Raw genomic sequence first — 1,153,433 nt, forward strand, 5'->3', positions numbered from 1 at the left:
CAGAATAGTTGATGTTGGAAGGGACCTCTCATGATCATTAAGTCCTATCTCCCTTGCTCAAAGCAGGGTCAGCTAAAGTAAGTTGCTCAGGACATTGTTCAGTTGGCTTTTGAATATCACTGTGTTGGTTTTGCGTGGCAAGGTTTTGGTAGCGGGGGGGCTACAGGGGTGGCTTCTGTGAGAAGCTGCTAGAAGCTTCCCCTGTGTCTGACAGAGCCAATGCCAGCCAGCTCCAAGACGGACCCGCCGCTGGCCAAGGCCAAACCAATCAGCACCTCTGTGATAACATATTTAAGAAAGAGAAAAACAGCTAGAGAGAGCTTTTGCAGCCAGAGAGAGGAGTGAGAAGATGTAAGAAACTCTGCAGACACCAAGGTCAGTGAAGAAGGAGGGGCAGGAGGTGCTCCAGGCGCCAGAGCAAGATTCCCCTGCAGCCCGTGGTGAAGACCATGGTGAAGCAGGCTGTCCCCCTGCAGCCCATGGAGGGAGGATGAGGGGGTGTAGCGATTCCACCTGCAGCCCATGGAGGACCCCACGCCAGAGCAGGTGGAGACACCTGAAGGAGGCTGTGGCACCGTGGGAAGCCCACGCTGGAGCAAGCTCCTGGCAGGACCTGTGGATCCGTGGAGAGAGGAGCCCACGCCAGAGCAGGTTTGCTGACAGGACTTGTGACCCTGTGGGGGACCCACGCTGGAGCAGTCTGCTCCTGAAGGTCTGCACCCCGTGGGAGAGACCCACGCTGGAGCAGTTGGTGAAGGACTGTCTCCCATGAGAGGGACTCCATGCTGGAGCAGGGGAACGATGAGAGGAGTCCTCCCCCTGAGGATGAAGAAGCGGCAGAAACACCGTGTGATGAACTGACCGTAACCCCCACTCCCCGTCCCCCTGTGCCGCTGAGGGGGGGCGGAGGTTGAAGCCGGGAGTGAAGTTGAGCCTGGGAAGATGGGAGGGGTGGGGGGAGGTGTTTTTAAGATTTGATTTTATTTCTCATTCCTCTACTCTGTTTTGCTTAGTAATAAATAAGATGAATTCCCTCTCTAAGTTCAGTCTGTTTTGCTCGTGATGATAATTAGAGAATGATCTCTCCCTGTCCTTATCTCGACCCGTAAGTTTTCTTTCATTGTACTTTTTCTCCCCTGTCTAATGAAAGAGGGGAGTGATAGAGCGGCTCTGGTGGGCACCTGGCCCTCAGCCAGGGTCAACCCACCACAATCACTAAGGGTGGACACTCCACAACCTCTCTGGGAAACCTGTGCCAGTGTTTGATCACCCTTACAATAAAGGGGTTTTTCTTATGTTTAAATGGAATTTCTTGTATTTCAGCGTGTGCCCATTGCCTCTTGTCCTTTCAGTGGGTGCCACTGCATTGCTGTGGCCAACTTCTAGTCCACCAGGATCCCCAGGGCCTGCTTTCCAGCTGGTCAGTGTTCAGCATGTACATGCATGGGGTTATTCCTTCTCAAGGACAGGACCTTGCATTTCCCTTTTTTGAACTTCTTAAGTTTCCTGTTGGCTCATTTCTCCTCCTGTCAAAGTCCCCCAGAATGGCACCAAAACCAGCTGGTGTATCAGCCACTCCTCCTGGTATTGTACTGCCTGCAAACTTGCTGATGGTGCAGTCGGCCTCATTATCTAGGTTATTAATGAAGAATGCTGCTACCTTTTATCTACTGGAAGTTCATTTTCTCATCTGAGCATTTTATTTATGAATATCCTATTCATAGAAAGTAAATCAAATTATTCTGTATTATTCACCTTTGTGGTTTAGGTGCAACATAAAGCCATGGAATTATTAAGTGAATAATAATCCAATAAAATTTGTAGCAATATTTTCAAGAAAGTAATTTTGTTTTCAGGATGAACTTCATGGAACAACATTTAGAAGAACACTAGGACTTATTTTTGACTAAAGTTTCTCTACAGAAACAGTCTGTTTTGTAAAGAGGGTTTTGTGGCTAAAACACAGAACAAACATACAAAAAAAGAACAAAGGATACATTAAGGGATACTCCCTAGCCCTGAAGTAAAACCTAGAAATGCTGGAAATAGGATGTTCCCACACAAAGAAATACATACACGTACACATATATATGTAATGTATGTATATAAAAATGAAAGAAGTTATATTTTTGCTTTCCATCCAGCATGAGCATAGCCTAGCTTTGGCAACTGCTGAGCATTGTGCATGTTTCCATGCTGATACAGCTTCATTCTGTTGATGCAAACATGCGTGTGAAAGACAAGAGTCAGATCTAAGGTGGGGTGGTTTCATATACAGACAAGCTTGTAAAACTCCCTTGTAAGAGATCGAACAGCAGCTAGAGTTTGCACAAGGCCAAGAACTCCCATCCTCTTTCCTAGCAATAAACAAGGATCCAAAATGTCTCTGATAATGTTGGTCATCTTTTCTGTCCTACCACAACTATCTTTTTTGTCCTGTGCTTTGTTATACTTGTTATCATTCTCAATCCTGAGCGAGAATGGAACAAAACATAACTCTTGTTTCTTCCTTTTTGCATTCGCAGGACATGTTCCTGTTTGATTAGTAGCGTTTCCTTTTTCCTGTCCTTTGTTTATTACTATAACACATTTCCTGTTTATTGGTTTATAGTAACCAGACAAAAATAATGTTGTTTAGAACTTAGAGAGACCTCTGTCTTGGAAGTGCTGGAGGTTCAATGACACAAAGCATTTGAGTCTTACACTCCTTCCTGATGTCTTGGCTTCCTCCTCCTCTCCATTTCCCCCCCACACGTCCCAATTCTGCTTCCTTTGTCATCACACACCCCATCTTTGCTTTTCACTCACCCCAAAACCCTTCACTCACCCCATCCTCTTATTTCTGGTGGTGGAAACCTAAGTATTTGGCAAAAGGGAGGGAAAGAACCACAAACAGGTGCTATGGTGCAGCCAGTGTAAACATAAGCTTCAAGGTGGCAAACCTTCTCACTCCAGCATCACTGGTAAGAGAAACAAAGTTGGGCACTCCTCTGCAGTGACAGGACATGTGCAGGGAAAGCCAAACAATGGAGTGAGGCTGAGCCTGTTGCTGGGCATCCACCAAAAGCTGGATTAAAAATTCTAGATCTAAAAAAACTAGTATTGCTTTTGCCACCTCATGGTTTGGGGACATTTAGAGTTTACATTTTCAAGTTTCTCATTATCATATTGAAGACTGTTGTTTTTAAATTACTATTTTTCCTTTTTAACAAAATCTCACATTCACAGGTATCATCCTGACAACAGCATGTGGAGCTTTAAAAAAGCAGGACAATACAGATACCACCCCAAATACCAGAGGACCCTACCAGCAGAGAGCCCTGTCTGCCTTTAGCACAGTTGGATGCCACTGTTGACTCTGTGCCTGCAATTGCCATGAATTTGCTAGAAGCTTGGAGGTTGGAACTGGAGAGTAATGTAACATTTAGCAATGAACCTGACAGTTCCTTGCAACAAATGAAACCTCATAACCAGAAGGCTTAGGTTTTAAAGGGGCATCAAGAACTGTAATTTTCATTTTTGGTGACTGTAAAAATAGCTCTCCTTCTTGCTAACCACTTATAGTCTGTATAAACAATGTTATTAGCAGCTTAGAGCATTATTGAGAAAGAATCATGTCTGTCCAAAAGACAAAGCAGATGCCTTAAAGACAGAATTTAGATCAGGTGAGACAATGAAGGACCATACCAAGGAAAACACACATACCCTTCCATGATGGCTTTTGTTATTCAAACATTCAGGGAGACACTTAAAAGAGAGTTCGGAGAAGCTAACTGCTTGGAACCAATGTTTGCTGCCAGTCCATTACGGACATAAGTCACAGTCGAGTGCCAAAAAATTAATAACCTGACTCCAGCATGCAGAGTGTTAAAGTGACAAAAACCGGCTGCAGCATGCAATGTCATGTAACAAGTGAAGTTTTACAATCCCTCCAACTGAAGTAACTGAAGGCACGGCAAGGTTATAGATAGTGTTGTCCGGCTTTGGTACTTGTAAGTCACCTAAATAAGCAACTTCAGTTAATTTTTCTAAAGAAATTTTCCATTCATGTGCTTATTAGCTAAAATAACAATGCTAACTATTTAGGTGCTTAATTATAAACTTAAGGGTCTAACTTGTGGTATAAAATGCTGTCCTACATTCCTTGTCAGTACTTCTAGTCAAGCACTGAAAGAAGGGTGACTCTGATCCTCAGCACTGCATTCCTATCACTTGACTGGATGTTCAAGAATACAATAAAAAAAATATAATTGTAGGGTAATAAATTCTTGCCTTGAGTGTTTTCATTTTCATAGGCATTCTGGTCTTGAGTGTTTTCACAGGCATTGATTTCCCTCAGGTAAAAATATATGCACCAGAGCCACATTTACATTTTTGTCTAAGTGTTGCCACCCTCTGTTTTCCAATAAGTTTTTATGCCTTTGTTTAACGATATGTAATTTGTAGCAAGTTTTATGCTTCAAAAGAAACACATAAAATTCTGTTTATTATCCCATTCTTTATTTGTCACTGAGTTCAGCTTGTCCCACCATGGCATTGAATAGTCATTTGCTAACAACTTAGTCGATAATCACCAGCTTCATCTCCAAGACTTAAAATAGTTCAGGGTGGTGCTTGTGAGTTTTTGCATATATATGCATACCCTTCCCCTGCCCCCAACAAGCCACAGTTAACCACAGACAAATCTCCACATATCTAAATAACCTTTTTCCTTGCACAACAGTGGGAATATGTCCTGAGTCACCCCAGCGTGCTCTTTTTCTTTTTCTCTGGAACCATACAATTAGCATCTGTTTTTAGTACTTAGCATTCAGACAGAAGGGGATACAGAGAAGTCCCTGTTGTTAGTTGTTGCTATGGACTAGTCAGTAGTAGTGTGCAAAACTGTAGCCAGCAGAATGAACTACAGGGATCACTGTTCCAAATACAACCCCACATTTTTTACCTATTAGCCTCCTTTTCCCTAGGCAGAAATAAAGCCTTTGGAGACAGAGAGTTAAGAGTCCCAGTAGAGGACCAAGCAGTGCTCTGTCTATAAGCCATGGACGAAGGGGAGAACGGAGAATGTATAAGGCGGCACAATATTTGTATGTTGTATCCCTGCATGGTCAGTTATTATAAACTCAGGGGTTGGGTCCACAGAAGAAGAACGGAACCCATCGCCTCCACCCCAGCACAGAGGGAACACACCTCATGGAAAGACTTGGGTTTATTTCTTAGAAGTTTCCACTCCATGCCCGCTTGTAATGCTCCTGAGCATCACTGCAGGCAGGGCACCACAAGCACTCTGCTACTTAGTTTCTGAAGTCTTAGAAGAGTAGTTTATGGGGCTGCACAAAAGGCATGGAGAAGGATGAGGAGAAAAGTCACATCTTAGGAAAAGGACACATCTCAACTCTTTTGAAAGTCAATAATTTGATGTTATCTGCAAAGGGCTCGAAAGTAAGATACCGCTCTGATATTGCATCTAATTATCATCTAACGCTCAAGTCTGTGCTAGTTATGAATTGAAAAAATCACATTTAACAACTCCTGCCACCATTCACTGGTTTCCAGCTAGGTTCTTTGAAGAAGTACAGCTCAGGTTGCTGAGTCATTTGTCTACCTCATTTCTTTACCAAATCAAGCATATTATGCAACTGTTTCAGTATGGAGGCACAGTTACAAACATTGTGCAATCCAGTGCTCCCCAGCTCCATAGGAGGTTCTTCCTGAGTGAGGTGGACAGTAAGTCATGCCCAGAAATAAGTGTGTGTAAGTGTGGCTGCGAAAGGGAAGAGAGAGTAGTGGAGTGGGGAGCTGCGCTTCGCCCGGGTTCCCTGGTGCTGCAAGCCACCACAGAGATATTAGCATTTCAGCCTTAGTGCTCCCAGGTCCTGGAGAACAAGCTGGATGCATGGATTGGTGAAATCCTGGCTGAAATCTGTAAGCCAGTTCACATACTTAAAATGGGACATAATCTCATGATTCTGCAAGGTGTGCTAAGGAGCAGGGGGGATCATTCTTAAAAGTACCACATCTTTCCCTTCACAACATCCAATGCAATAGTTTTCAACGATGCAACCACCATGACCTTAACAATGCACCAGTGATAGCTGGGTTTACATTTTTGCTACTCTTCCAGTCAGATATAGCCATGGTATCATTGAAGCATTTTGCATAAAGATTGGATGAATGACGATTTTACTTTACATATGCTCTTATATATGATACTACAGTTGTGCAAGGAATGACACATGAACATAGTGATCTGGTTCTTTCCAGCTGTTGTAAGGTAAGCCTAGACCACAGATGTCCCTACTTTCAAAATGTTTGCAGCTATTGTGTATATTTCTTTGACTCCTGTCTCACCGTTTAGTCAGATATTTTATCACTGGCTGCAAGCTTTGTATGCAAAGCAAAGTTTTCCCCACTCTGTTTCTGTCAAAACAGCCAGTGAGGCAATGATAAATAGCCCAATTTGTTACACACATTTTCATGAACAGAGCGCCAGATTGGCTTATATTATACCAAGAATCTGTTGGATTGAGCAAGGAGGAAGTGTTCGTGTATTTGACTACACATCCTTTTTGAGAGGATGAGCTATTTTGGTGTCAAACCACATTAGCAGTTTGACAAGATAGCATGTCCATGATTTTCTGAATATTCAGCCCTGAAAATTGTGAAACAGTGATTCTATTCCAAATTACTTTGGACTGTACTGGGCATATCTCAAACATATGTGCAAATTCACATAAACTAGTCTTCTGCATGTCTTGTGGCAGGAAGAGACATAATCACAGACCCTGAACTTCTAACGACTATTGCTGTGTGAAAAGTAGGAGAAATCCAGGTCATTTCCCATTCCTCCAGCAGACTCCCTCTATAGAGGTTGCTGTGACTATTGGAAAAAACAGTGCATGATTATAGCATGTCAACAAGAAAGATGTTGCCTGTAAATTTATGACCCACAATTAAATTACAGGTGTAACTTGTTCCAGTTTGCTGCTGAATTCCAAAGAAGCGGAATCAGAAACTGCACACTGGAGACTAACGAGACCCAGGTCTAGCATAGACTGTGCGTCTGGAGTTTTACTCTTGCCGGATGGTTTGGTGCTAGGCCTTAGATTTGGCTGTTCTGGGTTTGAGACCAGCCTTCAGGGTCTGATACTGCACTCCATCGTGAGGTCCAGTCATGTGGGCATCAGTAGGACTCTGCAGTTTAGCCAGTGAGTTAAGTGAAAATTCTTCAATCCAGCCAGTCGCACAAGACTGAAAGGCAGCTTAACAGGAGTGTTTCAGCAATCCTGGAGCCTGTGATGTGGTGGCTTTTATGTTGCAGATGGAACGTGTCACAGCAGATAGATAGCCACATTGCAAGCAGCAATTGCAATCTCAGTTGCAATACCAGCAATCTCAGTATGATTGGAACCCATTTCGGTTAGGATTTCAAAGGATGGTTGTCAATAAAATGGCTCCTCTATCTACTACAGACATGGCCTAACTTCAAAACTGTTTATATTAAGGTAATTTTGCTATCCCATTTATCTGAAGAATCCTTCCCAGAGAATCTTAGCATAGCAAAATTACAAGCAACTATCTATTATTTGAGTGGTTCAGAAGAGCATTGTTACCAAGAAAAAGCTTAGTGTTGACCCTGCTAATTAATAACCATCTTTCTAAAGATCAAAGAATGGAATCTGATCAGGAACAGATGCTCTTATGTATGGTTATTTACATTTTCCTGTCTGATATCCTAACATGCTTTTAATGATTTATCTCCCTTTTGCAAAGGGTAATTACATGGTTTTATGAAAGAAAATCGATGTGTCTGTTCTTGGCAGATGACCGCATACCTAAGATTGTGCTGCCCTTGATCCGTACGTGGAATTTTCCCCAGTGTGAACAGGAATTTCATATAACGTGTATGACAACAGTCCAGGGAGGGGAAAGTCCTGCTGTCCTCAGGGAGCTTTTCCTGGGGAGTGATGGGACACTAACAATACTCCACTGGGCATAAGGGCTGCAGGACTCAGGCATGAAGACTGGAGAGCACTTGCAACACAAAGGTTTCCATCCTTCCCCTCCTGCAAGGGTTAGGTCATGGACATTAGTGTGGCACGTCCCTACCCTTCACATTTGGGTCTCTGCAGAGAAATCTAGTATTCCAGATGCTTCAAGACAGTAGGTGCATTGCTAAATCAGGCTGCATAGATGACATGCCCAAGCAGTAAGAACCTCTTATCACTCTGTTTATGTCAGTAATCCAAGTTCAGATATGCAGCCCCATTAAGGAAAAGTAAACTCTACTTAAGCTGAAACTGGACAAAAACTCTTTGTTGGTGAAATCTAATGGTACTGAGCTCAATTTCCATTTGGAGAAACTGAAAATAATGACTACAAACGTATTTTTAAAAATATGGCAATTGATATGCAAATACCTCAGAGAGAATGAAGAAAGACGACAGAAATTATGGCAGGCGAGTAGGCGGGAGAGAACAGATGGGGAGAGAGGAAAAATCTCTTACTCTAAGCTAAATTTTGTGTGCATGCATATCCTGTATATAGGCCACCCACCCATGACACATGGATTTTGGAAGGGTGTTATTCTACCCCTTATACATAGCACTGGCTTTCCCTGTAACTAGGAAAACATTTATTTTAAAAATTGAATCAACCCTGACTAAAACATAGGTTTCAGTTACAGGAAGAATAGGTTCATGAACTCCAGCTAGATTTCTGAACCCTGCCATCTAAAAAAAAAAAAAAAAAAAAAAATTTAAAAAATTACATGTCTGCAAAACTCTTAAGCTCCAGGAGGCTTACCTCTCTCTGGATCACCATGCAAACTACCCAGTAAGGGGTTTCAAACTACATATGAGGCAGAATAGCTTCTAATGCTAACTATTAACCAATATAAAAATAAGAAAAAAAGGTAAAATGGGTACTGTGACTGTCCCAAGTAGTAGAGCTGTATCATTCTTCTGCACTAAGGCAGTAGTTATAAGCATGGCATCCAAAAACTCATTGTATTCTAGACAGCTATTAACGCTAAACTGGGACACGTTCAAGTCTTGCAAAGTGAGATTAGGAAAACTCTTCCATTTCTTCCATTCCTTCACAATCCTTAAGAGTCGAGATCTGTAGTCCCAGTGCAGTTACCTCTCCCTCCTTCCCAATAAGTAAAAGGTTTTGCCAACCAGAGCAACCTCGCTGGCCACTGCTGAGTATCAGCAGCAGCTGGGGCATGGTGTGAACTCATGAGACACTTGGGGAGGACTTTTGCCCCTCCAAGAGCCCTTGGTGTTCCTACCCTGGCAGGGCAAACAATGTTAACAAAATAGTCTCCAGAGAAGCAAGTGGACATATGTCTTCCTCATTGGTATCCGTGACCTTCACAGTATTCTTTTCCATCCCATTGTTTGCAGCTTGAGTGTAGCTATTTTCCTATTGAGTGTAGCTATTTTAGCAACATGCTCTTGCTTCTACACATATGCATGGCAGTTTCCAGAATGGGGTAGTCACAGATTCGTGAGGGAGGAAGGTTCAGTTCATAGAAACATTTTACCTCTGCTGAATGTTTTGCATTTGCGTGTTTGTCGGAAGACCCATATCTACGTAGTCAACTGCTATTAAACATTGTGTGGGTTAAGTTTCAATATAAACAAAAAATAAACTTAATTTTGGTTTCATCCCACTTTTACATCACTACAGCCTCACAGATTCAAAGCCCTGAGTGACTTGAGCTGTAAGTGGAATCAAACCTGTTGCTTCAAGTCTATATAAATTAAAAGATAGGGTGAATAACTCTGATCTTCATGCAATTACTTTAGATTGCACCTGAGAATAAGAAAGAATAAGAAGTCTTGCCCACTACATCTGGAACTTTCATTTGTTGTAAAGGGTTTTTTCAGCTTTCCCCCAAACCCTGAGTTACAACTTTTGACAAGTTCACTTCTTCCACCTGCTACCTGCCCAGACTCATTAGGCACACAAGTAGCTTGACAGTATATTGGTTTGACTAGGACATGAGCAAGCAAAGGTTCAACTGATCACATCTGAGAACATCTGACCCTTGGGGTACAGCTTTCAGTATTCTTTGTGCCTGTGAATTCAAAGATACCGCTGTGAATTCAGCAGCTGCGGCTTCGCTGCATAGTGAGACCCATCTCTTGCATATATAGAAAGACCTCGGAACGTTCGCCACGTTCAAGAACAAGACTGTTCTGTTTGTTGTGGATGTTTACGTGACCAGATATACTCTGCTGAACAGTATTTGAAAACTATCTGTGGCATGTGCTTCATCCCAACCACTCATTCCCTTTCCTTGACCTGCCCTTTGTGGAGAGCGTGGAATGTTAAACATTTCTTGTTGGGCTGCCCAGCCTCTGCTTTATTTACACTTTCTCTCCCATTCCCTTATGCTGGGGCACCTTTCAGGATATTTTCTTTCCTACTCAGTGTAATGGAGTGCTGGTAGGGCCAGATTTTTCAGCAGTTAGGAAGTGGACCTTGGCTATTAAGGCTGGAGTCTGTATCCACTTGAGGCTGCATGTAGAGTCAGAGGTAAAAAGTAGTAAAGAAAATTAGGGATTAATTAATGCTTTGTGACTTGCTGAGCATGTACTTCACAACACATTCCTTTTTTTCTGCTGCTCTGAGAAGAAGTATTTTTAAAACAGTAGGTAAAAATCAGTTCTGCTGAAACATTTCTTCTCAATGTAAACAAGTTTTGGGCTCTTGAAACCCACTAGTTCAGTAATCGCAGAATCACTTCTGCTGTATTTAGCAGAGATTACATAGCAAAGAACAATCCTTCCAGCAGAACAGCCAAGAGCCTGCACTTTCAGTCAAACTAGTTCAGGGATTTTATTTTAAACTGTTACAGCGAAACTAAACCCTCTGGACACTTTCTTAAAAGTCAGCCAGGTTTATTCCAATTTCAGTAAGACCATTTAGAAGCTGTTTTAAAATAAAATAAACCAAATCAAAATAAAACTCTGTGCCACTTTTTGCATCAGATTTGCCTGTAGATATTCTTGTATGTGTATGAGGATGGTAAAGAATCAGAGAGAAGCTGATGGACAAGAAATAGCGCAGTGTCCATCACCCAGAAATTCCCAGTTAAGTAAGGATTCAGCTCTTCCCACTGACTTCAGCTGTTGCCTCAGAATTCAGCTACTTTCAAAGCCTTACATCACCTCTTTGTGAGATGCTGTAATGGCAGAGCTCCCATACATGTTGTTTATTTCCAGTTTCAAATGCTATGTATTTTAAAAGCAGCTGGCATCTTTCCTGCTTCTGAGTTATTCTTTGCATTAAGAGCAAGCTGTGAAAAAGGAAAGCTGTTTTCAGCAATGAAGTTGCAAAAGAACAGTACTTTTGAAGGAGAATCCATAGAAAAGTGTGGAGTAGCTTCCATAATTTTTTAAAAGAGCTTTTCTCATCATAAGTCATGTTAGATTTGAGCTCCAGTAAGCCCACCATAATAGTCTCTCATATATCATGTACAAGATCAAAAATATTGGTGCTGCATGGATCGTAATCACACCTGAACACTTTTGAAAGTTCATACTTTTAAGTCTAAGACAGTATTGATACATTGCTATTAGTGGATTAGGTTCTGTTACCCTTATTCGTTTTGAATAGAGCTTGCAGACCAAAGCAATCCTACTGGAAGTAAATAGCCAACTGACATAGGAGCAGGGGTAGAAATGGGGCCTCACTTTGTCTCCACTGGGTACAAATTAAGTCCTTTTTAGTATTAAGAAGTTTTCAGCCCAGCCCCTTGTCTGCATTAAATGGTATGCACACTACTAACTTTACAGTGGATCAAACATTACTTTCTCAAAATAAGACCCTGGCCCAAATTTTGAGAAGTGCCTGCTAAGTACAAATGCCCCCACGTTTAAGGTACTTCAAATGATCTGATTTACAGAACCTGCTGAAAATGCTGACCTTCTAGCCACTGTAAGAAGACTAGTTCAGTACCTAAAGATGCAGCTTTTGCAAGCGTGGTGTTTAGCTGTGGAATTTAAAATCCAGCTCAAGACCTAAGACTCACAATTGTATTTACTACCTTGGTAACAGTGACACCAAAAATAGGCACACATGCCAGTGTCACAGTAGTTTAGTATGTTCAGGGCTAAAATATTGCCTGTCTGCCTCAAGTGGTCATGAGGTTTAGATCCAGCTGCTGAGCTCTGACCTAAGCTTGAACACAGCAAGTCTGTGCCTTAAATCATAACGCAGTCTTGGTGTGTTTCTTGGTGATAAAGGGGACATTTGCCTGCAGTGCGAGATGCAAAGCAGATCCAGAGATTCCTTGTCCTTTCATCTACAGAGCAGGATGAGAAAGATCTTGGCAGTGGCACAGGGCTGCACAGTTAATTCATTCGTGTGTGCTAGAGGGAAGTGTGAAGGTTCCACAGTGAGGAAAACAAATGTCTGAAAGATCTGGCCAAAAAATAGTGCCATCATATTTTTCCTTGCTGCTGAACAGGTGATCAACAAAATTTCTCATCAATAAAGCTATCATTCATGATCTCAGCAATCTGATGAAAAGATTCTTTGGGGACATCTGAAAATAACTTTGTTTCCAAGGATTTATCGGGGGGAGAGGGTAGGAATTCCACACAAAGCCTAAGTTCAAAGGGCTCAGATTCCTTGTGGTTTCTCATCTTCCTGGAGGTAAGCTCATAAGAGAAAAAATGTGTACCAACTTTTATGTCATTGCACAAGAGTACTGTAAGATGATCAGAAAGGTTTACTCACTAAATGCCAAGAAGTTTATTTAAGGTAAGGCTCTGCCCTGCGATGGGGGCAATGGTGGGATTGTAGGGAAGGAACAACCATCAGATGAGTAAGGCAGAAGAACAGCCCCAGCATCACTTTCTTCCCAGCAGTAACATGAACACAGAAGAGGGGGAAATCACCAAGTAGGTTATGGAAGCAACCTAGGATGTGGGAATTGGGGGCTTAAGCCCCCACTGTCCCATCAGCTTCCTTAGTGACCTGGGATAAATAATTTAGTCATTTTGTATATTGGTCCCAACTGATCCTAAATGTCCAGTATTTGCTGTGTGTCCAAACCTTGGGGGAATTGCTGGTGCCTGGATGAGTGCTCTGCACCCATCAAGGCTAGTGGTGGAAGTTGGGGTAATGCCACCTCCACACCCAAAAGTGTGCAAATAGATTAGGACTGTGAAGGCAGCCCTAAATGGGGGAGCAGGAGAGCAGTTGAATGGCAACAGAAAAAGCAATGCTGAGTGGAGAAAAATGAAGTCAGTCACTGTCCACCACAGGCACGAGGAGGTGTCCCCCTGGCAGGGTGGCTCCAGTTGCTGTCCCCAGAGCAGGGCTGTGGTCCCAGCCCCGAACCGGCCTTGGTGCTACTTCATGCCAGCTCCATGCAGTGAGATGATGTCTTTTGAAGCCACAGCCAGGAGGAAAAGAGCAACTTAAAGATGGATGAGGTAACGATACAGGATAGAGATTTAATTGGCATTATCATGTGTTAGGATTCTCATACCTCCTGTTGTCTGTGCCGAGAGCCTGGGAGAAGAGTGTTTTCAATTGCACAGCTGATGAAAGAAACTAAAATAAGAACTAGAGGGTGGAGGAGAAAAATCCAGACAGACCCAATTCTCCCCACTCCTGTCTAAATCAGGAAACAGACAGAGGCTTGTATGAAAGGGGGAACCCTGCTGTTTATATCATGGTGTCTCTTTCTTTTTCTTATCTGCAGACTGAAGTTTTTGGAAGCCAGTGATTAGGCAGCCTCAGTGACAGGAATGGGGCAGTCACCTTAGCTGGGAGCAAATGTAATTTTTGCAGTTGCTTTGGTAATGAGCCTTGGAAAAAGACCCTAAATAATCCAAATATGAATGATGGAGTATCCATATAGTCAACATGAAATTCACATTGTAAATAAAGAATTAAAAAAAAAAAAAAAAAAAAAGAAATAGAGCAAAACAAACATATAGCTTTGGCATTTTGGTGTTTTGTATTTGTTTGATAAACAGTTCTTGAAGTGCAACTTGTCCCTTCCATACTAACAGGGTTTGTACTTTAGCTGAAAGGCTGCATCTGAAGCAGTCATTGTGAAATCTGAGATACACAACCTTGTTTACAGAACAATACAATTCTGATAAACCACTTCCATGTCACCACATGCCTGCCCTTTGGGCTAATAGCTTTTCAGTATCAGCCTTAATAATCACCTTCAAAGAACAGATTTGATCAGTACTGTGTACTATTATTCTTTTTCTCCCGATAGCAACAAACTGTATGAATACACCAATGCCCAGTTCAACCCTTACCCCCAAGAGCCCATAAATTGTTCTCCAGACCTTTTGTGGCTAATTTTATCTGCTGCAAGGCCTGCTGTAGGCTTCTGAGCTATTTCCTTCCACTCTGCTTACTTGTACAGCTGCACTTGCACAAGCAGCCTGTCATTCTCCATTCTATAAACTTAAGCTTCACAGCAAAAATAGCAATACCTGTTCTTTGTCTTTGCAGATCTGACAGTTCCCTAGAACATTTGCAAAGACATTAATCCAAATATGAATGTACAAAGGAGGAGGTAAGGAGAGAACACACAAATCTAGTCCTTCCTTTAGGACTGATAGGGGATTGGCTTCAAGACAAAAACTTATCTTGAGCTACAGCTATCCACACCAGGAAAGTATCAAGCTGATTTACTTTTAGCCATGGTTTTGTTTACTAACTCCTATTAATTCACGGTTAAAACAAAGCAAACTTTACACTATACTAAAAAAGAAAAAGATTCACAAGTCCTGTTCAAAACTAAGAACAATATCAAAACTGCTATAATTAAATGGTCAAACCACCACGGAGTGTATAATAGAAATATCTTTGTCATTACCATTTTGAGGTGAACTAGAGCAAGGAATATAAAATTCTGAGCACTTTGAAACATTTGAAATTCAAAGATTAGTGACAGCTTCACAACTGTTTCACAGGAGTGTATTTCACTTTGTGGGTAGCCATTTCAGATTTTCTTGTGTATAGTTTTGAATCATCAGATACCAGATGAATGTGAGCAGTCTAGTATGGCAATTCCTTAGAAATCGTATACACAAAATGAACACAGTCATACCTGTCTTCCCATGCTTACTGAAATTAAAATACAAAATGAAACAAAAACACCTTTTCAGATAAAGAAGATTTAGGAAGGAAAGATGAAGTATTAGATTTCTAATTTTAGAGTTTCTCTGATCTTGTAGATCAGTCAGATTGATAGGCACACACTCCTGAAAAGTGTGTTCTAAATGTGTGGAAATAAACTGCAAGTCATTCGTAGAAAAATCAAGTGATTTAATCTGATTCAGGGTACACAGTTCAATGTGCTTTTTTTCAGAGTTGCTGGGTTCTTAATTATTCTCAACAATTTAAAACCACATCAGTAAGACAGAGAAAATGTTCCCTTTTTGCCTCTCAGACCTTCACTTTTCCCTTTTGTAATTTATACATAACTTTGTAAATTTTTAAAATATGTAAAATCGTGATAGCAGCCCATTGAAAGAAAGACCAGGGAATGGTCTCCCATCAAAAGGTGAAACAAAAGCTGGCTCTGAAGAAGGGAGTTTGTTATTGAATGCATTTGAACTTAATTTCCAACATTAACAGCCTTTTCCCTGGATAAACAGAATCAGGAGTTAATCAAAGAATTTCCAAGTTAAATTCTCAGTTTTCCATATCGATAAGAGAAATTCTTCCAAACCCACAAGCTCCATATTTTCACTTTGTGTTGAAAGAGTGAAACTGGTAGCCAAACCTCAGTATGCTACACATTCAACAGAATAGCATCCGTTACATGGGTAATAAATTGCCTCCGGAGGAAGAATTTTCCAGCTCAAATGAGCTTCCAACAGCAAAGTGCAGGTGTTCCAAAACACTCCTTGGTTTAGATGTGGTGAAAGAATTTTACAGATGATAAATCATAACTATTACTTTAGAACAACTACCTAGTTTTTATTTCTAAATTACCCATTTGCATTACACCTCCTCATCTCTGTGTACTCAGTCTGAAACACTCCTTTCATTTACCAACGTCACTGGCCACCCAGCGATTACAGAGAGCGTGTTCTGAGACAGACAGAGATACCGGGAAAGAGTGCAGGAGCACGCAGCTGCCCGCCACCAGGACAAGCACCCACGATTCATTTTCCACGGTATGGCAGTCAGTTCAGATAACCATCAAACCGAAATGCAAATCTATTTCCTTCTTATAAGATATCTAAATTTATGTATCTAAATATTCTCACTGTGATACTAGCATCACAGCAAAATGAGGGAATGCAATTGCAGGCTGTGCTGGCAGACCTGGGCTAGCAGCAGCAGGCAAGGACAGAAGACAGCCAAGAAGAATCAGCGGCTTGGCCTTTGGGACATGCTAGAAAGCAAAATACATAGCCAGGATTCGTGGAGAGTTTTTAATGTAATTGCTGGCATGTGCTAATATGTCGGACTTTTGAGACTTCATTATTACTGTCACCCATGCTACTGGATTTTGCTGGCAAGGTAGTCCTACCCGTATAACAACGATACTTTTCCTTTCCTGCCTAGACATACCAGAAACTGTCATCACCAGAGCTTGAAGTAGAATTCAGGATCTTACTTTGAACATCTCAATCACATTCTTTAACTTCTGTGAAGTTTCCTGGCATTAACAGATGCCACAATGTTTGGAAAGAAATTTTTGTGGCACCTTGTTGCTGAGTCGGCATTTCAGGTTAGGTTATACTCTGAACCTTTTTTCCGCAAGAAAATGAGCCTCTATCTACAGTTCTGCTACCTTAGATTCCACATGTCTTGTCAAATTACCTTCAAATTCACACACTGGAACCATTCAGGTCTCTAAGGTGTAATAATAGCTCAGTAAGAGCAAAAATTTGTTCAGATGACTGCCCTTTGAGTTCCCAGATCAGAAACAAAAACAGTTAAAATCAGCACTTTTTAAATGTACACAAATAGATGTTTAGTTTAAAGAGAAAATAAGTTCACACTGCATGAAGTTTTTCAGCATGCAACTTTGAAATGAACTTCTCCTCCTTTCCAGCACATCTGCAGTTCACCACATGCAGACACACAATGTACGTTTTTGTTGAAACAGAAAAATGCAGTAAAATAATTTGAGAGAAATCATAGCCACAAATGGCTTCTGTGGAGTCACTGAGCTGTTTGAAAATAGCACTTCATCATATTTTCTTCTGGGCAATTTTTGTTGTGTCCCACAAAGAAGACTGCCAGAGACCCCACACTCAACAAGCAGTGCTCCTCAGAAAGCCAAGCTGCTGTTTGATGTACCAGCCCTTCTCTGGATAATCATAATCTGGTTCAACGTGTTTGTTGATGAACATTTCACAGATATATTTTGGGTTTATTGTTCCCTGGTTTATACCTCTTCCAAGACCTTGTGTGACACTAAGCCACCGTCTGCTGGAACTCAACTTTTAACTCTTTCAGGTGCTTGTGCACTGGCCCAGGGTCAGCCAAGCACTGCACTCTTCGCCCGACTGCTACACAAGTGAGAGGCAGGGGTGCACAGAATTGGTTCATCCAGCTAAAGACCTGCTCAGCAGGAGGAGCTGCATTCATTTTTAAGCAGATGATAGGACAACTCCAATCTTCCTTTACATGCGTACTTGAAACCATCAGTTCCTACATTGCACAGAACAACCTTTATTTCTAGGCTGTTCCCTACATTCCTTCTCCTTCGATGAGTCTAACCAGTCCCAGCCTCTGAATAGGGGAGAGATTTTGTTGTAAGCACTAATCTTCCATAGCATCTCATTCTCCTGGCCATTTCCTTTTCTTTAATAGGAATCTGTTTTTCCTAGTTACTGCTGTGTGCAGCACTGCATAATCCCTGTCTTTACAGAGTTGTGCCATGCCTTCAGCCTGTCCCTGCTCTCACCAGGTGCTCCGCAGGATTCCAACTCCGCTGTGCTGCTCAGGAAGCAACAGAAAACAGCCCTTTGGAAACAGTGTTGTGATTTTGCCTGTCAGAGCCTCCATCCAAAAGCACCTTGTAAAAGCAAAACTTTTTGAAGAAATCAGGGAAAGTCGGAGCATCTGGTTACGATGCAGTGGATGACTGCTGTAGCTAGGAGAGTGCCTCTAGGTAAAATGGAGAGAGGACAGCTTGCTTTTAAAAATGCACTAGTCTCTCTCTTTCCCTCAGTTAGTAGGATGAGAGACACATCTGTCACAGCTGGAAAACTTGCCTATACCCTTCCAGTTTGCAGTATATGTACAACCCTTCCAGTCTCTATCAGAGTACCTCACCAGTTATATTCCTAGCCAAACTGCAGCTGCTCAGCTTGCTTTCTTTTTCCTGTCTCAGGGAAGGCAGCCTCTTAGCTGGCTTCTAGCTCTCCAGTCTGCATTTGAGATACATGGACCATATCAGAAGTTATTTTCTCAGATAAAACTATGATATGCACAGAAGTAGCCAAGGGTTGACTAACGATCCTCTCCTCTTTCCAATAAAAAATAGCTTCCTGCTGACTGAATTTTTCAACCATTAGCATTTTTGTTACTGGTTTGTTTCAAGAAGACTGTTGTCATTGGTTTGCAGACTGGCCATCTACCTGTTACCTTGACTAATAACCAGTCAAAAGCATATTCTTGGCTAATAACCAGTCAAGAGCATATTCTAGCCATGCATTAAGTTTTTAATTAAACGACCTCAGTATGCCCACTCTTTGAAGTTGAATCTATCCAACAACATTAAAACTTACTCACATGCTTTTACTTTGCTATTAAAATCTACTGAATACCTCTGAAAGTCATTCATTCTTCACCCTTAGCAAGAATTGTAATTACCTTACTATAATAAGAAGTAGAATAAACAACCTAGTCTGCCAAAATTTGTTTACTTACCCATCTCAGCAGGGTTGCTCCCACTATTACGCACATTTTTCCAGTTCTCTAGAAATGTAACAAAATGAAAAACTGTATTCTTAAAAATGCTCAGTAGAACCACGTAATTAACAAGAAATTTTTTTGCTTCTCACAATTTAGACAGTACTTTTTTGAATAAGTCCTTTTGGACTTTGCAGTAATGTTGTCAAACAACACAATACTAGTTTTTTCTAGGATAATATTTTGATTTGATTTTAGTGCTTAGTAAATGCTGGATTGTCATCCCTTTGAGACTCAAAGCTCCGATTCATAGTTAATGAAGCATAGGCAATAAAGCTCCTATTCATAGCTAATGAAGCATAGGCAAAAGCAAGGCAAAAAGCCAATCTTACAGGTAACTAGGAAATAAAAGCAAACTAAAGCATTCCCTAAATTCAGAATTCTTTGAAATTACCTTGACCAGTTGCTCTGATACACTAGTGTCGGTGTGCTCTAGCTGTATGTTGGATGGAGTGCTTGAATGCTTAAACAGAAGGCTCAAATACCTATTTTAGGAGTTACAAGCAGTGCTGTACTGAGCACTGGTGTCCTGTACCCTATTGCTATTACTGCAGGTAATTTTTATGCAAGCATAATAATCTATACTCTTCATTTCCACAAATGGATTATTCTTTTTAAATGACTTCTCCACTGTTCCCCCAAATATTGTCCTAAATAGATGAAACAATTCCAGGTGAGACAAAACTTCATTAGGTAACGTATAGTTCTATTGTATATGCCATATGCAGGAGAGATACTTGCCATCGTTGTATACTGTGACTAAATTAGATATTACAGCATATTTGCAATGACTGTAAGAAACTCGATTTTCTTTGTGACTGTGAACAGTCCTCTGGGGTAAAATGATCTGTTCATTAAAACGTAAATAGGCAATGCTATTGAGTATTCTTCAGCTTCATAAAATCACACTTGATTGCACTGTTGACTGAAGTGGGCATTGCTACACTTTTTGTTGAGTCCCCTCTCCCTGCAGAGCCCCAGGCGGCATTCTTGTGGGCTCCCTTGCCTTGAAGCAGGAGAGCACGGGCCTGTTGAAAACCGAGAGGCAGATCTGAAGACTAACCGAAGGATATATTGCTGTGTTGAACAACAAAATTGCTGGCTAAAACTCAATGAATACTAGTTTGTTGAATTCCAGCTAGTAAAGATTGAAGAATACTCTACAGGTAGTCCAGACTTAGCCCTTTACCCATCACGCAAAATATAAATTTCTGACTTCACTTTCTTCTCAAAGGCAGTGTTTTCCTGCTCTCCCAATAGGATGTCCTCAACCATCCTCTTATTAATGCTGTTTACTAGAAAACTGCTCAGTTGCTCCTATATCCTGTCTCTCTACAACAAAATGCATCTGTCACTAGGACACAGCTGTAATTACCCTGCATCGTTAAGCAGGCTTCAGGCACCTGGCAGCAAGACAGTGTAGTTGAATTACCCAGAAATTTAGACTTTGCTGAACTTCTGCAAACAGGCAACTGGATGCTTGGTTCTTCTTCTTTCCTTTAGAGAGCCATCCACTATTTTGCATTTAAAACAGAGCTGAAGTGATACAGGATACAACTACTAGCATGGTTACTGCACTGCTATAATAATACGAGTTACTTGCTGAACTGGGTAGGACCCTACCCATCAGCAGAGTCTTCTCTCAGGGTTCCTTGTCCATCTTTTCAGTTGACCATTTCAGCAATGGAAGCAGCTTTCACTGGAGCTGGGGTGTATTCACCGCTGATGGTATGTGAGTTGCTCTGAAGGAATGCACGAAGGTGGCTCTGAACCTGCACTCCAGTGGTTGTGGACCATGGCTAATTGCTTGCAGGTGCAGGCTGGGGCAGGAGGGCAAACACCTCCATGCAGGCCTTGCCGCAGGGCAGCTGAGGAGGTGGGCAACCTTGGGATGGCTGGGTCTCCAGCGCGGGACAAGGACTGGCTAGGAGTCCTTTTCCTTCTGCATATGCATCCTCCAGGTGCACAGATGTCCCCACTCAAACCGAAGGTAGGAGTCTCAGCACTGGATTATTTATAAAGACTCCTTGCCATGAGTTTTTTGGCATTATTAACAGGAAGTTACATTCCTTTCATTGTAGTTCTTGGACAAGTTTTTTGATATGCATGGAAAAATCCTGTCCATCACATGTGCATGTGGGAGGCACATTTCACTCTTTCTTAATTTTATTCTGGACTTTGCTACTCTGCATTTGCATACAGAACATATTATGCTAGTACCAGCAAAAGATACATGTGTGCCATGTGTAAAGCACTGAAAGCTCTAAGGGAATAAGAGCTAAAATCTGCTACTACCACAGGCCATCTGCTCAGGTGTTAACTCTCAGAGTCCTCCAAAGATATCTTTGATTCCCCTCAGACCAAGGAATGACACCTTTAATGTCAAATTTTGACTTCTCCCTGGAGGATGAAAGACATGGTAGTTTTGAATCAGTTAGCACTTTGAATTACACTTGAAGACCAAATTGTAACACCGACACACTGTGTTGCAGCCCTTAGAAGGAGATAGGATTATCGTTACGTCTGCAAGTCCTGGCCAAATTCCACCTCCAGCGTTCCAGCACTCCAGCTGTGGGGTTTCATTGTTTTATGTTTCTATCCCTAAGTTGTAGGATTTGTTCTACCTCAGCTATAGATGCTACTAGGAAATTCTTTGGTGCTCATTCTACTCTCTGTGATCCAAGACAAACACTTGCTGAGGCTTTCATTTCTTATAAATGGAAACAAGTACTTTGTGTTTTGCCAGAAGTGTGATGCTATCAACATCTTTTGCAAAATCTGCAAGCAACTCACCCATATGTTCACCAAACACTCTTCAGCTCTATCTGGGCATCCTGGATCTGTCTAAAAGCCATCTGGAATAATGCGTTGCCAACTTCTGATCTTCGGTTAAGTACAGTAGCAACTTTCTGACCTCATAGTTGCTAGAAGGACTAAATTTGGAAACATCATAAAATCGCGTTGCAATGGAGGAGCCTGTTGGATGTTTTCTGTCCCCAAAAGCATACTCCAGTGTTTTGGTTTAGTCTTTTTAAAGAAGTATATAAATACTAAACAGCTTGATCTGCATCAATTCCAGAATAACTCACTGAGGACAATTTTTCTAGCATTTTTACTTTTCCTGAATCTGCCTTTGCCCTTTCTTTATCAGTTGTTTTTTCAAAGAACATTACCAGCATTTGCCATTTCAAGCCTTTGTCTCCTTAGCCTTACTTGTCATCCAGTCTTGCTTTACCTTTGGTCTGTTCATCCACTGACTTCTCCTATATCAAACTGTTACCTACACATATGGCCATTTCTATCAGAGCTGGAGTCATTAACTTTGGAAGGTGTCTCAGGTCCTTGTATTTCCTTTGGAAATAACATCTTCCAAAAAGGTTTACAAAACTCACAAGCCTGCAGATGTCATGGAGAACTACAACTTGCTGGAATCCTTAGCTACAGCTAGTAACTGAGTCATACTGTCTTTAGCAACTGGAGGCATTTGTGTTTGCAACAATAGCATAGGCAAGCACTGATGCTAAATGAGATTTTTCTTAAATTTTATTCTCATGAGGCCAAGCTGACAACTTTGAAACATTTTTCAAAAAGTGTTGCTGTCAAAATAGATGTTGCAAACCGATACTGCAAAATGTTAATTTTGTCAACATTTTGCTGATTTTGCAATTAAGTATAATGTTAATGAGAAAGGTTTTAAGAACAAAAGGTTGTGAATAGGAGGTTGTATATAGAACCCTTTTATCAATGGATTTTTATTGGACTAGATTACTTTGAGGTCAACTTCCATACTGAGGAGAATATACTTTTCTCTCTGTAGTGCTTCACTGAACTGTTATAAATCTGTGAAAATAGAGCTGTAGATAAACAACAACCACCCCCCCACACACAACTTAGGTAGGCTTAATGAATATTTATCCCAATGTGTCAGTAGCGCATTCTGTTATGCCATTTTACTCTCTTCTTATGTCATGTTCAGAAACGCCAGGAACAGCTCATTCGTGGCTATCATCTGGAATGCCTTTGGCACACCACCTTTTGTCAATGAAATGAATACTGAAAATTGGCACTGAACACCATTCAACTTATTGAATATATTTTAGGGCTCACTCAGTGGCTGTGCTTCAATTTGGGTTTACTCCACTGGCAGAAAAGGCATCAAACAGAGGGAAACGTTCCTCCACTGCAGCAAATCACTAAGTGCTTTTGATGTCAGTGATTCACAGTGATCAGTGATCAGCTTCACAGATATGCTATTTGCTTTGCTATTTCTGCCTCCCATCGTTTCACTGATTTACAGTGTCTACAAGATGTGCTCCAAATTTTGTTTTCCTTCTTGTTTTCATGTCGCTGTTTCTGAAGAGAGTACAGACTGTCAATAAACCCAGCAACAGATCTGTCCCACTGAACGAGTATGTAGAGCTGCTCTAGTCAGAGGGGTCAGAGCTTGTTTATCTAAAGTCTTCTTAAAAAACACAGTCATCCCTCCCTCTTAATCAGTTTTATATTTAAACAGGAGTATTGCAAAATTTGAGAATAACATTCCAAGCCTGTTCAGGAATGCCATTCTTAAAGCACAGATCTCAGGAAATACATACTGTTCCCCAGTCTCAGCTTCCAAAAGCTCTTTTCCAGGTTAATATCTTTTTACATTTCCTGTAGATTTTTTTCCCCCGCCCAGATAACCTCATCTTGTGTTTTCATCACCTCAGGAGTTTTGTTTTGCTCTGAGTTGTCTTTTTGTCTGTGGCCTCCATTGTGCTTTTGTTAGGGGCCATGTATGACCATTGGCTTGGTTGCACAGCTTCTAAGTTGCCTGATTTGTACTCTGTTTCTTATAAGAATCAAAATCTATTTAAGCACCCATTCAGCCAGGCTAGTCTTTAGGTTTACTATGTATGGACAGTCTCTTGCAGGATTTTACTCGCTTGCTTTGGTCCTGACAGTGTCTCAAGGGCTGTAGGTGATGCAATGCCCAAGTGGTGAATAGGGAAAGTGCCAGTAGATGGTGCTGAAGAACATGCAGCATGTTCCCGAGTTTTGGTTGCTCCCAGCAAGTGGCTGCCGGTGTTAGAGCACACACAGCTAAAGAAAAAAGCAATCTGAATTTTCATCTTGTTAGAGCAGATTAAAAATCACGCTATTTTCTTGCAATATTGAGCGAAGAACTTCCAGCAAAAGAGGAGAACAACTTTGTCATCAAAGACATGCTATTCCCTCCACTGCAGACCTTACGTTAGAACCTTCTCCAAACAATTCTTGCTTTTAAAATATCCACATTTTCATATCCTGTCATGTTCTTTACTCAACCACTGCTGCTTCCTTTTCATTTCTTTACGTCTCATTCCAGGATATGAGACTGCTAAGCATGGGGCAGCCACTGTGCACAAAATAATTTTGAGAGATTCACTTCTGCCAAGCAGTCAGGAAATACAAGTCCGCATTGGTCAGATCTCCATCCATTCCCACTAAATTAACACTGAAACTCCTAGGACATGGTCTCCCATCTTTGTACAACTTTCACTTTGTGACCTGGTCAAGGCTAGGGACACTGTAAGTTTTCATCCTGTGCTGAGTTGGAGGAGACCTTCACTTTGCCCAATAAAAGAGAACACCACTTGTCTTCATTCAAAACCTAGAAGCCTTGAGGTGGAGAGTATGTTTTGGATGGGGGTGAATGGAAAGGTGGGGAAGGAGCACACTTGAAATAATTTAGATGATTGGTGGTGGCTAAATACATAAATTGGTGAATGTGATTGAGGCAGTTTAAATGAGTGACTCTTGCTTTGTCTTTTACTGTATTAAACTTCATAAATAAGAGATTCAGGTGACCAATTTGTCTGTCTGTATCTGTTTTTATCCCAGTCCCAATCATTCTGAAATGAAGGAAGCCAGAAATGCTGCCAATAAAATATTCAGCTCTATGAGACCTTCCTGTTGTCATTTGGGGCATGGTCTCATTTGCAAATTTAGATCAGTTAATTTCAGAAAATCCTTCTGTGCCTGTCTGCCAGAACTGCCCCCCCCACCAGGAAGACGGCACAAGGGAAAGCATGTCATTACCTCCCTAACAACTCCCATACTGGCTCAATAGCACAACTCCCTCTTCACCAGCGGTTTAACACATAACCCAGGTTTATGGCAATTGCAGCTGAGACCAAGGCACATGTTTCTTTCAGCTCCAGGAGTGACAATATCTGGCAAATTGCCCCAAAACTGTCTTTGCAGTACAAAGATCTCAAGGGGTTGACAGTTCCTAGGCAGTTTTCTGTACTACCTTCATTTCGGAAGACATGTTCAGCTGTAGGAGTGAGGATTAAGAAGACAGACTCACAGCCAAGGAAACCTCTTGTTTAACTCCTCCATATGAGAAGAACCAGCTCCACTTGCTCCTGCCCGCTGCACACAGGGCTGCACACAGCCGCTCTCCTGCTCCACCACCTGTGCTGAGCGTGCCATGAAGTACAGAGAGGTCTTAGCTGAGCCTCAGAGACACATCTGCACTACTCTGCTAGGGGATTCCTGCATGCCAGGGCAGTGAGGGTACCTAATATTGAAACACTGTATTTCAGCACTCAACCCTAAGTTCTTGGGATATCTCCAGAGTGCTTAGGGGATGTAGCAGCATTGCACGTGGCTCCTAGTGCTGTTGGGAATGGCACATTTCCCAGCCCAGAGCCTGCAGCCCTCCTGGAAAGGCTCCTTTAATGCTTGACAGTGATTTGTCTGCACCACCCGCATCTGGCAACCCTTCTATGTAGTTCTGCATCTGCAGTGTTCATACCGTTATCCTTCATCTTAGAGTCAAAAGGAGGGGAGGACTTGTACAGGCCAAAGACCAGACCTGCAGGCTAACAGCCTCCCACATTCCTCCCAGTTTTGCAACTACTAAAATGCCTAGGATTTTTTGAAAATATTTAATTTCTGCTTTGAAGGGAAGAAATCTCTATTTCAGCTTTTGTCTAATGAAAGTGACTTAACTTCTTCTATCAAAAATAGCCCTCTGGATGTATGAAAGTTTCTGTTTCTGTCCATTTTATAGTGCATAGTTTGTAAGAAAATTCTGCAGTGGCAAAAAGCATGGTCTTGTCCAGAAGCTCAGCCCATTAATAACGCACAAAGATGCACTGTATTCTGCCAGGCAAAAACACCAGACAAGCTGGAAGCCAATATGGAAATATTTAATGAATTTTTCAGTAGGAGCGCCAGCTACTGTGTTTCATTAAAAGGGAGGAGGATCTTAAACTAAATAACACACAGGTTTTCTGAAATGTGGGTATCATAATTGACAATGAAAATAATTGGGGTTTGGGTCACTGTAGTCACTGAAGCTAAGCTGTTATTGAAAAAATGAACTGATTTCATATATGGTGGCTCAGAAAGACATCTCTGGAGAAAGGTCAATATATCATTTTTCTTCAATTTATATACATGTGCTCTGATCATGTTCTCATTTTATAATTTGTATAAAAACTCAGGTAAAAACATGGGGAAGTTTGGTATTATTAAGGAAGAAAGGGTATATTTGTTTGAGTTTTCCTTCCTTGGATGGATTTTAGAAGATACTGTACTTTAGCTAGGAAGATCTACTGAGAGCTTTTCTGGTCTTTGGCAGTAACAAGAGATACAGAGAAACTGACCCAATACTGTAACTGAGAGTTACAACAGTAATCTGAGTCAAGTTATAAACTGTCCTGGGTTGCATGTACTGCCATTAAAGAGGCACTGTTCAGAATAGCAGAGACGAAATCTGTGGGAATTCCCTGGGTTGATCAGATCCTTGGGTAACCACTAGGAAATGATGTCAAAATACTACCAAGCCAAAAAAGTCATATTTCATATCTGCTTTCCAGCACTGGAAGTGACCAGAGGATGGAGCACGGTGGCTATTGGAGTTAGAGACCCAGATAGGTTTGGCTTTTAGTGCATTTAGGGCACGTCTCCTGCACTTCTGCAGGAGACCTGCAGAATATTCCACCTGCACTTCTGCATGTACATCCACAAATATACCTTGAAACATTCTTGTGCAAGCAGTCATGTATCCCCATATGAAAGACTTCTCAGTAATACGTGGAATGATGCTGGCTGCGTGATTTAGTCAAGTGATTTAGCTATATTTAGTCATATAGCCAAGTGGTCTAACATTACATTGAAAAAATAACGCATATACATTTCTTACTGGAAGGTAAGTATCTCTAAATGAAGGATAACTTCATTTTCATGGATTCAGTGGTATCATACCATACAGTGCAAGCTGAACGTACCTTTTAGTTTTAATGTGCATTGTTCTGTTATGTCTCAGGTACACTTCTGGGTTCAAAATATGAGTGTGATCCTCCTGAAGATGATTTTAGTCCCTCTTCATTTCTCTCAGCACATTCATTATATGATTTGCTCTTTGGGAAACATCACTCTTGAAAACTGTCTGAACGGGAAAAGTTATAGTTCCAGGTTAATACATGTCAAACTGATTTGTCTACAAAAATGAAACAGGCATATGGAGTAAAGGAAGAGGATTTCCAGGCGATCAAGTGGTCATGATAACTGAGTGACTTACAGTGTTACACAATCTTAGGGGCACTAATGCACTGCAAGATAAAATCCCACCCTTCACAAGTCTCAGGAAATGCGTATTATATGTGCTTCACAATCTCTGTCTGATTTAATGCTGATATTGCAAAGTGCTCTGTAATCTACATCCAGGCTCCAACTGTACTTTAGGAGTACCGTCAAGGAAATTAGCATTAATTAGATAGAGGAAAGATGAAAGACTCTAGGAAGCATTTAGGACCCAGTAATCATGTTTTCTAAAGAGAGAGACTGAGTGTGGTCAAATAAAGCTGCTGAGCGATTAGGTCAGAGGTTCCTGCCTTGCAGGGGCCAAATGTAGTGAAAAACACTGAGCAGTCAGAGCTGAGAGGGGAGGGCAGTTCCACCGTCGCTGTTTCCATCGGAACCTGTTCCCCCTTCCTCCCCTGCCTGTCCTCACCATAGCCACTGCTGTGGGCTGTGAATCAGAGGCACCCTCTCTTGGCCCAGCCTGGCGTTCCTCGGAGAAATGCTTTCGTCACGCTTAATCTCTGAGGTGTCCAAAGCCTAGAAAGTAAACAGGAGAAGGACTGAAATAATTGCTTTCACTACGGTTGTGTTCTAATGGTTTAAACTGCAGTATTTCTCTGTACTCAGTTCAGGGGCAGCCACTGGGCTATATGTAGCTGTATGGAATGGTGAACATACTGAAGGGCAGTTCCCCAGAGCTGTGACTGCAGCAAGAGGGGAAGTATATGTGTACATGAAACAAGTTTTTTTTCAACATTTCATTCTGTAGATTGTGCCTGCAGAGGTATACAAGCTCTCCTATCACCATAGAAATTATCAGCAAGCTGGATGTATCCTGCAGAAAGGACTCCAAGGTTTAGTGACAGTCAGAAGAAGGCAGTAGACCAGCAGTAATCTTGAGAGCAGAAGAAAGGAGAAAAATAACATTTACAGGCTTTGAGATGGCTTCTGTGAAGTAACTATCTCCTGCTCTATGTAATTGACCTGAGCTGGAGGTTTGTTTGAACAAAGAGAAGAGGCAAGGGTTTGGCTTTCAGGGCTCTGCCTTGGCATTGGTGCCCAAAGTGTGACCACACCATCTGTAAAGATATTGCATTTCTGGCGTGCAGTGTCATCGTGCGAGAAAGATTGTGCTGTAGAGATGATGTGTGCATTGCTTTCATATTCTTCCTTTTCCAGAGTTTTCATCTGGAGCAATGCAATACACTCCATCTGCCTTACCGTGTGAGGCACAGGACCACGCTACAGTCTGAGACTGGAGCATAAGGATTCATGTCCAGAGCCCCATAACACTTCTGGAATCACTTCCACTTGTCTGTAAGTGAATGGAAAATGCTACACTTCTTTCTTAGAAGCAATCACCTTCTCTTGGTGAAGATAAATTACCTCTCTCCATGTAAACTCTGAGAAAATCCATGCTACAGACTTCAAGGTCAGATAGTTCAAAATCAATCAGGAATTGATTAATTAAAAAATTATCCTTTATAATACAGGTTGGCTACTGAAAAGCTTGGTTCACATTTACTCAGTTACATGAATTTATCAAATTATTAATTGCCAGTAGGAAGACAATGTGCTCAGGAATTTGAAGCCTGATCTTCACTGCATCACTGAATCAGAATCTGCTGTCAGGTAAATCTGATCCACCCAAATTACTCCATGCATAAAATGGAAGTCACTGCCATGTCAGAGAGGTTTTATGAGAATAAATTAGTGGATAATTGACAATCAGTTGATAATCAGTTGATAATTACTGGATAACCAAGTGTGCTTTGAATTAAAAAATACTAAGTATTATTATCAGTATTTACCTTTTCAGTAGGATATGACTCAGCCTTCAACTTTTAACAGTTCATGTAACTATATAATTTTATTTTAATATTTTGATAAAATTTTCATTCTGATTTTATCAGACAAAATTAGAAGAGCCCTCTAGTGGACTTAGTTTTGTCTAACACCAAGAATGTGACCGGCTTTGGTACCAGTCTTCAGAAATTAAAAAACCTGTTCCCATTACCATTTTAAGATCTGCTTCCTCCCACGCTGTGTGTGGGTTAGGCTAAAACGCTGAGGCCGAGGTCAGGTGCACATCTGGGGCAATGCCTCTTTTTCTGGGTGGACTCCATGGCGTTCAGTGAGGTTCAGCTGGGGAATGGGGTTTTAGGGGTACTTTAGCTATTTGTGGGCTTGCAATTGTAGATCTGTATGAATGGCTGTGACGTGGTGGGTGACGTGTGCGTACTAGCGCCAGCACGGACTCCTCTCCAGATCAGTAGCAGTCAGTCTCCATGGCTCCTTGTAGGACTTCTCAATGAACAGTAGATCTGACAGACAGGTTGTTTTGTACTTGAATGCTTTATTATATCTTGTGCAACATATTGATGTCCAAGTGTTGACAAACACTTTCAGCCAGCAGAAATTGGTATCAGCTGTTGCTGGATGAAGAAATCTTGCCCTGGCCTGAGCTGCTAATGCCCTTGCCCTGATTAACCCCTTCTTGGTGTCAATGCACATACTTGGGCAGCCACAGGGTGAGCTGGAAAACTGATCTGGCTGAAAAATTATTATATTGGCATAAATGAAAGCCCTTCACCCCCAGAAACGGGGACATGAATCTGGGGTGGGCAGAGGGGGGAAGACAGCAGCGGCACCTTAAAACATTTGTCTAACTAGAGCTGAAAAGATCTGGTTCAAATATGGGAAGTAGCTCAGCTGCAATTATCACAGGGCTCTTTGAAAGCCCATTTAACCTGCTGAGAGCCATTATTAGACAGCTTCAGGTAGAAGATATGTTTAGCTTTTTATCAGAACCCCTTCACTGAATTAGGAAGTACAGAATAAACATATCTCGTGCCAGAGGGGCAAAGTTTGGTTTGGGAGTTTCGCAAGTATGAGGTGGTTTTGAATCACAAATGCTGAATTCGGTACATGCTGGGGCGGTGGGGTAGTAACACCCAGCATGGCTCATGTGAGAACGAAACAAATTGTATGTTACTGCTCTTTAAAGACCCTTGAAACATATAGATGTATGTATATGTACAAATGAACACATACGTATGTTTATGTGTGTGTGAAAACAAGTTAGATGGTTAAAGGGTTTTAACAGTACATGTACAGGGTCAAGATTAAGGGAAGAAGAAATACATTGCAAGGAGAAGGCATTTCTCAATATGATCATACGACTCATTTATGATAATTCCATAAATGTGTATCCCCACAAGGCAATGAGAAGTGTCTAAGGAGGATTTGAATGATTTGTTTAGGTACTGCCAAATGAATGCAAGTCTTGCTGAAGCACAGCAATCCTTCTGTTGGCTCCAGTCAGCCTCGAATCAGGTCTTGAATTTTCAGGGGGCAGTAGGGGACAAGGGACACAACTCACTGCAGTTGCTGCTAATGCTGAAAGTTGCACTGACTTTGATCTATCAGAAGAAGAATGATGTAGCCCATTGTTTCCCCATGTATTTGTTCATAATTCACACTAAATAACCCTGCAATGTGGAGAATGTGATAATGTACCATTCGGATTCCATACTGAATATGTTTCGAGTATAGAGTTTATTGAAAAGTAGCAGACTGCACAGTAATGTTCACATCGACTCGTGTTACAGTATTTTTCAAAATTGGATGGTTTACCAGTGTTTGTATATAACATGAAGGCACCACAAACATTTGTGGTTTTGAACTATACACAGTATTAGAAATCCTAGCTTACCCCTCCATCGATTTTCATACTAAGCATGGTGTACACATCATTCTAGATAGAATGAGCTGGAAATTTAAGATAGATTGGTTTGCTGTTTAAGCCTTTTTTCAGTCCACTATTCATTCCTCATTCAGATTTCTTCACTATGCTTTTAAGTACATGCAAAAATGCAGGATATGTACTTAAAATGACAAACTTCTTTTTGCAAACTAGACACTGATTTTGTTATGGTTACTCAAACCCTTTGTAGCCAGACTATTATACCTTTCTCCCCACATGACTTCAAATGTCCTCATATATAGCTAGCAGTGGAGGAAAGCTGGAAAATTTTAAATGATGATACAATGGCAGTACAGCAGCCAACACTCTAACTCCTATGATATTTACTATGTTTCATAAAAAACCTAGTTCCTGTAATTCTGTGCTGCAAAAAGCATGAACGCATGGTACTATTAAATAAGTTATAAAGACACAAAAAAGACACACAGACATTAAAAAAAAAAAAAAAAAAAAAAGAGTACAACATTTATGTATTGTTAATACTGTGATTTGTAGGCTGACCTCAAAGCTCAACTCCCGTTTTGCAAAATGTTGGGATTGGCAAGGCTAAATGAAGAAATACAGTACCTAGCTTATGCTTAAACAGCATTAAATCTTCATATTGGCTATTGCTATTATGTGTATGTGTAAACAGACACCGTATTTATGAGAAAACTTGCACTGATTAATTTAATGCACATACTGAGTGATTCTTACTTAGAAATACTTTTGATTTGAGTAAAACTTCACAGAAACTGCTGATATGTCAGAGAGATCTGTTGAATGTCCAGGGATATAGTGGGCTTTTAAGGAGAATGAAATACAATATCATGTGCTGTTTTTAGAGCAAGGTATGGCACAGACTAGGTAGAAGGTCACACAAAGTGTATCTAACATCAAGGAATAAAACCAGCATCAACATTTTTATTACTTCAAATCTTATGGTTTTGGGGGAAACTATCTTATTATTTTTGGATGCCTGAGTTTTGCAATTGCATGAAATAAACTGCATGGTAAACCAGCTCCTGATAAAATTTTAATTGGTATGATCTATCTGTTATTCTGCCTGTTTTTACAGATCCCAAAATAGCTTAGTTGGGAAGGGAGCTGGTGTGTTATAAATGCAGTTATTATTTTAAATAAAACATTTCAGTCAAACAAACTGACTAAATTATTTAGGACTTATAATCTTGGCAAAAGATGATTCTCCTTTTCTAATGTTTATCTTTGTTCCTACATTATATTATTTCTGGAAAGAAAAAAAACCTTCATGACTGAAAATTCAGAATGAAAGAGTTAATGAAGCAAAACTATGTAATGAGCACAAATGCAATCATGATTAAAAGCTAAACATATATTTGACAAGCTGACATAGATGGAAATGATACCAGCAGCCCTATCTATGTACAAATCTATCATCTCATACACCCATAAGCGAAGGACATTGCACAACCCAAAATGCAACTCTAGCTCACTGAGCACCAGACAAGCACATCTTCAGCAATGAGAAAGCCACGGGGCGGCATGTGCGTTTTGCATAGAGGGCTGCATTCCATTCATGCACTGAAATTAAAGCTAAATGGAAACTGGAGTTCCTCAGGGCAAGAACCATAATTTCTAATTACCAAAGGTAAAAGATAAACTGGGGAAAAAAAATTCTTTCAGATACGGCTAAAATTATGATGTGAGTCTTAGAAATATTTATCTTTCCTTCCATAAGTGAACATTCTTCTGGTAACTTGGAGTTTTTCTTGGACTGCTATTGCTGTTTCACAATGATCTAAGGTTTTATTTGTAGTCTTAGTGGTGCTTATATAATTACATAAATCTAAAAAATATAATGCCTGATTATTCTAAATTCCAGTTTAAATGAGTCAATTGAAAAAGGAACTATACCTCAGTGTTTCAGCTACACTTCAGAGGGTTATGTATTCATATGCTCAGTGGGCTGCAGAATGAATGATTGTGTCACAGGAGATCATCAGAAGTTCTTTGAAATCCCAAATATAATTAAATGTCTCATGTGTATTCACAAATATATTAAGCCACAAAAGGCAGCAGTGTCCAAAATCTCTGGTAGTCCTGAAAAAACCCTAGAGCTGGGCCAAGTGAGAAATGAAACTATCTTCGCTGAGAGCTTGTCTTTGAGAGACCACTCAAGCAAGCCAAGGCTAATTATCTGAAAGTACAGAATTAAATAGCTATTCTCGTGCAATTGAGGACAGGACCAGCTGAACTCTGCCGCAGATGCTTTATCTCTGTATGGCACCACCATACATACCTCTGGGATTTTCTAGACCTACTGCCCCTCCACAGAGTAATTCTGCAACACCAGTCCAGTAATGAAAGCTGATTCTTCCTAGAAGTGTCGCACTGATTGCACAGGTTCAAGGTGGCTGTATAATGCACGTGGGGTATTATCCTATGCTTGCCAAAGCACCAGGCATTGTACAGTGAGGTATATATCCACACCGTGTGTCCACACTCTGTGGTTATCTAGGACCTCTGTATACAAGCCAGGTCCAAAACTGTCAGTACAGGGCATATGCAAAACAGCATCTGACCTTTCACCAAGAACTAGCCTCTAGGAAGGCTGAAAATCCCAGACAAATATAGAAAGTGATCAAAATTTGCCCAGGCAAGGTTTCCAGCCAGGAAGACGGCACATGCTGGGAAACAGAAAACAAACAACAAACCAGGGAACATGCCAGGAATGGCAGTTTTGCTGTATCATTCACAGCTGTTAACGCATGTTATTGCTGTTGGAAAGTATGTCAATATAAATTTTAAAAGTCCTTCTGCAGAAGCATGTCTTCCTACTGACTAATCAAATCAGAAGTCTGTATTGTATTATATATTAATGACTAGAGCTGGATCAAACTCAATTTAGATTCATTGCATAATTTTCCATGATTACCGTTCACCTTTTTCTGTTGCTCAGGTCAGAAAAGTCTTATTAATGACATACAAGTATAATTTCTCTTGTTTAGGATTAAAGGAAACCTTAGGAGGAACAGGATAAGGCATGCTGAGAAATCCTCTCAGTAGTTGTTCATAACAAAAACCAAACACAAGATACGTGATAAGAAACACAAAACATTTTAAAAATGCAGAGTGTTTAAAAGGAAACATAATTTTCAGTACTTTGACTAGAAGTGTAATGTGTTGCCAGTAGAATAAGCAGGATCTTGTAGGCAGAGTCCTTTGCAGAGCAGAGCAGATCTGATTTTTCCAGATTACAAACTGAGTAACAATAGCTCACATCTTTTGCACATGCTCTCTCCCCTGTGGTCCACAAGAAACTCTTGTAGGTGAGAAGTCTCCAAGCTTTTGGCTGGCTGCAAGTCTCAGGATGTTCACTTTCTCTTTCAGTGTAGGCTAGAGGCAAAAATGGCAAGAAAATGCAGGAAAACATTCAAGGCAGCTCTTAGTACTAGATCCTGCTCACTAGTGCCTTATTGTGTTTGGACTGCTAAAAAAAAAAAACGAAGGCAGAAAGTCAAAGTGGATCAGACATCACTGTATTTCCATGCTGTAATATGTACTACATGCTGCCATGAGGAGTTTGACTACCATGCCCTTCTCCTTTGGCGAAAACATACTCCATCCAGTAAGAATTTGCTGAATGTTGAATGCCTCCCTATTAATTTTGAATATCTGGGCCAAGAAATGTGCACCTGCGGATCCCGATACGCAGCTGGAGCAACATTCCAGCAGGCTCCTGCAATGACTCATCAGCTCTGATCGAGTTCATCCCTTCAATTAATGAAAACAATAATACCTTCAAAGTCCAGTTTTAAGCCTTTTATCTAGAACCACTTGGCCATTGCTAAAAAAAATTAATTACTTCCTCTGATACACATGGAGATTCAGGACGCTTTACAGAGAACGCTATAAAAATACATTCATCCTCACTTAAAAGTTAGTTTTCATGTCGGCGCCTTAGCTTAGTCTGCTATATTAAGGACTTGCTTTTAAACAAAAAGTACACTGTTATCTACTTAGTGCAAACTCTTTTATTTCCTCTTTTATTCAAGAATTTATGAAATTATCCAAATATAAGGTAGAAGAAAATCTAGACATATATGTTTTGGAAAAGAAGATAGGAATTAAGCAATCACTGTCAGGCTAAGCTTTTGGTTTGCACGTTCTTCAAACTAAACTATCAACAAACATAGGACAGACATGAACACTACATCTTTTATTATAAATATCTCAGATTCAGATATTACCACTGATGATTTTGTACTACAGCTTCCCTGATATCTGTGGGGTGTTCTTCTGATTTGCACTACACTTAATGAAAGCAGAATCAGCCTCTTAAAAGATCATAATTTTATCAGAAGTTGGCCTGTAGCATACCCCTTTTTTTCTTACCCTAATAGTAACAAATAGGAGCTCTGGGTAGAGGCCTCAAGCACCAGACTTTTAATTTGGAGGATGATGAAGTGGTAAATTATCTCAGCCTTTCCCTTGCATTAATTAAGCAATACAAAATGCTGTGTTATTTGATTATGCCATTTTCTTTATAAGACCTATGTTATGGAAATGAATACTAATAGTCACCATTTAGTTGCTGGCAAAAAATCATGTTAGTGAAAAATACAGTTACTATCGGAGTCTCTTGTCCCACAAAATCATGTGAAATTCTCTATTCCCTCTTTGCAACCTGGAAAAACAAACACAATGAAAGCATAGGACATGGATGAACTGTGAGGAAGAGCAGCCCTGATAAAAGTTACCCAATAACTGTGTAGCTGCAGAGACAGTTAATAGAAAGCACATAAATCCATGCAATCAGCCACAGATTTAATCCAGCCCCTGCTTTCCCTTCAAGGTGCCCACAGCAGAGCCTCACAGGGGCCGATGGGACTGCGGGTTTCTGCCAAGCCCACCCTCCATCTCAGCAGCAAATCCCTCACTTTGCTCCTGGCAGATGGACCCCATGGCCAGAAGGACCCCAGCACCTGAAAGGGAATACTGTCCTGCTGGAAGCACCCCAGGGCTGCACACCATCAGTGCAAGGAGTCCTCCATCAGCAATCAGGCAATGCCCCATCCTGCCTTCCCACCATCCCCCACTCACCAATCTACCCCTAATTACAGGTAACGACTGTGGAGGGAGATAAGGGTCATTAGTGCTGGAAGGTCAAGAAGCCCCATAATGGATGCTGTAAAGGAGCTTGGATGTGAGATGCAAACAAGGGTGAGGTGTGTCTCGGGTGTTTTGAACCTAGAGAGGGGTGACTCTCACCGTCAAACCAAACTGTGGCTGTAGAACCAGCCTGAGGCCTGTCTAAACTGGTGGATCCAGAAGCACTTCCGATCCCCTGGGTGAGGGCAGCCCAGCTTCTTCCCAGCTATATACTGGAGAGAATGTCAGACACACGCTATCCCCTCCCTGCCCGGGTTTCTGCAGGAAGCAACACAGAGCAGAGAGGTGCCATGAGCTCAGAGCCAGACCCTGACGGCGCTCTGAGGAGGCCAGGATCCTCACTGGATACCAAAGCAGGCAGCTGCCCTCAGCCTAGACACTGCCTGGATGTGCCAGCTGCATCTACCAGGGACACCTGTGTTCCACGGGGAATGGGAAAGATCCTGGAAAAACAACGGGGCAAGGTTCGTTTGTAGCAGCTATGAGCCCAGGGTGATCTAATGGTGCTGCAATTTCACGTACTCGCATTCCTCGATTCAAACCTACCATGAGTTAATCGATGATCCATTTGTCTCCCCATTGGATAGCAAATAATAGGGGTTTAGATGCCAAATAGGAATGTGACACAACAGGGGAAGTTTAAAGCTCCTATTTATTTGGGACTTCCCCATATTGAGATCAGCAGTGATAGGAGGGCCAACTGAGCAGGAAGGATATTATGGGCTATTGCTTGTTCTTTGCAATCAATTCCTTTCAAATCTGTGCAGGATATAGCCTTGTCATCCTGTTTGAAAACATTCTTCACATGTTGGAGTTTTCAATGCTAAGAGAAAAGGTGGTTAAAGGGTTTCTTATGGCCACGGGGATCAAGAGACACATATATTTGTGAGGATGAGCGTCACAGAATAACTCTTTATATCATCCTGCTGGCTCACTGCACCTGTGCGGGCATTGTGTTTTTTAGGAAGTGTTTCAGTTTACAATATCCTGCACTGCTCAACTGAAGCCACAGCTATTTACAACAAATGGCAATACTACTCCAAATGAAAAGTGCTGGAATGTGTAAGTTCACTGTTTCTTGATCCTTCTCCAGTGTCAACTGTCGGGTCCCCACTCACAGAAATGATTATTTAGCTGTAAGGTAATTCAGTTCAGATCAGTATTTATCTCCCCAGTCAATATTTTCCTTTCAGGTAATTCCTGTTGAGGAGAGTAGAACTTTCTTACCTTGCAGAAAAGGAATCCCCCAAACCATAAGGCATGCATAATAATGCCATTGGCACTATGTTTTTATAAGTCAGTTTGATGTCCAGGCAGGACTTTCTGTTCAGGGCACATTTTGCCAAATCTCAGCAGCAAAGTACGAGCAAGTTCCACGGGAGCTAATAATGAACTACAAAGGCCACCTGTTTGCATGCTGCATCATTATGGTAGCTTGCTTTTAATGGCTCTTTCCTTCCTACCTTTTTATTTCCATTTCACTTTTAAGAGACTGCATATTTCAAAATTAATTTCCCTAGGTGTTAATAATGTTAACTTGTTAATATTGTGGGGTTTTATTTATTCTAAATAACGGTGTGATTTAAAATTAGATACAAATAACTTGCTAGTCAACATGCTCCAAACTCGTAAATCTTATTAGGCGTATTGCCAGGCAAAGGGCTACCTGAAGTCAACAAACTTTCCTTTGAACTCAAGTGAGCCGTAAGATAACCTCTGCCAGGCAAAATCCCTGAGACTGCTCCACAGCAGGGAGTGCTGGGCATGATTATTGGCTTTACAGACTAAACCTTTGATTTGGAAGTTTGTATTTTAAAAATCCAACAGTTGTTGGGTTTGGGGTTTTTTTTGAGAATGTAGCATTGATGTGAGTAAGCTCTTTAAAGACCCCCCCCTTATTTCTTGCTGGTCAGTGTGTTGAGGGATGGGCTCTGTGGGGCCTGTGAGCTGCTACCAAACACTCTAGAAGCTTTTTAGGGGGGTAGACGTATACTTTGAAAGGCTCTACATCACAAAATAGTTTTTTGACAGAATTAAGTGAGAAGGGTTTGTCAGCACTTGTGAAGTTTCACAGCTCAGAAATGCAGTTCTACACAGAGAGGGTATTGTTAACCAGCATGCAATTTCTGCAGGATGTCATGAATCACAGGTTGCGGGACATCCTCCTGAAAGGCTCCATAAATTCTGAGTCACTTTTAAAACAAATACTACACAATGGCAAGCAAGGCTAAACCAGGTTAAATATGAAAACACTGAGATGCAGATATAGGATCCTTTCCTCTGTCTTCTCCCAAACCACTGGAAATGCTGAGAGCTCTGGCATCCCTTCAGGAAGGATTGCCTCTGAATCTCCACATCTGCATCCTACCGAATCAGAGCCTGAGTAAAACTTTGTTCAGGACTTCAGGAACTGGTCGACTGTGAGTAAACGTTGAATAAGACAAGTTCCGTTCTTGAAGGAATCCACTAGGGAATTTATTGTAATCTGCTCTGGCATTTTTTTTCAGTGATGCATTTTTTTTAAATCAGTTTTTCAGAGTTGGACATGTCATGAGAGAGTTCATTACATGACATTTTTCCATGATGCCAAGGGTTTTTTTCCAAAAGATGTGTCTGTACTGCATAAAATATACAACTGAGATTTGCATGTCAGTTAGGAGTCCAGTCAAAAAAGGAATGGTTTGAGTAAAAGTTATCTCTTCAAGCTCAGAAATGGAAGATAGCTGCACATGACTGGAAATCCAAAGCTGAGCGCTAATAACCTAGGTTTAAGCTGATGTGGCTCCAGTATTAAACTGAAGTTTGATGAATCTACCTGAAATATTTGTAAGGAACACAAAGTTGATGGGAAAAAAAAGACACTCCCACTTCTTACAAAATGTTCAAAATGAGGAAAAATAGATATCTGAAAGCAATTTCACATTTTTCTATTTCTTTCAGGTTTACTTTTCAGAGCCTTGAGCAAACAACCAGAAGTGAACATAAAGAAGCATGCAATAGATTTTCTAAGTATTCAGACAGGCTAAATAGGCAAATAGATGGAAAATAGTGTTCTGCTCTCAGTGCTAGCTCAGATCCAGCAAGGTTTGTTAGATTCCGTATTGTCTGCACTTACAGGAGGGCATGTAACAAAATTTTTGGCTTTTTTTTTTTTTTTTTTAATTCCATTGTCAGATGATATCACTTCAGATGTATAATCTGGTTTGGGTTAACACATACCTCTGTGTAGCAACCTGAAAATCTAGACCAAATAGAAGGAGCTGTTCTTAGAGATTTCGGAGCACTGGCTGCTGATAGTAATGAAAATCTTGTAACAAAAATACTTTGTGTGTTTCCAGTAAACTGGTGGATGTTACTAACTGACTCTATTTGTTTCACTCCAGTAGTTTTTACAGACATAAGTGTAACACAACTACAGTAAACAACATTTTAAAAAAAAGCCAACATGCAAACATACCAGACCCCAAATAAAAACCTATAACTATTGTGGTTACTTAAGAAAAACAAATTATGTCATTCAGCAGAAACACAGTTGATTAAGGTTTGGTACACATCTTTCTTCTGTAAAATATATATTCCAGTCATACCAGTTTGCTGAAGAGGTTACTAAAAAAAGAATAATTTAGCTAAAACAGAATGGGATTTAAAATAATCGGTGAGTGTAAAAAATCCCCAAAACCATAAGCAACTGGTTCTGGACTAAGCTAGTGCAGGGTAAATTCCTACTGAATTAAGTGGGAGTTTTCTTATTCTAGGCTTTAATTACACTAGCAGGGCACTTTTTGCCTGTAGTTAATGGCCAGTTTGTAGGCTGTTACCACATTTAAAAAGATTAGTCCAGTTGCTTCTCAAATGATCTTCTAGGATGACAGCGTATTTATAAATGTGTGGGATGGCAAGGAAGGGAGAGAAGGAGTTAATGACAGTTATATTCTTCAGATGAAAGTATTTTTGTCTGGGGAAAAAACCCACCACTATTTATCACAAGCCAATGATTTTTTCCAGCACTGTCATATTATTATCCTATGCAATTTGATCAGTGTTTTAATCGCATACAGTATCTTGTTTGTTTAGCCAGATGTCAGGTCATCTAATTATATAACAGGAGCACTGGTAAAAACATTACCATAATTGATGTGAATATTGTGATAATTAAAACATACACAACCGTTATATTGTTATTAGGTTTTCAGACATTTTTCTGCAAATGCAGATCTTTCTTACAAAATGAAGGTATCTTTTAAAAATGCATCTCAGGCTTTATCATTGTAACCATTTTTAAGCTTTCCCTATATTTTCTTCCTGCTAATACTTTTCAGTCTAAAATAAATTGCTAAATCTTTACCATATGTAAGAAAAAGGTGTGAACCTCCATGTCCTGGATTAGCTACTTCCATCTTTCTCAAATTGCAGACTCCTAAATTTTTTCCTGCGCAGACACAAACCTACTGACAATAGCATGCTTTTCTTATTTGCCTTTCATAAGCCCCTCAGAAGTGGGCACCAGGGGCCCACAGACAAGAGGTTCAATACCAGTGCTTCAAAAGTAAGGCAGCAACTTGCTTCTCTTAACTGCTCTGGAGACACCGGGCAACAGGGCGGGAGTTGGTGGTTTCAAGTTTGGTTTGTGACTTGTGTAAGTTGTAAACTAGAGAATTTTTGTGGGAGTGCGGAATAGGTAATTTTATACATTTTGCATTTTAAATGCAGATTTAGTTGATATTGATGCAGAGGATAGACATGGCTAATCACATTTGTGAGAAGGGATAACTCTCCAGTGTTTATGGAGTCTATGGTAGAGGCAGACACCATCCCAATCTACAGCACACAGGATGGGGACTGCACAGCTGTGGTAACATCAGGAGATAGAGAAGTGCACACTGTAGTAAATACATGGTAAAGACATGTCTCTGTGAAGTGTATTTCTTTAAGTGACGCTTGCATGTGATTCCATACCAGCATCATGCCATGATCTTAATAGTTATTCTTGACTTACAGTAAAATCAGCTGAGAATCCATTTCATGGTACTTAATGTGCAAAGGCCAACACAAGAAAAGATGAATCATTCCTGTTTCCAGTGGGAATAGGGTCTCCAATATATATTCATGGCAAAGAAAACAGGTAATTGTTGATTTTTAGCTTATGTCTAAGTACATGAACAGCAGTGTATCTATTCTGGTACTGTATTCAGTTATGGGACATACTGTGATGTCTGAGGTTATATTTACTGGTTTTAACTGCATGCTCAATTCCACCATTCTGTGGTGTGCTGTGGGAAAAGTAGTCTGTCCTTTGTGAGTACCTGTACAGATGAGACTTTGTCACATAAACATAGTAAACTACATTCAGCTTGGCATGCTGAAGTTTTCCCTCTGCAACCTCTATTCCAATCAGTGGTAAGGCATGAATCCAGCTTGGAGCACTGATCTGTTCCAGCTGTTGGCATTAATGCAATTTTCATTTTGGAAGCAGGAGGTAAATGCAAGACATGAGACATGTTTGAAGGCATTTTGTCAGTGAGTTGTTGTTAGCCAGGCATGCTGCTGGCTAACAACAAAGTGCAGACACAGGGGCAGCTGATACAGATTTTTATAGCTGTGAAATCCCATAATGCTGATCAGTGATGCTGTGGTAAGGCTGCAAGCAGAGGGCAATGAAACAGCCCTGTTTTGCAGACCACATGGGATGTCAGAAGGACCAGACCTACAAGAAAAGGCAGGTCCCATGAAGCTGTTGGAAGAGCTTGCCCCTTCACTTGTCCAGTAAAGATGAGCCTAAGGAATCTGTAAAAAAAACAACCAACCAAAACCACACGAAGATCTTCCAATGCTCTAAATACATCCCATCCAAACCCAAAAATGAAGAAAAACTGAAGCTACATTACAGCTGGAATTGTCCCATCATCCAGGTAGGACACTGTGGTCTACAAGTATTTGCTGTCTTTTGCTGCTGTATTAATACCTAGCTGGGGGAGTGTGCAGGTACCCAAAGGAGAGCACTGGCTTGCTAAGCAATTTTCTTACATGAGCCAGCGGGGCTTGTGTGGTGGGGGGGAAGGGGCTCTGTGGTAGGAAATGATGAGGAAACACAACCTTTTGTGAGGGCACACAGAAGAACTGCTTCCTGGGAGAAATTCTGGCTGCCTCCCCCTGCAACCTCTTCCTTCCAGCACTAAAACCCAGAATAGAGCTCTAATTCTCATCTGTATCAAAAATAAGAATGTGACCAAATTTGGTTTGTCGTGCTGGATTCGCAAAGTGTTTACAAAAGCATTTCATGGAAGTGAAACTTGGGGAGCAGTTGTTTAACTTAGCGTTAAGGGTATGAGGAATGTGAGATGCGTATGTGATATCTGGATTCGGGACTGAAATCTACACTGTTACCTTTGCTTTACCCTCTGTGAACTCCCATTTTCAGTAAGTGAAGGTCACATAAAATGACTCTTTACCAGCCCACATCCACACCCAGCCAACTTCAGCATTTCCTAATTAGGTTATATTCAATCTTTATAATGTGCTTGTAATAGATGTGGTACTGTAGTGTAATCTCAACTGATATTATTCACTTCCCAGGAATGTACAGCTGAAGCTGCTCTGCAGGCTCTGACTGAAAACAATGGGTGTGCAGCTGACAAATAAAAGTAGCTATTTTACATGCCCTGGTCTATTTGGATGCCATTGTTTAAGCGATGTCTGCTGAACAGGTATTCACATTAGAAAAACAAGCACAATTACAATTTTCTGATGTGGCAGCTATTTTTGAAACTCATTAAAGCTTGCTAGTGCTTTTCCCATGCAATGAAAAACTGGAATTGCCTGTTGTAATATTGGCTGGCAGTTATGAATGGTTTCAGCTCACATTTTATAATGAAGAAATGAGCTCATGCTATATAATTGCGGGCTATCCCCAGGAATATTTTTATTCAGCGTTATTGTCAGACTAAATTAAAACCGCCAAAGAGCCTGATTCCTCAAGATGCCAGGTGCTCTCAACTCCCACAGTAGTTAATGGAAGGGAAGAGTACTCAGCAGTTTCAGAATTAGTCCCTAAACGCTGATAGTGATGCACAAATTTTCATATTAAGCAAGATGATATTTTGCAGAGCTTTCATTGTTCTTTCACTCTTTTTCTTCGTAAAGTGAGCAACTATTACTACAGTAATATTTATTCTATGCTGTATCCATTTATTATGTTTATATGAGCTACTGCAATATCCTTTCAAATGACTTTGTTTACTTTCCCCTTCTAAGTTTAAAACAGCCATTAACTTCCTTTTATTAAAAATTAACTAGTGATATATTTGAAGCCACTGCTGATCATAGACAGTGGCATTCATCTGGCACTAGAGACTTGTTTGCTTCCCCTCCTGCTAAACATTGTGGAATTTTTGTCCTCTTCTCCCTGGGGAGTTCTGCAGAGAAAAGTGCTCTGAGCTGAGGGGACCCAGAGAGAGCAGAAGACAAAAGAAAGGAAAAGCCCTTTGGGGCAGTATCTGAACTACCACCTCATTTCACCAGCTGAATCACCACTTCACCCCATGCAGTCCCTCAGGCAGTACCAGGCAGCCTGGGAAGACTGGGGGCTGGAGTGGGGGAGGTTGGTGCCTGCACGCACGTGTGCTTCACTTGGTGTTTCATAATGCAGTAGGAAAAGGCAAGACTAGGACAGTCAAATCTTGTGCAGTGTTTGAATACCAAAAAAAGCTGAAAGTCAAACATCTATCATTAATATGTACAAGGTCAGGCAAAAGCCTTGCTCAAACCATGGGTCAATTAGTCCTTCTTTTCTCCCCTGGGTCCAACGTGTTATCACCACAGAGGATAATGAGTTAAAGCCAAGTAAGGTCCTCTGGAGCTCAGAGGTCAAGGAATGAGAGTCAAAAAAATGGGTTCCAAATATTATAAGTCTTTCAACACTGTTTTCTAGGTATTCTGTTAAATATCCCACTGGGAGGCTTCTTTTCGTCAAACCTAACCACATTTCTTTGGACTTTCTTCTCTGAGTGATTTCAAATATATAAAGAATGTAGATGAAAAACAGATCTGTATTTTTTCATTGTTTAAAAAATGGTAGTAAATGCTCACTTTGCAGAAGAGTGATAGTGATTTTATTTATAGAAATTCCCAAAGTGACAGTTATAGAAATAATCTGTGGCAAACAAGTTGCAGAAGATTTTTCCCTCAGTCAGATCATGTTCTTTCTTTCCAATGCTGCATAATAATTTCCGTGAAAAGAAGCTGCATTATGTAGCCCTGATCATTGTTTCAACTTGGTAAGAGCAAACGGTGAGAAAAAACTATATGGTTGGGGAAAATAGCAGCCTCCAAATAGGACTGTTTTAAAGAAGATGGTCTCACTCTTCTCTGGGCTCGGTGAGAGAAGGAAGTGGGATAATTTGCAGCAAAGAGAGATGTAAGTTGTGCTATCTGTTCAGAAAATAAATAGAAAAAATACGGATAGTGAAGGGATAAGACTACAGAGCTACCTCTGGAGGTTGTGGAATTTCCATCAGTGGATGATTTTAGGAACAGAGGATAAGTGAACATGTGTAGGAATAGCCTAGGCATGTGGTTGCCCAACTTGCCCACAGTGCCACAGGGATTGGGGAGGAGCAGTGAAAGGTGACTGAGGAGATGAGTTGCATGTGCTATGTAGCAGCCTGTTTCAGGGAACTCTAAAGGGGCTGTGTCTCCCCTGGAAAAGAGCACGGTGAAGTCCAGAGGTTTTGGAAGATTTTAAAAGTTAAGTGCTTGATCCTGCATTGGGCACAATGTGGAGGAGATGACTCTGATGTCCCTTCTGACTCTACAGTTCTGTCACTCTGTAGAGTAACTTATCAGAAACATTGCATGTTTGGATATGTGTGCGTTGGTAATCCACAGGAATGATTAAAAAAGAGACAAATATTTAGACTATTCCTAGATAGTATTGCTAAACACTATTTAGCAATACCATTTCGGAATGCAGTATTCAGGAACACTGGGAAATAGTATTAGACAGTTTTCAAAAAAGGTTTTAGTAACATTTTCTTGTTTATGGTGGTAGCATGAAGAGTGTTTACATTAAATAGTTTAATTTCTTAGCTTCCAGAGCTTATGTTAATCATGTGGACTTTAAGGAGCATAAAACCTTTGTCAAAGTACAGCTTTTAAACAGACAGTTTCAAAGCATAACAGACTGCTGAACAATCCTCACTAAACTCATGATCTAGCTTCAGCTGAAAGAAATGCAAAAGCACTAAGGACTTCAGTTGGGCATATAAAAATAAAACCAATATTATGTCATCCTGATTCAGCAAAGCACTTAACCAGATATCACAGGGAAGTAAGTATTCAAGTATTCAAGCATACCTGCCATTTAGGAATCTTAAGACCATGCTTTAAACTCCAGTTTTAGTTCCTAATGAGAGAGATTTGAAATGACAGGAGAGACAGCATAAATCTGGTGGAAAGAGACCAAGCAGCGGAGGATGCTGTCACTCCTTCCTTGTGATCAATCCAAAATCTGCATGTTATTAATAATGCTGATACTTTAACTGCTAAGAAATTGAAAAAAATCAGAATTGAGGTTCTCCTAGGAACTTTGGTTCTGCCTCTGGCCCCTCCCTACACTTTGTCTTCCAAGGTTTCCCATAACATGCTAAGCTAGGGAAGGGATCGGCATTTTTTCTGCAGAGAAACCAAAACTTTTCTCTAAACCGTTACAGCCTCAAAACACTAACTGTGTTTATGTGTACACATAACACTTTCTTATTATGTACTTTGCTTCTTCATAGGAGAACCAGTATCATTATGGCCTATGACGGTACACTTGGGCACAGTGCAGGGTAAAGAACGTGCTCCTTGTACTGGGGAATGAGGCCTGCCTTTGGTAACCTTGGGGTGACTAACATGGGATTGAAAGAGGTAAGAGCAATGATACAAGAACAGCAGAAACAGCGTGGCTGTGGCTTCTGGCCGAAGAGGCTTTTAGGGCTAAAGAAAAGCAGGTCATCTCCTCACCAGAGTGAAAACAAGCATGAAACTCAGAAGGAATAAAGACAAAGGCAAACTGACGAGGAAAAGCTGGAGCAGGTGCCACAGGTCAGAGGCATAGGAGGTCACGATGTGAAAGAGCGAAACGAGTTAACAAACTGTGGCACAGTACAGTGGCACACAGAGGTTTGAAACCCAGCTCTGATAAAGAACAACCAAGGAAGTATTCAGAAGAGGCAGGGATGTGTGACACGACTGGGTCAAGCTTTCGAGTGTGCCGCTGTAAAATGTTGCCAGCCTGTTGTTATAGCAAATGAATCCATGTGTCTGTGTTTTGTCCTCAGAAACAATTGTATGGATTGTCTTCAGCTTCTACATGTGGAGCCACACACATGCGTGCTTACACACGTGTCCTTTCGGAACTAAAAAGTATGAGCAATGTCATCCCTGAAGTGTCTCTTTAAAAGAGTTTTAAACCACTTAAACTGGGTTTCTAAATGAGAAAGTAGTCTCAAGAGTAGAGTTGGTAGATTAAAGGTAGCATGGAGTGTATTCATGCAGGATAAATAATTGAATAATTGCAAAGTTGGAAATGTATCCAAAGAAGCTAGGATTTATTACAGAATTCTTTTTTCTTTTGCTTACACAAACTTTATAATAGCTGTTTTCTCTGACTGTCCTTTTGCGTAAACTGGGAGCAGCCTCTGGGCTGCTCTCAAATTTACTTTGGCTTCTGCAATAGCAATTAAGAATTACTGGAACTGTGCAGACTCTAGCCATGCCTTCAGTACCGTCGGAGGCCACGGCACAGAGCCATCCTGCTCCCTCGGGCAGCAGCGGGGCTGTTCCTCCAACCACCTGCTCAGTCGGTGCCTGCTCCCAGCTGGGGGGCCGCACGCCAGGCAGGGGAAGGACTGTTTGCACAAAGCCCTTGCTGCAACAGAGCAAGCAACTTTACCCTCAGCTATTAAGCTAATGTATGGAGGGCTTGGTTTGTTTTTTTTTTTTTTTTAAAAATCATATTATGTAAATCAAATGGCTAAAAGGATCGTCATAGAATTGAACATACTTCAGTGATGAGAAATTTCTTGTGAAAGGGCGGTATTTTCTGTGTAAGTTTTATTTCAGATAGCAGGATGGGGGTAAAAACTGCTGTGTATGACCTGCTGTTTCCTGCCCAGAGACATCACCCCGTATGTGTAAGGGCACAGCAGTCTGTGGGCAAGCTGAATGTTACAGTCTCGACACCTTGAAATGAAAACGCTCTCTGAATTTGGGCACTGTACAGAAAAGAAAATACAATTGCCTTGTGGTAAAGTGCTTTAGCATTAAAGTGCTCCAATGCTAACAATGCAAAGAGAGCAAAGGGGAAAATTCTCTCACCCAGATGTGGGTATGTAAACATATTTTAAACCAAGTATACATTTATATACAATACATCCACTGTTTACACTTATTTTAAAATTCCATGCATAATGAAAATTATGCAAATATTTATAAAAATACCTTAGCCTGGGTAAGGTGTGTACCACACTTAATATTTCAATAAATGCACATGCAGTGCTTGTATGCCAGTGCCAAATGTAACATTTTGAAAAATGACCCTTCAGTAAAACTGTCAGACGCGGAGTGTTGCGTTCAGGTACCTGCCAACAGAAACTTCTGGGAGGATGTCACTGGGAGAAGTGAAACAATACCGGGGTCTCTATCTGGATTAACCAAGGAACTTGTAAAAAAATTAACATCAGCTCAGTATTTATGGGCTTTCTAGTCAGTAATCTGCTGGACTGCCAACAGCTATTTTGAGCCCTCTCACGTTCTGGGCAAGGCAGTTTCACTTGTATAAAACAGATGGGCAGGTGCCCTTAAATCTGTCATCATAAGGCTCTTGGCCCCAGCGGGTCCCACGGAGGCGATGCTGGATGCTCCGCGCCCCGCGTAGCACCTCCGCGCCGCTGCCCGGCTCCGGCCCCGCCGCTAGGCGGGAGGAGACGCCCCTGCGCCTCGCCAGCTCTCGCAGTGTTTGCCGTTTACCTGCAAATCGCAGACCGTGGAGTCATGAAAGCCTGAGCGCTCCTTAAAACCGCGTAAATAATGGAGGAAATGCAGAATGAATGAGTGCGGCGGGCGCTGCTGCGGAGAGCGGGCTGAAAGCCTCACCCTTGACGGATCGGGGCGTCGAGGAGGTGAAGGGGAAGAAGGTTTGGGGGGAAAGTCATCAGCTTGTAAGCACCTCTCCGAGCTGGCCCACCTCGGGGGAGGCTGCCCACGCGAGGGCTTCAGCGGGACACTGCAACGCCCCCACCCCCGCAATGAGCTCAAAAAGAAAAATGGGGGGGGGGGGAACGGGGACGGGACGGACTTCATTGTTATTGTGGTTGTTACTCGCCTCCCCTGCCCGCCTCGCAGGCGGCGCTCCGCGGTGCCAGGATTTCCCTGCAGCTCGCCCTCCCCGCCGCAGCCCCGCCGGCAGCGCCGCCTCCCCGCGGCTCCCGTTCGCCGCCCGCGGCCCAGCGCCGCGCCCCCGGGATACGGGGTGCCGCCGCCCGCGCACTGACAGGCGCTCACAGGTGCGGCGCTTGCCCCGAGTCGCGGACGGGCGACCCCGCTGCCCTCCCGGCTCCGCACCGGCGGGAGGGAGGTAGCGAGGGAGGGAGGGAGGAGCGGCGGGGGAGCAACCGGCCGCGCTGTAAGTCGGGGAGCGGGGGCGGCGTGTGCGTGGAGCGGGGTGCGGAGCCACCGCCGGGCTGCCCTGCCGGGGCCGGGGGGGGGGAGCGGCGAGGGTCCGGGCACGGCTCCTCTTCTCCTGCGGAGCGGTGGCGGAGCAGCACCGCGCCCGCTCGGGGGGCAGGGAGGGAGGCTGGGAGGGAGAGGAGGCGTTTCGGGGTGGCCAGGGAGAGTATCCATTAATTCTCGTGTTTGGCTGCCTGGGGGATTTGTGCCGGAGCAATCGCATTGCTAAGACCGTCTCGGGGTGTTTCTACATCACTGAAATTCCGAGCTGGAATTCGCCCCTATAATCGGTTTAAAATTTTCTTCCCAGCGTATTTTGACGTACCCGATTGTATACCCTTGTCTGGGAGGCCGAAGGCATACCTACATCGCCGCGGAACAGCGCGGGCATGGGGATTTTTTTGTGCGGGATGTCCCCTTTTGTTGCGCCTTTTGCTGCGTGGGTTTAAAAATAACCCTGCGCTTGAATGCGCCGCCGCTGGCTGCGCAGCTGGGGCTGCACCTAAGGCTGATACGGGGCTGGGAGAAAGGCAATGGTCCGCTGTGATGCTGCTTGTCGAACAAAGAGTTCAAGTCGGGAAGTCAAATAAGAATTTGTATTGGGTTGCTGATGAAGAAAGGCGGGTGGCAGATTAATAAGAGGGGCTTGATTTATTTTCAGTTGAAATTAAAAAGAAACCAAAATAGAGGAAGTAATTAATTTAGGACTTGCGTCACTGTAGATTATTGTTATGTTTTAAAAATGGGAAGAGGGCTTATTATGAAATGTTTAATGTAACAAATGTGATCCTGATCTCGTACTTTGAAAAATATCTCGGGGAGGGAGGCAAGGAGAGGTCCCAGGAGTGAAATTACTCGGAGATAGATGATTATTTTCAGTTACATATAGGTTATAAATATGTAACATTGTTCAGCAAAGTAAAGGGAGAAATCGGAGGCTTTGAGGTACGAAAATCTAAAGCTGAACAATTCTTAAGATGCACAGTACCAGAAATCTTATAATCCATGTGCTGTGGCTCAGATGCTTAGAGGAATGACAGAGATACCAAAAAAGGCATCATGATACTCTGTGCAATTCCAGGAGCAGAATTTTCTCCTTCCCTACAGAAAAGGAAAGCGCATTTGTGGAAGCAAAAAGTGACAGATGTGGCATCTCAGCAGCTGGCTAAACATAAAAGCATATATCAGCAGGTGATTACTGTCGCAAGGATTTATTTTTAAAGTGCCTTATACTGAAAGGGTCCAGCCTTTTTTAGTGTTAGCCTTAAGATTTACTTTAGCTCTATGACATGTTAAAAATAGTCTTTTAGCAGAAGCATTCAGAAACTCCTATGTTCAGGGCAGTCCTTGCTTTGAACATTTGTTTTTTATTACAGCATGCAGAGGAGAGGAACTGAGCAGGTTCTTGGGTTGGTAGGATAGTACTGAAGGGAGTGATTTTTCCTGGCCTCAGCATAAGACAACGGTATCTGGGAAGGAAACAATGGGGTCTATCTCCTCCTTGGATTAAAGATAATCAGTTACTGTTCTCTCAGAAGCATCTTGTGCATCCACAGAAGTGAAAATCAGGCTGCAGAAACTACCTCTGTGGTTCTGCCTCTCTTCTGTGATCAGTAAAGCTAGCCAGGATCACCAGGAGGTGGCCTGGGTGAATTTTGGAAAGGAAAGAGATGGGTATCACCAAAGAGGCAGCCCAGAGCAACTCTTTCCCTGAGGCAGCGTGGCTCTGCACTGTCCCTATTTGACTGCTGTGGTTAAATGTCACGTTGACTTCAAAGATGCGTCTAAAACTGTTCCAAACCACTTATATCAGCTTTACTGTAACCAAAGAAAGCCATAGTTCATGGCAAAACACGTTTTGCTCTCAGCTTTGCATAATTAGGTACGCTGCTTTAGTTTATAGTCTTCTAAGCTAGACGGTTCCTTATAGAAGAAATTCTGGTCCTCTGCCCAAGTCTTGAGAAATAATTTGGGGTAGGAGAGGGAGCTGGCATTCAGAAAGAAATTTCCCGCTGCCATGCAGAATTTGCCATCAAGTTCTCCTTTGCTTCTTGCCAGTGAGGCTGTGTCCCAGGGGCACAGTGATGCTTATTGACCAGTGCTTTCTCCCGTTCCTCACCTTTGTTGATAGAATTGCTGTGGATCAGGTCACCTGGTGCCCATTTTGGCATTTCATAATGATGTAAAACACCACAGGCTCCACCTGTAAATAATGATGGCCTTTCATAATGATGTAAAACACCACCCTCCTGCATGCAAATGTTACTTTTTGGGAAAAAAAAACAAACAACAAACCACCACCAAACCAAACAAAAAACCCAACCCAAATAGCAAATAAAAAGCATTGCTTCTTTATAGTTTTCCCCCTTACCATGATTAAGGCAAAATAAATACATTTTCTCAAGATTTGAACCATCTTGGAGAGAAATGGCTGCCTCTCCCTCCCTCAGTGATAAAGCTGAACTAATTGGGTGGTCTGTGCCTAATAGGCATAGCCCTGCTGCAGAGACATGGTATCCCCACAGGTACAGCACTTACAGGGTGGCAGTTGACTGAAGGGATACCCTGTGGTTGGTTTGGGGTTTTTGTGTGATAGTAAGGTGTATTTTCCAAATAAACTCAAGTCTGAACTTAAATGGGGATGTAGGGCAAATTGTATTCAATCCATGTTGGATGGAGGACTGTTTTTTAAACATTTTTTAAATGATTTCCTCTCACTGCAAAGCAGGCCAGTTACTAGTCAGTGAAAGCAGCTAGCTGGTGGATGTGGCTGGGTAGAGCAGTGAGAGCAGATTTGAAGCACCAACTCTGTAGGGGAGAACTTTGTGTGAAGTAGGGTGGCAGTATGAGGTGCAACTGGAGTACAAGCTCAGGTAAAGTTCATGTGGAAGAAAAGATCTATTTCTAGTGCTACAATAAATAGTAAAGATTTCTGGATGACATTCATGAAATTAAGCATTGCTTATGATGTTTTATGATGTTTTACGATGTTCTGTGTTTACATTCATAATGCTATTGATCCGGCATGGTGACTGCAGGGGAGATGAATGTAACAGGAGCAGCTGGAACTGGCTGACAAGACTAGCTTCCTCATAGTTTAAGAGTTAAATCAAGACACAGTAAAGCTTCAGGAAACACACTGCCAAGATAAAATGAGATGATTACAAATGGACAGAGTTGGCCAGGGTGACAAGATATACCTTTACTTGGGTTTCATTGATGCTTATGGAATAAATAGTCAGGTGTAGAAACAAATGTTTGTCTTAGGGTTGTGCCACTAGTTAATTCCACAAAGCACAATTAGTTAATTTTTGTAAGCAACTGTGACATTTTTCTTTTGAGAGGCTAGTGAACTGCTGAATGCGCTTTACTCCCTTTTGTTTGTGTTGTGTTTGTTGTTTTGTTTCGGTTTTTTTTTAGGAGGGAGATAAATGGTGTGCAAATGGTTTACAGGCTGAGCCTACACTCAGTAGCGCATTTTAATACTTAAAGTTCTGAAAATGTGAAAGCAATAGTTGAATACTGAAACTAAATCGTTATCTTCATGACTATAGTAGCTTTTTATGTGATATCATTTTACTGAAATCTATGTTTAGCAAAAGTAACTTGAAATACTGTTATACTTATCTTTGAAATTATGCAAGTTGCGCAATACTCTTAAAACTTAATGACTAGCATCTCATGAATGCCAGGGAGCCACATTAAGGGTTTCAACCCCCACTATGTGTGGAAAAACAACATGCAACTTAACTATGTAAATGTTGCATTGATGTTGTTTACTTGCACTGAATAATAGAAGAAAGCTCACCAAGTCTGATAGACTGCTTTGATTTCTATCATAAAGGTCAACAGGGAACAAGTCAGATAAGAAATTAAATGGACTGATATAATGAGTTATTGTGCTGGGGTTCATTCTGAATGAGCCAAGTGAACTTTTCTGTGGTTATGCATAAACAGCAGCTGACCTTCTGTAGAGATACAAGTGCTGATGGCAAGCTGTGGTCACTGAAACTACATATGACTTGCTTAGGTCTGCAAACTTGTGTAGATGCATTTAGATTGCAATTAATTTTTTTTTAAGTCATCTGTAGAGAACTTTCTAAAAATAAATACTTCCTCATGTCTTTGCTGGGAAGATCTAAAATGAAGGGCTTGGCGTATTTTTTTATTTTGTCCCTTTGAAATACCAGACGTTTCAAGTCCGGTTCTCACTGTTTTGCTATAGCAATTTTATGTGTATCTGAATATTTGTGTTGTGCCTTAAACAAAGGAAACAGGTGTTCAGTCTTCATTAATATTTTTTTTATTAGAATATTAGACACTATCATAAAAATAGTAAATAAAAGCAAACTGTTGGTCTGAATTTTTTTTTTAGTTAACTTTTTACAAAGTCTGTACAGTATAACAGTGAAGTCAAGCCCAAAAACCTAAAGCCTGTTATGCTGGCAAAAGCAAGTATCCATAAGTTTGAAAATGACTGTAGAAAATGGTGATACATATATGAAGTGCATTATGGTCACATTTCTCATAGCCTTCTTCCCTGAAACGGTACATATGGTGAATGAGGTGAGAAGTAACAAAAAAAGAAGATCTGTTTGAAATTCTGGGCTAAAGCTAAAGGTCTTGCTCTGTCATAGTCTTTTTCGATGGTGCTGGGCAACATCGTAATGCAGATGGTGAAGGAACCAAATAATGGTTGTGCAAGTAATATAATCTTAGGATTTCCTAACTTTGCGTTCTTTGACTTTGCAACCTTAGTGTTCCGCATATGATATTTCTAATTATGGGGTTTAAAAATCTCAGTGATACTCTACAAGGAAGATCAAAGGTGCTTTGCTGTCACCACAGTCAGCATCTATGAAGCATTTCTCCAAAGAGGTTGTGAAACTAGCTTTCTAGCCAGAAGAGCTCTCTGTCATGATCTTCACTAGGAGAAACCCTGATACCTGTACGAGTATGACTAATAGCGTTTCAAATCTTCAGCAGAAGAAGAAAGCAAAGCAGAGGCAGGAAAGAGATGGTAGACAAGACTTGAGTCTTAAGTCTTCAGTGAAGAAGAGGCTGATGGATCTTATTGCTTTGATAAACACTTTCTCTGTTTCTCCTATTCTAGTAAAGGTGCTTGTTGACTTTTAAGAAGGTGGCTTTCTCAAGGCGTACGACTGGGTCAGCTCCCCCGTAGCAGACAGTTTTTTGTGTGGTTGGTTTTTAGTGCTTGAGTGGTGTATTAGTTCCAGGTGATGTACAGGACTGTAATGCCAGTGTTGCTGGGGATTTTCTTCCCTACACTTACATTCTTGCCTTTTTGTTTATTTTCCCTCTTATTTCATTTATATCATCAAGAAGTGTATGATAACACTAATGGATTCTTCTCATCAAGAAAGCTTTTAAATTTTACAAAAATCAATACTTAAGTAATTTAGAACCTTAAAAAAATCTTGTGATACCAGAATAATTTTTGAATGTTCTTCTTCATTCTAATACTTATTAAAGCTAACCTTTTAAATTGTATTCATGAAGATATCGTGATCAGAAACAAGTTCCATTCTTTCTTCCTTCTATGTGTATCTCCAGTTCTAGTTAAGTAAAGGCTAAATCATGTGTGTTTACATATATCTTTTTCATGAAAGTCTAAGTATTTTCTAGAAACTTCTATTTTACCTTTTTGCCTCAGTTAATATGATTCAGTGTATACTTTGATTTAGTTTGACTTTAATTCTGTTTATTCATAAGATTGGGTAAATTAGATCTGAAACCCAGACAAAGATTAGTCCATGATGTGGTGAAGCTTATGGTGACTGTTTTGGATTGCTTTTTCTCTCCCTTTTTCTGTGCTTGAGATGCACACCATAAATATTATGTCTTAAATGTGATGGACAACCATTAAGGAACAGCATTTTGTTCAGGCACTCTTGCCGCTGCTTTTAATGATGAATTCTCTTGGGGAATGGTCATCGGTATTCCCTTTTGGTCTTTATTTTTTGATTATTTGATAAACTGCCTTTTGGGAACTAAAGCATAGTTTCAGATTGGCCTAACCATTCTCTGGAGATAAATTTTAACCAATCTTCTTAGTGTTCAGATTTCAAATGACAGCTTAATCAATTTTAATTTTACAAGCTCCCTGTCATTTGAAACATTAACATGACTCATTGGCTCTTTGAGAGCACGTGTTTCTGTAACCACAAAGAATAAAAAGAAAAGCATCTCTTGACACTAACAGCTGCATATGTCACAGTGAGGGTGAAGGAAAAAAAAATATAGGTTCTGCCTTTTGTAGTTTGATGTAAAGGCCAGCCATATGATTTCTCCCCAGCGCTGCGGTCCTTGCAAAGGCACTTTTCTTTAGCTTTTGCGTGACTTGTCTGTGTTCATTTGGAAGATGGTATGTGGCTGTGAAGTCTTTGGTGTCTCCCTTCTTTTAAGGATGCATGGCTCCTACAAATAATGTTAGGGGTTAGCCCAATTTAAGAAAGACTTGAACAGTAGGAGAGCTACAGAGGGACAAGGAAATAATAGCGCCATTGATTGTCCTGCATGTCAGATGCAGCTCACATGTTCCTGCTCCAGATACAAAAGATTACTGCTCTTCATCAAGTTTAAGCTGGTTCTTTGCTTGCTTGTGGCTCTCTAGCAGATGACCTTGGAAGAATAACCACAGTACATTGCATCTTACCCTCTTATGAATCTGGGCATCTTTTCTGCTTGGATGTTTAAAACCCAGATGGGAATATGGTGGTAAAGAATGGAACAGTGTGTCCATGCATAGGCTGTATATATGGCATACTGAATTGTATTTTACTTCAGTCCAAACGCTTGGAGGAGAAACATGAAATAGGAGGGAGATGATGCTTACAACAGTTAAAATTCTGTTGCAAAGCTAGCAGTATTCCATGCCCCCAAAGATGCAATAACTGAAGAACTGTCTTTTGTGGGATTTTGATGTTGTAATTTCTGCATAACTCTTAATATACTAGATACCTGGCTTGTGATTAGGGCTTCTGCTGCTATAATAATACAAAATATAGTAATATATTACTCAGATTATTCATCTTGCCTAGAAGTAGTAAATTGTAGAGTCTAGTCAGTTTGAAGGAGACCTTAAATGAAAAGGTTGGATTGCTAATGTTGTCATATCTGCTCTAACTTGTTTCTTACTAATGATATGCAAAGTAATTAGTGGTACAGAGAAGTCATACAGACTGAATTGAAAATCTACTGTTAGGAACAAGAAAGTGGACTGAGCAGACCAGTAATTTGTATGGCAGCTGTTCTGTTCCTGTATGTCCCTTTCCCGCTTGCACAGTATGATTTTAGTGGGGAGGGAGGCTATGTTTCTTCTGGTTTTGTCTATATGCACCCTCAGGCATGATGAATACCCATCTCAGTCTCCCGAGTCTTTTAGATAAGATCCACTAAGGTCAACAGCAAAGACAACAAAGTCATCCATTTTATGGCAGAGTGGGCAGTACAACTCTCTTAAAAATACATATTTCTATTCCCAAAGAAAAAAAGTTACAATAGCAAGAGCCCAAGTAGGTTAGGAATCTGTAGGAGTTCCTAAAGGAATTTGTAAAGACAAAAATAAAACCCACATCTCCAAACAAAAGCGATGAACAATTAAGTAGCTTATGCTGCAGTCAGCTTTCAGATTTTAGTCTGAGAGTTAATTTCACTTCTAGTTGCAGTAGTTATTTTACCTTGAGACTACAATGGTCCCTTTACTTTGGCAGAGGAATATGCATTGTAAATAAGGTATTTTGTGGCGTGGTATAATGGTTGAATTGCTGGGATATGCTCTGACAACCTTACAGGAGGAAGGGACAAGAGTAGCATCTAACGAAGCAACAACAAAGAAATTGGAAGCTTTTTGACATTGTCTTTGGTAAGAACAGTATATCAATTGAAATGTAAATCTTTAAGTGTATTCAAGTAATCTCTGAAAATACAAAGATATAATCTGCATAAAACTGAAGAATCTGTAAGGAAAGAAGCAGGCTTCAATGCCCAAATGAGCAATCTAAACATGAAATTAACTCCTGTTGCTAAATTCCAGCTAACTTTCTTGCATCAAGCTTGCTTACATGTCTTTCTCCCTTGCATCTATGTATAAGGGTCAATCCCTTCCCCCACTTCCTCTATCCTCCATCTCCTGATTCCACATCCCTAGTTCTTATGCAGAGGTTCTGTCCTTCCTCTGAATTTGGGTTGATGGTTATTTCTTCCTGCTGAGTTGTTGGTGGGGATAGAGCAATGTAAGCAGGAGGGATGATATTTTTAATAGAGAGGGGATTTTGGAAGCTGGCAGACACTAAGCTACTGAATCTTGCAAAAATTGTACAATTAAAACACCTTAAAATGGACTGTCCTGGTAATTCACAGTGACAGGAAAAGACACATTCCCAGATACAAATTTGAATGTCAGGACTAGCTTTAAAAGTACAGAAGTGCCAGAACTTTTTAGCAAGGCTGTGGATTTTGATGGGTGGTATATACATAGGAGTAAAGGGCTGGGGAGTAGAAATACATAATTTTGTTTTGCCTTATTAGAGAAGCAGTTTAACAACTTTGGTTAAAATTCTCCCACCTCTTTCTAATCCTCCCAATAAAGAAACATATACAGATTGCTGCAGATGAAGGATAGAAAATGTTGGCTTGAATGGCAAAGTCTGATATTTATAAACAATTCTGAGGTTTAAAATGGAAGTTTCCAAGACATCTGAAGAGTAGGTGCACACGTTAAAAAGGCATCATCTAAGAAACTGTGTGTATTCTCTCTGTAATAAAATAGTGTGGTATCTGCGGAAGTTGGAGCAGCTGTCTGTGTGTACATTAAAGATCCTTGTCTGAAATGGTACCAGATAATTTTTCAGGTGCTCTGATTCAGTGTGTTCTTTCAGTCAATCTGGTGAGGTAGCTGTCAGTAGTTAATGGGCTTTCTGAATTTCAAAGTTTGTAGTTCTCGGATTAATATCCTGAAAGTACAAATGTGGTCCTAAAGTTAAGTTTTACAGTAGTAACAATATACGAGATGGGGCTTGAAAAGAAATGATAGTTACAGAGCATTGTCAAATTCAAGAACTATCTCAATTTCTCTTGAGTAAAAGTGAATGAAGCCACATCTCATTTTTTCATTCTGCTTTTCTTCAAAATTGAGTATCTGAAGTTGGACACTGGATTCTGCTCAGTCATGGATTTGAGATAACCTTGTTAGAAAGCTGTGCTTTAAAATGTTTAGTTTTCCTTGTTCACTTTGAATAGGCTAAATTGCTGTGAAATATGTGCCCTTCTGCTTGCACAGCATCAGAGGAGAAACAGCTTTTAAAGCTTGCAGATCTCAAACTGTTCATGGCAGTTTGACAGGAAAGAATTTATTCAGTTCTCCATGCAGGATTTGAAGTAGTGTCAAACATAGATAACTATTTTTATTTTTTTCTCTTTCGTGCTGAAAGACAAGAACTTTCCAAACATAACAGTTTGGATGAGAGCTCTATTTTGATAACTTCCAGGACATTTGCCCTTCCAACCTTCATACTCATCTTGATGGCCAAGAAAACATAATCTGTGGACCAAAAGGCTCTAAAAATTTAGTATGGTTTTCCCTAGATAAAAATGCTTTCCAAAATATTTAATTCTTAGAGAAATGTCATGTATTTATGGAAAAATACTGTTAATATCTTGAATGATAAAAGGCAGAACAGACCATTGGGACCCTGTCTCTGACAAGCTGTAGACCTTTCCTGAATTATTACCCAGTTCTGTGTCAGACTCCTGGCTCTGCCTGAATTGTGTGAATTAGATAATGGGCAGGTTTTATAATTATTTTTTTTAAAACAAAAATCCAAATAATAGAGAATCCACCACAAGTCTTGGTAAATTGTTCTTGCTGTTACGAGAAGGTATGTTTTCTTGCTTGCCTTGCTTTGTCTAGCAAACATAAGTGATTGCATCAGTCTTGTGACTCTTCTGAAACCCTTTTTTGTTTAGTAGCATCCTCCCAGAATTGTGGCTACTGGGACTGGACATGGTGGTGGCCAAATAGAGAAATACTGAACTTTCCCTTTTCCTTGTCAGTGCCCACTTATGAAGCAGGGAATTGCAGTAGCCCCTTGTGACTACAGCACAAGAGGATGAGGTTCAGCTAGTTATCTCTTCTGACCTGCAAAACTCTTATTGCTGTTTCTGAGCACAATCTTCCCTCCTGAAAGTATGGCCCAAGTTATTTAGTCTTAATCTTGAATGCATGACTTTGGCTACTGTTAAAACTCAAGTGGCTTACTGATGTTTAGATACCAGCTAATCAAGATCACTCTCTTCCTCTCATTGCTATTATCTACCTGTTGATTTTCCTTTCCTCCCCCTGATCCCGAGTCCTCTGGCACAGGTCATTTTAGCGTAATTCTCCAACTGAAATAGATGAATTGAAGGCAAAGAGTTTAAGAACAACCACTGGCAATGCAGGTTGAAAGGCCTTTTGCTGAGCAGAAAGCCCACACAAGTCCTAATGCCAACAGGAAAAAATGCCACAACTTCTGTTTGTAACATCTTGTAACATCAGTCTGACTTGGGAGTGACACTACCTTCTATGGTGTACAAATGGGGAGAAATTCCTGTGAAATCAAGCATATTAAGCTGGTGTATAACAAGTCATAACTGATCTACTCTGAGATCCCATGACAGGAAAAAAAGAAAATTCTTTTGGTTTTGAGTGGATATACTGGGCAGAAGAGGAGCTCTGTATATTGGGTGTTGTACAGACCTATCCTTCCATTGCAGATGTACCGGTTTTGTTATTTTGTCCTCTGTTTAGTAGAGCAAGAGTCCTGATTCTGATCTGATTTGCAGTAGTTATAACCTCCAATAATTACACTGATTTAATTACTGCTAAAAGAGAGAGACGTGGACTATAAGTGACTCAAAAAGTTACTCTTGGTTGTTTTTTAAGCTTTTGGGAAAGTGTCATTAGCTGGCAACTGCTACAGTGTTTCAACATGCTAATTTTGTTTCATTCTTCCTTCTTGCATTTAATATTGGAAGATTCTAGGAAAACAAACAGAAACAGGAGTTCATTGTACTTCCTGGGGTGTGGAGTGGTTGCTTTTCAAATGCAGCATGACTACCAAGATGTTCATTACATTGGTAAACTCTTTGTTGCGCTCTGCTGAGGGAATTAATGCTAAGTTTGACCAAGGATCAAATGGCTGTTTCCAGGTGTCTAGTAAATGACAGCCTTTTAGCAAAAAGCCCAAGAAGAATACTTCGGTGTCTGGAAAAACATATAAGAAAATGTTCTTACATCTTTTCCTGTATAAAAAACAAGAAACAACTAGCAAGAGGTACAAAGGGAGTTTCATTATTTATTAGGCTTAATCAAATTCTAAAGCAGCACTCAGTTCATCTTGTTGGATATTTAGTCACTGGGAATCTAACAGCCAAAATGCAAGGCAGATTGAGTCTCTCTAGATTTTTCAGGTATTCACAATATTTCTGGTTTTATAAGTTCTCTTCAAGATGTAATGCACTTTCAGCCTGTGTTGGCACCCTGGGTGAAACTGCCTGCCTTGTTTCAGGCTGTCTGAAACACTCACTTTGAGAGGCATGAACTTTCCTAATCAGCAGTGACTAACCTGGGAACCTGGTGACTATTAAAAGTTAACTGTTCTACCACAGGCTCCTAATGTGTTGTATCTGGAGAGTTTTGGTTTACTAATTTGGGGCAGATTTTTTTCCTTTTCATTGTTGTTAAGGCCTGCCTTCTCTTCCCATGCTAAATTATCTCTGCCTTCCCACTTTTGTTCTCTAAAGTGAATGGATTATGGTCTTTTTAGGAATGGCCAGAGTTTAACAGCACTGTCGGTGGCAGGTTTTTTTGTTTAAGAAAATATACATATTTAATTTGAATTATTGTAGGATAACCCATATTTAGTGTTCTGTGTTCTGATAGAACTTAAACAAAACAAGAACAACAAAATCCCATTTTCCCCAAGGATGTGGTTTAACTTAAGAAGCATAGGACTATAGCAATAGGGGTGTTGAACTATTTCTAACATGGATCTTTGTAGCTGTTGGTGAACAATTTAACAATTTCCTCCAGTAAGGATTTCCTTGGGCTCATTTCTCGGAGCCCAAGTATGCTGCCCCACTGCTTCTGCAGCCAGAAGGAGTATACGTCTGGTGAATCTAGGTAGCACCCACGTACAGAGGAAAAGAAGGAATGCCAGTTTGGCAATATCTTCTTCCTCTAGAAGTTACTGTACATGCCTGTTGCTGGGACTGTGTTTCAAAGTATTTTGGTTCCGATACTTCTTTTCCTTCCCATGTCAGCTATATCCAGAGAGTCTGTAGAACAGGCCTGACATTACCCGTTAATTTCTTCCTGTCCAGTACTGAAGCAGCAACACGGAGATGTTGATGCCTTCCTCAGATGCAAGTTCCCTCTTAAATTTCTTGAGTGTACTGTCTCTGGCCATGTGCTCTTCTGTAATTCAGGGAGCTGGAGTGTGTTGCTTCCCTGTGTTTCTACAGAGGCTATCTCTGTTAAAAGAAACAATGTAGACTTTTACAAGAGAGTGCCACACTGTGCCTTAAATTAATGCAATCCTGATGCATTGTTACAATATTACATGGGGGATTTTTTTTTTTGGATATGGTTTGGATTTGCACTCAGGACAAAGAAATTGACCTCTGCTTCTGCTCCCCTTGCCAACACTAAGGAGATCAGGAATACCTGGCCACTTCTGTGGCTTGGATTCTAACCATCTTTACATTGATTTTGTTTTCTGAGTTGGTGGGGGTTTTTTTAGTTGTTGTGGTTTGGTGTTTTGTGGTTTGGTTGTTTTGTTTTGTTTTTTTTCTTGTATTTGAGCAGAGTTTTTTGTCAGCACTGTGGGTGCCTGTCCTGGGCTCTACAACGTGTCACCTTTTCTTAAATTTCTGAAGGATGGTAAACCACACTAAGCAACATATCACTCCTCCCATGACTTGAATTGTGACTCCCTGGAACTTGCAAGATTCATTAGAAATTTGCTTTAAATAGCCTTCAGTAAAGGCAGAAGTTCATCTTATCTACTTATTAAAGGATTAAGTAAATAAATGTGCCCTTGACACAGGAAAGTAGGTCTCCGCACTACATTATTTGTCTGCCTACACCCCACTGCCTTCCATCCCAGCTGTATGAATTGGTACGTGAATGACTTGCAGGATGTGGTAACAGCTTGTTCTTGGTCAAGAAAGAGGTGCATCCATGCCCAAAGGGATTGCTGCACCTAATTTCTGTGCTGTTAGACTTGTATAAATAAGACATGTGATGACCAAGCAGAATTATAACGGTCTAACAGCAAGTGTCACAATGCAGTGTAAGGCCTTGGTGTATGCATGCTCTGTTTCAGAACCAGCTTCTCTCAACTCTGAAGTAATTAGTGCAACCTAGATAAAGTATAGGCCTTCTGTATTTAGTTGGTGGTGGTTTAGTCAGACCTAAATGTAACTTTTGCCTTGTGAAACTGATTGTTTCTCCTACCTGTCCCCCAGTACTCTGTATCATGTGAGGGGCAAAATGTCTAAGGTTTCTAAGAGGTAAGCTGAGGCATTACTAAAACGCCAAGTTGTTAAATTTGGATTGAACTTAGCTGTCAGACACCTGGTATAGGTCTCTTCAATATCCTGGGAGTGGAGCACCACTGGTGATCTGTCTTAACTTTATGGACAATGATTTTGGCAATGGATTATACATTTAATGGGCAGCTTCAGGATCTCTCTCCACTTTGATCTACCTTGTCGGAAGTAGCATAAAGAATGAAGTGACTGGCACTGAGGAGCATGTTTAGCAGTTAGTTGGCCTTTTTAAAGGAGGCCTGGAGGGCTCTGCTTCTGAGATAGGAGAGAAGAAGGAGAGTCGACTGGTTGGACTCAATGACCTTAAAGGTCTTTTCCAACCTAAATGATTCTATTTGGCCTGCAAGGGCTGCTGAGAGGTGCAGCTGGGTGTTGTCATCTGTGTTACCTAATGTCTAGCCTAGTTTCTGTTGAAATATGTGATTAATTTTGGGGTTTTCATTAATGTGGGTTTTGGAACAAATTAAATGTGACCAAGGGCCCAACAAGGATCTGAAATTTGTTTTCTGCTGAAGAACTCTTTATACAAATGAACACCAATTTGCATCATTAAGCACACGCTTCACTCAGGCTGCCCAACAGGATTGAACACTGAGAACCTCTTGCAGTGCCTTTGTTATAAGGTGACAGCCACTTGGGCCCAGCTCGTGCTTTGGCTTGTGCGCGCGTGTGTGTTCTTTCACAGCCTTTCTGGGGAGGCAGTAGTTGTTTTATAGCAGTCTGAGTTTGCTGTCATCCTCTTCAAAGGGGCCGTGTATCTTGTATTTCTTTAGATACTAACTAGCAATTGGATATTCCCCTCCCTCTCCCTACGCACTCCAAGGATTTACAGTGTTTTAGGGTGTGTGTGAGGGTTTGTTCAGGTAGGAGAACTCATGGTAAAAAGTTGTAACTTGTTTCTCGCAACAAAGGCAAGTTGTTGTTTTGGTTGAGTATGGTATTACACCACTGTGTTTGTCAGTGTCAATTTATGCCAAGCTCTAAATAGGATACTCTGCAATGAGTTTGTTTTCTGGTAGTGTGTAGTCCTTTCAGGCTAGCTAACATTAACGAGCAGCAGCATTACTGTGGCTGGTTTTCTTTTAATCATGCACAGCCCTAGTCAGGAAATGGGTGAGGAGCATGAGTCATGATTACATTACCCTAATGTGACTGCCTACTAGAAGTTTTCTTTTTGCCGCCAATATGCTTTCCCTTGACACTACTTCTGAAAACAACATGTCCATTTTGGAGCACTTTGAAATATTGACCTTTAAACAGAAGGATTTATGTTCTCTTGCAGTTTCAAGGCAAAGTTCTAAGCAGGAGCCCCTGCAGTGTGCAGAGAGAACACGAACATCTGCAAAATGCTTTTCCAGAAAGCTGCAAAGGACAGGACTTGACTTGCAGTACATTAGGTCTGCTTGGGTTCATTGGATACAGCATGTTTCCCTGACCCATTTAATTATTCTGTCATGTTGCCTGCACATGCAAGCTCGGGGTCCAGTCTTCTCTATATACAGATGCAGTCATCTCACTCACCATTTGGCTTCAGCTGTGTCTTAGAGCTGTACTTATCTTTTGAAATATGGCTGTAGTAATGGGAAGATAGGTGCTGAGTACTGGCTGAGGTAAAACGCTGAGTGTTGAGAAGGCAGCTTTAGTGGGATTTGATACAGCAGTATTTCAGACAGTTTAATTAAATATATGGGGTTTAGAGTTTGAAAGAAATATCAGCTGCTAATCAGTACACTAGCTTTAGCACTGAATTGCCACTGTGCCGCTGAATATTCAGACAATATACCTCTGTACAAGTGCTGAGTATATTAATTACTTTCAAATTAAACTGATTAACTCTGCCTGTTTTTAAAAGCAGTATGTGAAATACAACTGTTGGCACAGAGAGTGAATGCACTCTGATACTACTTGATACATTCCAGAAAAAAGAAGTCCGATCTATTTAGTACAAGCAACTCAAGTTAACAACTGAGCATCTGTGGCAGCAAGATCCCAGGAGGAAGTGGGGACCCCTGCGCTGCTGTCCACTGTGATGCATCCCTATCAGCTGCGGCACATCGTAGGTGTCACTGACATGCTGCAGAGCAGAGCCAGAATATGACATGTCTTTCAGTTGTCACGTATTCCTCCAGATTCTTACCTCTGCTCAAATAGTGCCTTCAAATAGTGGAGTTGTTTTGTTAGTAGTATAGCATAAACTCACAGTGAAGATGTAATTTCTATTTTTTTCTTTTGTTTCATATAAGGGTGATAAAACAGTTATTTTAGTTGTATTAACAATCTACTTTGAATTGCATATAGATTACAAAATTTTAGAAGTCCTATTTACTCCATAATTTCATCCCTATTCCTTAAAGAGGGCATGAGTTAGACCAAACCAGAAATTCAGTGAAGGTTTTTGTAATCCATTGAAGAATTTCCTTTTTTCTGTCTACCCCAACCCCACGCTCTTTGATCTCATCTTGATGACCATTCAGCTCTCTGGAGGAGGCAGAACTGCAACAGAACAGAGGATTCATCCTTTTTCTATTTAATAAAACAAATAAGTCCTGTGCAACTTTATATTTTCCTGTAGCTTTGTACCTCTACCTCATTGTTAGCCTTTACATATAGAGCGCTCTCTGGCCTTCAAGTGTGTTTTAAACCTAGTTTATCAGCCACTTCAAGATGGTAAATATTTATTTCAAGTGAAATGCTTTGAGAATTGAATAACAGGAGAACTGATGATTATAATATGCCTATGTCACTTGTGTGTTTCAAGATGATAAAGAATATTTGACTTAGAGATGAAGGGTATTTAAGAATTGGAGGTGGGGAGCTCAGGATAGGAGGATTTTTTTGGGTGGAATGCTTTCATTTTAGATTGCCTATTGTCAGGAGCTACCAGTTAAGGAAATGTTAAACTAAGGATTTTTTTTAGAAAAAAAAAATAAAAAAAATAGTAGTAATAAACTCTTAACTATAGCTGTAAAACACTTCATTTCAACATGACAGCTACTTTGGGAACACTAAGGCAGGAGCTAGTGGAGCTACCAAACCGTTTTTGCATCAGAAGTGAATAATCTGGATGTAATTCCATGGACAGCGGGAAAGGGAGGAATGCCTTTCTGACAGCAACAGTTATATTGGGCTTGAACTCTCTTGAAGCGTTGCCATCAGTCACACTGCAGCTGTTGGTAAACCTTTACTGTAAACTGAGTCAGTGGGGAGAATTGCCACTGTGACTAGTTTGCAGTGTGGCTTGTTAGGTCTGCCTGCCCACGGAGGGTACAAGGAACTGCAGTGCAGAACCAGGAACCAGCAGCGAGGAGTGAGGAATCCAGGGTGGGAACTTCTTAAACCAGCTTTGAGAGCAGAGCTGGGTTGGGGAACTACACCATCTGTGTTAAAAGAGAAAGCCATCTATGCTAACCTGCTCAGAATTACAAAGGGTGTGGATTTGTAATCCACTTAAACTGATATGAGTGCTGGCTTACATCAAAAGGGGCAGTACTGCCTGCCTCAATCAACATCTTCCCAAGTTCTTCTATATGGCAATACTAGCACTTAGGTGAACATGCCTTGAGCTGCATGAGGGAGCTGCTTTGGCTAAAAACTCCTCCTTTCTTCTCCCGCAGCAGATGAGATTTCAGCCAGATGAGATAACCAATCTTTTAGGTGGCACATGGGCTTGGGTTATAGGTTGAGGGGTTTTTTTGGTCTCATTTCACAATTGTTTTCCTTTGGCCCAAGAGAGCTAATGGACAAGTTTTAAGCCTCTCCATCTTGTGACTTAGGAGTTTATGGTCCCCAACTGTTTGCTCATCTGGTCTGCTGGCTTTGTAGGAGGAAATGTGTGACTGTACTTCAGTGCAGTCTGTTTGATGTAGCATAACCTTGCCTTTACCAGCTGCATGAGTTAAGGTGCTAGACTTTGAACTGATGTGTACCTATACCTAAATCTACATAGTCTTGCACTCGCCCAATTTTTGAGAGCCAATGATAAAAGTGAACTATATGGTATTAAATTGGTATGTATGAATGTACCAGCCAACAAAGCTAAGAAGAAGGTAATAAAGATGGACCTATTTCAGTTCATGGAACTGAACAACAGAATACAGTGAGCTCATTAAATGCCTGTCTCTGGAGAAGAGAAGAAAAAAAAAGGTTTTTATTATTCTACAAAAGATGCTAATTTCTCAAAGCTGAAAGAAAGCTGTGACCAAAGCCTGTTGGAAGGTGAAAAAAAAAATTTGCATGATGGGGAAAAAAGGGAATTATTTAAGACATTCTAATGAGTCATCAAAAGAACAACTGCAAAAAGAGACTATATAAGGCATTTGACTTAATATTGTGTCATAGCCGAATTTTTAAAAGATTAGTCCTCTGCAGTGTCAACAAAGCATGTATTAAAAACATTTAGAATCTCAGAATAAATGTCAGAAAGAAGTCAGCATGAGAGGGATCTATTTCTATAGAAATAATGCAGAGATCTTTTTATACAGGATTGGGCTGCATAGTATTTTTATGAGCAGCCTGCAAATAAGTGTAAAATTGTTGTGCTACAAATTTGCAGGTGATGGAGATTGGTGAGGAAGTATATTGAGGAAGATGGAGAAATCTCAACTGATTTATCGATTGACAGCTTGACCACATTCAAATAAAATGTTTTCTGTTTCTGAGGTATTGCCTTGGTTTTTATCCTAAAGAATATAAATCCAGCTTATTTGCTAGAGAACGATAGCTTGGAAAACTATTTTCTTTTTCTGAGGAATAGAGTCTTACTGAACTAGCACTGTAACATAAGCACCAGCATTGGCTGTGCTGGCAAAATTCATTGATTAAATGAATAGATGTGTATCTTCATCCTAAAAACCAGAATGGTGATGCCCACTCTGAACCAAGAAATGGCAGTGATAACAAATTTCTACTTTTGCCAATATGGTTTATTCTGCTTGGAGAACTCATTTTTGTTATACCAGCACAAGAACTCTTAAATGGTTTGTAATGTAATGCTACCCTGTAAATACAGGAAAATTCCTGTTGTAAGATGGTGAGGATAAAAGCAGAAATATGATCATGTTTATAAACAAGGCAGCAAGGATGGGAAGAAAGAAGTGATTTTTATCTTTGTGTATGCTGTTAGCGAGAATGATATTGAAATGTTGTCACTAATTCTGATCTGCTCTGAAAAGGATGTTGGAAAATTGGAGAGTGTTCAAAGGCGAGGGAGAGAGAGAGAGATATGTATTTGAAGGCTTAAAATTACTCCTCCACCATCACCACATGAGGAATTCCCCCTGTTCACTTTGATCAAAACCAACAACTAAGAAACAACTTGGTTAGTACCTTAACAGGGATGAAGGTTACTGGTTGATAAAGGGCCTTTGTAATATCACAGACTGATACAGAACAAAATAATGACAGGAGACTGGTCCCAGTTGCTCAAATTGGACAGCAGCCCCAAATTAGGTAACTTCAGCAGCTACTTCTTGCTGTGCTAGTACAACTGTTTGAAGGATACAATGAACTGTGAATATTTTTTTCTTGTTTTTCAAACTATTTTGGCTTTCCTTTATTTCTTATAAGCTAAAATGAAAACTCTTAAATATGTGAAAAGCTTCATTCATTTCAATATAATACACATGTACTTTAATGGTTTAAATTTGAACGTATTCCCTGGTTAATATGATTTACTCCAGCTTGATCCATTTGAAAGGGTACTATGTAGGGAAAGGTGGCAAGATTTAAAGATTAAATTAAAAATCAATTCAGGAACTTGTTTTTTGTTTGTTTGAGAATCTAGGTTTTGGGGGGGAGGGAGGAAGAGGAGGGTGCTGGAGAAATGGAAGATACCTGGAGAGAAAGACACTGTGCAGCCTGTCCCTGTCTGTGCTTACACTTAATGATAATTAACACTTCTTCAGGTGGACTGATCACAGCTAGTAATGTATTGTATGTCTTTGATTTACGTGGGAAAAAGGGAGATGAAAATATATCCTGTTGTGATTTTTCTTACATTTCCCTTTCAAAGATGATTGATAAAGGAATTAATTCATTGCCGCCCCCCCCCCCCCCTTTATTTTAATTAAATATTTCTCCCCAGCTAGTGTATAGCTGAAGTTTTCCAAGCCTTCCTTGTCATTCACTAATATCTGTATTATGGAGCTTCAAGTAGCAGTATCTTGGAGTATTTAGCCAATATTATTCTGGAAAGATGTATCAGGTGGAACTCTGCAGGGATATCTTCCATCTCTGTCACTGCACAATATTTTCATGAATGATTTGAATGTATGCTTGTTACATCTGCAGATGACGCTAAACCTGTATGCTGTAGAGGGCAAGATTAAAATTCAAAGTGATTCTGACCATTTGAAAGGTTTGAAATTAATAGAATGCAATGCAGTGAGTATGGAGGCTTTGCTACAGGGGCATAGTCAAGAACAAGATGTAGAATAACTAGCTAGACAACAGTTCTTCACTAAAGGAGCTAGGTTTTTAGTGGACCACAAACTAAACATAAGCCAACAATGTTGTGATGCTGAAAGAAAAATGCAGACGCTCTATTAAGAGAGAAATTGAGATCTCAGCTTGACAATTATGTTTGCTTTTGGGCATATTTAAAGAAAGATTTGAGCTGAGGGGAGGAAGACCAGCAAAGGAGGGCAAAGCTATCTGAGCTCCAGAAACCTGTGTTGAAAGATTGAAATATTTGTGGTGTTTAATCTGAAGAAGAAAAGGCTGAAAGGAGATGTAGAATGCATAAATAATTAACCGTATTCATCAGGGCCCAGATTGGAGCAGGGGAGACTTTAGGTGCATCTCCTCTGATGACTAGCCTCTGTGAAGTAAATTAATGTGTGCAGTCTGAACCTGTAGGGAGTTTTAAGAGGAGGGTAGGCAAACATCTTCCAGGACTAGCAGAAGGCATCTGGATCTTTGCAGATGGATGGAGAAATTAATGACCTGCATCATAGGGTCCTCTCTTGACCTGTGTTTTTGTAGCTGTGGGAAGGATTGGGGATTTCTTTTTCTTCATTTTCTAAAAAGTGTACGTGGCAATGGGATAAAATAGGTTAGATTTGATCTAGGAAAGTAGGTTGAGTGCAGTTTGAGAAAATTAGTTGAACTGAAGTGTGATTAGGCTGATTGTTTTTATAAGGTAATTAAATCTGTAGCTTTAATCAGAAAGGTGTGAATTCTTTGATGGAAGGAGAAACAAAGGGGCATTCTAATCTGATCAGGGAAGCTGACTTTAATACAGATGAATTCAAAGGCTGGGCCTCTTATAAACAAGGTAAATTTAGATGAACAGCCTGGAGGGAGAAGTGTTACCACCTGATTTGGTTAAAGCTACTTAGAAGGTGTTGGCTCTATAAGCAGAGGCTCCCTGGTGGCCTGGTCAAGAAGTGGACAGACTTGTGGCCTCTCATCTTCAGAGGCTGCCAGTTGATATGGACTCATAAGTCCACAGGAACATGAGAGGTAAGCTCTGTGGCGCATCATCCGCTGCTTTTCTTGTACCTGAAGACTCGGTTATACTATGAGTTTGTTTTACGTGCATTCAGGAGTTATGACTGCACAAGTTCAAGCCTCTGTTACAAAAACCAATAAAAACATGGTTTGCACTGATGTTGTTTCAGGCATAGTGAAAATATCAGCATTGACAAGGATGTTCTCAACAGTTTTTTCATGTTGCTGAAAGCTACCAGTAGCTAAAACCTAAAATTAACCCCTAAAGCCTAATTTTTCTATGCTTGTAGATATTTCATTGTGTAGAAAAGTTGCAGCAGCTTATTGTGCAGTTTGTATCTGTCTCTTGCTGTGTTACTGTGTTCTCATTTGGATCTTTAAATAATGTACAGACTGTTTTCTCCTAGTGTCTTGTGCCACAAGATAATTCAATGTTATTTCAGGCAATGCTTTGGAAATGGGTTTCTCTAAAGTTCATGTGCTTCTAGCCAAGGATGTGTAAGGCAGGGCCCTTGCAAGGGATTGTCCTGTAGAAAGGCTTCCTAGAGTGCTTCTGGTCCTGCTCTATGGAAATAGGATTTTCTTTCTATGATTTCTTTGCTTAGGACACTGTTTAAGGCTCTAGGTCTCCTGGAGTTTGTGCATAAATTTTGCACCTTGACCCTTATTTGTCTCTGGCTCTGTAATCTTAGCTGTTAAGATATTTGGCGATAGTCTGTCCTTTTAAAACTGACTGTGGAATCAACTGAGGCATCCATGGAAAACTGCACTGTGTGGAAGGTGATGACTGCTCAGTGGACAGAAGTTTCACAAGGCAAATTGAGAAGTGCCTCTGAAAATATTAGTGTCTGTTACCAAGCAAAACACTTATGAGAGTGTGAAGTGATAGGAATGAAAATGAGTAAGTGTTACAGTGAGACTAAAACTTTAATTTTCACTGGGCTTAAGTTTCTCTGGCTTGGCTCATGGTTGGATCTTGTTAGGAGAGGGATATCTCTTCAACTGGAAGAAAAATGCTTTCAGGTTGTTTTTCTCTTAATTTAAGGTCTTCCACTGTAGGCTGGCAGTCTGGGACTGTGGATTTTTGGTTATACATTTGGTTTTCTGATGATTTCTCATTCAGCTTTCCAGTTTGGCTATACATTCACTTACTTACTGAGTTGAAATTAGTCATAAGAGACTCTTTTAGCAGCAACATCAGCTACATTACTGTGTGGCCTGGTATCGAGATTGGAGTGTGTTCTGTTCCTTCTCTTAGCTTTTGTGTACCAGTGATTTCATTAAATCTTGCTGAGTGTAGGTTCTTGTGAAAATTATGTGGACTAATTTTTTAGTTTTGCAGGAGTTGAGCTGGAGGCTTAATCTTGTTAAGTCTTTCTTCATTTGCCAAAGTTGAAATTTTTTTCTTACTAAAAGAGCTACTTTAAAAAAACAAAACACCACATGTTACATTAATATAGATTCTTCCTTATTTAATTCTAAATGAAATATGAAGAACAACAGTATTTTAGGCTATGTGAATACTTTCACGTTCATGATATATTTCAACTGTTCAAAGTAGCTTAAAATCTGTACTCCTTTGGGCAGTAGTTGACACAGAAAATAGGTATGCAGAAACACAGTACAGTTGCTCTGAAGCCCATGTTATGCTGTACATGGAAAGCCTGTCCATTGAGGAGAGAACCCTTATTTCTTATTTACAAGGTGTAATTTGCAGATTTTTCAATAGAGTGGCTAGTGAAATCTGCAGCAATGGTAGCCTCTGTTTTCAGCAGAGCAAACAATGCTTGCAGTAAGCACTTATTTGTGAAAGTTCTTCTCTTCCAATGTAAAGTCTCTTGCACTGGCCACATGGAAGGCAAGGCCTTCACAAATACAGGGACTGCTGTATGGAGAGGGATTATAATTCCTGGCACCGGAGTCTCTTGCAGCATCCTCTGAGGTAGTGTGGTTTTACACTGCCCCTTACTGGGGCGCTCTCATAGTGCAAGAACTAAAGGAGATCTGGATGCCCCAAAATTTGCTCTATTTAGGGTTTTTGCATTCTGCCCCCCCCCCCCCCAATATGAGCTAAATAAAATAACGTGCTCTTCTTGTGTGTCAAAACGGATTGTTTATATCAAAAGTTATTTTACACTTCATTTTAGTATTTCTTGATGTTCAGATGGTTTTTTTGTGTCCTTCAGGCTTCTTTGAAATCTCCTTGTGGAGTTTGGTGATAATGGTCTTTGATATACATCCAAACTGGTGAAAGCCATGAAAGCTTTGAATGAACCAGGATTTGTCTTTCATTTTTAAACTAGTGACCAACAGGTGTGACTTAGGACCACATTGACACTACATTGCCTTTCATTCCAGATTAAAAGATCTGAAAGAATGAGGAATTCTAATCAGGGGCAATTCTGCCTGGTATTCCTCAGGAGCGAGACAGAGCTGAGTTCACAAGATAAACATAAAACAACCTCATCATTTGGCTTTGTTTGCTAATAGTCTTCTCTTTAGAGTTGAGGACATTCTGTTTAGCTAAATGGGTTGCTTGGGTAGAATGATAATCGGGGCAGTGAATTTTTCAGTTTAAAACTGAAAGGTAACTGAATTGACTAATCACCTCTGTTGCCATGGGGTGTGGCACAAGTAGAGATCTTATTTAGGATTTACTTTTGTATCATACAGTACTGACATGGATTTAAGTTGGTGGAGTTTTGGTATGCAACATGAATCTCCTAGTATTCTGTAGATCCTAATGAATTACCATTTTCTTGTGTAGAAGGGAGCTTTGAAGTGCTTTTAACTGATTGATGCAATCAAATATATTTTCAAAATTGAGCTTAAAAGTATAAAACGTCCTCATAACTTATCGAACATTGAGCTTATTCTGTATGACAGCTTTCATCTGTTTATATCTGTTGTACTTCTGGGGGGAGGGCTTTTTCAACGATATCAGAGGTGCAGTAGAAAACTGGTGGAAATCAAAAAATCAAACCACTAACCTGGCCAGATTCCCAGCTCCCCTTGTGATGCGCAGTTAAGTACCTCGCTGTAGGAACTAATTACTCAGGCTAAAGGATTTGTAAAAACACTTAAATACTTTGTGACAATCTGGCTGTATAGCCATACAGTACAAAGTTTTAAAACCTGTGATTCTTCTGGGCTTAATTTGATGAAGGAAAATATCTGCTGGGGCATGGATAAAAGGCAGCAAAAGTAGCCCTTGTTACAGACAGCTTCCCTTTGCTTATTGCATAGTACAGTCCTTCTGTGCAAAAACTGCAAGCTCCTTTATGGAGTGAGGATGGTGATGAACAGTGTGCGAGAGATTTGGGGCTGAGTATTCTGGTGAGGAGGAGTGACGTGATGCTCTGGTGGCCCATGGACTGAATAGGGTAAAGTACAAAGATGTCCAGGAGAAAAATGCATTCTTATTCTGAGATTGCTCAAAAGTCAGTAACTGGTACTGTAAGGAAGAAATACACCATTAAAGCATTAATGAAGAGTGTTTTTCCATAACTTGTTGACCCAAAGCAGTCCATGTGGGCTAACTAGCTATTATCAGGCTTTTCAGAGACCACATTCTAAGAGGAAGACTTGGTCTGCAAACACTGTTTCATTTGGTTGCACAGAACAACTATGAGTCACCGCGGCCTCATGGCCTACATAATTAATGAGCTCCAGTCTATAACTAATTGCTATGAAGAATTCCTATAGTCTAAAGGTTGTATTCATAAGAATCAGTCTCTTCTAAAACACCTGCACTTGGATGCTTCTAACTAATTGTAAAGACCTGGACTAGCACTTTCTTCAAGTACTTAAAACTATCCTTTTAAATGGACATATTTGTCAGAAGTATTATTGGTGACAGTTTGTGAGAGTTCCAGCACTAAATGGGGGTGTCTGAGGTTCTCTAATCCAAAGTGGTCTACTCCATTTCCAAAAAGGTTTCCTGAATGGCTCTGTCAATTTTCCTGGGTCCACCAAAAGCTTCACGTTATTGAATGTTATAAATGTGTTCCTGCACATGTTCTCAAAGGCCAGCATTTGGAATGCCAGAATAAGGAGAATAAAGATTGAGATAGTGATGTTTATCAAATGAATTGTGCTCAGCAACCGTGTCTAAGAAACTCTGACTTCAAAAAAAGCTATGAAGTCAGAGAAAGGTTAGCTAGCCCTTGTTAATCTAAACTCTTTTATCTTGCCTAATGAAGGGAAGCAACATCATAAAACTAATCTGCAGGTTGGAGCTGTCAGTACTGTTACTAATTTTTTTTAGTAAAAACAAGACTGAATGAACCATGAAAAATAAATTAATGATAACCTGATATTTGTATCCCATGCAGGTTTCTTTCAAATTCTGGAAGTAGCAGAGCATTTGGTTCCTAACTGACCTGAAACTTGTGCTCCACCTTGGAAAGATCTGCAGTAGGAGACATTCACCTTCACATACCCCACAGTTCTCTGCATCAGAAGAAAGGGACTTCATGTGCAAGAGTGGTTCAAGATGATGATGTAACATTGATAACGCTGAAGGTCTCCTGAGAATAACTGACTTTGCAAGAGGCTTCTCCCTTCCCCTCCCTATTTTTTTTAAATTACTTCCTCTCTCAGAAACTACAAGCAAGATGCCAGCCAAGACACCCATCTACTTGAAAGCTGCTAACAATAAGAAAGGGAAGAAATTCAAACTAAGGGATATCTTGTCTCCTGATATGATCAGTCCACCGCTTGGAGACTTTCGTCACACCATACACATTGGAAAAGAGGGACAACATGATGTTTTTGGAGACATCTCCTTTTTACAGGGCAACTATGAGCTATTGCCTGGAAATGAAGGAGAAACCAGAGTTAGCCAGTCTGGTGGCCACAATGAATTCTTAAGGGCAAACAGCACTTCTGAATCCATGTTTACAGAAACTCCATCACCAGTGCTCAAAAATGCTATTTCCCTTCCTGCCATCGGGGGTTCTCAAGCCCTTACATTGCCCTTATTGTCACCAGTGACATTTAATTCAAAGCAAGAATCCATCAGGTCATCGAGAAATCCTAGGCTTAGCTGTGAACCAGTAATAGAAGAAAAATTGCAGGAGAAAAGTAAACAGATGGAGGATGGAGAAACATACAAAGATGACATATGGGAGCAAAACGGTGGTTCTTTGCATTTTACTAATGGTAGAGACAGTCACTCATCCAGCTTTTCCGAACGATGCACTGATTGGCAAACAGTTGATTTATTTGATGACAGTCAACTTTCATGTGAACTAACCAAGACAAAGACTAAGTCAGAAGAATCCCTTTCAGACCTTGCAGGCTCTCTTCTTTCATTACAACTTGACTTGGGACCTTCACTTTTGGATGAGGTCCTCAATGTAATGGACAAGAATAAATCTTAGAACTGGTACTCACTTGTTTCTTTCTAAGTGATTCACTTAAACAAAAGCAAACAAAAAAACATAGTTCAAAAGTAGAGACACTTAAAAATCAGCTGTATTTGCAGTTGTTTGACGGGTTTTCTAAAAATATTCTTAAAATACTATTTTTTTACCTATTGTTTTTCATGATTTTTATTACACTAAATTCTCATAGCAGGAAGGTAAATTTTAATAACTGTTTTCAGCAAAAATAAAATGTTTTTAAGTACCAGTATTAATGATCAGAAAATTAAGAAACAGTTTGAGGATGATACTGATTGTGACCTTTGGTTAGTTCACTTCTATGGGCTTCTGAATATATGAGAATCTCTAAGTGTCAGAAAGGAGACTGATATTAATTATTCACTTATAAATTATTACAACATCACTTTACATGTAGGCCTCTCTCTAGAACCTTGTGTTTGAGGGTTTGATAATGTTTTTCTTCATTTTCCATAGTACCATTTCTGTTATGCCTTCACTGTAACTACTTTTGCAGTCTTATACTACCGCTCTGTATTCAGATGTGAACAATTTGAAGGCTTTTTCAGCTTGAACACCTGGTCCAGAGTCTCAGCTGCTTTAAATGAGTATGCACAAATTTACACAAGTAGAGGCTTGGGCCTGACATTGTATATGAAATGATATGTTGTAAACAGGTGACACATGCAAGATATTATGGTTAAATTATTTTAAAAGTTGAAATATATATTTTGTGTGCATATTGGCTTTTTACTGCAGAGCCTACACATACAGTATGTCATCAAGATAGACGCTTGGTATTATTGGTGCTCTTCTGAAAATTGTAGATTTGTGTGTTTGAAAAGAAATATGTATTGATACTCCTTGCTTTTTTTCTTCATTTATTGCCACACATGCTTAAACTTGCAACTGATTATTTTAATTTTTGAAGAAGGCACTGGTTATTCACAATGCTTGTGATGTGTGCTGCAACAGCCAATGCTTTGGGAAATGTGGATCCTTTAATACAGTACCCTACATGAATTGCATAGATATCTTGTGCAATACAATAAAAAAAAAAACCTTTAAATTGCTATGTCTTTGTGATTCAGTACATAGCCTCACCAAAACACAAAGTTTTGTTTTCTGCTGTAATGAAACAGACTGCAGTAGAGTTCAGAAATATGGGACAAAGGGGCAGATTAATTCTACTGTCTTAATTGAGGTGACTTCTCCAATTGGGTTTACTTCCTGAGGTTTTAAGGGCAAACTTCAAGCAGGTAGGACCCTCTGGGAAATACACTGATTTAAGCAATTGGAGACAAGAGAGCAATACTTTGGTCCCAGTGAAGTTGATGGCAAAGTTCCAGCAGCTTTCATTGAAGTCTTTAGGTAAAATCCTGATATAGTTTGTAGACTGTTCTTCATTAGATAACCACATTTATCTGTATCTTCCTATCAGAACATTGAAGTCATGGGTGATTTAATATATATTTATCCTTAAAATTTCTAGGGAGTCAATGCTGAATAATTCCATTCTTTCAGTGTATTTTAGGAACACAGTCATTACCACTGATTCCAGTTAAGTACTTACATTATTGGGCATTAATGAGACATGCAGCTACAGTTTCCCATATTATTCCTGTAAATGAGGAACTGAGATGTAGAATGGCCAAGAACTGTGTTTATTTTTTAAGATAATGCTTAATTGCATTCAACTTCATATTCTGTGTGTATAAGCCTGGATCAAATTTCCAGTGCATTCATGATCCAAGAAGAATGGTGGTTCTGTGACTATAGTGCTTTTTGTATTTTAGAAAGCAAGTTCAAGGCTCTTCTTGGCCACATGTTTCTTATGGGACCTGGAGATTTAGAACCTAATGAGAATTTAGGCCAAACTTTCACTGGAAAAATCTGTCAGTCATTAGCATAGGGGAAGTTTGGGTGAAATGGGGAATTAGACCTTTTCTGTGCAGACCAGTTTCAAATACCATGATTATAACATTAAAAGTATTTGCTGAATGAAAAGTCATTATCTTGCAGGACTTCTCGGGTATTGCCTAGAAAGCAGAAACAGATTCTTACAGCAGCTATTGCAGTAGTGTTATTTTTGCTTTGTTGTGTTTTATACTCGATTTCCTGGCTTAGTCTGCTGAAAAATGTCTCGCTGTCGCAGGAGGTTTTGGTCTGTAATATCCTTCCTTTGTGATTGCTCCTCTCAATTTATAAATCCTTAGGTCTTGTGATGAGGGTGGGCGGTCTGAACTACAATAATAACCATTGCTCCAGGCAAAAAGAACTATTGTGTTGTGGAGGAGAACCTTTGCTCAAGTCAAGAACAGGACTTTTACACTAGCAAAGTAGATTTCTTCTTTCTTTAAAGCTCTCTTGTTTCTTCCCTCAGAAGCTGGATCCCTGAATTGTTCGGATCTGCTCAGTCTTACATGTGAAGACCTAGAAGATGCAAACTTGAAATGTTCTCAGCTTCTGTTCTGACGTGGTCTTCTGTGAAACACTGCTTTGTGTAATCTGATCTGGCATCTCAGCTGTCACAATATAGCTTGTCAGATAAAAACCTTGAATTTCTGGTTTTTGAGAAGTTCTACCTTCCTTTTCTTAACAGAAATTAGACTTCCCAAGGCAAATTTACACAGCAACTTCCTGAAAACCAAGATACTGCTGCAAGCTGACCTTCTGGCTGGAACAGAGGACTGGAAGGTGTTGCCTTGGATATTGCATCAACTTTTGGTGGAGAAAGGTATGCTAACTACATAACTGCCCAGAAAGGTCCACAGATGCTTCACAAAACCTTCCCTCTATGCCAGAAAACTTTTGCCCATCTCTTCTAACTGAAGAAGTACAGTGAAGACCTAAACATGTAATCTAAATATGCCAGAGGAAGAAAGCAGAAGCCATAAAGCATACGCTTAGTTCCTGCATGAGTATTTGGTAAATTCCTCATCTGGGCTGTGCACAATACAATACGAAAACATACCAGAAAGTCCAATAATTGTCTAATTCAAGAACCCTTGAGCCCCTGTCCCCTGCCAACCTAACTAGAGCAATCAGCATTGCACTGAGGATGTCCATGGGAGGTAAAGAGCAGATCAAATGCTGGGAAGTGCATGACTCCACATTGATCTCTGTCTTTTTCCAACAAGGACCAAATCCAATGCCTTAGAGGAAACTGAAAAGCAAAACAAACATCCAAGCTGGATCACAACCGAAGGATGGAAAACAGCCTGACAAGGAGGCTAGCAGAAACCCTGAGACCGGAGTTTGATGCAAACACACAGTTTGTCCAAACACAGTTTCTTTTGAAAGTATAGGTACATCAAGTCACTAATGACTTCCACAGCAACCTTACTTTCCTTCCCCCATTGACAAAGCTATATTATATTAATAAAAATTGTTCATCATTGACGTTTGCTTGAATTCACACTCTTGAAACATTAATGTACTGAAGGTATCCATTTCATTTCACCTGTTTACTCATACCACTACAAAGCGTATACAGGACAGAGCCATCTGGATTTGCTGGCAAATGGGTATAAATAACTGTACAGTATGTGAACATGACAGACAAGGGCAGAAAATAAAAAAAATCTAGAGAGAGTCATACACAATATCTTGTTTAAGGATGATTTTACTTCATAGTCCTTTTTCCTTTTTGCATTTACTGGTGTTAACAAGGAAACTATTTATCAGGGATAGGGCTGAAGGACATTCTCTAATTTGCGTAGGAAATTCTCAACAAGCAACAAGAACAGGCTGAGGCCAAGTTTCAGAAAAACATAAGAGGCCTTGACTCCTACAGGGTATATCAGCTCAGAATTTTTTTCATTCCTGCTAGAATTACTGAGAGAAGGGATACTTTGGGTGACTGCCTTTTTGAGAATGTCAATCATGACCAGAATTGGAAGCAGCTGTTTGATGTGTCAAATATAAATAACCTAGATGCAAGCCTAGCAAGGAAGGTGTTGGACCTGGCATAGTGAGGCCAAATAAAGTTCAGATGATGCAAGAAACAGCTAAGAAAGAGACACACTGGACTTTATTCCAAGGAAAGAAATTAATGGTTGTTGTAAGCAAATTAATTAAATTAGCAGTGCCCTAATTGTTCTGCTTGCATACATTTGCTTTTATATGAACACAAAGTACATTAACACATCTGTTTCCTATAAACGCTTTCATTTTATGTGTTTTTTAAGGGGTTTTCTGACTCCAAATGTAAGGCTGGATCCATCACTAACTGCTTCTCTCTAGTCAGTGTTTTACAAGTGCTAGAAAATCAAGGAAGTACCTAATACTTTCTGTTTACTTTTGAATAGTATAAGCCATTTTGTCCTATAATAATTATAAAAGGACTGATTTTCTCCTGGATTCTGATTTATACCAGAGTATTTCCATAAATAAATACATTTCCCAGAATATGTACACCAGAGAAGACATTCTTTTTCATAAGTACATTGCAGTATGACCCTACACATTTGTCAAGCTATTTCTTTTCCTCGTTGTCTAAGACAACTCTTTTTTAGCCTGTGCTCAGAGAAACTAGGAATTTAGCTTTGTGGATGGGTAACTTTTAGCCTGTACTATGTTTCCTTGGCTGCTTAAGATATTAATATATTTAGAAACCTTTCTTCTGTTAGAACCTCCTGTCATGGTACCAAAGAAGCTGTGGCAGAAGTGGATACCAGCTTTCCTATGGTGTCACTAGAGCAGAGACTGAAGGACCTGGGCTGAGCTGAAATGGGGCTTCTGAGCCCATGGACAGCAGTGGGGTCCCACTTGAGAACCCTGACACCTCTGGCAGATTTTTGTGGGTAATACTTTTGACCTGAGAGATGAAACTTAATTTTATCTTCAGTAAGTCATAAATAGTCACAGAAGCCATCTAACATGCTATTAGATTTTGGTTCAGTACAAATGAAGGAGCCTTGGGCCATTCCCTGTTTGCTACACAGGATGAAACTGTCTGGCAAAGAAAAGTCAAACCCATTTGCTCATTTAGCAAATTGCTAATGCCACTCCAGGGCACATAACTGCCTTATTAAAAAACAGTTTTACAAGACAAAGTCCTGATTAGTAAAACTACTTCTTAAGAAGAAAGTTGCTCCCACATATTGCAGAGGTAGCTATATTTGATAAAATTCACACCAAGTTAGATACCTCATGTCAGCAGTTAACCAAATGGATTTTTTTCCAGTCCCTTCTTGCCTCCTTTCAGCTGTACGTCCTCGGAGGTCACAGTCCTCAGATACTCCCCAGAGGTGATTACATTATACTATAAGATAGTGTCATGTACTTTTGAAAGATCAGTGGACCTGGGCCTCTCCTTGCTTCTTGCCAGACTCTTCCATATATACTAAGTCAGCTCAGTTGCACCTAATGAAAGCAAGTCAGGCCCAGACCCAGTCCAGAGCCAGAACTAACCGTAGTGGAAACCATGTGCTGAGCAATTACGGTTATCTGTTGCAATCTTGACTGAGGTTAGACAGATCAGCTGCGAGTCCTGGGAGGAGACACCCAGGAATGGGTCCATCACTGGGGCCATAATAATGCCAACGACTGTGCCAAACACATATCTCAGGGACCTAGATCAAAGAAGGACCATGGCTAGCCCTTAAAGATACACCCTCAGGAAAGTCATGGGGAATAACAGCTGCCCTCAGCGTGCGAGTGTATTAGCTCTACTGTCAGTTGTGTTCTTGGTCAGGAGGCAGATTCAGGCTTTGGATACAAGGTATACATGAGCAAGTATCAGGGAGGAGCCTTTGTTCAAGACAGTTCCAGTCTTCCAAGTAGGGGAGTAAGGTCAGAGCAATGGGTGACCTGAGAGACAATAGGTGACTGGGGAGCTAGAGTGGAGGGGAAGCAGGAAAAAAGTCCAGGAACAGGTCTAGTTGGAAGGCACAGGACTGAGAATCTCACATGAACAGCACTGCTGCACATTAGGAATCCTGCCTTATGAACTGTTTTGTCAGCTGTGAGGGTTTTGCTTTTTTTTTTCTCTGGGCACGCTTACAGCTCCCAGGTGCTTTGCCAAAAGGGCAGTCTGGCTCCATGGACTGCGCCTTTTGCCATACACTGGCTAGTTGTGCTTGTCACGGTCTGTCTGACACCAAGTTTCCACCTGGTGCACAGAAGCTCCCCACATCCAACAAATTTACACTGCCAGGACATTGTCCCCCCATCCTCCTCCTCCCAGGTTCATGTTGCCTGAATCCTATGGCAGAATTTTAAAAGCAAATGAGACACAGTCATAGAAAGGCAGTAAGGTTAGGTTAGGCCAGGCTCAATCCCTCCACCTGGCCCAACAAATGATAAATAGTCATGTGTCAGATTTCAGCAAATGGCTTGGGGGTTATAAATCTGAACTACAGTTTTAAGTAATAGAGTAACTTTGTGAGAAGTATTTCCCAGGATAGCAGATATCTCTACTGACCTTTCATAGTGTCTATAAACACAGCTTCACCAGGGAATATTTAAATTGGCTTCCCCCCTCATCCTGGGAGAAGAGGTACTTTTCTAAGTCTGAAATGACACAGATCAGTGTCACAGGAACATAGGAACAACTGTACTGGATCACATCAGACTCCATCTTGCCCACATCCTGTTACCCAAGAGTGAGTGCCCAGGGAGGAGTACTGGGCATAGAAGGCTGTTGGGTTGATGAGCATAATTTCCCCTTTGGACATGTAAACTGACTACTCCCAATCGCCTTCTTGTCCTTCATTTGTTTCAAAATGGTTTAAAGGATTATTTGCTCCATCACCTTCCCAGGGATTCTTGAAGATAGAAGTGACATTTGCTTTCTTCCAGTCCATAGGAACCTCTCCTGATCACCATGACCTTTCAAAGATTATCAAGAATGCCCTTGCAATAACACTGGCACTTGTGGTTGCAAGCTGTCAGGCCCAATGGACTTCTATATGTCCATTTCGTTTAAATATTCCCTAACCTGATCCTCCTCCATCCAGGGTAAGTCTTCCTTGCTCTGGACTCTCCCACTGGTCTTGGGAACCTGGAATGCCTGAAGGCCAGTCTTACCAGTAAAGACTGTGGTGAAGGAGGTGTCAAATACCTCAGCCCTTTCCACAACCTTTCCATGGGGTCCCCTGCCCCCTTCAGCAGTGAGCACACATATTCCCTACTGTGCTCCCTATTGCTGCTGATGTACTTGCACAAGCCCGTCTTGTTGCCCTTCACATCTCTCACCATCACCTCACATTCAGTTCAATGGGATTTGGCTTTCCTAATCCTGTCCCTGCATGCTTTGAAAGTGTTTTTATATTCCTCTTAGTCACTGGACCCAGTTTCTACCTCCTGTATGCTTCCTGTCTGAGTTTAGTCAGGCACGTCTCCTGCCACCTTTGCTTGATTTCCTTCTCATTGGGATGGACCTTTCTTGAGCTTGGAGGAGGTGATCCTTGAAAATAAACTCTCTCTCCTGGATCCCTTGTCTCTTCAAAACTGTATCTCATGGAATTCTTCCAAGCAGATCCCTGAGAGGTAGAGTCTTGCTTTTGCCTGGCTCCCACCTCTCAAGATCTGGAATTCCACCATCTCATGGTCACTGCACTACAACCAAGGCTGCCACCAATCTTCAAATCCGCAACTGGTCGTGATCCATGTGGACTAAAAATCCATTATATGTTATTGCATAGAAAATGCTCTAGGTTACTCATTAGCTGCCTACAGATATGGTGCATACTTAAAAAGAAAAATGTGCACCAAGAATAAAGTTTAAGAAACTCATGCTCACTGCCACTATGTTTAGACAACCAAAAGAAACAAACATCTGAAAACATTTACATGAGGCTCCTTAGATATCTGTTTAAAGGCAGTATCAGAATCAAAAGAAAAGATTTTAAACGGTTGGAGTCCCAAACAGCTATCATTACCATCTATTTTATGATGTAATAACTGGATGGCTTATTTGTTTTCTAATATTTATTCTCTTTATAGGAAACAATTCCAGCCATTATTTTCTGTTTCTGAATGATACTGTAGGATGTTAGCCCTGTCTCTCAGGGCTACCACCTATTCCTTTTCAACAAAGCACTCTGCTGCAGTACAGAAAAAATTCTGGGGATATATTATCTTTTCTTCCACCTTAATTTCTAGTAAATTTTATCTGGTGGGTTGGAAAAATTGTGAGAATAGACTTACTCATAATATTTCTATTTTCTTTCCTGGCAGATAGACATATCTGCCGTTCATGCTTCATGTATTTATGTTTAATCACCAAGTATTTTCTAAATTCAGGAAAGCTTCACATCACTTGTTATTTTATCCAAACTGCTCTCACTAGAAAAATGCAGATGGAGACAGCGACTTAACAAGCTGACTGTAAATGTTGACCTTCTGCATCCATGGGGTTACAAGAGCTTTCACTGCATTTGGCTTATGAAATTACTTTTGAATGTAAGCAACAAATATGCTAAATGTTAAGTAGGATTCTATAGTGAGTCCTATATCCTGTGGCAGTGTTGGGAAAATCCTAACCACACTAAGGATGTGCACATTGAGTAACGCCATTTCTCATACTGGAAGTATCAATGCTGATAGCTGTGCCTGGACTGGTACAGTGAAGGGAGTTTTCCCTAGCATCACCAGGGCAGAAAACCAAGCTAACAGGAAGAACAAAGGGAAAGGGAAAGATTCCTCAGACTACAGCATTAACCTGAACTTCTAGGCTCTCTTGACTCTAGCAGAGACTTGAACTGTGGGCATGAACTTGGGCAAATCATTTAATCTCTACATAGCTGAGACTAACATCTCTAGAATAAGAAAGATAACATTGTACTTCTATCAACTTTTGTCTGTTCTGTCAAATTAGATGAAAAAATTTGCAGGTAAATTGTTTGGAGAGCAGTGTTTAGCCTAAGAGCATCAGCTGGGGTTTCTAAGGAGTACTGAGTACTGTTACATGGAACTGCAGTGCTTTACTAGACTATACACAACATGGTACTGTAAATATGTATGTTCAACAGACAGGTTTCAATGATAGATGTCTTAAAATGATATTTTCTATACACTCCCATGAAAAACTGTATCATTTGAAGAAAAAATCTAGGCTTTGCTCTCAGTTTGAACTATAATCAATCATAAGGCAATATGATTATATAACTTGGAAAAGAGGGCAAGATGGGACAGTGATGGCTTCAGAAAATCTAATATTCAGGGATTACAAGCAAGGCATCTAATTTATATGTTTGACTGTTATTGTTTGTCTTTTTGGAACTGTGCTGGGGAGCAAAGACTGTCTCATCCTATGTCTGGAGAGCAGTTAGAATAACCTGGCTGTCACCACAGTTCAAGAAATAATACAACACATGTCCAGCAACAGAGGGATATTCACTGTGCCATGACATGTTAGCAGAGATGCCAGGCAGAGGTCAAATTTGTGCAGAATCAGTTAAGTGTGAACAGGTGTGACCAGACCACCATGAAATAACTCTCTGGTTAAGTCGTTCTAAATGAGGCATGAGACAGTCTACCCTAGTGGTATTTGTAACCTTAAACCATCCTGTAGTCACAGTATCCGACACTTCCTAAAGCAGGCAAGCGAGAGAAAGGGACATCCTTAATTACTGCTGCATCATGAAAAATATTTATCCTGTTAATATTGTGGATTGCTCCCTGATGTGGGAGTAATCAAAGAATATTTTCCTTTCCTACTGTTATTGAATGAAAGCAGAAAAACTGTAAGTAGTTCACATGTGGGGTGGTACCCTTTCACCAGATCATTTCTTCAGGGAGCGTCGTATAGCAAGAGGATTACTTTGCATTTCATGCAACAAAAAAAATGGCTCTGAGAGCCAAACACGTAGCTGTCTCACAATCTGCAGGAGGCTGTGCTGTTCCTCACTAAGTCTCAGTGACTTCACACCAACTTAAGAACTCTCTAGGCTTTTCCACCTAACTTAGGAATTAATTCATTCAGACTGTCGGCATTGAGCAATGGAGACACAGTGCACACGGAGGCTAAGATCCTTCAGAGAAACAGCATCAAGACATAGCTAAAGCATGCCTAGCTCCCCTCTGCCCATATGTTCAGTTCCTTCTACTGAAAACTGAGCATGAGGAAAATGAATGGCTGCTTGGGTCTTGCTGTGATCTCAGATAGGATGTTGCCAGGTCATACCTCATAGTCAGAAGTCCAAAGGACACTGATTTATGCATAGTCCTAGAGCTTTCCCCTGCTGGAATTGTGGGCTTTGCCTCTTCACCATGCACCTTGTGAAGTGTCACTCAGATGGAAGTGTGCCCACTGTGCCTTGCTTTCTGTGTATCATATAACATGACAGCAAGCAAAATATAAATTACACCCTTTTCCATTTGTAGGGCTCCTCTCGCAGTTCTGAAAACTGAATATGGATAGAAAGAAGTCCCACTGCCTCTTCTCTCCACTGCTAACTTGCATTTGCAAGATGCATTCTGAAAGCTTCCTTACTACATTAAATCATAACCATTTAGCCCTTGGCATGCTGGAACACACATCATGCCAGTGGGCAAATCTGAGAAAATAACATAAGTTAGTGGCTGACCCACTGGGTAATGCAGCTTTTTTGGTATAGAACAAAACCCAATCTATAACATTATATGCATATTAAGACATAACTACGCACGCTTAGACAAATAAACCAGAATTGCTAATGCATTGTGGTTTTTAAGAGCTTTCACATCTTTGGGGGCAGGTGGAAATCCTGTTGTGTGGATTCTCTCATGTCTAAAAAAGGCTCCTTTCATGATACAGCCTTTTCTGCACTGGGGGAATACAGGCATACTAAAAGGGTCTTTCTCTGCTGCCTAGCTGCTTATTTTCATCAAGTTTGTAGAAAACAGAACTGAACCATTTACCTGTCCATCAACTCTGAGTGAAACAGACCAATGTTTTCAAACCTACTACAAGGTTTTCTCACGCCATAGTGAGATTTCCAAACCACATTTCTTTAGAAAGCCAGGCTAATTGTGTACTGTGTTGTATCCCACACTGAAGTCTAGGAAGTCAGGGAAAGTATAAATTGATGCTGAATTTGACTTAGTGTTTTGATAGTTAGATGGGTGCTAAGTGCAAATAAATTTAAATGCTATTGGAGTCCAATTTTGGATTGTTTCTTCATTGTTTCTTAACACATCTTCTAATCTGCTGTGGACAATTCTATCTCTTCCTTTTTAGGAAATGTCTTAAAGATATAAACTATCTTGTAAAAAGTTCATCACTGTCAGGCAGAGATATGTACAATTGGGCTTGCGCATGGCTATTTTTTGGATTCTGTGAACTGTTTCCTTTTAGGGGAAAATCTATTGACAGGGCAAACTTCCACTAGTCTTCATTCACAGGACATAGATGAATACTGTTACTTGCATTCTATACCTGCTTGTTCATATTCATTATACTTTGTATCAATCAGCATTAAATTTATATTAAAATTATTGGTTGATACATGCCAGCTCTTCAGATCAGCCAGGTCTTTTCATTTGTGTATGCAAAAAGTTTGCACATGATGGAGTCAAAGTAAAGAGGACGCACAATCTGAAATATTGAACTTTGACATTTTCCTTGTAAAACTCATGCAATAATTCATTTAGTCACATTTCCTGATTACATCTACATTTCTTTTGAACGTGTTTTCCTGTCCAGTTAAAGTGCTTTTCTAGTTACAAATGTGTGTATGAAGTAGAAGAGTTCAAAAAGGTATGAAGCTTTTTTCAGTTAGAAAGCTGTGCTACTGGGAAATATTCTTAGATATTCTAACTGAATAAACCAAGATTTCATAACTTAAGCTGCAAAAGAATACCTTGAAAAGCAAAATATAACACAGTTTTGGTGGTTTTCCTTCTTTCCACAATGTAAGATGTTGCTTAATATAGGATTTCATGTATGTTCTATAAGCTCAGTGATGTCTGGACTTGATAAAGAAAAGGAAGAAAAGAAACAAAGAGATATCTCAAATCCATCCATAAAGCTGTAACAATTTACATTGTGAGGGATTCTTTAACAAACTGAAAGCTGTAGATCTGACCTGAGGATAAGCAAAGTGCTCTGTGAATTTTCTTGTTGAATATCCTTCAGATTATTTTTACAGTGAAGCAGGGTTAGCTCCTGTGGAATGAAGGAAGAATTATCACTTTAAATATTATTATCTATATCTATCTATCTATCTAATCTATAGATCTGAGTGGTTGTCAGAAAGCAATCAGAAAATAGAGCTGTCTGTAGGCAGCTATATAAGTTTATAATACTCCAGTGGTTCTGGGTTTGCACCCTTCCTCTTTCCCCCAGTTCCTTGCAACAAGGCCACAGTGTGTCTTTCTTCTGGGTACCACCCCTGGACCAGCCTAGAGCATGTGAAGTGTAAGCAGAAATGAATACTGAGTTAGAAAATCCTTCACAGAATGCCCAGTTATATTTCCAGTAATACATAGGTGGCCTTGGAAGTTTCCCATTCAGCCCAGTTTAGACCATGGATCTGAAATGTAACCATGACAGGATCCTACTCTGGAATAACATGGTTCAGTGTTCCTCAGAAAGAATCAGGTATCTCTTGAACTCGTAGATAATCACCACTTGTTTTCTATGGTAACTTATTCCTGATGTTTATCTTGGGGGAATTTCAAGATGATCTCATAGATCTTCTTCATCTCATCCATTTATAGGATTGTTTTCCCCTTCTCTTATTCGCACTGCTAGATCCAACTGGCCCATTTTTTTTATTGTGTTTTATAAATAAATAGTTTAGATCTTTAGGTAAGATTACCCATTAGCTGAATATGCTTAAAGAGTGTAAATGATACTTTTATGGTCTGCCTGCAAGCTCTTACTGTACTAGATTAACAGTTTCTTCTAATCAGACAAAATATAATGAGGAATTTAAAACCAGCAAATCTAAACCTGATCCTAAAGAGATGTGGCTCTAATGCTTTGCTTCTGTCTGTTTAAGACTTATGAAGAAGAGTCAGTCATTTTAAGACAAGCAACATGCCCAGGCAAGGCCTCACTGTGTTGCATGGAAATACGGCAGCCCAGCGGACACCTCTGGGTCTCTCTTCAGCAACAGGACAGGAAAAAGACAGATTGCCTTTAGAGACCTTTTTATCTGTTCTGACTAGAGGATCAGAAAGACTTTCATCGACAGCATGAGAATACAAGGCCACAACGAAAGTCTAAGAAGTTATATATAGTCTTTGGATGTAGTACAACAGAAAGAGAACTCTAGGAACAGTCATAAACCTGCTCATATGTAAAGTCAAAGTATTTTTGCCAAGTTATTTATCAATTCAGCACTGGAAAACTTAAAGTAGCCCTGAAATTATTTTTCTACGTTCCTAAGATGTCCAAGAACACATATCTTAGAAGAAACTGCTCTAAGGAAATGGTAAAAATCCGTCGCTAAAGTTAGACACTTGCTTATGTTTCTCAAAAAAGTTGTAAGAATGAACATTTCATAACAGTTATGAAAATCACAACCACACTTTTTCCCCACTTGCTGTCTCCCCCCAGTTGTAGAAATAATGAAAAGATCATTAAAATCAGAACGTGTATATGTGCCTATAAAGCTTACTGTAGGAAATGAAGCAAATGAGTTTTATATTTAGTTATGAATGCAGTGAGATCTGAAGCTCATCCTTAGTTCTACAAGTAACATATTCCAAATGTAGTAAAGCCAAGTCCCTGTCTCTCGTGAGGGAGCCTGGACTCATTTCATTGTTCTTGTGGAATGCAGCTGCTGTGTGAAGGTTGTGCTCACAGCTGGAGAGGCAATGACTGGAGTTATTTCAGTACATGTTTGTTTGTAGACTAGGTCTTAAAAAGATAAAAACTGCATTAAGTATCACAGTTATCAAGACCAATCTCCCACATCATAGCTAGTACCATGATACAGACTCCATCTTAATCCCTTTGTTTCCACTGCTGCTGGAGTCCTAACTCCAGCATTTCACTCTTGCAGCAACCTTCTCCTTGTTTTTCCAGTCTAAAATCATTAAAAGCCAGTTCCTACCCTTGTGCCAGTGCTGTCTTTTACCCTAAATAGCTTTTCCTCCTGGTGTTTACCCCTGTTCACCAGTGTATTTGTCAACAGCATTCATTTTCTCCCTCGATCTTCATTTTGCTAGACTAAACAAGCTGCTTTATTTAAATCTCTCAAAAGGCCTTTCATTCCCTAATGATCCTTCCAGCTCTCTTCTGTAAAGATTCCAGTTTAAGTTCATCCTTCCTGTACATAGATGATTATGCAGATTCCCAAAAGTGATTTCACTAGTGCCTGGACTTCCCAATTTGTACTGGAAGAGCCTGCTAGAATCTCGGGTCTTGATTAGCGTTAGTGGTTCCCTATATCCTGCATGAAATGAGAAGCCACTACAGACTGCAAAGCAGTGAACTGAAATACTAGTGCTGCCTTTTGTTGCTAAGTAGAAAGCCTGCCACACAGTGAACCACTTAGAGGCTACATTAGCATATGTGTTTTTATTCCTAGCTAAGTATTATGGTAACATAGTCCTGAATTCCTGAACTTACAGATCACTGTGGTCAGGCTTACTTCTGAAAGGGAAGTCCAGCCTCAGGCATAAGCAGACATTATTTGATACCTAATAGAACTGAAATGCTTGAAAGAACCTAAAAATTGTTGAGCACTTGTGTGAATTAGATGTTTTTCCACAGTACTTCCCTCTTCTTGCTACAAGGCCATCTCTGTGTCCCCCTCACTTCCAGCTGGCTGTTCTCAAAGCAGTGGTTGATTTTGCTTTGACAGAAAGCTGGAGGGTTGTGCCATGTGCATTTGAAAGGAAGACCCTGTAGACCTGGACACAATCCAGCCATTATTAGTACTGTATGCTGCCTTGCTGCCCACCCTCCTGCACCATGACCCAGACTGTAGCAGCAAAACAGTTCTCTGCAGGTCTGTTACGGAGCATGGAGCTGTTGTCACTAGTAAATCCTCATGAAGGAAAAGGATGCACCTGAGCTACACCCCTCCTGCAAGTTTGTGGTGGCAAGAAATCTCGGAGAATTTTCATGCAATTTCCATTTCATCCCTTACTGATAAGATGTTGTGGCGTCCCACTGATCTGGGAAGGCTGGAATCTGATGCAGCTGAGCACTACTGAGGGTCATCCTTAGGACTGGGGGAAATGGAAGCATACCACAGAGGTAGCTCTCAACCCTTCTAGAAACAGTGGCTATGAATGTATTGTGTGGACGTAAGTCTCATTTTCTGAGAAAATATCTCATTTTTATGCCATTGTGAATAGGCAAAAATCCATCTTGAGTGTATCTAGATAAATCTAGTTGCAAAATCTGGTGAAACTTGGTGCCATTTAAAGTAAGAGCAAAACTCTTTTTGACTTTCCTGGGGCCCAGATGGCCTGGATGTTAACCATAAGGTATAATATCACAGCTTCTACTTGTTATCCTCTTTGGTAAAGCCAAAAATTCTGCACGTGGCTTATTTTAATGGCTTTTAATAGCTGTAATGCAAATATTATTGCAGAGAAGATGAATTATAGCAATATGTGATAACTGAGCAAGAGATCCTCAGCTGCTAAGAATTGTCACAGCTTAGCTGAAATCACTTTATGTTAGCAAAGAATGTTTCCCACACATTTAAAACACAGGAATAGTGAAGGTGTTGGGAACTTTAAATGTGTGGGAAGCAACTTAATGATTCACTTTGGTTTAGTGTTGGGAAGCCCCAGCTTCGTGTATTGCAGAAGTTCTCCAGACTATGTTAGAGAAACCGAATAACATACTTAGGATGTAAAACATATCACCTTTGAAAGAAATGAAGCCATTGTTGTATATTACTGGCTGCAAGCACGGACCCACAAACAAAGTAGTAATGTGGAAAAATTACTGGAAACTCATATTTAAAATATGATACTTTCCAAAATAATTTCTACAAGCAGTAAGAATTAATGCATTGTGAACAAACCAGTGTTTTCACTATAAACCCTTAAAAAAGAAAAAAGATTCAGCACAAAAAGTCTGCAGTTAAATCTCGGGTGATTTAGGCTTTTTCTTTTTTAAGTGTTAATATTTATCAAGAAGCCTAAGGGTTTTCAGAAGAATAATTCCATGCTTACTCATTTTGAAGCAATTTTGGGTTTTTCCTTTTGTTTTCAATTTGTTCTAGTCACATTCCTTCTGAGTGGGAAAAATAAACCAAGTATTTCTAAGATATAAATAGTTTAGGATGAGTAATTAAGTGAGAAGAAACCAGAGTTGATTGGTGATAGATCTAAGTGACATTACAATGAAATTTCATTCTTTCCTATTAGCTCAGCATTGAGGAGGTGATGATTTTATGAAACAATGCTCCATAAAAATACAATGTATTGCAGAACATTAGTATACCTCCCCCCCCCAAAAAAAAGTAACAACAAAAGATAAATATGAAAATTACCTTTTAGTTTACAAAAGGTAATTTGTAAAAGACAGGGAAACTGTGGCACATTAGGTCATTTCAAGAGTTTTTCCAGGTGTTCTTGCTGCAATTTTGGACCTTGGGAAACCAGCCACTCCTGCACTAAATAAGCATTACTTTACTCCAGCTGTCACAAGCTCTCACTCACCTGCCTGCTTTGGAACCTGCTCCTTCTCAGCAGTAGGAATAGTAGCTGGTACAGAGGAGGCACATTTTTCATAGTTTGGCTCCCTTCTTATTACACCTTTAATATTTTGGTTTTCTTCCCTCAAAGTGTAAGAGTACAAAGCAAAAGACCATCAAGGAAGCAAATAGTTTATGCCTCCTGTTTACTCCAATGTTAATAATGCTCACATTCCTCTAACTGAATCAGTATATAGATGTAAATACATGTAGAATGTAAATATATGTATTTACTTTATTGAATTAATTGGTTATTTAGAGAAGTTATTTTAATTTCTCTTTAAAGAATTATAAATAGCCAATGATTGAAATGAAGCACATTGGCTCTACGTTGTCTTGCCATACTCCATTTTGACTTTTACTTCCCTGTAGACTGAGTATCAATGTGTCTATTATGGTGAAATAAAAGAGCTTAAATGAACTGAAAATAAATGAATAAGTCTTCCTATATCCTCTTTTGCCATCCACCTACTTAACATGCTGAAATTTTCCTTCAATGTGAAAGATCTGTGCTATTCAAGTATATATTGAAAACCACTTTACATGACCGATGGAGAGAATATTTTAAAGGTTAAAGATCAAAAAGTGAGTCCTAATTTAAAGGACCAGGTGCCAAGCAAAGAATATAACATACCATTGTTACTGGGAAAGGGAGTCACATTCACTTCTCATGGTAGGAGAATGAAGCTCATTCATTGATAAAAACTGCATGCCCTTCCTCTGTATTATACAACAGTTTTGTAAAGTTAGGTTCAGGGAACAGGGGAAGGGCTTATTGTTTATTATTCCTAGATGAGCCACCGATTGCAAGGGGAGTCTTATCTACACTAGTTTTACTGCTACAAGGTTTTACAGAATTTCCTTAGTGCAGATGAACATGCTTATTCAAATACAGCTTATTCTAGAAGCTGTAATAGCTATTTCAGTGCAATGCATTTACATATGGGTGTCCACCCAACAGCCTTTCCTGCATGTAACTATTTTGGTAAAACAGTACACTTCTAATCATAACAGTAAAAACAGTAAAACTTCTTAAAGTATATCAGATTTGAATGACCTTTTGATTCTCAATAGTCCTGCAGTGGAAACTTCTCTCTTCCTTTTTAGGAAATGCTTGTCAAGATTAATTTATCTCATAGAAAGATCATCACAGGGAAACAATAGATTGGACAATAGAGGTCTTGTGACCTCAGTCACACAAATGATGTGAATGTCAAATCTATTAACACAAAAGTCAATGTCAAAAAACATAAAATTATCAAAACTGGGAATGCTGGAAGGTTAAATGTAAAAATAGCCATTTTAAGTTCTAAAACAAGCCAAATATTTGTGCTACTCAGAAGCACCATTGAAACTATTCAGTAACACAGGAGCACTATCTGGGGTAAAGCAAGCTCAGGTTCATTTATACTACCTCCTGTTATTGTAAAATAATACCGTTAGAGAATATACAGATGGTGCTAAGTTTAAAATGATTACCTGCTGAACTTGTAATGGAAGGATTATGCCTAGCTGGAGAGCTGTTCCTTGGGAAAGCTTGTGCTCTCCTTGGATTTCTGCTGGTAGTAAGATATCATCTCCTTGCCATTCACAGCAACATTTTCCTTCTCATCTGTAATGAAGATGACTGCAAAGGAAAGGGGAAAAATGGTGAGGTTACCAACTTTTGTCAGTAGGAGCAAGTAAAGTAGTTGAAAAGGGTCTTTTAAGTGAGCTCCTGTGCTCTATCCTGACAAATACTCCACAGCTTGCGCTTCTCTTTATCTTAGTAGCAGAAATATTGCATATATGTCAACTAGTTCATCCCACAGGCTCATTGAAGCAAAAGGGGTCTCCTTAGTAATAGCTTTTGAGACACAAGGAGGAAATTCCCCAGTTTCTCTGACCTGGAGGCTCAAACCCTCCCTCTGGGAACCAGCTGCCGTCTTTTGTTTCTAGCTTCATTTTTAAAACATTTTAGCTTTGATCTGTGTTTATATTGACAAAAAGAATCTGTATAAAACAAATGAGGAAAGTTCAGCTGTATAAACCTGCACGCTGTCTCAGCAAGAGCCGGAAGCAACAACGCTGAAGACAAAAATCTTCAGCATATGCCATTAACATATAGAGACAAGTAAACTGGCATTACTGCTGTCTTCAGTAGTTCTTACAAACAAGGTGAAGTATATATTTCCACATGGTCAGACAGCAAAGGCCACTTACATTCTCTCTTCTGTGCAGACCTATAGTTTTATTGGACCTGACTTCAACACCAGTGTTGCAAATACTGACTTGTGTTTAATTTCAAAGGTATGAGAAATCTGTTGATGCTAGGTGACATTTGTAAAACATTGCAAGATCAGGGTACCTATCATATCTGTCTGCTACGTCCATGCTAGCCTACTGCAACATGAGGAACTACATTAATATGCGAGTTCTTCTGCCACTGGCTTTTTACATGGAAAAAGTTAGTAGGTCATTAGATTACCACTTTTCTGCAGCTGCAGTGCAAAAAGAGCCTGAGAAAGCAAGTGTAAGTCAAAAAATTCACACTGTCATGCTCTGGGAAAGCCTTTTAAGGAACAGGGCTAAATCCCACCTGTATCTATTCAGTAAGCTCCCAGCCAGTAGAAAAAGAAGTGGCATTAAAAGCAGTTGATGCTGCTGCTGTTCATAGAAAAGCTCTTGTCCAAGGAATGCTGACAGGGTTATCGTCCTGGCTGAGTGGCCAAACAGGCTGAGGGTACCTCCTAATGAAGTGACAGTAGAAGTTTTGACACAGGATCCTAGTCGTTGCCTTTTGCTTGGATTTCTCTCCATGTCGAACTGTCTGCTGCTTCAGAAAAGAATGATATGCTATCTCTAGTCAGAGTTTTGATGATGCACTGCACTGGCTGGCTTACATGGCAATGAGGAAGCCTGGTCCAATGCCAATGGAAAGCTCTTGTACATATACATGTTTATACTCTGGTTTGCTTTCTGCCCCAACAAGTGACTGAGTGAGCCAATGCTGAGGATCAAGTTTGTTTCACTTGGTGAGAGCGCAGCAGTAACATTCAATGTGCTTCTTGTCTCATTCTGCTATTGCTTCACTGTCTGAGAACACCTACAGAACATGCTGGTTTATGGACCTGCTTTTACCTCCATTTCTTCCTAGTGTTATTCATGATGTGGGAATACCAGCTGGCTTATGCAAATATTCCACTGTGTAAATCAGTCTGGCCCTAAAACTGAATGCTAAAATGCAACTTGTAAGTAAGCATATCTAAAACTGATATTGAGGTGGAATTACTGCTCTGCTCTAAAATGGTTTTGTTAAGAATGCAAACAAGCTAGTGTTAGCTTGAGACATTTTCATCTGTTTGTTACTTTATTTGTAAGAAGATGAAAACATGCTAGTAGTGCTAGCAAACAACAGAGCTAAGCAATTTCATAGGGTGATTACACAGCAGAGTTCTGGAAACCTTCTGTCTACTGCAGCTCCTAGATATTAACACAAGCAGCAGACTAAACATTTGTACCCTGTTTGTACTGCCAGCTGACAAATGAAGGTAATTAATGGGCAGCTATAAGGTGGAAGAGTCTGGAAAATACCAAAACTTGTCATCTTGAAATGCATAGCACTTATGCCAGAATATTGATTTAACTCCATTACTGTTGCTAAGTAATCTTGTAAAGTTTTACATTATGTATCGATGTTTACAGCTTATTATTTTTTCCTATTTCTTTTCTATCAAATTTAGCCTCTGAACATTTATTGCTAGCTGGACATTAGACAAAAAAATACCCCATATCAAGTGCAGCTATTCAAGTCAACTGGTAATAGGGCTTAACACTTGTCAGGTTTTTTTGAATTTAGGTTTCAATTCTTTTTTTATTTGTAACATGGACTCTGCTAGTGGATAATTACAATGAATGTGCTTAGTGAATTTAAAGTCAATGACATCTGTGTCTTTGCTCTTTGGGGAAATTGCCAATATAGGCAAAAAAAGATCTTCCAAATACCCTTTTGGAAGTGGCCAATACTAATTGAAATCAGAAAGCGAAAATGCATGACTGTATACCACTTGCATGACTCTGGGCTGATTTTCTCTAAAATCTGTATTCATGTAAGGTGAACTAACTGTATTTGGCCTTAACTGTAGAGTATCCTCCAAATTCACAGTTCTCTGCAGGCCACTAAAGGCATCTACTGTTCAGTGAAATCAGGAAAGGAACATTCCAACTTCAGCTTTCAGGTTAACTTTGTCAGAAAATCTACTGCTTGTCTGGAAGGTTATCAGCCTATGGCTTGTTAGGTACAGAGGGTGATAATCATGGTTTGTAGTAAAAAGGGATGGTTACAACAGTCTGGCCTGACCTGACCTCCTGCCTTTCCTATCCAGCAATTTCCATGGTTACCCTAAAAACTTCCCTAGAAAATATCTTTTTATAAAGATAGCCAATTCAAATTTACAGAGTGCAAAACATGCTGAGTTTTCCATGCCTATGGTAAACTGCTCCAGTAGTTATGTACCTCAGTGTTAAAAAATATATTTTAGTTCCTGTTTTAAAATTGCTGATTTAAACTTCAACCACTGTATTTTGGTATGCCTATGTCTTTACACTAGAAACTCTTTAATCTACCTTCAGCACTGATAAAAATGATAAAATGATAAATGCTAAAAATGATAAATGATAAAAATGATAAAAACCATTCTGTCTGTGGGGTGAGAAGAAGGATAAGAGCAAAGCTAAAAAGCAATGGATTGGCTCTCTCCAGTTTTCCAGAAGTCATAAAAAGGTATATTTCATTAGTTGCTAAATTTTATCACACCCAAGAGAGCTTTCCAAGATTATGCCAATACAAACACATTATTAGATCATGTTATTAGATTAATCCATATGCCTATTATAATGCTTTCTTCTGCACAGCATTTTTCTCACGGTTTTATTGTGTGATTTTTAAGAAAAATACTCACATGCCACTTTAGAAAAGTTACAGGCATATGTACGAGTGCATTGGCTTGCACAGGGGAAGCTAACATTACTCTCTAGAAGGATGGTTCTCTGAACAAAACCTTGAGGATGTGCACATCTACACATCGTGGCAGGTTTTGTTTTTAATTCATGAAAGGGGCTCAGGCTGCATTTCAGACATTGTAGCATAATGATAAAATCAGTTCCTAAATATTATAAAAGTAATTCATGTCCTAGGAATTTTTTTTTTTTGTCTTAGAAAGGAGAAAACTCATTGCTGGTAGCCGTTGTGAGCAGTGGGAGGAACAATGATGGCTGCCTGAAGCCAGGCCTCAAAATGGTGGCAACACTCCACTGGCAGATACCCATGACTGAGGGGAAAGACCCGACAATGCCAGGCTGATATGCTTGGGTTTCAGTTAAACTAAAATGAAGACTGAAATTCAATAAATTGGTCAAACATGGTCAAGAAGTGACTTAACCTCTCCTGCCTCCTCTTCCCACTCCTCCTGCTGTTGGCTGGGCACCTCCTTTCTCACACTTGCTTTGTCACACTTTGGGCCCTGCTGTGATCTAATTTAATTCATTAGTATGGCAGAGACTTATTAAATTTTTTATTGGGGGGTTTTTGCCATTTTAGCTATTGGAATTGGCACATAAGAATGGCTCTGGCAAGCGCCAGCACCAGCCTGACGGTGAGGAGGGGAGGGGAGGCACACGCACCCCCTTCAGCAGCAGTGAGCTTTAAATCAGCCTGCTGTGCCTTTTGAAACCAGTTTTAATCAGAACATAATAAATACATGTAATACCTTGAAACAAAGAGACCTGTCATGGATCCAGAAGGCAGCAGGGCAATAGAAGCCTGGAGAAGCTGGGGCTGCCTGAAGCAAGGAGATCAGGAGAGCAGAGGGTTTCTCTCAGGGTTCCTGCTCTTTCTCCGAGGACCCTGTGTATCACTTGCCCCTTCCTGTGCACTGAAGCAGAGGCAGTGCCAACGCAGCCGCACACATGGAGGTGGCCCACCGGTGCAGAGGCCACTGAGGGGACGGCAGGGCTGTAGCAGCCCAGCCATAGGTGGCCAGCCCCAGGGGCCTGGGTGCAGCGCCCTAGGGAAAGCGTCACCCTCTGCCCCAGCAGCTGAGACACAGGGTGAAGGGCTGGGCCAGCCTAAATGTGACGGGTTGCCTACTACAGACAGCAAACGGTGGCTGAGGGAGGAAAGGCAGCCCCAGACCCTGGCAACCTCAGGAGGAGAAGCGGGAACCCCTGGAAGACATCATGGCAGTAAGAATCTTTAAATTTTTTTTTTTTCTAAATTCCTTTGAATTTACATTCTCCTTTCCTTCATTCGCTTTTGAATGCTGTGGATGTTTACCCACACCCAGGGGCAGTGAGGGAAAGGCGTTGCTCCTGAGGGACAGCGTGACAACACAAAAGATGGCCCTGCTGCACAGCTCACGGGGGCAAGGCAGCAGGTCCCACAGTGGCACTGCTGGCCTGGGTGCCCAGGTGGGCCCAGGTGCTCTGGCACAGCTCTGGGTGGCATGGATGCCCCTTCATCACTGCCCTGTGCAGCACAGACAACCCTTCAGCGCAGCCTGCACACAAGTCCACTACCACGTCACGTCCAGGCCTGGCTACTGCCCCAGGGCCTGGCTGAGGTGTGCCAGCTGTGAGAGCCGTGTTTTACCATGCAGCAAAAAGCCAAAATTTCTGCAGCTGGTGCATGTGCGCATCAGATCCGTGAATGGGCACTGGAAAGATGAATGTTGTTCAGACCTCGTGAGTGGTAAGCCTTAACATTACATAGGATTTGAGGCACTTGGTCAGCATGTCTGGATTTTAATGATAGATTCAGCCTCATGTAAAGAAATTTTAGAAATTGATTCAGACTTATCTTACATTTATCACATTGACCTGCTGAGTAAATAAAAGCAGTTATTACAAGAAACATGTAGTTGTGTAACTTAGAAATGACTCCAAAAAACATCCCATGCTATATATGTAGCTATTTCTGTAGCTATTAGAGAAAGATTGTTAGATTGGATTGTGAAAATAGAAATTATTTACACAAATTGCAGTATGCTTTTCTCTGTGTCTTCTTGCTTCTGCTCTGTTGCTGTTGCATGCTTAAATCGAAGACCTACATTCCTGGGCATTTTTTATTTTCTCCCTACTCTCTTTTGTGCTGCTACCTATTTTGTGGCTGTCTGTTGCTTCCATTAAGTTAATGTTTTTGAGGTAAAAAAACTGTATTATCATTCACTGTTGCTTGAATCACTGGGCATATTAAGATTGATTAATCATGTTTAGAAATTTCTATAACCACAATTTTGTTGTAGCAGAGGAAAAATACTAATTATAATATCCTACAGAAATACTTTGATACAGTACAGTAGCTCTAAGTCATGTGTAAAATGGCTGCTGTTCAGTTGTGTGTACCTGGTGATGAAACAAACCATGAAAATAAAGTTGACTAAAACCAGAAATGAGAGAGAATAGTGTTCTTACATCAGTTTAAATAAAGCTGAAAAATTATATGGTTTTGCTTACAGACTTAAGTCTTTACCCTTCCTTGTGTCGTGATGTACTCAGTGTCCTTTTCACCAGAGTGCTACTGCACTTGCAGTGCATGTTTCACTAGTATTTGCAAACCGCCTCCATATGGTGTCTAATGATTTTTAAAAGTAGAAATACCAGAGCATTATACTTGAAATCCAAATGTATCTCTGTTAAATAGAAAATAAACATTGTAAACCTAGGAGCTGCTAGGAAGCAGTCAGAGATTAGCTAACGTTTATTTTAAATGTTATTTTCAAAGCAGTGGCAATATTTTATTTTCTAAACTGAAGAGTAAGTACATGACTACTTTAGGATGTTTTCTATTGTCAAAGTAATGACAGCACCCTTGGCTAGACAGACACTGAAGAAAAAAGCCAGGTTGATGCAGAGTTGGGGTTGTCATAGCAAGTCAAACAACTCTGTGAGGTGTTGGCAGGCCTGCCTGAACAAGGCTCATGTCAACTGGGTTTGGCTTGGTAATCAGGGGAGCTAAAAATTGGTAATTATCTTCATTTGTTCAGTTATGTTCTCAGGCTTTAGAATCTGTGTTTTCAAGGTTTTCTCTGCAGTTATGAGGGATATAAACATAAGGGAAAGGAAGGTAAAAGTGCAGATATTACAATATAGCAAATGACTCCAGGACTTAGGGTTTAAAGCACCCATCATTTATGGAAGGACTTACAATAAAAGTTATGAGAGTTGGCAGTACTGGTGAATGGTCTGTTCAATTCAAAATGTTTTGCAATGGCAGGATGGACTGTCCAGGTAATGCTCTTTACCTATCTCTGATCTTCTTAGCTAGTATTGCTATCACCAGGTAGGTAATGTAGTTTATGGTAGGGAAAAGGATTCTAAAGAAATACAGGTTGTAAATGGCTACTGCTGCTATGAACTTTTGCTACAGGGGCAGCACCTGTGCGCAAAGTTCTGCACATTCTTCGGTTTCCACGCTGGGGCACAAATCGTTTGTTGTGTGTATCTTTACCAATGTTTTGTAGCCTTTTCCATGTGCTGAGCGTTTCTCTAGGATACTTCATCTTTCACAGCCTGACATGAGTCTTAATTTACTATTCACTTGCTCTTCTAATTCTTTGGAAACGAAATGTGGTTATCAGCATAAATATTTTAATATTATGTACTTCTATACTCATTCTGAGGCTTTAAAAGGTTCAGTAAATGATCTGGACCTTTCAAGTAGTCTCTGATTCCCATCTCACATTTGTGCATGTTTTTTCTTACATGTTCTATGAGTGCAGTGTGCAACCAGAGAGACTATGATTTGTCTCCTGCCATTAGTGGAGTAAATAAAGGATAAAATTATTTGCAATCTAACCACTTTGTACACACCTGCATTTAAAACCACAGACACTTCTTCTAGTCAAGAAAGTTCCTCAGCTGCAGCTTGTAGGAACTTGGGGAGGGAAGGAGGGAAAGGGTATAGCAGGGCATTTATCATGTCATGCCTGCCCTGCTTTTGTGTTCTTCTGTAGGAATCCACTACCCAGTGCTGGCAGAGATGGCTTTCTGTGCTAAGGAGACAGTGGATCTGGCCCAATATGGCCATTCTAGTGCTTAAAAACAAGTTATTTTTTAATATCAGAATAAATACTGACTGTACAGTTAACCTGAAAGAGTTAAGTTTAATTTAGCTTCTTTTACTGCTTCTTAAAGCCTTTTCTGTTTGCTCATCGCCACTGGATCTTAAACAGAGACATTGGGTTGCTATGGAAAATAGTGAGCAAGCAATAACAAATGCTTCCTCACATAGAAGCAAAGCACCCTGTTAACCATCAGCCATGCAGATATGACTGAGAGTGGAAAATGAAACCAAGTTCCAGCTTTCATTCTGTCCTTAAGTGAAATATGACCTCATTTTCTTCTTTCAGCACAGCACAGTGGCATTCATGTGATCCTGGAGAAGAGGGTCATTTACTGATAGCAATTTCATTATTCGAGGATACCCGCCACGGTTATGAATATCAGTCTGAAACAAGAGATTTTGAAAAGCCTCACCTGAGTTACACTTCTTCACATATGCACATCTTACACTAAGCCAAAAAGAGTTAGGGATTTTTTCTTCTATGATTTTCTTAGTCCCAAGAAATTTCTTCATGAGACATGTGGGAATATAATACCCTCAATCCAGTCAGGCTTTGCCTTGCCTCCAGACTCTGAAAGCATTGGAGAAATATAAATTAGAAAAATTTGACATTGGCCTTGATCTTTGCTTTGCCACCTAAGATGCTTTCCAGGGTCAGCCTTGAAATTCAACACAACACCATTCTGTTGGAAGAAAGCAAAAGTTGCACAGTAGAGCTATTTTATTTTTAAAAATATGACTGTTATAGCTTAATTTTTTTTAAATGGTCACATAGGACCCAACCTATTTTTAAACAACTGAATCTTTTCATTCTAAAGTCTCTGCCTTTTTTCCATATATCATCTGCAGTTTTCTTTTTATAATGTTCTTGACTAAGCAAAGTTAAAGTCAATACTCATACAACGTACTGAAGTTGACATTGTAGGTCTTTTTGTTTCAAGAGGCCATTTGTGTTGTGACAGGCAAAGAACAGACCACAGTTCTACTGTTGTTCTTACTGAAGACAGGCAAATCTAGGCCAAATCCTATAGGACTTACTCAAGCCAAACTCCAAAAGAAATTTTGCCTCAATTCATCTAAGAACAGTCAGCAATGGAGTTCAGCAGTTTCATATTTTTCACAGCGTACTCTAAGAAACTCAGATCATCCTTTTTTGCAGCTGCTGCTCATGCATGGTTCAAAAATGTCTAATTCAAACGTAATGCAAATGTAAAAACTCAGCTAAAAATATACATCAGAAATTCCTTCAATATAAAGTTCCAATTATGTGTGAGATGAAACCTAGTAAATAGGAGATTCCTCACAAGCTGAAATTAAGCTAATTTGTGTTCACTATGAATGGTGAATAAGATGATCTGAAAAATGCTCACTGCCTTGTGAACTTAATCTGCAGCAGCAATTGCACTGCATCAGTCCCCCTGGATCAGCAACATATCTATTTGTAAAATTAATTAAATCATAAAATCCAGAGTCTTTTATTACATGTGTTTCCTTAGTCTTTTTCTAGTTCTAGATGCTCATGTAAATGAGTAGCTGACTTTTCTAATTTCTTTCTTCGATCAGGAGGCAGCATTATTTGTAAGGAGTGCAGTAATCCACGCAGGCATGTAAACCTTTTTTGGTAATACACCCCATTTTGTCTACATTTTTCAAGAACTTTAACTTATTCAAAGAATACTTAGGCTGTATATGGAGCGCAGCATTCACAATGCTTTTTTTTTAACCTAATTTCTAGCTGCATTGCCTGAAGCAGATGAGGTCTTGGGATATGCCCATGATTATGTTTCGAGTCAGTATATGAAACAGGATTAATAAGAGAGTTTTACTAACCTTTAGTCACCACTCTGTCTGTAAACAGAAATGTTTTCCAGTGAGTGATTTAGCCTAAGTTTAAGTTTATAAGCTTAACCCTTTTAATTCTGTTTCCTGCACCAGAAAAATAATTGTCATTACTTACCAGGAAGGTAATGTACCTGCAACATAACAGGGCGATCCTGCCGAGAAAGTAACATAGACCTCTCTGGACATCAAAAACATGCAATAATATTTTACTTCTCCCTTGGTAGGGTATCAAAGAGAGCCTTGGGTACTCCAGTTCAAACCACATCACAGCTGAAGTGTCCAAAGAGAATCTAAAGTTTCAGATTCAACCACTGCTATGTAAAACAATGCCACAGAAACATTCCCATGGTCAAAACCACAATTTTTATAGCCAGCTGAATAGCTCTTTCAGGCAGTGAGCAATCAGTTCAAATATATACCTTATTCCAACTAAAACAGAGATCCATGGTATATCTGTTCATGGAGAGTACTTAGCCTAGACTCTAATCTCTAGAAATTGGCATAATTTGAAGGCAGTCAAGAGAACAAACACTCAAATTACAGACTGTTAAAATAGGAAATATGCTGGAGTTCTACTGGCACGCTTTGTTGGACGCTTCTACAGTTACGCTGCTGTCCAAATATAACTGCTTTGTGTATTAGTTTGAAAGGCATTGAGGGTCACATTTTCTATACATAAACTGAGATGAGGACTGCAGATCTAACTTGCAAAAATAAAAAATATGGGAGGACCCAAAAGTATGCCCCCTAATCATGTCTATGGAAAGCTCTTCTATGGGTATACCATGATGGCTACAGGGACAGAGCTGGCTTTACATGGAGGTGGGTAGAGATTGGATCTCTGTCTTCTGTTGATGTCTTGAACTGCTTCCTACTTTTCCTCCTTTTACAGCCTAATGCCTCAGGAGATTACCCTAGCTATCCCAAAAAACAGTTCAGCTCCAGATGGGGACAAAGCAGGCCAGAATAATGGCAGCATTTCCTTTAGTCCCTAGAAAAGCTGAGTGCGTGTGAAGACAGCTCACATCCGTAGTAACTCATACCAGCTTGCTCCTTTCTCTCTTCTCCTATTGCAAGCAGAACATTTTCCAGACTGCGCAAAGCAGGATGAATATCAAAGCATCCCATGACTGATGGCTCTGTCCTCCAGTTTCCTGAGTTTTGCTCACAGCTGAATAGGAAAACATTTATTCTCAGGGTCCTTGCTCTGCAAAGCAACTGGAGTTCCTCTTTCCAACACTCTTCTGAATCACTAGAGCAGACTCAAGCAGACTATGGAGCTGAGAGTAACAAGGTGAGGAGAAAAAATAAGTTGACTTTGAAGTTCTGTGTTTTTCCCAAGACAAGCAAGAAAGGAGGAGCCCAGTTTCTCACTAGTAAATGTGATCACATTCTTCAGTACTGTGTTGGTTTTTAAAAGATTATTTCTAGCTGTCTCTTATGGTTTCTGAGGACTGATTTCACTGTGAGTGAGTTCACAATACCAGGATTACCTTAGAAACCTAACCCCTGTGTTTAGACATCCAAATGCCTTGAAAAGAACCTGTCCTGAATAGACAGAGTAAAAGATTTAACTTTATATACTTTAGCAGAAAACTGAAGAATCATGTCCCACCTAAAAATCCTTTATTTTCTCAAATCTTTCTTAATGGTGTCCTTGACCCCTTTTGCCACAGGACACACAAGAACTCCAGTTTTAACTTATCATGCTATCCTTTGGGAGGCTGAAAATAAAGGATATTTTTCCCCAGTCACACAAGTCTAATTGTGGACTTTTCTTAGAGACATTAAATTTTAGAAAAATTTTTCAGTTAGCTGTTCTCAAAATGAATGAACTAAATCAAATAACACATTAAAAAATAAACCAAATTATTTGCTCAGAAAGCATAAGTTGTCTTTACATCAATTTGAATTCACATCTCAGGCTGTACAGAAAAAATATCTTTCTTGTATAGATAGAATCTCTGAATGTAAACATCAAGCAATGATAAAGAGTGTATTTTCCTTTTAAAACCTCACAGTTAAGGGAAAACTCACTGCAAATGGTTAATGGCCTTAAACTTCGCTGACAAGCACTCTCTGCAGTTTCTGGTGGAAGTCTCATGGGAGGAAACAAACATGTCTCTGTCCTTTGGGTACCGGGGGAGGATTTTATGTGCTAATTTTCCTTCACATAAAGCTGCGATCCCAATACTCACTCCAAAACATCTACTACTAGAAAAAGCTGTTTGAATGGCATTCCAGTAATTTTGAATAATTCAGGCCTGCACATTCACCTGGACTCCAGAGCAATTTGAGGCTTGGAACTGGGATATTAGAGCTAAAATAACATAAATGGAATGACACATGTGACCTTCCAGGATCTGGAAGACTGCTGCCCTCCAGGTCCCTAGCTTATTCAGGAAATTATCTTTTTTATAATGCTGACATTCACATACACAAGTGGAAATCTGTAGTGTTTCCCGGACCTGACACTGAAACCCACACAAAAGGGAGCAGCAGGCTCAGAATGAAATGAAGTGCTAAAGGAAATAAGAATAATAATCTTGAATTTTATTTATTGTTCTTCTTTAAATCTTTGTTTGGCAATGTTTCTATGTAAAGATTGAAGTTTAATGTTTCACACATATTTAACACCTGGTTAAACACCATGTAGACCCATGGCAGTGGCCAAATACACCTCATTAAGGAAAAGTTGTGACTACTGTCCTAATTAAGTCCCAGACATTTCTATGTACTATTGTGAACTGATTCTCTAGAAACTTTTTCAATAAAGCATCTGTCTCAATTAAATGTGTCCAAATTAAGTGAAATATATTTTATTGAAATAACCACCTCTGGCTGTGATTCTTTGTATTATTTGAAAATGTGTTTCTAATAATACTGTTTGCAGGACAGCAGAGGGCAAATGTTTTTACAAAGTAAAACAAGAATATTGACACTGTAAAAGAGAATTCTTCTTGACACCTGTCAGTATTTGGTCCTGTGGCTGACATGCCTCCTGCTTTTTTGACTTGCTTTATGTGCCAACTAACTCTCACCAGCATCTTGGCAACATTCTGGCTTCATATCTTCTGTGGAGTGCTACAGGCCAATTACCTCCCTTCTTTCACCCCCAGAGGTCAGAAGTTCATTTACATCGCTTTGAAGCAGCCTGCTTCAGTAATAATTCGTGAAACAGGATGATGTTAAAGAAAGCAATATTGATTATATTTGAAACTAGAGAGAATAATTAAATGAAACAAAAGTTGAACAGAACAAACTTTCCTTTATCTGGCAACTGCACAAAGTCTAGCTCACCAGATTACAATCTCATAGTTATTACTGATATATTCAAACACACTAGAAAAATGTATCAGTGCTTATCTGACCTTTCTTCCCATAATATGGTCCACAGATCTGTTGCAAGAGGAACTTCAGCCAGCAGCAGCTTCAGGGAAGAATGGTTCTGGCAGTCATGAACAGCAGGGAATTGCTTTACCTTTTGAAGCTCCCTTCAGCTGAGAAAACCCTTCCTTGTTAGGATAACTGAAATCTGATTTTTTTTAAGTGGCAGGTTGTGTTAAATATATTTTGAGGACACAAAAAACCAGCAACAGTTTCGCCGACTGCAGAACATGGCTAATTCTACCCAATGGTGACAGCAGTTCCAAGCATTTGCATGGCAATTCCAGCTTTCTGCTAGATGTGTCAAATACATTGTCCTTATGAACTGATAAAACAACTTTTGCATTTCTCTTTATGGAAGCTCCACTGATCTATCACTGGGGAAATACCTTTTTCAAAGGTAAAGAATTATTCTTTAAATACAGTAATTAAAAATTAGGTATATTATATTTAACTATGTCTTCTGCAGGCAAAGACTCCTGCCTCATGCAGGAAACTGCACAGGCTGAGGCTGGCTTATCAATGTGCAGAATCTGATGTACTAGTTGGTACATTGTAGTCTTTAATACAAAAGACAAGGATACTCTGCCTTCGGATTGTCATTGCTTTTAAAATTGGACTTAGGTGCTTTACCAATATTGCTTGAATTTCTTTAGTTGGTGACTGCCAGAAAGTTTGAAAATACTGGTTGTCAGAATTAAGAGTATAATAGTTGGTCTTATTATAGAAATTCGTCAACTTCACGTTGAGAAACCTGTCATGCTAAAGAAAAAATGGTTACTCAAAAGCACAAACCATGCATAGGGAGTGTAAGAGCACCTGCTGCAGTGGTTTGGTCTGCACATGGCTCAGAGTCTCTTTGAAATTTTGCAGGATTGGAGTGAGGTTGGTGGCCTAGGATATTCTGTAATACTGACGCATGAACGGAACTGTTGAGGACAGGGAAATCCACCTTTCACACAGGGATGTGTTCATGGGATGTGTTCATGTTCATCTTGATTATTAAATGAAACATCCAGCACCAGTCTTTTATCTGCTGGAGGAGCTGCTCTGTCTCTTTCCAGCGCCTTTTCTCAGAATGGAATTGCAGCAGTCTCTTCAAAATGTCTCATTTCCCGCATGTGCCAATTGTGAGACCACATGATACATAACCAGAACTGACAGGAGACAACAACCACGCAGAGAAAAGTGTGAGATACACAGCGTTTTGAAAGAGGAATAGGGGGCCAGAAGCAAGAGCAGGGAACAGCAGGCATGACAGCCTTAAGGGAGGAAAGCCATGGAAAAAATGTCAGACAAGGAGTAAGAAGCTGAAAACAGGGAATAGAAACTATTCACTACTTTTAGGATAGGAAGCGGAGGTTCAAAGACACTAGAACCAGGAAGAAAAGACATAGGAGAGTGAGAGGGTTATGAAAGTGAGGTTAGAAGTGGTGTAATAGAAAACCACTGTAGAGAAAGTACAGACAGCTAGGGAAGGTTAGAGACTGAGGCGAACCTCACTAAATATAAGGAATGGGTAAGGAATGGAGAGTTTACTTGAGATTTGAATTAACTGTTGATGAAAACAAAAAGAAGTAGAAACAGAGAATGAGGAAAATGTTTGGAGAATGACAAGAGAAGGGATGTGAAGACCTTGGGACATAGGGAAGAAGAGTAGACAAGAAATGATAATCTAATGCAGATGAGTCCTATAGGTACAAAAAAAAAAAAAAAAAAATTCCAAACCCAAAATACCCCCCTTACCCCCCCAAAAAAAGACTTTCTTGTCTTAAGCTGTCAAGGTAGGAGAAAGAGATTAGGTGATCCATTGTTCACATATTCTTTCATTTTGCAAAAGACTGTACACTGTGTGCAGATTACAGAAACAGCAGCGTAACTTTTGTTACCACAGTGCATGCTGCTGCAAAGCTAATCCTCTTTCTGCATGCCCATGTTAATTCCTTCAGAGATGACCTTGTTATGCACATTGAAGGATCAATATAAATGCATCCAAATGTATTAGAAAATTTCCATTTATCATCCTAATCAGTTTTAGATTAGTCCTGTAATTGTAGTGACTGACACTTGCTTTGTCTGAGCCTTTCCACAGTAAACCACTCCTTCAGGAAACCATTCACCAAGTTTACCTGAACACACACCAGTATTAATTTGTACGTTCATATGGAGTAACAGACATAAGCACAACATAATCCTTGCTATGTAATGTAATCCTCAGTGATACAGATGAAGAAGCTGACTTGGAAAAGCATTTGGGGACAAAGGTGTTTTATTGTAGCCTAGAGATTTAGGCAGATGTCTGTACTGCTTCTGATTATGTCGGTTGGATTCATTGCCCCAGGAAAGTTACTTTGCATTTCAGGTTAGTGGGTATATTTTGATTTCTATGTATTTTATCAGAATGCTGCACATCTTTCCTAAATAGTAGCTTTATTCTGCAACAAGAGAAGAAAATACAACTTTAAGTTCAGTAAGGGCGATATTAGAGGGAGTGTTTTATGAAGAACTCTCTAAGGTTTCTGTATATTCACTGCCTATTCAAATCTCCCAAGTTCTCTCCATTGATTTTAACAGGCATTGAATTAGACTGAAAGTTAAAGCCTGACTGAAGCATTCAGTCAGAAGAATATGATGTAATTTGTGGACCACTGCATTCTCAACATTGTGATCAGGCCACAAAAAATGTAGCTTGACACAGGTGCCAGACATTTTTGGAGAAAATCAGTGCAATTTCGCATCAGTTTAATGGAGCAGCCATTTCATGAAGCAGTTAACCAGCTGCTCACATGTGCCTATTTCACTCATCTTAATAAAATTGTTCAAATATTCATAGAGTTTTCTGCTGCGCATACACAGAACCACACTTTCAAGTGATCATGCTTTGTCTGTATTTAATCCTACTGTGCAAACATGCGATACTCATTGCAGGATATTTACTATGTAGGAGGCCACAAAATGTGCAACAAAGTAGCCTGGAACCTAATCTATCCAAACACAGTAATATTATCTATAAAAAGTAAACTGCAAAATGACAAATGGAAGAAAATTACTATAAACTGGCTGTAAGTATACAACTTATAAATTGGGTTAGAGGGAAAACAGGCTCAAATTTCCCCTTCCTCTCCTTACTAAGCTACACGGAACTCAGTGAAGTAACTCAAGGTAGATTTAAATAATTTAGTTCCTAACTGGAGAATCATATCTTATTGTTATTCATTCTTTATAGGCGTGGAACACATTTATTTTTCCCCACTAGACTGTTTAGTAAACCACAGAGTTATCCAGTTAGGGATCAAACCTTAATTAGATTACTTACATGCCAAAATAACCCCAGTCACTTGTGTGAACCACATTAACTTCAATAATTTAGAAGGAAATCACAGGCACTGAAACCAACTCCCTCTCTCATGGATGGGAGAGCAGCTGCCTGTAAGATCACGGTCGTGCCAAGGATACTTTACGCTCTGCAGATGGTTCCCTTCTGTCTCAAGTCTGAAGATAGAGATGTGCTGAACAAGCCTTTTGTAACATTCCTGTTGAAAAGTTAATAGCCAACAACCAAATCTGAGCAAAAAAAAAAGCAGTGGACTATTCCCCCCTAAATATAAAAATCTATTGATGGCCTTTTAGCAACAGCAACTAATTTGGTATTTCCTAAACAAGGACTTGATTGATGATACTTGGAAGGGATAATGTTTTTAAATGTTAGCACTGGAATGGAATTAAATCATTGTTGATTGTAGTGCATGCTTGCTCACACCAGTTATCATCCTTCGCCTGTCTGAAGATTAATACTCTGTATATATACTGTGAGGGGAGAAAGTTGGAGCAAATTCCTTTCCAGCATTTTTTCAGTTCAGTCAGATTTTTTTTCCCCTGGTAAGAAAATTCTATTCCCAGCATTTTATATGCAGCAACTCCAGGAAAATGAGTTGAAAAAAGTCCATGAGTAGCACCTTTAGTCACAAAGATGTGAGTGGTGAAAGCCTGATCATGTGCAGCAGAAGTTTTCCGCAGTGTCAGTCAGTGCCTGATGAGCAGGACTGCACTCTCTCTTGCAAAGGTATCTTGTAGTCAGCCTACATCACTGCAGCAAGCTTGGTGCATACCTCATGCAACAGGAACCTTTTAGGGATGGTGTGTAAGATTAATGAAAAGGCCTGGCAACAGGATGACCTTTCCCTGAGGAACTGAAAAGAATCACCCCTTGAAGGCAGAAAGAGAATTTTAACAGCTGTTCGTACAGGTTAATTTTTTTCTTATTTTCTGATGGCCATTTACAATCAATCAAGTGTCGTTGTGTAGCACCAATACTTCCTATGGCTTCTGCAGTTGTGAAATGCCTTGCACTGGACAGCTGGTAGGGAGAGTGACAGAATGGAGTCTGAGGAGACTCCTCGTTCTTTGAAGTTACTGTACACCACTCTTATTTGTCAACCCACAAAGAAATCAATGGAGCCTGCAAACTGCAGGACTCCAAACCATAAAGTCCTGCTGTCAGTACTTTATTTTACACATATTGAAGTGGTATCCTGATGGGTATTCTTAGTAAGTTAAAATGGGATAACAGTTATAACGTGAAAATAGAGTAGTCTCTGCTCCTTTGCAAAATGTAGACCTAACTACTTTGGCATTGAATAGATTTAATCCATATATAAGTAAGTGATATAGAGATGGCGAGATTTCAATTCTTTGTTTGCTTTGCTGGTCTTTTCCAGCATCTTATGGATATCCATTTCTTATCAATTATCCCTCCAGTATTATTTCTGATGAGGGCATTGCCTCTGACAGATCTGCCTGTGTACTGCAAACTTTCATCAAATAATTGCCAAAATTACTTCACTCTTCATTTGAGTCTTTCCCCGCTCAATTTAGGAAAGATAAAGGCATCTGTGTTCTCATCTACGTGCATATATATTGGGGTTTTTTATTATTTCTAACCTTAAAGAACATTTTCTGGACTAGCTTTCAAAAAAAACCTCCTTTCTATCAGACCTTAGAGCAACTACAATTGTAGATATAAACCAACAGACACTAACATTTTTTTCAAACTAAAGCATAAGGAACTGATAAAATTGTAATACATTTTTGTTTTAGATTAGCCTCTTAACATTTCTATATCTCATAATTTTACTAAGCCTATAAGGCTTAGTACCAACTGAGACTTCTGTCATTGATTTTAGTCAGTAATTGCTGTATACATTCCCTTCAGGTAACATGTACTTCATCTCAGGTAAGAAGGGGACTCTACTTTTAAAATTTAATAATAGCAAAGCAATGTCTTGTCATAGTTTCTGAAAAAAAGTATGTAAACTGCCATAACATAGGATTTCCTCTAATGTTTCAAAAGTCCTAAGAAGGGCTTTTGCTAATAGCACCCCCAAAGCAAAAGGGATATAAGAAGCATCATCCCAAATCTGTGAATAAGCACTTAACATATTTTGCATATATTTTACAGAGTAGACCTCTAAGGTAGAAATAAATTTTACTTTTTATTGGCTGTGATCTAAGACTGTTGATGCTACTAGTAGTCAAACTCTTAATATCTGAGTACAAAGTAGCATCTGTTTCTTTAATAGTACCATTTCTTGACCCAAAGTGAAATTTGGCTTCTGCTTCTTTTAAAAACATTTTGGCTTTATACCTGTGGATGGCTTTTTCAAGCGACTGCCTTGTGGGATGTGGTCAGTGTATTTAGTGCATTAATGAGCTGCATGCCCCAGGCTTTATAGGCAATTGTTCAACTATATAAATCTCTAAGTTTTCCATTTCCAAAATCATAAATACCTGGAGAAGGCAACAATGGGGTTTGCTCCTGATTTACACCATTTAGACAAGATAAGACTGCTTCTGGCTTTATTCTAGACTGTTTCCCCATGTGTAGGATAGCAAGCACATGGGGGAGGGGTGTCATAATAAGTTGCACTCTTCAGAGGAAAAGGTAGAAACATCTTTTTTCTTATTTGCAATTTATGCTCATGTCTCATTGGCAAAATCCCATCTCTGTGATGTTATGCAACTGCATATTTCTAGTGCTTATACTGCTGAATGCTGGGTAGAGCACTCACCAAATCAGTCATCTATAAAGATACTTGGCAATCACTAAAAATCAGAATAGAACCCCCAGAGGGTGAACATACTTCAATTTAGATTAATATTTCATATTAAGAAACACATTCTTGTTCTATTTTGGATTTCAGGATGCCAGAGAACATGTTCTGGGCATGATTTGTACTGAAAACCAGAGAAAATTCCACTTTTTCCTATCCCATAAACCTGCTAATCATTTATAGATAAGATCATTAGAGCAAGCTCAAGTTAGAGTGCCAGATCTAAATCTTTGTGTCATTAGTCAACCATTCATGAAAATGTTTTTAAAAGCTCTGTAATAAATAACATAATCAATTCTAGCAGTATGTCCTTGTTTTTCTTTATTTTTTCTTTTAAAAAAGGCCAGTGAGAAGGAAGGTTAATTAAAAGTCTATTATTTATAAGACATAAAACTACTTTCCAAACAATGTTTATCACCCAAGAAATATTCCAGAAAGCTGATTTTTTGATAATTATGTAAAAGTCAACTTGTTCAGAGCTCCCTTCATTTATCGCTCCCAATCTATGGAACAACAAAAATTATTAAGTAGCTAGAGAAACTTTGTTATGAAAAACTTAGTAACTTTTGCACAAGTGGGATATATATATGCATGCATACACATGCACAAACACAGGCACAGCGAGAGGAGTATCCAGCATTTGGGGGTTTATCCTGTGTTTGAGATGGATAGAAATCTCTGATTTCATTTATTGGGAGTACCAGCCTACATTTTTGAAAGTGACTAATTAGCCAAATTCAAGGCACTAAGAAGATGTTGCTTTTCAGAGGGAAGTTTAGTTTGAAAATTAAGCTATGACCATTTTTTACCAGAGCCATCTTTTCAAAGTGGAAATACCAAGAATACATCTGAATCAGGTATTAAAAACAAGGTCTGTGACTGAAAGCTGTGATGCATAAAAACCAGAATTTTGACATAGTGTAGGAGACAAATTATACACTATGGGCACTTTGATGCCATAGAGAATTAACAAAATACCATTAAAATGTTATGCACACAAAAATACTTTTCGTCCAAAATCCAGCTAAAATGAAAACGTAACTGTAAAAAGTCTTCTCCCAGAAGTCCTTGCTTTTTTTTTATTTTAAAAATAATAAAGATTCTCTGAAAGATCTCTAGATTAAGAGAAAATAGAGTAGTTTTAACCAATCAGTACCTAAACAATTATCTTTTCCATCATATCTTGTTTCATACACTTTCTGTCCAATAAACAAGACTTATTCTGTCTTCCTATTTCTATTTAGCAGCCAAAATCAAAACAAAATCAGAACATACAAATCAAATAATATACAGCAAATTTCCATTCTTCAATGAGAAGAACCAGCCAGGCTATTCTCTAGGCTGTAATATTCCTGACAGCGTGTGGTGTGAAGGCCCACCCCTATCTGCTGCTGCAAAATAAAAGCTCAACTGCCACTAAGAAATCCTGGCTGTTGCCACAATCTTAGACAGAATTTTAGGGAAAAGGGGGCTTAACGCACATCTGCTGAGTCTTTGTTCTTCAGTAGCTTGTTGCCCACCTGGTCCAGCAACTCTGCGTCTGTCATGGGTACTCAGTGCCACAAGTGCTGTCTTCACCTCAGGGCTGAAGGAGAAGCAGCTCTAATCTTTTCTTCTTCCATACCAGTGGACAAAAGGCTTTTCACTTGAAGGTAGCTGATTAAGGATGCTATTAAAAGAAGTTTTGAACAAAGAGAAGTGTTAAGTGTCCTTCTCTGAATATAGTAGAATTAGTGTAGCACTCAAAGTTAATTTTCACATAGTTCCTGTGTAAAAATGGTGTGTGGTTTGGAGAATTAAAGCCAAATTCTGATCTCACTGATGTCAGATGAGATACCCCAGTGGTGAATGTGGTTCTTGGCTTCCCAAGCAGCCGTCGGACTCAATGTGTTTCTAATAAGATGGAGACTCGGTAGGGGCCAGGTGCTCTATTAGTTTGAATTGTTAGAGTAGCAGGAGTTGTGTAGAGAGTTAGCGGATGGAAAATGTTTTCTGCCTTCCTTAAATTCATCCTCCTGGTCCAGAAATTCAGTTGCTGCAGCCCAGCATTTGTACTGGCTGAGCTTCTGACTGAGGCTTACTTTGTAACTCTTTTATGTAATAGTAATAAAGCAAATACTTGATATATATTTGCAAGAGAACTCAGTTTCAACTGTTTAATTTCTTACTTATTTTGGTTTGGGGCAGAATTCTACTTGTTCTCCGCTAAGTAATTATTTTCCTTGTATTTTCAAAAGTACTTTTGTACCTACTATTTACATAAATCTTTAGTTCAAAGGTAGCTAATGTTCATTAAATGTACTACTGAACAAAATATTTAATGCAAGCTAAACACAAAACCTGTGGCTGGAAAATAATGCTGTAATGGAACAAAATGTTGTATTACAAGATGAAAGTTAAGCTTCACACAGTCAGACCTGAGTAATTTCAGACCATGGACCTGTAAAGAGGCTGGCAAGCAGCAGGGTGATTTGCTGTTGTATTGATGACTATCCTGACAGAGAGAGCCCGGTCACACCTTGCAACCATTCCACAAGCACTTCTGGCAGCAGTGCGGCACCCCAAGGACCACTGCTGGGGTGTCCACAACATCAGCTTCCTGGCACTGGGCTCTTTTTCCAGAGCAGGGAAGCTGCTCACCAATAGCTGGACTTCTTCAGGATATATGGTGTTATATGCTACTTGGCACAGCAGAGCGGGGTTTTTTGCTTGAACGGCACCTGTGGCAGTGCTCAGCACCTCCACCCCCTCAGCTATCCTCCCCGGAAGGCAAGGCTGTGCACGTTAAGTGATGCTACGGCCCTAAGCTGCTCCTCTTGACTTCATAAATCCCGCACATTTTCAGGGACTCAGGAGAGAGAGGTTGGGGAGAAAGCTGCAAGTATACCCATAGACAACACAAATTGAAAGAATCCCAGTTACCAGTAAACTCTCTTTGAGTGCTTATTTATACATGTATTCACACAGTATGTGACTTCAGGCAGTGCCTCCAGCATACCACTGAGTGGCTGGAGAAGTGCCCTGGTGTCCTTTAAATGAATCAAGACAGAATTACTCTTTTTTTCATGACAGAGCCGTCATGTGCCTAAAAGTATCTGTATTTGTGTAGTGCAGTTAGAGAGAGGGTGAACGGAGTCCAGATGGCAGCTATGCAATTTGCAGAGATGAAAACATCCTACAAGGAGGTCACTAGTATCATCGGAGCTCTAATGGAGATTCAGATCATACTGTGCTGCCCTGCCTTACTGATGCTTAACAGGTTTTAACATCATCTGTGACCCAGTAAGACAGTCTCTCTGTGGAGGTAACTGACCCTTTGCAAACCTTGAGACAGAAATTTCAAAAGACAGGAAAAATTTTGTGTGTTTTTCACCGTGTCCAGACTTTTAAAAGAAGACATGGGTTATATAGAACATGAAAGAGTAGTTTAGGCAGAAAACATCACAGATTAATTTTTCAACTAGGATGGAAACCGGACTTTCTCTCAGAGGGACACCCAGGAGGAGTTTTAAGCATGACTTTTTGAGAAAAAAAAAAAAAAAAAAAAGCCTATTTTCATTGGGATGAAGGAGGGAGCTCCATGCTGACCTGTCAGGGACAGATTTAGCTCCTCCAAGGACTGGGACTGCTATCTGACAGAGACCTTCACTAACATGTCAGTGAATTCCACTGTAGTAGAGCAAGAAAGGCCAGAGCAGTCTCACTGTGAGAACTGCTTTTCTTACTAAAAAGATCCACTGACTACTCCTTGCCTGGGCTGATGGCTCTGCTGTTCAGTCCCACTTAACTACAGGTTAGGTGGTTTCATGGCAAAAATGTACCAAACAGAACATGAGATCCAGGTGGCTTTGTAGGAATATATAAATATAATCCTTTCTACTACTGTCAAGTAAAGCATTTGCCATACGAGGTGCTCATGCACTCTACGTGTGAGAACTAACCAACCTTAAAGCCATAACATATGAGGAGCTGCTATTCAGGAGTGCAGGTGGTGGATCTGAACTGAGAAGGTCTGATAGCGAGGACTAGACCAGAGTAAGCCACCTATGTAATAGGAGGGGACGAGGAGAGTGAATCTTCTGACTACAAGTTTTGGCAACAGTGCAGCAGCCTTGCTCCTGTGGCAGGGAGGAAGACCACGATGTGTATGGGCCTCACTGTGTGTGTGTAAAAACAGTCAACTGCTTGAAAAAGAGGAGGAAAAAACCAGTATCTCACTTGCATGACAAATTGCCAGCATCCACCATGTTAACACATACATTGCTTTTTTTTTTGTCGTCTATTGATATTTTTACATGTTTTCATTTAAAACTAATTACTTACAATTAGTTCTATATCATGAGAGAGAAATTAGCTCCCTTCCAAAACAGCTCTTATGTCAGAAAGTAAAAAGATGGGCAAAAGCAGGAGCAATATATATATCTTTCTGGGAAAGCTTAGTAACCTTTTCCAGTCCACGAGTGTTAATACTAAAAGAAAGCAGACGTTTATTTTGCACATGCTGTATTGATGTCTCGAATTCCAGTTCAGTACAGAAATTATAAGGTGTTTTCTTCCTTTTGTTTCTGAACATAGACAAATTAGGAAATAATTTCATTTTTTCACATGATGCACATCTTGAAAAGTCCTAGGAACAGACAGCCCAAACAGTTTGTTTGAAGAACAAACTTCATACCCCCTTTTTAAAATTGACAAATATTACAGTAATTCCTCACTCATTATAATCTCTTTTCTGAATGAACCAATTTTTAGATATGGCTCACAGTGGGCATTCATGATATTAACAAAGAAATTAAAATTATTTCTGTATAACAAATAGCTAGTTAGGGGCAGGGAGAATACAAAGTCACAAGAATAAAAGTAAGAGATCATTAATTAGTTTTACTCAGTAAAATACTATTTGCTTTGGCAACATAATTTCTGTTCTTTTAGTATTTAGAATCTTTCTTTTAGTATCTTAGAATCTTTGATTCGAAAACAAGTTAAGTATTACTATTTCATGATTATGTACAACTGCAGACTTTTCAAGTGTGTTTTTTTTCCAGTACAACTTGGTACTCTGGAAATGGAAGGCATAGCTATTTGGTCCATTGAACCAAAAAAAAAAAATCATTAAAAAAGTAAAAGGGCAAAGCCACTGTTATTAATTTCCATTGAATGCCATTATATAGAATAGCATATTTTCCCTCTGGAAAAGGGCAACATGATTATAATTTGGGAGGAAAGAAGGCCTAAATCAGAAGGAAAACATATACCCAGATAAATCTTACTTGATATATGATTATCGCACTTCCAACGCATTACAAAATGGGATAAATTCACTTACCCTTCCTTGAGGAACTGGTATGAGATAAGGAAAACCTATCTAATATAACTGTCCGAGAAACAAATCTTATAGAAAGCAATAGTGCTGTGCTGAATGGTATTACAGAGGTTAGGGTGCCAAAGATTTCAGAAGTAGCTGAAGTTGAAAAACAAGTGCATCTGGAGATGTTTCAGGGAGAGGTCAGCTATAGGTTTCCAGACGGCTGAAAAAAAAGAGCTGAATAGAGAAAATAAGAACCAGTGTCCTTGTAAGAGGCATCATCTAAATTAATCAATCACAAACCTTTTAAAGTTCAAGTTTAGCTTGGAGAAGGTGTTTAGTTCAGGGCTTATTTCCACTTTATTGAAATTATTAAGCTGCAAACTTCAGAGGTTACTCTTAAGCTTTCTCAAAATCACAGAAACTACTGTCAAGATCACACACGTACTCTTTGTTGAGGAAAAACAGTTGTCCATTTGTCCGGCTGATGTGAATAAGGTCAAGGGAGTTCAACACCTGCTTTAGAAAAACATGCTCAATAGTTACCACATTTTGCTACAACAGGTGATGAACTCATCTAACCTTGGTCATGCTGAAAAGACAACTGTTTCCAGTGCTATCTGATGGGATAGCCCTGGTGTGTTTATTAGCAATATTTGTACTGTGGTTACATCTCTGCATTCTTCTGGAAATGAACAGCTAATGGGTTCAGTTAGGCAACTGAAGTCTTTTCAAAGGGACTTCTTTTGGCCTAAAACCTCTGTGTTATTTCAAGATGGGCTGATACTTGTCTGTACTCATACTTGTGGGAAATGATTCCTAGAATTATCTAAGAAGCCGGGCTGCCATATGAAACAACAAAAGGTGGATCTCAGTTTCTAGTATGATGCTGTAACCCATAGTGGCACAGCACAGTAAATTGCCTAGTCCCATAAAAAACAAGTCATAAAAAGGACAAAAAATTTTGCAAATAAGACCACTAAATTACAGTGAAGCATTGTTACAACCAAATAGCTCATGTACAACTTCATAAACACTTCAACTGGTGCTCTTAAATTTCCAGATATATTTACTTTACTACTCTAAAGCACATTAAAGAAAAAGTGTTCTTTGTTATCTCGGACTATTTGGAATCTTTAGCAGTTCACTTAACACATCATAATGTCTGTCATAGGCTTTCCTGAAATACCAGGGAAAAATGCATACCTCAGGAGAGGAATAAATCTCTTAAAAGGTATTAGTGTAATTAAGTAGGTCACCCTTAGAGGTGAAGTGCCTGTTAGTATTGGTGGATTTTAGTCCCAATTCAGCTGACTGCTTAAGCAAGTTCCACTAAAATCTGTAGGCAAATATATGTGCATGTTCTTTTCTGAGACACGGTCTTTAATTGTTATTATGGTGTTTCTGGGGGATTTTGCCTTTCACTTCTCAGTGGAGAGTCAGCCTTACAGCAAGTGACAGAGCCAGATGTCCGAACATAAATTACATGTCTGTCTTTCAAGTTTATTGCTCTTCTCCTGAGTAGTCTCGGTGTAAACCCATCTGATCCCAAACATACATGCTTGAGAGTTGCATTTGAACCCTTGTATATCCTGTGACAAATCTGCAAGAAAGCAAAGCAGTGAGTTTATTATTTTCAAGCCTGTGGATGTTCACACAGAATCACAGAGAAGGATAGAGGTTCAAAGGGACTTCTGGCAACTGTTTAGTCCAATCCTCCCTGCTCAGAGCAGGGTCAGCTAAAGCAGGTTGCTCACAGCCGTGTCCCGTTGGATTTTCAATTATCTGCAATGATAGAAACTCCACAACCGCCTTGGCAACTTGTTCCAGTATTTGACCAGCCTCACAGTGAAAAAAGGTTTTTCTTATGTTTAAATGGAATTACCTGTATTTCAATATGTGCACTCTTGTTGTTTCACTGGGCACCACAGAGAAGCCTGGCTCTGTCTTCTTTGCTCCCCGTCATCATACAGTTGCACACACTGAGAAGATTCCCCTGAGACATCTCTTCCCCAGGCTGCACAATCCCAACTCTCTCAGCCTCTCCCCGTATGTCACCATCAAGAATTAAGATTAGGCTATTGGTGTCCTGTAAGAGGCTGACACTGTTTGCCTGAGGGACCTTGCCCTGGAAGCAGATGGCAGTCCCAATGAGAAAGGTTTAAGTGAAAGCTGCTGGCATGCAGAGACAGGCTCTAAGGGGAAACAGTTCATTTTTTCTAGGGAATGCTAATTTAGAGTATGGACTAGGTCATCCTGGAAGAAGGATTCTAGGAGTGGCCACCCGAGGCAGAATATATGATCTGTCTTTTATGGTATAATCTTATTGTAGTGGGTTTTTTAAAATTAAAAGACAAATACCATGAAGATGATGAACCAATAATTTTCACTTTGTAGGAGAGCACTAGAAGATTGACCTGTCTTTCACATACATTACTGAAGACTGAAAGATTACCTGCAAAATATGTCTGTTTCCGAAGCATTTCATTTCAGTACAAGCTTTGGAAACAAAACATTGATCAAGGGAAGCAAGGTTCATGCAGCACATAAAGCACAGCCCATCAAAACAACTGGCTTGTGTACTACGATTTTAGCTCATAGATTCAAGAGTCCAAAGGGTGTTTGCTACTCTGACTCTGACAGCCCTTTGCATGATTCTTACAGACTGTAACATAAGTCTTCTGTCTCTGACATTTCCTGGCCAGGTCTTCCCTGGCCAGTAGCAGATCTTTATTTGCTACTTTTCATTGCTAAATCTGTCTCATAGTGGGGAAATTTTGAAAACAATGAGGTAATCTGGCTCTGTCATTACAGATGAAGTTAATTTGCCTGCCTGATACTACACTACAATGTTATTTAAATCCATGATAGGATGTGAAGTATGCTTCCTTTACCTTTTTGTGTTCTGGTTCCTCATGGACATGGCAGGGGAATTGTATTTCTGATGTCCCTGTAGATAAGAAGAGCCTGACATAGGAGATGGATCCCAAAGGACTGAACAAACAAACTGAATAGTCAGAGGAGCTGACAGATCACCTGTCACTGCACACAGAAGCCAGTGACCAAGAAAGTATATGAATTCTTCACTAGGCTGCAAAATTCTCATAGCTGTTCAGGCAAGGAAATTCTTTCCATTTTTGATCCTAAAGGTTAAATCATAACCACTCACACTCAAACATTTTATATTTTAGTCATTCCAGAAATGGCTGAAGAACATTTTTACTGTCATGCAAACAGGCAATCTCTACTAAGCATGCAGGTATTTCAACTTCCTGCTCTCCCAGCACCTGAGAGCCTGTCCAGGTAGGAGGAAAGATGCTCCTGTGTGCTGAGTCACCTCTTTGCAGGGTATCTGCAAAGTGTTTTGTGTGCTGGAAGTGCTCCAGTCACATGAGGGATCTCATGCAGTTGCACATTGCAGTTGCAGTTGAGAAATGTGCCTTTTGGTAGACCTGTTTTTCAGAAAGACCTCACAAATCTGAGTGAATGGACAAAAAAGCATCAAATTAGCATCAGTAATTAAAGTTGGGGAAAATATTCTAAACTGTGCTTATGGGATGCTGAATTTGAAATTGGCAGTTACACCTCAGGGAAGAGAGCTAGCAACCATCGTCATCAGTTCTCTGAAGTCATCAGCTTAAGATACAACAGTACTCAAAAGGCCAAAAAAAAAAATGAGTGGAGAATGCTCAGTGAGAAATGTGAAGGCATTCAATGAAGTGAATGCAGAGCTGCTAACTCACCAAATTCTTCAGTAATAAAATTAGGTGTCACCCATTAAAACTAGTGGAAAATGGCTTTAAAACAGGTAAAGGTATATATTTTTGCACACAGCAGGCAATCAAGTTCTGAAATTTGTTGCCACAAATTTTGGAGGCAGATAGTTGCAGCAGAGGATAAAAGGAATTAGAAACTCTTGGAAAAACAGTCCAATAAAATAAATAGGAAATTAATAAATAGGAATTCCTTAGTCAATGACTGTGGACATGGGAGGAGTAGTAGAGAGATAGCGGCCAAGAGTGCATGCTCTCCCTGAATAGCATCTTCTGCTGCCACTGGTGGCAGCAGAATACTGGTCCAGCACAGTAGGGTATTTCTTATATTCTCATTTTCAACACTGAGCCCTATTGAGACATAATTTGCATCTTCTTCTCCCCATCCTAGTCTCCTCCCTTTTCCACAGCCTCGTGTACAAGAGCCAGCTGGTCTGCAGATTACAGAGCAGTAGATCAGGTCAATCTAATACTTCTGGTGTGTGGGGTGGCAGAGTGGTAGAGAGACTGCGACAACATGTAGTAAGTGCATGAGAATCTCAGGCAACATCTGGAGAGTGTGGGATGTGGTCAAATGATTGTCATCTGCTCCAAATCATGCCTGCCTGTTTAAGGACTTCTGTCAGAGGAAAGCATTGAGAACATCAGGCTGATAGGCAGTAATAACAAAAAACATAAATTATTCCTTCTGATTCCTTCTGTTTGCCTTTTGGCTCCTACTACAGGACTTGTTGAGAGTAAGATTATGGGAGGCCATGAACAAGCTTAAAATCTGTGCCCTACTTAACCATCTCTGATTTTGTATGTGGGAAGGAAGTGGCCTAAATCTGACCCATCTAATATATATAATATATTCCACGGCATGTAATGTTTTGACAGCTTAAGTAGATATACGAGCACCAAATTGGTAACTCGTTCAAATCAAAATTGGTATGCCTCCTATCTAAGTATTGCAAGTTCTGGTTTTATTCAGATAATTGTGTTTATTTTTTCTTTTCCAGCAAGATAATTGTCCATATTACTTCAGTGTCTGGTATGTGTTAGCCTTGTCCAGCTTTTTTCTAATGCACTCTCATGAAATTTTTGATACACATATCATCCGTGTCAGTAATGGGGAATGTAGGTGCTGGACAGGAGCAGCAGGTTGAGAATCTATTTTTCCTGCCTCACAAAGACATTGTTTAGGTCAGAATTTTTTTTTCCTCCAAGTACAAAACTACATGGACTGTGTGAACACATCATAAATAGGCTAATCTTTGTAATATGCCTGTTAGGAACATTTCCATTCTATAAATCAGGAGCTAAGACATAAAAACTTTTGTTTTGTCAGGAGAAGTCAGTGGCAGAGAGATAAGAAATAGCTCTGGAGTGCCTTAATCACAAAGATGCTATAGATCAGTTGAAATGATGGGCCATGGAGCAAGTCTTTTGGTGAATTTGACACAACTGCAGAGCACTTCCAGGGACACTGTCTGAAGGAGAAAGATGAGTTTTATCTGCAATGTCTAATCACCTCTAATAATGATAGTATTTGGCACACATCAGATACTTTCCTTCCAACTATTTAAAGCCATTCAGCATGCCTGTAATGCAGGCAAGTGGTATAATGGGAATTATACCACCGGGAACCTGCACAGATACGAGGGGAGAGAGGCTAGGTCAGTCATTAGGGAAGCTCTCAACAGATCCCGGAAGCTTGGACCTCCAGTCATTTGCTTTAGTCACGTGAAAATTTGTGATTTACTTGTTTTGTTTGTCAATGCTCCCCTTCCCTTCTCCTTTTGCATTTCTTTCCTCAGCATTGTTTTTCCTTTGTCCAGTAAATTGCTGGTTGCTCTTGATGCCTCAGCCTCTGAGTCTTAAACAAAGAAAAACTGTATTAGCACTCAAGAACAGGGTTCTCATACTTCACAGAGAGAGAACCAAGGGGATCAGGAGTGTCTCCTGATCATGCTTTATTCATGTGGAAGTCTGACAGGCAAATAGTTGCTGCCATTGCTCACAGACAATGAATTAACAGCTTGGAAACAGTGCTTTCTGCATTCCCTCATCTTGTCCTCAAGCCTGGGATCAGCATGAATCGTGAGCAGATGTGCTTCCAAATAGTCTATTTTCATACCAATCCACGTTCTGCAATGATACTGTAGTGTCTACTTATTTTTGGAAAAAAATTGCTGCTTGAAAGATGTTACATATATCTCTCCATAAATGATGTTTCCCTTTTAAAGGACTATCAGGAAGGCAGGTCAACAATTTGCTGTGGACATACCAAAAGCTGGGGAAGTGGACTGTTACCTCTGTAAGTTGCTTTCTTGATGGCTTAGTGAGAAGAAAAGAGGTATGGACATGATTTTGCAGTACTTAACCCCAAAACTTGAGTTTGAGAGGAATCTCTGTCTAGATGTAATCTTTGCCCTTTCCTTCCTAGCCTTTTTTCTCCTGCCTCTCACCTTTATTCTCTTCCTCTTTGCCATCTGTATTACCTCTCTTCCCACAATTTGATAGACACTGCTGAGTAGGTCTTCTGAGAAGCCTGGGAAGGCAAGGCGAGGTTTGAGAGCCATTCTGCAAGATCTAAAACAGAGCTGGGGAAGCCACTGAAGGATCCCTGCACTCATTTGGTTTTAGCTTTGAAAGCACAGTTAAGCTAGTTGTTCCATTGGGTTGCTGGAGCTCAAAGGAGCATCAAAAGTGATTAAAAGGATAAAAAATGAAAAATTACTTTTATAAAACAGACGTTGGCATAGGTTTCTGGAAAAACCAATCTTGCTATGTCCCAAACCCATGAGAAGAGGAATGGCTGAAGGCACCTTCCTCATTCACAGGCTCTAATTATGAGTGCAATTTCATCTTGATTGACTGACTGAGATGGGGTTATGTATGTCAGTTTCTCCCATTTAATGGCTCACATTGAACTGGTCTATAAACATGCTTCCCACTGGCTTTTAATTTTTTTGGCCATACTAAGGGAATAATACAGCTTATAGTAAGGTGGGTTGAGTTATTTTGGCAATAGGCTAACTCAGGTACAGAATAAATCTGGCCCTGCAGCCCTAAGCTAGGTAAGCATATCTTGTAATCTGGAGTTCTGGGGACTCAAAAAAGGTCCCCTTATTTTGCAAGCAATCAACTCCTTGTCTGCATTTTCAGACACTCAGTATCAATACAGGCATAAAGGTGAGCAGTTCAAAGACTGCAAAAGAAGAGATACAGTGGTTCAATTTCTTTTTTCTGTCAAAAATGAAAGAGTAAGTCCAGTGGGAACACATTATACATGCACATAGTTGTAGTGAAGAGCTTAGGCATACTAATACATTTCTCATGTATTTGAAATTTTATGCCCCTTACCTACTTTGGTAGTCTTTGATTAGGAAAGCCTGGGACCAAAGACAAGAAAACACAAAAATAACTGGAAAATCCCCTGTGATATGATGCAAAATTGAAGAGGAAAAATTGTAACTCAAGGAAGAGAACATTCCGTTCTCTCTGAGGATTTGTGAAGGGATGAATGAGGAACTGTAATTAAAGTGCTTAAGTCTGCTTCACTATACACTCTCTGGGTTATTCTTGAATTGAGATGAGCATCTCTCTGTAACCACAAAAGTACAGTAAAAGGTGAATCCTGACATGCTTATTAGAAAATACATGGCAGAGCAATTTTCGGTGCATCTTATTTCAGCACAAGTTCGCTGGTTGCACAGGCAAGTCTAAAAAATCCGTTTACAACTTTCATACTTAGACTCTTGGTGCGTAAGTAATGAAGTTGTATTAGTCATTCAAATTTTTAAGATGGCCAAGGACTCATTAAATAAGTAATATGTTCCTCATAACTTTTTTCCTTTGTTGCCATTTAAGAAATTGGTTTGATGTTATCATGAAGATTTTGCTTATTTTCTTCTGCCAATATCAGATCTTATGTTATTACTTTCTGTCTTCAGCCCAGCATAACCCACTCTACTGCAGCACCATCTATGAGGATGAAGATGTAGATGTTTAATATATGCCTCCTATTCAAAAATCAACAATTGGTCTCTATCTCTCCCTTCAAAAAATCTTCAGCGATTCAGCACATTCTTACATCAAAGAAAGAATTATTATTTGGAAAAACATTCAAGCAGAAAACTATTTAGGTAGAAGACAAAATAAAGTGACCATTAATGGGTTTTTTAGAAGTCACAATATATAGCTGGTCTGTATTTTAATTAATCTGTATGGCTTTTTGTTTCTATGGTTACTCAGTCCTCCACATCAGTAATTTCAGGTGAACTGGGTCTGAATCCTTGCATTCATAGACTTCCAAATAAGTTAGAGCAGCACATTCAAATGTCACAAGGAAACCATTAGACCGACCCACGCTGTCTGTGGGGCAGAGCACTGAGGTTATAAGATCAGATTCACTGTCTATGCAATGAACCTGAAAACATGGCCTGAGATATGATGGGACAGTGCCTAATGGAGCATGCAAGCTCCTGTGTGCCCGAGCACCCAAAGCGAGTTAACACAACACCGGCATATCCAGGCAGGCTGGCTGCTGGCTGGCTGCAGGTGTCCGTAAGTCACCCACATCAGTAAGAGACAGGCAGGTTGATGCGTGTCCACAGCCACTCCCAAAACTGCTTTGTAGAAGAGGTGCAAACATAGCTGCTAGGGGTGATTCATTGCTGCCACTTTTCAGTTTATCGTTGACACAGTCTCATGTAGCGAGGAAGGGGGGAGCTAGTGGGTAGCATGAAGAATGAGACTGATATTATCAGAACGATGAAGAAAAATGAATAGATAAAGTAATAAGCGCATAGCACCTGTGTTTTGTAGTGATGAGAAGGGGGAATCATGCAGCATGAGGCCAGCTGGGGAGTTAAACTCAGCATGACAAGAGACATTGAGCATCTGTACAGGGAAGAATGACTTGCACTTGTCTAGGTGCATGGTACTTTGCACCAGGAGATGCCAGTTCATGAGGATCCCATTAAGAAAGGCACTCAGACTCTGTAAAGTATCACTTAAAATGCCAGTTATTGGGGTTAACACTATAAAGAAGAAGAGGATAGTAAGTGACAGAGGAGCTCAGGTTTGTCAAGCATGTTCAGCCTTGACTGGGCAGGCCAGGATTGAAGTGTATTTTCTATGATGTATTTTCTATGTGTCTTGAACATGTAGCAGCAGCATCTGAAAAGTCTTCAGTGCAACCACCCTGGCCTATCCGTGCCCTTCTGCCACCACCTTGGGTATTCATCCTGACATGGCTTTTACCAAGGGAAGCTGAGGGCATTCTTCAAAGGCAGCCTTATGTCATTATCCTCAGTTTCACAGAAAACCAAACATAATGTCCCTCTTTTTTAAAGAGACAGGTTGACTGAACTTCAATTCTTGGAAAAATGTCAGAACACGTATTTAAACAATGTATTTGTAATTACTAGAAGGCCGCAGGGTAATAAGTACATAGCAGAACAAACTTATAAAAACAAGTGACGTAGCACTAATCTAATTTCCTTCTATAACACAGTAATTGGCCATGTGGATACTGGAGAAATAGTAAACGGCCTACCTTAATTTGGTCTTAGATGATATTAGCAACTTGGGGATATATGGTAAAGTAAATCTAATAATACCGTGAATGGAAAACTGGTTAGAAAACTCCACTGAAAGGATAGTTATTAATGTTGCTCTGTCAAAATAGATGATTGTATTAAGTGTGTTTAGAAAGGTCTTTTCCTACATCAGTATTTTCACTAGTGACTTAGATGATGGAAAAAAATAGTATTTTATTATTAAAATACTAAATAAATTAAATTTTGGTAAGGACAAGCACAAAGTAGTACACTTTGAAATAATTATTTGCATGATTGAAAGAAGGACAAGAAAGAGTTAGATGGCCTTTCCAGGCAAAACAGTTAGGAGATTTAGTAGATCACAAACAGTATAATGAAGGATGCATAAAAATGTGCAAGACACACCTTAAAACTTTGCATAACTCTCCCAGTTAGCTCTGGCAAGACCTCATCCGGACCATTATGCTCAGGCTTGGGCAGCCCATTTTAAGAAATCTATGAGCCAGAGGGAAGCAACAAAGATGATCAAAAGCCTAGAAAATCTGACCTCTGAGATTGAAAGGATGAGGTTTGTTTAGTCTACGGAAAAGAGAACTAAGGAGAGATGTGAGAGCAGTCTTTTAGTACATAGAGACTGCCATAGAAAGGATAGAAACAAATTGTTCTTCATGTTTATTGGAGATCAAGAAAAAATATAATGTGTTTAAACTGCAGTGCAGGAAATTCAGGTCAGACACTAGGGAAGACTTCCCGACTGTAAGATGATGAAGCACTGGAATAGATCCCTCACCAGATACTTCAGAGCCCTTTGATGCTCTTCCAGCCTTCTTACTTGGCATGAAGAATCTCTCCCTAGCAGTTCAGTTTAGGAAATGTTTTGTGTAAGTGGAAATGAGAAATGCTAGAAAGCAAGGTGTGGAGACAAGCTCATATTTTGGATTAGATGGAGAGACCTGGCTCAGAGGAAAGTTTGTGCAGAAAGGATAAGGTGGTATGTGCAGATGGGGTCACTCAGAGATAGAGGAGAAGAAAATGGACCTAAAACCAAATGAGGTTTTGGTAGGGTGTAAGCCCCACCGTGACACCAAGTAAGGAGAGTAGATGGCCCACTACACTTGAGACTTAAGCAACTACCAGAGAAACTCACTGAAACTCTAAATATAACTAAAATATCTTGACTTTTCTAATTGCCCAAATAAGGCAATCTAAATGTGGCATAAGACATTTAATAAAAGCATCTTCAAACACCCACCCTTTGATTAGGTGGCTGTCAACAGTGCATTACATTGTAAAGGTCAATCACGTTATGTTTCATAAACTTGTTTGATAGAAGAGCTGTGAAAAGATTTTATGCAAGAAATGGTGTTTTAAGAACAAAGCATAGGCCTTTGAAGAAATTCTTTCCTTTCCCAGTGCTTAGAGTGCATATGCTAGTCTACATGTATGTCAACTTGCTGTTCTGAAAGATTAATCTCCCATTATCTCATACATTGTTGAGCCTCTTTGGGAATTCATGCTTTGTGCATTTGGCTGACAAAACAATCTTTTCCATCAGGATTCAGTATTTTATGCTGCTTAGTGCTAACCACAGCTGTCCAAGGCCACGTGGTAATTCTGGTTAAAAAAATTAATTGAATTGCATTAGTAGAATATTTTAGGGACATGTGTAATGGAATCCTAAACTTCATAAACTTCCTGGGCAAGTTTGCTATCATCTGCCTAATTATCTATAGTGCACTAGTACCAACATACTATTTCACTTATAACAGTGAACTGATAATAGAATACTAAACAAAATTATAGTAGAAAACTACAGCTGTGGCTAAGTACAGCAGTTACGATGTTTTACTCAAATCCAGCTAAGCTAAAGATCTCCTTCTCAGATGAAAGTAACCCTTCTCAAAATGTATTTATATGACTAAAATCAAAAAAGCCAAAGTAACAGGAATGGAGTCTAGACCTAACTGATGATGTGAAGGTAAGTAACCTGTACTGTGAATATGTATTTAAAAGGTTATATTGAATGTATATTGATGTGTGATAACTGTATCTAGAAATTCCCTTCAAAAACGTGTCCTTGGCTAAGTGTGTTTGTAAAGCAAGAATAAGTTTCTGCCTCAAAGGGTTTCCAAACTAAATAAATAAGAAAAAGAAGGGATGGAAGTATGCAGAGAAATGAGCATGTTCAAGATTTTGTAGCCAGGGAGTTGGAAGTATTATCAGTACTATTTCTGAGTCCCAGTCCAGTAACTCAGTGAAGCACATTGCCTGAAGAAATCTAAGTTTCACATACAAATACTTCTTGAAGGTCTAACTGTGCCTGGCTTGCTTATAGTATTTGTCTTGTTGATTTCAAAAGGCTACTCATATGAATAAGGTGAACACAGTTTAGCCATGGAATTTTCTATTCTTTCATTTATTTAGGCTGCTTATATCTCTTCTTTATTTGATAGCTGGATCAGCAGATCTTCCCCATAAAGATACCTCATGAAGGCAGTAAATCTTCATCAGACCCTCCCCACGTTGCGTAAGTAATTATATCAAGTTTCTGGTGACACAGAGAATATCTCTTTTCTTTATAACAAAAGTTCTTTCAGCATTACTGTTTCCCTACAAATAGTCCTTTTCCATTCCTAGTATTATTTCCTCCCGTTCAATTCAAGATGTTTCAGATTATTTTTCCTCAATATAATAGTTTGTAAGATATGTACTTATTACAGTTGCTTTCCACCCATGATTTGGTTGCAATACTGTTGATCTGTCTACACTGTTAATTGTATCTCCTACGAAATTAGAATCATATTGCAGCCTTTTACCATAGTCTACATGGAGATTTTTTAATCCTTAAACAGGAAACATGATGGCTTTCATATCTGATCTCATTGACTTAGCAGGATACTCCTTCTTCTCCTTAACCTCCACCTTTGCTTTCTTCCTTCTCTTCCTCTTCCTCTTCCCACTCCTTTTCTTCTTCAAAAAGCCACATACATGCAGACATTGCTGTTCATGTTAAAATAAATCATGTCTTGATCTGAACAGTGTTTCTGTATTAGTCATGGCTTTTTAAGGTGAGATCACCTGAAACTAATCTGTTCTGCCAAGAATTAATATATCTCCATTTATTTTAATTCATGCGTTGGCCTGTCAGTTACAAGGTGTGCCTTAACCCTTTCTGTTCTCATAGCCCTGAAATGATGGCTTTGTTTCTGGGTTCTCTGATCGAACTGAGCACCTAAATCTGTGCCCTGCACAGTCATAGATCATGAAAACCTCAGCAGAAGCATCAATATTTGTCTTTCACTGAAAATATGGCTACTAAGAAATGTGTATGGTGACTCAAATTAAGTACCCATTACTAAGGGTTTCACCCATGAAATCTGTAGCACTTCTGCTTCTTTAAAGCTTTTATAATGCCATAGAAAACAAAGTGTAGGGCTCAAAACAATGTTTGTAGTGACCTGGAGAAGGAAGTCTGATCCCCAAGGTCTGATCCCCTTTTTTTCTGTTTGGTCTAATGTAAAATAATCAGCTGATCTAATGTAAAATATTGCCTCTCCCTGCAATGTCTGCTTTTCTATAGTGTTTAACACAATAATAACCTTTCAAACTTCTTGAAGCAAATAAAAGCAAAGGAAATTAATACCAAAGTATTCTGCCATCTCAAACTTTAGTGAGACAAGAATAATTTGTTAAGCAACTACTAATTCATTTGGTAATTGTGGCCCAGAACTTCATCTTTTGTGACTCTTGTGGTAACTGGAAAGTAAAAAGTTGAATTACATGACTGCAGTAAGTGTATTTGTCATTACTATAATCAGTCATAATTCACACTGCTTGTATTAAAGAGAAATGTGGGTTTGTATTTAAAGATAAGAGCCGGAGCCAGACCTGGGTTCAACTGATGACTAGATCATGCACTCCTGCAAAACTCAGTGATGTCTCCCTTAGAACTTGATTCTTCATAGAATCATAGAATCATAGAATGGTTTGGGTTGGAAGGGACCTTAAAGATCATCTAGTTCCAACCCCCTGCTACGGGCAGGGACACCCTCCACTAGAATTATTCCACTTATACATTAAATAAAACTGTTGTTCTGGAAGTAATAGGTCTGTTCAGTGGTTTCTTAAGGGAATGTCAGCCTGGACCCCCTGGCAGACCAGAGAAGCATTCAGTCCATGGGATGAGACCAGTGCTGTGTGTGAATCACACAGTGTTGAGGTTGGATCCTCCGCACTGTGTTTCATTCTGCAGATCCAATTCTATTGCACTGATTGCTAATATTGACGTAGCCAAAAATGTATTTGCTCCCTAATTCGGGAGGTTTTGCTACAGCAAATGCATTAAAACAAAACAGTATTGAGATGATTTTATCAATGCCTGAACTCCACGGGTTTCACTGGCTTTACACCTGGAATGATGGTTAACCAGTGACATCATAAAATGTGTGAATTTGGATCAAATCATTAATATAGGCAAACCTGATGCAAAATGACAGCTCTTTAATTGTATATCACCTCAAGAGGATGAAATAAGTATCTTCCAGTAACAATTTATTAACTAGTGGGAACTAGAAAGTACTTACAAATTCAGACACGTATATATCTCTGTTAGATAGAAAGCCTATAAATCTTACAAACTCTGTTATGGGAGTCACAAAATTACTGATAAAAAATGAACATGTTTGTTTACTAAAAAAGAAACCATGTTTAGACTTCGGTTTCATAAATCCTGGTCATGACATTACTCATTCTCTCCTGGGAAGAAATATCCTGAATGCAGTGTGCAGAGGTTTGATCGACCAAGTGACTGGATTTGGAGCAGATTTATGAGGAAGTTTGCATCCCTTCAGTGAAGTGGCTTGAAGGACGGTAGGAGCATGTCCAGTAGATCTGTGTCAATGCAGAGTCAAGTTCCTTTGTCTCTCAGATATGTGGCCAAGAAATATGCTCACAGCATAGGAAATTAGCTGTACAGCACTTGGCATCTTGGCAAGGAAGGTAGCTTTAAACAATCTTTGCACCTTTTAGTGACACCCCAGAGGCTGGAGAAGTGTTTGGTTTAATTTAGACAGCACTGTCTGTAATTTCCTAAGCATTGCATGGCATTTAACCCCCTTAAAACTTATTTCTTCTGACCTCAGAGTGCTTCTTGTGCTTGGAAAGAGGTCCTAGAGGAAAAGTTTTATGGTCGCCTCTCTATATTGCTCAGGCAGTCCTCCCTTAGACAAACACAGAAATTTTAGCCTGTTTATACCATCTGACACCTTTGTTCTGAGTCTTGCATTAGAAAACCTTATCTCCTAAACATAAAGTATTGACCACATTAAAAGACCTCTAGTGTTTTAACTAGATTGCATATGCCAGTGGTCCTTATGGCGCAGTCTCAGAGCATGTGATGGAGAATGATCATCATCTTTTTATGCAGTATTCCCAGCATTGTTTAATTGAGCCTACGGAGAAGATATTTGGTCTTAAATTTTTTTGTATTTCTGTAATAGTCTTTATAGAAACCTATCAGTTTTCTGTCTTCTTACATTTTATGGCTTTTCCACAAGTACTTCCTCAAGTGGGGGAAAAATATTTCCTGGGTGTAAGTTTTCAGGTTCATTAGTACTGTGTGGAACTATACAAGGATGTTCCATTTGGCCTCATAGAAAAGCCCTAGAAGTTTAAATTTGATTGTGACCTAAAATTAGAAATCATCTGAAAAAAACCCCAACCTTACCCAAACAGATGACTTACTGTTTGTACTGTGTCCTGTCTTCCAAAATACTTCTACAGCCCAGTGCTTTGCTCTCTCTCTCAACTGGCCTATAATTCTATGTCCTATAAAAGAGGCCTTTGGTGTCATTTTCCTGTGGTTTTTCTCTTTCTCAGGCACTTCCTTCAGCTTTCAGCACTGCATTGCAAGCTCCAGATCAGATCTCACTTTCACATATAGCACAGTGAGGGGATTATGGCCCCCCTCACCCTTTTCCATTCACTACAGTTTTATGAGCAGGGCTTTGTTTCAGTGAGAAATGTGCTGCGCCCTATGTACTGCTCCTCTGCACCACATTTGGTCGCTTCTGCCAGGGCAGGTGGCACTGTGACCTAATGGAGTTTTACAGACTTTGTATCAGTGTTACTGACAATGCAAAGGGCAAAAAGGAAGGATAAGTTGGACCACAGCTAGCATACTGAATTCTCTTACTTATGCAGCATGTGAGCACACCTAAATTTCAGATTCAAGAAATATATGACACATTTTCGTGGAAGATGAGAATCCACCTTAGGCATGAAATGTCCTTTCTCTTCTTATGTTTTGTAAAATAAGCCCCTTGCAAATGCAAGTGGGATGGCAGTAAATAAGATAATTCAGCAAAACCTAATTCATAAAAATGAAAATGTATGCTCTCTTCCCTCTGGCAATATATTCCAAGGTTTAAATCAGGCTTTATGTTTCTTTTAAACAGTCTTTAAACCTGCCTCAATGGAAAAGTTATTCCAAAGTTTGAAAATATCCTCTATCATATTATTTATGAACTCAAAATATTTTTCCAGGACCATATATTATTTCTAAGCTTGTTTCCCCAGGAGTCCCATTATGAAATGAACTTTAAAGCTACAGTTGGAAGGTGAATTTAATACCAGTCATATAAAATACAAGGTTCCAGTCCTGCAAGCACATCTGTGTCTAACTTTAAGCCGATGAATATTTCTACTAACTCAGTGGAAGTACTCCCACTAAAGTTAAGTAAAGTACATCTATTAAGTGTATGGGGGCCTGGATCTGAAAGTACCACAATAATAATCATAAGTAAATATTTGTACAGCCTTTCCTTTCTCTAAATGTTTAATTCTCTGAGCATCTTTAGGATTCCTAGCTAAGAAGTCTGTTTTGCATTATTAAAAGTTTTGGAGCAAACCCAAAAGCTAGAACTCTGTAGACCTTGCCAATTTTGATTTACATCGGCATCAACGATTTCTGGGTACTCCAGTTCTGGTTTGTATCCCTGCAACTTAAGATTAGTATGTTGTGTTCAACTTAATACAGTCAAAGAAAGTTTAGTAACTTCAGTTACAGCATTATGAAATATAAATGTGTTTGGTTTGGTTTTGATTGAAACCAGAAACAGGACAAATAGCTGCTTATTTGGAAATTCTTAAAGGTAGGTCAAATTTAGAAAAAAATAAGTTTGTTTTGGAGAGGACAATGTTTCCAACTTGTCTAGGCTAGAAAACCAGACCTTGACTGAAAACATTTAAATTTTTCTTTAGACAGAAATTTGCAGTTAAATAAGTGTAAACACCATTTGACACCTTTTTAAGTGTGTTTGTGAGCACAAGCCCACATTTCAGTTGTACCTGCCACACTTTGTTTTAAATGTGGCCTATTTTTTCTTATCAGAGCCAAAAAGAGACAAGAGGAAGGAAAATGAGTCATCCTTAACTATACATTTCACAGGCACACAAGCATTCTGCTTTGTAAGATTCATTTCAGAGTTCGAGTCAGAACTGTTGCATGTTACATGTTCAATAGATTGAGAAATATGTATTCTTTTATCATATATTCCATATTTCTGTGTATTCTGCCTGTGCACATGTGATGGCCACAGCTCATCAGCATTAGAGTTTCAGAGACTGCCAGGAGTTCATGTGTGTAAAGCATCTACAGCCCAGCTTTTGAGGAAGAAAAACAGCCACTTTGCAACCAAATACAATATACGAGACTTGAAAGTAAGTACAAGCTTGCCACTGGTCCCAGCTGCATTCATAGGTAGATCAATATCAGCTTCTGTAGAAAGTGCTTTGCAAATAGCGAAGTGAAGTGTATTTCAAAAGGGACATATAGAGGGTCCACAGATCTGCAGCAACTTTCACATGCCCCAGAGAGGTATGGGAGTGAGGGTCTGTTGTTAACACAAAAGTAGTGAGACAAATGTGTCATTTTGCACGTTTTGGAAAGGGGGAAGAATGGCTGTGGCAAAGGAGCCAACTTCTTTTGGAATAAAAGTCATCCTGATGACAACAGGATGCATTCATATACTGTCAGTGAGTGGAATTTAGCTGTACACATCTGGGCATGATGCACGGACCATCACCAGGGACCAGAGAGGTTGTTATAATAGGAATTCCACCGCAGTTTAATATGCTGAGTGTAACTTATGGGTAAATACTAGGAAGTTATGAAATTTTAATGCAAAAATTACCCATTCAAATTTGAATGAACTTTGCAGTGTAAACTCGTGAACATTTACAGTATATCATTTGTTGTCTTTATTTTTAAGTAAACTCACACTTGAGGTCAACATATAATCTCTCCAAAAGATCTCAAAAATGAGTAATAATGCTGATGTTTTAAATGACAGTAGGAAACGTAAACAAAACATAAGCACAGAGAAAATACTCCATGACTCCTATTATATTAATTCCACCATCAATTAAATGCCTCATTCAGTGTGTGCAATAAAGAGAAAAGAAAGTATCCATTTGGATAAATCTAGATATTACTGCATTCTTAACAAACAAACAAACAAATAAACAAATAAAACCACATCCCACAGTTGCCATGATCTTGTGACAAAAAACCTGCATCTTGGAAGCAACTCCAAAAATAGCATGAATTGTCATAAAATACTTCTACTCAGTGAAGAATTCCTAGCCTCTTGAAGCATGCAAATGCCAGTTAATTCCAAGTACCCCTGACTCTTGTAGCACAACAGTGTATGGAAACCTCTCTTCCCCTGGCACACCAGTGCTCCTCCCTGTCAGGGTTCTGCACACAAGTTGACATTGGTCTGATGGAAGAGTTGCTTTAGATTATCTTTATCCTTTCATCAGGCTTCTAGAAAGAGTCTTAGGTTTCTATTCCCATATGCAGGCTGCAGTAGTAGACGAAAAGAGAAGAAAAAATAGCATACAAGTCAGTCGTCTTCACTCCTCACCTTTTCTATGCTGAGTTGTACTGGACCCTGAGATTGGTTTCCTTTCCAAAAATGAGAAATAGAGGACAAACACTTAGATACCTTGCATGACAAAGACTTACAAAAAACTGTCAAACCAACAGTGTCTGGGAAATAGCCAGAGAAATATCAATTCTCCAAGTTTAATTTGTTAGTTATAGAACCCAATCTGTAAGAGGTTTGCACTGGTAACAAAATTCAATCTGCTAGAGTAAAACCCTTCCTTGGAGCAGAAGAGCTATCTTTTATTCATCTCTCAAATTAATCTTTGCCAAGAAAGTAAACATAGCTCAAAAGTTAAACAAGATATTTTTGTTCCTAGCTACCCACAAAAGAACATCCTTCAATATTGTTTTGGAAATACTGCAGGACAATTAAGATAGAGCATAAATCATAGAAAGAATATTTCCTGTAGCCTTTGAAATGTTCTAAAGCAGCCTGAAGTGAAAGCAAAGCCCTTTACTGTTGCTTAATGCCAAGTGAATATTCCTGTCCAAGAAGCCAATTTATGATTAAGATCTCACAAAAAAATGTTCTCTTGTGTTTCAAAGACAGAAAATATTACCATGCTTGCATATATTCTGTTTAAAGTAAAAGAGCATCCAGAAAGTAATAGCCAATAACTGCAAACAGGACTTCATGACCTGCTGGGAAAGTAACAGCTTTGGGCCATGCTCAGATCTCAATTGTCAAAGTGATTTTAAACTGGAAAGAAAATTTTGGGGTAAAGGAAGGAGAGTCATAAGAGAATAGAGAGAAGAGTACAAAGAATTTTAATAATTAAGGGCCTCAAAAAGAAGATCCTTTCTTTCAACTCTACTATGAGAAAAATGTGGGAAATGAAGCAATCCTGCATTTTCTCCCCTCTCCACCCAGTCAGGTTGTCTGAAGGAGCTCTTGAAGACAGAGGAAGTTATTCAAAGGTCTTTTTTGTGGAGGACCTTGATCTCCCTGACATCTATCAGAGTGCACACTGGCTCGGCTTATTAACACAGAAGCAAAACCATGTTTGCACTAAAGTCAATAGTCAAATTCCCATTTAATTCCCTGACATTATCAAAGGTACTTCAGGAGTTTATCTGAAGATATTTGGTAGACACATGAAGTGTTCATTCAGACTCTGGAAATTCTTGCTTCTTGTCTCAGCATTTGTTCTCAGAACTGGCTTAGTAGATGTGTGTATCTCCCCTTTGATAATGAAGACTTGCCACCGGACCTCCACATACCTACTGATGGTATTCTCATTTCTGGTCTTTGGATATGTGGAAGTCTGAATCTTCCTGTCTCAGGTAAGGAAGTATGATGTGAGTAAATAGGTGCACTGGATCCACAGAAAGGGTGTGATCAAAAGGGCAGACATACCTTTTCATAATTTAGAAGGTGGCTCTACATCATTACCCCATTTTTTTTAGCTGAGACATTTATGGAGACAAAAGCAAAATAAACACTTGCGGATAAGAGGAGCTATTTCTGAAATTAAATGAAGTTTTCCATCTATGCAAGCTGATTGTCAGTGGATAGACCTTCATTTGTTAGAAATGGAGGAAAGTGAGAAAATGACACGTGTCTCCTTTACTGACTGTTATGTAATAGTAATTTGATTTTTTAATAGCATCATATAAACAAGCAACAAAGTGATCAAAGTTCCAATCTTAAAAGTCATCAGTATAGAAACAATGTTAATGACACAAGGATTCTTCAAATAGTTTTCTAGAAATTATCAGTTTAGTAAATACAAATGCTCTAATTTGAGTGTTCCAGTCCTGGAGCACTTGGAAGCTGGACAGCTGAAACATAATTTAGAAAAATATTCATAGCTGGATTCCAGGCATTTTGAAACACAATCTGTTCCGTACTTATATTCGTATCCAAACATTGCTAACAGTGATTTTTAAAATATGCATAAACTGTGTAAGATTGATTCAAATGGAAATAGCTCACAACCCAATAATGAAATTGCCGTGTTAGAGCACTCTCAATGTCTTGTAGTGAACTACATTTTATGCAAAATGGCACATTTCTTGCCCTAATTCTTGAAGAAGGTAAATAGGATATCAGGAAAGGTATACCTTAAGCAGGCAATGCAAATATCAATAACCTGTATGTTAAAGGAAACAAAAATTTTCCACTTAGAAGAAGGAGAGAAAACAGGAAACAATGACATAAATTGGAGAACATATAACATGGGTTAGATGGACTGCTATGATAAAAAAGAAAGTTCCCAGAAGCTCTTACTAACATAATTTTCAAGAGTTTTGTACTGATTTGAGTCAACAATGCTTATTCCGTTTGGGCCTGATATAATTCATTAACTTTGATGGACTGACTCCTGATTAACACAGCTGTGACACTAAAATCCATCTTTCTATACTTCTAGTTATGCATCTGAGTACTGATGACATTAAAAAGTGCAAAAAAAAAAAAACGGAAACTACTTTTCAATTAGTTTGACAAATGATAGCATAGTACAGTCTTAAAAATCCCTACAGATATTCCTATGAAGAGTAGATGATACTTGTCTCCAGATGACATTACAGTCGTGACATCTAGTGTCAGGAGATTTCGAAACATAACCAAACCTGAACACGTCTGAAATGAGTATCATGTCAGTTATGTCTTCTGAAGAAAAATACACCATTGAGGGAGCTCTGTAATTGATTCTGCAAAATATCAAACGTTGTCAGTGCAATCCAGCAAAATCTTCAAGAAAGTACTTACATCAATTATTCGGGTCACTGAAATCAACAGGGCTAGTCTAATATGGGTCATTATGTTCAGCACCTTGCAGTTCGATATCCCCAGTAAGAAATATAATTGCACAAGTCAGTGTTCACTTCTTAATCCCACTACTCTTTCCTTCATCTTCTTCTGTATTTGAGAGCAAGGTGGCTATAGGTGTGAGTGACATTCATAAGCAACACATCTTTTCTTTACCACGGTTTCCAACTCCAAGAAAACTGAGAAATGAGATTTGTTGCCCTAGAAATTCTCTTCAGTCACAGCCACTTTCCAATACAAACCCATTTTTGTGAATGTATCTATTAAAGTATCCAGTGGCTGCCTTTATACCTTCATGTGCTTTGCAGCGTAAGAACTATGGGGAAGCTGTATGGTCTGAGAAAGGAAAATAGCATGCTCAAATAACTCAGTGCCACTTAACTTGTTGAATACGCTATAACTCAGCTTACATATGTTCTTTGTCTCTTTCCTTCTCTTAATCAACATTTTCTTCATGAATTTCAACTTGAAGTTGAGCCCAAATAAAAAAAATAATAAAAGACAGAATAAAATAATCAATGACTAGGTGCAAGATATATTTATAATGAATAAGAGAATCTCTGTTTTCAGACAGTCCTCAGTCACTTCTTAAAAAAACTTATTAAGCTAGATGTGTCTTCTCTAGCTAAAGACTGAAGGGATTTGCTTCCTCACTGAAGATCTGCTCTGCATGCTAAGTCAAACAGGAAAGAAAACCTGCCACGGAAGTGTTATTTTTAGCATCTACACAGTGACTGTGCAGTAAAGCAAGTCACAGTCTTCAACCTCAAGGACCCAAAAGCCTCTTTTCCTCTTACTGTTCCCTAGACTCTGCACAGCTTGATTTCTTGCCTCTTCTTGCTCCCTGGAGAGGCACGTAGGGAACTGACGTGTAAGGAACCAACGACGATATCACGACCCTTTTCAGCCAGTCCTTTGAACTTATCCCATAGTTGAGTCATTAGGCTTATAATAGCAAGAGCTTTTTCTCATCCATAGAGAAAAGGACTGAATTTATCCTAAAAGCCTCCTCATAAACACTGTTTTGTAGATTATTTTTCTATTTATCAGGAAAGCAGGATTACAAGAGATGATCCCACCAGCCATCAAACTGTAATTTCTTACGACTGTTTATCATAGTATGGCGTTTTCATAACAAGTTACTTCAACACTAGCAATTTGAAAATAGTTGCTGTTGTATTTTCCTGGGGCACAGCTGTCTCACGTCAGAAATGCTATTTTGTGAAAGGTTTCAGTTGTTCTGGCAACAGCCTTTGAGAAGTTCCATCTGTGAGGCTGCAGAGAAGAGAAATTGCTTGGAGGAGAGGTCCATGCCCTTCTCACTGATGCTCTGACTTTGCTATACAAACAGTACCATGTTTCTGAGAGTCACCAGTAAATACATATCAAAGAGTACATTCCCTGACTGTCACAGGGTATTACAGGGAAAGGAACTTATGAAATAAATACACTGGCTAAGAGTTAACTGGTTCTATCATATGCAATACATGAAAAAACAAAACTATGTTGTTATGCATACTTGTGCCTGAAAATTTCACTTTAAAAATTATGGTTGTGCAGCTGCCAGGTCCACCATGTATCTTTGTATGATCACCATCAGAGCTGAGAGCACACAGAATGTCATTAACAACAAGATTTTGAAGAGATAATTCCATGCATGTTTATTGTTTATATTTTTTCCTATCAGAAAAGATGATGTTTCTTGCCATTTTCTTTCCTTTTTATTAGGCAGGATGATAATTATGCATCTGTGTTGCAGTATGTCAATGCAATCTAATTTATTTGCTCTTTGAGTCAGACAGATGTTCCTTACTACCAATTAATCTTAGTTTTGGACAGTGTCTCTGTAAAGTTCTTCTGTCATGATCATGCCACAGTAGATCCCTTCAGATCACCTCTTTGTCTTTGGGTTTTGGGTTGTCAAAAATTTTTATTTATGGAGTTTCTTGCTGCTAAAGTCCAGGGAGCTTCTGGCAAGAGGCCCCTTGACATAACCCCTCCGCTTGCTGAGTGGTGTGTGGGTGCAGTCCCCCAGGCCTCTAAAGCACTGCTCAAAGATGAGCTGTGACAATCTTTAAAGTTTTTCTCTTACAGAAAGGTGAGATTGTCCCAGATGATACAAAAGCTAGTTTTGACTAGGTGATTGTACAAACTAGAGATTTCTTCTCTCAGTCTTTCATTGTACTTCATTTGCTGACAGAGTCAGGAAGCAAATATCTTAAGAAAATTTGAGCTCTCTGGGCTTATAAGGTATCCACAAGATTTTGGTGTCACCTAGTAAAGTCAGTTGCAAGATTAAGGAATGTGAGGTCAGCAGCATGCTCTTGTCTGACAGCACTAAGCTGCAAAATTAGTTCTTGGCTGGAGGGCAAATTTCAAATCAGGAAAAAATCAGATAATTTAGTAAGGAATCTATGGGTGTCTAATATCTGTCAAGGCAACTCTACTTACACTGTCAACAGCTTTATGACAGAAAGTTAAATGGAGGATGTAAGTAGCTACCATTTATCATTTTGTTTGGTGGTGTTGCATAGAATGAAAATACGATAAATGTGAGAGCCACGAACAAAAATCTTTCTTGCCATTTTCAAAATCTGCTGCCTACCAGACTGTAGCTTCTGTCTCATATAATTGCACAGAAGAGTTTATTTGGGATTGAAACCAGTGTGAGCCCACACCAGATGTTACAATAATCCAGATCCTGCTTCCTAGGTAATGTGATGAAAGAGTTTTTTTCACCTGTTCTTCTAGGATGAATTCTTTTCCTAACTTGCAGTAACATTTTCAAGTTCTTTTTGCTGCTGTCTTTTGGTGAAGTTTTCTCTTCTGCTTTTAAAATAAATTTCTGCCATATAGTGCTTTATGTTTCAATAAAAAGTCATGTATCAAACATTCTTACAAAATGTGAGGCAGATCTCCCAAAACTGAGACTGGCTTTAAAATAAAATTACAGTATAGAAGTATTAATGGATTTCTGGTTCTCTTTAAATGTTTCTTGCTGTCAGCATTTAAAATTTGCATTTTAAATTTTTTCCCTCAAAACTAGAATGCTAGAAATTTTCCTTCCTTTTTTTTTTCTGTAATGAGAACATCTGCATTCTTTAAGTATCCTTATTGTAGCAATTGAGAATCTCAGGAAACTACTAATGCAGGACTGTTAAAAAAAAAAAAGAATGGACAGTACTGATAATTGTACTAATTCTATAGTGCTGAATCCTTACAATTAGATTTCCAATCAGGAGCAAGAATAGAAGAAGTATAATATGGACTTTGCCTCTAAATTTACATATAAATGAGTGGCACATTCACAGTTTGGTGATACGCATTAGTATAAAATCCTAACATAAATAATTCTAGCACTGCTGCCATATAATCAAAGCAGGCAAGAAGCAGCAGAAAGGAGGCCCCAACAATGGCAAAAAGGTTATTGCTGACAGTTCTTATACCATAGCAGCTATAATCAGTGCTGAAAACTGCTATATATATTCTACCAGTAGATTTTAGGAGGCATGTTTTATTGAAGACGATATTCATAGCTCAGCAGTGGTTTTAACAGTGAATTTGTGACAATTGAAAGTCTCAAAGAGCATGGAATTTATGGCAGGCAAAAAGCAAAGTTTGCTTATTCATAGACTTAATTAGATGTAAATTGAAGGCTCCCAACAAAGATTTTGACCCCACCCTGGGCTTCAGAGGCCCATCTCACAAAGGGTTTTGCAGACTACTGCTGTGAAAAATCAGGAAAAATGAGCTTCTTTTCATAGGTTCAGGTCATGCAAGGCCAGGAAGGACCTAATGAGATTTTTAGAGAAGTCACTGACATATGTAATGACACACCATGCTGAATGAAATAGAAATCCTGCAGGAAAAAAATCATAGGTGATCTTCTAATTATTGGTACTGCATGTATATGAAGGGAAGGAATTAAGGATTTATGGACCACATTGTTATTCCTTTTGTCTGAGGCCATCACAATGAAACCTCAATGTTCTTTTATATAATTTTCATATATTTCTTACAGTTCTGTATAGGAAAGTATCTTCAGTCTAATAACTGCTCTATCAATGTGGAAGTGAAACTATAAATTATACAAGAGCAGAAGATTTGTCTGTCTTTCCTTGTTAGATTGCATAAGCTCATAATGATTGTTTAATTATTCCCCTCACAATCCTATATGTGTATAGGCAGAATAAAACTGTAGGAATGGTTATAACACTGATAGAAATATCAAAACAGGCCCATATATATTCTTTGAATAAATCTTAATGATTATTTAAATATCATAACACTGGAGTGAAGTTTTAAGCTCATTAGAACAAACTCTCTTTATAGAGTCTTACAATTTCAGGGACCGTGTGTATACAGAGCATTTAAATTTGTCAGTAATCACAGTGAAAAAACAAATTCAACTCAAGGGTGTCATTCAGCTCCATTGTTGATCCCTTTCTCATAGACTACATATTATTTTCTTCCCAAGACATTCTTTCTGGACTTTCATAGCCCTGTTAACCCTGTGTAAGTGCTAGCTATATGTGTTCTCTATCACGTACCCAGAAAATGGAAACTTTCTCCAACATTATGAACAAACAAATAGAGCAGTAAGTTGTGCAGGAGAGTTAAGTAGACCACCTAGGCTCCTTTAAAGCCCTATGCATCTCAAATGTTTTGTGCTGTTTCATTTTTAAAGAATGCCTTTTCGTCATGAATGATGAGCCTGATGACTGATAAAGACAAGAAAGTACCAAGAATACATACAAATTTACTTACTGTCAGGACTTCTAGGGATGCAAGTTTGCATATAACTGTATAAGGGTTGTTACTTCTCCTGCCCACATGTATACTTTATTTTTTTGCCTACCAAAGAAGTGGACAACGAGAAATGCATTGACAGTTTATCAAATGAAACATATGAGTGCATGCTTTGTACCTCTAGCATATTAAACCACACAGTCATTCAAATTATGAGAACTTTGCAGCTTTCTATTACAACAGAAGAGCACAGTAGGGTCTCTTATTCCACTGACAAGGTAGAACTTGCGAATACATGTCCTTCCATTGACATTGGTTCTTGTCAGTTATTTTATTTTTTCCCTGCGCTGAAGATAGTAAGAAGTTTTGATCAAATCAACCAAAAGATTCTAAATACAGTTGTGATTCTCAACAGGAATTCAGTCCTGCTGAAAGCGTTTCGAGCTTATGTCTCCTCTGATTAAATACTACAGTTTTCCACCATTTTGAGGGAACAGACTATATGAACCTTTGCCACAAACACAGATTTGTGGCATAAATTAGCTAAAAGGGAGCACATTGAGGAATTTTGTCTTCTTTTCCAAAATGTTTTAAGCTTATGTTTCAGCCATTTTCTTGTGTGGTTTCAGTCTCCTGTTGCTAATTAGACCAATCTTGGATGCCATCTTAAAAAAAAAGGCAGGCTATTTTATGTTTTTCTTTCTGGATATAGAATCAATAGCATTAAGAGGGAGTGTATTTTTTCCATGTGGCTGACAGGACCTCATAATAAGTTGCTGTGAGTAGTAATTAAGGTTGATTTTTTTAATTCTTCCTTTAATATTTCCTCTTATCTTTCCTTGCTGCATCTAGTAACAATCCTAGAAATGGGAATTGCATCAATATCTTCTATCCTAGCAAAGGTGAATACCAATTCAGTTGTAGAATTTATCCTAGAGATCCCAAAGCAAAAGTGCATGTAGAAATGCCAGATGACATGTTTACAGTATTTCAGAGCCACTGATAAATCATTCTGTTAGTCTCATAAAGCTGTAAATGTTGAAAATAAACAAGGCATTGATAAGAGATTAATTTTCTTTTCAACAACTCAAAGTTCTCACATGTGAGAGAATTTGTTTTGGAAAATGTCACATTATCTGTAAATGTGTTAACTCTCCAGTTCCTTGAAGAAAAATGACTTGTATTCCATTAACAGAGTTTAAACATTTTTCTTGTACCTAAATTTACTTTTTTCTCAAATATTCCAATTTTATCTTTTACTGTTTCATTTCCTCCTGTATGTGGAATTCCTTGCTTGTGTGTTAATATACCCTGCCTGCACCAGCTGAAAAAAGTTTCCAAATTCGGAATTTTAGATTTACATGAGCCTGCAAACAAATGTGAACCCATTTACCAGCAAAACAGCTTTCCTCCCTGCTGTATTTTTAGGATTGGAATTTAATGAGGTCTTTGAACTTCATCTTGTTCCCTTTAAATGGTAGACTCTGATGTCTTTGCTTTCTCCAAGACAGGCCTTCGTGCAGAAAACAACTTAACCTCACCAACCCTCTTGGCCAGCTGTACAGCCTGTTCCTTCTCTCAGGAGCTTGGGGAGAAGCTGGTAGAAGGGCTTACAAAAAGATGTTGCTTGCTCTAAAAATATTGCTCAATTCAATTTCCTGAGGTTTCGAGCATCTTATTGAAGTATCAGGGAATCCAAATAAATACAGACCTAATGGAAAGCTCCGTTCAACCAAGTAAAACATAACCCTGTAACACTGTTCTCAGGAAGTCTTTTCTGACATATGATAGACAACTGAGCATCACTAAAACTTCCACCCTGTCTTTCTCCTCTCTCCTCTGTCTCCACTTCTGAATGCTAGTTAGCATCTTGCTCATACCCAGCATCAGTGTCAGCACCTCTTTTCATCAGTTTGTTCGGAAATGAGAGCAGACTCCTTCCTGAGCAGACTAATGGCACTCACAGCACGGAGCATTTGGCCCGGGGTTTTCACTTGGCACTATGATGCCCAATCCCACATCCCAGTTTTACTTTAGAAGGTATTAAGGAGCTGCTGGGAACAAACTAACATTTAGCTGTGTGGATGGCCAGGATCTCAAAGCGAATGGAGTCAGTTATTCAATACTGTAGATATACTGACCAAAAATAGGTTTAGTGGTCACTTGCATTGTCTTCTCCAAATGCCTTTTGTTACCATTGTGTGGTAAGTACTCACTAGAGTGAGTAATAAGCCACATTCATTGTTCTTCTTTGTAATTTGGAATAAAAATTTGTATGTTGTAAGGCAATATATGTAGATGTTTGAAACTGTTCACACCAGCCTCCAGGGAGAATTTCAGTCAGGATGAATAACTAATTAACTCTCCAGTACTCAGGATCTTCAGGAAGTTGCAGGGTGCTTTTCCACATTAAAATCCACATTTCACATGTGAAAAACACAGATTGTTGGTTAGTTAATATGAAATATTCTCTCTCAAGTGTAATTTTATCCTTATTTAAAGGCTATTTTAGACCTCTAAAATGGCATCTTGGGAAGACAGGGTGAATGGGGAGGAGGACAGGGCTCACCCCTCCATCCCCAGCACGCAGTCTGCATTGGAACGGTCTGGACATGGGTCACTGGATTACCTCTGGCACTGCATGACTGTGCTAGCCAGCCGTAGCCACAAGGCTCAACTCCTCTCCTCTTTTCTTCTATGGTTTGCTGTCAGCCATTCCTGCCATATTCTGGCACAGCAAAACCCCCATACTTCCTCTCTTGCCCAAGAAATTTATGCCTGCAAAGTGTAAGGCGGCCATGGCTTAAATGGGATATGGACCATGAGAAACTGCAAGAGTTAATTAGGTTGTCTTTTTTTTTTTTCTTTCTCTCTCTCTCTCTCTCACACTTTAGCAAGCCTGTGTGTAGCATTGTCTCTGGGAATGGCATCGGTTCTGGTGAGTTCCACAAGTGGAAAATAATAAACAGGGATATATGGAAACTTTGATGGTAAAAATGAGAAAAGAGTGAAATTTGTGTTTTTAACACAATTCCTTTTCCCAAGGATTCGTCAGTAAAGGAGGAGATGTTTGAGGAAAAAAGTTCCATGCCTGGTCTCTTTTAACAGAGGTGTTTTGTACCAATAGGAGTTCATGCAGTATTTACAGTGGATAGAAACTGTGCAAACAGTCTTGCTCTCCAAACCCAAGTACCCTTTGGCATCTTTACTTATTAAAATAGTAAGAGCCTGTTAGATTTATGCTCCAGTGGCTCACAGCTTCTGGGCCCAATGCTGATTAATTTGCAATGGAAAAAATGAAGATTAATATCACTGAGGTAAACAGCACTATTTTGACTGAAAAAAACTATCATCAGAACAAACTGTCTAAACTTTAGCTATGTTGCATACAGACAGGAATTTCAAGAAGGAGATCCAGAAGGCCTACTGCCTCAAAATATTTAATGTTTAAAGTACTTAGAGATCAGTAGTTAGACACACACCTAAAGGTAGATACCATCCATGTTCAGAAGCAAGCTAATCTGGGAATTTAGATCTGTTGTTAGCTAGCTCTTCATGCCTCTTTGCTTACAACCCTTCACACACCTTATCTAAAATATATGCTCAAAGGATGTCTTCTACCTCACATGTTCAATTTCTAAGGAGAGGTCTGAGTTGCTGGGTCATGATGGGAATTTGGGGACGAATAGTGCCCCTTCACTTAGAGCAAGCAAGGATTAGAGATGTCAAACTCAAGGAAGCTGGCACTAGAGCCTACATCTGTGTGCTTTTAGGGCTGAGGATCTAGTGCAGCCTCTAGTATTTTTCTTGGTCTCTTTCTGGCCCTGGGACTCCTACATTCTTAGATAACACAAAATAAAGGCAAGACAGAACTACTCAGGAATTTGAATGCTCTGAGCAGAGATACTTTGGCTGCATGCTAGGAAAAGTATGTGTGAGTGTGTGTGTGTGCATGCGGATGCCTGTGTGCATGTGTGTGGGTGACATGGCTCGGGGAGTCAAGGAGTGAGACCACACTCTGGAAGAGACAGAAAAAGCAGCTTCAGAAGTCTGAACAGCTCTGCTGTGTAGGCTTGTGGGAAACCTGGAGAGGTGACTCTTGGATTAAGGTGCTGGCAGAAAGAGTCTGGAAGGGGTAAGCGAAGAAGCTGTTATAGGTTGTTTGATTTTTTTCTACAGGCAAAGAAGTGGGATTTGTACATTCCTGTAAGTCAAGTTGGTAAAAGAAACGTGAGAGAATCCATTACTAAGTCTTCTTCCCAACTGGCAGATCTTAGCTGCTTAGATCAAAACATGTTGCTAATAGCAGAAGCATGTTTTCCTCTTCACTCAGGGGAAATGTGAAGATATTTTTAAGAATTTTCATATTTTTATGTTTCAGTGCTGTGCCTACTACCTCACTATTGCTGTCCCTTTTTTGTGGTGTTCAAAGATACTATTATTTTATACAACCAAGCTTCAGTTATAGTCCAGCATTTTGATCCTTTTGTTTTAAAATAACGCAAATAACTCTTGAGTTCTCCCGCTCTCCCAAGAAGAAGATTGGCCGGCTTCCCATGTTAGCTGTACTTCTGTAAAGCTTCATCGACATCAATTGACTAAGTTTGAAGTGAATCCTGCAACTCGGATCCATTGAGTTACTCCAAATTTATATAAGAAACAAGAATTTGAGTCTCAGTTGACAATTATAGACCATGATGGTATATGTTAGCTGCCTTTTCTCACAATCAATGGCTTGACACATCACCCATTGTCAACAAAGAGGAAGAGAGACTGGCAGGGAGACGTGGAACTGAAAGTCCTAAGTAGTCTGAGAGCGGCTAAGGCTCCTTGTTGTTAAAGGGAGGAACGACAGTGGGAAAGTCAGTCAGCTTTCTTTTGAAAGGAGACAGGAGGCTCCTTTCCTCCCTCTGGGGAAACCCTCTGACTTTTGGAAGGAAGAACCTATCAACAGAAATAAAGACAGCTCAAACTTAAGAGAAGTGAATGAACTGCAGGCTGGCTGCCCTGTTGAAAGCAAGTAGTGCTGGCTTTTGCAGAGACAAGGGAAATAAGTGAATAAGTACCTTCCCCCTTCTGACCTCAAGAACCCTGACATCTTTTAAGATGTAAATTTAATTTATATACAAATGATGCACACACAAATCCTGCTGGAAGTGAGACAGTGCTCATGATTCATATTTCCTGCTGCTTGAGCATCCAGGTGAAATTTCTCCCCACTCAGTGTCAGCAGTGGCCTGGGTCAGGCTTAGGCTCAGGCTCAGGCTCAGGCCCAGCTTCCACAGCAGTTCTTGGGGCTTGTCCCATCAGCTCCCAGTGATGAAGACTGTGCTCTGCATGGCTGTAAAAAGGCAACATTGAATTTAACTGAATAAATAGTTTAGCAATGAATATTACCAAGTAACCTTTTACTTGGTCTTTTTTTTTTTTTAAACAGGGGATAGAAGTTTTGCTGCCAGTTTGTGTGCTTGTTTTCCAGTTTCCATAGAAAATAATTGACCTATTTTCTTCCAAGAATAAATATCTTTATTCAAGCTCCCTAAAAAAACCCAGGCTGCCAAGATTCGCACTGAGGCCCCACCCATGCTGTCTGCTGCTACAGCCCACAGCGGACAGATTAAGCTTTACCATTTACGAAGGCTTTTGAACTGTTGGATGAAAATATGTTTCTTACAGTACATTTATCCTGCTGACTCCTACTGTTTCAGACCAGAGATACAGTTCTAATGAAAAGTCTAAGGAGATGCAAAATGTAAAGAAGTCAAGACATTCAGCAGTGTCATTGCTCTGGGCTCCTTGCTGTTTCTTTGCCATTTCTTTAAATCCCCCAAAACAGGTAACTAAGCCACCTTTCAGAATGCTTCTCCTGGTCATTCCTTTTTCTTTTCCCTGCTCTGGATATATAAGGACTTCATCAAAAGGCATCAGGATTTCAGTGCTAAGTAGATTGTCCTTTGTTTTGGGATCATTTTCGTTCTTGTCCTCATGGGTGTAAAATGGGGAGAAAGAACCTTTTGGAATTCCTCATGCAGCTTCCCCCTGAGAACCAGGCCATTTGCTCTGTTACCCTCTCCATAACCCCAGAATATGTACTCAGACACTTTTCCCCTTCATGCTAGTCCCTGAGTATTCATCTCGGTGCACATTGTTCGTGTTTGCATACTGCTGTCCGCGTGAAATCATTCTAAAAATATTTCTGCCAGATTATAGGCAGTGTTTCTATTTATATATCGTGGATTTGTTGTTTCATTGCTGCTAAGCACTGCACTGAATCTTTGAGAGTTTTATCTATTGCTTTGTCCAGCAACATTTCTGTTCAATGTTCAGTGGTGTATATGGCAACTGATGCAGCCTTGTCATGACTGAGAGTGTCCATAGCACTCCTACCTTATTTTCTGAAAATGTGGAAGCACGTGATAAATGCAGCACAAGGATACACAAAATGAAAGAACAGCCTTGTAATTCTGATTTGATTTTATGTACCTGGATGGGTAGTTGTTAGGAACAGCAATGGCTGCTTCTTCTGTTCTTGTGCAAAAGAGTCAGCATCTTCACACCCATCTACTAGGCAGTCAAAAATATTACCCAGAAGGAGGACTAGGCAGAAAATACCCCAGAACCATGGGTGCATCTGTGTTGTTCATTGGGCCATATTTGAGCCCAGACTTGCTCCTTTTCCTTGTGTGAATGCAAGGCCTGACTTGGCAATGGGATCAGGCACATACTAGGGGAGGGGGGTCTGGTCATATCCTGCACCTGAGTGCCTGTTAAAGCACCCATCTCCATGGGCACTTTGCTCCACCTGGCAGGTACCACTCTTCCATCAGGCTGACAGGGACAGCGCCAGGCAGCTCTCGGAGCTGCAGGGATGCAACTGGTGTGCCGCAGCAGGCGTTGCAGGCGTGAGCACATGCCACGCAGCAGCTCCTCCTCTGCCCTGCAGACCTCTATACGGTACATACCACAGGGCCAGCTGTCTGTGGTTTCCAAGCTTATCCATCACATCTGCAGGGGGAAATTGCTGTAATCCGCACATTCTGTCTCCCAACTACCCTTATGGAACATCATGTAAGCTTTAAAATGCAGTTGTTTAAACCAATCCAGCTTATTTGTAAATTCCTTTTTAAAAAATGCAAATATACAAAAATGCTTTCTTAGTGCACATTACAATATTATTTCAGATAGTAAATTAAAATTGAGCATAGCTGAAATTCCTGAGGTAAATAAAACTGATGACTGCTGGGAAAAGGAAAGGGAAATTATTATTTACTCCGTGTTAACTGTAACACCAAGTTAAAAAAGGGATGGTTTTGGTCTTGTGTCTTCCCACTAAATTCTCATGTATGTGAGTTAAGCGATCCCAAAGATGCTCATGAGTCTCACCATTCCAGCGTGACAAATTATTTCATGTTCTCCATGGATTAATAGCCAGATAAATAGAGGCAGTGTTTATTTTACCACTCAGCAGATCTTTCAAATATTATTACTGTGGCATATTTCCTTTGTTTTATTTTGTTTCAAGTGGAATTCTATTTAAGACTTTAGGTCACTGCTTTATGTCCTTGGGCTAGGTACAGATCTTCAACCAAGCCACTGTAAATAAACGGTAGTGATTTTCATGCGATTGCAGATCATGACAATGCTGTCGGGAGCATTTTCTTTAAATGCCATGTCACTTTCACCTACTGCCTTCAGGCCGGTGCATGACATGCAGTAAGTGTTGGTGAAATGTCACATCTGGAAGGAAGAGCTTGTGTGAACGTTAAACTGGAATGTGGAAGAATGGTGTCACATACCCTGTAATCTAATATTGTTCTGCCTTAAAAGGGATGTTTTCCCTATGGAGATATGTGTTTAACCAAAATGACTTCTGCTTGAAGTTCAACAGAAACTAAACTTATCTGTTTATCCCCGGCTTTCTTGGGAAGCTCTTGCTACAGTGGTTCAATTCCAGGTCCTTGCATGTTTTGTTGACATGATAAGACCCTTTAACAAATAAACTCAGAAAATGGAAAAGAGAGGAATGAAATTAATTTGCCTTATGGCATGAGAATAGCAGCCTTCTCCTAAGAAATGAGAATAGCATCCTATCCCTAAGACTCCAAGTACACTTGGAAGAATCCAAGTGTAAGAATAGGGAAGGTAGGTAGTGATGCTTTCCTGGTACATACTCAGCTCAGGGATTTAAGAACTTGTGATGCATAATGTGAAGCATCTCTTTTCTGTTTGTTTTGAATCTGTCACCTGTTAGGTCTATTTGATATCCATAGTTCTTATATTAGAAAAGACAGTGGACAATTGACTCCTATTCACCTTTTCTTTGCTACTCTCTGTTTACAGAAGTCTATCACAGCATCCCTCCGTTGCTTTCTGGGCTGTGTGCCATTCCTCACAGGGAAGCCATTGTTCAGCTTCAACAGTCCTTCTTGTCCTTTTCTTTATCTTTTCTATTTTAACTATGAACTTTTTGAGATGAGTGCACTGGAAGTGCATACATTTTTCAAGTTCTGGGTCCACTATGGATTTATGCCATACTCTTTTCTAAATAATTCCCAGCATTTTAACAGCTTAGTTGTTCATTAATAAGGACTTACCTTTCAAAATCTCTCTCCTGAGTGACAGAAAGTATTTCTGAGTCTAACATGTATATAGGATTGTTTCTCCCACAGGCATTACTTTACATTTATGCATTCAGTTTCAGTTGTTTTATTACTCCCTTAGCATCATAAGGATCTCCTGCAAATCTTCACAGTCAGCTTTCATTTCTATTACCCTGAAGAATACAGTGTCATCAGCAAATTTTGCCACTTCACTGTTTAACCCTTTTTCCAGCTGATTATATTCTCTACTACTGTTTTTACCAGTTTTGCTGGTGTTTTCAATGGTTTTGAATTTTTATTTCTGACAAATTTAAGAAATTCCTTTCAGCTGGTATCAAGGTGATTTTAAACAAGAAATTATATGGGACAGCTAATGTTCATCTATTTCAGACTTGCATTCCTCTACAACTCTGCTTTGAACGACATCTGGGTATGGTGATTTGTTAGTATTCACTTTGTGATGGCTCCACTTCCACTGACAATTCAGTCCATGAAACATCCTTAGATTCACCCACTGGCAAAAAGGAGTCTGATGTGGAAATGTTCCTCAAGTCTCCAAAAAGAGCACAGCTACAAAAAAAATTGTTTATTGTTTCTGCTCTGACCTTGTGTTCTCTGAGTACTCCCTTTTATGCTTGGCCATCAATTGCCCTGCAAACTTTCTGGCTGGCTTTTTATTCCTCATGTGTTTGAAAAATAATTTATATGACATTTTACATCTTTTTCAAGTTGTTCCTCAAACTCTTTTCTAATCCACCTTCATATGCATTTATATTTAACCTGCCAGTTTTTATATTATTTTCCATTTTCCTCCTTTCAACATAGCCTCAGATGATATTTGAAAGCTGTCTTCTTACTTCGAATACCTTCCCTTAACCTGATATTAAATCAGGTCAATTGATAGCTTTGGGCATAGGGTGGAGTGTGCTGATATATCCGAAGTCTGTGTGGCAGAAGTCCTGCCATCCTTCTGAGCCTTTGATATTTTGTCTATAAATAGTTTTCATATTAACTGCAAACATTTACTCTTTTAGCTGCCCCTTTTAGGTCTTTTTAAAATGGGATTTCTCATTTTTATATAGGGTTTTGTTTGGGGTTTTTTAATCAATTACCACTGAATAGATTTTGGAGACTTGCTACTCCCCAAAATTTTGCTTCCCTAGATTTTAAATCTCGGGGCATAATAGTTGATGGTTCATTTTCACCCATGGGGAGACTCCTTCTGACAGTTTTTTTTTTTCCTGACACTATGCCATGTACTGTCTTGTCTGCTTGCCTCTCTGTATCTTGTCCTGTGGCATAAGCTGCATATATTAGAGTTCCTTGGTCTTCTTTTTGCTAAGTAGCATTTGCTTTGTGCACCTTTTGGTTGATGAGAGCTAAAACTGTTGTTGAGGGGAGTTTGAACCATGAGCAACAAAAAGCTTGAAATGGATATGGAGATCAAACTGCTCAATGATACCCATCAGTGATCTCTCCTGCACTGATATAACATTCATTGTTATCAAGGGGAACATACGTGATGCTGCTGTTTGACCTCCAAAGCACCTATCTCTTTACTTTCCATTCCAGAGCCTCTGTCATTGCCTTTGGGACCTTGCTGCAGCCTTCTCACTTGTCTGAATACCTGGCCATAGCAGTTTGTCTTTATGTGCCCCTTTAAAATATGACAAGAGATCCTGCCCATGTCCTACTTTCAACTAAGAGGTCATGCGCCAGGTAATGCATTGCCTAATTCAAATGGGATCCTCTGCATTGCGACTGCACTTTCTTCCAGTGAAATATTCCCTTCCTGGAACTATTTAACTGGATCAACATTCAACTTGCCCTTTTATTTCTAGGCAGAAGAATAATTATGTAGCGTCATCCCAGATTCTGAAATGAAATGCAAGGGTGTCATCACACTACATTTGATAAATCAGTCACAGGACTGTTCATATATGTCAACACATCAGCATCACTACCTCTGCCCTCAAGCTGATCATCTTCTCTATGCACCCTCTTCATCTGACCTCAGATGCAAGTCTCCTAAACTCAAATTTTCCACATGATGATATAGAAAAGGGCAAAGACCTCACTTAATACTTTATTAGTGAATAAATAAATTATTGAAGTACATACAGAAGGAAGGAGAAAAAATTGAAACTATGCTATAAATAGAACAAGCTTGCTGCTTGAGAGTTAAGCAGTCATCCATACTCATCTTCTAAATTATTTAACTCGCTGCTCTAATTCATTAGTTTCTTACAATATGAAAAAAAAGCTCTTGTTTCTATGACAATCCTCCAAATTTACATTGAACTGAAGATCTAGAATGCCCCTGATATTTTAAAGGTTTTTTTATCTGTTTAACCAAAGCCTATACACTCAAGTTTACCTTTATTTTCCAAAGATATCCTTGAGGTTAGCACTGGGTCTGTACACTGATGACAGCTACAACACAGTAGAAAAATGAGTAAGGGAGGTTTAAATTGGTTTCATCAGGATGTTGCAGCCACAGTAACCTTGACATAAAGCAGCTGCGAGCTTCTAAGGCTAAAGCAGCTCTGAGATTAATCAGTTTTAATAATATTTCTGGCTTGTGCACCATTTTAACTGTATCTAAAAATCCTCCAGGTTTATTGAGTTCAAGAGATATTGTTATTATTCAAACAGTTTTATTTGCTTGAGTCCTGTAAAACTTAAGCAATAAGCTCCTAACATGCTATGTACTTTAGAGGCTCCTAAGTGACTCATAAAGAAGTTTGTGGTAAATCCCATATTGCAGAACTGGGCAGACAGGCCCAAAGTGTAACCATGAAGCTCAGAACAAATCTTATATCTGTGTACAAAAGGCCAGAGAAAGAAAATTCTCATTCTCTTCCTTCAGTTCTGATTGAGAGGTGGACATGGAAGTGCCTGATCTGTCAGGACTTGTGCCACTACTGTACCTTACAAATGGTGGAAGGTAACCCCGTCTGCCCACTATTCAGTAAAGTTCACTTTAAGGTCAGTAAATGTAAGTATTTTCAAATCAACTCACCTGCAGTCCTGGGTCTAGGAGTGCTTGCTATTCAGTTTATTTATTGTCTCGAGTGAGCAGAAGTGTGCATGTTTTAACAAGTTTCCTTAGTGCCTAGTGGACTTTTATGGCTGTCACTGTGTTTAGTGTCGCTTAGGAGTGGACTGAAAAGTTTTGGGACTGAATCTGCATTACAGCTAGCTTGCATTCAGTCTCTCTTTGAAGACAAATCTAAGGGCTTAACAGGTGAAGTTTGATGATACCAAATTTTCATTTGATATTTCCAGAATGTTTTGCCTCTCCCCCTCTGATGAACTTCTTATTTCCTTAGCAAGGAGGCAAATCCCAAATAGACCTGAAAAGCAAGTCCCATTACATTTGGATTTAACTTGAACAAAACACTCCTGATGCCAATGTGGATCATGATCTTTGAATCTGAATTTACCAATTACCTGAAATTTAAAGAATTAAAACCTTATTTCTGGATCTTAGTGATCCAACAATATTGCCCACATGCCTTTTTGAAACAAGGAACTTTTTACATCATTGCGAGACTCTACTCAGTGCAAACCAACAAAATCTGAGAACCTCTACATGTGTGCTATTGGTGGTGATCTTACCACTACAGACTGCAGTGTTAAAATCACAGTATCTGCCTGGTACCACAATTCAAAATAGTTAAAAAAAGATTATTTTTTTTTTTTTAAAACAAGAGCACTCTGACATTAGTCTATAATAAAAGAAAAGGATTTAGGGGTAGGAAACTGGATATACTCCATGGATATCTTTAAGAATGGAATAGAAAATAAACATAGCTGATAAAAGCATGTGTAACATGGTAAGCCACATAAGACCTCAGAGGTAATCCTGCACAAAATGATTCTAAATATTTGAAGAGAGATGCTGCTGGTGAAGATCTCCCTTAGCAGTATTGCAAGTGTCTCTAACTGCTGCATATTGAAGGACATGTCAGTTTAATCACAGTGTGTGTGTTGAATGTCAGCAAATTCCTGTTAGTTCTGTCATTTCCTACCTTACTGCCCCTATTTGCCTACAACCAAGAAACATACATCCACAGATGTGGCTTTTACATTTGCAGAACAGGGGAGGGAGCGTGTAAACACACTGATTTCTTGTTATTTGGCTCAAGGTAATCATCTTAACCTTCCTTTCCAAAAATGTCATCAACACTTGCAGTTGGTTGCATTTGAATTAATGATCTCACGATAAACATATGCCTTTGGTGTTCCTCTTTCTCAGCATCCTGTGATTTTCCCTTCAAGAAAGGGAAATTTGAAATGCAAACAGCAATTTAAACTAGTAGGGAGACCCTTTGCAAAGCAGAAACTCACAGCTTGAGAAAGGTCCTTTTACAAAACTGGATTTGCTGTCTGGCATGACTGGATGATGATCTCATTGCTGTCGAACCAGAACGAAGACCTGACTGGAGCTGTTCAGGAATTTGAGGACAAGATGTAATGTCATTGGAAAATGCTGATCTGTCAAAATCAACATATTCTTTGGAAATAGTTTGGTTTCAACAAACTTTTCGCAAATCACAGTCATATTTCCTTTAAAAACTTGCCCAGCTTTCTGACAATTCATGTAGCAGGAGTTTGTGTTTCCAAGGTCTAAAGCTCTGGCCAGCTCTGGCAAAGCTTAAAATAAGTTGAGTTGGAAGGAATTGAAGACCCAAAGCTTGCAGTTTGTGAACAGAAAGGTGGTTTGCAGAAGAGAGCACTTGACAAAATATTCAGAAGAAATCCCTCTAACTGCTTTCTGGCTTCATAGCCCTGCTTCTGGGCTACAGCAGCTGATGACAGCTTCTGCAGAGAGCAAGCAAGGTCCATTGCTCAGCCCCTCTGACAGAAGATGACCAGAGCAGAAATGATCCAGCACCTGAGGGTCCATCCTGGCAGCAACAGGACTGCTCCTCACATTTCCATCCCTGCAAAACCTAGCTGTGAAAGCAGAAGGGTCAAACAGCACCTGGCTCTGCCCAGTGTCAAGAAGGAGGATGAGACTTGGGAGGACAGAAGCAGCACCTCAGAGAGCAGCTCTTCTTAAATCTTGCTCCCACAGGTATAGGCCTGATTTGGGGCTTGAGAGATCCAATTCATTTTTGGACCAGGGATGGGCTAATGGCAGATTGGTGGTGACCCCCATGTAGGTTTACTCCATGTTTACAAAACATGCAAAGTACGGGTGCCTGCTCTTCAGGCTAGCTGATGGTTAGAGGTCCCCAGGATTTCAAGCCCCCTGCCTGGCCAGCTGGAGGACTCCCTTCTCACGGACCCACAGGGCTGTAACACCAAGCACAGGAGACCTGGGAGCCTCAGTTCACGCAGGGGCTCACAAGACTTCCCCTCTCCCCGCCGGAGGACTGGGTGCCAAATGTAGACACTGCAGTTTTTAGGCTGCCTGAGCTGGGGTTAGGAGCCGGGAAGCCAGGACACAGACAGGGGCTTTTGAGTGTCCTGGGCTGTCTGCCAGAGAGCAGAGCGCTGTGCCAGGCTGCAGGGCTGCGGCAGCAAACCTACCGGGGAGTCCCCAGGAGATGTCAGCTTTGTTGTCTTTAAAAAAAAAAAAAAAACAAACAAAAAACCAAACCAAGAAGATGAGAGAAATTTTGGGGGGTGACAATGACTGTAGTTTTCATTCCCGATCAGAGGGGAAATATTTCATGTTTCAGAGTACAAGAAACTCAAGTTTTAGGCCATTTTAACCACAGTCTCAAGGCCTCAATCTATGCAACTGCTTAGGCATCTACAGACTCATAGAGGGGGAGCTAACTGCATACTTGCTCCAGCCCTTCACTGGGGAATGTGTCTAATGTATATTTAGACTTTAGAAGACAAAATACGTATGGCTTACACTAAGCCAGTACTCCTCTCTCTTGTTTTCTTCAGGACACTGACCTTTCTGCCTCTCTTGCTGTGACTGATCAATCAGAATATTGTCATTGATACCTACAGCTGCCTGTCTCTATTATAAATGCTTCAGATAGCTGGATCTGTCACACAAATTTGACTCTAAATATAAAAGCACTTTACCAGCACTTTCTGTCCTTACTCTGTGGTAACCATAGAAGCAAGGCTAAAGAAATGTTGCATTTCATATCTTCAGGAGAACCTGCCAGTCTTAATATTGTTTGCTGATGCTGGTGTTAAGTTCACAGATGCCAGAAGAGTATCGCCACATGTCTCTTCTGAGCCTTGTGTATATGCAGCTCAGGACAACACCACATGGCAGAATCATATGAGAAAAGACTGTGAGAGGCCACTTGCATGCATGGACTCTCCAGTGAAGACTTTAGAGTATCATGGTGAGCAGGATCCAGGTTCCTTCTTCCTCTGACAGCAGCACCTCTTTCTGCCCCTGCTCTACCCACTGTCAAACCCTCAGCCCTTGCTGGCAGGAGCTCAGCACAGCTCAGCTCCAGGCTGGGCTAGTGCTGGTGAGGTTAGCTTTGCCATCCCTGCAAGCAGGGCATGGTAACCCTCGCTGACAAGTACTCTCTGTCTTGTGAAACCTAAATAGTTGGAGAAGTATTTGGGGGGGGGGCAAAATATGTACAACAGTCTGTAAAAGTCATCCTGGCCTTTGCTTCCTCGGTTGGAGTGAAAGCTGTTGGTAAAACAGAGGGTTGGAAGCCAGAGTTTTGAGCTGTTGTGTGCCATAATCAATCTTGTTAAAATATTCACTGAAGAAAGAACTTCCTTCTGGAGCACACGTTGTTTACAGGCTGAATTCCATGCTGAAGTTGGTATTTATAGCTGCTATGAATCTTTTAAAGGAGAATGGCCTCTAACTGCAATAACATATGAGGCTTTAATAATACAATACTTGCAGAACTTTGACAAAATATATGGTAGCCGCTTTTTTTCTAGCCAACGCATTGCAAACAAAGAAATATAAAATGAACTACACCCGTGCTGATGCCAGCAATCACAATTACGGATTGCATAAAAAGCAAAGAAAGGAGTGAGTATCTTTTTCCTAGGGCAACCTCCTGTTTGGCTGCTAGTTTTCTGATCATTGGCTGTTCATTACTTCGGATTTTTTAAGAGTTTTGTATACATGGGAGAACAAGCAACCTGACAGTTCCATAAAAAGACACAATAATGGTACGCATTATATGGAACTGATATGCATTTTTTCCTTAATATATTATCAAGCTTATTTTAGCTGTATTTGTAGAGACACAGTGTCACCCAGTGGTTGCTAATAAATATAACAGTTTGACCCATAATTTATTTGGAGCACTGGATCAGCTCATTAAGTAAGTAGCTCATCTGCATTCCAGGGTCAAAAAAGTTCCAGTGTATGCTGTTCATTGAAAAAAAAAAAGTGATTCAGTATCTGTTTCTATTTTATATATTTTATTGAAGCTCCTAAACTAAATTAAAATAGAAATACACAGCACTAATCATGCTGAGTAAAGAATAATAAAAATGTCACAAGTCTCCAACTTTTTAGGTTACATTTTGTACTTTCTTCTGAAAAATTCCTTTAAGAAAAGAAAATCCTACACCTCTGGATTCTTCCAACTTCCCACAGTAACATCACTTAATGTCACGTTTTCTTAAAGCCCTTGCTAAGTAAAATTGTATAGGCTCAAGTACAGTTCAAACCATTAGCAGTTTTCAGATGTCACAAAACTTTTGCTAACCAAGTCTGTGGAAGAACTATTCTCCATTTTGTCTTTAGGGCAGAAGATGATAGGATGGTTTACATTCAATTTGTTATTCAATCTTTATATTAGCATTTTTGCTAGCAAATCTGCTCTTACTGTTGACAATGTGTGAAGACCACTTCACATTTTCAAGAACAAAGCTGGTTTTCCTCTACCTCTAAAGTGCGGATTGAAATTTTATTGTGGATTTTTTGCAGGAGCCAGGTCAAGCTTCAAAATGGAAACTTGGTGTCAGGTTTAACTAAAAACCAAATTACTCTTGCATCATTTTGACATAAATAAAAAGTTTTCTGCTTGAAACGAAGTGAATATTGAGGAGTGATTCCTGATTTCTAATCTAGCTGTAGTCATTGTTTATGTAGAGCAGTAGCTCAGTAATTCAATTACCGTCAATCTGAAATTTTTGTTGAATCTTTGCTGAATATTCACAGACGTGAATCTCAATCTTCAAGAAGGGCAAGAAAGAAGACCCTGGTAATTACAGGCCTGTCAGGCTCACTTCAGTGCCTGGTAAAATTATGGAGAAAAATATGCTGGGAGTTATCGAAAAACACCTGAAGGACAACGCAGTTATTGGCCACAGCCAACACGGGTTCGTGAGAGGAAGGGCCTGTTTAACAAACTTAGTTTCCTTTTATGACAAGGTCACCCATCTAGTTGACCAAGGGAAGCCAGCTGATGTCATTTTTTTAGATTTCAGTAAAGCTTTCAATACTGTCTCTCACAGTATCCCTCTGGACAAAATGTCCAGCATACAGTTTGACAAAAACATAGTGCAATGGGTGAGCAACTGGCTGATGGGTCGGGCCCAAAGAGTTATGGTAAATGGGGTTACATCAGGCTGGCGGCCAGTCACTAGTGGGGTTCCCCACGGCTCCATTTTAGGACCAGTTCTTTTTAATGTTTTCATAAACAACTTGGATGTAGGACTAGAAGGTGTTGTGAGCAAGTTTGCGGATGACACCAAATTGGGAGGAGCTGTTCATTCTGTCGAGGGGGGCGAGGCCTTGCAGAGAGAGCTGGACAGATTGGAGAAGTGGGCAATCACCAACCGCATGACGTTTAACAAGGGCAAGTGCCAGATTCTGCACCTGGGAAGGGGCAACCCTGGCTATACATACAGACTGGGCGACGAGACGCTGGAGACCAGCCATGCTGAAAGGGACTTGGGGGTCTTGGTCAATAGCAAGTTGAACATAAGTCAGCAGTGTGCCCAGGCTGCCAGGAAGGCCAAGCGTATCCTGGGGTGCATCAAGCACGGCATTGCTAGCCGGTCTAGGGAAGTGATTGTCCCACTCTGCACTGCGCTGGTGCAGCCTCACCTGGAGTACTGCATGCAGTTTTGGGCGCCACAGTACAAAAAGGATGTAAAACTATTGGAGAGTGTCCAAAGGAGGGCAACAAAGATGGTGAAGGGTCTAGAGGGAAAGATGTATGAGGAGAGGCTGAAGTCCCTTGGTTTTTCAGCCTAGAGAAGAGGATACTGAGGGGAGACCTCATCGTAGCCTACAGCTTCCTCACAAGGGGGAGTGAAGGGGCAGGCGCTGATCTCCCTCTGGTGACCAGTGATAGAACCCGAAGGAATGGAATGAAGCTGTGACAGGGGAGGTTTCGGTTGGATATCAGAAAAAGGTTCTTCACTGAGAGGGTGGTCAGACACTGGAACAGGCTCCCCAGGGAAGTGGTCACAGCACCGAGCTTGACTGAGTTCAAGAAGCATCTGGATAATGCTCTCAGTCATATGCTCTGATTCAGCTGGTTGTGTGTGGAGCCAGGAGTTGGACTTGATGATCCTTATGGGTCCCTTCCAACTCAGGATATTCTATGATTCTATGATTCTAGTTTATTCTTATGTTCTTATGGTCAGGAGGAGTACAACAGTTTAAGGGTGATTCTGTGCCAGCCACACACTAGCATTAGTACACTGCAAAAGATGAGACCATGCACGTTCAAGAGTCAGGGGAAGCAAAGGAGCAGTGAAGTCGGTGGTCCACTGAAGACATCAGAGGAACTCCCAGTGACATCAGTGGAGCATAACTGTGCATAACTGCCTATGAGTGTTGGCCTAGATGATTCCTTCTGTTGCAAATTTGCCGGTGAAAATCCCTCATGGTTGGGGAAGGTATATGCTTATGAGTTGACTAATATGCTACAACAGCGTAACCATGACTGTTGTGGTATCTTAGTATACTGACTCATCTTCCAGACTGTGGCTTTCATGAAATACTTGGGTTTGTCGTAAAGCCTGCAGAAAACCTTCTAGTCACCCTTCTTTTCACGTAGTGCTGGAAAAGGTTTGCTTCCTACTAATCACGCACATTCACTCTCATCTAATATATAATTCAGAACAGGGGTTCTTTAGGCCTTTTTTAGGCATATCTGTGGCCTGACATGCCCTCTAGCCCTGAATGCATGAGCTCCTACCAGAGTTTTTCAGTAAGACACCATTGCTACTGGCAGCACTGAGCTAGGTGTGCTCCACATTTGTACCTTCAAATCTTCAGTTGGAAGTGGTCTGGGGTAATTTTAAGTAGAGAACCTTAGGAATTGTGAGTAGAGCTCCTGAGACATCCGTGCGCCATGAAGAAGGCCTAGAAGTAGCTAGGATTCTGCAAGTGTCTCCAGATCAATGAGGTTTCTCTCTGGATATCAGGATATTCATGGGCTTGAAGAGGAACAACCCTTTGCTCTTTTCCCTATTGTATTTTTGTAATTTGGAGAAAATTTTCTGAGTTTTAATGCTGACAAATCTATTCTTATTGTTGTTTTCTACCTTGTGGCAAGTGGCACCATTTGATCCAAACCTCAAGCTAATTTTTGAGGTCCCAGTCTTGAAAGAATTTGAGCAGTTGCAGCTCCCACAAAAGTAACCTGATCATTCCTATATGCCAATAAAAATTTATTTAAATACATTTTGTTAAAAATCTCTTTGTATAAAAAAAAGGATGTCAGGGAAGGTTCACAGGAAAAAAAGGAATGGGAGTAGAAAGGAGTAAAGTTAAAGGAGAAAATGAAAGGAAATGCAGAGGAGTAGATTTAAAGGATTGCTTGCCATATGTGAAGGAATCTCTATGGTTAAAATAGTCTGAATCTTATTTTCCTTCCACTGGAACCCATTCTGTTTTCACACAAGAGAACTAACACAATAAGGACGTTAATGCTCTCCTTGCGTGCTAGCTAGTTATTAGAGACTCACAATAAGGAAGGTGATCAGAGAATACTTGTCACATGCCCAAACTACCCTAATTCAAGGAAATTGCCACCTCAGTGCATCATATGAGGCAGGTCAAACCTAGGGTGAAGGAAGCTTTCTGTGTAAGAATTTTAATTAGCAATGAGCACAATAAAATACATAAGCTGCTGAAAGTTAACAAGTGCTACTGTTTGAGATTTATGTTCAAATCCATGCTGTGTACTTCCCTTTCCTCACCACCATAATGGATTAGCAGTATACTGGATAGTAATCAACAAATATTACAATCATCCTTCTAATCTTATTAACAAACTTGTAAGAAGCATTAAGGACACATTTATACCACTTGTGGGAAACAGTCCAAATACAACGAACCGAAAGCTGCTTATCTACAAGTAAAAACAGCATTATATGACTGAAGGGAGCCAAGTTAATCAGAGCTATCAAGAGACTAATTCAGGCCCAGAGGGCTGGGAAGGCAGATTAAATAATCGTTCATAAATCATTGAAAACATACACTATATGGTATTGTAACAACAAACAATGATCTTCTGTAGGGTGCAGTTTCCTGCTTTCTCTATATCTATGTTTTGACATTTTAAGTATCTCATCAGCAAGTTTTTATCCCTAAGTTGTGAATGTGTAGCAATAGCATTATAACTCAGTTTGTTAATCATCAGGCCTTTAGGAAAGGAGGGGAAAGATTGTAACAACAAACGTAAAATTGTTCATGTTTACAGGCAGCACTACTGTGCTTACTACAAGCATGTACAAAATATAAAAGAATATGATCTAAGATATTGTGGAGGAAAACTGGGGAGAGCAACTGAGGGAATGTGAAAAATCAGCTTTATATATCCCTCAGGCTCCTTTGCTTTACAGCATGGAGAGGCAGACACTGCTGGTTAATTTTTCACTTTTAAAATATTTTGTAGAAGTACTGAAATGTGCTGGTTTAGTGAGGAAATCAGCACACCAAAATGTAGGCTTATTCACTGACTCCACTATGAAACAACTGGGGTCTGGTCTTATTATACTTTTCTTCTAGTAGGACTGAGATTATCCACAGGCTACAACTGATTCCTCTTTAGAACTGTCTTCCAAACGCTCAGTCACCCGGCTTGGAAAGTGGTTAAAACTTTGCTCTTTGGCTGCTTGCTCTTTTCCCCATCAACAGTCCTAACAAAGGCTTTTCCACTCCTTACCAAAAGTAAAGGATTCCTGCAAGGACTAGAGTTAATGGGATTTGTTTCTGATCTCACAAGACATGGAACACACTCCAGTTCTCTATACAACATAGTCTTCCACATTTCTAGTGCCTGATTTTCTATTGCTATGCACTATATGTATTTATTTACATCAGCACAAAGTGAGGGCAAAAGGTTGCCATTGCAAAGCACTCTCTCTGAAAACGTGATGTTCTGGGATAAAAGACAACACAACACATTGGGAAGAAGAGAATAGTCCTTTAATTACAATAATTAAATCATGCATGGTTTTGTTAATTTTTTCATAGGAAAATCTTCAGACTGGAAGAATAAGGCTGGATAGCATAAAAGCCTAAAAACAAGTGAAGTCAGCAGTTCAATTTGACAGCATTGTCAAATCAAATTTGTGCAGATTTGCCCCCAACTATCTGAGCAACATCATCTGCTCGCTTCTGTGACTTCATGGACTTATTTTTCAGTTCCTTTTCCTTTTCTCCACTGAAAAACTTTACATGTCCCATTTATGGTTTTAGGAAGGCGACTGCATCAGTGCTCGCATAATCCTTTGGTTTTTTGGCATGGCATCAGAAATAGGCCCTCATCTGGCTCTTATTTTCTGTCTAGGCCTTACTCAAATCTGCCTGCTCTACAGCTCAGGTTTCCAGCTTGGTTCTATTATGTCCGTTGGTGTATTATGTCTCTGCAATAAATTTTCCCGTAGTGTATTGTAGAGATGAAACTATACTGGAAGTGCCCTGCAAGTAGGAAAAGCTTCTCTGTGCTAGGTCAGAGAACTATACTTTCTAACTGGAAAAAACCCATGGTAAAACACCTACCTATTATCCATCAAGCTGCAACCTTTATTACCTTTTTGTTAAGAGCTTTCCCTAATCTACACAGTTAAACTTCAAAGCTAATAAAAATGAGCTCATAGAAAGCACACACAGATAAAGTGAATACTCCTTGAAACCACTTAAAGACTGAGAGTCATTATAGGTTGCAGGATTTGGGGCTAAAGCAAGGTGATCTCTCTTTTACGTTCTTTTAACCTGTTTCTCCCAGAAGAGGACGTGATACTGTTCTCACTCCTGTCTCACAAACAGACCAGGAGATCCAAATAACCCTAGAGCTGCAGATTCAATGTGTGGTTGCAGAGAAGAGCATTTCTCAAATGGGAAAGATTGTAAGTGAATGTCCACTGGGAAAGCTCATTCTGTTTAAGAATGCACTAGCTGAAATTGTTTTCTGCAGTTTACTTTTGCACCATTAATAAGTCCAAGATCATGGCAATCAAACTTCCATCCAGTCACTTTAATCTCCTTTAAATAATTCAGTGTGGTTAGTACCTGACTTAATTTGCAGACTAACAGTGATGCAGGCACCCAGTCCTGTTTGCTGCTGAAATCTACAGATACCAGCTTCTTGAGAGAGATCAGTGGCTGCATGAAGGAAAGCCAGCCATCGCTTGTCACACAGTTCATTGCCAAGTCCAAGTGCTGAAGGTTCTCTAGGTGTTCTTTCTCAAAAAAATTGCCTGTGAACATATCATTATCTATGTATTTATTTTTGCTTCAGGCCCCAATGAATAGAATGATTCCTGTTCAGGATATTGAAGAATTGAATCTTTTTTAATTCAGTTGAATTTCTATGCTTAAAAAAATACCACCCTTAATAGAAAAGAATTTAAACATGTGCTTGCATATTACTTGTTTTCTTATTTAGAACGAAAAATGTAAAATATAGCAGCCACAGATCACGATTTTTTTATACCTAGACTTTTCTTCCTTGTTAAAACTTAACCTGCAGTATGTGGCATACAACAGGATACTTTTAATTACAGAAAGGTCATTAGCTCAAATGCACCTATGGACTGCTGCTCATGATCACTCACACAAAAGCATTGCAAGATCAGGTTCATGAAAATTCTCATTTCATTTCTACTGTATCCTCAGAAGGGGTAAGTGGTATGAATCCAGGTAGGTTTTACATCTCCCTGATCTTCGGCTATCTACCTTGATAGAAGTTATACTAGTAGTTGTCTTTTCAGTCTCTACTATTGACATACATTCCATAACAGACATTATGTTAGTGGAAGATTTGATGTAAGAAGAGTCCACTTGTATTCCTATCATGTTTATGGAGGAGATAATCAATCCATCAATCAGAAAAGATTGCCTCCAAAGGAGATGCTTCACCAGGAGTCTCCGTTTGTCTGCAGTCTTCCTTGCACTACTTATGCAGGGAAAAATAGTCCTTGTTGAGTAGCAACGTGGCTCATTATACATATATATATATTTCCTACCCAGACTTGATGCTATTTCACTTACATTATTAAAACTTGCTGGGTTTACTGAACTGTTTTTGAGTTTTTCTGGGTTTTGTCCTTCATCTTTTGTTCTTCCACAGTACCTTTACTTACCTAGAATTCTGATCTCCACATCAGTGAGGTTCCATTTCCTCAATCCAAGTTTTGTCAGCTGTGGCATTGTTTCCAGTAGTTCTAACAATTTTGTTAGGCAAACCTTTACGTCATCTCCCCAGGGAAGCATCAGCACTTTCATCCCAGATAGGACATTTAAGCCATCAACTAAATGAAAATAAGTGTAAATTTTTTGTTATAACAGCTCACTGTAAAATCATTTAAAAAGTTAAAGCAAATCACATTCCAACAGTGAAGAAAATACTGGTAGGTTAAAGACTCCAAGACTGTTGCTTTGATAGCAAAGGCAAAGCAGCCAATTGCATAAACTATTCCTCACTTCCAAAAACTTTCCATTCACTGAGAAGAAATCCTTCAGGATACCAATTATATCCTACTTAAAAATAAAAGAGGAAAGAATTATTGAAATTCTGTCTGCATAAGTCCTAGAATTGAAGCTCATTCCCAATTTAAATTATTTATCCAAAGAAATCTTCTGACTTACCAAGTCTGTGGATAGCATCTTTTCCTTTCTTTTCTAAGTAATTTTCCGACAAATCAAGTACATTCAGTTTTGGCAAATTACAAAGATTCTGAGCTATGGGAGGAAAAAAAGCTTGTTATGCATGTTTTCCGTGCAGCATGACTTGTCTTCTTTTGCACCTTTCTTAGCTTTGCATTTTAATGAACAGGAAGACAAGATATTTAATAGCCTCCAGGTTTTTCTCACTTTCCTGACGTCCCTCTGATGCAAACTGTGTTCTCTTGTTGTTAATTGTGTCTCCAGGAATTAATAAAATAAAGGATCTGGCCAGCCATAAGAGCTGGAGTAGTGGTTCTGCATAACTTATACTCTGGTGGCTAAATGGATCTTCAGTGGTGATGAGACAACTTTAAGATGTCTTTGCAACACTGAAGCAGGGCAAAGCTGTCTGATTACATGGGAGATTCTTGAAGCCCTGGAGACTTCAACCTCCTGCTTCACAAAGCTGTCAAGTTTTTTTTACTATGATATAAATATATATAGTTTACAGGATCAGAGAATTGTGGAAGAGTGTGGGACTAGATGGGACCTTAGAGTCTAAGCATCTGTAGTGGGGCAGGATATTGATGACCCTAGGCCATTTATGATACATATTTATCTGTTTTGCTCTTTGAAATTTTCCATATTCTCCCTAGGTGCTATTTTACCTTCCTGGCTTTAGAAAGTTTCTGCCAATATCCAATCTAAATATTCTTTGTTGCAAATTTAGCTACTTTCTTCTCCCAGTGGACAAAAAGAATGCTTGATTATCATCTCTGTGTAGCAATGTTTAAAGATCATTAAAAAATTATCATATTTTTTTCAGAGTTCTTTCACAATCAAAACAAAACTATTCCTTGTAAGCCACATTTTTCTTAACCTCTAGCAGTTCTTGGTGCTCTGTCTAGATTTCTCTATACCTTTCTTAGTTATGATACCAAGGTTGGGCACAGATTTGTTGCTCAGGACTCACCAGCACACGTTTTTTGCAACAGCATAATGTTTCCAGTCTTCCACAGAAGAGCTCTGATTCTTTCCTGGCACATAGGTTAATCTCCATTTTATATTCATGAAACTGATGTTTCATTCCCAGCTACAGCCCTTTACATCTGTCTTTACTGAATTCCTGACTGTTGTTTTTTGACCACCTCTTAAATAAATCCAATTTTATTTATGGGTTTGCATTCCAACAGGGCTTGTAAGCCTTCCAAGTCAGTATCATCTGAAATTTTATAAGCGTATCATCCATTCTGTCATTTAAGCCATCAGTTAAACTATTGCTTAGAACAAGGAAGGACTTAATTGATTGTATCAAAACATTCTCTCACTTAGTGAAACATTTGTGATAACTCTTTGAAAGTAATTTTTCAACCAGTTGTGCACCCATTTTATTTATATACATTTCATTAACTTTTTGTTAAGGATGTTGTATAGGGTAGTGTTAAAAACCTCATTTGAGTTAGGATAGATCCTGACTTATCTTTTCACAATCTTATTACCCTGTTCCCTGGAAAGGTTTGACATGATCACGTGAACTTTTATGTCTATAATTTAAGTGCTTACAAAATGTTTGTGTGATAATCTGTCTCAGAATTTTTAATGTGAGGTTGACTTGCCTGTGATTTCCTCCTTTCAAGGAAAAGATACTGGATTCTCCACTTTCCTGCCTCCACGAATTTTCAGAGACAGTTATCTATGGTTCAACGATTCTTTCAGCTTGTTCCTTACATACTTAATTGTGAATTTCCCTAAGTTCTGCTAACCTGAATTCATCTGTTTTAGTTAAATAATTTTTATTTATCCTTATTTGTACTACTGCAACCTTGTTAAAATTACTTGAGTAGGTCCCTGATCAGAATGAATCTTTTTGGCAATGATTGAAACAAAAACAATTTTGAAAACTAGTTTTGCTTGCATCATCCATTATTTGCTTTCCTATTTTGTTTGTTTACAGAACTATGCAACAGTTTATCTTTCTTTTTTATATAACCTTTATACTTAGGATTTATATAAAATCTTTATATAAAATTTCCTTACTGCATTTTACATTTCTGCTAACTGAAACTTATTGTGAACGTGTTTCTGATTTTATCCTTACAAGCTTTTTTCTTCTGTTATAGAATTATGTTTTGATTTTCAAAACACACACATTCAGTTTGTAAAGTTACTATTACTATTCTTACCTAGAATTTCCACAGCATCACTGGAGATGCAGCAGTTGACTAGTTGGATTTCTTCAAGTTCACTTAGCTCATCAGAGATTGATCTTACAATGTAGGTTATGCCATCCCCAATAGCTGTCAAATGATTCATGTATAGTAAACGTAGCTTTCTCAAATTTCTGACACCTTCAGCTAGGAATGGAATGGAAAAAAAAAAAAAAAAAGAAGGTCACATTGTTAGGTGAACTGTTTTGATACGTTTATATTGTCTTGATCACAGCAAACAGCTAGATAGAATTAGATGTTTACTGCCTGGCATAGTCATCTATATTTTGATGCCAAGAAATATATGAAAAGTTTTGTTTGGAAAAAAAACCAACAAGATAAACACAGAATCTTGTTCAGCTACTGTAATATGTAATCAATATAAACTGCCCCTCAGCCAAGAGAAAGTAACTCATAGAAGATCAAATGTGATTTTCTTGTGGAACAAATTCATGGGAAGCATTGTTTTACCATGCCATCAAAGAGAGGATGGGTATACATATGGATTGCCATCTCCATTTCAGTTACTGGGTTGTGTGGCCCTAGCAAACATTATTCAAACTTTTCAACCTTGGTATCCAGTGACTGACCTTGCAGAAAGTCAGCAATAGGTCAGGGAAGGGAACTATATCTCCTGACAGTTCATGCAGATTAGCCAGTCCTGGGATCAGTATGTCAGATCTGTTTGACTACAGTATGCATTACTAACTTGAAAGGAGCACACTAATACTTTGTGACAATCAGGATACAGAACATATCAAAACTTCAATGCAAATATATAAGAAATTACTTCTTTAAATTGGATGATAGGGTTTTCAAGTCCTAACAGCGTACAAACTTCAGACCAACGTGTTAAAACATTCACATTCTCAGCACTATAGACTTGATTATGGTGTGAAATAGGAGAGAGGAAATTACCTAATTTTTTTGCATCACCTTCATCCATACTTATGTTGTCAAATACAAGCCCTTCAGCATTCACAAGTTTCTTTATTCCATCAATAAGTCCACCTGCCAAAAAAAACCCCCATAGATGTATAGAACATGTTAATTTAATACAGGAACAAATTCATTTGTAGAACAGATACACTTCAGTGATATTAGGTTCTTGTGAAAAATAAATAATAGTTTTGTGTGAAAATATGAACATCTGAAAGGGATGACCCAGGGACAATATGAGAGAGATCTACAAAATAATGAGTGCATGGAAAAGGTTGGGTAGAGACTGACTGTTTGGGTTTTTTCCTTCCAGTACAAGAACAAGAGGCCACCAATTGAAACTAGTCCAAAACAAACATTAAGGACATAGTACTTCACAGTGTTTGGCAAAGGACAGAGGCAGTAAGTTTACATGGGTTCAAAGCAAAGACAGACAAGGACTACCAGGACCCTTTGGGGAAGTCACTGAATAAACAAATCATAAGCACAGGAAACTTCTCTGAGCTTAAAACAGAGTCTGTGAGATTATTAAGAAGAAAGCATTATAGATTCTTCTCTTCCTTAGACATCCACTTACAGGTGCTATTGGAGAAAATGAACCAAGGTAGATGGATCCTTCCTTTGAATCAGTATGGCTGTTGTCACTATATTCTTATGCTATTCTCCGTAACAATCTTGGCATGTGTGTGCACATAGGAAAGAGAATTTTTTTTTATTTAATATGTAGTTCCAGAATAATTTTGAGATTATATGTCATAGAATGATGAAAAAGTTCAAGTTAGGACTTCTGAGGTCATCTAGTTCGATTTCCTGCTCAAAGCAGGGCTGGTTTTAAAGTTACATGAGGTTGCTCAGGGCCTTGTCCAGCCAAGTTTTGAAAATGTCTGAGGATAGTGACTGAATGACCTTCAGATCCCTGTTGCAATGTTTGACCACCCTCCTGTTAAAAACTAGGTTACATCCAATTGAACTTCCCTTGTTACAAACTTGAAATTGTTGACTCTTGTCCTTTAGTTGTGCACCTCTGAAAGGCTCCATCTTTTCTATAACACTCCTAAGGTAATGGAAGACTGCTGTTAGTTTCCTTAGTAGCCTTTTCTACTCTGGGCAAACCATGCCCAGTTCTCTTGGATTCTCCTTATATATTAAGTATACCAGATCCCTGGCCACATTAGTGGCCCTCCATTGGACTCTAACCAGATTGTTACTGTCTCTTTTATACTGGGCAGCCTGAAACTGCACATAATACTCCAGATTGGCCAAAAGAGCAGAATAGAAGGGAATAACCACTTCCCTGGGTACAGTATTGCTAATGCAGTCCACTATGTGCTTAGTCTTTATCACTGCAAGATACCTGATCACTGCAAGAGTGCTTTGCTGGCTCATGATAACCTGTCTCTGTGATTTGGCATCGTCAGTACTTGCGTATGTTTCTCAGGACAAGATACATTCATGGATGGTTTGAGTGATAAAAAGCTCAGAGCACAGTGCCCTGCTCTAACAATCATGTGGAAGGATCCTGTATGTATGTGACTCACAATGTAAGGAAATACATGTCCCTCATCCTTGCAGAATCCTTCACCGCAGGCACGTCTGGAGCATACTATGCTATAGTTACTACAGTCTTCTTTATTATGCCATTGTAATTTTAAGATAAAACAATTATTCGAGCTAGAAGCATTTAATTAATTATTGGAATAACATCAAAAGATACTGCAGATTTTCCATCATATTAGGTAGTAACATCAGTACTAGACTTCTTTAAAAGAAATGCTTACTCAGAAATTATGACAGGGATGTAGGAAGCAATTTCTATCCAATGTTACAGGTCTAGATTAGGCTACAACACTCTCATTTGGTTGCCAAAAACATATGCATCTGTTGTGAAAACTAAATTAAAGTGATGGTATGCTCTATCCCATGGCACTTACAAAGTTTAGGTAGCGTATACACATTATCTCATTTATTGTGGATTATTTACACCAGAGTTGTTACAATTTTGCTCCCATCTAGTATTTTATTAAAACCAGATTTTTTAATATATTGTGTACCAAAAACCAAGAATATGATGGAACGGCAACTTAGAAGAAGTCAAAGGCCTTTGTGTAGCAAGAGCCAAGTATATAATTAAATGGGAACTTACTGGAATTCAAAGGCCAGACCTGACTTACTTACACAACTAAATAACTTACATAAATTTACATAACTGAGTAGACTGCAGTCACTTTCACCGTGAATACAGAATTGCATTCTAGCAATATAACATTTCCCAAACTAATCAAAACCAGGCATCTTCCATATACAAGGCAGCCATGAGCCACTTTGCTTTACCTTCTCATGCACATTTATCTAAAAGAGCTCATTTACTGCCAGTAAATAGTTTACCTTCTAGATTTTCACTTTGCAGATCCCTTACATGTAAGGTTTTCAGCTTTGTCATTGTTGTGATCTGTCGCTCATCTTCTACAGTAAGAGGTGTGGACTCCACAGTAAGATCTTGTAAGTTTTTACAGGTTTCAAGGACTTCGTTCAATGTTCCCGTGATACCAGCACTATTGCTGATGCGAAGCTTGAGGCTTGCAGCAGAACAACATATTTTGCCCAGATATTTAATATCACGTTTCTTTAACTTGTTGAAATCTTGCAGTGTAATTTCTAAAGATCTGAGACTCTGGTTCCAGTTGAAGAATAAGGAGACGGCCTTTTCAGGAATGTAAGTTTTAAGTGAACTAATTTGAACATCTTCCACATTCTCATCATCTATTTCCTTACTTGGTGTATAATTTCCAAAAAAATCTAACTTAATGAGTCCTAGTACACTAACACAATTTGGTAAGTATCTAAAAAAATCAGAGAAATAAATTGGGATATTTTGAGTATTAATGTAAATACTTTTACCACCAAAAAACTCTTCAAAATCTTGGCTCAGTGCTGATTTTGAAGAACTTTCATAAAAGAAATTAATGACACAGTCTGCAAAAATATCCTTGTTAGTTTTATTTAAATCTTCCTTTTCTGTTACATTGTCTGATGTTTTTGTGTATTTGCTTTCCAAAGCCAGATTCTTTAATGAAAACAGTTGAGAAATATTTCTATGCTGATCAATTCTTTTCAATAAGTCCAAAATTATTCTAGTGGCATCTAGAGAGGATCCACAAGTGTAGAGAAGCAAATTGAAATAAGTATCAGTAATATCTGAAATAGTATTAATTTTCTGTAGATAGCTATACCCTTTCTTCACTTCTGCTTCTTGGCAGGATGTCAGTAGTTTGCAAAGTTGTCTGCCTGCAGTGTATTCCTGAAATGATTTATGGAAGAATCTATATGTTGGCTTTAGTCTTTGAGCTGTGTATTTATTCAGAAGACCTGAAGCTAGCAGGACTTCTTCTTTTACATCAACTAAATCCTCAGACTGAAAATCAAATCTTTGATCAAATATTCCATCTAAAGCTAGGTCTCCACAATGATTTATGCTCAGCATAATATGTTTTTCTGTTATTTCTTTTGTTTTGTACCTGTTTTTCTCCACCATTAAGTCATACAAAGTAGAGAAAAGTAGAGTCTGGGTGCTTGGATGAAAATTACTTTCACCCATTTGGATGGCACAAGCAATGATGACAAAGAGTGGAGTCTTCATGAGGCTCTTCATGGAAGTGGCCTCTTTAAGCTGGTTTAACAGACCATCAGCCAGCTTACTTGTCAAGACATTTTTAATGAGCTTCTTGCAACTCTCCTCTGATAGATCTCCTATTTCAGCAATCAGTGACCCAAACTGTCTGATTTTATGGATAGACTCAGTCCTGGTAGCAATAATGACCATGTTCTTGAATTTGTGGTTTTCTTTAATCATTGCTTCTATCTCTGGACAGTTTTGGGGGTTAAATTCATCATATCCATCCAACAGGAAAAGGACTCTTTGTCTTTGTGCTAGGAGCATTTTCATGAAATCTTGTTTGCAGATGGGGTATTGTTCAAAAAGAAGCTGATCACAGACAGTCTCATATATTCCACCTCTTGTGCTAGTCAGGCTGATAAAGAAAACAAATTGGATTTTTTTCAAAGCAGAGCAATTGTCAGAAGCCCAGAGTACAGCAATTCTTTTTAGAAGAGTTGTTTTTCCTTTGCCAGCTTCTCCTTCTATAATGCAGGGATTTTTCAATTCCTCCAGAAGGACATTTAGCGTCAGCTGCCCTTTCCTGCTATTACGTATGTCTTTTTTCCACAGCAAGACGTCAGTATAGGCAGTTCCCAAATCAAAAATTATGTCAATATCACTACCCAGAGGATGATATTTTTGAAAAGCTGAAGATAGATACACATACTTTAAATCCTGAATCAAGTAGTTTAATTTATCTTGTTCCACTTGCCCAGTAGTACCTAAGGCAAAGAGATCATGTATCAGTGAATTAAATAGTCAATGAGTTTGTTGTTTAAAATTTCACTACTTTTGGAAGAACTGTCTGAATGTGATGCTGAGAGTATGACATTTTATGTAGTAAGTTTTTAACATGGAAAGACAGCATTTACATATGCATGAAAGGTATTACAGTATTAAGAGAGAGATTTGTAAATCAGTAACAATTTTTGACAGTTGGACCAGATAAACTTCTAATCTAGTTCATTTTTTAAACTATGTCTTTTGCATTGTTGTTACTTCTGGTTAGTCTAATAGTTGCTTTCATATAGTTTGGAGGTAACCTTATTTGAACCTTCCACCATAGACATAATAAAATGTAGTAACATCTAGAAAGCCTGAAGCTTATAAAAAACAGCTCCTAAAGGGAGTCCTGGAAGATTTGTATGCACTGCTTTTTAAAGCACATGTAGGTAGCCTAAGGGACAGGGCTGACTCGGACATGTATCTCAAGATCAGACATTTGAAGCAGGTGGAGTAAAGGAGCACAGTCCCCCAAACTGAAGGAAATCAGGGAAACGTATTTTAGGGAAATGTTTTGGTGACAAATGTCATGCCTCTCTGGGAGTGCTGAAAGATTAGCCTCAGTGTGTGCATCGCATTCATACAGTAAGATAGTCCTTTAACAACTTAACCAACTTGCAGCCTATGCACAAGTAGTTTCAGCTTCCAGGGAAGAGGTTTATATTTGAAAAACTCATTACATATACCCATGAAATTTTATATAAATTTTGTCCATATAACTGATCAGTGTTCAGCTCACCCACAACTCACTTATCATAAACAAGTGATAGGATGTGTTTAACTGTCTGAACTTCAGCTACCTGATCACAGATGATTTTCACCCTTTCAGAATTTTTCACTGGATTTGGGTTTCCCCTCTTTGTCTTAACATTTGTAAAATTTATTAGTGTTCACTGTCTTATTCTGTCAGATGAAACAATTCAGACCATACAAATCAAATTAGAGTTTACTTAACTACAGAATTATAATACTATGGTAAATATGAGTGCATCACAAGTTTTTCATGGTTTTTTTCTATAATAATTTAACTCCTGGCTAGCAGACAAAAATACAACCAGTAATACTTACAATATCCTTGCAGGTCATGAAAGAGAAAAGGGTTGTGTTTCTCAAGTGACTTAACCAAAATATTGCAGGCTTCTGAACCTTTATTCAAAATCATGTAAATCATCATTCTTGAGGCTTCTTGTTCAACTTTTTCACAGGCAATGGTATTCACTTCTTCACAAGACATGACATTGCAGGCCAGAAGGTCATCTGCTATTTGCTTCACAGTGATCATTCCCATTCTTTGAATGAGATGTACTCTGTTGCTTTCTATAAATTCCACTGAGAAGAGAGAATTCAATTTCTTAGAGTAAGTCCAGCTCATACAGTAGCTGACACATAAACTGTCTTTCAGTATTCAATGCACTCTTTTGTAATGCACTGATTGGCTAATATCTACACAGGTACAAAGCGTTTCACGAAATGGTGAGTTCTTAGCAGGAATGCAGACAAGTTTATAAAAGTTTATGTGACTGGATAGGAGTTTTCAGGTGAAAAAAGATGCAGTATGGAATGTATCAGTCTGGGTATGAAAGTCACAGGATAGCCTGAGACGTTGGCCACCATCGCAGAAACATATTAAAAGTTTCAGTGGAAATTGGTTTTGAAAATTATATTATTTACTGATATGTCTAAATATGAGTTCCTGTTTCTGGATCTACATTTGAAAATCTTGGCAAGTTCATGCAGGTCATGACAAATATAATTTGATTCTTCCAACAAACCTGTATGAAGACCTTAAACGTTATTACACTCATTTTAAGATTACAAAAGTCAAACGAGTTACGCTTATTGCCCAGTTCAGGCAGTCCTGAACACATTCCAGGGTGAAAACATCCCCAAACAGGCTTCTGTACTCTGTGGTTGGGATGGGTAAGAATCAGTGTTGGGGCATGCAAGCACTCCTAACTGGAAGGAATATATATATATATATATATGATATTTATCTGTGTGTAGCTTGGAGAAACGCACAGATTCTCAGCTCCCAAGTTAGCCAAGAAGTGCCTATATATTGCCAAAATTATTTTTCAATAGCCAGTTGAAGGTAGGTAACAGCATTGTGTAGGCAGTAAGGAGGTAAAAGAAAGACGTGATAGGAATAAGGTGGGGCTCTGGCCTGATGTTGGTAAATTGGGGTCATAAGCCCCCTTTCAATTGGGCAGCTCTGTTCTCTTTCCTTCCACAAAATCCAAGAGATGTTTGAGATATAATAGTAATAACTAGGGTAGTCATGGGAATGTCTTTTGTGGGAAGATGTGTACGGGCCACAAGCATTTCTCCAGAAAAAGCTACATTTGGAGAATTTTACATTTTTTTGCAAATTTGCAACTTCATTGTGTGGAATTTTAAAATAAATGTTGGGGGCATTGATTTACCTGCACATGTCAAAATAAAACTGGATTATCATTCCTCTAAGTTTCTTAGACCTTGAATATGACAGTAAATATCACTTTTTGGGGAATAATTTTATAAAACTTAAGCTTCTGTATAATTGTAGGGGAAAGGGAGAAGGTGGTCTTTACAAGTCTGAAATTATCTGCAATATTTTGGAATAAACCGTAGAAATTACTATAAGATAGCTAACACAGGAAATATCCAGTTCAGAAAAATCTTTTGTCAGAAAAAATTATTAATCCAAAATTTTCTGTCCGCAATATGTTGAAATAGAGATGTTTTATAAAAATTCTCTGTAAAGGCTACCTTTAAAACACATTTTAGAGCAAGACTTTTTACAATATTAATAAATAGCCATATTATATAACTGGAACATAAATGTAGCAATTATGTATTGGGTTTTGAAAAGACATTTTCTTTTTAAGGTTATTTGATTTTTAAAAAATTGCTATTTATATCAAACATTAAATACAAAGAAACTGTAGTTTATAAATCTTACTTGTTCAGACTGAAAGTTTCAATGCTTGAACTGTGGAACAGTGAATCTAATATGCAAACTGAAAAACAAAGCAAATCAAAAGATTGAATACTCCAGATATTACTGTCATTTTCCTAGACCAGAAAAAAATTACCTTTTGTGAAATGCTGATATGAAACTAGTCAGATATAACAGTATTCTCTCTAGGCGAATTGACTACCATTACTTTGATTTGATACCTTGTATAAATATTTCAAAACTTTAAGGCATGTTTCAAATCAATAAGCAGGAAATACTGATTTAAGCAAGTGATTTTACTCTTCTGTGCTTCAATTCCTAAGAAACAGATCATTCTCAAAGACCAGCATAATAATTAAAATATAATCTTTAAAGTAAATTTGGTCATTATTTTTGACAATGAAAAAGATACAGTTCATTTTTCACATTGTTTCAGTTCATGTTTCACATAGTTTCATAGTGTAATACATATATGCAGATTCTTATTTTTTACATTTTTATCATTAAGGATAGTAACTGATGCATATGTTATTTGTTTGGTTTTACTTTGAATGATACCAGGATAAATTTGGATGGAAACGGTAATTAAGGTAATAGCATACCAACCTAAAATTTAAATTCATGTATTCATTACATAAAACTAAATAAAGGTACCTTAAATAAAATTACTTTTAATAGATACAACTAAGAAAATAAAGTACCTTTGTGATAATATGTAGGAGGTCAAATTAAAGGTCCATCCAGCTCAGTATCCCATCTCCAGCAGTGCCTTCTTTAAATGTTCTGCTCTTTGGGATCTTTTCCATTTCCATTATATTCTTTTTGAGATGGAATGCTAGAGCAGACCATGGTACTAAAATACCATATGGCTTTATGGATGGACGCAGTGCCACAATAATGTTCTCCCTTTCATTCTTTTTCTGACAATTCCTTCCATTTGCTTTTACTGAGCAGTGAGCAGACATTTTCATAAGCTATCAATTTTAACCCCCAGCTCTCATTTGTAAATGTTTATCACTGTTCTCATGTAAGCAAAATCACAATTTTTAAGAGTAACTTAGTAATATACAGAATGAACATACTGTTTGCTTAGACAGAGGTTTTTTTAATCCTTAAAATACTCAAATATCATGTGTAGAAACACAGCCTATTGACATTAACCATCTCTAAGCCGAAACTTAAATATTCTAAAACTTCTAGAATCTGCAATAGTCTCTAGTATTATCAGCTTTACTTACTAATAATCTCATAGTTTGTAGCACAGTAAGTAGTATATTAATAGTTAGTAGTAATTAATAATAATCACTAGTATACTAGATTACTACTTAGTCATAAGTTTTGGAAAACTATTCTGGCTTTACAGTGCTGAAAGACTAATTTGAACTTGCTCCTGTAAAAAGTATCACCTTAAATAATACAACTTTTCTAATAGTTTTTCTAGGCAAATGCACGCAGGCTTTTCTATTTTGCTTAAAGAAATAGTTAATATAAATAGTTGCAAATTCCCCACTGCCAAAGGCACGTAAGGTTTCTTAAGAGAAAAAAAATTAGAGCAAAATGAAGTTAAAACATCTCTGAACTTTCTTCTTCACAAATATTCAAGAAGTAAGGTAGTGGTAAGAAAGAAACCAGTTTACCCATACCAGCATGCTCTTAAATTCAAAAGATTCTGTAAGCAGTAAAATGTCGTAGTGCTTGTCAAAAACTGACTCCATATTATCTGTAGGTTCCTTCTCTGCAAGTTTCCTCCTTGAACAATTACATAATATCTTGTTTGCTTAAACAGTATGTTGTGCAATACCTTTCTCTTACCAGAAACATACGGAACTGTTTCTTGATGTAAAGCAAGTTCCGGTTCATAAGTATTTGAAATTTTAAGATACAGCAGTTATCAAAAAACCTTGCCTTCAGTCCAGGGTTAATGGTCAAGTTAGTAAATTTTTCTGCTACCAGTAGATGTATCAGTATCTATGATGCATTTACGTCATTCACTCTTTAATGGTTTCATTGAAAGACAGTAACTTTAATTCATGAGTAAGACATTCACTGTGGGACTCTGGGACATGTAGAGTAAATCATGGAGTCTTGCTGTTCCAGGAAGCAAGGGCTCAGGGCTTTCCTCACTAATGAGAGCAGCACTGACGCACGCAACTAGAAACAGTGAGGCAGGGCCAAAAAGAGGGTCTAACAACCCTACACAAATGCAAAAGCCATTTCAAAGTGGATGATTTATACTATCAGCATAAAGATTAGCCTGATCTGATAGTACTCTCAGACATTAGGAATAAAACTCCCCAGCAACTCTGTCTACTTCCCCTGTCACAGCTGTTGGCTCCAGACTTAAGATGATTCTCAACATCAATGATTCTGACTAACCTTTTCACACAGTAAATATTACAAAATGTTCCAGTAAATTCACATACTACATGATTCTTGCATTTATAAAATTAAAATTAAACAGGAGCCCTTCCTAAGATAACCATTTGCAAATAGATTGTATTTGTGGTTGTCCAACAAGGCAGCTGTATGCAGCATAGCTTTCTACAGCCTTTTTAAACACTTCCTTCCCTTTTTTCCTTTCCCGGACTACTATATAGTAAGCCAGAGGGCAAGCAGATTGTCCCACTGCTAGTAGGAGCAAAACCAGCACTTGGAAACAGAAACAGTTAAGATACAGGGAAGGGTGGTTTCTAAAGTTCACAGAAAGGGAAAATGCATAAAATGCCGAGAAATCTAGTAGCAGCATCTGGGTAAAACAGGTTACTCGACTGGTTTGGAACGCTGGTTTTCAGAATCTTGCCCTGAACCGAAACCCTGGGCAAGGTCTGATCTGGCAAAAGCAGTGCTAGAGTGCCCTCCGCTGGCATCGCCCAAGACAACGTGCAGAGGCTGAAGGGGAAGGGAAGGGGGCTGAAAGGAGGGGGAAAACAGCCAAAATCTTAATATTTGAACAAATGCTGAGAAAAATCCAGAGTGCCTGGATCAGGTGTGTTTCTCAATCATTCACTGTTCTTGTATGATAGGGCATGAGGAGGAGCAACTCTTGAAAATCTGCTTATTTTAGATAAGCATGGGCAGAATATCTTTGTCTCCTTCAGCACCTCTTCTGTGTGAAATTCCATTTGAATCTCCACTGGTGAAAAAGTCCCTAGGAAAAGAAATAATTAAAATAAGTTTCATTCTATTATCAAAATCATGTTTAAAAAGAAGATAGTGAATGATGAAGAATGTCTATAAATAGTCTATTGAAAACAGAGAAATAGAATTACTTGTTCGTGTTCAGAGAGATCATAGTCAGAATCATAGACAATGAGAAAATATGGAAAATGTTTCCAGATAGCGAACAAGATCTCTTCTTTGCTAGGCATGCTTAGCAGGACTGTGTCCAAAGAAGGGCAACAAAGCTGGTGAAAGGTCTTAGAGCCCAAGTCTTATGAGGAGCGGCTGAGAGAACTGGGGTCATTTAGCCTGGAGAAGAAGAGGCTGCGGGGAGACCTCATTGCTCTCTGCAACTACCTGAGAGGAGGCTCTAGCCAGGTGGGTGTTGGTCTCTTCTCCCAAGTAACAAGTGACAGGACAAGAGGAAATGGCCTCAAGTTGTGCCAGGGGAGGTTTAGATTGGACACTAGGAAAAAATTCTTCACCAAAAGGGTTGTCAATCATTGGAACAGGCTGCCCAGGGAAGTGGTTGAGTCACCATCCCTGGAGGTATTTAAAAGACGTGTAGATGTGGTGCTTAGGGACATGGTTTAGTGGTTGGACTTGGCAGTGCTAGGTTAACAGTTGGACTTGATGATCTTAAAGGTCTTTTCCAACCTAAATGACTCTTTGATTCTATAATTCCATGATTCTAAATTTGTCCAGAACCAGATGTGTCTGGCATCCTGTGGAGGGCACAGCTTCCAGAAGCATCCAAGATATCCCAGCAACACAATTGTAACACTGTAGGTAAATAGAATCATAGAATATCTCGAGTTGGAAGGGACCCATAAGGATGATCAAGTTCAACTCCCTCCTCCTTGCAGGAATACCTACAAATAAAGCATATTACTAAGAGCATCATCCAAAAGCTCCTTGAACTCTGACAGGCTGGCTGTAACAGAGTAAAGAGGAAGAGACACCAGAAATTGAAGGAAGCCTATTGCAAAGGTCTTGTAACAACCAAGTTCCACATAATAGTTAAGAAAATGAGTTACACCTACCAGATTGCACAACTTTTTAAAGGGGAAATAAAATTACACAAATATCTGTAGAGCCATTTTGTATTATCAATCCAGTTTTCCATTAAAAAATGTTACATACAATTATAGATGATTTTTTTCTGCTGCTGCAAGGAAACTGATAACCACTATAAAATGTCCACGGACAACCTGAACCTAAGTTATATTTTATATAAATGCAAACTTCAGTTATGGTTGGATATGGCAAAGTAGGAGCTTTGCAGTCATGCTCTCTCCATAAAAATCAGATTGGCTTTTACTTGTTTAAAATTATTTGAGATGATGGAACCTTTGATGGGATATATATGAGGTACCTTCTCTAAATCAAACCACTCCTCTAACACAATTTCTGTCCTGTAACTTTTTCAATTTAAAACACATATATACTTATACTCCATGGCATTTAACGAGTTCTATGTATGAAGTAGAATTAAACATATGTAGCATGAATACCAAATTGAAGCCTGTTTTCCTGAGATGTCAGGAAAAAAAAAAAGTCCTCTGAGAACAAACATGTTTGTATTCAGCAGGGGGAAGGAGCTAATGCCTAAGCCTAAGCAGGGTTGTCTGAGACCTTTTCTGTTAAATCTAGTAGTCATTGAACGCATAAAAAGTGAGATCCAGGTTCCTGATTCTTCAAAGCATAGACAGAGCCATTGTGCTTGTCCTCTTATTTTAACAGGGACTGGCAACAGCATCTCAATCACATTATTTTACAACTTCCATAGTACTGCATTGGTCTCTGCAGGTACGTCAAAACCATGCTTCACAGCACTGTCATTGACCAGGTCATGAACAGACCATTTGGTGGTACTTTGCAGGTTATCAGACTGGAAGCATTTCTTTAGAGAGAGGGTGGTCACACACTGGAAGAGGCTTCCTAGAGAGGTGGTTGATGCCCAGAGCCTGTCAGTGTTTAAAAGGCATTTGGACGATGCCCTTAATACCATGCTTTAACTTGGTCAGCCCTGAAGTGGTCAGGCAGTTGGACTAGATGATCATTGTAGGTCCCTTCTAACTGAAATCTATTCACAAACCACAGTTGCTGCTAGCAAGGCCTGGTAAAGGGGCTATCTTGGATGCAGCAGCTTAAATGGTGGGAGAAGTTTTTGGATATGCTAACACATTTTAATTATGAACTAAAAAGGCAGCCATTCTGGAGCGTACACAATGTGCTGCATTCCATGTCTGATTGTTTGCTGGTTTTGGCTGGGACAGAGTTAATTTTCTTCATAATAGCTGGTACACGGTTGTTTTGGATTTGTGCTGGAAACAGTGCTGATATCACAGGGATGTTTTCGTTACTGCTGAGCAGTGCTTACACAGAGCCAAGGGCTTTGCTGCTCCTCACCCCACCCCACCAGCGAGTAGGCTGGGGGTGCACTAGCAGTTGGGAGGGGACACAGCTGGGACAGCTGACCCCAACTGACCAGAGGGGTATTCCATACCATATGACATCACGCTCAGCATATAAAGCTGGGGGAAGGAGAAGGAAGGGGGAGACATTCTTTGTCTTCCCAAGTCACCATTATGCACGATGGAGCCCTGCTTTCCTGGGGATGGCTGAACCCCTGCCTGCAATGGGAAGCTCGGAATGAATTCCTTGCTTTGCTTTGTTTGCGTGCTCAGCTTCTGCTTTAGCTATTAAACTGTCTTACCTCAACCCACGAGTTTTCTCACTTTCACTCTTCCAATTCTCTCCCCATCCCACTGGGGGCAGGGAGTGAGCAAGCGGCTGCGTGGTGCTTAGCTGCTGGCTGGGGCAAAACCATGATAGATTGTGACTTTGCCAGATTTCCTTCTAGCCAAGGGAATTGCAGGGAAGCCATCCACATACCTGAGAACTGCAGGGGACTACCAAGGATACCACTAATATACAAAGACCACACGTAGCTTAAAAAATACGATGAAAACTGCATATAGATACTGAGAGGGAACAAATCCAAAAGAATGGGAGAGAAAAAAAGGATGTAGGGTAATGCAATAGATTTAGGATTGTGTATGGAAAACAATTAGCAAAAGGGTTGCAGATGACCATGATGATACTGGGAGGTGGAGCCATATTAAATATTGCTGGATAGTAAAGATGGGAGACAAATCCTTCTGAACAGTCAAAAGGCAGGATGCATTTTTTCATATCCATCATGGAAGGAAAATAATTGGGATAATGCTTTTATTCAATAAAGAAAGAAAAAAAAATCCATTGTTACATTTGAAAGGCCAAATGCTATATTTGTATTCAGTACAATACTGAAAGTTCAAAATACTATTTTTAGCAGTATGCAGGAAGCAGATTACATAAGCAGCATATAGAAAGGCATGAAGAAAATCTCTCACTGCGAAATGGGAAGCAGATTTACAATCAAACATGGTAACAGGCAGATGGTAGGTGGAGGCAGGCAGAGGGCATTGTTCATGTGGATGAACAACTCATAGAAGAAAACCATTACAGATGGTGGTGAGGGGGTGAAGCTGTAGTCCCAGGGTGCTACAGATGCTGAATTTCTGCTGTCAGCCTTCAGATCAGTTCTGGGAGGTCAGAGGGGACTAAAACATCTGGCCTCCTATCTTGAACACTGCCCATCATGACAACAGCAGCTCTTGCACAGGAACCCCCAGCATAGAGCTGCCCTGGCTCTCCAGAGCCTCTAGAGAAAGGAGGCTGTTTCTCATCGTTCGAAGGGTCTTGCCAGCCCACCTTCCAGGAGAAGCACTTGATGAACGAATATTTTTTTTTTTTTTTGGAGGGTGTGGGTATTGAGAATAGTGGATTTCCTGGGGCTGCCTTTTGGCGTGGCATTGAAGTACTGTACCGACCCGGTACACTCATCACCCACAGGCCCCGGAACGTAAATGTCACAAGGCACTAGCAAGGGGGCACGTTCAGGACCCGGCAACAGGCGGGGACCGACCCCTGGGCTGCGGCTGCAGCCCCAACACACCACCGCATCATTCGCGCAGTCCTTGCGTGCGATGCTAATGGAACCGCAGGCAACCCCACCGCCGGGCGGGCCGCCCGCAAAGGCGCAGAGAAGAGGAAGCCACTGGAGGCTGTTAGCCGGACGCTGACGCAGAGCCAGGTGACAACGCCAGCTCTTGTGAGGGAAAGGGACAACGCGACAGCGCCCAACGACCTACTGCCTTCACCCTCCCCCCAGTCAAATCATGCCACATCCAATCAAGAGGAGCTTTATACCGGAGTCGAAGTGACCTCACTCCCCAGGACAGAGCCGGGGAGCCAGTCAGCATTGGCCCTGCGACGGCCAATCACGGCGCGCCTTGCAAGCAGCCAATCGGAGGGGCGGTGTAGCTTGTTGTTGCCCTGTGAGGCGGCTGCGCTGTGGGCGGTGGGTGCCGGCCGCTGCCGCAGGAGGGATTCGGGGAGGTTCCAGGCCCTGGTGCCCGCTCGCCTCTCGCTGTCCCCACCGGCCCCGCAGCCCCCGCGGAGGGCGGGGAGATGCAGCCCCCGGGCCCTCAGCAGCCGCCGCTCTATGTGCCTGGCAACGGGGACTTCACCTTTGTCTCCTCGGCAGACGCCGAAGGTGAGCGCGGGGCCGCGGTTGGGGCCGCTCTCGCTCTCCCGAGAGAGGGCTCAGCCAGGCCCCGGGGGAGCGGGAGGCTCCCGTGCCGCTGAGGCAAAAGTTGCCTTCCTTGCCCTCTTCCCCCCGCCCCCGCGGATGGTGGCGTGGCTGGAGGCGGAGCGGGGTGGCTGAGGTGGCCGCTGCCCTCGGGCCGCGACTCCGGGACTCCGCTGCAGCAGAGCCGGGAGCGGTGCTCAGCGCGGGTGCGAGCGGCGGCGTTACCGGCCTGGCGGGAGCACCAGTGTGTCAGAGCCGGCCGCGGTGCGCCGTTTCTTGGGTTCTCTGAAAGCCGTAACCGAGGTTGTGCCCGGCCACCTGACATAACCGTGACAAGCGCTGTCACGGACCGCTCCTCTTTCCCGCGTTACTGGCACCGCGGTTTAGTGTCAATTGGAGATTTTACCCTATGTTCACATTCGCTGTAGTGCTGTGTCAAAGTCTCTGTGTTATGTCTCATTTCAGCACAGTAATGAGGGGGCAAAAAGAAGCCTTTTGTGTAGTTTAGGGAGTGAAGCATGGCCTGCTGCCTAACTGCCGCACAAATAGCTGTGGTGTACCAGCGTGCCATGAAGATCTGCCTTAAGACTGTGAAAATGAACATACAAAAGTCAACATTGTGCTAGCTTATTTTGATGGAGAATGACCTTTTTTGCTCTACCCATTTAAACAACAGGCATTTTACTTTATGTATGTATTTAATTACTGTTGGAATTGTGGATGGGGTAGGGAATTGTGTAAATCCTGACTCACGTGCCCCACCCTGGAAAAGAATTATTGAAGTGGCAAAACTACTGTAGAACGCTTGTTCTTTGGTGAACTTCCCAGTCCTTCTGACAAGGAGTACTAATTAACGAGTACAATCTCAGCTTTCATTTTTTGTTGTTCTTTTTTTGTTTGTTTTGTTTTTCTTCTCTGCCTTAGCCTGAAAAAGGATCCACGTACCTTGGAATGGAAACTCTCTGGATTGAAGTAGTTGTTGAGCAATGCTGAACCCAATCCAATGCAGCCGCCTTGCCAGTGAGATGTGTTGAATTGGGCTCAGCTCTGTGTTCTTTGTGAACACAAGTGAGACGTAATCCTCCGCCTGTTCAAGTGTAGTCCTCTTTGCAGAATGCTGCATGGATGTACCCTAACAAAAAAACATAAACAAAATTAAGCAGCTTGATAGTTTTGAATTAAAATACTACACATTGCACTCTTTCTAGTTGTTTCCCAAATCTTGAGCCATATGCAAAACAAAGTGCAAGCTGTTTTATTTTCCCATCTTATTTCCATGAGAGGTAGGAGCTGCTTGTGGGAAAGAGTGCTGGAGAGGTGTTCTCAATTAAGTGTACAGATAGAACAGACTGTTTTGTTGGGGGTTTTGGGAGGGGGAGTGTTATCTCTTGTACTGCTTTTTCAAAATTGAGAGCAAAGATTGTCTTGAAAGCTGCTTTTCCACAATGCCTGGTTGAAATAGGGCATGTGAGATACCTTAGTTTGTCTTCTGTGGCGTTCTGCCTGAGACAGTAGCAGGAAGGCATCCTAACTCTCGCTAGTGAGCATCAGAACCATCAGTTCTTCTTGGCAGATTCTTCAGCACTCGGTTGGCTTGCTGTTAACCGTCTTATTCGAATCAGTCTGTAGAAGAGGAGGTGGCAGATTATTTTTTTCCCTTTGGTTTCTGCAGCTTTATGTCCCACCTGAGATATGTTGCCAAATAGACTTAAGATCATGTTAAGTGGTTTCATGATTAAAAAATTGGTTGTAGATATTCACCAACCATCAGCTGCTGAAAGGAGCCTTGGTAAATTAGACTTGTGTAGAAGTTTCCCTGCCTCAGGATGGATTGTCAGCTGCCACTGGGAAAGGAGAAATAAATGACTGGTTGGACTGTTATATTTGCTTGTTTTGACAGCCACATCCACGCACAAAGAATAGGAAGAACCTCTCCTTGCAAAGCAGAGTTATGTTGTAGCATAAACAAATATTTTTAAAGGACAAAAGGATCCCACTGACAACGGAAAACTGCTGAGACTTTCTCTACCTTGATGCCTGGGCATTAAGAATACATTTTTCTTTTTTCCTCCCTCTGTAAACAGCAGAAGGCAGCTTTGCTTGTGTCTGGTGAGAACAGTGTATGTGTGCAAAGAGAATTCCTTCTTTAAGTTACAGTGATCTTAAGGATCCTGTACAGATGGTGTTCCAAGAACCAAAGCAATGGATCATTAACTTTCATGATTATGGAACAGTTGAAAAGCATTTATGGAGAAGCTTAAATTTAAGCTTGAGTGGCCTAGCAAGCTGATTTGGGAGGGAGAATTCTGTGAAATTACTTACGATACTGAGTGATCACTGAATGCTTCAGACACAGTGGCTGAAGACTATGTAAGATTCTGTTACTGTACAAATTTTGTTTGTATAAACCTGCATTGCATTCTGATAGAAGATGTCGCAAATGTAATCTGCAAATATGGCCCGACTTGCCTCTGTGACTATGTGTTTCAGAAATACTTGCTATAGGTAGTGTTTTGGGAAATTTGTACCTAGGAACTTTTCGGTGTGAAGAACACACAACAATGGAGAGGCAAATCAGATCTTCTTTGGTGAAGCAAAAAGATGTTGGATGAGAAGAGAGGTTTTGTCTCTATATTTGTAATAAGGTTTGTACAAAAACTTTATGTGTTTCTGTTTGGATTTTTCCTTTTTAGCAAATAATGGAAATCTGTCATTTCCTAAAGGAGTAATTATTCCCCTCTTCTGTATTTGTTATTTCTTTAAGTTGCTTTGTGTATTTTCAGTTACTAGTTTGTATTTTTCATTGTATATAACTGAATACAATGAGAAAATAATATTTATTGCTGACTTTGACACAGCCAGAACATACATAAATTGCTCTTTGTTTTGTTTACTACTATGGCAGAGCAAGATCACAGTATATTGAAGAGAACTCCTTGTATCTCCTCTTACTGGCTGGAACATAAGGATCTCGGACAGTGTTCTTTTTCTAACAGTTTCACCTATATTAAGGGCAGGCTACAAATGAAACCATCTACAAATGTTTTCCTTTCATGAAAAATTTGGTTTTAGCTGAAACAATGCCACTGTGCAGGAATGGGCTCCAAAAGAGGTATAGTACAGTCAGCAAAACAATGGTAAATAATCCCCAACTTACAGTGTGGTGAGACTTTCATTAGTTAACTCCTTTTATGCCTTTAAATGCTTAATGATAAAGCACAAATTGAAGCCTTTCTCGCATACCATAACACACTTTCATCAAAAGAAGACTTCTATCTAGAAGCTAAAACTTGGTAATTTGAAACATAAGCCAACATTGTTACTATTGCATTAGAAGTAGAAGTACCGTTTCAAATTATGTATCTGTTAAAGAATAATTTTATTCTGTAACTTCCACTATTTCATGGTGATGACCAGCACGCGTAGCTTTATCTGTCTGTTGTTTATCTTCCGGTACTTTTGAAATCAAATGGCTTTTGGCACGACATAAAAAGGTGTATGTTTCTCTCCCTTTTTCTCTAAGATCTTAGCGGCTCCATAACAACTCCAGATGTTAAGCTAAATCTTGGAGGAGAATTCATCAAAGAATCTACTGCCACTACATTCCTAAGACAGAGAGGGTATGGCTGGCTTCTGGAAGTGGAAGATGATGACCCAGAAGATAACAAGCCACTCCTGTATGTCATAATTATTTTTTTGGTATCTTAGCTGTATAGGAAAAACAAACAACTTGAGCCTTTCAAACTGTCCCACTGCCTTTTGCTGTGACTGGAATTCTGTTTGATGAATTACTTGACCAATGAGTGTGTTCTGGTGCAGGAATGAAAATATTGTGTTTCTCATTATGGGTTTTGTTTTGAGTATAAAAGAGAGGCTTGTTATTGACTGTGGGGGAGGAAGGAAGGAGGAAGTAAAATCCATTTTTATTAATCTCTATAAGAATAAAGCTTTTATAGCTTTTTTGCTCTTATCTGTTGATCTTGTCATGGTTTACAAAATTAGATTGTATTCTTTCTATCTTGTGTTGATGTTGCGAGTTCCTTAATGCTGTCAAAGAACTGGAGGCTAAGACAGTCCTGTGGAAAGGTTCATGTTAAGTAAATCTAAGTAAATTCTGTCAGTTACTCTGAAGTAAGTGCTTTGTGAATTGTGCTTATTACAGTAGGGATGCTAGAAGCAAGGTAGTACAAACTGTAATCTTTGATGCTATCTTATATTATAAAGCTAGATTAAAAAGGGGTGGTGAAAGACAAAAATGTCCTTAAACCTGAAAATCTCTGCATCCCTTGTTCTGTTCACAGAAATATGGTTGGCTGAAGGAAGTTTGTATCTTAAGGTTACTACACTGTGAGCCAGGCAGGCTGGATCTTAGTCCTTGTTCTGCACATGAGCAAGTTCATTCTCACTGTCTCTATTTTCCTGTGTGAATTAAAGATAATGATACTTTAAAAAAATACGGAGTGAGCAGGAGAGTGCTCTGGAGGACTCCAATGAGAGTGTTAGGGGAGAACAGATGTCTGGAGAGCTTAATAATGAAACTGCTACTTGAACAGTACTTTAAATTAAAGTGTGCAGAAGTAGCTCCTTGTGTGAATAAGTCTGTTCTGTAAACCTGTAACGTTTATTAAGAAACTGAATGGTGTACTGAGGTGACAACATATGATTTCCCTTTTTTGTGTAACTTTTTATCCAACAAAAACCAAGTTTGTGATTCACAGACAGCTAGGTGGTCTGAGCTGCTGATTGCTGGAAGTGAGGGGAACGTGCCAGGGAAATGATCAGTTTGTGGCAAACAGGATGAATGGAATCATCCCAACAGAGAGGACCTTAATCTGACTTCCATGTGACAGCTTTTATGCAATTCTGATTACTCTAAGAACATGTGTTGTAACAAAGCCTTGTAACCTAACTCCTACAATGGAGTTAAAGAATAGCAGCCAGCTAAGGGAAATTCACCAATGTGGCGCTACTGTGCAAGCGTTTTGTTTAACAGAGTGAGATTTTTTTTCTTTCTCATTGAGCAGCCTTACTCCATCACCTCTTAGGTGAGGTAGCTGTCACCTTCATGCAAAAGACAGTTTCTTCACGTGAGAAACTGTCAGAAGCCCTAGGCGATGACAAGGAATTATTTCCAGACAGGAAACGCTTGTGTTGCACAGTCTTCAGAGTAAAATATAACAATGCTACATGCTGATTAGATAAATGGAGGAAAATAGATGGTTCTAGTCTACTCCTTAGATTCAGGGATGTGTTAAAGAACAATTTTTGTTATTTAGTCATGGCTTAGTAATACCATTTCTGAAATAGCTTCAGAATAGCAATCCTGGAGTTGCCTTGAGAGATAAAATGAGCAGTATTTAACTATTTTTCTTTTTTAAAGAGAAATTGTGGTGAATCATGTCTTTACATTTATTTTTTGCTTCAGCTTTTCTGAGGAAAAAGCCATAAATCAAAGCCTTGTAAAACTTTCATAAACAGACTTAGGATATGATTCTACCTTTTTCTCCACTGTGCTCTTAAATATAGAGCAGAGGGATATCTTCCGGAAGTCTCTTGCAACTCTTCAGAGCTCCTTAGTCATGACTACATAAGGAAAACACTAGCGTACAGTTCTGTCTTAAGGTTCGACGCATAAACTTAAGAGGTAGAATTGCCGTTACTTGAGGAGTCTCCTTCCTTCCCCTCGTGCTAGGACAATCAGGGCAAGGTGTATCAGTTAAGAGCCTCCCATGCAGAAGAGTCTTCTGGACAATTTGTAGCTGCTTACAGATAGTTCATAGCAGGGGGTGGAGAAGGCAATTAGAGAAGAGCAAGATCTGTTGATAGGACTTACTGCTAGTTTAATTGGCTTTTATTGCTATTTACCCATATTGGAAACAAGCCAGTAATTAAAAAATTGACATAAATTGGTCTGCTTCAACAATTGCTGTTGTTGAAGCAAGCGGAAACCCCATTTTATTTTATAAAATTGGTTTTACCTGACATATTTTGAATGGTTTAGGACTAGTGAATATAAAGATATTCTTTCTTGTAGAATTTGAAATAAAATGTTTCCATAATAAGTGTGCTCATGGCAAACTGCTCAACATAAGAATACACAGACATCCTACTTCTGTGTATGCCTGTCTTTGACTTTTCAGTAGTTACAATGGTATGAATGTGCCATGTGTTCCTGCATGTCAGAAAATAGACCTACTGTCTTAGTGTAGACTGTTAGGGTATATGGTGTATGTTTTCTATTCTCAGTCTTGTAATTGATTTTTGAATAATTTAATATATCTAATTATGTCGTACCAGTTACTGAATGTGGGATGAAGGTGTGCTGTTGCTTTGTTATGGACAAATTGTTCCTTTACTAGTCATGCCTTCAGAAAGCCTTATGTGACAGGAGACTTGCTCTATAAACCTACTGTTTGCCCCTGAACTTGCTTCTTTTCTGCTTTTCATTACTGTGGTGTATAGTAATGCTCCCTTGCTTTACAATTTCAGGGAAGAACTCGACATTGATCTGAAGGATATTTACTACAAAATTCGATGTGTGTTGATGCCTATGCCATCTCTTGGGTTTAATAGGCAGGTAGTGAGAGACAATCCAGACTTCTGGGGTCCTCTGGCAGTTGTGCTTTTCTTCTCGATGATTTCATTATATGGACAATTTAAGGTAGGTATAAGCCTTCTACCTAAAAAGAAATCTAAACTAAATTTGGGGACGTGATTGCTAAGCAATTTGCATTTTTACGTAGGTAGAAAGTGTTTTCTTCACATACTAATGTGGGGCATTTCAAATGCTATTTCTCAAGTTAGTATGTAGAAAGACAGCAGAAAGATGTATTAAATAGCCCACAGGTAAGTTAATCGTGATAAAACGTCAGGTTTGTTTTTATACAGTAAAAGAAAGGAAAGATGTGGTTTCTAGAGGAAACAGATTGGTACTAATGGGTTTATAGTCATATTAGTGAATCTTTCCAGTTTAATTGTGACCTTTTGTTAACTTACTTTTTATTACTAAAAAATGTTACCAAAGAACATTTCTTTGGATGCCATGAATTTTAATTTCGTGATAAATAAGGCTGCTTATTTAATTCATACTATATCACCGCTGTTATCTGGTGTATTTAATCTTCATTAGTGCCATTTGCTATTTTGTCCTCTCTGTTCAATTACAATCAAATAACTTTCCTCTGGTCAATAGACTTTTTCCATAATTCCTTTTGAACACCAGGGTGAATAGCTATTCAGAGACACTGTGCAGATTTAATTGGCTTCCATAAGCACCATTAGCTTTTTTTTTTTTACGTTCAGATTGAAATAGAGAAGTGGTATCATTTGTAGTCACAATTTGAATGTGAGCCTAGATTATCCTGCTACAGAAATCTTTATGACTGTATGTGTAGTTACAGTTGTTTTAAATACCATGTAGCATAGCAGTAAGCCGGCCGTAAAGTAACGGAATGTGCTTATGCAAGGATTTTTGTGAATGGTCAGATAAAATCGTTCCCTTTGCAACCTCTGGCTTCCATGTGGTGTACCAAATGCCAACTAAGAATTCACTCTCAGTATTTTGTTTTTATGAGACTTAAGGTGAGTAAAACCCACTGTATTATTCAAGTGCACCACTTCGCTGTCTCCTAGGCAAAGCAAGTCCTTTGTCATCTTCTGAGCATTCTCAGTTTGAGTAAAGAATCAAGTGGCATCTTTATGGGTGAAAGAAGTAGAATTCCAACTCCTTGTATTGCTTGGGGTGACTTTTAAAAACTGTCTGAGCCCGCCTTTTGCAATAGGCGAGATGTGAAGATGCTTAGCTAGGGTGGTCTTAGCTTTAGTTTTAACTAAACCCTTCCTACTCTGATGCAATATTACAATACTACAGAACACGTTGGGTGTGCATTCCATGTTTGCCAAACGTACTGTTGATGTGATTCTGTAAATGTAACTTCTGAATTTTATTCTCAAGTTGCATTGTGATACTAAGTAAAGTTATTCTTGCAGCAATTCAGAATTCAGTTTTGCATAATAAAATCATTGTCTGCAGTGAAAGTGATTAATATAAATGAGTTTTCCTTTCCTCACAATGACTAATATAAATGCATTGTTCTTTATCTCTTAAGGTTGTTTCTTGGATTATAACTATTTGGATATTTGGATCCTTGACAATTTTTTTACTGGCCAGGGTTCTTGGAGGAGAAGTAAGTACCTGTATGCGAAAAGGACATAGAGGGAGGTAATGTAAAGTTTCTTGGCTACATTTTTCAGTAGTAGCTGGGTTTTCTTGGTGCTTGGCTTTGGACCTCGTAGCCAGCTAAGAATGGATGCAGTTAGTAAGTGTAATGCCTACATTTCAGGTTCTTGGCCTCCAAAATAAAATCTAAAATACAGAGGTGGTCAGCTAATCTTTCTGTGTGATGGATGGTGCGCTGGATGTGATAAACAATCTGGAAATTTGTACTACAAATCCCAGAAATGCTAACAGATGCCTGTGATCCAGAGCTGAAGTCCATTCTTGAGGGACAAGTGCTTTCAATTTTTTCATCACTGAGCTAAATGGGACCCTTCCTCCTCCTTTGCACTGCTCTTGCGCTGCCCTTTAATTTTTTATTATTTTTTTAAAATGGGCTAACAGCAGTTGTATAATGTCCTTGTGAGTAGAGCACGTAGCGGTGTTTGTTTTCATCCTTGACCTGATGCAGTTCAAACCCATTAAAGGATGAAAGTCAGCACACGTTCTTCAACTGCAAAGCCAATTGAAATTCTGGCCTATGTGCCTCCCTCCAGCTGCTTGCACCAGCAAGGCTGGAATAGCTGTTTGAGTTGTTTACAAATGGAGTCACTAAGCGATTCAGGTGTAAACAACAAGAAAAGACTTACAGGGAGGCCCACAGACAGCTGCAGCGGAACATTCAGGAGGGTAGAAACTTCTTAAAATGTCTCTGCAGCATAAAATGCGTTGAACTGTGTCATGGAGAACTAAATACTCAGTGATGTTTGTTTTTTATATTTTTACTATGCATCTTGCATTAATGATGAACTATTGTTGCAGACTTCCTACATTATTTACATTTACTTTTAATTTTTTAGACTTTCCTTTTAATCATAATTGCCAGAGTCTTCTTGTGTCAACACTGTTTTGAAAGAAAAAGCTTTTATAAATGTGATGGTATGCAGAAAAACCATGCAAGCATAATCCATATGCCTTAAATTAATCTGTTTTGTAGCTCCAAATGTGAAATTATCAGAATGTATAAACTGGGGAGAAAATATAGGTCTGCACAGTTCACTGTGAAGGATCAACAGCCACAAAAGATTGCTTGCAAGATGGCCACTTGTCTTGCCACGATTTTTCCTGTTAAATCCAAGAAGCCTGGCTGGGCCCAGGAATGTTTCAAACCGTAGTGGGGGAAAATCAGAATCCCCATGAAGCTAAAAACAGTTATGGAAATACTTTGAACAAATCTGTTTAAGGTAGTCATAATAAATTTAAACTGAAAACCAGAAGATTTCTGTGCCTTAGAGGTATCAGGTTCTAGGTCTTCCACTAACACCAACAGCATGAATGTACGTTATGAATTTATTTCCGCATAATGGCTGTGCATGTGTTAATGCAGAAAATTATATCTTTGCTGCTTGTGACAGCTAGAACTACAGCTGGTAACTGAGAGGTCTGGTGTAGTTCTGTGCTTCTGAGTATCATTTGTACAGTCATGGAGAGTGGCAGTTGAGAACCACTTAAGGCAGAACATGAAAATGTGAGGGGTAGGTGGAATTACATATTTTAACCTGTGTAAATACTTCCTTTGGAAGTGATAAAATTGTCATTTACAGTGTTAAAAACCCCCACAAAACAAAACAAAAAACCCCTACATATTTCTAAGAGAATGGAATGATTAATTGCAAAATTCTAGGGGGTAGCATACAAAACCAATTTTCATACTAGCAAACTTCCTTAAGCTGAAATTTCATGAGTACCTAACACATTGTTATTGCTATTCATACTGTTATAACAAGATCAAATCGTGTTTGGTGACACAGATTGAGTACTAAAAAGGTTGGGTTTATGTGCTTGAAAATTTCAGGTTGCTTATGGCCAAGTTCTTGGTGTGATAGGATATTCCTTGCTTCCCCTCATTGTCATAGCACCCGTACTTTTGGTGGTCGGATCATTTGAAGTTGTTTCTACCCTAATAAAAGTAAGTTCAGTATCATCTATTGAGAATTGTTTACCGTTATTTTTAAGTCACTTTACTAACACTTCAAGTATTAATCTGTTGAGGACAACATAACCATGTGTCAAAATACTTAGAACGTACAACGTGAGCTCTGTCATCCTTTTGGTTAGCATTGTAGACATCACTGCTAAGCGAATTCTGGTTTAAATGTTTCTTTAGAGTACTTGAGGACGTACAGTGCTGTTGCTATATAACAACACCTGTTGTTATCAGGTTAGCTTCTGTTTAAGTATTTGCTGTGCTGTAATAGTTGCTTTAGAATAAATAGGATTATCATTTTGAGGAGAGAATGCCTGATTAAACTTCAAAATGAAGAATCTGAAAATAAGCTGTTCTATCCCGTCCCCTGTCATCCAGTTTATTTTTAGTTACTGCAGCATGAATATGACATTAGTCATTGTGCTGAGACCTTTCCATAGAGGTAGCAGTACAAAGCTCTCAATACTTTGCAGCAAAGGTAAGTATTGCTCTGATTTTACAGATGTGGAATGTAAGGCACAAAGCAAGAATAACTTGCCTGATACCATCTGCTGTTGGACATCTTTTATGAAACTAGCAGCGTTCCCTGATAGATCCCAGAACTACACAACATTCTTGAACACTTCCAGTACTTCTCAAAACCCACTTAGGTAGCCTTTGAAGTTATTGCTGAACTTTTGGAAAGATTGACTGAGAAAAACCTGTTACTAGCTAAGCTGTATGCTTTTTGGGTTCTTGTTCTGTTGATTTGATTTCTGTCCTCTCAGCTTGCTGGTAAACAGTATCATTGAAGTACAACTAAAGTGTATGATAAATAACAAAACTGCTGTGTTTGTCATTTGAGAACTTGCAATTACCATTGATGCAGTCAGAAAGCAAATTGTTAACTTGCCAGATAACTAATATATAACTTGAAAATGAATATATGTTAATGAAACTTCTGTTACTTGATTACTACTAACAGCCTTACATTAACTTCAGGGTGAGTCTGTGCAAGGTTCTTACCTTTGCATCATTAGTGCGAAAATGCAGGCAAGCCCCATATGGCCAAAACTACGTAGGCTGTGGCAAGTGCTGCTTCTTATGGCTTGAGAGCTCTGTGCTTTGGGAAATATTTCCTGGTCCTAAAGTTGGGGAACTTACAGTGAAATAGTGAAATTCCAGTCAATTCTTCTCAGTTGCAATCAGCAAACTACTCAAGTAATGCACCTTGATTGTTTTAATTGCTGCAATTTTCCTAATGTATCTTAGGGAATTCAATCATGATCTTGATTATCCTTCTTGTCCATCTCTAGTTTTTAATTTTTTTGTTTTACAATGGCAGTTGAACGGCACATAACCCTTCAAGGGACTTCAGCTCCTCTCACAGAACTGTGGCAAAAGTTCTCTGCTGGGGTCCTATTACATCTGCCCTCTTTGGTCTTGTGTTTTGCAGAAGATTACAGTATTGTTGCATGCCATTCAGTTTTAAGTACTTTTCCTTTTTTATTAATCAAGGTGCTGCTAGAGGATAATAATGTCTGATTACTTTTTGCTGTAACCTTGTTAGTTTGAGGTTTGAGTCAAGTTCACTGACCCCAAGACATATTTTTTTTTTTAAAAGTATGCATGCTGACTTCATATAACATAGCAGATACTCATAGGTAATGTTACTCCACCAGTCTTTTAAACAGGTTCTTTCTTAACTTACTAAGCAATTTCTTAGTAAGTTAAGAAAGTTATTTTTCTTAAAATCTCTTCTTTGGTAGAGATTTTACTTTGGTAGGCTTGTCACTGCACCTGAAAGGAATAGGAATGTGAGGTTCGGTTACCTTGAGGTGGGGGCACCATAATTAAAGAGAAGCTTATGAGTCAGGTGAATCCTGACATAAAAAATGGTAACTTAACCCTCTGGTATATATTGTAGGAGGAAGAGTCAAGTATATTGTCCTGGCTTCCTAGCCAAAACCAGGACATGTAGTAACTCTTTTGCTTCAAGAAAGGGAAGGGTTAATAGTTGGGGACAGTCAGGGTTGAAAGAAAAGTTATCAGTCCAGTGAAGTTGCAAATTATCAGTGTATGTAAGCTTACAGCTTGCTTTATGGTATCAATACATCTTTTAGAGAAAACTTACTGTAGATTCTTAGCTGCTCACTTCAGTAAAAATGTCTCAAATGAAAATAACATGCCTATTTGTTAAATATTTCTCTAAACTTAAATGAAAATCCATAGTATATTCTCTGTGTGTGGAGTCCTCCCCCCCAATTCTTCTTTTGGGGGATTCTTTTTAATTATATTGAGAGAAGAACTGATTTTTATTTTGCTGTTTGGAGAGATTTTCTTGTCGTGTCAGCTAAGACTGTTCATCTTCTTTTTCAGTTGTTTGGAGTCTTTTGGGCTGCATACAGTGCTGCATCCTTACTAGTTGGAGAAGAATTCAAGACAAAGAAACCCCTTCTAATTTATCCAATCTTTTTATTATACATTTATTTTCTGTCCTTGTACACTGGGGTGTGATCTAGTGCAAGATGTGGCCAGAAGCCATATTTTATTCACTTGCAGACTGGTAAAGCATAAGATTAAGGAGGCTGGAGATAATCCAAGTGACTGTTTTGTATCCAGTTGTCAAGATGTTTTAAGATCGAAGAGCATATTTGTGTATATTATTTAATGAAGCAATTGTAGCTATATAGATTTGTATCAAAGTTCTAGGTTTGTTTAAGACTCTTCAGATTTTAATGAACAAAATAAAAGAACCTTGTGTTTTACAAGAAAGCGTAGCAAAACCACAACTCAATACCTGTGCCAAAAGCACTAGGACCAGATTACTATATATTCGAGGAGAAAAATGAGAAGTTAACTGTAACGATCTCAAAGTGCAATTTTTCTTTGGAGCTTAAACACAGCTGGCTTTTTTGGCACAGCAAATTCTGTAGATAATATATATTTATGAAACAGTCCTGATTGTTCACAGAATAGTCTGTATAATCAAGACATAAAGATACTACTTTTAATTTAGTGCCTCAATTACTTTGATTTGGCTATTGAGTTTTTATAAATTCCAATTTGTTTTCAAAACATGTATATACTGTGTATTTTGTATCTATGGCTTGTGTGTAGCGTAAATACTCCTTGGTTAAGGATTGTATATTGGGTTTTTAAAAATTGAAGATACGAGTATTTTAAGTCTTCATTTACTATCTCTGACCAAAGGAGCAAGATATTTACTGTGTGACATAATTAATTAAAATGCATATTTAGAGAATCAAATTATTTTACTTAAAAATATAAATTTATAGAGAAATGGGTGAACACCTTTCTCAACTGTAGTGCTGGCTTAATGTTGGAGAAAAAAGATGATCTATCAAATTTGTGTGATCTTTAAACAATGTTACTTTATGATGACAAAATAAAAATAATACTTCCCTAACTATGTTTTATAACATCTTGCTCTGTCTTGCTTTTAATAGCACGGTATTTAGCACGCATCCATTTTTTTCCCCCAGTACTATTAATCCCTTCTAAAGAGTAATAGAGAAGATTTGTAAGGCCAGATTCTCCCTCCATTAAACAAGGCAGAATTACAGCCTTAATAACAATTACAGTCTTGCTAATTTTGACTATTCAAGGATTATGTAATAATATGATGACATGTTAAATATTTCCTGTGTACTGTGTTGATTGCTTATGTAATGGTCCTTATGGTAATGTTTCTTCACAAGGGAAGTCCACTGAAGTTCACTTTGCATGGTACTAACTTAGGCATTTGCAATCTTCAGTATTTAGTATTGCCAAATAGATCTTAAATTTCTTAATATTGTTTTTGGTAACAAAAAAGCATTCCCCATGCCTCCTTTTTTTTTTTTTTCTTTTTATAATGCTGCAAATAAAAATGAGCCATGGCAAGGTAATAGCAAGGGCTGTCTTTGATCCCTGATGGACATACTTCCTTATCAGAACTGTAGTTTTTCAGCTTTTTAGACTGTGCAACTTGCTGTTTTGGTAACTTATTTTTACCACTCATTACTGATGCAAAATATATATTTAAATTCCAGCTCTCCCACAAACCTTCAGCTTATTCAGTCTGCTTTTCTAGCTGATGCTTGTGTTGGTTTTAAACACAACTAATTAAAGTTGATGCTTGACATAAATTGTAATACTCTAGCTTGTAATACCTTAAAGGAGAAAAACTGCTAGAGTGATTTGGTAGAGTGATTGACTTCGCACCTAATTTTTGACTTCTGTAGAAGTTCTGGTGGAATTACTGCAGAGTTGTACTAAACCAATTACACCAGCAGCTTAGTGCTTATCTGCAAGTGTTTTGTGAGCGTTTGTACCACATTCTTTAAAAAAAAAAAAAAAAAGAAAAAAGTGCAAGTTACAGTATATTAAAAAAAAGCATGTTAGCTTTGGAATCTTGCATGATAATCTGGTCTTATTTCTTTTTTCATTACTTAGATTTTTTTTTTTTTTAACAGGAATATCCAACTAGTATTAGAAGACTCAACTCAAACCCTGTGAATATATGTTTAACTAACATTACCACAAATATGAAGGGCAAGAACACATTTAGGTTACTAGGCTGTCAGCTTTAAGCTTAGTTCCTCTGCATAGCTGTTCCTTAGATGTCCACAATGGATCCTGTGCATCTGAAATGACTATGAATGATTCAAAGGATGCAAAAATATTCTATTTAATCTCCAAATATCTTAATTTCTTCTATGCTAATGTTCTGTGAAATATATAGTTGCAATTTTAACTGTTGGCACATGTGTAATATGCAATGTAGATATACACTTAACATAGTACATATTTTGTACACAGTTGCAGATTTGCACCTTTTAATCTTAGTATCTCTAGGGTCACCTTTTGCATATGCTGTGCAAGAAATATGTACAAACAGCTCTAAAACGGTTCTGATAGTTTGTAATAACTTTGCATTCAACAAACTCATATTTTTAGATGAGGTATGTGTGTAAATACAAGATGTATTTTATAAAAAATTTTGAATTAAACTTGTTTACAGAATGTATCAAGCTCATTTATATTTACTGAATTAAGACACATCTATATTCCTATACACATCATCAATCTCAAGCTTTGCAGCTATACTTTTTGTGGTAGTATATATACTTCTGTCTGTCAAAACTGGAAACCTAGAGCACATCCATCTAGCAAAATGTTCCAGGATGTGACATCTCATTTCAAGGTAGAGACATGGGTACCGTACCTTAATGAGACATGCTCTTTGGGCAGTCTGTACAGAGCAGCTGGACATGTACATGTGTACGTGTCTTTCTCCCTCTTCTACCCATCAGATACACTCTGTTGTTTATTGGAAAAATTATACCTACTGGCTAAGTAGATGTAATCAATTGCTTTGATGTGAAGACAACATACACCTTCAGATCAGCTTTAAGTTTTGTCACTACCCTTACTGGTGTTTAATGTTTGCTTGAAGAAGTGAAGCAAGCTTAAAAGCTGCTTATTTTGCTCTCAGGACAGTTATATTTAAGACCATCAGTTGCTTAAAAGGTTTCTCAAATATTTCAGTCGAACACGTCACTTAAATAAAGTACCTACAGCTAGGCTTAGCTACACAAGCTGCATTGGTATTCCAGTGGGTGAAAAGGGAAAACTTCAACAAAATACAAAAGGTTTTATTATACTTATGTCAATTTTGAAGCATGGTGAATACTGCTTCAGAACAAAGGGATCTCATGGGTAGCGTCTCCATCCCTACTTTTTTTTGGGGGGAAAAAATAACCACCCTGGAGCGCTGGCGTGCGTTCCCCCGCGGACACAGGGCCCCGCGATCCCGCCCACAGGCAGAGGCGGGAGCCCCCCCACTCCCACTCCCTCCCCCGCTCCCCGCGGGCGGTCAGGGACGCCGGTCTCAAGGGCCGAGTTTATTGGGAAACGGAGCTGCAGCAGACTAGCGCTTTGTCACTTGGTACCGAAGGTGGAGGCTACTTAAAATAGAGGCTCTCTCACATCACACTCGAAGCACAAAAATAAAACCCGCCTCGGAGCCAGGGTACGAAGAATCAAACCAATCAATCCCCACTCCGGTTTCCCCGAGGCGGAAGGCGGCAAACGCGCCCACCCGCTTACGACCCAGATTTTGTCCGAACCGTAACGACACCTCAGCGACGAGTGCCAGGGAAAGACGGCGGCCGGCTGACCGCGCTCAAGGCCTGCCGGAAACGGAGCCACAACGCAGAAATTACGCCGACTCCTCAGAAGCGAGCAGCCCTCCACCCTGAGCAGAAATCTCCCCCCGACAGCCTCGGGCAGAGGCCTGGCAACGCCGTCGCCGCCGCTCTCCCGGCAGGGCCATAGCCGCGCAGGCCAGCTCCAGCGCACCGCCGCCCTGCTGGAGCCGCGGCCCGCTCAGGCCTCGCTCGTCGCCGCGACCCGGGCAGGGCAGGGCAGGGCAGCCGGCAGGAAGGCCGGGCCGCCCCGGGGCTCAGGAGGGACTCGCAGCTCACCCCGAGGCGCGCGCAGCCGCTCAACACCCCCTCCCCGCACATGCGCACGGCAGCCACAGGGCGGGCGGGCGGGCGAGGGCCCTTTGCGTGGCCCCCACCCGCGGCCGCGCGCGCATGAAGGAGGGCGGGAAGAGGAGGAGGATGCGCGCAGCGGAGCCCCGCCCTTCTCCTTGCCCCCCGCCTCTCTCCGTACGCCTGCTAGCTCCCCTCCACCCCTCCGCTCGGTGTCAGGCCGGCGGTCGGTTCCCCATCCGGCGTGATTGTGTCACTTCCTGCTCGCGGTGGCGCTCTCCCTTTCCCCCTCTCCCCGGACCCGGATGGTGACTGGCGGCGGCGGCGGCGGCTCCAGGGACTGTCAGTGAGCGGCTCCCCCCGGGCCTCTTGTCCTGAGGGCGGCGGCGGCAGCGGCCGGGAAGATGGCTGCGGCGGCCTCCTGCTCTTCGGCGGCGGCGGCGGCGGCGCCGGCTGGGCCCGGGCCGGTGTCGGCCGGGCCGGGCTCCTGCGAGTGGCTGCTGCTGCGGGACGGCTGCCTGCGCTGCGACGCCGACGGTCTCTGTAGCCTGTGCTACCACCCGGCGCTGAACGCCATCCTGGCCGTGACCGCTCGCGGCGCCATCAAAGTCATCGACGGCACCTCGGGGGCCACGCTGCAAGCGTCGGCACTCAACGGTGAGCGCGGGGCTCCCGCGGCCTGCCGGGCCCCTCAGCCGCGGCCCGGGCGGCGGGGGGAGCGGGCCGTGGCAGCCCCCGGGGCGGCTGCGGGGCACGATCGCGGCGCTGCGGAGCCGCGGGGGAGGCGGGCCGGAGGCTCGCCTGAAAACAGGTGTCGTGGCGGGCGAGGGGTTTCCGCCTGGGGAGGCTCGGCGGGGGGGAGAGGCCGGGCTCGGTTCAGGCCCTTGATGCCGGGGGCTTCCCCTGGCTCCTTTTCACCCCTTCTTGTTTTTCAGGGCTGAACGGTTCCTGCTCTTGGGGGCAGAGATACTTCTGTAGGCAGCGCCGAGGCGTTTTTCTTCTGTAAAATGTCTTGGCGTGGTTACTGAAAGATTAAATGGGGACGGAAGGCTGTGATGCATGGGAGTGTATTTTTTTAAATTTTTTTAAGTGTTCTCGTGGATGACATAATGTTGAACCTTCCAAAGATTAGAAGTAGCATGTTATGCAGGGTGGGCATAGTTCTAGTTCTTACTGATATGTGATAATGTAGTAATTTATTGAGCCTTAATCTGGGTTTGTTAAGAAGGCGTGTTTCTTACAAGTGTCTTTTGTCTTATAGCTCTGAATTATTTGAGATCAGAATCCTTCATAAAGTTATTTAATGATACATTTTAATGTATATTTGCATAGTTCTTCAGGCTGCTGAGTGTCTTGACTGTCTCTGGTGCTAGTAGCAGTATCCCTGCTATTATGTTAAGGAGGCACGATTATGTACTGACTTTGTGGAGGCTAAGACTGTACCATCTCCATAACTATGAAGCAACTTTCTTTGTTGCCCATTAGTGTTTTTATATTGTTAACGTATTAGCTCTGTAGAAGAAGATCCTTACGCCATTAACAGCTTTTGTTCCTCACTCCTTAATGCTTCTTAAACTGTGGTACTTGTCAGAATATTGGCGGGGGAGGGGGGTCGTAGGGTTATTTGGTATGTTGTGAGACCCTCCTTAGGCTTCTTACTAGTTGTGTGTTTCCATGTTCGGGTTCTCCTTGCAGTTGTGTGTTGCTAATAAGTTCTGGCTTTGCTGAGTGGTGGTAGTGAAAGGTTGATGTTTACCACGTGAACACGGTATAGCAATGCCAAGAATTGTACAGAGATGCCATAGTCTAGGTAATATGTATACTTTCACCTTGAAAACCAGCAACTGTGTTACAATGTCAAACCGAAGAGAAGAGGGCAAAAATCAGTGATTTCCTTTCATAAGTTAAAGTTGGTATATTGTAAAGTGTAAAGGTTAAGTGTTTGGGGTGATTAAAAAAATATTTGTGGAATTATTAAGAATGTGTCAGCTGCTTTTGTTGTCAGCTGCTTGTATTGAAAATGAAATGGTGTTTCCTACTTTGTTCAGAATTCAGATCATTCTGCTTCTGTAATTCCCTTTCTTCTACCGTGCTATCTCCTGAAGTGCTTTTTTTATTAATAACTTCTTTTCTTACTTTTCAAGCCAGAATTTGAGAATTGCTTTTAAGTTGTGGATGAAGGGGGCATAATACAGGATTTAACTTGTATTTGGTTTTCTGTGTAGGAGATGTTTAATTCTCATGAACAAGAAAAAGAACAGAAAAAGAAGTGAACTGAAAATCAAAGCCTAAGCTGTTGTTTTACACTTTTCTGTGATAGAATCCTTGCAAGGGATTTGATTTAGTATTCAAAATGTTAATGGCAATTCTCCCCTAAATAGTAACTATTTAAAAATAACTTACTGCTTTGCTTCTGCTACGTACATTCAGTCATGTATATTTCCTTTAGTGTCAGTCTTCTCTGTGACAGCATGACTGTAAAAGATGGATTCTACTCCTCCTGACATGAAACAACAGAATTGTTTGCAATCTATCCAAATTTTATCTGTGCAGTATAGCCAATGATTGTGTTACTGGAAAAAAAAATATGACCTTAGTTTAGTTTGAAGGAACTTTAAATTAATTTCCTTATAGATTCAGACCAGCATGCCTGTCAGAAATCTGGTTCCTCTCAGCAGTTGATGTTTGTTGGGGCTGTTAGTAACTGTGTTCACTCTTGTTTTCTCCCTCTTCGGCCGTTCTTTGGGAAGAGGAGGAAAAGGGAATTCAACTGTTCTCTGATGTCTGCCCGCTCTGTACAGCATGAGCTTTTTTTAATGTAGGATAGTAGTAGTTGGACACTCAGACCTGTAGACCGACTCTGTCCCTGCTCTGCCATAAATGACAGGTCAAAGGATATTGTCACTTCAGGGACTTCTGGTGCTGTTACTAAAAATAGAGTCCCTAGGAATTAAAACTGCTGCTCATGCTTGGGAGACTGCTTGTCCTCCTTGGTAACTTGGGCTGCAGGTCTTTTGCCCTCCTGAAAGATTTATGTTGGATAGAAATGCTGTTGCTCATTACCCAAGGAAAACCAAAACGCAGGCCTCTCTTTCTAGAAAGCAGAGCAAGAAAAAGGATCCCCCATCAAGGGAGGGGAGGGAGAAAAGGAAACACCACCAAGCCCCAGTGTTGCTTTTGTTTGCAGTTGCAGTTCACTGCAACAATACATTAAGCTTTGAGCTCATTCTCAGTGAAAAGATTGAACCTGTGGAATACTGAATCTGGCAGAGCAGTGGAGTCGGCCTTGGTTAGAGAGTAAATGCAGATTGCCCTATTGGGTGTGTAAAAGAGCAAGACAAAAGATTCACAGCCAAAAGACAGTTCAGTTATAGATCAGGTCCAAACATCAGGACATGGTCTCTGGTCTGCATGCTTCAGTTTCTCATGTAAACATCATTGATCTGATGTATGTGATGATCCAGGGATTGTTCTGAGCTCAAACTGTAGGAATCCAGTGAGGATTATGATTATTATTATACCACACTGAATCTTCATCAGGTCTGTCTGCTGAAGGTGTGTGATCAACTTTAATCTGTTTCCTGTGTGAACACTGTAGGCCTATTTAAGAGGGCCAGCTGATCATTTGCAACAGTCCAGAGTGTGGTAGTGAATAAGAACACCATTGGTAAGAGGAAAGTTAGGTGATCCTTTAACATTAATATTTGTCTTACCTGGTCGTGAGGTTGTCCTTTTTAATCTACCAAGGCTGTTGCATGCGCACTATGCGTTTCAGAGAGCCAGACTGGGAGTGCAAGGTCAATTCTTGTGATTACTGGGTATTATGCATTTCTGTGTGTTTGCTAGTAGTGGTTAGTCAGGACTAGTTTTGAATCTGTCATGCAAGTCTATCAAGTACTTTATTTTCCCTTTTAGGCATTTAAATATTTGTAAGCTTTCCGTTTCAACACTGGTAGCCAAAGAGCATGAATGATCAATCTCCAAATACAGCACTAAGGATGAACCTTTTCCTCTGCTACAGAGAAGTCAGACAAAAAGCCCCAAAGAATCAAAACAAACTTCCAGAATAAGCTTGAGTTACTCTCTTGGTGTTCATAGAGATATTTTATTTGTAAATAGAAGGAACTGATAAATCAAACAAGACAACTGCTTGAACTGGGAGAGTGCTGTAATTCCCAGAGAAGCTTGGCCAGGAACACAATAAGACACTAAAATGTACTGTCAGATGGACAGTGACCATCTTGAATGTTTCTGTAGGTTTTTCTAGATTAATTTGGCATAGCAATAGCTTCAGATCCTCATTCAGTAAAATGTAGTGTTTCATAGCTAAAGCCTTCTAACTGTTAAATACTTTTTAACTTTTTTGTTGGCGACATGGACAGTGGGGTTGAGTGCATTGATGACACCAAGCTGTGTGGTGCAGTCAACACGCTGGAGGGAAGGGATGCCATCCAGACGGACTGTGGCAGGCTTGAGAGGTGGTCCCTCAACTTGACAACCTTGAGAGATGGGAAGGTCAACAAAGCCAAGTGCAAGGTCCTGCACATGGGTTGGGCCAATCCCAAGCACAAATACAGGCTGGGTGGCAAATGGATTGAGAGCAGCCCTGAGGAGAAGGACCTGGGGGTGTTGGTGGATGAGAAGCTTAACATGAGCCAGCAATGTGGGCTTGCAGCCCAGAAAGCCAACAGTATCCTGGGCCACATCAAAAGAATCGTGACCAGCAGGTCGAGAGAGGTTATTTTGCCCTTCTGTTCTGGTGAGACCCCACTCCTGGAGTACTGCATTCAGCTCTGGTGTCCCCAACATAAGAAGGACATGGGGCTATTGGAGCGAGTCCAGAGGAGGGCCATGAAGATGATCAGAGGGCAGGAGCACCTCTTCTATGAAGACAGGCTGAGAGGGTTGGGGTGGTTCAGCCTGGAGAAGAGAAGGCTCTGGGGAGACCTTACTGCAGCCTTCCAGTATCTGAAGGGGCCTCCAGGAAAGCTGGAGAGGGACTGTTTACAAGGGTGTGGAGTGACAGGACAAGGAGTAATAGCCTTAAGCTGAAGGAGGGTCGATTTAGATTAGATATAAGGAAGAAATTCTTTACTGTTAGAGTGGTGAGGCACTGGAACATGTTGCCCAGAGAAGCTGTGGATGCCCCCTCCCTGGAAGTGCTCAAGGCCAGCTTGGACAGGGGAGGGTGTCCATGCCCACAGCCAGGTGGTTGAAACTAGATGATCTTTAAAGTCCCTTCTAACCCAAACCATTCTATGATTCTGTGATAAATTACTATAGGAGCCCTAACAGTAATCAAAATACAGTCTTCTGAATCCATATAGGGAAGGATCTGTTCATTGTATGTATGTACCAGTTCCTGTAGGGGAAACAGAGACTCTGCATTATGACCAGAGGCCCTCAACAGCTGTTCCTCCAACAGAAGAATTTAGAAGTGATTGGATCCCAGCCCAGCTGACTTACTTGTGCCAGCAAGTTCAACACCGTTGTCTGTCAGTGTTCCCTTTTGGAAGTCCTGTTTGTCTGCAGCTGGATCACCTTGAATTATGGAGCTTTGGAAATCTATCAAGGGATATCCAGTTCTGTTTCTTTTTTATTACTTTTCATGTGATGCCGGAGGCAGAACAAGAAAAAAAAGATTCTCTTTTGTGGCTTGGAGATCATAGAGGGAGTGTATACTTCTTATAATCTCTTGTAAGAAACTGTTGGGATACTCTGCCGTCCAGTTGTAGGCTTGAATTGTTGAAGACATCAGCAGTAGTTTCAACTGTTTCAAGTTCACTGTGGTAATACTGCTCAAGTTGTCTCCTCAATTCCTCAAAATTGGGGCGAGTTTATTCATCTTCTTGGCTCTTGTTTTCATTTGTTCAGTTATGAGACAAATATTAATAATGAAGACTGTTGCTATTAATAAGGAATTTTCTCCTTGTTTATTTTGTCATCGCATGGGCAGTATTGTCAAATATCTAGTGATCTGCTACAGCCCACCTTGCGTTTGATGACAATGCTAATCTGCGTAAAATGCTTCTCAAAGAGATCATTCCATTGATTTATGTGATCTTACAGTGTCATTCGTGAAGACCCTTAAGCACTTCAAAAAACAGAATAGGAGAATTGTTAGATTTGAGTTCCATGTTTTATACCAGTAAAGATTCTAGACTGCTGTGTGCTCCATTTATCTGTTAGCTTAATCAGAGTATGTCAGATATCCCTTCTTACTTGCCATGCATCTTGTCAGACTGTCAAGATGCCATTAATTGATATTTCCAGGCTCTGTGGAAGCACATCTGGATTATCTTCTGCAGAAGCTAAAATAGAGTAAAAATAGAGATCTCTTCTTTTCACATGCCTTTAAAGGGGATCCAGAAGTAACAACAGAAAGCAATGCAAGCATATGTTATGTTGCCAGGCAAGTTAGCACAACAGTTTTCATTTTATTGACAGAGGATTTGTATCTGGACTGATGGAGTCATGGCTGTCATTGCAAGGTTGCAGAATGCTTTAATGCCAGATAATCAGAAATTTCCTAGCCCTCTGCAACTGGATTTTGAAAAAGGTCTTCTGCAGGAAAATGTATCTTGAAATACTTCTTACTGACCCAAAGAGGAAATACTGTGCTCTACATCAGGGATTTGAACTTTGACTTCCTGCCCTGTTCCATCTCGCAGGTTGTTAAGGTATTTCTCGTTGATGTGAAGAATCCTGGGGAAAATACTGGTTTTCGACCTCAGTGCTGATTGTGGTCCAGCTTCGGTCAAGACAGCTTTTAATATGCTTATGTGATAAACCCTTCAGCTCAGCTCCCAGTCGTGTTGTATACTGTATTATATAAAATGTAAAAGAAACTTGGCACAAATATGTTCTGGCAGAGAAAATTGATGAGTTCAAGTCTAGAACATTATGAAAGAAAGCAGGTAAATCTCTGTTGGACTCAAAGTAATGAAAACATGGAGAAGGTTTTTGGTTTGGTTTGCCCAGCCTAGTGATCTTTAGAAGCCCTGATCTTTTTACTGTTTGGAACATCAAAAAAGTGATGGAACATCAAAAAAGTGATGGAACATCAAAAAAGTGATCAGCAGTTTGGATCTAGTATACTCTCCTGTCCTATAATTGGTCCTTTCTAGCAGCCCACCATAATGTTAGCTGGTATTGGTATCTATAAGTTGAGCTTAAGTGAAATACATCTAGAATTTGATAAGACAGAGTATAGGAAAAAGTCTGTTCTAGACTGAAGTTTCACCTTAATTGTTTCTTTCAAACTTTTAATAATGATTATGTCTGATTTTTTTCATATGGTGTTGATCTGTTATTTTAGGTTTTCTTTCCAAGTTACTTTCAAATTGGGAAACAAAACAGTCCATCCTTCCTGTTATGAGGATTCTGTAATTCTCCCTGAACAGTATAATGTCTTTCAAAAATGCTTCTTAGGCTGTCTTGGAGATGGAAATAAGGCTTACAACCGTGTGGATTCTTGGACAACTTCTGAGCATATCAGTGTGTCCTAGGTCATGTTATGAGATAGCTTATTGCATGTTGTCTGTTCCACTGGCATCTGTAGCCATGCACCATTCTTTTATTTTTAAATAAAAAAATTACACGTGGATCAGTTCACTTTCCTGATAGTTCTTAAGTGATGCCACAGTATTGCTTTCTGCTGTTAGCAAGCTGTCCTTTAAATAGTTAATGCTTTCTTAATTGCAGTGACTGCTTGCAGTCACCAAGCGAGTGCTTATCACTGAATGGACAGTTCAAGAAAGAACAGCTATTGCCCTCAGTTCTTCCATTTGTGAAGTATGCATGGATACCAACACTTGCAGCTCCTTTTGGTTTCTGTGGAGTCAAATATTGGATTGTGTATTAGCCCAATTCCTTTGCTGCCTTGTCTTTGGGAAGAGTAGCAAGATTTGGAAAGGACCCAGTGCACACTGCTAGTCAAAAAATAGACAGGAAGCTTGGTATATGCAAAACATTTATTTTGAAGATTTGCATGTATGTTAGGGGAAAGAGCACTCCACAGATAAGGGTGATGCACAAGAAGTAGGGGAGGAAAAACAGCTTTTGTTTTACAGCCTAGGTTAAAAGTGTGAAATTATGGAAATAACAACTTATCTGTCACATAAATGTAAACACGATTATGTTTAAAATTTTCTGAGGTATTTGCTAGGGCTGTTCAGTGAGAATTGGTAATTTTTTTTAATGTGTAACTTAAGAGAGGAGGGAATTTGCTTATCAGCTAAGTAGTCTTGAAAATTAGTAGCATTAGTGAAAACACGTATCCAGCTCAAGTGCTGGTTAGTGAAGGCTTGCATAGCACACAGTCTGTCAGTTGTTCTTGCATAGCACACAGTCTGTCAGTTGTTCTTCTGTCCCCTGTACAGTTCATGGAGGGAAAACTGTTTGATCCACTGCACTTCCCTAACCTGACTGAGTGTGAAGCAATCAGGACCTCATCTGAGCATTTGGCAGCTGTAGGAGAAAAGTTTGATGAACTCTGTTTACAGGGCAACAGGATACAGAAACTCGATCATGGAAAGCTCCTTATGGAAAGGAAGAGCTGGGACTGAAAACTATGATAGAGTGGCTGGATCACAATGGGGAAAGGGCCGGGAAGTAGGAAGCTGGGCAGATGGCAGTGAAGACTGGGAAGATAGGTAGTGTTTTATTGGAGAGCAAGAAGGCACTGTGGTTGTTGCGGAGAAATTTTGTGGTGGACTTAGTTGACTTGTCTTCTACAGGATCCTAGATTCATGTTGTGTTGTAAATGATGACATGCAACACTGCTCAATAGACTTTTTTAATAGTGGATTTTTTCTGTTCAGTTTTCTATAGCTTTTGTAAGTCAGAATTAACAAGATTAGCATTTTTCAACAAATAATCTTAGGTTCCCTCTCCATTCAATACAGAAAAAGGAAAAGTCCTTACTCTAAACTTTTGGAGGAACGTTTGCTTCCCATTGCCTATGGAAGTATTCTGGCAAGACCAGTCTTACAAGGCTTAAGTTAGATTTTCTGAATGTCCCCTTTTAGTGACAGAAGTAAAGTTAAACTTATATAGTCACCATGTTCAAATATTCCTATGCTGCAAATAGCTATCTTAAACATACAAGGTCCTTCAATTTTGCCAGCTTCTCTAAAGAATTTGAAAAGGCATCCTAAAGAATGGTTTCACTTTTAAATATAAGTTAAACATGAGTGGATCTAGTCTGTTCTACTTCAGCTTTCCTATGTAGAAGCAGCTCTTAGGAGGATGTGAGAATGCATTTAATTAATTTGAAGTGCTCAAGAATGTAGTGGAGTTGGAGCCTCGTGTACTGGAGTCTGAACTGACTTGTAATGCCAGAATGAGATCTTGGAGTTGTGCTAGAACTATGAAATACCAGCCAAATGCTCAGTGGTTATTGCATAAGCAGTTACTAGAGAAATTGTCAAGAACCCAACTGAGAATATAAATCCATTTCAATGGTTGTATGTGTGCAATTTTGATATTTCCATCTCAAAAAGAATATAACAGAATATAACAGAACTAGAAACTTGTGGGATCACTTATGTATGTGTGACAGTATTCAGCCTGAAAAAGATGATGCTGGGGATGATTGGGAATGGAGAGGTAAGAGAGTGAGAGAGATTTGCAAAATTCTGGAAGTGTGAAAAATGTAAGTTGGGAGTTGATTGTCTTTTCTACTACAGAAGCTGAGGACTTCATAAGAAATAACTGTGAGAAATAGTAAAATATGGAGCTCCTGGTTACAGAACGTTGTGGATGCTGGATATTTGTGGAATTACAACAGCGTTGGACAAACTGATGGAAGAACAACTTATCGAAGGTCATTAGATAAAAAAGAAAGGAGTTTTGGCTCAGAAGGTCCCTAGCACAAATTAGCAGGGGCTGTGTTACAGGAAAGTACCATTGTATACATAATTTTTCTTAAATTCTTCGCTAACCACTTGGTTTAGACCACTGTCTTGGACGAAGCGTATTTCCTTAAAAGTGATGTCAAAAAGAGAAAGATGGGTAGTAACTGAGCAGTCTTACATGGCTGTTGAACTGCTGCAGTAATGGAAGACTTGCTAGATTTCCTCCTAAACCCTTTTTTCTGTGGACTAAATGAGCCCAGTTATCTTAGTCTTTCTTCATGTGTTGTATGCTTCAGCCCTCTAACTGTCTTAGTACCCTATCGTAGGACTCTCATGAATGTGCTAATATCTCAGATGGAGGACCAAAGCTGGATGTGGTATTCTGGATGTGTGCTCAAAATTGCTGAGTAGAGGAGACTTACCTTTTCCCCTGATCTACTGCCTGTGTGATCCTCTGTGTGGTAACAGTTTGTCGCTGCAAGGATGCATTGCTGCCTCTTGTTCAGCCTGTCCATCAGGATTCCTAAGTTCTTTCTGTCGGTTTGCCACCTAAACAGTCGGTCCCCAGCTTCTATTGATGTATGGGGTTATGTTCCATACCGTGTGTAAGACCTTGCATTTGTCTTTGTTAGAGCTTCAGGAGCTTTGTGTCAAGCCACTTCTCTGGTTTTTTGAGATCCTTTTAAAAGGCAGCCCTGCCGTTTAAAGCATCAGTTACCCTTAGTAGCCTCCCATGTGGGTGTCATCCACAGTCTTGCTAAAGGTGCAGTCTGTCCCATCATCCAAGCCGTTGCTGAAGATAGCAAACCATATCAAGCTTTGCTGAATGCCACTCATAACTGGCTGCCAGGTAGGTGTCAAATCATTAACTACTACCTTTGTGCATGACAGTCTAGCCAGTTTTTCACTTGCCTTGTAGTCCACCAGTCTGCTTTTGAGAATCTGCTGCTTCTCCCAGCTTGATATTTTGGAAGCTCCTTAGAATATTTGGGCTTGGTGGGGAAGCTAAACCATTTCCTGCCAAACACTCTTGGGAGTTTAAAAAGTGCCATAACTGGAGATGTTTTCTCCTGTTACAGAGACTGCAGGATACATAATGGGTGAACTCAGATGCTCTAGCCACTTCAGTGACAAAAAGAGGAACTAGTGGTAAAATGTCATCTGGCAAGGTTCTTTGTTGTGAAATGCTGCGATGGGAATTGCTCTTGAAGAACGGGAACTTCCTGTTACTGTCTCTGGTTCTGGGTGGATGCTGTGTAATCTGTCTGTCTGACATTTGTGAAAGACAACTTTCCTTAAAATTTTTAATCATAGTTTTTCACTTTGAGAAAAAATTTGAAGAAGACACTGTCCTCTGTGAGATGTTTGCAGGAGGATTGCAGGGACTTAAATTTCCACAATTTACTGGGGTCTGCAGGAAGGGTATTAGAATACCTTGTGAAATCTTTCATAATTTGTTCTCAGGATAATGGTATAAAGCTCTGCGAGCAATTGCATTCTGTATGGCATACAAGGCAGCAGCAGTGTTAGATACATGGAGATCGGAAACAGCATAAAGAGCATGGGCATAAAATGCTTACCAGTGTCTTCCTGCTGATTCAGTCTCAGTTTAAGTTTGTAGAGTGGAAAAGGATCCTGTGCCTGCAAAGCTAGTGAAATATGAACTGCCTTGATCTCAGTGGGTTTTTGCTTATGTTCTGAAATCTTTTAAGTGTTAATGTTAGCTTCTGTTAGTAGTTGCTTGATCAGATGCATCTAGTTAATATTCATGTGGCAGTCTCCAATACTTAGGCCCAGATAACACATCTTCCTACTCTAATACAGATTGTTACAATCAGCTATCATGTAATGAAACTGATACTGAAACAGTTCTGCCCTGTTTGTTGCTAAAGGCAAAGATAAACTGTAGATCATGTCTTGTTCTTGATTAACTAAATGCAGTTTTGGCAAATGAGGGAGTTTAAAGGCACTTTGTGATATTAGGCTGGGTGCTTCTGCTTCCTTTAGCATTCTTGCTGTTCGGAGAACGTTTTTAGTTTTCTTTCCTGTTTCAGCTCTGAATATGTTTTTGCTTTATTCAATCATTTTGGACTTCTCTTCCAGGTGATGTGGCAGATGGAGGGCTGTGTGTATATAGTGAAATCTGAAAGAGAAAATGTTGCTTGGGTGTAGCTGGTTTAAGCTCTATTGTCTAAAATAGAAATTTGAACTTGTTTTCATCCAATAGATTCCTTTCCATCCTTTCCTAAAGTCTGAGAATGCTTTTGTTTTGGGAAAGGAGGGACCCATGGAGTGTCTTCATGGAGGCAGCAGAGTGCTGTGCTGAGGTGATGTTTAGAGCAAGTAAGGGGCTGGGCCTGGACCTGGAAGATAAAACTGCACTGCTAAAGTTTCCACTGAAGATGTAGGTGAGGAGGAGAAGAGGAGGAACGAGAAAGAATCTATAACTGACAAATTCTGTAATGATGAGCAGTCATGGCCTAGTTTGTCCATGCCTTAGCCGTCTTCTCATTACTGTGTTCCCAAATGTTCACAACCACCATGTCTTTATTTACTTTGGGAGCCACTGGTGTAAAAGAATTTAGAGACAGCTTTCTCCTTTTTAAACCAGACTTGCAGTGGTTTGCTTTTTGTCCTTTTCTGTGTGAATATGTTACCCTTTGCAACTAATCCATAGTTGTGATTTTATGTAGTATTAGTTCAAAATAGTTTCCTGCAAATATAGCAAGTTAAGACAGCAAGTTGAACTTTAAGACAGTTTTGGGGTTTTTATTATTTGCACTGTAGAACTTCCTCAAACGAAGTGTTCTGATATGCTTGCCTTGGCAAACTTGTGTTAGTTAGGTAGCATACAATGAGACGTTATCCTTGCTAACTGGATTTTTCAGTTGGTTTTGTGATTATGTGAAACGTTAGCAATAGGAAAGGCACCTGCCTTGCAACAAATGAGAACAACTGATACATTTTTTATTTTACTTTAATCCCAGGTACATGTGGAAAATGTGTGAGAAGTAGCTGGGCAATATTCTGGCAAGAAGCATTTTTGTCTCTAATGGAAATGATAGTTTTGCTGTCTGCCAACCTGGCTTCTGGAAGGCAAATTTCACACTGCGTATTACCATGAGTGATAATATTTTCTAAAATTGAAGCTTTACATCCACACTTCACAATAGAAGGGGGAAAATTAAAAATTTATTTTTAATTCTAACAGTAGATTTTAAGGATTTCTGTGGTTGTACCATTCCCTTCTCTTGAGTTTTTGGATTCTCTTGCCTTTAAATAGCTTGATGTTCAAATCTAATGCTACAAAGTTAATGGGATAGATAGGGCTTTTGATCTCGTGAAATTTTATCCATTTAGTTTTCCATGGTTGCAGTATTTTGAAATGAGTACCAAGATATTGTTTGGATATTCTAGTTTAAATTGGAAGTGCAAAAACTGGTATCAGTGCACGTAATGTGTGTGTTTTGCTGAGCTGATGGGATTTCTATTTCTCAAAAAATGTTACTTCTTAATCTAAAGAATTAGATAGTTGCATTCATAGATCAAAGTTATGGATGTCCCTTTAGATATTTTATTGGTCTTGGATCTTAGCATTGTAGAATTAGTGCTATGATGTGTGTGTTTACCACTCTCACTTTATAGCTGCAGAGAAAAGTGTTAATGTAATTTAGAAACTATTTGGGTTTTTTGCATGCTGTGCATTGGGAGCTTCTTGTCAAGGGAATTACTGACTTTGTGATATGTTTTAGTGCCACTCCTGGCTTGCAGTTTTCAAGGCGAATTAACTTTTTTTCAATATTAGAAAATATCAAAGTTGTTACTATCAACATTAACCTACATCTTTTCGTGGTGGTGGCCATGCATATTCAGGTGGCAGCCACTTTCTCTTAAGCTCTAAAGCTTTGAGGCTAAGGCTATCTATAGCAGAGAAATGGAGACAAGGTTTTAATTCTTCTACTTCTTGGAACACAAGGCTAATTCTCTTAATTAATTTGGTTCATCTTATTGCCTGCAGGCAAGGGGGCACAGTAGATGCTGCTTAGACTGTTACGTATTCTCCAAACGAGTTTGTCTTCTGTAATATTTTCTGTAGGTCAGATTTTGATCACAGGAAATTGCTGATCTCTGTTCTGTATTGTTTGAAACAAGGCAGAGGGGGAATGTTCCTTTTCTCATAGTCTTCATTTTTGCAATCTGATGTTTATTTGCTTTTGTTTTAAGTTTTCAGGTTGCTAGTTCTAAGGTTGTTACAGATAACATACCACAACTAGTATGCTGTTGGGCTTGCACTTCTTGCATGCTAGCAGCTGGCCATGTTTCCTTATAGGAACTGACAAAAGGCTTAATGATGACTTCGTGAGTTGCTTTGTTTTTAGTCCTAGACAGTAAGCCATAGATACTGGGAGAAGCTAAGATCCACTGTGCCAGGACTGAAAAGCAAAATTGTTAAAAACTTTGAATGACTATTTCTCCTTCCACCACCCAAAGCAAGTTACAGCTGAAGGAATTAGGGCTAAAATGAGAATAACAATTAGATTTTGATGATCTGGCTTAAGTGATTTAGTGGGTTTATGTGAAACTTTTGAATGGTGATTTATGAAGATCTGAATCACTATTAACTGCTAGTAAACTTAGTCAGGCTGGACAGGCAGGTTGTAATGCTCTAGTGCCACCAGTAGGTTTTTCAAAGGATATTGGTCAGAGTCCTTTGGCACATTGTAAAACGTTGATCCTGAGTTAGAAAGGACTCTTCTGCCAATGCTTTGAGGATAATTAAACTTTTTTAGACGTTTCTTCTGCAATGGTGACTAGTAAATTCTTTAGTTTCCTGGTTTTCAACCTACTGTTTTAATCATATGGCCAGCCATATGTGAACTATGATATAGTTTGTAACTAGTAGTAGAACCATCTTGAAATGTGTTTTCTAAACTTCAAAATTAAACTCCTCTAAGCTTGCAAAATAGCTTGTCAACAGTTCAGATGCTATTCAAAGTGTAAACCAGGCAGTTGCAGAATGTGTTTCACAGGGTGTTGGAATGACACTAAATAATTGAATCATTTCCTTGAAGCTCCATCAACTTAGGCTAAGGGAGCTTGTTTTGGTTTTATGTGCTTTGAATAAGATACAACTGGCATCTGTAAATAAGTTTCTAGAGATAGTTTGGCCAAAGTCTTTCTGTCAATGTAACCAACCAAAATAGTAACCAGTGCAGTGAGAATCACGACTGTTAGGCAGTATATTTATTGTGCTGAGGCAATATATTTATTGTGCTGTAGTTATAACATTTTGTTTTGTTTCTTAATGCAGCAGAAATATTACGTTAATTAGGCATGTTATCTACCTCATTAGCAATCTTCATTGCCTTCTGAAAGTTTGGACTACTTACACAGAGGATATTAGTTTGCTGTTTAGTGGTTTAGACATGAGATTTCACTAACTTCACTACAGAAATGATAAAATAATAATGCTGTAGCCTGGAAAACCACTAGGGCTGGGGCTCCTACAGGCTGCTGAACTCCTAGTCATAGGGCTTGAGCATACTCCTCTGCTTGACAGGAAACAAGGAAAGTGGAAAAGAGCGTTCATGGTGTTGGCGCTGCCAGAAAAGGGGAGCTGCTTTTCCCATTTCCTCTGGGAAGGAGGAGGAGAGAAGTGATGGGTTAAAGAAAGTGTCCTGTAGTGATCCGTCACTTGGATCACACTGAATAGACTGCAAACACCATGTGAATTTATGGAGTTTAGTTTAGGACATCAGATACCTTTCAGTTTATTTACATAATAGTTTCCAGTACATTGTTGAAACTAGTACTTTTAAAGATGTTGAAACTTGTATTTGAATTTTTGTCAAAACCGTTATTTTTCTGTAGAATGACTTCCTTGTCTGCAGCTGTGTTGTCTGTAGAAATTCTTGTGTGAGGAACTCCAATGTATTGGCAAAAATACAGTTTGAAACTAGTTGATTTGCCATTCAGAGGACCCTTTTTTGTTGAGCTAAGACTAACAGCTTCACAACTATCAAGTGATTCCAGGGCTCTTGAAGTGTTAGAGCAATTGACTGTTAGAGCAATGATTACAATTGCAGTATTCTTCATGCAGGCAAAGGCATATGTCCTATATTTTGAGAGTATATGAGTCATTGTTTCCAAAATTTTGGTGAGAAGGGCAGCTGACAACTATTCTTAACCTGGGTTTTGGAGAGAGGATACAACAAATGCAATGTGGTCAGATTGATGTGCCCTATATTTGAAGAAGTTTTAATTTCCATTTAGCTATATCAATGTGTGAAGATGACAGAATTATGTAGCTGTCTTTATCTGGATGCTTTATCTGGATGCTAGCTACCTAAATTGTGAATTTTAATTATTCATAATAAAAACAGTATCCAGTGTCTGAGGAAAGAGGACACAGGGACTGAGGAACAGGGACGGGACTTGATTAATGCGAAATTTAATGAAACTCCTGTTCCTGTGCAACAAGAAGAGACCTATGTTGACGATTCAGCTATTTCAGCTTTGCCCTTTGGATGATGTGTCCGTATACCTATGACATACATATGGTCTGATTCTGTAGCAGCAGCTTTTACTTTCTGTGAATTAAAGCAATTTGCCTTCTACACAGATAGCATATTAAGTGGATTTACTTTTACAATCCATCCAGCCTTAGACACATAATAATGTCAAGTAACATTAAACATTTCTGGGGATAATATCCCTTGCTGCAGCCTTTCCTTATTTATCTGCTGACAGTCTTCCTCCGCCCCCATCAAACTTCTCTAACCTGTTACTGACATCACGTGTACAGCGCCGAGCAGAAATAAACTACCTTAGTGTCTCAAGGAACACGTGTAGCATTGGCACGTGTTACCTGCTATATTTAGTTTTCAGAAATTTGAGTATTGTTTTGCTTGATGAAATGGTGTTAATCAGCCTTAATGGTAGTTAAGCAATTTTGTCTTAATTTTCATGCTGATTTGTACAATTGAATTCTTATTATTGATTGTCAGCTAGCATCAAGTACATCAGGCATCTACATTAGGCTTGAAAACACTAGTTTAGGTCTCCTGGGAGGAGCAAGACTTGAATGATGGCTTCCATTGTAGGAATAAAATGGTTATAGTTGTTGACGGGATGTGTAGATTTTGTTTGTTTGTGTTTTAATGTAGGAAATATAAAAAGTTTGGTGAAAGTTGTGGTAGCTAAAATGCTAGTTTTTGATCATCTCAAGAAGTAAAGATTTTGCTGAAGTGTTGCATTACTTTCCAGCACAGATATTAAAGGTCTTTTATAAAAGCTGTTTTCTAATCGGATCTTGTTTTTTGCCTTTCCCTTTATAGCTAAACCAGGTGGACGGGTGAAATGTCAGTATATTTCTGCTGTGGATAAAGTGATCTTTGTGGATGATTATGCAGTAGGATGTAGGAAAGATCTCAATGGCATCTTACTGTTAGACACAGCTCTGCAAACGCCTGTTTCAAAACAAGATGACGTGGTTCAGCTTGAATTGCCGGTTACAGAGGTAAGATGTGGAGAGGGAGGAAAAAAAGAGTATGTATTGTCAGAAATACTGAAACCAGACGTTTGACCCTGAGTTTCTAGTGTGACATTAACAGCATGTAATGGAAAGTTTCTTAATTATTAGCTGTCATAGGGCAATAGCTTTTTGCAGTTATCTGTATCTCAAATAAGAGCTCGCCTCATCAGGAGCACATTATTTCAGATGAAAGAGCTTTTTAGTGACCAGAAATAAGGACTTGTTTCCAGAGCTTTGTCAGCGCTTATGAACAGAATCTATATGCACTTCTAGAAAGTCAGTCTGAGCTGCTAGGCATCCTTGAATTTTTTTGTTTTACGCTTTCAGGGAAAAAAGACAATTAAAATCGGCTAATATGGTATTGCTACATGTGAAAAATTAATGCTGGAATCTAACTTTTCTAGCTAGGTCTGTTGACATAATGAAACACTTTTTTTTTCTCTGCAAACCTGGCTACCCTTTTGTGTTTGGACTGTTGCAGCTGTAATGTGATTCCTCCTGTTTTGAGACCATGTAACCAAGCATGTAGTATCACTTTAAGGGAATCTAATGTATACATTTCTGCTTAGAGTGTAATGCTTAGGATTTTGTTGCATTTGTTTACTTTCAGGTAGCATAACATTTATTAGATGAGGTAGCATGTACATTCTTATTTTCAAATGTTGCCTAGTACGAGATAGCTAACAATTGCTTTTATTCTAAGGCAGTTGGTGTTGAGGAAAGTAGTTTTCACCTTTGGTAGTGGTCATAGAGTAGTAGACCTGGAAGTAAATCTGTACAACAATTTTAATTACAAGCAAGATTAATACTTTGTTTGGGAAAAACATAGAGCATCCACCAATGTTAATATTTAGAATAGTGCTTACAGTTGAAAAAACAAAATTGGACTACTAGATCCAGATTCGGAATGTTTAAAGCACTCTGAGAAAAGAGTGCTTCCCACTCATCTCTGTGGGAAATAAATTTAAATTGAATGATGTACCACCAACAAAAACTTATCCTGAGCATTGATTTAAAATATTTATGTGCTTTTGGAGTACTGAATAATAGGTGCTTATTATGAACGAAGAATGTGTGTTATATGTGAGATTTTAAACTACTTGTCTTGAGTAGGAGTAACAACAATAAAATGTTGCTTCATAGAAGTCTCCAAAGAGAGCTTTCCAGGTTCCTCAGGCTTGCTGCCACTGGCATCTTTTTTACACCCTTTGTGGGTAACTACAAAATCTTGGTACGTGTGGCTGAGCGTGAAGAGACTGACAGAGGTCAGCATTTCTTTTCATGAGTTTTGCTGTCGCTGTTTTGCAGTCTCACATGGTTCGATACAACCTCTAAGTTTGTGTCAGTTTTAGCTAAAGATTCTTTGGTTTTAAAGAGTTTACAGACCCTTATTGCAGGGTTAAAATAGAGCACTTCCCTGTACAGGTCCTTCCTGTAGAAAAAAAAAATCAGAAAATATAGTTCAGTAGGAACAGATTTGGGGAGTGCATGGCCAAACAAGTGAGATGGGAGGAAAAGCATGAGCAGTCTTCAGTTCATAGTTTTAATGTTAAAGAGGAGGTACCCAGACCTCAGAAAATTTTAGTAAATATTAAGGCAATATCATACAAATGCATCAGTCCACCTCTTTCATCATAGGAAGGTTAAGAACCTTTATCCAAGCAAGAGCCTTTATTTTTTGTTAATGGCTAGAACTTTTCTGCAAATTTTTGCACTTAATTTAAATAGTCTTTTTATATGATTGATCTGCTGGTAATGCAGTGCATCTTTATGCATTTTGAATCAGCAGCATTGACAAGTTATGATGTAGCGTCTCTGCTGTTTTTAGTTCCCCATAGAACACTGTAAACTTGTGAACTTCCATAATCTATCTGTTGCTCTTCCGTCATCTGCAAGAGACTTGGGAAGTATGAGATGCCACAAGAATTGTAATTGTCTTTTTATTGGAATCTGAGGAACAGGTACAGCCTTAGCTAGGGGACTGATTTGCTTTATTTTTATCTGTCTTGCCCTGAACTCCCCCAGGACATAACCAAGTGGGCATTTGGCCCATTCTGTTTGGAGCAGTTTACAGCTGTTTAAAGGACTGATTGGCCATTGCCCTTGGGAAGTAGGTCCCTGTGTTTTTAGCTTGAAAGATTTCATATAATATTTTTCAGATAGCCCACCTAACAACAGATACAGAATACTCTGTGCTTTGCACATAAAGAGTACCTTTAAATCTTACCTGTTGACATGAAGTTAGCAGACAGAATCATAGAATTGTTTTGGTTGGAAAAGATCTTTAAGGTCATCAAGTCCAACCGTAAACCTAACACTGCCAAGTCCACCACTAAACCGTGTCCTAAGCACCACATCTACACGTCTTTTAAATACCTCCAGGGATGGTGACTCAACCGCTTCCCTGGGCAGCCTGTTCCAATGATTGACAACCCTTTTGGTGAAGACATTTTTCCTAATATCCAGTCTAAACCTCCCCTGGCACAACTTGAGGCCATTTCCTTTTGTCTTAGAGAGACAAGCTAGAGACAGATGGGGACTTGGAAGGGAAAAAAGTCTATAAATGGATGTTTATAGTGTTCTTTTCTGGATGTGTTATTTCTGAGTTTTAAGAATTTCTAGATTCTAAACTAGCCTGTTTTTTTCTGCATCGTTTTTCAGCTTCATTATACTAGCATTGTAAGTAATTCTTGTCTATTTTCATTGCAGTGTTGTTTTTCTCATTATCATCTACTTTTTTTAAGATACAAAGCTACTCAGAAAAGTGTCAAGACTTTTTTCTTGCTCTCGCTTTTTGTCATACCACTGAATGAATCCTTTTGAACGGAAAGCATTGGGCAATAGATGACTTCTTTTTGCTTGGCTTTAATATATGTTCTGTTTTAATTGTTTATGTGACTGACTTGTTTAATGTTTGGTTATATTGCCCTTGAGGGAACTTGTAGTAATTACTGTCACTATTGCTGAAGTTTATCCACTGATTGACCTACAAAGTAAAATTTGGAACTGCTTACTCAACTCCGAGTCTTTTATGGGAATTATGCTGATATAATATATGATAAAGTACGATATGAAATACTGCATTTCCCAGAGTAATAAAACAGGTGTAATTCTTGTCTGTAGTTATGCAATGTGGATGCTAACTTTTCTTGCACATCTGCATTTTAGGCTCAGCAGCTGTTATCTGCTTGCATAGAAAAAGTAGATGTTTCTAGCACAGAGGGATATGACTTATTCATCACACAACTGAAGGATGGTTTAAAAAATACCTCACATGAAACAGCAGCAAATCATAAAGTTGCAAAGGTAAGAATTTGTCTCTGTGCTGTCTGATATGAATTCCAAAGTCTAATTTGCTTGGCTACTATTGAAGCACACAAAATGCTTGACTTAGTGTGGTGGATTTTGTTTGAAGAGGAGGGAATGTCTTATGTGTTCCTTAGTTCCTCTGTGAAGTTTCACTTGTTAAAAGAACAAACAAGGTTAGTTTATTAGTTAACCTAGTTAACAAACCCAGCTGAGCTTAAAATCTGGTTATTGTCTTTCATTGCATTATGTCCATGTTTCTTTTGTGTGTCTGTTCTTATATTATTTCTTGAAATCATGAGAGGGTGCAAGAGGTGCATTTGTTTTTGCTTTTGACACTTTTGTGATCTATTTGTTGTTTAGATGTTGCAAACTTAAAGTATAAACTAGATGGTTTTTTTTCTTAATTTAGTGGGCAACGGTTACGTTCCACCTTCCCCATCATGTTTTGAAGTCTGTCGCCAGTGCCATTGTAAATGAACTCAAGAAGATAAATCAAAATATTGCTGCCTTACCTGTAGCATCCTCTGTGATGGATAGGTTATCTTACCTCTTACCCAGCGCACGACCAGAACTTGGTGTGGGACCTGGTCGATCTGTGGACAGGTATATTAAGACAAAATAAATGATGAATTTCACCCCTTAGTTATATCAGAATAAGCTCTTAGATGGCTTGAAATTATTTGCCAAAGAAATTAGTCCTATTCTGTACTTTCTTGCTCTTATGCATACTGCTAATTAACTGTTTAATGCACAATGCACTGTACTTATTACTAAACTTAGAGAAACCTTTATGGGTGCCACAAGACTGTTTTGTTTAGATTCTGACTTGAATGCCAGGCAAATTGAATTCGCTTTGCTCTTAATCCCAACATAAACTTTCAGAAAAGTAATAATTGCAGCTCTAAATATAGGTCCGTAGGTGATACTGTAACATGTTAATGTGATGTGTTCACCTAGGCTTTACTCTTCATCATGTTTGATTATGGGTTTTGTCTGAACAGTCAGGTACATATGACTCGTTACTTAAGTTACTGCCTTTACTCAAACTAGTACTGAAACCTTACTGAGACTGCAGTGTTGAGATGTTCAGAAACTGCATAGCTTTAAAAGCATATGTATGCCTCTTGAATGCAAAGATAGAGCGTATGTACTAAGCTGCATCATGAAATCAATTCCTTTTCCTTCATACAAGAAGGAGTTTTGCGTTTTAGAAGTTTAGAAAGTTGTTACCTTTGCAGAGTATATATCATAGAATCATTGAATGGTTTGGGTTGGAAGGGACCGTAAAGATCATCTAGTTCCAACCCCCCTGCCATGGGCAGGGACACCTTCTACTAGACCGATATGCTACTTCTGAACTCTCTAGTCACCTGCTATGTGTTTGGGGTCAGAGAAAATTTTACCTCAGATTGTTGCTTCATCTCTTTCTGGTCCAAGTAATAACATGTACCCAAGTGAGTAACCTATTATTTTAACCTTCATAAGCCAAAACTAGTTAGAACACTGATAAATCTTCTAAGTCTATAAATTAATTCCTTCTTGAAAGTTTCTGTGCAAATACTATTTTGCAAGCATATTATACTTTCTTACAGCTCAAATAATTTAATAAAATTTATTTCATCTCTTACTTCCCCTCCCCAAGCCTCCAGGTCTATCTGTACCTCTCCATACTCTATTTCTGATTACAGTTCTCCGAGATCTGACTCTTAAGATAGTGTAATGTCAAGTTAAGATGGCCCTTATGTGGGTGTTGCAAGAATAGTTTACGTCCTTGCTAGGAAATGTTTAATATATCCATTCTCTTATACGACAGCAAAAATCTCCTGAAACCGAGGGACAGGAACAAGAAGTGAGGCAACTTTCCATCTAGTAGAACTAGTTCTTGGGATGATACTGAAGAACAAACTTCTGTCAAGGAAAAAGAAAAGCTGATAGTTGTTTCTTATGCACTATTTCAGATGAGGGACCTGCACTGAGTGAAGGTGGAAAAGAGAGGAGCTTCTTTTCTCTGTAGATGTTGAGTTGCAGAGGCGTTCATGTTTTGTGACTTAGTAGTTTATAGTTTTTAAGTATTGTAGTGTGCAGTGAATGACAAATGTTGGGGGATTTGTACCATGCATTCAGTTAAGCTTAAAATATCACTTTGGAGTATTTCTAAATATGCGTATTTATATCTATTCAACTAATAACACCAAATTTTTGCACAAGTTGTCATGTTAAAAAAAACAATTCTCTAGCAGTTCTGTTGGGCTAGATTCTGCATCTTCCCTAAATGCAGAGTAGCTTTGGATATCTGATGCATTTCTGCAGTTAGACCAAATAGGCTATCTGGAAGCTTATTGTATTAATCTTGCTTTTAAGGCCTGTAGGTTGTTGTATTGCTTTTGATCTTTTGTTGAGAATGTACTTTTGGCACTCGAGAGAACTTTGTAACTTTTCTGTAATTGTTAATGATAAGTTTTAGATCATTATCTGTGGTATTTCTAACGGTTACTAAAACATAGAATAAAAAAAGTAAACTATTTATGAGATATTTTCAAAGTGGCAGTTTTGGGTAATGTAGAACTTTTCACCTTTCTAGGTCTTTGATGTATAGTGAAGCTAACAGACGGGAGACATTCACTTCGTGGCCTCATGTGGGTTATAGGTGGGCACAGCCAGATCCTATGGCTCAAGCTGGGTTCTATCACCAGGTAAAAGGTTTGATTGTTCTTAGTATTTGTTTCTTAGGTGAAGGTTTGGGGAGCAGGGGAAAAAGTCTTTATTTATTTTTATTGTATGGATTCTTCCAGTGATGCAAAAACCATAATAAAAAAGTTTGTCCTTCAGCTCTTTTTTTTAAGTTTCAGGGGTTTTTTCCATGCCTTGAGGTTGCTTCTTTTTTTGTCCAGATCACAGAAAATATTGTTCTGACCTTCAACATATGAAACACTTTTAAGTATCAAATTGGTCTGAGTTAAGCAACAATAACAAAGATGAAGTTGGTTGTTACATAGAGTCTCTCTTTATCCTTGTTAGGTTGTTGAGTAAATGTCTTTTTGTATTGTAAGTAAAGCAAAAAAAAGCACTAAGTTTGACATCAGAGTTTTCTAACTATGCTTTCCTAGTGGGACTTAAACAATATTGTAACAAACAATGGCCCTACATCACATTACTAAATTATTAAGCTTAGTGAATAAATACAACCTTGACACTTTATTCCACTACTTTTGCTTATTTCCATTTTTCATTCTTTGAAATTATTTCTACCGTAAAAAATTATTTATGGTATGGATGTAGATAACGATGGCTAGGCAGTGTGTATCATTTGACATCAATATTGTCTGCCTCATTTTGTCAACTGCAAAGCCTGATAGGCGCAAGTGGATAAAGTTTTTGGAGGATTTCTTAAGCTTGTTAAGAAAGGCAGGGAATTCGTATGTTAGAATTGCATCTGCATATTCCCAAGCATATCTCAGTGACTTGAAATGTGGTCATGAAAATGATCAATTTTAAGAGAATGGAAATTTCCATTCTTTTTCCTCTGTCACTCCAGCTAGTAACAACTGTTCTTTACAGAGGAGTGATACAGAATGCTTTATATTCCAGCAAATTGAGGGCATGATAGGAAATATTTGTTTAACCTGTCTTTTTCCAGACATGCGGATGTACAGTTACTCTGCTGAGGTTCTAAATTTTTTGAACCTTGTGAACTTTTTCCAGAGGAAAAAAAGCTTTAGCAGTGATGCTGACTTCTGTTCTGTTTTATGTCTATGTGGTTTTTATCCAGTGGCTTGCACAGGTGTTGCTTCTGAATCTCTTCTGTAGTAATGTGGTGTATCCTTTTTTTTTTTAATGTGAAATACTGCCACTTTATAGTATGTATTTTGTGGCGTTTTATAAGTTTGATGTGGTGCTTTGCTATGCCACTAGAGAAAGGAGAGGGCTTGATCACCTAGTTAAAGTGTTTTGTAGTACATAGCTATATAAATTTCAAGCATTTCTTCTTTTTGTTATAGCCTGCTTCATCAGGAGATGACAGAGCCATGTGCTTTACCTGTAGTGTGTGTTTGGTATGCTGGGAGCCTACAGATGAACCTTGGTAAGTTCAAAGATGTTTGGAGTAGACTTAATTTTGTGCTGAAGAGGTTAGAAATCTTTGGAGGACAAAGATCAACGTTACCTCGATGGGATTTCTGGTGAGTTTAGGGAGTGTCACTGACAAGAGTGGATTTCCAGAATGATTCCATGGAACAAACCACAAAATAATTCCCTGTACTGTGTCAAATTTCTATATAATACTAAACCCAAGAAACTGTAGTAGGTTTTATTTCTTAATTCTGATTTGCTATTTCATTTCAAATTGTTCCATGGAAAAGATGGCAGCCAACATGTCTTTGCAGGAATCTAAACTCAGTCTTCTGTATAATTGTGACTAGAACACATCTTTTTTTAAGTTCTTAAACTGCAATGGACCTGCAGTGCATATTTGCCTTTTATGTGAAGTTACAAGATCCATTCCTAGTTTCCTGAATCAGCTAAAATGTGCATAGTGACAGAAATGCAAGACCTTATATTGATTTTAAAAGTATTCTTAACATATTTAATCTGCACTTTTCTTCATGATGACATGATGGGCTGCTGTCTATAAAGCAATTATTTTTTTAAATGGACTAATTATATTAAGAGCACTGTGTGTAGATTCTTCCATTTGAATGTGAATATCCATTCAGTGATCAAAGGCTTTAATACAGTCTGCTATTGAGAAACAGCAGAGAAAGTTGCGTTAGTAACTTCAGAACTCTCTTGTATGGTTGACTGCAATACAGTTCAAACAGTTCAGTTTCAGCTTCACTTCAAGGGCTGCGTTTGTATATGATGTGTATATTTTTCACAGTAAGAAATCAATGTTTGCTATGTTTGTTTTTAATATGAAAAGGTCTGAACATGAGAGACATTCCCCAAACTGCCCATTTGTCAAGGGTGAGCACACTCAGAATGTACCTCTTTCAGTCACGCTGGCAACAAGTCCAGCACAATTTCCCTGCACAGATGGCACTGACAGAATAGCCTGCTTTGGATCTGGAAGTTGCCCTCATTTTCTAGCTGCTGCAACAAAACGAGGAAAGATCTGCATATGGGATGTTTCCAAACTTATGAAGGTATACAATATAAACAACCAGTTTTTATTAACTAATTACTGATTAAGCATATCTTGATTTAAATCAAAGGCCTCTTCTGTTTTTTCTTGTTATTTCTCAGGTCCACTTAAAATTTGAGATCAATGCATATGATCCGGCTATTGTGCAGCAACTTATGTTATCGGGAGAACAGAGCTCAGGGGTTGACTCAAGGAGACCAACGCTAGCATGGCTAGAGGATTCATCTAGCTGCTCAGATATACCAAAATTAGAAGGAGACAGGTATGCCAATCTACAAAATTAGAAATATGAAATGCTGCTGTGTTAGTGGTAAATGCCGTTTAGTTAAGTCATGCTTTGTGAAACATAAGATTGATAAGATTTATTTTTTTATTCAGATTTTTTTTAAATCCCTGTATATCTGTACACAATTCAAAACTTAAAAAACAATAATCTAAATTTCTGTCTTCAAAGTCAGTTCCATTTTATTCCTGCTGTTTCAGTTTTTATACTCTGCTAACAGAGAGATACCAAATCTCATTGCTGCCTTATGCTGATATTCCAGAGGCAGAGAAAAAACAGGAAGGAATATAAGTTTTGAAACAGCTTTTCATTTTAGTTACAGATTATGCTTTTCAGTTTTTGAAAATAAAGGCTACTCGTGGACTTCTGGAACATGCATTTTTCTGATTGCTTCTCCGTAATTTCTGGTTATGTCATTCTGAAAATAAATTATGTGGCTGCGCTAGGAATTGCTTTCATTTTGTACCTTTAACACATGCATACAGGCTCTAAACAATTAGACAGTCCTATCACAAGCTTTTAGAGGGTACGCCAGTACTTAGACAGTCTCATGTGAGAAAAAGCAGTATTCTTTCATTTATGCTTCTTACAGTCTGTTACTGGAAACTCCTTTCTCATATTACCAAAACGCAAACAAAAGAGTGAATAATTGTTGGAAAACTCAGGACAGAAGGTGTTTGGAGAGTCTTGCTAGTTTTCTGACTGTTTCTTTTTAAAGTTCAGAATCATGGAAAGTAACAGTACTGCTATGTGCACGGGAAAGTAGATCTTTGGTTTTAAGCTTGGTGTGATTCCTGCAGTTCTACAGAGCAACTATGAAGCTTGCTCTTCTGAAGAGGGTTTGTAAAATATGAGCAACATCAGAGCGTGGGGCCTAACAGCCACTGGGGCCTAGACTTCTACTGTAGCTTTAGGGCTGTAAACGTGAGAGTTAACGAATTAAGCCAATTTTAAAGAGCTAGTTAAATGATAGTACAACGATACTGCTCAGAACTAAGCATCTTTCACTTCACTTAATTTATATGAAGTTTACTATCACTTTCCCACTCAAGGGGAAGTTGGATGATAAACAAAGTAGTGAATTGTCAGTCTTGCCATGAAGTGAAGGTTGACCAAGTTTGAGCCAAAAAAAGATCTATTTCTTTCTGAGCATGAGGAGGAAGCATCCAGTTTGTTGAAATTTGGGGATATGACTTGATACTGTGAGTAGTTACGCCTGAAACTGCAAAGGCATTACTGTTCTTCATGTGTGTAAAGAGACTGTAATAGGAAATTATTTCTTGTATTAAAGAAGCCAGATGCTTAATATCTTCATATATTCTTTTAACTACTGAAGGGTCTATTTCTCTTGAAGAGGTATCTTGAGCAGAATCATTTTATGAAAAAAATTATTCATCTGGTAGTATTTTTAAAAGCAACACACGGTTCATACACCCTTTCTGTACTAGCTACAAAATAGCCTCGGTAGAATTGAAGACCAGTCTGGCACCTCCACCTTTCAGAAACTTATTTGAGGAACTTTGAAGAAAGTGTCATCAGTTTTTAGAGGTTTTGTTTGATTGGTTTTGTTTTTCTGTGAAAGATTCCTGAGAACTGCCTTTCATTTTAATCCTATTTATGTCTGAATCGTTGGGAATACAATAGTAGAATGAGGCAAATGGAAAGCTGGTCTACTGGTATGATGATGGAGGAAAAAAATCTTTATATTGTTAGTATCTGTGACCAATTCATCAATGGATGTACAATGCTGACTAAACGAAATGTTATGTTATAATATACATTGTATTTTTTACTATTTAAAAAAAAAAAAAAATAAAAATGCAGCTACAGTGTACGTGGTGTCGTTCATGCATTTATTTTTTTTTTTTCAGTGATGACCTACTGGAGGATTCAGACAGCGAAGAGCATTCCAGATCGGAATCTGTGACAGGTAAGTTATGTGATCCATGTGATAGGTTAGAGGTTAGATGGGAAATTGCACTTCTCAAGCTTTTAAAAAAGCCCTGCAAAACCAATGATTATATTCACTGTATTAGAAAAAAGATTGTCCTTGAAAACAATGCCAATATTTAAGTCACTGTGTGGTGGAGAGATTACATACAGGAGAAAAGAAAAAACCCTAGTTTGTTGGTTAATAAATGTCTTATTTGACAACAAACATTGCTTATCTTGCTGTCAATAAAACACACAAACCAAGTTAAAAGAACTTACTTAGAACAGGAACAAATTACAGCTGTACCAACCCCTTTAAATTCAGGGGATTGCCAGAGAGAATTACTGTATTTTGATTGTTTCCCTGTGGGTATGCACTTAGAGTATTTTACCTTCCTGAATAAAGATTTTATGTGGAAGCAGAACAGTGCTATGCACGGTGTTCTCTATTATTTTCTTAGAGATTGAATCAGAAATTTTGATGGGAGGGAGAATTACATGCTTATTTTCCATAATCCAGTTTACATCTTTGAGTAAGGATCAGCAAGCAGGAAAAAAAAAAAGAACCTGTGCATGTGCATACACACAAGGAAGTAAACTCAAGATGTAAAAAGGATTATTTTTTCAACAAGAGTATTAGCAAAGATGGTGCTCTGTCATTTATGCTTAAGTCACCATTTGTACAGTGTCCTTTGTAATCTTTTAAATCTCTATGTTACTAAGTTGAACTCTTCTGATTCATTGTTATTCTTGCAGTACTGTTTAGTTTGATCAGGCTATCTGAAGTTTTTACTGGGTTTTGTTTTATGATAGCTTGGAGTTCTTTCTCCTAGGTGGTCTGTTACGTGGTGGGAAGTATCAAGTTTTAGAGTAAAATTACATGTTTTTTCAACTAAGATTGGAGAAAGAATCTGCAGAATTGCACATTTTTGGTAGTACTGGATTGTCTAGGAAGGAAGGGGAATAATACATGGCAAAACATGAATGGAGTTGATTAGATTAGTTGAATTTCAGTATGGTGGTCTAGCCTAAGTAGAATAATTGGTAGAAAGATAATGCCGTTTACTGGGAGACTTGTTGCAAAGGCTGATGTCCTGTACTCTGTACTTGCACTCTTGTTGACAAAATTAGGAGAACCGTTAATCTGTGTGGAAGGAATGTTTCTGGGCAATGTATTGTTGCTTGATTATCAAATCTTGAGCATATGGAATGTTTTAACATACTGAAACTGTAGAGCAGTGACTTTTTGTTTAATTATGTGGAAAAGTCCATAATATATGCAATATGATTCCTGGTTTTGAACATATATTATGTTAAACATTTTTGTTTTAAAGGGCATACATCACAAAAAGAAACTATGGAAGTCAGCCTTGATATAACAGCTCTCAGCATTCTTCAGCAACCTGAAAAACTTCAGTGGGAAATTGTTGCAAATGTTCTGGAAGACACGGTTAAAGATCTAGAAGAACTTGGGGCAAATCCATGTTTGGCCAACTGTAAGAGTGAAAAGATGAAGGAAAAGCATCTAGAACAACACAACATTCCCTTTCCTTGTTTATTAGCTGGAGGTCTATTAACATACAAATCACCTGCTACCTCTCCTGTTAGCAGTAACTCTCAGAGGTCACTGGATGGCTTAAGTAGGACTCGAGGTGAGAGTGTCTCGGAACAGGGATCAACTGACAATGAATCCTGCACTAATTCAGAACTGAATTCCCCTCTGGTAAGGAGGACTTTACCTGTATTGCTGCTATACAGCATTAAGGAGTCTGATGAAAAAGCAGGAAAACTCTTTTCACAGATGAACAATATTATGAGTAAAAGTATACATGATGATGGTTTCACAGTTCCACAGATCATTGAAATGGAGCTGGACAGTCAGGAACAGTTGCTGTTACAGGATCCCCCTGTGACTTACATTCAGCAGTTTGCAGATGCTGCAGCCAACCTAACTTCTCCGGACTCGGACAAGTGGAGCTCTATGGTTCCCAAACCCGGGACTTTGGTTCAGTGCCTGCGTCTGCCAAAGTTTGCAGAGGAGGAGAACTTGTGTGTAGATTCAATCACTCCTTGTGCAGATGGAGTTCATTTGCTAGTTGGACTGCGGACTTGTCCTGTCGAATCTCTGAGTGCAATAAATCAAGTAGAGGCCTTGAATAATTTAAATAAATTAAACTCGGCACTATGTAACAGAAGAAAAGGGGAACTAGAATCAAGTCTTGCTGTAGTGAATGGCACGAGTGTTGATGTAATCCAACATGAGTCACCAGCAGATGTACCAACTCCTTTAATAATTCAACCTGAACAGAGAAGTGTTAGTGGTGGATACCTAGTGCTTTATAAGATGAATTATGCCACTAGAATAGTTACTCTAGAGGAGGAACCGGTAAAAATCCAGCATATCAAAGACCCCCAAGACACAATTACCTCAATGATTTTGCTCCCACCTGATATATTGGATAATCGAGAGGATGACTGTGAGGAGCCTGTAGAGGAAATACAATTAACTTCTAAAAATGGCAGTGGGAGAGAGAGAAGATCTGAGATCTCTACTCTTGGGCACCTGGTAATAACTACTCAGGGAGGATATGTAAAAATACTAGATCTTTCGAACTTTGAAATTCTGGCCAAAGTGGAGCCGCCTAAAAAAGAGGGCACTGAGGAACCAGATATGTTTGTCTCTGTGATATACTGTTCGGGCACAGACAGATTATGTGCATGCACCAAAGGTAAGACTTTTCTTTAAACATTTTTTTCAATGCTTGATTTGACTGTATTTGGATTATGTTCTAGAATGTTAGAATCTAAGTGGCAAAATAGTAATAGGCACGTTCCATTGAATTTATGTAGTTTAATTCTGCTCTAGGGAGCATGTACGCTAGTTAATTCCTCATCTTAAATGTAGATTTTAATCTCTAAAATGGAAATAACTCTTGCGTATGTCCAGTGCACTGGTAAACTTGTTCTTGTAGAGGCACAGATTTTTAAATCCAAAATAAATAATAGTAATTATTGTAATTATTTCTGTGCTGGAGATCCACATTTCAGAAAAAATGCCTCCTGTCTGTATTTGGTGATAGTCAAGAAGATAACGCATTTATACCTTATTCAAGTGATCAGTTGTATCTTCTTTCAGGTAGGGCTGCTGGTTCTGCTTCAGCCTTTTGCAGTTGGGATTACGCTTTCCTGAGCATGAGAGCCAGACTATCCATGCAGGATTGTTAAATCTTTTTCAAAATGAACACAGGACATTTTGAGGGAAGGGGGCGTGTAGGAGGGGAGTGTATGTAACTCCAGTCCAGGCAACTGCTACTTCGTATTAGTCCCTGAACCACCACATACCTCCCTGCTTCTTTATGTCACATTGGGGCAGTGGAAATGGCTCTGGCTGTCATCCAACTGAGCTCCTCCATGCACTAATGTCTCAGTTCTGCACTTGAATGCAGCTCTGGTGGAAACGCTTAGCCTCTCAGAAGTGAAGTTTCAAATGAACTCCCACCAGTATCGTGTTGAACTTTATCTCTACTAGAAGGATTTAAATTGACACATTTCCTCCTTTCATGGTGGTGTCATGTTGATTACCCAGTCCTCCTATGAGTGGATGTTAAATCAGATTTACCTGTGATTTCCAACAGATAAAGTCAAGCTTATTGTAAAAATCTGGTGTCTGGTAAGGGCCCTGTGTTTATCACTTACCTACCAAGAGTTTTAGCACTGGAGATACTAGATTTGCTTTTTTTAGTATAGTTTTTTATATATGATAAACTGTTAGTATATCATATCCGTGTCATAATGTTTTTACCTATACTTTGCTGATCAAACTGCAATCTCATTTAAAAACCCCCAAACCTTGCTAAGGTTTTTTTCTATAGAATTGTACTACTATTCATTTCTTTCTTACATCAAATCTATTCTGTCTGTCTTGTGTTTTAAGATTAATGATAAAAGTTAAAGGGCTTGTTACTATGCACGGTACTTTCCCATGCAGTGTTAGCGTGTATGGTAATTATATTCTTGTAGCATTTGGTATTATCTAAACCTGTTTTGGGACTTTGAGTGTAAGACATGCAGGTCTGTTGAGTTGGGAGCATTTATTCTGTGTGCATAGGAGTATTTGTCTCTTCTACCTAGATAACCACCACTTCTGTTACTGACTGGAGAATACTTCATCTTCCCCATAATAGACAAGTACAGCATTCTACTTTTTGAGTAAATATTTCTGTATTTTTTTTCTCTCCAAGAGTGTTACAATATCCATCTAGTAATTTATAAATAGCTTTGCTGTGACTTCTTTTGTTCTTGCTGCCTTTAAGATGACTGGGATTTGGGTTTTTTTTTCTTCTGTAGTCCTATATGCCACAGGTATCCCTCTGCCCTCAAGTTTCCTCTTTTGAATATAGTACTTTGATAACTCTTCATTTTTTTTTTAATCCATTGATTATTCTTCTCTTTCATTTACACTTGATTTTCTGCTCTGCAACCAAATTAGAATGAACTTCAGAATTCATTATTTTCATTGTTTAAATGTCTTTAGAAGCTTTCTATTTTTATTCCTTTTTAACATTTCAGTCACTTCTGGTATAATTTTTCTCACTTTTTGAGAAATTAAGTCCAAAGCCATAATAAATATTTAAGGACCAATGTCCATTAGAAGTCTGGATTTTAGGGTCTGACACTAGATACATCTGAAGCCCTGGAGTCCTAAGGTTTATGCCAAAATATGAAGCTTTGTAAAGAATGACTTGATCTTAAATGTTTATAAATAACTGTACTGCATATAATTTAGGAATACAAAAGAAAAAGCAAATTTAAAAGTTCAACAATTAATATAACTTTCTTATTCTATACCTTATTGTACATTTGAATAACTGGATATAAGGAATAGGTTTTGCCTAATTTGTATTGTGTGAATTGTAATCATCCTTTAATCTTTCTGCTGTAAGTGGGTAAAATTCCTTGCTTATCTGCTAGGCAGCTGAAGACTTTTTTTTTCTTTTTTTTTTCTTAAATGCAGTTTTCTTGGCTTCCTCCAAAATCACGTTGAGGTCTTTGCTTCTCCTTATTTACTACCATGTATGGGATGGTGCCTGCAGTCTGACAGTGTCAGGAAGATGTGTGTTGAAAGTAGAATAGCTATACTCACTTATGTATTCAAGATTAATCTTTCTAGAAAGTAGTTTCTAGCAAACACATAAGTGAAAATGTTGAGTAGAAGATTTGGAACATACATGGATGTATGGATGGTTGGATGTTGTTGGAAAACTATTCAAGAACATAAGCTGAGCAGTATATTCTTTCCTGTTTACTTCCTTGGATATTGGGAATAGGCAAAGAGGTACTTTAATGTCTGAAAGTTTTGGATACCGAATAGCCTTTTTTTTTTCCTGCTGCTCCTGTTTGTTGACATGTTATTTTCATTGGTAGATCATATGATTTTTCCCATAGTTGTCTTTAAGATACAACTGAAAAGAAACCTCTGTGTGAATGGGTGTTTAAAGTTTTGAGTGGTTTTATATAAAGATGTTTTAGACTTGCATTTGACATCATCCATCTTTGAGTTGCGAATAATTATTCTTACCTGCTTCAAAACGTTGTCTCTTGGTGCCTGCTTCAGGTGCTGCTTTGTTTCTGCAAGGATTACCTGGAGTTACGAGCTTAAGTTCTGCTTTTGTAGCATCCAAAATAAGTAAATTCTTTGTTATAAAACTGTACAGTAGGCTGACAAGCATTGGTTTTGAATAGGTGACAGTTGTAGGGTGGTCTTTTGATGACATTTGAAGCCTATTTGGTGTTTAAGGGGATCAGATATAGTTTGGTTTGGATGCATAAATTTCCAGAGCTACAGTTGTTACTGCCACCTTTATATCTCAGTTTTGATCTAATTATATTTCTTTTTTTTAAATTACAATCCTACTGAAAATTACTTAAGAAAACAGTCCACAGTATATATTCTACTTATTTGGTGGTATGGGTTTGTTTTTTGGGTTTTTTGTTGGGTTTGTTTTGAATTGTTTCCTTAGTTTAGCTGCTTAGCTGTGTTTGCCATTCAGGCAATTTTGTTGAACTTTTCTTTAGAATACGGAATGAGTTGGAAAAATGGACATATCTGAAATGTTCCTTTTTCATCTAACATAAAGGTGCAAATCCCTGCTTGTGTTTTGTTTTGGCAGTTTTGAAAATTGTATATACTTGTGTTTCTGGGAGTATTTTAAAAAAGATCATTAAGAGTTGTCAATTTTCTGTCTTTCACTGCTACTGATGTTCTCTCTTGTCAAGTTATGAACTTCAGTGTCTGAAGCACTTTGAAGAAATACTGTTGAGTAGGAAAGTGAGGTGTCATTTCAAACAAATGTGACAAGAAGTGGGAATGTTCATCATGGTGTGGTGAAGCAGGTACATGCCTGCCAGACTGTCTGATTGAATAGGTGTTAAAATCTGTATGACCTGTTTGAGTGCTTGAGTTCCTTCTAGTGAGTGAAGCATTCCTGGATTGTGCTCACCTGAAACTTGCAATCTAATTCTTTCACAAATCTAGTTTTTGAGTGTCTGTATTGAGTGAAGGTTTTACAGATAATAATTTCCCTGTTGAAAATGCTAGTATTTGTCTTTGCATTACATCTAGCAAAAAAATTTCTCAACAGAAACTCAATTTGATTTTTAAGAAGTGGTTCTTCAGTAGTTCTCTAAATACATTTAGTTACGTTTTCAGTTTATTATTTGGAAGTAGGTTGAGGAAAAGCGGGGGGGGGAAAGGAGGTTTTCTACTTGTTTTCATCACAGGAAAGAACAACTGTAGTGCTTTTTTGTTCTAGCAGTTCTCTTTTCTGCCTATATTGCTTCAGAACTGACAGACAAAAAGACTCAGCTCCATCTGAAGTTCCCCAATCAGCTTCTCACACATAGCAATTCCTAGATCACACTGGATTGGTTCTTTGGATATTGTCTGTTTCTGAATTAGTCAGAGTTGGAAACTGTAAAAGAGGACCACAAACACTGAATGTAACCTATCATATACATTTGTATCTTACTGATTGTTTTACACTTTCATTTATAAGCACTTTTTTCTTTTGGTGTTTGCTTTGTGATTATTATTCTTTTAATGTTCTTTTCTATATACGTAATTTTCCTAAATTCTTGCCTGTAGTGTTACATTATAACAAAAGGTTTTTCTAATCATTCCCCTTTGTTGGAGAAAGTGTTTTTTCAGACTCAGGTTGGGTGTGTCAAAAGTGAGTTGTCTATGCTAATATTTCTTGTTGCAAGCCTGGCAGAGCTGGATGGCACTTCCACACATTTGAGAATTGATTCCCCCAAATCTTATGGCTTTCAATTATAACAGATTTCTTGCTCTTGAGTTGTACATAGCATATTAATTATTCTCTCTCCCTTTTTTTCTGGTTTTGTTTGGATATCTTATTTGTCTCTTCCATGTCATTAAGCTTTGTCAGCCTTGCATACTGGTATATTTGAAGTTCTGGAATCAATTTTGTGTTTTCAATTTTCTGCCTTCATAGGCAATGGGGTCTAATGGGATTGGGGAGAGGCTGAGTTTTTTCCACATCAGAATTAGTGTTGGAAGTGATGCTAAGAGATCATCTTCAAGTTACTTGCTCATTCAGAAGTAGAATACTGATCAGCCTGTTTTCGAAGATCTTCAACATGGAGATTTAACAGGCTACTCATGAAATTTCTTCTACTGCATGCTGTCCTTGATGATGATTTCTTTTCCTAGTGTTTAGCCTGTACCATCTTTGCTGATTGGAGTCATTACTATCCTTTATGAACATGGCAAAGACATTGCTTCAAAAAAGGAGGGGAAGACTATTTAGGTACTGTCGTCCTCCAAACATTTATTTTCTTAAGCTGAATATCTCCAATTCTCTTAAACTTTCCTCAGGTGCTTTGAAAGAATAAAACCCCTTACTCTCCCCTCCCAAAAGACTTGCTCAAGTCAGTCCACATGTTTCTTTAATGAGATACCCAAAACCAGGCACAGTAATGCTACAGCTATCTTTCAGTGGAACAGAAGAGTTCCTTAGCAGCTCTGCAGTCTGTACATACCATGTGCGCATATACATAGTGGGATGTTTGCACTTTTGAGCAGGAAACTGAATCAGGTTTATCTTTTGATTCACAAGAGCCTCTTCTACAGAACTGCTGGCTAGCTGATTTTTCTTCATCCCCTAATAGTGCATTTAATTTTTTCTTGCTAGGCGTAGTAACTTTCACTTGTCCCTATTCAATTGCATTCTATTTTTTCATAAGCCAGGATGGAATTTTACAGCTGAAATCTCCAAGAATACTGTAAATTCTGTTGGAGTGAGGTTTTGGGGAAGCTTTCTTGAGGACATTTTTCAAGTGTTCTGAACTAGTATGTTTAGAGCTAACCCTTTCTCTACAGCACAGTGATGAGACAAGGAGGACTGTAAGTTGTTTAGTGGATAGTTTACTGTTGTGTGGCTTTGTTTTCTTAATTCCTTTAACTATTTGGGTATTGTTCAACTATGTCCTTGTGTTGTAATTTGCTATCGACAATTGTGTGACTCTTCCAGACTTCTGCCAGAGTGCAGGATACGTTCAGGATACCGAATGTTTCACCAGGTTGGCTTTGACCGCAGTGGCCTAGTCTCTGACATGTTCTCTAACTTGTGCCAGTGCTGCTTTCCTGGAACCTCTAACTGTTTTCCCAGAAGGAAGCTTGAGATTTATTTGGATGGATTTATGATTCTTATGTTCTGTTTGTATAACCCACCAGATTCTTGAATCCAAGCAAATTCCAGATTTAAAATACAATTCAGAATTAAATTAATAATGTTTTGAATGTGTTACCTGTTATTTTTGGGAAGTATAATGATCCTGGTTTCCAATTATTCTCCTTTGTGATCACTGAATAAGTCGATGTCAGCTTTCATACCTTCTTGGTAGGGCAACAGAAGCATTTATTGCCTCTGTTGAAGTGAAGCAAGCAGAGGAGTCTTCAGATATACTACTACTACTGATGTTTGCTACCTGGCTAGTATTGGAAAGCACCAGATGAGTCACTGTTTTAGCCTGGTAGTGCATACCATCAGCCAGCAGTAACGGCAAAAAACCAAAAAACAACCCAAAAAAACCCCCAGCATTGATTTTATTTTTTTTTTTTTTTTTTTTTGCACAGATTCTCCCCCCCCCCCCCCCCCGCGCGGCACTTGACTATAGGAACTATGGTTTCTTTGGTACAAATAATGAAGCATGCATCATCAGAAGGTCGTCTTTGGATGTTCTAGGAGAACAAATGCCTCCTTTGTGATACAGAAGCAAAAGCCACCTGCAGGGTTTTGGAAAGCATGCATAAGCACTATATAATTTTATGGGCTAATACTGTATAACTGAAGTTCATTATAAACTTCTTAACAGAAGCTTTTTAAAAACAAATATGAGGAAGTGAGATCTCAAGTTTAGCACAGAATTTTTCTTGGAAAAGTGCTGGAGTCTTTCAGGAATGCAGGGATTGTGACTTTGTCATCTTCTTGTAGTATGGACAAAATGGTAAGGGTGTTTTTCGCTGCTGTTAATTAGTGAAAGAAACTCAAACTTGGTTTGAGAACCAAGGTTTTGTTTCTTTAAAACCAAACCTTACCCTACCATGTACAGAATAAGTGAGACTTTGGCATAACTTTCCCTTAGAAAAACCCACAACTTTCTGAAGTTCTTCAGCATTTCTCCTGCTGTCAGCCAGAAAACTGGCAGATGGTGCAAGTCAGTATGTTGAACTTCCATTGCATGAGGGTGTACTTTATTTCCAGGACAGGAGATTATCTAGTTTTGATCATTGAGATCGTTCTGATCGTTGATCTTTGAGCAGTAAACAGAACGGGAGACAAACCGAGGTTTGGCTTATTATCAAATGAAGCTGTCAAGGTCTGCGTTTTCTGTGTCCCTAATTCTCTTTGAGGAAAACTGTTCATTTGTCAGCTGTTTAATTTCAAGGAAAATCATTATTTTAGTGAGCACCTCTCCTATGAAGACAGGGTGAGGGCGTTGGGGTTGTTCAGCCTGGAGAAGAGAAGGCTCTGGGGAAACCTTGCTGCAGCCTTCCGGTACCTAAAAGGGGCCTCCAGGAAAGCTGGAGAGGGACTGTTTACAAGGGCATGGAGTGACATGACAAGGGGTAATGGCCTTAAGCTGAAGGAGGGTAGATTTAGATGAGCTATTAGGAGGAAATTCTTTACTGTGAGGGTGGTGAGGCACAAGGACGGGTTGCCCAGAGAGGTTGTGGATGCCCCATCCCTGGAAGTGTTTAAGACCAGGTTGGATGAGGCTTTGGACAACCTGGTCTAGTGGAGGGTGTCCCTGCCTGTGGCCGAGTGTTTGGAACTAGATCATCTTTAAGGTCCCTTCCACCCAAACCATTCTATGATTCTGTGATTATAAGTGTTACTTGCTAGAACTATTTTTTTTCCCCTCCGCTCTTGGGATCTGCTTGGCATGGATGGGTTGGGACCGACAGGGACGGGTACAGGCTTCTTTACTGGATCTCAGTGAGAAAGGCCCCATCAACAAATGGCTTAATGAAATAGCTGTTTTAATAAGATAGAATAAAAAGAGAAATACAGATAGTGAGAAAATCTTACATCCTTTCAGATGCTGAGAGCCCTGCTTTTGTGCAGCATCACCCAGACTCTAGGTGGATTTTCCCACAGTATACTGCGCAGATCCTGTCCATGGAGAGGACCATTGTGGCCATTTGAGCTATTATTTTCCTCTTTTATTCTGTCTTGTTAAAACAGCTATTTTACTAAGCCATTAGTTGTCGGGCCTTTCTTACTGAGATCCAGAAAAAAACCTGTACCAGCTCTCTCTGTGCCTCTCATGCGTCTTCTCTCTGTGCGTCACATGCTTGCTCTCTGCCTCGCTGTGCCTCTCTGTTGCTCTCCATTTTGCTCCCCTCACAGTGCCGAACATGTACCTCCTGATCATGCTTTTGTCTTGGGTTTTTATTACATATATTATCTCAAGTTTGTTTCAAATTACCTGGATAATTTGCATAACAGCATTTGTCATGATGTTAGTCAGATGCTGAAGGACAGTTTGTGATCACTTTTCAGAATAACTATGGAAGGCCAACTTTCAGATTTTCCTCTCTATTTAAATCCTACTGATAGGATTTTTGTAACTTCTGAAACTGTTAACAACCCTTCCCCCCTTCTCCCCCCCTCTTCATGTAAAATTGAGCATTCTTTCTCAGTGACTACTCTGTAAAAGACAGAATCCATCCATGTATGTATATCTGTAGTGGTGAATAATGGGCAACTTCTTTTGAATAGTTTCAAGCTTTCATCAAGGCACTGTGTTGAAAAATTTGGACTTGCTTTTTTGACTGTTGACCTGATCAGTGTTGTAATTCCTGGTTTGATGAAATAATATGAAGAGCCCCTTAGTTAGGAGAGTTCAATGGGGAAGGGATTTTTCAATTCTCAACTATTGAGCTTTAAAAGAAAATTTATGCGACCTGTACAAATGAAGTAGTGTAGTCCTTCAGTTGACATGATGGAATATTTTCTGTTTAAAAGCATGATTGTGATTATGCGAAGTACCATAATGGTTATGATTTTGGGTTTCTATTGAGATTTCCTTAGTTAATTACCTTTTAACCCCCCTAATATTTTTTCCCTTTTATGCCATTCACAACTGGAGTCAGTATTGTAGTTCTGTTTTGCATTTACCCTGAAAAAAATTGTAGCAGTAAAGCAAAATGAGTATTCCTGTATAATCTTAACTGGTTTCAGGTCCTGCATAATTACTGTCACAATTGTGTAGCACTTCAACTGCAAGCCTGTCTTGTGAGTTGAGTTTAGCTGTATGCCTGTCTAAGCTTACTTTTGTTGTCCGTGACGATTTTAGGTGGAGAACTTCATTTCCTTCAGATTGGAGGGACCTGCGATGACATAGATGAAGCTGATATACTTGTGGATGGATCTCTTTCCAAAAGTGTAGAACAGTCATCAGAAGGCACCAAGCCCTTATCTAACCCTTCCAGTCCAGGCATTACAGGTAAATTACACGTATTTAAATGTATTGTAAGTAAAAATGCTTTTGTAATTTTTGGAAGTTACTTATTAACATGATTTTGAGTTATTTAATAGTGTGCTGCTTTATACTGTTTTGCTGCCAAAAGTTGGAGTTCTGTAGTTGCTGTATGTCTGTCACTGGTTATGTACAAGCATAACACTTTAGCAGCTCCTAATTTAAAAAAAAAGCAAACCACTTTTGTATAACTGATTGTTTTTCCAATTGCTACATGTTATTTTAAGTGCAGCAGACAGGGAAGACAAGGTAATTGTGTAGGCACTGAGCTCTTCATAGTTTAAGTAGGCTTGGGCTCTTTGCTCGGAGTTAAAATCATAAGTTCGTTATGTAAATCGCCTTAAAGTTTCGTGTAGAAGCTGTACAGCTCTACTTAATAAAACTGTACAGAACGCATATTCAACAGGTATTGTTGCATGTGGTGAAATTGATGCTCTCTCTACTTCAAGCAGTGCAGTTGCTGTTGATAAATTAATCTTAGGATGTGAACACTTGGATTTTTGTTCTTAGGACTTTGACTGGTTTGAGCTATGCTCAAATTCTGCTGTCATTTACCTACTGATTTCCTTCCTGGAAAGGTTGTCTGCCCTTGGACAGCAAGAAATAATTGTTTCTAATTGTCTGAATTCTATTTTTACCCTAACCATCATATTTAGGTCTTGTCTTTACCGCAGTTCTCATATACCAGTCCTGCCACCAGTCTGCTGCCTTTTGTAGTATCCTGACCCACTTAGGTAAAATAAGGAGTTGGGTGAGAGGGTGGTTGCTTTGTAATCAGGTAGAAGGGGAAAAACGTGAGGGGCTCTTCCTGCTTGTAAGGGAGAACAGTGAGTACACAGGTTATAGGAGCACTTGTGTGGGCCTCTTGATCTTTTCTCAGCCCTCATCAAAGATGGTTTAGTATAGATAACTTGCTACTAAAACGGAACAACAAATCTAATTTTGCTGGTTAAGCTTGAGGAAGATTTGAGTCATGCTGAGGTTTTTAAAGCATGCATATATATATATATATAGTCTTGCTTTGAGTTTTAAAGTGAATTGTTTATGAGACAACTGTAAAACTATTATGTTTTTCATTTTGTTTTAATCTGCAGTTGTTGAGGATAGAGACACAAAGGATAATTATTTTAGTTGGGTTGGAGTTTGGAGGTTTTGGTCATGTATGATGGGACAGAAATAGGGATATACTGGGAATAGGTGACCTAGAATACGAAATGCAAGAATATATAATATAAAGCATGAAGATAAAGCAATGATACAATGGAAATAAACCATTCATGTAGCCATGACTGTTTCAGAGAAGTGATGTTGATTGTGTGTGTGTGTGTGGTGGGGGGTGTCTTTGCCTGCAGCTGCAGAGGACAAAAAAAGCTGGGAGAGGACTGAGTAGCAGTACAGGGACCATTTTGGATCATGGTGTCTTTGTTGTCAACAGGCTGCTTGCTGTCTTTCTCCCCAAACCTTCCACTTATTGCCAGCCTTGTAACATTTTGTGTTACACTAAGGATATATTCCCTGTACAGTAGCTTATCAGCAGATTTAAGTGACTTGCAGTCAAATGGTAACTTTGACTAACCTGATAAATCAAATTGATCATTGCTGTTTAAATTCTGCCAGTACTGTAATGGAAATTTTTTTGTTGTATTTTTTCTTGTTCTCCTCCCCATGCAGCCTTTAGTATAGGCTTGAATATGGCTTATTGAAACAGGAAAGGGAGTTACTTATGTCTAGACATCAAAATAGCTGTATCTTTAGATTGTCCACAAGCTGCAGGTCCTCCTTTAAGTAGTCATATAATTCAGAGTGTAGTGTGTGTGTGTATCTATCTATCTATACAGCTATCTATCTTGGTCTGTAATGGCTTCCAAACGGTTGTTGCATACACACTAGTGATCATATAAATTGAGTTTTGCTGTGGCATCAAACTGAGCTACTAAAAGCTGTGAGAGAAGCTTAATGGTCATAGGAAGCCAGTGCTGAAATGAGGGGGCTGGGGGGGAGAATCGAAACCAACTGGTAATTACAGAGGTCTTAGTCTGAACTATGCGGGTTAATGATACTAAGGACAATAATATGGAATTTGTAGCATATAATGTGCAAATGACTGCTAAGACTCTGCAAACATTTTCTAAGTAATGAAGCTTGTCAGCACGTGGATGGATCATGATCAGACATTGCCCCCAACATTTCTAACATCAGTGTTACTTCTCTTTCAATCAAAGAAAAAACCATTTTCTTCCACTTTCGTCTTAGCATGTTTTTCAGACAGAGACATATCTCAACAGAAAGCTTTCTGTTTGGGGAAATGAACTTCTTGGCAGATCTGACTGAGCATGAAGTCTTCAGCTATGTATCTGGTTCACAGCTGATGGCAGCCAGAGTGTTTTTATGAAATCACTTTGGTGTTCTCTGAAGCTGTAGCTAAAAGATGCTGTAGTCAGGATAGAAACCACAACAACAAGCACAAGCTTTTGTCCGTATATTGTTCATACATATTGTGGGGTTTGTTTCTGTGTTTATTTGTCTCTGTTGTTGGCATTCTGGAATGCATTTCTTAAATTTTATTTTCTAGCCTGCATTTATAACTTGGTTATATTTTAATGTGTATTGTTTTACAAGGAAATATGTTAACTGTACCAAGTTGTAAATCTTAGATTAAAGTTATTTCCTTTTAAGGAGCGGAGGGGTTTTTGTGATGAAGTGATCTAAAATAATGCTTTTTTTAGAAGCTAATTGAAAAAGAATATTAGTTTTCCTGACTAGTTTAAAACCTTTTTTTCAAGTTTGCTATTAGAACTTCAGCTTGTCATAACTCACTATTACAACAGAACAAAAAATCATGTAATTTTCCAAAAGAAGCCAAGTATACTTGACAGCCCTGGAAAGTTAAGTCCTTTATTTTTCAGTTTTACGGATTGGTACCACATTACATGTGATTTCTCTGACTACTCTGAATTTGTAATTGTTTCTGTTGGAGTGGGAGGGAGAATGAAACAGAAATAATCCATTCTACTCAAAGATAGAATTGTTGCACAGTTTGAGCTATGATCTCACTTCCCATTGCAGTGTCATCTAGCTAATGAGGTTTACATTTGGCAGTAAAATAAATGAAGGTGTTTGCTGTATTATTGAAATTAAATTTCTAAAGCATTTCTAATCTCTTAAGCATTTTCCTGCCTCCTAGATTGAAAAGTAGAAATCATAGTTGTTGCAATGAGAGTGAATTTTTTGCCTGACTCATCCTGATCTCATCTTGAGCTTCTCCACTTTTCGGGAAGAATTGCATGTGCCTTTCTTCTCTCAAGCTGGAGGATGTAATCTTGTTATTATTCTGGTTTCATCCTGGCTTTCTTTGCAAGATAGTCTCTAGGTTCAGACTTCACTGGGGGATGGTATTTGTGTTGAAACAAGAAAGGGATTTACTTATGTGTAGACATCAAAGTAAGGAGAAAAGAATTATTCTTTTTTTCCCCTGGGGTGGTGACAGTAGTAGTCAGGTAGCAAACTTCCTCCTTTTGAAAACCATCATTTCTTTACAAGTAAAAGATTTTGTCCAAAATGCATTTTTAAGAGAAAATGCTCAAAATGTACGAAAACTGACATTGTGCATATCTTATTTTCCCTCAAGTTTTTAATATTTTTTTTTTTTGTCTGAGGAAACCTGATTATGTTTAGAGTTCCTTTGTAATGTTTCTTTAGGTGTTTGTCTCCCTGGGATATGTAAATTTTCAGTACTTCTTCAATTAATATTCTTGTTTCCTCAGGACAAGAGTTGAATATGAAGACAAGAAGACAAAATACTTGTCTAGGCTCAGTGTCTTTTAAGTGCATTACATAAAGCATGTTTGTTTTTCCCTTACCTCACTTTTAAGCTAAATTGGGAGCCTTCCAAAACATTCTAGTAATCCACCATAAAACAAGTCTGTATTGATAAGCAGGTGCCAAAGTAATGTTTTAAACAGTGATAAAAATGTTACAATTACATAGTAATTCCATGTCTATTTTCATGAAATATACAAGTTTCGGTGGTTTTTTTTTTCATCTGAGTCAATAGAGATATTAAAAGAAAGTTTTGAACAGCTTTACATCATCAAAGTATAGTTGGCTAATTACTTTTTCCTGATGCTTCTGGTTGAATTCTAGGCAGCATGCTCAGCGCTCTCAGTACTTAAAAAATGCATTCAAATGAGCTGTCTTCAAAGGATACTGGCTTCAAGGCTAGGGCTGTTTGGTTGCTTGTGTTTGTTTGGGGTTTTTTTGGTGGGTTTTTTGGTTTGTTAGGGTTTGGGGTTTTTTGTTGATGGTGTTTTGGTTTTTTGGTTGGTTTTGTTTTGTTGGTGTTTTTTCTTTGTGGGTGTTTGTGGGTTTTTTTAGAAACTTCATATAACATGTATTTAATTTTACCTATAGCAGTTTGGATATATTTCAAACTACTTATGGGATGTTCTGGAAAAAATATCTATGTAGTAATTAATGTGTGCTCTGTAATTATCCAGGAGTTGATCTTTTGGTGGACCAGCCATTTTCCCTTGAAACACTGACATCCCTGGTGGAACTGACCCGTTTTGAGACCTTGACACCACGGTTTTCAGCCACTGTCCCTCCCTGTTGGGTAGAAGTCCAGCAAGAGCAGCAGCAGAGGCGGCATCCTCAGCATTTACACCAGCAGCACCATGGGGATGCAGCTCAGCATACTCGAACTTGGAAGCTACAGACAGACAGGTAGATAGGATTAACGGTGCAAAAACAATTGTGTGTATTGCTTAACTACTTCATATAGCTGGTATAATCACAAATTACATCCCATTTAATTGTTTTTAAGTAGTGTGCAAATTTAAGAACACGTACTTTCAAAGATCATAATCCCTATTTGGTAGTTTGCATTATAGGTCTTTGTGAGATTGTCAGAGTTGTTCTAGCAGACCTTGAAACAAATTAAAAAGTTGTTTTGAATTGGTATATTTTTGTTTGCCAAATGTTGCTACTTCATTATATAATTACACAAGCACATTTCCCAGAAATTACATATATTCTGGATTGTTTCTATAGAAGTCTGATTCACCCTTCTTCTGCATACACACATTCTTAGTACATTTTTAAATCGGAAAAGACAAGCTGCAGGTGCCAGCATGACTAATTAGTTGTCCTAAAAAAAATTATATTGTAATTTATTTTAAAATGTGAAGCTAGAATCTGGATTTATGTCTGTTCGTGTCAAGTTAAATCTTTATACATGAGACATTTACTTAAGGCAGTATAGAGCCCTAGTTGAGCTAAAATTTAGGCAGTATCTTCATTGAAATGAACTGCACCGACATGGAATGTGCAGTACTACTTAGATTTTGCACGTGGCATGAGAACTTGGAATTCCTCTGGGATCCTAAAGACTACGACAGCAGCATTGCGGTCTCCTTGAAGAGTTGCTTAAAACCTACTATAAGTAGCTTTGCATAGTTTTTCTGAAAAATGCTTGGAGATGCAAAATATAGATATAAATTGTGTTGTGTGTTTTATTAAGGGGTGGGTGTAATAAGGCACTTGGGTCAGACTGTCACACATCTGTCACATTGATGTATGAGATTTGGATAGTAATGTAGAATCTAAATGTCTGTACACTGGAAACAATGAAATAGCCAAAGGATGCTAGGGGAGCTAGAGATCATATATGGGGGGAAAAAAGCTTGTCATATAAATAAGTGAAAGCTAGGATGTGAGAATGAAGCATTCCAGGTGGGAAAGCAAGTCTGGAAGGTTACAGTTGCAGGTGTTTCCAGGACTGACACCTAACATGAGCTAAATTTGCTTTAATTAAATGTTCATAAGCTATGGTTAAAAACTTATGGTTAAAAAGTGCTTAAACAGGCTTTAAAACCTTTATTTATCTTGTGGATTTTCTTTGTGTAAGTAAAATATTCTGTATGTAACAAGTGGAAAGGAGGTGGTTCCTTGCAAAGTAACTTCCAGTTAAACACTGATTATCCAGTGTGTTCAGCAACGGTTGAAAAGTAAAAAAAGATACCAATATGAAGATATAAGAAAGCAAACAGTGAAGGGAATAGCTGTTAAATGGAAGGTAATAGGTGGAACTTTAGCTTATGGATATTGTTTCATTAGAGGAAAAGAATTATGCCCGCTACAAAGTAAAACAGGAGTGTAAAGACGTAAAGTTAAATTTTTGGTTTAGTACTGGAAATCTTTGACAGCTGCTAAATAACTCATTATTAAAATGATTACATTACAGTCCCTTTGTTCATAGGGTAGAACATATGATCTTAAGATTGAGAGCAATGTTAGCTCTTAATTAAAAGTTATCTGGGAAGAAACTTTTTGATTTCTGGATTATTTTGTTGGTCCTTAATATAAGTTCCTTTTATCTCCTCTTTTAAGAGTCTCATACTGATTCCTATAAAGATGTGTGATTACAGGGTTAGATGGATGAGTAATGCAATTTGATATGGTAATTCTTTTGTTTGTCAAATAGATAGGCGATAATCCTGTAAATGTATTTTAGGGAATGGCATTATATTACACTCACACTCTTTCAATCTTAATTTGCTATTTAAAAAGGCTGTGTAACAAAGAATACAGAAAAAGCAAAGTTTTATTTATCTCATGAATTATCTACATATCAGTATTTCCCCTTCAGTGGTAATTTAACTGAAATGTTAAATTGGGTTAATACTTCTTAAAAAAGTACATGAATTCTTAATGTGCTTTGATAAAACAGTGACATCTGAGTTGCCTGGCTTTTTCTCAAATTTCTATAGGAAATATTTTATGTATTCATCTTATGCAGACATATTTGAAAATATGTGAAAGAAAGAAGAGCTAGGTACTGATGTGCTTTCCAGTGTTTTAAACTCTGGAAATGGGTCTGCAGCTCAAAGTTCAGTTTTAGTGGAAGATCAAAGGCTGATGAGATGTTCTAGAAAAGGAATGGAGAAGTGTGTTGGAAAATATTTTGTAGTTGTGAGACTGATGGTGTATTTGCATTTAGAACACAGTCTTGATTTTGTATTCTTTAAAAAGATGCTATAGATTTAGAAGAGTTTCAAAGGTGAGAAAAGCTGTTAAAAGAACTTGCATTAGATTATCAGAGAAAAGTGATATTTAGGATTAATATGCTAAAATATTGAGAAAATAATAAGGAAGAAAGTTAATTTTTTTTTCTTTGAGACTTTACACATGAATAAAGACGATAACACTGGTGAAGTGTATGAGAAATTAAAAAACTGTTTAAAGGGGAATTTTTCACTCATCACAGAATTAGATTGTAAAGTTCATTGCCACACGTATAAGATCTCTTCACTGTTGGATTAATGTGAGACCTTCATGGATGATCATTATTCCATACAAGCTGATTCAGATATTGCTTCCTTTGGGACATCTGCTGTTGAATTCTGTCAAAAATAGATTTCTGGAGTAGACAGCAGTTGTAATTTGGTACGCCGGTTTGTGTCATATGCAACGTACAGACTACAGAAGACTACTGCAGACAAACTGGTTTATTATTCATTTCTGGTTTTGTACCAGATCTTTAAGTTAAACTGGATGAACAGAATATTACTTAGTCTTTCAGAAGACTTGCTCCTTTGAATGTCTCATTCGGTCCGTGCTTTGCATAACACCTATAGGAATACTCAGACATAAAAAAACCACCTCTCCCTGTTTTGTACTGAGCTACGTATTCTCCAAACCAGAGGAAAGGCATGAGTGATTCGAAGTTTTTAGCATTACATCTGCTAACAGAGGTTTGTTTTTTTTGTTGGGTTTTTTTTCCTTGGAGTTGTCAGGGAAATTTTCATTGTATTTTATTTACCTGAGTTATTTGTACAGTTAGCTGAAAATTCTTCACTGTTACTTCTTAAATCATAACCACAAGCTCTCTTATGTCCATCTTTCGCTTCTGTCCCTCTTTCCTCCCCAAATCACTGCTTTTCTATGTTGCTTGTTCTGGAAAGCTGGCGTACCATTTCATTATGTGTACCTGGAATCTGTAATAAATGTATTATGCTTACCTGAGGGAGATACGGCCTTCAGAGATATTACTGTAAAAAATGTAAAGAATTAAATATATGAGTACCAATCTTTAATCTATTTTAAAGTTGTTTTCTGCACAATACTCGATGTGTAGCATGTTATTTGATTTTAAAATACCTTTTGTAACTTAGATGTTAGAAAAACATCTAACCAATATTTATAGCAGCATACTCAGTTTCTTAGTGTTCTCAGTTATACAATTAAATAATCACACGCTATCAAAGTTACTACATTTTAAAAACTCAAGTGCAGTTATTTTAAAAATGTATACAAATGTGACAATTGACACATGATTAGTTTATTTGAATTGCTCTTAGGTTTGAACTATTTTTTGCAAACCTTAGTATATCAAACTATGGAACTTATCATTGAGGGGTACTTACTATCTCAAGTTGACACTTTCAGTCTAAACCAAAGTTGGCTTCAAAAGAAAAATATGACTCATTAAAACAAAGCTGCACCCATTTTGCACAGCACAGGCTTCTGAGCGTGCATCTGGTAAGAAGCACTTCTCATCCTGTATAAATTATAAAATTATTTAAAAAAATAATTTGCAAGTAGTATTTTGAGTCTCCTGGATGTGGCTGTTGTACCACTGGAAAGTGACATTAACAATGGAGAGGGCCAACTTAAGAGATTGCAAGGTAGTTACTGTCGTGCTTTCATACGCTTCACTGATTGGTAGATCCTTTTCAGTGATTTTTTTGTTTGTTTGGGGTTTTTTTTCCTCATTCCTTTTTTTCCTGAAATGAGTAACTGGTATTTATAGTAATACGGAAACATACTGTGATGAAGGTAATAAGAAATCTTTTCACTGCTATTTTTATCCAAACATTGATTTGCCCTCACTTATCAATTGGCTTTTAACATGTTCTACATAAAGTGAATGTGGTTAACTTCAGAAATTTGTGTGGATGTCAACTAACACAAAGTAAGTTTTTCTTCTTGTTAAGGAAAGTGTGCGTAGATGGAGAATGCACTGGCTAATGCTGCCTGCTTGATGTGAATTTTCTCTTAACACTGGGTCATTGTGTTCTTCTCTTTTCCTGACAGCAACAGCTGGGATGAGCATGTCTTTGAACTGGTTCTACCAAAAGCCTGTATGGTTGGACATGTGGACTTCAAATTTGTTTTGAATTCAAACATCACAAACATTCCCCAGATTCAAGTGACTTTACTGAAAAATAAAGCTCCAGGCTTAGGGAAAGTCAATGGTAAGAAAGACCTTAAGATATCTTTCATAATATTATTTCTTTTCTCAAACTCATTATTCTCTGATGTATGTTAGAAGAATTGCTTGAAATTGTGTAAATGTTTTGGTTTTACGTATTTCCATTTTATTCTATTTCTCAGCGTCATGGTGTGTTTTCACTTACCATGTTTGAATGTAAATTGGGGAAACAAACTGGATAAATAGTTTCAAAATCCTGAATTTTATACAAATAGAAGTGCATAGCTCAAAAAGGTTGAACTGAATTATTCTGTACTGCTTGACTCCTACAGTCGTTAAAAAAAACACATTGTCAATTGTAAATCATCCGAGAGATTGACAGATGAAACAAATGGTGCTCTTTTGAGTTCTTGATATACTTAAAAAAATAATAGTAAATTATTCCAAGTCATAGAAGGAAATTATTTGCCAGTGCCTCTTGAATGCATAAGAGAAAATAGCAAGGCTTTTTTTGATGACAGTAGATAAAACCTGGCTTCCTTGGGAATTCTCTCGTCATCTGGCTCATTAACTAAGCTATGTGAAAGCTGCAGTATGATTTCACCTTTTGTTCCTTGCAGCTTTGACAGGGTAGACCAAAGTTATGAATGCTCTTGCCTTCTTGGGAAGACTCCTAGCTGGACTCTGCATCTTACTAGCTCTCAGGGAACCTGTGAGGGGGTAGCATAAGTTGAAAAGTCACTTCTTTGATGTGGAAGAGTTTGTGCCTCCATTGGGATTTTCCTGTGGTGAGAGTGTTCATTGCATGTCCTGCTGCCCTGTCTGCTAGGGATGGAAGGTATTATGTGCAGCACTTCCTTTTATTGAGGCATTAATTGGTTATCTTTATCTGGCCACATCTTTTTGAGAAGCTTCTAGGAACGTGGTATTTCAGAGAAATCTTGCTGTTGGATATTATTAAATTGGCTGCTGGATTTAAAATGTGTTGGGGAGAACAGCAAGCATGACTATAAAAGCTCTTTTTTTTTTTTTTTCTTTTTCTGTTTTTTTAAATGTGAAGTAAGAGCACCCCAGTTAAACAAGGGTAAGAGACCTGTAAATTTTAAGAAGGAAAACAGGCATACCAAAGATCATTGACATGCTTTCATATAACTTCTCATTCTGTAGCATCCCCCAGTGTTTAACAAGAAAAAAAGTGTGCTGGAGATGCTCCTTAAGAAATCCTATAAACTGGTGGTTACCCAAGAATAAAATATTCTAGCATAGTAATATCCTTGGAGAAAAGCATACTCTTTTAGGATACAAGATGGTTTAACAGAAGTGCTAGCTGTGACTGTAGGACAACAGTCAACAGGTGTTCCTGCACGTTCTTCCTTTCTTTAATTCTTGAAGTAACCTTAATTTTAACATGGGCAGAATTTTGTTCTATCAAAGCAAAAAATACGAGGACTGGAGGGCCAAGGTATACACAGGCAGTCTGGAAAGGGCTGGGGGATATGAGAGTGCCTGTGAGGCAGCTTTGACAGTGTCTTTTTTTCTTTTTGATTCAGTAGGACTGAGCCACCTCAACCAACCAACCAACATCCTCTCAAGTGTTACTGCATTGCAGTTGTTTCCTACTTCTTTTCAATTTCTTGCGTTTTGAAAAAAGACCTTAATGACATTTGACTTTTTTTCTATGCACTATTGAATAAAGTAATAGGACACTAATGATTTCATTATAAAGGAAGACAAATCTAGATAATTTCTATCTGTGCTGGATATTAACCAAAATGTTCCAATCTCAGGGAGAAGTAATACTCAGGATTGTTTGGTGGCTCTTGAAAAAGTATAAAATCTTCAGTCTGAAATTCAATTAGCTCCTCCCCCTTCCCTCGTAGGTGGAGAAAGGAACTGAAATTTTAAGATAATAAAACCTAAGGAAAATGTGTAGGGGAATGTTTATTCAGTCATTTTTTGTATGACAGGAACCCTGGAACCAGTTAAATATGTAGTGTGTAATAACAGGAAGGCCAGAGGCATAATTCTTCCAGTTTGAAACTAATGGTCTTGATCTGGCAGTTAATTCACTGTATATGCTGCTTGTTCATTTGCTTGCATGTTCTCTTCATCTATGATTCATGAGAACCATTTAATTGAAAGAGCTGTACTTAAGTGTTATCAAAATAATGTCTCATGTTCAGCAGGAGCAATCCAGTTTTTTTCAATTTAAATTATCAAACTTTCAGTACTGGAATCTAATTACTTAGGAGTAATCTACAGTTGATTATTAGGAGAAAATAATTTGGGCAGTGTTAAAGCAAAGCAGGCTGTTTACAGGTCATTCAAAGAAATTTTTTTTTTTTAATTGCTTGCTGCAACTTCAATTGCAATCCTAATATGAAAAACGTGCCTTTGTATATTTGTGGTTCTTATATTAGAAATAGTGTTTTGGGCAGAAAGCTGATAAATTTGCTATGAAAACTACTGCTTCTGTTTTCTGTGAGCTTTAAGCAATGTTTATGAAATCTTGCTAATATTTTTGTTTCCAGAAGCAGCAGTAGACAGACAGATCACATTTCCTTTATCTCCAGCTCATAATATTGAAGTGGAGAGAAATGGAAAACCAGGGCTGGTTGAATTCAATGAAGAAATGCAGTATATGGATGTAGAGGAACCACAATGTAAGTTTTATTTATTGTGTTATGCTTTGTTTAAAATATGAGCTTGCTTTTTTCTTTTTCTTTTTTTTTTAATGATACACTCGAATTTCTCTGCAAAAAATTCTCAGCCATTTCAAATAGACTAATTTCTCAGCCCTCTTCAATGTTGCCTCTCTCACTGGTCTGTTTACTGTATGAGTTGAAAGTTTTAACACACACACACCCACACACACACCCCCCCACACACCCCCCACCCCACCCCCCTTGTGTTTAAAAGCAAGTTAGTATTTATTTGAATTTAGAAATAAAGTAGATTGATATGGCACCTTTATAACTTAAACTCTTACCCTGTTCCAGCACTATTTTACTTGGTTTCCTTAGCTATTTTTAATAGAATTTTTCATTGCCTATCTGGCTTTTGTAGAGATTGCTAGTGTAAACCAAAAAAATAATAATCAGCTAGTAAAGAATTCATAACTAGCCCTGTTGACTTCCAGCCACGTCAGACTTGCTGTGCCTGTTTTTATAACCTTTTTTGTTAACCAGATTGGATCTGAGTGAGGGGAGATACAGACTAAATATTGATAGTTGGAGTGAATCAGTTGCAGAACTGTGATTCTTTTCCTTGGTCCTTTCAACAGTCTTACTTTACGGCTTCTTTTCTTTCATGTCATCAAGCTTATCTAGAGCATGACTTTAAAGGTCATTCCAACCCAAACCATTTTATGATTCTATGACTCCAAGAAAGGTTGCGAAGGATGAGGGGAGGGATCAAAGGGCTGATAAAAGAAAAAGTACTAGAAGGAAGCGTCTCATGCTGAGAAAGAAGCAGCAGACGAGTGAATGATAATTTCAGTATACCACAGGAGAAACAAATTAGTCTTTTTTTTTTTTTTTAATAAGCCAATTCTGTCCTGCTTCAGAAAAGACCCAGTGAGAGTTGTGAATCAAAATATATTGATTCATCATTTTATCAGTTATGTATTTTGTGGCTCTGATGAGCCAGTACATGTTATCCATGTAATATAACTGAAAATGCTTTGAAAACTGTCATTTATCTTTATTTATTTCACTGAAAAATGTCTGAAAGTGAACTTCAAGTAACTGTTATTTTTTCAATGTAGAGTTTATATATGTATTTAGGGATCAGAATTTGACATGGTGTATTTTTAACCCGTGCAAATGATGAGATCTTGTGACAATTTTGGGTAATTCAGGTCCATATTACTCATGTTTTTTAAGGTCTTAGATTGTGTCCATTTCTGGAGGAACATAAGGAAGATATACTTTGCGGTCCAGTATGGTTGGCTACTGGACTGGATTTATCAGGACATGCTGGAATGTTGACACTAACAAGTCCAAAGCTTGTTAAAGGTAAACAAATTTATTATGCTATTCACATGAAGTATGTGTGACTAAAGCTCATTTCATATTTCTGTAGTCGGACTTTGGTTTGTATTTATTGTCACATTGACAAATTTTGCTGTACAACACAATAATGAGTTACCTTTTCAAATTGATGCTAAAGTACTGTAGTTAATGTCGTTGAGTTCTGCTTGTACACTGTATCTGTAAAGTTGAAATCTGTTTACAACTTTGCAAACTACCCCCTCCTTTTTTCCCCATTTTTAGGCATGGCTGGTGGCAAGTACCGCTCATTTTTAATTCATGTTAAAGCAGTGAATGACAGAGGAACAGAAGAAATCTGCAATGGTGGCATTAGACCAGTTGTTAGAATACCATCTCTAAAACCTCAGACTAACAAGGGTCATTCCCTTGCTTCATTGTTGGCAAAAGTTGCAGCAGGCAAGGTAATGAATAGCCAAGACAGACATCTGTGTTAAAGTTGTAGAATTAGTATGATTTATGTAATCTGAAAATGAAACAACTGTTAGGAGAACTAAAATCCATTAAAAATTACTTTTTTGTCTTGACACTGTGTTAACACCTTCAAGAATCAGTTCAATATCTCTAAGTTGTTTCTTCTGTGCAAATTTAGTTGAAGAGGTCTGTTCTGCCACTTTCCCATTCTGAGCACTTGTTTTTGAAACTTCTGTTTCCACGAGTGTTTTCAGTAGCTGATAAACCTCATCCTCTTATGAAGGCTTTTGTGTGTGTGTATTTTACTCTTGATCATTTTACTTTTAAGATTGGATGATATGATGTACATCTTGTGGACATTATTAGAATGCTTAGAACATAATAAATTACAGACCGTTGTTAAACTTCATGTTCTGTATTAAAGCAATTAGTGAATAAAAGTAGGTTTTTTGGTACAATGCTCAAACTGAGTGAGAAATTTTACTGAACTGTATGCATTTCACTGAAAATGTATACAAATGAAGCAGTCAAAACCAACATGATTTATGAATTATTGTATTTTCCCAAAAAAATCAGGAAAAGCCATCTAGCAAAATTGAAGCCACTAATTCTTCAAGAAAATCAGATAATCTGAGAGGCTGTGACTTACTTCAAGAAGTCTCTGTAACGATTCGAAGATTTAAAAAAACTTCCATTTCAAAAGAAAGGTTAGTAGGCATTTTTTAATTCTAAAAAATATTAGCTTTAGTTATATTTCTCATAAAATACTTATTTCTCAAAATAGCTCAGGTCAAACCACTGTTTCAAGTTGTCATTTCATAAACATATGGAAGATCCTGTAAATTGTGAGTTCAAGGGCACTGTGCTGTGCAAGTTGTGGTAGAATAACACCATGCATGAAATTGTATGTTGAGTCATTATTTGCCTGACTCAAAGGCAAATGTAAATAAGTTTTCTTGGTGAATTACATAAATTATTTGGACAAATTTTTCTTTAAAGGAAGTATCTTGCCTTTCTATTTCCACATGTTGTCTTGTTTCTTACAGCAGAGAGTATATTATTGGTCAAAAAGTTTAGAATCAAATTTAACTAACAAATTGTTACTCAAAAAAACTGGTTAAAATCTGTATGGATTGGTACTGCAGACCTAAACATGAATAATATGGTATTTGATTTGTATTACCAGCTGCCACCCCACAATGGTGGCACTGACTGTGATGGTCTTAAAGAGGTCAAAGAGACTGCAAAGAGGTATGTGCAAATGGTTGCCAAAGTATGTTGTAGATGATGAAAGCTTTTTTTTAGGTTTAGAAGTTATTAAACAAGGTAGTAGGAAAAAAAATTTCCTGAGGGTTACTAAATATACAGTAACCTAGGAAGTTTTGTGAGCAGAAAATAGGAAGATTGGGAATGTGTGCACAGAAAGTATCATATATGCTTGTGTACTAGTTTTACTCTCACCTAGACATCTTTTTGTCGCCATACCTAAGACAAGATACAAAGCTAGAGGGACATTTGGACACTTGGAGGGAGAATGGCCATATTGCATAATTTTGTTTTTTATTTCCTTTCCCCCCTCCCTAGAGTTCAACGGTGTGCCATGTTACAGTTTTCAGAGTTCCATGAGAAGCTGCTCACCACTCTTTGCAAGAAGACAGATGATGGTGTGACTACAGAACATGCTCAGAGTCTTGTACTAGATACGCTTTGTTGGCTGGCCGGAGTGTATTCAAATGGACCTGGCAGGTAAGAGGGAAATTGTGTTTAAACTAGCATGGCTATTTCTCAGTATCAGCTCTGTTAAAAAAAAAAAAGTTTTATATGAGTCTCTAAAGTATGCAACTTGTTTTCACAGCTCAAAGGAAGGAAATGACAGCTTGCTTTCTAAAACACGTAAATGTGTCTCTGATATAATACGTGTTTGCTTCTTTGAAGCTGGGCGGAGCATAGCTCACAAATGTGCACGGTTTCTTGCACTATGCATCAGGTCAGTGCTAAATAATTACATATATTTACTTTTATATATTTATATTTTCGATATATTTGGGGTTTTTGCATGCAGTCTGAACTGTATTTATGTGTTTGTTATTGTTTAACATTGTATTTAAAAAGGAACAAGATCTGGAAGATCTTCTGTTGAGGAAAAATGTGTTAGGGTATGACTGCAAAGAACGTCAGTCTTTCAGCTTCACCTTCTGGAGATTTCACCTTTTGTTCTTACTTCATTAAATGTTAAAGTGTCTGTGTTTCTGTTTAGCAATGGCAGGTGTGACCCAAGTCAGCAGGGGTTTGGATCAGTTCTTCTACAAGCTTTGCTTGACAATATGCCTCTTTTGCCTGCTGCTGCAACAGGTGGTATGTATACAATGTTTGTTGTCATAAAAATATACAGTGCCTTTGTTGTTTGGCATGTTTTGTTAGACTCTCTTGTGAAATATGAGTTAGGTAAGTGTTCAGTTAGTACAGACTGCTTCTTGGAGTGGTCTGGTCAGGTGGTATCCAAGTATGAAGTAAGCATTTGTAGATGATGGAATTTTAAGAAAATCAGTTTACTTAAAATGGAGTGCTAAGGCACTGGCATTTTTGGGAGAGCTTAAGTAAGTTTTGCAAGAATTTTCAAAGGTGTTCAGCAGCCACAGATTCTGTTGGCATAAGTGAGAATCAGGATTGTCTGTTGTTTGGGAAAATTAGGAGATTTTTTCAGGGAGCCTGGCTATCCAAATGATGTCCAACTAGCAATCTGCTTCTGTTACTTCTGCACCAAAAGGAAATTTTTAACTAAATCAAACTCCTTCCTCATCTACGTTGCAGAGTAATGGTATCTTAGCACCTGGTTGAAGCCTTTTGAGTGCCAAATAGAATGGGAAGATGACTTTAGCACTTGTATTTGGTGTGGCAAGACCTGCTTTGTGTTTCTCACAGTATGACGTTGTTGAATTGCATTTAGCTTGGCATCACCAAAGAGTCTTGCAGGAAAATTAATTTTCGGTCCAAAATGCTTGTTGTGCAAGCACCCAGGTAGAAACATTTAACACACTGCTATTGAGAGTGTGGAATGCACAGAGGGAGAAGGAGGAGGAGGTTTGTGTTTCTGTACAGAACCACTGCGCTGTGCTCCCAGAACTGATCTGTAAGGAAACAGTGCCTCCAGCAAATACAGAATAAAGAGACAGCAGCCAAAAACAGGCAGTGAGAGGAGAGGAAGAGTTGAATCTAGAGTAAGGCTTGACTCTAAAGGGATTGGAACCCCTAGCTTAGCACCTCAGTGTATCAAAAGCATTTTGATTGTTGTGCTTAGTAGAAGCAGTGGGCAGAAGCAATGAAAGAAGTATATGCGAAGCTGTCTCTTGGGAACCTTTTTTTTCTTCAATTATTAATTAGTTGATAAGAGAATTTGAATTACTTGTGGAAACTAATGATTACAGAATGATTCTAAATTGAAGTCTCTCAAAAGGGGGAGGGGGAGAATGCTTCCTAGTCTGTATTCAGTAACCATTAGATACTTCATTTATCTCTTCCATTGATTATGATTCAAAGTATGCTTTCTGAGTGGAAAATTCACATCATGTTTCACCTGATTTTTTTTTTTTTTTTTTTTTTTTTAACGCAGGATCTGTGTATTGGTATTTTGTATTGCTGAACTATGTAAAGGATGAAGATTTGGCAGGATGTAGTACAGCTTGTGCATCACTGCTTACTGCTGTGTCCCGACAGTTGCAGGATCGCCTAACACCTATGGAAGCATTACTTCAAACAAGGTACTAAGAAATGTGGTTGTTGTAAAGTTATTAAAAACAAACATACAAACTGTCTGATGCCATCCTCTGGTTCTGAAAAGGGTTGACGGTTTAAAAAAAGATGCATTTTGCCATATTTGTATGAGGAAGAATTAATTTGATTCAGCTCTAGAAAATAGTTTTGACTTGTGCAAAGTTGAAGGTGAATGTAATTGCTATCTTGCAATTTACAGTGCACTTTAAATCAGCAAATGTGTTTGTAATGTTTGAAGTCCATGCAATGCTTAAGTTAGTATTTATGATTTTTAGTTGTAAGGATTAATGAAGCATGTCCTATTTTGAGTGTGGGAGGGAATCAAATGTACTGAATAGTTTCAGTTCTGCATAATGCTGCGCAAAATTGTAGTCTCTCTGTAAGCTTACCATACATTTAATATGTTGCTACTAAAGGTCAGATTCTACGTGTAGAGACCTGGAGTTATTTACTGGAAATGCAGGTTCTTATAAATTATGAACTGATTAATTTCAGATTGTGATGTTGCATCTTTTACATATTGAACTGATTGACCATTTAACTTTGGATTTACATGATACCTGAAGGAAATCTCTGGTGGTTCAATTTTGTAGCAGCTTCCAAAGCCGTATTATGATGATGGGAACATGCTACTATTAGACAGCTCTTTCAGTTGTGATTTGTGGGCAAGAGTTTTCCTCCAAGTCAAGAAAGATCAAGTTAGAAGAGATTTGGTTCAGAATCTTCAGATCAAATTGAAAATTTAGTAAGCCAAGTGTGTGTGCGTATGTTTATTATTTTTTTTAAAGGACTATAATCCCAAAATACTTGATAAAAACTTGTTCTCAAGTGTTATACTTGGATCCTTATCATGCTCTCTACTACATTCCTCATCTCAGTTGTTATTTATTTCATCATCTGCAATCCTTGCAGTTGATGAGAAGATTTATTGCAGCAATAGAAATGGTGACTGAATAATGGAGAATTTTGAAAAATACACAGAGTGAATTGGAACAATAGAGTTTTGTGTTTCTATGTTGAATTTCCTTTTAGAGACCAAATGGAGGAGAAAAACATGAAAATTCCACTTGACGTGAGAATGGCACCTTTCTGTAGGAATTGACTCGTTCCTTCATATAGATTGTTTCCAAGTACCTCCTTTAAACAGCATATCTGAAAAAGTTTTTTCCTTTGCAGTGGCTCACTTTTGAATTTTGCACATGTGACATTCCAGATCACTTAAGGGTCAACAAAGCTGTCTGCATCTCAAGGGAAGCTTTCTGAAGTGACTCTTGTTCTTGGCATCCTTCAAGCTTAGGTTTTCTGAATGTTTCTAGATGGTGTTTTACTGATTTTTCTTCTTGGAACTACGTTTGCTTTCTCTTTTAACTCATTATCCCCATAGTTAGGATAAGAATAGCAGCAGACGCATTTGTCTAATCCCGTATTTTATTACTATAGCACTCTCTGTAGCAAGGACTGACTATATCTTGACTTAGTTTACTAATTTAGACAGAATTTACTGGTCTTTTCTTTATAGGTCTACAGATGAAGAGAACACTGTCATTTCTCAGTTGTTGGGGTTTTTTTATGTAGAAGATAGGTATTAATATATTTTTTTTAAGATAAATTAGCAGGCAGCTATTACTTCACTCTTTTTCCCTTCCTTCTCCCTGAGTTGTATTTTATTGTATGTGTGTGCATTTCTGTTGCAGAGTTTCTAGTATTTTTTTTTCTTCTTTGTCATTGTTCCGAGGTACAATACCCTAACATGTGGTAATCAAATGCAAGCAGATGTTTACTTAAAGGATCTGCACATTCATGTTGTCTTCAGGCAGAGTAGCACTCATTTTACTATTATGTGCCACAATAAAGCAAGTAAAACTTGCAAGGATAAGGCCAGATGGGTGTGTTACATGATTTGCAGTTTAGAGAACAACAAAAAAGGGATTTCAGACAGTGTTTTAGGCTGTCCTACAACAAAGCATGTTGCTTTGATGAATTTCTCCAGCCTGTTCTTGAAAGCAACTGATTAAAGTGGTGGTGGATTAAATTATTCTAAATATTGTAAGCTATTACATGGCTTAATTATTCTTATCATTAACACTTGAGCTGTCTCCTCCTGCCCACGTCTAATCTGAAATCTCTCTTGCTGCAACCAAGTCTTTTCATATTTGTGTCCTGTCCACCTTGGTGATAAAGAGCAGATTATTTCATTCTTAACAAATTATAGATGTCTAGAGGATGTTTGCATCTTGATCGTATTCTCCAGGTCTGCAGTCGTTCTTAAAGCATTTCCTTGTGCTATTTTCTTTGGTCCTCATTTTCCTTGAATTGTGGTACACAAAATTGTAAACATTATTCCAGTTGAGATCTCTGAGTGAAGCAGAAGAGGTATTTCACATAGTTTATGTTCATTACTGCATAAATGAATAGGGTGTTGGGGTTTTTATGTGACATTCTTGAGTCATTCTTTGTTTTTTGGTTCATGTAACTTCTATGTCCTTTTCTGAAAAGTGTTGCTAATGCAGCTAAAAACTGTGAACCTGATCATTCCTGCTGAAGGATCAGTAAAAGGCACTGTGCTTATTGAAATAAATCTGGATTGGACAGAATATATTTAACTCTCTGCAATACATTCAAGTTCTGATTCTATTCTACAAAGCTCTTGTAACCCCTTTGTAGTGTTTGTCACCTGCTTACTTAATAAATCAAACTCTTCACTTTAATGCTGATTACTTGCAAGATTCATGTTGAACAGACCTAAGTTATTGAGTTTGTAAATCTGAGGTCTAAAATAGGTTGTGAAGGTACTGTACTGACTTTTGTCTGATCATTTTTATGTGTTTTAGTAATCACTTTACAGGAGCATGTCTTGCTTTGCTTATGTAAAAAGGTCATGCAGCAAACACATCAGTCTAGCTAGAAACAGTATGCACTGTTTCTGTGTAGTACATGCTTGTGGAGATAACCTAGATTCATCTAATATGTTTTGTTCTTAGTATAAAGTTGTCATCTTAAATTTGCTACCTTGTAGGTGCTAGTAACTTGGTTGGGGAATGTATGTTTCTTTCCTCCTTTCTCTGCCCTCCCTCCCCCTTCCCAAAGATCAGTAGCAATTATTGCCCTTTTGTATAATGTCATTTTCTGACTAGTTAGTCTTAGGATTGTGTGGCTAAAAGCACTGAGCCCAGCCAATGTGGAAGGATTTTAGCATTCAGAGAAGTCTAGAACCTATTCTACCTTGTTGCTGGTGGTGTAGTATTCATGTAGACATTTATCCTTTTGTGACTACTTGATCAAAAAAGACATTTGAACACTCCAGTCTTCTCAGCGTTACCTGTTGGGGGCTTTCCTCGCCTGCTAAAGAACAGAGAAGCTGCTCAGAGGCAGATGGAAAAGGGGGTGGAGGAACTTCCTCTTGCTGCCCATGTATTCATGGAAATAATTCATATTTGTTCTGGCTCTTGCCAGTCAAAGCACGGTATTTTATGTTTCTCACTTTTGTACCTGCACAGATGCATTCTTTCTTTCTCCTGATTAATAATTTGGCCTGACTTCCATTTTTTCTCATCAGTTGCTGGTAATAGGTATCAGTACACACACAAAAAAAAAGCAACACTGATTTTGTTATTACTTTGGATTTTGCTTTTTCTTGGCTTATAAAACCTGGATTGATTTGGAACCACCTTGTTACCTGAGTAAATACAAAAAATTGCATTATTTTTTTTCCTCTGCAGTACTGCCAGAGTTGTAATAGTAATGAGTAGTAGTAATGAGGTTTTCTTCTGCTGAGATATTTAAAGTACTCGCAAGTGCTGGTTGATACCCCTAGAAGCATTTCCTTTTTTTCTACTTACTTCAGCTGGAAGAACAAGCTGAGGTGGATTTTCTTTTGCTCTTTTGGACAACAGTACTGTGTTTTTAATTGACTTCAGATAAATGTCTGATTTACCATGTGCAGGCATGCATATTGCTGTGGCTAACTAAGACTTGTAGTTCTAGTTTCCATGGCTGAGCGTGATTATGTGTCATGTTTCCAAGAGAGTATTACATCTTCAAAACTATTCAGTAACAAAGAGTTACTTATTTAGCATGGTAAGCTGTTTGAAAAGGTCACCTAATAAATGACTTTAATGAAATATAAGTAAATGGTAATTTCTAGATATGGTAATTGATTGAAAAGAATAGTTTGGAATATAATGAATCCTGACAATTAAATACTTGACTTTTTTCCATAAATAATTTTATATGAATTCTTATTGTTTGAATAGTGCTGTTTGTCTTATTCCATTTGCAGATATGGATTATATAGTTCACCTTTTGATCCAGTTCTGTTTGATTTGGAAATAAGTGGCTCTTCTTGTAAAAATGTATACAACAGCAGCATTGGAGTACAGTCTGATGAAATTGATTTGTCTGATGTTCTATCAGGTGCGTATGTTTAACAGTCATCTACTGTGGAAGAATTGGTGATTCTCTCTGTTATACTGTTTTCCTTTAGCAGAGATGTGGTTATATACTTTCAGTCTGTTTTATAGCTGTACATAATGAAGTTCAAGATACTCTCTTGCTTCGTGAGATCTCTTACATTTCCTGTAGCCCTTAGGGCAAGAAAAAAGCCTCTTCCTGGAATCTGTTCTTTTCTTATCCTCTGGAAGATCTAAGAAAAGGCTAGGGATTAAACAGAAAGGCTGCTATCATTCCTTGGGTCAGAGTCATCTAGGAAGCATCTGTCACTTCTATTGAGCAGCTTCCTTGAGATATGTTATTACTCGTTTAGACTAGCAACCATCTCATAGGCAGAGAAACCTAAATGGATTTTTCCAAAGTTGGAAAGCTGCCATATGGCACTCTTCTACTTAAATATTACAGATTTAATGAGAGATTTTTTCATGTTTCAGAGGCATTAAAATACCTTAAAAGCATATTTGTATCTATCCTCTCAGGTTAGTTCATAAGTGAATCTTTAGGCCATGGACTGTCCTAAGAATGAGATGGTTTTTTACCTGTCAGGAAATTCTTTTCATAACAAGCACGTTCATCAGTCACAGTGACTCCTTCCCTTTTCTTGTATGCTCCTACCCATCCGCCCTCCATACAACACCGAATTTGTTAGTATGTTGAATAATAGTATAGTTTTTATACTAACTCAGTGTATGGTCTTAGTCAGTCTGTTATTTTCTTTCTTTTCCTTTCCAGTAACATCAATGTATTTTTGCAAGCTAATTTTCTCACAGTGTAGAAAGAATAGAGCATCCATATATAATTTATTTCTGGAATTAAGAAGGTTACACTGTGCTTCTGCTGTCACATTCCATAGTTTGACTTCAGATACTTTGTTCACATTTGGCAGCATTATCCATTTTAAAATATACTTCCATTTATGTTGTGGATGTGATAGCGTTAAGGTGTTTGTTCCACAATGTGAAGTAATAAAATATGTGGATTGTATTTAGTTGTCTCTTTCACCTCTTTGTGACTTGAAATGTTGCTGTCAGGAAAACATTAGCTGATTGTGGAGATAATTATTTCTTTTTCAGGAAATGGGAAAATAAGTAGCTGTGCAGCTGCTGAAGGTAGTTTTACTTCCCTTACTGGACTTCTGGAAGTTGAACCTCTGCACTTTACCTGTGTTTCAACAAGTGATGGAACTAGAATAGAAAGGGACGATGCAAGTACGTTTACTGGTATATACAATTTTTCATTTTTTCTACATAGCATAGTTCCACAATATGATATTTTTAATTTGACATAATGAGCACTCTTTGACAAACAGATTGCCTGTAGTTTTCTAAGTGTTGAGATGTTTTGCTTTTTATTAAATAGTTACTATATAGTGAAGTTAACTTCTTAGAGCTTAACAAACCAGATTCCAAATTTATTAATTCGAATCAATTTGTTTCTATCAGAAAGTATAACATACAAGCTTGCATCTTTACCTTGCAGCCTTACGTGGCAAAAGAATTCCAGGGCATTAGGTGGCACTTCTGTAATAAAAATGTTGCATGTATGATGAGTGCGCATAGTCTTGAATTACAAATTATCTGGTTTATAGATGATGTTACTTTGCAGCAAGAACTGGGTAAAAGGAGGTACTTCTCCTGTTTTTACATTGCTACGTTTAGTAAGGAATTAGATTAAAGGTGTGTTTTATAATTTCTTTTCTACATAAATGTTTTTGTTTTGGTTTTATTTGTTTCTTTCATGCCAGTGAGTACCTTTGGGGTTACCCCAGCAGTTGGTGGCCTCTCTTCTGGAACGGTTGGGGAAGCCTCGACAGCACTGAGTTCAGCAGCCCAGGTAGCTTTGCAGTCTCTCTCTCATGCAATGGCCTCAGCCGAGCAACAGCTCCAGGTGCTGCAAGAGAAACAGCAGCAGCTTTTGAAGCTTCAGCAACAGGTTGGAGGCTATTTGGCTATTTTTTAATGCTGTCTCTAAACTTCAAAAGCTGAGAAAGTAGTTGCAGAGCTAGTGGCTTTTTTATTTTTTTTTCTCCATAGTGTATTTGAGGAAGAAACAGCTCTGCACTAAGGATCACTCTTAACAAGCAAAATGCTGAGAGTGTCTCCCATGCTGCTTTGTTCTTTCAGATTTGTTTTTTGTTTATTTTGAGGGTGGGTTGGGAGTTTGTAATCAAAAGTAAGTCTTAATACATAAGTATATCAGTCTGAAATTGAAAAAGCCCACTGAAATGAAAAGCGCGATTGCCGACACAGGGAAGTACCAGGCATAAAGCCATTGTCAGTGTGAAGCTTGGCTCTGTTGACTCTACTTTGCTGCTCAGTTGTAGGTTTTTTTATTTTTTGATTACACCAATTATTTACTGAATTGCTCACAAGTGAGGTCAAATAGAATAGAGTTTTGATTTTCAGCTTACAGTTGGACATCTAACATGCCTGTGTTGAAGGTAACTTAGATTTATTAAATCTGATTTTGTAATGAAAGTTGAACTTGTGGTTCAGTACTAGTACTGTGTTCACAAGCAGTATTATCTGCTACATACACTGCTTTCATTTTGCTCACAGAAAGCTAAGCTGGAAGCAAAACTGCATCAGACAACAGCAGCGGCGGCAGCAGCAGCATCAGCAGTTGGTCCTGTTCACAACTCTGTGCCTTCTAATCCAGTAGCAGCCCCAGGGTTCTTCATCCATCCTTCAGATGTCATTCCACCCACACCAAAAACAACTCCTCTATTCATGACTCCACCTTTGACTCCACCTAATGAGGCAGTTTCTGCTGTTATTAATGCAGAACTTGCTCAGCTTTTCCCTGGTTCAGTCATTGATCCCCCAACAGTTAACCTTGCAGCGCATAACAAAAATACAAGCAAGTCTAGAACGGTAATTATTTTTGTTTGTTTTTCTTATAGAAACAACATGCTGTAAGCCTTATCAGGATCTAATTTGTACCTGAGTGCTAGTAAATACCTGTTTATTTGGATGACATGTGAAAACTATATCACTAAATTTACACCTTTTGAAGACTTATGAAAGCAAGATAGAATTGTTATAGTACCTCAAATAGGTTTTTTTTTTAATTGGGGATAGCTTAACTACATAAGGAGTTATTAGTCCTTTGAACTTAGTATTTAATATATTGTGAGGGTTCATGCTCAAATCTAAATATAGTGAGGTGTTGTCAGAATCGTACATCTTTAAATCAGAAGAGCTTTTCTTACAGTCTTTTGTAAAGAACATCGTATTATAAATGCATAGATTCTAATGACTTAATTTTACTGATGTTTTCCCACTCCTCAGAATCCACTTGGATCTGGTCTTGCTCTTGCAATATCTCACGCTTCACATTTTCTTCAACCTCCACCTCATCAGTCAATTATTATAGAGCGAATGCACTCAGGTAAAAGCAGAATTCCTAATTATAATTTTTGATACATTTTCTAATAAGAAGTGGAATATTTTCCAGGTTCTTAAGTAAGTTGCTTAGCTGTAGTCTCACTTGGCTTTCCAAAGGAAAGATATTTCTCAGTTTCATTTCTCTCGTATCTGGAAGTTTTAAGACCCAGCGTTCAGTGATGTTTATCAAGTTGGAAAATCCTGGAGACTGGGGGAACAGAGCACCTGTTCTGAAATAATGCATAAAAAGCATAACAAATTAAGTTGAAGCCAAAATTTTCTTTTTGAAGGTTGCAAGCTGTAGTGAGAGATTCTGAGATATTTTTTTTTTAACCTCAAATGTATATGTTTTGAACAATATATAAACCATGTCTTTATTGTTTGAGAAGTAGCATCTCTTCACTGGTTAGCCCACACTGGTCTTTTAGGCAATCCTGTGTTTTTTTCCCTAGGAGCACGAAGATTTGTGACCTTAGATTTTGGAAGACCTATATTGCTGACAGATGTATTGATTCCCACTTGTGGAGATTTAGCTTCTTTGTCAATTGACATCTGGACTTTAGGAGAAGAAGTGGATGGAAGACGACTGGTAGTGGCTACTGACATTAGCACACATTCACTTATTTTACATGACTTGCTGCCACCTCCAGTTTGCAGGTTTATGAAGGTAAAAGGAGATAGACTACATACTCTATCTTTTAAACTCTTGATCTTTGGTAGTATGTGAACTTTCTCTGAAGTTCTCTTTAGACCAAACTTTAGTGGACTGTCAATTTTCTATGAATTTTTGACTTTGTGGGGGTTTTTTGTCTGTTTTGATACAATTGTGTTACAGTACAGTTGCATTCTCTTTCAGATCACTGTTATTGGTCGATATGGTAGCACAAATGCCAGAGCAAAAATCCCATTAGGATTTTATTATGGCCATACCTATATCTTACCCTTTGAAAATGAGCTGAAACTAATGCACGATCCCCTCAGAGGAGAAGGTGAAGCTGCAAATCAGCCAGAAATTGACCAACATTTGGCAATGATGGTTGCGTTGCAAGAAGACATACAGTGCAGGTTAGAAGAAAAAAAAATATGTGTACTTACTAATTATTTTAACTTAAAACACTGGGATATTGTGATATTACAGATTTTTTTTCCCCCTTTCCTATGATGTTCTTCAGACCAAAGAAAACTCTTTGTTGTACAGTTGTTACACTGAATATCTCTCTAGCAGTGACAAAGACTACACTGTATTTTTTTTCAATATCTATTTTAACAGTGCATTCAAAATGGACCAGAAGTCATCTTCTGGCAGGGTGATTGTCAAATGTATTGCTGTTGATCTGTTGAATTGTGCGTTGGAATGTTTCCCTTTAGGTACAATTTGGCCTGTCATCGGTTAGAAATCCTTCTGCAGAGTATTGACCTGCCACCACTCAATAGTGCTAACAATGCCCAGTACTTTTTACGAAAGCCAGACAAGGCAGTAGAAGAAGATAGCAGAGTCTTTTCTGCTTACCAGGACTGCATTCAGCTACAGCTTCAACTCAACTTGGCTCACCATGCTGTTCAGAGGCTCAAAGTAGCTTTAGGTGCAAGCAGGAAAACACTGAAGGAGCAATCTGATCCAAAAGATTTGATTCAGATGTCATCCACAGAACAGTTACGCACCATCATTAGATACTTACTGGATACTTTGCTTAGTTTGCTTCATTCTTCCAATGGTTAGTATTTTTTTGAGGTTTTGATATTTCTGTCACGTTAGTAGAAACAATTTGCAAGTGTTTCTATTTCTTGATCTGTGCTTTCCCACCATGAAGCTTTTAAAGTATGTTCAGATATGTTTTACTGTGATTTTAGTAGCTGGTTACATACAGTGTAAAGTTTCACCAGTGGCAGCAAGCTGACCTAACCACTCCTTGCTTCTGAAAAGGATAGGAGAGGGTGTCGAGGTCCTTCTCCCTTTTCTGTAGACCTGGCTACATATTCTGTTGTTCAGATAGTCATCTGATCCTTCTGTGGGCTGATTCAGTTTGCTGAAGTAACAGAAGACTGCCCAGGCAGAATACTCATGTTATTTTCATAGGTAGAAACAGCTTGTGGAAGGATCTGTGAGCATCAAAGCCTGTGCAACACTGGGAATGGATTAGGCCATTAGAACTGGGGAGGGGAAGCAGAAATTGCTTCTCTGTGTGTGTGGGGAAAGTCATAAAACCAGTATCTCTGCTTAGTTCGTGATTTTTAATATCCAGTAAGGATATTTATTTCCTAAACTTGCCATTGAAAGAGTTCATGAGGAATTGAAATTGAAAAGTCTGAGTAGGAGTGGTGTTTTTTTCCAACAACAACAACAAAAACCCCAACTGAACAAAAAAAATCAACAAACACCCCCCCCCCCCACCAAAGGTCATTGTTCTGTTGACAGATTGGTGTGTTTGTCTTGTACTTTTCTGTGCCAGTTTCTTCTTAAGCATAATGATGGTTTGGTTTTTGCTTTGTGTAGATTCCATGGGGGTATTTCCACTGATATGAAATTGATTTCATGTTGATCAAATGGCCTGGTCTACCTGCAAATTACCATCTCTTTGATATGTTCTCCCTGCCCCCCCCCCCCCCCCCCCCCCGCCATTTAGTCTAATCATAATAGTTTTAAAAACTTCCTACAAACTTTTTCCTCCTATATTTTCAAGCCATTGTCTCCTTAAACATAGTTGTTTGTTCCCCTTTCTTAAAAGGGCACTCTGTTCCTGTGGTTCTGCAAAGTACTTTTCATGCTCAAGCTTGTGAAGAATTATTTAAACACCTGTGTATCAGTGGAACCCCAAAGATACGATTGCATACTGGCCTTCTGCTTGTTCAGCTCTGTGGAGGAGAAAGATGGTGGGGTCAGTTTCTCTCAAACGTACTGCAGGAATTATACAATTCAGAGCAACTTCTCATATTCCCACAAGACAGGTAAGATATAAGTCTATGTTGATGCATTACCTGTGGATCACTTAAATAATTCCATCGTTCATAACTTAACATTGGAATTGAGAAGATGCGACTGAAGAATACTTAACTATCTATTCCATTGATTTAAGAAATAGTCCCAAAAAAGCATTGCAAATGATAAATGCCTGATTGCAGTTATTCATTGCACCTATTTGGTGCTTGCACCACAATAAGTTGCTCATTTTCCTTACTTGGAGATGTTTGCATACCTAGCAGGATTGCTCCCCAGTGTCAAAAATTGCCATCTACTTTATCAGGCCTAAATGCACCCTCATCATAGAACTGCTCTTCTAATGCATTTGGAAGTAGAATTGAGACTGGAAAGCACACTATTAGCATTTAATACAAAAGATTTCTCTGACATAAGAACAAACAAATGTAGAGTTGAGCATTGCATGTTAGATGTGTTGATTGTTTCAGATTATTGATTGAGGTCTTTGATATTCTAAACATTAGCATTTTATTTTAATCAAACGTATTTGCTGTTCTGTCTTCTTTGGACAGCAACATTTATATTTTCATATTTTTTTTAAATTAATTAATTCAAGGATTTAAGAATACATAGGTATAATTCTCGATCCCTGCTATTCAGTGTATCATCTGTAATAGGAAATAAAATGGATGAGGTCTTGTTTCAGATGTATTAAGTCAAATGCTCTGCTGACCTCTTCAGGGTGAAAAAGAAAATGTTCACCCTAAAATACTGCATTGTCTTTACAACAATAAAACATGAAATCCCATTTGCTTGCTGGGCCACAGTAGTGCTTTCTGTAAGAATCTGCTTGTATCTTAGATGAAAGCCTAGGGGAATATTGTTCTATAAGGAGTGTTTCAGAATATTACTGGATCTGAAAAAGAAATCTTAAATATGTAAATTTTACTTTTAGGGTCTTCATGTTGCTTTCTTGCATTGGCCAAAGATCGCTTAGCAACAGTGGTGTTTTAGAAAGTTTGCTTAATCTCCTGGATAACCTGCTGTCACCACTGCAACCTCATTTACCTGTGCACAGAAGAACTGAAGGTAGCCCTCTAATTTGTGAAACTATATTTTCATGTTCATTATAAGCTAGAAAATTGAGAGACTAGCTCACAATTTTTGGTGTATTAAAAGAAGAAACTTCTCCTTTACCGTATTTAAAATGTGCTGACACTTCTTGCTCTTTAGGTGCTAAAAGAGATTCGTCCCTCCCACCCCTCTGTTTAAACCTGAGCGAAATCTGTTCAGTTGCTTTTAATTCAACTAGGAAGCTTTAAAATTTTAACAAAGCGAGGAGAACATCTAATGTGTAGACAACTCTAATTACTCTAGTGAATGACTTTGGAAAGAAGTGCCCCTTTTCCACATGAGATCCATTGTAAGTGTCAAGCTCTTGAGGTGAAACACGGTTATGAAGACAGGTTTGTTAGGTATATCTGCATGGTTTCTGCAAACTACATGGTGGTTTTTTGTACTCATAAGGAATATACGTTTTTTTGACCCTAAAATGACTGAAATGATATTCTCCAAACTTGATTTTTTTGGAGTGTTTTCTTACCTACCCTAAGTTTGAAGAAAATGCTTGCTTTTGAAAACATCAGACTCTAGGCTACTTAATTTGTTACGTACATGTAGCAGAACATTGTAGAAGATATGTTGTTTAAAATTCTTAGTGTTGTGAAGTTGATAAATGCCAGCTGAGATTCTGTCCTTACTTTTTACCTTGTCTCCTGATGTAAACAAGCCTACAGCTGGTGTCAGAAGCTGTCCTATTGCTTCCCATTGGTCTACCATGTACTTTCTCTATCGTGGCCATATCCTGCTGTAGTCTCTAACTAGTTTGAGGCAAACCCAAGCTTACATCTCCTCTACCTCTGTTTGCACTCTCCCCACAGCTGCCAATTCCTTTCATAGCTCTTGCCTTACTAGTTGTCCTCACGGAGGACTTTAGGAAGCAGAAGTAACTGATACTTCAGAGCTTTATTTGCTGGTCTTCCAGCTTCCTTCCTCCTGGACAGTACAGGTGAGTACTAGGGCATTATTATGTGTGGTGGAAGCATCAGGTACGGCAGAAGAAATTCCTATTTGAGAACTATCACGCATAACTAAGGGTCAAAGGGGTGAAAACTTACTGGGGAAAAAGTCAGAAAACAGAGGACAATCAGAGCAAGAGGTGAGTATTGTGTTGTGGGTAGAGAGAAGTTGTAAACTTTGAGACGGGGGGGGAAGGAGTAAGCAAAAGACACTTGGAGGGAGGGAGAGAAGCCAAAAATTTTGATATCTTGGGGTTTTTTTTAAGAGATAAAAGGAAAAGAAATGCACTTGTTTAAACAGAAGTATGAAAGGGTATATACTTCACACTGCAGCAGGCTCCCTTCTTTTTATTCTGCCAACCAAAAAGGTATGTAGCGGTCACCAGTGCTACTCGTCTCTATTCTTGCAATTTACTCTTCTGTTACTGTTCAGATCCTGTTACGAGGAGGCCTCCTACTCCTCTGCCTGCTTGGAGTGGGCTGCTTTCTGCCATTGTGGACAGGAAACTGGAGTTTCTTGTCTTGTGATTCTTTGTGGCCTAGTGAAACATGTGCCATCTAGTGCTTTTAATGACTTCTTTAAAACTATTTTGTTATGACTTCAAAACTTTATTAAGGCACTCAAATCTATTTATTTTGAAGGAGTTTTAGACATTCCCATGATCAGCTGGGTTGTAATGCTGGTGTCCAGACTACTGGATTACGTAGCTACTGCTGAAGATGAAGCAGCCACAGCCAAGAAACCTCTGAATGGAAAAGAGAGGGAACGATTTTTGACAGGCATGTAACACTTATTATCAAAACTTGCTTCTATGGGTGTTGGCTTGGGAGCTGTTCAAATACTTCAAATGTGTTTTCTATTCACTTGATAATGAGATTTTTAAAACAGGTGTTGTGATAATTTTATTTGCACTGTTGTCTGCTTCTTTACATCCCCTTCTCCTTAGAAATATTTTTTTAAAATGCAAAATACAGGATTGATTTTAGTTTGTAAAATGTTTGTGTATTATCCTGTCACTCTGGGACCTGGCAATTGAGCGTACACCATGTTGAGACAGTTTGTATTGTGAGAAAGGGCAACAGTATGACTTCATAACTCATTTGGTATTTGCCATGGTATTTGTATTCAGTTTTTTTAAATGCATTTTTGTCTGTTTATTATTATTAAAGTGGATTAGCTATGGTTTTTAACATCTTATCTAAAAATGAAAACTGTAAAGTTTTTGTGTTATAGAAGCTGTTCAGGTATTTTTAGTTCAGACAGTCTTGCTTACCTCCGTATATGTTTTAAAAATAACGAAAACAAGATGGTACCACTGCATTTTAAAATTACACAGAAATACTATCATTTGTGGTAATAGTTGCATAATACTAAGAGAATTAGATTTTGCTTGTTTCTTTAGTATTTAGCGTATGGAGATGCTAACCGTTGCTGCAGTGTAAATGCTTTTCTCTGGAGTTAAGTGAGGTTTAATAAGATGGATTAATATCTTATTTTTTTCTATTTCCATTAGGAAACCAGTGGAGTTTTATAAACAATAGCCTTCATACTCAGAGTCTGAGCAGATCTACTAAAGGCAATAGTAGCCTAGATAGACTGTATTCCCGAAAGATCAGAAAGCAGCTCGTGCATCATAAACAGGTGATTTCCAGCACGGTGGTGGCTATTTTCACAGAAGTATCTCTCGTTTATAGTATATCTCATTTCTTCAAAGAACAGCTTTGGCCTTGGGACTCATTCAGCCTTGCTTTTGCATAGGTCTGATTCTATAGCTAAAGGCTGCCTAACTTCTTTGACATTCGTCTCAAACCGTGGGGCATGGGATCTGCTGGAAGAACAGATGTTGGACAGTACTGTTGCACTCTGTGACCCATATTGGACAATAAATATAATTTACTTTCTAGATGAATCTGGGTACACCTGAGTGCAAGCACCTAAGCTGTCATTTAAGAGTTGGTCATTCTTAAGACACAAAATTTTCATTTCTAAATGCAACCATGCAGGTTTTATGACCCTGGGCATGTATGTCTTGAGCTCCTTTAAAAATACCGTTTCTTCTTAAACCTCATCTGTTCTGGTTCTGCTAGTCGCCCCTGACGGTGTCTTAGTTAAAATTGTATATAAACTGTATTTTAAAAGCTCAAGTTACAATTTGAACTGAAGATTACTCTCATATGAACCTACTGATCCTTTTAACATCTTATTGCTTAAATTTTCATTTTTTCCTATTAACATTTTCTTTTAGCAACTTAACTTATTAAAAGCAAAACAGAAGGCTTTGGTGGAACAGATGGAAAAAGAGAAAATACAAAGCAACAAAGGATCATCATACAAACTTTTAGTAGAACAGGCAAAACTAAAGCAGGCTACTTCAAAGGTATGATGCTTTGAAACTGTAACTGACTTCTTGTCCTTTGTGTGAAAAGACCTGTTCCTGCAAAGTCATTTTTGTTCTACATTGACCTTATTTTAAAAAGTTGTTTCATCATGGCTGCTATCAAGTATATTCTGATGCTGAAAGAGCAGCCATCTGGAAATTTCTTCCACTGTGAAAAATAGTTTCTCCTTCTAAAGGGATTTTTTTAGCTTGTCATTGCCAAATTCACCAATAATGTTGTAGCTTTGGGAACACTAGTTGTATTTCTAAACTTTGGATAACATATACCAATAGAAATGTAAAATAATACTTTATATGGCTAATTTTTATGAATGATACTCTTCTGGATGCTCTCCTGGTTGAGTAATCAGAAAATAATCATGCCTATGACTGTCTCCCCAAACTAATAAATACAACTTGTGAGAATGTTTTCTGAGCGTTCTCAGAAGATTCTTAGCTTCCTAAAAGTACTTTTCACATACGTTGTGGCATCTTGCAGTAAGCCCCAGGTACTGAGAGTGGATGTGGTAGTTAAAGAATTATTTTGATTGTGAGATGAGGTGCTTCAGTTTAGGGATTTCTGGAGATGGTAACATCAACTTTGCAGGGGACACACAAACTGTGTAAATCTTTCTAGCTACGAAACTTAAGTATCTCTCTAAATATTTACTCTCTAGTTCCAGAAGTACTAATGTCACTAAGGATGACTGAAAGTAGGCCTGTGGAAAGAGATTATAGAATGTTGGACCTTAAAGGTGATTTAAGGAGAAATCTTACAACTCCCAGTAATCACAAAAAAAGGAAAAGGAAAAAGAAAAACCAAGTGAAAAAAACCCAAAATTTAAATACCAGCATAAGAATAAAGCCCTAAGTTTTCACTAACGCTGCTTGTCATGAGCTGTTCTTTCCTGCACTATCTTCTGATTTATTCTAGCAGGTTATATCAGGGGGGCTACACCACTGGTGGCCCCCTTGAGACATCTTCAAATGAGTCACTGGCTGAAATACGCTGTCCAGCTATTTAAGTTTCACTTTATAGCAGCCATGTTGCATCAAAAAAGCATGTCGAACTAAAGAGTTTTCCCCTTGCAGTATCTTAACATCTAGTTTATGGTATCACTGTACACTTGATAGTTACATTTCATGCAGTTTTCACTACTTTGCCTACTAATTGCTTTCAGTTATGACAAGCTGTGAGTAACTTAAAACATTTATTGCATTTAGGATAAAGCTGAAACCTTTGTGTTAGTAAATAGTTCTTTCTCTGATCTACTTCAATATCTACTACTTAAGTGAGATTATAAGAGGCATTTATGTTATCTAATTTTAGACTGCTCATGTAGCTGGTAACAATGAACTGAGGTGCTAGATGTGTGCCCTTGGTGGATGGGAAGATTAATAAAAGCACCTTATTTCCTCCATGGAATTTTTAGACCCTCTGTCAAAAAAGTTGTAGCTTAGAGTCCTGATCAAGTGTCAGACTAGTTCAACTTATGGTGGCTAATGGACTTCCTTGGAAGTATTGAGAAAGTTGGAAATTATTGATGATTTATCTAATGTGAAGAACTGAGAAGTCAGCATTCTTGTAAGGGTTAATTTCCATATTAGCTATTTTTAAATACAGTTTGCTTCATGGCAACCATAGCTTTATATGCAGATGTGCAAATATGAAAGAAACTTCTAAAAGACATATTCTCAATATGTTTAATGGCAAACATAAAGGCTTAATTGGCTTTTGTGCAGAACTGGATAATTTCATTACATTGTGTCTGTCACCTGAGATAACATGCTGCCAAAACAATTTTCTGCCAAAAAAGCTTTAATTCTACTCCAGATTCTCATATATTCTTAGACTCTCCTTTTTTTCTTTTTTAAAAGTTTTACAGTTACTGTTATTGCTGCCTCAGATTTTCACTGTGAAAAGATTTAGAGGTTAGTTTTAAAATGTAACTGTTGTTTCAAATTTAATTTCTACAGCACTTCAAGGACTTAATACGCTTACGTCGGACTGCGGAATGGCCTCGTTCTACTTTAGATACAGAAGTATCAGCAACAAAGGAAACTCCAGAAATTGAACCACTTCCATTTACACTGGCACATGAACGTTGTATTTCTGTAGTGCAGAAGCTGGCACTCTTTCTCTTGTCCATGGACTTTACTTGTCATGCGGATTTACTTCTATTTGTTTGTAAGGTAAACAGAATATGGAACATCACTCTGTGGTTTCAATGGAGACCACATGACTTTAGCTTTCTGTTACTGCTCTTTTGCTCTCTCGATGGTAAAAATTAACTGCAGTGTTAAAATTTCTAGTAATTTCTGGTGAGGTAGTTTTTCTGATCTGTCACCTTTTTGTGTAATTTACAATATGATGCCTTCAAAATTGCATAGAAAAAGTAACTTTTAAGAAAATATTATCATTACACTTGTAAAACTCTGAAATTTAAGCTAGTAAAAATACCTGATTTAGTTGTAAGCACAATCTAATAATCATAGAAAATAAAGCTATTATATGTTTTCTTAGTGTTAAATATGAATAGGCATGTATTTCTTTTTTGATAGGTTCTTGCCAGAATTGCAAATGCTACAAGACCAACAATTCATTTATGTGAGATTGTAAATGAGACTCAGTTGGAAAGATTATTGCTGCTTCTTGTTGGAACTGACTTTAACAGAGGAGACATCTCTTGGGGAGGAGCATGGGCTCAGTATTCTCTGACTTGTATGCTGCAGGATATTCTAGCAGGTTTGTTTGAAGTTCATGTTTTTCAGAACGCTCATTGCACTTGAAACTTTCTTCCTTTAATGTCTTAGAGGTCTTTTTATTCTTATGTTAGAATCTGCTGACACTATTAAGATAGTTTAAAAAAAAAACCATAAAATTGAGATTAGTGTGGAAAAAAAAAAGGCAATTTCAAATTGCTGTTACAGTCAATCCTGAGGTAGTGACTTGTGCATTGAAAAGTTAATATTTATATGACCCCTGATTATTTGACAAATATTCAGAACTCCTCCCCTTGAAGAAGTAGCCCTTAGAGAATTTAGAGTTAGATGAAGAAAAACAGGCAATTGGCCTAGACACTGGGATGTTAATTTGTAACTGGAATAAAGCTTGAAATGGACTTGTCTGCTTAATCTAATACATAGGAGAGTTGTTGGCACCTATAGCAGCTGAAGCTATGGAAGAAAGTGCTTTGGGAGAAGATGCTGGAGCTTCGGCTGGGGATTCTGATGACTCTCTCCAGCAGTCCACAGTTCAGTTAGTGGAAACAATAGATGAGCCTTTGACACACGACATCACAGGTAAATTATTTCATAGTCTTGTATATGAAGATGTATACTGAAAAAAAGTTAAAAAACCCCTTTGCTGTTACGTAGCTATCAAAATATCAGTAAAGGATTTTTGGTGATAGGATAATTAGCTTCTAAAAATAGAGGCAGAATATGAGTAATTCTTCAACTTAGTTTTACATCTGATCAGTAAAAAATAGTTATTTATCCAATTATTTTTAAAAAGGCAACTTGATTGCATTCATTAACGTTTTCCCCTAAGAGCTGTAATATTAAAAGCCTTAAAATTATCCATTAAGTGTATGAGATATCCATGTTTCATAATTTGTACTTGGTGGTATTAATGTTCTTTTAATCATTCAAAGGTGCTCCACCTCTGTCATCTTTAGAAAAAGATAAGGACATTGACCTTGAATTACTGCAAGACCTAATGGAAGTTGATATTGATCCTTTGGATATTGATTTGGAAAAAGATCCTCTTGCAGCCAAAGTCTTCAAGGTATGACACACTTGACTTTTCAGGATAACCTTTACATGTAAAATAGTAAAATCCTTTCTGTCTTACACTTCTTCATTATTGGTATTTGATGTCTCAGACCTACTTTTAACTTTTTATGAAGGTTCAATGTAGAATGACAGGAAAGAATGTAAACATGGTATTCACATCTCAGATGTATTCATATCACAGTTAACCACAAAATATTTTGCTTTTGTATGAAGATACCTGTATAAATAAGATGTTCTGAGTTTACTCCAGCGTGTTAAAGACAAAAAAGCATAATATAAAAGAAAAGTAAGATCTAGTCTTGTCCTTTTTTTATTAAGAATAGAGTGCTATTTGCTTCTGTGATTGATCCTAAGAGTTAATACTGCTAATATTGTGTTTAAAAAAAAATAAAATCAGCGGTAGTTAGTGCTCAGACCAGCATCAGACTGTGAAGAGACACAGCTAACTTGAAAATTTATTTCTCTGCGGAACAAGAAAATTATTAAATGCTTTCATACTTAAAACCAAAGCTAAAAATATCAGAGGTAGTAAAATTGCATTTAGATGTAATAATGTATTGTCAAGGTATATTAAAAAAAATATATTTTACTTATAAACAAACACAACTTTTCATAATAAAATATTGAGTCTCTTTTCTCTGCCCATAAGGATGAGACTGTCATTTGGAGTTTTCCTACTCCTCTCACTATTGACTTAAACCTTCAGCCTCATTTGAATTAACCTAAATTATGTTTCTTACCACTTGCTCAGACAACACTCAATTTTCTTTTTTTTTCTCTATAGTCCCTCACATGTTCTTCCACTGATTACCTAACATGTAAAGATTTTTTTAAATCTCACCTTACCAGAATATTCCAAAATATATTTTTGTGTTACCAATATTGCCCTCCTCCTTTATTCTGCTATCATTTCCTTTGGCAGTACTTCGTAGTCCACTCCATCCCCAGGTATCTTCATGATTTATTGTCTGGTTGGATGTCCTCTAAAAAGCAGCCAGAAAAACACTCCTCCTTTCATTTCTTTTTCTTGTTTTGTTTGGTTTTTAAGCCTATAAGCAGCACCTGGTACGATTACTGGGGTGCCGATTATGGCACCTACAACTACAATCCTTACATTGGAGGCGTTGGAATTCCAGTTGCAAAACCACCGGTAACTACAGAGAAAAATGGATCACAAACTGTGAGCGTATCAGTCTCTCAAGGTAAGCAATGAACTAAAGTTCTGTTAAGGGTCTCTTTTCTGTGATACTGTATTTAACACTTCTGCATATCCAATTATGTTAACAATCTGTGTGTGTTAAGTGGAAAGAATTAAATTTTCTATATGCTACAGTTTTTCTGTGGTAACTGAGAGAATGTTGTGTGAGTTTTATATTTAAAACAGCCTAACATAGCAACAGATCTTATTTTCTAACATTTTTGAACATACACTTATAGGTAGTTTTAAATAATTCCTGTTTTCTCAGGAAATTTTGGAAGGTCTATTCTAGTTGGCTGATATTTTGGATAGTTGGCTCTACTCTAAGGAATAAGATGGCACACTTGTTTAGTTTGGAGGAGTACTACTGGACTGGGGTAATAGATCTTTTCCCTGCCACACTGGGGAAAACCAGCTCTTTGGTTCTTGTTTGAGAGCTATTACCTTAAGAAAAACAGGCTTAAACATATGCGGCTTTAGTTATGTGTGATAATAAAGTGACTGTGAAAAGAAATATGTGTATGTTTCACAAAAACGTAGTATTTTATTCATTATATATTTCACATCTATGAGAATCTTACGTTCAGTTCAGAGTATAAGTTTTTACATTCTGTTCTGTCATACATAGAAGTGAATCTTCCTGTTAGTGATACTGAGAATTTTTTAGTTTAATGTAGACTGTATACGGTGTTGCTTGCACAGAAAGTTAGACTAACTAATTATATACATCTTTGATATAATTCAGTTTCACCCTGTTTATTGCCTTGTGTAGCTTTAGATGCACGTCTAGAAGTTGGACTTGAACAGCAGGCTGAGCTGATGCTGAAAATGATGTCCACCTTGGAGGCTGATTCCATTCTACAAGCATTAACAAACACATCTCCTACATGTAACTACATGTTGTCAAATCATTCTCTTCACATAATGACCACAATGCTCTGAAATTTGTACTAATTTTTTCTGCAGTCACTTAGCAGCTTAGAAAAAGTTATGTTTCACTTGAATTTGCTTGTTAGACTGAGCTTTAGAGATACTTCTTTATTCATATTTTTTAAGTATGTGTACACATACATTTAAGACATTTTGTGAAACTGGTCAAGTATGCAGGATTCCTTTTACAGTACATAATAGTACAATGGAGGAATTGTTTTCATTTTCCTATCTAGGTGAAAGTGAACATTAACTTTTCTATTTTTGTGAAGCTTTATTCTTGCATTCAGTGTGAAATTTCAGCTGTTTGAAAGCTGCTCTGACAGTTTCACGTATTTAGTGATGAAAGTGAAAATATTTGAATACAATATTGAACTTGCCTGTTCAGTAACTTTTATGATATAAAAACACTCATGATGACGATTTACTTTTGAACATATTTTCAGTGAGTTGCACTGCCTGTCTTGTTAAAGTGTGCTTTTTTTGTAGCTGTATCAGTACCTTAATGTGCATGCAGTCATTAGTTGAGTATCTGACGATGGAATAGGTTTAGTGACATCCTCAGACTTTATTTTCTGGAAGTTTATTATTGACTACAGTAGTTTTACATGCATGAAAGAGATGTTCCAATTGTTTGTCTTGCCATAGTGTTACCTGGACGCTCCTATAATACCTGTTTGGCAAGAACTATGAAAATGTGATTCTGTGAGTTCACTTGCCAAACATTTTTTTGTGACGATGGAGATGTCTGACATTCAAGTATGCCTTTCACAGTATGGTAGTCAATAGTCCAACTCAGCTGAACACTGCTTTGAAGATGTTCTTGTAAATTATAAAATAAGTGTCTTTCCGTTAAGTATAAAATACAATAAAATAAATATGAAATTACTTTTAGCAACTTTTACAAAATAATTAATGGGGGATGGTACTTCTTGGTTTGTTTTTTTGTTGGTTTTTTTTTTAGTAACCCAATCTCCTAGTGGAACAGATGATTCATTGTTAAGAGGATTACATGCTGCTAACCAAAATACCCAGCTGATTGTACAGTTGTCATCTATACCTATGCTGAGTGCATGCTTCAACAAACTCTTTTCCATGCTACAAGTCCACCATGTTCAGGTACAGAAGTATGAACTTTGAAATGTTGTGATAGTGTTTCTAAATTTGAAAGTTGTTTTCCTTTATTTCTTACTACTTAAGATGCAAGTAACCTGCTATGTTTTGTGCTTTATTACTTATGAAGTTGTCATGGACAACAGTACCAATAATGTAATAGACAAGCTGCTGAAAGCTTTTATCAAATAGGGTATTTTTTGTTACGGTGAAAAAGTGGGTGTACGTTTTCATACTTAAAACCAAGTTAGTAGGTTCACTGAAAGATAATTGTTAGCTTATTAGTGAAGAGTATCACCAAGTGTGCAGTCTCTATCTGTGGAGGTTTTAAAAACCCAGCTGGATAAACCCCCAAGCGACTAGTCTGACATCTTAGCTGGACCTTCTTTGAGCAGACGATTGGACTGGATAACCTCTGAGGTCTTCCAACCCAAATTATCCAGTGATCCTAAATGTTAAAATTAGAAGTATGCTTTTTAAAAATTCATTGCTTTTGCAACACTTATTGATACATACAAAGAAATGTCGTCTTTGCTATATATGAGTGGTTAGGTGCCTGCCTACCTCTTCATGTTTTAATTGGGTGGCTGACTCCATCCCTCAGTTGTTCTTTAAATATCTCATCTAAAATAGAGTTTGTGGGGTAAAGGACCTTGATAGTCCCCCAAAATATCTAACCGGTTATTTTCCTCAAGGGAGTTATTGAGAGCGAGCATCAGTGTGTCTCTGATAGCAAAGGAGGTTTCCCAGTAATTAAATGGGCCTTTTGAATCATTTCAGTTGACTGGTAAACATCACTTGACTATAATGAGACATTTCAATAGCTTACATGCAAACTGGTGTTACAGATGTAAGGTTGTGATACAGGCATTTCTGAAAAGTGTGTAAAGCTGTTTGGTTTTTTTTTAACATAAGTTTGAAGAAACTTCTTAAGAGAAACTTAACTGTATTTAGAAGAAATCAGTTACAAAAATGTATAAGTAGTATTTGCTAGTTATGTTGAATTTAATTTGAATATTAAGTTTATCAGAATCTTCAAATCCACTAAAGGAGAGTGTATGTGTGTTATCAGTGAAACGGTAGCACCAGAGAATGTAGATATGACTTTTAAAACCAAAACAGATAAGCTTTTATGCTCTGGAGTTCTGGAAAAACATGTGAGTTTGGTCTGATAGTGGGTTTTGTGGGTTTTTTTCTCCTTCTTTTTCAGCTTGAATCCCTTTTACAGTTATGGCTCACATTAAGCCTAAATTCCAGCTCCTCTGGAAGTAAAGATAGTGGCGCTGATATTTTCCTTTATAACGCTAACCGAATACCTGTCATTTCCTTGAACCAAGGTAAAATACATTAAATAGAGGAAATTAATTTTCAGGATGTGTAAGATAAGATTTTTTTTTTTAAGTAATTATTTTTTGCTAATAAGCAAAAAGTATGTAAGTGTTCTTGATAAGATCAATGTTGGGATGGTTTCTGTGTTCTTATTAAAGAGCTGTTGGGCTCGCTATCTTCTTAACATGAAAAATGTGTAGCTAGTATGTAATTTGAGAGATGGTTCCTTGAACTTGCATAATCGCCTCAGAAATTAAATTGTAAAATTCGTGGTTCTTAATTCAACATTAATCCCAAGAGGACTTTTAAAACGACACTTCTTAGTCTAAGGTGAACTGTGCACCTGTATGTTCTTCTGTGACAAATTTCTTCTCCTTGTATACCATCCCATGATCCCTTTATTATCGAAGGAGTCAGTGTGGGAGGAAGCCCTATTACTTTTTGGCATCCGTCTGCTAATCTAGTACAAAGACATGTTGAATTATTTCTATAAATTAATTTTTGTAGTTTAAAAAATGTGTGATATTTTGTGGTGATAGTCCAAAACATAAATGCCTGCTATAGTGAACCTGTTCTGCTGACTTCCATGAGAGCATTTTGAAACCAGAGGTTTCTTTGCATTGTTTTTTCTGAGATGTCAGGCTTTGGGCACCGTAGAAAGTTCCATGGGCCAGTTCTTGTGAAGTGTTGGTGAGGCTTCTCTTCCTCATTTCCTGGAACAATAGTTTTCAAAAAATAATAAATACAACAACAAAAACAATAATAACAATAATAAATATAGCACCTTACAGTAAACACAACACATTTATAGTAATACCCTGAAGACTAAAGCTTGGAAAAACATGTTTTTCTTGACAGCTTCAGTAACTAGTTTCCTGTCAGTTCTGGCATGGTATCCTAATACCTTACTCCGGACATGGTGCCTTGTGCTTCATAGCCTAACTCTCATGACGAATATGCAGCTTAATGGTAAGTTGTGTGTGTGTTGTGTTTTGTTCGGATGTTGTTTGGGTTTTTTTATGTTGCCTGTTTTAGTGATGTACAGATGAGCGTTGATTCCTATTCCATCAAATGATTCCCATCCGAAAGACTACCAGAGCTTTCCCTTTGTCATACAAGTAGTTTTGTTGGTTCTTCGTAACTTCAGGCTTTTCAAGAGTGGTCTCCTTGAATTGCTTGTAACATGGAAACTGAAACCCTAGTGGTAAAAGAAAACATTATAAATCCTTGGGAATTAGCTTTATACTATGGGAAGTAGTAGCAGAGAGGAAGGATTAAGGCACTCTGAGAATCATGTTTTTCTGATGCAGTAGGAATATTTTTGTAAATATGCAGGTACTAGTCATTGCTTATGTTAACTATCTCAAAATAAGACCCTAGAAGCTGAATCCGTGAAAAAAGAAATCCAGCCCATTCGTTTAATTTCGTTTTCCTATGCACACCAGACTATCTCACATTCTGTATGTTGCTCCATAGCACACTAAAAATAATCTCCCTTTTGAATGAGATTTTACCACAAGACTGGTAGACATTAAAGGATGTAATTTTAAAATGAAGAAATTAAGCTTCTAAATGGCTTACTATCATAGGGCAGCTGTCGTGAGGAATGCTTTTGTGGCCTTGTCCTCAAGGCTAAAGAAGACCAAATAGTAAGAACTTGGAGACTGGAATCTTTTAAAACCTAAATGTTAGACTGAGTCAGAGCTCTTTTAAATTGTGTTTTCTCTCCAAGCATATGACTAAAGACAGTAGTTGCAGAAGAAAGAAACTCAGAGCCACCTAAAGATCACACTTCTATGAAGCAATTTGCCATCATATGATGACACAGCTATTCCCCACCGTTTTCCTCAAAGATGCTTATGAATCTTTTTTTCATATGTGCTATTTCAAATCATTGTCCTTGGGATGCACTTTTTTCTTCAGGTTTTCACTTTTTGGCCCTTTTCTGTGATGGTATTTAGAGATCAGTCTCACAAAAATCTGCTGAAATTTTTGCTATTAGGTGAAGCAGTAGAGCTGTGAATAAACTAATGGAAGAGAGTTAATTGATATTCTCAAACTGAGATGTCAATCTTATTTGTGGTATTTGAGAATAGTACATGGCCTGATTTGTAGGATAACAGTGCCTGCAGTTAACACCCATATGTATTTTCAACACTCCAATTTGCAACTGTACACTAGCGATTTCCAAAAATTATGCTGTGTGTACCACCAGGACCATATGAAAATCTCTTCCAAGTGTTATGAGGCTCCATGTTGTGCTCTGACAGACAGGCAGCTGTGTGTTTGCAGGAGTTTCTTAGGCAACTGCCTGAGAGCAGCAAGTGAGAATGTGAACGAAAAGCTGCTGAGAAGCAACCCCTGTGACTCATTGCAGGCACACTTCAGCATATGAATGTGGTTGTGGATTTTTGTGTATATAGGATTGTGAGCCCGAGGCTGGGGTTGAGTTGGAAAGGATTGGAGGTGCAAGCTTGCTGGAGGGTAAAGAAAAAGGTTGAAGGTGTGTCTCCTTTTATACGTATATGTGGATTAACTGTCCCTTTTGCCGTACTCGTTGACAGAACCAGGAGCTAAATAATTTTAATCACCCATCAGATCACTTCTGTCTCAGGATTCCTCAGCAGCTAATAATGCAAGATAATATTCTGTCTTGATGGCACTGAGTTGTCACATTTAAGAAGTGAAATAATCTCTGTTCATTTCTGGACAGTTGAAGGTGGGATCCATCAGAGCACTTCTCCAGTCAATTATTTTGGTTTCTGTGTGCTTTAGTTCAGAACTGGGACTAATAATAGTCTCTTAAGCCATTACAGACTGTATCTCACAGGAGTTCTCATCAACTTACAATTTTCAAGATCAAGCTTTCCAGAAGAGATAGGATTTGGGGTTTTTTCAAATACATGCAGCCAGTAGAGAGTGAACAATTTAAAGAAAAGTTGTTCCTGAGACTGGTGAAATGTGACATGTCAGCTTGCTTTGGAGTCAAGTTTCTCTTTTATCCTCTTTAATTCTGTAATGGTTTAAGCTATGAAGTACAAATTCTTCACATATCTTCACTTTATAGACAGGTTATGGTTAGTTTTGTTTATTTACTTATTTATTTTTAAACCACTAAGACGTCAATTCATTGAGAATAATTTAAGTTAGTCTTGCTAAAATGTGTGGTTATAAAAGGAGGTTCTTTTCCCCTTTTAATAGCCTACCCACACTACAAGAAGTCCCCAAATGCATGCATTTGCAGAGTATCATCACTGATGAAAAAAATACTACCAAAAATATTTTATTCAGATGATTTCAGATATAGTAAACCTCTTCAGATGCAATAAGTCTTTTAAATAAAGCAAGAAGGCACCTCTTCTTGACATAATCCTCATTAGATAATCATATTTGCTCTTTCAAAAATTAGAAAACTACTTAGAGGTGTAACCACTCATAGATGCAGCTACACTGAACTCTTTTTTGCAGGTGGGCATTTTAGCACGGAGAAAATCCCAGTATCACTACTTTTCTAAACCATTGGATCTCAAAGCCTTCTCAGAGAACCTCCTGCTTAAATTGCCTTATTTAGTTGAAATTCATTATTGCCGTTTGATACATATGTTCACATTCAGCCATTCTGTTTTCCTCAGTCCTTCATTTAAAAAGAAGAAAGGAAATGCAAGGAAAACCAAAGGGGTGGAGTGGGTGTGGAGAGGGCAGTGCTTTTTCATATATTTGTCCATACATTCTAGTTAAGGTTCTTGGGTCATTTGCATTTTATGGGTAGTCTCTTTGAATTTACTTCTGAACTGTTGTACTCTTGAAGACTAACAGTTTTGGTCACCATTTCATCAAGACATCAATGAATTAGAAGATCTCATCATGAGAAATGAGGTGATTCTAGAGATCTCATCTAGATGTTACTTTCAGAACTGTTTCTCAGTTATTTTTCTAAAACCCTAGATCTTTCTGGTAGTAATCAAGGCTTTTTAGTTGGGTTTTTTTTTTTACCCACATGATTATAGGGCAGATTCTTTTCGGGAACTGTCTTATGTTGGGATTTTATGAGCAACCACTGTCTAGAGCAAGTCAGTTCATGGTCAGAAAAATCTTATTTCATTATGCCATTATGTGCTAATAAATGTCTTCAGAATGACAGCTCAGGCTGTGTAACTTCTGTGCTTCAGGAACTCTTTATCTGAGGAGTGCAAGATATTTTTCAGGGATAAACCCAATAGCCTCACCGTTTCTTTTCAGAATAATGACTTTAATTGGTTACACGATCCAGGGACAAATTTTGCCAGGGTGGTGTTTAAAATCAGTATTTGATGGGTGACATCTAGAACCATTTAATGCCATGTAAAGGAAGGTGGGTACAAGCAAATCTACAGTGACACCCGGCTAAGAAAAATTTCTCAGAGCTACAGTTGCTCTAAAGTAAACAGCTGTCATCTGTCAAATCCTTCTCATAATGCATTTACTCATCTGTTCCTTTACCAAGAACTATTCATGCTCTCTTCACATGCCCTTTTGCTTATCTGTTATTGTTGTCACCAGGAATATTGTTTGAGAGCAGTGTTTTGAGCTTAAACGCTCCCTGACAAAGCGGATAATGTAGAGGCATTGTGAACTCTGAGTTCGAATGTCAAACAAAACATGTCAGACTACAAATATAATGTAGAAAAAAAGTGGGGTTTTGTATTGTAGTGATATTTTCAGCTGTTCAATATAAAATAGATAAATAAAATAACATAGGAAGTAATGAAGATGTATTTATTCAGTTATGGCATCAACCCTATCATGAAACAGTAGAACTATGGAGCCTTCTAATCCTGGAAGGAAATGAGTTGAGGGTTAGCATGCGGACTTGGCTACTGCCCATCAAGAGGAGATGGGCTGGGACTGTCAAATCCAGGGAAGTTCTAATGTAACATCTGCTTGTATTAAGATGTAACATCTTCACAAATAGCCAGATTTAATTAAGTATTTACAGTACAGACCTAACAAGTAAAGGTGAACACAGCAGGAAAAAGCTGGGGTTTTTAAAATAATGTTACCTTTCAAAGAAACACCAAGTGAATAAATCAAATGACTTGAAGCCACACCCCAAATGTGCCCTGTTGAGAAAAATGCAAGCATACATATTCTAAAAGCTGTAGTTTCAATGGAGAGTTTGTTTCATTTTGTTTTCTTTTTCAAAAAAGAACAACATTGAATAGCAATGTTGCTTGTCACAATGATTGTTATAGACGTCATAGGTGATTCAAGTTCTCTGAAGAAAATGAAATACCTTCTGTCTGTGAAGGTAGCATTCAGGAATGCAGGAAAGTACAAAAGTATGTCCATTTTTCAAATAAAAATATAAACATTCTGGGTGCTTTGTACACTTATTTTTGAAATTAATTTGGATACGTGGTACTTTTGGACAAACTCAAGGGACATCTAGCTTTAAACTGAAGTTATACACAAAGTTTAAATGCTGCAGTTACATAGAAACAATGAAAAGTTACAGAAAACTATGAAAAACAGAATAACCAAATTCAGATTAACTTCTCATTTTGATTAGTTATGTCAGCTGCAGTTGAATGTAACTTTACTGATAGTGATTTATCTTAAATTTTAAAATAGATTGTAAGTGGAACTTTTTTCAGAAAAAAAAAAACCCAACCCAAAATGCAGTAATATGACAGGTCTAGTTATACGTGCAAGAGCTATGTGCTTAGAAAGTTAGTGCTTTTAGTGACCTGAGTGTTATTTTCATTTTTAACTTGTATCATGACATACTCAGAAACACCCCCAAAAAACAACCAACCAACCCCCCTCCCCCCGCAACAACAACTACAACCTACATACCTAGTTTTCTTAGAGGGAAAATCAGCATATTGTATGTTTTACTTCAGTAAATGTTCAGGGGTGCAGATTCAGCAATGGAAAATAAACTTTATCAGTGCACCCAGACTGGTGTTTCCAAGGCACATCCTGCAACGGAAGGCTTCTCAGTTGTTCTGAAATGTTCAGTTTTTCTTTCAGAGAACCTGTGAAACTGTGTGCTTGCTTTTTACAGACTTGTCCCCCACCCAGACAAGACCTAGCCTTTTCATCTTTTGCGCTATCAAATGTAAACTGGAGCAGTCTTATTGTCTACAATACAATGGAACTGGAATGCTGTGAGATGCTTTCTTGGCTATTGCCATGCCATCACTCGTAGCCATACTGGCTTGTTTCACTACTAATGTTGAGAAATCAATGCAGAATGGTTTGTATTGCTGTACAAGAACTACTTTCAGTGGTAGTTTTCTGCATTCATCTAAAGCAAGAAATCTGTTTATAGTTTGAGAATAAAATGGCATTTGATAAAGGGAAAACTTAACTGCGAATTATCTTCTCCTTCCATCTTCCCATAAGGATTTCTTCTCATAGCAAGTGTCTTTCCGATGCTATTTTTATTTCATTGCTCTGAAAGCTTTTCAACAGAGATGGAAGCAGTCAGGGTTTAATTCTGTTTTTCACGGAGACGTTTCCCTCCTGGTTGAGATCTTTAGTTTAACCCTCCTTCATTTAAGGAAATTCTTATGAATTATGAAGACTCTGGTAAACAGAATGATTAGTAAGTAGTTCAGGATTTGGTTCTTTTAGCAGCCTCCCTAATTAAGACTCTTATCTTGGAATGCAAAGGGATGCCAGCCAAGCTCTCACACCAGAGCATCATTTCCTCTTGATTTAATCTCTTATATATGATGAGATAGCCTGAAAGAGATCACAACTTCAGCATGTAATAACCTATAACTTCATTTAGATACATGTAATATTCTAAAAATATGTATTTTTATTCAGTAGGCTAAGCTTTTTTCAAGTTGTGTTTTGAATTGATTCAGTATACTACTGCTGAAGGAGCAAGACTTCACATTCAATAAAGCTCATTTGTTTGATCATTGAAGGGTGTATTTTCATTCTAATTCTGGTCTGCAAAGTTCTTGTCTATTAAGCTCCCTACAGTTTTGGTCGGTGATGAGAAGTCTCTGAATGTGTCAAGGACAAAAATATCTTGATTGTTTACAGGATAATAGAACATGCGGTCTCTGTCTGACAAACTAACAAATGCACTTAAGCCTTATTAAAGTGTTGGACTAGCAAAGAGAAACAAATCAAAATGTCTGTATATATTGCTTCTACAAAATGAAGCTCTACTTCCAGGAATACTGCCTTAACAAGCTTGGAACACTGGTGGAACAGTTTTGGGGGTTTATATCTGTGCTTAATCAAAAACTCTACACTCAAAATTGTAGTCCTGAGTAAGCAGGTTTCAGTAGCTGATTTTGCTGAGAATATTTACACATCATGAAATAATTATAAGGGATATGCAATATAAATGTTTGATTTACACTTAGTGCTTAAGATTACAGATTTAATTTTTATGTCTTTATTTTTAAGCTGGTCCAAGCAGTGCCATTGGAGCTCAGGAAAGTACTGCCCAATTGTTGGTGTCAGATTCAAACCTCATTCATGTGTTAGTGAAATTTCTTTCCGGCACTAATCCTCATGGAACAAATCAACACAGTCCACAGGTAACTAGCAATTAAAATAAGAAAACAACCTCTTTGTAATAGCATTTCAATACACTTCACATGAATATATGTATATATACATATATAATATGTATATATGTATATATATACACATGTATAATACATATATAATATGTATTATTCATAATGTATTATATCCTTGACTTGTTTCTTTTTTTGGTTATAGTCTTAGTTGGCTCTGATGAGCAGCCATTGGGAAGTTCGTGTTGGTGACACACTCTGAGTAGTGATTGTACATTTTTACAACTATCTGGAGACCTGCCACAGGGAGATAATGCCCTGCAATATGTCAGTGAATGTGTTCCATGTTAGGATTCCTAGTTGCACACATGAAAAATGCAATAGAGTTCAGTTAGTTTCCTGAAATCTTGTTGGGTTGGGATAAATATGCTAATGAAGATTAAGTTTAAATACCTAATAATTCCAGAATTAAAATCATACTTTTATTTTCTGCGTGTTTTCTGAATTCAGGTATACTGTTTCTCCTGATTTCAACTAATGTTTTTTTTTGCTTTTTGCAGTTTTCGAAACATCTGTGAATAGTGATTTTAAAAAAGCCCAAGTTAACTTAATTGTATGTAATGTTTGACAGGAGTCTCAGAAACACTTAGTTTAGGAGACAGAAAACACCTGGTATTTCCCAGAAAAATTTTTAGAAAATGCATAGTCTTTTCCAGAACTTAAAAATTACACAGTGCCATTAATTTAAAGCACTTATATGTAAATGTCTAGTTTGTGAAAAGACATTCAGATTAGCACAGAAATGTATTCTGTGTGAAGTGTAGTTTGCATTGCCAAAAAGATAAAGTCTCAAGCTCCAAATTGAGTCTTAGGGAAAGAACTGAATTATTTGCTTTTTACTCATGTTTAGTAGTAGAAAAACACAGAATATAAATCAATATGGAATGGTTCTCCTGTGAAAACCCTGTAAATTTTTTCAGACAGCAAGTTAAGCTACATGATATTTTTCTGTTCTTAGAAAATATTCTTGTTAGATACTACTTAATGTTCTTGAAGACATTTCAGATTTATATAATACTTATTAAAATGCCTTTCCCTCTAGGTTGGGCCAACAGCGACACAAGCTATGCAAGAATTTCTTACTCGGTTACAAGTGCACCTTTCTTCAACTTGTCCTCAGATGTTCAGTGAATTTTTATTGAAGTTAATACATATACTTTCAACAGAAAGGTAAATCTTAACTATTTTTTTTTCCTTTCATGCCCTCTTTGTCTTTAAAATCTGGGCGAGTGTGAATCACAGCTAAGACGTCTGTGTCCCACCTTGTCATGCTGTCAAGGTATGTATAGATGGAGATCTTGGGTGTTGCGGCAGCACTACCAGCAGGGTCTGGGCTGCTTCTGGCACGTGGAAGAGTGCAACTGGAATCCACAGACAGGCGTCGTCCGTGTGTGAGGGATAGTGAATAGAAGAACTAAACGGTTGGACTGACTTTCATCTAGAGCTAAGATTTAGGCCTTGTTAAAGTAATCCCTAAAATAAGAGCACCTATTAAAAAGAGAAGTAGTATTCTGAGCCCTGAATTAATGAAAGATTCTAGGAATTATTCATAGATTGTGAAAATAATACGGATGGCTTTTATAACATGGTAGAATGAAATGTGAGATTGTATAATCCTATTTAAGTAATATGCATATTTATTGCTTTGTCTTTCTATTCCTCTCCTCCTCACCTGACAGTGGAAAACCTCCACTGCCCCACTGTTCTTCGGGGGCCTACTGATGTCTTGTCTCCCCACTAGTGTAGAGGAGTGCCACTGGGCAGGGGAGAGATAAGAGCTTATGGCTTGTCTTTTACAGCTCTACTTCTTCAAGGCTTAGGTCAGTGGGCACTAGACTGTTGTGTATACAGTAGTACACCAGAAATGTGCTAATTGTTTGGCCTGAAGTACATTAGGAATTATCATTTATTTCTGGTATTGTTTTGCTCATCCTCAGACAAAGGCTTCGTATGATTAGGAATGAGCTTTCTTAGTTTCTGGCTTCCCAGTAGGTGGCGCTTTGGTGTTAGCTATTCTTTAATCCTACAGCAAACAGTTCTGGCCTTCTCTTAAGAGATTTTACCATAGTAACTTAAATTGAATGGGTGCTGTTTACCAGGCTACATTGATAATCAGTCACTTATACAAGAAATGTCATAATACAATAAAATCATTAGTTCACAGTAAGTCTTGGAATGCATAGCTGCATGCCATAATTTATTTGAAATAAGCTGATGAGACCACTGAAAGGATAGGTTTTGAAATGTGTTAGATTTTTTTTTTTTTGGAGACAAAGCAAAGGTGGGACTGAAATGTCATAAAATGGAAGCAAAGCACCAGAAAAGGGTTTAGATGGTTATTTCTAAAACCTCAGGTAAATATTGAAGTATACCATGTCTGATCAAAGCGTAAGATTGATTGTGAAGACAAGCAGTGTTTTACTGTTAGAACTAATTAAATGACAAATATTTTCTTCAGGGCTGATTCTATAAACTGTTTCGTTCTGTATTTAAATTTAGAAGTTATAGTAAGATTAATCAATGTCAAAACATACGGAGAAATATATAAAAAATCAGTAACTAACACTTCAAGAGTTAGGATGTTCAAGAGTTAGTTTAAATGTACTGATTCAGAAGGTTCATTTTGTAGTCCACCAGTATATGTGTAAAAGTAATTGGGAAAATAAACTTACTCCTAAAAGAGATCCTTCAAGCAATCAACTGACAAGCACCAACCTGTGCTAGTTTGAGTACCTTCTGATGGTCTTATGTGTAGTGACTATTTAGATAGCTAAAACCTGACTGTTTGTCTTCTACCTCAGGTGAAAAAAGGGGAAAACACCCCCGCACGCGCCCCCCCCCAAACAAATCAGAACATGGGAAGAAACAAAATAATCATAATTTGCTGTTAGAAAACAAATAATCCTAATGATATTAAAGTATTAGACGACTTCTTCCCATGAAGTTTCCCTGTAAATATACCAAACTTTTCACTCACAACTGAACAGGACTGTATTCCAAGCCTACACTTACAAAGCTAACTGAATGATTAAAAAAAAGGTGGATCCTAAAATTTTTCAAAGGAAACTTGTATCCTTAGTGGTATCGGGAAAGTGATAGCATGAGCAGGTTCTACAGGCTCTGTAATGACCAGTATATTAAACAGTTACGAATGCTTGATTTCTTTGAAAGATCAGATTGTGCTTTAACATGCATTTCTGAAAATGGCTGGATTTTTATTTATTAAAAGTCTGGTGTGTTTTTTGATTCTTAAAAATCAAGAAAGAAAAAAACCAGAAAACCAACAACAAAACCTCTTTAACTTGTTAATATTGAAGAGTGAAATATATTGATTTTTTTTTCTTTCAGGGGTGCTTTCCAGACGGGCCAGGGACCCTTGGATGCACAAGTGAAACTCTTGGAATTTACACTGGAACAGAATTTTGAAGTTGTATCAGTTAGCACTATTTCTGCAGTAATTGAGTCTATAACCTTCCTTGTCCATCATTACATTACGTGTTCGGACAAAGTGATGTCTCGCAGCGGCTCAGACAGCTCTGTGGGTGCTCGAGCGTGTTTTGGAGGGCTTTTTGCCAATATTATCCGTCCAGGTGATGCCAAAGCAGTTTGTGGAGAAATGACAAGGGATCAACTTATGTTTGATCTGTTAAAGCTGGTCAACATTTTAGTTCAACTGCCGCTTTCCAGTAACCGAGAATATAGTGCCCGTGTTCCAGTAGCAAGCAGTACTACAGACAGCGTGTCTGATGAAGAAAAGGTTTCAGGAGGCAAAGATGGCAATGGAAACAATGCTAATACTCAAGGATCAACTGCATATGTGGCAGACTTGGTGTTAGCCAACCAGCAAATTATGAGCCAGATTTTGTCTGCGCTTGGCCAGTGTAACAGCAGCGCTATGGCAATGATTATTGGTAGGTATTTTGTAAATAAAACAGAAGATCTTGGGGTGGTAAAACACTTAAAACGTCTACAAACTCATAAATTGGCTGTATACATGAAAGACTGTGTCACAGAAATGACAGGAAAGAAGAGCCTGATAGGAAGTGAAAGGAGCAGACAGGTATGTGGAAAAAAAACCTACTATGAGGTGGGAGACAGTAATTAAAACCAAACAGGAATGCATTTGACATTTGAATTTGCTGAATCTCAGAATGGTCAGTGTTGAAAAGGGCCTCTGGAGATTGTCTAGTCCAACTAGTCCTGCAGAAAGGGTGAACTCAGAGCCTGCCTCATAGAGCAGGTTGCTCAGTACCTCGTCCAGTTGGGTTTTTAGTTCCCCAAGGGTGGAAACTCCACAACAGCTCTGGGCAACCTGTTACAATGTTAAATCATTCTAAGTAGAAAAGCCCTTATGTTTAAATGGAATTTCCTGGGTTTCACATAGAGGCCATCACATGCCTCTGCAGTTTGTACTGTAGACACGTTACCTCAATTGTTCTCTATGTATTGCATTATTTTCCTTTTTTTTTTTTTTTTAATAATTTCTGAAAAAGACAAATTACAATTGTGGCCCTTGCACAGAATATGTAAACTTTTCTATTCCTCTGTTTTACCAGTAATCTCGTTAACATCATGTTCTGGGAGTTCCAGTTCCATTTGTGGGTGGGATCTTCCTGCTGTGAACAAGTGGGGAAGCTGATGATGTTTTGAACAGCAAAATTGCTGTTGGTCAGACATGTACCTAAGGTGCATTTTCTCAGAGAGATTGTCTTTGTGACTTGCTTATGAGCTGTAATGATAGCATAGAGTTTATTTGCACAAATTAAACTGCTGACTGAAATACCATGAATGTTACTGCATGCGCAAAACTGGAAAAACATTTTGCAGGAGGATAGGCAAAGAGTTTGCACTCCATTTCAGGCATAATAGTAAAATTTTGTTCTCCTTATAGCAATTCTTGTTTCGAAGAAAGTTCCTGGCCTTTTCTGTGTTAGTGTCTTGTAAGCAGATGTGAAACTGTTAACCAGTGCTATTATCAGAAGACAGTATACTTTTTGAATGAGAGCACATGAATGTTAGACCAGTGGTTCATTTTGGCATAAAAGCAATTGAGGAAAAAGTAGAAGCCTCCAGTAGTCAAATTAAACTGCAGGCAGGATTTGACAAGCCTGGATTGCGCTGTTGGAACCTTCCCGAAATTAATTCCAGAATGTCTCCTCCTTTACTCTGGGTAGTTGGTGTCATATTGCAAATACGCTATGAACACTGAAAGTAGTTTGTTCTGGGAATGATAGTTTGTGCTCAATATGTGTTTCTTTGGGGTGAAATTCAAAAATTCTTCTCCTCAACTTTGATGTCTTTCTGAACCACTGATTTTTGTCCAGCAGTTGTTTTGCATTTTTTAAAAGGCAATTTGGAAAGATACTGTTGTTTCAAAACATTTTTCATTGAATTCAGGATATTGGGCCAGCTGATCCCTTCAGTGGATTGTTCCTCCCAAGGTCTTTCAATATAGATTATTGAAACTAATTTGTATGTGTATTTTGGGAAGATAGAACACAGCTATTTGTGGTTTTAGTTCCTTCATGAAGAACTGTATTAAGCTCTCTCCAGACAATTCCAATGAGCAAAACATTTCTCCAAGACTGCAGCCAAGGTTATGTATGATTCAGAAGTCAGTTATCAGCATATGATAGTAAACATGGAATAGCTAGTGCAGCATGCTAGCTACCCAGAAAAGATAAACAAGATGATATCTGCAGATGTGTACTGATAGGTAGTGGCTCTGGTGTCAAAATTTATGCTAATAATTTACTGCACCTGGTGAGCCAGCTGGTTGGGGACCAGGATGGCCTTGAGTAATTTGCTTGTCACATGAAGTTAAAACATTTGTCGGATTTTTCTTTTATGACCATTTTGTCTATTTATTTCATTAGGTTTTTATACTTTGTCATTGACAGACTATGAAAATCATACAAGTTACAATATTACCCTCCCTATCCTACCTTCTCCTTGTCTCAAAGTCTTCACAGCCACCTTAGTTGGCTTCAGCTCCGTCATTCATTCATTCATTCTACTTAACTTTTCTAGACCATGCAGAGACTGAGTCTTAAGACCTTCCTTGTCTGTCTCCATGTATCCCGTGCTTATCAATATTTTCTTTCTTGATAGCTTGAAGGTGATTAAAGTACTACAGCTGTCACTTCTCCTGCTGGAGTGTTTCTCTAAAGCATGCTCCACATTATTTTTTATTATTTGTTAGTATAAATCCACTTTCTGTAAATGGAACGGGATTATTCCATCCATTCCCCCGACTCAAATCTAAAACCACTTTTAAAAGCTCTTCCAGATTGATGTGATATGCTTTGTAAGACAGTTGTATTTATAGACGTAAACTCTTCCTTGGGAAGACTATTCTTTTGCTTTCTATCCTCAATTTCAGCAGTGTGTAATCAATATTGCTGAATGTTGATATTCAGTAAATCCTCATTAATAAATCCTGAGCTGTTACACTGAGAAGCAGAATTCTGGGAGAGGTATTTCTGACAGAAATATATATATGTTAAATGGTTTTGGGGCTTTTTGGCTGCACAAGTGCACTTACCTGAAAAAAATCTTAAATACTTGTTAGTTGCTTCTGGCTAGGAGTGATTCCAATCCTTGTAGTTCTTAATCTGTCTCCTTCACTAATTACAGTCGTTTGTATGGTCTTACCTAAATTGGATTTAAATTCCCTGACTTCCTGGGTCAAGTCTTCCTATTTATACTGTAAAGAAGGTAGGATCTATCTAGGAACACTAATAGTAATTTATATGATCCTGAAAAGTGGCCCATTTGTAGTTTGTAAAATCCATGTGAACATTTAACTAAAAGAAATTTAAATATCCTTGAGTTCTCTTATGTGCTGTAATGGTTTCTTAGGTCTCAACTTCTGACCTTTGAACTGTTTCTGTTTTCACTAAGGTGCAAGTGGCTTACATCTCACTAAGCACGAAAACTTTCACGGTGGCTTGGATGCAATATCAGTTGGCGATGGGTTGTTCACTATCCTGACAACACTTAGTAAAAAAGCAACAACAGTGCAAGTCATGCTTCAGCCAATTCTTACCTACATGGCCTGTGGGTACATGGGAAGACAGGTAAGTTCCCTTAGGTCTGTCTGCTGTGCTTCAAGTGAATTATAGCTTAGTTGATACTGTAATCTATAATAAGCTCAGAAAACTGAACTAGTGCTACGTAAAAGAAATGTTAACATTTTTCATCTTCATCTCACTGAACTTTGGTGCTGAAGTTAGGAAGCCTCTCTCCATTGCCCATGGTAGATGGAGAGTGTGAGTCTCTGTAAGGACATTTTGACATTCCCCTAAATGTTCCTGGCTAAAAGCTTGAAGATAGATTGAATGTGTTGTTATGTTCAGGTGGGAAGCACATTTATTGTGTTCATATTAGTAGGTATTCTTATTTCCCTTCAGCTGCTTACCCTGGTAGTTTGATCTTTTCCTTATCACAAAGACTTCTGCTACGTAGGAGTGAACCATATGGAGCATGATACTGTTATTTTGCAGTAAATTATGGTGGCATTTCCTCTCTGGAATTTTTGCCTGCTAGTAGGGGATACTAATGAATATTTCTGTCATATTAATTTTGCATGAAACTATGTATTTCTTAACTTCTAGGGTTCTCTCGCCACTTGTCAGTTATCTGAGCCACTGCTCTGGTTCATTTTACGAGTGTTGGATACAAGTGAGGCACTGAAGGCCTTCCATGATATGGGTAAGGATATCTTTTCTTTAGCTGCGTCAAGTAAAAGGTTTATTGTAAAAAAATTTTTTGGCACTTAAGGAATACAGATATGTGCCTGGAGGAGCAAACTTACTAAATAGGCCTTTGCTTGCTTAGAATCTGAAAGGTGTTGTTTTTTCCGCCCTCCTGCCCACATTATACACAGGTGGTGTTCAGCTTATTTGTAACAACATGGTAACAAGCACAAGAGCTATTGTTAACACAGCGAGAAGTATGGTTTCGACTATTATGAAATTTCTTGACTCTGGTCCCACCAAAGCAACAGACAGCAGTTTGAAAGCTAGGGTGCTAGCTTCTGAGCCTGATAACGCAGAAGGAATTCACAATTTTGCGCCTTTGGGTGAGTAATACTTCTTTCTCTTATATTAGTATCCACTGGTCATTTGAATCTGTATCAAGTTTTTAACAAGAAATCTTGTGATAGTGTCAAATGTTGCAATACTATTAAATCTCCTAAACAGAGGGGTTGCTGGTGTTTCAAGATGATGTTGGTGGAGGAAGGTAGCCCCTGCTCCACAGATAGTAAGACCTTTGTGGATAGGGGAAGGAAGGAAAGGGAGTGATCTGTATCTGATGTAGTCATGCATCAAGGTGGGCTACTTCCTTCCTCTCTAGGTCAGGGGATACCCAGTTCCAGCCCACCATCTGCCATAGGCACACTAGGACTCACTGACTTCACTTCAGGCACATCAGATTTGATGGGGCTGTTACAGAAGCATAGCAAAGCTGAATGACACAGAGTGAGCCTGAGCTAGGTCAAACAGAGCAGCAGAAGCTGGATGGGGCTGGTATTGCTGCTGCTGTCCCACATGCACCTAATTGCTCCGATGTTGCCTGCATGAACGTTTGTTAGAATTGCAATGCTGTTTCAGTATTACTAAAATGCATGTGTTTTAAGATGTAGATGTACTCTAATATCTTACAAAGGCTCCTTTTCACCACTAGTGTCTTAATGTTTTCTGTTGCTGCCCACTAGCCTAGTGTAGCCCATGAATGTATTCATACAGTGTGTCTCACTGTCAAGAGGGGAGAACAAAAGGATTATTTTTAAAATTTCTGGAAAAATTGTTGGACGAGAGAAATCCGTGCAGTTCTGTTATTCAAATTTAAGAGTGTCAAAAATAATGAAATGAAATTTAAAAAAAAAAAAGTTTATTTGGCAGAATAGGAGTCCATTAGAAATCTTCTACCTTGCTCTTCACAAATTCTGAAAAGGTAAATTTAAGAATCCTGCAAATGTCAGTACTTGATTACTTTTAGTAAAAATCCTAAGCATGTATGGTGGTAGGTTCTTGCATGTCTTATCTCAGAAATTGCAAAGTGCTTGCTATGAGTGCATCTATCTTTTTACTTTGTCAGGAGTGTGCTTTTGAAATTAACCTTTTGGGTGTCCTCACTTACTACACTCTGATTCTTATCATGTAGTGTTCTCTGAGAGACGAACTCGATTCATTTGGGATGAAAGTCTGTCAAAAGATGTCCAGCTACTACTCTGCATTCAGTCTTGGGCCAGGGTAGAGCTGCTGTAAAGTAAAATACCCCAAGTACCTGGAGTTTGAACAGTGCAAATCTGGTCTTGTTGTGCCATACAACTTGCTAAAGAAGACAGCCTAGAAGATCTTCCTACTTTGTGCTTAACTCATGCTAAGATTAGAAAAATAAGGGGCTGCTGTGGTCAGGATTTTTTTTCCTAGTGCCTTTAAAAAAAGATTTTCATGTGAAACAAACCTTTTTAAAGAAAAAGGTTTGCAGACTTCCATTATAAAGTTGTTCATATTATTATTGCAATATTTAAACCTTTAAAGCCTTCATTATGTTAAGTATGAATTATCTAAGTTAAGTTCTAAGCATATGGTTCAACTTGCACATTTTTGATTGGTTTATTTTTCCAATAAACTCTTGATAGAAAGTTTAAGACTTTGGTAGCAAGTGTCTCCTAGCAAATTTCCAAGCACGTGCATATGCAGGTGGATATGTAAACTGCCTATTGTAAAACAGTCTAAGAGTAAAAGAAAAATACCTCTGCAGTTGTCATTATTACACGTGGGTTGTTATTGATAAACCAAAACAGGTGAGATAGGGAAAAAAAAAAGGTGTTTTCCACAGTTCAGATTGTAAATTAATCTGGGATTTATTAATAAACATTAATAATCAATGTTAACGGTGCTGTTTTTGAAGGTTCCATCACCTCAAGCAGTCCCACTGCCCAGCCAGCTGAAGTGCTGTTACAGGCTACTCCTCCCCACAGAAGAGCTCGCTCTGCTGCATGGTCATACATATTTTTACCTGAGGAAGCTTGGTGTGACCTCACAATCCACCTTCCTGCAGCCGTGCTGCTCAAGGAGATCCACATCCAGCCTCACCTGGCCTCTCTGGCGAGTAAGTAGATTCACTGACATTGATGCTGGTTTGAAAATTTGAAGGATAGTAGTATTTAGAAATGGTACAAAGAGTGTGATCAGAGGAACTAGAGCTGACAGGTTGTTTGAAGAATGCCTGTAAAAGAAGTTGAAAAGCTTGCTAATTCTGCTTTCCTCGAGAATGGAAGGCCCTGCCTCTGCTTGATTTCTTCTAGCTCAGTACATGTTTTGTGGCATTAACTTTAAATAGGCCAAAAAAACTTGTCAACGGCTCAAAGCTTTCCCTAGTGAGAATGTGATATTGGTCAGGGGTCTTCAGGCAAAATGGTTTTGTATGGTAGTTGGAACAAAGCATGAGATTTTTGGCTTTTATTGTCATAACCCTGCTACGGGAACATGCGACACTTACACTGACAGGACTTTTCTTCTTCTTAAGTCTTTGAAATAAACTCTATACACCGTGTGTCAAAGTACTGACGCATTTTAACATATGCCATTGCACAGGTCAAATGCTGCAGCTGTGTAGTAGTGTTTGCCTAAGATCATTTCAGTCATCTTGTTCTGTATCTTTAACAGGAATGCATGTTTAACACTTAAAATTCAAATCAGTATAGATTTTTAAATAGTATTAAACCTTCTTATCTTACTTTGTAGCTTGCCCTTCATCAGTATCTGTTGAAATAAGTGCAGATGGTGTCAATATGTTACCTTTGTCAACTCCCGTTATCACAAGCGGTCTCACATATATAAAAATCCAGCTGGTAAAAGCTGAAGTTGCCTCAGCTGTCTGCCTCCGTCTCCATCGTCCTCGGGATGCCAGTACACTAGGCCTCTCTCAAATCAAACTGTTAGGCCTCACCGCCTTCGGAAACACCTCATCTGCCACCGTCAATAATCCATTCCTTCCCTCTGAGGATCAGGTCTCTAAAACAAGGTAAGCTTCCAGTCTCAGTGGTCAGAGGCACGTTCCTGCTGGTTCATGGTTTTGTCTTTTTTTAGTGATATTTCCCGCTCTGAGTCAGATCTTGCAGTAGCAAACTGTATTCGTGAGTACCTGTTTTTGTAGTTGAGTTATAACATTTACAGAATCTGTTTCAAATAGAAAACTTGCCTCCTTTTTTTTTTCTCCTTTTTTTACAGAAGGCAAATATAAGCAATACCCGCTTTTTTGGTAGCATGCTTAATCTGCATATGCAAAAGGGGGTCTTTCATCTCTGCAGTGGTGAAAGAATACAAAGGCGAGGAAGCATTCAGAGTTGCATTCTGTGTTTTTAATGGGTCAACAGTTGTCAAACTGAAATAGCAACACATTTCTTATCCTTACTGAAGTCAACAGAGTTACATAAGTATTGGCGCAGGAATAGAAATAGGACAATGGGGTGTTTTGTGGAAGTCGTATCTAATATTGCTGTTTGCGAACATTTGCAAAATAGGAACTGAATGTTGTGATTCTGGCATATCAGCAAGATTTCTTTTCAAAAGCTTTTTTTTTTTTGTTAGGTGGCATCTTGAGTTTTGTAGTCATTTTTAAAATAAAAATGAATAAAACCTTTAGGATTTAAAAAAATAAATGTTAAAGTTTTCCAACTTTGAATTTAATTTAATGTGTGAACTTTTGAGATATCCTAGTTCTGAAATTTAGCTTACTAAATTGTAAAAAATCATCACTTTGATATATTTCATCTTTCAACCTAAATGTTTATAAATTTGAAAAGAGAGCATGGGAAAGTTTTAAAAGCTTTTCTTCTTTTGCTGGGAAAAGTTTTGAGAGTGTGAGTAAATGAATACTGTCCAGTGTATATTTGATAAAAGCTGTATAACTGAAATTGATCTTGAATAGCAGAGAAGCTAATTTTCATAGCCAAACTATACTATTGATATATTTGTACTTCAGAAAAGGTTATCTTAAAGACAGTATCTAAAGAAAGAAGGTCAGTGTGCATTCTTCGTGTCTTGAAATGTTTGATTGTGGCTTTCAGCTTAGTTTTATAAGTATCTCAATAAAGTATTGGTAGTAATATGATAGATATATTCAATAAACTTGGTTATAATTTTGTTTTAGACACAACAGAAAACTTGCTCTTTTCTAAAATGATAAATATTTAGGAGTAAATTATTCCTAAAATAAAAGTGTAAACTTCATTTAAGATCTATATGCACGTTTACCTTTTTTTTGAACTATAAGGTTAGCTGTGAAAATGAGTTAACCTCATAGTTCAGAACTTTTCAGTGAAATGATACCATTTATTTCACATGCAGCTCAGATTGCCACCTTGTTTAAACAGCATTGTAGAATATTTTTTATAAATAAAGTCTAGTTTAATATGCTTCCACATTGATTTAATGACAATAAGTTTACTTTTCAAGCTTTTATTATTAAAAGGAATACTGAATGATATTGTTAAAGAATGAGAGAGACATGAGGGAAATGCAGTGACTAACAAATTTTTTATTTCTGCACTTTTTCTGAGTACTTTTAAAATCAGGTTCTCTAAGGTTCACTGTAATCTGTTGTAGATGTGTATGACCCTAAAAGTTTGTTATGTCAGGGAAGCTGTGCAGGTGTATAATTTCAACCACTATTGCAGAAACTTGACCTTAAATATTAATAAATCCAATGGTGCCTAAGTGAGGTAGTGTGCTGTTTCATGTTTCACATTTATGTTTTGGCCAGCTCCTTTTAATGTAAAAAAAACCCAACACCAAAAAACCCAACATGCCCTCCCCCACTACCTTCCACCTATATAAATACCTTCCCCCCCCAGTAGGTTGCCCCTATTGGAAGAAATAGGTATGTGAATCAAGAAATCTTCAGACCCTTTGTAATAAAACTTGCAGGCTCTTCACTTCCTACCCACAGACCCTGCCTTTCTTACAACCTTAAACCAGTGATTACAACAGCATTGCTAATGCATTGTGGTCTTAAATTTAGCACTTTAATTTGCTTTTCTCAGATGAGGTCTGATCATGTCGCAGCAGTTTTCTGTGGTACTTGTCGTAGAATCTAATACAGGTACTTATATATAAATGAAAAATAAAATAATAAGAAAATTATACATTAGCTCATTTTCATGTTTTCCTTTTCAGTATTGGATGGTTAAGATTATTACACCACTGCCTCACTCACATAAGTGATTTAGAAGGAATGATGGCTAGTGCTGCAGCACCCACTGCTAATCTGTTGCAGACATGTGCTGCTTTACTCATGTCACCTTACTGTGGTATGCATTCTCCCAACATTGAGGCTGTGCTTGTAAAAATTGGGCTTCAGTCCACCAGAATAGGCCTAAAATTGATTGACATTCTTCTAAGAAACTGCTCGGCATCAGGGAGCGATCCTGCAGGTGAGTGCAATGTTTTTCTTTTCAGTTGTTGCTTAAAAACATTGATTGTATAAATGTACAAATATAGTATATTTGCATGTTACTTTCTGATTCTGAATTTGGATTGCTAGAACTTGCCGTTGTACTTTGTTATGCTTCTAAGTATCACAGTCTTTGTATGTGGGTAGTTCAACAACAGTAAAGCGGTGCAACAAGGGTTGTTTTGATTTTTGTGTAGAAGAGATGTTTAGGTGAATGTTTTGGAGACATGAGAGCGGAACGTGCAATATATTGTGTGAGCATCTTACCATGGATCTATGTCTAGATGTTTCAAAATAAAGACCATCCATGAGTAGTGTTAAGGAAAACAAGTGCAGCAATATTTGGGCAGTAATAGTCTGTGGGACAGTATAAATTCTGAGTAGCACTAAATGTTGAAAATATTTACAGGTAGAGGTATATAATCAAGACACTTGAACTACTAATCTGTGTCCCACAATGAAATTTTGCAGTAGCTCTTCTGTTAATGCACTGGAGGTTTTTTATTTACAATTCCATACCACTTTGCTTTGCTGTTTTGTGGCTTTTAAATGAAAGAAAACTGAATTCTTATTTTTCCCATTTTGAAGTTACTGACACTGACAGAAAGCACTCTTCTCAAAATGGCTTTCATGACTTATTTGGCCACAAGTTAGTGTTTCAGTGTAGCCTACTGTTTTTTCCTGGAATGCTGTTAGATAGGAGAGTAGTTTCCTACAGGGCAGGAGATGAAGACAGGAAGGAGAAGATGAATAGGAAATAATCTGAGGAAATCATCGGCCTTAGTCCCATTGATGGAAATTGGAGTTAAATAAGCTTCCATTATGAAGTAAATGTTTGCTTCTGTGAAGCATGAGGTTTGACAGCTCTATTGGAATTAGTTACATCTTTTTGGAATATGTTGAAGAAAATCGTGCTAGTTAAATCTTTAAGTCCTGTGTCTGATGAATGTTGCAATGATTTTTCCTTTTAAAGGCTGAACATTGCATTGAACATACAAAATGTACAGTTTTGAGACAGTGGTGTGTATAAGAATTGCATCCTTATTTTAATGGCAAAACCCAATTCAATGTTAATGTTGCAATTCTGTAATAATTTCATTAGTACTTTTAAAAAATACATATATAAGTACTTCTATTATTTCCCTTCCTTTTTTTTTTTTTTTTTTTGAATGCGGCAAGATCTGAATAGCCCTTTACTGTTTGGAAGATTAAATGGTCTCTCTTCTGACTCCACAATAGACATTCTTTATCAGCTTGGAACAACTCAAGACCCTGGAACAAAAGATAGGTAATGCTATTTGGATTGTCATGTGGAAATGTATACAAAAATAATCTCCTAAATAGTGGCTTGATGTTACTGCACAAAACCAGATTTTAAAAAATCTGTTATGAGATAGCCTGAAAGTGCAGAAACCTAAAGAAGCTTTCCCTCCTAGCTCTTTGCATCTTTTGCAGAGAATGCTGTCCCTCTTTTTTACTCTTACAAATCTAAAAAAACTTCTAGTGTTCAACTGAGTTTTCTCTCAAATACTCAAATACCTGCTATATTTTCTTCCTGTCTAGCAAGAAAGCGTACATTTGTCTGTCCAAGATAAGTGGTTTTAATTCATTTTTCCCCTGTTAGTGATCTAAGTCTTGAGAAGAAATAGTTGGAGCTTACTCTTGAACTTTACTTCAAAGGAGAAAATAAGTGTGTAAATCAGATTACTAAAAGACAGCCACCTAATTTGGTTTTGAGTGCTTCTTTGACCCTTTATAATGTACTACATCATCTTGCCTTCCAGAATTCAAGCATTGCTGAAATGGGTCAGCGATTCCGCAAGAGTTGCAGCTATGAAAAAAAGTGGCCGGGTCAGCTACATTTGTCCAAATAGCTCAACGAGAGAGTATGGTCTTCTGATGCCATCTCCTTCCCATTTGCATTGTGTAGCAGCGATTTTGTGGCATAGTTATGAATTGCTTGTTGAATATGATTTACCAGCGTTGCTGGACAGAGAGCTCTTTGAGTAAGTAAAGCAAAATTTTGCACTGCATACTTTTTATAACTGAATTATTTTGTTCACTGAAATGATACGACTTTAAGTGCAGTCATTGTGAAATAGTAGTGGAAATTGTCATCCCTGAAGCTAATTGATAGAGTGAATACTTAAAGATATCTAAACAGGTAGGTTTGTAATTCTGAACACAAAACTGCACTTCACATATTCAGGTATAATTGTGTTTAATAGCTCTGTTTCATGTGTATTATAGAAATATAGCTGTTAAATTCCTGTATCTAGTAAAGAATCTTTCATTTGTACCAATGAATGAAATGCCCGTTTATGAAAGGAACTTTGATAGCACAATTTCTTTGTTGCCCTTCGGAAATGTTCATATTTTTCTGCTACCTTACTGTCGTCTTTAGGCACAAACAGTCAAACACTGGGAAATGTAGAAGTTACGGTTGTTGGTACATGTATATGGAGCTCTTCTATATGCACAACATGATGGTCTTTAGATACCTGAGTACAAGCTAGACCTTTTCCAAAGACACTTTAGTGATACTATCATAGAATGGTTTGGGTTGGCAGGGACCTTAAAGATCATCTAGTTCCAACCCCCCTGCCATGGGCAGGGACACCCTCCACTAGACCAGGTTGCTCAAAGCCTCATCCAACCTGGTCTTGAGCACTTCCAGGGATGGGGCATTCACAGCTTCTCTGGGCAACCTGTTCCAGTGCCTCACCTCACCTTTGTTAATTCAAAATAAGCTTGTTCATTTGGGGAATCAATGTAAGGATTTTAAATTGCAGGTCAGTTGGTCCTTTCAGGAATACGTTTTAACAGAAATACATTTTCAGGATGGATTTTAACACTTCTAATATTTGAAAAGGGAGAAATCTAATAAAAATAAACTTCCTAAAATGGATAGCCCGTTTAGATTTATATTAGTATAAAAGTGGGGTTTACAACTGAATTCCTGTCTTTTGGAGGAGAGAATGTTGTTTTCATCACAAGACGAAATTGTACCTAGTTTGAGTATGTATGTTGCAATATAGCCTTGTTCCTCTATGTTCTGCCAAATAAAACTATAATTCATATCAGCCAGCATCTGGAGCAAATTATAAAATACATTTTTAATAAATATAAGTCTGACAACAATCCTTCTATAAGGGTAAATAATTCCTCTAATAAAAATAACTCTTGTGTGTTCTTGATCTTATTTGATATTCTAGCTTTTGAAATATTTTCATTGATTCTAGCTATAACTCCTAATTTCTCCTTCATGTGATATTTTACTTTTTTCTTGGATGTATTTTCCTATCATCCCCATTTTCCATTTTGATATTTCTGCTTTGGCCAATGGATACTAATTTATTCCTTAGGTTTTTTTTAATATCTAGTTGGAAAAAAGTCTTATTTTTCATAGACCATGAACTTACCCAGAAAAATTTGGCAAAAGAATTGTAGAAATATATAGTTGGAGTAGAGTTTAAGTGTACCTTTATTATATGTGGACTTTGAGAAATTGTGACTGTCTTCCCAAAGTTATGGGTCATTGGGTCACTTAAATGACTTTTTAATGTTTTCTCTTGGAGAAAGGATTTTTTTTTTTTTTTTATCGGCCATTCACTAGGCCAGTGATAAAGCTAACTTTTGGTTAGACCCATGTTCTGTTCTAAACTTTTAGAGTCCCTTAGACTAAATACAGAATAAGACTTTCACCCAGAAGAGGGGAAAAAACAATCCTTGTCTTCAAATGGGAATGTGATATAGGATGATACATCCAAACTTATTTAAAAAACTAAGATCGAAGTGGCACAAAGTGTGTGTTCACCTCTGTGTGTAAACGTTACGATAATGTGACTTACGGTGTCATGGTACTGTGAATGCAGTTCAGAAAACCGTGGAGTTGGGTTTTTTTAAATACTTTGCCTACTCTGAACAAGTCAGTATGAAGAAGTGATGATTTCACTATTTTACAAATACCACTTTTGAAATTTAAGCTGAATAATAGGAGCAAAATTAGCTTTTGCATTCATGTGGAAACAGATAGTATTTGAGTGGAAGTGAATTCAAAGGTAGGTGGGATTCTAGTATCTCTGAGGAATAATTCTGTTGTTAACTTGTGTCCTAAGTTCAGGTTGAGTAAGGATAGTGAGGGCAACAACATTCAACCAAGATTGTTGCTGCTTTCGTTTTTTTGCAACATCTTTAGGGAAAACTCTTAATAAATTTTTTAAAAAATTTTGGAAGCATGTTAATATACTTTTAAAAAGTATTTTATTTAAAATACTTTCAGTTCTTAAAAAGGATTGAGAGCTTTATGTAAATGAGAGCATGTGTGTGTGATCCTAGTAGCTGCAGTTTGGAGAGTTGAAAGCACGAAGAAGTTACAGTTGGTTCAAAAATGCATAATTTATATGACAACTGTCAAAAGACTGAAATCCTATGTTTCACGTGCAGTATGTCCGAAAAGTCAGCTTATTACTATTTTAAATATAGTACGATGAAAGAAATTTGAATGTAGGGTTGAGAAATGCCTTTTGGGTAATGAATGTCCTGCTGATAATGTGATCCAAACAAGGCTTTCAGGCTCAGCTCAGTGTTTTTAATAACAGCTTCTACAATAGTTAATTGTAAATGTAGAAGGATGTTTTATGAACCAATGAAGAAAATAATAGGAGTGGCAAACTGTGTTGACGTGATTTTCTGTCTTCTACAGGTCACTGTTTAACTGGTCCATGTCTCTTCCCTGCAACATGGTTTTGAAGAAAGCTGTTGATAGTTTGCTTTGCTCAATGTGCCACATCCACCCAAATTATTTTTCCTTGCTCATGGGATGGATGGGTATCACTCCTCCTCCAATGCAGTGTCAACACAGACTGTCCATGACTGATGACAGCAAAAAGCAGGACCTTAGTTCATCTTTAACAGATGACTCTAAAAACGCACAAGCTCCTCTTGCACTAACAGAGTCTCACCTGGCTACTCTTGCTGCCTCATCTCAGTCTCCTGAAGCTATCAAGCAATTACTGGACTCAGGTTTGCCTTCACTGCTTGTAAGAAGTCTTGCTAGTTTTTGCTTTAACCATACTTCTAGCTCTGACTGCACTGCACAATCAACGGATATCACCCAGGACAGGCTCAGGAGGCATCATGTTCCACAGCACTTTAATAAAATGCCTATCACGGCAGACCTGGTTGCTCCTGTTCTCAGGTTTTTGACAGAAGTTGGCAACAGCCACATGATGAAGGATTGGTTGGGTGGCTCTGAAGTCAATCCACTGTGGACAGCACTTTTATTTCTGTTGTGCCATTCTGGTGCTACTTCTGGAGGACACAATGTGACGGCACAACAGACCAGTGCAAGATCTAGCTTGCTTTCTTCAACTGTAACAACAGGGTTGACCACTCAGCAGCGGACAGCAATTGAAAATGCAACGGTTGCTTTCTTCTTACAATGCATTTCTTGCCATCCTAATAACCAGAGACTCATGGCACAGGTGAGAGAGAAAAAAAAAAAGTTTTAATTTCTTTATTAATAACTACAGCCAACTTTTAAAACCTTTTACTTTTTTTTTTTTTTTTTTTTTTAGCTTTCTTTAAAATAATTTTTTTTGTAAGCTGTCATTGACTGGAAAAGTTTTGTGTTAGAATTGTTAGCTTATTGGTCTGACTTTTCAAAGTATAACAATGTTTTGGCATGGCTGTCCAGTCCTATGTATAGATTTGTATTCCTCTTGGTTTAGTGGAATAAACTTCAGATCAAAATGCAAAATACTGTATTTAATTGGATAGGTCTAAACTCTTCTGAAATGGTATTTGGAAATCAAGCTTCATACACATCTTTTATATTAGTAACTTAAGGAGATTTCCTGCTAAATTTGCTTGCACAACTATATACCCTGCACAATTGGTGACCGGGGAAATACAGGCTATTGCAAAATATGGCTTTGCATTTGACATTCTAGTGCAAATTCAGCTACTTTCCTTATGTTTGTTAACCTTGCAGACCTAGTTGAATAAAAGTATAATTAAAGAAAGACTTTTTTTGTTTTTCAACATCAAGAATGACAGTGCCCTGGGAACAGGTAGGCTGGAGTAAAAAACTCAGTACAGTTCTCTGTTAATGGCTGGCAGTAATACTGTATTATGCAGTGGGAAATTTTTGCTTTAGGAATTTGAAAATTATTTTTCTAAATACTTTATCTTCAGGTTTTTATCTTTTTGAGTAGTTATGTGTTTACAATTACTTTGATGCTTACTCAATGTTTTGAAACTTTTTATAAAAAAAAGGTTATTATTTGCTTATTTGCTGCTGGTATTTACTTCAGTGGTGCTCATTTCTGATCTGGTTTAAATGATAACGGGAAGGTAGACCTTAGGCACTGCCTATTATGGCTGTGTAGAGCTTTATTTTAGAGGCCTAAATATAGAAGTACTTTAAATCTGATGTCATCTTGCATTCCCAGGTTCTCTGTGAATTGTTCCAGGCCTCTCCTCAGCGTGGGAACCTCCCAACCTCTGGAAATATTTCAGGATTTATTAGGAGGCTTTTTTTGCAGCTAATGCTAGAAGATGAAAAAGTGACTTTGTTTCTTCAATCTCCATGTCCAGTAAGAATTTTTCTTATCCATATGGTGAACATGGAATAAATTTAGCCTTAAAAAACCCCAATAAAATAATCAGCGTATATTCAACTTTGAAATATTAGACAGCAGCTTTTGCCACTGTATGTGTTGCGGAATTTTGGAAAGAAATGTGTTGGTGAATTGTAACTCAGCACTTTAAAAGAAAATTTAAGGCACTATTCTAAGATGAAGACATCTTGTTGAAAATATACTGCTTCTGAAAGAATTGACAACTGAAATTTATGTTATTGCAGACTTTTTAATAGTGTCTTTATGCATTAGCAGCAAATACAGATACAAGTTCTAGTCCTTCCAGCAGTTCTTCATTATCAGTTTCATTGAGGAACAGTTGTAGTTTTGATGCTTCAAGATTGACAGAGATCCTTCAGTGTTAGCCAGAACACCATGAATTTGTCTTGAGTGACAAATACTTGAGTTGATTTATAAAGCAGATGTATGCTGTTATACTTTACCAGAACACATTTATAATTAATGACTGAAGTGCTATGCTCTCAACTGAAGGCTGTAAATAAAGAAATAAAGGAAAAACAGAAGTCATTAGAGGATCTGATACTCCCATACAAGGAAAAAAAAAAATTCTATTTTCGTTTCTGCTGTTCTTGCTACATCTCAGAAGTACTACATGAGATATATGACAGGGAAACTGGATCATATAGTATGGAAAGGAAAAGGAAGAACAAATACAGTTTTAGCACAAACATTTAAATGTTTTGTTTTAACCTGAGATGAATTGTTAACATGGCCATTGATAATGTAAAAGTAACATCAATTTTTCTAATAATTTGTTTTACCTAGAATCACTTTTTACAGAACGTTACTAGATATGTAAAAGCAGAAAGAATATCTTGAATAGAAGTTTCTCCTATTAAAACCACCAGGAAACAATCTGGCTGTTCTTACTGAGAAGATAATTCCTCCTCTAACATGCAGCAAGAAATCTTAAAAATAATGTGGACGTGTAGCATATACTTCTAGTATATCCAACAACATAACTATTCAAAGATTGGATCCCCATTTTTATCTCTTAACTTCTTAACCAAATGGTATTTTATAAGATAAATTCTGATTGTCGTCATTATTAAGTTTGATAATATTGCATACAAATAAATTGGTTCTGTATGTAAATATTAGTAAACAGTCCTCCAGATGCTGGGAGCTACTGCAAGCCATGAGTGATACAACATGCGAACACAGCTCAGAATTAAGCTTTAATTTCATAAATAATTGCAAATCTCAGACACTCAATTTTTCTCTCATATCCAGGTATCTAAAATGATTGGGTTTTTTAAAAACAAATGTATTGTTTCTTATCCTAAAAAAGTTCTAGGCTTTTGGAGCAAATTCTTTTGAGTTAAAAAGTTTAACTAGTCCTGATTTGGTGCTTTTTTTACTGTATGCTTCCAAAGTTGAAGGATATGTCAGTTATGGTTTTTAGCACACATAAGGTGTAGCTTTATTTTGCTGAGGTGACTTTATAAGAACTTAGTGTTTAAACTAATTTCTGCATGTTAAAGTCATGTTAAATGTTGACTTCTTGTTTTCCTTTCAGCTGTACAAAGGTAGAATTAATGCTACTAGTCATGTAATTCAACATCCAATGTATGGAGCTGGACACAAATTTCGTACTCTTCACTTGCCTGTCTCAACAACTCTGGCAGAGGTTCTTGATCGTGTGTCAGGCAAGTTTGCAATAGTTCATATTTTATTTTTTAAGATACAGTTTCAAAAAAAACCCAAAAAACCCACCCCAAAACCAAAAAACCCACATGAACCAAGTATGTCTAACATACATATTTGCACTGTTCATTGATAATTGCCGAATATGAAACAGTGGGTTAAGTTGTAAGCTTTTGCATATGCCTCACATGTTCCATGTAAAGTGCACTTTTACTGGTCAAATACTGTTTTTTCCATATAAAACATTCAGGTGAGGTTTTTCTTTCATTCCTTTTTTTGTTTAGTTGGGGGTTGGTTGGTTGGTTGGTTGTTTTGGGGCTTTTGTTAATGTCTTCACAAATCTCTTGTGGGATATTTGTGAGACCATACAAATGATGCTGCAAATGTCTTTAACACACCCTTTCATCCAGTTAAATATTCCCAAATTATGTCAGTTAAATATCCTGGAACTTTTAAAAGTTTATCTCAAGAAGAAGGTGAAATCATGTTGCTACGAAAAAAGCATTAATGAAGGCTCCATCTAATTTCTCCGGTTATGCATTTGTCTCTTATATGAACATTTGAGTTTGCTTACTAAATGGAGATTTAAAACAGTACTTTACTCTTAAAGATTAATTTTTAAATTATATACAATGAGAGGATAATGTTAAGGTGTGAATTTATTTGTTAGTTTTTTTAAAGTTTAGTACTTCCAGTTATACTACTTGAAAACACATGGAGAGATGAACCACTCTGTGGGGGACTCTGTTGACCAGCCTGTCAACTGTTTACGAGGGAGTGTAGTCACAGGACAAGGGGTAATGGGTTCAAGCTGAAGGAGGGTCGATTTAGATTAGATGTTAGAAAGAAATTCTTTACTGTGAGAGTGGTGAGGCACTGGAACAGGTTGCCCAGAGAGGTTGGGGAGTCCCCGTCCCTGGAAGTGTTTAAGACCAGGTTGGATGGTGCTTTGGGCAACCTGGTCTAGTGGAGGGTGTCCCTGCCTGCAGCAGGGGGGTTGGAACTAGATGATCTTTCAGGTCCCTTCCAACCCAAACCATTCTGTGATTCTATACTAAAGGTGTCATGTCCATGCCAGAGCTCTCTAGGTAAAACCAGGCAAGATGCAAGTTTATTCTCCTCAAGTGAGAAATAGACCAAAATTTATTGGGTCTTATTACATCAAAAATCAGTTTTATGTATGTCTAATTAAAAAAAAAAAAAAAGGCGGGGGAAACCTCCGGCAATTCCTCTTTACGATGTGGTTCTCAGTAATAGCAAAAAAAAAAGTCACAGATCATCACAGCAATTTTCCCATTTTGCAGATGTGCACTTAGCTGCATATGTATCTGACTAGATATATGTTCCCATATATATAGATATATTTATATGTGTAATTTTTGTGGAAGTCAGTGTAGATCAACTTTAATTTCTGAAGCAGATCTTTGTGGAGTTTAGACCAACTTTTTTATATCTACTGAAATTCTTTACATTGAAATTATTATCACATTCCTTAGGGCAATAAATGTTACCTAACAAGCTGATAGAATTACTGTAATGGTATTTGGCAGAATACTAGACAGAACAAGATGTGTTTGGGGATTTCAATTAAAAAAATACTGGAGCCTAGAAAAATGCTTGAAGCTTATTTACCAGGGAGTAGTTTACTATTTCTGATAGAATTATTCAGTATTCACTTACTGTCCAGACTTACTGGACTTACTGACTTACTGTCAGAATTACTGTAATGGGTGGGATAGTCACTGCAAGTGAGGTAGGGATCATTTGTTGAGCAGTGACATAAACTGTACTACATAGCTGCCTTAGTGGTGTATTGCAGTCAACTTGATAGCCAGTGCTAATGGGCACTGGGGAGGGGATGTGGTGTACTGGAATGCCTATAACTGAAATTGATGAAATGCTGACTTTGTAGGGCATCATAACTTTGAGATTTTGCTATGGAATTGGTATTCCTCAGCTTAACTTTCATTTTAAATTAAAAGAATTAATTCTGGAAAAGTTCAGGTTTCCTTCCATCATCTGATGCGATTTCTCTGATTGTATTAAAAAGCTTTGTGATATTTGTATATCATTCCATGAAGTCCATGGTTAGGACATACTGAAGAAGACTTGAATGTGTGAGAAGTAAACTGTGTTTTGGGTGACAGGGGGAGAGAAGGGATGGACTGGGGGTGGAAAGGAAGAAAAGGCTGTGACTGCTGCAACAGAAGGAAGTCGTGAAGATCCATCCTGTGTTGGAGGCTGTCCCTTGGCTTAACTTCTTTTTTCTTAACTACACTGTTAACATCTCAAATTGATCATGTCATACTTTCTGCAAAAATAAATCACAATAAGCATGTTGATTTCATACTTCTTCTCCCAGCCCTTAAAAAAAAAAAGGGGAGGGATGGATGTCTAAAATTATTGCTAAATCTATACTCATATCCCTTCATCATAGGAAGAAAATGTGCAGTGTCACTGCAGATAGGATTGTCTAGGATGAGTACCAGTTGTTTTGTATTTCACTCACCTTAGTCTTAAGTTACTGGTCTTGGCTGGTCAGAAAAATTGAGCAACAAATCTGAGTATTACCTGAGTACTAAAAATACCATTGCTTAGGTTGCTTAATAATTTTATTAATGACCTTGAAATTCTTCAGCAATAAATGGGCATTCAGTCCATAGGGCCAAAGTAGAGCAGCTCTGAAATCTAATAATAATAATAATTTTTTAAAAAGAGAACACCCAGTCTGAAAAAAAAAAAAGATATATATAGAGAGAGTGTGTGTGTGCATGTTGGGTCTTCATTAGCAGCAGTTTCACACTCTGTATCTGCTTTTGGTCTGCACACTATGGTCTAACATAGACATAACCAATGTCTTCAGGCACAAATCATAATATATTTCCAAGCAGGTCAAACCATATCTCTTTCAGCACCTCACCAACTGGTGATATACAATTAAAGGTAGCTGGATGGTACTTCTAGGTCTTCAGTCTGTGGTTATAGCTTAAGGCTGCTGTGGCTATGTGGAAACAAGTTACTACTCAGAAGCCATTAGAGAATTATTTGGCCATCTTGGTGCCAGTGTTGTACCTTACAAGGTTGAATTGGTCCATTGGCACCAGTAATCAATAATTTAATAGTTACTTGCTGATATTTCTGATCTACATTTTGTTGAACTGCAGTAATCTACTGTTCAGTTAAGCAAACAGCACAAGTTGTGAATGCGTAATGTACTTTAGGCATCTTCCAATTTCAAAAGAGCAATCATGCTTGCCATTTCTGAAATTGAGTCAGTATATAACGCTAGATACTCAGACCCAAAAACAACAATTTATTTAAATAAGTCTGCAGGTGTCCTTAAAAAAGATTTGGTATTTTTGTTGTTGTGTTGTTGGGGGTTTTTTGTTTTGATTAGTGTTTTTTGTGGTGGTTTGTTTGTTTGATTTGGGTTTTTTTTTATTTGGGGGGGGTGTTTTTTGGTATTTTTTGTTTAATCTCATTTTTTGGTTGGTTGCAGTGGTGTTCTAACATGCATACGCTTGACTCATCAGGTAATGGTTTAAATTGTTACAGTTTTAAATTGTCAGAGGACAGATTTTTTGGGGGAAGAGGGGACCAGAATTATCATAATACCTTAATTCATGGGTATTTACAAGACTATTACTGCCTGGGATGGAACTCTAAGCCACTACAATAGTTGAGAATAGCCTTGTTAACATCCTAGAAACTGTAACAAAATCAACTTGATATCTTGAAATGCCTTTCTCTCCTCTTTTTTTTTCCCCCCTTTTAGATACACCCAGTATTACGGCTAAGCTAATTAACGAACAGAAGGAAGATAAAGAAAAAAAGAACTATGAAGAGAAAGAAAAAGTCAAAGCAGAAAATGGATTTCAGGACAATTATAGTGTTGTTGTTGCTTCTGGTATGCTTTTTTTTCTTCCACCTTCTGAAAAATGGATCTTTCTGACATTAATGGTGGTGGGAACAGAATCATATCTACCCACAATTCTTTTTATTACTAATGATGGTTAAAAAATTTGTAGTACCCAGTTAATCTAACTGGCTGTTATGCAGCAAAGATTGGTTCCTGGTAGAACTGCTGCCTCTAGCGTATTATATACTTTGACAAATTTCTACCTAAATGCGTGTGTCAGTGATATGTTGTAGATGCTGTTGCTAGTGCATTTTACAGGATTTTGTAGGAATATACCTGGAGCTTGGATAATATAGGAATATATTGTTATTTGTGTGCTATTACTCTGGTATGGGTATTACTACCTCTACCTTTTTGTAGTGGTTGGAGCATTGGAGTTTTATAACCTGCTCCCATAATGTTCTTTGGAAATAAAATATTCCATGTACTTCGCCTAACAACTGGTGGTATTCTGCTAAAATCTGTCAGCTGGAGATGTAAACATAAACCCATGTTATTCCACTTGGAAACCACACATACAGGATTTTCTTCCAAAGCATTCTCCTTCTAAAAACTAACGTGAAGATCCTTCTGAAATCATTTATGTAAACCCTTCTTCTCCAAAACTGTTATGGAGGTTATAGATTGAACATAGATAGTAATTTTGCAGTGGTACAAGAAGGTTACTGTTCGAATGATGGCTGTAAAGATCATTAGTCTTTCAGGTTGAAGTTCTGGGGTGTGTGAGAGATTAATGAACTTCAAACTACCCTTTTCCTATCTAGCTTTCTGCCTTCATTGAGCTACCTCAATTTCATTTACACTTCATGAAGCATGAAGAAGAGATGCTGATTTCTTTTGACTTCTGGCACCAATATTAAGCTTTTTATTTCAGGTTTTTGGATGTAGATATAACTCTAAACTCAAGTGTTGTATAGGGCAGCAGTTTCATGGATCTTGGTATATATTAAAGCTATACAGCATCTTTCTCTGGAAAGATATTTGCAGTAGGTGTCACTTAAACAGGGTAGACATGTTTTGGTAAGATCTGAAATATTAATAGGTCCAAGTGAAGAGTTAAAACATGAATAAAGAATCACGGAAGAAAAAAAAATATACTGAGCTTAAAGATAGGGCATAGTATAGTAATCCATATCTCATCCCATTTGCATCTCTGATGATACTGCCTGATGTAGCCCATTCCCTATTTAGAAAGCAGACTTCAGTTTTTTCTTCCTTCTTTTGTTTGCATTATTTCCAGTTAAGTAAAACAGTTTAAATGTAAACCTAATTCATTTGCATTTGTTTTTACTACCTGTTTGTGAAATCTTCTTCTTTTGTCTTTATGTTTTTATATATTCTGGTGGGTTTTTAGTGTCCTCAGAGCCTCATACAGCCAGGCTCTGGCTCTTTAATTTGTTCCCTACTGGTAAAATTAATAGAGATGATATTTGGAGCCTGATCTTCCTGAGACAAGCTAGTTTAGTATACTGAGATTATTAGATTATTATAGTTGCTCCTACTGATCAGCTGAAACCAGAGTGTATTACAACATTTTGGGTGTGGATGTTGTTAGTTTTCTGGCTGCTCTTGGCTGGTTTTAAGGCAGTAGTTGTATGAATCTTTGTATATGGACCTGCTGACTTTATTACTTGATCTGTCACCTGCGTAGAAGGGTACATGATAGCAGTATAATTTCACTGAACCTTAAGTCAACTTAAGCTGTCCCAAAATATGGCAGTCTTGCTATATAAGCTCAGTAAACTTTTATGTACCTATTCTGCCTTTTAGTTTTCATGTAGTGTTTACTTTAAAGATTTTGTCATAGGCAACTTTAGAAGCATGTTTGAAGACACCTTTCATCACATGTGCTATTGTCAGTACTGCAGCTGAAGTCACCTTTGTAGGCCAGACAAGTGGTTGTTATCTATTGTTTGCCTGCTGAGATATCTGTCAGTTTAGAAATTTTTGCCTTTCTTGCTTTGAACTGAAAAAAGAACCTAAAAATTTTTCCTGTAGGGCCCATTGCTAGACAGACTCTTTTACTAAATTTAAGAGCAAAATCAGAATAGGGTTTGACTTTATTTTTTTTTTTATGGACAATATGATGTAGTACAGTTACGGTTTTTTTATGTTTGGGGCTCAGGAGGATGCGCAGCCTTGTAACTGTAAAAATACCAGGATTACATCCAGATATATTTTATACATGAATGCTATTCTCATACTTAATTTGCCAGTGCCTAGTTGAGCATCTTGGCTGGCTGAAGTTACTAAATACCAGAATGACTTTGAATTTTTTACTTCTGTATTAGGTTTGAAATCTCAGTCAAAAAGAGCTGTTTCATCCACCCCTCCACGTCCACCATCAAGGCGAGGAAGAGTGATGGCGGATAAAGTAGGTACCTCTTCCTCAGGAGGAGAATCTTCCAGCAAGACCATTAGTGTTCCAGTCTTTCATCTATACCATAAACTTCTACCAGGTAATTTTAATAATTTTTTTTTAAAAATTCAGAATTATGGTCTTTTTCAGTGGCTGAAAAGTGTTTATAAGGTGATTCACGTTTTCTTTGACCTGCAAGGCAGAAGTAAACTGTTATTTGTGCTCTATTATTTCATGTTCTGAGTGGGCAGCCAACTTGCACTGCTGTCCTAAAGGTTGATTTGCCAGTTCAGGAATATTCTTGAATTCCATAGTACTTGTGATTTCAAACCCAGCGTGTCTTAAGAAGTTAGTCACGTTTTATCTATAGCAGATATGTACTCACATTTTATAAGCTACCTGGACAGAGATGGTAGCAATGTTGTAGTTGAGGCACAGAGATAGATATCTCTCCTATGGAGAGAGATTGGTGTAACTGGAGTTCTTGACCTTAGACCAGGGATAAAGGACAGGAACATGGGTGGAACACTTCAGTGTTATGCAGAAGAGCTTCTTAGCTGTTTTATAGTATAAAAACAAGCAACCAGCTAATGGAATTAAATGGTGAACTTCTGACGAAAATCACTTTTGCCAAATAACAAACTAAATTTGGAACTTACTACAGAATTGTTGGCTTTGTAGCTATCCTCTGGCAATTATTAGAGGGATCATATACCTGGATTAAAATATCTAAAATTGATATAGTTACTGCTACTATTTTAGAAAAGGGATTGAAACTCAGTGTCTGTTTCATTATGTAGCTGGTAAAGGTTGACTGACTGTTAATGGTACTGTAGACCATTCTGTATTTGTGATCTGGTCGATCACACGTCTCATGCAACAGCCAGTTACAAAAAAAAAAAGCCATGGAAAGCAGAATCAGTGATGAAAAAAAGGGCAGAAAATGTCTTCACTTGCACAATGGCAAGATATTTTTAATTTTCATTTCTTAAGACACCATCTTTCACTGAAGAAACAGGTTGCTACTAAAGACCTTCCTGGAACTTGTGTTACTTGATTAAGTACAGTCAAGATGAAATGGGTATGCTATGTGTATTATATGATCCAACTCTAAAACATTTCGCTTTAGATGTAAGTCTGCTTGTTATCAGGGAAAAATTGTTCTGCCTTGAAAGTAACTTGTCATTTCAGGGAAAAACATATTCTTCATAAACAGCAGAGTGGCCAAAATCTTGATTTGGATAATCAGTTTGGGCTGTATTGCACGTGCATTTCAAGTCTGCGTTGCTGCTGAGAAAAGCATTCCTGGCAGTGCCATTCATTTTTTTTCTTGCCGAGTTGTGTCCCAGCACAAAGAGTAGTGAGCTATGCTTGGGACTAATAGGACTGAAAAAGAATTTCAGGTTTCTTTGTTTTCCATATTTTTCCACTTCAGCCATTTTACCTGATAGTCTCACACTTTTATGCCACCACAATTCAAGGGTGATGCAGGGTTGGGGTTTAATAGTAGGGGACAGGCAGTACCTGCTTAAAATGCACATCGAATTACAGCCTAGCCATTTGTTAAGTATGCCAAGTGCTTGGGCTCTCAGCACAGAGCTGCCTTAGGGAATGTTGGCATAGTTCTTTGATAGTTGGTTCTAAACTGATGGGGCCCCTTTTCCCAAGAGAAAAAATGGTAAAATTAAGTCCTTGGTTTGGAGCCACATAATACTTAGTCTACTTGGCATCTGTGGTGCAAGTAATGAACAGCACCTGGACATGTATGTTAAAATAACCCAATCATAATTTTCCTCTCTGACTCAATGCCATTGTTGTTTAGGCCAACCGTTACCAGCTGAAATGACACTTGCCCAGCTTCTGACTCTGCTGTATGACCGTAAGCTCCCTCAAGGATACCGATCAATAGACTTGACAGTTAAGCTTGGTTCCAAAGTCATCTCAGATCCAAGCTTATCAAAAACAGACTCCTTTAAACGTCTTCACACAGAAAAAGGTGAGCGTTCTTACTTTTTTGGTACCTTCCTTTTTAAAATGTTTTTATTTTGGACAAAAATGGTTTTTATTTTCTTGGTAAGAAACAGCAGTTTTCTGTATTTCCTTGGATGATGTTCCTGATCTTTCCTCTACGAGACAAGTACTTGTGGTAAAGAACAAATTCATTGCCTGTCTTTAGATTGTATCTGTAAGATGCACCAATATGATTGTTCTGGTTTCACTTTCTTTCTTCATTGTAGTGTTGTGTATGATACGATTGTATGATTGTATAGATACTGTGTATTTTATTTCCTGGCATGTATACCAGTTCTCTATAGTAAATGTGCTGATAACCAGGGCAGATTGAGTAATACAAGAGCTGTTTGAAACCATATGACTTAAAGCCTGTGTTTTTTGGTTTTTTTTTATTGTGGCAACTTGGGTGCTTAAATGTTTTTTTGAAAATGGGAATTATTTTCAAGCCCATCTGAGCAGGTCCTTGTAACTCTGGCTTTTTAAAATGTTATTGTTAACATTTTCTAGTATGGTCTGTTTCTTGCTAAGGTTTTTTCTAATTGCTTGCTATCTATTTACTCATAGTGCTGGGGAAGGGGGAGGGAGGAGGTGTATCCCAGGAATCTTTTTTGAAGTATTTTGATATAATTCTTTAGAGGAATTGGACCTTGGAATTAAGCTAAGGTGATCTGCTGATCGCCTGCCTGCTGACACAGCATGGAATTACAAATTCGGCTATTTTAAGACAGGGGCTTCTTGTAAAATCTATTCACTTGATAAATCAGTCTCCTAGAAAAGATAAGAAACAGAAAGAAAAGTTGGGGGGAAAAAAAAACCACAACCCAAAACCCAAGAAAATACTTTTCTTTATCTGATCTGAGCTAAGTATTTCCTGACTCCAGGTAATAGCTGCATATACAGATCTCTCACACTGTTGAGAGGTCTTTCCCTTTCAAACAATATTTTTGTTTTGTTTTGCTGTTTATTTAAATTCTAAACCTATAATATTTTTCTGTTTGAACGAAGGTTTAGTTTAGTAGTAGAGTTGCATGTGAAAACATGAAGGTCCTCTTTGAACTTTGATTAAATTACTAGGTGGTTGGGGTTTTTTTTAAACTTGAGACTAATACTTTTGAAAATTTGACTTTGTCATTACAAATGCATTGATCTGTGGTGTTATACAGCAAAATACTGGTTACATTCAGGTGTCTGTCAATCACCACTCATCAGTTATGAAGGTTAGTGCTACTGCTTTTACACTACTAGCTTTTGATATCTATAGCAATCGTTCCGACGTATCAGTATTTCCTTTTTTGCTGCTTAAATTAGACTTTTTTTATCTGTGGTGGATAGATTTTATAGCATCACATAGTGTCTCCAGAGCTACATTTACTACTGCTATACTTGAGGAAAAGTGTCATTTATTTATATTTCTTCCTGTGTGCTTCAGTGGCTTTGAGACCAGCAGTTTTCCATAGCTGAAGTGCATGACTTCACTGAAAACTTGCAGAGCATTCATGGGGGTGAAACGGTTTAAATTGGGTTGTAAGAAGATTAACTAAAGCACGTACTGGAGAAGCATGCTTAAGTGTAACCGCTTGCAACAATATTTATGATGTGAAAGGAGTAGCCTTATATATACTTGCATCATAAAAGATCTGCCTGTACTCTTATTCACTGATAACGTATTTTTCAAGTGACTTTTGCAGAGAGGCATTTGGCCTTAGTGATCTTTCTGTGCATTTTGAATATCTGTGTGTGTCTATTTTCTTTTCCTTCTTTGGGAAGGCTTACAACTTTTTTACACTATAAAACAGTGTAAAAGAGAGGGGTGAGTCTTCCTTCAAAATCTTTATTTTAAAATTTGCCTTATCAAGGAAATCTAGCCTTTCTTGTGGTCCGATCAATTCATTTTATCACAAACAGTTGAACTGTAGATCATGTTCAGCCTAGCATGGTGGAATCCTCCACATGACTGACAGCAGGAGGTCCCTTGCTGAGACCAGCATGATTGCAGACAACCTTACCGACTATCTGTGGTGATAGGAAAAACTTCCACAGAGGCGGTTTCTGTTTGTGTCCTTATGCACAGTAGACATCAAAGCTGTATGTACCAAAAGTGTTATGATTGGGCTCTTTCTTACAAGGATTACCCTGCTTTGGACGTGTATGTGGCGTTTTCTATTTCTCATAGTCCCTCAGGTCAAATTAAGGAGAATTGAGGTACATACCCCTACATATCCCTGATATGAGCTTTTTAAATCTGATACTTTGATCACATTGCTCGATAGGGATGTGCTCCTCTCACAACATATGCATGACCTGCTGTTTCCTATTCCCTTTCAAATTACGGAAGAAAAGATTTTAAAAGATAAAGTATCTGTGGTTAAAACTTTTTTTAAAAAAAAAGTTGGTTTTGGTAGCTGCATGAATGCTTTAATGTGCTTATCTGTTTTTACAAGTATAAACTAAATGATAGCATGTGTGCATCCAAGTATTTTAAGTATAATCATGGATTTTCAGCTGGGTGTCAAACTGCTCATAGCAAAGAGACACTGAGACTACTTGATCTGTGCTGCCTTTTGATATGGGTATACTGTGAAGGTTTTGAGGACCACTCCATTATAGTATTTACCAACATAATCTGCAATACAGATTCTTTAGATGAATTAAATTGAATATTCACTGTGAAGTTTGCCTGTGGTAATGAGCAGAGGGTTTATTCTTGGCAAAATGAATCGTGGTGGGCTTCTGTGTATACAACCTATGTGCATCATTGTATAAAATGATCATTTTTGTCCGTTGTAAAAGATATTATGGTGCTTAGTCATAAACTGTGAGTATGGAGGTTAGTAGAAAGTTAAAAATAGAGATCTTGATCTTTTTTTATGGGGAAGAATAGAATAACATTTCATAGCTGTGGCAGAGGGGCATTTTGATACCTCACGGAGAAGAGATGTGAGAATGATAGGTGGGGTGAGCGATAGGTGACAGGACTTTATGGATGGTGAATTAAATGGTGGGAAAGAGGAAAATAAAAAAAAAAAAATCTTGTTGAGCATTTTTGAGGAAAAAGCAAGACTAATTTAAGTAAGGTTATCATTCCTTTCTTCAGCTATAAACTTTTATCGAAGCGTAACAAACCTACTCTTACCTCCAAAGGAAAGACAGTGTTAAAAAATGTCATACTTCCAAAGTTAACAAAATTTTGAACATATAGATCAAATTCTAATAAAACATAAAATTCTAATAATTAACTTGTAACCCTGTATAAATAATCCCAAGCTATGACATGGATCTGCCATCATTGGGAAAAGGTACCACAAATATTTATATTTTCTTTTGATACTCTTGTACTCATTCATTTCAGGTTTTTTACTTTGGTTTTGCTTATGACAGAACTGCTACTTTTGAAGTACACTTTTAAGTGAGGACAAAGAAATAAACACAATATTGATGATGATGTATTAATTCCTTTTACCCCTGTGTTTTTGTAGAACATACAGATTTACTGGGACCTTGCCCTGAAGATGAAGCAATCAGTCCTGGGGATGAGTGCATGGATGCAGTTCTAGATGAATCGCTTCTTGAAACCTGTCCCATTCAGTCTCCGCTGCAAGTTTTTGCAGGAATGGGTGGATTAGCCCTAATTGCAGAGAGACTCCCTATGCTTTATCCTGATGTAATTCAGCAAGTGAGTGAAAAAATCAGCATAGAAAAGCATGCTGAATGTTGTGTGTGTTTGTTCCAGGACAGTATTTTCCTCATATTTCTCTATGGTTCAGTTTGACATCTCAGTTATGTGGGGAAGCTGCTTTAAAATAGGCAAGTGCATAACTCCACGGCCCAGTCCAACTAGACGTGCTGCTTCCTTATACATTTTGTAGGCTGCTTCAGTAGCCATGTCCTTGTGGAGCAGATGTATGAATTCAGTGTTGCTGCTTGCCTTGCTTCTGTTGATTCATAAAATATCTTAGAGGGGACAGTAACATAAAGTTGCTGGTGAATGATAAAGCCATAGTTGCTTATCATTTAATTGCTCATGTGAATATACCCTCAGAGGATTTTTTTATGGTCAAGTGAAATTCAATTCTCAAATTTATGATTAATAAATAACTGTATAATCATAATTAACTTTATAATCATAAATAGTATAGCTAAAATAATATAATGAATAATATTTATGTTATTTATTTTGTATGCTTATTAGATATAGAATTTTTCTGGAGGCACTGATCGGCTTTTCAAAAGTGTCAGTAGTGGCATTAGTGTGGAATTACTCCTTTGGCCACTGTTCTAGGCACACAGTCTTTATTAAAAAGGGAAGAAATAACCTGTGAATTATTCAAATTCTATTTAGCTAGAATAAATTTTAATTTTTTGGCTAATATTCCTAATAGGAAAGATTGTGAATATCTATTCCTTTTGAAATTAAGTTAATCATGAATTAAGGGTGCTGTTCGGTACCCTGACTGCAACTATGGCAGGAATAGTAACCCTGTATTGAGACCAGATAATTAGTATGAATCCTTTGTAAAAAGTTATGTGAAGAGGTTTTAGAAGTCTATTATCAAACCTGTTCAAAAATTAAAAGTTAAGGAAATGTGTTCACATAAGCAATTACTATATTTTGAAATCCAAGTGAGATAATGTATACTCTGTATTGAAGAAGATTGATTCATGGAATTGTGCAACAAATGAAAGGCACTTACGACCATGAGAAATTTTATCCCTTTTTTCCTTCTTTTTATACAGTTTTGGGAAGTTATTTTCTTTTCACAATTTTTTAGCTTGAGATATAAGTTTGGATTCAAATACGGAATAAGAATTCTGTGATCCATAAAAGCAAATCAAGTACAATAATACCAAATAGAAGACTCAGAGTAAAGACTACTGAATTCTCCAGACTCTTCATTCTTTAATTTTACTTTTCTATTTCTCTGTGTCACTGATGATTAGAATAAATACAACTAAATATGACTTTGACTTTTAATTAGGAATTTGGTATTCTGCATAAATACTGCAAGGGCTTTTCAGAATAATCTTTTGCAGTTTAGATCAGTCTGGTGATAAATACTAAAATTTTAAATATGATTGTGTCAGTAATAGCATAAAAGCCTGAAAATTCTGTGATGTTTAATTATGGGTGTCATACCCTCATTTTAACTGAGTGTATGACTGTTTCCTGAGGAATTGTGCAACTGTTACCCCCTTAAACTCTGATTCCCATCATAATGCCTGGCTGCGTAGACCTCTGTTTATAAAACAGAACTACAGATTGTCATTTTAGAGAATAATAGTAATAAAGCCTGCCAAATCAATTGAAAGCCCAAAAGGAGCACATGAGTTGCTACAAGACTGCTAAGATACCCAAATTTCTTCTTAGTTTTTAAAGGTATTGTGATTAATTGTTCTCCTTTTTGCAATGTGTAATGAAAAACTAAATACTTGAGTTCACACTATTTAATGTAAAAAATAAAAGGGCCATTTCTTATTTAACAGTCTGATATATAAACTAATCTTGGTGGTGTTTATTTCTGGGTAAATTATGTCGCCTATGCCTCTAGATTTTAAGCAACACGTTTTTAACTGAGGATTTTACATTGGCAGAATACAATTGCTTGCTTGTGTAGGTGGGACTTTTTAGAACGGTATTGAAAATGCAACAAGAATGCCCTTTTTTAGCCATTTTTCCTGGTCCCTGTATCTGTACATGGTAGTGTATTTCATGTGACTTTTTAATGGTGTCCTATATTAAGATGGTATGTCCTTTAGATCCTAACTTGAATAAAATTTTTGCATAGGTGATTAACTGAATGATTACCATGTTTTTTTTGTTGTTTTTGTTGGTTAAGGTGAGCACTCCGGTGGTTACATCAACCACGCAGGAAAAGCAGAAGGACAGTGATCAATTTGAATGGGTTACCATTGAACAATCAGGGGAATTGGTGTATGAAGCACCAGAAACAATTGCTGCAGAACCTCCACCGATCAAGTCAACAGTTCAGACTATGTCTCCCATACCCGCGCATTCTTTGGCTGCCTTTGGTTTATTTCTTCGTCTCCCGGGCTATGCTGAGGTGCTGCTAAAAGAACGGAAACATGCTCAGTGTCTGTTGAGATTGGTGTTGGGAGTTACAGATGATGGTGAAGGAAGTATGTGCTGCAATTACTATGTTTCTTTGTAGACCACGGCTAGATCATTTTACTTACATTTATTTACACTGCAATGTTTTTAGCAGGAAGTTAGAATTAATTTGTGCAGAACTGTGTTGCTAACATCTTTGGTAGCCTGTTGTCTCTAAATATTAAATTCTGTCTGGCAAAGTTTTGTCACAGTCATCAGTATTCAAGTGTTTTCATCGAGATGTCAGTAATTGTAAAATAACTGCTGATAAAACTTACAATGACACTGTCAAGATGACAGTGTGCTCGGACAGAACAGTCTGAGTAGCTGGGTATGCTCAAGTAATTGAGCAAATGTCATATAATTCTGCAACCAAATGCAAAATAATATGGATAGGAGCATAGCTACAGCAGATGTAGAATAAACTGTAGAATAGTACTGTTTTAGAAAAGGAAAGATCTAAAGGTCATAGTGATCAGATTAGCTGATCAGGAGCTCTACCTTAATGGTGTGAGTTCAGAGGGGGAAATGGGATATTCTTCGATGAATGAACTGATGAGCTGAGAGACAATTTGTAGTCAGTGTCTTTGCAACCAAACCTGGAATTCCTCATATGGTTCTAATATTTGTATTAGTGTTTTGAAAAACTGGAAGAGTGTATGTGAAAGATGTTTTAGTACTTTTAAGATATTTCCTTTCACTACCACTTTGAAAAGAATGCTGTTTTTCTATGCAGCAATCAACTGAAGTTAGTCTCTGTTCAGTAGCCTATAGAGTGGTGGACAGTGTGTAGCTCAAGACCAACTGAGAAACTAAAAGTCTTGTCTACTCTCCCTTCTGTTTATGTTTTTATTTCTCTTGTATTTAGGTACAGGTCAGTAGACAAGGATAAACTGGATAAAAAAATTCAGTCTGGCTGCCTACTCCCACCTAATTTGAGTAGTAATTAACTGAAGGACTATATTCAGTCCCTCAGATTTTTGTCCTTGAGTGGTTCCAGTCCCTTGCTATTGCAAACAATTTTACATCCTTTTCTCTTTTTTCTTTTTTTTTTTTTTTTTTTTTCATAAAGAGACCAACTCAAACCCTTAAAATTTGGGTTGCTTTTTTGTGTCTGTGTGTGCATCCACTATTGCTATTGGAACATCATTTTCCTGATAGGTGGGGGCTGCTTTAATTTTCAGCATAAATTTATTCATGTTCGGTTTGTGCCCATTTATCATTGTGCCAGTATTGTTTCTCATCATAAATAGCTCTTCTTTCCCTGATACATTTGTTGAATTGTATTCGCTCTTAGCCTTTGTTTTTGCTGGACTAAACAGTCAATTTCTCCATTCCCTAAGACAAACGTCTGAATTCAACTCTTTACAAAATGTGGGATCAATTGTATACAGCAGTCCGCGTTAGGTCTCTGTATAAAGCATTAATATTTTCCTTTTCTGTTGGAAATGCATATTTTCATACACCTAGAATCTCTTTACTTTCTCACATAATATAAAGAGCTGCGTTTACAAATCCATGGCTTGTAGATTAAACGAGGATTCAGTTGTCTGCAAAAAGAAGTTGTGGGCATATATGTTTAGATATTTTCTTATTTTTATTTTTTTTGTCTCCTTGTCATTTGGCTACATCTGAAGGATACTGGAAGTCTGTCAGATGGGCTTTTTTCCAGAGGTGTTCAGTTTTATTTATGAAGATCCCAGTCAGAGGACTTTTTGCTTCCTTGTTATTGTCTTTACAAAGAGCGCCAGATAGATATGAATTAATTCACGTGTGTATGCACGTGTGTAGATACATATAAATACAAATATAGCCATACGTATTTGTAATGTATTTCAGTTTAGACCTCTGGATGATGATATGGCTGATAAACTCTAAGAATGAGGGAGAAAATAATATATTTAAAATAAGAAGGAAACATCTGAACAGATTCGGCTATTTTAAAGTATTTTCAGTTTGTCAAATATCTCTACACATACACTGGGGAAGGAATGTGAAATACATTGTTAAATACAGAAAAAATTGAGACATTTTCCCAAATCTGAGTATGTTGCATTACAGGTAACTCTGTTATTTGAAATTTGGCTTTTAAAAGAAGTAATTTTTTGCTCATAATGCGAAAGGTTAAAAAATTAAAATTATTCTACTACAAACTTCAAACATGCAGCTCATCTAATTAAAATTATGTTAGTATTTCACCATGTATTTGGCTTGAGTGGCGTCACAGCTTGGATTGTGTCAGTGACTTAATTCCCAATTTGGGCACATGAGTATGAGAAGAAAATCCTAGATCATAATAAGCTCCTTGTCAGCTGAGCAGCTATTAGCTGACCATGTGCATTCTTTAACTTGCTATAGTTGGAGTGGTGAAAAAAAATAAAAATAATCCGAATCACCTTTGTTTTCTTCATTCAGAAATACAACCTGAAGTGTAGTCAAATACAGAAGTATACTCACTATTATTCACAAGCTAAGGTTTATTTTTCCCTGGAAATGGTGAATGGGATTTTATAACTTTGGTTCTTAACCAAATCCATAAAGGAAATAAAGAAACATTATTTCTTCTACACTCTTCTGCTGAAAATTTTTTGTGAAGATAAACCTAATATTAGATAGCTTACTATATGTGAATGCTTAAGTCCTTAGTATATTTCTGTATGTGTTGTTCATAAACCATTGCACATATTAGCAGGCTGTATTGAACTCTTGAAAGAAAATATGGTTTTAATATTTTTCTTCTTCAATCTAGGTCATATCCTGCAGTCTCCTTCAGCAAACGTACTTCCAACTCTGCCCTTCCATGTGTTGCGTAGTTTGTTCAGCACTACACCTTTGACAACTGATGATGGAGTGCTGCTTAGACGGATGGCACTGGAGATTGGGGCTATACATCTTATCCTTGCTTGTCTGTCTGCTCTAAGCCACCATGCACCAAGAGTGCCCAACTCTAGTCCCAACCAGGCAGAGGTAAGTTTAGCAGCAGAATAATTGCCAGTGGAAAGCAGTAAGAGTTTTAACTATAAAAAAGAAAATAATCTCCATGCTTTCATTATAGTCTAATTTCTGCAGAGTTGGCATTTGATTGAAGAGCTAAAATAATTAGAAAGTACTTGATTAAGTAATTATCCTTGCATGTTGCAAATAAACATAGTAATCATGAAATCTAACCAACAAAGAAGGCTTGTCATGAGGCATTAAGGTGTAATCAGTTTCTTTCACAGCACCTTCTTTTTCAGTGCATGAGAGGCATAATGCTCAATGGATGGCGGTTCTTTAATCCTCGTTAGATAGCACGACTTCATTACCTTATTTAGCATTCATCATCTAAACTCTACTGGCTGCAAATTATTTCCTCTTAAAAGCTTCACAAATGTAAATGAGTGTGAAAATTAATGAATTAATGCAGTGATTTTTTGTGTCCCCTTTTTACTGATGGGGAAATAAGATCCAAAGACAAAAATTTTCCATAGCGTTAAAGATTGCAAGTCTTCAAAATTAAACTTTTTCAAAGTACTTACTGTATTGTGCTATTCTCTATTCTGAACATGTATCCCTTGATATTTTTTTTAGGATTGTGAGTTGCCATTTCTGCATAACATACCAATTGTTTATAAAAGTGTTCAAAAAACATTCTTGAATTGTCCTCTTTAGCATATTTGTGGCAGAGGCTTGCATGAAAAATTTCCTTGTGCCTAGATATGGCTAAGTAGATGCAAAATACAGGGCTGTCCATATTTTAGCAGCTGTGATACTGATGAGGGGTTGAGCAAGGAAGAGATGAAGCTGTGCATGAGAATAATTCACTTTAATGCCTAGTCAAATTTAAGGGGAAGCTGAGATATTCTGCTCCTAATGGGGTATCAGGCTGCTGACACATTAACGCCTTAGCGTTATTGCGCTTTTGGAGGGAAAGGGCAACCATTAATTCCTATCTCTGTTTCAGTTCTACCATGACCCCTTAAACACATTGCCTTCTCATAATTCATATCTATCAGGTGGTAGATGGTAACTTGAAACTATGGATCCATCAGGCCTTCACTGAAGCTCGTACTTCTGGGGCCAGGCTTTCCCTTAGGTGCTTTAAGTCAGTGCTCATGACAGTCCTCTTGAATGTTAAAGGCACAGCATGTTAATGAGTCATGTAATGAGTAATGTCTAGGTGAGAATAACCACACAGCTATTTAATCACCAAGATGCATTACATTCCCAATATAAAAGGTAAATAGTGATTCCAGACTGCTGTCAGTATGGTATTTCATAGGTGATAACTTTTTTTTTACCCTTGCAATCTGTTCGTACATAATTTCTTTTCCTTCAAGTATAATCCCGAACAAAGTCATTGAAGATCTGAACAGAAAATGAAACTTTTCAGAGCTGTAAATCAAATATTACAAATTGAAGTTGGGCACCTACTCACCTGACCTGGTTGCTAGTAAGGCTACTTGTCACTGAGTAACTCTAACGAAAGTAGCAAGTGTTCATCACTAGGAAAATGAGGTCACTTGTTTAGGATGCTAAATATGTAATTAGGAAAGCATTAGTTTAAAAAGGCTTATCAGAGATTTTTCTGCATCCTTTTCACCAGAGATCTGATAAACTTTCAAAATTAGCCTAAGTACTTAAATAGTTTTGTAAGGACCAAGCAATATAATGCTGGAGTTTAAAATGCAGTGATGATGACCATTGGAAAAACCTGTACGTGCACCTGTGGAAAAATGCTCTCTCTCAGAACATTTTAAGGACAAGGTATTTTCCCCCGTTATCTGGAGAGGAAATAGTGTGTTTTTCAGTGACTCAGAGATCATGTCTCAGAGCTATACATGTATCTTACACATTTCGATTGTACACTTCCGATGGCATTTCTACTTCCATTCACTTCAGCTAATTATGGTATTAAACTTGACTAGGTATTAAATAGTAATAATAAAGATCTGTGATGTTTAGCATGACATGGATTAAGTAGCATTTTAATAGCTTTAATCATTTAAGCAGTGGCAGTATCTTAAAAGAGAACAAAAATGGTCTTACAGAAGAATCACTTGCAACAATTTAGCTGACCTGTACTGGAACTCCATGTATGTGGCAGAGTCTTTCCTATCTAAAACTTTGAATTCCCCTGACTCTCAATGATATCTTTATTAAGTTAATAAACTGGGATTACCTTCTTTTGCAGAACAAACGCTTTCTAAAGAATTGGTTCATAAGATGAGAAAAGTAAAATTATTGTGGGTTTTTTTGGTTTTGTTTTTTAACTTAGCCACAGGTGTCAAGTACACACAACAGCGCATCAACAGAAGAACAGCAGTTGTACTGGGCTAAGGGTACAGGCTTTGGAACAGGCTCCACAGCTTCAGGATGGGATGTTGAACAAGCTTTGACTAAGCAAAGGTTAGAAGAAGAGCACGTGACCTGCCTTCTACAGGTGTGTAATAATGAAATTTTGATTAATGATAACCACTTGAAATGTTAGAACCTGCATAATAAAAATCAAGCTTGTATTTTTTCAGTCGTATAGCGCAGTAATTATGGTATTTGGGGGAAAAAAATTAATTTACAACTGCCTCTTTACATGAAAAATAGAATAGATCGTATTTTGAGTGAGGCTGTTTTCAAACGTCAGTAGGCTGCTACATAAAAAAGACCTAAGTGTGTAAGCCTGGGTGATAGTTCTGAATAGACAATGAACCAAGATGCATTCCAGTGTATTTTGCTGGAGCTGTCATACGTCTCTGTGGACATAACTGCATTCAGTAAAGACTCTCCATTAAAGGAAGAGGATGCAGGAATAGGCATTTTGTTGTGTGTGCCAAATAATCATATCTATTCATTTCTCACGTATTTTTGCTCTGCTTTGAGGAAATATCCGCAGTTGTTACTGGTGTCCATGAATGTGTTATGCCAATGTAACAAAATCTCACTCAGACATCTATAAAATCATGAGTATATCAATTATATGACAGTAGTAAATCACCAGTAAACATCCAGATCTTAGTAAAACTCTGATGTATTCCAAATGCTTCATGCTAAGGAGAAGAAAATCCTGCTTAATTAGGCTTTTCAGTCCATTGTGAAGTGCGACCAACCTCTGTTAGATCAGTGTAGGGAAAATGAGATTCTATCTAGTCATCAAAAATTTCATTCACGGAACTGTCAGCTCAAATGCATTAGCTCACTGCAGGGATAGAGCACAAAGGAGATGAAATTCTGAAAATGCTGATGCCCTGACTGATGCAGATACCATTTTGATGTAATCAGTTATTCCAGTCACTGTAGATTGCAAGGCACAAGTATCACATCCCTTGCAAAAGCAAAACCAATAAAATCTAAAACAATTTTCCTAAGCAAGAAAGAGGAAAATCACCTGACTTATTCTTGGCAAAGTTTCTAGGCAGTATTCTGTATTATGCCATGCAGAGGTTTAGCTACAACTGCCATAAGTCCTGAGGTAAAGGAGGCATTTGCATCGGGTTGTCAGCAATTGTAGGAAGAAGTAGAAAACCCTTCAGTATTTTGCTGAAGATGTCAGTCAGTTGTACAGCAGACTTTGCCTAGTCCCTTCTCCAGAAAGGTTGTTTAGAAAAATTCTGTTGTAGGGAGTGCTGATAAGATGCTGCAGCGAAATACCACAGGTACTGGGGTTAGAGCAAAGAGGGAGAATGAAAGAAAGGAGAAGAGGCTAAAAAGGTGAATAGAGCCCCTGTGACTTCAAATAATACAGCCTTTGAAGCCTTGAAGTTACTTAATTTGAGAATATGACTGCACAAATCAGACTCATGGAAGGGCATTGGGTTGTACGTCTCCAACACAGGTACGATAAGGGCCTGTGAACTTGGCAAGGACTACCCTTGGGACAAGCAGGTGTGCAGTCCTGAGGTGAGTCTCCCGCCGTCACTGAGGGGAAGGCTGCTCTTTGTTTGCTGAAGCAAGAGCTGTGCTCACAAGTGGTTGTTTCAAGGAACTGGCATGCTTGCCGTAGGTTGTTGTTTCATCTGTAAACCCTGAAGTCCCAGCCAAAAGGAAGTTACAAGTGTTTTTAAAAAATCTGCAGTTTAAAAAAAAAAATACTTATTTTATTGCTAGAGTGTGTCCTGAAGTGAATGGGGCTGAGAAGCAGCATCTGTGTGAGCTGGCAAACTCCAGCAGTTTTGTCAAAATTTATATTAATTGATATCTTAAAGTAATTCAGAATTCTAATAGCTATTTAATTTTAGCACTAGCCAAAGTTGGAATCATAATCTAATGACTGTATAGAATTTCTTCTGAAAGATCTTTGGGACTGCTGAAATAAATACCAGTACTGAATTAGCAAAATAGTGTAGTAGTATGGTGTCTTCCTTAAGGAAGGAAAGTCAAAGTTCTTTTGGCTAAAATAAATCAGGTTTGATTAAATATTTTTGTGTATTTCAGGTTCTTGCCAGTTACATAAATCCTGCAGGGAGTACATCAAATGGAGAGACCCAAACTAGCCATGAGGGGAGAGGACAAAACAGCAGTGCTCTTCCATCCGTTCTCCTGGAGCTACTCAGTCAATCTTGCCTCATCCCAGCAATGTCATCATACCTCCGCAATGATTCAGGTAAGGTGTCTTTGTCTCCTTCTACATCAAAGTTGGCTTACTTCTGTCAAATAGGTTTTTATATAAACAGTAGGTAGTTCTGGCTCATTTCAATACGTTGGCCAATTTAGAATTATACTAATGGAACATTCACTTGAGCCTTAGAAAACAAAATGATAGTGTTCGTTGAAATACTCATTTGTTCTAAGAGTTTAAACTTTGGGGTTTTAATGTCTTTTTTAAATTTGAAATTTCATTCTTAAACTTGAAATTAGCAGGAAAATATTATTCTCATCTGAAAAGTTTATATTTTAGTTGTTGTGTAGACAATACATGGAGAGAGAGAGAGCACGTTATACAAGATCATGAATCTTACTTTGAAGACAAATGTTAATTTTGTGAGAAAATTGAGCAGGTATATGCATGAAGTTGGTAAATGTTTCTCATACTAGGGCAATTCTCTTTTACTTTGATCGGAGCCTTTTCTGCTTTATTTAGGAAATACAAAAATCTTAAAAAGTCTGTTACCTGTTAAAGTCTGTTACCAAAATTGCAAAATATTTCAAATATATGGGAACAATGAAATTGTCGTTGGGTTTTTTAAAGGAAAAACAAATTGGTCTTTTGTTGTCATTACATTTCTACTCATAAATTTAAAACAAAGGCATTTTGCTAGTTTCATCCAGTATGGTGTACCTTGCTTACCATTTCAGTTGTACAAGGTAACGTCAAGCAGTATGAGTTAAGCAAATGCCTGTGTGGAACTAATAGCAAAATCAGCAGACTGGGTTTGTGATTTATGTTCAGTCTCACTAGATGACAGGCTTTAGTATGAAGATATTGATAACCATTTTTTCTTCAGATAACTGTCAGCCTGAAGTTTTGAAACACTGCCTTAGCCTTAGGTTGAATTTTTGTTTAGTTGCTTTGTAAGGACGGATTTAATCCCTAAGTAGCAGAAGGAGTTTTTCTAAATCTGAATAATTTGGGTTTGGACCCTTATTTCACATGCTCTATTTTTGGAGTAACTGCTAAACATCTTGTCACATTATTGCAGTTCTTCTGAATGCCAGTTGTAGGGTGCGGTGATGTGAGTTTCTTGAAACAATGTCATAGCTTGGTGTTGAATTACACAGTATATTTTATCTCCAGTGTAAGAGAGAAATCATCTGTGTCTTAAGTATTTACAAAGCTACGTAGGACTAAAACAAGAATGTGGCTCTCTTAACCTGTGGTAACTAGGGCATTACATAATCTTGTATGATGGAACGGAAGTAGTTCAAAAAGTCTGCTGGGACCTTATAGTAAAAACAAAAATATGAAGATATTTCACTTGCCAGTCCACAGTTTGACACCTCTCCCTAATTATGCAATGAATTTGTTGGTTCTATTTTGCACATATTACAGTGAGGAAAATGAACTCTGTAGCTTATACACCAGGCTCATTATTGCAAATGAAAATCTAATGCAAAACAATAAAGTAAAACAATAAAGTAACCTAACAGATACTCATAAATTATTCTTTGTTGAGGTAGAAAGGAAAAGTCACTGAAAGACCTGGCAAAAATGCTATGTTACCTAAGAATGAAGCTGTTCATTCTGAGTTATAGATGAATTGCAGCTGTTGAAATTGCTTTTTGCTCTTTTCGATAGCAAAACATATCTGTCTGTATAAGTCACCTTTAACTGGGGAAGAGCAGTCAGATACCGATAGAAAAGATGAGGTGTGTGGCTCTTGGAGGGAGATTCAGACTAGTTTGACTTTCAGGGACCATTTGTTTTCCCAAAGTACAAAGAAAAGGCAAAGTTGCAGTGGGAAATCTTGATTTTAGGTATGTTTTCCACTGCTGGACTACTGTTATTTGTTGTTGGCAGGGGATGATCATATGTCGTACTTGTGAAATAAACATTAGTAAAGAGTGACCAAAGCAGATACTTCCTGCTTTTTCATAAATGGATCTGTAGCTCTTAGTGTAGCAGCATTGTTATGCTTAACACATTGATCCAAGCAATAGTCTTGAATGCTTCCTGCTGTGTTTGTTCAAAATTCTATACATAAAACTATAATTAACAATGTTCTGGATTTACAAAAAAAAAAAACAACTTTGCAGGCTTATATCAGTCAAGCTTGTCTTTGAAAACATAATAGGATATCAGTATGAGAGGGAAATGTGCAAAAAGGCATGACTTCTGGAAAGAATGTCTTCTCTTCATGAATATTTGAGTCAGATGCATTTAGTTTAAAAGGAGTCCCTGAAAATAGTTCGTCTTTGTGATAGCCAGGCATAATTCTAATGCAGTAATTACCCTTTAGTTCAAAAGCAGACAGATAATTCCACATTAATGAGTCTGAGTTGCAGGTGATGCTGGGGCTCTTGGTATCACTAACAGAGTGTCAGGAGACATAGCTGACAGAGAGCCTGGTTGTCACAAGAGAGACAGAGGTTGAGAAGCTCTGATAAAATGCTCGTAAGACTGAAAAATTCTCTTCTCCGATAGGGCTGAATGCCTACTCAGGAGGAGCAGGAAAGGGAACAGCATTATTAGTAACATTCATGTACACGGTCTTCTGGTTTTCAGACCAGTGTACCTTCTGCTATCAAAACGTACTTTCATTGGAAGAAGGAGGTAGCTGTATTCTTCCTGTAATATGCTGGACTGAGAAATTCTGCATACAGAATACTAATACAGTGTTCCCGGGTTCTGGCACCCCAGCAGGTACAAGCTGTACCCAGCACAATGCTGACAGAAAATAGCGATTTTCAGCAACTCTAACTTTCTCAGACTTGAATGGATGCTAATGGTACTAGTTAAAGGTTACCCTTATGCTCATGGTATTCCTCCACTAGATTTTTGGTTTTGCTGTAAACAGTTGCAACAGCAGTGATCTTCACATATTACATATCTGTCTTATGCATAAAATTATGTGGGAAAAATTTTCTGTAAAGAAATATAATATGCAATGAAGCTGCTGGGTATGTTGTTTCCCTTTATTGCACGGGAGATTGATCCCACTAGGGTGATACAAGGTAGTAAGTATTTTGGTGTTGATGAGAATTTTGTATGTGGTTTAAACATGTTCAGTTAGCTGCACGTATGATACATCCTGCTTGTAAAGTTGTTTTGGCAAAATTCTTGAACAGTTACAGTGTCAGAGTATAAATTTGGCGTTTGTCACAGTTAGAAATTTATCTAGGTTTTTTGTTGCTTAAATGTTTTACCATCCCAGCTAAATTTGCCCAAAACATAGGTGGACTAGATTGTTGTCTAGATTGTTCTAGAGAAAAGGAATATTGATCAGATAAGGAGTGCTCACATATCATTTAATCTTTTAGAAACCTCACCTTGAATGAGATCTTTACAAACCAGATTGCTCTGACACATTCTGCAGCTTCATCTGCATCATAGCAAGGTGATTGTGAAGTCCTTGAAAATTGTGAACTGACCACTTTCATTAATTTCCATAATTGTTTTTTTCTTGTAGAGAAAGAAGGTTTATCTGTCTATGAAGGACTTTCCTTCTTATGCAAGATAGATCATAGCTCTAGTCACAAGGAGCAATAGCTGCTGTAATCCTCACCCTCTTTCTTGATTATTTTTTCCTGTGTTTGTTTAGTATCTTGGTATGGCATTACTGTGGCTTTTATCTTCTTTCATTTTATAAATGAAAAAAGTTTATGTTTGTAACATGGTGAGTTTGGGGTTGTTTTTAAACATTTATGTTTATTCCTTAAGTACTTAATTCATGTTTACATTGGTAAAATTCATGTCATTCTTAACTTCTGTATCATGGAACATGTAGCATGTATTAATTGCTGAGCATTTATGCATATTTCACACCAAAATCTCTTATGTAAAACCTTTTCACTGTTGTCTTGTATACAACAAATTTCAGTTGAAAGAATTACTGCTGTAGGAACTCTTTCAAATATGTGAACATTTCTCTCCTTGAACAAAATGCACAGCAATAAAACTTGTGCTGTGCAACAAGAGGTGCCCAACAAACATGTGACCGTCAGATTCTAACTAGAGCATGTGGCTGTCTTGAAGGTGGTAAGAGTTACTTGTCTGATGGACCTAGGTTTATGAAGACTAATAGAAGCTAGTATTTACAGGTGGGAGAGAAGAAAGTGGTAGTAATAGTAGTCTTTGTAGTTAACAAGGTTTATAGAGAGAAGGCTGTGGAAGGGAATCATGAAATAGAAGGAAAATCAAGTGACTTTTAGGACAGGGACTGTATATTTTGTTACAGGCTTGGACAGTAAAAAGCCCAGTGAAGTTGGGATTTATCAGTGATACCACAATATTAGGTAGACTCTTCTTGCTTAAAAATATATTTGTACAAGCTTGTCCCTAAACTAGTATCTAGCAAACCCTGAGATGACTTAATCTTATTTAAAGCTAAAGAGTGACAGAGGTTTGGTACCACCTCTTCCTTGGAAGACAGACCTCATAGCAAGTTGCACAATTCTGCCTGAACTCTCTTTGCTCTAATTCCCAGGTTTATAGGATGCAGGTGATGTTGTAATTTTAGCTGGGGTTTTCTTGCAGTCCTTTCTTCACATGCTCCCCTCTTAGCCACCTGTAGCCACCCTTCCTTCTTTGGTGGACAAAGATGCCATGTGATGTGGTCAGGATAGCTTGCGGTGGTACATTAGCTCAGTCTTCCTTGGGTTTGATTGCTGAGAAGAGATGATGCATTTCTACGTGAGGTCTTTACTAAAAGGATGGTGTTTACTGACCAGCATGTTCCACTTCGTAAGAGTCCAATATTAGCTTTTAATGCACCTTTCATAGTTTACCAAGTACTGCCGCACCCTGGACTTGTGGATTCAGTAACGTTTGTGCTGCTTCATCCTGCAACCAAATACCTCATTGTCAACTTTTTTTAGTAAGTACTATGGACAAATCTGTTTGAAGATGAATGTACCAAATTCTTTCTTTCTGCCTCTTTTGATATACCTGTGTTAGTTGAGTCTGTTAAAGTCATACTTTTCAGCGCTCACGTCCTTACCTCAGAGCTTGAACTACATTAGATTGCCTGCTGAAGTTAGAGTATTTCTTTTCTATTAATCATACTTATTCTCAAGGCATTAGATGGCGGTGCTTTAGTTTTTGCGAAGTATTCCAGTTCCCCTGGACTGAGTAGGCTGAGTACTTAAGGGTCTCTGAAGTTGGTACATTGACCTTATTCAGCTAAGAGTACTACATCTTTACTAACTCATTGCTGAAGATGTGAGGGTACTACTGCAGTGTAAGTGTTGAATCATCATAAAATTCTGCTTTTCCGTAGACTATTGTCTTTTTACAGTGTCTAATAAGAGGTGGTTGCTGTTAAGATATTTTTTGTTGTTGAGATTCTTATGCACATATTGGATTAAATGTGTAAGTACCAGAGCTGTATATTGGAGCTCCTTTAGCTAAAGTTAGTCTTAGGTTCGTATGAGTATAGAGCACAAGTATTACTTGTTAAGAGAGGATATCAGACTTCTGTTTTAAAACAAAATATAACCAGTATGCCAAGGCAATCTCTAATGATAATATTACCCTGTGACTTCCTTTAAAGGGTGAAAGCCTTTTGCTGTAAGCAAAATTAGAAGTACAATGGTAGTTTAGATAGTATAATTACCAAAATTAAAAATTCCACTAGTATTCTTTAACATTAATGAACTCATTCACTGGTAAAAGAATGATGCTGAACCTTTGCCACATTTGGTTATAATTTTGGGATTGCTTTTTATCTGTTTTGCTGTTGAATTGTTTACAAGAAAAGGTGCACTATCGCACTCCAGTGCTGGAGTACTAGTTGATTCACAATTTCGAGAACAGAGCTATGCACTGAAATGGCATGAAATAAAACAGTTTATTTATTTCACAGAATTGACAAGTTTTAAATAACTTCAGGATCAAAATAAACAGCAGTAATTTCTACCTGAATTTCATATTTCTGTTCGATTTTCAGGTTCTCGTAACCTCTCATTTTAAGACCCATCTCAAATATCCTTGTATTATGAGATTAATGCAATAATATCCATAAATATATCCATATCCATAGATATAAGTAGTACATTGAAAAATTTAATAATGCATCAACTCTATTCTATAGTCTTAAACATGAATTACCTGCATAATTTCTCTAGAATGTAGCTTAGTTTTACAGAATGCTTTGGTGCTTCATATACTGAAAATGAGTATACAATACTAGAGATTTGCTGTAGACTATGGATAGTGAATAAATTTTCTTGTCTGCACATGTTTCCTTCCAGTGCAGTTCTGTTTATCATTTCTTCTGGATGAGCCAGTATTGACTCAGAGTGGCAAAACCAGACTATACCATCTTCCACCTCATTCATCCATAAATCAGTGTGTTACAGCGTAGTTTCTGCAACTGACTGAAAAATCATTGCCAAATTCAGTCTGTTCTAGATCCCTGATCTTACTTTATGCACGTGCTTGTTTCAAAGTGACTTCCAAGAAAAGCGTAGTTGGTTTAGCAGTTATGAAGTTCTATACGGTAATAACCTATCACCTGTACAAGAGATGTATTTCTTTTGCTTGTCAGTTTATGGATGTAGCTTTGCAGCCTAGGAGAAAGAGCTGAGGTGATTTTCAGAAATGCAGCTCCTCTATTGTTTCTCTGTGGCACATGTAATACTAAGAATAGTATTTATTAAAATCAGTGTTCGGAGGTTTTTTAGTGTTGTTTTTCTACTGTGTTTTTAATCCTAAGCTTTCAAAAGTAGCTTTTCTGTTAGAAGAAATATGCAAGAGATATTCATGTATATAAAAGCTTCTATGATCTCAGACTGTCTGCAGCTTTGGATCTAATTCAAATACATACGTGGGTTTAATTTAAAACATGGAAATAGTTTAATCAATTTCAGTAGTCTAATTGCATGTTCCATGAAGTAGCCTAAGAGTTGCAGTTCCGGGCCTCAATCATAAATGGTACAAAAAGGGAAAATGTCTTCAGGACCTGGTCCAGAAAGAGAGAGTACACTCTTCTGGCAAAAATATTAAACCTGTTTTCCATGCAACACCATGAATCCTTGTGTGCTATGTTTTATTTTACTTGAAAATAAGCATCAGGATGAAAAAATGAAAGTTTTATTTGACTTAGGTTAAACACAGTCTAAAAATGGTGAGATAGAAAACGTAACAAGATTTTTTCATTTGGAGAATGTGTATTAGTGTGTCATTGTAATTATTATTTCTTAAAAGAAATACTGAAACTATTCTTTATTTTTTCACACCACTTTAAATGAGTTTTAATTAGAAAAAACACATTGTCAGTGTAGCATGATGATTTCAAATACAGATTCAGTAAAGGCAAGAAAATCTAACCTTTTTCAGCTTTTCACAAGACTAACAAAATGCTGCAGAATATAGTCAATAGTTAAAACTTTATTTATAATATTACAATTTTTGGTATAACAGTGTTCCTGTTTCCACATGTATACGTTAGTGTAAGTTATAAGCTTAAATTATGGTGATCTAAAAATAAAACCCTTTTGTCTGATTTCTGGTCTCAGCTATGAAGAGACATATTGCACAAAACTATAGAAAGCATCATGGGGCTTGCTCATATGTATTTATAAATTTTATTAATATCTTTCTGTGTTCTGATTGTTTTCATTGTTTGCTTACATTTCTTGTGTCTTGCATGCTTGCTGGCAATAAAACAGTGCCATCTCTGTTTCTGCTATTGGGATTTCATCTGTTATCAACTAGAAGTTGAATATCATCTGCTTTCATTTATGTAATTTAGCACCCTAGCTGGGCTCGCAGATACATTTAGCAGTCATTGATGCAGCGCCCTTAGCCAGACACTTTGCTCTGGAATGTTTTTGATAATCTTTTCAGACAGCGGGTTTTTTTGCTTTAAATTTAGAAATCATTCTTACCATCGCTGGTCCTTGCACTGTGTGCTATGCAATTGATGTTCAAAAATGTCATCAAAGTGTAGTGTAGATGTACACAAAAACAATAACAAATAAATTGAGCACAGTTCCAATTATCCCAAGCAATGCTAAAATAGATTCTTCTTTTTCCTCTTTCTCCTCTTGCCTTTTTACATCTTCCAGTGTTGTGATGGCAGAGGTCCCCATTTTTCCTGCAAATACCTTCACCAGTATTCTGGCAGCTAGCTAGAAGAAAGAAAGCAAATGGTAAATCTGGTCCGACAAACATGCAAGCTTTGATCTTTTTAAAAACAATTCTGTACTTCTTTACACAATATTTCTTAATGCTGTTTATTGAGTTGTATTCATCTTTTGTTTTCTTTTTGTATGAACATGTCCATGTAAAAAGTAATTGTTCTGTAGATACAGATTTGATAGGAGGAGTGAAAAATAGCTTGATGCTTCAAACCAATTAATATGCTTTATTATAAAAGAAATTTAAAATTTGTCTTTAGTCAGCTAATTTGTTTCCTTATGAAACATCAAATTGATGAAAGCAGGTATGTGGGCATTGTCGAATGCCTGGGGAGATTATGTGAATTTTCAGCTATTGTTAAATATTTAACTGTCACAGTACAAAACCAGTTGAAAATATTCACGTCTACTGTTTTCAAACATGGAAAATATGCTTCCTTAATACAGTATCACAGTCTTTTTTGACCAGTGAGCCCTAAGTAGGCAATTGCAGGTGAGATCTTATCATTTACTTGTTTAATAGATCAGCTTTTGGACATCCATGCAACAGTAAACATTTAACAGAAAATGTCTGTCTCTTCAAATACAAAGATTGCTGTTATTATTATATATGGTTATTATTGCAATATGCCAAAGGACAGTAGTACTTTTATAGCAACAAAATTCTATGCAATGTAAGGATTTGAGATAGATATTTACAGATGCGTATGTGATTTATTACCTTTTTTGTTGCAAAAGTGAGGTTGACAGGTCGTCTCTATTACTTAGCTGCTCTTGTGCTCTTAATTTACAGTCAAATATCCTCTAGAAACATATTCCCTGTAAAATTATCTTCATTGGTGGCTGAGATGTTGGTATTATATGTAATCTGCTATGCTGTTTTAGCCTTTATTGATCAGAAATTTCTAACCTTAAACCAAAATTTGATTGGGTTTTCTACTAGTTCAGATAACCCCAATTTACTGAAGATTTGCGATCACATTTTATAGTGCAATAGCATTTCACTCTCCTGGCTAACATCTTTAATCATGGGAGATAAACATATTTCTGCTGTGAATCTAATTAAAGCCATCAGCTCAGAGTGTATCTCACAGAAAGGTAAAAAAAAAAAGATGTTTCTTACCCTACATTGCATCAGGAATAAAATGTCATCAGACATGCTTCTTACTCGTCGATTCAGTGGCAAACCAGGCTTTTATCTTCATGAAGGGGCTGCTCTCCTCTCTCAGACAGACCAGATAGGAGCATGAACAGTTCCTTGATGAAGAAGTTTATCGGTGAGGATAATAATGTTACAGAATCTTCCAAATGACTGGCCTTCTTTCTCAGTAATCCACTAAAGCAAGTGTAGTCGAAAAACAGTAAAACCCTTTCTGGTAATGATCCTCACTGTTGACTAATTCTCATTAAAATTGAGGATTTTTTTCCTTAGATGATGCAGAGCAATGAAATGCATGCTGTTCGGTTTTGTCTTAAAAAAAAGAAAAAACAACCAAAAAAACCACCCCAAAAAACAACGAACAGCTCCTGGTTTTATTCAATTATACTTAGTTATTTATTAAGACTTCAGAAAAACCCAGCCTTTGATTTACTCTTTGTGGCAGCCGTCTGAAGAGGCTTTCTCACGTTGACATGCTGTAATTCCAAATGCAGCGACCTACGTGCAGTCACACTATGTAATTTTAGTCCAGCCTGAAAAAGGATGAGAAGAAGTCTGCTTTACTGGCAGTAGTGTGAACGCTGTCACACACCTGCATTCAGAGCCTCTGGAAAGAATTCCAAGGTATTCTTCGGAGCATTGCATAACTTAGCCAGGCAAATCTGAAGAGAGGAATGACAGTGGCTTTAGTTGCACCCTGTGGTGAGCTGTGACATTGATTAAACATGCACTTGGCACTTGCTGAATAAAGAAGGAGCTACGAGCCACCCTTGCAGACAGTGAGTTGCATAACAATGTGCCATGGCTCTGCTGTTTCATTGTCAGGCCCAGCACATTTTAATCCTGTACCAATGGAGAAAGTGTGCGGTGTAAAGAGAGGAGTAGAGTTAACTGTACTTCGGGGGTTTTCTGAGGAAGTGCTGCATGACAAATGGTGACATTAAGGCATTCAAGCTGAAACAGTGTTTCTGCCTTTTGTCTTTTTATGCTTTGTTTGACAGGCAATTGTTTCTATGGGAAATACTACTAACGCTTTTCCTCTTTTTATTTGCCACCCAAAGAATGCAAGTTAGTGTGTAATTAATGAAAATACAGACTTAAAGAAAAATATTCCTGTTCTGATTTCATAAGAAGCAGTAACTCAATTTTTTCCTAGGTAAATCAAAGAGGTATTTTTTGCCTGCCCTATTGGAAAGGGGAGGGAGCTCTGCAAAGTCGTCTTCCCAATCTCTTCAGATAAAAGCCACAATTTTAATAACCTCTGCAAGTAGCTGTCTTTCAAATAATTTTATTCAGTCACTGTGATCTATGAAGACCACCAACACAATGTGTTTTCATTGGTATAGCATAGCTTCTTGATATGAAGGCAACTATATTTTACATATATTGTAAAACTTATTTAAAAAAAAATACTTGCAATATCAAGCAGTTCAGAATTCAAAAGTACAGAAAGCTTATGCATATGAAAAATCAAATCATAATTGATTACATTGAATTCATACAGTAGGAATGGGAAAATCTTGATCACTTTCCAGAACAGCATACTTTAGAAATTACAAGGCATTGTTTGAAATTCAATTTTCAATGAACTTTTTTGTGAGAAAGCAAAAGAGGGTAAAATCATTGCTTTAAATACTTCCGTTTTCAAATTAATTTACTTGCACATTCTTTCTTTTTTTCATTATTTTTCTAAAGTGTTTAAGTATATTTGCTAGTTTCTTAGTAATAGACAAAACTGCATATTTTGCATGTGCATTATTTTAATGGTAAATACTACGTTTGCAGTACCATGAGTTGTATGGTACTTGTGCATGATTTAACCCTTACCCTGAAAGTAATGTTGCCTCAGTGAAATTGTTTGACTATACAAGAATTAAGTAATTAGGTTAAATCTCTCCAGCATATGTATATGGTCTTTCCTTTTAAGCTCTTCCCTTATTCTGAAAAGGCTGCTGCAACTTTAGTTGTTCCTGGAATTGTTTTCTGCCTATGTATTTTGAACATATTTCTGTATTCATTTATATCCATTCAGAGATACAAAGATGGGGAAATTTTCACCTGTGTATTCTGACCTTTCACATGGCTGAGAGCACTTAGCCATAACTGAGTTTTCAAGCCATTGTACTGTATTAACCCTCACATGTTAAAAGTCAAACCCTTTCCTTTGTGAAAGGGGGGAAACTGTGCAACATGCATCTTGTATTTAAAGGTCAGTGATGTATTTGGAGGGTAGGAATCTTGTCACCTTGTCAACACAACCAGGTATAAAGCTTCAAGGTCAACAGAAGAATTTCTTACAATATTATCAAGTATAAATAGTGACAATAAAGTAAATTCAGCAGCTCCACTGCAAATAACTAGCTGATTAAGATGTATCCACAGAGAGCAACAAAAGATTGCCAAAATATTTCTTGGCCTGGTTCTTGCCATGTTTGAGGTCTCATAGTGGTCTGTCGTTTTCAGAGTTGTGATCCAACTGCCACTTCAGTGGCTAAGGTGAGCCCAGGGAAATAAATCTCTCAGGGCTCTCTCTGCACGCAGTTGAGGGGGAACAACACCACCTGCACACCGTGATTCAGATCCAACGTTTGCCGTGGACATCAGTTTGATGGCATTTCTCCCCTCCCGTCCTTCCATTGTATTGATGCACGTGTCTGTGCAGACATGCTGTGAACTGGTTTGGAAAACAGACCCAGCCAAAAATCAATCTCTAGCACAGCACAATAAGAGGGATGGGTCAGTAGTTGCTTAAGCTGCCAGTGCTGGCAAAGAGTTGCTATTTGGGAAGAAAAAAAGAAAGATTGTCAGGCTTAACATTCAATTATAGGACACTTGAGGAATTCATCCATGTTGGGTGAAAGCTGGGATTTGCAAGTAACTTCCTTATGGTTACAATGCATCTTCAGTATGAAGAGGAAATGTCAGGTGAGATTTCTCGCTTTTCTCACAAGTGAAGTGAGTAATATAGGTTGATTTGAAAAGACCATGATTTATCCATAATATTTGATTATATTTGGAAAGATGGGAAGATATTTTACATCTTGTGTAAAATAAGATTAGAGTATGGGAGTGCATTTTATACAAGTCAGTAATAAACCCACCTGTTTTGGGGTGAACATTACGTGGTTACATAGTATTTAAGTTTGGACACTGATATCCAAAAATGTCCTAAATTTACGTCTGTTACTTCCATCTAGGCAGAACTTTCAAGCACTTAGTAAGACTTTGGCAACTCCTTGGTAACTGATTTATGTAGCATCCCAAGAGCATAACAAATTCTGTTGATTAGAGGTCATTCTGTTCATTACCAGTGATGTTTGAGCATTTGTATTGCATGGGAATAGACCTTAGGCAATACAAATGTATGTCATATTTTAAAGTTATTCATACTTCAAGTGGAAGTTGCCAGGCTATCTTGTAAAAACTCAGTGGTATAAATTCAATGATTAACAATCTTGATCCTTAGATGATCATTATGCTGCTATATGCTACTGCTATGAGTAATGTGGTACACCCATAATGTCACATTTACAAAAGGAAAAAGTACTCTTAACCAAAGTGTAAGTTTTCTTTTCCCTCGTGTTTTTTTATGGGTTTATATAATTTTGATTTTCATGTACTCTAAGATTAATTCTATATGCTATATTTTTTCATTAAAATAGCATGTGTTGAGTCAGATACTGTTTGCCCTTATAGAGAGCACATGCTCTGAAGAAGACTGCAAGTTAAAGCGGAATGTAAAGGAAGATTTGGAGGAGAAAATGGAAAGAAAAATGTAAAGAGCTGTCTAGACTTAAAAATCTGTTTAGATAGAAATGCTGTAATGAAATCCAAAAGATCATACATCAGTTGTCCATGAAAATTGTTTTCCCTTGTAGTTACTCTGCATTTTCCCTAAGATGCAGGCAACTCCTTGAAATGTAGTAGCACGTGCATCCTGTAGGTGATGCATTCTAGTTTTCTTCTCTGACAACCTTCATGAACTTCTCTATGAGATTTGACACTTCTTCAGTTAAATTGCAGAACAATAGCACAAAGCTGTGTCTGTTGGGAAATGCAATAGTATGCACAAATTAAGATGAAATGGTTTACTTAGAATAAGCAAGAGGTGGATATCCGTGCTCCTTCCTGCTTCCTTTTTTTTTTTCCCTCCCCCCCCCCCCCCCCCCCCCCCCCCCCCCCCCCAAGTAAACACGGCTACTGTTTTCTTTGTGGGAACTGTTAGCCTATTTTTTATGATATAGATTGATATGTGATGCCCTTGAGTCAGCAGTGACGAGCATGGCCAGTTTAAGCCAGGTTTCAAAGTATTTTTTCTACTACTCTGTTGAAAAAAGAGGAAGAACTCAGATCCTTCATTTGTAGGAACATAAGTTACTCTTAGATATCTTACTATTCACGCCTCTTTCATGTGTTTCATTGACTGTATTTTGATACTTGACCTATGTGCCTACATCTTGTTTTCCTTCTGACTGAGGAACTTCAGTGCCTTTTGGCTATTGTCTGGGGTGTTTTCCTGATTTTGTAACTTAGTTACTGAGATAGAATATCCTTGGAAACATTCAGAATTTTCTCATAACTTAACTACAGAAGTTCCTCTGGTTTGTTCCGACCTGTCAGTCTTCACTTAGCAGAAATTTACTTGTTCCAGTCTCTCTCACTTGCTTTAAAACAGTTCTGTTAAGAAATCAATTCAACAGACACAGAGTAGTACTTGTCTTCTGCCACCCCCCTTTCGACACCAACTTCTCTTAACACCAGTCAAGCTCAACCACTACTTTATTGTCTGTGAATACGGTCAGAATGCACACCAGTATTTTATCAAGAAAAGTGGTAAGTTTGACAGTTGAGTAATGGTTTAGGACAAACTGAGCCAATCTGCCTTTGGAGGGTGTCAAGTGGCGTGTCACATATTGGTTTTGAGGGAACTGTTTTAATCACTCTCTTGATGAAATGAAGCCACTCAGAAGTTGGTGACTGATGAATGTTCCCGAGTGAGAGCTGAGGGTTTCAGCCCCAAATATGTGTAGTGACCTGGATGTGGTGGAAGGCAATGATGGAAAAAAGGCGAGAGGCTTTTTTCTCTCTTTCAGTCTCTAGTCTCACATGGGACATCAAGTAATCTTCATTTTTCTCTTCTTCACTGGTGTCAAAAAGAATCTCTTGTATGGGTACGGTACCTTTAAAAAGTGATTAGTAACTTTTAACATGCTTCGGTCATGATTCAGTGCTGTTCTCTGCAACTCAAGAGGTTTTGGTCAAAGACAGCAGGATCTGGGACTATTTCTTCACACTGGTTTGAGTGTAGATTGCGTGCTTCTGGAGGAGTATTAGGGCTTTCAAGTATCAAGTTTGAGTTGTCATGTTCATAAATTTTGTTGTGTTAGAGGAGTCCATGAAGTGGATATTGGCTTGTTACCGGGCAAGCAAAGGGATGCAGACTAGTGAGAACTAATCCTAGTCCAGGAGCGTGGCTCTCAGAGAACAGCACTAAAACAAGTTCCTCTTTCTCCAAAGCCCTTAAAGCACCTTACCTTATGAGAAAGAGCAAATCTAGTCCATGTGAGTTTCCAGATACTGATCTTAAAAAAACCAAACCAAACAAACCTAGAAGATACCACTATCCCAGCACCTTTTGCCACATTTCTTTCCTCTGTTTTGTCATCTTCAGTTGGAAATAGTTTTGGAATAAGAGGATGAAATTATTATCTTGTTAAATCTCGTATTTTCTATTGCAAAATAGTATTAATACATACTTGTATTTTCTAAACATTTAAAGTAGCAGACTATTACCTAGTAGTGCTTTTGGAGTAGAGCTTTAGTAATAGAATTTTTTTTAAATGTCAAAACCAATTATCCATTGGGTTAATAATAGAAAAGATTCATGAAAGACCAAATTGTAAATGTGTACTTCTAGCTCTGCTGTGTTGCAGAAATGTGTTGTAATTTATACGGAGTAGTTATGAAGTATGTATAGAAACATCATGGCATTGATCTTTGAGAATCAAAAACCTAGTTGTTATGAGGAACAAAGCACCTTAGATCAGTACTCTGGAATCAAGAGTGGAGTGGGGGTTTTTGTCTGTTGGTTTTTATCAGCACTAAATCACAGAAGTTTTTCCAAATGATGGAACCACTGAAGGTGCTTTACAGGACAATCCTGAAAGCATTACTAAACAAGGTTTCTTTCTCATCTGGAGACCCCGTGAAGTTCTGGACCTCTGTGCTTACAGGATAGTATGTCTCTCTTGAAAGCGTGAACAAGCTGCTTATGTTTCTGTATCTGCCTGCCAAGGACCTGTGATTTTTTTCACTATTCCCCTTTGGATCCACTTAGACATCACTCTTCTGGTACTAACGTGAGATATATTTTTTTGACAGACCTTACCTTGATGCTTTGCTCTCCACTGTGTAATATGTTTTATGTAAAAGGAAACTAAACTGTGGTGTTTGCCTTCCTGCCTCCCACAGATGAATTATCTTTTTTAATAAGCTTTCAGAAGAAATGCAGTTAGATGCTGATCCTTGATACAAGGATGTGCAGAAGCTAACAAATCATACATGAGATGCAGCTGGTGTGCGTTTCATTTCTGAAGTTATTTTCTGTATGTTTTTTTGAATTATTCACTTAAGAAATAAAAGGTGTTGTCTTCAAAAGTGTTTGGTTTTGGCCAAAAGAGTTCCATGAAGTTCTCTCTGCCAATAGACTGTCACCATCTTGACAGCTGTTTAATTTACAGAAAACAGTATAGGTGACTGACGTGACTGTTCAAGGCACAAGGCAGTAAAGCTTCTGCCTTGTTTAAAGTGGAGGGGAGCCTATCCTTAAGCTTGCCTGGTCCATTTATCTCGTTGCTACAGCCCTTGAGAGTTTCATCCAGGAGTTCCTTTTTTCCCTTCGTTAATTGGAAGCCAACAGTGGTAGCTATGTCCCTGCTTGTAGCACAAGATCAGGAGTCTATGATTACTAGACCAGTTTTCCCTCTGTGGGTAATTGGTAAAGAGATTCGGCAGGGCCTTTAAAATTTGAGATGCCATATTGCATCTTTCAAAATTTCCATGGTAAATATTACTGGGCCTCCATTTTTTCTTATTTTACTTCAGTCAGACAGTACATCTCAAGTGGTTTCATTTAAACTTGGTAATCATGGTTGGGAATATGAGTGCTGGGTGTCTGGAATAGATTGCTGTGCAGCACCACATGCTACAGACAGTCACAGATTTTACTGGAGGCATTAAGAATTATTTTTAAAATGATTCCTCTCATTACCAACAGACACAGTCCTTTTCGGAAAGAGAATATGACACCATACTAGATGTCCTATGGTTCCATATTCTATCACAGAAATGTACGATTTGCTTCTTTCCATCTTTTGTTTGTTTGTTAACTCTCATGCCTTCCTCATCCTTGTTGCTGAAGATACAGTAACCACTTTTGGGGCACAAATATTTTTGTGACAAGAGACTCCTGAAAGGACTGTAAGTAATGCATTTTCAATTTTTTTTGTCTTTTTCCATATTAGTGGCTTTGTCAATTAGTGGCAGCATAATTGGATAAGCTGCTAAAAATTTCTTGATGAAACAAACTAGCAATCCCTTTCTATTCATGCTCAGAGCAGATTGCCAGGATTAGTTCTAGACATTTTTACTTTGCTGTTCCTAAGAGTGAGCTCACTGTACAATCAAGGAAGAGTTTTGTCAGCTGAGATGTGTAGCTTGGCAGGCATTTGAAGAGGAACTTAATGGAACATTGAGGTGAGGGCCAGCTTTTGTCTTCAGCAGTTGAAAGTCTCATTTACTTGGTCAAGTGATAGGTCTTCATTATTCCAGGCACTCACTTGTCTCTTATTGCTTTTGTGTTCTTGTTTTCTCTCCTGTTTTTGAAAATAAAATATTGTAAATGTATCTGGCATTTCCCATACTCCTATGCAGACACTTCCCATTCATAGCATTTCCTTCCTTACTATTCTCTGAGTGTGTTCGTAGTACTGAGTACAAGTCAAAGGAAACATCTCTGTGGCTGAAGGAGTTAGTCTAGAAAAAGAGTTAATCTGTGATAAGTTATTCCAACACACAAACTCTAGCTGTTTTAGTATTATTTGTATCTTCTTGTCATCTCTAGAGGACAACTTTAAGATAGTACTGCTCATTAACAAAAGAATATTTTCTTTCTTTTGAGTTAGTTTGTATTGTTATACTGTAACATAATGGAGTATCGTCCATTTTAATAAGTGATGCAGGAACTTGCATGAGGTTGCACACAAGGTGCAAATTCTCCTGTTCCACAAGTCTGGGGCACAGAGATGATTCTCCCCATCATATGTGGTGCTCAGTTAAACTGGTTGATAAATTTACCACGTAGCTATTTGCACGCGAAGGCGCTTTCAACATGCAGTGAGTGCAAGGAGTCACCTTTCATTTAACTTAGACTCAGGGAGGCTATTAGGTTTAAATTTTTTTTCCTCAGCCTGCACTGGCTCTTTACCACAAGTTCATCTTGGTATTTAAACAACCAACTATTCTCTAGAAAATATGCTGAAGTGATAAAGGTTCTGGTTTGGATATGTACAGGGGCTCTGCCATCTTGGCCATGTGAAATAATTAGATATTTGAGGCAGAATGATATTCCTAAGTAGTCTCCTTTCTGTTCTCTGAGGACATTGTCTTGTAGGTGTGCTCACACATATGGAAAGTTTGCCATAAAGCACAGGAACTGCACGTCCTTTCATTCCCAGTAATAACATTGGTATCCTTTGCTGACAGAACGGAAGATCCAAGTCTTGGCCTTTTTCCATCTGCTGAAGTAATAGTTTAAAAACACCCCACAACTTCATTATCTAATTTTGAATTTCCACATCGATTTCTGCAGCATGTGCAATGAAATGGCAGGTTTCCATCTTATTTTCAATTCCCATCTTATTCGAAAATACTAGTGACTGTTTTATGGGCTGGAAGAGGTAACACTTAGACTGAGGACCATTTCAAGGTGGCTGCTCACCCACTCCTCTGCCAAAAATAGTGAAATCACTATTCCCTCCTTCAGTGCAGGGATGGTGAAAGCCAGATTAACTTCCTTTAAAAATCCTGCTTCGTGTTCTTAGAGTAGCAATACCTTTCCTTTCGTCTCTGTGGAGTGCCTGTACTTGAGACACTCAACATGAGGTGGTAGGCAAGCTTGCATCTGATTTGTTTTGGGTTTATTTTCACTTATTCAAGAAAGGTTTTGTCTGCAGAATATGTACATCTTGTATTTTTTCTCTACAGAAAATATTTTTCTTATTGGCTAATTGACACTTCTAGCTTACCTTTAATATTAGATTTATTTCATTACATCTATCTCAAACAGAAATTATTGGTCCTTTTTATCTTACTAAATGACAAAGTAAAGAGTTGTATGAATAATGAAAATTTTTTTCATCCCCTGAACAGACAAAAAACTTTATTCTCATGCAGTCTCTGAATGCCTTCTTTGATATATATCTTTCTTCATATCTTTTTTTGTATCTTTCTTTTATCTAAGCCTTTCTTTATATCATTATGTATTTACTGGATAATATAGAGCAATCCTGTAGCTTTACATTGATGCTTCCTTACACTTGTTTGGATACAAACATGATTTGGTCATAGCTTTATGCTTTAAGTGTGTTTCTTCGTATTTTCTTGGTTTAAAAGAACTGATGTTGGGTAAAACTCAGTGATCCTTCAGAGCAGAGATTCTTAAAAGTTGCAGTGGGGTTGAATCCCGTGGCAGTATGGACTTCCTCTGCAGTATTCTGCTCACATCCTTTCTACACTGATGCCTACTGGGCCATTTTTTTCAAACAAACAAAACCAATGAATATAGAATTTTGCATTTTTAGTTTTCATTAATTATTCTTACTTGAAGATGCATTCCCCACCCCCCATGCTAGGTGGCTGTAGCATCCAAGAAGCATCCCTGCATTACCTGAGCACCTTTTCAAGATTATTTGGAGCACTATTTAATAGCAGAAAGTGATCTCTCTAATGGATTCCATTATCTGAGCACCTTTTCAAGATTATTTGGAGCACTATTTAATAGCAGAAAGTGATCTCTCTAATGGATTCCATTATCTGGGACATGGAAATCTCCAAAACTGGGGACCACACATGGTTTTAGTAGTCACTTGTACTTTAAAAGCTCAGTTTGGTTTTTGTCCTTTATATCATTTGGGTTTGTTTTTCTTGTCCTTGTGAAATACAGGAAATTGTGTCTGTTTACTCAACTGTACACACTGGCCTAATGAAATAATGCCTCATGCTTATTCTGGCAAAGTTTTTTTTCTGGATTCATGGATCAATTTCTGACAAGTTTTTAAGTGTTGTTTGACTTCACTTCTAAACAAAATATTCTTGCAAATACTTAACTTCACCAAAATCAAATATTCTTTAAAAATAAGCAAACCAGAAATAGTTAAGAGCAATAGTCTGCTCCCTTGAGCCACATTACTACACTATTCCAGGTAATTTGAGCAATGCATTTTGCCCCTATAATTGAACACAATTTTCCTTTTATATTGCAGTTAAACTGTTATTTTTGTCCAGGTTTCCTAGAAGACACTTATAAGACAAGCAATGCCAAACAGACCAAGGTTGTTAGCCCATTACTTTATCACCAATAGTGGGCAATTACAGATGTCAACGGGAGAATATATAGGGATGGGGCTGACATACAGATGCTGCCCAGGTATTGCTAGTATGTGGCCAAGGGTAGTGTCTCATTTATTACCCTTGATGGTCTGTTTTTACATGAACAACTATAGGCTGGGTGAGGAATGGATTGGAAGCAGCCCTGAGGAGAAAGACTTGGGGGTATTGATTGATGAGAAGCTCAACATGAGCCGGCAGTGTGCGCTTGCAGCCCAGAAAGCCATCCATATCCTGGGCTGCATCAAAAGAGGCGTGACCAGCAGGTCGAGGGAGGTGATCCTGCCCCTCTACTCTGCTTTCATGAGACCCCACCTGGAGTGCTGCATCCAGCTCTGGGGGCCCCAGTACAGGAGAGACATGGAGCTGTTGAAGAGAGTCTGGAGGAGGGCCACGAAGCTGATTGGAGGGCTGGAGCACCTCTCCTATGAGGACAGGCTGAGAGAGTTGGGGTTGTTCAGCCTGGAGAAGAGAAGGCTCTGGTGAGATCTAATTGCAGCTTACCAGTACCTGAAGGGGCCTACAGGAAAGATGGTCAGGGACTGTTTATCAGGGAGTGTAGTGACAGGACAAGGGGTAATGGGTTTAAGTTGAAGGAGGGTCGATTTAGATTAGATGTTAGAAAGAAATTCTTTACTGTGAGGGTGGTGAGGCACTGGAACAGGTTGCCCAGAGAGGTTGTGGATGCCCCATCCCTGGAAGTGTTTAAGACCAGGTTGGATGGAGCTTTGGGCAATGTGGTCTAGTGGAGGGTGTCCCTGCCCGCAGCAGGGGCATTGGAACTAGATGATCTTTAAGGTCCCTTCCAACCCAAACCATTCTATGAATTTACCCAACTACTTTTGAACCTGTAACAATATTTACTGCCCCAGCATTTAGTGCTAAGCTTTTCCAAAGCTTAACAGTGATGTGTTTTGTAGTGTATGTTTCTTCACAAGTGTCTCTAGTGATCAATCCAATTCTATTAACTTTTTTTACCATTCATAATTTAAAAAAAAAAACTTTTTGCTACACTTCATTAGTCACTGAGGCTGCAAAGTCTTAGTTTATGTAACTTTAGATAGTACAGCAGCTCATTCTGTACCTTGAGTTGTTTAGTTGCGTTTCGTTCCTTTTCCAGTTCTGTCCTGTCTCTTTGAGTGGGGAAAAATGTACATGGTGTTGAAGTGGTACTAATGTTTGAATGTGGTCTCATTAAGTAATTTCTAATTTGTCTTCACCTTTTCTAATATTTGATCTGATTTTTTTTCTGACTGCTAATGGGCAGTGTTGACATCAGAAGAGCAAAATGTTGAGGCTGTATCTGAACAATAATAATAATAAACTTTGAGCCTGACACTGCACACATCAAATTCAGAGGCCCACCCTTCTTACATTGTTTTACTGCTCTGACACGGGATTTGTAACTCATGACCCGTAAGGGGGCTTAAGCCCTCCTGCTGCTGCTTCATTATGCAGTCTTTGCTGATGCCATTTTTTCTGATACTCAAAATGGTACTGTAAAAATGCTTGTGTTATTCCTAAAAAGAAAAGTGAAGAATAAGACAAGCTAATTAAATTATTACAAGATGGCAATATTTAGAAAGCCTTTGTTTTATTTTTACCTGAGGGCTAATGTTTTCTTAAAGAGATCTGATTTTGAAATACCCTGTAGGCAATCTTTTTTTCTACCAAAATAGAGCAGAACACAGGGTGTTAATTAGGCCTATTATAAAAGAGGCTTGCCCTGGGTTGATTCTGAAACAGAAAATCAAGAGGCAGCAGAGCATGATGTATTTGGAACTGACACTATTGCCTGTAGCGTGGACTGCATTCATAGATCATATGTTTGCAAAGATGCAGTAAAGGGGGGCTGAGGCACTGAGGAACTACTCCGGTTTTAAAATATTTAGCAAAGGGACACGTGGCCCTGTTGGAAAGACAGCATGTCTCGCTCATGCTTGGCAATATCTGTGGCCACAAGACTTTGTCTGAAGGTTTTAATTGAAGATACAAAATGAGTGTTTGTTTTCTGTGGCTTTTTTGAGCAGCGGTGTTTGTAGCTACTGAGAGTCTTTAATATGATAATGAGATCCTGAAGTCTTTAATTTAATCATGGCTATGGGTTTTATGTTTGTGAATAACATACTGAGGCATCAGAAATACGTCCTCAGTAATTACTAAGCGTGTTTTAGAAATGGTGTAAAATTGACAGAACTTTAAGATCTACTTTTAAATCATTCAGAGTTAAAAAAAGGTAAAATAACATAAAAAAAGGAAAATGTAATGGCAGGTGTGTGTGGTACTGCAGTCATGATCTTAACATTGGACTTAAACTTTTTAGTAAGTAGCATGGTAATGAGAATGGTCTCATCAGTTTAAGAAGCTGAAAGTAAAATAAGACAATGTCCTTTAAAACTTGTTACTATAAAAGAAAAAATAGGTGTGTTGGAATGCAAAGGTATTTTCTTGGGTTTTTTGCAGGAGAGGTTTGGAGACACTATAGTAAATTTAGAGTATTTGTGCATGATGTGAATAGAACACTTTTATAATATAGCTGCTCTACATATTGTCAGTGGTTTTCTTTCACATTACTTATTAAATATATAACAAAATACAGTCATTCATCTTTCCAGGAAGATACAGTGTCTCATTGAAATAGGAGAAAAATAGATCCAAAACAAATTAAGAAATGAGACTTGAAGGCGTCTCTTGGGTCAACTCTACCCCATGCAAGGAGGAGGCCTCTTGGAATGGAAGATGAGAGCGTAATTATAAAATGAGAATTCAACTTCATCTTTGATTATAGAGGTCAATTTGTTCATTTCAAGTTTTAACTTGTTTTTTTCCCCTCTTCTGATCTGTTAGATGTAAGCCACACTTGTGGCCATTTGCAAGAATTTTTTTTGCTGAAATTTACATTTCCTGGTTTTAGATATGGATTCTCTCCAGAATGCCTTTTTATCTTCAGTTATTTCCTTTTAATTGTCCATTCATGACCATTCCTCTCATGTTTACAGTTGCAGGTGAGTTTGAGAAAACAAATAAAAGGGCCGTAATTTGGAAAGAATTTCCAGTGGTGCCTTCTGGAATGGCTGCCAGCACGCCCTTCTTTCCTTCAACAGAGGCAGAAAGTTGGTCATGGATATTGGTCAGAAATAAAAAAAAAAAAAAAATTACACATAAGAAAAAACAGTCAATATTTTACATCAAGTTTGTAGGTTCCTTTGGGGTAAGAATTCTTAGTTTGGTCACAGTGCGAATCACAGTGTGAGAAGGCCTTCATATTAGATGCAACTAAAGCAGAAATTTTCATCATTTTCCTACAAATTATTCTTTGTTTCTTTAATCTGCTGTAAAGTGTGAAGATTTTTTTATATAGTGGATATGCTATATTAATAGTTTAGTTTATTTTAAAATAAATGTGCATATTCTTTGTGATATGTTTTAAATATCCTTTGCAATGGAAATAAGTTTTATAATCTTATTCATAGCCAGTTAAGTTGTACTGAGGATGTTAAATGAATTGCAAAAAAAATTTATTGCTGTTCAGTACTATCCATTTAATGGGCCATTAGGCCTGGCTATTCTTTGTTTGAGTATTGTGTAATATTAAAAGAAAGCAAAGGAATATTAGACTCAGTTGAGCCATTACCTTGTTACAGACATATATATGCAATTTGAGGTGATACCTTGATCCTATGAAACTACCTGTCCTCATATGCTTTTTCATTATATTAAGGTTGTAATTGCATATGGGTAGTCTTAGGTCTTTGTAAGAAATAGATCTGTATTGGTGATAAATAAATAGATGTGTGGAAAGCAATTGAAATGTTTCAAAACCACACACACAATTTTGAATGTTAATCAGTTGTTTCCCAGGAGTAAGTAGGCTGTGTCTAGAAGTTTTCAAAAATGTGATTAGTGCCTTAATATCTCATGACCTTTAGGCATTTGTGAAAGACTGCAGTTTTCAAAAGACAGGATGCTCAGCAATTTCTGAAAGTCAAGACTTCTTAAAATAACTTCAGTCAGACTCTTTTTTCCTCCACCACTCCCCCCAAATCAGACTGCTTGTAATTAGCATATAAGGGAGATCTGGTTTTATGAAATGTCTATTTTTTACCTATTTAGCCTTCAGTGTCTTTCTAAATTGCAAATATTGTGGCAAGAGGCTAACTGAATTCTAGTGATTTCAGTAAAACTTTACCTTTATTACCTAGAGGAGTGGGAGGGAAGGATAAGACCTTATCCCACTAAACCATGAAATGTTTTCCGGATGTTTGCTATCCCTACCTATCTTAATAAATGGCAGAGATTTCTGCATTTTGTAAATGCATCACAATAAATTTAGACCATCCAAAGGAGACACTTCCTTTGATTGTGAGAATATATATATTTCTGTTGTCCAGAAAGGCTACAGTGAACTTCCTTGCTAATTATTGGGCCGAACACTATTTAATATCTACATAACTGACCTGGATGATGGGATCAAGTACACCCTGATGAAGTTTGCAGACGATGCCAAACTGAGTGGGGAGGTACACACTTTGGAAGGGAGAGCCACCCTGCAGGAAGACCTAGATAGGCTGGAAGAGTGGGCTAACAAGAACCTTATGAAGTTCAGCAAGGACAGGTGTAAGGTCCTGCACCTGGGAAAACATAATCCAGGGGTGCAGCACAGGCTGGGATCCACCTGGCTGGAGAGCAGCTCTGTGGAAAGGGACCTGGGGGTGCTGGTGGACCACAAGCTCAATGTGAGTGAACAGTGTGCTGCAGCAGCAAAGGCAGGCAACAGGATGCTGGGTTGCATCAACAAAGTCATCACCAGCAGAGATAAAGAAGTTATTATCCTGCTCTACTCAGCGCTTGTCAGGCCACACCTGGAATAGTGTGTTCAGTTTTGGTCCCTGCTATACAAACAAGGTGCGGACAGGCTGGAGAGGGTCCAGAGAAGGGCCACCAGGATGATCAAAGGACTGGGAAGCCTGCCATATGAGGGAAGGCTGAGAGAATTGGGTTTGTTCAGCCTTGAGAAAAGAAGGCTTAGGGGTGATCTCATCACCAGATTCCTGTACTTAAAGGATGGCTACAAAGATGAGGGAGACTCCCTTTTTTGCAAGGAGTCACATGTTAAAGATGAAGGGTAACAGGTGCAAGTTACTCCTTGATTTTGGTTAGACTTTAGCAGAAAAAAACTTCACAATGAGAACAATCAGCCATTGGGATAATCTCCCCAGGGAAGTGGTGGATTCCCCAACATTGGACGCTGTTAAGATTCGGCTGGACAGGGTGCTGGGCCATCTTGTCTAGACGGAGCTTTTGCCAAGAAAGGTTGGACCAGATGATCCTTGAGGTCCCTTCTAACCTGGTATTCTATGAATTACCAAGGACAGTAAGACATTGGCCTGTTTTTTGGACTTGCTTGCTCATCCTTCTAGAACTCGTAATTTTAATAAAACAAAGGTGGTAATAAAGGTGCTAATAAATCAGCTGTCTGTGGTAGTGCTGAGATTCCAACCTTCAAGAGCACTGCTGTCATCTCCTTGCCACCCACCCTGTGGTGGTGTTGCCCTGCTGCTCTCTGTCACCTCCCAGTCCCTTGCCCTCACCCTGGGCTGTCACAGCTGCCTCGCGGGCTGCTTTACACGTCTCCTGCAGCTGGCTGCTCGCGCTCCAGGTTCAGCAGCAGTTTTTAGCTTGTGCTCTGCTTCATGCTCCACTGTTTGAACTGGCTGACTACTGGTATAGCCAAAGGGTGAGACCTTGATGTGTATTTACTGAATGCAAGTTAAGAAGCACATAGGAAGCTCACAGGGGAAGCAGACTGGGTCAGGCGGTACAAAAACTGCGTTCCAGGCGCTGGTTTTGGAGCCTTTTCTGAGACAACACTGTTGTTGCCAGGCAGCCCTGTCCTGCCAGCCCTGTTTAAGGCAGACCAGGAAGCAGGATGAAACCTGAGTCCAAGTCCCTGCTCTGAGTCTAATAATAAAATAATATAATCTTTACCTTTCTTTTGATGTAAGTATATGGCATAATAGTAGTCATTTGAAGAAATGCTTAGGAAATCTAGCAAAAGTTCAGATGGGCTCTCTTGGGCAGCAGTTCTGTTTGAGAGTCAACAAGGGGGAGCTTCTGAACTGGTCCCTGGTACTGGGGCTTGAACCTTCCTCAGCAATGCACTGCCCTGCAGAATCGGGGAGCACCGACAGCACCAAAATGGACAGATGTGAAAGATCCCACAGTTTGTGTGTGCCTAACAGCCAGGATGGTCCAGGCATACTCAGTGTAGGAGTCTGAGAGCACCAAACTGAGCTGTTTGGAAAAGATATTTGCCATTATTTAAAAACGTTTTTGACTTTGGGATAACAGAAGATCCTGGATAATATATCATCTGTCATTTTTACAAAGCCAAGATTTTTAATCTCCCATTTTCATTTTCTTAGGAATGCTGTGTATTTGCAATTTGCTGTGCTTATGTGCATGCCAATATAAATCAAATGTTGTTAGTGCCACCTTATATAATTGAAGTACCCATATAAAAAAATCTTGAAATATTTAAGATGTGCTAATGCTATTCAAATTACAGCTCTTTGTCCAGAGATTCCCTTGCTTCTATTTGATGGAAATAGGATTTGTTAATTTGCAGGTTTATTTTTATTACAGGTTTTGGTATTTTAATTCAGTTCCTTTAAAGGACTTCATTACAGGATCTAAGTATTTTTTTTACAAAGCTGATCATTTATATTTCCGAAATGCTCTCCCCAAATAGATACATAATGATATGTAAAGGGAAGACATCCATCATAAATTCCAACTGACTAAATATGCTGCAAACACTAAAAGTAGTAAAGATGGTGATGCAGTCTGAGCATTGAGGCTCTGGACTGCTGGACTTGCTAAGCCTGTGTCAGTCCAGAAAGATGCTGTTAGGACATCTGTAGATACAGCCAGCCACAGCAGGAGGAGATGGATGAGTTAACAAATGGTACCTCTGGGCCAGGGGGTTATTTTACAAAGGAGTGTCTTGTAGTCCTAGTGCCTTAAACATACTGTCTTAAAAATTGAGTGTTACCCAGTTTGGAACATCTAATTACATGTAAATATAGAGATTTTTAAAAATGCTCAAGTTGTCTTAACCTATTTCAGGAAGCAGAGCTGTATCTGCAGAAAACATACACTGTAGTCAGGTTGGCATTCTCTTTCAATTGAAAGCAAAGTAGGCACTAGGAGTAGATGAACTGCCAAATAAAGGTAATAAACAGTAATTTGCCAGTTTTGAGTTCTTTACAGTAAGTTTTTCTGATACTTATCCAGTCTTGATAGACATTTTTAGCATTTAGATGGGAGTGGGGAATCCTGGCATTTTGGGCAAACACACTTGCATGGGTCATAATCCTTAGTAAGTATAATAAAAGCCTTGGACAAAAATAGTGTAAGACACATAATGGTATCAAGAAATTGAGTTTAGAAGACTGTAGCATTAAGGTAAAAGAAATTGGTAGTTGTTCCCTAAAAGATTGTTTAAATTGAAGCCAAGTGAATGCATTTGATTTTTTTCACATGGGAACAATTGCAAAGCAGTGCAAGTGAGTTGAATCTGCTAAACCCAGAAATTCTCTCCTATCTTTCTGGAAAACATTCCCATTTTAAAGTTATGTCAGTTCAGTTTCCCTCATGGCAGTAATTTTGAATTTAACTATCCATTTAGCAAAGAAGAGGGCAAGCAAGCATTGAAGGATTTGAAATTATATATTCTGGCCTCATGAAAATTTCATGGTTAAAATAAATAAATAAAAGCTTTCCAGAAGTGAAATGCTGTGGTTATCTAAGAGGTCATATCTCTACCACACTCACTGTCTTCATAATAAACAGCTATTGATTAAATTGAGGAGCTGCTTGATCTGTAGCGCTACAGGTGGGAGGTGGTGTCTGTGGGGTTTTGTGGTCTCCATTTCTTCCTTTCATTGGCTCTGCTCTCCCCCCACACCCCTTTTTCTTTCTTTTTCTTTCTTTTTTTTTTTTTATCAGATCATCAGATCTATTTGTGTTTATTTTAAGTCCATTTGAAACATTGTGCGGATTTTTCTGTTGGAAATTATTGTTTACTAGAGACTGAGCATGAGGAATGGATATATATATATATATGAAATTTAAGAACTGACATGTAATTGAAACTGCTTTTCTTAATGCCAATGTTTAAATTCAATGGAGTTTGTTTTAAATTTATGGAATATTTTGACAGAGGATATTTTTAGAGCCATAATATCATGCCTGACAGATAAATGCTTTGTTTCAGTAAATTTTCTTCCTGTTTAACACAACAGAACTTTACCCAGTTAAGACTTTGTGCCATTGTAATAGTTTTAAAATATGAATAGAAAGCTGTTGATTGAAGAGCTCTTAGGAGAGCTAAATCCAGTTTTAAACCTGGATAAACCTGCTTGTTGAATTTTGCTTGACTATTTATACTGTCCCATTGTGCTGCATTTAGAGCTAAGGGTTTGGTGACAGGAGATGAAAGTTTGTGATCTGCTTTAGCTCGAAGGGTGAGATGTGCTAAGTGAAACATTAAAGTTCTGTGCTTTGTTCTGTCCTAATGCAAGTTGTCAGGGGCTTTTTGTTTGTTGGGGTTTTTTTTTTGCTGGAAAAAGCATAAATTTATTTTATCATAAACTCAGTCATTTGTAAATACTTTGAACTAGAGCAATTCTTTTCTGCAGTTAGGTTAAAAATAGCATGTCCTAGGGACAGAGGAAGCAGCTGTGTTAAAGTATCTGCGTATTGCTACATTTTCAGGATTTCTATTAATGATACAAAGTCAGTTGAAATGACATCCATTACATATTTGTCCAAGCAAGTGGAAAAGAAAAATAAACAATGCGGTGCTAGAGAATCCATTAGCATTGTGTGTGTCTGCCTGTCTTTCCTAGTCAGAGGAGCCGTTATCTATATTCTACCCACAGTTACTTCTATAAGACACATACATCACACTGAGCAGCACTAAGACAGTGAGGTTTGCCTACGTAATATATATTCTTATTCATCTTTACTGGTTTGTGGTTCATATGTATGCAGATAAAATTTGCATCTTCTTCAGAGTCTTTGCATGCTGTGAAGAATGCATAATGGTTTTTAAAATGATACTTTCTCCATGAAAAGAAGCAAAGCTAGACTTCTTAGTAGATAACTTCATTTATTTCATGACCATAAATATTCCTGCAATAATGCAGACAAATTTTCCCAAAGGAGAAGATAACTATAAAGTGGGTGATATGAAAGTCTTACTTTATTAATGCTTATGCTATTAGAATCAGCAAATGGTACCCTGCTACACCATAGGTTACTATTTTTCCTCCATAGATTTTTGACAGTTTGTGATTACTGTCAGCATACGATGTGAGCCAGGATTGTATACTAAGCTAACAGAAATGAATATAGCCTGTGGTAATCCTGTTCCATACCTTGTTAGCACTTTTGTCCTCTTGTATCTTTTGCTAACCTTTGTTTTCCAGGTATCTTATATATTTTTTTCTGTACAAGTCCATTAAAACACGAATTATAAATGGCTGTATTTTATCATTAAATGTCAATATTTTAATAATTGTTAAAATCTAGCTTTTCTGTTTAAAACATCTGTACTAGGAGTGGAAGGGCCTTTAATTTTAGTAATTTTTGTAAACTGTTTTTCTCTCTTAGTTTTGGATATGGCCCGACACGTTCCCCTTTACCGAGCTCTGCTAGAATTACTCCGTGCGATTGCATCCTGCACTTTGATGGTACCATTACTGCTTCCGCTGTCAGGAGAAAGTAGTGAAGAGGAGGAAGAACAGTTGGAGTCACAAGCTTCTGTTGGGACTTTGTTGGCTAAAATGAAGACCTGTGTAGATACCTATACCAACCGACTGAGGTAATCACTTTTATCATCCCTAACCTTCATTTAAACTGTATTTTGTACTTACATATTAGGAATATAGAAGTGAAAGAAGATTCAGTTCTGTATATTTATCTGAATGGGTGCTGCAGTCCAGAGTGAGAATGTACCATCTGTTTGATCTAGATTCATGTTGATATGTATACATTCTGTTTTACTGTACTGCTTACAAGGAATTTTTTTGCATGACACAAGCTGGTAGATTTGCATGCTCTTGTCACCGCATCAGTAACTGCCCACTAATGAGAAAGAAGATTGCTGCTCAAGAGTCTAGGAGCTTCAAATCTTTCCCTCCTTCAATGAGGTGAATCTTTATTTTGCAGGACTGTGCATTTCCTGCTGTCAGTCTGAAGGCAGGAGCATTCCTCAGGAGCTGTTGAAGAAGCCCATTCTGTAAAGAATGGGACTGGGGAGGGCCAAACCAAATGGTAGCTTTGACAAGAAATGTCTCGACTATCTTCTGTATGCTTCTGTGCTGCTTTACCCGCTGAGTAAGGACCAGGTTCCTCAATGGATTTTCCATTGGAGGCTAAGTGGTTAGGAGAGAAACCTTTGGGTTCTGTCAGGAAGAGTAAGTTTCAGGAGGCAAAAGATTTGGGAGTCGTTATTTGTTGCGAGAACTCTTAACTATATGGAGATGGTTGAAAATTTTTTTACTAGTGGTATCTGTTGGTGCTGCATATGAAAAGCATGCTTCTATATGTTGGTGATTTTGTGACAGCTGGTTTGTCCATTAGCAGAGGTGTTGGAGGTAAGGCACTATTCTGAAGATGATGTGAAATTGCAAATGAATGCCATGGAACCATCCATGCCAGACTTCAGGGTCTCCAGCCTCCTCTGAGAAACTCTGTCTGGCAGAGCAATTAGCAAAATGGAAAAGTATCTGAATATCCTATCTCAGCTGGGATGCCATCGGGCTGTGTAAGCTTTGCAGTATAATGCTGTATGAGGTTGTTCTGCACACCTTCCAGAGTTCAGCTGACTTTTTAAGGAAATGCATACGGACAAACCATGAATGACATTTTCTTTCAGTAATCATAGACCCGCCTCTAGGTAACTCCCTTTGTAAAATGGTATAAAGGCAATAATAAACACAGATTCTCTTCCAGGCACAGGCTAATTGTTAGCTGGTTTTCTTCCTTGATGATTTTGGTGTAGTCCACAGTTCCAAGACAGTTTTGTTTTGTCAAACTTGGTATTATTGTCCTATTATCCCCCCAGCTGGTTGGGCCATAGATGTTGGAGAAGAATAAAATGTAGACTTAGCAGTCTTTTTCATGTTCTGCTATCAGTACCTGTTCTGCTAAATCAATTTTCCTTCTAAATAGTCATCTTTGACAAAGAAGAACTGCACGTTCTGGATAAATACAATGCAGCTTTGTATTATTTTTACAGCCAAAACTACTTACTTCTACCTTCCTGATGTTTCTTTCACCTCTGGGAGGTGCTGTAGCTGGTAGAGATTTTACAACCAAATGTCCATCTCCGTTTCTGTGTGTTTTCAACCATTCTAGTTTCAAGAATCGAGGATTTGGGGGTTTTTTAGTGGCTGAATCATCTTTTTCAGCCCTGAGTCAGGGAGTTGGAAAAGCAAATGCTGCAATAGAAATTTTCATTTCTTTCTTTCAATAATTTTCTGCTTCCAGCAATTAATTGGTTTCCTGATTCTGTTTACTTGCTTCCAGTTTAAGGATGGCTTGTTAGGAAATAATACCCATCCTTCCCTGCAAAATTTAGTTCTGTCCCTAAGCATAAGCTGAAACATCATGAAAAGAAGGTAAATATAATGTCAGGAAAAGGTGTGTGTAGAATGTTCTTCCTCCCACTATAAGACGAGAGTATTTACCAACCAACACCTGAGAGATTTTCTGAGCAGGAATCCTGTTACTGGCAACTCTTTCTAGTAACTCCTGATGGACTGGACTTTACCCATGAATTTCTCTAATCCTTTTTGAATGAGATCTCTAGTCTTGCATAACAAGTGTGTAATGTACCTGTGGTGGGAATTTTTTTGCTGACTTAATGGAAAAAAACAGAATTAGGAAGGACAGATAACAGTTCTTTATGTTGGATACCCAACAAATGTCGGCTTGTGCTTACTGGCAATATTATGTAAATCATAGTATATGTAATCTTCTTTAAAACAGAAAAGAAAATATATTTGGCCTCTGTGTAATCCATTTTCAGTATAGATGTATGTATAAAATTCACCACCACAATTACATCTTTTTGCTAGTCTGGTCATCTGTTAGGCTCAGATTTAATGGGCATGGAAACTTGCGTCTCGTCATGTCATTTACCCAAGTTGAAGTCTAAAACGTTTCTTTGTGAGAGTGGTACGTAGCTACTAGTCAGCAGCTCTTTTTCATTTGGTAAAATAAAAGACGGTATGACTAGTTTTTCAGTGTCAGGTTAGGATCTGAAAACTAAGAATAGTTCTAGAAGCACAGTTGGTATTATTGTAATAATTGATGAATTTGATAAAAATTCCATGGTTGGTTCAGTTATATTATTTGTACAATTTTCTTGTATTACTTTGATATATCAGCACAAAAAGAAATCTTGCCTTTCACGGGTTGGTTTAAACATAATACAGTTTGTCTTTAAAGCACTATATCAACAAGGATGAAAACACCAACAGCCTGAACAGCCTGGAATCATTGGGGTGGAAGGTTTTAATTCTCAGCGTTTTAGTTGAAGGTTTGCCAGCAATATAAGCAAGTGTTGGCATGAATTACTGACATGGGACAATCTGCTGCCCCTTTTAGGTCAGATGCCAGAACAACAACATAATTTTGGGATCTGGTTTCAAAGACAAAACTCTTCTTTATCTGAACAGCAGTTCTACTTGCATGTCTACCAAATGTCAGCTCCATGTTGGAGCTAGATTGGCCACTTGGATCCACAATTTGAATGGGAACATTTTTGGGTTTAGGTTCCACTTAGCATTTGATTTCATTTGCTTTCAAAGGTCATAATAGTCTACTGGAAAATTGGGAAAATTCTGGATAATGGAGGTATTTAGGTATGAGATGAGTTCTCATGACTGTTGGACTGCTAGGGAGTCAAAAGCCGTCACTAATTTGAGTGGTCAGGGTTGTGTAGTGGGTTGCCACGAGGACCAAATTTGAGACATTTGATTGCTATGATGTCCGAGCCCTCTGCTGCGGAGAACTGCTGTGTAGCAAAGCAGCCTCATCTGAACCACCATCTGCTAGGTGAGCTTCATAGCAAATTGTTACATTGGGCAAAATAAGCTGATGGCTTACTTGTGTAATGTGGAGTATAGCAAGCCCGTGTCTAAAATTCCTAACTGTGCTTTCCCTTTCTATATCGCCCTGGCCACTTCCATGACAACTGCTTGAGGAAGATCTGAATTCTGTCATCTTCACACTTCTGTGTGAACCTGCTACTAAGGGTTAATCCTGCCAGTTCCAAGGTTCTCTGAACCCTGCTTATCACAAGGTTGTTATGACCTAGCTGGTTTTCTGTTGCATGAGCATGCTAGAATGCAACCAGGTAGGCCTGAGGCATTTTCCTTGCTATGGCTTGTCATTGTCTTCACTGTTATGTGAAACGGTGCACTTTGCAAACAAATTTTTTTTTTTTCTTTAGAATTGGGTCCCAAGAATTGAGGCCTAATTTATTTTAATTTATTTTTCTTTAAAAGACAAAACAACTGTCAGTTACATTTGCTGCACTCTCGAGCTCATGTTCAGAGCTGATGGTTGGCTGCAGGGAGCAGTCCTGAAGCCTTTGATGGTTTGGGATGCTTCAGCACAGTGTCTGTAAATGCAGTGCTCGAAGCCCCGAGGAGGAGCATGCGGAGCCATCTCAGAGGAGGTTACCAGCTTTCACCAGTGTTTATTTCCAAAGGCGCATTCCCTTGCTTGTTTTGCCTGATTTCAGGAGATTGGTTTAAGACTCTGAATTACTGGAAGGAACAAGCTTCTACTTGGTACCTATGGAAACCTACGGAAGGTGAGGGACCCTGAGGGCTGAGTGATGCCACAATTGCAAACCTACGGCAGTGGCAGTTTTATCCGAAGACAGTGAGTGTCAATCTAAAACTGAGCAGACTTCTGCTATAAGCACCATCTCTGTAGTACACACGGCCTGAATGGTTCATTGGCTTTATTTTGTAAATACTTTGATAAAGGTATCACTCTGTATCATCACGTTTACCTCTAAGTATCAGGCATGGGTGAATAAGTATTAGTATTGGCTTTAAAAATTAAAGTTGCTTTGGGAGCGTATCATTCATTATTCATTTAGCACAGCGTGAAGAGAAGGCTGTCATCTTCTAGCACAAGCTAAATTAATGGCTTAAATTATTAGCATGTACACTGCTGTCTCTTCTAGCAAATATAGTAGTGACTGTCATCCCTTTAAATATGAGTTGACGTGATTTTGTCTGCTTTTTCTTCAATGGTTGAAAAACTGTATGGGGAAGTTTCTAAGTCTACATTAAATATTTGGCTCCCTCTCCACTCTGAAAATTTTAATGTTTAGGTAAAGGTTTGGCCTGTATTAAATACCTGCATTAAATTTTACATCACGAGGAGAATCTTGGCAGAAATAAATGTACAGTATAATGCAGACATCTAAATGTTTTCTGAAAATAGCAAAAATGTACAGCAAAATGTTCATATGGCTATATATTTGACCGCAGTTCACTATGAGTATTATTGGTTCTCATGGTTCTTTGGAATACCACTGAAAAACATGCAACACTGTTAGTTTATCTGCATACTTAAATTTATATGCAGACTGCTGGAGTGCAGGGAAGGAGTTGAAGGATGTTACTGGCTTTATCACTTGAATTTTGGTATTTCATCTCCTCATTCATATATTTTTGGGAGAGCCTTGTAATTCCCAGCTAATTCCCTCTCTCGAGCTGGGATTCTACTTGTCCCTTTGAAGCACTTGTGTGTTACACACAGCTTGGAGAGAGCTCGCTGTGGCTCTGAATCCAGGCAGGAGTGCAACAGCAGTATAAAAGTGGAGATGACACCAAGAAGGGAGGATAACATTTTCTCAACTAATAATTTGTTTTGCCCTTGTTATTATACATGCTCACAAATGGTAGAACGGTCACCTGGTTGCTTTTTTATGTGCACATGTGTTTCAGAATTCAGTAAGAAATGGGTTTGGGGACTAAAAGATCATCTTTGATATTACTGTAATTTTGTCCTTAGAGGAACATTTGCACTGCCCTGGGAGTCCTGCTTCCCCACTCCAAGACCAAACCTAACAAAGTCAGTTAAAGTATTTATAACTCAGGATCCATACGGCAGGCTGATAGGCTGCAGCAGGCTTACAGAAGCCACGAGAGTCTTTGACCTTTTACTTCTCCAAGTGTTGCAAGATTCATCTATGTATCAGTTATATGTAAAACTCATTAAACTTTTTCACAGGGCTTTGAATTACATTTGTGTCTCTCTCCTGTTATAACCATATAGTTTAGGAAACTATATAGACTTTTAGATTTTCCAGACCAGGGTGTGTTGTTACATTGGGGAGATGGGCATAGGGACCGGCTGTACACCTCCACCTGCAGTTCCAGAGCTGTTTCACGCAAGATTCTAATCTTATAGTGTACCTACTCTAATTTTCTTTAAATTGCATTTATTTAATAGTCATGATAAGCCATATTGTAAGGATACGATTTTTTGAAAGGGCTGCTGTGGTCTTCTAATGTAAAAGAAATATAAAATCAAGTGTCATGTCACTGCTCATGTCTGCAGTGAAATTCAATTCTGTCTTAGATGGTTAGAGATGACAAAACTGTGTGAACTTTACAAATTATAATCAGTGTGAAAATGTATACCACTAGGGAACCTTTGACAGATTTCCCTCTAGAGTCTAGGGGATTACTTGATTTACCATATGTTGATTGTAAATAAACTGACAAGCTCTAAAGTATTGTTAAATATGTCCAAATAATGTATATAACACTAAATATGTAAAGAAGGTCATAGCGATATCTTACAAACTGCGGGATTAATTGCGCTAAGTTGGTATTCATATTTAGATGCAAAAGATTTGAATCAAACAAGGGTAGGAAGGCAAAATGAGGGAAGAAAAAATTAAGGTCATCATTAGTAGGAGTCTTACAAGTTATGGCAGTATCAGCTGGGTTTTTCCCAAAAAGAAAGAGAAAAAAAAAAATCCCTTTACCATAGCCATTAGAATATAGAAGCATGACTTGTGTGAGGAGATTAAATCTTGGTAAGGCAGTATGTCTGATTCAGGGGTTTTGTGATTCTGGCCAGCTTATGCTCACTAAGAAACTGACTGAAATCCCTGATTAGGCAGAATCAAGGTCAAATCTGACCTGGTTTCTTCTTGGTGTCCAAGGTGGAATCACTCCTGCACTTTGCTTCCTAAAATGCTCTTGCGCAGTCTGAGTTCTGGTCTGACTGGAGAGTTAGGCGGCCTGGTAATGTAGACCCACCAGACAGGCTCCAGATACCTACAGGTGACAGGGTAGAGCTGTTCTGCCAACCCGTGAAGGTACATTCTGAGGAGAGGGGAGGGTTGTCTGTTTTGCTCAGGATAACAGTGGACAGAATATTTGTTTTGGTGGTAAAAGGGCCATTAAGAAAATACGTTCTCTTGTGATAGTTCAAAAGTGCTGAAGTGTTAACTGTTCCTGACAGCAGAGAGAACGAGAGGAAATTCTGTTATTGGTACTGAGAATTTGCATTTGAGTAGATGTCTCCTTTTCCTACTGCTTCAACTAGATAGATATTCCTTGGCTGCTTAGGTAGTTGACTGTCAGTAACTCAGTACATCTGTAGGAGGTTTTAAGCACATGGTTAAGCCTTTTGTCTGATGACACCAAAACTTCAATTTTTGTTTTACTGTAAGACCAAGTAGGAGGAAAAGGCTGGTAGTCTAAATTGTAAAAACATGTGAAAGGGAAAATAAATTTGTAAGAATTAATTTCACTTTCACTATCTTCACCAATCACATTTTCATTGCTTTTCATGCATCTTTCTCTTGGATAAGCCCACTGACAATTCATTTTAGTCAAAATTTCTCCAAGTGTTTTGTAGCAAATAGCTTAAGGATTCTATATCAACAGCAAACAGTTCTAAATCTGTACACCTTTCTTGGGACTGGTGGCTGCTAGCATGACTGTGATGTTAAAACAGGTATCGCTGAGGTTTAGTGGTCTTAAATACACATTTTTGGGTTATTTTTAAAGCATTGGCTTAAATTTCCACAAGGAAAAAGGCAGTGATGAGGATTTTGGAAAGTGTGAATGGGAGAGGCAGCTGCTGCTTCTTTGTCTTAAACTGTTCCTCAAATGCTGAACGACACTGTTTGGCTCCGATGCTTTCCTCCTGACACTGAGCACCTGAAAGCTCAGCATCGCTTGAAGTCAACAACAGCTAACATCCTTTTGGATTAAATCTGGAACAGGGAAAATATACCATGCTGCAGTAATGAATGTTGTTATTAAGGCCCCCTAGGGATACTCTCATTTGATTAGGTACAGTACAAAGGCTTTCAGTATTGCTATAATCACCTCTATTGAACAGTGTAGAGACTCATTCTTTATGCATGATTTCAGTCTAGATTAAAATACAGAAAGGATATAGTATTTGGTAGTTGCTAAAATATGTTTGGAACATCAAAGCGTTAAATTGCTAATTTTTCTTGTACAGATAGCCTTCTGTTCTGCTTCTAGGTATGGTAGTGGGAAAGAGAAAACCAGAGCTTCTTGCCTATTGAACTTGTTTAGATCTTAAAATGAATAAGTGCGATTAAAACAAAAAAATTGACAGAAATTGCAGTAAAATAATTCGGGGGCTGTTAGCATTAAACTCTTGTAAGTTTTGCAGGATAACAGTGTAAATTTATGCTAGCTCTTAAAAGATAGAAGCTTTTAAATATGCACATTTAGGTTACGATGTTATCAAATACCATGTCTCCATTTCAACAGTTGAATATATATGCTAGTAAAGCCTGGGTTATCACACTCAAAATATTTAAATAAATCTTAAATTAGTAGGCGAATGGCTTCTATCAAACAATGGTGTGAGTATATACTGTATTTTCAAATTATTTCATTATAAAAATTTGAAGTGTTTAAATTGAGATGTTAATTTGCAATACATTGATTATAAACATCAAATATAATATAGGCGCCTTCTATATTTGTAAGACTTTAAAAATTATGTTACATTAAACTTTTTATTGAAATAAAAGGTCTTAACTTTTATAGTCCAGAAGAGAACTGCAGAGAGAGACAAACTTCATTTTTGACCCACTCTCTTGTGTGCCTACGTGGTAGTTCATAGACGCACTGTGAATTTTTACTGGAGGTTTCCTAGTGTTTTACCATTATAGTGTTTTAAAGAATCACTAGTGTACTGTGGAATAGGAAGGAGTTCTGTATTACCTGTTTAGGACTGGATGTTGCACCAGCATCTACGTGGGTAGATGAAGTGCACATTCATTACATCATCTTTCTTATACTGATTTTGTAAGCTTTTCTAATATTTTTGAAAACATGCAAACATGATGTCAGCATGCAGTGTAACAATCAAAAACAGTAAATGGTCGAAGCAGAAACTAGTATGGTAGTATCACTGGCTTTGTCTTCATATCTTTACTCTTTACATCAGATGTCAAATCCAGTCTGTATGTTAAGTGTTGTCATGATTGCTATGTTCAGTGATTAACCTGGAGATACGTAGAGACGTTCCATTTCAGAAGACTTGTTTTAATCTTGATCTTTAATCTTTGGTATTTATTTCCCTGTTGACAAATACGCTGAGTACTGTCTGATTGGTTGAAAAATATTTCCTCATGCTGTATCCTATTTCTTTGCCAAAAAACTCCAAACCCCAAACAGGTCAAAAAAGGACAAAGCTAAAGCAGGAGTAAAACCAGATACTTCTGACCAAGAACCAGAGGGACTGACGCTTTTGGTACCAGACATCCAGAAGACTGCGGAGATAGTTTATGCTGCTACCACCAGTTTGCGCCAAGCAAACCAAGGTAAAATAGAAACACTTTTCGAAATGCTGTATAGTGTTTATTTGTAATACATTCATTAACAGATAACTTATAAATGAGCTTAAAAGCAAGAAAAAAAAGACTTCCCTCCTGCCCCCAACCACAGACTACATTTTCAAAGGCACCTTGTGGTAGTCTGAATGGTTTCAGTCGGGAAACAGAGTAATCCAAGTAAGTTAGAGTACCTCTCATGACTTTCAGCACAATTATGTACTACCTTCTTTTATTTTCTTGGCAGAAGACAACATACATGACCTTTAATAGTAAAGCCTTTGCTGTTAAAACTAAATCTTATGAATTAGATTAACTCTTAACTAGATGAACGTAGAACAAAAATCTAAATCATGGATTGAACCTGCAGATATTCAAAGGACCTTCTGGTTGAGTAGTAAAGAAATCTAAAGATTAAGTAGCTTAACCAGGGGAGTGGATTTTAAAAGGCGTGTATAATCAGCTCCTATAATCAGCATTGGAGAATGCATTCAAGAATACATGTGTGAATGTCCATCCACACATGCCTATGTCATACTTCCTATTTTAAATTAGAAGAAACAATAAAAGAATATTTATAGCAGCAGTAGTCATGAATTCTTTCTGAGCTGAAGTAATGATCTTTATTTACTTTGAGCTGTTCAGATAATGAAATAAAAAACCGGTTTGTATGTTGTGAGTGATCCCCAGTTTTCAGACTTTCTGCAAACAATGGTCACTGTAAAATGTCATTTCAAGATAAGTAATCCCCAAGTGCTTGCTGTATTCGTCTCAAAATTACATGGCTAACTACAAGTAATCATCACGTTTTATGTAACAGAAAAGAAGATGGCTGAGTACTCCAAAAAGGCTGCTGTGAAGCCCAAGCCTTTGTCTGTTTTACGGTCTCTTGAAGAAAAGTATGTGGCTGTCATGAAGAAACTCCAGTTTGGTAGGTTGAGAAATGTGAATATTTGTGTCTTAGAAAGCAGATACCAAAGAAACATGCAATCTGTTGCGCTGAACCCCTTATTATTTTAGAAAGTTAGCAACTTCTTTGCATATGTTACCACTGATACTTTTCACATATGGAAAACTGTATTAAGTCTGTATTTTCAGGTTCCCAACTAATGCACTCTTTGAGCTAGTAAGAAATGTTTTAAGCATACACTAGATTAATTCAAGGGACCAGATGAATTCAATGGTGGAGTTCATGTTTTCATTCCAGTAATGATTTGTGAGTCTTTCAGTCTTCAAATTATATTGAAATGTTAGTAGATTTTTTTTAAAGCTCATATATGACTGTATATATGTTTGTTAATGTAGCTTTTATTTTTAAATAGAATATAATTCAGATCAAAATGTGGTTTTTTTAAAATGAAACTGTAGTAAACTTCATTGTGTCCTTTCATGGAGTGCAATATGTTGCATTTGGAAAAAGTGATGGGAGTCAGAGCTTATTTTGGCCATAAAGGGAATGTGTTCCAAAAAAAATTCATAAAGAATAAATAGTATCTTATCCAAAAAGAGCTATAAAATTATTGCAAAAGCATGTTCAATGAGTATTTGTTGAGTTGCAGTGAGAGCATTTGCAATCACATCTCTCTGGTGGTGTTATTTGTAAGGGATTTTCCTCACAAATGTTTGGAGTGTATGCCAAGAATAGGAGGTAGGAAAGTTTGTAACGGTAGCTTTTCACCCTGGCAGCCGGGCTGCAGATTTTGTATAATAAGTGATTAAAGAAAACCAGCTTCACTGTAATTTGTTATGATTCTTTAATAACATTGCAGCCATTACACAAGTAAATACTGTTGGCACTCTGCTTCACACTGATTCCTTTATTAGCATTACTATGTATTCATAAATGTCATCATATTTCTGGTCTGGTGTGGCTGGTCGCTTTCCACATCAGAAATGGTGTTCATCTGACCAGTTGCATACGAAAGCTTGTAAATTTGCTGCAGAAATTAATTTGCCCCAGGACTGTTAGTGCTTTGTTTTCTGTGATCACTGTTAACTGATAAAATACGTATTTTTTGCATTAGTATAATGCAAATTAAACTCTCTTGATTTTAATACTCAGAATCTTTATCCAAGACTAATCCATTATTAACTTCTCTGTTTTCCTGACGTGTTAAGATTTTCTTCTCTTCTAGACACATTTGAAATGGTTTCTGAAGATGATGACGGAAAATTGGTTTTTAAAGTAAATTACCACTACATGTCTCAGGTAAAAAATGCAAGTGACGCCAACAGTGCTGCCAGAGCCCGACGTCTTGCTCAAGAAGCTGTGACTCTTTCAACCTCACTGCCTCTCTCATCTTCATCCAGCGTTTTTGTACGTTGTGATGAGGAGCGGCTTGACATTATGAAGGTAAAGAAGCAAAGTTATTTTTATTTCCCCTCTTTCAGCTTGGTACATAAATGTTTAAGAAGGTGCCTTAAATCTTAAGAAAAGTCAGAAGTATTTTGTGTGTGCTTTAATTGCTGTCCAAACTTTAATGTAAGTAGTAGTATTTTAGAGTCTGATCTTGACTTCTCAATAACTTGGCAGGAGGCAGGGAGAGTCCATCTACCCCAGGAGTGCTCTGGACCTTGCAGGACAAGGTTCATTCTTCTGCAGCTGTTTGGAAGGGAAAAGTTTAATTTTGTTACTCCAGGACGGTCAAAGCATATCTTTGCATAGGACCATTTAGGCTAATTAAAAAGCAGTAGGTATGGAGAAGTACACTGAGTATCTCTGGACCTGAAGTTTGAAGAAAATTTCCCTTGATAGCATCCAGTAGGGGGGGAGAGGTTTAGCTCCTTCTGTTTTGCTTTCCATTTGTAATCTGGAGAAATGAACGTTAGCAGAGGGCTTCACTTACCCAGAGTATCGAAATGAACAGACAGAGCCTGCCTGTGATTCTGATGTCTGACGGCGTTTTCTGATAAGTAGCACGTGGAAATAAAATGTTTCATATAACTGTGTGACAAATATAAGGAGTTTTCAAAAGACTGTCATCTCTTTTTTTTTACAACGGTAGGTTCTCATTACTGGTCCTGCAGACACCCCTTATGCAAATGGTTGCTTTGAATTTGATGTATATTTTCCCCAAGACTATCCTAATTCCCCTCCACTTGTGAATCTGGAAACAACTGGAGGCCACAGCGTGAGATTTAATCCAAACCTCTACAATGATGGCAAGGTAGGTCAACTTTGTTCTTGTGGATAGATTTAACAAGGAAGTGAAACAGATGAAATTTTTTTTCCTTTTGCAATCAAATGATCAGCTGCTTCTAACGTACTGCAGGAACCTGTTTGGTTAAAACTGGTCTGCAAACTGAAATGGAGAGTGATTTAACAGTTTCAAATGGGAATGATCTCCTTTCTGAATAGTCTTGGAGATTTTTTTAAAGCCTCTATGAGCTGGATTGGACCAAAAAGCAAGTAATTTTGACCCAGAAAAATGTTCTTTTCCATCTTCTTTGCTAAATTAACCAGGCAGAAATCTATTTTGGCTAGCTGAAACACCCAGGATCTTTTCCATGGACAAAGTACGCTTCGTATCAGCTGCAACTGAATGTGTTTGCCAAGCGCCTTGTCTGTTTTTCCGTGCAAAAGTGCTTTTTCTTGAGGGAAGATACAGGCTTTCTTTAACCTCGATATCCTTTATAAAAGAAAATGTAACTCTAAAATATGGACTTAAAGACAGTTTTCTCAAAAATTAGTAAAGCTTTTGGAAATAATATTAAAAGTTAAAACGAACAAGTTTTCCCCATTCCCTCTCCCCATCTCCTTGGTATGCTGTGGCTCATTCTGAAGGCTCCCAAAAGGTAACAAAAAGTCAAGTGCATATCAGGGAGATGCAACTTCTATTTCTGTCAGAAATCATCACACATTAAATTCTCTGCAGAGCTATAGATGGCTATATGGATGCCTCCACTGAAGCACAAACCCACAAAATAGCTTTGGCTGCAGCACAATGGCACTCCTTCAGCTTTTTCTTTTTTGTGTGTGTTAACATTTAATCCATAGACTGATGTTTTTCCCTTATTGCACTGTCCTCATGGGTTCCCCATGCTCCCTGTTTTCACAAGCTATAATGCTCCTTTCCAGTACTAGACATGGGGCTTTCTCTTAATATGGACAGAGAACATAATTCATACCAGAGACTTCATCTCCTTTTTAATTTGCCTAGCGTTAAGTCTTGGCAAATGCTCACCTCTAAATGTCTTCTGTTTATTGTGTCTCAGTATTCCCTATCTTTGATTGTTCCATTTTGGTTCAGGAACTCCACAGACTCTCCTAAAGTCTAGCTCACTCATAAAACTTAAGGAATATTTTCCATTCCTTGATAGTTTGTGTGACAGAAACCACCTTTCACGTGCTTAAGCAGAACAACTGTCTTTAAAAACCAAAACAGTAAGTGTTAGAAAAGTATTTAAAGAGGGAAGTAAAGAATCAGATAGTGTTGATGATTCATTTCTTTTTGGAGCCACCAGGTTTTCCTTGGAGAAAAGTAATCTGCTTTGCCTTACTCATTTATTAACATACTGTTCTTGCTTATCCACATTATTTTTATCTGCTTTCATTTCAAATTAGTTTCACAGGAAACAAATTTGCCTTTTAGAATGCAGTTATACAAAAGTTTGTAAAAAAAAAAAAAAAATTAAATGTGATGTTAACATGATGTTCTGCCCAAGCAGAACATTTTTATCATAATATTTGTTTGTGGTATTAATAACGTCACCTTTTCAGGTGTGTTTAAGCATCCTTAACACGTGGCATGGGAGGCCAGAAGAGAAATGGAATCCCCAAACATCAAGTTTTTTGCAGGTGAGCATTTCTTCTCTCTATTCAGTAGATGTCATTTAGGAGTAGTAAGTTGTCTGTCAGTCCTAAGGATTCTTTTTCTAATACTTTTAAACCAGAATTTTCTTAAGCATAAGTAAGACCAAAGTCCAGAAAACGTCCATGGAACACTTTAAAAGAAACACTGCAGAGCAGACAAGGTCTTCAAAGTGCTCGTTCCAACCAATATTTCTATTGGTCTTGTCTTGAAGAGTGGCTGTTCATGTGTGCACCTACTGCCTGGACTTTGCTTGGATAATTTCAAATATTTTATTAAAAAAAAAAAAAAAGGAAAAACTTTTTCACTGTGTGAGTGATCAAAAACTAGGACAGGTGTCCAAGAGAGATTGTGGAATTTCCATCCTTGGAGATATTAATGTTCCCTTTCCCTTCACGGCTCAGTTACAATTTGGAGATCTAAGTTGTGGCTCCTTACACGGTGTCACTTCCCCAAGATACAACCTCTTATCAAGAGATGAACTGAAATTTTGGACTATAACTAGAAAATCAGCGTAGAAAGGTGCAAGTATTATGAAGTCTTATTTTCACTAACGTCCTTTTTCTTACATTAAAATGTTAGATTTGATTGTTAGAAATCTCATGCAGCGTTGAAGTTTGAAATTTCAAAGGGTTTTTTTAGGGTTTCATTTTGAAAATAGTAAGAAAGCTGTTAGAAGAAGTGTTGTCGCCGTCCCCCCCCCTTATACTGGGAGGAAAAACACTTTGTACCTTTTAAATGGAAACCAGCTGTAGGACTAAATAAATTGCTTGGAAAGAATTAAGCACTACATGTTTTTTCTGGCTCAAAGATTAAACTATTGTTCAGACCACCCAAAATACTTCAGAAATTAACTTTTATAACCCAAATGAAACTGGAAGATTGGTTTAGAGTTTCTCATTCATTACAATTATAATTCAAAGTAACAACTAGTTATTAAGGCCAAGAAAGTACAATGCTGCGTAGAAATTTCTGAGCCATAGCTATTTAAATATATGTGTGTGTGTCTCTAAAAAAATATAGAATTACAAAAAGCAAACCCCAGCCTCTTCCAGACACACGTAAAGGCCACAGATCACCAGAACACCTTAGATGCCTGAAGGGTTGGACCTGAAGTACCTTACCTTGGCTTAGCACATTTGCATTTTTAGTGTCATAAGTGGCTATTTTCTTGCTGGGACCTGATTTGCGACACATTCTGTGTGTTTTAATGCATTTATCCATATTTTAATTTTTAAGCATAACACAAAATAGCCATAGCTGCTTCCAGCTGGACGCATGGCAGGCGTGAGAGGCAACGTGACGGCGCACACGATACCATCTAACAGCAGCTAGCTGTAGCACCTGCTTGGGAAACAGAAAAACTTGTTTAATTTTCCTTCTCAGCCCAACGGGGGATGCTGGTTCTCGTTTCCCTCTGCACAGCCGCACGCCCTACGCATCAGGATGAAGTTATCCACCCTAGATGGCTCTTCTGTGCTACAGTTAAAGCACAGCAACTACACAACTACAAAGTGTCAGGGCACCAAAAGGAATAAGGGTGGGCATGTTTCTGTGAGGTGATGGTGGGTCCGAGATTAACCTGGGTCATTCCACCAGTTCTTGGGCTGTTGCTTTGATACGAGTTACTGATTTGGCATTGTGTCTATGGTGTGAGTACACATCGCAGAGAGTACGGCAGGCTGGAGTGCTCCCCATTGTGCTGGCATTGCTACAAGGGAAACTGGGAGAACGCCACACTTCAGCACAGGGCACAACTACCGGGTGGTTGGGGCACTGCCCTGTGAAAGAACCAAATTGTCACCGACACAGTGTCTGTCTGATGTGAGCTGTATGTTCCGCACAGTCCAAGAAAAAGGAGGGCTGTTGTCTTCCATATCCAAATTCACAAACTGGGCTGCTAAATCAGGGTATGGTGCCAAGCTTTAAATTGTATCTAGGCTGAGATACAATTTAGGAGGAGAGTCAGTTCCAGAAACAGCTGCCCTGATGTTTTTAATCTACTGCAGTGGGTGTCTTGCACCTAAGTAATGCCAGGTGCTGGAAATGCCATTCTTTAGCACATAACATATCACCAGTTTCACAGTATTTGAGGAAGTGTAAGTGTTCAAATCACCTTCTTGAAATTCTTTACAGTTCCAGAACTTGGTTTCTGTCACAGAATTGTAATCCTAATATTCTTCCTGGTCTTGGTCCTAAACACGTAAGAAAAACATATCCTTTATTTGAAACTGAAAAAAAAAACCAACCAAACAAACAACCACTTATGTCTTTCTGCCTATATAACAATGTTTTTGCATGTAACATAATTTTGATTAAGTACAACAAGTTGACAGGAACGAGCATTGTAATACTGGAAAAATTAGCAAGCCATCAAATCATGAATACACAATACACCTACATTTGGATTCCTAAGCGCCCCATATATATCTATTTAATTCTTTGTTTTACATGAGGAATATTTTGGGGTTTGTTTTAATGGCATGTGACACAGTGTTACATGTAAAATCTGAAACTAAAGGGCTGAAAACCCTGTAGTACCTAAACCAATTGAATGCATTTGAAAGAAAAAATGGGAGTGTGTATACCAAGATTAACTTCAGTGGTTTGCATTTCCCCTCCCTTGTTCCCTTTCCATCTAGTTCAGAATTAGAAGAATTAGGAAGCTCAGCCACGAGAAAAGCTCAAGAATTCTTGACTGAGATCTTGACAAATAAATACACTTTCTTTCACATAAGGGTGCAGTCAGATATCTCTTCCTTTGAACATTTTATTTATATTTTTGTTATTTTTTAAATTATATGTGTCATAGGACACAGTTCTAGAACTTACGATTTTATGTGTGTGTGGTAACAGTTTCAGTTTGAAAGCATGAACGTTCCGTACTTGCAAGTAGCTTGTATTACAAATGACAGTACTTTGCATATAAGGGAAGCAAAACTAGCTATATTTGTAAAAACAAGTGGGTGGCACAATTTGAATATTTAGTTTCTTCTCTTAACAGGTGTTAGTGTCTGTCCAATCCCTAATACTGGTAGCAGAACCGTATTTTAATGAACCGGGTTATGAACGATCAAGAGGTACCCCGAGTGGTACCCAGAGCTCCAGAGAATACGATGGAAATATACGACAGGCAACAGTCAAGTGGGCAATGCTTGAACAAATCCGAAATCCATCGCCATGTTTTAAGGAGGTAAGTTTTCTGAAATGCAGTAAATACCTTGTTTATTTATTTGTCTTGTTTGAGCCTTAAGAGTGATGCAAATATTTGGAAACATTGTGCAGATGTCCCTTTCAGTCTCCTCTTAATTCCCTGGGATGACTGACTGTAGAGACTGAAGTGAATAAGGATGCACCTGACTTCATGAATTCTTTTCTGGGAAAGGGGAACGTACACAAATTGGGGCTGACCTGTAGGGAGGCTTGGTGCACAGTTTGGTAAAACATAGTTCACAGGGTTTGGCTCATTCGTCATGCCAGGTGGTACCTTTTACATTCCATGTGCAAACTGTTGATCTGCCCTACAAATGGGCACTTGGTTAGTCAGCACAGCTATCTTGGAAGGATTTTTCCAAGAAACGGGAATTTGAAACAAGAATTAGGAAGCACTTTGGATACACCAAAACAATGCAAATTGCAAAAATGCTTTAAAACAAATGCCAGCCTGAACGTTCTTTATGGAAGGATCCACAAAGCATCTGTGCTAAACTAGAAATCTGTGCCCTTGAAATCAACTGTTTTGATGCTGATAAAAGTAATAGTAACCTTCACGCACTCACACTATCTTAGCAAACTTACTTGAAAGAAATCAAATTTGTTTGCATTCCTGCAAATAGACTAACTCACCCATAGCATCATAGCATATTTCCGTTGGTAGGGACTTGCCTCAGTGTCTCTAGTCCAACTCCTTTCTCAAAGCAGGTCGATCACATCTCAGGGACTCAGACATCTATGGCAAAGGATTCAAGGGAAAAAAGAGTTGGAGATACATTAACTAAGAGTATCTGTATGAATATTAATGCAAAATGGTTGGTCAAAGATGAGTCATCTCACAGTACTGCCAGCAAATACTTCGAGAAAAACACATTTTACTCCGCACTACTAAAACTGTTGCCACTTCTAAACTGAGGTGTGGAACCATCTTGTAGCGTCACCTATGCCTTCAGTTGTCTGCATACAAAAATGCTGAGAAAGCATCATTATTTTAGGATTATGCACATTGCTAAGGGTGCCATCTCCCATCCCTTCCTTGCTGTCCGTAAAAAACACCTTTGGAATGCAAAAATCTTTTTCCATTAAAATTACTGCATCTTGTGGAATAAGAAACCATAGACACTTCACCTGCATGACAGGAGTTAAATATTTTATCCACATGCAGGTGGAAAAGGGTGTGCTGTGTACTCTGGTGTCTTGAATTAATTAAGAACCACGGTGGTTGTTCTAAATTACCTCCTAAATGTTTTAGTAAGTTGAAGGCCACGATGAAGCTGATATTGTGACACATAATCAAATATCCTCTGCTAACAGGTCCTTTTTTCCTAGCTCAATGTAGCAATTTCACTTCTGCAAAAAATGTTCTCAAATTACAGTAAGTTTACATTAATTGAAGATATCAGGTGGTGGTGGGTGGGGCTCCCTGACAATAGTGCTCCATCATTCTTTTCACATACACAGAAATGAAGGATGTGCAATATTACAGTATTTGGTAAATGAATCCCAGTTTGCTGTTACTGCACTTTCAAAAGAATCTCAGCAATACTGTGCTTGCTCTGCAGCCTAGCTTAGCTTTTTTACTACTTGTATGAAAAAGGCAGCTTGTAGCTGACATCCTGCCCCTCTTCAGGAAGGTGAAGTGATAAGGTGTGCCCAAGTGGTGGTGTTTCAAGGGAAAACAAATCATTCCCTGAGATGGCTTAGGCATAGCACATCGTTACTAAAAGGCAGATGTTGAAAACAATACAACTGCTAGCTTTCTAAATATGGTGTGTAGCTGGGACTGAGTTAAGCTAAGCCACACGCACGGAAATGAGAAGTAGCATTAGGAGGTAGACAGCAGTTTGCAGAGGTTCCCTGGGTATTTGAAACTCCCTTCTGTTACCTGTGAACAGACAAGAGTTTCGCTGCACGGAAGAGAACTGGCCAACACTTAAAAGCTTTGCATCCAAATTGTTTTGTTCCGGTTTAGGTAACTGCAGTTTTCCTCATTTCCCAAGACAAGATTTTCTGGTTTTCCCTGTGTTGAGGTCTTTAGACAGTATGATGAAATCCGCAAGATTCTGAAAAGAAGTTTGAAGCCACAATAGCCTGCTGCTGTGAGGAGAAGTGTGAGGCTGAGATAGCTTGCCTTTGTCTTAAAAACACAATCATACTAGTTTAAGCTCAGGGTCCTACCCAGTGCCTTATCAACGTGAGAACGCCCTTTCTGCTTCTCTGAATACCTATTCCCTATCGTTATGTAAAGCGGCCTGTATCTTTGCATATGAAAAAATGGAAGTTCTGCACTGGAAAGCATTACGTCTTTCTCTGATGCAATAGTTGCATTTTGGAAGAACACTAGATTACATCGGCAGCTCCATCCAAATGAAAACGCGTCTCTAGCGTAGATTAGCTGAGCACTTCTCTAAGAGACAAGCTTGTTGTTAAGACCTCTCGGGTTTTTGTAGGATTGTGTTAGGAACCTTAACAATGATGATCATTCAGTAACAACTGCAAAGGCATCCTGAAAACTTAGCTCTGAAAAAGAACGTACATCCTTCAGCTCCTAACATCTTTTTGTCTTCCTTTCACTGTCTTAAATGACAGGTAGGCTCAGGAGATCTAAACTGCCAGTCTTTGGGAGTTCTTCCAAGTTGTATTATGGATATAAGGAACGCATCCAGAATTGAAGTCAATTATGCTTTTAATATGCGGTTTTTCTTTAGACAGATAGCTATATTCTCTAACCTCTAGAGGGAAAGATGATTTTGTCAGTTATGTTGCAATATTGCCAAGAACTCTCTGTGCTCAATAAAATTTCTTTGATTTTATTGTTTCTTTCACCAGGCAGAGTTTTAGAAAACTGTTTAAGACAAAGCCAACACTAAGTAGAGTTTAACAACTTTGTCTGAGGGTTGATTGGTTGGGGTTTTTTTAACCCCAAATCTGTACAGAAATACCGAAACTATGACGTGATCAAATACTGGTTCCCACCCAACCTGAGGGCAGCTCAGCTATTATTCCCTGGGAATTCTGGTTGTCCCCAGAGGTGCTGCCTCTGCCCGTGGCAGGTAACTGTGGTTGTACCTCTGCATAGCAGCTGGTACGATCCTTCTTCTCTAGGCAGAAGCCTGCTACGTTCCTGTGCTCGTACTGTTGGCAAGGTTTCTGCTTATCTGCCTTCTGTTCAGGCAGCAAGTGGTTAGTGACAGGGGAAGACATGGTGTATACTTCTACCTATCCTTCTTTAATAAAATAGGACTGTGAAACCAACACTCAAAGCCTTAATAGTGTATCTGTGTCACCCTGCCCCTATGCAAACATAAACATCTGTATGTAGTGCCTGCATAGTAAGATCATCTTGGAACTGAGGAAGGTGTCTAACATTCTGCTATCACTTTTTCGTTCCCCTGGTGCGACTATTTCTGGCGCTCCTTTAACCCTCACCCAGGTAACACAAGTGAATGCTGAAAAGACAGGCTGCACAGAAATCCTAGATTCATACGGACTGGAAGAGACACCCAGGCCAGCCTCTTCCTCCTCCTCCTCCAAACAGGACCAGCTGAATTCCAGCCAGGTTTCTCAGGGCTTTTTCCAGTTTGGCCTTGGAAACCTCCAAGGACAGAAATTCCACAATTTATCTGCAACCTGGTGCAATGCTGAATTATCCTCATACTGATTTCCCCCCCCCCGCCCCCTTACAACCAGTTAGACTTAGGGGTCTTGCAGATTTTGTATTGTTAAAGTATATGGTTCTTAGAAAACACTGAACGCTCTGTTCTTTCATTTGGAATGTTTTCTTGCAGGTCATCCACAAACATTTCTACTTGAAAAGAGTGGAGATCATGGCTCAGTGCGAGGAGTGGATAGCAGACATACAGCAGTACAGCAGTGACAAACGGGTAGGCAGGACCATGTCCCATCATGCAGCAGCTCTGAAGGTGAGACTTGCTTTCACCATTTTATGTTCTTTCATCCAAAGATGACAAATGGCAATGAAATTGCTCAGCAGCTGAGTTTTATAATAACAATAGAAAACCCCAGCAACTTTAAAACGTGTAAACAAACCTCAGTTTCCCAACTGTCAAGAGATAAAGTGTATGTGCGCTCCACTTCCTCAGTATTTTTTTTCTACAAGTTAGATTTTCCTTTTGTGCCTGTCCTGCCTATTTTTCTGTAAATACTTAGGTAAGATATAGAGAGTTTATTTTGTTCTCTCTAAGGTTGGGTGGAGGTTTATGATAAAGTTGTATTGCAACCAATTCCTTGCCAGAAAACAAGCTTTTTGAATAGACAAGCACAGTTACTAGATTGTGGCACATTACAATTAGTTTTACCCTGTGTTAAACTTTTATAAACAGTTATAACCGTTAGAGCGTTTTCTTCTTTCCTAGCCAACTGCTATCATTTGTGTAGTTTGTGTCCACACAGACAACAGACCTATACTACTGTTACCTTTTTTTTTTTCTCCCCTGAGGAGGGAAAAAAAAAAAATTACAGGCGTCTTGTTCCTATTGCTAGACTTGCGTTCTTTCAGTGGGACTGGTCATCAAAGTGAAGTTCCCGTTAGTCACTGTGATCCGTGTACCAAATCCCTGGATGCCTGTCTCTCGGACAGATCTCATCCAGACCATGAACTCTGCACAAATTTGTTTTGGCTGTATGACCCACCTACGCCCGGCCAGTTTCTGCTGTGATCACAGAACACAGATATGACTCAACCGCAAGACAAGTCGCGTGGCATTTCTGTCGATGCACTCGTTTGCTGCTTTTCTGTTCACTGCCAGTCATTTGTCCCTAGCAGCACCTGCCCATCACGCTGTCACTGTGACACTCTGTCACCGAAAGTACCAGTCCTTACCTACAGGGGAAGGCTTATACAGTCACTGACGCAGTACATTTAAAACTTGTCTAGCTAACCCCTTTTTTGCCTTATGTTCTCCAACGTTATGAAAAGTAGCGTTTTGACTATGGTCTCTCCCGTGCTGACTTCTTTTTGCATATTCAGCGTCACACAGCTCAGTTGCGGGAAGAACTTCTAAAACTTCCCTGCCCTGAAGGATTGGATCCAGACACTGAGGACTCCCCAGAAAAGTGCGGTGCCGCAAGTTCAGAAGAGACTGTGTTGCACGAACAGGTTAAACCCAGCAGCAGTAAAGATACGCCCGCTGATTTCAAGTTATGAGTTGCATTGACATGGACTTTCTAGACACAAAGGCTTTGAAGCACAAGCCAAATATGTCAATATTTGTATGTAAGAAGCTAATTATGTAATAGGTAATGAAATTGAAACTATACTATGCCCTTAAGGATATACAGTTTAATTCAAGATGATCTTTTATTTACCTGTACAAGAGTGTAAACTTTTTTGTGCTTTTATTTTTCAATTGTGAGAACCACTGATTGGTATGTTTAAAAAGTTATGTATACAAGAAATGGATAAATCACTGATATATAAGGGAAACTACCTTAGGAAAGAATGTTTACTGAATGTTTATTATTTTTTTTTACTTGTAGAGTGAGGGCGGTTGTAACAAAGAATATATATTGGTCATTCTTACAGCTACTATTTAAAGTCAGAAAATTTTCACTGAATTTGATAGATTTTACGTTTGGCCATATATTCATGCTCATATTTGATTCTAAAGAAAACCTCCTGTATACTTCAATAAACGTTAAATGGACATGATCCCTCTTTTATGATTTACTGGTACATTTTTTAAATAAACTGCCATAAAATACGTTCTAGCTGAAGACTTGCACTTGTATGACTGAATTCATTACAGTCAACATATTTAATTTTATGCTTACTGATTCTAAAATGCAGATGAAATAAATGCACATGGTTTTACCTCATGCCAAAATTTGGACTTCTGAATTCATCTTTTGTTTGGCTATTTTATGCAAACTAACAGTATTCTAAATTTCTTAAGGGCTATTCTGCAGCAAAGTCTTGTCTCTGTTGAAATGTCTGGTTTTTACATCATCAACTGTACTCCAAGTACTGACAGGAGTTAATGATGTGCCACGCAGGGCTCTCACCTTCCGTAGTTCCTACTGTATAGACTCATGTCCAGTTTTATACCTGCAGCCGTAGATGCTGAACTACAAAGGGTAAGGGATTTGTCTGATTTAACAATCAAGCCTTGTTTTTAACAGAACATGCATTGCTATCACTGTTCGTAATTTTTGAGCAGTCCTTGAAGGACTAGAAAGTTATTACTGGTATTACCTCAGACTAATGATCTGTTGTATTATAAATACTATCAATCAGGCAAAACTGAAGCTTTTTTGCTATTTGTTCTTTGTTTATAAGTATCACGCTGGAATTTTTTCACTTTTTGTTTTACAATGTATTATTTCTAATCATTAAAAACGGCACCAACTGAGGTTGTGTTCTCATGCTGATGGTTAACAGACTTTGACAGTTCTGACCAAAGTACCGTATTTCTGTTACATCTGTACGTGGTGTTAATCCGAGGCCTCTCCTGATTGTACATACCTCTCAAAATACTGACTTGGGCACATCTGCGTTCCTTCAGGGGATCCTTGATCAAAAAGCCAAACAAGCAGCTCTGTGCCAGAGCTGCTGGTAAATACGTGAAAGAAAGAGCGTATGCCACATAGTCAAAGTGTTGAAACAGCACTAGGTGGGTACGTACTTACCTTCATTTACTGTACAGAATGACTCTCGTGGTCTTGTAAAGGCTCCAAAAGCAAAATTACCCACTAACTACCAACTATATTTAAGTTCGTGGTTTCCATTAGAGCTTTTCCCTTAGTGCTCAAACTGCCTGCCTACAGCAGCCTAGTCTTTTTATCAAGTCCTGGCCCTTGGACCAAACCCAAATGTGTCAGACCTGAAGATCCTCCTTAAATGTGAAGATGGTTTTTTTCCCCCATTAAAAACCAACACTGAAATAAAAAGTACCTAACTTGCATTGATTTGACATTAAAAGCGGGGCTAACGTGATTGTACCTTTTTCTCTAGTGTGTATTTATGGTATCATAGCAATGCTAATGTGAAGTCACTGCTGCTTAATTAAGCAGATGTAAACAGCTGCATGGGATATTAAACTCTAATTTGTATCCACGTACCAATTATCATTTTTTTACTCTAACCTCAGCTTAGAATGGTATTGTACCAAATTAATGCAAAGATTTGATCCTTAATAACTTGCAACTGTGTTACAGTCTAGTAAGTAAATTGTGAACTTGGCAACAGATGCAAAATACACATTTTCAGTTTTTTAGGTGTAACACACAAGGTAGTTATGCTACCTGGCAGTAAAATCACAGTAAATCCTATGAGGTATGTAGACAACTGAATATTTTTTTTTTTTTTTACCAGCTCCCCTCATCATCTACCATTTCACCAAATTGAACAGAAACCTGTATAAATAGATCATAGTTTCTAGCCATCACATTCAAGTACTGTGTTTTAAGTGTTATGTTTTTGTAGAAATTGTTTTAAAAATCAACAGACATTTTCACAAAGGGCAGCAAACTGCTACTTGGCTCGTTATGGAATTTTACCCCATAGTTTTCAGTCCTGCCCTTGGCGCAAGATTCACCACTGACACGCGACCACACAGCATAGCGTGGGCTGTCACCGGCCATTGGAATGGCTGCGGCCGCTCTGCTGAAGGAAGAGCGCACCACCACGCAAGCCAATGGTCTTTCCTGACGCCTCAGAGAGGAGTGCCAAGCTCTTCTGATTCAATCTACGCTCTCTACCAAAGAGGGAACAGCTTGGCAGGCTGTAAGACCCTGTGCACCACGAGAGGAAACCGCTCGTTACACTGATTGCTGCGCATAAACGACTCTTCTGTTTTGCAGCTGTAGACACAGTACTCTTCGTGTAGGGACATGAATGACCTCTCTGCAAGATGTAGTGGTTTCCTCTGGAATTTCCTTTGGGTGAAAGTTGTGCATGAATGTATGGATTAATGCTCCTCTGTAATCCTACCAGTGCCATACAGGAAAAAACAAAGATGACAATCTAGGAAAACCCCATGTAAATTTGAAACATAAGAACCCTGTAAACAACCTCAAGTTTCACTCCAGTAATTACGTGTTAGATGTGTAGATACTAGCAGAATAAAGCACACGTGACTATAGATTGACTGGGTCTACAGCAGCCTGTTTGGCACTGTTGGATGGGTTTTGTTGCTGTTTTTCTTCTCTAAATCTGTGGCAGAAGTTGAAGGTAGCGATTGTGCACATCTGCTAGCCTGTTGCAGGGGCTCCCTTGCAGCAGGTAAAACCATGCCAGCACAGGTAAGGCGCTGGACTGCCTGTAGCTTCTGGGGAGCTTCAGTTGAAGTCTGTCATCAGTACTGTGGTTGGATGATGATCTGTTCAACAGCAGTAGAGCTTGAATTCTTTAAAAAAAAAAAAAAAAAAAGGCAAACTCTCATACGAGACAGGAAATAAATATACTACACTACCTGTGATGGCTTTAAACCAGTTTAACCTCTGCTTGCTATGTCAAATAGGGTATTCAGTTTCCGGCAAGAATTTTACTAAGAAAACGTTACTACAAAACAATCTTTTTTCCCATGCGAGTCTGTAATCCTATACACAGGATGTTTATTAGGGAGCTTTTCTTCCCAAAATGTTTCTGGTGTTACATAAACAAATGTTCTATTTTATATCCTGAGGCAAACAACTTGATAAGCAAACAACCATATTATTTATTTACCTTGTTTACCCATAAATATCTGAACACAAATCCAGCTGACCTACATTTAAGCCAGAACTATACTATGTTACTCTGATCCCCTTGAAGGAGAATCATTTAGGCTTAGGTTTTTATCTGGAGTTTCTCAGGCATGTCATCTTCATTTTTTACCTCCGTGCTGCCTTTGTATTAGTGTGGTTTAGAAGTGTTCTGTTCTTGTTTCCTTACTTGTTTCCTCAGAAGCCAGTCACCAGCACGTGGACTCACCTCCCTGGACAGTCGACTCTCTGTAGTTAGAAAACAGAAATTAGAAGCATTTTTCAATGGAAAGGAGACCCAGATTTACATTTCTCTTACCATAAGGAACAAGTATAAGGTACAGAAGCTATTTCAGATAGATGTTCTCAATTTATTTTTTTACCATGTGTACACACATACATACACATGTGCATTGACACATGTATAAATGTATCAGGTCTGGCAGTTATTTGTTTTCTGAGTTTTATTCTCCCTCTCCTTTTTCCATAGATAGTGACAGCATTAGGTGGAATGTGTAGGCATTTGTATGGGAACACGAGCTTTCTGAAATACGGTAAGCTGAATGGGGGGTAAATGTAAGTTCCACAAGTGCTAAAACAAATCGCAGGTAAAAACATTTCATTCTCCAGAGATTTTGTTGCCATTGTTTTATTCTAGAACATGAATGCAGAAAATACAGTATCTACCCAGTGAATTACTATAGTACAGCTCTAAATTAATCTCACCACTGCCTCTATTTTTAATGAAGGCTCAGAGAAAACATCCCAAACCACAATGCTCCATCTTGATTGGGCGAGTTCTGCATATTGTGATGTGTCACCTCTGGAGGCTGCAATCTCTTCTGTGCTTCTTGCCTCAGAAGCAACTTTCTGGCTCTTGAAAAGTGATAACCTGGTGCCTTAGTTCTCCAGCTGTATTAATGCTACTTATCCTTTACATTGAGTGCCATAATTTCTACGTAATTTAATAACAATATCATCCTTAAATATCTAGACAGTATTAATACTAGAGTCAGTAACAGTTCTGTAACTCAGATAGCAAAATGTTGTATGTAAAAAGTTGTTTAGTTAAACGTCCAGAAAGGTAAGCAGCAGGCTCTTTATCAGTTAGAGACCATGCAGGGCATCTAGCAGCCCTGCATCTGATGGGAAGACAGCTGAGTTAATCTAGGGAACCAGGGCAAGCAGAGCCCTAAGAAAATCTCTTGGGAATTAAGAAAAAGCATGTTATTGTCCCCTTCAAAGACATTTAGAAATGAGGTGACTGTGGTGAGACTTGCACACAACAGTTGTTAAACCTTGGGAGTAACACCTCAAATGATACTTAAATCAAATAATGTGTATTTGCAAAAATAACAAGCAGGTTGATCTACTAAGGTTGCCAAAGCAATGAGTCAGACATGGTTTTACATGAGGAACATGTTTCTTAAACATACCCTGTCTCACTGCATTTAAAAACCTGCAGACACTTAACTTATTGCCACTGTTGTGCTCCATACTTCAGCTTAACCACTTGCTGCGGTTTTTTAAATGTATGTCCTGTACCTCCCTTCACTGTTTTCTTCCTCACCTACAGACCCACATCCACAGACATGCCTGAAGCCTTCAGTAGTTCTTAAACTTGTTGCGTAAAGTTCTACGGGTAGAAAGCAACCACATCCCAGTCCCCCAAGAGCAAACTTAGGAACACACTTGGGGGGAGAAAAAAAAAAAAAGCACCCCCCCCCCAACCAGAAAATTAAAGAAAACTAAAATCTCATAATAAAAAAATTCAATTTGCCATCATTAAAGACTGCCTCTGTTGCTTCATTAAGGATTTTCTCATTTACCAGGAGAGCAAATTGGAAAAGCAAAATGTGGGGGGGGGGGGGGGGGTGTTCTATCTTTTCTATTTTCTTTCAGATATTTAAACAAGCATGTGATTCACAAAAAAGAATACCAACAGAAAATGTCTTGCAACCTACTCCTAAAGAATGGTTTGGATGTCTCCAGAAGTCCTGTTCTCTCACCTTGAAACTGTAAATTTTCAGCCACAGCAAACCTTTGCCCATACCTAAATGAGCAATAACCACATTAATGCAAACTTCCAGGATTTTGTCAGTCAAAATTCCTTTGTTTGAAGCCTCTGGCAATAATAATAATCTTATTTCTACAATTATTTTAAGCAGCTTGAAAGAAGGTGATAATGTGTTGGATGCCACACAGCTGTACAGCAGTCTGAGGTGAAGCCCAGCGCAGCACCACGCTAAGCCTAGAGTATGACAGCAACTCCTTAACGCTGCACAAGGGGTACCAGTGTGGTTAACTGAGGATGTAACAAGGCCATCATCATTACATGTGCGCAACCAGCCTGGCCAAGCACCGACATTCTCTCACTGGGGAAGCCAGGATGCCAGATCCCTGTGCATGCTGGCTGGGAACGCTCCTGTGGGATGTGAGTCCCAGCCTCCATCCTGGCTACAGCTACAGTTCAGCCTGTCCTGAAAACCTTGCAAATGCTTGCTGGCAACGTACTGTGGCAATGATTCAAGAGGAAACGGAGGCGACATGGCAGATCAAAAACTACTAGCCAACAGCAGGATTGCTGGAAAGGAAATGCTATGCGTGCCAACAGGAGCCATTCTCTCAACTACTAGGCTGTCACTGCGAAAATCTCAACTGGATTTTGAGGCATTTTCAACCAGTGAAACTTGGTGTGATAGATGAAATTTGCAGGGGCTGGCCTCCAGCGCAGCAGCAGTCACAAGAGAAATCATGCAACCATCTGGCTGGCTGAATTTTGCCATAGCATGTGGGATTCTGGATAAGTCTCAGACCATTACAGAAGCCCCAAACTAGGGAACAGAATTCTTCCAGATTCAATTCAACACATCTCCTGTCTGCCTCATGGTCACTGAAGGCCACAGTGTGTAGGCAGGTCACACAGACACTGAAGCACCTGCTATCGTATAGCTCCCTGGGAGGCTTTAAACATTACCAGTGTGAAGGGTCTAATAGAGACCACCTGATCCATATGACAAAACAGGGAAGGTAAGGGAGGAAATGACATCCAAGTGATGATTTAGCTCGATACATATTTCTCTCTAGTTTAAAACAAACAAAAAATAAAAAACACCACCATGAATACACACTCGGTCACAAACAACTGCTGTTGATGACAGCAAATGGAGACTGAATCAGAGTTGGTACTCCAGAGAACAAAACACCCTTTTGAATCTGCACTGCCTACTGATGTGTTAAACCTCCCTCCGCTCTTTTCTAGCTGTTCCTCCAAGGAAATCATTCATGTTAGAAAAGAAATAGCCAGATGAACAAACAACACGCAGCAGGGAACTGAACATCAATAACCTGTATCAGAAGAGAAGGCAAACCATTTAAACAAAGACTAGGAGAACAATGGTACATGGCTCCTGATAAACAAGTGTGTAATTCAGGAAAGACAGTTCTGTCTTGAAGAGCTCTCAAGAGTCTGTATTGCTAGCAGGAATCAATGAAGGATAGTGCTGAAGTTTCACGATTGCATATAGAGAACTGCAGTAGAATGCTAAATTCAATGTATGCCTACTACAAGACATGGATTAATCATGTGAATAAAAATAACACAGTTAAAATGCTTGTTGTGATACTGCTGTCTTCCTGAAAATGTTAGTATCACTTGCATTAGTGTATTTTTAATTCCTACTTTAAATACGCTTTTGCTTTTACTTGCAAATGCATTTTCAGGCACAGAATCCAACAGCAAGGGATTTTCTGTTGCCAAGTGTGCCCTCAACGACAGTTGTCCAGTCAATGTCGCTAAGGACAGACCATGACTGTAAATTCATCCTGTTTTCATTTTCCCCTGATAGTTCATTTCACACGTTTCAACACACTGACCTTCTATGCATCAAAGGTCCACTGAGACAACAGAGCAGTGCTCTGTGCCCCAGCATTCATCACAGGCTCCGATTAAGCGTCCTACTGGTCGGAATCTGCAGTCCCAGAGCAAAGCATGCTCGATCTGTTGTATAGATATTATTCTCTATTCATTTCCAAGTATTACATTCTGTGAGGGATGCAAAGTGTCCATGCAGTGTTCACCTCAACCTTTACCTTCTTTTTATCAGACTGAATCTGTTCCCTAAGCCCTCTGGAAAAAAATGCCACTATTTACATTTTTTCCTAAATTTAAGTATTTCCACAGTTGAACAGCTTTTGCCTTAATAGCCTTTGCATTTTCGTTCAGTTAGCATATGGCATGTAAAGAAAATATTTCAGAGTTCTTATTCAGCAGCATCATCTCATCCTAGTTTAGGTCTCTGTGTATGACTTGTTATTTACGTGACATCTAAGGAAAAGCCTCTTATGAAGCGAAAGGAAATGTTACAAGTGTCATTTTAAGGCATGTATCAGAAAAGCTGATTTGCTCTTTGCTTTCTTGTTAAAATACTATTTTGCCATTCGTATGACCATTCTGTATACTAAGTCCTCTGCCCAAACTCAATTTTATCATAGCATCATAGACTCGCTGACCAGAAAGGACAGCTGGAGGTGATCACCCTTCAGCCTGCTCTTCCCCAAACAAAACATCTAGCTCCCTCAATGACTACAACGACTCGTGGAATACATGATCTAGGTCCCCTACCACCACAACAGTTTATAGACTGTGGTTCAAGGCAGTTGCTTTCTCCTTTTTGTCTCGAGTTCCAGTTATGTAGTGATGTTACTGTGGATACCCTGCGTTTATAGCTTACTTCAGTTACAAGATGTAATTTGCACATTTTAATTTACTCAAAACCAAAACCATTTTACAATTGATGAGGAAAATAAGGAGGAAAACTGAGCACAGGTCATGTTTCACTTTAAAAAGGCCAGCCATTTCCAGTTTCTCTCATACTTGCAGTAAAAGCATTAATCATCATAAACTCATTTTGTCTGAAAGCAGAGGTAATGTATTTTTCCATGTAAATCACTTCATTGCCATGACAGAATGATGTCAGAGAACCTAAATAGGCGATCGAATAAATTCTCCTTTTGGAACATTGTTTAGCATTAAAGGTTATGGGGGGGCAGGGCATGATTGATGTCAGCTGCTGGTAAGAAAAATCTGGTTTTAATTTTCATAAAATAGACCTAAATACTATATTGACACAGACACACTTTTGCAGACTGAGAAAATATACACAAAACATAATACTGGAGCAGTAAGAACCAAAGACCTTTCTAGAACAAAAATCCAACTCCAGCTAATAGTAAGATTTTTCTGAAAGTTGTAAAAGTTGATTAAAATAAAAATTAACTTTGCCAGTTGTATAATATCATTCCTCTTTTTTAAGGTCAGCTTTTGAGCAATAATTCAGTGCTTCATGTTCACCATTTGTACACGTACATGTAGTTGAATACACAATTTCTTTTAACTGAAATTAGCTTTGCATCTAATTTGGCTATGTAAAGTCTGTAAGAATTCTCAAGCAATGGAAGAGTGGTACAGGACAGAAACAGAATTTTATTTCTCCCCCCCAAAAGCAACCAACCTTACCTGAATTGCAGTCTATGCCTTAACCAAAATGCAACTATTTCCTTAAAGGCTACAGCAGCATGGTAGAACAAATATACATATATATGGTATCACGGAAAATGGAAAGACTATGGCAAAACCTAGAAGGCCAAGCTGTTACTCCGTGTTTCTTTGTATAAGATCTCTCCAAGTCAAGCTTTGGAAGAACTGACTGACTTTGGTTTGATTCAAACCATTTATTTTTTTTCTATTATTTGCTCTTTTTTTCCGCTCAGGGAAAACAGATGAAAAACAAACTGGTGTAAACTACTCCTTACTGCAGCAGTGGGTATACTCAGTAACCACAGCCCTGCTGGGCTTGCAGACTACCTAGTCTGGGCAAAAGAGAACTAACACTTAAAAATATGGATTGGTTCATTATTTGTTTCTTTCATGTCCAAATTATATTTCAACACCTGACTCCAAAGGAGAAGCAATTTTGTCAAGGCAGTTTATGTCTACACAACAATTAAGCAGATTTGATATTTAACACAAATGTTTTAATTATCCATTTCATCCTGAAGCACAGTACACAGCCACATGAGACAGTGTGACTTGATCTAACAGATCACAGCTGCAGAAATGAGGATGGTCCCTTTTTCCTGACTTCAAATCTGCACTCCTACAGCTGCCAGGTGAGCTCCAGTGCTCACCTGACCACTGCTGTCACTGGGGCAGTGTCATCCTCAACTTGACAAAAAATTGCCTGTACAAAGAGCAACCTGTCAGGAACTGGGTTCCGCCAAGGGAAAGGTCTCCTGGGTATGAGAGCAACCTCCAAGGAAGGGGCAGGGCAGTGTGGATGGAAGCAAGGGAGGAAGGCAGGGTGGTGAGACCTTTCATTTGCAGAGGCAGTGAGCTCTTTGGCCACCTCAGCTGCTCATGCAGGTATACCCTCAGCTCTTCTACCCTGCTAATTTTTTAATTTACCCTATAACTGTCAGTTTCCTTCTCTGTAAAAAAAAAAAAAAATTAATAAAAAAATTATTTCTGGATTTTACTAGATCCTAAAGTAATTTGATTTATTACAACAGGACAGGTTCTTGTTGAATTCAATCTAATCCTTTCACCAGTCATGTTTGTTTATTTTTTATTCAGCTTCATTCCTCTAGATGTGCTCTGAAATATATTTTTTGGGGTAAGACATACCATTAACACTCCCTTGCACCAGGAAAACCTTAGTACATAGTACAGGGGGAAAAAAAAAAAAACCCAACCAAAAAAACCAACCAATACATCACCAGTAAACCATCCTCCTGAATACACACAGAAAACAAACAGAAATCTTTCTTTTTCCATACAGCTGCATACTGTTTCAGAATCCTTCTGCCTCTCACATGACACATCAAAATAAAAACCAACCACCTCAGGGACAGTAATTCCCCCCCTCCCTTCTGTTCTTATCCTTCATAAAGAGAGAGGTTGTATATCTGTAGTCGTATCTATGTGTGAGCCTGCTGATCATGACAGAAAAGCAAAATCAAATAAAATAATTCTGCTTTGTTCTGTCAGGGATGACATAGTCTCTTTCCTTCTGATGTGCTTTGGTGAGCTTCATCAATTTGTCAATACTGATATGGGAGACAGGAAAGGAAATACATTAATGTGCAATATGAAGTGCTTTGGATTATCTACAGCTGCATACTGGATCAGTGGCATCTTGGAGGATGGCACCTTAAATGAGAACAAACCTTGGCAGCAATCAGTCAGGATCTGGGATGGTATAACTCCCCAAAGCAGAATCTTTACTGCTGACTCTCAAGAGATGCAACATGGAATTGGATCCAAAAAACACTGACTAAAACAAGTATGAATTCCCCTCACTAAAACATTTTAAACACAAACACTGTGTTCTCGAGTGCTGTTTCCCTGGATGACTCCCTTTATCAATTCATAGCTTTTTCCATTCACTTATCTCATTCTCACTGCAAAAACTATTAAAACTTTTCCAATGTTTGCATTTTTCTTTCCCTTCTATATTTTCCTTGCTTGACTTTTTTTTAAAAAATGGTCTCTTCTGGTAATGTGAGGTCTCCCATTCCAGACTCTTTGTGTTCAGTACTTACCTCATACTTAGATGCCTAATTCTCTTAACTCCTACAGGATTTTCTAGGTTAGCAGTAAAAATTTCACCATTTTTTCCTAAAATGGCATCCTAAATAATCCTGTTCCATTGAAGTTATTTTTCAAGCTCTTCACCTTTCTGCCCCTTTTAAGAAGAAAATATAAAATGGAATTCAGTAATTGAAACAATGATTCACTTGAGCAATATGTTAGTGTAATGTTTAAATGATAATGACAATAGTAATATAAATGAAAAGGGAAATGTATGCACACCTTCTCCATGTTGCGTTCAACTTTGGAACAGCCTGCAGCTGACAACCCTGTATTTACTTCAAGAAAACTGTGTATTCATATTTTTGTTGTCTTTGATGTTGATACAGGTAGCATATTTTTCAAACTTACACTGAGGCCTGTTATCATCTAAAGCCATGCTAAAAGCTGACAAAGTAAACCTGCCAGCTATGGATATATCAAATTCCCTCTAATTCCCTCAACCTACCACATGCTGAAACCAACTACTTTTTCTTTTTTTTAAACTCACAGTACTTTGGTGTGCACGTGTGTCTCGCTCCTCTAATGATTTTCTGTCAGGTGCACTGCAGCAAGCCAAAGAATAGCATCAACCAATTCACAAAACTGTTGTAAGCAGCATTTGCTGAAGTAAAATTTCTCTTTCCTCTGCCTTTGACATCCCTGTGACTGCACTGCAGAACAACTCTAACCACTGTGCTTACAGGTGACAAGATGCTGATATCTTATTTAAATTCTGCAGTGGCACCATCTGCCCTGTATTTGAGCTATGAGGCTGAAATGCTCTTTATTCCAAGATAACCAACAGGTCTTTTGGAGAAAAGGATGTAAATTGGGGGGGGGGGGGGGGGGGGGGGGGGGGGGGGGGGGGGGGAGGAAAGAACATGGACTAGGTTTCATTTGCTTGAAAAATTCTATTGCACTCCAAAGAAACAAAGCAGACTTCAAAATAGTCTCAGTCAACCACTGAACCTCTTGTCCAGATGCTTAACCTCTACCAGCAATGCTGCCACAACTTACCAGGCGCTTCTTCCAGAACATGACTCTCAGCATAAAATGCTACTGTTAATAATTATTTTCCTTGTCAGTAACAATAACGTATGAGACCTCTTGAATGTCCACTCACTCCCCTTATTCATCACCTCCTGACCTAGAGCTCTTAATATACACGTATGTAAATTGGTACAGCCTGATCCCTCACTTAGCTAGCAACGTCTATTTCCATTGCCTATTTACCCTTGCTTCCACATTACATTCATGCCGTCTTTCACACTGCGTTATGAACCAAATAAAACAAAACCCTTCCAGGCCTGTCTGCAATGCCACTTCTTGACACTTTTTTTCTCATCCTTTTTCAGTATGTACCATGACAGCTCCTGCAATGTACTGATTGTATATACATGGAGAGTTTGCAGCAATTTCTGTTATTTACGTAGCATTCAGACCTTTTTATTAAAAAGATAAAATCAGGCAAGATGCAGCTATTCACACAGCTGCCTTATGAAAATAATATTTTCTCTGCCTTTTACTACATTAGTTCTCCACAGCATCTCCAAGTACATCTTCTAATCGCTCTTATCTTCCCATCTTAAACACAGAGAGAATTCTTGTGAGGGCCCCTAGTGCACTAATAGGCCTTAACAGCCTTGACCAGCCTCACCTGGGACCTCCACACACACCTCTGCCCATGGGCCCAGGAGCTCTATTTAAGCCCAGCCCAGGACCACCAATTTCTGCCTTAGTTAGGCTGTTACAGTGTTGGTCTCCAGCTCTGTCACAGCCATGGACCATGTTGATCCCAACCCCTGGGCTGGCTTGACCTTGGACCTGCCTCCTCACGGTGAGTTTGCATGATGATCTGGACTTGGTTGAACCTGACCCTGGCCTATGGGTCTGCCTTGCTCAGATGCTGTGGGGACCCTGTCCCCACTTCCAGCTGTGCAATCCCCTGCCCCAGCTCACTGGCCAGAAAGAGCAGCCAGCATGCACTGTGCCTCTGATAGTCCTGGGAGAAGGACTGTTATCCAATTCTGCTGTGATTAAGATTTCTAGGCCCTATTTTAATACAGTCCATTAAATGTAAGAAAATTAGCCTGGGCAATAAGTAAGAAAAGCAGTTCCATTGCAGTACTTAATTTAGACTACATTCCTCTGGAAATGGATGTGCTGCTTATACTGAGTTTTTGTAGTGACTAGCACAGCAGGGTCTATGAGAGGTGCTACCCTAATATGAAAAAGTAACAATATAACTTTGGACATTCAAAAAGAAAGGACCTCATCTTTCATTTATGTGAGCTTGAAAACCATTACTGAAATGTTCTCTATTCAAAAAACTATATCTACAACTGGGAAAAGCAGCAAGTGCTCCATTATGTGAGCATTCTCTTTGTAAGCAATGGTCTAGCTGGTGGCACTGATGTGTACTGTAAGGACCAGAGAAAAAACTGTCACTGTTTTCTTATATTTGGTGAATGCAGATGAATCACTTTAAGAGAAATCATTCTTGGTTTTATTTCACCCTTCATCCAAGCTACTTCCAGCTTGAAGATTATCCTGTGGTGAACTTGCTAAGTTTCTCACACTTCTCCCAGCTGCCAGAATTATACATAAAACCAATGTCTCATTCCACACAGCAATATTTATCAACAAAACATCTCTTTTACTTTTCAACTAGTCATTTGAATAATATGTATGAGGTTCACTTACAAAAACTATAAGAAATTTAAAGCTAGGTACTCCACCTGAGAAATCTGTAAAATTTTCCAAGGGCAGATATTGGATTACAGGAAGTGTGTGCTAAAAAAAAAAAAAACAACAAAAAAAACCCCAGGCTGCTGCTGCACTAGCACACAAAGCAGCAAGCTTTACCATTGGTTTTATTTAAATTTCAATTATATTTTACTTCATCATCTTCAAAAAGTCATGCATTATGGAAGCTGTGAATTCACTCATGCCTAGGGAAATTATGAAGACTGTGGAAGTACTAGATCATTACTTCTGGGAACTCACCCTTTTTCTGTGTCTGAGACTACCCTTCCATCCTGAAAGGTATTCAGACACATATGTGAGCAAGGAACCTATCTTACTTTTAGTTCTGGTGTATAGATAAACATCATTAGGATGAAAAAAAGATCAGAACAGGGATAGCTGTTTTGGCTTTTTTTTTTAAAGAACCAACAAGACAGCTAACATCTTCTAGTCACATTCAGCAAACAATCTTTCTATGAATCCTCAGGAAAGGATTTCCACAGTATATCCTTGTCAGCAGTTACTTTTGGCCATGGTTGCTGCTTTTTGCTGTATGAAGGACAAGGAGGAGAAAAACTTGGCTGGCCCCATGCTCTTGGTGGGTTCCTCAGAAGAGAAGTTCTGAATGTTGCCCACAATCATTCTTGCCATGGAAGCTGAATTTCACATTCTCTTGGGTTAAAATGTGAAGCCAGCTAAAAAGAATCATTTAGGAGTCCTGCAAGTTACACAAATAAAGTAGTAGTAACATTTATGTTTACTAATTAGGTTTAGATTTCCTTGCAGAAAAGCAACAAGACAGAACATTTTATACTTGACTCCCACTATCAGCATAGCCCTGATGCCTGAGAGTGTTGTGTAAATGTTCAAAGGAAACTCCTTTAAAACTAGTTATTTCTGATTGGCTTGAATCTATTACCAGTGCTGCACATAATTAGCTGGTTGTTGGTTTTTTGTTGTTTTTTTTAATTAAAGTCTGATTTGAAAATAACTTTAGCTTTAAAAAAGAAAATTCTAGCCTCAGACACTCATCCTGAAGCCCTACCCTCCCAGTCAGCACTTTGAAAATTGTAACTTAGAATTGTGACCTGTTACACAGTGAGTAATAAGAATGCCTTCCTTAAATAAACTCTGTTCCAGAAATTCACAGCTTATTTCCTGGCATCCAGACAAAGCATTAAATGTGACAAGGAAGCACCCAGTGCTGCTGCAGCTGGGAACCACCATGAAGGTGCCTGGGTGGCAGCAGCAGCTTTCAATTTCATTGAAATAAATAGAACCTAATGGCAACTTTCAGCTCTTCTTTTCAAGGGCAGGTGTGGGTATTTTAATGGGACTACTTTTTTTGTCAAAATTTTTTTAGTTTAAATTATAAACTTTGCAGTCCATGGACTATATATCTTGCTCATAAACCCCTGTTAAGCCCTGCTACCAATCAAAGGTATTTCAGTAAGATTATATATTGCATCCCAAGAGAAATTAAGAAAATCATTGTGAACTTTGCAATCCAAGGATTTTGGCAGACCTGACTCAACAGAGAATATGTAAAGCCTTTCCCCTTTCATCTTTAGGTAGTATTTTTTTTCCAGAAATGTCTTTTCAAGACTGTGCTAGTAACCTGAAGCAAAGCAACACATCCTCTGTTAGAAAGTCTGGAACACAGTGACAACAACTACCATTACAATGACAGACACAGAAAAACTACAAAAAAATCACTGTACATCAGAATCCATTTTTCCTTTTCCCTCCCCAGAAGACATCAGCATTAGTTATAGTCACAAATTCTGTCTCATCTGAAATCTGGATATTTTAGGCTACACTTTTTTATTGATGAAAAGAAGATGTGAATGTAAGCTTGTCATATAATGAAAGAAAATTACACTGCTAATTGCAATATGGGACAGAAGTGAACCATGACAGTGGCTTGCATTGCCAATGGCAGCAGAATTCAGCCTAGATGTACATGGATACTATGACACTGGAAAAGCAGTAATAGGTACAAAAAACCCCACATTATACAAAGAGAAATTGAGAGAGAAAAATTTACTGAGAAAAGTGAAGGTTCCAAATTTGTGTGCTGTGAGCAGAAATTCTAAGGATCACAGCGATATAACTAAATCAGGAGTTTTGCATAAAGACGAGTTAGAGAGGCCTGGCTTACAACTGATTTGTGCCTCAGCTGACTGCAAAAGCTCCAGTTGAAGCTTTTTGTGCTCTCAGGGCATTTGATGGTTCCCCACCCCCACGGTCCCAAGGCTGAGTTCTCGGTTACGTAACACCACCAAAGTCTTCATGCATGAGACCCAAACTGGGGCTGTTCTACTTCCTTATCTATCCAGCTTTTTCACAAACGTAGAAAAACCTTAATAATCTTAGAGACAATTTGGCTGACCATGGCCAGTGAGTTCTGAATGTATTAAATGAGGACAGTCAGCAAGACAAGGCTGCGTAGATCTGTTTTCCCTAGGAAATCAGGCTAGCAATAACCATAATACAGGGGCTGAATAGTTTCTTTCTGCTCCCATATGTTAAGTGCTTTGTTTATTTTCAATCATATGTAGGACTAAGATGTTGGTATTATTCCCATTATTGGGATTTGTTAATATATTTTTATGTATCGTCATAACCCAATAGACTGTAAAGTCTTTTTATTCAGGCAGTGAGTCTGAACACTGTTATTAGTCCAAGCTTCTGGCAGGATCTTTTCCTAGAGGTTAAATGGCATCTTTCCAAATTGCACCTTGGCAGAGATTTTGGCTGTGCTTAGACCCGTGGGATTTCCCTCTTTTTTTATTCCTAAGTCATTAAGCAACAATAAAATCTTTATGATATCTCATGTCTTGAATTTTACAATTATTCTGGTAGTACGATGAAAACATAGTTTATAATGTCTTTTAAATTATGCTCCCACATGCTGCATTACCTTCCAACCTGTGTGTCAACAATCTCAAGGGTTTACATTGTGACAACAGGTGTGGGACCTTCCTACAGCAGGATAGTGTGTGTATTTTGATACCAGTCCTCACCATAAATAATATTAGAGAATGTAGTAACTGCTATAGATCTTTTAAGTTTGTTTGAAAAGGTTGGAATAATGCAATAATATCTAAGAGTAACTGAAATATCTGTATACTCGCTAAGGTGAGACAGTTTTAATTTATAGCAAATTCAAAAAACAATTCTTGAGAATATAGCTGACAGAAAATTAAATTTTCAATTCTAGGGTTTAAAGCCAGCTACTGAAATAAGCTCCTCCTCTTCGTCCCCCAAATGCCCCATGTGCAAGTCTGAACCAGTTAAAAGATTCTGTGTTTGGAGTTTGTCTGAAGATACCTACAAATGTTTAAAATTAACTATTTCTGACAGGACTAAACCAGAAATGTACTATAAACTAATAAATATGAAGCTTCCCTGCTATTAGGCCCATGCACTTCAATGCAGAGACAGAACATGGTGTCTGGAATACGTGAACACTCGGCCGTTAAAGTAAACAGGGGACACATTCAAAACTCAGTTCATTTGTCAACCTGACAGCAGCTGGAAGACTTCTGCATGCAAAATACAGCAGCATCTGGCTATCAAGAATATTTAAGACCTTACCTATTGATCTCTTTCATCTGCTTAAATTAATTCCAGATGTTAAGATGCCAAAAAAGGTGATTAAAGATCCCATGCATATAAAACTCAAATCCCAATAAGCAGTAAGATGATGATACAAATACTATGAAACAAACCCAGCAGCAGAGTTTGCAGATAATTGATTGCAAACCTGGAGAAACTAGAAACCTTTCTGCCAGAAATGGAGGATGGTATGGCTTATTGAGAGTGAGAAAAAGAAAATACATTTTGTTACTCTGTCAAGAAAGACTTTAAGAAGTAAATTGTTGCAAGGAGAGATAAGGAACTAGACAATGGGAAAATGTGTTTGTGATTCTGCATATTTAAAAACAAAAAGATCAAGGCACAATATTACTTACAAGTATAAGCCAGGCGTAACTTCTCTAACAAGGACCTGTAGTCTCTGCAAAAGTCAGGTTTCACATATTAAATCCCTGCAACAGATTCATTTAAGTTAAATTGGAGGGCTTCACAATATAAACCCACATATATTGCTACACTAACTAGGTGACTTAAAGATACAAGCCTTATCTTACCTTTATTCATTTTTAAGAGAGCAGGATGAAAATCAAGTCCACCTACATTTATTCTTCCAGAAAACACTCAGCTATACAAGGACACTATGTTTATCCTGTACCTTTCTTCCCTTTTTAGTATAGAAATGTTATGGCTTGAAAATGAGATGTAAATAGAAATAGCTATTATTCTATGTCAGGAGCAAAGAGATGACATTAGAGGAGAATCTGTTCACACTAGAAGCCAGACTAAATTAAGTCTTGAACTATACCATACTGTGATGCTATCAGAATCTGGCTCTAAGCCAGTTAGTATCAATGTTGCCTCTGCAATCTAAATTTGGCTATTAAAAAATATACTTATATATAGAAAAGAAGGAAAGCAACACACAACTGTTGGTAACCTAAGTTTCCAGAAAAGTAATAAAGCATTATTTTTGTAGATGAAATATCTAATGCCATTAAGACTGAGTAATACATAACTTCAAAAAACACCAATAGAAGAGTGGCAGCAATTTCCAATCAAACCTGTAATTCTACCTAGTCTTTCTAAGGTCATGCAAGTGTCATTCCCACAATGAGATGATTTATTCTTCATTTTGGGGCTCTGCCTGGGTGAAGAGAAGAGGAGGAAAAGTTCTTTGTTGTTGTTGTTGAGTTTTTTTGAGAAGCATTTGACTAAATGCTTTGAATCATTTTTCTAAAATCATTAGACTAAAAAGTATTAAAGTACAATTGAGCAGCACTGCAAATGGAATACATAGTTCTAAACAACGCACATGCTTGTTTATCAGATCACAACCATCTATGGAAAGATCTCATCTCCCTTGTCCTGACTACACCTTCAACAGAGCAGACCAGTAAAGGTCCATACTGATGAAAGTTGTTTCTATGCCAGTACAGCTGCAAAGTGTATCTCAGAGCCACCAAATGTGTGCACTGCCTTCTCCCATCAAAGGGATTCAAGGTTCAGAGGAAAACTTAAGAGGAGACAAAATCACAAGGAAAAAGCTTCATCAGGGTGGTCAGGAGATCATTTAGGCAAAATTCCTACCCTCAGAAGACCACAAAAGTCTGAGCAAACATCCACTATGTCCTCTTTATAGCAATTTTTACAAATGGGAAGACTACCACGAACGCCCCTAAGGCTTTTCTTTTTTGACTAAATACCATCGTAACTCTTTTCTCATAGTCTAGTTCATAAAGAAAAGAGCAAAATATAAGAAAGAAACCAGAGAGGAGTTGAGAACTACTGATTAATGGAAAAAATAAAGCTAAGGAATTTAAGTGAAACCTTCTGGTTCCCTAATTCTTTAGCCATTGTCAGGGAAAAAAAAAAAAAAAAAAAAAAACCAAAATAAAACCACCTGTCCCTAAGGGTAAAGAATTCTTAATTTTTTTTCTGAGCATTCAGAGGTCCTGTGATGACACACATACTTAATTTTATTGAGAAAATTTTAAATTATCATACTTTATTTCTGTAATTAAAAAAATACTCATTAAAATGTAATGAGTAAATGTAAAAATGCATTTTTACCACTCCAAAAAGTTCTTGCTGAAAAAAAGAATTTATAAATTAATTCTAAGGAGGATTATCTGATAATAAGGGAAAACTTAGCTAAACAATTTTACAAAGTTTAACTGCATTAAAGGTTGAAATGGCATGTGAGCATCCAGCATGGGAACGATGAATTGGTGCTCAGCCTTAGAATTACTGCCACCTCCAAAGGAAAATTTGAATCAAATAACCTAAGCTTCACTATCCCGGATAAGAAAAGGCAAGGTTTGGGTTCATAAAGTTTTAAAAAAAATAATCTGGACACAAAGATCTGAGAATATTATCAAGACACAGGCAACAGCAGGGACTCAAAAACCTATTCCCTGGAAGTTCTAAGTTTTATTCAGGACAGCACTATCACTATGCCTCTTTGGCCTGATCTCTCCTCATCTTGTGTGGGATTATCAATTTTTAGAAGCAAATCCTGTAGGACTTTTGTCAGAGATCAAGTCATATGCTCTTAGCCCGTGTGCTGACAAGAATTTGGCAGTAATACTAACGTACACCTGAGAAGTCCTTGTGAAAAATGCAGCAAGTAAAAAATCTAATGACTTTGTGGAAGGACAGATCACCTACTGTGTCACCAAGGTTATACAAGATGAAAAGAGGAAAAAAATTAAATCAGAATTTCTGGGAAAAGGATGTTTTGGGTTCCCCTCCCCAGCATAAATTTGGAAATCTGCCCTGAAAACACAATGTCTCATCTTCATCCAGAGAGATTAGAAGAATGTATCATTAGTGAAGCATCCACTTTGTGTGCCGTTCCTGGTTCACTCGTTCTAGGACTGATCTATGGTGGGGAAAAACACAGGATATGTACTGTTTCATCCCAGCAAGGATAGTTCTGAGCCAAGTGGAACTGTATAAAAAGAATTCATGGCACTGGTTGATCATCTTATTTTAGAAAGGCTTTTTTTTTCAGTGGCTGCTCACTTACTTGTTTTGTAAGGATTAGCATCTTTAAAGGGTTTACATGTGCAATATATAAAGGAATGATGTACATAAACAGTACAAATCTGCAAGTGGTGCTTGTGTTACTATCCTCTTGTGTGTTGACATGGGAGGGACTTCACTTATAACAAAGCTCCTAGAGACACGACATAGGATTTTATATTCTTTTTCCATTGGGAGGAGTGAATACTGGCTTCTAATACAGAAATAAATGACATACTGCACCTGCAAAACAGTGCCTGTCTTCTTAAAGTAGGCAATCTCAACTGTAGATGTCTGTAAGAACAAAAATTTCAGTGGAAGGAGAGAACAAAAATGTGCAAACTGAAATTGCTACAAGGGAGCATCAGCAGTTCTTTCCCAGCAGGGATGTCAGTATGCAATGAGAATGAGTCATTATGATGCAGCTCTGTGATTCAGACAATTCAAAGCCACTCTGGGATGTCACACCACCAACATATTTTTGCTCTGTGTGAATCCATACAAAGACAAAAAGTATTCTTCAGCTCTTAATAGATTCCCACATCTCTAATAACTTTCTTATAAGCTTTTTTCCTTGCCTTTTTTTTCCCAAATTCATTACTGAAAATCTGGTTTTAGCCAACTTTTGATCCTTAATAAAATGACCTTATTTGTTTCAGGCCACTTTTTATCAGTAAAGCCAGAGGTACCACATAGCCAAAGAGAACCTCAGGCAATTCAGACAAATATCCTAAAACCAAGACTCAAGACTAGTTAAGGACCAAAAAGCCAGAACTGTTTTGCCTTTAATAATTTTCTATTCATAAAGTTGAACAAGAAAAGGCCTTCCTCTGAGATGCAACAGAAGTCTAAAGCAACTGCTTTTTTCCCAAGTAAACAAGTTTAGGACAGTATGAATATTTTCCCTACTCTTATGTTCAAAGTATGGTCACCATGCCCTGTAATTTATTTTGTGGCAGAACATAAATTAACATGGAGACATGGAGTATCCCTTACTACATCTTAATCTATTTTTATTAATAATTGCTACAATCGGCCTTTGAACAGAATGGATGTACAATGGATCAGCAGAGTTCAGGCATGCAACAAGATATAAAAAGTAATTTCTCATCATGTGCATTTCTAGTCTGCTCCCTACTCATAACCCTACTAGAATGTTCCTTAACCTGCAATGGCAGAAAGAAGAAAGAATTTCCCACAGCAACAAAAGTAAAGCATAATTCTGCTACCGAGAAGGACAGTTGGAAAACCTATGGGAACCTCTTTTCATCCTACTAGCCACAGGAAACATGGAAGGGGAATGGACACCATTTGCTTTACCATAGGATCTGAAAGATTTTATGTAAGTTACACATGTCAATGAAAATCAAATCCCAATGTTATCTATACCAAGAATTTTGCCTGTGGAAAGTAAGAGACTGTGAATGACCCCAACAGATTTCCTGATGCTTGTGAAGTCTAATGATGAACAACTGCAAAATGAATGAAAAATCTCTTGAGAGCATTGTGGGTACTGGCAGTACACAGAAAACTTATGAGATTTGAAGAATCCTTTGGTCACCTTCGGGGACTGTAAAAGAATGGGTCGGTTTCCTCCAACTCTCTGGAAGCCTGCTCAGAACATATTAAAGTTTCTTCTTTGGGCAGACAGGAGAAGTATAGACTTCAGCAGAAGCAGTCATGAAGGACAGCAAAATGAGTCATCCTAGCGCACTGCTAATGATCTCATCAATCCTTCACTGTGTCAAATTATAAATATATCATAAATATTGACAGTCATTTTGAGGCAGGCTTTGAAAGAGAATGTTTATCTTGTTTCTGTTCTTCCCAGGACAGATAATCCTCAAACAAGCTAGTAGTTTCAAAGATTTAGGGAGAAATTAATTATGGAGAATATGAAGATTCACTTTAGTGCAGATTTTAGGTTGCTAAAGGCCTACTGGTGTTTTGTGAATATTTTTTTCTCCATTCACTTCCCTCCACTATAATCTAGTTATTTATTTTGCTAGAACCTTCTTCTTTGCAACTTCTAACGTTTGCAGTCGGTTTTGCCTACCTCAAACTCTAGAGGACCAACAGCATACTCAGTGATGCTCCATGTTATGCAAAATCACATTTGAAAATATTGTAAAACATTAACTTGTCATAATTATTGCACAAGTGATTCTATTACACAGCAAAACTATGCTGAACCTAAGCAAATTTAAACTCAGATGACAAAAATGGAGATGGCAAAAAAAGTACTTCTCTGACATATAGGGCACCACACCCCAATCACTAAATACCTCCTCATCCAGAACATACGTTTCAGAGAAAAGAGTAGAAAACACAGGAAGAAAAATTTTTGTGCCCTTGTTTAAAAAAAAAATAAAAATAAAAAAATTGCATCTACTTTGCTTAGAAGTCCAAGCTAAGGGAAATTCTCTGAATAGAAAACATCAAACTACATATCTGTGCTATTTGGCAAAGATGTAAGCAACCGCAAGTTTTTTCAGGATAGTACGCTTCTCATCAGGCAGGATGTTCCTGTCTCTCATTGTAACTTACCACAGAGCATTTAAACTAATACCACTATTAAAGTAAAATCCTTCATGCTAATTAGCTGGAAGAATCATATTGGAAGGTACATTGTAACATCTAAGAGTTTGGTGGCCGTTCTATAGATCTAAACCAATTTTGCAATACAATTTGTGTAACATGCATTAATGCTTAATCATATAACAATTTAACTTGTGTTTTTCAGAATCTAAGACAGAATGTTGAAGAGAATTGCTTATTATATTGTTGTAAAAATAGTCACGAAAACACATCTGGTATTTTTCTGCTTATTCACATGGAATATTCTGTAATTAACACACACGCACATCCATACACACACTCCCTTTCATCCACAATACTCACCAAATCTTACATTATAAAACAGGGATGACCAATGGTCCTTATTCTCTGTGTCACACACCAAAACTTACTGAGGTCTAGGGTCACAGAGATCCCTCAAACTTTGGACGACGAACAGAAAAAGCAGCACTGTAAGTGATTTTCAAGCACAATTGAAAATTGTGCTCTTGACTAACCAAGAGCTTCACTGTTCCCTGGTGAAAGACAGTATGCTAGGAATTCAACCAGGTTCTCAGACTATGAAACTTGTCACCCCTTCATTTACTGCCTGTCCTAATCAGTATTTCTGATTAACCTACCAGGCTCATGCCAGCACAGTCCCACAGCGATGACACAGTAGAAGCATGGTAGCCACCCTGAACTGGTTGTGACAAACACATGTATACCAAACACCAGAACTAGCCATTCTTTTATGAGGTAAATAATGTGAGGTAATCTCAAAAACACATTTCTGCCTACAGGTCACCACGCACTTTTCATACTCCATGTTGAAAAAGATAATAACATTACTGAGTGCACAAAAGAGACTGAAGTTATCATGTAGCTTTAATACAAGATTCTATCTGTTCCAGCTAAAATTTCCATTTCATGTAGTGTGATTGGAACCAATTTTGTTCAGCTTTATTTCTCCAGACCAACAAAGAGAATCCAATGAATGAAAGCCCTTTAATAAAAAAAAAAAAAAATCATTTTAAACCCTTCTCTCTCTTTTTGAAGCTACCAAAAACAGACAGGCAATGTTGCTGTATAAAAAACTAAGACATCATGCGATAATGATTCTATGTGAGCTCATTTGAGAAGGCATTAAACCCTTTGAAAACTCAGGCATGATATGACATGCTTATTTAATGAGAAAGTAATTTCTGAATTCTTCTTTTGCCAAACAGTAAATTGAATTATTTTCATGTAAGCCTTGGTTTCTTCGTCTGAAAACTCACAGATGCTATGTAATTGAGGCAGAGCAAATTTCTGCTAATTAACCAGGCAAGAATTAGTTTATGAAAGTTCAGATGAGGTACGTTTTGATGTGACAGAAAGAAGAAGAAAGAAGGAAGAGAGAAACATTTGCTAAATGTACAGCAAATAGACAATACTAAATGAATGGCTAAATTTTAAGAAAAACTAATCTACTAAGAGTGGGAAAACTGCACCTCAGATCTTACAACTTTGTTTTACAGACAAAGTATGTATTTACTCCAGACCTAATTTATCTTTGTCTAGTTATTTACTGATCTTGGATACTGATCTTACAGTAATATTAGTATATAATATTTTCTAAATGATCAATGAAGATTAATGTCAGCACTTTTAAGACAGCCACCACAGTTTCAGAGAAGAGTCATCCAGAGCTATTTGCAACTTGGCCATGTTCTTCATTGTACATTCTCAAAGAGTGGTTTGAATCACTCTTTCTTTTCTTGTGTTGTGCAGTGGCCTACACTGCCTCTCCCTGCTATTGCTTTATAAAGTTGTAGTTTACTTTTCTTAGTAAAAGAAAAGAATTTCCTAACACTATTACTTTAGCGCATTAGAAGGGTAGCTCTTCTACCTCCACCTTACTGACTGAGCAGTGATTTTGTTATTCAGGGCCTAGGGGAAGCAAGAGCATAACCTAAGTTGGCAAACTGGTCAGACCGAAGAGAACCAACGGACACAATGATAGTTTGCGAATGTAGTGAAGCATCAGTCCCTGCATTTGAGATATACTACTAGTAGGTTGTAACCGCTGTATAGTAATTGTCAGTCTTTTGCTTTTGTCACCTCAAGACCGTAATTCTAGGTTTATTTTTAAATTGCAAATGTAACTGGAAAAGCTGTAGGTATGCTGGAAGCTTTTTAAGGGATCACTTCTCTCCTTACAGTGAGGTCCTGTGCATTAACTTGGCAAAACTGAAGAATATAGTTTGAACATTTAGCTGATGTCTTTTGGGGGCCACTAAGCTTCCAACTAGCTTGAAGTATGCTTCTGATGCTGTAACTCAAGATGATGTAACCTTACATATGATGACACACAAAGAATAACTGGTTACTGGGATATAGCTTGACTGAACTAATAGAGTCAAGTAAGAAAAGCTGATAGAATTCCCCAATACAAGCCTTGCAGCTTCCCTCCTCTCACCAGATACATCAAATAACTCTCTTTAAAATTGCAGAAGTTTGGTTACACAATCATGCAAGTCTTCATCCTGCTACACCAATGAATGGGTTTCCTCCTTGACAATTCTTCCCCTTTCCCACCCCTCAAATAGCAAATCAACTATTGTTCAAAAATGGCATACAACACAATTGCTTCTTTCTTCACCAATACCAGAGACCCGGCACATGGAATTGAGGATGAATTTAAAATTCATCTAACAGCAGCTTTTACAAACAGCAGCTCATTGTTAAAAATGTCATAATAAATGTCTATGCTAATAATACTTACTTTAAACTTACCAAATCTTTTTTTACAGGTAGCAGTTTTTTGGTAGTCCACAATGAGATCATCTGTTTTAAAAGGTTTTAGGAAAAAAACCTGCATCAAAAGATAAATACTGCATCAAAACAGCAGCACAGGTATCTTGCAAGGTGACATTAAATGTGCTAGTTCAGATACCACAGTAGCACAACACTTTATCTGGATAATTTTCTTACAGTCTTGGAAAAAAGTTGGAGATGAAGGTTATTCTCTGACAACTTTTATCAGAAGGTTTGATTATCTACTTCCTGCTCAGAAATAATAAGAAGCACTATGCTAAAACCTTGAATCTGCAGTACACAGTATTGCAAAAGGCTTGCTTCCCTTTCAGCCAACTGGCAGAAGCAATCCTTAAATGGAAACAAAACCTGTTGATTGTTCTTCGAGAAATATATGTATATTCTTCAAATTGTTTAGGGAAACAAGCTTAAATAGCAGGCCAGTAAGTCTGTGGCAAATGGCAACTGATAAGCAATCAAAACCACCTTTTATATCTGTCCGGTGTAAGTCAGGAGTGCACTAGTTCCTGCTGGTGGTACTCCTGCCCACATACCTGCTATAGTTTCTAGATACATCTGGAACTGAATTGTAGGGGGGGAAATGGCAGAGGTGAGAAAGACAGCAAAATACTCCTCATTTTTATTAACTAGTTATATTTACCAACTATTTATTCCCAGAAAATTTTATTTACCAGTTTTCCCTGAAAATAAAAAGCAGAAAATCTCACAATAGGAATTTTTATTTTAATAAATATCTAACAATTTTCCTGCCAAAACTGATAGAAATAGAATGTATTGTTTCAAGTCAGAAAATAAGTTGAAAAGCAACATTCTTATTTAACTGCATTTTGGTCTTATAAATCTGGTTAAAATTAAATTTGAAATTAACAGCCTGTACATTAAACCCAAATGGACGGTAACTTATTATGGTCCTTGAAATAAAATGCTGCATTGTCTTCCTCCAATTTTAATGATTATGTCAGATATGGAAGCATGATGAAAAGACTTTTAATTCTTGAAGAATAACAAACATTGACAAATACTCTATTCCATTATACTACACACTGCACCTAACAGCAAAATGAATTTCAACCTTTATACTAGTCATCTTCAGAACAGCCATCTTTCCATATCCAGAGTTTGTCCTCTGCTGTGATGGCCTTCTGTTTTCTGACTTGATTACCTTCACGTTTCATTAGCAACTCTGAGAGATTTTTACTGTTTCAACTGCTTCATTCCAATTTGAATGAGCAGGAAGGCATGGCCTTGTTTCTCCTCTTTGGAGGCACATGCACGTGATGAAAGTGAAGAGCTCAGAAACAATGGGCCAGAATTATGTTCCTGTAGGTATCTGGACAGATGGAGCAGACCACGGTCCTCACCTCCTTTTAAATCTAATTAAGCCAATTCAACCCCACATCTGTGTCCAAACCACCTTCAGGTATGCAGGTACCTAGACAATACCTATGCAAAAGAAATCCTGCCTGGTTACTAATCATACTTAATGTTTTCTGTCTTACCTACTTTAATTGTGAAACACTATCATTTTTCTCACATATACCGCTAAAGAATTGGTTTTACACGTTCTAACTTCCCGATCCGGTGCGAACCTCGCCTGAGAGAAAACACAGGGGCACATCACGCAGTAAGTAAAAGAGCCGAGCTCGTACGGACAGAGGCACGGACGCTGCCCACACAGCAGCTGCCCGAGCCGCTCCCGCCGCCACACCCACGGCAACGCGGAGCCCGCCCCCGCCACGAGGCCCTGCCCCGCCCCGCCCCGCCTCGCCCTCAGGGCTGGGCGCCTCAGCCGGCACCTGCCGCTCTCCGCGGAGGCTTCTCCACACAGAAGCGCATAGGCAGACGCCGCATACGTACGTACGTACATGTACGCGTGCCTCACAAGCTACTGCTTCGGCACGAACGTCAGCTCCCGCAAGGGGAAGAGAAACAGCTCGGCTCGGGCCGCCCCGCCCCCTCCCCTCCCCTCCCAACACCCCACCCCATTCCCCGCCCCGCGCACGCGGGGCTCGTGCAAGGCACGCGGCTTCCGGCCGCGCCTGGGGTGGCACTCCTTGGCTCCCGTTCCAGCCCCCGCCCCTGCAGCGCGCACGCGCCTCCTCCCACCTTCCCCGCTCTGACAGGAACGGGCGCGCCGGGGCGTGCAGTCGGGTTGCCGCCGCGCCTGCGCGGCGCCGTGCCTTCCCGGCGTGCCTGGCGGGAGTGTCATGGCAGCTCCCTGCGGCCGGTTCCTGCACATGGGTTGAGGCGGTGCCGGCAGCGCCTGTCAGTGCAGGGGTCGCGAGCCGCGGGCGAGGTGGGAGTGCAGTGCAGTGCAGTGCAGTGCAGTGCAGTGCAGTGCAGTGCGGCGGGGGCGACGGGACCATGCTGGCCCTGGAGCGCTCCTTGCTGAGGGGCTTCCTCAGCGCGGCGGAGTCCCTGGAGTGGAAGCAGGGCGAAGTCGCGGCGGCAGGTGAGGGGAGGTCCCGGACCGGCGCGGGGAAGGTGCCCTGCCGTTGTGCGCGGCCGTTGCTGTGGGTATCCGGAGCCACCGACGTGTCCGCCTGCCCCAGGCCGAGCCGGATCCGCGGCTGGCGACTCCCTATACTCGCTCCCTCACCGGGGGCGGTCGTGTTCCCTCCTCCCGCCCTTTCTGCCCCTCGCCAGGTTCCGGGGGGCTCCTGCCGGCGCCGCGGGGCGGGGGAGCCCCGTTGGGCTCGTCAGGCTGGAGGAGCGCGATGGGCACTGCCGGCAGGGCTGGGGCCAGAGCTGCGGCTGCCGCGCCGGGGCTTTCTCCTCGGAGTTTCTCGGCCGCTCCCTGCCGGTCCGACGGGGCTTCAGGTGGAGAGGCTGCGGCGGCGGCGGCAGTCCCTGCCCTGCGCTCGGTGGCTGGCAGACGCCCCACAGCCCGCTTCATGTCGGCACTCGGCGGGCTTTTAATCACGGTGCTTCCCTCGAGGGCCTCATGACCCGCGAGTGAAAGACGACCTGTTTGAATTTGGCAGTGATATGAAACTCACTCTTGTAGCAAAACATGAGGAGTAAAAGTCTGGCATGAGCTAGCTGTTCTGTATTTTATTAGTTATTTAGTCGTAGTTGTTTGTGGGAACAATGGAAGGTAGTCTCTTGAGGGGACTTGATTAGGTTGTTACTGGCTTTCCTGCAGGGGAACACAGCAGCTTTTAAAATGTAACTTTTGTTACAAAAAGGCACTTCCATATTTCAGACAGGCTAGAAATACAGTTGTGCTCAAGTCACATGCCGTGCTGTTTAAAACATTCAGAGGTTGTAGCATATTGAAAGACTCATTTATCCTTACCCAAGCACTTAGTGAATTTTGGAAGAGAACTGGACAGAACTACTCAGCTCAGTTTCCTTATGTTATTACTTCTTGTTTAACCTTAACCATTGTACTGTCCAGGAATGTTAGGTGATGTGACTGACATCTGTCAGATCTGTCCTGTCTTTTCACTGAGAGTTGTTCATGCTGTTTGTGGTGTGTGTGAGGTTTTTTGTTTGGTTTGTTTTGTGGTTGGGTTTTTTTTTTAGTTTTGTTTTTTAAGTAGTGTGCCGCTGCAAAATGCGGGAAGACTGTTGTTGAAGAAAGGTGTCTTGCAGTAGAGATAGAAAACGGTGGGGTTTGTGATGATTCTTAGTTGTCACTTACGTGAGTCCTTCCTATTGATGATCCTGAAACTAAATTTAAAGACTGACCCTGAATTTGTATGGAGTCTTATAAGAAGCTAAATACTGAATCCAAGGGAGATTTTATGCACTTACAGTTTTGTTACAGCATTGTTGGAAAGAAAAAAACCTCAGTATTCTTCATTAGTGTCCTCACAGCCAATAACCATTCCTTAAGCTACAGCATAACCTGTCTGGGCAACTATAATCCAATATAAAGAAGTTTAGTGAAAGAAAGTCTCACCAAAACATAGATTGGAGAAAGAGTTTGTTGTTATTTCTGTTCTCTGTGATGATGTCAGCAGGGCTGCAGAACCAATTCTATTCTTTTGTATATGTCCTTCCAGGTACAGCTTAAAGTGTTAAATCATCTAGAACAAATGATCTCTTACATGTTTCAGTTGATCATTGTTGTAAAGAACAAAAGTAAATTGCGGTCAACAGCCTGGTCCAGAGAGATTAGAATGAACGTATCTCTATCACCCATTCCTACCAAGTCATCCATCGCTGCTGTTGAAGTTGGTTTTTCACTTGTCTTCCCATACATCTGAGATTTAGAATACTTGTTTTAGCTGGATGATCTTGGGGCTGGATCTATAGCTGTGCTAGCATTAAATTGCTAGCTCAAGTACTAATATTAGTGTAGCTATGGTAACACTGAGTGCATAGGAGCTGCAATTCCCAACTGGAATCACAAATTAATATTGAGGCACCTATCCTATGCGGACCTCTGCGTTTCCTCAGCTGCACCATTACCAGCATCTGCATCAGTATAAAACCAGTTAGTCATCTACATGAGTTGTAGCCACAGCTGCAGCATACACAGATACTGATTTTTCTCAAGAATAGACAGTTTAAACATGATGAAGTTGTTTTAACAGCTGCTATTGATTGCACTGTAGCGTATCTGAAGAAAAAAAGGGAAGATACCTTGTGTGAACAAAGCTTCTTAGGAATTAAATGTATAGCACTTGATGACTTCCATTTGTCTTGAAAGGTTTCAGTGGACAAACATTCATGGATCCAAATCGACCTTAGTAGTTACTCCTAAGAATCTGATTCCATGTGCGGACTTCTCAATGAGATAGTAAACTTATCATAAGAGAATAATTCTTTTATGAAGATAAAATCATATTGTCTGTTCTTTGTGAATGTGCTAAGCATTTAAAGGAAGGACTGAGTAGTTTCTGCAGTTTTACATGAGAATCTATTTACTGAACTCTTGCAAGTATTGAGCCATTTTTATTTGTCGTGTTTTCTCTAAAAGGGTTCTCCAGTCTGTGAAGTTATTGTCTTGTCTATAGGATTTTGCTGGAGCACACTCATGTAAAATGTTTTGGAGGAAGAAAACCCTCTTGTGATAAGTGAAGTTGTCTTCAATATTTGTAGTATACATAGATTGCCTTTCAAATATGTATTTAGTGTGTAATTTCAGTGCAAGTTTGTGTTTTACATTCATCTGACAGTTTGTATGTCACTAACATTCATACAAGTTCTGTAAAATTTATTTTGAATAAAGTGACGTCTGCTGCTGCTGTTCTTTAGTTTCAACGCAACTACACTTTTACTGCAATGTAAATGAAGATTCATTCCTTGAAAGAGGAGTGGTGTATGTTTTGGTTTGAATAGCTCTTGTAAGACAAAGTTGTTTCAAAATTGACACTGATTTTTTTTCTTTTTTCTTTTTTTTTTTTTTCCCAGAAAGTGGATCATTATTGCAGTTGATTTTTGATGGGAAATATGAGGCAATATTTTCAAATTCAACCATCCAGAATGTTTTCAGCGCATCTTCCGTGACAGAGGAGAACATTGACAGTTACTTGGAGAAACAGATTCTAGCATACCTGGACTGTTCTGCAGAGGCTGATAACGTGGAAAGGTGGAAATTATTATTTATTATACGGAAGGTCAATAGAGGCCATGTTTGCTTTTTATAAAAGGCATTTTTTTTTATTTTATGTGTGACACAGGGCCTCCAAAATTCTTGTTCTGAGAGAAAAACAGAAAATGGGTTTCTTGGTTTGTTCCCCCACTCCCTTGGGGCATCTATTCATTATCATTGTTTCTTTCACTGGATGCTTTTGTGATATGAGGGTTTGTTGAAAACACTATCTTTATTTACAGTGATTACCTCTGAAGCTGCTAGTTTAAAGAAGCCATCCAATGTAAATTTATGTTGTCATGTATCATCAAACAATTTTTAACAGTTTTCTCTCTGAAACGTTGCATTACTTTTATGTGAGTACTTGAAGTACCGTGTGATGTTACTGTCGAGCAATGCCTGTATTTCTAAGTCTGACTTATAGTAATGTCATTCTGCTCTTCTTAATGTAAAATGATGAAGTTATTACTCATGGATGCTGTTTATCATTTAATTATTTTCATCACAAGACTATTTCTGATAGATTCTCTCTGATTGTACTGCATATGCTAATTCTTGCTGTTAGTGAGTCTGACTTTTTAGTGTTTACAGTTTGCTATGTAAATAGTGAACAGACTGAAATCTATCACACTAGGGATAGTAGAAGCAGAAAACTATATATATGTGCATAAATATATTTGTTTATTTTAAAAGCTGAGGGTGGGAAAAAGTTTTGCTGAAACAAGAGCAAAAGATAAGGGAAGATAAAGGTAAAAAGAAAGTAAGAGAAAGGTAATGTATTGCCAATAACTGTGGCTGAGTACAAATGCCTGTGCTTTGGTTTGGCAGACATAAAAACAAGAGTGTTTGCTAAAATACCAGAGAGAAACAAACAGTTGGCACCTCTAAAATGTTGAGCTGAGATTTGTTAGTGATTATAGTGTGTCAAAAGCTTATCTTCTAGTGTGGTATACAATACGATGAGCTCCTGTTTTCTGATTTGCAATGTTCAGAGGTTGTTCCCATGCATTTTAGTCTCTAGGCATTTGTTTGTTTTTGTGGAGTTTTTTTTTTCTTACTTTTTTGTGCTGTTGCTGTTAAATATCAGCTGGAGTTTAAATGGTAACACAGTCTAGAGAAATTTTTCAATATTGCTAGATTCTGTCATCTTGCAATAGTTTAAATAACATGGAAAGAAAAGAAAGATTGGTCAGGGTTTGAAACAGACCAAATCCTGATCTTAATCACTGCTTGAAATATGTGTTGCTGCCTTTTATGAACCATTCAGCTTCTTAAAGACAATCATAATCTATATCATGCACTTAATAATACTTTATACATACCCTGTCATTGCGATGCGTCCTCTTCTCCTGCTCAACTGTGAGCTTTTATTGGCCTGTATGCCATTTATAGGGCTGCACTGCGGCTGTCCTACTGCAGACAGCAAAGCAATTTGTTACTCGGGTGTTCATACTCCAGCTCATTGGTCTTTGAGTTTTTTCTTGTTCCCTCTGCAACTCTAGGCAGCATTGGAAGCCCCCTTGCCAGAAGATCTGGAGGCAGATCTGCAGCATTTAGCCTTTCAGAAGCAGACAGGGTTTTGTGCCCAAAATTACAGCCTAGAGTTTTGTTCAAAATTGAAGTGTGTAGTCTTCAAAATGTATCAGTGTCTGCCAGAAATATTTTTTGTTTGTAGCAGTCAAGTGAATTTTTCAAGCTCCATTAGTAATAATGTAAGAAGCTTTGAATGATATTGGTGCTGAAGGAAGAAAGATGTGACTTTCTTGTGATAGAAAAACTACTGAAAGACAGATCATTTCCTATTTTATGTAGGCATTGCTTACAGCACTTAAATCTGTACTATGTTTGTTTGTCTCCAGTGACTTTCCAGGTTAAAATGTGTTACAGTTATTTTTCCTACCTGCAGGCCTTCTGCCCCTTATGAAAAGAATTAATGACCTTCTATTGCCTTTGGTGAAAACGTTTTTGTCTATTTTTTTTAATGGTGAAAATGTTAATTTTCTTTTTTTCCACTGAGTGATTCAAAGGAAGTGCAGCAAAACTCCAAGTTCTAGCTCAGAAAATTAGTCAGACACTGGTTTTCTTGTGACTTTTAGTAGACTGGTTTAGTTCAACTGTATGCAGTCTTCCCCCCCCCCCCCCCCCCCGAACTGAAAGTTGTCATTCTGGAGATTAAAAAATGCAATTGGGAGTTGAATTCAATTGGAAACAGAAAGTTGGATAATGTTAATCTTATTCTTTTAGAACAATATATGCACAGTACAAAGTACAGTTTTATAATAGAGTCAAAAGAACTCTTAAGGAGTTCTTTTTCTGAAGCTAAAACTGAGCAGCTTGAGGGCAAAACAGCTCAAAATTTGGATCTAGATTAATTGCTTTGGACATAGCCTGTAACTTTTTTCCACTTTCAAATCCATGGTTCTGTAAGAAAAATGTTTAGCAGTATTTTAAAATTTGCTGCAACTTTTTCTATCATTTTAACTGCTTCCTTCTCCTGCTCCAGACATTTTTTTCACTATGGCACTTTTAACCTTTATGGCTTAAAAATGAAGTTTCAAAGCATTCCTTACAATAAACTTATTGAATAGGAGATTTTTTTTTAAATTTTTTTTTCCTGCTGTCACTACTCACTTCAATGGTTAACAGTTATCTTCTACGGAAAACATAGCTTCATAGCTGTATTTTAAATCAGCAAATTGTAAAGGATGAAGCAATAGTACATATGTTAACCATATAGAGGGGGAATGCCTTTTTATTTTTTTCCTGAGCTCCATGTGAAGGAGATGCATTCGCTGCCTCACGTAGTTTGATTCAAAAGACTGGAAGGAAATAGTGTGCACTACACAGTAAAAAGCTTGTTTCAAAAGAGCTTGAAGGTCTGTTGTTATGTTTGATTCCAAAATGTAAAGGAACAAGGAAATGAGCACTAACACTTGTTTTTATTGACCATGTATTTACTACTTTTACCTTATTCAACATATAAATGAATACCAAACTTTCCAAAACAAATCTATACAATAAAGCTTCTTGTTATTTTCCAGCTTGAACACTGAATGGTATTTCTCTTGGGGCATCTGATGGTTGGCTAACTGATGTGCTATATATATTGAAAGACAAAAATTAATAAATTCTTGCTATTTCTGTAGCTTGCTTTGATGCATATGAATTGGGGAAAAAAAAAACCCCAAAAAACCCCACCAAACACTATTCAGTGTCTGATTTCGCTTTGACTTTTCTTCTATAATTTCTGGCTTCACTAAAAAGAAAAGAAACACTCCTAAAACCTGTAACCTAATCGCATCTTAAGCATAGCCTGGCTATTGAGTATTTTCTCACTCTTATATTTTGTTTGTAAATTCTAGAATTATATGCAAATTCATTATTTTTTCCAGTACAAGTGCTCTAATTCATTATTTTTTCCAGTACAAGTGCTCTATTATTCTTTGCTTTGAATTTGTGCAAAATTAGGTATAGTGGTATGAATATTACAGTGGAGTGCGTATAAGCATCTGATTTTACATCATGGATCACAATCCTACTGGACTTGGTATAATCAGTTGTCTAAAAAAAAAAAAAAAAAAGGCAGCAAAACCCCCATTCGCATAGAGAAAGGAAGAACAAGATGGGTGGATACAGGCATATGTCTAAGGAAGTATAAGAAGTAAACTATGTAGGTCACCATAGGAAGTGGGACAGTAGCAGCAGTCCCTCTGCTTTTCAGGCAGCACAGAAGAGCATTTTTCAGGCAGCCTTTGGGAGGTGAGCATTTGCAGGTCTGCATTGTAAGCGTGAAGGGCAGTCAGGGAGATGGAATGAAATTTTTTCTTGGGGGAAAAAAAAAAGGAGGGGATAGGCAAAGAAGGCTGGCATTTGTAGGGAGTAGAGCTTGAGATTGACTTTTTGATACAGAGTGAATGATAAGGAGACTGGAAGTTGGTCGTGAAACTGAAAATGGGGAAAAAAAATCAATTGGTGATGACAAATTAGCCAGTGGAAAGACAGTATCCCAGCCAAAGTAATGGAATTGGTTATCAGTTGTTTTAGAGGCCTTCCACATGGCTATAACTGTGTCAAGACTTCAAGCAAGTTTACCTGCCAGATAGATATATGTCTGTAATGTTAAAATAAATTTTAAAATATTAGTAGAGATAATAGTGTAAATGATAAAATAATGACAATGAGTCTCTGAAAGACTGAAGTGCATCTGTCAAATTGCAGTGTAGAGATAGTTGATTATTCTGTATATTATCTTTCCTTTCAGAAGCTTTGAAACATAATTTATCATGGGAGAATAATTAGAAAATATGTATCTATGTGGTTGTTTTGTCTGTAATGGTAATAATTTAGTGTACAGTAATTGTTAGTACTTTGTGTTCTTGTGTTATTTGGAAGTTTAATGGTAATCTTAGATATGTATTCAAATAATATTTGCTAGTAGATAGTTACTGACTGAAAAATGACAGCTAGTAAATGTTATCTCCTCTCATTCGACACGAACTCTTTATGCTAGTCTTTGTTCTCTAAGTCTCCTGAAAACTCTATTCTTTTTTATTTTTTTCAGACAAGCATTCCCCATGCCTACTGTCTCATTGTTCTACATCTTTTGTCACATTCTTGCCCACCAGCCACTTGTTCATGTGTAGCTTTTCTATTTGACTTTGGTTTTTTAGGAGTTGTATAACACTTTATCCTTTTGTTTCCATTTGGAGGACTCTTGCATCTTTAAGTCTCTGTTTTACCGGGGGTGGGAACCCTAGGTTTTTCCAATTCAGTTGATGCTTCTTCATATACCAATTTTTATATCAAACCAGCACAATTAAAATGTTAACTATTTGTAGGCAGGGGACATGTTATATATATGACAGGGCCCTTGTTGGCACATGACTGGTTATAACACAGTAAGGTTCTAAGTCATTAAGGAATCATAAAACAAACCAGAAGTTTGTGTAAATCTCCTAAAAGTCTGCACCTGTTAAATTGACCATTACATTCCGAGGGATTGTGCCCTGCCTTTTGCAGACCACATAGATTATTTGTTGTTGTAGGTGCATAAAGAAATAATATGATAATGATGTTAGATGAGCTTAGTCTTCTAAATAAGGAAGACGTTACCATACTCCGTTTCAGGAACCAGCCAAAGTCTCATAATTATTTTCTTATCAGAGGAAGTGAAAATAAACAGCTATGTCAAAACAAAAATAAACATGCTGTTCTGGAACATACGCTAGTGCAGTATCTTTTTTCTGAAAATGAAAACACTGAGAATTAGATGTATCATAAGAAAATATAACAACTGTGCAATAGGCAAATATGTGATAATCTGCATCCTATGCTAATCTCCTGACCTCTGATAGTTAGAAACAGCCTTACATTTTGAAACATATGAACTAACTCTGCTTCCAAAGTTTGTCATTAATTACAACCATTATAAACAAAAATATTTCCAAGCCTTTTAGTTCCCCATGTGCATTCTTGAATACTACATTCATTGTATTTTCCTAACAAGAGTGATTTTTTTTGTTTTTTTAAGGCTGAGGGTTTTGAATTAGTACAAGAATAAATCAGATCTTGTAGCCTTAATTAAAAATGTAATATGTTGCTAATTGCTTTTCTTCTCTATTGCAGGCAGAGGCTGATGTTTCTACTTGGTGTGGGCAGTTTGCAGCTCTTCGTTCAAAGCAATTGGACTGGGCCTCCTGTTCAGTTAAAGCTTCAGGACTTTTTGCCACCTGCATTGTTACAGAAATTCTATGAGGTATACTTGGATTTTAATAAGCTGTCCTTTTATAGTCACTGCTTTTCCCAAATAACCATAACACTTGTGTCAAAGGAGGCACATCTGTGAGGTGCAGTGCTAGAATGAATTGCTTTGATCGTTGATACTACTGGCTGCTATTGCAAGCATCTTCAGCTATATCAGTTTTATAAAGCGGTGTCCTAAAACTAGTTACTCTGTTTCTGTACTTAAGAGATTTCTTGCTGGAGATGTTGATTTTGGGTGGGGAAGATACATTTATTCTATTGGAGCATTTACTGGAAGGGCATTTGCAGTCAACAAACTATTTATTTATTTAGGGATGTGTTCTTAGCTGGATCAAAGAGAGATATTCATAAATGGCTTAGAAACTTTCCCCCCTTAGGGTAAGGTAGAAGCTGCATATCTTGCAAATAGCAGAATATCTGGCAGGTGCTAAGAGAACAGTAGATTTGGATGCTCAGTATCCTGTTAGGCTCATGGGTGATGCCAAGTGAATTGTAGCGGCATTAGTACAAAAATGCTAACTTAAATAGAGCTTTTGGAGGAGGAGGGGAATATAGGAGAAACAGTACTGTCAATTTTATTTACTTTGGCGTCTTTTTGTGTAAATAACTAATTAACACCATAACTTTTTTTGAGAGAGATGCATATATTGTTTCTCATGGCAGTACCACACTCTGTCTGATGACTCTCCTGCACCTGCGGTTCAGCACAGCTTACTGAGCATTAATTTTTCTCTTGTAGTTAAAGCTATGGTAAAATACTGATTATTGCAGAATGTCAGGGAAGAACGTATCACTAATCTCTGCTAATGCTAAATCTACATGAGTTAGAATTTAGAATTTCATTGCTTACTGTCCGTACCTTATTCACAATGTAAACGCTGTGAACTGTGGAATGAGAGGAAGTTTGAGTATATGAGAAGTTTCACATAAAACTGTTGAATTTGTGTTGCATTATTGTGGCATGTTTTTGTAAGAATTCCATAATTCATAAAGTCCTGCCTTAGGTTCGTTTGTAAGGTTGTATTTCTAAATAACTAATTCAGATACAGTATCTTTCACCTTTTTTTAGATATATGTTTATCAGTTTGGTTTATCTTTTAGAGCCGACATAGTGTGTATATAGGCTTATTTTTTTTGGATTTTTGATACTAGAAATTCAAATCTCATCTTCTGATGATGAAGTAACAGTGGAAACCAAATGTACTAAATCTTCTAGGATGTGAAATGAGTTAGCAGAAATTTTCAGATTTTGCTATTTCTGAGGGGGAAATTAGTTCAATTTGCCTTTATATCTAACAAAAAAAAAGAAATACAAACTAATTTCTTTCATTCTCCTTATAATTTGTTTATAATCTTTAAATTATAGTATTAAAATATTCTTATAATTGTGGGCTCTGTTTACCAAAGAACTCTAATACTCTGTGTTAGTGTGTATGTGCAGGCTGCAGTCTAACACAGAGGCTGTGGCCCAAGATGATAGTCCTACAACTGCTGTTATTGACAGAGTTCACAGGCCATGTAAAACACAATATTCATAATTTCTACTAACCATGCCATTTATTTTCTGTCTTAATGAAAGAATGAGATACTAATTGCCTGTTGAATAAGCGAGTACACGTCTCCTGTTACGTTTTTGCTGTGGCTGTGAATGTAATGCATTGAAAGATGTTTGCTTATGCAGAGGTGGTATTCCCGAAACTAAATTAGCAAGAGATTATAAAGGAAAACAGACTTAAGCATACTTGATTTCTGCTGATTACTGCATCAGACTGATACTGCTGCAAGGTTTAGCTATTTGTGCATTCAGGCAGAAGTTTACCTTTATTTATACTACTGCTATCTCTATCTTCTGAAATATTAGTGTGGGTTTTTTTTTCCCAAGAGTACTAAACATTTATGTGCTAAAATATAATATCAAGTTCTCTTCTTTATTAAATGTCTTTAATTCTAAAAAGCTTTTGTATGATTTCAATTATCTTTATGTACTTACTTTTCTTTCCAAGGATTCTTAGTATATAAACACTCTGCAAAAATGAATATCTTGATAAACTGACATTTTTGTGCTTCCATTAATCCAGCTTTCCTCTCTTGCATACACAGATAGTCAGAAAAAATGGATTAAAAATATAGCTCTAACTTTCTCCATCTGTTGTAATCTCCGATATTCTGTCATCAAGACTGATACAATCCCTTTGTAAATAGACCTTCCATTTTTCAGGCTTTCAGGCTAAAATGATCTTTTCCCATGTCAAGGTTAAATTATGTCTACATGTTTCTTTTAGCCTACTCTAAGTAATATCACTAACTTGCGGCCTTACAGTGACTCACTTGTTTCAGGAATATTTTCAGAACTGTTGTTTTCAGAACAATTTATTGGATTAGTCTTAACTTTATGTTTTCAGGCTATATAACTGCTGCCATTTCTATCCTTTGAAAGTTTCACCTCTGGGTCAGTGGCATAGTTTCATTTCTGCTCCCAGATAACTTCTGAATGCATCATTAATTTCTTATGAGTGCATTAAGTCTGCATGAGACTATAATTAATTTCAGTCAAGAACAAATAAAATAGCCTCTTTTAGATGAGTTGCTGGTAGGGGCCTCTTGGATGTCTTCCATGAACAATATTCATGAATATGTGTACGTTATTTCCCATCCGCCAAATTGATTCCAGCCTTCTCTGTAAATTATGGTTACATTCATGTACTCTATTAGGATTTCTTTTTATGTCCTGCAGAACGGGCTTGTGCTTTTCTCTTTTGAGTCCACACATAAAAGGAGTTCATTAATTTCTAAACAGAAAACCAGCTATCATTTTACTTATTAGGTGTCTTTCAGTCTTCTAAAATAACTTTGAGACTTTACCACACCAATTAGTAGTCTGACTGATACTACCTTGAGTTTTTCAGTGAGTCGAATGTGTTAAAGGAAGACTTAAAAACCACCGATTTCAGTTAAAATGAATTAGCAGTTCTGGCTTTGAAGTTGTTGGGATTAGACTAAAACATTTTTATTGAGCTAAGTGCTTGTAATAAGTGGGATATAGTAATGGGCTCCTTGTGTCTTAAAGAACTGTCACTGTCTCTTGTTATGTAAGGGAATAAAAGGTACAGAACTGTTGAAGGTGGAGCATGTTTATCCTCCCTTAAGTTTCAGAGTTTCTGTGTATTAGCTCATACAGTCGAGTTTGGTATTTTCAGTAGATGAACTGGACAAAACTGTGTAGTAGGACTAATTAAAACCACCGATGACTGTACAAATGTTGTGAGGACAAGCTGCTTTAATTGTTTGTTGTCTGATTTTGTATTCACAATAGGATATATTTGGTAACAGTGAGAAGCTCCATCTGGAAGAAGATCCCAGTGTGTTAATTGATAGTACATGTAAATAACTGGTAGGAATTCTCCAAATACATATATCAACAGCTCCTGCTGGCCTTTTTGTAACTTCCAGGTTGATTCCAAATAATGAGGTTTTGAATGCATTTGAATAATTCCTTTTTCTTTATATTTGTATTGCTGCTTCTTTTATTCATTATTTGATCCTTTTACTGGAAGAGACTGAAATATTACCACACTTCTATTGATATCGATAGCCATGTTCATAATTCATATAAAAAATACCGATGTACTATGTAGTACTACTCTCTCAAATCCAACATGATTCCTTAGTCTTGTTAATTCAATCTGTTAGGAATTCATTTTTCCAGACCGAGATGCTCGACTTCCATTAGCATAAACTAGCTAGAAAGAAGGAATTGAATTTTCAGCTGACTGATGTGCTGTTTCAATACCAGTGACCAGCAAGATACAGGCTGTGAAGGTTTTGTAAATTTCTCCCTCTTGTGGGGAATATAAGGATGGATGATAAAGGCTAAATGTGGAGGCAGAGTCTTGTAAGCAGAGATAATCTGCTGAAGTAGCCTGCAGTCTTGCTCTACATTCCCTTGCTATAAATATAGAAAAGAGGGGAGATTCTTAATTCAGCCATTTGATAAATACTCCCTTAAAAATGGAGCAAAATCACCCTCATAGGGAATATGAACAAGAGCATTCATAACTAAGTACTTCTACATGTAGCACTCTCAGGGAAGAGTAGAAGAGCTTATGCTAGCTCACCCTTATTATCTTCGGTCTGCAACTCAGCTCTGCATGGGTGACCTTCTTGCTGGTTTGGATTGTGAAACTGGAGACAGCCTCCACTGTAATCTTACCTCCTTTGCAGAAAGTTGAAGAGAGAAGCAGTTACAAACAAAACCAATTTTTCCATCCCCTAAAGTCTAGAGTAAAGAGGGAATTCTGTTCCAAAGGACTGAATCTTTGGTTGGTAACCTCAGTACATCCTCCATTATTCTGGAAAATACATCACCTTAGCTTTGCCAAATGACAAATTGTTGTCTGGTAGTTTTTGTACTGTTTAAAATCTGAGAAGCCCAGTATATAAGGCTTAGTAGCCCCATACAGACAGATTCCTTATTTTATAGTTTGTTTCCCCTGCCCTGGGCTTTTTCTACCTCTGTTTATGTCTGTAACTTAACCTTTTAAGATTTAGGGGAAGGATCCCCAAGACTGAGAAAGAGCTGATGCAGTGTTTGGAAGGCCAGTTCAGGGCAGTTCCTAATACAAAAGTAAAAGCATACCAAATGCTCAGTTCACCTCTAGTCACTATCATTAGCAAGAAACTAAAATTCTCATACTCTCTGTTCTCAGAGCTATTGAACCTGAATGGTAGAAGTTTTTTTTGATTGTCATCATTACTCAGGTGGTAACAGTTGTGCTGGGAAATACTTTTGAAATAGTGTGAAAACTACGAGCTGGACAGTACTCTCAGCTATAGCAGTTGATGTAGGACTTCAGTAGTAATTACTTAATAGCCATTAAGATATTGTTTGGAAGTTGAATACATAACCAGCTGTGTTTCAGAGATTAAAAATAGGTATTTAGAGTGAATTGAGCTTCATTTGTCTGTATTTAGTCCAGAGGTGGTTGAACAGAACCACCCGCAGGTCCAACAGAAACTAGATGATTACCTTAGAGATTTCTCAGTGTATGTTCATAAACTAATTATCAAGTATATGTTTCCTAAGTTTTCAGCCCTTGTAGCTGTAAAAGCTTAAACGTCTACCTCTTATATGTAGTTGTTCTCTCATCTTAAAGACTAGCCTAGGGCAGTAAATTCTGCTGTTAGAATTCCACACTGATAATGTGGTCTTAGACCAGAAGCTAGAAGAATGAATGTTGGTTTAGGCATTCTCAGCTAAAGCAAAAGGGCGTCTGCTTTTCTGTGTGGGATTTGCTTCATGGAAAAGAACGTGCATTTGTTAAAATAGGAGATAGCAGTTGTTTGGCTCTGAGACTTGTTGGCTTATTGTCAAGGCTGTGACATGTCATCATCTCTCCCTTCTCCCTCCGTCATTACATTCCTTGTAATGTTTCATTAGCCGGACTGAGCTCTCCAGTGAAAGGACTTGAAATGGGAATTTGAGATTAATTCATTGCTACAGTGCTTAAACAAGTATAGACTACTATAGCATAGCTGGTTTAGAAAATGGTTCTACAACAAAGCTTACTGCTTCTTTGCTTTCCCACTGAATATTTTAAGTGCAATCTACTTTGATTATAGAACGAATCAAAAGGGAGCAGCAAGAAAAAAAGTTTACATTAAACTGAAAATTATATTAAGTGTCCTATTGCGCGTGTATTTTAAAAATGAATCTCTGGAAGTACTCAATGATGACTTTCCCTCTCAAAATCAGAGCAGAGATGCTGGTAAGGCTGTTTCTGAATCACTAGAGGTGAGAGGGATCTGGTATACTTCCACTTGGCAGTTTCTTTCCTTTATTCTCAAGTGGTTTGTCAGACTATTGTAACTTTGTCCTCCATGGTGGGATTGAAATGACTGCAGTGATGTCATGCAAGAATCCGCTTTAAGTAAATAAAGTCCCAAGTAATTGTCTACAAAGTAAAATTATTTTCAATGTTAATGCAAGATAAATAACTAGCAATAGTAAGCAAATCAGGAAAAAAAGCCTGAACGTTACTCTGTTATTAAAAGTGAACTAGGGGAATAATGTGGTTTAACAACTTTTGTCTTCAATGTAATCTGTTGGTAAAGGTATTGAAAAGAGTTTCAAATAACTTAGGAATTGTATTATTTGTTTAGTTTAAAAAGCTGAAATGCAATTCAAATAACTTCAATCCTGGTTGTGTAGACTGAATAAGAATCTTTCTTAGGCAAGTGACTTCAATGAAAGCTGTTATTTAACCTTTTCTTCTTCTCTTTCCCTTCCATTCCCTTTTCTTGCCCCCTTCGTACCAACTGAAAACAAAAGCCCTGCCTTTTTTTAGTTTGCAAAGGAAACCTGCCATATGAGAACCGGGAATAAACTGATGAACTGACATCTCCTGAGTCTCAGGATAAACTACTTGAATGCTTTCATTGCATTAAAAGGGAGAGAAGAATAGGTGACTCTCAGCTGACCACTGAGAGACAGACTCCCTGGAGAGCTACCTCAAGCCCATTAAGTAAAAGAATTACTGTAGGGAACATCATACAGGACGGCATCCAAAGCAGGGAGAGGTTTTTAATTATTGGACAAAGGCAAGAATGGCTCTAATATTGCTGCCCTGATGCCACTCCAATGGGAAGCTCCCTCTGGGGAGAGAAGAAGATAACACATACTGACATCACTGGAGGAATGTCTAGTGTATTTGAGTACTGAAGGATTAATTTACTTAAAATATTTTATTTCTGTGATTACAAATTGAAAGGCATGGATTTACCAGAAGCTTTTCTCCTTAGATCATGGGAAGGATTATATTACTCTGGAATGTGTTTGGGGGGGGATAGTGGTGACTAGGAATATGCTTTTCAGGTGGGAGGAAATCAAGAGTCTTTCAAACAAGAAACAAGGCAGAATTCACCATGACTTGGTAAAAGGTTGAGACTCCAAGAGACAGTGATTTTATTTTTTTTTTTTTTTTTTTTAAATGTCTTGAGCAGACTTTTTCCTTAAATACATAGAGTCACAGAATGGTTTGGGTTGGAAGGGACCTTAAAGATCATCTAGTTCCAACCCCCTGCAGTGGGCAGGGACACCCTCCACTAGACCAGGTTGCCCAAAGCCCTATCCAACCTGGTCTTAAACACTTCCAGGGACGGGGCATCCACAACCTTGCTGGGCAACCTGTTCCAGTGCCTCACTACTCTAACAGTAAAGAATTTCTTGCTAACATCTAATCTAAATCGACCCTCCTTCAACTTAAACCCATTACCCCTTGTCCTGTCACTACACTCCCTGATAAACAGTCCCTCCCCATCTTTCCTGTAGGCCCCTTCAGGTACTGGTAAGCCGCAATTAGATCTCCCTGGAGCTGCCTTTTCTCCAGGCAGAACAATCCCAGCTCTCTCAGCCTGTCCTTATAGGGGAGATGCTCCATCCCTCTGATCAACTTTGTGACCCTCCTCTGGACTTGTAACATGAATAGTTACTTTTCCTAAATCTATATTGCATGATTTGTTTATAAACTTGATTTGTTTCCTGAAACTTGTCATTTTTTTTCATTCTTCTTTCAGCCAAAAATGCTGCATGCAGCTATTCTGAAAATGCTGGTTCTAGATGGTGAATCAGTCTATACCTTGACTTCTCATCCTATTTTGCTGCTTATAGCCAGGATAATCCTTGTGAATTTAAGACACAAACTTCCATCTCTTCAGGTAAGAAATATGTGACTAATGATTAGGACTGCCAGCTACTCATTAATTGGTTCTTTCATCTTTTCTTCATACCTCATTGAACCAGTATAACTTGAATTTCTTTTTCTGTAGCTCTGAGGTTTTTCCCTCCAAGAAATAGTTCAGAGTGCTTACAATTAAAGACAAGTAGCTTTTTCTTAAAGATAAGCTATTTTCTCACTGTGTTCCCCAAAAGAGAAGAAAGATGCCTTCATTAGCTGAAAAAATGAGGAAATTTAATAGGAAGCAACTTTTTAAAGACAGATATTTTGTGATGTTATTTAAGGGGAGACGGTGGGGGGGCTACCCTATAACGCAGCATACATATACTATGTCCTTTTTAACAAACTTTGTACTTTAACAAGTACTGTTAAACATTACTGTATGAATTCGAAGCTATGAGTTCTAGACGTGAAGGAAGTCCTCGCTTTTGTTTGTCATTGTCCTCTACCTTTTCTGCAGGTACCCATGTGGTGGCAACCTTAATTCTCTGTTGTACTTGTACCTTAAAAACAGGAAGATATGGCGAACCTCTTCGTGAGAGGGGTTTTGTCTCTACCTCCTTTGTAGTTTAGCAGCAGGCTGGTTGGTAGCAGGACTCCCTGGAACTGAGGCGCTTTTAACAGCAGCAACTTCTCTTCATTGCATTCGAGTTGAACAGAATTTGGCTGGAGATCGAAATGCCACATGGTCCCTCTTTATGCTTGGCTGACAACATCCATTCCCAGCTGGGTCTTTGTATGAGTGATGAATTAAACTGTGTGGGAGATGTTGGCTGTACTGCATTTCTGGAAGCCAAGCTCTTCCATCGTTTTCTCTGTTATTCACAGATGAATGCGGTTGAATTTCAGCAATTGGGTCAGTCAGGGAGGCAGAAAATGTACCTGGTATAGAGAATTCCCTTGCTGCCTCCCCTCAGACTGACATAATGGGGGTTGCCTTCTACCCAGTGGAGGTTCAATTACTTGTGGTTACATCAAGTTTGGATAGTAGTTCAAAGGCAACGACTAATAAAAACTACTTTCATCAACAAGTCAATGTAGCAATTAAAACTTGCCATTTTTTCTCATTTCAGCTCAATTCAAAGGAAGTCTCTTAATACTTTTGCTGCTTTAAGATTGGTGTAAATAAATTTAAAACAGGGTAAAGTACTCTGAAATATATTATCTAAAGTATTAATAAAGTCCTGTTTTATTCAAAAATGCTATTGTACATGGAAGATTAAATGCTTAAAAATAATCCAAAAATTCTTAACTTGGCTCCCAAAAAACTAACATTGCTGATAGAATATTGTGCAGAGCTCACCTGGCTTACCTGAAACTTTATAAATATGTTCTCTCTGATTCTAACATTTCTGAGTGGCAAGCATCAGGTGTCAGGAAATTGTATCATAAGCTGGATACTCAGTTGTGTGGGAAAATGAATACTTCATTACATAAAGCTAAACTGAAGTAATTTGAAGCATCTAAATTAAATTGCCTTTAGGTTTCTAAATAAGTGATCAAATGTTGGGATTTGACCTTTTTCACAAAGTATGTTGTTTGTGTGCTTTTACTTTGTTCAGCTTTATATCAAAAGTCATCTTTCATTGCTTTTTGAAATAGATGCCATTATTCTTTTTGATAGTTCCTTTCTAGGGACATTACAGTCAACTATATGTGATTGGTTTAGATGTTTATGCTTGAATACTGTACAGCCCTTAGGTCAGTCTGATGTAAGCATACCTGTATAAAAAGTTCAGAAGATGGGTGCCTCTCAGAAGCAATCAAACATCTGTTTCTTAGAAAATGATTGGTGTGCTAACAGTAGCAGAATAACTAGTAATCATTAGAGTCTGTGCATGCCTTTCATTCACAGATGATAATCTTAAGTATAATTTTGAGAACAGAATATTTTATTATCAGTTAGCTTTTTATGTGTTTCCGCTTGGTGCAGCTACTGAGGAATAAGATATGCTGAGGAACTTATGTTTTGTGTACACAGCTCTCTAAAATCAGGTATTTCTTGAGCTGTGATTCAGCTCTGCTATAGAACAATTACCTAGTTCAGTAAGGTATTTGCCCTTCTGAAATTCCACATACAAACATTAATACTTTAAATTGTGATTGTAAGGTGTTCTCATGAGCAGTTCTGGTCCTCTCCCACCTCTCTCGGTCTCCTTTATACCCCCACCTGAAGAAATAAAAAAAGGTTAAACAGAACAGGAAAAAAATGCATAGAAGGACAACGCTCATTGATCAAAAAAACCTGAATGGCTTCCATACTAAAAAGTAACTAAATAGTCTAGGACTCCTCAGGCTGGAAAGATTACTGCAGAGTGAGATCATGGCTGTCTATTAAAATCATGAATGTGACACAAAAGAAAGAGAAGTAGGAAACAGCTTTTTTTCTTTTTTTTTGTCTTTTTTCTGTTACAAGAGCTAGGAGGTATGAAATCCGAGTAGCAAATGGCTGCGCCAAAATAAGCACACACAGCTATTTCTTTTATCTTCTGTTCAGAGTTTCTTACCAGATTGTGATCCTAAAGATTTACAGGATTCAAAGTGCAGCTAGAGAAATTAACAGAGGGAAAGCCCATCAAATTCTTAGAGCACTGTAGAACTGCTTAAATACGTTTATCTTTGTGCTAGGTTAGAGCTCACTTTTAATAGAAAACAGCTATTTTGGATGGGTTTATATTTTTTTAGAAATTAGAATTGAATAGATTAAAAAATCTATATTTCAAAGCCACTTATCCTTTTTCTTTTTTTCAAAAGGATCTATACTTGTTAACTTGAAGTATCCATATTTTCTTTCAGACATTATCTTGGTGGACTCTAAGATGTGTGAATATTCACCAGCAGTTGTTAGAGGAGAGATCACCTGAGCTATTTACTCTTGCCCAGACTTGTATAAAACAAGGTATGTTTCTAATTTCTCAGTTTATTTCTAATTTCTCTTCAGTTTATTGGCCTACAGCATCAGTTGTAAAATATTATGGGGAAGGGGAATTTGTAGGCCCAACCCTCACAACATGATGTTTATCAGATATGTAATTGCAGAGAGTAGGGAGGGAACAGAATTTGCTTAAAATGACATGGACTTGTATAGCACAGGCTATTTTCCAGCCTCTTAAGATGAAAATGGGAGTATGCAGATGTAGACAAAGGGGTTTTTTTTTCCCCTGTGGTTAGCACTGTTAACTTATCACAAGCTCACTTGAAGCCATTCTGTACAGTTTTCGTTCCTTATTTAACTGAGCTCATTTGGGTTTGAAAAGGGAATGTCCTTGGTCTTCTGTATCTTCATGGGGGAGATCAACTTCTTTTTTCCTTTTTTTTCTCTATCCCTGCCTAAGTTTTGAGATTTGTTACCTCTCTGCTTTATATAGAGAAAATAGACAACATTAAAACTAATTTATGTTACATATATTGACGTTTACAAAACTATAATGTAGAAAGTTAGTGTCAAATGTAATTATACCGCTTGGGTTTTTCTCGAAGAGGAATAAACTGTTATATAGACTGTTAATATTGTTTGCTACAGCAACTGATAAATCTGGGAAAAGGCGGCAGGCTTTTATATACATTTCCCCCTCAGCAGTTAATTAGCTAAAGATTCTTCATTTAATTTCATAAACCTGAAATTTCCAACCAATTACACTGGTGAAATTTTCTATTGTGGTTAGACATGAGTTGTCATGTATGTCTTATATTGACAAAGACGGCAATCTTAAATGCCAAAGTTTCAAGTCTCCCCTCTCCTAGCACACCTTAGTGGAGCTTTTTTGTTTTGTTTTGTTTTGTTTACTACTACCTACTACAGGTAGGTTCAGGCCATGCAAATTATATGTAAAATACAAAGTGGGGTTTGGTCCTTGAAGAACTTCCAAATAGGTAACAGAGATGTTAGTACAGTAATGAAATTGAGCAGAGGATTTTATTGGGTCCTCTGCGGTGAAGAAGCAACTGACTTAATGCTCTTACTGGATGCTGAAAGGACTGCAGTGGAAGGGTTTTGTTGCAAGTGATGTGAACTATGATTTTTGTAATTTTTGTTTTATACCTTATTAGAGAACTTTGAACTAACTTCTAGAGTTATCTTGCACAGGCATGGGAATCTTAAGATTAAATTCTACTTATTCTTTAGTCTGTAACTTTAAAAATTCTAGGTCTTGGAAAGTTGGAAGTGTTGCTGATTTGGTGCATATATTAGAAAGTAATTGACAGGTGTAATTTAAGCCCATCATGATAAATTTGTGGGCATGTTAATTTATAGGCAAAGGACTGGGAATAGAGGGCTGGACTTTAACAGGTGCCAAGAATGAAATCAAAGTTGCATTTTTCATTTCTAAATTAAATTATAGCAAATTGAGTCTTACTTCAAAAATAGGTGTTGTCAGTGTAGTGGGTTAGTCTTACAAGTTTAGCCTGTTTAAATGCTTGTATTGAAAATAAAAATTCCTTAAATGAGACTTCCAAGATATGTTGTAAAAGCTGATCTCACATCTACTTCTCATAGCCATTTTAAAACCAGTTGCATAGAAGTGGTTAACTGTTCTAGAGAGGGTTATTTTGTTTAGTTTAATGGTTAGGGGTGAGCTTTTTGAGACAAAACTGTTGCTTATTTTTAATGTAGTAAGGCTTGAATATTTCTGTTAGGTTATACAGTACTTCTAGAATATATATTTTCTAAATATTTACCTCTAAAATATCTATACATTTTATGTTATGAAATAAGTGGTGCTGGTGTGCTTCATTCAGATAAGGAAGGTTAAGGAGGTATGTTTGTACTGTTTTTTTAAAAAAGCTTAGAAACCGTAAATAGTCTTTTGCTCATTTGTAGGTAAATTTTTTTGTTGTTCTGGGTATGTGTTCCATAGATGTCCAGCATCAAAGATGTTTGGATGCCAGTGGTTTTGCAGTTCTGTTCGAGTACTGCAATTCTTGTTTGACAGAATAGTTTTTCTATGTTACCTTTGGAGAATGCAGAGCACATGAAAACACTGTTGGATTCTGTTAGGTAGATAAAATCTGTAATAGAGAAATTTGTAGCACAGTTATGTGACTGTTACTTTTTTTCTTGGAAATACCTAAAAAAACTTGGAACAAAACTGAAAGAGAAGTAATCACAAAATTAATTAAAATTCATTGACTAGATGATACTGCACAGAGATATAGTAGTTTGTGCAGCCCTGATCTGCGTAGGGGATGCTGCTGCCTATGCACAGATATAAGTACTATGATGTTTGTATTCAGAGAAGATGATGTAAAGTACACTTGAATCTGTAGTGAGTTTTTCCAGGCAGTTTTTGCTGTGTCTAACAGTTTATTTACTTTCTAATTAGGGCTATGTGGTATTTCAAACAAGTACCTTCATATTTCATAAAATGAATATTTAATAAACCTTTTAAATAGTCTTTGATTAGGGCTTGAAAAACCCACTTGCTTTTTCTGTAACAAGTAGAAAATTCTGTCCTAATTACTAGAGAAAAATACCTTCAGATTCATGAGAAATTATGTTTTCTATTTAAAATACATTGCTCTCAAATGTAAGGTCAACATCATCACCTGAATAGAAGACAGCTGCAGTGATTCCCTGCTGTTCTGAAGCAGCCGTTGTGCAAAACCAACTGTGCTCAGTGCAGTTTCCTGTCCATTTGGTCCTGTGCCAAATGTGGTATGGGATGCCGGAGGCATGTCTTAAGTCTGGGACATCAGTACTTCTGTGGAGCTACATCAATACTAGTAATGATGTGAAGCTTTCCACAAAGGTTCTTGAAGTCTCAGTTGCCTAAACTTATCAAGTTCTGGGATTAGCACTGTAAGTAAATGATATTTAGATAGGGAGTGATAAGACCACTTCTCAATGTATTGCTTTAGTTCATTGTAGCAATATAGATGATTGTAGCACAGGTAATTTTATATTCAGATCATTGAAACTTGTTAGCTATGGAAAATCAAAAAGTAATGTATGATAATAGACTATAACCTGTTTGGTTTTTTTCTCTGAAATTGAATCAAAGTCATTCAATTGGAAAGTTGTGGTTTTGTGCAGTTTCCACATGTGTACCTGCACATTCACTAGCTTGTAGGCTTTGTTGCACTGACAACAGCCCTTCAGGATTTAGTGGCTCAAACTATGCTAAAAAGTCAATGCAAATCTATGTTTATGTTTGTATAAAACCCTCTGTGCATTTTTAAGTGCTTTTAATACTACCTCAAAGAAAACCCCATTTTATTTTTTCCTCGTATAAATAGGATTTTTTGTCCTTTGGGAAACCATCAGAGTGGCATTGTATACATAGAGAGTGTGAAAAGCAAGTAAAGATGGCAGATGTCCCAAATAATTTACTGAATTTTTTTTCACTCATTAAAAAAATAAAGCTTTTCTTATAAAGGCAAATGTTTTATGGTTCTACGGGCATTATTTTTTTTTTTAAAAGACAATGTGTTTAATGATAAACATGGACAAAAACATTAAAAGCTCAGATTGTTTTTAATTAAGAGTATACATTGCTTAAATGTGAGGTTAACATTCAGGTATCTTTCTCAATTTTGAAGTAATGTGTTTGAAACAGACTTTGTGTTAAAAATGGGGATTAAATTGTACAGACTTGTTTTTAAATAGTTGTTTCTTGAGAGGGTCTTTTTTTTAAGAATTAAGGTGTAACCTGCTGTAGTCTCTATTTTACTTTAGTTGAAAACCATTGGAGTAATATTTTTAAATTACCAATTTGCTTTCATTAAACAAAATCTCTAAATTCTGACTTTGCAAAAAGTTAAGTTACTCGGCAAGATTTATCCATGCAAATTCTTATTTACTGAATTAAAAAAACTGTGTAAAAAATATGTTCAGACTTAGCAGCTTTCTATATTAATTGAAAGATTTGAAGTAGTAAGATTTTTTTACTAATCTTAATAAAGCATGTTTGAAAATTTAAGCATCCATTAAGTAACACAGCATCTATGTTAATCTTGGGTACCAGTCTTTTTAGGTACTGTGATGCTGTGAGCTTCTAAAGAGTTCCATTATGTAAATATTTTCTGGCAACATAAAGAAATAAAGCCCAAAGCAAAAAAACATTTCCATTTAAGAGTAATCCACGTGAATTGTTTTCAACTTAATGGTCTGTATTTTACAATGCAAGAATATTCTTTTGTCATTTACTGTATCTTGATAGATATAATTTAAATATTTAAGAACTACAAATGCTTCTGTGCTGGATGAAAAAATATCAAGTCTTCTTTCCTAAAGATGTCAGATTTATTTATGAAGGTATTTTCTCCTGTTCAGATGGAGAACATGATCTTTATCACTCAGCAAATCAGTAATTAAAAAAAAAATAAAACCTCCACACAAACAAAACTCCTAAAGATTCCTGAGTCCCCATTCAATGGTCAGTCTGCTGGTGAAACTTTCTGATTTGAAGCTTGCTACGTAAGGGGAGGGTGTTACCTCAATATTCTGTATTCTGAGTTCCTATGTTCTTTAGCAGGTCAGACAATTGGAGTTATTTCCTGCAGAAGTAATAAATTGCAATTCAGCTTTACTGTAAAATATAAGCGAAGATTAAACTCATGTTTGTTCTAGTAGTAATCCTTAGATATAGAACTTGAAAAATGTTTTAAATAGTGCATATCTTTTATACACTGACTGTGGGTTTTTAAATGTGTGGAGATATAAAGAACAACAGGTCTGCTTTAAGCATAACAGACTTTCTCTCCTGGTATTTTAAATGTATTTTTAAAATATCATTCTCCTGGACTGCATCCTGATAGCTTCTCTTTTTCTTAATTTGCAGTGACAGAAGCAGAAACTTTGTTCATGGGTGGTGAAAGCTGGCACTTAGCAATTCAGTTCCATCTTGAGTGTGCCTATACGTTTTTGTATTACTATGAGTATAAAAAAGCTAAACAATGTTTCAATACAGCTAAAGACATAACAAAACTGCAGATTAATCTTACAGGTAAGTTTTGCTTGTACAGTCTATGAGGATGGTTGGTTGGACCAAATTAACCTATGGCTTGTTGGGATTTTTTTACATATCCAAGTAGAAGAGAACTATATTTTGAAAAATCTTGACTATTAGCAGGTAGGACTTCCTTGTCTTCTAAGAATTAGCATTGCTTGAATATGGGAAGAGAAAAATGCTGTCTAGTTAAAATATCATCCCTAATACGGGTATCTGAGCAGCTGTGGTATTACAAGCCTTCCTCCTCGTGTTACATATCAAATTCTAGGTCTAGTTGTCTCCGTTATGGAAGTCCTGAAGCTAATTGGTGTTGTTACAAATAATTTCTGTTTATTTGGAGACACTTAGAAGTCTACATGATGATTTGATGCAATCTTTCACCTTTTATGCCACTAGCCTAGATCTAGTCTATGTAAAGAGCATTTAAAAGTCACTTTCAGGACTGTTGTTATCACAGGAAGTAAGTAGAAAAGTAAAATTTCTGATGAACAGAAATATCAAGGATTCAATCACTATAGAGACTTTATGGTTATCCTTTCAAAACCTATTCTTTGGAGTCAGGTAGGATGGGATTGCTACACTTGCAACTTCATTCAAAATTGCATGTATAGATATGAGACTGTTTAGTCTAACTGGGCCAGCTAGGTAATCAAAATGACATAAAATGCACACCTTTTCTGTTTGAGAACTTTTCATTGCACCTGAGTAGAAATGCCAAAACCTTTATATAGTTTTTTTTCCTATAGACTTATTAGTGGAAACCACTAAGGAACTGAAGCTTGCATCCACCTTACAGCACTGTATGTCACAAGGCTAGCTGTTCCTTTATATTTAGATTGGAGCTGCAGCAACCCTAGCTTATATCCTGAGTCAGTTTAATATTTTAATTAAAAAACAAACAAACCCACAAAGCTCCCACAAAACTAAACAACTTTTGTGGAACTCCATGCTCATTTCCTCAAATGTTTTAAAGGTTTACTTTGAAAAATCTGTATTGAAAATCTTGTGGCATAATCTTTTTGCATTACTAGGAGTAGATTATGTTCAATGATGTCTATGTAAAACATAGGGCAAACATTATTTGTATTTTTGATTACTTTACCAAGAGATTATGCTAGTCCCAGAGAGAAATTGTGGTGATACAGTCTCTTGGAAAAATGTGAAACTCCTAAAAGTTCTGTGGTTTATTTCCATAAATCTATTAGAATAGTTATGAAGGATGTCTAACCTGAAGGCAACTGAACATGTGGGAATTGCTGGCATTCTAGACAAATTCATTTGACATGCATGTTTGGGCTAAATGGAAGGAATGTTACATCATCAAAAAAGACTTTGCTTTAATGTAAAAATTCAACCTCTAGCAAAGACATTTTTAAGGCTTTTGGAAGGAATTTCCTTTTTAGGAAGGGATTTTAGAGGTTTTTATTCTTTAATGGTTGTAATCCTTCCTAGCTGAACATTTTATGGCATGGAAATGTATGCTGTTCTTAAATAGAGAACTTAGAACCGGTGTTTTCCAAAGTTATTGTAGAAATGTGTGAATAAATCCATACTTGTTTTGGCTTATGTATGTTTTTAAGTCCCATTAATCCAGATCTGTGCTATATTTCATCACTTATTGAAAAGCATCCTTATGGCCCTCCCAATAACTCCACAAACCAATTTCCAGTAAAAGAGAAGACTGTGGTCCTTCTTGCATTTAAATTTACTAAAATGAAGGGTGGTCATCCAAAATAAATTTAAGATCTACAGAGGATTAATAATGCTGAACCTTGAGATCTGCATATTGTCTGGTTATTGTTTTCATGTCCAATAACACATCCCTGGGAAGTTTTAATATGGAACAGAAAGTCAAGTTTCTGTGTAGATTCCCTCTCTTTTGTGAGGAGATATGGTAGTATAAAGCAAGCAATTTTTTCCCCCAGCTTAAACATGTGATAGATATTTTCCAGATAAAAATGATTATGTTTTGTCCCTGTAATAGCAAGGAATTCTTTGCTTAAAAAATGGGGGAGGGGTGTGTGCATCTCAGAGCATTAAACAAATCACAGTTTCTGGGTGGTAGCAAATACATTTATTGGCAACCAGTATAACTTTGCAAGTGCTTTATTCAGCTATTTAAGCAGTAAGACATAATAGGAAGTGAAGTACAGCATAATGATTTTCAAGCATTATTAAAATTGAGAATTGAGTGCTACTGTGTAAAATTAGTATGAAGCATTACCCCGTATGTCTCTCTTGTCTGCAGTGTGCCTTGCAATTTTTTTTTTAAGGTGATATTTTTAGAACCTTTTTAATTTCTTCATAAACTCTTTTAACACAGGGCTTTTCCATTAAAAGGGATAATTGGCAGAAAAGGAGAAATCAGTTTAATTTCTGGCTTCCCTACTGTTCTCTTTCCACCTCCATGAAGAAAAGGGGGTGACTGCTATTTCAGTGCCTGTGCCAGATGATTCTTACTGACAATGGCCTCATCCTCAGGTCTTTGTCATATGAGCAGGCAATCATCTTTACCTCAAAGATTTTATGTCCTGCAAAATTTTCAAAGTGATAATGAAATTAAGAACTTTAGTCTTAATTGGTTCTGCAAAAGCAACAGTGGATCTGCATTCAGTCCTCCATTTCTGTTATTTGACTTTCACAGTTCACATTACCTGAGCATTGTATCATAGTAATAATAAGCAAGCAAACCTCCAAATTTTATAGACTGATTTTTAGCTCTGTTTTGGCTATGGTTAAGATTCTGTTATTTTAAGTTACTGTCCTGAAGTTGTTCTGTGACTTCTCTGATTGCAGCTTGCAAATAGGTTGCTAACAGAGGAGGAACACGTGTTTTTCTTTTCGATTTGGTATAAATGTCAATTGCCACCCTAAAAAGTAGTAAAAATTGTCTGAGGCTCTAATAAAGAACTGAAGAAATAACTCTGAGAGGAATTTCACGTTGTGCGTTCTGAATGTTGATTAATTCAGTAGACAGCCATCATTGGTTTGTTCTTTCACTCTCTCCCATGTTACTTTTATAATGTCTTATATGCTGTATTATGGTAATGTCATGTCTGTGATCCTTCTTCGCAGACCTAAGTCTTCACATGAAGACTTGAAATATTTAAAATTATGGCCTCTAAGATATTACAGGATTTTCATTTGCCTAAATGTCTCCATGTTGTTAGCAGGCAAATGTCTCCAACTTTTAGCAGGCAAATCAAACAATTGTTTGTGGTTTATTGCTAGGGAATAAGTAGGGAACTGATGAAACTTAATGACTTTCAGTTTTCAAGAGACAATATGGTAGGTTATAGGGAATTTACCTAAAAGTGGCTTTGCAAGACCTATCTAGCTGTTTTTGTATATTTGTAATATGTATTTCTTTGTATCTCATAGCTAGCAGTGAGAACGCATACATTTCACTGCAAAGAGATCAAGTAGAGTTAAACCACTGCTAAATTTTACAGATGAATTCTCAATGTGTTTCTCTTTTATTTTGCTTTTTTGTGAGCACCTTTCTAGTTTATGATGGGCTTACTAGTTTTTAGTGTTCACTAATATAAACGTATTAATTTTCTGTAGGCGCTTTGGGGAAGCGAACACGATTTCAGGAAAAATATGTTGCACAGCTTATTTTGGATGTCCAAAGAGCAGATGAATTCCTCCTTCCTCACAGCGAGCTAAGTCCAGCTCCAACACCTCTAGAAAACTTAACAATGGTATGTATTTGAGAAGAATTGCTTTAATTTCTTAAAATGAAAATGTTCTGAAGCTTTTCTTGAGTGCCTCCAAGGGAGAAGTGTGTGGTGCCCAGGAGGAAACTACTTAATGATTTCTGAAAGCTTCTGGAAAAGATTTGGGGCAGTCATTTGCTAATATTAAACAACATGGGTTAAAACAACATGTGACTGTCTGCAAGACAGATGTGGCTACTCAATTAAAAACATATTTGCAAATATAATACTCTACAGTTTATGTATTAATTTCTGTTGACTAAGAATGATGGAGTTACGAAAACAGGTGAGAGACAGATTTTCAAAATAGCCTGTAAGGCATCACAGAAATGCACAGATTCCTAAGGGCTGACAGATATGTTTAGTAACTGTGTGAAGATAGGAAATTGGTCTAGGTATTCCTGCTGGCATGAATTATTTGCCCTATTGATCTTGAGCATGTGCATGATGACTTCAATTATAAATCACTCAACAACCATTGAATTGTTTGGGGATGGCATTTTTCCTTCATGAGGAGAAGTTCTGGTTAGGATTTAAAGTTATGCAAATTTGCTAAAGAAGCCAGAGATAAATTGAGGCATTATGGTCCAAATTTTATTCTTCAGGTTGGAAAGCCTTTATAAAAAAGTTTATGGCTTGATAGACTTCCAGGTCAAGCAGGTATCTAAAGCAAAAAAAAATGGCAATACTTCTCTGTTTCTAAATTGAACGCACAAGTATCTTAGGAGACTATCCTAGCTTTTTGTGTGTGTCCATTAGTATGTCCTTAGTGTTGTGTTCAATTTGATGAAAAGAGATTGACTGCATATATGCCACAACTTGTGCTTATGATAGAACTATGTATAGCAACTCATGTAAGGATAGTGAGAGCTCAGGGGAGACCACTTAGTGAGCGTTAGACTTAGTTATAGACTTCAAGTACAACTTACCTAGGACTAAATGACAGAGAGTCATTTAGTTCTCAGAGAGTCCCTAACTGGTATATTGTATGACTGTTTTTTTCCAGCTGTTTGCAACTTTCTGAAGAATTTGCCTTTGATTCTATATCTGATAAGGACTTTAGATTGGAATAAAAGCATGACATCATTTCAATAAAATGACAACACTGTTTTAGTTTGTAGGTATAACCTGGAATGAAATATATTATCCTTGCTAATAAAATACTATATTCATATGTTCTTTTAGTTAACAAACCAAAAGCTGCTGACATAAGTTTAACAGTTTGAGAAAGAAAACTGGGATATTTGGAACCTTTAAAAATTAGTTGTTCTTATGTTATCCACACTTTCCTACTAGAATTTTACTGAATGTATCTTGAAAATAATGCTAGAGAAAGTAAGCGTATCTACTCTTTCTGAAAAGGAAAAATGTGATGCTAGAAAGGACTTGAGAGGTTTTGGCTACAGGGAGAGAGTTGAATTTTGTGCAAATCAGAGCAACTGTGTCATAATTCTGTCATAAGTTACTTGGGCTGCCTATTAAGGAAAGTTAGGCTTTCTGTTACCACCATCTACTACTGGGAAACACAACACCTCCCCCAACTAAAAACCAAAAACTAGAACCTTTTATTTCTGCATTTTGTATGTGTCAGAAATTCTAGAAAATAATACTAGTAGAACCACGTGCTCCTTTGAGGAAAACCTGAGGTATTTCAAGTTCAGACATTTTATTAACATTGTGAGTGTTCTGTCACAGGTATTAGACAAGGCTTGACTAAGTAGTCTCTCCAATTCATGTGTGCGTTGAATTACCAATTAAAGGTATTGGTTTTTTTTCCCTTTTTTCTAGGATGTCTTTATTGATAATGTAGTATCAAAATACAATGTATTCACGTAATTTGTCAGTGTTAACTTCAACAGTGAGTCCTAGTGTTTCTTTTCCTAAATCTGCTCTCAAATTTGTCAGCTTGTGTATCTTGAAGTTCTTTTAGCCAAAATTAGAGTTAATGCTATTTTCCATCTGCCAAAAACTACCGATGACATCATTGCATCTCTGTCTAAGTTTAGGACAGATGCTTGATGTATCTTTTATACGTTTAAAAGACTATTCATGGCAAATGCATAGAAGCTAAATCTTGAGAGGTCCTGAGAATCTTCACAGGATTAACATATGCATGTGGAAAGCTAAAAGACCTGCGATCATGCTGCAAAATTATTACAGGAAAATTTTCTTTGTTTCTCCAGTGTTCTTACTTTACATCTGCTGTTAGCAGATAAAGGAAAATACTCTGTTCTCTAAAGATAGGAATTGTCCTGGATGAGTGGAAAATTTCCTAAGAGAATTATAAACTCTGCTAATATAATAGAATTATAGAATGGTTTGGGTTGGCAGGGACCTTAAAGACCATCTGGTTCCAACGCCCCTGCCATGGGCAGGGACACCCTCCACTAGACCAGGTTGCCCAAAGTCCCATCTAGCCTGGCCTTAAACACTTCCAGGGAGGGAGCATCTACAACTCTACCTTTCTTCATCTTAAGGCCATTACTCCTTGTCCTAATGCTACATGCCCTTGTAAACAGTCCTTCTTGCCTTTACCAGGACAAAATATCTGGAGGTGCTGGCTCAGTGGGGTTTTTTCAATCTGTTTCTTTAATTTGCAAAACTCCTTTGGAGGAAAAAAAAAAAGAGGGGGACCACTTCCCTGTGTAAGGAATTTCACTGTACTGGCAAAAGATGTGCTTTACTTAGTTGCACTTTCCTGATACTTAAAAATACATACATACATTCCTAGAGGTCAATGGTCACTAGCCTGAAAACCTACATGTTAGGAAAGCATTTAAGATTAATTTATCTCAGCTTGTCTGTATGTATATATGTCAGCCCTTATTTAAGTAGAAAATCAATATTCAGGTAACCTTAAAGTTGCTCTGAATGCTGTTGCTCCTACATGACAGCCAGTATACTTGTAGCAAAAATGGTTTGGATGATACTTCTTTCTACTGGCTTAGTTAGTTATCTGTCGTAGTCATGGTAAATTACTTTCCATTGTGTAATTTTCTGATGTTTGTATTATCCTTTTTCCAAAAAGTCTACATTTTTCATATTTTGAAGGCATAAATTACTCTGCAACTGTTTCTCTCTATTTTAAAATATTTCTTTTCTCCTCCAATAGAATTATGATTTAAATGATGATACAGTGCTTAATGAGATAAAATTAGCAGATGCTGATCAGTACCGTGTACCTGATTTGTGTGCAGAAGAGCTTGCTGTAATCCTTGGAATATGGTAAGTCAGTTTGTAGTTACCTAAAAAAAATTACTGCATGAATCATTATGACAATGAAATAATGAAGTGGTGAGTTGATGGGACTTTTTTTCCTGCCTTATCATATAGTCTGGTTAAAATGCTAAAAGATTTGCATTATATGTGGATAGCGTTTTCAGTTATCTCAGAGTGAACGTTAGTGTCCAGTTCAGAATTTCGGCAATGTTTCATTAATTGCTATATTGTTCTTTTATCCTGGAAAACCTTTTTGTTCTTTGTGCCTCAGATTAATCATGTTTCAAATGTCAGGGGGCATTAGCTACCATATGGTGATGACACTTTTAGTAAATTTTGAAAACATATTTCAGAGTCCACAATGGTCAGCTTCCTATGAGCATCAACCATCTCTTTCAAGCAAAACACTGCCCTGCTATTCAGTGCAATGGGAATACTTGTATAAATTCAGAGCGTCCATTGCTAGTTACAAGCTATAGTACGAAGTCCTTGTGGTTTTGCATTTAAGTTTTTGTTTGTTTGGTTTTTTTTCTCTTCCTGGCTTTCAGAAATTATATGCCACATGGGTTTTGGAAATGGCACAGAAGAGCAAAAAGCAGCTTGAGATTTGAGGATCATAAGTTGGCTGCTAATGAATATCCTCATTTTCTAATAGAGAAATACTTTTTTCTATGATGTAGTGGTCATTTAGCCGATCACAGTTATCACACAATTTTTTTGGTGTGTGATTTGTTTCAGAAGTATTAGTATGTCAAAGTAAAAATGGTGACTTTGATGCAGCATTCATCATTCTCAAAGCACTTTTCTGATCTGTGAGTTGCAAAATGATGCAATCCGTGGTACTGCTGAAGTATCTTGCCCAAGCCAGAAGGCAGCCCGGAGCCCAACTATGAGTGAATCGTAGTTACCAAGTCTCAGGCCATTGTTTCCTCTGTGGGGGCACATGGATGTTATAAGATCTGCTTTTGTGATAGGGTGACAGCAATAACAGGCCAGCAAAAGGCTAGTGAGACAATTCAGTGCCACAAGCTAACAACCCAGCATTTGGCATAGTTCTTTGTGGTGTGGGGCTTTTTGCTTGTTTTGTAGCACATGTTATAATATTTCTCTGCCCCCTGTCCCCACTTGCCAAAATTTTCAGTTATTTTTCCTCTTCTTGTCCCATAAAGTGCAGTGGAAGTCATTAGTGGAGTGCAGATTGTTTCCTTTTATATGCCCATTTCTCAGACTGCAGCTTTTTGAAGGGCTAGACGCTTGCTTTGTTATATAGTTGAAGTTAAATGTGAAGTCACATGTCTGTGGCTTCAGCTATGCACTTTAACCATTCAGCCCATCCACTGTAATCAGGAATTCATGAGTGGAACATGTACTGTGGCTTTGTATTTTCTTTATTCTCCAAGTTTTAAACTTGTTTTCTTTTCGAGGTCACATCTAGATCCAGTTTGAGGACAAAGAAGTGGAGTGAACAGTGGGTTGACATATATTCTTGGCCCAGTCACTTTTAGTCTTTCACACTGACTCAAGTCAAGGCAAAGCCTTCCCCTTTCTGAGAAGCATTTTCATGCACACTTCATTATTTAACACAGTATTGTCTTATATTCAGATTATATCAGCCTCCACCCTTCTGAAAGAAATTTCAACTTGCCTATTGGTCTTTCCCTTTTCTCTCTCTCTCTTTCTCTCTCTCTCTTCCCCCCCTGCCCGAAAAGGTAGAATTTGAATTTTACATTGGCTGGCTACACTGTAGGTTTCTTGATCACAGTATGTCACTTTCAAACCACCCCGTCATGCTCTGAATAGTGGCTAGAAAACATGCCAGCTCTGTGTGTACATATAGAGGTGTCTTATGATCATCTCACTGCAGGAGTACTGCAATCTAAAGGAAATACAAAAAGAAACTCCTAGGAGTGCAGAAGCATTACTTGGCTAGGACTATTTTGCTATTTGATACGAAAATAACTAGTTATGAGGGTATAAAACTTATTTTACAGTCAAGCCTTAAGACTATGGCCAAAGCTTTGTATAGAGCCTTGAACCAAACTTTCAGAGGCTGAGGGAAAAAGATATTAAAGTTCCAGTTTAAAAATAAATATTTAAAAAACCCCAAGAATGGGCCAATGTATGATTTAAATACGGTATTGTTATAGTATAGACAGCTAGCTAGATAAAAGGCCTAAATTTTACATGGTTAAAGTTAGGTAAGATGGATCATGTGCTTATAAAGTTTTATATATATATATATGGTCATACCGTATAGTTTGTATGAGAAGTACAAGGCAACAGTAGGTAAACACTGTTTTCATCTGTGTTTATAAGAGAGCATTCTCTCTTCTAAGCCATTGAGATGGAAAAGATTATGTTAAACTGACTGTGGAACGCCAGAGCTTACACATGTTGTCCTATGAAAGTAAAAGCTAAGACGTAAGATCTTGGACAGCGTTAAAGGTGATGAAGGTTTTTCTGTTAAATACTTCTTTGCACTCTGGCCCATCTTTACAAACATATCATGTAAGTGTAAATTTTTTTTTTATTTTTTTTTAAACAAACCAATTACAGGTGCCAGACAGTATAGTGATCTCACCATGGTCAGTTTATGGCTGTTTAAAATCATTGCCACAAAATATATTGCTGTGCACCAGTACATAAAGCTGTGTGAAGAGATTCCACTGGGGAAATTAACTTCCTGTCTTGCTGTTCAGAATGCTCACATAAAAAATGTTAGTCACTTGAAATACCTTTGTGAAACTTTGAAAACACATGTAAAGTGATCAGTTTGTTGAGTTTGGCTCTTTTTCATTAACAAAATTAACACAGCTGGTAAAACTGCATAGAAATACAGCAAATATTCATAAAATGCATATGTGGAAAGTCTGACCTATCTATTCTTCATCATCCACCTCATGCTAGTTAACTGTAGTTTTAAGTAGTTACCTGAGGAACTTGAATTTTCATTGTCTGCCCTTGCAGAGAGGAAACACAAGCAAACAAAAACTCAGAAGTTATTTTCATTCATCTAACTTTATACTGTGTATTCAAGAGTGACTGTGAGAAGATACCTAAGGGTGAATGATAACATTGCAAGCATGTGTTGCTCTCTTCTCCCAAATACTTTCCCAGCCTCTAAACAGGGATTTCCTGAGCCTAATCGGGCTTGTTTGCATTGCAGCCCTCAGTGAATCTCTCCAATATTTGTTGTCTTCCATTGAACCTGTGTAAATTTTTTGCATTGGTAGCATCTTTTGGCAAAGGTGTCTGTCTACATATTTTGTGTCTGCTGTTCAGAAAAAAAGCACCTCCAGGTAGTTTTGTTTGCCAGTAGCTTCATTTAGTGACTTAACTCTCTTATTTCCTAACAATTTTGAAAACCTCTGCAATGTCCCTCTTTGGTTAGTCCTAGCCTAATCAGACGTTTCTTTTGCAGAAGTTGTTACATGTTTATAAGACATAACCATCATGATTCATCATCATAAACCAACAATCATTCTAGCTGTCTGTTTCTGAAACTTTTCCAACATTGAATTACTGCTTTTGAAATTAAAGGTCCAGAACAGAACATACTATTCATGGGTGGACAAAGGCTTTATGTCATATTTTATGTATGCTTTGTGTTATTGATTTGTATACTTTATGTAGTATGCCCTAGTACGTTATTCTCTATTACTTTCCTAATTAATTATTCATATTTTTGATTTGCCTTTTTAACAGCTGCCTAGTACTGAGCTAATGTTCTCACACAGCTGCAGTGCTAAAGAGTTGCTCCTGAATAGAAATGATCAGATCGGAGCCTGTTATTTTTTTGTGAAGCTAGGACTGCATTTCCTGTTGTGCATTGCTTGGCATTTTTATTTTATTACCCTTTTGCTTTATCCTGTAAGGTCTTTCTGCACATCTTTATTGTCTATTCACATCCTTACTTCAAAGAACGTCATATCATTTGCAAGTTTTCTCACCTCACTATACATTCTCCTCTTCCAATTTATTTATTAATATTACAGCACACTGATCACAGCACAAAACCTATACAGGATTACACTGGTGACCTTCTCCATTGGAATGGCTGACTGTTTGTCTTACACCATTTCCTATCAGTTACTGACCTTTGCCAAGACATTCCCTTTTATCTCATATGAATGTTCAGTTTCTTTGAAAGTCCTTCTTGGTGAAGGACTGCTCAAAAAATATTACAGACATCCAAGTTGATTTCATCAACCAGCTTATGTATGTCCTCACATTTTATTTGATTCAGTATGGTAAAATCATTAAAACAATTTAACTTTTATCTTTAAAGCTTTGCATTACTGTACTTATGTGTCTTAAAGCATTTTATATGGATGTGGCAGAAATGGAAATTAGAGTCCTATTTTAGCACTGCTTTGGTCTGGAAGAACTGCATCTATATACTTCCAAAAACTGTGACAAAAATCTGTCTAGAATAAGGAGAGGATTAATCCTTTCTGCTTGAATCATATCTTTCGGATGCTGAACAATAAGTTCGAATTTTGTCAGCGTTTAACTGTCCCTTGCTTTACCCATGCTTTTCAAAAGCTATGGATATGTCACTTAACATTCTGATTGCCTAGCTGCTGTGATGTGCTTGTTATAATATTTGATGTTTTCTTGCTGCCTTTTTTTAGGAAGAACCCCACCTGCAATAGAGAAGCTTGTTCTGTTTCACCTGAAGTCACATTTGTATTAGTGACTAGTGTTTAGTGACTTATAGTTGACTACCTCAAGGTGACTATAAGTATTTCTGCTAGAAGCTGACATTGGACAAGGAAAGAAGTAACTGAAGCAGAGAAATTGTTTATTACTTTCCTGTTTTCATGAAAAATTTTCTCAAGGAAGGAAAAAAAACAGTGAGAGATATACATATATATGACCGAACTGTTTCCTAGCAGCGTTGTCTAAAACTTTCAAAAAAGCCCACCGATAATGTTGTGGGGTTTTTTTGTGGGAAGATGGGGGAAAAAATACATTACTATAATAGTTAATAAACTTTTCTTTTTTTCAGTTGATCTTTGATGCAAAATTCAGAACCACAAAAGTTAAATCAGGAAGGGGGAATAATAGTTAGCTTTCCTTATTGGCAGACTCCAATTTTACTGAACATAACAAGAATAAAAAGTGATGTCGAGGTCTTTGCTTGCTTTTCAAAGCCCTTTCTCATCAGTACTCAACCAAAAGCATAGTTGGTATTTCCTTGTGGCCACACTTATACAGTTTGCTCAAGTTGATGGTATTATGAAACGTCAGCATAAGTGGTATGAAGTCTGTGTGGAACCTTTATCATGGGAGGTCTTTAGGAATAGAATGCATAAACATTTGTCTGAAGTTAGAGGTTTGTAGAGCAGGAAGAAGAGTTGGAAGACCTCTCAAGTTTTCTTCCACTGTAGAAATTGTTGCCTTTTGACTACTCTGGTCATGTTCTTCCCTACCATAATGTGTAAATCTTTTTTTAAGAAAATTCTGGTCAGTAATGCCATTCCTCTCTCACCCAGCCACCCAATTTGCTTTATTATATAACTTATATAGCAATTTTAGATGTTAGCATTTTAAAAAATTGAGAGCGCAGCTCTAATGTGCCATTCACTTTCTGTGATAGCTCTTTTAAAAAAATAAATAATAAAAAAGATTCACTGCACACACTGATGATTTTGTTTACTTTGACGTTTTGTAGTTGTATGTCATCATTGTCGTTGCCCCCACCCTCCAGAAATTTTGTGGGAAGTTTGATGAGAAAGCATCAAGAAAAGCACTATTAAAGAGTAGATCCCCTAAGTTACAAAAGAAGGGAAAATGAATTTTATCTCCTAATAGAAGTAGAAAATTGAATCTCAGAAGGAGGTGTAATTATGCTTTTGCTCTGTCTTTCAGCCTACCTGTATTTGGCTGCAGTCCTTTCAATAAATGCCATTTGCATTGCCAGAGTAGAATTTGTTTCTAACTCATCCCTTAATTTCCTGACTGTTTCATCTGTACTCATTCCTAGGCTGCTTTAGTTTAATGAATATTGTCAGTTCCTAAACATTGGCCCTGTGTGTAATTTTTTTTTTTTGTGGTGGTGGGGTTTTTTTCCCTTCTGTTCCTCCATGTGATGGAGGTGGAATGTGGAAGAGACTCATTCTAAGGAGGCTTAGCAGTCTGCTACACAGATAATACTATTTCTTTTTGTGGGCATGCAAAGATAAAGAGATAAGAGTGCTTCAATGGCATCAATTTTTCTTTCTCCTATCTTGAGTGCTTTGCTGCTTATTCTTAGAATTCTTTTATTGTGTCTTAATACTTTATCGTGTCTTTTCTTTGGAGGAAAAAACAAAGAGGCACTCTGGCCTCTTTTCACAGCTGACAGATAAGCAAGTGATGAGGAAGATAACGTCTCTATACTATATTGCTTTTTACTTTTAAATTTCAAAATGCATTCTTACTACACCTTGGTAGAATTTACCAAAAGAAAATCAGTGTGTTTTACCTTTTCTATCTCGACAATTTTAGATTAGAAGCACTGGAAGGCAGAGGAATGTTCACTACTGAAAAGCAGATTCTTACTTGATTTGGGATATTCAGTCACTGTGTAAATAAATGGTAGTTTACTGCATTTCTCAAACTGTTTTCTCTGTGCTGTCTCCTTTCAACTCTCACAGCTTATGTATAGTCTCATTAAGTATACTCAGGTATGAAGATAGTGTAAACTCATTAGCCACATCTTTTAGTTGTTCCTCAGAGCCTACAGTATGTCCTGGACAGGAAGAAAAATGAAACTAGATATTTTTTTTTCTAAAATTAAGAGGGGAAAAACCTTACCAAAAAAACCCCAAACCTCAAGAAAAGAAAAACAAAACCTTCTGTATTCTACATGAGGTAGTTGGAATAGGATGTCAAGAGAGATGAGAGTTGTGATACCTGGTAACATGCATAATGTAGAGAGAAATTTTTAAGTACAATTTAAAAAAAGTCAGCTTATTTTTAGTTTTCAGTAAGAAATAGATTCTGTTCTTCCTTTTGTTAACAAAACATAAGGCTGAAAAATGTAAACTGTAAGTATCATTAAAAGAAAACTTTATGAAAATGTTGAGGTCGGAAGGGGACCACTAGAGATCACCACCTAGTCCAACTTCCTTGCTTGAGTCAGTCATCTAGACCAGATTGTTTATGGCCATATCCAATTAGGCCTTGAATATCTCCAAAGATGGAGACCTCAACCACAACCTCTCTGGGGAACCCCTTCCTGTGCTTTACCATGCTCACAGTATTAAAGGTTTTGCTTACCTTTTTAAATGGAATTTTCTGGATTTCAGTTTGTGTCCATTGTTTCTTGTCCTTTCATTGGGCACCACTGAGAGGACTTAGATTCCATCTTGTTTATTCCTTGCCATCAGGTATTTATACATATTGATAAGATCTCTCTGAGCATTCTCTTCTCCAGGTTAAATCATTCCAGCTTTCTCACCCTTTCCTTGTATATCAGATGTTCCACTATCTTAACCATCTTTGTGGCCCTTTGCTGGGCTTACTCCAGTATGTCCACATCTCTCTTGAACTGAGGAGCCCAGAGCTGATGACAGCACTCCAGGTGTGATCTCACCAATGCTGAGCAGAGGGGAAGGATCGCCTCCCTCGACATGCTGGCAGCACTCTTCCTAACGTGGCCCAGGAGGCTTTGGATGACTTTGCTATAAGGGCACGTTGCTGGCTCATATTCAGCTTTCACCAGGGCCTTTTCTGTCAAGCTCATTACCAAATGGTCTGCCCCCTGCCTGGACTGGTGCATGGAGCTACTCCTTCCCAAGTTCAGGACTTTGTGTCATGTCCCATCATCAAGGTCATTAATGAAGATGTTAAACATTATTTGATCCCTGGGATACGCCACTAGTCACTCGCCTCCAGCTGGACTTCATGCTGCTCATCATAATCCTTTGAGACTGGCAGTTCATCTAGTTTGCAGTCCACCGTGCTGTGCATTTATCTAGTCCGTATTTCTTCAGTTTGTCCATGAGGATATTATGGAAGACAGTGTCAAGTGTCTTTCCAAAGTCAAGATAAAGTCCACCAATCTAGTCATCTCATCATGGAAGGCTATCTGGTTAATCAAGCATGATTTCATCTACCTAAATACATGCAAACTACTCTGTCACCTTCTTGTCCTTCATATCACAGATTCTTGAGGTTGTAATGGACTGTTGGAGATCATCTTGTCCAACCCCCTGCTCAAGCAAGGTCAGGAGTTGGTATTTTCCGTTGCAGAACTGCATGAGGTTCCTGTCAGCCTGTTTCTCCAGCTTGTCAAAATCTCTTTGGATGGCAGCACAACCTGCTGGTATATCAGCTGCTCCTCCCAATTTTGTGCCATCAGCAAACTGAGGGTACACTCTGCCCCATCACCCAGATTCTTAACAAAAATGTTGAACAGTATTGGACTCTGTATTGACCCCTGGGCTACACCTCTAGTTACTGGTTTCCAACTAGACTTCGTACTGCTGATCACAACCCTCTGAGCCTACCTGTCCAGCCAGTTTTCAGTCCACATCACTGTCTGCTTATCAGCTTCTTTGTGAGGATCTTATGTGAGACAGTGCTGAAAGCATTACTGAAGTCCAGGTAGACAATGCTGCTCTCCCCAAATCTACCAAGGAAGTCATTTCATCATAGGAGGTTATCAAGTTGGTCAAGCATGACTTCCCCTTGGGGAATCTGTACTGACCACTCCCTCCATGTGTTAGGAAATGGCTTCAAGAAGGATTTGCTTCACATCCTTGCCAAGGAATGAGGTGAGGCTAACCTGGATCCTCCTTCTTGCTCTTGCTGAAGATAGGAGTGACATTTGCTTTCTGTCAGTCTTCAGGAACCTCTTTTGGTTGCCATGACCTTTCAAAGATAATTGAGATTTCAACAGGTAGCCTCTATTCTGTACCTTGTTCTTTTGGCTCTTAACAAAGTTTTAATCAAAGTGTTGACTGTTATTTCTGCAATGTTAATTGTATCATATGTACAAAGGAGAATTAATAAAATGGCAAGAAAAAAGTTAGATTGGGGTGAAATCTTGTCTCCAAAGTAATATATGTAAAGTAGTGAGTATAATTTCAATCTGTGATCTGTCATCACAATTAATATACTATCTTTGCAATTTTAACCTATAACATGAAGTCTGCTGCAAAGTTTAAGGAATAATGTGATGAATATAAGCTTATGTGATAATCCATACTCTGTGGTATGATGTAGGATATATTTCCTCTTGATATCTTTTGTTTTCACAGGGAGCTTGAATTGTAGCCTTGCTGCTCTTTGTGGCACTTGGAGGTATCTCTTGTAGTATATTTGTAAATGTTGGTGGGGTGTTGCTAAGGAGAACGTCCACTCATGTAGAGTTGTAAGCCCAATTTCTTTATCATCTCTGTAAATGCGTCCAGTTGTGAATAAAATAACTGTAATTCTTATCTCTCTGTATTCTTCTGGGTTTCCCCCTTTGTGTACCACAAGCTAGTGGTAATGCCAGTTAGTGAGATGGACCTCTGTGGTCATGTTCCTTGAGTGGCTAGAAAGAGGGTATGTATTTGAGATTACCCTTTAGCACTTTTTGAGCGTTAGTGGTTTTTTGCTTTGCAGAATCTGTGTTCAATTAGTCATAGAATTTTAACTGAAAATAGACCTCTGTAAAAAACACCAAAAAAAACCAGGGAATGGATTTAAAACTGTTTAGGATTTGTAAAATTATTATTCCCATAAGCTTAAACTGAGCAAGACATTTCAATTTAGAATGGTCTTGGAAAGGCACTACTGAAATATCTTGGTCCCCTAAATGATTCTTTTTATTTTTTTTTCCTTCTTCTGTGACTGCTCCTAGGGTCTAGGTCTTCTACACATACCATACTCCCATTTGTCATTGTAACAGTTTTCCAGAATGTCCTTTAGATTTCTGCAAGTTTGAAAAACACGTTCTGCATAGTGGTATGCTAAAGATTAAATCAGCATTGCTGTTTTGTTGGTTTTTTTTTCCTTTCACAGTATAGACTTCCAGAAGAACAATCCAATACACAAATTAACTGAAGAGGAACTTCTGGCTTTTACTTCAGTAAGTAACTTATCTGGACTTCTTAGTAAACATGTTTTCATTTCATATTTAAGTACCAAGCAGTAACTTGTCAATCACATTAATCATGAAACTGTTTGTAAATGACATTTGGTTTACTACTCAATCATCTCATTACCTTTTTCTTATTTAAAGAAATTAAAGTGATGCTGAAGTTCAACCCAGTTTTGAGACATCCTCATGCAGGATAAGCTTGACATCTAAAAGTTTAATTTAATCTGAAAACATGCACAAAACAGTGTGTGTGTGTGTGTGTTCGAGTTTTTTTAACTGTATGAATTATTATGTGATATTAAACTATGTATTTTTACAGTAAACTCTTCCTATGGGACTAGTGTTGGAAGTGTTCTTCTTTGAATAGTGTTTAGGTGGAGTTCAAAAGGAATTTCAGCTTTATTCTGTCAGACTTATTCAGTCTATGTATCAGATGTTCTGCTTAGATATGTTTCTTCCCAGTTCAATGGCTGATTTGCTGCAGAACAATTCTGTAAATTCCAAAGAAGCCTTGAAAATTGTAACTCAGTATTTTTTCAATGTAATTTTTTTACTCAAGACGAAGCATGATTTGCTTTCCTTCCTTGAGCTTTTCCAGTTTTGTGTGCTTTTCAACAATAGTTTATATGGGAGGGTGAAGGAGGAAAGGCTAATGGTTATATTGCCATTTTTGCTTACTTTCCACAATGTTAGATTTCAGCTTTGGGTGCAGTAAAGAGGGCTTGCTCTCCTACTCAAGCCTTGTAGTCTCACACCCTTTTGCCACAGTAGTGCCATCTGAAAAAGTAAATTCTTGTTAAGAGTTTGCAAATAGGATCTCAACAAATATCCATTTGATTTCAACTGAGCTGAATTTCATCACTGACACTTGTAGTTACGTGAAAGTACTATGGGCAGTACTCTAAGGTTAACTACGGTAATGTTTGAGAGTTTTTTGTGATGGTGAAAGGAAGTTCGATATGTAAAAAGAAAATCCTAGTCTTTTTATTAGATAGATAAATGTAAAGTAAGTTGATTTTAAAGTCATGTTTGTTTAGGTCCCTATGCTAATATAGTACATGTAAGATCTGCACGAGGGAGCTGAATGAATCACTGTAAAACAGTTTGACTTATGTAGGTTTTCTATTTGTTCTACATTGATCATAGTGTTTTCTCATGATATATTCATAATTTTGTGCAGTATTTTGTTTTGAACAACAGTTTTGTTTTGGGGTGGGTTTGGTTTTTTTTTAAAAGATGGAATAGAGAGCAGGAAAAAAATGAAATGTAGAAAAAATGAGACTGTTCACTCTCACTTCATATTTTAGTAATTGAAGTACCCATAAGGATATTAAAGAATGATGACCATTAAAGGAGAAGAATAAACTTACAGAAAGAATAACTATGTACAAATAAAATGGTGAAATTATTACAGTATAATTTTTTTGCAGATCTAATGTTGATGCAAATGTATGAAATTTCAAGACATGCATATAATTTCATTAAAGCAAACCCTGCCATTTTTGTTGTTGAAATAATATATTTTCACTTGTGGGTTTTCTATGAAAACTCAGAATTTTGCTTCTCATATTTTATTTCCTGTGAAACTCCCTGGACTTTTTTGTATACTCCCTGCTTCAGTCTTCCCACTACCCACTATTGTTTGCATAATTCTTAGGTGGAAAAGCAGCCATTATATACCTGAATCTTGAAATAACTTCTCCACATATCCTATCCTTATAATATTAAATGGAGTGAAATTGTAATAACAGAACATCTTTAACAAGATTAGCCCTACTCCCATAATGGTGTGCTTTCCAGAATAATGAAAATAGGAATAGGGTTTACTTGTTTTAACACTTGAGTTTTCAAACATTTAAACACTCTTCAGGTTTTACAACAGTGGAGAAAAGGTCAAGGTAGCACATATATTAGGCAAGAAAGATAAGATAATCAGCTTTACTGTCATCTTTTTTCTGCTATTGCTTGAGAGACCATGTTACCTGTTATCTGAGATGTAAGATCTGTTGGGTGATTCTTCATAATGATGAGAGAATTAAACTGCATTTTCCTGCCATCTAGTGGCTGATTCCTCAAAAATCATAGGAGAGCTGATGAACTTGCTTCTTAAATATTTATTGCAGTGACTGTGGGGAGCTTATTTTTTCATTCATTCATTTATTTATTTATCTTTTATAGAGCTTCTAAGTCAGCTACAGCTTGCTTCACACTTGCAAGATCAGCAGCCACTATTAGGATAGATCTCCAGAGAAACGCAGCTGAAAGATATGTGTAGGCTTCCCTATTACTTTGTGCTCTGTGTGGCAAAAAAAGGTCTATAGCGATAAAAGAAGAGGAATGTACATCTCTCTAGTAGTGCAGAATTCAGTGGACAGCAGTGACTTAAAGAAGTAACTGCTAGACTAAAAATTAGAGGAAATAATAAATTTCAATATCAGAATAGTGTTCTTTGAAACTTTTGCTTAATGTTTCCAAGTTAACTGGATGTAGGGACACAATTCAGTCTTTTCTTTTTTTTCTTCTTTGATCTTGACCTATGGTCCCAAGACACAAACAAGAACAAGTATGAATTGTAACGTTACCGTCCCAAATCTCTCCTGGAAAGTGAAAACAGGAATCAGATGTTAATTTATATCATTTCTTTTCAATAAAGGCATCTTTTGTGGAGTTTGCAACTGAGCCTAAAATTGTGGATAGTCACTGCAGAATTTCATTATAAAATCTCTGAGCGGTTCTGCATCTTAGCTCTGAGTCACTGTGGCAAGCAAATCCATCGCTGTGCTCCCTGGCAGTAGGGATGTTCTGTGTGAATATTAACACAGCCTTGGTTCTTATGGGGTCTGCCAGCTGAGTAAATAAGTGGCACTGCAAATGTTATCACTTGTATTTAAGGTATTTACCAAGCTTCGGTACTACCTAGTGAAACAGACAAATGAGCACTATATCAGTGCTGCTCTAGTAATTTCTTTAGCGTCATTTAAACTGCTGTGTGTATGTGTGTGTGTGTGAGCAGGCATCTTCTCAGCCTACATGTGGATTCCTAAATCTGCAGGCTGGTTAGATGGTTGTCATGCATTCATCTGATATCTGCTGACATTTGTTTCCTGAAGAAACAAGGGTATTTCAAGGTATCTTAGGAAACTTGAGAAATTGTAAGGCATTTTTAATAGATCAGTGAATTGTGAAGAGATCCTTTTGCTTTCGACATTGCAAAATAAATGCATGTGACCTGCAGTTTTTCTCGAGCAGAGAGAATTAAGGTCCAGGTAGTATGAGAGGGAAAGGGTGATCAAAACGAACTTAAGTAGATGATGTGATCCTGTCTCATAGTGGGTGTAGTTTGTCAAACAGGCATTCTAAACTCCCTTTTATATCTGTAGAAGTTGAAAATTATTGGATCTCTAAGATATATATGTACACACATATGTATATTTTAAAAAGCATAGCTTACAGTCCTAAAATTAGCACTGTAAAGTCACTATTAGTCACTGCTTGGTGACTGCAGTCAAATACCAAAGGATTGCAGATTTTCATTTACTGAAGTCGCTTGGGAATAGTTGCCATTGTCCTAAAAGTACTAACTTTTGTATCAAATAATTACTTTTAGTATTGCTAATTTTTGAAGCAAGATGTGGGGGTGTATCAAATTCTGTGTATTTGTGTATGTAGTCTCATTGGCTAGGATAGCTACTCTTGGTACAATAATTTGGACTTCAGTGCTTGAGGTGTTCTAGGCAAATCTGTTCACCTGTCATCAGCATAATATTTCAACTTTTGAGCTCATCATCTATAGCTGAAATTAGATACATTTGATTTTTTTTCTGCTTATAGTTAAATTGTTGATTTCATATCTTTATATGAGAAGTAATGTAGCTCACATGCACTTAAGAATACACACAAAATTAAACAATTGATTTTAAGGGGAATTAAATATTCTTTTTCTCACATATAATGGTTTAGGGAAACAGTTATAATGTTTTTAATTCTATTATGGTAAGCACTTGAACTCCTAAGAAAGCTAAGATCTTCTTTAGACATCACACAAGATGCTTCAGAGACATAGTTATGCATATGATATTTAGCAAACTTTCTGATTGAGCTAACTGAATATTGCATTTAAAAGCCATTTTTAAGAGAGGAAAAGAGGAGCAGTAAACCAGTAGTGAAACCTAGTGCTTTTCTCTTAGAATTACTGGTTTCTTCCTTACAATAAACTTCTCCCCAGAGCTTTCTGTACAGGAAGTGTACGATGCAAGAAACCAAAGAACTAACTCAGTACAGCCTTCACATTGAGGTTTTGTAGCTTAGTTTACTTCCAGCTCCCCAAGTTAGTTTTACAATGCCTAAATATGCTTCCTTATCCCATCTTTGTTTTCAGTGGATTGTTTTTAATGTAAAAATACAAATGCGAAGTCTGTTGGGTTTTGTGTTGGGCAGCGATTTTCCCCTAGAAGTTCACATGTACATCACTGATCTCTGTATATCAGTGGCCCAAATACTTTTTAGAAAAAAAAATAAAATCCTTTTTGTAAATGAGCAAAAGTAAGGTCTTAAAAAAATTTCTATTAAATGTTTGCTGTTTGTATTATTTTGAATAGGTAGTACAGTTAAGACAATACACTAAAGAGGAGACTAAATGAACAACACTCTAATATAAATGTACAGGATATTTCAGTATATTTTTTTAAAACAACTTTTTAAAAATTACATTTAAAGCTTTATAAAAAGATAGCCATCATGTGAACATAAACTTTAGAACAGGAAACTAAAAAGTATTTCTGAAATGTAAAAGAGTTCTAGGAACATATGAAAGCTCTATGTAAGAACTGGTAAATTCCTTTGTCTTAATTTTAAGATTATGCAGTTCTTGCAGGGAGATAGGGGAAGGATTAAATACTGGATGGTGTTACGTTTGTCTCTTACAAAAGAGAAGAATGTGGAGGTTTTTTAAAAAAAAAACACTAATAAGATTAGACTCTGCAATACAAGTTCTTACAGCTTTATAGAAAGCTTATAATATAGCTTATAGTTTACATACTGGGGAGGCAAGTCAGTGTTTCATAGTCTGATATGACATTCCAACAGAATATCCAGTATTAAGGAGCTGCAGCTGGTCCTTAACATTACCCCTTCCATCTGTCCTAGCCCTTGCTTTGTCCAGGAGAAATGGGCTTTGTGGTAAATGTGATGAGCATATTACTTTTTTCCCTTAATCGTGTCTTATGATCAAGTGACTTTGAGTGGTAGTGACATATTAACCTATAGGTTATTATTAACCTGTAGGGGACTGAGGAGAAAAAGCAACTAGAAACTGTGGAAGAGAAGCCTCGTGCTTTTTTGCTTCTGATATCTTAGCCCCATACTTGTATCCTCTGGAATCCATAGAAGATGAGAAGGGAAAGAAAAGGGACCGTGGAAAATTTAGTTGCATTGGTTTGTTACACTCCTGAGACTTCTATCATTTATGGAGAGTAGAGCATGGAGAGTTGGTTTCTTTAAGTGGTGAAAACTGGGAAAAGGAAGCTCTGGCAGCTCTTCTGTCTATCAACACTTTGAACAGGTGAGGATATCTTTCTTAAAGCAGGAAAAAAAAAAAGTGTAGTAGTTTTTATTTTGCTCAGAGTACAAAATTTAAAAATTATTCACCATCTTCTAACAAAAATACCTGATCATTCTGAAATTGTTCCAGTAATGCCATGAAGGATACCAAGGTTTGATCAAGGACTTGGAGAATGTGGAGAGAGTCTGTCAAAATCCAAGGAATACTGTGTATTCCAAAGATGGACCAGATGGGAATGCTTCATGTCCTTTGTTTTTCCACTGTGTTGAGCTACTGATTCCATAAGAGACTGTTTTTGCTAAGGAATTTGCAAATGGTTGGAGACATATTTTATATTTTTTCAGAGGTGGGCATTTATTGAGTGCAATAGAAACTGATGTTGTTTGATAATTTTGAAAATCACTGCAAAGAATTACAGTGCACATCTTATTGAGTGTATTTGTGTGTATGCATATATGAATACTTTTTCTGCTTTTCACTGTAGGAGGGGGGCTTTGGGAGGAGGGAGTGGAGGGTGGAAATGGGAATGCTTTGTTTTTCTCATCTTTTGTATGGCATTTGTGATATTAATGTGGAACTAGGGAGCAATCAAATCACAGCATATGATATTTTTAATGTTAAGCCTTCCTATCAAAACCTCTGTAAAACTAACATGCCAATTTGATTTCTGAAGAGAAACTGTTTATACAGTTTAAATAAAAGCAGTGCATTTTTCTCTGCTGAGAAAATGGCTGCAGTTTTCTTTATGTTTTATAACCAGCAAGAGTATTGAAAAGCTCATTAAGAGTGCCATGTGTCTCTACTGCTGTAACTTTCATGGCTTTATAAAACGTCTCTTTCACTTCTTTTCTGAGCAGTGTTGCCCATTTTGAATAGCCTCTGTTGGTTACGAGATTATAACACTGCAAAGACTTTCTCCCAGCAAAGCCCTGCTAGTATTAGTAAGACCTTTTTTTTTAAGTAAATGAATTCAAACCTATTCTATTCTTTTTCTTTCTTCCTTTTTTTTCCTTTGTTGCACTTCTATTCAAAAGTCTGAATCATTTTCCAGGAATGTCAGGATATAAACACTTGCGGCTAATTTACTGCGTGTATGCTTTCTGGCCCATCACACATTACTGGGAAATCAGATTGAGTATAGCAAAAGAGAAGCTGCCTCTTTCTGCTGGAGTATCATGTGCAAAGACTCAACTAGATTTCTTGGAAGCTTATTCACAAAGTGCCTGGTACTTACGTTTGCAAAGTATTGTGGATAGGAAATTAACCTAGTGTTGTCGGTTGTTTTTGCTGCTGTTGCATTGTATGAATTTAGATGTTTTAGGGTAAAGTAACCGGGTGCTGTAGTACATGTGTTGCAGGGCAAGGGGGAAGCTTGCATTCCATTCCAAAACTGAGATTAAGTAACAGTCTATTTGAAGTTGTTTTATTTTACAGAATATCAGATTTCAACATAATTGATACTTTTATCCCTTTTAACTTTGTTCTCCTCTGTGGTCTACATTCTTCCCTGAGTCCATGGTATCCACAGCTCTGCTTGCATCATATCTTACAGGAGATGATTCCTGATTTATTGTGTGCCTTTCTAAGCAGGAAGAAATTTGAGCTAGCCTTTCCTTTCTAGAATAGTCTGCTCTTCCATATAATCTGTACAGAATTACTCAAGCAATAGATTTTAGTGGTCTCACTGCAACCGCAGTGGTAAGAGAACATGAAAATCTTGTTTAAATATTAATAGATTATTTGCTTGTCTAAAGGTTTTAGAAGTTAAGCAGGCAAATTTGATGACAGTTAGTAACATTTTTTCCCACAGCAGCCTTTCTTCTCCCCCTCCTCCTTCCTTTTATCTATCAGCAGCTCACTTATTTTTTCTAGCAACCTCTCTGACAGCCAGTTGACATGTCACAGGCTTCCCTTCCCCCTTGTCTCTTTACCAGTTACAACTTTTATAATTTTCTTCAGCAAGAAAGCTTTCATTGCAACAAGATGATGAAATTAAACGCCCTATTCAACAAAATGCTGTCTGAGATATCCGAAGGAAATAAGACTCTTGTGCTTAATATTCCCTTTTTACAATATTCTAATGATGAGTTCAATTCATATGTTATCAGTACTAGCAGTCACCTTTTTTTTTTTAAGTGATTTATATTTTACTGATCTGGCTGGCTGGGGAGGGGGGCTGATGAACTAAGCAAGGGGTAAATCCAAGTCTTCCTTTTTTCAGATTAAACTTACATTTTTGTTCTTTTACCTTATGTGAGGAAGAATTATTCTTAAAGTTTATTTAGCTGTCCTAATGTCTTGCCCTCATCTCCTCTGCCTAGTTTTAGTATTGTCCCTTCATTTGGTTCTTTTTTTTCCTAACCCAACATTTCAAATATAACTCTAATCTTGCTTATTCCATAACATCTGAAAAAAATGAAGGTTGTTGAATTCTTGTTTGCTGGTCAACTTGCTACTGTTCCTAAGTCACTGATTTTTATTTTCTCTGATCCTATCATATCTGTAGTTTGGACTGGAAGTAGAACATTTCTCAAATCAGCACTCCAAACATTCTTTCTGGTCTATATTAAAGATGAAATATTGAAAAAGTAACAGAATTTCTTTGACTTATTACACAATTTAGGATAGGTTTGATTAGAATGCCATAGTCCTTGATTGTAGGCATGAAGTATGTATTTCCTTCCCTCCTCCCCCACCAGGTGTCTGAGGTGTACAAATCTGATACTCTTGGATTCATTTATCATCACTAAAATATCACTGTTCAGTGGTTGTTGTTTTTTTAAGAAAAACAGGAGCAGTCAATTCTAGCTATTCTCCTATTCTAGCTACTTTGGGGAAAAATACAAAATGAACTCAATAAGAAATAAATCTATCTTACTGTGTTTTGCATTAATTTCTTTTTCAATTCCCCCAAAACTAGGGATGAAAAAATGAAATGTCTCCAATGAATTCTTTTTTTTTTTTTTTTTAAACTCTTGAAGCTTTAGGCAGCCAAGCTACTGGAAGGGCTTTCTAAATAGTATTTTCTTCTGGGGATTTATTGATGGTCAATTTAAGATTTTTGTGGGGAAAATGATGTTTAATCAAGTTCTAAGTCTACAAACCATACGTTTTTGAAAGGAGATGTAAAGGGGAAAGATTTGGGGGGTTTTACCTATTTTTGAAAAATTTTCCTAAACAAATGCTTACAGCTTAGATTCAGCAAAATATCCATTTACATACTTAGCTGCCCTCATTTGGGTAAACCCCATTCTGTTCAGCTGTGATCTTGGATATGTTTTTGCACAGTGTGCTGCCCCTGTATAAGTAATTAGTTGGCTTCGGTATGTTGTGGAAAAGCATGGTACCATCTGTGTTATAGAAGGACAAAGGTTAAGCAGCTCTGATTCTGGTATTTCTACTATATCTCCGTTTCTGTCTTTTATTAAAAGCAGCAAGTTTAAAGTGGAATTTTCAAGCAGCGTTGACCAGAAATTAAGATGTTAAGATTAAATTAATTTGTGAAACATTTAAATACATCATCTGCATGGAGGCTATACGCACATTTATGTTATTTGTATTTACAGAATGCTTGAATTCCAGTACTGATTATGTACTAAACAGTGCATTATGACTAAAGGAGAGGTGGGGGAAAGCATGTATTCTTGCCAGCAGACCCCATCCCTCTGCTTTTTTTTTTTTTTTTTCTTCCACAAATACATTTTTACTGGGATAACTTCCATACTGATAAGCAAAGTGTTTTTTTAAATAATTATTTGTAAGATAAAATGTGCAAGAACATTTCATAAGGTAATTTGCATGAAGTGTTTGTGACCCTTATGTGTTCGCACAACTGGAAATTCGTTTTCATGACTAGGAAGGGGTCATCTTCTGTTTATGAAGGTTAGCTCATTGCATCAGGAAATAGAAACAATGCTAGCTCATTTAGTGGACTGTTCATGCAATGTATATCATAAATGAGTCTCATGATTACTGTGAGAAAATTCAGACTTTTTTCTGTGTATAATTTATATGCTTAGCATATATGATAATATGGTATGGCATAAATACTTTTGACATGTTTGGATTGGCTGCATTAATCATGGCAAGCAGAGCTGTTAGTTATGAAGACTATTCAAATAAACGCTAATAGAATGCTTAAAAGCATCATGTTCTATTTGTTTCAATTTGCAAAAATGTTTTAAAAATATTTAAACTATTTAATGTTTTTCTATCTGTGAAGCTGAGATTTGAGGCCTTTTCTGAACTGAAATAAAAATCATGACACTAGATATTAGCTGGTGTATTTTGATGTATTTGAGAAGATTTTACTGCCTTTTCTATGTTATCCTTAAGCATGTCTCGGATTAATTACATTGGAGCTTGGGCTTTTTTTCTTGAAAGACTTCATGTCTTGTATCAATTAGATTTTTCTGCAGTACATTTGTCAGAATATGTTGGCCAACACATTCTGCAATGACTTCTATCTAGTCTAGAGAAAAGATGAGAGAGAAACTAACTTTTGCAGATTTCTATGAATAGACTGTGAAAGATTTTTCTGCGCTGTAAAATGAGATGTTTGATTTTGAAATTACAACACTCGGAGAAGAGGAGCATATGCATTTGCATTCCCTCAAATTAGTATCATACCTGGTTTGGTTTTTATCATTAGCTAAAACTGAGTATGTTTTCTTTGCTTTTCGGTTTATTATATGTTGGTGAAACCCTTTTAGTTTTAGAATAAAGGAAGAAAATATGTTTAGAAAATTGTTTTTCTTTTGTTTTGAACACCTTGCATGGTTCGAAGCTGTTTAATAGCTTAGTAAGATTCAGAAAGCAAGCAGATCATTTAGTTGCTGGAATAAGGCCATATTTCTCATCCTACAGCTTATTGTGTAAGAACTGCAGTATGTGTATTTGTCTGTATATTCTGTGTCTTTCCCTTATTTAATAGTAGTCAAACGTTTATTTATCTGTCTGAATCTCTAACAGAGATGGGAAAATATGAAGCTTGGAGCTGCATAACTAAAAAGATTGCCCCTTTTGTTTGTCTAAGGAAAATGTCTTGTAGCTTCTTCAGACTAGATACAAGGAAGAAATTTTTTTATGAAGAGGGTGGTGAAACACTGGAACAGGTTGCCCAGAGAGGTGGTAGGTGCCCTGTCCCTGGAAACATTCAAGGTTGGGTGGGACGGGGCTTTGAGCAACCTGATCTAGTTGAAGATGTCCCTGGCTATGGCAGGGGGGTTGGACTAGATGACCTTGAAAGATCCCTTCCAACTCAAACTACTCTCTGATTCTTCATCCAACTTTCACAGTTATTTTAATAACTGCTGTTGTTTATATGCATAATACAACTGGACAGGTGCTAGACTGTTGTGTTTGAATCTTAATCCATTACAACTCATGCTTTTAACATCTCTCATGTCTAAGCACATCCCAGACATTGCCTTTGGTCTCTAATAAATATATTCAGAGCATAGCTTCTCTCTACACAACTCTGTCAGATTTCGGAACGTTTTGCCCACCGAGACGGGATTTTCTTTCATGTTCCCCAGCAATGCCTCACTCATTTTTTTCAGTATTAATCACTTGTTCCTATGTCAGCTTCCCTTTTTGTTTGCTCATCCATGCCATATTACCCTCAGCCCTCCTTTGTCAGCTCTCGCCTCCTGTTTATCTGACTTTTACTCTCATCTTCCCTAATTCCTTCCTTTCTCACGTATTTGTGACTATTTTTATTCTTTTCCTTCCTTGCTTTTGCTTGCTGCTTAAGGAGTTAGTCTTCTCTCAGGACCATTGTGTCTTCAAGTCTCTGAAAGGCAGGTGGCTGCTTTGTTTTGCTCCTGGAAAGTAAAACATTTCCAAATAAGGTTTAAAGCCAGGCTGCTGGTGACCTCCAGCAGCTTGATCCTATTGCATGTAATGGGAAGAGTAGCTCTTTAAAGAGACTGAATACTTCTACTGGTACAGTCAGGAACTGGAAGAAATCAGAAATAAAATATTTTTTTAATGGACATCGAGACTTGCTAATGTGCTCTTTCCTGGAAGACTGCTGAGACCATCCTAGAACTCTCACTGAAATGGTCAGACTTTGACCCTACCCACTTAGCCCACGAATCAGTAATTGAGGCGTGCCTCTTGCCTTCAACACATTACACTTATTTGTGAACACCAAATACTGCAATATGCAGTCTGCTAAACAGTAGAGACTGTTGTAGACAGAATTCCTGTGGTGGATGCTGGCATTCAAAACAGGGGAAACCCAGGTATGACACACTTGCTGTAGAGTCCTGTCTGGCATTGTGTGGATTTTTCTCTGCTATGCCTCACCATTCTTCTACAGACAGCTGTTCTTACAGACTGAAGGTTGTGAAGATGTTTTATAGAAATTCTATACTTTGTGCTGACGTGGCTTTAATATTAAAGTCATTGGCAGCTTTGTTATAAATCACTAGTTTAGGCATGTAATTCTTCCTAAATTTTTTTGTCTGTTCCTGTTACAGAAAAAAATGTGATAGCTGATTATCACTAGTTAACGGCATTATAGGATGAGTTCACAAAAGGCATTTTTATAATATAAAAACTGTATAAAACTGTTAAGGTATTCTTGTGCCATTGACTAATCTTAAAGTTTGGAAATTATGAAAACTTTTAAATTGGTTCTTTTCAAGAAGATAATTTTATGCCTTTTTCTGAGGATATGAAGGGAGATTTTAAGGCTCCATTGTGTTGTATAATTTTTATGGTTGTGCTCCAAACCTGTCTGCGAACCAGTATCTTTGCTACCCTACATTCTCTTCCTGCAAAAGATACTCAGTTAAGGTATTTTAAGGATAATTATTGTAAATGGGTATTTGTCCTGAAGTTGTTATTGCAAAAGCAAAGATAAAAGTTTCTGTTATAGTAAGAATCTGTGCTGCGTCAGATAGCAGCAGTATATAAAGCAGTATTCTTCCAGAGGCTGTTGATAGACCAAATAAGCAGGAAGCATCATTGGCAGTCTGTGGAAAAAATGGGATGATGGAAAAAATAGCAGTGAGCTCATAAATGCGAGTAGGCGGGCAAAGCAGACAAATCCCACCACTCTGGGGCAGGTGTATAAGGATGCAGGATCTGTCAGGCCTAAGGGATTTTTGCAGTAGTGCAGAGTGCTGCAAACATTGAGTTTGCCCTGAACAGTTCAAACAAGCAAAGAAGCAGAAAAAAAGAAATGGGAACCTTAATGTGTAGTCTTACCTGGATTTTGCTGACTAAGAAGTACTTTTAAAAATAAAAAAAATACTAATACATGCTTAGAAAGAATTGACCAACCTAAAGAAAGTATTGACACATCATGGTTCTTTTCTGTAGCCACAGGCAGTAGTACCAGAAAGATAAAAAGTCATAATTGTCTCCTGAAGGAATAAATACCTATTAGCAGAGGACAAGTTAACCTATAGCACTGTCTGTTCCAAAAACATTCCTTGTGAGAGGAGAGGCAAAGCTGAGGGTGGGGTGGAGCAAGCAGGGCAGAGCACTTAAGAGCCACTATTGTGGTAGTTTCCAAGAGAATACGTAGCAGGGGTAGGACACGTTTCTTTTCTCACATGACTGAACTGAATGAAACAAGCTAGAAAATATTCTCCATTGGCACCAATTTTCTATCTTTCACCCTTTGTTCAGTCATTTGCTTTGTTTGTCTTGAGGCTCAACAGATTGCAAGTCCTCAGACAGCATGTACCATTGCATATAGTCCTGAAACTATCTATCTTTAAAATGTGATATCTAGCCATTCTCAAGCCAAATTCACTGTTTTACTACCTATGCAGAGAGCAATTTCTTCAATGTGCTTTTCTGTTTTTCAGGATATTATCAGAAGAGCACATGATGTGTTCAGAACCTGAGGCTGAGCAGTTAAAACGAGAAATTCACTGTTGTTTAATTCCTAGGGAAATCCTTATCATTGGTACCAAAGAGTTAAAGTCTAGTCTTTTGAATCCAAAAACCTGATTTATTGCTGTTGAGATTGGGCCTTAGGAAATAAATGCAGTACTGTGATGTGGTGTGGAAGTCTGTACTAATGCTGTTTCAGGAGTAAGTCCAAACCACAGACCTGAAAAAGACAATGCTACTACAGTCAAATCTGGCTGAAGTTGTTTTCAGCATAACACAGAATAAGTGATATGTTTGGCGCAACAGAGTGGGTGTCAGTAATATGGCTGGACTCCATTCGAAGTGAAAATAGGAGCCATATCTTATGTGGTTTACCCTTTGCTAGTCATTGAAAGTAGATTCCTTTAAATACAACAGTATCTTCTTTCTTCATGACATTTCCTTTTCTTCTTTAGTTTCTTCCTTCTAAAAAAATAGAGAACCTCCAAGGAAAACTTACTTCTGAACTTATATAGTCTCTGGAAAAGAAAAAAACAACCCAAAAACCAGCTTAAGCAACAGCATGAAATTTATTTTTTTTTAACTCTTACAAGAGGATGAAATATGTATGACACTTAGTATCATCGCAGAGCGTTAAGCTCTTAGAAACTTGCTAAATATCAGCCAATCGATGCCTTTTAATGTGGAAGAAAATTTAAATAGTTTTTGGACATCCAGCATAGATCTGCAGTTTGGATGTATAAGTAGAACTGAACAAATAATTTGACACTCAGATAATACCTTTGTGCTGTTGTTAGAAAGTAGGAAATCCTATGGAGAAAAAAGCATTAAAACATTTTCCTAGCAGAACCTGATTTGAGTTGATTTTTCCAATGTGTCTAAGATGACTTTGGATTGTGATTTTTGTTCCTTCCATAGGTCTCTGAAAGTGACGTACCTGTGTGCATGGAAGTTAACTAAGACCGCATTATGTGGAATCAAAAAAATCACGTTTATAGCTCACTATAAGTGTCTCCCTACTTTTTGTTTTATTTTTGTTCCATGCAAGCTAATGTGAGCTTGCTTTTCTGAGCTTGGCGTATTTAAATCCAAACAAAGCTTTTTCTGAGTCTTTTGTTTCCACTGAAAATTCTTCAATAAGCGTGAATCTTTGTACCCTTTCACATAGCTTTTTCTATGGAACACACGAGGCTTCCCTTGCAAGGGAATGTTTCTCTAGTGCTCGTTTTCTTTGACCTTTTTCTCTGTGAAGTATATAATGTAGGGGACACTGGGTGTTTTTCAGTTTTATCTGCAGAGCTACATTCACAGCTAGCTGGAAAGACAATCATTATGTGCTTGTGTTTCTTCTACTTCTAACTAGAGATCAGATTCCAGTATACCTATGTCCACATTAAATGACCCTCTTTAATTTCAGTTTCTTAATACAGACAATATTTGCATGTTTCTGAGTCACAAGGTTATGGAGTGAGACAGAAGCTTTTCCAAGAAAAACCATAGAAATATCCAACTTAAGAGAAAGCTCAGGAAATTCTTGATGTGTATTCAGAAGACGTAAAGACTATATAGCAGGAAGAAGAAACAGATATGGACTGAGCTTTGGACACGAACATTGTTCTAACAAGTGCTTAACCATTTCCCTGTACACTACTGAAAAGTGTACTTGGGGAGAGGGAGAGTTGTTTTGATTGGTATTCTTTCTGCGTGTGAGGAAGTGTATATGGAAGCAGAAGGAGGGAAAAAGAAAGATGCAGCCTTTTACAGAACAACATATTTATATCTGTTAGTAAAAGCAGCAGATGTAGAACTTTCGTATGTGTCTTTTCTCTCCCTGTCCTTCAAAAACAAAATAAAATTCACTGCAAAGGAGAGCTGGCCTAGGGATGACTTCAGGTTTCAAATGAGACGATCATGGAGAATGGAAAGGGAATTTGGATGTTCTCCTAACTAATGATACTTACAAGAACCAAGACCAGAGGTAAGGCAGCCTCATTTTACCTGAATGCTACCTATGTTGCCTTTGTTAGAGAAAACAAGATGAACAAGCAAGCTGTGAAGTCTGAGGATATTTTCTTTTGGAAAGTCATCCTTTTTCCCCATCAGGACTTCCAGCCATATTGTCAGCTGAGTATGCTCAGTCTGGGTATTGACTGGACAGAGGAAAAGGATGCTGGTGAATATGGAGTAATGTTACTCTGTTGCTGAGAAGCAGCTGTGTTGGGGTTTGGTTTTTTTTTCAACAAAGAATGCCTTCTTTTAAGGGTAGGTAGAAGAGTTAGCTGCAGAAAGATACTGAAGTGTCTTGATATTTCTGATGAGGGTAGTAACACAGTATCTTTGAGCAGGTAATAGATTATAGTCTTCACAGTGTTTTGGCAGAGTTGAACTTTTGAAAGTAACAGATACATTTATTTTGTAAAAAATTCACTCATGATTCTTTTTGCAGTATTCCTTTCCAATATCTTCAGTGAAAAGAGGCAATGTCCTTTTAATGCAAATTATTCTTGCCTTCTTTGGCTGGCTGGCCATCTACAGAAATATGATTAATTGCCTTTAGAGGAAATTTAGAAGAGTTGTACACAATGGGGTGGTTTGTTCTTTTTAAAGAGACAGTTCACTTTAGTAATGGGACTACTGATTCATATTCCTTTCCCTCAATTGCTAGCATACCAACTAGTATAATACTGAAACTGATTAAATCTGTGCAAACACTTACATGTTTCTCAATTTGGTCCTTGCCTTGAGTTAAACTATAGCAGGATGCAAGGTATACCTTAGGTTTTTTTTCACTTTAAAATCTGTGGTCTATAGAAAAAGTCTGGTTTAGAGCATATCTTTTCCACCACCTGACTGAAACCACCATTTCAGAGGTGTCTGCAGCCGCATCACAAACTCAAGGGAACCAAATGAGATTTGAGACTGGAAAGTACAATGAAATTATTGAGAACCTGTCTAGAGCATTCATTGGCAGTAAGCATCTCAGCTGGGCAACTAACTGATGTGCATAAGCCAGGAACCTAGTTTACTTCACAAAGTCAAGGGAGAGTAAGAGGCTTTCTCAGGGGAGCCCCTAAGGTTGATGCTTATTCAAAATGGTCTCTTTAGGGAACCTTCCTGTCATTGCTGCCTGTGTAAAAAGACCCAGGGGGACTAACTTCCAAGCTTTCATGACAGATTTTTTTATTCCTTGAAGTTCTAGGTGCTACAGAAATGGCACAAAAGCTGGCACAATTTCCAAGCTGACCTAGCATAAATAATTGCACAGAAACTGTTCTTTGCAAGGTAGATATCAGAAGGAGTAAGAGTTACTGCTTAAAGCCAGTGCCATGTAGGGGAAATATATTTAGAGTGATAAGCAGGATGGAATATGAGGATTCCTTTGGGTGGATATTATCAAGAGCTACCCATTTGCTACCAAACACTGTTTGAGTGGGGTAAAAAAACCTGTGGAAAATAGAGTTAAAGTGAAATGATAATTAGCCTTCTTGTATACACTAGTGGAATATTTTGTAAGTCTTGTGAGAAGAAAATTTATTCTAGTCTTCCCTTCTAACTTTTGAGTTGATAAGCCAGCTACTGAGTAACTCTTATATTGTATTTAATGTACCTTCATATGTGATAAATTCCAGATATGATAAATTCCAGATATGATAAATTCCAGAGAGTCAGTCACTTGCAAACTGAGATTAAGTGAGATATTTAAGAACTTTAAATTGCATTTAGGTAAGTGCAATGTGATTGCTGCTATATTGAGTCTAGCATTCATTTCTAAATCAGTCTAGTATAGTCTAAATAATTAACTGTTTATCTAAGAGGTTTTTAACATCTTTGCATGCATTTTGCTTTATAAAGTGTGGACGGACAAAAAGGAAACTTGTAACAACTCTTCATAGCTGCAAATGGGGAAAAAAGGAACTGTCCATTCTGTGTGTACATATATTTAATTTTAAAACTCTCAGAATTACTGGTTTATTTCAAATGCATTCAGTTATCCAAGACTGAAATTATATGTGTGAAAGAATCTCATTCAAACACATTGAAGTATAAAAAAATGTGAAAGTATCAGATAGTATTGTTTTAGCAGTCAAATTCAACAAAAGGTACTCTGTATTTACAGTGATGTAATATTACAACTCGAGTGCCGAGGCTACCAGACAAGACTAGACAAAGCGAATTTTAAAAATACTGTTCTAATTAAATTAGTCCCTTGATGCAGATCACTGATCATGTTTTGGCCTTGCTTTTGACTTTTTAACACCGAGAGATATTTCTAACGGCTGTGGCGAAGAGCTTTAAGCCCAGCTCTGCTCATGATCAACTAACACCTGTTGCGGTGAAAAGCTATTTTAGTTGTACGGTTCCAGGATTAGTTTTATAGACCAAAATAAACCCTTGTCATACAGTTGAGTGAATAGCTTTAGACTTTGGAAAAAATATGCTGAATGTGTGGTCTAAACCTACTGAAATATATACGGAATATTAAAGCAGTACTGGAAAAGGGCGCTGTGCACATGCTGATGTCTCAGCCAGTGCAGGAAAGTAAATCTTCTCCTCTGTCATTTTAATACTTTCAGGATTTCTGCCTGCCTCTCTGGTTTACCTAACTGACAGTCAGACACAATTAGTTTAAAAAGAAGGTATCATTTAAATCATGATAACTTGAAGAGACCTTAAAAAAAAAAATCACAAGCAATCATATGATTGGACTCTATAACGTGCGATCTTTATGTAACAACTCATTAAAATCAGTGAAAGACCTAATAAAGGAAAACATGGAACTTCTGCTAATGCATGTCATACAGGCTCAAGCATTGCATAATTTTTTGTTTTCTTGTTACAGTCCAAAGGTCTTGGCTTAATACTCTAAAGGTGTCATGTAGAATTTATATTAGGTACTGTTAGGTAAGAAAATATTTAAGACCTAACCAAGTAACATTTTCCCCATGCAACACTGAGAAAGAAATAGTAACACAGGACTTGGAATAATGCCTGAAATATAATTCATTTTAAGTGCATAATACAAGTTGTGGTGTTTGCAAAGAAAATGTAAATTGTCCTTGTCTCGATAGTTTTGCCCTAAGACGCTTTGATCAATTAGTAGTTTGTAACTCCAAAGATTTTGCATATAATTGGGTTTTTAAAAAAAATAAAAAAATAGTTGTTAAAGCCCTATGGAAAAAGATGTGGTCAGTTGCTAGCTAAAATTACTGTCTGTTTAATAGAAAATAAACAGAAATTTTGAAAACAATTGCTTTTGTGTTGATGTATATACATCTTTAATTTGCAGGACAAGTTGGTAATATTCTGATTTTCCAGTCCAAATCAACCTTAGAGTGACTTTAAGTGTAGGATAGATTTCAGTGTTTAGTGCAAGTGTGAAATGAAACAGATCCATCCAGCCATATACAGCACAGGTTTTGATAATTGTTAAAACATATCAACAGGGCCTTTGATGTTTGTTTGATGTCTGAGCAATTCTTTTGACCTTGAGGAGAAGTGTGTGTGGAGTAGACTACACACTAATGTGAGTATTCCCTCTGTTTAGATCTTTAAAAAAAAAAACAAAAACACTAAAAAGAGCAATCTACTAAATCTATTGGCTATTCCATGCTAGGAATTAAATTTACTGAATAAATTGCAGACTGTCTTTTCTTCTCTGCCATTCTACCTGCTAGCCACAAAATATATCCACTGTCATAAAACTGATGGAAGCCTTGCATTCTCAAGGTATGAAAATACTATTTACCTTGTTTGTGTTGCTTATCATGTTCATGTTGCTCTCTAAGGACATAAATATGCGAAAGAGGATTAGAATTTGTCAAGTTGTAACAAGAATCATCTGAAATTAAATCCTAATGTAATTTTTTTTCTTCTTGGGCCTTAAAAAATAGGAAGGTGTTCATAGCTAATAAAAGGTGACTGGAGATTATACAGCCTTACATTTTCTAATTGCTTGCACCTAAAACAATCCTAATGTTTCTAGAGATTAACGGTTTATTTATCTGAAGGTTTGCTGTCTTTAACAGATGCCCCCAATTTGTTTTTTCAGATTAGTAGGTCTTATCCAACTATTGACACATGCAATCAAATATCAAATATTTCTTGTGGATAATACTTGGGGAGGTGAGGAATTTATTGGCACTCAAATTACATCCCTCATTAGTGGTGTAAATTCCAAAATTATTATTTGGGAATGTTGTCTGCAGTGCCAGTGGTTATAGATGACAGAAGCTGCGTGAGAAGATGATTTGAAATCATTTGCTTCAGCATCCTGTTTGTTTGTTCCCAAGTTAACCACTGTTGTTTGTTCAGAACTATCATGTAGTCATGATGTTTTATATAAATCAAGAATTGTACTGCACAATCCATTAGTATAACTTCTTATGTACAAGCAGTGAAGTCTGTAGGCTTGAATTTGGAGTGTTGTGTTTTGTTGCCACCTTTTCCAATTCACTGTCCAAGAGAAATTTTTATTTTTTATGTCAGGTTATGTTTCAATTTTGAACCTAAAGTCAAGTCATCATGCATTAAGGTGATACTCTTAGAGAAATAGAAAGTATTGTATATAGTATATCTATATAAGTATATAAGAACAGGAGTTGTTGCCATCTGAACTTCAGATCATTTAATTACAATAAACTGATGGTTTATGAAGAGACTGGACGAGCTCCCTTGTTAGTATGAAAAAAACATAACCTCTCTAAAAAGATAGTGTTTAGTCTTTATCTGGGATGAATTAGATGGGGATTTACAGATATGCATTGTAGTTTAAGGGTTCAATTTTAACACAATTATATAATAATACATGCAGAGATTTGCATACAGTAAGTATATATCATTGTATATAAACAGTACGAATGATATGTAATGATAGGTTTTGTGTGTAATAATATGATGGGAAGTAAAACCAGGAAAAATCTTGGGGTAGCATTGAACTGAGGACAATGGTGGATCAAAGGCAAAAACCTGTTTATTCCAATCATTATTCAATGCTCTGTAATTCTAAGTGTTTTTAATTTTATTGGCAACTTTATCTCTGAGAATACAGAACATGCATACTGTGATAATTATGAAATACAAACTTTAAATTTAAATATTGGTAAATTGAGATAGCAGTTCCTTTAGGTGGTTGCTAAACAACTTTTTGGCATTAAGGTATTTATATTCACTTAAAAACAATCCTTTGACATATATATTGACATATAATATTTGACATATTACAAGGCTCCAGTGCCGGGTCCTGCACTTCAGTCACAACAACCCCATGCAACGCTACAGGCTTGGGGAAGAGTGGCTGGAAAGCTGCCTGGCAGAAAAGGACCTGGGGGTGTTGTTTGACAACCAGCTGAACATGAGCCGGCGGTGTGCCCAGGTGGCCAAGAAGGCCAGCAGCATCCTGGCTTGTATCAGCAATAGTGTGGCCAGCGGGAGTAGGGAAGTGATCATCCGCCTGTACTCGACAGTGGTCATGCTGCACCTCGAGTACCATGTTCAGTTTTTAACCCCTCACTACAAGAAAGACATTGAGGTGCTGGAGCATGTCCAGAGAAGGGCAACAAAGCTAATAAAGGGACTGGAGCACAAGTCTTATGAGGAGCGGCTGAGGGAACTGGGGTTGTTTAGCCTGGAGAAGAGGAGGCTGCGGGGAGACCTTATTGGTCTCTGCAACTACCTCAAAGGAGGTTGTAGCCAGGTGGGTGTTGGTCTCTTCTCCTAAGTAACTAGTGAAAGGACAAGAGGAAATGGCCTCAAGTTGTGTCAGGGGAGATTTAGATTAGATATTAGGAAAAATTTCTTTGCCGAAAGAGTGCTCAGGCATTGGAACAGGCCTAGGGAGGTGGTGGAGTCACCATCCCTGGAGGTGTTCAAAAAACACGTAGACATGGCACTTCGGGACATGGTTTAGTAGACATGGTGGTGTTGGGTTGACAGTTGGACTTGATGATCTTGGAGGTCTTTTTCAACCTCAAGATTCTATGATTCTATATTTAAATCAGCATAAACATCAAATACTTCTTGTCCGGTTAAATATGTAGCTTACCTTTTGCCTATTTAGAAAACAGTAATGTATGTTAGTTGTGTATTTATTATATTTTGAGGCTTTCTGTAGGTGCATAGTTATTGTGGTTTCCTCTTAATTTCTGATTACTGAAGGATTGGTAAACTGTTGAGTGTTGTGATAACAATAAAAACACCACCAGCAGGAATTTAAGGTCTGTGAAACCTCAGCATTATGTGTTTGCTGGTGATGATATCTAATCAGATCTTCTTTTGATTCTTATTTATTTTACAATCTTTGGGATAGGCATGTACAGCAGAAGTGGTATGTATGCTGCTTTTGAACAGAGAAGCTATGTGCTCTGTTTCAGCAAACAGGAAATTTTAACATGTTGATACACTAAGCAGAAAAGCAAAAAGCAGTCAAATTGACTGGCTTGTTTTGTTGCCATGCCATGGCTCTAACTAGAAATCTAGTATTTCTTTTTGTCCTCTTGATATTTATGCTTTTCAGTATCACATAAAAAAATGCACTGCTATTGGAAACCACTTAGTCACAAACGTACTTTATTTTACCTTACAGAGTTCTAACAGAATTACTGTTTAAAGTTACAAATGCTATTTCAACCAGAAGCTGCCAGTACTCCTGGAAACAATCTGCATTCGAGCTCGGTTAATAGAGGAGTTGATATTCTAAGGGTATTTCTCAAAACTTGTATTCTTTTTGCTTCTCTGTGGACCTTGGCTTGCCTTAATCTTTCTTAGAAAGAAATTAGAAAAAGTTTTCTAAAGTTCATCTAACTACTTCCCGGGAAGTAGTTATGCATTTTCTGTGCATATTTTTTTTCAGAATTGCAAGGAGTATCTTTTATAAAACACTATTCTGTTGAAAATATATAGATTAAATTTAAAGAAACTTTTCCACAATAATGTGGCATCTTTCAGGTTTTTCCATAAACCAATTTTTTTTAATTCTATTTCTTTTTAACTTTTTTTGTCACCAGGTCAGTACTAGGAGAAACTTCCAAAAAAAAAAAGAAAATTAAACAAATGTCATTTGAATTTGGTTTTTGGTGAGGGTTTTTTTGTTTGTTTGTTTGTTTTTTAAAAAAAAAACTTGCTTTAGTTACACAGAAATTTAAACATCAGATTATTTGGATGAGACCGTGGAAAACAAAATCAAATTCTCCCTAATCACATACAAATTTTCTTCTCTTGTTTCTTAGGATTGAATTCCATAGAACTTCTTATGTCAAAGATTCCTTTGGTGTATGCTTAAAAACAAATTAAGCACTCGTAAGGTAGCTTTCAATGTTAGTGTCCTTCACCAGAGATTAACAGATATGTCTGCAAAGCAACTGCAAGAAGCAAGAATTTTGCGGGTTCATGCCTCAGTCATATGCCTCCAACTAGTCTGGGTTTTTTTGACGTATTCATCTGACTCCTGTGCATAATATAGGATGTTGAAAAGAAGCCACAGTGCTTTCTCATCTTGCAGAGAAGCATACAATGAGTTAGAAGGTTGTCATTTTGCCTTTGGTTACACTGAAGAAATAAGGGTTACATGCTCATTATCTATTATCTGCATGAATTCATGTAAGTCATCATATAACAATATACTTAGTTATATGAAGCAAGACTAATGATAAATAGACATGAATTAGTCCACATAAGTAATTTGGAAGTCTTAGTTATATGTGCCTTTTGGAAAATCAAACAAAAAAGCTGCTGAAATGTTAACTGAAATTGGTAATTAAAAGAAACTAGAATGGGATTATTTTTTTTTAAATTTTTTCTAAATCCCTTCCAGTGTTTTCTGTTGTTTGTAACTTAAAATATGTTAGCAAATACCTGAGTGAATCTAAACTAAAGGTCATTTCTTTGGAGTGGATGATGGAGGAACAGAGCAATCCTCAGGGTGCCTCATTCCTGTGCCTTCAAGTAAGTCATTTCACCACATCCTGGCAATTTGACCAATAAGCAGAATATTTTTGGTTCAACGATACACTGATGTGCAAACTCTTGGGAATGCCACAACTGGTTGCAATTAAAAGTGCTCAGAATTTGAAACTCTACTTTCAAATGATAGCTCCATCATAGCAATCGTTGCTGTTTGCTAGACTACTGAGAGTATCAGTGAGCAAGGTACAAGAATAAAAGAATGGGCTTACTTAAAGCATAGATTTATAATAAGGACAAATCAGAAAATATTCGAATTATTTAGAACTGCAATTAACAAGGGTCATCTTTACCTGTTCCAGCTTGTCTAGCATGTCTAATAAGCCCTTGTAAGCTCTTCCCTTTGGTTTGGTTTGGGTTGTTGGTTGGACATCTTAAAATATTGTGTAATGCTCCGCTGTGTGTCCCAGCTTTCCCAGGGTTCTTTGGTTAACTTTTATGTTATATCTTGAATACATTACATTCTTGATTTTAAGCTGCAGGCTGCTTTTTCTATGTGTAGTTTCCTTAAAACCAAAATTGTAACTTCATGAATAATATACAGATATATTTGCATGTATGATTATGTATGAAATACCAATGGCACAAGCTTCCATGAAGATTCTTGCTAGCTTGTTCTGAATTTTGTATGGACATTGCAAATTGTGCAACTGTTCTTTCTCTGTTTCTCTAAAAGAAAGTTACTAGAATGATCCAGGACTGCATCACATCTAGGTTAAATTCTGAGTAATGATGAGGCTGAATCATTTGTTAGTGGTACCTGAGAGTTAGCCTGTGTTTTGCAGAACTCATATGGCTGGGTTCGATCTGGGTGTTGTTAGTAGCGTGCACTTGTCTCACAATTCAGCTATTACTTACCATTTTGTTCTTGCGTAGTAATGAGGATAGTACAAAGGTATTGTAGAATAACATACTGCTTTGTTATTAAGACTTTGAGGATCATGTTGTTTCATTCCAATGCCATAGAAGGATGATACATTGAATGAAATATTCTCGTTTGTGTAATATTTCAGTGATCACCTTTTTATACTTCGATATGATAGGAGAGGATGATATAAAGGGTTCTTGTTTATAGGAAAAAATGTGGGGAAGAACCAGAGAAATTAGTTTTCCCATGTGAAAACATTCCGTTCAGTGCAAAAAAATGTTGCATAACCTTATTTTCTTTCCTTTCTTCTCACCCCATCTAATTTTCCTGGTTTTCTTTTTCTTTATTTTATTGTTCTTTCCCTAAAATAAGAGCAAAGATGACTTGTGAAGATTCTCAATAGTGTTTTTGTTTAGAATTATTTTGTTACTTTTCTTAGCTGCCTTTGGTACAGTACAATAAACTTTCAAATATGTAGACAAAACTTGCATAATCTTGATTTAGTTTTTTCTGATTTTATTTTAACCTATAGTCTAATTAATAGAGTCTAGATTTAGCTTCATGTGAAAATATAAAGCTTTGAATTTTACAAGAAAATTATTATCTGGAATATGTTGAGATTTTGGGTAGAAGATTAAAGCTAGCTCAATAATTATGGATACATGTTCTGAAATTACTCTTTACATCCCTTAAGTATAAACATTTGTGCCCTTTATACATGTATTTTTTGTATCAGTAGTACTTCAAACATTACAATTAGGCAATGAAAAGATAGGCATTTGAATTCTGGCACAGTACTGAGCTCAGTACAAGTATAAAAGTACAAGTGTTTCTTAACTGAAAAATAGGCCTGCTTCTCATTGTCCTATGCAGCTGCAGTGGTTTTTTGTATCAAGAACACTCTTGGAGAATCTAAATTTTTCTTATATAATTGTACAGCAGGTATACCTTACATTTTGTTTTATGAATACCTTTAAAAAGCAGGGTTGTTATTCAAGATGAGACTGTCATTGCTCTTGCCGAGAAGGGAAACGTAATTATCTCTGCCTCTCTTCCACCCTGTTTCTCTTTGCTGCTTCTCCTTCCCCATATGACTTTATACACAGCTCATACAGCATGATTGCTTAAATCAGTGCCTAGGCAGAGGTGTTGGAGGTACGTATACACAGAAGCAGAGGAGAGGCTTTCCTGAGCTGCTGGTTCTCTTGCAGAGCTGGAAAATGTGGGCACAGAGGCTTGGTGCTATGCCCTGCTTCTGCCAGTTGCTAAGGTGAACCGGAGTGATGGGACAAGTACTCTACTGCTGAACAAGGGCTATGATGGGACCTGAAAATATCTTTAGGAGTATTATTAGTCGAGCCCTTTAGTTTTCATTATTCTTTTGAGAGATGTTGTGTTCATTTGGAAAAGAAATACTAATATCTACCACCATGTAAGCAGAAAAAGAATTCCCTTTAAGCAAAAAATGAAATGACAGAATACCAATAGCAGAGAAAATGGGGGAAAGGGTCACCTCTCTCACAAAAGCAGTTTTTAAGCTAGCATTGTTCCAGTGTTTGCCTAACAATCCTTAAGGGTTTTTTTCCCTAGCAGCCACCTGGAATGGCTACCGAAGAATAAATTCAGAAACCAGGGTCCTCTGTCAGGAATGTCTTGCTCGTGTCCTGTAGTGGAGGGTTTGTCTTAAGACCAAACAAAAATAGGTAGTAGACTGAACTTCCCGTGATGAGACAGGACAGAGATGTACTCATCATGATTAATTTGTAAAAGGGCATTTGAAAGTATACAGAATATAGAACATTGCGGTTGCATTTCCCTAATACTTCCAGGTCTTCAGCATATAGAGGACGGTATAGAAGCCTTTGGGTACTTAGTAATGTAATACTGAGTAGAAGTCATGAAAGGATCAGTGCAGAGATTGTTGGGCACAAGAGGGAGGATCAGCTGATGTTGAAGTGTTCGGTGGCTGTACATGCACTCATACTACTTTCGTTTATGCTTTCATTTGCTGTCGCCTCTCTACCCGTTGTAGTTTTGCTCGGAGAGAATTTGTTTTAGCTTGTTTCTTTCTGTTTCCTTTCCTATGAAAACACTAGGGAAAAGAAGAATAGATAGATTGCAATATGACAGAAATTTTTCAGACATTTCACACAAACCACCAGCGAAGTATACTTTATAATGCTTTGGGAGATCTTCAACAGGAAAGCATAAAACCACTGGGGCTTTTTCTCCAGTCTACAAATACCTATAGACAATTTTTTTTTCTCAGAGAAGCTGGATTGTATTTGTAGTGTCAATAAAATTAGCAAGAAAGTTTTCCTGCTGTCTCCCTTTTCAAAGTGAGCATCTAACAGAAAAATCGTATACTGTGTCTGAAACCATACTGGAAAGAATCCAGGCAGTCTGTACATCATTAAGGGATATCAAAGTTTTATTGGCTACATATCTCCTGTTTCATAAAAATCAGTGGTTGAACACTGGCACCAAATTCCTGGCATCAGGGCAGGGTGTTCCAAGTGATGACCTACCATATCTTTAGGAAAGCTTTTTACCTAGATTATTCTGTATTCCTTCTAGGTCTACTACACATCAAAAATTCTTGCTGTTATTCTCAAGTCATGGCAAATTCTAAATTAATTAATATTCTTCAGATTCTTAGCAATTTGAGCCTATTTAATGTGGAGGTACTGTTAATGCAGGCATCGGAGCACCTTGCATATGAAGAAAGGCAAAGAGATAACTGGTTTTGTTCAGCCTTAAGAAGCAGGATCCCTGCTGCTGTCTACAACTATCCAGTTTGCAGGTGTGGAGAAGGCTGAGCCAGACTGCTCAGTATCAATTCTTTATTTTCCTCTCATTCTGAGTAGCCATTTTAATTTGTGCAGTTTGCTGTATGCACCATATGGGTACACGTACACACAGTGCTGCAGTAGCTGAGAAGGAGAAGATAGTTCTGATGGCCACCTTTATATTGAAAACAGATTAAGGTAATCTGTACAGCCTTCAATTCATCAGATAAGTGCTACAACCATGTATTTGACTTTCAGAATAGGAAACAGCATTCATGCTTGAGAACACTGTTTAAAATTTTACTATCTTCAGTGTCTTTTACAATGAATTAAGGAAAAAACGTTCTTTTTCTCTGCAGTGCTTGCTCTCTCAGCCAAAGTTCTGGGCCATTCAGACGTCAGCCTTACTCCTTCGGACCAAGCTTGAGAAAGGAAGTACTCGCAGAGTGGAACGGGCAATGAAGCAGACTCAGGTAAGAAGTCTGAGCTGCCTTGTTATAAATAGGAGTCCTTTATATATCAAATGGAAACAGGCAGGAATTAGGAGCTTCTGCAGTTCCTCTCTGCAAACTATACAGAGATAATTTTCTAATTATGTCTCTAACTTAGATGCATAAACCACAAATCCTTTTATGTCTGCCAGTCTTGAGATAAACTCTTCAATGTACAAGTAATAAATGGTCACTTTCTTTCAAAAACATGACAAGTTTTTGAAGATTGAAATTAAAATCTGTTTTCTTACCTCTAGTTTCTGACTTCTGATCTGATGAGCTTTTTATGTAGAAGTTCATGAATGTAAAGCTGCTGCTGCTATCATATTTGTAATAGTTTTTTACTCCAGTAAATCATCAGTAGAAAACACTGAAAATTGTAAATAGTCATTGCTGTTCTGATAACCAGAAAACACATTTCTGAATAAAGCAGCACTTTTGATTTACCATTTTTGATGTGGTATTTACTGATTAGTATTTTTGTTTGAGGCAGTGATTAAATAATCTTGCTCCAAACAGAGATCAGTTGTCAAATACAAAAAAGAAATTTTAAAATTCTGAAATATCAGCTAATAGGATTTATTTAGAAAATATTTTTTCCAAAGAAGGTCTGTAGGCTATAGGCTATATAAAGATATTTTTTTCCTTTCATACTAGAGTCATCTTTATGCTGTTAAGTCTTCTTGTCACACATGAATAGCAGGCATTTCTGTATGTCCATCAGGCAACAATCCTGCTGACTAAAACAGCCAGGCATGTATAAAACTTACTGTTATGATGCTGTGTAATTAAATCCTGAAAAGCTGATGTTTCATTTACAATCATTATTGATGCATGGATCTTTGAAGGAGTGCAGCTTGGATGTGCTGCTGCATTTTTGTTTTGCTGAGGAGGACATAGAGTTGGCATAGTGGCGTTTCCTGGGGTCAGGAGAGTGTCAAGGAAGTCAGGATTCCAAGTCTGGGAGATGTAGCATCTGACGGCATTTGCGAAGTGATCTCAGGATCCTTGATGCCCTAAGCCATAAAACAGTTGGAGTGGCTCCAACATTTTTGTCTAGCTTGATTAAACCTGAGTACTGGAAATTGTTATACTATACAGTTTGACTGTCCCATGATGGAAATCTTCATGAAGGGTTTATCATTGCAAGTACATTTATCTGACTTCATCATGTGCTGCGACTGCAGTAATGTGAAGGATTTGATTAGTATGCACTGCGAGATTTTGGGAGGTGACCTCACAGTAGACACAGAATCTGTGGTTTTAAATATTATCTTTCATCTTAGTATGTTTATGTCTTCTTTCATTAAGTTTTCTAGACATTTGAATATAATTACATATTTGTGTTGATTTGATATGGTATCAAGCTCAGTTTCCAAAAATAGTTCAAAGTTGTTTAAGGATTGATGTGTGCTGAATTAATCAAATAACTTGAATAACTTTCCATTTAAGGTTTTCATTCCTGAGTTCCATCAGATGAGAATTTTTTAATATGGTTTCTAACAGTTCTAAGAAGGAATCAGAAAACATAGGGTGAATGATAGTTTCATACATGACACAAGAGGTTTTGATATATCATCTTCATGGAGATGCCAAGGAGCTAGCAAGTTCTGCAGCTCTTTATCAGTAGAAAATGGCTTTAGAGGCCATAGAATTTTCATACAAATGGTTTTTGTGGGGTTTGTTTGTTTCACAATTTCAAATTTACTAGTTCAGATTGCTATAGAAAGATTAGATACTGAAGATTAAGGGAGGAGGTGGGTGTAAATATGATTAGATTCCCTCCTTTTGTTTGCAATATCAATTTTTTTAAGTAATTATAAAAATTCTTGTGAGACAGCTTGAATAAGAAGTTGTAAATTAAATCCTCTAAGTTACTTACTTTAGGGTTGTCAGAAGAGTGTATGACCCATTATAGGCTCTGACTTACTGATGCTGGAACTCTCCTGTCCTCTTCTACTGTAACTCTCCTTCCTTTCCCTATTTCCACCCTTGCCTGCTGCTATGCTGGGTCTGATCCTTCTAACCAGCTGATAAGCACCTTTTTAGATTAATATCACTGCGCAGCCTTATGCTGCTTTTCAGCTTTACAGCAAGCTAGGCTGCGTTGTTGGTTTGTCAGAGAAAGCATTTTTTGGCTACCTTTTTTTGTGGGCTTGGTTATGTTTGTTTAACTTATTCTAATTACTTGAAAATAATTGCGGCTATTTTTGAAATGAGGGTATATTGGTTGAATTTAGCTGTCACGGTCCAAGTATTAAATATATTCCTACTTTACATTAAACAGTTTTTATGAAATGATTTTGTAAGTATTTTTTCTAATTGGAAAGCTTCAAAAACAATTGGAGAATGATAATTTTCAAAACCTTTTTCTGATTACTTTGAAAATCTGAACTACAGATAATGTAGTCTTTGGAACAGGTTTTAAAATGATCATTCTGGGTACTCTGGAACATACTTCAGCTAGTAGCTAACTGGAAGTGAGGAGGAGAGATTTTTTTTCTTAACTTTTTCTGGATGCGACTGGTTGTCTCTGTCCAGTTTTTGCCTAAATGATGTTTGGATCCAGAAAAATAAGGTTAAAGATTTTTAAAGCCAGTACTTTTTTCAACCATTTTTCTAAGAAAAGGAAACAGTATTTGAGAGCTAAAACAGTTATTTTACATTCCACTAGAATATTTAATCATGACCAGTATAACATATATTGAAGTCCGGATCAAGGTATTGCCAACCAAAATGTGTCTCTGGATACAGCATGATTTTTTTAAGGCTGGGTGTTTGGGGTTTTTCCATATGGGTGTAGGTGAGGAAGAGTGAGAAGTGCTAGGGTGGAAAGGAAAGTGGGGGAGGGAAAAAACAGGAGAAGATGCGGGTTAGCTTTTTAGTAAATCCCCCTCCACATAACCAGAAACCTGACATTTCTACATCAGTTTTGGGATCTTCACCTACCTTCTATTGTAAGAAAGTAATTCAGAAACTATTAATAGTGGAAAATGTGTTGGAATAAGCTGTTAAACCACAAATTACTGCTGAAAGTGCAGCCAGAGCTCAAGTAATAGGATGAGGGGAGAAAAAAGGAATTTTGAGTGGTCTAGGAGCTAGGAAAAAAGAGAAAAGGGAGGGGTGAATTAAGAAAAACAAACAAACCAGTTTAAAGCACATAAAGGATAGCATCCCACTGTAGTTTCTTGATATATAAAATAAGCATACTCTTCCATTTCAGTGGCTTTCAAAATATTTTTAAGAATGAAGCAAAATGAATGAAAATGCTTTGTACAAACACTTTGTACAAAGGATTGTGGGGTAGAAGCGAGAGCATCGTTACTGCTGGATTATGCCGGCAGCGAAAGATGTGAAGCTGCCCTGTGCCTGGTACACCAGTAGCCTGCTCGGCTTTATCCTACAGGGACTCGTTACAGCTGCTTTCCTGCAGCTTGATCTGTGCGCTTACACTGGCTACCTCTAACGCTTGCAGCTTTTATCAGCTTGTTATGTGCCCCTTTTTTGATTGTATTTTCTGCTGCACCCTGCACCTGGTGATAGCATGCCTGTAAGCTAATCGCTTGGTTTTTCTAACAGGCAGTATGACATACGTGGTATTTCATACAGTTCTCGCTTGCTTGCTTTTCTTGGCAGCAAAGGAATTTGCCTGTTAGGGGGAGAGAAATGTGTCTTGAAATGGTGTTTTTAATAAGACTTTGGGAGAGCTGGGAGCAGACTAGCAATATTATAGGCTAATCATTATGTCAAAGATTGAAAGGTCACATGAGATCTTGTTTTATATCCTTAGTCATACGCAGATGTATGTGGTTGGGAATTCTGTGTCAACTGCCCTGCAATTTTCGCTTAAATAATACTTCAGAGTGTCATTTTCTCCAGCAACTAATGTTTTTCTGTGTGTATGAAAAAGGAAAATACTTTGTTGTTTAAATTGTTCTTACTATAGAAACTTGCTAGTTGGTGTTCAATTCTTTCAAATCTGAAAAGAGGTTTTGTACATCTGTAGAAAGAAAAGGCTGGTATAGATCTAACAGAACTGGTGTCTTGAGCTCTGTGAGCCTGAATGCACCTTTGCTGTTTCATTATTTTTGCACTTATGGTCTTTAAATGGTTATGCAAGAAAGTTATGTCATTTATCATAGACACATATCGTTTTTATTTTCAAAACTAAACTGTCACCTCCTTGCCAACTTGCTCCCTGTCCTTTGCTTTATTTGGTGGTTGTTCTACATCGGACAAATTCAGTGTTTGAGGGAAGAGTTCAAAAAGGACAGGGGAGCAGTCTTCTTCCCACTAGGCTGATCTAGACAGGTTTGAGGCTAACAGGTTTTCCCTGCTTCTTTTGCTTCTCAAATCATATGTCTTTCTGATCAGGCCTCTCAAGACCATGGTTGGAGCAATATAGAGAGACTTTTAGTATGACCAAGGGAGTGACAGCAATTGTCTTTTCAGCTAAACTGTTAGATCACTCTACTAGGAGTTCCTATTCTTTAACCCTCTCTTGTACCCTAGGAGTACACTAAATAAGATTGTAACAGTTGCTTGTAGTTGTGTATGGAGTGGGAGAGGGGAGGAAGGAGGAGAAAAATTAATCTCTAATAAATTTGTTTCACATGAAGTTGAAAGTTTTAACAGAATGTTACTGGGATCTGTGAGATGCACTTGTGAACTGAGAGATTTAACTCACTTCCTTCAGGAGGGTAATAAGTGAAAGACAGACCTCTTCTATCCTGTAGAGATTCTGCACCAATATCCCAATAGTTCTCAACTATTATGAAGTGCATTTATTATTAGAACACATGTTCCAAAAAGGGTGTAAAAAGAGGAGAAAAGCCAGGTGTCTTATAAAACCTTTCCTTAATGAATTCTACGCGAGATCACAAGGTCTCCAGAAATGTAGAAATAAACCTTATTACTTCAGAAAGCAATCACAAGAGTGACCTCCTGGTGATAGTTAGGATTTCAGTCTCAAGACACACACATTTCCAGAATGTATTTCCTTTGGCTTAAGCAGATGACAGATTTGACAGAAGATGTTACACGACACAAGTGATTCTGGGGATACACTGAACTTATTAGCACACTTCAAAATAATTAACATGGTGGTGCTTGGCTCCCTCTGTTTTTCTTCCACTATGCAATTATGGGTTTTGTTGGGAAAATAAAAATCAGAGATCCAGTCTGCCAAGAGTTATTCAGAAATAACTGAAGTGTTTTTATACCACTGGCAAAAATACAGAATAATTTTCCAGGTAATGATTTCTGCCTAGAAGTTTTCTACTGCACTGTTGTATTTGCCAGTTTGGATCAGCACTATTAGATGGTGTGGGGAAAAGAATGAAACCATTCTTTCTGTGCTAAAGTTTATCATATTTTCTCAGGTAGTACTTTTAAAGTACAAACCTTTGTGCTCATTTGAGAATTATATTCAGTACCTAAGCTGTCCCACTTCTCATGTCAATGCGTTTTCTAAAAGCAGCCAAAAATACTAAGCCTCCCATTTTTTCCAAATGTTTCCCATTGAATCTTATCAACAAATTCCAGGACATGACATTCACATCTTTCTGCCTAAGCTTTGTCCTGGAAGGTAAAAGCATTATAATCTGGACTTCAACGAACTAAACAATTAAAATAATTAAGTTCCACATGTAATCAGATCAGATGCAAGGCATGGAGGACACACTATTCCTGCCTATTGCTAATTGAATAGATGAAGCCTTACAGCTGTACATGATCAATATTATTGCAAATCTGGAGATAGGTATCCCAGGGTGAGCTAACAAACATGTTCTGAAATAGCTCAGTACTGGTAGACAGATTTTTATTTTTTTTTTGACTCTCGTTGTCCAATGCATATGCCAGGTACTACAAACCAGACTCTCCCTTATCTGTTAAGGCAGTTGTCTGTTCCTCCTATGTTGTAATTAAACTCTAACTTAACAATGATCGTTTTTCTACTTTTTATTTCTTTCTCCATTCTTGTCCTTACTCCCTCCTTTATTGAAAAACAGAAAACAAAGCTGATGCACAAAGTCATTGGATCTATTTTTCAGCATTGACTGCAGTTGTGCCTTCCCCCAGAGCAAGCTGATTTGGGAACTATAAAAGCAGTGTAACCACAACAGCTTGGAACTTAATGCAGGCTTACTATTTTGAAATATATGCAGTTCCTCTGTGGGTTTTGTACCCTGCGTGAAGTGTTTTATAACTACTGTTCACCAGTGATAGCATCAAAGCTAACTAACTAGCTACAAACAGGGGACTTGCATCTATACAAGATGCAGTTGTCCTCCGTGCCTGAATCTCCACACATAGGATTGCATGAGACGTGTCTACTGGTTTAGGGCAGATGTATACAGCTATATTGAACTGTGACAAAAATGATGAGTCATCTGATAGGGAGGGGGGAACGTTCAATGCAGATCTCTTTGGGAGAGAGACTATGACTTCCTCTCCTGTTCCAGAGTTGTATAAAGACACAGGTTAAAGCTAAAGTCAGCCAGATTTGTTTGGCATTTGAGAGTGCAGAGTGAGAGAGAGACTATGACGCTGCACTGCAAGCATACCAAAAAGGGGGCAGGATGCATGTATGGAAATGGGGATGTTCTTTCCCAAAACACCAAATGATCTAGCCTGTATTTGAACTAATTTTAAATGTAGTGCTGTCATGGTGAATTGATGGATAATATCAGTATTCTTGCTTTTGCAACAGAAAATGAGTGGTCTGCTTTTAAATCCATCCTTCACAAGGAAGCTTGTAAATCTAGCTTCTTCTAGAGACTTTAGGGGAAGTTCTGCATAACTGACAGGTGAAACAGCTTTTTCTTTGAAAACAAACATTCAAGAGGGTACGCTTGCTTGATAAGGATAATGTAATAACTATAAAATCATATTTCAAATAAGTAACATTAAAATAAGTAAAAAATAAATGTAAATGGCATAAAGATAAAAAAAAATACACCTGGTACTTTTCTGAAGATTTTGTGTCTTTTGTATGTGGATTTGTCCTGAGGCTTAAGTCATTTACAGGCTTTATTGAAACCTATAGCCTAAGCATTGGCACTCAGTAACTTTGGCCTCGGTATTTGTCCAGAACAGTAAGCTCATCGTTTTGAAAGTCACTAATGCTGGTGTGCTATTAGAGGCCTCATTTGTTTTACCATGCTTCTTTAGGTGGTAGTGTTTGACTACAGCAAAACATTCCAAATGGCAATTGCATAGGAGATGCTCTAAATTGCCTGGTATATTGCTTGGCTCTCAGTTTCAAATTAAAAGGAAGTATTACGTCAGACATTCATGAATCCAGTTATCTTCTACTTATGACCTTGACCTCTTTTGTGCTAATTTTGATATTGAAATGCTTTATATTTCATTTGGGATTGTTGGACTCATTTCCTCTTGTGTGCTTTCCTTCCCCACCCAGCTGCAAAAGCCCTATTATAAAGAAATTGAAGCTTTTTTTAGTAAAATGACACTGAAAACCTAAGTGAATAATTGTTTCTTAGTTGACTAGTATTGTTTTCAAAGTGAAATACACATTTGCAGGGCCTAATATAACAAAAACATTCACATTAAGAATCTACTACATGACTCATTTTAGAAAAAATAGACATGCACCATTCCAGCACCCTAATCAATAACTTCTGCCACAGCATAATTCCCCTTACAACTATCAGCATCATCTTGCATCTTAAAAGTTCACCTGGAGTTATGCAAAAACTAAGTCTTAGGGGTAGTCTAGTACTTCAAGTTCTTTTGCGTAGATGCCTTACAGATTTTTGGCCTTCCTGTTTTCCTGCCATCAAAGTGATTGTATAGGTGAAAACAGTACCTTAAAATCAAGAGGTAGTCTCTTCCTGAATAATTTTTGAAATTTGAAGTCATTACAATGTGAATAACTTTGGATTATGCTCTTGCTTAAACATGTAGGGGATACTTAAGGAATAAGTTTAAAGTGAAGAATTAATTTGTTTGTCTGAGAACAAGGTAGTAATGGAGTGGGGAAGAATGAATTGCCAGAATATCGCAAAGAAAAAGGGCTGGGAAATGTTGCATAAACAGTAGCTTTCCAGTTTTCTACCATGTCAAGTAGAAAAAAGAAACAACTTTAACTGGTACACCAGAGAATTAGACTGAAAAACCTCATAGATAAAGGCCTACTAAAGGTAGTCAGTAAAACAAGTGTAATTTTTAGAAATGCTCACTTTCTGAAATAAGGTTAAGAACAAGTGATAAATCTAATTTTTTATAAAATAGGAAGTGAAGAATAATTGTTTAAAATTTGTAAATTAGCTGAATTGTTTAATGCTGAATACTTAAAAATGTTAATATCTTTATACATTCAATATCTCTATTAATGATGCAGTCACTACCTGTAGAACAATGAAGTTTAAAAGTCCAAGTGATAACACAGTTATGACATAAGCTAGGGTAGAGAAAAATGGGTACACCGATTAATGTGTAGATATTTTATTACAAAATTTATTAAATCTACACTTACAATCAGTAATCCAAATTAATATACGGGCAAGGACATGTTTTGATGCTGAGGTTTAAAGACAATTGGATGGATGATCAAGTGAAAATCATTGGCGCAGTACCTGGAATGAGAGTATGTTGAAGTGGTAAACCAGCCTTCAGCAGCTTCCACGCAGGTGCAAAGACGTGTTTTCTTTCATAGTCCAATACCTAGTTTATTCAGAGTTGAGAAACTCCTTGGGAGCTGATAGACAAGAAGGCATGTTTTTATTGTTTGCTTTATAAAATTAGGCCTGAAACACTGAGATCTCCTAATTTTTAACGTCTTGTAAAACAGTGTAATCGGAACCTATGCGTTTCTAAGATATCTGTAAGAAAGGAGCAAATTGTAAATGCAAAACACATTTGGATAGTTGTCTTTCTGGTTACAAGGTCTATAATTTTATTTAATTGATATAATAATGTACGTTTGCTATATTTGCTAATCACACTTCCATTTCCATCTATTAAAAATACAGAAACTATTTACTCCATAAAATGGCTTTTTAACAGCCAAATTAAGACAGAATGAATTTTGCATTCTTTTCAGATTTTAATAGTTTTCAAGAACAATAAAAACATATGCAGAGCAAATATAAAATGCTCTGATGATGATAGTTTTGCAGTTTTAATTCAGTAGTGGTGATGAGTTTATTACAGGTAAGCAATTAAAGCAGTTAAATAAAATAAAGCAGTCCTCTTTGTCCTCCCACAGTTTTCTCTGAGGAATATACTGCCAATCTTCCCCTGCAAAGCCTGCCAAATGAGCGAGTTTTTCTGCATGACGAGAAGGCACTAAGTGCGTAGGTTATTGTAGTTGAAGAAGTTCCAGGGCCATGGTGAACTGTCCCTGTACTACCTACTGTAGTAGATAGGGCCTTCTTATTTAGTGAAATGAAGCTAAGATGTGCAAAAGCAGTTGCTGGGAAATAGTACAATAACAATGAGACAAATGTTACTGATAGAAGTGTTTGTGTCTGTGTGGTTTTTAATAGTTTGAAAGTGATCCAGCATTGTTCTGAAAAATTCTGCCATTAGAAGATATTTAGTGCTGCTTTAACCATTGCAGGAAATGAGAGACTAGAGACTGATTTTAGTTTTAAAAGTATTTAAAGTGAAAGAATATGGAAATAGTGGGGCTCTAATACTTGCAAAAGTTGGAATAGGTAATAAGTCAAACCCAACTTAGTAAATCCCAATAATTAGTGGTCCTTGCTTTTGTCCTTATATACTCACTCAATAAAGAAAGAATAAACCGTCTGTCAGTAAGGCTTTTCTTTTCTTCTGAGACAAAAAAAATACTTCCTCAGGTCAGCATACAAGCTGTGATTTTAATAGAAGCCAATGCATTTATTGTCAAAGGTGATTTTCAGTGGGAAATCTGATAGAAGCTGAAAAGAATTACTCTCGGAATTTTGAAGGAGAGGCAAGAAAGTGGTTGTATACCCAAATCAGGGTAGAGTCTGAAGACATTACATTGGAAGCATTTTACTTTTATTATGTAGGTCAACACCAGGGATAATCAAGGAGAATGCTTTAGGCAGTTTGTGTCTTGAACACTGATTAAGAGTTAAGATTTCAGCAGATCAGTTTCTGCAACAAAACTGGTGAAGTATGAGCCATGGAGATTTGTCATCATTGACCTGGAGAGTATGGATTCACAGAAAGTGGGACGAAGGAAATTGTAAAAAGGTCACTAAACTGGTGACAAATCTTAGTGAAAGAGTGAAGAAAAGTAATGCTTGTGGAAAAGATAAAATAGAAAAGAATGGGCTATTGCGTAATTAATGAAGGAAAATACTATTTTTCTTTTTTTAGATGAAATTATTGTATCATTTACAAAAATGAGAACTAATTCCAAAAATGAAAATGTTCATGCTTTGAAATCAGTTTGTAACTGTGATGCTGTGGTAAGGGGTGAGAACTGATTTTTCTGATTTTTCCATCATGCCAAGGGCCTAGCTCTCCAGTAAGCTACAGGGAGGCTTGGATTATTAAAAAGATATTTAATATGGTAACAGTACGTGGTTTCTAAATGTTAAGAGGTAGGAAATTTTGGGACTCTAGTATGTAAAGAATCAGTTGATTGGAAACTATTGTACTGGAGACAAACTTTGCAATAGTGTGGGCTGGATGTAGCTTCTAACCAGAGAACTGTTTGCTGGCCTAACTCAACTCATTTAGTTCCTGTTCCAGTTATAGTTATGAATTGAGGAATATATTTGGCTTCTGAACTTTCCAAACTGATTTAAGGATCATTGATTCAAATAATCATTTGGATCAGTATATGGAGAGTTCTATGATGATATGATATTGGCTCTTTTCAATATTTCCATTTGTTTTTGTAGTTACCCAGTTTCTTCACAGTATTCCTGTCTGTCTGAATATTGTAAATTATAGCACTGGGGTTTTGTGATAAGACTTGGGTGTTTTGACAGATGTGGAGATGTTTTTGTAAGCGATATGACCTACCATGCCTGAACTAGATTTTAAACAACATAAATATTATTGTTTGTAGCTGTTACGCACATTGCTGTGCTATACCTGCCCATTTTTCCACATGCAAATCTGTGCAGACGTTGAAGTTGCCTAGAAATAGAATCATGCAGTAAATGATTCTACCACAGAACACTTCATCTCCTGCTTTATTCCATTTTCCCCTGTGTAAAATGCTTGCAAACAAACATTAATAATGTTGCAAGTTCAGACACTTGAAAGTTATAAAATGCCAAACTATAGTGCAATCTTTAAACTATTTCAGGAGCTCTCAAACTGCACTTTGGCAGGACAATTCCTCTGGTCTGAAATCTGCCGCCTTCCCTCTGAAGGTGTAGGCCGAGGATTGGATGAATGGCCAGAAGCCCAGCAGACTCCTGGCCTCTCACGTTCTCTCCCCTGGACAAAATAGTAGCAGGAAGTAGGTAGTGGCTGATGAAAATTTAATCATTTAGGAGGAACTGATTTGTCTGTTAGTCCTCTCCCTCTGGCCCAGGTTAGAATATCTCAAGTAAAAGAGGGCAGCTGAAAGCAAAGTGCATGTGTTCCTCTGGCAGCAGTGTGCTCCCTCCTCCTGAAGATCTGCAAGAAAATTGCCTCCAGTGCAAGACTGGTACCATTAGAACTTGCAGCTGATTATCCTCATTCAAGTAATTGAAGGCTATTAACAGATTAAAGGGTGTACGTGTTACGCTGTCGTTTTGTTTCTACAGTCCATGGTTTTGTTGGGCAAGGTTTTTAGTATCCCAAGTCCATGTTTAGTTGTAGTTGCTCTTCTGTGAAGCAGCAGCAGATCTGTTGTTGTCCAGTCTCTGTCCCTCAACCTGTTTGGTGCGACTGACCAGCGCAGACCATAAAACTCCATTCAGCTGAATACAAATTTTCTTTTTGGTTGGATTTCTTAATCAGTTGTGTACCGGACAGGCTGTGCCCAATATCGCTATATGATTGCAAAAATAATTGTATTTTTGTGGATTCCTTCCTTTTTTATAAAGAACTACTAAGTCTTCAGGGCAGCTTGATGAGCTTCTATTTGAATATGTCATACAGTCAGGCATGGAATATTTAGAGTGTTTTCATTTTTACTGGAAAATGAACTGATTTCAAGCCAATTGTTGCTGACGATGCTTATTTTCCTCTTTGGTGAGCAGATCAATCATTAACAGAGAATGATAGGGAGTTTGTTTGTTTTTCCCTGATGTATAGAGACCTTTCCAGGAACATGTGAAGAATGGGATTGGATGTGTTTCAAAAAAATACATATATTGAAAACAGACTTCTTTATATGTGATTGCCTTTCTTTGGGATAGCTAAAGTTTAAACACTTTGCCTGTGTGTCATATTTCTAATGTACTTACCATCATATACTCTATGGTTGCTGGGTCAGGCTCAGCTACTGGAAGAATGTGTATTTCCTGCCAAGTAATTTTTCAACGGAAACTACTGGGTATCAGTCAAGGTTTCACTCTATAGGGAAGTTATTCTTATGAAAAAGTTTGTTGGTTTGTTTTGGTTTGGTTTTTTTGTAAAAAGGGAAAACAATAGGTGTCCCAAGATGTTATCTGAGATGTTCCGATCAAATTCAGGACATGAGACTGAACTTGTCTGTCTTCTCTTCATACTCCTGTCCCCTTCACCAAATAACTAAAAATGTTCTTGAGATTTGCAACTGAATAAGAATAGTTGAAAAACAAATTTCAGCAAAAGATCACTTTGCTGGTGTTTAAAAAAAAAAAAAATTGGCTATTTCTAATGCTGCAAAAAGAGCTGTTAGTGATTAGAGCAGCTGAATGTCTATGGTTTCAGTTTACAGGTATCTAGCTAAGACTAGACAATATTTCTTTTTCTCCTTACAGGCATCTAAGGAAATGTAAGTAACAGGAAAGAATTATGCTTGGTATGATTGCCAGTAAAAGACTGCACTGAGTTACCTGAATACATCACGTCTTGTTTTGTGTTGTGTTTTTTCCTTGAGATTTCTATTTGTGTAACAGAATACCATCCAGTCTCTACCTTTAGGTAGGAGGAAGCTGAAAATGTTTACATGCTTGCAATTAATAAGATGGTCTTAAGAACTTCTCCTCTGAAATTCTTTGTTTTATTTTAAGTATTTGTTGTTTACATTCTTCAGAAATGACCGCCTCTAATTCCTAAATTCTAATTAATTTTTTGCCATATATAAATGTTTATTTTGAATATTTATTTATAGTATGTTTACTTATAATATGTTTTGTGATAAGCTTGAATGAGACTTTTTCTGATACAGAAAACTTGTCTGTTTTTTTTTTTTTACTGTTTGTGTATATATACTATTGTACAATTTACCATAAGCAAAATGCAAATACGTGGTATATGGTAGGTAAACTCAAGTCTGCCAGCAATAGAAAAAGTACAGGATATTTCCAATAGATTATTCTACTTGAGCAGGGTGTTCCAGTTGGAATACAGAATATATTAAATGGGTCATAAAGAGGCATGTATGTTTATGAGTATTATAACTAAGCTAACAATGAAATACTGCATATAAAATTTATTAAAGGGTTGCACTTGACTGTCCCCTTCTGTTTGTGGCTTTTCTGAGGAAGAACTACATCTCTCAGAGAATATACCTCATATATATATATATATATACACACACACACAAACGTTTGGCGTAATTTATTCTCTATAACACTATTGTAATGCCTGACAGCAGTGGGGAGGAAAGATGACAGTACACCAGAATAGACGGTTTCTGGCATGAGAACAGTCAGATCTTTATTAAAAGTTACAAACAAGTTCCTCCTTTGCTGAAAAATGGACACAGCCTTTGTTTAAAAAAAGTTTATTTGCTTATGCTTTTAAAGGGAATAACAGCCTGAAATGCATCAAACTTGAAACATTTCATAAAATTTTCTAGGCATAATCTGTCTTGGAGAGAGTACTGCCATTATTCTCAGGTTGACGTCAGATGCTGACAATGGAATTAAACCTATGTGCAGATGCCACAGAGATAGCTGTCCTGAAAAAGCCTCTACTGGCATACTTCTCAGTCCAGAAACTTTAAACTTTTAAATATTTGCTGACGGATAGCTGATGCTGATTTTCTTTAGCTGTTTAGGGGGAGAACAAAATAAGAGATAGCAGAGGAGAAGCCATAAAACAAACATTGTATGCTCAATACTGTGAGTACTTATGTTCTTGAGAGATGGATCATCTTAACTGAAGAATCCATCAAAGTAAGCTACTATAAAAATACTGTGGGATGGATAGTGCTGAATCCAGTACAGGAAGGCCTCTTCTTTACAGATCAGGGAGACTTCTAGTCCCTTCTAGGATGGGAGGAAAAAAATCCAACAAAGTAATAGTTGGGGAATTAGTCTGCTGTTTAAAAAGGGACTTTGCTAATTTGAAAGAATATACATAGAAAATTTTTGTTTTCATTTCAATTAAAGGAAATCAACCTTTTTTCTTATGTGTGTAAAGCTGGTAGAAACTGGGGCCATTTTCTTGTGACTTTTTTTAAAAGCAGATAACCTCCAACACTGAACATTGTGATTTCTTTTAATGTAGTGATTACGTACAATCAAGAAGTTTTTACCAAAACATTGGGCAAAGCAGTTAAAACACCACTTTCAATGCAAACAGACTTAGCTTTGGAAACTTGCAGCCTGAAGCCTTCTCCTTGAATGTTTCAGTTAATTTTGTTTCAAGCACTGCTTGTTTTTACAGCTCTAGAGTTGCATTGCCTTATTAGCAGTTTCTTTCTGTGAAGCATCCTGACATATTTGCAGCTCCTGTGTTCCAGGTGCCCTGTAACCATTCATTTGCAATACAAAGTAGCCAGTCAGTGCTATACAACATTTTACAGATAGCTTTAACAATTTTTAAACCAGCTGTTGATTCCTAGGGAGCAGTGTGATACGTAGTCCTCTATGTATCTATACCTCTATTGGTGTAAATATACATACCATTTGAGGTCAATCCTATCAAGCAATAATTTCATTGGAAGAATGACTGAAAGGATGAGCTTGCAAAGTGAGCAAAAATGGAAGTCTTCAAAGCTACAAGATTTTAATGAAACCAAGACTTATATTTGAATGAGGGGTAAAAAGAGGGTAAGATTTTTGCCCTTTTAAGCATTGAACTTCTGCAGAGTTCTCACAGAATGTTGTCATCCTGCTGAGAATGTGAATAATGTAAAATCTCCAGAAAATAGCACTCTTCATCTTAGCATCTTTGCACAATGTAAGAAATGGTCTTTTTGAGTTTCCATGAATCATAAATCATAATTTATAATAGTGATTGTTGTAATAAATTTTCCTCAAATATTTCATGTCATAATTCCCCTTTGAAAATTAGATGAATGGAGGGGGAGGGTTTCTTTCTTGATGTTGAAATACATCCTTGCTTAATAGCTCTTGTTTTGTGTTTGGATGCTTTAGTTCTTGACTGTTCAGAGATTTTCATCATTTAACAGAAATATATAATCTGTGAGCTTTTTAAAAGGATAGCTTATCATTTCCTTTAAGTCATTTTAGTTTCCAAGGAACAAAATCCTGTCTTAAATGTCAAAATGCTGTTCTGAATAATGGTTTTATGTAATAAGTCCAAATGTACTGGTTTTGCCTCTTTTTATCTAGTGATAAAACTGGCAATCCATAAAGTAATAGCTATTTGGTCATAATATCCCTCATGAAGTTTAGACTAATCTCAACTGTTTTCATTTTCTCCATGTTATATCCATATTTATCAACCAGAAACTATTCTCTCCCATTAAGCAAAACTTTACTGCATTGTTACGTGAAAACTGTTTTTATTGCTTCATAGTTTCTGGCATTGCTTCACTGGAAGATTAAATTTTTTGACCATTGGATTTTAGAAGTCTGGGTATGTCTCAGTTTGTCCCAGTGGTCTTGGTTACAGGAGCTCTTGGGTTGACAAAGAGCTGTTGAAAGACATTTGTTGTTTGGATTGTAAATATAATTTTTGGCTAAGTTTACCAAAGAGTGTAACTCAAGATCTAATTACATATCTACAAGGTACTAAAATACTTATAGTACATTAGGAGGCTGCATAGTTTGCTAAAGATTTTTGATGACTTCTAAATAAACCTACCCACAGAGCACGCAGCTGGCAGGAGAATTCTTGGAAGAAGCACAGAGCTAAGGCAGCAGCTAGAATACCAGAGCAGTTGTACCACAGAGCTGTGGCATCAACTTGCTGATTGTAAAACATACAGAGGTAATGGACAGAAATAGGAGGAGGACAAGGAAAATGGGAATACATAGTTAGGCAGAGTTTGGAGAGGTCAGGCTGATGTGTGGAATTTTCAGAAGGAGTCTTCAGGCTTGGGAGAAATTGAAGAAAAAGGACCCGAAAATCACAAGAGCATCATGAAAATGTTGTACGTCTGGCGTTTCCATGCTAGGAAAGACTGAAAGGTACTTTTCCATTCATCCTTTTCTGTCTGCCTGAAGTTAAGGTACTGGTTGGGTAGTATGTGCTGGACCACGGCGATAGTGGGAAAGCAGAATGTATGACAGTATCAGTTTCCTTTGGCGTAAATCAAGCTAAACCCATGTTAAATATGGTAAAAATCTGTAAGAAATGGGACATCTTAGAGTTGGTAGAGAAGGCGGGCAAAAGCAGGGCAAGATAATGCCAGTCAACATGTTGATTTGGGTTAGGTGACAGAGAAATATTGTGATTTATGGCTGTTGGGAGCATTCATGTAGAAAGGACGGTCGCCACTGGAGTCCCAGAGGTATTAACTAGTAATTGATTCTGGCAGGCTGACAACATCTCTAGACTGAGAAGCGGGAGAAGACTACAACAAAATTGTCTAATCTTCCTGCCTACAAAATCATAAACGGGAACATCAAGTGTACCAGGATAAATTAAAGGGTCTGAGGGAATATAAAATGCTAACTAAGGTAGAGATGGTGGTACTGATAAGTGCATAGCAGGTAATCAGGTACTAAAGTAGTAAAACCAAATGTTTTCAATAGGGTGTGGTCAGTGGGAAACAGCTGGATGCCTGGTTAGCAGTGGGAGAAGGCAAGAAAACAAATTAAGCTATGATTATTTACGCAGCCTGTGAAACAAACTTTTGTGCAGATGAAAGAAAGAATGGAACAATTGTGACTGGAACATTAAAACTTGTCAAAAAAAATAGGTAAAGGAAAAAGTGGTGCAGTCACGTTGTGTATTACTGATAGGAAAACCTGGTAAGAAGTGAGATGAAATAGCATGGATAAAATGCTGTCTATGGGTCAAGACTATCTTGAGGGAGATGTTTTCTTGGGGCCAGCAATGTTAGGTTTGGATATGGACAATCTTTGGTGTGACTGGGGAAGAGGGATCCAAATGGAATTAAATAGTTGCTGCACAAACAAAAGTCTGATGCTGTTTTCAAGATATTTTTAGTAAGTAATGAGTATCTTGCTCTTTTCAAAAGACATGGGTTTAGGGCTTTTTCGGTTGGGGGGTGTGTTCCCTAAATAATCTTGGATTAGGAGATCCTTCAGATTAATTGGAAGGAAAAAAAATGTCTGCATATAGATATGATTTTACATGGTAAGGGACATTTTTTTTGAGAAAGTAAGTAAACTATTTCATCTGAAATATACATGTTAATAATGGAAGGAAGGATGTGTCTGTCAGACACGGAAAGCTACCTGCAGATTATATTTTAAAAAAAGGGACAAAACTTTGATGGAAGGACTTAGAATCATAGAATATCTCAAGTTGATGATCCTTATGGGTACTTTCCAAGTCCAACTCCCTGCTCCTCGCAGGAATACCTAAAACTAAACCATATAACTAAGAACTCTGGCAGGCTTGGTGCCGTGACCACTTCACTGAGGAGCCTGTTCCAGTGACCGACCACCCTCTCAGTGAAGAACCTTTTTGTAATGGTTGGACTGATCTTAAAGGTCTTTTCCGCCCTAAATGATTCTATGATTCTATGTCCAACCTGAACTCGCCCTGATGTGGCTTTATTCTGTTTCCTCGTGTCCTATTGCTGGTCAGCAGAGAGACGAGGTCAGTATCTCCCCCTCTGCTGCCCAGACCAGTAAGTAGGTTGAGAAATCAAATAGCATAACATCACAAGAAAATGACATCTCAGTGACCAGAAACCATAAGCGTGTACTATTATTTCCAGGATGGGGTCTGGCTAAAAAGAAAAAGCTATTAACTCTGTTAGCCATAGAAGCAAAGGACAATAAAAAATGTGGAGAGGATAAAGAGATTTAAATTTAGGTAGACTCAAACTTGAAGCTGATATTTTATCATCTGGATGATAATGATGTTATATTTATATCTCTCTATATATCTGTTGAACATAGAGGCAAAGCAAGGATGTGCAATGGGAATGAATGTATGGAAATGATATCCAAGGTGGAAAAAATCCTTTACAAATTTCATGTACTCCAGTCATGGATAATTACCAGCTGAGTCTGATTAGCAAAGTGATTAGACTGAGGTTGTTTAGTAAAGTAATAAAAGCTCTAACATGATCATTTCAAATTAACATGGTATACTTATCCCAAACACAGGCTACTTAGGGTACTTCTTAATCTCTTACCAAAGATTTAACTTAAGTATGAGATGGAGAGAATGGATTGCAGTGTCTAGAGCTGGCTTTTCCTGCTTTCATGTGGCAATAATGTAGTCTTTGCTCAAGATATAAAATTCCATCAAAACCATCTACGTTTTTGTTGTTTCCAGACTGGATTAGTGTATCTCTGTACTGTGTTTTTTGACTTCAGAACTCGTTATCTATGGCAGTTCAAGCTTTGGGAAAAGGGTGTGTTACGTGGTGGGAAGGGTGATCTGTTAAGCTTAACGGTTTTAAATGTTGCATATGGAAGAACTCATGTATCATTTAGAGTTGTGAATTTTAGTTGGTTTCTGCTGTCATTCCCTTTCAAAACTTCAAGGCAGAATTTGAGGCTCAGGTTAAACTAAGACACCAAGTCTTATGTCTTTCGACTGTGTTTCAAATATTCTATGTATATATAGATTTTTTTTCTTTACACAATATTTATCTTGATGATTATTAATAAGAAAGAATGCTCTCTTGCTCATTTTCCTGATTTATTGTTCTGTAATTAGATATTAGCTGTGCACTAAGGTTAGGATTCTCATTTTCTCACCACTATACAACCCAAATTTTACTTCTTCAAGCATAACTCAGAAACATAGAATTAAACAATTTTTTAGTAATGTATTTTCTGTACTTGACTAGTAGGCAGAACTCTTACAGCTTATTTTTTGAACATATGAGAGAGTACATAAAGCATGGATTTTAATAACTTCTAAGTTCGTTAGCATTTATACTTTTTTAGGGAATGTATAATATTCATATGTTCTACCTACACTTTCAGTTTTTGTTGGAACTCTGTTCAGAGTACAGTATTTGTTTTGGGAAGGGAGAGAATTCTACTTGCTAATAGTCATACTCTCCTACAACATGTCATTTACATTAGGCTTTTCTGCTTAGGAAGTGTAGAAGAAATATGGCCACAAATTTTCCAATAAAATATATTGCTTTTGAAAAACTGTTTTTTCTTTGAATTGCAGTTTTCTTTTGTAACAATAGAAATTAAAAAAAAAAACAAAACAAAACCCACAACTCTAAACCAAGAACAAAACGTTTTGATTGACTTAAAACATTTTCTGCCTTCCATCACCCGTTCTTCTCAAAAAATTATTTTGCAAGACATATTTAGGATTTTTTGGCTTTGCTCAGGCTTAGAGCAATTATCATTTTTCAATTTTCCAACTGTAATTTACTGCTTTGTCTGGTCTTGTAAAATGATTACCCAAGGAATTGGACTATTTTTTCAGTTTAATTTTTGTTGCAACAGAATATAGAAAAATGTAATTCTGCACAGCATTAGAAAATTTCAGCAGAACTAAAACTGCGAAATATGATTTGTTATATAGTTCATAGTCAAGTAAACTCTGTAATGAAATAATATTACTTTAAAGGTTTTATTTGAATCTGACTCCTTTTGGATTGCTTGGAACTGTGTAAAGGAATGTGATTTTATTAGTCTGTCCCTTTCCTTACTACAAATATACCTCAGCCATTTTCTTGGGATGGGTTTCTGGATAATCTCTAGGAACAGGTCTCTGGAGATAATTTTATGAGAGAGAATGAATATTTTAAATATTAGTATTTAAAATTAGGAGGTTAAGTGTGGATTTAAAGCCTGTTGTGATTTTTTTTCGTATTAAAAGAATGAAGCCACCTAATAAATCCCATTAATATCAATTGAAGTTACAGGATGCTTAGCAATTTAAATCACATAACTGATTATTTTAATTTTACACAACTGTTATTGGCATTATTGATATAGGTTGGGTAGCCAACAGTTTTATTTAGAAAGAGAGAGAAAGAAGCAGTCCTATCCAATTTTTCCTTTTGTTTGGGAATCTTTGCACTCATTTTCCATGCTGGGAAAATTCTGAGAACCTGTCTAGCTCCTTCTGTAAATTTTTGACCAAGTTATATGCAAGACTTGGGTAGATGAATCATGTGAAGGCAAGTAATTTAATATTCCATTCTTTATACCTCTGGCCTTAAATTTGCTAGTTTAGTGATGACTGGCGTTTTAAGAGAGTTTCTCCTTTATCTTAAAATTTCTAACTAGCTTTCTGGCTATAGCTACCTTTAATATTTTATTTCTCTTGCTATTGAATTTTGATTTAAATAACTTCATAGTGGATTTTCAGAGAAAAAGTTAGTGCTGAAGCTGCTGCACTTTTGCTATGCAGAAGTTATGCTCTTTCAAAGGATTTCAGAAGAAAACATTTCAAGAATCCAAAGCTCCACCAAAAGGGAAAAAAAAAAAAAGCCTGAATTGAATTGTACTCCAAGTCACAATAACTTATTCTATATTAGAATTGTGTTTCCAAAAGCATGGTCCACTATAGTATGTTTGTCTTTCTCTCTCTTTTTTAATACAAAATTTCATGCCTAAAGCATATCAATACTATCTTAGGGAAAAACTAGCTAAAGGATTGAAATGCATTAGGCAAGGTCACTTTAATATTTGATGTAGTTTTAGTCTGCAAGTATTTGAGATTATAAATTTGATTCTTATTCCTGTTACATGCACTTTGAAATTTGAGTCTCTTTAAAGCTTTTTTAAAAATTTATTTATTATTAGCTGTAATAAAGAGGTTTTGTATAAATGTTTATTACATTTCCTTACATGGGGTAATAAAAAGACTTGTAGCATATTATGGTGTAAGCTTACTGGCGTTTAGTGTTATCTTTAATGTTATTTCTCCATTATGTCAAGAATGCCTAAAATCCTGAATAGTTTGAATTTTTTTTTGGTTGATACCAGTCTAAGTAAATACTATATCAGAATATACTTTGCATTTACAGGCACTCGCAGACCAATTTGAAGATGCAAATACATCAGTATCTGAACGCATGAAGATTTTCTACTGTTGTCAGGTGCCTCCGCACTGGGCCATACAGGTGTGAAGCAACCCCCTTTGAAGCTTTACTTAAAAGTCTATAGTTCTTATTATTTTTGCATGACTCCAAAGTCAAGAGAGTGTGATACGATCTTGAGTTGAAACACTGTAGAAATAAAGATGTAACCTAGCAGCACACCAGGTTTTCCTGGAAAGACATCAAATTCTACAGTGTTTTGCTTTCAGATGTCTTGTTCTGTCATGCACAGAAGTAATTGCTTGTAGTGCAAATCATCTTTGCTTTCCTTTTTCCTTCAGTAAAAAATGGACCAAAACTTTCAAGCTTCCAACATAATCACCTCTAAAAATAATCTTAACACTGTCTTGCTATTTGCTGCTGTTGTGCTTATGCCACTATTACTTGCATCTTTCTCATCTTTTAATGATCATTCACTTTGGGTTGTTTTCAGGAAGTGGATCCTGTTCAAAGCAACCAAATTAGGAGTCAAAAGTACACTGAAGATCTCCTCAAGCTGAGAGTTGTTATATTCGAGACATGCCCCTTTTTACTGTTGCTGACAGGATTTTTTTTTTTTTTCCAAAACTACACTGTTTATCTTCACAGTAAACTCTTTCTAGAACAGAAATCTACACATTAGAGTCTTATCTGATGATAGTCTACTTAACAAACTTAAGAAAACCGTTTGCATCACATACCTCCAAAGGTGTTCATGTTGTTTACTTTTAATGGTGTTTTATTCCTTTTTTTTCCTCAATGCATTTTGCTTTAACCAATCATATCTTCTCCTAGCATTCTCAAATTATTCCACACAACCTTTCAACAGGCACTTGCAATAAAACTAACAAATGTGGTTTTCATTTCCAGTTGTCAGTGGCACTTCTTAATCCAAGCCAATTTTCCAAGCCAAAGATAGAAATACTAAAATAGGGATTTATGAGGGAAGATGGCTGTGGTCTTCTAGTCATATTGATGAAGAGGCATTGCCTATATGAATTTTACCAAATTTGACTCTAAGTAAATTTAATAAAACATAAATAAAATTTACTTCCAGACACTGGCAAATGTAGGTTTTTTCCTAAGCAATTAATACCAAGCTAACAAATAGTAAGTTTGTTACAGATTTTCAGTTTGTTATATATTTATGTCAAAGAACTGTAGCCAGTTCTTAATTTTTTGACTACCAGTCTATTTCTGCATGGTGACTCCTTGGATTTGTAACAGATACTGAACCCAAGCCTATAAAGAGTGGTCCATGACATTTGCGGAGAGCTTCCAGGAATTCATTCAGGATCACCAAAACCTCTGCAGAAGTTCTCTGTATGGGATCTCATACAGAGTGTCCTTATACAGAATGCTCCCATTTGTTTTTGCAAACCAAATTGTCTGTGTGTCACACATTGTAAATAAGTTGTCCTTTCTTCAAAGATAAAAACCTATATGTGATTTTAATCTCCTCTTAAAAAATAAACAAAAGACCAAAGACAACTTTTCAAAGTCATGAAAATATACCCTGTTTATTTTTAAATTGGAAAGATTACTCATTTATTTTCGTAAGTACACTGAAATAACAACTGAATTTGAAATAACAAAGAGGCTGACTTATCTGTGAGGTAAACTCAACTAGGGAGTTGAATCTGAACTCAAATCCAATATTGATTTGACTAAAAACTGACACGCTTTGGCAGTGGCTGTTTGGGACAGTGATTTCTCACGAGCGCCTAACAAAATTGTATCAGAGTCTTTCCATCTGTGTTTGCACAGTAGAGATTACTATGGCAAAGCATTGCTAGAAGAGGGTTTAACGCCCTCCTTCAGCCTCTTATTTCCCGCTCTTAGCATTCCCAACATCCTGCTGCAGGTGTACTGTGTGCCTCATTTAAGGGGTGGAAGTTCAGCTCTGTCAGTTTATCCTTGCCATGTCTGTTTCCGTTTTTGCATTATATTATAAACTAGTTCGAAGTAATTAAGCTACTGACATGAACAAAAGTCAAATCAAAGCAATTCAAATCAAATCAAAGCAATTACTGTTACTGGTGGGGTGGGTTTTTTGAGGTGTATATATATTGTTTGAGGCTCCACCTTGAAGTTTCAAGAGAATAATTCCATATTCTCTGTCTGCTTCTTGTTGATGTCAGAAATGCCTCTTAACATCTTTTAAAAATGTAAATGGTATTGACTTACCTATTTTCAGTTACCTGGATTTTCTTTTCTTTCCAGCGTCAGCTTGCAAACTTACTCTTTGAGCTGGGATGCACCAGCTCTGCCTTACAGATATTTGAGGAGCTGGAAATGTGGGAAGATGCAGTGATCTGCTATGAAAGAGCAGGACAGCATGGAAAGGTAAGAAAAATGTTTCTTACAGCTGAGATCTTGTCTTGAAGTATGAAAACTCTCTGGTTTGAGCTGTCAATTCGCTAATGACACTCACTTCTACAGGGGTATCATGAGGAAAGTCTGTTTAGGAAAAATGGACACATGAGATATGAGTCATAAACTGAGAATGCTTAAAAAAAAAAATTGGGGTAATGACCACATGAGAGAGAAGTTGGTAAATGAGAAATAATTTAGGAAGCAAGGTGATTGTGATAGTGATCCTTGAAAATATTCAAGGAACATTAACAACTGTGGATGGACAGCAAGGTGTAGTGTTGGCATTTCAAGAAGGCTGTAGCTGTCACTCCTGATGGGGTCTTGGAGCTTTGTCTGGAAGGGATATTAGGTTTTTTTCCCACTTGATTTCAAACTATTAACTAGTTTTTAAAAACGCTTTAAATAGAACAATATTGGTGCTTAATTACCTAGTGTTAGCATACTCAAATTACAGAATCACATATTTGCAACAAGATATGGCGTAATATTAAAAGGCTTTATTTGGTTAAGTCCATGTTGATGTTTTTCTGATCTTCTCCATCATTTCTTTAAGACTGCTGCAGTTATGTGTGGTCAGCTCCAGACAAAGACAATTTAAAACCATCAGCTAACTTTATGTATCAGTGACACAATTGTTTAAAAATGCTGGTAGCAGGCTGTAGCAGTCCTCCTGTTGTTGATTATTTTGCTGTTACTATTAGAGCAATGGTAGGAAGATGCTAGAAATGATACCTGGAAGCAATGCCTACTTGTGTGTAACTTTAGCTGTGTTCTCTTTCTGGTGCAATCTCTCACACAAAAAGACAGGAACTTAAGCTATCAAGTATTGTTTTCAGAATTTATATAGTTTTCAGAAATACTCACTTTCAGACAAGACCACATTTTTTCTTTCCCTCCCTGTTCTCTCCCTCTGTTTGGTATGTGGCAGCATTAAATATATGAATGTATGTGTGCCTTTATGAAAACAAAATCCCAAAGACTATACTTAATAGAAAAAATGCAGAATTTCTCATACTTACATATTTCTCCTAATTATCGTGCACCAATGCATAGATTTTGGTTATTATAAACAGACATATATGTTTTGCTGGCAAATTCTGTGTCACATTATAAATGCCTTGGGGATAGTGTGCTAATATCCCAGTCTTTTCAGCACAATGGAGAAATAGAGGTCAATATTTTCCATTTCCTGGAAATGCATTCTGTCCTACTTACATTCGCAAACTGCCCTTAGGGAGTTATGAAAATGGACAGGATATCTGACACAGGAAACTGCTTAGAAATGCTTTCAGAATGAGGGTTTGTGCTGTGCTTTGAAAAACAGAAAATTCTAAGTAACAGTAGTGCTGGAAAAAAGCTAGCTTCAGATCAAAAAAGCCAGAAAATTAGAAACATTTAGCTGTACACCAAGGGGAATGACCGTTCGTGCTCCTTATCAGACAGCTTTCAGAGTGTGAACTGTTTGTCAAAAATGTTTTTATGTTTTTAAACATGGTAGTTATTCTTTTAAAAATGCACGAGAATCTACTAGAGCACTATGTTGTTCAGCGGGTGTTCATGTCAGTAAAGAACTTAGCATATAGGTGCACAAAAGAACAAACTCTATTTTTTACTCACAAATGCTTTGATATTGAAAACCTGAATTTAAGTACTGAAAAATCTAATAAAAAACAGGCAGATTGCGGCAATATCATTTGATGAGTACTTACATATCAAAGTAATATGTTCCTTCCTCCTACCTTTGAATTATGCACTGACGAAGAAACAGAGCATGTAAATAAGGCTGTGCAATGCTCCACATTATGTACTTGGGAAGTACATCATTAACTCAGTTATAACGGAGCCACGTAGTAGTACAAATTTTGCAGAGTAAGATGTCACTAGCATTTAGTAAACTTTTTTGTGGATCTTTTACTGTTACTAAGTATGGCTTTATACTTGCTTATTTCATAAACTGAACAAAATTAGTATAAACTGATATCAGTAAATGGCTTGCCCAAGGTCATGCATAAAGTTACAGGGAGGATGCAATGAAAAGCTCTCCTTTTCTCTCACTACCTCTTTCCATGCTCATCCATTCTGCTTCTCCATGCTACTTCTCTGCTAACCTACCAAATAACATGTGAGCAGAAAAGATGAAAGCATTTTAGGAAAGAATTTGAACTAGCAAAGGAATGAATTGTCAAATAATAGAACTGGTAGATCTGTGAAGAGCGAGGCTAATAGGGTCTTTTAGGAAGCGAATAAAATAAAACCATGGGAACATGTGGACGAAACAGCAAGTGGAAGTTTAAGGTTGGGAAGCCAAATGCAGGATGAATCTTGGTTTCCAGGAGTCTCTGTAGTGAGTAATAAAAAGACACCACCTCTTATTTAAAACAGAACCCTCTTTACTGATTGGGGATTTTTGTGAAGGATTGCCTGTTTAATTCCCATACCAATCGTAGTAATCCAGAAAGCAAGATAACAGCCTAAATCTTTCTCGTTTTTAAATCATCTGACTTTTGAACTGAGTATTGAATACTATCCATTCTGATGCAGAGCGTTCTGTGAAAAGCAGTGGTGTCATAATTACATCTGTTCCAGACATCAAGGGTTATACAGCTTCATTTTTTTGGTTTAACCAAACCCTCTGCAAGTGCAGTCTTCTTGGTAGGCGAGGTTTTCTAGTGCTTTGGCTAGGCTAATTCTAAATTACGACTGACGGTTTCTTGGGGTTTCTTTGGAGAACTGTTCCACAGGCACTTAAAAACACCTGTCATTAAGTTGTTTTCCTGATATTCAGCCGCTAATTTTCTTCTAAATGGGATTTCATTTTTGCTAATTTAAGACCCCTTTAGAATCTAAGCAATACATTGATTCTTCACATTTGTGCACTTCAAATATTTGTAGACTTTACTATTACTTTATTTAACAAATATGATAGAGTGAAGTGTTAAAATTACTATACATTAAATATTTCAAAACAAAGTCATTTTTCTAAAGATGATTTTCAGACAGGATCAATGAATTTTACTGATTGGAGGAAGAGGAGTAAGAGACTTTGACTCTCTAGAGATCATCTGAAAGGCAAAGGCAACAGTTCTTACAGAAACAAGAAATAATTTAAATGTAGTAATTTAAATGCAGAGAAGAACTCAGCTTTCCTTTTAGATAAACGAGCTATGATACAAGAATGACCAGTGTTACAATGTCAAACTTTAATGCTGTGGCAGGCTGCGTTGGCTCTTTCTTGGTTCAGATGGTTCAAATAGGTCTTTTCTAATAGAAAAATTGCACTGAGCTGAATTATGTGTGTTACATTTTTGCAGCAGGGGACTGAGGTCTGAACAACAGATCATCTGTCCACTGTATTTATCTTTTCAAAAAGCCATAGAAAACAGGCTGTTTAAAAGAGAAACAATAATTTTATTGTTAGAGCAATAAAATAATTAATACCCTGAGATAAAGAGCTTTTGAAAGTTGGTTACACCCCATAATAGATGTCTGGGAGACCCAGCTCGTGTCTTCTTTTCCATAATGCTGTATGTATTCTGAATATATTTTGTCTCAAACTTTTAGATAAATTTATAAGTTCTGCATTTTATGTAAAAGAGTAGCATTTCCAGAACCGAGAGTATGAAAATGGATGTGTATGCAGACATAACAGAATGGAAATAACTATTTTCAGAATAGAGCAATTAGAGAAAAATGAATGACAGTCATAGCAAGAGAACTTATTAGGATATGTAAAAAACACAGATGATAAACTATTAGGCTTGCACATACATTAATGGTCCTGATACTGCATTGCTGTGAAGTAGGTGTAGGTTTGATGTCCAGGACTGATATTTGCTCTTGGGACAGAATACACACCTAAGATGTAAAATAAGGAGCAAGCTGCTTCTTGTTTTAATGGGTACGTTTTCCTTGGTGCATTAAACCAAAAGCTTTTCTTCACAGAATCACAGAATGGTTTGGATTGGAAAGGACCTTAAAGATCTTCTAGTCCAAACACCTGGCCGTGGGCAGGGACACCCTCCACTAGACCAGGTTGCCCAAAGCCCCATCCAACCTGGCCTCGAACACTTCCAGGGAGGGGGCATCCACAACCTCTCTGGGCAGCCTGTTCTTGTGCCTCACCACCCTCACATGGAAGAATTTCTTCCTAACAGCTCATCTAAGTCTACCCTCCTTCAGCTTAAGGCCATTATCCCTTGTCCCATCACTCCATGCCCTTGTAAACAGTCCCTCGCCAGCTTTCCTGGAGGCCCCCTTTAGGTACCGGAAGGCTGCAGTAAGGTGTCCCCGGAGCCTTCTCTTCTCCAGGCTGAAGATGTTGAAGTGTTGTTTTGGTTTTTTTTAAAAACAATTTGGAACCAGATTCTCTCTAGACTGTATCTTTGATGCTGTGTTGGATCAAGATACTGTTTCCTTACTATCCCTACTTCTTAGTCTTCAACTGACAATTGCAAGACGCTAAAGTGGTATTTGTTCAGGTAGGTGATTAACCGCAGATAAATTTTCCCATTGTGTATTGATTTCTCTTTGTTCTTTAACAGGCAGAAGAAATACTCAGGCGGGAGTCAGAAAAAAAGGAAACACCAGGATTATATTGTTTGCTTGGTGATGTTCTTAAAGACCACCAGTACTATGACAAGGCCTGGGAGCTCTCCAGGCACCGCAGCGCCCGTGCCCAGCGCTCCAAAGGCCTCCTCCATCTCCGCAACCGGGAATTCAGGGAATGTGTGGAGTGCTTTGAACGTTCAGTACAAATCAACCCTATGCAGGTTGGGAAATGATACACATATGGCTTTGTTTTAGTTGGTGTGTTCAGTTTTGAATGATGCCATGTTCAGTTTTGAATGATGCCATGCTTCTGTGGCAAAGGCAATTCCATGCACAATTGTCAAAGTAACAGGTTATTACTATTTTTAGCAAATTTTTCACCACGTACTTGGAAGCCTGGCCAAAAACGGTAGCATAGTGAAATGAAGACATCCTTTTGCATCCAGGTCCTTGCATGCAGCTAACTCTTTGCCTGCACAGGTCTCCTCTTTCAAAGAGATCAAACCATTGTAAATTAATAATTACCATCAAATAAATCATGAACAAGTGTTAAGCAAAATAGTTACAAGAAGAATGCTGTAGAGATTTTAATGAAATTATCCTTTTGCCTTCTCTGTTGGCTTTGAATTACAAACTCTGATCTCTGCATTTCACAGAAATCTTTTTCAAGTGTTCTGGTCTGTGCTGCTCTGGAATCACTGAGAAGCATTGTTTTACACTTGTGATGGCAGTAGCTTTTATTACAGTAATGCATCAAAACTGAAACCACAGCCAAAACAGTTCTCTTGATGAAGCTGATTATTTTGACATATCCTTTGCAAGCTGTTCTGCAGACAATTTTTGTAATCTGGTTTCAGTTTGTCAGCCACTATATACCATCCCAGTAAGGTCCACCCTGTGAAGGTTCTGAGACTTTAAAACAGCTTTGTGTTCTTTATGTATATAAATTGTACTCTTCATAGCCATTTCCAGGTCCGTGCAAAAGTAGGATATTCCACCTTCTTGCCCTCCAAAGAATACTGCCGAAGCTCCTGTTTTGAGTTCCACATAACTAGCTGCACTTCTGCTTTAGAAAAATTTTAAAGGCCACCAGCATTTCAAATTGTTTACCCCAAAGCTTTTTTGTATTTCAGTGACGTATTGTATTCCAGTGGATCAGAGTCCTGTTCTTGTTCAAATGAACTCCAGAAAATTTATAAACACCTTTAGAATGGAAAGCAAAATGAACAAAAATGCTTGCTTTGGCTTTCAGTTCTCTTACTGACTCAGAAAATGCCAACAAAATTTATGTTACTCAGATGGTAACCTTACTGAAATCAAGAGGACTCCCAGATTATAAAGTGCTGGAGAAGGTGGCCTACAGGGCTCAAACCTGAGAAATATTCTGCTGAGATGCTTTTTTTATTTTGCGTCCTGTCCAAAAGAAGCTTGAAATGAAAGGCAACCCAAGAAAAATAGGCCAGTCCATATAGGAAAGTGAACATTTCCTCCTCTTGTTGCTGAGGAAGCTCTATTTAAGTTTGATATTGTTTCAAACAAACAGATTGAGTAAATGGATAGTGTGGATTGACGTATCACTGTCTTCTAAAGTCTATCTGTATTCTGTCACTACAGAAATGAATTGTTTCCTATTTCAGGGTGTCTTGTGGATGAAGAGCAGAGAGGAAGGTGATTCTAGATGCAGGGAAAATATTCATTAATGAATTGTTCCCAGAATTGTGCATAATTTATCAGGTAACAAAGGACCCCCTAATACAAAGAAATTTTTTTTTTTTTTTTTTTGGTGGCTGTCAGAAACCTTGTTGGAGGAAGGGATTTTTAGACTGCAGCAAGTGATTCCCCAAAGTGTCTAATGGATAAAGCCATTCTCTGTCAACCCTCTTGTGTACTCTTTGACCAACTGGTCAAATTTGGTTGACATCTCTGAGGTGGGTCTTTGCAATGTGAGCCAACCACCATATTAGACTTTAGAGAATCCACAAAGGAATGAAAGTCTTACAGTTCAACTACATCTGAAACTTGTCTTCATTAGCACTGCTGCTCACAGAATTACTTGTTGTAGTACATGCCTAGTGGATGACAGATGCATTTCTCTTGCACTTTCACTGTGAGCATCTTGCAAGGCTGGACTGAGACAATTTCAGAGATCAAAGAGCTCATGCAGTCAGTTCTCCAGCGGTGAAAGTCTGTGACGGCTTGTTAATTCTTGTGCTGAACAGTGTATGGTTCTCTATATCCAGTTGCTTCACATTTGACTTTCCCAGAAATAAGAGTATTTATAGCACCTTTTTTGTGCCCACGCTGTTCCTCACCATGTCCCAGTCCACAAGGAAAGAATGATTCTCTTTTGTGCTAGACTATTTGGCTCCTAACTTCTCAGGCTAATTTTCTTGAGTGTGAAGCAAGAGAAGTGATCCCTGTCCAGTTTAGGGAAACAGTCACACTTTAGAAGTCACCTTGCCATCAACTACATCTGGAACTTAAAGTTTTGGACAATGCAACGAGTGTCTTATTCTCAACAATTCTTGTTCTCATTCATCTTGTAATAGTAACAGTAACTTAAACAAGAGTTGAGCTAGAGTATCTCATTGGAAATGGTGGTAAAAACCTCTATACTTACTTAAAACGTTATACTTAATACATTTAAGAACTTAAAAAGTATATTCTGTCACTGTGTTGTGTTCAAAAGAAACTGAATTATAAGGGAGATGAATTATGAGTAATTATAAAGGTACTCATCTAGGATTTCACTCAACTAGAGCTCTTAAAATTTTATTGTAATTACTAACTTCAAAGGCATATTTTGCTCTACAGGGGTATAGATGGTTTCTAAACTAACACTGTTGTACTAAGAGTACTGTACTGAAGAGTTTACTGAATTCTGGAAAGAAAAAATCTATATATATTTGCCATATGCAAAGAGAAATTGCTTTTAAAAAGGCAAAAAATTTCTTCAGATACATGATTTGCGTTTTTTTCTTTTTAAATAGTCAGATATACTGTAATTAGGTTATTTTGGAATGATATTCCCACAATTATGAGAAATTGTTTAGACTTTCTTAAAGCATTTCATAATCATTTAGACTTATTAAAGACTTTCCTGGAAATTCCTGATGGCAAGTTTTAACAGGGAGTCCAAGCCTAAATTATATTCCTTTGCTGGTCACTGTCTTCAGTTTTGAAAAGGATAAAAATTTACGGCTCATTTTCATGTGTTTTTCTAATCAGTAGCACCATTTGAACCTCTAGCCAGTATGCTTTTTCTTATTTCCAAAAAAGAACTTTAACCTAATTCTACAAGCCTTGACAAAAGTCTTTTCTGAACTTTGGACGAAGTTTTCCTTACGCTGCCTTTCAGTCAGTCACTTTCCTCAGAGCAGTTGTTACATCAGCCAGTGGGATCAGCAGATTTTGTGCCCTCCCCAATAAAAAGGGAATTCTTACCATTCTTTCCACAAAAAATAGCTTAAGTCCATTCTTAAATATACTGTTAAACAGTCACTGTACTTCTTACATTGTGGAAGAAATTCATGCTCCCTTTTCAGATGTCTAAGGGATGGTAAAATATCATTTCATTGCGATAGTAGATCAAAGGCAATGAACCTTGGTTTTTTGTTTGGTTGGTTTCAGTGGGTTGTTGTTTTGTGGAGGGGTTTTTTGGGTGGTTGTTTTTTTTACACAGCTAGCATGTTTTTTTCGTTTAACCCGTCAGACTTGTTCTTTTTGAGCCTTCTCATTTGTCACGCACATCAACTTTTAAAGTATGTCCTCTTATTCTTAATAATCTCCTTTATTTTGTTTTTAACTGCTACGATTGTCTAGTCTTTCTAGAGCTTTTTTGAATGAACATGCAGTTGCTTCAAGCCTTGAAATGTCTTGTCTTTAAATGTTTTGGATCTTCTGCAGACCTTTACTCTTTTAGCCGTGCCTTTTGGTTTTTAACAGAGCTTTTCCATTTTAAGTAGCTCTTAAATTTAACATGCTCTGTATTAAATGAGTTGCCTTTATTCTTGAAGGACTAGTGACTCTAGATACATTACAAAGTATCTTTTGTATGGTAACATTTTGAACCTAATCATTCATACTGGTCAGGATCAAGGTAAGTACTGTCTTCTGACTAGGTGCTTCATAGTTAATAAAATTAGCCTTGGAATTTCATTCATTGTGGTACTTACTAAACTATGTGGAATAATTGAAATCTCCCTGTATTTTCTGGGTTTTCTACTTTCACAGCTTTCTGATATCCCCCAGCATGTTACCTTCTCCATTTTAATCAAGTATTCTGAGATACAGTCTTTATACTGCTTTTTTACTGAGGAAATTTTAATTCATACTAGTTCTGTTGTTCCTTTACACAGTTAATTTTCTGTATGATTGATGCTGAAGTTTTCTTCAACATATAGTGACATTCTTCTATCTGCATGACCTATTCCATTTTCTGTATACTTTTTGCCTCTGTATCCTAGCATCTCATGAGGGTCCTTGACTTAATTCCCAGCCCAGGAACTTTTCATCTCATTCTTCTTGTCTGCTAAAGGACACCTGCTTTTGGACACCTTTCCCAACCTTCTTCATCATGTCCAGTTCTCACATTTTTTCTGTTCAGTGGAAACCTTCATACATAATTACTGCAAGGCAAAATATCTTGTTTCAAACTATTAAGAAAAGAAAACCATCATTCTTTGCAGTCACTGTATGACTTTTACTAGGTACCTGCTCATATGTCTTCTCCACGGAAGTAAAGAATCATTTTACTTTCTCCTTGTGATATAACTTTTCCTTGAGAAAGGAGTTGACAAGTTTAAGCATTGGTAAGCGAGTTCGTGAGAGATGTAGCTGCTCACCATCAGCTACAAAACCTATTTATGTTTCTTACCTTGGCATTTAGAATGGAGAAATGGCTGAGCTTATTGCAGTAGGTAGTACTACCTGGAATTATTTTGCAGCACATTATAAATCTGTTTGATTTTGACTGTATACGTTTAAACAACATAATGCTGTCAGAAAATGTTCTGTCATTGTACTTCGGGTTTTAATACTTTTCTGAATTACAGAGCTTTTCTGGAATGTACTACTGCTTTACTTGCAGCTGTTTGAGAATTAACGGTGTGGCGAATCAGGAACTTGCTCTTGAACAGCTTTGAAAATACCTGTTTAACGTGCTGTAATATATGCCTATATCTGATACTATTCAGAATATAATAGAATAGACTATTTCAGTTGGAAGGGACCTACAATGATCATCTAGTCCAACTACCTGACCAATTCAGGGCTGACCAAGTTAAAGCATGGTATTAAGGGCATTATCCACATGCCTCTTAAACACTGACGGGCTCCAGGCATTAACCACCTCTCTAGGAAGCCTCTTCCAGTGTTTGACCACCCTCTTGGCAAAGAAATGCTTCCTTATGTCCAGTCTAAACCTCCCCTGGCGCAGCTTTGAACCATTCCCATGCATCCTGTCACTGGACAGCAAGCTCAAGTTGAGCCAGCAGTGTGCCCTGGCAGCCAAGAGGGCAAACTGCATCCTGGGATGCATCAAACACCGCACAACCAGCCAATTAAAAGAGGTGATGATCCCACTGTGTTAAGCACTGATGCAGCCTCACCTTGAATACTCTGTGCAGTTCTGGGCCCTGCAGTTCAGGAAGGACGTGAAGGTCCTTGAGTGTGTCCAGAGGAGGGCAATAAAGGTGGTGAACAGGCTGGAAGGAATGTCCTGTGAGGAGCGGCTGAAGACTTTAGGCTTGTCTAGTTTGGAGTAACGGAGGCTGAGGGGTGACCTCATGGCTCTCTGCAGCTTCCTGAGGAGGGGAAGTGGGGAGGGAGATGCTGAGCTCCTCTCCCTGGTTGAATCTGTGTGGATGAGAGGTATTTGGTTGTAACAACTACAGACCTGCAGTGCAAGATTATTGAACTGGTAGAGTTCTGTTCTCTGCACAAGGCATAATTTAAGTACATTTCTATCTCTAAACATTGCATTATAAACTAGAGAAGACTGATATTCTGATGAGAGGAAAGAGCTATAATTTTGAAGTGTTCATGTTCAGTCATTAGAAATGTTTCTTGTAAAATGTGATTTCCTTGAAATACATTTCCTAGTACTTACCATTTGGCCTAATTGTAGTACTGTAAAGTGAATGTGGATTTTTTCACGAGTTAAAGCAAAACATGCAAACCTCCAAATAGCTATCACTTCTCTAAATGAAGATGTGCTGTTAAAGGGCATTTCACATATAGTTAAGTCTCTATATAGTTAACACCTTTGTTTATCCGTATTTATTAAAACTTTGAACCTAAAGTTTTCCTATATTCTACATACAGGATATTATTTATTCCACTGCAGTACTATTATGATAGCTGAAAATCAGGCAAAATCAACAAAAGTAGGGTGTGTTTGAGCATCCAGGCAAAATTATTTTTTTTGTGCAGAAATATGTGTGTGTATATATGTAATCATCCATTTTTTCTCTCCAGCTAGGTGTATGGTTTTCCCTGGGCTGTGCATACATTGCTTTAGAAGGCTACGAAGGTGCTGCCAAAGCATTTCAGCGCTGTGTGACATTGGAACCAGATGTATGTACTTTTCAACAAGCGATTCAGATGGCTTATCTAAAAGCAACAAGGATGTTTTCATTATAAACAAGCAAAGCAATAATGAAAAACTTGTTTAAACCTTAGCCCTTTGAATAAATTAAAGTTGTGCATGAAGGATATATTTTTGTCATGAGGCATCATAAAAATACTTGCCCAATGCTCAACTTCATCCAAGTGTGTGTGAATGTTAAAATATGTTTGAGCAGAAATTCCTTTATGCTTGCATACATTGCTAACATAGAGAAAAGGGAATGAGTAGACTGCGAGGAGTGCTAAAAAGAGAGATAAAACAAAAAAAAATTAATTAAAATGCTTAATCCTCTGAGTAATCAAATTCTCTTGAAAAAAAGTCAAATAAGTGGTTGTATGACAGGTAAATTTGTAACTATATAGTTCATGAGTACAAGGAGAACGGAGGTTGTTAGCCAGTTTTTCAGGATGCATGGGGCAAGCGTGTGTACAGTATTGCAGTTTGAGCATGACTGTGCATTGAGATAGCAGAGGCGTCAGCTGGATTACCTCTTGGGAATGCACTAGCAATACTTTTGTCAAAAGGCCTGACTGCCAGCATTTTGCTCACTTAATGAGTTAATGCCACCTACTTGATAGAAACTATTATTCATTCTCTGGGGAAAAAGAATGAGAGAGCAATGAAAGGTGACAGAGTACTTTTTACTTTATTAATAAAATTAAATAACTTGCTTAGGGGAAAAAAAGTACATCCAGACAATCCTGTATTTAACTGGAATTTTTGTGTTATATACTGATATTTTTTTGTTTCAGTGCAGTAGCTTTACTTCGAAGTGGATACTAACATTGTGTTCACTTATCTCTCTGGGGCCTGTACTTGATTATATTCATATGCACAAGCCAGCTGACTTCTCAGTGGGTTAAGTGGTATTTCTTTTGTGAGTAAAGGATGCTAGCCCTTAGTTATGGAGGTGAAACCTATCTTTATACAATGATCTGCAGCAATGTAATGACTGTTATCATTAATTAAGTCTCAAAAAGGTTTCCCAACAGGATTTAAATGCTGCTTAAGCCTGAGGATAGCCTTCAGTACCAGAGTACGTTTAATTGCAGTACCCAGGTTCTGTTCCTCAAATTTATACTAGTTGTCGCTTTGCTGAATTAAGTGTTGTGACTTCACATTTACAGCAGTGTAAGGCAATGAACAGGACTCATTTCTGTAGTTTCTCATTTCTGCTGGTTTTACCAGAGGAAAGATTGTCTGAACACTCCATAATCCTTTTCTGCTACAGCAACTGATAAACACTGTTGGAACAAACCCTGTTAGTTTTGCCTGAGATGCATTAGGGGACATTCAGATGATTTTTTCCACTAACAGAGCAGTGCAGGTAAGTAGCTTCCAGCTAGTGAGAAGTGATGAGCTCCTGGGAGCACTGACCTCTCCAGCCATCCCAGCTGGATCCGGAAGAGAATGCCTGTTTACAGTTTAAACTGAAGGCAAGAGCTGACTTAATGTATTCCAACCAGAAGGCAGTTATTTGATACTTATATACCTGACTGTTGTCATAGTCAGTAATATTTATTTATGTATTTCTATTTTAATATATTATTTTCAATTTCAATGTAATATTTTGACTGCCTTGTAGAAAATGTGTTAATATGTGTGATTGGCAAAATCAATGATATTTTATAGTAGTTTCATTTACATATTTTTATCAAGTAAACATAAGTGAATATTTTTTTTTGGTACTTCTTCCTTTATCATTACAGAATGCTGAGGCCTGGAACAATTTATCAACTGCTTATATCAGATTAAAACAGAAGTAAGTACTTGAAAAGGATTAGAAGATACTGCTTCCAAAATAAGTAATTGAGATTTCCTTTTTTGACATTGATTTTTTTTTATTATTATAATGTGTTACCTCATATTTTGTAATTCTTATCCTTTCAGTTCTGTCTCCCAGGTTGGATCATTGATAACATATTTCATTTTACAGGAAATAGTTTCATAAGCTTTAGAAAAGTAGCAACCTCTTACCCTACACTTTTTTCTTGTTAAAAGTATTTATGACGTACTAAGTACAACCAGTGCAAAACATTCATATGAAAGTTGGAAACTGATTCGACTATGAAGTTAAAATGATACGTCCATTTCAGGCAAACTATATATTCAGACCTATGTCAATTCATACAACATTAACCTCTGTAGGTTTAAGGGAAAAACAGGCCCATTATTTTTTATATTATGAAAGCAGATGGAGATCTGCACACATACTAGTTCGCTTGTTCTTTTGCCTCCAAATTAACCAGTACAGGAAGCTTTGACATAAATGGACTGCCTTTCTTATTTTGCATTTCAACTCAATGTAATAAAAGTTACTTGTAGACACAGAATACCTGGAAGAACGTAATATTTAAGAAGAATTTTCACATTATAACTTGTCCCCAAAGAATGAAACAAAAGAATAAGATACATTTTTAAAAACCTTACTGTTGTAGTTTAACCCAGCAGGCAGCTCAAACAGCCACACAGCGTTTTGCTCACTCCCCCGGCCAGTGGGATGGGAGGGAAAATCAAAAAGAAAAATGTAAAACTCATAGATTGAAATAAAGATAGTTTAATATGACAGAAAAGGAAGAGAATAATAACAACAATAATGATAATATACAAAACAAGTAATGCACAGCACAATTACTCAACACCCGGAACTGGTGCTCAGCTAGTTCCTGAGCTCTGCTGCCTCCCAGTCAAGTCCCCCAGTTATATACTGAGCATGACATCGTATGGTATGAAATATCCCTTTGGCCGGTTGGGGTCAGCTGTCCTGGCACCCAGCTTCTTGGACACCCCCTGCTTTCTCGTTGGCAGGGCAGTATGAGAAGTTCAAAAGTCCTTGACTGCTTGGCAACAATTAAAAGCATCAGTGTGTTATCAACATTATTTGGATATGAATTGGTTTAACTGTTGCCCTGGTTAAGGATGTTCCATCATTATATGACTTATTAAATACATAAGGGATTTGTTTTGAGAACCTAGAGGACTTTATTGGCGTGGCAAGAGTGATGATTTGAGGAACATGATTTCCATCCCTCTGGTATCTTGTCTACATTTTAATTCCATCTGATTGGCATCTGCTTCCCCTGATAACTTACTAACTTTTTCGAGAAGATGGAGGAGATCATACAGGCTAATCCTGCAGATGTTGAAGAGCAGTTTCAGAAACAGTTCCTCAAGATGATTGGGGTACATCAGTCAGCCAGAGCATCTTCCAGCCTGTCAGAGAGCTGTGGCAGATCCCAGTTTCCATTGTAGCAAAGTCCACAGAGGAAGGAGCAGGTCTCTGTTCTTTTCTAATATAATCTATCAAAGTCAGGGTCTGAAATTCCTTACTAAGACTGTTAACAGTGGAAGAGACCCAACTGTTAGTACATTTCCTTGGCAACATCACGTGTATCAGTATATAGTGTATTAGTATATCAGAAGAGAGAGAAAAGGGGAGTGAACATGGGAGGATCCTGCCTGTGGACCATTCTGCTGTAGCTACGCCAAATGACCTGTTTTCCTTCAATAATTTTGCTCTATCAATCAGCTCTTTTTGCATGTAACTCTTTAAATACTATGGGCTTAGATTGGCAGTTATTTACATTTTTCTCTGACCCACCCATACCAAACTTTCAATGGCCTGATCCTCTAGTTAGACATTCCGTTTTCCTGGCTGGGATATTTACACTCTCCTGGATGCTCTTTTTGAAACTCAACCAACAATTTCTTTGAGCTGTCTTTCTTTAGAGACAGCACTTTTAGCAACTTACTCAAACAATAGAGCAAGTGAACTGCAAATTTTGATAACAAGCCATCGTTATATGATCTTTATTAAGAAGAGATTTATTGTCATACCTCCCCAAAGAAGATTTTTACCAGCCTGGGAAAATTCTGTTTCGAGTTTTTATTTAAAGGAACTTATTCCTTTGTGTTTTTTCTACATATCATGACTGTCCAGCTGAGAGTAAGCTTCAATCTCTTAAAGTCCTAAGAACCACATCGTTCTGATTCTGTAGCAAAGCTTTTTTAAAGTTTCAAATTTATTGAAAGTTTTGGCAGTACATTTAAAACTGTAAATGGTAGGCACCCAGACCTTACCAACATATGCTTCAGATTGCATTAAGACTTCTTACTCCTTCTGCCTCCTGTCTGGCAGCATTGGTTGCACGTTGTCCAGGAGGTCATACCCCTGTAAACAGTAGGTCAGCTGCTTTCAGCCCATATTCTTGATTTGGTCAAACTGCCTTATGTTCCTCACCAGCGAATGCCATTACTTCTCTCCTTTAGTAAGGGAATGGTAGAGTTGCCTGTGGTGGATCCATATGAAAAAATAAAGATGCTTCCTGACTTGACAGTGACTTTATAGGAATTATTCTGTCCACCTTTATTCCACAACACTTTCTCCTGCCACTATGAGATGGTTCACTGGGCACGCCTTTGGTGAAGGACCCTAATAGTGTTTGAGGCCACTCTGACACATTTGTACTGAGCAGCATAGCGTCAGGCAACAGAGAGCGTAAGCGTAGCTTCCAGCTGACGTAAGAAAAAAATGGTTGAAAATACTGGGCTTCAGTGCAGTGGGTATGCACGTTTACCACATGCAAATGTTTAAAATAAATCACAAAAAACTGTTATTGTTAAGTAACCTTCCTTTCTGTCATGAAATGAGTCAATGTCGTTCTGCATCTGCCATGAACTTCGTGATTTTTAATCTTTTAATGTTACAGCTGCAGCATAAGTAAGATTGTTTTCTCATGCTTCCAGTTAAAAATTGAGAAAAGAAAATGTTGACATCGATGGCCCAATTATAATGAATTTTTGTCAAAATGTCATGATGCAAACAAACATAGAAATTGCCTACTTCAGACTTTACAGAGTGTACTGTGGAGTGAACTGATAGAAAGTAATTGGCAAGAGAGATTAAGGAATTATCAGTATTGTAAATTATGAACAATAACTTTTACATTGCACTGTTTTCTACACCTGATTTTTTTAAATAAGCAGCTTTTTACTTGAAACAATGCCAACTGATTTTAATATAGAAATCGTCCATATTAAATCTTTAATATGGAATCTTATTTTCCATTCTTTTTTTATTTTTATTATTGATTAGAATCAAAGCATTTCGAACCCTCCAAGAAGCTCTCAAGTGCAACTATGAGCACTGGCAAATATGGGAGAACTATCTTCTCACCAGTACAGATGTTGGAGAGTTTTCAGAAGCAATTAAAGCTTATCACCGCCTCATGGACTTAAGAGAGAAGTACAAGGATACACAGGTGGGGAAGTTTTCATGTTAAGTCATCCTATATGTTCATTAATTTTTCTTGTGAGACAGATATCTGCTGATAATGGTATTAGTAATGATAGTACACATACCAGCGAAGTTATGTAGGCAAGCCATTTGGGGTTGGGGTTTTTTTTTGAGAGCTGGACTGTAAGACTAAGTATTTAAAATAAAAATGGACAAAAAGGAAAGCCTTTGCATCCAGATTGCCTCAGACTTTGTGGAAGGACAAATATGAGCCTTGCAGTTTTAAGATCTATTCTTAAATAAAACACAATGCATAACTCCACCTTTCTGTATTGTTCCTGCATATCTTAGTATCAGAAATAATAAAAATTATTTAGTTTAAAGAAAGGTTTGAATGTGTTTGAAAATTCCACAAATGAGCCTCTGAAAGTGAATTATGTTTCATAGATTGAATGCATTACTGTCAGAACATTGATAGGAACAAAGTAAAATAAAGGATGTATTTTGCTCATCTTTCACTGTAGTTCAGTTAGCTTCTGTGTTTGTAAACGTACGCTCTGGACAAAATCCAGAGAGCCTATTTTAACAGCTTCAGCTCGGATGTTACCGTGCCTAAAACCAGGTCCTGATCCAAGCAGGGTTCTGTACACTGTAGGGAAAATAGCAAGATGAACCTGAAAGGCAAGCCAAAGAATCCCTTAAGCAGAAAAGTGAAACGCCTCCAAAAGCCTTTGCAAAATTAACGGGTCTGGTTGAAGAGCTTATGAGTTCTTAGGGAGTTTGTGTGTAGTACCAGGGTAAGAGGACCCAGCTTCTTTTCTTTTCTTACCCGGTTTCTTTTCTTATCCCATAAAATGATTAAAAGTAGCTTTCCTGTATCTTGGGAGTTTGAGTCCAGTGATTACTTTTTAATAACAAATTGTATGTGAGTACAATACTACTATAGAGCCAACCATGTACAGGACAACTTTCTGTATAAATAAAATCTTTTGGATTTGATATGGCTGAACATTTCTACATGTATTTGTCCATTTTAGATATTTTGAGATGATACAGACTGCTATTAGTGGGTTTAGTCAAATTTTATGTAGGATATTTCATTAAAATATTTGGGGCTATTGCTTGCACTAAATTTCTGGTTTTGTTGTATAACTCTTTTTTTCATCTTGTTCTCTACAACTTTTATCATTTGTACAGAATATATATATGCTATGTATCCTAATTTTTTTTTGCATTCTAACTTTGGCTTCTGATATGTAAAGTGCTTTATGGGTTTCATCATAACTTCTAATACAGTTTCCTCAATTAGAAGGATCTTACTAGTTGGCCAAGAAAAACCTCCGAGCCTGATTAAAGAATTTCAGAAAGGCTTTAATCAATAATCTTACAGGGAGGAGAAGACTATTCCCGTAGGAAAACAAAAAAAGCACATAAAACTAAAAGCTTCTGCTGAGACTGTTTACAAAGCTCACCATTAATTTCTGAGCCTCTCCCATTTGCTGACTGACCTCATTTAAACAGAGATGCTCTATAACCCTCGTGTGCAATTGTATTTTAACAAAGTAAAATCATGGAACATGCGTAAGTAGAAGCAGACACCTCTATTTCCATGCAACATAGTATGATCTTCTCTCAGGTTATATTTGTAGTATTTGTAGACATTGTAGATTTTATTTGATAGACTACTAAGCTAGATGACATAGTGGTGAGAAAGAAGATAAGATTTTAAAAATCCAGAAAAATAACTATGCACGGGACTGGAAGAAACAAGCTGTCATTGATTCCAGTTCTTTGTAAAAACAGAAAGCCAATCACCAATCACTTTTAGCATAGTCATTGTTGCGGAATACGCCTTGTGAGACTGAATGCATCAATTAAGAGTGTGCAGTTGAATATATAATTTCAAATGTCCTTGATTTGTGTAGTTAGATTTTTTTATTTTATTTCAGCATAGTAGGAAGTCATATTCGTAAATCACTAATTTCTTCTAATAACAGTAAGTCATTCATATCTTCATCTGTGATTTCTGTCAGGTCATTGCTGTCTCTTTCTGTAAGACTTCTGAGTACAGAATGCAGCTTTGTGAAATTTTGCTTCTAAACTAATCTAGTTATTTAACGATGTCATCTTTGTGGCAAAGGTTCTGAGGTCAAAATATCATGAGGCTTGAGGATATATATGTACAGATTCTGCAAACAGAACTGAACAAGGAAAAGCTGAAGGGCTCTTTATAAATGAGCAACAATGCAATAAAAGATTCCAGCAAATAGCGTACGTTCAAAAGTCTCCGTTTCCTAGTATTCCCCTTAAATGTTATAAACATGCTTTCTTACCTTCCTTCCTTACGGGTTCTTAAAAATCTTCAAATTTTCATATTCCTTTTAATGTTCAAGAACCTACTGGGAAATAAACCTTGAAAACCTTTAATATAGATCTTATGTAATAAAAGATAAAGGCTCACTGAATTATCTGTAGTTTCAGCTAGTAGATAAGTAACTAAAGAGGACCCGAGGAGAAAGCCTTACCTGTTGTAATCATCGTTTTAGCCTCTGAATTATTAGTTTGAGATGGTAAATATACCTGAAAGGTTTCTGCAACTGCTAATCATCCTGTTTTGCACCACATGCGTGCTTCTGGAGGCAAGCAATCTTTTTTACTTGGAAAGTTGCAGTTCTGTGAATTACAAAGTTATTTTGTGGGTGGAAAAGCTGCTTTGCTACCTTGCTTTCAGAAACCAGATCTTCATCCTGTGCTGTCAAAGAATACGAATTCAGAAGTATGGACAAATGGTTCCTCTCTGCAATTCTGTGTTTTTGAGAATTTAGTACAGTTTTTCTGTTTCCCTTTCCATTAGATACCATCCTCATTTCAGTGGTTCGTATTGCTAGACTGTTTCTAATAAGAGACTGAAAAAGCATGTTCCAAGGGGATTTTGAGGAGCAAGGGGTAGGAATTAATAATTTCTGGAGCTTTATTTCTTTTAAGTAGCTCAGTAATGACAATTGTATTTTATAATAAAGCTTTCATTTGAGAGGGGCATAGGGAGAGGTCAGACTGCAGATTTGTCATTTTTGATCTGGTATCTGAGGGTTTTCTTCTTTCTTGAGCACTGTCAAGTTTGATTAGTATTAATGAAGCTTCTAAAAATGGTTTGACCATGTGAATTTTTATATGAAAGGAGCTGTTTGGAGAACAGTTGTGGAATGAGAATAACTGATAGCAATCACAGAATTTAAAAATTATTTGGTTTGTTTCTAAGGTTTTGTCCCACGGTAGTTTTTGTTCAGTTTTGAGTAAACACATTCTTCACAAAAGCAAAGGAGAGGGAGGAATGCAGATGGTGAGATGTCATACTAAAGACAAACTCTGTGCACAGTGGTCTTATGGAGCCTGGTTCATTAAAAGAAGCATTTAAAAAATAAAAAAGCTCTACTGCTTGTGTGGGATCCTGGGCAACAGAGCATTGCTTCAGTAGTTTAGTATGTATGGCAGTTTAAAGTCTCTCAGATATAAATTAAAATTTAACACTTAAGACAACTGTCTAAAATGGAAAACTGTTACACTGCTAATATTTTTTGATGATTAGCACAATTCACTTGCAATTTAAAATAGCTTTATTTAACAACCAAGCACAACCAAGTAGTATTAATGATTCATTACTGTTTAACAGACCCTTTAATCTGGGCCTTCACACTAGTTTTATTTTAACTGCTGTAGTGCTAAAGCTTACATGATGAATTACAAAAAAAGAAGATAGATTATTATGATGAAAGTGTAAGCAAAGCCTGAGCTCTATGGGAGTGTGGGTAATTTGAAGCTGCTAACTACTACTGACAGAGGAAACTTTTTTTTCATGTGCAAACAAAATATCGTTACCTTTAAAACTCTTGATAACTATACATGACGTTCATGTGAACTAACTTTTTTGCTCCTTGTGTAACAATTTCATTAAGCTGAGAAATTGATTAAGAAGTCATACATGTATGTATGAATCCTCAGGACTAGTTCTAGTTCCTTTTCAAAAGAGAACATAGTTTAATGTTTCTTCTTCTGTCTCTCATGGGTTTTTATTACAGTGTTGTAGTAATGGAAATATCAATACCTGCTGGTTTTTTCTAGCAAATCATTGAAGACCTGATTCATTTAATGATGGGGTTTAGTCCCTTAGATTCCAAATCATGAATGTAATATGAATTTCAGAACTTCTGGACCATTAATAGTTGATCATATTTTCTATTCTCTTCAGTGAAAATCTGAGCTCTTTAACAGAAAAGAAAGAACAGACAGTTTGTCACAATATTTTCTAAGGGCTATACTGTTACGGTTTGGAGGGGAGGCGGGGGTGGTTATTGCTGTTTAGCTGATGTTCAGATGCTACTGTGATTTCATATTGATTCTGAAAAGATAGCAGGGAGATAATTTTTTTTTCACTTCTTGATTTATTTGGATTGTTTTGCCAAAGATTTCCTATATCTGATAAAACTCAATTAATTCTTGGGATGCATGTTAATTGAGCAGTTCTATAGAAGAAAAGTTGTTTTAGGAAAATGACGTATCACACATACTAAACTCCATATGTTTCTATTTTAAGCGTAATATACTTTGATACTGTCATAATTTTTGCGTTGCTTTCTGCCAGTGAACTACATCTTGGTTTGTGAGGATGCATCCCTGTCCTACTTTTACTAGAGTAGTAGTATATTTGTGTGGTTTGGGGATATTGACAGATCATCTTTGAAATTGGTTTTATTACTGTCTTGACATTAATACTGCTATTAATGTGATTTCATCGTAAGTATTAATATTGAGAAACAATGGACAAAAATGTTGAAGCATTAAAGTTGGCAAGTAATAGCCTCACCAGTTAAGAAGTACCAGCATGAAAGTGTCTGTGTACCCTTTACCATCCTATCTTGAATGTAAGTCCTGTGAGACTTCCATTTTGTTTTTATCATTATTTCTTCCTCCATCTCTGTGTCTCATGCACTACACATAACAGATAGTTGTCACTTAATAAGCTGTACCTCTTCTGGGTTTTATTTTCTTCTAATTAACCCATATGATCTTAATTTACATTTGTTGTTTCTCATTTTATTGAGAAGGAACTGAGACACAGTGAAACTGTTTTCTAATTTTCAGTGTCCAGTTTGGGACACAAAAACTTATGTTTTTTTTCAGGAACACTTGATATTATGTAGCACTTCATATATGCAAAGCCCAGCTCCCATTGAGTTTACCAGCAGCTGCACGTGCTCAGCATTTCTGCAGGTCAGATCCCACATTCTCAAGCCAGTGACTCAGAAAGTACAGCCATTAAATGTACTTGTAAAAAGCTTGATTGAACTGATTTGACTAGTAATTCACCAGAAGTGCATTAAATACAGATTTCTGAAGGTGGTATTCAATTGCCTTCCGTTTCCATCTCATCCACTATACATTTTTCAGTTTCTGCAGGTAGTTAAATAGAGGTCCTGTAACAACAGTATCTTCCATTACCTGAATTAATCTTGTTCAGCCTGTTTACTGATCTTTCTATAACCGTATTATAAGGTGAAAATATCTAGGATACTGCCTCAATTTCCTATACCATTCTTTTTCACACTACCCTGTCCTGGTAACCCAAATTTCTGTCTTAGCTCTTTGGCCCCTTTATCTTCACCAACCACAGAATCTTATAGATGAGGTTTAAATTAGTTGAATTACTCCCCTAATAATGTATTTCTTAGTAAATTCTGTACTTGTCATATGGTACTATATTTGTATTTTACTGAATCATTAATAGAGACCAAATATTACACATATCATTATATACACTGATGTTGCTTTGAGTTGAATTAAAAACTCTTTCCTGCTACTTTTTTAAGGTGCTGGCTATTCTGGTCAGAGCGGTAGTGGATGGTATGGCAGATCGTGCTGGAGAGGTAGCAAGTGGATTGAGGGGGAAATTGCAAGAGCTGTTGGGCAGAGTGACTTCAAGAGTGACAAATGATGGGGAGATCTGGAGACTTTATGCCCGACTTTATGGAAATGGACAGAATGATAGTGGTGAAGATCTTGAAAAGGTAAAAGTGTTGAAGTATACATTTTTATGGATAAACGCTTCTGGTACAAACCTTCTGTTCTCTAACAAACTCTAGTGCTATACTAAGACATGCTCTTGTTCCAGATGTGTTTTGCTTTAGTGTTTCTATAAGCTTATTTTCTGCTTTTCATGTTCCTACAGCACATGTTTTTATTACCTAACAGGAGCAAGATGGCTTACATCAGTTCTTGTGGATTTTTAAAAAATATGTCTCTTTTATCATTTAATTTTAAAACATCCTATCACAGCATATGTGCATTGTCTTGGATTTGTATTCTGAAATTTTTCTTGGCAGCAATCTAATGGTGATATTTCTTTTTTTAAATTGGAATCTTTCTTTCAGAAGACAAGATATATTGCAGCTTCTGGAAAAAAAGTGGATCTTAATGCCATGATCCGGTGGCATCTAACCCATCCATATTCTTCTTTGCAATCACTGAGGGAAAATGCATTTAAGATATAATACCACAGTCAGAGTTCCCAGAGTGAAAGCGCTTTGTCCTTACTTAGCTTAAAATGGAATTAACTAATGCTATTTAATTGTTAATCTGTTGAACCATTGATTTCTCTTTACTCATCTCTGGTTTTGCTATGTTAACTTCCACCTCTTGTTCCTATCACTTCCCAGGTAATTGAGTTGATTGCATTTCCTAAATAACTACTCCACGCTGCTAGAAGTGTTTACTTTGTTGTATGCTGGAGTGTGCTTTGCATTTGGTGTTAAATTTCCAAAATTCAAATACCCTTGCACACTCCAAAAATACTTGAGGGTTATGAGATCTTCACTGATGCTGAAAATACACAGGGTCGACATTCAGTATGTGTTTCCTAATGGGGGTACGCCTTTGGCCTGGGCAAAAATGTCAGTCTGAAGGATTGTTTGTCGCTTGATGTCAACCATATTAGGCAGATGGTTGGGCCTACAAATTGCAGGCCTGTGGGGTTAAACTTATAATTATTTGGGTCTTGCTCATTGTCTTCCTCTTTATGCTCTGCCCTTGGAAATGTCTTGATTAGTCATTGCCAGTGTCCATTATACTTCCAATCCCTCCCTTTGTTTCCTTCCCTATTTTTCTTTACAGCTGAACAATAAAAGAGATTTGGCCTATTTAGAATTCAGAAATACAGACACTGCAATATCCTGTAATATATCCTCAAATTCTTACTCAGACATGCAAAGTAGCAGAGGCCCTGTCTATACTATAAATGTAATCATTTCAGAATCTGGTTACATCACAGTATTTTTCACTAACCCAGTTAAAAATATGGTTTGAATTTGGAGAGTAGACAGGACTTTAACTGTGTTTCCTGATCAGACTGGTTATGGAACACTCTTACGGTCTAGCTTGCCCTGCAAAATGGAATGATGTTTATAAATACTTAAGGTATGCTTATGTGTGTATCCAAGTATCCCGGTATGATGGTACCATAGATACAGATCATGAAAGAGCAAAACTCTGTGGCCTACAGCCACAGCATATATTAATATACAGTGCAAAAATTAATTTACAACACACTAGATAATCACTGCTAGCTTTTCTGATATCATATTATAAAGTAAAAATGTTAAAAACAGTATTTATTGCCTTCGCTGCCACAAGCACCATCATGTGTCAGTCAGATATTCAGTGAATGTAACTATCTGTAGAAAAACTCCATGTGTGTCATTACAGTTTTCCACCCACATTTATTATGCAAAAGGTCAGTGAATTCTGAAAGGGCATTATTTACTATATTGTGGCATCACAGGACAAGGAGATGGGAACAGATCTATCAATAGTGTCATGTATCTCCTTACAAATGTAGGGTTTGACCTTTATTCCATAATGTAATACCTTATTTAGTGCAGATTAATTATATTTAACCAATATTGCATTTGAAAGAACAACCCTGTATGTCTGGCTATTGTAAAGGGCATGTTGGTTGTTGAGGTTTTTACCTTTCTGCTCTGCTGCTGCATCTGATGCCGTGAATCACTGGACTCTACAGTTGCAATTTGCAACAGTGCTTTGGAAATTGCATCAAAGGCAGCCAGAGTTTACAAGTTAGGAGTGTAAAACTATTGAAGTGTTGGGTTCGTGGGTTGTTGGGGTTTTTTTTTTCTTTAGCTTAGCATATATTTACTCTTACACTTTTATGTATCCGACCTGCCACCTCATTCAGTACTTCATTCTTTCCTATGCTGAATGCGGTCCAGTCCACCCCTTTCCCACTGAGGAATCTTTCCAACCTTCAGGTTTCCTGCTGATCCATACCCAGGCTATGAAAACCTTGAATGTTCCTTGAACATTCCCCAGCTCATAACTGTTTCCTTCCAGGATAAATCCAGGTTCCAGAAGTGCAAACAAACAGCCCACAAGACTTTGAATTCTTTCCCCTCCCTGACATCTGTCAGCAAAACCCCTCTAATTTGCTGCTCTGACTCAGACGCATGCAGACTGAAATCAGACTGCTGTAAAAACTGTTCTTCCTTCTCTTTGAAAGTCTTGCCTCTGTTGGCCAGAACTATCACCGATTATAACCTAGGTTATTATGAAAAAAATTCATTTGCTCTGGTTTGACTTAGTACACCTTTACTGCACTTTACAGCAGCATGAGCAGTTCAGTTGCCTGTGCCATAGTGATTGGAACTCCAGTGGGAGAGGGTGACGACCCCCAAATTTAATCGGTCTTTGTTCAGCGATCAGAAGTCTTTATTGCGCTCATCTACATGTACCACACTGGAAGTTTTTTATTCCTTGATATGATACTTAAACTCTTTAAAAAGATAGTTTAATAAGAGTTGTCATTGAACCAAGCCATGTAACTTCTGCCATATATTTGGGTTGTATTTCTGATGCTGTAGAAAGAAAACAAAACTAGAAAGCGAAAATTAACTTTTTCTGCCTAAATCTTTCTTTTTTTTTCCTTAATGGGACCCTCCTTCCATATTGTGTACATTTATTTTTCCTGTTCACACTGAGAACCAGAGTAGTATGGCAACTAATAGCTGCATCTGTAAAACACATTCTTTGCCAAGAATACATATATGGACAGAAAACTTTGATGTATGCAGTTATAAATTTTTTGGGTACAAAATTGCTGTTCAAAGTGTGAGTACAAGTATTTTTCCATTTTTCATGTGCATTTAATTATGATGACTTGGCAAACATGGGTCACATCCATCAGTCTAGACAGATTTTTAAAAGATAAAAATTAGACACATGTTACTTTATATGCCTTTCATACTTGAGCTGCAGTATTGGTGAAGAACATGTGTGTTACAGCTGGTGCTTACCGTTGCAAAGAAGGACGCTACTCCAACTCACAGGAAATCAAGCATAGTAAAAATATATTCTTTTTCTGGATTGAGCATTAATTTCATAGATACTTAAAACTAAATTAGTCTCCTAGTTTGTTTTCTCGCATACTGATCTTTTTTTTTTTTTTTCCTCCTTGCAGTCACTGCAGTGTCTCACTAAAGCACATAAATGTGAAATTCAATCAAGGGATTGGGAGAAAGATGTTTCTTCTTTTAAGGAAGTGGTGAAAGGAGCCATAGAGATTGCACATGGTACGTTCTACCTGAAAAGAACTTTTATTATTCATGAAGAGCATAGCAAATATTTATTAAGCTTAGTAACAAAATAATACTATACTTTACCCATTATATTTATTCCTACTATTGGGAGTCCTCTAACAGAGCATCATCCTGATAGTGCATACAAAATAGACTCGGAATGAGACAGGAATTGTGTTGGGTGAGTCAGTAAACATATGACTGGTAGACATGGAATCAATTCATTTCATGGTCTAGCAATTTCATCGTGCAAGTGAAAATGCATCTTAGTTCATCTCAGTCCTCAAATCATCACGTAAGTTGGATTGACTGTGCCCAGTCAGGAGATGGACAAAACTTAGACTCTGTAAGACTATTCACTGTGCTGTGATATTGATGTTTAAGGATACATATACCTGTTGAGTTTAGAGTTATTGTCTCAAAATTGCTTGACATTCTTTTTCTTTGTGTTTCTTTTTGAGGATATTACATTAAAACATTGTCTATGGAAGGTATCAAGATTTTGAATTAAATGTTGTTGTTTAGGATTATTGCTATAGAGATAACACTTTTTTGTTTTGGGGTCCTTTTCTTCTGTGTTTGGATTCTAGTGGCTATAAAATGCAGCAAGAACAAATCTAATCATCAGGAAGCTTTGCAGATACTTTCTTCAGCTCGACTCAACTTACGTGGCTTGTCATCCAAAGCAAAGGTAGGAATGTTTGAAAGGTAGGAATTTTTGTTTGAAAGCTAGGAATCTTTGTTCTGTTGCCAGAAACCATTTCTCTCTTTTGGGTAATTTATAGATCAAATAATACCTGCCTGTCCCAGTGCATCATCAGATGCTGTTAAGGATTCCATTTTAAAGTAGACTTTTATTTCCCTTCTTCCTGCTAGGCTTTGACTGCAATAAACCTACTAGTCTAAGAGAGAGCATTGACGTTTTAGAGTAAGTTAAAATTTTACTTAAAATGTTGGGCAAACAAACTCGAACATTTGGAAGAAATCAGTCATTTCAAAGACCTGTTCCTTAAGTGAGTAGTCATGGAGGGAAGCAGGGCAGTCTTAGAAAGAATGGATGTAAATCTGCAGAAAGGACCGAAATGTGTCAGGACTACTTTGCATCACTTGAAGTGTTTTAAAAACATTATTTTTTATTAAAAGAGAGAACTAATTTTTAGTAAGGTTTTCATGGATACCCTACCAATTCAGATATTAATTTGTTAGAATATGTCATCATGTTTGAATCATATGTTTTTGGAGTTGTGCCTCCATAGCCAGGCACCCAAAGAGCCAAGTCTGTTTCTGCACCATTATTATCCTAATTTTACCCTTCATCTTACAACATGAGACACAGCCATTGTTTAAGTGGGGACTGATCTGGAATACGTTTTCATTCAAAATACACTTCATGTCTTAAAGAAGTATTCTTCCTGGCTGCGTGTGGGGTTTAGTAACTGTGAATTACAGAGTCTAAGTTTTATAACATGTGTGCTTGTATTACAAAGTGTTGATCCGTCTTCTGTGTGCTAAACTTGGCTCAATCTCTTTTAAGTCCTATAATTTTAAGAATAAAAGCCCAGGAAAGTTGCATAAGCAGACACAAGCTGGCTCTGTAACGGTGCTTTTAGATACTGGCATACCTAAGTCTTTGGAATGTGGTGAAAAAAGCCACAACATGTATGTGTTGTTGTGATTCACAAAATTTTTATTTTTAAAAAAAAACAAAAACAAACAGTGTGTAGACTGAGTATGAGTGTAAAGAAAGCAAGTCTACTTGACATAAATAAAATATAAATACAAGTACACATGGTTTATATTATGCAAGATCATGCAGTATGTGAAAGATTAAGAATAGGTGAGTCTAGTAAATTGTATTCTTAATTCGTGAAGGCACTAATTAAATGAACATCTATATTATTGGCAGATAATGGTGCCTGTAAGTTTTATGGCACTTCTGAGAAAACTGACATGTTGAGATAAAGCTATTGGTGTGCTCTCACTGTTTTTGCATACTTTCCAAGATGCCATCTTATTTTTATTTTGAAGTCATACTGAATTTCCAAAGCACATTGTGGTTTAAAAACTCAGTCATCTTCTGTAAGATCCTATGCACAGGCAGTTTAGCACTGTTTATGCTTGTCCAAGCTTGACTGCAGCATCTGCTTTTGCTGCCTTGTGAGTCCGTATTAGGGGGTGAAGGTGTTCTTTTTCTTTTTAACAGAGAAAAGCACTTAAAAAAACAAACAAAGAGCAGGCTTGGTAGTTAAGATTTCAGAAAGAATAAAGGAACAGTGAAAATAACTTTTAAAAGATAAAGTTCCAAAATTTTATAGTCAAGATATACAGTTGAACAAATCAGGGTTTTCTGTACAGGTGAAACAATGTCACTTCTCAGACTTCTTGCCTTTCCTGGGATCTCCATCTCTGACATTCCAGCTCCTGTGTTACGCTGGGCTCATGATGCACCCACAGTCTGCTGAAGGCTGCAACTCGAAAATGTGTTGTTAATGGGCTCCTTTCTGTACAGAGCCTTCTGGGCAGTCATGTGCTCTGGCAGATAGGATAGTGGGCTCTCTGCTGCTCCTTGCCCTCATGCATCATTCGGATGTGACAGGTGGGGTCTCCAAAAAGGAGAAAGGTCAAGGAGCTGTATGGTAAATGCATGAAATGTGGGTACTGTTGTGGGGAAACATGGGGCACAAAGCCCAAAGAATGGTGCATGAAACTTCCCCAGGCTGCATCTATTTGAATAGATCTCTTTAATAGGGCGAGGGAGGGGATAAAAAACCACCAAATAATTATATCATTCTGATTTATTTAGCTGTCTTAGCCAGAAAGAACCAAAGTTTTCTGTCACATTCCTAGTGTGAGGTTTTCAGGCTGAAAGTCAGAAAAGTTTCTGTACTTGTAGCAGGAACATGTTCCTATTTTTGTGTAAGATGTTCCTTTGTTAAGCAGCAACACTGTTCTGAGGCACATTGAAGACCTTGGTCCAGGACTTTTAAGTACAGTTTTGTTTATATACATGTCTGTATTGTCTCATTATGTTTTGATGATATAATGATGTACAGATGTACTCCAGAGCAACTTTTGTTTTCTTGGTTTGTTTTTTTTTTTCTCTAAATGTAGGCTTTTCCTTTGTGTCAAGTGAAGTGTGAATCACTCTCCCTTTACATAATAAAGGGAAAACAGATGTTTGGGTCCCCCCACCACCACCATAGGTGGTGATGGTACCACCATAGGCAGGATGGTACCTCACACAGCCTCCATATTACTTCAGTCAAATGACAGGACCTGGCTTTGCAATAGCAACATGTTCTGATGCAGCATGCACAAAGCTCCAGTCAGAGCTTGCATATCTCAAGGCTTTAGACAAGTCATTTAGCATTCCTGTCCCCTGGTTTCCCTGTAAATACATGAAGATTATGATTGCCCATGAGTTAGCTGCTTTGTGTTTCTGTTAATGTCTTAAGATCTTTAAGAACAAACTGTTTTTATTACTCTGTAGTGTTTTGTTTTCTCTTGTATAACTTAATTACGCACAGATGAATGTCTCTACCCACGCATGTCTTGACATCAAATGTTAAAACATGTTTATTTGAGGTTTTGGAGAAAATGATGCAACAGAATATGACATTGGGAAAAATGGCCATAAAAATTCACAACTGCTAATTTATCAGCAGGTGTGTTTGTAAACTGCAGTGACAGTATGTGAGATGCTCTTCTAATTTGAGTTTCATGGAAATTCTTTCCTTTTGACGGCATCAGGAGTCAGTGTAGGCAGTCAGGTCAGAGCAGCAACCCAGTGTCCACAGGAGGATTCGGCCCTTTTAGCAAAACGTCAGGTGTGTGGCACAGATCTCAGGTCTATATGTGTTTGTGTGTATATGTATATGATAAACATTCTGTTTGTTAGCCACAAAATGGCCTTTTTAAAGAGAGAGATACCATCATAGGTACCAAAAATATGAAAAGCAGGATAGCGGTGATGAGCTGCCTATATTCTGTCTCTATGCTGAAACAGGGAAACTGTATGTATATTTTAAAATAATGGGGTTTTTTTTGTCATGCAGCAACTTTTTGTAGATGTAACAAATAACGAGGTTCACAGTGAGATAGCTGATGAGGTGACAACTATGGACAACATGATTGCTGAACTTCAGGAACTGAGCAACCAGCTGAGAGACCAGTGCTGACATACGGACCAGATTTTGTGACAGGAAGACAGTAATGACATGTTTCTTTTGCCACAGCTTTTGCTGATGAAATGGTAACAATTGTAATGCAACAACACCCTGAATAAACATTTTTCTGTACAGTGGTGTTCTTGTGGTCAGCTTTTTTCAGAGTTCAGGCTGCTTTTTAAGATTCTTATCTGCTCTCGTTGTCTTATAAAGTTGCGTGTTTTGCTTCCTCCGGCCCAGATTTTCTGGAACAGAGCTACTTGTATTATAAGGCGATTATTGAGTTAGTTCTGGCTGACTGCATCACACCCAGGCGCCAAGCCTCCGTGGGACACCCCACCTATGTTGCAAGTGGGGGGAGCAGGAGAGGCACCTGGGCGGGAGGAGATGGACAAGCAAGCAGCAGAGGCAGGAGCTGGGCCCAGCCTATCACCCTCACCAGTGAGGCGCACAGCCAACCAGCAGGTGCATCTGTCTGCCACTGGCCAATTAGAGGAGCTGTAAGGTTGGCCTGTCAGTGGCGGGAAGATGAGGTGAGGGCAGGCTGACATGGCAGGGAGCACTGGGGAACTGCAGGCAGGGCCAGTGTCTGAGGTGGCTCGCTATGTGTCAGGCACTTTACAATTTTAACTCAGTGTTAATGGCTTACAGGGGAGTAGAAGTGGGGTGAGGCAGCAATAAAACCGCAATCTAATCTAAAACACTTCCATCTGACTAGACCCAAATAAGTTATTTTCATCTAGACTATTTTGTATTGTTTCATTGTTAAGTATCTTTGCAACAGCTCTTCTTAAAATAGGATTTTTTTCAGGGTTTTCCAGAAACCTATGCAAACTAGTTTCCTTACTCATCCTGATTTTGGCTCTTTCTTCCATATGGGAATGACGCAGTCTCCAAAAATCTGGTTATCTATATTCTGGGTATGCACTGTCTGTGGTACGGTCATTAAAACTATACCGTTACTAAATGGCAATAATATTCTTCCCTGAAGAGAAAGTCGGAAGTTAAGAGAACCAAACAATTAATTGGATTTGAAGTAGCAGTAAAAGCGTGTTGCTTTGCCGTGTGAAGGAGGAAACCATTTTGACACCTTCATAAAGCTTTGTATCCTTGTAAAGGTTCTTAGAATGGAGAATAAATCATTTGATGCCAGTATTTTAACATGAGGTTACCACAAAAATTATTAGCAGCTAGTTTACCTGCTAGTGAAGGAGAGCTGTCTCCAAAACACTTCCTCATTGAAATGGCCCAGAAAGGGAGGAGGCGTTAAAGTTTGTGCAGAGTGAATTTGCTGGAGATACTCCCATTTTGCTCATACATATAGTGAGGGGCCCACCTGACTGAAAAAAAACAGGCTGTGAGTTTTGTGACAGACTCCCACCACTACTATCTTTTTGTAATTATATTTTTATGTGATTTACCCTATTCACAAAGGAAAAGAAAAAAATAATCTTTAAAACTATTATTTTGTTCCCAGCACTAAATTTTATTGGGAAGAAAGGGTTTAAGTGTAGAATTGTTCATTGGCAGAAAAATCTCCCATTTTTCTTGTGATCTTATGGCAGATTTTAAACGAGAATTACATCCCACTGTCAACCTGAAAACATGAGACTTAAATTCAGTTGTCTTGGTTTAAAAGAAAATTGTTTTCATTCATTGAGTCTACCTGAGACTTTTATAACTGAAGTTTGGAGGTGCAGAACATTAAGCTGCATTCATTTTTGCCTAATGGCTTCTGCCTAAGATTTAATAACGATGGATGAGAAGTTAACATTTCACATAGAATATTAGAGAGGTCTGTGAGAAGGCCTTTTTTTTTCCCTTTCTCTTTTGAAAATTATTTTTGTTTCTTTGCCTAAGGTGGTCACATGAAAAAGTCATTCTGTTCTTCCAGTGTCTCTCCTCTGCAGTACTTCACATGTTTTCTCAGCACAGATTTTTTTCCTCATTTGAGCCTCCCTCTCTTAGCAGATGTGTGGAATATAAACAACTTTGTCTTTCACCTAATACGGGGAAGGCCTACTATCCACAGACGGTGTATTCCCGAAGAGTAAGATGACCAGTTTTATGACAGCACACTGATTTTCCTGTCATAATTAATGTAAAAGAGGGGAGGTACCTGCAGAGACTTAAAAATACACAATTTAAATATGTAGAGACAACATACATGGTGTGGAAGATGGAAAGGCAGGAGCTGGCTCACCATTCAGCCGTTCACTGGCTTTTCAGAAGGGATAACCATCCCAGAAGATCATAGGATATCCTGAGTTGGAAGGGACCCATAAGGATCATGAAGTCCAACTCCTGGCTCCACACACAACCAGCTGAATCAGAGCATATGACTGAGAGCGTTATCCAGATGCTTCTTAAACTCAGTCAAGCTCGGTGCTGTGACCACTTCCCTGGGGAGCCTGTTCCAGTGCCCGACCACCCTCTCAGTGAAGAACCTTTTCCTTATATCCAACCTAAACCTCCCCCCATCACAGCTTCATTCCGTTCCCTCAGGTTCTATCACTGGTCACCAGAGGGAGGAGATCAGCCACTTCATCTGTGAGACTGACCACCTGATGTAAATCTCTTACCAGGTATGTTCTTGCTTCCTCTTTTTTTGTATTAGTGGCATTTTCATCTTCCTCAAATACAAGGTGAGCCTATACTGCTTCTTTGGAGTTCACCACAGGAGCCTTTTAAAACTTCACAGACACAAAAGCCACCTCAGTTTTGTATGGTACTCATTTTCTGTACTCATGTCAGCAGCATTTGGTTCAGAATAGCTCTAGGAGACCATTGTTATGAAGACAACGTTACTATAAAAGCTCTGGCCGTCAAAAAAACCTTGCTAGTATGGAAAGAGGAAGGAACATTTCCTAAACAGACTGCAGACTTTCCAGATGTCCATCTTATGGAGATCATCAGTCTTCTAACACAGGAATGTTTTTCACTCAGATCACTCCCATGACAAGTGCAGAATCCTTGAGGCTTTAGCAAAACTGTACGGTCCTTTCCCAATGTAGCTGTCACACCTACAAATACCTCTAACATCTGTTATTCTCAAGTGCTCTATGTACAGCTATATGATAACGATTACTTAGTGTAGAATGGAACTCGATTAAGCAATATTTTGCAATCATGGCTTAAAGTTCACAGTAGAACTTCAGGTACTTCAAATCTTTTTTTCTTTTTGGCTTTAGAAGTATTAGGGATTACCCATTTTGTCATCTGTCTGCCAGCAGAGCTAATTTGGTGTGAAATAGAGGCAAAATGGATGAGTCTAGAATTTTTCAACTTCTACCTACCCAGACAGGGAAAGCAACTGTCTCAGGGTTTTGATGGTGAGTGTAAAGGCTGTAGAGCTTGAAGGAAGTATGATAGTATGAAAAAGAATTTATTTCCATGGCCTAAGAGGGTTTGTTTATATGTCTTTGACCTAATATGGGTCAAACTATAATGTATTTTCAGCCACTGGTGGTTAGAACCCGGGGAAGATCTCCTGATTCACCCAGAGGGCTGTGTCTACACAGCCGGGTGTGGTGCTAAAAGGTTTTCTTGGGTTGGGACATTACTCATGAGCAAAGTGAATGTTCTTAGGGCTGGTGAGGTGATGCTGACTCAGGCAGGTCATCCCAAATAAATGCCAGTAAATGTGTTCCATGTCGCGTCATCCTCGATGTTCCTTCCACCACACTGACTGGTACATTCAGAAAGGCAGGCAGCTCGTATCCCATCACTCATGCAGAGATCTGTACCAAAAGTACTTTGGAAAGAAATAATGATTGGAATAATTTTTCAGATCTAAAAATGGTGCATGGCTTATATGCAAATACAGAGGTTACATTGACAAGTTTAGCTTTCGGATATGTACATACATACAAACTACACCTCTAATGATTTTCAAAATAAATAAGGCAGAAAAAAACAGGTATTCATTTTATCCTGCTTTGGAGCAGTACTGACCAGGAAGGTATAAAGTCACTTTGAAATAATTTTGGCTTAGCTCTTCTGTTCAGTATTTCTGTCTCAGTATCAGTGACTGTATGAATGACAGTTCAGATGGATATAATGTATTTCAGGGGATAAAAGGAAGCTAAAAAAACCCTCATGCTATTTGCAAACTAATACAAATTAATGTAATATACAATTATTTAACTTTTCTTCATCTACATTCATGCAGAGCAGTGTACCAGAAGTGTGTACGAAATAGGGAAAAGGTAACAGCTGATAATGTACAACTTGGGTTCTCTGAACTTAAAAATAAACTGGAATTTGACAGGAAAATCTTATTCTAAAGAGGAAAAAATTACTATCAACTGTATGGTGGTGTTTTCGGTGTGATTACTCTAAGTGCGTTGTGTTTCAAAAATTATTTCAAGAAATTAATTTGGTTTTGTTTATATTGTGTGTATATATGTAAGCACATATACATATATGTATGCATGTATAAGCATGCACATATACATATATATAATCATGTGTGCATCATAGAAAGAGTTAATTCTGAAGGTGTAAGAGATTAGTTTACAGAAAGGTACATCTCATGAAAACAGTATGCATTACAGAGACTGGAACATATATCAGCCTCCTATCTGTGCATTTCTAGTGTTCTTGCTACTAATCTAAGTGCTGACTACAGGACTGATAGTCTTTCTTTTCAAAAATGACTAGTTATTTGGGATGTACTGTTAAAGAATCCTTTAAAGGTGCCTGACTTTAGAAGTGAATGTGCTAAGCACTCTCAGAAAACCAGACAGAGCCTTTCCATCTCTCCTACATTACTCATTTAAAGGCCCTATTTTCAAAGTCCTATTCAGATTTGACAAAGTTAGGCCTAAATATCAGCCTGAACATGGATCATCTAAATTTGTTATTAATAGGCAATAAGTAGAGACTTTGTGAATGTTCACTGTAGTTCACGGAAAACTGAACTACCACAGCAATCTCACTACCGTGGACTTCAAGAGAGCAGACTTTGGCCTCTTCGGGGATCTGCTTGGTAGAGTACCACGGGACAAAGCCCTGCAGGGAAGAGGGGCCCAAGAAAGCTCATCAGTATTCAAGGGTCACCTTCTCCAAGCTCAGGAGCAATGCATCCCAACAGAAAGAAAGTCAGGCAAAAACGCCAAGGGACCTGCACAGATGAACAAGGAGCTCCTGGACAAAGTCATACACACAAAAAGGAAGCCTACATAGGGTGGAAGCAAGGACAGGCAGCCTGGGAGGAATACAGAGAAACTGTCCAAGCAGCCAGGGATCAGGTTAGGAAAGCTGAAGCCCTGAGAGAATTAAATCTGCAAGGGATGTCAAGGGCAACAATAAAAGCTTCTACAGGTATGTTGGTGATAAAAGGAAGACTAGAGAAAGTGTGGGTCATCTCTGGAAGGAAACAGGAGACCTGGTTACCCGGGATATGGAGAAGGCTGAGGTAATCAACTACTTTTTTGCCTCAGTCTTCACTGGCAAGTGCTCTAGCCACACCACCCAAGTTGCAGAAGGCAAAGGCAGGGACTGGGAGAATGAAGAACCACCCCCTGCAGGAGAAGATCAGGTTCAAGAATATCTAAGGAACCTGAAGGTGCACAAGTCCATGGGACCTGATGAGATGCATCCACAGGTCCTGAGGGAACTGGTGACTTAGCAACTAAGTCACTCTCCATCATATTTGAGAAGTCCTGGCAGTCCAGTGAAGTTCCCACTGACTGGAAAAGGGGAAACATAACCCCTATTTTTAAAAAGGGAAAGAAGAAAGACCCAGGGAACTACAGGCCGGTCAGTCTCACCTCTGTGCCTGGCAAGATCATGGAGCAGATCCTCCTGGAGGCTATGCTCAGGCACATGGAAAATAAGGAGGTGATTGGTGACAGCCAACATGGCTTCACTAAGGGCAAATTGTGCCTGACAAATTTGGTGGCCTTCTGTGATGGGGTTACAGCGTTGGTGGACAAGGGAAGAGCAACTGATGTCATCTACCTGGACTTGTGCAAAGCATTTGACACTGTCCCACATGACATCCTTGTCTCTAAATTGGAGAGGCCTGGATTTGACGGACGGACCACTTGGTGGATAAGGAATTGGCTGGATGGTTGCACTCAAAGAGTCGTGGTCAACAGCCCAATGTCCAAGTGGAGACCAGTGACAAGTGGCGTTCCTCAGGGGTCGGTACTGGGACCGGCCCTGTTTAACATCTTTGTCGGTGACATGGACAGTGGGATCGAGTGCACCCTCAGCAAGTTTGCTGATGACGCCCAGCTGTGTGGTGTGGTCGACACTGGAGGGAAGGGATGACAGAGGGACCTTGACAGGCTGGAGAGGTGGGCCTGTGCAAACCTCATGAAGTTCAACAAGGCCAAGTGCAAGGTCCTGCACATGGGCCGAGGCAATCCCAAGCACAATACAGGCTGGGCAGAGAATGGATTGAGAGCAGCCCTGAGGAGAAGGACTTGGAGGTGTTGGTGGATGAGAACCTCAACATGAGCCGGCAATGTGCGCTTGCAGCCCAGAAAGCCAACCGTGTCCTGGGCCGCATCAAAAGAAGCACGACCAGCAGGTAAAGGGAGAATACTCCACTCTTGTGAGACCCCACCTGGAGTACTGCATTCAGCTCTGGGGGCCCCAGTACAGGAGAGACATGGAGCTGCATCCAGCTCCCAGGGCCCCAATGTAAGAAGGACATGGAGCTGTTGGAGCGAGTCCAGAGGAGAGTCACAAAGATGATCAGAGGGCTGGAGCACCTCTTCTATGAAGACAGGCTGAGAGAGTTGGGGTTGTTCAGCCTGGAGAAGAGAAGGCTCCAGGGAGACCTTATAGTAGTCTTCCAGTACCTGAAGGGGGCCTACAGGAAAGCTGGAGAGGTACTTTTTACAAAGGCATGAAGTGATAGGACAAAGGGTAATGGTTTTAAACTGAAAGATTTGGACTAGCTTTTAGGAAGAAATTCTTCCCTGTGAGAGTGGTGAGACACTGGAACAGGTTGCCCAGAGAGGTTGTGGATGCCCCATCCCTGGAAGTGTTTAAGACCAGGTTGGATGGGGCTTTGGGCAACTTGGCCTGTGGAGGTTGTCCCTGCCCACGGCAGGGGGGTTGGAACTAGATGATCTTTAAGGTCCCTGCCAACCCAAACCATTCTATGAAAAAAAGCTTTTCTTTCATAATTAAATACCTTTAAACACTGTCTGCCTTAACTCTGACCTTCCTGCTCTCTTTGTTTCAACTCCGTTTTCCAGAAAGTTTTTTATTGCTGGTTTACTGGTTAAAGTATGTAATATGATATATTTTAACATATGTTGTTTTCTTTTTTTTAATTTACATAAGAGATTTCCATTGATGTCTGCCATTACAAAATTGTGGTTTCATCCATTTATGAAGAATTTTACATTCAAGTAGTAATAGAATTTACTTTGTATTAGGGCTGAAGAATGAACAGAGTGGAATTTTAGAAATTATTTTATAACAAAATTTTGATGGTTACCTTGAATTAAGACAGACATGGATATCGCTTACTTTAAGAAGTGCTTTGATTTGCATTTCTGAAGATGTTTTATATAAAAGATGTGCCTATCCACTGAGGACTGCTAAACCAGTAACACTATGTTTTTTGAGCTAAAAAGTTAGAGGCCAGTCAGGCCAGATGTAGGAAAACCCATCCTGTATATTTTACATTATAGGTTTCAGAAATAAACTGGCAAATGAGGTGAATTTCACAATGTGAACGGCAATAAAGTATTTGCTGTTATGCAAAAGCCATTGCAATACTGCAATGCAGATGGTTTTTGCACCATTCACAAGTACTTATAAATAGATAGGTTTCAATTGACAAGTAGCTTATTCAGGCATGTGCTCAAATATAGTAGCTGCATTCATTAGACAAACATTTCTACTAATCCCTCAGCTACACTAATAAAAGAATAATCCTTTATAGGCTGAATGTAGTAGCAGAGGGTTCTTTTTTTAACTGTTAACATCCTTCAAGGACCAAGGTCTAATCATTATTAGTGACTGTATTTAGTTTTCAGCAAATGAGTGGAAAATTGATAACCCTTGGCAGCATGTTAAGTCAGAATTCCTTACTGAAAATGGAGACATCCTTACTCTTAGAACAGCTTATAATATATACTGTATCTTAAATAGATTTGTTTCTGCTCTTTAAACAAGCAAAAACCCCAGAGAACAACAGCAGTCTGGTTGAGCTTTTTTGTTTGTTTTACTATTTTTATAGCATTTGTCCTTTCATTCGCTTCTTTCACACTTTTGATGTCATTGTTAAGGCAAGAAAAGTAAGTTTCTGGACTGAGGCTGGCTTCAGTGAGCAAGACAGGGATGCTGGGTAGGGACAAGACAAGTAAGGGAGTCACTGCCCTCTGTACTGGGGTAGATAAAAGACCTATTACAAATTTAATCCACTAATACTGATCTAAACCTAAATTGGATCTCTGCAAGAACAGGATGGTTTGCGATCAAAAATCTGTGATAATTAACTCTGCTTTCTCTATAGAACTGTTTTCCAAGTTGACTAAGTATGAAAGTCTATTTTTCTGTTTCCAGTTTACTCTGACCTGAATGTTTTCTCAGAACACACCAAGAACCTTTTAATCACCAGTGATGTCACATATCCTTTCTCCATTTTTTTTTCCTATTTGTTTTAGTGACCTGTGAGTCAACTAGAACAGTTCTTGGCCAAAAATCAGTGTAACAAACCAGTCAATGAAATACCAGCCAAGAGCCATGCAATGGAAAACCAGGATTAACAGCATGAAAATCTTCAAAACTGCAAATTAGCCTATTAATGACATCACTGCTGAAGTGAAACAGCTGAATTTTGCAAGTCACATTTAGAAGTTAACCCCTACAATTCAGCTGTTTTCCATGGTCATCTCCGAGCATCATAGTCTTTCCATCTTAAGTGCAATTATTCCATCCACCTCCAAGCCTCTTGTCCTGCTGAATTTTCAGTTTTTGCAAAACCACAGGGCTTTCTGCTCACTACAATGGTGATCCTACCATCATGGAAACTACCTTTGTGTTTCTCAGTTTCTCTGACATGGGGTTGACTTGCCTATCCCCATCTCTTCTCTGAACTCCTTGCCAGTTCTGTGACCTTTGGTCCCTGGAAAAGAACCCCAGATTTTTATAGTTCTTCATGTGTTTCTGCCCCAAGGCAATTTCATTTTGTCCATTTTCAGTAGATGTGCCCCTTCCTCCCCTCCCTGTAATCTCTCTTCCCCATTTCTTTAAAGTTTCTTTATGAGTTCTCGATAGGAAAGATGCCAGGAAAGTCCTTAAGGTTGCAATTAATGCAGAGAGTAGCTAATGGCAACATGAAAATGTAATTTGTAGTGAGATGAGAGCTACTTGAAAAAGTGGAAAAAGGACCTTTTTGCCTCTGCCTTGGGGATGAGACAGAGGGCAAGTACCTTTATGTTTAAGGGGGGTAAAGAGAACCATACGTAAGTGTTCCCTAACCACTGGTTAAGGTTTTATTATTTCCATGAGGTTTAACTGAGTGAAAGAGATGTCAGTTTCGTGAATGTCATTCTTACCATGCCGGGGTGGGTTGGTTTGTTTGGTTGGCTGGTTTGTAAGAGGAAGGGTTTGCAATTTTTTTCTAAAAGCAGTTGAACCCCATGTTGTTTTGCTGGCAATGCCTTCAGCTGAGTGGTCTATTTGATGCTGCATGTGCAGGTTTGGGGAGCTGGGCCAAGGAACCTTGGAAGATGACAAATTAGTTTCTTAAACACATAAATATATATATAATTCCTTTGTGTATTTAGATCTTTTCTGGACATTTTCTCATACATTCATACTAGAAATTATTTTGCACATTGCAAATTTTTTTTTCATACAAGTCTACTTCCTTGTGAAAGTGTTGGAAAGACAGTGAAGGTAGGATATGTTGTCACACTCTACCTGCGCGTGTTTCGGATCACTGCAGGTATGTCCACCTTCCAACAGATAATCCAAAGGAAAACCTGATATCCTCCCTGATGCTCCTTCTTGCTGTAATGACATTTCTACACAGTTCTGTATCAGTGAAAACAAATGGGGTTTGTATTATGGGATGGAAAGGTAATATCTATGCAGAAAAGCAATTGCATTTGAGTTGTTTTAAGCATTCATGCTTTGATTTATTATCACTGAAATTGAATCCAGGGGTTTTTTTTTCCTTTGGACTTTCTCTGTGAGAGTTCTAGTGAAAATATTGCATCAGCACTTCAGGAATGGAGCAGCAATGTTATTCTGATCTGTCAAATGCAGAGGCCATGAACTTCCCCTGAGAAACCCAGTGAAACAGCCTTTCTACTCACTTCAGGACTGGTAGTGTAAAGAATACTTCCTAAACTTAGGCCCCCACAGTAGCCCTCACAACATGTTCTGGATGCGAGCCTGACTTGTTTGCATATTCTTGTTGGATTTAGTGGAGAAAAGTTACTCGTGTGTGTGTGTGTAGATTTATCGGGGTGGATCCCAGCAAAGTAGTAAGAGCAGTGTCCCCGAAAAGCAGTGACTCTCCAAACTTACCTGAGCATAATGTTATCAGACCTTAAATGTGCCTTTCTGCAAGCTTGAATTTGTTTAGACTTTGTGAATATTTCAAAACTTATTTGGAAAAATAAATACAGATTTAAGAGGAAGATATCTGAAATAATATTAGACATTTTAAATATATAAACATCCTCACAGCAGTCATGCATCTATTTGACAAAAGCTTAAAAATAACTTTGTCTTTAATGCTTGGTAAAATTGCGTATGTGTGAGTGCATGTATGCATGTGGGTTTGTGCCTTTAAAGGCGAATGATGCTAATATGGCTTTATAATTTATTGTCCTGTTTACACTTGATACCATCAGTGATCTCAGCACAACTCTGGAAATGGTGTTTAATTGTGGCAGAATGAGCGCATGGATATAAATATTGTTTTGTAAATCTCTCTCCTAAATATTGACTGTATTGCAGCCATGGGATGGAAGGGTTTAAGAAATGGCGTTCGGAAGATCTCAGAGCTCAGCTCTGTGCCAGGGGTTCAAAAGGATGATGTAGCAATGCTTTGACTAAGAATCTCAGTTAAGAGAGATCTGAATTACTCTTCTGATTTTTCCTCATTTAAAAACAAAATCTAGATAAGAATATACACACACTGTCCTTGTCCCTATTTGGTTTTATTGCCTCTAAAACAAAGTAGCAGGAAAGCTTCCATGTGCTATTGTCAGAGGCCTGCAAGGAGCAAGATGACCACTCTACTAGTCTTTTCCTTTGCCTTCCAGCACCTGATGCTTGGCCTGAGAATGGCATCAAGCTGTAAGTGTGCATTGTGGACAGCAGAAAATATGCACAAGTGTTCTTGCTTTCATTTGTTCCTTTCTTACTTGTGGCTTTTGCCACAAAATTCTCCTTTCTAAGGCCCCACAAGAGACAGACGACAATCTCCCAGGTTCCTATTGATCTTTCCTTCTCTCTGGCTTCAGAGAGGGCCCTTATAGGAAGGAATAACAACTTTATCTACAATCACACCCAAGGGTGTCTTTGACCCCCTGCTCCCTCCAGAGCCATGGGGAGGCTCTCTGAGTAGCGCAAGTTCAGCAGCTGCCAGTTCAGTTGCCTCCTTCTTGCTTTAAGTCATCACCTCACACATTAACCTTCCTTGTTGCAACTTGTTTACAGTTGCCTTGTTTTCAGGATGCTCTTTGAGAGGTTCTGTGCCTCCCTCAGACCCTCCTTTCTCCTGCAGCACAGCTCTTCTGGAGTCAGGCTCTCTCCAGCTCTCACTGCTCCAGCATGGTCCCTTAAGAGGAATCCACAGGGTCCTCAGGCAGAGTTTGGAGAGAAAGCCCATGGCAGACTCAGCTACTCCCTGTTAACCCTTGAGTCAACAAAGGTAATTCAGATGGCGCAAGGAGTCAAATGGGAGTGCAGAGACTTCCCATCCTTCCTCTTGGCTCCTCTCAAATGAAAGGGAGATTCGAATTGGTTTTTCTTCTTACAGTGTTAAGTGAGGTGTCCCTGTGCCTTAAGAAAGGGATACTCAAGTAATGTGAGGGGAAAAAAAAAGCAAAAATTTTCTTACGCGGTTTTTTTTTATGCCTTCATAAAATCTTAGAAATGGCAAAATACAAACATTGTTTAGTTATTGAGATTCAGGCAGCAAGCTGAAATCTCTGTCATGGCTGAGATCCCCAGGGGCATGGGCACTGCACACATGCCAAGCAGTCCCTGTTGCAAGGACTGTGATTTACAGTATCGGCTGGTAGGACGTCAGCCTGCTCCATGCTGACGTGGCAGAGCTCACGTCCATACAGCTAAACGCTTTTCTCTCCCAAACAACAATGGACCCATCAACTGCCTATTGGGAACGGTCCCTGGCCCGTCCTAATGTCCAAACTTGAACTGTGCTCACATAGAGAATTCTTGGAAGAGAGTTAGCTGGCCTAAGCCAAAACCATGCCAGAGGCCATGCTACCAATTCAGCAAGATAGGTGCCTGTGGTGGGCCTGTGCTTAGACACTATTAGTTAGACCAGTCTAGACATAGCTGAAGAATACAGTTCCTCCTCCAGAAAAAATACAGCCCAAGGACTGCCAAATAGGCAGAGGAATAAGAACATCCGTTTTTAGCACATACAAGTTACTCTGATTTTTCTGTGACCAGACAGAGCAGATGTGAGGTGAGGCCTTGTAAAAGGCAAAGGGCTTTGCAGGTGACCTTAGAGCCATTGGTTTTAGATATTGTTACACATATGGAAGATGTCCCAGAAGCGACCTTGGGGAGCTGACAAAGAGAAGCTTGTTGCCTTGGCAGAACAAATAAGCCACAGATGGAAGAAGAAGTAGATAATGGCAGTCTTGACAAGAAAACATAAAAGAGGACAAGAATGAATTAAGCCAGTCTTGGAGGTCCTTAGTCTCTAAATGACTGATAAGGGAGAATAATTAAACAGGAAAGGGTAAAGAGATGGGAACCATAAAATAATCAAACTTGCTAGTGAGCAGCAACCACTAAAATTAATGACTTTCTTCTGCCCCAGAACAAGGATTTTAATCTTCTTTTTTCATTGAGTCAGCTCCTATCTCCCCTCAATGTTATTTTTATACATTACACTTTCCTGTGAATATAGCAGATGGTGAATATAGCAGATGTAACTTCCATATGAAGTCAAAGAAGCCTCTCACAGCTGTGCAGAACAAATACTAATGCCCAGAATATCTTTAGAGAAATATAACCGTAAAAGGGTTTAATTTGTAGAAAGAAATAGAAATCTGAAATTCATGCATGGCTGCAGTCTCCCATGTGCTATATTCTAGCTACAGATGACCAGTGGGGCAGCCAGGCCATAGCAGTCGTCTTTGCAGAGAACCTGTAAATTCAACAGCAGCTGGACCCATGCTATGGCTAAATGGCAAGGGAAGGTATAGCTGTTGTTTTCTGTAACCCTGTTTTATGGATCCCTGGTCATGGAGCAGGACCTTGTTGTGCTAGGCATGCTGCCACCATTTCAGTCAGTCTGCCCACATACCTACACAGAAAGGAAGAGATCTGCGATGTTTGACCCTCTGGAATCTTTCCCTGGCTCCCCGTTGCCATCTGATTGAGTTATTTGAAAGGTGTTGGGAAATAAATCCCAATCCCTACTCTCAGCTGCATCTAGCGGTGCACTTTCAACACCATTTGGAAGATTTCATTTTAACTGACCTTCAGGCATGACTTATTTTTGTGCTCTGGGTATTTTTAAGATGAGCCCAAAGGAACTCCTAAATATCTCACTGGTGAGAGTGCAGGAGGACACATGCTGTTGCTGTTTCCAATAGCTCTGAAGAGTCTGGAAAGTCCCTGTGTGGAGTTTTCAGCTTTAAAGAGAATTTTCTAAATGTAGAAAGCCTGAGCCCATAAGTAACCTTTGTTGCCAGAAGACTGAGAGAGGGAAAGAGATTTGTTTGTGGCATGTAGAACCTACCCTGTCCGACGTCGTACAGCTGATTACACAGAGGGGTGAGACAACAGTGAGAATTGCTGTACTTCAGTGTGTGGTGCAGACATCTTGCAGGGCTATAAGGAATTGCGTCTGTTATTTGTGACCACACGTCAGAGGTGAAGAGCTGTATGGGGAGATAGAAAACAGTTGGCTTCCTGCTTTACGTGTGGTGGTATTTGCAACTAAACTGGAGTGGAAAGAAACACAAACTGTAGCCTGGACATGCTACAGCAGGTTTTTGGTTAGACCAGGTTCCCTGCATCTCAGCTGAGCAGTGGGAGCTCCAGGCTGGAAGTGTGACTGAGCAGCTGCTTTCGCTACTCAGCTGGAACAGGGAAGCTGGGGAAGCTGCTCTTCACCTCTTCCCAGACAGTGTCTCTAGTGTTTCTGTGTGGCTGGACATCCATGCCACACATCGAAAGGACACACAGACTCATGAGTGCTGGATGTCTTCCGACAGCCTGCTCCCACTGGGATTATGCTTGGAGCAATTGCATAAGGGAGGGCTACAAGACTGAATAGTTTGGATAGTCTCCAAGTCTGACTAGTCTCAAGCTAGTAAGCAAAATGAATATACCCCACAAGGCACCTCTTGGCTTGTTTCATCTTGGGGAGCAAGGGAAGGAAGTGAATTAGGGTTTTGTGCTGCAAGGACAGGGTATTTAAATGAAGTTTCTCCTCTGGGTAGGATTGCAGGGGGTTAAGCTTCCTTGGAGAAAAAGCAGAAGAAGAATAAAGGAAGACTTAGCCTGCTGGATAAAGAGATAACTGGTAGTGGCTACAGCCTAATTACTGTGTCTGCATATCTAATTAACTTTCCCCCCCCTTTTTTTTCCTGAAATGTTTTTTGAGTAATCACGGCTATCACTTGTAAACAATCATTTTATGAGGTGTGAAATTCCCATACTGTTGTGTTTATCATTATTCATGACCTTACGCCCCAGGGGAAGGGTGTAGTCAGCTTGGCATAAGCAGTCCTGTGCCAGATGCAGGGTGGTTCATATTCAGAAATGTTATTTACACAGATACAAGGCGGGGGCAGGGAGAAGGAAGGAATCAGAGGATCAAGGTCCCAGATAGCCTGGAATATGTGGGATCAGATATCTGCATTGGTGCACTTACCCCCTTAATTCATGTTTCCCAGGATGCCTGACTCTTACAGATCATTTCTCTTCTCAATGAACATGAGCCTACATATAGCTATTTCCATTCCAGTCAAAGCCCTTGTTTATGTTACTAACAGACCTCATCACATTTGACTGTGTTATTTTTACATAATGACTAAATCAGTGGAGGACCATGGAATATGCAGTATACGAATTTTGAAATCAGCTTAAATGTATGCATCAACATCATTTAAAAAATAATGGAGGGACTTTGAGTAACAGTGCCAGAGAGTTTAGCTGGCAAGGGTTCTGGTGTTAATTAGCCATTTAGAATCATAGAATCACAGAATTGTTTAGGTTGGAAAAGACCCTTAAGATCATCGATCCAACTGTTAATCTAGCACTACTAAGTCCACCACTAAACCATGTCCCTAAGCGCCAGGTTTGCGTGTCTTTTAAATACCTCCAAGGATGGTGACTCAACCACTGAGTTATAGACAAAGATTGATTAGGGAACATATCAGTGAAATTCACCAAAGATACTAAAATAAGAACAGAAAGAATGGCAAATAATTACAAAATGGCTTGATGAATGATCCATAAACACTGAAGAGAGGCGTATATATATCGTCTATGAATCAGTAATTGTCTGGGATTCAAGAGACCCAGGTTAAAATACCTTATCTAAACATCTCCATTAAAAGCAAAATTAGATTTAATTGGAGTAATACCAGTCAGCTCTGCCCAGGACATGGAAACTTGCTCTGGGGGCAGAGCATTATGTGAGATAGAGAATAGTTATGGCATGCCAAGCTAGAAAAAATAAGCAGGTATTTCTTTCTTTAGAGGATATTCATTGTCTTCCCAACATCAGTGTTTCTCCCAGCTCCAGTCCGATGCTCAGTTACCTCCTGCATTCTGTTTGTTGCTCCAGTCACATAAACCCTAAGTGGAGAGAACTGAAAATTAAATATGAAGAAGTTGTGACAAGACATATAAAGCAGGTCCCGTGGTAGAGGAATAAGCTGGAAATGGTTCCGATGTCACAGAAAGTGAAGGAAGGAGGTAGCAAACTTTTAAGGTGCAAAGAGAAAGATTATGGGGACTTTACTGAAGAAAGGGACAGGGGGGAGAAAGGAGGATTTAAACAAAATAATAAAGGGAATAAGTTGATTTACGTGGGGCTTAAAAAGGGTAAAGAAAATATTCTACAGAAGTTTTGATCTGGCTACAGCTAAGAGGTGTTTTCGTCTCATCCTACTAACTGGGAACAATACAGACAAGGGACTAAACTAAGGAACTTGTTTTGATCCATATCTGCGTGACTGCAGCCCTTTACGAACTATACTTTCTTTGCAAAGACAGGATGAAAAAGCAAGAAAGGAGTAAATGCAATCGTGAGAGGCGTGAGAGAACAAATAAATCCTTCAACAAATTGCTCTCCAGAGCAGTGGATGGATCTCTGTCCATACCAATGTGCATATTTCAGATATGGGACTGCTGCCACCTTCACCCTCCCTGTTTTCGGAGGCTCTTGAGCCAGAGCCCGGTGAGGTTTATGGTTGTTGGCCACTTGGTTTGAGGTGAACTTGGGTTGTTGGTGTTTTTTTTAAAGTCTTTAGCCTGCTTCCTGAAGCAGGCTTGAAAAAATGTAAACCAGTATAAATCCATACTAACAGACCACCAGGGAAGAAAGCTGCTGAGCCTTACTTTTTCAGCATGATGGTACTGAGGAACCCGAAAGATTCAATTCCTTGACCCTGGCCAAAGTCTCTAGGTTGTTTTTGTGAATGCTGGTGCAATCACAATAGCAAAAGATTTCCGCGGTGTTGAGGGTATTCTCTGTATGTGTGAAATCCAGAATTTGACGGGCAGATTATTACAGGTTTGTAACTTGCTTTAGTGTTTGAAGAGTGTCTACTGTCAGGAATACAGAGGGACTTTTGTGACTAAATTTCCTTCTCTCCCAAACAGAGTGAGAACTCCAAGAAGCAAAAAAGTATTCACAGAACCCATGATTAAAAATAAAATCACTAAAGATTTTGTATGCCTCATTTCTGAGTTGACCAGCTATGAGACATCAAAATAGGCTTGAAGTTTTTAGCTGTATTTTCAAAATTTGCTCTCTAATAGTAAATCGTGTTTCAGATGTTTTGGCATGAAAAACCACCACTGAAAATTTAGGACACAATATACTGCTGAAAAGAAAATTCTGAGAAAATTCTGAATAGCTTGATTTTTGGCTCTTCCCCCCCCTCCCCCCCGAAAGATTTATTTGCTAAAAAGCAGGCATAACTTGTTGGCAAAGTAGGCAAGTAGTTTAAATTGTTCATTCTTTGTTATTCTCAGTAGACTTGTGCCATGGTTTGGTTGTGGAAACATTCGCTCAACTCATGTTGTGTACTTCATAGGTCAGTATTTTATTTGTCTTCCTATTTACAGCAGTGAGACTGTGTTTCTTGGTGAGTTAGGTACACACCTTAAAGTTTTATAAAGAGAAGCACTTAGTGAAAAAGGAAAAAAACCACCAGACTTGCACATGCCTACAGTACAGTGCTTTTCTTCAAAAATCCTGGAATAGCCATTTTGTTAAACAAGTAATTTTGTGGCAGCAGAACTAATGAAGCCTGGTTTCCTATGGTTTTTTGTCTCATGGGTGATTGACTTTCACTATCTAAGAGGATGTGAGCCCCAGGCAAAGCTTTTCCCATCATTGGGGTGTTTATATAAGGGTTTTCTCCCATGAGGCTTCTCTCATATCTTGAACTCACAACTGCAAGTTTTCTCAGAGCCAGGACTCTGATAGCATCTCTACCCATCTGTCTATTTTCAGGAAAAAAAGGAGGAGGAATTCAGCTATCTTTCACAATTCTACCAGTGTTAGAAGCTGCTCAGAAATATCATTAAGAAACTGTTGGAATGAATACACAGGTGAACATAAAAAGAATGATCACGCAGGGTCTAATTTTGTGGGAAATTCTACTGAAAATAACTTGGGCATTTCAGCATGCAGTACTGCAGTGAATATCAGAGGTATTTTGTGTGCTTGAAAATCCTGGTTCAAACTTTTTCCCATAAGAGGAGGCAGATTTGATGGTTTATTTCCTGATTTTCAATGTTATGTGCACAATAGCAGATGTGTAATATGTTTCCAAAATGGTGCTTTTGGAAACCCACACAACTACTGCCATCGGCAGTCGATTAACTATGCTGTTTAATCCAGACTGTTTAATTTTCACTTTGGAACAGGAGATTTCCATTTCAGACCTACTATGAAAGCCTGCACTGGTAAATGTTAAGTGTATTTTTTCTACTTTTCACAATTGCACACTCATTCATAATTGTGAGGTAATTATCCAGTCAAATACAAAGTATCCACTATTATTTTTATAAGAATGCTGTTCTTCAGTGCAGTCCACTGAAACAACTTCTAGCACTTCATGTATATATTTGGATAGTAAAGGTAAAGTCATAAAGAGATAGTCCTAGCGCAGCCAGGATATAGCAATGCCTATATTAAAGTCAGTGAAGTAAAACTCTAGTACTTATCCTTTGATGCTCTGCCTCAGTGATGCAATACAAATGTACATTTTAATGGTGCTTTTATAGTATTTGAACTCTTGGCTATATTGAAATGCAATTTTTCATCCTTGATGTTTTTGGAACGTGTTGAGACCATAATATCCATGTTTTTCATAGATCCCAGAGAGACCTGCCTCTAACTTTTCTTTTGCCTACTCACAGCAAAGCCTGCCTTGTTTGGGTGCTGGGGAACTCTTGTGAATTAGTCTTCATCAGTGAGGTAAGAAGTGGAGGTTGATTTAGCTGTCTGTATTTTAATTAAATGAGAAACTCTGGATTCTCACTAGACAGATTCTTAGATTTGGACCTTATTTCTTCTGCTTAGAGTCTGAACTGTGGGAAATTTCCTGACTTTTTTTAAAATTACCTGTATTTTTGTGAGAGGGTCCCACGCAATGTTAAGAACTGCAGGGGAAATAAGCTAGTATCTAGAACTTTTCTGTCATCCATTTCCAGAGGGTTTAGAGAGGTATCATTAGCTCCATTTCACATGTGGGGAAATTGAGGCACGGAGAATTGAAGTGACTTGCCCCAGACCATCTAGCAAGTAAGAAACAGAACTAGAGCTAGAAGCGCTGACTTTTAAGTTGTGCCGAATCCATTCACACATGCTGCAGCCATCATGTCACATGCTAGTAGCGTTTAGTAGAGATTTTCACCTTTAGAAATAGCAGTTATTTAACCCTGTGGTTCACAAAACAAACTGAGTGTCTAAAGAGTAGAAAAAGATGGAGACTTGCACCTTCTGACATTCACACAGCTTGCACCAGTGGACTAGCAAGGAGAAGCTTGTGTCTCTGCCTGGACTAGAGAGGAGGCATGCCTCCACGGCTGAGTCAATCTTCACATGGTTTCCTCTGTCACTCAATGGAAAAATACTTTTTTTGGGTACAGCATCAGATTCTACTATTTTCTACAGTATTCAACTGTGGTTGGGATCTCAAGCTCTCATGAGAGAATTATCTTTCCTTTCTTTCTGTGCAGATAATTCACATTTCTTTAGATACCATCTGATCTAATGTTTTACTAGATGAGCCATCTGATGCTTAATCATAATCTAAACAAGCTTATTTTGTTCATGTGTGTCACAGTAGGAAGCTGGGCAGGACAGACCAAATTTTGAACTTCTGTCCTGGATTGTGCTGTCTTACTTGAGTAACTAGAGGTGGAGAAATACTTGTGCTACCCTTCCTACCTTCAATGCCTAGAATCACAGCTTTTCAGCAGCCAGAGGATGAAAACATTTGATATTTTTCTTGCTTCTCTCACAGGCTTCCTCAGACAGAGAGGGAGGCAAGCAGCAGAATAACTTTACATACTTTCCTGCAAAAGGGGAAAAATAGCAAGAAACTATGGTGGGAAAGATGGGAAACTACAGATTAGAGGAACTCAGTTCTCAAATATTTTGAAATGATCCTTTTTGCTTATGGCCTTCAGAATCTCAGTGGCGCCCATTACATAGCATGGTCACAGCACAGGAACTGAGATGTGAACTCCAAACAAACAGTAGAGAAGGGGAAGATGTGCTTACATCTGTTTTAAAGGAGACCACTGTAAACATTACACTGAAATCTTCCTGTTGAATTTTCTTAACAGCAGTGAAGAGTAAGCCTGTGTAAGGAATGCTGTCCAACAACAGCTTTTGGTTTCAATGATTCCGTATTCCTAAAGCTGTGTACTATTGTTTTGTACTGATAAACCATCTTCTGTGTGTACTCATTTTTTATTTTTTTTTCCTTCACTAACAACCCGCACTATGGGCTAAGGGAGATCAAGATGAGGTTTTCATTTTGTTCAGAGCTCTGGAATCCAGCCCACTGAAACTTTTATCTTTTGAAGCTCTAATAATTAACATGCCTGCATTCCTTAAACTCCAGCACTCACCAGAATGTGCTTCCTGCAGAGCTGAATGAAGGCAAGGACATTGTCTGGCCAGCAGGAAGAAATGGATAGTGACCCTTCCTGGAAGGATCCCTGCTGTCTTTGGGCTGGCCAGAAGAGGATTCACCTGAGCTGAGGGTGGTCAGAAGGCTCTTGGCCCCTTTGCACTTACAGGAGATATGTAGGATGTGGATCTGTCTCTTTAGTCCTCTTTTTCAACTTATCTAAGCATCAGGCTCTTTCCCACCCCAGGGCTCTGCTTACTGTAGAGATGCTCTGGTTCCTTGTTAATCCAGATTTGGAAGCAGATATAACAGAATTCTGTTGACCTAAAAAAAAAGCTGTGATTTCTAACAACTGGTGTGAGGATACCACTTCTTTTCCCAGACCCCATCCTTGCTCATATGAAAGGAGGCCAAGTGAGGCCCTATCAGTGACTGGAAGACTGACTGCTCTGAATCAGCTCCCAAAGAAGCAGAAATGACTTGGAAATGGCAAAGGGGAGTGAGTGTCACTACGTAATGTTTCACACACCATATGCACTGAAATAAGTACCCAGGATCCTCCTCCGAAGTGCCAAGGAATCCATTTGGCCTGTTGGTATGGCGCAGTCCTTGCTGACCTTGATTTACATGTGCTGTCTAGGGGTCTGTAGTGTGACCATGACACACAATTTATTTCATTTAGAGTTTTCTCAAGCTATCATCTCAGGAAGGTTATGAAGTCCACTCCCTGTCCCAAGGAAGGATCAGTTAAACCAACATCACTTTTCATAGAGATTTACCTGATCTGTTCTTAAATACCACCCATAATGACCTCTCCAGACAAACTATCCAGTGTTTTATTTTCTGCTTTGTTAGAACGCTCTTTTCCCCAAATTTCTCATACTGCAAATCGAGCATATTTACTTCTCGTCCTGTCCACGCTGGACCTGGAAAACAGTTTGTTCCTTTTCTTTTCTTTTTGCAGCCTTACACACTGAAGATTGTTATCAAGTCTCCTCTCAATCCTTTTCTCTCAACAACTCTGGTTTATTCAATCTTTCCTTCTACGTCAGGTTTTCTGGACCTCAGATTAGTTTCCATTGCTCTCCTCAGGGCTATCTCCATTTGGCTCCATCCGTGAAGCGCAGAGTCCAAATGGGGCAGAGTACTTCGTCTGGGCTCTTTCCCATGCTGAGAAGGGGAAAGCATCTAGTCTTTCTATATGTTTCACAGTCCTACCAGCATTTGCTATTCCAGCACTTAGGTCAACAACTATTCCTGAATTTAAGGGTAAAGCGGAAATCTCTAGCTTATAGCCAAAGCAAAGCAGGTACTCAAACACCGTGTACTGAGTACAACCCTGGACTGGTGGCTGAATCTACAGAGGGCTCTTATTTAGCTCCCCTTCTTTCTTTCCTCTCTGCTCAGAAAGGGTGACAAGGTGTGGCTTGCCAAGGCAGACTGCCAACAGCTAAAATTTCCTATACAGCTGTAGAAATAAAGAACTATTGAGCATGCCTGGTCCCCACCACACCCTTTCCCTGGCTCTGCTTTGCCCTTTCTAGCTGAAGGGCCTTGCTCTGCTGTCTGCACGTGCAGGGGGCACATCGGGTCGCAGGGTACAACCCCTGTCTCTTCTCATACCCACTTTCCCTTTTGTTTTTTTGAGGCAGACAGATTCCGCAGGGTCAGACCTATGGGATGCTTTGTGCTGCACGGCTGGGGCCCGCTTCCCTTAATACGCTGGGCTTTTTTCTAGCGTTTTAGGGAGATAAAAACTTCTAGGTTAGCCATTCTTATTTCACTCTCAGGTAATAGGAAAGGTGCCCCGTAAGTTCAGAAGGACTGTGTGGCACATCCCCACTCGGACATAAAGCTTGAGCCCTGCTTTTTTGCCTTTTTTATTTAATGGAAAATTGATGCTTTACTTCATTGATGTCCCTGGCAGAAGAAGGGAACAAGCAGTCCTGAAAACTACTTTAAAAGCACCTCACAGTTATATTGTGACCACGTCTGAAGCTGTGAATGCAGGGGCTCAGTCTTTCGAGATGCTGAGAGCACTCATCTGCCTGCAGGTCAAGAGAAGTTAAAGTCACTAAGCATTTCATAGGAGGTTCTTACCACCCAGTAGGACAGGAACCAACTGAAATCAGTGACTGGCCTGGTTGCCTGCTTGTATTAAAACCAGTTGTGTGAAACTGACTCAGAGAGTAGAAGAAACTAAGAATTTAATCTGAAAAGGAGGGGAGTTTCATTACACTTGGATGGGGGTTTGGTGAGAGTAAATACAATCAGAAGTGATTTTTTAATTCTTTTTGTTACTGGTGGTGGGTCTTTTTTTTATCATCCAGCACAATCATGTATATGTTGCAGAATAAGAATAACATACATGCCAAATCTAACGGAGTACGCATTCCTAGCTATTGCAAAGGCAGGGTGATTTTTTTTCTTCTTCATACAGTAGGAAAAGTGTAATTTTTTCCAACCTTGCATAGCTTAAGGAACAGCTGGATATGTTTACTTTCAAACTTTTCAATAAAATCTACCTTTCAGATGAGAATAAGCATGAAAAATTTAAAGAGAATTTTCAGACAGCAGGCAGAGGAAATGTTGGGGTTCTCAACCCTGACTAATGCTACTCTTGATAGGTCATGCTTTCCAAGAATAAGATAAAGACGCTTGAGGAAATGATTCAGTAATATTAATACTCTGCATTGCAAGAGATCTATGTTATCTTGTCAGGATTGTCTCCTTATAAAGGGAGACTGAAAGAAAGGTATGCTGTGTAGAGCAAAGAGTTTAGTTCAGACAGCACATGAAAGGGAAGGCTAGAGAAACAGTAGCTGCACACTTTTACCCAGCATAGGCATGTGCTCAGCTATTGCACTTTGAATGATTTGTCATGTCCTGACTCTGTGTCCAATTAAGTCAATTGCAAAACTCCTGAAGTAACAAACTGGTGTGTCATAGGATCGGGCTCTTTATATGTTAAAAAAAAAATTTTAAAATCTTTACATCTGAACTATCACATGTGCATTTACTGTAGAAAATTATCTTTAAAGTTTCTTAGCAATAAGCCCCAGTCCTGCTCAGAACCAGAAAAGCTGTGGCTTGGCTCTACGTGGTGCTTCGCAATGCCAGAGATAGCCACTCCTATGTCATCTTAACTAATTAAGAACACTGGGAAAGTGATTTTGTAAGGATTTGACTGACCACGCTGTAGGTGCACTCAGAGGCTTTAATTCCATGGCAATTGGTTGCAAATATCTAGTGACTGATGATGCAAATATGCCATCATTTACTCTCACCACGGGCTTCATTTGGGTACCTAATGTCAGTCTGTGTTACGATGCACAGCCTTTGAAAATGAGCTTTTGTAACTAGTCTTTGCTTTAATGAAAACCAGAATTCTTTCAGGAACTGAACAATAAAATTGTTAGGCATTTGTTTTTCTAGCTGAACTTTCAGTGACAAAATATTTAAGGCATATAGTACAATTGGTTTTCATCAGAGAGATGGGATGGATGATGTCAAGAGTACGTTATTCTTTATACATACAAATTTGTATTATGTAAGTAAACATTGTTTTAAAAAAATATATTGGGAGATCTTTCAGTCAAAACAAATATTTTGTCCTGTGTGTTTGGGGAGTCTAAGAATCTGATATTTCTGCTTTTGTATTTTAAATCTCTGTGGCTTGAACTTGATTTTCTAAGTTTCCATAGGACTGTCCAAATTGGTTAGCTATTACAGCCATATTTTAAAGTTTATTTTCAATTTTTCTTGCAGTCTATCTAGTATTTATCAGTTCCAGGAAAAATTTTGACATAGAGGCTGGGTCATTTCTCAGTTCAGTGGTTTTTTTAGTGACTTTTTTCTCCATATAGATACAGCATAATTCTATACTGTTTAGCTTGCAGATGAGAACTTCGCTTACAAAGAAGAAGGTAGAAACACAGAATTCCAACAGCAAACCAAAGCCATAACAATGTAATGAAATAACGCAAATATTATTGCGATGAAATTACTGCATGAAATTTTATGGCTTGCGTGATTAGCTGTCCAGCCTTTCTTAGGAGGGAGGGCTGGAGACTAGTTATTGGGACCTGCTCACAGAACGTGGTGAAAAGATGGTGGCTCCCAGGTTGAAGTGCCTGGCGAAGTAGGAGGACTCCAGGTCTTCCCCTTTGTCAGTGGAGGACGGGGAATGGCAGCAGTGGTTCTTGGGAGGCAGACGCAATCTTTTGCATGGAATTAGCCTGCAGCCTGGGTGGCACCCACAGGCAGCTGCTTGGTGTGCAGCAGGTTGGGACTACGCAAACACTTCTTTAAAAAAAAAAAATCTATCAGTCACCATACAGAAAATAGTTTTGTGAGCAGCAAAGCTACTGAGGTCTAATATATAGCTTTCTGTCTTATGGGTAGTTCTTGTCTGATCTACAGTGCAAATGCCAACCAAACCTGTTCCCAGAGCTGGGATACCCACGATGTGTTACATTCTCTGGTGTCTGATACTGTTGTCGTTTTTCAGTGGAACAGTAGAGGCTTCTCCTCTGTTCAGTTTAACAACCTTGTAGGAATTGAATATATTTCACACCTCTATTCCTCTTAAAATGTGACTGAAATTGGCCACGTGCTTAGAAGTTACTAAGGTAAGACACATATTGTGATTACACTTTTTCAATATCATGGGAGACTAGGCCAAGAATAATAACAGTATTAGTTTGTTGAATAAAATATTGAATCCCATCAAGATGTTTTTGCACAGAGACTCTGCAGGTTTGGCAGGATCTCATTTGGCAAATGAATTATACATTATAGGGGTTCGCTGGAAAGTCAATTGTCTGCAGATTCCTTACTAGGACAGATCTCTATTTTCTGCTCTCCCCCATATGAAAGACAGGTGATGAAAAAAGAGATGCATTAACTTTTTTAGATTGTAGGAAGTCAAAGGGGAAATGAGTTCAAATGGTTTATCTACTTTCAACATTATATAACAGACTAGGTCTAATGTTGGTCAGCCATGTCAGAGGGAGCTGATCTGTATTTACTATTTGTGAAATTAACTAAATGTGGATTTTGGTGCTTAACTTTAGGATTCTACTTCTTCAAACATTGAGTAAATCCTCAACACAGTAAATGATATGTGCAGAGATGTTTAGCACATGCTCTACTTGAAGTATGTATTGATTGCTGAAATAAGGCCCCTGATTATCTTTGGAAAAAGCTATTTGATTGGGGTTTCAGGATAAAATCAAAGTTAAGCAATTAAAAAAAATATATATTTGTACTATCCTATAATGAGTGCATAAAACCAGGGTTGCATCTGAATTAGGCAGAAGTATTTAGTAGTTTAAGATCTTTTGGGACAAGTTTTGTTTTGTTGTTTGGTATTATTATTGTTATATCACAAAAAAGTCAGGAAAATAAAAAGTGGAGCAAACACTAAAAAATAGGAGCATGTTTCCAAAATTACAAAATTTTTAAAATCTGAAAAGAATAGGTTGGAGAATTCTTTCAAATGTCTTAGTGGCACTCTGATCAGAGGTCAGAGAACTGGTAGGTTTTAAAGCCAGGAAGGATCATTAATATTCATCTCTTTCAGCTTTCCTTATAGGACAAACCATAGAATTTCACCCTGCCATTCTTGGTTTGTGCCCAGAACATTTGAACGAGGTGTGAAAAAATTCAATATTGACACAGACTTGAAGTCATGGAGAATTTACTGCATCCTTTCAAAAGCTGTTTAACTGTTTTATTTCTTCACAGTAGAAATGTGTGTGCTTTACCATTTGAACTTATCTATCTTCATCTTGTAGCCGTGGGATCTTCTTATGTTATTGTGCACAGCATTAAAGCATCTGTTTTTATAATGTGAACACCAATACCTGCACTGGGGCAGGGATGTCGGCTCAGCAAAATGAGGATAACAATGAAATGTGTGTCACAGCTCTGTGTGTGTGAAGGTTTTTCCCAAAGTTAGAGTATCTCATCAAGCACGGAACTGGGAAACCTGTTGAGTTACCAGCAACAGAGGTGAAAGACCAGGCAGTTTTGGTACCAGTTACTAGTTTCCCATGTGCCTCTCCTTAGTGGTAATAGCCCATGAGAGACTGATTTAACATAGCCACCACACTGACGTATAAGATGGCAGAGCTACATCTAAAAGGGAGAAAACACTGGTTCAACTGTTGGTTGTCTTGTCTTTCCAGAGCTGAGAGTATGTTGCCTGACAGAGACCAAGTATCAGTCTGGTCACTTCTATCACCATAAGCACAATCTGTCATTTTTGCTGTCATGAAGGTAACTAACTTGATTCTGTCTCCTCTATGTCTGGCAATACATTTTTAAAAACATGCTTGAAATTTCTTGTCTCCTTTCTAGCATGCATAATCAGCATGAATATGAAGGCTTAAGTGAGCAACATATTTTGATGGAAATTCTCCATCTAGAGAGAGGGGAAAGACAGAAAACTATTTAAGTTGTTATGGTACGTTTCGATTCTGAAAGTTTAGGATAACTATATCAAAGGAAGTCAATGATCTTCAAATACTGCAATTAAAGGTTCTGGGCACACATAACATTAATATTTTCTTTGTGAAGCCTGTAATTGATTGGTCTCTAGTACTTTACCATTTTAATTTGTACTGGTTGTATTATAAAGAGGAATGCAAGGTACTTTTCAAATCAGTTGAAAAGCAGATTCTGTCCTCTGCAAGCATAGTTTCATGGATTTCCACCAAACAACACAGCGATGTTGCAATGCTTCTCTAAACATGAATGTTGACTAATAAACAGTGTTTGCTGAATACTGGTGTCTTCCATGTTCAAGCTAGTTCATTTCATGAGCTGAATCATATTATAAATAGCAGGAAAAGTAACAGTTTTCAAAAGACAGATTATTCAAATTATACACATCCTTTACCCTTATCTCACCCTTCCATCAAGCTCCAAGTACACATATTCATTTTCCTTCATCTTAAATATTCTTAGGAAAAGCAGTTAGTCTTTACAAAACAATTGCTATGTTTGTTTGGATTTTTTCATAGATGTAGTGCTTCGTGTTATTTGCTCCTTGAAAACAATTTGGGAAAATACGTTTTTCCGCATAATTCAGATAAAAGTATTTGTAACAATTAAGATAGATGGTCAGATTTGAAGGAGAAGCATTCCTATCTGGTAACACATGCAATATATTACTGTGAACTTGAAGCTTCAGCTCAACTCCACAAAGGGCACAGGTGCTTAAGCTGGAAATACCAAAATACAAAGCCAAAAATCCCTCACTTTGCTGCCTCCCAGTCCTATAGTCATCAAGTCCCTCCCTGCTTGAGGTGCCTGGGTTTCTATTCTGCATCTCCAGTTGGAGCCTCAGGAGCACTTACTCTTCTGGCTATGCTTGCGGTGGTCTGCCACCCTCAGAAGGGACCCACTGCAGTCAGCAAGCTGAGAACTTATCTAACACACAGCCAGTTGGGTCAGGCCTGCACAAACATGGGTATGAGTCCCTCAACGTTTAAATAGTGCTTATTAGTACTGTGTACCACTTATCACAACAAGCGGAGGGTACCCACCCTCAGCAAATGCTAGACCAAAGCTCAATTAGTTAAATACATATATATGCCTGTATATGTATATGCATATGTATGTTGTTTATTAAAAAGAAGCTACAAATGATCTCTGGTGCAGATACCAAAACCAGAACTCTTTCCTCCCAAACAAATGCCCTGACTACTGAGATAGAGGTTAGCTCTGTTCTGGGCTTACTGTGCATGACTTAGCTTTCCTCAGCCTGAGGAAAAAACTGAGCTTGTGACTGACCTCCTTGGCCAGGTGCTCCCAGAAGGAGCATGGCAGGACGCATATATAAATGCAGCACTGCATGGACATCTGACGTCCTGCTGTCCCTGTTCCTCCAGGTTCATGGGTAAAAGCTTCTCTGGGGAGCCAGGATGGCTGGAGGATGCCCTGGGACATGTGGCTCTGAAGAGGCCAGATCAAGTCATGCTGGGCTTGATAGCTCTCCTAGCATGCTGGTCCCAAGGGGCAGCTCTGAGTCACTGCCTGAACCCTGGCAGTCGGCTCCCAGGACATATTAGATGAGGTATCTTGTTGTCCAGGGTCTGAATGTGTGAAGGTGGGAAGCAGCTTTTCCTGCTTCTCTCAAGCATGAAAGTTCCTAATCTCCAAAAAGGAAAGATCAAATTGTGCAGTTGCAACATTTGAAAGTGGGGAAGAGGGGGAGCATAGTGAAAAATGTGGAAATTATAGTCTTGTTGCATGTGTGGGTCAATCTGCTTGTTTGTTTTCCACCACTTAATTAGAAAAGAAAAGGACACATGAAAATTGTTCGTTGATTCCAGGACAATGTGTTCTTCTGTTTTGAGTGGAAGTTTGGAGAGAAGTTCAGGGGACAAGTTTAAATTATAGCCACGTGGATTGAAGTCAGAAGGTTTTGCCTCCTACAAGGTAAGTTATCCCACATAGCATAGTGTCATTCTTTTTCTGGTAGAAATGGGCCTGTTTACTTGGGGATCTTGGCTTTGTCTGTGTATATCTGCATTGTCACTTACACATCTGGTGTTTGTCTCTGCAATCACTTTTGGCTAGTTTTTGGTGTAACATGTCTACAAATAGCTATGGTATCCACTGTCCTGTAGCAGGGAAACAGGTAATGTTTTTCAGTTTGCTAAATCTGCCTCCTCTTGTGCATATTACTCTTCCTTTGCTGCTCCTTTAGTGCAGCTGCATTCGTGCCAGTATAAAATAGGAAAGCATCAAAATTTCCTAGTGCAGGCAGAGACCCACACACCATGACTAAACTGGATTTGTCCAAACTTTTGCCACTTCATTCTTTCTCAGATGTTTTGTGGAGAAGTTGTTTGTGCTCTGACAAGCAAGCTATTGTGCATGTGTGTTTGTTTGCTTTTTAAGCATTAGGTATTTTAAAAGTTCATTTTTATGCTCCAAAGACTACACAAATTGCTACTATCCGTTAGTAATTTGCCTGGAGGATTAGGGCTAACATTTAGAATAATGTAGCCGGCATGTCTCTTTGATTGTTACAGAACTGCTACATGAAGTATTATTTGGTGGCAATTTTATGATGTGCCCAAGTGGAATAAAATGCCTATTTTATTAAAAAAAGAATGCACCCAAAGACAGTGTGAAGGGACCCTGGTGCAAATGTTTCGCAATAGGACACATTCTCATGAAGTGATTTAGTGTCTCAGCTGGGATTTAACTCCCAGGGAGAATTCCAGAATTGTCACTTACTGACATTGGTTTATTTTCAGTGGAGAATGCTGACTTCTCAGAAAAGGAGGAGGGAGTGAAGAACCATCTCGTTTGTTTTATCCCTGTGTTTGGTGGGTCAGGGCAAAGTTATTTGGGGGCAATTCTACTGCATTCCTTGTCAGATACTCATTCTTCAAATGCTGAGCAGGGAATTTTAGTGCTTTCACTTGGGGCAGTTAAAAATAATAAATTGTATTTGAGAATAGGAGATGCATTTTATATGTCTCTTGTAAACTTTGCCCTCAAATCTCTCCATCACCTGTGCAAATGCACCAGCAATCCTGTTAACATCTGGCAAGCAGCAAACGGGGAAAAAATCACTTTAAGAAACATCTTTAGTGTAGTATTCCAAAGCAAGTTTTTAATTAGGGGTTTTTTCTCCCCTTATTTTAAGCATAGGCCTAAAGTGATCAGCAATTTCTTAGAAAATATACTGCTTCCACTGACAATTCCGATTATGATGTAACTACAACTACTGGACTGCCTTACTTGAACTGAATTGTTATTGCTGCATTTTGGAAAAGTGAGTTCTTAAGCTTGACAAGAGTGGTGCTTGCAGGACTGTGTGTGACTACGTGTCTGCAGTCAGCCTGTGCCAGTAGGAGACGAGACGTACAGCTAAATGACTCCTTGAATTTTAACTGACATGGAATGTAAATCATGTAAGTAATAGGCAGAAACCTCATTTCTTGAGAGCTACGTTCATAACTGGAAATCGTTTGAGTTCTAATTAACAAAATGGAAAAGGCACTTTCAGCATTGTTTCCTATAGGACGATTGTTTTTAATGATAAAACGTGTTATGACTGCTGTTCTTGTATGTAGGTGCGTCCATATATAAACATACATAGGCACAGAGGAAACTGATTCATTTCTTCTGGTTTTAAGTCATGCCTGAGAAAAAGCCAAATTCCAATGTATAAAATAGACACACAAATGCAAAAATGTATATTTTGCTTCTGTCTGCTAGCAATGGCTCTCTGTACTTCATTTCTTGATGAGAAAACATACTTTGAAATTTTTCAATATTTGTAACATTTTCTGAGATTATGTCCATGTTTCATGCTCCAAAACTTCAGAGATTATTTAAGTGCACTTTCTCACGTGATAGAAAAGACTTTTCAGGTGGATATTCTGTTGCATCTCAGGGGCCCTGAAGATTGCCCGTATCTATTTTACTTAGATGTGTATGCCTCACTGGTACCCAGAACTATCATTCCCTTCTTTTCATTGAATTAATGTTTAACTTTAAGCCCAGCATGGGTATGGCAGGGCTCAGGCTGGACACTCTTCTGAGTGACACACACCCCCATGTGTGAGGTAACACACTGCAGTGGTGCTGCTCTTTCTAACAGGAGTCACTGGCTGTGACATGCAGGTGGGTATTTCTGGCAGTCCTAACTCGCCCTATTAATGTGTAAAGTCTCTGATAATTTCTGTTTATGTAGTGATACTTTCTCAGAATTCTAAAAGAATGTACTGACAACATGAAGGTCAATTAACAGCATTTTAAATGTCAAATAGTTGCCAAAAGCTATCAGCAAGACTATCTATCTCTTGCATCTGTCCTTGATGGGGATCTACAGAAAGGGATGGTTTTGGTTTCTCCATCTGCCTTCTCTTCCCTTTTCTGCCTTGCAGACAGACTTTCTTCTTCTGTCCCTCTTGCATGGCTGCCAGGGACGGCAGAAGTGGTGATCGCATGGTGGGGTGCAGAGAGATTTGTACAGAATGGCAAAAGAGGAGGGGTGAGGACTGAAGGAAAATGAGCATTACTTCCACTGCCTGCAACCCTCTGTGAGACGGGAAGTGTTCTGAGAGAACCCAGGCTCTTTGAAGGTGTTTGACTTCTCTAAAGGGTCCTGAGAGAGAAAGGGAGAAATAGAGATGATCTGCACATCCCTACCTCATGGGAGGTCTGACCTTCATCTTGGGGAATGTCTCAGTTTCGAGTCTCCCATGGGCAGCTTAAAGATGTTGGGAAATCCAGTGCACAGGCATTAGGGTTTATGGCTTTTGGGTTTTGGAGTAGGTAAACTCCAAACTAAGTAAACTCCAACTAAGCAAACCTCTTGGATACGCAAGTGGTATCCTTATTCCTTGAAGGCGAACAGGTACCTAAACACTCTAATTAATCAGGAGATAAATTGTCACAAAATTAGTCAGCAATGCTCTTGTTTCGCTGGAATGGAATGTGGTACAACCAGTTCAATGCATATTGTGATACATTGAGTAACTGATAGACTGGAACTGATATCTTTCATCAAATTTAAAGTTAATCATGACTCTGTAGTTAAGGATGTTACTGATAGTTTTCCATAGTTAAGGATGTTACAGGTAGTTTTGCAGATAGTTGCTAGGTACTAGTAAGGATGAATATCGTATGGTCCTACCCCTGTGTTAGTTAATGTTTATCAAAACAATGTATTAATTAAGATGTGATAAATTGTTAGTTTGATCAGCAGATCCTGAAGAACCATTTGGAATTACCAAAAGTACTGGGAAACTAGAGGCAAGTTAATTCTGGCAGGGGGACCTGCGACCACCGACCCATGGACCACCTACCCAAATGATACCACCTACTCAAAAGGTAAAGACGGAGAAGAGAACTGAGCATGCATTCTAGTTTGCATACTAGGCAAGGAAACCTAAACCAATTGTAACTGGGAGTGTACTACCTTGTAACATTGGTGTATGAATATGACAAGAGAACTGGCACTAGGTGTGCTTGATTTGTGGAAATCCACCAAGCACCCAGGCCTGAATAAAGAGCAGTATCTCTCCTGTGTGTGTGAGAATTGGCTATTGCACACTGGGCAACAAATCCGCTTTTTGGACAACAGTTTTTGGCAACCCAGATGGAACCACCGTGACAGAACCAACATGACGCTTTGCACGGATCGACTTGCGGGCTACTGGTGGGGAGACGCTGCTCTCCAGCCTCCAGCACACACCGACCTTTTGATCAGGGACTCCACAAGTATTCTCCCCAGCCAGAGTGCGTAAGCGATACAATGGTGCAGGGCTTGCTGTAAGAGATACTGCTCAATGGGTTATTATATGCATGCTTAAGGGAAATGGTCATCTACGTTTGGACAGTGACGACTGGAGTATATGAAATCTTGGTGTAAAACATACTGGTTATTATATGCTTGCATAAATGAAATAGTCATATATGCTTGGACAGTGATGACTGGAGTATATAGCATCGTGGTTTAGAACGTTCTTTTGGGGAAAGAAAAATATGGGCACCCGACAGTCGGTAATAATTCCTTGTTCCCCACTAGGTTGTATTTTAAAACATTGGGGCAAGTTTGGAGGGGATCTTCTAACAAAAAGGAAGCTTACAGAATATTGTACTCAGTGGTGGCCAAAGTACAAATTGGACGATGAGGAAAAATGGCCAGAAAAAGTATCCTTAAATTATAATACAATTTTGCAATTAATGTTATTTTGTAGAAGGTTGGATAAATGGGATGAACTATGTTGATTTATTTTTCTCATTGAGAAATGATTATGAAACACGAAAACAATGTAATATGTTAGTTTCTGATTGAAATGTAATGATGATGATGAAAGATATGAAGAAGGCACCAAGGTGTTGTTCTGCTTGCAGTACTGGAAAAAAACACCTGAAGTTGGGAGAGGAGGAGGAAGATATTCACATGTTAGTAGCTCTGGATAGAGAAAGTGTTAATGATGGAAAGGGAGGCAGTGAAAGAGGTAGTGAAACTTTTAGCTCAATAGCAGGAGGAACTCAGGCGCAACAACGTCCTGTAATTCAGGCCCCCCTTCACCAAGCAGTGGGTCTGGGTGGTTTAGCAGTATATGTAAAAGTACCATTTACAACGTTGGATCTAATGAATTGGAAAGAATCTGCAGGGTCATATCAGGATAACCCTGATAAGATGTATCAATCTTTTAGAATGATTGTTGAAAATCACAATCCAGATTGGCAGGATATTCAAGTATTGATGAATAACTTATTTACACCAGTAGAAAAAAGAATGGTTATAGAAGAGGCAAAGGAAGGAAATGAAAGACAGAATGCTAGGGATGGCCCTGACTGGCTCATGCCAACTCAGGAGCCAGACTGGAACCTGAATCCAGGTACAGGGATATTAATGATTAAGCAATACTGGCAGCTAATTCTGTATGGGATAAAAAAAATGGAATACCAAAGACTCTCGCTAAATTGTATCAAGTGGTGCAATGTAAAATGGAAGATCCATCCGCCTTTTATGAACGACTGTGTGAGGTCGCCAGAAAATGGACAGATTTAGACCCTGAAGATGAGGCTAATAAAATGACTTTTACCACCTTGTTTGGCGGACAGTCAGCGCCTGATATAAGAAGGAAATTACAAAGAGTAGACGGAATGTCTGGGATGACAATATCCCAGTTGATTGAAATCGCATACAAGGTATATAATAATAGGGAAAATAGAGAAAAGAGAGAGAATGAAAAGGAGAAAGTGAAAGAAAGAAAGCAAAAGGCAGCGATATTGGCAGCTGCTTTCATGCAAGCTCAGGCCTCCTCCCGAGATCAAGTTTTTCAAAAGGGACGAGGAAGAGGTCGGGGAATAGGAAGGGACTTAAGAACTACAATTCCACTAGGAAAAGATCAATGTGCCCGTTGTAAAGAGAAGGGATACTGGAAAGATCAGTGTGCAAAAGGGCAATCTAATTGGACTCCCATCTCAGCCACAGCCCTAATACCAGAGGAACTAATCAGGGTTGTCAATGAGGACTCAGATTGACGGGGACCAGGTGCTGAGAAAAAGGAATCCCCAGCTGAACCCCTGGTTGATGTTAAGCTGGGGATCGATATAGTTAAATTTTTAGTTGACACGGGGGCAACCTATTCTGTATTAAATAGCTGTAAGGGACCCATGGGTAGATATTCCATGGCTGTAATTGGTGCAACAGGAAAACGAGAGGTTAGACCTTTCTTTCAACCACAAATGCAACTTTCAAATCCAAAATTGGTAATAAAATGTTTGTACATGAATTTTTATATATGCTAGAATGCCCTATATCTCTAATGGGAAGGGATTTGTTAAACAAACTAGGGGCGCAAATAGCCTTTGATAAAAACAAAATTAGAGTTCATATTCCACAGAATAATGCTTGGGAAGCACAAATATATATATTACAGGAATTACTAAAGGCAACAGAAACCGGAGAAAAAGAAGTACCAGGCAACTCTCTCTCTGAGATAGAGGATGCTCTAATCCCTTTTGTATGGGCAACCAAGCAACCTGGAAAAGCTAAATCGACTGAACTGGTAAAAAGAGAATTGAAGCCAGGAGCTAAACCAGTAAGACAAAAACAGTATCCTGTGAAATTGGAAGCCCATGTTGGACTGGAACCTATTATAAACAATTTCCTCAAATATGGACTGTTACGGGACTGCCAGTTGGAATATAATACCCAATTCTACCTGTTAAGAAGCCACATGCACAGCAATACAGATTGGTACAAGATTTGAGAACTGTCAATCAAACAGTAGTGGATGCCCATCTGGTAGTGCCTAACCCCTATACTTTGTTAACTACCATAATTGACTCCACTGTTTATTTTACAGTATTAGACTTGAAGGATGTTTTCTTCTGTATTCCCTTAGAAGAACAAAGCCAGAAGTTGTTTGTCTTTGAATGGGTGTCATGGTTTTACCCCAGCGGGCAGCTGAGCACCACGCAGCCGCTCATTCACTCCCCCCCATCGGGATGGGGGAGAGAATTGGAAAAGTTAAAGTGAGAAAACTCGTGGGTTGAGATAAAGACAGTTTAATAGGTAAAGCAAAAGCCGCGCGCACAAGCAAAGCAAAGCAAGGAATTCATTCCCCACTTCCCATGGGCAGGCAGGTGTTCAGCCATCTCCAGGAAAGCAGGGCTCTGTCACGCGTAACGGTGACTTGGGAAGACAAACGCCATTGCTCCGAACGTCGCTGCCCCCCTTCCCCCAAGCTCCTTATAAACTGAGCATGACATCATATAGTATGGAATATCCCTTTGGTCAGTTTGGGTCACCTGTCCTGTCTGTGTCTCCTCCCAACTTCTTGTGCACCCCCAGCCATCCCGCTGGCAGGGCAGTGCAAGAAGCAGAAGAGGCCTTGGCCCCGTGTAAACACTGCTCAACAATAGGTCCATAGAACAAAAACATCTCTATATTATCAATGCTGTCTCCAGCACAAATCCAAAACGTATCCCCACACTAGCTACTATGAAGAAAAATCAATCCTCTCAGCTGAAACCAAGACAATGGGAAAGTCCCACGACTGGACAAAAAATGCAGTTATGCTGGACAATGCTTCCCCAAGGAATGAAGAATAGCCCCATGATTTTTGGTAACGTACTTGCGAAGGAACTGGAACAGTGGCAAGGTAAGGAAGCTAATGTTACCTTGTTACAGTATGTAGATGATATACTGCTGGTGGCAGACATGGCTGAAGGAGATAAAAAAGCAACCATAAGTACAAACTATTGAACAGGTATATTCCAGCCATGCAGACCTGAAAGATGTCCCCTTACAAGATCCTGATTGGGAACTGTTCACTGACGGGAGCAGTTTTGTCATCAAGGGGGAGTGGAAAGCTGGATATGCTGTTGTCACTCTGGAAAAAGAGGTAGAGGCACAACCACTGCCCGTGAGCACTTCTGCTCAGAAGGCCGAATTAATTGCATTAACCCGAGCCTTTGAGATGATGTTAGAAGGAAAGCGAGCCAATGTTTATACTGATTCAAAATATGCCTTTGGAATAATACATGCACACGACACAATCTGGAAGGAGAGAATATTATTATCATCACAAGGAAATCATTTAAAATACAGCAAGGAAATTTTGAGATTGCTCAGAACAGTCAAAGGACCGAGGGAAGTCGCAGTGTTACGTTGCAGAGTGCATCAATCTGGACAGACTGATAAAATCAAAGGAAAGCAAAAGGCTGATGAGACTGCAAAAAGAGCTGCTCTGTTCACAAACATAGCAGCCTTAGTCCCTGAAAGGACTTTTAATGTTAATGTTCCTAAATATACAGGGAAGGAAGATAAACTGGCTGAGTTTCTAAAGCGTATAAAGACCCCTGAAGGATGGTACAAAAGTCCAGGTGGACAATCTGTAATTACCCCTCAAATAATGAGGGAACTCATGAAATGAACTCATGGTACTGCTCATATGGGAGCTGAAGCCTTAGTAGAAATGGTGAGAACATATGCAATAGGCAGTAATATGTTAAAAATCGCCAAAGGTATCACACAAGGATGTGAGATTTGTTTGAGAAATAGACCTGAAATTCGGAAAAGACCATTACCAGGAGAGGTAAAAAGAGGATCTATGCCTGGGAATCACTGGCAAATGGATTCTTCAGAGTTGCCAAAATGCAAGGGGTATAAATATTTATTAGTAGTTAATAAATATTTATTAGTATCAGTAGAAAAGGCCAAATTTTCAGGCTGGCCGGAAGCTTTCCCATGTCACACCAACAAAGCCAGAGAAGTAGTAAAAGCGCTTCTAAAAGAAATAATACCTAGATTTGGAGTCCCCGAAGAATTTTTATCAGATAGAGGACCCCATTTTATAGCAGAAATCATTCAGGAAGTTTCTAAATTTTTACAAATTAAATGGGATTTGCATATGCCATGGAGACCACAGTCTGGTGAAAAGGTAGAGAGAATGAATCAAACAATCCAACAGCAAATTAGGAAATTATGTCAGGAAACACAAATAAAATGGACCGAAGTTTTACCACTGTCACTACTTAGAATTAGAATAACATCTAGAACAAAAGAGAAAATTAGTTCATTTGAAATATTATATGGAAAGCCTTATGTTGCAAATTTGATGGGAAAAGATAGTCAGATGCACCTGAAAGAAGAACAAATTTTGAGTGATTATTTAATATCTTTGGGCAAGGTCATTAACTCTCTCCACAAGTACATCCAGGTTAAAGCTCCTGTGCCTTTGGATTCACCAGTACATACCTTCAGGCCCAGAGACTCAGTATACCTGCGGATCTGGAAAGACGAACCACTCGCACAAAGGTGGAAAGGACCCTATGAGGTGCTGCTAAGCACAAATACTGCAGTAAAGCTCAAGGGTGTCGAATCATGGATCCACTCTAATAGAATAAAGATGATACCTTCTCGTCTGTGGACATCCATACAAAGCAGACCTTTGAAATTAAGGCTAAGTTGCATTTAATGAATTGTACTTAGAGTAGTGCCGAATCATTTCTCCAATTAGATTGTATGCAGGAAGAAATATTTTTGTATTTGTCTTATTGTTTCTAATTTTGATTATTACTACCTGTTGTCTTAGTGCATACCCCTGTGTAGGCCAGGAAAATATAACAGATTAGTATGACACTTAAAAGTGCTTTAAGCTATATAAGTCTCAAACAGGGGAATTGATATCTTTCGTTGAATTTAAAGTTAATCATGACTCTGTAGTTAAGGATGTTACAGGTAGTTTTGCAGATAGTTGCTAGGTACTAGTAAGGATGAATATCGTATGGTCCTACCCCTGTGTTAGTTAATGTTTATCAAAACAATGTATTAATTAAGATGTGATTGTCCAACTGATAAATTGTTAGTTTGATCAGCAGATCCTGAAGAACCATTTGGAATTACCAAAAGTACTGGGAAACTAGAGGCAAGTTAATTCTGGCAGGGGGACCTGTGACCACCGACCCATGGACCACCTACCCAAATGATACCACCTACTCAAAAGGTAAAGACGGAGAAGAGAACTGAGCATGCGTTCTAGTTTGCATACTAGGCAAGGAAACCTAAACCGATTGTAACTGGGAGTGTACTACCTTGTAACATTGGTGTATGAATATGACAAGAGAACTGGCACTAGGTGTGCTTGATTTGTGGAAATCCACCAAGCACCCAGGCCTGAATAAAGAGCAGTATCTCTCCTGTGTGTGTGAGAATTGGCTATTGCACACTGGGCAATGAATCCCCTTTTCGGACAACAGAACCACCAAGTTATTAAGTGCTTAATAACTGCAGAGCTTTAAGTAGCAGATTGCAACACACGTATTTGGGAGCTGCAGTTCTTGGAAGAAAAACACTCTCCAATGTGCCTGTGTTTAGGCAATTTCTTCTTCCTTTCCTTTCACCCTCCACAAGGTTCTGCTGTGATAACTGTGAGGAATCTCTGTCCTTCATTATCTGCTGCCTCTGCAGAGCCTTCTGAGCATCCACATCAGGCAGGTATATCTGTGTCAAGTCACAAAATATGGAGGAGTTTAATCACGACATTCTAAAGGTCTTAGCAGATGACAAGCAGACATATTTGGAATTGCCAACACCTTTATTTTTGTCTTACTCTGTTTCCAAGTGTGAACATGTGTGTGCACTAAAATTAGAACTATTTGCATGCCAGATTTCAGAGTTCAGTTATTTTTGAGTTAACTCTGTAAAAATATTTAAAAAAAAAGTGGATGGCATTTGATCAGGAGGAAAAGGGGAGATGATTTTATTTAAGGCAGAAATAAAAGACAAATTTTCTTTCAAATCAGTTAATAAAAGAAAAGGCAAAGCTATGCATGGAGATCAAGCACAGGAAAATCTGATTTCCTTAGAAAGTATTCTCTCTTCACTTCCTCCCTTCTCCAAAGGTAAAAAATAATCTAATTTCTGGATCCATGAGAGCTAGTCCTTACATCTATGTGTGGGAGGTCTGCTGCACAAGGAATCTGCAGCATTTCAAGGGAACTTATGGCCATCTGCACTAATGCCCCATGCTTCTACACCAACACTTATGTATTATTTTTTTTCCTTTTTCCAGTTCCCAGCTACATTGAAGTACACTTGAATCGAATATCCAACCAAACTTTTCTTTATATGTAAGATATTTAAGGGGTAGATTCCATATGCCTTGCAGTTAATGTCTGCTTGCACGTGTAGGTCGTATGTTTGTACATGTAAAAACAGGGCTTTCCATGCAACTAATAGATTGCTTAATAAGACTACTGATAGCATAATCTAGCTTTATAAAGCCCAATGGCTATTAATTCTCCATAGTGCCAATCTTGAACTTACAGCATTTTTATATGTGAAGGTCAGAAACAAGCAGAAACCTTCTCTGAGTTCAAAGAAGCAGTAAAGTCGCTCTCTGTGGCTGCTACCGTGTTAGCCAGACTGCAGTTACAGTCAAGACCTTGTATCTTTCTCTTGGTAGAAAGGGATCTTAATTTCTATTTGGTTATTAAAAGCAGTGGTCCAGATGCAACATCTGGCTCAGGAAATCCCTAAACTGCTGATTGTTGGAAACAGGGAGGATATATGGGGGGGGTGGGGGAGGGGAACGGGACACGGACGTGGAGAAGGAATCGTTCTGCACACACCCTTTTCTGTCTGCTGTCAAAGGCAGGATATTGGGCTGGATGGATCTTTCATCTGACCCGGGATGGCAGTTCTTGTGTGTTCAGGGGGCGGAGTGGCGTGTGGCTGTGAACCTCCATCTTCCAGGGTCTGAGGATCACAAACATGACTTTCCCCTCCTGCCTAAAGCTTTATGGCTGTAGTGCTTCATCTATCATCTGTTTTCCCCAAATCCTGCTTACAGCAGAAGTGCAACATGGAGGGGAGGGGGAGAGTTGGCCCCCTCCTCAAGGGCTGTGTGTTTTTATGTGTTTATGTGTTTATTTTGGCTTGGATGGAGATTCTTTCCTCCTCCCCCCCCGCCCCCCGAATAGGGAATTCAGAGAAGTGACATCATTTTTAATCCTTGACAGTTTATGGGCTTTGAAAGAGATTCTGAATAACACTCAGCAATTAAGATGCCATTTTAATAGTTCTTTCAAGTGAAATCAAGTGAGTAATTAAATAAAATTGAACAAGGACCATGTCAGGCCACCCACGAGCTCTCATATCTGCTACAAATAGATGAATAAGTCAAGAGTGGGGGACAAATGCTGTATGCCTAAGTGGTCCTATTTATGTGTTACTGAGTGACTCTAGGAATGAGGCTTTCCGCGGAAAGATTTGTTTTCTTTGTACAATGTTTCCAAGCAAGAACATGCAAGATTGTCAATTGCCATTCAAGCAGCAGTAACTTTCCTATCTTCTTAAATTCTGCAAGGTGGTGTTAATGTCATTGTTTTGTATAGATGGCCTACTGTAAAAGTCACAGAACATAAACAGGATTTTTTACATTAAATGCTGGATTAGAATTTCTGCTGCCTTGTTATTGATGTGATTATATACGGATGCTTGTTGAAAGTTGCTTTAGAGTGCAAGCATGGGGTATCGCATTACACATGCTTTGCATTCATTTTACACAGATTAAAAAAAAGCAAAATGCAGGCAAAGGAAAATCAAGTGTTTTCGAGATTTACAGTACAATAACTAAGTAGGTATTGATGAAAAGTGATATCTCTGTTGTATATAACTTCATTTTCTTAGGGGGAAACCCCCCTTTTTTTTCTTTAAGCTTTTCCACTTTTACATGTTAAATTTTGTGCCAGGATTTCTCACTATAACTGGAAGTATTATCCAAAAATTGTATTTCTGAAATGTATTCTTTGTACTGTAGTTGGGATGTCTAACCCTGTCTTAGATCTCTGCAAAATGTCGATAAAAGATTGATGATTGAAAAACATCACATTTGAAATTAAGACAGAGATATTGATATGATGACATTCGATAACAGTTTTGAAAACTTAACTTGCAACTAAGCATTACTTTTCCTGAAATGAACGTGGGGGAGGCAGTGGTTCAATACAACAGCCAAAATAATTTAGTTGTGTTTCACATATAGATTCACAGAAAAACTCCTATTATTGCTCAAGAGTTTCTTCTGTAGGATACCTTCTGGGCACAGCTGATGGAGTGGGTACCAGGCAGCACTCCCTGTTTGCCCTTCACCTCCTTGGTGTGTTGCAATCAGCTGATCATCACTCAGTGCCTGTAGATGCTGCCCTAGTACAAATACATACTTGTCTTTTTCTTCCCCTCCTAAAACATGATTTTCTGTTTTTACTGTGAATCTGGGACAATGCAGGCCCCCTCTGGTGGTCAAAACAACATCTGTACATTTCTACAGAATTTCACTCTAAAACTGTTTTGCTGAGGGGCCAAAATATCTGCTTTACGTTTTAAAGCCATATGACCATAGTTAGTTCATTTTTCTAAGAAAACCACCAGAATGAGCCAAAACCAGAGAAGAGGAGAAAAATGCGCAGGAGAGGTGTTCCAGAGTGTGTCAGGTCCCAGGAATGCAGTTGCTGACACTGATGGGTGCACATAGAGAGTTACTGCAAAATTCATTGCACCGATTCTCCCTGCCCGGCTGGCGTGCGGGTGCAGGGACAGCGCTCGGGGTGCCAGGACTGGGCCTGCTGTTGGAGACAGGACAGAGCATTAGGGAGAAATAGGAAACAAACTCCTACTGCTGAGAAAAAAATAGCTGCTTAATGCCATGGGCTGCGCTTTCTCTGATTACTGGAAACCACAGGGATACTGGATGTGGCATATCAGGGTACAGAAAGCAAGTATAGGTTGATTTACTGGTTTCTATGGCTCCCTTTTAATTTGGTAGAGTTGGGTTCATGACAGCAAAAACATTTGGACTCACACAGAGGATTATGATACGCGACTCTTAAATTTAGAGGAAGACTCTGCTTTTCCTCTAATCCTTTTCCTCTAATATGTTTGCGTGTGAAAAAGTGGCATTTCCCTTTGCTGTTGTGAGCATGTTTGGTGTTGTCCTCTCTGGCAGGTTATTTCAACAATGTCTGACTTCCTGGAGGTTGAGATGGTTTCTGAAACTGCTGGGAAAACCAAACAATTTTTGAAATCACTATGGCATCTTTAAAAGCAACTATCAGCCATGTCATCAGGGAGATAATCCAAATGTCTGTCCAAAATCAGTCTTACAGTCACTTGCCAGCGCTTTTCCTTCCTTTTTGAATCTGGCTGATTCTCACACATTGCACAAGCTTCCACTGGCATTTCTTAGCCTGTGCTCTAAGCCCTCAACTTGACTTTCTGTCTGCTGCCTCCCAGCAGCAACACATACTGTCTGCCACTCAAAGGATAAAAGAGTCCTGTCAACACAACAGCTGACCAAGAAAAAGAGTAATTTACCAATGTGTTTATTTGCTGAAGAGCACTCGATCAATTCTATCAATGGTGACAAAAAGGATTTAATAGTAACATACAATAATTCTGTTGTTGTTTTAAAACCCCACTAGGCGCAATAATGGCTGCTGAAGCACTCATCGTTGTCATGTGATTCTTATTAGCCTATTCTTAAGGAAGCTGAGAAAGAGGGATTGTAATATTTCATAAAAATACATTTAATGTTATTTAAGGGTTTGTAATTGAGAGTCTTAGTTTCCCAGAATCCCTTTCTTGTCTTCATCTCCTAGTAGCTCTTCTGCATACCTATGGACTGCAAAAAGTGTCTCTGTGCCATAATACACTCTGAAGTTTTTAAACTCTAGCAGGTGTCATCCTGGCCAAGGGCTTTTGAATGTTTGTTTTTCCTGTAGTAAGTCTGAAGGCCCTCCACAATTTGCTCTTAAGTGTACACTGTGGGCAGCTACAAGCCACCATCAGAAAAGAGGCAAGCTGCCAGAATAGCTGGATTCTTAGATTGCTTAGAGTTAGGGTGTGGAGGTTTTTATTCAAGTTTTTGAATTTCTATGTCATAAATAGATATTTCCAAAGGAGAAAGTTAGAAAAGGGCATGAGGATTTTTATTTGTTCTTTTCAATATTGAAAAAAAATTTTTTTCAATGAGATTTCTTTTAGTTACACAACTACAGCCATTCACCACATGAATAAGCAATACTTGTGCACAGGGTTGTGCAGAGGAGAATGGCTTTGAGAAGGAAGAAGAGGAAAACTCTTCTTCAGCCATAAACATGGCTGCTTGAACTTTCTTTTTCAAAATGCCAAATGCTGGATTACATTCAAAAAGAGTTTGTTTACCTTAAGAAATGAGGATACTATTTATAAGCAACCTTCAGACTCCTTTTCCTTTGCTGAATTGAGCAGTTGTTATTAAAGTCTTGTTACTCATGTGTCAGTGTCTGAACGTGTGAGTCCTTAACCTCCTTTTTGATGAGCTAAGTAGTCTGACTTCATGGTCTTTCTCATACATGACGTTTATTTTTCAGGTGTCTAACCAGCAGCACTTGAGTTACACGAAATGGAAGCAGTTATGGTGCAGTGTCACACCAGGACCATGGCACAGTTATGGAAGAAAGTGTGTCACCAGCCCATCTTCTATCATGACCTTGTCTCATCTTTCATGCAGTGAGAGGTAGGACTCCTGGGGGACCAATGTTGTCTTCTGCTGATTGTTCCTGGAGTTCCCCTTTCCCAGCTTTTGATCAAACAAATATTTTGGTGCAGGGCTTATAGGACAAGAAAGATTCGTCATGCCCATGTTAATCACTGTTGTGGCTTTTCTCTGAACTTTCTATAATTTATCAGCCTGCCTTTTGAACTGCAGGCACTAAGCCTGGACAGTATTCTAGTAGTAATTGCTCAGGACTGCATGCAGACTTACGACAGCCATCCTACTTGAGATACCCTTGGGTATATGCTTGTGTATCCAAGAGCAGCATTGTCTCTTTTAGCAGTGTGTCACATTGGGAGCTCCTGTTCAGCTGACAAAGCAGCATGACTCCAATATGTTTCCAGCGGCCCAAAGCTCATGAGAGAGATCCATTTTTTTTTCCTAGCTGCAGTTAATCATGAAGGGAAACATGATTACATTGAGGTCTTTTTAACCATTTTGTTCCTGGGGTTCAGCTTCATTCCTGTGTCCCAGAAACAAAGACCTTTAGGTATGAATTGCTAAATGGCTGAAAAGACCCATTCTCTTTCTTTGTTCAGGCAATATACAACAGATGCCAGCAAAGGTATTGAAAGAACTTTTGGTATGGGCATGCATTCCTTTGACTGGGTGCTTGCATGCGAGAAAGTTTATATAATTATAATAGTAAGAGCTGATATTTGAATACTATACTTGGCGCAAACTACAAATTAAAGTTGAACGGGACTACCTTATTCATACTGCTGGTGATAGTGAGAGCAGCTCCAAAATGCTATTCAAAAGATCAAGAAAAAAATACTAAGAAAAATACAGTATGAAAGCAAGTTGTGGGCAGGTGTAAAGGGCATGTATATCCAAGCTGCTATGAGGTCTCTAATTACTTGAAGAGAGTATATTCATGTGACAGAATCTGGCTAAGATTCTCCATCCTTCGTCCTCATTACTACTGCTGGCAGCTCCCCAGGCTCCTGCCAGGGAAAATCCAGCCCCAAGCTGCTGTGTGCTGTACGCCCAGCAGCCCGAACATCAGAGGCTGATAAAGACGTAAGGTCATGATCAAGGGACAGAAAGAACCAAGTGAGGAATTTCACAGCTACACGCCAGGGTGGTGCTGAGGAAGAGGGGATAGAGACGAAGAGGATTTTTCAATAGGAAGAGCCCAGTTTACCTGCAAGATCAGCTGAGGACAGAAAAGCAAGATGAGCTGGTAGATCTAAACAAAAGAAGCCAGGAGCTGGGCCATAATGTAAGGATGCTCCTCCATAGCAGCAAGAAAACAGAGGCAAAGAAGCATGCGCAAGCTTCATTGCTTCATTACAAACTCCCTTGTAGTGCTCTGTACTTGGCAGGCTCCTGGCTCACCCTGTGTGCCAGAGGATTTTCCTGGCTAAAAGCAGTCTGCTGGCAGATGCTCCCCCGCCTCAAACCCAGAGATACCATCTCCCAAACAGCCCATGTAACTAAGAGGAGGCTGACTATATTATCATTACAGTATCCTGAAAAATACAGATAGGGATGATGGTTACAGGAAAAGCTTTAAGTGTTGCCGTGCTCGCAGGAACAGAGTGCTTTATTGTGTGATGTTACTTTCCCTTAAACTGAGGCTAAAAGAAGAGGCTTACTTCAAACCATCGACAGGTAATACAAAGGTAGGAAAAAGTAAAACAAAACCCACTATTAAATCTACATTTGGTAAGCATCCTTTCTAGGGTCCCCATGAGCTCGTGAGGCTGCAGGTCACTGTGTACTGTGTACCCTGGCTGTGGTGTGTGCTGGTGGGTGCTCAGAGACATTATACATGGCTTTCAGGTCAGGCAGAGCTGCTGCCTCGGTGGGGACAGCTTTTCCCAGCCAGGAAGGCAGGACTGCTCTCTTCCTGTCTGTCTGTCTGTTCTGTTTTTCAGGGCACTGGAATATAACTTGGTACTAAGGGGAGCATGTCATGTCTTCCCCCTTCCTCCTGCCTCCTTCCCACCCCTAAGGTCACTTGGTTAATATTTCTATTGTATATTTTAATTAGCACATTCCTGGCCGCAGGCTACCTTCTCCGGTTCCTGGCCTCTTTAAAACACAGCAGTTTATATATTATATATTATTTTTAAAATGTTAATTGTGCAAGGACCTTTTAGGATTTGTAATGTTTAGCTTGCTGTGACCTTTGCACAGGATCTGCCTGTGACATACACACAGCAAACACTGGCTTGCGGCGGCAGGCTGCCAGAACTCCCCCGCCTCTTATCACCTCACCCCTTGCTTACAGTTTGTTAGATTTCTGGGGAACCCTGCTACACGTGTTAAACCCTATCTGTATCTGTTCCTTAACACCTGTCCTGTGGTGTGCCAAATTGCGACTAAAAGGTTGCCTCTGATTGGCATCCAAGGGAGTCTGCATTTATGGCACAGCAGCGTCTGAGAATAAGGACTAGATCGGCGAACTGGAGCAGAGGTTTCCGTTTCTCAGGAGGGCCGCTTGAGGGGGGCTTACATACCCCGAGGGGCTTGCCACCCCCTCAAGGCAAGAGGTGCCTCTGATGACTTTCTGCTATAAACTCTGGACTCCTACAGCAGCCTTAGCCACACTGGTGGGTGCAGGTGTCAGCAAGCCCACTGACCAAGCTCACTCTACTTCGGTGAAAACTAAAAAGTCAATGACTATGCCTGACCTAACAGGGATGCAGGTGGGATCTTATCCGTAAAGTGAGTACCTATTGAGAGGTATCAATGATAAAGGGATCATGACAATGGCATAATTTCACACTATCAACCTAAGCATGCAGTGACAGAAGCAGATCTTAGAGGAGGGTAACCCCTGGCAGGGGGAAAAAGAAAAGGCGACAGTGAGCAGCTGGGAGGGTGCCCAGGAGCTTCAGTCTCTGACCCGGTTCAGCTGCAGATACAGCAACACACCCAGGCAAAGCCTCATTAATAGCTTTATAAATTTCTGCAATATCTGGGTGTTGTCTGAAGGTTTCCCTCGAGCACGCCCACGCGATCTGAGCCTCAGTCAGTACAGCTATAGAATATACAGGGAAAAGTAACAATGCTTCTTTTTAGGAAGCAGATATCAGCATCTGAAATAAGTCACTGTGCTTGACTTAGCCAAACCAAATTCCTGATGTCTGGAGTTTTGTCTATCTAGCGATAGCAGGATTAGATACAATATGCATGAATATACTGCGCGACCATGCAAAACCAAATAGTGCCACAAAGATAATTGTGGTTTAATTAATACAGTCTGCTGCTTCATGCTCCACCAAGTTTTTGATTATTTGTCCATCTTTAAATTCTCAACAAAGCATTCCTGCACAGTCGGATGCCTTCAGAAAAAGAAGAAAAAATGTATCTTCCTTTCCATTTTAGAAGTTTGGCTTGTTTTCAAGCCATTTCATTCAATGAAATATATTTTTTTATTATTAACAACACATTTGGCAGGTCCATTTTACAAAAATTTTTGAGATTCTAAATTTCTGTGAATTTCATAAGTGAAGAACATGAAATATTTTTACATATGGCATAAAAAACTAAAGCAATTTGGAAAACCTGTTTTAGTTAAGAACATAAACATGTTTCTGAAATACTAAGTTTACTCGTTAACTTTGTTCAACAATTTCACTTTCATGTCTCGAACTCCAGCTTTTAAAAATCTCTCTCTCTCGACTACAAGATGGTACTTTGGCCCACTCACAGCAGTTGACACTGATTATTTTTTTCATGATTATTTGGTGTAAAAGACTAAAAATAAAAACATATTGTTCTGAGCATTGTGGACAACTTTTCCAGACAGGGAAAACAGAGGGTTTTATGACTTAGGAAAGCAGAGTTCCCAGAGGGCTGGTCTGCTTTTCTTCCACTCTTCCCTTTAGGATTTTCTGAAAACATTTCACTTACTTTTGACTCTGCAGTACATTTATAGCCTCTTATATTTAGGGTTTTGTGCGTACCTCCCGCGTGCATGTTCCAGCCCTGCCTTCTGCCTGCTTTCCCGTGCACGCAGAGGTATCACAGCACACTTGTTTATGTTCACTCACTCAAACGTGACCAAAGATTCAAAGTGGTGGGGGTGCCTGGTTTTGGTTTTCCCCTTCCCAGCTGCTAGGCAGAAATTTACTCTCTGCTTATAACGGGTTAGGCTGAGTGTTGAGTCTCCAGGAGGGAGCAGCCTTGGCAAGGAGGGGAGCCCTTGGAGGGGCCCGCTCCAGCCTGGGGTGTTCCCTCATGCAGCAGGCAGAGGGGCAGCGAAGCTGAGCGGCAGCCCCCAGCTTCCTTGCCCCACGTCGTGTTTCTGTCCTGGTCTGCGCACATGCGGACAAGCGGGCAGGAGCTTCAAGGAAATGGGTATCTCTGCCCAGGAGCTCCAAGGGGTATCTCCCAGCCAGCAGCCTGTGCCCTCCCTTCATTTCCCAAAGCAAAAGCTAAGCAGAAGCAGCGCAGCAAGGTCTGAAAGGGCAAAATGTGCCTTTGTCTGTTCCCTTGTTAGCCTGAACAGCTGGGGTTAGAGCCACACACAACCCATGGCTGCAAATGGCAATATTAACTTGAAAAAGAAAATCCTACTTTTGATTGGCTGTACCAGCTGTTTGACGGGACAGCTTTCCAGCAACTCCGAATTTCTTTGTAAATAGCGAATCATTACAAAATAGGAAACAACATTATACAAAGACTGAGATTTAAACTGGGATGGTCAAATTTACCTTCTAGTTGCACCTAAATTAATAATCTAATTTTGAAAGGAAATCAGAACCTAGCAGCTGCTGATGACTTCCTTTAAACTGTTTTAGGGAGAGTCAGATTATGTTTTTTCTGAGTATTTGGATGCATGTGCTATAAAAAATTGATAGCCTATTCTTAAAATACACTTCTGTTCATTGTTGATTTTTTCTGACCTAGCAATCTAACTGGTAAATGTACAAATGCCTGAAAACTTAAACCACATAAAAAGTATTTTGTACTCAGCAGAGGGGTCCAGCGTGTATTTCTTATTCCACACGAGCCATGATGAGATTGTCAAGTAACTGTATGCTTCCCAATACTTCATGTTTTTTTACACAGTGAAAGCTGATAAGCTTCACTGTCAGACTAGACCGTCTATTATTTGGTGTTTTCTCAGAAGTTATTTGTGTTGTCTCTAATGTCTCTATTTAAGCCTTAATTTCATGCTATTTAAATGTTTTGTTAAGGCGATGTCATTTAAATGTTTTGTTAAGACTAAAGCTTGGTTATTTAGCTGATAAATCTGTTAGTCTGCTTAGTAATTCTTAAACATCACACATTTGTTAGTGGCTTAAGTCAAGAACATTGTCTACACCTCTGCAAAGGAAATTACTGTTTTATATTAACAATTGCAATACTCTTTCTGTTACATCCAGAACTGGGATCTTCTGATACGGAGTCCTGTAGTAACAGAGGAGTTGTTGTTACTAATCCATAGGTGATGTGCCAGTAGACTTGCAGTTACACACCTGTTATCTGCTCAGGAAACGCCCCGAACTTTGCTAAGATGGAAAGAAAATTTTCACACCAAAAGCAGGGAGTCGATATAAAGTGCTGATAAGTGGAGGCTGGAAATTAAAAGAGAGTGTCAGCCTTATAAAGAAGTGGTGGGGCAAAAACTCTACAGGCTATGAAAATGAAGCTTGATACACCTCTGCACCATGGATGATGGGGTTGCTCTGAACAATGAGGACTGCACTGTTGGCCCATCTAACCCTGGGATCTTGCCTTGTGGTCCATTTTGATCTCGTGTAATGATAGCGGCTCGGCTTCTTGTTCTGTTAAGCTTTCATTTACCTGGGCATGGTAAGCAGGAGAACCGGACTATAAATCTGTGAATGTTTCCAGTTCAGGGCAGGAACATGGACAGATGTCTACATGGAAAAATGTTAAGACTGCAAAACTCAGGCATTCAAAATAGGGAACTCCAGGCTTAAATCTGCCTGCACACCCTTAATTCACATCTTGCCAGGTGCAGGTGCACCCTGCACCTCATTTGTATTCCATATCCCCAAATTCAGAGGACACTTAAGCCAAGCTTAGGTTTTTTGCAGGATCAAAACTTGAGTGTACGAGGAGGAGAGTGTCCCCCCTGCTCCTCCTTCCCTGAATGTGTTTTCCCTCACCATCCTGGAAGTTTCTACAGTGTGTCCCCTCCTCCTCATGCAGTCTCCCTCTCCCCTTTGCCTTCCCTCTGACCCCATGCACTGACCTTTCCAAGGCTGCGTGTCTCCCTCTTCTTTATTTCTGCTTACTGTTGTAGTGTGGGAGCAGGTTGTGTTTGGGTGTACCGGATGTGCTGTGCCCCAGGGACTGTGGCGGGAGGGTGCTGCCACACTTCGGGCCAAGCCCCCCGTGCCCAAAGTGCAACCAGCTGTGCCAGTGGCATGTGTGGGAACCCTGAGGGGCCTTCAGCCCTGTAAATGGCTGCACACTTGAAGTCCACTGTGGCTAATTAAACCCTTTCCCAGCACACCAGAGGAAAAAAACAAGTAATATCCGTCAGCCTCTTGCCACCCAAACTGTAGCATGCGTTAGAAAGTCCAGTGTCGGTCGTGCTTTCCTTGACTTTTCCCCTGTGTAAAACGGGGGTGCAGCTGTGCCAGTGTGCTGAAGTCTATAAATGAGAAGTGTTGCATAGGTGCATTGTTAGCTGCTTAGTAGAACTAGACAGCATTAGAAATGAACCTGAGGCACTGAGCCACAGCAGTGTCACTGAAGTTTTTGCTGAGAACTACCAAAATGCAAGGAAAAAAATAATTGCTGTAGCATTCCTGTAGCTTTGCCAAAGGCTTCTGTCTAGCTGAGTCAAATGCAGCAGAGATCATGAAAGTCCTGCAAGGCTACAAAGGTCACTTTTTGGCTCACATTTTTCAATGTCTCTTTCAAAAAAAATGTCATTTTGAACAGCTGAGCTGCCTTCTCCTCTTAGAGCCTTGCAGAGCAATTTCCTGACAGGCTAGTACATCCTCTCATACTGCTGGCAGCTTTGTGCTCAGTGCAATCACCCCACACAGGTGCATTCCTTGACTTGAGATGACAAGGTCAGGAAAGCAGAGGGATGACTTCCCACCAAGAAATAAGCTTAGAATGAGCATGTCACCAAAATCTTTCTGTCTTACAACCACTCACAGAGGAGTGGCTGTATGCAGAGATGGCTGGACTGTGATCCCTGCAGTGTTACAGAGGGAAAACCTGGGAGACTAAGCTGGGAAACCTTTGGGGTTTTTTCTGAGTGAACTTCTCTGGGCTGAGGAGCACCAGGATGTCTGCAGTTATACAACATATATTGCAACTGCACCCAGCACAGGGAATTGTCTTCTAACAGGGACAAATGTGGGGTTTTTTCTCCCCTACCTTGCACTTTTTGATATAGTCCCTCAACCCCTTTTCCTCTGACTCTGTAACACCTCATAAAACAAAGTGCTTGGTTGACTTGGTGGTTTATAACAATGAAACTGGTATATATAACTTGGAGATTTCTTTTAGAAAGCCTGTTTGTTTGTTTGTTTGTTTGTGTTTTAGTGTTCCACCTGCAGTTTCTGAATCCACAGACTACCACTGCATTTCCACTGAATTTCAGAGTTTTGGTCCTCAGTGCTAGTGAGTAAATTGTGCCTAAACTTTAATTTGAAGATTTTTTTCTTTACAGTATTACAAGTAACAGCTATATTCAGAAATAATACACTGAATATTTTTCTACAGTACCTAGAGAGGTAATATCGTACCAAAAAATCTGTACTGATTTTTCCTAAAGAACTTGGAAACAAAACAGTGTGGCCATTGTATTTCAAACATTAGAGCAATTGTTCAGTACATGTGGTGCAACCCTAAATTTCTATGTCAGAACACGGTGCCAACTCTGAGTCTCTGTAAATTATGGTACTGTGGGCATGCGCATGTTTAAACAAGTGCTTTCCTATCTCCAGGTTATATAGTCATATTTATGTATATGGCATGGAAAAGCCAGACAACACGCAAAAGCGATAAAAGGGAACCTAAAACATGTGCTCATTTTTCACACCATTGTACTTTTAAAACAAAGCAAAACCTGCTACGGGGCTTGGATTTTTCCTCTAAGTACATTGATGTTTGTTATATATAAATCCTAATGATGTTTCTTCTTGTATACCATAAAACCTATAGGTAGAAAAAAGAGACCTAGTAAAACAAATACAGATAAACAAAGAATAATTCATTCCCTGCAGTTGAAAGTGTTTTGTGCCATAGTTTGTGTTACTCCGGTATACTCATAAACCTGTGACTCTAAACATCTTTAAATTACAGGTTTAGGTAGCCAAAATATTAGTGTAACTCCTTTTGGATTCAACAGGCTACCTAGTGGCTTAACCTACTACTGAAGGTCAGGAGAATGTAATTCATCTTCCACAATGCCTAGACATCACCAGCTACACTTCTGGAGATATGCTGGAAAATGAAACTATGAAAACATTCCAAGCGCTTCAGTGGGATTATTGTCTATGACAAGATCCTCTTGGACAATACACAGACCTTTGTGCACGTATTGCCATAATACCCAATAAAAATCAGAGCTCCCCCTCGGGACCGCTCTGCTTGCTGTGCACAGTATTTCAGATGGGCTGGTAATATGTGGAATCAGCACTGTCAGTGACGAAAACTAACCCACAGCTTCTCACCCACATTCTCAGATTAAGCATTCATTGTTCTTCTGAATGTGTTCTTTTCTTACTTTTGAAGAAAGGTTTCCCATGTACCATACATAACGCCTGGCCCTGGCAGATGCTAATCACTGTGCTATATTTCCCTGTTTGGACAACACAGGTTATCCTCTGGGACACTATTTCTGGGTTTTTAAGTCACAAAAATAAAAGCATTTTCTTATTTATTATTCTTACTGGAATTACCCTGTGGAAACAATGGGTGTATAGAATAGCTAAGACACTGTGTAAGATCAATTGATTACAGGATCAGCCAGTATGCTCAAAGAGCATTAGCTTTTTCCAAGATAAGAATCTTATTACAAATCAGAAGTGGACTGTAACAGGCGGTGCCAGCCCTTGAACCCAGGCTCAGTGTCCATTCCCACACTGCTGCTGATTTCAGTCTAAGCCTTGTGCACTGGAGTGCTGTGAAGAATGACCACATGTGAACAACATAATTTCCTAATGCAGATGCAATCAGGTAGTATACAACTGAAAAACATTAGGAAGACTAGTGGCTGCTTTAGAAATAATCAATATGAGAAACGTTAGCATGTTGTTTTGATTAGAGAGCCAGACCTAGGAAAACAGCAAGAGGAACGGGAAAGTGGAGAAAACTGCAGAAGAAAAGGAGGCAAAAAGTTTGGTTTGTAATTGCAGAGGGCTTTTATTCATGTTAGTATTACAGGTTAGTATTCTATGATTCTATAAAGCATAATTTGGCTTATGCTGAACTTCTATTGCTGAGACAAGGAGCTGGCCAGATTCTGAGAAGAGAAGCATGTGACTCATGGAAAGAGTAACTAGTGAAGAACTTGCTTGACTTGAACTCTTGCTTATAGGGATTTTATTCAACCCTGGGGAAGGGTGAAATTTTCCAGTTTGGCATAGAGCTAAACTACTTTACCAGTGAGAGAGAATTATGAAGCCTCCTTTGCTGAGAAGATAAGCTTTCATGATACAGGATAAAGGCTAATGTGTACTGAAGATTACTGCACAGTGAGAGAGGAAAAAGATGCCTTAAAGCATGTTTCTTTTAACTGTGAAAACTATCTAGCGGAGTATTCAACATATATGTTGTACTTAACTAGATATAGTCACATTACCTCTTTCTCAATACACAGGACAAACCATCATACGTTTCTTTACAGCAGATGCACTTATAAAAAATAAAAAATAGAAACGCTCCCTGCTTTGAGGAACTGAGAATCTCTAGTAGCTCTTTCGACAGTATGATACCCATATTCTCATTCACAAAAAGTTCCATTGGAGAATTCATCCAAAACCTTTTTTGATTTTTATTCCTAATGTGAATAATAAGCCACCTCCCTGGTGACAACATTATGGGCACTTTAAAAAATTTGCTGTGGAAACATTTGGAAAGAGTTACATTCAAGAAAATTACTTGCTAAAGAGGTTTAGTTTAAATGCAAATTCAGCCTCAGCTCATGTGTACAAACATGTTTGAAAAGAAAAGGAAAAAAACCCCACTTCCCTATTGTGCCAATCAGAGCTCTTAATAACAGTCTAAAACATGCATAAGTTAAGCAAAACTCCCCAGTTTCTCCAGAACAGGGCAGAACTTAATCCTCAGGTGCTACCTGCCTGAAAACTTGAAGATCACAGAGAGGAAGAGAGATGAGATGAGATTTGGATGCAGATTCCAAACAAACACTTTTAATATATGAGTTATGAATATGGATCTTCTTAAAAAAAAAACCAAACAAACAACTTACATCAAATTATGAGGAAATATTTAAACTGCTATTGTGAATCTTTTGTTCAGAGTAACTATTTGTATAGTTTTGCAAAAAGTCTTTGCACTACCTAATTGTGTTGTCCAATCACCTAGATCTTCTCTGCAATAAAAACAAATCTTAAGTTCTTTCAGAAGGAAAAAAAAACCAACTAATTTTGAAAGTAATAAAACATAATAACAGCTACCAGAAGTGAAAGTTCAATTTATCAGCCCTATCTTTGAGCAGAGCTCAATCATTTAGTAGAAATCTATTCTAGTCTTCAAAAGATACATGTTAACGTAGATCACAAGAGAAGACTGAAGAACTGTATGACTGTGGCTTGCAAAAGCCCCTTTAAATAATGAAACACTAAAGATGAAAATGGCAGTATTTGATGAACTGAACTGTAAAGAATCACAAGAGATTTCCGCAGACCCTGAGAACGTTATGTAGTGTATCTTAAGCAACACTGGCAAACACTCAAAAAACCCACCAGTGTTTTTGCCAGTCAGTGCTAGGGACTTACATATGGTCTTTGTTCAGGCTCTCTCAACTGGAGAGGGTTTTTCTCAATTTAAATAGTTGGCAGTCATAATTTCTAATTTTCATAATTGCAGTTGCCTTTAAATCAACTCTGCTTGAAAAACTCCCGCAAGGGATCTTGCTGGAAATCATCAAACGTACCGTCCTGGAGAAGAATCCCAATCCTTGTCAGCCATGGCTACAGCCCCACAGAAAATGAGGGGCAACACAGATGAATTCAGCTTAGGAGGAGTATAGGAATTGCTTGATCTTAGGTCAGAGAAGGCCATTGATGTGCTTTGAATAGGAATAGTGAAGAAACTTCTATACAGAGCTAGATCATTCTTTTTGTCTTCAGATTACATCTTTTCAGCTCAAGATTGTACATACTCTGATAGATCAAAACTGTAGTCCTTGAAAATGCTGTGTTTATTTTGAAAGAAAAGGATAGAAATCTGCTTTTTTTTTTTTTCCAGAAAATTTTAAGCTTTAAGAAGAAGATAGATAGCAAATTCATCTACACATGGATCCAGAGAATTTTCTGGATTTTCTGTGTGCTGCTGGCTAAAAGTCAACACATGTAAAATAAGAAAAATAAAAAAGGGCCACATAAGCTGAAACTTCTTGCTACAAATGCTTGCTTTCCTGGATGTCCCTAGTCCAGACAGATAATGGCTCTACTCTTTACACCCCAACTACGTGTGATTCAAACAAGAATCTAACTCACAGACAGACAATTTAGCACTGAGGCACATCTTCAGGTTATTTCTGAATAAGAATACAGATGTGTGTAGCTAAAAGACTGTGCATGCTGTGCCTATCTGCTGCATGTGATATTATATTGCACTGCAAATCTGTGTATTCTAATAAATCAGCCTGCAGATGTGTGCCTGGTTTTGTGTGCCAAAGGCTTCTGAAGAGACACCGCTATGCCGGAGACTGGAGTCCCACTGGGAGGAGTGAGTGCCTGAAGGAAGGAGTGAAAGGCTGCCCCTCAGGTGGGCTCCCTTTGCCGGCTACGAGGAGCTGCGGTTGCGTGACTCACTGGCTGGCCGTCACGGGAATGTCTGAGAGCAGGGCGATGTCATGGGCACGGTGTGGACGGACCACAAGCCGTGCACTGTTTACATTCATCTGCTACTGCTTTAGGGAAGCACGGTAAATTATGATGACAAGCTTAAAACAATCTGATAATTATAGAGACTCATTTTAAACACAGCTGTTAAGGGGGGATACAAATTTATAATTTTCATAATCAACCTTTGTTTAGGGTCAGCGTCCTGAGCCCAACAGGCGAACACTGCAAAACCGACTCTAACCAACAGGAATGGAAAAAGGATCTGGTGATGTGACAGACTCTGAGGCAGGTTAAAGCCATTGCACAAAACCCTCTACCCTCCATGAACGGGCTTCAATCCAGAGACCAGCAAAAGCAGTAGGAAGTCTTTCCATTGATTGCAACTCACTGAGATTGAAGCCTTTTGAGAAAAATAGTATATCTACTTCTTTATGCCCCTTCTCCACCCTTTGTGGAGGTGATGGTCCATTGCACACAATTTAGAATTGCAGTCCTTGCTGAGAACTGCTAAGGCAGGTCCTTCCCCCATTCTCTTTCTTGTGTCCCAGGAAGACCACTCCGGAGCAGGGCTTCTCGCTGCCATCCCTTTGCACAGGAATGCAACAGCATCTGAACTACTGCTACAGTTCAGCTGCTTCGGAAGTAGTCGCTCACATCACTTTGATTTGGGTGGTTGCACACCATGTTTTAATTATCTGGTGTTTTCAGCCCCTACCAGGCCCTTCTTGGCTAAGCCACTTTGCTACAAGGCTAGACTGAATTTCTGTACTCTAAATACAGGTGAGGCTCTGTGCTGGGCTGGCATGTTTTGCTATAGTACTCTTATGTTACAACCTGCCTGGTGACAAGATCAGTTCAGGCTGTGCCTGGTGTTGTGTTTAAGCCCAGGTGTTTAGCCTTTTTCTAGGTTCTGCTTCATCCTTTCTGGCATGTCCTAGCTCTTCCAGTCCTCAAACTCCTTCCCACCTGCAGCCTGCATCAGGAAACCTTGCACGTTATTACCCTGCAGGCTTAATTTCTTGAAACTGGTTTCTGTCCCACCCAAAATGGGCACAAGCTGTGCCTGTTTCCACCTGAGGCTGCTTGTTAGGCACGATGCCACACCTCAGCACAGCCTCACATGATAACTGAGGGTAAAGGGGACCCTCAGAGGTCCTCCAGTTCAACCGCCTGCTCGGACCAGGGTCAGTGTTCAAGCATCCTGATGCAAAACACAGACAGACACACTACAGACTGACATTAAACACCTCTGCAGACACCTTTTGCTATTGGAGAAAAAGTGATGGAAATGAAAGCCCTGCATTTTTCTCCCTACCTACTTCGGAGAAAAAAAAAAGCTTGTAATTTTCATTTCATCACCTTCCACCACAAACCTTGAAAGAGCAGCAGACAGAGGACCTATACACATACTCCCAACCTCTAACATTGGTGTGGCTGGGAGCTGCTCCAAATGCATCATTAGAAGTAGTATTCTGCCCTTTTTTTAATCCAGAGAGCCAGGATCTGCTGCTCTGTGTGCCCAGCTGGTCTTTAAACAATTGTTTACCCTAACAGTCAGGCTCAGGTACTAGTTTCTAGCACAGCTCTCCAAGCAGGGCTGAGTTTCTGTCTTTGTGATGTGGAGAGAAAGGGAAAAGCCAACAGTGGAGACTCAAGCCACCCACCTAGCATCATCCCAAGATGGCAGGGGAGGGGACGGGATGGACTAAGTACAGACAAGGGGGTGCAAACATTACCTTTCAGGTTATTAAGTGGCTGCTGCAGGGATAATCACGGCTGGTGTGCCCATGAGCTGTGGCTCCTCTTTCCAGTCTCATACCATTTCTCTTCCACTTATGCCGACAGGCTGGTCTGCCTGGATTCTGTATAATTATGAAATCTTTAAGACATTCTTCGATGCTAATTCAAGCCAGGAGGGGCTTTATTTTACACAGATGCTTTTTCCTTCAGCTTTCATAAGTCTGAGCAGCACACAGTGCAACAGTGAAAAATCAGGATCCACTGCTGAAGTTTATTTTTGTAGAGGTTAGTATTCTTGGCATATGACATAGCCATGCTGCGAGAGTTTTCAAGCATTAGTTATAATATTTACTTTGCTTTTGTGAAGAATGTGTTAGTTTAAACATGTCTTCTCCTAAGGTAAAGTGAAATAATTAAATGTATTTTCTCATTTTTGTGGTCCTTTCCACCTAATTTCCTCTGCAGTTTATTTTCAGTGTACATGGCATGTACAAAGAAACAAGCAATTGCAAGGAATAGTGTAATAAAAAAGTTCAATGGGTATTTTAATTGTTTTGTAGACAAGATATATTTATTTCCTTGAGGGGAAGAATAATTGTAACAGTACAGCATGGAGATTTTCCTATCTTGAAAAAAATCTTGTATTTCTGAATCAGTTATTTTATGTATGTGAGGATAACTGTGAAACTGCCAAATATTCTAGTAGAGATTTCTGCTAGTTCAGGAAAATGGAATTCAAGACTATGCAAATCCACACAACTTCTTTTACTACAACAGTTACGTCAGCAACTTGAAAAGAAGCCAACTCCTACTTGCCTTAAGCATGTATTTTGTTGGCTATGGCAGTGGTCAGTAGCGATAGACTGGCATTAGACTTTTGCCAAATGGATCCGACTTTCAGTGTGACTTAATGCAAAAAAAGAGTCTTTATGGCGATCTCTTTTGGTAGTAGTCTGAGGGGGGATGATGACCATTGCCCCAGCTATTGTTAGTCTGTCTTCTTTTCCCATCCAGATTTGTAGCTCCGGACTATCTGCCTGCTAATCTGACTGCTTCAGACACCCACTGCCACACAGGACCCATATTGCTCCAGGATGTGAATTCATAAACAGACCAAGCTCTAAGTCTCATCATAAAAGTTCCTTCATCCCCGAAAAGCTAGTCTCCTTTGGGACCCTGTGACTCCCAGTGTGAAAAGCCGGTATGATTTATCTGCTGGCATGTGTGTATAGTGCCTAATGCAACAGAGCCTGGATCGCAGTGGCAATAACGATGCACTGGGAGAGGATGACTTCTTTCAGAGGAGGTGCTGGGGGAGGTACTACAAAGATGCATTCATGGTAGCAAATCCAAGGAGGGGGAGGCAGGAGGTTGTTTACCCAAGGAAATGTAGTGAGGCTGGAAATACCGAGATGTGCCAGGGTTGATCGTTACAGATCCCCAAGTCACAAAGGAAGGCCACCAGTAGCAAATGGGTTCAGCAAAGCTGGGTTGCTTCCTTCCAAGGCTCACACGTCTGTCCAGACCTAGTCTGACTGTCTGAGTTTCTTGGAAGTGAATGTAAGTGCCTACATGAATAGAGTGAGAAGGACTTGTCTTTTTGTGAAATGTTATGAATGATATTTATACTGTGGTAACACTCAGGAATGGTTGAGGCCTCAGGTATAGGTTGCAAACTGTAATTACGGTTTCTGCCTCAAGGAACAAACAGTGAGGGTTGGAAGGTGCAGTTCTGTTCAAAAAGAAACATGTAGAAATTATATTGACATCGACACAATTTTATTCTGCAAATCTACTTCATGTATGTATTCAGAGTCATGTGTGCTGTGAACTTTAGTGACATAATAAGGGTCAATTACTTCTTTCCCTTACTCTGATGACAATGAGACTAAGCTGTTCTCTTTTGTTCTAAAGAAATACCTTCTAAATTAGAATCATGTTACCTCTACAAAGCTGTGGCCAAAGCTATAATTTAGCCTGCAAAATGTAGGGGTTTTTTGCAGATACTTGTATAGTAAGGAAAAGGAAAACAGCAGATACAGATCTACAGCTGATACTCGGTTTACAAGAAATTATAGAGACTGCTTTACCTCCTTTAGCTCAGAAGAAGTTTGGAGTAATATTATTGAAGCTAATGGAGCTACGCTACTGTAAAAGTGCTCTTCTGTAGCCAAAATTGGGGCTGAACACAGCATTCAACCTTACCAAACTCTAATATGTCAACTGTGAGCTCCCAAGCCAGCTTTCCTTGCAGGCTAAGGCTTGCTGCCTGGTGGACCTACAGGACCACCAGGGCCACGTGCTGGCCCTGTAGCCTGACACATCGGGCATTGCCACAGTCCTGTCTCCTTCATTTGCTGAAAAAGAACTGCAGAGGTCTGAGTGCTGCCAACTTCGACAGCTCAAAAACAATTGTCCTTCCTCACTCAACTCATGGGACTGGCCCCAAAATCATGAGACTTGAACAAAAATATACAGCAGTTTAGTTCATTTTGGTTTGAATAATGCTAGTTGGGTTCTTGTTGCAGATACTCACACTCTCACACTGGCTTCTCCCTGTCCGTTAAACTCGTAACCCTTGAAGCAATCCTGCCATCTCATCAGGCAGCAATCCTGCCTCCTGCATCTGTCCTGCTCCCAATCCTCCAGCCAGTTCTGCCCTGCTCAGCCCCAGCTTCGCCCTTAGAGCGGAGCACCCAGAGGGTTGCCCCTCTGTCCGGAGGTGTACAGGCTAAGGACCCTTCGTTGTGTTTCCCTGTGTTCACCCTTTAGTCACAAACCACGGGGGTGGGGGGTGGGGAAGAGAAACGGTGTGAATTGCTTTCCCAACTCTTCTTTATGGGAGCCGTGTGCCTGGTGGGTGGGGTGGGGTGCTGACTCCTGTTTATAACTGCAAACTCACTCAGTGCCTTTTCCACAGGAGGTGGGGAGGCAGCCAGGGCAGTTTACTCACAAGCGGTCATACCATTTACCACAGGATCCTCAGGAACTTTAGTGGCCACTTGGCTTGTTTCTGAAAGCCAGCGTCGAGCTGTTTGGTGCTGGACCGATGCACTTTTTGGCCTTTGGAAGCATGGACTTCCGCGTGCGAAGAAATTTTGAGCTGAGCTTTAGACTGCAGTGGCGGGTCACTGAAGTTCTCTTTCAGCTGTTAAAACTTCTATGGCCAACTCAACGTGTTACTGCAGCTAAACCAGGTCCCTAACACCCAAGACCCTCCAGACTTGCAGGGGAGGGGGGAAGCTTAAAAAAAGAAGTGACCAAAACCATATAAACAGACAAGAAAAGTGTGGATTTCCGTGTTAGAGAAATAAACCACCGAAAGTTAGATATGCCATGTAAATTTGTGAGGAGTGCTTGACCTCAACCAATTAATCTCAGCTAATCCTTAACATTTTTCCAAGACTGTTTTTGAACCTAGATCATTTTATGCAAGGCATCCACCTTTGTGGATATATTTCCCTTGAGGTCCCATACCATTTGCTGTACAGTAGCCAGTAATACACTGCATTTGCCCCTTGCTTGACATGACTTAAACCCCATATTTCTTAAAAGCAACTGGCTTCTGCTGTGGAATGATGCAGTTTTTGCCCTCTGTTCAACAAACCCAGCCACACACGTAGTTGTGATCTCATTCTGGAAAACTTCTGAAGGACAGCGGCCTTGTGCAGAGCAACAATCCTGAGTACCACATCAGTTTCTCTCTACTTACTCAGTCCTCACCCCACCTCTCTTGTTTCAAGGTATTTTTTGTTCCTTAGACACTGTAAAAACATTAAGCATACTCATGATTGATTGACAATAATTAGCCTTCGGAAGGCTGAACAGTTCAGCTGCTGAGAATATCTGCCGAGTTAAAAAAACAACAACAGATGTATACATTTGCTAAGAGAAGAGGCAGTGGTCTTACAGTTAACTTCTTCGTTATCTTCAAGCTGGGGCTCCTTTTGGGCTTTATCTCAGTGGGTTTTTTTCTGAACCACCACAGAGTTTCATTCTAGTTGAACCCACTCTGGATTTACAAGCCCCCAGTACTAGTGGCATTTTCTTTTCAAACACTGGGTTTCAATTCAGAGTGCTGGAGGCACAGGAGCAGAAGCCTTTAATGCCGATGTGGCTCCCTTACACTGTGACTATAGAAAGCTCCAAACTCTCATCTATTTAAAACATCTATTTATTTTTGAGCAGTTTTAAATAGATAAGAACTAAGGAGGAAGGGACTGTTGTGCTCTTAACACTGGCTGTTGCCTGGAATCCCGTCAATGTAAAACCCTCCTGCTCCCCGTGCCGGCTGCATAGCTGCGCCAAGAGCATTTAAGAGCAAAATCTCATCAGTTTGGAGCCAGGGTCAGTGTCCTTAAAGCTCTGGAAAAAAGCAGAGGAGAACCCAGGGAGGAGGACCTGGATTCCAAGCTTTTGGATTTGCGAATGGTTTGATTCTCTGCAAAGTTTCTTGGAAAGAATTCGGACACATCAGCTTCTGAGTATTTTAAAAGATGTAACCTTCAGGGTATTTTGTGAACTTTGTTTTTTCTTTATTTACAGTACTAAAGGATAACATCGGTTAAGATACACTGCAGAAAAACGTAGGCAGTTTTGCTTATATATTAATTCCAAGTGTCTGTTGTGGTTTGTATTTTGTTCTTTAGGAATACATACTGCGTTAACAAACATAAAGAAACACGAGAAGGAATATGGTCCCTCCTAATCCTGCTAGGATTTCTGCTAAGAGCAATCTCAAACCTATGGCTCTCATCAAGCGGAAACTGAGGAATGTGATTAACTTCAAAGTGTGTGAGTGCTTTCATTGAGTTCCTACCTACAAAGTGAAGCAGGTATATAAAGCTTTTGGGGGTTTAAAGCCCTGCCTCCATCTGACATCACTGCTCTACCCAGACAGACCCTTAATCTGTTGCATTGAGCCCCACAGCAAGACACAGGCAGCGAGTAGGGCATTATCCTTTTATTCCTCAACTCCCTCATATCCATTAAAATAGAAATGCTCAACTGTGGCAGAAGTACCGGTCTGTCACCCCAACTGTACGGGATAGCAGCGTTGTCCGTGCCACAGGCGGACGGCACGTCAGCGCCCATCAGTTAAAAAACCTATTTTTGAGGCTCGCTTAGCGGCGCAGGGTCTGTCGCAGGCCCTGACCGCCCCGCTGGGAGCCTGGACCCCCTCGGCCGCCCCGCTCCCCGACCCCATCCCTGTCACCTGGCCCCGGCCGCGGCCCCCCACGCCCCGGGAGCGCCGCCTGACGTCACGGCGGCCCCAGATTGGCTGCGCGGGGCCGGCATCGGGGCAGGGGCACCCACCCCCTCCGCCCCCCTCCCCTCCCGCACACACTCACTCGCGGAGAAACTCTTAAAAAGAGAGTGGGTTTTGGGTTTTGTTTTTTTTTTCCCCCCAGTCCGAACTAGCTTAAGGGCCGCTTCTTACACACACCCGCAGACCCCTGGCAGCTTCGGCAATCGAAACATCTGCTCTGCATTGCGACCACCCCCCTCCAGCAAACACCCTTCCCCTGCTGCTGCTGCTGCTCCTCCTCCCTTCCCGCTCCGGCTCGCAGCTCGGCTCGCACCCGCCGCTTCCTTTCTTCCAACGATGTTTTCCTGCTCCACGGGGCGACGTGTTTGCTGAACTTTTCTAACAGTTTGGGGGGCGGGTGGGAGGATCCTGAGGCTTTTTTCCTTTCCCCCCCGGAGCAGGTTGGGGGTAGCGAGCGGGGGAAGGAACGGCATCCCGGGTGCAGGTCGCGTACACACGCGTCCTTTGGAGGAGAAGCAACCCTTTGCACCGGGGGTCCGCGAAGCTCGCTGCCTGCAGGGGTTCCCGCTGTGGAAATGGCTCGGATCAGATGGGGCTTTCTTCTCCTCGTTGCCTGTGCGCTTCTATCACCGGTGCTCGCTGCCTCCGAGAAGGGCAGGCTGAGGAGGATCACGTACGTCCTGCAACCCGGCCGGGGGGGCTCCTCCAGCAGCCGGCATCAGCGCCCGGCCCTCCTTGGGGAGCAGCAGCAGCAGCGCACCTTTAACGTACAGCTGAACACGCGCTACAGCGGCGGCACCGGCACCCTGGAGCGGACCCGGCGGATGAGCAAGCCGGCCGGCGCGAGCGTCCAGCTCCGCTTGGGCCCCGCCGGGCAGGTCCACTCCAGCTCCGCCGCTCATGCCTCCTCCTTCGCTAAGCCGGCCCGCTTCAGTCCGCGGCCCAAGCCGCCGCCGGGCCCCCACGGCAACAGCAGCGCCGGCCTGCCCCTCCGCCAGAAGCACCAGCTGCCGCCGCTGCCGGGGTAAGGCGCCCTCCCGTCCGCCGTGCCGCGCACGTCCCGCCCCGCACGTCCCCCGGTCCCCAGTACGGCTAAGGCGACGGTGATGCCGCCTGCTGCCTCCCTACCACCCCGAGCATCTTCGTCGCGGCCGTTGTCGCCTCCCCTCGGGGGGTGGGGGGGGGGGAGGGGAGAGAGGCAGGGGGCTCCTGGGGAGCACCGCGGTGTGCCCTGCCCGCCGCCGGTACCCGGCTGGCTGCAGACCCCCTGTGGGCGCATAAACACCGCTACCCACCCCGTTTCTTCACCGCCTCCCTGCGGCACCTGAGGCCGGGCGCGGGGCCAGCCCCCCCCCCCCCCCCCCCCACCCCCAGGGGCACGCGGCGGGTCCCGCGCCCCGCGGGGCCGCGTCTGGGCTGAGGCGTCGAGTGCGCGAGGAGCCCCGCAGCCGGTCTCCTCGCGGTCCTCCCGCTGGGGCGGCCCGGCCCCCGCCTTTGTCCTTTACGCCCCTGAAAGGGCGCTCGGGGTGCCCGTCCGTCCCCGGCCCTCTGCGGGAGGCGCCAGCCCGCCCTTCCAGTCAGAGCCGGCGCCGGGTGAAGAGTTTCCTCAGACGCTCTTCGGGACTTTTAATTCTTCCCGCCTTTTCTCTCCCCGGCCCAGCGCCCGCCCCGCGGCCCGGCTGGGGTTGGGGAGCCGGACCGGCCGCCGCCGCGGCGCCGGTGGGGGGGGGGGCCGCCGGACTCTCGCCCCTCTTTGCTGTTCCCGCAGGGTCAATGTCTGCGGGGGGCAGTGCTGCCACGGCTGGAGCAAGGCCACGGGCTCCCAGAGGTGCATCAAGCGTGAGTACCTGTATGGGTCGGGGGGGGGACGACGACACGACAGCCATTGCTGTCAGTGCCGGGGGGACCTGTGGGGACCGCGCTGTCATCTGGCGAGGTGGTGGATCGCGACATCGGCTGTAGGCAAAGAGGTGCTGGTTGAGCTACAGATCCCACCTGCACTGCCCTGTCTCGGTTGGAGCAAGCACGCTGGTTAACCCTTCTGCCACAGCATCGTGGTGCGTGGCTGTTGTAACGCTTTGCTTTTCATCCCTAAATCCCTTCTTGCTAAACTTCAGCTTTGCTAAAGGATGAACAGCGGGTGCCTCTTATGTTTACTCTCAGCATAGATAGTGTATGGTTGGAAAGAGCTTTGTAGAGGTTATTTTTTGTGGGGAAGAAAACCACGTTAATGCTTGGGTGTTGGAAGTTTTGTTGAACAGGAGGGCTTAATAGGGTAAAGAGCCTGCCCGAGGAGCACAGGTGGGGAGCAAGGAATTGCCATCTACCCACCCTGTCCCTTCACCAGCAGCTCATGTGATGATCCCGTGCTTAGGGCATGGAATTTTTGAAGCATTGAAAAAGGCAAAAGAAGCGGGTTTGGAGAAGTTCCTGTACAGGGATGTACCTTTACTGAGATATCTAGAAACACAAAGTGTGTGCATAAAATAACACTGATTAAATCAATGCTATTATATTAATTTCTAATGCACAACATGCATGCTCATTTAGGCAGGATTTAGGATGACTGCAAATGGCTAAACTGGGGTGATGTTGCCATGAGGTCATGGAAAACTGGAGTGTCATACCTAAAAGGTTTTCCTGAAGAGGTATCAGCAAGATTGGGCAAATCTCGAAACATTGCTTTCGTTCAGCAGGACAGACTTCTGTCCCTAAGAGAGTTGGATGAAATGTTACTTTCAAGGTGCAAACTCTGCGTCTTTTTATAGTGGCTTTTGTCCCTGTGTGGGATTTTTCACAATAGGGAGCAATCACATTTGTAATTCTCAGTGAGGTCAAGTACCTTTGACCTGCATTGGAGCTGTTCCTAGGAAGCAAAGACTTTATTGTAGTAGGCTGTTAAAGATAAAACTTAACAATTTCCCTGAACAATTTAGATGTGCATTTCAGGTTGTGTTCTAAATTAACATTTTCAGCTTAAAATACATGCTGCTGTGTTAGGTTAGTCACCTTTCTTTTTTAACACTTGCTACAATTACTAGAATGATTTCCTTCAGCTTGCATTGTTTGAGGTGGTATTTTGAGGCTAATTGCAGAGCTTAATAAACATCTACCTTAGCTGAAAAACTGATCAAAGTGAAAAGAACCTCCTAATAATTTCAGGAGATTAAAAGTAAAAAACTCTATTTCAACTGCAATGCTCTTGTCAACCAATTTTATTTCCACTATTTTGAACAAAACTCAAACATTTTTCCTTTTGTGGCTCTTTCTCTGTCTTCTAGTAACTTTTCTTTCCAGGTAACTTCATCCTGTTTAACTTTTGTTTATAAATTAGGTCGTCGTCTTTGCTTTCTGTCCTTTAAGTTTCATATTTTCAACTTCTCCCATTATCATCCAATTGTTCTCTCCTTTTTGTCTTCTCTTTTTATCTATTCCTTTCTATATTTAGGGCCTTCAATCAGGACTAAGTCAGGCAACTAGATTTTTATGGGATAACTGTAGAATGTCATTTAAATCCATGAATTACTTGGTTCATTCATATAGTTATTGGAGGAATGGAGCAGCACATAAAGAGTTAAAAGAAAGGTGTGTGCGTGGGTTCTTTGGCCTTTCTTTCTTACTTTGTGTCTCTGGTATTGGGCCTTCCTTAGCACTAAATATTTTTGCTGCCTTCTCTGATGCTACTCTGATACCTCCCAGCAGTGGTATAATACGCTTGGTTTGGAACTTTGCAGTTTTACCCCATTGGTAAAAGGGAAGCACTTAAATGTACTGAAGCTGTCTGTTCTGTAACTTAGGCAAACCATGAGATAGCACTGACATGATTTAGCTGTGGAAGATTAGTCTCACAGTCATAAAAGCCAGATACCTCCTGATGTTCCTTTCAGAAGAACAGAAACCCTATAATTGAACAAAAGTTAACCCCTGTGTTTCCTGTAAAAATAAGTGATTTTTAAATTCAGAATAGTGGGCTCTGTTGGTTTTGAGTGGCTTATTGCAGTTGTGGATTAATTGTCACAGATGCAGGCACACCTGAGCTGACTTCATGCAGAGTCAGTTTGGATCTGTCAGGGTTTATTAGGCTCAGTATCACTTTAATAAGCTATTTGGCCTCTAGGGCCAGTTTATATTCTTTTGCATGGTGCAAAGCCTGAGCTAATAAACCCCAGACCCATACTGGCTCTTTCCAGAGCCAACTTCCATTTGTCTGTATTGTGCTTCCAGAACCAAAGTGCTGAGAGCCAGCTCTGATCAGCGAGGCTTATTAGCTCAGGTGTAATCCCAGACTGCTGTTTCTGCTCTGCTGCACCTGTGTGAATAAGCCTGCCTGTAACCCACAGAAAGAGGGGTCGAAGAGAAGAGGTATGGTCTTTCAGCGTAGGCTTTGTTAATCTTCCCCCCTCCCTTTCTCTTGGATGGTGGCGTTTGCTACCCCTGCTTTCTCACGCATGGGTCTATGGCTGAGGCTGTTGTTCCCTGGGATGACTTCTGTCCCAGGCGGGTGGCAGTCTGGCTGGGAGCGGTGGCAGCTGCATTGCATTTCCCTCAGTAGCAGCAGCAGGGGGTATTTGAAATGTTTCTGTGCAGATCAGAGGGCAGCATCTATATGGAGGAGGCAAGTGGACTTTTCAAGTCCTTTTCCTAAGTTTTAGTTTGAAGCTGAACTGCCTGTTGTGTTTACAGTATTTGTGTTCTCTTGGAAGCCTGACAGTCTGTCCTCAGAAGGTGAGCTTCTGTTCTCCTGTGAACTACTGGTATGAGAGTGCCTGCTGTATCCAATTTTATGCATATAGGCTTTTCCCCTTCTGTGCCTAATATTTCAGTTTTACATTGTAAAGTTTTATCTTAAGAACTTCTTTTTCAAACTTGATGCAGTTCTTTGTAAGTAAAGTCACACCATTCTAATTAAAAAGATGAAATCGTAAAGCCCAGTGTTAAAAGTATTCAGAATTGCTTTTTGCTGGGAGAATGTCTAACAATAAAAAATGACCTTTCTGAAGCATTCAGAACATCCACCTTTGGGTAAAGACAAAGGTGGGAAAAATTCAACCACAGCAATAAACACCTTGGAAAGTTATAAGCACGTGAAGGCATTTATGGCAAAGATTGTCTTCCAGTCATAGTTATCATAGGTTATAATCTGTGTAAGTGCAATAATAAGACACCGCCAAGGCTGGAGACATCATGTTTTGTTAGTACTTGTTGCATTACCAGAGTATATTATACAAACATTAATTAGCTCTATAACATGGCTGTAAGGCAAGTAAAACCTAGAGTGTGGGTTTTTTGTTATTTATTTCATTTATGGAAATTGAACCATAGGTTAAATGTGGCCTTGGACAAGTTACAACAACTGACTGGAAGGGCCTAAGCTGGAAATTAGGAGTTCCTGCCTCTCAACTGCATGTTTATCCTATTGAAACCTGTTGTCTCCTGCTTTGTTACTTGCTACTAAATTTCTATTAGTTAATACTACTTTCTACGAAATATGCATTTCTGTTTGTTCTGGTTTTGTGTTCCTTAATGATTACAAGGAGCTGTTTTTCATGTTAGGAAGTCAAGAAAGAAATTACTTACTATATGCAGGATCTGATATCTTAAAAAAACGTATCCTTTTTCTAATAGTAGACCCCTTCTAAAATGTATAATAGTATGTTTTGTCTGGTGTATTAATACAAATTGTTTGTGAGTGTTCTCAATGTAAACTGGATGGTTTAAAAAATAGCATTGCCTGAAGGAATTCTAGCTTTGACATAACAATGAGAATTAACAAATCCTAGTGGGAAGAAGAGAGTTGGCTGTTAATGGAGTACTGAAGTATGAGCACCTTATTGCAGCAGTGTAAGGAAGGCTCTTGGGGCAAACAGGTGAGGAAGTGGATTTTACAGGATTCTACTTAGAGTAAACCTCTTATAGAGGAATTACTGTCTGTGTAGATGTAGAAGTCATGTATATCATCCTTGTCAATTAAGAGAAAAAGGATCTCATTTCTTTGTCAGCTGAAGGTGGTGTGTGTGCGCATGCATGTATTCCATGCATGGGCATAAGGTGAGGATTTTGGAGTTGGAACTGGACTAGATTCTTTGAGTTTGGTCATGAAACTCTTATGTGCCACGTGCTCAGGCACCTCGGAAAGGTCATCAGGAAATAAGACAAACAGTCTGTTTTCTTTTTTGTATTAAAATATCATCTTGCTTATTATCTTCTCTTTCAAAAAACTTCCTCACTCAACATTAAATGCACTATAGACAAACAAGGTTTAATTTATTTTTAGAATAAGAAAATATGCAACAGTAGAGCCTTTCTGCTGGACAAGGAGGAGACTAGAAAGTTGTCTTAATACTTGCCCAGACTAAAGGTTCCCTTTGTTCAGTTCCTAAAACTGCATAGCCTCTGCTTGTATATTGATATTCAGTTTGAGCCTTCTGATCCCTAAACCTCCAGAGCTGTACTTCTCACTGTTGCTGAGTTAGCATGCCACAGCTTTGTGTCTCCTTCAGGACAAGGGCAGTTCACAATGTGCCCAATAATTCTAGACCCTGAGTTGTCCAAGACCTAGATGGAGCATGCCCTAGGTTGCTTCTAGCTTGTGCCCCTGAATTTTCTAGGGGAAAGTGAGGGAGAGGTTGCATGCTTAGGTCATGTTCTGATACAGGGATCAGGATCCAGACCTGGAAACTTGGAAGTATACATGGGTCCCCCAGTTTAGATATAAAACTCTGTACCACTAAATATTTTAATATTGTTTGCTCAGAATCTACTCTTTTTCTGTCTTCAGTTCAGCTCTTGGAAATGGTGGTATCCAGGAGAGCTGTACTTCTCATCATTGGAACTGAGTACTTCAAACGTTTGCAGCTATGCTTCATGGAGGTTTTCTGATCATAAATGATTCTGAAGACTTGTGCTTAATCAGTTTTGTGGCTTTGAGTTTTACCAAGTTCTGTTTATTTATGTTGTGTATACAAAGCCTAACTATAGCATACTCTCCCCAAATGTTGTTTCTTCTTATTCTAAGACCATCTCAGTAAAAGTGGTATTGGCCTCCTTCAGATTATGTCTAAATCAAAAATAAATGTCTCAATTTTAGAGACATAACTACTTCGACCTCGTGTGGTCCTAAAAAGCACCTATACATTAATCCTTTTTAATCTATTCTTAAAGCACTTCAAAATTGAAAAATTGAAAGCCGTTACTTGAGTAGCTTGGTTTTGCCTCTGCTGTGCTTGCTACTGTAATAAATAAATAAAACTTTTGAATTTCATATACAAGGAATAGATTGGCTTTTCTAGTGGGAAAGCTCTTGTTAGCCCTCAGTGGTAGTTCTACTCTGCTTTACTCTGCTTTATTTTTCGCTTACCATCCTTGGGAATGGGGGAGAATCACAGAATCATAGAATGGTTTGGGTTGGAAGGGACCTTAAAGATCATCTAGTTCCAACCCCCCTGCCATGGGCATGGACATCCTCCACCAGACCAGGTTGCCCAAAGCCTCATCCAACCTGGCCTTAAACGCTTCCAGGGATGGGACCTCCACAACCTAATGATAAGAATGAGAGGATCCACATTCTTGTAATCTTTAGCTTTGTCTACATTAGTAAGCAGTGTGGACTAATGGGAGATGGTCTATAGACTAAAGCCTTTGGTTTTGAATGACCTGAGTCCCCTGGTATGCATGTTTCAGGGTTTAGTATTTTATTTTGGACTAGGTTTGGTCTGGTCCATGGAATGAATGCCCATAAGAGGCTGAAATACATTAGGTCCATTCTCAGAGTGTTCACATTTTGGGTTTAGTTTTTTATTATTTTAAAATTCTTTTTCTTCTGCATCTAAAAGAAATACAGTGCATGTGCCTTAAGATGGCCCCACAACACAAACTAGACCTTGGTAGGTAGGATTGGTAAGACAGGCTTCAGTGTCCATCTTCTGGCCATGGATGGCAGCCAGCCTCCCTCCTGTGAGAGGAGGCAGTAAGAGCTGTGAGAAGATGGGGAGCTGTTAGCTGCTGCCTGCCGTACAGACGTCACCCTGCCGTTGCCACATTTGGGCAAGGAAACATTAAGCTCACAATTAGTGTGAGGTGAAACCTACCCAGCCTTTTCTTTGTGAGCCGTTTAGGACTTTACTGGAAACAAGTAAGGTTATAATGATGCATAGTCTCTATTTCATACAAATACTACACCTGTGTATAGATTTTAAAAAAAAAAAAAAAAACCTTAAAAGAAACTTTTAACTCGGGATGTTGTGCTCCTGCACTGAAGCAGACAACAGATGCATAGCGAATTTGTTCAGCTTGTTGCAGCAGTTAGTGTTAACGAAAGAAGCAGGACATGCAGGAAAGTTGTGGTAAATCTACAGTGGGTAAAGTCCCGAACGCTTTCTCTGTTAATATATTATCAGAGGGAACCCAGAAAATGGTGAATTTTTTTCTTTTTTTCTCCCCTTTCAGTTTTGTTGGCTATTTGTTTTTAACATATAGCTTGGAAGTGGTGTAGAAAGCTGTGTAGGTGCTGGGGGGAGCAGTGGTGTATCAGTGATTGCACAGTGTTCTCCTGGTTCTGCACATGTGCAGGAAGAAAATGATGTGTTGAAAGTGATGTGATACTTTGATACTTACAATACTACTCTTACACCTCTGTTCTGTACAGCCACTCTTCCTGAGTGTGGAGAAGAGCTGGAAGTGGGCATGCTCCCCTTTCCTTCCTCTCCAGCAAAGTGAGAGAGCAGGGCAAAGTGGCCATGTGTACGGGATCAGAGAGCCTCCTGGCCTTTGGGAAAGTGGGGCTTGTAGTGAGGGGTGGGGTTCTGCACTCTGTGGGGCCTTGAGAAGAAGTTGGGTGCAGCACCTCTAACGATACCCTTCTTTGCAGCCTCCAGCATGAAGGGCTGCTTCTGCCAACTGATCCTGCCTTAAAGCAAGCTTGGATCACCTGGGAGCTTCCCTCAGCTGGCTCCTTGTTCAAATGCTGCAGTACTGGGTCTTAGATTATGGGTGGTTCAGGTTGTCAAGTACTGGGTCTTAGATTATGGGTGGTTCAGGTTGTCAAGTGAGTCTGTAGTCTGTAACTATCATGGACTGATACTGGGTTGGGTTTGAGGCTTTTGCTTTACTTTTTTTGTTCTGCCTTTAAAAGCACTGGTACTTGACTTGTGTAGCCTAACTTATTCCTAGAAAACAGATCCTCTCCATTGACTAGAAAGCAAGCAAAGCTTTAGCATCTCTCCACATTTCTGACTGTACACAGAAGAGGAGCAAGGATTTTACATTTTAGCAAGGCAAGATGTTCATTTAAATACAGAGCTAAAAATAGGTCTGCTCAGCCATGTTCTTTATTGTGAAATACAGATAGTAATCCCTGCATAAACCTAGGGTTTTGGAGAGTTGCTTCCTAATAAAGGAGGATTGTTTTGTGTCCTATGGCAAGATTTGTTTTTTCAGAATTCAAATCAGTTTTTTTATTATCTCTAGATGGCAGTTTAGGCCTGGATTTTCAGAGAAACACAACTAAATGGTGAATTTTTATTGGGAGTTGGTTGCATTTAGGAAAAACTTTATTGTTCTTAGCATTTTAATTATTATGATTAATAGTCTTTTCTCTGGTATTTCTTTTATGTAACACTGCAGTTGCCTGAATCCTGCATCCAGTTAAAATTTTCAATTGTCCCTTTATTGAGTTTCTCTTAGTTTGTTCAGTTTCCTGCATATTTCTTACAAAGTATTTTGTAACAAAATGAATAAGCACTGTAATGAGAAAGGTTAAGGGAATTAAAAGGGTTGCAGACCAGAGTGTTAACCACTCCAGCAAGCAAGAACAACATGTAACATGTGAATCTGCTGGTTTCCTTGGCATAGTCTGTTTTGCAGTGAATGATTTTTTTATACTGAAATGATAGAATGATCTATAGAATGCAAAATATTTGTACTGTTGGAATATGTATAATTATGATCTCATTACAATTAAATACTTTAATATGTCTCCCAGATTCTAAAGTCTAAGTATTTATACTATATAAACTCTAGTAAATACAATGTGAATGAAAATGCCAAGTATCAATCAACATGTTATATTCTTATGACTGATAATGTGTCCTTTTGCTGAAGTTAGGCTTTTGAACTATTTGAATATAGCTGCTATTAAATTCCGATAAACCTTAGCATTTAGAGATAATGCTATGAAGATACATAGAAAATAATCTTAATAAAGTACATCATGTTGTCATTAGGTTAGGAGATAAACTCTGTGACTACTGTTTGTTTTAAAAGAAATACCTATACCAAAAGCATTGGGTTTTATTTCCCTCTGTTGTGGTTTAACCTGGCAGACAGCTAAAACAACCACACAGCTGTTCGCTCACTCCCCCTGCCAGTGGGATGGGGGAGAGAATCAAAAAGAAAAAAGGTAAAACGTGTGGGTTGAGATAAAGACAGTTTAATAGGACAGGAAAGGAAGAGAATAATTAATAATAACAATGATAAAAGAATATACAAAACAAGTGATGCACAGCACAATTGCTTACCACGTTCAGAGCACCAATGTCCAGTTAGCTTCTGAGCCACAATCCGAGTCCCTGGCCAGCTTCCCCCAAGTTATATACTAAGCATGATGCCATAGGGTATGGAATATCCCTTTGGCCAGTTTGGATCTTGGCTGTGTTCCCTCCCAGCTTCTTGTGCACTGCCAGCCTCCTTGCTGGTGGGGCAGTATGAGAAGCTGAAAAGTCCTTGGCTGCTTGGCAACAACCAAAACATCAGTGTGTTATCAACACTATTCTTATCCTAAATCCAAACTGCAGCACTATACCAGTTGCCAGGAAGAAAATTAACTCTATTGCAGCTGAAACCAGGACACACTCCTTTCTTGGAGGTCATGTTTATGTAGCCATCCACACCAGTGTGGGAATACATCAGATGCTTTGAAGTGAACCAGTGAAGAATTCCAACAGTGACACATGCTTTTTTTGGAAGTATACTTAGGGAAAGATTTTCCTAAGACCCCATATAATTATGATAAAAATAAAATTTCTGTGTAGGAAGGCACAGATGGTTGTAATACTTCCTCCATTAGTAGTGTAGATGTATACAGGTTTTCTGCAGTTAATGCCGTTTCTTCTGATTATTTAAGTAATTTCAACTTTTTTTTTTTTTTTTAACTAGAATGGTCTTACAACGTAGTTGTCTCACCCTTGGTCACAAATTCTTCTCTTTCCCCATCCTCAATAAATGTGTAGAATTGTTGAGTATATTTTTGGTAAAATTCAACTTTTGAAAACTATTTGGAGAGAGATACTGAGATGGAGAACTAGATTCCCAGAAAAGCATTAGATGGTGAGCACCAAATGTTCCTTTAGTTAGCTTTTGGGTTTCTAGTCTCCAGCATTGCATTCACAATCCTGGCAATGACTTAGGACTTCAAATGGTATCCATACTAAAAATGTAAAAGTAAGCGGTGAGCTAATCAGTAGGGCAATTCAGAGAACAGAGAACTATTATAAACTTTGCTCTTCTCCAAGGTGTCGGCACCATATTCGGGTTTTTCTGAGGGAAGCTGGAATATGCCTCTCTGCTTTCAGAACTCACAGCTTTTCACTCTCTCAAGAAAGTGCTTCACTGCTTTTCTTTTGGAATTGGTGGGAGGTCATCACTCTGTCTTTCAACACAGTAGTAGTTAAAGGTGCCTTTGTATCACAACTTTTTGTTTAGGATGTGCAGCCAACCAAGATGGGCTTTAGTTTGGTTTCCTTGTGTGTTTGAGGAATAGGAATCTTGAATTAATGAAATAAGAAGGACAGTATTTGCTATGCCTTTAACAGTATTCCTATGTTGTATGTAAAGGAACTTGAAATTTCTGCTCACAGTGTTAGTTTTTCCCCTTTCTGTAAACTTGGTACATGTATCATTTCTGGACCATTTTATGGTGGAATCTGAAACAACCCCACACTTATAATCCTCTTTCAAATTACTGTATTTTTTATTATTTGCCCTCTAGCATGTATTTTGCCTGACAGGATTTGCACACTCTGAGAGAAGTTGATATATACTGTGCCAATGTATGCAGAGATGAAATTTGTTGAAAGTCAATGTGTTCTGCTTAAACTGATGCTTGACTATGTGTGGCTAAGAGGAGGGGGGAAAAAAGTATATTAAACTTTATGTGGAAACAGAAAGGAAAAATCTAGTGGATGGGCTCAGTAGAAATAACACAAAACTCACAACACTGTTGTAGTGTTATCATTGTCTCAAAGTATTGGAAATTCAGGAATGACATTGAGAAATTTTTGTGGATGTTTAAGTATTAACCAACAGTAGTTGCTTGATAAGAGATGCTTAAAGGTGGAGCTGAGGCTGGAAGGTTAGAAACTTGGGTGCAGGAAAGTTTTGGGACGCTTACATTTGTTTACTTTTCAGTGGGAAACTCACAATACATTTTTGTGAATTTCTATTTTCCATATGATCTAGACACACAAGGAAATAAACTTATAAATGAGATCCCCCTAATTCAGCTCAGAGCTCAGTTGGGAAGGGTTCTGTGAGAAGTTTCCATGGAGGATAAAGGAGCTAGCAAGTGCTGGGAGTTTTTCAAGAATGCTCTCCTGGAAGCACAAAACCGGTACTTGCAGGGAAGTAGGCAGAGCAGGAGACCCCCTTGGCTTAACTGCTAGCTTCTGAGTCTCTTCTAAACCAAAAGGGAAGCATACCAGAGATGAAAAAGCAGATGAATACTCATTGAGAATTATAAGGGCATTGCCAAGGCATGCAGAGATGCAGTCAGAAAAGCAAAAGCTCAGCACAAGTTGAAATTGGCCAGAGATGTCAAAAACTACAAGAGAGGGTTCTTCAGGTGCGTAAGCAACAAGCAGAAGGATAATATTGGCCCACTGTTAAACAGGAGAGGTGAATTAGTCACCAGCAATGCTGAAAAGGCAGAGGTTCTCAACACTTCCTTCACCTCTGTCTTTACCAGCACTGTTGGGCCTCAGGCCTTAGAAACAAAAATCATGGTCGATGCAAACACGGACCCACCATCAGTGAAGAGAAGAGTTGGTATGTGAACTATTACAGGAGCTTGACCCTTACAAATTGATGGGCCCTGACAACATCTACCTGAGGGTATTAAGAGAGCTGGCTGACATCATTGTGAGCACAAATTGTGCTTGACAAACCTAATCACTTTCTATGACAAAGTAATCTTCTTGGCTGATGTGGGGTGAGCAGTGGATGTTGTCTACCTGGATTTCTCCAAGGCTTTTGGTACAGTTCCCCATAACCACCTCCTAGAGAAACTGATGTGTTATGGTCTAGACAAGTGGTCTCTGTGGCCTTTGGGGAACTGGCTGACAGACTGCACCCAGAGGGTGGTGGTAAATAGTTCCTTTTTGAACTGGCAACCTGTCACAAGTGGGGTTCTCCAGGGACTGATACTGGGCCCAACACTGTTTAATATCTACATAACTGATCTGGATGATGGGATCAAGTACACCCTGATGAAGTTTGCAGACGATGCCAAACTGAGTGGGGAGGTACACACTTTGGAAGGGAGAGCCACCCTGCAGGAAGACCTAGATAGGCTGGAAGAGTGGGCTAACAAGAACCTTATGAAGTTCAGCAAGGACAGGTGTAAGGTCCTGCACCTGGGAAAACATAATCCAGGGGTGCAGCACAGGCTGGGATCCACCTGGCTGGAGAGCAGCTCTGTGGAAAGGGACCTGGGGGTGCTGGTGGACCACAAGCTCAATATGAGTGAACAGTGTGCTGCAGCAGCAAAGGCAGGCAACAGGACGCTGGGTTGCATCAACGAGATCATCACCAGCAGAGGTCCCTGGTATACAAACCTGGTGTGGACAGGCTGGAGAAGGGCCACCAGGATGATCAAAGGACTGGGAAGCCTGCCATATGAGGGAAGGCTGAGAGAATTGGGTTTGTTCAGCCTTGAGAAAAGAAGGCTTAGGGGTGATCTCATCACCAGATTCCTGTACTTAAAGGATGGCTACAAAGATGAGGGAGACTCCCTTTTTTGCAAGGAGTCACATGTTAAAGATGAAGGGTAACAGGTGCAAGTTACTCCTTGATTTTGGTTAGACTTTAGCAGAAAAAACTTCACAATGAGAACAATCAGCCATTGGGATAATCTCCCCAGGGAAGTGGTGGATTCCCCAACATTGGACGCTGTTAAGATTCGGCTGGACGGGGTGCTGGGCCATCTTGTCTAGACGGAGCTTTTGCCAAGAAAGGTTGGACCAGATGATCCTTGAGGTCCCTTCTAATCTGGTATTCTATGATTCTGTGTTACTGTTCGAAGAAGGTAATTGTGAATCAAGGTAAAATCAAAGTGATTCCTATAGAAATCAGATCTTAATGATCTTAATTCAAGAATTATCAGGAATTTAATATAAAAAAAATTTTCATGACAAGTAGAGTTATTTGTATCTGTATTTTGATACTTTCAAAAGGTCCAAAAAAGAAATTTTCATTTAAACTTCAATACATGATAATATTTTGTACTTACTGATTTAATATAATAAATTATGCTTAATTTATTACGTATTAAAACAGAAATACATTCTGTATATGTAGAAGTTTAAAAATATTTACATATTTTAAGACTGTTATAAGCCTTTTATTTTAGATTTTGCTCCTGCAAATATTTAGATACTCTTTAACCAAAATAACAACACATGGTCTGAAAAGTGCATATGTATATATTGGTCCCAAACCAACATACAGATGTGTTGGAAGGGGCGTGTTTAATCCTAATGGTAATGTTGTTATTTTATACTTGCTTTTCTGAAAGAATGTCGTAGATACAGCCATAACAGGTGATATGCATCCCTCTAACCCAGTATTGTCTGCGACAGTGGTGAGCGGTAGTTGATCAGGGCAAGATACATAAAAAGGATGAACATGTTGGGATACAGCCATAGAAAATGCTTTCAGCTTTTGGTGATTTAGGGACTTCTGAAGCAAATGTGGCACTGTGGCTTTATTTTCAGTAGATACAGATTGTGTGGTCTTAAAACACAAAAAAAACGCAACCCAAAAGAACCCCATGTTCCTTCACCAGGCTTCTGGAAAGCAGGGGGGGAGGTTGGCTAGGTTGTCTATGCCTGGTCTTCCAACATGGCCAGCTTCCTTGACATGGCAAGTTTTGGTTGCTGAATCTAACAGGTTCAAAAAGCAGATCTGTGAACTCCTGACAGAAGAATCTATTGAGGGTTATTAAACGCAAAACCAGCACTCTTGCTCAGGAAGTTGCTGAGCCTCTAATTCTTGAAGGCTGTAGTGGTACAAAATTTTACTACTTCTCACCCTGTCCTTAAGCATTCACCTTAGAAATGGAGAGAGATTCCACTGGACTAAGTGGATCTTTGATCTGACCTGCTAAGCCTAGTCTTGTTGTTTGTATCTTTGCCAAACTCCATTTTGAATTTCCTGTTATGACCACCTTGAATTGAACAGGACCAAGCCTATTGCCTTTAACAGTAGTATATTGGCCCGCTTTTCGGTTTTAAACTTAATATTTCCACACTCCAGTTCTTGGAAGCTTAGCTTTATGGAAAATGTTTTCAGTTAGATGTGCCATTATTGTTGTCTTCAAACAAAATAATAAGGTCATACATTTGGCATACTGCAGCTGTCTTGAACATTTTCAAAATTAAACTGCTGTATTATGTCAATTAAAATGTTCATTTTAATTCTTCCCTAAAAATGTTATCTTTTATTCTATTTTGTGATCTTCTATTACACAACATTGATTAAGAACTTCAAAGATTGCTGTGGGGATCTAATGGATCTTTTTCAACCTGTTGTCACTGTTCACGTGATTTGAGACAAACTGGGTTTATAACATAGTTGCTGGATCTGCTGATGCTTGCTTTGTTATAAGGCCAGCTAGAGTAGTGCAGTTTGTCCTGCAGAGCTTCGTATGTTTTATGTATGTGTAAAGCTGAGAAACATTCAGGGTTTATATTGCTGTGAGTGAAGTAAGAGTCTTCAAGTCTGGGTAAAAAATATAAGGTCATTTCAAATCAGGTTCTATTTTCAGCTGCGTAGTTTTAAATTAATTGCAACCTTATTAGGTTCAATTTGATAGTGGAAACAAGTTTTCTTAGGCTTCTGAAGCACCGCTTTGGTTCTTAACTATGGGGGGAAAAAGAGTTGCAATTTTCTTGAGGTTGTCTTCTGTGCATGTAGAAATTCTTATTTCACTTTTGGGAGTTAGGAGATACATAATGATCAGTGTCCTAGCAGAGTGAATATTTTGTTATATTGACTTTTGGGGTGGTCTTGTTAGCTTACTTCTGTGTTCAATTTTTGTTTTTTTAAATAACTGGTTGAGAAGCCTGGAGATTAATATAGATGTATGTCCATAAATCTCCAGAAATATATATTCAGTATGAATGTTTTATTAATATTGTAAAAATGGGACTTTTGAAAATCTTGTTTATATTTTTTTACAGAAATTGTTATGTGATATTTTTCTGAAGCACTCCCAACTGTGCCCAAGCTGTTTCACTGTGATCTTGGTGTGTTTTCTATAGGTGACCCAGATGATGAGGTCACTGTTCCGGTCTTAGAGTCTCTCCAAAGCCAATGAAACTTAATTAGAATTTAAGGCTCCTGAATCTGTTTTCCAAAGATATAGTTAATTTCAGTCATGTGCATATAAGCAAATTTCTACTGTTTGTAGCAAAATCTAAGTATTAAAAGCAAGGCGCAAGAAAGAGTTGGCTTGTATATTATAACATATGCTTGTTGTAAATCCCTTCTCAAATTCACAGTGAACATGGTCTTCAGTCTTCCGGCAAAGATAAAATACAGTCTCAAAAATAAACAAAAATATAAGTAAGCAAATTATTACTTTTTTGTTGCCAGGAAGATGCATAATATGTAATTAAGCTAGCTCAGCTAAGTAGTAAAGGAGATATGTTGCTGAACAACATATGGAAAAGGGAAGTATATGTGAGAAGAGCCCCATGCAAAGCTCAGGTTAAAGTTGTAGTGCAATTCTGGTGTCATGTACAGGTGGTATGTGTGATACATCTGTATCAGTTGGTATTATCACCTGACAAATTAGTCCTCCAGATTAACACAGTCCCGTCCTAATAAATTATTTCATGATATGCTTGTGCGTTTCTTTTTATATATAAATGTATTTTATTAAAACTTGATTGAAGTGCCAAGTCCTCCAATTTATTTGGATCAGGGCTGTGGACTGACTTTTTTTTAAAAGAAGAAAAATAAAAAGACTGTGCAATTGCATATACCTGAATATGGTGCAGAATTACGTTATGGTTTGAGATAGAATCTTACCTATTTTACTAAAGCCTGTAGACTTTATGATTTGGCATATCATTTTGCATATGTTAAAAGATCTTTAACAATATTAAAAGTGTGCTTAGCTTGAAGGAACAAAGTAGCTTAGCAGTGATTCTTCTTATAAATGCTTCATAGTATGCCATCTCTAATGGGACTAATGAAGAAATTGTTTTGATAGCTAGGTTAATTAGAATTGTATTTTACTGTTAAATTATATCCTCTGGATAAAAGAAGTAATTTGTTTTGCCATCTTCGTGTTATTTTACCATTCTCTAAATACAATAGTATTGTCAATTTAAGCATCCAAAATAAAGCCTCAAATTAGGCATACCTTTGCAGCATTACATATACGTATGATCAGCAACTGCTTTAGCTCTGCTCCCTCCCCCATGTTTTTTTAGTGGGATTTGTTTCTCAAAGTTTCTTGCTCATTCAGAATGGAATTGATCCTACATTAACTAGGTCTACAAGCTGAGTGTTGAGTCTAGGCTGATTATTCAAACTCCCTCTACAGTCAGTGGATAGAGCAACACAAACAGTGTAATCAATCCTATCTGAAGGCGAATTGTCTTCTGAAGAATCTGATCCCTTTTCATTGATGGCACAAAGAACGTATAGAAGCTAGTTCAGGATAATCACAAGCACCTGTCTCTTTCTTCAGAGAATGCAACCCCTAGGTGTAGATATCTATGTCTTTGTATCAGCAGTTTGTGTCTCCTTTTTTATGTTATTACAGTGGTGATATGGCAGGGAATTTCCTTTGGGCTTTAGAGGGGGAAGGGCTGAATCACTTCATGCTTCTGTGCATCATTTTAGTCGTCTATAACGGGACTGTAAGATTCCTTCTAGGTACCTATAGAGGATTTGTGATTTTAAATAGTAATAGAATCAAGCCAAGCCTGGATCAGTAGTAAAATTCTGTAATCTGCATAATATTGTTTCATTGGATGCAATTTAGTTGTTAAAGTATGGAGAGGGAAGATGCAGGGAAGGAGAGTATAGAAGGCAGCTAACAGGAAGATTTGAAATAATGCTATATTTCTTGATTTAACTTGTGCATTTCCTATTTTTTTATCTCACCAGCATTTTACTTTGTGAAGTTGCTCAAATGGTGTGCATGTCTTATGTAGGAAAGCAGTAAACGCTATACCAGCTTATATACTATCTTGTGCAGCTTAGCAGTGTTGCTGTCTCCTACTCCAATTAACATTAGCAATTAATGTATTTTTTTTTTATTGCGGGGAGGGTTTGCATTTTCCTTCATGCTTTGTTTCACAGGTACTTTTTAAAATGTCTTTTCTTAGCTAACTGTGCACCACCATGCCAAAATGGAGGGATGTGCCTGCGACCTCAGCTTTGTGTGTGTAAACCAGGAACAAAAGGTAATTCCTGTGAGGATACAGTCATGCAAGACACATCTTCCACTGGAGGCCGGAGTCCTGTCGTTCCTCCATGGCCCATACCCCAGCAGGCTGCTCAGCAGACCTTCTCTCAGAAGGTGCAGGTCCCACCGAAGGTTGGCCCCATGACTCAGATGGCATTCACCATCAAGCAGAAGCCTCCTGTTGGGTTACCTCAGCAAATGCAACCACAGTAAGTGTTTTCTTTGCTTTCTAAGAAGTCCACTGTATTAGATTTATAAAGCATTGTTCCTTGCAGGTGTTTTCAATAATCATACTTGGAAACTTACACAGATTTTTTTTTTTAAGAGCTTTTTATTTCAATTGTCAGACTTCAGTGTTTTTTCAATCTTCTATTACTTACAAGCCAGATCTCCTCACCTGGACAGAATATCACTTAATATCAGTTAACTTTATTTTCCTTAGAATGACAATGCTGTACTAATTTCAGAGGAGTTATTCGTAATTTACACTAGTGACTTTTTGCATTTAGCCTGGAACAGTGTTTGGCATAGAATTTGAACACCTCGCATAACTGAGGAGAGTAAGATTTGGTGCTTGTGTTGCATTCTGATTTCTTTCTTCTATTTGCATTATATTTTCACTTTTAAAATAAGTGGGTGTGGTTTTACTACAATGGATACTTCTGCTTGCTTGCGTTTGAGGTTCAGGGTTGTATCTGGCTGTCATAACTAGCAAGGAAACACCTCTCTTATTGGAGAATTTTTTTCTCTGCCTCTTCAGTGGCTGGTAACTTAGCCAGTCTTTGATATCACTTTCATTATTTAAATGCTTCAAGTGAGTCTGAAATGTCTCTAATTATAATGTCGTTTTTATTAATGTATCTGACCTTAACTTGTTTCAGGGCTGCATTTGATAGGGAGGGAGGTGCACAGGAGGGTGGCAATCAAGTTGAACGTGGACACTTTTAAGTGTCTGGAGCAACTACTGTTTTTCCAGTTTCAGGTGAAGTCAGTGACAAAAACTGTTTCTGTCCTGTAATAAGTGTTGCTTTTGGTTAGCTGTAAGCAGGGTGCAGTCCGTCTTTCTTCTAGCCTACAGAGCAAGATAATCAAGCCTGGGAAATAAACTGTGTTTTCCTATGCCCAAAACTATAAAAATGAACCTGGAAGGGCAGTGTGTGATTATAGAAGTCTGCATGTGAGTAGTTATATGCTCCTGACAACAAAGTACATTCTGCCACCCCTTTCCAAAGCGGCATCTGAGAATAGAAACCACTGGGTACTGCCAATGATGTTTGGTGTTGTCTGGTAACCTCTTTATCACATTCTTTCCTCCTGAACAGTTCCAATTTCTTTTACTGTTGTCCTAGTTCATCTAATTGTGGAGCCACAAGCAAAACTAGATTCATACATGTCTTGTGTAATAGGAAGAGGAATTTGTATGAGTTCTCTTGGAGTTCTAAACCCTAAGCGAGTATGTTCTTTGAGAAAGGTAGAAGGTGGGGCAGAGTGGGCTTTAGGCACAAATCCATCCACAGTCTTAAAGGACAGAGAAATTGCTACCCAATTTTAATATTTTATAGTACTCTGAGCCCAGTTTTCCTCCTATCAGTGAAGCAAGGGTTATTGAAGTGACTAATGTGAAGGGGAAATTGCCAGTAAAATCAGCAGGCTTTTTTCTGCTGCCTCCCATCCAGACCAGCAGGACTGCATGTCCTCAGCACCTGGCTTCTCTACTTAGCCCCACAAATGCAGTATAGCAAATCAGTACAAAAAGGCCAGACAATTCGTGTCTCATCAGTACTGATTCCTGTAGAGAGTACTGTGTGTGTGCCCTCCCTTCCCTCCCTTCCCTCCCTTCCCTCCCTTCCCTCCCTTCCCTCCCTTCCCTCCCTTCCCTCCCTTCCCTCCCTTCCCTCCCTTCCCTCCCTTCCCTCCCTTCCCTCCCTTCCCTCCCTTCCCTCCCTTCCCTCCCTTTCACAAGAAATTCCTCCTGTTGTGAGAAAGGCCAGTTGTCCAAATTGGGTAGTAAAATATACTTCAAAAAAAGAAAAGGAAAAAAAATGGAGTTTGTTCTTGCCTGAAAAAAATCTGTCATCTTCCAAGCACTCAAACTGTGCTTAGAAGGCTTATGGAAGCCTCTAGAGAAGGCTTATTTTCCATTATTCCTGGAAAAACAGAGTCCAGGGATAAAAGTTTCCTCTCGAAAAGAAGATAAACTGGTGGTATTCTAGGCTACTATGATAGTTGCCAGGCTGTGATGCTCAAAGTGTTTCTAGAGGGTACCTGCAACACATCATGCTTCACCAAAGTCTCTGTTCTTGCTTGCATGAGACAACATCCCATATGTAGATGAAGCAACCTCAGACTAACAGAAACAGTCATCTGTTATCTGCTATCCAACATGCCTCTGCAGGCTTCCATAAGCAGTGTTAGCCCAGGTGGGCTTTGTTGTGTGTGTGACCCTTCTCAACATAAGGATTTTCTCCTAGATGTAAAGAGACCTTTTCAGGTAGATAGAACTGTTAGTCTACTAACAATAGTCACTGTTAGTGAGATTACATGAAGATAAATCTATTTCAGCTAGCTTTAATAATAGAGGGGGAAAATGGAAAACTGAGTCTTGCGTCATGAGAAAGCCAGCCTACAACCTTAGCACAGGAGTGGGAGATGGAGAGGAAATGGGCTGTTTCACAAACCAAAGCAATCGTGTAAAGTGTGCCAGATGATGATGGACGTTTAGCTATAACTGTTGAAATCAGTGCTAGTGGTAGTTCTCACGTAGACTATTAGGACAATTTAGATCCTTCGAGGCCAAAAGATCCTTCGAGGTCAGGTCTCTACCATTGGCACAGAGCAAATGGGCTAGTTTCTGCTGCAGTTCCTCTTTGAATAGCTTGTGATCTTGTATGTAGTGTGAGGCTGCCCAGGTATTTTTGGAATGTTTTTTTTTTTTTTTCCATTCCTACTCTTAGAAACATAGGATAGACTATTGCAGGAGTGGAATCATCTATTGTCAGTGCAGTTGGTATGCTGATCGAGACACTGCTGCTATGACAGCCAGGGCTGAACGCAACCTGGAACACCAAAATAAGCTCCCAGAGGAGGCTTGCCTCTGCAGCGCTTCTGTTTTTGTCATCCTCTGTCAATTTTTTCTGTTTTGTATATGAATGCAACTTTTCCAACTTTGGTCATTGAGATGTGTTCTTACATGTTTTCTTAGGATCATAGTGGCAATGATATTTACGGAAGCAAGGAATTCATTTATTTCTTCCTAGAGATATTTTTTTGAAGAATATGGTGCTAAACAGAAGGAAACCTGGAGAGAGATTAATTTCCTGGAATATTCTGGATTTAGAACACAGGCACTTAGCACTAGCAAAGTCTGTCATAGCCTTGGGCTGAAGATGGATATTATCAGGTACAAGGTCTCATCTCAGAAGAATGTTAACAGAAGATGTAGATGACTGTAATTGAAAACAAGTGGTGTCTCAGAAACAAAAATCTGCTTCTTATTGTAACCTGTTGGGAATTCTGATCTCAATAACAGGCGTGCTTTGTGGTCCTGAATTCCTGTGATAGCTCTCCAGTAACTCCAGGTGTCCCTTTTGCATCGTGTTCTCTCATTTGTTGGCAACAGTATAGCTCCAATAGCTTGATTTTCTGCATTTACCAGCTGTGGGAGCAGAAAAATTTCATTTTTAAAGGGAACTTTTTTGTACAGTTTTGGAAATGGTCACCAGAAAGAATGATCAACTAGCTGGAGCTCAATAATACACGGAAGTGTCACAGCATTCCTCCTTCAGCCTCTTTTGGAGGCAGTTGAAGAAATTTGAAAGTTTGCTTTTGCGTTTGGCAAAGCAAAGCTCATCAAGGGAGAGGTGGATGCATAGACTTTAGGTGACAGATTTGGGCTTCCTGGTGTTGTCTGCACATAGAAATGTTTCCTAGGAGGTCCCCTCCAAACCTGTATTCCTGGATCACTGGGTCTAGTCCCATGCTATTACAGGCAGACATATCACCTGCTAATTTTAGTGAATCTATCAAATTGTGTCTTAAAACTGTTATTTCCCTCTGTTCAAGGAGGTAGTATTTTTTTCCAATAGTTCCCCAGTTTTTACTAATTGATGTGAGATTAATATGAACTTAGATTGGAAAAAAACCTAAGAATTGGGCATGCTTTTGGGACCCTACTGAAATCAGCAATGTAGGACAGTTGTAACTGAAAATGGAATATATTCTTTATATAATCTATAATTGTAAGCTAGATTTACATATATATGTAAAATAATCTGTAAAGATACTGACTTTGTGTTGTGTAAACTCTTGGCTGAGGTTTACTGCAAAATATGAGACTGCTTTTTTAGCTATTTCCTGTCCTGTGTACTGGTTCATTTTTGTATCTTTGTATGTAATTTTGTTTTTTAGAACATGTTGTTCTAAGATGTGATGACTGACCAGGTAATGGTCTAAAAAAAAAAGATTAGAGAAATATTTTTGAGAGATAACGGCTAGTGTGAAAGTGAATATTTCTGGAGGACATCCATTTTCACCATTATGATAGTGGTTTTTTGGGGTTTTTTTTACTGAAGATGTACAGAGTAAGTGAAACTTAACTACTTTTTAGCTAGAAGAGCCCTGCACTTGAACTGAAATGTGCTGTCTGTTTATAAATACTTTATGGAAGCTCTTCTTGATGGAAGATCGGACTTCTGTTGAAAAAGACCTTGACTTGTTTGTGGTGTGGTTTTTTGGGGTTCTTTTGGTTTTGGGTTTTTTTTGATAAGAAACTTTGTTAAGGAAAGCAAGGACTTTGGGGTAGTGTTGGTGTTAGAAGCATAGAAAAATTTGGAGGCAAATTTTGGAGGTGGAGGCAATCTGGGCCAACCCTCTGCCTAAAGTGGGACCACCTATAAGAGGTTGCTTGGCACTTTGTGTGGTTGAGCCTTGAACATTTTCAAGGCTGCAGGGTTGGAGATCTCACAACAGCTCTGGACTCCTGTTGCAGTATTTGACCACCCTCAGGAAAAAAAAAAAAAGTCGTCTTATCTAGTTGAAACTTCCATTGTTGCACATTGATTGTTACCCTTTGGTTTTTTTACTGTATGTCTCTAAAATCTGGCTCAGGCATCTGGCTCAATCTTCTCTATATATACTCAAGAGGCAGTTGTAGATTGCAATATCCGTTGTAGATTGCAATATCATCCCCGTGAGCTGCTTTTTCTTAGAGCTGAACAAACTCCCCTCCCTCAGTCTGTCCTCATAGGCTATGTGCTCCAGCCCTTGATAGTCTTGGTGGCCTTCTGCTGGACTCACTCCACTGTGTCAGTATCTTTCCTGATTTGGGGAGACCATAACTGGACACAGTGCTCAAGATGCAGTCTCAATGAAGGGTGTAATCATTCCCTTGACTGGCTTGCCTGTGTTGTTGCTAATGCAGCCCAATGTATGATTGACATTCTTCATGTGGGGGCACGCTGCTGATTCATGTTCAGCTTGTCTGCCAGGACCCCCAGATCACTTTTTGCAGGGCTGCTTTCCAGCTATTTCAGCACCAAACCTGCACTGTTGCACAGAACTGCAGATACAGGACTTTGTGTTTGCCTTTGAACTTTGTGAGACCACTTCTCCAGCCTGTCAAAATCACTCAGCCCTCCGGTATAACAAGCACTCCTCCAGATTGGAATTGTCTGTATCATTGCTGAGACTGCATTTTTCCCCTTCTGAGTCATTAATAAAGTTGGTGAACAATACTGGTCCCAGTATCAATCTATAAGGAAAACAGTTACCCACTTAACCTCCTGTGAGTTGGATTTTTGTATCACCAAATACCACCTATTCAGCCAGGCAGTTTTTGCACCCACTTTATAATCCAATTATCCATATTTCACCAATTTTTACATAAGGAGACAACTGTGTCAAATGCCTTGCTAAAGTCCAGGTTAGAAAGATTCATCACGCTCCGTTCGTGCACTGACCTAGTCATCTCATCACAGAAGTCCAACAAAACCCAAGCACACAAAAAAAACAAAAAAAACTTTAATCCAAGCTAAAACTAGAAAGTCTGTGGTGACTGCTTAACTTCTGAAAGTTGTAGTTCAGGGTTTTTTTGTTCTCTGTTGGTGATACTCTTTCCGTTCAAAGCCAGGAACTTGTATGGTATGTTGCCTTCTTTCTTCATGAGGAGAGACCATCTCTTCTCTTGGGCTACACAGTGAAGCTGGAAGCAACTGAACTGTAATTCCAGTGATGATAATTTGGAAAATTAATATTTTTTTATTCTAGGCAAAATATTCCATATTAATATTCTTAAATCTGATTTTTTTCCTGTTCTGGGTGCAACTTGGTGTTTAACTTGTGTTCTTAGGCACGTGCATGTAGGTGTGCTGAGGGCTGATACACCTAAGTGTGTACTTGAGGATATTGAGTGCGTAGAGGGGTATGAACAAATCCTTGTTTGGCTGAGCCATGACTACACTGTTAAGACACAACCATAGACCATTACCTTGGGCTTCGAAGTTTTTGTCTGTAAATCATGGGCTATTAGGTTCTGTCCTCCAAAAGCCCATTGTCATGGCTGGCTGATTTATTCTAAGAAAAGACCATCTATATCCTGTGAGCTTGTATCAGTACCATCTGCTTTGCAACATCAGGGTTTTTCAGGCTTCAAATGTAACTCCAGTGGTCAGAGGTGAGGTTTTTCCAGCAGTTCTTGAGCCCACTGTTTTGTGTCAGAGAGGTGGAAAACTGACAGTCTGCAGTGTTAAGCTGATGACTCTCCCTTCAGTATAAGCTTCTAACATGTAATGAGCTCATGCTGTACTTGTTACAGGTTCACTAATGTAAGGTGGCTCCAGGGAGAATCAGGAAAGTTAATTTTCCCCTGGGAGCTATTTGGAGTGGATTCAGAGATGCCGTTGCACAATGCTTTTAACAAGAAACTTGCTGCAAGGAACCATAGTGTACCCTATTATCCCTCAGGTGACTGATTTCTTCCTAATCAACTTGAAAAGCGTTTATGCAGGTCAGTTATCCATATTGGCAAGTGAGGCACGTTCCTTTTGAGAATGCCAGTGTAGCCTTCCCTCCGCCAATCCCAGCAAATTGAACACACTCTACAAGGTAAACTCAGCTTTTTAATTGGCTTGTCATCAAGTTATTTTCTTTGAGTGGTACTGGAATATGTTCATGTTAATAACAGAAAAATAGACGCATAATGATTTAGGCATGTTCCATGTGTGTAGAAATCATTGCCTCTGCCTTTGAGGCACTGCTTTTCAGGAAAGTAAATTACTTTGAAAACTATACTGATGAAAACTATACTGATGCTTTCAGATTAGTTGAAAAGAGGACTCTAAGCCACCATTCCAAACTCTAGTGGGTTTAATTTATTCTTCATTTTTTTCCTAGCTTAAACCTGTGCCTGGCCATCCAGTGTTTGCATGGGGATGTTGTGCGATGGTTTTAATGAAGAGTTTTCTCTGTTATTTGTTACTGTGTTGCGAACTAGTGTGTTCTCTTCCAATGTGGCTTTTCCAGTTTTTATTTTCTTAAATTGTACTACTATTGAAACTTTTACCATTTATCATCAAGGAATTATTTAAGGAGATGTTGGGAAACTAAAGAACTTCTTTCCAGTCGCTTGCTGGGGACTGAAGGAGCACAGCTTTTCATGGATAGCATGACACTTGTCTTCCGTTTTAGGAAGGAGTATTTGTATTATTAAAATTTGGTCTGACATAATGGTATTGTCACGTGGCAGAAGGTCTTTCTAGGCATTCAGAACATTTACTTTTAAAAAGGTTGCTCTATTAGCAAATGTTTGTGATATCAAAACAACTATGCAACAATTTTATAGTTGACTGAGACTTTTTACCCAGAGAGGTAAAAGTAACCCACTCAGGTTAAAGTTTGTTCCTCTGAGCAAACCAGTGTGCAACAGTAGTGATTATAGGATGTGGCTGAAATAAAAACAGTGTTGCAAAGAGCCATTTCCCTTTGAGCATGTATGATCAATGTGCTAATGGCAATAAATTTAATGTCATTTTCATTCCCAACTCTTTAGAGCTGTGGGAATAGATCTAAGTAAGTTGATTTGGAAAACTAATATCTATTGTCAAAATACATCTGTACCTTTTAACTTTCAAAAGAAGAAAAACAAAGTAAGAATAGAGTTTGTTACTGATTTCAGGTATAGAAATGATTTAACAGTATTCTGTCTTTAGAAAAATCTAGATGTTTTTGTTTAGTGTTGTAATGATCACTGAACCAGGGACATTTTCCTCTGTTTTAGGTATACTGAACTTGGAGAAAAGGCTTACTATGTTTGTAGATGTATCTGCCTTTGATCTTTGTATTGGAAATCTTGCCTAATATTTGATCTTCAGCTCTTTAAAAATAAAATTGACTGCAACTATTAGCTGATTTGTATGTCTTGGGTATTATTAGAACTTTTGGTGTTGTCTTAACACTCCCAGTCTATATTGAGAATTCATTCTTAATAACCTTATTAAATAGATAACAAAGACACAAAGAGCTTCTCTTCAGGGGATTTACTTAATCTTAGCATTTGGCTAGTGTAGCAGATAACTAGATGGTTCAACAATCTTCATTCAGAGAATGATATGGGCTGGCCTTAGACAAAGGCAGATGTATTTTCAGGATTTGGCCTGTCTGATTAATTACAAATGCCTCATTGATTTCTCATCTATGAATAGCCTGTTTTGCTCATGATTTAGGAACCCCAAGAGACATATACTTCATCTCTAGTAAATTTATTTTCTTCTTGAGTGGTGGAGTTTGAATATTTCGCTGAGACACCGACTTTTTCCTACTGAGAAGTTTCCACTTTACCTAAGCTCCGTACAGGTTACATATGACATGTGTACTTGTACTTTGATAAATTCCTCCCAGGAATCCAAAACTATTGTTTTACACAATGTGTAATCAGTTGCTAATCTAACCACTACCAAGGAGGTTTATTATTCATATCATCTTATGTTGAAGTTTAGATGTTACTGTTCATCAGTATCTGGTGAGAGACAGATTTTTATTTTTGTTTTGTATGACTGGATTTAAGTCATGAGTGTAAATGGTGAAGAGCACTACGCAGTTTGAGAAAGCGGGATCTTCTGATGTTATTGTTGAAATATTGATGGAGACTGTGCAACCAGCTAGTAGTCTATTGGGGGGACTCTGCAGTAAATCTGTATCAATTTTACTCTTCAGCAATTTTTCCCTGTATTATTTCATATGGTCTCAGAGAGAGGTGATGGAGGACCAGAAGGTGGACTGTTGGCTAATTTGAAGTGTTTAGCATAGACAGCATTGTATGTGAAGATAAGTCTGCTACTGCACTCAGAAGTAATGTAGGCAATTGAACCATGGCTACTCAACTTTGAGTTAAGCAACTTCCAGCAATAAGCAAAGGACTCTTTACATGTGGTATATTAGGAAAATAAATACCTCCAGACTAATAGCTCACTGAAGCATTGTAATTATTGCAGAGAATTTCTCAATGCTTAAAAAAAAAAGTATCAGTTCTGCTGTTGAGACGGATCTTCTAGGCCAAAGGAAATATTTGCAATAAAGCAGCCTTCATTACAGACCTGTTTTGTTACTAGTGCAATCTATAGCTTTAAAAATATCTCCTCCAGATGTGTGCACAGGAAAAAAATCTTCTCTGATAGGCTTTATCTATTGTAATAATTTTTAAATGCTTTGTCTACACAGAAAACTTATGCAGCTGAGAACAGACTTTATTAAAGCTCTAGCACCACTGGAGGATATGAAAAGAAATTCCTTGTCAGTTTGGGTGCTCTGACAAATGACATTTCAGGCCTGTCAGGGATTTTATAAGCAGTTTAAATTTGGTTTAAAGGAAAATACTTGGGCTGGTTTTTAACTCTATTCTAGCCAAAATCAACATAATACTGCTTTTGGATATTCTGCGCATTGGCTTTGGTTTCTGTCTTATTAAAAAGACAATTGAAGATGCAATTCTGTATGTTCTGTGTCAGGGAAATGAGTTTCAAAGGCAAGATAGTCTGTAAAAGGAGATAGAGAGACAATACTAGTACATACTATTATGTCATTGGGCAGTAGGTGGCAAGCTTTGCTTTTCCTTCTGCTTAGGGTTTATTTTCATATTGCAGAATGCCAGAATTTTGAAAAGGGTAATTTGAATTCACTGGAATGTGTCATTTATTGGTGGCGCTTTTTTTTTAACCATCTCTTTTGTTCACTGTGTATAACTGTCTTTCTGTTGAATGCTGAAGTGAAGCCCTTCTTCTTCAAATAACGGATGAACACAAATCAATGCATGTGAGCTCTGTTGTATTCTCTCATGGCTTCAGTAAGCAGATTACTAATACACAAATTAAAAACAAATGAGTTGCAGTCACAGTCAATCCCAAATTATTTAGGATCCTCCTGTTCAACTTTTACTGTGGAGCACAATACAGCTGGGGGCGAGGGGACACAACACCCTCTTTTAACACATTTTCCCCAAACTGGACTTACGCTTCTAGCTCAGTAACTAACACCTGAAAAGGAAAAATAACAGAATGTTTACTTTGCCTTTCTTCTGATGTGTTGTGTCCTGTACCTGGTCCATCTGTTCCTGCCCTCTCCCTCGTTCCCACCACAGATTGCTAGTCTGATACAGCTCTCCTCACAAACCCAACCTGCTCTGCTGATGTGTAGGGTCAGACATGGGGATGGTAAAGCAGCAGTAAATTGCCTGGCTAAAACTAAAGATGTGTAGAGAGGGCAATGCTTGAGTGCTCATCCTTAGGTAGTTTCTGTGTGGGTGATTGTTAATACCCCTTCTCTGCTCAGACTTCTTGCCTATAGCCAGTCACCTGACATCCGATGAATTAGCAGCCAGCTGTATATCTGTACCAAGGATACAGGGGGCACAGCACCTCTCCTCCTGTGCAGTTCCTCTCAGCTGTTGTCTGGCTTAGACATCCTCAGCTGCTCTACAGAACACATTTTTACCTGTTAGCCAAGTTAATTCTTCGTGAATTCCTTCATAGTGAGTGAGTTAGTTCTTTCTTTGCTATTAAAGTTTATTCTGGATTAAAAAAATGTCACTCCTCTCATTCTATCTCAGTCTGTCCTGCATGTACTGTATAATAATTGTTCTGAAGATGATCAGCTGTCTTGGATCTTCTTGATCCTGAACTTAAACATATTAATATAGATAATTTAAGTATGTCATCCTAGAAATTCTAAAACAGTAACTAATATTTTTTTCTGACTACGGCAGGGAATTCTGCACAGGGGTCTTCTCATGTAATAGAGGCTGCATATGAGTTTACATTTCCGCTGCTGAGGCTTTGCGTCCTCATGCTCTTAATGGTTGGAAGCGTTTTGGGACTAGTAATGTGGTTCAGAGCTGTCAGTCGAGGGCATGGTTAATTTAATTGCTGCAGCAGCACTAGGCATACATAAAGGATCTTTGGCATCAACTATTGGTAATTGAGACCAGTGTTTGGTGATGCTGATACTGCAGCTATTCTCACTTCTGTAGTCTTTGGCAGTGCTATTGATGTATGTGTGCTAGAACAAAAACTGGTTCAAAGGTAGTTACTCATCTCTTTGCGCTGCCAGGCACTGAGTCAGCCCTCAAGAACACCTCTATTAATCATTCTAGGGGAATGTAGTCATTGGGCTGCAGCAGCTGAAGTCACTGTTTAGTTGAAATGGCTGGTCTCCCTTAGGACTGGGATCATTTGTGTTGGCAGAGAACACGGAGATGATTTTTTGATGACAGTGATAGTGTTTCAGTCCTGGTGTCCTTCTCGAAACGTGCCAATGCACGCTTCACTGCTAGTCCATAAGCTAACAGATAATTTGTAGTTACCTCTGTTGGATTGAGTATTCTTGCTGTTAATTGGGTTGTAACAGACCTGGGCCTAAAGACCATGGCCTTACTTGAGTGTGGTGCGAAAGGTAGAAAAACATGAATTTATTACAAAATAGGCTAGTTGTTGGATACCGTTGTGAACTAACAGGATCTATGAGAAGTGGGCAGATTGTTATGACAAACTGCCTTGAGGGAAGCCTTTGGTGTTTTGGTGGACAAAGTCCAGTCTGTTGTTGCAACTTGTTTGTAAGATCTTTTCGATGTGAACATTTATGATTTTTACCACACCTGTTTTGGTTGAAATCTCTGGGGCTGCAAGTGTCCAGTTTACTTGTGTTGAGAGTTCAGCAGAGACTCCTTTTGATGCACTGGAACTAGATAGTATCTGGCCATGTCAAATACTGTGCATATGCAGTGAACTCTTAGCAGTACATTGACGTCTATCCACCAGAAAAGCAGAGGTATCTTGGAAAGAATTTTGAAAATATAAAGTATCACTGTTGCACTGCCACACAAGACATTCATGAGGTTCAGCTGCAGTGTTCTACACTTTAGATTATTGACATTCCTGAGATGATGCAGCCTACCTTTGCATGAACATCTCGTTTCATCCACACTTACCTAGTGAAGGTCCTGCAAACAGATGTTAGAGGATGTTCAGTGTTTTCATTAGTATCTTCGACAGGAAAAAGGATTCTCAGAAATAGAATCTCTTTTTGATATAGAGAGTTAAATTATAGGGAGCCAACTGGGATCTCAAGCCAGCCAGAGTTTATTCCAGACAGGAGGAGGAAGCTGATCTGTGTGATGGCAACAGCCAGTTGGCTTATGGTTTTATGGGGCTATGTAACACCACTTCCCTGAGTGCACCCTTTGGTGGAAGAAAAGGGTGGTCAATGTTGGAGTAGTATCAGGGAAATTGTTGCCTGGCTCTACTATTGCACAATTTCCTCTACTAATCCCATCATTAGTGTGATGGAAGGATCAACCAAATGTGTGTAGGATAGTCCTCCACCCCCCTCCCCTGTCATTCAGCCATGACTCAGCTCTGTTCAGGAGCCAACATTGACAACCAGATAAAACAGCTCAGTCAAGATTCCGGTCAGTCTCCAAGAGTTTGCTGTGTTTGATTTGCCTCTTCAGGCACTGTGTGTGGATTGTAACAAGCTGTATCAAAAGCATGTTCCACATTAATGGCAAGGCAAGTAAAACCTCATCCAATTTATTATTTTTTTAATGAAAGTTACTATATTCTTCTGTACTGGGTTGTGTCGTGCCCAGAGTACTACAGGGCACGAGACAGGTAGGATCTTGCTTAGAAGAGAGAACTTTTAGAAAGTTTTCAGTGAGAATTATCTGGTCTAATGACCTTTTGGTGCTGACAGACTGACTGTTCTGTCACCTTCTCTGTCCTTCAATGTGATATCCTGAGGATCCCTCGTAGAGAAAGTCAGAGGAACCTTTCTAAGCTCCTTCATGATGAACACAGATGGTAAGAATTAATTGAGACTTTCTTCTTTGGCCTTTTCTTCTGTGTGTGTTCCTTTAATACATTGTTTAATTGAAATTTCATATTACTATTGTTTCCTGTCTTTGTAGCTTCAGTAATATGGTAGGTGTCACCATTTTAGGCAGCTAGTAATATATTCCTAATGCTGTGTTTCCTGTACTTTGCATGGAAATTACAGTTCACAGAGATGATCTGTTAGTGATTGATATGGTTAATTTGCTGATCTAATTTGAGAGGCTACTCTTTGAGAAGTACCATCACTCCTTTACCAGGCAGTCTGTTTAATTTCCAGGATATTCCATGGATTTTTCCAAATCCTCCCATTAGTTTTTCTTTCCCAAGGTGGGAATGATTCCATCCTAATAAGTCTGTATAAAGTTGGTCATTCTTTCTCCATTCTATTTCTTGAATCATAGAATGGTTTGGGTTGGAAGGGACCTTAAAGATCATCTAGTTCCAATGCCCCTGCTGCGGGCAGGGACACCCTCCACTAGACCAGGTTGCCCAAAGCCCCATCCAACCTGGTCTTAAATACTTCCAGGGATGGGGCATCCACAACCTTGCTGGGCAACCTGTTCCAGTGCCTCACCACTCTAACAGTAAAGAATTTCTTTCTAACATCTAATCTAAATCGACCATCCTTCAACTTAAACCCATTACCCCTTGTCCTGTCACTACACTCCCACATAAACAGTCCCTGACCATCTTTCCTGTAGGACCCCTTCAGGTACTGGTAAGCCGCAATTAGATCTCCCCGGAGCCTTCTCTTCTCCAGGCTGAACAACCCCAATTCTCTCAGCCTGTCCTCATAGGAGAGGTGCTCCAGCCCTCTGATCATCTTTGCAGCCCTCCTGTGGACTCTCTCCAACAGCTCCATGTCTCTCCTGTACTGGGGCCCCCAGAGCTGGACATGGTACTCCAGGTGGAGTCTCACAAGAGCAGAGTAGAGGGGCAGGATCACCTCCCTCGACCTGCTGGTCACACCTCTTTTGATGCAGCCCAGGATACGGTTGGCTTTCTGGGCTGCAAGCGCACATTGCCGGCTCATGTTGAGCTTTTCTTCAATCAACACCCCTAAGTCCTTCTCCTCGGGGCTGCTTTCAATCCATTCCTTGCCCAGCCTATAGTCGTGCTTGGGATTGTGCCGATCCATGTGCAGGACCTTGCGCTTGGCCTTGAACTTCATGCGGTTTGCATGGGCCCACCTCTCCAGCCTGTCAAGGTCCCTCTGGATGGCATCCCTTCCCTCCAGTGTGTCGACCACACCACACAGCTGGGCGTCATCGGCAAACTTGCTGAGGGTGCACTCGATCCCGCTGTCCATGTCACCGACAAAGATGTTAAAGAGGGCCGGTCCCAGTACCGACCCCTGAGGAATGCCAGTCGTCACTGTTCTCCACTTGGACATTGAGCCATTGACCACAACTCTTTGAGTGCAACCATCCAGCCAATTCCTTATCCACCAAGTGGTCCATCCGTCAAATCCATGTCTCTCCAATTTAGAGATAAGGATGTCATGTGGGACAGTGTCAAATGCCTTGCACAAGTCCAGGTAGATGACATCAGTTGCTCTTCCCTTGTCCACCAACGCTGTAACCCCATCATAGAAGGCCACCAAATTTGTCAGGCACCATTTGCCCTTAGTGAAGCCATGTTGGCTGTCACCAATCACCTCCTTATTTTCCATGTGCCTGAGCATAGTCTCCAGGAGGATCTGCTCCATGATCTTGCCAGGCATGGAGGTGAGACAGACCGGCCTGTAGTTCCCTGGGTCTTTCTTTTTTCCCTTCTTAAAAATGGGGGTTATGTTTCCCCTTTTCCAGTCGGTGGAAACTTCACTGGACTGCCAGGACTCAAATATGATGGAAGCACAGGTACTTCTGGTTTAGTTGCCTGCTCTGTTAAAAAGCATACAGATTGCTCTATTTCTCACTGTTACCTGTTTGTTACCAACTTTTCCTTTGTTCTTTGCTTGAGTGCATTGATTTCACCAAAAGAGTGACTGTATCGTTTAGAGCTGTATACTTTCTTTTCCACTCTCCAATTTAAAAAGTCTCCTATGATATTTGTAAGTGCCATCAACCTAGCTCCAGTAAGCTTTAAATGGAGCTGTGTCTTCCATAGAGCTTTCTCTGTTCCAGTTTCTGACAACTCTGAAGTCCCCTATGTTTATACCATTTTCTGAGCCATGCACTGAAACCATCATCCTCTCTAGCACCTTGTTTGTGCAAACTGTTAGCAAAAAGTGTCAAGTTTTAGAGTATGAGACAAACGTGCTGTCGTTTGCCACTTTGGACATTGTCTTCAGTGATCTCTTCTGGACAGCAGTATCTGAGTCTAGAATCCATTTAGCTTTAAATACTTTCAGAATGTGACAATTTTTGGGGGCATAAAGTTATACTTACCTTTGTATGGGTTTTACACTGGGAGAGCTCTTTCCTTAAACCATTTTACATTTTATAGCCTGTATATACTTCTGGATATGCTTCTGATAGCAATCAGATGTAAATCCTGTACAATTAATGAATACTCTGATCTTAACTACTACTTTGATATGGATTCTCTTCTGGTTTCTGCACGGTGGAAAAGGATGGTTGTAAAATTGATGCCACTGTCAAATTAATAATTATGGTGAAGCAGAAATATATTTATATATTTATTTACTGGAGCAAAAGCTTTGGTGCTTCCTGCACTAGAACCTTGAAGCTTTAAAGTGGAGGACAAATGCTGGTCACCTCAGTCCCAGCTGTGCCTCCTTACTGCTTTGAACAGCTTTTGTTGTTGTTATATAATGCCTGTTTGGGAATTCCAGCTGTTGCACACATGCAGATCCTTAGCAAGAGCCAACTCCCCCTTCTCTCCTCTTTCACTATTCCAGAGACTTTTAACTGCAGGGTATGTTTTGCATCCTGAAGTATTTTCCTTCTGTTGCACCCTGGATGGCTGTATCAATAATTTTTTTTATGAACTATTTAGAAATCAGTGAATTCCTAAATTGGATTGTCTTTTGACGTGCTTCTGAAAGTGAGATTAGAAAGAGATGTAACCCGCAGCTGTACACTCAGAACATTTCTAATGGGAATTTGTGTTGAAGACTGAAGAGAATGAGGTTGTAAAAAGAGGTGTATAAATTCAGTGATTTTTTTAAATTAATTTTTTTTTTTCATTTTTCCCTCTCTTTCCTCCCATTCAATGTCAAATTCTGCTATTATTTAAAGAGTAGAGGGGAAACTGCTAATTCTGTGTGCAGTGCTTCTGGCAGGAGATCGTTCAGGGGTGATTCCGGAGTAGTCAGTTTGTGAGGCCTTTCTGTAATAGCTAGTCTGTTTGGAGAGATGGTGTTTCACCCCTTTTTCAGGTTCCCATTGGAGAAGGGAGACACACAGTCTTCATAGCTTCCTATTTCTATAACTGGGGTGCTGTTTTTTGGCATGGAACAGGTTTTACTTCTGGCTTATTTGCTGGTCAAGGTCTTGAAGGAAGAGGACATAGGCATTTTTTTATAATAGTCATCTTGCCATTTTGCCTTCAGACACTTAACACATCTTTTGAGTACTGTTTTGGGTGGACATTGCCATTTCTTCTTGAGTGCTATGCTATTAGTGTGCTTAACTCCACCTGCGTGTGGAGTCCTTCAACCAAGTGTGAGGAAGGTACTGGGCTCACTTACAAATGCAGTTTTTCCTGAAATGTTTGCATGTTTTATGGCAAAGCTCCTTTTGGAGATGTTATAGGGGTTAATCTTCAACCTGAATTCTCTGGTGGAATATGAAGTAAAACAGTGTAACTGTGTAAACACTGTATTGCTTCTGTACTGAGTGCTTTAACTTTATCAAAGAGTAAGATGTAGCAAGGCCTGACAAGTATGGATGGAGACCTGGAGTTCCTTTAACTTACACACCATCTAATTTGCTCTGAACAGGGTAGCAGGATGTTGTCATGTTACCATGTGTTGTCATGTAACGTGAACTGCAGCTGCTTTTCCTACATGATGCATAGATTATTCATAGCAGGATGAGATGTTATAGCTGCTATCTGCTTAATTGATATTTACTTGTGTTGTCATTGTTGAAAATGGAACAAATTATTTATACAAATGACCTGGAGGAGGTCTGGTAACTGATTTTTGCTCATCTTCTCTTTTACTTTGGGAAGCCTGTGCCTCTCTCTTGGAGCCCTCTTCTTTCATTCCTCCTTCTTGCGGTATTTGGCCTGTATGATCCTTGCACTGTAATTTCTGCCTTGCTGTGTATTTTTGAAGTGTTTCACGTGGCAAGATTGGAATCGTGGTTGAGGATTATACGCATACTGTATTACTAGTAATAATATTATGAAAAAGGTAAATGTATTATCTGCTGTTTGTTTACATTTTAACATGACCTATTTGTCTCTTTAAAAAAGTTTAAAGCAGCAGCCACTGTTATTTATTGTACTTTTTTGTAAATGCTTTCAAGTAGCTTTTTCTGAGAACAGCCATTTTAAAGTTATTCATAGTAAACAAGGTCATTCTAAGAAACGATAGAGCTTACAATTGTTTAAAAAGTAGCTATGGAAACTAGCAGATGATTCTCAATTTAAAATGAGCATACTTTGCTTTCATTGGCTGTGCTCCCTTCTTGAAAATGTCATGCTTCATGGGCACTCTGCAACATTTTCAATTAATTTAGTTTTCTTTAAATGGGCAAAATATTCATCCTCATTAAGATATGTGAGCTTTAAAACATAAAGCTGCTGTTTGCTTGGTTTTCGGTGTTTTGTTTTGTTTTTTTTAAAGTTATGTGATCATAAATAGAATCTTTTTTTTCTATTCCAAGCTGGAAATGTTAAAATCCACTCCCTTTCAAGTCTGGCAAAAGAAAGTTTCCTTCTTGAAACAAGACCAAGTATGCCAAGTTTCAGCTTTAGTCTTTTAAGCTGAAAAATTCTTCTCAGTATATGTTACAAAACATGTCCTGGATGCCACAAGAGTAGTGGACCTGGGCTTAGAGGTGCAGAGTTTAGTAGGCTAACTTTCAGCTTATTAGATTACACTGTAGACAATGCATCTCTAACACAAAAGGTTACACATTGCCATTTTACTTAGATCATGGCGTTTAAAAAAATATTTGAATAGTCTGTTATTTTGTCTTTAAAGAGAAAGGGGGAGGAGAGATTCCTCCAGCCTAAAAGAATGAAACCAAAGAGGCAATAAAAACTGGTGATTGCCACACATTTCTTTCTGTTCAGTCTGTGGTGGCTGTACTGGTGTAGATACAAAATTCTGTGGGAAGGCTTGTTAAATGTTTCTCTTCCCACAAGTACAGTTCAAAGTCAGAGTTCCTTTTTGATGCTGAGAGGGGTAGATTATAAACTCTGTGCATAATAGTTGTCAAGGTGCTTGACATACTGAACTCGGTGTGGCTTTACTAAGTTTGTGTCTCTTGATAACGTTCATGAAGTTCTAAAATACCAGTGACTCGTATTGGAAGTAGTTGCTGTTTTGATTCAACATCCTCCTGGTACACAGGGTATAATGCAGTTATAGTAATTGAAAATAGTTTGAAAACTTTCTTAACAGTATAGAAAACAGTATGCATGTGTTCTTGAAATCTTTAGCCTTTTAACATGATAATGTTTGCTAGAAAAGACTTATTTTTAGAGACTTCTAGCGTGCTTGGCACAAAGTTTCAGAACTACTTTGTCAGCTGTATCCTTAAACCCATGCTATGAGGAGCCACAGCTAGTTTTGACTGTGGTTATGTAACTCAGGTAAATAATTAGTTTCAGATTCAGTTAAACTATGGGTTACAGTGATTGTCTTCTGAACATATATCATTTTAATTGTCAAACTTGTTACAGAGAATTGAAGAAGTAATGTGTACCACCTCTATTATGAAATTCGCTTTTCTGTTTCTCCCTACTTCTCTTCCTCCCATTCCTCCTATGTTAGTGGGGAGGCAAAACCCAAACCAAACCAAAAAAACCCCATATCCTGTGTAGCTTAAATCCATTATAATTGCTGTGCACTTTGTTTATTGTAATTGTTTTGTAAATTGATTTAGAATTTAGTAAAATGAAATGATCACCACTTGATGCAGTTCTGTGTGCATTAGTTTCATGCAAAAAGTTTTGATGCTCATAGGAGCTGTAGTTAAGAACTCAAGTGATCAGTAAGCAGGAAAAATAGTTATGGCTGGAAGTGCAGCCCAAACTTTACACTTTAGTATGTTGTTTTAAAATATTGTTCTTTTTTATTGTTATGTGTTATTTCACAATTAATAATAAAGCACTTGGAACTGTGAAACTACAGATCCTCATACAGTACAGAACAGTGCTAAGAAGTACAGCAGCTCATGCAGTAAGCTACAGAACAATGCAAAAAACCTTAATGGCACTTTTAAAGTCAAAATACTCTCAACATCCAGCTGATTAATCTTAGTAGGAAATTGCTGCGTGCCATGTACTTCTGAAATTGGGTATTTTTTCAGGTGCTTGTGGGTTTTTGTCTTCAGTTCTATCAAGGAAGATACTTGAGATATTTCTTGGTGAAGTATTAAGTGCATTTGTTCTGCTTCAAGAGTTAAGCTGAACTGGAAAACAGCTGCTCTTTAAGAACAAGTATGCACAGCAGATATTATTTTGGTGTGACTAGGTTTTTTTAATTGTGAAAACAAGCTCCTCTACTGTAGCAGTTTCTATCTCCATGTATGTAGAAGCCTTTTGATGAGAAAAAGCTCCTTATAAGCTAAGCAGCAGCAGGCTGTAAGGATTATAAAAGGCCTGCCAGTCAATTCTACTTGTAACCATCCTAGGCCCAGTAACATAGGCATACTGTGGCTCCTGGGGGCAGGGGGGCCCTTTTTCTTTTATTTTTCTCCCAACCTTGTGTTTCATTTCTGCATGTCATGTGTCCTTGTTCCCCCTTAACCTCCATTTGTTCAGCTGTGAAGTTAATACTGGCAGCAGAGGTTCGTTATCTGCCTACTAATAGTACAGTCACCTATTGCCCTCCTGAGCAGGGGTACTTGGGCAAACCATCTCTGTGGGCAGGATACACATGTTATTTCCCCATTGGTGATTGTTACAGAAAGGAAGTGGAGTGTTACGCCAATCCAACTTTATATATTTCCCCTGGAAGGGAGGCTGCAGATTTAGAACACACCGATGGATGACTCAGCCATTTCCTGCAGAAGAACAGGAACCAATCTCAAGATGGCAGGCTGCCTGGGTGGCGAGTACCGAGGAGAGACTGTAGGGCTTCTGTGTCCTCTGGTCAGCTGAAAGGGCAGAACCAGGGTCTTCATCACTCAAACATGTTGTCTGTGCATGTGCATAGTGCAACTTAGTGTTTGCTCATTGCTTGTGTTGTATGTGATCAGGTGTACCTATAAACTTGGATCTGACGAGAGGAAGGAGGCATTTGAACAGACTAAGCCCAAAGAAGCGTTTAAAGAACTGGAGATGAGCAGCAACTGCTCCATCTTTCACTCTCTGTTCAAAAGTAGTGTTAAGCTCAGGGATTCCAAACAGCTATGCCTTTTCATCATTAAACAGTGTCTAATGGTAGGTACCTATGGTATTTGTTGCTGGAGTTTCTAAAAATAGCACTAAGCAGTGAGTCCTGCCAAAGGACTTAAAGTGTCGAGAAATTAGAGGAACATTTAATTGCTGGAAACAGGAAGAATGTGCTCAGCAGCATCATGATTCAAGGTAGTGAAGTGACCTGGAAATGTGTAATGTTGTCAGCTTCACCGTAGTATCCCCAGCTTTATGAAATCTTTGTTGCTTTACTAAGGTGGAGGTGGTTTTGTTTCATGTAGAACCAAGGGCTGCAGAGTTTCTACAGGCTGTTTGAATGTCAGGCTAAGCACAAGCCTCAAAAAGGTCTGTTTGGCAGGAATGCCAGTTTCCAAAAGTTCAGTGGAACAAGTTCTGCCGGGCTGCTCAGGATGTGTAATTCTCAAACCAGCTGGCACCACAGAATAGGATGTTCTCAAAATACAGGCTTTTATCAGTGGTCCTGAGATGGTACTGAGCTATTTTGCTTATATTCCTACCATGACAAATTATCTCAGTCGATTCTGTTTGCAAGATGTGTATGTTTTAGTATGTGCATAAGGTTGTTTGTTTTGTGATTCAACATGTATTAGCCTTTGCAAATATTGTCAACAGTCAGTTTTGTGTTGTTCTTGGCAGTAGGTTGGCACTGTCAATCATCTGATTTGAAAATACAAATTTTGATTTGGTTTATGATTAAGATACCTGGTTTAGTAACAGAATAAATTTGTCTTTTTTCTTTACAGCCCAAAATATAGGTACATTGAGAGTGTTTTTTCAGGTCTGTGTATAATTAAAAAAAAAATATCTTGTTTTAATTTTCAAAAATTCTATAATAGAACTCATCCCTTTAGAGGGAAATGCTATATTTAGATTTTTGGTTTTCCTTGAGTTAACAAACCTAGATATATCAGATGCTAGTTAAAATGATACCATAAACTGATGAGTTTGTTGATTTGAATTGCACATCTGAATTGTTTCATTGTGGGGGGTGCATAAATTCTGGGTTTTTAATTTTTTTTTTCCCCCAAGGCAATAAAGCACACAAATGGTATGCTATGAAAACCTTTTTAAAAATAAAAATAATAAAAAATTAGGTACTTTTAGGAGGTTTTTAATTTATTTTTATCTTTCCAGGTTACTGTGGTGCTTTAGAAACTTTTCAAACTCAAATTATATGTATATGTATTGATTGTATTCTTTAATTAGATGTGTTTCTCTTTTAATTGATTGTGCATGCAGTTCACTAACTAAATAGTATGTTATTTGAAGCACAGTCTACTTTTTCTGATTTGCTGAGCAGTCATTAGGTGCTTTAAGATAATTTAAATTAGTTTAATATATTTAGGAATTCAAGCATGTATTTGTTTGAAGTCATTAATGAAAAAAGAAAAAAACTCTAGCAGATATTTCAATAATGAAGCATGCAAGTCAGAAGAATAATAGAAGCTTCTAAATTGAGCCCTAAGGATGTAATTTCAGACACCTTATAACCTGTCCTTTTCATAGTTTAGACTTGTTGGAATGATCGCATTCAGCTTATGTTTAAAAGAAATCCTTTATGCAACAAGGGGTGGTGGAATTAAGTACTGTGAAATGTGGTTTACTCTTATGCCTGTGTGTCACACAAACCTGTAAGTCACAAACTTCAGCAACTTAGAATATATGTGTAATACATTGTACAAAAGTCTATGAACCAAACCAAAGGACTGGGACAGTATCAGAAAGGAGACATGTATAGCAACTGCATTTTCTCAAAATTCATGCTCAAAAATATTTCTTATAACAAAGCAAAATTGTACATGTAGAGAAAGAAGCAAAGTGAATTTTTGAGGAGAAATCGGAGACATCCTTAAAAACCAGAGGAATGCCTCACAGACTTCAAATTTACCTACTGCAAATAAGAAAACAAGCTATTCCTAGACCTCTGGAATGCAGTCTGGGCTTTTGGTCACAGTATTTTTTTTTTATTTTTTTTAAAGTAGGCAAAGTGGTTTGGAATAAGAGATCCAAATTCTTCCAGACATTGTTGGTTCAGCCGTATGTCAGAAATTCTTCATAGCTGCTTTCTTGCAAGCTGAATTGAACCGTAGTTGGACTTGTTTTTATAATAGGGCATTAGATTGCTTGCACATACTCTATCCCTGTGTTGATCATGGGCTGAAGTCAGGGATACAGTGTTCTTTATGTTTGTTTGCATTTCAGTGCCTTCCTGGGTGACAAATGTGGGTTTCAGGAACTAGAGTTAGGAACCAAGATGAATCTCTACTTTGGTGTTCAAAGGCAGAGTAAAGGCCGCTGAGCGTAGTAGCATCTACAGGTTTTAAGTCCCAAGGTGCAAATCTGTGTTTGACAAGTAACAAAGTCCTGGGATGAAATCACATCCAGCAATGAAATAAATGAGTGTTCTGCTGTTGACTTAAGTGGGAATCAGGATTTTATGCCAGTGTCTGAGTAAACGGATCGTATTAAAACCAGTTTAACTGTTTCAGTATTCTTTTGCATGTGTACCAAGCACCGTACAATCTTAATTACTTGTAACATCTTATTAGATTATGATGCAGATCATTGTTTTACAGATACAGAAGTGGAGAGGAGAAAAAAACATCTGCCTATTCTAACCCTTTTCTGATAACTTCTCTGTCTCTGGAATAAACTGTATTGCTCAGTATAGCAAGATCAGTAGTAACGTTGAGATTGCAAACAGTTTAGCTTTCATAATTGACCTCAGTGCACCAGATAAGCTTATCTTCTACCTAATTATTTTAAAAATAACAACAGTGCTTCATTATAATATTAATATTAATTATAGCATTCATTGGGCTCATTAGCAGTGGAATGGTGAGTTGAAATCTATGCTCATCTTTAGCCCTGTAATTTTTTGCTGGAAACCATGAACGTTTCTCAGACAAAAATATTACTGTCTTTATATTATCTGGGCTTGCTTTCTGAAAGATTACTTTAATTCAGTTTTCAAACAACCAATCTTTTTCTAGTAGGATTAAGTAAATGAGAAAGCCTATTTTTAAATCAAGGTTTGTTGCATGCTGTTTTTAGATTTCCTTGCTGTATGGAATGTTGTAGTTATCTATATATGCCAAGAGTTAGTGTTGATGTACTAAACGTATTTTCTTCTTCCTTTAATGTCTGAAGTTGAAAGGTATATATTGTACCTCTCCTGATTCTGGGACACTAAGCCAATAGAGATACTCCTAAAATGCTGTTCCTGTTAAGCCTTAAAGCAAATAGTCATGTAGGTAAAATTGGCTATATCTGGTCTCCATTATTAAACAAGCTGATAAGCTGATAAATAGTGTTGTGGTGGGATTTAATTATTTTTTGTGGTATCTCTAATGGAAGTATAAACAAAGCATGTTGTCAAGGTTCTTTCGGCAGAGGAATTTCTCAGGTCATGACAGTGAATAAATGCTTTATTAGTTCTGTTAGCTGTAGTTGGTTCTTTAGCTCTGCTGAAGTGACTTTGTACATTGGGAATCTTGTACCAACACAAACAGGGTTAGAGCTACCTTCTATTTATCTTTTTAAGACATTATGCCATGTAGGGACAAACACAAGATTTCCCTGAATGTTACTTATCTGAAAATCCATGATGATGAAAACATAGTTATTCCACATCACATGCACGCGGTTTTAATGAACAAAAAGTTACATGGCTGAATTTCAAGAGACAATTAAAATTCAGTAATAACTTTTGGAAATTGCTGTCCTCTGATCCTGCATGAATTTATTACCTGAATTACTTAGACAATGGTTTTTGTGTGACTTTATGTTCAAACTATTTGTAGATGTATGTCATGAGGCTTTGGAAAGTCCTGACCCTCAAAAGTTAGAATCCCAGTAATGGTGTCCATGCTGTTGTCCACCCTTTCCCTGGTTCTGCCTGCAAATGGAAACATTCCATTTTTGTGATGGCTTAAAACACAGGATAATCTTTATTACTCAGTTTTGTGGTATAAAAAAATAGATCATATGAGTGAGTTATCTCGTTCAGCTAAGAATGTAATTGTACATTTGAAAGTTTAGGTGTTAAAGTGTTCATGGCCTGATACAAATATTTCTACTACCAAAACTTTGCACCGCTTATCTTTTTATCATCGGGGGTACAGCACATACGCTTCTGGTTTTGTCTTGCATCACTTCCAGACCTCCCAGATCTGGCAGGGAGCATACTCTTGTTGCATCACTTGAATTTAGGTGACCACTGTGGAGGAGAACTGTGGATAAACTTTTTTGGTTTGCTTTTTTCCTGACTCTACATCTTTAGGATTGCTAAATTCTGTGGCATAATTTAGTAAGAGCAGTCTCTAGAGTGTTTCAGGGAGTGCATCCTCTAGCCAGTACAGTCTGTCAGAGCTTCTTGCTGCTGATTTAGTACACCAAAAAGAGCTTCTGCTGAGAAATACACGTACTGAAGGTGGAATCTGGATTTAATCTTGAAATTTTCTAGGCTGGCCTGTCATAAAGTACTGAGCATTTTATGCTTCTCATCAAGTAAATTTAGAAAGCCTTCGGTAAATATGGTTAAGGTGGTTATTGTGCAATAACTGTCTCCCCATTCAAACACAGGAAGACATAGTTTATTCTCATATAATGAGCACATGGCACTTTTTGCATATAATACTTGGGCAAAGCCAATATCATACTACATGTGCTGGTAGTTGCTTGCATATGAAATCAGTGTGTATTACAGAGGAGTAAAGTGCTCTGACTTGCACACTTGTTGGCATTTCCTTACTAGGAGAAAATTAAGGTGTGTTTCCATTGTTTATTATGTAGGAAACTGATATCCTTAAGCAAAGGGATTTCTGAGGTTTTTTCTGTAATCTCAGTTGAATTTGAGATGTGCTCATCATCCATTTACATTGGCATCCTTGGAAACAATTATGATCCATAATATCTTGCGATAGTTCTTTCCATAAACTGATTCTGCACTATGTGGAAAAAGTGTTTCCTTTTTAGTCTAGAATTTATTGCATTTCATTTTGAATTAAGGGTTATTTTGTATCTTTCTGTCATATTCCCTAAATAATTTTCTCTGGAACCAGAGTCTGGCTTGTCCCTGCCTGGACACTTCATGGATTCTCTTTTAGCTTTGTGGGTATCAGTGCCTTTAAAAGCCTTCTTTGTTATTTTCCCTCAGCTCTTTACACTCAGTAATGCTTTCAGTTTTATCTTTTAATCCAATTTTGTACGCTGGAAACTCAGCAGGCTGATGCTAGGGTCTCTTGTTGAGTTGACTGCAGTTAGCGTAGACATCAGTAATGTGTGTGACGAGTTCTGGTTGCTTCTAATGCACATTGTCATGTTCATCAGTGCTTGATGTCATCTACAGTCCAGGTACTCTTGAGTCCTTTTCCCGTTTAGCTACTATTAATTGTCTTGCCTTTTTTGTGCCTTTTCCTATTTGTACATCAGTCTAATTTATAAACAAATTATACATCCGTGATGCATTCTCTATTTCTGACCCCTTCTGAGAAGCTCTGCTTATACCAGCAAGATCATACTTTTAAAACATTTCCTAGACATAACAAACTGTAGTGACAAAACATTTTTTTTTTTCTAATCCATCTGCATCTACACAAAAACTTGATGGTGTAGTTACTTGCTCATAGCGTTATTTTCTCATAATCATGACTTAACCTGTCAGAATCTCAAGGCTAGACCAAGGTTTTGGGTTCTTTATGGGCATATTTACTTCTATTTAATTATTAGATTCCTAAATTACAGACTTCTGCTTAATTCAGACAAGGCCATAAGTGTATTCTCAGAATGAATTCATCTTGTGTAAGTATATGCTTGCTAGTCTGGAAGACCAAATTAGATTTGAGGGTTTTCTGAATTACTGTAACAGAATTTCATATACTTCTAAGTGACTTATTTAACTGAAGTGAGGTATTACCAAACCATGTATGTGTTAGTACACATCAAAAGGACATACTATAATTAATATATTGTCCAAGGAAAAAAAAGTATCTGTTTTGTTCCATATATTTGCCCATTTTAAGGTTGCAGCACTGTTTTATATTTTAGGGTTTCTTACTAGCCTCTTGTAAGATAAGTCTTCAAAGTCTTTTTTGAATTTCAAATAAATTACATCAACCAGCTGGCCTCTTCGTCTGCTGTTTTGTTTAACATGCTCAAGAATTTGAGTAGATTAGTGATGCATGGTTTTCCTTGTCAGCAGCTGTGCTCATTTGCTTTTATCGTTTGACATCCATCGCAGGAGTTTGTTTCTATTTTTAATTGTTATTTCAGCATAGTTTTCTAATACCAAAGTCTGTCTTATGGGTGGACAGCTTAGAAATTATCACTTGTTAATATGTTTTTATTAGAGTATTTTTTTTATTATGCAATGTCAGTATAATATTCAGTAACATGCCACTAGCCCTATGAAAGCAAAGGTGATTTTTCTGTAGAAAATGTAATGTGAAACAAGGAAGGGATATCATATATTAATTTTACTAATTATATATGTATTGAACTTGCTCAATGCTCTGGTTAAGTAAGTTTGCCAATAACTAGTGAATTCCATCTTGACTCACTGTTGCAATATAGGGAATGTCTGAAGGTCAAATTTTAATGCAAATATTTGTGACATTGGCAGCCATTCTTAAAAACAGAATTATTAATGAGTTTGATACTGTCCCTGATTTCCAAAAGACACTGACAAAGTATCTTACGTGAATGTAGTATTATCAAACATAGTGTCCTGGGGCAAAAAACCCCAACAAAACAAAAGCAGGTCAACAAGGGTTTGGGGTTTTGGGGGGTTTTTTTTGCTTCCTTGAACTTTGCTGGTAAGAGGTGCCTGACAAGTTGAAGGTGTATGTATGTCTGAGAACATATCTGGATATCAAATTAATTCACCTGGATTTGTGAAGAACTTCACAAATTGGTTAAGTGTTGGTGAAGGTATTGTAGCTTCTAGTTGTTCATTTGGTGCATGATGAAAAGGAAAGTTTCAAAGTTGCAGTTACTGTAAGACTACAGACTTGTGTCTGTTTCTTGTTCATCCTTGTCTCATGTCAGATTTTCCTGGCCTTCATGCATACTGTTTCCTTAAATGTTGGTTTACTTTGAGGATAGTTAAAACTTAATACTCTAAGGTTTATTTTTTTAGATTTACATCAGTTGTATCTTGATGGCAGGTGGAACAAACTTTCTGTGCTCATTCTAATGAAAAGATCTAATAGGCAAGCTTTCCTTTTTCTCACTGATAGACTTACCATTTATATAACTTAATTCCTTTCCAAAAGGAGTATTCTTTAAATGCTGTATTATATGAGAAATGCTTGTCTGCTGTTGCATAACTTACAAGAACTGTAGCTTCCATCGGGTTGTGTGGTTGAGCATCTGTATTTTTGTTCTGTATCTGAATATTCAACAAACAGATAAATTTCTTTTACCTTGAGACCTTTTTCTGCTTTTTGACATGTAGGACATGAATCATTGTTTGTGATTCTGGAAAACTCAGTGTACCTCTTCAGAAACCTGGAAGGATGTTCATAAATCTACACATTTCAGTTTATTGTGTTGTATGCAGAAGATGGAATGAATCAATGGAGTCATAGTTGTGCTGGTTTGAAAACACTGTTGTCTCACAGAGCTTTAGTTCAGCTATTACACCAGCTTATGCTGGCAAAAAGGTTCTAACCAGTGAGCAATTCAGTTGAGCCTGCAAATACAGGGCTAGCTTTATTAGCAAACGCTTAAGAGTAGATAATCCCTGAAAGTGTCTTCAAATATAGTTTCTGTGGTAAAATCCTTGTTAAGCTGGGCAAAATTGGTAGTTGTGAACAAAAGTTAATGTTTTACATTTCTGTGGGAAACTTTATAAACAACTTTGATTCCCTGTTTATCTTTTTTTATCTTGGTGTAGATTAAATATCTTTTAAGATTTGTAGTATTACTTCCTTTAGAAATAAAATCAACTTGGTTATGATCGAATAAGATCTTGTCTATGGTATAAATAACATCTTAACTTTTTAAAGGGGTAAAAAAAAGGTAAAAAGTAATAACTTGAAGGTATTGTTTGAAAACAAATTAGTCCTCTCTGAACCATGATCTTCGCAAATTTTTGCCTGGGGAAAAGTGTATCACAAAGATACAAAGTCAAGGCAGGCTTATAATGAAAATGCTGGTGCAACCCTAGTTATTCTAAGGCAGTGGTTCTTTTACAGTATTTGCACTATATTTCAGGGACAGGAGTTTTAATTAAGCATTAAAAATACATTTTTGTACATAAAATCAATTTTGTGCAGAATTTTCGCAGTGATGAAAAGAAAGAAAAGCTTGAATGCTTCCTCTCTTTCATCTCTTGTGACTGGTAGGACATTGTAAAATAGGCCATGCTTGATTAATGTTGGGTATGATAATGTAAAGGGCTTTGAAGAAATCCCATCTGTTCATCATCAGCTGGAAAGTTAAATTTTTTTCATGTATCTTAAAAAAAAAAAAAATCAGAGAAGCAATGTAAGAAGGAAACAGCTGGCAAAGGTCAGTCTGAACTAGCAACTGAATTTTAATAATTTACTGGGTTGGGGGCGATTTAGTTCTATTTTCATGCCTTGTAAACTGTCTTGCATATTTTCTTTATTATCTCATAGTTTTAGAAGAAGTTGGGTTTTCTTCTCCTTTTGACTATTAATTGTGAGTTTGAGAGGAGGTAGTAAAGAAGGAATTAATTTGTGGGTTTGTATAAAATGATCGTGTTAGCAATTTAGATTTTATTTTTTTCAAGTATCGCTAGCCAGGAGCCAAGCATGGGAGCATCAGACTTACAGTAAATAAAATGAAGAAAGCAGCCTGAGTCAGGCTTGTCTTATTTAGTCTAGACAGTACTTTTCATGCCAAATGTTGCTGGTCTCATTTGGGCTTGCCAGAGTTACTGTGATACATCACATTCCTGGTTTGCTTTTATCAAGCAAGAGAGCTTTCTTTTGCATGATAGCTGCAAACGTTTGTTCTCCCTCTGCAGTGCTGTTGTAGCCTTACATGTATTTATCATACTGTTTGTTTGTTGAAAATGCAATTAGACATTTGTTTCTCTGCTTGGCGAACACTTCAGCAATGGAAAGTTTTTGTCAAATTTATTAAGTTCATGCCAGTTTTGACCATCTAATTACAAACTACCAGATAAATTAGTGACATAAGCCTGTGTAATGGAAAAATCTTGTGTAGTCTTGGTTGTTGCATACAAAATTTAAAGACTGGAACTAACAATTGCATCTTTTTAACTAGTGTTACAGGGAGCATTAGTAGTACTTAAGTATTTTGTATTTCAACAAAGCCTGGTGGTTCTGCTGAGTCGTGTGGTATTCAAATGTGCAGTAAGCAACGTGCTAAAGTTGGGAAGCGATAAAATGCCTTCAGTTCTGGTGATGGTTGTTATTAATAGCTAAGAACTATTTATCTCTTAATAGTAAGTATAGTGGCCATGAGTTGATGAGTATGCCTTTCATTTCTTTGTTTTAAATTATATAAACCTGGTTTAGAGTGTTTGTGACCTACTTAAGAGTAAGTAGCCTCTTGTGGGCTGTGGTAGCAAGATAGCACCAGCTATTCCTAGTGGCCTTGAACCTTGAGTAGTGTTGTGAAGAAATCAGTCTATCCTGCTGCTTATGTTTTAATTTGGATATTCCAACACCAGGAATAGATGAAAACACTCCATTCAGTGCTTAGCACTGCTACCCTACTGTATTCTTGTTGTGGTTTAATCTGGCAGGCAGCTAAAACAACCACACAGCCTTTCACTCACCACCCCGCACAGTGGGATGGGGGAGACAATCGGGGAAAAAAAAGTAAAACTCATGGGTTGAGATAAAAACAGTTTAGTAGGACAGAAAAGGAAGAGAATAATAATAATGATGATGATAAAAAAATAAACAAAACAAGCAATGCACAGCATAATTGCTTGCCACCCACTGACTGATGCCCAGCTAGTTCCTGTGCTGTGGCACTCCCTGGCTAACTCCCACCAGCTTATATACTGAGTGTGATGTCGTATGGTATGGAATATCCCTTTGGCCAGTTTGGGTCAGCTGTCCCAGCTGTGTCCCCTCCCAGCTTCTTGTGCACCTCCTGGGGAAGGCTCATGCCTCCTTGCTGGCAAGGTCCGGGGAGCTGAAAAGTCCTTGACTTAATTGTAAACACTGCTTAGCAACAACTAAAACATCAGTGTGTTATCAACATTATTTTCCTACTAAATTCAAAACACAGCACTATTCCAGCTATTAGGAAGAAAATTAAGTCTGTCCCAGCCAAAACCAGGACAATTCTGAATGGAGATTTAAACTACCTGAACCATTTGCCTTGGGATAGCTGAATGAATCTGAGCATAGTAGTAGGCTTAGCTTATGCTTTTTGCCAGGGGCCCTTAGCCTAGGTGATGTGACTGTGAATACAGCACCTGGGTCCCCACACAAAGACAGGACCAGTTTGAAGGGCTCAGGCAGAGCTCCAGAACTTGGCAGAGGACACCCTACAGGAGAGGGAAGAAGCAGTAGTGCTTCCGGTCTGGTAAGAGGGTTGTTTGGCAAGCTGGCACCAACAGTCATAGCAACAACCACTGCTTTTTAGAGGATTCAGAATACATTGTAGTAGAGCTATTAAGATAATTTCCAAAGGCTCAGTAGGGACTGGGGTGATGCTTGTTACCAAACTAGGGCTGAAATGTTTCCTTGTGACATCTTATATTCCTTTTAATTGTTTTCAGTGCTGACATATTACTTGTCTTCTCTCTGAGTCTCAGGCTCTTCTCTGTCTTCTGAGGTCAATTAGAAGGGTGTTGTGGTTTAACCCCAGCTGGCAACTAAGCATCACACGGTTGCTCACTGTCACGCTGGCCCACTGCCCCCTCTGGTGGGATGGGGGAGAGAATCAGAAGAGTAAAAGAAAACTCATGGGTTGAGATAAAGACAGTTTAATAGGTAAAGCAAAAGCAGCGCACGCAAGCAAAGCAAGGAATTAATTCACCGCTTCCCACCAGCAGGCAGATGTACAGCCATCCCCAGGAAAGCAGGGCTCCATCATGAGTAACAGTCACATGGGAAGACAAATTCCACTGCTCTAAATGTGCCCCCCCCCCCATTCCTCCTTCCCCCAGCTTTATAATGCTGAGCATGATGTTGTATGTTATGGACTATCCCCTCGGTCAGTTTGGGTCAGTTGTCCCAGCTTTGTCCTCTCCCAGCTTCTTGTGTACCCCCAGCCTACTCACTGGTGTGGTGGGGTAAGAAACTGAAAAGCCCTTGGCTCTGTGTAAGCACTGCTCAGCAGTAACGAAAACATCCCTGTGTTATCAACACTGTTTTCAGCACAAACCCAAAACACAACCCCATGCTAGCTACTATGAAGAAAATTAACTCTATCCCAGCCAAAAACAGCACAAAGGGATAGTTCTGAAGATTTCTTTCGCAGAGATCAATGCAAGGAAAAAAACCCCAACCCCTCACTGTGTTGCTGAGCCCACTAGAAATCAGATCTTCTTACTTACAAGTCAGGATGCTGTTGGACTTCTATCAGAAATAGCATGGCCAGCAGGGAGTAGGGAAGTGATTGTCCCCCTGTACTCGGCACTGGTGAGGTTGTACCTTGAGTACTGTGTTTAGTTTTGGGCCTCTCACAAGAAGGACATTGAGGTGCTAGGGCGTGTCCAAAGAAGAACAATGAAGCTGGTGAAGGGTCTCGAGCACAAGTCTTACGAGGAGCAGCTGAGGGAACTGGGGTTGTTTAGTCTGGAGAAAAGGAGGTTGAGGAGAGACCTTATCGCTCTCTACAACTACCTGAAAGGAGGTTGTAGCCAGGTGAGTGTTGGTCTCTTCTCCCAAGTAAGAAGCAATAGGACAAGAGGAAATGGCCTTCAGTTGTACCAGAGGAGATTTAGACTGGATGTTAGGAAAAATTTCTTTACCAAATTATTGGAACGGGCTGCCCATGGAAGTGGTTGAGTCACCATCTCTGGAGGTATTTAAAAGATGCATAGATGGTTGGGACATGGTTTAGTGGTGGAGTTGGCAGTGCTAGGTTAACAGTTGGACTTGATCTTAAGGGTCTTTTCCAACCAAAATGATTCTATGATTCCTGCAGCACTGAAGGACCCCCTGTATGCTGGTCTAGGAAGAAAAAAATCTGGGTCCTTCATCAGTGTCTATACCTAAGCCGATGATAGCAGAGCTATGTGACTGGTCTCATACAGCTCCCATGATGTAGTTACAGTAATATCCTTGATTCTGGTGGAAGATGCAGCTCAGTTAGCTATGCAATATCCTTTTGATTATGAATTAACATCTTTAAAAACTAGGCCATGTTGAGAAGAATTTGAATATCAAAAGAACAGTCAGATTAGAGGGATCTCATAAATGCTTTGATATTTGACCATATCAGCTCCTACTGGAACTGCACCTCTTGTGAGCAAGACCAGTTGAGCTGATCAGATGGCTGGCAAAAACCTGCTGTCAGCTCACATTCACACTAGCAGTGGATGCTAAATACTGGGCAACTTTTAAACATTTGGAGTATTTGTGCATACCTATACTTAAGATCTTTTGTAGTTATACACCAAGATCATCAAAACTGAGGGTAAACGTGCAAGAGAAAGGATCTAGACAGCCCTTAACTTTGGTTTCTTGCAACTATTGTAAGCATGTACCTTGATACAAGAATAGGGGATTTAGGGGCTTTACTCTGTTTTGAAACTAAGATGAACAACTCACACATCAGGTGAAGGTGTTTCCTTCTAAAGAACTGGAGTTTCTAGAGTAAAGATTACAGCTTTCCCTGTACTACTGAGTAAACCACTCTCTTGCAAAATAGAGCTTACTTTTATACTGCATTAACAATAATTAATTAACATCACTACTTAATGCAAGCTAAATTAAGGAAGAAAATTACAATACCTGAGAAGGAAGAGGCAGCTTTTATAAATTCTGGTGGTAAAACTTTCAGTCTCCAATATATGGCATTCCTGTCTTCGGTGTGGTGTGGTGTTGGGTTTTTTTAATGTGTTTGTTTTTTAAAAAAAATTAATTTCAAGTGTTATGATGGACTCTATTGTAGATTGACAGGATTGGGCTACAATGTGGATGGTTATGTGGCAATATAAAAGGTAATGCTTTACAACATGTTATAACCTTAACGGAAAAGAGACAGGCACTTAAATGGCAGCATCTGTCTGTGTCCAGTCAAAGAAGATAACACCATTAAACTTAAATATATTTAACTCCTAATAGCTTGCTGTAGTATCAACTTGTGCAGTATTTGGACCTTTGTCACGGCCTGCTTACACATCACATGGGAAGAATTCGGTATAGACTCTCTTATGTCCAGGTACAGAAATGGATGTCCTTGTCCATAGGCATCAAATGAGATCTGTAGGAAAAAGGCTGTGCAGGAAGGATTTTTGTGACTCTTCAAAGAAATGAAATTCATACGTAAGCAGTACTGAAGGCAGCGACTTCAGCTTTATCGCAGGCTGAGGTCTTCCTGGTGATGATACTTATCAGAATGCGGTGAATTCTGAGCCTGACCTCCAATGTTGCTGAAGTCGCTCTTTGAGCTGCTGGTAGGAAACCTAAAGACAACACGGAAAGTATGGTCTTCTTTTTTAATTTGGGGAAGGGACTTATACTGAGTATAATGAGACTGTGTAAGCACTGTATTAGAAAAATTTGACTTGGAGATAGTCTGAGGAGTTATGTTTCTGTTGTATGCAAGAGTCATAGAATGTCTCTGTTAATGAATGTACTTTTTCACAAACTGATGCAAGTAAACAAGAGCATCTGCGTAGGACAAAACTCCCTTGTCTGTTCTGACCACAAATCCATTGGCTACAGCAGTTACTAAGCATCCTCGAATAACATGACTAAGGAAACAAGCATTGCTTTGGAGATAGGGGCTGGCTCAGGCTCCATGTGTTGGAAAACAATACAATAATCATCCAACTTCTCAGCTGAAACTTTTCAGTCCCACCACTGTGGGGAAGTGCTGCTCAGCTGTCCTTTGTGATACAGGGCCCATGCCTTATTCTCAGAGGACAGTTATTTACCCTGTAGAACTGTGTCTCTTTGAGGGATGGTTGTTTCAAATCTCATGAGTTTCCCATTTTTCCATTTTTGCAGACTGAACTTATTACAGAGCCTCAGTTCAGAAGAAAGTGAGGGAGGCTTACAGTATCCCACGCTTTATGCCTTCATTTGAACACAGGACAATGCAGTCCTAGTAGCCACTGTTATTGATACTACTCTGAGAATAGTGTTCTCTATAGTGTGATCTACACCAGCTACAGCTTCCTGAAGGCTTGCTATTAGTAGGTTTATTACTTGAAGGTGTGCTATTACTTGCTAGGCAGTGGAACTCTGCAGCCGAGGGCCCCAGAGCGGCTTGCAGATTCATTGCATGTGGCTAACAGCTGTGCAATTTGCTAGCTTGCTTGTTTATTGCTGGGTAGCACTGTGGAAGAATGAAGGCCAGTTTGTTTGTTAGTAAGGAAATGGTTCCTATACTGATGGTGGCTAAATAACAATGATTTTTGGGAGGGAGAGAAGGGAATTTCTATTGAAAGTTGGCAAGGTCTTGTGCAGTGAGAAGCTGAAGTCTTAGGGAGGAATCTAACAATACAAGTAAGGAACTGGGATTGGCACTTGGCAGACAATGAGCTTGAAGGAATCATCTTTTTGAACAGGAAGAGGAAATAGTTTTGCTGTTAAAGGAAGCCATGTTGTTGTGGGACATTTGTCAGATGTTCAGTAGTGCAGGTGAAGAGAAAGTGGATGGCGAAAGTAATGTGGAGCTGGGAAACAGAGACAGACCTGATGAGATGGGAGACAGGTTGAAAAAGGGGAAGAGGAGCAGTGCTCTGCTCTATGGCTAAAGGAGTAAGGTGGGGAAGGGAACAGGGTTTCTGGGAACAGAGAGGGGGAAGTCAGCTGGACTTAGGTTTTACTTAACATATCTGGTGTGAAATGACAGTTGTAAGAAATGGAGAGAGGTTTAAATGTACCGCTGCTTCTCTGACCAGTCTGGAAAGCTCTGTGTGCTAACAAAGTTGAGTTCCAATTCATGATTTTGAGGAGGACTTTTTCCCATTCCTCCCTGTTTTCTGACTTGTCTGTGATATTTCTCTTGCTATTTCCAAAAGGAAGTGATATAATCTCTGTAGTCTTTGTTAAGTGTCTGAGCTGACAAGACAATGAGAATGCTAAATGCATGGAAAATCAGGTGCTTAACTGGAAGTTAGTAAGTTTCCCAAAGTGTATTTTGAGAACTTGGAGTACAGATGAATTTGTCTTTAATATTTTACCAGTAGTTTCTAAGTCTAATTTATTAATTCTTACATCATTCTGTATCTTCTGTCTTTATTTTTTCCTCCTAAAACAGGATGATACCCCTTTCGTCTCAGACACTGATGATGAATCTTCATGGCCAAACACAGGAATATGTAATCAAACCCAAATATTATCCAGTAAAAAAAGTGGTTTCAGGAGAACAGTCCACCGAGGGCTCATTACCACTGAGACTGGGCCAGGATCAACTTGCATCCCCTTTTCAATGTGAGTAGAACTGCAAAAAGTGTACTCCCTTCTTCCCCCCCCCAAAAAAAGACACACCCCCTTTTTTTTAAAGATCTTGACGATTTCTTTTGTTCACCTGAATTGCAGTAACATTTCAAGACAGAAAAAGTTTAAAATACTTAAACATGAGATAATTCTTAGATTAGCAAATGCTCCAACATTCTGCATCCTGTTGAGAGGCAAAACAGATTTCCTGGATGAATAAAAAAAATTGAACCTGATTCACTGCTGGAATCTCATAATGCTATTTCTAGATGGTAGTTTTTCCTTGTGATTTAGTCCCAGCCAGCAGCTAAGCACCACACAGCCTCTCTCTCACTCCTCTTACCCCCTGGTGGGATGGGGAGGAGAATTGGAAGAAAAAGGTAAAACTTGTGAGTTTGGATAAGGACAGTTTACTAGTGTCCTGATTTTGGCAGGGATAGAGTTAATTTTCTTCCTAGCAGCTGGTACAGTGTTTTGGATTTAGGATGAGAATAATGTTGATAACACACTAATATTTTAGTTGTGGCCAAGCAGTCAAGGACTTTTTAGCTTCTGATACTGCCCTGCCAGGAGAAGGTGGGGGGTGCCCAAGAAGCTGGGAGGTGACACAGCCAGGACAGCTGACCCAAACTGGCCAAAGGGATATTCTATACCATATGGCATCATGCTCAGCACATAACTGGGGGTTGGCTGGGAGGTGGTGCAGCTCAAGAACAAGCTGAGCACTGGCTTCGGGTGGTGAGCAGTTGTGCAGTGCATCACTTATTTTGTATATTCTTTTATTGTTATTCTCTTCTGTCCTATCAAACTGTCTTTATCTCAACCTACAAGTTTTAACTTTTTTTTCCCCTCTTTGATTCTCTCCCCCATCCCACTGGGTGGAAGGAGGAGTGAGCAAATGGCTGTGTGGTTGTTTTAGCTGCTGGCCAGGTGAAACTACAACTAGGACAGCAAAGGAAGAGGAAAATAACAACAGTACTTACAATATATAAAATGGGTGATACACAATGCAATTTGCTCACTGCCCGACCCCATGCCCAGCCAGTCCCTGAGCTGTGACTTCTCCCTGGCCAGCTCCCCCCTTATAAACTGAGCATGATCTCATGGTATGGAATACCCCTTTGACTAGTTTGGGTCAGCTGTCCTGGCTGTGTGCCCTCCCAGCTTCTGGTGAAAATTAACTCTATCCCAGCTGAAAATCAGGATGTTCCTTCAGATAAAAGGTGCTTTGTGAGTACTTGCTAGAGTAGGCATAACCATGAGTGTAGTCAGGAACTATAGATGCTTCCCTCTACTTCAGTATGACAGATACACTTCTTGTAAAGCTGAGGTCCAGGATTGTGGTCACATTGGTGACTATTTTTCTCTATATTTATTTTATTATGTGTTTATGAACTTCTGCACAGTATGGAGGCTGCATGAGAGTTTCTGCTTCATACCTATAAAAAAAAAAAAAAAGGATTGTGTAGGTGCCCAGCTTGTGGCCTTGGCTCATGCTCCATTGTGTGGGGAGCATGAGGACAAGTTTTGGCTTAAAAGATGAAGAGTTTCATGAATTATGGGTTAGGTATTACAGAGCGTCTGCTAGTTTGATTTGGAGAAAAGTTCCTGCAGTTAAATAATTGACTGATTAACATGGAGAGACCTAGGGTACTTGCAGTCTCCTGACTTGCTTCCTCTGCTGTAGCACAAAGAAAAATGTTCTTCTGAGGATTTAGGGAAGAGCCTTTCCTTCTAAATCTGTAAATATGGTTTCTTTGTGTGAGTATCTTTGCATTTCTGCATTGCACATCTTTTATGATCTGTCCATTTATACTTAAATGCAACCCCCTGCTTCCTTTTCCTCAAGTGCAAGTTCATCAATGGTTAATTAGAATCTTGGCCGTAATGGGAAGAAGAGGGGGCAGCTGGAAGGCTTTTTGATTAACACTTTCAGAGTGGTGAAGTGTACTGCTTGCAAAACACTACATCCCTCTCTTAGAAGTTTCAAAAAGATACTTAATTGCATTGGTAACATCAACCAATAGTCCCTTTTGCAAATAAGATACCATTACTTTTCTTCCAGTCAGCTGTAATTTTCCTCCAAATGAGATGGTATTGACCACAGGGATTGGATTGTGTCCCTCTCCTCTGGCAAAGAGTATAAAAATGCCAGGTTGTATAGTTCTGCCAGTACTTGGAGTGACTGGTTGGATTCTGGCCAAAAAAATCTTCACTTTTACCCCCTTCTTTCAGGCTGTTTGAGTTAGTCTACCTTAGATACACTCAATGTTGCCTGCAAGTACTAAGCTGCCACTAAATGAATGGTTTGTGTGAGGGTTTGTTTTTTCTTTCTCCTTTCGTAGCGTACTCTAAGACAAAGGAGCCAGTGCTTTTAGCTCTTTCTAGCTTGTTGGAGCTCGTCTGTTGATTACAGTACTCTGAGGGACATGACTAGGAGAAGGAAACCCAGGACCTGAAAACATAGTCTTTGTTATCAAATTCTAAGCAGCCGCTCAGTGAGCAGTATGCTAGTAAAACATTCTACCCTTATTGGAAAGCCTATGATTCCCAAAACACCCAAAGGACAAATAGTTTTTGTGCCCTGATAAGATCTGCCGTGACTTAAGTGTTGCCTCAGAGATAAAATGCAGAACTAAGTCTGAGGGTTTTTGTATGGTGTTGAAATTTCTGGACTCAGTTGAATACTGGACTTTTGAGCAACCTAAAAAAGATCACTTTACCTGTTTTGCCTCCACTTCTACATTTGTGAGTAGGGAGTCAGTGATTGCAACTTCTGATGAAGTCGAATTAAACATTTTTTGAGTTTATGTGACTCATTCAAATTTTCAGAATGGTCACAGTTTTACTCCATAATTAATTCTGTCTCCTTATGCCTAGTATTGTAATACAGTTTTATTTATATGACCATATATTGCCTTTTTCAAAGGGCTCATACCACATTCAGTACAGAAAGAGAGAAAAATCAGGACCCATAAATAAGGCATTGTATGATTTTGAAGTGCATGTCTTTAGAGCTGAAATGCTATTCTGTTTGCATGCTTCTAAATAATCTGTTGATGAAGTTATTTCATTGTGAAGCATCTATCTGATTCTATTTAATCAGTACACTGGTATATTTAAGCTACTGCAAATTAATCTTCGGATATCTGTGTGCAGAATTAGCAAATACTTAAGGATAAGGCTTTGGAAATTCAGAGCCTTCTCAAGCAAATGAAAATAGCTCATGTTGGATAGACTGACAGCTGCAGAGAGAGTATAAATATGGTTTAGCACCAGTAGGAAGATTGAATGTGTAGTGATGAAAATAAGCTTGCAGTGAAATTGATATGATCACCAAAGAATAACTGAAAAGGATGAGGTCATGTGGATCTCAACATTTGTAATGTAAACATCAAAAATACTTTAACATGTAGGTGAGGCCAGCCAAATAGCCTGTCTTATATCAGCTTGCCCTGAGTAATTGTCAAGGGATGCATTGCTTTCTTAAAAGTACATATGGGCACACTTGACCTATAATCTGCCTGAATATTTGAAACCTCAAGGTTAAAAATCCTCTAAGAGTCTAACAGTAGCAACAGCATCAGCACAGAAATTTCAACTGTAAAATTCTGTTTGCAACCTAGTAGTCTACAAAACAGTAGGAAGACGATACTTTCAGTAATTCAGGTACATCTATCTCAGACATTTTCCACCGGTCTTTTAATGGCACTGTTAAATAGTAACCACTAGTTAGTGTGAGCTGAGCATGGATCCTCTAAATGAGTGCTGATCTCCCTGGCTTTATAAATATAATGCTGAAGAAAACTAGTTAATGGAATTCTGTGCTCTTTCTATTGGTCTGAAATGTATAAATATATGATAAGCAAATGCTAAACTCAGCGTGTGCTTTCTGGAATTCCTTTCAACACAGTTATTGTGAGAATTGCTTATTACAGCGGTAAGAGGCTAGGAAGTTCTGATTCACTATATCCAATTCTGGTGTTAAATGGTTCTTCAGAAAATGCATTTAAAAATATGCCTCATTTTCTAGCCTGAGATGGTTGAGGGCTAGTTTTTAGTGGCATTGTGCATTTTGCCCATTGAGATGATAAAAGTGGAATTTCTGCTTCTGGAATCAGTTGTCTGGTGGTGTTGGAGTTTGTGTTGCCTGCCTGTGTAGGACACTTTTGCACACCCCTCACCAGGCTACAGTTCCTCATGTGTACAATGATGATGCCACCACTTCCCTGTCTTAGAGGCATGTTGTGAAAATATATTAATTAGCAGCTGAGGGCAACCAGAAGTTGCCCTAAAAGCAAAACGAAAACTCAAGAGTAGGTAGACAGTGCCTTACCTACAGCTGGAAGGGCATTGCGTGAAGTAAATAATTTTTTTATATAAACACATGCTTTATCCCAAGGACAAATCTATGTTTAAGGAGGAAAATGAGTCTAATCTCTTCATTTAGGAAGACAATACAAAACGTATGTGAATTCTGCAATTGAAGTTGTGTGTTAAGTTTATACAATTAAATAGCATAGAAGACTTTTTTCCTTTCTTTTAGGTAGATAAGGTGGTTTTGGTCTTTACCAAAATTCCTTATAAAATGCATTAAAAAGACTTGTCTGCTGTCTATTTTAGGTAGAAAATGAAAACATACCTCAAATTTAAGGAGTATAGGTTACATAATGGTTAGTGAATACAGGCTTGCAGAACCTGACTATGGCATAGTTGTGTGTGTTGTGGCTTGAAGTCAGACACGTATATGCATATGGGTATTAGATTTCTAGAATCTGCATATGGTTCTGTGGGCAGCACTTAAATCCTTGTGTAAAGATGAAGCTGAAACAATCACAAAAGTCATGTAACTGTTATAATTATTGATACATTATATTGTCTCATATTTAACAACAATATTACATGTGTTTATATACATGAAATAAGATTCATGTGGAAGAAAATGTCCCACCACTTAGAATTGTGATGTGCAGAACACTCTGATACAGTTTTGGCATAACAATAGCTTTCCTGCTATTGGAAGCATAATACACTGATAACTTAGAGAAGCTCTTTTTTAAGCTCATACATAATTTACACATGCTGGTTTCACTGATGACTTCATAGGTTGATTTAAGCAAAAACAGGTGTTGCTTTGAAATTCCAATTTAAACTCTTTTTGTGAAATTGCACCATTCTGACTTCACTACATGACACTTACATCATAATAATAGTATTTCCCCATCAGTAAGTATGGGTAAACAGCTGTAAAATACATATATGTTTTACTGTTTTAAAAAAATGCATACAGAGATATGACACATGTTCCATGTAAATGCATCTGTATGATTTGACATTCTACCACAATTCAGTGTCTGTTGATTTCAGGGGAAGATCTCCCTCAGGTCTTCAGTGGGTCAGATATTATTTCCACCCTTCTTTTTGTATTTGTTTGTAGAACTGCTCTGCATAAACAGCAAAATACTTTTCTCACTGGCTTGTCTTAACTAAAGCATTGCGTTTTGTTCTTTGTAACTTTTGCCTACATAGGTATGTATGGATTTTAGAGTTGAATACTGGGAGCTTTTCTAAATAGAGGTTATGGGAAATTTGGAGCTCAGGGAGGGACGTTAGGCTATGCTCTGATTAAACAAGGCATAGGCAGCAGAACGAGTTGGGTAAAAAAGAGAATGAACAGAAGACTAACAAGTAGAAATAACTGAAAAATCACAACATGTCTATTTGGAGGGAATGTAGAGACAAATTTGCTTCAGTCACTCATAGGATCTGACATTCATGCTTTGCCTCTGAGGTTGTACATAATCAAATACAAATAAGGGAATAGGATAAGTGTATAAATGTCAGGGACTTTTTTTGTTTTGTTTTCTCAAATGCAAAACACTTGCATGTGTGTTCAAAGCCTTTGCTCCCCTTCAAGAGATGAGGGGGATTTTTCAGAGACATTCTAAAACATCTAAGAAAAAATTTTGGTGCAGTCAGCATCAGGGTCAAGCAGCAGTGTGGCTTTTTTGATTACAAAACCCAAACAATGTTAGTAAAGCATCCTTTTCCTCTCTCCGACTTAAGAGCATTACCCATACTGCTCTTGAAAAGCATGACAGTTCATATCAGCCATTTAAAGTTTGATTTGATTTCAGTGGGACTTGAAAACAAGAGGATAAACTCCAAATATAAATTAAGTGGCTTAACTAGATTCACGCTAATGCAGTTAACTCTATCAAATCAAGCTGCACATTTACTTTGTTTTTGCTTTAGAAAGTAGAATGAAAAATTCTGGTAAAAAAACCAACAACAAACAAAACCAAGTTTGGCAAATGAACATAGTTTATTTAGCAATTATAAAAGACTATGGTGTTCTTTGAAATCCTTGGAGACAGAACAACTCTGTATAAATACAAACTGCTTCTTTTGATACACTATAGCTGCAGGCATTTTAACAATACTCTTTCTAAGCTGTCTTTGCAATTGTTTGTGTATCCATAAAGGTTCACAACTGAGGAGGCCAGTAAATCAGCACCCCAAAAAAAGTATTGTATTTTTCTCTCTGGACTCTGAAAAGATTTTATGGCCCTGAGCTCACCAATAATTGAATGTCTGCGTGACAGGCAAAGGCTGCTGGTGCTTTTATAGGAACTAATTTAAATGTTGCATTCACCCAAAAATGAATGATCATCTCTCAACTTTAAAATATGGAGGCCAAGACTGATAAACAGCAGTGTGGAGAAAAATGTTGGAAAAAAAGAGATTGGTGATCTGGCAAACGGAATTAAAATCAGTTCAAAACATGTTATAGTTAGGGGAAAACATAGACTGAGACAAATGCATCTCAACTGCTGTGATGAAAGACAATTGGCTCCAAACCCAAAGATTTCTTAAGAAGAAAAAGAGAAGAGGCTTTCCAGAAAATTCGGTAGGGGAAAACCTCTATGATGTGTTTGAAAAGTTGTAATTTATCTGGATATAGAGTCTGATTGAACCCACACAATTAAACATTAAACGTTCCTTAGCCAGGCTGACTTCAGAGTTGCTGTGATACAAGTCTTGGATACCAAGAATTGGTTCTGACTGTTGCAAGTAGCTAAGTCTGGTTTTACTCAGATGTGAAAGTGCTCTTCTCTGATGTCAGTGTCGTTGCCCATGCCAGAAGGAATGAACAAATGTTGACAAAAAAAAGTACTGCAAGAAGGAGGTCCTTTCATACCCGGTGTAACTGAGACTTCAGAATCAGTGATACCCTTATTTCTGTCGTCATTTTTTCCCCCTTCAGAAAATTAAAGGAGAAAAAGATCTTGGCTTCATGCAGTGCTGAGAGTGATTTTTAATGGTGATTCAGCATGTGGAGAGGGCTATGTTCATTTATTAACTTAATTCCATGACGTTCTGTCCTTTGTCACTGTTTACAGTTTGTTGACTTCCTTAGTGCTTTTTGGTTGCTTCCTTTCAGGAAATGGAATGTTAAGTGAATAGACTTAGTGAGGTAATATTAATTTAATTTTTATTCACTATTCTTCCTGGAAATGGTAAACACTTTTAGAATGTTTCACCTAAGACTTGGTTTCTCATTTAAGGGAGTCACGTACCCTGGGAGGGGGAAACTTGTGTCTACCTCAAGAATTTATTTTCTAAAGAAATAACACTCTTCCAACGTAAGACTTGTAATACTATCATAGGGCAGGGTAAAGTCTGTTGTCTTGATTATGAAAGGAGCCTAGATAATTACCTTACCCAAGAGGCGTAACTTTAGATGAGTGAGGTCAGGAGGGAATCAGTCTCATTCCCAGCATATAAAGGCCTAATTCAGACCTTCCTGTAAGAGTCCTGTTGATAAAGTGGACAGTAGTGGCTGCATTTAGCTGGTAATACTAAAGCGTCAATGACACTTAGTAATGTATGTTTGTCTGTGCCCACCTGAGCTCCTGTATGGCTGAAAGTTTGTGTGTAAAGATGCTGACTTCGCTATCTGCACATGCAATTCCCGCAGTAGTACCTGCAGTAGTCTCCATCAGCAGAAAATTGCTTGTGGTGGGCTGTGAAGTCATTGCTACTTCATTGCAGCTGGGTGTTGTGTAGAATGGCTTTCTGTCCTAGATGTGAAGAAAACTGTGTGTGTCTAAATGTGGCTTTTTGACTTTTGTTCCCTTATCCCTCAAGTGAAAGCCTTTTGGGTTCGGGTACGCTTTAGGTGCCTGAAAATCTGAATAACTTGAATGCGAGTTAAAACCAGTTTGTGGACCTGAGTCTTGTGATGGGTTTCTTACAGCTGGAGTTGTCTCCAGCCCCAAACCTGAAGCAGGAATGTGAACTTTCAGGCATGAGACTCTGGAAGAGCTTGAAGTTCTGTTTCAGGAGAAGCGCTTTGCTCTGAAGATGACTGGCCAGCTGGGTGCTAACATTTTGTTTAACTCCCACCTAGACCTGGAGCTGAAGCACTCATCTGCCCGCCTATCCTTAAAAGTGCAGTCAACTAAGCCTTGTTATGCTCTCCTGCAGGATTAAGCTCCCAAAGGAGTGCTATAGCATAGTCATGATGGGGTTTGGAACACAGCTGTAGTGAAGAGTTGCCCAGTTCCTCAAAGAAATGTGTGTGAGCCCTAAAGGATTTGAACTAAGCAGTCTTATGTCCGCAGCGTTTCCTGTTTAATGGGTTGGGCACATTCCTGTTCAGTGTGCTGGTTAGGCTGCTTGCTCCATGCAATTAACTTCTCTCATCCCTTGTACAAGAGACCTCAGAATGATTAGTGGTATAACCCAAGGCTAAAATTTAAGCTTTTTAGCATTGTATCCATTTGTGGGTCTAGTCTACATGTAATTCCTTTTAAACAAACACTAGATTAAAAGAATTATCCCCCAATAAATTTAATTTATCAGAGTTGAGGCCATTCTGTCAGACATCTCAAACCATGTTGCAGTCTCTATTAATTCATTTGGGTGGGTATATTTTTCTGGAACATCCTAAACTATGTAAAGGGAAATGATAGTTATATTTCTCACTACCAAAGCATGGAAAATGGCTGTAGTTAAAGATAGGATGTTTGTTGCCTGAGGACTGCTTGTAGAGAAGCTTTGTAGTGGTAAAAAAGACAAGGCAAAAGGTGATTCATAAAACCTGCTGACAGAGGTCCCAGATTTCAAATCTGTGTGATTTGTATGTTTAAGCACTTGCATGGGACAAATATTATTGTAATTACTGTGAATTCCTCTGACTTGCTCTAAAAAGGCTGTGTCAATAAGAGAATTTATCAGCCTGGGGGCCATGTAAATATAATTATGAATGTTTCTCAAAACTATCTCTCTACTTGTGCCTGCATGTGCTCTTTTGATACTTAAGTGACAGCTATCCGTATAAAAGAAAACACAAGCTTGTGTTGTAGACAGCAGAGTGTTTGTCAGAATCTGCCAAAATTAATGAAGACAACTACTTGCATGGGACAAGTTTTGCTGTAGTAAATTGCTTCATCTGTATCTGAAACTGAGACTGAGAACTGAAGAGTGGGTTGCTCACCTCTCCTAGAAAATAACAAAAACTTAATTGTATTTTGGGGGGGTGGGGGGGTGGGGTCATGATGATGAAACCAGCAGAAGTCACTCTTCTCTCTGCTGTGGCAGGGAGCAAGGAAGAGATTATTGTATGTGATAATCAGAAAGGAAAAAGACTTTTCCAGATACCTTCTTCCTTACCTTGGAAACATTGATTCTTCTGGATGATTTTTTTTGCCTTTCTGTCAAGGATGCTGAAGAAACAAGCAGGTCTTAAAAAGAGGGTAAAGAAACCAGAGTGCAATAGAAGCAAGAAGTCTATTTCAGACTGATGGGAGAAGATTGTGGTAGGAGAATCTAAACAAGACAGAAGGAGGAAATGTTGATATGGAGTTGCATTGACATGGCTAGAGTCAGAAATAGATATATGTAGAAGTGGGTATAATAGCTGTGATGGCAGTTAGAATGGCAACAAAAAGATGTTGTGGAGACTGCTGTTCAGTTTCCCTCATAATAGGTAGCTGGATCGTGTTTTGCTCTTTTAATAGCCCCATTCGTTTGTATAACAGCAGTAGAACTGAGTACTTGAAAAGCAACTAAATGTCAAAGGTTAAGCTGTATTAATTAATGAAATACCTGTAGGATCATACAAATGCAACAAAAATAAGGAGTTACAGAAATAACAAAAAGTAGAAGAAATGCTGGAATTAATTATGTGTCAATAAGGTGTAGCTGCAGCTGTCTAGACATGGTAAATAAAGTACAACTTGACATACTATGTTGCTTGTTCAAAATGTTTGAGTGGGTGGGTATGCACACATACACTTCACCTCATGCAGAACTGTGGGGAGTGCTTCTAAGCATCAGAGAAGGCATTGGATCTTGGATGAAGTAAAGCTGGGTCATCTTATTTTTAATTTCGTTGCTATGTCTAATTTCTCCCAATGCTTGTGAAAAGACAATCAGGTGTGAGGTGTGCAAGTGCACTGAAACAAAGTTTCTGGGAAGATCAAAGATGCACTGCTCTACCTGAAGATAGGCATTGTATATTGAAGCCAAAAATTAAATTACCCAGCAGCTGTGCCTTGCCTTTTTGAATGCATGTAGTTTTCAGACTTGTTTCTGTTTGTGACTGTTACAGAAAGAATAAGGCTCATATTCTGCCTGTTTTTCAGATGGGCGAGGTTTGAATGTAGGAGGTTTGAATGCAGAAAGTTTTACTCCCATGCTGAGAGCAGAGTAAGGGCTGAGTTCAGTCCTGCTAAGGTCATGTAAGGAATGTTCCACATTTGCTTCACTGGGATGACGTCCATATCAACAGATGAGAAAGGGATTTGAGATCTGTGCCCCTTTGGCCTAGCCCACAGAATAGGTTCTGAGTATGAAGTATCAATAGTGCACTGTTGGGGAGAGAAGAATAAGTTATACCAACCAAAGCATTTTATGTAAGCTGTATTAAGTAATTCTGCTGCTCTCCCTAATGCTGATCAGACCTCAGCTGCAGTATTGTATAGTTTTGGACAGCATATTTGAAGAAAGATGAGGACCGAGTGAGTGGTATCAAAACCAAAACAAGAAGGAATGGAGGTCTGCAAAATATGGCCTTTTAGACTGAAAAAGTTCAGATGGTTTTGGTCTGGAGAAAATGAGTCTGAGGGAGATGCACAGTAGCAGTCTTCAAGTATGTTAGAAATTGATTCACAGAGGAATAAGGTTTTGTCAGAGTTTGCTGTTGGTAAGGCAGGATGATAATACACTTGAATTGCAACAGGGGAAATGTGGGTTAGGTATGAGGAATATCTTTATAATAAGACAGGCCAAAGCACTGGAATATGTTCCTTAGGGAGGCTGTGGAATCTGCATAATAGAAGGGTTTTGAGAATAGGCTGGACAAGCTTTTGTGTAATGCTGCTGTTTCATCCTGTGTTGGGAAAAAGAAGAGAGGGGAGACAAGGTGATCTCTCAGCATCTCCTCCAGTCCTTTCTATGCCTAGCAAGGGCAGTATTCTTCTCAGTACGTAATCTGAAATTTAGGGAAGATCTGCCTCTGGTCTGTGTGTGAATCTAATGTGTCTTTCTCCTTCTTCTTTTCTCCTTCTTCTTTTCTCCTTCTTCTTTTCTCCTTCTTCTTTTCTCCTTCTTCTTTTCTCCTTCGCTCTTAGAATTAGTAAATTTTCCAGATGCTGATATACCTAAGATGTATGATAGCTAAGTTTCAACTTGTTCTGATCTTTGGGAACTAGGTTTTTGGGGTTGGTTTGTTTGTTTTAAATTGATGACTAGGTGGTGATAAGATAGAACTTCCTCATATATTGTAAAAAGCGTAAAAAGGTCATTCAATGATAGTTCTAAAAGCTTAACTATTTTACTTACGTGGTTGATTTTTATACAATGTCGGCTTTCCTTTTGGCTGTATAAGCATTTCTAGTAGTAAGGACTAAACCAGGTGGACTGGTGAAATAACTGGGAGACACCTGTTTTAGGAAATAAGTAATTTCCTTCTGCTTCTTTCCTTTTTTTTCTGTCAGCATTTAATTAAGAAAAAAGAGAGGGAGTTGGTCATCTGAGAATTTAAAATGTTGAATCTATTTGCTGTTTAAAAATTCATCTGCTTTGATTTGAGAAGATAGATTTTCATTCCAAAGTACTCCTTGTGCATCACGGTTATCATTTGAAAACATGAAATTGCCTGAGATAATCTGTTGTCTTTGGGAAGAGAATGTAATTTTAAGGTAGAATCTTCAGATCTGATGAGATTCTGTGTAGATACACTTATGAAAACATACTGGATTCAGCGCAGAAGTAGGGTGTCATGAAAAACAGAGTAGTGAATATATCATTCTTGGAGGTACTAAAGGAAAGCCTACAGTTTGCTCTGTTCTGCTTCCTCAGAAGATTTGCCTCAGGATATTTGTTGTAAGTGAAGGTATTGAAAAACCCCACAAACCTCTACTAAAAGTAGAGTCAGAAAGAAGTTTTGTGCAAGGATTATGGAAGAGGTATGTGTAAGCTCTGCCAGCCGAGTTCACGGTGTAAGCCACTGCCTGTGACTTTTATTGTGAATACTTTTGATTAGATCACTGTGAAGCACAGAAAGATCATACACACAATAACATAATTTTTTCAACTCATGAAAATATTTTCTTCTCTTTGCCCCACTTGACCTATGAGACAGTACAGTGTAGTCATCTTTATAACTGAATACCAGTTCTGCCTTCAGTAGCGTTGCTAGCCCATTGTCTTCCTCCAAAACAGAGACATGCCACAAATCTTCTACAGCTATTGAATACTGTCTAGTTAAATCTTTGCAGAATGTTGGAGCTGTGAGGACAGCCATTAAACCAAGAAAAAAATGGGTTTATAGAAATTCTTCTAGAAAGAAATGAACGCTGAGTAGCATGACAGACAAAGGGACCCAGGAGGTTGAGAAGGAATCCTTCCCCTTATACAACTCTGCCCAGGCATGGCTGTGTGAGCCATTGTGACCACATGGACCTTAAACCTGACACCTGCCTTGTCTTAACTGATTCACCTTTTCTGCATGCCTTGTCTTAACTCATTCACCTTTTCCACTACTGCAGGAAAAAAAAAACAAAACAGTTTGCTGTGATGCGCAGTAGGCGCAGAAGGGATTCTATGAAGAATTCCTTTTGCTTATATTTTCCATTTCTCCTGCAGTTGTTGCTAAATCATAAATTTATCACAGTAGGAGCTTGTCGTGTTCAAAATATTATATCATAGTGACTTACAGAGATGGAAAGAAAATCACATACATGTGGTGCCAATTTTCAACTAAAATCTCATCACTTTACCCAGGCATCTTTCTTTTTTTTGAATCTGGCTCAAGAGACTTTCACAGATTTTGGAAATTACGGGTACATTCTTCCACTGATCTCCTTTGACAAATGTATCTAAGAGTTCTTAGGTATAAGTGAGCCTGAACTACAAGGCAGGATGATAGTGCAGCTGGCTGAGCCTCCTCATTGTAAATTTGCTGCCTAGCTCAGGGATGAAGCTTTAGCCAGTATTAGTAATCCTGATTGTCCTATCTTTATTGAAACAATAATCTAAGCTTATCTCTAATTCTGCCATTTTTTCAGTAGCTTTGCTATTTATTCAGTGTTTGTATCTTCTGCTTTTGTTGTCTTCTATTAGGCTTGTTTATTTACCTGGTCTCATGTTTGTATTTCTTCAGTCTGGTGTTATACTTAAGAGCATAGTGAGGTGTTTCATTTCCACGTGCTTAAAATCAGTTTTGAAGAGTTTATGATACATTTCTGTCTATATATATATATACACACACACACAAAAAATAATGATTCCAGGTATGTTGCAGTGCTGTAGCACCATCATTTTTTTTCCAGAAATGAATTTGAGATAATCTAAGTTGCAGATCTTGTCATGTCTGTGTCACAGTGGCATCATCAGTAAAGCTTCTGGAGTTTAAAAAGGTAAATAATCTATGCTACCTTAAAAATGTGCTGTCCTCCTTCAATATGAACTGGCCCAAAACCAGAAGAGGTCAAGGCTATGGCATTAATGTGCTTTTTCTAGCTTGAAATTGTGGCTTTTAACATTAATATTGCCAAACCAGCTAAGAGATATTGAAGCATGTAGTTTCTCATTTAGAATTTAATCATCCCCTCTTTGTAGAAGCAGGGGGGAACAACTACAGAAGAGCAAAAAGGGAGAGGATTCAAGGAAGTCCAAGAGTCTAACCTTGCAGAGTTTCTGCCAAAAGCTTCCTTTCAGGAGAAGAGTTTGTGGTCTGTTTTCAGTTTAAATCTGCATGTATTATGCTCACCGTTAAGGTCCCTAAACCTTAGGATGTGTGAGGATATTACTGTCTACTTAGGTACAACTACAGAGAAGATAATGTCTCTGCCTTGAACCACCTTCTCATACATTGGTCAATTTTCAGCTCAGAGGCCATCATTAGCTTTGTATCCTTCCTAAATGTCCCCAGAAGAATTGAGGAAGTTAAAAGCTGTGGCCTGCTAGGCAAGGAGAAGAAAATAATAGTTTCATTATAGTTTTCATAAATCTGGGAAAGATAGAAAATCTTCCCATGTCAAAAGAATATGAAGCTGTCTTATTTCTGGCTCTTTGCAACTAGTAAAACAGGAATATCTGTGAGAATTGGTTTTATATCAAAAGCATTGCTGAATAATGATTTGAATTTTTGTAGGACCTAGGGCTTACATCATGTTGTTTCTCAGACTTCTTACTTTCCTGAAAAGCTGCATTTACATATTCCTTAATGGATAGTCTTTACCTCTGTAGATACTGGCCTGTTTTTGAAGGTACTGTTCAACTGCTGTTCCTATGTTGTTACTCCCAAACTTACACTCTAACGTTTTCTCACCCAAAAGGGGTGAGAGGCAAATTTACAATTTCCATTCAGTCTCATACTAGGGCTTCTCTTCTTCCCAAAAAATTATGCTACAGGATTTTTCTGGTAAAATCTGAACTATGTGATAAAAATTATTTTAAAAATACAATTATATATAGGTCAAGTGGGCCAAATTTTGCTACAGCTCAGCACTCAACAAAGTAGTACAGAATACTATGAAGGAGAATTAAATCATGGTTTAGTTCCATCTATACTAGCAAAGCCAAATTATTAATTTTTAAATTTTTTTTTAAGCTAAGCTGGAAAACTTGTGTGGGTCCCCCAATACTGGTTTTTACTGTGTATGCAAGACTGACTTTTGTGACTCAACTAACCATGTTTTTTTAATTAGATCACATCCTAAAGGAAAAATGTTACTAAAACATCTGAAAATATAAAATGGATTGGGCTTTTCTAGGAAAAGATATATGTAAAGCTATGCAAATGAAATACAAAGATGGCAGTATTGCTTGTGAAGCTGTGCTTAAATGGTTAGAAGTTCTAGCCTCAGCAGTTCACAAGCCACTTATGTGTATTCATTGGGAAAAGTTTATTTATAATTTTTGCGATAAATGCTTGGCATCCAGGAATCCAGGTGTCTTCTAAACTGACTAAAATCACAATACTAGCCTTTAATTGAAATATTTTATTCCTGTGTCTGTCGGGGCTGTGCTTTTTCTTAACTGTTGTTTAGGAAGAATAAGGTGGGAGCATCTGTACTACAGCTGCTGTTCAGATAGAGCAATGCCTTTACTGTAGACGAAACAGTTGGCACAATTCTTTTAAATTATTTGTTTATGAAGAGCCAGAAATAAGAAGGCTTTATATTCTTTTGAAGTGGGAATATTTTCTTCATTTTCTTGAGATTTTCAAAAAAATGTTTGTCCAGAGGGTGTTTCATAAACTAGGTTAGACAACTATCCAGCAACTTTTTTATTTCTATGACATGAGGAAGGAGAGTCTTCTTTTTCTGTGCGTCATTTCTTGGGATTGTTCAGTTTGATATGGAAGTATTCATGAATAGTTTCCACTAAGATGCTGTGATATATTTACAAGAACTTGCTGACTTTATTAGTAAATGTGCAGAGAACAAACTGTTTTCTTTTTAAATAATTGCGAATGGAATCTGTTCTTTTTCCCTAATTTTCCTAATGAGTAGTTTTAATCTCTTTTTTGTCTTTAGCTGTTAGATGTGGAATCTAATACATCTGTTTTTAACTCAAATTCTGTAACAAGAAGTTCTTCTAATGAGCTTAATTTAAAAAGTAGTGTTAGCTCAGTCTTCATTATGGTCAAGTTTTTAAAAGGACTGTAAGGAAGTATATAAAAAAAGAGAATCTAGCCATTTTTTATCATAAAGTTCAGAACCGGTATTTTCAAATATTGATACTTAATCACCCTTTTCCCTGAGCTATTTATTACTTAAATAAAGGCTGACAGCAAAGCTCAGTCTATAATATGTAAATCCTTGTGGAAAAATAGTGCCAAAAATTGAGAAAAAATGGGTCCAGGCAGCTGCGTCACAAGGTTTGACCACTTCGGGCTGGGGTGCCAGGAGATTTGAGACAGATGTTTTCAGACATGCCGCATGCCTAAAACATTTCCAGGGGTCGAGCTACAAATAGTGACTTAATAAGTGCAGAAACAGGAAAAGTATGCAGGAGGACACAAGAGTTTATTCACCCCTAGGTGCACAGCCAGCCTCTTTACATTACATCTGCCTGTCAGGGTTGGCTATTTAAGCTGTCATGCCCTTGGTATTGCTCTTTGTCTGCCTGTGAATAAAGTGCAGCATTGTGATTACTAATCCCACTCCAGTGACTTGACTTTAAATGTGGTTTTGGAGCGGATCCCGGAGTTCTGTTTGCTAAGCTTCCTACTCCTGTTTCAGAGACACCACTGGAGATCTATGAGAGAGAGCACTGCAGACTGCCCTCCTCCTGTAGACTTGTCGCCTTTTTCTCCCCCCCCCCGCCTTTTTTTTTTTTCCCCAAAACTTTTTGAAGGAAATCAATGGATACCAAAGTGATCTGTTTATTTTTCTTTTTTTCTTTGCCTCCGCTGACAGTGGGAAATCACACTGGTCGCATCAAGGTGGTCTTTACACCCAGCATCTGTAAAGTGACTTGTACCAAAGGCAACTGTCAGAACAACTGTGAGAAGGGAAATACCACCACCCTCATTAGTGAGAACGGCCATGCTGCTGACACTCTCACAGCCACTAACTTCCGAGTAGGTAAGTACCCTGAAACTGTATTTGTCCTTAGCTGTCCTCTCTTGACTAACAGAGGGAGGAGACGTTTTGTTATTATTACCAGTTGTGCATCTGTTACTCTTTGTTTGGAGGGCTGTGCTGAGTAGGAACCATTGTGTGTTAGACAAGCTTTCTGGTATCCTTCAGAAATGTTCCCAAAAGTTCCTTTTGTGTCATAGAAAAAAACTCTCACATTTTTCATCTGAATTTTCAGCTGCAGGGCTACAACATACTAAGCTGAAGCTTTTGGTTAAAATTCGTCCCTCAGATTTTGTCTTGGTAAATAGAGGAAATGTCAGATTCAACAAAAAGTTCTGTTTCCTCTTTTTGCTTGTTGAATAGGTATCAAATGCACATGAAAATCTAGCTAACACAGTGAATTTGTCTTCAAAAAATTGTTCAAGAGTTCCTTAAAACTACAATCCTTTTTAAAAATACATCAGCTTAAAATGTTTTCTTACTGCTGTGAGTAAAACAGATTTCATATTTGTAATTTTTAGAAACTGAAATAATGTTAAGTAATAATTGAAATTATTGAAGGCAGTCATTTGTCTGTTAATTTTTAATCTTGCTTGCTTGCTTAATAAGAGTATCAGCTATATGCCAGTCTAAACCCTACAACTGCTTGACTGTGTTGAAACAAATCCTGAAAGCCATCTAGAATAATGATTAGCATATTTTAACTGTACACTATATGACATTGGTAGGAATTTGTGTGCAAGTATTAGTCTTGTAAGCTAAGAGAAATATAGATAGATGGATACATACCTAAATACTTTTAAAGTTGTTGTTTCACTTTATCATATCCTTAACTGCTCTTGGAAAGTATTTTGTTGTTATCCTGAAAATGCCATAGTATCGTTTTCTAAAAAAAAATCTTTTAAAATTAATTACTTTGCCAATTTGTGCTCAAAGAATGCCAGATATGAACATTGTAATTTTAGTCTCCGTCTAGTATAAACATAATGTCAGGCAGTGCTGAGGCTGGCCAATACTGCCCTTTTTAAAGTGCACTATATTTCAGGCTCTGAGGGGGGAAAAAGCTATTCCAAATTATTATTCTTTTCATCCAGACAGATGATACAAAGAGCAGTTCCCTCTCTTAACACTCCTACTAGACTATCAGACGGTGGGTGAAAGCTCTTGAAATTAATAACACATTCCTTGATAATCTGCATGTTTGTAAAAATATATATGTTTTGGACTAATGGTAATAAAAATAGTGTTTTTAAAAGAGCAATACAACACATTTTGGATTTGTTTATGGTTATTCTGAGGCATTAAAAAAGAAAAGGATTTTGTAAAGGAATGCTAAATCAAATACTTTAAATGTGTGTTTACTGTCAATACAGATTTTTACCAACGTTTTGGCAAGAAGCACAGATAAGTACTTTTTTTGTTTAATTTTCTGACTACTGTGAAAGGATAGGGTTATTCTCCCCCCCCCTTTCATTTGACCTAATTTTTTATTGAAATTATGAAATGCTGAGAATGGGCAGTCATGTAATTTGTCTGCTATGTAAATCTGTGCTGTAACATGATCTTCTTTCAAATACTTGAGCACTTGGTGAGTGGAAATTGACCTGTGAAGACGTGTTCCACATCTTCCTTCCTGGCCTCAGGCCATCCAGCTCCTGATGCACTGTGTACGATAGGCTGCTAGAAATATTCAACAAAAGCAGCCTATTACAGTATTTGATGGAAAGATAAGGGAGCATTACATTTAAAAATGTATAAAAACAAGTCACTACACATGTATAGGGATTTTTAAGTTGCCTGTAGCTACCTACCTTCCTTATTGCCTTTAAAAGACCAAAAGCATTCACTGCAGCTCTAAGTATTTTCATTTTTACAGAAGAGGAATAGGAAAGAGGTCTAAACTGTGACTTCAGGGCCCTCCAGTTAAGTTCACTCAGCATTTTTATTTTTAACTTCTTAATAGCCAGAGAGGAGAGATCCTACACCTGTAGATTGAGTTCTTTCACTGATCGCAGATTTTCGGGGTTTAAAATACATACTACTGAAGTAATTTTTGTATTTGTTTTCTAGCTAGTGCCTCTCATTAGCTTAGGCTTGTTGTGATAGAGATGCCTCCAGGTACAATAGCAGCAGAAGTAATTTGGGTCTTCTGAGATAATTTATTTTTGTTATATTTTTAACATCTGTATTATGTTTTACTTGTGCTTATTGCTTTTAAGTCCCTGTTCTAAACTTGTTTATTTACTGCTTATCCAAAATGCGTGGAAATTCTTATTCTGATCATTTGACAGTTTAAAAGTGCAACCATGCGACAGAATGTCATATCAGAAAATATGCACTTAAAGCAACAAAAAGCACTTTTTCAGTATGTTTTTTTAAAGTATTTGTTCTTCCTTAAACCAGAAAAGATAAATTCACATGCCCTATTTGGAAAACCGACTCCTGTTGCTAATAATACACACACACATATGAGTGGCAAAATTAGGAAACATCTTTAGATTGTTAGATCTAAATGCATTTCTGTAGCAGGAGCAGCATTCTAGTGCACAAGACTGAATTTAGATTCTCTGATGACAGATTGCAGTTAGCCATCACTATGCTTTGTTCTTAATATTCCATTATTTCTAATAATGAACTAGAGTAAAATTTTATGTTTATGTTTTAAACTTTATGCTGAACTTTGTAAACACTTTTTTATTTTCAGAGATGATAAGTTGCAGTGCCTGTACTAAAGCCACTCCAGTTTTTCCATGGGTTATTTCAGATTCTTAAAATTTGCTCAGTTTGTCATTTTAGCTGAAACTTGGTACCAGTGAGTCAAGGCAAGGAACAAATGCCGTTTCCTGAAAATTTTATAAGATATGGATAAGCCATTAAAAACTAAAACCCACAACAAGAAACAGATTGGAGGAAACGTAGCTTTTCAGGTAGCTGAGATTTTGGCTGTTCTCCTGCAGAGCTCTGGCATTTCAATTGAAGGTGATGAAAGCTTGGTATTTACAAGGAAGGGTCTCCTTGATTGCTAGTCTGCTTCAGTGAAACTTTGGGGTTTTTTGCAGTTTCATTTTGTGAATGGGATATACTGCACAGTTAAACTAACCAACCTCTAATATTTCATTGGCTTGGAGAATGAAAGCATTTAATCTGAGTGGAAACTTCTGATGAATAGATGATTCTCATTATTCTATTGGATTGATGCATGTGCATGGTATTTCAGTCCTGATATATCTATCTACAGAGGTTTGTAAAACAGGGTCAATATACATACATAGGAAAGGATGCGTATAGAATAACATATGAGGTTTCTGTCTCATTCACTGTTGAAGTTACTCAGTGACGTGTCCTGTTTCTCCTCAAAATTACTCTGCATTCCAAAATACCTATTTTTGAAACGAATTTTTTCTGTGTAAGAAGTGGTAGGACGACTAATTTGTAACTGTAAAATGAAAGAGTAAGGAATTAGGAAATGCCCAAATTAATGTTCTTCATGCTCTTTAATTTTTTTCCTATTGTGCATATGTATTTAATTATAGATTTAGATTCTATTTTGTTTCCACAGGACCCCTGCTTCATTCCTTGCACAGGAATGACAGAACTTAGTAAAGGAAGCAGTCATTTAATACTTAGGTTTATATTCACTGTTCATTTGTAGCCCTGTGTCTCATTTAAAGTGGTTCATTCAAACTGTTATAAATGAGAAGTTAAAAAGAATTGCATGCTATTTAGTGGAAGTGCATGTCTTTCCGTAGAAATTTGGCGTCTGAGTGCTTGGCAGTATCTGTGTCAAACAGGGAAATAGCAGCATTCTGCAGATGGAGACCAAGAAAAGTGTAAGAATTTTTTCCCAAGACCATAGGAGATGATTATGGCAGAGGTGGTGACAGAGTTATTGCTGTGCTACTCCCCTTTACATCACTCTTTAATACTCATCAGTATCTCTTCTCTTAACGTTCTCTTCCCCTTTTCCTCTGATATCTTTTCACATAGCCTGCACACTTGTCCTTCCTCCTGGCTTTGCTGTGCACAACCATAGTTTACTTAGACTATTACTGGGTATGAGGGAGTATTTTGTTGTGTGCTTTCCCTTGGAAGAAAGGCAGATTTTTAGGAACCCTGTATTTCTTGTTTCATCGAATTTGAGTAAAAGTTAAAGTGTTTTTCCTACAGCTTCACTGGTGTTTGTAGGGAATTGTTGTGAGGTTGAGAATGATGTCAGATGTGTGTGTTGTGGCCTGCAGGCTGTGTGATCCAAACTTCCTTGTGAGACTAGAAGAGAATGAGATGATGTTTCTCCATCCTCCTTTCTTCTCATCTATAAAAGGTCCATTTGTCTCTGGTCCTATATAAACATGTTAATAAGGATCTTCCAGACATTATTTGGTGACATGGTGTCATGGTGTCTGAAGTGAAAAATGTATCTGGTCCTTCCTATTTTGAAGGACCAGACACATTTATTTAATCATAAATTTTAAAACTTTCAGCATGGATCACAGTGTTCTGCATATCCTGTACCATGTTGCTATAATGCACAAATGGTATTCCCTATTGAATTTTGGCACTTTCCCTTTCCGAATTTTGTATTAAAAAAAACATTTCCTGTTTTACCGTGTTGACTCTGTACAAATGTTTTTGGATAATTGAGGTTGTCCAGAAGTTTCCAATTATGTATAGACAGAAACTTCCAAGAAGGAGCATAAATATTTTGCTCGAATTTTATTTGGTCTTCTGTTGAAAGTAATGAAAGAAAATTTGACCAATATATTTTAAAACAATAGATTATTGAAAGGGAATTTAGTGAGAAGACTGTTTATGTAATTATTATTCTAACAGAATTGCCTATCTAGGAAAGAGTCTAGAAAGCATAATTATTTAGAACTGTGAAAATGTAAAGCAGTTAACAAAAAGTTGATAGAATTTCTGAATTTTATTCAGACATACGTGATCATGACTTTCTGTCAATGCTGTAGAAGTTAACGTTGTCTTTATTCAAGCACTTCTGATCTTATCAAAGAATTGTGTTGGTTAAAAATGGCAATGACTTGTAAGCAAGCCAGCACATTTTTATCTGTAAGAGTGAAGCGTTACTTTGAAATAGCCTTGGTTTTTGCACTTGAACTTGCTATGGTATCATCCCTTCCTGAAGAAGTCATGCTGCAAGAACCTTGCTATTCCCCCAGTGTTACCAGTTTAGTCCTTTTGCTGTCTCTGTAGTGGCTACCTTGTAGCCATATTTAGTAAAAGTTTCCTTTCTACTCTTCCTGCAGTAATTATAATTTCTGCCTCAACAGGCTTTATTGTTTTATGCTACTTTTTCTGCCAGATGAAATATTTTTTCTTTTAACAGACACTGGCAGGCACTTGAAAATTTCAGAATTCTCGGACAACTTGGTCAAAAGACTAACTTCTTAAGCTTTCTGCATCAGTAGTCGAGGAAGTTGATCAGTCTGTCAGAGTGTGTGTGTCTCAGGAAAAAAAAAAAGAAAGGGATCAGGACATTAGAGTTTATTCACTGCTTTAGCTGGTAATTTGAAATTTAATCTGTATAAATGGTGACCATGCTTGAAATACTTATTCATGCAGCAGCATTGTAACAGCTGTAGCAAAATGAAGGCCAAGTATTTTTCCTCAGACATTGGACCGAGTGGCAAAAAATAGAACAGACAAATAATAGTGATACTAATTTATGAATTGTTTACATCCTCTACCTTATAGAAAATACTAGGAAAAAGATATTTCCCAGCCTGAAGAGCCAATGCAAAACAATTTGGGAGGAACAGCTTATCATGAGCATCAGTTTAACAGATATTCCTTTTTTCCAATCTCCCTTTGTTTTATAAAGTAAATCTGAGCAGACAGGAGAAAGAATTCATTTACTTACAATGCAGGTAGCATAGTGTAGGCTTTCCTAATCTGAACTGGGCACAAACTGGAACACAAGTAGTTCCATCTGAATATGAGGAAAAACTTCTTCACTTTGAGGGTGACCTAGCACTGGAATGGGCTGCCCAGGGAGGTTATGGAGTCTCCTTCTCTGGAGATACACAGAACCTGCCTGGATGCCCTCCAGTGCAACCTGCTCTAGGTGATCCTGCTCTAACAGAGGGCTTGGACTAGATGATCTCTAGAGGTCCCTTCCAACCCCTACCAATCTGTCAGTCTGTGAACCACTTGCAGAGTAAAATTCTACCCTGTAATATAAATATACCACTCTGTATCTGAGCAACACTCAGGATTTTAATGCATTTTCAATTATTGGCCACTTAAATTACAGAGAAAAATTACATCTTAAGGATTTTGTTGTTGTTGTTGATATCCACATCTGTTCAGAAGGAATGCTTTCTTTCCCTCATGTATTTATCAGTACTTGTCATCAACAAATAGTTCTGGTTTCTACCATACAGCTTACAGCATCTGTGAGCTCTTTCTTCATAATCTTAAAATAATTATTCAAATTTGACATCCTTCCCTCTCATTCTAACAGAGGCCAGATGCTAATGTAAAGAAAATGCGTTGTTCAGCCAGATGATGTTAATGAGGTTGAACTTAGACAAGCCTGTTAGCAACTCATTTCCACTCCCTTGCTCACCTTAAGGACTTCAGACCATCACTGTGAAGCAAAAATCCATCTGCTCTCAAAGCACTCACCAAACTGTATATTATAGAGAACACGGCTTTTGGATGTGCAGTCATAAGAAAAACCACAAATGGAAATGGTACAAAATCCACACCTGCAGCCATTCAAAAACACATGGAGTATGTTTCCCTCAAAATTAAAGCAAAACAGAACACAAAGTAAAAATGCATAATGCTTTATTTTACTGTATATGGTTTTAATTTATAGGGATTAGTTTATGTACATCTGACTTGAAGTACTGTAAAAAGAGAACTAAGAATGCATTTATTTGAATGATTACATTGTTGCATAGTCACATAAACATACTACCTTGTACAGCTATAATTTTGTTATTGCTAAACCAAATGTCTTTGCACATACCTCACTGAAGATCAAGTATATGCCAACTTTGGCTTAAAAAAGAAGAAAGTTGCCTTGGAAGTATGCAAGCACAGAAGAGTCAGACAAATTTCTTTACTGGTTAAAATATAGTATTTATCATGGATAGATTTCTTAGCAAACAGGTTTGTATTTAATGTGTGTTTTCGGACACAACAGAATCAGAAGGAAGCGAGCAGCTGTCACTGCTCTACTGATCACAGTCTGTCCCCGTTCTGCCTCTCTGCCGTCTATTCTGTTTGGTTTATTCTGCTCCAGATAATTCCCCTGTCTCTGCGCAGTGTAGCCTGTATAACTTTCACCTATGCATTCCACCTATGACTAGTTCTTAGCTTTGAGTATCACTGTAATTGGGAGGCTCCTTTTGTAGCGGAGAGGCACAGAGATTTCTGGATCTTTCTTTTGGAACATGAACTATATCTTCATTACACATACATTTAAATTCTTTGAGTTTTCTATCTATCTATAAAAAATCCGAACTGTTAAAAGGAAACTGTGAACTTTCAGCCAGGGATTTTCAATGTGAATCAAGTTGAAGTCCATGGAAATGGTAAACTTTTTTTTACAAACCTCTTACAAAGTCCTGATGCATGCTGGTCAATGAATAGAAGGAAAATTGGGTATTTGCTGCTTGCACAGGAAGGTGCTTGGGCTTTGAGACACCCAGTCACAGAGAGTATTTCTCATCTGCATTTTATTCAGCCGAATACTTTGTTAATTTGTCATGTTGCTTGTATTTTTAGTTTAATGTAAAGATGATAAGCTGAGCTATGAAGTCATTTTTATATTTGATATTATTGAGATGCTTTAAGTTTAGGGGAACTGTCAGCAACTTTTCATGTCATAATTTAGGAACATGAGTTCTCTGACTTTTCCCTGAGAGAGACTGCCTCTGTCCACAGATTCTATAGGGCACTGGTCTCCAAACTTTTTTGATCACACAACCCTATCAGTAAAGAATTTTTGAGCATGCACCCCCAATATATGTATATTTATTTATCTATAAATTATATACATGTACTACTGTATGTATCATATGTATGTATGTTATAAAACATATACGATGAGATAAAGATGAAGTAAACTCTATTTTGAAATTTTATTTTATTTATTAATGGTACAAAAGCATTTCCAGTATCCCAGTAGATTGTCTTGCACACTGTCTGGGATGAGCATATCTGCCTGCTTTGAAGACTGCTGGTACAGGGAACCAAAACCAACCAGTTTCATAACATAAGCTGTTATATTATCTTTCTGCAGTTAGTATGTGTCCATCATGTCTCTCTTACTTATTGTTTGATTATATGAAATTCAGCTTGTTATGTTAGATGCTATATACGGAGGTGCTAGAACACCTTTTTTTGAATCTAATCAGAAGTTACATAGGTCCTATTGTGACAACAGGGGCAAAGGGATTTTTTTTGTATTTGCGCACAGGGTCGGGTACAACACTGAGGTGTGAAGATTGTCTGTGGCGGTGTGCACAGCTCAGGGGAGTTGGGTGCACGGTTTAATTGCTTGGAACTGGACATGACTGGTCAGAGTGCTGACTGTATTTTAGGTTTACGCAGATTGTGCAACAATTTATACAGCTATTATGGGTGGTTACAAGAATCACAATGAGAAGTGTTGAAGTTGTATGGTTTTTAATGGATTTCCAACTGTACATTCTTTGCAGAGTAACCTTTATCCTTCCTACTCATTAGAACTGACTCTGCTCCTTTCTTCCTTCAGAACTCCAGGATTTGAATCTCTTGCTTTTCACTGGCCTCCTATGATCTAATTTATTACTCAAACTCTGAATAATATCCTTCCCAATATTCTCATATTGTGTCACCTCCTCAAGGTCAAGTCCCTAGAAAACTTTCCAATTTCTTGTGATGTCGACAGTGCCAGAAAATCTTAGATAGCTTATGTTTTTCATGTTTTTGAACTAGTCCAGGAAGGTCTGGATTACAAGCTATTATTTGTATGTTAATGGGTATCCACTTGAAAGAATCTATTCCTACTTTATTCTTCTTGTAAACTTTTTCACACAAAAATGGGCACCGTGGTAACGTTACAATAATCAGAGAGCAGTCTCCCAATGTTTGGAAATGACGGAAATTTTTGTAATGACTACAGTTTCTGTGGCTTTCCTTTTTCTATTCTAAACATAATTTTGTCATTGGAGGATGTCTTGTGGTATGGGATGCAGTGGATCAGCGTTCATAGACCCTTTGGATCTAAGGCTGGGGGTTCATCCCACTCACCAAATCTTACTGAGGTGCCTGAATCAGGATCCTAGTAGTCAGTGATGAGACACACCTTTCTGGCAGCTGGGCGTATGGATGGCGTGAATGGCCTGCTGGGCGAGCCTCTCTTCACTGGCAGAGTGGGAAACTTCAGGTAACAACACTCCTAACTTAGGTGGCTCAAGAAAGCATGACAGGTTAAATGAGGTGAATCTCAGCTTAAACATCTATCATTCATTTGCCAGAAGTGGTAAGGATGCTGATGTCTCTGGCCAGTGTCAGTGTTGCTGCTTCTGTGGTCTTCAGAGCCTTTGTGTAACAGAGGCGCGACCAATCGCTTAAATCTTTCTCAGGACATTTTGCCATTTTGTCTGATGGTGACCAAGTACTTCGTGGTGTAAGAGCAGTTCTTTTCTTTGCCTGACACTACTGAGTGTTACTACTTTTTTACTTCATGCAAGAGTCAGTATGTTTTTTGGAAACAGCCTGATAGGAGAATGATGTCAGAGCAAAGGATCAGTTCAGTGACTTCATCAGATTGTAACAGTGCATGAGCAGTAACAGCTTAGTGTCATTATGATCAAGTTATTCATTAATCCTGTAGTCCTTAAAGGTGGGTAATGCTGCTTAGCTGACACCAGAAGGGAAGAGTACAGCCCAGAAGGATCCTGTAGCAATAAAGATGCTTGTTGGTCATTATTACCTGTCCTTCTGTTGAATTCTTGCTCTGTCAACATTATAATATTAGCTAATACACATTAGTAATACACATGCCTAGACACACACATGCTATACAGAGGAATGAGTCTTAAAAGCGCTGGGAACTTAGGAAGGGTTAGTTTTCATCAGACGCTGGGCACCTTGATTTCAGTGTTCCCACTTCGACAATGTCAATTAATAAGTTATTCAGGACTGCTTGAAATGATACCTATAAAGTCTTTATACTGCAACATACTATTTTGCAACCTGTTTGTTTTGTATTCTGCAGGAACTTGTTTTCAGAATTATGGTTTTAAAAAGTGTTGCTACACTTTCAAACCCAGCCTTCCCTAGAGATTTTATTTCAGTTGCATATGTCTTGCCCAAAGATGAAATTTAATATCAACACACTGTAGAAATCTGAAGAAAAGCCTGAAGTAGCTTTTCTGTATGTGTTAGCATCATTATCAAAGGTCTGACACTGGCCATTAATTCCTGATAAACAGCAACTAGTAACTTGTGGGTTTTTTTCCTTAGTATACTGATTTTAGGCCTAACTCTTGTGTTATACTCAATATTTCAGGATCAACTCTAATAAAATCAATAGATTTACCAAATATGGTCAGGGTAGGAGGGAGTTATCCCTTAACACTCTGTCTATCCCCTTGCCTCTAAAAAATAGTGTCTGAATCATCTCAAATATTGAGAATATTAAAAGCAGATTTAGCAAAGAGTGACTGTGAGCATCATGCCTGTTAGTGAGCCAGAAGCCTCCTGTCAGTTATTTCTCAATTACCATAATTTTTGCTATACCCTTTTTACATTCAGTTAAAGTTCACAGCTTTAGGTCATTTTCCATGACAGAGCATGCCTTTTATTTTCCTGATAGCATTTGAATATTCTAATATTGTTTTTTCAGCCATCTCATTCTTTCCACACTGTAACACTTTAATAGTTTTGTTGGTCAGATGGTGCTCATTTCAGTCACCTGCATGCAGGCCTATGGTTGCATTTGACAGGTCTGAGGATAGCTGGCTTATCATGTGAGCTTGGAAGGATGCGATGCAGGTCCTACAAGACTCCCATGCCCTTTGGACCCACACTGAGGGATGAGTGAAACACCTGGAGGCGTATGAGATGCATCTTCGTTGACTTCGTGGACACATGTTCAAGTCACCAACATCCAACTTTTCTTCCTGAGGTGTTTTAAAGTACTGAGTTTAAAACTGAGGAAGACGTAGGAGTAGTACAATGAAATGATCTTGTGCATGTTTGTTCTGGATTTCTTGCTGATCATGATGCTCACTTAGCAGATGTGTATTTCTCAACAAATGTCTATTTCTTTAAAATGTATTGCAGCCTTGTCCTTTATGATCTGATCATGCTCCCCAGTTTTCAGTGTCAGGATGTCCCATGGCTGACTATGTAGGCTCCATTAAAGAATGGCGGATACCTCACTATTGATATGCTTTTATAATGAAAAACAAACATAGTGGGACAAGCATGTAGACTGAGACAGCTTAAATGTCAGCACCTACATATGAGTGCATGTTGAAACTTAGGTTACAGGCAATGGAGATGTTGGAATTTGTTCAACTCCAGTACCGACAGAGAACTAAGGCAATACCTACTTGACTCTGGTTTTCCTTGGATGGGATCTCACAGCTTTCCATCCCCAGTGAAGACATCATCCCTCTCTCTTTTTTCATAGGTAGACAGTCGTTCTTTTCTAGTGTATACCTAATTTGTTACACTTACTCCACCTTGTTTACAGTGAGTTAACACTACCATTAAGTGATGCTAATCACTAGACAGCCTTTCAGCAGCTCACATAAAGCTCAATTACTTATGGAGATAATGATCATCCCAGAAGCTGAGCCTGTATATACTAGCTGAGTTAGGGAATGAATTTTAAATGGTAAGTTTGCTGTTGGGAGATGTGAAAATGTAAAATGTCTGCAGGTGTAGGTGATCTGATTTTGTGATGCTTTCTTCTACTTGCCTGCCTTGGAAATTGACATGCTGAGTTAAGTAGCATCACAGACGTTCTTCCGATTAGGCTTTCAGGCACTATATGATTTGTTAAAGCTTCATGCTGACAGTGGTACATGGAGGAGTTTGAGAAGAACTAGTGAAGTACGGTTTCATTTAAAGAGATACATCTTCCAAAATTGTGAGAATAGTGAAAACATTAAGAGAATAGCTAGACTGCATTCTAGGAGTGGGCTTTCTTTGTTTAGTGTTTCCTTTCTGTTTATTTTAAATGTATTATTCTAGATCTGTAACAGAATTTAAAAAAACAACTGCTGTAGTTCCTGGGTTTGGCACTATGTAGTCAATGTGTATAGTGCATAAAAATGCATGTTTGTCTATGAAAAAAGTCTAGAAAGCTTATTTTGTAAAATGATATGACTGCAGCCTGAAAATGGTCATGGCCACAACAGACACATAGTATATCTTTAAGGCTTTTCTTCACAAATGTAAACATGCAGCAACTTTAAAATAACTGAATTGATAAATCACCAAATAGCCATAGTCATGGTGACAACTATTGAGCTTCCTTAGTGCAATGTATCTTTTTTTTTTTCTTTAATTTTTAGTATGTGCAGTATGGCATTTCATGGAGTAGGGAGAGTGAAAGAGAGAGAAGGCTTTTTGCGAATTTATTTTTTTCTGTTGAGAGGAAGAGCAATTCCCCAGGATGCTTGGCAGCGTATTTTAAAGTGTAAAATCAGGCCTCTCCAGGTGGATTGAATGACTACTACTTGGTCTTCTACTCAGTGATTCTCAACTCTACTGAGTTCAGTCGTGAGACTAGATTCAAGCTAAGAACAGTACTTTGAATCCAATCCTCAGTTACCTGCATTTTTCTCTAAATCTTTGTATATGATTTTTCTTCAGTAAAGATTCTTTGACAAGGAAAAATTAAAAGTAGAATTGATTAGGAGGAAAAAAATATGGAAAAGCATTAAAAGATTGGAATTACTTTTGGAAGTGTTCAGTCATGATTCAGCAAGGAAGAAGGAAGGTCAACCTGATTTTGTAATGATGAGTGGGACACAGGAGGGGAATCACTAGTGACAAGTGGAAGGGGGGAAAAAAGTGATAAGTATAAATTAAAGGTTATTAAATATAGAAAGGTGGTAAGGATAGTTAAAGAATTCACAAAAAAAAATATTCCAGGGTAGAAAGTAAATATTATATGAGAAGCCCAGTTGTGGTACAGGAGATAACATATGACAGACACATTTATAAAATTATTATTGCTGATAGAATAAAAGCAGAAGGTTTCGATAACTATTTGCTTTGTGTGTGGAAAAAATCTGTCCGACAAATGTACATCATACAGAAATACCTCCTGATGACTTTCTGGAATGTTAGTAACTAGAAATACTGGTTAGAGATGGTTTCAAAGTAGATGTAGGTACCATCTAGTAAATGAGCTGTTAAATGCAAGATAGTGATCTCAATAAAGGGGCCAAAAGGATGAAATTTCATGCTTTCTGAGGATACAGTGTTCTTTCCTCTTTAAAAGTGTAGGTCCGTGTTGGATCAACCAGAACTAGATTTCAAAAATATTTCTCAATTTCACAGTCTAAGAGATATCTCTAAGTAGCCTTCAGGTTACATTAATGAGTCTTTCAAGTAGAGGAAATGAGAATCTCATCCTCAGCAACACCGAGTCCATCTCAGAAAGGGCCCAGGCATACCATTTTTACAGCATGTCCTTGGAAATTGGCAAACAAATGCTGTGTTACACCATTGGCAGGAGATGGAGGCTAAAACTCTTTTTCCCTTAATAGTTCTGCCTGGATTCCTCACACTGAAATATGGGCATTTTATCTGTTTTGTTGTAATATGATACAATGAGGGATGTATTTCTAGGATGGTTTATCTTCTTCCTAAAGCAAACCATTTTTAAAAGCACGATGTTCTATTAATGTTTAGAAGTTTAGGGTGCACTTTGTAGAAAGAAAAAAAAAAATCATTCAAAGACTCATGTATCCTTGTTAGTAGTTTCTGGATAAAGAAGTTTTATGTAAAAGGAAGGTGTGTACGTCTGTATGTGGCATGTACACAGATCTCCTTGCTCTGGGATTTTTAGAGGCAACCTGCTGCTTTGGTCTTCTTGACAGAGTCAAATGTGGTTGCAATTAGGTTAGATCAGAGCAAAGACAGTTGTCATTACTTGAATGCGATTCATTTTCTTGCTCAAGGATTCCTTATTAGTTGAGTTCATCCTTGCACTCTGATGTTTGCTTACATCTTTAATGTTAACAGTCTCGAAATGTCACGTGCACTCAACTGCGAACCAACAAAATGACCCCTGCAATGCAGCTTAGCATTAATATTGTTTTGTAGGAGGGGAAGACATTAATAAGTGATTATATATAATTCCTGAGAGGTGTCATCAATCTGCTTTTATCTCTAGTGTTGTGGGGTTTTTAAAAAATAATTTTAAAATGTGAAAAAAAAAAAATTACCTACAGAAAGTAACATTTATAGGTAGAAAAGATTGTTTATATTTTGGAAGTGTTAAACTTGTTTCAGGACTGTTCTTTGTGGCTAACTCTCTTGATTTTTTTTTGATTTTTTTTTTTTTTACCCCACCCCCAAAAATGTGCATGATCCAGACAGGAATAACACCACAAAGCTTGTTTATTTTGGCAATAATTTGGTTTCCCAGTAAACAGCAGTACTTGTGATCCCATTCCCAAGTGGGGATGCCTTACTTTGTTAAAGATCCCTTGGTAATAATAGTTTAAAAGTATTAAAAAAAATTCTAATGAACTCAGTGACCATGTTAATTCATAAGGGCTGAGAACCTAATTCAGTAGCTGTCTATTTTTTCTTATACCATTTAGGTTTGAGGTAGGTTTGTGTTTGAAATTTTTTTTGCAGATTTTTTTTTCTTTCCAGAGGAAACTTCTGAAGTGCCTTCAGTATCATGTTCAGCCTTTTAGGATGATTTTTGTTAATGTGTTGCAGCATTCAGAGTGAAAATTTGTTTGATAAGATCCTTATTATAATATTTACATGTCTACTGATATGCAGTGTGACTGATAAGGTGACAGTATAAGGGACCACATTCACTCTAGTTCCTCTGTATCACTTTCTGGTCAGAAGTCTGGCGTAATGGAACATACCACCTTGAAAGGCATAAAGTAGGTTTTTTCAGTTCTGAACACTTTTCATTGCTTTATTTCTGTCTCACTGAACAAATGTGAATGTTAATGCACCCACTGAAGTGGCTACTGCATTTTTTCAGAAGATTAAGACTCGGGAGTTCATATGCAAAGCAACATGCCAAACAGCTTTGATTATTGTCATGTTGATCATAGTTATAACTACAGAAGCACAGAATAAGGAGAAACAAAATCCTGAAAATATATATAAACAAACTGCATTTTGGTGTTCTTATTCACAAATGATATTCATCAAGTCTGAAAAAAACAGCCTCCAATAATAAAGAAATGTACATTGAAGTAAAGATGTTCTTGAAGTATGCCCCTTACCTGTATTGTTCTATTGTCTGTCTTTCCTACTAATTTACAATTATTCGTTGTAAAAATATTAGATGTTTAAATTAATGCTATTTGGGGGGAATCTATATTTGTGTAAGCTAATTTAAAACTACTTAACCTAGTAATAAACCAAATGAAACTATTTACTAGAGAGATTTCTATGTGACAACTCTTTCCTTGTGTTTTTTACTTTGTATCCTTTTGGTGTACCCAACTGAGAAAGTGTTCGCTGTTGTGCTACCCACCTTTCCTAGACTGATTTCCCAGCAACACTCTTACTTTTACAAACATCTTTCAAAATATAATTGCATGTTATTATGAATATTACAGGGTATTAATCTGCCTGAGTTCTTGCCTCATACTTAAGCCATTGTTTATGCACAAGGTTGCATTCAATAAAGGAAACCAGAGGAGAGCCTCAAAACATTTTTCTTCTTTTGTTGAATACTAGAGATTTCATTTAAAAGTGCTGTGATGGAGAGGCTTATCCCCCCCTCAGTCCTGCCATTTGTCACACACCCTGACTGCTCTCTCAGCAGTAGCAGAGTAGCCGTTTCTACAGGATTGCTTATGTCTGGAACCAAATCTGGTGCTGTCCTCACTGTTTGGATCAGTGTATAGCAGTGGTACGTAACAAGGGATTTGTGGGTGGTAACTAGACTATTCACATGAGCAAGGCATCACTTTGCTGTTTTCAGTGGTGAGCAGAAAAGAGCGTCTTTCATCTGCTGCTGGAGCTCTTGCCATCAGATTTACTTTGTGAAATTGTGTTCGGTTGTTGCAGTAGAATGTTTCTCTTAAAAGCTGTTAAAACACAGACATTAGGATAAATTCAGAGGTGAATGTAGAGCTTTTATACTATTAAATCAAGGCCACTAAAAGTTGCTTTTGTTTTCTCCCTCTGCTTCCAAAAGCACAAGTTTGTAATATCAAGATTATCTTAATCTTACTTAAAAAAAAAAAAAGAAAATTAAGGAAATTGAGGGACAATTAGAAACACATAATCAGAAAAAAAAAAAAAAAGTAGTAAGGAAATAGGGAAGAGTCTGAATAGCGTCTTTACTGTAGCTCATGCCTCTGTGCCTTTTGTGAGTTACTGTTAAGAGTTTCTGTAATTAGAAAGTAGAACTAAGAGCGATTGTGCAGATCTGTATATAGCACCTTTGGGTTTCAACTTTTACCTAAACCATATGGTATTTAGAGGCACTACATTACAAGAACGTTGCATGTAGCAATGCTTCCCCTCAGTGAATGCCATCTCTTCTTTCCTGTGAAAAATTGTGCTTGGTAGAGCTGCGTTCTAGTCCCTGCACTTTCTATATGCTTAGTAACAGCATGGATGAAAGATGCCTAAACAGCTGTGGGGCATGTAGTAATGCTGGATAACTGTGTAGTACTCAAGAGACAAAATTAATCTGTCGATTCATGATGTATCTAGTAGAAATACAGTAATCTAATGAGCAGTTTAAGGTTTTCCTTGGAGAGCCTGTTGATGTAATAGAATAGTGCTTACACTTGAATAGCTGATAGCATGTAAATAGAAAAGGCAAAGAGTGGCAAGGGAAAGTGAGACAGAAACTCATGTGTTCCCTGAGGTGTAAAAGAAGAAGAATTTGGAGAGTCAGATGAGGAACATTTCAAAACCCATTTTCATTTTCTTCAGCACTGGTACAGGAAGGGAGTTTCCATCCATCCTAAGGGCTTGTTTGGGTAAGTGTGGACTATTTTGTAAGGATTAGGAGGATTTAGGTGCTTGGAATTTGTTTTGTTACACATTATTTTGATTAAATGAAAACATTTGGACTTGATTAAATTAGTTTATCTGGAGCTGTTCAAGGTTGTTTGAGTATCTTGAAAACAAATTAGATGATGTAATTACATGGACAAACTGTGTATCAGTGGTTTCCTAGCTTCTTTGTTGATGATTTCATGCCCTATTCTTGTGTTTCCAACCCATAGTCATGGCAGCTTTATCGGGATACTTGTTGCAAATGTTCTCTTTTTTCCTGTGCATTCAGCCTTTCAGAGACTCCTTGTGGGGGCATGTCGACACACCTTCTCTGCTTGGCTCATTTTGAACAGTGATACCCAACAAGCTGTGCCAGGTTGGGGGGAATTAAGGCCTTTGGATGCTAGAGAAATCAAAACTTGTTATTACCAATTAATTGCCCAAGTATGAAAAGATTACTTAAAATGTTTGTAATTCCTTAAACCTTTCTCAACCTTTCTAAAGGATGAATGTTCATGTATATTAAGAAATCGTTAAATTTGTTCAATCATATGTTGGCTGATCCTTAAGAGACAGTTGAGAGACTTGGTTTACAGCAGATCTGAGTGAAGAATTTGTTGCCTTTCTTATGTCCATTAATACTTTCTTTGATTTGTTTATAAGATATCCATGTGTGAACTGAAATTTCTTGTTGTCTTGTGCAGACCTATCTCCACATTTTTATCAGGCTCCGAGCAGCTAGAGGGTTTCACACCATAATGGATATTTGTATGTCCTTTTTTTTTTTTCTCTTTTCAGAGGAAATGGCAACAGCCCAGTGAGAATCAGGCTCCAGTGCACCCTTAGTCTGAATGCCAGTTGTGAACATACATGCAAACCCATCATCTTCTAATGGTCTCTCTGAGCACATGGGTCTGGTTTTTGTCAGGAACGTCCCCTAAGCCTCTGGCAGTGTTCAGCCATTCTGTTTGTTTAAGCTCTTTAACCTCAATGACAAAACAAAAAACTTTCATCAGTTGAGCTGTTCAAACATACCCTGGCTTTATATCCTGTTACTATCTTAAGTGGTCCTTTCCCCAGGGCTCTTTCGTCTTTGTTAACCTGAGATTCCCAGAGCCTTGTTGAGGAAAAGTAGCGTTTCCTTCCTTTGCCTTTTTGGAGGCTTGTCCCCTGCTTCGACTCACTTTTCTCAAATGGTCTGTGTGTAATTCCAGCTCTGGTGAAGTTGTATGCCTGTGATTTCCAGCACCAATGTCATAATCAAATGGCCCTTTCTCCTGGCCATAAACGACCTGAGGAAACGTCGTAAATAGCATGTGTGAGCTCACTATGCCTATTTAAAATTATCTGATATTTTATTTCAGTGTGTTTCATTCTTCATTTTTTGTTTTTTAAGTTCTCATAATATTTGCCATTTGAGATTATCAAGCTTTCAGTTTAGCCTGGCGATCACATCATATTTGTTTTTACATGACTAAGTATAACTTACAATTGTATATTTCAGAATTTTTAATTTTTTTATTACAGAATTTAATATTCTCTGAATAGATTTAATGTATTCTCATTTAAAGTTCATTCCTCATACATTAGGCCAGACCTTCAAGAGATGTAAATAAATATATCTGCACATAAATCAGTTGACTGAGTGATTTGCAGCACATGATAATGTAGGCACCTTGGAATTTTTGTGTTCTATGTAAATACTGAGAAATTAAATATTCTTCATTATTTACCTCAAACTAGAGCTTTCAGTAGCATTTGCACTTATTTGCACAAGTTGTTTGTGCAAATATCCACAGCAAAGACTTATGAAGAGTGACATGAATGAACTCTTTTCTATTCGTATCTTACTTATCAGTATTTTAGCACAAACTTTTGTTGGCTTGAAAGCAAAGCTTTTCACGTGCCCGTTGGTTACCCAGCAGGCTTCTGCAGGAGAGGAAAGCCTGAAGAGCGTCCTGTAATGTAGAGACACCCACATAATGTGGCCATCCAGGTGCCAGCTGCTTTATAGGAACAGGAGCTTGGAAGAAATTAATTTATTTAATTTATTAATTTATTTTGGTGGAAATACTGGGTATGTTTATGTTGTTTAAAAGCTAGATTTTGCACATTACCTTGTATCTCAAGGCCAGAGGGAGCAGGAAGAAAATCTATGGAATAGGCTTCTTGCACTCAAGGAATTCCTCAGTGAGACTATTTCTGTCTGCCTTTGTTTCACTTTACTACTTTGAAGCACCAAAGTGCTGTCCCCTTAATGCTACTTTACACTATTTCATTGTACTTTTGCAGGAAAAAGATTTTGCTCTTGTGAGACCCCACCTGGAGTACTGCATCCAGCTCTGGGGGCCCCAGTACAGGAGAGACATGGAGCTGTTGGAGAGAGTCCGGAGGAGGGCCACGGAGATGGTCAGAGGGCTGGAGCACCTCTCCTGTGAGGACAGGCTGAGAGAGTTGGGGTTGTTCAGCCTGGAGAAAAGGCAGCTCCAGGGAGATCTAATTGCAGCTTACCAGTACCTGAAGGGGCCTACAGGAAAGATGGTCAGGGACTGTTTATCAGGGAGTGTAGTGACAGGACAAGGGGTAATGGGTTTAAGCTGAAGGATGGTCGATTTAGATTAGATGTTAGAAAGAAATTCTTTACTGTGAGAGTGGTGAGGCACTGGAACAGGTTGTCCAGCAAGGTTGTGGATGCCCCATCCCTGGAAGCGTTCAAGGCCAGGTTGGATGGGGCTTTGGGCAACCTGGTCTAGTGGAGGGTGTCCCTGCCCGCAGCAGGGGCATTGGAACTAGATGATCTTTAAGGTCCCTTCCAACCCAAACCATTCTATGAAAACCACCTTAGCTTTCAACCTTGTTCAGGCAGATCTTTACAAGTACCTAACATTCTTTGTACGTTGTCACCGTTACAGTAAAACTGCTCGTTTGTGGCTGCTCAGGGAGAAATGGTACCAGAGAGAGAGATAGCTGTCATGCTTTTATTACTGTTGGAGTCAAAAATCCTTAATTTTGTCCTGAAGAGCAGTTCTGTATGGATGTCTTTTATACTTCACAAAAAAGTGAAACCTGTGCTGCTGTGGATAGCGTTCCAAAGTCAACCGGGCTTTTTAGTACAGTGTTACAGCTTGAAGTACTTTCAGTCAGTTTATATGAAATGAAAATAGGAGATAAGATGAGAAAAATATTAAATATACATTTGCAGAGTGGAGTGGAATAACAATTCTGGCTGTTTACATTTGTGTGTGGACCTATCTGGCGATCAGGCGTCACCATTCCAGACCCTGTCAATACAATGTGAGGGTGCTCTGTGATGAGCACTGTTTCTTGAGCACTTTTCCTGCAGCTGGGTTGGAACTCCTTGGACTGCCGAATGTCCTACTTCTTGCAACACACAACACACAAGGTTCCTTTTCCAATACTGAGGGTTTATGATATTAATAGTAGCAATAGGCTGCAGTTGTCCAGAGATTACACCATTTGGAATAAACTGGTTTCCTAATTACCTTGCGGTATCTACAGTTTCTCATTTTTATTGTAATTCAATATAGACTGAGCAATACCAATCCTGCAAAATGCTATAATTACTGTAAAGTCTAGATTTTTATTTATTTATTTTTACATCAGAATCTTGTCTTAAAGCTGACAAATGGATACTGTATGCTATTCCTCCAAAAATCTTTGATTTCTGAAAAAATGAACTTAGTTTGTCTTGAACAAAAACCTACAGTAATTTTTCCTGTTGTTTTTACATCATTTAGTTCTTGAAAACGTTGACAACTCAGCTAGATTACAGTTGATTATAAAGTCCTGCATCATATTTTTAGAGAGTGCTGAATCATGTTTATTACTGTTTGTATCTCTGAGTTAAGAAATACTTTTAATTTGATGTTGACATTTTTCATGTTTCATCTGATAATTTATATTACTGTAAATGTGGAAGTACTAGCTGACACAGAAGTAATTACCCATGTCTTTATATTGAAGTTAAAATATTTTAATACTTTGGAATTTGTCTCTGAAATCATTTGAGTAGAATCTCTCAGTATTTTTATGATCTTCATGGGTGGGTATACAATTTAGCTTCTTTTATCTGAGAGATAAATGTTAAGCAAAAATCTACATACATAGTAAGACATGGTTTTCCAGAGAACAACCAAAGCTTACAGTGAAAATGGAAAACTTATCCCAGTACTGTCACCAGTACTCTCTGGTGAGTTTTTCCCTAGTCTTCCAGGGAACTGTAGGTTATCTAGGTTTTTCAGAAATGGGAGGCTGACTAAGAGTAACTGTACTGAAGTGTGAATAAGAGGTGCAGCCAGGCACCACATTAATTTAGCATCTTGCTTAACAGCATAATGAAATAAAGTAGCTGGGATTTCTAAGGGAAGAATGTGCTTTTCATGGAGAGAAGATGTGAACCAGGCAGAGGTCACAAGGAGGGGAAGGGAAGTGGTTCTACCACAAAGCAATCAAAATCGCATGTCAGATGGGTAGTCATTCCTCAGATGTTGGAATAACAAAGGGACCCAGCCTTGTCCCTTTCCTCCTCAACGTGTGTGATTTGTGGTCAGATAATACTAAAGCTCAAGTCATTAACAATATTTTTCTTTCTGTTTTCATTTCAGTTATTTGCCACCTTCCATGCATGAATGGAGGCCAGTGCAGTTCTAGAGATAAATGCCAGTGCCCTCCTAATTACACTGGTAAACTTTGTCAGATCCCTGTGCAGACTGCCAATACTCCAAAACTGTACCATCACCCACAACAGGTGAACAAGGCTGTAGGATCACAAATTGTCCACTCTACTCATACTTTACCACTGACAATGTCTGGACAGCAAGGTGTAAAAGGTAATTTCTTTCTTGACAGATATTTTTTTCCTTTGGAGTTGATTTTAACAACTAATTTTGGGTATCCAGCCAGTAACAATAGTGATCTGTCTACATAGTTTGAATCAACTTGAATCATGAGCTCACTAGAATGACTGGAAAGTATTTTGCTCAATGACTGAAATAGTAAGAAATAACAGTGCTATTGAAAAATGTTCGTAAGTAAATTTGCTTCGCTTTATGGTGGAATTTAATGCAGCTTGCAGAGTAAAAGGATAATGCAGGGGACTTCTTCCGGGAGTGTAGACCTGTTCAAAAAGAGAATGATTATGGCTGAACAGAGTCCATAAATTGCAGTATAGCTAGATAGAAAGTTGCAGGTGATTCTATGGTTAATAGCAGAGGGAAGAGACAGTGCTTTTCAACATAAGAAAATTTAAATCTATCGTAAAACCAAAAATACAATCCATGTTTATCTTTGCTATATCATTTGGTAAAGTCCTATAAGTTAATTTTGTGGTGAAGATAGGTCATCATATGATTCAGTTAAACATAGCATTCGTTCAGGTCATATATCAATATCATAGGAAAAAAATGGTAAGGATTTCTATTGCTAATGCTGTGAAGAAGGCAGAGGATCAGAAACAATAAAAGCTGTGATGTTAATCAGATTTTGCCCACTCAAAGAAAGTTCAGTCAGCTTCAGGTTTCCATTTCCCCTCATACTTTTTGTGAGGTGACAAGTTCTGATGACCTTGAAGAGAAGTGTTGAATTTGTTTCCTGTGTGTCCTGTGACTCTAGGTAGCATTTTATCTGGGTGCGATCCTGTCCATCTGGAACAACTCCTGCAATTCAGTTTTACAACATATGAATTAGTGTGAATGTTGTTTGTTTGAATTGCCAGATCGATGGGGGGTTTTGGGGTTTTTTTCCTGAGGGTAATTTTATGATTATCTCTTCAAGATTGCTACCTCTAAATAAAAAGAAAGTATAGGGGGGGAAGATGTGAGGAGACTCAGTTGTTGGCAACTAGTTCCTGAATAACTTTGCTGAAAGAGGCCAAACTATTTATATGTTTGTAATAAATATAATCTAATGTAGTAATTCTGTTTTCAGACAGGGACATAGCTGTGAAGGAAGTGTTGATGGTATCCTTCTGGAAAAACAATATTTTATAAATGCTTTTTAAGTATCTGCTCCATCTTTTCAATGGATTTTTTTTTCTAGGGACTGCTACCCAGTCCATTGGGAAATAGTTTCCACTGACATGTTGGAGTATTAGTCCCTAAAGCTCCCCAGAACTTTTCAGACTCTAAACAAAAAAAGGGGAAAGGGGGGAGGAATAAGTGAATAAATTAATATAATTAATATATTATTTAATCAGATTTAGAGTTGCTGTCTTAAAATACACAATAGGTTTCTCATTGCTAAAGAATCTGACCACTTGAACATTTTTTTTCCTGACCTTCTTGTCCTCATCAGAACCATCAGGAGTTACAGTGCTTTTTCTTCTCTTTCCATGCCCAAATGAGGATGTTGGACTGTGAAGAGAGGAGTATTTCATTTCTTTCAAGGAAAGAATAAAACAGTTCATCCTGAAATGGCTGGCAGAAATAAAAATTAATCAGCACATCTAGGCAGTGATCCAAGACCTGGAGAGGATTGTGGTAATAATATTACATCTGAGGAACCAGCCTAAATTTGATGTTTTCAGCATCTGAACATCTCTAGGTGGACTGATAGATTAAAGCAGAACTATCAGTGATTTCTTTTGAGGTCTAATATATTCTTTAGCAGCTGGAGAAATTAGTTGAAAGACTCCCTTTTCATACATAAAAAAGCATGATAGTAAGTAGGGGTGAGGTTTGTTATTTTCACAGCCAGACTATGCTGTCTTATCTTGCCCTGCAAAACGAGTCTAATAGCCTGAGAAGGGCCTTAGTGCTTCTTTTTGTAATGCTGAATCTTTTCCTTGTGGGTTTACCTGTAACAGAACTGATGTAGCAATAAATTTTGCTTGCCTTCTGCAACAGACAAGATCTGAAGAGCCATTGAGGCCATGTTTTGCTGACTTTCTACTACCTTATTCCTGATGTTTCTGTCTGCAATATATTGAAGATTTTCATAAATGAAACAATGCAGGGCAGAGTAAAAATAAGTTTTGGGTTTTTTTTAAGGAGTTCCTATGTGAGACCAATTAATGCTGAAAATGTGCCTAGAGAAATGAAAATAATGTGAAATATCAAAATAATACAATTTAAAGCAGCTGAAATAAATGAAATGTGCTTCCTTGGAAATGGAGCTGTGAGGTTGAAGTTTGTAAATAAGAATTGAAAATGCCTTATCAAGTTCCACAGAACAGTCTGGCCTCCTGTAGGCAAGGAGACAATTCAGAAGACTCAACAATCTAGTATGTATTATAGAGAAAATATGTCAAATTATATTAGTTGGTTCTTGATGTTTGGAAGGGGTATTACATCTAATGGATTGGCTGGCCTCGAGTAATCTGTGCAGTACTTGCTGATGAGAGAGACCCAGCCAGACATGGTAAACGCTAACTTTGTTATGCAGCTTACAAACTATAAAACTTTTTACACACCTCTCCTCCCTGCCCCCCCAATAATAATTTGAGCTACATGTTTAAAGGGCATTTTGTGTTTCAGTGAGAAGAAGCTTGAGGGTCATAAACAGTTCTGTGCACATTAAGTTGACTGGAGGGTCTCAATCTGTATACCCAGACTTAAAACTACAACTGTATTTAAAAACGGAAGTATCTGAAAAACATTGCCTCCCTCTTTATCTGCCAAATCCTGAATTCAAAGTTCAATGAAGGGAGTGGTGGTTTTAGATGGTTGAGATGCTGGCAAGTGTTGCAGGGGCAAACTCAGGACTTGGCAGGTATATAAAGGTGAAGGGATGAAATCTGAAGCTTTTTCTGTGTTCCAGAGAAAGATGATGGATCTGAAAAAGAAAATAAAGCTTACTATATATCCAAAAATAACCCAGTGGAGTTTGAATTCTGGAACTTTGAATGGGATTCTTATTACACAGTATGACCACAAATATTAATGTCACACCAGCCAATTTGGACATCCATGTTTATGTAGCAGTCTTTACAATGCTATAACGTCGTTCTTTCCTGTGTGAAGAGTTTTCATTTTCTGCGTTGTGAATGAGACTCTATGCATTCTTTCAGCCTTCTCTCTAACCCCCAAATTTGGGCTTTGTTTGTATTTTGGTCACTTCAAGGCACTCTATAAAAATTCTAATGTACAAAAAAGAGATGCCTTAGAGGTGCCTAAGATCTTTTTTTTGACATATTTTATTACCAATTTTAATGTGTTTTTCCTTCATTTATTTTAGTGAAGTTCCCTCCTAACATAGTGAATATCCACGTGAAACATCCCCCTGAAGCCTCAGTTCAGATCCATCAAGTTTCAAGAATTGACAGCACATCAACAGGACAAAAAGCGAAAGTACCTCAGCCAGGACATCCACAGGTCTCTTACCAAGGTCTTCCGTATCAGAAGACCCAGAAAGGACATACTACTTACACAAATCAACAACCCATTCCTCATATGTTTCCTGTTTCAGTTAAAACTCAGCTTGGGCGCTGCTTCCAGGAGACTATTGGGACACAGGTAAGAAACGTTTGCTAAGGCTTTGAGACACATAGCTTTAAAACAATATCATAAAGGAATTAAAAAATTCTTCACCAATAACAGGCAAAGGATGCATTTGACATTCTTTTCCAGAAAATTCCTGTGAGAATGGACTGTAAAATGTTTTACAAAGTAACATTCTTCTGAACCTTCTTCTCCTTCAAGCAAATATCTTTATTTTCTGTGTATTTGGATCCCTGATGTTCTGATTTCAGTTATTCTAGCCATAACCTCTCCATTTATAATCTATTTCTCCAAATTCAAAAACATGACTTAAATCCTAGCTCCATCTCTCCTGATTGAGCAGCTAAGGTTACACCATCTTCCACAGCTTGTACTGTCCTTTGGTTTAATGAGTGCTTTTGCACGTGTATCTCAACAGCCAGTGTTTTTCAAGGAGTTGCAGTTTTCACTGAAGTTCCTATTCAGCAACTTCATATGTTTTACAGTATGGTAGGGTAATGTTTTGAATCTGTTGAAATGTGACCATTGAATGGGGTAGAAAAATCATGAAAGCTGATTGAGTGTTTGCTAGAGCATTAAAACCTTAGTTAGGTTTAAAATAATATGTTCATGTCAGTTTTTACATATGACTATTCAAAATTGCAAATCTTTTTTCAGCTCTTGAAAGCACTTTAAGTGACACAGCATTATCATTTTCGCATATTTGCAAATATATGTAAATATATGGAGAGACAAAAAAATGCATTTGTGGAGAGATTGTAAAAAAGTTAGTAAGACCCTGTTATTTATTGCTTATCACCTTGCCAAAATTTAACTTTTCAGATCAATTTTTTTTTTTTTACATGCATGCCTCAGGCTGAAATTTTGTGGGAGGTTTCAGAAAAATCACTCGTTTTGAGGGATGATGTTAGAGTACGAATATGTTGCTTTATTCAGGCTAAAAAAATAATTTACAACTGTTTCAATGAAGATTTGGATCATCTGTATGCTTTGAAGTAGAAGCTTAAATTTATCAAAAAGGTCACTCTGGTTTTGGTCCTTCCAGTAACATGCACCCAAAGTTCACCAATTTTCAAGCATCTAAAAACATATCTATTTACAATATATTCCACAAACTTTTGATAGGTGTTGGCAGCAAAATTCTCCAAAGGTTTCACCTGCACAGAGCATGGTCTGTCTTCCCCTCAGAGGCACAGCACCTGTCACCTCTGAAATGCAGGACTGGAGTAAAATATCCTTTACATATGTTTTTTCTAGCTGTCAGTGAATGCTGTGATGCCAAGCATTAGAACTAACAACAAGGAAATTTTCTCATGGCTCCCAAGCAGCATGCATACAACAAAAAAAAAGAAAAAAAAAGGGGGAAAAAAAAGCAAGAAGGAAGAGACCTCACTCACAGAGGGGCGAGCAGCTTTGGAGAGGATCAGTGATGGGGAACAGACAGGAGCAGAAGCAGGATGCTGTCAGAGGCAGGGTGAGGATAACGAAGGTGGCAGATCCCAGGATAGTGATAGCAATTACCTGCTGGAACCTCAAATTGAAATCACAGTTCCGTAGCCTCGGTCATCCTCCCTCAGCTCCAAAGAACTGACTTTTTTTCTTGTAAAATGTTTTTCTCTTTTCCTTTCAGTGACTGGCTTCTACAGAGTATTGTAGCATTCCTACTAGTGACATAATTAACTCTAGTTTCAGAAGTCATTGCTGTGGAAGTAAAGAGTCCAAAACCTGCTCATGCTAGGTCATCACATGAGGGTGTTTAAAAAAAAATTCATTCTGAAAAATGCTATAGAAGGAGTAAATTTAAATGTCATCATGCCCCAGAAATATTTCTAGAAGACCAGAGTTAAGTTTGTGTATGGAACATTAAAGGCCAGTGTTTGGTAATTGTTGAATGCGTGATTTGGGATCCACAGTGTTAATTTCTAGGCATGAACCCTTCATGCTTGTCTATTTCAGGAATAGTAAAACCTTGAATTTGTTCTTTTACAAGTGTTGAAGCACATGTTCAAATGAAAGTTCATGGATTTTTACATGGCAAAATGAAGCAGGGCCTGTGTCAAACAACCATTTCGCTGTATTTCCTAAGAATGAGAGATCTAACATAGCATTATAATGTACAATCATAAAATGCTGGAAATAATTGTAATAATAGTTGTTTATTACTTATTTGCATTTCTGTTTGCACTCATATATAGGGGAAGACAAAATTCTTTCCTCCATCTTAGATTTGGCAGCGGATGCTGCATCTTTTATCTCTTACCTCTTATGCTTGGTGTATTTCTTGTCTGTTCTTTCTGCTGCATGAATGAATGAGGTATTTTGAATGACATATCCAAACTTGCAGTGTCCTATGCATGCCCTTCACATTGACACATCTGCCCCTCACAGTGCTTTAAAAACTAAAACTTCCTCATTGCTCACCAGAAGACAGTAACATGCTCATTTTAAAGGGGGAGAAAAGGAGAAATATGCCTGCATTGCCCTCATACCTGACTTGGAATCCTACTAAATGCTCAATCTCCAATTTTTATAATGGGTTTTTTTCATTTCAGTATTCCCCTAGAAAAATGTGTCTTTGCAGTGCTCTCAAGAAAGGGAAGTGCCTCCTAGTTTAGAATAATGCATGTTCTTATTTTTTTACAAATTTCATTGATTTTTCAGTGTCAGTCTTGGAGAAGAGCATAGTAAGGATTTCAAAGGCCTTTTGCTATTTAATTTAATGGTTCAATTTAGAATTGGAGTTTTACTGTGGCATTTTGTAGAGCATTCATTTAAGACCTTGCCTAAATACAGATTGAAGTGACTCATTCACCTTTCAAATTTGAAACTGAAATGTTAATGTTTTTCCTGCGGTCATGCAATGCATGTGATTTATTTGTATGTTAAATATACCTTGAACTGGAAAAACTTTTTTCCCTCTTAAATAGATCTATTCTTAAAGAATTTGGTTTTCTGTTTCTTTGATATTTGCTTTGCTAAATATGAGGGTTCTCTTTATTTGTTCAGACAAGCTGCTAAACTGAGCTTTCCCTATTAGTAGCAATGTGTTACAGCTTTCTGGAGTTTATGCTGGATAATTTTGATATCCATACTGTTTTCAACAATCATCAGTGTTTATACATTTTTTTACAGGGTGGATTGTATGTTTGGCTTCAGAAATGTTTTATTAAATATCCTGAGATCAGAGGTGACTTTCCTGTCTATAGAACAGATTGATGGAAGGATACGTGTGTGGCCTCTTGTAGGCAGATCTACCAAGTTAATAAAGACTTTGCTGAACTTAGTTTTGGTCCAGGCTAAAAGCACAGGATAAAAACAGTATCAGAATCTCTACTGTGGTTTTGTGTGTGTGTAATGTCTACCATTCTATGTTTCTCTCCATCTCTTGTTCTCTCCTTCTTCTTTGAATTTCAGCTGGTCTTCAATTACAGGTCCTCTAATTTTAATCCTTTGGTTTTTTTCACAACCTTCTGTGGAATATTTTTCATTTCCCAATGCATTCTTCCTCACCCCACCTTAGTTAATTCCTTTAATGTATCTTGTTCAAAAACAGTAGTCCTGCAAAAACAGTAGGGTAGTTGCTATACTCAAATCCCAAGACAGCCAGGGCGTATTTTCTACCGTGCGTTTCCAGCAGAGCGCATACTGTTAAAGTTAGCAACTGGAGCCACCCTGAACTGAAGTTTGGAGGGCATTATGGTACAGATAGTTGAAGAATCTGGTTGTATTCTTAGGCCTCTGATCACTCCTAATTAACATCATAGAAATTCTTCTAGACCTCCTATTCGCTTAGTTGTCTGTAGTATCATAATTGACTATAACCAAAGGCAGCAACCATGAGAAAAGCGTACTAAAAGGTGTGTGAAAAGATGTCAATCTACAAGCTTAGAAGGACAGGACAGGAGGAGAGAGAAGAGGGCTAGAGGAATGAAATTTCCTAGTTTAATTAGAATAGATAAAGATGTATGTTTTCATAAATATATATACACATGTATGTATGTGTTGCTCAATTGTGACTGTTTTCTGAAGTGTCCTCAGCATTGGGAAATGAAGTGGAAAGAGCAACTATAAAAGTAAATATGGGGGGGAGGGGAAAGTAATATAGGATCAAATAGTGTTCTGGATGGCTTTTTGACTCAAGTCAATTCACTTTTCCTGGTTGCCTCTCTTTTCTGTGAGTCGAACACTTAGCAATTATTTCTCCTCTGGGAGATGTTAACGATGATTGCTCCAGGATAGCTTACTATGTTACGTGATAGCTTACTATGATATGTCACGTACAAAAGTTGTGGTTCATCAAATGCTTTCCTAGTACCAAAAAGATTTTTGCAGGATATATTATAAACTAGCAGTTAAGCTGCAGGCTTATTGTTGTCATAAAAATATAGGAAACCTTCACCTGAACTTGAACCTTGTATATAGAAAATGATGTTGAGAAAATAGAGACTTGATGTTGGGAAACAGATACAATGGAAGCAGTGGGACAAAAATCCCACTTAAGATGGAGAACAGTAGATTTGTGGAGAGCACTGTATGTTATGGTGCCTCCAAACACTGGAGACTGGACATGGTGTCTGTCCTGCAAGGTCCCTTACAGCCATGTAGTTCTGTGTTTCTGAAATCCACGGAGTTGGTCATCTTAGACCATTGATTCTCTAAGCCCTTTAAAAAGCAAGCAAATAAGGAAGATTATGTTTCTCCTCTTTAATTCCTCCTCTTCAGCTGCATTTCACTTTAATTCTAATAAAAATGCCTTTATTATGATACAGAATATCATGTTATTTCCCAAAATACTTCTATAGTGTCAGTGGTACACCTAGTAAAGATTGTGTTGGTAATCTCGAGTCCTGTTAATTTTGCATATGATTGCTTTGCATTTAAATCGAGAAAAGAATGCAGATCTGTCAAAATTTATCTGTCAAAATTCATATAAAGACAACTAAGCACCACTTTTTTTTCCCCCTTTAAGATCACTTTGAAGTATCTACTTAAGTATATTCATGTGTTTTTCTATGGTTACTGCATTTTGGTATTTTGGCTAAAGAAGTCTTTTTTCTAAATTTGATTTGGTCTCTTTTTTTGCTAAACTGTAAAGAGAGAGGCATTTTTTGCAAAGCAGCAAGAAATTGGAGAAGCTGGTATTTCCAAATTTCTCTAAAGCAGGCTCTTTCTGACTAGATGCACAAGCAATGCTGTTCTCTTCAGCAGTTATTTTTGAGTATCAATTTTACCAAAGGAGACTTCTGATGATCTCAGCATCTATAATTTAAGAACAAAATTTTAAAGAGCTGTTATTTTAAAGAGAGACAGATACTGAGGTTGCTTACCTGACTGAAGGCAACATATAGCCAAAATGTCCAGAAGAGAAGCTGGCTAAGAAGCCATGTCTGCCCATGGTTGTTCATTCCTCCTCACTGTTCCTCAGGCATAACTGCTCAGAGGAGCTGGACTACTCGCTAAAATGTTCACTGAAAGAATTTCAAAAATACTGTCTTCTCATCCCCTCATTTTGTTGGGGTGTTTTAAATTTGGGTCAGTTCCAGGTTGCAGTTTTTGGGGGGTCTGTTCCTCTGCTCACTTGTCAGTTGTTTGCGGAATGATGCTTTGTGCTTCTCTTGCAAAGTACTTTGAAAGGTGTTGCAGAAAAGATCCATACTTGTTACAGCTCAGTTGAGAAGGATGCCTGAATTAGAGTTGTTCTGGTATTGTGAAGTGACATTTGGTGTATTTATTATAATACTTTGTCAAGAAAAACAAAATATACCACCTATAGCAGACAATAGAAGCATATTTTGATAGATTTTTTAAAAAATAAAACTAAATAACATTAATGGTGAACACTGTTAAAGACTTTATTGAAAATTATAAGGCCTGTCCATTTTTCAGTGTGATCAAAACACATATGTGTTCAAATGTGTTTCAAATGCTGCTTCGTTCTGATAAATAACAAGTACATCTGATAAACAGATGTTAGTTAATCAGCATCTTTAGTGGGATAAATTTCTGCGGAAATAGTTTATTTAATACTGTGTTTCAGTAATGTGTTTTACAGGAAACCTTTGTTTTGGTTTGAGCAACACCCTTCTCTCTGCTGTCAGACTTGGTAGAATACAAAAAAAGCCAAGTGATAGGTGGCAGCTGGAAAAGGTCAGAAATTGTCGACATTGTATCATGGTAAAGATTCTGACTGCAAATCATTAAGTTTTACTTCACTTGATTCATACAAGGGCATACACTGATCATGTACTTAACTTTGAGAATATACATGAAGTTTTTAGGAGTTGGGATTAGATCACTGAGTTTTTCATGATGGGAAATATAAAGGCATCAAAGTTTTTGAACTAGAAATCAGAGGAGCAAAATGTGTTGATAGCTCTTAATGCATAACCTAATGTATCGATACTACTGTATGCAATATGATCATACTGTATGTAGTCTGGAGGTGATGACAGTAGTAATATGCCAGTTGAAGTTACTCATTCAACTGTATAAACATCCCTGTTGGACCTCAGATTTAACAAAACATTTCCTATGGAGGTAAATTTCAGGTATTTTCATTTTTTGACAGCTGTATGAAATGAACTTCCCTATTTATATTCTTTAGGCAGGAAAAATGATACAAGTAAAATTATATGCTTCATACTGGTTCATACTTTTTCTCTTAGAGCACTTTTAAAACCTTTTTTCTTTAGAATAGTCTTAAAAATACCATCTCATAAAATAAAATAACTGTCTGGAATTCCTTGAAGCTCATGGTTTGGCTTCTGAAGTTTTTAAACAAATAGACTGTCAGAAATCAGTGTGGATTCATTTCCAGGATTAATGCTTCATTCGCAATAGATTCTTTGCAAGATCAATACCCTGAAATATCAGAAGATTAAAGATGTATCGGATACCAAAAACACCAAACATTGTTTTAATTACTCAAATAGAAGAAAGCTGGATAATTTTTACTTGCCTATGAAGAATGTTCTGCTTAAGCCAAAACAAATTCTTTACCAGTTCTTTTAGAATGTCTGGAAGTATTTAAGTTTCTCTCCTCTGCTTATGAGACAATGCCTGTTAGTGAGCCAGTGCTACATAGGATAATACTCTTCATTTGTAACAACCTGTCATTCAACTGGTCAGTGAGCTAATTAAGTGTGTTTGTTAATTGTTTCAGTAATATGTTATATTAACTTTGAGGTTTTTTACTCTGTTTGTTGTGCCTATAGGAATAAAAAAAAAGCAACAATCCAAGGCCTGTGCCTGTTGAACAGTTTACAGAAAGTTAAACAGTGTATCCATTCACTTCTGCTATTGTGGTATGTGAAATGCAGTCTTTTGAGCTGAATCCCAGAGTCATTAGCTATTAACTCAGGCAAAGCACCTATCGATTTCAATCATAGTTAATCATGTGACACTCCTTTATTTATGCCCATATTGTGGTTTTAACTAACAGCTTGTGACAGGGATTTGTAGATGGGTCACACAGGAGTGGGAGTCCCAGGAAACATTGTGGTTCCTCGGCCAGAATCCTCTGTGACTGCCCGTAGACTAATTGCCAGACTGGGCTATCTACCGCACTTTGCAGGGAGCTGAATAAATTCCTTCTACTGCTACAGCAGAGGGATTTTGAGCATATAATCCTTCCTTTTCCCTGGCATTGGAAAACACATGAAACCCTGGTGGTAGTGCACAACTCAAGCACTGTTAGCGCTCCAAGACCGTGGAGATGGGGCAGGAGGCTGGAGCCTGGACAGAGGAACAAAGAGGTGATGTGGCTTTGGGTGGCCTTTGTGCACCAGCACAGGGTCAGCCAGAATTTCCGTCTACCAGGGGGAATATTCAGTACTTCCTTCAGTTATATAAAATATTGGCATAGAAGCCCAGGCACGCATGGGGAAAAATATGTGGATTCGAAACAATACTTTCAGTGTCTGTGAGTGCTTTACCCAGGAAGAACTTTGTTTTATAGCAGTACCATGTGTGCCTCATACTGCTGCTACTGCTGAGCCTCTTTCAGCACAGTTGAGCTCTTTTATACCAATCCTTCATGACTACTTTGCCTTCTGAACCAGTAAGAATTATCTCCAAATCATAAGCTTGTGACAGATGTATCATTCATGAAAATCTGTTCTCTGTCTATAAGGAGTTTTCCAGAAGCCCTCAGGAATACAGGCTAGATTAGTTTAAAATGTGTGTGGATGATGGATAGAAAAGTGTAAGCCTAAGCTTAGGGAATGGCATCATCTTCATGCATAGTGCAAGCTCTGTCCTTGTGTTTAGCTTCCCTGCTTATTTTAGGCTCATACTTATGTGCTGGAGTTGTGTTGAATGGTGAGACAAACTAAAAATAGTTATGGATTCCCCCAAGTGACTTTTCCAGTCACTTGTGACTCAGAGACTAGAACAGACTGTCTGAAGAACTAATGAATTCTTCTCAGTAGTAGGAAGTGGATAACACTTTTGAGGTGGATAGAAATTACCTAAAAATTTTTGAGACCTGTAGAAACAGAGCTTCAGTTCATTGATGCTTAGGGTTTGTGAAAGGAAGGAGCATCTTAAGTAATTGTAGCTGGCTAGGAAACAGTTTGTGCAGTGCCATGAGTGTTGAAAGTATCTGAAGCACTATTAGATGTACCAGAGAAATCAGGGTTTATTAGCCATAGAAGAGCTCTCTGTTTCTGCTTGGCTTAGGACTTTGCAGAGCAGTCATTTTTTCTGATGCGTAGCTCCAAAATTACACAGATCTTACACCACTAGGAGCCCCATGTGGCAGTTGCTTTTCCTCGCTGGCCAGTTTCTACAATGATCTGGAAGTTAACCAAATTATCATTGATTCTTCAAGCTTTAATTCACCATAGAGGCAGTGGGAGCAGCAGCTTTAATCATTGCCAGTTTTTACTGACAGGACTACAAACCACAGTTGCCAGATGACTCAGACTTTGGCATCCTTATTTTTGCTCATGGTTTTTATATGGAAATTTGAAAAAGTTATGACCACAGAGATCATGATTTTCAGTAGAGAGCAAATGCTGTAGCACCACACCTAAACTAAAAGTGGGCTTTAGTCCATCCTCCTCCTCCTTTCTCTCTTTTTTTTTTTTCTTCTTTGCTCTATATGCTTTTAATTTACTACTGTTAAATGACACCTTTTCTATTCTGGGGAAAAAGAAAAAAACCAGCCAGTTCATGATGGCATGTTGGCTCTCATGTCAGTGGAGTCTTGTCTTGACACATACAAGCTGCTGGGATGTGTCCTTGAGGCTTGTGACCTTACAGAGGAACACTGGGTGTTAGGTAATGTGCCTTGCTGCCCAAATGCTCCGTTTCTGAGATCATAAGGGGAGGTGCAGCACCAGCCTTGATTCCTCCCACTTCTTCTCAGAGAGATGAGAGTTGTAAAACTGAGGCACAAGCCGGGGGAGAAGTCAAGTACAAATTAATTTAGCTGACAGTATACGACTTCAATAAGTGGTTTCTCTTTCTTTGAAGAAGCAGTCCCAGCTCTAGGAAAGGAATGGAGCAGCTGTAATTATAAAGTAAAACTGCTGAATAGCTGCGGTTGTAAAGTAAAATGGTCCTTCCTAGAGCATGCTCACCTGGGATGTGGGTTGAGAAACCAGCATTGTGTAAAGATGTAACATGGATTCTCTAAGGCTTTAAGGCAGCCACTTGCAGGAGACGTTATGAGTACTCTCCAGTTGAAAGATTTTTGAGCTTGTGGGAACTGCAGCAAGATCTGTATATCATCTAGCTAGAGGCAGTTGGAAGAGCTAGTTCCAGTTTTGAAAACAGCTGAGCTGCCACAGTGGAGGGAGCTCTGCAGAATTTCCTGTTTGTGCATCTTGATAGCCCTTGTGAAGTGCCAGGCCAAGAGTTGCTTCTGGAAACAGAGCAGACTGACTGATCAGAAATGGTCAATCTCGTACTAATCCTGCCAGTGCCCAAGCCAGGGGAGCACAAGACAGCCTGAAAGATGCGAGTTCCCATAGTGTAAGCCTGGGCCTGCGTCTGAAAGATGAGACTTGCTTTGATACTTTACTGTTTTAACACAGCCAAATACCATTCACGCCAGGACTGTTTCTCACCCCTTGGAATATGGGGAAACTTGTCACAAGACCCTCTGCAGGTGGTTAGTGTGAAAATAGACTCCTAAAGTTACACGATAACTGAGCAGTCTTTTAACCTATTTGGCCACTCTGTTCTTTACGTTGTTCACGTGTCATCCTAAAATGTGGCTCAAAGCACAAGTGGTGCTACCCCATGTTGGGGTGATGGACAGAGGTGAACCATAACTTCACTAAGTCACCCTGGTGCCAAAAGCTCTGTTTCATGAGAGAAGCTGGGACAGAGGATGCTCCTGGCTGCTCCCATCCTTACTTGGCAGATGTCTAAGCTTCACAAGCAGCAAGTGCAGAGCTGCTGCAGGTTGCACATTGCAGTCTGGTGTTTAAACAGTGAAATGCTGGTGCTCCTTTTAGTTGCTGAGGTATTTCAGGAGGCGCCCAGGGAGTATCTGTGAAAAACGAGCAGAGAAGATGGCTGGGAGGATGCCTTGCCAGTCCTCACCATGCAAAGAGGGGACCCTCTGATGAGTCAGAGCCCTGATGTTGTGGGTTAGCCTGCTATCCTGTTAGCAGTCACACTGTGAAGCTCCAGAGAGTAACTCTGTACTTTGAAAACATCATTATTTCAGGGATGTCAGTATGATTAAGAGCACACTGGAAAAATTTTGGGAAGGTGGGAGGAAGCCATCAGTGCGTGTACATTCAGCATGCATCCCCTGCTGTGGAGTGACTGTGTTACCAGCTGAAGTGAAAGCAACCACAAGGCCACAGCCTGTGCCATGGGATGAGCCAGCTATCTTGAGCTGAAAGCTAAGTGGCAGTGAGCATTTGGGTCAGAAGTTTATATGCTGTCAGGAAGGGAGTTAGATGAGGGAAGGTCTGTTCACTCTGTACTGAGGATTCACAGTTCAGCACATTTGGATTGTTTGCTGCAGTGCCTATTTATATCAGCATTTGCTTTGAAAGTGTTACTAAGCACAGAAGTTGTGCACGTGTCTTGTCCTTTGTGCACTTCCATTTTACACCTGATTGATGGATTTAGAAGTATTTTTGTCTGTATCTCAGAAATACATTTAAGCTTTCTCTACCATGCAAAACAGAAGACAATTGCAAAAGTCAAGGACATAACTAAGTATTTTGTAAGATTCTGAAAATTAGTATTCTTTATTAATAAAAAGCATATTAAGAGTATTCTTGGTCAGGAAAAAGGAATATTGACTTCAGAAATTACCGCACTATTAATTTCAATATTTGCAGGAGGAAAGACTCTTGTTTGGAATAACACAGACATCATTAACTTCAGGTTCAGTCATCTTATCCGTGTTACCTTCTTTAGTATCTGGGCAGCAGAATCTGTCATTATAATTCGGCAATTTTCAGTAAGTGGTCATGAACGTTAAACATAAGTTGGCAGGAAGTTGAGGCTTTTTAATAGGGAATAACATTATAGAAATCCATCATACTTTTTGTCTCTGAGAGTAATTAGAAAGATGTTTGAGATAATTTATACAGCTTTTGAAAAAGTGGACAAGCACATTTTTATGAGGAAAATGTAGGGAATAGATGCCAATGGCAAGTTACTACCTTGGAAATATACTCACTCATTCCTATGGCATACTGTTCTGTTTCTTTCTCCTTCTTTTCAAGTTAACAGAGGGGAAGATAATAATGTCACCTAATTTGCTTATGCCTGTGTACGAGAGCCATTGCAATGCATGGGTACTATTTAAGTTCAGCCAAGACCTCCAGTGAATCGTCAGTGTCTCAGCAAGAGGTTGACCCAAGACGACTGAAAAAGAACATTGTACTAGAAGTGAGCATCCTATAGTATCATTAACCGGAGTATTCTTTACCTGACTATTCCAGTGTGGCAAAGCACTTCCTGGCCTTTCCAAGCAAGAAGACTGCTGTGGAACCGTGGGTACTTCCTGGGGTTTTAACAAATGCCAGAAATGTCCCAAGAAGCCATGTAAGTGCTATTTTGTTCCTATTCTCTGCATCAGTTTATGGCTTTTTTTTTTTCCTCTCAAGTAGTATTTTTCCTTTTTTTTAAAAAACAAACAAAAAAAGGAACCTAGTAGAAAGAATGTGCTGTGGTTTGATTAGGGACAGGTTGCAGAAACTGGAATTCTCCTGCATGCCAGCAGAGTTACAATATGCAGGCACTCATTTTAGCCAGCAAAGTTAACGTCGTTGGGGTTTTTTCCCCTTCCTCCTCCTTTAAGTCAGTGATGCACTGTTGCATTTTCTCACTACAGGAAGGATAATGACATTGAATCATCTTGCTGCTTCCAGCTGGATTTATTTTTTTAAAAGTTTGCACAGAAATGTTAAATTATAGAGGCGCCAGTTACTGCTTGGAGAGAATGCAGTGACCTCTTGGGACTGCAGATGAACTTTCAAGTTTGAAGCCAAAGTTCTCCAGGCTCTAAATTGTCAGTTACATTTTTTTCCTCTGTTTTTGAAATATCTTCCTCAACATTAGGCAATGACAAAGACTTTCTTTGCTGTTTTGTTATGATTTGACATTGTATTGTAATGAGAAAGAAATTTCAAATTATTTATATGATAGGTGAAGCTAGTCTCGTAAACTTTTTGTGAATGATATTATTGTTGCACAGGAATAGTAATACTTCTCTGTCATAGAATCATAGAGTCACAGAATGGTTTGGGTTGGAAGGGACCTTAAAGATCATCTAGTTCCAGCTCCCCTGCTGTGGGCAGGGACACCCTCCACTAGACCAGGTTGCCCAAAGCCTCATCATGTCATACTTTCGTCACTAAATGAAAGATGAGGAAAAAACAAAGTAATCTCTGTTTTGCAGATGGAGTGGACCTTCATTTAGTGGGCCAAAAATAGTGCAAGGAGTTGCATTCATTCTTATCTAGGTCTTCTAGGCCCTTGTTATTCGTACAGATAGCAACACTGGAAACATGTTCAGTGTTTGATTTTTTTTTTTTTTCCAGGCATATTTTTGTCCACAAGTCTTAATACGGACATAAATACAATTCCAGCAGAAAATCTACTATTACTCCTACTTCTCTGACTCCTCCTTCCACAGGAGAGTCTGATACAAATTTACACTGACTCAGTCTGATCTGCTAGTTTATGAAGCATTTAAATTTTGTGGTTTGGAGTATGTTTATCTTCTGATTTGCTTCCAAAAGAGAGTCTTCTTGGGGTCTTTGAGGTTCATAGTTAATAAAAAACTCGAGTATCTAAATTTTTATTCCTGTAGCATGTAAATACAGTTTCTAACAGAGACATGCATTCTGTATTGGTGTATGAATTGTGAAATGTGTCCTGATTTTGTAGCTTTCTTTAAAGAAGTAGCAATTTATTTATAGCTTTCTCCAAAGACATAGCAATTTAACTACAACTGAAAGTTCTGTTCATCAGAAGCCTGTGGGCGTGTGGAATGTTGCTTAGTGGAAATAGGTATGCCATGAGAAAATCACAAAAGCCTGAAATGTGCTTTAACTAAAAACTGGTTGGAACTGCTAATACAGATTTTTGGTGCCTGGTTCAAAGGGAAGCCCATGTGCTAGTTCTTCCTAGCTCAGATAAAACACTGGTCTCCTCAGCCTGGAATCCACAACAGACAGCGTTGATCAGGCAGCTGCTTAATGCCAACATGCTCATCATGATGTTAAGAGCAAGCAAACAGGTAAACACTGGGACAAACCATGTCCAAAATCCTGGTCCCCCGATGCTTACTGGGTGGGTATAGAGAAGTGCCTGAACTCACCCTAAAACCTCTCCTGAAGGGAAGTCCACTAGCCTTTTTTCAAAGCACTGAGTAAAAATATTTTTTTGTGAAATGTTAATGAGATGAGCACTGTCCTTTATAATAAAAACTTAATGGCTGGCACACTTGCTCAAGATGGGGCAATTCAGAGTTCCTTTATCTGCCAGAAGAATTTCTAATCTACATTTTATACCTATGAGGATATGCCCTAACCCGTAAAATGTAGAAACAATTCTTGGAACAGAACTAGGAACCCAGTCTCTTTCCCAGTGTCCTTAATTACTCATGATATGAGTCATGCTCACTCCTGCTTTCTGGCTCAATCTGGAATTGTTTTTTTGAATGTAACTGTACGATTTCAAGAGGAGACAGAGAATGTTGCCACTTGGAATAATCCTTTCCTTGTGATTAAAGCATTCCTGGAAAGTAAGGATTTGTGTCTTCTAGACATAATGGGATACATTTCTCATCTTTCTAGGTGGGAGCTCTCACCGTACAGTTGTATTTTAAGAAGGGAGGAGGAGATGGGTGCACTGTCTGTTTTCTCCAGATTAAAATACAGTGTAATCTACCACTACATTATATCCAGAGTATGATTTGGTAGGTGTATTCTTCAAATAATCACTGAATCTGTCAGGAAGCTTTGGTAGAGGTATATGTAATTTAGTCCAGATTTGATTTAGGAATGAGGTAAGCATGATGCTATTCAATCATGCCATGACTTAGGGCAATTCTGCATGAGTGCAAATGGTGACTTTTCAGATTTCCAAGTACTTAAGGTGATAAATTTGGAGTGTTGCAGGAGTTTAAGTGGTCTTACAGCATCTTGGAATTTTCTAGGTGTTCAATTTGCACTTAGGCCCAGATCCAAAACAAGTTGTGTGCCTAAGTGTCCTTCAGGCATAGGTGTCAAATTAAGCCTCATGTCAGTATCAAAGTGTTATGTTTCTGTAGAGCAAACAATTTCCGAAGATAAATTGATAAGATTTAATGAAACTGTGTAGTCTGCTTAAGGATTTATATTTCATCAAGTATTTTGATTTTTTTTACAACAATGAGAATATTTCAGTGGTAAAAAAAAGTATGCGTATATTTTTTATATATGCATATAAGATATTGGATGGAAAAACTTGGGAGTCAAGTAAGTTATTTGTGAGATATCAGTTAAGTGGTATCCATGGTAGTGTCTCAGCAGGCAAAGTTAGTCCCACATCATTTTTACTTGTTCTGATACTTCACTATATTGGTATTATCCTTTTTATTGTAGACGTTTTGGAAGCAAACAGACTTCTTTTGCTTTTATGGTTTTATGCTTCATAAACTTCATTTAAGTTTGACCTGTTTTTATACTAATATGTAATCAGGTTGCATTTAATGTGATCTTCTGCAAAACCCACTTCAGCAAAATATTTAAGCATATACTTCAGTCTCATTAGCAGGCATTTTTCTTCTCTCTTCAGTCAGCTACTTAAGGATGTACTTAAGTTTGCATGTGTCTTGTTTCCATGGACTTAAATAGGGCTTTGTCACTTTGTAAAGATGTACTTGCATATTTTGGGTAATAGCCACTGCTCAGTCAGGGCTTCTGTCTTGTTGCAAAGTCAAGTGCCTTGGCCTGAGACAGCTCCCATGTCTGTAAGTTTATGGGTTATTCAGTATTACTGAAAAATAAAACAAGAAATCTTGGAACGGATCTCCATTTTTGAGGGCTTCTGCAGAAGACAACTTTTAAGACAAAGTGCATTTCTCTGTTACATGGGGAATGTTCTGATTGTTCAGGCTTCTTGCTAACAGTTAATAATTACAAGCAGGTTGTCTAAGTGAGTAAAGGGTAAGTAATGTAGGACTTCATCCAGCTCCCACATGGGTCACTAGCCGTCACTGAACAAGCTCCTTACTCTACTGCGGCCTGCTTATGTTGCCGCTCTTTGTAGAAGGAAGAAAACAGCTGCTAGTAAGCCGCTGTTTCCTGTTCTATGTGGGAGTAGGAGGATAAGGATGGAGGGAGAGGTTAAAATCTCTGACCTCACTCCGCCACTGCACTTTCTAGAGCAGCTGAGTCACCCTGGAAGGGAAAATGCATTGCAGCACTGGAAAAGGCCTGGCATAGCTTATGGGCTGGTCTCCATCTACAGCTGGAAGAGCTCTGCTCTTCCTGTTTTCCTCTGCCAGGCTCTACTGCAGGGTACCATTCCTACCCACAAAAAGTTAGAGAGACTCTCTTGGTTTTAGTGTGAGTTGAATCAGGTCTGCAATGGGAAACACAGATAAGTTGGGACATAATCAGTGCAATTATGAATCTGACTCTGCCAACATGAGCAGTAGGAGTTTTACTGACATTTTGGGGGACCAGGAATAGGCTAATGCATTGCATTGCATTTTGAAAAATCTCTCCTTAAATTTCAACTGGTTTTAATATTAACATTGTGAAAAGATTAGATCTGCCTTGAAAATAAATGTGTACCTGGTAAGAGGTGAAATTTTCAAATTTTAATTTGTGTTAAAATGGTTGTAGTAAATGTAAAGATGGCAAAGTATGTGTTCAAAACTGGAAGAACATTGTTGCTGTATTTTGACCTGTACTATTTTTATGTTTAACCATTTTATCACTTTAAGCAATCTCTAAGGAGAATCTTAATGTTCTAATTAAGCAATTATTTTAAATAATTCACAGCAATTTGAAATAAATCTCTGATTTATAACTCTCTCTTGAGTTGCACTCAAGATCATCACTTAATTTTTTCCCAAACAATAGGAAAAGCTTTAGAACTAACGAAAATATTTTTTTTTCCCCCCACCCTTATAGTCAACTAGTTACCACTTTTAAAATAAGCTGCAGGGATAAATGTGCAATTCAGGCATTATATGCGAAGTGAAGCCAATTGAAAACATTATCTCACTCAGTTGTTCTGTCTTATTTGACAGTTTATATTCAGTAAAGATAGAAAGCAATGTGTTTGGGTGTTTTGGGTTTTTTTTGGCCTGCAGAACATTTAGAACACTTTTAAAGGAAAACAAAAGATCTGACTAAATGTAAGGTACCTCTGTTGTAGCATTCGCATTATGAAAAACTCTCTTGACTCTTATTAAAGGCACTTGCGTGATCATAGTGCCAAAATTTTAGTCTTACATGTTTAATAAAGTCCTGGGCTTTGCCAAGAGGTTAGCTTTTAGTGCATAGCCATACAAAGAAGTTACTGCTCTCATTTATGATGTTATAACAGTTTAAGAATCAATAAACAGTTTTCTGGAGTCTCAAAGGCAACCTTAAGTGGAGGAAAGAAACAATAAATAGAAATAAAAATCTAGTTAACTGAATACTTTTCTATTTTGGCAAAATTGAATTCAGTCTGTATTTTTGCAGTGTTGTTATGCCCTTGACAGTTTACACTGATCAGCCAATAAGTCACACAGTCTTTTAAAATTCAGCAGCTTTACTCTGTAGATCACAAATGTGCCTTTTTCTTTTTTTTGCCTTCTTTTAAACGTTCGTTGGCTTCTACTTCCTATGTATTTCAAATATTTTTTAATTTATTGTGGCACGAGAAATGGCACCCAACAATTTTACTTAACAATGAAAATACTTCTGCTTTCTAAAGCTGCTTTCAGTTTTAAAACCATTGAGTTTCCATCTTGAAACTTAACTTTATCTTTTCCAACATCACATTTGTAGCTGGTTTGGGAACGTAATTATTTGAGTATTTGAGAACAGCTAGGATGAAAGATAATGTCCTGATTTCAAAGATTTCTCTTTTGGAAAAAATATGAATTTGACTGGCTAACTTAAATGGTATAGATGTGGAAAAAGATGGAATTGAGGTTACCTCTACAGTCTTTAATTTTAATTTCTTGACCTTTTATGTTTAATGATTTTTTTTTTTTTTTAGTTACATAATAATTTGGCTGTCAGGCTCTCTAAATAAGCATATAAATTAGCAGTATGTAACTGACATAATTTTTTTCTTCAGCTTACCATGGATACGGTCCTATGATGGAATGCCCACAAGGCTACAAGAGGATCAATGCTACATTTTGTCAAGGTACGATATTGCCCACAACTGATTGTACTTATTTTGAGTACCAGTTTTCTATGACAAATTCTTTGATATTTATGACTTAGATTAATGGATCCCGTCCATTGATTTGTATTTGGGAAAAACCGTTGAGGCTACCTTTAACTCTCTCTAAATATTGGCAGCTCCACAGAGTGGGGGTTTTTTGCTCCAGGGAAAAAACTTTTAAAACTTTTACATATAGTCTCATTTTCTTTGATGTATGAAGATAACTTTCTAAGGATTCATTTACTCATTTTTCAGAGGAAACACATTGTTCTGACAATTCTTTTGCTAAACGGTGAACCTGCAGACATACTCAGTTAAGTCAGATGAAACTAGCAATAGAGAATAATTTCTATAACCATGAAAGAATAGAGTAATTAGAGAACAGTTCTTTTTGATTTAAGAGATTAGACACAACAGCACTGAGAACAGCCAGATAATGTCACTGGCAAGTAGAAATGAAAAACCATGCATACCTGACTGCCACATAAAGCAGTGCCCCACGTACTTCAAGAATGTGCATAGTGCAGGTGAGGATGTATAGAATTAGATACTGCATAAGTTGTGTTACTCCAAGATTATGTACTATATCTTCTGACTGTAAGCATAGAAGTCATCAGAGCATACAGGGTTGTGGGATCTACATGATCATGCAGCTCCACAGAAAGACTTGGGGCATTTAGATTCTCCTGGCCTACAGTGTCTCTATCTGACAAAGCTGAACGGATGACCATAGACATATGCTCATTTTTTCTGCGTATCTTGGAGCATTGAACAGAGGTGCCAGATGAGGATGTAGGAAAAAGCTTAATCACTTATCCATCTTGTCTGGTACAGCTCAAATAAACAAGAGAAAGGAGCTCTGAGATGATGTGAGCAATCCTGCAGTGGTGCTCTGGACAGAGATTTGGGAAGGAAGGGAAGAATGAGTTCAAGTGAGGCTGATACTGACCTGTGGTCAGGTTTGTTAGTCATTGTTGACACTCCAAGGGTAAAAGAGTTCCCAACAAATAGTAGTGGTGGTGGAGAGAAGGAGAAAATGAAAGAGTACTTGGTGTTAAAGGATATATGTAGGCACTTTGGAGATAAAGTTAATTTTATTTAACTGACAGTTTTCAGTTAGCATGTCCATGAAGGAACGTGCAGCAGTGAGCCACATAAAGAAATTATTTTACCAACCAAAAAACTACAGTTTGTAGAGCACTAAACACAAGCATCCCGCTGCTTCCACTGCTGAGGGAGATGTGAGCTGCTATCTGTAAGTATAGGCACTTGAGCCTGCCTACTGCTCAGTTTTCTGCCTAGTGGTTTACCAGCTTGCAGGGTAGGGGCGTTTGGAGGATTGTGAGACAAAATTGAGTTGAGTCAAAGTAGTAGAAAACTAAATGGAGGAGAGCTGCAAATTCCATCTCAAGAACTTGTTCCCTGATCTGCAATGAAAGACTGTAGAGTCCTCGTAATAAATAAAATGGATGAGGAGATGTTGATGGCAACATACTGATGAGGACTGCAAAGTGAAAAGGTGAATGGGGTTGGTGTAAGGCATAGATGGGCCAACTTTTCACGCCTCAAATTAAACACATAGGTGTTGCATATATTTCAGCAAGATGTTTCCAGCCATTTTGAAAGAGATTGTCTCATTTTACATACTACTAATGAGGTTTTTCAGAGTCTGCAAAAGAGTGGATTTCTAACTTTGAGCACAGAAAGTGTCTGGAAGATGTGACAATGCATTAGTGCTATTGTGCATCCCTCTGAACGTGGTCCAGGAGAAACAGGAGCTTTCGATATTTCCAGTAGCTGTGCACAAACCCCACTGTATACACTACGGTTTCCTAGGCAGCAGCAACCCAGCAGGCATTCAAAGGCAAGTAGGGCATTCATTTTGTTTCAAGGAGTTGTACCTAGGTGTTGGCAAACCTTATTTCATGGAAACTAAGATCCTTAATCAGGGGCTACAGACAGTTAAAAAATGGTCTGGTGCTTGCGAAGGTTGCCAGAAGTGGGCCAGGAGGTTGTTTCGCTGAGCAGTGGCAGGCTGATAAAGAGGGAGAACATATATGTCTGGGTAGAAGTATAAGAGGGAGCTAAGTCCTGCCGTGGTAGTGTGCAGAAATAAACCTGTACCTCATAGGCTAGTCATTGTTGTACTGGGTTTTGATAGTTTTTCCCCTGCCACATTTTTGTAGTACATAACTAATACTGCAAGAAATATGAAGCTTTAAACAGTTTGTTTTATTACTGTTACCATTATCCCAGAAAAGAGAGAGCTGTAGATGCTAAATATAGCTTGCAGTTGATACATGGAAACTTATAACCTAGAGTTTAATCAGACAATCGGAGTCGGATTATTCCACTAGGAAGTAGACTGTTGATGAATTGAGGATGAGGAAAATCTCTTAACTTTCTGGAGAGGACAGAGGTGGTGGCTGCTGCAGATTTCCCTTATTGCCTTATCGAGGCTTCGGTGGCTTCTCTGCAATTTACTTACTAGCACACTCCAAAAAGGAGGTACAAATGGGGGAAGAAATACCCATGAAACAAAGCCAGGATGAAATTTAGTCCTGTTGAAGTAAGTAGCAAGATTCCCAGTTTCTTTCAGAGGGTCAGGATTTTGACCTCTGTTTGAACGGTCATCAGGAAAACTAGCTTCATATGTCAAAGCTGCTGGCAGGGTGTATTTCAGTCCTGGAATGGTCATTAGCGTGTGCTTCTCAATGGGTCAGGCAAAAGTGTCCTGTTTGTGTTTATCTGAAGCAGACGTGCTTTACTGGAAGAGAAGAGGACAGGGGTAATGAAGAAACAGCTGTCCATATCACAAACATGGAGCAAAGCAACAGCAATAGCTGTAAAAACTGTTTAAGCTGCTGGTGGGGGACTATTTGTATTCTTGTAATAGTCCTTACAATTAAATTGGAAAGGAGCGGCACAGCATGTCCATATGGAAGTATATATTTTAATTAGATTATTCTTTCCTGAAAGGGCGTGCATGCTGTGTCCATGCTCAGAAAGGGCCAGCACTGCCAGACCAAATAGTAATGGGGATATATTTCTGAATCCCTGCCTGCAGCTAAAAGAGATTGCTGTTTTCACCTAGATATCGTCCAACTTTCACTGCCTTTGAAAACTCAAGCTTAAAAGCCTAATTAACCTTTTGTTCTACATTGGTTTTGCAGTCAAAAGCCTCCTTAGTTTACAGACCCTATGCAGTATTAGTGTGATTAATAACCAGGTCCTGATTTTTTTTCCTTGCAAGTGAGTGAACTAATGTAACAAAACTTTCTTTTCTCTAATGTGTATGTAGGACAACAAAGAACCATCTGTGGGTATGCTAATTTGAACAGTTTAGTGTAATTGCTATCAAGAAAGCTTTTTCCCCCCTCGGTAATTATCTTTTCAATGGGATGATTTATTACACGTACACACATGGATGCCCTAAGGCTGTCATTAAAGCCAAAATACAGCTTATCAGAGTTGCAACTTGTTTGTCAGAATCCACATGCAATGCTAATTTCTGGTTCTCTCTTTAGAATTATACTTACTGTTTCCTCCTTCTGCTAATGGTTTTCTTGGAAAACTGAAAGAGAATGAAAAAAACAGCTGGGGAAAAGGTTGGATTCCTTTTTCAGGAAACTAACATATTGCCAATACAGCACTTTGAAAATCTTATCTTAAAGAATTGTAAAAATACCTGAACACTTGTTGTTTTTCAATGAAGTAAAAAGTTGTGCATGGAAGTTCTTGAAAAGTCCCCATATGCTTAAAATTAAATTTATATGAGCTTGCAGAAACTAGTACTTGTATGTTGATGGATCAAGTTCTGTAATCATGTGCTCTGGGGACTACAAGATTTTTTTCCCTTGGCTTCATCATGATGTAAAATAAGTTTTGGAGGTATATTTTGCCCTCCTACATTTGTCCCTAAAATACAGTAATAAATTTGCTTTCTCTGAGTGTTGCGTGTATATATATATTATTACTTTTAAGTAATAAAAGAGCTTTGCTTCATAAGAAATGCTATTTAATGTTACTTAGCTACTAAGTTAACAACCTTCTTTCAAAGTTCTTTTATGATGATCATACTGAAAAATAAATGTATCTCCAGAAACTGGGCTGGGTTGCTGTTTGGACATTGATTATGTGTTTGAAAAGTGTGGATCTGCAAACTTGCGTTCTAGTAAATTCCATGCAGAAGCACAAAATGAGTTGGATTGATTTCTCCTGCTGCTACTCTGTTAGCTCACAAGAAATCAGTGGGTCATTTCTTAGAATAAGCAACTGTTTTTCCTGTAATTTAAAAAAAAAATATATTGCAATAGTTTCATTAGCAACCAAACCTTATTGTTTGTTTCTTTTACCCCTTGTTCTCAATAATCAGGTTATTATTGAAACAATCAACTATAATGGAGGCAGTAAAATCTAGATATTACATTTTTCTTAGAACTGAGGCTATTAATAACGGTCAACAATATAGCTATAGCAGAAACAGTTGGAACAGTCTTTTCAGTGGTGTTAGTAGGTACAGTTGTCATTGATTTTCATAAAGAGAATAAAAAATGATGCCTGCATATTGAGCCAATTTGGAGATTATTCAGTCAGGTGGCCCTCCCAGTGAAGCCTAGCATACACCTATCACAATGAGTCCAATATTCACAAATGAGACATAAATTATATATTCCAGTCTTAATTTGCAACGACATATTGTGCATATTAAAGTACTTACTGCATGAAAACATCTGTCAAGGCAGATATTACTAATGTTTAATGACTGACCACTAGGTCATTTCTAATTAAGAAGTTGCCCAGTACTTTGACAAATTCTAATATATAATTGATCTAGAAGGCTTGCTTTGCTTAAATGCATGCAGCAAAGTATCTTAAGTGTGTGCGGTTCTTACTGAAAGTCAAGTTGCTCACTTTGCATCAAAAGGAGGTAAATATTTTCCATTCAGTTTTATTACTTAGTCATTTAAACAAAGTCAGTTTTTGAAAAGCACAGAAATCTGATTTCAGCACTAAGTGCAGAAGTCCCGCTTTAGAAATTTACCTTTCCATGGTGCTTAGGCCTGGAATTGACTGTGGGCTGCTGATGTTGAGATTGCTTGTGTCCTCCATCACCAGGCACTTGGGACAGAGGGAAAGGGAAGGGCTGCAGTACTTTCTAGCCACAAGTTTATTCTGAATATTTCAGTGCAGCTGCCAGGGCTGGGGTGATCTGACTAGGCTTTCTGCTTCCACAAGTTCCCTTTCTTGGTCCAGTTTTCATATGAACCTTCTGGATATCATGACTGTCCTAGCTGGAGGCTGTTGCATGTTTAGTTTTTATGCCTTGTCATCTGTGTCATGTGTTGTCTGAAAAATTGTGAAATTATAAGTTGTTTTGTTCTGTTTATGCATGTAATGTGACTTTGAGAATCTGAATTTTTCATTGTCTAGTGAGGCAGATCTATTAATGTTATCAAAAATCACCTACCAAATGTGTAAAATAGAAAGGCATTGCATACAAATGAGATCTATTGTTTCAAAAGAGGGATTATTATTTTTATTAATGCTAAATCACTTCTTAGTGTTTTTCAGCCTTGTTTATGAAATTTTTAATGTCTTTTATTTACTTTAACATAACATAGTAAAAAACCCAAACCTTGATCTAATTTTGATAGTTAACACTATCATTTCTAAATTATCAGTGCTCCTGAAAAGAAATTTGACTTCATTCTTTACATGAGTGGTAGCACTGACTTGTTTCAAAAAAACAAAGATTATTTTTATTTACATTTGCATTGTTCAAAATTATTGTAGTGACCCCATCTTTTTTGAACTCGTAGACTGTTTTTCTTGAGCAAAAATATTTTCTTTAAAATGAATACATAGATTTAAATAACATACTGTCAGAAGATGGCAGCTCTGACCAGAACACATTAATAAACATGGATGTTCAGTTCTACAATTGTGTTTTTAAGTTAAATGTTTAAATGTGGTTAAATGCTCCAAGCTATGATGATTTTGATGAGCATAAATTCAATGCATTAAGCATGGAGATGAAAGAATGGATTTCATTTTATAGGAATGTTTCAAATTCCAGTATGTCTGTGACCAAATATGGGCCTCACTCGCTATCTGAAAAGGGTAGAGAGTGGACTTGCTCCATGTGTCCAAATGAGCTACAAGGCTGAAGGGAGAGAGGACAGCTTTACACCACCGTAGTGTTTCCTGTGATTCTGCATTAGGCCATCTGGGCCTGGGTGGTCTGAAGAGCTGTTATAATGGTTAACACAGCCAAAACACAGTGAACTTCTCTTCTTAAATACTCTTCCAGCTGGAGGCTGCCAAAGGGAAACACTGCAGGGCTGATACTCCAGCCATCAGCTTTTGTAGGTTGGTCTATAGCAGAACAGCGCTCTGCTGATCAACCAGTCCTTCTGCACCGCTTTGCTTGGCTATAGCGGGCATCAGGCTCTTCAGGTTGTGTTCACCTGTTGATGTGTAGAAGACCTGTAGACTGTGAAGCATTTTCATATTTGCTTGCTGAGGAATCTAAGTGAAGTATTTCAGTAAATGGGCAAATTAAAGAAGGATACAGTAGCTTTATGATGCACCCAGTAAATCACTCAGCATGTTTTATAGTAACCAAGCAAAGCATATTCTTTCAGCAGTGACAGGTACAGATTGTGTTATATTAGGTGTATAAATGCTTTGTCACTTAAATTTATGTACCTTAGAACAGAATTTGATCCCATATCTAACTTTTCTCCTTTAAAAGTTTTGATTCATATATTACTTTTGCAGTCATCACAATTCCCCCATGTGCAATGCATGTAAGAGAGCTGAACAAGTAAATTGATACTTGAGTAAAAGAGCCCAACCCTCATAATATAGATTGAGATATTGAAAAGCCACTGGGGTTTGGGCAAGGCAGAACTGTTTAGAGAAAAGTAACAAATAAGGGTTAGGTTGTTTTTTGAAAGTTTTCTGTTTGTTTTTGTTTGGTTTTTTGTCTTCTGGAGTATTCAGTCCTTCCCTAAATCACAGTTACTAGAAGAAAATAGATTGTTGTATTAACTGTTGCCTGCACTTAGATTTAATGAAATTTAATCTAGTATTGTTATATTTACCGCATGTAATTGGAAATGTGTGTGTGTGTGGTCATGAGTAAAAACTGAGGTAAATTCTTCATCTGATTCTGTTAACTCTTTGTGGAACAAGATTCTGGTAAAGCACTTTCAAAACACAGTTGTGTTTTGGGGTATTTCTAATGTGAAACCTTGAAGATTGCCTTACTCTGGACAAAAATCCAAACAAGATTTCTTCATGAATGTTCCTAGAGAGCAAGGAGAAAAAGCCATGAGTAAAGTAAATTTTCACTTTGATAACTGAGATATCCATTCATGTCCATCTTCTATCTACTAATTAATGTATGTAAAGTTCTTTGAAGATGAAATTGTTTTGGACTTAGTAAAACTATGTATAATTATCATGGTTTGTAAGAAGTTCGATGTTAACATGCGCTTTCTTGTTTAAATGAATACCATCTTACGTTGTTCCCATCTTCCTCTGCTCCCATTTGGTTTTGGAGGTGTGGGGTTTTATTAAGTCATGAAGATTACTTTGTTCATAGTCACACTCATCGCATGAGCAGACAAGCATTCAGTTAGGAAATGGTTGTTACAGCTTGTTTTTTCCCCCAGGAAATTCAGTGGCAGTGAGTCATTAACACATTGCATTTTCTGAGAGCAGCTTGACCTGACACCCTGTAGACCTATAAAAATCTCTGGGAAGGTATCAAAAACTAACTTTTGTTGTTAAGAGAGCTTGTTTTAAGTTCTCCTTAGTGGGGAAGATTGAGGGATAGATTAGCAGCAGTTTGGTTACAGTGTCTGGGTTGTTCGAAGCTGGGAGCACTGTGGTGGCTGACCTCACCATATATCAAGCTGTGTGCTTAGAAGATGATACAGGAGGAGCTGAGGCGCAGCAGTCTCATCTGTACAGTACTGCAGCACCACTGTCACAACCCTGGTTCAGGCAAATCTTCTGTGCATTTGGATGAATTTGTGAGAGTGGAGTCACTAACAGGGCCCCTGGGATGGCATGTGGCTTCCACTGCCACCTCAACAGGCCCAAAGTAAGAGTAAAGCTTTCATTTCTTGTCAAACTTTCATGGAGATGGACTACCAAATCTAGGAGCACAGTGTGTCAAGGATCAGTTCCATGTATTTGGCATGTATCATACTAAAGAGTAACAACAAAGGGTCAAGCTGTCAGGGCAGAATGATAATGCTCCTTTTATGCCAGTGGAGTTGCACCAGTTTATTACCATTGAGAAGGCTCAAGTCATTCACATTATCAAGAACCAACTGTTACAAAATCAATGTTTTGTTTACCAGTTCTTTATAAATCATAAATAACATCACCTACTGTGAAAGTTTGCTGTGGGGGCCATGCAAGGTGCTGTGTGGAAAAGGTCCTAGCTTAACCTTTTTTTTTTTTTTTTTTTTTTTCTCTCTGTATCACTAGCACAGAGGCTTTTTACCAGTGGAACTTCATTAATCCGTTTTCCTTGGAAACTGAAAATTTATATTTAGTTGGTCTTTAGAAAGGTTTGTTTACATATGTGTGGTTTTATAGTACTGCTACATAGCCCCTTAAAATATTTCCTCTGTGTAGATGAAGGTGTTTGATCAAATCACTCTACAAGCATGTTGTCAGTTTGTACTTCTGCACAACAAAAGATTATTCAGACAACTTTAAAGTAGCTTTTTCTCTAGTTTTTACAGTGGAGCAAATGAATTCTCATTGCTATACTAATTTAAAACTGAAATATTTTTTATATCCATATACAGGAAATAGAGGGCTAAAAGGAAAAAAAAAAAGTCTGTTAATCTTTAATCAGATTTCTTTTCCAGCTGCCTGAACAAGTTGATTCCAGTGCAATTTGCACAGCTGGGCAAGCTGGCAGGTGGTAGGAAGCATTTTGAGTAGGTGGCCTTTTACCACAATATGAAATAAAGTGAAGCAGATAGTCAATCTGGAAGGGGTTAGTTTTGTTTGGGGTTTTTTTGACCCAAAGTTGTTAAATAAACACTATCCTTACATGTATGTATGTTTCTGTTGAAAATTTGAAGGGTTATTTTGTCAACTTGTGGCTTGTTTCTGTTGAATCCCTAGATAGGCTTGTGTAATTCAGCACAGAGCATCAGCTCAGTAATTCTATGAGCTCATTGAGAAGACATGACTTGGAAAAGAGGCATTAAAAATCCACTATAATTAAGTTATGCTGAGGCATCAGAACATGCACAATAAAGTTAACTTTAAAAATTGGATAAATTCAGCAAGAGAAATATCCGTATCAGGAACTCTAGAAGGGCACATTCATTGGTATTTACATACATATAAGCTGGTACTTAAATGTAGCGGTGCCCACATTAAATAGCAATAACAGAGTACATGTGAATGGATTGTTAAGTTTTTAAATACTAGATATACAAGAACAGGTCATCTGGGAAGAGATTTAATACAGAGGCAGTAGTGAGAGCATCTGTGAATGTTTCCTGCAGAATAGTTGAATAATACTGTGTATTGATGAATTACAGTAAGATCCCATCTAGCTGCAAATTAGCCACTTCAGTAAATAATGCCATGAAACCTTCATTATTAGTAGGCAAAACTCTAAAACATGATGCTCCCAGTATCACCGAATGCATCTGATACGTTCCTATGTCAGTTTTTCTCAGCAGTGACATGAAATAAATTTCAGATCTGTAACAATGTGCATAATTTCTATTTAGATTATATTTAAATTCAGTTTACTTTCAAATTCACGATTACAGTTTATCGGTATAAAGACTTAAATATAAGCTACATTAAAAACATTTTCATTATAAAATCCAAATAGCACAGTTTTGCTACTAGGTATTCAAGATCCCTCGGCTAGTTGAAGTCTGTAACCTGTACCTAGAATTTGTTTAAGTGCAAAGCCAGATTTTTGTACCCCCCTTCTGCAGAACAGAATTTTTTTTCTTCATTTCACTGTAAAAATACATATGTGCATTTCAGTTCAGTAGCTAAGTTATTCAAAGTTGAAAAGCTGCTTGAGAATTATAACAACAGATACCATTTTTTCCTTCTACAACAGTTCTACAAACTTAAAAGATATGGTTCATTTTACTAGTGGATATAATACTGGCATTGTGAATAAAATGATTCAAATTCAAGTTAAAAAGCAGGTTTCATAAAGCAGGTTTTGTCCTCTGTGTCTTTGGAGGATTTTGCTTAAATACATGTAGAATGGTAGAGTTATCCTCCTAGATTGGAAGGAAAAGTGCTAAATTTTTCATTATGATGACATATAAGCAAAAAGCAATGTATTTTAATGGGTAACAAGCAAGAGACTTGGTCTTTCCTTGAAGATAAGAACTATAAAATCAAAGTCAAATTAGTATTAATTTTAAGTAAGTTATCTTTTTCACTGATTTAAAATCTAAATGCTGGTTTCACTAGACAAAGTGTTTCTGCTAATTCTACATGGATATATATCCTAGACGAAGTGAGAAGAAAAAGTGCTATGTTATGTATGTCCCCTCGGAGATATCTTCCATTTGTTTCCCAGAAGTATAGGTTAATTTTCCTCTAAATAAAAATGTATACCTAGAATTTGTAAAGGGAGAAAGTTGTTTAAAAATGTCTGGCTATTACAGTGTAGAAAGTGAGAAGTTATTTTCACTGTATATACCAACATCAACACCAAGGAGTAACTAATATTAAATGATAAAAAACTAAAGTCAGATTAGAATAAAAGAGCACAGTCCTTGTTAAAAATAGGTATCTTAATTTTTAACTTTTGAAATTATCTGTCTTCCATCTCTTAATTTCTCTTCTGTTTTTCTTCTTCCTCCAAAATCTATATGTCCTTTTTGCACGTGTGTGTGTGTGTGTGTGTAATTTGTGTAATTGTGTTGAGGATTTTCACTGTGAAATGAACCCGGATATCGAGACTTTTCCTGTATTCAGAGTAAAGCATACTGTCTTTTCCTCTAACTTGTTTCCGACAGCAGTCAGTGCTTTATCAAAGCAAGTAGAATTGTTCTGTGGTTTAGCGTTTGAGGACTGATCTGACAACCCAAATTGACACCATGTAGAAAATTCAATACTGGGTTCTTGAATGTTCCAGTATTTGCTTTGTGTTAGCTTCTAGGTACTTCATAGTCTTCTCTTCCCTTATGTTCCTTGTCCTGCCTAATGTTTGAAGGTGGAGGGTTAGCAATATGTCCTTTACTCTCGTTAACTTTGCAACAGCATCAATGTGTTTCTATTTAGGGATGTTTCAGTAATGACTTAGTTTGCTAGCTGTTAAGATTTAAGTTCATTCCTTGCAATAGTCACATAAGATAATGGTATTGAAACAATTATAATCTTCCTCTTGGGGTCAGTTGGTACTCTCTAGATGCTGTCAGTTGTATTTTGAGATTTCAGGGCGAAAGAAAGAACCCAGTCAGACTAAGCAACTGAAGAAACTGTCTAAAAATTTTTCATTGAGTGCATGAGAACAAGTCTAGCTTGTATTACGGCAGTCCTTAAATAAGATACTCCTGTGCTTATGTGGGACATCTTCCTGCTCAAAGATTGGATGAGTCAAAAAGTCGAGTGTTGTAGGAGAATGTTCCAGCATGTTTTTGTGCTCTTTTCTTATACCATTCTCCTTTTTAAATAGTCCACTCCCTCTGAGGTCAGAAAGTCATGTAGTCTGGGAATTTCACTTGCAAATTCCTTTGAGGCAGAGCTGATCCTTTGTAATTCATGTGGTTTCCATCACATTTCATCCAAAGTTCTAGAATATAAATTATCACTGTCTGTCACGTGTGGCTAAGTGCATAGAGGTGAAGTTGATCCAGGTGGTGTCAAGATACTAGATTAGGTATAGCATTGGAAGAGCTGAGGAATAAGCTCAATACTGAATATTTGGGAAAAAATTGCAGCTGACATAGCAACTGCTTGAGTGTGCTGTACTGTGAGCTTAAGTTGTGTGCTCCTGTGCAGTGGGACAGGTAGCCAAACTTATGGAGAAAAATGAAGAAGAAGGTAGGAACATGAAAGATTCTTTCTGTAAGTTTCCAAAAGCAAACTTCAACACATCTGTTATATTTTACATATTCAACTTCTTACCCTCAGTGTTGTGTTGAATCAGACAGCAGCATAGAATGAGATCAAATAAAATGGTGAAGGTTTTATTAAAAAACTAAAAGGAAAGGTAATAAATATCATATATTTTAGATAAAATGGTCACTAATACCTGACTTCCAAGGAGCTAGTTGGAATATCTAACTTCCATTTGAACCTTGTTTATCCAGCAAGGTTAGCCATTTTTTCCTGGCTTAGGGATAGGGAGGGAAAGTCATGTAGAAATAATGCATGTCAACATTTTAAAGCAGGTGTGTTTCAATGTGCTGTCCCTATTTTTCTGAAAGAGGCAATGTGACAATTTAACAGAGAAAATGATCGGTTGGGGGAGGTGATTTTTTTTTATTATTATTATTTTAAGGTTTTGATTATCAGTGCAAGCTACATTATTACTGTCTCCTGAAATAAAATCCTAGTTTGGCTGACTTAGTTACAGATGGTATCCAGATGATTGTCGGTCAGGTCCTATTCTATGAGTAAGTGAATTATAGATGCAACCCCAAGTGTGATAAAGGCTGGAGGCCCAATGCTTGGGGCATGGGAGAATAATTCAGTGAGATCCTGAAAAGGACACTGATGCAAGTAGCTTCGTAACAGCAGTCTTTATCAGTGTTAATTATTACAAAGTTGTGTTCCCATGGATGGAATCCTTTTCGCCTCACATCACGTGTTCTGTGCTTCCTGAAGCATATTCTTGCCATTATGGTGGTAAGCTCTTTAGGCTAGAGATGGTATATTTGTGTTGTGCTTCTTTCAGCACAATGAACCTCCAGGCACTACCGAATACAAATACTAATAAAAACTGCATTAAATGTGTCAAGTGGTGTTCCATCCTGTATAAAATAGACTACATTGCTTAAAATTTGTCTCTGTGAATGTTCTTGTGAGTTTGACTGCACAAGCAATCATCTAGTCAGGAAAAGAGGGGTTGATAAGCCAATCAAAGTGTATTTTATTTTTTTTTAATTCAGACTACTTGAGAATGATGTATAAATGTAATTGGTTTTCTGTTATATTCTCAGCAGTGTTTTAAAAGGTTGTGAAGCAAATGTCAGCATGGGAAAAAGTGTTGATTGGAGTGTTAACTTACAACAGTCCTCCTGCACATATTTAAGGAAAGATAAGATAACTTTTGAAGAATAGAAGAATATTCAGACATGTTTCAGTATCTGATTATTTTCAATTTTCCCACAGATATCAATGAGTGTCAGTTACAGGGAGTATGCCCTAATGGGGAGTGCTTGAATACCATGGGCAGCTACAGATGTACCTGCAAATTGGGATTTGTGCCAGATCCTACCCTCTCAAGATGCATCCGTAAGTAATGGTGCTAATCAAAGTACCAAAATAGATACTTAGTTGCACTTCAGATGAGGATTTTTTTGACTGGCCCCAACTCTTCTAAGTTGTCCCTACCTCCTCTTCTCAGCTTATTCACTTTATTTAGTTTCAGTGTTGACGCCTCTCTTCTGTCTCTTTGTCCTGGAAGCCTTGGTCTCTGCCAGCTTTTCCTGGTTTTCTTGTCACAAAGCCTTCAAGGCCATATCCAGCCTCCTTATACACTCAGTCTTTTTCACCTGCCTGGAATTCTCCTTCCCACAATTTTTTTTCCCCCTTTCTCTGCTAGTTCCCCAGCCAAAATCATCTTTGTGTCCTGCCCTCCCCTCTTCCACCTCTGCAGCTTTGACCTGGGCAGTTTCCATTACTAAACATTCAGCCCAGGATGATCTTGGGCACATTTTCCTTCTGATTACAAAGGATTAAAAATTAAGAATGGATTAGGAGAAAGAAAAAGTTGTGAACAACATGAATGCAAATATTTTCCTCTGTTAATCAGCTTTTACTTGGTTTGAGAACAACTACCTCTGCAAGAAGAAAAGGCGGCATAGAGAACAACTGAATTTCTCACTTAAAGTTTTTTGGGAAGAATATTTACAAATGAAAAATACCTAATTTCCTAAGCTCCTTACCTGACCTATCTTTAGATTTATAAAATAAAGTATAGTCTAGAGCTGTAGGTGAATTCTTTCATTTTTTTCAGCATAATTATCTTATGCTACTTGTTAATGACACTCAATTACTGAGAAAGTTTTTCAGCATTTTGAAGAATTTCTTATCACTTTTCAGTTTAACACCAGAAAAAAGGAATTGATTTTCATTTTTGCTTTTACATGTCATACTGAAAATCAGATAGTCTTTGTATTTTTTTTGAGTTAAGTGAACTTATTACTGTAACATAACTGTTAACTGCATGTGAATGTAGATGCATAAATTGGAAAGCTGGACGGATCTTAGCATCCTGTTCCCTCGTACTAGTCATAGCTTATGGCCTTTGGCTCTTCAACATTAAAACTAAGCATAATGAAATGTAAATAAATAATTGTCTCTTTTATAAAAAAAAAGGTCATGTATGATACTTAATCCTTTTGCAGTTTTATTTATATAGCCTACTTAAAGCTGAATGTTCCAGTGGCTATGTAGCTTGACACAACTGTATATTGCTCATGATTGACCTTAGTTTTCAGCAGTTGGTCTTGTGTACAAGTGAGAGCTAATTCTGACTCTTTATTGTGGCAGCATGGCAATTGCTGGTTTGGAAATTATTTTTTTCTTTAAAATATTTTTTATCCTTGGTCTAGGATGAGTTGGAATTCAGGAGTGTTTGATGCGAAATAAGAATTGTCTTTTATGTTGTGACTATGGTTTGAAATAAAACTTTTGTGGATGGGAATATTAATTTAACTGATGTTGGAAATCTAGTGGTGTTTCTCTGTTTTGCTTTTCATGTGAACAGTACCATCCTTTCTCCCACTTTCATTGCAGCTGATAGTCCTATAGTTGCTGAAGAGAAAGGACCCTGCTACCGGTTTGTTAGTGCAGGAAAGCAATGCATGCATCCTCTTTCTGTTCAGCTCAGCAAGCAGCTTTGCTGTTGCAGTGTTGGCAAAGCCTGGGGCCCGAACTGTGAGAAGTGTCCACTTCCAGGAACAGGTAAGAACTGTCGATTAAAAATATAAACTCTTGCCCTCACCCTATGTTTGTTATGCATGCTTCTAAAAAAAAAAATAACCAAGAATTGATTTTAAACAAGAAGTGTCCATGAGTAAATTATGACAGTTCTCTACATGACAGTAGAATAAGCACGTATGTGGTGGCTTTGTTTATAGGAATTTGCAATTAAAACAAAGGAATTATCTTTGATATGTTGTGATGGAATTCCAGATTAACAATATTTGCAGCTCAGAATATGTCCTTGAACTTTGATTCTCCTTCGCATGAAGATAAATTTATTGTACATTATATTCTGACTATAGATCCAGGCAAATTAACCCAAAATCTACTTAATACTCTTCAGTTGTTAAAGGCACTGGTGAAAGGATGGTAGCTTTTGAGAATTAGGTTACAGAACTACATGTGTTGTAGTTTACAGTTAGTGGGGTATGTATGGGAGTACCTCTGCTTTCTAACCTTCTTTCATATCTTTACCATCCATTTTGAGGAATGTGCTAAGTATGGTGTTGCCTTCTTAACAATAAACTGGTAGTTAAACATTCACACCACCTTTCACTTAAACAATTCCTTACTTGATACGTAATACATAAGCTCACTTGTATTATCCGTGTTCACTTGGAGTCCTGATGTTTTTTAAATATATAAAGACTTGGAAAATACCACCTTGGTTCGTCACCACTGTCATTTAGGCTGCTCGTAGATTAAGATACCACATATTATAGATGCTGATCACTGCTTTTGAGTACCTTCTATTCCCTGATTTTGCTTAAAACTTAAATGACCAGAGTTGGAGTCTTTAGTCAAAATCAATTTAATATTATTTTTTGTCCAAATATATGGTCAAATTAATCTTTTTTTTAAAAGCATCATTGCTTATTGTAATATACGTGATATACAGCCTGTTCAGTATTTTAGCACAGGTACGGGTAATGGTAATCCACTGTTCTTACTGAAGTTGCTGCTGCCAGATGTCACTGTTATGATACAGGTCATGTATTTCTCTGGAGTGTTTTATAACGATTCAGATTTTCAAAACCAGCTAGCTGCTTTGGGAGATCCACAGCTAGCATCAGACACATGATGAAAGCAGCAGATCCCTTACTTTTTTAAGTAGGGCATACAGAAATGAAAGTGACTAACATTTTTGAGCATTTCAATTGATTTTTAAAGCCATTGTTTCCTGCATGATCATTGGGTTGCCAGATCACTGCTTAGGATTTTAAAAGTCCAGTTCACTTTCAGATAAATAATATTTCCATGGCTTTTTAATGGAGAAAAAAATATTTTCTCATCAGATGACTTGCAATTTAAATGCAGATGCTTTATATCTGTGAGAATATTGCACGAGGCTTTATGCCCAATTGTGTGTATTCTGGAGCAGAGAATATATCTTTTTGCAAAGTTGACTGCTCTCTAGTAATAAAAAGTACATCGTTGAATATTATGTGGACTTGGTTATTTTAGAGATTTTTCTTAATGAAAAGACTGCAGAGAGAAAATCTGTGAGTAGAAAATTCTGATGAGCTGTGTGGGAAACACTTTTCCCATTTCATGACAATTTTCATGATTTAAAAACATGTTCCTTTCTGTAACAGGTTAAATTCATAATCTTTCAGAGTTTTCTATGAAAAATTTGTGAAAGTGGGATACTCCAGAATGGGGTAATGTATTTACTGCAGCATCCCATGTTAATTTAAGAGTCACTGAATTAAAAAGTCATGATCTCACTCTCTGATAGCTTTAAAATATTTGTACAAAGTAGACCAGCTCCAAAAGAGAGACTGAGAAAGCCCCAGGTGTTGAGAGCACTTATCAGAGCTGTGGTAGAATAAGGCTCACATTTTTATTCTCCATTTCAGAGAATATGACCTGAAACATCCTGACTATGCATCTGAAGGGACAGGTGTCAAATTTTCTCTGTCTTCCTTCTTTGACCAGAATTCCCACCCTCAGTTGGGAAGGTTTTGGTATTAGCATTTCCCAACAAGAAGTATTTTATCATTCTGAATCCACTCAGTTTAATCAGTTTGACCCTTCATCTTTTCTATTGCCAAGACACCATCAGAACAGTTTGCAATTAATGCATACTGCAATTTAATGTATAATTTAATTACTTGATCTGTGGAGTACCTATAACTAGTATTTTGTGGGTTTATTTTAGATGCTAATTCATTTCATTCTGTTCAAAGCGGAATTTGTGAACTTACCAGTGCCCCACTCCACACATCTCTTAAGGAGCTGTAAGCAATCACATCAGGCACGTGTGAGACTTAAATCTTTGGTGTTATCCCAACATAGCTTTATCTAGAGCGATGAGGACAATGAAGCACTGCCCCCTCAAGACTCCTGAAGGTCTCCCTGTCCCTGACAGCAGTGTAGCTATTATCTTTGATGGGAAGGAAGGCTGACCTGTATTTCCTTTTCATTCTAGCCTTCCAACTAGGACTGCAAAACCTGATGCTCGTGTAGAGCAGCTGCAGAGATCAGAGCAAGTGCTGCTGCCTGACTTTCATTACCTTTTTCTGTGGCAGCTTTATAAATGAGATTATTTCCCCTCTCTTCCAGTGATGATTTGGCTTTTTATGATGCCCAACTTGTTTTTATCCAGCCCACTGAGGTCAGTGGAAAGGCCTGTTCAATTCAGTGGAATTTTGGATCAGGGCTGGTGCAAGACCTCTGATGTAGACAAATGGGATCCTGTGAATGAATGTTGTTACTGCTTGATATTCTTCTGCTCCTCTAGTACAGGGTGGTGAGCTTTTTTTCCTTTGGTTTGGGCAAAAAGGGAATGATAGAAGTAGTGATCTTCATTCCTCATGCAATGTAGATGATGATGACAATTTGCATATTTAAATTCATATTCAGAAAGGATATGGTGTTTGAAGAAGATTAATACAAAAAATTATCTTGATATAATGATAGATTAAGCATAACTGAAGAAAGATGGTAAACTGGAGCGGAAACCTCCTGGGAATAACAGCCAGAACATGCTTTTGGGAGAATGCTCTGTCATATTAGCATGCAATGCATAGCTTGTCTTTAAATATTTTTTTTGTAAAAATGTATATACAATATGAGATTAAATTTATTAGTGGTAGTCATTATATTTTCCACTATGTCAACATATTGCACTTTTAGACTCCTAAAAGGAATATTTTCCCATCCCAAATCTAGCTGCTTTTAAGGAAATCTGCCCTGGTGGAATGGGTTATACGGTTTCTGGCCCTCACAGAAACAAGCTATATCATCACCCTGCAGTTAGAGTACAGCCACCTGTCATTGGCAAGACCCCGATTACTCAACCTGTTGCTAAAGGTACTTCTCCTCCACCTCTCCCAGCAAAGGAAGAGCCAGTGGAGGCACTGACCTTCTCACAGAAAAGTGAGACTGAGATGGCTGTGCATGAAGGTGAGAGTGGGAAAATTTAGTTTTTCTGTATTTCTATGCATGTGTCTTCAATGGTATGTTTCTTTGTGGAGTAGCTGCGTATAGTGCAGGACAAAGGTGTCACTTCCCACAGCAGAGCATTCCATGGCGTGGAGTGTATTGTGTTACGTGATTTACTTCTGAAATTTTATGTATAGCTCCTACCAGATGCTGAGAACACCATGGAGAAAGAGACTGCTTTAATCTCATTAATTTTTATGATAAGAAATAGTAAATATTTCTTTTAAGACTTTTACAAAGATATTTATAATCCCCAACATATAACAAAGGACTCAACTCAGGCTTTGATTTTCTAGTATTTGGAGTGGCAGAAGCTGAGGGGTTTTCACCATCTTCCTTCTACATGCCCCCGCAGATGAGCCCCACCTGATGTGGGCACGCTTCCCCTTCAGGTGGTCTGCTCCTCACCCCTGCAGCTCTGCGCTGCCTCTGCCTGACCATGCTGGGTCAGCCCCTCTCTGCTGGGCTGTTTAACGATTAGTTGACTCCTCTAAGATACTTTTCTCAGGCTTTGTTTTCTGCAAGCTTCTCTAAGAACTTGTAGCAGCTGAAATTGTCCTGAGTCTAAAACAAATGCAGAAACAAAGAAATGCAGAAAGCAGCACTACTATAAATACATTGCCAGCAAACTTGGGATAAACTAACTGTAGACAAGAAGAAATACACTGCTGAAGAACCCTGTCTTGGTATTGAGTACTTTATAGGTTGTTTCCAAGGAGCAGTTACGTATCCATATGTCAGGCCATTATTAGAAAGAGTTTCACTCAGCTGACTTTGCAAAATTCTGTGTGACGTGAGTTACTTTCCATTTAAAAATCACTGCTCCAGTTTTGCTTTCAAAAAGAAAATGGAACTAAAATTAATCTGGAAAGAAAAATAAGCCATTGAAATATCCTTACAGACTGTGCTGGATTATAAAATCTCACATAAACCTCTGGTCTTTTCTGTGTTAAAAGTAGAAAAAAATGGTGTATCATTTGCTAAAATATTACTTCAGTAATTAGAAAGATTGCCACATTCTAGTAAATCTTAAAGCATAGAGAATCTGGAGAAAAAAAGGGGTATTGTTTTTTTAAAATAAAAAACTTTAAAAATACATGCTAACTTTAAGTCAGTAGTGACACATACATGTTTGAATTTTATATTCTGGTTTTGGATATGTTTATATTTGGAATTTTTGAGATTTTATTAGAAGTTCTCCCAGTTCTGATAATCAGCCTCCCTGCTAATACTGAAGAAGCTAGAGCAAGAAGAGTGATGTAGGGTTTTTTGTGGGGTTTCTTTTTTTTTTTTTTTTTTTTTTTAAATCTATCCTGTGGAAAAAGTTGATTGTGAAAAGAAGAAGATTACAATTTTTTTATAGAAGCATATAGATTTTCATCAGTAAAAGACAAATTCAAAAAAGGCAAACTGCAATGTAAAATAAACACTTATATGAAATTTCTACCTCTCCTTCCCAGAAAAAAGTCACTTTTGTGGAGGAAAAAAAAAACCCAAACCACTTCTGCTTGATTAAAGAAAAGGCAAATTTCAAAGCCCAATATTTTTTTATTTTTTTTATTCTTGCAAATTTGTTAATAGTTAGTTATATACCATTATGATATTAAATTACCTTTAAAATAATTACAGATGATGATTCTTCTTGGAAGGAATTAAAAAACTTAATCAGTGAGTTAATAACCTGTGAGTTTCTTAGAATGTTTCTAAGGAAATAACTGAGAAACTTTATAAGGCAGCTGAATACTGAGTACATACATAATTATAAGCATTGGTCCGTGTGTAGAATCTTATTCTGGTTTCAGGTTAGTTTTTACTCTTGCTTCCAGGAACATTACTTCAAGCTTGCACCATTTTGGGATGAGGTTAGAGCCTGAAATTTTTCTGTGATGGCAGAAACCTCTTTCAAATGTTCTAGTAGTTTTAAGTAGAACGCGTAAGTAAATGTTATGTGAAGACTGATTAATTTTCTTTTTTCTTTCTGGTTTTAGTGGCAACTGCAGCCCCTGATCAGGTAAAACATTATGTGATTTATCTAGGAATTAGAATGCAGACCATGTGTACAAGATGTAATACGGTAACTCTGAAAAGGATTTAGGATTTATGAGGAACAAACAATTCACTGTGGACTTAGGATGTAAACCCTGAGGCAAAAAGAGCTCATGTTGTTATTATATACAACGGGCAGGTAGTGAGGTACAGGAAAGAGATTGCTTTAACCTCTCTTTAGGGCATTGGTGGAGGGTCTAGTACTGTATTGTTCAATCCCATTCTGGAGCTTGTATTTTAAAGAGGATATCGAAAACTGCAGACAGTATGAAGGAGAGCCACAGATACTGACAGCTAGAGAAAATTAGTTGGAGAGAAACAGTATGAAGCTTTAAGAAGCATTTGTGACACCCGCTTAAGAGATTTGTATTAATGCCTAAGTTAGTTTCCTAGGTTTTTTAGGGTTGCTGTGTATTCAGTGAAGAGCAGGTGTATATCTGTAAGTCCCCCCATTCTGGAGGTTCCAGGTTCTCTGTGCTGAAGATAATGGGATTCGTTAAGACTAACTGCAGCTGTACTTTCCTTTTTTTCCTGTGTTTCCTTTTCCTAAAGAGTTACAAGCATCTAACTCTTTTATGAAAATAAGATCATCAGTGCAGCAGCTAAGAGAGAACCTTTCACAGTGGTCAAAGACTTGGAGACCTATGTGATTCTATACTTTTGTGTGATGCTGAACTGCAGTTGGGAGAACTATGGAAGTTCAAAGCCAAAGATACAGCTAGAAGCTGTATGAAATGAAATAGCTGCTTCAAATAAAATCAATGTTAAATTGTATGCCATTGTGTAAACATAGTATTCCATGTTCTTTCAGGCTTAAATTGGTGGTATTTAATGATCTGCTATCAAGAGCCACTTGTGAGAATGTTAGCAGTTTCTCAAGCCAGGAGTTTGTGGGTGGTTATGATAGCTGAATTAAGAAAATGTTTTCAGAATGTACATTTTTAATCATTCTTTTAGGAATTAGCTTCCCTTGATCAAGAAAAGCAGCCTGATCTAGAGCCTGGGCAGCCTCAGCTTTCTCCTGGAATTTCAACAATTAACCTGCATCCACAGTTTCCAGGTAACTTGTTTTGCCTTGTCTTTTAGTGTGAGAGAGTGCTTACAAGTCTTCCAAGAATGGGAAAGTAGCAATTGTAACAGAGGTTAATGAAAATTGATTGCAGCTTCACAAGCAAATTTTCCATGAGCAGAATGAATACAGAAAAAAAAAAAAACCAAACAATGGAAGCTGAAGTAGGGGGAATTGAGAGGTTGGCATTGGCTGGGTGACTTGTTAGGAAGCAAAGACATATTTTAGGCAAAAGTAATATCCTGGATTACGTACATGAGAATTTTAATGTCAGAAGAGTTGAGGCCTTGTACCCCTTTCAAGAGGAAACTTTACTTAGTTGCCTCCTTGTAGATTTATGCATAACTTTCTCTGCAAAAGTTTTACTATTGTGCTTGTTTTCTTTAGTACCTGGTTTTTTCACAAGCAGTAGAATGATGGAAAACCCAATTATACTGGTTTTTCTAGTCCAGATCTAAGCAGAATAAACTAATGAAAAGCTCCATAGTGTCTAGCTCGTTCAGTATCATATGTGAATTCTTTAGGGGGCTTTTTTTTTTTTTGAATGCTTTAAGGGGTTTTTTTTGGATGTGATTGATTTCCATTCCATGTCACACAGTAGTGATTGAGAAAACATCTCCTCCTCTGCCTGTTGAAGTTGCTCCTGAAATCTCTACTTCGAGTGCAAGTCAAGTAATTGCACCTACTCAAGTTACAGGTATTGTACTTCCTTTTTAGAATTAAAATAAATTAAGAAATTACTGTGAGTTCCTGACACTATAACTTGTTCCGTGCTACTTCTGAATTATAATAGCGAAAAGAGTGTAGCTGAGGAGAGATAGAAATTACAGAACAGCGCAGCAATGAGGGTGCTGTCAACAGAGCTAGAACTAGACCCTCCCAGCATGTACCTGTCATTTTTGTGCCCACAAATCAATGATAGCAGAAAAAATTAATAATTCCAGCTCAGAGTACATATCTGTAACCAAAGTGCAGAACAGAAGACTTCTTGGTGACAAGTCAGGTCTTTAGAGAATCTGCACATGTTCATGAAGTATAGGTGATCATGTTCTTTGAGGGGTGTAGATTTTGTGGGATGTAGATCAGTATGTTCTCCAAAAGGCAGATGAGAAGTTACTCTAAGATATATTTTGAAATGTTCTTTTCACATTTGTGCCTTTTCCTTTTTTGATGTATCAAAGTTACTTTTTCTACATCCATGTGTCAAGAAGTGAAAATAACGGAAATGCAAGTAATGCTTCTGTCATAGCTGAAACTTGTCGGAGTGATGACTGCGTCCAAAAGGCATGAAAATTTCACTTGCTGTAAATTTGAAAGGAAAAAGGTGAATGTACTATGTGTGGATACCTGAGAGCATTACAATGTCACATTGACTAGTCTCTCAGTATTAACACAGGCTTTGAAGTAATTGCAATAGCCAGGTAAATACTTTAAGATGTAGTATTGCATATGGTAGAGATATCTAGGCCTACCAAGAGGTTTTCCAGTTTGCATTCACAGGGAGAAATTACACATGCTTCAATAAATGTTTAACTCTTCAAAGATGGCTTTCCTTCATGCAGGAAGGGATTTCTGAGTTGCACGCAACATGCACAGGTTCTAAATCACCCAGTTGTTTGAAGTAGGATTCTGTCAGCAGTTAAATCCTCCTGAATCTACCGTAAGAGTAGAAAAAGTATCCTGTCCTTCTGAGAGCATTCAGCTGCCTCCTTCAGTTACCTATAATTGCAGTTCGTCAGTCCCGTATGAAAGTTCTACTAACGGTGCTTGTCAAACCAGAATTTGTAAGTCAGCTCTGCTGTGACTGTGCCTCTTCAGCCAGCCAGCTCCCTGCTTCCTTACAGGGAGACAAAGCTACCCTGCTGGGAATTCACGTCAGTTAGAAAAAAATGGTAGTTTTCCATGTTCTGCTGTTTTTTCTTTCCTCAGGAAAGGGAGTGGAACTAGAAATTGCTGTGTGCTATAAACAAATAAATCAATCTGTAGTTCAGATGCAGTTCCAAGTGTTGTTCAGATATTTAAGAGATAGTAAAATACAAGTGAAGTAAGATTTGTAGGACAAAATCCTAAATTGAATTTAAAAAACTGAGTGCAGTTAGAGTTGAGATGTTTTTGAGTGCCTTAATCCTGTAGTTTAAGATTTAGTTAAATTTAAATGTAACCAATTTCTAAATAGTCTGGATAAATTATTATTCTTTACGGATGATAACTTTTTTCAGGAATTACGGTTTCATACTGCTGTATAACCTTACTTTAAAATGCAACTAAACATCATGACTGCAACACAGTCATTTGTATTTTTTGTAGTAACACATATACTTTGAGAATTTCTAAAACTCTACTGTAAGGGTTTGGCATCCAATGCTGCCCATATCTGAATCTCCTTATCTTAAAAAATAAATCCAAGACATTAACAGATGAGTATTCTGTAAAAATAATCAGAAACCCACTGCAGTTATTTTTTTAGCCTTTGATGCAAAGGTTAAATCATATAGATTTTTATTTTATATTATTTTCATTTTACTTTATTTTTTATGTAAAAAAATTTTTTATGAGCCATTTATGGATCTTGGACAGGACATGAGAATATGTCACTAGGAAAAGCCTAGATGGTTTCTAAATTCTTCCAGATAAGGTATCCATAACAGAAACTCAGGACTTACAAACTTGATTTACAGTTGTTTTCAGGCCTGATCTTTCTACTCGGATTACAGAATATTGTACATTTGCTGAACTATGTGGGAGAGTTTAATATTTTTTTGTTGTTGTTTGCTTAGAAATCAACGAATGTACAGTTAATCCTGATATCTGTGGAGCAGGACACTGTGTTAATTTGCCTGTGGGATACACTTGCATCTGCTACGAGGGCTACAGACTTAATGATCAGCAGACAAAGTGCTCTGGTATGAATGGACGTTTTCAAAAATCTGAAATAACCATGCTATGAAATGCTTGAATTGTAAAGTCTGGTCAGGGGAAATATGCAACAGTGTAGTCAGGAGTGGCTTCCTGTACTGAATGCTTCCTAACTACACAGAAACTAGGTTTTGTATGTCAAATAAAATTTGCAGGCTAGTCTCTGATACAGTGTTTCAGCCACTCAGACCGAATGTGAATTTAATGAAACTGAATGAAAGCCTTTCCCATTATGACATGAGAGAGAGCTCTTCTGAGCTTTATATCAGGTATTTAAAATCATCAGACTCTAGGAAGAAATGCACTTCTGTTTGGAGAAAGAATGACCAAATTAGTGCCTGTTTCTCAGAATGATTTGCCCAGCTACCAGCTCTGCAGCTGCACTAAATCCAGTCATTTTGTTAGGTCTTTCCTTTCAACCTTCTGCTGAAACGAGAAAATACATTGTAAACATCCCAGAAGCACAATAGGAGATCTGCAAAGTAAGGTCTTCATCCCCTTCAAAGCTAGTAAGTTCTGGAACAGAGGGCTCTGACGACCATGACGCAGAGCCCAGACTGGCTCTACATGAGCCATTTCAGATTTGGAAGCAACTGTATCGATACCTTTCCTTCATTCAGAATATACAGATTCCTCTGTAACTTCATCAGAAAGAGTTTATTACATCATGCTGCCAGATTCTATACTATCAAATTTTCATGCTACCAAAAGTTTGGTAACTTCACACTGATATGCAGGTGCAACTGCAGTATTAAAAAATATTTTGCACGCATACACAGCCAAATGGCAACTTAAAATCCTTCTATTTCATCCAAATTGTGTTATTGTTCCATGCTTGCAGCTTGTGCTCTGCTTGCACTCAGTGTAGTGATTTGAATAGTAATCATCACATTCTTCAGGCCAATGCAATATTCTTATAGTCTAAGCCAATAAGAGCATTTTTTTCCAACCAAAACTATTTAATGCATCTTTTTTGCAGCTCTGAGGGAGAGGAAAACATATACTTTTTTAAATAGTTAAAATAATTACAAGATTAGTCTTTCCAAAAAGCGTGGCATAGAATGCACAAAAAGAATCACGACTAAGTATGTTATTCTCTTATGGTTTTATTTCTTTTATAGATATTAATGAGTGTAATCAGGCACCCCATCTCTGTTCCCTCGGACGCTGTGAAAATACAGAAGGAAGTTTCCTATGTATTTGCCAAGCTGGATTCATGGCCAGTGAAGATGGAACCGACTGTGTTGGTAATTATTGGTCTCCTTTATAGAAAATAAAAATGTAAAAAAATGAATCGAGAAGCTTATCTCAAACCCCTAAAGTCCTCTTTTCAGCTTTTTTCCTCAATGTCATTGGTATTGGACTGAGGTCTGGAAGTGTTTTTAACTGTCTCTCACCAGGTATTGTGGTGAGGAAAATATTTGAGTGGCTCCTTCTACTTTTCAAAATTGTTATTTGTTAAAAAAAAAAAAAAATTATTCAGTATCATGCTTGTTTAGGAAAATTACCATTTAGTAAAAACACCTTCTGTGGTGGGAAATACAAATATTCAAAACTCTTTCAATCACTAACAGCTGTAACAAACCATATTTTTAAATAGAGCTGCAAACAGCCATGAACTGCATGGAGAGCAACACAGACAGACAAAAATGGCTGTGATCTTCCTCAGGTTAGCACTGCCTTGGGCACAATATACACGTGGTGATGCACGTTGTGTTTGCAGCCACAGGCAGGGCCGCTCACTGCCCTTCTTCCTACAGCCTGGTTGTTTCTAGATCTCATTCCCTCTGTGATTACAAGCAGTGAGGTAAAGAACAGCTGTAGGGCTGTGGCTTGCAAACAGCTTGAAAATCCAAACTTACTTGCTTATGTTTAATTAAAGCAGAGTTTAGGGGAGATGCAAGCATTCAGTAATTTCATGGTGAAGCAAAGTTTCTCTTAACTTCTCTTTTTCATCTGCAGATTTTGATGAATGTTCAAGACCTCATACTTGCGGGGAAGGCTTTTGTATAAATACTGTTGGCTCATACAGATGCGAATATTGTGATAGTGGATACCAAATGAACAGGAGAGGTGAATGTGAAGGTAGGTTTGAACTCTGCACCAGTTGTAATACAGTAACAGTTGCCAAGCCAAACAACTGCAATAGGAAGAGCCATTTGTTCACCACTGTTTCTGATCTCAACAGAAAACTTTACATCTATTTCTTTGTGTTTGAAGAAATCTGGCCATTAGATGGAAACATTAAAATAACTCAACACAGACTTTTTTCATGTTTAACAATATTTTTCTACCTGGTGCATTTCTTTTAATTCGTTTCAATCTCCATTTGATATTTGATTTCAGATGGAATGTCTTGGCACAGTGATTTTATATCTATTTGTGTTCAGAGTTCCCTTTCCCCATCCCATTCTGTGCTTATTTCCATGGGTAATTTCTCTAGCTTAATCTTACTGCTGGAATTCTCTCAGTTACTTTCCTCATTTAATTTGCCTTCAGATCAGTTAACTTCCTCCTGTACACCAGCTGAAAATGGCAGAATATTCAGAAAGACATTGCTTGTTTTATCTACAGTATGTCCTGGATGATGAAGTGAGGTTACCATTTATTCATATCACAAAAAAAATGCCAAATGTTGCCGCTGTTTGGAATGATTAACATTGTGTGCTTGGGAGGCTGAGCACTGCAGCTTGAGCTGCAAAGGGAGAATTCTCAGAGTGTGCAAGCTTAAACAAGAAACCTTTTTGAGTATTCTCTAATCTTTTCAATTATTTGATGTCTGGAACCACATTATTTAGATTTAAGACACTGCAAAGGAGTTCCCCCACTATGGACAGAACCATCTTAGGACAGAACTTTTAACAGCTCTTGCCATGGAATCTCGTGATGACATTGTTAGTCCTTCCCTGCATACTTGGTACCAAGTTTCTGTTTAAAAAAAAAACCCAAAACCCTATAATTTTTCCTGTATTATAACAGGTAGCAAATGATAAGTTGACTTTTTAAAATTTGGAAACATATATATCTAGCAGGTATTTCATGTTGCAGGAAATCCTAGGACATCTGACCTTCAAAACTTCACATTATTTTTCAGTGTGATATTTTTCCCTTTTTTGCTGTTTTTTTCTTTTTTCACTCTCAGCTTGAATTGTGAACTAAAAAACACGAGCAGCCATTTCATTTTAAATGTCGTTTTGTTCATGCTTTAGTCTACATTACTTAAGACAGAATGAAATTGCTAACATGTTAGGTTGCCTAGCAAATAGGTAACTTAAAGCTGCTGTGGATAGATTTGCTGCTCTGAGCATTGCTAAAACATTCCTCTTTCTATTCAGACAATTTTTTTAAATTTAAATAAATGTTTCACACACTCCACTCTTACAACAACTTTTTCCAAATCTTCTCTGTCAGTAGGGAATCTCTGATTAAAATAGGCTAGAAATCAGAATATCAGAGCGTGTCAAATTTCCTATTAGCTTGTATTTTAAGTAGTGTGGTGGTAGTCCTCTCTCGTTTAACTTAACAATATGTAATTTCTGAAACCAAATTCTTTGTTGAAAGTTATTTAAGGTTGCTTAAGGGAAAAACCCTCCTACACTAAATCCATCAAACCAAGGAAATGACACGTTTGGGGAATCATTTCACCATGCCATTACACCTACACATTATAGTCACCCTGCTGACAGATTCCAGATTCCACAAATAACTCCTGTCCACCTCCTTTCACCCTTCAGAAACAAAGGCAAGAATCCTCCATAGGGACACAGTTCACTTACACTTCCTCACCCCATCTTCATTCTGCCTTCAAGCTATCCTCACCCAAGCTCTGTCCTGGGCCTAGCCTGGGAAATCTGATCTGCTGTATGTTATGGAGTGTCTACCAAAGATTCGCAGTGTAACAGAAAACTCAGATTCAGTTGCATGTACTATGATCTAATTTATTTCTCAGAGATGCCCCTCTGCGGGTACAAATCTGTGCCTTCCTGGGTATCTAAGAGATACTTTAAATGTATTAGTATACGTGAGCACAGTCAGAATAACCAGATTATTGTTCGGTGTTTTGTTTCATCTTTGACCGCTAATTCTTTTTATCTTCTCTTTTGAAGACATTGATGAATGCCTGACTCCAACTACTTGTCCAGATGCACAGTGCATTAATGCTCCTGGCTCTTACCAGTGCATTCCTTGCAGAGTGGGATTCAGAGGCTGGAATGGACAGTGCCATGGTATGTGCAGTACTCTTTGTATCTCCAGTTATAGTTCTTGTTCCGAGATGTTCTATTTCCAATGCTATCATGCTGATGACAGCACTGTGCCCTGGGTCCCCATTTCATTCAATACTAATTGAAAATATGAGATTTTTGAAATTACTTTATGTTCTCAGATGTAGTATATATGAGGAAATCATGTTTTACTGTAGATAAATGAACAGTGAATCTAGACGGCAAATAAAACAATTATAATTACAAAACAAAATTCTTGAAATAGAAAATATGGAACTGAGAGGGATGTATTATCGGTGAAATGCTAGTAGGCCATTGTTTGGAGGTATTAACAAATTGAAAAAAACCATGCATCAGTGTGATTGGCAGGCTTTTCACTAGGATATGGGCGTTTGTTCACAAAGCATATTAATAAAATTCTTCATTATTATTTCCAGCAAAACATTCAGCACATCTTAAAACAGCTTGTCTCACTTTAGGTTAGGTTTTTGGGACAGAATTCTCACGTTATAGTTTTTTTTATTTGTTTTTAAAGGTTAGATTTATTTTTTTCCCAAATTAGTTCTGGCTATTTGAGTTATAGGTAAGAAAGAGCAAATGGATCAATTGTGCAAAAAGAAATAAACTTCTGCATTTTTGAGTGCCGCTTCCTGGGGCACTACCAGAAACTTAATTTGACCTCAGTTGTGAAGAGTCTGCTGTCTGTTGTGAATCCTCCTGTCCACTCTGTGTGTAACACATGTCCCGTAATTTGTGATGGTTGGAGTAACCATGTTACCTAAACATAGGTGTATAATAACCTACTTAGGAGGTGTTTGCATTATTGTTGTAGGTCAGATTGGCAGTGTACTTCCATAGCTTATTTCCTAATCGCTCCCAATTGCTGCGGTTTGGTTCAGTTCATGAAGCAGTCTGAGAGCACAGTTATGGTTGAAGTAGCACTGGAAGGTGGGGATCTACCGTGCTCCAGCCACAAATGGGTTTTGATGTGGAGCAAGACTAGAGTCAGGTTGCAGTGAAGCACCTGAAAAATGTATGATGCTGCTGTCAGAGCCTCACCACCAGCTTTGCTGTACAGATGATACCTTTTTCAATCACACGATTTTCTAATGAAGGCATATCGTAGCAAATTATTTCTGTCTGAACATCTGCCTGTTAAAATTTATCAGCATGTCATAGCCACATTATTTGGTCTTGTCATTTGACTTACTGTGGACGAATGGATTTTAATGGAGTTCTAACGAGCTATGGAATGTTTACGGCAAACTGATGTGGTTCACTTAGCAACATGTTCGTGTTCATCTTTGTTTTGCACCTTCCCACCTGCCTGGATTACTACTACCCTTCTCTTAAGGAAGGTTAGTAGGAGTAGAATGAGAGAAAAGAAGTCCCTGTTCTGCTCAGATTTACAAACTAAGACATGTAGGGGATAAGTCTTGGTTCCAAGTTGTTGATGCTTTTTTTCCTTGTAATCCTGCATGTAGTTTCCCTTTTTCCTTTGTTTTATGAAATGTTCTAAGCCTAGACATCTCACTCACATCATTAGCGATGTGATCGGTCTTCATTTTCTGTTTATCCTAGACTTACATCATGTTGGAAATAAGCCATGCACATTTTAGAAAGTGTAGTGCAGACAGAGCTTGTCTCAAATCTGTAGCTTTGCAATATGGTACAATTTAAGCACACTGGAAAGGAAAATATTTCCTGTTATCTATGAAGGGTATTTGAGTCCATTGTTCCATGAATAAATTTGTTTCTGCTGTCAGTTTAGGTCAGTTGCAGCTCTGATAGTTTTCCCCAATGCTCTTTTTTTGTTTTTTTTTACCTCAGCTCATTCCTCTGCTTGTACTTGATGCCCAGAAAGTCTAGTATAACAATTCTACAGTTATTAGATGCTATTGGTATTGTAATCTTCCAGGATTTAAAGCCAGGAACATCTCTACTTTTCTTTAATAAAGGCAAGTCAATCGGTTCACTTCAGACTTATGTAGAATAAATTTAACTGCAATTTAGGTGGGAATATCCAATGTGAGATGCATATTGGAAGAAACTGAAAATGGCACCTGCACACCCTGCCTCCTCATTATCTTGAAATTGCTACTGTCCCAGATCCCTCAGTGCGTTTGTGTTGTACAGGGACTATTTGAAATAATTTTTTTAAAGTTGACTTGAAATCACAGATTTTTTTCATCTTTCTCTCTCCACATTTGCACATTCAAATAAAGTGATATATCATGATATATAATGACAATAAATTGTACATTAATCTAGAGCACACTTCTGTGTGTTGACGAATAAATGAAAAAAAATTAGATTGACAAAACTATAGACCACTTCATCCTCATGGTTATCACTGTGGTGGATTTTGGAGCTATGTTGTTAACTAACTATATTCAGCTTGCACAGCATTAGGGACCCCATCAGATTTCAAAACTAATACAGAGGTCAGCAGAGCTGATCCATATACCTCTAGCCATATTGCAAGGAGCTTCAATAGAATCAGTTACAGCTCTGGACTTCATCTCAGAAGATTTGGGTTCTGTTCCTGGCTTTTCTGCTGGCTTTATGGGAAGGACTCTTGATCTTCGAGTCCCACCCAAATATCTGAAATATTATCGCAGGCTTCATTTTCAAGTAGCTTGGAGATAAGGAGATGAAAATTAATCTATAAGAAGGAGATTTGTTAGTTGGAAATTTGTGTGCCTGGCTGCTGAATCAAGTTCTTTGTGTTTTAACACATTCTTTAATTTGAGCATTGATCATATACATTGAGACCAAAGGTTGTGTTTTGTTGAGCAGGTAAGTTTTGCAACAGTAGGAATCTCAGAAATTAGTCTTGCAGAAGGAGTGAGTAGTATCGCCTACTGAATTGCCGTAGCAGAGCACCTGTGGATCAGTGCTGTCATGCCCTGGGAGGATGCCACTTCGTGTACTTGGCCAGGCTGGAACGGGGCGTCTTATTTACAGAGTTATAGGCTCAAGTGAGGAAACAAGAACTGTAGGTCATTTGAAATACAGACAATAATGGGGATTTCGTTTGTGTCTGGGGAGAGATGGGCTTTGTCAAAGTTAGATTGTACAGGAGCTTGTAAGAGCCAAGAATGATGAATATATATGAGGAAAATAATTACTGCAGATATTCACAATAGGTAATAAGAGCTATGATGATGATTTAAAGACCTCTAATCTTTTTCCAGCTCTCCCTGTGCTACAGCTGCTTAAATAGCTCAAGTGCCTCAAGTAATCAGTAGCTTTGCTCTTTTATGTTGACAGATTTGTGTGCTTTGTGGTGGCAAAACATTGGGAGTAATATGAGTTCGAGCACATAAAAGCAAATAAGGTGTAATTCTTTTTCTGCATCAGTGAAGCTAAAAAATACAGCTTTTTCCATACAGAGACACCTGCTTGCTGTTAACTACATCCCCAAAATAAAAAAAAAAAAAAATTGAAAATTAACCTTTTATTTTTTTAAAGTGAAAACCACTCCTAGGAAAAAGACAAATTGATAATTTTAGAATACTGAATTCTAACAGGGTTTGTAATGATATATTTATTTCTATGTTTGCTTTTTTCTTTGTTGATTGATACAAATTGCATTCAGAATAAATTCTTTAAAATGATTCTTAAGTAGTAACACAGGAGTTTTCATGTTGGCTAAAGAGTGGCCCATCTAGTTAATACCCTTCTTCCAGAGAACGATGAAAGTACGTGTCTGTGAGAAGAAAAGTTTCTTTCAGGTCCCCCTGTAAATAAGGGATAGTTTGTGACCAGGAAGAGAGATTTGCTTCTAAATCTTTTGTTATAAAGGCGTAATTCAGTGGAGTTCCTTGTTGCCTGTATAGAGTAGCCTTACAAAGAGACCTGCATGAAGTGCAGAAATCCCCTTGAGATTCCTCAGGTGTCAGCTGAGTCCTCTAGAACCTGCCTCCTTTAAGTCCATTTGAAAAATGTCATCTATGAAGGTCTGACATGTACATGTGTTTCGTATAGAGTCTTTAGTTATACACTGGAGAACTCCTCTAAATCCTGTACATTAATTGACCAGCTTTAAAAAACAGCAAAAAACTCAACAGCAGAAAATATGGTTGAGGTCTGTTCTAGCTTCTGAGAGGACCTACCTGTTCCCTCACACCTGTAGCTAAGCTCCAGGTGAACAAGTGGGGGCAGCGGGTTTGGGGGATTCTGACCAGAGCACACATTTTAAAAATGGTTTCAGAAGAGAACAGCTTCTAACACGGCCTTGCCAGCATGAGCTGTGTCTGCTTTTCCAGACTGTTCCTTGCAATAGCAGAAGGATTAGTGATAATGGTTACAAGGTATCAGTTGCTAGTGCTTTTATCACAGATACGTATCCTTCAGGTAAATCTGTGTAATGCAAGAATGAACACGCCAGCACTTGCTGAACTCTTCTGTATACTAAAGCTGCACTGATTTAAGCTACTCTGGGAAAATTATGGGCAAAATAATCTTCTTCAGGTAAGGACGATGTGGATGCAGTTAGTTCATAGTGCAACCCCTGTTCAAAAAAAAAAAAAGAAAAGGAAGAAAAAGGTTTGTTAGCCCAAACTGCAGTCCTTGCAGTACTGGGATAAAAGCATTGGTTTAGTCACATGGGCTCTGAGTATAGTTCAGTGTTTGAACACAAGCCAGCTCAAGTTCAAATCCTTTTTTTAAAATCAGAATTGCTGCAGAATTGTCAAGGTCAAAATATACAGAAAAACTGATTGTAACCATTCTTATGGCAGAATTTGAATAAATTCCCAAGCTCAACTGAAAGATGGTTGTACCCAAGTTAATTGTACGCTTGCGCTTTCTTTTTATTCACAGATATAGATGAATGTCAATATGGCAACCTCTGTAGAAACGGACGTTGTGAAAATATGGAGGGGTCTTTTAGATGTGTTTGTGGCCAAGGTTTCAAACTCTCTGCATCAGAGGATCAGTGTGAAGGTAGGAAAGAATATGATTAAAACTCGTAAGCTTGCGCTTACCTTTTAGGTAATATTTTTAGTCTAATAGTATTCCTTTTAATGGAGAACCAACAAATGTACAACACTGAGGCTAAATAACCAAAAATACAGGAATGTGTATTTCCATTTTGTGGCTTCCATGGTCACATTGTAGATTTTTGACATTTGTTATAAAGCCAATCAAGAACATGTAGTAATATTTATATTGCTAAATTTTAATTTCTGAAAAAACCTTGGCATTTCTGTCATTTTGGAGGTTTGGGGACAGTGGCTTTTGCTGCCTTAATTGCTTTTCTTTCTATCTTTTTTTCTTTTGTGTGGGTGAGTGGAATAAAAAAAAACCCCAAGCTGCGCCCTCTTGGAACCCAGCAGTGTCGGTTAACACTGAGGTGATGCCTGCATTGGTGTCACTGCATTTCAAGTACTATGTCTAGTAGAGAGACAGTCTGATGTTGTATTTCTAGGAAGAGTACCTGCACCTCCAAAGTGTCATGTTCTGCATTTCTTCCACATCTAAAATTCCCACCAGGACTGCTCCAGTGGAACAAAATTAGGTCTGAAGTCAGAGTGGAGTAGTCTGAGAGAGAACCTAAAGTGTGTACGGGAGGTATGAATATCCCTGGGAGAATGTCTCCAAGCTGTGGAAGCACACAGAAACCTGAACATTTCTTGTCAGATGTTGTTTTTTCTTCTTTTTCCCTTCCCCCCACCCTTCCCTAAGTGTCTGTATATGGCACCACTTTCAGACTCCTTAGTGCTAAAAATAATACAGTAAAACTAAATGATCGTTCATGTAAATTTGTCAGGAAGTTTGAAACAAAACATCAGTGTAAGTTAAGTGTCTTGACTGAGTTAACTGTGCTGTCCAGGACGCACAGCAGACTGGTCTTGGGGAAAGTATGTAGACAAAGTTTGACTGCTTCCTCTGAGCCTTTCATGGAAAAGGGCCCTTGCCAAGCTGAGCTGGCATGTGCAGCCTGTTCTTCTTAAAGTGCACCCTTCTAAAGTAAGGGCCCGTACATGTGCCTAGATGCTTCATGCAGCCCCGCAGATTTCACTGATCCTTAAATTCAAAACCTCTGTGGTCGCAAGGGACCATTACTCAAGAGGTCGGACTACACAGCCATAACACAGACCTGAAAAACCTCATTGAGTAACTTTCTCCTGTTTGAATTCGAGTGTGTTTTCAGAAGGACATTCAGCCGTGCCTAAATCCTAGAAGTGACTAAGAACCGACCATATCAATTTAATTACTGTTCCTTAATGAGTATTTTATAAATAAGGGAAGGAAAACAGGCTTCTTAGCTCAAACAAAGCATGTGCTATATTCTGAATTCAAAGTGCCACTCCCCTCCAGTATTTGGAGTTTTTCATAGGAAAATTTAAGTTTGATGTTCAAGTCCATCTGTTAACCCAGGCTGACCTCGGTTTATGAGACCTGAAGCGCTGAGGGATTAGCAGTGGTTGTGGAAGCAGAGAGACATTTCCCCATACTTAGAGCGTTAATACTGTTCCAAGGCAAGTATTTAAAGGAGCCCTAAGGTGCAACTTAATAGAGGAACAGCTTGTCAGTGTGCATCTGAAAACCACACCCTGTCAAAAGGTGGTGATCCTGCTGGAAAGTATTTTGTGGGTTTTGCTGACTCACTGGGGTGGCTGGCTTGTTACCTTTGCCAGACATAAAAGAAACAAAAGCACCTCTCAAGCAGCAATGCGTGTATTTGCGTGTCCGTGTGTACCTGTTTGTGCATTGAGGGATATATTGACACTATGGGAGGGGATGCTGAATGCAGTCATCTCAAGGAAAACATCCAATCTGCATATTTTGTATATTTTTATGCATTATATTGACTGCCTATATTTGTTAATAAATAAGACCCAGAGAAGCAGTGCTGGATATTGACACTCTGCTGTGCTGTTTTGTTCAGAAGTGATTATTGCACCATTTGATTAGTAATTGATATTTTCAGATGTGTTATGTTTTCACTGTCTCTCGTGCTACAGATATAGATGAATGCCAGCACCGATCACTCTGTACAAATGGACGCTGCAGGAACACAGAAGGATCTTTCAGATGTATTTGTAGCCAAGGCTACACATTATCTTCTACAGGAGATCAGTGTGAAGGTAAGCTTGTGGACTTAAGCTACTGATTCTTTTTTTTTTTTTTTTCCCCCAAAAAGATCTCGAGTATTTCAGCTGTAGACATGAACTCTTTTGAGAATGGGGCAGAACAATATGTTGCTCCTCTTTCTTTCTCTATACTTTGCTGTCAACCATTCAACAGTCTCCACCTACACAGCCACATAATTAATGGATTCTTAGAAATAGTCCCTGTCATCTTTCCACATAAAAGAAATCAGCACATGTGTTTTCAACAGTAAGATTGGAAGAGCAGTTGACATTATTACCAAAAACGATTAAGCCTTTCCAAACCTTGTTGTTCAAACTCTGACACAGAGGTTCTGTATTACAAAAGCTTCTGCCAGCATACACTATTCACATGGGGGCCTGCTAAGTTAAAACTTCTTCTCCAGCTGGTTTTGGGAACCTGTAGCCAGCCAGCACAATCCCATATGTGCACTGGCTGGAGAAAATATGTAGTATAAGATGAGCTCCAGGGGGATCTGCTGGAGCTCACGGCTTTCACTGTCTCAGAAGGCAGTCTACACACTGAGCTTGTAAAAACAAAAGAGGTGAAAGATGTACAGTAAATGTAGGGAGAAATGCTATGTTAGAGAAAACAGAAACATTCTATTATCTCTCAAATAGAACAATTGTCCACTAATTGGCAAACAGATTTTTTCTAATGAATTATTTCAAAGCTACTTCCTCTTCTCCATTGTTGGCTATACCACCTGATATGGTATGTCTGCTGCACTACTCATGGTCACCTTGAGCATGTGAGATTACTTACTAGTGAGCTCCAGAAAAGATTGTTCCTCAGTTGCTTCCTTATCTCACTCTAGCAGGGGGAAGAAACTCTCAGTTAAGGTCTGTCTCACTGTACATGTGGCATTAGCACATAAAAGCCTTCCAGTCTCCGGTGTAGCTTTCTCTAGCTGCTGATACCATGGAAAACACAACTTCTTACTGCTTTCTACCTAATAGCGTTCTGCTGCTAGGTTATCCTCCACACAGCACTCTAGGAGGCAGTTCCCACCTTCTCCCCCACAGCAATAGAACAGGAATCCTCCTCTTCAAAGTGATCCAGGCAGAAGAGCAGTTCCCTCTGAGCCAACCAAATGCCATCTTCTCAAGACAAACCTGTAATGTCAGATCAGGCTTTATCATCAATGATGATACTGGCACATTTAATGAGTGACAGCATCTCTTGAAGTTCTCGCCAACAAGGAATAAGGATATCTTATAATCTCCTCAGCACACTGATAGTCTTTGGTAGTGACCTGTTTGGAGAATCTGGTCATAGAAGAACTTAATACAATCTTCTCAGAGTTCCTGGTGAATACCAGCATCATTTGCATCAGCTTCAAGAAATGTAGGCTGATGATGCAAGGCACTAGGAACTTGTGTGAAAGAATTTTGCTCTCACCTGGCATCAAGATCTTCATGAGTTGCAACAGATACAGAGATACCTTGTCAAGAATCAAAGAAAAATGTGGTGGAAGGGATCACTGGTCCATCCTGCCTCCCAAAGGCAGAACAGACCATATAGTGTCATTCCTGACAGGTGTCTAACCTGCTCTGAGTAGGCTTCAGCAGAGGAGATTCCAAACATTTCTTCAAGCAGCCTGTGCCAGTGCTTTGCTGTCCTTGTGTCAGACTCTTTTTTTCCCAAATGTGTGATGGTAACTTCTATTGCTGCAGTTTAATTTATGAGTTCTTACCTCATCCACCTTAAAGAAGAAAAAGTTCTTTCTTTCCTTTCTTTCTCCCAGAAAGGGAGATGGTGAGAGTGAGATGCATAACCATTTCAAGCATTTTGGTTCCTTCAGCAAGAAGCCTTACAAACCATCAAGTCTGCAGAGAGAGATTTTGACTTAGTAAATGTTGTTAGCATGTGTGAGCATGTGAAATGATGAGTTAAACCATCTTGTAGTGAAGAAAAGCAAATGAAACATAGGAATGAATTTAAATCCATTGTAGTTGAGGACCAAATGTTTTCAGGAACTTCTCTTCAGACTGCTGTGGTGCATTCATACAGACCCAGAAGTCATGGTAACTGTTGCTCTCCATCACTATGCAATGGCCAGTCAGGACAGGTCCATGCTTTATCTTCATCTCTTCCTTGATCCTATTCAAGGGCAATTTTCAAGAAAAAATAATTTCAGAAGCTCTCAAAGCAAAAGAAGAGGGCGTGGACCATACAAGGAAAAAGGGTAAAACTGCTCCCTCACCCCAGAGTCTTTGTTTCATTTCAAACAGACTGTAACGAAATCTATAGCTTCTCCACCCAGTGACAGAGTGGTTAATTTCTGTAGAGACAGTTTGTTCACTGAAGATTTTCCTAAATATTACAAGTCCTGCACAAAATCTATTCATCTCTTGAAGTGGAAGAAATTGTTCTGTGGTTTCATTATATCCCTTCAATATTTTCTGAAGTACAGGATATTATGGACTGCTTTTTGCACCTTGGAAACTAAGTTTGAACAGACTGTACTTGTTCTGCTCTCAGTAAGAATGCTTTGTGGAACTACTTTATCTGCCATACATTCACCTCTCTTGTTTTTCCTTACCTTGTGATGTAAGTAGGCTCTATGAAGTACTTATTGCACTTTTAGGGAACTCAGTTAACTACAGGTTTAAATCTCACATTCTTTTCATGTCAGCGGAGGTGCTCAGCCTCACAGCCATGTTCCCATCTTCATAAAAGTGACTTTCCTCCTGACTGTTAGTTCAGCCAGATGTGTGCATGGACTACAGGCCAGAGCTTCCATAAAGAGAAAATCACCTTGAGAAGACATCCAGCGTTTCTCCACATGATGGCCTCTGGTTTTTGGATTTAGTCTATTTACCTGAATGTCTTCTAACGCTTCACAGAGAAAGCAGGAAAGAGATTACAGAAACTGTGGGTATAGCAGAGCACAGTTGTGTGAAAAGAACAGAGAGGTTTAAATTCTGTCCAGTTTCTGAAAGACTCAGGAATGGACATTTGTCACGTCAGAGGATACCCAAAAACGTATCAGGCTGTAAAGCCAATGTGATTGGCAAATCACTTGCAAGAAATGTGCTTGTTTATTTAATAAGGATTTCTTCTACTTCAGAAGTTTCCTTAAAAATATAGCAGCTCAAGAAGCAGTTTGCTGGTTGGATCATTATATGCTTGTACAAACTTCTCGGGATACTGCAGAATTTGGCAGAATTATGCTGTGCTCATTTTCAGCTGTGCTTTTTGCAGCTCTCTGGCTGAAGTTTTTGTCTGGAAGTCTTTGCACAGTATTTCACTTGTTTAAGAATAAAGGTAATTTGCAAATAATTGTTCTGTATATTGGCATATACATGCAGTATACATGCTCTGTATGCATCCTTACACTGAACCCTTCAGAAAATGAGAAAACTGGACTGAGGCCTTCATACCTTCAGTTCTGTCTGAGAGCAGTAATCCCTATGTCTGTTCCTATTGTAAATACCTGTATACCCTGTTATCCATGGCTGAAGAACTTTTCCCTTCTGCAGTACCTGTAGAGACTTGCTATTAGCTGTTTGGAAATTAGTAGCCTGGAAGTACGTGGCCATCTATGGGTGGGCTGTACACAAAACTTTCCACTTGAAGACAGAAAAGAGGTTACTTCCTAGTAGTCAGAAGTCTCCAAGATGCATGACCACATGCATGTTTATTGTCTTTCTGCCTTTTGTTCTTGAGATGAAAGGATATTGAGGCTTTCTGTTCTGTGTTGCTCTGAATATGAGGGAAAACAAACTGTGAGTGCACCTGTGGGTAAAAAGGGTTGGCCTGGTCTCAACTGACAGGAAGTATGGATATGCACCAGCTGGACTTGCATAAAGTCAGCACATCTCAAAGAACTTGGGCTGCTGGAAGAGTCTGTCTGAAGCATAGGAGGCTCCAGGGCTCTCCTAGGAGCCTTCAGGGATTTTGCTAGCCAAAATGCTCTAGATGTGCACCTGTAAAGGGTAGTAAAAAGCACTGAACATCTCAAGCATGAGTTACTGTTTTTCTGGATTTTCTACTGATTTTTCTGGAGATTCTTGTACAGCAACCGTAGGACCTATGAAGAGTTGCATCAGAGAAAGGGAGGTTTGCATCCTGTATGAAATATAATGTGTTTTGACCGCATTTGGCAGAAGACACCTTCTTGTTGTGCGACTTGGCATTAACTCAGCACAAGGGAGTTGTTAATTTTTTCTCATGCTCCTAGTGAAAATTAATTGCTGTTTTAAATGAACCACAATTTATTTCTCAGCTGAAAATGATTACAAGACATGGTTATCAAATGGTCACAACTTTGTCAGCATTAAGTGCAGTTTTATCTGCAATAACATTCATTTATGTAAGAAAGCTATCCCTATTTCTTATTTTTATCAAATAGATTAAATCCCTAGGATAGTTGCACTTTGATATAGTGTGGGCTTTGCATAGATAACTGTAGAAATGAGGTCATATCCTTTTTTTTAATTACAGTTGTTATTTATTCCTGCAACACAGGAAAAAGTTACCATTCTAATTGGCTAAAATCCAAGGTTAAGAAGTCAGAATAATCAAAGGCAGTGGAAAAACTCTTTGATAACTGTTTTTCAAAGGAAACTATCTGCATTATCAGAGCAATAGACTCAATGAGTTACGAGGTAGGGCAATGTGTAGGCAAGGGAAAGTTGCTTATGAGATGCTTCTTTTACTTGACTCTCTTATTTTCTGTTTTCTTTTAAAACTAGAGGCACAGTCATGAAATACTTTGTATATTTAGCTGTCATGAAAGAAAACTATAATATCGCTGGAATGTAGGTACTTGCTGAGTCAATCCTGTACCCACAGCAGCTGTGCTCCATTTCCTCTGGGGAAGAAAAGACTTTAGGAGGAGACAATGCCAGTGTCCTGTTCTTGAAATATTTGATTACTTTGTATCTAGTTTGTATCCTGAAACTTGCCCTGCTATTTGTCGGTCAGCATGTTTATCCCACGGATGTCAAGACGCTGGGGGAGAGTCTACAGGCCTGAGGCTTGGTGCTGGGATCGTGGTGTCCAGGCAGCCGGGAGCTAGACCCTGCCTGCCCTGACTCTGGAGCTGGGTTTATGGCTTGGGTGCAGCACTGTGCAAAAGCAGCTGTTCAGCTTCGTGACCAAGCTGCTCAGCCTGAAAAATGGCTGTCGTGCATCGCATGAACTGCCTCTGAAAAGGCAACCATTAGCACAGCAGTACGCACAGTGTGGTCCCTGTCCTACAAGCCTCCTGTCCATGCGGTTGGTTTGTGAGTACTCTCCACAGCTACCTGTCTGGTGTGACACAGCAGCCATGCTGCGGCTTGCCCATACCCGGCGGGCTGTCTGACTTGGGTCACTTCCGGCTCAGGGATCTCTCTGTAGTGGTCTAAACATGTCTGAAGGTGAATATTGTAAACTACAAATTTGCATTAGTAGGCATGTTTTGTGTCTGTCTTCTAACTGTACAGCTGCTTGGATTTTCTTGTTAATTGTACTGTTCTAACACCACAGGCATCATTAAAGTGGGGGAGAGATTGGTATAAAGGTCTATGATGATAGCTCATTAGAGATGCAGATGGCACGTATTAGACAAGCTTGCTAAGAATAAATGACACAAACTCAGATTTTAAAGTTCTCTAGAAAATACAAGAAGTTTGATGATAAGATGAAACAAAGGGATATTCTAAAGTGGAGTAAACGATTCCACACACACACACACGCACACAGAGTTACTAAATGATATAGTAGCTTCAAGTTGCTACACTAGTATCAAAGTATCACCATTACAAGTTTCATCAGTTTTTACATCATCTAATTATTCAGTTACATTTTTATTTCAGATGTTGATGAATGCCTTCAAGACAGTGATATTTGCCTTAGAGGAAACTGCATGAATACTGACGGGTCTTACAAATGCACTTGTCCAGATGGTTTCCAGCAGATAGCGAATAGGGGATGTCAAGGTATGAAATAGCTATAAAAAATACCTTATATAAATGTGCAAGTTTGTAAGTATAACTTGTGATAGTCACAGATCATGCTCAGAAAGACACTAATTTTATTTATCATTTGTAGTACTTTCTTACTCTTCTCATTTTATATTGCTCTCTGTAAATATATGTTGAGAAATTATTATTTCAAGAGGCTGAAATCTCAGCCTTCATAACTTGAAAGAGAATCTGTACTAGAACTAACAGAGATACAGTGCTGCATTTTTCCAAATCCCGAGAACATTTATTTTGACAAAACCTTCTATGTTTGTGAATCAGCGATGTAACAGAAAGAACAGTACAGTCAGTGTCAAGTCACATTAGATAAACCTCTCTCACCTCTAAAACACTTGCGGTGCTTTGTGGAGGATGGGTGAGGAGGAAGAGAGTGTGTTATCTGAGGCTGAGTCAGCATTGACAAACCCAGAAAAATACTTCTCAGCTTTTAGTTCTGAGCGATCCCAACTCCGTGTTGGTACAACATCCAGGCGTGCCTCATGACTCCCTTTTGCCATCCGTGTTTATGAGATGAGAACCATGGTATTAGAGCTGGAAAGAGGTAGTGTGTTCATGCTCTAAAGGACTGGAGAACCACGAAGCTGGGCTTAGCTTTGGTTGCTCTCCCACCCACAGCTTAGACTTGAGCCGAGAGACTGTATTCCAGCTGATCTATGTTGAAGATCTTGTGCAGCCAACAGTAAATTCCTTGTAAGTTTTGAGTATTATATATGTGACTGCTTTCTAATTCAGAAAATGTTGCATGTGACACAGGGAAGTGCTGTATTAGACCTTGCTTTAGCAGATAAAAGAGAATCGATCACAAGTTATAAATCAATGCCAGCATGTATACCACTCTATTCTCTTCACTCCGCTATGTAAAGTAGTAGTATACAGGCTTCATGTTTTAAACGGATAAGCATAACAAAACTGAAAGCACTTATGAGCCAACTAAGGGACAGACAGTATAGACAGTAGTTTTAACAGAAAAATGTGAATGAAAATTGGAAATAATTTCAGGTAAGAGCGCCATACTTGAGAAAGACGACCACCAACACTAAAAAGAACAGCTTGCTACAGTTACACTTTTTTTACTGTGTTGACTACTTGTTGGTGAGCTGTTACAGAATGCAATAGTAGAATTGTTATTTGTCAAAGATAAAAGTCTTCAATATATTTTCTTGTCCTGTAATTTATACTGGACAAAACTAGCAAGACTTGTATCATGAATGATGACTTCTTCTTTACATTTCCACAGTACCTCCAAAGTATTATAAACTGAGACATTTTTAAATGATTGAAAGTTAGGTCTATCACAGTTCAGTAACAGCAAGAAAAAAACATAAAATTTTTGAGAGAATTTACCTGGAGAGATTAGGGGCATGGTAAAAGATCAAGATAATAGGCCACTAGAGCAGAGTGATCTTGATCACATGGTCTACTGGCTATGAGCAAACACTATGCATTTCAGTATATCCAGTTCTGTATTGAACAAGGAGTCTCAGCCATGGTTGTAGGGCAGTGGACTTCTTTCTGGGACATAGTCACTGAAAAGCATTTAGGGGTCAGAGAGAGTCAGCTGAGTATGAGCTTCCAGTGCAACCCTGTGGCCAGTAGGACTAATGCACTCCCCAGAAGATTGAAAAAGCAGAATATCCAGCAGGAGTAAGCAAGGTTTGTTTACCTCTCCTTTGCACGTTGTTGTACGCTGACGTTCTGGTGCCCGCAACTCAAAATGGATGCTGATCAGCTGAGGAGAGTTCAGGGATGAACGAAAAAAGGCTGATGGCCAGGGGGAAAAAAGATTGAATGCTTTTAAACTTTATTTACTTGAAGAAAAAAATGAGGGGTGACTTGATCATCATAGCCTTATTACCTTCAAAGAAAGCCATATCTGAAAGTAGAGAGCTATTGAATTAAACTGGCAAATTTATCACAGAATGTGGTGTCTTAAATTGCATCTGGACTAGACTAGAAATTAGGAGCATGTGTTTTGGTAAGGAGCAAAGCTGAAAAGAGTCCAAAGCACGAGAAAGTGTGCAGTTTGCCCTTTCAGGTGAATTATACTCTATTTCCCTAACGTTGTTACTTTTGTTTTCCTCACTTTTAATAGATCATTCTGCCATGTGTAATCATCTGGTTTGGTTTCCTGTATTTTTGTGGCAGTTTTAAGAAGCTGACAGCTTAGCCTTGAGACCAATGTGCAGGATGTACCGTACTGTTCTTGTCATTGCCTATCTCCCACCGTACCTGACTTTCAGAGAGCTTTGGGGAGTATGTCATTGATCTGCATTTATCTTGAATTCAGAAACTTGACACATGTAGGCGCTGTGTGAAGTGCAGCGCACTGACTTTTCCCTGTGCGCCTCATACGGATACTACCCTTCCCTGAGCCGCCTTTGTTCTTTCCACATATGTGCCATAACTTCAGGACACTGGCCTAGAAGGTTTACACACAGGATAGAATCAGTCTGTATCCAAACAAAATTCTATAATGGATGTCATGGGTCTTGAAATTATGGTATCGAAATCATTGTTTCTCTAGTCTATCAAAATTACTGTCTACTTTGATGCATTTTGTATGGCTGTAACAATGGCGAGAATCTAAGACACAGTTAAGAAGAAGAAATTCTAGTATCTGTGATGATGGATGAATGAGCTACCTGGGTAAGTTTTGTTTGTAAATTTGTGTTTGAACTCAGCATGGTACTTAAAACTTCTTAATCATTTTTTGTAAAGCAAAATACAAAAGTGCAGTTACCATGTGAACGGTAATTCATGTGAAAGTGGTACCTCCTTAATGAATAAATACAGTCCTTAAGTTCTCATGGCAGGTTTTCTTGTTAAGATGAGACATCAGTCAGAAAGAAATGCTTGTTTTTCAGATTCACAAGTTTGAAAGGCAGTGTTTGAAAAATGCTTTCTAAGTTTGTGGGTTTGGTTTTGTTGGTTTTAAAAAAAAAATTATGACAGACTCCTCTTATATAGCAACCTTTTGGGACTATTCCCATTCCCCATCAGCCAGAAAGAGCATTTGCCTTTAAATTCTATAAAATCAGCCTACCGGGAAAGATGCAACTCCAGACCTGCCGGTAACACATGGAGCCAGATGCAGAAATTGACCAGCATGCAGCAATCAAAAAGCAGTGAGATGGAGCCGTCTGAGAATTCCCCTAACAGAGAAGAAATGTTGGCTAGTATGGAGCTTATACTGATATCTCACAAATCACTCTCATCTGCTCATCCTCACTGCAGAGTGTGATACAGTCAGAGTATGATGCAGCAGAACGTACTGATGCCTATACAGAGTTTAAGAATGATCCCAGATTTGGTAACTCTGGAAAATGAGCTCCGTTTACGGTAGCTATTTACATAGCTGATGGGAATAAAAGCTGCCTTTAAGACTAATTGAACTTAGCCTTAACATTAAGGGTATGATGATTTGCAAAGCTATTAATGTCTCTGTGTTTTCAGATATCAATGAATGTGAGAGATCTGACCTCTGTTCACCTCACGGGGAGTGTCTAAACACGGATGGTTCCTACCAGTGCATATGTGAGCGGGGCTTTTCTGTGTCTGCAGATGGCCGAACGTGTGAAGGTGGGACAATTTACAATAATGCATTCCCATTGATTTGCTGTTGTTAGTTGGGTGAGAAAAGCAGTCAGTTTGGGTCTAATACCCCCAAACCACTATTAACTCCGCAATCTGCCACCCAAGGCCCCTTTGTTCTTTTTCTTGTAAATGCACGGCATGCTGTGTTGCTGTTTGAATCATAAGAAGTATAACAGGAAATGCACAAAATGGGCAACGTAATGGAGTTAATGTTTGTTACAAGCTGTGTATCACTGGATTTTTAATAATTTTGCTATCTTACATTGGATCGTGGTTTTTTGAGCAAAAGAAATCAGTGAAAAAGAAGGAATACTAACCTAACTATGGCAAATTATGGCAAAGGAGGGAATGATATTTTTATGTTAAGATACATGAAACCAGTGGACATCTGTAATAATGGGAAAATATTCATAGATGGGAAATTATTTCTATCTTATAGCAGGGGTGGAAGGAATAAATATGTACAAAATACTTGTAAAGTGAGTTTGGAACTCAGGTTTCTGATAAGTTTCAGTGGGTAAGACATTCCTGCCATAAATATTTAGGATTATTTCATTTAAAGCTTCTTAAGTGGATTAGCAGCAAGTCTGAGCTGCCAGAATGTTCTCATTGCTGTGTGGGAGACAACAGAACTTTGCTTGTTGAGAATTTATTTATTTTTTTTTTAAAGAGATGCAGATGAAGCATCCCTACAACAGAAGTAACTCCAGTGAGAAACTGTAGTAAAATGCTATTTATGATAAAACCTCAGGCATTTTGAAATGGCAGAAATGGAGTAAATAGCAGTAATTATATGTTTACAGTGCCAAAGCCAGCTTATTCTCAGTAAGTGTATGCAGGTATGCTTATACAGGTATTTTTCATACAAGGTTGTAAAAGCTGCTCCAGCAATAGCACTGATGAGAAACATTAGCCAGGAGCCTAGAATTTAGGTGTAACCAGGGTTTTTATTTGGTTATAGCATGAGAATATATCTTGCTGCTAATGGAATGCACACTCTTGTAGGTGATGCTGCTCTCCTGCACTGAATTTAAAATAGGAGACTTGTGCTCAATGATACCAAGAAGTTATGTGGCTTTGTGTAGTCAGTGATGCTGACAGAAAACAAAAATGCCCCTAACTGGGTAAAGAATAGCTGTTCTTATGGATGAGAGGACTGTTCAAGACAAGAAGCCTTGTGGGAAAAGTTCAGAAGGGGAGAAAGTTAAATGGTGGTAGTCTGGCAGGATGCGTGCAGAGGAGAAGCACTGAGCAGATGATAGCTCGGTCTTAAAACCTGTGGGTAGTGGATCTCAGGCATCCAAGCAGCAAGCTCTTCTCTATCCCAAATGACAGGCTAGTAAGTCCCTATGTGATTGGTTTTCACGGGCCAGCTCCTCTCATAGTTCACTTAGGTTCTTCCTTCAGTGGAGGAGGTGTATTGAAACTTCTGACTCTTGCATTTACTCCCCCTGCTTTTACCAGAGGAACAACAGCCTTACAGCATTATTGTTTGAGCTGGCATATAACCTGCCATATAGTTAGTAATATAATATCTAATGAAATTAAATACGTTACTGGCAAGAGTACTGTTAGGCTGATGTAAGGGAATAAGTGCTGTATGTTTAGATATAGCATGACATCAAACACACTATTTGTGTTTTAATTATTATTGATAACTAAAAAAAATCCTGCAGTATTTTTGGTGCTTTTTCCTCTCTAAACATTTACTTTATTTTGTAATCATGGCAGAAGTTGAAAGAAACATTCTCTTACTGCCAAGACAAAAGCCTGGTCAAGTAGACTAGAGAGTGAATCTGAATAACTCCAGTGATTGATGGGCCAGGCAGTATTTTGTGATTTCAAGTAACGGGCATAATTCCAAAGCATGTTCCTGGACTCTTTTGGCAGCATGTATACATTTCACCCAGCGTTTAGGAAGGATATGGTTAAATATCTTCAAATTCTCTGCAAGAAAAGTAGTAGCAGGTGTTTTGCCTCACTGTTGAGCATAGCTAAAAAAAAAAAAAAAAGCGGTCAGAGAAGAATGCAGCCTGCTCTTAGTAGAAACCAAACACTTTATTCCAAACCAAAGTTAGAAGAACACTTATTCACCTTGTGAAATCAAACTCTCAGAAATTTAAAAAGGCAGAAATGAATAGAAACACAACTTTAAAAAAAAAAAGTCAGTGGCATCTGATTTTAGGGCATGTACCAGAAACAATGAGCCCCTCTGTCTGGATCTCTGACAGTTAATAAAGTTGCACAGTTCCCAGGGAAGGGTTACCATCACATATGATGAAGTAGTACAAAGTTAATCTCCATTAGAAGAAAAAAAAGGCAAACTTTTACTAAATAGAAAAAGATGAAATCACAAGATCTTATTTCCAGGACTGTGAGTAGTTTTGGAACTTTTTAATGAAGAAAAAAACAAGTACAAAACCAGTTGAGCGTGCTTCACAAGTAATTGGTGGTGTGTATGGAATACAGATCAGACTTTATATTCAGCACTTGGAAAAGTATTTTAATAACTTGGCGGAGCAAGGGTACTTCTAGTCTTCTGAAGCAGCAGCACTCCTTTTCTACCACGATTAGTTTCTCCATTCTGTCATTTTAATAAAAACAATTCTAGAGTTGAAAAAACTCATTTGAAGGGAGCACTGATGGCGTCAGTGTTAATATTTGTAGTGGTGTCAGCTTCATGCAAAAAGGCAAGACGAAACAAAAGGATCAGAAACCAAAGGAACGTGTGACATTCCAGGTACTGAGAAAGGATGTGGCTTCCAGCCACAGGAGCTAGCTACTGTTCTTTACACTAGGTGCCTCTGCGAATTTACTTCTAGTTAAGTGAGTGAGAATAACTGTTTATACCATCAGAGAAAGAACCTGAGGAAATTTTGCTGGATTCAGACGCCTCTCTGTACCTGGGGAGCAGATTTTCCATATCTCCAGACTGTTTTTGTACAAATTTGACTCGTTTTTTTGAAAAGTCAGAAACAACAACAACATAAAACATTTAAGAATCCCATGTGGTTCAGTTCTGGTATGAAGTTTTTATGGCCATTGGCCAAAGTAAACTGAACAGCTGTGGAGACTGTGTCTTCTTCCAAGGTGTAGACAAACTTTTGTTGTAGCGGTGACATTCCACTGCTGCCTGGCCTCAGGCTCAGTAATTTGGCTGCGCCAGGCTCTCTGAACAGGAGGCTCTTGCAGCACTCCCTAGGTCCCTGTTGAGCTCTCTGGGGTTCCCATAAAGGCAGCGTTTTACCCAGTTGGCTGCTAGTCAACTGTGTTGGCAAAAACTCAAGTTAGAGGTTCTCTGATGCTTAAGTCAATACCCTGCCCCAAGCGCCTCTTCTGTCTCCATGTCCGATTCCATATGTCTCTCAGTGGCTCCCTCACTTTTCCCTCTCTGCTCCAAGCCCTGAGCTTCACTGCCTGCCTCAACAGGCACTCCAAAAAAACTTACACATCCCACGAGAGCTCTCCAATCTCTGCTTCTTCCTTTCCCCTCACTTACTGTCTTGTATCCTGTTCTCCTTTCCTTGTCCACTGATTAAGTCACCCGTCTGAGCCCTTTGGATGCTTGCACAGAGCATCCACAGATCATTCTGTGATCAACAAATAATTTACAAATCTGTACGCCAAGATGCTACATCATCCATCATTTAAGATGACCGCGTTTGAAAATCAGGAAACAAAGAGCAGAGCTGTGAACAGTCCCTAACTGTTACCTCTGCCACCAAAGACATTTTAAGAGAGTAGAAGTTTGCTGTAACTGCTCATCCCAACCATAATTGTGCCCATATATAGGGAAGACAAGGCAGCTTTAGGAAAAGGGTATGGTAAATCTAGGACTTCTTTGGGGGCAAAGTATTATCTGTTACATGGAGTAAATTTTATGCAGTAGACAACTTCACAGCTTCACCAAATCTCTGGTTAAATACCAAAGCAAGCAAGCTTAGGCTTCTGCCAAACAGATTCAAGTACGCATCTCCAGAGTGTGCCCCAGTGAGCTACCCTATTGTTTCACAGTGAGTAATCACAGACTTCACCAGCCTTCATGCATTTGCTGATAGAGGTGTTTTAGGGCATGAACTACTTCTTGTCTGGATGCTGGCTAGAGCAGTAAGAACACAAGGGGAGAAACAAGAATCTCTTTCTTGTTACGCACAACCTTGGAATGACCATCCAGCATTATTGCCTCTAGATGGCCAAAGTCTTTATTCACATACTCATTTTTCTAATCAGTGATTTTTATGTATGGGTGTTATGGGCAGCCCTGGAAGTCTCAGAATCAAAGTTCTGTTCCCCGAAGCACTACACAGAACTGTCCTAGGAAACAATTCCTCTTCCAGTCACTTCAGTGCGATTTAAAAATCACGCCTGAGGTTAAGTATGCCTTCATCTTCTTCAGGTTGGCAGAAAACAGGAACACGGTGTTGACCTGAGCGCACATGTTTTGCCCTTCTTTAGATCCTGATGATGTTAGATCAAAGGAGTTTTGATTAAAGCAGGCAGCTCTGAGTCATGGATTCTAAAACAGGTTGTAATTACAGAGAACTCCTTTAGTCACAGTATAGACATAGGATATATTAGTTTCATATTTAGTTTTTCCCCTTGCTTTGTCTCCCTGTAGCAAGAGAATTGCCGATTACAAACAAGCCTCCTGCTTTACAGAGTGATTAAAGAAACAAATGCCCTTTCCGGCTGTAAAACAGGAGTCCTTTGAGTGAGCTGTCTAGACAAGGAAAAATATTTGGTGCTTGGACCTCCTCTGTAATTTCCCATACACTGAAAGATCCAGTCATGTTCAGACTGTGTACTTTTGAAAAACAAAACAGTCTTCTGTGGCTATATTATATACCAAATTAGGACACTTGCTACAATCACAAGTTTTGTTTCTGCAGCTTTTTTGTCAGTGACCTTAGTTTACCTTTGGAGAACCAGCTGTGTGATCCATTGCCCTATCTGTTTCCTTTAACATTTAGCAATTAAGTAAGGGAAATACTGTAATTTACGTAATTCTAAAATCCCCAGTTGTAGTGTCTTCTGTCTAGGTTTTTAACAGAATAGCTGTTCTGTGGTTCAGGAGCTTTTGTTATTAAACTATACTGGGCCACTGAAAATACAAACTCTGTGTTATTGTCTGTAGTCTTAAATTCCTGGCTGTAAATCCACCGTTGTTTACTCATTTTGAATTCCTTTTCTTAACTTTTCTTAACAAAATTTTCTAAACAAGAGATAGAGTATTCAGATTTTTTGACCCAGATATGTTAAATTCTGATGATCACATGAAACTAAATATTAAAATATGTTATGCAGGTATAGTGCACAGCAGCAAGAGGGAGGGACCAGAAAAACACAACCGTAAAGAATTTGTATTTTCTTCCTCCCAGTAACTCTATATGCATCCTTTTATAACTCTGTCATTATGGTGACTGGAAAAGGGTATCAAAGGTAATAGTTGACCTTTCACTCTTGACAGCGGCTTTAATACAGATATGTCGCTTACTCTTGTTGCTGAATTAATTCTACTAGGGAGGGCTTGTGGTAGATTTCATTAAGTTCAGTATGCAGAAACCACCCAAATTTTCATATTCAGTTCCTTGAAAATAAGCATACTAGCCATTGTATTCTTTGCCAAATTATAAGTAACCCTTTCCATGATAAATTCCTTCAATATTTTTCCTTTGTTTAATAAATCAAGATATAAAGACCATTAAAACCTTTATAGACAAAACCAACAAACCAAATAAATTATTCTGCCAGTTCCATCTGCAAATACTTTTTTTATAATTCTCAATTATACTCATCTATGTCTCATAGATTTTGGTGTATGTAGTACATACAGTTTTTGCATGAATTTTGTATTTTAGCTGAAAGTTGTTAACCAGTGGATCAGGTGAGTTTTCCATCACTTAAACATCCTAAAGTGAAATTAGATGCCTTTCTGAAAAAGATGTTAAAATTCCACAATTTACTCCACTGGTACAGAAATTGCCAGAGACAGTTTTTTTATCTATTTAAGAGGTTGTGGATAGTCTCTTCTGGCCTTGAAAATTTATATGTGATTCTAAACCTGTTCAAACCCCAAGCACAGCACATAGGAAAAGCTGGTTTTCAAGACCCCAAAAAAGCCTCTCCCTGAGGCAGACGGAGGCATGAGGATGAATTTGAGCACTTGGGGAGCAAGAGGGCAGCACAACAGGTAGCCTGTGTGGATGGTAATGACGTGCTGCTCAAATCTGGATAGCTTGGGGAGCTGTGACCACGTGGCTCAAAGACCAAGAATTCCCTTTCAGCTGAGCATCAGACACAATTTAAAATTAAAAATGTCCTTGCTTGGTGAGCACTATCAGGAGAAGAATGAGGTGCATCTTTGCTGGAGAGCTGGAAGAGCAGACAAGGACTATGTTTGAGCCCTACTCTCTCCTTTCAGAAAGACACCAGCAGCAGTGCTGCCCACCTGTTCAAAGAAGCCCTCTCTGTGGCAATGCAGGATTCAGTCCCACCAGCTCTTTAGTTCAGTGAGAGCCTCAGGCCTTGACTGAAGGTAGAATGATGGTAGGCCCCACCACATTAAGGTCTACTCTAACGTGCAGAATTAATGATAGTAGCTAGTACCCAGATAAATCAAAAGCGAATCACTTTATTCACCATTTAAAATGTAATTCCCCCTTAGGCACAGTGCAGAAGGTAATTCCAAATGGACAGCAACCTCGCTTAACAGTCATAATGGTTTCTAGGAAAGAAATAGAGCAGTAAGTTCTCTGCTTCAAACTGCAGAGGAATTTAGAAGGCAAGAAGGTAGTAATCCTATTATCCTGGCAGGTTCAGTTAATATTCTTCCTCCTGAAAAACATACCATGACATCTTTAATGACCACAGATGGTCAGGACCTTGGGTTTAGGTCTTATTTTGAGTGAAGATAAAAATAATACATTTCTAGCACTTGTAATACAGCACGTTCTGCCACAAGCAGCTCTGCTTCATTACAGCCTGATGGGCAGCTGAGTCAAAGAACAGACTTACTCATGCAAGTGACTCTTACTTGTAAGGCCAGCAAACCACAAATGGGAACTACAAAAGAAAAAGAATACGGGCATTGTAATTACTTTGCCTACCTGAGTAAGATTATTCATGTGTAAACTTACAGGATTAAAGCCAGAAGGCTCAGTCCACAGATATTTACCGCTTACACATACACCATGAAATTCTCTTCTGTGCTGAGAGCCAGAATGAGATCTGTGCAGCACTTCTGCACAATGGATGCAACCATACCCTTGAACTCTCCTTGTAGGCACAGTGGGTTCAGTTTCACACACATGTTGTTGACTGTATAATGCTACACCGGCAGAATCTGTAAATCAGTCAGAGAGATGGTCATATTTAAACTGTGTCTTACTCTGTGCTATGTAGCATCATGCCATGGTTGGCAGGTTTGGTGAAACAGATGGGAGACAGTTGATCAAAATCATTGTCTGAAATAAGGTATTTCCTGTGAAGTTAATACTGAAACAATTTCTTAAATTGTAGGTATGCTTACATTAAATATTTGTGTCTTGTCCTTTGTTTTTTCCTTCCCAACGTATAGAGGGGCATCGCTGCATCTGTTTGCAAATATGGCCAGTCTGTTGTTTTTCTGCACTCTTCATAAATGTCTACCTTTGACTGTCACACGGCCTGTCTGATGTTAAAATTCTTCCTTACAGATGTTGATGAATGTGCGAACGGCACAATATGTGGTAGTCACGGGTTCTGTGAAAATATGGATGGCTCCTACCGCTGCCTCTGTTACCAAGGGTATCAGGACCCACAGGATGGGCAAGGGTGTACGGGTGAGTTCTTAAGCACGAGCAGTCATTCCTGCAAGGTTCTAATGAGCAAAAAGCGGCACAGGAGCAAAATGCATTTCTTCATAAGAACATTTTTGTTTTCCGTCATTTTTGGTTAAAGTTGTACCACTTACTAGTAAAATAAGGTTGAGCTGTGCTTTACTCACTGAACTTTGTGCCAGATGGAAACTTAACTCCGTACCTGTTTAATGAGAACCTGTTATTAGGATTGAATGGAAACCAACAGCAAATAAGCTGAGCGACTCATTTTATCTCTTAAAACAAACAAACAAACAAAAAAAAAAAAGTCCACTATTTCTGCACATCAGAACCATTCACAAATATAAATTGTAATAGATTGAATTTAATACTTTAGCCAATTTAAATGCAACATCTGTTTAGTCTCTTAGCTGAATAACCAGAACTCTGTACTACCCCCTACAGGAAATAACGTCTGGCATGTGATACAGCCAGTCGGAATAAGATGGCACACTCCCCTCCCTAGGCACATCGTATTTGAACTGGTTTTAACATTGCCTTCAAGCTCCAGGAAAGACACCTATCACCATGAAAAGATGTGAGATTTTTGTAGATGTGTAAATACTGCACATTTCTCTTATGAGAAATGCAATAGGTTTCCAGATCTGTTGTTAATAGTGATGGTTGGACCTGAGATCCATCTGAGGCAGCATGATTTTCTAATATAAAATTAATACCAGATCAAGGAAAGGTATTCATTAGGCAACTTCTTCAAGCCAGACTCAGGATGAAACACATTTACCAAGAAGAGAGACCTAAATGGAATACAGAACAGAGAGGAGAAGTTAGAAGTTTTACAGAAGTGTTTGTATGTGTTTTCTAATATATTAGTTTTATTACAAAATTCTTTATGCCATTTGGCACTTAGTTTGCAACATACCAATGCTTACTTTTGCATACAGTGACTTTTCAGGGATGAAAACAAATGAAGCAAAGACAGGAGGGAAAAAAAAAACCAGCAAAGCAAAAGCTGGTGTGAAACTGAATTTAATTTTGAGTTGTCAGTGAAGTGATTATGCACCATAAAATAATGTTTTCTTGTGTACACTCTATAATATCAAAAACTCTTAGAAATTTTGATGCCAGTTATCTACCAAAACAATTTTAGGAAAAGGTACGTCTCTTTAGTTCCTGGCCTGGCAACATTCCCCAAAGAAGACTTGCTCCTTATGACAGGAATCCAGCAAAAAGATAAAGAAAAATCTAAGTACATTTTAAAAGTGCTGAGCAAACCATAAGTTAAAATACATATTTATATGAAAATACACAAAAATCAACAGTCACGTGACTATATTTTCATTCTTGCTGGATAAGATGTAAAAAGGATAAAGCATTGCTTCACAAGTTATACTTTAGACCACAATTATAGAAATTTCTGAATTGTGATACAGAAATTATAATTTTCAGATTCTGTCACTAGTAGACAAAGTAGATTTTCAAACGTAAACTTTAGCAACTGAAAAGAGACTAAAGTTGAGTGATCCCAACAGTATTTGGTAACCCTTGTTTAAACAGCAGACAACTCTTCCATCAATCAAAAAAAGCATTTTGGGGGCAGACTAATTAGCAGATATATGGAATCCCAGTTAAAAATATGTGGGGTGTTTTGGGGAAAGGAAATTCACAGTGTTTGGCAGGGGCTCGCTGGCTGACCTGGGCATATTCCTCGTGGGTTCCAGAGCAGCCTGTGAGGCCGTGCACGAGGTGCACGTGGTGGCGGTGGGGCTGGGGAATTCACTGTTCAGTAGATGTTCCCAAGGAAAATGGGATTTTGAGGAGAAAAGGGTATTCTCTTTTCATAGTGCAGTCTGAATTGCACCAAAACCTACTCATTTTGCTCCTTGAATTCAGTGGAAGTTTGATAATAACGTAAGTTAAGAAAACAAATTAAATGAGTCTGAATCAAATCCCACAAAAAGGGTACAAAGAAAAGCAAGTATTTAAAAATGAGAAAGGAACTCGAAAAACCCGAAAAAAATGAAAGCCAGTGTTCTGGTCTACAAGCAGCACCTCATCAGCACCAATAGTCTATAAGCTGCACTGTGGCTTTCAGGGGCCTTTATTTCAAAGGACTGACTACTTGTTTATGATTCCGCTTAGGTATTAGTGAGTTTTTAATCCTTCCCCAGAGATCACATCTGTAATCTGGCAGACAGTATCAGCACAGATACAGCAGATAAAAGAACAAACTGTCAGTAATGAGTCTGAATTGATTTATGGTTTGGATTTTTTTCCCCAGATGTGAATGAATGTGAAATGCTGAGTGGAGTATGTGGCGAAGCTCTCTGTGAAAATGTCGATGGTTCTTTCCTGTGCTTGTGCTCTGATGAAAACCAGGAGTATGATCCGATGACCGGACAGTGCCGCTTCCGCACCTCACCAGGTAAAATGCCAATGGATTTTTGCATGCTTGGCATGATTTCCACTACATATGTAACCAATGGAAAGGTGAAGTTGGTTTAAATGTTGGTGTTGCTTTAACTACAACAGAAACATTCAAAACTCTGTTTTCTTGAAAGCGTGTGCATGAGAAGAGGCATTTCTAGGATGGAATATCTTATCAGTGAATCTTTAGCAGTGAAAATATAGCAGAAATACCTTCTAAATTTTATATGTCAACAGACTTGGCAGTAATAATGAACAGTTACAGCAGTTAAGAGTAAAGTCTCTTGTCTGCTGTACTGTAAGAATGAAATGTGATGTGGAATCAAGGCTCTGGCCTGAGTGATTCTATTTTTTGTTCAAATTTTTACAAACTTCCACTAGTATGCTTGGACAATGTTTAAGGGACCATATGATTTGAACCAGAATTCATATATAGCAGTATCCTCTTAGTATTATCTAGTACTAACCTAAGTCCTCAGAAAAGGCAGTTGGGAAAGCAAAAAACCAAAACACTTAATTGTTGTCAGTCTCCTTTTGTGGCTTTTTGAGTGCCCTTGCCTGTTTTGCTCCATCTTTTCTCCTGTTTTTCCTAGTAGTCCATTGTACCGGATTTGTGAGCTTTTGTTATCAGATGTTTTGGGTGTTGCAAATACTACTGGAAACACACTCATTAAAAATGTGTTTAGAACTCTTAACGTGGCCTCCACTGATCCAATTTGGAGAAAGGAACAAGCCCACAATAAAGCAACAAAGTATGAGAAATTAAGGGATTTACTTGCACAGTTGGGTTTGGGTTTTTTCCCCCTCCAGAATGCAAATCTTGGTATTTTTCTTATTTTGCTCTTACACTGCATGCTGATCTAGCTTCCGGAAACCTTCAGAATAACTGGCTCTAGTGCGAGGATGCAGACCCTACAGCTTACAAGGCAGTGGCTGTTTTCTCCTATCACTCATGGTCTTTCAGCCTTGTAAACAAGGTTGAAATATCTGTGACCTAATTGCAACAAGTATTTAGATCGCTGAATGCAGCACTCAGCAACACTCAAGAAGCTGCCTGTGAAATATCATTAACAGCTGATTGACAAACTGAAACCCTTGCAAAATCTTGTGAGAAAGATTCAGACTTCCAGGAGCTTGTTTTATGAAGGAGGAATGAAAAAAAGTAGGATGGCTGAGGCAGCAGAGCAATGCCTAGTGGTACTGCTGCCATTCCTGCTTACAAGGGAAAATACTGAAGTACCTTGCCATCATGAAGCAGATTAGCTTAAATACCCACTGATGATAGCAGCATTTAAAGTTATTCCATGCATATATGGAAGACGAGTGTTTAAATTATATTATCAAGATTTGCAGGAGACGTGAATGCCATCTTCATTTTGGTACTGTGAGGAGGTAGTACTTGGGAGAATTCAGCTACGTGTCAAAACAAAACCAAAGCTGAAGAAATTAGCAGGGGACCTGAGCCCATGTAAAAAGAAATCAAGTCCAAGGAGCATTCAAGGACATACCCAAACATTACTGTGGGGAGGAGGGGATGAAAACCCAGTGTGGCAGATTGTACTGTCAACAGATGAATATTCTACTCTCAGTACTGAAGCCATTCTTCCTTCCCCTCCAGCCTTCATCAGGCCTTAAAAAAACATGTGCTTTGTTTCTTCTCTGATAAGGTTATCAAGGAGGAAAATCTCACATAGGAGAACAGAAGACCGGGAAATTAGGAGCCAGTGAGACGTACTTTGCACCATAGGCTCTTGAATAAGGAAAAGTGGCAGCACTAGGAACAGAGATCTTACTATTTATTCTCTTTTCTTCCACAGTAAAAGGAGGAAAGTACTGCTGTTAGTTCTTCTTAAAAAGGATTCTTGCTTTCCTGTACATCCTGCAGCCTTGCTGGGTTTTTTTTTCCTACTCTTATCAGTTGGCTTATGTTTCTCAAAACCTCAGTGACTGACCAGTCAAGTAGAGCCACTGCCCCACGTACCTCTGGATTTGACATTTCAGGAGCGGACAACACACACTTCATTCTTCTACATCTGCTCACTTTGCTTGTTCCTATTTTGTTCTGAGAATCAATAGGTGGCCCTTGTGCAGCTGTCAGCTGAAGAGGGAACAAAACCAGTCTTTTTGTCCCCATCAGTAAGTGGCATAAGACCCATATGCTCATTGCAGGATGAGCAGTAACCGCTATGTTGGTTTGCCCAGCGATGAGTACTTCAGCCTCCCCCGAGACACGCTGCAGCATGATCATATAGGCATAACAAGCTACCTCCCTGCAAAGAGCGATGGAATAGCCACACGTCCTCTGGCTTTGAACAAGCCACATACTCAAGTCAGTCGCGGTGCTTTGAGAGCTCCTACGGTGCATGTGGACATCATCTGTCAGCATTAGCTTGCATCATGCCTATTTTCAGAAAGGAAGAATTTAATCTGTGTTACCCCATTCCAGATATCTATACTTAATGTGGCTTATTCAGCTTTTGCTTATTTCTCATTTTGTATTTTTGTCCATAAAGAAATGTTCGTCTACCTCATACCAAGTGGAAATAGGTGAAGATTGTTCAAATGTTACTTTAATTTGGAAACTTTTTCCATGTGGTTAAAGGCAGTTAGCTTTGTGGAATGCTGTGTGTTCACACTTTACTTGCCATTGGGGCTCTTGAGACTTCCTTCTATTCAGATTTTCCTTAGTGGAAATTCATCTATTGCTAGCTGTGTCCTGAGACAATCCTCTCAGTGTATGTATCAAGAATCCTAGCCCATACTGTCACGTTCTAGTAACAAAACAACAAAAAAAAGTAATTGTGCAAGGTTTCATTGTCTTACTCCCCTACTCTCTGCCCTGCCATTCACAAAATGTAGCAAATGCTTCAGAAGGAAGAAAAGATAGAGGAGGAAAGAACTCTGTTTTGTATCAGATGAAGCTTTGCTGTTATACATGTTTGTACCTAAGGGAGAAAAAAATGCCTAGTTTGGGTTAAAGTCTTGTCTTTAACAAGATATATAAAGCCAGTTATGATGTATTTCTAGCAAGTACCAAGCTGAACGCAGTTTGAGTAATAAACCTGTGGTTTTAATTGTTTCTGCATAAGACAAATGCATGTTCTAGTATGCATACAAATTACTAACATATACTAACATATTACTAATATATCTTACTGCATTGAACCCAGAAGCTATAATGGATAGTATATATTTGAGAATTATAATAGGTATGATTTAAAATGAGAACTGCAAAGAAAAGCATGTGTGTAAGCATAAGCATATCAGCAGGAATCTGGATTACATATGCAAAGGCCAGTATGATCAGAAGTTTGGGTAACGGCTCAGCCAGTGAAAAGAATTCCAGGGAGAGAACTCCACTAAGGTACCAGGGCCCACTTAGGTACCCATGACTAATTTTGATATTGCTTTCTCCTGGCTACATGAAATACAATCAGTTATTTATGGCAAGATATTTAACAGTATTTACAAGTAAAAATCCCAGTTTTGGTGGCCAAACATGTCCAAAGTCAGGTTGGACGGGGCTCTGAGCAACCTGATCTAGTTGAAGATGTCCCTGGTCATTGCAGAGGGGTTGGCTAGATGGCCTTTAAAGGGCCCTTCCAACCCAAACCATTCTACGATTCAATGAAGCATGAATACCTACTAGACTAATTTGTATTGAAATAAAATCATGCTCCTCCTAATCTAACCAACGACCAGCACAAAAAATTTGAGACTGCCAAGTAATAGTTTATAAATCTGATCTAAAAGCTTCCTCAAGGATAGAAATTTGGTGCTCAAGGACAAATTCTAAATTTCCTAAACTTTAAGGGGTTCCTAAACATTAAGACTTTAAAGAAAACTCTTTGTGTTATTTTTTACTGGCAATATGCATGTGTTTTTCTAAGGTAAATAACAATCTGAATTTCAGTCATCTATGAACATGGTCTTAGATGTAATTTCTAAATGTGCATCACTTGCACTAATCCCCGAACTGTACATATACACTGCACACACACACGTTAGATATTGTAGCTTACCACACGTGGAGCCAATTGAGAAATCTAAACAAGTATACCCTATCGATAGGCACGTACCAATATACTTTTACTGTCTTTTTGAAAATCAGATTCTGAAAGTGTGTGGTCCTCAAGCTGTGCGCTCAGTCACTAGAGTCTTTGCTAGAGGGTTTAGAAGTCATGAACTTGTAGTGATGATTTTTCACTTTAGCAACCTCCTTACTGATTCCAGCTGTGAATAAGAGGCATCAGTACACAGTTGCAGTATTTAAGATCCCATCAGTTCTATATGTTTCATTTTTTTCAGATCACAATTGTTAACAGGCCCCTATTTAGGCAAATATTTAAGTGTATGCTAAAATCTAAGCATATGCTAATATCCTGGTTATCCACTGAATCCTATATTACTAGTGGACACTTTTGCACCAAACTCATGCTGAAGCATACTGTGGATCAAGGTTATGCTAAGATATATAAATCCATTTCTAATAAATACTTCAGAGTTCAACCTAGCAGCAACTGTACGGAATCTCACTTATAGGCTGTTAATAGAACAGTCATATCAACAACCTGAAAAAATTATGTTCCTTTACCAGCATGTCTTAGGTAGACAGATGTTTTGCATTTTCTAACCACAAAAAACCTATAACAATGATAAAAAAATAAATATCCATTTCCTATCATATTTTGTCAACGTCCTAGTGAAACCACTTTCAAAACCAACCTGTTTACTAAATGGTTAATAATGTATGAGAGAGAAATTATATGCTTGTAGACACAGACTGGTCTTGGTTTAAAAAAAAATATAAAAGATTTGTGTCTCATTTGCTTTCCAAACATTCACAACGCCTGCTTGACTAACCCTCAGTCACAGCTGTGTAAACAACAGACTTTTAAGCTGCTGAACAGATAATGGGAGGAGACACCAACACATCATATGTAAAATTGGAATAAACAATGACATGATGAGATTGTCTCCCCTTCCTCCCAGGGCAGCTTCTGGTGTTCTTTCTCGGGTAAACAGAGTGAAAAGTGCCATGCTTTTTCTCCTGTTGAAGATTTGGCTTTGATTCAGTTAGACAAATGGCAAATGGCCAAGGAAAATGTGTAATTTGGTGACTAAAGTACTGCTCTCTCACCTTGAAATAACAGATTTAGTTCAGTTGCATTTCTGTGACACGATAGTCTTACCGTAGTTCCTATTGGATAGCAGCTGATACCACAAAACCACCACACTTTATGAAATTCAGCACATTATGGAAAATTGTAATTATCTGATGAGGGGACACCACAGGCTAAACTAACAAAGATGAAATAAGTACTCAGCTGGGTGTTTCCTTTAATGTACAACTTAGTTATATTGGCAAAACAGTAAAGGAAAGTTTGCCTTGTAGGTGGCAACATTGTACTAAATTTGAATAGAGGTGTCTGCCAGCCCCTCAGCCTCCCAAAACAGAACCAGTCACTTCTCTGAGGAAAACAGAAATAAATCCAATTGTCTGTTTGGAATTAGAAGCCAAAAGAACTATTACACACATTCATACTATTGACGTGCAATAATAGGCAATCCATACTGGCATTTTTAAACCCACTTTTCTCAAAAGTATGCTCAGTGAAGTTGCCTTGCTCCATCTGCTTGGGGGAATGCAGGTGGGCAGGGATAACAGGCTGAAGTAGCAAGAGCTGGAGTTCCTTTAATTCCTTCAGCATTTGTTGAACAATCACTATCGTCAAGCTCCCACCTCACAGTGGATGGGATTAGACGAAAATCCATCCTATACCTGGCATAAAGAGGCTGAGCTTGATCAAGAGACAAACAGAGGTGGACAGCTGAGGTGGTCAAGTGAACTTGGCTCTCCCAGGTTTACCAATACTTGTAAGTGGGCCAGCCTTAAGCCCTTTTCTGAAAAGAACTGGAAGGCAAACAAACATAGTTTATAGGCCTCAGCTCTCTGGGTCTTACTAATCTTCTAGCATTTTGAAATGCATTGTCACTCAGGTATAAAATAAGGTGTTGATTCCGGCCTAGATACGTGTGTTACTTGAGAAATGTCTCATGCTTGGCATATTGTGCAAGAGCCTGAGTAGACATGAATGAAATCTCAAATAATGGAAAATCAGCCACTGTGCAATAATTTTTAGTAAGTTTTTGTGAATTAAACATTTGTTAAGTGCTAAGTGTAAAGAATTTCCAAGATAAAAAGAAAATAAACTAGTCGCCTCAAGATTTATCTATCTTAAGTTCCTGAACAAAGTTTTGGGTTTGATAATAAACGTTAGCATTTGTAATTTTAGAACTCTGTTACTTTATGGATGGTCTATGAAAAGTTTTTCATATTAATCCAGTGTGAGTAACAATTTTATGTGATAGTTTCCACTTCTAAGCTCTTGATGAGAATTCTGTGGAAGTGCAAGGTTAGATAGACAGTTCTGGAAACACAGAAGCTTTAACTAGGTATTTCTTTTCAAACTTACTTCTTGGTGTACTTTAGCAGTGCCTTGCATTAGAAAAGTCTTTGACTATTTATAGGGGTTTTTATTGGATGTATGGGAGCAACTATTTTGCCTCCAGTCCTTATAAATACTGTGAGAGGACCCACGCAACTGCTAAAGGCAGAAAATCTGACTTCTTGGCTGGATGCCTACTTTAAAGTAAAGCACAGAGCCAGTTAACTTGACATCTGCATTATATTCCTCTGCTTACGATGGAGCAAGGCAGTTACCTTTGCAAAAATCATAAAGGGCCTTGTAGTCAAGTGTGGAACATGCTTTTTTCCCAGTGAAATTAAAAGGGGCTGGAAATATTCATTCTTTTGAAAATCAGGCCTTTTCAGTTTGTGCCTTAGCTTCATTATCTGTAAAATGAGGTTGTAATGTTTGCTCACCTCTGTGAAGAGCTTCCAGGTTCATACGTGAAAAGCACTATGTCAGTAGTTGGGCATGGTAGTTAGAGAGCTGAGCGTGACAGCAGGTAGTTCGTGCATTGCTTAAAAATGAAAGAAATGTAAACATGAAGAATCCCTTTGTGGCCAAGTTGGAGAACAGGTCTGATAAAGTCAAAGGAAGGCTATCGCCTTCCATCACTCTTCCTAAGAACAAAAAAGTTAAACCAGAGTTTGTACTTAACTGTTTTCTTCTCTGCTTGACAATGCTGCTGTTCACTGTGGTGGAACTGAGGTACTGCGGCTCTTCTGATTCTCCTGTAAAACTGATTGACTTCACATGTCATCTTATGTGGTTTATGTTTTCTTTTCACCTTTAGAATTACCAGTAGAGGCTGATCAACATGAAGATGGAAAAAAGGAGTGCTACTACAATCTGAACGATGCTAATTTCTGCGACAACGTGCTTACATCCAATGTAACCAAACAAGAGTGCTGCTGTACCTTGGGTGCTGGCTGGGGTGATAACTGTGAAATCTTCCCATGCCCTGTCTTTGGAACTGGTAAGAGGAGGGTTCTGTCCCTTGGCAAACTTGCAAAGCATTGTGTTTATGTTAACAGTAGTGTAGTGCTTTGCTGTCGGAGAAGGCTTGCCCATTAAACCCCATATTCTGTATTATTTAGTCATGACTTATCCATGGGAGACTTCCATAGAGGAAAAGGTAGTAGGAATAATTCATACCTGGTGTAAATCCATTGGCTTCACTGCAGTTACCCTAGGGATAAAAACAGCCTGTTACTAAACAGCATTGCCTCCAACTGATTTAAACAAAGATGGATTCTCACAGAAGCTTTTTCCAGATGCTGTGGTAACATGTTAGATTTTTCCCAAGCTGGAAAACAAAGGTAAGTATTACAGCATTTTTGAGTCTGCAGCTATTCTTTGTAATGTTGTTTCTACAGCTGTGTGAATTACTGATATATATTATGACATTAGTTTTACATTTGCTACTTACTGAACAATTCAGTTAATCATGTTGTCTGCAGATCATTGTTTAACCTCTAAATATTAAATTAGCAAAACACAGCCATATGATATTTGTCACAAATATTGAAAACAGTGCTTGAAACATAAACAGTGATGGCTGAAATTCAGACTCCAGCTGGAAAAAATCACGTAAGAGAGAACATGTGTAAACTTTTTGAGATTAAACACTGAAGATTACTTTTCACACAAATGTATCATCATGTTTAATTCTTGTTTTAACTATACTTTAGAATCAGTGAAATGAAATGAGATGTGTTACAAAAAGAGCCTCTCTGCTTGGATAGGTTTATTTGATTCTGTATAGTCTCCAAGACGCTTTAAATAATTTCCCTCTGTAATGCACACCATGTTCTCCTATTGCAGTCAATTAGTGTTTTTCCTGCATAAGGACTGAAGAATGTGGACAGGGGGTTGTATCTCAGTTGGGGTATGTCTAAATTGCAGCTTGCACTATAGCTCAGAGAGGCCCATGCTAGCTTTAATTAAGATAATTTGGCTACTGGTATTGTTATAACTGCAGTGCACCATGAAACCCAGTAAGGACTACACTCTCCTGCCAAGGAGCAAGAGAAATTAGTTTGCGTGGAGCTCTGTGGTGCTGTGTGTACCCTAGCTAGGTTTTTCAAAGCTAGTGCTGCAAACTGAGAGCAGAGGAAAGTCAGGCTGTAGCCAACTTTGTAACTGTTTGCATCCCCAGTTTAGCTAAAGGTGTGCACAATTGCCTGATAGATGTGAATAAGGCAAAACGTCGCCTCAGATTTCTCAAAGTACCGTGAAACACATATGTAACACATACATATGTGAGTAACTTAACGACGTATTTTTTTTGTTTTTTCTCTCTCCTAGCTGAATTTACTGATTTGTGTCCTGAAGGAAAAGGTTTCATTCCCTCTGGAGAATCATCTTACGGGCTTCTTGCTCAGAATTACAAAGGTCAGTACTGACTTGTATTAAGTTTAATTATTTCAGAAGTTCTGGTAGTTGATTGGCTGAAATGTGAGCCAGCAATGTAAACATACTAATTCAAATTTTATTAGGTGACAAAACCAGCTTGTGATATAAAACATTACTGAAAATCATCATTTGACAGATTGTTAAGAATGTCAATTGTACAGTCTCTGTAATATTCTGGTTTAATTTAAGCTAAGTGCTATACACTGTGAGAATAGATGCTGAGACCACAAACCTCAAATACTCATTTACATATGGAATACAAAGCCACCTGAAATTTGTAAATAAATTTACAAATTAGGAGAGAGCAGAAAAGTTCTGTTAAACATTAGACCTACAAGTGAGAATGAATATAAAAACTGAAAAGAAGTTCAGCAATGATATTTTCATTACAGAACGTCATGAAATAATTATCGAACAAAAGATTGTAGAGAAATACGAGTGATAGAAGGAATTGGTGGGTGTGGGTGGGAAGGAGTTGGCATCACTAAGAAGGAAGAGTGAGATCAGTGAAATTCCTTTTCAAGTTTGAGAAGCAGTCATCAATATTAATAATTTGTGAGATTAATTTTCCTTGGCATAAACACACTGTATTTGTGTTAGCTAAAATGAAGTCAGCATAGTATCTTTGGGTTACATAGCAACTACAGGATCTTTAGAAAAGCACACATTTTATATATTTGTTCCTACTGGAATTGTTGTTTTACAAATCAAGAACTAAATACAGAAAGTACTGTGTGTTCATATCACATAAAAATGCAGTAAAATTTACTATTTTTCAAGGCATAATATCACATGGGATGTAGATAAGGATTTGCCAGAGTTGCTTCTAGCTAAATCAGTAATCTGTCGGACCCAATTCTGAGATATGACAAAAACTGGTGGGACTTGAAAGATTTTTGGATTTTTTCCTAATGGTTGTTATGTGTACTTTTCCGAACTACCTTCCTCACTGAGTAGGACACTACTAGGTCAGTTTTCCTGTCGAGTTAGCGAGTAGACCATGGTTGAATTCAGGTCTCTGTCCTACCAACGTTTTTTTTTTATGTTATCCTCAGCAGGTGTGTGTTTGCACCTGTAAAGTGCACGGGGCATGGAAAAGATACTAAAGGTTATAAGGCACTAATACCCAGATTCATTCAAACTAATGTGGGCGTTTAAATGGGGTAACTCACATAAGACCTCCACTCTCTGGAGGTGTTGCTTTGTCCACCAACTTGGAGTAAAGAACAAAGTGCCATGGGATGAATCCAGACCTGAGACTGATGGTAGCAGGGACCAGTCTTCAACAGACTGACAGTTTACATCTAGACAAGTCAGAACACTGACTAGTATTAGGTCTTAAAGGACCTAATGCTCTCTGAGAGTATTTTTGTTCAGTGCGTTGTTTCTTTTTGCAGATCTAAGATTTCTGTGTATCTTTGCAATGTAGATTTGGGACATGCTGTGTGTGCAGTATGTCCAAATGTATGTCAGAGAAAATCTGCATTGTTTTCATTGTGCTACCTCAGGGCTGACAATATCTCTAGCTGCCGTAAATACTGAAGTGTGGAAATGGTTCATCTGGAAATCTCTTCCACAAAACCTTGCCATAGTAAGACTTCTTCTGTTTTCTGTAAGTTTATTTTGTAATAACCTTAGGAATGGCACAAAGGACGAACAATAAATGGATAAGTACTTTTAGTAATGTGATCGTTCTCTGTTACACTAAGTCATATGTTCCTGTTGCTTCTGTCCACAAGCTTCTGCTTGTAGAAGCAACTCCTATTTTCTTAATTGGGATTATCTGTCAGAAGTGAATATACTCAGCTAGCCTTGCTTGACTCTACTCCCAGGCTTTCCTGTTTTTCCCCATACACAAATCCATGTTCCACAGGAAACCGACAGACATCTACATGACATTCCTTATTAATCTTTGCATTGTTCTTGCTGCTAAACAGTCAAAATATTTAATGTTTGAAGCCACTTAGTGGCTGGAAGAGTCACTGTAAAAATGAATAGCTTTATAGCACTTTCAGTTCTTCTGGAAAAAATAAGCATTTGAGTAATTCACCTTTAAAACTGCTGTACAGCTCGAAACGACAGTTTTGGGCTATAATCTGTGTTGCCCCAGAGTAAATAGGGAGTAATTCTATAGAAGACAGTGGATAAAGACAATTGGTATTGAGAGGAGAATCACCTAATTTACATTGTGCTTTTTATTGCCATTTTTAATACCAGCCTAGCTTTAACAGACTAGTCTAGGTAGGTCTAGCAAATGAAAAGTAGGTTGGAAAAAAGGAAGTGAATGGAATTCCAACAGTAACAAATACATAAATACAAGACTGGGAAAAAATGTGTACAACTGTGAAAAGCTATATATGAGCTGGCATGTATTTTCCATGAAACCTCCCTGAAAACATTTGGCCTTATTTGAAAGTGTGGTAGATTCTCTTTGTCAGTTGTCACTAGGTCTGTAGTAGTTGCAGCCTTATATTTAGCAACGGACACAACTGTTCCTATTTGGTGGGAAGTCTCTGCAGAAGCTGTGCGTACAGCTTTGAAAAATGAAGTCACAAGCAGTGCAGATATGAAGACTCCCTACCATGCAGGGCAGAGCCACCAAACTGAATGGTGAGAGGAGAGCAGTCACAAAGTCCATCCATAAGCATAACTGCTTAGTTTTGTAATCAGATGATGTGATTGAATTAGATGTATGGTGGGAATCGCTTAGGTAAAGCAAATTATACTGGAAAATACAGGCCATGTTCTTCATCTGTTTTGCTTGGAGCTGAGAGGAATGTGGTACCAAAGGAAAGAAAGGGGAGCTGCAGATTCTTCCAGACTCTGTGTACCACAGGACTTACTCTGACAATGGAAAGGAAAAGTCACGGTCCACTAATTTTCCCTTTCCCGTTCTGGCTATGAGCACACCATAGCCTCTTCCACACCTGTTTTTTGGGTTCTTTTTCCTGTGGATATCTGTGCTCCTGGGGCCCTCTGTTTAAAGAGAAGTTTGCTTGAACAGAAAAGTGTATAGACTTTGTTCCATCGTGCTCCTCTGCATGGCCTCATAAGAATTATGGTAACGCAGCCTTTAATGTTTTCTCCCCAGATGCTGATGAATGCCAACTATTTGGACAAGAAATCTGTAAAAATGGCTTCTGTTTGAATACGCAGCCAGGTTATGAGTGCTACTGCAAACAAGGCACATATTATGACCCTGTTAAGCTCCAGTGCTTTGGTAAGTTTATTTAAAGTCGTCTTGTCACTATAATGGTATGCAGATGGGCAAAACAAGCAGACTCATATGGCAGGATTCCCATCAGAACTGCAGTATTCCCAGCAAGAGGAGGAACGTTGGGCCTCCAAACTCCTATAGAAGCTTTTTAAGAGGCATCGGGTCACTTCCCTTCCCTTCTGCTTGGCCAGGCAGCAATTCTGGTTGACACGGCAATGGCATGTAGAGCAGGGTTTGCTTTATTTGCTTCCTTTTTTAGCAAATTGCTCCCAGGAGTTTGCATCTCCAAAACAGCCCCTTGTGCTCCCTTGAGTGCATAGTCTAGAGCTGCCACCAGCCTTTGTGCAGGCAACACAAAGTAATGGGAGGTGGCTCCCTCCTTACATGCACACTGCCGCTTCACTCTGCCAAGCTGCAGTTTAGCCTTCTGTTCTTTGTACATGGGGTGAGCAGTGAAAACCTGTATGTTGAAGCTCACCTTTCATTTGGTAAGCGTGCTGGTTTATAATATAATAAATCAAATTAACACAGATTGATTATTTTTTTTCAAGGACAGATATTTTCCACAAGGAGTTAATATGCAATGTGTAATTACAGTTCAGGTCATTGATAAGCCCATTTTAGTCTGCACAACCTTGTACTCCGTTGGTTCTGGTATTCAAATGAAAATTGCTCATAACCATGACCCTGGCTTTTGCTTTGTAAGTAGAAAACCATGTATAATGTGCAGAATAGCATAATGAAAGGAAGTAATTTTTGCAACCGCAATGAGAGAGCCTTTCACCTTGGGATTCTATGATTGTTCTTTACAAAGGGTGGGGTTTTTGCTGATTCGATGTAATTTATTTGAAGTAAAATGGCCTGCTCTTCCCTTTAAGCTAAATTTCTGCTTTTCTTCTCCAAGACAAACTAAGGAATAGAACTACTGTGGCTAGGTAAAGTGATCCTTTCTCCTGACCAGCTCACGAAGAATCTCGGAGAGCATGCCCACCTCTAATGCCTGCTGGTACTGCCCTAAAGGGATAGGTTCGTGGGAAGCAGCTGCAGCTGTACTGGATGCAGGGTATGGCTGGCACTCCAACCCCTCCCAGCAAGCTTCCTCATCCAGATGCTCCCTAGTACTTGAGGATTAGAGGTCAGCATCCTGCTGATCTGTCTGTCCTTCTCCATGGGTGCAGGCAGGATTTTGCTGCCAGTAATTGGTATTTGAGGTAATTACCAGAAGGCACGCAGGGAAATCTGCTCCTAATATAGGAAAATATAAACGTGGATTAACACAATGCGACTACTTTGTGCTGGCTCTCCTTGATACATTTCCTTCCATTTTAAAGACACGGATGAATGTCAGGACCCAAACAGCTGTATTGATGGCCAGTGCATTAACACAGAAGGATCTTACAACTGTTTCTGTACACACCCAATGGTTCTGGACGCAACAGAAAAGCGATGCATCAGACCAGCAGATTCAAGTGGTATGATCCATTATACATATTACTGAAGTGAGTACACCTCTACGAGGTGGTGCTGACGTGGCTGCAGACCCCAGTAAGCTTAGACGGGGTCATGCTTGGATGAGCCTGCTCGTTTGGAGGATTTTGGAAGGCAGTGCTTGGACCATCGTCTGTTGATCCAGAAGGCATCATGATGTAGGAATCCACAGGGCTCCACTTTGCCAACGCAGGCAGGAGATTGGTGGAAGTATTAACAGGATTAGGCTTGGGCTGGGGAGTCTTCAGCCCCCTGATTCACCAGCTCTGCGTCTGCCTTGTCCAGCCTTGTAGGTAATGAGGCACAGCCTGCTTGCTGTCTCCCTCAGACCGGGGTTTGGCTGTGGGCTAACTCTGGAGATTCGGTTCGGAGTGAGCGACTGCTTCTAACGAAGCAAGAAATAAAAAGAGGAGTAATAGGATATAGGAGAAAGTAGCTGAAATTGTATCTCTGCTTTCAATTGATTAATATTGAGGGCACATTGAGCTCATATTTTCAAGCTGCGGGCTGCAGCATCACTGTTAAAGTAAGGTTTTTGCATGTTCTTTTCATTTCAGTAGACATTGATTTCAGAAAAAAATCTAAGATATTATGAGAGTCTTAGAAACATCTCAGAAATCCAGAGCATTATGCAGTCTGCACAGCTTTGTCTATGCCACACACATCTTTGAAAGAAATGTTACAATGGGTTTGATTAATATTGGCACTGTGGCCATAAATCCAGACTTCTGATCCCGGCAACTTGCAATGAATTTTCCTAAGATGCTTCTGTGAAAGGAAATGGGAATACAGACTGAATGCGTGCTTTAGTCACTCCAAATTATAAGACCGATACTTTTGAGGAGTACTGTGGTCATCCTCTTGCCTGAAACTGTGACAGAACCACAGCACTTTTATTGCTCAATCTTCAGTTAAACAAACCAAGAGCAGAACTGCCCTGTGGGTTCATCTAGGATGTGAAGAAAATGCAAGGGCCCAAAGGGTCTTCCGTCATGCGACATTGGGGCTGACACAGCAATGATCTTCCCACCCAGCGCAAAGTGCTCCAGCCTTGTATCACTACTGGCAATGTCCTCCCTAACGCAGAGGAGGAGGGGGCAGGCTGGTTCCTTTACTGCCAGCAGAATTTGGGAGCAGAGACCCACTGCTGCTCTTCGCTGCGTGTTCTGGCAAGTTCTTAGTAGAATAGATATCTAAATGCTGATCACCTTTGCACTTTCAGAACTCGCCATTTTACTCTTGAGCTAAGTTTCAATTCTGTACTCACTCCATGCACCAGTGCAGCATGTAAAAATGCAGTAGATAGATATGCACAGACCAAACAGAACCTTGGTTTGTGACACCACTTATTTTTCTCTCTCTGTTGGAACAAAATCAAAACCTTGCAGGTATCTTTACAAAACAATTGTGTTGAGGTTCTTACATTCCAAGTGGAAGATTAAGTTTACAGTTCCTCTCCCTCTGATGAGCAGTGATCAGAGATTGCTAGGACTAGGAATTGTTCCTACTGAGATCTTTGTCAGAACTAGTATGCCTCTGATGAAAATACATGTTTTTATTAATGTTCATAAGAATGTGACAGTAGTTCACAGCAGTATTCTGTCTCTAACAATAGCTGTAAGGGGACGATTAGGAACCATAAGAGCAGATAAACAATACTTCTCCTCACCCTCCCCAGCACTCTCCCAGCCTCCAGCTATTTTCAGCTCAGGGGATTTCCTGAGCCTGATGTAGTTTGTCTCTTTTGTTAATGGGACTCTTCTCTGAGTATTTGTTCAGTCTGCCATTGAGCCCATGTAAAATTGTTATTTGGCTCTGCCCTAGCTGTTAAAGTTTTTCAGATGCCATTGATGGCAATATAAGAAAAGCAAAATAACAATGTTTCAAGATTTATTCCGTGGATGGAGTTCCTTAAATATTCACCTCTGTCCTAATGCTGTTTTTTGTCAAGCTCTGTTAACTTCCATGCAAGCGGAGCTGAGGCACTGTTAAGCGTTCGGCAATGACTACTGATTTAGGAAGTTTTTCTTCTTGGTTGTCCAACCTAACGTGCTTTTAAATTGGCCTAATAGTGCCCAACCAGAACCTTTTAAGATTTTTCCAAAGCTGAACATTCAAGGGATGAGCCACCTCAGGCCCTTAAAAATGGTTGTAACTTCTAGGCTTAAATTTGTATTCAGCAAAGTCTGTAAAGCTAGGTTATTTTTCTAATCTAAGTTTAGAAAATTCTTCATTATCCTAGTATCTTTTTTTAAAGAACCATGCTGCAATGATGATCTAATACTGTCTTCTCTATCAGAACAAACTGAAGAAACTGAGGTCTACCAGGATCTTTGCTGGCAGCATCTAAGTGATGATTTTGTTTGTAGTCGACCTCTGGTTGGAAAGCAGACTACATATACTGAGTGCTGTTGCCTATACGGTGAAGCCTGGGGCATGCAGTGTGCACTGTGTCCTATGAAAGAGTCAGGTAAGGAAATGTACATGTCAATTTGCGGAATGAAATCTGAAATACTTAATCAGTTTAATCCCTTGTATTAATACTTGGGCTACTAACATAAGAAAGAACAAAAACCCTAACTCTTCAAGAACTAATGGAAACTTTTCACATTAATTAAGGGGCAATCATTACAGTCTAGTGTTTGAAAATGTAGCTGCTTTTATTTTTTGGCACTTACAGGACCCGTTTCCTTCAGGTGAAACTGTCAGTGATTGGCCATTTAGAACCTTGGTGGAAACAGGAGGGCATTTAAGGGTAGCAGAGTTCCTTAACATGACTGAAAAATACCATCCATGAAAATGCAGATGCAGTTCATGTGCACACGCGTGCACGATACTCAGTGGGTTACGTAACTGTTTGGGATTTTTGTTGCTGGTAATTATGCGTTCAGATGCAATTTTCAGTGTGATGTTCTGCCAGACTGGCTGCAATTATATGTGTTTGATAAGAATCTGGTAAACTGTGATTTAGAATCACTAAACCTATCAAAGAATTAGTTGTTATTGTATGGCTATATGCTCAGAGACTATGAAATGTACAGACGAGCAATTTAAGCTAGATAAGGGAAATGGATACCAATAAGGACTGAAGAATTTCCAGGGAATATAACATAATGTTAAAGAAAGCTGACTAACAGTCATATTTTTAAAAGACTATATTTTGTTTACGTGTTTAGAAATTAGACATTGTTCCAAGGTATTACAGATAGAAGCTTCTTCTATGTGGTGACTACAAAAGCTAGGTGGCTATAGAGAGAAATGTTGTCATTGACACACAGACTTATTTCTGGGGACTAGGTATTGGAGAAGAGACCACTGGAAGCAGCATAGATATATGTCATGCTGTGCCTGAGAGATGTCAGCCCTGGTATATACAGTCTGGTACCATACTAACTTCTTTCTTTTATACACTATTCCAAGGCCTAGTCTGGATGTAGTTTGCTTACTACAAATGTGTCTTTCAGTAATATGGTTTTCCATGTAGGAATACCGTGCTACACTAGAAAGCATTTTATTCTGATCATACCTAGATTTTTCCTCTAACCATGATGTTGTGGCTGAAGCAGTACATGTTTTACTTGTAGCAAGAGCCCTGGAGTTAAAACTACATAGAGAAGCTCAGTGAAGCATTAATGTGGTTGTTTGCGTCTGCTTGGGTTTTATGGTTTTATAATTTACTTGCAAGGTCCTTGAACCTGTTCTTATATATCTTTACTTGTTTGAGTTTGCTTTGGAAGTGCAGCAACTGAAAAAAAGCGCCTGATTTTGATGATGTTGGCTGGAGTAACTGCTGGCTGATGCTTACCCCAGAAAGAGACTGAAGAAGAAAAATAGGGCATGACAGCAGCTTGATTTATAAGATATGGAAATCTCTGAAATGTCTTTGTCAGAACAAATCTTACAGGAGGACATTCCCAGGCATTGAATTACTATACCTGCTAGAATAACAATTGCAATGGAATGAAATGTAATCGTAACAAAAATACAGGGCGATAGCTAACAGCAAGAATTGTTGCTATGACCTGGAGCTCCTCAGGTGGAAAGACAGAGCAGAATAAAGGAGTTTTTCTTTGCACAAAGTTCATCACATGGTGACAGTGACCCATCTGTGTCATGCAAGCATGCAATCGTGAGATGGAAGGAAAGCTGTTCCTGGTAGACAGAGTTCAGGTAGGCACTAGACTCGCTTCTAAAGATTTCTAGCTAGTTACATTTAAAGCAGGAGAAATCTGAAAAGGAACAGAGAAAGACTACCAAGATGGTCAGGGAATGGAGAACCTGTCCTACAAGGGAAGATGAAAAAAGCCAAAGCTAGGTGCAGAATAAAGGCTGCAAATGGTAAGACTCTCCGCTACAGCACGATCATGGAGGATTCCCACAAGCTTTTAAATTAAACAACAGTGTTGATGTGAGGAAAAAATTGGAACAAGTTCAGTCTAAACATATTTAGGCTTGAAATTAGATGGATTTTGATCATTAGGACCACAGGATTCTGGACCAGCGATTGCTGGTGACAACAGTGGGGTGCAGAGTCCAACTACTTCTTATGAAGAAACTTGAGAAATTCATTTAAAAAATGACACGAAGGTTCCTGATGGATAACATGCTAAATGTCACTTGGATGACCCTCAGTTAAAGCTGAAGAGCATTATTTTGGATCATAAAATCTTTCTTCCTCCAGACATAAAATAATTTTTATGTGAAGTTTAATATGCATTGAAAAGTATCTGCTTTAACTGAAACTATGGTGCATACTTTGCTCCCAAACATTTTAAATCATCCTTATAGACTGGAACATGGATGGTTAAAAAAAAAGAAAAGCATATTAAATCTTTATTATGTCAGAACAGACATACAAGCTTAAACTTCTCAGTGGAGGTGGTATGTGCTCATGTCTCCTCACACACATGTGCACGGACACACAGAGAAACCTGGAAGCCTTTCTCTGTTTTCAGGAACATTTACCAAGAAAAATTTAAAGCTGACTGAACTGAATAAATGATTCATTTGACATGTCTTCAGTTTGTAGCACTTAAAGTGATATCATTGGCTCGAGAGAGTGCTTTCACACCTCTGGGCCAGTAGGTCACAGGTTCAAGTCCTGGCTGGGGAACCTGGAATTTCTCCATTTTTAAATACTTGTGTATTGTGTTGGCCAGATTTACTACTGAAGGTTTTTGCTTATTTCCCAAGTTAGGGGCATTCTGAAGATTTGTAACACATGTTAAAGAAGACCTGGGGATGTGAAAAGCGTTATCACCAGAAGACTTTCACCATGAAATGGGCTGAATCATAGAATGGATCATTCACTGATCTGTGGTTTCCTTTTACCTTGTTTATATTCCCCTTGTATTTGAGGATCTAGATGCTGCACTCAGAAAGAAGGAAACACAGGCCTACCACCATAAGTGATACATTTACAAGTCCCTTCTAAAACAAATTCATGTTTTAATAAAAATAACCTCTAACTTTTATGTCCCAGCTTTTGTTGAAAGCATTTCCATTTTTCATGACATTTAAATGTCCTGTTTAAGTAGCATCCAGCATAAAACCAGCGAGTAGACAGAGAACTTCTCTAAGAATTGATCCATATAAATGAAAAAGAAATCCAGCCTTTCATCAGCATGAAAACAGCAACTTATGTAGTTGCTAAGATTTCTAAAAGCTACTAAAGGGTGCTTGATCAAGCAAACCCCACTGAAAATGACACTAAACGTTCAGAGCCTGAGACAAAAATGAGTAGCTCCTGTTGAAATATCGCAACTGAACAGCAACATCTTAAAAACAGTAAGACTGATATTTTGCATGACAACATCGAGGAACAAACTCAAAATACTAGGTCAAAGTCCTGATAGTGCAGGACTATCTATATTCTATCAATCTATATATTCTATCTATATTCTATCCTGATAGAATAGTACAAACATGAACTGTAGTGATGTGATTGAGTATATCTTATTTGTACAAACAATTTTTTGGGGCAGGCTGTCTTCTCATTAAACAAAGGAAGCAAAGACAGATTGTTTTCAATTACACTGGTTCTAACATTATGATCTTATGATATCATCATATTACAGATAAAGGCTTTCACAGATTGCATCCAATACCAAAATGTTAACTACTGAAATGTATTCTCTCTGGGCTAATTTTGGTGTTAGGCTGTACTTGCCCAAAGAACTTTTAGTAGTTATCCTTAAGAAACCTCTGTGTTACTTGAGGTTTGTCATTTGCAATCTGTAATAACTGACCAATTGAGGGAAATTAGAAAACTGGATACTTTTGGTTTAGATGACAAAAGCAAGACATCTTTTCTTCATTGCACCCACCCTAAAAAAAAAAGCCCTGCTGGATGACCTGCCTTCAGAAGTTCTTCTTCCTTGGTCAATTTACTCTCACTGCTCTAAGACCCAACCGTCTCCATCCGGAGTCCATGCTCAAATAACTGGCAGCTGGACAGGCACCAATGGGTTTAGCAGCTGGGTCAAAGCATCCATGCCAGAAAATAGAGCAACTGGCCAAGACTGAACAGATCTGGGTTCTAAAATAAGGCCATATACACCTCATGTTAACCTGAACATGTAGCACCTGAATTATAAATCTGCTGAGCCGCCAGAAGCTCCTGTGAGACACTTATGGGACTGGAGTGGATTTTAGACAAGGTGTATTGGTACAGGAAATTTCAAGGGAGGAGACAGAAGTAACAGCTAGAAAATGTTGAGCAGGATTGTGTGCCGGGGTCAATGTTTAATTTAGAGATACTGCCTATTGCTGTGTCTGTAAAACGATCTTTGGAAACCTGTCTTGGAGTTTGTTATTGCAGTGCTTAACAGATGTTTTAGTAACTATTTCTTGAGGATGGGAGTACATTACTACATCTACAACTAAGAACTTGTTAGTGCTCTGACTACTAAGATAATGTCATGAACACATTCTTAGGCAACTTTAAAGAACACTAGCATTCAGTTTATCAACCTGCTTACTGGAGTAACCTTATAAATACCTTTTAGTCTTTTACTGTAAGTTTTAAATTCTAGTAGTTTGTGGGGGTTTATGGAACTACTTTATGTTTAGAAGATCTGCAGAAAGGACAATGGTAGAACTCCAGTCAGTAGATGTTACAGATGTTCTGTGGGACTAGGAGTCACATAAAGAACTGCTGAAGACTCATGTTGTACTCGAAGTTTCTCTTTATGTCCCCTTCAGCATTTGCGAAGCCCAGACTAGGAGAACACTGAGGGTAGTAGGTAACATGAGTCATCTGGGGTGTTGTATAAGGTAGGATTTCTCTTGGCTAATTTCAAATGTTTTATACAGAAACCCGCTTCTGTGCTGGTCCTACCAGTTTCCCCTTCCATCAGGAAAGATAAATAGGCACCATGAGGGTTAGATTCCTCTGACCTGTTCTAGACACCTACTTTAGGATGAGATGGTGTCCCAGAAGTGGTTATGTCTTTCCACAGACTAAAAAGGGACACTGGGTGATTAACTCAGGTGCAGACCCTTGGAGATGCCTCCATGTAGCTGATGAATTCTACCACTTCTGGCAGAACAGATTGTTTGGATTGTGTTGTTGTTGCAAAGAAATCTGTGTATCCTTTGTAAACATTCTGAGTTAGTTCTGGGCTGAGCTTCCACATTAAGAGAACATGGTGTTCCCTTCAAGTTCTGGCTAATGTCATTCATGAAGATCGGGAAGTACAGTGAAAACTGATGTGTGTAAAGGATGAATTTCCATCAGCAGAGAGGGACTGGTTTCATTTCTGGACACCATTGTTCATCTTTCCATTTAGGACAGCATTGTGCCTCCTTCCTTTCTGGTAAGGACTCTGAAAATATGGATTATGTTTTGGGTTCAAAATATTACAGTGATTGGAACTTGAATATTCAAAGTCTTCTGCTCAGTTGTGTAAATTTTTGGCTGCTTTCATTTCTGTTGATGAAGAATTTCAGTGCTTTTTCTGAAATATGAGAGAGACATACAGAATAGCCTTGGAAGGGTCTTCCTCATGGAACCTCACATTCCAAGTGTACATGCGAGTCAGCAAGCCATTTGCAAAGTTGTGGCAGAAACAACCTGACTCTGACTACAACTTTAACCAATCTACCTTGAGCAGTAGGAGAGAGAGAAGATTGTTTTAGGAAATTTGAGCAGTATTAGTTGAGGAACAAAAGGTGACTACCAAGAGGTTTTGAAGTAAACAGGTTGGTAATCACTTCAATTTTAACAAGAGCTTTATGTCCACTATGAGCTTTTCCTCAGTGATTTCATTTAGAGTATTTCCATGTGAGGATATGAATATCCTTCTTAATTCATGAAAAAAATCCTTTAAGACTGGCACCCTTCCCTTTTGCTTCAGCACCAAGAGTTGCAGAATATATGTGAATGGTGTCCACCACAAACCTCAGCATCTGTTCATGGAAGATGTCAATGAAATTACCTAATTGTCACATAGTTCAGTCTAAAGGTAGAGCAGACGTATCTTCAGCTTTGGTTCACAGATGATGCAATCTCCTGAGAGAGCATAAACTTAACCAATTCAGACTGATGTCCAGAACCTCTGGTTGGGAAGAGAGACGTATTGCATGCAATAAATGCTTTCTTGGCTTTCTGCTTCTCTCCAGTGATTTCTTCCATGGTGAAACTGTTGCAGTCTTAGTTAATTTGAAGGAACTGCCTTGGTATTGATACCTTTGTGTGTGTGATGGTCACAGTTCTGAGGAGCTGGAACAGAAATAAAGCTTGCTTTATGGGCAGGAGCTACAATTGTCTGCGGTGCAATTGTTTCACGGTTATGTCAGCAAAAGCTTTTTTTACATAGTATTTTGCTTTAAATACATGAAATATGGAGTGGTTTTTCTGACTAGAGAATTTAGGATTTTTAGACCTCCACGTACAAATTAATAAGGTCCACACAGGCTTGCACAGTTACAACAACTGTGGATGCAAATTAGATGCACATTTGCACAGCTGCACTTGTGCTATCAAGCACCTAAAAGCCAGTCAGTCCATCCAATTCATGTTGCCTTGTCTCTGTCAGCCTAGCTTTCATCACCAATTACAGCTAACATCTATGCCAGTATGCATGTGCATCTAGCTGTAATCCCCTAACAAGCTTGTTTTATATGCACACATCTGACTTAAAAAATGTCCTTTACATTTTTGGAAGTATACATCAGCTTCCTTCTATAATAGCTGTCCTAAGTTATATATACAACAAGCTGTCTCAATGCTTCATTTGCAAGTTATGAGAAAAATGTAGAAACACATGGAGTGATATAGACTAAATTATATAAAAACCACAAGTCTTATTTTCCTCTTGAACTGCAGTTGCATTGTCCCTGATCACAGCCAGGAGATGAGCAAGCAGAGAAAATAAATCCATATAGAAAAAGGGTTTACTGTTGATTGGGAATTACAGAAAATTAATTTTTTTTTTTTTTACTTTACATGAAAGATTGTTTTGAAAGTGAGCATTAATTTCTGTGACAACTGAAATGTTTTTGTCATTCGGGGCGGTTACACATTTTCCCTTGCTTTCTGCGGGGGGGCTGGAACTAGATGATCTTTGAGGTCCCTTCCAACCCAAACCATTCTATGATTCTATGATTGACCTATGGTCAATCCTATGGTCGTCTCCCTAAGGCAATATCATGCTGTTCTCTCATTTGTATACTTGCTTCAACTTTCTGTGCACCAGTCATGCTTTTACCCACAAATCTTATGGCACTCTGTTCATTTAGTTCCCTTCCCTGGAAAACTGTGACCAGCATACAGCACAGTGACCCAAGATATACTATTTTTAATTTGAACTGTAGGAACATAGCATAGCAAGGGGAAAAGTTTAAAACAACAGGAACTGTACATACACATCTGTCTTGCAGTAACTTGTTCTATCCTCCAGATGGGAACTGTGATGGGTTCATTTTTCTCAGGCATTCAAGTCTCCAGTTTACCTTATTTCAAAATGCTGGTTCTCGTGATCTTTCCAGAATGTGGCCCTCCGAATACCTTTCAGTCTCTGTACTCTCCTCTCTGCCCACTCTTTTCTTCCCTGGAAAAAAAAAAAAAAAAAAGACAAGCTCGGCAAGGTGGCATAGATAACTTGCCATTGTTATGGATTCTGAATTTCAGCTGTTGGTTTCTTAGGTGGGTTGCTGTTGCTCTCCTTGGCTTTATCTCGTGAGCACCTAGTAACTGAATCAACACATTACAAAAGACAAGAGAGAAAGTCCACACTGCTTGGACAACTAAATAGAACATACAGTATTAAGAGAGTATTATAGGTAATTCCAGATCATCACAATATGTATCAAAACAATGCTATAAATGATATATAAAGAGGATAGGTGTATACATTCTAAAGGGACTTAAGGCTATTTAAACACCCTGTCAGCTTTTGTATTAAAGCTCTGTATACAAATAATGTATAAACTATTGAAAGATTAAGTGTATTAACAAATGGTTAATTAACCATAATAGACTTCAAGAGGTTAATAGATTATTACAGTTGTATGTATAGCCTTGTAGAAGGCCTTGATATAGTTACAACTCCTTGTAACAAATAGCAAGTTTACAGTATGCCCTAAAACAGCTCTTTGTCATTTTGTAGCCACTAATTTACTTATAATGAGACCTAAAAATGCAGACATCCGGAACTTAACTGGCGAAAGACCAGTGTGGCAGGAAACAAGTTTCTATTGTCAACATTTCTTTATTCTTCTTTAGATAATAAACAACTTTTCATTGGCAAACATGCAATATAAAATAGTCTTGCACAATCTTCAAACTACCCAGCTCTCACTTACATGAGAGCTCCAGCTTTATGGATTTTCAAATGTTCTGACTGCTTCCTTCAGAAGAAAAACATTGTTTCTACTACTGGTATCACTAAGTGCAAATAACACTGAGTAATCCCAAAAGCCCATGTCCAGGTTCTGTCCAATCCTCTCCATCAGATCACATTCATGTGGAAGGAGTAGTGATCCCTCACACCTGCTCGCCTTGTCCCCTTGCTCTTCACTTACTGGTTTTGTGTGGTGGTTTCTTCCACACAGGCCAGATGAATTAGTATTTTGTGGTAGAGCACCGATTTCCTTTGCCAAGAACATCTGCGTGCATCTGTGGCAGAGTGCTTTTACACTTCTGCACAGCTTTTCTCTTGTGTATGTATTGAAGCCCTTGAGCATAATGAGTAGCTCAACACAAACCAATTAAAGAATCAATCTGAGATGATAACCTGGCGGTCCCCATACATGGATGTTATCTGGGGTTAGATGTGGGGAAGGAAGAATAGGGTGTTTCTGGTCCTCTGACACCTCTTAAAACTATGCTCATTATCATAGTATGTCATCCAGAAGCTGTGCATTAAGGGATATGTTGTTTATTTTCTCATGCTAGCTTTGTTTCACGTGTTAAGGGATGTCTCTGTTGGGCAGTATGCTTTTTCATCTGGAGAAGAGAGGCTTGTTTGATGATAATTATTACTGTGTATAAATATATTCTGGAGGATACACAATGGAGGAAATCACCTTGCACTTGAAGCAGAAGGTGGTGAGATTTACCATGATTTCTAAGTTCTCTGGGGAGTTCATTCTGCAGACTAGCACTGGCACCCATGACAGTTCTGGATGTGCACAGACAAGTGTTGCCTGTACTGTACAGTCTCATGCTCTCAAAGAGCCAAGTTGTTGACCACAGAATTCAAACAGACTGTTTGAACGCTTTGTTGTTTTCACTACAAAATAAAACTGTTCCAGGTGGAGGAGACACTACCTGTGAAAATGAAATGACAATGCTGGGCAGCAAGTGGGGCCGCGCTCTGCACTGTCTAGAGGCAGTCTGGATTTATCCGACTATTTGCTGTCTGGGACAGTTCTACACAGCATGAGGTTTCTGGCTCTGTAACCATCTGCAATTCTTGGACTTTGTATGTGCTTAGGGCTTTTTTTCTTCCTCTCTCTCTTTTGGTGGTTTTCTTTCCCATCCTTACTCTGCTTGATTCTCAGAACACCAGGCAATCTTCACAGAAACAGATGCTAAATAGTCTGTAGCAACAGTAAAGAAGCACCTGGATTGCTGTATTTTATTTTCAAACAAATCGTCTTGTATATATTTTAGTAAATGGTAATAGGAACAATAAATCAAATAAAAAAATCAAGCTCTGCATCAGCATTTCAGACATGGACTCTGACACCTAAAATGAAGAGCTGCTTTGGTCTGCTCCAACTTGTGTAGTCTAGCTATTGGAGAGAGGCAGAAAATCAGAGTATAACTATTTCTCCTGTACATTTCCCCTTGTCCTTTGAGGTTCACAGCCAAGGAGTCTTTGAACAGCACTCATACTTAAGCCTGTGGTTTGAAGATGTAGTTTGCAGATGAGAGTGGGCTATTTTAGAAGGATTTTTCATTCTGTGATTTCTGCAAGTTGGCCAACAGTGCCAGAAATATGGCCCCACCTGCTCCAGTTTGCTTCTTTTGAGGTGGCTTCTGCTAGCAACCACGATGGTCTGGGATAGCCTTTGTTCCACTAGAACGAGGAGTGTGACCATAGCTCTGGAGAGGGGTGCACTGGCAGTGGGATACACAGCATCCCTCTGCTCTTGCTTCTCGTGCAGGCCAGAAGAACCTGACCCATAACTTTTTGTACAGTTATTGACTCAAATCTGTCCCTGGTGTTATCCCTGTTATGACTTAATAGTCTGTATTTGGCTCATTAACATTTTAATGACATTCTTCTTGAAGAGAGAATGCTTTGTGGAAATTGCAGATTTATGGTGTTTCTAGGAAGATAAGTTTATTTCCAGCTAATATGAACCACAGCTCACTGGGACTAATGTAATGCAGCCTGTGTTACAAGTGTGATTACTTTTATATCCTATTTTCTTCCCCCCCTCAGAGGATTATGCCCAGCTGTGCAACATTCCTGTTCCAGGATCTCGACGGCCATATGGACAAGATGCTTTGGTTGACTTCGAGGAGCACTACACTCCAGAAACTAATCCATACTTTGTTGAAGACCGTAAGCAAGTTTCTCTGTTATGTAAAATACTTGAAATGAGGGTTGTAACTTGGAATATTTCCCTGTAGCTGGCTTCGTTCTTCTATTTGCTTCTGAGTAATGTGGCCTATTTATGTTTTAGTTATTCCTATGACACTAGCTTTCAGTCAGGTGTTCTGGTTCAAGAGCCAGTGTTGTGTAAGAGTCCAGTTGGGCTCAGAGTACAATATTAATTTTTAATATAGTAAAATAGATTGTGCCAAGTGTACTAAATTCGTATTTACCAACAGATTTACAGCTAAAGGTCAAAAGGATTGCCAGCTTTCCTTCTCACAAATTAATTTTCCTTTGGAGCATGGGACAAATTTCTTCCGAGTGCATTTAGTTTGAAAGAAAAAAAAATCCCTTCACGCCAGCTTTCCATGATTTTCCAGCAGAATTTATATGGGGAAAATGGACAGCATGCAAGTCGTTCTCGCTCAACAGGGAAAACGTACAGCACAGCGTGATCAGAGAGTATGCATGGATATAGCCTTCAGGCTGGATGGAATGGCCTGCCAAACAGGGTGTGAGGGATTGTGTACAGCATCTCAGTTGTACTTCAGGAATATCAGTGTTCTTTACGGGTGTGCCCCAGCTCACTCTTAAGACTTGTGGGAGAGGAATGCTTACAGATGCCATCATCTTCCTCAAAGTCACTCACCCTGTATAGGTCCAGCATATTTCATCACAGCTTTAGAGAAGAAAAGTGGAGGTATCAGAAGGAACAGGTAACTCACCATGCTTTATAAACATGGCCTACAAGTTGCCACTACGCTCTTTCCCAAAGTGCTTCTCCTGCACAAGGAGTTATTTTTAAAGTCATGGTACTAAGTCAAAACAGGGCAGGTGGATTACAGCACACTGTCAGAAGGGTGATATGCATTTCTTGTGCACATTGCGCTTTATACGTTTATACAGAACTACACAAATCAGGTTAATGAGTTCATTTCAGCATCTAAATGACCTTCTAGCCCTACACAGAATTGTAAAATACTTTATGTCTTTATATCCAGATGTTTTTAATTAAACAGTACTGAGTGTCACACATCATAGGGATGATAACTACCAAACACAATGAAAAGCCCAGAAAGATGACTGGGTAACCAAGTGATAGATAAAATACTGAGTGGGAAGGAAGCACTTTACAAGTTATAAGCAGCGGTGAATAGATAAAATTGTGGACAGTTTGGAATCCACAGCTGAGTACACTGTCTTAGGGACAGAGGCTTAAGAGCTTATTCATGTCTTTTGCTCCCATCCTATCACTGACTTGAATACAGCGGCTAGCAAAGGCATAAGAAACGCCAAAGCACACAGCTGTATGACTGTCCTGATCAGAGGTGTATTCCCTCAGATACAGTCACCACGTGTTTAGGGCATTAAAGATTTTAAGGTCACAATCCTGCTGCAGTCTGTATGAGGAATACAACACCACCTCCAGCCCTTGTCAGGGCCAGGTACTTCAGCGTAGTATTTGTCATCTGTGTGTAATCAACTTCTACAGAACCAAATACGCATATTAGAATTACAACCCAGGTCCCATCCAGCTGTTTTGAAGTAGAATATTTTATGAAGTAGAACTTGCTGTGAGTGACAAATATTTTTGGTTTAGCTAGTTAAAATTACAACATACTGTATTTATGAGAGAGGGAGAGAAAAAGTATGTATATGTGTATGTACATATGTCTGTGTACATGCATACATATGTACATATATACTATATGTCGAATAAATGATGCCTTTTATTTATTTTAAAAATATCTGTGTATTTGGGGGGGGGGAGCACCTTTCCCTTTCTTGGCACTGTTTGTTTTCTAAATTAGCAAAGATCTTTAAAGTAAAGAACTCTGATGAGCCCTCTGCAAACACTATTAAGAGGACTTGAGAACACAAAGAAAATTGGTCAAGTTTCTTACTACCTTGTTACCATACATCATGACAGTCTGCTCAATATCCTCAGTAGTGTTGCACTGAGAGGCGATTTACAAGGTTCCTGGAAAAGAGTGTAATGTTTCCCACTTAATGTACACTTGTATGCATCCTATGCATTGTGTATGTTCTTGAGATGTGCCATATGTCAGCAAGTACTTATGTCACATTACATGTTCACTGTCTCCAGAATTTACTCAGTGTGTGACTGGCCAGCATGACACTTACTAAGAATCCCACCGTGCTAGAGAAAATCCAGGATAGAAACAGTTTGTAGTCAAAGAGCAGGGGGGAGTGGAAATGGCAGTACAGAAGTTAAATCAACAGAGGAAAGGCAAAGCAGGAAAGACAAAGCAGGACGAGAAAAGATGGCCTCAAGAACCAAGACAGGATGGAATAAATATTAAAAGGAGAATAAGCACAAGGAAAGGGAGAAATTCATATTCCTGAGTAGCTTTGCATATTGACATATCACAACTGTTGCAACGATATAAATCAGTAAACACATTTTAGATAAAACAATGGTTGGTATGTGAAGTCACTATATAATATATATAATATATATTAATTATATATTATGAGGCAGATGGGGAGATGTACCCTACACTATTGCACTTCAGCTCCAATTTCCCCTCCATTTCTCTGCCATATATTCATTTTGCTGGTAAACCTACAACTCTCAAATGTTCTCAACTTTTTCCTCAGAAGTCTTTTTGATGTGATGGACTGCCATCTGCAGTCCTGTTACATCACTGCTCCACGAATAGAAAGCTAGTGAAAAAAGTTGTGCAGTACAAACAGGAGCAATTCAGTCCTAGAGAGAATCTCTGAAGGTGTAAAAATGTTAAATAATTTTTTAAGTATAAATCTTTCCTCATACCTGAAAGCATAACTGTCAAAAAAGCCCTAAGACAGGGAGCACAAAAGGCATTGTACAAACCACTGAATACAAAGACAACTCTTTAGCTTTGACTGCTCACCACTGAGAATTATGACAAGGAGCAATTGGTAGATTATAGGTATTTGTACTGGCACCAGTCGCTGGAGTACCAACCAAAGGGTTGTTAACCAAAACCACAACAGGAAAGCAGTCTCTGATTTCTTCCTACTTTCCTTAAGGCAGTTGAGATTTTTTTTTTTAAATATGTTTTTTTCTAGATAAGTAAGAATGCATTGCTTTCCCTGTACACACACCTTACTTTTCTAGAATACTATTTTAAGGAACTTTTACCTCAAACTGCACTACCACTTCTTACCTTTGTTTCCAAAGGTTGATACACATACCAATTCAAGTAAAAGGTGTTATTTAAAAAACACTGGTTTATCCTTTAAAAAAATATACTGTCCAATTATGCAGTTTCCTTTACAAAAAAATCGCTGATTTTTAACACAAAAACTTAAAGAGTTCTCAAAGATATTCAGTTTTCATCTTTAAACATATCACAGCACTTTTCTAGTGCATTTAAAACTCCAGATGGTGCAGATCTGCTAAAGCTGATCTATTTTCTGCAAAGTCAAGTCACATTCCAGTAAACTTCTGCAAGAATTTCAGACTCTCACTATACGTTTGTGGATACTGATTCAACAGCTCTGTAACTTAGCAGTTTGCAATTCTTTCTCCACCCAGGTTTTCTGAACAGCTTTGAGGAGTTACAAGCAGAGGAATGTGGTATTCTGAATGGATGTGAAAATGGCCGGTGTGTAAGAGTCCAGGAAGGCTACACCTGTGACTGCTTTGATGGTTATCACCTGGACATGGCCAAAATGACTTGTGTTGGTAAGGATAGCATATTACTTCATTTTCTTCTGTTAGTCTGTCAGTTTACTCAGTCACTTGACCTGAGGAGGGGCTAGAACAAAGGGGTTAGAGATGATCACCTGAATTGTATTAAAGATGTCAACTTTGATTTACTGCAAAGGCCAGTAAATATTGTTACAGAAATAACCATGTTGGTGTTCCTCAGTTCATCTTGGTCATTACAGCTGTGTTCAGTTAAGAGCCTAGAAATGAGCAGACACTCATTTGTGTAATGAAGCTTAAACTTATACCAATAGTTTAACACTGATATATGGAACAAAGGTTTTTCAAAGGCTTTACTGAGCTGAGAGAATGGAACTGGATCCAGAGTATAACAGTAATTTTATGACCAGATTTTTAGCATGGTTATATCACCTAAATATGCAGTTAAGCACTTGGTGGGGTTTCCCCCTGATTCTCACTGATTTCAACAGTCAACAGACCCAACTATTCCTCTCACTCAAACTAGTGAATCTGCACAACTAACCAGGACATTGGTTAATGTCTAACCACAGACAATGACTGTGTCTTCAATTAAAACAACAAAACATGGGAATGGCAAGTGTCAGTGAGAAGATGCAGCAAAACAGCACCCCTCAGTATAGAAGCCTAGTGGAGACCATGCATGGGTATTTCAGTTTAAGGTCTGTGCTAACATTGCTTAGCACTGTTTCAAAACCCACAGCTGTGGTCTCCCAGCTGTATTGTGATAAGCTGCCTGCAATGCCTTGTAGCCAGCAACTAAGCCACACACTGCCACTCACTCACTCCCCTGGTGGGATGGGGGAGAGGAAAGGTTGAAGTGTGAAAACTCGTGGGTTGAGATAAAGATGGTTTAATAAGTAAAGCAAAAGCAGCACACGTAAGCAAAGCAAAACAAGGAATTCATTCACTGCTTCCCATCGGCAGGCAGGTGTTCAGCCATGTCCAAGAAAGCAGGGCTCCATCCCATGTAATGGTGACTTGGGAAGACAAAGCCTTCTGAACGTTTCCTCCTTCCTCCCTCTAGTTTATATGCTGAGCATGAGGCCATATGGTATGGGATATCCCTTTGGTCAGTTGGGGTCAGCTGTCCCAGCTGTGTCCCCTCCCAACTCCTTGTGCACCCCCAGCCATCCCGCTGGTGGGGTGGGGTGAGAGGCAGCAAAGCCCTTGGCTCTGTGAGCGCTGCTCAGCAGTAACAAAAACATCCCTGTGTTATCAGCACTGTTTCCAGCACAAATCCAAAGCACGGCCCCATACCAGCTACTGTGAAGAAAATTAATTCTGTCTCAGCCAAAACCAGCACAGCAAGAAAAGATGTAGCTCCTGTGTATCTCAGGCCAATGCTGCACAACATTGAGTGCAGCTAGTTTGCTGTTCACAGCTATTTAGTTGACAACACCAACAGCTCCTGAAGTACTTGATTTTTTAAAAGTACACATATTATGCTAAGAATAAGCTTCTTTCTTATAAGCCACTTTTCAGTCAGCAGATAAAAACCTGTAAGTTGTTATTAAATTTTTGTTTTGCAGCTTAGGCTGAATTTGGACTTGGCAATCTAACAGTTTAAGGCCATTTAATACACTATTGATTTCCTGTGATAACTTCCGCCTCTTCTCATCTGTTACAGCTTTTGTCCCGGCCTTAATTCTACCTGATCTGAACTGAAAATAAAGTTCTCAGTGTATTCAAACAGCATGTTCTCCTCCTGACAATGCTGGAAATAAATGAATTTTACCTACACACCAGACTTAAGTACATGTCTTTTGATGTCCCCTTTTTGCAGATGTGAATGAGTGCAACGAGCTGAACAACAGGATGTCTCTCTGCAAGAATGCCAAATGCATTAACACAGAAGGTTCGTACAAGTGTTTGTGTCTCCCAGGGTACGTACCTTCAGACAAGCCAAACTACTGCACACCACTGAACTCAGAACTAGACAGTGAACTGGAGTAGAGGAAAATCTCCATATCCTAAGCCCATATACTCTGCACTGTATAAAGAAAAGGAAGAAAAGTATTTAACTTGAGAAGGCAACGGAGTAGCAAAAGTAAGGGGAGAAAAGCATTAAAATGTGTCAAAGATGAGACATGATGGGCTGATTGTATATCAGCTTCATGGAAGTGACAGACCAAATGGACACATTACTCTGTATGAAAGAAACAATCAAGTATATAGTGTGTTCATAAGAAAAAAAAAAATCTTTGAAAATAAGCAAAAACAGTGCTGTTATTTTAAACAGAAGAGCTTTGGTTTTCTGGTTTGTTGTTTTTTTACTATTGCTTAATTTGGCATTTAAATAGTGATGGAAATATTTTATATTACTATGTCATTTTTTGATTGTTCAGTTCCTTGCCTACTGTTTCTTTTCAGACCTTTTTTCTGATCAGTACAAATTCTATGATACAGATATTCTTAGGCCATTTTATAAGAACTGTTACACAGGGTAATGCTCCTCCTCCTCTGGAACATTGGTCAGTGACTTTTTTTTAATTTGCTAGTTGTCTGCCCTGTGGAGCAGGCACCACTTGTTTTCAAATGTTTATATACCTTGGCGAAAAGTCCTTATATTCATTTTGTATTCTGTATGGTTGTTACTGCACTTAAAGTCTTTAGAACCTTTCTTGCCAAGTTCAAAGCTGCTAGTGGACAACATTGGATTCCTTTTGTACATGAAAACAAAAGATTTTAGCTCACGTCTGTATTGTAATGTATAAATTGAACACAAGAGAGATCTTGTATGATTACCCTAACATATTAAAGCTGTATATTAAAACTCAATAAAATCACCTTTTTTTTTTAGAAAAAAGCTATTTATTAATTGTACTTTTTTTTCCTTTTATTGTGTTTATGTTACAAGAATCAGCCCCTCAGGTGTTTACAGTACTTAGAATTAATTTACATGACAATAGTTATAGGGAGTTGTCTGGCTGGTTTTTCCTTCTCATGCTGTTTTACTAAGACCAGAATCTGAATTAGTTGGTGCCTCAAGTTAGGCTTCCAGAGGGAAGATTTCAAACACAGACCTACAGAAACTGTTTGACTTGGAAGCTGATTCCCATGGAATTTTTCTTCTTTCCTGCGTTAGGCGTGTTTCCCACTAAATCTGCAAATAAGGCTCTTCAGTATGATGGCCTGGTTTTCAGAAAATACTGAAAGACAAGGGGGAGAATTTCCTTTTCTTGATGAACTGTACCTTCCCATCAGCCCTATTTTTCAGTGGAAGGAGAGAAAGAGATTAGGAGACTGACAGATGTTTCACTTTGACCTTCTCCAGAGTGAAACAGTTTGTTTTGGAAATCCCAAAACAGGTCCTTTTGATACATTCCAAATGAAACATTTTTGCTGTGTCTTTTAGACCTGCCCTGCATTAAAAGGAAAAGGATAATATGAGACTTTAAAAAGTGGGTCAAATTGGGTCCAATTGTCCAAAAATTAGATTTTTATTTCTCATTTCACCAAAAGAAGAAATACTTGTTTTGGTTCTGAACCAAATTTCTTTTCCAATATTTAGGTCAGCCACTGAACCAAAAATATAATAAGTTATATTCCTTTCAGTACTGCACACTCAGTATATCTTGTTAAAGTCCATATGCCTGTGAACGTGCACAAGCATCTGTCCTTCCCGGGGCCCCTCCTCGCTACCTGCTGGAATTTGACACTGACTAGTGATGATATTGTATGTTTAAGATCTGATGGTATTTTAAAATGCAAGAAAAAATCCTGAATAAAACTGTGAGGGATCTTTAAGGAAGAGACTCTTTGAAAAGTGTCCAACTCCCTTGACTTTTCTAGAAATTAAGCAGGAGAGGGGTGGAGGACCAGTCACACTTCTCAGGCAAAAGATGTAGACTACAAACACTACAGCTGGTCTATAATTTTTTAAAAAATAATAATAATAATTCTTGCTTACTTGCTGTCATTAAGAAGGAAAGAGGGAAGGTCTGGTCTTACTAGGGAATTCCGTAACTAAAGAACTCTTAGTTGTCCTGCTTAATGTTAATCCTACAATCTTAATAAAAATCAAAGTCACAGTTACAGCCTTTCACTGGATTCAAGATGAGCTCTGGTCTGCTTTCATCTATCATGAAAATTCATAGACAAGACAGTGTTCCCCCCACTCCCACCTCCAGACAGCTTCCTCCTGCTTTAGAAACTGTTCACCTCTGAAAGATGGCCCAGGCCCCAAAGCTGCCATTGCAACCACCACCACAGCCTCAGATTTTCAACATCCCAGTTCTCCTTCAATCCCTCCCCAGCTAGGGAGTTAAAATGGCAGTACACATCTCCGCTTTTCCTGGGAGTACACTGTTATGACAGCTGAGGAACTAACACTCAGACTTCAGTACCCTTAGAAGTCTTCGCTTGGGGACAAACACTGTACTGAACATGTTAACTCTGAGCCACAAGATTGGCTCCTTGCTGATTTATTACATCTTTTTAAAGCAACAAGTTTAGAATAACCTGGGACTTTGCCATTCTCAGACAATATACACTCCAACCCCCTTACTTTATGTTATTTCAGACCAAAAAAACCAACCCAACCCCAAGCGTTCCATGAGCAACAAAACTAAAATGAAGCATGAACTCCTATAACCTTTCCTCATAACTCTCCTCAGCCGACTAACTCCAGGTCCTCCAGCTTCTTGCATCTCTGCTACTCTCAACAAGCCCAACCAGCAAACCTAAGCCTAAGTGGCCTCTTGGCCTATCAATTTCTGTTACCAGCAATTCACAAAAGGGGTTTTGGAGATGTGTCCGGCCACCCTCCATCTCCTCTGCCCGATTCGAGGGCAGCAGTTGACTCAAGCCCTGAGTGAAGCTTGAAAACATTGTTCTGATTCAATAGCCCTGTCCTCATCACAGCCGCACTCTTCTATTACAGACACTATATAAGCAAACAACACACTTTGTGCATGCTTCTGCCTTTCCCTTTTGCCTCTTCTTACCTCTAATTAAAGCCTTAAAACACACGCACAGAGCCAAAAGCAGACCAAACAGTCTAAACTCCACCTACATCCCAGTGCTTAGTATTCCACGTTGCCTGGCTCCAGGCCTTCAGAAATGCTTTTAACAAAGGAACCACAATTGAAGGAATTAAGTGAAATTCAGCCGATCAGTTCTCAGCCTCTGGAGCCCACCTACTTTGCCCCAGTGTAGCAAGGCTGGTTCTGTCATTTCACCTGAAAAGCTGCAGGGCTTAGGAATACAATTTTGATTCATAGTTAAATAAACATTTTCTTAACATCATTAAGACGAGGGATTGGACACCATGGATGTAGCCATTTACTTGTTACAAGAGCTGCGGTTTAGGTGAGAGCCCTAAAAATACAGAAACCACCACGTACAATTCCATGATTCAAGTTTCTCAGTGCAGCAGAGTCTGGAACTGATTACAATTTATACCAAATGGCACCAATACTTTTTACATCCATATGGACCCTAAAAAAAAAAAATATTAGTCCTTTTTCAGCCAGCCATTTCCTTGCTACAAAACATAAAACTGCTGACATGGTAGAACTGAATTCTGCTAGTTCCCTTATAATGCTGCTGTGTCAATGAGAATAAAGTTACTACAAAACTAGAGTTACACACATTTCAGCTACAAATATATTTGATATCAATAAACACTTTCATGTTGAGATGCTATTCAGTGAAAAATTAGCCAATGTTAAAACTATTCAAAATGAGCGCTAACATTCCTTGGGGAAAAAACAGCCATAGCTGGACAGATCTTTTCAATCCAAGAGACAAAACTGGCAGTCATGACAAATATTCAGCTAGTCAGTGGCAACTGACACACTCACATAAATTCCTAAGAGAAGTCTTAATATGCTAAAGGTGCCAAAGTGGTTGTCATGACCCATTAGCTCACAGTGATCCTTACCCTCACAGGGGTTTGAATCTGAGTTTTAGGTTCCTCACTGCCTCATGTGTGATGTCCATATGGCAGCAGAGGGGCTCCTGCCTTTGGCACTCTTTCCTAACTTCTCAAAAGGAAAGGTGGCAGATCCCATTAGACTGTGTCACAGGCCTGATCTGGCCAGCAATTGAACCACAGTGCATTTCTTCAAAATGCACAGCAAACTTAAAAACCTCACTGCTGCTTCTAGAAGAAACTTTTTTGTTCTTTTAAAAATGCCACCCACTTTGAAGAGTAGTTTGTACTTGCTGGGGTCTCTGCTAACACCAAGCAGGCCAATGGAGCTATTAAGCTTTGCAAAGCAAAGAAGAGGTGAATTGCTGTATGTGACAGAAGCTTCTGCTCACTTCTGAGATCATTATTTGGTATTTACATAGCTTTTTCTATCAGGAGATCTGAAATTTACCTAGGGAAGCCAAGTGGTACGTCCAAAAGAGAAGCAGAATCACTAAGAGTGAGTGAATGAGGAAAATCAGCCATTTGCTGAAGGCTTCGTGATGAGTGACAATGTCAGCTTGGGAGAGAGTAACAGTGTTCTTTGGGAGAATTTCAGGGACCAAGCTACAGTCACTGCATTCACCTGCAGGAATAACCTCACACAGCAAAACTAGAAAATTTGGACCCTCCTGAGGCACCAGCTCCACAGCTGGCACAGGCTGTGTTTGCACACCAAGCTGTGAAAGATCTTGAACCCCCAACACCACACCACCCCTGCCAACCTTTACTATTTGACTACCTATGTACCAAAAAGAAAACACATGTTGAAACAGGATTATCCTGTAACAACTTGCATTAATAAATGATTGTACTATCTGGTGGGAAAGAATCACATAAACCAAAGAAATGCAGGATGTCAGGTATGTCAGTTTTCCTTCAAGACCTTTCACTTTGGAGAAAACAAATCTGCTAGCCCATCTCTGGAGAATCCCATCCAGAAGGAGCATTATGCACAATGTGCACTCTTGCTTGCTATCGACCAATATGTTCTTGAAGAGTTAAGTGGCAACCTTAGGTGGAAGGGAAGTTCTGCAGGAAAATTTTTATCCTAACAAAAGACACAGAGGAGGGAGGAAATTAGGATATTCTTATTCCTTTCTGCACTGACTTTCCCTTCCCCTCAGTGTGCTTTGCCACACACTGCTTTCCATTAGCTCTGAACCAAGGGGGATAGAGAGGATACTGCTAGCCAGCATGGAAAATTTCTACGTGACAATTTCAGCATCACCTCCAATCCCTATCTACTCATGCTGCCAGGATCCATTCTGGGCTGGATTTTTCCAAAGCACTCCATATTGATTTAGCTCTCCTCCCACTGAAACCTGTGGCACCTTCACAGATTCCAGTGGGAGCAGAGCAAAGGCTGTGCCAAGCTCTTTTGAAAAAAAAAAATCCCACCATGTGTGTTTAATGAGGATTGTCTCTGGCAGAAAAGTTTTGAGTACAGCTAAGCAGATTTTTTATTTCATTCACATTAAAAGTTTAATTTCTGCCACTTCTCATCCAGCAGGTAACTGCCCGGAAGGGTGGGTAGGACCTGTTCCAAAACCCCCAGCAGGATACGGTCTGTTTCCACCTAAAACTGATTTAAACTCTCCTGTCATCTAAATGGTCCCTGTCACTTTGTGAGTGGGCACCATTCTCCTTCCTTCTACAGGCAGCCATCCAGCTCAGCTCTGGCCACAAGGGCATTCCCCATTTTCTGTCCCATCTGAAACCCCTTTCCAGGGCCACACCTCACTGCAGTCCTGCTTCTGCTTTTTGCCTCCAGCACACCCGGTCATTTGCTCATGACCCAAAGCCTCAGCATCCCATGCACTTCCTGTTCATTGGCATTGGACTCCACAAAGTAGTTTTCAGTCTCTACATACAGATTTGCCATGTGGTGAAACTGATAGCTACTATCCAGGACTTCTTAGAAAAATCTTCCGCCAAGGTAAACTGAGCACATCCGTCACAGCGGTCTCTTTCCTCACAGAAACAGAAGGCACCACCGCCAAGTCAACCTTGTATCCTTCCCAAAACTACGCAGAGAGATGTGACGTTCATTCTCCTTCTTTTACCATAAGCAAGAATTTTCAAGTATGCTTTTAGCTATGAATGTATTCTTCTTTGGCCTGCAGCATCACCAAACTGAGCTGAATAGCAAACATGGAATAAGGAAGTTTCAAAAATAAAACAGGAAGGGGAAATCCTTTGATTAGCACAACAGTGAACTGAATGAACAAGGAATTTTCATTCACATTTGCTCATACTTAGATGTCTTTTTTTTTCAAAAACAAAAATAGAGAATTATAACTTTAAAATTCCCTTAAACTGAAAAGAAAAAAGAAAAGGAACTACATTAATTACATTACTCGTTGCGATGTTAGTTCATTTCAGTACACTGAATATAAAACAAAGCAGATGAAAGGGAGCTTTTGAGCTATTGAATGAAACAATACACAGTGCATCCAGACATATATATTAATTTCACATCTGGTAATAGTTCTGGTATTGGGTTATTCCACCAGAAGGCAGCAATAACTATTTTTAGCCAAGCTGGCCCTTACTTCATCCAGTAAAACTTGTTTTATGTTTGAGTGTTTGCTAAAAACATTACATCTACTACATACTAGACCTAACAAAACACTTGCAAATGTGTATTGCAAGGAAGACGGTCTAGGAAAATCTAACACTATAGGTATTTTCTCTGACTAAACACCTAACTCAAAACAGCTCCAAGAGACTCAGCAGCATACAGGGCTCTAGGGCAAGGACCCTGAGCAAGAACTCCTTGCATGTGGTCCACCAGCCTCCAGGTCAGACCAAACGGTCCCTGCAGCAGCTGCCTCTTACACTTCTAATGTCTCTGGTTTAGTTCTCACCGATTTCCGCTCTTCATTCTTCTGTACAAGAGCAATTGACAGTATCTGTTAATATCACTATATTTACATTTTCCCATCTAATTTTAGTGCCACTCCACTGACTTCAGTGACACACAGGGAGTAACTCTGCTCCCAATATATAAACACAGCAATTTTCTAACACTTCAAAATTTCAAAAAAATAAAACAATTCAAAATTGTGAGGAACAAAGTGTTTAAAACTTTTTGAAAGAGCTCTAGTAACACTGGAGAAATTTGCTAATTATAATTTTTTTTTCTATGTTTCAAAACAAGGAGTATCTCACTGAACCATTCCAACTCCCCTGTTGGCAACATAAAACATTAACTAAAATGTTATTAAAGGGCAAATAGTAAGAGTCAAACCAAACTTTTTAAACTCTGGGGTTCAGGGTTTAAGTTATCTTTATATAAAGCATTTTATTGTAGGATCATAAACGGGATGAAGTACCAGCAGCTTGCAAAATTTATTAATTTTATCATTCATAAACATTAATAAAAGTTAATAGAATTCTCCCATTGCACAACCAGCAGAGGATCTGAATCCAGCATCAGCTGTTCAACAACTGAACAGACATATAAGCAAGTATCTTAACAACCTGGAGATAGAGTAGGAGAGATTAAATCCTTATAATTTGCGCTGAAAACTGCAGAAAAGAGCTCGGGGGAAGCCTACCGTTCACGGGTTTTAACAGCAAAGATGATTGATAGACACTTTTTCTCCTGCCTTTGTCACTAGAGGTCAGTGCAGCATATGAAGTGCCACACTGCTCACGTTTAAGGAATTATAAGAAAATCCACAACTCTTAGAAGGAAACAGTGGTCTTAAGAAACAGCTCCAAGACAACAGAATCTGTGTTTCCGCAATGGGAGAAATGTGAAATGTGAAGCCTCAGAAAAAGAATAACACAGCAACGCCGAAAAGCCTGAACTCAAAATCAGAGTAAAAGCGGCCTTGCAGTTTAAAGGTTGCGGCAGAGCAATTAGTGCCTAACAATAGCTATTTTTAAAATAACCATTAGCCTAAGGTAAAAGCTGTCAGCTAAAAAGTCCAGCTGACTAACAGTCTGAGGACTCTTCCTGATGCATGAGAAATAAACTATTTCATCTCCCTGCACAACAAAATTCCTACCCCAGGCTGTGAGCAGCTGGTCTAGCTCATGTAAAGCTAACTCATACATGCAGGACAAGGAGATAGGGAAAGCATTAATTGCACTGGAACAACTCCTAGGAATGCAGGGCAAAAAACCCCACAGACAGACACTCATCTTCCCATCACAGCAGAACAGAGATCCACTGTATGGTCCCTGTCCCTTTGAAGTCACTGGAGAAACCTCATGATTAGGGAGTCTCACTGTGCACGCTGCTATTCCTGTCCTCTGGCCTGATTACCGTCAGCCAGGAGGTGACATGCTACCACAGCACCTGACAGGAACCATGAAGGAGCAACTCTTCCTCTTCCTTTTAGAAGAGGAGACTGCAGCAGTCAGCTGCTCTCAAGACAGGTGCAAGCAACAGATTTGGCACTGAAGACATGTCACACTGTGGCAGGGCAAATCAGTTGCCTCCCCTCCGGGCGGATGTGCCAGAAGAGGGGTCCGTGTTCCAGTATGATTTATGGCGTTCAATTCACCATGCCAGCAGAAGAGCACATCTTTGTCAGTATGATGCAAAATTCCAACAAACTGTGTGGCTATACCCCAAAAACCATTTAGTACACACTGCCCTACCACAAACAGCAGCAAAGGGGCTTGAACTACAACGTCTTCCATAAACTGATGGAACAGCATTCAGCACAACTTAACCTGTCTCCCCTGTCCTGGTAGATACAGAAAAGCAACACCTTGAAATCCAGAAATGTTTGGTCAGTAAATGGAATAGTGGCAAAGGAAACTACAGGAGAATAAATTCACACTGACATATGGGGAAAGTCATCTTTGTCAATGAGTTATAGCAAGAGGAAACTAGTGTAAATGCGAACCTACCTCCATCAGCCTAGCAAAAAGCAGATCAATATTGCAGCCATTTTAAAATATTTTCTTTCCTAATCTACACCTGGCTACAGGGGGTAAGTGAAATGGTGTGTACCCAGCTTCTAGCAACCATGAAAAAGTTAACAAATTCCTGTAGGGAAGTCTTTTTGCTAGAGATGTGTTATCTGTAAAACACATTATTGCTCTTTTATTAGTACATTATACACAAAGGAGGAAACAGTTTGTCACTGCTATATGTTTTCTCACTTTTTTCCTTGGAAACTTCAATTCTAAAATACACACACTAAAATAAATACAAAACTAGAAAAGGTCAAACATCTAAAGGCTGAAGTGCAGGACTAATAACGCCTGAGGTCTTCTATCTGTTACTTTAAGTCACAATGCACGGGAGTCAAAAATGGGCGCCTTGTTGAGCCAAGTGCTGTAAAAAAGACTTTCTCTCAAAAGAGGTATAAAATGAGAAAGTAAGATGGATACAGACAGAAAAAGTATACAAGGAAATAATGAGATAACGCTAGTTATAGTGAGAGCAGCTGTCCACCCTGTACAAACAAGGGATGCAGTCAGGAATGGGGACTTCTGACACGGCATCCTGAGCAGCCAGGAGAGCAGAGAAGACACACACAAAGCTGGGCAGCACCAGAAGAAGGTGGTGTTGGAGATAATTTCTGACATGTTCAAGAATCTGTTGAAATTTTAAGAAGTTGCCCCTTTTACCCTTCTGGAACAAAACACCACTTGCTGCCCTGCAGCAACAGTGTTGACATTTGGGAGGACAGTGGGACAAAGCATTTTGCAGAACAGTGAGGTAATGTTGCAGTTGTTTATAGCAGCTTCTCAGTGGGGGAGAAAACACAAGGGTGTTTGCATGAAAATTTTACAAGTGGGACCATAAGCTGAAATCGTGAGCTGGCTGGAAGCAAAGATCAACTCTGCTAGACTGAACTGCGCACACCCTAAGCAGGACAGAAGTAGAATGCAAAGAACCTTGATTACAGAGATGTGACTGAAAAAGGAATCAGAGACAAATAAAATACAAAGGGGAAAAAAGATGAAAAGTAGAAACCACCAACAGAATAAGCTTTCCAGATAAAAGTATTACTTCCTATGAGACCTTTGGCAAGTTACTCATCAATACCATGGAGACAGTGTTTCCTGCTGTCACCACCTCCCTAAAAGCTTTAAACTCCTGATCTTTTTGTACAGACATCAATCACAGGGAAAACATGGGGATGTACAGAAGGTTTGGGCCTTAAGTACTATAACATTTTGTAAATGTAGCTTTAACTTTATTCTTCACTACTATGTTGCCATCAGGTTTAATGCATGTTCTTTCTTTAAGGTACAGAGAAAAAAAAATATACATTGTGTTTTGGTAAGCAAGAAGGTGAAAAACAAATTAGACTTCTATTCATGGTCTCCCTTCATTACCACACAACCAATCTAAAAAACACACAGATAGTTTATAGCATGAGGGATTACAGACCACAACTGTGCTAACCTCACGAGGCCACAAACACAGAGGGCAGACAACCAGCACATTATCTTCTATGTCTATGTTGACTCACAGCTTGAGTCTGACCTGCGGTTTTCCCTGACTTCTTTATTTAAGGTCACAATGAACTGATCTTCAGCTTGCCCCATAGCTGTAAGTGGCAGATCTGTTGGGATATTTCTCTGTTTTGATGATTTGCTTGAGTGGCAGAGGGGAGTAAAACAAAACATTTTTCTATACAGTGAATATAAGCTACAATTAAAAAGGCCCTTAAACTCACAGCTCCTCAGCTGCTATAAACTGGCACAGATCCATGAAAACCAATTGGCCACATTCCTCAGACAGCTCAAATCAGTGTCACTCCACTGAAGCTGATGAAGCAACACCAATTTGTAGAAGCTAGGGATCTGGCCCACCGCCTGCACTGCAGTCCAGAAAGACCATCTGTGTCTAACAGGATCAGAAATCCAAAGGAAAGTCTGTGTCCTTATCATTTACTCAATACTTCTGAGCAAGTGATTTTCATGGTGTTGTCAGGTAGACTAAACAAAAGCTGTATGAGGTTAAAAAAAAACACAACTGTTTATTGTTTCTTCCTCAGTACAGCTTTACCAGGGAAAGTTATGTAATGTCTTGCAACATATTCCGTGAGGCAATGAAACATGAAGGCACGAAGTAGACAACTGAGGAGAGAAGAGGGACAGGAAAAACACTATAAAGAATTCAAGCTACTTAATAAATTATAGGCTCGACAAACTAGAGTGCGCTGCCCTGCTCACGCTGATTTGATGTCAAACCCACTCCCACTGATGTCAGTGAGTGGAAAGACTGGCGTAACACAATGTTGCTCAGCAGCACAAGGGAGGGGCAGCATAAAAGCAGAGGAGAAAGCTCAGGTAGTTCAGCTTTTTCTTTTGGAAACTGTTCTGAAAAAACTTCTGTATTCAACTTTCATGGGAATTTGGATACCATTTTTACCATTCTAATTGTGAAAAGCCAGATGCAGAGCTAGAACTAACTTAGTAATCAATCAGCAGTAGGGCGGAAACCATATCAGAACATCTAGATTCATGTTTTGTGGCTCATTGGTAGAAATCAAAATTACTTGTGCGAAGCCCCTTTCAGGTGTTCAGCAAAAAGCGGTGTTTTTTTCATACTGCCATGGGATCGCTCAGTCTGTTTTCTGCGGTGAAGAATTCATGATTCTCTTTACATGAACAAGCTGACTCCACACACAGGAACTCACTGAAAAGAAAGAGTTTGCTTACGTCCTTAAGACACGCACACAAGCATGTATTTTCAGGGCACAGAGTGTAAATGAACTGTGAAGACAAGATACATTGAGTTCCAGGGGACCAAAATCATCCCCACGAGTTCTGGGCACCACAGTGTCACTCTGCATCTGCTCATTGCAGCCACTGTTTGTCCTAGAGGCTAATGCATAAGAAAAACGAGTAAAAATGGGGCTGTTGTTAGACAAAATACGTCTCTTCTGCTTTGAGGTACTTTATAAGCATCTGCCCTCAGCAACTCTTTTTCACCCTGCTCCTAGCTCTCTTGTGGCTCCACCAGCTACCTGATCAATTTCCAAAGGAAAGTCGAAGCAGAAACTCTGAAGACCTCTCTCAAGACAGTCTCTGCTAAAGACTGCAAGGGTAAAGTGGGAGTGAAAAAGTTTGCACACTGGGTGAGAATTTCTTCCAGTGTGCAAAGTCAGATCGACAGCGGAGAGTAATCCTGCTTTAACCTTGCATTCTATTTTTAAAGTTTGGAGATGTTTTGAAAGACATTGAGAAAAGATGTGTGTGTTTGAAAGCAAGGTTACCAGTAAAATCAGTGCAAGTAGGCTCCTGCAGTTGGGCTTTACTGGCACCATGCTGACATAAGACAAGCAGCTAATCAAGACTAAGCCTCTCCAGGGCTCTGGCAGTGCTTGGTGCTAACTGCACCACAGCACACAGAGAATGTGTGATGCAAATTCAAGTCCGTAACCACCAGCAACACATTGAGCAGATTTAAGATTTAAACCAAGCCACATTTGAATACAGGTATGCACAAGTGAAATACTGCTAAGCAGCTCTGCATTTCAGTGGTGTTATATTGTGGAGATCAATTTTGCAGAAACAGGGTTAGTTAAGCCTGTTCCACAGTTGTTCCATAATAATGAATTCAATCAACTTTTACACACTGCCAGTCCTTCAGCCTTGGTCTAAGGTCTGAAAGAGTCAGAAAGACTGCAGCTTGCCTTCAGTCATCTCCATGACAGAATCTTCACAGCTAAAATGGGTTCCATGCTTCAGCTGAAGTCAGTATTCGATCCACTGTTCACTACAAAGAATTATATTCCTCTTTGTCACATTTGTAGTACGTGATCTGCAAAGATCATCATCTTCCTAAAACTTTAAACCTGTCTGCTAATTACCAATATTAATACAAGAAAAAATAGCATAAATATTGTAACTTTCAGGTCCTTCTATAAATTAAATTATTGATTTTGGGAGGAGTTTCACTTGGAGCATTTCATTTTGGATTAACTTTATTAAAAATTATTTTCAAGGAAAACCTTGGTCTTGAGTTATTAATTTTCAAGAAACCAACAACATTTATTCACCCACCACTTGTATGTCTCTTTCTTTTTTCATAAACAATTGCATTCCTGTAATGAGAAACAGGATCTTTGCAAAGTTCTCAACAAGGCAGACACTTTCCTGAAGATGCTCTTCATCTTTATCTAAACTGTTCTGACATCATCTAGTCTACCTAAACCTAACACAGATTTGCAAATTCATACATAAACGCCATACCAGCTAACAGTCATGATCATTGCCTACATAATGTGACTGAAACAAAAGGTTTAACGTTTTCCAAATTCCTCAAATGCCACAGGTCCTTAACTCTCACTTTCGGCAGGACTCCTATGTGTATATTTCACATATAAATCTGAAACAGAAGAAAAATTACTTGTCCACATAGCAACATCTATTTTCAAGTCTCTACCTTCCCACTAAAATAACCACCAATCCCAAACCATGTATTATAGTCTTAACTATCTTCAGTAAGCACACGGCCATTCTGATGTGAAACGACCACTGTAAAGACAACTTTGTTACAGCAATTTACCTAATTTGTATAAATTGAATAAAAGGCATGTACCTCAGACAGCAGAAAACCTGGGAATAAAGAGAAGAGATAAAGAGCCAGGTAAGTACCGTACTATATTATTATCTTAACTGATAATAATGTGAAAATGGTTAAAGTTTTTTTTAAGCTTGACAGGGCCTTGGAAGCTTGGTATGTATTTTTAAAACCACTAAGCAGAAAATAATTAAAACTGGAAAGCTTCTGATCAAAAAACTGACCCAAAGCCTGTCAAAATAATTCTTTATCTCAAATTAATTCATAAAATGTATTTGAGGATTTCAACACAGTTGCTCTTCAAGAGCTACAGCTGCACAGCTGTCCTCATTGAAACAATTCAGTTTCCCTGCATGTAAATGCACTGAGTTTGCTTAAAGCTTCCAACCTCTCAGTCTCTGGCTTGAGGCTGCAGGGTAGGCTTCACTGAGGAAGAAAGTACTCAGATGAAATGATGATTCACAGACTTTAAACGTCATTTGTAGGAGACCTCCACCTCCTCTAATGCATATTTTGCCATCCTAAAACATGTTAGCCATCTCTGTCCTCTTTTCTAAACCAAAGAAAATCTTTATTCCAACTCTCTAGTCTCAAACAATTTCAAAGGTTTAATCAAAATTAAATACTTAAGGGAAGTGATAATTACTTGAGAGACTAAGGTCAAAAGGCCTAGTGCTACTATGTCCGCTCCTCATTTTTTTGTAGAGTGCAAACGATGACATCCCAGCATGTTTTTGAGAAAGTGTTTTCCTCATGCAACAGAGTCCGCAGAGCAATCTTTATCAAATTCTTTTACTTATATTGGCAGGGGAGGGCAAAACCCCTAAGATCTTTCCTTTGTTTAAATGCATTTCCTGCCTTCCTTACTGCTATAGACTGTGTTGTGGCAGGCCTATTTATAGTGCAAAGAAAGGAAAAAGCACCACTGGAGGCAGGAAAACTAAGTTGGGAAAGAATAGAAGGAAGTGTGGCTGCCATTTAGCCAAACAATCTAGAACTAATTGAGCTCAAAAGAGCCCCAGCCTCAGTGAAGCTGCTGGGAGTGAACAGAGCACAATCCTGCTGCTCTCTCCAGGGCCCTGCCAGGGCTGCTGAGCCTGAGAGTCGTGTACAGGACACCGCCGGGCAGCAAATCATCTCAGCATCTCAACAGTGTGGGAAGAACTCTTTAAAACAAGGAGTGTGCTGAAAGTTAGATACCTATCAAATTAAGGTAAGTGTCTCCTTCTGGCATTTCTGCTTGCTGCATTCTCCATGTCTTTTCAGATGTGGCCAGACTGGTAAATGAAAACAGAATGAGCTTTGGAGAAGGAAGTGAATCTGATTTTTAGATAAAGGTTTGGCAGGATATCTGACTTTTAAATAAAGACATCTGAATTCAATTACAGATTCTTCAGAATTTTCCTTAAGCAAAAGATGCCTTTGCTATATATCAATAAGATAACTTTGCTGTTTTCCTCACCTGTGTCGTGTTCATCTTATAATCTGCGATTAAGTACTAGAGAACTGTTGATGGCAGCTATATGCGCCTAAGAAAAATAATGAAGCCAACTCTGCATTAGGTTATATATAGATCTAGAGACAGAGAGAGGGAGGGAAAAGCATATGTAATATATATTTATATGAGATGTATTAATTTAGAATACATAAATGCATCAAAATGTATATAATTTATAACTGAAATTTTGTGAGAATTTAGTTTTATTCTAATGAAGTACATTCGAAGGTAGGAACTTAGCCAGAATTAAAGCACCAGAAAGTTTCTACAGTTTTAGAATTTATTATGGAACGTAATTTGTGTGTGTGTGCATGCGCATGCATAAAAATATACTATATATAGATATCGATATATATTATTCATTGTGGTTTTGCATTGCAATGCCATATAGTTGCCATTCTGAGGTCTAATTTAAACTGACAAGAGAATGTGAGTGGAATTTTTTAATCTCCTTATTTTGAGATACTATATACAGAGTTATACTATCATGACTGCATGTGTGAAAAACTCCATTTTAAGACATACCAGTGTACAGACCATATTAATTCACTGAATTAGCATCAACAAGATAGACTTTTAAGAGGGAAAAATGAAAAGTTATTTTAAGATTGTATTTGATTTCTTCGATTTCCATCATGACCTTTGCTCTTCTAACAAAGGAAATGGTGTTTGAAGTGAAATGATTTGAAGGCAGGAGGACAGAAGCTGTATAATACTAGATTCAGGATTTCATCTTGCGATTTTCATCTTTGAATGATCTATGAGAATAACCTTTGTACTAGTCTCGCTTATGTTAACACATTACCTCTATGCATATGCCATTCAGATTATTCATTTGTTATTCAGATGTTGCTTAGGATTAGTGGTTTATTGTAAAAAGTTGCTGGTGAGTAAAAAGGAAGTGTGATGTGTTGTTATTCTACTGTATCCCCGTAGGATGCTATTATGTTTAGTCTGTTATTGTGAAGATAGCAAGGCAGGATGTCATCCATGTAGGTGAAAAGCTGCGATAGGACAATTGTAAACAGCAGAAGTCAGCTGAAAATCTGATCCAGGGAGGTGCCAAGCAGCAATTCCAATGAAGCAGATGTTAGTCAATGCTCACAGAAAGGGTCACGCTTTTTTTTTTTTTGACTGATTTCAAAGTACTCAATTATTTACAGTAATTCTCATTTCCAAGAGGTTATAAGCTTGCTCTTGTGAAGAATAAAACATCTGTAACGGGATTATAAATATAAGCCTGTACAGATATTTGCAAGAGAAAGCTCTTTAGACTGCAATTTGAGTAACTAGCATAGCATGCTCTCATTCAGGTAACATTCCTTGCTTTCAATTTCAGTTAACTGATTCCCCTGTGCAAAGACTGAGAAGAAACAAAAAAAGGGGTTTAATTACAAAGATTAAACTGTGTAACCACTGTTATACTAGATAAGCTTTTGTAAAACTCATAGGATGGAGGGAAGGAATGGAGACAAATCTGAGGATACTCACCCAAGCAAAAAAGCATTGCAACTTCTGCTGTTAAATAAATGAAATAATTTCCATAAGATGTCAGTTGCACAGCTATTGCAATACAACTGAACAGGAAACACTGGATCATTCAGGTCTATTCAGGTCTGCAATACTCACAACAACTTTATTTTAAAGCTCAGTATTAATGCATGAATGTAGCAAAACAGAGACCATTGTTTAGCTATAAAGAGATCATTTGCAAATCAGCCAGTTACAATGTAATTATACAGGAAGAGGTGATAAAATAACGTACCGATGCACTTTCACATTTATTTGTGGAAAAGATATTACAGATGGTACTTAGAATTGCCTAATTAATACTCTTAAAAAATTTATACCCTTAATGAAGAATGAACAGAACAAATTCTGATGAGAGGCACAGACACAAACCCACTGAAGCCAAGAGATTTGCTTGCACCGCTTTTCGTGTTTCTTACAGTAAGCTGTATAGGGAACATAATGGTAGCTCAAGACTCTTTTCCATCCCTACTCCCATCTTAGCATCTAGGACAGGCTCAAAGCAACTCAGAATCAGGGAGAATGTGTCAGCAGTGTGGCTAGTGGTGCTCAAAACATACTATGCTCTTTCCAAGTAAGTCAGATTGTCTTAGAAGAAACCTGGCTTAGACATTACTGTTAGGCATTCTATATTCAGGAACTTAAGGCCAGTGTTTTCAAGCTTGTCTCTGTAACTGTGAGATTTAGTAACCCTAGTTGAAAAAATGGAAACTGCCTTACATAGTCACACATAATCACAGAAGTAGCAGTTTTAGGGAAAAAAACCTCACACACATAAAAAGATTTATTTCAAAACTGCAAGAGTTCACAAGTTCGTGAGTTCCAAGTTTGCAAACAGAGAGTTGTGTCCTGAAGATACAATCATTCCAGAGGGCCTTAGAATGAAATTCACATGCCTGCACCTTATAAAATCTTACTACCTGCTAGGGTCTAACTACTCTGCAAGAGATTCTTTGTATATAAACACTTTTGAGTATTCACAATTACTAACAAGGTTGCAATTATTAAGACTCCAAGGTAAAAATTAAATAGGAGAACTCCATATACCAGAAGGAAATGGAGGCTCACATGCTTTCTACCCTGCCATTATTTTGCCACGAGATACAAAGAAGCCTACGGTTGTCAAATAAATACTTCAGTGAACTGTCACTACTGTGTGGGCAGTGTGGGTTTCTGGTTCCAGGAAAGCTGACTGACTTGGAAAAATCACATGACTTAAAAAATAATGCACTTTGGGTGACAGACAAACCATGCCATGCTTTCATGCAAAGCTAGCTCAGGTTTAGTAGGATTTATTATTCCTCATGCAATTACTCCAGTGTAAGTGTCTTAATTACTCCCTAAGCCCCTATTCCACTATGACAGATGCTCTTACAAGGGAGCTTTGTGCTTCAAGTCACAGTCAGGCCTGCTAACATTACAGGAAAAAAAGAGCAGAGACTTAGAAGTACCAGTGTGTCTGTTTGGGGCAGTCAAAGCAAGATTTTTTGAGAACACATGTACAGTCTACAGTAGTCTCACTCCAAAACCACAACTAGGGGAGCGGGAACATAAAAAGAAACCCAGCTAAAACATATTAAGAAGTCAAAGTTCAATATTGGACAGCATCAAAATAGTTCTACAAAAAAAAGCAGCTGCTCAACACTGACAACAGAAATGTCAGTGCTAAAAAAATAATTTCTTTGATAACGTCTAAAAATCCCAGCTAATAACTATGTGCTGAATAACATCCTGACTCGTGCAAATGTTTATACAGGTGCTTAAATTTAAGCATATGAGTAGTCTCATTGATTTCAAGTAAAATTTTCAATAGGCTGATAAAATTTAAAGCCAGGCAGAGCCATTAGATCATCTAATCTGACTCCAAACACAGCGTGCTAATTTTACCAGTCCTCTTGTCCGAAACCCAGCAGCTTGCCTGCTTACCACAGAACACATGGATGTAGTATGTTCCAAGATAAAAGTTTAAGGGAAAGATCATGATGTTCTACACGCATGAGTAGTGACTCACTACAGTGAGAATTGTTCAAGTTGACACAAATCCCTCCGCTCAAATGGGAATTAAATGTTGCACAGGCTTTGTACTAGCTTACTGCACAAGGGTGAAGGTCAACATGTGCATGGAAGATGGACTGTTTCTCCCAGAAGTCTATGTGCATCAGAAAAAGCCATTAACTTGGTTGCTTTCCAACTCTTCTAATGGACAAGAGAAGTACTGTTGCATAAGCAAGGATGAATGAAAAAGCTGCTTTACAAGTCAATCTTCATGCCAAAGTGCAACTATATTTTTTGCCTTCAGTTCTCTCATTTCCCACAGACCATGTGCAAATTGGGTATTGGGCTGGTGTTGGGACCGGCGCTATTTAACATCTTTGTCAGCGATGTGGACAGTGGGATCGAGTGCACCCTCAGCAAGTTTGCTGATGACACCAAGCTGTGTGGTGTGGTCGACACACTGGAGGGAAGGGATGCCAACAGAGGGACCGTGACAGACTTGAGACGTGGGCCTGTGCAAATCTCATGAAGTTCAACAAGGCCAAGTGCAAGGTCCTGCACATGGGTCAGGGCAATCCCAAGCACAATACAGGCTGGGCGGAGAATGGATTGAGAGCAGCCCTGAGAAGAAGGACTTGGGGATGTTGGTTGAGGAGAAGCTCAACATGAGCCAGCAGTGTGTGCTTGCAGGCCAGAAAGCCATCCGTATCCTGGGCTGCATCAAAAGCAGCGTAACCAGCAGGTCGAGGGAGGTGATCCTGCCCCTCTTCTCTGGTGAGACCCCACCTGGAATACTGTGTCCACCTCCGGGGTCCCCAGTACAAGAAAGACATGGACCTGTTGGAGGGAGTCTACAGGAGGGCTACAAAGATGATCAGAGGGCTGGAGCACCTCCCCTATGAAGACAGGCTGAGAGAGTTGGGATTGTTCAGCCTGGAAAAAAGAAGGCTCCGGGGAGATCGTATAGCAGCCTTCCAGTACCTAAAAAGGGCCTACAGGAAAGCTGGAGAGGGACTGTTTACAAGGGTATGAAGTGATAGAACAAGGAGTAACGGCCTTAAGCTGAAGGAGGGTAGATTTAGATTAGATATTAGGAAGAAATTCTTCTCTATGAGGGTGGTGAGACGCTGGAACAGGTTGCCCAGAGGAGTTGTGGATGACCCCTCCCTGGAAGTGCTCGAGGCCAGGTTGGATGGGGCTTTGAGCAACCAGGTCTAGTGGAGGGTGTCCGTGCCCACAGCCAGGTGGTTGGAACTAGATGATCTTCAAGGTCTCTTCCAACCCAAACCATTCTACAATTCTATGACTCTATGGAATTGGGGTACAAATAAGGAGCCACTGTTCAGAAGCAGATGAGACATGGAAGTGTTAACCAAATGGAGACACACTGAAATTGTCACACCTCCTATCATCACTTGAACACACAGAGGCAGTTTAAAAAGACTTACTATTTGAACAAAAGACACGAGAAAAAGTGGAAGACTTGACCTGGGGCCTCCTTTACAAGGATCAGTAACAGTGGGTTTGTATTACATGAACACACAACAGCAGAACAGTGCTGTGGAAGGATACAACATACAACCATAACAAAAAATGAAGGAAGGGGGAACAAGAAAGACTGCCTTGGAGTACAAGTCCACCTTGCCCACAATTCACATTCTCTTCACAGGATTCAAAGGTACTTTGACTACAAACGATCTCTCACGTTGCAGCAGAACAGAGGAGCTAGAACAGCCTCCAGGGCCTCTTCGAAAACACAGCTAGGGGAAATGGGATGGCCTGTGCTTTATGCAATGAAGAGCCTAAAAATGCTGAAGTTGATATACATCCCAAGTGACTGTATTCACAGAACACCTAGAACAAAGTAAAAATCCATTATATGGCATAGCATTACAAATGCTTGTTCATAGCAAAATGTAATCAAAAATGCAATAGGACACACTGGCTAAAGACTCCTCCAAAGAGCATGCAAGTTCAGTAACCATGCAGGCATCTTCATGTCTTGGGTTAGAACAAAAAAAGACTTGTTGGCTGTGAGAAGTATTCTTATCTTTATCTTCCTATTTCCACTGAGTTTCAGGGTCAGCAATCTCCTTGTTACTTAGAGTATTTCCTGAGAAGCAGAGAGGTGCCCTACAGGAAGGAGAAACCCATCCCAACTCTTGACAGCAAGGGAAAATGGCAAGGACACTACCATGTTTCAGTCCTCAGCTCTTGTGTAAACTCATTCCAGCAATTTGCTCTCATTTCTTGCCTGGATGTCATCTCTGAAATCACACTTCTCAGTCACCTGTTTGGTCATGGTTGCAGACCAGTTTACCACAGGGTCCCCAAACAAACTCTGTTGACTGAAGCAACTGCACAATGCAAAATACAGCCCTGCTGTAATAGTTCTATAATGCAGGGCCGTACACCTCCAGGAGTATGAATGTGCACGTTGGCCAGTCAATTGCCAGTATTGTAAAGAAGTGACGCCACTTGGTCAAGATAGCACAAAGGGAGTAAACAACCAGGGCAGTTATGGTGTGATACAAAGCATTGTGGGTAGTCTGCTCTACCAACATGATTCAACCACATGCACAATAACTCAATTTGGGGGGAATTTAATGTTCTGTCAAGCTAACGGGTCTGGCATTCTCCCACTAATTAATTCATGATAGTTTACATTATAAAGCTGTACATCACTTTAGTTAAAACAAAAATTAATGTGTACCAACATCTCTGTTTAGATAGCTCAGCATTCTAGAATCCTTTATATCCTAACATACTTTATTTTTCCAACATAGTATCATAAAATGTTTCACTGCTCTTTTGGATTATTACTGTACCACAATTATCTTGGGAGGCTAGAGACAGAGATATATCTTCAAACATCAGCTGCCTTATTAGTAAAGGGAAAAGGAAAGCTGAAATAGCATTCAATCTCAACTGAACTACAAAGTACTCTTTATAACTTCAGAAATGGGAAGAGGCAAGGGAGGGGAGTGCACTAATGCTGATGCTTGACCTTCCTCCCAGTCATGGCTAGTCTCTTCCGTCTTTCTTAAAACAAGGAACCTCCATACTGCCTTCATATAATGCTGTGGTTTTATACAGCCTATATGGAATTCTGGACACAGCACATCAGCCTATTATAGTTCTATTCATTCACTTCTATTCTATTAGAGGGTGACTAACTGTCTTAAGCAATAATTAAAAGCAGAAATAAGATTTAAAAAGCAGGCTAGTGTCTTCATACTATGAAGAGACATGTAACTGAGATGTCAGCAACAGAAAAAGGCCCAGATTCAAACAAGAGTAATAAATCCAGCAGAGTTGCATACACAGAGACCTTGGCCACAAGGGGCTCTGGCATACAAAAATATTAAGTGTTGTGACTATAATAAGCAAATGTCCTCACAACTAATGAGCACAGAAGCAATAGCCTCTCGCTCATCTTTGCACTGGGTACTTCACAGAGTACATAAAAGGCACAGATGGATCCAAATTCACACATCTCACAGTAAGTTTGGAAGCGTGGACCCCAAGGTGTTTGCATGCACTGCAGCATATCTCAGGTTGCTGGATAACACAGTCGGACTGATAAACATGCTGTGTGTTGGACTTAGCAGAGACCGTGCCTGTCAGTTCTACCAGGTTAGGCATTTGCGAGTCATGCCTCATTTTACAGTGCAAGCAGAAACTTGAAGTACTATTGTTTATGAGGGAGTGGTGCATTATTTTTAAGTATTCTGACAGATACTGTTAAAAAAAAAGTTCAGTTTTTTCCTAGGGAGAAGAAGCAAACAGGCTTGGTTTTTTGCTTTTTTTCTGGGTCTGTTACTAGACTCCATCATTTCCACACTTGTAAAGCCAATGCAAATGGACTATGTCAAGCTGCAAGGTGGCATACAACTGATCTGTCAAAAGGCAGGTCTATACTTTAGGGCCTAGAAATGTTACATTTTTCAATGCCACATTTGGAAGAAATGTTTAACAGAGCATGACAATTTTTTCCAACCATTATTTCTAAGAATGGAATTATCAGATATTTTAGCTTAATTCACAAACTCCAAATTTCAGGCAGGTACACTGCATATCAAATTTCAGTTTAAATTACTATATTCTCTGATACTTAAAATCACTCAAAAGCTTTTTTTTCCAATGGAAAGCAACCAGCAACCTTAATTCTAGGCATTGCTACAGGCTCCACCTATGACATATAATTGCTGATATAAAGAAAGGACTGATTTCAAAGGTCATACCTAAGGATGATCTAATTTGATGATATCTTATCTTCTCAGCTCTTGCTTTCTTAGCCATAACATGACTATTGGGTGTACCCTTGGCTGTGAAAGGGGAGGTACACAGTGCATTTGCAGTACTCCTGTGCCCCCTAGAGCATTATATTGAAGAACTCAGAATTGACTTTGATTGCTAGGGATATAACATAGGTTATAGATTTTAAAAACTGATTAAAAGTAATGTAAGGTTGAAAGACTTATACAAAACATTTTCAGCAAAATTTCCTTTCTGTTATGTCCTTGAGATGCCCTTCAGCTGGCAGCTTAACGTAAGTGCTGTTAGACTATTTATAGCAGACTTTTTAATCGCACTTAGGTATTTATAAAACATCCTGTCTAGTGAAGGTTTCCATGGTCTGCTTTCATTCTCTTCTGCTGATAGTGAAGGCTATATAATATCTGAGGCAGTGAGGTAGACCAGCAAGCCAGGCACTGTTTATTAGTTATGGATTCCACATATTCTAAAAGGCTGCTTTCAAATAATTTAGGAAACGAACGTAGTAACACAGACTTGCCGTTAGTATAACCTGACATTTAAGTCCACTGAGAGTCTTACCTCCTGTTACATAAACTCCAGAAGAACACATTAACAGAAAAAGACTTTTTCAGGCAACCCACAAAACAGCCCTCTGTAATTGTCATATTCAGAAAATAACTCTGTATTCCAAACTTTTGCACAGTATCAAAGCACTGATGCTGAGATAAGCTCTTAATCGGTGATCAATTTATAAATCAATGCACCTACAGTTAATTAAATGACACATGAGCAAGACAAAGCCAAGTATGTCTGAAAAGATAAGAGAAACAATAGTTAAAAACAAGCCATGAAATAAAGCCTCACCAACAGTAAGGAGAGGCTCTGGATCGAATTATCCAGCATCAATAAAGCAAATGACTTCCTGATCTCAAACTGAACCAAAATGGGCAACTGTTCCATTCTTTAGTTCTTTGAGACTTCTCTAAAAGCTATCCATGCTATTTGACATTAAAATTTTAATCTTACATGCACCCATCCCTACCACAGTTCAGTGCTAACTGTACTAATTTTTTGTTGCTCCTGTTCAGTATTTCTCATAGCACGTCTGAGAAATCTATGTGCATTTCTTAGTTTTTATTTGAGGCACCAATGTCCACAGAGAAAAATGTACCCTTTTTAATCCAGTCTTGAGTCATTTTCTCAACAGAAAGAAGTGCTGGGTAACAAACAGCAAAGCTTTGGTCATACAGAAGATGCCATCTGATAGATACAAGAACGTAACATTATAATCATTGTGTCTGCATTAGGTACCTTATCATTTTTGTATGTTGGTATTTCTTTAAAAAAGGAAAGAACAGGAAAAAAAGAAACCCTCCACAAAATTTTTGAGAGTTTTTATTTTCAGAAATTATACCCAAATGATTTCTCTGTTCTGTTTCATGATGACTTAAATCTGTCCATCTAGCATGAGGAACTGATAAACTTTTTTCCACATAAATTGCAATCAGAGTTTATGGCATTTTTTACTGAGCCATAAAAAAACCAATTATTTGTCTACTCATTTCAGAAAGTACAAACGCTCCTTTTCTTTTTAGGGAGTGTATCCCAAGTTATTTGTGGAATACTGCCATTCAGTCAGTATCATCAAATTATGGTCCTATGTGGAGCATGACTACTAAATAAAAATAGGCAGCTATCCACTATAGAGTGATGACTCTGTTCTGTGTGCTATTTCAGATGGCCCCGGTACTACCGGTATTTAATCAATATCAGAGTCTTGATAAACGTAAAAAGAGTATGATTGATATTGCACAATCAGAGAAATGGACAAAGTAATATTAATGGCATTTGTGGACTGCTAAGACTATTGTGGGACACATTTCAATCATGTTTTCTTCAGCATCAGCAGGGAGTAATTTTGTAACAAAGTTTGTAAAGAAATTTAAGATTCATTTTAAAGCTGCATATAAAGTTCCGTTACCCTTGATCTCAAATGAAAATGCCTTTTAGGGGAAATCAAATGGCATGTAAAAAGATAACCCATTTGGTCAATGGGCCATGCCCTAAAGCACAGTGAGTGCTTTTTCCTTTCTCTGAGCAAGGCCTGATACTTTAGGCCCAGCTCTGTGAGCAGCTATCCATGGCCAAGGTCTGCAGGAGCTTCCAACTCCATTCTGCGAGGCAGCTTTCAGTCCCTCTTTGAAATTATCATCCCACCAGTGTCCTAAACTTAGAAGAACTCATTCCTCATGGTCTTATTTCTCATTTTTAAATGCATAGTTTTTACAATCTCCTCTCCTCCTCTTTTAAAGCCTCCTTAGCAGCTCTGAAGGCCCCTGGGCCAGGGAGCCCCGTGCACTGGGACACTCTCTTTAGAGGCCTGGTGGAAGCTCCCAAGGAAGCTTGGGGAGGCCTCCTCAATGCAGCCTCCCAGGACAGCCACGAGGAGCAACTCGTTGACACGTTGCCATGCCTGATTGCGCACTGGGACAAAATGGCGCTGCACACCTCCAGCAAACATTTGCTGTTTGTCTAGCAAACCTGCATTTCCAGAAGCGTTCCTCCATGCACTACACATACTTACCCAGTTTACCAATGCAGAACAGAGGCCTGGCATCATACTACGTTCAAGCGTTTCAAGCACGAACCCATATCCTCAGGCCTCCGAGGTGAGGGGTCTGAGGCGGCTGCACCGGGGTCCTCAGGCCGCTGGGGGTTGCTGTGGGGCCTCCCCGCGGCGCTTCTCGGGCTTCCCGCCCGCGGCGAGCACCGTTGGCCCAGCCAGCGCCGGGTGCCCCCTCAACCCCGGCCCTCGGCCGGGAACGCGGGCCCTGGGTGACATGAAGGGGCTCTCGTCCGTCGCCCTTCGCGCCTGGTGCGCTTCTGCCCTTTGAAATGTCTGGCTGAAAGGACGAAGTCTCTTGGAAGCGTGGCCGCTGCGGGCGTCGCGGTGCCGTCTGTGAGGGGTCCTAATGGCTGGCGGGGCGCGCCCCAGCGGCTCTGTCCCGCCGCCGGCGAAGGGAGGGTGGCTGCGGCGCCGGGCTTGTCCTCCCAGGGCAGAACAAGAGAGAGCCTCCCCGGCCATAAACTGAAGAGACTTTCAACTGATGCTTCCTTCACGCTTGTTTCTTGTTCACATACGTTAGCAGGGTGTGGGCACAGAGGCAGACGAGGACAAAGCACCAAACCCTGCGGCGTCACCAGGGAAAGGTCGGGGGGTTCCGGGGTGCTGATGGGGGGGGTGCCCCTCTCACTGGGGCTCCCAGCCGCGGGTACTCGGGGCACCTTCACCTCCCAGACTGCCAACGAGGTCCTGTAATGGGCTGGGTACACCCACGTCTGGCTGGGTTATGTGAGTCCGTGTAACACGGGAGGGGTTTTTTTATGAAAACTTGTCAAGGAAACCCAGCCGTTTCTCTGCGATACCAAGAAAATGAGAGACCCAGGAAGGCATGGGCAATTGGCACAAGGGCTTCTTCCCTGCTCCAGGCTGTGCTGGCAGCCCTCATGGCTGCATGGTTTCATAACCATGTGCGAGTTTATATAATATGCAGAGCTGGGTAAGGTCAAGGGAAGCAACCTGAGTTACCCTTTTTTTGCTGCAGCCCTCATCTTCATCGATTTGCAGGCTCTCATCGGTTTCTGATGGATGTGCCAGTTAGATAATGCTGTTATAATTTAATAATTTTAACAACAGGCATCTATCTGGCTCTGAACAATTCCCTGAATTTGTTCAAATCTCAGTTGCAGTACTAACTGTTGGTGCAGGTTGTATTTCAGAAAAATGCCCTGTAATGCCATTTATAATCCAATGAGACTGTGCAATCTTACAAGATCTGGATTGCTTACCAAACAATAAAATACCATTACCACATCCTATACTGAGGTATGGCAGTTGCCTGTGTCCTGTAAGTCTTTTCAATTTAAAGTACTGCCAGAGCTTCAGCAGAGTATATCCTGTAAGTGCGATGGGAATTAAGCATTTCAGAAAACGATGTTTTGCATCTCACTCTCAAATTCCCATTGTCAGTATGCCTTTGTCCTCAAACACCTAAATAACTTTAAATACATGACCAAGCTAAAGGGAGTTAGGCACAGAGTGTCAGCTGAATTTCAGTAACATATGGCTACATACCACCCTGGAAAATTCCGTCAGAATCTGTTCATTTCTTGACTTCAGTGTTTCTCCTACATCTGGGAACATGGGGATAAGGATGCTTTTGTTTCCCATTTTGCGCTCTCTGTTTAGACTGCTAGTCCCCACCTCAGAAGGGCTATCACAGTCTGACTAGACAATGTCTGGCACAATGCAGCTCCATAATCCATGCTGTAAAAATGCTAGGTACCAAAATTAAAATTATCTCCAATATTTAAGGCACTCATCACTCTGCTATCCAAACACAAAAGGTAGTGATGTTGCCCCTTAAGTACAACTAATCCCCAAAAGTGGGGTTGTTCACATATTTTGCATGATTTGTGGAGTGGCCTCATCTTAAAGATGCTATGAACACCACAGTGTTTAAATTGTCCTGTTCCTGATGCTTTAAATTCCTAAATTTAAACACAGCATATTGTGAAGTCAGAAACAAAAAACTTGAAGCGATCACCGGGATGTATGTGTTTAACTTTCCATTTGTGCTGCCCCCACTGTCAATTAAGGCTTATCTAGTGTTTGGTGTTAGTCATTAAAAAAAAAAAAAAAAGTTATGGAGCGCATAGTGCCACGTTCCAGTCAAATGCTTTAGCAAAGGCTGCTGTTACGAAAAGGATTTTCTAATAAGGGGAATAATGATCTTCAGATTCTGACCTCCTGGCACGGCAGTGAGGTTTATCAGGAGGGGCATGTGACTAGTTAAGACACACAGCCCCAGCTTGAAGGAAACAGCTGCTCATTTCATGCTTTAGCACTTGGCAGCTGGACAAGGAAGGGTGATGTTTGTGTTGAATACCTCTGCAGAACCAAGTACAGTAAGTGATTTTTCCCTGTTTTGTTTTGTTGTTTTTTTTTTTTCCTAAACTGCTACTGCTTTCCTATTTTCATCCTAGACCTTTCATAAAAACACTCAAGGGTGAGGTGTATTTTTGTCACCTCATTGATAAGCAGTCATTCGTGCTCAGAATGCCTATATTTTCCTGACCTGTGATTAACAATAGCGTTGGTTTTGCTCTTGCGGGAACAAGACAGGTACGGTGTTTTAGTCTCATAGCCAGGAAGAGAAAATGGTGTTTATTTACTCAGATGATGGTGTGAAGAGGTTGTTTATGGTGAGTGTATTTTCCTTTGTAGAGCTAGTCAATAAGTAATGATGCAAGTTGAGTATAGAGCAATTTCAGTATTTGGCTTAAAAGTACTCGTGTAAGGAATTGACAGAGATACTCCCTCAAAATAGTGTGATTGGTCTGAAGAAAGTTGCTTGTGACTGGTTACTTTCTGAGGGTGAATGAAGACATTTTTTTGGAAAGAAAAAGGTAGAAGCAGAGAAATACAGGAAGACAGTGAAGATGTACTGATTAAGATATAATTGAGTCATTCTGGATAATAATGTGTAATTAGGTTGTGAAGATTGAAAAAATCCACCCTAAAACCAGGGAGCAAGTCTCCTAAATATCTCTAGGTTTTTAATCCAATTTATTTTTGGATACTTGCATTTTTGATGTTTTTGCTTCATGAATGATTGATTTCCCCATCTGATAATTTTTGACTGTTACAGTCTGAAGTTTTTCTTTAAAACACAAGAATTGGAGTATCAGATATATGTAAAGGAACTTTTGATCAATTATTTATGTAGAGATTAATCTCTTTTTTTTTTGGAGGAAGACTTAGGAGGAATGAGAACAAATGAATGGGTGATGGAGCTTGATATGTGATGAGACTGAGGGATGCCAGGTGCATTGGGGAAGGTTAAAGAAGCACAGAGGTAGACAGCAGTGGGATCCTGTTGAGGAAGGTGTATATCAAGTGAAAAAGTCTGAATTTCACAACAGGACCAAGGGTAAACACTGGCAGGTTTAGTGAATCGTGTGGTCCCTCCTTTAAAGATGGGGAGAATAATCCGTATTCAAAGACTTCTCACTTCAGAAAGAGAAACTTTATGTATTTCTCCCTGAAGACTTTTGTTTTACTTTTAAACCATAGTTATGGCTTTGCCGGTTAACTGGAAATTTTATAGGAAAATGTCGATCAGTTTCAATTGTTCACAAAACCAGAAGTCTGCCTGGCTTCCTGCCTGTTCGCGTCTCTGAGGATAGACTGCCTTTGAACCAAGAGCTCGAGTACTATCAGGCTGTGGTTGCACTGCAGCCCTCCCACGCAGATGGGAACGACACTGTGGGTGCAGCAGGCTTAGGAGGGCTCGAGGTGTCTGGATTTGTGCTCAGGAGCCCCTAATCGCCTGGGAACCTTGGCTACAATGGGGCCCCTCAGGCCTGTGTGGGTCTCCATCCCATGTGGGGCAGGGAGAATAACTGATTCTGCTCTTGCTTTTTTATTCTGATCCCAGAATACCTCTTTTTTTCCCCAGAACTATAGGAATTCCTCATTTTGGGGAAGACTATCCCATGGTGTGCTTGTTTGCAAAAGTATTTTATGTTTGTGATGAATGTTCTCTGTTGAGCAAGCTGCCTGGTCAGATGAGAAGATCTGTTGAAGAACCATGCTTTGAACCTAAGTTAAACTCCACATCCACCAGAAAATAGATAGGAGCTCAGACCGTTCCTGCTGTACCACCTTCATCCCTATCTCTGGCCCAACCACGGTGCCAGGGTTGGTGCAGAAGACTGGTGTAAAGCCATATGGTTGCATCAGCTGGTTTACGAGCCTGCTATATGTGCCTCTTGTGCAACTGATTTTATCCTCAGGCATCCTTTGGAATTAAGTGTGGTATAAAAAGGAATGATTGATGATTGCATAGTAAAAATTAGATAACTGCACTGCTGAGCTCTCCTTTAGGTAATATATGTCTGTCACAAAACATGCTGTCACAACAGTCACTGAATTGCCTCAAAGAACAGGTGAGGAGAGCTCTGTTTTGTGCCTCTAACTCAACATTTGGATCTACAAAATTTAAGGTAAACAACCATGCTTTATTTACAGCTTCCAGCAGTCATTACTGTATCTTATTTTGAATGAAATTCAAGACTCATGACTAGACTTTTAAATCCTCTGTCCACAAAATAAAACTTGATCAGCATTACAAGATTTTCAAGGGTGCAGTTGTTTCAATCCTTATCACCAACCCATTTTGCTAGGGATACTTACCGTTAAACACAGTGTACTTTGAGAAACAAGAGTATTGCAGTCTTCAGGCTCTCCTCACTTTATGGCTTTTCTGATGAATTACAACTGCAACATCTGTTACTGCAGCACCAGTCATGGGACACCATTGGGGCACACTGGTTTTGTACTTGAGTAGAAGACACAACCTCTGTACCACCACTCTTTTATATTATTTTATAATATCTTGATCTCGCAAAAAGACGTGCTCAGCTTTCCGAATATCCCCCTGCCCCATGTGTTCATGTAAGCCAAGGCAGTTCTGCATAGGCATGAAGTACATGAATTAAATTTCAGCATGCTTTGTTTGGGGAAGTGCTCAGCCCTTGTATTTCCCATTGATGCATGTCCAGAAAGTCCAATACCTAACAGAAATTCTTCATCCTGGAATTTTTTTTATTACATAGTAGAGGAGATTCAGTAACAGCGTGACCATTGCCGTCCCTCTGCAGAAGTTCAGTGCGTACTTTTATCACTGTAAGTTTCCTGTTGAATCCTTTTCCTTTACTCTGAGGAAATGATCAGGGCAGCCTTACAGTTCTCTGAATGGGCATATTTCTGCTCTATAGCAAAACATCTAGCTGAAGAGTAACCACGGTTTTGCCAGTCCCTCTCTCTAGCTGAAAATGTCACTAAACACAGGAGTGACCTTCAGGATGTTCCTGAAGAAAGAGAGGAAACTACTTGTAAAAATACTGAATTCTGTGGTTTTCTTTTTTTCCTAAGCTGTCCGGGCCCAGCTACAGAACATTTTTATAGGTACTCTAAAAAACTTGCACAGAATGTTTTCTGTTAACATATTTGTGGTGTAATCGCTTTGCACCGCTAAATTTGAAAGTCATGTTTTCACATTGGCCCTCCCTTTTAAGTCAGGAATGGCAATGTCTTATAAATGTCTTGAATAAAAAAGATGAAACAAATTCTCAGGTCTTCTGATTTTTGCTGTGCATTGCTTTTCTCTGTGCTTTTTTTATTCGATGTGAATAGCCAGTGCAGTAGTACTTTTTCATTAATATGTTTTCTTATTGGTATAACATATCTAGAAACCACCTGACCACCAGATTAGAGGCATTAGGACAGGGCAGAACTTTTCTCTTGTAATGAAGGTAAAAGAATATCAGCTTCAAGCACTGGCAGTATCAACAAAGCAGACTTGGCAAATCCAGTTCAGATACAAAGACTAATCCTGCAAATGCATAGGTATATGCTGACCTGAACTCATGAGTGGTCCCATCAGAAAGTTCAGCTTACCTATAAGTGTGTATGGGGTCAGGATCAAAGTGTGGGTGTGTGGAAATACCCACACGACTGATGTTTACAGCTCAGTGGAAAATACAATTACCCCTGAGAATTATTCTGATTGTTTTGGTGGCCATCTGTTGTCTCACTTCTCTGAATAACTGCCCCCCTTGCTGCAGTGTCCTGTGACCACATTCAAATAGGTGAAATGGTTTGACACTCTCTACACTGTATTCTCCCACCTGTGATTTATGCATATTATCTTTACTAGTGATCTGGAGTTTCTCAGGCAAGGGGAGAAGGCTTCAACATCTCAAGAACCTGCCAGGCATAATAATTTGTGCAAAATTAGTGAAACCTGAGCTATTCTTGTTCAGATACTTTATATATTTAGTTCTTGCAAACAGAAAATAACTGTATCACCTTAAATTAACACAAATTTATTATTAGTGATTCAGCATTATGTCTGCTTTGGACTACCACAAAAGTCATACCAAGCTTAATATACCAGTAGCTAATACATATTGATATTATGTGTTATGTATGTCAATACATTTCCATATACAACTCCTTCCATTACTGCCTCTCTTTTCCACTCCTGCTATGGAAACAGATGTTCCAGTCAGAGTAGTGGTGGGCTGAGAGAATCTGGAGTGTGGGAAATGTCTGCAGGAACAGGATCTCTGAGATGAGCAAGGATTTTCTGTTCCTTTTGAAGTATATTTTGCTCACCATGCCTGAAGCAGGTTGATGGTTTTCAGTGTAGAAATCTGTCTCAGAGGTTCGTATTTAAGTCATACATTGTATGATCAATAGATTGAGCGTGACTTATATTGCGTGTATTTGCATACTTGCTAAACGTGTTGATGAGGCTGCCTTTGACGCATGAACCAAGGTTGCATGTATTCTTTGTCATGATGTTGTATTCTTTTTCATATTCTTTCAAAAGACATAACATTTCTCCAGCTTAAAGTCTGGTATCACCAAATTGAATTTCTTTAACCTGAAATAGCATTATTACAGATAGGCTTCCATTCATAACCCATAATTCACTTAGGTCCACCTAATCCGTAATCTTCATGCTGGTTCATATGGCATGCATTGGTGAGTTCTGTTTGTTTTGCAGCTACCCAGTGTTTGAACCCAGAGTTTGTTTGGAAATTTCTGATGTTGCTAGTGGAAAGTAAAAAAAAAAAAACAAACCACCCAAAAAAACCCAAACAGTTTATGCAAATATGTAATTGATTATCAGTGGGGCAAATTACATCAGAAAATCTTTGCTGGACTAGGGCTTGAGTCAACTTACTGTCTGGGTATATAGTGATTTTTGTCATCTGAATCAGAATAGCCATGACATTCCAGCCTTGTCACGCTGTTCATGAAATAGCTTCCTTAAAAGACTAATATTAATCTCTTCTGCTAAAGATGTCTTGCCTACTTCAGCTTGCTTACTCATGCTCTGCTTTACCAAATTCATGAACACATACTTCCTGGAACAGCTACCACCCTTCCTAAAACTCTTGGTTTTCAGGCCCTACCCTAATGACTGTATATTTTTATCTTAAGTAGGCATTGGGGCAGGAACTAGATAGAATTCACTTTTTTTTCCCTCTTCTTGAGTGAGTGCTCTTCCCCTGAAATTACACAGTCATGCTCTTGCCTGCTTTCGCCCTGCGGCCCAGAGAAACTACATTATATTAACATGTAATTTCATTGATGTGTTGGGGCTGGTATATCTACTCTGTAGTCTCAGCAAAGACAGTGGGAGATTTACAATCCTTCCCCTAACGGGAAGAATTGATCCTATATATAGCTCTCACAGTTTTAGGGAGTGTTCAGAGGTCTTGGATAAAGAGCTTGGGCGTCACAGCTGCAGCTATCTAATATGGGAGTGACCAGAGGATGCTTACCACAGACAAGGCAGAATAGTTTCTGGTGTGCAGATCCTCAAAGGATCAACACCTGCTTGGTGTTGCTGACTCTGATAGGCTTCTCGAATGCCCACTGTTGGGCATTTGGAGACTTTAATACTGAAAATGCAGAAAGAGGCTAACAGCTCTAGGCAGTCACCTTCTGGGATGAGGAAGCAAGAAGTGAGAGACCAGGCTGAGAATCACAGCCCTGAAGTCAGGCCCTGGAAGTGAAAGGGAGCCAGGATTTGGATGCTTGAGCCTTCTTTTGGATTTAGTTCTCCGCTCACATTGCGGAACCAAAATCAGAGGGGTGGTTTTCAGACCAATATATCTGAAGTAAAGGCTCTTTTGCAATTTGCTTCATGTCTGTGTTTCAAAATCTGTTCCTTTTGGAATTCTTGCACTGATTTAACAATATTGATTCAGAAATTGGTGTAAATTCTGACTTGGACACAGTTATCTGGTATACTAGTGCTTACAGAAATGTATTTCATTCCTGTAAATAAGCTTGAAAAGGATTGAGCTGTTTTGAATACCTAACTGCAATAGCAGTCAGTCTTTCAATGCCGAATACTGGGGGAGGAAAAACAAGTCCCTAAATCTCTATCTCCGCTTCTAAATCAAGATCTTCCTAACACCTCCCACCCTATAATTTCCTGTCCTTACTTGACCACGTTTTTCACTTCATGTTAGCTCTACCACATAGCCACAGGATTTTTTTTGTTTTTAAATCTTTATTGGTATTAAGCAGACCCTTCAAGAAATTATTATAAGCTCCTTAAATTTAATAAATATATGCTAAGGAGGAAATAATTATGAGTTGCCTCTATAAATACAGGCTTGGATGAATTTAATAAGTGTCTTCCAAGTTACTTGTGAGGATGACAGGTATTTGGGATGGCCTGAACCAGCCACTGCAAAGGCCTTATACTACCAATTAACTGAAGGGGTTTTATCCACACAACCAAAAAGATACTTGGTGGACTATGTGATTCTCAACTGGTACAGCTACAGCAACTGCTCTCATTGCTTTTCAAATAATGGTGAATCTTTGGCATAGCATCTCTACAAAGTATGCATTTTGGGATTTTCTACAGATGTTGCTCTTTTAGGCAGAAAATACAGATTGCGCTACAAATATGTGGGGTTTAGAGAATTACAGTGTTGTATTTTAATACACGAGCATTGCAAAATTAACCAATGGGTTTTGGTAAGGTTTGTTTCTCTGAAGTCCTATTGTCCTGTTGTGTGGTTGTGGAAGTGGGATATTTGTGTAGCTGCAATCCTGTGTTAAATATTCTTTCATACAATAAATATTTAACTACCAAAATAATACTAGCAAACTAAAGATCAAAGTTTCCTGTTTAATGTATTACTTATTAAGGCAGGATCTGTAAGATGCTTTTCCTCTTTTCTTCTTTGAGATAGATTTTTCTTTTTTACACTGCTCCTTCCCCTTTTTCTAATTGTCTTGCTGTTCTGTATATTTTTATATATAGCACCTTCTTCAGATGACCTTGTGTTTGTGTTTCAAGTCTTTTGATGAGAAATTTCTGTCTTGCCATTACTGTCTTTTTAAAGAAGGCATTTAACTTGTTGGCTGCAAACTGTCTTATTTTTAGGAAAGTACATGGTTATTAATAAAACTCACTCTGTTCCAAAAGCTTGGATATAGGAATCAACTGTGCTGACACTGTTCTCGTATCCTGTACTCTGTAGACTACTTGTTGTATCGTAAACAGTTTTAGAGTTTTGCTGTGTGACTTCATACAATTGTACTAACCACTGTGTGTTGCTTAGTAGAGTGCTTAGTAAGGAAACAAGGCTTAGTCCGCTGACTGATGGTTGCTTTTTACCTCTGAAAATAACTACAAAATCTGGTCAGGCACGCTAGAAAGAGCAAATAATCTCTTCCCTGCTCTTCTCTGTTGGAGGCTTACTACTTTAAAAACCTCTGAACTGGCTTAAGAAATGCTGCATGCCTGTGTTTAAAATGCTGTCTTTGCATCATTAAGAAATCAGGAGCCTGCCATTGTTTCACCCATCTTCCCAAGGGAAAACTCATAGAAAATAACTAAGGAACTGCTTGTGTATTTTGATATCCAGCATCTGCTGACAGAATTTCACAAAGAAAGATGCCGGATCTCTCCTGACCTCCAGGCTGTGTTTTTACTCTACCAGCTTTTTTGCACGCCTGTGACTTGTGAGTCATTGGTGACTTCTGCAGATGCAAAACCATAGCACCGCACAAGGCAGGCATCCCTGATTCATGTGAGTCTGCAGCAGACAGCAATTTGCATGAGTTCCTAGGATCATGCAGCAGGTCTGCCTACTGTCATGTGTGTCTGTCAGTGTTTTCTAGTGTACCAGTTTAATTTGCATTCTCTCTTTCAAGAGTGACTGCTCTCAAATGAATGGGAAGCTGCCATCAGGGAATGAGAAGGGTTACTGGCCATTAGGAACCAGTCCAGTCTCTCTCCTTGTCTGGGACATATTAGCACGTCTATGGGGAAATAGCAGTTATGTGTGAACCATTTTCTGCATTTATCAAAGGGAAAACAAAGGATGATTCCATTAGAAATACACCGTAACAGCCAAATGAGCAAAAGGAGCCAAGGTTCTGGCCTGCCCCTCCGTCCTTTTAACTCTTTCTTGCTCCATCGCAGACACCCAGCTTCCCATTACTTAGGTTTCTGAAAGCCTCTTCCTGCCTTTATTGTTCTGCCAGTTGCTGCCTTCAATTTACTGCACTGATAAGTACTTCCCAGGCTGTAAATGTGTGGTCGAGATATTTCTGAAGCCGACCCATGTTTTGATTGTAATCACAGGAGGAAAGGTCAGCAGCAAAACTGCTCTTGCTGCATGGGGAGCCCACTCCTCACACCAGGATAGGTATAGATTGTGAATTCATGGGGGGAGACGTGAGGTAATGTGTGGGATAATAGGGCCAAAGAAGAAAAAAGAAACACACACTTAACCTCCCCTCTTCACAAGGTGATACCCTTGCTTTTATTAGATGTAAAGTAACTGCAGTTGTTCTTCAGCTTGGGGAACACCGGAAACCAGAAAGAGTGAGAAATCAGATATGGCCATCGATGCTGGAAATGACAGCAGGTAGGTAGGAGGTGTTGAAATCTCCCTTCTTTTCCTGTGACTGCAGATAATAATTTTATCTTCTTTTGATACAATGTAGCTGCAGAGATGGAAAAGGGAAGAGGGCATGTGTTTTAACATCTTGCTTTTTGGGACACTTAGCTATAATCTCTACTATTTGGGTGACCAATACATGCCTGTAGAGCTTGACGTGCTTGAGAAGCTCCATACGTGTCTGTAATTCCTGTGGCGTCGTTATAATGCGTGGCGCAGATGCTGCAATGTGGTTGTCCAACCAGCGTGGGCCTAGAAAGTATCGTGCCATAAGGAGTTAGTCTGCAGTGGGAAATAACTGGAAATGACAGAATTATATGGAGTGAAAAAGCTTCTTCCACGGGAAAATTGGTTTGGAAGCCATCGGTTTATCAGGCAAGAACTTTGATACCAAACTTACTGAATTTTAATACAAGTTAGAGGCTCTTCTGGTTCCTCTTTGCCTTAAAATTGACTGAAAAGTGGTATGAAACTGAAAGCAGTGCTGACTCTTAAAACTGTCTTAACTCTTGGAAGATTTAACAGCTTCAAAAAAGACACTACTCAGGGACTATGCTACTACAGAATAATTTTGGCTTAGTTAAAAATAAGACAAAATAAGATTTGTGGGGAAAATGTGTATGCCCAAGCTGAATATATCAGGAGATCTAGGTAAATAGGGCCTAGGATTTCTTAGTAATCTAATTAATAAATAAGTGTGATTTTTCTAGGTTGGCTTTAAGAGCTGGCAAAGGTAAATAATAATAAAATATTAAAATATTTTGTGACAGATATATGATAATAAATATACTGGGTCTTTGTCTTTCAGAACTGAAGGTTTCATTATTTCCCCATATGTTTTTTAAAATAACTAAAAAAATGTTGTTTCTTGGGCTGATCCAGTCTCATTAAAGGCATGTAGTAGTGTAACCAGTCAAGAATATATGCTGATAAGGTGTTTTTTAACCCTGACTTGACCTATGTTAAAAAAGCAGACTTATTCATGAAAGACTGTAAAGAACTGTACACAAGTCTGTGAATAGCAGAGGTAATTGCCAAGAGTTTCTCTGAAGGTTTACAGGCAGTAGTACAACTTGTAAGCGGTATTGACAGTGTATTGATTTGGTTGCTGAAAAAAAGATTGAGTTAGAGTATGCGAACTGTTACTGCTGTTAGCTGACCTCTCCCAATGGGTTGTACGTTGGTGCTGGAGATCTCTAACATGTCTGAAGGGCAAAGATTCTCAGAAGAGCTGCGTCCCCTGGCATCATACATGTTAATCAAATGTCTGATATTTGGAAGTTTATTTTTGCTTTACTGGGAATAGCAAAGCATTTTTTGTGACAAATCTACTGAGAAGTGTGGCTGAAAGTTTTCCTCTTTTTAAAAATGAACTAAAGTCTTCCTTTAGCTCTTCCTTTTAACCTGATGCATTCTGGGCAATTGTACTACCTTGACCCGGGGAAAATGGAAGTAAGTTGTCGTGATCATCATAGTACATGGAATAACTCAAGGATGTATGTTCAGATTTTACTGCCATTATTAGCTGGAGTTACAGTTACAGAGGCAAATGCCAACACAGTCAATTGAGAAAACAAATATAGTAGTGGACAGGACAAAGCTGAAGTATGGTAGATTACCAGTTCCATAAAATGCTATAATTGCAATTGAGAATGAATGGATTTTTACAAATCCAGTTATCAAGTTAGCGATTATTTTAGGGGGTTTATAAGTGAGGAAACTGGGGGGGTGGTGGTGTCTGTTGTCTCAGAAATTATCTTTTCACAGAGAGATAAGAATCCTAAACAAAATGCTGTCTAAGCAGCTGAAGCCTTAATCAAGTGACTTTCTGATTACTGAAAGTATTTGATCACGTGGCTGCCATTACCATTCCTCATGATTTCTGTAAGCTTCTCTTTTATGTTAGGTCAGCATGTATTGTACCCATAAGCTAATTTATGAACTTCTATGAGGCATTACATGTCTGTGAGTTAATAGTTTGGTAGTTCATGTGAGTGGATCTGTATATCCATTTGGTTTCTCACCTATGGTCCTATTCGTTTAACCTCTGTTCCTATAGAAGAGTAGATATCTAGGCCCTGAAATCGTTTATAATACCCTTCTATTTTAATTGGGTGACCTCTGATGACCTGAAAGTAAATATTTGGCTCAGTGGACTCTTCTCTCAAAAATAAGTATAATGAAATACCTTTTGACAATTTTTAACTTGCATACTTTTGTGCTAAGGCAACAAATGCTCATCCCTTAGAGGCTATATTGGATATAAATGGCAAGGTGTTGGCAGCAGGTGGGCTGCAGGCATGGCCTCTGTGGGAGAAGGCCAGGGGCTGCCCTGTGTGGGACACAGCTGCTTCCATCTATCTTCGCAAGGGACCCATCGCAGACCATGGCTGAGCCCATCAGCTGAGTTGGTGGCACCTCTGTGAAAACATATTTAAGAAAAGCCAGAAAATGCTGGGTGGGGGGAACAAGACAGAGAGAACAAGAGAATGGAGAGGAGGAGAGAAGAACAGAGGGAATAACAAGGTCAGAGGACAAGGAGGTGCTCTGCGGTGGAGCAGGTTCTTCCCTGAAGGGACTGTGGCCTGTGGATAAGCCCATGCCAGAGCAGGTACACCTCTGAAGGGACTGTGGCCCACAAAAGCCCCATGCTGGGGCATAGGACAAGAGTGAGAAGGAAAGGGCTGCAGAGGGAAACTGCTGTGTACTGACCCTGACCCCCTGCACTGCTTCTTGCCTCATTGAAGGGACTGGGTTCAACCTGCAGCAATAACAAGGGAGGAGGAGAGATGTCTGGAGTGAAGCTGAGCCTGGGAAAGTGGGAGGAAAGGTGTTTTATTGTTTGTCGTCTTTGTTTCCCAATACCGAAATCAATAATTAAATATTTATGTTAATTGGCAATGAAATAAGTTTTACAGAGATTACACTGGTTTGGGGTAGGCACATAAAATGGAGTAGGTGAAACTTTATCCCGTGGAGTCTGTAGAGCTGTGGAGCCACTAACATCACCTGTGCAGTGCCTGTTGTTAGAGGTTTGGCTTTAGCCATCCACCAGCAGTGTACGCTTAACCATCCCCCTGATTTCTCCCCTTTTCAGACACGGATGTCTGTCTCTGTTTAGTGTCTTTTGAAGTTCCCCTTTGATCCAGAAGAAAGAGTGAATCAGAGTAACAGGGTGCAGACAGTTACTGTGGTTTATTGTGTAACTATGGTCCGAAGGTGTGTAGCAAAGGTGAGTACTGGTGAGTCACATTGGATGAGCCCAAGAGTCTTGTATTTAATTCTTGTATTTCATTTTCATTCCTCTCCTGCCCCCAGCAAGGCTTGTATCTTGCATTCATGGAGCAGTGCCACAATCTCTCCCTTGTTCTGTGTCCTCGCTCCACATGACAAAGTTCATCAGTAAGCCACATGTGCCATCCTGCAAACAGCTGCATGTGATGGTTGAGGTCATGGACTGGGACAGAAGCAGTGGCATTAGGCTGCCTGACAGCCCAGCATCACTGCCGTTTCCTGCCTAGCACAGCTTCAGCACGTGTCAGGCATTGGTGAAACCTGACCACGTATGTCATTTGCTCAGAGTTTTCTAGAAATGGACTTGTGTGTACTGTAATGTAGAAACTAGTACTGACCACCTACATGAAATATTGAGCTGCTTGGAGAGGAAAAACTTCAGGAACCATGAATTAGGCAACCCAAGACCTGTGTTGACTTGAGCCCAAACACATGTCTCAATTGCACCTGTGTAGGCAAAGGTGCACTGTTATGTGTCCCAGCTGGAATTCTTATTATGGTAATTACACCAATATGTGTGGAGACTAATCACAAGAAAGGGCTTCATTGCAAGAGCCTCCACTACATCTACAGGGTAGTAGATGAACTCTGTCCTGAAGAGCTTGCCCAGGACATGAGCAAGACAGGATAAAGGTATAGCAAGGGAAGTTGTCCTTAAACCTTCTCATGAGACTCTTGATTTCTTCTTGACTTCTTTTTCTACATACTGCTACTGATTTGATTTCCCTGTTCAGCTCCTCACATTTACCACTCTTTCTCCAGCAGCCAGGTAGAAGCTGTTTAATGCAAACATTCGGTGATGTGTTGTGTAGGCTTGGAGGAGGGGGAGATGAGGGGAGGTCTGACTTGCTTAAGCGCCAAAGAATGTCCTAATCTTGTAAAGAATATGAGTCTCCTGTGTGCAGGCCTCTGGAAAGTTTATGGATAAACTGAGACCCATAGAGGTGCCTCTGTGTCAAAGTTGAACTGTTTGTGTGTGGCTCTATTTATTGTCCCTAAGTAGAAGGAAAATAGCCCACTTTTAATTAATGGGGAAAATGCTACATGTACATTTACTTTGGCTTGGCTAAAAAGCTGTTTAAATTTCATTTAGCTAAATAAATATTATTCTGTCAAATTTAAGCCTATTTAAACCTGACTTATTGGTTTAGCTTGCACCTGTAACCAATATAACTTGCTTGAAATCCACATGAAAGTGCTCACACAGGGATTTGTGCTGGCTTGACATTTTAATATTAGTTAAACTGCCATACCTTGTAGGTGTGGACCTCCCCTTAGTAGCCTCCAGCAGTAAAAGTGATGTCTTTTGGTGCTACTAACAACAGTAGCCAACATTTAAAAGTTGACTGCACACTGCCCACTCTGTTCACACCATTTGGTGCTTTTGTAGAAGATCACAAGTTTGCTGGTAGGGTATCCTGTTTCTTTTAAAAACTAATGTATAACACCTGACCACATCTGTCTCCAAAAGCTCACAGCCTAAACGCTTGTTTTAAATATATCTGTCCAGACGGTCCACAATAGCACCATCCCAAGACTTCCAAAATGTTGAACACAAAATGCAATTACACTGCACAAGAGTACTAAGGAAAGCCATCTGCTCAAAGGAACTGTCTGCGTGCTTGTGGCAGTCGGGGCAGTGGCAAGGCTTGGAAAGGATTCTGTTTTGTAGTTCGATCCATCCTGAACTTCTAACCTTTGGGCACATCACTGCAAATATTTCTGCTTTTCCCCTAAGCAGGAAGTGCGCATCCTGTAATGGTAATATTTCATGAAATAGAGCATGACGTGCCTAATGCTGTGACTTGGTTCATAGGAATATTATGGCTGTATCTATTATGTAAATGAAGGGGGTCTTTTACAAAAAGCTGTAGGCTTTGAGGGAGTGTGAAGGTCTATATTGATTTCATTCCTAGTGCCTTAGCCTTCACCCATCCCTGACTGTCACCCTGAAATCCCTTCCCAGCATGTGGTGGGTTACCAGCAAGATTTGCAGTGGAGACTGTCATTTCAAGTGGCCTGATTAAGAAATGAGAATGGGTGGCTGTGGAGGATTGTGTGCCTCCTGTGTCCTTAATAGCCTCTGTTAGCCACAGTAAACCCAGTAAGATTTATAATTCCATTATAAGGCAAAAATTTATTATTTTGTTTTAGTTTCATTATAGTATGCAATCATTCACTAACTGTGTGATCTCATTGAGTGAACTCTGTTTTTCTTATACAGCTTTCCTGAATCCTCCTGAAATAGCTGGATGGCAATGAGATGTTTCAGAGTTACATTAGGAAGCACCTGGGGGCAGAGATTCTCTAGGTTATCTTTATTTGGAAGTCCAACTGCACCTTGGCAATCAATTTTTTAATAGTAACCACTTATTTTAAAAGTTTGTAATTCTTTACGTGTAGAAAAGCTCTGCTATGATTTTCTCTTTTTTCTTCTTGTGTTTCTCTTGCATTGAACCATTGACTATCAGAATATAATTTATTTAATTTACATAGATGAAATTTATAGTTGTATTTTACTCATCCATCTCTAGAGGTGGTGGTGTGGTTGGATACCATTGTGGTCTGATATAGACAAGATATTTATTGTTCTAGTAGAACAGCAGTGCTTAATCATACAAATAGTGATGTAATGGTTGTGGTTGTTGGAGTCTGCAGTCAAGAGATGTGATGTAAGGTTTTGGCTCGGCTGTGGATATGTGGCTTAGCCCCAGTCAGCCAATTCTTCCTCCAGTGGAAATGTTTTATTCTTCTTTTAGAAGCATTATGAGAATAAAACCCTTTAGTGGTCAGATAGGCTGTTTGGGGGGATGGTACAGTAACATCAGGATCTAGGTATCTACTAGTTAAGTAGTTGTCATATAATTTAAAAAAAATCCTGCAATTTTACACAGATCATTACTTGTTAATTACTATATGGCTGCCTTTATACTGTTGCCAACAGAAAACAGAGATGGTACTCACCTATGCTATCTATTTTGGAGGATGGTAGTACTAACAAAACTGAAAAGCCAGATCAAATCTCTTCCCCTCCTACATTTCATGCTCGGCAATTTTCACAGGATAGGTAGAAAATGCTATAGCTTTTCTCAATTCTATTTTTTGAAGAGCTGACTAAAAAAAATATTTTTAAATAGCCAATGTAAAATTTATTTTGTTTTTCTCCTCTTGAAAAAAACCCTAAGTCAAATGAAGTTGGAAAAACTAGATAGCTGGCTCTGTGAAAAATCAAGCCAGTAGTTTAAGCACTTAGAGAAGGATTTTGGGATGGTCAAAAGGGACAAACATGTCCAAAGTGGCATTCTAGCAAAAGTTAGGTGCCAAAGTACAAAGTTGCGATCTTGAAAAACGCTGCTCATCTGCTGGCTAACTCTCAAAGCAAGTAAACGCTCTACTTACTTACTTTTTTTCCCCCACTTTAAATATGTAAACAGTCTTGGGAAGAAAGACGGAACCTAGGGTGACACTGGCTCATGTGTGGCCTGACCAGCGGGTTAGAGAGTTGCGCATCTCCCTGTATTCTCTCTCTGGTCCACTTCAGACAACTTTGGGGTTTGCGTGATGGCCCAGCTCTAGCAGGAAGGGTTGAGGCTGCCTAGTCTCGCCCCAGAGCTAACTGTTAGGATGTCTTCTGCTACAATGCCAAGCATGGGTTCAAAGCCAAGGACCGCTGTGTACATGCCTTCCCCTTTTTCTTAGGTGAATGCTCTGACTGCTTACTTTTGTGTGAAAGGAGTAGCTAGCCCCCATTTCATTGCAAATAGGAGTTCTGCGCGATTCCTGGAGAAACAGACGTGTCTTCCTTCAAGAGGGGGTTTTGCACCACCAAATTGAAACAGAGGAAAGTGATCTCTTCTGGCTAGGAGGAAGGCACTGGTGGGGCAGGACTGAACGCTTGCACCTCTCTGCTCATGTTTCCTGTTGGCTAACCTGGGCTGCAGCATCGTGTGTGCACTGACTGGCAGAAAATCCCTGCTTGGTGAGCTGTGCTTATTTCCTGCAGGGTCCTTCTCTCAGCTTCAGGGAAAAGTGTGTCACATCTAAAACCATTGCTGGATGGGACCAGAAAGAACCTGGCTGTAGGACCTCGTCTAAAAATAACAGTATCTTTGGCTAAATGGTATATTTTGAAGATCTTCCAAGCAAAATACTGCTGTATGCTTAGAGCAGCCTGAGCCCCGCAGGACTTTGAAGCTGGGTCTATAGAGAAGTATCCAATGCAGGACATTTTTCCAGGCGCTGGGATGCAATGCACTGTGCTGCTAGAGGGTCCCTGACCAGTCAGTGGTCTCCTAAGTGGATCTGAGGTGCAGGTGGGAGTTAGCATAGTCCAGCAGTGAGCAGCATGCGTGTGCCAACTCTGTTTGGAAGGGTGAGAGACTTCACTGATGCAGATACAGACCAACCTCTGCTAGTTGGCCTCAGCACCTGGGAGCTGGTCTGGGCATGGTCAGTTCAGTAGTGCAGAGCCAGCCTGAATGAGCAGCATTTTCTCCTCTTTCTGGGAAGTGGGAGTTGTGCCAGGATACATTGGCCCTGCCTTTTGCTGAGGAAGCAGCATACCTACCCGCACCGTGGGTGTGAGCTGGCTGGCTGAGGTGGCACCAGCAGGGCCAGCAAAGCTGTTAATGCCTGGTGTCCCTTGGGCGGCTGGACCACAGCAACGTCTGCAGGGCTGCAAGCTCATGAGGACCTAGCTCAGAGCACTCTGTGCTCATTCCAACAGTGGCATTTGGGAGGGGGTCAGGGTGGGTCAGTGAAGAAGGTGAAGGATGCCAGTCCTACCGGGACTGAGTTTGCAGTATGAGGTCTGTGATATGGTAGGTTTGAAAAACTTGATATTTGTGGGTGAATTAGAGCAGGTATGTAGTTCATTAGTGCTTTGCATGACCAATGTTAGAAAGTTATGTTCCGTGCACAACTTCTGAAAAGAAATTTCCCAAATTCCTGCATTGTTTTGTTTCGGGGACTGTTCTAGCTTTACTCTTGGCTTTTTTTCTAGAAAAGTTGCTGGATATACTTTGTTATTGTTTGTCACATTTCAAACACTTGTTATGGTCAGGCAATAGTGGGGCTTAGTCACAGATAGACAATAAAATACTGATTTCTTCTCTTTAAATATAACCTGTAAAATGATTTCTGAAAACTTGTAACAGAGTATTTGGCACATCTTTCACGTAAATGGATATTGATTATTAAATGCATGGTAGATGTATGGTAGAATTTAGAAGCTTCTGTATGTGTTCAGCTTTCTGTGAATGTTCAGCTACTGTGGGAAGATTTATTTTAAAAAGCTGTCGGGATTGATCTTAAGGTTCTTTCAAAAATGCCTTCTAGTTTAATGTTTGCTATGAACTTCATTAAACATTTTATGTGATCTGTGCCAATTAAGACCATTAGCATTACCATGAACTGGTAACCTTAGGAAGAAAAAAAAAAAGGTTATCCTTAAAAACATAAGAGCAGGGTTATTAACAAAAAGTGACTTATCAAGTGTAAATAAAATGACCTGAACAACATGTGCGTCATTGTACATGCATGCCCTCGTTTACCATCTGGTTTCTGTTTTATGAGCCTAGGTATGGATTTATTTTGTGCTAGTAGACAAACAATTGGACAACACTTAAAAACAAAAGCTGGAATGTAGGGAAAGCTTATGGCAGTCTTTCACGTGCTCTGTATCATGTGGGGAAAAAACAGTTTATAGAAAAGATGAGTTGAACTGTAAACACTGCACCCTGGTAAGTCTTCCATATAGTCATATAATTATGATTTCTTTTACTTTCTTCAGATTTTCCTTGAAGTCCAGCTAAGAATGCAACCAACAATAAAGTGAAAAAGCTGTGCACCTGAAGAAGCATCCTTCTACTTGGTGAAAATGTCTCTTATTTTTTGACAACGATTAAAGGACAATGGGGTCAAACACACTTGGGAAGGCTGCAACATTAGATGAGCTTTTGAATGCTTGTATTGAAATGTTTGGTACGCTTTTCAATATTTTACTTTGCTGTTCTTGAAAATAATGGTATAATATAACCCCTGCCGTTCTTTGATTTAGGCAGCCTTTCCCTTGGCAAACAACATTTCTGTTCTGTAAAATTTTCCATGTTTCATTTTGGCCCAGAATCACATGGGCCAGAATTTTAATCACATGCATACTATATTAAATTTTCTTAATACAGATAATGCGGAATGGTGGGTATAGTGGTTTTTAAAATGCTGGCCTTCACCAAGAGAAATGTTTAGTTGAATTATTCAAGGAGTTATTTCTGGCATTGATCTTTGTCTTGAGTGGTTACACAGCTGCATTTCTGACCAGTCATTTTTTTGGAAGATTTTCCGAATTATCATGCAATAATTGGCAAGAATATGACTTAAGGCTCATGTAATCTTTTTACTCTTATTAAAATATGATGTACCAGGTCTGAGGGAAAGAAGTGATGAAATAGACCTTGATTCATAACACCATTAATCATGACATATGTCACATTGCAGTCAGATGACTTCATGGATGAGCTTAAATGCTTTGAAATGGGGGCTTAATTCACAAAGCTACATTTAGATTCTCTTGAAATGCAGGACAGCTTTTGATTGGAATGAGGTATTGATTTTTTTATTCCTTGTGGAGAGAAACAAAAGATTTTGTAGCTATGGCCTGTTATCTACACTGGTTTGGGGTTTTTTCCCTTTAGATACCTAGCACTACAGTCTAGCAATAGTTATTGTTGAAGGAGCATTTTGGGGCTTTGGCTTTGTTTCCTACCTATTTGGTAGATAATGAGCCAATATTTCCACTTTGGATCCTTTCTGCCTGACTCCACTTGAAGAATAAAAGCTCCTCTCTGTTCGTGAATAAGGTGGTTAACTCATTGTTTCTTTTGTAGATGACAAAGGAAATCGATGCTCCAACCATTTGCCAAGAACCTTTCTTTTAATGCATCGGTGGTATCTGCCTTCCACAGAGCTGGCTGGCAAGCTTCTGTCCGCATATCCTTTCACAAAGTCTTGCAAATTGACATTACAATGTCAAAAGCAGATTGTTTCTGTGACTGCATGTAAAAATGTGCCAATTCATTAATGACAAACAGGTTTTAGAGGTGAATTTTTTTCAGCCTAAAAGATGGAAGCCTGTGAGCTTCTTTATGCTACTGCTTGTCGACTTCTTCCATATGTACAAGCCTATTGAGGCGTACTTTGCATTAACTTTGAATAAGTGGAAATATGTGGCCAAGATAACTTTTTCAAATGTATCACAGCAGTCTGGCCTTTGACTACTATGAGCTTTCAGTGGTAGCTAAGCACCTACATGTAATTTATACCACTTAAAGAATTCAGTAATCATAAGTATTATCATATTTGGTTGGCCAGAGCTGGCAAGAAACCATTCAGCAGAATATTCAGAATAGTATAATAGAGGCATTTTTGCTAAGGGGGAAAAAAAAAAAAAAAAAGGGCAGCCAGGAAATGGTCTTTGTCCCCTGAGATGCTGTGAAACTGTGTGAAATATCAGAGCATACTGTTATCTCTAGAAGAAAAGTTTAATACCTTTTTTTATTCAGCTGGTCTAGTGTCAGAGTTTTCTGTGGATAAAAACATTGCTGAATCAAGGCACACAAAGCTTTCTTTAACTAGCATACATATAGAGATGCCAATGGGGAGAACTGCAATGAAATCAGATTAAAAATCTTCTATTTCATGAGGTAAGCATGCTTCTGGTTCTCTAGCATTTTGGTTTTATGCTTCTGTGAATACTATCAATGTAATTTCTTTTTGTAAAGATTAAAACTAAACCATGGAAATACAAAGCTTTTATTTTCTTTCTTATTTTTTCTCACTTGATGTCCAGTCCATAGCGAAGAGTGAATTTCTGTGCTTTGAAATCAATTGTTTAAGTTGAGCCATCCAGCCTTTAAGATGCCTAACTGCATTGTGCTAAAAATCTGATTGAAAACTTGTGCTATGGTTTACCTGGTGTTTGACATGAGGTGTGTGACACCTTTTAGAGGAGGCTAGTTCAGTGCCACACAGAGGAGAGACACATTTTGCTTCAAGATGTAATCTAGTGTGGTGGAGGAAGATTGTCTCTGGGCTGTCGACTTCGGTTCACGCAATCCCTACATAATTTCTGACGACAGGATTGTGTTAATGATGCCAAAGCTATTACAGGTCAAGTATGTTCTGATCCTTGCACCAACTGTCTCTGACCTTATTTCTATGGGAAAGCTTTCACATGTTAAAGCTGTGCTTGTGTAGGAACATTTCTCCGTAAAAGAGAAAGCATGAATTTTTAAGTTAATGTGATATAACCAGCTTCCCTCAAACAAATGTTTTTTCCTCCTTCCTCTGGTCTAAGTTATATCACCGTGAAGAAAAGTGAAGGGGGTTATTGAAAGCAGGACTGATAAAGCCTTTTCCATACACCCTTAGATAGCAGAGGAGACATCTCGTTTACATGGTTATCATGGTAGAACTGCCACTCAAACTCACATTTTCATTTTCATTGAAAAATCTTTTCTGGGCAGACAAAGTGTCTCACCTGGACAAGGGCTAAGTGCAAGTGTCATTTGGGTGTCCTGGCTGCGTGAGTCAGGACACTGTGTGCGTGCCTTTTGCGGGTGTCACCTGAGCCATCGCTTTAATTTGGCATTTCAATAGAATGCTGCTGTGTTGTGCTGTGGTGAGTTAACCGAAATTTTATGATAAAGTGGCTTTTGCCACTTCAGTGTCACACATAATTACAGAAGCAACAGGTTGAGGTAGTCCACCCTCTCTGCCCAAAGACCAGTGAGTCTGAAATACTTGTAAGTCCTATTAAATAAAATTTATGTACATATATGCAGCCACTGAATGCTATGCCTGAATCCCTGGGCATCTCTTAACCACTGTTTGTGGATTTCAGATACTGGATTTTGGAATTTCCTGCAGAGTTTAACTTGGATCTTGGACTGATTCGTTTGACTGAAGAGTTTCGAGAACTAGCCAGCCAGCTCGGCTATGAGGATCACATCCATCTCATTGATATCTCCAGCATGTAAGGATGTCATGAACTTCAACATCTTTGTCTCTGTAACAGCAGAATTGTAGATCTGTGCAAAATATAAAAATATTAAGGGCCATCTTGATCTTGAGAGAGGAAAAAACAGTTACAAAAAGATTATATTGTCTTCTAAATTTGAAGGTACTAAAAAATTGAAATTCTAGTTGTAGCATCAGAGTAAAGAGAAGATTCTTATCTGTATGTAAATTTTTAATATAAGCAGGAAAGACATAATTTCCCTAACAAAGCTAATGCCAATGATGTGATTAATATTACATCTTTCCTATAATTTTTCATACAGAATGACAAGCAATACAGTGACACTGGCATGTTGTGTAAATCTTGGATTTTCTCAGGGAAGCTTTTTTGTTCTCTCATCAGTAACTTGTTAGTTTTTTCTAATGGCTTTCTGTGAACTTCTTTTCTATGATTTAACTGGATGATCTTTAGCATTCACATTTGTAGTTTTATTGCATCGAAATTACTACATTACTATTTCCTTGACACACATGAAATGAAAGTTACCTTTTAAACACAAGCAGACAGGATCTTGTATCTCACCTGATATTGTAGATATTCTTTTAAAATATGGCACACGCATAGTGATTCCTCCTTATTTAAAAATGGCATAGTAACCTGGAAGGGCAGCACTACTAATCTCAATGAAGGTTGCAAGACTTCCTGCAAAAACAGCACCAGTGAAATCATATGAATATTGCCTCTTAAATCTTCATTTTAAAATATTGTTAGCAACCTCCCTCTGCTCTCTGAAGTGCTTTTACTGTATATGGGTAGGAATTACTCCATTGCTTGCAAGCAAATTATTTTCTTTTTTGTCACCCATTTCTTACTGTTTTGTTAGCTGTTTGACTGACTGTTCTGTTGTTCCATTATTTCATGGACCTGTGGTCTTACAGGGTAAAGATTAATCTTTGTTACTTAAGTCTTTTTTTTTATTCTGTATCAGAATTTGGTGTGACCTGTTCTTCTTGTATTTCCAAAGCATTTTTAAATTACGGCTTCCTGTATCATAGAGAAGAGTACATTGTACTTTTGTTCCGATAGAACCTGCTATTATTTATCATTTGCGGTGGTGCCTCTGAAATTCTTATCTTCTGTTATGCACACCTGAACAGGTCTTACTCTGAGTGTTTGTTATGTGCTGGATGTCACAGATGAGAAAGTTCACGGTCTATTTCTTGGTAATGTTGTACTATGTGTGCAATCTGTGGGCTACACTCACATATACCTGAACAGAATTGAGAATTATACCTATTTTTCTGTTGCAGTCCTTCGTATGACTGGATGAGAAGAGTTACACAGAGGAAGAAGATTTCCAAGAAAGGCAAAGCCTGCCTGCTGTTCGACCATCTGGAGCCCATTGAGCTAGCTGAACATCTCACTTTTCTGGAGCATAAATCTTTTAGGAGAATTTCTGTAAGAACCCTACAGCTTTGTCACTTGCAATTAGGAGCATGTCCTTAAAGAGTGTTCACAGGGTTTAACATTTATGATTTTTTTTCCCCCGTGACATCTCAGTGTGGTAAATCTTTATAATCCTTCATATAATGTACATAGCTATGGCTGCACCAGCACTTCCTTGATCTTTTTCATGACTGATGCTTTCAGTGACAGAAGTTAACTTTGTGGAGAAATTCTGGGCCAAAATTACTGCTAAAAGCTACTGCAGCCATGTGTTGCAGCAACTGATTAAACTAATATTATTGTTCAAAATCTTCAGGTGGGTTTTTTTTGTTTTCCTCTGAGGAAAAGAATTAATTACTTTTCAGGAAACATCAGAGTCTTTGAAATGAATAATTTTTGAAGAGACTGAAATGTATATAGTCTTCCTGTAGCTTCTGTTCACTCCCAACCACTTCTTCAGAACTGTCCTTTCATTTGCCAACTTAGGATAAGAAGATAATTTAGGTTGGAAGGGATCTCAGGAGGCCTCTAGGCCAACCCACTGCCCAAAGCACGGTCAGCCCTGAGGTAGATCTTGTTCCTCGGGGACATGGGTCAGCCAGTTGGATCTTGAAAACCTGCAAGAAGAGAGACTGCACAACTTCTCTTTCCTCCTCCTCCCATATTGGTACTGAGGAAAATTCAGATACAGTTGCTTCTTTTCACATAGGATTGTACATGAACAAGAGTCAAAAATGGATGAAAATCAAAGTAGAAGCTAAAGCAAAACAAATGAGTAATCCAAATGCCAAAAGAAATGCTGATTCCTGCTGGCAAATATCCATATGAAAAGGTCACATGATGCTACTGTATCTGGTGGCAAATGGAAGCAGTATGTTCTCAAGATGACAAGTTCTCTTTAGCAAAAAATTAGACTTTTTTAAACTGTTTGGAGCATGAAAGAAATCAAACTCCAAAACTAAGAGAAATATATGAGGGTTTTTGTTTGTTTCAAGAGAGGAAGGAAAAAGAGATCAAGGAGGAGCTGAGACCAGCCTAAATACATTCACTTTTGATGTCATTTAATAACATTCAAAGTTTATTACTCTAGACTTCAAATCATGGGAAAACACCCTACTGTGATCCATGCAATGCTAAACTCGAAGGAGGAGGGAGGGACAAGAAAACGGCATGGATTTCTAACTATACTTAAGATATATTTTAATTCTTTTGGGAATTCCAGAAAGAAAACTCAGACCTGCAATGAATTTTCTTTTTTCTTTGCAGTTTCTAATTTGTCTGTTAACCTTTGGCTTGAATTTTGCTATCTCGATATTTCTCTGGAACCAGTTAGAGTTAATTAATCTTGTAGTACTTGTTATCTAAAAGCTATGTATTTGTAGAAGTTGATTTGTCTGAATCCTGTCTTTGGTTTTACCTGTTAAAAAAAAATATGGGGGGAGACAGAAGGGCAGTGTTAACTATAACAGAAAACATTTAAAAGTACCTGAACACTGAAATACTGTTTATCTGCAGCTCTGAAACAAGCATCTGCTGTGTAAGAGTATATGCTGTCATATGGTCTTCTAGCAGGCAATTTTTGATCAGCTAAGACTAAGAAACCCATGTTGGCTGGCATTGCTAGCAACTCCCTACACAAGCTAAAGTCATGTCATAAGTGTCTGAAAATCTGTCTTTAAGGGACAGCTGAAAAATGTTTTCCAAACATTTAAGGAAATCTAATTCTTGGGAGCCGTAGCTCTCCCACATAGAACCATGTCCATGAACAAAGGGATTGAACAATAACATCAAAAGAAGCAATATTTATCAGAAGTAGCTCCTTGCACGACAGAATTTGTTTGACATAGGAGGAAGAAAATGGGTGCATAGTTAGCTTCTGGGATGCCATTCAGGCTCCTGTGAAGAGTGACAGAGCTCCTATTGATTTCACTGGGGCCAAGATTTCCCTCTTTACATCAACAATGGAGTTGATCAGAGTATTGGAGTGGGATGAAAGCTCTTATTTATATGCTTCTTGCTTGTAGCACTAGATACTTCCTACAGAGTATCATGCCATGAGTATGTCAAGTAAAACTACACAGAACAAAATGTTGTGTTGAGTAAATTATAGGAAAGATAATTCTGTGGAAGTAGTAATCTTACTCATCATGCAGGCTCCTGTATTACCTGATACACAAACACCAAAGTTTTGAGTTGACGTTTAAGTAAAAAAACAACCAAACACAAAAAACCCCACCCCAACCACAAAAAGCTTTTAAGAAAGAACTGATGTGCAGCAAGGTCTGCTGACCTTGAGTCTTGGTCGCTTTCTAAACAAGAGGAGCTTTAAAAAGAAAAAATTACCAAAGTTTCAAATTGATTCTTAAGTTGTGCACTGTTTTACTGAAAATGTGTTTATTCTGTTAGTTCACAGACTACCAAAGCTATGTGATCCATGGCTGCTTGGAGAACAACCCTACTTTGGAGAGATCTATTGCTTTATTTAATGGTATCTCCAAATGGGTCCAGCTCATGGTTCTCAGCAAACCAACACCCCAGCAAAGGGCAGAAGTAATCACAAAGTTTATCAATGTTGCACAGGTAAGTCTTGCATATGAGTCTTTTTCTTCCAGTATAAAGCAATAATATAAATGGAGATTGCAGTAAACAAATGAAATGGATGCTCTTTGTGCTGTTTCCTCAGTGAATAGCCTGTTCAACATCACTCCAGATTATTTGTTCAGGTGTGGTATGTCTGCATTTTTTAACTAGCAGACATAACTATAAAATACTTTTTCTTTGTTGTGTTCTAGTTGACAACTGTCACTATTGTGTGTTTCTTGTGGAGCTAAGCTAATTAAAAAAAAAAAAAAAAGAAATGCTGAACCATTCTGTTATGTCCTTTGGTTTAGTGATTTCTGCTTTAGCAGTGAGAGGTTGTCTCTTTTACCTTGTTGTACGTGACACTGGATAGCCATCCCATGTATTTCCTTGTTTTTTAATTATGCACGATCAATCTCTCCTGCAGAAGCTCCTTCATCTCCAGAATTTCAACACACTGATGGCAGTTGTGGGAGGTCTAAGCCACAGCTCTATTTCTCGCCTGAAAGAAACTCATTCTCATCTGTCTTCAGAAGTCACAAAGGTATGGTGGACTCCAGAATATAGACATATTGAGCAGAACATCACATCTTTGAGGCCTGATGGGTTCTGCAGTGCAGGTGTCTCACCAGCACAATACTTGGATCATGGCAGGGCATCCTAAAAGGCACTTTGGTTGCATTCCTCTTGGTGGAGGAGGATCAGCTCATGGAGATCCTCTGCTTTGTTGCCTGTGCCAGAGAGGAAGTTAACACTGTCGACACCCTGACATGAGTTGTGCTCATTTAAAACAGATTAAGGAAATGCTATGAATGCTTTCACAGCGGCTTACATCTCTGGCTATTTGTAGGACTGGAACGAAATGACAGAGCTGGTCTCTTCCAATGGAAACTACTGCAACTACCGCAAGGCTTTTGCTGACTCTGTTGGCTTCAAAATTCCTATTTTAGGAGTTCATTTGAAAGACTTGATTGCTGTCCATGTCATTTTTCCTGACTGGATAGATGAGAACAAAGTTAACATAGTGAAAATGCAGCAGCTTTCCATCACCTTGAGTGAACTGGTTTCCCTGCAAACTGCTTCTCATCATTTAGAACCTAATATGGATTTAATTAACCTGCTAACTGTAAGTATTGAGCATGTTTCAATTAATTCCTGTTATTCAGATGTTGCATATTCATATCTATGGAGATAAGTGCCCATTGTTATCCCAGCTTTGTACAAGAAAAGCGAGAGAATATAAAACAGAAACAAGTTCACATGAGGTATGAATGAAGTCAGAGTTTCATTACTGTAGTATGTGATGGCTGGAGGCAGCAACAGGATTGTTATCAATTAACTATTTCAAGGATGACAGACAGAGGTCTGTATTTCTGTTAGCAGAAGTAAAAACTAAGTTCTGACTACTTAGAAGTGAAGCTTACGTCTCCTGCGCGAAGATCAGGTGATGCATTGACATGGACACACAAGTGAAATTCCAACTTGGGCATCACTCTGTTCTCACTCCCCTGTGCTTTGTGTGCGACACAGTACTCTTCCTACCCAGTAAATAAAAATGCTCTTGAATGTTGTTAAACAGCCCCTGCAACTGCTGCTTTTTCCCTTCTCCTTCCCCCTTGGCAGTGGCTGCATTTGGGGAGGTTTGAAACATGCACACACTAAATACAGATCAGGATTTGAATTTTCAGTCCCCTGCATGATATGTAGACAATAAATGTCATTTTAATAAATACTACACTTTATTTTAAAACATACTGAAGTGTGGTGACTGAACCATCAGGCCAAATCCTGTTTCTGTTTCAATATAGTCATTTTAGCACTGATCTCAACTAGAGCAGTGTTTGACCCAGCAACATAATTTGTTCAGGTCATGGGCAAAACCCAGTATCTTGGAATTAAAGATAGAACCTGTGACACTTGGGAGAAAAAAAAAAAAGTATATTTGTTATAAAACAGTTGATGTTGCAAGCAAATAAAAGTCACCTACTCACCTGAGAGTAGTCTGAAACATGTCATGTTAGGTAAAGGACTCTCTCAATATGTAATCATTTTATGCTGTTTCTGTTCTTGTTATTTAACTTTGTCTTTCAGATCTCTAATCTGGACTGAAAAAGAATCACTCTGCTCTCCTTAAATCAATATAATTCTTTTAAAACTAAACTTAGAACTAAACAAGGTCTGTGTGTAAATAGGACAAAATTGAGATTTTTCCAGTGTTTGTTTTGTTGGATAGCATGAACTTCTCAAAACCCTATGTTTTTCTCCAAATTTCTTTTTTTTTTTCTTTTAGGTGACAAAAAAAAAAATCTAGATCAAAAGCCAGGGAAAGAATTTGACTATTTCTGAATAGCTGTGTCCAGAATAGACAATGTCTCAGCATTGTCCCCCAATCCCTGGGGAGGTGGGAAACAAATTCCAGTTTTTCCTCAGTCAGGTCACAGACTTGAGGTGATTCTCATTGGAGGGCTATTGGGCAGGAGTCTTAGGATTTTCTCCTTTCAGACTTTCCATTAAAATGCTTAAAAATATGCATATCCAGAAAGCAAGCAGAGGTTGTAGTTTGTGGTGGATTTATACTGGGACTGATCAGGAACAGAGCTTTATGCTACAGAAGCTGACAAATATGAGCCTGAGCTTGGAGCTCCCAAGCTGGTGTTGGATATACCTGTGGCTTCACTGTAATGAGGAATGGAAAAGTTTGGGGGAATAAGAAAACTTTCTCCTGTTGCACCTTGTATGGAACAATCTGGGAACAAGCCCTAGTCCTGGTTAGTGGGACAGGGAAGAGAAGGAACCATGTATTGCCCACTGTAACACCCCTTTAATTTAAATATTGGACGCTAAAGGCAGGTATCGATTATCTTGTTTTGTTTTTGTAGGGATTGAGAGTCGCTTTCTTATCTTGTGCCGCTCTTTCACTCCCTGGTTGTTTCTGAAAGTTCTCAGCTTCTTACAAGCTTGGCTGTGAGCAGCTAATGAACTTATATAGTAGATTAAATGTTTCTGTCAATCTTTTTGTTAATAAGAAAGTTTTAAATTATAGGCTGGGATCAGAGAAAGAAGAGAAGAAAATGTAGGATTGCAGCCCAAAGCTGACAAGAACTGCTGACTAAAAATAGCTGACCTTGCTACGTGCAAATGGTCTTTTAGCAGATTTAGCCTCTCTTGCTGCCAAAGTCATCCTCAGTTTTCAGAGCCTGAAGAAATAATTCTTCTATTTATTGCTAGGTCCATCCCTTGCAGTGTTGCCTTTTACACCACACTTAGCCTTGCCTGTGCTTGTTTGACAAGTCAATCACTGGGTGTTGGTTTGCTAGGCCAACAACTTGCACAAGAGATAAAATGGGTATTTCATGGGCATGTGGGAATTTGCCCTGGTTTTTCTTTTCCTTGGTGGTGGAGCGCTCTCTGCTCTGGGGGAGCTGATACCTTTCAAGTGGTTTGGAAATGGTGACGTTTGGGGAGACCGTGTTCAGAGCTATGACGTGAGAGCTTGGCTTAAAAGCTGGGGCAAGGGCTCGGTAGTAAAATTCAGGCCACCTGATCAAGGGTCTTATGGGCATTTTTCAAATGCTGTCATGTGTATAGACCAAAAGGGTGAATTGGGGAATGAGAGGTGTCTCTGGATTCAGTGGTAGCTACTAAATGATCAGCATTTTAGAAAGCTGGTCTCTTTCTTGCCTTAAATGACTGCACACAAACTTAGAAGTCTAAGTCTACCCCCTCCCATTATTGTCAGCATAAAAAATCAGCTGCTAGCTCACAGAATTTTAGCTTTGAACAAGCAGCTGAAAGAGGCCAATATTTTGCATGGACGTTAACACAAATAAGCGCAAATAAGGCAAAGGTTTGCTGTATGGAGGGCAGTGAGACAAGTGCCAGGTTTACCTGCACAGGAGACTGCAAAAGCCGAGAGGGAGCTCCAGTGATGCGAGTCCTCCCTTGTGGTGTGTCAGTGAGTCTGAGTTACATGGGCAAGAGAAGTAATTGTGCCACCACGACTCAGCTGCCAGCGAGCCAGAGCGTCCATGAAGATGGACTCACTTCTTAGTGCATGCTTGCTCTTACTCTGTGTGGTTCTTCCTCCTTTCCTGCCTTATTGGCCACACTCGCTCCGTCTCCAGTGACTTTGTACCCGGTTCTGTACCAGTCCCTGGCATCCAAAACCTGGAGCTAAGATGTAGAAGTAGTGAAAGAGGACTTAAGCACGAGCTTGGCAGTGCACCAGAGAGGAATAATAGCTCTAATGGCATTTTCATCATTAGAAAACTTGCATTGGGTAAGGATGCTTAAGGGATTTCCTTACCTGCTGTACAGTATTTCCACATTGGTTTTATTTCACAATGGGAATACAAGCCTGTCGGTAAATGTTCCATCACTTTCTGTGGATTGGAAGTGGATCTCAGTCTCTCAACTAGACAACAGTGTATTTATACTAACTGCGTTAGAACTTATTTGGTGCCACCATTTTCCCCCCACTATTTTTAGGTATCAACAGTTATTTATCTAACCTGTTCTGAGACTATATGCAAATGACTGGAAAGTCCCAGTGATTTATACAGTCTAGTGAAGAGAATGAGAAATATCTAAACGATCAAATTGAAAGTCACCCTCCCTAACTTGTGTTCAGTAAGTTCCACTTACAAAAAAAAGTTCCACAGTGCCTTTCTGATTGCTCCCTCCCCTCCTCACTCCCCCCCCCCCCCCCAATTGCTTGGAAAAATAGGACAGCAATGAAAGCCATCTCAGAATGGAAACTGCCACCCACTGTAAACGTTGTCCTAGGAAAACTCCTATTACACTTTATCAGTCAGAGCAAAACTAAATAAAATATAAAATGAGAGCTTATATAACTGCATAGTCATGATGCTTGTAATTTTTTGCTAGTATTTGAAACTTCTGTACCAGAAAATACCTTGTCCACTGTGTGTTTACACATCGTGCCTAATGAAGTTATAGCTGCTGCTTATGACAAGGTCAGATAATTCAGGGAGGGAGAGATACGAACTCAGTAAACCCTAATGCATTTCCATCCCCAAACCCACACCCTGTTCATCTGGCCTGCTGAGACAACTGTGATCTTTAGTAGGAACAGGGCAAGGCCTTTTGAACCAGCAATTCTGCTGTTAGTCCCAGCCTGACCTGATAATATCATATGCTTCCACTAAGTTCTGCTTACTTTATGCCACCAAGGAACCTAAGAATACAGTCACTGAATAACTAAGTACACGAATGATATTTGTGACAGTAGTTACTGGCTTTACTTTATGTTTAGGCCAGGTCCTTACATTCCCCTGGGACAGCAGCATGCCAGCTGCATGAAGGAACCTGCAGGATGCCCATAACCAAATTACAAAGTGCAAAAATCAGCGTGGTGTTACAGCTAGACAAAATGAATAATGTAATATCCAGACATCTCTAAAGCCATGTGTTTGCTCTGGGATGTGTACCTATCTTGGGAAAGGGCACAACTCCAGTCTTACTTGTTGCACAAACTTCTGCCTAAAAGAAGGTGGTTCCTAGAGGTGGTTCTGCAGTCTGGTGTCACTGGACCTGCTTGTTTTTAACTCGGCACTTCAGGTTCTCTAAAAATAACCTTCCGTCACAGTCATTTAGTCAGTAGTAATTCTATCTGCCTGCTGGGAAACATCCTTTTAACTCAATCTTAGCTTAACTGGGGGTCTGCAAGGTAGATGATAACTTCAAATCATGTCAATTACTCCAAAGCCAATTAACGTAGGAACATGATCACAGGAAACACACGATGTTTGTTTCCTCTCATTGCAAAACATTAGCCACAGTGTTGATTATTTTTCTCCTCCATCAGTCCAAAAGAAGAGGAATTTACTGCAGACCTGCATTGGCCCAAGATCCCAGTTGCCAAAGTAAAAACAAACAGATTCATCTTACTTTAAGAATATTTATGCCCCTTCTTTTTTCTTAATAAATCCTCTAGGGAAAAGAATGAGAACATGGAAGAAAAATCTTTGCCTTTATCTAAAAACAGAAGCTGAAAGGGAATTTTCCTTACTTGCTGAGAGGGGATCAGGAACAGGCCAAGCTGGGCTAAAGTAACTGGGATTGCTCTTCATGGAGCACTTTGCTGCATCAACAGCGGCGCCAAACCTGGCCTGTGTCTCCCAGGCCTGTGTCAGTGCCCAGGGCTTTCCAGAGAGGCTTCTGCTGCACGAGCTGATCTCTGTAAAAGAGCTGCAGTACTCTGTCCCTTCTCAGGAACAAAATTCGACCAGGACACAATGTGAAGTCCTTCTAGCCTAGCCCCTTTACAACTTCTTTCCCACAGATTTGGTATTCATCAGGTTATTTCTCTGAGATCTCTTTGGAGAAGGTCAGCACGCAGCCCCTCTCACTCGACGTGTTGGGATGCAGGTTGTGACAGCCCTCAAGTCCCTGCTCGGCTGGGTACCGGCGTGAACAGCAACGTGTGTTCACCAGCGTGGGTTATGTTAGCTCTGTGAAAAGCTGCTTTCCAGCAGCTGCGCACAGCTTTGGCATGTATCCTGAGCTCCGAGTAACGAAACTTTGTTCAGCTTCAGTGGGAGCTATATCTCTGCTTACAAGCCTGTCATATCCAACTCAGTCTAATAAATATTAATGGTTTTCCTTCTTTCTTACACATAGCTGTCCCTGGACCTCTATCACACCGAGGATGACATCTACAAGCTCTCACTGGTGCTGGAACCAAGGAACTCCAAATCTGTAGGTCATATTTTACTGCATTTTGTCATATTGCTTATTTTGTCTGCATGCAGTTGATTAAATTTTTAAATGACAGTTAATGTGTTTCCTTATTTGTAGTCACATAAAGCTTTTCAGTGTTATGCTTGTATAGTAAACACAGTCACTATTTATAGGTTTTAGTGCATATTGGGAGAAGTAAATAGTGGAACACGCCAGGCTTCATTATTCATTGTTTTTCAACAAAACCTCTGCAAGTCCTGGAAAACATAGTTCTGCCTTATGTGAAGATATCCTGTGTAAGTTTGCATCAATTATTTATTGTGTGACCATTACTTCATTTTCTGGATGCTGGCGTAGTTATATAAAACAACACTGAATCTGAAGATTTGTTTTAGGTAAGGCACAGCATTAGCTGTAGTGTTTTAAAAACTGTTTGCTTATGTAGAATTGGCTGTATCTTGGGCTCTCAAACAATGTTTAAACACCTCAGAATTGATAGTACTTTTTCTTAGTATGTGCAACTAAAGATAATGCTGCATTGATGCATTTTTCATTATGCTTTGCAAGTCTGAGGATACAGATAATTTTTATAATTAATAGTTGAATTTCATTTAAACTGTTGCCAAAGTTTGGGGATTCCTCTGCCCTCTGAGCATTTCATCAGTGTATTAACATCCTTATTTCCTATCGTATCCAGCACGTGATGCTCTCATGCTGACCCCTCTCAAGTCCAGCACCAGCAGAAACTAAGGGTGGCTGGCAATGCTTAGCAGGGCTTGAGAGCGGAGTCCACTAATCCAAGGTGATTCATTGCAATGCTTTTTATGTTTCTGAAGCATTCTTAAAAGCAAGCAAGGAAGCAGAACTCCTTAATTTCCAAGCGTAGGGCTTCTCTGGGTTTTAAGATAGTTTATCACTCTTGGAGACCAGTTTGAGGACTATGTGTTTGTGCTTTCAATGGTGGATGATGAGTAATAGTAAGGCAGCTATTGAACATGTCCATACTCAACACTAACTCAGTCTGAACACCTGGAATTTCACTGCTGAGTCTCCAGTCCTTGTTGGATATGAGTTAGCTACAACAGTTCCCATTTATTGCAGTCATTCTGGCTTCCCATTACTGTCAGCAAAGTTGAATTCTTACAGCTCCATGCTGTGGAAGGACTAATGGGCCACTGCTATAAATGAAGAAAATTATCATGTTGCTGCTTTGATCTCCAGCCTGAGCTTTAAGAAGGACAAAAGCAATATAAACAGCGCTGTGAACTTTAACAGTATCCAGCAATTGTGGGAGACTTCTGCATAACGATCAATGAGTAACCAGTGACATTGAGCTGTTGCAGCACCCTGATGGGTAAAAAGCTACAGCTGAATCGACAGAAGCCGGACTATTTGAAGCATACTTCTCTTTGATGGAATGCCAAAGCACACAAGCTATATTAGAGGGGAAAGAATCTGTAGAGCTTTTGTATGTGGAAAAATTTGTCAAAGGCAACGTGACAGTGTAGTTACATCATTCCAACTGCTCCTTGATTTATTCTTGTACGGGTACAACTCCCGTGCAGGTGCGCTGCAGAGGAAGTGCCTCGTGCTGCTGCAGTTGTTTTCGAGGGAAAAGTGGAGCTGATCTGTTAGCGTACGAGCCTGCTGTCAACAGGGACTTGAGCAAGATTTTCATTCTGCTAAAACTGGGAGGAGACTCTTCAGTCAGCGTAGCAGCCTACAAACATACTCAAGACTGACCACCAGTTGTAGCATAGCATCTCCCTGTCACACCGTCCTGCTTTTCCCTGCAGTTATCTTCTTGTCAGGAATTTTTACTAGTACAGCTATTGGCTAGAAGACAGTTCTGCCTGGTGCAGTTAACCCACTGAAGATTTTTTTTAAGAGAAGGCACATTTCAAATTTCTTCTCTGACCATACCTGTAAGAATATCATAATACCAGCATGTTACATGTTATCATATAACATATAATCTTTAAAAGATTGCATTTCTGCATATTTTTAGAGCAAAACCACTCACCAGCATGTTGGTCCATCACTGTGTGGTGCCATTAATTTTAGGATTAAAACATTCTGTAGGTACTTTTGGCATATAGAGCTGGATCTCTAGGCTCACTGTATTTCTTGTTGAAATTGAATTCTGTGGATATAGGGACTTTTTCTTCCCAAACTTACTCATGCAGATTTGTATGATTAGTCAAGAGCCATTGAGGAACTGATAAAAGCTGTTCAGACAATTGTATAAGGAGAAGCCAAATTAACAAAGCAACCTACTAACACACCCTCCTTTTTTTTTTTTCCTACCAAACACAGTAGAGTATGACCTTGTGACCATTTTTCATCTCTGTGTCAAAGTCTATAATACCTTTGTTATACACAATAATAACTGTAACACTTTTACATGGCTTAATTATCTCCCTCTCAATGCATACCAATTTAAAGGGAGACAGATGAGACCCAGATTTCTTGTTTATCAGCTGATACAGGGGCCTTCTGGGGCTGTGGGCCGTCCCCCTTCTGATCCAAACCATGCTGAATTTTTTCTGCTTGACACTGCTTCACCTGCTAGATGTCCAGTGACAGATGCAGGAGAAGGCCAGTACACCTTGCAGCATTTTTCATGCTAACTGGTGATTTTTGAAGCCTAAGCTGAAACTGTGTTCAGGTTTGTCCTCTATTTTCTACTTGAACAAGCTGAGCTGTGTGCCAGAGCTTCTCCCAAAGCACCGTGGTGGTGTGAAGGGAGGCGGGCTGCGTGCTCTGCGCATCGAGTGAGCTGTCAGCTACCGTTTTGTCAAGACCAAGCTGTTTTCAAAATAAAATCGTCTGGCTGGGGTTATCTGCAGAGCAAGTCTCGGCCCCTTTCTGCTCAGGTTGCCGAGATGAATTAAGCTGTGCGTCCTGGCACAGCTCGGCTGGAAACCAGAGGGGGTTGCTGAGCATGATTCTGCCCCCGCTTCTGCATCCTGCTCTCTTCTTGGTGCTGCGCAGAGCAGGAGCGTTAACTTATTCAGGCTGCTACAGCCTCTCGCGTGGTTCCTGGGCGCAGCATCTCCAGCAGGGAGTTGGGGCCAGGCTGCGTTGTGGTAGAGAGTTCCTCGGGGCCGTTACTGGGAAGGAGAAAAGCACGTTTCTGGGCTTACCTATTTCTGATGCCCACTATGTCCAGAGACCCTCCTTCCTTCCCTCTTCCTCTGAGTCGCGTTGCTGTTGAACCCTCTGGAGATGAGGGCGAGGAAAGTCTACCTGGTTTTGCTTCTGAGCTTGCTGGGCACAGCCGACATAGCTGTGAGGTGCCACAGAGTGCCCAGCTGAAGCCACTGGCAGAGGCAAGCAACCCTTTAAAGCCTCGCCTGATGTTTTGCTAGGCACTTTTTTTACAGCACGGGGACTCCAGTAGTTTGTGGTTGTAGCTCTGACATATAGAGCTGCTTTTAACGGGAAATTCAACTTCATAATTCAGATTTGAAATTCTTTGTGTTTTGATCCATCTCTCAGCAGCCTACCTCCCCGACGACCCCTAACAAGCCAGTAGTGCCACTGGAGTGGGCATCTGCAGTGGTACCAAAACCTGACCCTACAGTCATTAACAAGCACATACGAAAGCTGGTGGACGTAAGTATTTGGAAGAATATACTGGTCAAAGAGAACAATAGCTTTGATATTGTCATCCTTGTAATTAATTTCAAGCTTTTCAAGAGATTGTTATGGTTGGGATGAATTCAGACATCTGATAACAAATTTGAGCCTTCACTGATACATTCAGAAATATTTATTTTATTCCTGCAATCAGTGGGATTAGTAAGCAGGTTTCCGGATGCAAAGGAGAAAACTTTCAGGAGCATCGAAAGCTTGGCTGCCATTCAATAGGTTTGATTTGCAAATATAAATTCAAAGGGCAAAGTTGAGTTTTTGCAACTCTAGCCACCCAGTTTATGTCTGGTTACGGACAGCTGAAAACAAAAATACTTAGAAACAAGGACTCACACATTACTAGGTGCAGAGAAGTTTTACGGAAATGCCATTTCTGTTTTTCAACTGCTGTCATTTGACCGTCCAGACCATATTATGTATGGTAAAGATAGCACTGTCTTGGTATCACTTTAAAAGTGTGGGCATGAGGTCATTAGGAGAATTATAGCTGGGATCTTCCAGCTTCAGTTTGGAAGGTGATGTGTTAGGCAATGCAAACAAAACCAAACTTTGCCAGGTTCCTTTGGAGAGACCGAGCCCTGTCGTGTTGGTGTGTAAGGGACTTTTTAGTGATGTGAGCAGCATGCAGAGGATCCAGGAACGTGTTGTAGATAACGAAGCAAGATTTTTCTTCTGCTTTTTACAAATTAATAACTAAGCCTGGGAGAAACTATTAAATTCTGACCTCGCCTGTGTTGCAGGTCATTAATTGGGGTTATGTTGTTAAGATACCTTAAAGTCTTCAGTTCTCTCACTTAGACTTCAAATATATCTTGTGGTTTACTTTTTGTACATGCTCTTTTTTAAAAAAAGTTTCAGTTTTCTCTTAATGTGGGATACCAGAGCTGTTCCTGTATTGCTTTTGTCAGTGCCATATGTGTTGATAAAAATCACTCCACATCCAAACCTCTCTTTGATAGCTTGTTTAAATAGGAAGTTTGTCGCAACTCCTTAATCTTTCCAGAATGTGCTGGGTGGGGGTGGGTTCTTGTTCCTGGGGGTGGGGGAGATGCAGTCCCCCTCTTCCACAATTTTGGCCTGGTTCATGACATACAAACTTGAGTTTGACAAGATTAAAACATGGTTTGGGGCTGTTATAGATACAGCTTACCAAGATGCCCACACCACTCTGCAGACCTGGCTTCGTTTTGCCAATCTCTGTCAATTTACTAGCTGCTTTGTGTTGTGCTTTAAGGCATTGTTTTTATTACTAAAAGTGTTGAATACTACTTGGGTTTGTGTATTGGTTCCTTCTTGACGATGTGTTTTTGAGGTCTGCCAGTCATTGATTGCAGGTCATTTGATAGGTGCTTAGAAATTGGCTTTATCAGCTTCTCATTAAAATAAAGACAATGCAAACACCTTTCAGAGGTTGCAGTATATTAAATTCTTGTCTTTGCCAACCAAATCTTAATCTAATGAGAGAGTTTGTGCTTCAATTTGTGTCTTTCAGATAGTCATGTTGACTTTGACACTCATGTTTTTCCCATCAGCATCACACATAGCTTTAACACCCCTTGCACATCTCTGCAATCAGTAAGACAGAATGTAATAATTCCTTAGCAGCTAAGGAGGGCTTCCATCACTTTATGCAACCTTTTAAATTTGATCCCGTGTCTGTTTTTACTTAGTGGTGAGCTGGAGTGGGTTGATGGGAGGGAATGGTTATTAGATATGAAGTGCTCAGGATCTGGATGTCAAAGTATTAGTAAACAAATCAGATTGAAGCTGTACTGTGGCAGAGCAGAAGTGACCAACTCAAAGAGAAGCCAAAACCACCTGAAATACTCCTGGGAAAGCTGCCGTTAGGTTAGTTTTGTTTTATTTCTTTTTTTGTGATGAAAAAGCATACTTAATGAAGCAAAGGGAATATGTCATATGGGACAGAATTTTAGTGACATTTCCAATAAAGAAGAAAAATAAAGTAAGAATAATTATGTCTGAAGAGATGTGGAGGACCATCATTAGATAAATACTGAGTTCAAGTTTTCATTAAAAATTAGCTATTTTTTCCCCCACAGTCCAATAAATATGCATATTGAAGTACCAAGTAGAAATAAAAGGAATAAAACAAGGCAGCAGAACATCTGATTAGTGATGTTGAACATGAAGTTATATGTAATTATAAAGTTGAAGAGCCAGTATATATTCAGGATAGGCTAGATATTAGGACAATAATTTCTTTTGTTTTCCCAGTCTGTCTTTAGGAACTACGATCATGACCACGACGGCTATATTTCTCAGGAAGACTTCGAAAGTATAGCTGCCAACTTCCCCTTTCTGGACTCTTTCTGTGTGCTGGACAAAGACCAGTAAGTTCAGAGATTTCTTTGTCTTGTTTTGTTTTGTTTTTTTCTTTTCCTCAATTTAAAAACTAATGAAAACCAAATATTGAAGAAAGCATCTCCCAAGTTTCTTGTGTCTGACATCTCACTTAAGGGACTGAAGATCACCAAAGGCTGAATTCTGTTCTCATTTAATTTCTTATGCTGTAGTTGGTTCTATAAGCCCACCCAGGTTGGAGTCCTGCTTTACCTGGTTCTTCAAAAACGATTTATGTAATAGCCTGATGAGGAACTCCTGCTCGGACTGAGTCAAAACCTCTAGAGTATCATCAATGCTGTATCCAGACCAGGCATTAGACTGATGAAACAAATAAGCTGTGTACGGTACAGGGGAAATGAGTGTATGTAGCAGAGAGAGGGTAACAAATATTCTAGAAGGTATATATAATACATGTTTCCTAGCCAGCTGGGCTTGATAATACTTGTTGTCCAGAATCTCTTTGGCTGTCAAGGCTGGTGGTCAGCCAGGGGCATAACAGCTTGATCTGTATGAGCAGTAAATCAAAATCCTTCATTTAATGGCCTGGCCTGTGCCCTGATACCATGAACAGGTGAGAAACCAATGTCCATGCAATAAGTTCAGTGTTTGCTATTTAATGAAGGATAAAGAACCATGAAGGCTCTAAGGGTTTTTTTCTGCCAGGACTGTTGCAGCTCTTTCAAAGAATGTGCTTTGTGTGCTGCATGCTTTTTGCAGTGAGAAAATCCTGAATTGTTCAATGTCGTGAGCGGTGACAGATCTACTCTACCTTTTTTTCCCTTAACAGAGATGGTCTTATAAGCAAAGAAGAAATGATGGCTTACTTTCTGAGAGCTAAATCACAGTTCCAGTGTAAAATGGGACCAGGGTTTATTCATAACTTTCAGGAGATGACCTATCTTAAACCAACTTTCTGTGAGCACTGTGCAGGATTTGTAAGTATGTTTTTAATAACAGTGTATCTTAAACACATTTTTTTTACCCTTTAACGTAGAGAGGGTGAAACTAGCTCCACACACTGATAAAGTCTCTTGGCCAAATCTCTCATTGCATTCAGAAGCACAAAATATTTACTCGTGTTGTAGCTTTGCTATTCAGTTTTGTTTTAGTGGTTCCTGAATACTGGCATTTGTAAGAATTACTGTTGCAGGAGGGGAAAAAATAAAATTATGTTAGCTAAAGGATATTAGAGAGTATATGAATGGCTTTACTTGGTTTATCTTAAGTTCTTTAATTTGGCATGATTTCCCATGTAAACAAGCTCAAGGAAAAATGGGTGTCTGGAACGGAGGATGTAGATGAAGCAAAAGCCGTTCTTTCTCAGGAAATTGCACATGGAAACACAGCATGTTCATAATTCTCTGAATGGCCATAACAGCCTTAATCCTTTCTCTATTGAATTAACAGCTCTTCTAATATGGTCTAGAAATCAAAAGTGCTTCCAGCAGTTCTGTACAATAAGAATTTTTTAAATTTATTTGGGTCTTTTTTTTTTTTTTTAATTTGCTTTCTCTGTCAGCCATAACCTACCAGATGCCACTTATTAGAGTGCTCTGTATGTAGCTGGGAAATTATTTGTATTGTGAAAATTTGTGTTGCCTGTAGACCTCTTCCAACTTTTCCACTTCAAGTATAGTAAAGAAAAAAGAATTACTGTGATTTAGAAGTTACTATAATGCACACACTCCACTGAAATCAAACGTCCATTTAGACAGCTAAAGCAATAAGGGCAGAGGGCCACGTCCTCTGCTTACGTGTGGCCCATGTACAGGGTGTAAACTCAGACCATCGTCCCTGCTCTCCAGCGCAGATCTGCCTCTGCTATCGGCGGCAAACTCTCCAGCCTCTACTACGTGAACTTTTCCACTAACTAATATTTTTTTGTGGTTGAAAGTAACAATAACAGCACTGCTAAGTGCAAAAACCTGCCTCCTTTCAGACCAGCTGTGGTGTTCCTGCTCTTGTCCATACTCTCATCTTCCTCTTCCTTCTTTTGCGACGCATCGGTCTTGTTCAGGTGCTCGTGGTCCCTATTGCATTGCAACCCCTGATCAAGGTCACGGCGAAGAAAGAATTCCACCTATTTCTGCTAGAACTGAAAAAACCTCAGAGTGATGTGGTCAGTGCTGATTCAGGAGCGTGCTGGTGGGCTCTTGAGCTGACAGCTCCAGCAGACTGATGGGGCAGGGGGGGTCACTGGCCTAAGCCTATTGTTTCAGGCTGCCTGCAGCTTTGGGAAGACGTCATTGTGCTCGTGACACTCAGTGCAAGTTTGGAAGGCTTCCATAGCAAAGCAAGGCCCAAGGACTGCCTTGCCATGTCCTTTCCACCAGATATTTTTCTCCTGCATCAATTTGCTAATTGGCCATTGTTGGATTTTTCACGTCTGTCTGATTACATCCAGTGCAGGAATACAAATGAGTAAGGGGTTGTACAGGAAATGGAAATAAGGTCATTCTTCCTGTCAACTCACTGAAGTCATTAGCATTGTCCTGTGGATGAGTTGGGCTGATAGAACAGGAACCAGCTACAAAATCTGCTGTGTATTTGTTTCCATTTCAGTGCTGCTCATCCACGGGTGGAAACCTAATTTCATACTGATGCACTGATTCACAGTCAAAATAATGTGCACTGACAGTGCAGTAGGATGAATTGACATGACAGTGCAATGCACGCAGTATTCAGTAAAATATCTGTTATTAAAAGGATATGAACTTTAAAGGTCAAGCTAAAACCTAATGGCATTAAGCAGCATGAAATTGATACGCCCATGGCCGGTCACAGTTCCATCCCACAGCTTGAGTCGCACCGTGTGGCAGGGTAGGTGACAAGCCATCCCGCTGAGCTTTATCATCTGAATTTGCACAGATCTTCTTACCCTGGAGCTGGCTCAAGCCAGCTTTGCAGCAGAGCCGTGTCAGACAGGTTCAAAGCTTTAGGTCAGAAATTCATGACACGGCACTTCAGCTAAGCTTTCGCTGTTGTGTGTAACCACAACAGTGGTGCCAAATTTGAGTAGGAGGAAGGTAAAGAGCTAAGAAGATGAGAAGAAAGCTCTGCAGTGGGAACAGAATAGAGCTTAAATGAAAGCAATAACAATCTATGTCTCTTACAGTGATCCTGGCAAAAAGCCCTTGGAAAAAAGTCATTGCTGCTTTTCCAGGAGGGGCTGGGGGGGCTCCACTGTCACTGCCTGACCACAGCAACTGCGTTTGCTGTGCATATATATACAGCATTAGCAGGAAAAGAGCAAGCAGCAGGCTTTCTATGGACCCTTCTTCCACTGTTGCCCCTTCTGTTCTTTTATTCACCCTTCTTCCACCTTATCTAATCTATTTTGCTTTATCCAAGTCCCCATTTTTCCTTGCAAATTCTTTTGTGCAGTGTATGGGATTTCCCCCCCCCCCAGAATCTTCCTATTCTGTTTTATATTTTACTCTTTCCTTTGCATTCTGAATGTTCTCCGGGTCTTCTTTTTGAACACTTCTTTAATAACCATATTCACTCCCTGCACTCTGCACATGGATTCTTATAAATACGGTGAGGAGCCGCATGCAGTTTCAACTGCCTGGATGTGCTCACCCTCCCTGGTAACGTTTCAAATGAGTTCAGGATAAATAAACACTGGAGTCACCGATTTTTTTTTTTTTTCCTTTAATGCTAGAGGTAGAAAAACTGCCCCTTCCTCTCTCTGCCTCTAGAGTGAAAATGCTTGTTTTTATAATGCCATGGCTGTAGATACAGCACTTCTGAGTGTATAGATAACAATTTGCTAGGGAATTTTCCTACTTCCAAGCAAACCTGCTCATGTTGAAGTGAAAGCTTCCCAAAAGCAGGACCGCACACACAGCCTCCTGGAAGTTTAGCATTTGGTTGTTATGTACATCAACAAGGACAGCTTCTGGGAGGAGGCAAAGATGGAATTTAGTGGCTTTTCCATCTGTTTCAGTCTTCAACCCTTTTTTTTTTTTAATCAAAGAGTCAGGTGGGTAAACCAGATTGCTATGGCTAGGTGTGCTGGGGACCAGTATGGGAACCAAGAACTTAATTTGTATCCCCAGTGGTGTTTTCTTCTGCTGTGTTTGAATGGCATGGGTCATTCTTGTATCTGGAGAATGGATGTACACCGGAAAATGCCCTGCAGATAACATTAAGTGAGCCTAGAAGCAGAATGTGCTTTGCTGGTTTCAGTAAGCTTGATATGATGGCAATTTTTCACCCGTTCCTGGAAGCAAATGCCTGTCATCTGTGTCTCTCCTTCTCCAGTAGTCCCACTGTAAGTAGTAGAAATCAGGGGGAAGGCACACAAGTCTTATCACAATTAGAGGGGGAGGTCTGCCTAACAGGAAGGGTGTTAAGAGCAGTTGTATCCTGTTTGTGCTTTTGTAGCCATTGGTACTTCCTCATTGTGACCTCGTTTTCCTTCCGGCTTTCTTTTCTGATTCCTTGACGTTCTTTTGTCTTTCTTTGCAGCTCTGGGGTATAATCAAACAAGGCTACAAATGCAAAGGTAAATAAATATTGCATGGATTTTTCAAGCTATATGTGGTGGGGTTTAGCACAAGTAGGTCAACTGTATTTTTTAGTAAAAGGACATCTTGTTCATCCAAATCTTGCTTTTACATTTGGTACTGTCCGTGAGCAGTGACTACTGGTACACTATGAATTCTCACTGCATTAGGGGACATAGCACCCAGTAGGAACACGCAGGTTCTGTGAGCTAAAGGGCCAAAGCAGCCACTGACTCCATGAGGTGTTACTTTCTACCAGCAAAGACCTTGCATCTTGGAAAACCAAGTGTCCTCATCCTAACACCAAAACATCCTGAAATACATCTCCTGAGATCTGGGGTCAGGAAAAGGTTTGCTGGCAATGCTGTCTGTCATGTACATCCGCATGCCTGTAGTGAAGCCTACTTGGCCTTGCAATGCAAAAGTGTCTGAGCTAGAAATAGAGAGCGAGTTAATTCCTAAACTGCCCAGCAGATCTCACTGTGAGATCTTCTGCAGACATTCAACTTCAAAAAAAAATCCTAGAGCTCTTACAGCCCTCTCTGTTGCTTTCATAAAACGTTTAAATTCTTATGCAGTACTTGCACCATATTGAGCAGGTCAGACCAAGAATGACATTGTAATGGTCCTCATTGGCTTTAAAGTCCTAGATCTATTTATTTCTCAAGCAGCCTGGCTCTGGCTGAAGGGCACTGTTGATTTTCACAGTTGGAGTTAAATTATTCATAGGGGAACATTCACGCTGAGGCTTCATAGTTGTATTTATATGCACACTTTTCCCTTAGTCCTACACTGCCTCTCAGGACAAAGGTGAAGAATTGGCAGGATTGGTTTTTAGGTTACACCATATTCCCGTCTCCCTCTCCACCCATGAACATCTCTTCCTCTGAGAGGGGTGAGGAAAATGTCCATGGCTAAACCAACGTATGTAATTCAGCTGTTCCTGATTACTGTCATCTGAGCAGCTATGAAAGGGCTAGTTGTGGTCTCTACTTTTACTGGTATGATGAGGGAAGGAAGATAGGGTTTTGTCACAGCAGCCCTGTAAACTCAACTTGAGATCTGAAAGCTGAGCCCTGTCCTGCATTGTCGCTTGTATCAGTGGCCCAGGGGAGAAAGAGCAGAAGTGGTTCTGCAGTGTCAAAATTATAGGCAATAGAGCACGAGAGTAAGAGAGCAGAGCTGCTCGCTCAGATCTTAAAGTGGCCAACAAGTGTAATTAGTGCCTGCCCTTCGTTGCAGCAGCTGCCAGCTGCTCCGTATGCCGGCATCACTAGAAATGATCCATGATGGATGATTTCTGCCTCTCAGCACAGAGCTGTCATCTTCTGTTTTGAACCTCTGACACTGAGCTAGCAGGGGGAGGGAGTGAGTTCATCTGTTCAGGTCTGCCCTTACCTAAAACACAAGGCTCTGGCAGTGGCTCACCTAGAACAAAACATTAAGTCATGGAGCAGCAACAGAGAAACAAGGGAGATGGAAATTTTCAAACAAGGGCAGGGGACACAGAGGAGAGAGAGCCCGTGTTTGGGGCACACATCCTCCACCCTTTGGCCCTTTCTTGCAGATAAGATCTGTAGTGCAGTCACACTTCAGATGATAAGTGTACCTAGTGGTGACTCTGTCTGCAGTGAGATGCAAAGCTCAGCATTGGCTAGGTGTGCGGGCACTCGGCCAGTTTCATCCAGGTGGATGATACACATCCACAGAGCTTAGTCTGTGCTGCTGTTGCTTGCTGAGCTACTTTTAGACTAGTTTTTACACTAACCTCCAGCTGTGCTTCCAGAGGCTCAGAGTATGGATGCGCCAGTGTCTATAATGGGCCCTGCTGGGTCAAATTAAAAACAAACTTTTTGGGGGGGACTCATACAGTGGAGCAGAAACTTTATGCATGGCATACACAGGATCATACCAGTAATTCCAGGGCTGTTCTTTGAGACTAATTTCTGATGAAAATATCACCCCCTTTTTCCATTCTGCTGCCAGATTTCTATTAATGGCTGCCACGGAAATGACCCATTTTTTTGTAACATCCCTCACAGCAAATGATCTATTTCTGTAACTCCCTTCACACCTTCTGTCAAAGTATTTGTTCCTTCAAAGTTCCTCCTGGTATCTGTCTGCTAATAGCCCTGAGAGATTACCAGATAGTTGCAGCTTTCCATTTGGTGACTTGACAATTGCTTTCGTTACAGATTGCGGTGCCAACTGTCATAAGCAATGCAGAGACCTGCTTGTGCTGGCCTGCAGGAAATTTTCCAGAGGAACCTCAGTAGGCAGCAACCATGGCTCTCTGCCGAGCAGTCCGTCTCTGCCTCCAGGTGAGAGCACTTGTGTTCCTATTTTAAACCCTTTCTGGAATTCTCTCTAGCAGCCAGAGTCCTTGCTGCCATTTTTAAATTTTCCTTTGTATCAACGCACAGAGCAGCACACGTACTTTCCACTGCACTGTGGCTCATGTTCAGTGCTCGGATTATGACATCCCTTTCTGCAGTGATGGCCTTAGTCTCCTGCCTGAGGCTCCCTATCCTCTACACTGGCACTTCTATCCCAGCTGAAAATAAATAAAATTATAATTAGGGAAATTGTACTTCTCCTTATAAGCCACTTAGGGGCAGGGGCTGGGAGATGTAGGGCACAATTCTAGCTCTGCCTAATCCCCTGAGCGTGAGATGGAGGGAGAAGGAAATGTGTGCACACAAGGCTGGAATCCTTTTCTAAGCAGCATCTGGATATTGCTAATTATACCACTGCTTCATATAGAGGGTTACCTCTCCCCCGCCCCAGCCTTAAGTTACCTTTTTGTAAAGATCTTGGAAGTAGAATATTTAAAATAAACAATTCCACCCTCTCTTTCAGTCCAAGATGAAGTATTTGAATTTCCCAGTGTTGCTGCAGAACACCAGGACCTGGATGGCAGAGCTATCACCCTTGTCACTGGCTCTTCTCGGAAAATTTCGGTGCGGCTGCAGAGGGCGACCACCAGCCAAGCAACGCAGACAGAACCGCTGTGGCATGAGCCAGGCTGGAATGATTCAGGTTCCCATACTTTCCCCAAAATGAAGTCCAAGTTCCATGGCAAAGCTGGGAAGAACAAAGGCTTTGCAAAATGGGAGAACGAAAAGCCCAACGTGCAGGCTGATATAGAGCTAGAAGCCGAGGCCCCACAACACATACAGGATCACAACGGAATAGAAACCCTCCCAGAAAGACAAGAATCTGAGGTGAGTTGCAGAAGAAGCCAAGACAGTTTAAAATCTGCTAGAGGCTGAGGTCTTATAAGGTTATTTTATGAATTTCAGGATGCTTTTTCATTCAAATTTGCCATTACGTCTTGCACAACAGTTGCTTTCAGAAGAATGCCAAATCCTCCATAGATACCTCTTTTCTACACTGCAGTGCGCATTACTCTAACACTGTAACTGGGGAACTGGGGTTTGTTGCTGTCAGTACATGCTTTTAGGAATTGGGCACTTTTCTTTTTGAAAATCATTAAAATAGCCTGGTGGATGTGACCAAATTTTGTGCTGTTGTACACTTGCAATGCACAGTCCAGGGCTCCCTGTTAGATTCACAAGAACTAGCATTCTGATAAACACACGAGCCCAGGCTAGGGCAGGATATCGGTCTGATTTCTGTTGCTGTCACCCATAAAGTTAATACTTCCAAAGTTTCATGCCTTTATTGACCATCTTTGCTAGCGTGTAAGTGCATGCCTGTTTTCTTTTGGTTACAGGATAGCTGATTGCTCACCCTGTAGCACGGAAAAATGAAGATGACAACTGTCATACAACAAGCCTCGATGGTCCGTCACAGACCACGTTTGGCCATGGGAAGTTTTCCTGTACCTCGTACTTTTAAATTCAACCATTGCCCTGTTTTCTTAGCTGAAAGGTGTTGCAAAGCACTATTTATTTTCTCACAAGCTGTTTGGATGAACATTGCACGGACCCAGCAGAACGGATCTCTGCACTCAGTGTTTTCTCTTGTATGACTTTTGTGGAAACTTCGTCTGCATGCCAGTGAGGATATATTTGGCCTCCTTTAAATATACTGCATCACTTTGGTATGTCTGCCAGCAACAACAATGGTGAGGACAGAAGCCAAGCATCTAAGTTTGTTCGATAGCACTCCTTTTCCAATGTCTCATAATGATCTTTTAAGGAAAGAAGTAGGTGTGTATGTTGATTAAATCTCAAAACAAAAACCTTTCACAAAGTCCCCTCTGCTGAAATTCTTTGCACACCTGGGGTTTTGAATTTTGGCCATGTTTACATTGCTACAGTGAGCATACTGGTGTTCAGCACAGTGATACCAGTTCCCAGACTGAGGATCCTTCAACCAGGCAGCACGTGGCTGAGACTGAAGGAATTCCAAGACACTATGCATATGTCTGGTTACACTGCAATGGAGAGGGGTCCTCTCTGCCAGCGCTGATTATGGAAAAGTTAGCATGTAATAAACACCTTAGTTTTAAGTATGTGTGTGCATGTGATATGTTTTTCTCTGGTTAGCAGCCTGCATATGTTAAAACTAAATGTACTGAAAAGTAACCTCCAAATTAGCAATTTGCACCGGAATCTGGAATCTGTAATTAGCAGTAATGCACCTGAGAAGCAGGTTTGAAGTGGCATTTCTCAAAAGCATTAATTTACGTAAGGAGCACAGCCCTCATCTGGAAAAAAAGAGAGAAAAACAAAACAGCACAAAGCTCAAACCTGAAAGGTGCGTTCCAAATTGGCATACTTGTATTATTATTCTTACCCCCATCTCCCCACAAAAATAGGTGAGTAGAGGGAGCACACACTCTGAATTAAAGCAACCTGATTATAAGATTTCCTGCAAAATTCAAGTTATTGCACCCTTCACCAAGTTATAAGCCCTCAAGACCAGCGAGTACTTTCATACTCGAGAAAAAAAAGAGAACATGCTCTTACTGTTTTAAACTCAGAGAAATAAGCACTGCAGGGAGCACTGATTTCCAAGCTAGGATGAGGGCCAGAAGCATCCCTCACTATTGCTGCTGCGGGCAAAGAACAGGCATTAGCAAAACCATGGTCTTTTATTTCCTGTGGTGGGTCAGGTGACAGGTCACAACAGGCTGACCGCACAGCTACCGTTACACTGCATGGCTTCCACACAATGAAAACCATGTGGGAGAGAATTTGAATAGAGAAATTTGGTTATGATCCAGGCTGTTGATGGATCTGCTGTGATAAGCCTTTTAATGCTTTATAAATGAATTGTTCATGTGCAACTTCATTCTTAATATCACATAAGAGTTTTAAATAGCATTTAATCTGTAGATCAGCCTATTTCTTGCAGGCTTTTAAAAGTTAGTTGTAACTCTTCCTCTGAAAGGTATCTGCCTTCGTATTTCTAGCAATCAGGCCCACAAAGCATACCCATCTTCATTTTGTTGTTGGATAAGAGTGTTTCTCATATCTACGTTTATCTTCTCACTTACCTGCTCCCCAAGATACTTACAAGCTTCTTGCCTAAACTGTTTAGAAGGGTAGGTGCTCTATGTTCTTCACATGAAGGCCCCTTGCCAAGGACATATTTTTTTTTTCCCCCCATGTATACGGAATAAACTTAAGATAAGCAATACAACAACAATAAAAAGCATTAATAGGCTGTTTGCAGCAGAACAGTGATCTTCTAGTTCCACAGCAAGCACCTGAGTGGGGAGAGCTGACAAGGTGTGAGGAACCATTTTAAGAAGTTGGCATAGGATCAGCTCTTTACCTTGGAAGAGGCCTGAATACATGAAATTTAAAAAAAAAATATCTTTTTCTGAACAGGAGCAAGACAATTTTAGTTCCCCAATCTGGGCAAAGCAACACAGAATTTCTTGTTCGCCTCCCCTGACATAACAAAAGGCAAAACATACCAGCCATCACAGTTCCCGCCGGAGCTGCGTGCCTCTGCTGGTCTTAGTGAAATCCTGCCTGCTAGAAGTAGAGCAATTCCAGGAGAGCATCCAGGAGTAAGTGTTATAATGACAAGAGCACTGGATTAATTAAATAGCTGAAGTGAGATACAATCCCAGATGATGCTGGATATTTCTACCACATCCATTCGTCCCTGTCTCAGTCCTCAGGATCTCGTAAGAAAGTGGGGGGAGAAGGGAGGTGTTTTTAAAAGAAACAAACAAAACACCAATCCCACACCACTCCCCCAAAAAAACCAACCACCACCACACAGTGGAAAGAAGGAAGAACACACTAAACCTTATTTACAGCCTGATCCGCAAATGCCAAAGAATGTAAGCAACAGGAGTAGGTGAAAAATGCGAGTGCTTGCATAGACCCTGTAAGAGATGACGTGGCTGTTTGAGCCAAACCCACTAGGACTTTCTGTGCTTGTGCAAAACCTGCACAAAGTGTCATGCTGCACATGAAGGCTCTTCGACCTTGCTGCCAACTTTACGTAGTAGCCCTGAGTGCAACACAAGGAGACAAGGGGACATCTGTCTCCTTCAGAGCGACATGAAAACTAGGTTTGTCCTGCAGGTCTTTCCTCTGCTCTACATCTCCTCACAGTCTTACCCTCCTCTGCCCCCTTGGTCTTACCTAGCTTTTGGGCTTTAAAAGAATAATCTCAGCTCTACAAAGAAACATTTTCCTAGACACAAGCTATCTTCTCAGAGGAGCCTTCCTCAGGCAGGTGAAGTCTAAGGAAGGGGAGGTGGGGGGGACGGGACAATAACAAACACACTGACCAGAGCCAGTCTGAAGCATGGATTTTTCCCCAGCTGGGAAAGGTGAGCCTTTTTCTTTTTAATACAGAAGAAGATAAAAAGCTGAGCTGCAGAGCAAGTTTAGGGGCAGCTGCTGCCTAAAATTTTCCATTCTCCAAAACAGAGTGGATTGGCTGCTGTCACCTCTGTGGACTGTTGTTCTGGGACTCTGTGGAAGCCAAAGTGAAAGCATGCCCTAACACAGCCCCCAAGGTCTTCCTAATGGGGAGCCTGCAAGCCTTTGGCTGAGCCAGCCCGAGCAGCCACAGGAGGGTCCTCGCAGCCTGGGACACCAGTTCCAGAAGCTTTCGGCATCTGTATAGGAAATAGTTGCATGTGAAGGATGCTGGACACAGGAGAAGAGAAACTAACAAAAACAACAAAAACTCCATATAACAAAAAACCAAAAAAATCCTGAGAACAAATAACAGACAGATGGGGAGTAAGCGTGGGAAGAAGCATGCTAAGAGCGCTCTCCCTCTCTACGTGACACCAAGAATGGAAGTGGATCCCAATGGAGACTGAGCAGAGGGGGAGGGAAAGAAGGAAGGAAGGAAGGAAGGAAGGAGATCTGAATGCAGATTTCATGGAGACACAAGAGGCAGGAGAAACAACGGCTTGTTTCATGATCATTGTAGCTAAAAAAAAAATCTAACCCAGGTTTGCTTCATTCAGCATCAGCCTGCTAACTGATGGGCCTCTGCGCAGCACAAAAAAGAGCTCCAACTACTTTTCAGCAGTCTTGACAACAGGGTTGGCCCAGCCTGGGGACACTGGAGAAACAGATGTAACTTTGGAACAAGTTTTTTGGAGTTATCAGCACTAATCTGAACTGGATTTTCAAAATAAGCCCTGCAGCCAACAGGCTAAACTCATTGGAAAATCTGTGTGCTGAACTCTAAAGCACTGTTTACAGTTGCCGACAATCCGGTCCTAGGAGACAGAAAAGCCATCAGCAAAAGCTACTGCTGGGGCAATATGAAATTTAGCCAAAAAGTCTGCTTTTTCCATGAGTTAAGCCAATGCCGGAAAGTTTAAAGAGTTCTTATCACCTTCATCTCTGCTTTATGTGTGAAAACGAGTTATGACCTTCCACCTGCCCACAGCACAGGCAGACTCCCTCTTTCTTTGGTTTTTACAATAGTGTTTTCCTACTTTTTGTACTTGTTTTTCTCTCCTCTGTGGTGGGAAAGACCCACGTGGACAAGAGGGGAAATTACTGGACAATAAAGGGGAAACAATGACACTGACAGCACTCAGAGCTGTAAAAAGCACAAGGTAAACACAAGAGAAATATTTTTTCCCTCCTAGCCTTGTTTGTTAAGCCATTAGAGGTGCAACTTATTTTCAGCCAAAGAGGGGAGAAGGCAATGTTTACAGCTGGTAATAGCACTTGTTTTTTCAGTTTGTGTCCCTTTGAAAAGGCATAACCTGAAACAAACAAGCACACGAGTGTTTTGAGAGCCTGCACAGGGGAAACAGACGTTCACATCCACCTCAGTGTACTGCTCTCTGATCACAACGCTGGTGTGATTCTAACCTATGGTTAAGCTAGGAGGCTGATGAGCTGGCTGATGCTAAACTGCAAGCTTGCTTTGTTTGGGACTGCTAAATCACACTCAACACCTTAAAAATGCATACATACTTCTGTAGCATTCCTGCTGTCCAAGGAAAATCAGAAATTCAGAGAGGAAGCAGGATTACAAGCCTGATGGTCTTTAGCACCAATAACCACCGAGACTCTCTACTGCAGTCCTAAATAGGGTAGAACTAAGGATAAATCACGTGCAATGAGCAGACAGTTGAGGGCTTTTCTGTCCTGGCCTTCAGCAACTTGACAGGGAGCTGAAATAACTCCTAGTACTCTAAGAACCCACATGAGCCTTTTGGACACCCAAAAGAGTCATCAGATCTTAGTGAGAATCCTCTTGCTCCCCATTCAGCTCTCCCCACTTCAGCACAGTTTAATTTTTATTTCCCAAGTGCATAACCCATTACAGGGAATATTCTTATGCCATAGGACTTTTCAAGCTCCAGCCACTTCTCATAACTATCTACTGACATGAATCTTGCTTCCTTTCTTCCCAGTTCTATCTTAGGTATTTGACTGGTAAGTATCTAGATTTTAATTAGGCCAGAGGTTGGCTGAGGAACCTTCATTAATTCAGATGCAAATAGCAGTTTAATGGAGACACAGTCACAAGCCCCCACCACCTTAAAGGAGGTTACCCACACGCTCTGGCTGAGAAGCCTCACCTGTGGCTAGAGGAGCCCCTCTGGGGGCCACCAGCTGTAATGGCACATCACCATGAGGTGCACACTTCAGGAGGGTTGACTAAAGAAGTAGAGGAATCTCATCAAGCCAGGCAGGGATTACCAGCCAGCACCAGTCCTAAAAATGATAAACCACTCATGGAACAGCTACAAGCAAAAAAGGCTTCCTGGGGTGTGCGATGCACAGCCAAAGCTCAGCTTGATGCCCTTTCCCTTGTAGCATTACTATTTTGCACAGAGTAAGGAATAAGTTTTTATCCATTCCTTAGACCTGCAAGGAAAACCCAACCGTGACCACAGTGCCTACAGCTTGTGGTATTCTAAGTCACATACTAGTGTGCCTGACGTGGAAAGCCAGTGTGTGTCCCCATAGTTATTTTACTGCCCAGTGACAACAGTTGAGAGAAGGTTATCCTAAAGAGGGAATGGAAGGGCAACGCAAGCGAAGCCTTTAGGAAACAGAAGTTGCTAAAGAAAGGCAGATGGGAAAACAGAACAAGATGCCTAAAGCTTGTGGAGGAAGAGTGCAGGAACAAGCGTGGTTAAAAGGAAGAACACTTTGTTCCTCTGTATAAATGCTTGCTTACTTAATCGCCTTCTTGATCTGCTGGAGTTCTGCTTTCGATCATGATACACAATGAAATCGAGCACATATATCCAATCCACCACAAGCCTAATAATCTCCATAAGCCATTTCTCCTCTCCCAGCTTCCAGTTAAGAGATTCTTTCCAGTGCAGCAGGAATCATGTTTGGAAAACAGTAAATATCTGAGCATCATACAGACAATAACAAAGCAGTGGCTGTTTGCTTTCATTAATCAAAGCTGCTCTCACATACACAAAGCTTGTTTTCTCTGGAGAACAAAGAAGTCACAGCACACTAGGAAGAAACAATAAAGAAAAACAACAACAGCTAGCAGAAGCAAAGTGTTTTCTTTCCTGTTGGAAGAGTAAAGCCTCCTGTTTTGCTGCCTTCTGATTTTTTTTTTCTTTTCTTTTAAACTTTCCTCCTCAAACAGCAATAAAGTGGGACTCAGCTTACCCTAAGTCCTGGAAGAGAAAGGAGGAGAAGAAACATATTTAGGGGAGAAAAAGCTAGCTGGAATAAGGGGGAAGGGGAAGCTCTGTGCTCCTACCCCCACCCCAGCATCATTTCACCATGTCACAGTGTGCAAGAGTGAGACTATCCACTGCAGCAACAGTCCTAACCTTGCAAAGAAATTGGCAGCTCTAGCATGGAAAGACAACTCTGAAGGTCCTGATGCACCTCCGAAGAGCCTCCCAGGTTCCCTCTTGCTAGGAACACGTTTGCAGCACACTAACACTCTGACAGAAAACACAGGACTTTACAGTGAGGAGTGGTGTGAAGAAAAGCAGAAGTTGTCAACTTGACGATATTACATGCCCAGCAAAAGGCTCTTTAACTCTGTCAGCCTCTCTACCATTACCAGTCCAGGACTGAGCTAGTTGTAGGAATCTTAACTCTTAAAAAAAACCCCACTCATTGTTTTTGCATGAATGCAGCTAGTCACCAGCTAATGCTTATGACAAGCTATTACACTCTCACAAGGGAGATTTTTTTCTCTGGAGCATCCCACTGTATGAAACCACCAATACCTTTGTGAAGCACCAACACTCGTTTTTAGACGTTCGTAATTTGAACTGTTTTATGCTGAGACCGATCTATACCAGTGATCCTCAGAGACATGGATTCAACATGGAAAACTTTTCTATTTTTTTCCTGTTTCAAATAAATTTAACAAGCCTGATGAGGGAACAGACATTCAGTAAGTGCCTTTCATGGAGACCTTCGCTTCCAACTTGTGAATCACTAGCAGCACCTAGTGGCCGCAATAAATTAAACAGGAGATTTTCAGGTTGCTCATGGAATGAAATACAGGGAAATCAGTTCTTAACAATGTTTATCAGCTTATTTACATGATTAGCTTGAATTACAGCAACACCAGCGTTACACAGATTCTCTCAAAAGTTATTTCTGTAATCCAAGAAACTCCTCCTGCCTGCACCAACCTGGATTCAGCCCCAAAGGGCACTTCAGGTAGCCAGAGGCTCTGCCACCAGCATAGCCTCTGTGCAGCGATCCGAACACAGTAGCAGGAACCTGCATTTTCCACGAAGCTGGAGAGCATGAGGAGTTCCCAGAAGCAGCACGCCACGTTCACATGGCATGCAGGAGTATAACCTGGGAGACAAGCACTCACACAGCGTAAGAATAACTTTATATGGCAATGCCCAAGAGATGACCGTGCTGCTACACCAGTTCAGAAGGAGGAATAGAACAAAACTCAGAGCAACTGAAATTCAGTTCTTCACATCCACTCCTGTTCTGACAGCTTCTCAGGGGGTAGAATGCACAGTATGTCTGAGATGACTAGAACATCTAAAATAGATGAAGCAGACTGAAATCCCCATGAATTTCCAGCTACTGTAACAACTACTTTTTACTACCAATAAGAAGAAACTAAAGCAAAGGGAACATACAGACACTTTTATTGCTCACCTTTTATACAACAGCACACCTTCAGCCATTTTCTTTCACAGCTTGACAATATTTATGTACACAAAAAACCCAGCAAGAAGCATTATGTGGCTTTCAGTAAAGAAAAAAAAACAACCAACCAACAAAAAACATTAGAACATCAAACTCAGCCAGGCTTTGTTTTCTGCAGCAATAATAAAAGGGCTTCCTCCAGGCAGGAACTAATCTTCCCAGGCCGTAGTGCATTTCTTTAAAAAGACAACCCCCAAAACAAATTGCCCTAGATTTGCTGAGACAGTGGTATTAACTTGCAAATAAAACAAATTTCAGTTTGTCATTTCTTCTAGCTGATTTCAAGTAAAAATTAGGTTTGGAGGAGGAGCAACTTGTTTTGGATGGATGCAGGTCAGTTTGAATTGCTACACCTAACTACAGGCCTACACACACTATCGGTTCACAATTTAGCTTAGTTTTAAATGATCTTTGCAGATTTTGGCAGCGGTCAGTCTTCAGAGTTGAGCAGGTGGGAAAACTGTTTAGCAGGAGATAAGGCTACCGAACGTGGCATCCACAGTAGAGCTCACGTAATAGACAAAAAACCTCTTTGTCAGAGGGAGTTCACTGTGTGTGCGCGCACGTGCGTGCAACATCTTCGTGACTAAAACGAGAGGCCAGCAAGCCAAAAAGCAATACTTAGAACTCATTTCAGAACGTGTAATTGAACAATGATTAGGGGGAAAAATGCAGACGTTCTATTGTGTATTATAATAGACAAATTTGACCAGACAGGTCTTGATATTTCTCTAAATCAAAGCAGAAGGCAAACACAGCAGGTAGTTTCAGAACAAAAGTATTTTGAGCAGAGGGAACCGGTCCAACATCTAAAAAGCATAGCAATTAGTTGATATTTAGTAGGGTGCAGTGGGTAGTGATGATGCATTTAATTCAAACAGGTTGGGGGCAGGGAAGAAGAGGTCTACAGAAAGTTGTACTTTGCTCAATACAAAACATCCCACCCAAGGAGATTCTACCTGCCACGTACAAACCTGTACTAATGCAAGCGTTTAAGCCAGGCCTCTGAAATCAGGTTTCTATTACGTGAGCTTTACTGAAGCAAAAGTTTTTAGCAGCCTCAGCTTGTGAAGTGTCTTCCTTGTCCAAAGCCAGATTGATTATACTGATAACCTCCATGCTGGAAGTGCTGCTCAAACTGCCCCCCTTGATTAAAGTTCTGTCCACCTCGGCCCCCCCAGCCTCCTCCTTGACCTCCACGGCCACCACGACCACCACGGCCACCCCTCCCTCCTCCACGCCCACCCCCTCGGTCACTGTGGGACCCACCATCTTGATATCTGTTGTCTTGTTGGTAGCTGCTGCCACCACCCCCTTGGTAGCCACTTCCTGAATATGAAGACGACTGGTAGCCACCATAGCCTCCTCCTTGGTAGCCGCCACCACCACCACCACCACCGTGGTAGCCACCCGTTTGAAAACCTGCATCTCTGTAGTTGCTCTCCCTGTAGCTTCCATCCTGGTAGCCACCACCTCCACCATCTGTCCAGCCTCCTTGAAGCTTGTTTCCTCTTCCGCCTCCTCTGCCGCCATGATCATAACTACCGCGTCCTCCTCGTCCCCCTCGATCATGGCTTCCTTGTTCATGACCTCCTCGCCCTCCATATGATGAGTCATAGCCTCCTCTTCCTCCTCGGTCGTGACCCCCATGGTCATAACCTCCTCGCCCTCCATATGAGGATTCGTAGCCACCTCTTCCTCCTCTGCCGCCGCCTTGTTGCGGACCAGCCTCTGGTCTTTTCTGCCATGGTGGCATCTCGGGAGGCGGCGGTTCGATTTCATTGGGCCTTCCTCCTCTGTCAGGCACTCTGCCCATTAGCACCTGCAAAGGGAAAGGAAGAACTGCCGCAGGAGTTGTAACGCATCACAGAAGAGTCACACCTAACTGATACACACCACAAACAGCAGTTGCTCAAGAGTTCTTACATCCAGAGGATTTCATCAAGGCAAACTTTTGCCTGTTTGAATGTAACAGACCTTTGCCTCCAATTAATAAAAATTAAACAGGCATTATCTAGTACTCCAAGCACTGCTAACAAGACAAGTCAGGAGACCTGGGTTTTTTGTTCAAAGAGCAGGCATACCAGTAGAGGCAGCATCGATACAGTCTTTCACTAAACTGTTTACTAGTGCAGACTGCTAATCTCAAACAACCACACGTGCAGTGCAACACAGTCTCTCTCCTAACTAGTGCTCTGAATTGCTGTAGAAGCCACTGGCTTGGTAAACAAAGTGCAAAGATTTTTATTTTTCAGTAAGGACACGTAAAAACTTACAAACCAACAAACAGGGTGGTGAGGCGCTGGAACAGGTTGCCCAGAGAGGCTGTGGCAGCCCCATCCCTGGAAGTGTTCAAGGCCAGGTTGGATGGGGCTTTGGGCAACCTAGACTAGTGGAGGGTGTCCCTGCCCATGGCAGAGGGGTTGGAACTAGATGGTCTTTAAGGTCCCTTCCAACCCAAACCATTCTGTGATTCTATGATTCTGTGAAACAGGTGTCAGACAGTGCTGATCAGAATTGAGCAAGGCTCTAGAGGTCTTTAGCTGTCTAAGGATGCTGTGATATTAAGAATTTAGCAAAACTTAAAACGGGACAGGACATTTGCATTACTTCAAGTTTAAAAATGATCTAACAGAAAAACTTCAATGGAAGCAGGTTACTTAGTTACTTTGTTACAGTCTTGGAAAACATTTAATATTGATAGTGGAGATAAGTTAACAGGACACGGAACAGCAGGGCAGTATTGCATTCCCAGTAAAACATACATATGGTCTGATGATACAGTCACACGTGTCAACCCACTTAATTTCTTACATTCCACTCCAACTACACTAAAGGTACAAAAATTATTTGGGGTGGAGGGAGCATGGTCAAATCAGCACACCACCCTTCTATCCTAAATTAATCAGACCTTTACCCGAAATACAGTTGGTATGCAGAAGGCAGAAAGGCATGCATGTACACTTTAAAGTACCATGTACACTGCTTGTACATAGCTACTGAGCTTCAAGTTCAGCACATGTACTTTTGTAAGCCTATTACTCCTGTAAAATCTTAATTTTTGAAACAAGGTAAATTGCTTAGTCTAAATCATATTCCTACTATGTCATTTACTAAAATGACACAGTTGGCTACAATCTGTTATTTATGTACACAGGAGAATCTAACCTGTGAGATCCTTGCTTTGTGATCTTAATACATTCTATTTACGTAGACCAGAAACATGGTCACTATGTAGGTGTTATTTTAGATGCAGCGACAGAATTAGGTAGCAGCAATGTAATGATATCAGTAATTCTGATAGAGCAGGACCACTCCCACTGAAAGTAATCAAAGATACTTTAGCAATTTTTTACTGCCCACTAAGGGGAACTCTGAACCTAAGCAGGTGAAATTGCAGTTCCCATAATGCACTGATGCACAATCTGAAGTACATAAATACTAAGTTTCTTATTCTTTATTTCCAAATGCCACTTACAATCCTAAAAAAAAAAAAAGTAAGATTTATTGCTAGATTCAAATTACTTAAATAGAACAAGCCATTTGTCACCAAAGGTACCTTATTAATGGCACATGCAGTCTTCTCTCGGATGGATCCACTGCTTGTTTTCATAATCTTTGACAGATCCTGCCGAGCTGCCAAGAGATTTGCAACGGAAATAGTGCACTTAGTAGATAAGAGGGCACGTTTTGGCTGGTAGACTTTAGCCAGTTTTTCTGTTTGACTCTGTTGGAGAGAAAAAAAACAAAACCCAGTCAGCTAAAGCAATAGGAAAGCAATGGGACATCTCATCAAAAGATTTAAATCAACACTGAAGAACAAGACCCTACTGCAAATAGAACAAAAATTAATATAAAAACAGTGAGAACCACTATGTGACTAAGAATCACTGCAACAAAACTAGCATTTGTCAAATTAGTTTCTTAAATAATATAGGACACACTACTCTGACTGAACTGACAAGATACCGATCTTCTGACAATTTTAAGATTAACAATCATATTACTTTCAAGTAGTCAAACACAGAACAGAAGCGTGTCATATAGGTATACAAACTGCTGCTCATGTCTAAAAGACACTGAAAGTGACACATGCCTGTGTCCAGCCTCCAGACCTCCTCCTGCACCTGCACCTTGACCCACATCCGTTCCAGACAGGCTAGCATCACGGTATCTCCAACACTGCATCAGCAGAAAAAGGCTGTGTTAACTCTTCCACACTCTTCATTCCAGTCAGCTTCTTCACAAACCCAAGCCACCAAGAGGCAGAATTAAAGCTCTCAAGTGCTTGTTCCAATTCAGTCCTTTGTCTAGCGTACAACCCTACACATCAGAACCTACAGGTCAACTTCACCTCGTATGCAATCTCTCTTCCTCTGCTGCCTTTTGGCATTAACCATACTGGCTTTTTTTAACACCTCGGCAGTATGATAGCAGTTTTCCAACTGACAGACACCACAGAAATCTGTGCTACCAGCCGTGAGTTAATACATGAGTTACATCTATCTTCAGTTACCAACAGAGTATAATGTGTGATGCAGTTAGGATAAACCAGATTGCAATCTGCACACAGACAAAAGGGCTGCTTTTTGTCTAGACCCCAGATGACAGCAGTGGGGACAGGCAAACCTGGTTTTCCAAAAAACTCTCTTGACAGAGCAAGAGCTTAGGAGTAAATTTTAAAATCCTATTTTGAATCTAAAGGCAGAAAACTGGAAAGAACTGAGAGTATGTATTTCCAAGTGACTCAGTGATAAGTTTTTAGAACCAAAAGCTTCTATTTTAATAACAGGGTTTATTCAAAATGAAGGAAAACATGCACATCATTTACCTGGCTAAACGTCATCATACTGGCTAAAGACAGGAAAAGCAACAGTATTCACCAGAGCAGTAGTATGTTTTTCCCTAGCAAATCTGACTAAGCTCTGAGGACAGTATTTTGGTGCTATGATATGATTCTTTTAGGTGAAACTTGAAAACTTAAGCAAACCCTAATAATAAAGTTTTTACTGGTATTTCTACTATCTGGAGAAGTAACTATTTAGTTATACTACTGTATTCTGATGCTTTTCAAATTTTACAATAATAAAAAAAATTACCATCATATATTAAAGCACTGCTTAAAAGTTACTGTTAAAACAAACTGTACTGCATATCTGGAATACTATAGCCACATTCTCCAATTTTGTATTGTTACGGTCCTAAAAATTTAGATTTGCATTTCAATATATATATAAATGCATATATACAATTTGTGGGTTTTGTGAAAGGATTTCATGAAGCTAATGAAGTACAAAAACATCTAAGAATTCTCCTAGAAAAAACAAACAAACAAACATGGATTTGGATGCCAAAGCTATAACACAATTATAAGTCCCTGGGTTTTAACCTAATCCATACTTTTGCCCATTTTCATTCACTATTAAAATATTCAAACAATCAGATAGTTCTTCAATCATCTACTAAAAACCCTGAAGGATACAAGGTTTAGATCAGACACAAATAGAAGTCCTACTCAAGCGATGAAACAGAAAAGGGGAGAGGTCACAGTTTATTATTAAAATACAGTTTCTTTTTGAATAAAGAATTTATCAAGAAAAAACACTTGATGATTCATGTGTCACAGTTCATCACTAATAACTCAGTCTCAAACATTGCCAGCAGCATAACTATCAGCATGTTAGCAGATCTGGTTTAGTCCTAGAAAATAAGTGATATGTACTATTTTTTAAATCTTCTAATTCCTTTTTCACTGTGAAATACAGGAAATAGGGAAACTATGTAATTATTTTTAAAAGCAGAATATGTATCTCATACTCAGAGAGAACAGACATCATGTCACAGCCACTTGCACAGTTCAAAGACAAAAGTAGTACATAAAATATTACCCTGTCTACGAGGTAAGAACAAGCAGTGCCTTAGCAGCTTTTCTCATGTGAATCTGTGGAGCTGTGCTTGCAGACACACTTTGAGTTAAGGAAACCTGATCACCGCAGACAACACAAAGTTATGGATGGTGAACAGGAAGATGCTTTTCTACTATCACACAGACACAGCACTTAATGATTCACCTTATGGTACCCTGAACGCAAATGGCTGGATCAGTAGTCTCTCTTTTTTTTTTTTTTTCCTAGTAGCCTATTTAACTATGCTTTGGCTTTGGTGTATAGTTACACATGGTCTATCCTCTCATTTTACATACTGTTTTAAAATCCAACAAATCAGTTTGAAGTAAAATTTTTTTAGTCATCTGACATTGTCATAAGCTTCTTCAGAAACTCAAACCAAACCCAGACAACTCCTGTGGTTATTTCTTACTCATGAAGGATGAGACAATGAAGCAGTTTTCCAAAGAAACTTATTATAAAGCATTACCATCAACCAGGACTTCACAGCAAGTTGCTTGTACCTTAGCTCTATCTGACCAGCCAAAGGACTGCACAGTAACATCCAAACGTTTGACTAACAGTTTTCTTCGGACTTCGTATTCGTTGACTATGGCTTGATTAATTGCTTCAATTTTTTCCTGAAACAAAAATTTGCAAACATAACCTACAGATTATCAATAAAATATTTGTACTTATGATAATAAACTATGTGGATGGAAGATAATAAAACGCACAGTCAAGCGGGCTCACAGCAAGCTACGTCTGCCAACACTATTTTCCTGAAGGCTTCAAAGGCTCTGTTATCCTCACGTTCAGCCTTCCACCATTTCTAACAGCACAGCTGTCTGGTTTTTCAGAAGGGACATAAAAATTGCATGCACTGCTGAGGCATTTGTCAACACTCACCGGGACAGAGAAGCAAAAAGTGAGAAAATACTACATGTAACAAGCTGAAGGAGATGCAAGTCCTAGGGACCAGGGTGTCCTTGCCTTCTTAAAAAGTAGTAAGCTTAAGGACAAAGATAGAGCAAAGATCGAGGACTAAAAGTAAGTAAAGTACCATAAGAGGATCTTGATTAAAGCACAATCTGCATACAGACAAGACAAAGTGCCCTATGGGGAAAAGCCATCACTAGAACCACACCTGGTAGCAGACAGTGATCTAGTCAGAGCAACAGTTGAGATATGCACCATTAAGGAATTAATTTATGTTTTGACTGAAGCCTGGCTGGAAGGGGACTGTGAGGCCCACTTTCAGCCTCAACAATACAAGCATCACAGGAAGCAGACTGTTGGGAGTAAACAAGCTTCAACCTTAAGCAAGAGAGACTTGCAGTCTTGCAGCAGCAGCCATAGCTTTGCGCTGGTGCAGCAGCAGTATCTATCCTTCTAGAACAGCAAGTGACAAAACCCAGCCCTGCCGCCTGGGTGTACAGCCTCTCCCAGCTTCCACCTGCACACTCACTGCTTCTTGGAAAGGAGGCTATGAAGGAAGCAGACTAACGGTACAGAAAGAGAGGAGGAAATGATGGGAAGACCCACAGGTAGCTGGAAAGAAGCCACAGGTGGAGTTGTGATGCCATCTCAGCGAGGCTAGATCACACAGACAGTGCTGGCATGAGGCAGGAGAGGAAAGCTTAAGCTACTGCAACAAGCACACAGGCCAGCACCACTACTGTAAATCCACTTTATTTAGGAAAACTTTTGCCTGTATCTGGACATACAGATTCATGAGCCTAAGATGTTATCAGTAACTGACTGTTTACTGTACCAACATATATGTAAAATACTGCAAGAAAGTATCTTACCTTCAGAAAGAGATGAGAAAAATCATTTTGCAACTTTACACACAGAACCAAGATCAATGTTTTATATACTTAAAAAAGGGAAATGGGCTCTAATACCTGCAACTACTTACCCAGTGAGCTGGTCCCAGTTGTTTCTTCAATAAAGGTTTTCCAACATGATTAGGTGGAACCTTTGCTAGGGTTTCCTTCAGCTGTTAAAAGACATATAAAAACATAAGCATTAGCTAAGAAAAATTAGCTTTTCAAGATTCAAATTACAGGAGAGGACTCTTGGATAGTCATAGGCATGACAGAGCAACCTCCAATATCAAGTTGTTTTCTCTGGGACAGAGAACCCAACACACTTCTTTTGGAAAGCAACTATTTTTAAACTTCTGGTAGTCTCAGCTATAATTATTTAAAACTTAAGAGAAGAGATTATAGAGAAGTTCTGCAGTTAAAATAGAAAGATTCCATGAGGTGCAGCTCCCCTTGAAGACAGAGGGATTATTCCACAAATCTCTAATTCAGAAAAACACCCATACTTGCGTCAAAAAGGTTGTATTAAGACTATGTGAAATATAACAAGACCTAAAGAAGGACTCCTCTTTATAATCAAAAGGAGAAAATCTTCAATATGAAAATTTAAATCTAACTTATATTTTAAAAGTTTGGACACAACTTAGGTTATCTTTCCCATGTCAAGATTTCTGAGGACTTCAAGGGGGAAGAAATGGAGAAGCAGCGACAAAAACTTGGATCAAAGCAAGCTGGAGTTATGAAACTTCACTTTTCCACTGCTGCAAACTACATTTTTCAACTTTCTTGGCTGTTCATTCCAGCAGTTGATTTAACGCATTCAGTGACCTGGTTTTCCAAAAGTGCCGAGGCCAATTTTTTTAACTTGAAGATTTTTAAACCAAGTGCTTTCAGAATAGCAGAGGTTCGTTCAAGTATCAGCAGTTTCTTTTTTTAACGTGGTGGATCATTAACAAAGAGAGTCAATTACACAAAGATCGTCAACTACACAAAGATCCTACTCCAAACTATACTATGTACATGCAAAGGAAAAGGTAGCTTGATTTTCATATGATAGATCATAATATTACCATTCTAAGACTCACTTTTTAAAAACAAGAAAACTTTAAGGTGATCTCTTAACTATCGTCTTATAGTCAAGAATAAAGTTTTCACCCTATGTTATTTAAGTCTTCACATTTTGGTCAATTTTGTGATATATTTTCATTTACAAAGTGAAATAAGTTTTTCAGTTATTAGTCAGCTCTACTTTCTCCTTCTCAAATACTACCGACATCTGAAGCGTTCAGGTTGCTAGCACCACAGCTATATATGATTTCCAAAAAATTCTGTAGGCTATAAATTCCTGATGTATTTTATTAAGCTATAAGGACTGTTCAGGGAGTTTTTTAGTATAACCACCTATGGATATAAATCATATTCACTTAGCCTTGCAAGACAATGTAAAAGAAAAGTCAATTAGTAAAACAGAATTCTCAGATTAAAAAGATTTTGATCTACTTTGTATTCTATATTTTTATAGAGTCTCTTTCACCAGCAAAGCTTGCTAGCATTGTTCACTGTTATGAATATTTTCTGTCTTTTATAGAAAATGGAAGCACAGATTTCTTATGTACTTAACTAATGCCCATGACAATGTCAAAACCAGAAAATAAACTGCTTCCGTTCTACACCTTGAACTTCTGCTGGAAAACCATCCTCCTCTTCTTAAACAGGTCAATCCAAACTGATTTCTTGCAAAGAAATGAAGCACTATCTTCAGTTGCTTGGATTTGTTTAAGTACAATGCAACTAAAAGGTTAATTAAAAAACTTCTCTGAAAGTATTTTGGGGAGCTTTGTAATTGTATCTGTTCTTTAAAGTTCACAAAGATTCTCTTCTTCTGTTCTGCTCTCTCCTATGTTGCAAGTTAAGTTACTTAATATAATTTGAAAACTTTCTGTCCCCCACTTTTGGTCTGTGCATTGGACAATCCATTCCACTTCATTTCTCTGCTTTATAAAAATTACTCAAACAAAAGTAAACTACTTTAAAAAAAAAAAAAACCACAACAACCTGGAGAACACATATATGTAAAGGAAAAATAAATGGAACCACAAGAACTGATGAAGCCTAAGAGAAAAAGGTGTAAACTTGACTTTAGTTACAACACCTTTTAACCTAAACATTTTTAAAACAGTAGGTTCCTGTACAAATTTGTTTAGGTGTATTTCTTGGAATACATTTCTCCTTAATGTTCTTCCGGAGGCCTAAGCTCAGCATTTTCAATGTTTTCTGCAACAGGTGATGACATTAAAACCTAGAGCAGAGTAAGAAATACCTCACCCCGGAAGGCAATGATAGCATAGTCCCTGACCTCGTGCCTTGGCATGGAAAAAGCCTTTAATTTAATTTTCAAAATCCTGACTCGTGGCATACTCAGTAAATCATGTTAACTCTCCTTCACAATTCAAACACTGGAGTTTCACAAGAGGCAAATCTCTCCCTGGTAGCAGAACTATTTTCCATCAAAACAGTAACATCATAAATATTCTAGTTTTGTTCCTTTGGATCTTACTTTTTTTTCAATTCCACTGAAGAACTGGAACATCGTTATGTTGGCTGGAGGCTTGGACATGCCTAAAGCAATACATATGCCTTTTAGCTCCTGAAAGACTTCACTGCCACCTCCTTCCTGTGCTTTTTTAGGAGGGGCGTTCACACACAGCATTCTGGCAGCTTCCAGTTCTGAGATGAGGTATGCTGGGGTAAGAAAAATTAGATTTCAGCATCAGATATAGCCGAGTTAAATTATTTTAGAACCAGTGAGAACTCAAGCGCTTACAACCAACAAATGTGCAAATGGACTGTTTTAGAAAGAGAGAGGGCTGTAATTTTGGTATCCACAGAACACTCATATTTCTAATAATCACCGAGTTCAATGCTAGAAACACAACGAATGGGAAAGGTTTAGTACAACTAATTAAAGCCTGGAAAAAATCCCTATGATTCTGACAGGTATTAATCACAGAGTTCAACAGAGCATGGCTCCCTTCCTTCAGGCTTTGCCCAGCAAAGACAGGAGACTAGGCACATGGAAATAAGCAGGATGAGGGACTGGGACATGCACTTCAAGGCAGACAGCAAGCACTCCTTGAGGCTCTAGGAAACAAAGCAAGGAAATGAGTAGAGAGAAGTGAAATGTTGGATGAATCTCCTCTACTTCCCCAGGTAAGACGCAGAGTGAAAAAATAACCCCACTTTGAGAAGTACTATTGAGAATTCAGGTTTACAGTAATTCCAGAAAGAAAGGCAGTAGCTTGTGAAATAGAAGCTAGAATGCCTGCAGTTCTCTTCAATATCAGAACTGCAGGAGCCTACCATCACATTGTAACTCCTTTATCAAACAAATAATAAAAATATCAAAATCACAATTTCTTAACATGGTATACACCCAAAATTTCACCATTAGGTGTCAGTTACAGTGATATAAATTTAGCACACAGCCTTTGCTCGCAATTGTCACAACTTTAAAGTTTGAATTGAAAAAAATGCAGAGGCTTAACAATACTTTCATTATGAATCATATTGGGTGACCGTAACAGTAATGTAAACAATTATTTCTAAAAATAAGGATTGAAAAATAGATACTGCACTGATAAAGACAGACTTGTGAGCAGGGATGTAAACCCATGGCTATACAAAAGCAGCTTACTACCTATAAAATTGGGACAGATCAAAAGATTAAGAAAAGAACAAAGCATTTTAATAATCTCTAGAATTTCTTCTAGATCTCCAGAACATCTTATGTTAAAGACACAGAACACCTTATAAATTAGAAAATTCTTAAAATACGTAAAGCAGTGAAGAATCCTTTGTAAGTTCTTTCAACAGTATTTTATACAGATTTTTCTTATATTCAACTTTCAATTATTTACACCCCGTTAGGACCTCCTGATAAAGGAACTAGCAGCAGCATTTTATTTCAAGAATTCAGAGATCACGTTCAAGCTACATTCAACCTCCTCTGACAAAGACTAAAATTTTTAAGTCTGTCATTGTAAGACATAAATGTTCTCCAGATAGTGATTCTTTTTTGCAGGCCTTTTCTGAACCAATCTGAAACTCTTGTACTTTTTATTTTTACAGATGCCAGTACTTAATGTTGTATTCTAGTGATGCTGCAGACCAAGACCATCCTAACTGCTTGTTTATTTGGTGCTTTCCTCTCCCAGGAATGGTGATACATCTTCCAACTGACAAAACTGTGCCACATTTCATTAAAAAGTAAAATACCCTGGGATTCCATTAAAGAGGGTTATTCTGTCTCTCCTGAAAAAATCTGGGTTTATGGCTCACATACAACAGGATAGCTAATAATAAGTTAGCTTAATGTAGGTAAAGCAAGCTATGCAACTATCGTGGTACACAAAAAAGGAGTTTGGCATCTATTTCAATTCCACATTCGACAGTAAACACAGTATTCCTGCCAGATGGGATACCAGAGTTCAGCTTCTGAACATGGCCTTATATTACCAAAACGTACATCACGGAGGACCTCTGGGATAAACTGTGTGTCACAGACAAGCCAAATTTATTGAATGGCTTGGCTTACAGAGAAGAAGCGAAAAGGCAGATTGTTTGAGCTACAATATATTTGAAATAATTACCTAACTTCATCTGACATTTTTGAAGATACTATCAAAACAAATTCAGATTAAGTCTTACTACTCATCTTTCTCCTACTGTTGAAATACAGGAACCTACTCTGTAATTATTTCTTACATCTCAGCCGAGGGCAGAATTAAATTCTGTTTTGAGAAGTTAAAGAATCAGCAGCAACTGAGGAAGCAAATAAAACATTAATTTATGTTGAATTTCAGATCAGATTAAAATTAGTATTACAATTTCTAATTTTAACACCTGTAAATTTTTTTTTTTTTTAAATGTGAATCAACATCACACACTTTTTCCAAATTTAAGTACTATTTCTTCTCTTCTAACATTTCCTAACCCAGAATAAAACCAATTTAGGTACTGAGATCTGCTGAGTGGAAGAGTAAAGGGAAGACATCACCGGTGCTACTGCTAATTTCTTTTCAATCAGCAGAAAGCAACGTTACAGCTATTTACTACTGGAGATGATCAAAAGAACTGGGAGTTGGGATAAAACATTTTATCTTTTTCACAACAATTCCAATTGTTGTCGGAGTGTAGGAAAATGCAAGTCTTCTTGCACCTTGCAAGTCATCACGATGGGGGCTCCAAAATGATGACACATCTGCTGCTCTTAGTGGTCATTTTTATAACCCTTCTAAACAAAGTTCAGTGGCTAAATCCTGGCAGAAGTCTTCAAATTATTCCCTCTTCAGAGTACCTTTTGAGAATTAACAGGACATGCTTTTTGCTAGTGAATGTGAAAAAGGTGAATGTTCAGAATTTTCCATCATGTACTGGCTACAGAGTGACTGGTAAGTTTATAAGACGCCAAAGTATAATCTTCTGACAATGTAAATTACAGGGAAAAGTAACTCACAATTTTAGGTAATTTTTTGTGTAGGTTGTGGTAAACATGACAGTATCTCATTAAGCATAATAAACAATACTATGATTCTTGCACAAAACGAGATTTGCTTGCAAGCACGCTTTTAACTTACTAAGCAGCAAGAGACAGTTCTTTTGATTATGAAGGCGTTTTGTCACATCTCCTGATGTTAATGATGCATATGGACAGTTCATTTCAGCCAGCAACCCACTCATTTCGAGTTGAAATTCTTCTGCTTCATTTGGACCTTAAAGAAAAAGAATAAGAATAATAATAATTTGTTTATAGCCAATATATATATCTCTGGCTATGATTAGAATGAATGAGCTATTTAAAAAAATAAGTGATGCTATGCTCCAGTTGCTATTTAACATTAATCTTGCTTCTAATGGAGGCCAAATGCATTCTTTGGATTTCTCAAAGACACAGCACAACCTATTTGGAGCTGTATTTCTCATTATTGTAAAATTATGTTTCCCTGACAGCTTTTCCCAGCTACAACAGACAGCCACTGGCAACTTCTACAATGAAAAGTGACATTAAAAACATAACAATTTTTACAAGGATATTTTTAGTATCAACTAACTGTTCCTACTACAAACGTATTCGATCGTTCTGATAAAGTAATGAATAATATGGTTTATGAGCTCTCATGTTTTTACTACTTCTCCCTGTAAGCTCACATCTGTCAAATGATCTTATTCCATACCAATATCCTTTAAAAATAAGTCACGTAAACCAAAGCTTAGACTGATATTTGTGTCAGAAATTAGTGAAACTAATCTGAACCTGTTAAGCCAAGTTATGCAAAAATTAGTGATTGATGAGAGGTAACAGTTTTTCTTCTTATGAAAAGGGACTTCGACCCAAAATGTCTCTTATTTATAAACTCAAGTCACACAAAATTAAGGTAGGACTTGATGGCACTACAGATAAAATGTTTCTATCACTGTTTAGCAAATTTGAAATAGGTGTTAGAATACTTCTGGATCGTATTTTTACACAAAATGTATAGTAGGAACCATATACGACTAGAAAAGGTGAGATGTATTGTAACAGAGAAAATGAGTCAAATACACTCAAAAAAGAAAGGATGGGCACATCAAAAACAGAGAAAGAGGAAAAGAACAGACGTTGACGTGAAAGGCAGCAATCTTTGGCCACTGAGTAGATTGAAAGTTAAGCTCATAAAGGCATTATGAGTTAATACATTAGATATTCAGAAGTACAGGTTATCGCACCAATTTATCAATTTAATCTGCAGAATGTCATCACTAGTTGACAAAAATAACATTTTTGCAAAACTAAGGTGTGCTTCCTCCATCAAAACAATAAACAAATAAACATTTTCAGGCTCCTTCTCACAGAGCGTTTCATAAAGAGGGAAAAATACACAGTAAGCACAGAATTAAGGTAACCAACAATAAAACAAAAATATGGTTACTGTAGTCATGAGAACATTTCCTTGAACAGTAGGCATTTCTTAACATCAAAATTACAGACAGAAACATTGAAATAAAAGTATTTTGATGATCTAATAAAAACCCCCCACACTAATGTTTCCTTAAAACCATGCAAGAACTTTAAAAAACCTCTATGGTTGAACACTGAAAAGAAAAAGCTAATTTCAGAAGAAAGACTGTTGATCCTCACTATTATTTCAACCTCTACTGGCTGTTCATTAGCCAAGTTTGAAGTGGAAAATATCCAAAATCTAACAGCATGCAGACAATACTCCCTGGTACCACATATTTAGCAACTGTCGGCCCAAATCTTTATGGCATGCGAGAACACAGATGAAAGTACACGTTTGTGCTAGAGTTATGGCTACTTACTGTTAGTTGCCTGCACATTTTCCTCTAGTTTACAGAATAGCCGTAACTCAGACACCAACCAAGCACAGAGTTTGGTGAATTCAGGGGAACTGGCTCCACGAGAGACTGCCTGAGCCAGTGCTCCGTCATCTAACAATGGACCTTTGTAACTGACAAGTAAAACAAAAGCACAGTTTATTAAGGTTTGCTACGACTGATGTCCTGTGACAGACTTATTTTACGCTGTATACATATTAAGAGCTGCACTCTCATCATGTCTGTAATGCTGTACATCTAAACTGATAAGATTCCTGCACTAAACTATAAGAAAAAGCATATTGAGAACACCCAAGTAAACCCAGCATTTCCATGCACATTAGCTTACTGCCAAAGAGACTGTCACAAACTATCATCATCAAAGGTTTCATCCTGGAAAATATTATCACACACAGCAGCAAATTCTCTGCCTCTATCTCTTGAAGATGTTACTTACAATATACCTATGTAGGGCAACTGCAGTTTCAAAGTATCATTCTTGAGCACTGCCTTACAGAATGTTGAATAACTACTGCTGAACTAGTGCTTTTTTTCTGTCATTTCCTATCACGTACTAAAGGGTTGCCATGCAAAACAAAGCCTTCAGTGCAAATGTTACAAACGTGATCTGCCAGACAAGATCCTCTTTTGAAAAATTACCTCCTTGAACAGGCACAAGAAAAAAAAATAGAATTAGTTCTTTGCATAAACAAAATAAGCCAAAATCAGGCCAAGTGCAAGAAAGCATGGGTCTATGGATCAGGTCTTAGAAGACATAGTTTTCAGGACACCTGTGTACTGATATGCTGTCGGGGGAGGACGAAGAGTAAGGAGAAGACTGCCTCATTAACCAGGTAGAAGCACAAAGTCAGAGCTTACCAGAGTTTTTAAGAAAAAAAGCACAGCATTATTTTGATATACTGCACCCAAAACAGGAGGACATCCGAGAGTGAGCATAATCAACAAAATATCCCTCTTTCAAACTTCCAGGTAAAGTCACTCACTATATCAGAGCAACCCAGTGAGTCCAGTCAACTCTTGGCAAACCTCAGAAGTGTAAAAAGAAAAAAACCAAAAAAAAACCACATCTCAAAGAGCAAATGAAAATGTTATTCTTCACACTTTGTTCTTGTGCTTAACATAACATGTAAGAGATTGGTCTCCACTGTAACAGCCTGTTACTTCATCCAACCAAAATGAAGAAGCCACACTCAAAAATAACTTTTACCTCACAGAGCAGCTCCATTAGTGACACAGAGTTAATCTACTAGCAGCTGGTGGGAAGCTGTAATCTGATGTCTTACAACCCTACCTACCACATTACCAGAGTAGGCCAGACAATTCCAACAGGCTAATTACAGCAAGTTTAAGTCCTGTCCCACAGACGTTTGGGGCCTACATGTATAAAGGAACATCTGGGACTCAGAACAGAAACATCCAGTTATAGATCAAAGTAGAAGGGAAGTGATGACAAGCCTTTTGCTTTGGCAAGATCTGGATTTAAGTCACTGGTCACATCAGAGGCCCCTTTTCCAGAATTTTTCTTTGACAGATATGACATCTTGACTGTGTTATCTCTGATAATCATGACTTCAGCTACACATCTATTTGCCCAGTAATCCAACTTGCAGATTCCTGACTGCAAGCAGCTTTTTCCTTCCATTCCTGCCAACGGCACATGTTCTAGAGCTACATTCCTCTTTCAGTAGCATTACGCTGTCTGGTTTGTTTGCGTTCTAAGTCAGTTTGTTAAACTACTGAAAAAGCAAGAGGCCACTATTTGAGCACCTTGAGCACAAATCCAGAAAGAAACAACTCTTTGATGTGCAATGCTATCAAGTAATATATTAAAAATGTCTTCAGTATCTGGTTAGAAAGAATAAGTTGAACCGTGAAGGATTGTGGAGCTACAGCCAGAGCTTAAAAACCTAACACCCCAGCCTTTCCAGATACAAGGAAACAGAAGCCATTTAGTCACATGCAGTAGTTTTCCCAGTTGTTATCAATACTGTTGAAGCCCTCCAAATTTTCTTTTCAATCATTGCTACCAATCTTGGTTGATATAACTTATTTTTTAATCTGCTTTCATTGTTCGCTTTATTTATGTCAAACATCAACAACAACACTTTCTGTCCATAATTACACTGGTAAGGATCACAAATCACAACTCCTCTAAGCCAATAATATACTTTTAAACGCATGGCAGAAAAAAAAGACGCCGATCATGGTACATGCATCATGGCAGAGACCTTTTCACATTTCAGACAGAGAAATACCTGCCAAAATAGAAGCCTATTTGCCAATCTTTGGAACTATCATCACCAACTTAACTTGTAAATATAATCTTTGTTGGAGCATAACGACTCTAGCATCAAAGTGATTTATGGGATTGTGGCCAATGTGAGTAAATACAGCTGTTTGCACAGAATCAGCAGCAGTAAAACTGCCTCTTGTCTGAGCTCTCAGCAATTTACAGACATGCAAGCCTACAGCAGGGCACATTCTCCTTGCTCTCCCTTTCGTACTTATATAACCTTTACTGACAAACATGTTTAAACAACAAAAGTCTCCTGTGCTATATTATATTTAAAAAGAAAGTAAAGGAAAAAAAATACTGTGTCATTCACAATTTTTGGCTATTACTTTTCACTAACTATGAAGCCTAAGAGTTTTCTTCTCCCCTGACTTCTCTTAAAAGGTTTCTTTCTCCCTTCCCTGCTCTCAGTTAGGACCGCTCTGTTGATCAGAGGGGTTACGGATGGATGGCATCACAAGAATCGGGGAGATCAGCACGCAGGAGGAAGCAAAACGCTTGCAAAGGCCGTACAGCTAAAAACCTGCCTGTTTGGCTTCGCGCTTTTCTCAAGCCGAGCCGGCACCACCGGCACCACCATCACCAGCCCCGCTACGGAGGCGGCACCTCAGCTCTGATGAAAAGGGACCGTTCCAGCTGCCGCCCTGGGCCGCGGCCCCCCGGGGCGACACCGGCCCCGCCTGCCCGGGCCGGGCACCGGCGCCCCCCGCGCCAGGGGCCCCACACCGGGGCCGCCCTTCTGCTCCCGGCCCGCACCAGCCGCCCGGGGACGGCCCGGCCCGGCCCCGCCAAAGTCCGCCCAGCGTTCCCCTCCCCCCTCCAGCGCCAGCCCCGGGACAGAGCGTCGCCCGGCCCCGGGGCCGCGGGCACCTACCCCAGGTCCTCCAGCGACTCCAGCACGTCGCTCTCCAGGAGCTCGAACTCCATCCTGCGGCGGGGCACGGAGAGGGAACCTGCGCGACAGCGGGACTCAGCGCCCCCAGCACCTGCGACCCCGGCACCCCCCCACACACACACCTCCCTCCCCCCCCGCCGTCCCCGCCCCCAGCCCGGCCTCGCGGAGGGGTTCAACGGTCGCACCCCGCCCCCACCTTGCGGTGCGGGGTGAGCGAGGAGCCCCCGCCGCGCCCCCGTCCGTCCCCCCCCGGCGGCCCCACGTACGCTGCTCACACGCTGCTGCGCCGCCGACTGCCGGGTTGGCATGTCAGGGTGGGGAGGGAAGGAGGGAGGAGCAGGTCCCCGGCCTGACCCCTCACCCGGCTTCTGTCGGGCCGGTCGCCGCAATGCCTGATCGGCGCAGTCTTCTTCCGCGGCGGTCTCCGCCTACCTGCCCCGCCAGGCAGCGTTGCTAAACGGAGACGCGAGCGCGAGGACGGGCGCCGGGGTGTTTCTGTGCGGAGGGAGCCTGGGACGAGCCAAGGGTCTCACGTTTCTGTTCAGGCGGCCCTCTGGGCAGTCCCGCAGAAAAGACCCCGCTCCCCGCCGTGCAACCCACGCTGGAATGTGCTGTGGCGAGCGGTGTCGCGGCAACAGGCGGACGGGGACGGGGCGGCAGAAGGGTCAAACTGCGTCAGTGAACGAGCGCTTCCCCACCCCGGAGGACCCCGCGGCACCACCGGGACCACAAATCCCAGCATGCCGTGTTCCGCACGGGACCCCTTGCGGCCGCCGTACGGCCGCTTCCCGCCGCTCCTGGGCGGCTGGGGCGGGGGCAGGCCCGGGGCGGAGGGGGTCTGCGGCTGGTGTGGCGGTTGCGTCTGAAAAATAAAATTAATAAATTGAAGTCGCTGCTTCCGCGGGTCTCGTTACCCCCTAGGCGCGTCTGCGCGAACCGGTGGGTGATGGCCTGCCCCTGCCGAGGCGGCTGGGAGGCCGCGGGGGCCGGCGCCCCGTGGGCCGGCGGCGCTGGCTGCAGCAGTGTCTCCGTGTCATGCTGGTGATGTGGCTTTTGGGGATGCTGAAGCGATGTTGGCCATGCCAGAGCCTGTCCGGCTCTGTGCTGATGGTGAAACTCCTTAAGACAATGATCTGGCAGCTTTTTTTTAATTATTTTAAATTTTGGGGGCCAGGGACAGTATAACACCGTTCACTTCTTTCAGTTGCCAGCATCTTCAGAAGGAAAGCCATGCACGTGGATGAAGACGCATCATTAATAATGGAAAACTCAATTATAGGGTTGTAGGAGATAATTTTGCTTGCTCTTGCTTGTTCTCTTAGGTAGCATTGCCATATTGCTTGGGACACAGCAGTCCCACAGAAAGCACATCAGTACTAAAAAGGAAGCATGGATAAGAGAGCAGAGTATGTTGTAATGGCTGGACCATGCCAGAGAAAGCCAAAAGTGCTCGTGGCAAAAATAATCCCAGTCCGTCACCAGCAGTGAGTTGATGCTCCAGCAGAGGAGTCCTGGCTGCCTGTACTATGTGAAATTGCCCTTGGCGGGCATAAAGAAGAAAAGCTGCGGGCAAATGAGGGATCTTGTAGCCTCAAGATAGGTAGGAGGACAAAGAAACAGCACCTCTAAGGGCTAGAAATTCTTCACTCGCAGATGGCTCAGTCACTCGTTCTGCTATTAAAGACAGGTCAATCTACTGATACAGGGGAATATTACCTCCTAAAGACTAAAAACTTAATGTGAAAGGAATAGTATAGACATAGAATCACAGAATGGTTTGGGTTGGAAGGGACCTCAGAGATCATCTAGTTCCAACCCCCTGCAGTGGGCAGGGACACCTTCCACTAGACCAGGTTGCTCAAAGCCCCATCCAACCTGGCCTTGAACACTTCCAGGGATGGGGCATCCACAACCTCTCTGGGCAACCTGTTCCAGTGCCTCACCACCCTCACAATAAAGAATTTCTTCCCAATATCTAATCTAAATTGACCCTCCTTCAGCTTAAACCCATTACCCCTTGTCCTGTCACTACACTCCCTGATAAACAGTCCCTGACCATCTTTCCTGTAGGCCCCTTCAGGTACTGGAAGGCTGCAATTAGATCTCCCTGGAGCCGCCTTTTCTCCAGGCTGAACAATCCCAACTCTCTCAGCCTGTCCTCATAGCAGAGGTGCTCCAGCCCTCTGATCAACTTCGTGGCCCTCCTCTGGGCTTGGTCCAACAAGCATTTCTGTTTCTTTGTATATTTGCTTCTAGTTGTATAGTGGTTGGTAAAGAGTAGCCATAGGCTATTTCCATAGGCTATTTCAGGTTTTTAAAAAACAAAACCAGATTAAGGCTCCTGGCAAGCTGTTTTATTGCTGCTGGGCTAAACTTGGCTGCAAGAATTTCCTGCTTTGACTTCTGTCCGTTCACTTTGGTTTTACTTACAGCATCTCAGATGTTCTATCTGGGATCCTTGCCTGGGTGGGTATTCTAAGCTGGAGGTTTGGGGGTTTGGATTTTTTCCTCCCAAATTCAACACTGCAGCTGAAGGCTTGTGATGCTTTTTTGATGTAATGGTTGCATTCAGCTTGCTTGCACAAGTCTCCGGGGCGACACCGGTCTCGCCTGCCTGGGCCAAGCACTATGTCCATAGTCTGCCCCTGCTCCTCAGTTGCTGCTGCTTCTGGGCATAATGTTTAGCCCTTGTTTCTGAACCTTTTTTTTTTTTTTTTTTTTTCCCATCTGCCTTTTGTTTATTTCTCTCTTTGATTCAGTTGTGGCAATTCTGCAGGGTAGGGACAAGATGGAAGGCATCTTCTCTAGTCTGTATCACTCAGTTCCACAACTGCCTTATTTTCCTTTCTGTGCTGTGGGAACAGCGGTTTCTTGAAAACCATATGGATCTTGTGGTTGGGGAGAAGAACAGAGGTGCAATGCTAACCTGGAGCAGGCAGCTAAAATTTCGAAGAGGATAGGGAAGACAGCATTGCTTTGTCATTCTGTGTCTTGTCAGTTGTGATTTTATTTCCTAGCTCCATAGGGTTTTTCACCACCCAAATTTTGGAGCCATGGGAGGTGTGAATGGCAACTGTGCAACATCCTGGCCCCTCTGGAAGAAATTCACTTAGGCAGTGTACAGTTAGTTTTTGTTTTGCATACAAGTGATTCTCAAAGAAACTAATCATCTTGTTTGCTGTCACGCAGTGAGATCCATGGCTTTGCAGAAAGATTGCTTCTGGGAGCAGCAGCCCACTCAGGCTGTCAGCTCGCACCAGGGCTGTAACTAGGATAGCTGATTTCCGTGGGCTACCAAAGGCTCTGCAGAAGACTTGTCAAGCTGCAGAACTGAGCTCAGCTCTCCTCGTGCTTGTTCTCTCCCTGGTTGGGTTTGTTACGGCTCCTTCCCTCCTCGTGCTCACTCGTGGGGAGCTGTAGCTCTGGGAGTTCACGTGGTCCTCAGGCAGCTTCACTGCAGTGTCCTGGCTGGAGCTCTGCACAACTACCTATGCTATGCCAGCACTGGAAAAGCCATGTAATACCAATTTCCCCTATGGGAAGAACCAAACCAACCCATTGTCCTGTCCGTTGGACCCCTGTAAACCCTGTCCAGCCCCCTTAGTCCTGGAGGGATGTGGATGTGTATGGTGGGTCTTGGTCAGGTGCTGTCAGGATGTGACACATAGGTGAAGGGAGTTGGCAGCCTTTGCATGGCCTGAGGCTGCGCAGTAGCCAAAAATATTTACTCTGAGAGGTGTGAGGTGCTCCACTGCTCTGATGCCAGTTGTCATTTAACAGTTTCCTGCATATTTGCTTTTTGTGATTGATTAGTTTTGGTGTCCAGGATGACGTGAACATTGAAGAAAAAGGACTTCCTCCTGAGCGGATTCTTTTGCATCTAACAAAGTGTGAGCTGACATTGCAGCCTCTCCTTCAGCTTTGCACCAAAAGCACCTGCCGCCAGCATGGAGGAGGCTTGTTAAACTTGCCTGGAATGGGTCACTGAGTTTGAAGATGCACACCCTGATGGTTTAAACCTCATGTCCATAAGAAACCTGGCCAAAGATGATAACTTTAAGGCGGGCATTATTTCATTACAGCCAAATTATTTACACTGTTTACACCACCACACCCCAGGTCTTGCCTGTTTGCTCTGTGGTTGTCAAAAATCCCAATGACAGAGGCATCCTACAATCAGCAGTTGTAGAACAGCACAAACCAACCTGAGTATTACAGTGTGCATGTTAAAGGGCTGTTAATCACTCTTGTGTCAAAATCATAGCTTTTACTCATTTCTCTGAGGATGCTGCAGCTTTTCCAGAGTGCCCGGATGCAGCAGAATCCAGTCGCTGTGTTACAGATGAAATCCCACTGGCAGCCAGGCGTACAGCTGCATTCACCAGGTATCTAGGAACGCCAGTTCTGGCTCAGACCACGCTCTATAGTTAGCTGAATAACCTGTTGGTAGTAGTTTGTAGCACTAACTAAAACCGGATACCATGGGAAGATGAAGAGCAAGGCAAGTATGTGTGACACTTCCCTTAATACTCTTCCAGCCTCTGACTACTCTCAGCTCTCTGGACTTTCTTCAGTCCTCATGGCTGTGCTGTCAGGTTCTGCCCGAGAGGGTGAGAGATGAGAGGGCAGCAGGCCAGCTGCTGGGCGTGCTGCCTAAGGCCAGTTACTGAAGGGGTCCATAGTTTGCGTGTGCCTGTGTTTGTGGGCACAAGGGGGTACCAGCAACCTGAGCAGGGCAGTGGGGGGCTTGTACAACCAGGTATTTGCAGCTGGAGAGAACAAGGATTGGGGGCCAGCTACTGGATAAATGGAGTATTCAAGGAGGAGCCCATGCTGTGTGTGTGTCTGTATGTCCTGCTAAAGACCTTCATCCCAGAGATGGGAGCAGGACGATGCTATTGGTCCTGTTTCCATTTGCACAAATGCTGTTTTCTGGCTTTGTGTTTATCTGTGTGGCTGGCCATGCGCATACACACACACGTTTGTGTGCCTACTAGGAATACACACTCAGCCTTGTGACTGGCTGCACCTGGGAGTACGGAGCTGCAGGCAGCTTCACCTCTGTCAGGCTACCAGTTTTAGCAACTCCAACTAACGCTTCTCTGCAGGCAGGAGGTAATTTTTGCTAAAGAGCGAGGTTAAAATGCAGCCTTTGTGTGGCAGTTATTTTTTTCACTAGCTATACTATATTGTGTTCCTGAGTACGTTATCAGCAGAAATACAGGCTTATTTTATTTTCTAGAGTAGCTGGATCTCTGCTACTCTGCCACATTGGTTATTGAAGGGATGGAAGCGCAGGCAGGGTGTTCGAATCCATCCCTGGATTAACACCTCTATTAGCCAAAGGATTTCAGTACTATGGGAATTAGTTTACCAGTCAGCCTCTGCAGTAGCAAATTAAGGAAGAAGAAGGCGAAAGTTGATCTATATAAAACAGCAGCAAGCTGAGAGCTGACATATCAATACTTAAGATTATACTGATGGGTGAGACTTACCAGGCACTGCTGCTAAGAAACACGATAGCATTGTGTGGAGCTTGTATGGGGAAAATAAGTATTTCTAAAGTGCTCTCCTTCCCTGAGCAGCAACAAACTCGTTTGTGTTTTTTCATCACATATAAAGCAGGATGAGACTATCTACATACTGTAAAGCAAACTGTTACACATTATTTTCTAGAATAATCAAGAGCTGTGAAAAATCTATGCAAAAAAGCAGGCTGTCTGTTGTTTGTCTGGATTATTTGATATGCTTGGTAGCTGCTGTCAGGACATTTTTGTTGGTGAAACACAGCAGCATCTCCCTCACATGAAATAACTGCGGTAAGAGTTAACAAGGGACTTCTGTGAACATATGACAAAGTTTGTATGAATGATTTAACACGGTAACTGATATTTAAAATAGCTGGAAGATTCCAGGTTAAATATAGAGACAGGAGTTTTATAAAGCCTTTTCCCCTACTTTAAACAGCTCTTCCAACAGATACAGAAACTACGTTACTGTTACGGCCCTCAGAATCAAGCAGCTTCAGAATCTAGCACCCTCTCTTGCCACTATTAATACCTTAAAGGAGCCTGCACTTTTTTAATCCTCTTTAGAGAATAAATAACAGCACTCAGGATCCAGTGTTATTTCATAAAAGTTTAATGTTTGTTTTTAAAATAATACTGTTTAATCAAGAGAAAGGAAGCATCCACACATACACAGTCGTCTTGGATGCTGAATTACAGACATACCCACGAACTGCAAGTTTAACTATTAAGAATATAGAAAAAGCCTCACTGATTAATCATGTTAATAATAATGAAAAGAACGTGCCCTCACACCAAAGAGAAGAGAAAAAGATACCATTCCAGTCATGCAAACCTGCACCCACCTTCTCAGAACAGGATTCCAGAAGTCCAGCAGTTCCAGAGAACATTTTCTTGGCTCCTGTGGAAATTAACCAAAAGCGAGCAAAGAGAATGGGCCTGTTACAGCAAACTCAATGCTCATCGAAAAATCCTGCTTGCTGAGCATCCTGTGGGTTTGACTATTACTTTCTCAAATCTGGGAATTGTTTTTAATTATTATCCCCTCTGCATCAAAAGCTTTCAATCCCAAAAGCTTTTGATGTAGTCTGGAAGAAATCTGGTGAGCTTAATAGAGAATGAAAACAGCTGTAGCTGAACATACTGTGAATGTAGGTAGTGCACTAGGAGAAGAGATTTGTAAGAACTAGGATAACTAAAAGCTATGTATTTGATGCTTTGGTCTAACTAACCTTATAAAGCAGAGGGTTTAATCTTACAAACCTGGCACAAACTTTCAACCTGTAAGCCTTTCTTGGGTTCTGAAACACAAATTCAACTCTCAGAGGAATAACTACAGGTCATTTAATATCTTGGATGATCTCTCTTCTGTAGCATTGTAGCCAGCTTGAAGCAGGCTGTCCATGCCTGTATCATATCAAATGCCAGATAGACCAAATGTGAATTATAAAGTACTGTAGCAAATGCAGATTTTTTTTTCCCCAGTCCAAACTGAATCCTTTGCATGAATTCATTGTACTGAATGCATGAAATACAAGTGCAAATTACTTTCGTATTCCTATCTTGGATGATATAGCTAGAGACACAATCAAGATATACTGGTTTTGAGCCTTATACATTTGGTAAAGCAATATAATCTGTGAAACTAACTGGCAGAGGATATAAAGTGTAAACAGTACCTGGAAAGCACCATGTTAAATGGGTTTAATTGCATTAAGCCTTCACTTCTTATGAGAAAAAGCAGTGACTGACATTCCTTTGCTAATGGACTTTGTTCTTTTTTTTTCCCCAACTAATCGAGCATTTCTAAATACCCATCTTTCAGGTGCATAGCTACACGAGTCCTTCTCTCATGTAATTATCTGGCATTTACCCTTCTCTTTTTTCCTATCTGACAAGAGATGAATACAGCCTAATGAGAGTACTGATGTGAGGATCATCCCTATTATTTCTTTACCAGATAGCTGTTACAGGGCTTTTCACATTCTTCACAGCTACTGTGGCTCCTAAAATGTTATTTTGTTTCTACATTAATCATAAGTTTGTTAACAAATTAGGGTGGTATCCCAAGTGACTGGTACTAATTTCAGTGTTGCTTAGATTCTGGCTAAAGCTCCCCCACAAAAGCAGTTTCTTGGAAAAAAACCCCCATATATTCAATTAAGAATTGAAAACATTACCTTGTACATGTGCTTTCCTGTCTGTAAACTGAAGATTCTTTGGTTGGCCTACTGGAAAAGGGAGCACTGTTTCCTTCGAAGCAGCTCTGATGCAAGTGTTATTTCCCACAGGTATTCAATTGTTCTCCACCACCTGCCCGAGCAATTCTAAAGTCCCCGCTCTCTGCACCCCCAGTTGCTGTACAGCTTCATGAGAATTATTACAGCAGCTCAACTCCTTTTACCAGAACCTAGAACTGCTCACATATGGTAATCAGCCTTCTCACTGCAAGCAACAAGACAGCCGAAGAAGAAGTGGAGGTGGGATCACAAAACAAACCCTAGCAACTAATACTAAACATGGAGCCTCAGTTTTCTGCTCTAAGGCAGAATCTAACAGTCTGCAGCTGTGTTATTTTGCTTAAGTTGGTTATAGACAGGAATACATCCATACTGCCTGAAAATACCTAACAGAAAGGATGGTCTAGCAACTGTAACCTGCATCTCTCCTTCTTCATGCTACATAGAGGGAGAGGAGTCAAGTAAAATCAATTTTATGGCTGCTCTATATTCCCATGGTGGTGGCACACAGGCTGTCGCACTTACTCTGTGCAGCTGCCAGAAGAGGACTGAATTCTGTCTCAGGGAATGATTTTGCTTCCTTTACCTTTCTGTAACACTCTGAGAGAGTAATAAACCAACAGTATTATATCAAGTGCCACATAAAAACCTGTCTTGTGATTTCTCTTGCCCTTTGCACTGAAGAAATAGTTTTATCATGTTTTGGGATGCACTAGTTTGGTGGATGGTTGTGGGTTTGTTTTTTTAAAGAGTCTTCTGCTATCACCACTTACTTACACTTGCTATTTCTGGAAACATTTTGGAGTTTACCAGGCTAAAAAAAATTATCTGTCTTTGCCCACTTTCCTACTATTTCCATGGGCAAAATTTAGGATCTTTGTGCAGCTTCCCTTAGCTAAGAATTAGACATTTATTTCCACCTTTGGCAAGAATTAAGAAATGGCAGAGACCTTATATCTTAATCTACTACTTGTACTTTTGACTACTAAGACACAAATGCATTTGGAAAAAAATTAATAACGGAATGCTGCTCGATACATTTCTTCCCTGCTCATATGCCATTTACAAGTCTAAAACAAAGAAACAATCCCCCCAAAAGCCTACCTGCTGCTTAGTTAGAACTTTGTCAAAGACAAGATTCTAGCAAGCTAGAAGCGAGATTTACCTGCCCAAGAGACTACCTCAGGAAAATAAAAACTTATTTGGTCTAAAACTTTACTTTTGCTTTAAAGTTTTCTGCCAATTGTAAACATTTGAAGGCTGTTCATCCTTTCCAAATGCAGCCACAGATGTTAAAAGAAACTGGAAAAAGTATTAAAAAACCACCTGGACTTACAATAGACTGACAGAACGCCAGCAGCTTTTCCATGGCTCTTCTTTCACTGCCTCTTAGTAAGTTTTGCAACAAACTTCATCCAGGAGAAAGGCCTTTCTGCCAGCCACCATCACGGCAAACTAAAGGTTGCAGCATCAAATGAAAGCTTAGAGTTAATCCATTGTCCTTTGAATTTACTACGTATTTGTGCCCAGTTTGAAGTAGTGTAAAGAAAGAAACATTTGAAAACTAGGCTTATTTCTTCCGTATCAGCAGCTTTCTAAAAATCAGGAGAAAGGTAACGTCTTATGCCTTATGCAGCTTTTAGCGAACTAGGTCGGGAAGGAGAAGTAATGCTGTATTGCACCATTCAAACACACAAGTAAATCCCCTCCATTAACTCACCCCTCCTCCTGAGGATCTGGAGTCAAGAGTCCAAGGCCAGCCTAGAACTTAAGGCTTCCCAGTCAGTGCACTATGCTACCGCTCTGCCAGCACAGGGGACCAGTACAGTGGGTAAATCATTTACTGCATGCCTCTGGAAACCACAGCAAAAAAAAAAAAAAAAGAAGAAAAAAACAAAACAAAAGAATACATAAATAAAAATATATGCCATTTCATGAAATTGCAAGACAGTGTTAAAGCCTCTGTCTGCCAATCTGCCTAGATGTCACCATCCACACCATCTGTTTTGTTCTTGTCCATTCCGGCAGTTCCAGGAGTACTTTTTACTCCTACCTCAAAAAAGACCAAATTAATCTTTCTTCCAGTGTGGAACAGAGCACCCTTCTCCACTCAGGGATAGAAGAACAATTATTTGATGAAAGGGCATGAAGAGAAGTACTATTTAATTTGTACTGTAGGAAGGTTCAGCTTCTGGAGAGCTGAAGGCAAATATTGGAGTAACAATTCTGCTTCTCATTTGCAAAGCTCTTGCCTTCCCTTGGTGCTAGCAGCTCTCCGGTCGTAGCCAGCCAGGTTCTGCACTGAACACCACCACTACTTGTAGAAGCAACTGTAGGAGAGTGGATAACAAGGATATTGGATTTATATCGATGTCCTTTCCCCCAGAATAAAGTTAATCAAGAGTACGTCCCACACAGGTAACACAGCAGCGAATAAGGTTGTCTGAAGACCGTGATTGTCCAAATGATTATTTGCCATTGTGCGCACTTCATGAAAACCAATCTGCAAAAGGAAACTAACCAGAAAACACATCTGTATTCCAAACCAGCACCATCTCAAATGCAGAACTGCAAAAAATCAGCCCTCCCCTTAATATCTCCCTTCCCTGCACTGATACCCCTCAATACAAGGCAGGCAAGAAAATCAGTTCCCCTCTTCCTCTCCGGATTTACAAGGGACCAGGAACTTCACTGAAGAAAATGGAGAGAAAACAGGGGAGGAGGGGGGAATCCAGCTGTCAAATGTGAACAAATAAACTCAGATATATAATAAAAAACATTTACAAAAGAAAACTGAGAAACAACTACAAAGGACTTATTTATAAACCAGGATTTAAGCAATCTCTACTCATTACCCAACTCCATTTTAAAAGTATCAAAGCATGTCAAAACTTTCTTTGGTTTTGACAGCAAACGGTTATTTGAAGAAAGTAGGGCAATGACACTAACAAAGACGACTTACGTTCAACGCAGTTAACTGCTTAACATCATAAAAACAGCTCTAAGAGCCTTTCTCAAAACCCCCTTTTTTGGCGACTTGACCATTTATACTAAATTTCCAAATTCAGCTTAGATAGTTCTTACATTTCTAATATGAAAACCACTACAATGAGTCTGAAACATGTTTCATACCTTCTTCATACAGTCATGGAAATGGTGACTTTTTTCCCCCCCTCTGGAGGTCCAGGTGCTGGTAGTGATTACAGAAAAAACAACTCTGCTTGGGTTCTGCCCCTGACCCCCCACGTTGAGCTTTACATAGGGCTCAAGACTTCAAACAAACTTCCGCTGATGACATTGACAGTAGTTCTCCCATTGACTTCAGCTGGGAATAAATCAGTTTTTTTACTGAGCAGGCTAACTGTTGAATGTCTTCACTGTCTACAGTTTCTCAATTTTATCAGCAACTACAGGAGTTAGAAACTAACTGAAATAAAACACTTTCCTTGAGTTAAAAAAAAAAATCAAGAAGAAAGTCTTGTTGACCACCATATGTTTATTTTTTAAACAATTTACAAATAAAAATGTTATATTTATCCAAGCAAACACATTTAATACTTTAGTCTTTAACAAGCTATACAAATGAGAACCATCACACTAGAGCTTTTGATAGCTCAAGGACCATTCAGGGTAGGCATGCATGTGTCTGTATCACATGAAGCGAGTCCAATTCCTGACACCAGGGTTCTGATCTTCTGCTTCTTCAGAGCTGGTCAGCTGCTAAATGATTTAACACAAATAGTTACTGGATCACAATACAATGAAAGAAAGCCCATTTCAAATCATGTAAGTGACCTCAATATGTCTGGTCCAGGTGTCAGGCCACAGAGCCTTACCGATTAGTCTTCTTCTCCAAAAGCCAGTCGGACAGATTTTCTCCCCTTGCTTAGTGATGTGGCATCCATACATGTGCTTATACAATACAATGAAACAGCTTAAGTACAGATGTAATACAACAGTAATTACAAATCACAGAGACATAAACAAACAAACAAAAAAATCAACTCTAATCACATTCTTGCATTTCAAACAATGAAAGTAAACAAAACCATGCATTACAGTTTAAAGAAATTTTCAATTTTAGCTCTTCTGCAAGTCTCCATTTCCTCAAGTTCTAAACTGCTGTTCCTGAGCTTGTCCCAGCAGCTGGGCTACTCACGGTGCTACTGACACAAACAGGGTGAGCTGGAAATCATCCAAGAATAGTCAAAGAATAAAAGCCCCCAAAATAAACAACAAAGACGCACGCATTATAAACGAGAGATTCCATTTTAATAGCAGAGTGTAGAAAAGAAATTGGCAAAAAAATTCACATGAAAAAACATTTTACACAATTAATTATGTACAGAATAAAGTATGTGTCTGGTTTCCGATGATGTAACTTTCACTTTAGTCAAGTCCTACCACAGGATGCAAAACACACCCAAAACCCTCAACTGGAACAAAAAACCAAACAAAAAACATATACATAATCCCAGCTCTGGCTCCTCAAATATTGGGACTGGCTGGGTTCGCTTCAACCCACTGGGCTTTCTGCTAAGCTTTCAGCAATTTGTGAATTTGTTGTAGCTTCCAAACTACTGTCAGTAGTTTCTGTTTGCTCAGTCTTCTTGCTCTGGATGATACACGCTCTCTTGCCTCCTGAGCCACCCTCCTTTCCGTGTGCTTCTTTGAGCCCAGGAAGGAAAGCTTCCACAGGCCCAGAAGCCTGGCTTTCTGTGCTGCCTCCATCGTAACTCAGTGACGGCATTTCAACAGTGCCACCTTTGCTCTCCTCCGCTTGCAGAAGGATCTCAGAAATGGGAGAAATGCCCTGCATTTCTAGAACTGGCATGACCACTTCTGTGGTGTCACTATTTGAGGACTGCAATCCAAGCTGTGGCATAGCTGTTTGGGAAATCCGTGTGCAAAATTTATCTTCCCGAGTACCAGAAGTCAATGTAGCAAAATCAGTAATCTCTGTTTCATCCACTGTTTTTTCAATGCCCAGCTTCTGAAGTTTGTTGGACTCCAGTCTAATGGATGCAACAGTTTCTAGTTTTGAGACTTCTTCCGTATTCTCATTTAAAAGTCCAGCCGTAAGGATGCCGATGCATTCATGTTTTACCTTAGTATCTCCCAAACTGAAATCAGTGCTTTTGAACTCCAGCTCTGCTTTCTGGGAGGGAGTCTCATTGTGTTTCACATCTTCTTCTGATGTCAAAGAAATTTTCTTGTTGTCCACACGAACATTTGCAGAGAGACTGTCAGATTGCTCAGTGTTCAGTCCCAAGTGAGTGGTATTCAGATGAAAGTCACTGGCTGCTGAAGTTCTTACAACCTCATGCTTTGTTTCTGGGGAGTGGACAGATTCTGCTGAAAGATGCTCCCTATGGAAATCTGCTGATAAAGCAACTACTGAGTCTTGGACAGGATCAGAGCGAGCCCTAGTGAAGCCTCCAGTCCCTACTTCTTTTGCCTCTCTCTTGACAAAAACATTATCTAATGTTGCATCCGATCCAGTGTGTCCTAATGATTTTTTTTCGACTTCAACTACTAATTCTACACTGGATCTGAGTTCAACAATGTTCGCAGAGCAGGCATTGACTAACCATGCAACTTCCTGCCTTTGGGTTTGGTTATCTAACACCATATGGCCTGAAGGGTCAGGTTGAACTTTTTCTTGAGCTTCTAATATGCTGCTTCTACGTTCTGTGTTGGCAAGACATGTGTCTGGCCGTACCGCTGTCAATTCTGAAGCACTAACTTCATTAAAACCAGTTTTTATTTCTACATTTGGAGTATTTGGTAGATCCCAACCACTTTCAGAACAAGAATGGGTTGCAATGACCTGTTCTTCTCCATTACTAGTTCTGGAAGTGTCCCATTCACCAGGACTTCTTGTCAATTCTGAAATCTTATTTTGGGTTTCTGAAATTTGGGAAGCTTCACCATGGACTCCTGGCTGAGATACTTCCAAAGCTACACTTCTCAGTTTTTCATCTTTTAAGGAGGCATCAATAGAATTCGGCTCTGTCATTACTGCTACAAAAGTTTTTTCTTTTGAAGTGTTTTGAGAATCACAGAGCAAGTCTGGACTAACAGTTTCTGAGCGAGTTCTACAGTTATCACTTAACTTTTCCTCTACCAAATGAGAATTTCCCATATTTTTAACTTCATTCTGTGTTTCAGGTAACAAAGTCTTTGGGTGTAAGGTAAGCTCAGGCTTTACCACTTTTACTTCCCGGTCTTTCATCTCTGCGTCTTTCTCCAAGGTACTAGGAACACTTGTGTTAGTAACTGCAGTTTTACTTGCATCTTCCTGTCCAACTTTCTCTTGGACCTCTGTTTTCTGCAGACCACAGAATTCCTGTCTGCCTACCTGCTCTCTACCTCCTATACCCACAAATCCAATTTCTGCAGGCATCTGGATACCAGAAGCAGTTTTTGTTTCTGGCAATTCTGTGACTGACATTTCCAATAGCTGAGGCTGAAGTGGTTTCTTGTTCATTTCAGCCTGATTCTCACCAAGGACCCAACTCACCATTATTTGATTATTACACTGTGAGGAATCTTCTTTCAATTTAGTCTGAACATCTGTTGAAAGAGAAGTCTGAAATTTTTGACCTATGTCTTTCTGAATACCATTTTCAATGTCATGGATCATCTCAGTATGAAATGTTGAAGTCTCCTGAATATCAGTTTTCTCCAGTTCTGAGCCTCTCTCAGCTGAGTGGACTTGGCTAACTTCAGTAGCTGCATTCTGAGAATCCTCTTTCAAGGAGGATGAGCTATTATTTGTTCTAGGGTTTGCAGATAAGTCTGTGGGTTTTGTTAGGTTAGAGTTTTCTCCATTTGGAAGTGTAGAGCTTGCAAGCTTGCTGTCAGCTGAACCCTTTCCACCACTACTGTAGAAAATATCATAGAGATCTTTAGCATTGGCTGTGGCCAAGCAAGAGTTTCGTTTCTCTACCTTTTTTGCCTGTTCACTGAAAGCAGTTGAAGGTGGTAGTGGAGGGGGTCTCACGGGCATTGCCAGCATCGTCTGTTCACTTTCAGACACACCTGGAGCTACTTCATCAGCAGGGATGACAGCTGCCTGCTGGACTGCTGGTGGAGGAGGGGGTGGACGTGGTATATCTGAAGTCTGAGAAGACTCACTTTTCTCTGCTGCTTTCAAATCCTCCTCTGCCCCTTTCAAAATTACTTCTTCTCCTCCAAAAGCCTTTGAGATTATATCTGGAGGCAGTAAAAGGTCTGCATTGGTTTCTTTTACCACAGGCAGTGGTTTGGTGGTAGCTCCAGAGGATTTTATGGATAAAAAGGTGTTCAAAGGTGCTGGTTTGCTAACTGTTGCAGCAGTAGACTTCCTGAAAATCATAGTGGGGACTGGTAGATTGGGTAGAATTTTTGCTGGTGTTGTAGTGGAAACAACTGGTGTCCATGGGCTAGTATGCGGAATAACAGTTTTCCCAGACAACTTGATTTCAATGGGCTTGACATGGGGTTTCCCAGTCTGACACTTGTTCTCCTCTTTGCTTCCTTCTGTACTCTCCTCCTTTGGAATAGCTCCTCCTGGGGTTTTATCCTCTCTCTCAGTCTTTTTCCAGCTGAATTTCCCAAAGGAAGTCTGGCTTGGTGACTCCTTTTTAGATTCCTCTTTCTTTTCTTCTTTTTTCTCCTCCTTCTTCTCTTCCTTTTTCAGCTTAAGCTTGATGCCCATTTTTCGCCCAGAAGAATCTATTTTGCCTTGAGTTTCACTAGTCCCTTCTCCAAGCTCTGGGATGCTCTTTGCTTCCTCTTTCTTTATTATTTTTGGTTTCTTCTCATCCTTCTCTTCTTTCTGTTTCTCAACTAGTTTCCGTTTCAGTTCACTCTGCCGCCTGCGCTCTGTTTCCAGAACTACAGCCAATCCAGCTTGACGGTCTAGATTTCGCCTCTCTTCATAGAGTGGGTTTTCATCTATGTATTTCTGTGGAAATAAATGACATAATTTTAGCCACTGTTTCCATGAAAAATAAATAAATAAATTCAGCTCTGTAACAGTTCTGACTTGTTCAGTAAGTGCCATCTCAACACTAAGAGAGCAGAGAACTTCTTCCTACCAAGAAACTGAGATGGTACAAACTCTACATTCTGTAATTTAACGTGAATTCAGTGGCGGCTTGCAGCAGTGCTGGCACTTTACAGAAGAGTTTGACAATCAGCGCTGGGACTTAAACGCCATTTCAACCTCATGCAGATGAAAGATTAGTCTCTGTGTAGTGGGAAGTTCTGCTTGTTTAGTTCAGTAAAATGTAGTGAAGATAACCAAATACATATACTCTGAGGAGTCAAATCTCATTCTTCAGGAAAGGAAGACAGAACAAGTAGAAGCTAACACAAAGAATGACTCACTCCTGGTACACCAGTTACCAACCTTATATTTCTCATTGTGAGGATGGCTTTTCACATGCTGCTCTGCTGAGATTTGATCTCCAAAAAATTCATGACAGAGCTGGCAATAATATCCAGTGATGGGAATCAGAAACTCAGAGCCTGAAAAGGCCGAAGAAAATGATCAGAGAAACAAAACTTAATAAATGCCAAGCTCTTAACAAAGCCAGATAAACATATCAAAGAACAACAGCAAAACCTCCAGCAATGCGCCTTTTGAAACAGCTAATGCCGCTCTCCTTACACTTACAGTATGGGAACCACCATTACCAGGAGCAAATATGGAAAGTGAAGAAGCTTGATTACTATGAGTCAAAAAATTATTTTAGTGCTCTCCATCATATTAAGGCTATCCCCTATTCAAGTAGATTAACATTTCCTACAGTCTTAATCTATTTTCCATCTTTGTGTCTGCTCAAATACCAAACACCTGGTTTATAAACAGAACACAAGTATTTTCACTGAAGTTCAGCAAGACTGCATCCTTGTGCCTACAGAACCAGCTGCAGTTTTCTAACACACTGCAGATCCTCCTTCAGTGGGCACTACTAGAAGTACGTAACATGAATAAACTGAGATTGATCACTGGCAAGCCTATTTAGACATTCAGATTTAAAATCTTATATTAATTCTTAATTAATGTAAGATTTAAGAAAGCCCCTTCCATATGGCTTTCTCAGATTCTCTGTATCCATACTCTACCAAGTACTCATTAATCATTTTTCAGAGACACCTCTACTAAAAATTTATTGAACAGAAGACTCTGTTGCAAGACTGTGTGGAGTAGTGCACAAGATCTGCCCAAACACAGGAAGCTCTTGTGGTTATGTTCTGAATTCAAATATGTTAGCAAAAATCACTTCAGAACTACACTGGAGAAAAAGTCACCTGGGATTCAAAATAAAAAATTAAACTCTAAAAAGAAGAGAAGGAACCATGCTATGTTTTCCTACATTCTTGCTTCATGATTGTTTCCACAAGAACAACCAGGAAATTAAATCATTTGCCTTTTATCTAATAACACAGTATCTATACATGCTCCTATAACAAGGCAAAGTTTTGAAATTCCTTTCTCTGAGCACCTGGAACCTGCTGGAGTGCAAAAGCAAGATGATACCCAAGTTAAAAAACCCCCAACGTACCTTTGGCAGGAACAGTTATCTTATCGATGCGTTTTATGGAGTCTTGTTTGGTCTCACTCTGGGTCTTCGAAGCCCAAGGTCTGTTGTAAGGATCCAGGGTCTATTTGCACAGTGACAGAGGTATACAGGCTCATATATTACACTAGCAAGGCAAGTACACTTGTCTTTTTTCTTTTTAACATCCTTTCAGAACACTGAACATTAAAAACGTGCAAATATTTACAGGAACTATGTTTTCCTCTCTTTCCCCTCCCATTTTGCAATTTATAATGAGAAAATAACCTGTGAAGAGGGTAAAATGTAAATGATAGCAAAGGACAAGTAAATGTAGGAAACACAAATATCAAACGCTAGGTCCCAAGTGAACTGAACACAGGCCTCATTTACACTACCCAGAACACACTTGTAGCTGTACAAACTGCTCAAGTCCAACATTAGGGAAAAAGAATTTGATAAGCAACTTCTTGGGTTCATTATTACTTCAGGTTCTCTTGTAAAATGTAGTTCTGTGATGTATGTTTTAGTGTTAGTATTTACAGCAATATGAAATGCACTTATTGAAGGAAGCCTGCAACATACCTGTCTGTGTTTCTTATTATGCATGTGTGTGAAAAAGTCAAACATGGTCCCGCAGATGGTATTGCAGTCTTTGCACCAGTGGTTCCCTGCATCATAATATTCATAAATATTGGCCAACTGGAAAGGATGTTTGGAGGACTGTGAAGAGGATTCTGCTGGCTTCGGGCTTCTACCTCTGGATTTTTCATTAGTAGGTTTTGATTCCTAAATTGAACAAAAGGAAACACTTCTCTAAGACATGGCAGGACAGACATAATGCTCTAGAACTCAGAACCTGCCTCCAGCAGAAGCCACACACACCACAAAAAAAAAAAAAAATACATCACCTGCTTTTCAGCGCCCAGGCTAATTCCACCGTTTCAGAGAGCTGGTATTGCCGACTAAGATGCTGCGTGGCCGCAGTGAAGAGCTTCCAATAAGGCTCCCAGATGTAATGGCTGGATGATTGTAGGCAATCAAGGAACCAAATAAACAAATTCCCTATGGCATGCACCCTTCCCACTTTATGGGTCTCAGGCAAAGATCAGAATAGTTCCGATTTACTATATTTACCATAGCCAAACAATGCCCAGAAGACCTAAAATGGTTCTCCCCAGAAGCATTCAGAAGTTACTGTAAAAGAAGCTTGGATGAACCCAGAATGAAAAAGGAAGGAAGAATTAATTGACTAAAAGCATTTAACTCAATCAGGTTTATCAGATTATTTGAGAATTCCTGAATTCTCCAGAAGGCTCATTGCTTAGCAATAACAGAAAGATGGTGTTTTCTTAATTACCTAAGTATATAAGGTGAAGCACCTTGTGATTTAAGCATGTGATATTTACACTTACATTGATTTGTACAGAAAGACGCCATAGAGTGATACACAGACATTTCAGGACTCTAGCCAAAATTAATACTACACTAACACTGCAGAACAGCAAAACAAATAATCCCTGAAATAGATGATGAATGAGCCCTGCTAATTTAGATTATGATAGTACTAGAATGTATTTTGAGTTTTGAGTTACATTTTCGAAGGCTGAAAGCCCATTATGTTATTGTTTCTAATCTGCGTGGCAGTCTGGAAAGAATAGCATGTTAACTTAGCAGACCCAAGTTGGTTGCATGATTTCCAAGATATTCACTATCAATGTTGAACAAATTTACTTAAGCAGATTCAAAATTGTTAAGTAACATCTGCCTTACTTGAAATTCCTTTTGATAAACAGGGATAGATTCTCCCCTATTAACACCACCCCACACAACATACATTGTAAATCAAACAATAAAGAGACGCCCAGGCCACTAGCCACCCCACAGATATCCTTATCCCAATACAAGCTAGTTAGTAGCTGAGTAGGAAACGACCTGTGAATATTTGCATATATTCTGTCTGCAAGAACTTAGCAAAGCTGACATTCTCTTAAACAATGAGAAGATCAACTTATGATCCACAGAAAGTGCATGGAAGGATGCTGACAGTGTCTGAGAAGTGCCATTGTTTATGTTATTTACAGACATACACCCACCCAATACATCCTATAACAATACTATCTCAATCAGAACTTTAAAAAGACAGTGCTTCTTACATAGATAGGTGACAGCCAACTCTTAACCCTAGTTTGTGCTCAACCCCAGCTCAAAGATACCTTTATAATTTGCTGCTATTTAGAACCCAGAAGGGACGATTTGTCTGTTTAGTACAACAAGGCTAGCTTCACCTCTGCAGTATGTAACTGCAACACAGAACCACAGGTTCCGTAGCAAGGGACCACAAGGTAGCTTGCAAATAAGCAGAAAGCCATGTTTTTGCCCTTAGGTTGGCAGAGTCAACCGATCTCAGTGTCAAAAGGCCTGCACCGTCTTTCTTTTCATTAAAAAAAGTTAACAATCAGAATTACAAGGTGAATCTTAGAGACTGAGGGCATTGTCCTATGTGCCTATAGATACCTGAAAATATTAAATATTCCTTGCCAGAACTCAGTATTTTCCCTGTTAAAATAAGGAACTACACAAAGGAGATGAAGTCATTATGGGTTTGGGCAATACAACAATGAAAGTTAAAATAATGAAAAATATATTCACATATACCATATCTCAAGATAAGAAAACAATATAACTTAATGCAATGTAAGATTTAACAGATATCGTTGCCTACTTTAGTTTTACAATGTGGTGACTGAAGCAAATGATTTGTAAAAATAAGTGGATACTAGACTTCAGTGATGTTTCATCAAACAACAAAAACAAAACACAAAAGCAAGCCTTAAAATGAAAGACATCTAATGAGTTGTCTGAACCAGACCAGGATGAAGCATAAGGAAAAGTTCACAGCATACACAGATTGGAGTGACCTTGTAGGAAATATATCCTACCCTACTATTTTCCTCTCTGCAAAAAATATACAGTAAGGTCTACACAAAAAGCATCTACCATCTCCCATTCAGCTATTTCAGTTACATATTTGAATAAACATCTGAAAAGCAAGATAATTATTCTCCTAAATACATGCATAACCTTTCAGATGTTACTATCATATACTACTTCCAAAGTAAAAACTATCTTTTGGAATGTGATAAGCCTGTTTTGGTATATCCAGCACTCAGTAGTATAGACCATGTCAGAGAGGCCATACTGATGCATATGGACATTTCTTAAGAGAGAGCATGTAGCATGTACATAATAATCATGTAAAGTTGACAATCATACGTAAATCTCACTATTTGTTAATATCATCACCCAGTAGGAAGACCAACATGCTCCAAACTTGCAGAGAGCTTTACTGCTACAAACATTCCTCCTTGACAGGCCATGCCAGAAATGTTGTAGAGAAAAAAAAGGTTGTCGTCCTGGTATGGCATTGAGACAGCTACACACACTCATGCTACTGTTCAATCCAATCAACACCTTCGCAAAACCAAGATCAAAACCAGTAAGTGGTACTGAACTGCACAAACCCTGAGGGAAATTATAAACACTGATACATTGACTCTCACCTGCATGCACCATCAAAACCAGCATATGAGATGTGATAACAAATGACATCAAATGATCCTCTAGTAAATGTTTGGGAGCAGCTGTCTCCCCAGTGCCCTCTTCTCTCAGTGGGACAATCATTAGCACACAAGCCAGAAGACTTTACCTTGTTGGAGGAAGATGTTTTCTCCAGACCTTTTGCATTTTCTGACTTGCTGTTCTTTTCCAAGGAATCTTTGGTTTCCACAGATGGTTTCCGGGGTTTTTCAAATATGTTAATCCCCAGGATCTGTGCTACTTTGTCAAGCTCAGACTGCTTCTTGTCAGCTGCATCAGATTCTTTATGCAGCTCTGAAATCTCCTTCATAATATTCTCTTGTAGTCTGTTCACCTCAACCAACAAGGGGTCTTTGTGTCCATCCTTCTCACGACGTTTTTTTCTCAACATCTCTCCTGAGCCAATCAAGGAAGTAGAAGAGTTGGAAATGCAATAGGAAAATTGTCTTAAGATCTGTACAACTCTATTCCAGCAACTAGTAAAATACTAGTATAATATATTACGGCTAAATCTTAACTAGGAAGTTGTAAAGATGGAACTGGCTCTCAGGTATAGTATCACTAAATCTGCACAATTCACCTCTGTAAGGATTGCCTTAATATACACCCCTAACAGAGGCACCGTAATCCTCAAGAGAGAGAATCAATTTAATAATCGCTATTTCCCTGTGTGACCAAACAAGCAAAAGTTAATTGTACATTCTAACCTGAAAGTATCATTTTCCAAAGGTGAGGAAAATAGTAGTCACTTGGAGCAAACAAAAGTTTTAAAAATAAAAAAGTTAGCTCTGTCTAGAGAGGACTTTTCCTCCTCTGAATTCATGAAAAATTCATGAAAAATTGAAAGGCACGTCGACATGTCTTCAGTTACTATTTCTCATGTCTTCTACAGAAGCACTAAAATGCACAAAGTGTAATTCATTCAACTTATCAAGCTGCCAAAGAAGATGCAAGAGCAACTGCTTCAGTGTAACAGCCAAATTTTGACATAATTAATTTTAATATAGTAATTAGGCCACTGCTTTCTCAAGAATTCTGCATTGCCTGGAGTATGAAAATACCAGTTTTAAACTACAGACTATTATTATTTTGCTCTTCACTTCTCCTAGCAGGTACTGGAACTTGTGACAAGTGACAAGTTCCAGTGGAAAAAGAAAAAGCAGGGGGGAGATGCACTGTACCTTGCTGTTTACGAAGCCTGTCCAATTCAGTCTTGAGATAGTAAAGCTTCTTCTGCCGTGCTTCTCGTTCATTCTTCAGTTTTTCTCTCTCTTCTATCACCTAAACAGATTGGAAGGGGACTAGATTTTCTTCTCTTCCCAACACAAATTAATCAGTCTTGCAAGAACGACAGCAAGACCTCAGTTTGCCAGTCATAGAACACTGCTCACTATTCTCAAAATGTTCTTGAGTATTTTAACACAACAAATACATCTCTTCCTCTGCACCTGCAGGTAACTATATCATGTGCTCACACTTCAAGCCAATATGAAGGAAATTTTTTTCTTTTGGGCAGTGTATACCCCCAAACTGCTTTGTTTGTTGCACCACTTCCCAAGGTGCTTATGCTCAGCTATCTTCTACAGGGGCGAGCAAGATCAATGCTACATCACTCTTCAAAACTCATGCAGTATCTCTACAGCTGGCATGTTCCATCAGTGACAAAAGACTTCACAGCCCTTCACCTTGCCTCCTGCTTTGACTCTGGCCAATTTTAGCTATTATTTAGGCTTCTGCTTCAATCTGATCGTAACTGTATCACCAAATATATTTTGCAGGTGTGTTGGTTTTGCGTGGCAAGGTTTTGGTAGCGGGGGGGGGGGGCTACAGGTGTGGCTTCTGTGAGAAGCTGCTAGAAGCTTCCCCTGTGTCTGACAGAGCCAATGCCAGCCGGCTCCAAGACAGACCCGCCGCTGGACAAGGCCAAGCCAATCAGCGCCTCTGTGATAACATATTTAAGAAAGAGAAAAACAGTTAGAGAGCGCTTTTGCAGCCAGAGAGAGGAGTGAGAACATGTAAGAACATGTGCAGACACCAAGGTCAGTGCAGAAGGAGGGGGAGGAGGTGCTCCAGGCACCGGAGCAAGATTCCCCTGCAGCCTGTGGTGAAGACCATGGTGAAGCAAGCTGTCCCCCTGCAGCCCATGGAGGGAGGATGAGGGGGTGTAGCGATTCCACCTGCAGCCCGTGGAGGACCCCACGCCGGAGCAGGTGGAGACACCTGAAGGAGGCTGTGACCCCGTGGGAAGCCCACGCCGGAGCAAGCTCCTGGCAGGACCTGTGGATCCGTGGAGAGAGGAGCCCACGCCAGAGCAGGTTTCCTGACAGGACTTGTGACCCTGTGGGGGACCCACGCTGGAGCAGTTTGCTCCTGAAGGTCTGCACCCCGTGGAGGAGACTCACGTTGGAGAAGGTCGTGAAGGACTGTCTCCCGTGAGAGGGACCCCATGCTGGAGCAGGGGAACGATGAGAGGAGTCCTCCCCCTGAGGATGAAGAAGCGGCAGAAACACCGTGTGATGAACTGACCATAACCCCCACTCCCCGTCCCCCTGTGCCGCTGGGGGGGGCAGAGGTTGAAGCTGGGAGTGAAGTTGAGCCCGGGAAGATGGGAGGGATGGGGGGAGGTGTTTTAAGATTTGGTTTTATTTCTCATTCCTCTACTCTGTTTTGCTTAGTAATAAATAAGATGAATTCCCTCTCTAAGTTCAGTCTGTTTTGCTCGTGATGATAATTAGAGAATGACCTCTCCCTGTCCTTATCTCGACTCATAAGTTTTTTTTAGTTATACCTTTTCTCCCCTGTCTAATGAAAGAGGGGAGTGATAGAGCAGCTCTGGTGGGCACCTGGCCCTCAGCCAGGGTCAACCCACCACAGCAGGCATAACACTCTGAAATTAAACACCTGGATGAAGTTTGGGTTTTGCTCAGTAAGGTAAACTCTGGCATGAAGAGCTCACAAATCCACTTTTCACTGGTTTTTGTTGATTCTCACAGAAGGAAACCAGGCAATATGCTAAAACGAAACCTGAAAAGTTCTTTCAATTTCCTTTCCTGCTCAATTTTTCCAAGAGACAAACTCCAATTTTTCACCTTCACAATGCTCTTAAAGCTTACTACTGACTTCTCCCTTGAACAAACAAAAACTGACCCAAGGCCTTGTCTTCCCTAAAGAATCACTACTACTGTGGCAATGTAAATGTTGGCAGTATCCCTACATCCTGCCCAGAGTAAGCCCTGGAAGGAGTTCTACAAACACAGTTAGGCCACGTCTTAAATGCCACAAGGTTTTTGGGGTTTTGTGTGGCATTTTTTTAAATCAACAAAACACCATTCTCTCATTCTGTGTTTTCTGCCAGCACAGGGGCACCAACTGGAGCATGCAAGTTTTTATACTTCAAGCCATCCCAGCAAAAATATGGTGGACTAAGTTCTGTCAAGATGAATAGGTGAGCTACGAGTGTATGTCATAGCAGGGGAAAACCATACACCTGCAGCCAACAGAGCTCTTCCAGAAGTGCCAAGTTTCATTAACAACAAAATTTCAACCATGTCAGCTGCAGAAATTATTATTCCTGCAAGCAGTGAAAGCTCACTTATCTGTTGATGTAGCACCTTGTGTAAGTATTCCTCTTTAAGTCACTTCAAAGAAAAAGCAGAGAGATTATCTCAGACAGAAAATGTAAAGTGACTTCTTTAGAGCCTCTCTTGGATTCAGTGGTCCATCTTTCCATGGCCTGATTTGAGGAGCGTGATATAATAAGCAGGCAAAAAGCTTCCAGCCTTTGCCACATGCTGCTCTTCTAGCAGATCTACCAACACAATGTATCATTAGCACAGCTACACTGAAAGAGTGAGTGTCTCTAATGCAGATATGCATATGTAGATGAAAAATTAGATATGAACTGGCAGAGTGTGCTTGCAGCTCAGAAAGCAAATTGTATCCTGGGCTGCACAAAAACCATGGCCAGCAGGTCAATGGAGGTGATTCTTCACCTCTACTCTGTTCTCGTGAGACCCCACCTGGAGTACTGCGTCCAGCTCTGGGGCCCCCAGCACAAGAAAGACATGGAACTGTTGGGGCCATGCAAATGATTAGAGGACTGGGACACCTCTCCTATGAGGACAGGCTGAGAAAGTTGGGGTTGTTCAGCCTGGAGAAGACAAGGCTCCAGGGAGACCTTATAGCAGCCTTCCAGTACCTAGAGGGGGCCTACAAGAAAGCTGGAGAGGGACTGTTTACAAGGGCATGGAGTGACAGGACAAGGGGCAACGGTTTTAAACTAAATGAGGTTAGATTTAAATTGGACATAAGGAAGAATTTCTTTTATGATGAGGGTGGTGAGGCACTGGAACAGGTTGCCCAGAGAAGCTGTGGATGCCCCATCCCTGGAAGTGTTCAAGGCCAGGTTGGATGGGGCTTTAGGCAACCTGGTCTGGCAGAGGGTGTCCCTAACCATGGCAGGGGGGTTGGAACTAGGTAATTTTTAAGGTCCCTTTTAACCTAAATCATACCATGGTTCTATGCCCTTATTTTAACAACAAAGATTGAGTAGACACCAGTTTGAAAACCCTAACAGCTTTCAGGAATCTTCCAGTCCTTTGACAGTTCTATAACTACAGTTTCCTATTTTAAAATATCTTTTTCCCCACTACTCTCAAATTATCATACAAACCAAGGTAACTAGAAGAGGAAAACATTAACACCCATAACCTAAACTGGTGTCAGATGCACCAAGTAAAGAACAGCTGCCCTTAAGTTCTTCTGATTTTGTGATTCTTGTAAGAAATAATTAATACCAATGTAGAGGGAAAATTGTATGCAACTGTGAATAATGATATCCTCTAGTATGCGTTTAAGAATGTCTAATATAGGTATAACCATGGTATTATTGTACCATGTACCATGTTCAGATGGAGCCTACTGTGTTTCAGTTTGTGCCCATTGCCTCTTATCCTGCCAGTGGACATGATTGAAAAAAGCCCAGCGCCATCTTATTTATACTGTCCCTTCTGATATTCACGTATCTTGATATCTTCAGGTATTTCAATATCTAAAGCTCAGTGGAATAAAGCCAAGCTGTGACCACTATGTGGTTTTTTTCTGTAAGATTTTGTCTGGCCCCAAGAACTTAAACTTTGTGCTTGATTTTACCTGTTCAGCCATAACCTATGGGTGTACAACTTTGGGGGATTTAAAATGCATTTTTTTTTAATTGTCACAGAGTAATACAGACAAAAGCCTAGAAATCTTTAACAAAAGCAAATTTAGTCCAATGGCTTTAAACTGGAACCACTTGGGGAACAAAAAGGCACACCCAAAGAGGAAAAGCTTCTACCCCAGCAATCAAGCACTCCAACATATTTTGATGTATTAGAGTAGATAACATACCTTCTGCTTTTGAGCTGCCCGATTTTTTTCATCCGACATCTTTTCTGTGGTATTTTTGAGAGGATGTGAAGACAGACGAAGGGGCACTTTGGAATGAGCAGGAGTGGTAGGGACATGAACAAGCACAGAACCATCTCTTTTTAAATCAGAGACATCCTTTCCCATAGAGACTGTCTCAATCACACGGAGGTTGGGACGCGTGGGGTTCGCTGACATGGCCATCGTAAGAAGACCATGAGCTTCTGGCAGCGTAGGATTAGGCTGCTGGGCAGGAGGGTACATGGTCCAGCCAGGGGCCGCATACGCCATATAGTGGCCATATGCATCGTATCCTGGAGGAGCCATTGTGGGAGGTGGATAGTTTTGGGGCATTTGCGTGGCAGTAAACTGGGAATAGTTGGGAATTTGGTATTGGGAAACAGAAGTAGGTGTAGGCGGCAAACTAGCAGGAGCTGGTGGAACTGAGGGAATGAGAGTGACAGAAGGAAGAGGCTGTTCTGGTGCACAGGGAGGTATATCCTGTCCCACTGCCTTGTTCTTAGTATATTCTGATTTCTGAAGAGAGGATGCATCTTTAGACTGCTGGAAAGAGACTGGAGGTGATGCTGAGCGCTGCTGGCCTGACTCGGGAGAACGAGTGTCACTCCGGCTGCGACGTAAGTCCCAAGGGTCCAGTCTGCGAGGATCTGAAGAGCGACGATCAGGAGAACGAGATGCCAACTTTTTGCCATGAAGGCGTTCCTGGGTACGAACAGCCAGTTTTCCAATTTCAGCCACGCCAATGTCAAGTCCAATGGTTTTGAGTAAGTCATGGATCTTTGCATACTCAGCATTAGGCTCTTCTAAAGGATCCAGCTTGACAGCTGGAGCAGGAGAAGGAGGTGGGCTCACTTTCTGGCTTATTATCTCATTACCACAACTCACTGGGGGCTTCTGGACAGGGAGAGATTCAGTTTTGGTGTCTTCATCTTCATCACCATAAAGAAATTTCTCTTCATCCTCAATGTCAGGAAAACTACGCCTCCTCTTCTCCTGAGCACTGACAGAATCAGCCATCATGCCCAGAATTCGGGAGAAACCACTGCCATCCTGACTGGCCCTCTCGTGAGGCAGCAGAAAGTCAGTATGGCGATCAGCAGGCTCTGACTTGGGTTCTACCTTTTCCTTGTGACTTAAGAAGCTTCCAAACTTCTCTTCAAATGTGAAAGCGTCTTTGGGAGTCCCAGAAAGTGGGCTCCACTCATATAAACCGTCATGTAATTCCTTGTTTGCAGACTCCACAATAGAGTCTTTGTTAAACCGTTTGAGAAAGTTCTCCACTTCAGAGGCAAAAGGAGCCGTGTCACTGCTCTGGGGCAAAGATGAATGACTAGAAAGAAGAGGGAGATCCTTGCTGGGAGCCGGACTGCTTGAAAAGCCCTCAGGCTGAAAGAGACAGAAGTTACTATTTACTACAGCACCTTCTGAGGGGACTACACACCTCACAGAACAAACAAAGGAACGTTAATTTCTCCTTGACCTCAAAGCTGAAGAAAAGAGTTAGAAAAGACAATATACAGTTGAAAGAAAACACAAAAGATTACAAAACAAGTTGCCTAATGATTCCGGAATGTCATGACAGGCAATGACCACTTATCCCAGAGAATACACAAAAACACAACTATATTTCATTCATTTTTTGCAAGTATAAGAACTGAAACTTTTAAATTGAAACCCCATAGCATAAATTTGGCTATACTTTGAGTTTAATCACAAACAGGATTTCAATACCTTAAGACAGGTATAAACATTTGCACTCGGGTTATTACCAGTCACTTCTTCAGATATGCCTAATTAATACCATGTTAAACAGGATTTCCAATAATAGGTATAGAATGGGATCCTCAGTATTGGGGCACCTCTTGAGATAAACATGTCAGTGTCAAAATCAAAACTGATCAGTACAACAGCCAGATAAAAAAGTGATGTACTAAAACATACAAAAAGAAAAGTCAATTTATCACAGTGGTCGCAACAGCTTATCTTTTAATTGCTCTAATCTTGAGACTCAGTTGGTATGCCTTGGGTACAAATTAAGCAGGGTTGATCACAGGCTACAGGCCAAAGGGAAAAAAAATAAGGAAACCTAAAGATGTCTTCAGCCAGAGATACTGAGGATGCATTAGGCAGTTCTCTAAGTCTATAAAGAAGCAAGAGACACTGTGACAGGCAGTGAGCTCGATCAATGTCTGGACCGCCTGTGATACAAAAAGACTCAGCTTTTCTATCAAAGCTGGCCCAAATCTCAGCATCCTGGGCTGAATTTCAACAAGGAGATATTATTTAGAATATATTATATATATTTTATATATGCAATCCTAAATTATATAGGCCTGCAAAAAGATACCTGTCCTCTCAAAGACAGGAAAACATAAAGATTTGGCTTTTCTATTTTGGAAATCAAACTAACATGCTGTATCCTGAAGTGACTGCTTTAGACAGTAGAAACATATAGATAGACAGGCAAAGATCAAACCTGAATAGGAGACTCTACTTCCATCTCCACTCGTTTCTTCAAAATAGATTTTTTGGGCATGGATGGAATTTCCTCAGGCCTATAGATATATCGAGGCTCAGAAGTCTGTAGTGTGTTAGTCAAGCCGGGGATCACATAACCACTGCCTGAAACATCATGATTCAAGTTTCTACTACGCTCTTCTTCTTCTCTTTTTCTCCTTGCACGGTCAAGTTCTCGGAATTCTTCATTCAGGTATGACGGGCTTGGGCTTCTACTGCGGCTGTGGCTTCGTCTGCGATAGTTTCGTGTTCCTGATGAGAAACCCTGATGCTCTCCACTTATACCATGCATCTTCTCATCCTTTTCATACCGTGGACGCTTAATTTCTCGTCCCCTGTCTTCTGGTCTCGATGGGTAGGAGGATTTCCTGAGTTTCTCACCATCTCTGTCAGATCCACGAGGCAGCTCTTCTCGACGACCATAATGCGGACTATAATCTGAACGATGGAGGAAAACATCTCGGTTGCGGTAGTCTTCATCATGTCTCATGATGAAGGGACTTGAAGGTTGATCTTCATGTGATGGATATCTCTCAAGGCCTCGAGGACATGAGAGGCCTCTAGTGAATATCGGACCATCAGCCATATCATCCCTGTGTAAGAGAAGCATGGAATAAACATAAGTACTTGAGTCAGAGTAAACTAAGTCTTACTCCTACTCAAGAGTAAGAAATTTCCAAATCAGTTTCAGAATAACATCTCCATCACTAAACAGAAGCAACATTTTATGTACTTAAAGGGCAGGGGAGAGAGGGAGACTTGTTTTTAATGGTACCATACATCCCTCCTTGGAAGGCACCTGCGAACACAGTGACATGAACAATTCAACTCATACTGCAAGAGGAGAGCCTTGAAAAAATGATAGGATGGATTCATTTCTGTGAAGGAGAAAGACTACACGTTTTAAAAAAAACATTACTATCATATTTCAGATCACAATCCCTTTCCTCATCTCTCCCAGCAAGATGCCAAGGTCACATTTCATATGAATTATTCAAGGCATAATTCAGTTTCACACTGGCAAATGCAACCAGATCCTCTTTTTACCTTCAGCTGTGGACGAGGACCACAAATTCTAGCAACATCTTCTGTTGCAGCAGATCTGTAGAAAGGATTGTCACTAATCACATGAACTGCTATACAAAAAAACCAGCACAGCTTTTGATAAGGTATCTATGAACCAGGGATAGTAAATGTAATAGTATTATTCCTTTGTGCCAGCCCCTGCATTATTACACACAATGGATGTGCAACTGGCACAACACCAGAATAACTGGCTACATCTCTTGGAGTACTTCTTTTGGACTGATTCCTACACACACTTCCAATTAGGAGTACTGTTTTAACTAAGGCCTTTTTCCCTTCCCCTAAAAAGTTTTCTGGTACTGTTTTTTTAGATCAGGCAGAAACAAACCAAACCAGCTGCTGTTTTTACTCACAGGTATTTCAAAAATATAGCAAGATCCTCCAAGAATGGGAAGCAAATGTGCTCCTTAAATGAAATCAATGGGACAGAAACATTAGAGAAATGTCTTGCCCGAGTGATCAAGACATCAACTTGAGATAAACTATGCATGATTGCCTGAATCCTCAAAAATCACCAATCACCTCCTCCTACTGAGAAAAATCCCTCCATAGATCTGAGACAAGACAAATCAAGTCATGTTGAATGACATATTAAAAAGAAATTGCATATAAATTATAGCCTCAGTTTTTAAAGTCATCAGACTAAAGAATAACAGACATAAACAGACGAGGTCTTTTTTCTTAAGCATTTTCATAGTTTACACACGCATATTTTAGAACAAAACCAACACAAAACTTCACTTTATCTCTAACCTGCATCATTGCAAAGCATTTCATATGTTATTAGACGCTTTATCAGTCCAACACATCTTATAAGGCAAATACGGCATACAGCAGTACCCACAGTATTAGATGGCACCTTTCCAGTTTCCAGCAAATCGCACACATCCACCCCCTTCAAAAGCACCAAAATGTCTAAAAAGTAGCTAGAATTAAATTTCATACATAAATGTTGCCATTCACAGCCTACATAAAGGTATACCTACCCCCCGTGTCACCTTTTCCAAAAGCCTGCTAAACCTAAACAAGTTGCACCAACACACCTGGTGGAGTAACAGATGTATTTCACCATACACCTTCAGCTGATTTTTGTGCAAATAATTTGCATGCATGCTCGCCAGGTGTTACCTACAATTCAAATGCTCTGACTGCAGTGACAAAGCAGAAGGAATATTTAATCATACTTTGAAAGAAAGAACAGCAAATCTACTATACTTACAACTAGAAAGATGTTCCAAATACACTCTGAACAGCTAAAATACAGATTTAAAACCCAAAGATTAAATACTGGTGTGAGGAAAAGGATTATTTGTCTTACAGAAACTGTGATTCTTTGAAATATGTTTTCTGTAAATACAGTCCAAGAGACATATGTCCCTCTTAACTGGTTTGGGTGATTTTAGTCAGCAATGTCCACTACAGGCTATTGCATCCCTGAGAGAGCACGCAAGGTGAGACCACTGTGACCATCCCAATTCCTTCACCAACACAGAATCCATGAATTACTGGAATTTGCAGTTTCAGAGAAGGACAACAGACCGTCGACTACATAGACATGACACCTCAGAGAACTAGTGTAAGGTAAGTTTATGTTTTGGCACATTTATTCACATACACAGAAACAGAAATAAGTAATGGTATTCTGCTATCAGCAACCAACAGGACTCCACCTTAACAGACAGCCTTTGAATAGGAAGTCAGATGAGCTGCTCATACTCAAGCCAACTGTCACTCTTGATATTATGCCAAAAAAAAAGCTATTTCAGAGCACAGCTTAACACAGAGCAAGTCTCTGCAGTGATATGGTCTAATCTTTTTGATTAACCTCAGATGAAAGAATTGGTGGGATGCTCTGTATAGCTCATGCCAGCTCAGATAGTAGTAGACTGTCTTAAAATACTGACAGAGGGAGAGATGGAAGACAGGGAGAGGGATAAGATATATTTTTCACTTTGATAGACTGAGATTCTGGAAGACAAAAAAATACTAATCTGTTGAAACAGAAGACTGAAGCTGCTGAGGTGACCTTGAAGTCACAGGCCAGCAGCATTCAGTATGCTTACTTAGATATGCGCAGGAGGCCAGCTGCCCTAGAAACTCAGGGCAAGTTCTTACAGATGTTTCAGGATGGACCTGCATCTGGACACGGACCCTAAGAAATTCTGCTAGGGCATCCTGAAAATCCACTGCTGCAAGAGAATCCAAAAGCATCCCTGATTTCCCTCCTTTGGTATTTTATTTCCTTTATAGGCTAATGAACCTCTCTACCATCCCAAGGCCATGCAAATTACAGAGAATAATTTGTAAAAGTGATTGCTTGAAATCTCTGAGTAGCTAGCAAAAATAGCTGAGGATAACTAAATTCAGAATTATTTGCTCCAATTTCTTCAAAATTTGAAGAGACATCTTCAGAAAACACCCTTTTTTTTTTTTAATGCAAATGAGAACGTACCATGTGCCAAATAACAATGTGATATGCCTAGTATTAAACCCACTGATGATTCACAATAGGGACTACTTCAAAGCCCAGTGATAGATATAAAGTCAGAGTCCCAGTACCAGGGCAGCCTCTGAGAGAGGGGAAAAAAATACATGACCAAAAAATACACGATAAACAATGTCCTTAACCGAATACAAAGCATCTTTTAAAAACAACCAAAATGGCTAAACAGTGAAGAAGTTTGGAAGTCAGAAGCAGTACCTATAAGCTTTAAGAAAAGCTAAGGGATGACTAGGTGACCACACACTTTAAGCTTCTGGACAGTCGGCATTACTCAGACAAGTGCAGCCAGCACAAACAGATTGGACAAAAAAAAAAAAAAAAATCAATGTAACCACATAGAGTTCTTGCGTACCTACACTACAAATATATGGGAAGTCACTTAAGAACTGAGGTCTACACGGTCTCACTTTTTTTTCTTCTTATTCTGATTCATCTGTCACTTTTATAGCTTCTCAGGAGTCTATGCTGACCATTTTTTTTTTTACATCTATGGGTCTTGTAACAGAGGTAAAGTGAAAGTTCTTCATCATTTTCATTCATGTTCAAATAAACTTCACTGTACCTGATGTTACTTCTAACCATGTGTCATAACCACAAAACAGGTTAAATATAAAACTTCACTGGAGAAAAGGAAGCAATGGGACAAACACCATCCCCTCCCATGTGCTTAATTTTCCAGAGCAGTGCCAGTTCTCCTACATACCATTTCCCGCTCCTTCCAACCAGTGTACTCTCCCTGGGCATATGCACTCATTTCATTCAGAAGATTGCAGACTGCACAGGGGATTTACAAATCAAACACTGATCCCAGAAGAACTGAGGTAAAGGCGTAAAAGTGACAGTACTGAAAACTAAACTCTCATTTGGTTTTCTGCACCTGCTGAAACTTAACCTTACACTTGAGAAAGACAGGAAATTCACTTATTCTGCTCACTTCTCTCTTTTTTTCTCTCTCTCTCTTTTTTAACAGTTGGGGATATTTGCATCGAAAATGGAAGTTATGGTGCTTTTTTTGTGCTGGATGCTTATCCCTGACCTGAAACTGCAATTGTCTGCTCTGGGGCACAAACTATGCCATCTTCAACTCTGCAATTCAAGACAATGAAAACAATTTTATTTGCACAAATGTCCTGATTCTACTTCTTTTGCCAGATTACGCCTGTTCTCCTACTGAAGGCAAAGATTTCCAAACAGTATCTACTAATATTTATACATCACTGTTCACAGTGGTATTTTTACCATGAAAGATGTCTCTTCATTAACTATGTTTCTCTCCAATTCCAATCAAGGGACCCTAAGAATTCTAACACTTATTTTATCATGTATGAGATAGTCTGACTATGTTCACTTCTCCTCTGCAAGGTTTTTAAATTCAAAATAATACATTTTCTTCAAGCTACACTACAGCTTTCTTCTGGACTATTCTCAAAAATCAGGAAAGTGGATTATTCCTCCCAATAAATGAGAAAGCTGAAACTTTACAATATCCATAAACAACCTTCCTTTCAGTCAGGACCAGATAGGTTCATAAGAAACAAGAGAAGGTGGCTGAAGTTGTAAAATGTCAAATAAAGCAGCTCCCTCCTGCAATATACTCTGGGCACTTTTAGCTTACATGGGTTTTAGAAGCAATTGACAAAAATCAGAGAAGAAATACCTGTTCAGAGTTATTATGAACACAGACAGTGACTTTTATTCAGGAATCCCCTGTGCCACAACTTGCTGGAGGCTAGGGGAGTATCCCAGGGAAGCATCACTACATGCTTGCCCTCTTACCCTCCTTCCTTAGGCATTCACTAGGCTAATTAAACGTTTGGTCTCACCCAGTACAGCCATTCCCACATTCTTACTGTTTCACACACTTGAATCCCCATCTGTGGAGGACCATACCTGTCACTCAGGTTATCAATTGGTGAGCCCAGTCTATCAGGCAGCCTCCTTCGCTCTGGTGTGCCAATGCAATACCGGTCATTACCAACAGTAATCCGCAAACTCTGTTCCAGTGAAGACTCAGAGCGGAGACTCGGTGAACGTCTCTGTGAATTGAAGAAAGAGTGCAAGCCCATCAATCAGGGGATTTTAATCTCAGCTACATAAAGGCAAGTGACTCTGCTCTGCTTAACATATGAGACTTGGGGTGGATGAATCAATTAAAAAATCAAACCAGAAGAACAATTGTTCCAAATATTTCAGTTGTCTTTAGTTACTAAAGAAAGGGGAGAGTATTGACTGCACTTCATTTCTCATCCCGGCTGTCAATAACACACTCTGTATTTACATTATCTAGAAGGGAAATTTTCAACTCAAAAATACATTTCATAAAGCACCATTTTGGAAGGTGGAAAAACAGAGAGAAGTTTAAGAAGTCCCAGATTTGCTGCTGCCCTCCTTTCTTTGTAGAGGAGGAGAAGCAGCTAAACAAACATTGCATAAAAAACAGTGCCAGGAATTTCTTAATAAAAGTGTCTGGATTTCTGGTCCTTTCCAACTTTAGTAACAACACGAACCAAAGTATAAACCAGTGTAAACAAAGATATTCCTAGCAGTGATGTTTTCAACAGTTTTCCTCACCTCATGCTGCTTTCAGTGGATAAGCACAACATAATACTAAAAACGCCAATGATTATAGAAACACCTTCTATACTAGAATTCCCATTATCATTATTTATTATTGGTAGAGCTAAACCAGAGCTAAGTAAAGTTACCTTTGACAAAACTAGGGCAGAGAAGATCTGAGCTAACTGCCTCTGCACAGACCTTCCTTTGGACACATAATACAGAAAATGTTATCACTGGTAAGTTATGCTTAACTAGTTATGCCTCACATCATTCTAGAATATGGCAATAGAATACAGGAATGATCAAAGTAAGGGGAGTTCCATAAGAAACAGATGAGACTGCCTGAAGACAGAGATACTTGATTTGTTTTTTTAAACCAACATGGTTTAGATTCTGCTTAACAGGAAGCAATGAACCAGCTTCAGTTCTGCCAAACCAGTCATGCACTGCATATTGGTTTCACTGCTGAAAACTGCAGTAGCAAGCAGCAGGTGCACTATGTTGCCTGCATCTACTGTGAGAAGATGCATCAGATTCAGCTCAATCCTCCAAGAGACCAGAAGAAAACCAGTACATAATCTCCAACAAGAAAGCAAAAGAATTCATTGACAAATTTGCCTTGCAAAAATTTACTTGCAGTACAAATCTGCACTAGAATCCATTGTGCACATAACCTTGTCCTAAGGTAACATATTAGTGATTTCTGGTTTGCTCCATTAATCTGAATCCCAGCAGTTATCAGAATACATTTGAATTACTTTCAGAGACCAACTGTGTTGTATAGCACAACATAATACTGCAACAGCCTGGCTGAGATACAACACATACAAGATGCATGTGTCATACAAACACACTCTGAAGGCTCACGTGTCCAGTGTAACACTGAATTTGGAGGGCTGCGTCAAGAAGTTATTATCTTGAAGGGCATCTTCTCGCCATCAAGACTGTTGGCAAGTTGGGCACAAATGTGACAACCATCTCCATGAACTAGAGACAGAAAAGCGATGATTACATCTCAGAACAAAGTTCTGGGCAAAGGAAAGAAAGTTCAGGATGTTAGGACTGCCTATGACTAGTCATTCCTACCTATGCACTGCACTGTATTTTCCTCCCTTTCTGTTCTGGCGCCTAAACCACAGTTACTATTGCCATACTATTGCACAGGATGCATATCAACTCTTCATTTCTTCTTTCTCTGTTGACCCAACATACTCCAGTCCTCTAATTTCAGCCAATTTCCTTACAAGAAAGCAAAGAAGCCGAGAGAAACTATAAAAAGAACAAGCACACAGGTCAGCAGGGACAAATAAAAGCAGCATGTGTCAGCCTTGCAAGAACAAACAAAGTCCACCAAAATCTCTCACTGTACAGCCCTGACCTTCCTCTCCTCCATGACATTTTTCAATATTCACCCCAAACCTCTGCTGTCACTCCACGCTTTTCCATTTCCCACAAAGTTTTCACCAGCTACTAAGAAACTAACACCATCTGTACTTACAACGTCCAATACACAACCCCATTGGCAGTCAGCATCTCAGGCATGACAAAATGGGAAACAATGCTGATAACCTGGGAATGCATGTACTCAATCTCAAAAAACAAACAAACAAACAAACCAAAACAACTCCCAGAATCAAGAAAAGGGAATAAGAAATCTCTAAGGCTGCCCCTTCCATACTCAAATTCATATGAAGGGTAGGGACAACAACATAGACCTTGTACTCAAAACTTTTCTGCATTTCAACCCCATGCCCTTACTCCATCAGTGTTTTCATTCCACATCCTATGTCTTCCACCCTCATGCATATAGTCCCCTCTTCCAAGTCCTCCTTTCTTGTCACAGCTTAAATTCCTCTTCCTCAGTCTTCTGTCTGAATTAATCTTCTTTCAGTGACAGTTCCAAAATGCCACTTACTAATACATTTGTGTAACTCTCCACATTTCCACACTCTGTATCCTCAAACTTAAGGGAGTCTTAAGTCATATAAATCTGAAAACTTTATTAAAACTTCACCTGATCATGCTGACCCAACATATCTGCTGTCTGCTTTGTTTTGATCCCATTTAGTATCACTGTTCAGAAAACATCAGCATAAACCCAGCTTTTATGTTTCTAATTTTGTAAACAGTACTCCTAAAAAGTAAAATCAATCTGTATGTGTATTTTATGCTATATAACTTCACTTTTAAAGAAGAAGCAGTATTGGTCAAACACCTTTCGGTTGACAAAAACTTCCATGGAAAAAATGTGCACAATACACGCTCTAAGAATTACTTACACTGGGCTTTAGCATATTCAAGAAACAGTGCAATACAGGTTAAAGAACTATATTTAATTGTCTCAGGATCCTTCTTATTGTGAGAGCTGCTTCCTAGAGAAAGTTTTCCTTAAATGCAGTAATATTCTTGTCAATAAACAAAAAATCTATTTGGCTCAGCAGTTGAGCACCAGCTAATTTGCTAAAGCCTAAACTCTAAGATTAATAATTTTTCAATCCTTCTTCTCTGAAATTAGAATAGGCAAGAAAAACATCAAGAATCTGCAACAATTTGCTGAGATGACTACTGTAACTTGAGCCAGAAGGGTGCAAAATAACACTGGAAGAATAGCGTTTGTCAAGAATAATGTTTGTGTGAAGTGAGGGGTTGTGGTGGCTTTTTTTTTTCCCCTAAAGGGAGAGTGGGAGGCTTCCAGTCAAAAACTTCTAGTTCAAATTTCTCCAAGTCTGAACCACTGACACATTCAGCATTGAAAGTTTTGTTACAGCCGGCACAGGTTCACAGCCTACGATGGATACAGTGAAATGGTAGATTGAAAGATGGTGAAATCAGTTTACAAAAGTTCTCCTCCTATAACAGTTTGTCATCCCCTCAGTTCTGACCATGCAATTGTACATCAAGCCACAACACAAACTGACATGAATCAGATTGAAAAGTATCTCCTTTTAAAAAATTACTTATTTTCAACATAAGTTGTACTAGCAATGCAATTTGCAGGGCTACCTCACAGACAACTTAAAGGACTGAGATAATGGTGAAATACAGCCTAAAAAGCAAATGGCCAGAGGCAAGCTTCTCAGCCCGGCTTGGCTTAACTGTCAAATACAACACTATCTTCCCATATCTTCAGGACAGCTCACCTTTAAATAACAAATAGCGCCAACAGCTGAATTTTAACGCCACTACTGTGATCTATGCTATGGCTACAGCTCCAAAGAAATCCAATAAGAACCTGTACAGCCATGAGAAAGGGCAATCCCCATTCTCTCTTGGGGTCCCATTATGCAATGAATCATAGCATTCATCAAATATATTTTCGTTGGATTGACTTTCAGCCACATAATTTCCTCAAATCAGTTCACCCTGCAACTTCACAAACACAAGCGTGAGCACAAGGGAGGGGGCAGAATATACTGTAGAGCGAGAGGAAAAAGTGAGTGTACCATTCTTTTTAATTGTACACGTGCTGGATTGAGTGACCATAGAGCCTAAAATATCCTAGTATGAAAATCTCTTCTTTCAGCGCAATACAAATGCACAGTGAACCTACTACATACCACAGGTAACAGTTATCAGACAAGGCAATCACTGCACCAAGGACTAACAAGAGAAAACCTAAGTGAGCGAATGCCACTCGCTCAAAAAAAAAAAGTACAGCTATACACTTTGGTTTAGTGTGAAGGTGTCTGCATCCAAGATGGTACCACTTCAGATGCCAAACCAGAGTTTCACGTGCCCAAATCAGATTTTGCCAAGGCTGCATGAGAAGATTGGAACACCTTGTGCACAGCTCCAACTACAAAGCGCTGCCTACCAATTAGACCTCTCAGAGATACAAATCTGTACCATTCTCCTTTGTATGCCCATGATAGCAGGAATAACTCAGACAAAGCACTCATTAAACATCCTATTAAAAAAAGTTATCTTCCCATAAATTAAACGATATTTATACAATAACATAAAGCAGTGTTAAATGGAGGAAAGCGACTTGTTACATCCTTTGCCTTAGCAAAAGATAGCATCATCTTTGAGCCTTATCTAAAATGGCTCTAGTTGATAAGAAAACTAAAAATGTAATGGAAATTAAAGGGAAAACATTACTTAACATGGAAACCAATTAAATTTTGTTTCCATCTGGCTAAGGAACAGCGGGGGCAAATCGCCCTTCTCCGCACAGGGAGAGCCCGGGGTCGGTGCAATTCTGCAAGGACCCCGCCACGCCAAGTTTGGGGCCCCGGCCCCTCTGCCCCCTGCTCCCGCCCTCCCGCCGGCGGCGACACGGGCTGACCCCAGGGGACAGCCGGGGGGGCCGCGGTACCGCTGAGGCGAGGCCGGTGCTGGGACAGACACCCCCCGTCACGGCGCGGGGGACGGTGACCGCCATCGCCGGGGGCCGCGGAGGCGGCGGGACGCCCCGCGGGCTGACAACCTCCGAGGGAGGGGACAAGCCCCGCACCGAAAACCCTGAGCGCACGGCAGTAGTTACCCGGCAGCTGTTGCCGTCTCCGTGCTCGCTCCCCCGGCGGCCCCGGGTCCCTCCGGGCCCCGGTCCTCCCGGCGGCGATGGCAACCTCCTGCTGCGGTGCGGCGATGGGGATCGGCGGGAGGCGCCGCGGTGGCCCGAAGGGGAGCGGTGGCGGCGCGGCAGGGGACGGGGCGAAGCGGAGCGCGGCGGAGAGGCAGAGGCGGCGGCGGGCGGCAGCGGGGGAGGCCGGCCGCGGCCTGGCCCCGGCCCCGATGTGCTGGAGCGGGAGGCGCGGGACCCCGACGAGCTGCCCTCTTTCAGCCGGTGGGAGGAAGACGAGGACGAGGGGCCGGAGCGGCCGCTGCTAGAGCGGTACATGATGGCGCCGGCAGCCCGGGGGTCCCGGCGGCCTGCGCGGGCGCCCCAGCTCCTCTGACCCGGCCCCCCCCACCTCGGCTAGCCCCCCCCCCCCGCCCCCCGCGCGTGCGCGCCGCCGGCCGCCCTGCGCGCGCTCCCGAGCCAGGCACCCCCGGGGCCGGCGGGGGGGGGGGGGGGGGGGCGGGGCGGGGTGAGCCCGGGCCGGGGAGGGGGCGGGGGGCGGGAGGCGTTGCTTGGGGACGCCCGCACAAAATGGCGGCCGCAAGACCTCGGTCACGTGTGGCGGGGCGGGCTGTAGCTTGGCAGGAGGCCGGTGCTGTCGCTGTGCTCGGATGGGGTGCCGCTTCCTTCCCCCACCGACCGCTCCCCAGTGCCGTGAGGGGGATACGCTCGGGTGCGCGCAGGCGCCTGCTCTGTCCTGTTTGCCTCTCCTCCGGGGCTTCCCGCTACGCTGCACCCGCTCGGCCGGAGACGTCTCGGTTGGGGTAGCGGGCGGGAAGCGAAGGCGGTGGGGAAGGAGGGGGGGGAGTTTCGCCAGGGAGGCTGTGGGGGGCTGTGAGGCAGTGTGCCTTGGCCGGGCCTTGCCGCAGTGTGGTGTGCCTGCGGTGACGGCAGCCTCTAGGTCGAGGCCAAAAGTAAAAGAGTTTTGGGTTTTTTTTGCCATGCTGTGTTGTGGAGCTTGTCAGTATGGGTGTTGTCCTTAAGAGAAACGTGTTCAATCCTTGGCTGCTCGTTGAGGTGATGCTGAGCCTAAGCCTCTGGCTCAGAAAATTTCTGAACAAATTTTCTTGCAGTGACTGCCAGGAGCTGGGCTGAAATGATGGGGAGGAATTGCTTCCCACCTCTTTCCTCTCCTCACCTGAGCACCTGCTACCAACAATGCTCAGTGCAGGCAAGTAAGCATGACGGTTTCGATTCTCATAAATGAAGCATGAAACATTTCTCTTATTTCATGCTGGGAATTGCTTCTAGTGAGGTGGAGGAAGAGTGTTTTCAGTTAACTGAAATGGGCTAGCAGTAGAAAGAAATGAATGCAGAGAACTGAAGGTTATGATAAAATTCTCTATTTCCCAAATTCCTGAGCCTTTCTATCTTGTTTAGAAACTGGGAGAAGTTTAATGCATTAGAATTGCACTTTACTATTAGCTAGATGACATGTGAGGGCTTGTATTTGAAGACCCAGGCAGTTTTTGCAGACTGGGATGAAATTTTGCCTCTGTCTTTTTTGGGAATGTATTTGCTAGAACACAATACACCATTTGAAGCATACCACTTACAGCAGTGGCAGCAAAAAGAAGTAGGCTGATGGGTGGGGGGTCAGCCTGATGCTATAATAAGATATTTCTGTTGGGAGTGGTTGAGTATAACTGTGTATTAAAAGTAACTGGCTCACCTCGACATTTTCCATGTGAGTGCACCACTACACAGGCCCAGGAAATACGCTTGGTTATGCCGATCATCAAAATAAGCACAAGCTATATAAAAACTTACCTTATTTTCCATTACCGTTGTCCACTCCTCCCCCTTTTCTCCTAAGGTTCATAATGTTTATCGGTGACCTTAATTCAATTATAAGTATCCTGGGATAAGAATTTCATCTTTGAAGATGCCCAGCAGACTGCAGACCTGCTTCTGGTGGGAGCAAAATGCAGTGACGGTGGAGGCAATGGATACTCAACCTGTTCCAACTAACTACCCTCAGCAGCAGACTTGGTGACACTTGGAGAGGCACGGAATTGTGCTTTACGATAAGCACAAAAATGATGTGTGTGTAAGAATTTCCCCTCTAGTTTTGTATTGTGGATCACATCCAAGTAGTTTATCAGTGTAAGGAATATATTGTTATCCCAAATGTGTTCTGTTTTTTCATTAAAAGGAAAACCATGTTTTTGTGCATTAGTGTCAGGTGTCTGTATCAAGTGCTCAGTTTTACCAACTGAAGTTAGTAAAAACAGCCAAGCAAGAGGGAGAAAATGGACTCATTTAGTTTTGGACATCTCTTTCATGCTGTTGCTTTCTTTACATCAGTTTTAAAAAAAAATAGTTTTAAACCACAGTTTGGTTTCAAAAGTCGAGTAAAAAGCCACAAACCCAAGAAACACAGCAATTTTTTTTCTGTCAGAGTTGATATAAAAGTTACACGCATAATATGTAAAAGCTTTCCAAAATGCCAGAACATGAAAATATTTTCTAACTTCTTTTTGCCTTGTATCCAAAGGAGGTCTACAGGAGATGTCCTGGGGGTTTCTTGTGTTAAATTTCAGTGGCATTTGGAAGGTGAAAGAATCCAGATATCAATAACTAATCAGAAAGTTCACTGAAACTTCTGTCTGCACACCAGTGAGTAAGCTGCTCAAGGGAGGAATGGTAAAAAAGGCAAACAGAGTATGTGTTGTGGTTTTAAGGAGTTCAGAAGAGAAAAATTCCATTTGTTGGAGAAAATACTTGAATGACTACTGCTCGTTAGCATTTTGTCACACCCTGTCATCTTCTTGAGCATTGCTTTACAATTACAATTTATGAACTCATTCTGTACTAGCTGTAGTGTCATCTTTCCATCATGTGCCTTACTGAGTTTGAAGGGACTGAGCACCCATAGTGGGATTCAGTTAAATTATTCCTAAAATCAGTACTGAAATTTTGAACCAATATTGCAAAGCACATTGAGAGTTTTCACATCTTTGCAAGAGGAAGCACTACAGTTTGTTTCAGGGATCAAAAAAGTCAGGCAAGGTCCTTACCTGCTTTGCAGAGAATTTTGTAATACTCCTGTGACTGGTGCTCCAGACTGTTGGTGGACAAAGGAGGTGCCAGTTCTTCTGCTCTGCTAGAATTTCAGCTCCCACACTCCTTTTTGGAATTCCAAAGCTCATCTTTGAACTTGCAATTACCTGCTGCTTGGAGAGATTTTAGCTAGTTAGATGCCGAGGGCAATGTTGGGGTAATAAGGGTGTCTCTGAATTAGGTCTCAAGAAAGTCATAGGAGCAAACAACATTGAGAAAGAACAGAATGAGAAAAGTTAGCACTAGTTCAGTATGAACAAGTAACTTCAGTTCTGATTTCTGTTTAATTCAGGTTGGACTGTTAGGTTAAAAAGCAGTACAGTAACAGAACAAAAACATAAGACCTTCATTTTTTACCTTCTTATGCCTGACTCAAGACTAGATCCAGGTGCATGAGACAACCATGCAGTGCTCCCTCTAATGCTAAATGGCTGGTCTACTAGCAGGAACAAAGACAGTTTCTGTGTTTTTATGACAAAATGAGTGTCCTTGTGAGAAGGAGTGGTGGAAGATACTCCTCTGTCTTACTGAACTTTGCATTATTTTTTCCCCTGGAAAACAGGGCAAAATATGTATGTTGTGTCTTCAGGTCCAGGCAAAGCAGCCCATTCATGCAAAATTTTGGACTCAGTCAAGTAATCAAGCCTTCCTTGGTCATGACATCATGGAATTTGAGAATGATAGGTCAGCTGATAGCAGAGCCCTGGCTGTGAGCACAGAAAACACATCCAAACAGACAATTGCTTTCAGAGATTTTTGCATCTGTAACTACAAGGTTGATATTTCTGAATTTAAGGCTTGTCTTGGCTGGCTTCTGTTTCAGCTCAATGTTTACTTTTAGCTGGGAAGTGGAATGGGCATGCAGCCTACACTCATTCCTTGACTCTGAGTTCTGGGAGGGGGGGAGTATTAAGTAATCTCTAACAAAATAAACTTGTAAGATGGGGGGGGCATTCTGCCTTTGCCTTTCTTGCTGTGGGTGTATCAATCTAGAGCCTTAAAAAACTCTGGATAATAGACAATGAATAAAATCTGGCCTGCATTGGCCTCTGGGGGTGGATTAAATTAAACCTTACTCTTTTTTCTATTTTGAATGCTCTGGGTTTTTTTGATAAATGTCAGGTGTATGATTATTTATAGTGCGCAAGGTACTTTGTAAGCAACATACCCACAAGCCTGTACTCCACACCATGCACATCTTAAATCTGTCAGGTACGTAGCAGTAAATGTCCCAGGCAGCAATATTTCGGAAGAGGGGAAATAGCCAGAAGGAAGCTCGAAGAGGAGGAATGTCTATTTAGATTCTTGCCGTGCTCCTATTTAAATGTGCTTATGCAGAACAGGCACCAGTGATTTCAGATCAGTTAGGGTGGACTGGTATTCTCCTAGGGTTCCTTTTTTTAATACCCTTTATGTTTGTTTTCCCATATGAGTGTAGATAATGCTATTTGGAGCAGAAAGGGATCTGTGGCATCTGAAAGCTGTCTGTCTTTCAGTTGATGTGTAAAAGTTTATGGTTTTGAACATGAAGAGGTTAGGAGAGATGAGCAAGTAGAATGCAGGACATGAAAAGGAGAGCACTAGAATGCTATGTGGCTGAAAGGAAAAGCTCTGGGAGTGCTTAGCTTGAGAGGATGGTATTTGTCCTGTTGTCTGAGAACTCTGGTGTCTTAAGTGAGGGGAAGTGGTGGTTTGGTTTGTTTTTTGTTTTTTTTTTTTTCATAAGACATCAGAACCATGAAATCTGAAAGTTTCACTTGTGTGCAGCTCATGCTTCAGCCTCACAAATAACCTATTTGCTGTCTTAAGAGTTTGCTGCTTTCACAGCATTTTTTGGAAGGGAAGCTTCCCTGAGTAGAGAGGGCGTAAAACTTATTATCAAAGCCTCTACAGGAAAGTTTATTCTAGAAACCTTTGGACAACCTGTGGGAGAAAGAGCAGACTGGCCAAATACACGCAGTGTATCAGTAGCTAGCTTGGTCGTGAAAAGGCAGCCTTGCAACTCTGACGCACGGGCAAAGATTACTTTCAGGGCTGTGAGACTCCTCAGAGACAACAATTAAACAAGGAGATAGATAGATATATATAGGTTTAGGAAAACTGCATTCTCATCTTTTCAAGGAAACTATGATTAGAGAGTCCTGTGCCCTCCAAGTTCTTGCTCTTATCTCTGCAGTTCCGTACTCCCACAGCCAGATTGCCCCATTTTCTCAGACAGGAACGTTACTGATATTTTCCTTCCTCAGCACTGAACGCTTCTAAGCTCAGAGAATGCTTTATTGTATCTGTGACAAGCTGTGTGTTGAAAGTAAAATTTGCTACCTGTGATGAATTATTTACAGGGGTATGCTAATTTTCCCTGGCAAGTGAGTAGTACTGAGGGAGGGTTTAGGAAAGTGAAGTATCCAGAGCATCTACTATAAAATCACCAGTAGCAGCTAAAATTGCCAGACAATGCAATAATGTTTATTGTGCGCTCTTGTTACTGTATAACGATCTGGAGGGGATGAGGCTGGATGTCCTCTCAGGCTCATTTTCTCTCACCTGGAAAGTTGAGCATTTACTCACATACACACACACACACACACACACACACACACAGTGCAACATGCTCTTGTAGTAAAAACTGAGTGTCATATTTGGGGATGCTGCTTGCGTGTGTGTGTTTGTGCCCCAGACAAATAGAGTCACTGAGGACAATACAGGTAAAACTGAGTGGATTTGTTTAGCTTGTGTTATTCAGATGGTTGTATTTGGTTAACAATGATGTCGCTTTATATGTGTTTTTAGTGTTGCTGTGCTAGGAGAACTCTGCCACTTAGGGTATACTGATCTAGTGTATGTATACCCAATATACACAAATATAGTGGGCATGTACCCAATATACATTGGGTATACTGATGTATTGTTGGCAAAGTGCTCTTGTAGTACTATCTGCAATGAATGCTGTACCCATAAAAGCACTTTTGTACCCACAAAAACACTGCCTGGGCTGTACCTGCCGGTGCTGACTTCAGCAAGCACAGCGGTGCACGTGTGCTGCCATGCCTGGTGCGCGTGGGTGTAAAAACGTCGATGGAGTGCCAGCCTCTGCAGGCCAAACGCAGCAGGACGAGGAGGGGAGGGCTAAGTTAAGATGTGGGAGAAGATCGCATTTGTTCATGACTGGGGACTGATTTTTAGTTTAACTAGAAGGTAGAAGTCTGAACGAGCTGCACGTGTTTGATTCATTTGCTTATCTGGGCCTCCTGCTTGTGACGGAATTCCCGAAGCTCCCCGGGTTCGCCATCTCCACAGCACCGCACTGTCGCGGCGGTTGAGTTGGAGGGAGCTGCTTGGGCAGACATGACAACCGCTCCCAAACGCGGGGCCCTTGCGTGGGCCTCGGGCCGGGGCCTGGTGTGCCCGCCTCCGAGCGGCCTCCCTGTTCCGGATCGCCCCGTTTGATTCGCGGCCTCGCTCCGCTGCCCGCCGGCCGGTACCGGCCGCTGGCCCCACACGGCCTTTGGCGGCACCGCCCCCCCCCCGCTGCCAGGGCTGCAGCGCGTCCTCCCGCCCTCCAGGGGGCGCACGGGGCGGCCCCGCGCCCTCTCTTCTGCGGTGAGCGCGGAGGCGGGGCGAGCCGAGGTACGGCGGGGGACAGGGGTGACGGCGCCCCTGCGCGTCGCCCCGGTGGGAGTGGCCGGTGGGGGGGGTCGGTCCGCGGGGGTCCCGCCCGCTGCAGGCCACGTCCTCCGCCTGCCCCTTGGCCCGGGGAGGAGGCCGCCGGGCCGGGCCTCAGCCGGGGCTGTCCCGGCGCAGGCCGGGAGGGCCGCCGTGGCAGGGCCCGGTTCCCCCGGCTCCGGTGCTGCAGTGCCCCGTTCCTGTGGCTCTCAGCCGGCTCCCAGGCTGGAGATGGGACCAGCTGGTGCGAACAAAGAAATGACTGTAAAGCCGAGGCCTTCGCAGGTGTCAGCACGCAGGGACCGAGCCCTGCTGATCCCCCGGCCCCGTGCAGCTTGGAGGTGCTGCCTGCTTTCCTGGGTGGGCACTGGCATCCTCCCCCGCGACCTGGAGGGTGTTTGGTGTTAGACGCTGTCTTAAGGAGCACCCTTGTGGGGACTGGCCTGAAGATGGATATATCATTGATAGAGTATTGTCTAAGCAGCTCAAAATATTTTTCAGAGTGATCAATAGAAAGGCAAATGCTTCCTGATGTTAGTTTCAAAGGACAAACTGGCCATGGGAAAAAATCAGCCTGGAAATAAGCAAAAAGCTTCAAATTCCCAGAGCACTGAGGTCCCGGGGTGACTTAAGGGAACAAACAATATTTTAAGCTGGAGCTCGATCATTTTGCGAAGTAGATGATATGATGGCAAGTTCACAGTAGCAGGGCCTGGACTGTGTGACCCAGGAAGTTGCTTCTAGCCCTATGTTCATTTCTTATCGGAGTTCCCCTTGGACTAGCGCTGTACTGTTTTCGTTTTGTACGTCTTGCTGTTTTTTCTTTTCTACCCTAGGAGCTCCTGTCTCTCACACTGAATTCCCAGCAAAGGATGGAGAACATCCTGGCTGGTTTGTGTGGGACCAGCCCAGAAGATCCACTCCCTGTGTGGGTTCATGGCAGTGTTGGCCATTGCTTTAACCAGCTGACATTAAATGTGATTCCTCATGCGATCCTTGCAGTGGTCAGTGCCTGCTTCCTTGGCACTCCAAGGTATGACAACTAACTTGTCTAGCTCTTGATTATTATGCAGGACTGGAGGTGAGGTGGAAAGGCTGGAAATTAGATCTCCCTATAATGTGCTAAATATATAATTAAGGAAGGTCACAGTATTATAATGCTGTTATATTTGTCAGCATCTGTCCTTATTCAGAGTACTGTGTACAGCTCTGGTCCCTCCATTGCAGAAAGGAATCCAGAGAGAAAAGAGAGGGCAGTCAGCATAAAATCACAGAAAATAATTCAAAAGAATTTCAGTGAATGGGGATTGGGAAAACTGGGAGTCTTCTGGGAAAGGTTATAAATCCAAGGTGGCGTGGAAGATGTATATAAGGTAATAAGGTGTTCAGAGAAACCAAAAATAGTTTTTCTGTTTACTTTCTTCTTTGTAAACATGGCAATGTTCACTGATATTGAAAGGCCACAAGTGATAATCAAGGGCTAATGAAATAGTTTGTTGAGCAATAGATTATGGACTTTACATACACAGCATCACTGAAACTAACAGTGATAAAAATAATGTTTCTAGACAAAATATCACAAAGACAAGAGAAATCAAGGATCAGAGATGTGACACAGAGCATTCAATCTTCCAGAATTTGTGTCAAAGAGGTTAAATACACTTCTTTTTTTTTTTTTTTTTTTTAATCCTCAAGGATTAGAGTCTGATTTGACCACAGAATATCACAGTTTGCAAGCAAATTTCTGTAGAGAAATGCTGTACTTTGGTAGCATCTGAATCTCTGGTATTGATCAGATACTAGGCTATAGTGATCTGATGTAGTTTAGCAATGCCTACAGTCTGAAGAAGTTACAAGTCTAGGGAGGTGGATCCAATAGGTTAAGTAAGAGTGAACAGATAAAGGGGAGAAGAGGAGAGGGAGAAGGGAGAGTACTGACTGAAGAGGTGATAGAATGTCAGCTGTGAATTTTTCCTGTGCTCTTTTCTCCTCTAGATCTGGCTCCGGAGCGCCTTGCAGGCCAGGCTGGGCATGCAGGATCGCCGCCTCCTTCATACTTGCTGGCCTATTTCTTGCCGATACCATCCCAGCCACCATTTCTCAGCAGGATCTAGGCCCTGTGTACCTGGAAGCTCTGGCAAATGGCACTGCTGCCCTGACGTGGCTCACGCATGGCCTCACTCTTCTCATGCTCTTCAGGTCCGTTCAGGGCTCTACCAGAGGCCCTGCGACCCTGGCTCTCCTCACTCTCTTACCGCTACCTTCCTTCATCATCACGCTGGTGTGGTACTGCCAAAGTGGGACGGCTTGGTCTCCTGCCCACCCTGCTGCCTCCTCCAGGTTTGCCATTCTCTGCCTGCAGCTGGCCTCTCTGTTTGTGTATGTGATCAGCTACGTCTTACCCACCACTGACAGGCAAGACTTCCTTTCCATCAATCACTCCTGGCAAGAAGACCGGCTCATCTCAGAGCCGGGGATCCCAGTGCTTGATCAGCAGGGAGTGGCAGAAGATGGTGAGAACTGGCTCTCACGCTTCTTTTATGTTTGGATGAACCCTCTTATGAAACGTGGCTATCAGTGGAAGCTGAACCAGCCGCAGGATGTCTATGTGCTTCCTCGCAAGCTCCAGGCTGCCAGGGTCTGTGATCAGTTCTATGCTTGCTGGAAGAAGAAGGCAGCTCTGCACCAAGTAGAGGAGGAGACAGTGTCTCTTACCAGCCCAATCGTTGCTGGAGGCGATAGGAGTAGCAATGCCCCAGACAGCTCACATCATGCCCAGGAGGCCGTGCAACTCTTCTCAGTCCTTCATGTGGCCTTTGGGCTTCGTTTTTACTCTCTTGGACTTCTCAAGCTGGCCGGCAACCTGCTGGGTTTCTCAGGTCCTCTGCTTCTAAACCTGCTGGTGAACTTCATGGAGTCACGGCAGGAGCCCCTGAGCCACGGGGTGCTCTATGCCCTCGGACTCTTTGCTGGCTCCTTCCTGGGTGCTCTCTTGCGGAACCAGTTCAGCTATGAGGTGAACAAGGTGACGCTAATGGTTCGGGCCGCCATCATCTCTGCCATCTACCGCAAGGCCCTGCGTGTTGGCAGCACCAGCCTTACCCGCTTCACTGTGGGCGAAATTGTCAACTTCATGAGCACGGACACCAATAGGTTGGTCAACTTCTGCCTCAGCTTCCATGAGGTGTGGAGCCTGCCTTTCCAGTTTGCTATTACCCTCTACCTCCTCTACCAGCAAGTGGGGGTAGCCTTTCTGGGAGGCTTGGCCCTGGCGCTGCTGCTCGTGCCCATCAACAAGGTCATAGCTAACCGCATCATGATGAACAACAAGGAGATGCTGAAACACAAAGACACACGAGTCAAGGTGAGGGGCAGCTGGTGGCTCTCTGAGTTGGTTGCTCTATTTTCTCCCTGTTTGTCCCTAGAACGTTGGCTTTTTGGCTGCTTGTCATGATCCAAAGCAGATTAATTGAATCACAGCTGTTGGGAACAATGCTAGAGGGGGCATACGCACACACTTGGTTCAGAAGTGTTTCAGGGTGATGCAGTTTCACCACCCACAAGACAGTGAACCTCTAATGCTTGCCTTGCCCCCTGGGCAAGGTTCCCTTGCAGGTTTCTTTTCTGCATGTAGCAGTTAAGGTAGGACTCCCGATTGCTTTTTTTTAGAGATGCTTCCATCCTATTGCTCCAGTAATGCTGTCAGTGGTGAGGTGGCTTGCAGTCTGGACAGAGGCAATGATCGCAGATGTAGTGGTTTTATATCGCTCCAAGCTTGGCACCCTCAGTCATCTTTTCCACTGCTTTTTGCAGTGCCATCTCTCTCCTTGCCACATGTCAAACATTTGATTCCCACCTTTTAGCCTTGTATCTCTAATGTGAGGGGTCAGCACTTTCATTCGCCATTTCCATCATGCTTTGGAAGCATGAAACATAAGTCAACCCCACGTCAGAACTGTTGGGAGCTTTAAAAATACTGCTTTTCCCAACAGAAGGTGCACATGTATGGGGTATGCTGGACTTTCTCCAACTATTATAAGACTGGTTTGCTGAGTGAACTCTCTCTTGTTAGTTTTCTTTCATGTTGGGCACAGACACACCTCAGCTTGCTCTGCACATTCTGACCCGAGAGCAGGAATGAGGGGACAGCACGCTGCAGGGACACCTGAGCTGCTGGTTGTGAGCCAGCCAGGCTCTGGGTACAGACCAGACATGTCATGGTTGTGACATGGCTGTGTCATGGCAGTACTGGGCCTGAGAGACGAGTATCTCAACACGCTCTCAGGCTGAAATAGGTAAATGGCATCCAGGCTGGAGCTAGTAATTCCACACGTCCCTTCACCTGTGTTGCACATCCTACAGTTAGGAAGTAGTTTATTATTTTGCCTTTTGCTGAGCCGTACACAGCACAAGTGGCTGAGGAAGCTGGTGGAATGAGTGAGAGCAAAGTTCCCAGTAGCTGCCACTTGAGTTTATGTCTTTGTTAGCAATAAATGGTTCCTGATACCTCTAGCCTGGTCCTTAGCAGGAGGCAACTGCAAACCTGGCCCCAGCCCAGATGCCTAGCTGGCATTTGGGGCATTAGGCAGGCATTGGTTGCTCCATGTGCTTTTCCTCTTTGCTTGCAGCTGATGACAGAGTTCCTATGTGGCATTCGCGTGATCAAGTTTTACGCCTGGGAGAAGCACTTCAGCACCAGGATAAATGCCTGCCGGGATAAAGAGTTGCAGAAGTTACGAGCCATCAAGTACTTGGATGCTGTGTGTGTGTATCTGTGGGCAGCACTGCCTGTTGTTGTCTCCATTACCATCTTCATCACCTATGTACTGTTGGGTCATCAGCTCACTGCCACAAAGGTGAGTAAGTAGCAGTGAGAGCTCCAGCTGTGCCTTGTGCAGAGCACAATTGACAGTGGGGCTGCAGTCCTGAGGCATCTTCTCTGGGAGATAAGCCCAGTCTGTGTCTCCCCGCAGCTCTTCAGGCTCTCACTGGTGAAGCTGTTTGGAGAATACAAGGTGCAGGGGACGTACTGCCTCCAACTCATGGCTGTTTCCTTACCCATGCAGGTATTCACAGCACTGGCCCTTGTCGGGATGCTTATTCTCCCCCTCAACAGTTTCCCATGGGTGTTGAATGGGACCTTGGAAGCCAAGGTTTCCCTGGATCGAATCCAACGTTTCCTTGAACTCATGGACCAGGACCTGGAAGCTTATTATGCCCTAGGTAATGGCAAAGGGTGCTGCTGGGCTTGGGACCCTGGGCAGGGGGCATTTGGAGCAGAGCGCTGAGGTGTGAGGCCCAGGGGCAGTACTGGAGGGCAGCTGGCTTATCACCTCATGATTCAAGAGGTTCAGTTGTCAGAGGCAGAGTGAAGGCACTTAATTTCTGTGGAAAATGGGAGACAAGGCTGTAACATTCCTCTTTACCAACTGTAGGCCATTGGTTGTCCCCACAGAGTCCTGCCGTTAGTGTCTCTTTAGAAGAAGCTGCTCCCTCCTCTGTCCAAAGCTCCACTGACACTGAAGCCATCAACAACCTTGGCTTTGCCTGGCAGAAAGGCTTGAGTGGGTGCCCCTCTCCTGAGCCATCTCATCTCCCTTTCTCTCCTTCCTTGCCTTTTGCCAGCTGCTTGCCATTCTTTTACCTTCAACAATAATAAAACCAGATTATCCTTACATTGTCTCCCTGACAGCCAGCAGGTCACCATGTGTGTCTGGTGGGAGCTGGAGATAGGAGGGTTGGAGGAAGGAAGGTATAAGTTTAATGGCAAGTCAGTAGGCAAGTGTCTCATTCTGTGTTTGGGTCAAGGGCATCATGGCAGTGCCCTGTCTGTGGTCTCATCCATTTTGCAGTTTTTACTGCTAAACTGTTTGAACAAAGCTGGTAGTATTTGTGATGCCAGGTGCCTTTCATTTTCTGGCCTTCTCATAGTAGTGCAACGCTGTGGTGCTTTTCTCTTGTAGACAGCCCTTCAGGTACTGCTACTGCTGTGGAGATGCAATGTGCAGCCTTCTCATGGGCGCCAGTTGAGGAGGAAAGCACCAGGCAGCCTTTATCCACAGGCACTCTGCAACTGCACATTGAGAACCTGTCAGTGAGAAAGGTGAGCCAAGGACACAGGAAGTAACAGGGAAGAATGACACTGGAGAAGCCAAATAATGGAGCAGGGGTGGCGTGTTTTCATGTTTTCCTGGTCTTATGAGCCATGCATCAAAATCTTTTGGTAGTCAAGAGGCACAGAGCACATATCACGTCTCTCAGAGCTGAAGGGTGCTGGAGGAGATCCAGGCATGGCTTACACACAAGAGATGAACCAGCTGCCTCTGCTTTCTACCACTGCTGCAGGAGAGGAGTGGGCAGGGAATACAACTGGGCTCCAGAGTTAACACTCCTTGCAGATTTGTGTCCTGCCATATCAGGAGTCTGGTTTACCCAACAACTGTACCCAGCTCTGCTGCTGAACCTGTGAGATAGTCCTAGTTTAAGACTGCAGTCAGCTTTCTTACAGGCTACGTGTGGCTCAAGAAATCTGGACAAGCCACCCTGTATTAATGCATCTGGTTGCTCCTTTTCATTTCCCTTTGCAGGGGATGCTTCTGGGGGTTGTTGGGAAGGTCGGCTGTGGCAAAAGCTCTCTGCTTGCAGCCATCACTGGAGAGCTCATTAAGTAAGTAGCCTAAAGACTTCTCCCAGCCTGGTCCCTTGATGCCCCAGCAGGCAGGGACTATCCAGTCCTATCCCTGTCTGTAGGCCATTTTGATCTACCAACAGTTCTTCTTTGTTGCCCTTTCCACCCACTTCTGGTATGCTTGTAGACAAGGTGGACAAGTGTATGTTTGTGACCTGGAGCGAGGATTTGGTCTGGCCACACAGGAGCCTTGGATACAGTTTACCACCGTCCGTGAGAACATCCTTTTTGGGCGGGAATATGATGCCAGGCTGTACGAGGAGGTGGTGGAGGCTTGTGCCCTCTCTGAGGACCTGAATGTGAGTGGCTAAACAGTAAACCTGCCTGGGCCTTCTTGGTCAGCTTTTGCATCCAGCCTGAGCCTCACTGGGAGCAGTTTTCCTTCTTTCAGGCTATAGACTGCTTCTCCAGTCACACAGCATTACGCTGATTGCCAATTCCAGACTATACCTGGCCCCACAGTTCTTTAAGGTGTGAAGTTACCTTGTCGCTCTTTGGATGGTTTCTCTTCTGCTGCTGAGCCAAAAGCTCTTGATCCTGGGGAAAGATGTTCTTGCAGAGCTGATGACTGCCAGGTTTTTCAGGCAGAACCTGTCAGCTGATGCTTTTTTGGATCAGAAGGAACTTTCCTGGGATCTGGGAGGGCTGAGTCTGTGGTCCCCCCATCAGTAATACACATGTTCTAAGTTTGAGGCTTATGGCTGTATTAGCCAGTAAATCTGGCTGTTATATATGGTAGGAAGCTAGCCTTCTCCCGGGTTATAACCTGATGCCTGATTTTCTGAAGTCCCAGGCCTGCTGTTTGCTTTGGCAGGAGCTATGAATACTCTGTAAAGGTAAGATACTTATTTGAGAAGTAGTAGACTATGCCTGTGCTACCAAATCAAGAGGAAACTGATTCCAGCTGCTGAAACTCTCTAGTTTTTACTGCTAAACTGTTTGGATGGGCCGTGGCATGATTTTGGTGCAGACACAGCTCTTGCTCTCCCAGAAAATTCCCAGGTGCAATTTCAGAGTTATCTCAGACCAGAAGTTACTCTCAATGAGTAGTTCAGATATGCCCACCCTATTCTGGAGTGTAATAAGAGTTTAGTTGCCAAAATGCCAAGCTTGCCAGTTGTCTGCAGAACCAGTATATACACTGTTGCATTGTTTAATTTTTGGTAAGTTGTCACCCTAAGGAATTACTGCCAGAGGTAGGAGAGGGACCTCAGTGTTCTGCTTTTGGGTTCCCAGTAGTTTTCTGTCTCTTCTAAATGGATTTTCTTGAATGTTTCAGATTTTACCAGCAGGTGACCAGACAGAGGTGGGTGAAAATGGTGTGACACTCAGTGGGGGACAGAAGGCTCGAATAGCCCTTGCCAGAGCCATTTACCAGGTAAATAGCAAAGGAGTCATGCTGTGGTAGATTGTGCCCAGTACCAGGATGTAAAGAAGCTGTAAGCACCCAGCTGTACAGCATGCTCTGGCAGTGTGTCTTAAACCGCGTTGTGCTGGCCTAAAGGTGCTGGCTGTGTGCCACACAGAGGCACTTGTATTTTCTCTACAGCACTGCCTGCTCCGGCAGGGCCAGCAGCTGTATCCTTGTCTTTTGTCTCTCTCTCAGGAGAAAGAGCTTTACCTCCTTGATGATCCCCTGGCTGCTGTTGATGCAGATGTAGCCAACCATCTTATGCGGAAATGCATTCTCGGAGTTCTCAAACACAAGACCAGGATCCTTTGCACCCACAGGACGGAGTTTTTGGAGAAGGCTGATGCCTTGTTGTTGATAGACAATGGCAGGATAGTTAAGACAGGTACACTGGCTGTCTTCTCAGGCATTCATTCGTGCCTGTGTGCCAGACTTGGAATTGGTTGAGCGAAGACAGACATAAGGGAGTAGGATTAACTAGTGGGGAACCCAGTGATAACGAGCTTGAGGACACTGCATGTGGGCAAAGATGGGGTGGAAGGGAATGTGCAGATGCACAGATAAACCAGGACAGCCCTAGAGGTTGGGAGCTGATAGGGCAGAAGGCCATAGCAGGTTGTATGGAGCAGGGCCTTCTAGGGTGTAGGAATGTTAAGAGGGAACAAAACTCGGCCATTTCATAGCAAGAGGCAGTGAGTAGCTGGCATCTGTTCCTCGCTGACCCTGAAGCATTTGCATGTTTCTCTTTGCAGGCACACCGGCTGATATCCTGCCACTCGTGGAAGCCTTCCCAAAGTGCAAGGATATGGACAAGAGGCGGAAGGATAAAGGTCTATACCTGGCAAGCTTGAGGGTGGCTGGGGCAGCACAGCTTAGCCGTACCAGATGGCTGCTGGCCTTAGACCAGAGCTCCCACCACCTTGCTCTGCTGTGGCAGTGCTGATCTGTGGGTAGTGTGTGCATAGAGGGAGAGGAGGCCCACATATTGTTGGGTATTGGTCTGGAGCAGTATTTGAATCTGTTGTTCCATGTGTGGTCCAGCTTTGGATGAAGGTCTGCCAGGATTGGTGCACCTGTCTTGAGAGAGGAGGGAAGAAAAGTCTCCTTCATAGCCTAGACTTGCTGTCTTCACAGCAAGGAGGAGCTGCAGGAGGAACTTTTGTCACACTGACCTTTGTTTTTGCCTGCATTCCCACAGCCCCTGATGAACAGGGCCAAGAAGAGGCCGTAGAGACAGAGGCAGAAGAATCAACCCAAAACAATCATCTCATCCACAAGGAGGAAGAGAAGAAAGAAGGGGCAGTGGCTTTTCAGGTGTACAAGGCATATTGGCTGGCAGTGGGCAGCTGCTTGGCATTATCCATCCTCTTCTCGCTGCTCCTGATGCAAGGTGAGGCAGTGGTTCAGTAGCACATCTCTGTTTAGACATTCCTCTCTTCTTGTTCCCTGGTTGTGTGGAGTTCAGGGGAGAAAAGAGGCCAGGGGTTTAATCGCTCTCCCTGCAGCAGGAAGGCCCCTTTTCTCTTCCCCAAACTAAGTAGCACAGTTGGGAGGGGGCATATGCGAGAACAGGATCTGGCGTCTCACTGCTGCAGTTGCATGTCTGCTCCTCTAGCAGTGCCCTGTCCCTGCTGCAACTCAAGGCTGTTCTGTTGCTCCTGCTCTGCTACTAACAGTGGAGAATGAAGACAGAGGAAGACTGGGCAGTGAGACAATAACAAAAGTTGTCCAGCAGCTTCCCCTCCAGCATTTCTGCTTCATATTTGCTGATTCAAAGGTTGAATCCCTCTTTATGCTGTCTGTCTTTCTCTGTAGCATCCAGAAATATCTCAGATTGGTGGCTGTCACACTGGATCTCCAGCATATCCCAGACAGCAAATAGCTCTGTGATGGTCTGCTCAGCTTCCCCACCTTCCCCAGAGCTGCTTCTCTTCTCCATTGTTGGGCTTGTGTAAGTGAATGCTGGTCAGGAGATGCCAAAGGAAGCTGAAAACACACTCTGATTTTGCCCTTAAGTGTATTTCAGGGGAAGATCCTTGTTGAGAGCAGGGATAAACTGTCCACCCCACTGCAGGCGATCTGTGTGGCTGCTTTGACAAAGAAAGAAAATCAAAATCTCTGACCTGATGAGGTGCCCAAAGGGCTTCTGCCTAGGGCTGATGGAAGACCCCTAGCTGCATAGTAATCAGAGTGTTTGTCCCAGCATACCAAAGGGGTGGTGTCTCACAGGAGTATCAGGTTGAAGTATTCTGGTTTCCCCTTGAGTATGCTCCTGGGTTCTCATGACCTGTCTGTGAGTTTACTGTCCTGGGAACCTTGGCAGATTCATAATATTCCTCCTTCTGTGTTCCAGCTCCCCCATTCAGGCTCTGGACACCACCCCAGTTCCTTCCAATAGTTCACTGGATGTGAATTTCTACCTGATAGTTTATGGGAGCATCGCAGGGGCCAACTCCCTCTTCACGATTCTTCGGGCCTTCCTCTTTGCTTACGGCACTATCCGTGCTGCCACTGTCATTCACAACCAACTGCTCCAGAGGGCTCTGAAGGTAATGATCAGAAAGTCCAGGGCAGGCTGGGGCTCCTGCAAGTCACTCTGCCTCGATGTCCTTCTCATAATTGGGAGTAAGGGTTTGGGAGGTGGATTAGGGTTTCTGCTGATATTAGCTGATGAGCTAATAGGGCTCGTATCCAAAAAGGGCTGCACCACAGCCAGCACAAGGGGCCGATGAGCTGGGGTTCAAAACATGTCCTGTAAGGTTTGTTCTGTTTCTTGCAGAGGGGTTTTATGGCTGCCACCTGCATGTATTCACTCATTAAGCTTAGATATATAGCCAAGATATATAGCCAAGGGCTAGCTGAATCAAAGTAGCTTTTGCAGGATCATGAGCTCAGATTGGTAGGAATCATTGAGCAAGATTTAGGGCTGATGGCTGGCATGTGCCAGTTAACTTTCTTTAGGATTTGGGCTTCCTTGGGTCCTTGGGCTAGAGTTAGGATTAGAGGATTGGAAGATAGGATTAGAGGCTAGTATTAGAGGATTGTGTCACTGGCTACTGGTGGGCCAGTACGGAATCTGAGTGGCTGCAGTCTTGGTAGCTGTCTGCCATTTGCCACAGAAGGGGTCCTTCCTTTTGCCATGCAGACAGCATGAGTTGTTTGGCTGCGAGTGGATGCTGGCTTTGCAGTCTGAGATTTCTTCTCCAGCTGAGGAAAGGAAGGGGGCTGTGGTGGCCACCCTTTTGTGGCCTTACCTGCTCCCCTTGGTGCTGCTCTCCTGGGCACCATTTTGTGGCTGGATCTCGCTGCAGCTGACTGGCTCTTTCTGATTTCCTTGTTGCCAGGCCACAGTCACCTTCTTTGACACCACACCAACAGGTCGGATCCTGAACCGCTTCTCCTCAGACCTGTACTGCGTGGATGACAGCCTGCCATTTATCCTCAACATCTTCCTGGCCAACATGTATGGGCTACTGGGCATGCTGGTGATAATCACCTATGGCCTCCCTTGGATTGGTCTTGTGTTACTCCCTCTGGGCACCCTCTACTTCTCCATCCAGCGCTATTACAGGCGCACGTCCCGGGAGCTCAAGCGCCTTTACAGTGTCACTCTGTCTCCCATTTACACTCACTTCTCAGAGACCCTCTCAGGACTGAGCAGCATCAGAGCCATGCGGGCAACACAGAGGTGAGTGGAAAGAAAGAGCCCCCAGAGAGCCAGAGCTTTGGCTTTATAGTCCAGGGCCTTCCTCATGTGGGGCTGGGTATGGGGTGGCAGCAGTGCCCCTGGTCTGGGGCAGCAGGAATGGAGGTTGAGTGGTGTGAAACTCTGTTGTGCACTTCCCAGGTTTGAGTTGGAGAATCAGCTGCGCCTGGAGCAGAACCAGCGCTGCCTCTTTGCCAGCAACACAGCGATGCAGTGGCTGGACATCCGCTTGCAGATGATTGGGGTTGCTGTGGTTACCGCTATTGCAGGAATTGCCATCATCCAGCACCAGAAGCAACTGGGAAATCCAGGTAGGTTGCCAGGGATTGTTCTGTGCCCACCCCTAGGCTGTGGCCCAAGGGTTCCTCCTCTCCTAGCCCAGAGTCTTCCTACACTGGGGTAAGATCCAGAGTTCCTGCTCCCTGTCCCTCTACAAGTCACCCACAGTGTAGTGCTTCAGCTCCTGTCCCTCCTCCTGTGTGTCCCCATCCTCGAGTGGGATCCCAGACTCCAGAGTGCTGACTTCTCCCTTGCTTCTTTGTCCTGTCACCAAGATCCCAGCTCCTCCCAGTAACATTCTTGCTTATGCTTTTGTCCTTGCAGGACTTGTGGGCTTAGCGCTCTCATATGCCCTGTCTGTCACAAACCTGCTCTCAGGCCTCATATCCAGCTTCACTCTGACAGAGACCATGATGGTGAGTGTGGAGCGGACAGAGGAATACACCACAGACATCCCCACAGAGCCCCAGGATAAACTGGTCCAGGTAAAAGCTCAGACATGTTCTCAGGGACTGGCCCATCTTCTGGATCTGTGCCCTGCACTTGCCTCCTGGGGACATTCACTGGAACTGTGTGATCCAGTGAATGGGTGGAGGGTCCTCACCCACAGAAACCACCTTGATCACTCATCCTTTACCAGTACCTTCCCCAGGGGGACGAATATCTGGCAGGAGCTGGTGAAGGCTGGAATGATGGGAAGGGGTAGGAGAGCAGAATGGCTGCTAGGTCCAAGCTGTGAGAGAAAAAACAAGCCTAGGAGGAAGTGGAGATGGAGCTGGGCTGTGCATTGGGTCTACTCAGAAGGCAGGCAACCATCCGAAGGGATGGATGGAGCTTGGCCTGTGGGGAGGTGAGGCTGAAGATGACAGTGGGTCACGGTCATATTCTCTCTCACCTTGGTATCCCTCTTAGGTTGCTGCTGACTGGCCAAGCCAGGGGCTTGTGGAGTTCCAGCAAGTGGTCCTGGCCTACCGAGCAGGCCTGCCTAATGCACTCGATGGTGTGAACTTCACCGTTTATCCTGGAGAGAAGGTGGGGATTGTGGGTCGCACAGGATCTGGAAAATCCACCCTTTTCTTGGCCCTTTTCCGCATGCTGGAGCTGAAATCAGGCCGTATTCTCCTGGATGGTGTTGACAGCCAGCTGGTGGGCTTGGAGGAGCTGAGGTACGGAGGGTTGAGCAGAGTAGAGGGTAGCTGGGGGTGCTGAGAGCTGTCAGTGCTTGGATGCCAACGGGAAGAGTGAGGAGGAAAGGACTTATGGCACCCTCTTACCTGATTGTGGCAGCTTCTTATGAGTTGCTCTTTTGTTTCTGGACAGCTGTTCTAAGGAAACCAGGCTGAAAATGTGACCAATGTCTCTGTGCCTCTAAGATACACAGCAATCTAAGACACCTCACCCCAGGAAAAAAAAAAAAGAACAACAGGCCTTTGCTTTTCGGCAGAACCCACCCCATGAGCCCTCAGCTCTTGTTTGCTTGCAGATCTAGGTTGGCTATCATCCCCCAGGATCCGTTTTTGTTCAGTGGCTCAATCCGAGAGAACCTGGACCCCCAGGGAAAACGAACAGATGCTGAGCTCCACGAGGTGTTAGAGCAGTGCCACCTGCGGGATGCCATTACTCAGATGGGTGAGTCTGAACCCAGCAAGACGCAGCTGGTGAGCCCTGGTACTGGGAGAGGGGAGAAGGCCTCAGCTCAGGGAGCTGAGGAAAAGGGGCCAGGTGGATGCAGTAGGGAACGGGTTAGGTGAGGCCACACTAGGACCAGGGTGGGAACAGGTCAGTGGGACCCGGTGGCATTCATTCCCTGAGATTTAGTGGAAAGGGACTGGCAGGTGATGGATTGGGTGGCAGGATCTTGCCGATGAGACCATGCCCCAGTGGATATTAGAGCAGAGCCTGAGAGACAAGTCAGCCCTCAGTTCTGGGGGAGCGTGGCATCTCTGTGCCAGATGTTGCCTGCGTCTGAGCGTAAAGGCTTCCATTCCCGAGGCCTGGGCCTGAGCAGGATTGGGATTTTGAGTGCTATTGGGAAAACTGCAGACTGGGGGAGCTGTCTGGGGCCCTGTGCAGAGCCAGTGGGGTAACTGCTGAGCTTGACCCCTGCAGGTGGATTGGACAGCGAGCTGGGAGAGAGGGGAAAGAGTCTGTCAGTGGGACAGAGACAGCTGGTGTGTCTGGCGAGAGCTCTCCTGACGCAGGCCAAGGTGAGTGCCCTGCCTCCGTTGGAGCGAGGGGGAAGGGGAGCTGCTGATGGCTGTGTGGGGACAGCAGAGCAGAGCACTCCAGAGTTAGGAGTGTGATGGGAACAGACGTCCTGCGCTGCCTTCTTGGGTTGTCCCTAGGCAGGGATTGGGGTCTCCCCTGTGGTGCCTGGGAGCTCCCTTCACTCTCTGTCCCTGGCAGGTGCTCTGCATCGATGAGGCCACAGCAAGCGTTGATCAGAAGACAGACCAGCTGCTGCAGCAGACAATCCGCCAGCGCTTCGCTGACAAAACTGTTTTGACGATTGCTCACAGGTATGGAGGAAGCAGCACTTATTGCCTAAATTCATCCTACCACTTGCCTGCCATGCCTGGGCCTTGAGCTGGGCAGGGAGGTTTCCCTGATGAGGCTTTTCAAGTGCAAAAGGCTGGACCTTGCCTATTGGCCTTTTCTGCTTTATTAGCCCCTCAGTGCTGGGAACAACTGTATGTGAAAACGTCGTACCCAGAAATTGGGGGACAGCAAAGGGCAAAACGTATCACAGGTTGTATGGCAGATGGCTCTGCTGGGACTGGGGGAGTGAATCAGACCTTGTGGTTCTGACAAATGAGGGCAAGAAGCGATGGAGAACTATCCTACAGAAAGGAGCAGCGTGGAGGCCCGGGAGGAGTAGGGGTCTCTGGCTCAGTAGAGGGCACTGCAGGACAGCTGGCAGTGAAGGGCCACAGCCAGCTCCTGGCCAGGGGAGGCAGAACACTGGGTAGTTCTGTTTTCCAAAACCCTGAGTTTTGGTCCCAGCCTGCACCCGATGCCGGCAAGCTACACAGTGGCCAGGCAGGACAGGGCAGCAGTGCTTGCCCCACATCCGAGAGATTTAATGTAAGAGTAGGGGCAGGAGATGGTTACGGGCAGAGGGAGGAGGGCAAAACCTGACTACTGTGAGTACCGAGAAGGGACAGGTTCACATTAGGCAGTGCTCCCACTCCTGCCAAGTGGAGGAGAATTTGGAGGAGGGTTATGCAGTTGTATGGAAAGTGTTTTCAAAGCGCAAAGGTTACCACAAAAATAAAAATCAAATGAGCAGGTGGCAGGGGGTGGTGTCCTGCTGCACAAAAGTGGGAGTGATGGATGACAGGCAGAGTGGGCTGGGCCTGGGAAGCGAATTGAGTAGGTCTTGTTAAATGTGTCAGATAGGAAGGAGACAGGAAGGGTGTGAAGGTAACGTGGTTCCTACACTAGGGATAAATAGAGTAGAAAGGTAAGGGCACCATGGGCTGAGGTGTGTGTTTGGGTTGGGTGGGGGGAGGCCACCTCTGACAGAGGAGTAATTAGAGAGAAGAACCAGCAGAGGAAGGAGTGGCAGAAGGCAAAGCAGCAAGACTGGGTTGAAGATGGCCCCAGCCCCTCTTCCACTGGTATGAAGGGAGATGGGGGAGAGCAGTAAGGAGGGGAGATGTGGTGATGGGGTTGTTTTGTACCCATGGTTCTTCCATGCCATTCAGCTTCAGGTAAGCCATTAATTGAATAGGTGAAATCTAGGATGGGAAGTGACACAGTACTTGCCCCTTGCCCCTCCAGGTCACTCCCAGTGCTGCAGCCTGGCACTGTTTTGGGGATGAATGTGTAACCAGAGTCCTGAACTCTGTAACACTTTTACCTGCTCAAATCCTGTGCAGTGTCTTCCCTGTGACTTGCAGCTTTGTAGGGCTGTAGTTTCGCACTGAATGGTGTATGGCTGTGCAAAGGCCTTCCTCCTGCCCTGTATTCCCTCCCCAGGGCCAGAGGTTGCTGCCCTGGTAGCAGACTGGGCAGAACTGGACGCATACAGTGTCTTGCGGGTGCTGTCATTGGCAGTCTGGCAACCACAAATCTGCTCCTGGTGGCAGCGTAAGCAAAGATGCCAGACTGCTGGGGAATGGCAGCTGATGCACAAGTCCATTTCTGCTGCTCTCAGGAGGTGGGAGGTGAGGAAATGTAAGGGCAAACAGAAGCAACTCAGCAACTCTCCTGTGGGAAAGGAGACATCTTGTGCAACGCCAGAATCAGGCGTGCCCTGAGCTCTCCCTCAACAGAGCTTCTCTCTATGCTCCAGGTGCCCTGCCATGCCCAGCAACTGGATGGCATCATCGTGCTCTTCTAAGAGGTGGTGTGTTTCAGCAGTGTGCACAGGCTCTCTGGGGAGCTGGACTGCAGTGTGTCCTTCCGTGCACAGGGAGATGCTCCACAGATCCTGATGTTGGGCATGTCTTGGCCCACCCCTTGACAGCAGGGGAAGCAGTATCTAGGGTTTCTCCTCAGATCCACCAATGTGTGTCCTGATGTTTGCTGTCCACAGGCTGAACACCATCTTGGACTCAGACCGTGTGCTGGTGATGCAAGCTGGGAAAGTGGCAGAGCTGGATTCACCTGCCCGCCTAAGCCAGAAAGATGGCTCCTTGTTCCAGCGCCTCCTGCACAGTGAGCAGCAGTGACCTCCCTCCTGGGCTGGGCCCAGGCAGCCCTCCTGGCTCTGTGGCTGGCTTTCTTTTCCCCTCAGCTGCCAGCACTGTCCCTGCAGGGCCAGGAGTTGCTGAGGTGAGGGAAGGGGTTATTCCTGCCTGCAGGCAGCAATTGTGTGTCCTCAGGGACAGGAGCATGGCACTGCAGCCCTGCCTTCAGTAGGGGAGATGGGACCTGGTATTTAGGGCCATGCAAGCCTGGCTGGTGGGATACTGCTCCCCTCCAAGGCTCTCCTTTGAGATTACAAAGGGCTTTTCTGTTCACTGAAGAATCAGTGACTCCTAGTCTAAGACTCTCTCACATGTGCAATTTAAAATAAAGTGGAAACATCCTTGTGAAGCTCCGTTATTCAGGTTTCTGTCCCCTTTTCCCCCAGACACAGACCTCCTTGTGAGATACAGGAGCAGTGCCCTCTGCACAAAGACAACCCTACCTGCTTCCTACTGCTTTTGAAGGGCACTGACCTTTCCCAGCCCAGAAGGTTGCACCCAGGGACCTTGCTGCTCTTCCTCCAGTTTACAGTGGAGAAGGCCTTCCCCTGAAGGGCCAGAATGCAATTACATTAAAGGCCTGTAATGTGAGTTTATTTTAAGACCACTTTTCCAAGGGAAACTCCCTGTCCCTCCTGCCCTGCTCCCAGCTGCACAAACCCACAGCTGCTTTTAGTGTTAGGATCAGATTGCTCTTCCCGTCAGCACCCTTGGACTCAGTCTTGGGTTTTCTCCTTCTCCCCAGCACTGAGGCAACACCTAGCAGGTACACACCTTCGCTATGCTGTCCTGAGGCAGGTCCCGTTCTTTCCCCTGAGGCTGCGGGAGCCATCTCCACCCCTGCAACCAGAGCACAGGGCAGGACAACTGTGCCACAATCTGGGTTTGCATTCTTGAGGGAAGTAATGGAGATATTCATCCAGAACAAGTAGCTGAGCAACCTGATCTAATTGGATCTGCTGAGGGCAGGAGGTTGGTGTCCAGAGGTCCCTTCCAACCTAAATTATTTTATGATTCTCTGATACACTGTTTCTGGGCTTGTATTTGTTTTATTTGATAAAGGTACATCATCCATCCATGTATTAAAAAAATAATCTTTCTGATGAAGCCCCAGTCCCCTCTCCCAGGTCTTCCTCCTGGCTGAGGGCTCACTCCTTTGTCTGCTCTCTTCACACCATCTTGAACCCAGCTCTGCAACCCTACAGGCCAGTAGGAGGGTTTGGGTTGTGGGGATTTTTACCCCACCACTTATCCCTCTGTGCTCATGAGGAGGCATAGAAGGCCCTGACCCTGGCAGAGAGACGCTGACTGCTGCAGACTGGACCAGCACAGGCAGGAGCAGACCTAGCACAAAGGCTCAGTGGCCTGGCCATCTTGCCTCTCGGCCATGCTTTAGCAACGGTGGAGAAGGCAGTACCGTATCTGCTTCCTGTGGTCATCCCAGGCTCGGCAGCCTGTCCTCATATCCGCTGTGGGGAGCTTAGCCTTTGCTGTATCAAGAAATGCTATAATGGCTGATTTGAGGGTAGTGCCATCTGCCTGCCTTGGAGTGACTGGGAGAGGAAAGGAGGATCTGGATCGTGTATTGCTCCTGAACCAGCTGCAGCATGTCTCCAGCCTTGGCCATCTCCATTTTCACCTAGGAGGGCATATGAGAAGGACCAGCTCAGGCCCAGAGGACCCCAGAATGGAGCAGGCCATCCTCCTCCTCATCAGCAAATGGTGAGGCAGAAGTGCATGCTGGAGAGGGGAAGGAGCTTGGTCATTTGTGGCCGGACTAGAAAGGATGGCTTGGTAAGCAGGAGAAGACCCCTGGATCATCAGGAGGAAAGTACAGAACGTGTTTGTAACCCCAAGTCTGACAGCAAAAGAAGGGAGCATCACCCAGGGCAGAAGAAGGGCAGGAGGAGGCCCCAAATGATCTCCAGAGTCTCTTTGAACTGGCTTACAGAACCACAAGGCTAGGGAGCTAGGGTGTTTGCTCGCTCCCTAGGGACATGGCATCTGAAATGACAGCCTCCAGAAACAGCCGGGAGCCACCCCATCCAGTGCCGGGGCAGGGAGGCCTGTGTAGCCATGACTGTCGCGAAGGCCCCAGAAGAAACATCCCAACGCCAGCGGAAACAAGGACAAAGCCCCTTCCAGTAGTCCAAGAGAGGAGTTATAAAGGGCCTGGCAGAATTTGGGCTTGCATGAAGGCCATGCCCTCCTCCAGCACTACCTGTCCTGTTTCTGAGACCTCATGCCGGACAATACTGGCACTGTGTGGCACGGGCTCCCGCAAGCAGCATGTCACTGCTCCCCTGCAGGGCTGGCCTGACACAGCCCTGCTTTCAGATGCCCGTGGGTGCCGGCTGTGCCGGCCGGGTGGGAGACAGCTCAGAGCCAGGCGGGGCCATCACACCAATGCTCGACACCCAGTGGTTTTGCTGACACGTTCACTGCCCTGGGAGCCGTTCCCCACTGCCTGGCTTGTGCTGGCGCAGCTCCCCACGGTGCAGTTCGAGGGCTTTGCCGGCACGATGACCTGCCAGGGCCCGGCTCAGAGTCCTTGCAGATCACAGCTCCGTTGTCTTCCTGGGCTCAATCAGGATGGTGTTGAGCATGCCCACCTGGCACTCCTGGTCTTGGAGCTTCCTTGCAGCCTGCGAAGGGCTTTGGCACCAGTTCGACCTCTGACGGCCCCTCTGCCAGTTCCTCAGCATTAGCAGGACGGTGATGAGGACCAGCACTGCCGTGAGCACCCCGAACACCAGCACTGTCACCAGCTGGGCTTCGCTCAGCCCTGAGTCCCTCTGGGTCACCACCTCCTTCACAGAGATTTTCAACAACCCTCCCCCCGGCTCTTTCTCGCTGTGGTTGGCCACGCGCCGCCCCGTGACCGCAGTCCTGACAGGCTCCGGCTGCGTCACCCCCGGCATCTCGCTGGTGGTGCTTTTCACCACCCCGCTGTTCTCATGGTTCGCAGGGTGGTAGGGAGGAGCCCAGGTGGGCTCGGGGACGGAGATCTCACAGGTTTTGCCAGTAAAACGGTCAGGACACAAGCAGTCATAGTCATTGATGCGGTCGTAGCACTTTGCCCCATTTTTGCATGGCTGGCTGGCACAGTCATTGATGTTGATGGTGCAGAAACGCCCTTCAAAGCCCACCTGGCACTGGCAGGAGAAGCGGTTGATCCCATCGTGGCAGGTGGCACCATTGGCACAGGGACGCATCAGGCAGTCGTCCACGTCATTCTCACAGAGAGCGCCTACGAAGCCAGCGAGGCACCGGCAGGTGAAGTTGCTGGCAAAGCCGTTTTCATCTTGACACTGCCCCCCATTCTTGCACGGAGACCTGTGTGGAGAAAGCAAGGACAGGTCATGGCCCTGGAGAGCAAGCAGCTTTCCCTGCCCCAGGGAGGAAGACACACACTGTGGATTGCATGGCCAGTGAGCCTGGCACCGGCTCTCTCCATGGGGGCAGCTCTCTCAAGGAGAAGATGGGGCAGGAGTTTCTGCCTCCCCAAGTGAGAGGCTGTGGGACTTCCTCAAAGGCTGTGGCTGTGCACAGACCCACCACCCATCAGGGAGGGTCTTCAGCCAAATCATCTGAAGAGGATACATGCCCTCCTGATGCTCCCCAAAGGCATGATAGGTGTCAGCTCATCACACCTACAGCAGCAAGTGACAGGAATCCGTTCAGATCGCAACAAATACTTTGTCCCGGTGGGATTGTGCGGTGCACACAGCTAAACCAAAGCCAAAGATGGTTTTGGCTTAACTCCATTAGCACATGGAAATCCACAGATAACGAGCCAAGCTGGGCCACTGCTTGGCAGTGCATGACCCAAAGCTAATGCTGTCTGTAATCTCACTGCCCTCACTGCCATGTCTCACCCTGCCTTCTCACATGGCCCCGTCTTCATCTCACAGTCCTTCCCATGAAAGCCTTCTGGACACAGGCAGGAATATTCCCCATCTCGATCGTAGATACACTGAGCCCCATTCTGGCATGGGGATTGGTGTTCGCAGATGTGTATGTCTGAGGGGGGAAAAAAAGGTGGGAATGAGTGAGAAAAGAGGACTGATCTGGCCAATTCAGTTCAAACACAGCCCGTCAAACCCAGTAGGGAAGGAGAAATGGCAGGAGTTTCTCCCGCCTCTCCTCCAACAGGCATCTGCAGCAACAGAAGTGCGGTGCCTACATAGTACCTCCCAGCTATGGTCTGCAAAATGCATTGGTTTAGGGGTGCAGAGAAAGCAAATTGTCCTGCAAATCTGCACAACATGAAGATGCTGTGCGTGGCATCTGGCCGGCCAGTGCAGACCCCTGGCACAGAGGAGCTTCTGAGGCCAGAGGAAGGAAGTCCGCTGGCCACCTGCCAAAGGCAGGAAGCCCTGGGGGAAGCAGGAGGTGCTGCCCAGAGCCCAGTCGTGGCATGGGAAAGGCAATGAGTTCATCTGCTCCATTTCCTGAGGCTGGCCAGTGTCATGGCAGCTCTTGCCATGCAGCCAGTGAATGGGTGCCGGCAGCCTGACCTCTTCTGCAGGAAGAGGATGGTCCTAGCTGTGGCAGCCAGGCAACGTCCCATCTCCCAGGTAGCCCAAGCAGCACCACCACCCGGGTGGCTTCTGGCTATGCTGGCTCACCGCTTCGTGCAGGGTGTGCTGGGCTTCTGCCCTCAGCACCGGAGGCTGCAATGTCCAGCCTGTGACTCACCTTTGTCACAGAACTTGCCGGCCCAGCCGGTGTGACAGATGCACTGCCAAGGCTGGTGGCATGTCCCGTGGAGACACCCCGGCATACGCACGCACTCCTCGCAGTACTCGCCTTCCCAGCCTGGATCGCACCTGCAGGAGGACAGGGCATGGCAGCGTGATAAAACCCAAGCAGGGGCTGCAGAAAAGCTCACTGCTTGCCGTGCAGGGTTCCCCGCACATACAGCAGTGCTGGGAAACCCTCCCAAAGCCCCCCATGAATCTACTGGCTCACTCCTCCAGAGGAGATCAGTACTGGCATCTCATCTTTCCAAAGATGCAAGCAGACAGAGTGGGAGCAGACTCACCCTCTGCAACCAGGGAGGGTAAGGGAGCAGTAACAGAGCTCAGCAGCTTCGTTTTTAGTGCCCGTGTCCCACTGTTCTCCTCCAGCCAACTGCTCTGTACACACCACTGCCTTAGCTCAGCAATTCCTGCGCCTCCCTCATCGCACAGCCAGTCTGACAGGCAGAGAAGAGCCTCATCCCTAACCCTGAACTCCCTGAGGGCCCCTGAGGCCCAAGTGTCTTATTGAGCCCCTTTGCATTATAATGTGTGTCATTTTTTTGTTTGAAGTGCACTGTAATCCAGCTGCGAAACCTTGCTTGCCATGGCTGGCATATGGAATAGACATCAGCCAGCTCACAAGGGCAGTATGATGGGAAAACCTGCAGCACACAACGAGCCTTCTGGCCCCAGAAGAGCAGGGCACAGGCGATGGCTAAGTAAAGCCAAGCTGCGTTGCTCCAGTGGCTTCCCACAGACCTGCCAGCTCCAAGGGGGAAAGCAAGTGATAACGAGAGCTGAGTGGAGGTGGCACCAGCCGCAACAAAAGCTATACAGAAACCAGCACAAAATTTAACCAAACTAAACCAACATGGTTTCTAGAGTGAGCAAAGGGGTTCATTTTCATGGCTGGGGCTCATTTCAGTGGGATGTGTGGTGACTGCAGCTTTGCCAGGTTGGTCTGAGGCTGCACTTTCACACCTGGACTGGCTATTGTCACTGCAAGTTGTTCCAAACAAATAAGGAAAATGATTTTTTAAAAATAATTACATTAATTAGAGGCTTTTTGATGGGAATGGAAGCAATACCATGTGCCTGATAGAGTCTGGGGAAATGCATTCATACCTGGACAACCATGAGCTTACAGAGGGCTGCAGGAACCCCTACTGCCCAGTACCTGCATGGAGCAGGCACCATCAACTCTTCCCCTTCTCTAAAAGGGAGATGGCCAACCTAAAAACTGCCAGGGAGGGGGCCAGGTAAGTGGCCAAGTCTCTCTGAGTTTGGGGTGATTTCAATGGGGTACTGCCAAGCTGCTGAAGGGTTCAGCAAATGCTCTGGAGGCCTGAAATCTGGAGCAGCAACTTATGCGTGCCTCCACCAGAAAGACCTGCAGCTGGGCCACCCACCACATGGAGAAGCACGGTGTCTTTGGCCAGGACTTCGCAGCACTGAGCTCCCCTGACCAGCCACAGCCACTGAAAGGGCTCAGGGAGGAGCGAGCTCTTTGCAGCTGCAACTGGGGGCCCAGAAAAACCAGACCTGGACGCTCTGTGATGCAGTGGTCAGTGCAGTTATTGTCACCACCAGGCCACATCTGCTCCATTAGGCAAGAACATGTGGCCCAGGCATGGTGTGACACTGGGGGCTGTGCTGTGAAAGTGGGCTGAGGATGCCCCAGTGAGAACGGGGCGGCAGTGGGCAGTCTGTTCCCTTGCAGCACAGGTGTCCGGGCCAGCCCGAAGCAGCCTGCTCCTCCGAGGGCTGCCCTGCAGGACAGGGGCTCCAGGCAGCCCTATGCTGGGACGAGAGGCAGTGTCTGGGGCCATGGCAGACCAGGACAACCACATGGTTGCTTCCCACATGGGTGCAAGGTCAGGCTCTGAGCTTTGCCCCTGCAGGATCTGGGCACCAGCTGGAGCTGGGATGCCGGGGATCACACACGCACTCCTGCTGCGGTAGCCTGCAGCTCGCTGGTGAGCTCTTTATGAAAACACCTGGAGATCTACACTACAGCCCAGGCTTCTGAGAGGGGACTCCTGATGCCCTCAGACATTTATGTGCACACTGACAGCTCTTGTCTTCCACGCCGCCAGGGAGAGCATCTGCATCTCAACCAGCGAGGAGGCCAAGTAAGCTGGCCAACCCCCAAGCCTGCCCTGCTGCCTGATGACTTTCCCCATTGTATCTGAGCCTGAAGGCTGCCTCCCATCGTCCAGGCACGGCTGGGCTGTCCTAAGCTCCTGTCTAGACAAAAAACAGCTCAGCAGAATGACATCGGTCAGCATGTGGGGGGCGGGGGGAAGGACCCTGGAAGCACTGGAGCAAAGGCTGGAGGGGACCAGCCAGAGGCTGAGAGATCAAAATCTCCGACTCCAGAGGATGTCAGGTAAAAAGAGAGCAGAGTCATCGATTCCAGGTGTGGGTGAGCAGAGGAGGCGCTTCAACTCAGGGCAGGGGTGTAGGCACCGGGGACACAGCATCAAGGGAGGGAGAGCAGTTACAGTCAGGGGCAGCAGGAGCGGAGAGCCAAGGACAAGCCGTACCTGCACTTCCCATCCTGGTCACAGCAGCCGTGGGCAAGATTACATCGCTCACTGCAGTCATCACCTGCAAGGCAGGAGACGGATGGTGTTGGGTTAAGCAGAGACCACAGATGACTCCAGATCTGCCCATGGCCCTGCTGGCTCACAGCTGTTTCTTCCTTCTGACGCACTTAGTCTGCCCTTCCCCAGAACAGTAAGGTGGGGAACTTTCTGTCCAATAGCTGGATGCCACACAAGGGATGAGGATTTCACAGTCACCCAAGCAGCAATAACACTGCCTTTATTGAGAAATGGGACCCTGCTTCAAAACTACTTGGTATTTGATCATCTTCCCCACCCTCTCTTAGATTATGGGCCCTTCTGGGCAAGAGTTGGGGTTGCCCATGCATTAAGACAACCTGTGTAATAGGGCCTGACCCACCTGGGACCTTGGTTGCACTGTCATGCAGGAAGTATGATGTGAAAGCTCAGGGCCAGGTACTGCGAGGCGCACAAAAGAACAGAGGGTGGAAATGGAAATAATGGCTCTTTTTTATCTCCCAGGATGTTCCCATCCCCATTGGCATGGAGCGGTCTAGTTGGGGCTCCTGTCCTCTGCCAGGACCCAGCTGCCAGCACTCCCCCTCCATCGTGGGGAGGTAGGACTGGGCATCACACGGGGCCAGGTATCCAGTTCTGTTTATTTATTTAAAGGCCACAGAAGCTGTAACTGAGCCATGGCCTTGCCATGCTACTTTTCATCCCCTCCTCAGCACTGGCCTGCTTTCTCCAGCCAGGTGTCCCCTTTCATCTCCCCATACCCCTCTCATCCATCACCTGCTTGTATCTTAGCCCCACGGGGAGATGGCTCGCTTTGACTCCACAGGCAGTAGGGCTAGAGCAAATGTCAGGAGGCAGGGGGCTTCTCCAGGAGCCCATCATGATCCCAAGCCAGACCCAGGAGATGAACGCCCTTACCTGACTGAGCCCCTCCATCCTGGCCTGGGGCAGGTTAAAGCCCCCATACCAAGAGGCGTGCTCAGGCTTTCCTCAAGCCATGCGATGTGCTGCCTAGGAAGCAAGCAGGGGGAGAAATCTCCATCTGCGTGCATGTGTTTTTGCTGCAGTGAGGTGGCTGGTCCCGCTGCTTGGGATAAGAGACTCCCAAAACAAGCCACTGTGGAGCTGGAACAGCATCCTGGGACTGCTCAGCCCAAGCCTGGGTATTGTTACCTTTCCTATTTGTAACCATCTCTCCTGGCAAATGGCTTTGGGAATTTATCACTTATCCAGAAAAGGAGGAGAGCAAACTAATCTTTCGGCAGGGATTTTGTCTCATGGGATCCAGGATTAGCCGTTCAGTTTTGGGATCTTCTTTCCCACTTGCCTGGCCTCTCTGAACACGCCCATCGGTTCAGGGACCCATACACCCTAACTGTAAGGGACAGAGCTGCGGGACCTCTCACTGCTGGTCTGCTCAGGCATTGTCAGCCCTGCGGGCACCAGAGCGGGGGTCTCTACAGTTGCCACCAGTCACCACCCCCCAGGTGCTGGATGACTGAGCAGCATTTTCTGGTCCTCCAGGTCAGGCCAACTCTATTTTGCATGGAGACTTCAGCAATGCCAAGGGCGTGTTTGGAAAGACGGATATAAGAAAGAAGGCCCCATATCTACATAGGCTCACCTTGGGCAAGCTGGTGATGGGCCAAGAGGATCCAAACCAAGGACATGAGCTGGAGACAGAAGCTCCTGAGCATGGTCAGTGTGGCCCCACCGAGATGAACACCTACAGAGAGAAAAAGAGCAAGCTCAGAAAAATCCCCTGGCTGACTCCGCAGCTTCACTTCACGCATCCCTTCCTCTCTGTGCTACCTGGCAGTTTTGAGTTGAAACATCAGGTTTGTACGGACTTGTCACCGCACTCCTCTCTGTCCTTCCAGGCTCCTTCCTTTAAGGCAACGTTGGAGCACTAAGAATCAAAAAACCTTTTAAAATGTGAGTACGGGAAAACTGAGCATGCACACTCAATCCTGAGCGTGTAATAGCTCAGGCTGTTACTTTGCACCTTGGAGCACCTGTCCCTGCTAGCTGCTGTCAAGAGAGCAGAAACCTCCAGAAATACCAGCCCAGCTGTGGGGATCTTCATCTTCCCTCCCTAGGACTGGGGGGCTTCAGCTTTGTGCTAAGCAACGTCCCTCCGCGCATGTTTGAATGAATAGATGGGCTGAGTCTTTTTACAGCGCTCAGGCTGCTTTTCAAGGAGGGCGAGGAGTTGAGTGGATCTAGCAGACAAGCAGGCAGTAAACGACAGCCCTATTCCATTTTCCAAGCAAGGGAGTGAAGCGATAGGCACTAGACCTGGGCTGCAGCCCTGGGTAGGAAAGGCAAACGCGCACCTCACGCTAGGTGCAATCCTTTTCCTCGGCTGTCCTGCAGAGAGCCCTGTCAGCCCAGGGTTCCTGCATCCATCTATTTTCCGACCGCATTCTGCCCTCTTGAAGTAACATTAAATACTTTCCAAAAATGCTTCATTCCCTCCCAGCCTTCTGGGGTAGTTAAGGGCAGGAAATTCGAGGGTGATATCATAAATATATTACTATAATGAGATGGGAGGGGTTAAACAGTTCAGTTAGGAGAGTGGTGAAGGTATGGAGCAGGCTCCATCCAGCCGCGTGGGTGTGATGGACAGGGGCCATTCCACTTTCAGCTTGACTCTTTAGCTCGGGAAGGTTGTGTTGGGTTGAGAGTTGCATGAAAGACTACGCAGATGGGGAGAGAAGCCCTCCCACCCACCCACCCACACGCATGCTTTGCAGGAAGAGGTTTTGGGGTCCCTGCTAAGGGCTTCATCTGCCCGGACCAGACAAAATAGCCCCCCAAAAGCAATGATGTTGCTTGAAGCATCTCTCCAGCAAACCATCACTAAGGAAGGATGCAGCATTTTCAGAGGGGCTGCAGGATATTGTAGTCACTGACCCAGCCAAATCCCAGCCTGGACCGCTGCATCCTCCCTCCCCACAGTCCCCTTGTCACCATGCTCGCAGGACCCTCCTTCGCCTCCTGCCCCAAAACACTGGGTAGTGGCCAACAGCTGCTGCATTTCAGGGGAGGGTGAAGCAATTCCTACGAAACTTATAAAATAATTTAGGGCTGAACTGTTGGTATCCTGTTCCCTCAGGGCTGTGAGGAGCTCAACCTCCGTCCACGTGTAATTGCAAAGGTCGTTTCCCCCACGGCTCCCCACAGCCTCCTCACTCGAGGCACAGCCTCTCAGACCTCCTGACCTATCTGCCCCACGGGCGCTGCTCCCAGCTCCCACCCAGGGGCAGCCCCAGACCCCAGCAAGGAATCGGGGGCATCCGGGGGGGGGGGCAGCCAGTACCCAAGGGAGGTGTGAGCAGCACCTGGGCAGGCCTGGCTTTGGGTAACAGGGACACAGGGGAGGCAGCTCCCTTCATCCCACTCCTCAGCTACCGCCTGGCTGGGTTGGGGGCTACCAGCCCCTCAGGGGCTGTGGGCTATTAGGGACGCCCCAGAGGGCTACTAACCTCCCCCTTGGGGGCATTAGGGACCTCCGTACGGTTAGGGGCTACCAGGGACAACCCCAGGAGGTGGGCTATCAGGCACTGCCTCTAGTCTGGGGGCTATCAGGGACCCCTCCAGGCTGGGGATCCGGGGGCTGGGGTGGGAACCCGTAGGATGCCGCGCCGCTGCGGCTCGCCGCTCCTGCCCTCCCCCCGCTGGGGCTTTGGGACCACCCCAAGCCCCCAGAGCCCCGAGGAGGGGCACGGCCACGGGGGTGCCCGTCTTCCCTCCCACCCCCGGCCGGCCGGAGGGGACGCTCCGCGGACCCCCACACCGCCCCGGCCCCACCGGTTCCCCTGCGGCCGGGGCGGCGGCGGCGGCGGCGGTGGGGTGGCCCGGGGGTGGGGGGGGGGAGAAGCTGCTGGTCCCCACCACGCGCTGCCTCCCTTCCCCCGCCCCCCCTGCTCACCTCGGCGACGCGGCGGGTCGTGGGGCTATCGCGGGGCGCGGCGGCGGGGGGCGGCCATGCCCGGCGCGGCGGCGGCGGGGCTGGGGAGGCGCGGGGCTGCGGAGGGAGCTGCCGCCGCGTGTGCCGCGCCGCTCCGCCCGCCCGCCGCCGCCGCCGCCGCCGTGCAGCCCCGGCCGCCTGCCAGCGGCTGCGTGTGCCTGCACATCCCCGCTCCCTCCCCGGGACATCCCGCCTCCCGCCGCCCCAAACCGCAGGCAGCCCCCGGCCCGGCCCGCCCTGCCCGCTCACCCCTGCCCTGCTCCCGCCGCCGGGGGCGGGGGGGGGGGGGGGGGGGGGGGGGGGCAGCACGGCCCCACGCGGGCCCTCCCGCCCCAGGGGGGGGCTGCGTCTGCGAGGGTCACCGGTGCCGTCCGCCAGCACCGGCCCGCAGAGGATGGAGCGCTGCCCCGGGCTGGGGGTGCCCCCCTGGGCACGGCCCTACTGGGGAACCCCCCGCCCGGGGCTCGGGGGGGGGGGGGTGCAGCGCTCGCCCCCGTAGCGGTTGCACACACAGGCTTGGGTAGGGGCTCCGGCCCGCTGCTGCCACCTCCCGCGGGGCACCTCTGCCTCGCACCATGGTTCCTCTCTCAGAAATAGGTTTGGGATGCTCCGAGCTCTCATTTCGCTCAGATTATCCAAAATAAGCGAAAATGCCTCCTGCAGCCCCTCCCTGCTAGCTTCAGGGGCCACTAACACACCTCCAGTGGCAAACCATAAGGTTAAGAAGCCCCACCCTTAAAGTAGAGGTGAAATATGGAGTGGTCACCCCCACAAGAAAGAAGCCATCCAGCAAAGCTGTGGTCCCTGGCACTTGCTGCTGTTCACAAGTCGTGGACACCTGCGCCTCAGTTAACAATAAGATAACCCTGGGAGAGGGGCTGTGCTGCCACTTCTTTGGGAGGAACAGCTGCCTGCTCTCCTCCTCACCTTGCGTTGCCTTTCTGCTACTTGACAAGATCGTATCTGTCATCTTCAAAGGTCCTAGCAGTCCTTAATTAGATTACAAGTTCACCTCAGCCAGCCCTCTTCTACCGCTGCGCCCCACAAGTTTTGCTATTTTCCACCAGGAAGGAAGAACCACATCCTATTAGCACTTACGTGGATGCTTCCGCATCCCATCTCATCTCACCAGACAAAGCTCACCTCATCCCTGCTCTCACCTTCTCCAGTTCCCCTGGGTCTCTGCAGTCCCTGACAGCCCCGTCAGCACCATGCACCCTGCGGCAGCCGTGGGTGGCACTGCAAGAGTCAGCGCCCCAGACAGCCCAACAGCCAGCAGCTCCATCAAAGCCCAGCTCTCTGCCAGCTCTGACTGCTCCGTCAGCTTCTTGGGTATTTATGGGACAGGTGTGCACCAGCTCTGTTCTGATATGCTTCCTGTGGTTCTCCATCCATTCTCACTCCCTGATCCTTCACGTCCAGCTCAGCCTGCTTCTGAGTCCTGGTTCACACCGTATCTGGGGCTTACAGCAAAAGGGAGAGGAGGTGGCTGAAGACAAAGCACAGCTCCTGGTACTCAGTTAAAAACCAGCCAGCCTCTCCTTCAGTCACTGCTGCTCTTAGGACCTGAGAGGATCCACCTTTCTCCTCTGACCCCCACAACACCCTGCCTTGCACTCTTTGCTCTGCCAGTCATGGTGGAGGCCAAGTTTTTACTGGCGGCACCTCCAACACTGACTGTAGGCTGCTCAGCCTCACCTTTACCTCCCCCTTGAAATCCTCCTGCCTACACTGTCTCAGATACGACACCACCTCCCACAATATCCTCACCTGCTCTTGCACTCCTCTGCTGGGATCTGCCCCGGTCCTGACTGCGCTGCGCTGCAACGCCATTGCACAACCATGCCTGGGTGCTCTTAAACCTCACTTGGTTAAACACGCCTAAGAAAACCTTCTGAATGCTGCGTGTCCCTGAACACCTTGACATCTGTAAGTATCTGTGTCCACAACACGAGCACCATGGGAGAGGGAGACGGAGTTAAGTTGCAGTCAGCGGAGCAGGACACATGGCTCGCTCGTGCCGCTTCTCTCAGAGGTGAGAGCTATGGTGCGGAGCAAGCGTCATCCAGGCTGAGGAGGTAAAGTTGTTTGCTGGAGATCTGAGTGGTGAGGCAAGGGAATGGAGAACAGAAACCAGGGTGGGATTTCAGAGTGGGGGAAATAGGCATATTTGAGGAAATGGGGTTTGGGTTTTGAGGTTTGGTTCTGTGTGCAAGTAGCAAAGACAGAAGCAGGCAGGAATGTGTAGGAGTAAAAAAACATGGGTACGGAGGAGGGGGAAGGGACCAGAAGGGAACCTCAAGCACCATGGACCTTGGGTGCAGTCCTTCCTCAGCATTGAAGGGCTCCTATCCCATCCCTGGGCTCAGTCCTGAGTCCCATGCTTGCTTTGACAGCCCCCGGGCTGCCCAGGGTGATTCAAGCAGAGCAGCTCTATTTGCAGACCCAAGAAATGGGCGTTGAGGAGGGGATTCCTGCGCTTGGCTTAGACCCTGCTCTACTGGGCTCTGATCCCTGCCATGCCATCCCTAGAGGCGTCTCAGATGGAACAGCTGCTGGGTCAGAATTAGGAAGGATTTTTTCCTAGCCATAAGAGTCCCTCCACTGCTTTTCCCTCCGGTGAAGGAAATCCCACAAAGCAGGGACCTGGAGTGGGAACGGAATGACCTGTTGCTGCAGTCTCCCCCCTCCACGCGTGCCAGCCACAGGCTCCCTCCCCTGCTGTCCTTCCAATGCACCATCACCGCTCCGGGCTGGAGGGAGGAATTACCTGTCAAAACCAGCTGGAGCTGCTTCCCTTTCTTCCGGTGTCTGGAACCTGCACCTTGGAGGCAGCTGGACATCAGGGGCAAGGAACAGATGCTGGGCTGAGGGAACAGGTGATGTCGCCTCTTCTCCTCCACTGAGGAGCCTTCCCCAGTCAAGGAGAGAAAGAAACTCTTCCCTGAGCAGAAGCCCAGAGAAACTCACCCCTTCCTGCCCACTCTAATCCCTCGAGGGAGGCAGAGGAGCCGCACAAACCAGCTGGAGAAAGACCACAAACACCTTCGAGCTGCCAACTCAAATGATCATCCTCTCTCACAGCTCTCACTCCGGGTCACCCTCTCCGCCTTATGCACGGCACCAGCCCTGGGTCTCTGGGTTAAAACAAATGTTCTCCCCCATCCCACCCCCCTTGCTTTTCCCATTCCACCCCAGCCCACAACAAACATCAGCAGCTCGCTGGCCCTGCAGCCATGTAACCCAACCCCAGCCATTGTTCCCCCTTCCCCAAGGTCTATATTTGACTCTGCAGCAGCACCGTGGCTGTGCGTATGTGTGTGTCTGTGTGTGTGTGTATGTGCGTGCTCACTGCACACGCACGCTCCGATATTTGTTCAAAGCCTCATTCCCCAGATGCCCGGGATTGCTTAGAAATAGCTTCCATGGGCAGTAGGTGTTTGTGCCTGCAGTGGGGTAGTGGAGGGGGTGGGCAAAAGAGAAGCAGGGAGAGGGTGAAGGTCGAAGGTGGAAAACCTCCTGGCTCTTCCCTCCCAATTTGCACCATCTCGATGATCTGCCGCCCTGTGAGCCATGGCTGGGTCGACAGACAGCAATGAGTACAACGGTGGGACTGGCAGCAGATCTGGGGAATAATGGAGAAAAGGCCAAGCTGTGGTCTCAAGGAATCCATCCTGTGTCGCCCTGCCCTAAGTATTGCTCTCTGGTGTCAAAATTGCAGTTCAGTCTCCAAAAGCCATTCAAACCTTCCTAGCTCTCATGGCTGAGGCCACTAGAAATGACACAAGGGAGGGAAATACCAAATTCCCTTAGCCTGGTGGCTCTGCAAGGGGTGCCTCAGTGTATGGGAGGTGCCCTGGGATTCACCCTCCTCCATTTCAGTACTACATTAAGGGTAGCCACCTTGGGCTACCCCGGGATATATTTTGTGTTTTCCAAAAGCCTCCAGGAATGCTGCGCAAGCCCAGTGTCACATTCCCTGTGACACTGGAGTCCCTGGGAACACTGCCTAGGATCAGCATGAGCCTCTTTTATTAGCATCCTTTGTGGCCTGCCGGGACACCCAGCAAAATCAGAAATAAGTGTGGTCAAAATGAGTAACAGGAATGATTGCCTTTATCCTAAACAATGATGATCTGGGGAACTTGTTGCCACTAGGTAACAAGAAAAAGCATTCATTTCAGAAATGATTAGACATTTATAGGCAGTGAGAACAAGTAGAAATTAACTCTGCAGAGCTATAAAACCTCCTGCTCCAGGGCACTGAAGATGACCTCCAGGGCATGGGGTAAGGAGCAGCTTTCCACAAGGGCAGGTTCTTCAGTAATTTTGCTCAGCGAAATGCTTGTACATTCTCCTGAGCTGTGTGGAACCAGCTCTGGGAGAGGAAGGATGCTGGGCATGAGGAGGAACCATCCACACATGCCCACTGGACAGAGAGGTGGCCCAGTGTACCTTTCCCATCACCAAGGCCAGGGAGGGATGGACTCTAGGGATGCTCTAGAGGTGCCTGTGAGATGTCCTGGACAGGTGATTCCCAGGTGGTCAGAGCCAAGCGTCAGCCTCCATCCAAGCCTCTCACCACCAGCCTGCCTTTCCGCTGCTCCAAGCCAGCTGCAGGGAGATGCTCACCATCAGGGCTGCTGCTTCCTGATGTGGGCCTGAACCCTGCACTGGCACCTGATATCCAACTGTCTGCTGGGCTGCTCCACTAAAACAGATCCTCTGAGCGTAGGAGAGTGCATGTGTCGTTGTAATGGACTTCAGCTCAGTACCCAGCAGCCTCCAAACCTGCTGTGAGGAGCTGGAAAAGTAAGCTTAAGTCACACGTTATTTTGAGATACAGGTTCCCTGAGTCCACCCTTAGTACTTCTATCCAAGACAGGACAGAACCACCAGAAAAAAACAAACAAACAAAGATTAAATCCTGGAGGCAAAAGGAGTTAGACTTGAAGAGGGAGGGAAAGAGATGGAGGTATATGGAGGGTGGCTAGAGAAAAGATGTTTTATCTTGAGCCCCCCCCAGCTCAAAAGACTGAGTCATCCTCCTTCAAAAAACCCCCATGGGTTCGTTGGGAAGGTGTAGGATCTTGTTTTGCCCTGTGGTTTCTGGATTCCCTCCACGTGTGTGTGACAGCTAATGTCAGGGCTCTCCCAAGGGCACAGACTTCAGGGGGGTGTACCTGTTCCCCCTGCCTGCCTCACGCTGCCCAGAAGGGGTGTGGAAGGAGTGGAGTGGGAAGATGTCTGCCAGGCTTTCCCTTTGCTGGAACACACCCGTGGGTGCCTTGAAGCCCGTCTCCAGCCACGTCCTCTCCCTCTCCCTTTCCAGCTGGCAGCTCTAGCAATGAAACCCCTTAATCTCACCGGGAGCATCCAAGCATTTAACAGGAGTCTCTTGAAGCAAATGTTTTGAGCTGCTTTGGTGTTTGCCTCTTGCTTCTGGGTATTTACAGAGGTTGGCATATCTCGGCGTTTGCAGCAAAACCTGGCAGGAGAGCCCGTTGCAGTGAATTTCAAGGTCATTTCACAAAACTACAGCCTGTGCATAGAAAGGCTTGAACCCTGGGTGCAGAGGAGGGGAGTCCATAATTACTAGCCCCAGGGGATGTGGACGAATGTTGAGGGGGTGGCTAATTGCAGACTGACTCTCTCCTTGGCCTTCAGCAGCTCCTGCGAAGCAGGGAAGCAGTGTGCTCAGCCAAGCACCAAGTGTGTCCTAGGGAAAGGTAATTCCTCCCCGGCCTGCCTGGACCCGTCCCTATAAACAACGAGAGCTGCACGGGGAGAGCAGTGCTGCAGATCTCACAAAAAAAAAAGGTCTCTGTGAGCTGGAGACGCGTGCTAGGCACACAGAAGGGCTCCTCGGGAGACAACACACGGCCACGTGCCTCTACCTGAAAAAGCCTGCAAGTCCCTGCTCTGCCCTCGGAGAGCTTGGGGATCACGTCTTTCCCCCCCATTTGTGCACCCTGGTGAAATGCCATCCCCGACACCCCTGGCGTGCAGCGACCTCCCCTTGCACGTGGGCGAGCGCTCTGCCCCACACCCGGACGAAGCCCCATCTGCCTGTGCACGCCAGGCAGAGCCAGCGTCACGCCTAACCCCTCCGCCACCTCCCCAGTGAGAGAGATATCCTCCCCCTTCCTCTCCACATACTTTTAACTCGGATCATTTCAAACACTTTATTAGCATGACAAGCTAAACAAGTTTTGACAAAGAGGAAGGGAGGTAGAGCCCCTTGAGTCTGAGGCTGACATTGTGACTCCAGCCTTTGCCTCCCGTGGGGTTTTGCCTTGCATTGGGAGCAGCCGTCTTGCCCCTCGGACACATGTGCCATTTCCCTCCACTCCTTCACCAGGCTAAATCGCTGGCATGTGAGGATGACCACTGCTCAGTCTCTGCTGTGTGGCAGCACCCATGCTGATTTAGCACCCACTGGGGCAAAGGCTTTACAGGGAGCGTTGGCGGGGCTTGGGTGAGGCTGCGGGAGGAGAAACTGCAGTGCTGGGGCAACTCCTCCTGCGGGGAGCTCACCCCAGGGAGCAGTGGTAAGCGTGGCGTGGGTTCCAGCTGGGAACAGGCTGTTTCTGGCGGAATACCCTGTGTAACATCACAGACTGGTACCCTGTCCCTTGTAGAGCCCTGGATAAGTTAGAGGCACCTGTACAGGGCTCAGTGCAAGAGCTGGGACTGGTTCACCGGGTGAACGTGGCATGGAGCTGGCGGTGAGCAGAGGGATGAGAGGGATGCCACAACCAACTACTTGAGGCCAGGAGACCCCAATTTCTGCTGCCTGCCCCTGGGAGTGACGCAGTTGTTGCAAGGAGAGTGCAGAGAGTACAAATCCACCGCTGCCAGCCTCTGTGCTCCCTGCCCTGCAATGAAAGACTGCACTAGGGACAGGGCAAGAGGCAAGAGCCAGCTGTTGCTGCACTGTTTTATGGCTAGTTAGAAATGGCCAGTAGAGGTCACTGATATCTATTTTATTTATTTTATTTTTATACATACGCATTTATAAATACACGAAACATGCATAGGCAGCAATTGTAATGGGGAAGTGTTGATGTGCAATGTATTCATCAGGTGTACAGGTCGAGGGAAAGTGCCCCTATGTACGTTTGAAATACCAGTCTGATCTGGGCATCCATCTCTGCTCAAACTCCATGATGGCATGAAACCACCGAGGCGTGCCAAGTGCCAGGGTACTGCAATGGTGGTTTTCTGGCATTCTCCAGTTCTGCTTTCATCCTCCATCCTATATTTGTAGAGGTGCTTTGAGAGAGATTCAAGAGACTCAGAGATTCAAGTCCTGGAGGCAGGGTATTGTGTCTGCTTGTCTTTCTGTGCAGTGCCCAGCACAATTACATCCCAACTGCGATGGGTGCCTTTAGGCAGTCCCATACACAAACAGCACTTTGGGTTGGGATGGGTCAGCACGGTCCTGTTCTTCAGCTGTTGCTGGGGATCCTGACAGCAAAGTGTTTGCTTGTGAAAAAACTCCAGTTTTTTGAGGGTTGTGTCTTTGTGTTAAAATTGAGCCCCAACCCTCACTCTTATGTAGCAGGAGGGACTGAATTACACATGGGTGTTGTTAGCAACTGTTTTACTGGTGGGTTGTATTTTTCTGGTAGGTGCATGCTCCAGGCATTCTGGCAGAATGTGTTTGGCTGACCAATTCTGCATCCACAGACTTGTTTGGCGGTCCCAGGCTGGCTGTGCTTCACTGATCTTATTGTTCCCGAGATGCTGTTGGTTTTGGGCACTGAGCTCCTCTTGTACTGGAATATCCCAGAGTGCAAGCTCTGCTCAAAATATGTCTTGGGTTTTTTGGGTTTGATGGGCTCAGCCCATCCATGAAACAACTTCTGCCTCTGAGGGTTTCCCAGCTGAGGTCTACTGGGGAATCCTCTGTGCAGCTGGAGCCAGAGAAGTAGCGGAGGACGCAAGTGTTTCCTAAGAGTCCCTTCAGGACTGCAGCATCCAAGCAGGAGGAAATGAAACTTCACGCAACTCTCAGGCGGGTGACAGCCTCCAAGCTGGCCACCAAAGGGTGGTCCGGCACCCGCCATCTTCCCTGCTTGACCTGGGTTGGTGGGGAACTTACAAGGACCAAGCCTGCACTGCCTTCTTCTGGTGGGGAGACATTATTTCCAGTGTTTCCTTCTTCACCAGCCAAGACCATAGGCACTTTACAGGGATTTGTGCCTCCACGGGGTGGCACCTGCCCCTCCGGGGGTTCCTTTTATACAGTTACAGGGGTCTATATAAAGTGCTGCCAGCTGGAAAGTATTTTGAAGAGATTCCTCCCTGCTCTTCACTAAGGGTCATAAATTCAGCTGGTATTTGAGAGAATCTCAAATGTACTTCCCGGACTGTTTGCTGAGGGCTTTACATCCGCCAGAGGCCCCTTAAAATAAAAGGGTTATTGGGAGTCAAGTGTTAGATTACCTGGTGCTTGTTAATTGAACTTCAGAGGCTTTAGCGAGCAACTGGCTCTAGCAGGGAGCAGCACTTTGGTATTAATGGTGTTATATAAATGAATATAATGTAACCTAACGTCATGCTTCCGCATCATGTCACATCTCTGGGCTCAGGGCAGCAGTGATACCAGCTTACAAGCATACCGGACACAGGAAAAGGCAGGGTGAATGTGTGTGGAGAGAGAGGGAGAGGGATGGGGAATCAAGGCCTTTGGGATCTGAGGAAAGTGTTTTTCAGTTCTCAGAGCAGATGACTGGTGTTCAGGCATCCTGAGTTCAGTTCCTGTCTCCCTTTGGATGTCTGACCTTGGGATCTGGTTTTGAGAAGAGTTAAGTTTAATGGAAGCAGTAAATGCTGAGATCATCTGAAAATCAAGCTTTCTTCTTCCTGCAGGGCTTATTTCACCTCGACTTGCAAAAAAGCTTGGAGATCCTACTCTGAAAGGTCACACAAAGAAAGCAAAGGACTCTAATCATTGCTGCCATCAGTGCGCACCCACAGAAACCTGAACAGACCACAACTGTGAAGGCTCCAAGGCAGCAAGTCCTGGTGGAAATGAGAAACCTCATCAGCTATGAAAATTTCATCAGCTGGCGCTGTGGAAGCAAGAATCTGGAAGTGCGGAGCAGATGGGCAGCCTGGATTCTTGGGGCCATTGTCCTTCTGCTTGTTATCTGACTCCGGCACAGGGAGGATTTGGAGAATTTATGGGGGCACAAGTATCGAAGGCTTTCTTGAAATATCCCTGGCTGACGCGTGGCACGGTACAGACGGCACTTGCTGGGTGCGCAGCAGACGTTTTTGCACAATATTCCCAAGGTCATGGAAGTGGTGTCCTGCTGAGCACCTGTCTTTTATTGTGTAAGAGAAGGGACCATTCAGACAGAGTTTGCAGTGCTGTGAGCGTGGTACTACCTGAACGCAAACGTGAAGGCTTTGTAAATGTAGTACATTGGGGAACATCTTCCAAATATTATCAGGACTTTTCTCGGACCACGCAAATTTCCCCTGAGTAAGCTCCGTTATTTACCACGTGAATATCAACTCAGGACATGTTTGTAAAAGAAAGGATAATAGGGAAGGGGGGAGTGGGGTGGAGGGTGAGTAAGGCTATGTACCAGGTGTGAGAGGCAATGGACAAAGCACCTGTGTGAGCTCTGAGCAGAATAAATGGGGTGATTTGGTTCAAAATTAAAATGTATTGACTTCTTGAAGTCCCAAGGCTAGAACAATAGAGTGGATGATTTTGCAAATAAATATCAAAGTGTGTTACCCAAGCTGTGTCCAGGTTTGACTGGTTCTTGTCCACCTTTGACTGCTACACACCGTCCTCGGCCCCTCTCCTTTAAGAAGCAGGCAGTTGGCCTTGGGGGGGGTTTAGGTGGATTTTTCCATTCACTGCTCTCCCCCTCTCCCTCCTTCCCCACCTGGCCCCACGGGTGGGGTTACAGAGCGCCAGGGTGTTTCTCAGGGACTGAGGGAGGTAACAAGGGGAAGGAGCTGATCCTGGACACTGCCTCCTGGTGAGTTGTCCTGGCTGGCAAAGACCTGAAGAGGGCAGATCACCTGCAGTTACTGTGAGCCCACTTTGGGGTCCTGAGCGCACCCACAGGCTCTAAGTGCCATAACCTATACTGTGTTTTGTTCTGTCATCTTCACCAGCTCAGCGGTTGATCTGCCTCTTTTCAAGGTCTGCTCTGACAGGGGACAACCCCACAACCTCGGAAGCAGCCGGTGAGGTGACCAAGGGCTGCAGCCAGCTGCTCTGCTGGAGCCTCCAGAAGCAAAGGCAGGGGCGGGTTCTGCATCCTTCCCAGGCCGGGAGAGAGGCCTCGGCCAGGGCCGCGCAGCGAAGGGCAGCTCACAGCCTGTCAGCCCCCCTAAGTTCCTAAATCCAAAGGCAGACCTCTCAACCCTGCCGGTTTCCTGCCCCAGGGCACGTCGGTGCCGGGTTGTTGGACCATCCCCGTGCCCTCGCTGCTACTTTTTGAGCCGGCTCGTCTCATCAGGGAGATTTATTGAATATGAAGCCTGGCAAAGCTTTCTCAGACAAACGCGGACCTGCCCGAAGCTGCCACCCGCCTCTCGCTACCACGGTCCCGGACCCCACCAGCCCGGGGAGGGTAAGAGTGCCCGGCCCGTTGGCAGCGCCGGTAGAGAAGACAGAGAGGCTCGCCTCGCCCCTGCTGAGGGGAGGGCACCGACACGGTTCCCCCCCGTCGCTGGCACTTGGGGTCGCTCGTCCCGTCCCGCCCCCCCCCCCGCGTTGCCGCGGTGACGGGAGAGACGCACCGCCCGCCCGCCGCCGCGCCTGGCCCCGCCCCCTCCCGTGCTGCCCGATGACGCAGCTGCGCTGCGGCGTGGGGATTCCGCCGGATTACCCGGCGTGCCCCGCGGCAAAATGGCGGCCTGAAGCGAGAGTGTGGGGCCGAGCCGAGCGGGGGCAAAGTTTGGGGCGGGCCCGAGGCGGGGCCGAACCGGGGCAGAACCGGCCGCAAAGTCACTGGGACCCCGGGCGGAGCCGAGCCCCACCGGGTCAGAGCCGGGCTGGGGCCCCGGGGGCGGGGAGCCGGGGAACGCGATCGGCTGGGGACCGAGCCCGGGCCCGGGCCCGGGCGGGGCCCCCCGCGCCCCCGGGCCTCGCCGGCCTTTCCAGGCCGGCTTCGGGCCGGCGCCCTGCGAGCAGGGGGCTCTCCCTGTCCCCGTGTGTGGCCCGGGGCCGGGAGGAGATGTCGGAGTCCCCCGAGGACAGCGGGTCCGGGCGGGTCGCACCGTGGGCAGGGGGAGTCAGCCGGGCGGGGTGGGCGGCAGGTGCGGGCCGGGTGCGGGAGGGTGGTAGGGCCACAGCCTCGGCCCTGGGGAAGGGGCCGTTCCCGTGAGGGAGGGTGGTAGTGCCACCGCCTCGGCCATGAGGGCATTCGGGAGCTCTTCCTGCATGGAGGGAGACCTGTGGTGGGGAGCAGAGTGGGCACGGAAGCAGCAGGCCAAACCAGGTCCAGGCAGGGTGTAGCCTTATCTGGATGATGGAGAGGTAGATGGTGTGGGGGATGAGAAAGCAGTATCTGTGCAGGGAGTGTTGCTGGAGTAGGAGCTGTGAAGTGGAACAAGTCTGGGCCAGCATGTGTGTGTTAAGGAACCAGAGTATAGCTGATAGAGGCAAAGTTGGAAGAGAGGGAGCAGCACTGCCCCGGTGCCAAACCTGGCAGGAGAGAATGGGAAATTCTCTACCAACCTGGACACCCTCTCTAGTACAAGGAATGCTTCCTACCACGGAATTAGTGAGCAGCCCCTGGGAACATGGGAAGACTTTTAAAGAAAAACAGGTGAACAGTACTGAACTGCATCTTGCTCTGGGCTTGAGCACACTGCATGGAGCAGAGTAAAAGACTGAGTCCTAATAAATAGATTTTTAGATGGGCAGGAGATTGCACTGGTAGGCATCAGTGTGTGCAGATGATATGCAAGTCTGGCAAGGCTGAGAATGACCTAGATCTGAGAGATGCCAGGTAGAGGTTGTTCACTGAAAAGAATCATCCATCAAATGTAGATAGTTCTGTGCCAGAGAAAGCTTTTCAGAGGTGTGCATCTCTCTTTTACAGATTCAGAGAAGGAACTGTGATAAAGGGCCTATGTAAGAGGAAGCAATGAATCCTTGTTGAAGAATCAGACAGCAGGTAAGAAAACCAGGAATGAGCTGATGTTGAGTCAGACTGTTGTTTTGGTCACACTACTGGAATTTTTTGAGAATATGCTGAACAACATACCTGAAAAACTGTTCCCTTCTGCGGTGTTCTTTGCATCGTAGTAGGCTTACATTGCCTGAATTGAGAGGCTGGGGTGTCAATGAAATGAGAGTGACCCTGAAGAATGCAGTAAGTGCCCCTGGGAAGAAAAGCTCAATTAAAGATGTAAGCAAATGCTCTTTACGTGCCATCCAGAGAAGCAGTCTAAAGCCTGCTCTGTCAGTGCTGAAGTAGCTGTGTTCTCTGTGTAATCACAAGAGATCTGTCCAGTCAGGATCCCAATGAAATCCTTTCTGATGATCCTGCTCTTGCAATAATTGCAATGCCAAAGATAGGTAATTCTAGTGATCCTCTGTTCTATTAGGTTATTTCTTCCACCACATTGGGTTTTTTACCTGTATTTTAACTGATCCCCTAATGGGTAGTGCAGATCTACTGCTGGCCTTTCTGTCCTCTCCTGACCTCACTGTTGAGACCCAGTTTAGAAGGGCAACTATTTGCTACTCAGCATCTGGGTCCTTTGAGATGTTCATACCTTTCACTTACTTGTTGTGCTGGTTTTGGCTGGGATAGAGTTAATTTTCTTCATAGTAGCTAGTATGAGGCTATGTTTTGAATTGGTGCTGAAAACAGTGCTAATAATATTGAGATGTTTTTGTTACTGCTGAGCAGTGCTTACACAGAGCCAAGGCCTTTTCTGCCTTTCACACTGCCCTGCCAGAGGATGGCTGGGGAGAAAGCTGACCCCAACTGACCAAAGGGATATTCCATACCATATGATGTCGTGCTCAGCATATAAGGGGCTTGGGGAAGAGGGGGACATTTGGAGTGATGGTGTTTGTCTTCCCAAGTCACCGTTGGATATGATGGAGCCCTGCTTTCCGGGGATTGGCTGAACACCTGCCCGCCCATGGGAAGTGGTGAATTAATTCCTTGTTTTGCTTTGCTTGCCTGCGTGGCTTTTGCTTTATCTATTAAATTGTCTTTATCGCAACCCATGAGTTTTCTCACTTTCACTCTTCCGATTCACTCCCCGTCCTGCCAGGGGGCAGGAAAGTGAGTGAGCGGCTGTGTGGGGCTCAGTTGCTGGCTGGGGTTAAACCATGACACTTGTCAAATTGCTTTTAGTACAACTCCTTTCTCTTTTCTTCACTTCTTAGTGAATCACTGCAGAAAGCATACGTATCTTAATAGTGCTTTGCATACAGTGTGCTTCTGTTTCTGGATGTTAAATCAGCATTTAAGCTAGCAGGTCTTAGCTGTGTGTCCTGGTTTCAGCTGAGATAGAGTTAATTTTCTTTCTAGTAGCTGGTATAGTGCTGTGTTTTGGATTTAGGATGAGAATAATGTTGATAACATGCTGATGGTTTTAGTTGTCACTAGGTAGTTGCCTACTAGTGTAGGCAGAGTCTACACTAAGTCAAGGACTTTTCAGCTTCTCACGCCCTGCCAGATGCAGGAGAAGCTGGGAAAGCACAGCTAGGACAGCTGACCCAGGCTGGCAAAAGGGATATTCCCTGACATATAATGTCGTGCTCCGGATATAACTGGGGAAGCTAGCCAGGAAGTAGATTTGCTGCCCAGAAACAGACTGGGCATTGGGTGGTTGTTGGTTTTTTTCCCCTTCTGTTGTGGTGAGCAATTGCATTTATGCATCACTTGTAGTATTATCATCATCATCGTCTTCCTTTGTTATCCTATTAAACTGTCAACCAACAACGTTTTTTGGTTTGGGTTTTTTTTTTTTCATTCTTCTCCCCATTCCCTTGGGGGATGAGGGGTGAGTGAGCTGCTGCATGGTGCTTAGCTGCTGGCTGGGGCAAAACCACGACACTGTGGTATCAGAAGCTTTTTGCTTTTCATTCCTTCCCAGGCACCCAGTGCTCTTGAAATAATGGGAATGCATTTCAGCAGGGCCAGCAGAGTTCCAAAGTGCAGCCTGTGGCTATCTTAATCTTTAATATTAAACAAGGCATTGGGTCAGGAGGGGATGAGTTACGTGCCAAGACCTGTTGCCTCCTCAAACCAACTTTCTGAACCAAAGATGACCTTGCATTCTTTTGCAATCTGTTTCAAGTAGTTTGTTGGCTGCTGCTGAATTACTTGCTTTGCAGCTTTCAAACCCTGAATTCTTATCTCTGCCATCCACTCTTAAGTACAAGCATGTGGCATAGTATGTAGGGGAAACAGACTATAGTTTTGAAAGAGGTATAGTCCTTTGCAGGTCTGTCCTCTTTTTGTCCCAGAGAAGGATAAAGAAAGTCAGATGGGATGATGAGTGATTTTTGGTCAATGTGCTGGTATGAATGGTACCAGAGCTGGCTTGGAGAAAAGATTTGTGGCAGCTGGTGTGGCATGTAAAGTGGTTTTAAAAAAGTGAAGAAAGCCAAGCTGTTTGAGCAATAGCAAAATAAACAAGTTTCAGTAAAATGTGATTGTATTTTTTGGTACCTGCTTGAAGTAGACTTGATGCTTGTGAGTCCTGGAGGCTGACGATTTTTCTGAAGGTGAGCTTCCTAACACGTTAAAATGTCTGCTATGTTTTACGGAGGATCCACTGGAAGCTGGACTCTGAGATTTCCATGTGTTACCACAACTACAGCATAGTCCTGAGAAATAATTCTGGAGGTTAGATCATAATGAATTAACTGTGTTGTGTTCTTGTTAGCAAGTGTCTAGATTTTGCAGCGAAGTGTGGCAAGAATAATGTAGTAATGGCTAATAACTCTCTGCCTTTCGTGTTGCTGGGAGAAATATAACAAGTAGGGGTCTCAAATGAGTCTGTACGTGCTACAGATCGAGGGCAGGATTCCTCCACTAAGAAATGAGGATCTGGCTTGATATCTTTTTGACTCGTCTCTGCTTTTTTGACTGGGGTTGTCAGGAACTGGAATTGTCATAATAGAGCAGATTTTCTTGGCTGTTCAACTTTGATGCTTTGTGAGTAAATTTAAGGTCCTGAAGCAGGGTACATTCATCTCCTTGCTTGAAGGCTTTGATTGAGAAGATATCCCCTTTTTGTATGACACCTTGAGCTATGAAGAGAGCGAGTGCTTGTGGCATTTGTGCTAGCTGCATGTACTTCAAGTCACTGGTAACTGGGTAAATATGATCCTCTCTGAAATTAATTGTACACAGGACTGCAAAGGAACTATGTGCATTATCTGTGCAAACAGGGCTAATGCCTTAGGGTATGAAATCGTCCATCGTGTTTCCCTGCCAGTTCCCCTACCTGAGGGCTTTTCCTTAGATCTAGATTGGCTGGGTCTGTAACTGTAGTAGGAAGTATGTTACTTTTTAAAATTGAAGTACCTTTACAGCTGGTTGGAGGGGAAGGATGACCCTGTGGTCAGAATTCTGAACTGCAACGTAGGATATCTAATTTCTGCCGCAGAAATACTGGGTGACCGTGTTCAGATCATTACTGTTTCTTGCTCTTCATTCTTTGGTTGCAGGATATTATTAACACCCATCTTACTGGGGGTTTGTGGAAGAGTCCATAAGTGTCTATAAGATGCTTGGGTAATGTGGTGTTGAATGCTTTAGTAAAGCTCGGTGGAGGAGAGATGAAAAAGATATTCCAAGCTGTGACTTCAAAATGAAGCAGACCCCTGTGTGATCCACTGTCCTGCATATGCTGTAGCATGGTGAAATTGTTATAGAGTGCAAGTCAGGCCTTGCCTTGTTTAAAGCAAGTGGGCACTCTGAGACCCCCCTCTTTCTTCCCTTCCCAGGAGTGGTTTGATTGTTTCCACACCTTGTAAGGCCTTACCTGGCTGTGTCTTTTTAACTTAAATTTATCTTTTCTCTCTTTTGCCCCCTTGTTTGTTCCAGACTCGGAAATTGTTCCTTTCATCGTCAGGATGTTCACATATGGTCTTATTGCTAATATGCTCAGACAGAGAGGGCGAAGAGCAGCAGCTTGCAGGCTGTCTCATATTTGGAATGATATGAGCCACCCTCTCTGGAGTGTCCTCCTGGGAGCTGTGCTTAGGAAGGAAATGGCATGGAAGGCTGTGTAGGAGTGTGAGACTAGCATTGCAATGGTTGGAATGCAGGATAAGCATCACTTGGGTGGGCTCAGTTTTCCTCTGCTTTTCAACAATGCTGGGTGCCAAGCCTGAGGAAGACTGCTGTGCAGAGGTGAAGAAGCTGGAATGTATTCTTCAGTTGAGGTGAATGCAATTCAGTGAAACTGATAGGCATCACACTGAATAATGATTTTAAAGTATTTTCACATGATGTCTAATCTGTGGAAATTCACTACCACATAATAGCACTGAGCGGGATTTAGAAAAGATCAAGCACTTATGAGTGGAAATGTTCAGACTTGCTTTAGCTAAATAACTTGTTTTAGAAGGTGTATTTTTCAGACATAACCCAATCTCTAACAGGTAAAGGTTTGAAGAAAGGGTAGTTTGTTCCATAATTGTTCAGTGGGGCTTCTTGCTCCATCTTCTAAACCACCTTGTATTGGTCTGTGTCGGAGGCAAGGTATTGAATCACACTTATTTGCTATGTTAGGTTGCCCACTAACCTTTCTTTTTTGTGATAACTGCATTAGGAAAAAAAACCACCAACCAAAAACCACAAGCTCACAAAGCACTCCAGTTGCTCTGGATTAGTCCTGGTAGGTGAGAATTTTAAGCTGGAGGAGAGCAGGGTCTTTGGAAAGATAGTGCAGTCCATAGATGAGGGCTGTCTTACTCATGAATGTGAAGAACTGTAAGGATTGTCTCTTCATGCCGAGCTGTATGCTTCTTGGCTTTGCTCGTAAGAGGGAAAAGAGCGTGTGGAGTTTGGCCTCTCCACGTTGCAGTCTTATAGTGGACTTTAGTCTCGAAGGCGGCTGAAAGGAAGGGCTTTAAGGCTGTTCAGCTGAGATCTGATATGTTGTAGCATGAGCCTCAATGTACTAGTGTCTGGGAAGACACAGTCGGTGTCCTGTGCTCATGTCCGATCTGTGTTGAGGATCAAGAGAATCATCAGTGTTGCTTGGTCAATAGGCATGCAGTCGGTTTGATGGATAGACTAACAAAGGTGAGTGGCAGTGGTATGGAGATATATATCAAAAGGTGTGTGTTTGTAATGTCTGCCTAAATGCAAAAGCGACTCCGAAGGAAAGAGCGTGTGTGTGTATTTTCAGAGCTAGGACCAGGTCATGCAAACTTCAAGATCCCTGTATGGATGCCCTCCCTATGGGCTGTTCTAGGAACCAGGTGTGCTTTAGGGCACAGTGTAACCCTTTTGTGGCAGGCATAATGGCTGTGAGTAAAGGGTTACTGATGTCCACAGAAGTTTTGTGATGCTGAGAAAGTGTAAGGTTTCCTGCAGGGATTAGCCTGGTTTTTAGGCACAGAGAATCTGACCTGCTGCTAGTGGCAAGAGAAAACTGGTTTAAATTTCTGATTTCTAGGAGTCAGCAAATTCAGAGCTGAGAGTCCCACAGTGACTACTGTGTCTTTGATCGAGTTCTATATTTGTATTTTGGCCCTGCGTTAAAGCTGGTTTTGGCAATGTTGTAGGAGTCATAACTGAATTTTCTTATTCTTGTGTTTAAAGTCTCAGTTGTCCAGCTGCATTAATGTAACGCTCGTGCGCGAATGGTTCTGAAATCAAAAGGGACAGATGAGGTAGTTGCTCTAACTATTGGGGAATTGTACTTAGGCTCATAAAAAGCCTTAGGCAACTTTTACTTTATAACATTTGTTTCAAAAGAATACAAGTTATTTTCCTGAGATAATAATTAGATAATCGTTGTGGCAGTAAGGTTTTTTGACCATTATTTTAGCATATGCTACTCAAGGTAACTGCATTTAGACCTGGGTATGTCTTGCTGCGCAAGCTCTGTACAATTCCTAAAGGTGCCTTGCTTCATTGTCTCCTAAATCAGATTTCATCCTGCAGCTTTGCTGCTCATTATTGAGGACTCTGCTGCTGCCCAACAGGAAGGTTAAAAATACTCTAGGGAGATGACTTAACTGAAAAGTGATTGCAGTTAATTCTATTGTTCTGATTACTCTTGTGTGGGTTTATAATTTTTTTGTTATTGAGAACTCTTCCCCCTTCCCTTTTACTTGTGGGAGATCTGTACCCAGTGTATTGTGTGCACAGTCATTTCAGATGGGGGAAAAGAAAATAATGGAAAACAGCAGGATATTTGTTTAAAATTAGAGTTAAGTAACCTTTCTTGAGAATGGACATCAAGTTCACATCCTACTTTTAAGTGGTTTCAGTTTTCTGAGCAGAAAGTATCTCATGCACTAAAGTGTGCAAAATATATTTCTTGAACTTTTAAAATTGAATTTTTAAGCATTGCTTGCACTATGATTATGCAAATACTAGGAAATGAAAACTTTGCTTAGAAGGATTTTGTCAGGTAACTGCATTTTGCTAGCAATACATTCTGTTAGTAGATGTCTGTGTAGGCACTCAATTCAGTTTCTTCTAGGGCTAGTACGCAGCGTCATTTTTGGGAAGCTTATTTTACCAGGTTGGATTGATTCCTGAAAGCAAATCACCTTGCTGGGCTGCAGAATTTCTGTAGAGTCCACTTATAAGTGTATCCATTTTTTCCTTGATTAGATGATGCCTTTGTAAATAGGTCCCCAGGTGTATCTGAAATGGCTATAACAGGATTCAGTGTCGTCAACGCTCCAGCTGGATGGGGAGGGCTGTATTACTATGCAGCTCCAGAGATGATTTACTACCTGACTGACAACTTGCAATATAAACATTAGTCCAAGCATGATCTTGTCCCAAAACCCCGCCTACACAGGGAGCCAGGAGTCTTCCTGCCACGCGCCATAAATCGTTTACGGTTTGCTCATGCCTGTACATTTGAAAAACAGCTGTGTATTGGGGATTAGCAGTTTGCAGAAGGCCCGTGCGGGGCTAAATTAGGGTCTCACCCTGGTGGTGAATACCGGTATCTGAATAGCGGGAGTGCTTCTCTGCAATGGAAGGCAATTTACTCTGGGAATGGGGGGTGGGTGCAGGGAATCTGTGAGGGTACAGCAGCCAGGGGAGAGTGTTGGATTGCAATGCTCCAGTTTGAGCTCAGATGCCTGATTGATAGCTGCCCAGCATGGTGGGGGATTGAACAATTCATTGTTAGCTGTGTGTTTTTAAAATTTTATTTATATATTTGTTATTTCTATATATTTTACATGTGTATGTATATACACACCCACAAAATGCAAGCAGACTACTTCTGTCTCCTAGGAGCTGAGGGATGATAGAGTTTTTGGGTCTGTCTTTTTTTTTTTTTTTTCCTCTTCAGTGTGAAGAGTGGTTTCTCTTTTGGTAGCCCATGGTAGCAGAATCAGATTATATACAAGGCTACCTGGGGCTTCACAACTAATTTTCAGCTTTTATAAAAAGTTTTACTTTGTCACTTGGATTTATTACAGCTTTGCAAATTCAACTCCCAAAGTAAAACTATTTTTGTGCTGGCTGTGATAATTTAAATTACCTCCAGGAGTTTCTAATGACTAACTTGTGTTTATGGTGAAACCTCCCATTTGTCCAAACCCTGGAAGTACGATCTGTTTGATAACTCTACATATATTGATGCTTTTACATCAGTGCCGAGCACATCAGAGGCTAAAGTCAGTTGGTGCCTTCAGGTCTTTCTGTAATAAAGAGAATGTGCAGATTTTGCTGTACGAATGAAACTAGACCTTACAGTTCAGATACCTCCTATGTGCTGGCTGAAGGACCAGCTGCTGAGTAAAGCAAATACAAGTAGATCATTTTTAGCTGGGTTGATGTCTCCATCAACAAATCCTTTCTTGGGTGGGTTGGGTAAGAATCTGGGTGGAATGTGTCAGCAAAACCCCCTTCTAGATGCATCAGCTGAACACCAATACTTCCAGACTGTACCATGAGCATCTCTGGAGCCATGGACAAAGCCAGTGGGCTTTGGGTAAAGCAAGTGACTTGTTTCCAAAATGACACAGTTAAAATCATAGAATCACAGAATGGTTTGGGTTGGAAGGGACCTTAAAGATCATCTAGTTCCAACCACCCTGACATGGGCAGGGACACCCTCCACTAGACCAGGTTGCCCAAAGCACCATCCAACCTGGCCTTAAATACTTCCAGGGATGGGGCATCCACAACTTCTCTGGGCAACCTGTTCCAGTGCCTCACCACCCTCACAGTAAAGAATTTCTTCCCAATATCTAATCTAAATTGACCCTCCTTCAGCTTAAACCCATTACCCCTTGTGCTATCACTACACTCCCTGATAAACAGTCCCTGACCATCTTTCCTGTAGGCCCCTTCAGATACTGGAAGGCTGCAATTAGATCTCCCCGGAGCCTTCTTTTTTCCAGGCTGAACCACCCCAATTCCCTCAGCCTGTCTTCATAGGAGAGGTGCTCCAGCCCTCTGATCATCTTTGCAGCCCTCCTCCGGACTCTCTCCAACGGCTTGATGTCTCTCTTGTACTGGGGCCCCCAGAGCTGGATGCAGTACTCCAGGTGGGGTCTCACCAGAGCGGAGTAGAGGGGCAGAATCACCTCCCTCGACCTGCTGGTCACACCTCTTTTGATGCAGCCCAGGATACGGATGGCTTTCTGGGCTGCAAGCGCACACTGCTGGCTCATGTTGAGCTTCCTGTCTACCAACACCCCCAAGTCCTTCTTCTCAGGGCTGCTCTCAATCCATTCTCCGCCCAGCCTGTATTGTGCTTGGGATTGCCCTGACCCATGTGCAGGACCTTGCACTTGGCCTTGTTGAACTTCATGAGGTTCACACAGGCCCACCTCTCCAGTCTGTCATGGTCCCTCTGGATGGCATCCCTTCCCTCCAGCATGTCAACCACACCACACAGCTGGGCATCATCAGCAAACTTGCTGAGGGTGCACTCGATCCCACTGTCCATGTCACCGACAAAGATGTTAAAGAGGGCCGGTCCCAGTACCGACCCCTGAGGAATGCCACTGGTCTCCACTTGGACATTGGGCTGTTGACCACGACTCTTTGAGTGTAACCATCCAGCCAATTCCTTATCCACCAAGTGGTCCATCCGTCAAATCCATGTCTCTCCAATTTAGAGACAAGGATGTCATGTGGGACAGTGTCAAATACTTTGCACAAGTCCAGGTAGATGACATCAGTTGCTCTTCCCTTGTCCACCAACGCTGTAACCCCATCACAGAAGGCCACCAAATTTGTCAGGCATGATTTGCCCTTAGTGAAGCCATGTTGGCTGTCACCAATCACCTCCTTATTTTCCATGTGCCTGAGCATAGCCTCCAGGAGGATCTGCTCCATGATCTTGCCAGGCACAGAGGTGAGACTGACTGGCCTGTAGTTCCCTGGGTCTTTCTTCTTTCCCTTTTTAAAAATGGGGGTTATGTTTCCCCTTTTCCAGTCAGTGGGACCTTCACTGGACTGCCAGGACTTCTCAAATATGATGGAGAGTGGCCTGGCCACTTCATCTGCCAGTTCCCTCAGGACCCACGGATGCATCTCATCAGGTCCCATGGACTTGTGCACCTTCAGGTTCCTTAGATATTCTTGAACCTGATCTTCTCCTGCAGGGGGTGGTTCTTCATTCTCCCAGTCCCTGCCTTTGCCTTCTGCAACTTGGGTGGTGTGGCTAGAGCACTTGCCAGTGAAGACTGAGGCAAAAAAGTAGTTGATTACCTCAGCCTTCTCCATATCCTGGCTAACCAGGTCACCTATTTCCTTCCAGAGATGGCCCACACTTTCTCTAGTCTTCCTTTTATCACTGACATACCTGTAGAAGCTTTTGTTGTTGCCCTTTACGTCCCTGGCCAGGCTTAATTCTCTCAGGGCTTTAGCTTTTCCTAACCTGATCCCTGGCTGCTTGGACAGTTTCTCTGTATTCCTCCCAGGCTACCTGTCCTTGCTTCCACCCTCTGTAGGCCTCCTTTTTTTTGTTTGACTTTGCCCAGGAGCTCCTTGTTCACCCATGTGGGCCTCCTGGCACTTTTGCCTGACTTTCTCTTTGTTGGGATGCATCGCTCCTGAGCTTGGAGAAGGTGACCCTTGAATACTGACGAGCTTTCTTGGGCCCCTCTTCCCTGCAGGGCTTTGTCCCGTGGTACTCTACCAAGCAGATCCCTGAAGAGGCCAAAGCCCGCTCTCCTGAAGTCCGGGGTAGTGAGCTTGCTGTGCACTCTTCTCGCTGCCCTAAGGATCTTGAACTCCACCATTTATTTCATGGTCACTGCAGCGAAGGCTGCCTTTGAGCTTCACATTCCCTACCAGCCCCTCCTTGTTGGTGAGAACAAGGTCCAGTATGGCACCTCTCCTTGTTGGCTCCTTGGAGAAGAAAGTTATCATCAACGAATTTCAGGAACCTCTTGGACTGCTTATGCCCTGCTGTGTTGTCCCCCCAGCAGATATTGGGGTCATTGAAGTACCTCAGGAGGACCAGGGCTTGTGAACATGAGGCTGCTCCTATCTGTATACAGAGGGCCTTATCCGCTTGATCTTCCTATTTGAGTGGCCCGTAGCTGACCCCCACTATATTGTCCCCTGTCCCTGCCCTCCCTTTAATCCTGACCCATAAGCTTTTGGTGGGCTCCTCATCCATCCCCGGGCGGAGCTCCATGCATTCCAGCTGGTCACACAGGACCAGCTGGACACGGAGGGTGATGTCCCCTCCTTGTCTCCCCTGCCTGTCCTTCCTAAAGAGCCTGTATCCTTCCATTCAAACACTCCAGTCATAGGAGCCATCTCACCATGTCTGTGATGCCAATAAGATCATACCTCCACAGGCATGTGGATGTCTCCAACTCCTCTTGTTTATTCCCCATGCTACGTGTGTTTGCATAGAGGCATTTCAGTTGGGCCCCCAATGAAGCTGACTTACTGGCTGGAGTGGCTGGAATTCCTTTGTGCTGCACTTGAGGTGCAGAAGGGTTCTTACTATCTTGTTGAAGCTGCTGCACAGGTGTCCCTCTGAAATAAGACCATTTTCCTGGAGCTTCTGGCTATGTTCTTCTCTGTTGTAGGTTTGGGGAGAGTAGGGGGAAGGGTTCATTCTAGATTTGTTTGAGCCTAGGAGTTGTCTCCTTTTTTTCTTATTCCTTTTGGTGAAAGGCTATACAGTCTATTTGATTCTTTGTGCTTTCCTGAGGTGGAGGCCAGATAGCACCAAGTAATGTTTGTGGCTGTTTGTGTGGGCATTTGAGATTTGGAAGACACCTGCTAATGAGTTGTAGGTCATTTCATGTCAGATTGGCTAAGTTTCTATCAGGCTGGTTCTTTGTTGTGGCAATGCATATGGACTGTGTATGTTTGGGGATCCCTGTTATCTATCTCAGATGGAGAGGGCTTTCCTCTTGTTTGCTGCCCCCTCTCTCCCCACAAGAAAAAAATAAATCACCTGATTCTGGAGAGCTTTTAACCTCCAAATTGAATTAGATGCTTTGCTCTTACCTATATAGGCTTTCCAGATATATAGAGGTTAGAGGAGGGTGTGGGTATGTGATTGTATTTTGAGCTTTCCTTCCTTCTCCTTGTTTTTGATGCTGCTGTTGGAATTCACCCTTCCCTTTTCCTGGGAACTAGTGTGAAGGAATTGCTGTCACCCAGCGCAAAGCTCAATCCTCTTGCCTCAAGGGCTTACCTCTCCAGGTTAGGACTCTGCCTGATTTCCACAGGTGGTAGTTTGTTTATGAGCTTGCTTACATTACCTGAATCTTCTGGGGTAGGTCTGAAGGGAACAATTCAGAGCAGTGGAAATCTCAACTCAGAGAGTCTGGGATAGGGGAGGGAAGGAAAGAATAGAGTTAGCAGTACAGTTAACTCTTCCCCCCTCTACACCCTCCTTTTTTCCTTGTTTCCTCACCTGCCCAGCTGTGTAGTAGGTTAGCAGTACGTGTCTGTTCTTATTCTTATGAAAGTAGACTTTGTTCTCTGAAGACTGCTAATCATGCCCCATGGGGGTGTAATCAGTTATAAGGTATTTAATACAGTGCAGGCGGGAACAGGCCGCCTGGCCGGGCTGGCAGATTGCAACACTACAATTATAAAGGGCCCCTTTCCCCCACTCACCCGCCCACCGGTGGCAGGATGAGGGTTGTGCCTTGAAACAGTGTTAAGTCTATGAAAAATAAAGATGTAGTGGGGGAAGGGAAAGGAGAGGCTGAAGAGGCAGCTCCTATTCTGGGAAGGAGGCAGACTTAGATTCTGTGAGAGCTGCAGCCATTGCAGGTTGCACTGTTGAGACTTGTAGGAGATAGGTGCTGTCACCATTGGAGTGGATTGCATAGGGATGGCCCTTGGCAACCTGTAGAGCAGCAGGGGCTTCCGTCCTCTCTGAAATTGGTTTTCTTGTGGTGGCTGGGGTTGGAGAGGTATGGAGTGGTTAGAAGTGGAGAAGCCCTTTCTCCTGCATGTGGTGATTTAGACACCTAATCTGTTTGTGTGCTTTTGTAAATCCTGCCAGGCTTCTATTTATATCTTTGGATATAAATCTATTGGTAAATCTGGCCTTTCATGCCTCTTTCTTCCAAGTACTGGAGCTACTGCAGCAGCTTACCTTACTGTCTTGGAATAGGTAGCTTGAGGCCTTGAATTTTAATGGACATGGGAAAGTCTACTGACTTCATTGGTCTGTTCTTGTTACCTAAGACCAGACCATTCCCCTTGGTGGGGGCTTTGAAGTGCACATGTGGAGTGTGGAGCAGCTGCGCCACAGCCTTATAAACTGTCCCTGCTCTGGCAGCTTGCTAGATGCATCGACATGTTTCTGGAACTTGTGGCTACATTGACCTTTCCCCTTCCAGGTTCCCTAGGGATTAGTGTTTCAACCCTTCATTGGTGTTCTTTGAATTTGCTGACACTGTTTTGTGCAGTGACATACAGGGCTCCCTCCGTGTGTGTGCTTTTTGCTTCTTGGAAATTAAAGGAATGTATATTCTGCCATATCTGCTTGTGTTAAAATAGTTTCTGTCATTTTTGCTTTATGAAACCGTGCTCCTTTCTGACATCCCTGTACTTTGCTGAAGTTCAGAAGCTACCCTGAGAAGCACAGCAGATAGAAGCTCTTTTTGGTAGCCTTTGGGACATTGGTGTAGATTCAAGTGGAATATATTCATGCTACAGCACTCATGAGAGCATTTGCTTTCCTGCTTGGCACTGAGAGAGCACTGGCTATTAAGTCTCACAGTTGGCCCTTAGCACTCGGCAATGCATTTGTAGGACCGAATTGATGTCTAATTGTATTGCACAAAGTAAGTGCAGATTCAGAACATGGGAGTCAGAATACAGCCTTCCTTTTGTGGACTTGAGAACACTGCTGACAACTTCACGTCCTGATGTATCCTTATCTTTTTCCCTTTAGAGTAACTTTGTGTTTGGGAACTGTGAATTCTTTGGAAAGCTTTGGGATTTGCAGCAGCTCGGTGTGAAGGAGTAGTGTTTTTTTCTGACTAGGGCGTGGGATCTGCTTGTGACTCTAAAATAGTGAAGTCCTGAGAGAAGAGGTCAAGTCTCTCTTCTCTTGATTGTGTGAGTGACGAGGTGTCTGTGCTGTAGGAGAATAATGTACAATGAAGATCTGTTTCTGTGAGCAGTGGGGACAGTGTTTATTAAAGGATTTTTGGGTCATGACGAAATACCTGCATCTCAGAGAAGCTGCTTGTCTTAAGGTAGAGTGGTTTCTTGGGGGTGGAAAAAGGCCTGGATCCTTTCAAGCACCCTTGATGCCCGAAGTCAGCTCTGCCCCCTTAGCTCAACAAGGCTTAGTGTTATGTTCACCCCTTGTCTTATAGGAAAAATCAGGGAAATTCCCTTCCCAGGCTACTACACAGAGCTCTCTGTTCCTGCCTTGTAACGTGGTTACTTCCCAGCCCTGGTGGTAGCTCTTCTCTCCATGGCCTGTGTGCCCAGTTGCTATCTCTTCTGCCTTGTTCTATTTCTCTTGCCTGATGGCTTGAGAAGTTGCCTGGAGAACTCAAGACTCTCCCTCAGATGAGTTTGAGGCTGAAGCTGTTGTCAGGGTCCTGGCAGTGGCAGGGCTGGTATGCGTGGGGAGCGTGGCGGGTGTCAGCGTGGTGGGTGTGTGGGCTTGCTGCTTGTTTTCCTTCCCTGCCTAGTGAGGAATGCAATGTGTTTGCCTTCCTTGGCCTGTGGTTGCAGCCACATTCCTGCACTGGGAGTCAGCGCGGCAGCGTGCGGCGTGCTGTTCGTGCCCCCTGGCTACATGCTTTCAGCTCCACATCAAAGGTGTGTTTAGTGTGTAGCTTGTGCCATTCCTGGCCACACCTGGTGGCCTGCAGGCATGCAGGAGGTGGAGTCTGGCTGTGTTTGCAGATGGCATTCAGGGTTCAGACTTCTTGCTTGAGGAAAGGCTGGAGCTGAGTCCATGCTAAACAACCCCAGGAATGCAGCGGGAGAGCTGAGCGGCACAGTCACTCCAGGGGCATGTTCTAGCAGCAATGTTTCCTTTATAGCTGCAGCAAAATAACTCATGCCTGCTTCTCCAAAGGAACTGGCTGTTTGCTTGGGTGTGTTGTAGGGTTTAATTTACACCGATAAGGCCAATTAAGGTTGGCTCGTCCCCCCCTGCAGCCTGTGTGCTCTTGGCAATCAGTAGATGATTGAGTGGCTTGTGCCATCAAGCTCTGCTCAGTACAAACTGTGCATGAGATGTCTGCCTAGAGGTGGAATGGCTCCGGGATTTAACCCAGGCAGGAGTGCTTCCCCCAGTTGGTGGGTAAATGTTCTTACATGTATGCACTGCAGCTGAACTGCTCCAATTTCTTCTGGAAAAGCTTCCTTTTTCTGGCTGGTACCAGCCAGAAAGGTGACTGGAAACTTGGTGAGGGATGGAAGATCAGGATGCAGATGCGTTATTTTGAGATCCTTGACACGATGTCTGTGAGAAATGGTTACTAGTTTTCTATGCCCCTATCATGCAAGCCATCCTTGTCCTCTTTATGTAATGTCCTTCATTTGCCTGGCACAGGGAAATGTGGTCTCTTTTGGCAGTGTCAGTATGGGCAGCCCATGGGCAAGGCTTGGGGAAAAATAAGGCAGAACATCTTTTGTGTCCTGGGTAAGCCCTGGGCTATTCGCTTTGTTACTCAGTTTGCTTTGGACTTTGGGACTTGCTGTTTCCCTTCTGGCAATTTCTAGTAGCCTGAAATTCTGTGACCTGCCAGTCATTTCCATATTAAAGTTAGTCTTCTGCGGAAGACCTCACTACTGCCATCCTTAGACAGTAGCAGACATGAAAGAATTGACTCTCAGAAGTGCTCTGGCTTTATAGCATAGTTTTTGCTTTTTAGCTGTTGCCACAGTCTTTGGGTCAGTTGTTGCAGAGCTGTTACCAGACTGGTCCATGCCGCCCTCTCTTGAGAAGGACGTATCATTTTTCAAAGCAGGAACTCAATGATAGGTGATTAGGGAGATGTAACTTGTTGCAAAAGACTCTTACCGTTGTGAAACAGTTGGAAATTATTCTCATTGGGCTCTCTTCTCCCTTGATTTCATGTAAACTGGGCATTTTATTTCAAACTAGTTGCCACTGACTCTGTACCTGACTTTTAGGGCTTGGGTGTTGACAAGAAAGAGCTTTGCCTGAATCTTTGTTTTTCTTCCTCTGTTCTGCAGTGCCAAACTGAACAATATGCCCTGTGGCAACATGAAGTGTAGCAAAATATAAGTAAGTCTAAAAATGGGTTATACAGAGTGTTATTTGTAGGACATTTAAGTGTGTATAGTCATCGGGTGTTTCAGCTTTGTCGTGCGATGTAGGCTACGGCTGCAAAAATGGAGGCCTTGTTTAGGATTAAATACTGCTTCTGCCGTCACTTTCTGATTGCCGGGAAGGGAGTAAGGGAGCCAAATGAAATGGATATGACATTGACTAAGGAGGAAGGAGGGCTGATTCTTGGCCCTTTTCTGTCAGTGAGTTTTCCTGTGTTGTGGAGAGAAAGTGACTAGTTCCTTGTTTTGGCTTCCCTGCTGGCCTTCAGGACTGTCTAGGAATTCAGATCTCTGTGCTTCAGTGTCCAGTCCCAAACGCCTCTGCCAAGCAGATGTGCTCCTCTGGCTAGAGCAGTAACTGTAACCCTCACCAAGTAGCTAGATCTCCCCCTGGTGGGACAGGGAGCGGAAAGCAGGGCTATGGCTGGACAGTAAAATTGGTCTGATCCTGGGGTACCTTGAGCTGAGCTGGCAGCAGATGTGGTGTTTCTTCAGTTGAGACATTCCTTAGTCCAGAGTCACAGACTGTAGAGCTGAGCTCATGCAGCTGCATGAAGCTGAAGGCATGAGCAAACAGCTTGCTGTCGGCACTGGACAAACACCTTATCTTTGTAACATCTGCCTGGCAATATGCTGGCTTTGTCCATGGTCTTTGCCCTTAGACAAGTGATGAGCTGCTAGCCCTTTGAGCGGTTTAGTCTGACACTTGACCAAAAAAAAAAAAAAAAAAGTTACCTGGAGAATGATGGCTTGCTTTCTTTAGGATATCTGTGGTCGATCGTCCTCTGCTCGCAGTTGAGCCCCTTTGAGAATAGGTGACTTCACTTGCAGCTCGACTATCTCTTATTCCCAGCTTGCTCTCTGAAGAGCTGCATAGAGCCTACTTACAGGGGGGGGTTGACAGGGAGGAGCCCTGTGGAGGTGAAGAGCTTGTCTTCACTGCTAAAAAGGAGATATTTTTTCCTTAACCTCAGAATAATTAACGGGCTTATGCTATCCCAAAGAATAACAGTGGTAAAGACCAGGCACTTCAGTTTTACAAGACCAATGCCAGGCAGGGGATGTAGGGCTAGTCTGGACAAGCTGACCTTGTGGTAAAACTGAAGTACTGGGCCTTCACTGCCTGTGCCCCTTGGGACAATTTATGCTCATTATTAGGTCCAGCTGAAGAACAACACTGATGCTAGCAATGATAACAAATGTGGAAAGAGATGGTTGATGAGAGCTCTGACCCTACCTCAAGGAGGGGTTGTGTCTGAGGGAAGAGCTGAAGCAAGCCTGCTTGGTCTGAGGTGGGGCATCTGTGGTTATCCTGTATCCCCCCACAAAGAGCAGAAGGTGAACCTAGGAGGTACAACACAGCATGTGCAGAAGGACAGGCAGTGCAGCCTGTGACTGCTGGTGACAGGCAATGTCCTCACCTACAGCCTGTAGGGCAGGGGGTGGGAGGTATGCGTCCCTGTTGCTGTAGTTAGGATCCTGCTGATAAAAGGACTGACTGGAGCCCAGGTGAATGGGGAGGGAAGAGCCATAGCCAGTTGCGTGCTTTATACAGGTCACCAGTGAAAGATGGGTGGGTGGATCTGTTTGTTTTTCCTAAGCTGGATTAAACCATGTTGTATTTCTTTGACTGAACTCTCAGAATAAAATCTCTCAGCAGTTCAGTGGTGCTGAAGACCAAGAGAATCATTAAAAAAACCCAACAACCAACCAACAAAAAAACCCAAATGAGGCAAACTGAGGCAGATTAACTGCAGGGCCACACCACAAAAAAGAAAGAAGATGCTCCAGGGTTACATTTTGCTTCAGGAGCCATGCTGCTCTATTGTTTACAGAGTTGAGACAAGTTTTGTGCCTGTTCCTGCCCTTGGCTCAGATTCTGAATCTGCTAGGCTCAAAGCATGTTTTTGAAAGCAATCTCCTTTCCTTGTTCTGCCTTTGCAGCCTGTTACGACTACTGCCAGTGTGTAGGTGTGGGTGCTCTGACACTCCACATCGTGCCTGGGTGCAGAGGCTGAGTGGAAGTCGATGGAGAATACCTGATGCAGTCTCCAGAGTAAGCAATGGCTGTGACTTGGGTTAAGAGGGACCCATCTGTGCCTGGTAGGAATCCTGCTTTGCAAAGGAGTCAGTAGCAACATCACTCATAACCTCTGGGAAGGGGAAGTGGCAGGACGTGATCATCTTTGGGAAAAGGCTGTGAACTCCTTTCTCTTTTCTCCTTTTGGCTGAATAGGTTTATTCCTCTAACGCCACTTCTATTTCGCTCAGTGCTGCTCTGTTTTTCCTTGCCAGCTCGTAACGAGCTATTCCTTCTTGTAGGTGAAGTGAGGATCAGGCAGCTTGGTTGAAGAACGACCTGCTACTATGTTCACACAATACCAGAGTCTGTAATTTTACTTCATTATACTGACTGCTGTCTGTATTCGGTGCCGTTAGAGATCATAAAATATTTCTGTGCTAGATCTTCTCTGATGAATAGCACAGAGGATGGCTCAAGTTTCCATGGCAATGCTTCTGAATGTGCTTCTGTCACCAAAGAAAGAGGGACTTTCAGCTGATTAAGGTTTGAGGGTTTTGTCTGAGAAAAGGGATGGTGGTGAGACTGCATGTTAGTTGTTTGCCTGCCTTTGGGTAGTGCCTCTGACTGATGTATAATCTGGAGAAAGAGGAAGCTGACATTTGGCTAATGGCAGAGAGGGACTGTGTCGTGCAAACTACAGCTGGACTCCTGGACATGCTAACTGTTCAGCTACAGATGCAGCTGCACAATCACCCAACAGTTAAGCCTGTACCATTCTCTGCCTCTCTCATCTGACCATCTGCTAGGGAAAAGCTAATTAAACCAAAACGATTCTTGCTGGGATTAAGCCCCAGCAGCAGAGAGAATTGAGTACAGTACAAATATTGTTCTCCTACTACTGGATCAGGGTTGCTGCTTTATTTGTACTTACAAAGAATTGCAGGCTATTGAACCCAATGCTGTCAGGTAGGTGTTTAGCTCATGCACACTTTCCTTTTCTATCCCAGATCACTCCTATTTTAGGTACAAAAAATAAGGCTGTGTCTTGCTGAATTTTCCTATAGTTCCTTTCTTATGACAGCTGAGGTCATTTTTCTTTTACATGGAATTTCATGCAAAAACAGTGCACAGAGCAGTTTTTTTTCTCATAGTGCCTCAGTTTCTTTACTTACGGAAATGGAAATTGTTCCTACCATTCTCATTGCACATATGTATTGTGAACATGAATCCTACAGTTGGTGCTGGACCGCATAACCTTCTAATTGCTAGAAGCTACCAGCGTCAATCTGAGACTCAAGACCAAACAGTTTATTGCAAAAATGTGCCTGCAGCCCTTTGAGAGTTGAAATTTAAATCTCATAGAATGTGGAAGTGTGGTTCCCTTAGCAACTGAACTCTTGTGTGTACCTACAGTCCATGTTGACATGTGATCAGGGCTTCAAAATAGCACTTTCAAAAAAATAATAAATTAAATGGACTTATAACTCTGGTTGTTTTCATGGCTGCTGGTGGTACTCAGCAGAAGTGACAGCTCACCATGTTGTTCAGAGTTGTGGCATAATTTAGTTTCTTAAGGTCAGTGATGGATTTAGTTCTCTGCAAGGGGCTCTGAGAGGATTCTCGCTATTGTCTTTCAATGCTGAATGTAGAAAACTTGTTGCACTGGAGAGGAAGTTCTGTATATGGTAGCTCAGAGATGGCAGTAGAAGGGAAGTGGTGATGAGAGGGTGATGGCTGCATTGGTGGAGTGGATATGAGGAAGGTTGGAGTGAGCTCAGAGAGACCCAATTGAAGAAGCGGGTAGAGATGAAAGTGGGAGTACCAAAAGAATGAAGATAGATTAAGTCTTGATGTTCAGGAGGAATTCAGATGGTTTTGAATGAGGAATGGAAAAAAAAGCCAGTAATTTTGGAATTGCTGGAATTTAATTTTGACATATATGTTTCAAGGAGAAATTCTGTGGGAACTGAGGAGATGAGGGGTGACTTTTAGAGTGTGGATTTGTAGCACATTAGGTCTGTGACCTCAGACTTGTTTTGTACATGTGCTTACCCCACAATTAGCAAGAGAACTTTATATTTTGGTGGAAGAGGGGCAGTAGTAAGACCATGCCTGGGGGGCAGTTAGATAACGTGTTCTAACTCCACACTCCAATTTGCTCAGATAACCTGTTGGTGAGCCATACCCTTAGGAATGAGAGACTGGGGAATATCGCCTTCCTGGTGTCTGAACTGCTCCAGGTATGTTGGGCATCGGCAGGCAAAAGCTGCGTGGGTGTATGGAAAGCAGGGTACAGCACAAGTATTCGTGATCATCCTTCTGCTCTTGCTTGGGGAGAACAGCAAAAACGTTATGCTATGCCAGGCTGAGCATTGTTATGATGTTTAGTTGGCATAGGAGTAGTAAAACTTGCAAGTCATAAATGTCAGTGCCTTTAATACCTTAATATAACTTGCGCAGTGTGGTTAGCTTATATTGATTCTGAGAGAGAGATGCTACTCTGGGATTTTTGGAACTAAAAAAAACCCTGCAAAACTTTCTTTGGAAGCAGAAAAGGACAAAAAAGGGTTAACTTCAATATTGGTAAGGATTTTGCCATTGCAGGGAAGTTGTACTGATTTAACTTAATCAGATTAGAAACAGCTGTGATTATATTAGTGCAGCATTCTTGTATAGGCATCCTTAATTTAGTTTGTGTCTTGTATCTATCTATTTAACTTAAGTTGATTCAATGTAAAGTGCTCTTAAACTGAATTAAGAACATTTACCCAGGAGGGTTCTACCGCTTTACATTATTTTCTAAGTCAATTTAATTTAGTACAGTGTATATGTAGACAAGACCTTGGGGAAAAAGCTGATCCTTTTTATTACTGGCTGAACAGTATGTCATGTTTGGCTGCAGCCATGTGATTGTGGAATGAAAGAGCCTGTTGTGGCGCATGTTGGTGGAGGATGGGCGAACTGATCATTGCAAGCCTTTGTACAACTTGGCCATTCTTGGCCATAGTGTTCAATTTAAGTAGATTGCTCCTCCTTATAAATCAGCCTTTTTCTTCTCTAGTATAGGTGTGAGACCCCTGAAATGTTATCTTAAGGTTCCTTCTCAGCCTGCCAATAAAAGTGCCTGCAGATCTGGTTAGCATGCTGTGTACGCAGCAAAAGCAACACCTTAAAACCTTTGGAAATGTTTAATGTTTTAAAAGATTCAGATGACTGAGCAGGTATGAACCGGACTTTTCTCAGTTACGGAGAGCTTGAGAGAAATTCCACCCAATTTTGATGCTGTTTCCTGGTCACTGTCTCCCCCTGGTATGTGCCGCATTATGTATGGTGATTTCTACACATACAAAACTCATGGCCAAGGAGGAAGTTACTACATAAGTATTACATATGTCAGTTCTCTTTCTTGTTGAAAGGGATAAATCTAGTCAATATATTTTGTGTTTTCTACTTGAGAGTGAAGGCTCTATGGGAACAAAATTGGCATGTGAATTACTCTGCAAATGTAGTTGTAGTGATAGCATTTCAGAATAAAGCTGGCTGCTGTAAACAGCTGGTTCATTTCTTGAAATTTGCTTTTGCCAGCACCAGGGTTGGACTTAATGCCTCCTCAACATTGCAGATGATCTGTAGGCTGGGTCACTGCAATAACTTGTCCATCTGTCCTCTGTAAATAATGCAAATAACGTGCTCTTCTCCATTGTCCGGCTGTGTAGATACTGCATAATGTGTTAGCCATCTGTGCATCACTGCGACACATAGACAGAGGGGATGTTTTGGAGAGTGTATTGAGGCAACTATGCAGGTTGCAGTAATGGAGCATTCTCTAGCATTGCTATATTCTCTGCTAGAGGAATGGCTCAGTGACATTCAGTCCCTGGCACTGAGGAGCTGGAGACTAGTTTTCCCAGAACTTCTGAAAACAAAGGCTGAAACAAGAGGACTGCTGATATTAATTGCTGGGGGTTGTATGAGATTTAGGGAATACTTATAGGGGCTGAGAGTCCACTTCTCAGTGGTTGGATTTAAGCTGTTCCTAGCTTGTCCTATTTAAATGCCTTTTGATTTTATGCTCTAGGAAGGTAATGTATGACTTCCGCCTTCCCCCCCCCGCCTTTTCCTCTACTCTTACACAGCACAGGAGCTGACAGAGGTCTGGGAAGGGAATTCCTACATGTTGATTTTTTACAGAAATGTTCACATACTTCCTTCTTCTCTTCCAATGTTTGCTTGCTGTAGCCATTCCCTAGCCTGTGTTTGAGAAAGTTTAAGGCCATGGCTCCCAAATTTCCCTGATGTGATCTACCAGCTTTTTGCCAGATGCATGTCATTAGCATATCAAGATTTACTTTTTCTAGCAGGGCCCAGATAGTTATTTTCAGGAACTTTTGAGAGTTCTCCTAATCTCCATGAGTTGTTTTCTAATAGCCTGGTATACATCTCTTTAAATACCTGAGAAATATACTCCAAAAGTCTTCCTATGGAAGATCTTAAAATACCACAGGTAAGAAGACAGAGTGGGGAAGGACATGAAACCCAATGTGCAAAGACAAAGGGGCTCTGGAAGTTTGTAGCCTAAACCACCTTGTGAGAGTTGAAAGGATCACTGAGCAAACTAACGAGATCAAGCTAACAGGATCACTGAACAAACTAAACTGGCTTCTGGTGTGTCAGCGTTTCTGTATGAGAAGCTGTCATTAGCTCCCAGTGTAGCTGTCAATGCTAAAGGTAACTTGGCAAATGACCTTTTGCCAAGCTGGTTCTTGTGCAATTTCGGATGTAGCCATTAAAGGTGGTTCTGTGCTTTTATATTCATTAGAAAGCTAGCATTCATTTCCTGGTCAAAATCTCCCCTGGGTATTTTTATTCTCCATTAACATTCCTTCTGGGGATTGGATTCAGGGCCTTTGCTTCTTGTCCTGTTCCTGTTCAGATGTTAATCAGCTGTTGCATTCTATTCCAGTTACGTGTTAGTGATGTTAGCATTTCTTGGGCAATGCTGATCTGTCCTGGCTTTTATGAAAGGGTTAGGGAAGCTAAGCTACTCTTAACACAGCAAAGAGAGTAGATAATACTTAAGGATATGGAGTGCAGCTGAATTAGGGGGACTGGGATCTTTGTATTGTGGAAGGAGGGAGCAGGACAGTAAGAAAAGTGCAATTCTGATTGCTTTTAAGAGACTTCCGCAGGTTGCAGTGTGTATGACAGACACATGATATGTCCGGTGGCATTTATATTCAACAAGAACTATGTAAGACTGTAGAGTCTAGGGATTTCATTTTCTTTGGAAATATGTTAGGTGTTAAGTAGGGCTTGTTACATGGACTGTTGTTCAACAGCTAGCCTGATCTTTTTTTCTTGATAGCTCTTGGAATTGTTCCCATGCAGGGAGCAGAGGTTTCTGTCTAACAGTCAAGGTTAATTGGTATGGAAAAGCAGGAATGAGCAATAATCCTCCCGAAACTCGATTTTAATCCAAGAGTCACTATAATGCTATTACTCAGATCTGAATCGTGAGCATTAACGTACAAGCAGAACTGAGATGCAAGTTTCTCCACTGGGAGCTGTCATCCTTTTATTTTAAAATAAGCCTCAAAGTAACTAGCAGCAGAATGGATCTGAACATATTTTTAATTGAGATGCCTTCTCTGAATGAAAAGATCTCTCTCATTAAATGTTAAAATGTCCTTTAATAACCTTGCAGTCATTTCTCATTGTACTTTGCACCAGCAGTCTACAGGTGCTGCTTTTAACTTCATACAGCTTGTTCTTCTGTCCTGGACAAGACCTCTTGATGCAGTTATTGCATCATCCATCTCACTGATTAGTTGTCTTGATCAGGCTCACTGCAGCAGTTTCTCACATAGTCTGACTTGAGACATGCAGAGGCTAAGGTTGTTTCTATCCATAAGCATAGGAAGGCAACTGGACAAGTCTGTCTTGCTTTTGCTTCTCGTGATGCTAGTGATTCACAGAATCACAGAACGATAGGGGTTGGAAGGGACCTCTGGAGATCATCTAGTCCAACCCCCTTGCTAAAGTAGGTTCATTTAGAGTAGGTTGCACAGGTTCGTGTCTGGGCAAGTTTTTAATATCTCTAGAGAAGGAGACTCCACAACCTCTCTGGGCAGCCTGTTCAAGTGCTGTGTCACCCTCAAAGTGAAGAAATTTTTCCTCATGTTCAGATGGAACTTCCTGTGTTCCAGTTTGTGCCCATTGTCCCTTGTCCTGTTGCTGGGTACCACTGTAAAGAGTGGTGCCATCCTCTAGACACCCACCCTTTAGATATTTATAAACACTGATAAGATCCCCTCTCAGTCTTCTCTTCTCCAGGCTAAACAGTCCCAGCTCTCTCAGCCTTTCCTCATAAGAGAGGTGCTCCAGTTCCCTAATCATCTTTGTAGCCCTCCACTGGACTCTCTCCAGTAGTTCCCCATCTTTCTTGAACTGGGGAGCCCAGAACTGGACACAATATTCCAGATGTGGCCTCATCAGGGCAGAGTAGAGGGGGAGGATAACCTCCCTTGACCTGCTGGCCACTCTCTTCTTAATGCACCCCAGAATACCATTGGCCTTCTTGGGCACATTGCTGGCTCATGGATAACTTGTTGTCCACCAAGACTCCCAGGTCCTTCTCCGCAGAGCTGTTTCCCAAACCTGTGCTGGTGCTTGGGGTTATTCCTCCCTAGGTGCAGGACCCTACACTTACCCTTGTTGAACTTCATTAGGCTCCTCTCCCTCCAGCTCTCTAGCCTGTCCAGGTCTTGCTGAATGGCAGCACAGCCTCCTAGTGTATCAGGCATTCCTCCTAGTTTTGTATCATCAGCAAACTTACTGAGGGTACACTCTGTCCCCTTGTCCAGGTCATTGATGAACATTGATGTTGAACAAGACCGGACCCAATACTTATCCCTGAGGAACACTGCCAGCTACAGGCCTCCAGCTAGACTCTGCATTGCTTATCACAACCATCTGAGCTCTGCCATGTTCAACCAGTTCTCAATCCGCTTCACTGTCCACTCGTCTAACGCACACTTCCTAAGCTTTACCTGTGAGGATGTTGTGGAATACAGTGGCAAAAGCCGTGATGAAGTCAAGGTAGACAACATCCACTGCTCTCCCCTCATCTACCCAACCGGTCATGTCATCATAGAAGGCTAACAGATTGGTCAGGCATGATTTCCCCTTGGTGAATTCATGTTGACCACTTCCGATAACCTTCTTTTCCTCCACATGCTTAGAGATGATATTCAAAATGGGCTGCTCCATCACCTTTCCAGCAATGGAGGTGAGGCTGACTGGCCTGTAGTTTCCTGTGCCCTCCTTCTTGCCCTTTTTGAAGACTGGAGTGACATTGTCTTTCTTCCAGTCCTCTGGCACCTTTCCTGTTCTCCATGACCTTTCAAAGATGATGGAGAGTGGCTTAGCAATAACATCTGTCAGCTCCCTCAGCACTCGTGGGTGTATCCCATAAGGGCCCATGGATTTGTGGATGTCGAGTTTGCCTAAATGATTTCCAGCCTGATCCTCTTCAAACAAGGGAAAGTCTTCTTTTCTCCAGTCTTTCTCTCTTACCTCCAGGGTCTGGGATTCCTGAGGGCTGGCCTTACCGGTAAAGACTGAAGCAAAGGCGGCATTCAGTAACTCCTCCTTCTCTGTATCCTCAGTCACCAGGGCACCCACATCATTCAGTAGCTGGTCCACATTTTCCCTAGTCTTCCTTTTGCTACTGATGTACTTGAAGAAGCCCTTCTTGTTGTCCTTGACATCCCTTGCCAGATTTAATTCCAAGTAGGCCTTAGTCTTCCTTGTTGCATCCCTGAAGAGATGTTGTTGCCTCCTAAAGCAGGATGTGCCAATGTCCTGTATTGGATATGTATTCGGAGTATAGTTTGGCCCAGAGTGAAAACTTTCGATTAGCTGGGGTGCCACATCAGATATGTGGCACAGAAGAGTAGCAGCAATTTTTTTACATGAGTATTGTGTTTGGAGGGGTTTTTTTTGGTACTCTGAGTCAGTGATAACCAATGAAAGTTTCTGCAGTGTTGCATTAGAAACAAATGTGGCTGTAATTGTGTTATGGAATGTATTTTCTGGGTCATACAATTTTATCTTTTGGAATAAAGTGCAAGCTTAAAGAAATGCTGCTTTTAAAAGGAAAAAGCTGGAAAGATGACACAATGCCTGAAATTTTTCTCAGAAACTTCCTCTGCAACATAATCACCATATTTCTGTTGAGGAAGGGAGACTGATGAGTCTGACCACTGGTAAGCTGGCTGTCTGACAGGGTCAGAGAAGGCAAGACAAGAGATCATGATGAGGAAAACCCTGCAAGTCCTCTGCCCCTTTGCAGGGAATGTTCAGCCACAGCAAGCTTGCAGCAGGCAGGCAGATACAGTGTGCATCCTAGAACCAAAGCTACCTCAGGCCTCAAGGGACTTGCAAAGTATCAGGAAGACAGCGAGTGTCTACAGATGTCACTTTTTTTTCCTTCAACGCTTTCCCCTTTTGTCCAAAGGATTCCTTTTTTGGACCTTTTTTTTTATGTTATGGACCTCTTTCTTCTTACTGGAGACAAAGTGATGCTAATAGAACAGGTGGTGTTGTGGTTTTGCATGCATGCTGAGTGGCTGTTAGTTCTGTGGGCCCTGCACAGAATAGTCTGAGCAATTATGTGCTAGAGCACATCTGTTCCTGGTGTGTGGTAAATGTTTTGCCTTTCTCAGATCACACAGAGAGCGTAGCTGCTCTGCAAGTGGAGAGGGTGGATTTTACAACGAGGGATGCTCTCTGGTAAAAACAGCTAGAGTCAAGCTTGTATACTGCCTGTGCAGCTGCACTAAGTCACTGTCACTGCACTCCCTCACTGTGAAGACGAAAGAGGTCGTGTGTTTGGTCTTTGTGGGATGTGGAGGAATCCTCAGCTTTTTGCATTAACAAAGCAAATTGTTAAGATTCCACTGCAGTCTTCTGGCCCTTTGTGTGTTCCTGTCTGTTTGCCTGAAAGAGGTGACTATTGCTGATGCTGATCAGTGTGAGCCCAAGCCTTGTAGCCCTCAATGAGCCATTCCAGTGAAGCTGTAACTGTCAGCGAGCTTAGAAGACAGTAGAACTGAAACTACTGCAGACGATAGCCTGCTAGGAAGAGGACTGTAAATGTTAAGGAACGTTACTGACAAGAGATGGAAAATGCAGATAAAAGGGACCAGGAGGTTAAGTTTCCTCTTGTATTACAGTGCTAATTAGAATAGCTGAAGAGCTGCCTCCTGCTGTAGCTCCAGGCTAAAGCTAAGCTTCTCCAGGGTAGTCAGAATGTGGACTTGACAGCAAGCTAAGCTCCTTCAGAGAGAGGTTTTTGAATAGTGTGGTGAGCAGAACTAGTGCCTTTTTCTATTTCTGCATATTATCTATATCTGTCTGCTTTGGAGCACAAGGTCTGTCTATTCTGCAGAGAGTATCTGCTCCTCTCTGAACAAAGGTGTGGTGAATTGAGCCACCTTGAGATTGTTTCTCTCTAGTAGCATAGGATGCCCAGGTATTGTAGGCAAGGGGGGGTTAACTGTGGTGTTCAGTGTAGGGAAGTCTGCAGAACAAAATTAGGTTGGTGTGGCAGGGTGGTTGGAGCAGAACGACAGAGACTGGATTCCTGTTGTTGGACAGGAATGCAGGTGGGGAAGCAGTGACCCCTGGAACCATCTAGAAAAAACAGCTGCCTTTCAGAGGTCGGTTGCTGGTCTGCACAGGCGTTCTGCTCGGTGGAGACATAGTTAAAAGATCTTCCTTTTCTGGGACACAGTGAAGACAAGGAGCTTATTTCAGGGTCTTGGCATTAGATAGTAGCCTGATGGTACAGCAGTTTGCTGTCGACTCCTGCCCTGGCACCTGGCGGTGGGCTGCTCTGCGTGTGCTTGGCTGTTTCCATGTGTTGTGCTGATAGGTGACTGACACCAAGTTTCCTTTCTCATGTTTCAGGAGCTGTTGGCCAGATGCTGCTGGATGCTGACAGGGGAAAGCTGATTCGGAGAGAAGCGTCCAGAAATGTTTGGACACGTCGTCACTTTGGATCTGTAAGTCCTTGTTTGAGGGAAAGTTGCCTGGAGCCACTGTGAGTATTTAAGTGTCTCTGGAAATTCTCAGATCATGAGGGTAGGTTTCAAATCCTGGTATCTTTTCCAGGTAAGTGGGGATGAGATCGCAGGTAGCATAGTTGTTGGCTCTGGGGTAGGAAGCGGGACAGTCCTGTTTGAGCCTGAGGAACTATGTGCTGAGAGACAGGGAGGCCTTTGGCATGTTTGTTCTGAGCACCTCTGCAATGGAAACATGCGTGGACCCATGGGTGCAGCTGTTCCTGGAAGCCTCTGCTTGTCTGCCAGCCCATGTGGCTGGTGGTTTTGCCTTCATGCTGAACCAGCTCCTTCTGCGAGTTGGCAGAAAAGCAGATTCAAACTATGCCGGTCTGATCCTTCCTGGAGACACATGTTCTCCATCTCTCTTTCTCCCCCCGTACTTTACAGCTTTGCCCTGCAGAGCAGTTACGCTGTTGTGAAGCTGTTTTTTCCTGTGCTAGTTGAGACCCGACTATAGCATTTTAGTAAGGAAAGGGGCCAGACAGCTTGTTGGGGCAGGGCCAATGCTAGGGCACCTCTTCAGTTTGTTTTGGCAAAGCCTGAGTTTGCGTAGTCCTGGTTGCCTGCCTGTTCCATTCACCTTCAATCTGGCTTTCCCCATGTGCGTACAACTGCTCCACACCTTGCACTCCTGTCCCGCCTCCCAGGGCTTGGTGCCATTGACAGGGAAAAAGCAGCACAGCAGCAGCAGTGTGTCAGGGAAGGGAAGGCTGTACTGCAGTCTCTCTCATGCCAGTGTCAGAGTGATGGCCACAGAGCTATGCTCTTACAGCTGACTCCCAGATCAACCCAATTCTCTTCTTGTAGTGATGGGTACCTTGGGCTTTGAACAGAGACGAAGGTTGTTTCTGAACTTGTGTTGTATCCCTGGTTGGCTGGACACTATTTTACAGAAGCTTATTAGCAGCAAGGTAAAGCATGGCATGCTGCTTGCTGGAAGTCAGAGAATAGCTTGTCTTCCTCTCTTGCCTTCCTCTCTCGTGGAGATGGGGGTTATCACAGCTGTAGGCACAAGGATGTAATATTTTGGCTCAAAAAAGAATCTGATAATTTCCAGCTCTTTTGTAAGTGAGAAGCACTGACTTAAAAGGACGACTGAGGTAATTGTTAGCATTACCAAGCTTCTGTACCGAAGGCTTCACAATTAGCATCTCTCTGTAGTAGTGGGGAAGATTAGCTGGGAGGGTCCCATTTCACAGGAGGTTTGTTCAGCCCTTCCTGGAACCAAGGTTCTCTTAAAGCTATTACTTCATGAATTTTGAGTTTGTGTGGTCACAGTTGCCTGAGTGCCTTGGACATGTCATTGCCAGATGCCTTTCCAGCTCTTGCTGGGCTATGTGGCCTAGCTATCCTAAGCTGATTTCATTTACTTTCAGAAGTAAATGATATGATCATCTGATGTGGGTTGGGGCAGGTACTTGGAAGTGAGATGACCATCCAGTTGTCCTTGGTTATAAACATTCTCTATTCCTTACATATTTATGGGGTTAGATTTCAAACTGGCTGTTTTGCTGGATGATAAGCTATTTGTTTCTCTTCTTCAGGGCATCTGAGTGAGTGTCCCTGCTTTGTGAGGCTTCAAATTTGAGTCCAAGCTGGTAAGTGCTCAGGTCCTTGTGGGCCTGGAAAATTATCGTGATTTCATCTTGGGATATCTGCATGCACATCTCCTGTCCTTAGCCTGACAGGAATTGTCAGAAGAGTCCTCTAGATCACCTGTTTGATGGTGGGGTGTTGACAAACCTGCTTTTGGTCGGCATTTCAGCATTCCTCTTTGAAGAAGAGAAATGTCTTCCCAGCACGTCAGGCCCACCTGTTTTGCTTGGGGATGCAGTGGAATGTGCATTTGGTATGCTGGATGTGATTTTTTTCTAAAATATTAGAGATCTATTCACCTACTTGAGTCTTTTTAGGAGAAGGGACCTTGAGGGAATGACTGTAGCAAGGGGGAGTTTCCAGCATTCTAGTGGTGAAGATTTACAGGTTAGTCCTAGGAAGTTGTTCGTGTCTGTGGAAAGGCGTGAGAAACTTTTGTGAGCTTGTGTTTTTAGCAGAGTGGAGGACAGCTTGCAAATGTTCCTGTGAAGTATAAAGCATGTTGTGGCTTGGAGCCACTCTGTGCTTGGTGCAGACACCTCACGCTTCCCAGTCCTCCCAGGGGACTCAGTCTTAGTGTCAAGAAGACACAGCTAGGCAAGAATGGATAAGAATTGGAAAGAATTGTTGGGGCTCCATTGAGACATTAGCATGTAAAACTCCACTGGCCAAAACACAAAGCAAGCGAAGACTGCTAGGTCACTGGCCCAGTCATGTCCCTTGATTGCCTCAAAGGTATGTGAATGGTCCTGCCTGTAGAAGAGGAGAGAGGGTGATCTGAGTTGAGGCAGGTCCTGCACTTTGAAGTGCTGCACATCAGGTGCTGAGGATTGCAGAGATGCTAGGCTTGATCAGTGTGAGGATCCAGCAAGGGAAAGGGGAATGAGAAGTGGATGCTTACCCCAAAAATAGGGGGACTATGAACAATGTATGTGTTGTCATCAGGAAAGGTCTGGTATTGGGCTCTGCAGGGACTGCTCGGCATCTCCAAGACTACTTGTCTTGTGTACATTAAGGTGGTTGAATTCCTGGCTGCTTGGGGGGGAGTCTTCCTGCCCTGCTCTGCAGTCCCAAAGTGGTGGAAAAGGAGATAGCTGCTTTCCTTCTACCCCATTTTTTGCTCATGTACTGCTACTGCTCCTGCAGCAGGAAGAATCCTGCCCAGCACGCCTGGGGTAAAGGGACTAATCTGGTCTTTCCGCTAGTGGTACTCCTGCATGTTGCAAAATCTGGCCTTAGGTACCAACATCAATGGCATCGCTCCCTAATTTGATGCCATCTGTGACTTGGGAGTGGTCTTTGTCTTTTCTGACAGAGTAAGCAGTTGTACCTCCTTCTGACAAGCCTCCCATGAGGCTCCATTGGGGTTCCAGTGTAAGCCAAAAACATCTGGGTTTGGGCTCTTTAATGGCTGGAGTCTCCTCCCACATAGTTCCTGCTGACAGTGACAGCATATGATCAATAACTCCTGCTCCAGCTGTCACTGCTGCCTGTAAGGCTTGCTGTTTCCATATTGGAAAAGGCCTTTCCTAAAGAGCCTAATCAATACGCTGCTGTGAGGTCTGTTCTCGTTTGCTATATATAATCCGGACACACACAAACTACGTGAGTGAGCGTGTGTAGAGGGGGGAGAGGATGTGCCAGCCCTCTGCTCTCACAGGCTGGGAGAAGGACACAGCTACCTCTTACTTTGCTCCCTCTCCTGCAGCTGCTGCTCAAGGCTTGTGGCCACATCCTTTCCCTGCTCTGTTAGCACTCTGCATGGGCACCTGCTCTGAGACTCCAGGGGAGCTGAATTCCTGCTGGGTTACTTCTAGGGTTCGATGGAGCACCTGTGACTCTCTCTTCTGTGCACTTTCTGCTGTTGGTAGGTAACCCGCTTTTGGAGCCACGCAGGTGGGAGGATGTCGAGCACAGCTCCATCAAAGAAGCCTTACCGCAAGGCGCCCCCGCAGCATCGCGAGATCCGCCATGAGGTACCCATCATTCGTGATGACCAGGATGGAGTGATCTTGGCTGAGCAGAGTCAGGTAACGGCTTGCCGGGTGGCAAAGGGCTTAACACCATTGCACCAGCAAACGGGGTTTAGTTACACTGAGGCAGGCCAGCTCAAGCAGGCAGAGGGGTTTGAGGTTTGCAACCTGAACTTCTCTTCATCGTGGTCCCTGGAGTCCAGCAGTGAAAAGGAAGTGACAGGGTGCAGAGCAGAGTTGAACATCAAGAGCCAGACTGTCTCGCCAGCACTTCCACGTAGTGGGACGATGGGGCAGCGAAGTGGGAAGCGGTGCCCAAACAGCAGTCGTGGGCACCTCAGCAAATTTGTGAGCCGTAGCATGGAGACAGTTGTGGTGTCTGGAGATGAAAGACACCATCCCACTTGCTCTTTCAAGAGCAGAAGCCTGGAACGCTCACTTATGTTTAAAGAGCCTCCTGAAGTCTTGACACCGAGGAAGTTTCAGGTCTCCTCTACACACCTGCCTCTCAAAGGGATCCTGAAGCAGACCAACATGACAGGCCCGTGCCCTGAGAGCTTACGCAAGTCCCGCTCAGTAGAGACGCTTTCCCGTGGCCATGGCTCACGCAAGTGCAGCGATCCTCAGGTCTGCCTCAGCCATAGGGAGAAGCGGTCACTGGAGCACAGCAGCAGCAGTGCCGCTGACTCTGTCAAGCGCAGGGAGAAGATCAGAGAGGAAAAGCTACAGTTCTCCAAATTCCTGGATGAGATTACCCAGCGAGTGCTGAGTCCCATCCACTTGCGCTCACTGGGAGAGACGAGGGAAGCAGAACAAGACCAGAACTCTCCCCTTTTCCCCAGAAGCTCTGTGCCAGAGGGCCAAGGGGAAGGTCTCCTGCAAGGGGTCAAAACCAAGCGTGCAAGTGAAAGATTCCCCTGCCCAAGCAGAAGAAAAGCAGAAAAGAAATGTGAGGGGCTTGGAATGACTTTGTGCCGGAGGAAGTGTGCTGAGGAGGCTGAGAGAGCTTCCAGACTAAGAAAGAAACCTGTCCTTGGGAGGAAGAACAGTAAGGAAAAACTCCTTTCCTTGGAGACAAGGGTAGTAGATCTATGTCAGTATCAGCCGCAGCAGCTGGCAGACCCGGGGCTGGCAGGGACATCCTCTGGGCAGCAGCACTCGCTGTCTTCATGGAAAAGCAGTGCAGAGGGCAGAAGGGATGAAAGCAGTCCCCGTTCACAGCCTTTACAGCCACACCATCTGTGTGCTAAACTTGGGCAGAAGCGTGCAGTGGAGCCGAACTACCTGGAGAAAGGATCCTTCTCCACTCCAACACGCTGGAGTCGGGAGGAGGGGCCTACCCCATCTAGATCCTCCCCTTCCTTCAGCCTGGCACTGAACAAGGTAGGTGCCAGGGCCACGGGCTCACAGACAGGGGTCTCGCAAAGGCCAAAACCCCACCTAGATCTCATCTATCTCTAGTGCCAGTGGGGAGAGTGAGAACAGGCTGCCAGACCTCATGTTGTGGGTGCTTAATCACCAGAAGCTTCTTTCTTGTGGGTGCCACTCATGGCTGTGCTCCAGGTTGGGTATATCTCCTGGGAGGAACCAGCTTCTGTTTGGCCCCAGTACTGAAGAAGACAGGAGCTGGTGCTGTTCTCCCCACTGTAGACTTCCCAGGTGTTTGCAGGTTGGAGGCCCTCCAGGCTGTGGGGCAGGAGGCAGGCAGCATGCTTGTCAGGATGTTGGGATGCTCCTGGTGCTTTGTGTGTGCCCTGCGCCTGGCTGTCTTGGGGTACTGGAGCTTTGTATGATGGCTGTTTCAGGTCTTTGTAAGCCTTCTCCTCTTTTCTCCAGCCTGCTTTGGGGGCATTGCCCTGTTTTAATAGGATTCACGTTATCCCCTTTGCCCAGTCACTAGTATCTGCTCTGTGTGTATTTGTGGGGGTGGGGGAGGCAGTTGCTAGATAATTCTACATGAATTAACTGATTGCCATGTGAGGTCAGGATGTAAGAAAAGAATGGGTTGATGCTTTGCCATTAGGGAGAGGAGGATGTATGCAGGTGGTAAGAACGTTCTTTTAAAGTTTGAATTGATGAAGGTAGCAGCCCCATGATGTCTTAGGGCCAGGACTGGACTGGTTTGCCTTCTGTAATATTGCTAGCAGCTCAGTGACCTCATCCACAACTGTCTGTGGCATGGCTTCTCAGCCCGGAGCTGGCTGTGACAGTTAATGGACAATCTAAAGTGTGGCATCACTTTGGGTTTGTGCAGTGCTGTTGGCATTCCAAGCACCAAAAATAGTCCATGGGCAGCCTGGACTTTGTGAGAATGGTCACAGTCTTGGGCTTTCACAGAAAACAGGGTTACTTCTATTGTTAATTAAATCTCTCCCAGCTGTGCTGGCAGGCAGCAGCCATCTCACGGGTTAACACAGAGAGTGCAAAAGAAAGTGAGAATAGCTGAGATGTATGCTCTAGTTTTTGCGCTGTGTCTCCTTGTTCTGCAGGTCCCTGCTCCAGCTATCTCTGGGGATCTTGCCCAGAATGTTAGTTCTTTCACAGGCTTTTTGGACCTTTGCTGTTTCTTCTGCTATCCCAGAATAGTTATAGTGACAGGTTTCAGGTCTGCAGAAAGAAACCCTTTTCACAGCACAATCTGATGGCATAAATGGTAGGCATATTTTTCAGCTCCCAGATGATTTTCTCTTATTCTTTTTGTGGATCCTCAAGGGTGTTGCGATTGCTGTGGTGACAATTTAATCCTCAGCATATGCTGGCCTGTGAGATTCCTGCTACCCACTAACTGTGGATGTGGTGGAAGCTGAAACACCAGCTAAGGTGATGATGCTACATGAGATGCTGAGATTGCACAGTGGGAGGATAAAGTTAACCTAATTCGTGTGATGGTTTCTAGTCTAGCTTTTCTACCCTGAACCAGAACACACGGTCTGCCTTGGTATCAGAAAGCTGAGCAGTGTGTACAGATCCCAGCAGCTGTAAGCTTGCCTAGCATGGCCTGTCCGAGCAGGTGAGGAAGAATCCCAGGTAGGGTCTAGCAACTAAGACTCTGCCCTTTAGGATAATGTGAAAGACCAACTCCTCCTCTGAAAGAATCTAACAGCTGTTTTCTTCCCTGAGCAGGAACCCTTGACGGATGCAGAAAGGATGAAGTAAGTGTCGTCCTCCCCCTTTATACCTGTCATACTGCAACTGTGTGGGTGCTGATTCCTCATATCCTGCCTGTGCCACCTGCACACTGAAGCTGACTGGCCCTGCGGGCTCCCTTCAGGTCTTCAACCTTCTTGGGGCCATGTTGGGCAGAGCTTTAGTCTGTGCCTTGTCAACATCTGCCTTGCAAGTCTGTCCCCCTGGAGGGTGAGGGGACATAGATCCCCAGTGCAGGTGCAGGCAGAGGAGTTGGTGGGTGTGAAAGAAAGTAAGAGATGAAGGCTTTAATACAGGTGGAGGGAGGGGTGCCTTTTTTAACCCTTCTTGTTGCCACTATTTTGGTTTAAGCCCTCGGAGGCAGTATGCAGAGGCCTCCTGCTGACTGAGGGTGAGAGCTGAGCCCTTTGTTGGTGCTGATGTGGGGCACACAGCTGCTAGCACTGAGCTCCAAGCCATAGTGAGGAAAAGCTTGTGCTGCCAGAGAGAAGCCGTGCTTCTGGGTTTATCCAAGCAACTGAGCACAAAGGAATGAAAAACAGGAAATCCTTCTGACCACCAGGCATGTCCTGGCTGGGGAGGAATGGAGCAGCTTGTGTTAGAATGGGGTTGACTGGCAGCTGTGGTCACATCTGTAAACATACCCCACCACCTCTGCTTCTGAGATTAAGGCTGTATAGAGTCCTCTTTCCACTATGTATTAAAGATGTGAGGGCTTTTGAACAGTTTCAGGGAAGGAGAAGATGATTTTACTCTTTTTGCCTTCACCTCTTCTAACCTGGACTGGGATAAATTATTGAGAGGGTTTCATTCAGCAGTGAGGGACACTAGAGATGTGCAGCTCATCTGGCTAGTAGGCTTTATCCAAGCACTGTAACCTGAGAGGGAGCTGGGAGCCATGGCTGGCCATCTGGCATGTGCTTCTTTGCCCCTTCTGCAAGAGAGTTTGAGTCTCCCTCTCCTGACAGAGATGCACCTCTTGCTGTATGTGCTGGAGTCTCCTGCCAGTTCAGTTCCTGACTTCCTGGGGCCCCTGTGTGGGGTCTTGGGCCCTAGAGCAGGGCAGTGGGATGGAGGTGCTGGTGTGGAGTACCCCTTGTGCACTCAGTGGTACCTTGTTGCTGTGTGCCCCAGGCTACTGCAGCATGAGAATGAGGAGCTGCGCCGACGGCTGACGTATGTGACTAACAAAATGGAGGCGATGGAGAGGGAGCTGGAGTCAGGTCAGGACTACCTGGAGATGGAGCTGGGCCAGAACCGTGAGGAGCTGGAGAAATTCAAGGACAAATTCCGTAGGTATGAAAAAGAAAACAAGAGGGATAGCGCTAGAGAGCTCCCTCCCACCAAGGATTCCTTCAGCTGGTATGAGCAGGCTGTGCCCTGTCGTGTAAATCAAAGGCATGTTGCATCCTCAGAAAGGTGCACCCCCAGACCGTAGGGGAGTTAAAGGCTCTGCAGCCATTACTTCCTCCAGGATACAGCGTAGGAATGCTGCCAGTGCACGGGGCTGACAACAACAGGGAATTCTTCATCTGTTGGATGTAAGGCTGGATGCAGCTTGGATGGTTACCCCACAGGTGCAAAAGGAGCCACTGATGGCTGCAAGAAAATACATCACCACTTTACGTGAAAAATAGCTAAAAATCAATGCCAGTCACTGGTCACAGGCTTATACATGACATAGCTCAGAGGAGTCCTCTGAAGTCATTTACACCCTCCCCTGCAAGATCCTTTTACCCAGCCAAACGCATCTTGCCTCCGGTAACTTGGGGTCTGAAGGCCATTATGTGGCAGAGCTGAGGCATAGTTAATATGCCTGGTTGTCTTACTACTGTGAATACCAGTCTTTCTGGAGGTGCGGAGTTGGTGGTTTGCTTGGCAGCTATGAACGGGAGTTGAGTAGGTGCCTGAGATCCATTCCCATGTATATCTTGTTTCTCTAGGTTGCAGAACAGCTACACTGCTTCCCAGAGAACCAACCAAGACCTGGAGGAGAAGCTGCATGCCCTGGTAAGTACCCTATTAAGACACTACAGAGAGAAGGTGGAAGAGACCTGTATGTTAGGAACAGATGGGGGAAGGGGCCCTGGCTTTACCCAGCAGATGTGGCAGTGGGTGAGGGGTGAGATTCTGGCCATGACCATCTACTCCCCATTCCAGCTGGTGTCATGAACTGGTTTCTTGATTTACTGAGCCCCTACTTGGTCATGCATGTGAGCTTTGGTTCCCCACAACATAATTGCATGGTATTCCGTCATGTTGCTTCAGTCCCTCTCAAAATGCCAGGGATGTGTCAGCCAGTCTTGGGGTGGTCATCCTGGGAGGACGGGGGCAGTCAGAGCAGAGCCAATGTGCGTGTATGTCTGTTGTGTGCATTCATAACACTCATGGCTGTTTCTTTTCTCTCCCTCCCCCCCCTCTCTCTTTCTCCTCCCCACGCTGCTGCTGGCACACGCTGGGTGCACTCACCTCTCAGGCCTCTCTCAGCCAAAGCTGGATTTTTGCAGTTGCGTCTTTTCGTTTGTGTGTTTTTTCTTTTTCCTCTTTACATGTCTCAGCCTGTTGGTTTCATTGTCAGTCCCACATGCACCATCCCAGATGGAGGGGCCCCAGCCCTCGTCCAGCCAAGGGCTCACCTGGTATCCAGCAGCTGCCCGCAGATGCAACAGGTCCTAGCTTGCAGTGCTCCATCTTAAGAGTGTTTGACTCTGAGCCAGCTGGAGCATGGTGTGCTGGGAAGTGGTGCCCATAAGCTGTGGCACTGCACGAGATGGGGATGGCTGTGAGCCTCGTTTGCTCCCTTTCCTTCCCCTTCTGGGCTGTGAGCAGGCAAGTCGAACAGCTGAGATGCTGATTGCCTCCCTGTAGCCCAGGATGAGATTTTCTTGGTTCTAGCACTTGAATTTCTTAGGTTACTATTCATTGTGCTGGTGCCTGAAGAGACTGCATATGTTGGATGCATTGCCTTCCCCTACCCCCTTGTGTGTCACTGTGCTGTACCCCTGATGCCCAGCTGGGCACTGGTGGTCACAGCCTCAGAGCAGCCTGGGGAAGTGTTGGAGGAACTTCTTGAGAGGAGGATGGCTTGGCTGTTCTGAGCTGTTGCCCCTCTCTGCTGTTACGTCTGGGTCTCCATCAGCCCTGTACCTGAACTGTTAGGGAATGTAAAGAGGCAAGAGTGCCTGCTTTAGGGAAGGCATTAACTGAACTCTAGATGAAGCTGCACAGGTCTTTTTTTCTTACTAGACTAAGGCTTGAGCTCTTTCAAGATGGTGCCCTCTCCCTGCCAAACAAACCTTTTGTCCATTCAGCATTGACTGATGGATCTTTATGGGCAATATTCTCATTCTGTTGCCCCAGAGAAGAAGGCTAGGTGTCACAAGCTCAGAGGTCTTTGCTGCTGGTGGCAGCAAAGGATTGACTGCTCAAAACCACTGGTGTTCCACCAGGCACTGTGTGAACCAGAGCAAAGAGGAAACATGGTTGTGCTGCAAGAAGAGATACTGCATTAAGGATGTTTAAATTCAACATGTTGTCTCTGTAACTAGCAGAGTGGCTGGCTCCATTTGGCCTTTGGAGTCTCTTTCTTGGTGAAGAGTCAGGCTGTCCCCCTTGTCTGTCTGTCTGTCTGGAAGTTTTTGTATGCTGAACATGTCATTGTGCTATGCTTGGGCTAAGGTGGGTGGTGAAGCCAGGTTCTTCTGTGCTGGGGAGATTTACACCTGGTGTTCTTGCATCCCAGATTAAAAAGGCAGAGATGGACCGCAAGACGCTGGACTGGGAGATTGTAGAGCTCACTAATAAATTGCTTGATGCCAAAACCACCATCAATAAGCTGGAGGAACTCAATGTAAGTGTCAGTCTGCAAATGGCTGTAGAAGTGTGTGAGATGTGGGCTTTTCCTCTTGTTAAAAGTCATTAGTATAAAGGAACACTTGAAAGACTTCAGTGTGTAAGAAAGTGTGGAAGCTGCACACAAGAGTAGGGACAGACAAACAGAAAAGGGTATGAGGGGTTGAGCAAGGAAGAACTGATATTCAAGTTTGATGTATTTGCTCTTTTGAGCTTAGGCTTTGACCTGAGTCCAGGCTGTGCCAACAGAGGGGTCATTTACTCTAGAGCTGGGAGGGAGCTGATGTCTTTTCTGCATCATTAATACAGACGTTCCTGGATCCAGTGCTTGTTTTTACTAACTGGTCTCAACTCCCTCTAGTCTGTCTGTGTGCAAGATGCCTGACATCAGGCAGTGTCTTCAGGCATGGCTGAGAGTGCTGGGATGGGATAGGAAATCCAGTGGGACTTCTGGAAATTATTAAAATCCCCAGAGGGAGAGGGGTGTGACACTGACAGAGTATATGCCTGGAGCAAGGGCTGGAATTGAAAGGGACACGTTGACTGAGTTGTAAGAAAATACACAGAGGTGTGGAGAGGAGGGAATGGCAGGTACCCTCATGACCAATTCATCAGATGCCGCCTCCTGCTTCTGTACAAGCAGCATCTGGTCAGGTGGCACCTCGCGTAAGAGATCAGGTCAGTCTGACACTGTTGCACACCTGTGCCCTTTCTTGCAGGAACGCTATCGACAGGACTGTAACCTTGCAGTACAGCTGCTCAAGTGTAACAAGTCCCACTTCAGGAACCATAAGTTTGCTGATGTGAGTAGCAGTCCTGCTCTGAGGTGGGGAAGAAGGGCTCATGGTCTCTGCCTGCTTCTTGCTTTCTTCAGCTTTCTCTGCAGGGCTGTTGGCCTCTCATCCTTCAGCCTCAGATAGAGGTGTGAGGGGGGGCTCCTGTTCCCACTCCCCCTGAGAAGGCAGCACAGAGCCTCTGCCAGCTCCTCTTTCACGCCAGCTCCATTTCACAGCTCAGCCATGAGCCGTTATAAAAAGCACAATAACCTTGAATTTGATAGCCTGCTGGGTGCCTGATGGGAGCTGGCAGGAGGACAGACCTCTCTCTTACCCTGCTCTGTCCTCTTCCCTTCCTCATCTGGCCACATGGAAGGGCCACACTACCTGATAAGGAGTCAAGCAGCAGTAGTCTAGCCCTGCTTCACTACTTGCTCTGAGGAGAAATGTGGGAGGCAGCACTCAGGGTGTTTTTTAGGCCTCCTGAATGGGATAAGTTGGTACCAACTCAAACTCCCCCCTGCGGGGTCTGTTCAGCTCATCCTGCCCTCAGCTTGGGCAAAGACAGAGTTTAGGCCTTTCATATTAGTAGCATCACTTCTTTGGTTGGAAGTATCATTCAGGCCCTTACCCCAGCTCTCTCTTCATCATACCCCTAGTCTCCAGCCCTTCTTATGTTCCTCTCAGCAGAACCATGTGCTTGTCTTTTTTAACTTAGCAGGTGACCAATATGTCACCCTCCCCCATTGTGTCTCAAATTAGCACTCTTGAGGTCAGTGTATCAGTTACTGCTGGGGTAACCTTGACCTCTCTCCCAGCTGTCTCCCCTCTCTGGAGCTTTGAATTCTGCCCCCCAGAGTGCCATGACACACGTGGCTGCCACTGGAGGGGGGTTGGTGCTGAGCAGCTGTGCAGACAGTCTGCCTCACAGCCAGCTGTTGTCATGCAGTGTGCCCTGCATCCCCAGCTTTGGACACAGTTTCCTTCTGGCTGTGATGGGACAGATCTTGCTGTGTCACTGAGTGGCTTGTGGAGCTCTGCTCTCTACTTCATGCTCTGCACGGGTGTGCTGACCAAGGCACAGGCAGCTCAGCAGGGTGATGGGGAGAGCAGTAGTGCCCATTTGGACGACAAGGAGCAGTGCTTGACCCCAGTCCTGCAGCTTTGTTAATAAACGCCATGTTAGCCTCTATGAAATGGAGAGAGTGAGGAAGTGGGATGAGGTGGTGAAGTTGGTGGGAACAAGGGAAGGCATCAATTCTGGTCTGCGGGCAGGCTGCCAAGGTGGCATGGCTGCAATTACCGCATTCAGGGAGCACTGTGGATCCCAGCACTGGGGGCTGTTGAGTCACTTCAGTGCAACCACCAGCTGATTTTCCACAGATCAATAGACCCCTTGCTAGCATGCACTGGCTGGACTTTGTTCACAAGCGTGGGGGACTAAGCCCGTGTGCTGTCTTTTCTAGTTCTCTTTGTAAAATGGGGCCTGTAAACCATGGCTTAGAAACACGACTGGAGTGACAGCTAGAAAGCCTTGTTAGTCCCTCACATGGGGCAGGTTTGCTTTGAAAGAGACACCTTTCTCACGGCAACGTACGCAAATGTTAGGGTCAAGATAAGGAATACAAAGTACACGTGAAGGTTGGTTGGAAAAGGCAGATTGTTTGGAACTTAATGGCTTGCATGGCAGGCCCCCTTCTAATGTCCTTTTCCTTCTCCCTAGCTTCCCTATGAGCTGCAGGACATGGTCAATAAGCATTTGCACAGCACTCAGGAATCCTCAGGCCCTGGTCAAGAGGCAACTCACACCTTGGCTCCATCTGATGTTGTGCCCACCTCAGTCATTGCCAGAGTCTTGGAGAAACCAGAATCTTTGGTTCTGAATTCAGCCAAGTCTAGCAGTGGCAGCTGTCCCATGGCTGAAGATGTCTTTGTGCATGTGGACATGAGTGGAGCCCCTCCTGATGCCTGCAATAGCGCAGGGCAGATGGGGAAGGAAGGAGGAGATGCGGGGAAACAGCAGAATGGTGGCTGCAAGCCGCAGAGCAGTGTGGAAAGCATGCCAGAGGAGGTGCCTGCCTTTGAGAAGCTAAGCCCATACCCTACACCCTCACCCCCCCATCCTATGTTCCCTGGGCGCAAAGTGATTGAGTTCTCTGAGGACAAGGTAAGGATCCCAAAGAACAGTCCCCTGCCCAATTGTACGTATGCTACGCGCCAGGCCATCTCCCTCAGCCTGGTACAGAGCGAAGATGAGAGCTGCGACAGGCACCGAACGCTCCCCAACAGCCCCGCTTCAGAAGGGCGCCGTTCGGCCTCCAGTTGTTCTTGTCAGCAGTCCCCCAAAGCAGCCAGGGCTCACGGCTCTTCCCAGAGTAGCCCGTTCAGCAGCCCTCCCCAAATCCCGAGCGCCTTTGCCAGCTCTGCCAGCTCTGAGGAGGACCTGCTGGCCAACTGGCAGCGTATGTTTGTGGACAAGGCACCCCCCACCTCAGAGCGGGTGCTGATGAACCGCACGGCCTTCAGCCGTGACACGGCCCCTGAACTCCAGAAGAGGTTCAGCCGTTCCATGCAGGAGCTGGGTAGGGCAGCCTCGGCTTACTCGGATGGTGAGGAGTCTGCACAGAGCTGCAGCTGGACCGTGAGCCGCGACTCGAGCATGGACACAGACAGCACTGAGTCCAGAGCCCGCAGGAGCCATTTCTCCTCAGACTATGGTACAGATTTCTCCCAGGATGAAGCCCAGAAGCTGTTGCAGGGAAGCAGTGGAGGCACTGCTGAGCCTGGAAGCCCCTCACCAGAGAAGCACAAGGACTATGTGGATCTTGGCTTGCCTGAGAGCCCAGCTGAGGAGAAAGAAATGTTGCTCCAGGGAAGCAAGGAGAGTAACCAAGGAGGTGCCCAAGAGGAAAGTGGAGAAGGCAGGGTGAAGCCTCCCTTCAGTCGGCCACATCGCAGCCCCAAGAGGATGGGGGTCCACCACTTACATCGCAAGGACAGTCTGACACAAGCCCAGGAGCAGGGCAACCTTCTCAGCTGAGGCAGGGCAAGAAGCAGCCACACGCTGCAGAGCTGTGGGCTGCCTCCATCTGTCCACCTGCTGAGGGAGAAACCTCTCTCAGTGCCCTTGTCCCGAGGGGGCTCTGCTCTGAAATTTTATATTTATTCTCTTCTTTTGCTACCTGGAAGAGCTGAGGTCCCCCTTCCCCAGCACCTCAGACCCACAGTACTAGCACAAACAGTGTGCAGAAGCACACCCACTGCCCCGGCACACTCACAGCTCTCTTCACAGCCTCACACTGGTGCCTGTACCGGAGCTCATTCTTGGTACCCCTCGTCCTGGTGCCTGTGCCTCTTTATGCTCGCATCTTTCTTCCCCCTTCCCACTCAGGTACCTGAGGCCCTGGGTGCTCTCATGCTGGTTGCCCACAGCTGCCCTGCTCTCTTTTAACTTGTGCCAACAGGGCAGAGTGCCTGTGTGGTGGTGTCTGATTCCCTGGGAGCCCACAGGGGCCATGAGTAGGGCACGAGGACTCTCCCAGCGGATGGCTGCAGGCCCCTGGGGATGTGCTGGGATTGCTGGTGTCTCATTTTCCTGCTGGGTTTTGTTTTCCTCGGCTGCCCTCTGGGTGGTTCTTCAGAATCTGCCTCTGCAGGTCCCCATTGCTTGGCTCTTGCGTCAGGCTCAGCACCCGGCCCCCACTGAGGCAACGCATGGATGCTGGTGCTGTGGCATTGGGGCATGGGTGCTGACTGCCAAGGTGGTTTGGGGAGGCACTGCCTGCTAAGCTCTGGGGTTTGTGTGTCTCCTCCCTCACACCTCTTCCCCCACTCTCTGTGCTGTTGTTTTGTTTGAACGGTGCTGATGCTTTGCTCTTGGGTGGGCTTCTTACTTCTTTCCAAGCCTTTGGTTTTGGGGTGTATTGTTTTTTCTTTCTCCCCACCCTGCATAAACAGACACAGCCGTTGGCAGCCGGTCTGATGCCTGCGTTGAGGGTGTGTTGAGGAGGCTCAGCTCTGAGCTGCGCTTCCCTCTGATCCTGGCTTCCAGCCTGCAGAAACCCCTCCAGGCTCAAGAACAAGGTCTCGCCCCAGGCGAGCAAGGTGTGAAGGACGCTACTGGGCTTTTCTGGGCAGGGCTTGGTGCAGGGCCAGCAGGGATGCGAGGGCAGCGTGCTGAGGAGCTGCTCCCTGCAGACGCACTACCTCACGGCTCGGCAGCAGCCCTTTGCCAGGGTCTCCTCGCACGCCCCCTCATTGCGGGGCTCCAGGCTGGCTCTGGCGCCTCTCCAGGGCCTCCCCTTCTGGGTAGGGCCTCTCTGCGTGTTTTTCTTAGTGTAGTCTGATATCGTGTGACTTTTCTTCACAGTCTTGTGTGCTTGGTGTCTCGTTGAGGGGAAGGGGAGAGGTCTGTAGATGTAGATATTTTTTGAGGGCTTACAAGGCCCAGGTGTCCTGTTTTAATTTTGTCCTGTGCCCTTGTTTGTCTGGTGTTTCTTGGTTCCCCTGGGGGGCACGAGGCAGAGAATAGTCTCGTTCCCTGGGCCGTGCCCCCCTCACCACCCCACTGGTTGTCCTCAGCCTGCTGTCTAGTTTTTGAGTTGGGTTTGTGTTGTCGTCCCACCCTACTCAATGAGGGCTCTTTGCTGGGCTGTAGGAGAGCAGCCCTCTGTCCAGGAGGGAGCTCCCGTTCATATACTTAGAGCAAGATGTGCAGCCAAGAGCTGCCTGGGGACCTTGCTCCCCTCTCCAAAACCCCTGTCTCTGCAAAGGGCCTGCAGCTTGCAGCTGGGGCCAGCCAGGGCTTCAGCTCGAGCCTGGAGGCTCCAGGGCCTGTGAAAGGGAGCTGCAGGTCTCCCTGGTGGCTGTGTAGGTTGGTTTGTGTACCCTGGCTAGAGCTGCTGCCTACACGCTCGCCTTGGTTCCTGCCTCTTAACAGTTGTGGAGCTGGATGCCACCCTCAGGTGGGGAGGTGGGACTCAGTATTTCACTACAGTATTTCATTTGATACCTGTGCAAACAGGCTGGTGCTGAGAGCGGGAGCCTCCTCTGAGCCTGCAGGGTGTTCATCTGTCCTGAACATGGTGGTGAGGTCCTTGCGTTTGCTCTCATCAGCCACTCCACTGCTGCATTTCTTCTGTTCTTCTGCAGTGTTGTCAAGGGCTTGCACCTGCGGCGGCTGCCAGCTCCTGCCTCAAGGACATCACCTGGGGTTGGGTGCTCACTGAGTGAGCTTCTCTGGCTCTGAGGCTGCTGATGGCCTGCCTGTGGGACAGCACAGCCACTTTGGCAGTGGGGGAGGCATTGCCCCTCAGGGCTTAGCCCTGTCTCCCCTGAATCCTGGCATGCTGGTCAGGGCAGAAAACCCACTCTTGCTGAAGCAGCTGGTGCTGATGGTGCTGGGCAGAACCAGCCTCCCTCTGCTTTTGATCAGCGTAGACTTAAAAGCAAAACAGTGGAGAAATGGAGGGGTGGCAAAGAGGTGCCCAACACCTCACCAGACACTTCTGCTTTGCAGCATTAGGCTGCTGGCAGAGGTTGAGGGGGAGCGGTGTCCTCAAGAGGAGCAGAGCCCTCTTCCGGCAGGCACGGTGCCTGCCCTCTGCACTCCTGCTCACCTCCAGCAGTATTGGCTCTGGGGCCTTGAGCTGACCCCACTTTCAGTGTCCCAACTTCAGACTGTTAATCTGTAACTAATGTGGGGTTTTTTTCTGAAATTTTCAAACTGATGTATATTTTAAGACCAGAAATAAACTATTTTAAAAGTAGGTGGCGATGGCTGTAGTGCTCTCTCTGGTTAAGGCCTGGACTGGACCAATCCTGAGCATGTGAGTGAGCAGAGTCTCTCATGGTACCAAGCTCTGGAAACTGCTGTCTGGGTCTGAATGCAGATGGTCAGCTCAAAGATCAGACCAAGCCTGGAGATCAGAATCTGTTGTTCACAGCAGCACTTGTGTCACTTTTGACTCAGAAGGTGACAGTGGCTTAAAAAAAGGTCAGATTGTCTTTAATCTTTCCCAAAGTTGCCTGGTTAAATCCTGTGGGCAATTTTCACATTATTTGAAGGCTGTAAAGGCTAGGCTCGTTCTGTCAAACCCCTGCAATGAAGCCTCTTGTACTGTAAGTAGACTCAGTGTTACTCATAAAATTCTGCCTACCTCATTTCAAGTATTTTGCTGGCTGTCCTTCTCTCTGCTCTGTGTCCTGGCAATGACCTCCATGTGCTGATCTAGGATGAGCTGTAGCTAATTCTTTTAATATTTGTTGGTTTTCTTGAAGCCCCAGCTCTCACAGTTGTGTGAGAGTACCAGTTCTCCATTTCAGAAACTGAGTGACGTGGAAACATGTAACATACCCCCTCTCTGAAATTCATAAGTTTTATAACTCTAGTGTCAGTATTTTGTGGGTTTTTTCCTTTGTGTGGGGAGGGAGGATTGGGGTTGATAGGACACACGCCAGACAGGAAGCCCTCCAAACATGAGGGAGGGTGATTCCTGTAGGATGCGGACTGGGACATTTGGAAGTGTTTCCTTTGCATGTTGAATGGTGCTGCAGAGGTCAGAGTGCTGTGGTGACCATTTCCTCCATCTCCCAAGGTATGCTGCCTAGGTGTATGCAAAAATGCAACATAGGAAGAGTTTCTTGTTTCTTTGTCCACATAATTAATGATTTTATTCTGTGTTCCCTTGAGCAGCAGCTGCTGCCACAATTTAATCTTCCAGCCTAATCCGAGCCTTGAAACATGATCTTCCTTGCCTGGCTCTGGCAAAGGACGCTTGGCCGAGCAGTGAAACCCGCAGTGCTGGTGCGGGCTGAAGCCTCCACCAGAGGGTGCACGGCTGGTGCCAAACTCCCTGCAGACGGGCTCCAGCCCAGCCCTCTCCCTCCTGGGCGGAGGGAAGGCCCGGGGGCACAGCAAATCGGGCTATGAGCGGCCGCCCCCCAGGGCCAGGCCAGCATCGGGACGAACCTGCCGCTGCCCGGACGGAGAGCTCCCGCCATGCGGGCTGCGGCGGGGCGGGGGGCTGCTGCCCCCTGCCGGCGCCCCGGGACCCCAGCACGGCTCCTGCCTGCGCCTCTCACCGGGCAGCTGCCCGTACCGATCGGCTACTGCCCCATCGGGGCCGCGGAGTGACGGAGGCTCGTGCTGCCATGTCTGTGACCTTTATAAAACTCTCATCGTGACAGCAGTACAAGCAATAGAAAGAACATCTCTTATACACATCTGAATAGATACAGCCTGCGCCCTGCAGGCACAGTGGGGAGGCAGGGCAGCGTGAGCCACACATGCAGCGACTGGACAATCACAAGCGGCCAATGAGGTGCGTAACAACACAGAGATTCGTGTAGAAATTCGCTCGGACCAGGCTCCGGCACTCAGAGAGCCGAGGGAGGCATCAACAGGATATGAAATGTGTGAGAAGACAGCTGGGGCAGCCCACCAGCGGCAGAGGGGCTGGCGGACGCACGCTCCTCCAGCAGGCGTGGTGCTCTTCTCAGCAGAAGCAGGCAAGGTAGCCCAGCTACATTTCTGTTTCTGCTAAGAGGCTGTCACCCAGACCTGACGTCATCAGGACCATCTGGGAGCTGGAATCTGTGGCAAGAGAAGGAGAAAAACCATGAACCATTTGGGCTGCCAGAGAACGCAGAGCTGTACTCCAGATCCAGAGGTGAGGATGAGGAATTAGAGCACAGCACGGTGGGAAGTGAACTGCTGAGAGGATTGTGAGATTAAGTAGTAACTAGGTCTGCTCTGGCCACACAGCAGAACAGAATCGATGTTTGGGGAGGGGGGAGGAAGGCAGAGACAGCAGCAAGAGCCCAGGGTGGGGATCTGCATTTGTTATCTTGGCTGTCAAGAGGAACATCAGCTCTGAGCCCTCCTCACATACACTTGCAGGTGACAGTGGTTGTGCTGACCCAGCCCTACACAGAGCTTCAAATCTGCACTCACTGAGTGTCTTTTCAGCTATAGAGACAATGTCCAGGTGGGCCGGGCTGGCAGGCTGCAAGCCTGGTGGTGCCTTCCTGAGAGCAGGGAATGCAGCGGGCAAGCAGCCATTTTATGGCAGCAGAGGCCTGGAAATCTTGACTTTCTGCACTGCATGAATGGAGGGTTTGTGCAGGAAGGTGAGGGCAGCTTGCTGGCTCTGCAATGGCACAGAACGCCAGCCAGGAATGCTGTGACTCCCCCCCCCCCCCCCCCCCCCCCCCCCGCCATGCCAAGTGAATTGGCTGCAAGGAGGATGCATGCATAGCAAGTAAGAAACTCAGCAGGGTACCTGTTTCCCATCCAGAAGCCTTTTTAATGACACAAAAAAATTGGGTTTTTTTCCTGGATGAGGGTGGGGGGGGAAATCAAAACTGCTGCATACGATCTCTGTTTTGGGGATCAAATTCTGGAAACTGGACCCAAAACAGCCAGAGCTGTCAGTAAAGGATTTTTTATGGTTTTAATAAATGAGGATCCAGATGTTTTGAGGCCCAGGGAGTGGTTGTGCTCGTTTGCTGCTAGTCTGATAAAAGAATTGGGAGGGAAGGACAATTAAAGGTTAAAAAAAACCCCAAACAACCCAACCAGCAGGATCACAAGGTAGACATGACAATATGCAATATATATACCAACCATACACAACAGGCTACTGCTATCTCCATAGTATACCTTTTTTTTTCCTGTTACAAGCCACCGCACAGAAGATAGGCTGTGGCACCTGGCTAACCCCCCCTCACACGTTTAGGACAGAGATAGGAATATCTGATGCTGTGCGGATTGCAGGGAGGTTCTGAAAGCAGTGACGAATGTATGAGTTTTGGCTAGGATGTCTGGCAAAGGTACCTGAGATCTTTAATGCTCCTGCCCTTGAGTTTTAAGACTTTGCACAAAGATTTCATTCCTGCAGCATCAGGGAAAACGCCTCTGAGGTACCACTGCTACTCTTTGCAGCAGCCGCATTGTCCTTGGAGGCTGGCTGCCTTTCTAAGCAGCTCAGCCCAATGCTATTCCAGGTGAAGGTCATGCCTGGAGGCTGTCTGGATTCCAGTTCACAGGGAGGAGGGCAGACCCCATTCACCAACCCAACCACAGCTGGAAACACCCCAGAGACCCCTATTCCTGCCTGTCAGCCCCTGCCCACGGCGCAGGTCCCAGAGCTCTTACTGTTCTGGCAGATCCAGGGGTTCTTCTCCCTGGCCGTGACTTCACGAGCCTCCATCTCCTCCTCTTCCTCACCCTCTGAGAGCAGGTCAGAGATCTGCTGCTGCAGCTCGGGACTAATGTTGTTCTCTGCCAGGATGAGTGTCCGTAGGGCTGTGGGGTAATTCTCTACCATGTCCAGCAAGGTCTGGGCAGAGAGCAAGATAAACAGGCTGACAAGCAGCACAAACAGCAGCTAGGCTGAGCAGAAAGAGGCCTGTCTCCCTGCAAACTCCAGCCCTCTTCTTACCTCTGCCTTCCTTTGCCTTTGACCTCCCTCCTCCAGGCTTTCTGAGAGCCCGAGGGCTTCTCATCTTTCTGTGGGAAGAGCTGAGCCTGGATTTCCTGGCTCTACCTAAAGAGGAAGGGACTTGTCTACACCCTGTTGCTTCCACATATCCAGGCTACTCCCCTCTTATCACTGGGAGCTGGGGCTCTGAGGGGAGAGCCTGTGCTACCAAGCCTTGGCCAGTATCTGTCCTCAGAGCTTTATCTCTGATCCTCAGTCACAAATCCAACCCCTTACTTCTTCCAAGAAAACCAAGCTACAAATAGAGCCACATGTTCCTGCCTGCTGACTTGAGGGAGATCCAGGAGCCCTTGTAAACCTGTGGCCTACAAGCTCCTCCTGTGACCAAATGCAACAGGCCAGGGGAAAGCAACAGCAGCCCTGGGCGCAGGGAGGGAAGGGGATGCATGTGGACTCAGGGAGGGGGATGGAGGCAGGTGTAGGTCCTAGGGCTTCTACAAATGGCCAAGACCTATGTCCTTGAGACGTTAGTGATGCTGTAGAATAACTGTAGGCTCTCATACCTGGGCTGACTGGTTGGTAAGTCCTGTTCCCTCCAAGTCCAGAACTTCAAGGGTTCGACTGGAGGCCACAGCAACGGCAAGCATCCCTGCTACCTGGTCACCTGTGGGAGAAGCAAATGGGCTGTCAGCAGTGCCTGCCTTCCCTCATGTAATACCACATGACCTCATGGGCCTGGGGCTGTCATGGAAACATCCTCTGTGTATTTCTGCCATCAGACAACCTCCAAATCTCAGTTACCTTGTCAAGGGGGGAAGCTGATAACTGAGAAAAGAGACAAGGCAAAGGTGCACCATTTTGTGGTTATGGGAGCAGTCACTGATTATCAGGGCGAACATGAAGGAACACAGTGAAATTGTTTTTACTCCCTGAGGAACCACGTCTCCCCAAATCTTCTTCCTACTCAAGGATGCAAGGGCCTTTAACAGTCCCTGTAAGGCATCCCAGACACAGAATAGGGAGCTGAATACCTCAGTCTAGGGGGAGGTTGGAAGGTTGGAGCCGGACAGGGGACCCTGCACCAGCTGACGGACTGCCTCCCTGGAAAGGGGGCAGACTTTTGGGGGTGGACGCAGCGGGACCAGGAGCATTAAAGATGGTGAAGAGACAAGAATGCAGCGCGTTCTGACATTCCCTGGCGAGTGCCAAGATACTGTACAACTGTGACACCTTTTCTTGGGGAAAAAAAAAAAAAGCTGTCAGGTAACACCAGGAGGTACCTGGTCAGACAGACAGGGCCTCGGGGAGGCTCCCTTTCCAGACAGGGTGAGGAGGGGAGCGCCCAGCCGATGCTCAGGGAGGCATGGCCTGGTCTCCTCACCACCTTGCAGCAGAGCTGGAGAGAGTTGGTTTCTATGGCAACCAGTGCCAGGCTCTCCTCCTCCTCCTCCCTGCTCTGCCTGGAAGATGAAGGGGGGAGTGCGGGGACATACTGCATCTGCCAAGCCAGCATCGGCGCCCAGGGCTTCAGAAACAGGGGAGATGTGGAGGGTCAAATGTGATGACAAAGGCGGTGGAGTGGGCAAGGCACAACCTAATTTCTGCACCTCCCCACAGGGCACACGGCCACCTCACACAAGCAGAGCAGCAAGGCTGGCTTTCCCCACAGCCGAGGGCACCTGGCAGGGTGAACTTGCTGTCGGAGATCAGAAAGGACCTATGCAAGAAACTGCCCCATCCTGCTGGTGAAGCTCTGCTGCCCTTCTAGAGCTTGGTTCCCAGCCACCCACCAGCACAAATCACACAAACACTGAGAAGCAGGAGTGCAGTGTCCCCTGGCACCCCAGCTTACCTAGGGGGTTGTAGTCCAGGTTCAGCACACGGAGCTGTGAGCTGTGAGCCACTGCAATGGCCAGGCGTCCCCAGCCTTTGCTTGTGACACCTGGGTTGGCGCTCAGCGTTAGCTCTTTGAGGCCTGGAGGAGAGAGAAGCCAAACCACAACCTTAGGGTCACCAAGGCAGCCTCCAGGGAACTAGTTCAGCTAACCAGGACAGCTTCAAGTCGTGTTCCCTGTACCCTGATGGGCTAAAGGGTTTGGTTTGCTCTGACAACCATCATCACATATTTCACTGATCAGTGAAATATTTCACTGCCTTCAGCAGTGTCCCTTCATTTGCCCATGCTGCGACTGCCCTATTTCTCTGCTCTCACAAACTGCGTCCTGCTTACCCTAAATAGCAAACACAATAGAAACAATACGGGGTGTGCGAGGTGACTGACCGGAAGGAGGTGGTATGAGGTGACAGGTTGGAGAGAGGATAACAGGGACAGTATGCTCTGAAGCCTGCACCTAGGAGGGGTTGCCAGTTGAGATAAGAGCATTAGTGGCACTGTAAGCACAGAGGAGAAGGTACTGAGGAGAGGAGGTAGAAAGCAGTTTGAAAGTCGGGAGAGAGGGATGGTGTTACCTCAACACATGCCAGCTCTCAGCTTAACTGGACCACTGGCCTCTGGCCCTATAAAGATCTGAGTCATGATGCTAAGGCTACCAACACCCAACTACACACTCACGAAGTGGACCCACAAGCAGGGACAATTCCCAGGCACTGACAATCAAGCCAAGTGCTCAGGTGGGAGCACACCATATATGTATGTATAGTCATAAGCAACATGCAAATGCAAAATAATAAATTCAAAGTCCAAGCTGTCCCCTCTTCCAGTTTCAAACACTCCCATCATGAAACCGAAGCAACCTGTTGGTCCCTGAGTTCCAAACTGCCAGCAGGACAGATCAATAGCAGAAAGACCATGCCTGCCCGAGGGAACCGCTCCTCTGTTCCTTGGCTTTTCTGCCTTACTTAAGTTGGGGAAAGAAATTCCTCAGCCCAGGCAAACTACAGAGCCTGCCTCCACCAGGGCTGAGGATTTACTGCTGTATGTGAGAGCTCCACCAGTCGTTGTGCAGCCCGCGGCCCCTGGTGCTTACCGGACTTGGCCCCGTCAGGTGGCAGAAGCCCACAGATAAGGTTGATGCCTTCATCACCCAGCATGCAGTCTCCTAGATCCAGAGCCACCAGTGAGGGGTGGATGGAGAGAGCAGGGTTGAGGAGGGCCAAGCCTGCATCTGTCAGGGGACTCCCATGGAGGCTGTGCAGGTAAAAGGGAAAATTACTAAGCAGCCTTTTTTCTGGGGGCTAACTAACCCAGCAGGGAGGGAGAAACAGACGAAAGGAGGAGGATGACAAATCCTAATCCCAGGTGGGGAAAAAGCACTGGGAATCCTCTGCTGCGAGGGTCACCTGGCCGTCACGGCGGCCCTCCTCTCCTGGCCGGGATGAGGGTGCGCAGGGGATGCCAGCGGGGCGGGGGCAGCCCCCGCCACCGGGACAACCCAGGTTGGAGGGGCCGACACGGAAAGCCGGGGCCGTGCCCAGCCCGCGGGGGCAGCGGTGGCTCCCTCACAGCCGGGTGAAGGGCGAGGGGTTACCCTCCGCAACTTCAAGGGCATTTTTCTTCCGACAAGACTTAAATTCAGGGGCTGGCCCGGAGCTGTGAGCCCCCCGAAAGACCCGTTCCTGCCCGAGAGGGGACCAGGGGCACCCCCCGCAGCCCCCCACCCCGCTGTACTCACAAGAGGGACTGGACGGAGCGGTTTGTCTTCAGGGCCTCGGCCAGCTGCTTGACGCGGTTGATGTTGGAGACGATGCCCAGGTTGAGGTTGAGCTGGGCCAGGGAGCGGGACTCGGCCGCCGCCCGGCAGACGTGCCCGAAGTCCCGCTCGGAGAGCTGGCAGCCCCGCAGCGACAGCAGCCGCACCGAGTTCTCCCGCAGGCTCTCGCAGATGTCCCGGATCTCCGCCCCCGACAGTGCCTCCCCGGAGATCTGGATGGAGCCCGGCAGCATCTTCCCCCCGCTCGGGGAGCCGCCGCCCGCCGCCGCCCGCCGATCCCCTCGCGGCGGATGGGCGCCGGGGGGGAGCCGCGCTGCGCGCTGCGGGCCGGCGCGGACGCCAACGCCGCTGCCGCCGCCGCTGCCGCCGCCGCCGCCGCCGGGCAGTCCCAGCCCGGCCCACCGCGGCCCCGGGGGCGTCACCGCGCAGCCTTACCGGCGACCGCCGGGCCGCCCCGCTCCACCCGGCAGGGCCACCGCCCCTCCGCGGGCGGCGAGACCCGGGGGAGCCATCGGCGGGGGCTAATCCAGACCGGCGCCGGACTCTGAGCCCCGCGGAGCCGCACCGCCCCGCTGCACCAGCATCGCCGGAGGGGGCCGGGCAGCCCCGCCGCTCCCCGCCCCGCTCCGCCCGCACCTGCCGGGCCGCCCCGCCTCCTCCCTGCCGCCGCTCCGGGCCGTCCTAGCGCCTGGGGCGGGCCGCCCCCAGCCCCCGCCCTCCCCTCGGCCCCCCGCCGGGCGGGGCCGCCTCCTCGCGGAAGGGGGCGGGCGGGAAGGGACACACACCCCCATCCCACCCCGGCGTCCCCCGACGCCATCTTGGATCCCGACGCACCTCAAAGCCCATGAGGGGCAACATCGGCGCCTAGCGGCTCCTGCCCGCCGCCCTGAGGGCTGTGTCCTGATTGCTGAAGGGGTGCAGTAAGGGGAGGGAGGGTGCGAGAAGCTCTTGGGAAAGGCTCTCCTTGCTGGCCTCCCTCCCACCTGGGGAAAGGGCTAAAGTCATTGGGCTATGGCATACTCTGCTTCTTGGTCTGAGGAACAGCAGCCTCCCGCTGGCTTCGGCAACATTTATGCATAAACACGTTGAGCTTGGACCCATGGCTTAATGGTGAGGTTGGTGTGAACCACTTCTTGTGGCCCAGAGCTTGTGGAGCTGGTGCACGGAGGCAGCTGGTGAAAGGTGAAGGGGTTGGGGAAGTGCCACAGGCATCCTTATCCCCGCAGCTCACAGCCTTCACCCTCAGCCTGACCCGTAGTGTGAGGGCTGTACCTTCCCCCCTGCTAATTTGCAGGTCTGGATCAGAGGGATTTGTTCCTTCTCTCCCCCAGGTCAGGTAATCCTGTACTTGGAGAGAAACAGGAAGCAGGGCCTCTGTGTTTTCAACTCCACTGAGCTGAAAAAGGAAGCCAGTGATGTGGAAATTAGGTTAAACCGCCTAAGTAGGCAGCTTTCTGCACATAACTAATCTGGCTGCTGCATATAGCAGTGCTCAAGTGAATTTCCAGTCCGGTGGGTAACTCAGGGACGAACTCAGGCTCCTCTGCTTAGTTTGCAGGCCAGGGAGGGAGAGAGAGGATGGAAAGTGAGGGGGGAAAATAGGATGTAGAAGGGGACGTGAAGCAATTCTCCTCCATTGAAGTGGAGGCATGGGTCACCTGAGCCAAGGGCTGCATGTTAGGTCCTGAACGAGTCAAGAGGAGCACCAGATAAGAAGCTGGACTCAGATGTAAACTTTAAGACTTTGGCTGCAGCATCTAATTTAAAGTGTTGGTGTTGCCATGCACTTTGAGTAATCCATTGCTGTTCTCTTGAGCTATCTACACACCTCCCTCTGTTTTCCTGTTGCACAGGGCTGCATGGGCTCAATATTACACCTGCAAGATGCGCCAAGAACAGACCACTGGCCTGGCAACTCATCTGTGCTGGGATACGAGCAGCAGCTGCGAGCATTGATCTGTGCAGTACTGCTACAGGTGATGTCTTTCAGAAAAGGAGGGACTGATCTCTAAGGGCACATTAAATGGTCCAGGTGAGAACAAGATCCTATGTATTGCAGGGCTGCGAGGGGCAGAGGCTGGATGTCAGAGTTGTGGCTGGGGGGTGACTAAGAAAATACCAGCTGTTGATCAGCACAGGTTGACTGGAAGACTGCGCTCAGTCTCAGTTTGCAATTACCTCCAGGCACTAATTAACCCATGCTTTGTTAAACAGGCTATTATTAGAGAGGTGCTTGGAGGAGAGCCCCTGAGACATGTCCCACTTCAATTGACAGCAGTAGTCCTGAAGCCTTGCTTAGAGACCATCAGGCTGCTTCTAAAGCCCTAGTGCTGGCATCTTCACTGCCTGTTGTCAGGAGCAAGACACATTGAGGAGACACGTGTTCTACCTTGCTTTATGCTCAGATACTGGGGAAAAGTGGCACAGGAGCTAATGGTTTAAAGCCTTGGCTCACTAAACCTAATTAAGGGCTATGCAGAGGGGAATTTGGCAGTGAAGAACTAGATACTGCTTCCTTGTCATGTTACCCAGCAGGTTTGGGGAAGCTAGCTTATTGTGTACCTACTGGGGGAATGAGGAATGAGAGTTGATTCTCTAGACTGATATCATTAAGACCTAACACATAAATGGAGAAAAACAGTGGATGGGGAGTAGCTGGAGTGAGACTAGATGTAGGAAGGAAAACACATGTGAGAAGAAACAGCCAACCTGTAACCCATACCACAGCTGAGGTGATGGTAGGTGCAACAATGATGGACTGTAAAAAGGGCTGGACTCCCAGTTACTGCAGAGGAAAGAAGGAGGTCATAGCATGCTTTAATATACGTTTTACTTTCCTCTTCTGAATCTGACAGCCTTATATGTTTATTTCAGCTTAAATAAAATGGAGTTTACACAGTTTTCACAGAGCAACCCTTCCTCAAAGGGGGGGTGTGTGTGTGGCAGGATTGTTTCAGATTTGCTGCAAGGGAGGAGGGAGACAATTATTTTAGATTTGGTGCAAGAGCCATGGCAGGCAACAAAGGCACAGATAGTCTGGCATGATAGGGCTGTAAGGCTTGTCCTGATAACTAGAGGACTTGAGTAAGCACTGAGAGATGCCCTCCCACAAAGACTTTACTAAGGCTGCGTGCTCAGCATGCTCCCTGGAACTGCAGCACACATGCATTTCCCTGCAAAAGCGCATCCCTCTGTCAGCAAAAGGAGATGCTGAAACTCTCAGCCGAGTGCTGGATTTCTGGCAGTACAGAACAATTCAGCTTCCAGTTGCTGCTGCACAGATAATTAATTAGGGCTGAAGAAGTGGAGCAGAGCAAGCCCATAGTTTCCGAGAGGGTGGCTGTTTGTCACCCTGGTCATCTGTCCCCAGCTGATAGGACACAAGCTGTGCAGGGGAAGCGTGAAAAGTTTGCTCGCTGCTCTCTCCTGTGCTTTGAGTGAAAACACAGGGCGCAGCTTCATCCCTCTGATATAGCCAAGTTGCTAGGTGTGGGAAGGGAGCACTGCGTCTGTAGATCAGCAGTGATAATGTTTGGCACAGAATGATTTTTCTTCTTGGCTGGACTTATTCTAGGACAACTGTCTCCTTCTCTTTTCCTTCCCCTCTTGCTTGTGCTTGGAGAGCTTGCATCAAGAGAAACAGACCCGTTCTAGGCTGCCAGGGCAAGAAGTGTGAATTAGAAACCAGCCTCCCATGGAGCTAATAAAGAGGGAAATACCAGAGTCATGCAGCATTACAACTAACACTTCCATTTTGTCAAGTTTGAAAGTAATGGAAATTCTAGGAGCTTAAAGTGGTTCAATTGGTCCAAAAAATGTGGAGGCTACTAGCCCAAATAATTAATTTGATTCCCCCAAACAATTTGGTGTTTTCAGCCAAAAATAAGTTGGGGGGGGGGGGGGAGGAGAACCGAGTAAGAGAACATGTCTATTATGTATGTTTGTTAACAGATGAGCTTCTTGATCTTGGAAGGGGAACAAATTGTGAACTCAGGAATAAGCAAACAGTGGAAAGTAGATCTGTGAAAATGCTCAAGTCCTATCCAGTGACGTTCTTGTTTTTAAGTGAAGCAGATGACCAGCCTGACAACAGTAGCTGGCACTAGCTTCCTCTCTTTCCTTCTACCTTGGCACTACTTCGAATGCCACTACAGCTGCATCCTCTCCCACCAATATAAGCAAGGGGCCAAAGAGTGCAGTTCTGACGTGCTATCTGCTGTGTGCACAGCTAACTTGTGGGCACACCAAGAAAGGGAAACATCTTGGGGGGCGGGTTTCCAGCTTGAGCATAAGGGTGAACTTCTCCGAGGAGTGGCTCCTCTCCCCAGGTCATCCAGAGCTACAGGGAGAAGAGAGAGAAGGTGAAAGCCAGGTATCAGCGAACAGCTTTCTACTGTTGGACCAGTACAAGTTAGAACAGTGAGGGAAGGCTACATCCTAAGTAGGTAGTGAGCAAGCTCACTACCCTGGACTTCAGGAGAGCGGGCTTTGGCCTCTTCAGGGATCTGCTTGGTAGAGTACCACGGGACAAAGCCCTGCAGGGAAGAGGGGCCCAAGAAAGCTCGTCAGTATTCAAGGGTCACCTTCTCCAAGCTCAGGAGCGATGCATCCCAACAAAGAGAAAGTCAGGCAAAAGTGCCAGGAGGCCCACATGGGTGAACAAGGAGCTCCTGGGCAAAGTCAAACAAAAAAAGGAAGCCTACGGAGGGTGGAAGCAAGAACAGGTAGCCTGGGAGGAATACAGAGAAACTGTCCAAGCAGCCAGGGATCAGGTTAGGAAAAGCTAAAGCCCTGAGAGAATTAAGCCTGGCCAGGGACGTAAAGGGCAACAACAAAAGCTTCTACAGGTATGTCAGTGATAAAAGGAAGACTAGAGAAAGTGTGGGCCATCTCTGGAAGGAAATAGGTGACCTGGTTAGCCAGGATATGGAGAAGGCTGAGGTAATCAACTACTTTTTTTGTCTCAGTCTTCACTGGCAAGTGCTCTAGCCACACCACCCAAGTTGCAGAAGGCAAAGGCAGGGACTGGGAGAATGAAGAACCACCCCCTGCAGGAGAAGATCAGGTTCAAGAATATCTAAGGAACCTGGAGGTGCACAAGTCCATGGGATCTGATGAGATACCTCCGTGGGTCCTGAGGGAACTGGCGGATGAAGTGGCCAGGCCACTCTCCATCATATTTGAGAAGTCCTGGCAGTCCAGTGAAGGTCCCACTGACTGGAAAAGGGGAAACATAACCCCCATTTTTAAAAAGGGAAAGACCCAGGGAACTACAGGCCGGTCAGTCTCACCTCTGTGCCTGGCAAGATCATGGAGCAGATCCTCCTGGAGGCTATGCTCAGGCACATGGAAAATAAGGAGGTGATTGGTGACAGCCAACATGGCTTCACTAAGGGCAAATCATGCCTGACAAATTTGGTGGCCTTCTGTGATGAGGTTACAGTGTTGGTGGACAAGGGAAGAGCAACTGATGTCATCTACCTGGACTTGTGCAAAGTATTTGACACTGTCCCACATGACATCCTTGTCTCTAAATTGGAGAGACATGGATTTGATGGATGGACCACTTGGTGGATAAGGAATTGGCTGGACGGTTGCACTCAAAGAGTCGTGGTCAACAGCCCAATGTCCAAGTGGAGACCAGTGGCATTCCTCAGGGGTCGGTACTGGGACCGGCCCTCTTTAACATCTTTGTCGGTGACATGGACAGTGGGATCGAGTGCACCCTCAGCAAGTTTGCTGATGATGCCCAGCTGTGTGGTGTGGTTGACATGCTGGAGGGAAGGGATGCCATCCAGAGGGACCATGACAGACTGGAGAGGTGGGCCTGTGTGAACCTCATGAAGTTCAACAAGGCCAAGTGCAAGGTCCTGCACATGGGTCAGGGCAATCCCAAGCACAACTACAGGCTGGGCAGAGAATGGATTGAGAGCAGCCCTGAGAAGAAGGACTTGGGGGCGTTGGTAGACAGGAAGCTCAACATGAGCCGGCAGTGTGCGCTTGCAGCCCAGAAAGCCATCCGTATCCTGGGCTGCCTCAAAAGAGGTGTGACCAGCAGGTCGAGGGAGGTGATTCTGCCCCTCTACTCCGCTCTGGTGAGACCCCACCTGGAGTACTGCGTCCAGCTCTGGGGGCCCCAGTACAAGAGAGACATCAAGCTGTTGGAGAGAGTCCGGAGGAGGGCTGCAAAGATGATCAGAGGGCTGGAGCACCTCCCCTATGAAGACAGGCTGGGGAATTGGGGTGGTTCAGCCTGGAAAAAAGAAGGCTCCAGGGAGATCTAATTGCAGCCTTCCAGTATCTGAAGGGGCCTACAGGAAAGATGGTCAGGGACTGTTTATGTGGGAGTGTAGTGACAGGACAAGGGGTAATGGGTTTAAGCTGAAGGAGGGTCAATTTAGATTAGATATTGGGAAGAAATTCTTTACTGTGAGAGTGGTGAGGCACTGGAACAGGTTGCCCAGAGAGGTTGTGGATGCCCCATCCCTGGAAGTGTTTAAGGCCAGGTTGGATGGGGCTTTGGGCAACCTGGTCTAGTGGAGGGTGTCCCTGCCCATGGCAGGGGGGTTGGAACTAGATGATCTTTGAGGTCCCTTCCAACCCAAACTATTCTATGATTCTATGATCCGAACTACACAATTCTAAGTTACTGCACTGCAAGTAAGCCTAGGCTGGGCTGCTCTGCTTCCCCATCCTTACTGGAGCTTTCCTGCATCGGTATGCTGGAAATAAATGTGCCAACTGTATTACCATTGCATGCTCCTCCATTTCTCTCTGTTTAATGGAAACAATGAGGAAAAGTTTGCCAGAGACACTCTTCTCTTATGGCTCCAGAAGTCCTTTCAAGAAATAAGGCCTAGACTCAGCTTGAATAGCCAGACAGGACACAGACTGTGTCTGGGGGAGCAGGATACCACTCCTGCTCAGAGCAACGAGGTGAAAGTCCCATGGTTGGGAGACAAGCTGCATGAGGGTGGACTGAAATATCCACAGGAGACCATACACAAACATGCTGCCCCTGCAGTCAGAACTGCCAGCCCACAGAGCAACATGGGCAGAAGGACAATAGGAACAAAAGGTGCTGTGGAAGCACGGGGACAGATACATTTCTGACGTAAACAGGAGAAGGGATGGTAAGGTGAGACAGCAGCTTGGACCAAGTGAAAAGAGAGGGATCAATCTGGAACACGGTTAAACACATGGTTAAACATCATGCTGTTCCTGAAACTCTCCAGAGAGACTAAAGTTCCTGCACCTTTTGGGCTATGGAAAAGGTGTGCAGGACAGGCCACATATCACAGAATATTTGAAGCAGGACAGCAGAAAATTGCAAAGAATCCTGCCTTGAGTCTAGGACAGGATAGATAAAGGCATAGAGACCCAACGCCATTCTTCCATTACACAAGTAGGCTCAAACATAAGACATCATTCAGCACCAACATCATTTAATTCTTCCCTCTTCAGGACAGGAACAGGGCAGATAGCCCTGGGGTTACATCAGCAAGCGGAAAGAGGGGTAAGGGACAAACTGTGCTGGGAAATCCCAGCTAAACAGGCAGGCAACAGAACCACTATACTCAAGAGAGCCCAGACCTGCGTGGAGGAAGAACATAGTTCTGAGTCATTGAGGTGCCGTCCACTCAGCTGCCTCAAACTGGAATCCAAAGGATAGGTCCAGGAAAACAAAACCAAGTCGTCTTGCTGCTGTTCTGTCCTGTTCCTAAGAGGCAGCAGGTTACTATGGCCCTATGCAGCCCCAAAAGTAGTGAACGAAGCAAGTCCAAGTCTGTGAAACTACAGGGTCAATGCAATGGCTTTGGCTGTTGTGTTCAATACAGCATTGGAAACAACTGGAATGTCTCGGGCAACTCTCTGAAAGGGCGGCATGTTGGGTCCTTCCAACGTGTCCAGGATACCTGCAGGGAACAGAAAAAATGGGGAGAGTGGCAAGAGTAAGTTCAGGACATGTGAAGTGCTTGCAGACAATGGGACTAGACATCTAGCCCCAAAGACTGAACGGGAGTAAACACCACCATCCAGACAATACAGGTCAGAACTTGTCCTTGGGGCAGGGAAACTGCATGTTCCTAAGAGGAACGTAGATCCTTCCACTTTGAGGGTGCCAGATCCAGTCCCCTCCCATTTGACCTGAATATGGACACTGCTAGAGATGCAGCTTTGCCGACGCAGATTGATAAAGTCCTCTCCCCACCTCATCCCAGCACAGATCCTGCTCTTAGACCAATTGTTTGCTTTCATCCTGAGATACACTTCCAGACTTGCATCAGGAGCTGCAGCTGGGGGTGCAATGTGGAATTTTTATCACTGCAATGCAAACATAAGACCATGCTTGCCAGGAAACACGCATACCAATGCAAGTGTCCTCCAGTCCCTGTCAATTACCCTGTCAAGATTGATAATTAGTCTTGGAGTGCCTTGAAGAAAATTGCTTGGAGTATATTTTATCTTATATCATCTGCTGAAAAGTTGCAGATGAACCTTCACCATAAGAATGTATCCAGGAAAGAACAGTATTTACATCTAAAATGATTTGTAATGCTACGTTTAACCCCAAATTATGCAGATTTATCTGAAATATCATGAACAGGTCTGGCTGCCTAAACTCATGGAGAGGCTTGACAAATTGCATATTTAGGGATCTGGAAGCTCTCTAGCAATGGGGTGGAGGAATACTTTTTTTTTTTTTAAAAGGGGTTTAAGATTTTATTAGGAGAAAACAAAAAGACACACAGAAAGGGGACCTGAACATGTATAGCTTGGTAAAAAGCACTGACAGGGGAAGGTGCAGCTTCTGCTATCAGAACTGTACAACACAAGATAAAAAAGTTGTTACACAAAGAAGGAAAAAAGACTAATGAAACATTTCCTGATCAGAGAAAAGCAACCTGACTTCAGCAAGATTCAGGAAGGGACTGAACATCTGCATGCAAGAACAGTCAGTGCTGTTACACTTCACTTGTGGGGAAAGAATGTGTCCCGTCTTACAACTTAGGCCTTAAAGTACTGAGTACTAAAACTGAGTGCACAGAAACTACCCCAACGACTACCTGCTGCCCTACTTTGACAGCTTGCTCTGATAAAGCTAGTGCTGGTCATTCTTGGGTTGGAAACTGGCACAGATGCCCTCAGGTCAGATCCAGACTGTCTATCCTTTCTCTCAGAGAGAGCAAAAAGCAGCTCCTCTTCCCCCAGATCTAACAGCAAATGTCTTCATATCTCCCTTGCTTACCTTCTACCACCTTGTGATAAGCAAAGTGCAGATAGAGGAGGAAAAGCATATGCAGAGCAGCAAGGGTTCCACACAGGATGAGCCGCTGGGTATGCCCCACGGTGCGTGACACCAACACTGCAACCTAGGAGAGAGGTAGAGATCAGAGACAAGGTAGATGCTACTTGAGCCTCTGGCATTGTAGTGAGGAACACACAGGAGAACTGGCCAAGTAGTGAGAGCCAGTGGAAACACTGCTCAGAGCCTTTTTCACAGTTTGCACCAACAAATTCAGAGTCATCTGACTTTGTTTCGTGTAGGTGAACCTTGCCCAGTCTCACAAAGAGGAGGCATGACTCCACGGCAGTGGGGGCTGCAAGGGGCCAAACCTCCTGCAGTTGTTAGAATGGGTGAGGATATTAATCCAAGCATTACCCCCTTACAACGCTGGCCAAATGACCCCAAAACATCAGGCTGTTCCCCACAGCAGCCTGACTGGCTGTGAAATGAACTGCCAAGCCCAAGGAACAGAAAGCAACCACCACTTCCCCCGCCTTTATTTGTCCCCAGAAGAGGAGTACCCCAGGCTATTTGTTCCTTACCATTCGTAGTGTAGAGAGTCCGCCAACACCCAACCAGAAGATATAGAAGAGGGAGTGGAAGTGGATATTATAGGTGACAAAGAGAGTGATGCAGTGTCCAAAAAGACCGTAGCCCTGACAGAAAAAAATATCCATGTGACAAGTGTCAGTCCCACACAAAGGGCTGTTGATCAAGAACATGAGCAGCCTATTCCTGTAACGCTTCACAAAGGCAAAGCTTCCCAAACAACTCATTGAATACCAAAGAGTCAAACAGCACAATTTTAACAGCAGCTCACACCCAGATAATCTGTCTGAATGATTCACAGGAATGTCTGAGATTGCAACTTGGGAAACAGAGGAAAGAGCCTCTGATTCCAGAGCAATTTGAATCTCCTGGGTTTTTTACCACTAGGCTCTCAGATCAAAAAGTACAAAGCAGGAGACCTGCAAAAAGGAACTGCCTCTTTGTGCTGCTCCTGTGCCCGGGATGGGGCAGGTCACAAGAGCATCCTGGAATTCCAGGTTGTCTGTGTGCAGTCACCTGGGACCAGTGATTTACAAGGACTTTTCCCATTCTCTGGGAAGAGCTCACAGGCCACCCTTGTGCTGGAACACCATGCAGCCAACCCGCACCTTGGGACATCCCCATCGGTACATACCAACAGTGACAGCATCTGCACCATCGTGATTTGGGCATTGCACAGATATGCCAGGAAATAGATGAAAGAGGAGACACCCAACCAGTAACCGAAGCAGGTGCCAATAGCTGTGCCCATCAGTGTGCCTTCCCTCTGTGGAGACAGCATCAGGATGAGGATGACTCAAAGAAGTAAGAAGGAGCATCTGGATAATGCTCTTAGTCATACAGTTTAGTTTTAGGTATTCCTGCAAGGGGCGGGGAGTTGGACTCAATGATCCTTATGGGTCCCTTCCAACTTGAGATACATTCTATTCTATGATTCAGGTCATGCTAGCACCCAAATTCCACCACAGAGAGTTCCCATAGCCTTTCCAGGCATTATCAAATAGCTGAATAGCAGCATCCAAGATGCCATGTGACTGACACCCCAGCTCTCCCAGCAGCAGAGCACCAGGATTTTCTGATGCATCCTTCCTCCCATCCCCAAACCAAGAGGTTCTTCCTCAAATCAATCTACTTTTCAGCAAGGTGCTACTCAGTCATGGAAGAGGTTTCCTCTCCCTTTCTAGTGTCATTATAGCAGTCCAGAGCCCAGTCAAACTCAAACTTATTGCTGAGACTCGCCGTACAATGATGGTGTCCGAGGTCTTCATCCCATGCAAAAGGATGGCCACTAGTGTGAAAACCAGCATGAGGGGTCCATACAGCTCGCCTGCAATCTTCTACAGGAGGAGACAGATCAGAAAAGGTTTGGTTAGTGCTCCTGAATACTAGGCTCCCTGCCCCAAGCGATGTGAAAGTGCCTTGGCTGCAGTTTATCACCTATCCACCTGAGAAGTAACAGCAAGGCCATTGCTGACAGGAGCCAGGCAGAATGGGTTGTGTGATGAGGAGTTTGGGATATGTGAAGCCTGGAGGTCTAGAACTGTACCAGCATTAAAGGTAGCACGCTGGGCTTTGGAACAACCACAGGAAAGGCTTTACTAACATTTTCAGGGAGATGAACACCTAACAAACTCAGGTCATTAATAACACGGACTAATTAAGTTTTACAAGGTTCCTGTGGGATGTTCATTTGGGCCATGGAGTCTGATTTAGCAAAAGGGAACTCACCTGTGGGAAATTAATCATCTTCACAGGAATCATGGACTCCAGCAGTCTGCACCATGGCAAAGCAGGGAATGACATCAGAAGCAGGGAGGACAACAGGATGGTTAACAAAATGCCTCAAAAGTAAAAGATCCTGTACACCCATCACCAGAGTTTTCTACTGTGGTCACAGGCCTTGTAGGGCAGAGATTCTTTCTAAATGATCACACAAGGTAACTAAAGAAAATAAACCTTACTGTCCTCGGGTTAACTCTGCTGGAGAGATTCAATGAAAATGTTTAGAGATCCACTCGGGGTGAGAGATCATTGACAGAACAGCAGGAAGTAAAAGCACCTTTCATCATCCAGCCTCACAAAACTTTGCTTTTTTGGACACAGCTATGTTGCAAGCTCAACAGAAGCCACATAACGCAACTGGCTGTAAAAGCCTCCAATAAAAGGCTGAAGATGCCCCAAAGCCCCCCTCCCCCCCCCCTTTTTTTTTTCCCTGAGCAGCTCTGCTGGGTGATGGGGGGTGGCCTCATTAAGGAAGAGGGGGACAAAGCACAGTGTGCTTCCCCATATCAGAGCCTTGCCACACAGCTGGCAGCCCACCCCAGCTTGCTCGCTTTGGGGGGGGCTGCCAGCCTCTCGCTGGCAAGAGGCCGCTGTCCGCACCCCGTTCCCCCATGCCTCTCGGTGGATCTGGCCGAGGCCAGGCCGTGCCCACCTGGTGCGCACTTGGACAGGCTCCACGTCAAAGTAAGGCCGGAGGATGTCGATGTTGGCGTAGAGGCTGAAGGCCCTGGAGGCTTGCCTCTTCCCCACCTGCCACATCTGCGGAGAGAAGGGAGCTGGAGCTGGCAGCGGCCGGGCGGTGCCCCCCGGGGGGTGGGGCAGCAGGGACCCGGGCTCACCTGGTCAGCCACCTGCCTGCCCAGCTGCCCCCGCAGCCCCTTCATGCCCAGGAATTCCCCGTCCTCCTCCTCGGCAGCCCCCGCCTCGCCCTCCGCTGCCTCCTCCTCCTCTTCCTCCTTCATGCGCTGGTGCATCTCGCCCATGTCCTCGAAGCTAGAGCCGGACGTGTCGTCCATGTTTTCCATGTCAATTACGGCGGAGCCGCCACCCTGCGCCGGGGCAGACAGCGTCAGTGCCCGCTCGGCTCGGCTCAGCCCCGCAACGCGGCCGCCACACCCGGCCCGGTCCCACCTGCATGTTGTCCTCGAAGCCGCCCCAGTCGGCGGCGGTGCCGCTCCTGCCGCCGGCCGCCGCCCCCGGCGCGGACATGGTGCCCGGCCCGCGCCGCGCTGGCTGCTGCCGCTCGCCAGCAGCCGAGCACCCGGATGTGACGTTAGCGGTAGAGAAGCCCCACACTCTCGCGAGGCCGCGCGAGCGGCACCACCATCTTGTGTGTGGCGCAGGGCGGGGAAGGGCGCAGCAGCGTGGGGCAACGACGAGACAGCGAGGGGAGTTGGCGAGGCGGGCGGGAGGGATGCGCTGCTGCAGGGACGCCGGGCCGGCCGGCCACGGGCGAGCGCCGATCTCCCCGGTAGCGAAGAGGCCACGCGTGGGCGGGCAGAGGCCGGTCACGTGGCGGGGAGCGCCGCCCCCTCGCCCCCCCCCCGCTGGCGGCGGCGGCGGCCATGGCGGCCGAGAGGGGCACCGACGAGATGCGGGACCGCGTGGTGCTGGGCGAGTTCGGCGTCCGCAACGTGAGTGGGACGGGGCGGGATGGCGGGGAGCGCCCGGCTCCCGGCCCCCCTCACGGCCCCGCCTGTCTGCGTCCTCGCAGGTCCACACCACCGACTTCCCCGGCAACTACCCCGGCTACGAGGACGCCTGGGACCAGCGGCGCTTCGAGGAGGTGGGTGGGTGAGCGCTGCCGGCGGTTGGGGCGGTTGGGGGGGGGGTGTGTGTGCGCGCGGGGGTCGGGCCCCGTACGGGGCGCCCGGCGTGACCCGCGGCGCGTGGCCTGTGCAGGCGTTCCGCGTGGACATAATCCGCGAGGAGGAGGGCGCGCTGGAGTTCGACATGGTGGGCATCGACGCCGCCATCGCCAACGCCTTCCGCCGCATCCTGCTCGCCGAGGTACCGCTGCGGGCGGGCGGGAGGCAGGGAGTGAGGCTCACCGGGGCGGTGCGGGGAGCTGCGGGGGAAGGCCTGCGGGTGGAGGCCTAGGGGCGGGGGGACTTGCGTGATGGGGAGCAGGGAAGGCCCTGCCTTATGTCAGCCCTTCTGGACAGCATCAGGGTTTGGAAGAGAAGCGTAAAATCATTCTGCACGTGTGTCAGGAGCCCAAAGAGTGTTAGGGCCTTAGCAGTATGAGTGACAGTGCTTGTTGCTTTTTAGGGTGCTGTTGGTAGTGTCTGTGGATCAGCCTGCCTCTCACTTCTCATGGTCATTTGTTTAAAAAAAAAAAAAAAAAGAAATGCAGAAGGGGTATATTTGGTGTAAGGTTATATTGGGTTGCCAGGTTAGGCAGAAATAGCACTAAAAATTGTCTGTAGGGCAGTTATTTGTGGGAGAGAAGGAACACTAGCTGGATATTCTGTTATCATGGAGTTCAACTGTCATCTTATGCTGACTTGATCTCTCGTCTCCCTGAGGTGCCAACGATGGCTGTAGAGAAAGTCTTTGTGTACAACAACACATCCATTGTGCAGGATGAAATTCTGGCTCATCGCTTGGGCCTCATCCCTATCCTAGCTGACCCTCGACTCTTCGAATATAGAAACCAAGGTGAGAGTCATGGATCAAAGAGAAATACTGAAAGTTCCACCCAAAGCAGGAAATCAAGGTCATGTAAACTGAGCAGAAGTGTGATTCCATAGAGGCTTGTGCTGTTTTTCCCTTCCCAGGAGATGAAGAAGGCACAGAAATTGATACTCTGCAGTTCCAGCTGAAAATAAAATGTAGCCGAAACCCTCGTGCAGCCAAGGAATCATCTGATCCTAATGAACTATATTTCAATCACAAAGGTGAGAGATATCTCCTATAAATAGCTGTTAGTTTTTTCTTTTTTGATCTTGGGAGACAAGATTTGGTCTGTTCTCTCAGCCTTGTGAGCAGAGCAAGCCGATTCCCTCATTCTGCTAAACTTACTTTTTGCCACCTTCAGTCCTGTACAGGTCAGCAACCTGTTTTGAGACAGCAGCTGGCTGATGCTTGTGGCTTCTCTTCACAGTGTACAGTAAACATATGACATGGGTGCCCTTGGGGAATCAGACAGAGCTCTTTCCAGATGCTGACTTCCGACCTGTTCATGATGACATCCTCATCGCACTATTGCGACCTGGCCAGGAAATAGATGTGCTTATGCATTGTGTCAAAGGTATAGGTGAGTCGTGGGTCCTGGGGCAGCAGGAGGAGGAGCGTGAGTGCTCGGACTAGGGCACAGCTGTGTGAAAGGGAAGGGTGGAGAACTGGCTTTCCCCCTGGAACTTCAGACCCTGGCATCCTTGCACTTTCATTCCCTGAGGCCTGCCTTCATCCTTGATTCTTAACTCTTCATGCAGGTAAAGATCATGCCAAGTTTTCTCCTGTGGCCACGGCTAGTTATCGACTGCTTCCTGACATTACTCTCCTGCAGCCTATTGAGGATGAGGCAGCTGAGGTGTTGCAGAAGTGCTTTTCCCCTGGAGTCATTGAGATCCAGAACATCAAAGGTGCTTTTTTCCTCCTCTAAAGTGCCTTTTGCATTACAAGCCTTAGCAGAGGCTGATTAGAGACTAGAGCCAAACCTTGTAGAGTCAAAGCCACATTGTGATGTTGTCTTGCCAGTCAGCAGCTGTTCATGCTATTCTGAGCCTGGTTTTATGGATGAGTGGCTGTCACATGCAGATGTGTTGGGTGATGAACTGGGATCTCCCTGAAATGCTGAGGCTCTGGGTGTCTGTCCGCAGAGCTCTGCAGCTGCTGACTGCAGCTTCCAGTACTTTTCAGTTGTCTGTAATACTGGGTAGCGAGCTTGCTCTTTCCAGCAGCTGAGTGTGGAGAAGGCTTCTTGTGTCTTGCCCAGGGGGGCATATAAACTTTGTGCTTGGGTTGGAACTGTTCAAGATGACCAGTTCTGTCAGGTTGGCGTTTCATGTTTGGGATGTGCTAATTCTTTATAGTGGTGGCTTTGCTGATGGGGGAGTGCATGTTTGAGGGGTAAGCACCTGCTGTGACCGCAAGGTACCCATCTCCTGCAGGCACACATCTTGTTTCATCTTTTCCCCTTTAGGAAAAAAGGTGGCAAGAGTAGCCAATGCACGGTTGGACACTTTCAGCAGAGAAGTTTTCCGTCACGAGGGTCTGAAAAACCTTGTGCGCCTGGCAAGAGTGCGAAACCATTACATCTGTAAGTGCCCCATTTTCCACAGAACATAGAGCCCTGCTGTGGTTTGTGCAAACAAGCAGAGACTGGCCGTCATGTGTAACTGGGTTTCTGCCTCTCCTCCCTCCCACATCAGCAGCATTCATACATTCATAGTCCAGTGGGTGGTAACTACTGAGGTTGTGGTTTGGTGTTGCTTTGGGACTGAATGTGTTTGTGCTTCCTGCTGGTAAATGTAAGCTGACGAGCCAGCTCTTCACAGCCAGAGAAGTGCAGTGTAAGGGAAGACAAGGGACAGAAACGCTGGAGCCAGGTGAAGGCTGAAGCTGCCTAGTGGCTGTGCTGACTTGTGTCTCTGTGCAGTTTCAGTGGAGTCCACGGGTATCTTGCCTCCAGATGTGCTGGTGAGCGAAGCCATCAAGATCCTGATGGGAAAGTGTCAGCGCTTCCTGAATGAGCTGGACTCTGTGCCTATGGAGTGACTGGGCTGTAGCTGGGAGGCATGTCCCTGCACTGCTGTTCTGGGCTTCCTGCACCTGCCTGCAGGGGTGATTCCTCTTCCATAGGCAAGAGGTTTGAGATGGGCTTGTTAAGAGTCCTAGGACCATCTCTTTGAATTTCTTTTCTGTTGGTATTGAGCCTCAGTGAGGAGATGCACTAAAATAAAGGCTTTTCTTTACAGCTGTCTCCTTCTGTGCTGTTCACAATTGTGAGACTGTAATACACAGAGAAGAAAGTGGCAGCAGGTCTAAAGATGAATAATAGCATTTATTTTAGATTGCATGCAGGATGTGAAGAGGACCAATATGGCGGCATAGTAAAGCACTTTGCAGCAGGTCAGTGAGATGTAACAAGTCAGTATCAGTGCAGGACTGTTTTACAGGTTTGTCTAACCAGCTCCAGGGTAGTTAAAGGTGGTAGATAAAAGGCTGTACCGTCAAGAGGGCTGGGACACCTCTTCTATGACAAAGGCTGAGAGTTGGGGTTGTTGAGCCTGGAGAAAAGGCGGCTCCAGGGAGACCTTGTTGTGGCCTTTCAGTATATAAGGAAGCTTTTAAGAAAGATGGAGAAAGACTTTTTACCAAGATCCGTAGCAACAGGACAAGGGGCAATGGTTTCAAACTGAAAGAGGGCAGATTTGGATTGGATAGAAGACTTTTTTTTTACAGTGTGGGTGATGGTGAGGCACTGGAACAAGTTGCCCAGAGAAGTTGTGGAGGCTCCCTCCCTGGAAGTGTTCAGGGCCAGGTTGGATGGGGCTTTGGGCAATCTGGTCTAGTAGAGGGTGTCTCTGCCCATAGCAGGGGCAGATGAGACCAGATAGTCTTTGACAGTCCCTTCCAGCCCAAACAATTCTATGATACAATACTGGGCTTCTCTGTGTAAAGGTGGGGTTTACTTTAGGCTGACCTTGAAGCAGAAATGGACGATGGAGCACAACTGACAGTCGAAGGCCTGTCTCCACCCAGGGAAGCCTGGGAGAACTTGCAAGTTAGTCTCAGTGGGGAGCACTGTGAGTGAGTGCTGGATAGGTCTTGGCTTGCAAAAGTCTCTTGACAAGCTGATGAGGAACTGGAACGTCAGAGAATGGCTAGGGGTACTGGTGCATCCCAGTTGCTTAAGTCAATCCTCACTACAGTGCTGGAATTTAGCATAGGAAATCCTACTTTTCTCTACCTGTTTCACTGGAATATAGTTACCTATACTGTAAACATCCTTATTGAAAAATAGTAATTTCTAGTTGGATCCTTTCTGTTTAAACAAGTTGAGGCAGATGCCATGCTGAGCTGGATTACAACTGGGGCTTTGGAAAAAGGTTTTGTAACAAGAACTTAGATTGATGTTGCTCAGGTCCACCTCTTTGAGGGCTTCTGCTTTTGTTGTAAGAGAGACCTTCTATGCAACCTTCATCAGGTGAGGAGACAGACCAAAGGCAATGGCTACATCACTTTCCTGTGTTACTGAAAAGGTCAGCTGGGAGAGTTACAGCTAAACTACAGTACTATCACAAGATGTTGCTCCTCCCAGCCCGAGCTCAGAGGCAATTTTAGTATCACCTGCACTTTTCTGTGCTATTGCTTTGCATATTTCCCCTATCGCTTATGGGACGTACCCTGGAACAGTCATGCCGAAGGGTTTCCGCTTTGGCAACATGTGCCCTTCACACTGTAAACTGGGACCTAAAGGTGTTGTGGAATTAATATAAACCAGCTGTGACTGACATCTAAAAATGCAATTTTCCCCTTGCCTTCTAAATTTAATTATGTAGTCTGGAATGGTTCATCCCCTCCCTGATAATGTATGTTGAGTACCAGCAAAGGGGCTCCCTTTCTGGTAGCTGGAATAAGGAGTGCTGAACAATCCCTAGGAAGGCAGTCTGGGCAGCAGAGCCCTCAAAGCTTACTGAAACAGATAAAAGAATAAAAATGAAACAATGACACCATGTGTATGAAACTGGAATAGCTTTACTGACATTCAGAGGTGTAACACAAGCAGTTCAGAGACAGCTTCAGATTTAAACATTCCTACAAAAAGGGTTCTAAAAACCATTTAAAAAAACCCCCTTGTGTCTAGCATGAAGTCACAGAATGTTAAAAATATCACAACACAATAAATACACCCAGCCTTTGCTAGAGCCAGGAGCCATGTTAGCTCAGAGGTTAAAAAAGTTGGAGGCCAGGAGGAAAGTGGAGGATGCTGGTGGAACAGCAGGGGCAGGAGGGTGAGTGGATTCCAAAGGCCTGCTCTTCCTTTCTGCGCTCCCCCCCGCTTCCCAACCCCAGCTTTTCTGTCCAGTCTATCCAAGTGGAGACGCCACCTTCTCTGCCCGCCACGGGTTATTGTTCTGTCTCCTGGGTGGGAAAAGTGCCAGCTAGCTCTGGTCATACCCTCCCAGCTCCTGTGCTAACACTAGGATAGATCGAGTGAACCATTTGTCATGTAAGAACCAGCTTTACAGTCTGGAGTGGTCTGATAGAGTCCCACCTCATCTAAAACCCAGTTTCTGACCTGCCTCCCTCCCTGTAAACTGCAGTGTCAACCCCACACCTCTTGCCCCACCATACAATTCTCTGAAAAGTACCAGACTGGGTAAAAACACAGGCTACTGTCACCTCCACAGCAACAGGGTGAGGAGATCCCTTTTTGTTCGCAGGTGCTTCAGATATTGGTCCAGATTTTGAGTACCCTGCACTGGCCATGTTCGAGTCTACAGGGCATAGTAAAAAGAAAAAATGATAATAAAAAATACCTGTCCTGCTCCCCCTGAGAGATGGCCAAGAAAGGCTGGCACAAAGTAAAAGCCTTCCATTTGGCTCTGGGTGGAACAAGCTGTATGATCATCTGTATGTATACATATGACAGTGTTTGCCTCCTTCTAGAGAGCAGCTGCACCTTAAAAAGGCTGATCTCGAGGGAGATCCTAGAGCACTGCTAGGCTTCCTGGCACGCAGCCCTCAGCCCAAGGCTCAGCATCCTGGAGGGAAATAGATTCATCAGAATACCAGTCCGCTAGGGACAAGTGCTGACAGGCATGACAGGAGTGTCTATGTGTTCCCTACAAAGCCTGGCTGCTAGCACCCAGAGGAAGATGAGGGTAGCCCCTTTCCACATGGCACACTACTCTGTCTTTTGCATTAATCCTAAACCCCAAGGGATGAAGAAGTGGAGCAAGAGTGACCCAAGGCCACAGGATGACCAGGCTTTACCTAACGGAGTCTATGGGCTCAGCTCCCACCTTGCAGAGAAGCAGAGGTCTAAAGATGCTCATCCAATGGAGGGGAGGGGAAGGAATCAGGGAAAGCTTAATAGACTGGTTTAAATGCCACTGCAGGCCCCATCCCAGCGTAGGGAGGAGAATGGTACAGGACCCATAAGGGGCTTTACTCAGACGAATGCTTGTGGAGGCGATGACAAAGAGAATCTAATGTGCTTACTATGAGGAGAGACAAAATAGAAGGTAGGGGAGGAGATGGTTGCAGCATCCCAGGCTCAGGGCTCAAAGAGTGCAGTGAGGCCCTCTCCATCCTCATTTTCTAGCACGTCCGACTCCAATGATGGCTTCACCTTTTTGAAGAGAGATGGGAGGTTCCGGATATGAACTTCCTTGCGGAATTGCTCCCCGAGGGGTTTCTGCAGAGGACAGACAGGCAGGCATCAGTCATTACTGCCTTCATAGCCCCACTCAACTCGGGGAGCCTGCCTGCAGATCAGAGGCAGACCCCAGGTTCTGAGCAATTCCTAGGCCCGGACCCCATGCCTGCCTTTTGGGGAATCTCAGGCCTGGTCCTTTCCAAGTGTGGGGCACTGAGGTAACCACCAGTGCACCAGCTCCTCAGCTTCTAACTCAATGCACCCAGACTCCAATGCCACCATCCTCACAAAAGCCCAGCACCCACCTAGCAGCTTTGTTCAAACCTTTCAACACCCTGTTCCCCCAAGCACCCTTGATGTGCAAGGTACCCCCTGCCTCTCAATGCTGGAAGGGCTGCTCGGTCTGTGCTTCCATCCCCACTGTACCTCCAGGTTGAAGAGACGGAACAAATACTGAGATTATGCTGCAACAGCTTGCTGGCTGGAAAGGGGGGTGGTTGGGGAGAGGCAGGTAGACTGGCTGTCCCATCACTTCTGCACGGTATGGGGATGAAATGAAACAGATTCATATTCCTCTGGGATAACACCTACCCCAATGCAACCTGCGATGAGGCGCTTAAAATGATCCTTCCGGCGCTTGTCTGCCACCTTCTGCAGTGTTGGGTTGAGAAGTTTTGAATCAAACTGCTCCAAAGAGTCCCTCTGGATGTCTGGGATCTGTTCCATGACCCCCTTCAGCTCAGCATAGCGAGGGCGCTGCAGGGAGAAGCACAGGTAAACAGCTCTGCTGGAGGAGCAGCCCTTCCCTCCTTGGAGGGCCATTAGCTCCTCTGTCCCTACCCAAGCAGACATGGGATTAGTTTTCCACCACTCCCCAGCCAACCTCACGTCTGGACAAAGTAGAGTTACTCACCAAGGCCTCATAGATCTGGAAAGCCAGATGGACAAGAGCTGCCATGCAGCCATCGTGCTGCCCGTGTGTCTGTAAGCCCTTCAGCACACTTGTGAAAAACCAGGACACAGCATCAGGCAGGAGGTTTCCTGGAAGCACCTGGGGAAGAGGCACTGTCAGCACAGAAGCAGGATACAGATATATGACTGCCTTTCTGCAGCAGCTTGGTCTTCCCGAGGGAGAAGGTGCCCAAGGGTGGAGCAGCCATGCTTCTCACTACATTCAGAGCTTCCTCTCCCAACCCTGCCACAACTACTCCCTTCTTCCTCCCAGAACTACTTCCTTCTTCCTCCCAGAGGTACCTGTTTGAGCAGCGGCCAGCAAAGCTGTGTTGTGGTTCTTTGGCAGGACAGGGTGTCCTTCCAGGAGAGGGATGTGTAGGCAGTGATCAGCAACGCAGTGCAAACGTCCTGAAAAGGAGTCAGAGGGAAACCAGTCAGAGAACTATGTCCTACCTCCAGAGTTCAAACCTGAAGGGAGCCAAGAAGCAGTCCAGGGACTCTGCAGCTAGCTTGGAGCTATCTTCTGGGAATCTTGCATGCTGCTGCTGCTCCAGCTGAAGGTGCTCAAAGGCACCCAGCATGCATCATTGTACACATGAGGAACCAATGTCAAGCAAACCTGCTCCCTTCATCTCCCCTGGAAAGGCCCTGGAGCACCCATGGACTCCCATCAGCTTCTACTCTTAAGTTACTGCAAAAGCTGCTGCAAGAGCTTCTGAGGAGTCCACAGGAGAGGAGGAATACAGAGGTATCAGGATGAAGGTACTCAGCAGGTTAACACTTTGGATCCTGTGCCAGCTCTGGCAGATTTTACAGAAAAAAAGAGCGGCTGGGTGAAGTTCTTCCTGGTGAAGGCTGGAACCCAGGATGGAGGCACAGCCAGGGAGCACCTTGGGTGCTGAATGCCCAGGGCCTTGCCCACAGAAGGGCTGAAACTCTGTGGCTGCATGTTTTACTGGATCCCACCCTGCATTTACTTTGTGGCTTCTGCAACCATTAACAAGGCACTTAAACACATTGCCCTGGTTTCAGCAGGGATAGAGTTAATTTTCTTCCTAGCAGGTGGTACAGTGCTGTGTTTTGGGTTCAGGATGAGAATAATGTTGGTAACACACTGATATTTTGGTTTTTGCCAAACAGTCAAGGACTTTTCAGCTTCTCATACTGCCCTGCCAATGAGAAGGCGGGGAGCACCCAAGAAGCTAGGAAGGAACACAGCCAGGACAGCTGACCCAAACTGGCCAAAGGGATATTCCATACCATCTGGCATCATGCTCAGTATGTAACTGGAGGGTGAGCCGAGAGGCAGTGCAGCTCAGGAACTAGCTGAGCTTTGGTTCTGGCTGGTGAGCAATTGTGCTGTGCATCGCTTGTTTTGTATATTCTTTTATCATCATCATTATTAGTCTCTTCATTTTCTGTCCTATTAAACTGTCTTTATCTCATCCCACAAGTTTTACCTTTTTTTTGGATTCTCTCTCCCATCCCATGGCGGGGGGGGGGAAATCAGCAAATGGTTGTTCGGTTGTTTTAGCTGCCAGCTGGGTTAAACCATGGCACACGTATGTTCCCAAGACTGTCGCGCTGGGGAATGCTCCAGCAGCCTCGATCTCTGTAGCAGCACCTGGCTGCACCACAAATAAGCGTGACAAAGAGTACAGAGAGAGGATGGTGGGAGTCAGAGCATGCGCTCTTACCTCCTGCTTCATCAGACACTTGCCAAGCTCGGTGAGCTCTGCGCTGGCAGGGGGAGTAACCTCCGTGGCCATCGCCTCATCATCTAGAGCAGAGAAAAGGCAGCACTGTGAACATGGCCTCCTGAGGACCGAGGGAGACACAGGGAGGCACAGCGAGAACTAAGCTGGGAACCAAGAGACTGCACACAGAATCAGTTATGCTGGCACAGCGTGCCAGAACATCTCTCTGCAAGCAGAAAGCACCCACCCTTTGCAGGGCATGAAGGGCACCCAACTAGCTACCTCTGGCTCTCAGTAAGACCACGCACATTCCCCTCTTCTCGGTACCTTAAGAATCATCTGCTCCAACATGTTACCTGCAAACCCTACAACACATTTTTTCCCAGGCTAGACCAAGTTTTTCTGTGGCCCCCAGACACTGGGCAGGACAGAGCTGAACGCTTTTTACCAAACCTACACCCCTCACACATAACTTCCAGCAAGAGGCTAGCCTGTCCCTCAAGAAATGCATGAAAAAATGGGAAAAGTGCTTGTATACACCAAGGGCAGAAAAGGCAAAGGTAGGCATCTACTCACCATCTCCATCTACAGCAGCAGTACTGTTATGCTCAACACCTTTCTTAGAAACACAGCAGACAGCTGCAAAAACAGTTGCAGGTCAGAGGAACAGAAAAGGGAAGATGCTACTTCAGAACATGCAGAGATTATCCTAGAGACTCTGGTGGGCTCACAGATGCTTCAAGCTCCCCCAGCTCTTACCCAGTATCCGAAGAATCTGAAAGCCCAGTGTAAAAGCCAAATGCTGCACTACCTGAAAGGCTGAAACACCCCACCCACAGCATCCACCCACAGTGGAACCTGTTGCACGGTGGCTGCCTATAACCTGAGAACACCACCATCTTAAGGCAACAAGGCCAAACAAGAAAGGAGATAGAAGGTTGAGGATCTGTAATCTCTACGTGGAGTGAATTTTCCCAGCCTCTCTGCTCAAAGTCACACGGACAAAAAAACAATGTTGGAGAAAGGGAACACAAAGGGAGACTGCTTTGGGGGAGGGACTCTTCCATTCTGTCTGGCTAGAAACATGGCAATTGGCAGCAATAAAACCGCTCTACACTCAGGTTGTCCACAAATTGATGTCCCGTATTGGGCTCCAGGGCATAGAAAGGGAGAACCCAGATTCCAAAGGAGGACTGAACTCCTACAGGGACAGTCACAAAACCATGGAGCCTGACACACTAACAAAACAAACAGAAGAAACTCTTCTAAAGGTTTTTAATTCATCTCTTCCTAGGTTTTAGCTAAGATTTTGGCAGGGTTAACTGTCTTATACCTGGCTTCTAAGGATTATGTGAAGTACTACCGGCCATTGTAGTTAAGTCTTACTACACACTGGAAATTGCTGTTGTCCTCTCCAGGGCAAACTTCCCAAATATCCCAGGGGACCTAGCTTGATTTCACTTACTGATGAGATCCATGACTTCTCGGGTCAGCAGCCTGACCAGCTGTTCCTCAAGCATCTCCTGAGACTCGGGGTTGTCATCTGCAGCATCATCCTCACTGAGGAGAACAGGTTTTAGTGGGAAGAGAGCCAATGCCTTAAAGTATCCCCTCTGCCCAAGCACTGGGAATGAGTCACCATCAGGGTAAACATGGTGTTCTCCAGCCTCCGCTGGCAGGGCCGTTCCTTGAGCAAAGGGCCACATAAAAGACCAAAGCTTCATCCCACTCCCCATTTCCCCCTCTATCAAGGAGTGGAAGCTTACCAGAGCATGCTTCGCTGGTTGATCACCTGCCATTTCTGAGACAATCTCTGTTCAAGACAAAAAGGAAGATTCAATACCTTCCTAAGGAGCCATGCTGGACACAATGCAGAGGCCCAAGTCAGAGCTGCTAATAGAAGCACAAGAGCTTTAAACACAGCTCTCGTGCCAAGCGCCATTTTGAATGGGACAAGAACTGCTGAAGATGCTATGGCTGTACTGGCTGTATGAATCCGAGTGAGCTGTCAGGAAAATTAGAGGGGACAGGCAAAAAAACCCCCCCAATAATTCTCAGGGCTGAACATCAGGGAGCTAATATCCACAGGTTTGCATTCACAGCAAGGGGTGCTGTGCAAGAACCAGCGTTCAATGCACCTCAAAAGCCCCCCCCCAAACAGCAACAAAATCATTAAGCATCGAGGCTCTGTGGGCTTTGGAGAGACGGATGTTCTCACATGGTGCTGCCAGCTGCTACAAGGAGCCTGGGCTGCTAAGGAACAGGCATCAAACAAGCTGTTTTCTTACCACGTGCAGATAGGTAAAGAGTGGTCCCAGCATGGGGCAGACAAGGGTTTCGTAGTATTCTGAAGGGCAGGAGAGTACCAAGGGCTTCACAAACACACCTGCACAGACCAGTTAAGGAAGAGATCCAGCACATATGGCCAGCTGCTGGGCGGACTGCAGCACACCGTCCAAACCACCCAAGTGACAGACACGTTGAAGCCCATCTTCTCACAGCCCTGAACTAACAAGTGGTATCTCTATACAGCAAGAGCATGAGCCCCTTCCCCGACAGTTCTGCTGAGGGTGCTTAGTGCCCATTTCCTAGCTGTGAGGCTGAACGTCCAGCCCTGGAAAAGTGGGTTGGGAACCCCAGATGGTCTTCCACACAAGAACAAAGTCTAGTCAGACACCCTACTGCCAAGCTCCTACACTATCCAAGCCCCCTGACCCCCCAAGAAGGCACTACCCACCTCTCATTGTGCCTCCAGGACCACACAAATCCTTTGCATTTATTCTCTCTGACATCATGCACTGCTGTTTCTGCTCGTGCCCTCCTAGGCTCACACCTCATCCTCACCAGGTGTATCCATGTTTGTTCACCTCCTCAATCATCATTCTTAGGCTTGGCCATACTGAAAATGATGCAGGTTTTCAATTTACGTGTTCAAAGCCTCCCTAGCTGGCCTGAGACAGTGACGGAAGGATACGGAGCATGGGACGCAGTCTGTAATCAGGAATGTTGTTGAGGTTGATGAAAGCTGAGCTGAGGAGCTGGGTTGCGAGACCCTCAACGGTGTAGAAATCCTGTTGCATGGACGGACCTGCATTTCCCAGGATGTGGAAACTTCAAAAAACCCCAACAAGTTAGTTGAAAGTCTGCTAGATAACAGGAACCATGCCTCTGGCCTGCAAAGGCTACAAGTACTATCACTTTTGATATTTGATAGTTGTCATGTTCTTGAACAAATACTATAGAGGAATTTTAGGACAGTATCTTTTTTTTTCTGGGATACCTGCAGAGGGACAATGAATTAAGCATTTAAGCACTAAAATACACTTTCAAGTGCCGATGTATCCTAACACATGATTAAAAGTGGCAAAGACACAAACTAGGTCAGGATATGAGATCCAATCCAACTACCTAACTGCAGAAGAGCTAAAAGCAGATCCACATTTTGAGGTACTTTTCCCAGCGACTGTGCTCCGTGTGTATGTGGTAGGTTACAACCACCGAGTATAGTCCACCACTGCAGCTTGTACTTGTATATTAGAGGATACAGCTCACATGAAAAGTCTGAAGTCTAGAAGTCAGCGCCCAGCAATAGCCTACTGCTCCAGCTGTGTGGTGTTGGATTGTGTGTGGGATATCTGGTGCCCTTACCAGTTGTCGTAGAGGGTACAAAAGAAGCCCTGCATCCTTTCTAAGACTGTTTTGTAAACAGGAGAATCATAAAGCTCCAGCAGAGGCTGAGGAAGACCTGTGGGAAAGAATAAGCTTCAGCTACATTAATGAGAGCGCAGGAGGGAAGCACTTAGCAACATCAACATACAGCCAAATGGCAAGAGGTGCAGCAACCCTGGGCCAGAACCTCCCCTCAGAGGTCAGCCAAGTTCAGGTCGGTTGTATGCAGAGCAGAGGTGTTCCCACTAAGGTTGTTATAGCCCCCTCATTTCTCCAAAGCCCATCCCTTCAGGTTTGTATTTATCTCTGTTGGAGCCCCAGCACTCAGGGATCCTGCTGAGCACTAATTCTGCTCAAAGGCAGACAATTACAGCACCCCCAGTCTCTCCAGCCTGAAATGCCATGTTGCAAAGACCACCACCCAGCTGGGATAAGCAGTTTGGTAGGGTACCCTTCATTTCATGCAGAAGAAACCAATTTGTCTGAGACCAGTAACTGACTTAAGTTCATTTCAGCAGGTTCAAATCACAGCTGAGCTGCAAATACTATGAAGCAGCTGGCTCTCTCTCTTTGTATCCATTGCTATTGATGGACCATTGCCTCAAGTGCCTCTGAGAATCTGCCCACACATTCCTCCTGAAGAGAAGCCCCTTACCTAGGATGGCATTCTTCTCCACCTCCAGCATGTCTAAGGCCTTTGCAAATGTCTCCCCCAGCCTAGCCACCATCTCTGGCATGTAGAGATTGTTGTGAGTCCTGAAACAGAAGAGCACTTGGTTTATACTCATGTGGCTCAACCCCTTTTGCCCTTGACAGTGGGATCCTCTCCTTCAGCTTGTGAACAGCTCCTCTGAGGCAGATGATGAGGAAGGTGAGACCAAGCACGTGTGCATGGGATCCCCCTTCCCCACCTGCAAAAATATGGGGGAAGCTGACCCAACAGAGACATGGAGTGACTCCATCTCATGTCCTGAATCTCCTGGCTGACCCTTCCGCTTATTTCAGTTCACCCCACCCCTTGCAAGCACTGGCAGTAAAAACTCCCAGCAATTCTCCAGCTGATGCTGGCAACAGCTTGGCCAAAGGGATCAGAGAATGTATTTCAAAAGCTGACAAGACATGGATTCTGGAATCTCAAAAGATCTTCAGCACCTAAGGCCCCTGCAGAGGGAGGGGCTGTTTCAGCTCCAAAATACACACACTGCCCCCCAGGGATGGGTCACAGTCCCCAGAATGGCAGGTGGCATTGGAGGGACTCTAGGGAGAACATCAGTCCGATCAGATGTTACTCGTGGCAGGCACATGTGCCCCCTGGACAGCACATCCAGCTGGGAACAATTCCGCATCATCAGGAGGCGGCCATGGTCAGCTCTCTGCGAGGGACACCAATTCAGCCACGGGTGGCTGGTTCTTGCCATCCAGGCCAAAATGGGTCCCCTCCTTAGCCAGGGTACTGACACTCAGAGCTGGACTCGGCAGGGGGTGTCTCTCTCACCTACCTCTCTCCTTTGAGACCTCAGACCTCCACTCTGGGTGTCGCCAGCTGCACACAGCACAAATCCTGCAGCCTCCTCCAAAACTGCAATGCCATTGTACCTGCTGCTAGAGGTGATCAAGGGCAACTCAGTATCTCCCCCTAGAGCAGCGTTTCCCAAAGCAGGGGGGTACATGGGAATGGCTGGGGAAAGGGAGCGCGGACAGACCTCAGTATGTTCTCCAGAGTCTCAGCTTTCACTCATGTCTTAATGATTTTTTTATTTTTTTTTGAAGGTCTGTGTTCACAGTCCTGGCAACCTTGATGCAGTGATGTCTGCCTGAGTTTGCAGAGAGTCTGAGTTAGCTCCGAAATGGCAACTACCCCATTTCTCTCTGCAAGTGTTAAATACTTCCCTGCTCACTACACGTGAGGAAGGCAAGTATGTAAGTTTCGTAAGAAAGAGCTACGCAAATGATGACTTAACGACTCATACTCTCATTCTGGGCTGGATCTAATACCATGCAACAGGCCTCAAAGGGGGCACAAGCTGGTTTTACTTTCCCCAAGAGGGGCCAGGGAGCAGGCCAGCCTCCAAAAAGTTTGAATTGTGTTGTTCCACTTTACTCAAAAACCTGTGCATTTCTGCTTGAGGTTATCCTGAAACCTAGCTACTAAAATCATCTCCTCTTGTATGTCTCCTGCCTGCTCCATGCCAATGTTGGCTTTGCCTCATGCTGGGTAAAGGGCAGTGGGGCGAACCCAAGGACTGTGGAATTGGTGGTGGTGAACCTTGAAATCTCACTGCTCTAACCCCAGAAGGATGGGCCAGAGAGTCATATCCTGAAGCTGCGGTCATGATCCTTAGATGTTTCAGAGTCCTTGAAGCATTTTCTCAAGTGTGACAGTTCACTCACAGGCTGATCTCCCTTAATTAATACTTTAACAAAGTCGCAGTGGTAACAGAGAGAAAACAGCTAATCAGCTGCTCCCCATGGGAGTTAAATCATACATGATGAAGATGTAGCCCCTAGGCACATTCCAGCTGAGACTCTCAGTAGTGAGTAGCACTCCTGGGCATCCCGCACAGAACACGGAAAAACAAAATTCAAGAGACATTTATGCTTTAGAAAAGACAAGCAAAGGATATGGCAGGACTTTGGGGATTTTCAGCAATGGTCACAGCTCTGCTGGAAAGAGTGTCTGATGCCTAGAGAGATGGGCTTGAAGGCCAGAAGAGGAGTCCTTTAGGACAGTCCACGCTTGAAGAATCTTTATCCAAAGCTGGAGCTGTCTACAATGAAAATGCCTACAGCATCTGTGTCTATCCAACAATTCTTCCACCAGCATTAATGCCTTGGTAATGTCAGTGTCTCATCAAGAGGAGTTCCAAAAAAAGCCTTTGTCCATGTGAAGCATTTGCTGAGCCCGACCAGTCCATTTGTAACAAAACATGAGCAAATCCCTGCACGATAAAGGTGCTGTGCCCATCAGTTCATGCAGCTACTGACTCCAGAAATGTGTCTTTATCTAAAGGTGGCTGGAGATTACGATTTGGTTTTAAATTCAAGAGAGAACAATTTAAGCCAGAAGCTAAAAGGCAGCTAGATGAAATGAGGTACCACAGAGAACAGGAGAATCATCTCTCAAAAAGCTGCAAGTAGTGATTAGCAAAGCAACCTCAAAATAATTTGGTGACTACAGCTACCAAGAGACACAAATATGGCAAGAACAGAAAGACGCCACTCAAAACTACCTTATTTTTCCTTGCTACCTGGACTCCCTCGCATTCCTTTTGGCTCTTTGGTCTCATCCATGACCTACCTTCAAGCTACTTACCGGGGCAAAGACACAATGGCTTCACAACTTTCAGTGCTTCTGTCTGCAAACACAGCAAAAGAATGCCATGCAATATCCAGAGAGCAGCAGACCCAACTGCTCAGCCTGCAAAACGCCTTTTTTGCGCACCGGTGCCTGACTTGGTGCTCAATTCAACTGCTCAGTAGGATCTGTGCTGCTGCTACTTGTAGGTATGCTCACACAGTAACCAACACAACCTGTGAGGACTTAGACATCTGCTTCCTGCTTAAGCACATGAGCAATGCTGGACCTTGCTTATCCCTGCTGAAAGCTGCCTAATGGCAGAGAGCTAAGAGAAGCATCCATCCCCAAGTAGTAATGCAACTACGTTCCTGAAGGCATCCTCCACACAGGCAGCTTTCCTGCCAGTCAGCCTCCCTCATATCCCTGTACTTCCTGCCTGCTGACAGGCTGCTACAGATTCCACATTCTCTTGTGTAACCCATATTAAAGAGGGCCTGAAGAAGCAGTACATAGAAAAGACACTCAAAGCCAGCAAAAACCACACCAGAAGCTCCACAGCACAAGCTCCAACTTCTCCAGAAAGACATAAACACTGTCATTAGCACTGAACAACTATAAGCTTGCAGTTGTCACACAAAGAGGCCTCTACATCCAGCAGCAGCCAAGAAAGGTATGATGAGGTGGAGGATCTACTGCTCTTAAAACATTATTCATTGGTTCTTGTTGGAGCATCCAGCCTTAAGAAAAGCCTCAATACCTCGGAGTGAAGTACAGGCCACTCCATGTATGTTACTACCACATGCTCAGAAAAGATTTTGGTCTGCAGGGGAGATGCTCGCACAACACGGGTGCATTATCTCAACAAAACAGCCAGGGAGCCTCTTCTGTTATGTAGATGGGGAAGGACTGCCAATAGAACATAGCTCATGTGTTTTCCTGGAGGTGGTAAACAAGCAGGCACAGAATTTCTGCTTCTTTACAGGTAGTGATAGAATTTGACAATAGTTTCCTACGCTGCTTGTATCAGAGATCCCAAGTGTTTTTCATAATGCATAAGTTCTGGCAAGAATAGTGATTGCACAAGCAAAAAGTGTCTGTTGCAGCCTGTTCGGACATTGGGCACCGGTTTAGTTGGTTTCCTGCAATATGGAGCATGTTCCAGACTCTCAAAGAAATGGCATGAGGCTACCTTTACTCAGGCAACTCTACTCAGCCTCTCCCAAAAGCTCACTGACAGCTTCAACCCTGCTCACTGGTGAAAGTACCTGCTGTGCTACAGAGCTTTGCGATGAGAAGCACCGCTAGGGTGGGCCAAGACAGCACGCGCTTGTCCTACCTGTCCAGCATGTTGCTTCTCACTGGAAGCAGCACCATCCTGAGCTCAGTGACTACCAAACATACCTGACTAGACAGAGCTTGAGTAATAGGGCTCCTTTCCTCACAGACCCAGGAGCTGAAAAATCCCAGTGGATCTGAAAATGCTGTTTCCCAACAGGCTCCTGCCAAGGCCAGAGCCTCAAGTTTTCAGGTACGTAACATGTAGCATTATCTGACAAAACTGCCCCATTAGCCTGGCAAAATCCCAGTGTCAGCAGTTATCCTGAGACAGATTCCTCCTTTATAATTCTGGGAACTGTGTTATTCAGGATTCCCCTTTTCTGCCTTCTCTTGGTCCCTCCTCTGGCTGCCCCAGATGTACGCAACACCAGGGACATGCACAGAGGCACTGCAAGGTAGCAACAGCCTGAGAGTATGCATCCAGTGATTTCAATAGCAGACAGTGCTTCAGGAGGCTGGTGTTCATGTTCAGCAAAACCAGCTTAATTTAACACTGAAGAGAGAACAACGCAAACAGGATGCGATGAGAGCTGGGACTGCCCTGGTGGTGACTGGAGAGGTGGCCTTGTAGGGGCTGAGGGCAGAGCAGAGATGTTAGTTGAGAAACGATTAACTGGGTGGCAGATTTATAGCAGTGGAGGTGGGGGAGGCAACCCCAGCCCAAGCTCCCATTGGCTTTCATGGACTCTTGTAGGCCAGGCTAATGAACATTTAGAAGGCTCCAGTTTCCCCAGTGCCATTCCCCACTGTGAACAGTCAGGAACAGTACTTGGGCACCTGCATCAGCCTGTGTTCCTGCTGGCTTCACTGGGAGAACATGCTCTGAGCATTCCATATATTTATCACAGTTTGGCTTTCAGAGATTCTTAAGTCAACATAAATGATTTCAAGTCAACTTGACCCACCTTATAAGAGCAAGTAAATTGTCGAGAAGCTTCAGGACCTGCTCAGTGCAGGGATTACGATAGATTGGACTTCCACTGGGCATGTATCCCACCAAGAACCCTCCAGCTTTTGCCTCTTCAGTAGCAGCAGGCCAACGAGCTCGTTTCACAACTCCCAGAATGGTGTACACACAAAAGCTTATCTGCAGCAAGAGATGTGGAGAGAGTGTTTCTTAGGCAGAGCACAACCTGAATAAATAGGTTTTCAGAGAAACCTGTCATCATCCCATCTCAAAGGCAACATGCTACAGTGAGCCTAATCTGGTGATAGGAACAAACTCTGGTGGTTTTGCTGCCAAGAAAACGCAGCAAACGATCATGCTACGTTCCATTGTCTTCAGTGACCCTTGGCCATGGCAGGACAGCCAAGGAACTCGCTGTAGACAAAGAATCAATGACATACAGTCTCATGAGTATGCAAGCAACCAGGTAGGCTGCCCTCTAAAAGGAAGGGTCTACACCATCAGTTCCTCATCTCCTTCATGTGCTAGGATGGATGTAGAGATCTGTGATAACACAGTGGTCAACCTGAATTAGCTCCAAGCCACAAGCACAGCTCTTTGGGCTGCATTTCAGTGTCTTCTACAGACCTGAAGAGAGCGACTGCATTTGCAGTCTGTCCAAGAAGCGAAGACATTTCATTAACAACTCAAACAACACGAGTCTCCTTGGATGAATTTTAATTACATTCCATGCTGCAGTCTCAACATGATGCTTTCCACACTGCCTGGCTCAAAAAGCACAATTCACTGCACCATATTTCCAAGAATCATGTAAACCAATCACTGCTCCAAAACCAAACTCCTCTACACAAAGAGTAGGGAATAGCGTGTTTCACTCTGCTGAATAATCTGGTTTGCCCTACATGCTCATTACTGTAGCTTCAAGAGGCAAAAGCCAGGCTGTTATTCTGCAATCTGAAAAACCTACTGATCCGCACCCTAAAGAAGCAGATGATCAGGAGAGATCTTATGTGTAACCACAACAGAAATGGGGGACGGAAGGAGGCAAGTCCCATCTCGCTAAGGATGACACCTCTCCTGGCAATGATACTCACTCTAGAGCGGTTCAGGCCACTAGGATCTTCCAAGACTGGATCAGCAATTTTGTTGTCTGCACCCACATAGGAGATAAAGGCTTCAGGATCCGAGAGGACTCTGGCAGCAGCAAAAGACAGCAATGGGGGTTACCGTACCAGGGAATTTGAGCACAGCTTTGCACTGGTAATAAACATCTTAACAAATAGAGAGCAGGCTAGAGAGACTAGCTCCACACTGTATGTGGGAACATGATAAAAAGCACCAGAGATGTGTGCACTCTCCAGACATCTCAAGTTCTCTTGGGCCGTGGGGACCCAAAACCTTTGAATCTCTTATGAAGATAGCTCTGCTGGGAAAACTCTTGTGCATGCCCAGCCGCCCGTGGCTGCAGGACACCTCAGCTTTAGTAAGGAGAGCTCAGCTTCCTACGTTCTCCTTCAGATGAACACAACCATATTTCATTTCTTGTTTGAGCATGCTCAAACGTTCTTCTATCACCTTAAACAACTGTTACCTAGCAATTTTCAACAAACAGCATTTAGACTCAGTTGGCAATTTCTGAACTGCAAGAGAGCTGTTACCACAGCAACTGCCCAGAGCACAGCAGCTCATGAGGCACTCCACCACCCTCACTTGGTTTGTGCATTCCCTCATTGGGCACATTACCTCTGCAACACCTCCAGCTCAAAGCTCAGAAAAATGACCCATACCTCTGCATCTCTGGGGAGAGCCATAAGCCAGCCACAGGAGCCATGAGCTCCTCTAGGAAAACTTTCTGCCGCTCATAGTCCTTGAACTGGTTGCTGATGAGGACGAGGGCCTCCATAAGAGCACACTTCTCCATCTGTGTCAGAAGTAGCTCATTGGAGAGCAGCTGCTTCACGTGGTTGTACAACATCTCAAAGTTTGGCTAGAAAACACATCCAAGCGGAAGAACATCATGTATTTGGTGTGGAGGAGGATCACTGGGGGAGGCAGAGGTGGGGTGTACCATACTACGCGGAACAGCTGGAGAAGCATGTCTAAGTTACCTTTTCTCTACATAGCCATCTCCTTCACAGTCTCAAGTTTCTCTGAAAGTTCAATCTAAAAGAACCTCTTTTCTTCCCTACCCCTCTATCATCATCCTACATCCAGTTTACTTTAGTCTCCAGAATGACTGAAGTAAGCAGAGGAAACATCTCTCTTCTAGGCAGTCATATCCCTTACAGCAGTGTCACATCTCAAAATAGTTCTGGTGCTTTTATTTGCTCGTAGTTCAGAGCTATTAATGTTGCATGCAAGCTGTTTAGTTCAGCCAAACCAAACAAAACACTGGCTCATGGATTTTAAGTGTGCTTGTTTTTTCTAGTCTCCTCAAGCTAATCCAGAAAACACATACTCTCCTCTTGCTCCTACATTCTGCTAAGTAACAGAACAAAGTCTGGAGATTAGTTATTGCTAGTGTCTTCAGCTAAGGAATCAATTGAGACCACCACAAGTGACAAAATGGAAATTCAGCAAACATTCCAATAAAATTAATCTAGTGCTGGTTGTATCCTCCTCATCATCCCTTTTGCATTTAACTCATCGCTTTACAATTCAGCTCTTCAGGCAGAAAATTTTTCAGAGGTGGGGAGGGGAAGAAGGGAGATGCAGGGAATAAAACACTTTGCCATTTGCACAGCAGGAATGTTTCTTGGAAGAAAAACAAGAGGCTGTAGCCAAGGAAGCAGAGGATCCCACAAAATCCAGCTGAAATTGAGGCAAGACTCTTCATGACAGAATTGAACTTACATACCAGGACAAGCTGAGGGTAATCCCGACACATCTTTATGATTGAGGAGCACGCATGCCTTCTAACATTCTTCACTGCTCGAGTTCTAGGAGCCTGGACAGACATAACAAACTTCAATGCAACAAAACAAAAGTTCAGACAAATGCAGGGTATCTTCAAGAGACAAATGCATTACATACAGTTCTCTGCACTGTTGAGTACAGATCAAAAAAGTATTTCCACACACCCCCTACCCCAAACAATTCTGCAACAACCAAATTTCCTCTGGAGCAGTAGCCAACTCAAGAAGCCCATGTTCGAACAAGCTGTGCTCCAGGAGTGAGGATGCCATGGATCTTGCTCACTATTTCAAGACTCCAAGCACTCCCTAGGTAGCTGGCAGCTTTACAGCCATCCTTCACAGCCACGTATACCAACTACTGAAGAATACCCACAGCTTAATGAGGTGATTTCACTCTCAGGAAGGCCAGCATACACCTGGGGACTAAGTGCTCTGGCCTTAGACCATGCCTGTGGCCTTCTAAGTTTGTAACCCAAAGCTTATTAGGCTGTGTCAACCAAGAAGAGATCAGTCATGTCTACACTTCCCAGCCCTTTCCAAGAGCAGGACTATACTTCAGAAGCCTGCTACAGCAGAATCTCTAAATTCAGCAGGGTCTCAAATAGAATGATTTATCCAACTGTTAGTAAATAATAATTCAGACGTACCTTACTTTCTTCTATAACTTCAAAGGTAACTGAAGCAAACAACTGTGAGAAAAGGGAGGAAAAATCCAAAAACTCACATCATTTGTTAATATCTAGCACTCGTGTGTTTTGAGGTCAAGGAACAGATCCTAAGACTTTAGCGCAATTTCATTAAAGCCAGTGAAGAACCCTTGACTAAGTTGAAAGATCAATCATCAGCACAGCGAGGCCTTGAAATAACATGGTGTTTACTGGCCCGAGCGTGCGCTTAATCTTAAGATTTTGGGCTAGGAACTGCAAAATTTGTGTTATATGACATTGCTTCTTCTTGAACAAAACTCAGTTTTTCTCATCTTTAACAGGAAGGATAGTCCTTTCCTGACTGTAAGGCCAAAAGGACTAACTCCTGCAGTTTAGTACAAGGGCCTTGCACCACAAAAAGCCTACCTGATTTTAGCATGGTCTGCAAGTACCTACCTTGGAAAGTACTTGCGGTAGGTATTCTGGTTGGTAAGTGACAAATGGGAAGAGAGCAGAGACATTGGTGAGCACACAGGACAGGATGAGAGGATCCTTTGTTTCAAAATTAAGGACAAGCTGCAGCAGATCTATGCCATCATTCACTGGGATTTCCTACAAAAGCAGCAAAGGGAAAGAAGGAGGAAAGAAAAAAGGAGGCAACACTCACTACTTCAGCCTGTAGCGCACATCTTAACACTCCTAGAGCTAGGCCATGGAGCTGCTGCTATTGTATCAGTCCTCTCAGCTGAACACAGCTGTTCTCAAAGTAGAAAGAAAAGCAGTAGAAACCTCAGTTCAACTGTGTGCTACATGCACTTGCTGAGGGAAAAAAAGACAGCAGCAGTGCCGTTGTTGGTAGGGCAGTCTTGAGATGTCAATCTCAAGTCCCCATACTATTGCTTGCACCTCCAGGAAAGGCAAATTTCCTCTCTCTCAGCCTGGCTCCCAACTCTCCTCGTCATTCTGTCCAACAGATTCCATGCTTAACCAACTATATCAACCCATATAATTATTTTACTGTGATCACAATGATGAACTGAAGTGCATGAGCAGCCTAATCTAATAAAAAAAATCAAGTCAGTCTACATCAGACAGAAAAAATGCTTTCCTTCTGATTCACCTGCTGTTGAACAAAAAGCAGAGAAATTGCTTCTGATCTCCTACTCCCTGAGCATGAGTTTCTATCATTTAGTTAAAGGTTTAAAAATAAATAAATAAAAAAAACCCCCTAATCAGGGGATAATTAAAAAAGAAGAAACTTAGGAAATTTCTGCTTAAGCAGTCCTCTTCTCCTCCAACAAGGCACTACATCAAAGCATGCAACCTGAGTGCTCTCTGTGACTTCTCACGACATAGTGTTCAGAACCAAGACATGCGTGAGAGCAAGCCAGTATGAGTTTGGTCTCATCTAAAGAATCATAGAATGGTTTGGGTTGGAAGCGACCTTAAAGATCATCTAGTTCCAACCCCTCTGCTGCGGGCAGGGACATCCTCCACTAGACCGCGTTGCCCAAAGCCTCATCCAACCTGGCCTTAAACACTTCCAGGGATGGGGCCTCCACAAGGAGTCACTACTTCTCATGAGAATCACTCACCAAACAACCTGGGGTTTTGCATGGAGGTAACTGGTTACTACAAACTTTTCAAGGACAACATCGTTGAAAAAAACCTACTCATGTCAACCCAGAACAAGCCAGGAGAGCAGGCAAGAACATCTGATACACATACGTCTTTATCCAGGGTTCGAAACATCTGGCTGATGACACTCTCTGAGAAGAAGGTCATGGCATCCCACTGCACAAAGGATGGAGAGAAGATGGAGCAGAGACCTTCGCCTGTCTTAGCTGAAAGGAAGAGAACACTGGAGCTCTCACCATGCTCCTCCATGCATGCACAACAGCAGGCTGACAACATCTTGGCAGTCACCAAGTGTTCTGGTCACGCAGCTCTCCCTTGCATGTGCCTGGCAGGGAGGCACCGGGAGCAATTAAGGTATTCTCATGTGATTTGCCTCATTCAAATGAGGGCTCCCGAGACATAAGTCTGCCCTTTGAGATACTATAGGGAGCAACACCAACAAATCGCAGAAGGGAAAAGAAAAGGAGGGAGACCCAGACTCAGCACTGCAAGCAAGACTGCCCTCGATGTGACTTCGCAGAGCACCAAGTGGCCTTTCGTCACGGGAGGAAAGCAAGCTCACTGACAGAGGGATTTGCCAGACAGGCAGAACTTCTCTGGACAAAAATAATCAATATATTACGGAGATAACAAGGCCCAAGTAATTGTAAAATTGTATCAGAGGGACAGCTGCTTCTGTTTTGCAGAGGGATTTGCAGGGAGGGAAAGGAGGAGCCAGGGGCTTTACATTAGCTATTCCATAGGTGACCAACAAAGGGTTAAATTTGGGGTGGGGTGCATGTGATTTGATTTTGCTTTTAACTTGCAAGGACCTTAAAAGCCTGAAAACCCAGTGTTGAGTCTTAGCTCCCCCTTAAAAAAAAAACAAAACCAAGAGACCAAGACAAAACAAAAGGTAAAGTTGTTTCTTCTTGGCTTGAATTAAAAAACAAATCCCATATCCCTATTTTTTTCAGGTAACTTACAGTTCATGGGTCCAGTATCAACAGGAGCTGTGAGTTGGTACTTCAGCCATTCACCGGCCATCTGGAAGCCAGTTCGAGGGTCCAGACGACAAGCCATCCTCATCACCTCTCCTTGCTGGGCTCGGAAAGCTGCAGTGAAAAAATCAGACACCATGCAACAAGCTGATGCTGCGAACACTCCTTCCTCAAAGCTCACCTGCAGCTTTGCAGCCCTGGGAACATTATGGACTGTTGCTCTGGCAACAGCTGTGCAGTAAGCTCTGATATACAGTCAGTAAACTGGGTGTAACAGGATGGGCAATTTTGAAGCAATTTAAATGGACTAAAAAATGATGGATTAACAAAAAAAAGTGCAATTAAAATGCAACATGAATTATGAAAAATCTATACTAAACCCAGATTTACTACAATTAAACCTCTATTTTTCCTTTTAAAAGTTATTAAAACTATACATGTTTGCTGCTGACAAAGCACCTTGAGATACTGAGATAGAAAACCAGCATTAGGTAATGACCACTTCCTTCAGCTAAACACACATTTTCTAAATTATTCAGCTTAACCTACTTCACTGACAAACTAATGGGAACTCAAAAAACCCAAAGGAGTCTTGTTTTCAATTTCAAAGATATTAAAAGCAAAGCACAGAACAAGAATTTCATTTGTTCCAAAATATTCTAGTACACAACCACAGAAAACAATCGGCTCTGCTGACTATAGATGCAAGCTGCATTGTTTAAAAAAGTTGTTTTATCAAGTAATTTTATTTTGTGTTTCAAGACAGTTTTATTTTCTTATACATGTAATACACCTTCAATATAATTTAACTCCCTAAAACTATTTCAAATACTGGCTTTGTGTATTTAGCTACTTTTTGATTTCCACCCAAATAGTTATTTTTTTTTTTACTTACTGCAACATATCTATCTAATACACAATTAAAAACTGCAACACTTAAAATCTTCAAACCTAAATGTAAAGAGTAAGAATTTAAGTAATTTATTAAGTATATCCTCCCAACCACCAAATGAGTACCAAACTATACCAGCCAGTGAGAACCAACCTCGGTTTTGGGAAGTCAAATACAAAAAGAAAGAAAAAATAAAATTATTAATATCCAGGGTTTCCTGTTTGCTGTTTTAAGCTCATGATTAAATGTGGCTATTTTAATTGCTCCCCTATAGCTATTGGTACTGAACCAGAAGCTTCTTAGCAGGGCCAAGACAGATTTTCTTTGTGGAATGACATTTACAGTCTTTTGTAAGGTTCCTTCTTCTCCTAACCCAAGCAGGACTCCAGGCTGTTTTATTTCCTCCTCTAGGTGATCAAGAGGCATGTTTTCTTTGACATTAGGCAGTAAATGCTACTAGACCGCCTACCTAGCCAGCAAGCAAAATAATAGCAAAAAGTAAGTAAAATGAAACACCCGAGGTGTCACAGAAAGTGCTAAATTAATTTAACTTCAAGATCCAGGCAGCAAGAGCCAGGACAAAAATGGAAGCTGCTAAGCCAATTACGGAAGGCTCCAAGCTCAGCCAGCAACTGAAAGTAAGACAAAAGGCACTGACAACAGCATCCACATGGGGTGATGGCAACTTACAGTTGAAGAAGGCATTGAAGTCCTCATCACTGTCAAAATCAAAGCGGGAGTATTCACAACTGGGGCTGTCTGTTTTAGAGGGAAAGCCCACCTGGAGACAGAGTGGACAGAGTCAGGAAGGAAGAGAAGTCACCCATCACAGCTAATACCACCTTCAAGGAGATGAAGGCTGAAGGCAAGGAGCAGACAGTAAAATGCTGAGATAGAGCTGTTCGCTCAGTGGCCTGGAGATCACATCTCTGGCAGACGCAATAAAAACATAGTTTCTCCCCTGAGATCCACAGGCCACGTTCACCTAGGCACCTTCTCACACCTCTCCGGCTGCAGTTCCCACATACCTTCACTAGGTTGGTCATAGATGCACGGAGATACTTGGGAATCATAGCCAGCAACAAGGGGTCATGAGACAGAACTTCATGCCGAAAGAGGGCTCCCCACGTGATCTGGGTGGAAGAGCGCAGAAACTGGGGGAGAAGAGAGAAAGGAAGGGAACAGAGAAGGATTTCAGTGCTGGAATCTCCACTGCTAACATTAAATGTTGCTATCAGAAGGCAATAGCAAATTACACCAACCAATCGGTTGAGGCTGAGGCACCTTGCAGGCACAACCCAAATTTCCAGAACACCAGAAGTCCCTAAGTAAACACTAGGGCCGATTGCAAATTCTACAGTTTCTACTCAGCACCTCTGTATCAGTCACTGTTCCTAATGGGGTAGTAATGAAGGAGAAACCACTCTGCCTTTCAGGTCTTCAGCTCAAATGGAGAGCCTGAAGACCAATACTTGGCTGCTGAAGTTCTGCAGTCCTCTACAGGTTAGCTCAGTTATGCATTCACACATTCTTACATGGACATACATGAGACTTTCAGCCCTTTACATACCTGGCTGGGATGGGTTGTGAAGGCTAAAAACGAGTCAAGGTATTTTCCAAAGTTGGCTGGTGTTTCCACATCAGAATCTGAGCCCTATTAGGAAGAGAAACAATTTCAGACAAAACACTAACTCTATGTCACGCTGGGCTCACAAGCGGTATGTCTCTGGGTAAAGCAGGAGCTCTACATCCAAGGCCACAGAATGTAAAGGAGCAGAGACAAAACCACTGAACAACTGTGATTTTTCTTCTGAAACCGGTATAGCCCGAGGAGCAGCAAGTTCTGCTGACCACCCTGGGGGTGCTGGAGACAGCACCACCCTCGCTCAAGAAAAAAGGGTGACTTCTCAGATACTAGAGTTTCACTAAAATCAAATTCATAACCACTGCTACTGCTGCCGCCATGAGTCACAATTTCACTCCTGTTGGGTCAAGCCCAACCAGCAGTACCAAAGTGGAGCAATTCACAACTGCAAAATTTCACAAGCAAATACACCCAGATGATTTCATTCCCATTCCTCCAATTGTTTTCTGCATTTAATGTATGGACATCTCTTACCAATAACTTTCTGGAAAGTTTGTCAGGAAAATAAATTTTGCCCAGAGCCATAAAATGAAGGTTTTGCTGCTCCTCACTAACCATAATATGACCCGGTGCCCTCAGGATCCCTGTTCTGGAGCTGTACAGCTCAGTGCTGCCTCTCCCGAGGGAATCTGGACAAGAGGACTCAAATCCCTATCTCATTACTTCATTATAGACTAACAGCTCCCACTGCCTAGGAGCAAGTGAAGTCACCGAAAGTAGTAACAAACCCTTTGTTTGCTGTCCATTCTTTTTAGGGATAAATTCTCAAAGTGGGTTTTTTTTTTTTCCTTCTCTGCCTGTGAGAATTTACTTTTCTCTACAACTTGCACACAGGCTGGCTGCCTCAGTCTCCCCACAAACAGAATCTCTCAACAAGCCTGCCTCCTTTACTGTAGCAGCACTGTGCTGAATGGAGGGAGCGGGTATTCAGCAACCAGCACGGCATGCAAAGTACCAATGTGCATCTTCATCTCAACATCGACACAAAGCATCGGAAAGATGAACGGCAGGAACAAAACCTGTTTCTTACTCCAGCTTGAGATAATCTTGGTAGAAGAACAAACAGGTATACTCTTTGAGCTATTTTTAATAGGGAAATTTGAGAGGCTTCCAACACAACAGTAACTTCCTGGAGTAGTTTTTCTGTAGCAGTAGACAGCAAGAAACTTGACCAATTTTCTATGAAGCCTCAGTATTTTACAGAGGTTATAGATGATTCTTGAAGACAGCAGAAGCCCAGAATCAGTCAGGGTCCCTCCATTCAATATTCCTATGACTTGGCAGGATACAGCTATCCCACTTGCAAGCAGAGCCATTTCTGCCTTTTCAAAAGTGCAGAGAGAACCCTGGTCCTACCTGAGATCAGGGTTGCCTCACCCCCAGCCCTAAAAACTAGCCTTGCCAGGGTTGCTGCTGGTATTAGCAGAGACTTACTAGCAACGCACATAGCTGGCTGCCCAATGCGCACAAAACTTGGCAAAGTCTCTTCAAGAAAACATAGTGCTTCTCCACCAGGCCTTCTGCATCTGCTGTCCTGGGAATGAGGCGAGGGGGGAAAAACAGGATCACAGTTACTCACAGTGTAGGTAACAGGCGCACTGCTGTCTATCTTGTAGATAAAAAGAGGACTGGAGCAATTTGGTTTTATTGCAGTGGGATTTTGTTTGCTATTATCAAGAAGTACTGCTTTATTTGTTACCATCCAAAACCTCTGAAATTTCCTATCTGAAAAAGTCCCTCCTGATCAGTTTCAGGCTAAAAGAGAAAGCTGGGGAAAGTGCAATATTTACACCACTTTGTCTTTCAATTATAGGATTTGAAAAAACTCGCAGTTCTTCAGGTTTTGCAAAAGAAACAGTGGGTTTGTTCTCTCCTAACCCAGTCCCAGCTTCCTGCAGTTAAGCAGCAATATCTTTTGAAACCACATCTACCATGCCATTTGGATGCAATTTTGTGTGAAATTCAAGTAGCTGGATGGTACTCACTGGGCAGCAGAGAGAATGTAGTGCATGGCAACATCTCCAAACAAGACCATCAGAGGCTTCCGGTCCTCCAGCTTACCCTGTGTGTAAAATAGGCCAAATGCCTCAGTTAGAAGATAACCATTTATTCCCATCTACATAACTATTTATTCCCATCTGCAAGTGAAATTAGGAGATCCCCAGTTGTCCTTCCATCTGGGGAAGGGCTTAGAGTCCACAAATGATTTCAGTAAAAACTTGCAAAAAAATCTAAGGTATTCCTGATCTCAAGAAATTTCCCCAAGCAATCCCACCACAGGAACTTTAAACCAAAAAACCTGATCCTGAGACATTAACTCTTCTTCACTGCAGACTGGCTAGTTACTTAAAGACAGCTGATAAACACTCAGCCTTGACACTAAGCTGCTTATGAAAGTATGGGTCAAACCACCTGTTTAGATTCTGCTGTCATTTCTCTGAGCTGCCAGATGACACAGCTGGTGACAATACTTCCCACTTCACAGTTGTAGAAAGTGGGGGGGAAAAAAGTCAATGGGGATCTCCAACTTCAAAACTGCAAAGAAAGATGAGCACAGAAGTTGGAGAGGGTTCCAACAGTTGCTATATGTCTTGTACTGGCATGATATTCAGGCTAGGTATCATTACCAAAAGCAGTTAAGTTTGAAATTTGTTTCTTAAATAAAAGGGCAAAGATATCATTGCTCAATTTGAAGACTTATATAGGAGAATAAGAGGAAAACAAAGAGGAGCCAGAGGAGCTGAGGAGGAAGAACTCACTTTCCTGCTGACAGCAATCAGGAGACACTCTGCTGCTCCTACTTGGAGCTCAGGCTCATTTAGGAGCAGACACAACATCTCCAAGAGCTTGCAGTTGTCTGCTGTGATGTGGCTCAGGGCCACCCAGTCAATGTAGCCAGCCAAGGTGTTGAGTGCCGCTATCCCCACGCGGCAGTTTGCCTGGGCCTGGGAACAGAGAGGAGGCAAAAGGTCAGAGCCAGAGACACAGCAATTCCCATCTAAAGCCGTCCACTCCTGGTACCAGGAACCACCCTCAGAGCGAGAGACTTGGACCCTTTTGCTCCCACCCCTCTCTCTTCTCAAGCAGTTTGTGTTATGGGTGAAACACACCCATATGTAAATGAGAACTGCAGGTAATAGACTCCAAAGCCTGGGAAAAGCCTAGTTCTAAGCAATCCTGGTCTTAAGAATGACTAATGTGCTAACTCCCCCACAGCTCCACTCACCTTTGGCTCCTGAGCCAGATCAGTCTTCTGAAAAAGAAAACAAGAGATGGTAAGTGAGCAGCCACAGCACACGCTTCCACCCAGCCACTGCTGGACAGGCTTATTCTCGAGAACGCAGCCAGAAGCGGCTTCACAGAAGAGCTCCCTAGTGAAAGGGGCTGCAACACAGTCTCCCGCTCAGGACATTGCTGTGGCCATCATAACCACCTTCGCAGCTCCCTGGCAGGTAAGACAACAGGACTTTGAATTGCAAGTTAAGTCACGATTTCCTTCTCATCCAAAAGATGACACTCCAGTCAGCAGGCACCAGGGAGACACAGGGGACAAGAAGGAAAGGCATTTCAGTGCTTCCTGGAAGTTTCCAGGGAAGAAACTTTTGACCTTTTAGAGCATCTTACATCCAAAAAGCCAGACTCTGAAAAGTGCTGGTGGCTTTTATGTACTGAGATTGATGTCTGAAAAGGGTGATTTGTCCATGGTGTCCTGGTTTCAGCAGGGATAGAGTTAATTTTCTTACTAGCAGCTGGTACAGCGCTATGTTTTGGGTTCAGGATGAGAATAATGTTGATAACACACTGATGTTTTTAGTTGTTGCCAAGCAGCCAAGGACGTTTCAGCTTCTTATGCTGGCCTGCCAACAAGAAGGCAGGGGGCACCCAAAAAGCTGGGAGGGGACACAGCCAGGGCAGCTGAACCAAACTGGCCGAAAGGATATTCCATACCATATGGCATCATGCTCAGTATATAACTGAGGGAGTTGGCCAGAAGGCAGCGCAGCTCAGGAACTAGCTGAGCCTCAGTTCCAGGCGGTGAGCAGTTGTGCTGTGCATCACTTGTTTTGTATGTTTTATTAATATTATTATTATTTTTCTGTCCTATTAAACAATCTTTATCTCATCCCACCCCATGAGTTTTACCTTTTTTTTTTTCTTTTTGATTCTCTCCCTCATCCCACAGCTGTGAGGGAACAGCTGTGTGGTTGTTTTAGCTGCCAGCTGGGTTAAACCACAACACATGGTCAGGAAGGCAGCTGGAAAGAGAGCTGGGGCAAGAGCTTACAGCCTGACTCCCAGTTCCAAACACTTAAGAGCAGCAACGCACTGCTTGCACCATCTTTTTGACTAAAACAAATGAGTCCCTCAGACACTCAGGTTTGATTTGTTTTTCAGATGCAAAGAAACCACAAGCATTTCTTTCTGCTGCAAGGTTTTGGTTTGGAAACTCAGTCCATCTATGTATTCAGCATAGTGATTTTGAGTTAATCTGGTTGTGTCCCAAACATTTAGCATCTGAGCCACCATACTGGAGCTGCATACTTATATGCACTGCAGATTATTATGGTCTTGGGGAACTGTCCATCATCTCCCCCAGTCTCAATGTGCAGACTGAACGCCCAACCCTCAGAATTTACCCTGGGCACAAACATCCCAAAGATCTGCTAACCTGTGGAGTGGTGAGGGCTTCTTGTTCCTGGGGTGCTCCAACCTTGCCAATCAGAAAGATTCCACCGTTAGCAGAAACAGCCACACTTCAGAGCCTCAAGCATTGCAATTCAAACCTTAGCTGGAAATGTATTTCAGCCAAACTACAAAATGCATCAGGGTCTCCCACCCACCACCATGAACTGCACAGAGAACTGTCTGCTCTACAGGTGGGTTGGTTCAGCCTATCAGCGCATCAGGAAAATGAACAGAAGCCAGGTAGGAGATGGTTTTTCATTGCCTCCCAGTTTCACATTTAGTGTAACTCTGGATTTTAATTCATGGAAAAAAAGAACAAGAGATACACCTAAGAAACTTATTTCTAGAATGGTTTTTCAATTGTGCTTCACTCTCAAATCCACTTCCTTTTCACAGGAACAGACTGGGGTGGTGACTTGCCTTCACCATCCATCTTGACCAACCCGCACACCTCTGACTCTAGGTAAGAATTCGGGGAAGTCTCTTTACACAAAAAATAAGTGCATTCCTCACCACAATTTGACAAAAAAAGGGCTTCCTGACCTGAGTTCTTGGAGAAAAGGACCAGAAAGGCCCAGATGCAATGGCAAGACATCAAAAACTCATGCAATTTGGTGCATCACCGCAAAGACACCACTGCAGCGTAAGAGAGCAGATGCAAGCCTAGGACGGCATCTCTTTACCACTGTGCATTACATAAACTACCCCAAATCTACCCATTTCTGCCACAACCACACCTTTGTTTTGCTAAGCCGCACGCCCCTAGTGTCAGCAGAGCATTCCAACAGTACAGACGAGGCACCCATCCGCTCCAGCCATTTACACTAGCAAATCCAAGCTACCAACGCTAACCCTGTCAGCCTTGTGCGTTCAGTCTCTCTGATCAGCATTGGCTTCCCAGGCCACAGCAGATCCTTTCCACACAGCAACGGATTTCAGTTTCTGCACTTGCTTCCCCAACCACTTGCGAGTTGTATCCCAATTCCTAAACACCTCCAGCACTGACCGAACCCAAGGAAAGGAGACTCTTACCATGCGTCTGTACTTATTGACATTCTGCTGCAGAGTAGATAGTAGGAAGTTGAAGATCTTCTCCATGTTCTGGGTGAGGGTTTGCTGGATATCTCGTCGCCGCTGGGTAGGCAGAGTTTGAAAAGTCACCACATCCTCTGCCAAACGTAGGAGGATGAACATCACCAGTTCCGTCTGCGTTTCCTGATGTCCCAAAATGAAATATGCTCCATCAGCACTGTTCAAACGTTAAAATCTCTAGAGGCTAGCTCAGAGATGTAGAAAGAAAGTGAGCATGCATGAAGATACAAGTCACGCCTTGGGAAAACAAGACAGGAGGATGGGTCCTCTCTCTGCTAAAATCACCTCCTAGAATAACTTAATCTTATGGGGATTTTTTAGTCCATCATCAGCCTGTCTCGTCTGACCACAAGTGAGTTAGGCTTGTCTCAGGGTGATGGAAGACTGAAACCCATACTATGAGCAAGCAGGAAAGAACAGGTGTGTTTCGTACCCCTTGCTTGGAGAGGGTATCCAGCTCCTTTAGCATGTCTGGCCAGTGCTGAGGCCATTCGCGCTTGATCATCTCCACCACAATGCGAGACAGAACATCCTTAATGTGACTTTCCTCCTCCAGAATACTTTGAGTTCCCTGTGATAGAAGAGGGGCAGAGTTATACAAAACAGCAAACATCAAATGCCAGCACTGTGGCTGCAAATTTACTAAACCACACAAAATAAAACAACAAAAGAAATCACAACGTTGGGCAGCTCTTTATCCCAGCTACCTTGGATGACACTCCTACCCTCTAAAGCATCCATAGCTAGTGAAGTCTGGGAACCAAAAGGATTTTCCTCAAAGGAAGGTTGTTTGGTCAGAAGAGGAATCACGATGCTACAGAAAACACAACTAAGGTAATGACTTAAGTATTGTTGCAAAAACTAAGATGATCCAGATTTAATAGATTTCCTCCTAAGAAAAGAAAGAGTACCTTATGTATGTTATACAAGCCTCACAACTTCTTGGCATGTGAGGTGACATGGTTATTGACCTGACTACAAGACAGAGAAAATCACTGGAACAACCAGGGATGCATAGCAAGAAAGTAATGAAATGCAGAATTGAATTCAGGTCCTCTGTGCTAATTATCTGGAGCCTCTTTTTCCTTTTGCCTGCACTTACTATCTCCAAGTGAGAGAATCATGTTTCAGAGAACAGTAGCAGAAGGTACTTACGCTGGATATGAGGCCCATGACATTGTTCTTTAGATAAACTTTTTCTAGGCGAGGCATATTGTTCCAGCGGAACCTGTTCAAAAGAGTTTAAAAAAAGAAAAGAGAGAGAAACAAAATGGACACCAAGTCAAAACAAGAAGATCTCTGACTTGATTTTCAATGAACCATCACTTCTTTACCTAAACTAGAGAGACTGCAGCTCACTGACTCTGCCAGTGCCCAATCCCTTAATGAAAAGGCTGAGCTAAAACTGCTGCTGGCAAATGGGCGTGCACCACTGAAGTCAACAGACATGAGAAGCAGCAGCAGCAAAAGCACAAAGCATCAGGTCTGTAGAGGCGGCAGAGAGAGGAATCTCAGAACTCAACTAATACAAAGCCTCTTTGTTAGCATGAGGCTAATGACAGAGAACGCTGCAAAGACCTACCGATAACCCTGTGTGCTTATTTACGCCTTGCAATGCCAATGTGCCTTAGAGCTCGGTGAATTAACCTTCCCAACCTGCCTGAAAACCATTTTCTCCTCTCTTTTTACAGATAAGGAAAGAAACAGAGCAGGACAGCAACCATCCTCCGCTGCAGAACAGACTTTCTGTATCCTGAAAGTGCCTCCCTGAAGCGGGAGGTGCCAGAACGGGAGCAGAGCTCAGGCCAGCGGCTGCGTGGCAGCGGGCTAGCACCCTTCCCCGGCGCAGGGGCACGGGCGGCGGGACGACGAGCTGCCTTACTTGACCACATGCTCCAGGATCTGCAGGCCGAAGTGCCGGACGATGGCCGTCTGCGTCTTCTCCGCCAGCTTCAGCCCGCAGGGCACGCAGATGGGACACTTCTCCTTGAACTCCTCGCAGAACTGGGAAAGGACCGGGGACACGCACACGCAGTTAAAACACGGCAGCTGGCACGGGGTAACGGGGAGGGGAGCGGCCCCGACCCCCTCGGGGAGCATGCCAGGGTTGGGGGGGCGCCCGACCCCCTCAGCGCCGCGCAGCCGCGGCCCCCGCCGCCTTCCCCCCGCCTGCTGACGACTCCCACCGCCCCAGCGGCTGCCCGGGACCGGCCCGCCCCGCCTCTCGCCCACCGGGCCCCGGCGCCGTGCGGACGGGGCACCCGCGTGGCGGGAGCCCGGCGCCTCCTCTCCCTGGTCAAGTACCTTGAGCGCCTCCAGACGGTAGCGCTGTGTGGAGGCCGGGTCCATGATCACCGTCACCGCCTTCACCAGCTGCTCGCAGAGGCTGCTCACCTGCTCGGCGGACATGGCGGCGGCAGCAGCGGGTCCGCGCCACCGGCCACCGACGGGCGAGAGGAGGGGGGGCGGCCGGCACGCGGCGCACGCGCGGCACCGCAGCAGATCTGCGCATGTGCGGAGGGAAGGAACCGGTTGGGAAAACGCATGTGCCGCGTAACGTCGCGGCGACACCCCCCCAGAACTACGACTCCCAGCGTGCCTCGCGCGGGGGCTACGGCTCCCGGCAGGCAGCGCGGGGGGGCGGGGCAGGGCCGTCCACCCCGCCGGGCGGGAGGCGGCCGACGGCGGCGGGAGGATGTCGCGGGGTCGGGAGCGGGTGGTGGCCCTGGTGGACATGGACTGCTTCTTCATGCAGGTGGAGCAGCGCCTCGACCCGCAGCTGCGCGGCCGCCCCTGCGCCGTGGTGCAGTACACCGAGTGGCAGGGCGGCGGGTAGGTGCCGGCGGCGGGACCGGCCCCTTGCACCCTTCCCGGCGGGGCCGTGCTCGCCCTGCCCTGCCCTCCCGTGTCTTGCAGGATCATCGCGGTGAGCTACGAGGCACGCGCCTTCGGCGTGTCCCGTGGGATGTGGGCGACGGAGGCGCGGGCGCTGTGCCCCGACCTGGCGCTGGCGCGGGTGCCCCAGGCGCGGGGCAAAGCCGACCTCACCCGGTGAGCGGGGTCGGGGATCGGGCCGGGGGTGGCGGCGGCGGGGGCCGCCTTACGCGGGGCGGCGCCTGAGGCTGTGCCCGCCGCCCGGCAGGTACCGGGAGGCCAGCGTGGAGGTGATGCAGGTGCTGTCGCGCTTCGCCGCCATCGAGCGGGCCAGCATCGACGAGGCGTACCTGGACCTGACGGGCAGCGCGCGGGAGCGGCTGCGGGCCCTGCAGGGGCGCCCCCTGGCGGCCGCGCTGCTGCCCACCACCTTCGTGCAGGGGCTGCCCGACGCCCCCGACCCCCAGCCCGGCGGGAAGGGTACGCACCGACCCGGCACCGCGCAGCTTCGAGCGCCGGGGCCGGCGCTTTGCATACCGCGGCGGGACGGCTCTAACGGCTTTGCTTTGAGGCCGCACAACGCAGCGAGAACGGAGCCCAGTGCTGCCACCCCCGGGCCCCTGCGCTGTCCCTCTCCCGCTCCATCGGTAACGCTCCCCCGTACATCAACAGAGGCAGAGGGTGGGCTGCTCTGTCCCGTGCAAGAGCACGGTAAATAGGATCTGTGGTTTCCCCAGTGAATGACTTTTGGGGTGCTCGCTTCTTGTCCTTGCCGTTGGCACGCAGTTACAGAAGCACGCGGCTGGCTGCTGCGGCTGGCCGATGCTACTGGTCCCTTTGCTGGACTCAGCAAGAAATACCCGTGCTGACCCCCTTTGCGTCCCTTTTCTAGAGGAGCTGCGGCAACGTGGCTTGCACGAGTGGCTGGCGTCACTGTCTTTCGATAACCCTGATTGTCCTGACCTGCAGCTGACCATGGGTGCAGTAATTGTGGAAGAAATTAGGGTGGCTGTAGAAGCAGCCACTGGATTCAGGTGTTCAGCTGGGATTTCGCACAACAAGGTACGTGTGTAACACATCAGCCTGCTCTCTTCTAAGTAGCAGAGTCAGAACGTGCTGTAGACACTCTCCTGTGTGTTTTTCCAAGTCTCCCATAGAAGATGAGCTCAGTGGGGAACGCAGCCACGTGTGAGCACACCTTCAGGGAAATTATAGGATATCTGGGAAGGAGAAGAGTTTTCTTCCCAGGGATGTGGCCTATGCAGTCAGCACTCAATTAATTGACTGCCTGGATTCCTGGTGTACCTTAATGAGTTAGCTCACGAGGAAGAAAAGGGTTTTAAGTCCCCCAGGAGAGTTTTCTTTAGAAAAAAGATGAGCTTAAAGCAGGAAACCTCCACCTTGAGTTTTAGGCAAAGGTGGCTGTAGCCAGGGAATGGTTTTTACTGACACTCCCAGCAGCTTGGAGGAAGAAGAATACCAGTTTGGGGCTCTGGCTTCCTCTTTCTGGTCACTCAGTCTTTACCCCCGCTGGCTGCTCTTTGAGTGATGCTCAGCCAGCTGCTGAGAGCAGCCGCAGTAGCACTTCATGCATGACAGCAGCTGCAGAAACAAACAGACTTTGATGCTGCAGCTATAGAGGGTTTCCTGCTGGGTGAAATGCTAGGGGCTCTCAGTAAACCACCCTGCACTCGTTTCATTCTTTGCAAAAGGGGCTTATGTGTACAGTGATGACTTTAAAAATGCAGGCTCTGACTAAAACAAGAAAATTATAAAGACTAAATGGATGCTTTGGAACTTAAGAAAGATAAATTTCATCTTAGACTGCTGTGGAAACAACTGGAACTATTACCAGCTGTACAGAGGTACTGGAGCTAGTTCTGCACCAGCTCACCTTGAAACTAGAGCAGACTGTAAGGCAGAAATGAGCTAGCTGAGGAAGACCACTGGTGTAGAAATTTCCAGTGGAAAGGATGTTCAACTTGCCTTTTTGCTCTCTTTAATCAAGAATAACAGCGAACATCCCTGCTATCCCTAGCAGCTTCTCCCAGCTTCCATTTTCTAAGCCAGCATTCCTCTTTTGGTTGGTTGGTTGGTTTTTTAAAGGGAGTAAGGAAATCATGATGTACTGTGCTATCCCTGAAGAACTGTATATCTATATCAGCAAGCACAGTGCAGAAATTACCAGAGCCTACACGTGGCTGTACAGAACACGCTACAGTGCTTCCACAGCCAGCTGACCTCTGTAGGTACAAACCTTTTCTGCAAAGCATGAAACGAGTGCTAGGGGCTCTCAGTAAACCACCCTGCATTTCACCCAGCAGGAAACCCTCTGTAGCTGCAGCATCTGAGTCTGTTTGTTTCTGCAGCTGCTGTCATGCACGAAGTGCTCCTGCGGCTGCTCTCACAGCTGGCTGAGCATCACCCAAAGAGCAGCCAGCGGGGGTAAAGACTGTGTGACCAGAAAGAGGAAAAGCAACTCGACTTACCTCAGTGCTCCAAACTGGTATTCTTCTTCCTCCAAGCTGCTGGGAATTTGTGTCAGTAAAAAACATTCTCTGGCTACAGCCACCATTGCCTAAAACGAGGTTTCCTGCTTTAAACTCATTTTTTTCCTAAAGAAAACTCTCTTGAGGGACTTTTCTTCCTAGTGAGCTAACTTGGTAGAATACACCAGGAACCCAGCTGATAAATGAGACCAAATAATTGAATGAGCTATTTGGAAGCACCTGGAAGATAACAGCATGGTTTTATCAAGAACCACTCATGCCAGACTCATTTATGTGCCCTCTTTGACAGCATGTGTGGCCTAATGTACAGGGGAAACTGCAGATGTGGAGCGTGCACCTTAAGGTTTCTAACGCGCCCCACCCTGAGTCATGTAAGCTGGTGATGACACCCTAGTAAAACACAACATGACTGAGGTTATCTGAAGGGCGTGCATCTAGCTGAAGAAAATCTTACTGTTTTCCATAATGATTTTTGTTCAGTGAGTTGCACTCAAATTGGGATGTTTAGAGTGGGAGCCTGGGGGGAACTGTGTGAGGTCCACTAAGAGCCAGTATTTTCACTGAAGCCTGTAGGGTGGGAGCAGCTGTAGGAATTCAGGTGATGCTAAGCACAGATGGGGCTCAGGGCCTGGGCTGTAGGAGTTCTGGGAGATGAAATTGGAGCTGAACAATCTGGGCTTGGAGAAGCCCAGAAACAGTCAGAAATCACCAAGCAGTGCTGCTTATGCTCCTCACTGGCGGTTTTGTGGTTTATAGGAAAAAAGCAACCAACAGGCTTTTGGCTAAGTCATAGACAGAAAGTAACCTGGAATTATTGTGGACAGGCAGCAGGATGAGTCAGTAATACGAGAGCTCTTACAGAAATGGCAAATCCTGTTTGAGCACATGCAGATTAGAGAAGGTGTCAGAAAAAGTAAATTATTTCTCTCCATGAAGTCTCAGCGATTGGTTCAGCTTGCAATACTTTATGAACAGCGTGGGTAAACTTGAAAGAGTCTCCAGCAAAACAAGAATAACAGTGATTGGACATGTGGAAAATGACTGGATATGAAAAGTTGAAGGAAAGGGATCTACTTTGTAAGAGTGAGAACATATGTAAGCCTGTAAAGCAGGTTGTTAATAAAGATCATAGTTTAATAGGCAGGAAAAAATAAATTGCTTAGTTATAGGTGTGTGTGGTAAAGCAGTGAAAGAGCAAAATTATTATTAATTTGTTAAAAAAAATCCCCAACACCCAGCTAAATATATTTCAGGCTGGTCTGTGTATTTTTGATCCTGTGGTAGATTAGGGTGGGAGGGGAACCTGTATAGCAGATAAGCTAGAGAACATCCCTTCCAGGCTAGCAATTCTGTATTTTGCAGATTACCTTTTGCAGCACTATGCTGCTGTGGACCTCGCAGAGAGAAGATTAAAATAGTGACACTGAGAAAAAGCAAGACAAACGCAGAAGATGATGGAGCAAGACATAGTGAGAGAAATAGCCTGGGGAGGAGTATGGGGATGCTCTGGAAGCTCTAGTGTGCTTGCCTGATGGAAAACTAAGCCGAGCAGAACAGGTGATAGATACAGATGCCCCAGGCTGCCTGGAGCAGGAGTCCAGCCTTTGCAGAGCTAGAAGTCTGGAAGCAGCAGTGCTTTCAGTGTTCCCAGCCAGTGTGTGCCAAGTCCCAATGTGGGTACTACCTGGGAGCAAGCAATGGTGCGACCTGCACATCCTTCCTAGCAGATATTCCAAAGGCAGATCTTAGAGGTGATACAGCACAAGCGGTTAGGTAGAGTCACAATAAAGTCAGTGCAAAGATTGTAATAACAGGGTTTCCATCCTCTTCTGTGTTACAGACGCTGGCAAAACTGGCCTGCGGGTTAAACAAGCCCAACCGCCAGACACTAGTATCTTCACGATTTGTCCCACAGCTCTTCAGCCAAGTGCCCATCAGCAATATGTGAGTACAGGGGAGCTGCCTGCTTTTATGCAGCCTGGGACTCAGGCTGAGCTGCTCTGTGGCAAGAGCATGTATTTGAAATGCTGGTGCTGTGCTTCCACAATCCAGGTTGTTATCAGGAAGAGAGCCCTCTGCTTGTCTTCATTGTTGCACTTGCTTGTTGGTATGTCATCATTGCTTGTGTGAGCAGAACTAAAGTGACTTGAGGGTAGGAAACTGTTCCTGACCACCTCAACAGAGAGCAATTCAATGCTAATTGATAGTGGCCAGCAAAGGCATTCAACTCCACAGTAACTGCTCATCAATGCTTGTAAGAAATGGAGAGGAAATCCTGCCAGGAATTCCTTATAGCTGTGAGCGACAGTTCAGGAGGAGCATGCTTGGGAGCTGCAGCCCTGCCAGTGAAGGGACCACATTCGAAGAGCCCACTAGTGTCCTGTGGACAGCCTTTCCCTGTGGACAGGGTAGAGCTGTGCTCAAGATGACTGCTGGGGTGCATAGGTGTAAGCCAGGAGCAACTGCGGGCAAGGGGGCGTTAGGTACTAAGTGTTCCTTTTTGTCCTGCTAGTTCCTGACTGCTTCTGGCTGTTCTGATCTAGGGATGCCTGCTGCAAGAAGACTTGGCCTAGTCCCCACATGTTGTTTCATTTGTTTTTTCTTTCTTTTTTTCTTTCTTTCTCTGCCATAGCCGTAACCTGGGAGGCAAGCTTGGCACTGCCATCACAGATATCCTGGGAGTGGAGTACATCGGGCAGCTGACACAGTTCAGCGAGACAGAGCTCCAGACTCACTTTGGAGACAAAACCGGGTAATGATAAACCACTCGCCACAACTTGACTCTTGGCAGGAACCGAGACTTCCTTTTGGTCACAGGTTGTTCTGCTGCGATTAGGAAGGTTGGAAGGTAAAACTTGAGTGACGTCTTTGAGAAGCATGGGTCTGGCAGGCCCACAAACAGGTTTCCAGGCTCGCTTGCTCCTAGGCAGCCTTCCCAGGATAAGTTTTGCCTGTCAGCCAACTCCTCTGCCTTCTTCTACAATGTCTAAGGATGGGGCCAAGCTGTGAAGGGCTCCCTGCAGGCTAGGAAGCAGGCAGGCTTGACAGTCTCATTACAGAGGAAATTACAAGGCTGGACTGGAGCCTGAAACAACACTTCTGGGCCCAGAGCAGCAGTTGGGGTGCCCTGCAGATGGTGAACTGTTGCCACTTAAGGAGAAGAGGCAGAGGAGTTGCGTTGTCTGGCAGTTGTGGCCTGAAGGAAGTCTGCTTGTTCAGCTGTGGCTGCAGCTGCAGAGCTGGGGATGAGAGGCAGAGGTGCAGCTTGCACAGAACTGAAAGCATGGCTCAGCAGAAGGCTGACTTGCCGCCCAGCAATGCCTGTGTATCTGTGGCTGCCTTCATGCTTCCTCTGTGGCTTTCAGGTCCTGGCTCTATGACTTGTGCAGAGGAATTGAAGATGAACCTGTCAAAAATCGGTACCTGCCTCAGTCTATTGGCTGCAGCAAGAACTTCCCTGGGAGGACAGCCCTGGCCACACAGAAGGAGGTAGAAGCAGCTTACACCTAGAAGAGGGTTGGCCTTTGCACTGGAGAAGATGAGAATGCTAAAAGCTGAGACTTGCTTGCCAAACCGCTGCTTTTCTGTGTCATCATGCCCTGAAACTCAAGACTAGGGGCTCAGTGGGAGGTGGTGGTTTGGGCCCTAGAAATTAGGGAAATCCGTGTTTGACAGAAATGCATCGACAAACTGCACAGAGAGGTCCAACCCAGTTGTAATTGCCACAAGGAGAACTGTGGGCCTGTGCTGTTCAAAAGGTATTCACAGTGCCAAGCGCCAGGGCCATGGTTGCTAGAAAGGAGGTAACTAGCCCAAAGGAGGAGGGAGGCTGCACCTTACCTGTTAGCTGGGGAGAGGTTCCCACAGAGCTGTAGGGAGACACAAAGAGAGATCCAGGGGAGGGGACCCAGGTTACTTGGCAAAGTCTAGTAGTAACACTGCAGGACTTTTATGGTATCTACAATGCCTTGTGTCTGGCGATGAATCCTCACCTGGGTGGATTTCTCCAAGAGTACTCCAGATATGGGGCCTTGTGATAGTCTGTGTCCATTCCAGTCTGATCCCCCTCCAGCATTCCCCGGTGTGCGGAGTGTTGCTCTGGGCTGGTGGCAGCACTGTGAGCAGAGGCCCAACCTGTCTGTTACCACTATTTTGTCCAGGTACAACACTGGCTCCTGCAGCTGGCCTTGGAGCTGGAATCCAGACTGATCAAGGACAGGAGCCAGGTAAGGAGAGGAGGCACAGGGAATGGCGTTCTCCCCGCTGGCCTTCAGGAAGCCATGCAGAACGTTTGCACCCTGAGCTGTTTGCAGGAGGCTGAGGGTGGTGTGTGGTGAGGGAGGAAATCTGCTCGCCCTCAGATGCGTGCCTGTGTGCTGTGGTGCCCCAAGCAAAGAGGTGTGCAGGAGCCTGGCTAGGAAGGATGGTTTTGCTCCAGAACCCTGCAGGGCCAGGGACAGTCCTTGTCCCATGCTTTAGGATGCAGGGACCTGAAAGCCACCACACCTTCATCCTGCCACACTGCTGCTCCCTTGCAGCTCTGCCTGTGCTGTGAGCTGCGAGAGGAAGCGATACGCTCAAATCCGGATGGTAGACTGTAGGCGAGGGTGAGATTAATCTGCTAGCTTCATTGCTGCAGCAGGGGCAAGAAATGGTGCACAGCTGCCTTTGAAGTAGAGCAAGGACTGACTGCTTCCCATCCTGTGTGGTGCAGCTGTACGAGCACTTGCTGTCCTGTATCTCATCCCTTGGAGATCAGGCCAGGCAGGACAAGCTGCCATCTGTCACACAGCATCATCCGGAGGTGGTAGCTGATGGTACAGGGTTCTGGGCAGCGAGATGACCCCCTCGGCCTTTCCTGCTCTTTCCTGCAGGGGTCGCTTGAAACACGGCTCCTTCTTCTCTCTGCAGAACCACCGAGTGGCCAAGCAGCTGATGGTGGTCATCCGCATGCAGGGAGACACCCGAGTGTCGCGCTTTTGCGCTCTGTCCCGCTACGATGCCCAGAAGATGTGCAACGATGCCTTTGCCCTCATCCAAAACTGCAACATGGCTGGGGCTCACCAGGCGGCCTGGTGAGTGGAGGAGGCAGCGGTTTGTGTCCCTGTCAGGGGTTTTTCTGCTGCGGGAGGTGCAGGATGAGCCAGGGACCTGACAGAAAGGAATGAGTGTTATGCCAGCTGTCAGGAAAAGTGGTCCCCAGCACACGTGCAGCGACCTCCACTTGTTAGCGGTAGGACAGCTGTGAGAGCCTGGCCTCTTCCAAGCCCCACATCTGGCAAGACGCTTCCGTACTTGGAGCTGATTGATTGCTATCAGCAGGGGGGTGTCCAGCTGGAGTGAGTTAGTCCTTGCCCTGCTGGGCTGGAGAAGCTAGTTAGGCCTTGCTTTCCTTCCCTAAGGACAAAGGTGCTTGGGGGGGGGGGGCAGGAAGGAAAACTAAGGTGTGCAGCTCCTGTATTCAACATTACTTCTTCCCTTCCTCCTGCTCTGCAGTGAAGGCTGAGGTGTAGGTAAGGCAAGAAGGTCCTGCCTGTTAGGCTCCAACAAGGCTGCAACTCTCAAGGCCTTCACCTTGCCTGGGAGTCTCACAGCAGCTCCGGCTTGTGGTGGACCTAAAGTCCAGGCTGGCGACCAGCTGTCCCTGCTCCAGTGCCCTTCCCTTTGGGAAATGCTGTTCTGGGAAGAGGCTTTCTCCTCAGCTCAACGCAGCCTGCTGTGTCTGTGAGACTCTTCTGGAAGTAGCAATACTAATGTTTTGTCAGAGGAAACATCTCTCCCCCTCCTTGCTGGATACCCAGACTGCAGTTCCCCTATCCCCTGCCTGTGAACAATTTATGTTGCTTAAAGTCTTACCTCAAAAGACTTCTTGCTTCCCAGGCTGGTGTCTGAGCTGATGTTGGTCTGTTCTTCACAGGTCACCACCACTCATATCGGTGCTTCTCTCGGCAAACAAATTCTCAGAGCCTGCCACACTCCTCTCTGCAGGCATTGCCACCTTCCTGACGAGCAATACCCAGTCTGATGGTACTGCCGCAGCCACTTCTACAAGGCCCAGGGTCAAGTTCTTCAGGAGCCCAAGCAAAGAGCACAGGCAGAAGCCAGCCAACGCTATTGAATCCTTCTTCCAAAAGGCGACAGAAAGGCAACAGTCACAAACAGTGACAGCCACCAGCCTGCCTGCTGCTACCACTGCAGCGTCACCTCTGCCCAGCTCCCCAGAGCACCAGGAGAGAGATGGCATTGGACTTGCCTCTGTGCAATGTGACCTGGAGTCCCCTGTGAAGTGGAGTCCCAGAGATGGGAGTCCCACCTCTCAGTATGAGAGTCTTCCCTGCAAGAAGTTGCTCTCTGATGCTACACAAACACCCTCGACTCCACCCAGCTCCAGGACCCTTCTGAAATTAGAGCCAGCTACGGAGGGAAATGAACAGAATTTGCCACCCTCTCCTGAGCTTGCCCTGCTCCCTCCAGCCTCGCCGGGGGATCAGCAGCGCTGTGAGAAGTGTGACCAGCTCGTGCTGGTGTGGGAGTTCCCAGAGCACATGGACTACCACTTTGCTCTGGAGCTGCAAAGCTCCTTCTTGGAGCCCAGTGCTCCCACTGCTCCAGCAGCAGCTCCCAGCCCAAAGGCTGCAGCTTCCAAGTCTCCTGCCAAGGCAAAGAACAAGCCCAAGACTCCAGCGGGATCTAGTGCAAAACGACCCAGAGAAGGCGTGACAAGAACTTTAGATTTTTTCTTTAAGCGCTTACCTCCTTAACTCCTAGCCACACTGGGAGTTTCTAGATAATCAGTGTTTTTAAATAATCAGTGTTTTTAAATGCAGTTAAACATTTTTATACTGTCAGGTTTTAATGCAGAAAAGTCTAATAAATTATCTCTGCCCCAAGTCTAAGAGGGACTGGAACTCATGAATTTCTTATGATGCTGGATGTACTCAGTTTAATTGGTAGCAGCTAGCTTGCCTCTGCCTGCTTGGTCCTACTGAAAACTTCATCATACTCTCACCTACACCTCCTGTATTTCCATAGTAGCACTGCTCAGTCTGTTCCCACAGCTTTCTGTTCCTACTGTAAAAGCAGGCACTGTAAGCACAGTGGCTTAGCCCAGGGACTCTCCAGCCAAGCCTAGGCTTGAACCCCACTCCTGTCAGTATAAAGCCTTCACCTCATGGTGGTTCTCCTCTGGCTGCAGTTGCAGACTTGCCCTTACTTTATAACAGATATGGTAACTTAGCCCTGTGGTTCCTTCTACCCTCTCCACCTGGAAGACACTGATTTTTATTACCACCCCTCTCAGGCTTTTTGTTACAGGTGGTTTGGCAGTTCCCTCTGTGTAGCATTCCATTGCTTGACGCTTATCACCATCTCTGGAGCGCGCAAGACAGACTGTTCCGTCAAATAAGATTTGAGGAAGCTAGAGCTACATGGGCAAACTTTTTGTTGGGCTTTTTGAAATCTCAGCACCACTTCCTGATAATTGTTATTGACATGTGAACAGTCTACTGCTAGAGTTCTCACAGAAGGGATGGGAAACACACCAGAGTCACACAGCCCTCTGTGAATGCTTTTCTCCATCACAGAAAGAGGGTATAACCACATTTTTCCTCCTTCCCAGACTCTGGGTGATAATACATACAACTTGATGATAGTTACCTCTTTTGATCATGCTCTGCCAAATGACTTGTTCAGTTCTCTAGGCCACAGTTCACATCAGAGCGGCTGCCCCAGTGCTCCACAAATGATAACAGAGCCAACAAAGCAGAATATCACGGAGGGACAAGCAGGCACTGAGAGCAAGACCAGCTCCAGGGCAAGAGATGAGCTTGACAGGCTCAGCTCCGTGCTACACCACTAGCTGCCCGGAGCCCGCCAGCCTCCTCCAGAAGTGCTACTGCCCATAATTTGAACTCAGCTCCTAGGGCGGGGGAAGGAACGTGCCACGTCAAGGCAGCACTGGGTGGGGTTTGGAAACACACTTTGCAGAGAGTTTCATCAGCTGCAGACTTCCCGGCCCTGAACAGGCAGAGAGCGCCTTTCAGGCAGCAGATAATGATGCAAAGTACAGCTGTATTTGCGTGTGCTGTTTCCCCTTTTCTGAACTACTTGGAGCCATTGAGCTGCTCTTCTTCCAACAGACAGCCTGTATTGGGAAGGTGCTACATTGCTGGCCGTTGGGGTCTAATACTTGACGACACAGTTGTGAGATTTCAGGAAGCACAAGCAGCTCATTCTGGTGCGTGCAGCTCTGCTGGTAATCAGCAAAGAATTACAGAGTCACTCCCATTAATGACAGTCCTCACATTGCAAAGGGACAAGTTTCCCAAAGTCCTCACACAAAGAGAAACATCAACCAGTCTGGCAGGGTTGCCTCACGCTGCTGTGACAGCGACATGTCTCATTTCCTAAGTGGCAGGACCGGACTCTGCAGACACCACTACCTGGCAAAACTAAGCTGAGAACAGGCAAATCCCTTCAGTGACATGTCACCTCCACAGGGAAGCCTTTCTGTCTCTGCTTGTCCCAAGGGAACAACCTGTTCTCACAGAGAGAAGGCAGTCGCAAACCCCTTGATAAGGTCGAAGCTATTTTAAAACCAAACCACCGGTTAGATGTGTGCCCTAGAAAGCATCCCTTTAATTAGGCTCCAGGGGAATTTGTGGCTGCGAGGAAGCACCCGCCACAGCCTGTTCCGCCCACAACAGCCTGAAGTGCTGTGCTCAGGGTGACGTGGCTGCCTGTCACCCCAGGCTGCACACCCAGGCTTACTCAGATAAGCCGGGAGAGCACGGTTGTAAACAGCAGCACGCGTGCATTCCTTCCATACCACAGGACAGTATTTATGGGGCTGAATGCAGGAAGCTTAGGAAGGGGTGAAGGGCAGCCACCTCCAACAGTGACCCAGCTCCAAGGGCAGCAAGGCAAAAGCCCAGCTCCACCTTCACTCATTGTACAATTCAGACGGCAAGCTCAATAAAACATCTTTATTCTGTACATTTATATATAGATGCTTGGGGAACAGGGACAAACCCCAGCATTAGAAAAATTCAAGACAACAAAACAGCAATTATGAGGAGCATGGCACCAAGAACAGTCATGCCACAGATGGCAAGGATGAGGTGAGACAACCCATCAGCTATGTCAGAGGAGGCCACAGCACCCCATGCCTGCTTTGGGGCAGAGAACACCAGGGCTGCTGCAAACAGCTGGAGTCCCCCCACCCCTCAGGCAGCTTTCTTTGTGACCCACTAGCACCAAAGGGAAGAGCCTGCTGGCAGCTGGGGCCTGTCCTTCTTGCAGGCACGGGTGAAAGCCCACATCACCGTAACACCCAGGCCACTGCCAGGATGGGAAGAAAGAGGGATCCTGCTTGAGCAGTGACCCTCAGCCAGCAGCTCCTGTCTCACTGCTGGGCTGATGGGGAAGAAGCAGATTTTCAGCTGGGTCACTGCTCTCCCAAGGGACAGGTCACTCCTGTCACTACTGAGCTGCTTCTAAGTCCCTTCATATATACCACCATTTCCCTGGCTTCCCCATGCCTCAGCATGCTCTTTGCAGGGTGCAGCCACCATCTCCCCACCCACTAGATCCTAGCCCAGCGGAGAGTGCTGCTTTGCAACATCCACACATTAGCACAGACTGCTCAGCTCCGCAGGCACTGCCTGTGCCAGCAGTCCAGAAGCAGAACCTGCTTTCAAGATGGTAGAAGGGCTGTTTTGGTGTCCAAGTGCTATTGCAGGCCCTCGCCCTTCTCTTCAGTCAGGGCTGGCAGGCCACCATGCCACGCAACAGGGCTGGCTGAAGGCCTGTTGCTCACAGCTGACAGATTTGGTCTAACAGTCAACAATAAACCCAAAAGCCTATGTACAGCTATACAGCCCCTGGTGCACCCTCCAGGCTATGAATGGCCTGCAGTAACGGTCACACAGGGGAGCTGCACGACGGCGAGCAGGAGACAAACGTGCTCCACTTTTTGTGCACAGAGTCCTTGCTGGCAACACCAGCTTTCCTCTGACAACAAACCCCAGTGGCAAGGGAAAGAAAAGAAGTCTTTCACAAGGAGAAACAGAAATAAAATCACGCCACTGTCACATCACATCTAAACAATAGAAGTCACCTGGTTCTGTCTTAGTAACACAGTCTGTCCTCCTCACACATTAAGGCAAGCATGTGAGGAGCAAGCTGGGCTGGGCCCTGGAATAGCCACACCAGGGAGCCCCCTGCAAACCACTGCTGTCGACAAGCAGGTGACACCTGCAGCTGAACATCCATGGAAACAACCTGCACATGCCAGCACAGGCCCAGGCCGTGCTCTGCTCCACAGAACGGCCTCCTGCCCAGCTGCTGCAAGTACAAACTCTGCCTTCGTGCCGTTACGTCAGGAGGCTGTGCCACTCAGAGCAGCCACAGCTTCCCAGGAGTCAGAAAGCGGGATGCTGAAGGAGTGTGTACGTGTGAGTGGGGAACAGGACATTTGTCCAACAGTAAGACACTCAGATTGGAGTAATGCAAAACCAACACACAAATGGACACACAGCAGATTAAAGCCAACCAAGATTAAAACAGTTAAAAAGTGTCCTGAATGCATTCTGAGAGGTTCAACCAAGCTCTGCTGTGCGTAGCAGGGCCTCTTCCATCCCCTGCCCAGAAGGATGTGCTGCAGGATGGCTCAAGAGAGGATTGTTATCAACCCAGTTCTCAGAGAGCAGAAATGGGACCAGATCTTGTGTCAGAGATGGAAAAACATCCCTTCACTGCTAGTCTACAAGGGTCCTGCTCCTCCCAACCAGTAATTTTCAAACAGTAAACAAAGCCAGAGCTTGCCTGCCCAAGTTTGCAGGTGCCTCTGATCTATTCTGAAGGAGGGCAGGATAACAAAAGCTGCAGGAGATGTGGAGAACATGCTTAACTTGCCCCATGTACGGTACTGAATGCAAGAAACTCTCCCAGGCTCCATCTCACAGTGCAAAGGAGGGGCACCCATGCTAGAACGGGACAGCAGCAGCTCCAGGCATCACTCAGAGTGCCACGGGAGCTTCCATCCTTCTCCCCAGGTGTTGGTGAGTAGAGATCTCTCTGACCTAGTGGTAGTCAGAAGCTCAGCTGTCCAGGCCCCAGAGACTCCTCCAGGCCATTTTCTTTGGTGGTGATGGCTTGGAGGTCAGTGACATGCCCAATGCCTTTGGTGACTCCTTCACGGAAAAGCAGCTTGGCTCCGATCTTCAAGTATTCAGGATGCTTGATGAACCTGAAACGGACGACTGCCTTCTCTCCTGTCCGCAGCTTGTCCTGAAAAGTAAAAAGGGGAGAGCTTAGACCCACCTGCCATACCAATGCATGCAGGAGACGTGCATGTGGATGCTAAGAAGATGAGGCAAATGAGCAGGTTGCCTCCCTCAGACTGCATGACTTGAGCCCTTCCCATTATTGTATGCATAGTATGCATAAGGGGAGACAGGAGGACGCAAGCATTGGAAAATGGAGAGTTCACGTCCCTTCAAAGTCTTGCTGTAGTCCATCATGCTGCTTGTTTTGTGAGGAGGGAATTCTTTAACTTGTTGGGAGGAAAAGCAACCAAATAGGAAGGACAAAGGGATGGAGTGTGCTCCTAGGAAGGGACTCAGCTGCTCAAGGTACCAGTAGCCCCTAGCTTTACTAGAGGGCATGGTGGAATCCCAACAAACCCCACAGAGAGTTCCATCATGTTCCCCTTTCCTCTCATGCCTACCTTTCCGTGGATCTTCTCTACGATAGCAGTCTGTCGCACATTCCCCACGTGCACCGTCACCTGAAACCCCTTCCGGAAAGTCGTGGCATGGAACAACAGTACAATCTCGGCTTCAAACACTGAGCAGATGGTGGGATTCATTTCTGGGCTCACCATGACCATGCCCTGCACAACAACCCAAAAGCTCAGACCAGTTAGGGCCAGTCCCCTTGCTTCTGCACAGCCCCCAAAACCACAAACACATCTCCTCTGTGACTTGGGCTTGCATCCTATTCTCAGCCTTGTACTCGTCCTACTCATACCTGCTCCCTTCCAGCAAGTTTCCTGCAATCATCTCTACTTCATTCCACCCTACCAATGGGAGATCTCCAGGGAAGCCTCCAGTCCTGCTCACTGGACCAGTGAGCAACCTGGCAACAGCAGGACTCACCTTGCGCAGCAGAGAGCGGTCGAAGGGTCCGAGGGCCAGCGTGGCTGCCTGCCCAGCCCGCAGCACGCGGCAGGCAGAGCGGTTGCGTTGGATACTGCATACTTTCAGCCGGAGGAACTTCCCATCATCAGTGGGACCAACCACTAGGTTCTCCCCTTCTCGGCAGATCCCGCTGCCCAGGGCAGAAGAGCAGGACATAGCTCATCAGGAGACAAGGAAGAAATTTCACCCTGCAAGATCAACCTGCACAAACTCCCCAGGGCCAAGAAGGTGAGTGTCTTTGGACTCTTATCTGGGACCAACTAACAGGTATGCAAAAGCTGGGGGGAATGGGGATTTCCTGCAGTAGGAGCAAAAGCCACACTATCACTCCTAAGAATACCAGGTACAGACAGAGGCCATCCTGTCCCCAGTGCTCTGCCACACTGCATTGTTTCTGCTGGAGAGACTGCAGTTGACGCCTGTTCTGTGTGGAAGCGTTGATAGCCAAACTGCTCTGATCACTCCCAAACACTGAGGGACAGCTGCCTTCTCATGGCGTAGCATGCGGTTAACCTCTGCTGGGACTGGAGGACTTGTCCTCTGTATTTCCTGCCCCTGCTTGAGGAAGGAGGAAAGCAATGCCTTGCGATCATGGCTAACCTCTGCCAACTCTGGGTTCCAGCACGCTACAGGTCACATTCCTCATCCAGCAACTTTAGAGCAGACTCTCTGCTTGCCACCACATGACCGATGGTCTGCTCATGGCACCTCGCAGTACCCTGTAGGGCTTTACCCTCACTTGGCTCAGTCATCTGGCAGAGTCAGGACTGAGCCTTGCACTGTTTCCACCATCTGCAGATGACTCTAACCTTGTGGAAACTCCAGCCACCATTCACACCCACACTTGTCTGCCTGGCCTCACTTACCTCGACAGAGTTCCTCCCACAACAGTCCCCACCTCTGGCACAGTATAAATTTCGTCGACCTGCAGCAAGGCAACAAGAATGAGCTGCTCAGACAGCTGTAAAATAGCACTGTAGAATGAGAACAAGGTGCCTGCCCCTTGTGTGGAGGGAGGTGAGCTCTCTGCTGGTCATCAGACACCATCTTGGAGCTTACACCACCTCCCACTACCTTCCTGTTAGAGGAACCTCTGCCTTTTAAGTGGCAACCAGAGAAACAATCTTATCCCTGAGATGGGCATCCCTTGGTTAGGACAGAGCCCAGCCTAACAGACTTTTTTTCAAAGACAGAGTCCATTCTTTACTTTAATGTATCCCAATAGTCCAGGAGCTTACCATGTCTCTCCCCATGGTATCCAGTGCCCGAGATGTTTGTCACATGTCACAGCAATGAGTGCAGCACCAGAACTGGATACAAACTACTCTTAACGCACCTGAAATTCTGTGAGTTGCTGCATTAGTTCTTCCTGCTCTTTACTGTTGGTCAGTGGAGGGAGGATGTTGAGGAAGACTTTTAAGAGATCCAGGTTCTCCCCAGAAACACTGGACAGCGTGAAGATTGGGGTGATGCTGTCAGGCAGAAATAGACAGGAATAAGCAGAAGGCCAGAGTGCAGCTGCAGGTGGTGTCTGGGATTCTGAATCTACCAAGTTCAGCAAGAAGATAGAGACTACAATGATAAATGATAAAGCAGGAGGGCACATGGGATAGGTACACTGCTGCAGTAACCCCTGCCTCAGTGGTTGGTTGAGGCACCAATCCCCTGCCAACCCACACTTCTGTCATGGAGAAGCAACTTCAGTGCAGCCTCAGGCACCTTCTGCTCACAGAGACCAGAAAAAAGGCCTGGGAGGGGAAAATGCCTTCTTGGAGAATGCAAAGGTAGGAAACTTGATGAGGAGCCAAGATGTGCAAGATGAGGTCGCCTCCCATGTGGTTGCCCTTCCCCAGCTCCACACAGCAGCCCAGTCTGAATTGCATCCTCCCAGCAGAAGAAAGGAATGGCCCCTTACTTGGGAGACTGTGCAAACTGCTGTGCTGCTGTAACAGCATCGTCATCTGAGTTCACAAGCAGGGGGAGCTTGTTGCAGCCTGGCTGCTTCAGGATTCGCTCCAGCTGCTTCACTGTCCGTTCCACGGTGGCTTTCGAACACAAGTCAACTTTGCTGATGACAATGAAGAAGGGGACCTTGAGAGCCATGGCCAAGCCCAAGTGCTCTCGCGTTGTGCCTGCTGCAGGAGACAAGTGAGAGTGTAGGTGCAGTAGCAGTCATCACTGTTGCTTATTTATGCGACAGCTGTCTCCTGGCTCTCCCATAAGCCCGCTCTAGAGATTTCACTCTAACTGCTTAGTTCTTCAGGCAATGAAAAAGCAAAATTATTCTTTTAAACAAAACCAAACATCAGTCCAGAAAAATAAAAGCCACCAAGAATTTTTGTGACTGATCTGTTTGCTTCAGAAAGATGTGGTAGTTTTCATTCTTGGGCTAGAGTTTGCCAGAAAACAGCCTGTTTACAAGGCCTCAGGATTCAGCACCCCTAAGAATATGTCAAAGTTGTTTTTTTTTTTCTGGCAAACACAGCCTCAAATTCCAAACAAACCCCCTCTGTCCAGAGTACAGTTTAATGTGGCCTACAGCTGGTAAGAGGATCTCAGCTCTGCCTTCCCTCCCAGGCACTCATAGGCACTGGCTTACAAGAAATCAGTAGAGGCTTTTTTTCTGACAACTGTTCCCATCTAACAAGGACCCACTCTCCCCATTCTCCATTTCTCTTCATGTGTTGCTGTCAATCCATGCAGGCAGGGCAACACTCACCAATGCCGGTGTTGGCACTAACCACCAGCATAGCAAAGTCCGGGCAGTAGCTGGTGAGGCCAAAGATTGTTGTTTTCAGATACTTGTGGTGGCCAGCCAGGTCAATGAAAGTGATCATTTTGGAAGAACTCTCACAGATCTCTTCTGCTGTTCGGGAGTCACTGTAATTTACCACCTGAGGAATATAACAACTCAGTGAGAGAAGGAGCCCCAGCAGGCAAGTGAAGAAAACCCAGCTCTTATCTATCCACATTGACCTCAGAATTAGTGAGGAGAGATCATTCACCATACATGCAAGAAATGATGTCTGTTGCAAATGGACAAGTAGCACTCAGGTTCAGCTAAAGGGACACAGAGCTGTGCTACCTCTCTTCCCTCATGTCCCACTCACAGTTGTAACAGCAGGGTAGTCCTATTCTCTTCCAGTTTTCTGAGTTCAGCAGCCCACTCCCTCACCTCTCCTTTGCTGTTGAAGCCAAGGATCTCAAAGCTGATGCTCGACGTTCTTCCTGACTGGATTTCATGGAGATGCCGGAAGAGGTTGAGGCGTGCTCTGCCCCGCCCATTGTCCAGCTCTCCTTGTGTTAGGACGCCCAACAGGGTTGACTTCCCTGAGTCCACATTTCCCAACACAGCTACTCGCAGATCTAAGAACTACAGGAAGAAGAAGAGAGAAATCATGAAACTTAACCACTGCTGTGCCGGGTGTGAATGAACACTATAAGGCAGTGGAGATGTGCCTCAGAGAGCTTCCCTCCATGATGGACACTGTGAAGTGAAATCTTGCTCAGATTCTACTCTTGCTCCTAGCAAACCCCTGCCCAGGAGTTGTGATAGACTTTCTAGAGTTGTGGTGTGACACATGAGGCTTGGATATCACAAAAAAGGCCATTTGCTGCAGCAGGACTTCTGAATGCTTCCTTGTTTACACACTGACCTGCATCTGAACTGTTGCTGTAGAAGTGAAACAATTTCTGCCTGGATCAGAGGTGAGTCTCCCCTACTGGTATCTGCCTCAACCACAGTCTTGGAGATGAAAATTGTTATCATCAAGCCTCCCTCTGGCAGCTCTTTAAAGCAGCTCTTTAAAGCATCTACTATGGGCCAATCTATGACAAAGCCCTTCTAGGGTTTGGGCTCCTATCCCAAAAGGAAGCTGCTTGTATGAAGCCTCTAAGTCTCCAGCAGGAGAGGATGGCCAAGTTGCAGGTCCCTACCTGCTGGTTGTCAGGCACCTTTCGGACAAGCACCTCCGTTATCTTCCTTGGAACGTCGCTGTCGTAATCGACCTCCCTCTCCCGCAGCACTGTAATGTCAGCCCCAACCCTGCCACACACATGAAAGGAAGGAGTGAGATACACTTCTACTCGGCAGCTCTAGCACCTCTAGAATCACAGCTGGCAAAGCGAATGGGATGAAAGCTGGGGATAGCAGGGAAGGAGCCTCAAGCTTCCAGCCAAAAGCCTTATAACTGCCTTCATATTTCCAGAGCCTTGTGATGAAGGAATTTTGGTCATATAGGGGCTTTGTAGAAGGGAGCCACCGGCTCCTCAGGGGACTCCTGAGGCCGAGCCTCTCGAGGCTGCTTATGCCTGCAGATCCTGCAGATGAAAGGGAACACATACTTCTCTGCCATACGGCGCAGTGTCTTGAGCGAGGCACGCATCTCCTCCTCTGAGAGGCCCACCAGCAGCCCATTGTCCTCCACGCCGATCTGATAGACGGCCTCACCTCGGCCCTCCTGTAGTCGCCACTTCATCTGTGTCACCAGGTGCTCAAAGCGATATTGCGAGGGATTCACTAGCTTTAGCTGTTTAATGGAGGGGGGTAATTATAGTCACAGCCTGGATGCAGAGGGAATCCCATTGCCCAAGCCAGCAACTCCCTAACCCAACACCATGAAGCAATGCCTCCAACTCTGACCCACCTATAGAAAACACAGCCCATGTTAGTTTCTGTACAGATGCCACAGGAGAGGCGAGAAAGGGCTTCACAAAGGTGTGTACATATGGTAGAAGAATGTTCCTGCATCTTGCCAAAGGGATCTGTACCCTGCCTGCTGTGGGGGTAAAGACAGCACTGTGGGACCTATCTGTGACACAGGAGCCAAGTAAGTGCAAATGGCCAAACAGCCACAAGAAAGTGACAAATGATTATCAGGGACACTTGCAGTTCTCGCAAAGGGAAGATTTCAGGAAAAACACAGTGGGTCTCATCTCCTAAAACAGATTCCTAAAAATGAGCACTGAGATCAGACTCTCCCAGCTCAGCATACTGGGTATTGCTAGGCACAGAGTCACAGAAGATGACTGATAGTTCCTTAGTACAGTGTCCACTTCTCTGTCCTTTCCTTGGACATGTTCCCCATATGCTGTCTTTGTGAAGTTACTCACTGCAAAATAACCCTCTGGGAGGAGGACCTCCTTCTGCAACCTGAAGAGGCTCACCTTGTACTCGATGTTCCCATCTTCTGCCTGGCCAGAGAACGAAACAAGACAGAAAGGTTAGATGCTGTAGCAGCAGGGACTTCTAGAGGCATCAGCTGCCCAGATACTCTGCAGCTTGTGCTGATGATTTCAGAGAGAGGGAAAGTGGCAGAAATGTACTGTGTTAGGTCACAGCCTTCTGCCATTCATTCCTACACTCAACTGGAACTTACTTCAGGCTTGTTTCTGCTGCTTGCATCCCACATCATGAAAACCAGAGGACAAAAATAGACTGTTTTGGGGGGATTTTTTTTACTGCCAGTAAAGAATAGGGCCAGTCTAACAGTCACAGAGAGTTCCAGTTTCAAAAAGGCACAGCAGATGATTAGAAGTCTCCCACCTCACCCATCCGCAACCCACAATGCCACACACCCCATCCCACTCCCACCCTATCCAGCAGCTTCCAACCACCCAATGTGCACAGAAACAGGGGACTGGGAACAAAAGTTGCGGCCTCCTCTCTTGCACACTGATACCCTTCCTCACTCAATTAGCTTTTCATTTACTCCTTTCTATATCCTTGCATATCTTCTTTCTGCAAGAGAGAAGGACTACAGACATAACAAAGCAAGCTACTGACTTTGCAGTAGAGCAAGCTGGTCACTGGTCTGGCAGTTGTGGAGAAGCAGACCTGATCAGGACTGTCTGTACACAATGAAGAACAAGAACTTTCCCAGCAAGGGCTGGAGCCTGACTGGGTTGTCACAGAAAGGCCCAGGTACTCATCAAGCTCACTCCAACCACAACAAGCTCCAGCATTCCAAAGAGAACATATAGCTAATATTGAAGTAATTTTCCCACTGATTCAGTCTAAGGACCACTGAGAAAGAGCTGGAGCCTGCAGGAAGCCAAGTACTCTGGCAGACTAAATAGGGCTGCCAACACTGAGCACTTCCTTTTCCTCTGGACACCAATTTGCACATCAGGAGAGGCAACAGCCCTCTCCTTGCCTTCTAGCTCAGCTCCTAACCCCAGCTGTGCTTATGGTGGCAAAAGGCCAACAGAGGGAAGTTCTGAATTGTCAGCTCAGCTCTTGGGCAGCAGAGCTATGCAGTGAGAAAAGGGTACTTGTGGAAGGTTTTCCTCTCTTACCATCTACCAGCTTTCCAGTATTAACAAAAACACATTAACCTACTACACTGTTGTCCAAATAAGGGGGTGGGTCTCTTTCAAGGCAGCTGAGACTAGAAGAGCAACAAGCCTAGACTTGCTGGGCCACACAGGGCAGCCAGGGACAGGAAGCTGTGCTGAAACCACAGGGGGCTGTCCAGCCTCCAGTTGAAAGAAACAAAAACTAAACTGTGGCTTCAGGGGACAATCCTGCCCATGGAGAAGATCTAACAGTAGCAAAGTGCTGTTTTCCCTTCTTGCCAAGAGTCACAGCCCTGCCTTGTGGAGGAATTGCTCCGTCCCAGTGCAGGCTCTTCTGTGTTTTACAGAAAGCTCACTGAATGGGGCCAAGCAATCGACTCCGGGGCAAGGTAACGGGTAACGCTCCCGACAGTGGCAGTCCTTCAGTGCGGTGCTGACTGTCTGAACTAACCAACGCACCCACTTACTACCAATGGTGTTTTTTCCTGCTGCAAGAGGCCAGTGCCTCACGCTCTGTCAGTACCGTCTGCATCTCCATGTAAGAAAACAGTTGCCAAATTAGCTGGGAAGGGAGTCACTAGAACCTGCTGAGCAATGTCTATGAGTTTGGCAGCTGGAAAGGGACTTACACCCACCAGATCGGCTCTCAGGGAGAGATGCGAACAGGATGCTCGGGACTACGAGTTGAGCAAAGCTTTATTTCCGAAGCTATTTAGTTCCCAGACGGCAAAGCACCCACAGACAGATGCCAGGCAGCGAGATACTACTAACAGACAGGGTTCGGTGGACCACGCAGGGAGGTCGCTGGCACTGGGAGCGCAAGCACTGTGCGCTGCCACGTCAAACCCCGGAGGAGAGAGCGGGGCAGGGGGGCACACTGCTCTCGGGACGGCAGGACCGCCCGCAAGGCTGCTAGCCCGACCCCGGCACGACGCTGCACGAACACCGTGGGACCCTCTGCCGAGCCTCTCCAGAAACTGCCTCCAGCCTGACCCGCGAACAAACCTGCCAGGGGCCGGAGCTGCCGCGGGGCGGTAAGCCCACGTCGCACCGAGCCGCCCGGGGGACACCACCCCTCCGCCCCCTCCAGCCCCGCAGCGGCGACGCGACGCCCCCCGCCCCTGCCCGGCCCTGACAGGAGCGGCGCGGGCCCCCGCGGCGCCAGGCCCCGGGACGGGGGCAGCCTCCTCCACGGCTGACAGGACGCGGCGGCCGCTGGCCCGGCCGGGGGAGCTCACCTCGGGCGGCAGGTACGGCGGGTTGTTGGCTTTCCCCCCCCGGCTCCGCCCGTTCTTCTTCTTCGCCTTCGAGCCGCCGCCGCCACCGGGCACGGCCCCCCCGCGCCCGCGCAGCGCCCCTCCCGCCCCGCCGCCCGCCGGTCGGCAGCAGCCCCCGAACAGCTCCGACACCCGTGAGTCCATGGCGGCCGGCGCGGCCCCGCCGCCCCGGTGCGGCACCCACTCCCCGCCCCGGCCCGGCCCCGCCGCCCCGGTCCCGGCGTCAGCAACCGCCGCGCGGCGCCACGGGAAACTGAGTCCCGCCCGCCGCCCGCCTACAACTAGCAGCGCGCACCGCCTGCTCAGAACTACAGCTCCCGGCGCGCCCGGCGGCGCGTCCCGCTCGCTCCCTTATGGGCTCCCTCTGCGGGGGCGGATGGGAGTTGGAGTCCGAGAGAGGGGGCGCCACCTGGCGGCCGCGGCGCTCAACGCGCGGGGGGTGCCGCCACTCCCCCGGCCCTGCCCTCCGGGATCCGCCGGTGCCCGCGGGTTTCCCCCTTGATGGTTCACAGGTTTCGCGGCAGGGCAGAGCCCCGAGTGTCCTGTTCAGTGACAGCGAACTATCAGCACCCGTTCTGACTGGCATCGGGGAGCTGGAACGTTTTTGAAGGTGTTTGGCATTGGAGGTACCGCATAACTACACCGCGGCAGCAGCCCAGCACAGAGCGAGCCCACAGGACGCCTTAGACCCCTGCCAAAGGGGGGTCACAGCTAAACACCCTCCTGCCGTGCGCCGCATCCCCTCACTGACTGTTTCCCAGTTTCCAACACCACCGCCACCAAGCCTCCTTTTTCCCCGCCGTATCCCCTGGGGAGGGCGACGCTTGATTCGTGTTTGTAAAACATTCGCACTCTTTGGCGCTTCTAACAGGCAGCTAAGGTTGCTGTAAAGTTACCTCGCCCGCCGCCGACGCCGGGGAGCGGCTCCTCCCGCCACCCAGCGGCAGCGACCGCCCTCCCCTCGCCGTGTTCTGGAGGCTGCACCCAATGGGGCTGCGGCCACGTTGTTTCCAAACACGGCAGCTCCCACTACACGCTCCGCCTGCCAACTGCGGGTGGAGAGCACGCCGCGGGTGGAAGGGAGTTCCTTTACGAGAAGACCGGAGCCAGTGGGGCTGCCAGTCGGAGGCGGAGGGAGTTAAGCGGCCCGGGGGCGGCCTGCGGAGCTTTGTCCCCTCACTGCCACGCACTCTACGGATGTGCTCTGGGCGAGACCCAGCACAGACGAAAAAAAGCCCAACCCTATTTGACCTGGTTTCCGGAGGCCCCTGGGCAGCCCTGCAAGGAGGCAGCCACAGCTCGCGGCGCCCATGGCCGGGATGGGGTACCCGGGCCTGCCGTAGCCGCCGCGGTGCCTCCTCAGCGCGGCGGTCGTTGGCCCCACCGTGCCACCCGGGCAACGGCCCCAGCCCCTGCTGCTGTTCCCCGCGCGGCTGCCAAGCCCAGGGCAGGAGAAGCGGGTCGGTCGGGTCAGCCCGCTCCGCTCCTTGGGGCTGGGCTGCCCGCTGGCCCCCCCACTACCCACGAACCCTCCGGCCAGGCAGAAACCCCGCTCCTCCGCACCAAACACGACGCCCACACCCCCGGAAGCCGCGCAGGAGCTCTTGCTCCCCCACTCCCATGATGCCCCGCGGCGGCGGCCATTCAAATTCCAGCCAGCCGCCCTTCGCTGGCCAGAAAATGGCGGCTCATGGCGTAGCGGTGGTCCCTGCTCGAGCACCTTCTTCCACATCCCCGCTTCTTATAGCTGAGGCGCCGCCGGCACTGGATCGTGGTGGCAGAATAAGGTCTCGGCGGAGCGGGCCGGCGGAGGCGTGCCCCTCGGTGTCCGTGGTGTTCCCGGGCACTGTGAGCCGGGAGAGCTGCTGCCGCTTCGCCTGCGAGTTCCTCAAGCACATTCTGCATCAGCGGCACCAGCTCCCGCTGCCATACGAGCAACTCGTCTACTTCTGCCGGCGGCCGACGCAGGTGAGGGGGCTGGGGGGGGACCCCTGGGCCTGGGGGAGACGCCCCTGGGCCTCAGAGGCGGTGGCATTTGAGGTTTTGCCTGTCAGCTAACTGTTCTAGCTCAGTAGCTCGTATTTTAATGTGTCAGCTGCTTCTAAAATAAAGAGCTCATGGTAGTTGTAGCCTTAAATGTTGTTACAACTTAATTTAAAAGAAAGCAAAGCTTTAGGTTAAGCAGTTAAAGTTACTGTTTATCTCTTGTTGTCCTAGTTTCTGTTCAAAGCATGTTACTGCTTTGTTTGTTGCTCAAACAACTCAAAGGAAAGGGGTTTTTAAATCTTAAGTGGTTTTGGAGTGATAGTTGATCTTTAAAAGATGGGGTTTCATGTGGGGATTCATCAGTGGTGTGATTCAGATTCAAACTGAGCAGCTATAGAGCAGCCTTTTGTGTTCCTCTTGGATCTCTTGGTTCTGTATGTGGGTACCTATATTTCTTAAAAGGAGCATAAAACCCTCTGAGCCTTGCTTGACTTTCAGGGATGGGATGGGCCGGGCCATGCTCTCTAAAGAGTGTATTAGGACTAATATGTTCTAGTAACAAAATGTACTAATCTTTTTTGTTTGTTTGTTTTGTTTTCCAGGATGGAGATGTGATTAGGAAGCCACCCTCCATGGATCTGGCAAGCAAGAAGTGCCAGCAGGTGTTGATGGAGCTGGAGGGAGTGCTCCACCACTTGGAAGTAATGTTTAGTTTGACACTGGTTCCTCGGGTTCTTATCCTACTTGGAGGCAATGTCATGAGCCCCAAGGAGCTCTATGAGCTCGATCTGGAGGGTATCTGTGAGGGCAGTGCTGAGGAGAGCCTGAAAACTGGATCCTGTGTTCGCAAGCTCTTTCACTCGCTCTTCGTTGCAGATGTCTTCAGTGAACTTAAGGCTCTCCCTGTCATGGGCACCGTTGTTATGCTCCAAGGACACCGCGATTGTGGTGTTGATTGGTTCCGGCCCAAGCTCAACTATAAAGTGCCAACCCGAGGGAGGAAACTAACTGTTACCTTGTCCTGTAATGGCGACATCAACATAAGTGCCTCGCCTCCTCAGCGTATGACTTCTACTTGGGAGGACTATGTCTGGTTTCAAGCACCAGTGACGCTCAAAGGCTTTCATGAATGACCTGTGCTCTGTAGAACTTTAATGGAATATTGAATAACCTTTGGTGCTGCTTTAGGTGATAATAATTTTATCAAATGTAACTGCATATTCTTGTCTGTCTGGATCTCTTCTCTGGGGCATCTATTGCCTTCCTGTAGCTGGACTGCGTTCATTTGTCTTCATCTCCTGAATTGTTGAAAGCAAATACCCTTTAAAGCACAATTGCACACACATACAGTGATTCTTTAGGGACATGACTTGTGGCACAGGAGATGAATTAGTGTGTTGGGAGTAAAACTTTCCTGCTGCATACTTGCTGAACTGGTGAATACTAGATACAGTCTTCTCTCTCCTGAGTTTTAATGTGGCCATTTCTCTGGTAATTGCTACATTACCTGATTGTTAGAGAGTCTACATAATGTACGCGATTATTAATACGCTCGGCCTTTACTATAAAGGCCATAACCATTCTTACATACCCTATTCCTGTAAAAGGCAATCTTTCCCTGCAGCCTGATTAGGCTTGAATACTCAAGTGTTTGCCCATCTAACTGATAAAATTAGACTTCATAACTTAATTTCAGTTACTTAATAATCCCAACAGTGGGACTTCTCAGCAATTGGGAGGTCTTGTACTGGTGATGAAGAGAAGTTGAGTGGTCCTGTGGAGGCAGGGAAGCACATCTTCCTATTTTTTTTTTAACTAACCTTTAGACCAACAGTCTTGACAATCAGTTTGATATAGTTAAAATTGAAAGTAAGCAATTTCTGCTCTGATCCTCTTCAGAGGAAGTTAGGACTCCTGCCCCAATAGGCTAGTTCATTCTCACTTAGCAAAAAACTAACTTTTGTTGTTTACTTTTACCTCTTAGAAGTCTTAGAGTCTTAGACTCTAAATGTTGCTGAAATGTGAAGAAGAGCTGAGGGGAGTGTGATCAAGTTCAGCGCTATATTTACCTATCGAACTCCTGTTCTAAGTCAGAATGTATTACCTGGAAGCAGAACTTGAGCCCTTTCTTCTAATAACACGTCTAGTGTGTAGTGTGGAATGGGGCACAGAGAGAAACACTTAGAGCACAGTGGATCAGAACTAGATACCTGCTGGAGTTATCTTCAGTCAGCTGGGTATGTATCTGTAATGTAATGAGCTTAATAGTTCTGAATAGCTCTATCCCATTTGAAGAGAAACTTGAGCCTACTGGTAGTGAGGTTGCTTGCAGTTTCTTGCTAGGGAAAATTGCATGATGGGGTGGTAAAAATCCTTTGAAAGGAGGGTAAAGGTTGAAGTAATCCTTTATGCTTGGTGCATATTTTAATTTTGACCTTTTGGAATAGAAATATTCTAGAACTAGGAGGAAATTAAGTTGATATTTTTTAGTTTGGAGAACACTAGTAGTGCTGTCTCTGCCTTATTATCCATTAACAACTGTTTACAATGTGTGGTAACTGCTAAAGCTAGCTCTAGGGGAAAAACTGCTAGAATGAAGAAAGCTGCCTTATGTGCAGCTGCCCACTTGAATATGTAATCGCAGGTCTCTTGAATGAAATATAACTTGAATGTAGGAGTGTTTGTACTCAGGAGATCAAAACCTTTTACACTTCCACCAAAGCTGCTTGTAATGCATATTTAAGAATGCTAGCGCTTAAGTATTTAAAGAAGCTTTTAAATGGAAGCCTTAGTTCTGAGGAACAAGGGGCCAGTTCCTTTCTACTCTCCTCCCCAAATGAGTGCAATGTTACTGCATTAAACTGTTTACATATTCTGTTATACTTGAACTATGAATGCAGCAATAGTATGGTGCCGGGAATAAAAGAAGACAAGATGCTTTTTTTTTCTTATGAAGAGCTTTAGAGCTTGATTAACAAGTTTAGTACTATAATCATTACCAAAATAAAATGCTGGCTTCTGTATGTGATTACATTGCATGTATTTAATCCCTCAAAGTAAAGGTTCTGCTGGTGGCAGGACAGCTTGCTTCCATTCTATGTATGTATCTAAACTGCAGGTTCACAGCTGTTCCACCTTTCTGACAAAGTGCATGATGTCTTGTGCCAGAAGCTTTGGTTCCTCAAAGGCAGCAAAATGTCCTCCGCGTGGCATGTAGGTGTATGTGATGATGTTTTTGAAGAGCTGCTTTGCCCAGGCACGTGGTGTATGTGCTATCTCCTGAGGAAAAGCTGCAATCCCTGTGGGAACGTACACTCCAACCCTAGAAGACATTAGTTAACTGTATTTTTGAAAGAAGTTATGGGGAAAGTCTATAAAAACCTTCTGACATGGTAACTGCCACAGTCAGCTGGAGAAGTTTTACCACAACAACCCATTTTGTGGTCTATAGTCTGCTGAAGACCTTTGCTTGTATTTGGATCTCCTTGAGTTTAGGAATGTTATACTCAAAGATGTATAAAGTTTGCACACAGTTCAATCTTGAAATGTTTCAGATTTTTAAGCTTACCTCGTTTTGTAGTTTTGTGATATGTGGCAAAATGTCACATATCTTCATGAAAGTCAGAAATGAGCTAGCTCACGTTTGCTTTAGAATTTATGGTACCAGTGTAACAATTACTCTGAAGAGGAAAGGTAAACTGGTTCAGTTTACAAAAAAAGACTCTGCTATTTGTTTGTATGATCAATCACTTGGAGAATTCTGCTCAGCAGCCTCTTCCTGGTCAGCCTCTCTTAGAGTCATAAAGCCAACGGCTGTTAGAAGGTACTTGGTTTCAAGTGCTGCTCTCCAAATTGCTTTCCCAAGTTTGTGCTTAACAGTTGTAGTTGTTAGTTTATCCTCCAAGTCATATCTTTCCTAATTCAGTTTAAACATCTCTCTTAAAAATGTTCATGACTTTGTTTTTACTGAACTGAGCCACAGGTTACATTTGTTTGGTGAGTAAGTATATAGACCTGTAGTTTAAATACAAAGAAGACTGAATATACTCATCTTGGCCACAAGCTATCTTGTGTGAATTATAAGTTCAAAAGAAAAGTGGCCATTAACTATATTTATCAAAATCAAATAAGAATTTTAGGGGTTTTTGAACTTGTTAAATTTCCTGTTGTAAATGATTGAAATGTTTATACAGGCAAATGTGGTTCAATCTCACTTGCAAATCTGTCTTGCACCTGCCACTTCATTACCTGGCATCAGCAGTTAGACCAGGGTCCTTGGAGATGTTCTCCTTGTAGAATCGCATTGAGGACACGATGGAGGATGTCACCCAGTAAATCATCACGTTGGTCAAAAGCTCATCAAGAGAGTATTTGCTGTTGAGAGAGAAAGATGAAGAAATTTCATTGGAAGCTGTTTCTCAATATGGTATATTGGGCTCACATCCTGAAGAAGAGTTGTTACTCTTGTTCTCTGCTTGTTTTTAAGCAGCAAATCAATCAGAACCGATGTGCCCAGAGCAAAACTGCCTGGTGCTGAAGCAGTCTGCTCTAAGTTTAAACTACTACTTGTCATGTGTAATCTTTAATCCTTAAAATTCAGCTTTGACTGGCTGGTCTTTTGTCTATCTCCTCATTAGTTCTCATCACTCATTCTTTTAATGGGTCTTCTCAAGGAAGAGCATCTGTTTTTCTTACCTTTCCAAGCCTCCATCATCTTTGTCCAGAAATGCTTTATCTGTCCAGGTAGAGAATTTCTCCAAAATATATGCAGCAAGCCCCACAGGGGAGTCATTCAGTCCGCAACCTAATTCAGGAGAAGAACAGGAGAGCTATTGCAGTTGCCTGGCTCTTTTGCAGTTGCCAGTACTTCAGTGGAAGTTAAACTGGACTTTCATGAATTCTTCAGTTTCCTATGAGAATTCAGTAGAGAGTCTCTATTTTACTAGCCCTGTCAGTACTTTATTGACAAATTTACCCCAGTGGAATTCCAGTGTAACTGACAGCACTACAAACTCAGGTAATTCCTATATAAAAGAAGCTAGGAGCTAAGAAAGTCCTGTTGGCTTCTTGGTAATGTGCTGTCCAAGGAGCAAATTCAGATGTAAAGGGATTACACTCTGAAAAATTTCTGGTAAACTGTTGGGGAGCACTGTCCTGCTTAGGATGGATAACCCAGACCCTGAGTGCTGTTCATCACTTTTTATCTAATTTAAGCAGTGGAGTGTTGTGTATCTGTTACCTGCTCCTGCCATTGAGGAATGCTAACAGGCATTATAAACACGGCAGATACACGGCATATTGTACCTGTGTTCTTACCTGTAAAACAGGGATAGGCATTACTTCAGCAGCCATAGGGGCTTGCCTTGGGAAAATTCTTGTACCATACCCTAGGCTGTAGTTTTACAGTATAGTCAGTATTGCCTACTCTCAGGTGTATTTTAGTGTGATTTTAGCACTGAGTAACTCTGTAGAAGATGCACAACATGGTCTCAATTTAATAGTGGACAATGCTAATGCAAAGTAGGTTTGTGTGTTGACACAACAGTTTCCCTGCACCAGCAGGCCTAGAGTGATTTGCTACAGACTGAAGTCATGTAGATGCTTTGACCAGCAATGGTAGAGCAAGCTAAAATGTGCCAGCTAACACATGACCTGGCTGGAGATGAATATTTTCTGGGCTGAAGGCTGCCTCTGAACCACTGTATTCAACATCCATGGATGAGATGCTCAGAAATACCAGACTTGTTTGCAGCTTATTAGTCATTCAACCTGTACCACATCTTAGGTAACACAACCTGTGGTGAGTGAAAATACTTTAGCTTTGCTTTAAACCTGCCTAATGACCACTACAGTGATAATGTAAGTATTTCTTGAGACTGAGTAGAGAATGCATTTTTTCTCTCCTATTCATTTTCTACATTTCACAATCTGAGTGTGCTACAAAATCCCTGCTCTTCTTTTTCCAGGTTGAAGAGTCCAAGACTATGTACAGTGCTTGTACAGAAGCTGCTCGGTCACTTCAGTCTTCCTTTTCCCCCCTTCCTGTATTATTCTGATTCTAAAATATATTTATGAAACAGGGTGAACAGGGGTGCAACAGATTTTGAATATAATGGATTTAGTGTTTTATCTTAAATCTCTTTCTGCTTTCTTTAAGTTTGAAAGATTCTTTTAAACTCTGAGCTGGCTGACGTTTCAAAGCACTAACGATGACTCATGGATTCTCTCATATGGCACCAGCCAAACTAGAGCCCATTGTGATTTTCTGCCTTTACTTAAATTGCTTTGGACTTTGTTGACATCAGTTTTTATTGGCCAGTTTAATCAACTAGTCACTTAAATGTTTTTGCAACTCTCTGCAGCTATCTCTAGATTAAACCAAACCCTGCTTTGGACTTTGTTGACATCAGTTTTTATTGGCCAGTTTAATCAACTAGTCACTTAAATGTTTTTTGCAACTCTCTGCAGCTATCTCTAGATTAAACCAAACGCTGCTTTGGACTTTGTTGACATCAGTTTTTATTGGCCAGTTTAGTCAACCAGTCACTTAAATGTTTTTGCAACTCTCTGCAGCTATCTCCAGATTAAACCAAACCCTGGATAGCTATCAAATTTTCACTTAACCATTAACTTTTATCTGTAGAGAAATTAGGATCATGTTGAAATGTACAGGTGCCAGCACAGATTTTTGTGATACTCTCCCTCCCCTGGAAGTTGCTTACTTATTCTACGAACTTAATCCTTTTCTTAGTGCAATTTAATTTCTTTAAGAACACTGGGGAGAGGAACCTCAACAAAACTTTTTTTGAAATTAAATATGCTCCATTACTGGATCCATAGCTCTTTGGTTCTGCTAGAGCTCTGATTTTTGAAGGATGATTTCCCTGTGATATTATCACCTGTAAAACAATTCTATTTAAAATAGTTCTGCTAGTTTTCTGATCAGAGACTAGACATACTTGTCTTCATTTTTCTGGGGCTACCTTCACTGTTTGGCTCTTCAAAAAAAACCCCAAAAACCCCAAAACACACACACACAAAAAAAAACCACCAAAAAAAATCCCCAACCTGGTATCTTGTTTGTCTCTTTTTATTTGTTTGGTATTGTGATCAGTTCAAGGAACAGACTAGGCATTAGTTGATGTTTCAGTTTGAGTTTCTTCTTTTTCAGTGAATTGCCAGGATTGGGTGCTATTCATTCTATGGTCTTCACATCTAACACCAGTCTGAGACAGCTCCACTGTCCTTCCTGATGAGGGATTACTTCAATAAAGGAACACCCCGTAATCCTCGCTAGTGGGGACTGCTGCAAATAATTAATTTAACTTTTCTGAGATTGCCATATCTTTCTTCAGACTCCTTATCTACTGAGTCCACTATGTCAGGCTTCTGGCTTTTCAGGTGTTAGGGCTGTTGTCTACCTCTCTGCAAGACTCACATTGCACTTGCTTATGATATTTTTCTTGTTTTCACCCACATTTATTTCTAGAAGCTTCAATTTCAGGATCCTGCGCTTTACTTTAAGAGACTTTTTGCAAAGGGTTTTTTTCCCCAAAAGAAGTGGCATGCCATTTAAAAGACCTTGAAAAGTGTTATTTGTAGTCTCTGTCTTTTTTTTAGCTGCTCTTTTTAACTTCCGTTTACACAGTTCTTGTCCCCATGCCATGCATTCAGTCACCAGAAGTCATTGCTTCTCAAATACGGTTGGCCTTTGTTAAAATGTAATTTTTTATATACCATAAACAGTTAGTATACAATGTCCATAGCAATATAGAGAAGGTTCATTACCTGCAGTGTCTGGTTTGGTGGCTTGGATGTGTAAGTATCCAGACTCTCGCAGAATATCATATATATTCTTCTGGATGAAAGGGTATGTACGTCGAACATCTTCCTTAGTGAGGCCTACGAGCCATGGCACATAAGCCCCAAGCATCACAGAAATCATCCTTCTCAAACCTTGTTCGCTGACAAAGATGAGATTCAGATGAAGCCCTTTCACAGATCTAAAATTAAGTTAATGAATATAAGGTTAAATCAAGCAATTTTCTGTCTCCAAATTTTCTAGAAAATATGTCTGACTGGAGCTGTGATAGAAGCATTTCACTCAGCTAAATACATAAAGCCCTTCAGATTCATCATGATTGAAAAAAAAATTATGGGAGCTAGAAATGGCACAGCTTGTGCCATCTCCATCCAGCTGTTCCACTGGTATGACGTTAGGTTTAGGTGGTCAGTTTCTGGATGTGGCATATCCATGCTGGTAGCTCTGGCTGTTGATCTTGTGTTGTTCTGTGCTGTAGGGAACAGGCTGTGTCGGGTATTTTCTGAAAAACGTGAGTAGATCACACGTGGCCACAGCATTCTGGGTGCTGTGAAGCACAACTGCAATCGGGAACTGTGAGCTGCTCAGCCTGCGACCTAACTGCTTTAAGAGCTTTCCCACTTCATCTGTCCTCTGGCCTAAGCATGGCTGTGATGCCTGCTTTTTATTAAATGCTAAACAATGAGCTGTGATGCCATCTTCTAAGGAAGGTATTGTGTTTCTTTTCCAATTGGTCTTAACTCTGCATTTTAGATAAGAAAGTCTTATACTTTGTGGTACTATTCAGCTGCTGAAAGGCTGAACACCTTCCTCCCTTTTCTCCTTGCTGATTTTAAATTTATCTCCTTCCTGATTGAGAATGATGATCTGTCTCCTTGAGGTCTCAAATAAAAATGCAGCAGAGTTTACTTCCACAGCTAGTGAAAGAAAAGCCAAACAGCACTGATATTTAGGAAGCATGAGAACTGTGCCAGTATCAATGCAGAGCATACAGAAGGGGATGAGAGGAATGGCAAACAGAAGGCAGGACCAGGACCATGGAGCCAGAAGATAGCATAAGAACTGGAGGCAGCTTTTCCCTGATTCCCTTTGCTACTCACTGTGGCAGCATCTGGGCCATGTTTGTGGTAATACGAGATCCCCAGTCTCCTCCCTGTAGGTAGTATTCCTTGAAGCCCAATCTGTTCATCAGCTTATGAAATATCCGAGCAGTTGCTATGGTGTCAAATCCTGTAGGTAAAGAGAAACACAGGAGAACTGTTTGTCCTAGTGTTCATCCCCTGGCCAAAGATCGTGGCCTGACAGAGGCATGTGAGCATTCTGCTGTGTGAAGGCACAGTGTGCTATGCTGCTCTGCCTCGCTGCCTGGCAATAAAGTGAACACAAGATGATAGAAATTCAGTGGAGAGTGGAGAAAGTGGAAAGCAAACCTGGCTTCCAGCTGCCATTGCCTTCCAAATCTCCACAGCCAGCCCCAGAGCCTCAGCCACGTGGGTGTTAGTGCAGAGCCAAACATCTGCATTCACAAACTGCAGTGTCCAGGGGGCCTGGGGATGGCTGAGGTGTTAACTCCGAAAACCTTGTGATTCCAACAGAGCCTTTTTATCGCTCACCTTGCTTGTGCGGTGCCTCTGAGAAGCCGTAGCCTGGGATGGATGGGCAGATGACCTCAAACACCACGTCACCCTCGTTCAGGCCGTGCCTGGCCGGCTCCGTAAGCAGAGGGATGATCTTGTAGAATTCATAGAAGGAGCCGGGCCAGCCATGGACCATCAGCAGAGGTTGAACAGCTTGACCGTGAGGGATGTAGGAGGGCTTCACATGGATAAAATGGATATCAATCCCTGCCACACATCCAAGACAGATAAATTAAAGCTCTGGTTCCATCACAATTTCTGCTCTGGACTCTGAAGAAGGAGGGTGGCAAAACTGTAGTTAGCATTCGTAGCAGAAGTTACACAATCAACCCATGGCAAGAAGATGCCTAACTGAAAGGGGATGCCTGGCATTGTACCTACATCTCTTCTTTTTCATACACATAGAAGTATTGATCCCACCCCCAGATATTGGGGTCACAGGAGATTGAGCATCCATCTCCTAAGAAACTGGTCTTACAGTATGTAAGTAGAGCTGCACTTAAATGACATGGCAGAAAATTACAAAATACGTGGGCGATAAAAAGAGAAACATGAAAAAGTAAGTGCAAGATAGAAGTTTAACGTGCAGATCATTTGCCTAAAGTCTGGCTAACCTCACCTGGCTAAACAGGATGGTGGTGGGAGAAATTCTAGCCTCAGAGTCTGGGTAAATTTTGCAATTTTCAAAGGTGACTTCAAGACAATAGCAGAAGGAAACTTCATCATTAATTAACACAGGTTCAGAGCCAGATGAAGCCCATCTTGAAGCAGTCCTAATCTTATTGCCACTGTGTAATGGTCTTAATCTATAAAAGGTTATTAATAATACAGTCTCTGCTAGTGATATTTCACTCATATCACTAAGCTGTTACGTGTACTGCTGTCTTAAATATTGTAACCCCTTAAATCCCCTCCTCTGTGCATTTTCCAGCGAGACCTGCTCAAACCACAGAGACCTCCTCACCTTCAATGGTGGTTCGGAAGTGGGGATATTTGTTCAGGACTTCCACTTGCTTGCGCCAGTTGAATTGGTTCTTCCAGTAGGCCACCACCTTCTGCAGGTAGCTGGAGTTGAAGCCATAGTGGAAAGCGGCCCCTTCCAGTGGTGGTGTGTAGCGGGCCCGCTCCAGGCGGTACTGCAGGTCCTGCAGAGGGGAGCCCTTCTTGCGAGGCGGGCCAGCTGCCTGTGCGTGCCCTGTGCCAGGGTGGGCAAGGACGGGCTCTGCTGGCTTTTGTACTGCTATCTGGGACACCATGAGTCCTCCTGAAGCAGTGGCATACTCTGCATGATCCCGTGAATTGTTTATACGAGGAATATCTTTTTCTACTGGTTACCAATTCCTCTAAGGGCCCCTGGAGTACCAGGTACTACGCTTGCCTTGCTGCTAATTCACTTTAGGGTTTTTGGTACTAGGAGTTTGCTGGCACCACCAGCTGGGAGAAGAATAAGTTGTTCAGCCTGAGCTGCTGATTGCTAGTTGGCCAGGTAATTAGGGACAGGCATGTAGGGACAGAGTCACACATGCTGAGACACAGTCAAGACCCCATCCCTCCTCCCCCTTCCAGCCCTTCCCCATGTGGAATCCCTCAATCCTGCCTCACCAGTGCCACTGCTGTCCCAACGCCCTCTCTGCCCCCCCCCCCCCCCCCCCCCATCCACAGACCCACTGTCAAAGTCTGCTGCTCAAAGTGTGGCCTTTCCGCAGGAGCAGCCCCAGGTTGCATGGAGAGTCTGTGGTCTCAGAAAGTCCTTATGGAACATTGCAATGAATCTGAGCTCAAATCCTGTTTGTAAAGGGTGGTGAGCCAGAACAATGTGAGGTAGCTGCACTGGTGTATATAAGTGCGCTGCTGCCACCCCCAAGGCATCACCTCAAAGCAGTAAGGTTGGTGATGGACTGGCTCCACCTTGCAGCTTTCTGCCCCTCCCTATGTGCCAGCCACCAGTACCTCGATTTCTTTGTCAGACGTTTCAATCTTGAAGGGACGGATACTTTCATCTTCTTTCCCTTTTAGGGGTCTTTCACCTGAGCCCCACCATCCATCACCCATTTCAATAGTCTTGATCTTGTGTCGAGACCTCAGCCAGTAAACCAGCATCCCTCCAACCCCCAGGGTGGCCACAGGGACCAGGACTGCATTCTTCTGAGAATATTCAAAAGACCTGGGGAGGCATAAAATTGTGTTCAACAATTGAAGTGTCAAGGGTAAAGGGACTATGCTGAGGCTTGTATTCACATCGGCTGGGCCTGACCAGTAACAAATGCCTACAAATCCCATGGAGTCAACAGGGGCTGGGGGTTTCTGTTATTTTTGAAGATCACAGGCAAGATTTGCGGCAGGGTTACATCTACCACTGCTTCTTAGGGACCTCAAGTCCTTGCTGCTCAGGACTTACTCATCACAAGGCTTCCTTGGCCCTCTCCTTGTGAACTGGAGTACTCTGGGGGGCAGTGGTCAACAGGATATGGGCCAGTCTATTTTAAGGCAGGTACTGGAGTGAATGGAACAGTAGCAGCTGGACTCCTCCAGAAATAAAAATTGCACATACAGAATGGGCTGAGGAGCAGGAGCAGAGACAAGAGTCTTCAGCTGCTGGAGAGAGCTGCATGTGCTGGACATGCCCCTCTTGGCAGTGCTTCATACATAGCTTCCCTACAGATTCAATCATCTTTTAGGGCAACACTGGCCTTCTACCATAGCTCTCCACAGGTAGGGGTCTCTGTCTGTCTGTCTGGTCCCCCTGTTTCTGTCCTAGACAGCAAAGTTTCAGACTTTCTTGAAGTGTGGGAGCTAAGTCACCACAGTTAGTTTTAACAGACAGGCAACGTGTTTCAAAACTGTTCAAACTCTTGAGCAATCAGTCTCAAATGTAGTGTACATTCCTGTCCCTCTCACCTGTGTTTTAAGCTCTCCAGCTTCCCTTGGGGGTTAGTAGAGGTGTCTGGGGCTATTGCAGGGGGCTGCAAAGGGGACTGTTAATGAAGATTTTGTTGTTGTCGTCATATAGGGTAGAGAAGGGAAGGTACTATGCTGTTCCCCAACTAGGGTGCTAAAAAAAAGTGGAGACCTCTGCACAGAGCAGCTATTTCACTTACCTGATCCGGGACAAGATGCTCTCCCTACAAAAGGGGAAAAAAAAATAAGATGATGATCCTTATAGTCTGCTAGTGTTGTGTGAATGGTACCAACCCTTGGGGATGGCCCAAAAGATGTCACCTGCCAGCACCAGTTACTGCCCAGCCATAGGATCACAAGCTGTTTAGCCACCCAGCAACATCTGCCATTATTTTTCCTACTTTTTGGATGGGACAGAAAGAGAGGGGCTCAGACCACTGCCTCTGCACAGAGAGACAGTATTTCTGGGTGGTGTTTTAGCTAGCTTGTTGCCATAATATTCCCTCCTTCAGCACAATTTAGATAAAATGCATTAAACAACTGGGTAGGTGTCCTTGTGGTGGTTCATCCCACGAGCGGCTGTGTTACTTCAGCCAAGAAAATAGTTTATGTTGACTGCTGTAGTGATAGGTGTGCAGCCTTGGCAGGGCACTTCCAAGCTCAAAGGTTATTCTGCTGCCAGCCACGTAGTATGCATTGTGCTGTGGGGCTGGGGAGAAGAGAGGCTTGTGGGACCTTTCCCTGTTCAGAGTTCAATGAGCTGCTATACCTTTGCTGCTTCTAACTACTCCTGACTGGATACCAAGCTTTTAGTTCTCATCTGCCTGGAGGACAATGAAAAGATCCTCCTTGTTTCTCTCTCAGCCTGGTAGATTCTCTTGCAGGAAAAGCACAGTCTAAAATCTAGCAAAATTAGAAGTGACAAGAGAAAGTCTTGTTACTTTGCCTTGTGGAAGGCAGCTAGATCAGGGAGCCGTTTGGTGTTATAATCATGATGCCTTGAGACAAAAAAAAAAAGACCAAAAAAAAAAAAAAGACTTGAAACTCCATGGAAAACCAAGTCTGCTGGCTGTTTTTTTTTAACCTAGTATTGTTTCCCTCTGCTGCCTGTAACACAGAACCCAGTGGCTGTACTGGAGACCCCAACAGTCCCCAAGGCAATTTGGTAACATTCTCTGAGACGGCCTACGTGTGATTTTTGAGGAGGTATCTCCTTAAACCGCTCCCAGAGGAGGAAGAATGGGGCTCTTAAGAGCAACCAGTGTCAGCCTCCACCTCCCTGGAGGCTGAGCAGCTTATGCAACAATTACTAATATCCTCCTGCACTTACATCCTGCAGTTTAGTGAGTCAGAGGCACGCAACCAGTTATCGTGGCAATAGCACAAGCTCGGCACTGCTAACAAAGCACGTACATCGCAGAAGCAGCTCCCTGAGCGACACAAAACAAGGCTCAGTCTAACAAAACGTCCTCTCTGCTCATGCTCAGGAAAACTCAGCCACATGCTCCCACCCTCCGATGGCCTGGTGACCCTGCAGGGGCTTTCTCCCACCCCAACCCCAGGGACCCCTGTTCGGAGTCCTTCCTCCCCGTGCCAAGGAGATCTCACCAGGCGTTTGGAAGGCACTCCTGCCACATGTCTGCTCCTCCTCCCCGGCCACTGCTCCAAGCGAAGTAACCCAGGTGTCTCCTCTGCTGGCTTTCTCTTCAGCAGTGACACTCTTCTGGTGACAATGCAAGCTACATCACCCATTAGTGCCACCTATTGCCTAAGCGTGCAGTTGCAAATTAAATTCAACAGGCAAATGGGAAGTCTTGCATGGGGAGGAAATAGCTCTGTGCACCAGCACAGGCTGGATGCCAAATGCATAGAAAGCAACTCTGGAGAGGCTGTCCTGAGGTCCTCAGCTGAGCCTGAGTCAACACGGTGACCTTGCAGCAAAGTCCAGCTGCATACAGGCTACATAGGAAGCATGTTAGCCCGCAGGCTGTGAAGTGATCCTTCGCTCTCTTCAGCACTTGTGAGACCACATCTGGAGTGCAATGTCCAGTTCTGGCCTTGCTGGTAAAGGAAAGACTGGAGTGAGCCCACCCTTGCTGGGGTAGGGCCACCGAGCTGCCAGGGGACTGGAGCATGTGGCAGACAAGGAGAGACAGAGAGACCTTGGCTTGCTCAGCCTGGAGAAGAGAAGGCAAAGGATGGGATTTTATTGCTGTCTACAGCTATCTAGTGGAGAGCATAGGAAAAATGCTCCCAGACTCATCTTGGAGGAGCAACAGTTGAAGGACAAAAGGCAATGGATGCAAATTGCAACAAGGGAAATTCTGGTTAGATATGAAGAGAAATTAGTTCACCATGGAGGTATTCAGACACTGGGACAGGGGCCCAGAGGGGGTGTGGGATCTCCATCCTTGGAGGCATTCAAAATTTGATGGAAACAAGGCACTGAGCAACCTGACCTACCTGGACCTGCTCTGAGCAGGTGGGAAGGTGGGAAGCGCTGACCTCCAGTTGTCCCTTCCAACCTCTGTATGATGTGGCTCTATTCCATGTGCACCTGTGATTTGCAGCGGCCAAAACAAAACAAATCAAAAAGGAAAAGTTAAGTTTTATTTTCCACAGAAATCAATGCTTTGTTTTAGCTCAGGGAACTAGATTTCATTTCCCTCATGGTCAGTAAAATCTTACTGGATGAAGGCTTCTCCTTCCTAAATTGTCACACAGTGTCCTTGCTGTGCTTTGCTCCAGGAATAGCTACAGTTTATTGTCAGAGTAAATGATTCCTATCTTCATGCAATGGTCAAAGTGAAGTACCATCACAAGTGAGATTTGTGGTGATTAGGTCTCCTACTGCTGTAGCCTACTCCTGATGCAGCCACTGCATCATCAAAAAGAGCCATCAGGAAGAAAAGCTTGTAAATCCTTCATTTGGTCAAAGCTCAATTTATTGCTCCACCGTAGCTATTTCTGGGATTACTTTGCTTTAAGGTTCTGTTTCCCAAACAAAACCAGCTCTCTTGAGGCCTCTTGGAAGATGGTATCCCTGATTGCAGTGGGACTGTAGTCAGAAGGCTAGAAAATTATTAGCAACAAGAGGAAATAATTACAACCCATGTGGAAGGTAGCTGAGAACCCTTGTAAGGTGCCAGGCTGTGATGTCTCCGGGAGACAAAAGAGACCTTGGGAACATTCTGTTTCTTATCTAGCACTGCGAAAAAGCATAAAAGCTGGCGGAGGAAGGTCTGGCTTAAACATCTGAGAGTGAAATTATCTATAGCATGTATGTGGAAAAAGAGCCAACAAAGCTAGTTAAAGCTGCAGGGAAAAGACACAAGTTGCTGTTCTCTGTCTAAAAGATTTGGGAGAATCAGAACAGCTTTTGCTTAAAATATAAGGGGGCACACCAAGGTCTTTAAGACCCTGGTGCTAAAAAGGCAACAAAGCCCCACTGATAAATCCGGAAGAGCTGAGATGCCAGGATTCCATCTACTTAAATTCAGGGTATGTGCAGGAGTTTTGTCTGAGTGCTGGTGGGCAGAGATCAAAGGGTCCCAGAGGAAATACCACCCTGGGATGCTGCAGTAGCTTGTCCGTGGAAAACAAGGTTTTTTCCCCTCTCTCTTACAACCTCTAGTGGCCAAAATGCACAAATCCAGGCAGAAACTACTTGCTGGAGTCAACACAGCTGCCTCCCACGAGATTTGGATGCATGTCCCATAAACGGAAAGGGGAATCCCACAGGAAAGGACCTACAAAAGTGTCCCAGAGCATCTCCCTGCACTGGGGCAGGATCCCTTATCCTTAATGACAGACGTCTTAGCAAACCCACTTTTAAAAAGCCTCCTCAGAGCACTATTAGAAACTTTTCTGCTTCTGTCCCAGTGTTGTGATTTTGCTTGTTCAGCTGCTATTCCGGCACGGTGAAAAATATAACTTGATATACTGTATTTCACTATTGCATCTCTGTCTAAACTTCCAATTGCTGCCATCCTGCAGTCCCTTTGCAACTGGCATAATTTTATAAAGGGATTTCATATGTTTCCATTGCACAAATTACATACTAACAGAGAGCTTGTTTCCTATCTTTTTCTCTTGCTTTTGTCACTGATCTGCAGGATCACCCCTGCAGAAACGATAGCAAATGCGCACATGGAAATGTTACTGTAATGCATTTTTTCAGCTGGTTTAGCAGCTGGATACAAGCAAGAGGAGCCAAACACAACAGAACCTGCCAGCTCTCCCAGGCCCATTCACTAATGCTGGTGTAGTGTGATCTGCTGCTGGAGGAAGCACCCAAAGACCAAGCAGCAGTTCTGCAAATACTGGATGCCCTCTAGTGGGAAAGAGGAGATCACAGGACACGTAATATCACTTTTTTTTTTTTCTTCTTTTTTTTTTTTTTTTTTTCCTTCCCCATTTGGGCTTTTCTTCTATTTGGGCCTTTCTGTTTTCCTCATTGCCAATTGCATATAATCATAATCCAAGCCTCATAAATACCATTAATACCGAAACCTAAGACACAGGGAGGAAAGCTGGTCACTTCTGGTTATGAAATGAGCTAATGAACAGGGGTAAGAGTGGAGCGCAAAAGCTTTGAACACAGCTCTTTTATAGCTTGAGATGCTGTGGCAACTTGGAAATTATTATTCTGACCTTTAGAGCCATTGCAAGGCCCTCACTGGGATTTATGGCCCTAGCTGTAATGCGCTGCCCTTCATCTTATGGCATGAAGGCTTTGCTGCATAATTTTCCTTTTTGCACAAAATCAGGTTCACTATCTTAAGAATATTACTAGAGAGAAAATGGTGCTAAGTAACGGGGGATCTTTATGAATATGGCCTCCCGACTTATAGCAGGGACCAGCTCTCTCCTTTTTATCTGGTTAGTGCCTACTACCGGTGAGCTGCGGGCCAGTGATGTTGCAGGACAGGGCAATACCTGGAAGCTTCAGATCTCCCTTGTGCTCCTCCATGCTTCCGCAACCCTAGTTGCTCCATGGTATCACTCTGAACTTCACCTTCTTCCTTTACTTTTAAGGAAGGTCCCTAAGTCTAATGAGGCTTTCCTTTGCTCCCACAGGCGAAAGATACAGAATGCTGTATTTCCCTGCATGACTTGTGAAGGGGAATGGTCCTCGTGGTGCAACAGGTCCAAGAGAGGACTGTCCATGCCTACATAACTCTTCTCAATTGGTATTGTATGAAAAAGGTTCTGCCCAGAAATTTTTCGCATGGGAAAAATCGGAGAGCTTACCATGTGCAGCTGTGTCCTGGGAGTTAAGGACTAGCCCCAAGCACATCACCCTACCTGCAATGGACAAGCAAAGTTTTCACCTTCCCAGTGAAGTCTCAGGACATCCAGGTGGTTGGTGGCAGATTTGTTTTGCACCAACATCTACTCCAGCCCTGAATGGCAGGCTCTGTGCTCAGCCTCAGTGACCACATCCCTGGAGGAAACACTGAGCTCCTGAGCACTTCCAATCTGTTAATTCCTGAATCTTATTAACAAGAGCCAGGTCAAACATCTGAGAGCAGATCGCAGCAACACATTGCTCTTTCCTGCACCAGCAGCCAGCCCACGAGGCCTCTGTGCTGCTCCATGGTATCTTATATAAAACTGAGATTGCAGGAGCAATGATCAACTTGGGAGGGCCAGGGACAATCTCTCCCATCCACTCCTCCCCCTTCACAAATGCTCCTTTCTTGCCTAGAAAGTCCATCACCATTTCTGCAAGTACTTTTCCCCCAACACCTTCTCTTTAGTCCTCTGCTCTGCACTGTACCTTGAATAAAAGTTAGTGTTTTCCCAGCTGGAAGTGGCCCCTTCTCTTCCTCCCTTTTCTCAGGAGACCTCACAAACTTTTCACTGCTACCTCCAGCAAGGGCTGGCCCCTTCTGTTGCTAATTAGGGAGCTAAGAGGTTCCCCCAGGCACTTCTCAGTGAAACCCATTAAATGAATGGCAGGCAGCATCTCTGGGGGTGGGGAGCAAAGTTACACAACAGCTGCTTGGAAACAGGCAGTTTGTTATGCGTGCTGGTTTTAGAGACTCAGCAGCATTAAAAACAAAAGCAACTTTCAAGTCCAAAACAGTGTATTTAGGTCACTGATACCCCGGGGATAATCTCGGGGATATTGGTGATGGGAGGCAGGCAGCAGGCGCTGGGAGCTTGTGCTCGGATGCGAAAAATGTGATGGTTCCTGCATGAGCACCGGGCCACGCACTGGAAGCCGAGGTGTACAGGTCCTTTCTGTGCTCTGGGGTAGGATAGGGGTCCTGCTATGCTGTGCACTGGGAGCGTTAATCCTGGAGCCTAATGTGAGATAGAGCCCTCTTGGGTTCAGACACGCTGCTGGTGAGCGTGGTGGAGGCTTGTGGGCTTGGCTTAGCTAACCCAGGTGTCCAGCAGCCTAGACATGAGGAATTTCCTCTACAGAAGGAAACTCCATACAATCAGTACAGACACAACTGTAAACCCTGGTCAGTTACGCCACCTTTGTTGTCTTACAGTCTTAGGAGTGGGTTGGGTATCATCTCCTGCAACCGTTGCTCTAAGCCATGTAAAATTATCATCTTGCAAAGAAAGCAAGAATCATTTGAAAAAAAGGATGCAACTGACCAAAGGCACTTGAGGGAGGGACTAGTCTTAAGATCTGTAGGACAACATAGATATAAATATCTTATGAAAAAGAATATCCTGGGTGATTTGTCATTACTGTAGTGACAGAAGCATTTGTCACAGAAACAAAGGCCTTATCTTCAACAAAGGGCTGCAGATAAATCAATATGTGTAGGGAGTCTATACTCCATAATTTATTTACTTTAACAAAAAAAAAAATCTAAAAAAGCAATTTTGTATTTGGCTGAGGCAAAAAGAAATGGCAGAGAATGATCCCCATCCTTCTCAATAACAATGACTGCTGCTGAGGATCCTGTAATAGTAACTATTATCACAGGCCAGATGCCAAGTTCCTTTTCTCCATCCTTACCTTGGCAGGCTCCTGGTCTTGCTTTTGGTGGGCATCGTGCTCAGCACGCAAGTGGTAGGTGCATTGCGGGAGAGGGGCAGGTTGTCTCTGTCCCATGGCTCTGCCATAGCTCTGCATAGCCAACTTCCCGAAACTAGTCCTTACAAAGAAGGACTCGAGAGGGAAAAGGAGAGCCCAAATCTAGGCATGGGTTTTGCAGAGACATCAGCTGAGCATGAGGTACCCGCAGAGCTCCCACGATCAGTACGGGAGGCAGCCGAGGGGCTGCTGGAGCGTGAGAGTTCCCCAGTGCAGGCCTGAAGAAACACGCAAGAGGAGATCTGTTTTTTTGAGAAGTCAGTCTCATGATGTGTTCAGTTCACTGGAAATTTTGGAAAGTTTTCTGCTCTGATCCTGTGCGTTATTTCCTCTCTTTTTGGGAACTGTGCTAGCTATTTGGAAATATATCTGTGGCCTCCTTTCTGGATAATTATTTATTATCTCTATGGTTTTGCCTACTGTCCATTATTAGTTGTTATGCCTACATTGTATAACAACAACAACAACAGTAATATGAAGAAACTCTTCAGGTCCAGAGGCTTAATAAAATGAAGACTGAATCAGCTAAACTTCTAACATAAGGATATGATTTTCTTTTTTCATTAAAAACAGCTAGGCTGGAAAACCAGGGATGTTTGAGTATAATGTAATAATAGCACTGCAGACATCTCATCTAAAGAAAATAGCAGTATGGACCTTGAGCCTTATATGAGGATCCACAAATACAGCTGGGAAAATAATTAGTATTGTATTTTAAGATATCGGTCTGAATATGGCAAACAAGACTCTATCAACAAGTCTGTAAATATATTTTTTTTCTCTCCTCCAGCTTTTCAGCATTCTTGAAAATACTTATCTAAGCAAAATCCCAGCATACGTAACTGACTGTCCCTTCCCAAAGGTACAAGGATAAAAGCCCTTTGCAAGTGGCTATTAAGAAAACTTGGCAACAACAGCTTGTAGGATGAATCCTTGCCAAAGATTAATAAGCAGTTCCACAAGCAGTGAACTAATGAAGTCTCATTTCCTACACGTATTTGCAAAATAGAGCTACTGTTTGCAAATACAAAGAATTTGTATTCTGCAAGTATAAACACAAAAACTTTCTAACTGAATTGTTCTAAGACTTTGTTTTTGCTAGGTATGTTTATAAAATTCCCCCTGCACTTCCCAAAGCAATCAGTTTTCATGAAACATGTAGAAACACCTTTCAGAACTATTTTTGAAATCTCTGCTTGCCAAAGTTGTTGAAATCAGCAAACAGAACAAAAAGTTACTGGGAGGACCCACCTACAGACACACCAAATGATTGTTAGAAGCATTGGTTCTGCAGGAAGCAAGGCACTAAAGTGAAATTGTGAAAGAAAACATAGAAGAAAACACTCATTTCTTAGCAGTGTTGCATTGACGGGAGCTGCAAGGCATCCCCCATGATTGGTGCTGAGATGTACAGTAGCCAAGAACAATCCAGTCCAGCTCCTTTGGTTTCAGTGGCAAAATCTTCAGCGCTGTTAGTGAGACCACAGCTTACTTTTGCACCACATCCAGAAGACAAAGTGTTCAGTGAGGTGGCCAGATCTATGTAAGATACAGAATAATTGGGAAAAACTTCAAAAGCCCTAGTAAAGGCTGCTCCTTTTAAGCACAACACATGTTTTGACATTTGCATTTGATGGGAGCAGGCACGAACCAAAAGTTAGGTAAGTGGGACAAAGTGATGGCAGATGGAGCTCTCTGTATGCCAGTATAAGTTAAGTGAAGCTGGAAAAAAATATTTCACTTACCAATATTTAAATGAAAAAAATCTGAATTAGAGCTGATCTCAGGGAAAAGCTCTGGGCACCTCTGTGGACAGCACAGTGTTGAGAGACGAAGCTCAATGCAGAGCAAAGCAAAACCAAAATAAGATGTCATGCATTAAATAGGTCAGGAACATATATATTACCATAATAATTCATAAATAAATCAGCTGTATATCTCCACCTTGAAATCAGTGTTAGGTGTGAGTGCTTCTGTAAATAAGAGGCAGAGGGGAATAGAAAAGGCAGAAAATAAACCAGCACCATAATCACTGGGACAGTGGGACAGTGGAGGTTGTGATGGGAGAAGGGAATGAGTGTGCAGGACAGCTTAGCTTTGTAAAGAGTTGACCTAGAGGAGAAATAAGCACAATGAATGTCTAGTTTGACCTTTAATAAAGACTCTTGTCACTTTCTGAGCACCTTACATGACTTTATATGAATTATAACTTAGGAGTTACAGAACACCTGGTGTAATAAAGAAAGTAAATCTAATTTTATGTCACATATAATTTTCAGACAAAAAGAATTGCTGAAAAATGTGACCAAGACATGTAGCTGTAGTAATAAAATTAGTATTAATAAAGTTGCTGATGGTGAAAGTCTGTCAGTTCTTGTGCCTCTTGTCTTAGGATTCCCACTCAGGTTTGTGTAGCTCACTAAAGCTGAGATTCTTCCTGCTGCTCTCTAAACACAGCAGCGTCCACATGGGGAGACACACTTAAAACACAGAGAGCTAGAGCTGAGGATGAACAGCCAGAAAAAGCCAGTGTAATCCTAGTTTCTGTCGCAAAGCCATCACTTAAGAGAGCACAGAGTTATCCTTTCTGCAGTTACAAATCTCTGTCCTGAAGATACGGGAGAGTTTTTTTAAAGCTGCATCTTCTCTCTGGAGTAACCAGCTGAGGGCATCATCACACACATAATGGGACACGCAGGGCTCCTGTGCCTGGAATAATGCGTTTGCTTCCAGGAACCGCATTACCAGAAAAATCGTGACAAACGAGAGGCAGCTCAAAGAACAGCAACAAAGATGATTATGAGGCTGGAGCTACTATGCAGAAAAACATTACAAAAGCAAAATCTAGTTTGCCTAAGGGATGATTGATTAGGAGCAGGATCCTGGCCTCCAAATATTTGAAGAGCGAAGAGAAATTATTCAGCATAATAAAGGAAGATAGAACTATAAGTAATTGGTAGAAATGAGGCAAGGAAAATGTGCCTCATCTTTCTGTTGTATTTTTCCTACCTATGAGATACTGGGCTGTGAATTGGAGGTATTCATATTCTGATTCTCTAATAAAGATCAAAGCTCTATCAGAGTAAGCATAGTACGGGCCAGGAATAGAGATCTTGGTCAAGAAGAGCAGCTCATAGTCTACGTGACAGTCAGGAGATGACTAATGGGTAAAGTACACGAGTGTTGTGGGGGCAGGAAGATAGGGATACCATGAAGTAAGAAATTCTTTGAAAAAGAGAAGTCATTCCTCCAAGAAAAGGGCCAGAAATCTCAGGGAATCCAAGCTGTTCTCCCCCATCCACAACTTTCAAAATACATATGGTCCCAAGAAGTATCTTTCTTCTTTGCCACCCTATGACATAGTTTTGGGGGTGCTCTAGAACAATACTGATTTCAAGCCAGGGCTTCTTCTCCATCTTCCACTGCCTTTCCAAAGAAGCAGGCGCTTGGGCCCTTGGTCAAGCTTGACAGTGGTTGGAGGCAGCCCATGGGACACAGCATCATTTGCCCTGATTCTGGAGAATTATTTTTTTGGTGGGAAGGGCAGGCATCCTGCTCTGTGCAAACACTGAGCTGGTTCCTAGAACAAGGCGTGGAAGGGAGTGCTGAATTTATTATATTGATGTGAAGTGCCACCTACATGTGCAGACACGTCTGGAGAGGGGACACAGAAGTCCTGCCTGCCCTGCAGTCCAGGTTTGGCTTCCCCGCTGCGTGGATTTGATTACTGCAGCACAACTTTGGCAGAGCCTCACGACAATGGGTGATGAGGTGTTCGTCATGCTGATGAACCAGTAATGAGCTGTGGGCTGGGAGGGTTGTGCCAGAGAGACCCAAGGGGACTGAGAACTTGGCACCGTGCAGTGTGGACACAACTGAGCACCTCAGCCCACAGAATGGCTGTGACAGAAGAGGGGCAGGCAGCCCTCTCCCACCTGACACCGTGGGAGAGAGGTGGAAGAAGTCTTCCAGTAAGGGGCCAAGGAGGATAGGACAGGGTGAGGTGGATGCACTGGTCAAGCTAGCAGAGCTGTGGTGCTGCAAACCCTGGTGCTGCCCGAGCCTCTTCAGGACAAAGAGCAGATTTAGCAACCTGGGAACGTACATAGTTGGCAGGATCACGCTGTGCCGGTGCTGAAGGCAGAGCTAAGCTGCAGAGCTAAAGCTGTGACACTCGGGAGTAGGTTAGCATCCATCCTCTGCTCAGGAAGGGAAAAGCTTACTCAGTGCTCGTGGCGGGGTGGGCAGATCTCTGAGTGCCCCTGTAAGCACAACACAAGAAAATGGTGCTAAGGTGGGGGCATTGCCCGTCATTTGGTAAGAGCTGCCAGCCTGCCCAGGTTAGCAGTGCTCGATAAAGCAAGCATTACAAACCAGGACAGTAGAGGGGTGGCATCTCCTGTCTGCTCGTCTAAGCCCAGTCTGCACTTCTGCTGCATCCAGCTCCCTTATGGCACTGAGTGGGTATTTTCGTGCAGGTCTTGGAGTTACTAACCCTCATCAGCCCAGCTCTCCTTCCATTCTCTCAGTATCCCTTGCTAGTAAGGTCTGAGCGGCACTGGTATAGCTGAGAACCATCTCTTTCCCCACTTTTCCCTCTGCCAGCTGTCAGTCATCCACCTGGCACCCAACTTCAAACCTCCCCGTACCAAGCTCTCCCTTTCTTCCCTTTCTGTCCCTCCATCCACCTCCTTTAGACACTGATGGGGCCACACCAGCCCTTGGAACATGGCAGCATGAAAATCAGCTCTTTGCACAGAGGTTCCTGCAACCACAGAAAGCCATCCAGCATTTTCATACATGCCTGGCCCCTAGGCGGAAGTGGAGCAGGCTCAGCTAATCCTGAAGGGAAATGATTAGCAGCTGTAGACTTGCATCTTAGTGGCACAGGATTTGGGATTCATTTTCTTAAAAGGTGCAGAGCCAAAAGCTTCAGGGTGATCTGGGGCCACTGGAGAGCCCTGGAAAAGGAGTGATTCTGGACCTGTCCAATGCGTGGAGTGCTCCATTACACCAGGACTTTGCAGAAGGATCCGCAAGATGTTTCTTATTTAAAATGCAATTGGAGAAGGGAATGCTGCACAGGCAGACTCATCTAGCTCCAAGTAACTGGGATGTCAACAGCAGTGAAGCTGCAGCAGCATGGTCTAACAAGCTTGCTCAAGCCCCTGACTAGACTTGACTGGCCTTCCTGGAAGTCTGTCTTGCTGTTACTTCATCCTTGTTAGAGTTTATATACAGTTGCTACGCTGCAATTAAACACTGATGCTGTGGTAGGAATGCCTTAAGTGTGATGGAGCCCGAAAATTTGAGAGGCAGACCAAGCTCTAGAAACTAAACTGACTTCAAACAGAAAGCAATAAAAGACAGCAACCCCTCCTTCCCTTCCAAGATGCCCTATTTGAGAAATAAAATCCTAATTCTTCTAACAGTCCTGTTATAGGACTGAGCTGTACCAATGATGGAAGGTCTTTAAAAAAAGTTAAAATCATAGAGTCACAGAACGGTTTGTGTTGGAAGGGACCTTAAAGATCATGTAGTTCCAACCCCCCTGATATGGGCAGGGACACCCTCCACTAGACCTGGTTGCCCAAAGCCCCATCCAACCTGGCCTTAAACACTTCCAGGGATGGGGCATCCACAGCTTCTCTGGGCAACCTGTTCCAGTGCCTCACCACCCTCATTGTGAAGGATTTCTTCCTAATATCTAATCTAAATCTACCCTCTTTCAGTTTAAAACCATTACCCCTTGTCCTATCACTCCATGCCCTTGTAAACAGTTCTGCTCCAGCTTTCTTGTAGGCCCCTTTAGATACTGGAAGGCTGCTATAAGGTCTCCTTGGATCTATTGTCTCCTCTCAGAAGGCTGATTTTCCAACATGGCTAACCAGATCGTTTTCCTACACTCTGCAGCAATATTTTTTTCCCTGAGATCAAGGAGTCAACACTCAAATACATCAATGTATCTCAGACTCTGGAGGCAGATTAATGCACTGTCTCCACTAGAGTGTTATCCCCACAGCCCACTGTTTTCAGGTTTCTGTTAAAGATTAATAATCAAAGAGCAAACAGTTTTTGTTTTGACTCTAATACTGATTCAGGCCTGAATCTCTGTTTAAGCAAAAGCAAACCAAGTGAGTGTTCATTTGTTTTGAGAACCACTGGTTCCCAGGAAAGAGGACAAATTTATCTTTCTGTCTTCTGGATAGTTGGTGTGGGCAGCTCTATGCCCAGAGGGCTTTCATGCCTCCATGACGCAGCAGCTGGGACCTGGAGCACGTAAGCCCGTAACACAGGTTCCTATTCTGAAAACTTAGAAGAATTGTTAGGAAAAAAAAAAAAAAGCAAAGTGATTTTCCAATAGAGGGCACTAACCCATGGCTTTTCTGGCAACCTAAAGCCCTATCTGTTCTTTACCAGCCTCCTCTGCAGGTTCCCAAACTGGGTGTCTCTGAGTCAAGGATGAGAAGAGGAAAGAAGGAGACCAGTACTGAAGCATATATTGTTCCATGTTGGTTTCTAATATTTCCTACCCTTAGGTTCCGCTGTTGCAAAGCAACATACAAAGGGTATCTGGCAATGCATTCAAGTACCTGACCTGTGCAGTGACATGAAGATGGAGATACAAACTGTTCTGTTTCGGAAGACATGCCAGAGGTCCCCCTAGCTGGAGGGGAAGTCATGGCCAGGAGACTTGTTTTTCCTGGCAGTTCCCTCCTGGCTTTGTAGGGTCCATGCCCATAGGCTGTTTTCCTGGGAGAAGCAGTCAGAGAGGTTCATTTAATTTCATCACATCCTGTTTTCACTGGCTTCTGGAAAATAAAACTGTTGTGAGCATGAAACTAAAAAAAAGTGTTGAGCCCGTGAACAGTGACCCGTGGAACAGCAATAGCTTCCACAGCTATATGTTGTCCCCAGCCATGACAGCCCCTCCCTGCTGCACAGACCCTGAGGGAGAAGGTGTGAGAAAGTCCAGCATCCTACCCCTAGAAGAGAGATGGGGACAGGAAAAGGTGTCAGAATATCTGCTGGTGCATCACCAACAGGTCACAGCCATTGCTGGCTCCTGCCTCTCAGATGCGTGGGCAGGGCAGCAGCTCGGCTTTCCAGGTGTTTTCTTGCTCTTTTACTTTAGCTGCAGGGTGCCATTACCCCACCCTTTCCCCTTTTGACTTCAAGACGAGGACAACATGTCCCCCAAATCAGACACACACTGGCCAGCAAGAAATGATGTTGGTCTGGGAAATCTGGAAGCCAGCAGCCCCCTCTGCTTAGGGCCTCATGCTTTATTTATCCTCCCTTGCTCTGAGTTTTGGGAATATAGATGCAGCCAGCTTTGTCTTACAGCTGGACATGGAGAAGGGTCATTTCACAACCCTTTGGACCTGCTGTGGGTTTGCTGGCCTCCAAAATTTGTCCCATTGCGTATTCCTGACATCCCTTTTCTAGCTGAATTGCTCTTCCATGCGTGATACTGCTACCATTACTGCTCCTGACTGCAGCATGCTGTCGTGCAGTAGCTGGTGCTTCACTACATCAGCTAAGTTCACTCCTGTGCACGTTCCTCTTGCTGGTGATTTCCTGGATGGCAAACATTTGCATGGATCTTGGCCCTCATGTTTCAAAAGGCTTAGAGGTGGAAGGCAATTAGTATTATGCTCCTGTGCTTTTTGACTCCTGCAGGAGTTGCAGGGACACCACTAAACACCAAGGTGGAAGGAAGTTATCTGGAGTTTCATACATGGTTTGGAGAGAAAAGCACCTCCCCTCCTGAAGTCTGTCTAAACCCTTTGTATCACAAGGAGCCTTCACCCTCCAGGCTGCTGCCCTGGATGCTGTCTCATGAGTTCCTTCACCAGGGGGTTAAATGGAGAAAGATGCCACAGAGTATCCGTGACCGCTTTTCTCAGCAGGAGACCGTCTTTGGCCCCCTTCACAGGATCACAGCGAGCTTCTGAAGGCAGCGGTGGAAGCTGAGAAAGCACAAGGCCTTTGTGGAAGACTGCTAGTACATTATTCCTCTCTTTCCATTTCTCCTAAGGCAACTGAGTACATTCAATGGCATACGCACGAGGTTAAAAGCGTCAGTGTCTTCAGGTGAGCAGACCCTGGAGGTGCACACACTAACTGCGTAATGGGGTACGAGTGAAAGGAAGCCCTGGAGGTTGTCCTGACACGAATCCCTTGTCATCAAAACAACTGCAAGCAGCGACATGAAGGGTAACCAACTTGCACGGTTCAGCCTCTACCTGATGAGGTCTCATGAGCCCTGGGATCCTGCTGAGTCTGGTGGGGCAGGAGGAGCTGGGCCATCAGAAACACACTTGAGTCTGTAGCCTGCACTGTCTCCTGACACATCCTTGCCTTGGAGAGCTCTTCAGTCCCGGCAGCATTGCCTCCCTGAGGAACCACTGTCCAGGAGAGTGGCTGGGGATGTGCCAGAGCATGCAACTCATTACGCACAAAAACGCCACACCAAAATATAAAGGAACAAGAGATTAAAGGGGAACAGATGTTGGCTGATCTTGTCCACCCTGCTTCTGGGACGCAGCCCGGTGCAGCTGCTGTCTGCCCCAGGCTCTGCTAGCTCAGGGTAGCAGGGCTGGAATCCTTGTAGCCTTGCACTGCTCTTCAGAGGACAGTACTGAGTATGGCCCTGCTGTGGAAGCTTGTTTCATGGGCTGACATTTCTGTAAAAAATCATTTAAATGAACCTCCTTGATCATAAGACATGAGCATTTAACTGTGGGATGCTGGGCCCCACTGAGGGGAACCGTCCAATCCACAGTGAGAAAGGAGATCTGAACCACCATGTCATTAGTCCCAAGCCACATTAAACCATCTGTGATGCAAAGCTTGCCATCAGAACAGCCAGAATGGGCTACTAACACTGCCTGACTCTATACACAGTTCAGCTGCCAAAACTAGTTTTTCTCACTTAATGCATAATCCACATTATTCCCCATTTTTGTATCCTTTTCTTGCCTTCCCTTCATTGTCCATAGCCTTCCTTTCAATACCCTGTCTCTCCATCCCTCCCTTATTCTGCATCAAGCCACCACTTACTCATATAATGGCTGGGCTCCCTCTCCTCATATCCTCCTTGCTCACCCTTTCTTTTTTCCTAAATCCTCAGGGAAATGCTGCCACCCACACTGCCGTCTCTGAGGGATTTTCGAAAGTGCCTCAGCCAACTTCTGGAGAACTTATGCTTCTGTGTCACTTAGTATAAAAGGCCCAGTCTTCAGTCACTTACATTTCTTTCCCTAGAGGGTCCTGATGGAGAGGGATGAAAAAAAACTAACCAAGAAGAAACAGCCCAAACTGAACAGCTTATCCTTTTTTGAATATTCTCCCTCAGTATCTCTAAGCCCTTTCTACTGTTTACTGATCCCTCCCTTCTGCCAGTCCCTACCACTGAGAGCTATTGTCTGCCTAATGCAGAGCAGAACAGCCAGCAAGCTCCAGCCAAATTCAAACCATTAGCTGTAATATGCCTATCACTACAGTATCCACAAAGAGCTGTGAAATCCCAGAGAATTAAGCTTGAAGACTTAATGGCAGAAACTGGCCTCTTGATTTTTATTTGCATATAATGGCTCACTCATACACATTTGATAACTGAGGGACTGCAGCTGTAACCGTGCAGTGGAGTTCATTGCCTTCCAGCCTGTTATGGCACTTTCCCCACAAGTGTATCCTGCGTCCTGCCTTCCCCATCTCCTATATAGTCAGAAACAGGAGAGGGGGTCAACCTTGCTGGCGCACCTCTTGGACTGTTTTCCCCCCTCCTTTGCTGTATGCTCCAGGCTGTTCTGTTCACAGGACTCTGCTGAAAGCCCAGAGGCATGGCTACAGCTCAGAGATCGCACCGTGCCTTGCCTTGGGGGGCCACCTTAACAGCTCACCATGTACCCCTGCTTGCAGCTGGGCCTTCCCCAGCACCCAACACCACCAATGGCACCTACCCTGCGTCTCTCCTGATACAGCATCATATGCTACCTGATCCTTGCAAAAAAGAACATCTTTCTCAGCAGGTGCCCTGAGCCCCCCCAGGAAGTGTTTGCTGTTCTCTGTTTGCAGATCTCTTCTCATTTATCAGGCCAGGCTGGTCACTCATCACCTCCTGATGTTAATGCTGGAAGATAGGGCCACTGAGTGCAAGAGTGGCAAAGCTGTCATGCTCCAGCTGGGCAAAAGTGGAGCCTCACTCAGTAAATATTGACATGTCTGCAAGCAAACAGAAGGCAGCTTTCAGCAAGCAGCTCTCTGGCTCCCTGAGCTGATGCTGGACCAGAGCTTGGTGCTTTGTGGTTATGAGCTGCTGTTTACAGAGGGCAGGATACAGGAATGGATCTCCAGCAGCTGTGATGACAGTGGCAAATTGATGGGCTCACAGGAGCCATCAGCTGCGTGCCCACTGCCCACCTGCAATACAACAAGTGGCTGCAACCACTTCAGCCTCAGGGAAAACAAGCCGTCTTTTCCATCCCCCAGCAACTTCCAGGCAGGCTTTCTTTAAGAGGATATCCAAGACAGCCTCTATTACAAATATGTAGCACAAACCAGATTTTTGTTCCAAGTCTTTAGTTCCCCTGCTTTCCTGTCCTAAAACATTGCCCATAGTATTTAGGTGGTTACTGCACCTCCTGTAAGTTGTCAGATTTAGGCAAGTCATAGGTGCAAGTGAGTATGAACACAGAAATGATCTGATTGAGTTCTTCACATGGGTCCATGGAATTGAGTAGCCAGTCACTAGTAGCATCGGTTCTTAGAGAAATCCCAAAGTTTAGTTCTTATACCTTATAAAATCTACAACTTAACTTACATCCTAAACCAGGAGTTTTATGCCCCCTTTCAGACTATTGCCTAGTAGCTAAATGACCACATTCCCTGCACAGGTGGAGCAGAGTCCTTCTGCAAAGAAGAGATGGGATTGCCAGCAAGGGCTCGTGATGGATTGGGTTCACTTCCTGGCCCACCCTCTCTGTGACTTTGGGCAAGTTATTTGATCTCTTAATGCTCTAGTTCCCATCCATGGAAAGGAGGTGATAATGCTTTCTCTCTCCAGCTCTTTCTTTTACCTACTTAGACTGAAAGCGACTTTGCTTTTTTCTGTGTTTTTTGTTTGTTTGCATTCCTAGAACAATTAGATTCTGATCCACAGCAGAAGTTCCCTGGTACTGCAGTAAATGCAAATAATTACCCGTTCTCATTTAGAGCCTGTGGGCACCATCAACAGCCAATAAACAAGAGGATGACTCAGACCCTTAACTGACGCAGTGTGGATCTTAGAGAACTAAGGAGTGGGACAGTAAGTTCAGAAGTAGATCCCAGGAGTCACCATGCAATTAGTCCCTTTCACTTCCTTTTCTGAACATCCAAGTTCTTTCTTCACATTTGTTTTCCACTCTCTGGTTTGTTTCTACTACCTGCCTCTCACTTGCAGAGTAAAGACAACAGTTAATCTCCAGTTCCTTTCCCCTGCATGCAATAAACACTCTAAGAATGTGCGTGCTTTGGAGAGAGAGAGCAGATCCCTGCTATGGAGCACATCTCTTCTTCCTTGCTGCCTCTTGCCATTTTTCATTTCTAAATCAGACTGACACTTTCTTAGAGCAGGGATGTTGTCTGTGTCAGGGAGCAAGCACACAGTGCCTATAGCACTGCAGTACGCTTGACAGGCTACTGGTGTAGACTGTACTGGGAAGAGTTTCTTATTTATTAATTTCCTAGAGTAAATCAGTCACTGAAAGTTTTCAGTGAGGTCCTTTTCTGAACCAGGTTTTGGGTGATGACAGGTACCAAAAGCATGGAAGAAGAGGGTGAAAACTGCAGGCTAGAGACAGTGGAAGAGAGCCCAAGGATTTGGTTGGTGCAAGACCCAAACGTCTTGCTGCTACAACAGCTACAGCCCAAGCGGCGAGCAGGGCTGGAAGTCACCTAAGCGCTGCTTTGACAGCAGTGGTCTGATCCAAACCTCATCTTCTACAAAGGAACTGTTTGATAGTAAATCATTTCAGCTGTTCCTCTCCTTTGGCCATCCCTGCTCTGTGGGCCCTCTACAGAGCCCCATAAGGAAACTCACAGCTCCAGGCTATGCCAAAGATCACTGGAGATCATGTCAAAACCAGTGCCAAAACTGCTGTGTGCCTCCAGCACTGGCAAGTCTACCAGTACAACTGAACTGCAGGGAATGAATGTAACAAGGCACACTGCTGGCGATCCAGGGGAGGGACAGAGAAAGAAAGAAAAAAGGGAAACACAGCAAAGGAAGAAAAGAAAAGGGAAAGGGACACAGCAGACACGAAATGGACCTAATGGTAAATTAGAAGGGCAAATTGGTGATACTTTTTGTTAAATATTTGTTGAATGATGGTTTGCACAATTACAACAACAAGCAATATTCACAGCAGGCACTGAAACTTCGCTGTGCTGGCAAGCTTAATTCCTCTTCCAAAAGCCACTCATCCCAGCCTCTGCAACAGTATCAGTGTAGAGCTGTCAGTATCTACGACGCTGAAAATTATGCCAGGCAAGTTTTTCCTACAAACTGCTTCCAGTTTAAGAACATAAAGGTAGAGAAACTACACTGTATGTCACCTATGCATGGAAGACAAAATGAAGAATCCTCTTATTTGGTGGCTGGTCTCCCCACTTGACACTGGGAAAAGCAGGACTGGACTGCACGTCTGCCTTCTGTGCCTAGAAGAGGATAAGCAGTAAATAATTTATTTGGAGGCTTTTTTCTGGCTCATACAGATGTGTATAGACACAGAAAGGAAACATTGCTTGTTGAAAGGTCAGCATATATTGGTTATGAGCAGGGGAATGTTCTCACAGGAAACACTGAAGGCTGTGCAGAAGTAAACATACCTCCAGTGTGGAGTGGCGTGGTGATCCAGCTGAGTCCCTCTCTGGGGACGAGCTTCCCAGGGATGATGCACAAGGCCCTTGAGGTATTTACACAGCCTGTTCTCTAAAAAGCAGCTGCCACTCAGCACAGTTTATCTTCTTTTCCTGATTATTCAGTCTGTGTTTTCTTTGCTCCTCCTGGCTGCCTCTTCCTCCAGTTCCTGGAACTGCGAGGAGCTGAGGCCTCTATAGCACCTGTGTGCGTGCGCCAGGCATGGCAGCTGCTGCATCTCCAATGCCGAGTGCAGCCTGTCCACCGCACGCATTTCCACACTACTGGGCAATAGGCTATTTCCAGATCCTTCCCATGCAGGTTTGTTTCCAAGCCCAGAAACTTTGTATTTTCCTGGAGCGTGAAAACTCTGCTCTTAGTCCCTGGCACCTCTGTGTTTTGGGTTTCTTTTGGTAAGGAGGGGTCCCTGAAAAGACCCACTTTCTTGCTGCTACCAAAATTAGGAGAGGAGATGGTTCCAGTTTGTGACAAGCCTGGCTGAACTCTAGTAGAGACACAGGGAATATAACAAGTGGGATCTCTCTGGATCCCTCCATTTGGGTCCTGCGAAGACTCCACATTCCAAGAGCCCTTCAACAGAAACAGCATTTGAAGCAGATACAGTTCTGGTACTCCTACAGAGGGTCAAAGCCCCTCTTTATTTCTGCTGGCAAAGGCTAGCATGTCCATGTCTGCTAGATTTCCCTCCAGGGATGCAAAAGTCTATGCTCAAATATTTGTTGTGGTCTCCACTTCGGGCTGGAGGAGCCCTGACTTGCACAGGATTTCCAAACACACAAAGATTAAGCAGGCCAGGCTGAACGGCTGGCATCTCTTCAACATACTACTTAGCCAGAATCTTGCTTGCTTCTTGCAACAGCAAGGTTCAGAGGGATGCATTCTTCTTTGTGGAACAAAGAGGGCACTGTCTACCAAGCTTTTGCTGTACAAAATCAGTTCAGTGAGATTGACATTTGCTGCTTGCCTGCTCCCTACTTTCACAAGCCTGCTGTCTTGACTAGCTTCCCTAGACCCATTAGTTTTTGACCCAACTGCTGTACCGATAAAAAGATCAACATGAGTTGCTCATAGAACTCAATTCATATCTGTTTCTGGAACACAGCACAAAGTTTGCTGATGACACCAAGCTGTGGGGTGAGGTCAACACACTGGAGGGAAGGGATGCCATCCAGAGCGCCCTTAACAGGCATGAGAGGTGGGCCTGTGTGAACCTCATGAAGTTCAATAAGGCCAAGTGCAAGGTCCTGCACATGGGTCAGGGCAATCCCAAGCACAACTACAGGCTGGGCAGAAAATGGATTGAGAGCAGTCCTGAGGAGAAGGACTTGGGGCTGTTGGTGGATGAGAATCTCAACATGAGCCAGCAATGTGCGCTTGCAGCCCAGAAAGCCAACCATATCCTGGGCTGCATCAAAAGAAGCGTGACCAGCAGGTCAAGGGAGGTGATTCTGCCCCTCTGCTCTGCTCTTGTAAGACCCCACCTGGAGCACTGCATCCAGCTCTGGGGGCCCCAGTACAAGAAAGACATGGAGCTGTTGGAGTGAGTCCAGAGGGAGGGCCATGGAGATGATCAGAGGGCTGGAGCACCTCTCCTATGAAAACAGGCTGAGAGAGTTGTGATTGTTCAGCCTGGAGAAGAGATGGCTCTGGGGAGACCTTATAGCACCTTCCAGTACCTGAAGGGGCCTCCAGGAAAGCTGGAGAGGGATTGTTTACGAGGGCATGAGTGATAGGACAAGGGGTAATGGCCTTAAGCTGAAGGAGGGTAGACTTAGATAAGATATAAGGAAGAAATTCTTTGCTATGAGGGTGGTAAGGTACTCAATAGTTTGCCCAGAGAAGTTGTGGATGCCCCATCCCTGGAAGTGCTCGAGGCCAGGTTGGATGGGGCTTTGGGCAACCTGGTCTAGTGGAAGGTGTCCCTGCCCATGTCAGGGGGGGTTGGAACTAGGTGATCTTTAAGGTCCCTTCCAACCCAAACCATTCCATGGTTCTATAAGACAGAAATAGATTTCTTCATCCACCCCAGGTCTTTTCTGGAGTCATAGCCCTGCAAAGAAAGAATCCCTATAAAATATGATTTGAAAAAGAGAAGTACTTACTGAATACACAAACAAAAGCTTCCCTTGCTACTTTCAGGTTCTATAAGCATTAAATCCCTCAGTTTAAAAACAGTGGAGGAGAAGAGAAATGATAATACTGCTGTTCATGAGTTGTTCATAGCACCCAAGGAGGTGCTGTTGAAACCGAACAGAAAAGAGATTTCTTGTGTGCTGCCTTCTCCTAAACCAATTCTTATAGACCTTGATATTCTTACTACTGAGGGAAACAGGCAGGCTGCTCTGGTGGGTACGAAGCCTATGAATGTTTACAAGGTAGGATTTCTACAGCATACAAGGGAGCTAGTCATCAGCCAAGGTTACTTCAGGCTTGAGCAATCAGTTCAATGGACATTAGCATTGTTATATAACCAGAAGTCCTCTGGGAGTCTGAACCATGCTGTTGTGCTCTCACAACAAGTAATTTGCGAGGCATCTCTCCCCTTAGGAGCCCACATTAGTCAGTAATGTGGAGCAGCTGTGAGCTTTCTTTGGGAGAGAGGTACTCCCAATGACCAGAGCCTAGGTCATGCTCTAATCATCTCCTATGATACTATCTTAGAGTTTCTCTTCAAAGCATGTAGCCACCTCACAACCACTTTAACTTTCTCATCAAGTGCATATTGTAGGTTTATAATTTTGTTTCTCCATGCAAAACATCAAGCATCATACTCCACCTTACCACAATGTTTTATTGCTGTTTCTGCTATTGCTGTTCTATTGGCTCCTCATTTGCACTCTACAGATGAGATCCTGATCCAGCAAAGCCAATGAAAGGTTTGCCACTGACTTCTACCAAATCTAGGCTTCAACCAGTAGCCTCTGGCTGTCGCTAAACCTGCATTTTAACCCAGATACAGTTTCTGATTTCAGTTTTTTTCACCACATGATTCTTCCAACCACTCAGCCATACACATATCTAACAACCTACCTGGGCTCCTATTTCTGCTTACATCAAGTGGATAATGTTTTGAAATAGGCTGCAGCTTTCACCTACTCTCAGCCATGTTCATACAGCTGTGGCCCATCATGTCAAAGACCAATGATCTCGAGCTGCCAAGATGTGATTCTGGGTTAACAGGGGCAAAAATAAAGCTGGGTCAAATGAAAAGGAAACATTAAGTTGTTTTGTATTTTGAAACTGATTAAGCATTTACACACAGAGGCCCACTGAAGTCCTAGAACTAGACATCCAGTTCAGTCAGTACTGACTGAACAGCTCTCTCCCAAAACAATTATACCTTAACTCATCCCTGCTGGTAGCAGTAGCTGTAAAACAAACAGCAAGTGAGCTTGCCTCGTGACAGTTCTCTGGGAAAGGAAATCAGGTTTAAAAGCACTGCTGTAGTGCAAGTCTGCATGTCTCAGGTGCTCAGAAGCTGGCAACAGCCCATCCCACAGTGATTTGACTGTGCCAGGTCAAGCTTTGCAATGTG

At 40.9% G+C, this 1,153,433-nt stretch overlaps 20 protein-coding genes and 4 long non-coding RNA genes across 64 annotated transcripts; 13 read left to right on the forward strand and 11 right to left on the reverse strand.

The window, feature by feature from the left end:
* Positions 1 to 18,887: 18,887 nt before the first annotated feature.
* LOC142601062 (uncharacterized) lies at positions 18,888 to 48,531 on the reverse strand. 3 transcript variants are annotated; one of them, XR_012834633.1, is made up of 4 exons: positions 48,395 to 48,531; positions 27,917 to 28,023; positions 27,192 to 27,348; positions 18,888 to 18,936 (listed from the first exon to the last, which is right to left on the reverse strand). It is a non-coding gene; the product is annotated as an uncharacterized LOC142601062 (long non-coding RNA). The 3 variants fall into 3 exon arrangements; XR_012834632.1 differs by having other exon boundaries at positions 27,192 to 27,352; XR_012834634.1 differs by having other exon boundaries at positions 27,098 to 27,352.
* CDC42EP3 (CDC42 effector protein 3) lies at positions 48,425 to 76,613 on the forward strand. 4 transcript variants are annotated; one of them, XM_075748901.1, is made up of 2 exons: positions 48,425 to 48,546; positions 74,491 to 76,613. In XM_075748901.1, the coding sequence occupies exon 2, from the start codon at positions 74,773 to 74,775 to the stop codon at positions 75,538 to 75,540; it is 768 nt and encodes a 255-aa protein (XP_075605016.1). In that variant the 5' UTR covers positions 48,425 to 48,546; positions 74,491 to 74,772; the 3' UTR covers positions 75,541 to 76,613. The 4 variants fall into 4 exon arrangements, with proteins under 4 accessions (XP_075605016.1, XP_075605013.1, XP_075605014.1 ...); XM_075748898.1 differs by lacking the exon at positions 48,425 to 48,546 and adding an exon at positions 48,749 to 49,049; XM_075748899.1 differs by lacking the exon at positions 48,425 to 48,546 and adding an exon at positions 48,749 to 48,930.
* An 88,013-nt stretch (positions 76,614 to 164,626) lies between these two features.
* Positions 164,627 to 185,213, reverse strand: NLRC4 (NLR family CARD domain containing 4). Of its 2 annotated transcripts, XM_075748902.1 has the most exons (9): positions 184,419 to 185,213; positions 177,842 to 180,986; positions 175,969 to 176,229; positions 172,848 to 174,839; positions 170,442 to 170,534; positions 169,500 to 169,670; positions 167,299 to 167,391; positions 166,794 to 166,961; positions 164,627 to 165,908 (listed from the first exon to the last, which is right to left on the reverse strand). In XM_075748902.1, coding segments are annotated over exons 2-9 (3,096 nt in total). In that variant the 5' UTR covers positions 177,843 to 180,986; positions 184,419 to 185,213; the 3' UTR covers positions 164,627 to 165,591. The 2 variants fall into 2 exon arrangements, with proteins under 2 accessions (XP_075605017.1, XP_075605018.1); XM_075748903.1 differs by lacking the exon at positions 167,299 to 167,391.
* Positions 185,214 to 185,463: 250 nt separating this feature from the next.
* YIPF4 (Yip1 domain family member 4) lies at positions 185,464 to 200,845 on the forward strand. Of its 2 annotated transcripts, XR_012834635.1 has the most exons (7): positions 185,464 to 185,600; positions 189,160 to 189,313; positions 192,126 to 192,297; positions 193,745 to 193,822; positions 195,707 to 195,820; positions 196,341 to 196,488; positions 198,197 to 200,845. XR_012834635.1 is itself a non-coding variant. In XM_075748904.1 (6 exons), exons 1-6 carry the CDS (start codon positions 185,516 to 185,518, stop codon positions 198,332 to 198,334), a joined length of 741 nt encoding a protein of 246 aa, XP_075605019.1. In that variant the 5' UTR covers positions 185,464 to 185,515; the 3' UTR covers positions 198,335 to 200,845. The 2 variants fall into 2 exon arrangements, 1 of the variants encoding a protein (XP_075605019.1); XM_075748904.1 differs by lacking the exon at positions 196,341 to 196,488.
* Positions 200,846 to 202,561: 1,716 nt separating this feature from the next.
* Positions 202,562 to 387,394, forward strand: BIRC6 (baculoviral IAP repeat containing 6). Of its 2 annotated transcripts, none has more exons than XM_075748914.1 (74): positions 202,562 to 202,977; positions 219,515 to 219,696; positions 222,880 to 223,017; positions 223,430 to 223,623; positions 225,602 to 225,713; positions 227,019 to 227,101; positions 227,939 to 228,161; positions 228,262 to 228,422; positions 230,315 to 230,373; positions 231,710 to 233,104; positions 242,259 to 242,408; positions 246,938 to 247,163; positions 251,535 to 251,695; positions 254,184 to 254,315; positions 255,537 to 255,668; positions 255,927 to 256,105; positions 256,692 to 256,822; positions 257,700 to 257,861; positions 257,971 to 258,102; positions 258,373 to 258,470; positions 259,726 to 259,873; positions 264,166 to 264,299; positions 265,409 to 265,555; positions 266,080 to 266,267; positions 266,894 to 267,208; positions 267,626 to 267,725; positions 268,174 to 268,388; positions 268,578 to 268,786; positions 269,090 to 269,436; positions 270,448 to 270,667; positions 271,594 to 271,727; positions 273,359 to 273,496; positions 274,231 to 274,358; positions 274,963 to 275,094; positions 277,072 to 277,287; positions 277,657 to 277,840; positions 278,242 to 278,397; positions 278,751 to 278,884; positions 279,941 to 280,094; positions 280,863 to 280,979; positions 281,985 to 282,139; positions 283,344 to 283,470; positions 284,321 to 284,431; positions 290,876 to 291,009; positions 292,094 to 292,221; positions 294,400 to 294,962; positions 297,955 to 298,130; positions 298,668 to 298,764; positions 298,940 to 299,134; positions 300,973 to 301,173; positions 301,809 to 302,088; positions 304,242 to 304,498; positions 305,698 to 305,806; positions 306,303 to 306,524; positions 309,224 to 310,004; positions 310,974 to 311,117; positions 312,703 to 312,832; positions 316,606 to 316,737; positions 319,041 to 319,208; positions 320,931 to 321,104; positions 324,598 to 324,794; positions 326,956 to 327,256; positions 329,977 to 330,194; positions 332,485 to 332,649; positions 334,635 to 334,803; positions 364,441 to 364,651; positions 373,545 to 373,690; positions 374,520 to 374,630; positions 375,835 to 376,052; positions 376,705 to 376,866; positions 378,420 to 378,497; positions 381,515 to 381,703; positions 385,512 to 385,646; positions 386,714 to 387,394. In XM_075748914.1, exons 1-74 carry the CDS (start codon positions 202,725 to 202,727, stop codon positions 386,888 to 386,890), a joined length of 14,580 nt encoding a protein of 4,859 aa, XP_075605029.1. In that variant the 5' UTR covers positions 202,562 to 202,724; the 3' UTR covers positions 386,891 to 387,394. The 2 variants fall into 2 exon arrangements, with proteins under 2 accessions (XP_075605029.1, XP_075605030.1); XM_075748915.1 differs by having other exon boundaries at positions 265,409 to 265,543.
* Positions 387,395 to 387,713: 319 nt separating this feature from the next.
* On the reverse strand, positions 387,714 to 414,891 carry LOC142601064 (uncharacterized). Of its 3 annotated transcripts, none has more exons than XR_012834643.1 (5): positions 414,786 to 414,891; positions 414,304 to 414,398; positions 412,763 to 412,841; positions 390,560 to 390,673; positions 387,714 to 390,089 (listed from the first exon to the last, which is right to left on the reverse strand). It is a non-coding gene; the product is annotated as an uncharacterized LOC142601064 (long non-coding RNA). The 3 variants fall into 3 exon arrangements; XR_012834642.1 differs by having other exon boundaries at positions 414,807 to 414,883; XR_012834641.1 differs by lacking the exon at positions 414,786 to 414,891 and having other exon boundaries at positions 414,304 to 414,428.
* LOC142601065 (uncharacterized) lies at positions 390,626 to 392,689 on the forward strand. Of its 2 annotated transcripts, none has more exons than XR_012834644.1 (3): positions 390,626 to 390,764; positions 390,917 to 390,980; positions 392,592 to 392,689. It is a non-coding gene; the product is annotated as an uncharacterized LOC142601065 (long non-coding RNA). The 2 variants fall into 2 exon arrangements; XR_012834645.1 differs by lacking the exon at positions 392,592 to 392,689 and adding an exon at positions 392,329 to 392,434.
* Positions 414,892 to 414,963: 72 nt separating the features above from the next.
* Positions 414,964 to 538,512, forward strand: TTC27 (tetratricopeptide repeat domain 27). The gene is made up of 20 exons (XM_075748925.1): positions 414,964 to 415,256; positions 418,169 to 418,346; positions 423,975 to 424,104; positions 431,685 to 431,825; positions 434,642 to 434,744; positions 439,627 to 439,791; positions 443,365 to 443,501; positions 446,629 to 446,741; positions 456,735 to 456,801; positions 484,201 to 484,314; positions 505,733 to 505,828; positions 508,007 to 508,129; positions 512,701 to 512,928; positions 519,185 to 519,283; positions 521,045 to 521,097; positions 524,431 to 524,596; positions 530,436 to 530,633; positions 534,095 to 534,206; positions 534,803 to 534,903; positions 538,268 to 538,512. Exons 1-20 carry the CDS (start codon positions 415,169 to 415,171, stop codon positions 538,388 to 538,390), a joined length of 2,535 nt encoding a protein of 844 aa, XP_075605040.1. The 5' UTR covers positions 414,964 to 415,168; the 3' UTR covers positions 538,391 to 538,512.
* Positions 538,513 to 540,466: 1,954 nt separating this feature from the next.
* LOC142601063 (uncharacterized) lies at positions 540,467 to 595,109 on the forward strand. Of its 2 annotated transcripts, XR_012834637.1 has the most exons (7): positions 540,467 to 540,963; positions 556,272 to 556,369; positions 557,183 to 557,240; positions 565,098 to 565,188; positions 567,273 to 567,354; positions 582,319 to 582,407; positions 594,291 to 595,109. It is a non-coding gene; the product is annotated as an uncharacterized LOC142601063 (long non-coding RNA). The 2 variants fall into 2 exon arrangements; XR_012834636.1 differs by lacking the exons at positions 556,272 to 556,369; positions 557,183 to 557,240.
* Positions 595,110 to 601,655: 6,546 nt separating this feature from the next.
* LTBP1 (latent transforming growth factor beta binding protein 1) lies at positions 601,656 to 806,248 on the forward strand. 8 transcript variants are annotated; one of them, XM_075748916.1, is made up of 33 exons: positions 601,656 to 602,526; positions 603,271 to 603,341; positions 620,117 to 620,405; positions 656,490 to 656,662; positions 673,606 to 673,773; positions 695,595 to 695,819; positions 699,163 to 699,440; positions 711,344 to 711,446; positions 717,195 to 717,266; positions 730,650 to 730,772; positions 732,279 to 732,446; positions 735,642 to 735,875; positions 737,903 to 737,925; positions 738,918 to 739,020; positions 739,628 to 739,726; positions 741,807 to 741,932; positions 743,067 to 743,192; positions 743,908 to 744,030; positions 746,052 to 746,171; positions 750,996 to 751,118; positions 753,143 to 753,265; positions 759,098 to 759,220; positions 762,719 to 762,844; positions 770,554 to 770,679; positions 772,955 to 773,098; positions 780,364 to 780,546; positions 781,878 to 781,964; positions 785,077 to 785,205; positions 786,534 to 786,674; positions 788,990 to 789,160; positions 799,587 to 799,709; positions 803,287 to 803,436; positions 805,226 to 806,248. In XM_075748916.1, the coding sequence occupies exons 1-33, from the start codon at positions 602,078 to 602,080 to the stop codon at positions 805,393 to 805,395; spliced, it is 4,992 nt and encodes a 1,663-aa protein (XP_075605031.1). In that variant the 5' UTR covers positions 601,656 to 602,077; the 3' UTR covers positions 805,396 to 806,248. The 8 variants fall into 8 exon arrangements, with proteins under 8 accessions (XP_075605031.1, XP_075605032.1, XP_075605034.1 ...); XM_075748917.1 differs by having other exon boundaries at positions 739,631 to 739,726; XM_075748919.1 differs by having other exon boundaries at positions 735,807 to 735,875.
* Positions 806,249 to 819,893: 13,645 nt separating this feature from the next.
* On the forward strand, positions 819,894 to 879,510 carry RASGRP3 (RAS guanyl releasing protein 3). Of its 6 annotated transcripts, none has more exons than XM_075748928.1 (18): positions 819,942 to 820,080; positions 841,620 to 841,689; positions 850,808 to 850,998; positions 851,901 to 852,001; positions 852,652 to 852,716; positions 853,916 to 854,047; positions 855,343 to 855,490; positions 857,885 to 858,058; positions 858,486 to 858,602; positions 858,909 to 859,184; positions 864,701 to 864,778; positions 868,262 to 868,378; positions 870,653 to 870,768; positions 871,569 to 871,716; positions 875,255 to 875,291; positions 877,488 to 877,613; positions 878,152 to 878,516; positions 879,029 to 879,510. In XM_075748928.1, the coding sequence occupies exons 3-18, from the start codon at positions 850,929 to 850,931 to the stop codon at positions 879,035 to 879,037; spliced, it is 2,079 nt and encodes a 692-aa protein (XP_075605043.1). In that variant the 5' UTR covers positions 819,942 to 820,080; positions 841,620 to 841,689; positions 850,808 to 850,928; the 3' UTR covers positions 879,038 to 879,510. The 6 variants fall into 6 exon arrangements, with proteins under 6 accessions (XP_075605042.1, XP_075605043.1, XP_075605041.1 ...); XM_075748929.1 differs by lacking the exon at positions 819,942 to 820,080 and adding an exon at positions 833,058 to 833,118; XM_075748927.1 differs by lacking the exon at positions 841,620 to 841,689 and having other exon boundaries at positions 819,894 to 820,080.
* Positions 879,511 to 886,802: 7,292 nt separating this feature from the next.
* On the reverse strand, positions 886,803 to 905,821 carry FAM98A (family with sequence similarity 98 member A). The gene is made up of 9 exons (XM_075748906.1): positions 905,444 to 905,821; positions 905,157 to 905,235; positions 901,954 to 902,102; positions 900,231 to 900,365; positions 897,152 to 897,336; positions 894,687 to 894,767; positions 893,290 to 893,406; positions 890,440 to 890,607; positions 886,803 to 888,702 (listed from the first exon to the last, which is right to left on the reverse strand). Exons 2-9 carry the CDS (start codon positions 905,207 to 905,209, stop codon positions 887,941 to 887,943), a joined length of 1,650 nt encoding a protein of 549 aa, XP_075605021.1. The 5' UTR covers positions 905,210 to 905,235; positions 905,444 to 905,821; the 3' UTR covers positions 886,803 to 887,940.
* A 10,600-nt stretch (positions 905,822 to 916,421) lies between these two features.
* On the reverse strand, positions 916,422 to 945,292 carry ZNF318 (zinc finger protein 318). Of its 2 annotated transcripts, XR_012834638.1 has the most exons (11): positions 944,675 to 945,292; positions 939,520 to 939,665; positions 934,000 to 934,633; positions 931,485 to 932,909; positions 927,278 to 927,377; positions 926,206 to 926,492; positions 923,082 to 923,285; positions 922,503 to 922,602; positions 921,344 to 921,462; positions 916,782 to 920,896; positions 916,422 to 916,665 (listed from the first exon to the last, which is right to left on the reverse strand). XR_012834638.1 is itself a non-coding variant. In XM_075748907.1 (10 exons), the coding sequence occupies exons 1-10, from the start codon at positions 945,029 to 945,031 to the stop codon at positions 917,462 to 917,464; spliced, it is 6,807 nt and encodes a 2,268-aa protein (XP_075605022.1). In that variant the 5' UTR covers positions 945,032 to 945,292; the 3' UTR covers positions 916,422 to 917,461. The 2 variants fall into 2 exon arrangements, 1 of the variants encoding a protein (XP_075605022.1); XM_075748907.1 differs by having other exon boundaries at positions 916,422 to 920,896.
* A 1,277-nt stretch (positions 945,293 to 946,569) lies between these two features.
* On the forward strand, positions 946,570 to 968,605 carry ABCC10 (ATP binding cassette subfamily C member 10). Of its 6 annotated transcripts, XM_075748910.1 has the most exons (23): positions 946,570 to 946,798; positions 947,250 to 947,371; positions 952,315 to 952,511; positions 953,474 to 954,842; positions 956,107 to 956,334; positions 956,545 to 956,701; positions 957,442 to 957,581; positions 958,066 to 958,145; positions 958,294 to 958,465; positions 959,446 to 959,544; positions 959,773 to 959,962; positions 960,330 to 960,407; positions 960,776 to 960,967; positions 961,393 to 961,528; positions 961,931 to 962,126; positions 962,922 to 963,265; positions 963,425 to 963,594; positions 963,887 to 964,047; positions 964,475 to 964,728; positions 965,046 to 965,191; positions 965,672 to 965,769; positions 965,969 to 966,081; positions 968,103 to 968,605. In XM_075748910.1, exons 3-23 carry the CDS (start codon positions 952,351 to 952,353, stop codon positions 968,236 to 968,238), a joined length of 4,620 nt encoding a protein of 1,539 aa, XP_075605025.1. In that variant the 5' UTR covers positions 946,570 to 946,798; positions 947,250 to 947,371; positions 952,315 to 952,350; the 3' UTR covers positions 968,239 to 968,605. The 6 variants fall into 6 exon arrangements, 4 of the variants coding, with proteins under 4 accessions (XP_075605025.1, XP_075605026.1, XP_075605023.1 ...); XM_075748911.1 differs by lacking the exons at positions 946,570 to 946,798; positions 947,250 to 947,371 and adding an exon at positions 951,391 to 951,442; XM_075748908.1 differs by lacking the exons at positions 946,570 to 946,798; positions 947,250 to 947,371 and adding an exon at positions 951,611 to 951,763.
* A 670-nt stretch (positions 968,606 to 969,275) lies between these two features.
* DLK2 (delta like non-canonical Notch ligand 2) lies at positions 969,276 to 979,680 on the reverse strand. The gene is made up of 6 exons (XM_075748913.1): positions 979,521 to 979,680; positions 977,211 to 977,312; positions 975,548 to 975,611; positions 972,958 to 973,088; positions 972,135 to 972,279; positions 969,276 to 971,592 (listed from the first exon to the last, which is right to left on the reverse strand). The coding sequence occupies exons 2-6, from the start codon at positions 977,281 to 977,283 to the stop codon at positions 970,815 to 970,817; spliced, it is 1,191 nt and encodes a 396-aa protein (XP_075605028.1). The 5' UTR covers positions 977,284 to 977,312; positions 979,521 to 979,680; the 3' UTR covers positions 969,276 to 970,814.
* Positions 979,681 to 990,372: 10,692 nt separating this feature from the next.
* TJAP1 (tight junction associated protein 1) lies at positions 990,373 to 1,036,747 on the forward strand. 5 transcript variants are annotated; one of them, XM_075748936.1, is made up of 11 exons: positions 990,373 to 990,578; positions 991,643 to 991,717; positions 1,019,481 to 1,019,575; positions 1,021,180 to 1,021,233; positions 1,023,103 to 1,023,261; positions 1,026,328 to 1,026,356; positions 1,027,486 to 1,027,647; positions 1,028,295 to 1,028,361; positions 1,030,094 to 1,030,201; positions 1,030,923 to 1,031,006; positions 1,032,703 to 1,036,747. In XM_075748936.1, the coding sequence occupies exons 5-11, from the start codon at positions 1,023,136 to 1,023,138 to the stop codon at positions 1,034,017 to 1,034,019; spliced, it is 1,893 nt and encodes a 630-aa protein (XP_075605051.1). In that variant the 5' UTR covers positions 990,373 to 990,578; positions 991,643 to 991,717; positions 1,019,481 to 1,019,575; positions 1,021,180 to 1,021,233; positions 1,023,103 to 1,023,135; the 3' UTR covers positions 1,034,020 to 1,036,747. The 5 variants fall into 5 exon arrangements, with proteins under 5 accessions (XP_075605051.1, XP_075605048.1, XP_075605052.1 ...); XM_075748933.1 differs by lacking the exon at positions 1,021,180 to 1,021,233 and having other exon boundaries at positions 990,447 to 990,578; XM_075748937.1 differs by lacking the exons at positions 990,373 to 990,578; positions 1,023,103 to 1,023,261 and adding an exon at positions 990,659 to 990,798.
* Positions 1,036,748 to 1,038,127: 1,380 nt separating this feature from the next.
* LRRC73 (leucine rich repeat containing 73) lies at positions 1,038,128 to 1,044,523 on the reverse strand. The gene is made up of 6 exons (XM_075748948.1): positions 1,044,055 to 1,044,523; positions 1,043,410 to 1,043,570; positions 1,042,275 to 1,042,397; positions 1,040,986 to 1,041,086; positions 1,040,137 to 1,040,320; positions 1,038,128 to 1,038,573 (listed from the first exon to the last, which is right to left on the reverse strand). Exons 1-6 carry the CDS (start codon positions 1,044,324 to 1,044,326, stop codon positions 1,038,503 to 1,038,505), a joined length of 912 nt encoding a protein of 303 aa, XP_075605063.1. The 5' UTR covers positions 1,044,327 to 1,044,523; the 3' UTR covers positions 1,038,128 to 1,038,502.
* A 6,998-nt stretch (positions 1,044,524 to 1,051,521) lies between these two features.
* YIPF3 (Yip1 domain family member 3) lies at positions 1,051,522 to 1,056,997 on the reverse strand. Its single transcript, XM_075748947.1, has 9 exons — positions 1,056,845 to 1,056,997; positions 1,056,553 to 1,056,762; positions 1,056,366 to 1,056,472; positions 1,055,660 to 1,055,705; positions 1,055,176 to 1,055,268; positions 1,054,566 to 1,054,697; positions 1,053,925 to 1,054,038; positions 1,053,344 to 1,053,467; positions 1,051,522 to 1,052,009 (listed from the first exon to the last, which is right to left on the reverse strand). The coding sequence occupies exons 1-9, from the start codon at positions 1,056,920 to 1,056,922 to the stop codon at positions 1,051,888 to 1,051,890; spliced, it is 1,026 nt and encodes a 341-aa protein (XP_075605062.1). The 5' UTR covers positions 1,056,923 to 1,056,997; the 3' UTR covers positions 1,051,522 to 1,051,887.
* Positions 1,056,998 to 1,057,005: 8 nt separating this feature from the next.
* POLR1C (RNA polymerase I and III subunit C) lies at positions 1,057,006 to 1,066,444 on the forward strand. 4 transcript variants are annotated; one of them, XM_075748944.1, is made up of 9 exons: positions 1,057,006 to 1,057,347; positions 1,057,428 to 1,057,499; positions 1,057,616 to 1,057,723; positions 1,058,242 to 1,058,374; positions 1,058,494 to 1,058,613; positions 1,058,820 to 1,058,972; positions 1,059,151 to 1,059,300; positions 1,059,861 to 1,059,977; positions 1,060,317 to 1,060,632. In XM_075748944.1, the coding sequence occupies exons 1-9, from the start codon at positions 1,057,279 to 1,057,281 to the stop codon at positions 1,060,433 to 1,060,435; spliced, it is 1,041 nt and encodes a 346-aa protein (XP_075605059.1). In that variant the 5' UTR covers positions 1,057,006 to 1,057,278; the 3' UTR covers positions 1,060,436 to 1,060,632. The 4 variants fall into 4 exon arrangements, with proteins under 4 accessions (XP_075605059.1, XP_075605060.1, XP_075605061.1 ...); XM_075748943.1 differs by lacking the exon at positions 1,060,317 to 1,060,632 and adding an exon at positions 1,066,140 to 1,066,444 and having other exon boundaries at positions 1,057,017 to 1,057,347; XM_075748945.1 differs by lacking the exons at positions 1,057,616 to 1,057,723; positions 1,060,317 to 1,060,632 and adding an exon at positions 1,066,140 to 1,066,444 and having other exon boundaries at positions 1,057,016 to 1,057,347.
* XPO5 (exportin 5) lies at positions 1,062,401 to 1,092,912 on the reverse strand. 4 transcript variants are annotated; one of them, XM_075748939.1, is made up of 33 exons: positions 1,092,708 to 1,092,909; positions 1,092,286 to 1,092,407; positions 1,091,559 to 1,091,631; positions 1,090,837 to 1,090,974; positions 1,090,344 to 1,090,526; positions 1,089,295 to 1,089,336; positions 1,087,852 to 1,087,878; positions 1,087,385 to 1,087,570; positions 1,086,611 to 1,086,687; positions 1,086,060 to 1,086,159; positions 1,084,551 to 1,084,634; positions 1,084,009 to 1,084,134; positions 1,083,671 to 1,083,761; positions 1,082,074 to 1,082,202; positions 1,081,199 to 1,081,314; positions 1,079,927 to 1,080,082; positions 1,079,471 to 1,079,512; positions 1,078,766 to 1,078,855; positions 1,077,696 to 1,077,895; positions 1,077,003 to 1,077,102; positions 1,075,907 to 1,076,088; positions 1,071,021 to 1,071,121; positions 1,070,345 to 1,070,441; positions 1,069,671 to 1,069,807; positions 1,068,985 to 1,069,082; positions 1,068,463 to 1,068,509; positions 1,068,162 to 1,068,256; positions 1,067,273 to 1,067,335; positions 1,066,697 to 1,066,779; positions 1,065,300 to 1,065,407; positions 1,064,959 to 1,065,096; positions 1,064,637 to 1,064,801; positions 1,062,401 to 1,064,084 (listed from the first exon to the last, which is right to left on the reverse strand). In XM_075748939.1, the coding sequence occupies exons 1-33, from the start codon at positions 1,092,810 to 1,092,812 to the stop codon at positions 1,063,944 to 1,063,946; spliced, it is 3,642 nt and encodes a 1,213-aa protein (XP_075605054.1). In that variant the 5' UTR covers positions 1,092,813 to 1,092,909; the 3' UTR covers positions 1,062,401 to 1,063,943. The 4 variants fall into 4 exon arrangements, with proteins under 4 accessions (XP_075605054.1, XP_075605056.1, XP_075605055.1 ...); XM_075748942.1 differs by having other exon boundaries at positions 1,063,808 to 1,064,084; positions 1,078,766 to 1,078,873; positions 1,092,708 to 1,092,912; XM_075748941.1 differs by lacking the exon at positions 1,089,295 to 1,089,336.
* A 143-nt stretch (positions 1,092,913 to 1,093,055) lies between these two features.
* On the forward strand, positions 1,093,056 to 1,102,683 carry POLH (DNA polymerase eta). Its single transcript, XM_075748949.1, has 10 exons — positions 1,093,056 to 1,093,235; positions 1,093,320 to 1,093,454; positions 1,093,546 to 1,093,757; positions 1,094,170 to 1,094,339; positions 1,097,628 to 1,097,731; positions 1,098,420 to 1,098,539; positions 1,099,153 to 1,099,276; positions 1,099,948 to 1,100,013; positions 1,100,699 to 1,100,862; positions 1,101,705 to 1,102,683. Exons 1-10 carry the CDS (start codon positions 1,093,099 to 1,093,101, stop codon positions 1,102,546 to 1,102,548), a joined length of 2,076 nt encoding a protein of 691 aa, XP_075605064.1. The 5' UTR covers positions 1,093,056 to 1,093,098; the 3' UTR covers positions 1,102,549 to 1,102,683.
* Positions 1,102,684 to 1,104,757: 2,074 nt separating this feature from the next.
* Positions 1,104,758 to 1,115,771, reverse strand: GTPBP2 (GTP binding protein 2). The gene is made up of 12 exons (XM_075748952.1): positions 1,115,523 to 1,115,771; positions 1,113,154 to 1,113,180; positions 1,112,332 to 1,112,516; positions 1,111,924 to 1,112,032; positions 1,111,163 to 1,111,360; positions 1,110,707 to 1,110,881; positions 1,109,903 to 1,110,122; positions 1,109,324 to 1,109,459; positions 1,108,854 to 1,108,912; positions 1,107,946 to 1,108,117; positions 1,107,516 to 1,107,680; positions 1,104,758 to 1,107,076 (listed from the first exon to the last, which is right to left on the reverse strand). Exons 1-12 carry the CDS (start codon positions 1,115,703 to 1,115,705, stop codon positions 1,106,879 to 1,106,881), a joined length of 1,827 nt encoding a protein of 608 aa, XP_075605067.1. The 5' UTR covers positions 1,115,706 to 1,115,771; the 3' UTR covers positions 1,104,758 to 1,106,878.
* Positions 1,115,772 to 1,116,452: 681 nt separating this feature from the next.
* Positions 1,116,453 to 1,120,575, forward strand: MAD2L1BP (MAD2L1 binding protein). Its single transcript, XM_075748950.1, has 2 exons — positions 1,116,453 to 1,117,529; positions 1,118,150 to 1,120,575. The coding sequence occupies exons 1-2, from the start codon at positions 1,116,549 to 1,116,551 to the stop codon at positions 1,118,678 to 1,118,680; spliced, it is 1,512 nt and encodes a 503-aa protein (XP_075605065.1). The 5' UTR covers positions 1,116,453 to 1,116,548; the 3' UTR covers positions 1,118,681 to 1,120,575.
* Positions 1,120,564 to 1,131,664, reverse strand: LOC104637062 (epoxide hydrolase 1). The gene is made up of 10 exons (XM_010304411.2): positions 1,131,513 to 1,131,664; positions 1,130,105 to 1,130,128; positions 1,128,957 to 1,129,170; positions 1,127,971 to 1,128,151; positions 1,126,983 to 1,127,213; positions 1,126,470 to 1,126,599; positions 1,125,336 to 1,125,550; positions 1,122,243 to 1,122,351; positions 1,121,796 to 1,121,921; positions 1,120,564 to 1,120,869 (listed from the first exon to the last, which is right to left on the reverse strand). Exons 1-10 carry the CDS (start codon positions 1,131,539 to 1,131,541, stop codon positions 1,120,668 to 1,120,670), a joined length of 1,461 nt encoding a protein of 486 aa, XP_010302713.1. The 5' UTR covers positions 1,131,542 to 1,131,664; the 3' UTR covers positions 1,120,564 to 1,120,667.
* Positions 1,131,665 to 1,153,433: the final 21,769 nt, after the last annotated feature.

The sequence above is a fragment of the Balearica regulorum genome, chromosome 3 (genome assembly GCF_011004875.1).
Source record: "Balearica regulorum gibbericeps isolate bBalReg1 chromosome 3, bBalReg1.pri, whole genome shotgun sequence".
Taxonomy (NCBI): domain Eukaryota; kingdom Metazoa; phylum Chordata; class Aves; order Gruiformes; family Gruidae; genus Balearica; species Balearica regulorum.

What these genes read in the sequence shown, in the direction of transcription:
- TTC27 (XM_075748925.1), top strand. Translation starts at nt 415,169, where the DNA reads ATGCTGGCCCTGGAGCGCTCCTTGCTGAGGGGCTTCCTCAGCGCGGCG. An exon ending in ACAAACTTCCATCTCTTCAG is followed by an intron (nt 431,826 to 434,641) that starts GTAAGAAATATG and finishes ATTTTCTTTCAG; the next exon opens with ACATTATCTTGGTGGACTCT. An exon ending in AGCCATAGAGATTGCACATG is followed by an intron (nt 534,207 to 534,802) that starts GTACGTTCTACC and finishes TTTGGATTCTAG; the next exon opens with TGGCTATAAAATGCAGCAAG.
- FAM98A (XM_075748906.1), bottom strand. Translation starts at nt 905,209, where the DNA reads ATGGAGTTCGAGCTCCTGGAGAGCGACGTGCTGGAGTCGCTGGAGGAC. An exon ending in AAATGTGCAGGCAACTAACA is followed by an intron (nt 900,366 to 901,953) that starts GTAAGTAGCCAT and finishes TTTTTCTTTAAG; the next exon opens with GTCCAAATGAAGCAGAAGAA. An exon ending in TCAGTGGAATTGAAAAAAAA is followed by an intron (nt 894,768 to 897,151) that starts GTAAGATCCAAA and finishes GTCTTTTAACAG; the next exon opens with CTGAAGGAAACCCTAGCAAA.
- LOC104637062 (XM_010304411.2), bottom strand. Translation starts at nt 1,131,541, where the DNA reads ATGTGGCAGGAGTGCCTTCCAAACGCCTG. An exon ending in CGTCTGACAAAGAAATCGAG is followed by an intron (nt 1,128,152 to 1,128,956) that starts GTACTGGTGGCT and finishes TCCCCTCTGCAG; the next exon opens with GACCTGCAGTACCGCCTGGA. An exon ending in CTTCCGAACCACCATTGAAG is followed by an intron (nt 1,127,214 to 1,127,970) that starts GTGAGGAGGTCT and finishes GATGTGTGGCAG; the next exon opens with GGATTGATATCCATTTTATC.
- BIRC6 (XM_075748914.1), top strand. Translation starts at nt 202,725, where the DNA reads ATGGCTGCGGCGGCCTCCTGCTCTTCGGCGGCGGCGGCGGCGGCGCCG. An exon ending in GATCAGGTCTCTAAAACAAG is followed by an intron (nt 302,089 to 304,241) that starts GTAAGCTTCCAG and finishes TTTCCTTTTCAG; the next exon opens with TATTGGATGGTTAAGATTAT. An exon ending in ATACCTCCGCAATGATTCAG is followed by an intron (nt 334,804 to 364,440) that starts GTAAGGTGTCTT and finishes TTTCTCTCTTAG; the next exon opens with TTTTGGATATGGCCCGACAC.
- DLK2 (XM_075748913.1), bottom strand. Translation starts at nt 977,283, where the DNA reads ATGCTCAGGAGCTTCTGTCTCCAGCTCATGTCCTTGGTTTGGATCCTC. An exon ending in GACCAGGATGGGAAGTGCAG is followed by an intron (nt 973,089 to 975,547) that starts GTACGGCTTGTC and finishes GTCCTCCTGCAG; the next exon opens with GTGCGATCCAGGCTGGGAAG. An exon ending in GGGCCATGTGAGAAGGCAGG is followed by an intron (nt 971,593 to 972,134) that starts GTGAGACATGGC and finishes TTCTCCACACAG; the next exon opens with GTCTCCGTGCAAGAATGGGG.
- YIPF3 (XM_075748947.1), bottom strand. Translation starts at nt 1,056,922, where the DNA reads ATGTCCGCGCCGGGGGCGGCGGCCGGCGGCAGGAGCGGCACCGCCGCC. An exon ending in CCTGTCCAAGTGCGCACCAG is followed by an intron (nt 1,055,706 to 1,056,365) that starts GTGGGCACGGCC and finishes GCCATGGTGCAG; the next exon opens with ACTGCTGGAGTCCATGATTC. An exon ending in AGACCTCGGACACCATCATT is followed by an intron (nt 1,054,698 to 1,055,175) that starts GTACGGCGAGTC and finishes CTGTCTCCACAG; the next exon opens with AGGGAAGGCACACTGATGGG.
- GTPBP2 (XM_075748952.1), bottom strand. Translation starts at nt 1,115,705, where the DNA reads ATGGACTCACGGGTGTCGGAGCTGTTCGGGGGCTGCTGCCGACCGGCG. An exon ending in CTGCGCCGTATGGCAGAGAA is followed by an intron (nt 1,112,033 to 1,112,331) that starts GTATGTGTTCCC and finishes TGTGTGTGGCAG; the next exon opens with GGTTGGGGCTGACATTACAG. An exon ending in ACCGCTCTCTGCTGCGCAAG is followed by an intron (nt 1,107,681 to 1,107,945) that starts GTGAGTCCTGCT and finishes GTTGTTGTGCAG; the next exon opens with GGCATGGTCATGGTGAGCCC.
- NLRC4 (XM_075748902.1), bottom strand. An exon ending in TCATGACCTGCAAGGATATT is followed by an intron (nt 174,840 to 175,968) that starts GTAAGTATTACT and finishes TCTTTGCCTTAG; the next exon opens with GTACTACTGGGCAAGTGGAA. An exon ending in TGTGGAGATCAGAATTCTAG is followed by an intron (nt 165,909 to 166,793) that starts GTAAGTAAAGGT and finishes ATATGTTCACAG; the next exon opens with GCAATTTTTTTGAGAAAGAA.
- POLR1C (XM_075748943.1), top strand. Translation starts at nt 1,057,279, where the DNA reads ATGGCGGCCGAGAGGGGCACCGACGAGATGCGGGACCGCGTGGTGCTG. An exon ending in ACTATATTTCAATCACAAAG is followed by an intron (nt 1,058,614 to 1,058,819) that starts GTGAGAGATATC and finishes TTCTCTTCACAG; the next exon opens with TGTACAGTAAACATATGACA. An exon ending in AGTGCGAAACCATTACATCT is followed by an intron (nt 1,059,978 to 1,066,139) that starts GTAAGTGCCCCA and finishes TTTGCCAAACAG; the next exon opens with TCAAGGACTTTTCAGCTTCT.
- YIPF4 (XM_075748904.1), top strand. Translation starts at nt 185,516, where the DNA reads ATGCAGCCCCCGGGCCCTCAGCAGCCGCCGCTCTATGTGCCTGGCAAC. An exon ending in CCAGGGTTCTTGGAGGAGAA is followed by an intron (nt 193,823 to 195,706) that starts GTAAGTACCTGT and finishes TGAAAATTTCAG; the next exon opens with GTTGCTTATGGCCAAGTTCT. An exon ending in TTGTTTCTACCCTAATAAAA is followed by an intron (nt 195,821 to 198,196) that starts GTAAGTTCAGTA and finishes CTTCTTTTTCAG; the next exon opens with TTGTTTGGAGTCTTTTGGGC.
- CDC42EP3 (XM_075748901.1), top strand. Translation starts at nt 74,773, where the DNA reads ATGCCAGCCAAGACACCCATCTACTTGAAAGCTGCTAACAATAAGAAA.
- ABCC10 (XM_075748908.1), top strand. Translation starts at nt 951,710, where the DNA reads ATGGGACCAGCTGGTGCGAACAAAGAAATGACTGTAAAGCCGAGGCCT. An exon ending in GGAAGCTTATTATGCCCTAG is followed by an intron (nt 956,702 to 957,441) that starts GTAATGGCAAAG and finishes TTTCTCTTGTAG; the next exon opens with ACAGCCCTTCAGGTACTGCT. An exon ending in GTTTTGACGATTGCTCACAG is followed by an intron (nt 966,082 to 968,102) that starts GTATGGAGGAAG and finishes TGCTGTCCACAG; the next exon opens with GCTGAACACCATCTTGGACT.
- MAD2L1BP (XM_075748950.1), top strand. Translation starts at nt 1,116,549, where the DNA reads ATGGGGCTGCGGCCACGTTGTTTCCAAACACGGCAGCTCCCACTACAC. An exon ending in TCTGCCGGCGGCCGACGCAG is followed by an intron (nt 1,117,530 to 1,118,149) that starts GTGAGGGGGCTG and finishes TTTGTTTTCCAG; the next exon opens with GATGGAGATGTGATTAGGAA.
- LTBP1 (XM_075748916.1), top strand. Translation starts at nt 602,078, where the DNA reads ATGGCTCGGATCAGATGGGGCTTTCTTCTCCTCGTTGCCTGTGCGCTT. An exon ending in TACCCTCTCAAGATGCATCC is followed by an intron (nt 730,773 to 732,278) that starts GTAAGTAATGGT and finishes CTTTCATTGCAG; the next exon opens with CTGATAGTCCTATAGTTGCT. An exon ending in TGCACCTACTCAAGTTACAG is followed by an intron (nt 739,727 to 741,806) that starts GTATTGTACTTC and finishes TTGTTTGCTTAG; the next exon opens with AAATCAACGAATGTACAGTT.
- POLH (XM_075748949.1), top strand. Translation starts at nt 1,093,099, where the DNA reads ATGTCGCGGGGTCGGGAGCGGGTGGTGGCCCTGGTGGACATGGACTGC. An exon ending in ACCGAGTGGCAGGGCGGCGG is followed by an intron (nt 1,093,236 to 1,093,319) that starts GTAGGTGCCGGC and finishes CGTGTCTTGCAG; the next exon opens with GATCATCGCGGTGAGCTACG. An exon ending in CCCCCAGCCCGGCGGGAAGG is followed by an intron (nt 1,093,758 to 1,094,169) that starts GTACGCACCGAC and finishes TCCCTTTTCTAG; the next exon opens with AGGAGCTGCGGCAACGTGGC.
- TJAP1 (XM_075748933.1), top strand. Translation starts at nt 1,019,495, where the DNA reads ATGCTGCTGGATGCTGACAGGGGAAAGCTGATTCGGAGAGAAGCGTCC. An exon ending in TTCAAGGACAAATTCCGTAG is followed by an intron (nt 1,027,648 to 1,028,294) that starts GTATGAAAAAGA and finishes TTGTTTCTCTAG; the next exon opens with GTTGCAGAACAGCTACACTG. An exon ending in AGGAGAAGCTGCATGCCCTG is followed by an intron (nt 1,028,362 to 1,030,093) that starts GTAAGTACCCTA and finishes CTTGCATCCCAG; the next exon opens with ATTAAAAAGGCAGAGATGGA.
- XPO5 (XM_075748942.1), bottom strand. Translation starts at nt 1,092,812, where the DNA reads ATGTCCGCCGAGCAGGTGAGCAGCCTCTGCGAGCAGCTGGTGAAGGCG. An exon ending in ATCTGGCTCAGGAGCCAAAG is followed by an intron (nt 1,087,571 to 1,087,851) that starts GTGAGTGGAGCT and finishes CTCTGTTCCCAG; the next exon opens with GCCCAGGCAAACTGCCGCGT. An exon ending in AGAAGTCATGGATCTCATCA is followed by an intron (nt 1,067,336 to 1,068,161) that starts GTAAGTGAAATC and finishes CTGTTTTTGCAG; the next exon opens with CTGTCTGCTGTGTTTCTAAG.
- RASGRP3 (XM_075748927.1), top strand. Translation starts at nt 850,929, where the DNA reads ATGGGGTCAAACACACTTGGGAAGGCTGCAACATTAGATGAGCTTTTG. An exon ending in TGCTTGTATTGAAATGTTTG is followed by an intron (nt 850,999 to 851,900) that starts GTACGCTTTTCA and finishes TTTCTTTTGTAG; the next exon opens with ATGACAAAGGAAATCGATGC. An exon ending in TGTCTTCAGAAGTCACAAAG is followed by an intron (nt 858,603 to 858,908) that starts GTATGGTGGACT and finishes GGCTATTTGTAG; the next exon opens with GACTGGAACGAAATGACAGA.
- ZNF318 (XM_075748907.1), bottom strand. Translation starts at nt 945,031, where the DNA reads ATGTACCGCTCTAGCAGCGGCCGCTCCGGCCCCTCGTCCTCGTCTTCC. An exon ending in GGGCAGCTCAAAAGCAGAAG is followed by an intron (nt 927,378 to 931,484) that starts GTATGTTATCTA and finishes CAATCTGTTTAG; the next exon opens with GTGATAGAAGAGAGAGAAAA. An exon ending in GATAACTGTTCCTGCCAAAG is followed by an intron (nt 921,463 to 922,502) that starts GTACGTTGGGGG and finishes CGGCCTTTTCAG; the next exon opens with GCTCTGAGTTTCTGATTCCC.
- LRRC73 (XM_075748948.1), bottom strand. Translation starts at nt 1,044,326, where the DNA reads ATGCTGCCGGGCTCCATCCAGATCTCCGGGGAGGCACTGTCGGGGGCG. An exon ending in ACCTGACGGGGCCAAGTCCG is followed by an intron (nt 1,042,398 to 1,043,409) that starts GTAAGCACCAGG and finishes TCTCTCCTCCAG; the next exon opens with GCCTCAAAGAGCTAACGCTG. An exon ending in CCTGGACTACAACCCCCTAG is followed by an intron (nt 1,041,087 to 1,042,274) that starts GTAAGCTGGGGT and finishes CTTCTCCCACAG; the next exon opens with GTGACCAGGTAGCAGGGATG.